The following is a 917,679-nucleotide window of genomic DNA, read 5'->3' as shown; positions in this document are numbered from 1 at the left end:
CATAAGAAAGCTGGAAGCTTATTAGCATCACTTTACTCTCAGGTCAATGTGCTGTTCTTTGGGAGAGAAACACCATCCTTGATCTGAACAAACAGTACAAAGTAAAACAGACAGTCCTTTAAATGGACATCTACAAGGTTCATTTCCAGAACTGCCAAAAGATGGAATAAGACTGCTGTATCCTGCTCTAGGAAAGGACTGGCACTGTGATTCCCTCATCTGTGGGAAGCTGAATTGGACAAGGCCAAGCCCCAGAAGAGGCGATTGCTGAGGCAGAGCAGGTTGTGCTGCAGGTGCAGTGCACCTTTTGCATTTGGACCAAGGGGCATCTCAGTTCAGCAATCATATCAGTGAACTAAAAAGAACTGCATGTTGTCATCCTCTTGACAAAGATAAGGTGCCAGAGACAGAGGGCTGCTCCCAGCAAAGCTCTAATGAAACAAGCAGTTTTCAAGAGAAGCCAGGGCTGTTTTAACAGCAAGATGTCAAAGTGTGTTTATTGCCTGTCCTCTGCCTGCTGGAGAAACTCCTATCATCATGTGGGTTTGGGGCATCTTTGGACAAAAAAAAGGACATTTGTTAACTACACAACTATAACACAAATCAATTATTTACTTTCTAAGAAAAGCTTAGAACTGTCTCAAGTGAAACCTATGAGTAAGTGTACTCATAAAGCAAGCCAAAAGGTTGAAACACGTTCAAGAATTATTGACTGTGTTAACTGCAAACACTATTAACAATTTTCCTGAAGATGCACAGCTACAGAACACAATTTTAAGCAGATTCTTTAAACCATGGTTTCTCACCTCCTGATTTAAATCTGATTTAAGCCAATCAACCCTCTCTACAGAAATGACCTGGTGCTCAAGAAAGGCTGTGATGCCCAAGGGAGCATCCATGGGTCAGCTCAGTACTCTTCCCTGGGCAAAGATGCTTTAGTGAGAAGATGTAGGATGGCTGGATGCTGCAGGAAGCTTAGAAGTGGCACACACACACATTAAGAAAGTTAATACTGAAAAAGCACTGGCGAACATGTATGTGCAAACAGCCTCAGATTTTAGGAACCCTTCTCGCTAGCTATGCAATTGAGTGGATTTTTGATCAAGAGTTTGCTGGGGGATTTTAGGCATATAGAAAAGCTTCAGGAATATTTAACCCCACCACTTGAGACACTGGATAGGAACAAAACTGCCAGTAATTTGTAATCCAAATTTACAAAGTGCCTGAGCCAGAAGAGTCAATGCAGAGTTAAGCCCCTGGCAGTCACCCCAATTCGCCCTTTTCCTCCAGATTTTCCAGTCAGTTCTGTCCATTACAGATTTTAATCATGAAGAAGAAGGAAAAAAAACAAGTTTGCCAAAAATTCAAGCAACTGAAAGTGACATTTCAGAAATAGTGCTACATATTTTCATGATTACGGCCATCTACGTAAGCTGCCATTCCACACAGTGACCAATTGCGCGTGGCAGAGGGGGAAGATAAATGCCTTTGCAGTCTCTGGAGGTTAAAAACATTTACACACAATTGCACCCAACACAAATGGCTTTATGCAATTCAACAAATTAAGACAGAAATAGCACCTTAATATTGCACCTAATTTTGCAACAGGGACTAGAAGTGCAAGAGATTTTTCCATGTTTTCCCTATAGGGGAAGAAAGTAAGAAGCCAGGTCCCCTGCAGTTTTCCAGTAAGAAGCAGCTCAGGGAACAAAGCCACAGCAAGTGTTTGTGGAAGAAAGTTGTTTACATGGGATAGTTTCAGATTTTCAGGGACTCGGAGCATTGACTACAAATGACCAGAAAACCTGCGCCAAGAAGAACAAGATGGATGCCTTTTATAGCCTTAAAAAACAATCCTGTTTTTATAATAGTTCAGAGTTGTTGCTCTATGTTTCCGAAAGAACCAGCACTAGGAAGTGCTGACCAGCAGATTACACGACTGCCATAAAGTCTGCTGAACAAAAGCCCAACATGTACCTAGTCCTCGCTTTTGGAAAGATACCAGATCTCGGAGCCACATAATGTTTTCAGATCAGGCATTTCCAAGCTCCGGGTTTTCCTTCTCTGCACCAGGAACACCTGATGCACTCCTACCAAGAAACAACCTTGTGATAAGGCGGCACAACAACATGCTGTTTGTTCACGAGTGCTGGCAAACAAAGCCCTGCTATCTGACAGCACTGTAAAAAAAAAAAATCTGATTTCCCGGAGAGAAAGATGCTGGGGAAGTGGGTTTGTACCACCTCTTTTCAGCACAAATTTTGTAATCTCTAAATAGGTGCTTTGTGCTCCCCCCATTGTGTGACAGAGTCGCTTGAAGCTAATGGAACTGTGTAACGCTCCTAAATAGATAACTGTACAAGCATTCCTTCATACCTATTTCAAAGCACTTGCCTCGCAGTGCAGAAGACAAAGTTCATTTGTATCTGCAAACAGTAAAGTTGCCAACTTGGAGAAAAACCAACTTTTTTCACTCCACTTGGCCAATTCTGCCTGCTGAGAGGCCCCAAGGACCACCTCCATCCATTAAACCCATCACCCCGCACCCAGGTATCAGATACAATCGCTGCTCAGAGGATTAAGTTTCAAAACAACCATACTTCTAACTAACCAAAAAAGTAAAGTTTTAAGGCACTTTTACACCTGGCAAAGCGCTTTAAAACTCATCACATATCTACCTTTGCCAACTAGCAGGAAAGGCATTAAATCACCCTCTCAGAACAAAGGGGGCATGGGGAATGGTGAAGTCATCTGCGCAGTATTATTTTCACTAATTTCTTCCAAAGAGACTTTTCTATATCCATTCCAGCCCAAACCCAAAACCAGCACAGCAAGTGTCATAACCAAGGCTCAGGAATCATTTTACTGAGCCCTATTATTTTGCTTTTAAAGGTCCAGACTATATATGCTGTCTCTCTGCATCATTGCTGGAGGGATTGTCATTGCTGGAGCCTTGTTTTGGCAGCAGGGACCAGAGGATGGATGTGCAGCCTGGCTTTGCACAACAAGGATCCCTACAAAAATGCTAAGAAGCCACACATTAGGCCACCCATCCTCAGACACCAGCAGTGTTGCAATCACAAGTGCCAAACATTAGGTAATCCTGAGATACGTGACCGAATTCATTCCAAGCTCAGAAGCGAAACAAGTTCAAAGATCCCTTGTTTCAAACTTTATTCTTCTGATGACACACATGGTTGTCCAAGTTTGTGCCATGGGGTGCATCGTCAAGCATGAAGGTTTCACATTCAGAAAGGACTGGGGAAGCTGCTACCAGCACTACATGATTTACCTCTGCCCTCATACCCAACTGCTTGTTATTTACATGCTATCATGGAAAACAAAGAACAGGAAAAGACTCCTGCCTGTCATAAAGGCAGCACTTTCTTCAAAACAGCTTGTTTAAACACTGGCTGCAGAGGTTATTGTCCTTTTGAGTACTGATATACAGAAGGGTAACCTCACCAGAGCAGCCTGATGGCATTTCCATCTTCACAGGCTGTGCAATTGCTTTATATGTATTATATACTCATAAGCATCTAATGGCAACGAGGGAGAAGACTGTGGGCACCAAGGGTCACAGCTTCCAGGCACTGGTGTTCTGGCTTTGGAAGGAGAGGGACCAGCTGAGACCAGACATGGCAGGTGTTTCCAATCCAGCCACATCACTCTGCACTTTATCCCTTGAAAGAAACAAGCATCTTCAGAGCTCAGGCATCAAAACAAGTAGGAAGGACATGGGTGGCAGTTTGAAGCTTTGAATATCTGCAGCAGCTCAAAGCGCTGTTAAAGAAGCTTAGGTGAGGCAAGGATGGAGAGAGCTAAGATGTATCCAGAGCTCTGAAAAGTTAAGTAACAAAGATCCCCATCAGTTCCAGGTCAGCAAAATAACCAAGGAGCTCAGGCTTCTGACAATGAAGCCAGGAAAGTTACTGTGATGCTCAAACAGCATTTGAGCCTTAAATATGGTCAATTAGTCGTTAACAGTAAATACTGCAAACTAGCCTGGCACCAAAATAACTGGAAAGCAGCTTGTGAAAACTTGTCTCCACCAAACGGAGACAAGTGGACATCAGTTAATAGCACCCATGTATGGCTATGGTCCATACACAGTGCATGCTCTCATTAAGTGCAGTTTACATTTCAGACATTTTATAATAAACTTGACAAATCCCATCTTCCCATTTGCGATTCATTTGAAAACGATGCATTTTGCAAACATCCAAAGCAGTTCATGCATAAGCATCTGCCCACACTCTGCCCTGTTTAAGCTACTCTTTGTTACAGGCACTGGTCACGAGGTCCTTTGTGTGCAGTTACTGATTTTCTCTGACATAATTCTGACAATAAAGCATGGAAGAGGTTTTATAGCAGGTCCTCCCCTTTATAAAAAGGCAGATGACTTTTGACAGCAAGTAGCACCTGACTAAGCAGTCCGAGCAGCAAGTGAAGACACTCAACTACTTGGGGCTCTCTGGGTTTCCTTAGCCTCTGGTTATACATGATTATCTCTGTTTGCAACTAAAAGTTAATACCCTGACACAAAGTAACCCTTAAATAACCTCAAGTTCCAACTCAGAAAAGGTCAGGAATCAGAGCATTAAATTAAATACCAGGGAACTGGGACAACTACACTGCTCTGTGGCCTCTGGTTCACAGCTGTCCTGAGAACCACCATCACCCAGCCCTCTTGAAGCACAGCACACTGCCAAAACTCAGTTTAATTGCTTTTTATTTGTTTCTAACCAATTTGCTTTTATTTCCTTTCAGCCCCCTTTGTGAGCTGCTCCACAAGCATGCTTTAGTGAAGGCTCTAGTTGAAAATAAGAGCTGGCAACCAAGGGAAAAGGAGGGGGTTTAGGAGCATAATGTAGCAGAACAGTGATTTTTCAAAGCCAAAAAGCAAGAAGGGCTTAAAGTTTTAGCCACTTTTAAGTTTAGACTTATGCTGTGTGCTAATCAATCTGATTAGGGAACCAGAAGGTTTCAGCTGAGAACTTCAGCCTTGTGCCAAGTAACAACTGGGAGAAGGCTGCGAGGAAAGAGCCAGCAGCCAATACCACCCGGACCAACAACACACAGGTCTGGGTCTGCAGCATCCCCAAGGCTTTGGCATATCCATGCAGTTAGAAAGAGGATCTCCAGGCTCATCTCCAGTCCTTTTCTCCTGGTTGTTTTTCACTTGTACGACTGGCACAGAGCTGTTGAGCTGCAATTGCTCTGACATCGGACACAGCCTTTAAACTGCCAGTTCCTCAGACCAAGGACTGGTTGCTCTTCAAATGCATGATAGGCTCTGGCAGCTGCACACTGATAGTAGCATCAAAACAAAGTGAGCTGGAAGCAAGCCTTCTGTCTACTCTGCAGATGTTGAGCAAGAAAACTGCTGCAACACAGCTTGCACAATCCTCTCGCTGTGGGATGCAATGATGAATGTTCCTTGGAAAGCTCAGGGTCCTCCCATCCTTCACATGAGTAGAAACTGGCTTTGTGTTTCTTTGGGTGTACTACCCAAAGATCATGTCTGCTGTTCCCATCACACCTATCCGGACACCCCTGTTGTCCTCCCTACCCCAATATAACAAGCAGATATTCTATTTCTAGCTGGCAGGAAAGTGGAGAGCTCACAATGTCTTCAGTCTTCTTCCCTGTTGTTGAAATCCCTAATACTACTTACATTATCATGTTACAACCCCATGAGGGACAGATTACAAACCCTAATCAAGTCCTATGAAATCCATGTTTCTTTAGCATCTGGCACCTGAAACTGCTACTGGTCACACCTCTGTGAAAAGTGGTTCTCTCCAATAATGTGAAGTTTCTTTAAACAAATTAGAATTACTTGTGACTCCTGGAAATCTCTGTCATCCCAACTCCCTCTTCAAGCAGTCACTGCTTACTGTTGACATGGCTTCAAACAGTCCTTGCAGGCCATGATGATGGAGGGTGGAGACAGGGGAACCCAGGGCTTTTGTAAGAAATGCTACATCTGCAGCCTAAGGTGATTTGGAAACACGTTATGCCCATTTGTGCTGCCAGTATTGCACTTCAGCTTTAAAGGAGTCCGGGCTGTGGGTGGCAGCACTGCAGGGTGGAAAGAGTGGAGAACAATCAGCTGTCTTCTCCAGTTTCGTTTTCTTACCCCACCAATCAGCCTGTCTCCTTCCACTGCCCCAGCACTCTCCTAGCATCCTCTCAACATCTTTCTCTACATCCATCCCACTCCTCCTTCAGCTGGCTGCAAACATAAGGGTTTTAAGCAAAGACTAAAGGCAATGCTTTGGTACAGAACCAGACACCTGCATTGCACCTAGGTGCTAGACTGGGCTTTGGAAGCAGATTAAATAACAAATGCTGCAAAGATGCACTAGGCATTCCATTGCATGGAAGAGACAGCTTCTGCAACAAAGATTGCTGTCTAAACAGACAAGAAACAAGCTATTGTTCCTGCAGCTCACCAGTGTGAGGCCATGCTTGCCACCCCCTCCTGTTCTCAATCTGCCATGCTTTAATAGTTCATAGCTTCTGCCCAGCTGCAACTGCTTCAAAAAGAGGGTGGTTCTGTGCAAGTTAGAGGCTAAAACACACCAAGATTATTCAAGAAGGGTCAGGCTCAATGTATACTCAGAGATGGGGAATGTTATCTGGCTCTCTAGGTTGTATCCTTGCAAGTATATAGTGGTTTCTTTTCACGTTTTGTATTTTCATGTTGATGTTGCAAAGACGAGTACTTAAGCTACAAAACATCACATCTAAGGCTGATGATGTATCTTAATTTCAGTTTACTCATTAGGTCATATTATACGGGTTACAGCTTCTGAGTACATACACAGCATGTTCTGCCACCTATCAGAATCGCTTGCTCATTGCTATTTCAAGTACTCTTTAAAACCCTGCCAAGGTATCATGGGAAACTTCAGCCCTGACAAGTGTCTGGAGGGTTTTTGTTTGGTTTTGAGAAGAAAAGCATAATTTATGGGTATTATTTTGTTCCTGTGAGCTCCCAGTCCCCTTTTCTGGGATGAACTTCAGCATTCTAGATCTTAATCTGGACTCAAACTTTGCACAAGTGGCCATTGTGTTAAGGACTCTTCTTCCCATGAATGTCTCATTATGAAATTACCCAAATTTAAGCGTTTGCACATGCTGAAGTGCCAAGGACTGGATTTGGATAAGAGTCTTCCATTGCCTGCAAGCCTCAACACCTACAGATACAATATGATCTTCCTAAGGACTGAGCACACTCCTGCCCATATCACAGCAGAAGGGATTGGTGAAGGAGCCTAAGTCAGCACCATCCAGTGCCAGAATACTTCTTGTTTCTCAAAATAAGGCCTTTCAAAATCCTTTAAAGTGGACAAAAGGCAATTCTTCATCCTCAGCTGACTTCTTTCAAAACCTTACCCATCCATGCTCCAAGTTAACATCTATTATACCAGGCAGAGAACTGACCACTTTCCAGGCTGTGTTGACAAGAGGGGTTGGAGTATGTATGGCCAAGTTTTTATGCAAGAGTGGGATTTTATACACAACTTCATAAAATTCAGCATGTTTCACATGGGAAAATAATGAGATGGTCTTAAATTAAATTACCTTAAATTAAATCAAAATTCAATCATTTTGAATTTGCCTTAATATAAGGCATCATCTTAAAACTGCAGTGCTTCTGCTTCATAGACTAGTCACATAACCATGTTGCAACTCTGGCTAAGGACACAAATGCATCTTAAACTTTAGCAGGAATATGTTACACACATAGCATGCAATAAACAAAATATATTTAGAGCACTTAAACTATAGCAGTAGGAAAATGACAATTATTTTGACAAGGTGCACATAAGCTTCCTGAAGGAAGCAACCCAAAAATCCCACAGCAAAAGCAATTCTTCCTTCCTGTAATAGTGCATTTCCTGTCTGGATGTCTGCTTAGTGTATTCCCTTAAAAGTTGCATCCTACTTTGCTGTTGAGCTTTCCAGTATATCTTGTACCTACCAATAAACACACACATGTACATAATAGAAGATATATCACCACTCTTGTTTTTTGACACCAACAGAGCCTTTGTCAGGGGCATTACTGATTCAAGACCCTTATCACTTAGGTTTTTGCTTCCTAAAAATCCCTATTTCTTACAGAGGGCAAGTTGTAAGAGTGATGAAATCACAAGGCCATAAAAAACCACATGCAAAAACTCCAAGGGATGGTTGATAGAACATGGAAAGATCTGTTTTACAGTGCAGCATGAAAACCTAACTGATTATGTCCTACTGTTTGCTCTTTCCATTAACTTTTACATCATCTGTACAGTAATAGCAGACTGACCTTATACATCCATGGTAGAAAAGAAGCTAAGAGCTATACTTTTGAAGCTATACTTAGTTCAGACAGGAAGCAGCCAGTTAAAGGCTTGGAAAAATAGTGAATATCCAGCTTTAAAAACAGGGCTTGAAAAGGAAGATCTGCACTGACCAACTTCCAGCTACCAAGAGGTGGAAAAAAAACACCTGATAGATGAAAAAGATGTATTAAAATCGTGACAATTAACTGAAAGGAAGTAGCTCAAAACCCCAAAGAAACATAGGAAACGTGATCAGCCACACAGACTTCTAGCAGTAAAACTGACATACATCCTGCTTTGTACAAACAGATACAGCTCTGGGAAGCTTCATCAGCACAGGCAGTCCAGCTGTGCATCAGCAAGCACAGTGCGGAGCACCTCTGCATGGAGAACACCCTCTTTGACAACAGACTGTTGGGCATTTTCCAAAGACAACACTCTCAAGGCTAGCTGGGAAAGAAAACAGGCCTGATCCTGCAGCAACCCTTAGTTAAAAGTAAAAGTAAACTCATCTCCCTCATCATCCAACACAGAAGCGTCTGCATTGGAGTCTGAAACTTGGATAATTGCAGGCTTTACTTTCTCTTTACTTCACACTCGCTGTGCTGGATTAAATAGCAAATAATAGTACTGATTCTCATGGATGCTCAGCACTGAGTTTAATTATATCATAATAACCCTTTAATGATATATGATCACATATTCAGGAGAAGCTGTGAATGGTTCCTTACTGCTGCTGCAACTCAGCAGCCAAAAGGAATTAACAATAGGGATTACCTCCCACTGAATGGCCCTGCTGAAGTCATCCAGGGCTCTGGAAGTGACCCAGATGTGAGAAAAAAACAACCCTTCACCACCATTTGAGAGAAACGACCAAGTTCAATAGCCATTATATTCATAGCCATTGATTTCCAAGAAGCCTAACCCAGATTTTAATCATCCATAGCAACACACACACCAAACCTGAAAGAGCAACTGCCTTATTCTCAGCTTTTTAAACAGTTTGAGTATTTTCCGTGACTTTCCAGTGCTAGCAAATAATTTACTTGCAATTTTTGGAGCAGAGCTTTTGACAGATGGCAGAGGGGTAGCTACTGCTTCCTTGACCTGCTGAAGATCCACTCCCCACGCAACAGCCCAGGAAAGTCCTTAACCAAAAAGGCTTCAGGGCAGCACCATTACTCATTAGGTAAACTTACAAATGTTTACCTAAAGGGCAGTCTACACACAATAGCATTTATTTAGGGAAACTGATGGACAAATGGGGCTCTTCTGTACTTGTGTCTGAGACTTCTGGGTGCTGTGACATAACATGAAAGTTAGATGTAAACAGTCACCTGGAAGTCACACTTCACCCCACAAACCAGCATTTCATACCTATTACTATCAAGCACTCGCATCTCCTGGCTTTTGGAAGGTTTTCCTTTCAAGTGGTCAAACCAAAGCAACTGCTGCATAATGCTGGGGCTGAACTGATTCCGGCTGTTGGTTTCCCAGGCTGTACTCTCCCCTGACAGCAAACAGGCTTTTGCTGCTCTCAGCTTCCAGCTGTACACATGATGTGGTGCATCAGCAGTGTTTACAACTAGAATCTGTATTATTTAAGACTCTCACAGTTTCTAGTTGCCTCTGCTCTGAAGAGCTTCAAGCCAGTTTCACCCTTTCCATATCTTTTCTTTCACTCTTTGCCTATTTTGAAGCAGTAAAAGCAGGAAATGTCATTATATCATAATGGTCATTATGAGATGTATATTGCACTTCAAACAAATTAATCACTTAAGTTTAAATACCTGAATCAGAGCTTTTCTCACAACAGTTCATTGTTAATCCCACCTGAGCTACAAGAGCAAATAACTTGATAGCCTTATAACTATTTTTACCAGGCTCCCATGCCAAAGTGTTTCCCAAGATGCACTATAATCTCCCCCCATAACCATCATAGTGCAAAAAGGAATATTCAAAGAGCAGAGCATCTCCACTGAAGTACAGAAAATGGGCAAATCCTGCTGTTTTTACCAAGCATTCAAACAAGCTGCCCAGATGATCTCCCACAGTTTTAGCATTCCTTTTCTATTTTGGCAAGAACAAAAAAGCCATTGTGCAGGGCAGAAACAGACAAACTTGAGTCTGGTTTTGGGTGGTGCAGATGCTGGTTCCCAAACACAGGCAGGCGCATGTGGGAGCCTTCCCTCAGCAGCGGGTGACACTTCTTTGTCTATTGCCAAATCCTGTGGACACCTGACACTTTGACATCTCTATCCTGCTGTCAATTTGGGCAAAGCAGCCAATGAATGTAGGGAATCAGAACACAAACCCTTCTTTCTAAGGGAAACAAATGAAAAAGACAGCTTGTCAAGACCTTCTAGATCCCTCTCCCCCAGCCTGGTTCAAGGCCAGGCACTTCACAGAGTGCCCATTCCTAAGGGGATGAGTTCATCTCTCAGTTCACCGATTGAAAACTTTGAAACAAAACTTCCACAAAGTTTAAATCCAGCCTGTTCAGGTACCTGCTGAACTGCAGTGCAAGGAACCTCAACTGAGAAGTTGTGATTTCCAGTTTCCCATGGCATCTGTTCAGTTTATACTGAAAAATACCAGGTACAGAATCCACGCACCCCCTAAGTGGTCTCATTACCACACTAAAACCTGTTTTCACTGCACCTGTGTTTTCCATGGCAAAACACACACCAGTTCCTCCTGGGCACATTCATGCATTTGTCTTCAAGGGCACTCTGGAAATGGTACAAGCCTTTAAGGATTGCATTTTTGCTGCATCTGCTCCCAAGTTTCACCATTTCATACACAGTCATTAAAGCCTTGCTGTGCACAGGACATCACACAGCATTAGCTGCCTGCTGTTTACTCAAGTACTTGTGATAAAACCACACAAACTATCTTAAACTGTGGTTAAAAGAGCACAAATTTCTTTAAATAAAAGAAACCCACCACATGCTCCCAAAGACAAGCTCAAAGTGCACCAGCTTAACGCCACTTGCTGACATTTTGATGTAAGTTATGCCTCTTACAGCCAAGACTAAAAATGCTAAGGCAGGCTTCCCGCATGTTTACCTGAACCATTTGATAGCTCCTGTTTACAGTCTATTGCCATTGCTTGCCCTCAACAGTGAGTTTTCCAGCAGCTGTGTATCTTTGACACACTTGGCCACAGCCACAAAACATTGACAAAAAGCCACAGTAAGTGCAACACCTTGCAGGGAACCTGGTCAGAAAGCTTTACATTGTTTTTGATCTCTTCAATGCCTCTACAACTGCATTTTTCTATGTTCAAAATACAGCTATTTAAACAGGTAAATGAGGAGAAAATTATCTAAATAACATAGTTATTCTATTATATAGAATACAGTTATTCTACCTGAAGCCTAAAAGTAGTCACATTCTGGGGATAGGGCGCAAAATCAGGCACTGCGGCCTTTATAAAACAGCAATGCCAGTTTCCAAGTGTTTTATAGGAAAAATATAACACAATGGAAAGCACTAACCATAACATCCTCCCTCATGAAATTTCATCAGACCCAGTGTGTGTCTGTGCCTCCACTGCAAACACTGCTTTGAAGTGCTCTGAACTGCCTGTAAACACGGATGGCAAACTGCACCTATCATCATACATGAAGACAATAACCCCACCGAAACAAACGAGTAGTAAAGGCTGGATACACCCGTCAAGTCTGTCCTCTGCTCCAAATCCAATGCAGAGCTGTGAGCGCAGAGACACACAAGCAACAAGCACCAGTAGTCAACTTCCGTAGCAAAAGTATGTGCCTTCGTTTCACAGCTGTTCTCCAGCCTAGCCCAAACTCCTACTGCCGGGGAGCCTGGACTGTGGTAGCAGCATCCAGCAGCTGCCCCCATCAGTGAAAACAGCCAGGATACGGCTCGGGACACCCTGTCTGCTGCTCCATCCCGCCTTCGAAGAGCCACCACCCTGCTAAGAGCCACCCATTCCCTCCTGCGGCAAAGCCCGGCTTGGAATGAGGGGAGGGGAAAGGGATTTATTTACAAGGACAACAAAAAGGAAGAGGATGATGCAAAGATGCGCCCTCGGAAGAGCTACGAGGTCCTCGAGGGAGGTGGAGGGATGAATGAATAGAGAAGTGGATGGATGGAGAGGTATGCAGGTGTGTGTAGATGGAGGGAGCCTCCCTTACCTGCCCCGCTACAGCTGTTCCCACGCCGCCACCGCGCTCCAAACGCCACCCGCCCTCTGCCGTGGGGCGGATTTATAGCCAGGGCCCCGCCCGCCGGGAGGCGCTGCCCTCCGCCGCCGCCGCCGCCGCCCCTCGGCGGGAGCACGGGGCGGGTCATCACCCGTTCCGAGGCTCCGCCCGCCCGTCTCCGCGCCCCAGGGTTCCCCGTCGTCACCCGCAAACGTTTGCGGCGGCTACACTCCGGATGCCCGGTTTGCACAGGGTCCCTAAATGTCAAAGGGGATCCCTGGTGCACACCCGCAAGCCCAGATCCCCCCTTCTTCCAGGTCGCGAGGCTCAGCGAGCGGGATGATCACCTCTGACATCCGCTTTCCGGGCAAACTTTGGGAGCAGTGAACGGCTGAGACCTGCTGACCTGCTTCCCAAAGTGTTGCCACGCCTGTGAGAAGGGTTTTCACACGGTTTGATGAGACGATGTGTGTGCAAGCGGTTTGCCTGAGGACCAAAAGAGTAGCAGTGGTGGGAAACGGTGAGCAAAGGACTCACAGAGCACAGGTGGTCAAAATCCTGTGGATGTATGTACTGCTATGTAAAAATAGGTCTGTTTACCAGATCCTGAATTAAAAAGTCTTACGCTCATATATTAACACGATCACTAGGAAGGAACTCTAATTACAGTAGGAAATAATGCCTTCACATATTTCTGATGAAAGTTCAGAGGGTGAGCGAGTGCTGCAAGTGCTGTGTGAGTTTCCCAGTGCACAGTGCTTTGGCAAGAAGCGCAGCTAATCGTTTGTTCCAAAAAGAGGCCCTCGCCTGCTGAGTAAAGAATATCTCTATATACACAGTTCTGCCTGTAGCCACCCACTAAGGGGCGGGTTGGACTATGACAGCTTGAGTTTTTTTGTGGCTTCTCTGTAAAGCACATTTACCCCATGTGCGTGATTTCACTTAACCTCGCTTTTATGGCAGGTTACAGTGACCCAGACTGATGAAATCACAGCATGTTATCATACTCCCTCATACAGTGGCCTGAAGAGGAAATCAGAAACTCCTGAAACTCTTAAACTCTCCGCCTCTGTTTTCTCAGCTATACAATAAACTTATTAAGCCTTCTGCTTATATAAAAGCTTGCTGCTGTTCAAATGTGTATTAGCTTTTCTTCTAACGCAGCTTCTGCACCTGAGTCACAAAGTGCTGCCTTTGGAAAAAGATCCCTGGAAAAAGTTCCTTTTTCCCCATGAAATGACAGGAGACAATATTGTGTAGAAACAAGTCTTAAGTACCACTAAGTGAGGAATAAACGAAATTCCTTACCATGTTTTCTTACATTTGATTAGTTAATGTCTGCAAGGAGGAAAAGTGTTTCTAAAACAACACAAGAGAAGTGTTTGTCATTCTGAGACAGTGCTGCTCTGTGTATGCTTTCTTTGGTTTTGAATCCTTAAAGGTCTAACCTTTTTCATACTCATTTTAAACTGTGAGACCAGGACACCAATGAAATCATCACAAATAACTTAATTTAAGCCTGTTTTGCAGTCATATCTTCAAACTTATGTCATCAGATCACTGGCTTGCTGTGTTTGTTATGGAAGATGTGTCTAGCTCAGTGTTCTGGAGTTATGGAACAAGTGCTAGAACAAGAAGATGGGCTTGACTCATTTTCCAGCAGATTAATGCTTCCTTCATCTGATCATGAAACAAATTCCTAGCTCAAAAACATCCAGTCCTTCACAGAACAGATGTGGGTCAGTGTCTGAACTCTGTGGTTTGGCCCGTCCTCAAGCAGTTTTTCAGTATGCTGTGCTTGGCTGCTTTTTGGGGAAGGGGCTGAAAGCTCCAGAGTTCCAACTGGAATGAACTGTTTTGTTCATTTTTGAAGCATTCCCGCATTCCCTGTGCACTAAATGAAGACTGTTGCAGTAAAAAACAAGTACCGAGACTGGCATGAACTGGGGAGCTGAAGTGTTTTCTTTTGCAGTGTGTTTGTTATTTACATCACATGCAGTGTTGGACCCTCAGATATGTTGGAGGCAGGTAGAAGACCTCAGGAGTCGACAGTTGCTAGCCCACATGAGTAGGAAAGCCTGAGGATGTGTGCATCTGAACTGAGCCTTCACTAGCTCAAGCACTCCTCCCAGCTATTTTGCTAGTTATGACTGAGAAATAACATGGTGATTTACAGTGTCTGAGCGTGATTGGTGGATTGCAAAAGAAAATGAAGTCATTCCAAAAATCCAAGTTAGGAAGTATTTTACTATGTGAAGATGTAATTGCTAACGTTTGTGCTCGGAGATCCAAATCCTGCCATGTGCCAGAAAGGAGCAAAGCTGAAACCTCAGGGAACATCATTCCCCACTGCTTGAAAAAGGCTACATAGAAGATAGGTAGGAAAACAGGAATTTCAAGGCTAAGTTTGCCAGAGTGGCACTGCTGACATTGCAACAACCACAGCCTCATTGAGTTCTTGAGTGCTGGGCTGCTCAACTGCTCACGCTGCATTCCCATAGCTGCTGAGTGGCTCATGTACCAGAATCTGTACGTGTACAGACGTGTGTACTTTAGGAACCACTGTGTTAGGGAGACAAGAAAATCTGGCACCCACATGGGCCTACTGAAAAGCTGATGAGTACTTCTGCTGTAAATATGATTTAATTCAGTACACTAGCTTTATGCAGCTGGCATGCACTTGCTCTTTCCAGAAGAGCATCTCTATAGGGGGTGGTTGCCCTGCAATAGATGTCCATTCCTGTACAAATGAACGGGCTGTTCAAACTAACCTGAAAGCACAAACCCTCTCCCGTGCTCACTATGGCTTTCACTTGAGATTGTAGCATAGGTCTCCAAGGTTTTTAAGAGTAAAGTAAACAAGTCCTTGATTTACTGTTTTGTTTTACTGAGCTGGGTTATTGTAGGTATAAGCACACACAGACACGTTCAAACAAAGAAGGGAAATGGCATACTTCCATGCTAGAGAAAGACTAACCATGTGTGCTGAACAGAAACCTGCCTATGTGATCCAATACCTGGCAGTAACAATATTTCAGCATTTAAATAGCACTTTGAAGCCATTAACTAATCAATGCTTACAAGGCTCCAGGGGAAAGAGGATGGTGCAAATAAAGAACCGCAGGGCAAGAGACCTGATCCAAAGTCCACTAAGGTCTAGAAATCCCATCTATTCCAGTGTTACAGAAACAGATTTTAATTATGAGATTATCCTTCTTTCCTTTGACATTGTATTTCTTGCCATGCCAGCATTAATACAGGAAAATTCAGGGGTTGTGCTGCAGTAGCAAAGAAGGAAAGAGTTGAGTAAAATAGGAGCACAGCATTATGGTTTGCAATGAAATACTGTGCATTTCTTTAGCAAGGTCTGCACACTGTTTATATTTAAGCAGTGGTAATATTATTAGTCACTGCACAAGTAACTGGGTGTTCCCTTGTTCTTGCTAACAATACAGCAGGGATAATTTTGGATTAAGCTACATGTTTTATGAAAAATACACTTTATGTTTGCTGGTTCATGTTAAAAGAATCCCCTGTGTGACCCACCAAATATCACGCCCTATCCACTGGGAATTTTATCCTACTACAGCCTTTTGTTGTTGCCTTTGGATCCCTTGATAATGCTGACATGTAGCCATGTGGATTGGTCGTCTTTCCAAAAGTTATCCAATGCAGCTTTGAACCAAGGGCACTGACCTCAATTAAAAATCTAAATAAATAACACCACAGATTGCAGATTCACATGCCCTTGTCAGAGATTTTCCCTGATATCATTCATATCCCCACATAAGTACTTATTTCCAGTTTGGAAACTGCTTTTGGCAGGTTTATCAACTTCAGCAAAAGCATAGATGCGGGGTGAGTCATTTCTTTAGTCTTGCAATTTGACCTTCCTGCCATTTGCAAAGGAAGTCGATTATTTTTCGATATAGTTTAGAAGATTAGGATTTATCTGCTCGTTCATTCGATGAATGGAGGGGTGAGAATAGGTTCTGAATAGGTACGTCCTGTCAGGAGGTTTTTAGTGGAGCGTTTTACCAAAGGGAACGTTTCTGTAGGAAGCTTTGTTAAATGGGGTGGAATCTGTGAGCTAAACTCACAGCAGGACTCTGCTGCTGAGTGACAGGGCTATCCAGACCCACATTCACCCACTCTGGCTTTTGGTCCAGTGCATGCGGACAAGTGCCTAAGAACTGGGTTTATGACAAGTCAACACAATGAGTGATAAATATTAAAGCTGGCCAAGAGAAAAAGCCAAGAGAGACAAGGTCTAAAATAGATTTTATGTTTATTTCCACATAAGGTTTTTGACTAAGTTCTCTCTGAGAGATGAATACCTATGGTCAGTGAACGCTTTCTCTGGTACTGCCTCACAGTCCGTAACCCACAGATAATGCAAGCATCTGAGAGACATGGTTTCAGACACACAGCTGTGTTTGAGAACAGCATTTCTGCTTACCGAGAAAAAGCCTTAACCACAGCCTACAGGGTGGTTATACACCCATTGCGCAACATTTTGCTTGCAATTCCTCCTGTTGGAGCTAATGCATTTTGTTAAAATATTGACAGTTCATCAAGTCAGGAAGAAGGAAGAATTTGGTTCTGCAATACACAGATGTCATTGTGAAGGTGGGGAGATAGTTTCTTATCCTAACTACAGTTGGAAGGGGAATTGGGACTTGCTACATACTTCCACTTCTCTAAACCAAAAAGACTTAAATTGCAATATCTAGATTAAAACCTTTCTCACACCAATTACTCATGAAAAGAGCCTTAGTTTTCAGAGCTATCTTTGTGCAAAGATTAAGCCAGAAACTTGCACAGGGTAAGACAAAAGGGAAGAAAACCGAACTGGGGTTTCAGTTAGGAATTAGAACAACTCCTTAACCCAAGATGACAGTGGTTTCACACACAGTAAGTGGTAAAGTACTTCCAGATTTGGTGGCTGCCCAACGGGGATTTTAAAAGTCTCAATAGTACCTGCATTTCGGACTATGTTCAGGTGGATTCAGTTCACACATTCACCACAATCAAAATGTAATTCATTGCTGCTAATTATCTGTCATGATGCAGTCTCGATTTGTCTAAAAGTGGTATCTTAAGCCTCCTGTCAAGGCAGGAGAAATGAAATGCTGAAAGGTTGTAAATGAGGGGGGGATCCTCAACTTTCTCAGAGGTAAGTGGCCTTCTCCATTCCATTCCCAACAAGAAACTGTGTTTACTAAAAAAGAGTTGCTCTGGCTAAAGGAAACCAGTTAGAAAGTACTGTCCAGCACGAAAAATTTCCCTTTGACATTTCCTCTTGATTTTTTCTTTACAAAACGACCTACAATCAGACAAGCTTTTTTTGGCATTTCGGCCAGCATGGCTTCACTAAGGAGAATTCCTGCTTGACCAATTTGGTGGCCTTCTATGATGGGGCTACAGAACTGAGGGACAGGGGTAGAGCAGTTGATGCCATCTACCTGGACTTGTGCAAAGCATTCGACACTGTCCCACACAACATCCTTGTCTCTAAATTGGAGAGACACCAATTTGATGGATGGACCACTCGGTGGATAAAGAACTGGCTGGATGGCCGCACGCAAAGAGTTGTGGTCAATGGCTCAATGTCCAGCTGGAGACCAGTAACGAGTGGTGTCCCTCAGGGATTGGTGTTGGGACCGGTCTTGCTCAACATCTTCGTCGCTGACATGGACAGTGGGATTGAGTGCGCCTTCAGCAAGTTTGCCGATGACACCAAGCTGTGTGGTTCGGTTGATACCCTGGAGGGAAGGAATGCCATCCAGAGGGACCTTGACATGCTTGTGAGGTGGGCTGATGCCAACCTCATGAAGTTTAACCATGCCAAGTGCAAGGTCCTACACCTGGGTGGGAGCAATCCCAGGCACAGCTACAGGTTGGGCAGAGAAGAGATTCAGAGCAGCCCTATGGAGAAGGACTTGGGGGTGATGGTCGATGAGAAAATGAACATGAGCCGGCTTCAGTGTGTGCTTGCAGCCCAGAAAGCCAACCATATCCTGGGCTGCATCAAGAGGAGCGTGACCAGCAGGTTGAAGGAGGTGATCCTGCCCCTCTACTCTGCTCTTGTGAGACCTCACCTGGAGTATTGTGTGCAGTTCTGGTGTCCTCAACAGAAAAAGGACATAGAACTGTTGGAACAAGTCCAGAGGAGGCCACGAGGATGATCAGGGGACTGGAGCACCTCCTGTATGAAGATAGGCTGAGAAAGTTGGAGCTGTTCAGCCTGGAGGAGACTGCATGGAGACCTCATAGCAGCCTTCCAGTATCTGAAGGGGGCCTATAGGGATGCTGGGGAGGGACTTTTCATTAGAGATTGTAGTGACAGGACAAGGGGTAACGGGTTCAAACTTAAACAGGGGAAGTTTAGATTGGATATAAGGAGGAAGTTCTTTACTGTAAGAGTGATGAGGCACTGGAATAGGTTGCCTAGGGAAGCTGTGAATGCTCCATCCCTGGTGGTGTTCAAAGCCAGGTTGGACAGAACCTTTGGTGAGGTGTTTTAGTGTGAGGTGTCCCTGCCCACGGCAGGGGGGCTGGAACTGCATGATCTTAAGGTCCTTTCCAACCCTAACTGTTCTATGATTTTATAATTCTAAGCTGCACAGGTCACATTGAATTTCTGAAGGACTGCTTGAGGTAGAGAATTTAACACACTTCAGCTGATGCCCCCATTTGGTCATCTACAACTTCTTACATCTGTAATCCTCTCACAGTCTGCCTAGTCAATGCCATGGGGTGCCAGGTCTCTCCATCCCCATTCACTAAATAGGAAGAATCTGACCATCAGTTGCAGCTACTGTCCTCTGCTGCAAATTCAATGGCAAATTTAAAGAAGTACTTTTAAGTACTTTTAAAAATATTTTTTAAAAATTTTAATTATTTTTTTTTTTATGAAAGCTTTCACATACTAGAAAACTTGGATTCTATATACTTGAATGTTATGAGGAAAACCCTGTGCGTATCCACACTAGAGGCACAGCATTGGGGATGTTCACATGAACTCATTTAGGGGCTTCACAAGCAACCTGGAGGCTTCAAGTCCTTTACTTAAAACAAGCTTTGCAGCACCTTGTTCTTTAGGAGAAAGATGTAACCAGGGAGGTGTTGAGTGTGTGCTCTGATAAATTATACCACTCAAAGCAAGAGAGCGCAGGACCTGGAAGCCACCAGAAAATTTCCTGATTTCAAACTGATGTGGGTTGCATCAGCCAATATGCCTGCATCTCCTCTACTGACCAGGGCAGAAAAGGCACCACATGCAATTTGACATCTTTTTGATTCTCTGTGGTTGTTATTTGGCTGAGCAAAATAGCTCCAAAACTGAAATACAAGTGCTCCACTCTCCCCCTCTATTTCCCATCTTTAGTTCTTATATTTTTAAAGGAGCTCCTCTACTAGCTAGAAATCTGGAAAGTGATTCCCTCCCTGCCCCTCTTCCTCCCACTCAGTCTGGCTGAGGCATTGCTATATGTGCAAATACATCGGCACGAGTGAGGTGTGTGTACCAGAACCCTTCCCATTCCCTTTTTCACAACCTCTCTGAAGGAACATCCAGCTCACATCTCTGCTGAACTTTTGAACTCACCAAGGCTGAGATAGCTTGAATTCAAGCAAAATAGGCTCATGAGTGCCTATTGGTTTGAGGAGCAGCTAAGCAAGTACAAGTCAGAACTCAGTCCTCATGTCTGATAAGGAAGAACTGGTAAAAGGCCTGATTGTTGTCTAATCTTCCTAATGTAGAAATGTCATGTGTTCTCTGCTTGCAAATGCATTTAAAAGTGTATGTCCTTTTGCCCTGAGCACCAATTCACATAGCAATGACACAGGCAAGCAATTCACTAAAAGAAAGTCTGGTTCTGCAAGACCCTAAATGACACTATCACTTGCAATCAGATGGCTACAGCTGTTTTCTAAAGGTTTAGGTTATATATGCTGCTCTTACAGCTTTGAACCCACAGTCAGAGAAGCACTAGGTAATTTTGCTTGCTGGTGCCATGTACTCTAAGTTGACCACATTGACAGTCCTGGGACCACGCTCATGGTCTTGGACTCCTAGATGTAAAATACAAACACCTATGACAGAAACACCTTAGGTTTCTCCCCTGTTTTGTGTGGAAGCAGAGAGGACAGAGATTGGCTCACTTTTTAACAAGTTGCACAAGAAGAGGATGTCGCAGAGGAGATAAGACACAAACAGCAGATTTTGACTGCAGTCTGATTAAGGGGTCATGTTAGGCATCATTTGACAAACGCTGAGTTTATAGCCTTAAGGCAAAGTAATGGAGGGAATAGGGACAAGAGAAGAAAGCAGTAGGTAAGCCGATTGCAGCTCTTGGAGCAAAACTGGGTGTGCTCTTTTTGCCAGTCATTTCAAAACAGTTGCTCAGGATCAAACAGCCAGCCCTAAATCAGCAATTCATTCATTTAATAGCTTTAAAGGCTGTTCCCTATTAAACAAGACATGGTAAATCTGTTTCAGATTAGCAAATCAAATGAGTCACAAAAAAGCCCCACTTTGGTGTTAAGTTTTGGCCGGTACAAGCTGCATCTCAAACAGATGCTTTGTCCATGTTCCTAAGTATGAAAGGGCCAAAACCCAGCCTCTGGCCTCAACGCTAAGCAGCAAGGCCCAGCTTAGGCTCCATGCCTTAGAACCAGCCCTCTGCAGGACACTGACCCCACACATTGTATGGCTCTTGGTCCTGGCCCTCTTCTGTGCTGCAAGTGGTGTCCCTCTGGTCCTAAGGCATGATCAGTATTTTTTAATGTGTTTTTGGGTTCAAAGGTTCTGAAATAATCTCTAAGGGCGATGTTGCAACACAGAAGAGTGATGTTTTTATGGCAGGGAGCAGAGGGGATGTATTGCATACCCCAGGGTATACATGGGGCCGAATGAGTGTGCAGGAGGATGCAGAGCCTGAGGGACAGCCTTGGGGGACTGCATAGGATGGAGTGTGGTGTTCTCCATGATGCCTGGTGACAGCTTCTGGGAAGTGGAAGGACCAGAGCCAGGGAGTGAAATAGCAATGAAGTGAGTGGGCAGCCCAGGGTCTGGGTGTTGAGCTCACACCCTATCCCCTTTTAGCCTACACATATCCAGAGGGACTGAGCAGTCCTCTGTGAATCACCACCTCTGCTTGCAGCCTCTGGTTAGGTGGAAAACAGTGGGAAACCAGCAGATTTCAGCTTCTCTCTGCCTGAAACTGGGTACCAAAATGAAGACAGCAACCTTATTTCCCACTGCAGATAAGTTATCTGATGTGTTAAACAGCTTTCAGTTAACTCCAGAGCAACTCTGAGATTTTTTAACAAATACACAGACACTCCCATAAAGGAAACATAACTACTGTGCTTTTATCAGAAAGAAAAAGCAAAAAGAAAACGAGGGAGTTCTCAAGATACCACAGAACAGAGGAGAGAGTGAGCAACTGCAATGCAAATCAGGCCTCAAGAAAGCTTTACTCAGCCTAAGGCAAGGAAAGACGAGAGGCGCTTTGCTGTAGGAGTCATCCACCTAATGCAACCTGCAGAGATAAGTGATTACCAGGTTGATGTCTATTATCTGCAAAACATCATGCCAATTAGTGGAGGTTCCTGACAACTGGAAAAGGGCTGCTGATGAAACGACTGGCTATGTACATGAAGAGAGAGTGGTGAACACAATATATCCTGTCTTTGGTAACATTTTTGACCCCATCGCCCACAGGTTTCTTATTTTCAGATTGAGAAAGTGTAAGATGCATGAGTGTGGCTTGAAAAATAGCTGTAATGCCAGGGTTAAAGTGTGTAATAATCGATGGCTTCATATCCAGCTAAAGGCCAGTAACCAGGGGAGTGCCACAGTGGTCCAGTGTTGTTCAGTAACTTCATCAATGATTTGGATGATGAGACCAGAGGCATGCACCTGGCAGCAAATTCAGAATGATGGGGGGAAAGTGATTGATATATCAAGTGACAAAGTTTAACCCAGAAGAACTTTGAGAAACACCAGAATTGTACCAACAAGAACTTCCTGAAATCCAGCAGGGACAAGTACAGGGTTGTGTGCCTGGGGTGGAATAACCCCACACATCATCACAGGTTGGGAACTGAACGGCTGAGACCTGAGAAAAGGGAATCTAGGGATTGTGGTTGATGCCAGAATCTCATTACAGGCAATGCAAATTGCACGTTGAGTTACATCAGGAGAAGTATGCCCAGCAGATCCAGGGAAATCATCATCTGTGAGGCCAGTTTTGGACACGAGAATGTCAAGAACCTTAAAAAGCTCATCCAAAGAGATGCAGAAATAGTGAGGAGGGTAGAGCACATGACCTTCAAGGAAGAAGATATGGGAGCAGGGCTTGTTTAGTCTTGGCAAGAGGAGAGTCAGGGGTGGTCTGATAGCAGCCTACATCTAATAGAAAGAAAAATTGAGGTTTGATGAAGCCAAACCCATTTCAGTAGTGGGAGAGAATATAGCAGGGCAACAGCTACAAGCTGTGGCTTGGGAGGTTGAGATTAGAGAGAAGTTTAAGGCATTAACATAAAGCTAAGGAAACAAAACCATGTTCTGCTCAGTGGAAGCAGCAAGCCCAAGGGAAAGCCAACATGGGAAGGCATAGAGTAGATCACAGCAACACTGGGATTACCATCACAAAACAGAGTGAACAATGCAGGGTGCCAAGATCGTTTAAAAAGGTGAACTCTGGAAGCTTACTCTGACTAGACAAAATCACCAGTTTCTGGTCTGAAATGCAGCATGTCCCCTGGATATGGGATTCAGGTTTAGAGTTTTAAAAACCCAAGGCAGAAATTAAAGAGGCGTAAGGTTTGAGTTACTATAATATTTCAATTAGCAGTAAATGGAGTTACCCCATGCCCAAGCATTGCTTTTCTAAAAAAGAATCAAAGATATATGTTGCAAGAACAAATAGGGGTTTGTTAGTAAGAAACGGGATTATCTAGGTTTAGCTCTGGGTGTGGAAAATTGCAGGATTTTGTGTACAGGAGACTAGCACATATGCATTTATTGTCATTGCTAGACTGAACAAACTAGACCCTACCAAAGATATTCCAAGAATAGTTTTCAGAATTAAAAATCAAAGGCAGTTCTGGAAGAGCAATGGTCATTGCAAACTCACATCTTAATGCTCAGAGCAAGTACCTAATAGAGCGAACATCTGAGGTTTAATGTGAGCATTAGGTTTAATGTGAGACTTACAACCTGCAAACATCCTATTTCGTTTTGAACAAATAGGTGATCAACATTGGCAGAGCTACAGCTAAAGGGAGGCTTTATACTGGAAAACACTGATTAAAGTTATTGGTAGGGAATGGCTGCACAGCCTATTTCCAGCTTCAGTTGTCACTAGAAAGGGAAGAGCTCACTGGTGAATAGAACTGGATTCAGAGGGACCAGACTGGGGAGCACCAGTTGCAGCAGGGAGGAATTCAGGTGAATATCATAGAATATGCTAAGGATAAGGACATCACAACCCTTGAAGACTCTCAGTGCTGTCTTGGGGGTTAACCAATGAACAGAGATACCAAAAAGTCCTAAGTCTTGCCACTTTTACAAAAAGTATAGGCTAAGCAGAGTAGGAAGGAACAACCAAAGCCACAGTTAACAATAGCTGGAAAAAGTCCATCTTAAATGCCTAGTTGTGTTTGTTAGCTAGGATACATTAAGTCCTTTTAGTTTCTATCCTAAGATATCCTTGGCAGAAGATACAGTACTCAGATATATAATTTCTGTTTACTACATAGCATACTACATAGCTGATCACAGCTCTGTGGGCATGACATCCCACAGCTTGTAATGAAATAATAGTGCACACGTGTTGCTCTGCTTCCCGTATCCTCAGTCCAGTGGGCTGATCACCAGTGGTATCAAACAGTAAAAGCAGCTCTTCAGACAGGCTAGGCAGCAAGGTTGAGTTTAGCCCTTCTGCCTCATTGAACTCTCTAAGTGTCTGCCAGCATAACTGAGGTCTTTAGAACTGAGGTCTTCATCACCCAGCACTGAGATACGACATCTGTGGATGCAAGGCCACAGGTGTTTAATAGTGTGTAGAAAAGCTTTACAAACGTGGCTAATTATTATTCATTAGCAATGGTATGAGAATGCAGGGTAGAGCTGAGGTTAGGAACCCTGCTTTGCTATGGTTCACTAACAATGAATCCCAAGAGACAGTTTGTGGCAAAAATGCTCATTATTGAGATGGTGAGGACATTCCCAATCATCTTGTAGACAGGGGATCAAGGGCAGAGTTTAAGTCTCCAATACTTCAAGCTTATTAGTAATTACAAGTACTGGAGCTAGCACAAATATTGGTATTGTGGGATGAGTAGATTTTGAGTGGACACAGGTATACTTTGTAGAAGGGCCTGAATGCAGTAATCTACCTACATGTGGTCTGTGGCACCAGGCAGCCTTGCAAAAAGGGGGAAGCTAAGCACCAGAAACAGTGCCCTTTATCATGAAGCTTTCACTAGATTGCCTCACCTTTGGTGATGAACACATCTGATGAGATCAGAGATTTGAGCAGGGTGATTAATACCAATTACACCCTGGGAGGATATAATGAACATACCAAAACAAAACATTTTGAGCTCCGAGGCCCTGTATCTGAAAACACTCCCTGTACATCACTTTGTGTCCTTGCAGCTCAGAAGGACGCAAAGCAAACTTTAGGAATGGCATAAAGAACATTTGTTACTGGATGCAAGATTTCCTTGTTAGCATGCTTTCCCTGCTGGAATGTCTTTATTGCTTTGTTCATCTCACACGTTGTAGGTTTTCATCTCAGAAGCAGCTCTTTAAACATTATCAGAATCTTTAAAAATGTATTGCAGTTTTTATGGTCAGTTTTCAAACACGGTATCTATCTCTAGCCATATTTGGACAGAATTTCAAAGCCATTTCATTAGAAACTTAAATAAGACCTAAAATATTTCTTAACTCTTGACCATAACCAGTTAACACATTGTGAAAAGACTAAAACTCTGCAGCAGGATTTAAAACTGGATTACAGCAAACAGGGGGACATGCGTTAAGAAATAGTATTGTGTAATTTGGACAAAATCAAAACCCTTTTAAGTAGTTCCTTTGTCCACAAAACCATTGACATATCTGATTCTTCCTACTGTCATTAGTTCCGAAACACAAAAGCCCATGGGAGCCAAATTTAATCTCATGTTCTATCTGAGGTATTTGATGCAGGCTGTGAGAAGGAAAAAATCTTGACCCCCCAGGCAGCTGTGGAGCTGCTTCAGAGCAGTTTGTTTTCAATGGTGAAAGGAGTTTTTCTGGGTGCTTTCTGTCTGTCAGTGTTAGAAACTCAAGGCAAAGGCTGAAAGCAGACTCGAGCTGAGACCCATTATTTATTGACCTTTCATCAAGTCAATGTTTTTCTTAGTCAAGCTGAAAGCTCCAGATGCAGACATGAAAGCCAGACCTCATCCCTTCCTTCTGTGGGTGTGATGATTTCCTAGGAAGGGTCCCAAGGACTACTGGGCTACCTGCAGGGACTAATCTGCTTCTGATCTACAACCTCTTCATAAGCTCAGGCAAGAGCTTGTGTAATGACTTGTGTCCTAACCCATTGGCTGATGGAGGAATCGGGTGGTTTCTACCCTCAAAAGACAAGATTTGTCACCTTGGGTGCTACAAAGCAGCCTCCTGGTGAAGTTAAATCCTTCAGGGCTTTTTCTAGATGAGAGAATCCACATCCTTGGCTTGGACAGTCCTCCATGCAAATTTACAAGAGCAGCTTATCAGAATTGCTGATGTAGGGAAGATGCTGCAGAAAATGGAATCTCATCTATATCCAAGTGGCTTCAAAGTGTCTGGCTGTTGGGGACCTGCCATGCAGGGTAACTTGTACACCGTGCATGGGTGATCACACGGACACAGCAGCCCACTAAATATCCAAAGGGAAAAAAGCCCCAAACAGCACGGCTCATGATATCTGCTGGTACCAAAAGTGTCCTGGGTTCAGCAGCTGCCACTGCCTCTTCTTAGAAGTTTGTCAAAACAGAACTTTCTTCACCAAAAGGGGAAGTGTCCTTTTGTTTTCCAGCAGCTGCTGTGTACTGAACTGGACATTTTTAGAGCTACATCATCTTCATGCCCATTGCCAACATCCAGCAGCTATGCACTCAAGAGTTTTCCTGGCGAAGAACCAAACCTCCCTGGAATAATCTGAAGGGGCCTCAGTTAATATGTTCCCTGGTACTGCGGAAACGCTGAGCCAGGGCACGGAGTGTGATACTAAAGCTGCAGATATGGTAAATATTTGATGGTAGGATTAGCCGCTATTTTAAAACTCTTATTTCTACTAAACAGTCACTCATGGTGTGACACCCAAATTCTTTTCTGCAGTTAAGTAACAATAATGAGTCATTGGTGTCATTGATATGTATTTCTGTTTAAATACTTAAATCAGTTCCTTAATATAGGAAGTTTGCTTATAAAAGTGGGATAGGAATGACTTATCTATCCTAGCCTGAATGATGCTGGTTTTGAGAAAGTTTAGATGCATTTAAGTGCATTTAGATGCATTAAGATGGATTTAGATGGTTTTAAGTCTAGGAAACTCCACTGAGGAAGCAGGTACCTCAGATGACAAAGGGCTTTGGGCTCAAGATGGGTATACGTCAGTGTACAAAGTAAACACAATCTGAGCAACTCTGGAAGCTGAACATGCATTTTTCTGTTTATGGCTTTGTGATCAATCTATTCATGGTGTAAATATTTGGAGAAGAAAAATGGCATAAACATCACAGCAGCACGTGGAGAAGGGAGGCACAAACATCGTGGAAAATGGGGTGTGACCCTGCAAGAGACTAGAAGACAGGTTTTCAGCCAGCTTCCTATAGAAAGAGAGTTAGAGAAGCTCAGGCAGTTTCTTGTATTTGTTACCATTCAAACAGCACAAGACTTCAAAAAAAGCACTGCAGTCCTGCATTAAAAGGGATTTAAAAAGGTGCAAGATAAAAATACTACTGAAAGCACTTACTTATTGTATACGTTTGGAAAAACCGGCTACTAGCCTTGAGGCTTTGAGTAAGAATCAGGGCTTTTCTCCATTGACAGGAAACCAGAGTTGGAAAAAAATTCACATCATTTTCCAAATACTACTTTTTTTCCCTTTAAAGTGAGAAAGCTGACAAGTGGAAAGAACAGAACCTGTATTTTCATATAAAATTATAGAAAATAGAGTTGAAGGGGATTTGAAGTGGGAATCTATTTGCTTCTTTGGGAAAGGATCAAGTAAATTTAGCCGTCCTTTATAGAATCAGAGAATCATAGAATGTTTAACTTGGAGAGGACCTTAAGATCATCCAGTTCCAACGCCCCTGCCATGGGCAGGGACACCTCACACTAAACAATGTCACTAAAGACTCAATCCAACCTGGCCTTGAACACTGGAGCATCCACGACTTCTCAGTGTTCCAATGCCTAACCACCCTCACAGTAAATAACTTCTTTATATCTAACCTAAACTTCCCCCCTTTTAAGTTTAAACATGTTACCCTTTGTCCTATTATTATAGTCCCTAATGAAGAGTTCCTCTCCAGCACCCTTGTAGACCACCCTCAGATACTGGAAGGATGCTATGCGTCTTTATCAAGGTTTGGGTTTGTTTTTTTTTTACTTTTTTTTAAATCCTGCAGCAATAGAGTTTGAGGGTTCTTTAGGTAATGTCTTTTGAGATACATTATTTTATGTATTTATAATGTATTATCAATATAATGTTGTTATAAATTATATTATAAATATAACGTTATTTTATGTATTTATAGAATATTTATAATATTCTTAGTATTTTAAGAAAGTACTTTCTATTATTCTTAGTTCTGCTAGCTCTTTCTTATCATTCACTTTGAGAACAAATTTTCCTTCTAATATGTAACACACTTGGTAACACTTCCATGTACCGCAAGGCAAGCAATTTTGGGACTTTCCTTCTCTGTGTGTTCCTGTGGCATTCCCACTGTTTTACTTCCCCTTTTAGTATTTTGAAAGCAAAACGATCTTTATTTTTAAAACATTCCCTCATAAATCTTGTTTCCTAAAGTGCTTGCCAGGTTCATAGTTCTTCACTCTGTTTTATTTACATCTATTTTAACTGGCAATATCCGAAGCTGGCACTGAAACCTGGAAGTCACAGGTGCTGAAGGGTTTCTGTATAGATTTGTTACTCAAAGGGGCTAAACGAATGGCAAAGTTTACCTCCTGTGTTTGATGCTAGTCCTGCTAATACGTCCCAGGTGACATTTCCTCTCAGTTGCCCAAGTATCATACTTTTTCATACTCAGTTTGTAGATCCTATTCTGTGCTATTGCTGCCTTGCGAGCTTCTCTTCTTTCTCTATTTGGTCTATGATTTCTGATTCCTATATACTTAGTAAACTGATTAATTTAGTCCATTTCTTATGTTTAATGAGATAATTTTGAGTGTCAAACCTGCCTGCACACGTTGGTGCCAGTTGCTCATTGGAATTCTATTTTACGGTGATATAAATCACAAACTGAAAGGAGCTATTTGATGTGCCATCCCTGTAGCAATTATTGTGCCCTGCTCTGAGTCATTGCACTGAATTTTGTTGTTACTTAATAGTAGTTTCATGTAGCCCATATATCCCTGCTTCCCATATGAGAATGTTATAGGAAAGTCTTACCTCCAGTTTTATTACAAATGAAATAAATTATGTCAGTTGCTTCCCTGTCATCAGCTGGATGTGTGGTGGATTGACCTTGGCTAGCCACCAGTTGCCCACCAGGCTGCTCTTTCATCCCTGGTTCTTCGCAGGACAAGGGCAGAAAACGAGATGAAAAGCTTCTGGGTTGAGATGAGAGCAGGGAGATCACCCACCAGTTACCGTGATGGGTAAACCAGACTTGATTCAGGAAAGATTAGTTTAATGAATTGCAGTTAGTAACAGGGTAGGACAATGAGAAATAAAAGCAAAACTAAAACCACCTTCCCCAAACCTTCCTTTCTTCCCAGGTTCAACTTCACTGCTGACTCTTCTGCCTCTTCCCCCTCAGGAAATGCAGGGGAATGGAGGTTGTGGTCAGTTCACCACACATTGTCTCTGCTGCTCCTCCATGGGCTGCAGGTGGAGATCTGCTCCACCATGGACTTCCATGGGCTGCAGCCTCACCATCGTCTGCACCATGGACTGCAGGAGAACCTCTGCTCTGGTGCCTGGAGCACCTCCTGCCCTCCTGCACTGACCAGTGGTGTCTGCATGGCTGTTCCTCTCACAGATTCTCAATCCTCCCTTTTTGCACAGGCTTTTTAAATCCATTTTATATATGTTATCCCAGAGGTGCTACCACTGTCACTGGTGGGCTCAGCCTTGGCCATAGGTGGATCTGTCTTGGAGCCATGTGGAATTGGCTGCATTGAACATAGGGGAAGCTTCTGGCAGCTTCTCACAGAAGCCACCCCTATTGCCCTCTGATACCAAAACCTTGCCACACAAACCCTGTACAATGAGTGACAATGTCAAAGAAACTAAACTCCATTAACATGCTTCACTCTTGACAAAACCATTTCTTAACACTATTATCTTCCAAGTTCTCCCAAGCCATTTCATAATGTGTTCCAGCAGCTTTCCACATTCAACTGAATTCCTTGGATTTGTTCCTCATCTTCACTTCCGCTTCCTTACAGGCAGACAGGACACTCACCCTTCCTAACTCCTCAGGGCTCACCTCACTGCAGTTAACTCTTAAAGGTTCTCTCTTTTGTTGGTTTTCTAGCAAAAGTAAGCAATCAAGAACACACTTGGTGACACACTTGCTGGTTCCAGTTGAACATCTCTGTGTTCCTCTTTCTTCCTAAGGTTCTGATTTGGCCAGTGTGCATGAGTTGTCTCTTTCTCCAACCTAGAAGATGCCTATTCCACATCTGAATTCTGCACAAGGAGCCAGAATTTTTGGCACACTCTTGGTTGACTTCTGATAACACAGCTCCTGCTTTAACAATCTGCCATTTGTCATAACCATGCAGTTAGCAACAAAAGGTCTCTGTTAAATGCTTAATGCCAGGCACAGACCCAGCAGTCAGGGCTGGTAGACTGAAGAGACTGTGCAGCATATGAGGTAGGAAGAAGCCAGACAGAAAAAAAGCACAGATAAAAAAATGTGGAGTTGTTGTCTAGGCTCTGTATAAATACAGTTGATGTTTTATTATATTTTAAAGCGGAGAATTTCCCTTTGGTGATTGAAATCAGAAATCCAATGAGTGGGAATATTCTGCTTTGTAAAATAAAAGTTGAAACCCACAAATATCTATTGTTTTACTCTCCATAAATGTGTTTAGATCAAAAAAATCAGTAATACCCTAGAAAAGTTTCCTGTGCACGGAATCCATTATAACAAACCTATTGATCAGCCTTGGTGACAGTTCTTCTTACAGCGCTGTTGATTTACAGAGCACAGTAAAACTACACTGCAGGCCAGATTCATCTGCTATCCTTCTTCATACATGTGAAACTTAGAAAACTTTCATAAAGACCATATAATGAAACTTCATATATAGGCAGGTTTTTGTCTGTTTGGGATTTTTATTTGAGAGGGATGGGGGTATTTGGTATATATTGCTGTCTCCATCTGGAAAATAATCATTATATAGGTTCTCCAAAGCGTATCATAAAAAAGTGGAAAAGTGCTCAGGGTGTTTTGAGTGGATCTGAAGAAGCCTTTTAAGGTTGCAGCATGCCTAATAAATGTGGTACTGATAACTTGCAAGTAATGGAAAGTAAATCCTTGAATCAAAGCTAAATTGAAGAGAAAGGTCTTTACATTAAAAGTCTTTGAAACAGAGTGCCAGTGAAGTATGGGAGCACTTAGCATAAACCTCATTTCAGGGGAATTAGCAGTATACGTAGTGCCCAGTACATTTGTGTTTGTATCACTAAATTGTGCAACCAAAGAAGGCTTCAGCAACTGATGGCCACCTATATAATAAACTTATGCCACCATCACAGTGAAAAAGTCTTTCTTGATGTTCAGCTGAATTCTTATGGCTTTCATTTGATGCCCATTGACTCTGGTCCTGTCAGGTTCACTGCAGAGATGTGGGGAGGATGAGAAGCATTCTGGCTTTGAGATGAAAAAGACTGAGTTCATTCTGTGTTTGTATCACTAAATTGTGCAACCAAAGAAGGCTTCAGCAACTCATGGCCACCTATATTGTCCAAGAAAAAGCAAAATCCCCTTCAGGATGGTATTATTCCTTAATCGAGTCTTGTTTAAATTAATTCTCTTCCCACAGGGATAAGATTTGGGTGACCTTTTCAGAGCATCATATTAAAGTGTGCTTTGTTTATTGAGCACTTTTGAAACTGCTTGCACCAAAATGCATTTTTGCTTAATAAAATGTATCTGGAGCAGTTCCATTACACTCCCACTCGCTGAAACCCACAGGACTAAATGGGTGTAACAAAAAGAAGAATTTGGCCATTGACCTGCAACTCCAGTGACTCATACTGGATCACACAAAACTGCCTCCCTGTTACAGACTGTAACAGAGGGCTGCTGCTAATGTTGAGCTTCCCTGCTACCACACAGCATGTGGGATGCTTCAGGGGAAGGGACTTTTCCAGTGGATTCACAGGATTGCAGATAATGTTTGAGGTTGGAAGGGACCTCTGGAAGTCATTTGGTCCAACGCCCCTGCTCAAGCAGGGTCACTGAGAGATGGTTATCCAGGACCATATCTAAAGGGGTTCTTTTATATCTCTAAGGAAGGAGACTCCACCACCTCCCTGGGAAACCTATGCCACCATCAGAGTGAAAAAGTGTTTCTTGATGTTCAGTTGAATTCTTATGTCTTTCATTTGATGACCATTGCCTCTGGTCCTGTCAAATTCACTACAGAGCTGAGGGGAGGATGAGAAGTGTTCTGGCTTTGAGATGAAAAAGGCCATGTTGTATTGCCAGCTGACTTCTCCTCCAATCCCAGTATTCACACATCTGGGTTTTCCTGTGACGGAGTCCTTGCTTATGGGAATAGAAATCCCATAGGAGTTTTGGTCAGAGGGTCTCCAGTCCCATTAGGCTGGTTTGGTATGGAGCTGGCTGGTTGTTCAGATCCCCACCTTTGCCTAATCCAACGTATCAGTCAACCATGTTACTTGATAGTATTCTTATTTTGCTCAACCAGGAAGCTAAATGCTTTCTCTGCCTGTAAAAAGAATATAAAGAAATATTGTTTTGGAGAAGATGTTTTGGAAGCATCATCTCAAGTGGGGATTAGTCATGTTTTAACTAGGGTAATCTGGAACTGGAAGGCTGCACAGGCATCTGAGAGTGCCTGGTGACATGTGGAAGCATAAAGGTGAGACTGACTCATAAAAGTGCATTCCAGGCCATTTTACAACAGTAATTCACAATGTATCTGATCCAAAACAAAGCAGGATTTGCTTGCCCTCAGGGATCACTGTGTACATACAGAGGAAACAAAGGGCTTACATCTTTCAACACAAAATATTTCAGTATAAATAGCTCGCAGGAACGCAGCTAATCTCTAAGGCCTTCTGTCAACCAGCTGCAGAAAAAGGGAGGAAAGGGAAAGCTTTTAGTGAAGGGCATCTTCAACACGCAGGGTGGGCTTTTTGTAGCCTAAAAGCCCCATGCTTAGTGCTTAGTTTCTGCATCTAAACCTCATGAGGGGTGATTACTTGAATCAGGAAAGCCTCTTTCAAAAGTCAGGGTCTGTGTTCTCTGTGCCTGAGAGAGAGGACTGTAGAATAGGCTCTGCAGTTTGATCTCCCTGCTGTGCTCTGGGGTTATGTCTGCCCTGATAAATAAAGATCATCTAAGGAAGAAGCTGAGGCAATGAACCTCTGAGTGCCCACACTCCAAAACTACTTCTCATTCAGAACTTGATATGGACCAACCCAACCAGCACTGCCCAAGACAAAACCCTATCATGGTGTGGATGACACCTCCGCTGGGTGAGGGTGAGACAGAACCATATCCCTTTATCATCATCCTGCTGCTTTTGAATGCCCAGACTCTCTTGCTTTTTACCTAGGAACATGCCCTCAGCTTCGTATTATAAAATTACCACCCTGGTGGACCCTGTGATAGGAGCCAAGGTTCACATCCTAGAGTGGCTAAGTATATAGTGGTGTAAATATACCCCCATGGGCCAGTACAGCCAGTTGCCTGATGCCTGGACTGCTTTTCAATGAAATTGTAGCATTTAAAAGGTGGAAAGACAAATCCTGTCAACCAGCTTGTCCATCTGCTATGAGCCACAGATGGTTGTCTAAGAGGGATGTAAGGAAGCAGATTGTCTAAGAGGGATGCAAGGAAGAAGGTCTTCTTAAAGTTAAGCAAGGGCAGGCAGGTAGGTAGTGTGAGCTTTGTGTACACAGCTTTGAGGTGCACAGCCTTGGAAGAACAGCCTAAAATTCCCATTAAAGCATAAATTAAAAATTATGGAAATCATCTAAACACAAATTCAGGATTCAACCTCATGAAGACCTTCCTTACGTGCTAGGTTAACAAGGTCTATAGATCTGGCATTAGCTCCTCAGGTTACTCAAACCAGGTGACCACAAAACCTCAGAGGACTGACCCTATGACTTCCATATGTTTGTGAGAAAATTAATGGAAATCAGGGACAGGTTTCCAAAGGCACAGGGGAGGAGATTGAACAGACTCGATTTCTTATTTTCTCTGTTTTATTCACCAGATACACATGCAGAACACATGTTTTTCTCGTCTTTGTTTCAAGTTTAGTTGGCAAAACATTAGCCTGGGAAGAAAGAGCAGTTGACAGGGGTTTAAAAATACCCTTTCCCATGGATACCTTAGCTGGCGGTGTAGCTACCCAGGAGGTAATTAGTGCAATGGCACTGTAACCTGAAGGCCTCATCATTTGTTGATGAAGAGATAAGGTTGGGGGCACCACTGACAATCGGGTGGATTGGTGGTCCCAGTGCTTTCCTTCCACTGGAACTGCCACATGCAACACGAAGGAGTCAAGCCCATTCCTGAAGTAGGCGGAAAATGGAAAGAGATGTTGGTTTTGTTCAGCTCCTGTAGCAATCCCTCAGCGTGACTGATGTGGTGAAGGTTGCCAGCAAGCCAGATTGCTGGAGAGAGTTATGAAATGGTGAAAGATGGGTTTTCTGCCAGCGTAGTTTGTCTCTTTTTGATATGCACACACCCTGCTGCTACAGAGGGGATAAGGAGCAGGTTCCTTCATACATCCACACCGGGAAGAGGTTGCCTTCCCTTCTGCTGCCATCTCTGCAAAGGAGCTAGTACTCCCTCAATGGTTAACTGCTGGGGTTGCTGGTGGGCAGGAGTGCCTACATGTGAGGAAAGGCCAGGAGTGGCTCATTAGCCTGTTTCATGTTTCAGCTGCACAGGGACAAAGACTGCTCTATGCACAGCAGAAATATTGTGGAAAGTAACTGACCATAATGACCCACTGAGATTTGCTCTACTTTTAGTTAAATCCCAATGTTTTCCCCATCAAAACCATGATACTCCATGGCTGGACACCATGTTCAACCCTAATGTCGTGGTTTAAACCCAGTCAGGTAACTCGTTCGCTCACTTCCCCCCCTTTTCTTGCCCTCCCCCTGCTCTCGGACTGGAACTTGCCACACATCACTACTGCAACAATGATAATAATGATAAAGGAAATAACGAAGAGAATACATCATCTCACCACCAGTCAAGCCCACCAAGCTTCCTGCCGTCTCCCAAACCCCCAGTTACCTCCTGGGCATGACGTGCTGTGGTATGGAATACCTCTTTGGTCAGTTTGGGTCAGCCTCTCTGCTTCCTCCTGGCTCCCCCTCCTCCCTGGCAGCAATCACAAAGTCCTTGGCCAAACCTAAACATCACTATCAGCTCTGTGAAAGTCTGACTGTGGTGAAGGTTGCCAGCAATTTTCAATATACCATCACTCTTATCTCAGCCAGATTGCTGGAGAGAGATTATGAAATGAGCAGGAGAGACTGTGTGCAACACTCGTGAATAACCTGGGCAATAGTGTTTGCTAAGTCCACCCCTCGATCATGAGTCCATATCTATGTTGCATCTTTGCTCTGATGGCCTGAAGTGCCATGGGCCCACCAGGCTCAAAATAATTCACTGCCCCTTAAGCAGTTTCTGCAGCTTGTTGCTGGGGACTCCATACAGCTGCCTTCCATCTCCGACGTCTGGAGGGGCCCAGGGGACTTTTTGATACTGTCACACACCCTGCTGTCCAGCCTTGGGGAAAATCTCTTGGTCCCCCCATATCAGAGGGAGATCAGACAAAATGGTGGTGGGTAGAACACAGTTGTGTGTGTGCCAACATGCTGATCCCCATCACAATCAGCAGGCAGGTTCCAAGGATATTCAAAACCTTCATCCACACCGGGAAGCTTCTCTTTTCCTGAGGTTTCCTCCTCCCTTGCTGCTGCCATCCTCTGGGGCTCGGCAAAACGGAGTCGGGGGGCTGGGCTCCTCCGCGGGGCTCGGCTCCTCCGCCGCCTTCTCCCGCTGCCTCCTCCGCCGCTCTCCCCGACTCCCTCAAGCCATCCCCTCGGGCCTCCGGCCCCGCTCCCGCCGCCGCCTGGTCCCCGGGGCCGCTCTCTGCTGGGGTTGCTGGTGGGCAGGAGTGCCTACATGTGAGGAAAGGCCAGGAGTGGCTCATTAGCCTGTTTCATGTTTCAGCTGCACAGGGACAAAGACTGCTCTATGCACAGCAGAAATATTGTGGAAAGTAACTGACCATAATGACCCACTGAGATTTGCTCTACTTTTAGTTAAATCCCAATGTTTTCCCCATCAAAACCATGATACATCCTGGGCATGACGTGCTGTGGTATGGCTCTTTGGTCAGTTTGGGTCAGGTGTCCTGTCTCTGCTTCCTCCTGGCTCCCCCTCCTCCCTGGCAGAGCATGTTCCTTGGCCAAACCCTAATGTTGTACAAGGCAGAAAATCACCATTTGATCATGCAGTGAGAAGTGACTTTGCAACCAAGCAAACAACTCTCAGAGGACCTGTGGCCAGACATTGGCCAGACCACAGGAATGCCAAGCCCCAGGATTACATGCACAATGTCCTCACAATGAACTCCAGAGATAAGATTCCTAAACAGTAAATAAACACGACCTAAACATGCAGAAGAAGGACAGTCTACCCAACAGGAAACATGAGGTGCATGGGTTTACTGCACTGCTGTCCTACCCTGGATTTATATGACTGAAGCAGAAGAGAAATGGAGTTATCACTATCTGCTGAGGATGAAGAACCTTCTCCTGAGAGCCAGATGAATCTATGGGCTGTCCTTCTGGATCCAAGCACCTTCTGCTCTTGGCTGTACCATGACGCAGCTTGAAGTGGAGTACAGGAGCAGTGGCTCATTCAGAAGTGTCTGTCACTTACTTTAGGGGACTTTCCAGACAGGCAGAAGATGTGCTGTACAAAAGGTGTTCCCATATGCAAGATGCTTGCCATTATTCTTGATAAATCGGTGTTGCTGGTGCAGCAAGAATTGTGCAGAAGAGTTGTAAAGCTGTTAAAGACGGTTGCTGCCTGTGTATTATATCTGTTTTTCCACTGTGGCCCAAACTGAACTTGGGGTGTCCCTCTATCTACATAGTTTCTAGATCCCAGGAATCCGTCTCCCCTCGCTGTGGCAATTATCAAGGCTCACAGTTCACAGCTTGTGTACTATGCTCTATGGTGATTGCGTGAAGTGAGACAATATAGGGTTTCTAGGCTTCGGCTGGTGGTTTTACATCTCTCTGAGATTTTCTTGCTGGACACTGCTGTCCCCACCTTCCTTCCCTGGCTATCCTGTCTGTAAGTGACTGCCAACCACTCTGCAGGCAGGGCAATTTATGGCAACACTCTTCAGTCAGCTGCTGATGAAAATCAGCTCAGACCAACAAGCTGAACAATGAAAGTAATCCAGCTAGTTTTCCATGAGGAAAATAAACAACAGTCCCACAAGTGGCTCATCCAGTAGATTGACAGTGACAAACAGCTGGAAAGGGTAACTACTGATACAAGCACATCCCAGAAGGATGCCTAACTAGTTGGACATCTCTGTTTGGGTCTTTATCAATGTTTCCTCTGCCTAGAAGAGAGTTTCCAGGAGAACAAAAACCTAAAAGAGGTCCTTTCCTGCCTATGCTTTCATTATCCAAACACACTTCACAAAGAGATCTGTTTCAGTTGAGATCTACTCTACAAATCAAGTGTCCAGAGCAAGCCTCTGTTTTAGAGACCTTTGCTTTGCATGTTGATCTGAATCATCTCCTAACAGCTTTCATGCCATTACACTAACTTAGAAAACTGATCCCTAAACAACCCACTCCTGGTCAGTTGACAGAGTATTTCTTTTCAGTTCCCATTTAAATACGCACATATGTTCTTCTCCTTGGAGTCTGCACAAAGCCATGCATTGTGCACTACACTGGGGACTAAAACTAGCACACTTGGCTTAAACTTGCCTTTTTCAAAGATTTCCTTGCCTCTTTTGAGCAAAACAAAGCTTTTTGTATCCTTGTGGCCAAAACGATTCAAGGAGAGGAACCACAAGGTATAAAGAGCCCTGAGCAACATTCCCATCGCAATTTGGAGTTTGTTTCCCAGCCCAGTGTGAACACAAGGAACAATCCCATAGCACTGTCCCGTATCATTTGCTTTTCAGAGCATTCCTGGAGGGAATATCTGAGAGCAGAGATGAATGTTTATGCCATTTTCTCTGCCAGTCTCTCAGTAGCACTGAGGTTTGCTTCCACTTTCTATGATAACAGATTCCTGTAATGTCAGTATTGTGTTTTGGTTGACTTTCTGAACCTCCAACACCTTCACGATTTTCATAATGACTTTTGGCAATGAGCAAGGTGAATATACTGGAATTAGAAACATATGTTCTTAGTTCAAGATGTAAGTGATTGCTTTTCTCTGAAAAAGAGACAACAAAGGTTTGGAAGAGAAGGCAGGACAGGAGGAGAAACATGCATTAAAAATAAGATGTAGAGAAAAGAAGGTTAGGGAGGCAGAGCTGACTGAAGACTGTGTGAAATACAGACACAGATTCGTGTAGTAATGTTTTGCTTCCTGAATCAGCCTGACCACAGAACTTGTTCTGTGACTGATGCTTGCAAAATAGGAGGCTGTGAATAGCTAGTCCCCTACCAGCACTATAGGGTGGTATATAGGTTGGTATCAACACACACCCTGCCTTGGGAAAACCCAAGAGTGGCAGCAGCAGTCAGAGAAGGTCAAACATGAGCTCATAGGGAAAGCTCTTATCACAGTGTTGGCTAAGAAGACAGCACATGATGTGTCAGCTGTGCCCAGGTAGTTACCTGGCACCTTGTCTTGAAGCCAACCCTTCCAACCTGCCTGGGATCCCAACCAAACCAAAAGGTGGTTCCCTTCGCAGGGGGACTTTCAGTATAGAATCATAGAATCAGCTAGGTTGGAAAAGACCTTAAATATCCTCAAGTCCAACCATTACTCCGGCCCTGCCAAGGCCACTACTAAACCATATCACTGAACACCTCATCTACACCATCATTCAAAATGGTTTTTGAACACTTCCAGGAACAATGATTCCACCACTGCCCTGGACAGACTGTTCCAATGCCTGAGCACCCTCTCTGTGGATACATTTTTCCTAATATCCAATCTAAGCCTACCCTGCTTTAACAGAGAGCCTTCTGCCCCTCTGTTTCATGGGAGGTCATGCTTCACTGATCATGGTGGTTTATATGGGAGCTGCATAAAAGACACCAGCGCAGTCACAGGTAGTTACCTCCACAGGAGCAAGCACAGATACAATACGTGACACAAACTCTTCAAGGAACGAGACAGATTGTCCTTGTTTGGGTCCTTCAAGAGTCAGTTCTACAAAATGCCATGTCAATTCTGTCCCCATTCTGTATGTGTGAATGCTTGTAATTGTGTTGTTGAACAAGTATGGAGGGGACTAACCAACCAGTTCCCTAAGGGCAAGTTATATGGAGGCTATAGTAAGGCAGAGGTTTAATTTTGCTAGGCATATGAGGCTGGGCTGTGTGCCAGTTCATCTAAAACCATAAAATAATGATGATTTTGCTGCAGAGAGCCAACGGCAAGTGCCCCAGACATGGAGGAGCTGCCAGGGCAGCTGCAGGACCTCCTTGGTACTGCTTTGCTGCCCACTGCTTTGCAGAGCTGCTTTGGTGCCACTGCTGTTATTGCTGCTGTGGCTCCCCTGCCTGGACAGCCCTGCACCTTGTAGTGTGCTGTGAGGAAGCAACAGGAGTCTGGATGATAGGTGGCAAGAGGGGGCCAATCAGACCCTGAAGGGATGGCCGTGACAGTGGTCTGAGCTAAAGCTGTCCCCTGCACAAGGGTAGCAGCCGTGTTTGTGCTATGTTCCGGGAAGTGTGCTGCAGGAAGGAGTTCTCCAGCCGTCAATGACTGTTAATGACTGACTGACAAATTTGGTATAAGATTACCTCTGTCTGCAGAAGGCTGCATTAGCTAGAGTGGGCCTATAGTGAGGCTAGGAAAAGCATCATTTACTGACGAAGCTGAGTCACCAACTGTGTTCACTAAAGGGTTTCGTACCAGGTCATAGGAACACCTTCCCTCTGAGGACAGGCTGAGATAGTTGAACTTACTCAGTTTGAAGAAGAAAAGGCTCTAGTTCAACCTCATTACTGCCTTCTGGTACCTAAAGGGGGGGTAGAAGAAAGCTAGAGAGGGGCTTTTTACAAGGTCATGTAGTGATAGGACAGAGGGAAATGGCTTTAAACTGACAGAGGGGAGATTTAGATTAGATTTTAGGAAGAAAGTATTTACTATGAGTGTGCTGAGGCACTGGCACAGGTTGGCCAGAGAAGCTGTGGCTGCCCCATTCCTGGCAGTGTTCATGGCCAGGCTGGATGGGGTTTGAAGCAACCTGGTCTAATGGAAGGTGTCCCTACCCATGGCAGGGGGCTGGAACTGGATGAGCTTTAAGGTCCTTCCCAACCCAAAGCAGTCTGGGATTCTATCATTCTATATAGTTAAAACCAAAGTAAAGTTATTTGGTTGTTGGTTTTTAATCCATTCTAGATTTGGCCTATAAACAGACATACTGTGACTGAAAACCTAATTTCCCCCATTCATCTATTAAAGTCATATCCCATAACTTGAAGAAAACAAACTCACTGCAACACAATGGTTAAAATACTCCTTTCAAAGCACTTTACCATGCCTTCACATTTCTCAGTTTGGAACGTATTATTCACCCATTGTATGGTTAGATAACATTGGGCACAGGATTGTAAAGGAGCTAGTTCATTCTAGACAAGTACGTATTGTAACTGACAACACTATAATCTTATAAAACAGCCTTATAAAGCTATAGCCTTGTAATTTACCCTAATTAGCCAGTGACAAACCCTCTGGCCCTTTAGTCAGATTGCTTTTTGCATCTGAGCTTTCCTTCGGTTCATACTGGGTGCAGCATAGACATTCATTTTCAGTGAATCAGTGACAGAACCGTAAATCATGCAAGACGACTGACTCACAGTCCCATGATTTTTAGTAACAGACATAGTGGATGGCTTTAAATACGTAGTAACTGCTCACCAAAGTCAATGCTTTGGGGAAAACCAGATCAATTCCTCAGAGGTACTCCACACATCAATCAGTGTAATGCAAAATCGAGTCTAATTTAGCAGACAGCACAGCAGTTGTTACCTGCATCATTTTGGTTGGCAGGTTAGCTATAAAGGTCTTTAAATCAAATTAAGCAATTTCCCTGTAGGCTCTTCACTTGAAATAGCTTTAAAACACAAAGTACAATTCCTGCTAGACAATCCTGGGAGAAAGCAAACACACTATGAATGATTAGCTAGCTAACTTGACCTCAGCTTTCAAGTGTAACAATGTCTTTTATACGGAAAGTTGGTCAACGCCAATGAAAAGCGATGTGTGACTGCAATTAACATTGCTGATTACTGTCGCTGTTTTGCCACCCACATTCTTTAAGAGGCCACTAGAAAAATGTTCTCTTTTCAAAGCTCATTTAGCAATGCTATCACGTGGGGTGCACAGGTCATGCTTTTCAGAGTGGCACAGCACACTAAACTTTCATGCTCTGCAGTATTTTGTGCACAGGACGAGGTTTTTCCACTTGAACAGCAACACACCGGTATTATCGACTCCTGATTTGCTCCTGTGAGAATACATTCATCCCCTTTGCCTCCAACTGTTTTATAGCATGAAATGCTATCTGCAGTTGCTAAGGTTAAAATCTAGGTGAAGAAGCTCAGCTAGGTGAAGAAACCCAGGTAAGGAAGGAAGATGATAGGTTTTGTGGGAACCTGGAAGCAATGACATAGTACTGGTCAGGGTCCTACAAGATGGAGCTTTCAGAAGGGCTCTAGAACAGTGAGACTCTGTCAATGGGTGGAACAGAGAGAAAAAGAAAGTAAGCATGAGCTGAGCAATGGAAAAGCAGGAAAGATTTCGGCAAGATCAATGAACTTAACTGGAGCAAGGGGTTTGAGAACAGGGACAGGAGGATGGTGGCATTGTTCAGTCCATTGGCTTTATCTGAGGATGTGTACCTGGGAGCACACCACTGGAGGTTATTTTACATTTGCAGGAATATGGGCATCTGAACAGTGGCGCAGCAACATAGGGACATATCTTCTGTGTTGGGGGGGTTGATATCTGGGATTTGGAAGGTTGAGAGAAAGTGCACTCATGGATAGAGATTCCAGAGCAGATGGATGTGTGGCACACAGATAATACTCAACCAAATAAATGCTCAAAATATTCAGTCCTGCTGAGCCATGTTAAGCCTTCCTCTCCTTGACTGGATGAGTTCAAAGAGTCCAGCGAACATGGCCTCTAACTCCTTCTAGGGAAGTGCTTTTGCATATACCCATTGGATGGCTGCAGAGCATCCCTGTTGAAGGCAGCCAGCATACCCAGAGAAACAGCCAGGCTCAGATGGACCTACACAGCTGAGACCATAACTTATAGGAGATGGCCTGGGAAGGTCCAAACAGACAACACTAAAGTAAAATACCAAGAGACAAGAAGCAGAAACTTTACTAGCACAAACAAAATGCTTAATGACACACTCCAGCAGTCTTTTTTTCAGTGATGTGAAGATATATATGGAGTGAAAACAATCAAGGGTGCTTTTCTCCCCTCTTTCTTTAATGACTAAAAAGAGAGTCTGAAACTTTTCCCTGTGAAAGACAAGGTTGAAAAGAGAAGTGATGGTTTGGTGTAACAGAGCTAAGGCAGAGATCCTCAGAGAGATAAGTATGTGAATAAAAATACCATGCTGAAACACTGTTATTTACTGAAACAAAAACAACCAGGCAACTCATGTAGTTGCCAACAAAATCTGTAGCAAAAATAATAAATCAGCTGTTCACCTTTAAGCACTTGTGAAGACCAGGCACAGCTGCCCTTTAATGTATACAGGCTGTCTCAATGCCAAAATCCAGGAATATTAAGTCACATCCTTCACGTACAAAAAGATGCCAACAAGACACCTTCTGGTGCAATGTGCTTGTTGCTCAGCTGTTTCCAAACACAATGAATTATTAATTAAAGGGAGGTACTGTTGTTTGGTAGAGCAATGATTTGGAGACACCAGATCCAAGGTCTTTCCCCAAACCGGTCATTGTCTTTTTTGGCCCTTCCCTGGCAAGAGATTCAGTCTTTATGAGTTTCAGTTTGTCTATCTGTAAATAGAGATAACATCTGCATACTAATACATTAAACAAACTTAGCTTTTCCTTCCATTCACAAGCTGTCCATGAGCAGCCTGGTTCTGTATGTGAATCATCACTGGTGAATGTATTTCTTTATACATGCTGCATACAAGCACAATATTGGTTATCTAAAACTGAAATGCTGATAACCAGAATTGCTGTGGCTCACTAGCCCATCTTTTGTGTACTTAAAGAACACAGAGCTAATCTTCCTTGAGCACATGGTGAGGGGGGGATGATGACACATTTATCATTAAAAAGAGGATGTGCTTAACATGGAGTAAACAAAATACTTCCAGTAGTTTTACAATGGGTTAGCATTGCTGAATGAGAAACAAATTAGTTTCTGACTTCATCAGGGCCTGTAGTGATAGGACAAGGGGTGATGGGTTCAAACTTAAACAGGGGAAGTTCAGACTGGATATAAGGAGGAAGTTCTTTACTGTGAGGGTGGTGAGGCACTGGAATGGGTTGCCCAAGGAAGTTGTGAATGCTCCATCCCTGGCAGTGTTCAAGGCCAGGTTGGACAGAGCCTTGGGTGACATGGTTTAGTGTGAGGTGTTCCTGTCCATGGCAGGAGGGTTTGAACTGGATGATGTTAAGGTCCTTTCCAACCCAAACCATTCTGATTCTGATTCAGGGCTGCAAGCAGAGCAGTTTACCATTACCTGGTTCCATTCACAGTTCAGTCCCAATGTCAGTCAGCATGTGACAGGCAGAAAGAAAATCATAAATGCTCTGCACTGATTTTGAAGAATAATTACTAAAATTGCATTGGAGACCCAAATCCTACCTTGTTCTGCACATCAGTGGAGGAATGAATCAGGGCAAATAGACAGCATTCCTCCCGCCACACCAGCTGGAGACTTCCCAGATCTGGTGCTTAAAAGAATGATAAGCAGAACATCAATTAAATAGGACATAGGCACAATTTGTACACCATGACCTGGAGAGGTCAAGCTCCAAGTCCTATCCTGAAGCTGAATTGCCATGGGGCATCTTGCAGGCCACCCATTGTCACCTCCCTAAGCAAAATAAGGGCAAGCTCTGATTATGCTTTTCTGCCTATTTCTGTGTTTGCATTTTGTAGTGTGAGTAAAATTTAAGGGCAATTCATGCTGTGGCCCTGGGAGTTGTGGGAGTTGCAAACAGTAGACAACAGAGTCTGTGTTTATTTTGTATCTCTGAGTTAATAGATCAAATCAACTGTATTCCTTCCACAGAGAGGGGAAATGTTCATCATAGCATACTGTTATGTCTCACATTCTCACAGATTTATCTTTAATGAAGGTTTCTTCAAAGAAATCTGGTACTTAGACAAGTGTTTTAGCAGACGCAGCACTGTACCTGTTCTGGTTTATTGCACTTCATACAAAATACATCTGCAGACTCCTACAGATGCTGCTTAGGCTGTAGTGTTTCAATCAGAAGACTCTTTTAGTAAGCCACCAAAATAACCAGAGTTCTGGTTCTTTATCACAAACATGCAGAAAATTCCTTTCACCTTGTTTTAAGCTGAGTTTTAAGCCTTAAACATATGCATCATCACAATAAACTTGTGAGACCAGAAAATATTGTAACCTCCATTATATACTTAAGGAAACTGAGGCAAGGATAGTCTAGCAGCAAATCCCAAAATAGCACTCAGCTCCCCAAAAGAGAGAAATTGGGTGTTAAACCCAAGGAGATATCCACAAAACAGTCATTAAATAACTTTGATACACCGGGAACCCAAAATTTCCATGAAATTACCTCCAAAGCCGTGGACTGTGGCACTGAGGATGTCTGAGAAGGCAGCAAATACCAAAGCCATCACAGCACACTACTCCTGCCCCAACACTGCTGAGCACCCCACTGCGACAGCCACAAGCCAAGCTGGACATAGAATCATAGAATAGTTAGGGCTGGAAAGGACCTTAAGATCATCCAGTTCCAACCCCCTGCCATGCCCAGGGACACCTCACACTAAACCATGTCACCCAAGGCTCTGTCCAGCCTGGCCTTGAACATCACCAGGGATGGAGCATTCACAACTTCCCTGGCAACCCATTCCAGTGCCTCACCACCCTCACAGTAAAGAACTTCTTCCTTATATCCAATCTAAACTTCTCCTGTTTAAGTTTTAACCCCTTACCCCTTGTCCTATCACTACAGTCCCTAATGAAAAGTCCCTCCCCAGCATCCCTATAGGCCCCCTTCAGATACTGAAAGGCTGCTATGAGGTCTCCACATGTACAAGTTCACATTTTGCCCAGTGTCCCAATGTCAGGGTACATGGAGAGGGACCAAAGAGCATCACTGCTCCTCTAGCCCAAGGGGATTCCATGGTCCCCGTTGAGAGGGCATACTCATGGGAGGAGACATTAAATCTGGGACCAGGGGAAACTAAGAATGGTAGAAAAAGTCTCTCCCCTCTCCTTGCCTAAAATGCAAGATTCAGGGAAAAACAGGGAGTGTGAGAGACAGCAAGATGCTCAAGCCAGTAGGGAGGTCTCCTATTCCTGAAAACAGTTTTCAGTTTCCGTTTTGGATTGTTTATGCATTTTTCCTTAAAAGAGTCATTGGACAAAATAAACAAAAAGTGATAGCAGGCACATAGGACCTATAAAGAGGAACTTCCAGGGAAAACCTCATGTTAGCTAGGAGTAAAAGCCACGGGGGTTGGGAGGGGAAAGAGAAACCTCAGTAGGATTTTGTCATTAAAAGCACCAAAGAGCCCAGCTTATGTTCAACCACAAAATATAGTGTGGCAGGAAGATTATGTCCCAGGGAAAGTCATGCCTCGGAAGGCTTTTTGTACACCCACAGTAGGACTTTACCCCACCCTTTGTAGGAAGGCTTCAAGCTTTCTTTTGGTGGCTGGTGGCAGCGTCCCAAGTCAACTGGAGGCCTTCAAGTTCAAAACAAAACAGAACAATCCCTTTCTAGGGAGTTTCTTCCCGTCAAGCATTTTTGTGAAGAGTCCAACCTCTCCTGAGAGATCTGGCAGCCAAAATCCAGAAACCAAATGTTTAAGAGCTTCCTTCACCTCCTCACTCGTCTTGGCTGTTCTGGAGGAGAGGCTGCTTTTGCATGTGTCCAGGGTGACTTCTTGTGGAGGGCAGCAAGTCCCCTGGCTATGGGGCTATATTTCCCAGGCCTCTTTGGGCTGTCAAAAGGAAGCATTGGCATATTTCAAGGCTATCAGCTGAGGCCAGGGCTCTCTCTCTGACTATGGATGGCCCCTCCCAGGAATGATTCTTCTTTAATTTCTTGCTTGTTGCTTGCTGTTGAGCCCCTCTTCTTACAGAGCAGGCTTGAAGAGCCACATGAACGTGGACGGGTTTTCACACAGCACCTCACTGTGCTAAAGTATCCTCCCGGGGAGGCATGTGCAATGAACCACTGAGCAGGGTTTAAACGATGGCCACCTCAGCAGCCTCACCAATTCAAGGTATGGAAGCTGGCCAACATCTCAAGAAGATAGCTTTACTGTAAGGAGGGAAAGTTTCTCATTTTGCTTCCGAGGACATCACAGGGGAAAGAAACCATCCCTGCCAAGGGCAGCCAGCCTGCCCCAGTGCCAGCTCTGGGGCAGGGACACAGCAGGGCTTTGGCTGCTCTGTTGAGCTGGGAGAGCACCACCATGCTGACCAAAGGTAAAACTCACCAGTTCTGAAACTGCTGGGTTCACCATAAGGCTGAAATGACCAACGCTTCTAAATTTGCTGAACATCACAAACACAGCCTTTTATCACCGGTTTTGTGATTTCTGTTGCTTCATGGTTTTGACCCTGACTGCTTTAACCTCTTGATGCCTGTAGTGACAGCAACAGGCATGGGTGAAATCCCAGCTCCACATACCTCTGATCTTGGAAAGAGATCCATCATGTCACCTGTAGATCTCACAGGATTTGAAAAGGATCTTAAGGACATTCAACCCTTTCGGTGGGATACACAGAGATGTATAGCATCAACCCAAATGCTCCATGAACACACAAAGACCTGCCTCAACAGACTCATCTGCCAGCCCACCTGTTTCTGCTGGGGGTGTTGAGCTTTCACAACACATTCACCACTCCCCTGGCTTTCCAGTATTTTGGAATACCATTACGCTTTTACCAGCATTGTCCTTTGCTAGCTTGTATAAAGCGGGCAGCAAAAATCAGTTGCTTTAACCTCACTGGTCTGACTGCTTATGAGGTCAAAAGTGTCAAATGATTTACATTTAAATTATAGTGAAGACAAACTGAAAACTTACCAAGATGATAAAGACATCATTTTTCAAAGTATACGTATTTGTTCCTTACAATTACATATATATCTATTCTATGTGTGCCTGTGTGTGTATTATATATGCATGTAAATAATGCACATAAATATATCCATGTATGATGCACAACAACAAAATCTACTTCTTGAACATGAAGCATTGCTGTCATCCTGCATTGGCGCAGGTCCGGTTATTGCAGTGAACTTTAGGTGGACATAATTTTTGCCACTGCAGGATATTTGAACAGCTGAGACTGCAGCAAGGTCTCTGCTTGCACATTGTAGTTTCACGGCCCATTATCAAAGGGTGTCTGCAGTGCCCCATTTAGATCTTAACTTTGGGTTTAACGGAGACACTTGCATCTACAGACATTTTGCAGTCAAGTCTATATACCGAAAGGAATAGAGCTGAAGCTCTTACAAAAACAGTGGACCTTGTCCAAGCCACAAGCATGTCTACAGTGTAATATAAGGTCTATTTGTTATGCTTTGATATTGGTATTAGACAATCATCTCCCTATCATGATTAGAACATGGAAGAAAAGCAGAAATACAGAGAAAACCTTAAGTTGTTTGAAGGGAAGTATTCTGCATTGCCTCTTAAAAAATATTTGCTTGGCTCACAGCTTTATTTTGTTTTATTTAAAAGTTCTGTTCTCTCTGCCACAGAGATGTTTATTTAACAAGGCTGATGCTTTCTTTTTCTGAAGTTATATTAGCATTGCAGACTGAAGATTTAATGCAAACCATGTTTTTATTCAGGCAATGCTATATCCAAAGTTCATTTCTTGGCATCAGGTATAGCTCTTTTTGATCTATGGGTCAGATTTTCAACAGATATTTTATATTGATTTGCACCTGCTGACTAGCAGGGCCATCTCATCTAACAAGCTGAGGCCTAAACTAATGGCCAATATCTCATTAGTCAACTACAGAGACTACCCAGTCGTGATGTATTTACATGTTTGCACAGGTCTCGAAAGCAAGGGAAAAGAATAATGTGACTTTTTACAATTAAATTAATATTGTGATTTCTCACAGATATTATATACTGATCCAGATGCTACAGGTTTTTTTTTCTCCTGTTAGTAATAGCTGATTTCAGTGATACAGTATAATTCCAAAAGCAGAACCTCACTCATTAAGCATGAGTAGGGTGACCAGCACTGAATATGACACAGACAGTCCCTGCCCAAAATGCTTATGATCTCAACAAGACAGTCACAGAGCAGACAGTGAAAAACATGATGAAGGAGCTGGCTTAAGGGAAAAACAGCTATAAATTATTATAATAATAACAATTAGATTAGTTTTCTATAATTACACAAGAGACCGTTACCTGTTTGATGATACAGCAAGCATTGGTTTGTTCTCTGGTCAGAAAACAAGTTAGTGACAAATGAGTATCCTAGCTGTCTTTCCTGGCTCGTAATGCCAATGGTATCTATCTATTCAGCGCTGACTTAATAAAGTCATCTGGCTTTTTGAAACAAGCAGGAGGGGAGGGCAGGAGCTTGATGGGTGACCTCAATTCGCTGAGCTACAAGGCCAGTTTTTTAGACTTCCCTTTTATAAATGCTGCAATTATCTTCTGAACATAATTCCAGTTACAATTCTGATTGGAAAATGGAGCTGCTTAGGAGAGCTTACAAGATGACATCTGTTCAACAACAGGCATCTGTGCCAGAACAGCAAAACAGGGCTGCCCAAGGCGGGGTGCTCAAGTGACATTCATGCACAGGCCAATGTCTGCATGGCAGCACACCATGGACCAATACTGGTTCTTCTTCCAGCAAAAATTGTTTGCAACCCAGACCAAGTTGCACTCTGTCCCACCTCACAAGGCATCCCAACTTCATAGAATCATAGAATAGTTTGGGTTGGAACGGACCTTAAAATCATCTAGTTCCAACCCCCCTGCCATGGGCAGGGACACCTCACACTAAACCACGTCACCCAAGGCTCTGTCCAACCTGGCCTTGAACACTGACAGGGATGGAGCATTCACAACTTCCCTGGGCAACCTGTTCCAGTACCTCTCCACCCTAACAGTAAAGAACTTCTTCCTTATATCCAATCTAAACTTCCCCTGTTCAAGTTTTAACCCCTTACCCCTTGTCCTATCACTACAGTCCCTAATGAAGAGTCCCTCCCCAGCATCCCTATCCCCCTTCAGATACTGGAAGGCTGCTATGAGGTCTCCATGCAGCCTTCTCTTCTCCAGGCTGAACAGCCCCACCTTTCTCAGCCTGTCTTCATACAGGAGGTGCTCCGGTCCCCTGATCATCCTTGTGGCCTCCTCAGGACTTGTTCCAACAGTTCCATGTCCTTTTTCTGTTGAGGACACCAGAACTGCACACAATACTCCAGGTGAGGTCTCACGAGAGCAGAGTAGAGGGGCAGGATCACCTCCTTCAACCTGCTGGTCACGATCCTCTTGATGCAGCCCAGGATACGGTTGGCTTTCTGTCATTAAGGAATGCTTTTAAAAGCATCTTATGACAGAAACCTCTTTGACTGTGATGTCCAGCATTTCCTTAAGCAAAATGACTTCTGCAGATAGCCATCCCCATTCCACAGCAGAACAGCAGCAACAGGCTTTTGCAACTAGTTTCAAGTATGTTTTGCTGAGTCTTTAGACTTATTTCATCCCCTTTTGTTAATAGATGAGTAGTGAATGAGTTGATTTCTCTGTTATCCCATCTCCATCCTATCCTGCCAGCCTGCACCTGCAGTGTCCCTGTCTGGGTGCCATCAGCAATCCCACTAGTTACACACAGAATAGTAGAATCAGCTAGGTTGGAAAAGACCTTTAAGAAAGTCCAACCATTACTCCAGGACTTCCACATCCACCACTAAACCATGTCACTAAGAGCCTCATCTACATTGTTTTTGAACACTTCCAGAGATGGTGATTTCACCAGTTCCCTGGGAAGCCGGTTCCAATATCTGAATGGGTCTATTTCCTCCATTTATGAGAATTTGGAGCAAGTAGCCCTTCCAACCTAATTTTGCTAATGCCCAAGCCCTTCTATTATGTGTTGAGCTGCTTAGTGACTTACAGACAACTCCCACTGAATTTTATCATACTTTTGATTGTTCTTGAGGTTTTTCCCACCAGGACTTTCCAGTTCCTGTTTTTTCTCTCCTCTCCTGTCTCTCTCTTTCAGGTTAAGTGCTGGTTAACAGCTGTGAATGGAATCTGCATCTAATGACTTATATGCCAGCAAACTGGTCATTTCTACTTGTAAATGGGTATTAGAAACCATTGCGGTACTAATCCTAAGTAAAATGAAAACTATTCTCCTCTCCCCATCTTTCCTCCTGCATCCCCTGGCTCTTTCATTTCATTTTAGTCCTTTTCCCTTTCTGCTTGCTGATCATCCAACTAGGTAAGGACAGGGCTGTGGGATCAGTCTTTAACTCAATGTCCATGCTGTCTACATGCTGTTGTTTCACTTTAGCGACTCTCATGAAAAGGTCTGTCCGCTGTCATTTCCCCTTACTGTTTACCATGAACACTTCAACTGGCCTTAATTGGGACCAGATCCCGTTACAGTGGGCTCTGTGCGAGCATCTACAAACAGGACTGAAAGAATCTGAAATCTCTGCCAACCTGAATGCAAAGTCATCTGCTGCCAACAAATTGTGAATTTCAAACGGTGGTGGTCTGGTTTGCAGACAGATGTGGGCACATCCCCTTTCCTACCACCTGACCAACCCTGCCAGTACTACTCCCTCCAAATCCTGGGGCAGGATCTCCTGTGCAGGAGAGGCCAAGAAGACGGGGTCTCTCTGAATCTTATCTCTGCAAGAAACTGTAGATTATTTGTGGACCTGAACTTCAGATGAGCTTCATGTCAGCCACCAGATTCACTAAACCTTTTGGCTGGACCGTTGCCCAGGTGCCTGCAAGAAGCTGGTTATTATATTGTCCCCAGCTCAGCCTCAGGAGTTTGGAGTGGAAGTGATTAGACATGTGAGCTGTGGTTTGGGAGATGTACTCTCTGTCTGCCAAGGGACGTGCAGACAATCACGTAAAGCAGAAATGCACACACACGCACGCAGCACTGCTCTTACCAAAGGGATGAAACTCCTATTGCAGCAGCCGTGACTCAGAGCAGCATTTGCATATCCTAGATCAAGAAAAGGGACCAGGAGCTGAAGAAGGGCGGGATGATGAGGGAAGTGCCAACAAGAAAGGCATATTCAGAAGTGGGTGAGGCTTTCCTCACCTGGGACGTGCTGCTCTGCACCTGGGAACGTCTGCCTGGCACAGCCCACTCTCCTCCCCACATGTAGTATTCCCATACAGGCTGATACAAGCAAGCAGGAGCTGTGGGATCTGGCTTTACCTTGTCTGGGTGAGGTAAGCCTTCTGGGGTCTGATTTCAGCCACTAGATAATGGCAGTTATCTACACACGTGTTTTTACACCATTATACTCAAAGATCAATGTATAATTTCCTCTTACCCTGTTTCCCAGGAGTTAGACATTATATGGCTGTTGGCTCTTGAGATTTTCTGTTAAAGGCATAATTGCTGAAACCCTGTGAGGTTTGAAACAAGATACTGTATAATTTTCACACACCCACATGCACACAAAGCAATTTTACTAACTGAAATTAAGGTTATTTGCCTTAATTAACAGAGCCCATAAAGAGAAGGTTACTACATAAAGTGTAAACAGAGATGGGGTGGAAATAGCCCCTGTTAGAGGCACAAATAAATGTCACAGTACTTTTAAAGGCAGATCATTCATTCAACAATGAGATCAGGATAAAAGGGAGCACCACACTTTCACATTGGTGGGAATTCTTTCCTTCCTTACAGTGATGACAGACACGTATGTCCAGCTACAGAAACATGTAACTGAAGATGCTTATACTGAAAGAATTCATGAGGTGCAATGAAGCATGTTTCATTTCTGTTCCTAAACAAAGAGCCTGAGTCCTACTTTCAGCTGGAAAACTCATCACCAGTGATGCCTTTCGAAGGAAGGGTCAGGCCCTGCCCTGATGGGGGAAGGAAGGGATAGGATGGTTTAACTGCTTTAACTAAAGCAATCTTCTGAGGAAGGACAGGCAAACTCCCATGCAGAGGGCATCTGAGAAGTTTCTTTACACCACTGGTGTCTTAATGCCAGGTCTGGATGCACGTGTCTGCCCCAGTGTGTCCCCACTAGTCTAGCATGTCCCAAGGTGAAACACCTATGACTTGGCCAAGCTACAGTGGTGTCTGGGGTGACAGAGTTTGCTGGGCAGCTGGGAAGGCTGAAGGACACCTGTGGAAGACCTGAATAGGTTGATCCATCTATGTGTGTCCTTCTGGCCTGGGTACTAGGGCTGCTTGCTAGATCCCCTTGTAGCAAGGGAAAAGGGGCTTGTGAAGTTCCTCAAGCCTGTGGTCATTATCAGAAACCACACGGGTCCAACAAAAGGGGCTCCAGTGTTACTGCAGACCTCTGTGCTGCAGCAGGTTTCATTCCTGCAGGATAAGCAGTGCTTTGCACATGATGGCAAAGTTCTCTCATCAGGAATGGGTGCTCTGTAATAAGGATACCATGAGAGGGTTTCAGTGAGTCCACCTCAGCTTTTTAGATCTTCTACGGAGATACCAGGATTCAAAAGCATCCTCTGACATAAACTGGCATTGTAGAGCTGCTGTGATGAGGCCCATAGGGTCAGGCAGCTTTCAAAGCGCTCTTGTCAAGAAATGTATAGAACAAATGTGAGAAGATGACTGTTTAAGCTATCCTAGCGATTCTGACATGGTAGTAGCTAAAAACTGGCACCTATATGGCCCCACAGCCCTCCTGGGAGATACTGAAGGTTTTTTAGGTTATGGTCTTTTTTTTTTGCAGATGGCTTTCTCAAGATCATCTTACACATCCATGCTGGAGCAAACAATGAAGATTTTACTATTCCCATATTCTCCTTTTCTCTGCAGGCACATTCTTTTGCCTCTCAGTTTAAGTAGGTTAGCTTTATTTCCTAATTGTTAATGCGATCTTTGCTCTAAGGAAATGTTGCAACTGGCTATTGATTTGTCTAAAAGAAATAGGACAGGTCATTTCTGTTCCTCATGAACCTCATTTTCCTTGTCACTCCAGAAGAGATGGAGGATGGAGGATTTCCTGTTTCTTTGTCTTACCCATGCCATGTTTCTTCTTGGCTTCCTCTTGTAGCACGTCCTTCCCTTCGCTGTGATCACCTTTCTTATTTTGGGGGGGGTTTGGTAGTTTCTTCCCTTTCTGTGGGTGGCAGCCCTATCCCTCCCTGTTCTCTTTCTGTTCTTTTCCTTCCTTCCCTTTCTGAGGCCTTTGGGAGCAATTTTGGCTGAAGACTTCTACAAGAAGCTCAAAGCCAACCTTAAACCGCAAGAAAAACAAACAAAATGTCTTAAGATTAAAAAGGTTCAGACTCATTTAAGGCATGGAAAGAACATGGAAAATTGCAGCCCAATGCTCTGAAATTTAGCAGCGCTCTCAGTAATTGGAAAGAAAGGTTTAGAGCCAAAATGCCAGGTCAGTGTGAAAAACTGAAGCAATCCCAGCCCAACCTATCACTGTTTCCATGCAGTTTGATGGAAATGTCTGCTCTGCAGGGTCTGATCACCCGGCACACCAGCTGCTCAATTTTACTTGGGAAGCTGAAGCAGAAGGAGTGACAATTCATTTCAGCACCTGATCGATGACATCCTGTATAGTTTTGCTTTGATTTTTTTCATGTAAGACAATCCTTTCCATCAGACATTGCTGTTTGTCATGTGGGTACTTATTAACCAGTCGAAGCTAATCATGTGGCTTAATTTCTTATCTTGAACATCTATCATGCTCACATTTCACACGTATATACAACAGAGCAGAAAAGCAGATCCTGCTAAGTATGGGAAAAATGCTTCCATTTACAAGCAACATGCCTGCAGGCCTCCCTGCTAATGCACATTTTCACCACAATTTCACCACAGTTTCTCCACAAGAGGAGAAAAAGATCTAGGGCTGCTTCATTTTTAAATGAACAGATAATAACAAAGACTCCTTGAGAGCAACAGACCAGTAGGTTGTCAGTCTAAAAGGCAGTTGTGGTTTGTTAGCAAATGTCTGTGTCTGTGCAAAATGCACATTGTAAAAATAAGACTGTGCACATGGAGTTTTGCCAGCAGATGTTCTGTGCTTTAATAGCACTTGCATGTTGGTGGTCCTCAGGTTTTTCCCAGACTCCGTCAAAATGTTCAAATCTCACATCCTGAGCCAAGACTGTAGGCTTCTCCCTTATAATGTCCCATGTTCCACCATGCACGGCAGCACTGTACCTTGTTCCCATCCTTTTATCCCATGTGCCAAGCTAATGGAGTCTGTAATCAGGTCCTCAGCCACCCCAGGGAGTAATACCACTTGGTGGATAAAGAACTTTCTGGATGGCCACATGCAAAGAGTTGTGGTCAATGGCTCAATGTCCGGCTGGAGACCAGTAACGAGAGGTGTCCCTCAGGGATCGGTGTTGGGACCGATCTTGTTCAACATCTTTGTCGCTGACATGGACAGTGGGATTGAGTGCGCCCTCAGCAAGTTTGCCGATGACACCAAGCTGTGTGGTTCAGTTGATACCCTGGAGGGAAGGAATGCCATCCAGAGGGACCTTGACACACTTGTGAGGTGGGCTGATGCCAACCTCATGAAGTTTAACCATGCCAAGTGCAAGGTCCTGCACCTGGGTGGGAGCAATCCCAGGCACAGCTACAGGTTGGGCAGAGAAGAGATTCAGAGCAGCCCTGCGGAGAAGGAGTTGGGGGCGTTCGTTGATGAGAAAATGAACATGAGCCGGCTTCAGTGTGCGCTTGCAGCCCAGAAAGCCAGCCACATCTTGGGCTGCATTAAAAGGAGCATGACCAGCAGGTCGAAGGATGTGATCCTGCCCCTCTACTCTGGTCTTGTGAGACCTCACCTGGAGTATTGTGTGCAGTTCTGGTGTCTTCAACATAAAAAGGACATGGAACTGTTGGAACAAGTCCAGAGAAGGGCCACGAGGATGATCAGGGGACCGGAGCACCTCCCATATGAAGATAGGCTGAGAAAGTTGTGGCTGTTCATCCTGGAGAAGAGAAGGCTGCGTGGAGACCTCATAGCAGCCTTCCAGTATCTGAAGGGGGCCTATAAGGATGCTGGGGAGGGACTTTTCATTAGAGACTGTAGTGGCAGGACAAGGGGTAATGGGTTAAAACTTAAACAGGGGAAGTTTAGATTGGGTATAAGGAGGAAATTCTTTACTGTAAGGGTGATGAGGCACTGCAATGGGTTGCCCAGGGAAGTTGTGAATGCTCCATCCCTGTCAGTGTTCAAGGCCAAGTTGGACAGAGCCTTGGGTGACATGGTTTAGTGTGAGGTGTCCTTGCCCATGGCAAGGGGGTTTGAACTTGTTGATCTTAATGTCCTTTTTAACCCTAACTATTCTATGATGCTATGATTCTGTGCCTGACTAATCAGGTAGATGGTCAGAGGTCACATGCAGGGTGTTATCTCTTCAAGCTAGAGGAAGACCAGGACAGTGTGCTGCAGGTGAGACCCACCCCTTCCAACCAAGCCTATTGCACGAGCCAGCTCTTCACTCACATGCCTTGACATGTGCCTCTCTGTTCCACATGCCACCATAGGTCCCTTGGCACCTTCCATCAAACGCTTCTGCATGGTAACCATGGCTGAGGAAAACTTGATTACGGAGGACAACTATAGAAAAGGGGAAGGGTGTGAGGACTGATGCTCAGGATAAAGAAGGAGAAGGCACCATACTGAAACGCCAAGCAGCCCCAGATAACATCCACTAATGTTGGAAAGTGTCCAGAGATGCTTTGGCCAAAGACATGAGTGAAAGCAGACCTGTGGCCACTGCAAACACAGCTTCTGTTGTGATGGCATGGATGGCCAGCTCAGCTAGGGCTGGCGGGAGGCTGCTCAATGGCTTGTGAGTAAACAGAATGATTCAGTCTCTCTAATTCTCTACCAAGCTCCTCTTGCCAAATTGTCATTAAGAGTGGCAATGATTGGGTATCTGTATGTTTAGGAGAAGGTAGCTGGTTCTCTGAGTGACAGCAAGACCTTTTGGGGCATTGCAAACCTGCCATCACCCAGAAAGGTTCCCTATAAGGGAGGGGAGGTCTAATTGTGCCCCTCCTCTCTTATTCCATTCTCCCCTCAGTGCTGGTTCCTGAAAAGGGATCACATGTATGTGGAGGTATTATTATTAGTAAAGCTAACTGCATTTTTCCCACTGAATAGGTTCCATAAAACTTCCTTTTTTCCCTCCCTCTCCACATGACTTTCCTTAAAAAAATCCAGTGGTTTTGTCTTCTTAAGTAGCAAAATGCTTCACTTTCAATCCTGGAATCCCAAAGAGCAATTTTCCTCACATTATTAAAACAAATATGATAGAAAATAGAGATAAATTTGGGGGCCGGATCTGCTTGTCAGGATTATGTTGTATCTGTCCTAAAATAGCACATTTATGATCAGCCTGAGGATATCTCTGAAGATTGAGACTGGCGGTCCACTTAAGCTCTTTCACAGATGATTACAGCAGTGCTGCTGAAAGCAGGATAGCGAGGTCTAAGCTAACAAAAACCTCATTTGAGTAAAGAAAGGCATAAAGAGCAATGTGACACAGAGAGTGCTGTTTATTACCAGCACTGTTCAGGCTAGTCAAGCATTCATGTTATATTTATGTGAGGGTGCAATGAAGATGGTGGATCTGTCTGGTATACCAGAGCTGCATGGGTAGGGATGGCTGCTGCTGGCATGTTGAATCTGTGCTGTCCTTGGACAATTATCCACCTTATTACAACTTTCAGGATGTCAAAGGGGGGCATAACTGAGTAGAAAATACATTGTCTATGCAGAACTAATGATAATACAGAGAACAAATGTTGACCTCATGTTTCAGTCACCACAGGGAAAAATACTGGTGTCAATAGTGTCCGGTCGATATTGTTTCAATCACTGCACCAGGGGGGTAAAACCAAATCCATTATATTTGCTTACAGCACAGTTAATCAGGATCCAAAGAATAATCACTTTCCACCTAAAAAGCCACATCATCTGTGACTGCAAAGACACACAGATGCAACTTTAAGGCTTGTGCTTTTGAGATATTTGGTGATTCCAAGAACGAATCAAGAGGACTATCTGATACACAGGAATTTGGTTCATTTAGCCAGTGAAGACAGCTCATGTTGACAAAAACGTTTGATCAAATTCGCTCCCAGATTGGTCAGCTATAAAAATATAATATAAAAGTATGTACAGATGGACCCTTATTGCATACATATTTTTCCTCTCCATGTAGAGTTTTGCAGGAGATACTGCTATTTTAGTTCATATTACGATTCTTTCCTACTCTAGATCAATACAGCAAAGTCAGCAAATATTTGTGTTTTAGATCTGCCCTAACCTTGAAGTGCTGGGGAGCATGGAGACGCTTCTTGATGTGCTTAAATGCAAGCCACATGTAGTCTGACACCAGCTTAGGTGTCCTGGCCCTTCACATCAGCCTTTCAGTTGCCAAAATCAGGGTATGGGAGGGTGGCTCTCAGCTAACATTGAAATGTCATGTAAATCTGTGCTGACAATTTCTGATGTTTTGCTGTGCTGTATGGATCCAGGATGCTGCTGGCTGAAGCCTGGATGCATGATGCTCAGTGTGATGCTCATCTGAGAGATGCAGATTTTCTCTGCCACAAAGGCTGCTGGGTGAGGGGGTCCCTGAGCAAGGGATTGGGTTGTGTTTTCCTTGTGTTTAGAGGATCAAATGGTTGTTTGTCCATTAAAAATAAACAAGGATAAACCCCCAAAATAGCCGACTCCAGGCAATTTCTCTCCGTATCAGAAGCAGAAATTGCAAGGATCAAGCAGCCAATAAACGTCATGCAACAGGACGTGAAGCATTAGGAGATCATTGTTTTTATGCTTTTTAAAGGTCTACATGTTTGAACTTACCTCAGTTATCAGAACATATCCAGGAGAGGGACTGGAGCAAACCAGTGACCTGCACTGACCAGAAGACCAGCTCCTGCTCAGCAACCTCATGACTTGGACACATTCACTCAAATCAATCTGTTACATGAGGCACCAATATGTAATGGTTTCTTTTGGAATTTGCTCCTCGTACTCTCTATAATGAAGATTACAGAAAGCATATTGTTTTAGCCAGGCCACAAGGAATCCGAGATGCTTTTATCCTAGTCCTCCTTACAGGTTTGCAATTATTTTTGTTGGCAAAAAGTGATTTAAATTTTCTTTTTAATAAAAGAAGGGAAAAGCCTCTTGCACTTCACATTTTTACTTGCAAAGTATCAAAATCCCATTGTTCTGTTCTACCTTCCTGCTACATGCTGAGTGTTTACGGTGAAGAAGAGTTGAAGCATATCGGATTTCTGGGAGAAAGTGAACTGGAATACTGGGACAGAACCTGAGCATCCTGACACACTGAACCAGCCTCCCAAAAGGATGCGCTCCATAGATCCTAAAATATAAAATAGCCAAACAGTGGACGAAAGACTACCAAACCAATGAACCATAGTGTCAAGCACTCTGTTTTAAAGCAAGGAGTTGCCCACACTGTGCTTCTTGACAAGGCATGGGTTTGAAATGACAGTGAGCCCCTTTTGAGCAAAAGATTACATGAGACAGCAGATACAACATGGAACGCATGAAGTGCCACAAGTTCCATGTGTCTTCAGATGCAGAAAAGTAACCTTGAGCTTCTTTCAGCACTTGGACTGTGGTTTCCCCTTGTGTTTATAATCAGTAAATTGAAAGGACATCTAAGCTTTGAAAAGCATCGGTACCCACCCTCAATCATGGTTGCACAATCCTGGGGGCAGGCTTTACTGTAGGTGAAATAGCTTTGCTAGCTGTAAGCCTCCCCCCTTTACAAAACAGTACCAAGAATTAACTGTTTGCAGCAGTTGAATCTATGTAATGAATAATCTGGTAAGTTAAAATCTGTGTAATGAATAACAGCTATAAGTATACAATCAGCAAAATTTCACATAAAGGCGAAGGGCTTAGCCCTTTCAAAGGCAGAGGCAGTGGGAGAGTTGTCATGTTGACGGCTGACACAGGGTCAGATGTTTTTCCTGTACACTGCTGAGGTGGCTCAGTTGGGAGAAGCGAGAATGGTTGAGAATTGTCTCTCTTTCAGACCTCATCCTGTGTGATTTAGAAGCAGAATTCGTCTCTGCTAAGAGGCACACCAGTCATTTGCAGGCAATGCAGAAACACCTATGCAAGATAATCCATCCCATCCTTAAAGGAGCGTTTAAGAGGAGCTGAATTGCCCTCCCATGTGTTTACTTTCTGTACTGATTGCAGAGGGAGAGTACAAGATTAGTTTGCATTACACATCACACATTTATGTGGGCAAAATTAGGTTATCCCATCCTTGAGATTCCTCCTATGATATACAGGGAGAGATAATCTGAGAGCTTTTTATGAGACCATAATATTATAGTGAGACGTAGCAGCTACCTTATAAGAGGTGTATGGAACACCTTTGTCTCCTCTGGCTTTAAAAGTCTGAGCATCCCACATGGGGAGAACAGAGTGGAGCCAACCAGGTCCTGGTCTGCCTGTCCACAGTAAAGAACCACACTGTGACAGCCGAAGGGTGCCATCCTTCAGCATTTTTGCCAGATCCTGGGCTGTGGCTGGGATTGTGAGGCTGACCTCAGCGCAAATTAAAAACCAGGATCCATGAGTTCCAAGTATTGCATCAAGCAACCAAGCACCTCTTTCATAAAATCTGAAGAACAAAGAAAAGCCCTGGTGATGATTCTAATGCTTGTCTGTGCCTGAATCACTGCTGCCAAGAAAAACACAGAATCTGCCTGAACGAGGCTGACAGAAGTTGGAATGTTTTGCCTTTTTGCAGCAGGGAGGTGTGCAGATTTTATGAGTCTCTGCATGGAAACTGAACTTTACTCTCAAAACTGCCCAGCCTATTTCAGTTGTTCTAAGTGCAATCCTACCCACCATTCAGGAAAAAGCAGATGAGCTTCTGTTTATCAGCCATGGGATAAGTCTCCATGTAGCTGTTGTGGAGGTGCTAGAGTTGCACCATCAGCTCACACCTACATGTGCCTTCAGGTACCAACCTCATGCACCCATCTGAGCTTGTGGCTGCTGCAAGGCCAAGTGTCAGATGGGACCAAGATGAGAAGGGCTGTCTATGGTGCAGTACATCCTGGGAGGGGTCTGTTAGGGAAATCTGCCACATCACATTGAATGTGGCTGGAATTAGGATGCTGAGAGTCCTTTGGAAACATTTTAATGTTCCTGCTTCTTGCGGGGAGTGCAGAATTCCCTTCTCCTCCCACTCTCACTCTATGGCATTTGCACGGATGCTTGAGATGAGGGTTTGTTAGATGCCATCCTTATAAAAAAACACCCAACAGTGCATAGAAGCTCAGTAAAGTTTAAAAAAGATAAAAAATAGCAAGCCTTTAACTAGACAAAAACAGAGTAAGGCATTCCTGTGTCTTATCTGAGATTGTATATAAACAAGAACATTCTTAATACTTTTAACAAAGCAAAGCAATTTGAACAATGGCTCTTTGATATTTGCAATGTGTAATGTTTTAGGAGCTGTTTCCAAACATCATAAAAAATAATTGTTTTGGGTTTTTTGACAGCAAATTTAGGTTCCAGGTACATTTTGTGTTAATAACTAATTTGTTTAATTTAAAGTTTATTAAACATAGGATTCTCTAGTCCACTAGCAAAACCAAACAAACAACAAAATAAGTGAAATTAAAACGTGGTAAGAATCTAAATGGCAACATTAAAATTAAAGATGGACAGGAACTGAAATCTTATATGTAGTAAGATTTATAGTAAAACTATAAGTATTTTAACTCCTTTTTTAGATTTATAATAGAACTGTAAGTATCTTAACTCCTTTTTTCAATAGACAAACATTAGAGCAAATATCCTGAAATTTGAATTCCTTGATCTGAAATGATTGAAAACCCCTCATACCCCAGACACTGTGAAGAAAATTTGGGTTTAGAATCATAGAGTCATTTAGGTTGGAAAAGACTAACCCTTAACCTAACACTGCTGAATCCACCACTAAACCATGTCTCTAAGTGTCACATCTAGATGTCTTTTAAATGCCTCCAGGGATGGTGACTCAACCACTTCCCTGGTGAGCACCAACATAATCAGTACAGCTTTTTATAAGGAGTGGCCCTACTTTGATTTTGAGAAGGGCCTGATTTTCCTGGGACGAAAAGGGCCTTGCCTGACACAAAAAATGGAGCAGCACCCTCTGGAGACCAATCTGGTAGCCAACATAGCTCCAAAACTGAGTGAATGTGGGGGAATAGGTACCTGGTTGACTGGCAGGGCAGCTGAGTGCACGTGCAGAAGCTTGTCAGTAGACTGATTAACTGAGTAGTGCTCAATGGTTATTGAGCATCTGCAGTTGTGGAAGTCCTGGTTTATATTTCTTGATCCTTTTTTTTTCCAAAGGGTCATGCAAAAAATGCAGGTGAGGCATTTTGAGTGTAACTTTGAAGTGGTCTGATCCTAAAAGGACGGTATGGCAGAGGTTACAGATGGAATTGACTGATCAGGATGTGCAAAAACATTTGAGTGTCTGAGAGCTGCACAAAGATACAGGGAGTAAACGATCTGCACTGAAGGGCGAGGATGACCAAAGGCTCCAATAAATGCCTGACAAGATTAGATTTGATTTTTCTTTCCTGCTGTCAGGCCATTCTTTGTTCTGGCAAATGTATTTAATGATATTAACTTCTAAGTACGCTTGCCATGCACTGCAGCTAAGACCAGGTCATCCTTTGATATTGTATCATGAATGGATACCTCCTTGTTTGACCAGTAAGTAACCTCCCACCCCACCCCAAATAAGTATGAAGTTTTCACCTCTGTAGCAAGAGCTTTTACTATTATTAGTACCTTAGAAATACTGCTTTTGTTCTCTATTTAGGTGCAGGCAGAAGGGTGTGAGCAGGTATGTGGATATACTCATGTATGTGCATGCAAGAAAACTGGTAAAATTAATTGCCTTGGCTCACAAACCATTCTGGATCTGTTTACATTCCTGAGGCAAATTCCTTAATATATCTGTAGTTAAACTGTTCCACAGGCTCTAAATGCATGGTTTTGCTATGCTACCTTCCCTGCACAGGGATTCACTGAGAACGTTTAGTGCCTGCTGAGAATAAACGTGCCCCTGACACAAACACAACAGCAACGTGTTAATTCTCTCTGCTAATGCTACTTAATCCTGAGGATAATGTATTGGATTTCCTGCATATAATATTAACATAGCATGAGTAGGGGGAATTGCTTGGCTTGGAGAGCAGAGAGGTAGGCAGGAGGAGGAGGAGGGAAGGGAGTGGAAAGTGTTTAATAGCTTCAGTAATGGCCTTAGGGCTGATGTGGGACTCCCACTCACATGAAAAGTTATGCTGAGTGTTTGAATTGAGCAAGATTTGACCCAATGTGTCAGATAATTTGTAGTGTTATGGGCTGGACAGAGCTCATTCAAGATAGCCTTAAGAAGCTGCTGTAGTCTTACAGATGCGGGGGTGGGAGATTCCTTCCCCAGCCCTTGGGGCTGTATCAGTACCATCCCTAGTGGCCTTTCAAGGCCAAAATTATTAGCTGAAATACAAAGGTTTGGAAAACAGTAACCTGCCTTGCTCATGCATCACCAGTTTTCTCCTAGCAACCTGCATACTGACCTTCTTCCATATGGGTTTGCAAATCAGGACAGGGCAGTCCCATGAGGACCATGTTGTCCTGTGGCCTCAGGTAACTGGAATGTGGACACTGAATGGCTGGCAGGTGTGCAGCACAGGGAAAAGGTGCTTATGGGTCCTTGTAAAAATCCCATCTCTGGCTTTCTTTTAGCTCCCTTTAGGCACTGGAAGCTGCTCTAAGGCATCTCCAGAGCCTTCTCTTCTCCAGGGGGAACAAGCCCAGCTCTCTCAGTCTGTATCCATCACAGATGTGCTCCAGTCCCCTGGTCTTCTTTGTGGCCCTACTTTAGATTCACTCCAACAGGTCCATGTCCTTCTTAAGTCGGAGGCCCCAGAGCTCAATGCAGTACTCCTTTTATCTTGAGTATTTATAAGGCTAAACACTTTTTTTGCTTCGTGTTGGTTATTGTGGGGAGGGCTCTACAGTATCTCTCCACCCCTTTCTGGTTGCTCCAGTCATCGTTGTGTTTGTAGCCACAACTCCAAGTACCTGTGCCATAGCAATAAAAGTTGACTGAGATGACGAATGAACCTGTGAAGGAGTATCATGATTCAACCCCAGCACACAGCTAAGCCCAGCACAGTCAGGCACTCCCCCCAGCCTGATCAGGATGTGGGAGAGAATTGTAAGAGTAGAAGTGAGAAAGCTCATGGGTTGATGTAAAGACAGTTTAATGGGACAGAAAAGGAAGAAAATAATAATAGTGGCAATAATAATGATAGAAGAATTAGAACATGCAGAACAAGTGATGCACAATGCAATTCCTCATCACCCACCAAACAATGCCCAGCCAGCTCATGAGCAGCGGCCCCTGGCTATTTTTCCCTCCCAAGTTCATACACTGAGCATGGCATCATATGTTATGGAATAACCTTTTGGCCAGTTTGGGTCACTGTCCTGGCTGTTTCCTACCCCAGCTTCTTGTGAACCTCCAACCTCCTTGCTGGCAGGACATGAGAGGCTGAAAAGTCCTTGACTTAGTGTAAGCATTGCTCAGCTTGAGCAATTTCAACAACTGAAATATCGGGGTGTTATCAACGTTACTCTCATTCTAAATGCAAAACACAGCACTGTGCCAGCTACTAAGTATCCCAGGCAAAACCAGGACAAGGAGAATGTACTAACTACAGCCTTGAGCCTCCTCCTTTTGTGACCAATGCCTCCTGGATGTGCCTTGCACATCTCCAAAATTAGAGCTGTTGTCTTGATACCAAGCAGGAGACAAACTAATACAAACGACTGTTCCTGCTACTGTTCAGGAGACGCTGTTTGCTAGCACACTTGGATGCACTTTCTTGCATGTGTTTATTCAGAGCAGTCATGTGCTTGAGCAAAGATCAGTGGTGACTCATGGTTTCTTCTTAAACCCGCCTGAAAATCAGTTATTGATTACATTCTCATGATCACTTGGCATAGATTGCTGTGCTGAGGGAGCTCCCAGTTGATGAGATTTGCCTGGGAATATGTCAAAAGCATCCTGAAGTTAAGCACTGCTTTATTGTACTTTGCTTTCTGCTCAGCAGGTGTTTATGAGAGTTCAGAATGCAAACATGATGTTCTGACTTCAAATGAGACCTATCCAGAAGTACATGGTAACTACTCAGCCATTTGTGTTCATCTGCCATCCTGTCCCTTTGTCACTTTGCAACACGTCTTTATCTCTCCTTTACATTTTAATAGTGGCCATAATAGTAACCACCCAGCTTATTGCCCAGAGGTATGTGCAAGAAGTATGTCATTCAGTGATGAAACACACAGGGTTGTGTAACTGCAACACTGAGAGGAATGAACAAGATAGCAGAAATGTAAAGCTTTATGATGGAGTTAAAATGCTGCAACTCATCTGCAACTTGGACCTGACACCCCAGGACCCGAGCTGGGAATGGATGAGGGAGGAAACAAGGTCAGATGAGCTCCAATCTGAGCAGAAGCCAGGTTCGCATCAATCAGTGTCCCTACCACAATGCAAACAAATACCAGCCCACATCACTTACCCAACCAAACTGCTCAGCTGCACCGTTTCTGGGGCAGCACTGCCCCCAAGGGCTCCATTGTCTGACCAAAGATAACTTTCCTGAAGGACACTGGTGTTTTGAAACCTTAGACAGCCACTGCGTCTGCCCAATGCCCTTTGCTGAGAGGCCTGTTGGGAGCAGACAGACATTTATTGAGACCTTGCAGGGTATTTCCCAGAAGCTGAAATGTCCTGTGACATGATTCACCATTCTTTAAAGAATCTGCCTCAGGATGACTCAGTTAAGGGGAAGTTTTACTTCCCCCATGTTATTTTTAACCAAAAACAATGCACATTATTATACCCTGTGCTGGCGCTGGTAAGTGTGAGTAGGGAAAAGCAAGTCACAAGTGTTACTAGACTGATTGTTTGATTGTTTGACACCTTTAAAGCTGGGACAGCAAAGCTGCAGCCACAGCTAACTTTAAGGTTTTGCATTCCAGAAGGGGAATGATCACTTGCACTAACGGCTTGTGGATGGGTACCACTGAGTCCCTGAGGATTACCCTGTTTGCTTTGTTTTCCTCAAAGGCATAGGATAAAGAAGTTGCGTTGCGTTTTAAAGCGTGCCTCTGCCATTTGATTTTTCTGGTGTATTTTAGAGTTTAGAAAAATATGAAGATGGAAAGAAGGATGGAAAGACAGAAAGCAAAACGGAAAGACAGGCAGAGAGAAGGATGGAAGGATGGATGGACACACACATGGAAGGAAGGAAGGAAAGAAGGAAAGAAAGAAGGAAGGAAAGAAGGAAGGAAGGAAGGAATTAAAAGAATTTTGGGAAGCAAACAAACCAGCTGAAGCCTTCACATGAGGCCATGCTGCAGTGTTCACTGGAGTTTCTGTGGCTTCCGATGTCAGAGTGTCGTTTCAGAAGTGATAGGACATCCATGTAGGTCTTTGAATATGAGTGAGACAAAGTCTGTGTGAAGAGGTTGGATATAAGAAGGAAATTCTTTCCTGTTAGGGTGGTGAGGCACTGGAATGGGTTGCCCAGGGAGGTTGTGAATGCTCAATCCCTGGCAGTGTTCAAGAACAGGTTGGACGACGCCTTGGGTGATATGATTTAGCATAAGGTGTCCCTGCCCATGGCAGGGGGGTTTGAACTAGATGATCTTAAGGTCCTTTCCAACCCTAATGATTCTATGATTCTACCTGCTGCAGCTAGGCAAAGCATACCAACCTGGGAAAGGGTTTGCAGTGTGTTTGCAGTCCAGAAACGCCTTTTGCCTTTTCCAGCTGTCTCAACTAACGTGATAAATGCCATTCCCTCTTACAGTCCTCATCTCGCAGTCTAGTTTTGGTGTTCCAGCATCCTTTAAACACAGCTGCAGGGCTGATCTTCTCTGTTTACTGATCCCTATCCTTTCCCATCATCCTTCACCCTATCTTTGTGCTCCTGCTAGGGCAGGGCAAGCTCAGACAGGACCTTACCATGATACCAGTGGCAGTCCCATCTCTGATGCTGATCCGGCTCCACACCAGTTGCCTGTTTGCTCATCCTTCTTCTACACTAACAGTCTGCAAAATGCTTCTCTTCCTCTTCCTTTTAACACAGTTTCTACCCAGAGGTCTCTCAGGCTGTAAAGTCTCTGCTAATGTGTCAGTGATGAGTAACTGGCTAAAATTCAGCAGAGGAAAAGGTCCCTGGATCTCGGGAGACCTGGGTCTCTTGATCTTTGTGGGTTGCTTCCTGCCCAGCTGCTGCACAAAGCAACCCCAGCTCCACCAAGCAACTCTGAATCGTGAAAGAAAAGGCCATTTAGAACTTGGAATCCTCATTTTGTCATTGTAGAAAACCTTTTGATTTGATGTTTAAGGTGGTCTTTTCTCTTGGAACTTCTGTCTGAAATCGCAGATTCTTTCCTAAGATAAACTTTGAATTCATTTGCATCTGCATTTTCCCATGCACAATGATTTCTCAGGGGTTTATCACTGGGCTGTAATCACAACAACAGAGTACCTGAGGTCTGCAGCAGGTACGTAGTGCATGCAGACTTCCCACAACATGCATACCCATATACACACACTCCTCTCTACCCCACCATTCCCCCCCCCCCCCATATTTCTCCTGTACACTACAAATAAAGATATTATTGAAATTATTTTTTTCCTGATTAACAACACTTAATATTTAATGCCATGCCCTTGTGGGCATGGGACTAACCTTAATAAAACCTTGGTAGACTGCTTGTGGTAGGCTGGATTAGGAGTCTGTGCTAGTGGACACATCCCACCCCTATGGGATTCATGGGAAGACACTGCCCTCAGTAATATGGTACAAACAAAATCTTCCTGGCTGCTCCCAAAGAGCAGGACATCCCAGGTGAGGTATGAGAGGAGAGCATAGGCCAGTACTTTACAGATACCATATCAGATAACACTGGAATCCTTTTCATATTCAAGCAGGACTAGACTCCAGGATAGGTTTGATCCACCCAACAAGTATTTCAGGCATGCATTTGGGATCCTGCAGGGAACAGCCCAACCCTCAACACGTGAGGCCCAATCTGCCTTTAATGGGAAAACGCCTGAGACGGAGTCCCTGGGTGGGAGGCGCTGGAGCCTGAAGAAAACATTACACTGAAATGCAAAGGATTGGTCATGGTGAATAAATTCTGTGAGGTCTGATAGAAAATTATACACCTGAAAGGAATCACAGTATGGTTTGTGTTGCACAGGACTTTAAGATCATCCAGTTCCAACTGGCCAGGGACAACTTCCACTAGACCAGGTTGCTCCAAGCCCTGTCCAACCTGGCCAGGGATGGGGCAGCCACAGCTTCCTTGGGCAACCCATTCCAGTGCCTCACCACCCTAACAGGAAAGAATTTCCTCCTTATATCCAACCTAAACTTCCCCTGTTTAAGTTTTAACCCATTATCCCTTGTCCTATCACTACAGTCCCTAATGAAGAGTCCCTCCCCAGCATCCCTATAGGTCCCCTTCAGATACTGGAAAGCTGCTATGAGGTCTCCATGCAGCTTCTGTTCTCCAGGCTGAACAGCCCCAAATTTCTCAGCCTATTTTCATACGGGAGGTGCTCCAGGCCCCTAGGTTTTGAAATATCTTCTAGGAATTTATCTTTTTATTGTATATTTCACAAAAAGCTGGATGAGATATTGCATCCTTGCCTAGCTACAGAGAACCGAATTCTCTTGAAGTCTCTTGAAGTATTTCAGGGAGGACAAAAAGCCAGGACTTAGTATTATGGCATCGTTTCCAGTGCACTATGTGGTGTCCACAGAAATTACTTGTTCTGGCACAGCTGGCCTTGGTAGGATGCTCCATGCTATAAGAGACGGTAGGACATGCCTGCAGGTTCTGAGTAGGACTGAGATCAGTTTGCCTTCTGTCCCAAGAGCCTGGATAGAATGCAAACCTATAGAAGAGGATGGAGAAGAAGGATTCATTCTTCTCTTGACAGTTTCTCAGTTTCTTTGGGCAGAGCTCTTTAGGAGGGTCAAAAGCAGCATGGCTGCCAGAACACTTGAGAGAAAGCCTGCTGTAGGCTATTTATTTGCTAGGTAACATCTAGTGCAGGTAACTTGCAGCCTTCCTTACACTTAAGTTTAAACTTTTCCCTGCCTGTCACTGAAATTCAATTTACAGGAACATTAATTAATCTTAGCTGGGACTCTTGGTGCAAATTGAGAGACTTGGGGCTATATTTTATATCTTTTATCCTCGCAGAGTGTATTTACATTGCAAAAAGGTCAGGCTTCCAAGGACTAACACTGGGGAAGCTTTGCATTTCTGAAGTGTTTGAATAGCGCTATTCTAGCCCATTTGCTGCAGGTTTTGTTTCCACAAAAATGACATAATCATCATAAATAGCATTTATTGTATGGCATTGTTCATGCAGTGGATTCATATGGTAATTCCCTGAAGCATCTGTTCCTCCATATTCATAGGTCCTTTAAAGGATTCCAGTCTACATGTATAGATCTTTGCACCCTAATATTTCCTGAATTCTGCCATAGATGAGGAGTTTATTTCTCATACGCATGCCAGTGAAATATGGAATATATTAAAGACACCTCAGCTAGATATCCTCTGAGTGATCTTCCAAACTCTGTCCTCTTAAAGGACTTTTTGGAGGATGGGATAGAAGCAGGATGTAAAGTATCATGTGAGGAGCTAGGTGGTATTAAGTCTGCAGCTGTCTTGGGAAAATCTGGCATCAGGAAGTGGTGTTGGCAATGATAATACAGAGCAACACTCTCCAGAACCTGGTTAAGTGCTTTTCCTCTCCAACAAACCTTTTTCAGGCATAATTTAGACTGGAACTACTTGTTTATTTAAAAGAAATCAGCCTGCTGCGTAGCAGTGGCTGTTATGACACTGGCATTCAGTGCAGCTTCTGATTTACAACCTTTGGTAGGGTTTGTCTGGTCAGGAAGTTGGTCTGAGCTGGGCCCTGCAGTGCTTTGGTGAAGAAACAAAAGGAAATAAACCACTTGGCAACTGATAAGCTCCTCAGACGTCAGCTGTTAAAATGAAAGTTTTATGCCAATAACTGAATAATACAATTTGTTGTCCTGGGATTTACAGACTTTAGCTCTTCTTCGATGGAGTTGGTGTTGTAGTTATGTGTTTGGGCACAAGGGGAAACTTGGGCTTCAACCAGTGACTGCTATTCAGTTTTATATTGTCATTTGTGAACTACCAGTAACATCCAGTCACTCAACCAGTCTGGTCACAAGGCCAAAACTTCCCATCCCAACTCACACAGGAGCTCTGCTTTTCAGTATAAAGGATTTTTAGCGCAGGCCAGCAAGAGTGGTAACAACATGAATTTCATCCAGAGAACATCTGTTTTCCTTTCAACATACAAAGAAATAGAGCTGGGGATGTGAGAACAGACACATCCCCTTTCTCCATGTCTGGAGCATCAATAGTTTCGTTATAATCTGTTTGGAGATGGAGAATATTCAAGAACTGGAGAAATGAAGAAGGTATTTTCTTAGTACAGGGTATCACAACAGATGCACCCCAACTCATTCTGAAATCAAATATGCAGTGTATTACTAATTCCTCAGGCTCTTCAGAAATCCTTTTTTTCTTTGCCACACTGTCTCCTTGCTGTAAAGCAAGACCCTCCTCCTAATTATGATCCATCAGGAAGTATTGTTTGCATGGTGTTTCATGTCTTCACTCATCACTATCTTCTTTCTGCTGTTCTCTGATGATGGTGCCAAACAGAACCTTTCACCTTACTCAGTTTTGCTCAACTGTTTTTGTACCAAGTGATCAACGGTAATTCTTTGTTGTGAACCCACAGCAGGGATTTCCCATTCAAATCCTGGGCAGGTCCAAGTTTAACTTCTAATAGCAGAAGTGTTCAGCCCATTAAAGGCAAGCTTTTCTTTCATTTTGGGGTATATTATAAAGAGCAGCAAAAAAAAAGGAGGTGGTACTGCTATGGTTATAAGTGAAGTATGATACTCTTCTTGCTGCTGGCACCTGTACAATCCCTATATGACTAAAAGGCCTACATCCTGGTCCACACTCATTTCCTTAAGAAGATCATCACCTTTGCTCCCCTTTGTCATGTGCTCAGACAGATTTTTTTCTCTTCTCACCCCAGACCTGCAGCCTTCAAGGAAGGGATTTTCAGAAGTTATTTAGAAGAGCTCATGACTTCAATAATCCTAACTCTTCTAATCTCTTAGCTCTGAGTTGCATCATGCTGTGCTGGTGTACCAGTGTATGTGTACTGCACAGATTAGGCATGGCTCTGGTATGAGGAAGCTGATGCATAAATCAAGATCTGTCATAGCCACCCTTGATGATAAAAGAGTCTCACCTTGCCCAGAGGAGCAGGATGAGTCATCAGATGTGATGACTTCACTCTACCCACACAGGAGGTAGTGTTAAGCAGTCACATGTCTTTTCCTTGTGTGCTGGATGGCAGTTTGGAAGGTGATATACCTCCCATATGAGTTCAGGGGAGTACAGGGAGTTTTAAAACAGAAGAGAGAAGAAACTTAAGGAGATTCATAGGAACCACTTAGCAAGAGGAGGAAGAGATGAGCGTTGTTTTATCCAAAGAACCAGTATTAAAGAAGATGAAGGCACATGAGAATTCAGAGAACTGTCATGGAAGACATGATGTGAAGACCACAGTTTTTTAGTTGGGTCTCAGTTTGTGGTTTTCGTCATAGAATCACAGAACCATGGAATCAGCCAGGTTGGAAAAGACCTTTAAGATCATTACGTCCAACATCTACCCCAGCACTTCCAAGACCACCACTAACCCATGCCACCGAGGGCCTCACCTACATGGTTTTTGAACACTTCCAGGGACAGTGATTCTACCACTGCCCCTGAAAGTCAATAAACCAGCACCTTCAGACCCTTTTCCATGAGCAGCTTTCCAACCACTCTTCCCCAGGCCTGTAGCATTGCATGGGGTTGTTGTGACCCAAGTGCAGGACTCCACACTTTGCCTTGTTGAACCTCGTGCAGTTGACCTCAGCCCATCAATCCTGCCTGTCCAAGATTGCTCTGTGGATGCTTTCCTACCCTACAGCAGAGGAGGGTATCATATGTGAGGAGAAACGATGAATTTAGAAACCTAATGTGACATTCCTGTGTGTTGGTGCATGTGCATGTGTGTGTTGCATACACCCCTTGTGCACCTCCCAGAATGGCAGTGGTGATAAAAGCTATATTGAACATACAGAGCAATTAGAGGGCTCCTCACCAGGCACAGGAGGTGGTGTATGTACAGATACTAAGATAATATTAGGCCTTTACAGGTGTGTCTGGAGTCCAAGGCAAGGCTAATGCTGAATTTCTGCTGAGAATCCACTTAAAACTGAGGCCTGAGGATGCCTTGGGTCTGCTGAGTGTCTGATCTGGCAAATAGGATGAGAAAAATGAGACCTAGAAATGTCCTTCAGGTGGTTATCAGGAGCAGCCACCTCCAGACTGCTGTTCTTGGGCTTCTAGTCCTTGTAGGTGGAAATGCACAGTAGGGAATGACATTGGCAGGAATTGGAAACTTGTTTCCTGATGGATGAGTTTTCCCCATGTTTGGTTTCAGCTTTCCTGAAATGAAGTGATGAAAAGAAGCAAGGAGGAAAGTGCAGGCAAAGTTGAAGGTTAGCAGATTATAAACCTTGCTGGGTTTGGTAAGCTCCAGGCTGAGCTGTGCAGTGTTAGGAAAGTGAAGTAAAATTTTAACCCAGACAAAAAGCCCAGCGGTGAATCAGCAAACAATTCCCTAAAATCATGTCCCTGCAAGCACGTCCAGCTGAAACGTCCCTGCAAGCACGTCCATCATGTCTCAGAGGGCTGAGAGATGCCTTTTCCTGGGACACACACCTTTCATGTGATATTTCTGAGTTCAGTGCTAAAGGAAGAACAACGCTGCCCAGCGTGTTCCAACCTGCGTGAGCTCTGAGCATCTCATTGCCTCTGATGAACTCTTCTCTTTCATCCTCCCTCTTCCTTTCTTGACTGTGTTTGTGAATTAACATCTGTGGCCATAGAAGGTGCTTCTGCTCATATCCATTGACTACAGGCAGGGGTGTGATTTGTTGCCATGTGAACGTGTCAATATGTTCCTGGAAGAGAATGCCTTTTCTTGAAATGCATATAAAAAGAGAACCTGTCTTCAGGCAAGGCAAGCTATGAATGAACACTTCCCAGACACAACAAATTAGATATGTTCCCATAATACCTGGTTCTGCCATGAACACTGTGTATCAGAGGATTTCAGGATAAGTTACAGTGTGAGGACATCTATTTGGGAAAACTTAGTGGGAAGTTAAGACACAGGGAATTTACAGTCCTGACCCTTGGCTGTTGCAGCCATCCAGCCATTCTCCACTGACAGCAATGCAGTCTGTGTGCTTATCTCACCTGCAATCATATGACTGAAGGTTCCCACCAGAAGTAATTGCAATTAGTTCAGCAGCTAAGCACAAAAGGTAAATTGGTTGCACAAGCATTAGCTGAATGTAGATAGAAATGTACAAAGTTGTTACTAGCTTATCAACAATCGCTGAATAGGGCAACATGGTGGTGGTTCAACCACTGGCTTTTACCAGCCACCAGGCTGATGCTACACACTCATTGTCTGGGCACCCCGAGGGTCCCCACAGTTTCAGCCTGGAGTTTCTCTGTGCCCTTGAGCCAGGTTCTCCCCTCACTGATGGTCCTCTCATTTCCTCCTGCAGGTTTTACTATAGCAAAAGAAAATGAGTGGTACTTCACCATCCCTGCACAGAAGTCTAGCCTCCCCTTCTGCATCCAAGCCCTGAGGACTGAGCAAGCTGCAGCATTGCAAGAGTGGTTTGTGCACCATCAGCCTCTCTTCAGATGCTCTATAGATTTCCTTGCATCAGTGTCTAGCTTGGACAAGGAGGACAGACCTGGGAGCTTCCACAGTAACCAGCAGCAGCAGCCACTTGGGATGAGAACTGGACACCTGGACAATACCTTGGCAGAGAATATGGTATTTTATAGTGGAGCACTTTGCACCTGCAGAAGGCTGGTTCCCTTGATTGCCTGAAGCCTCATGGAAAATGCTGAAGAAAACTTTGCATCAAGGGATGACTTTAGCTTTCTTATGAAGCTTGTTTTTTCCTAAGATCAAGCTCTTCAGCCTGACCAATGACTTTGTATGGTTTTGGGGTGCTCAACAGGAAGCTTTTGGGTGCTGTGGAAGAGCAATCTATGCAAGAAGACCATTAGCCTCTCACTGCGATCACAGGTTCTCTTGGCACATTCTGTGGAGGCTGATTTCTGTTTATGCTACAGAGCATGGACCTCTGCTTTTCCTTATCGTTCTGTTCTCTGTGACTGAGTCAGAATCATAGAATAATAGAATAGTTAGGGTTGGAAAGGACCTTAAGATCATCAAGTTCCAACCCCCCTGCCATGGGCAGGGACACCTCACACTAAACCATCTCACCCAAGGCTCTGTCCAACCTGGCCTTGAGCACCGCCAGGGATGGAGCATTCACAACTTCCTTGGGAAACCCACTCCAGTGCCTCATCACCCTCACAGTAGAGAACTTCCCCTTATATCCAATCTAAGCTTGCCCTGTTTAAGTTTTAACCCTTTACCCCTTGTCCTATCACTACAGTCCCTACCCCCCCCAGTTACGACCCTACCTCTGCCAAATGGAAAGTGGAAAATTGTTGACCTCTTTCTTTGGTGACATCTTTCCCTCTTGCTTACTCCTTTCTTTTGCCTCCTTCACCTCACTGCATAGAACTAGCAGAGTTAAAGAATTGGTAACATAAAAATGTTGTTCCCTCTTGTCTTACTTGAGAGATGGGGCTTTTCAGGCAGCTTAATAAATAGCACTATGAACCTAGGGCTGGTTTTGCAATAGGCAGTTTTAATTTAGTCTGGAAAGAGGGGAATTCCAGAATCAATGCTAGGAAACTAATAACATCATTGCCAGGTCAAGAGAATTTCTTCTCTCGACAGCAATGGCAAAATTTGCCCTGCAGAGCTCCACATTTGTTGTTTCTGGCTGTCGGTGGTCACACTCTTTCAGTTTACAGGAAGAATGTGTCCATCAAGCCATCCTTCCTTTCCCAGTACCGCCCCTTTAAACTCTGCCTGGGCTGCTGGCATCCAGCTGTGTGCTTTCAGGTTCAGCCAACATCACCAGGAGTAAAGACTGCAGAAACATTGCTGCCCTTTCCAGGCCCTGGCTTTTACTTTGAGTGTGCTCAGGGTCATGTTCACAGCCTAATTGTCTGCTGGAGGTGATGTGGGTGAGTAGAGGCTCTGGGGCAGAGCGCTAAGTGGCAGGATGGAAGTCAGTTAAAGAGAGCAGATGTAGCATTGCTGCTGGGCAAAGAGGACTTAAACCTGGCAAAGCATGTCCTTATCAGTAGTAAGAGGAGTGGATTATGAATATGCACAAAGCTTTGACACCGTGAACTTTTTGAACAGCTCCTTTAGGAGCTGTGTTTTGAACACACACAGAGAAAAGCAACAAACACAGTGAGAACCCATGGGGAGAAATGAAACACAAGAAAGAACCAGTGATAGGTGAGAAGGGAGATGGAGAGATCAGTACATCTCTTGTACAGGAAGAATTGCATAAAAAGATAACAATGTTTTATATTGCCTTAATAACACACTTTTATAACTGTCTAAAATCTGCATACTTAGCTGATTTACAATTGCAGTGCTCATGGACCACATTGTTTCAGGTTACATGTGAACAGGCACAGCTGACTTGCCCACATTCACACATGTAGCAATGACAAAACTGGGAAAAACAGCCCTAAATCCTCCCCTATAAAAAGTACCTAATCCAAAATTCCCTCTACAACAAGATTTGTTCACCTCTTTGCTCCTCACAGAGTAAATGGAAGCACTTGCATAGAGCACAAGGAAGATGTATAGACCACAAAACTTCCAGAGATCCAGTTTTTCCTGTGGTTTCATGTGAACAGGTGGGATGGAAAGGAAGCAGGAGAGGTTTAGGGAGCATACAAGGGGTAAAGTGATACCAGGGTGGCATGGAGATGCATGCCTGCAGAACAGCACTGAAGCTGGGATCGTGCCAGGCTACGTGATGGGAGGGACTGGTCCGTACTGAAGGGGTTGAATACTTTTTTTCTCTAGAAACACCTGAATTTTCCTCTCTCTGTGTCAATGAATGTGGCTACGGCTGCTTGTATCAGAATGGTCACAAGCAAAAAGTCCCAATCATTTGAGAGAACAAGTGTATTGAATCCCCTTCCCAGTAGTTACTCATTAGATGAAAAGTAAAAAGCCAAAACCAGGCAGGTATTGCGAGGGAGGAATAAACAGTTAAGCAGAATGATAAACATCTGAGTTACTTATTAACTTATGCCTTCTGTAACCCCAGCAGTCCTTAAGTTGGTTTACTAGGAGATCAAAACACAGAGCTGTGCCAAAAAGTCCTCAACCTTCGATAACACGTACTACGCACTTCATCTCCCCTTGCAACACGTGTCCCTGGGCTGAGACAGTGAGGACACCACTGCCCTCTACTGATGAGTTCTCTCCTCTTTCAACGCGTGCAACGTTGGAGTACTGGTGAGTCAAAGAGAAATCCATGTAGGACATAGTGAATTGAAATATAACCTCTTCTTTGGTGTGTCAGCTGCCACAGGTTGAGAGAGAAGAGGAGGAATAATCGACTTGCTCTGTGTGCATATCGTCAAGCGTCTGCTCCAGGATGTTCATTACAGATGGGATACTGGAGCAGCTGAGCCTTTGATCTGACACTCCAGGAACACACTTACAGTCTCAGGGCAAAATCAGGGCTGGAAGGAAAAAGGGGGACTTAAATGTTCCCAGGAGCAATCACAGTGAAAGCAATGCAGCATGCTTGGCAGGGTGGAAAACAGGCTGATGCTCATCTGCTCATCACCCTTTTCTTAAAGGGTGATTTCAGATGTCTTCTTCCACCTGGTGTGGCTTGTTTGCCTTCCTGCACCCAGCTCCATCCGGTCTGGAGTGTCCCCTCAAGCAATGTCTCTCCCTTGCTGTCATTCTTGATGTTGTCACTTGTGATTGCATCCTGTCCCTTGGTTTAACTGAGAACATGCTGGTTGCCTTCTTCAGGAAAGACTGAGAAGTAAGGTGCATCCCAATCACTGCAATTGGGGTTCAGCAGAGCCACCCTAGAAGCTGGTTCTTCTTTATGACGGCTGACTGGAGCATCCTGAGGGATGTGAGAAAACTCCTGAAGATAATGTGTCTTTGGAGAGGGACAGAGCTGTCTGAAGAGGGACAGCTCTGCCCTGTGGTACACACGAAGTTCTTCCTAAGTTTAATACCTGTGTTTTTAACTAATATATCTTATGTGTAAGGAAAGTTGCTCTGGCAAGGAACTCAGCCTTCAACACCCCAATCTTTGCTTTATTCAGAGGAGGTAAATATGAAGAAATGAGCAGAAGCACTCAGCACCATCAGGATGGATGGACACAGGCTCACAGGAGGAACAGGGTGTCCAGTGCTGGTGAGGGCCCAGCAGACAGGGAGTTGATGATAAACCACAATAAGCTAAGCCAAGGAAAACCTAGCTGTGCCTCTGGGGATAAAGGCTGCCCTGTGAATAGAGCCTGAAAGGATGCAAGTCTGATTTGTGTTCTGTCTTCCTTCTGCTCAGCCTCTAATAATACCCCTAGTTGCTAAGCCAAAAACAACAATAGCCATATAAAAATACCAACTCTTGTTCATCACCATCAGCTGTCACAGAAGTCAGAAAATGTCCATTTGCTGGGACCAGCTTGTTCTGCTGCTTGGTCTGCCTTTGTTATGCTCAGCTTTAGTGTTTTTCCTTAACAATTCCACAGTAAGGCTTTATTTTCCAGGCCCCAAACAAACAGCAGGGCGCATGCTGAACAATAGGAGACTTTGGCAGCACACAGGTTGCTCCTCTGTGCCAGAAAAGCTTCTCTGATGGCCATGAGTTCCTCTTTACCCCCCTCTGCCAGGGGCTGACATCAGGGAAAGAGAAAATACAATTGAATGCCATCAAAAGTAATGTCCTGTTTATTTTCCTGATAACAGAATTATTTTCAGGACATCTCAGAAATGGGAGCAAGGGGAGGGGTGGGGAGATCAGAACAAGCACAAGTTTGGATTTCATTAGTTGTTAGCAGAGAAGAACCTAGAATCAGCACCAAAATGCAGGTCAGGGACAGGATAAATGAAGCTGCACATATGTCATGTGTCCTTGTTTACCCTTCTGGGAGAAGACCATAAAGTGCTGGAAAGGTTTCTGTTCCAGAAGCAGGACAACATGATCTGTTAAATATGTTTGTGACCATACTTCAGTTTAGTTATTGCTGTGTGGGACAGCCTCTCCAGAGCAGCACTAGCACCAGCATGGATTTGCCAGGGGAATAAAAGGGGATTTGGGCTCCTCATGAATGGTGGCTGCTGATGTTTGCTCTTGTGTCAAATGATGTGGTTGTGCAGCGGCACAGCCTCTCTCTTGCTCTTCCTAGGGTTAAGTTAAAGAAAATGGGAGAGCCAGGTTGTCATTGCTTGGTTTCTGAAAGGGACAGGTCTTACTCCATCTCTTTTCACCTCTCCTCCTTCCCTACCCATAGCTGAAGCACTGAAAATGAGGTGGCCTCTGTCCAGGCATGAGTGGAAATTAGAGGCCAAGTATGCTGCTCCTCACCACGGAGTCTCTGGACCACCTCTGCCCACTGCTGCACGCGTGATGTGCCCCTACTGGTAACCACTGCGGGTTATGCTGTTCCCACTGCCCTAGTTGCAACTCCCATCTCTGCAATTACAACTGCTGTAAGTGACGTGGATCAATAATGAACTGATGAGCCAGAGCCTTTCCCGAGGCTACTGCACAGAGCAGGGGATGAGGAATGGAACAGGGGGCTTTCCAGCTTTCAGTTCACCACCTCCTGTCTAGCCAAGGTCAGTAACAACCCAAAATTAAGTGATGCAAAGGGCTGATTCAGCCAGGACCTCCATCTGGGGCTTCTGCCTGCTCCCCACTGAGCCCTATAGGTCTGCCAGGCTGAGCAGACCACTCTGGAGATGATGGGGAAAGGAAGATATGGGGATGGTTGACCTGTCACAGCCTCCTGACATCAGGCTGATATCAGCCTTAACTGGGGATGGGGTCGTGGGTAGGATGGGGAATTGACCTCTCTCTCCCTTCCCCAGCCCAGTTCAGGGGTGTCTTACACAGCTAAATGTGCTGTAAAATGAGCAGACAATTTTCCAAGAGAAGTAATCCTTTCCATAGGTAAGAGTGAATGAAGCCATGAAACATAATTTCTGTTCTTTAATACAGCATGGAGACCTACACTTCAACTAATCTTTTAACTCAGACAAGCTACTTATCTGTATAGTGTCAACTCCCTTCCCTTACCTATTCCCATTTTGGTAGGGACTGCATTCATAGTACTTTATCTCTCTACAATTCTTTTCTAGCATAAATTGCTTTCCATTGTTCCAGTCCAACCACCTAGTGGAAAAGCAAACATGCACAAGCCTTGATTTCCATCACTCTTGCTAGTAAAGGAGAAATGCAAGACCTGGTTTCTGAGCCAAAGCTAACAGTAGATGATCAACACCTGCTCCACATTGGGGAAGAACAGTGATGGTGAAGGGAAAGAACACGGGCAGGCTCTACCTGCCCTGGCAGAGTGCCCTTTCCCATTGCCCAGGAGTACCTTGGTGGGATTTGGGTTTAAGCTGCCTCAGGCTGGGCCCATACTGATAAACAGAACAAAGCACAGGCTGAAACCTTGTCCCACAGCTGTGTCTTCTGCTTAGTTGCTTACACATGTATTGGCCTGGTTTTGGAGGCCATTCTCATGAGGCACCATGGTCAAAGTGCAGCCAGGTGGGTGGATGTGAGCTATGCTGCCTCATGGCACCAACACCAGGGAAGGTCCATCGGATCATAGAATGGTTTGGATTGGAAAGGGCCTTAAGAGCATCTGCTTCCAACACCCCTGCCATGGTCAGGGATGCCTCACACTAGACCATGTCACCCAAGGCTCTGTCTAACCTGGCCATGAGTGCTGTTCACTGGTGTGGACATCACCTTCAGCCCTAATCCAAACCCACTAAAGGAAATGGAAAGGTCTCCCGGTGGCTTCAGAAGTCTCTGTGTCATGTCCTAAACTGAATCCAGGCCAACACGGAATCAGACCAACTTCACATAAGCAGCTTTGGATTGATGTCAGTGGAGTTGTTGACACCAATTTCAATAGCATCACAGGGTGAGGGCTGCTTGAAAGCCAGGTCTGCATGTCTTATATCAGGTCGATGAACTTGTAACTGTGAGCGTGACACAGTGCAGTCAAGGTAAAGGTTTAGAAACGGGGCTCAGACAATGGTTAATGACTGACCTACAGAGGAAGAATAAACTACTGTAGTGTGAAATCTGTTAACCCCATGCTTAAAGCATCCTGGTTGTAGAATTCCTCCACAGATAAGGATCCTTTCAAAAGGGAATGAGACTTCATAAATTGTTACTCTTTCCCAAGAAAAATTTACACTTTGCTCTAGTGCTTTTTGTTATACTTTAAAAGCAGGTACTTTCTCCTTTTTTTTCCCATTGCCAAAATTCTTCCACAACTCTCAAATATTTGAAAGGAGGGAACCAAAGATTGGGATAACACATGGAAAAGAAATCAAGCCCAAAAGTTAGGTGGTCATTGGATGTGTAAAAGCATGGATATGTCTGTATGTCTCACTTTTTGTATACACAAATGTTAGGTATAAAATAATTTGGAAAAATATCTTGCAATAAGTGCCACTTCCTGATTATTCTTGGCAGCACAGTGAGCATCTTTTGTCTTGGCTACAGGGCAGACCAAAACTCTCTGATCAAAGACCAGACCCTCCTGTGCTAAGCACTAGACAGAGGTTTGACAAAAGAGTTGAATGGAAAATATGCCAGGCTATGGCATATCCATAAATGCCGTATGGCATTTCTATAAATCCACATCCAGAAAGTGAAATTCACAGAGAGAGAGTTCAGGTGATGCCCTTTTTTTCCCCCTGTTCTTTTTCTTCTTGGATATAACGGAAAATCCTACTGACCAGTGCAAAACTGCTGTAGCTTCAGCCTCTGGGAGGAGGAGCTGACCATCCACTGAGAACACGACCAAGTAATACCGTGCTGCCTTTATCTCTGCACTGAGCACGTTTGCAGAGCTGGCAAGTTTGGTTTGTTTAGGGGATTGGTTTAGGTGTGCTGTATGATTGCACAGGAGATGAGGGTCTGAAAGGCACTGCTATCAAAGGAAGCAAATACCTGAAACACAAAGAACTGAAGCTGTTCGGTACCAGCTGTGAGGCCAACCTTTGCTGTTGCAAACACAGTGATGTTTCTGTCCTTCCTGCAAAATGCAGCTTCTCCCAAAACAGCTGGATGCCAGAGGCTCTTTGCTGATGGGTCCTAAGAAATCTCTGCCTTCTGTCCAGAACTCTACTTGGTGGTTCAGTTCAGCAGGGCCATCCCCTTCCCACAGGCTGCCCAGACATAACCCCAGCATTGCAAATTAACAGGAAAACGCTACAGAGCTGCAGTTCACCAGAGATTGCTAAATAAGCTTTGGCTGAAAGAGCTCTCTGAAGGTGTCTAATCCAAGAGGGAATTCCCAGTGCTGTATCGGACCAGCCATGGCTTTGTCTAGCCAAGTCTTGACGTCATCCAAGGCCAGAGGTCCCATTTCTTTCCTTGGCTGACCTTCCCACCCTCCTAGTGAGACAGTCATTTTCCCTATGTCCTGTCTGAACCTCCCAAGCCGCAATGCATGGCCATTGTTTCTTCTGCTGCATTCGCTACTACTGAAATGAGCTTGTCTCAGCCATCTTCACCTCTCCTTAACACATGGGCAAGGATATAAAAGCCAGACAGTACTTCTCAGCATTTGTATACATTGCTTGCTCTCATTGTAGAATAGAAGGCACAGGGTATACATTCAGACAAGGGACTAACTAGGACCAAGCCATGTCCTGTGTTCAGTCCATAGTCTGTTCCCTGGCATTGTTTTAGCTCATGGTTTCTGATCTCCTCCCAGAGAATGCCCATGCTCAGCATGAGCCAAGGACTGCTCCCAAAAGACAGTATAGATGAAGCCATCCAGTATCTTTAAGCCACAGAGGTTTAGCTGTACAAGCATACTCCATGGCACACCCGTGCCCTTGGTCACAGGAGTGGGACTTAACCTATTTTATCACATCCTCTTTTGATGTTTATATATGTACATATATAAACATCTCCCAAAACATGCCTACTCTTCAGTGCCAGCTGCCGCCTCATCCTTTGCACTCTCCAGCATACCCTTCATGCCACCTCTGGGGATCACCACATAAACATCCAGGTTTGTGTCATAGGAATCCCACTCTGATGGTGATGGTGCAGTACTCCCACATTATTTCACATATATATGTAAGGTTTAATAATAATTCTTTTTTAGGTCACAGGTACAGTACTTGGAGCATACAAGAGATGCCAGGTTAGGTGACAAGCAGCACAAATATGGTCAGTCTGCTGGGAAGAACTAGTCCACATCAGTTTGCGTGAGACCACCTCCAGTATGAGGTGTATGAGCAGTGGTGATGTAGCTACAGGAATGAATAGAGGGTTAGTCATGGCAGGATGTCCAGAATTGATGAGCTGAGCCTCAGTGTGCTTTCTGTTACCATGAAGAAAGAATTGGGTGAACAGCTCAGCCTGTTTTAAATACAGGCCAGCATGGTCACTGTAATCATCCTAGCTGCCCCTGAACACAGGTGACCCAGGGCAGGTTTATTCTTAATGAGGTATACACTCAAGAAGGAAAAGTCCATTTACAAACCTTAGGGCATCTTTTCCCTACCTGCTGTAGGATTTTCCCACTCATGGGCTATGAGTAAGGACAAGCTACCACACCGCTGAAAACAACTGAAAGCTGAGCAAAGCAATAGCACCTAGAGAATCTGCCAGCCAGGCTGGTGAATTTTCCTCTGGGCTGCAATCCTGCATCGTCTGTAGTAAGGAGATAGCAGTCACTGGGCTCAGTGAAGGACATCACACCCGTCTCAGAAAGGGGAAATGAAGAGCAAATAAAAACTCTTCAGCTTGAAATGAGTGGAAATGGAAGCATTTCCCTCAGTTATATGCATTAGTGGTGGCAGTCCTGGGGTAATTGATGGTTTTAAAGGTCTTTTCCAACCTAGTTGATTCTGTGATTCTATGATTCATTCAGCAGAAGAGGTGAAGTGTACCAATTGTTAACTGCAGTGATACCTCAATATTTGAAACTTGGGCACCTAATGAAGTATTTGGATAGGAAATTTAAAACTGAAGGCAGTAGCTGGTCAAATAGCACAACTTTAAACAGTGGAGCCACAGGCCCTGGGGAGGGCCCAGCATCACCATGGAGGTACATCTTTCCTATGGGGGATGAGTGTGCTGCACTCTGTCGGTCTCTGTTATTGGTCTTTTGGGCTTGGCACAAGCATCTCCTCCCATGAGCTGTGTGGGAAGCAGCTCTGCATCCATATGGGGGAGTGATGAGGGATGCCATCACGCCCCAACCGGAGCTCCAGGAGTGCCTGAGATGGATGCAGTTCCCCCTGCAGTGAACAGGCAATGGGCTTTGTGTGGCCATCCAGCAGAGCCTGAATCAGGCACCAGGACCCCAGCATCCCTGCTCAGCACTTTACCAAGTGGTACCCACTGAACCCATGGGATGATTGCCTCTGCCTTGGCTCTGGGGCATGGCGGAGGCATGAGCATATGCACTGCTGGCATGTCAGCATGTCAGATATGCTTTCTGATCTCATTAAACCCAGCTAATTAATTTGCACCATTGATTGCTTTCTACAATATATCTGCCCCTCATTTAACATTTGGGTGCCACAACTGAGAGCAAATAAATCCAAAGCTATACAAGTTGATTGTATTGGTAGCATAACATGTAAGTCCTGTTAGAAACAACTGAGTTGCCTTTATGGTCCACAAAGGACATTTTGATCTGCTATAACTGAAGCTTTTTACATCACAACTAAAAGGATTCCAGCATTACCACATAGCCAGAAGTCCCAAATGTTTGTCCCTGATTCGGAAATTAAGTTTCAAAATAATTGTTTTTGTTTTCTTTCTTTGTTTTATCTTTTTTTTTTTCAAAAAAAAAATACAAGCATTTTGAAAGAGTCAGTACAAGAGAAAACACCCACATAGCTGGGACCCTTGTCCCTTCTAAAGCAGGAAAGGAAAACTGCTGTAGCAGCACTGATGTAAATCCTCAGGGTGTGAAGCCTTGCAGGTCTTCTCCCATCTTGTGCTCCCCATCACTTTCACAGTCAGTGGGCTTCTGCATTTAGATCTCATCCAGAGGCTACAATAGATAGATTTAGCAAATACATTCCAAGCCTTATAGCTGTGAAGATAGCAATGTCAGGAAGGAAGAAGGTGTAACCTGTGATGTACACACAATGCTGTAAGAGAGCTGTATGTTCCCGAAGCCACTGAATAACTCATGGGAACAGGAAAACAGCACGCTCTAGTGGGGAAATTATTAATATCTATTAGAAAACAAATCACTGCACTGAGTACTCCATGTGAAAGCAGCTGCTGCTTTGTATCTCTATCCATGTTTATCCTCCCATCCTTATGCATCTCCAGGCACTTGCTGTCCCACATGCCCATTAACCTAGGGAGTGAGCTAGTACCTCCAAGGCTGTCCCATCTACTGTTAAACAGCTTGGTCCAGTATCTCTTTCAGGAACCTCTCCCTCTGGCTTGCTGAGTGTATTTGGCATATTGTATGTTCACCCATGCCAGTGTGGCAGGCTGCAGGGAGGACACTTGGGTCAGTGACAGCACTGACAAGGTACCACATTAGAACAGGAACTGGAGGGATCCTTCCTCTATCCCTTTCTTTGCCACCCAGTGGAAAACTCCCATCTCCATTAAGAATGAGAACTCATTATTGGCGAAACAGAGACACTAATCAGCCATTAGTTGTAACCATTAATGAAAAAACTAATGAGGTGCTGAGATCCCCAGCACTGAGTGAAATGAGTTAATCACATCTCGCTGCTAAGAGACCCATTAATCTGCGTGCATGCTGGTGTTTCCATTCCTTTGCTTATTATAGGAAATAAAAACATTGTTCCAGCTTCATTTACTTGCATCTGCTGGATCTCCCTGCTAAGATGTGAAGCCATGTAGCTGTGGGCCAGACATGCAGCTGGTGACACGCAGCAAAGTTCCTTTGGCCCCCAAGAAGCCCCATAGAGAGGACTATCACAGGTAGAATGGCACAAACACCATGGGAAGCAAACACCATGCACACAAACACATAAAACAGTGATTTCTTATTGCCCCTGGCTGCTGGTTTAAAGTATTATTCCAGTTCCTACAACAGCAAGAATTGAAGTGCCACCAGTGCACCTCACTCCTCCTGAATCAGGCTTTTCACTTTGGATCATGTCATTCCTACTAGTGGTGAGCAGTAATCTCATCTGGTTCTAGCAGGTTATCTGTGGGATGGATGAATAACTGAGAGTAATAGTAACTGAGACAGTTTGGTGTAAATTTGGGCTAAAGGTTTATTGCAGGTGCTGTTGGTATCACCTGCTCTCAAACTTCTGGAAAGGTCTTAGCACTCCTTGAATCCAGTGTTAAGTCTCTATTTTAGTCTGGGTGGAGTGGAGTTAACTTTCTTCATAGCAGCTCATACGGTGCTGTGTTTGGGATTGGTGGTAAAACACTGTATTATCCCACACCAGAGTTTTGGCTGCTGCTGAACAGCATTTGCAGTGTGAAGACCTCTGTGCCTCACTCTGCCCGTCCCAGAAACTCACCTGGGGTAAACAAGAGGCTGGGAGGGGACACAGCCAGAACAACAGACCCAAATTGCCCAGAGGGTTATTCCATCCCATATAACATCAGCCTTGGCAATAAGATGGGATGGAGGGAGAAGGAGTCTTTCCAAGGTGAATATTGCTCAGACGCTGACCAGGCATTGGTCTGCTGGTGGGGGGATAATGAGAAATTGATTGGCTTTACATAACTTGTTTTTCCTTCTTCTTTCACTGATAAAACTCTATCTTGACCCATCAGTTTTCTTGCTTTTGTTCTTCCTGTTCTCTCCCCCATCCCACAGAGGGGAGAGGGGGAAACGAGCAAGTGGCTGTGTGGGTGCTTGGCTGCAGGCCAGGGTCAAATCACAACCATATGTGTTCCCCAAAGCATCACCAGCCTAACTCACTCCTGGCTCACCTACTTTGATGGACTAAACACATGGTTAAAATGCTATTTTTTCCCCCATTTTTTTCTAGAAGCTCTATTGCCTTTATTTCTATTTAGCCTGTCTTGACATTTACCTCTTATTTATTTCTATTTCCTTAACCTACCTATTCAAATCAAATCCTCAAACAACAGAGCCTGTCAGCTTGCAGAACTTCTCTCCACAACCAACTCTTTGATGTTCCCAGTGATGAACCATCGTCTGCCTGTGCCTCCACTGCTGCAGGCAGAAGCTTGGTGCCCCATCAGTGTCTTGGAGAGCTTGCTCACACATACCCACCCTCTGACATCTGAACATAAGGATGTGTTATGCAGTCCTCCAACGCGCAAAGAAGAAATAGGAGTGGAAAACACTTTTTCCACTGTTTTCTACCACTCAGGCATGTGCGCGGGCTGAACATACGCTGTGGCTCCAAACTGGACGTGCTTCAAAGCACAGCTCAAGTGTGGCCAGTCCATTCAAACACCCAGCCCCAGACTGCAGGTTTGGGCTGAGGCAGCAATGTGCAGCTCCCCTGGATGGTGACAGCTTTTGGGGAACAATCTCAGGAAGGTAAGGAGGGAAACACAAAATTCCACATGGGAAGAAACGCTGTAAGGCATTTTGGAGGTTTGGTTGGGGCGTCTTTGGAGGATGCCTTTAGAGCCTTGGTTTGGACATCCTTGGAGGAACGTGATGGACCTGCAGCATTAGTGGCATAGGATGGGATGCTTTTGTTACTGATTTAGTGTCTCTGTGGACAGGGAGATGGCTGGTAGTTGCTGTGTAACTCTGGAGTCTGATTATGTGGAAAGAGTAACTATTCTGGGAGATGTCCTGTCTTAGTAGGAGTGTTAATGTCACAGACACAGACATATTCCCATATGGATATATTTATATTCTGCCAGCCAAAGGTTACTTTAGAAACTAAGGAGTAAAGCAACACAGTGAATTTTCCTATATGAGAAAATTAAACTGAAAGCACTGAGATTTGCTTCTGCATAGAAGTATCTAACCTTGGAGAACTTTTCACATTTTATTTCACATTGCCTGGAGATAAGAAGAGGTAATGAGATCTGCTCCCTGAAAGTCTGCAGGAAAGACAAGTGAAAACAGAGATTTTTAAAGGTGGCAAGGGACTCCCTTGCCTTTTCATTCATTGGGTTTAATTGCTATCCTGAATGTGAGCCATCAAAGGAACCTATGCCATGAACTGAAGCCATATTGTTCCCCTGTGGGTACTTTATTTCTTCATTTGATGGTATAAGCAAAGTCCTTTGTCCAACTCCTGTGGTCGGTCCATCTGTCTGAATGTTGCTGTTGTCGCTGCATGTCTTAGTGGTCTCAGGGGGTCTTCAGATGGTAATTTTATGCAAATTACTTTCCTGATGAAAGCATTGCAGACCTGGAAGCTGCATTTCAGTGCACTCCTTGTGCGTGGACCTGAAACCAAAAGTGATTTTTCAACAGCAAGCTGTTCCCTTTATATACAACACTTCCGTTTCCTTTGCTAAGGGTGACAGAGAACAGAAGCTGCGTGGAGACCCCAGCAGCCTTCCAGTATCTGAAGGGGGCCTACAAGGATGCTGGAGGGGGACTCTTCATTAGAGACTGTAGTGATAGGACAAGGAGTGATGGGCTCAAACTTAAACAGAATTTCAGGTTAGACATATGGAAGAAGTTCTTTACTGTGAGGGTGGTGAGGCACTGGAATGGGTTGCCTAAAGAAGTGGTAAAATCTCTATCACTGGCAGTGTTCAAGGCCAGGTTGGACAGAGCCTTGGCTGATATGGTTTAGTGTGAGGTGTCCCTGCCCATGGTGGGGGGGGGGGGGGGGGGGGAGCTGAATGATCGAAGGTCCTTTCCAACCCAAACCACTCTATGATTCTATGAAATTCTTTTCACCTCCTCTTCACAGTGGCAAGTACGAAGGTACAGAGCCACTGTGAAGGATAGTCCAGTTCAATAGCTACCCCAGGTTAATGCTCCTGCTTTCTCTGTTTGGAACAACCCTGTGACCAGCCTGGTTATAAAAGCTCTGGGCAGAAACTAGGCTTTGGGACCTGGAATGACTGGGATAGCTTCTCAGACTTCTGTGCTTCTACTTTCCATTCATTTAGACTGGATATAAGGAAGAAGTTCTTTACTGTAAGGATGGTGAGGCATTGGAATGGGTTGCCCAAGGAAGTTGTGAATGCTCCATCCCTGGCAGTGTTCAAGGCCAGGTTGGACAGAGCCTGGGGTGACATGGTTTAGTGTGAGGTATCCCTGCCCATGGTGGGGGGGTTGGAACTGGATGATCTTAAGGTCCTTTCCAACCCTAACTATTCTGTGATTCTATGATTCTATGATTTTCAACAAGTGTGATGCTGGTGGGGCTGTATCCATTAATGGTGGTTGATATCTCACTGATGCAACATGTTTAGACCCTGAGTTTAATGCATGAAGCAGCTCCTGAGAACATGGTCCTCTGAAGGTCCCACTGGAAAGCAGCTCCTACTGTGACCATCAGATCATTGCCTTACCTGAACAGGAGCGTCCTGAGCTCCTTACTGTGACCATTACACTGTTGTCTGTATCTGAATAGAAGCTTCCCTGCTATGACTTCTGGAGTTTCTACTGCTTATCAAGCAGGTTTGTCACATTTCAATGGGCAACTCGCATCAATGCTAGGCCATCTATTTGACTCATGCCCTTAATGAATGGAAATAGAACACAAGACAACTGAACAGCTTATGACACCCATGAGAAATAGCTAAGGTAGCATCTCCCCATGTAAAGCCATGGTCATGCAGATGAGGTGGTGTGTCATGTTAAAGTGATACCTGATCAAAGATGTCCATCCTCTAGATGGGTTCTTCTAATGGACAGCCTAGGCCATTCATGACTGAAGTGCCCTTGAAATAGGGACCTTGGGTGGATCCTCAGCATCTCTCCTACAAAGGGAGCCAGGTCTGTCAAGAGAACAGTGAGTGGAATCTCTTCTCAAGTTATGGCTTTTTGAGTCTGCCCTGATTTCCTTTATACTTATCACCTAAATAGAGCATGATCCATCAGGAGACCATACATGTATAAAGCTTAAGTGTCTTCTCCAGAGAGTCCTAGAGCTGACATAAAACTGAGCAGCGTAATGCCCATCACCACAAGCTTTCCAGCAGGCTGAAGCATGCTGATGTGACTGAAGAGTTCATTACACCCTTATGTGATAGAGGAGGTCCTAGGAGCTAATGTGAGTATTGTGGGAAGAAGTGTGCACAAACACCTTTTTTTGGTTACAATAAAAAATTTATTTTGATTTGTATCATACTGAAATATTAAATAAATAAAAAGTCAAAGAATGGCTGAATGAGACTCCCCATCATCAGAGAAAAAGAATTTATTATCATAATCGATTGTGTAGTCAAAGAAAAATAGGAAGAAAATCTGGTCATGGGAGAAAAAAAGTGCTCAAGAGATTTGGCTTTGGTAAAAAACATAAGAGACATTCCAGGAGTGCTTCAGAAACTTTGCAGTGGTGGCAAATACAGTACAAGAGTTTGAAACCTTGACACATTGCTAAATGTCTTCCATTGCAGTTCTCTTTGACAAAATAAACCCAGGAAGTTTCCAGCAGGAACAGAGTCTTCCACATTGGCAGTGGGAATTAAGTCTTCCCTCAGCATCATCTGTTGGAATCTCCTTATTCTGAAGGCATTTGAAAAAGCAGCAAAATCGTGGAGGAACTGAGACAAATATCCGACAGAACAGTCAGTTGCCTAAAGGACTCTAGAAAATGTTCCTCTGGAATAGAAATGTGATGGCACAGACTATCCCTCATCCTGCAGCTGGAGAGGTCCACTCTGCTCTCCACACGCTCTGAAAAATGGGCATCAGTGGTACACAGCTACTGCTTGCTCTTGGCAAGAGAATTAGATAGGAATTGCAGCTTGTTCCATGGTGAAGACACTAAATCTACCCACGATCACACACGCCATGATGTTTTATATGTGCTGTCAGAGGGAGAATATTCAGGGAAAACTGGAAATTTAATTTGGACAGCAAAAGGAAATGTTCAGAACAGCATGGGCTAGAAGACAGCTGATTAATTTACCACTGTCTTTGATCCCAAACTGTCACCTGTGTTTAAAAAGAAACCCAAATCAATGGGATTTGGGTACCAAACCCCCATGAGAGATACCATTAGAATCTTCCATGGAGTCTTTTTCCTCTTATAATTGCTTTGCTTGTATTACTGTGACATCTCACCAGAAGCACATTGATTAACAACAACTAAACCAGTGGGAATGCTTAAATCAATCAAACAAACATGGTTCAGGTAGAAATGTTTCACCCTTTCACAAAGGACATGTAGAAGACAGTAAGCCCATTGAATTTGCTGCGCCTGTGACATGCAGGTGAGTTCTGCTGGCCACCATACTGGGAAAGGGCTTCTTGACATGAGGTTGATGAACAGGTCTCAGCATGAAGATGTGAAAATCCTGCCTTTTCCATATTGCAAACCTGAAGGGCTGTGTGTGTACAGCAAAGGAAACCCAGTTCTCTGTGCAGACGTTTGGCATCCTCGGCTCTTTATATGTTGCGAGTCCAGTAATACTCATGTGGGCAGTTCATGTCAGCAAGTGGTGCCCAAACTAGGGATATTCTGACTGACCATGCCATTGTGCCATGAATTCCTGCCTTTGAGGGGAGCTCACTGTTACCAATTGGCACGGAAAAACAAGGGGATAAATACTGGCCTGAAGCACATCACTGGTTGAAGGGCTGTGCTTTCACTGAGCTCAAATACTTATCTGCTTGGTCATGCTGCCACAACTGGTGCATGAGAGAGGAGTCATTTAGATCATGATTTCTAAATTGCCACAAACCCCAACCACTGTACTACATTAAAAATGAAATATGCCATACATTAAAAAAATGAAATATGTAATACATTAAAAATGAAATATGCCATTTTTTTTTCCCAAGCCTGACTGGAAGTCCCTTGAAGTCTGTGGCAAGAACTCCCCTGTCTTCACCAGAGGTGAAAATGGGTCAATAATCCATGAATCCCGTTTTTCATGATATCAAGAAGGATAAAAACCTGTTCTCCCTTCTTCATTACCTGAACTCTGTTCTTGGATTCACACTTTATCTGTCCTTGAGGATTAAAAGCACTGATTCCAGTGAAAATCAGAAGATACAAAATCTCTGCTGTCGGTTCCCTCCTCTCACTCCCTACAGGTACTGACATTAATACACTCCTTCCTCCAGAGATGGACATGATTTTGAAGTCTGGCTTACACTGTAGGATCAGCTTGTGTAGATTGTGTTCTTGTAGACATTGCTACAGGGCAAAAGATTCTTGGTGTATTAGTAGCTGATATTCCAACCCATGATATTTCTTCCACTTTTAGAGACCTTGTAAGGAGATATCACTTTCTAGAATTGTAAAAAAATAAGAGGAAAAAGTTTCCTTGGAACTTTTGGGATATTTTCCCATAAAAAAGGTAAAAGCTACCTTTAAAAATGAGTCTTGTTTGTGTTTGCTCAAACACAGTATAGGAGCTGTTGCTATTGGTTTTGACTACAAAAGGTTTTGACCACATGGAGGCTACACTTTGGTTAATTCCCCCCCCTTATAAAAAAGTTTAATTTAGGGTTTCTCATCTTAAAAAAAGAAAATCACATCTGTTGCACAATTAAAAAGGCACATATAAATGACTGAAAGAAAACAGTCCACATTCCAACCTTCAATCGATTAAATAAAAATGAGCATTCCAGAGTGTTTTCCACCAAACAAAAAAGAAATAAAGATTATATATAACTAAACAAGACAAACAAGTGGCTAAAAAGGCCAATTTTTTGCTGGAGTTTCCTGTCTCATTATGGCTGTATAGGAAGCAATATTAAATAATATATGATCGGGCCTGATTTGCTCCGTGTTTATAAATGCTATCAATGCAGAATGAGGCAATGGTTGAAATATTTACTACTCCAGGCAACTTCATCATGTTTTTTCCTTAACACAGCATGAAACCAAAAGTAGTAACAGCAAACAGCAGAAACAGTTCAAAAAGATCAACAGCAGAAGTGAATTCATTCCTTTGAGGTAATCCTTACTATGATGTTAACAGCTGCCCAAGCAGGTCTCAAGTCCCAGAAGTTTTCACTCTTCTTCAAAGATCTCTTGCCTTACTCGAGGAAAGAATGGACACACAACCAGCAGCTGCTGTGCCCAGGTTTCCCCTAATTGCAACAGGCAGATCTTTCATCAGTCAGTCAGGAATCAAGCTGTAGAGCCTAAGCAGAGATTCATTTATTCCCACAACCGACTGGTAGTTCCCAGCTATCTGTGGATAGGAGATCACGTGCAGCGTGAAAGCCGGTCCTCGGCTGGGCTCCCTGCGGTGAGCATTGCAGCAGTGAGATGCTCCGAATCCACCGCAGATTCACGCGTTCAAACCTGGCTGGAGCCCACATCATCTTCACCGAGCCTTGTTCTGCTGCATGTTGGAAATTGCAGCCCCCACTTCTCCCCATGGCCAGGGTCATCTGCCCTTGAAAAAGCTTATTTTTTCAATCGATGCGAGAGTCAAAGTTAAATTGAACTCAAAATCCCCATCATGGACACCCGTCTTCCGGAAAGCCCCGGCTGAGGCGTTGTTTTCCCAGTAGTGATGCCAGTGTCCTTTGCTGTCTGCTCCAAAACCATACACATTCACCTAGGAAGTAAGAGGGAACTAGTGTTAGCCTGGGAAGCAATTGGTTTTCATCTGGAATGTCAAAGAAACATTCTTGATTCTCAGTTTATCTATAGGACCAAGGTGGTGTGCCAAGCAATTCTGCTGCATGAGATGATGCAACCACAGAATAATGGCTCAAGGGACATTACATCCTAAGCTATGTTGAGACCACCACCATACCTGAACTCGGACAGAAAAGGATATTTCTCTCTGTGAGTATTTGCTTAGCAATATAAAAAACACACTCCTGTCCCCGGAGTATGATATTTGACCTCAGGTGATCAAAACACCATAATCCATCACCACCATTTGAGCATACATGCATGTTACTGAGGACTCTGCATCTGTTCAAAGAAGCGAATGGTGGAGAAGATGGGAGGGAGGGAAATAAAGGCTGAGTGAAGGGCAAGGGCATGTTCCTGACACTTCAGTGTGAAATGTCGTGAGTTTTTGTCTATATATCCAAACACAGCCAGACTTTACCTCATCGCATACATGAAGTGCAAACATCAAAGACAGAAGGCCCGTGGATGGGTATCTTCCATGACGCTCGAGCCAGTTTTCATAGACATATTTCATAAAAGCTGGATTATAAACCAGGATCTAGGCAAAATTGGAGAGAAAGACCCATAAATAAATACCCTGGGAAAATAATAATGGTAGCATGTCATCTCTAAAGGACATTGGGGTAGGGGAGCGCAGAAGAAAGGAGTAATAGTTATTCCTTGAGGGCAGGTGAAACGGAAAAATAAAATCCCATAGTTAAAATGCATTCAAGAACACTTTCCATGTGCAGTTACACATGGGAAATATGAATGAGCGTGAATATTGAATTACATGTGAATATTCCTTCCTTGGTCTTGATACCCTACCTGCTTACACTAGTGTAAATCCTGGGTGGTTCCTAACGAAACCAAAGGGTATGAAATGGCACAGATAAGAGGAAAACTGGGCACTTAACTCTCCCTGCAGCATCCTGTTGTAATGCAGGTGAGCTCTGGGGAGTTGGAAGCCTGAGCAAGGTAAGTTTAAGATGCCATACCAGATTTCATAGAATCATAGAATCACCTAGGTTGGTAAAGACCCTTAAGATCATTGAGTCCAACTATAACTTGGGTGGGAACGTAGGAGCAAGTGCATCTTCTGCACAATATGTCAAACATGTCTTGGTACCTATGTAGATACAGATCTAAGGAAACCAGGGGTGAGGTGTAAACTTTTAGGTTGAATAGCAGGATTTCTCCTGTTTTCCAAACATGCTGTTTTTCCACACACAAATTGCACTTGGTTATCCCCTAGGGAAATGATGAGATCAGCTAATGAACAGAGAGCACTTAAGATCAGACCTGAGTGTACAATAAATCCAAGGACTGGTGGGAGCCCTTGGTTTTAACCCCTTTCCCTGAATGAGGCAAAGAGAGGAGGTTCTCTCCATGCTGTGTTTGTAATTAAAGTGATGGCTTTCAGTGCTATCTCGTTAGCTGCAGGGCTTTCCCTTTTACAGAGTCAGAGGTTAATTGCTGATACTGTATCTGCGTGTAATCGCTTCTCACAGGGTGTTCTGCATTGCATAGTGTGGGAAGAAATACAAGGTTCTCATCTCCCTGCTCAGGAAGCTGCTGCATATCATCAGCCATAGGCTGGCCTGGTGCTACTTGACTGTGACTTGAGTTTAACAACCTGCCACAGTGCATCTCACATAGGTTTTGCAGAGGTTACTGTGTTTCTCACAACAGCTAGGGATGTGCTATGTGATTATTTAATGCCTTCTATAGGTCCACTGTTTGAAGCACAGCAATATGAACTGATACTGGTTAAAAGTCTCATTTGAAGCCTTTGGCAAAACCTGGCCTCCTGAATGGAGAACATGTGCTTTAATTTGTAATTTCAATGCTCTGGGGCTAATGACATACTTTATCAGCCCTTGAGATATTAGGTGCCTGAGCTCCTTAGAAAACCAGCCTCTTCAAAGGCTGTGAGAATGAGATTTGTATTTTGCTGGAAGGTCTACGGAAGAAGTGTTCTTCCTCTCCCTACATAGTCTGTCTTGGTTATGTCCTCAAACAATGCAGCTACAACAAAAGTCTTTGCCTGGGGGCTAATCGTCCAACATGACCATTCTGCCCCATGGGAAATCCTAACTCCAACAGTAGGACATGTATATTAAACCACAGCATAGTTGGGCGATAGTCAATATACATGACATGGACTCTCTTCTGAGTGCTGTAGGGTGGGGACCAGCTTTGTACATCTTTCCTCAGCCTTTGCAGAGAAGTGAAATCCCCTGACTGATTGCCTTCTACACATCCACACGATGAAATTAAACGAGTCAGAAGTGTTTTGTTAGCCTTGAGGGAAGTGGCACGGCACAGATCATGTCCACATCACTCAATTCTGTCCCTGTGCAAAACAGGGAATATTCCCCTATCTATGCTACTTGAACATTGCCTGGGAGAGTATTAATTCACCCGGGACAAAACCAGCAGGGACTTGGCCTAAGCCCAGTCTCCAAGCTGTTTAATTGGGTACAGGTAGTTATTACAGCTGTGGGCTATGAGCCTTCCTCAAGAGCCATTGACAACATCATGAATTCTCTCTCCACTGACTCGAAAACACAGAACTTTGTTCAGAGTTCACTTTGCTCTTTGTTATAAAGAACTGGACAACGACTGTGAAACACCCTTAGTTTAGTCAAATTACTTAACACACCCCCCCCCCCCCCAAGGCTGTCTACTCATTAGTATATGAGCTCAAAGTGTCATTACATGAAGTGGGAACAGAGAAAATACTGAGGATGGTGAGCACTGTTGGCCAGCAGTGCGCCTTAAATGTCTTTGAGCAGTCCTAGAGGAAGCAATGCCACCTTCAGAACAGCGGTAATGCAACAGCATAGTCAGAGCATCAGTTTCTTTCCAACCTCACTTATTTAGTGGTTGATCTTTGGCCTGAATGGCACATAGGAGCTAAAGCTTTAGCTTAGCTGAGCCTTGTAATGTGTGTGGATTTTGGTTGCAGTTTTTATGAGTTTTTATGGATTCTTGCAATGTCCCAAAGAGGCAAAAGACCTACAAGTGGATTAGCAGAACGAAACCATAAAGCAGCATTGCTCACCTTTTCTTTTTTGACTTTGATTTTCCGTGGAACTGGAACATATGTACTGTTAAAAACAAACACAAACCACCAAGATTAGTAAGAGCCCAACGTATTAATATCTTCATGTATTTCCAAAGAAAGAAAGAATATTCTTCATGCACAGCAATAAACTGAACTTATTTGAAAGTAATAAATACAAGAAGTTGTTGGAAAATGAAGCTGCAATTCATAAATGCAGCATGAGAACTGAGCTGTTGCTGAAGCACATTTATAGGAAGCCATTCCATTTTTAAATATTCAAGTTAATTATTGACAGGAAGGCATCAAAGATTTAGTTGCAATATACTGTAAAATCAATACTACTTGGAACCATGACTTCTAACTCTTGGATCATGACTGTTGCAGTATTTGCACTTTGATGAACAGAAGGGTTTTGCATTTAATTTCATGTCAGAAAAGCCTTTTCCCACCAGGGGGAGACTTTTCCCCTCCTAATACCTGTAGCTCTTACATGATTTTCAGAGTAGGTGGTAGTAAAGTTCCTAATTTCTGTGGTTATGTGCAACTCCGGCATTGCCAGTACACAGCCCCTCACCAGCAAGCTATTCTCTTCTTCCCCATGAGGACATTGAAGGCTTTGTGCAGTTCCCAGCATAAAACTTCCAAGTCATACCTTATGACTGGGTTGAAATCACAAGTCATGTCTTGGAAACAAAAGAAGTCTTTTCTTCCCCATATCATGCCCCGTGCATGCTGGCATTGCACAGCTCATCACGAGTGCTGGAAAAAGAGAATCTCTGAGTTTGTTTCAGGTGAAAATGTTCTGGTGAACTGGCCTTGTCATTGGGGTATATCCCAAAATATACTCTACATACTCTGTAGATGGGCTGTAGCAAATTGCCAAAGCCTTCCATTAGTTCAGTCTAAATGTTTTCACTTGATTTTTTTAACATCAATGTTCCTTTCATTAAGGTTTTATTTCTCTTTCAACCATGGACCATCAGCATTTTGAAACATTAGCCTGTCTTCCCAAACCAGTGGTGACCTGGCAATGTCCTCATCTGCTTAGGTACTTCTGAGCATCCTTGCCCTGCAATCGCTGCTCTGGGCTGGATGCAATGTTAGAGGTGACAGGTGGGCTCCAGCTCTCCAGAGATGTGACACAAGATGCTAATGGGGAAGAGACACCCATGCAGACTTCTTGATCTGCTCTAAGCAAATCTCCCTTGCATTTGCTTCCCACACCTGACCTTGATTAGCAAAGTCAGTAGGCTTGGTGATCCCAAACGCTTCTTTGCTGGTAAAATCTTCTCATTACTATATAAATAAGCAGCCTATCTTTTCTATGAAGGTGATGTGAAGCAAACATTGGGTTCATATTTCATGGACATCTGGCTAGGTACAATAGATGACCAGAGAATGGTATGCAGTACTCAAGATAGTATTTGACACAGCTCTGATCCAGCCAGGAGACTGCTCCAGCTCTTGCCAGATGATGTTAGTTACTTTAATCATGGAATATTTCATTTTTTCAGAAGTAATATCCAAGTCCTGCTGTCACTTGGCTGCAGAATTCCATAAATCTGCATGGAAAGTACTGGCACGCTGGGCAAGACCAAATGGAGACCTGTGTAAAACCTGGGCTACATAGCAGCCAGGGAGTGAGTGATGCAGCAAATGCCACAGGAGCAGGGCAAAGAGTGAAGCCTGTGATGAAGGTGGCTACAGGTGGGAAACATGGAAAACGTCTATGAGCCACTCTGGAGGGCTCTAGTAAAATGTGCCATTATTACTGGCCGCCTTGTACAGGAGATTTACTGTTTTACCCAAGTAGAAGATATAGAACATTCTAAGGAATACCCAAATTGCTCTTTGCCAAATCAAGCAGAGATATGTGGAACGTTTCTCACTGAGGAGATTCCTTGCAGAAGGCAAGTTGAAGCAACTGCACTAAATATGACCGATGAGGGCCTGAAGTTTTTCTGTCCCAAGAAGCTTTTCTTGGTCTTTTCTAAGATAATGCTCAGTCTTAGAGAGCCACTTTGAAATGGGACATCCATCACTCAAATGGGACATGTCTGAGACAATCATTCAGCTACCAATTCAATCTACTATTAAGGCTACCTGCTTTCATTTTGAACCGTAAAAATTGCTTGAATTGTAATACTACTGGGAGGAGAATATGATTAATTCACAGGTTTTGAGTCTTAGGAAATTATTACTTCATTTGAATGGGATACAGAAAATTAAACACTGCGTAAAAGTCTAACCAATACAGGATGCTTATCTTGCTTGTCTTGGGATAACTTAGGTTCTTCTTAACCTAACCTCACTCAGTTGATCCTATGCAGCCTCTGCACAGGGCATAATGTCCCACAGGGAGGGGTAAGGAGGTATTTCTTCCTTTCTAAAATACTGTATTTAAGATGTTTTTTATTTTTATTTCATGCCTTCTCCCCTTTGAAAATGGGCAATCAACAATTTCCTTATATACTGTATCTGACATTGTGTACTTAATGTGTGTCCATAGGTTTCTTCTGCTAGCTTCAAATCATGTTACATTTACTGTTATGATTCGTGTGTTTATGATTTTCTGGTTTTATTATTCCAATGTACACCAGCTTATTCATTATGCAATTTCCTCGCTTTGAATATGGTATTTCTTTCACATGGTTAAATACTCACACACTAATGGATACCAGCTGCTTACCAAGCCCATGTATACAATCAAACTATGAATATATAATGCATCCTGTAGTTTATTAAGCAAAGATGTTTTTCCTTTCCTGTGACTGCCTTGCGGTCAACCAGCTATATCTTCCTGAGAGGCTAAGGGCTCACGCAACTTGCAGTGTAGACCTCAGGTTGCAGGAAGAGCACAGGCTTTTCTCCTAGTACAGGGACAGGCAGCAGACCTGCTTGGAAGATGTGTGCCCAGGTGTAGGACCTCCTACATATATCTCCTGATATATGTATAGGTAGCAGCAGGTAGCTGAGCTGTAGGAGACAGTGAGGAGGATGCGGAGCATCAGGGAGGCTGAGAAGGGCTCGATAGCTGGTTCCAGGTGCAGTCTGCAGTGGACCCATGGGCAAACAGATAAGAACTCCCCCACCAGCACACAAAGAAGTGTGTTTGAGGGGCAATAATGCAGAAGAAAGGATGCTTGCAATGGCAAGGACCTGCAGGGGGAAGAGCCTTCCTCCAGAGCCTGGAGTGCTCTTGCAGAACCACTTCACTGCTTTGCAGACTGAAGAGGAAAGACCTGTCACATCAAGAGCGACACCGGGTATTGTTTTAGCCAGTTTTCTGAGTGGGCTTAGTCTCCTTCCAAGTTACGAGTGGATCCTGAAGATGGATGCTTTTCAAGACAGCTTATGACTGTATATGCTAAGTGGCAAAAAAAAAAGGTAAAAAGACAATAAACCAGATTTGTTACAAGTTAAGAGAATAAGACGTGAAAAGAATCTAAAACACAAACGCAAAGAGAGAAAAGAATAAAAGAAGTAAAATTCCAGTTGTCCCATCAGAAAGTTTTCCTTAAAAATGTGAAGCAGGTCTTGTTCTCAGTCAACAGGGTCTTACCGTCCCAAGTTTTTAATCTTCTGAGACTCTGAAATTAGGAAAAAAGTTGAAATGTCTTGAAATAGTTCTCTCTGGAATAACGTAATGTGATCTGATGTGTAGCAGGGTGCCACCGAGCAATCCTGCAAGACTGTGGCTTTACATCCAACAGATAACCCTGTACACAGTACGAATGTCATGTTATTTCATTCTCTGGATTAGGAAAAGCCAGCTTACAGCAAGGGAGGAAATCTGCTAACAGGTGTCCGCAAGAAACATGCACTTTGTTCACATTATGTGCTGCCATAAATGTATTAAATGGTGAACAGGTGAACATTTACTTCTGAAAGCACTCATAAAGAAACGGAAAATAAATACCAATGTGGCCCATTATTGGCAGGTAGAACATGTGAATTTAAAGCTAAGACACACAGGTGGCACACAAAGCAATATTCCCCTCTGCACGTCTCTCAATCACATTCCATCAGGAAAGACAAACCAAACTCAAAGACTGCAACACAACATTGAGCTGTTCCTAGAAAGCAAGTGTTCAGGACTAAACTCTGACCTTAGAGGGTCTGTAAAGCTCCCCTAGGCCTTATTAGAAGCAGGGATTTGCCCAGTGTTATCTCCTAAAGCAACATGAGGTGCTCTCACCCCTTCAGCCCTGCCCTTACTCACAAGTTGATGGTGCCTGTGGTGAGCGCGGTGACAACCCAGTGCAGGTCCAGCGTTTTGAAGGGGATCAGGATCATGCTCACATTTTCTGCCAGCTCTTTGTAGCTCTCAGGGTAAACGAAGTGGTGCGTGGTCTTGCTCCCAACATCCGACTCATAGCCAGCCGTGGGGGCACGGTTCATTCTGCAGCCCAAAAGTAAGAAGGGAAGACAGGGAAGAAGTGGGACAAGAATTAGGTACAAACACGTGCAAATCTTCCCCAAATAATTTGTCTGAGAAAGGCAGGAAAATGCTCCCATGGCTAAGCAAAGTGCTGTACACAGGTTCTTCAGACAGGCTTGACAGGGTGCAGGGGTCTTCAGCGACCATCACCCATGTGGACAAATTAACAGTAAATGAAAGCTCAGCTGTAGTGTGGTTTTCCTTGGACTGAATGGGAGTGTCTACCAAGCAGGTGTATCTCTGAGCACTTCCCTGCCTTCCCTTGACAGTCAGCAGAGAGCTGATCAAAAAAGTGGTGACCATGAGAACTCATCTCCTTCCATCCTAAAGCTACAGCCTCCAGTAGAGAGAAAAAACATTGTCCTGAAGTCTATCAGCTTGACTTTTTGCAGCTTCATGCCCTTCCCAATCTGGATGGGTGTATTTAGAAGTCGAGGGTCAAGGTAACAAACCATGTAATGTGAGATGAAGAGCAGCAAATATTCATTATGGTTCTCCCATTAAAACGCACCAAAGCCACAGTGACAAATCCAGGACCTGCTTGCTGACACTTCATCTACTCAAAGCTGACTTTGGAGTAAGTCCTCCAACTTCAATTTATCTACTTAGGGTGATTCTACATACATGTGGTGTGCTTTAGGTAACCCTAGGGTCACTGCATGGAGATCTGCCCAGGTCCCACCAGGGCTCAGTCAAAATGAATTGGCCAAACAGGGCTACCTTATATTGGGTGTCTCAGGGAAGAGGGTGTGTTTCTGAACTCTGGGCTGCAGAAATGTCTCTATGCTTGTGTACACTTCTGAAAGCAAATCTGGGGACACATCAGCAGCTCCTTTCCTGATGTATTAGCTCCAGACAGGTAGAGATTTGCATGTTTCTCTGGTGCAGTGTTATGCAAATCAGAGAGCTCTGACTAACCTTGCATGAATTCAGGGTGCTGTTTAACACCATGGAGTAACCCCCAACCTGGCTCAGACCAGAATGGGTTTCCCTGCAGCCCAGTGGAGTCTTCTGCAGAGACATTAGCACAAACCCTGGCAGAAGTGCAAGGAGGACAAGAAGATGTAGGTGACAAGGTGATGAGGAGCATCATACATTGCCAGATAACATGCAGATCTGGTCACCGAGAACAGGAGAGGTAAGATATGATTGCCAAATCTATGCCAGGATGTGCTATTGCAGTGTTCCCCCACATGAATTAGTTAAGTTTCTTCTAACTTCCACAAGAAGAGTTACTAGCATAGGCAGAATAGCCTACCAGACTGCATGGACTTGTTACTGAGTTAGTTAGCCTCTTCCCTGCCAGCCACCCACATTGTATTGTGTAGAAATACTAGCAAAGCAGGAGACGTACTATGTTTTATCTTGAGATTAGTCAGTTTAAGGTTTACAATACAGGGTTTGCTTTCCATCAGGACAAAGCCAAGGGTGGCATCTAGGTTATCTTACTCACAACCTGCCCTCAGGTCTATGTACCTTCCCCACCAACTTTGGTAGATCTGCCTGCGTGACATGGTCTAAGGCACTGCTCACACCCAGTCTCAGCAGGAAGGAACGAGCCGGAACTTCCTTCTCTCATGAAAGTAGATAGTTAAACAAAAAGGAGTGGGCTGGAACACAGTGTGTGGAAGGAAAGGAGTCCCCTCAGACTCTCTGGCTCTTCTCAGTGCTTGGCTTTATTGCCACAACACGTGGAAGTGAATATCAGGTCACCAGAGATTTTGTCTGTTGGATTAGCACACAGAAGGGTCACCTTCTCTAGTCACAAATTTCCACAGTGAATCCTAAAGCTTTGTGCCATCCCTTCAGATCTGGTTTGATAAATCCAGAACTGGCAGGTTCAATTCCAAGTCACAGGGAGTTTCTGCCTTCCCAGGGATGTACAGCTACGGAAAGAACAAAGCCTTAGAGCAGACACTGAGTGTGTTACTCCTTAGTTACTACTTAAAAATATAGCTTTTTGAGTCTAGCAAAGCTTTTTCTGCATGAATCTGGAAACATAGGTCAGGTAAGATAAGAAAGTTCACACAGAAACGGGGCTGTCTCCATAGCAAAGGACACAGAGTTAAGCATAGATGCACCTCAACTGCCCCACATTTGCAACTTGCAGGACTAATATCTAGAGCTCTTCACTTCATGGATCTGAAGACCAGGTTGGCTGCCTCTGCCTTCAGGAGGTTCTTTGGTAGAGGACCAGGCATGCAACTGATTGAAGCAGATCCCAAAATGATTACTGTGAACATTTAGATGTCATCAGAAGGCTCTACAAAGCATCCAAGCCACACTGGAAGCCAAGTGGCGTAAGGTGGCCTAACAGTTCAAATAGTGTTGATCTGCTGCTGCTCTGCTCTTGACATCAATGCACAGCATCCTACTACAGATTATGTTATTTCCCAGAGTATTTTCAATAGCAATTGCTCCCTTCCAGGCCTGCACTGCACTGCATCACTCCCCAAATTGTGCTGTGCTCATAGCTGTGGTATAAAAGCTGGACAGTGCATTGGAGATTAACTTAGCCCACACACCTTGGCTGCCCTCTGGGTGATTAGGTCTGCTCACCTAGTTCCTGCTTGTACTTAAGTGGGACAAAATAGCCAACCTTCACTGCTTGGAAAAGAAGAGGTGACACAACCATTCACAAAGTAACTGCAGCCAACCAGTTTTCTCCTGTCCATTGCAAAGTGACTTTGCCTTTCTTTGCCATCGTCTGAGAATGAACCAGTGCAAGAGGTCAAATCTGGTACAATCAGTAAATATGTAAAAGAGCACTTGTAAGTACCACCTGTAGTAACTTTTGCTATAAATTTTATGATTTTTTTTTAACATAGGCAATTATGGATAGGGCAGAACAAGCTACAACATCTATTCATTGTTCTTTTCCAAGCTAAAACATGATGTTGCATCTCTAATGCACATAGTTTACATCCCTGGAACTTAGATTTAACCTAAGTACCAGATTTCACTAGATAGCCCCTGAAATCTCATTTGCTCCCTTGTCCCCCAAATCACCAGTGACTCTTAAACAAGAGCCATGTGGAGCTGGGGTGGTGCCTACTCACCTGAGCACAAAGTCATGGGAGTCAATTTCTTGGCCATACTGTGACTGCCGCAGGTTCCCAGAGTTGCCCACGACAGCGCATCGTCTGCACGTGAAAGTGCCTCGCTCCTGCAGGGGGTCCCCATCCCCAGGAATGATCCCAAACAATTCCTTGAGGGTAGCATTAATATTCTTTGGAGTTTTCTCTCCTTGCAGCTTCTGTTGGGAAGAAAAATCACTCCAGGTTACTAATACAGCTTTTCTGTAAGCAAGATGTAGCTTCAAATGCCTGCTCAAAGACCATTCTCACATCTACCTGCAGACACTGTGTCCCACGTTCAGTTGGGAGCTGAAGTGTTAGCCCCAAAACCCAACAGAAAAGTGGAAAATCCCTTTTCATTAACTTTTTTAACTTGGTTCCTCCTTTTCCCCCTTTCTCCTTTGATTCCTACACCTCCTCAGTCTCCTTCTAGCCATGGTGGAACAGATAATGAGTTCTCCCCAAGGCTGACCTCAGCAGAATAAATGTTAGCCTGGTGTCTAGAAGCCTAATCCCACTTTGGGACAGATATCTTCTATTAGGACAGGTATAAGGTTTCTTTTAACCCTCCTAGGAAGGACTGAAGAGTCTCAATGAACCTGGTGGAGCACAGACACCCCTTCCTCAAATTCTAGCATATGCCAGAAGTGGAATTGGGATATTATATTGCTGCTGCTCTGAACTGTGGAGAAAGCAGCTGCTAGTGAATAGGAAACTATGGTAGACTTAGCCCTGAGGGTTGGAGATGTAAAATCATCCCAAAAATGCATCCAGGATGAAGAAAACCACCCGGACCTTGCTCATTGTGCCTGTTGCCATGGAGGGAAACTCTTTTGTAAGCAGCTCTGTGGTGCATGGTGGAAACAATGGCTAGGTCAGGAAGGTATAGGCAAGGTGCAGGGCAGGTGATGGTCACACACTCCCTGTCTGGGGCTCTGCTCTCTGAGGGTCACTACAGAGGTTGTGAGTGCTGACAGAGAGCACTGCCCACCCTTGTGGTTCTCACAAAGGGAGAAGAGCTCCTAACACAAAACCTGCCAAAAGGCTCTGCCCTTGCTCTGCCAGCCCAGGGCAAGGAGAGGCAGGGAGGGAGAGAGGAGAAACACCTTTTCCCACGACTCCCAGCAAGGGCCTGGGGTAATTTGGCTTTAGTTTCCAATGCACTTCCCTCAAGGGCACCAGGAACTGTTAATTCTTCTTGCTCTCTCTCTCACAAGCAAACACAAACAGATGTATTGCTGTAATTTTTGTTTAAATTCCCTGCTGCCTCTTTGCAGAACTATATAAAGCAACCTTATTTGCACTGAATTCAACAACAGGTCTGCAGAGCTCTGCGTTACAAGGCAGCACTGGGGCTAAGAACTTGAAAAAAAGAAGACAAAGAAATGTTGCATACATAGACTTAATCTTCCTGCTAATCCTTGCTAGCCTATATATTCATGTATGGACTGCACAAGGTGATTGGGATGCAAAGTAATCAGGATGCCCTATCCATTGTTACAGCCATGCTATGGAGTCCTTAGAATTTCTCTGGAGAGACCTTCTAACAGTATTCCAACACCTAAAGGAGGCCTGCAAGAAATCTGGACAGGGACTTTTTACAAGGGCATATAGGGATAGGACAAGGGGGAATGACTTCAAACTGACAGAGGGGATTTAGATTAGGTATTAGGAAGAAATTCTTCCCTGTGAGGGTGCTAAGGCACTGGCACAGGGTGCCCAGAGAAGCTGTGGCTGCCCCATCCCTGGCAGTGTTCAAGGCCAGGTTGGAAGGGGCTTGGAGCAACCTGGTCTAGTGGAAGGTGCCCCTGCCCATGGCAGGAGGTTGGAACTGGATGAGCTTTAAGGTCCCTTCTAATTTAAAGCATTCTGTGATTATCACCACATTACTATGCATGGGATTATTCATTTACCTAAATTCTTGTGCATTCATTATGAATCCAATCCAACCTTATTTTACTCTGAATATATAAAAAACACTTAATATTAGAGAGTCTGCAGCCTTCAAAATAAATGGAGACTTCATAGATGCCATGGAGCATAGTATCAGGTGGATAATGTAGAAAAACCTGACTTTTTTTTAAAATAGGAACTTATTTTGAGTTATTTGAACACGTGTGCATATACCCAAACTCTGCCTCTGTAAAGGTGATCTGACTTTCTAGTGCCTTTAAGAAATAAAAGGGAAAACAACCAAACATGTACCAAAATATTAAGAGCAGAGTTATTCTGCAGGGGGAAAAAGTGGGAGACGGACCCAAACACAAACAAAAGAGCCAAACCAAACCAAACCAACCCAAAATCTTATTTTTGAACTGATTTTCTCTGAGAAAATTCAGACGAAGAAGGTAATTTTCAGAAAATTCTGAGTACTTGTGATACAGAGGGTTGACCATTGTACAGGGGGGTAGTACAGGGGGTTGTACAAGGGGGTTGTACAGGGGGGTTGTACAAGGGGGTTAGAGGAATTTGTTTAAACAAAAGGACTATCTGTTGTAAATGCCTGCTAAGCAGAACAGAGACCTCCGGTCCTGTTAATAAGCAGATGCCTGAATCTACTGATAAAGGGGAGAAGCAGAGGATTTACGGCTGGGACACTGATCAAACTCTACTAATAAGGGGAGAAGCAGAGGATTTACCACACTGACCAAACTCTAAGGCCACACTTAAAGACTAAAAAAGGTGAAAAGTGCAAGAAGAGGAAGACTCATTTACTTCATCTTGAAGACCCCTACCCAGAGGAGGAAGACTCATTTACTTCATCTTGAGACCCCTCCCCATGACCAGAGGGGGCACTGCGCAGGCGCAGAGGACCTTCTGGCTCATTATAATACGAAGCGGGGATAGGACATGAATATGTATAGGCGTGTTGTGCAACCTTATGAATATATATAACTTTAGAGAATAAATGTAGAGGGAAACAACACTGAGGCACGCATGACTTTGAGGAATTATCCCCGTGCGTCTCAGCGCTGAATAAAAAGCATACCTACTTTACAACTTTAACGAGTTGTGGAGTCAATCCGCGCATCACTTGAGCCCCCTTTTTAAGTTAAATTGCCTTTTCAGCCAGGATGATAGCATGAGGAAAGAAAAGGATGTGGTGTATTGACATGTTTAATGCATTAAAATTATAAGAAACTATTTACACAGAACAGGGATCTGCCTTTTCTTTCTGTTATGCTGCTGTCAGTCTATAGTAACTGTATAGCAACCAAGTTAAAACATGGGCACCAACACCAGCCTGAAAGCCGGGCACCATCATCCTGTTGGTTGTACACAACTTCCATAGCAAAGATTATTATTACAGAGATTCCTTCAACGATTTCAAACAGGATGATGACCTGGGCACTGCGATGACCTTATTGCACTGTACCCTTACTGCACAATAAGACATCTGTCCTTAACTCAGGAACAGAACAGAAGCTCTCTGTTTTAATTTCCTCAATGATTATCACATTGGACCACACTTTTCAGGCCTGATCTCCAGTCAGCACTGGTTCTTATCTTCAGTCTTTGACATCTCAGCAAAACAGAGCCGAGGAGACAATGAAGCTGGTTAACTCCAAGGCAAATACAGCTTTTAGAAGTACAGACTTACTGTGTGCCAGCTCCTTATTGCACAATGTTTACTTGACTGCCTGAAAAAGACCGTCTTAACAGCATCACAATTACAAGCCAATTATAGTTCACTTTCCCACACCAAATTTTTGTCCTTTTTTGGAGTAATGCAGTCTATTTCTTTACATTTTAACAAGCTCCCACCAGTCTGGCCTTTGCCATAAATCAACTAAAGCGCTGGGTGAAAGTCTGTCCATGCTGAGCAAGGCAGAGCCATAGCAGTGCCATGTGGCTCTTCTGGAACAGCATCCTCCCACCAAGTGCTTTAGATGTGTACCAGGGATATGTGTATGGATACAGCTGCTACGAGAGGGCTTAAATACACTGAAATACCTGAACCCTGTGTCCTCAGTGAAATGGCTGCTCTTCTCAGAAATCTGTGCAAGCAACAGCTGTGTCTAAAGATGAGGTTTAACCTCTTGCTTGAATACAAAAGGTATCTTAACCCACCTTGTGTCCACATATGAAATACCATTAGACCACTTAACCACCCCGCTGCCCTCCATAAAATATTTGTCTGCCTCTTGGGAGTCAACTCTTCACCTTAAGTTGTTAAAAACTGTAATTCAGAGTCCAGATTGAGAAATTGCATAGAACCACAGAATCACAGAATGGTTTGGAGTGGAAGAGACCTTAAATCTCATCCAGTTCCAGCCCCCTGCCATGGGCAGGGACACCCTCCACTAGACCAGGTTGTTCCAAGCCCCATCCATCCTGGCCTTGAACACTGCCAGTGATGGCGCATCCACAGCTTCTCTGGGCAACCTGTGCCACTGCCTCAGCACCCTCATAGTTAAGAATTTTATCCTAATATTTAATCTAAATCTTCCCTCTTTCACCTTAAATCCATTGCTCTTTGTCCCATCCCTATATGCCCTTGTCAAAAGTCCCTCTCCAGCCGCCTTCTAGGTCCTTTTAGGTATTGGTAAACTGAACCCCGAACCTTTGAATTAGAAGTTATTATTAAATGGCAAGTGTCCTAATCATCTTCAAACTACCCTGTCTTCCCAGCCTCACAATCTCCCCACTTCAAATACAGAAGTTACCAGATGATTTTGCATTTTCATTTAAATGCAAATTTCATTTCATTAAATTTTCACAAGAAAAAGGGCAAGTAAAAGTACCCTGTAAGTGTATGCGCTTCCTTTCTTTACCCATGAATGGCTTTCCAAGGAACAGCCTGTTGCTCATTCTCTCATCGCTGCGTGCACACGTCCACTAAGGGGACTTCGCTGCTTTAATAAACTTCCCCGAGCCCTCTGGTACCATCACACTGCCAGAGATTGCCAAGAAGCAATACCCAAAACTCAGCTAAGAGGATGCAAACGGTGTGAATTCAGCCAAGGCTGCTCAGAGCTAACAGCTTGGAGTGGTGAGGACACAGCTATAGGCAGGGGAACCTCAAAGGAAATCTCTCCTGGTACCTGTGCATCCTGCATCTATGGACAAGTTTGGCAGTGTACTAAATACACTTTCAAAATCCCAATTTATGAACAGCTAGAAAATATCCTGCTTAACCTGTAATTATTGGTGTGATGTGGAGGCAGATGGAGCATGGACCAAGACACAACGTTTATAGTGGACAGGCAGGTATACCCTATGCATTTTGCAGCCCTGTGAGCATGCAGCCAGGCAGCCTGGGGAATTTGGTGCCTTTTGTAATTTTTTTAACTGTTTTTAAATGATAAAGAGGGAATAAAGCCCCATTAGAGTCTCTTTTACACAGCTACTGATTCCCTCGCTGCAGCAGTTCGGAGGCATTAATACTGACGCAGCGCTTCCCAGCTATAAGGTATTGAACAAAGATTAATCCTAGCAACAGCCTGGTGGGGCAAATCCAGGTAATCTCCATTTTGCAGATGGAAGGAGAGGTTAAAAGGAAACCATCAATTTTAAACATGCCTCCTTGGTCTGGAAAATATGGCAGTATTATTGTCACATTTAATGTCCTGCAATTACTGTGCATCAAAGAGATTAAAGGGAAGAATATAGAGGCTTTCAAGAGTTTGGGGTTTGTTTAATCATTTGTGTCTGTCAAAAAATATGTATTCTCAAATATGAATGCAATGTGCATACTTTATGTAAATATCCTACAATGATATGCATATGCCATGTGCATATGAGTTCTGACTTCCATGGCTCATAGGTCACCTCCATGCCACTCTAAGGAGCAAAGACCCTTCCTCCACCAGCTCTGTGTGCCTTTGTTTCTGGTTGCAGGATGTCTGCAGCTCTGCAGAGCACACTGCAGTGCTTAGAGAGACCCATGAACCTGGATCACCTCCAGATCCATCTGTCCTCATATGCCCAAGGCTGGTCTAAATGGCCTGCTTGCACCCTAGCAGTACAACACCAGGTAGGAGTGGGCATGTAGCAGGCACTGGGACTAGTGCCTGGGATCTGGGTTGGATTTCTGCTGCCTTCGGTGCTCTGAGCCCTGTGTATTCCTTTCAAAGTGTCACAGAGAGCATCCCAGTTTTAAAGACTTCTGGTGATCCAAGAAGTTGGGCAGATTTCCTACAAAGAGCATTCAAAATGCATGGCTCAGGTGCCAGGTAGCTCTGCTGCTGTCCTAAAAATCAGTTCAGCACACGTATTGGGAATGCCCTCTTTGTCTGCCGTACGGTTAACAAGTCCTTAAGCTGTATACTGCACTTTTTCCTACAAACACAATGAGTAAAAACTAACATTTTGTTTTCAATAGGCTGATCACATGGCCCCACAAACAGAGCTTTCTTCCTAAAAAAACCCAAAGCAAAACCCTCAAATATCATAAGACTCGAGATAAAAATTGTTGTCGCGTTTTTGAACAATGTGCTACAGATAAGATTGCCAGGGAACTCTGAGCCTGATTTTACTTATGACAACTTTAATCCATCAACCTCAACAGGCTTATTTTGGATTTAGAACATCAGGTTCTGATCTCATGTTTTTAATACCTTCTGACCACCAAAAACAATGCCAAAACCCCTGAGAATGAAACTAGAAAGCTATAAATAAGTGCTATGCTGTGTTACGGCACAGTTTCTTTGTTTGCCCTCGTTCCTTACATCCACAGCACTTGTGTCGTGGAACAACAATGAAAAGCTTGCAGGTGAACCGGCTCAGGGAGGTGGGGATGATAATATAAACAGCAGGAAATGTGTCACATAACACAAGGTGCAACTTCCAAAGCACTAAGACTCTCCCAGTCCCTGAGCATAAGAGAAGGCAGATGCATGGACAGGTAAGAGACATGCAAGTAGAAGAGAAAAGAAAGAGAGACAGGAGGAAGGAAGGAAGGAAGGAAAAGAAGAAAAGGAGGCATCCTGACAGCCATGTGAAGAGCTGTAAGCAAGTGAAACCACCCCATCCTTTAGCCCCAAATGTCACTTCACCTCAAATACTGGCTCTGAAATCAGTCCTCGCCTTCCTACAAGTGGAGGGATACTAATGCTCCTTACTAATACTAATGTTTCTTATTCACATATACAACAACAGGGTTAATGGGAAGGGAGGTCATACTGAGCCTGGTGATAGACAGCTCTCTGGCAAGGACTCTGCCTGTGTTTAGTCCAAGCATATCACATGGGTCTCCCTGTGACAGGAAAGTCACAGCCTCATTGCAAACAGATCCAGTGAAATCACCGTCATCTCAGTTACAGCATAACGAAACCAGCACGCTGTCTGAAGTCAGCTCCTGAGAGCAAACACAGTCATTTCTCGCATGAAATGGAGTTTAAGAACTCTCAGCTCTCCTCACGCCTCATCTTTTAAGTACAAATACAGTAAAAAGTCACAGATTTCTCAGTTGGCAAAGCAAGCAAGAGTAATACACGGCCATGAGCAACGTTTCATTTAAGACCGGCTGAAATCTCAGTATCGCTTTGAAGACGAGCCTAAAAACGAACAGTGAAAAAGGGAATGCAAACGGGATGCACCTGGGAATTACTGTAGAAATGACACTGCCTTTGAAAGGCTTACCCAAAAGCAACATGTACATAGGAAACAGGCTGCAATGAGGAGCTGGGTTTACCCAGAGGCATCTTTCAGAGGAGTCAGGGCACCTTCTCCATCTACTATAGATTAGGGCGTGTATTTTCAGTAAGGAACTGATTTCCAATAGACAACAAAGTTTTGGGGGACACCAAAATATTTCACACAATCTGGTTCAAGATAAGTTCTGGCTGAAAAAAAATACGGTGGGAAAAGTATAGAAATCTTAGAAGTTTTATTTTTACCATCTAAGAAAAAAGTGCTTTGAGTTTGTGTTCTGAAGTGGTGCATTTCCTTTGAACTTGACCTGAATTCAAAAAAATAAATGAAAACAATAAAAATAGGGTCGGACAGCCCTGAAAATTAAACCAAAAGCTTTTACTTGGGGGTGGGGAGAGAAAAGAAAACACTTCTGGCAGTCCTGAAAGTCACTGTTTTTTAGTTCAGCCGAAAAAGAAACAACCCTCCCCCAAAAAAATCTGTTTCAGGTTGAGTTGAAGTGAGGTATTTGTGCCTTTCTGTTTGTTTCAGCCCCACTACAAGGAGAATTAGAAATTCAAAGTTCTGTACTAGGAGTCCTAAGCTTTTTCTTCCTTTCCCATTTCTTTTAAGAGAGGATGCATTCAAACCTCATGTTTAAAATTGAGTGAGGTCTGAGTGCAGAATGCAGTGTGGTTTTGCCCAGCGGCGATGTGCTAGCCCTTGGGGACTAGCAGAGGCACCGTGCCCACCAGCACAGCCTCTGCACCAATGACAGGATTTAGCCTTGACTATCCCATCCTGTCCCCAGCATATCCTCAAGGTGCTGAGTGCTCCCCATTTCTGCAGAGGCAGTATCAGGACACATTTCACAGCCAGCCTGAACACTCATGGTGTTCATGAACATCCTCATCCTCTGGAACTGGGGTATCACCTCATCCCCAAAACCTGCCAACTGTTAGGTCAGCTTAGGTCCCTGGTAAAACCTCACCCCAGGGCAAGTGGAACTAGGACCTGAGCTTGTCATCTTCCCTTCTCATGGCTCCAGCAAAGCTCAGCTAAAAGTTATGGAATCATAGAATCAGCTAGTCTGGGAAAGACCTTTAATATCATCAAGGCCAACCATTAGCTCAGGACTGCCAAGAGCATCACTAAACCATGTCACTAAGGGCTTCATCTACATGGTTTCTGAACACAGGAAATGTGGGGACCAGAAGGAAAAGCATCTGGGGGCTGCAAGAAAAAACACAAATGATGGGAAATCTGAGTCATGGTCAAGGAGATGGTGAAAGGATAACGCCTGGAGTATGTGAGACTCACAGCAAAAAAAAAGGAGGGTTTAATTTTAAAATGAGGGTATCATTTATGCAACAGTTAAAGCTGTTGTTCAGTGGCATCTCTTTTTCTCTTCTGTAAATGCAACAGCCAGCAGAGTGAGAAGTGATCAGATACAGCCTCATTCCCACAGCACTTAACACCTCCTCCAAACCTAAATGCCCTCACTGTGAAAGTGGGTGACTGCGGAGGGGGTTCCCCAGGGTGCCAGGAAAGGGCTGAAAGCCCCAAATTCGGTATCAAGGGTTGCTGTGCTCATTGCAGGCTGCTATGTGTTCAAAGAAAGGCAGAGGGACACTGTTTTTCCAGAAGGAGAAAGCAAGTCACAATGAAACTGCAACTTAACTGGGGTCACTGCAGCCAGAACCTATGTGTCAGCAGCTCAGCAGTGCAGACCATAAGCAATTAATTTAATCGCTGTCTTGTTTCAAGAGGACATAAAAGAGGCTTTAATTAGGCAAAACGTCGGGATACACCCTCTTCCCTTGTGTGCTTTTTGAGGAAGGCATCTGCTAGCTTTCATGATGCTTGGGTCAGGCTCATTGAACCACCCTGCTCAAGGATAAGCTAGAGCTGCTCCTTCCCAGTGACCCGTGATTGCCCTGCAATAAGCAGGGACATCTTCAACTAGATCAGGTTGTCCAGAAACACATCCATCCAGCCTGGCCTTGAATGGCTGCAGGGATGGCGCATCCATCACCTCTCTGGGCAACCTATGCTAGTGTTTTACCAACCTCACTGTAAAGAATTTCTTCCTCATATCCAGCCTGAATCTTAGTTCTTTCAGTTTAGAAACTAAAAGAACCCTCTTTTAGTTTAAAACCATAACCCCTCATCCTATCACAACAGATCCTGCTAAAAAGTCTCTCCCCATCTTTCTTATAGGCCCCTTTTAGGTACTGAAAGGCTGCAATAAGGTGTCCCCAGAGTCTTCTCTTCTCCAGGCTGAACAACCCCAACTCTCAGCCTTTACTCATAGAAGAGGTGATCCATTCCTCTGATCATTTCTGTGGCTCTCTTCTGGACCCTCTCCAACAGATCCATGTCTTTACTATCCTGAGGACTCCAGAGCTGGATTTGTACTCCATGTTTTATGACAGGGAGAGCCCCAAGGGAATTACACACTTCACGAGCTTGCTTTGCTACCTCGGATGGCAAAAGCCCTTTTTACCATCTGAAGACACACAACATGGCTTACAAAGTCCAGTCTTTCCAAGAGAAGGGAGAAAAAGGCAATATTAACATTTGCAAATTCTGGATTCACCCCCTAACTCTGTCAGGGACTTTTCTACCTTGGAGCAAGTGAACGTGTTTAGCCTACAAGCTAAACAGCAGCATGAACACCCACATCCTTCCACCTCTGCTTCCTCGTCAGCTTGAGATGGGAAAAGCTTTTGGCAGGAACCAGCTCTCAGGATCTGCTCAGCATTGCTCAAAGCCTGACACCAGAACCATCGCACAAACACTGGGCTGCATCCACACCTCCCACTTACCAGCCACCACCTGTAGCTGTCTTCTGGGATCAAGGCATTTTGTGAGGTCAGGAAAGGTTGCATAGTTGAATTAAATCTCTGATCGAACCAGAGGGAACGTCCCAGCTCCGAGATGCACGTGCGACAGCTGCAGGGTCTCTTGGGGTACTTGAAGAGCTTCTGGACTTGCTCTGAAAACTGCATGATGAGGTGCCTCGGGTCCCACGTGTTGGTGGTCACCTGGTGCGTGTAGTTCAGCAGAAACGACGTTACCGTGATGAGCAGAAAGGCGAAGGTAAACACTTTCACGTTCCTCCTCCTTACGGTGACCATCTTTGCCACTTGGGTTCTGCCGTCAAGCACAATGTAAGGCAAAAAAGGAAAGGATGCTGCAGGCACCTGCCAGTTACCACCCCAGGCTTAGGCTGAACATACAAACTCCATCCATATGGGAAGAAGCTACATTTCTCCCAAAATAGGCTTCAAAAAGGCAAAGCTGTGTATCTCCTTTCACGTCCTCACAGTGCTTCCACTGCTGATAGCTTCTCCCAATAAACATTCAAGATGGACCCTTGTCCTTCCACGTTCCAGAAGATTTAGAGGAGAGCAATATCAGCACTAAAATTTAGGTTTTCTGTGTGGCAGCAAGCCATAAATTAAAGCAAGCAGATTGTAGAAACAAAAGGGAGGTTATTTAGTTTGTATCTCGGAAGTCAGCTCACGAAGGATCAGATCAGATCATCCAGGGACGTACATTCCAGCAGGGAGACGCGCTTTGATGTCCATTTAAGCCACGGAGAGCAGTTTGCAGCCTGGAGACACACAGAAAAAAAAAGACAGAAAAACTATTGTCAGAATATTTATTTTGCATTCCTCCCAACTTAATTCCTCTGCTCTTCTCTGCCCATCGCAAAACTTGCCATCAGCTCAGACAGCCTTTGACACAGCAGCACCGGCTGTGATTTCTGCCTTGGTTATTTGCATACTGAGAAGTTTCAGGGTGAACTTTCCGAAAGGGCAGAGAATAGACCTGTGGACACTGAGTCCCTTTTTATTGAAAGAGCCTCCTCGCTCTGGCTGTATCTGAATTACAGTTTGAGCAATGACTCACCTCCTCCCCTTATGCTGACCTTAAGAGCCACAAGATACGCAGCAAAGTATTCATAACTCAAAGCAGCTGAACAAAAAGCATTCGTCAAAGAAGGAGGAGCAGGACTGGGAAGAAGAGGAATTTGCTCCTCTCTCTTCCTCCCCACAACCAGCTTAATTTCTTAAGCAATGGGGCTGGACTCGTGATTCAAAGAAACCTTATATGTGCTGGGACGGACAGGGGAAATCAAAGTATAAATGGCCTTTGTTTCACATGGATTATTGCTATTTTTCCTGCCAAGGAAGGGTAGGTGAGGGCAGCCGGTGATCTCAGAGAGTTCCCATGGGATCCTGAGCCAGGCAGAGAGGCAGGAAGCTGCTTTGCCTCAGTGAGTCGGGGGACACAGAGAGACCTGGAGCTGCTCTCTGTTCCCCCCCCCGGCTGGCAGCAGTGATTTAAACGAGTTTTTAAAGTCAAAAAGTGGATCACTTCCTCCCACGATGCCATTGTTTTGTGGGAAGAAAAACATGTTGTGGTTTTTCAAAGTTCGGATGTTTGCAAAAAGCCCCCAAAGTGCCATTGGTTAAATAACACTCTTGTGATTAAAAATAAAAAGAAGGAAAGCATCACAGAAGCATCTGTGTCAGAACACATGTAGATTATGAACAAGCCCAGCAATAGTCTCCTTCACTGCTCAGCTGCAGGCTTCAGACCAGCAAACAAACAGCAAAACTACAACTGTGACTGTTAAAACCCATCATTCCAACCCATTCTGTGCGTCACGTTGATGCAGGACCCAAATCCAATGCTTATGAGGGCATGGAGAAGTGCATCTGGTGGTCACAGCTCTGGGCTGGGTACAACATCCCCAGCTTTGCTGCTGGCTTTTCTCCTGAGGATCTGCAAGGCCAAATGGGGTTTGTCAGGGTGTCCTGGAGACAGCACAGGCCTGGTTTGTAGAGGCGGCATGTAAATATTTACTGAGCCCCATAAAACCAAATCCAAAGGCAGGAGCCTCAGACAGTGGTCTTAAGCCTTTGCTCTACCTCATGTTTCTCATCCGCAGCACGTGATGGGTAGTGTGTGCTGTTCAATCAGCGGCTGTTTGCCAAATGCCTTGAGATTTCTTTTAAGTCTGGCCCTACAAATGCATTTACAGGAGCTCAAGGGCTGACAAGTGGGTCTGGCTGGACAACAAAAGGCTTTATTAACCCCGGCTGCTTGGGATCACCTGCACCAGTGAATTAAACAGCACCAGGGAACAATCCTGTACTCACTTTAGCTTTTTAGAAGGAAGTTTTGGGGCTAACCAGAAAGCTTCCAAACTGCTTAATTTGGGAATCACAACCCAAAAGGTGGTGGGGATGCTGTTACTGTGCCTTGGAGAAGTAGAAAGGGAGCTTAAGAGCACAGTCCCCATGCACGGCCCTGTCTGCTCCAGCTGGAGATCAGCCCCAAACACATTTGTTTTACTAACCTAGATGTTGTTGTTGTTACTCTAAACAAACCCACAGCCTCCAACCCTCCCAAAACAATGCCAAATAAGAGGCGCAGACTGATTCTCCCTTTATGGAGCAGATAATTCAAGAGCTGCGATGCTGGCGGGTGGAACCCCTACTGCCAGGCTAAGTCAGTATTTATAAACACAGCTCCTGCTCTTCTATTATTAAGTAGAGGAGAGAGGGGGGATTGTCCAGCCTTTCTTGCAAAAGCCTATAAAATGGGGTATTGTTCATTAAAGAAACAGTTCTGGCTTCCCAAACAAACACTTATTTCACCATTTGTTTTTATTAGTTATCTTTTTTTAAGTGAACTTAGGTTAAACTTATTTAGAATTGGGAAGAAACCCAACCAACCAAAGCAAACCCCAAACAAACCCGTGTTTATGCAACAGACTGCAGTGCCTCCAAACCCCTAATCATCCCGCCTTTTATAGCACGTGATGGGAAGGTGAGAAACCAGAACTCCCAAGGCCCTTTTCCAGTGTGGAAATAAACACCAGATACTCTATTTTAGTGCTTGTTGATTACAGTTTCCTATGAATGCCCATGTTTCCTATGGCTACTCATGATAGAAAAGAATATATATCTATAACCTGACAGAAAGGTTCTGGGAACTATAAATGTGGTTTAGGGACTGAGGAAAAGGAAGGCTGAAATGAATGGAAAATGCTTTCATCAAGTTCACTGCAACTTGGATCGGGACCATTCTTTTCCCTTCGTAAAACACACACTGGATCCAACCCAGACATCAGTACTTTCACTCTCCCCAGTATCTCGCACCGCATCTCAGACCATCCCTGAGTCCCCCTCTGCTCACATATATACATAAATCTTCACAAAAGGGATTCCATAGGATTTGCCAGTGGGAAGTGGGAAGGGCAGGGATGATGCCAAAGCAGCAGCTGGTGTGGGAAACCAGGCAAGGCTGCCAACTCTAGCTGCCGGCAATGTTTTACCTCCTGATACTATTTGCAATAGTTAATTTAAGTCATTACACGTGAGCCGGGTGATATGAGCCACGGTCCTTATCAACACACCTCTGCGTGACCTTGGCATTGGTACCTCTGTGAACAGGCTATTTTGGCCTCGCACCCAGAAAGTATTTCTGGGGACCTCACGTATAGAGATTAAAACTACGTGCCCAGCTCTCATCCCAGCTATGGTCCCCCGAGAGTTAAACAGAGTTAAAGTACAGTGTGCAGTGGCTCTGTGCCTCCAGCCTAGGCAAGCAGCAGATTAAGCTACCTTAAGTGATTGTGTGCTTAAGGTGATATTTGTGATCTGGATTTCTCCTGCTACCTTCCCACCTCCTCCCACTTCCAATATATACCCTTGTCCCCGTGTCCGACACTCCTGTACACTACAGCATAACTAACTTATGTCAGGGTTAACAACAATAAACATAATAATTAATAATAATAAACATAATTTATGTTGCCAGTGGCATGCAGTGCAGAGAAAATGTGAAATCACAATGACCCAGGCAAGAGCAGAGAGGGGCAGGTTCAGAAGATGGAGCACGTTCCTCCAGTTTCTGTCCTGAGCATAAGAGCGGGCCCAGTGTGATTAAATGGTCTTAAAGGAAAGCAGAGCTTAATGGTTTATATTATAAAATATACCAGGATCGACCCACTGGCTTCTCACATTTTAGAAAGAAGGAACAGAAAGAGCTTTTTCTTTTTTTTTTCTTTCCTTTTTTTTTTTTTTTTCTCCAGGGTAGATCTTTATTTTTGTTGTAAACTCACAATCTGAAGAATGTCCCTGGTCCCTTGCCAATTTGGCAATTAACAGGCAAGAATGAAAACCCATCAGTTCAATGGACTAACATAAAGCAATCCTTAACACCTTCAGGAAATATTTTTTGACAAATCCACCTACAAATGCAGTGAATTCTCACCGCACTTGTTCTGTTATGTGATAAAAGCAAAGCTGATCTGCACACCCACAAAGGAGCACAGAAAGACAACAGCAGGAGGGGCAGCCTAAATAATATCCTGTCCCAAAGGCTCCCAGGCCCATCCCAGGAGCCATCAGCCCATCAAAGTCTGCACCAGCCCCAAGGAGCACAATGGCACAAACATAGTTGGGAACCTGAAATAAGGACTCGGAAGAAGGGACATCCTGTCTGGGTCCCTCCCAAGGCTGGTCCAGGACAGCCTCAGCCCCTGTGTCCAGACATGAAGCCCACCCAGATGCTCAACACCAGAGCACGTTTGGGACTGAGGGTAGTTGCTGCCTGGGCACAAGGGACGTGTTATAGGATACAGGGGAAAAGCATTTGGGGATTGCACAAGATCTGTGTGGTCAGTCACACAATACTAGCAAAACGATTTCTTGATTTTTCTTTTTAAAGAGATAGGTTTTAAATGAAGAAAAAGATGTAGAAAATAATAATGAAAAAAAAGTAAGAAAAGAAATCACTGCACTCCCTCTCATCCCCCCAAGCTGTAAATATCCCTCTACACTAAGGTATAGTTTGACTCCTTTTTGATGCCTACCTTGCCATCACTACTTCAAGGAGATCTCTGTTAGCTCACATTGGATGCTGACAGTTCAGTATCCAGCTTTTGCCTTCTAGCCAGTAACTCACATTAAATCCCCAGCGTGAAACACACTTCACTAGTTTGAAGTTGCCAGCGTTATCCAGACACAGCGTGTTGGGCAGAACAGCACAGAGGCAACAGGGAACAGCATCCCTATACAGAGATATTTCCAGCTTTCCATTCACTGCCTGAATAGTCCAGAGGTCCCAAAGTCCTTTAGACACAAAACCCACGTACCCACCTTCCCTTATGGAAGCTGGGAAGGCTGTAGCTCTCTCATGACTGATGGTGGCCATTTACAACCCACAGTATTTTACAGCTGGAAACTGTATACTGCAAGGAATTGAGATTTGCTGGAATTCAACTTCAAGAAGGGCTGTGCTAAAAGGTCTTGGCAGCAGAACTGTGAGTGCCCATTTTTCAGAAGCACAGCTTAGATCCCCCTCCCCTTGCAAAACCTCCAAAGATGAATTAGTTTCCCAGCTAAGCCACTCACAGCTATGTTATTATAAAGCCTTTTGGCAACACAAACAGGACAGCCTCAAGCATCCTTCCTCCTGTTTTGTGTCTTTCTTTCCATTCGCACTCCTCGTGAGTAACTACTTGAGCAACCCTCGGTCTGAAAGCCCTGGCCTTGGAGGGGATGGAAGGTTAAATCTTGCTTTACTACATCCACAGAGGCCCAGAGTAGTCTCAGAAGATGTCACCCTGGGCCAGCAAAAAGCCTGTCCCTGGAAAGATACACATAAATTTCCGCCCCAGGTCTGTGCTTGGAGGAACAATGGAGGGGACTGTTTCACTCCAAACCACAGGCTCTGTCTGCCCTGCCCTGGCTCATCACTGGCTGCCTCCCACTGCCCGGAGCTGGCTGACATTTAGACAGAAACACTTCCTTGGTCTGACACCTTGCCAGAGACCTCTGAGCATGAGGATTCTGCTACGTGAGACAGACTGTGCAATTATGAGACAGCCTGGCAACCCGTCAGAGTTAAACATAGGGCAGAAACGTGAATCACACTTAACCAGATGATGCTGGGAGCCCCTGCAAGACCTCTGTTCCACCACCTCCTGCAGCTCCAGGAGATCAGTCTTACCAAGCATAGAAGGCTGCATGAGGGCTGGCCACACAAGAGGATGATGCCTGTGCCCCAGCACAACCCCTGTGACTTCAATCTGTTCATGGTGTGACTTCTCACGTGCTCCTGGCACCATGAAACTGGCAGGCAAAGGTTAGCTCCATCCTCAGACACAAAAAAGCCACCACAGCATGCAATGTTGGAAAAGCACCAGCTGCCACCTGACTTTCCCCTTTTCCATCCATAACTTAATTAAAATGGAACTGTGCTTTGTTCCTTGGAGCCAACTGGTTCCTCTCTTCTGAGCACCATTAAATGCTCAAAGGGATGCCACAGGTACTGCCGTCCCATGTGCCCACAGCCACACAAAAGCTGCCCCAAGTCTCACCAGTCATTTAATCAGGGAGAAAATGATCTGTAACTCTTCTACCCCACCCCTGATCATCTAAATCTGACTGCCACTGTGAGACAGGGTCACAGCATTGAAGTCAGGCAAGACAGCTGGTGCACCAGTCTTTGATTTATTAAAATACTCACCCCAAGCAAACCCAACTCATCAAGCAAATAAAACCATTCAGGGACATCTAAGCCATGAGAAAAGTAGCTTTAGACAAATCTGAAGACAGCAGCTCCTCCATGCTCCTTGGATTTGGAGCCAGCTATTAGTCTGTGTTTCATCCATCACAGTGAAGAAAAGAAAAACTGGAGGTGGTTTATGGAGCATAAATGCATGATGTTCTAGGTGCCAGCATCTGAAATGAAATCAGTACCTACTTGTGTCTTACCAGTGAGCAGGCTCGGGCTGGCCAGGTATACAGGAGTTCTCCCTGGTACTCTTAACACAGCCTGCCCTGCCCACATGTGTAACAGGTCCGTGCAGCCAGGGTAAGCAAACAGCTTTTTATATAAGATGTGTGTAAGATTAACAGAACGTTGGGTGGGGAATTTGCATTCTGTTGCCTCAAAATAAATCTTTATCTTGGCAGACATTAACAAGCATGTTGCTGAGCGGTCTGGAAGTGAAAACTCCCTTACAGGGCTTGAGGAAAGGGTTTTCTGGCTCAGAAAGGGTCATGAGCCTGCCCGTACCCTCGAGCTGCCATCCCTGCCTCCTTCCACCGAGATGAAGATGTTTTGTCCTTCACTGCCTCCTCCTCCCTCACATTCCAAGAGTCAACTCCTGTAAGGGGTGTTTGGCCTAGAGCAAATATTGTTTTTATCCTGCCTGTGTTGAGCAACTTGAGCTCTAAATCACATTTTAAACCATCAGTCTTATGCAGCTCCAGCCCTGCTTTGCAGAGGATGATTTGGGGAGGGTACCAGTAATACCCTAGGGCCTGTAGTGAGAGGACAAGGGGTACGGGTTTTAAACTAAAAGAAGTTACATTCAGACTAGATATAGAGAAGAAATTCTTTACTGTGAGGGTGGCGAAACACTGGAACAGGTTGCTCAGACAGGTGGAAGATGCTCCACCCCTGGAAATATTCAAGGCCAGGTAGGATGGGGCTCTCAGCAAACTCATCTAGTTGAAGATATCCCTGTTTCTTGCACTGGGGTTGGACTATATGACCCGTAAAGGTCTCTTCCAACACAAACTATTTATGATCCTATGATCAGAGGGCTGGAGCACCTCTCCTATGAAGACAGTTTGAGAGAGCTGGGGTCGCTCAGCCTGGAGAAGAGAAGACTCAAGGGAGACCTTATAACAGTCTTCCAATACCTAAAGGAGACCTATATGAAATCTGGAGAGGGACCTTTTACAAGGGCATGTAGTGACAGGGCAAGGGGAAATGGGTTTAAACTGACAGAGGGGAGACTGAGATTAGACATTAGGGAAAAATTCTTCCCTGTGAGGGTGCTGAGGCCCTGGCACAGGGTTCCCACAGAAGCTGTGCCTGCCCCATCCCTGGCACTGTTCAAGGCCAGGCTGGACACAGGGGCTGGGAGCAACCTGCTCTAGTGGAAGGTGTCCCTGGCCATGGCAGGGGATTGGAACTGGATGAGCTCTAAGGTCCTTTCCAATCCAAACCATTCTGTGAGTCTATGATTTTATGAATAAAAAATGCCGATGCTGCAAATTCATTCCAGGATCCCAATCAAACTGCCACCTCTTTGATAAAGACTGTGCTCTCTACTACCATATCGTCATAGAGCACCTGATCTTCAGCTTCGAGAAAAGCAAAAGTAGGCTTGGGGTGAAAGACAAGGCTGCAGGGGGGCCCAGCTCCCTCTCTTGGTGACAGCAGCTATGCAACTCTGACATTCACCTATCACTGGGAAACACACGGATGACTGGCTATAGAGATAAACTCAGGGTCAAATTCTTTCCAACGGGGGCTATAATGTAAATAAGTCACAGTTTATGCAATAACTCTTCGTTACTGTGGCCAGGCTTGGTATCCTGTCAGACTCGTTGAAAAGTCCTGCTGATAATGTACCAAAACGTGCCAGTCTGAACTCCTCCCGGTCATTACGGTGCCAAAGGAGTGCTCAGGCACATCTGCAGACTGTGAAGCAACCACCCTTTGCAAACTGGTTCGTTGGTGTCTTCTTCCTGGGATAAACTGGGAGAGGCCAGTGAAAAGGATGGTGAATTCAAACTTAATGGGCAGCTCCACTGCTGACCTGTTTGTGGTCCATTCCTTTGGCTCAACTCTCAGACCAAGTATTTTCAGGACAAAATAGGAGCCCCAGAACGAGAGCGATGTCCATCCAAGCCATTAATAGCAGTGATTACAGCTGAGACGGTGGAGGCTGCCAGGTTTTACCAGGGATGTGCTGAAAACCAGCAGCAGGAAACTAAGCTGCTGGTAGTAACATCTTCCACAGCCTCTCTCTTGCCAAGTGATTTTGGAGGTGCTCTACCTCTTGGCACACAGTCTATTGTCAAGAAATGGCACCTCTGCTTCTCTGGTGGTACTTCAATTTCATTCATATATTCCAACCCCCCTTCCCCACAAACACATTGTTGTTTTAAACAGCAAATATATCCCTACAAGCTCTTAAAAAAATATTCTTTTCCTTCTTCATCCTGTAGTCTGCAATGCTGGACAGACACGCAGGTTTAACCTGCTGGGCAACTATGGGAGCTTTTCTGTGGTAGGTCAATATCCATAAATGGGTCAGGATAGGACTTTTTGTGTTGTCTTTATATGTAGGCTAGAACACTGAGAGTCTAAATCTGGGGCAATGAAAACAATAACTACGGTGAAAATCCGAAGCTAAAATGCACTCACTAAGATTCATTCACTCTTACCTTTGTGAATAGCTCTACTTTGAAGAGTTGCTTAAAAACATGAAGCAGAAACTGGACACATAAAAACTGCTGTTTGATTCCCGTTGACAACCCGTGATGGCACAGAGTCCACGGTGAACAGAGTGCCCTTGTAATCTCTCGACCTTCCCATGCCCTTAGGTTATTTGCAGGTTGGGATCAAAGCTCTGCTACCCTGTCCTTGGGAAAAAAAGAGCCATCAAAGGGGTTTCCAGGACACCTACGTGTGTTTGCACCCAGCTCAGTTTTTAAACAGCTCATGATAAGTCAATTGTAGAGTTGGCAAGGGGGTTTTCAAGCACAGTTTACTTTATGCGGGTTTTGTGATCAGATTGTCAAATTGAATCAGTAGATACAATTATTTTCTACTTTGATTTTCTGTTTCAAGCAATTTTCAAATAAGAAGCATCTCTGACATTTTAAATGCAAAATTCTAGTTTTCATTTTGAAAAACAACCTCATAGAAAATGGCTATTTATGGTAATTACAAGAAATCAAGACACTGAGCAGTTCAAACTAAGCTACAATTGTAAAGAGCTCTATTTTCACTCCTGCTAGGAGAAACGTGAAAAAAGTTATCACTTCTTTTAGGCTCTGCCTTCATACTGGGCTATGTTTCTTTTAAAGTCTTGCCAATTCCCCAGAGACAGTAAGAATGCTACTTTCAGGTAATCCAAATATAGAAAGACAAAGGATGGCAACAGCAGTAGTAGAAATAGACGCAAGCTCTAAGTATTGTAGAAGCGAACTCCTGTGTGTGCATTAGTTTCAGTTTTATGGGATTACAGGCAAGGATGCAGGATTATATGGGATTATAGAACACTTGGAATGAAAGGTGGGAGGTGTTTTGACCCTGGCTGAACACTGGGTACCCACCAAAGCTGCTCTGCCACTGCCCTTCTCAACTCAGCAAGGGAAAGAAAATAGGTTGAAAGGCTCATGGATCAAGGTAAGGACAGGGAGAGATCATTCAGCAATTACCATCATGAGCAAAACAGATGTGATTTGGGGAAATTAGTTTAATTTATTACAAATCAAATCAGACTGGATAATGGGAAATAAAAACTTAATCCTAAAACACCTTTCCCTTCTTCCTGGGTTTAACTTCTCTCATGATTTTCTCTACATCCTCCCCTCCAGTGGCATAGGGGGATGGGGAATGGGGGTTGCTGTCAGTGCAGCACACATCGTCTCTGCTGCTCCTTCCTCCTCATAGGAAGGACTCCTCACACTCTTCCCCTGCTCCAGTGCGGGGCCCTTCCACAGGGTCAGCCCTTCAGGAACAGGCTGCTCCAGTGTGGGTCCCTTCCATGGAGCACACCCTTCAGGAATAGACTGCTCCAATGTGGGTCCCTTTCTCTGCGCACTACCACTGTTGTTGACTGGCTTGGCCACGGTATGCTGGTTTCAGCTGGGACAGAGTTAATTTTCTTCCTAGTGTCTGGCACAGTGCTGTGCTTTGAATTTAGGAGCTTAATGTTGGTAACACACTGATGTTTCAGTTGTTGCTGAGCAGTGCTCACACTAAGTCAAGGACTTTTCAGCTTCTCATGCCCTGCCGGAAAGGAGGACAGAAGGGCACAAGAAGCTGGGAGGGGACACAGCCAGGGCAGTGATCCACACTGGACAAATGGATATCCCATACTATATGCTGCTATGCTGAACAGTGAAACTGAGGGAGTTGGCTGGGCAGTGGTGGCCCACTGCTTGGGGACTGATGAGCACTGGTCAGCAAGTGGTAAGCAAATGCATTGCGTATCACTGGTTCTGTATATCCGTTTATCATTATTAGCTTTCCTTCCTTTTCTGTCATATTAAACTGTCTTTAACTCAACCCACAGGTTTTACCTTTATTCTAATTCTCTCCCCTGTGCCCTTTCCCTGGGGGGAAAGTGAGTGAAAGGCTGTGTGGTGTTTAGCTGCCTGCAGGGTCAAACCACACTTGGCTAGTGCTGAGTCCATCTTGGAGTTAACTGGCACTGGGCCTATCATACATAGGGGAAGCTTCTCTCAGCTTCTCACAGAAGCCTTCCACCTGCTACCAAAACGTCACCATGCAAACCCAACAGGACGGAACTCAATCACATTGACAGCAGGCACTTTTCTAGACTGTGAGTATGAAGCTCAAAAACATTCACTGATTTCTCGGTTAAAACTGCAGGGAAACATATGACTATAAATACAGTAGTTCACATGGAACAGACTTCAAAGAATATGTTGTAAGGAGCTGTGATTTCTGATATTAAGAGAGTGATTAGCGCACTGCAGGGACCCTCATGGCATTATAATCCTAAATGCAGAGAAAGATTAGATGATAATGACAATATTGATGGCAATGTCAATAAACTCTAAAATCTTGGGAACATATTTCTGTCCCCATGTGAGCATCTCCGACTCTCTTTGCTGGGATTCCTGCCCTGAAGCAATACCAAGCAGCTGTTGGCAATGTGAGGTTGTTAACTGGAGTTCACACTGATGGGCTCCTCATTAAACCAACAGCGTTTCTCTTACAATCGATGACACCGACTGATACGGCTCTGCATTAAACATTTATTCATCAGACAGATTGAATCCACACTGGAGAAGGTTTAATGACACCACAGGGATTTTCTCCTTCATTTACCTGGGATTTATGTTTAGTCTTTCTGGTGCTACAAAGGTGTCAAACTGCCCACAATTAAATTCAGAGGTATTTTAGCATCTGTGCATAGTCTGGACCTGGCAGCTGGGGCAAACTATGGCAAGGAAAAATAATACTTAGTGTTTTCCATTTATTGTTCACACTTGTGAGAGTTTGGCAGCCACAGTAAGTTTATAATATCAATAACACATTAATAATATATCACAGATACAAGTAACACATTTGATAATTAATATACTGTGATACAAGCCAGAATTACAATGCCACAAGGCACCTACTTTGATTGATCACTTATACATCACTAATAGGAGTACTTGACCTAGTTGGATCCAAACGCACTGTGTGCTCTTGCTCCCAGCCCAGGTGTCACCCTGCCTCTGTGCATATGGTGATGTTCCCATTCCAGCTTTTGTCCTGCATCTACAAAGATGTTGGCAGTCGAGAAAGAAATGAATGATTCAGATTCCCTTTTATCCAGAAGACTATCAGATCTTTAATACCCAGAGGACAGAAGCAGCTGCCCAGAGCAGGCAATACGAGCATGGCCCTTTGGTACCCTATCAGTGGGAGTTTTGCTTTACACTATGTGGTACCCTGGGTACAGAAAAAAAACACAGCGTTTCAGTGAGGAAGATGTCTTTTTGCCTGGTCTTTCAAAGTGGTTTTGGAGAAACAAAGATTAGCACACATCAGAGGGCACAGAAAAGTCTTCCCATAAAACTGAATATGAAAATATGTCAAGAGCCGCGTGCAAAACGGATTTGCATACATCAGAGCTGCAGATACAGCTGTTGGACTGGGCATCCTGAAGTACATTAAAAATGTTAATACTGAGTTATGTGGATGCTGATAATTGAAAGCTGGAGAAACACATGCAGACATGCACAAAAATATGGTACGTTTTCCACTTGTCTTGCTTAGATTGTTCAAACATGAAAAGAGAGACTGCTAAGGTAGCCAGCAATCCTTGAATATTTAAAGGCTTTCTGGTTCAAAGAGAAATTCATACTATCACTCATCCATACAGGAATAAATACCAGAGGAATGGTGTAATTTATTTAGTGCTAAAATTTTCAATTCTCATCAATACTATCAACCACTGATTTTGTAAAATCAGGAGTTTCAACACAAGCAAGCGGTGACCAATTCAATATTACTTTGGTCTTGCACTCTGCAGTGCTGCCAACCACATCCTACCTAGTATACCAGGCCACTGCAGGCCAGATGCTGGAAACACTGGTCTGGATTTACTTTTCTACATATGACGAAGAGTGGAACAGGGAAGATCACTGTTCTCAGGCTCTGATTATCAAATCAGGACAGGAAAGCCTGTGCTGCTTACTTTTCACAACAATAATTCCCAACGTTGGCCTAGTTGGTGGTACATTAGAAACGAAGAACTTTTAATCCTGCATCAATGACAGATTAACACCAGTCCTACATGGGCTGTTTGGTGCTGGTCACAAACCACATCTTCAGCCTCGGGGTCACTATCCTTAAGTGACCATAACAGCATCGTGGCAGCACAAACCCCACAGAGCAGCAACATCTAAAGCTAAATTCTGTTTTCTGGTTCAAGATCACCTCTCCCTTTCAAACACTGAGAATGGAATCCCACATTCATTGCAATAGCCTTTCTCTATCTGAAACATCCCTCCAGTTTTGGTGGGACAGGGAAGCTTCTTCTTTCTGTTGCAAGCTTTTGTGCTTACTAGTATTGCAGTGAATGCAGGATCCTGTTCCCACTCCAATGACAAGTTTCATAACTTTTAAAACAGGGCTTACACAAATATCACCACTTACTCTAGCAATAAAGCTCCTGGCAAGTTTTAATGGGCACAGTGTTAAAGGCTAACAGTCCCCACTGACTGCAGGCAGCAGAGCCCTGGGGTTTTGGGTTTTCTTTGAAATGAACCACCAATTTGTGTCAAACAGTTTGCTTTGTAAGTGGAAGCTACAGGGTTTTTATTTGTGTTTTGCCTTTATTAGGTCATTTCACCTTTAATTAAAATCTCTCAAGGATTTGCCAGGAACCATACACCAAGAGACTCTTTAAAATACACTGTTGCCCTTGGCTTTAAACCGGGTAAGATGAGTTTGTAATGGCTTTTATTACATCCCTCTTTCCTAAAAAAAAACAAACATAAAGTGAATGCTGAAAAATAACGACTGCATCCAAGGGGAAGTCATTACAAATACAGCTTAAACATTCCCAGAGGAGAACTAACCTATGACTTCTTACGGAGGAGCTGTCGCGTCAGCTGAAGGGGATCGCTGTTTTTAAGATGCTCTAAAAGAGGAACGTTGAACAGAACACAGTAGCTGTTGTTGCTGGGGTGCTCACATCCTTAGGAAAAGATGGTGGAAACCAGGGCATCCTGTGCCTCAACAGACTGATGGATCACTCCTAGGTCTTTGTTTAGAAGATCAAGTTCCCTGTGACTGGCATCGCTGCTGCAGAGATGTTTCCAAACTTGCAGCTGATGTAAATGGTTCTCATTTTACAGCTTCCTGTATTTCTCACTTCTGAATTTCATTGACCCTGCTCTGATTTATGTGCATGGCAGATTTGGTGCATCACTGATTTGTATAAGAAACAGTGAGGGAAGTGTGGGAGAGAGACAGCAACAGGGCTCACAGTGACAGCAAATGGCATAGAGAAGGAAAAAGACTTTGAGATTTACAAATACATACAGTCATCTCTGTTCACAGAGCTACTGTCAGCCAGAAAGGCAGCCAAGGAGAGAAGTGCTTACTTCTCAGGCAGCCATCCAGTGAGGGGCAGCTCCTGCCTGACACCCGAAACTGAGGTGGTTTGGCTTTAGTTCTGGACATTCGCTCATAGCTGGCTGAGGTGCTGAGAGGTTTCCTCACATGCAAAGAAGGCATCAACCAGTTACATGTGACTGTTTTAATATGTTTGTCTAACTCTGTCTGAAAACAGCCTGTAAAGGAAATTCTCCTGCCTCGCTGAGTGATTTAAAACCATCCCTTGCTTAGAAAACAGCTAAAAAAAGCCCTTCCCCAAACTCTCTTTTAATTAACAGCGTTAAAGAAAGAAACTGAAGCAAGACCAGCATTCAGATATAACCCTATGCTGTGAACCTTTCATCCCTGAATCAAAACCAGACTCTGGAAACACCTCAGAGCATCGCCTTGTAGCGTCTGTGAGCATCCACGTGTGCCGAAGCTGCACCCTGGCTTGCACAGCCATGTAGGGGCACAAGAATCACAGAATCATGCAATACAGAATCATTTAGGTTGGAAAAGACCTTTAAGATCATTGAGTCCAACCATTAACCTAACACGGCCAAGTCAACCACTAAACCATGTCCCTAAGTGCCGCATCTATGCATCTTTTAAATAACTCCAAGTGACTCAACCACTTCCCTGGGCAGCCTGTTCCAATGTTTGACAACCCCTTCAAGGAAGAAGTTGTTCCTAATATCCAATCTAAAGCTACCCTGGGCAACTTGAGGCCATTTCCCCCCATCCTATTGCTTGTTACCTGGGAGAAGAGACCAACCCCACCTCACTGCAACCTCCTTTCAGGTAGTTGTAGACAGCAATAAAGTTCCCTGAGCCTTCTCCAGAGTGAACAACCTGAGAAATAATATCCCCCAACTTCCAGATACACATGGCCTGGGAAACAGCTTCAGTCTGTGATCCCATCCCTCATTTACAGGTGTCCTGGGTTCAGCAGTAGCAGTCATTTTTCTCCTTCTTAGTAGCTGATGCAGTGCTGTGGTTTTGACTTTCAGCTTGGGAACAGTGCTGATAACACCGATGTTTTTAGTGGCTGCTCAGTAATGTTTACTCTGACCAAGGACTTTCTGAGTTTCATGCTCTGCCAGGGAGGAAGGGAAGCCGGGAGGAAGCAGAGACAGGACACCTGACCCAAACTGACCAAAGAGGTATTCCATACCACAGCAAGTCATGCCCGGTATATAAACTGGGGGCAGTTACCCAGAAGGGCTTGATCACTGCTTGGCCGGGCTGGGTATCAGTTGGCGGGTGGGGAGCGGTTGTGTTCTCTTCCCTTGTTATTTCCCTTATTATCGTTATTATTATTGGTGGTAGCAGCAGTGATTTGTGTTACACCTTAGTTACTGGAGCGTTCTTATCTCAACCCATGGGAGTTACATTCTTTCAATTCTCCTCCCATCCCTCCAGGAGCAGGGGGGAGGAAGGCGGAGGAGTGAGAGAGAGACTGTGTGGCTGACTGAGTTCAAACCACGACAACAGGCCATGATGCTATGCTGGGAATGATAGGGGAAGTCCTGGGCTGCATTGGGCCAAGTAGGGAGGAGGACATAGGCTGGGCAGGACTGCACACAGCCACATACACGTAGCCCATAGGGACAGCAGGGACTACACCTAAGGAGACTGATTTTGCTCTTTTGCACATACCAAAATGGTTAAAGCATTTCTGTAACTTTCCTTTGCCCTCACCTTTTCACCCCAAGGTAGAGGAAGAAAGGGGAGAAGGTACTAGGAAAGAGGATTTGCCTGGATTAGCTGGGAGCAGGAAGGGTGTGGGAACAGGTTTAGTGCCCTGCTGACAGGGCTTACCCTTATATGGGTCATGTTGCTGTGTGCAAGGAGGTAGGGTGCATGCAAGGACCTATACACTGCTCAAAATTCTGCTGGTCTGAACCAACCCAACCTCCCACTGTGATAAAACCCTTTTCTATAGCAGGAGCTGAAATAAGTGAGAGGGATATTGCTCCTCTTCCTCCCCATGGCTTGTATTAGAATCACAGAATAGTTTGTGTTGGAAGGGACCTTCAAAGCTCATTTAGTCCAACCCCCTTGCGATGAGCAGGGACAATCTTCAAGTAGATGAGGTTGCACAGAGCCCTGTCCAGCCTGGCCTTGAATGTTTCCAGGGACAGGGCATCTACCAACCTGTTCCAGTGTTTCACCACCCTCACAGTGAAGAATTGCTTCCTTATATCTAGTGTGAATCTAACCTCTTAGAGTTTAAAACCATTACTCCTTGACCTATCACTACAGGCCCTAGGGTATTACTGGTGCTCTCTTCAACTCATCCTTTGTGAAGGGCTGGAGCTGTATAGCATTGATGGGGCAAAATGTGATTTTTAGCTCAAGTCTCTCAACACAGGCAGGATAAAACCAGCTTTACATAAACAATGAGAGTGAGCTCCACATTTAGTGGCCAGGCTCCATAGCATCGTCACAGCAGACAAAGGGAATGAAGAAGTTTCTGCAGTCCCACCAGTGCTCCTGGGGAGGAATAAAACCCCTTTGCTGCCCAGCTGCCTGTCAGCAATATTCCCTCATATACAGGTGAAGTTCCTGCAGGCAATACTTGCCCCAAGCCCAGAAAACATGGCTTTGTGAGAGTGCACATGGCATGCAACGTCCTCCTGTCCCCAGGCTATCTAGCCCTGATGTGCAAAGTTGGCTTGACAGGTATTGCACCTTGCTTCAAATTGGCCAGACATCTTTAAATGACTGTAGAAATACCAAGCTAATTAAGAAATGAAGACGGAGCTGTCTTCCTTATGAGCAAGCAAAAGAAATGAAAGACACCAACAGTCCCAGACAGTCAAGAATTAAAACAAAATTAAGAAAAACACAATAAATCCCTGGCAATGCCAGACTTGACGTGACAAAATTAGGGTGGCGTTTGAGGCTGCACGGTTACAAACAAAGCACACAGTGCTTTCATTTGGACTCTAAGTTCCCACAGATACTGAGCACCCACCCCTTACTGGTTTCCACAGTTTTAGCCACCCATCACCCCCATGAAGGCAGAGCAAAATCCCTGAGGACTGCTGTTCGTCAAAGTGAGAAACCCCCAATTTACCCCTGTTTTCAGCAACATCCAGCTTTGGCTGCCAGCATCTTTTGTCACACTCATACACAGACATCACACACCCCCAAAGACAGGGCTTCAGTATCGCTTTTGAAGCGCATTGAATAGAACTTATCATCACCTCTGCTGTCACCTCCTGACCCACTGAGGTTGGTTTGCTGCGGGATGATTAACCTGGGACCAAACCAAGAGGAGAAGGTGGCACATAAGGAACTGGTTCAAGCTCCAGGACAACTCTTTACCACAAGCCTTTTTTACTGTAATCCCTCCAAATACCACTGTGCACAAGACACACAGCTGCCAGCTCTGCTTTATACTTGGAGAAGGGGTAACGGAGCCTGCGGCCATCCATCTTTACCACCCTTACAGAGCTTGAGGCAGAGATGCAACATCCATCCCCTGCTCCTGACTCCACTCCTTGCCTTTCCCACCGCCTTCAGCATTTCAAAGGTAAATCATTCAACCTGGGACAATAACAGAAATGTTACTTTGCCCTTTGCAGCCCCCTTCACACTTCTTTTTCAGGGCTGTGTTTCAGCCTCCAAGCAGTTGTTAGGCAGCTGTACCTGGCAGGGGTAAGAATTAGTTTAAGATGGAGCTGGCTGCTGTTCCCATAGACCTCTGCCAAGTCTCCATGTGCTCCTTCCCTGATGCTCAAGCAGAGCAGCTGTTTGGGGTGGGTGCTTTGTGCCTGCAGCAGGAGGAGGGGGTTATTAGGCAGCCTTGTAACAGATTGGGTCCTGGACAAGGGAAGAGCTTGCTGGCGCAGCGGTCAGCTGTCAGGGACATCGCCTGTGACATGACAAGAGGCAGCGAGAGCCTAAAACAGACTAGGGGAAAAAAAGGCAAAGTCCTTCAGTGCCATCTGTTTAAAGGGGAGGAGGGAGAGAGGAGGGGGAAACGCATGTTGAACTCTTTATGAGATACAGTAAACCACAGACAGCGAGCACTACCAGCTGTGCAGTGCCTGCAAAGGGCTGCAGGGCCCCCCGGCAGCAGCAGTGCTGGTTTGCCTGGCACCAGACACCACAGTTACCTGCTGCTTCTACCTGCACCTTGGAGACACTGTGCTATTGTCACCCATATTGTTATTGTCACCTATCCTATTCAGTATCGTTTTTTGAGTGTGCCAGGGGTACGTGTTATCAATTCAAGGTTTTTATTTGTTTGTTTTCTAGCTATGCCTGTCCATGTGGGCATACAAGCCCAGATTTCACGTACTGCCTTGCTCTAGGGCAGAAAAGCCGCATAGAAAAATAGAATAGTTTGGGTTGGAAAGGACCTTAAGATCATCCAGTTCCAACCCTCCTGCCATGGGCAGGGACTCCTCACACTAGACCATGTCACCCAAGGCTCTGTCCAACCTGGTAGCCTTGAACACTGGCACGGATGGAGCATTCAACACCTCTCTGAGCAACCTGTGCCAATGCCTCACCCCCCTCACAGTAAATGCATCTACTCCTCAGATTTGAACAATGCCATGGTCACTGAGGTCGCAGGGATGTAAATAAGGTGCTTAGTATGTATGACATTACCCATAGGTTCCTTAGGCAGACAGTGGCGTTCCTGCAGAGGGCAATACAAGTCACCTAGGGATGACGGAGCAGGTGAATGGAGGTGGTAAGCTCTTGGGTTGCTCCCTACAAATGGCTGGGACAAGAGCTAGGACACACACCTCCATCCCACCCTTTCAACTCATACTTGTAATTTCAAAGTTAAATTCATCCACTGAGCAACCATGGGGCCTGCTCCCTCCGTTGGCAATGTGGGGAGCCTTGCTGCGGTGGTTTGACCCTGGCTGGACACCAGGTGCCCACCAAAGCTGCTCTGTCACTGCCCTCAGCTCAACAGGGGAAAGAAAATATAGCGAAAGGTTCATGGGTTGAGATAAGGACAGGGAGAGATCATGCACCAGTTACTGTCACAGGCAAAACAGACTTGACATGGGGAAATCACTTTAATTTATTGCCAGTCAAATCAGAGTAGGGCAATGAGTAATAAAAACTAAACCCTAACCTCACCCCTCCCTTCTTCCAAGCTCCACTCCTCATTTCCTATACCTCTTTCCAGCAGCACAGGGGGACAGGGAATGGGGGTTGTGGTCAGTTCACCCCATGCATTTCTGTCTCTCCTTCCTCCTCAGGGAGGTCTCCTCACACTCTTCCCCTGCTCCAGCATGGGTCCCTCCCTTAGGAGACAGTCCTCCATGAACTGCTCCAATGTGAGTCCTTCCCTATGGTGCTGTACTTCAGGAACAGACTGCTCCAGCACAGGCTCCGCTCTCCATGGGGCCACAGGTCCTGCCAGGAGCCTGCCCCAGTGCGGCCTTCCCACTTAAATACTTTATCCCAGAGGGACTACCACCATCACTGATAGGCTTAGCCTCAGCCAGCAGTGGATCCATCCTGGAGCTGGCTGGTGTTGGTACTATCAGACACGGGGGATGCTTCTGGCATCGGTATGCTCGCCTTCTCATTCACTGGGCTCCTAATGTGGACACGAAAACAAAGCCCCTAAGGAGAGGCAAGCTGAATAACCCAGAGTGCAGGGGAAGAATGCATTAGGTGACAACAACCACAGAGATTTTTTTTCACTGCTGGACCTGCCAGTGTATTTTGAGCCTGCTCCAAGTTCACATGAAGCCAGCTGAGCCTTCCAAATGATTCCCACCAGCTGCTTTTCTCTAAAGTCCCTGTCTGAAAAATTCAGGATTAATTTAAAGATTGCCTCTGTTTATACCAGGGAACATTAAGTGCAGGTCAGCTCCTATATACAACAGAATAGGGACAAATAAATACAAAGCAGCATAACGGGGACAGGCACTTTCTCTCTAGATCTACTCCATTCCCTTCAATGAGAACTCCAGAAGCAGGTCCTGCAAGAAGGATCTTGCTCTAGCTAGAGCAAGGGCCCTGTGAAGGACTCTTGATGTGCCTTGTCAGACCTGGTTCAAAGCACAAAGCCAACAGAAAAGCTTCTAACAACGTGTGCCAGCATCTTTCATCAATTACCAAGCTGCAAAGAGGAATCAAAGGCAGAACACTAAATTCTGAGTTCTGCCCTTCACCACATTTCCCTTTATGAGAGAAAAAAACCCAAACCTGTAATCATCAGTATAATTGCTGACTTGGATTTGAAAGCAGATAATAAATGGTATGTCCACCTTTTAATTATTAACATAACTAAGCTTATTGCATAATACCTGCTTATTTTTGGCAAGCAGCCCTGTCTACCTGTCTCAACAGCACATTACTGAGTTGGCAAGAGCAGGAGCTTCTGAGTGAATAAGGAAAGTCCTTCAGATCAAACTCTCTTGCCAAAAGTTTCATCTCAGAAGGCTGGGTCCCCAATAACACAACGTTTTGAAGGAGAAAGCCCCCTTGTTACAGTCCCCTTCACTGTAGCTTCTATTCCATTTGGCTGCGTGTGCTGCTTGCAGTTTATTTATCCCACAAATGATTACAAAGAACATTTTAGTAGAGAGGATTCCTCTGCCAGATCACACACTCAGAGTGCTGAGATGGCACATCTCCCACCTGTCAAAGACAAAACCTGTTGCTCCAAACCTGAGCTTAGACTCTCAGGAAATGGTCCACTACAGCTATGACGCTGTGCCCTGTGCTGCTTCATGGAGCTGGAAGCTTGATCCCGGACCATGCAGAGGTAGAACCCCTCCAGAATACCCTGAATGGGCTTGGCATCCATTTCATCCCTCCACCACCAACAGATCTGTAACACTGAGGACTTCTTGCAGCATTTGGATGGCTTCTCTCTGCTGTTCCGTGCTGATTGTCAATAACTAGATAGACTGTTGGCATAGTCTGAACAGCCAGTCCCACTGTGCTTGTCATCCAGTGTTTATAATCCTTAGTTCAAGTCTCATAAAACACCCAACTGCTGGTGTTGGAATGACAAATCAGCATTTCAGAATTTACCCTTGCTTCCATGCAGTACTATCAATCACATCCAATATATATTTTACAGTGCTTCCTTTCGACTTAACCTTAACACTGTACAAAGCATAGTTGAGAACACCACCAGTGTGTATCTGAATATGAACAACTACAACTGAGTTTAGGGGGTTGTGCTGGATCTGTATCTCTGAGTGGAGTTCTCAAGCTTTTATGAAGACAACAAAGCCCCTGCTCCTCGCCTTGTGATGCCTTAGCCACTAGTGTCATAAAGCTGATAGAAAGAAAAAGACCAAACACATTAACCTTTGTGACTCTGCTTAGTCTAGTTTTCTCCTAGCAAGGGAGAGTCAACACTGCATGAATACATTAGCACAACAAATAGGCACTAGTTGGCACTTCAAGTGGCTCCTAAGATCTCTTCACAACGGTGCAATATGCTGTCAGCACGACAAGCCAGGCACCACATGCCTTTATTTCTCATTCACTGAAGAGATACTGGGCTCATCGAAGGCTTTGCCCAAAGGCAAGAGTGGTCACAGCCCTTCCCAAGGCAAGTGCTGCTCCCAGATGTCCTTTTCCTGTGCTCTGAAAAACACTGCTACCTCATAAATTTATGGTGTGGGTTCAAATGTCTCCCAGAAGCTCTTCCAGCTACAAATACGGTTTCACCCTTCAGACGCTGCACTGGCAGCAAAGTCAAAGCTTCACCACTGCCCAGACGTTCCAGTTTGGAAACAGTATTTTTGGCTAAGATTCCTCCAATCAACCTAATTCCCACTAGTTAATCACAATGGTCTGCTCACATGAAGGCAGCACTCTTCATGCTTTGTCTACAGAGAAGCAATCCCATGATTTTGGTGCCTAGCAAGCTTTTCCTCAAAGGCAGATTTCTCTGCGTGAATCATTTAGACAGGGCTGTTCTCTCTTTTGACTTGCTATTGAGCTGTCTAGGAGACAGCATTTAAGTGCAAGAAGGCAAAACAATAGTATTGACTGTCCATTGTCCGGGTTTATTTAATTCTGTAAAGCAAACAGCTTGTGTGAAATGCACTCCAGGTAATAAAATCGTATTGCACATTTGCTTATAAGAGGGTCACCAGGGAAAGCAAATCCGCCTGTACTCAGCAATAAATATTTGATTCTGTGTTGCACAGCAATTATTCAAAATGAGAGAGACTATTGGATCCAAGACTGCTGCCCTTTAGGACTCAGCCTGTCAAGTCACATTGCCCTGTACTTTTTATCCAAGTGGATTTCATCTCCACACTATTATTGCTGGGTGATATTCAGGTCTTTAAGTCCAAGTTGCACCGAGCTTGAAAAACATCATCTGACTACCTGCCTGCCCTTTCTTTGTTACAGGGAGAATTGCTTCCTTATTATTAGTTATCAATATGCCATAGCATATTAAAGGAGTAAAATTTAAAACACATGGATGCTTTTTTCTGAGAGGACAGAGAAAGACTGAGATTCCAATTTAATCACCCCTAAAATTGCATCCTCCTTAGCTTTAAAAATGCCACAGCTTTAGTCATCACGGGGAGGTTATGAACCTATCATATATTTATTTTCTCTGGGTTTTGTACAGACTTAGAAAAATGCCAGATTCCTGACAAATTTCCAGTTGTCTGAAAGTTAACAAGGAGTCATTAATATATTTTACACATACATCTCTCTAGAGAGATATTCTCAACATTTATCACCTATCTAGCCTGCACTTGACGGACTTTTATATAATGCTCAGCCTAGAGAAATGCAATGAAATTCCACAGAGCTTAAGTGCATGCAGAGATGTGTGCCATTGCCCCTTAAAGTAAGATTTAATCAGCGCAGTGCCACCTCAACCCTGACCAGATGATCAGTCAAAGCGGCTCTGAGTAATATCTTGGGAAGTCTGAGCCTACAGACAATTACAGACCACTTAATCACAAAATTTAATCAAGATAATAATTAGGCACTGCATCCTGTTTAATGCACGAGGATGTGAGCCTTCCAGCTCCCGCTGCCAGATCGGAACTGAACACAGGAACGGGGGGAAGAATCAGCAAAGTCAACAGACTATATCCTTGATGACAGAAGGAAAACTGAACGCGAACAGCTTGCCAAATCCTTCAGAAGAACTCCAGCACTTCGTGCCAGTCAAAAACCCAACCCTACAGGATTCTTTCATAGATCTATTTCTTCAGAAGACCAACTTAATAGCTTTTATTTGATCAGGCTTGAGAGATAAAGCCCAGGGTCTGGCACAGTCACTGCTTTACTGACGCTTAGCAAGCACTTTTTGCTCAGATAAACCTTGCCCTGCACAGTGGACAGGAAAGGAAAAGCTCTATTAAGTGACTTTTTCAAGGTCAAAATGAAGACTAAATCTGCCAGCCCTCTCAGCCACTGTACTACACTGCCGTGGTTGGGTCAGCCTTGTAGGGCAAGCAAAAAGTTACAAGACTCTAGGTAATGAATTGTTTGAGGTACCACATATTTACTGTAAGCTAAGCAAAGCCACTTCCTGGGATAGATGCTATTAAGAGGATTTTTCCTTATTTTCCTCTAACTTCAAAGTGCCGCATCAGGCTCCTTGTTAGAGCCTAGTGACATTCACCCATCACTGAGCTGGAGAAAACAGCAGGAGCAGCAATGCATCTGTAAGCATTAAAAGCCCAGAAACATGAAGGCTTCGAAGAAAGAGCAGAGGGGTGCAGAAAACAGACTCAATGACCCAACTTGCTTTTCCAAATTCTACAAACCCCCTGGGTTAAAAATAGGATGAAAAGTAGATTTATCTTCTCCCCCCTTTAAACCAGTGGGGATACTGGCTAATATTTAAAGTGAGTAGCTTCTCATAGGGAGCTGCAGAAAACCAACTCTACAGACTGATAGGGCAGTGAAATCCTTTCTTTACACATATAAGACCTTAACAAAGAAAGAAACGGAAAAGAAGTAGAGCTGAATGATGGTAACATTTCAGTCTTCAGAGCCACTGTTAGCTACAATGAATCTCTTTTGTAAATTCAGCGTCTTGAGCTGCAAATACTTATCAAGAGTGTTATTATCAGCAATTGTGAGCCTGCGAACAAGAATTCCCACTGTATTTTAATGGCTGCTGGCCACATCCATCAGAAAGGAGACTCTAACAGACATACAGTTATCATTGTTTAATTTTTAATGAATATATGGTATTCCCATTCATTATTTAAGTGACATTCAGATGTAGTTTCAGTCAAAGCTGCCTCTTCATAAATGTTATTAGCTACAAATGCGCCTTTAGTAAAATATTGCACTGTGCTAAAATAAAGCGTTGTACTGATAATCAAAGGAAAATGAATGGAAGGAACTAAAATCCACAGCGATGCAGTCTGAACCCATCCACTCAAAAACCTCTTTGATTTTAATAGGCAATTTCACAGAGCCCAGCACCGGAATGCAGAGTCAGGCACACACCAAAACACAAGAAACACCTTCTCCAGACTCTCGAGGCTCACAAACAGGCTGCTACCCGATTATCTGAGTCAAAGCAGGTCTATCTGCGGTCAGTTTGACCACAACTCAATAATACTGTCTGCACACCCAATATACATGCCCCTCTGGACAGTTTTACATGCATTACCCAACAGTTTGCACCGCACACTTTGGAAAACACAGTGTGTATTAGTGTTGGGGCTGCTGAATGTGGTTCACTGTGGTTCAAGCTCTGCTTTTCTCATGGATGCGTGTATATTTTGATAAACTTGTGTGCTGAGGTATCTCAAATTAAGCACTCAAACGAAACATCCTAAATCTCATCACGTTGAAAAGGCTGGCCCCAGTCTGCTCACTATCCAAGCCAGGAAGCAGCTATTTGTTTCCTCTAAATTAATCCCAGCTCCGCAAGACACTTAGGCGCACATCTAACCTTATAAAGACAGAGTGGGTTTCCCACTCACTTAAATAATGCAGATGCAAATGCTCTGCTGAATCAGGTTTATAAAAACCCAACAGCAGTCAGTAATAAATACTGTGACACACAAGAGCTGCTCCGCAGCCAAGAGGTTGGAGCACTCTGCTGGGATCTGTAATGCAGTGTCCTCAGTAAAGCCATGGAATTACCCCCACTTCCCTGCATCCCGCTCTATTCCCTAGGCTGAGAGCCACACACAGTCCTCCTCCTCGCCCTGTCTGGGAATGTGTCTTTATATAGGAGGTATCCATTATACAAGACTTATCCTGGGTTTCCTTGCCCTCCTCTCTTAACTGTGCATTTGACATGAAAATACTGTCAGTGCCTCGGATGGGTGTCTGAGACAGGAGGGGCAGAAGCAGGGATAGTTTATTTGCTAGAGCAGGAGGCTTTCCTTCTGCAACAACTCTGTATTACATTGGGTTTATTTCTACCAGGATAAAAGAACAAACCCCATGAGTGCCTACTCATCCTAAAGAAACACATCAATTTCTCCATGCACAGATAATGCAGCTTTTCCTACACTTTGGGTAAGCCCTTCACAGATACCCACTGTGTGATCCTGAAGGTTTGACTTCATGAAGAAGTTGCAGTGGGAGGTGGTTATCCTCCAGCCTGGTTGAAATCTGTCACTGCTGTCATTTTAAAAGGCCATTGTGAGAAAGCATCTCATCCAGGCTGAAAGAAACAGCATCTTCATCTTAAAACTCCTTCTGTGCGGCAGGATTATTTCCATGGAGTCACAGGTAAGAATCACCCTCTCCACTGCTGCTCTCCAGCAGTTAAGATGCTCTCCAAAACTTGCATTTATATTTCTCTATGCCTTTGCTAGATTTAGAAAGGAAAATTAAAGCACTATTAGGGGCTAAAGGGTCAGGCACATACCCAGCCAACTAGCTGGCAAGGACTCCACATGAAACAAAGAGATTCCAAAACAAACTTTTTTAATGAGAAGGATGGCCAAAAGCCAAGCAGACATTGCAGAGGATACCTCATTAAAGAAATTGATAACCCTAAGTCAGGTCAATCTGTTTAAGTAACTCAATGGCTTCAGTCAGATAGGAATAGATCTGTTTAATTTGCCTTCAGAAAAGCAGCAGCACAGTGGGAGCGGAGGAGGAGATCTCATAGAGAGCCATAAGCTTTCCATAAAAGTTGGTAATCAGGGGAAGTTGCATCTGTGGTTTACTCACTTGGAAGAGAGACATCTCACACACAGTGAGCTGAAACACAGTTGTAGGCAGTGAGAGCAACCACACACAAGGAGTGGATCTGCACTCGGCAGTATGTGCTAATACTGTGGGATCTTCCCTGCACAGCCACAGCCTGCATGGGGAACACGGGGCTGACCAAAAGAGCCAATCTGGCAAATGGCAAAACACTAAATATAAGGCGTGAGCCAGAACCTGATTTCTTTTTACAGCTCTGCAGCACTTCGGCAAGCTTCAGCAGGGAAAAGCAAGATGGTTTGTCCCTGCCCATGGCAGGGCGATTGGAGCTAGATCATCTTAAGGTCCTTTCCAACCCAAACCATTCTGTGATTTTCTGCTGGAACAAAAAGCTCCGAATATGGTTCTTGTTCAGAAAGTCAAGCCCAGGGGCCCCAAATGGGAAAATAAGTTCTTGCAGTTTGAAAAGACTGTGCTGTGAACTAAACAGCACTGCTTGGCCTCCACCAGGATCTCCACTCTGCTTTTACTCACCCGTGCTGACAGCAGGGTTATCACTTCAGGATTTCCATGATGCTGAGTACAGCAACCAGTGCGCTGTGCATCCAGGCTGCAAACTGCCAGCAGCCCAAACAGCATCTTGCTAATGACTGCTCCTTATAGGGCACCATATCAGCAGTAATTAGCAAACTGCTGCTAAGCTCAGACCTCTCATTTGCAGGTATCCGGCTCACCTCGCAGATATGACTATGGGGCTTACTTCACCACTGAGCAGACAAACAACACCTTTAAGTAATTGCATGGCTTTGTAATAGGTAAATAAGGACTTTGCTGCAAAAAAATTAAAAATAAGCCTAGCACTGGTTTTGTTACTAGCAGATCTCAGCAGTAACCCAACAGGAGGTTTTGTTATGCCTGGGCTTTTACATTTAGAGATAATGTATGATAAATTATCATAATGATTAAGAGCCAAGCAGTGTAAATTGAGTCCCTATCACCCAGGCTTCAAGTGAACCTTAAGCTTTATTATGGACGAGAGCACACAGTAATGAATAAATACGTCTCTCATAGGCTTTTGCTCCTTGCAGGCATACTTTGAGAGGTTTGGTGCATGTCAGCAGCCCCAGCCATTAAATACCTTTCAGTCAGACCTCAGAAATCATAAGGTTTTGAATTCTTTGAATAGACCTCCTGGTCTCAGCACTGGAATCACACCTCAAAGCTTCTCCTGCTAATAGGAAAGTTAGAAAACAAAACGTGAAGAGAGAGACTCCCACATTTCTACCCAACCTGAAAAGGAGGCGTTTCAGTGAAACACCATTAAGATAACCATGACAACACCATTAATCTTATGAACACAGCAATAATCCACAACACTAAAACTGGCAGCTACAATATCAAGTGAAACCCATTTGTCTGGAACAGAGCAAATTATTTTTTTAACCCTCGGAAAAGGCATGATATCCCAATTGAAGGCTCTCCTGATTTTCCTAAAAGGGGCCCTGTTAGGTACATGCTTAACCAGGGATGTGAGGATCACAGTGGTTGTGGCCACCTCTTGCTGCACCAAAATCACCTGCCTCATGGGCATAGGATCACAAAATGGTTTGGGTTGGAAGGGACCTTACAGCTCATTCAGCTCCAACCCCATGCCATGGGCAGGGACACCTTCCACTAGATCATGTTGCTCAAAACCTCATCCAACCTGGCCTTGAACACATAACAAGGACCTCCAATACCCTACCACACACACAAAAGTCCCCTTTGGGATGAAAGGAGACCAATCCAGGAGCTACACAGGTTGGAGGGATGAGGATATTTTAGTCAGGATTTTGGTTACATGATTACTATGGGCCATTAAGCTGTTCTCCTCTGGCTGGATTTGTTGTTGACTCAACAAAGGAGAGCACAGAGGGCTGAGTACCTGCCAAGCCTGTGCAGAGCCATTGTGCCAAACAGGAAAGAAAAAAAGGCAGTATAAAATCAGAAGGAAGCCACAGACACTTGTTTTCCCTTACACCTGCAAAACCAAAGCTAACTTCCCTTTTCTCTCAATGGAAAGCCTGAAAATGCAAAACCTTGGGAGAAAACTACCCCCCCATGCTGCGTGCACATAGTGGATGTTTAACAATCCCATCCCAACTTCACTACCTGAAGTCCAGAACTTGCACTTGTTCCTATATGGAAAATGAATGATAAAGCAATGAGAAGGGTGAAAATCAAACCTGATGAATGCCCACGTTCCCAAGACAGCCAGCTCCGAGCAGGTGGACACAGCAGGAATCACTTGCGTCTCAAGAGCAGCGAGAGATGCGTGATCTGGATCTGCAGAGAGCTTGGGTTAGTCAAATGACTTTTTCAGGGCATTTTGCCAGAACAAAGCAGAATGAAGCAGAGATAATCTGTTGAAACAATGTCCCATACAGCAGGGGAACAGACAGATGCTTCCTGTGCATGAGATTTCAGGGCAGCATAAGATCTGTATCAGGACACACGTTCCGCTCGGTCAGCAGCAGCAGGTCAGAAGGGGGAAATAAAGGTAAAAATAATGCAGAATATCACAATGCAAACACAGAACTACAGCTCAAGCGCTTTGTGATGGGAAGTTGTCACTCCCTGAGGTCTGGCACTGAGAAACAGCAGCAGCCAGAGCACTTGGAGAACCATCCCAATGCAAAGCTGCATGTAGGCGAAGAGTAACCTAGGGGACTGTGCAAACCCAGGTATTCCTGAAAGGCTCAGTACAAACCTTGGAAATAAGGAAAGCATCACTGGGAAGCAGACTTGGCATTCCCAGCAAGTCGAAATGCAACTTTTGATTTAAAAGCTACCAAGAAAAACCCCAGCCTGCTAACATGCTATACAGCAGAGGTCTGTTTTGTTTGTCTGTCTGGAAGAATCTGTATTTTGAAAGCGTAAGGATCATCCATCACGGTCATTTCAGACCTCAAAAGTACCGCCCGCAACTTAGGTTTGGTTAGTTGGGTTTTTTTTTAAGTAGTTCCTTAAATGCCTCAAATTAGGTAATTAAATAAATAGTGTCGCTAGCAGACTTCTGGCTTCCTGTGGTCAGACTTTCCAGTTACATCATGTGCTCTTCAGCAACATCGTTCCTTGCCTTCAAGTGTTTCAGCGTCTCAGAGGATTTTAGATCACATCGTATCTAAGGCTATAGCTGTTCATTGAGTCACGCGTACTCAAAACACGATGAGTCGAACACACAGAGACACACAGAGAGGAGCGCTGTGCGGCAGAGGTGTGATGCAGAATCACAATCCAAAATCATCTGAACAAGGAGCATGTTTTCACATCCCACAGCTGCATTTGCAAGGCAGTGGTCATATAGAACAGTCCTTTTACTTCGCTACAGAATGAGCAATAGAATCACAGAATCATAGTTTAGGTTGGAACAGACCTTTACAGGTCATCTATTACAACCTTCCTGCAATGAGTACAGACATCTTGAACTAGATCACGATACCCAGCCCCACATACTGCTTCATTCTTTCACATGTTTAGTTATTAGCAGAGAACAGAAATGATGTTCCTGTACTAAAGAAAATTCATTTTTACATCCTCTCATCCCTCTGTGAGAAAAGCCAACAAAAGCACTCTTTTCACAATGACAGTGAACGCGTGTGAGGGCAATGGGCTGTCAAATTCAAGACAAACATGTTATGATACCAACGGTGACTTGCATACACAGCAGAGCTATTCAACTGAAAAAGAGCTCATGAATCCATTGCTATAAAACATCAGATAAAAGGAGATGAACAGTGTGAGCAAAGGGAAATTACAACTGATGAGGAGAAGTTCCATCCCCAGGCTGTCACCAGCAACTGGGGCTTGAAAAGACCACCAGAAAGTTGTGAAAGGCTCTTTAAGATACAAAAAGACATTCTCCTCCTCAGCCTTTTGGAGACAGCAATACAACCCAAAGCATATAGAAGATTCAATATATGGCATATCAGGAACCCTGCTTTTCTGGGTTACTCAAAACTGTAGCACAGAGGCAAGTTTCAAGGTCAAATAGACTTTGACAAAGCAGCAACACATCACTGGAACTTAAATCATAGAATCATACAACAGTTTGGGTTGGAATGGATCTCCAAAGCTCATCCAGTCCAACCCCCTGCAATGAGCAGGGACATCTTCAGTCATTTCAGGTTAACCGCGTTTGCCCTTTGGCATCAGGCTCACAGCATCCTTTCAAGCAGGGGACAAAGACAAGTATTAAATACTTGAGACAGTTGTTTCCTCACGTGGAAAACAAGCACTTTGGGGTTCACTCACTGAATGTGCAAGTGACTGGGTCTGGGTCAGTCTGGATGTCTCATCCATGAGAGGGTATGCAGGGGGAAGACACCAGCTGGGTTAGTTTTTAGCTAAGCCATGCGTCTTAGCATGAGTGATTATCTGGGGTTTGATTCGGGAATCTGAGTCCTGGGGTTTCGGGGCAGCTCTGAGTCAATCAGGCCAGTAATGCAGTTTTATCTTCCTATGGAAAGAAGAACAGATCCTGTTCATTTTGAACCATAAAGAAGCTTCTCCCTCTCCTTCACACTCATCTACAAGTGACAACACCTATCTGCTGGATGTTTTTTTTCAGTAGATTATCACCAAAATATGTTTTTTTTTCCTTTTTTTTTGTTTTATGGGTTAAGAGAAGCTTGCAGGCACAGCTCTCACTGACTTCCAGTGAGGTGCACAGAGCCCAGTGCTGCCTGGGCTCTGAAAGCCTCTCACATCAGCTTACCTGATGGACACTGCCTCAGGGCTTCAGTTCTCCACAGAAGAAAACCACAAAACCAGTAGTTTCCCTTGGTTTAGATGCGCCAGCTTCTACCCTCTGGCACTTGCAGCCCTAGCAAAGAGGTTAATGGGATCTCACTCCTAGCCACACTGGGACAAGACCCATGTGATCTTATGTTACACCTCAATGACTGAGCAAGCCACCAAAGCTTCTTTAACTGTCAACAGGGCCGAAGTCCCACCTCCACAGCCTGTTTTTTTCGATGTTTCCTCTAAAATGAGACAAATCACATGCCAGAGTACCTATTTGTCTTTGTGACCTATAAAAGGAGGACAGATACCCAGCTCTGACAGCAGTGCGTGTGTTGCAGATGCTTGCACTCAGACAGATACATCCCACACTGCTCTCCTACACCCTAAGCAAATTCCCAACACAGAAAAATGCTCCCTGCTCCAGAACTGCTTACCCCCTCCCCATGCCCGTCCTCCACATACTCTTGTTTCATAAGGTGAACAGTTTGTTTCCAGTTCAAAGAAACCAAAGTATTCTTCAAAGCAAATGAAGCCACAATTCCATTGGCGATGTCAGAGAACAAACACCCTTCTGCAAGGTGATTTTTAAACCATGGGGTCTCAGCAATGTAGTATTCCCAGGATCAATTCTGCCAATAGCTCTGCCTGCCAGCACCACCGATGATGCACAAGTTTGGCCCATGAGAGCCACACGTGAGACCTGCAGAGAGATACAGAAACCAAGCCCTACCCTCAGCACTGAAAGGTAAGGCTTGTTGCCAAACATAAGCATGATTTTCCTTCGTATCTTAGTCATGCCACATGTTTTTGCTCCCATTGTACTTCCTAAGGAAATGAGTCCCAGAAGCCAGGCTTTTTTCCTTGTGGTTTGTTTTCCCAGCTCCTCCGAGCACTGACTCCATTTGATGGCTTTCCCTCACCCATTTTGTCCTCACTGCCAAACCAGGACACCCAGAACTGCAGTGTTCTCAGTGCTTCCTCACCTGAAAAGCCACAGAAATGAATAATAAAGACATGTCTGAGAACAAAACGTACTGAGCTGCCATGGTTGGGAAGCACTGAGAACTCAAAACCCCTTTCCCCAGCACAGGCACAGTTTCCACACCTCCCTACCCCTTCTGAGTGCTGCAACCAAGAGGAGACAGAGACAGTGCTGCTCCAGGTGTCATCCTACTAGAGAAGAAAAGATGACTGTTGCGGTAGCAGCTCCCTTCACTCTCCATGTCAAGTGATGTATGAGAGTAACATCTCCCTGGTAGGTACCAGAGTAATCGCAGTCCGTGTGGCACCTCAGGTTACAGAGATGCCTGGGCAGCAGTAATTCCTCTGTGTACAAGGTTTTCTGTTTGAAAAGGATAACACCTCTGCAGCTACTTCGGGCCTGGCAGCCCTCCAAACTATGATCCCATGGGGCACTACTGTGCACGTGGACTGATTCATTCCCATACCCACGCATCCTTCACTGTTCAAGAGTCATCATGGCTCGACATCCAAGGACGTTCCACCTCTTTACCAAGCAGGGCTACCAAATCCTGCTGAGGTACATCTACTCCCAACACACTGCCAACCGGATGGTTGTAACTTGTCGTAACCAGCATGTCTACTACCTATCATAGAATGGTTTGGGTTGGAAGGGACCTTAAAGCTCATCCAGTTCCAACCCACTGCCACGGGCAGGGACACCTTCCACTAGAGCAGGTTGCTCCAAATGCTGTCCAACCTGGCCATGAACACTGCCAGGGATGGGGCAGCCACAGCTTCTTTGGGCACCCTGTGCCAGTGCCTCACCACCTCCATAGTAGATGAGCCACATTCATTCTTACCATCTAGCATATGAAGGGTTTAAAGGTTGTAGAAAACAAACGCCATTTAGTTAAGACTCTCATATATAGAGAGTTCAGGTATCATAAACTACCTGTCCAGCAAAAGGAAGCATCCTTTCTTTTATAAACAGGTATAGTGAGGATCAGGTAAACATTAAACACTCATTTCCCCATCCAAAACAGTGGAGTATCTAGGAATATTACTTAGGCATATTTTACCATCTCATCAGTCATGTTTGCACAACATGGAATATGATATGGAGAACCCTTAAAGGAAGAAAAAAAGAGCCTGTAAGTGCTATTTATCCTATTGGACTCTCTTTATACTACAAACTCAAAGGTTCCCCACACATCCTCTTTACTTTAAACTTCTGGTGTCTGTGACTTCCCCATGGAATAAGCCCTCTGCATGTCAGCTCTTTAGCGGTAGATACCTAAGGAGTGCCAATACTTCAAGTATACCGCGCAGGGCCATTCAGCTCTGATCCTAAAGATTTTAGTGTGACAGCCCACTTATAAAGGATAGAAAAGAAATATTCATTAAAACTAGACAAGCTCTGAAAGAGGTGCAAAGTAGCAGCTACAGTCTATAGCAAACCCACACCAAAGTGGAGTTCCCAGTTGTTCTACTGCAGAGAAACGAAACCATGTCTTCAATCTAGTGTCCTATCCAAAGTCTATCCCCTTTGCTCATGTTAAAAATAAGCAGTCTCTATTTACCTAATTTCTATCAACAGGACCCCCCCAAAGGCTGGGATCAGAGACAATATCTCAGATTTTTGTTGTAGCAATGATAAAGTAAATGTTATCTTGTTTCCCTGAAACTGTAGGTCAGTGCTCAGCCTGTGATTATATAGTAGTTAGGAATAGGCTCAGATCAATATTGTCACTGAAACCCATCTTTTCAAAGCAGTGCCTATAGCAGCATTGCAGGTAGAGGGGCCAGCTGTTAACAGATGTTGGGAAGTACTTGTCTTTGCATCAGCAGAATGCGTTACAGACATATTCTGTGTATTTCATAAATAATAGACAAGTCAGCCAGGAATGGTTTTCCTTCATCATGGATGGGTTGATAGATAGCTGTGTGTATGTATCTATCTTTATACAGATAGATCTCCAGGTGCATATATATATATCCAGGTGCATGTGTGTGTGCATATATATACACACACAGATATATATATTATATATGTATATATTTCCAGGTGTGCATACATATACATGCATCTGCTCCAAGAGCTACCTTGTGTAGGGAAAATCTGGGCTCAGCTTTCCCAAATGCTCCATCTGAACCTGCTTCTATTTTTCCTTCCCATACACTAAAAGGTAAGAGAGGTGCTCCCATTTTTCTTGTTGTAATTTGGGACCTTACAGTGTAGACCTTGCTAGTTTTTATTATTCCCACATGCGGCACAGTTCCTTTCCCATTGTTATTCACTGACATATTGTCACTGCAGGGGATAAAGGAAGGAGAAGGCAGAGCAATGACACGAAACACAAGGTTTTAACCTGAAGTTTATTCCTTTTTGGCTGCCTGAGGCTGCTTGAAGCATGAATCCGGTTCTGCTGTTTAAAACAGGAATTACCCAAGTGACTCACCTCTTGCTGAGAGAGGGAGCACTGGCTTGTTCATCACATGCCAGTGTGGTCCACTTGTCTGTGCTCACAGCAAGAACCCGATTCCTGCAATTCATTCTCGGGTCTGCCATGGACTGCATTTGGGGAAATCACAACAAAACCTGTAAAACTTGACTATTTTAAACTGCTGCTTCCCTTCGCAACAGACTCTCACTGTGCAGACTTGTTTAAGTTCAAATACCAAGGCTGAGACTTGTGCTTACACTGTAAGTCTCATTCACATAGTCATTAGCAGCACTAAATTGGAGGAGAATCTGCTATGAAATTTAGTCATCTGGTACCATGAAAAAAGTGCTGGCATGGCTGTTTGATGTTCTGAGAGGGGCTGGTACTCCAAACCTGGAGATACCAGGGCTTTTCAAGTCCTGCTCATTATTTGCTTTGCAATGACAAAGGAAACAGTAAGGGCTTTAATCTGTAAATAATCTTTCCTTCGGGGATCTGGGAACATCTACAGGACAGAACATTTCCTCCACAAAATGTTTCATTAAAGTGCTGCTCATTTAATAGCAAGTTTGGGGATAGAGAAAAAATAAAAAGGAAAAGAAAATAAGCGATGGATTTTTATGCAAAGCCACAATTCCCGCACCTCTTTGCCACTGTTGTGCTACAAGCAGCTTGCTTGAGTTTCGGGAGATTTGGCTTTGCATAAGAATGTTTCACAGAACAAGAGGGGGAAAAAGATACTTAAACACAAGGGAAAAATTAAGAGGGAAAATGCAAGATAAGCTCGCCAGATGAGCAGTTAAAGGCTCCGACACCTTAATCTTGGAACATCAAATAAAATGCATCTACTGACATGCAGATTGTGCCCCTCTCCTAGAAGTATACCCCTCCTTGGTGCACAGATATTCAACCTCAGATCAAAGCATTCTCAAGGGTTCTTTTTCTTTCAGTCAATTTCAGTCACTTCCTCCACTCACCCTCACACTTTCCTACGCACCTTGATACATCGGATACAGGGCAGCACATTGGATTTGAGTTTTAGTGCTGTACATCACCACGATTGATCAGATTTCAGCAAAAAGACCGTGTAATGATGATTTCAGGAAGAGGGAGGATTCATTTTTCTGTGATACTGCAAATCAATATTAATTTTAGAGTAATTAATTCCAGCAGCTACAAGACTGGCAACACAGACATTGCCACTTCAGGTACCCTGTACTGCCCAGGTACCCTGCAGCAGTGCAAGCTACAGGCTTTGTAACTAAGACAGATTTATGATGGGACTCCTATGTCCAGTAACCGCCACTAGTGAGACAGTACAGGTTACCCAAAGAGGTGGTAGATGCCCCATCTCTGGAGATATTCAAGGCCAGGTGAGATGGGGCTCTCAGCAACCTGATGTAGTTGAAGATGCCCCTGCTCATTGCAGAGGGGTTGGACTAGATGACCTGTAAAGGTCCCTTCCAATCCAAATCATTCTAAGGTTCTTCTACCCCTCAGTTCAGAGGCAGAGGACTATGACTGCAGCTTACAGGAGCAGCAAATACAAGAACAGCTCCTAAGGGAGCCCCACTGCTTGTCCAGGCAAAATGGGGTAAAATCCTGGCCACAGCAAACTTGATAAAAGAACAGACAGAGGAAACTCAATAGTCTGATTTGCAGTGGTTGGTTATATTAAGGATGCTGGAAAATGCATTGATGATCCTAGCTAATAATTAAGAACATCAAACTAAAACTTTAGGCCAAATCATGTTCCCATTTTAGTTCGTTTAGATCTGTGAAAATGAACTGAATCACTCAAGATCTTTGTTGACGTAATAAAGCTGGTCATTTTGGCATTGCAGTCCGTGGGTACTCATTACAGAAGCTAAACCACAGCCTTGCTCCAGATGGCTTGTCTCTACAGCACAGCATATATCCAAGGCACTTCATAAACTAATCACCTACTGATCATATCCCTTCAATTAAAAATTACTCAATATTTCCAAATGCTGGCAGTCATTTTAGAAATACCAGAAAATTATGAAGTGCTTGGCCAATAATACCCAGCTTTTCCTACGTTACAGAAATGTCAACTAAACAACATTAACCAGTTTGGTAACCAGTTTATATCTGGTACATGGAGTATTTGGAAGTTCCTCCACCTCTACATCTGTTGCAGCCACAGCCTTAGTGGGACCTGCTGAAAACAGAGAGGAATAGGGAAAAAATGTCTTTTACCCTACATTGGGGGTACAGACAGAACTTTTAGAGCAATTTGATCCAATCAAAGCTTGCAGCAAAAGCTGCAAAGGAAGCTCCAGCATCACTCCTTTGTGATGATGTGGGCCTAGGTTGATGAACACATTTGCTGCACAGGAGAGGATGCAGAAGGGGAAAGCTTTGCTGAGCAGTGCAGGGTTAACCAGCTTTCATTCCCCCAATAAATCACACATTTGCTTACTTGGCTGTGCCACTTATTCTGGTTTGTATCAGGTGAATTTAGAAAAGTAGAGAGGTGTGGACCTGAGATGATGAAGATGGGGTTTTTAATGGAAAACAGAAAAATGCAGAGAGCTCAGCGCATGACTTTCTGAGTTCATTCTACAAGGTAGAGACATAAAACCAACTGGGGTTTTTATTCCTAATATAAACTCCTCAGAGCATGGCTCACCAGCTATTTCAGTTTGAATCAATGAATTCTCTTCTCCAAGAATGCAGTCATTAGCTCCTCCAGTCTCTGCTGATAGACAGTCAGGGTTTACATTACTCATGGCTAACAACTTGGGGTAACTAGCAATAAAGCTAAATTACGCCTTTGATGAAGTAGCACACTTCCTTACTCATTGTAAAGGAAATTAAGTGTATTCTCCAGTCAACTGGCTGTGCATGTCAAATTTAGTTCAGTATACATAATGCTGTAGCCATGCGTTCAGCCAGGAAAAGGTGGCTGAGCTTCACAGCAGGGGCAGATGTTTGTATAGGATAAATGAACCAGTGTGAGCAAAATCTTCCTATACTGCTCCTGTTTGACAAGAATTCAGTTTTTTCACTATGCTGGGTGAACTGTGGGCTGTAGGTGTCCCATGGTCCACGAACATAGGACGCTCCGTGGTCATCTAAACAAGCTTGCATACACCTTGTCATTTCCCTTTGGGACTACACCTTGCTTGTCTGCTGGGACAGCTATCTACAGTCTCTTCCCAAAGACTGTAATTAAGATATTTGATTCAGTCACTCATGTCCCCCATGCTTTTAGCATTTATAAGTATTAACGACCCCGATTGCTATATAGCCATGTAACTACTACTGTAGTTAAAAGCCTGGAGCATCTCAAATAGTCATGGCAAAGAGACCGTTATTGGAAGATCAAAGTGGATAACAGAATTCAAGGATAAAATATTCAAAGGGAATAAAGCAGGCCATCACGTGAGGCCACCCTTCTTGCTCTCTGACATTACATGGCTGCCTTCAGGTAGTTCAAACACCGTGCAAGTGTGTCACTACACCAAAACTGTGCTTTGCAGCAATGACAAATGTGACTTGAGAATATGCATATGTAACATACGTATATGCGTATGTATGCAAAACAACATACATACCAGTTTCCTTTAGAGCAGCCCTAGGAAATCGTGTATTCAGCTTGCATTTTACCATGTCATGCGGACAAGTATGATATAAACACAGCCTTAAAAATGATCATGTAGACAATCAAAATGCAAACAAAAAGTGTATTAACTTGGGGCTATAAAGGAGTTGGCCATCACGGTGCTTTCCCATCCCAAACCTGTACATTTGCCTTTGGTACTTCTCAGTGAATAGATAAGCCATAGCCTTTCTTCCAGAAACCCCAGTATTTTCAGCTAACAACTCCCCCCTGTTCTAGGTTGCAGACCTTTTCTTACAGATGCCACTCCTAACTAGAGGCCTGGTGTACCGGCTTATTTTCACTTCACTGCTAGCAACTGGAGTCACTGCAGGTCATTAAAGAGACTTGTCTGGCTGAACAGCTTCCAGAATTGCAATGAAGCAGTTACCCGATATCGTCAGGAGAAAGGTGCTATGCAAATAAAGAGCACTGTGTTTTATCGGAGGGTCCTCTGATTACTATCTCTTATTAGCCCAATAGAGGTAAATGGATTCTACCCTGAGTTTTTGCTATAGTTTCCTGGATAGAAAGTCTTTAGCTCAAAATAAACCCTGCTAAAGAAGCTATAGTCCACTTAGCTTGACAAATTTAAACAATTAAACTGTGGGAAGCCAAGCTTCTTTTCTCATATTTACAGGTCAACTGCCTTGAGACAATGTCTGAAGTACAGACTTTCAGGGCCAGATTCTGATTTCATTCAGCGTAGCGTAAATCAGCAATAATCCCTTTAGAGATTAGTAGGAGCGAGATCTGATTCAGGCTCTCGGAATTAAGCACAAACCATGTGCTTGCTGGGTTTATTCTAATTCTGCTAAGCACAAAGCAATTCTCCTTCAGCACGTCCCTCTTACTCTATCTAAAGCTCCCTGAGCTGAGAAGCACAGGAAGCACTACTGATAACACCCAACAGAAAATGTTTGCTATTGCAATATACTTCTGCTTGCAAAGTTGTTTAATAAGACTTGCAATTAAACAAAACAAAAGCAAGCAAAACACAAATGAACAAAAATCACCAGAACAACCAACCCTTAAAATTACAACAAAGTTGTGTTTAGAGATCCCTCCAGACCCCCAAAACATGACGTGAACTACAGCAACCATCTTTTACAAGAAACCAGCACATTTAATTACTCTGATTTACAGCATCTATCTCTAGTTCTGGGTATAAATCAAAGGAAAACATAAGCAGACTTTTGCTAGATGCACTACATACATCCTTAGGAAGCAGCCCAACAGGAATTCCAGCATTGTTACCAATGAATTCAATGTCATCTTAAAGTCACTGTGTCCTTCCCCTGCCACCATCTCCTTTGAAAGTACAGGCAATAAAAAGACAAACACACCATCGAGTCCCTTGTTTGCTTTTTTTAGGTAAGATCAAAAAACAGGTCACCACATTGATGAAAATGTGCATCACTGTGCAACTCTACCGAAAGGACAGAGAATTTCCATTCGTCATACTTATGGTACATCCCTGATAGCATACCAGTTTGCATGTGCACCTAAAGAATCCTGCTGAAAGAGGCTAACACATAAGTCTCCATCCTATTTAGATCAAGATACAATCCTCACAAGTGATGGGGAGCTACAAAGTTACCCACTGAGGACAGCATGAACCTGCATAAATGCTATTCTCATTTGATGTGGAGTATGATGCTTGCACTGTTCATGCCTCCCAAAATAGCCTTCTGAGCAGACTGAAGGACACCTTTAATTCTACATGCTAGCTGTGCTACTCTGTTCTGCACAAACAGCTTTAACTCTCCCAACACCCAAGTTGCTCTGCAGGTTCCCACTGCATGCCCTGAAGATCACTCATCAGGGCACGAAATCTTTTGCCATGTACTATTGACAAGGATCCCGTGGCCTCTGAGGAGGAAAAAAGCCTTGTAAAAATCTCATGTCCCAAGAATTCCAGGCAGGAAGCTGAAATTCAATAGGAGCTATAAGTGGACTGCCAAAGGCAGTCAGACCCCCTCCCCCCAGGAAGGGGAAGCTAAGTTTGCAACGAAGAAAACTTCATTTAACTTCAGCTGGACTTTGGGACAGAGATGACCAATGGCTCTGCTAAAAGTACTCTGCTATGATGACTGAAGAGTCCCATTTGCTTTAGGTAAGAAAACCATCACCCACAAGCCTGTTCATACAAGTGCAGCGTGTTTTAAAGATTATGAGAAGGCACAAGCTTTGTAAGTCTCATTAAGTAGATGACAGCTTCAGCAGTTGATTCGAACACAGGTGCTGAGCAACATGCGTGTGCTGACTCAGAAGGAAGCGTGCTTCCCACTCTATCTCTGAGAGGTATTTCGGGCTTCACTTCAACAGTCTCCAGGTAGTGAGGGGATCAAGCCCTAATGAGCTCATTAGATATGACAAGCCTATGCTCAAGGTTACTGTGCACGACCCTGTTCTCTCTTGGAGAAAGGTGAAACCTTTCTGATGGAAGAGAGGATTAAACCCAAACCACAGCACTTGGTATGAGATGCAGAAACACCTTAATTTCCTTGGAAGTCAATACTGTGGGTGCCAGCCAAAGCAACGCTGCCATGTACCTGCTCAAGATAGCAATCAGCTCACAAGAGAGTATGGCAGCTGCAAGGGGGGACCTGAAAGATTGGTTCTGACAGCTATAAAAGCAGGAGGGTTTTTAATATTCAGGTAAGTGTCAGTGGCCAAATAACAGAACTTCTGCCTCTAAAAGCTACACTTGTCAAATGAAAGCTGATTAGATACAGAAGTAAAAAAGGTATCCAGGTTTTGACAAATTCAGAACAGTTCCCTTTGTAGAGGTGAAGGAGATGCTCTTCAAGATGAGCAAGTCTCTCCTGGTTCTACCCTCAGCGTGACCCTCGGGCACCAATGGCAGAATGCCACATCTGACAGTTCAAGCGAGGAGGATGCCAGCAGCGCAGGAGCAAGTGGCACCAGTTTGAACAGCACCAAGTTTCACCCTGCAGAAGAGGTGTCTTTCTTCCGAGAGCTGCCAACCTGGTAATCCTACCTTCAGTGTGCACACCTCTGCCAAGCAAGCCTGGAACTCCCATAGGAAGCACAGCTGGTTGCCTTGACGTCTCTTGCTCCACCTCCAGTCTGTTCCATGAGAAGCAGTGCTCAAGGCCAGCCTGGACATAGCCTCAGGCAACATGATCTAGTGTGAGGGGTCCCTGCCCATAGCAGAGGGTTGGAACTGGATGATCTTAAGGTCCTTTCCTACCCAAACTGTTCTGTAAGTCTGAAACTCCTCACTGAGGACGCACACAGATACCTCCTGCATCCATGTAATCACAGCCAGTAGATTTCCATGCGAGACACTAAAGGGTGTAAAAGTTGCCCTGGCAGGCAACAGCCAGACTCATAATACTGTTTTCCAAGTTCAGAGACATGCCAAAAGTGTGGTTAGTGGCTCTGAGAACAACCTCAGGGAAGAGCTGCACCTTGATGAAATGCCATTTTCCAAAATGAAGCTGTGCTGGGGGTTTTTCTTCACAGAACACAGAGAATCTCCAAGTTTGTGTGTGGTAAAACAAACCAAGGAAACGGCATTTTGAACAGAGCTTCTTTAGGAATTCACACACACAGCAAGAAGAAAAGTTGGATGTGTGGGTCCCTGACAGCCCGCCTGAGGAGGATCTAACTGCTTTCTGCTGCACTAACATCTAACTCGTGGTCAGGCCTGTTCCCACAGGACAACTGTTCTTTCTTCCAAAAGAACAACTTGAAATGGGGCAAACTTCTCAGGATTGTTTGTCGATTAGTGTGATGACAGTCCCCAAAGAGAGGACTGGAGTATTTTAAGCCACAGAGACAAAGGATTACTATCTAAACTGGGGTGGGCGAAGCTCTTCTCCAAGAAACAATAGAGGCAGTGAGCACTTCTGGATCAATCTGCTCAAACTTTAGCTTTAGATAGCGTGATTCACTCAGAGCTTTTACAGGTAAAGAAAAAGTGTGTGAGCTCCTTTTAAGCTGGCAGAAACAAAGCACAACAAATGAGTTCCTCTCCTTTGCCAGCAGCAGGTCAGATGGCAGCACATGAAACAAGCAGCCTTTTCTCCTGGTGCTCTGTAAAGCAGACAACCCTGCTCTGAACGAGCTGGGGTGATCATAATCATCATAACCTATTGATTCTTCTCCTTCCAAACCTTCAGTTTTTCCCCTCTTACATAAATAAAGATCCCAAAATGACTTGCAGTTACATAGCAACATGCTCTGCAAACACACTCAACTCAGTATTGACAGGAGGCTCTCACCTTGCAGAGAGGCAACTTCCTCTCAACTCCTTTGTTTCATTGCTACTAGCAAACCTTTTATCCACTTCTGCAATTACCGTATCACCTTGTATTTTCCAACAACCTTGCATTTTTACAACAGCAAGCATCCAACTCCTTCTCCTCACAAACACTTACACAGGTGCTCAAGGCTTGTTTGAAGTACTGGTCATTTTACAGGGCAGCTACAGTGCTTTTGGAGGAGCCCAGGTAGGGCACAAATCAGCATCTTAACTGGGTATTCACACCCAGCTCTTGGTGGTGTAACTTAACTGTCTGAAGGCACTGGAACAGGCTGGATAAGGGCACAGTGATTGACATAATCTGTCTGGACTTGTGCAAAGCATGTGACACTGTCCCACCTGACACCCTTGTCTCTAAGCTGGAGAGGCATGGATCTGATGGATGGAACACTCAGTGGATAAGGATTTGGCTGTATGGACACGCTCAAAGAGGTATGGACAACAGCTTGATGTCTGAGATCAATGACAAATCACATTCGTTAGGGGTTGGTATTGGACTGAAGCTGTTTAACATCTTTGTTGGTGACATGGACAGCAGGATTGATGCACCTACAGCAAGTCTGCAGATGACACCAAGCTGTGTGGTGTGGTTGACACACTGCAGGGAAGGGTTGCCATCCAGAGGGACCTGGACAGGCTCGAGATGTGGGACAATGCCAACTTCATGAAGTTCAGTGAAGCCAACTGCAAGGTCCTGAAAATGGATCAGGGCAACGACTACAAATATAGGTTGTGCAGAGTCCAGACTGAGACCAACCCTGAGGATAAAGACTCAGGGGCGTTGGTCCACAAGAAACAAAACATGACCTGTCAATGTCATATCTCTGTATGGGAGAAGGATGTTTCTCACTGTTGTAATTCACAAGGGGTAACGGGCTAAAACTTTAACAGGGGAAGTTTAGACTGGATATAAGGAAGAAGTTCTTTACTGTAAGAGTGCTGAGGTACTGGAAGGGGTTGCCCATGGAAGTTGTGAATGTTCCATCCCTGGCAGTGTTCAAGGCCAGGTTGGACAGAGCCTTGGGTGACGTGGTTTAGTGTGAGGTGTCCCTGCCCATGGCAAGGAGGTTGGAACTTGATGATCTTAAGGTCCTTTCCAACCCAAACTATTCTGTGATTCTATGATTATGATTCACCAGCTGACAGGTAGTCCTAAAGTAATTTTGAGCTTGACCTACTCAGAATGTCTATAATATAAACATGACAAACAGGCTCTGATGCAGTGAGGCAAGATTACCTCAGAAAGAGCAAAGGTGTCTCTGTTGCACTTTGCTTTATTCCATGGAAGTTACACCCATGTTTTGACCTGTATCAGTTATCTCAGACCAGTTTAAAAGGTTGCTGCTTCTCTTCTCCTCATAGGCTTGATTGTGCACAGGCTGTTTCTAATTCTCATAATAAGCATTATACTGAGAAGCAGGGAAGATCCTTTCTTTACTTGAAACACACAGAACTGTACCTGAAGAGAAAATCTGTGTGAACCTTCTGAAGAATAACAACTTCAATACAGAAAGAGTTCCAAAGACACAAGAAACAAAGACCCAAATTCACGTATAATACCAGTATTGCCATCGGCCAGCATAAACTGTGTTGATGCAGGTCACATCAAATTCAGAGGAAGTTTCTGAAGGCAAACTTTTCTCTAAGCTCTTTGAAAATGAGTAATTCTGATTATATGGGAATCTGAACTGGAGCTGGAATTCAGTAAACCAAAGAGCAAGAATACCTCATTTGATCAAAACCATCATTATCTTGACCTGCCAGTGTTTAATTCAGGTTTGCTTATATTTTTTGGTGACAAAACTGAGAAAAAGTTTCGTTTCCATTGAACTGAAGCCATTTAGCAGTTATTTTATAGCTTGTGGATGCCCAGGCTACAGTCCTGTTCTACGCCAGCATTGCATTGCCTTTGAAAAGAAAAGAAAAAAAACAGGCTGCAAGGAAAAGACAAGGACAGGATGGAAAAAATGTATCTCCTACTTCACAGATCAATCTATTTACAGAGAGGTGGTGTTTCAGATGAGACACTGACAGTCCTATGCTGCCTTCTGCAAAGTACAGAGTACGTAGAAGATACAGAATATGTAGAAAATTAACTAAGTTTGGTATGAGAAAAGAAAAAAGTTAAAGAAACTCCACATGCAGCATCTGGCAGGGTTAAGACAAAAATTGCATCCTTATTCAGAGTTCCCAGTGTCGGGAAAAGCTCCACCAGGTGGTGGGATTAACAGCACTTGAAATATACTGTGGAGCTGCATTTGTTCTTACTCGTTTGCTTTTACAAGCACATTTCTGCTTCACCGCCCTTTTGAAGATATTTCTAACAGAAGCTCCTAATAAAAACATATTACTACTATCATTTAACGGCAGTGTTTGCAATGTGCTTGGCATAAAAGATGCTGTTATAACCTAGAAGATGGGACTGCCATCTGCATGACCCTGATTTCCCCTCATGCTACTCCCAGTTTTACATAAACAAAAAGCAAACTGATAAGCAGATACAAAGTCATATATAGAATTATGTTTAGCTTTAAAAGCTACATTCTTAAGTTGAGATGCCATCACCATTACTGAAATCATCAAGGTTGGAAGAAAAGCCACAAACCAGGCTGCAAGTTCCTTTCTGGCTGGGAAGTGTGAAAAAACTCACTGCCTCCACTGCACAACCAGTGTGTGCACTAAGCGAGTGAGCCAAAAGAATAAGGAATCAGGTTTTTCTCTTCTTTTGCTCTTTCAGAGACTGTTCTCTTACATGCTATTAGCAGAAAGGTAAAACAGATGTATATTAGAAGTGTACTTTAAAAATCTTAACAGTTACTTTAAAGCTGGTTTGGCAGGACCACAGACTAAGACTTTGTTGAGGCACAGGATTTAAACCTGCTGCTGCTGCAATGTTACCCTACAGCAGCACCAAAACAGAGTAAATGAAGTGAGAAATTGGCAAAGGAACAGAGCACTAAGTTCACCATAGACCTCCACTGAGGCTTTGGTGTTTCCAGGATAATCGAGAAAACAACTGCCTTTAACTAACAAACAAACCCACCTTTTTTATTCACATCAGTCATTCCCTCCCCTATCCCCTACCACCGCCTGAGCATGTGTTCCGATTAAAAACAATTCGGGTTTCCAGATAAGCTCAGAAGGAAACACCAAGCACAGCTGTGCTCTGCAGATAACCATCCCACCATTGACATGGGCAGGAAAGAGGACCCAGGGCCAACCCCAACTTCTCCTAATGTGAGGGTAGCTCTGTGAAGGCATTACAAACCATGGGCTGAGCACCACTGGCTTTGGATTGAAACTTAAACATTTAGAAGGGATGAACGCAATGGCCACACAAGACATTGGATGGCATGGGACACAATGGATGTAGTGAACCAAGTATTTCCAAGCAGATGCTTCACACAGTGCCACCCCTCCAGCTAAAGCCATGTAAATAATATACAGGAGGAGTGTGCTACTAATTGAGTATCTGCTGAACTGCCAAGGAAGACTCCAGTTAGAGGTGACTCTTCATTTCAACTTACAATACTGAAGAGCACCAATGTAAAAGAACTCGTGAGGACAGGATCAAAGTAGAATTGAGACTTTTTTTATATCCTTGAATCTCCTGTCCATTTTTCCACATCGAAATTTAATTTCCTTTCCAAAGAGAGCTTCTGGAGCTTATGAAAACTGACCCAAAAGATTACAAGGGCTTTGTCACCCTTCCAATCTCTCGGAAAGCTCCGTAATTAGGGAGGTTTTTCCCTTTAACACGTGTGCCCTGCAGGCAAATATATAATTCAGACTTACAGTTATATGAATGAGTTATTTCAACGTACTGGATACACACAAGCCCAACCATTACAAAGAGTTGAAAAATCTCTTGTGTCTCAAAGGAGCAAATATGCATCAAGGCACTTCTACCGGTTTGTTTTCATTTATGCCAAGACTAAACACAATCACGGCAAGGACTTGGGATGTACGTTTGCCACAGAGATAAATATACCACATGCAATAAAAACACACCTAAAAACCAAACTGCTGACCTCAGAGAGTAGTTATTTATACTCCACTTGAAATTAATTCTGCAAGCAGAGATGTGCGAGTGGGTACCTAAGACAGCAAGTCTGCTCTTTTCTCTCTAACGGGGTAATGCTGGCTCTTCCCTCCCTCGAAGCACAGCCTACCCAAGGCGGTAAAACCCCAAATATAGCCACAAAACCCAGGGTGCAGGACCCGTCCAGGCTGGTCCCTCCCGCCGCTCCCCGCTTCTCAGCGCCCACCCTGTAGCACAGCGGGGCAGGACTGGTCCCCAGGGGATGCCGCGGGACCGGTCCTACCGCCACCGCTGCCCTCCAACCCCGAGAGTTCGGTGTTGTGCGGGTATCGCCTCCCTCCGGAGCTCCCTCAGCCCCCCTCCACGGGGGAAATCCCGGCTGGATGGGGCGAAGGCTCCCCGCTCCGAGGTGCCGGGGCACCCGCCGGAAGATGCTGCGAGCTCCGCCAGCGCCGCCGCTGCTCCATAATCATACTGATTTACGAAAAGCCCAACAACTTCAGAACCGAATGAGGAGCTGGAAGGCAAGGGGGAGGCTCTCGCCGCGCCTTCTGCAGCGGGGGAGGGCGGGGGGGGGGGGAGCGGGAGGACTTCCAGGTAAGCAGAGGGGAAGGAGGGCAAGCGGGGAGGAAGGAGGAGAAGGAGGGCAAGGGGGGCCCGGCGGTACTCACAGCGGAGCGCAGGGAGCCGGCAGGGCACCGAGCCCCATGGCTAGGGAAGGAAGGGCGGGCGGGCGGTCACTGCTACTGCTGCTGCTGCTGCTGCTGCTACCGCTACCGCTGCCGGAGCCGCCGCCGGAGCCGCTGCCTCACTGTCTGCCTGCGCTGCCCGCGGAGCCTCTCCGGGCGCCCCGTCCCTCCCCTTCCCTCCCCGGCGGGGCTTCCTGCCGCTCATATAGCGCGCCCTCAGCCACGTGGACGGCGCCGGGGGCCCTGTCGGCTCCTCCTCGGAGCCTGGCAGGGCGGTACCGGGGCGGTCGCACCCCCTCATTCATTCCTGTTTCTTCTCCATCCACTCCCGATCCACCCCAGTCCCTTCCCGTTCCCACTCCATCTCCTCCCGTTCCACCCGCCGGGCTGCGCGGCCCCGAACCCGAGCGTCTCCCCTGGGAGCGGCGCAGGGGTAAATCCGGGCTCCGAGGTGAGCTCCGTGGAGGGTTACCACCCAGAACACTGGTCTTCTCTCCATCCCGAAGTCCCCCTAGCTGATAATGGACTTTGTGGGTGCTGAAGGTGATCGCAGGAGGGAAAGTGGAAATAAATTGCATGCTTCTCAGAGGAGAAAACATACGGTGCGTCATTAATCATAAAAAAAAATAGCACATAATCGATAATACCTTATTTTGGTCCAGCTTCAGACATTAAGGTGACTATAAAGCACTGTAGGATTAAAAAGAATGCAGCATCATTAAGGAATCCCCTAGACAGAAACATTCCACTGATGGAAGTGTCTGGTAAAACTATTTAACAACATAATGCTGGCTTTTTTAGTGTCAGTGTGTAAGGACTGAAGCCGAGACAAGAAGTGGGAAGGTTATAACACCTCCAGAAAAGCAAATGATCTCTCCGGTCTTCTCCCCCGCCAGCAGTGTAACATGCACAGTGAACATCCACAGCACATGTCAGAAGGGAGAACCGATTCCTGAGCTCTGAAAAACATGTTCCTTAACGCTGGACAGCCAGTGCGTAACTCCCTTTGTGAAGCGGATGGGTCTATGGGCTATTAATCTACTTACTGAAACTGCCCACGTTGTTGGTTTATTACATCCATGACAACATACTTCCACTGGAAACTGTAACGTGCTACGTAGGAGCTGTAAGTTGTCAATCATTACTGAGCCTGTTTCCATAGAGTTATATTAGCAAAAGCTTAAGTGTGAATTCAGGCCAGTGTCACAGTGTGTGCAGATATTTGCATCTGGGTGCGAGTACCTGGGACAGGCTGAGCTTTGTGCTTAGGAGCATGAGCCCACACAAACCTTCAAGGGGCTCCCCCATCACTAAATCTTATCCCTGGATACTGCAGAGCAACATAGTGTTGTATCCTTCATAAACAGGGCTTGGAAGGGATTTAATCTAAAGTGATGAGGGTAAAAAAAAAAACCTAAACCCCAGTCTTCTTGTGTAAGGAATATATCAACACAAGGAAGTAGTGTGTGAAGGAAACAGTGCATTAAATAGCTCTTCACTGCTTTTTCCCAGGAGCTGCTTGCCACTTTGCTGGTGGTGGGATAAGGCTCTTGAGGAACTCCAATTTGATCGCCTGTGGCAGTTTCTGCACCCCTTTTGACTTGATACCCACGTACCTTCAGGTAAATAAGTTGAATTTGCTGCTTCATTTCCTTCCTGGTGATTGTGGGTGAGTGGGGCTCTTTATGGAAGTATCACTCACCAGCCAAGGCTGTACATCAGGTTTGGAGATCTATCCCAATCACTTCTGAGGTGACGGAGGGAGTGAGAGGATGATGTGGGCTCAGAAGAATGTCCTATGAAAGCAACAGTGCTTGGGGAAGGGAGAGTCTGAGCAATCTGCATTTCACTACCTGTTGTGCCACACATGGTCTGTCCATGAGTATAACAGAGAAAAAGAATGATCCTAGTACAACAGGTGATTTTTCATCATACTGTACATAAAGCTTTCTGAGTGTGTCCATAGCTTGTAGCAAGGGTAGCACCCTGCAGTCAGGAGTGTCCTGATTGATAGTTAACCAGCATGACACTGGCGCAGGTCGCCCAGAGAAGCTGTGCCTGCCCCATCCCTGGCAGTGTTCAAAGCCAGGTTGGATGGGGCTTGGAGCAACCTGCTCTAGTAGAAGGTGTCCCTGCCCATGACAGGGGTTGGAACTGGATGAGCTTTAAGGCTCCTTCCAAACCATTCTATGATTCTATGACTGAAGAAATGGGGCAGGGGATAATATGAAGCTTTCTCTGCATTTTCAGCCCTATTTCTCTGGAGTACACAAGGGGTAAGCTATGGTGCACCCCTCCAGCCACCCTAGCCTGGGTTACAAGTTGCAAGGAGGAGATATGGAAGCAAGCTCTGTTGTGGAGACAGTGTTCTCAGGGGAGAATACATAATTGGTACATAAACTCTGAATAATCCTGAAAGATACAGCAAGGCCATGAGAGGCCCAAAGAAGCTTAAGCAAGCAAGATAAGAAGAAGCTGGAATTCACTGAGTTAATGAGAACTGTGGACTGTTGGCAAGCTTTCGAGGTCAAGTTCTCACACCTGTGCTTAACCAATTATATGTTAGTCACTAAGGGTCTTCAAGACATGTATCCAATCATAATATGCCAAATCACTGTAAGTGCGTGTAAGAAATAGTATATAAGGAGTTAAGGCTTTGTAATAAATTTGGCAATCGCTTGATCACATTGATGGTCTCTGCGTTGTCCGTGACTCCCGCGTCAACAAGTGGCGCCCGAGCAGGGACCCTCCGATTGGTAACTCGATGAAGACGAGTTTGAAGGTCCGACGAAAAGGAGGGGGCGGAGAGCCGGCCGAAATTCAGCGCTGCCCCGGCGCTGGGCAGTCAGACGTCTGCAAAATCAGGTGAGCGGCCGGGGAGGAGATGGGGCACTTGCTATCCAAAGAGGAACAGGCGGTGGTGAAGCTCCTCCAGCACATTCTCTCTAAGAGAGGACTGCAATATGATAGTGCCGCCTTACAGAGGCTGTTAAAGTGGTCCCGTGATCGCGAGGTTAGTGAAGGGACCAAAGATGCACAGAAACACTCTACACTTTGGAGATTGGTGTTTGGGACTTTGAAAGAGATGAAATTGGAAAGGGCGGCGGTAGCTTCTGTATTTGCCGCCACAGCTCCAGAAGGGGCTGTCTCCCCTAACCCCCATCATAGTGCTGTGGCTATGACTTTTGCACCTCCTGTGGTACCTGGAACGGCGCCAGAAAAAATCAACGCCCCGAGCCGATGAAAGCAAGAGCCAGGTCCGCAGATGGACATGTACCGAACGAGAGACACCTGACAGGAAAGACGTAGCTGCGAACAACAGAGACCCTGAGTTCAACCCGGGATCAGACTCCGAGTCCCCTGAATCCGAGCCAGATTTCTATCCTCTGCTTCCAGACTCTGACTCTTCGTCTCCCGGGTCGGTCTGTTCAGCTCATCAGCAACTACTCACTGGCCTTGGAGACTCTCAGCTGCAACAATTGATGAAAAAGCTTGAAGCCCTTGAGACTCGGATTGAGACATCTCCATTGGCGCCTCCACCTTATCCTCCGCAAAACCCCTTCCTTAAAGAAGGCAAACCAGGGGAGGGGGTGGGAGAGGTATCGGGGGGGGGGGGGGGGCACAAATCTTGCGCACTGTTGGTACAGGTTAATCAAAGATGCAGTTATTACAGGTGAAATTTTTGCAATGGGCCTCTCTGCATATCCTGTGTTTACTACACAGCAGGGGGCTAAAGAGTGGGAAGCTTTTCATCTCAAAATAGTTAAGGAGGCCTGACAAGCAGTGACCACATATGGGTTAAAATCCTCTTATACTCAAGCTGTATATGTTATGATTTTTTTTGCGATTGACAGGAGACTTTAATGACTCCCATGCTATAATACATGGTCAGGCGTTAGGTTCAGGTTATATGACTAAAACACCGGATATTCTTGTCCAGTGCAAGGATTTGGAAACCGGCATTTGGAAAGGTCCTGAGGAAGTAAAACTAACTGGTCGAGGTTCTATGTGTGTAAATCACAGATTCCAGTTTGCAGTGGGTGCCAGCTCGATGGGTGAAACCCTGGAAAGAGTCAGCATCACCCCAGGACACCCCCCTTGTCAGTGATTGAATGAACTGAAATTTGAGCTCAAGACATCCGTTTTATGGATGTTTTCAGTCCTTCTTAAAGTGAAGCGAGCAACCTTTTTTACGTTAAAGTAAACAAAAACCAAAACCCCAAAAAACCCCACCCCCCACCCCCACGTCCCCCTTCCCCAAACCTCCAGGGAAGCGAGATCAGCACAGGATACAGATGTATTGTGTGATTTTCGGGTGGTGGGAAGGTCTCTCTTATGCTCTTATCAGGGGTATTGGGCATACTGTGACGGACCGTGGACTTGGGACCCCATATACAACTCATTTAATAGTTTCTCTGTGATACTCATGTACTAGAAGTTGGTAAATATAAGTATGTCCAGGTTTCTATCGGCCTTTGGAGACCTTTATAGATATTGCTGGCCACTTCTTCCAACATAGGCTGGCCACCTGTGTCGGAATGAGTGTGCATTTTGGTCAGTATAAAAGCCCAAGCCTCATGCGATGTGGGGGAGGCAGAGCCTCTGCGGGGACGCCCCCTAAGGTTGAGCCTGCCACCTCGCACTGCACTGATGCTTCTCGGAGCTGGTCTCCTGATAGTCTCCACAGGGTCCTTGTGCCGCGTTCTGTACATGGGACTGTAGTGGGAGTAATGATTGTCTGGATTTTGTGCTTCAAATATTGTAGTTGTGTGGAGCGTGCTTGTGGGATCCCATACGTGTGTGTGTGTGTGTTGAGGGCAGACGGTGTTCTGTGTATTTTTTGTTGTTGGGTTCATGTAAAAGTTTTTAAGCGGTAGCAGTTTAACATTTTGGGCAAGAAAGGGTTAATGCAAAAGTGCGGTTGCCGGCAGGTGTTTATGGTTGCTGCTGAAGCAGGCAGGCAGCTGTGTCTGCTGCCGAGCAGGCAGGCTTTCATAGCTGCTGCCGAGCAGGCCGGCGTTGGTAGCTGTGCAAAGCAGGGTGAGCGACTTTGGGGAAAAAAAAAAACAAACCCAAAAAAACCCCTGACCTCCGATTCAGCTCCCGGCGCTCCACCGGCGGAACGGCCAGGATGGACGCCAGAGCCGAGGAGGGAAGGAAAAAAAACAACAAAAAAACAACAAACCAACAAACAAACCAACAAAACAAACAACAACAACAAAACAAAACACCAAAACCCAACCTCTCAATCTATTGAGGTATTGAGGCAGTTTGTAGAGACACCACAGACAAAGCCTAAAGAGCACCTGCAACACAGTGGGTGCATGGTAGGAGCCTTGCTTAGTATGGTTAAAGTAACCTGGGGGTGAATCCAAGACTTGGAGGAATAGATAGATCGGTTGAAATAAGAACTGCTAACTAAAAAAGCGAGAGGGGTAGTGCAACCACAAGCTTTATGAGCCGTCACCTAAGCAGTATCAGGGTGGCAGGGAAAAAAAACAAAGAGGCAATGATGCGGCAAACTCCGTGACTGTTAACAATGTGCAGTTTAACCTGTCTGCTTCTCAAGAACTGATAACCTGGAAGAGGGGCTATGTTTGTGTCCTCTTGCCTATAGGTCCAAGGTGACTGCCTGCAAAGTTTGTCAAGCCTTGCCATGAGCTGGACAGACGAATGGAGGAACCTGATGCCTTAGCTACAGGAGCTGACCGTGAATACCCCAAGCAGAATGAGGTAGAGGAAGAGCAAAACTAATGATTGCAAAACATCACTTGGGGGCAACTGAAAAGTAACATCCTGAATATGTGTGCTTGTAAAATAGCTATTATTAGAGGCTGTGATTTTGTGTATAAAACCACCTGTATTTACTAGCCAGTTGCTAATGAGGAACTACACCTTGTATTGTACAGATTTGCCACTTGTAAAAGAGATGTTAGAGTATGGAAATTTGCAGTAGCTGCTAGAAAATGCTAAGGCAAAAGCTGGAAAGATTCTAATGCACTGGTAGTGTTATAAAGCAGGTGATGGAACAAATTAAGAGGGTGGGAGAATTCCACTGGTAAGAAATTTCTTTGGCTAGTCCTTCGCTGCCATCAGCATCTTCAACATGCTGCTGCACCCTGTAATAGTTACTCTGCTAATGTAAATTTGTGTGTGCCTTGCTGTAGTAGCGACTTGTTACTGGATGAAGCAGGTGAAACTGCATTGACAACAAGGTGCAAGGACTGAGGATGACAAAATGCCTGCTACCACAGTCAAGGGCAAGACTGGCTTGGCCTCTGTTGTTTGCCACCAAGAAGAACCTTTAGCTCCGCTGTTGGCTGCAACCCAGCAGGTGTGGAGTGGTGGGGACACATGCCATGCCAGACCTTGATGTGAAGGAACAGAGAGCTATACAGCCTGTTACCAGAGAGCCATACAGAGAAAAAAGGGGCAGGCCCAGCAGCCTGTAGTTGGCATACGTTGGAGATATGATCTAGCCCAAATCCCCTGCTCAAGTAGGGTCACCCAAACCATATATAAAACAAAAAGGGGGAAGATGTGGAGACAGTGTTCTCATGGGAGAATGCATAATTGGTACATAAACTTTGAATAGTCCTGAAGGATACAGCAAGGCCATGAGAGGCCCAAAGAAGCTTAAGCAAGCAAGATAAGAAGAAGCTGGAATTCACTGAGTTAATGAGAACTGTGGACTGTTGGCAAGCTTTTGAGGTCAAGTTCTCACACCTGTGCTTAACCAATTATATGTTAGTCATTAAGGGTCTTCAAGACATGTATCCAATCATAATATGCCAAATCACTGTAACTGCATGTAAGAAATAGTATATAAGGAGTTAAGGCTTTGTAATAAACTTGGCAATCGCTTGATCACATTGATCGTCTCTGCGTTGTCCGTGACACCCACTTCAACACTCAGTAGTGGCTGGTTTCTGTCAGAAAAGCTCCTTTCTGCAGAGCAAGGCAGAAGAGGAGGGTGCTTGCCCCAGGCGTGCCTCAGGAGGCATGACACAGTGATATGGATGGAGCACAAGGATGTGCGGAGCACAAGGATGTGCAGAGCACAGAGGGGTTCCTCAGGTCTCTGCTAGTGCCTGGCTGAGCTAAGAGCAGAGAACAAGACCAAATCCTCCTGAAACAGCAAGTATGGAACCTATTTCTCTTTGTTATGTTGGTGTCACACTCAATTAACCCCCTTGGATGCTCTCAGCTTCACTGATGCACCCCAATGAGCCTGCGGGTAACAAGTGCTCTCTGCTAATGCCTTAGTAATTACAGCAGGGTCCAACCCGGAGGGCTGGATCCACTCCCCTTTATACGTATCATTTCCCTAGCAAGTGTCATTTAGATGTTTTTGGGAAAGAATCCAGGATTTGTTTCACAGACAGTATTTCCTCAACAGCTCAGTGAATATGAAATAGTTTGAACTAACCATGCAAATCTCACTTGTCTTCTTATGTGGAGAAATGATACATATTCTAAACTCTGGGCCAGGGCTTTCAGCTGCTGATAGGGGATAACTATGCAGACATCAAAGGAGCTGTATCAGCTTTCACCAAGTGGGGATCCAGCCCTTTATTCATATTTTAACATTCAGAAGCTGTGCCTAGGTAAAGCATATTTTCTCTATATTTTTAAGTAGCCAGTGTTCAATTTTATAGCTCTTCCCTCAGTAGCAGGATTGTTTCTCAGTAGTCAATGTTTAAAGGCCCTTCAAGGCTGAAGGAATTAAGAATGAATAATTTAAAGCTGGTCTGTGGTGCGCACTTTTTTAACATATGTTTTACAGGCCACGTAGAACTACTTTTTTTGTCTTGTCAGTAGATATTTTACAAACACGCTGTGCTGGAACCAAAACCCTTTCTTATTTAAGACTCAGATTTGAGCCCTCCTATGCATCGGCGCAGCGGCGTGCTGGAGTCTACAAGCCATAACAAGGAAATCATTATCACCAGCGCTGATCAGAAAAGACAAGAAATGAAGCAATTTCACCGTTATTTCCTCTTACACATAGGGGTGAACCAGACACAGGCAGAACTATGGCTCTTCCATCTCAGAAAGCCTCATCCCAAGGTAGACATGGAGGAACTGCAGTTTGTTTAACCTAAAGCTGCAGAAGGGCTGGTCCCAGGTGGTGCTGGAGGAGACATGAGACATGTTGGCTTTTGGCTATTTTTTGGAGGTTGTCTGGGCTATTGTTTTGTCAGCATCCTGTTACCTTCCTAAACAAGGTAGTGCTAAGAACGCCAGCTTAGTCACTCTTGGCAGTTTTAGTAAGCAATAATAATTCTGGTAAATGATTCACTAATGATTCACCTTTTATGGATTTCATGTCTTATCCCTTCCTAAATCCTTGCAGCAGCAAAGGAAAAAGGCACTTGCTCTGCAGATGCTCAAAATCAGCCCAGTTTTCAGCCTTATGGACTGGTTTCCACACTCCTCATTGTTTCCCTGAATTGTCCCGTGTTCTATTTCTATTTTATTGTTACTCCAGATTTGCAATTAGAAAGAAATTGTTTTGATCATTTTAAAAGCTCTTTGGGCCCAAAACCAACTTCAAGTAGTTCAGCAAGACGTAAGGATAGGCACTGCACTGGGAGAGCGCAGATTTGGGCTTGCGTTTGCTCTCCTGTCCTTTGCTTTTCCTTCAGTAGGTAATCTGTCATCTTTCAAATAAGCCAATTGCCATTGTGTCTAGGCCAAGAGGAAGTTAAAATAGAAAAATCAGCATTTGGTGTGTACATGGTTGCCAAGAAGCCATTTCTTCACGTCTGTGTAAATAAAGTCATTCAGAAATGACTGGCTTGCTCTAAGAGATGTGCTAAGTGCTGCCACTGCACCATGGAAGGAAAAAGAAGAGGACCCAGGAGTGTGGCCAGCTAGTGCTCCATCCCCAGCTTCCCCCACTAGTTCTGTCAAAGGGGACCATTCTTTGAACAGGCCAAAATGTCACTGGATAAATACTGTCTCAGTTAACATAGCAGGGGTGATTAGTGACCTGGCTGGCTATGTCCCCAGTCCAGGACCAAGCTCCATGCAGTCAGATCCCTTTATAAGGCAAAGTGATTTACTGGTCAATCTGTATATTCCTAAGTAGCCAATCATTCATGTTTATTATGTATTGTAGAGACACACCTAGTGATTGGCATGAGTAGCTGTGGAAGAGACTAAATACTTTCAACCAAACTTCTTGAATGTGAAACTAACAATAGTGATCACAGACTCCACGCAATTTGGTTCTTCTCACTGGTGAGAGGGACAGATTGCCTGCCTATACCTTATCTCCACTGAAGACATAAAAGGTGTTCTGCATTTGAGTGTGTCAGAGGCATTGCCCTTATTTTATGTAACTTCCTACAGTTTATACACAGTGAGTGCAAGCTTTATAATGCTCTCTGATGGCAATGGACTTTGCCGTGATTGATAGACAGTTTTATCTTGTCCAGTTGGGTTGTTTTTGCTTTTTGTTTTTTTTTCTATTGCAGACAACACCCTGCACTTCTCACAGATGTCACAAAACTGTGATATTATCCCCTGAACCAAAGGCTAAAGGCAACTAGTACAGCTCAGGTTTAAAATGGGCTTTTTAGGTCACATCTTTAACTCCCGCACTTCACAGAAGCAGACTCTGGCACTGAGATGAGATAAAAGAAACAAAAAAGCATCCAACATCCTTCCTTGCTTTCAGAGTTCAAATGACAAGGAGCTGTAACAGCTCAGTGGTACTGGCATATGGCTGGTGCTGTCAACATCTGCTTCGCAGCACCCAGCTGCAGGACCATGTCTGAGATAGCTTTGACATCAGAGTGGGATTCCTTTTGGGGCCAAACCGTTACACAGGGACAGTTTTTCACCTTCTAGAACTCATTAGTGCTGTACACAGGAGCATCAGCTATTGGTGAAGGTTGTGATACGGCACAACCTGCTCTCAATAAATATCTGAGCAAGCCAGAAAAACCTTGCAGTATTGCAGTGCATCAGATCACACAGCAAACACCACAAGCTTGATTTGCAGAGATATTCAACAGATCTGGAGTTCAAGCAAACTCAATAAAAAACAATCCAAGCTATGAAATATTTCTTTGCTGTTACACTCTTAGATGAATGTATTTTTTTGCTATAAGGACAATATAAAACCTGAGAGGAATAATAAACACTAAATAAGAATAAAACACTGTGAGGATATTAAAATAGATAAAACTATAGTACCTCTGTCAGGATACAGGAAGTTAAATTCATGTAGAAACATTCATCAGCCATCGATAATTTACTGCAGAACAAACAAGTGGCATAAGCAGGATAAAGGTAAGTAGCTATATAGCAAAGAGAGACAGGTATGGTATGCTTTTTAGATGTTCCATACATGTGTAGCATGTTCATTCAGTCTCCCCAACATACATTCGTGGCGGCTCAAGCATCACCTATGGAAAGCCGCAACAGTAAAATTCACCTGACTTTGCCTTCATGCATCTTGATCTCATAGAGCCTTGGGGACCATCTATTCCCAGCTGCTTAGGCTCAAAATCTCAGCTTTTCCCAATGCTGTGGTTTAGCTCCAGCCACTCACCAAGCCCCACACAGCCACTCACTTATTTCCCCCCCCACGGAATGGGGGGCGAAAATCAGAAGGGTAGAAGTGAGAAAACCTGTGGGTTGAGATAAGTGCAATTTAAGTAAAGCAAAAGCTGCACACACAAGCAGAGCAAAACAAGGAATTCATTCACCACTTCCCATCAGCAGCAAGGTGTTCAGCCATCTCCAGGGAAGCAGGGCTCCATCACACATAACAGTGACTTGGGAAGAAGAACACTTTTACTCCGGACATCCTCCCTTTCCTTCTTCTTCCCCATTTTTGCATGCTGACCATGATGTCACAGTATGGAATATCCCTTGGGTCAGTTGGGGTCAGCTGTCCTGACACTGTCCCCTCCCAACATCTTGTGCACCCCCAGCCTACTTGCTGGTGGGTTTAGAAGCAGAAGAGGCCTTGGCTCTGTGTAAGTGCTGCTCAGCAATAACAAAAACATGAGTTACCAATACCGTTTTGGTCACAAATCCAAAACACAGCCCCACACTAGCTACTGTGAAGAAAATTAACTCAATCCCAGCCAAAACCAGCGCATTCTCCACTTCTTATTCCATACTGTTGACATCATGCTCAACTCCCACGCTATCCAATACAACCTCATTAACAAATATTTACCATCCTTCCCATCCTTTGATTTTATGCAGATAACATTCTCTTTGTCTGTAGAAATGTCTGAAATGCAACGTCCACGAAATGTCCATTGAGTTCCCTTAGTGCATGACTTTGAGTTCCCACTGTTATGGTGGTCACTCAGAACAGAAGAGGTGAGGTGTTGCATGGAGTTATTGAGCATCAAAGCCATTTCAGGTTGGGTCAGTGCTGCAATTGCACTGCTTCTTGTCTTCCATTGGTTCCAGGTGGTTCCTGCTATAGTAATTCCTATAAGATGCAAATCAAATAACAGGTTACAACAGTTTAAAGGTATTTTTCCATTACAGTCTCTACTCCTGGTCCCTTTGGGCCAGGTTATAGGGTTTTACATTGCAATGAACAATTCTCATTGCTCCTAGCCTGGTTAGCAACAAGGGATTCCTTCTATAGTAATTCCCATAACATGCAGCTCAAATCCTGGGTTATGATAATTTAAAGCTATTTCCATTACAATCTTCAGTCCTGGTACCTTTGGACCAGACCATAGGGTTTAATATAACTCCCGTCCTTGCCCCTGCTCTGGCTAGGACTTGTCCACAGACTGCAGTCCTTTAGGGGTGTACCTGCTCTGTTGTGGGCTTATCCATGTCCACATGCTTTGAGGTGCTCCAGCACAACCTCATGCACAGCCAGAGACTCTTGAATGTGTGCCTTCTCCATTGTGGAGATGTCCTTGGCCCACAATGCCTGCAGAGGTACATCTACTGTGCACAGACATAACCACAGCCACAGATGCTTCAAGATGTACCTGCTCTGGTGTGGACACATTCACAGCCACGGATGCTTCAGGGTGTCCTGGACTCCCCCACAGGTCACAGACCCTTTGACTTCAGCTTACACTGAGTTCCAGTCTATCCAGTCCAGCAGCACAGGAGCAGCAGGGATGCCCAGGCCATCTGCCAACACAGGCACATCACCACTGCTGTTATCAGAACGTCCCCAGCAGAGAGGATGACAACCAGCACAGCAGTGTGGTGAGCTCTGAAAGCAAAAAGCAGCCACTAACAAGCACTAGACTTTAATGTAGAGTAAAGCAAGTAAAGCAAGCCCTGTGGCAAGCACAGGAGCCTGTTGATTAATAGAGAAACAGCAAAATCAGCTATAAATTTGATCTAGCACATTGCAATAAAATCTGTTGTTAAGCACTTTGAGCCCCATGTTTCTAACCAAAAAGGACTGTTGTGGCTTAACCCCAGCTGGCAACCAAGCTCCACACAGCTGCTCATGGGATGGGGAAGAGAATCAGAAGGGTAAAAGGGAGGAAGGCAGGTGTTCAGCAATCCCTAGGAAAGCAGGGCTCCATCACTCTTTACCTGGGAAGACAAATGGTATCACTCTGAATGTCCTCTTCCCTCCTTTTTCTTCCCCCAGCTCTATGTGATGCCCTATGGTGTGGAATATCCCTTGGGTCAGTTGGGGTCCTGACTGTTTCCCCTCACAGCTCCTTGTGCACCCCAGCCTACTCGCTGGTGGGGTGAGGAGTAGAAAAGGCCTTGTCTCTCTCTAAGCACTGCTCAGCAGTAAGGAAAACATCCCTGTGTTATCAACTGTTTCGAGCACAGATCCAAAACACAGCCGCACACCAGCTACTCTGAAGAAAATTAACTCTATCCTAGCCAAAAGCAGCACACTCAAGCAAAGACAGGAAATTGTGTGCATTGTGCATTTACTGATGGTGAAGTTATGAGCATCATTAGTTTTATTTCATTTCAGCTAGCCCCCACGAGAGTCAGGGAAAAACCAGAAGGTGAAATTAGACTTAGAAAATAAACACTGTTGATTAGGTTGAAGTGTCTATTAGGCTTGTGTTTGAGTTTCCAGCCCACAAGGAGGATGGCAAGCAAAGCCTGTTAAAGACATGTTTTGACAAGAATGCACTTTTCCGTGGCTCGAACAAAATAAATATAGTAATGCAGAAGAACCTTTTCAAAGTCAGGCTTATGTGCTTGTCTGATCAACACCATTTCATCTCTTCTGAATGTCACAGAGGCAGTTCTCAAGATAAATGTTTTTCCTCAAAGGACAGCTCGCACATACCAAGGGCTGTACACGCTGCGTTAACTTAAACACACTAACAAAACGCTACTTGCATGTGAAAGTCATCCCCTGGGAAACGTGTGAGTAAACCAAGGAACCACACCTGGCAGATGTTAGTCACACAGCTTAATTTAATATGGAGAGGCATTTATGCTGAATGGTAAAAAAGAAATACAGTAAGTTAGATAGGGTAGAAAAGGGTTTTTTCTTGCCTGATATGTAGGTTAAAATAACATTCTGCCATCCTTTCCAACCAGTGGGACACAGGCAGGGATAAATGGTGTGGGCAGAATCCCTCCAAGGAGAGAGGGTGAGCTCATGTGCTGGGGTAGTGCTGAAGATCTGTTGCTAGCCCACAGCTTGGAGCTTGGTGTAGGACAGAGCATCTGAGATGTTACCTTGGAAAAAAACAGGCCTAGAAATAGATTTCTCAGATGTAGACTGGGAAATACTTAGGTCGCATCATTTCTGTGTGAAAAAGCTAGAGAAACCTTCGCTAAAGCAGCCCTAAGTCAGCTGTAATGGCTATTTTAGGCCTGGTATTAAGACATCAGTAATTAGAGAAGAGTTTGTCATCAGCAGAAGGTTTTTGGAGTAACTGATCATGACTTTTTTTCCACTGATGTTGCAGGATAAACAAAACAAGACTACAAAGACTACAAACAGAGTTCCCTGATTGCAGAGGTGGGTAAGCTTAGGAATTGCTTTAATGATTAGAGATGAGAGCTGGACAAAAGATTTCAAAGACTTAAAAATGGTCTTTCTGTACACCAGATAGGTGCTACATTCTGAACATAACCTACATCTGAGAAACTGGGTGGAAAAATGAAGCGATTTAGAAAACCAGAGAAGAGCTAATCTAAGTGTAATAGAGTGTGATTTCTTAAAGTAAATTTAGAAGAAAGAATGAATTTAAGGTCTAGAGGTAAATACAAAATGGGATGAAAAGCAAACCTGTGTTTACCAGAGAGAGATCAAACAAGATTAACGTGTAAGTTGATTTGAGACCAGAAGCGATTCTCAGGAAAAGACTAATGTAGTAGAGTGTGCTTACCTGGTGTTTGATGAAGCAGGTGAAATGGTACTGCTCAGACAACCGCCTGTTTTCTTGGAAGCTAAAGGTGAAATGAGACTGCTGGTCCGAAGTCCGTGTGTGCTGAGCATGATCTATTAGAAGTTACAAACAGAGCATTTGGTGCTTTATGTAATAGTGGATTCAAAACAGCTTTTACAGAAGATATGGGAATGTTTGCACTTTTCCCAATCTCCTACCATCTCATTGGATGTACTGGTGTTGAAGTGATCACCTTCACCACTGCAGCAGCTCAACTGTTCTACAAGGCTCTGCATGCAGCCAGGGTGCAGAAACAGGTCTCTCTCCAAGCAGGGAGCATGTCCAGTGTAGTTTAAAATGCTGCATAGCACTTCTGCATGCTATCACAGAGGCAGACGGGTGACCTGTCGCCCAAGTCAAGCTAAAAGATAAGCCCATCACTCAGGAAGAGGAGGTATCCAGCTAAAACACAGCTCTTGGGTGCATAGGAAGAGTTACGTGGGCTGGGAGGTTACCTGCTTCACAGCTGGAAAGCAGGTGGCAGATTTGAGGGAGTTGTAACTGGAGACCAAAGTAAGGGAGGTGAGCCTCACCCTTAAGAATGAATAAACCCATCTGCCTTAACATAAGAACTCTTTACTTGCTTATAGTGAAGGAGAGGAAAGTTGTGGTGTACAAGATGACTCAGCTGCCAACAGGATGAAGCCATGAAATGGGCAAATGAGATTTGCTCAGCCTTGCAAAACTAAAGCTGAGGGGGAATCCAATTGCTGTTGATTGATTGGGAAGTGAATGTCAGGGAAGAGGTGAATATATAGCAGCTGAAGGAGGAATGAGTATCAACTGCAGGTGGATGTATTCAGGCTGTAAATTAAAATAATGTTACTAACTATCATACAAAAAGACAAAAAGAGGCAAGAAAGCCTCCAGAGGAGAAGGGAGAATGAATTCTCTGAAGCTTACATATGGGACTTGATGCATTCCCATGGAATATTTTATATGGTTTCTTGTATGAGAAAACAACCTACCTTAATGAATCAGATCTATACCTCATTATATAAGGAAATGTAGCTTGATGTTGCATATGCTGAAAATATCCATCGCTAGCAAGTGACGCCAGTCGCATTGTACCGAAAGTAAGAAACAAAGATACAGAACAGCCTGGTCCCAGCAATGGCCACCATCCAACACCCTTTCAAAACCTCTCTGAGGGGCAAATGGATGCCTGGTTTGCTTCTACGAGAGTTCTGAGGTTATGATCAACTCAAAGAAGGCTGAAAATAGAGAGCTGCTTATCATGGGAAGTGCTGTTGAAATCATAGAATCATAAAATGGTTTGGGTTGGAAAGAGCCTTAAGATCATCTATTTCCAAACCCCCTCTGCTATTATTAATATGTTCACACAAACAGTCATGAACTATGCAATGTTAAAGTTTCCCAAAGATAAATAATTCCAAAATGCAGTTTTTAAAGGTTTGCTTCTGGGCAGAAGAAGGTTTTTTTTTCATTAAAAAAAAAAGAAGAAGCTAGCTGGTACAGCACAGTGGTGTTTCCATAGTACAGCATGAGCTACACTTCCGTTTCCCCTGTTACAGCTAGTTCGTGCCATCAAATGCACTTTTTCTCCTTTTCCTTACTTACATTATACTTTGAGCAGTTTGAGAAGTCAAATTAAGTTTTGATTAAGGTACAGAGGAAAAAAAAAAACCCAGCTGTGATCCAGGTTGACATTCCAGTTTCATCACTGTTAATTAAATAGGATGTGTTTCAAAGTAAGCTTCATGAATACATACAAGGTTGAGATGCCTTTGCAATTGTCCCAGTCTTCCCCTAATTCTTCTAGAAGACATTTTCCCCTGGTTGAGAACTCTCCTACACGGTGTGCCTGCGCACTGAAACTTGATCTACTGATAAGTTCAGACACAAGGGCTCCATCCTCAGCTAGTATAAGTCAGCTTTTTGGAGCCTTCCATAGATCTATGATAATTTGTATCATCTAGGGATCTACCTTCACCTTTTATTTTGTAGAATACTCATTATGTCTTTCCTTTTGCTTACCATTCATACAATTAAAAGTTCCATCTAACCCTATGTAAAGTATATATCATAGCAACATAGAAGCTGAAAATGTAAGGTTGACTAAGAAATAAACCACTGGGCTGTTACATTCCCTTTTTTTTCCCCTGGTATCTTCATAGAACTTCTCAGTGATATACCCTTCCTCTCTTTACTTCAGAAATACACCCACCCTAGAGCATATAAAATGCTGTTTCTCTGTTGTTCCACTTCCATTCTCTTTATTGTATTAAAGCCTGTGTATTGTCGTTATTAGATGATATCTATATAATTTACACTGTCATTATTCCTACAGTTGCCATCAAGGGTCAAGTTCACACTGGCTTATACTCCAGCCACTCCTCCCTGAAGAGCAGTTGCAGTGGGAGCTGAGATACCAACCTTATGGGATGCTTTTATGTCTCTGAGCACTGCAAAACTGTTTCTTGTTTTACACCAAGGAAAATGAGCAAAGTAGGAAACAATATGCATAAGGATAAGAGGACAGAGCACCATGCATACACCACCTCCCACCTGCCCTCATGATGCGTTCACTGCTCCACAAAGGAGTCAGAAGAGTTGGTTGCCAGCAGTTCATGGAAGGCAGTAGAACACATTCTACTGAACTCTCTAAGACGTGAATTGAACCTGAAATGCAGAAAACATTTTTCTCTGTCTCAGAAACTAGAAGGTTATGGACATTGGTACCACCTGAAAAGGGCTAAACAAACTCAATCCTTCTTATCTCCATTTGTCACTTGAAAGAGGTATAAGACTGAAGAACTGTTGCTTCCTGGGGCAGCAGCTCAGAAGTCTTGTCCTATTTTGCTTACAAAACTGTTCTTATCTGTGCAGACCACATCCTTGTAATCATTCCCATGACAATGTAGCATGTAGTTACGTTAGAAAAAGATTAGCTCTCTTTTTAGCAAATAAAACAACCTCCTGTATTTTTATCTATTTATTTTCTCTGCAGAACAGAGGAGAATGTGGACTTTTAGGTATAGAAAAGTACATGAAAGCTTTAAAAGAAATTTAATATAGGGATCAGCCAAAAGATCTGGACAAATCATCTGATCTGGTGTGTGGAGCAACACAGTCCACAGGGGTTTATTCAGTTAACCCCTATAAGTGGAACAAAGAGCATTTGTCTGAAAGATATCTAAGGCTTCCAGAAGCCAAGAAGCCACCACTTCTGCTACTCTTTGGCAATAGTTAGTCTCACTTATTGCACAAAACCCCTCACTTTGTATTTTCCTCACATGCATCTGGCTTCAGCCTATAGCTGTTAATTCTTGCTTCTCTCTGCTGGATAACAATGCCCATTGGAAACAGAATTGTCTTCGTTTGAAGGTCCTCCATGCCATAATCAAGTTAGCACTGTGATCTGCTTGGGATTAATTAAATAAATTGAATTTTTCCAATCTCTCACGTGGGATATATCTGACCAGATGTGAACTTCTACCCAGCAGATGGCTATACAGCAGTAGTCACCATCTCTTTGGAGTCAGCACAGAGAAATGAGCCCTTCCAGGGTGAAGTTCATCTCAACATGTATGCTTAAACCAGAGCAGATGAAGGTCCCTTTCAGCTTGCCTATTTCTCTCCAGCAACAATTAAGGAAGCCTGTGCTGACTGGCTTTTATGTCACTGTCTGCATTATAGACTTCTGAATCTTACCCTTTGACTAAGTCATTTTCACAGCTTTGAATCATTTTCTTGCCTTTCTTCCCTACATATCACACTGATAAGACATTGCCATTGCAGCGTCTCCAGCAGATGCATGTACTAGCGCCTAAATATGAGAAGGCCTCACTTTAAATACTGGGAGAGCACACTGTGGCAGTTCACTGAAAATCTGGTTAGGGAGATATGGCTGGATTTCAATATGTATGTTGTCCACAGCCTCTGCTTTCTATTGACTGTACCTTGTTAATGAGATGTATGTGGCACTGATGAAGAAACACCTTAATAATTATGGTCCCCTTGGAAAAAGACCAGATGATGCCACTGTTAATCTTGATAGTTTTGTTCCATATCTGTTCTCCATTTTTCTGACAATAACAACCCCTGCAGCATCACAGACTTCAGCTCCTTCCATCCATCTTGGTTTCCAGCATTAGCCATTGAGCTGTGTCTAATCATACCAGGCTCAGCCACTAGCCCAGCCAGACAGTGGCCAGATGTTTTATTTCTAAACAAATACTTACATCTGTTGAGTTATAAAGCAGAGAGAAATGAACCCATTCTTGATGGCTTTTATTTTCCTCTGCCACTTGAAGACAGGCTACGAATTACACAATCACTGCAACAAAAGACAAAGGATTCATGCATCTGGGCAGATCCCCTTTCATTTATATAAAGCTTGTTTAAGTGTTGGTTTATTAGGTCTAAAGGAAAGAATTGTAATAAAAATCCTTTCTCTTGCCCAACACCTTATCCCTGTTTCAGGTGTGGCTGGTTGTAATCCTCTCATGTGATAAATATCATAGGTATAATATATTTATATATTTCTTCATCAGTGACTAAGGCGATAGGACAAGAGTTGATGGGTTCAAACTTAAACAGGGAAAGTTCAGGTTAGATATAAGAAAGAAGTTCCTTATTGTGAGGGTAGTGAGGCACTGGAATGGGTTGCCCAGGGAAGTTGTGAATGCTCCATCCCTGGCAGTGATCAAGGCCAGGCTGAACAGAGCCTTGAGCAACCTGGTCTAGTGTGACATGTCCCTGCCCATGCCAGGGGGGTTGGAACTGGATGATTTTAAGGTCCTTTCCAACACAAACCATTCTAAGCTTCTATGCTCACTCGCCTGGGTAGCAGGCAGGCTGAATAGGAATGTGCATGTTTTTCTGGGAGAAAGTAGAAGTTTTCCCATTAGAGTCCTGCTGTTCACTTTGGGGGTCTTCTACCACAAACTGTAGGGACAGGCAGGCATGCTATAATAACCCCTCTCTTCTGTCTTGCCCACTCTCCCTCCATCCCTGTCTTCTTCACCACATTTACTAGCTGTGATTGCAGACACTTTCAGAAAATACCCTTTTGGACAAGTGTTGCCACTTTTTCTTACCTGTGGCTGTGCCCCCACAGATGTACAGGCTGTGTTAGAGAACTGAGTTTCAGCCTGCACTTGCTGTATCATCTCACATCAACCTCATCTTTACCTATAACCTGATCCAATAATGATCATGAAGGCAGATTGTACTGGCTGTTCATGATGTTCCCTCTCACATGCTCATACCACGGCTTTCTTTTGGAGAAAGCAAGAATAAACTGTGGTAGAGAAGAGATTCCTCCAAGGAATTTATTCTTATCGTTAAATTTTGCTGCACACTATTGCAGTCAGTGAGCCAAGACGATTCAAGTGAGACCACAAAATGCCCCGACAGCTCCCTCCACATTAGTCTATAAGCGATTTATATCCATTTACTTTTAGTTGTTAGGAATCAGTGTTAAGTTAAATCAATATAATGTGGGATTCCATTGATTTGAGAAGGTTCACACAATGGGTTTAAATAATCACTTTCAAAGCGTTTCATACCTTTAGTTAAAAAAAGGACACATAAACCAGTTTGAGAACTACAAATAACACAAGTATTTTTAGTGGTGATTCGTTGCAGGGGTAGTAAAGACTAGGCAAAACTGAAACCCTTGTGGGATAACTGTGGAAGTGCTGGAGACATGAAATAATTCCATAAGAATTCAAACCATGTCTGGTATTTTGAAACTAATCTTTACTTAGCTAATATAATCCTGAATTAGAAAGAAAGAAATAAAATGGAGGGCTTTCATTTCTTCCCTTATTTTCCTGCTATTTATATCAGAGGATTTTTATAATCATCTGTTCACAACATCACACAAACAACCCTGTGACAATTGGAATAATGTTTGCTAGAGGATTAGGGGAATGTGTAGAAAGAATCATTGCTTCATGTGGGGACAATCAAACACCCATTGCAGGCATCTTTGTTCCTTAATTTCTTTGCGCTGGTACCTTGATTTGTTTCTCAAATTTAACAAAGAAGGGTATGAAGCCACTAAAAAATCTAAAATTACAATGGAACCATATGGAAATATTAAGTTTAGAAAGTCTAAGCACTTAAACCAACTGTTCAGGGTATTTTCCCCTTAATGTGCTTACATAAATCACATTAGTTTTTATGAGAGTTATTTTTCAAATTTATAGACTTTTTTATTCAGATGGATCTTCATCTCCCAAGGTAGCATATGCAGGGCCTGAGTGTGCTTCTGCAAGTTAAAAACTAGGGAGCTTAAATTGTGTCTCTGTGGATGTCATTGCATACACCGGTTACCCCAGGACTTTTGGAATAAATGGTATAATCATATAATACTATTTTAGCTTTTACTTTCCAATGCTCAGCTTTAGAAAGCTGAATTGTCATTTCTGAATACACAACATTCACATTACTGATGTAACAGGCAGAATTTGTGTGGCAGTTTTAGAACTGGTCTGTGCTGTCTTCATCTGTAACAGAATCTGGAGAGAAATCACTGCCACTATTTGAGCGAACAGGTCACAAAACTGCCTATCTTGGGCTTCTCATCAATGTTTCACAAAAATCCCCCATTCCTGGAAATAGATGATTTGGGGGTGTTGTGGTTTAACCCTGGTAGACAGCTCAGCCCCTCACAGTGGGATGGGGAGAGAATCAGAAGGGTAAAAGTGAGAAGACTTGTGGGTTGAGATGAAGGCAGTTTAATAGGTAAAACGAAAGTTAAATGCCCAAGTAAAATGAAACAAGGTATTTGTTCACCATTTCCCATTGCAGGCAGGTGTTCAGCAACCTCCAGGAAAGCAAGGCTCCATCATGTGTAATGGTGATGTGGGAAGAAAAACACCATCAATCCAAATGTCCCCCCTTCCTCATTCTTCCCTCCACTCTTATTCCTGTGTATGGCATCGTATGGTCTGGAATATCCCTTAGGTCAGTTGGGGTCAGCTGTCCCGGCTGTGTCCCCTCCCAACACCTTGTGCACCCACATCCTGCTCACTGGTGAGGTGAGGAGCAGGAAAGGCCTTGGCTCTGTGTAAGTGCTGCTCAGCAACAACTAAAACATCCCTGTGTTATCAACACTGTTTCCAGCACAAATCCAAAACACAGCGATATACGAGCTACTAGGAAGAAAATTAACACTATCCCAGCAAAAAACAGTAGAGGGGAATGTCTCATAATTTAGAAAAATAAAATGTCTGCTTTTATGAGTTATGTTTATGTATTTAAATTTTGTATTTATCTAATAATATATATAATGTAAATGTATATTAATTGTATTTTATTTGTATAAGCTCTTTCTAGTTTTCATAAGCACATGTACTGAATCTGCACTGAAGGTTCAGAAAAGCAGAAGACAAGTCAGATTTTTCCAATATTTATTGTACTATTGAATGCAGAGTTATTTTAACTTTGATTTGGACATTTTTTTTTAGTTCACCCATTTTGATTCTGGCATTGTTGTGAAAATCAGTGAGACTGTCTTGAGGACATTTGGCTACACTAAACCCAAGAGAAAAACCAACACACAGCAAAGCTTCCTCCCCATTCCACTGCAAGACTGTCCCAACGCAGGCTGATTCTCAGACTTCGCTACTATTTCGAAGGTATGTGTGCTGACTGATCACCCTGCGCAGTGCTGCAGAGCTCACACAGAGCAGGCAGTGCTCTGTGCCTGCATATCACAGCACGTTGAGGGTCTAAGGAGAGACTTAGGATGCTTAGCTTCCAGTTGAGAAGCAGAAACCATGTCAGACAAAGCAGAGTACTTCACAGATCCTGCCAGCCAAGCTAGATTTTGTCTTGGAAATCACTTTAATCCACCCTTTTTGCACACTCCCTTGTGCAGGTATGGGTGTAGATTTTGGAGGCACAGCTCCAAAACCCTGACTCTAACCCTATGTACAATCCCACCTTCACCTTACGCAGTGGTGGCCAGTGTCTGGGAAGAGAATCTAAGAGTATTTACAACACAAATAAGGTGAAAGATGGTTACAACAAGGGTAATGAGTAAGTAGGACAAATCAGGGATGTATTCTGCTAGCTAGACCTGCCCTTGGGACAGAGGCTGGATTCTGACTCATGTTACTCAGTGCATAAAGTGTCTTTGAACACTGGTTATAACACTCCATCTTGCCCTGGTGAGACTTGAAAGTTCTTCAGAAAAAGGAGAACAAAAGCTCACCAAAAGGTCAAAGTAGTCATGGAGAAGGTTTTGTTCCACCTTTGATACTGACAGTGACTCAGCAACTAGCAGAGTGCCATTAGCTGCTCCCCTTAGAGACCATGCTGTATTCCTCTCTTCCTCCTCTGCTCTGGAACATCCTCCTCAAGGAGGATTAACTCCTTAGGGCCAGGGTGCATTACATACTTGAAGTCATTTAGAATCATAGAATCATAGAATAGTTAGGGTTGGAAAGGACCTTAAGATCATCAAGTTCCAACCCCCCTGCCATGGGCAGGGACACCTCACACTAAACCATCTCACCCATTTCTCTTGGCTAAGAGACTTCAGCTAACAACATAACTTTTGAACAAGTTCAAGGCCTATGATCTTCCCTTCCCAGGAACCAGGCTGATTTTTGTGCCAAGAGGTGGTTAGTCCTAGTTAGGACATGAGAGCAGTGGGTTGAGAGTTTTATCTAGGCCAAAGCCAAGCTCACCTTTTAACATCTACCTGAGGGCAGTGGGATGTTATCCATCACTTGACATCTTTACCCAAGGCTTAGAGTTTGAGTCGTCTCTGTGCCATTCTAAAAAGGCGCTTGCTAAGCCATGAGCCATGGGCTTGATATGGGAAACATTGGTGAGAAACGCTGGTGTACATTAGACAGTCACAGAATTATGCAGGAGTTGTGGTGATGACCCTCTTACTGCCAATATCGCTCTTCTTTTTGCCGTACCTAATGCTTGCTACCAGGTACGCTTTCACTGACTCGGGCTCCTCAGACCTTCTTGGTTTCTGAAGCATCACAGTCCTTTCAGCCTTGAGAAAGCTTTAGGACTGCTTGGATCTGGGTTTTGCATGCTTTTCCTTCTATCTGTATCCTACTCCCTGCACCTCAAAAAGGAGCATTTCCATTTAAGTTCAGGCTTTCATGGCTTTGAAGTGTTGTTAATAACCAAACCCTCACTTGGTTTCTTCTCTGACATGGGTGGCTTGGACTGGTCGGTGTGCATGAAGAGCCATAGTTACCTAATTCAGTGTATTAGTGACATGAGCCGGCGCTTGTGCAACTCACTCTGACACAATGTGGACATACAGAGATAAGGGGAGAAGCATTGCGTGGTTACACAGGATGCGGTCTTTTGCCTGGATGTCCAGCCTTCTGCTTATTATTTATTTTGGGGGAACATTTCTTTTCTCTTTGTTTACCCAAGCAGTAAAGTACAGCTGCAACTCCTGCTCTGCAGTGCTGGGAGCAGGCAAACACACCCTGAACCGGGCAGTTACCTGTATTACATTTCAGTGAGACAGAAGTCACTGCTGTGTGCTAGAGAAAAGAGCGAATTCCTTTCCTGTTTCAATGCACCTGTACTGCCAAAAGGAGTGCCCAGTGAGCTTTATAAAGCTCAGATCTCATTCCCATCTCCTTCTTGGGTTCTTTTGCTGACGCAGATTGGGAAGGACTGTGCTGTGGCATGAGTGCTGGCGATTTACAGCGCACAGTAACAGCACCAGGTTCCTTCACCTTAAATGGCATAAAAATGAATCTGTAATTCCTCTTGTTTGTTCCCCATGCTACAGGCGTTTGTATAGAGGCATCTGAGCTGAGCTCCAAATGAAGCCGACTCATTGGCTGGAGCGGCTGGAATAGCCACTGGCTGGAGTGCCATCCCTGGCGGTGTTCAAGGCCAAGTTGGACGAAGCCTTGGGTGACATGGTTTAGTGTGAGGTGTCCGTGCCCATGGCAGGGGGTTGGAACTGGGTGATCCTGAGGTCCTTTCCAACCCTAACCATTCTATGATTCTATGTATGCTTTCATTGAAGGAAAAAACAAAACAAAGATTGGAACTGGATGATCTGAAGGTCCTTTCCAACCCAAACCATTCTATGATTCTGTAAGAGGGAAACCTGTGTGAGGGAGCACAGCATCTTAACCAGCTGGGTCTGTTCCATCCTGTGCAAGGAGAGGTTTCACGGTAATCAGTTCACTTCAGAATGCAGAGGTGTAACAGAGCTGAAGGCTCTGATAGATCAGTGCGAGTCCCAGTGGGCTTGTTGTTGCATGGTCCCTGTGCTTTAGACTGGTTAAAACAATCTGAGAATTCATCCTGAAATTGCTGGCTTGCTGTTGCTGGAGAGCTTGATGTGTTCTGTCTTTGCAGGCTTTCCACTTTCCTGTCCCATCTTGAAGAAACACCTTCAAAACAGCTCAAGCCACTCATTGCTCTTCCTCCCCGTAACCACGGGTAAGCATTTTGTCATCCTCACAGGTCTCCACAGAGAGCTGTCTCTGTAACTCACAGACTTCTCTGCTCTCTGTATTGCATGTTGGAGAGCACCTGAAGAGTTTTAGAGTCACTGGGACTTGGAAGAATATCCAATGATACAATCCTCCATGGATGAAGTCCTTAAGAACAACCAAAACATTCAGTTGTACTTCTCAGAGTTATTTAATACCTACAAATACAGAAAGAAAATGGGAATTTTAAGATGACCAGTGACTTAGGCATGAGATCCATTATAGAATCATAGAATTGTTTAGGTTGGAAAAGACCACTAAGATCATCAAATCCAGCTGTTAACCTAACATTGCCAAGTCCACCACTTTACACCTTTTAAATACCTCTAGGGACAGTGACTCCACCACTGTTCTGGGCAGCCTGTTCCAATGCTTGATCCCCCTTTTGGGGGAGAAATTGTTCCTAATCTCCAATCTAAACCTCTCCTGGTGCTGCTTGAGGCTGTCTCCTTTCGTCCTATTCCTTGTTACTTGGAGAAGAGACCGACCCCACCTCCCTCCATCCTCCTTTGAGGCAGTTGTAGAGAACAATAAGGTCTACCATGAGCCTTCTCTTCTCCAGGCTAAACACCCTCAGGTCCCTCAGCCATTCCTCATCACACCTCCAGATCCTTCACCATCTTCATTGCCTTTCTTTCAATGCAACTCAATGTCTTTCTTAGAGTGAGGGGCCCAGGACTGAGCACAGTAACAGCAACAGCAATGGTGCAATGGGCCCCACCTCTCTTTCCTTCTCTGGGCACCATGCAGCTGCACACAGAGTAGTTTGGTAATGATAGAGTGCTTCTGCAAACAGCCTGCTGTGAAGGGACACAACCCTGTCTGTGTAAGGCTCTACAGATGTTCTCTAATCTCTGAGCAAAGTAAACATTTCTGTGCCACCCTAGCAGGGAGACCACCCATTTATAGTGTGTCAGAGCTCTGTCAGAACTACTTTTGTTCTTTTCCATAATATGCTGCAGCACAGCTTTGTGAGCTGCACCAGGCAAGCGAATCTGCTGAGTGAGCCATCAGTGGACACAGAGATTTATTTCTGAAGAAAAGGTGGATACAATTGCCATGGCAATGTTCAGGTGTCTGAGGCTTCTGAGATTAGGAACAAGCAGCACGGTAAAGCCAGACACCGTCAACAGCTGAGTGGGCAACTCACAGCAAAGCATGGTTTTGATTAAGTTCACCCTTTTCCTAGCCACAGACAAATCATTAAAGCTCCCAGAAGTCCTCTGCTTGGTTATGGTCATGACAAATTGAGCCCTTTGTGCAGATGACCACTGTAAGGACTGATATGTTAAATCCCCTGAAGCCCTGGAGATAGGAGTTGTTCCAGCATCCAGGGTATTTCAGAGACTTTGAAGATCTTGGCAGCTACTTCCACCTACTCTGAAGTCTTGCCTTTTGCAGTCAGGAGAATAACTCAGAAGTAGACCCATCTTCTGTGTTTAAGGCAGGCCAAATGAAAACAGCAATGAGGTAGGGAGACATGGGTCATTTCTTCTTGTCCCCTATATGTACGTGGAGCATAAAGATACACAAACAAGCCCGTAGCTACGCAAGAGCAATTGTCCCTAAGCTATATTCACATTCCCTGATCATCCAGCCATTCTTACATGTTGGCTTGCAGTCTGGTTGTAGCCAGGAGCCAGCAGACTTCAGGCACAGCAAAAACCAGCTTACACATGAGTATGGATGTAGCCTAAGATAGTTAAGTAGCCCACATCACCATAGTAACTGCATGCTGTTGCATTAATTTCGGCAGAATAAATGAAGCTTGTAAGTCAAAGTTTATCTACACAGAGTAGTGCAATAACACATAAAGAAACTGCAACAGTTCCGAATGAGACCCCCAGGCTTTCCTGTGTGGTTCATCCTGCTTTTCAAGAGGGCCAATTGCCTGATTGGAAGACTTCATTAGCATGGTTAGCCTGCTTTCACTAGCAGAGCTGGTGTGTGGCTTGAGTGTATCTGCACAGCATTGCACTGAGCCGTACAGGACCAACCAGAACCATGGAAAGCCTCTACAGTACTGGAGAGATTTTCAGAAACTGTGGTTGTGATAGGAGAATTTAGGAGGTTTCAGTATTCCCCATTTTTCACTGGTGAGTTTTGCTTAACATCATTTTACATATTGGTAAAGATAGGATGAATTGTTCTTTATGGGGAAAATGAGAAGCACAGATGGGCTGGGATCCTTGTTTTGCTGCTCTTGCCAAAAGCCCACCCTGTTTTCTTTAAAAAATTAAACAACCATACCATGGACACACAAAGGTATGAAATTCTGGTGCACCAGAGATGACTTTAGGATAACCTTGCTGGGAGGGGAGCAGGCAAGCACATGGCTTATTGGCCACGTTAACTGCCAAAATACATCAGTGTTTGGCAAGATCTTGACTTCCCCTTTACTCAGATGCTTGAAGAAGTGTTATAAAAAAGAGAGTCTGACTAATGCAGGAACTTTGGTGTCAGAAGGAAGAAAAGGAAACCATTACAAAGAAGGAAGGATAAAATTAATGGAAGATCATGAGACAGGGGGAACATCTGAAGGCACTGCTAGTGTCTGCAGAGACTGAATGAGGGTGTGGGATGAGAGGAGCAACATAGCCATGCCACAGGGCAAGAAATACAGGGATATTTTCATGGATCCTCAGCTGGGAAAGCAAACTGAAGGATTACATTTCCTGTTGCTGCCCCATTTGCATGGGGCTCAACAAACATCTGGCAATAATTTTACAGCAAACATGACACTTTTCAATCACATCATGATGTTCCAGCCCAGAATCACTGCATACGATGGCTGTTTTGTTAGCAAATTAACCCCCAAAAATTTAAATGAGAGTCAAAAGATAACTAGACAAGAAGTCCTGTTGTGCACTGATTTCAGCATTTGTGTGAGTTTTCTAGGAGCTCTGGCCTGAGTTGAGGCCACAGACAGATTCTTGCAGTGTCGATTGCTGCAGCCAATGTCATCTCTATAAATCAGCCATATCTCAATTGATTTCAGTGACAATCTGCTGGATTTATACCCAAAAGCAAGCACTGACCTTAAGCACATGGTCTGAATGGGGCATAGTCCTACTCAGCCAAAGCCATTTGGAGATTTTCCAATGCCATTTGATTGGCATTAAGACTAGATCCATAATGAAAGAGTATATAATAGCCTGAGAATTGAATCAAATATATCTAACCTGGGTCAGATCCTCAGACAGGAATGTTGATGGATCTTAAGCCAGCTCAGTGCAGTTTTTAACCAAAAATAAGGACATGGCTCTTTAAATGTCACTGTGAAAAACCCATGTTTGATTCCATAATAATAACATTTTAATTTGAGCTTGTTCCTCAACAGCACACACATTGCTTGCTCATTAAAATTAACACACTATTTTCTCTGGGAAAGACAATGCCCACACCTCTGTTTCAGTAAGAAGGTGACAATTAAACAAGGGCAACATGACAGTTCAGGAATGCCCAAAGCTCTTCCTCTCTTTAATGCAATGCAGAGAACAACTTTGCAAAGCTCCTTAGCTGGAACAGCTCTCTCCCCTGGGCTTCCCAGTCTCTAATTTCTATGACCCTTTGAATCGAGTGTACACACAACGCGTGAGTGATGCTCCTCCATGGAGCAAGCTGCATTAATTTTTTATTCTCAACAACCACAGAACTAGAATATTGCTTCTAGGATTGTGTGAAAGTTCATCCCTGGAAAGGCATCTGACTCTGGTTGCTGAATTTGATCACAGATTAGGTTTGAGAAGGCAAGAAGGAGGTCCTTCCTTACACAGTTCCCTTTATGAAGACAAGAGCTTTCTAGGATGCAGATGGAGGTGAAAGGAAGGGAAAAGGGGCTATGAAATGCACAGATCAGACAGGCTTGTGGCTGATGGATGCAGCTGCTACTGCAGCTTGGGATTTATAGCTGTGCTTTCACTTTCCTTCTCTCCTTGGCCTTTTCTTCTGAGGCAGTGACACCGGGCTACCAGAGATGGCAGCTCACATCTTTACCTGAAGGTGTTGTCATGTCAGTGGTGATCCTTGTTGTTAGGGAAAGCTGGACCCAGCAGCCCAATGGGATTGGGGTTAGGGCAGCTCCATACCCCAGGTCCTACCAGTAGCCAGGCTGAGAATGTGTTCCCTGCAGGCACACACACCCAAAGCACACATACCCACCACACGAATGCATACATATACTGCTGGCCACACAGACTGCAGACTCACAGAGCACTCACAAGAACACAGAAAGCAACAATGGCCTCATGCTGCTGCTCTTTCTGTCTGAGCAGGACAATGGTTAGTTAGTGCAAATATATGAATATAAATGTGTAGTTTGGATCATTCTATCAGCTGGGCTCAGACACCCCATCTGCCCAGTAGCTGCCCCTGTGTCCTGGGTTCAGCAGTAGCAGTCATTTTTGTCCTTCTTAGTAGCTGGTGCAGTGCTGTGTTTTTGACTTTCAGCCTGGGAACAGCGCTGATAACACCGATGTTTTTAGTGGCTGCTCAGTAATGTTTACTCTGACCAAGGACTTTGTGAGTCTCATGCTCTGCCAGGAGGAGGGGAAGCCGGGAGGAAGCAGAGACAGGACACCTGACCCAAACTGACCGAAGAGGTATTCCATGCCGCAGCATGTCATGCCCAGTACATAAACTGGGGGCAGTTACCCAGAAGGGCTTGATCACTGCTCGGTCAGGCTGGGTATCAGTCGGTGGGTGGTGAGTGGTTGTATTTTCTTCGCTTGTTATTTCCTTTATTATCATTATTATTATTGGTGGTAGCAGTAGTGATTTGTGTTATACCTTAGTTACTGGAGCGTTCTTATCTCAACCCATGGGAGTTACATTCTTTCAATTCCCCTCCCCATCCCTGTGGGGGAGCGAGCGGCTGTGTGGTTCTGGGTTGCTGGCTGGGCTTAAACCTCAACAACCCTGGATCCCAATCTACCTAGCTGCTGGCACATGGAGATGCAAGCCCCCAAGTTCACAGTCCCAATTCAGTTGCTATTACAGACTCCATCACTCACACAGATAGCTGTCTGGGACTCCCCTGATCTCTCCTAGTGTCCTTTGATCTTGCCCTCTGAGATTCACTCCCCCGTTACCTCCAGGCCATGTCACCTATTCACTGGCTGGTCCAGCTCAATTTTCACTAGTGATCACAGACTCACCTCCACGCTCACTCCAAACACACGTTGCGCCATGACTCCTGGTCCCTCTCCTGTTTCTGCACTCAGTGTCATGTTGTGTGCTCCCCTTCTACCTCCCCATCACCCATGCAACAGGGTTTATATCAGGCTTAAAACGGGCTTTAATGAGAAGATAGAACAGAGGCACAGGACACAGCCAGGCAAGCATACTGCTCAGCAAGCCATTTACACTTGACCAGCCACTTGATCCTTTTATCCCTCTGTTTTCCCATGCTTGTTCCTCCCCAGTTCTTGCTAATGGTTTCTTTTCCCTGCCTTTGGTTACTCCTCTAACCATCCCTTAATGAGCCTTGTGCAATCCAAAGATGCTCTTCTCCTGCATCCACAGTGTCCCACACTCCAGGCAGAGACCCTCCTTGGTCAGTGAGGAGACCTCCCCCAGCCCATGGAGGTGAAACTCCTTTTGGAAAGCCCTGGCAGGTTTTGGGGCATTACTTGTGTCTCTGACTGAAGTGTTGGGGCTCCCCCATTTCCCTTTGGGTCTCCTTTGTATGTGTGGAGATGAGCTTTTATCATGGAACAGTGATAAGGAGCAAGTGGAAGAGGGAATGGATGAGGTGACCCTGCATGGTGGTTCTACATAGCTCAGGGGTCACCACAATGATAAAGCCAAGCTGAAGAACTTTATCCTGAATTGGGAAAAAAAAAAACAATGCTTGCATGATTTATTAATTCTAACATGCAGCATTAGGGCTTTAGGGAAGGGTCTGACTGTCCAAATCCATTCTTTCACTTGATCTTAAATGACAACAGCTTTCAAGTCCACCTTTACAGTGGTGTGTTAGCACTGTTGCAAAAGCACTGCCTCCCATCCTGCTTGCCAGTGTCACTGCTGTGAGGTGAATGGAGAAAGTCATTCATGAAAACAGGGTGGAATGAGAAACCCAGGAGTAATGAGGACACCGTGAGCAGAGCTGAGGGTTGGGGACTGGAGTATTGCTTCATCTAAAATTATTTTGGCATTGAGAGATTACATTATCCCCTGACATCAAGCCAAAGTTAACACCTGGGTTCATTGACACTCATTTTTCTCACTAACTTGAGTAATAGGGCAAATTTTTTTCAGGATGATTAGCTATTAAACTCCCACTTTAAAAAGCAGTCTCTCAGTTCTCTTCATTGCATAAGGAGAGATTTGGCCATCAGTAAAATCCTGCTTCATCCCATCCTTGTGGGACTCCTTTGCTAAACTGCTAGACAGGGGCAAGACAGCAAGGAGCAGAAAAAGGGATCATCAGCCTGCTGGATCACATCTGTTACCTTTCTCTCCAGTACCAGACATTTACTGTCCTCCAGCATCTTCTCTTATAAAGTCATACTAGAAAACTTGTGAAGATATGGTTACTCAGTTTTAATTAAAATAAACTCTTTCAGATATCTCCAATCTATGCACAGGATGGATTTAGCAATACAGTGTAAGGGTTCAACAATGTTATACAACATAATAAATATAATTATCAGGGTGATGTTCAGGTTAATCAACTCCAGCCTAATTGGATTTTGCTGCTGATCATTCCCCAGTCACGATGTCAGGGATGACTCTCTCAATGTAAGTTAAATGGATTTAAGGGAAGTCGGATATACTGCTGCCTGAAACTGAATGTGCTTTGATATTACCAGATTTTCACTTCAAAACTCTGGCTGGTGATGTGCTGGGAAGAGGCTCCTCAGATCTGACCAGCAGACAAGTTTCAGTCAGCTTCATTTGTGACCCTTGGGCAGTTCATCCTCCCAGGCTTCCTGGGGACATCGGGCTTCTGTGCTTCTGGAGGGTTCAGCCTGGAGGCAGGCAACATGGGAGGAATGAATGTCTCTTCTACAACGACACCCACTGGTTTGTTCGTTGGTGTTTTGTTGTTTCTTCCTAAACTCCTAGCATTGGAATCTTGTCTTTTAATCTCCAGATTCCTCCATCCATCTTAGATATCATAGACACTGACAATTTAATGTTTGTATATATGACAGTCTTTGAGGGTCTCAAGTTTTCCAGACTTTTAGGATAGACTTGTGAGTGATACCAAAATTCAATGCAAAATCTTTAAGGATTTGGGACTGCTTGGGAACTAATACTTGATTAAAGACCTTCACACCTATTAGGAGCCCTGGGGCCTCCTGTTCTTTCCAAACTCAAAGGCACCATGCAAGTTTACAGGTTAATGAAAGATTGCTGCAACAGATACATTTTCATGGATATTTCAAATCACACTTTCTAGCATAACTCAGTTCTACAGACTGCCTCTTCTTTGTTCTCTCCTGGTTGTACTCAACTTACTAAGCCCTATCTCTCTAAGTCTACATTACGGTATACAAAGACCAAGGTGACCAACACCTATGAAAATTAGGAAGTCTTCTAAGATTCTAGGAATCTCCTAGGAACAGTAGTGTCTTCAGGGTCTAATTTGAGATCTACTGGTTCTATTTCCAATCTAGAGCTATCAGACAGACTTAGATGGCCATTGGGGAATACTTTTATTTCTAGCTCACTACAAACAGTCCATTAGATTGCTCAAAGCCAGCTTCACAGTAGTGTTTTGCCACCATCTCATGACTGCAAGACACAGATAGCCCAAGACCCTCCCTCTTTCCTTTATGTATGTTACTAAATGTGCTTGGGTTTTATCTTTCTCTTCTGTTCCTTTAACTTGCTTGGTTTATAAATGCTCATAGATTATGGAAAGCATGGAATAAAGAGGGAGAACAGATTGGTTATTAAAATAAGTTAAAAATGAATTACTGAGGGAAAAAAATACAAACTACTTGTTAGAATCCAGCTTTTCTTTATTTCCATCTTTGGGGAACAACAAAACCAAACCAACAAAAAAGGAATCCCAAGAAAACTGCTTCTTTATTGTCTGGCTTCATTCAGGACAAAGGATCCATGTTGAACCATGAGTAAAAGGCAACTACTATGCCCTTTAGCAAGTACCTGACAGGCTTCCTTTTCTTCTGAGCTGAACAACACAGGAAAGTTATAGATTTGCTGTCATATAAATATAGTTTGCACACAGTGATGAATTAAGCAAGTGTACTACTGCTTGCACTTGGCCTCAAGGGAGAAGATGAAGGAAGCATCAGTTCCTGGGTTTAATGCCCAAAATGAGGAAGATAGACAGACTACAGTCCTCCAGGGCAGGAGGATTGGTATTGACAGTTGCATAGTATGGGATAAAAGGGTGTGTGGCAGCACATGGTAGCATAAGTCTAGGATTCTGGCTTTCTCCTCTCTCATGCTGCCCTGGAGGCTTATTCCATGATGTAGAGACCACAGATCATTTTCATGTGACCAAGATTTCCAGGTCCCAGACAGTACCCTTCTACCAAGACAGTACAGTCTCTCTCTTTCCTTTTCATTTCTAACATACAAGAAAGAACACAACCCTCTGTATTCCATTCTTTAAGACTTTTCTCAACAAAGTCTTTGGCTATATCTCACAACCATTTAAAAAATGCACGTCATCTCCCTTCTCCACTCACCCAGTGTATGATGCTCCATGGAATACACCAAGTAAGTATCTTACACAAAGCTGTACAGCAAGGTTGCAACACGTAGATGCAGATCCCAACAAGCAGTAGGACGGCTCCAGGGGTTTGTTCTTGGGATCTTCCTTCATCTGATGTGAAATTGTATTAGGTTTTGTGATTAGAGGCTCATCTCCACACACACAGGGAACCCAGAGGCACAAGGGCAATTGGGGGAGCCATAATATCCCACTTAGAGACACAAGCCACTGAGCTGGGCTGGGGATATCCCAGGAGATACTCATGGGCTGGAAGCAGCAACCTCCCCAGGGGAAACAGGAGCAGCTCCCCAGCTCAGTTCACAGGTCAGACAGGAATCACTGCCTGGGTATGGGACACATTACAGGATGCAGGGGAATGATGCCTGGGTACTGCACAAGACCTTGTATGGAGTGGGTTAAGGAAGGAACCAAAGTCAGGGAAAGGGAGCGATCTGACTGGTTGAGGGAGCAACAAGTGGAGGAAGGAGGAAAATGGTGGGAAAAGGGGATCTATTGACCAGTCCGTGTAAACAGGTTGCCAGTTGGTGTGCTTGTGTGCAGGTCGTGCTCCTGAGCAATGAGCCCAGGAGAAGAGATCTGTGGGGAGCTCTTAGGAAGGAGGTAGCCCAATTTTGCAAGATCATTCCTTTAGTAATTAATCACTTCAGCACACCCTTTGTTGTAGCACAGCACAGCAAGCAAGGTGTTATTCCCACCCCAAAGCAGTGCTAATGACTGGTGAAGACAGGAATATATCTTACTTCTCTTTTTTAGGTTTCTTTTGTGTCTTTGTAGGGGAACCGTCAACTGACCAGAGACTGAGGAGTTCACATTCTGATTTTCTTAAAGCCAATTATGCTTCTGGAGCTAAAAGACTTGTTGAGAGAAACAAAACAAAGGGAATACTTTGTATTAAAACAGACATAGACCCTAAACCAATTTCATTATATAAGGAACCTCCAGCCTTGAATAAACTTCAGCTGAGTTGTGAATTTGCTAGTTTAGAAGTCTGAAAGCTCCCAAAAGGACCTATTACTTATTACAAAATGCAAGTGCCCATAAACCAGCAAAACACACCAGCCCTGTTTCTGCTAATTATTTGGCAGATGATGACTGTTTTGTTACATTACATGCAAGGGTCTGGGTTATGATCCTGAAGAGCTGATAAATATAGCCAGTCGATGATGAGAATTTCCCGTTGGCTATAATTTCTTTGGTTTTGCTTTCAGAATGTTTGACTTCATCCTGCATTAAAACCATGATTTCTGAACCTGGAAGCCCTCCAGTCTTTTGCCCTCAAGCAGACTGATGTTCTTGACAGGATCACAGCAAAGATCAACTGCAGTGAAAGGAAGCTTTGTGTGTTCAGGGCCACAGGGCCACAGAGAAGATGCACTGGGCTGAGCCCTGCCTTGGGTTACTGCTCGTTTCTTCTCAAATGACGGATGTTTTTAGTGCCTGGGCTCTGTTGACTGAAACCCTGCACAGAAAGGCTTCCAACACATTTTGCTGCTATACACTGGGGACAGTTTGACTTACCTGTATGTATATTTTCTCTTTGGTTCATTTGTAAGTATTTGCAGTTCCTTTGGGATGTCGTCTTTTCTACTGCCTAAATCTCAAACATTGTTTCACATCAGAACTGTTTCTGAACCAGCCTTTGATTTGTTCCTCTCTACGCTCATGCATGTTTAAGTGAGTCCTTGAATTGTACAGTTCAAGACAAAATATAATGCAGTGAAAGAGAAGTATATTTTAGGTCTGTAAGCAGTTTTGTACCACTCAAAATATCACCCTTCTCACTACAGTGATATGCTAGTTCCAGTGAAAGACATCTATCTCACTGGCATTTACTTCCTGCGTTTCAAATCACGATGAGGATAAATCCTGCTTATGTAGGAAAAGGTCTTTTGCATCTGAGGAACAAAATGACATTATTTGATGATCAAAGCCCCCTCAATGAGCACATGTCCATCCTAACACTGGTGACTTTCCTCCTTATGCTCACTAAGCTCCTCAAGGCAATTGAGACTCTCAGCTTTCATTGGAGTCTGCAGGGGATGAAAACAGTTTGGCATTTGCTTGGTGTACTGCAGGATAAGGCCTCATTTCATGCTGGTGTATTAAATGGCCTGAAAGTATTTGGTTTTGTATTAAGCTATGCTTTCCTCAAACAACTGGGAACAGTATGCCTCTCTTAGGGTGGAAGTTTGTTCTGATGATAAATATAATGCTTTTCTGTAGCAGGTGGTCTTCTCAAAATATCACATTAAATTGATAACCTTCAAGGAAGCATTGTACTTCATGTGATGACTGCTCGGTATTTTACTATGACAGTGAAAGTTGTTTTGAGATCTCCTACTCTTCCATCTCCCATAGGACCTGCAAGGAGGTAGGTGGCACTCATGTGACACCTGCGCTGGTGGCTCAGGCAACTCTCCCACCAAATCCTGTGTTATTGGTGCCTTTGACAACCGTCCTAAGCCTCAGAAGGAGGCAAGCAAGATGAGTAGGCGTGAGAAATGGAGATATCTGTACGGTCATTCTATGCGTGTGTGGCTAAAATGATGCCTGCAAGCTGCAGCATCTTTGTAAGTATTTTTTTCAGAATAAGGAGCTGCTTTACTTTTGTGACCTCTGAGTTCTTTCATGGTCGTTACCCATTCCAGAGAAATCAGTGCTCCTGTGTGAATGTTTTTAGAAGTCCTTGCCTTCTCCGTTAAGACTAATTGAAACTGATGTAGATATGGGGATGTATATTTTCCTTGGGGGGTGGAAGACTCAGTTCTTTCATTAACCTAAATCTTGTCTACCAGGGAGTTTAATTAGGAAAAAAAAAACATATGTAAGCTAAGAAAGTCTTTTCCTAAGCCCTCTGAAATCAGTGGGTGAGGCCCCATAACCCTTACCTTTCAGTGATCTGACCATATTCAACCACTGTTCTGAAGTTACAGACATTGCTGTTGCTCTGGTGCTGAAAGGTCTTAAATCAGGGGCAATGATAACATCATCCTAGTTTGTAAATGGGCTTGGGACAGCACTGTGGTTTCTACCTTGCAGACTTGCAGTCTTCTTGCCCATGTTTTTAATCTCTATGTAAATTCCCTGTTTCCTTCGTTATGTGCATGTCCAACGTGGCTCCTGCATAAGCATTTCAAAATAATCAAAATGTCTCCAGTCCTAAGTCCAATTTTATTACATTCTTCACAGTTTATTTTTAGAGTTAGCAGGATGGACAAATTTCACTTCTGCCTAAGCAGTGCATGGCCTTTAACTTTCCTTAAAAATGGGATGCTCCATCTGTGCAATCTTTATGAAGCAAAATGTCGTTCAATTAAATCTTAGCTTCTGCTTAAAGCTCTTGCCAGGGTTGATTCCACCACTGCTTTGGACCCAGCTGGCTCTACATGGACCAATTTCTATGTGAAAAAAAAGCATATGGACTGAAGGGAAACTTCCTCACTTGTTATTTAACTTGGAGTGCTACATTGCTCATAGTTACCAGTACTGGATCAGGGCAGGATTAAGCTACCCCAACTACAGTGTAATTTTACTAGTATAGAATGCAGACTGTATAATCTTTACAGTCAAGACTATCTTCCTATCCTTTGCTACTGACTGTCTCCATATCCTTAATTATATCATACTTAAACCTCTACTCTTCACCATTTCCTTTTCAGTGTGTCTCTCAGCCTGCCCTACAGTGCAGGGGAATTCATGCTTTGATACTGAAGTAATGAGCATTTTGGAAAAGAAATATCTATATTTATACATATGTGCATATATGTGTATCTTGTATCTCTGTATCTGTCTTCATAGCTCAATCTATCTCCAGCCATCTTGTCTATAACATTTGGCTTATTTCAATATTGCTAGATTTCATACTAGGTACCAACAGAGCCCAAACCAAGTGTATGAGTGCTTCCCTTCTTTGCTAGAATCACAGAATGATAGAGCAGTTTGAGTTGGAAGGCACCTTAAAGATCATCTAGTTCCAACCCCCCTGCCATGAAAGTACGTTTCCAAAGACATTGATTAACTGTCTGAAAATAACAGAGTGGACTTCTGTTCCCAGGGATGTAGTTGAGTCTTGGTGCAAGAATCTGGACGGCTTGTGACAGACTTTCGTATCAAAGCTCCCCAAACCAAGTTTAATCTGTTTAATCTGTATTAGGCTCCCTTTGAATCAAAGTTCAGTAACCTGTTCCTTGAATTAATGTTATTATATACAAAGGAGAAGGAACACAATAGGTTTTAAACCCATGATATATGTCCAGGTCACTAGAAACAATACCTGAGCTAGCCTAGGTATAGTACTACCTGGACATCTTAAAATAGACCCCAGAAATGTGCCCACATTTGCTGCAAGAGAAGTTTGTCTGCAGTGCAGTCCCTTGTCAGAATTGCTATAGCAATTGTAGCAAAGATTCTTGGCAGGTAAACCATTGTCATTCTTTGAAGGAGTAGATCCTGGATTACTCTCCACATCCTGGTGACATATCCTGCTAGGGTATATAAATAGGAGTGCATGTGTTGTATTCAAAGTAATTGATTGGTGCTCTGTACAAATTCAATAAAGCAGCAGTAGATAAACTCCAGGACATGCAGCTCTCTGGTGTTCTAACGGCATCATGAGAACAGCAGGTGAACAACGCAACCCTAGGAAATTAAATAACATTGTAAGTTATGAGCACTGACTCACTTCATCTTTAACCTCACACATCTGGAGGTTCTAGAGGCTCTTAGCTGATAGATAAACAAAGTTCTGCTTAATTGTCTTGAGCAAATCTAGATGAAGTAACTTCCTGAACTCCATGGAGTGAGGAGCCAGAATTCATTTTAGGGGTCTGTAATCAGGCTCCTTTCCTGACAATAAGATTAAAGGGGTGTCTGGGAAATCAGTGACAGTGGAATCACAGTGGAGGGAGAATATAGACATGCCTTAAAGGACAGCATCAGTGACAAAGAGTCGTTCACTGCTTACAGCTAACAGCTAAAGCAGTGCATGGACAAGGGTTTATTTAGGGAGCAATAGGTTGCTTCATTCAATAAGGCGATAATCCGCTACTCTGTCTCCCCTTGATGGATAAGCTCCTGTCTGAAGGCAGAGTGGATTATTCTCTATGTGGAAATTGGATTATGGCTGAAGAAAACAGAGCACTCTGCTGTTACGGCTCATTACGGACAGGCTTAAACATCACCTTCCCACAGATCTGCTTGATTCCAGTGCTGGAGGCACATACTGCAAGCAATGCCTACCAGTGCAGTTTAGGGTGCAGGTGATAGCACTTGGCAATTCTTTTGCTGCTGTGGATGTGAAAGAAGGACCAGGATTTGGCAACTGACCAGAGGAAACTTCTGATTTGGGTTTCAGTAAACCCTCAGAGTTTAGGGTTTTAACATTCAACTTCTTTACCAAAACAAGATCCATTTTAACCTCTTCTCTCCCCTCTTTCCATCAAGTTTTGTCTGAACAAGTCAGTTGATATAGCTAAACTTCACGACCACTAGATCTCGGTTGGTCTCTTGTGAGCCTTTGCCATTGCTCATGCACATTCACTGGGCTGAAGGCAAGGCTGGAGCAACTTTCTTGTTACCAGATCAGGGAGCAGGTTACCCAGACATTCCTGAGATGTCTTCTCTCTGGGCTGAAGATGGATCCTATTATAATCTTTCTGGCTTGCCTCCAGCTTACCTCCAAATGTATTGAAATCTGCCCTACAAGGAATGGTGTGAGAGTCTTGTATGGAAACAACATGTTCTTCCTTTGCCTATCCATTGACACTGGTGTACTTGAAGGCGGTCTTTCCAACCCACTTAACATTGAAGCAGCAGATGACATTTGGGTGATTTCAGTCGCATATGGCAAGTAAATCCAAACTATATGCCTCAAGGACCATAGGAAAAGCAGCATTCGATACTGAAGGAGAATATGTGACTGCTGCCATATGGCTCTTCTAAAAATGAGTTGGCAGGAAAGGAAACTGAGGGACCATGCACAGCTGGGCAATAAGAGAGGACACGTCCTTTGTATTAAGGCAGTGAAGTCTCTCAGCTCTTATTTGGAGAGACTACTTCCCTCATATACCTTCCCTAAGGTAAAATTTCCTCTAGTCCCTTCCCTTCCCTTCCCTTCCCTTCCCTTCCCTTCCCTTCCCTTCCCTTCCCTTCCCTTCCCATTGTCTCTTTCAAAGATGTGTCTAGCAGCATGGGAAGCTGTCAATTTCTTTCCTTTCCAACAGGAGTTAAAGAACAGATTCGCTAGTGAATCCTCACCAGTGGCAGCCGTAAATTAGATTTCTAGGAAGTAAAATTCTTGCTGTTTTATCCCTGAGGATGGTTGTTATTGCACACAGGGGCTGTGCAGCATTCAAAGAAAGAGGGCTGCAGGGTATGAAGTGAAGGCAGAGAGACCCTTTCCCAAAGCTGGGTCTCGGTGATCAATGTGCAGTAGTAGGCCTGTATCATCCATTAATCTTCTAGTGGTTTTTAAACCATCCAAGGCTGTAATTCAACATAGGTTCCAAAATCCAATCTTTGCCTGCCCTGTCATAACTTCTTATAAAATAGAAGCCACCTTTTAGTCTAAATTTGTCAAGTGTGTGCTATAGGCATAGATGAAGGTTACAAATAAGAAGTGATTTAGTAACACAGGATACTCAGCCTTTGTGGATCAGCTTTGGGGAAGCATTCTTGAATGTAATCCTCATGTTTCATTGCATTTTTTTTAAACCAGTTCTTAAATAAGCCACTGTTTGGATAAAGGATTTGCTTGTCAACTAATTACGTGTGCTCGCATCTGAGCCCTGAGAGGAGTAACGTCATGTAATGTAATAACAACGGTGAGAATTATTTGTCACAGGGAAAGGTCTAAGACCATAGAAAAGCCATGCTTTCTTCACCTGGATATTATCTGTGATTGCTCTGGTTTTGTTCTCTGATAGTGGCTCCACCTAACAGAAAAGGAAGATAGAGCATGACTTGTGTGTTCTTCATTCCACTTAGGTTCATTCCACATGGTTGATTGTTCACCTGAGGTTCAGCATGTCCTTGGGAGGGATCCAGGTGTGCTTTCAGGCCTTACAGTACACCTGATGATGTGATCTAATAACCCTGTGATGAGGTTGAACTAATGAATCTTTGCATCAGTGGATGGCAGTCACAGGGACAACACATGAAGACATCAAGTGTGAGATACACTGATTCCACGTGCTTTCATTCAAGTCCTGAAAATGTATACAAGGACAATGATTTCCCTATTGAGATAGGCCATCCTCACAGTGGGTTAACAAAACATTTCTGAGAACCTCATCTGAACTGTAGACTTTGTGTACAACATATAATGAGGGGTTGATTGCTTTCCTGAATGTGGTATCCATGGGCAAACCCCTTGTTCAAAACCTAAGCCATTGAAAGTCCCATGGCTGAGACCTTTCACAGTCACAGCAATGCATAGAGATTTCCTGTATGGAAATGATTAACAATGAATGGTGAAAGGAAAAAACAAGAATTGCTTTAGAGATCTACTTTGATAATCAGTAGAAATACTAGCAAATCACAACAACTAGACTCTTCTAACACTACCTACTCACATGCCTTACCAAAATAAGAAATACTTTAGCCTTTGCCTCACTATTTGTACAGTCCACAGCACAGAAACAAGTTTCAGGGTTTTTTCTGACCTATCCTGACTATCTTCTGTCCTCAGTATGGGACACGACTCTTCTCATACCTAAGTTTGCAGGGCTACCAATGCCCCAACAGTCCAACACACAAAGTTTGGACTTCATTTTCAACAACACACAGAGGAGGCACTGAAGGCACTGCAAAGTATTATGAAACAGAAATTCTAATTAAATAATAACCAGGCAGAAAGATTTATTGCACATAATTTCTGAAGCTAATTATGCCTCCTTTGGGGCCTAGGTGATGAAAAGTCTCCTGTGTGCATTCCCAAAGCACTATAAATCTGATGGTTCTGTAGTGTCCTCACCTAGAAAATGGCTCTAGCAGCGTGGGCTGCAGCAAGCTGGATTCATAGAACCATAGAATGTTTTGGGTTGCAAAGGACCTTCAGAGCTCATCTTGGACAGCCCCCCCTGCAATGAGCAGGGACATCTTCAACTAGATCAGGTTGCCCAGAACCACATCCAGTCCTACCTAGAAAGTGTTCAGGAATGGTGCATCTACCACCTCTCTGGGCAACCTGTGCCAGTGTTTTACCATCCTCATTGTAAAGAATTTCTTCCTCACATTCATCCTGAATCTTGTCCTGTTGCTACAGACCCTGCTATAAAAGTCTTTCCCCATCTTTCTTATAGGTCCTATTGTCACTGTATGTTCAGGATGCTACGGATTCCACTTCACATGTAAATGCTCTTCGTAACTGTAGCTGCAGAGAGATGGTTGGATGAAATCTGCAGTGTGACTCAGACATATCCTTCCAGGTCCTCAAGATTTTTCATCTTGAAGCACCTGAATCTAAACTGATTGTAAATTTAAATCTCAAACTGCTTTATATGTCAATCCCTTCACAGGAAAGAAAGACAGTAATAATGAAAAGAATGTTTAATTATTATAATAAGTACAATACTAGATATATTTATTCCAGATGCACTTGGTAGCCTGAATAAATATAACAGATGGTAAGAAAATAAATAGATGAGAAATTGTCGATGTCTGCAATTAGATTCATCAAATAAATGAGAAAGGTCAAAGAATGGAAACTTAATGGCCAAGGTGTTTATGCAGGTAGGCAGTTCTGCTTTGCTGTTTTAAGTGATCAGGGGTAGTGACTTGGAAATCAGTAGCTCATTGTTGTCCCTTTATTTCTTCTTCCTTTAATTACCTCCTCCTTCATAGCTGCACTACCTTGCCATCTTTCTTGATAGTAGCATTTAGGACCAAAGGTTATATTGCTCTCCAATATGGTTATGAATCCTTTTGCAATCCTTTTGAGATCATGGTCAAGTTTGACATCCTCAGGACAGTGAGAAGAGCATGCAGCAAGCTCACTGCTCTGGACTTCAAAAGAGTAGACTTTGGCCTCTTCAGGAACCTGCTTCGGAAGGTTCCATGGGATACAGCCCTAGAGGGCAGGGGGGCCCAAGACTCTTGGTTGATATTCAAGGATCACCTACTGCAAGCTCAGGAGTGTTGCATCCCAACCAGAAGGAAGTGCAGCAGGAAAGCTAGGAGACCTCCCTGGATGGATAAGGAGCTGCTGAGGAAACTTAGAGGGACAAAAGAGGCTTATGAAAGGTGGAAGGAAGGACAGGTGGGCTGGGATGTTGTCTGAGAAGCTAGGGACCAGGTTAGGAAAGCTAAGGCCTAGTTGGAATTAAATTTTTCTAGGAATGTGAAAGATAACAGGAAGGGATTCATTAGGTACATTGCAAATAAAAAACAGACGAGGGACAATGTGGGCCCTCTCCAGAAGCTCTTGGGAGAACTGGCTACACAGGATTTGGAGAAGGCTGAGGTTCTGAACGACTTCTTTGCCTCGGTCTTCACTGGCAAAGGCTCTGACTGCACCACCCAAGTCTCGGAAGGCAGATGCAGGGACTGTGAGAATGAAGACCTTGCGCCCACTGTAGGAGAGGATCTGGTTTGAGACCATCTTAAGAACCTGAATGTGCACAAGTCCGTGGGTCCTGATGAAATCCATTCGCGGGTCCTGAAGGAGCTGGTGAATGAAGTTGCGAAGCCACTGGCCATCATATTTGAGAAATCATGGCAGTCAGGTGAAGTTTCCGATGACTGGAAAAAGGGAAATATATACCCCATTTTCAAGAAGGGGAAAATGGATGACCCGGGGAATTACAGAGCAGTCAGTCTCACCTCTGTGACTCAAAAAATCTTGGAGCAGATTCTCCTGGAAGGCATGCTAAGGCACACGAAAATCAACAAGGTGCTTGGTGACAGCCAGCATGGCTTCACTGAGGGGAAATCCTGCCTGACCAATTTGGTGGCCTTCTATGATGGGGCTACAGAACTGATGGACAGGGGTAGAGCAGTTGATGTCATCTACCTGGACTTGTGTAAAGTGTTCAACACTGTCCCTCAGCTTCTCTTCTCCAGGCTGAACAGCCCCAACTTTCTCAGCCTGTCTTCATATGGGAGGTGCTCCAGTCCCCTGATCATCCTTGTGGTCCTTCTCTGGAGTTGTTCCAACAGTTCCATGTCCTTTTTCTGTTGAGGACACCAGAACTGCACACAATACTCCAGGGGAGGTCTCATGAGAGCAGAGTAGAGGTGCAGGATCATCTCCTTCAACCTGCTGGTCACGCTCCTTTTGATGCAGCCCAGGATATGGTTGGCTTTCTGGGCTGCGAGCTCACACTGAAGCTGGCTCATGTTCATTTTCTCAACAACCAACACCCCAAAGTCCTTCCCTGCAGGGCTGCTCTGAATCTCTTCTCTGCCCAACCTGTAGCTGTGCCTGGGATTGCTCCGATCCAGGTGTAGGACCTTGCACTTGGCATGGTTAAACTTCATGAGGTTGGCATCAGCCCACCTCACAAGCGTGTCCAGGTCCCTCTGGATGGCATTCCTTCCCCCCAGCGTATCAACCGAACCACACGGCTCGGTGTCATTGGCAAACTTGCTGAGGGCGCACTCAATCCCACTGTCCATGTCAGCGACAAAGAGGATGAACAAGACCGGTCCCAACACCGATCCCTAAAGGACACATCTCGTACTGCTTCCTGCAAACTCTTTCCCACTTTCATTCCCCTACCCCTCCCCTGCCCTAGTTTCTGGTTTTGTTCAGTGTCCTCTCATTTTCTCTTAGTCCGCTTTTTGTCTCTTACCCTGCTCCACTGCCTTCCTCCCTCCCTCCCCTCACTTAGCCTTTGATTTTCTATCAGTCTTTATCAACTTTGTCCTCTGCACAAGCTCCATCACTGTTTCTTTTCTTGTTTAATGTTTCAGCCTCCTCTGGTGCAGAGAAAATGTGACTTCTCCAGTTGCTTGAAACACAGCTGACCTCTCCATGCAGGAACCAGAGATCGGAGTTTGATGCAAGAGACATCCTTAGACTCAGATGTTTCCACTTCTGACAGCAGACACTGCAATTGCCTCTAGAGACCTGACTCTCTGCGTCATTTAAGCTGTCACCAGAGGTACCTATTTAGCTATTGCAGTTCTCCTTGTCTGATCTATAGCTTCAGAGCTTCTTAGCTTGTTGCCTCTTGGACCATTCCCCTGCGAGCTGCAGGTGGGAGCAGCCTACTTCCTTCCATGCCTGCATCATCAGGAGTATAAGGGGACATTTAAAGGGAGTTTTAGTCCGCCTGACTCTTGGGGAAGACCCTTACCTGCAAGGTGCATACTGCAGAAGAAGTCTTGAACCCAGGCATGGCAAAGAGCCTCCCTGAGCAACGAGTGTCCTAGGAAATCTATGAGTCTATGAAATGGGTATTTTCTTAGTGAGGTCCTTTCTGGGAGGCCATACAGAGGCAGGGAACTCTGGGGAAAAGTCTCTGAAGGAAACCAAGAGTTTAAGAATAGAAAGTCAGTGAGGAGGTACGTTTATTAGATTGGAGGGTAACTGATGAAATTACAATTGCTTCATGTCTCTGACCATCCTTCTGCCTTTCCAGCTGAGCCACATTTGCCTGCAGTGAAAGAGATATAGATCTTCAGACCAATGGAGTAAGACAAAGGACATTCTCCCAAAGCCTCATCAGTCTTCAGCTTTCAACTTCTTCATAGGGTAGCTTGACACTGAGAAACTCTTAACCTCATTTTTCAGTGCAGCTCTACAGGTGAGGGACATGTGGTAGCAAGGTCTCTGGGGATGCCCTGCTCTTGGAAAGCAAGAGCAGCCCTCAGTCTTCTCGAAAGGTTATGTCAAGGCAGCAGCCAATTAAGCATAGTTATAAATGGGTTTCTCTTAGTCTTAATAATATCAGAGGAATTCCCTGAGGAAAACTTCTCTTGGAGTTCCTCTTACTTACAATATATGTGCCCAAAATAAAACAAACCAGACTCAGAAAACATCATTTGTTGTATAAAAGTTCACAGTTAAAAAACCCTGAACACCCCATATTTATACCTGGTTCTGTGCTCTTTTTCCTCCCTCTCCCTTGACCCCATTTAACATTTCCAGAGGATGTACTGAGATTAACTGGAAATGTGGAACGGACTAAAATGACAGCTCTATTCCCAGAAGATGCAGGACTTTAAACAAGATAAAGCAAGGGGTTGGTAGCTCAAATTACTGCAATACTGCTATAACACATACATAGCACAATGAAATGTAATGTAAACTCATCTAATCTGTCAACACAAAATGAATAAGGACTAGAAAGTTGAAACTTGTTTCGATGCCTTTGAAATTGGTAATTTTTTATACTGATGACTGCTTGTGAAATATTTTAATTGGAAAAGCAATGCCTTTTCTGTCAGGAAAGATGTAATGTCAGAGCTCCCACAGGATCAGCTCCAAGGGGGATGCTCCTGAGCAGAAATAGCCATGGTGGAAATCATGGCTCTGCCTGTGTTTCTTTACCCACTCACACCTCCTGCACACAGAGGGACACAAGCTCTGTGCTCTCTGGGGTTCTGTGTGCTGGCAAATCCCAACAGGCAGTGGAAAGATGCTCAACACCTTCTGTTATGTTTGAGTCTCTTGTTGCAGAGCAAACCTTATGTTATTCATTATGAGCATGTGATCTGGCTGCAGCAGGTAACCCAGCAGACTGGAAAAGACCCAGGCAGGACAGGGATGGGGAAACAGCTCCTTTTCCTCTGCCACTCATTTTCCCATTAAACAGTTCTCCATGGGGATGTCCTCAATTATGCCCCATTTATTCTTATATTTTGGCATTTCCCATTGCCTTTTGTTGATTTTCTTCTCTGTTTGAAACTCTGTTTGAAAATCATTTAATTGGCTTATTGTTAAAAGATGGGATCAGTTGTTCTACAAAAGAAATATATATTCTTGCATCTGTGGAACAACGAGCCCATGCACCAGTGCATGATGGAAATCACAGCTGGAGCTGTGTACTTTTGCAGTACATAGGCATCCTGGTGGGCACCAAGCTGAACATAAGCCAGCAATGTGTGCTTGCAGCAAAGAGGGCTAATGGTGTCCTGGGCTGCATTAGGCAGAGCACTGCTAGAAGGTTGAGGAAGGTGATCCTTCTCTGTGAGACACATCTGGATTGCTGTCTCCAGTGCTGGACTCTGCAGTGCAAGAGAGACATGGACATACTGGAAAGAGTCTAGCAAAGGGACATGAAGGTGATTGAGGCAATGGAGTATTTCCCATATAGGGAAAGGCTGAGAGAGCTGGGACTGTTCAGCCTGGAGAGAAGAAGACTTGGATGGATCTTACCAATGTATACCTGAAGGGATGGTACAAAGAACATGGAGCCAGACTCTTTTCAGTGATGCCCAGTGACAGGACCAGGGGCAATGGGCACAAACGGAAACATGGAAAGTTCCCTTGGAACAGTAGGGTACCCTTTTGTACCGTGAGGCTGACTGAGTGTTGGTACAGATTGCTCAGTGAGGTTGTGAAGTCTCCTTTGTCTGGACACAGTCCTGAGCTATAGGTGGTCCTGCTTGAACAGGGGTGTTGGACTGAATGACCTCCTGACATCCTCTGCAATCTCAACCATTATGTGGCACTGTGATTCAGACTGTAGAGATGCACTTGCTCCTCTTTACTAAAGCAAAAAATATAAATAAATGTCTTCATGAAAAGGTAAGAGCCTGACATTCCCAGAGTTGGGGTCCTTCCCCCCACAGCTATGCCTTTGAGGGACACTTCCACGCTTCAGGGATGATGGAACAATTCCATTTCCATGACCAATCAAGCCTTGGCTTCTCTCCTGAGTCACTCAGTTTGCAGTGACGGTTGCTGTGCTGTGGCCAGCTCTGGCTGCTCAGCAGCTCTGGGCTGACAGCAGGGAGCTGCCTGCTGGAAACAGAGCAGCAAGAATTGGCTGCACATGTAGAGAAGATAATAGCAACTTTCTTCAGGGGGAATCACAAATGTCTGTGAGGCAAAACACCCTCCTAGCCTGCCCAGGGATGCTGCTACAAGGTCAGATAAAGCCTCTCTCTTCCTCTCCTGTCTTGGCCCTTTTGGTGTGCTGGAGACAAGCAGCATGCAGGATATTGGTGGAGGCAGATGCAGCCCAGCTGTGGTGGCAACAGGCACTGATGTGTGATCTTCATGTCTGCCAGGAGCAGAGATCATGTGTTGTTGTATCCCAAGGGGCTATCCCTGCAGTGACGAGTCAGGGCAGCTGCTTTCAACAAAAGAGGCTTTTACAGCTCAATTTTCCAGGAAGGAATAACACAGAGTAGAAATGCCGTTAAGCCCACATGATGCTTCCAGAAAAGCTTGCGGATTGGTAATGCTGTGAGCAAGTATTATGAACATCTGCTCTGAACAAGCCAGCATGCCCCAGCAGCTTTTTCTCTTAGCATCAGTGAAGGGCTCCTCAGACCCCCGATCCCTGCCTTGTGCAGGAAACTTCCATAAATCAGTTGATTTTCTAGGCCACTGCTCAAGATGAAGCCACAGAGTTCCACCCCCCTGCCAAGCCCCATCCAGCCTGGTCTTGAACACTGCCAGGGATGGAGCACTCACCACTTCCCTGGGCAACCCATTCCAGTGCCTCACCACCCTAACAGTAAAGAAATTCTTCCGTATATCTAACCTGAACTTCCCGTGTTTAAGTTTGAACACCCCTTGTCCTATCACTACAGTCCCTGATGAAGAGTCCAAATCCCTCTTCTTCAGTTGAAATATGACCTTTTAAAAAGCTTTCCTTTATCTGGAGACCTCTGTGGGCTTTCAAAACATGCCATGGTTCTCAAATATTTCTGCGTTTAGTATGTTTTACTGAAACAAAAGTTAATTTTCACAGACCCACAAGCGTCTGCGGGCACTCAGGCTTGCTGGCACTTTCCACAAACAGAAAGTATTTAAAAGAAAAGGATTTGTTTTAAATCCTGGCACCTGAAGACAGCTGCTGGGAAATTTTCCACATTTTTGATGTATTTTTTGGAAAATAAAAATGGGTGCACTCTGCCAGTATATTTCTCCTTACAAAGTGATAACAGATTAATAGCTGTGGAAAACTCAGGGCAAGCTGGCACCTAGGCAAAATATAAGCTCAAAAGGTCACATCCCAGACTCAGATAATAGCCAAATATATGGTTTGGAGTAACCTGACCCAGACAACAAAGAGGTGGTGAATGCCCCATCCCTGGCAGTGTTCAAGGCCCGGTTGGACAGCGTCTTGGGTGACATGGTCTAGTGTGAGGTGTCCCTGCCCATGGCAGGGGCGTTGGAACTGGATGATGTTAAGGTCCTTTCCAACCAAAGTCATTCCATGACTCTATGATTTAAAGCAGTTATAAACTTGGATATTTCTGGATCAGGAAGCTGCTTTATGAGTTATGGAGAAACAAGCTCCAACTGCTGTAAATACAAGGCAGAGCCAGCTGAGATCTCTGAAATTCATATACCTGATGCTTCCCATGGGGGAAGGCTGGCTCTACCTGGGATGTATTGTGAGGCTGGAAGGAAGGCTGCAGCTCCCTCCTAATGTTGAGATCCTCAGTGAGATGCTCTGGTCCTGAGTGGGACCCTGCTCCCATAGGACAGCTGTGGAGGCCAGGTAGGGCAGGCTTTGCTTGTGCCCTTGGGCTGGCAGCCCTGCCAATGCTGTGCAGCTGCTTCACACTCCTGGGAAAGCCAAAATAAAGAGCTGTCTTAGAATCATAGAACAGTTAGGGTTGGAATGGACCTTAAGATCATCCAGTTCCAACCCCCTTGCCATGGGCAGGGACACCTCACGCTAGACCATGTTGCCCAAGGCTCTGTCCTACTTGGCCTTGAACACTGCCAGGGATGCAGCATTTACCACTTCTTTGGGCAGCCTGTTCCAGTGCCTCACCACCCTCACAGTAAAGAACTTCTTCCTTATATCTAACCTGAACTTCCCCTGTTTCAGCTTGAACCCATTGCCCCTTTTCCTATCACTACGAACCCTGATGAAGAGATGTATCTTGGAGATGGTTCTTCAGCCTCCTTGCAGAACCAGCAGAATCTCACTCTTTTGCCTTATTTTGAAAGTGTTAGGATATTATACTTTTTATGTTATTATATTAAAGAAACTTTGAAAGCTGCTACTCAAATAGGGAGGAGAATGGTGTTGCTGTTTCCTTCTCTCACCTCCACTGTCATCTCTCCCTTATGCCTTGATTTCTACTGCAACAGCTTAATGGCACATTTCACTCTTAATGCACGCTGTGCACAGTTGCATTAACTTCACCAAGGCTGCATCTGCTACAGCATTAGGGTGAATTTCACCTAAAAGCTTCCTCTCCCTCCTCTCTGACAATTGCTTTTTTATTTTCTTTTTTCTTTTTAATTATTTTTCTTTCTCTTTCCCTTTCTCTTTTTCTCTTTTCTGTCTCTTTTTTTTCTCTCTTTCTCTCTTTATCATTTTCTTTTATTTTTTTTTCCTTTTTTCCCTTTCTTTGCCTCTTTTTCTCTTTCCCTTTCTGTCCTGGGTTCAGCAGTAGCAGTCATTTTTCTCCTCCTTGGTAGCTGGTGCAGTGCAGTGTTTTGACTTTTGGCCTGGGAACAGAGCTGATAAAAATGATGTTCTGGTTTGGCCAAGGACTTTGTGAGCCTCATGCTCTGCCAGGGAGGAGGGGAAGCTGGGAGGAAACAGAGACAGGACACCTGACCCAAACTGACTGAAGAGGTATTCCATACCGCAGCACATCATGCCTGGGATGTAACTGAGAGCTACCCAGAAGGGCTAGGGACTGGAGGGTTGGAGGAGGTATCGATCGGTGCTTGGTCGGGCTGGGGGGGGTGAGCTATCGGTCAGCAGGTGGTGAAGTGTTGTATTCTCTTCCCTTGTTATTCCCTTTATCATTATTATCATTGGTGGTAGCAGTAGTGATTTGTGTTATACCTCAGTTACTAAACTGTTCTTATCTCTACCCATGGGAGTTGCATTCTTTTTGATTCTCCTTTCCATCCATCCAGGAGTAGCGGGAGGGAAGTGAACAAGTTGCCTGACTCGGTTTAAACCATGACACTTTCCCTTTCTTTTTCCTTTTCCCTTTCCCTTTCCATTTGCCTTTCCATTTCCCTTTCCCCTTCCCTTTCCCATTCCCCTTCCCCTTCCCTTCCCCTTCCCCTTCCCCTTCTCCTACTTCTTTTCCTTTCTCTGTTTCCTGTTCTTTTTTCCCTACTTTGCCATCTTAACCAGTACATGGATGAAATTCTCTGGCTCTACTGACATCACTGAAGTCAGGATATTATTCCCATTTGACTGCAGCCCATAGTCACATGCTACAAGCCAGTGTGTATCTCAACCCCACAGCTCATAACAATTTTGATTTTAGATTAAATGCTAAATGGATCGCCTTCTACACAGGAGAATCCAAACTTCCTCCAAAACCTGCGCTTCCTTAACAGTTGCAATGACAAGCAAGATGTGGCTTTGACTGAAAAAAGAATATACATGAAAGAAAAGGGAAACATCAAACATGTATATAAATATTCAAAAGAATTCTGGATTCTCCACTTGCATTGCCTGCTTTTAACTACAGTGTAGGACTGCCGGATAAAACTGCATAGACAGTAAAAATAAGACAGCCAGTTGTAGTACTGCCAGACAGAGGAATCAAAATCCTCAAGCTCCTTCTTGTTCCCCTGTTTTGCCTAGGCATGTGTAGGTGCGACCCTGAAAGGTGCTGCAAAGCCCTATTTGAGAAGCCAGACCATTACAGTATTGAGTGTGTAAGTCACCCACAGCCAGCACATAACTCAGTACATAACCAGTACACAAACAGCCAGTACGTAACTCTCAAATCTTGGCATCTTGGTCATGCTTTAAAAATATTTGCCTTCCCCTGTGGTAAGGTCCAGTTTGTGTATCCTTTCCTTGTTCTTGGCAGCGGGGTTTCATGGAAGAAATCCCTCTGGAACTTAATGGGACTATTTATTCCTGTAGATGCTTCCATGGTTGCACAGATTAATCCAGGATACAAATTTCTAGAGGATGCCTTAAAAGACACCTATATCCTCTCAATGCCATTGGGATCTAAGCGTTTAATTTACTTTTTCAAAGAGCATGCATGATGTCCAAAGCATGACATGATTTTTAGGATAAGAAACGGATGTTTTTCTAGAAGGAGCCGAAAATGGCAGACTTCAAAACAGATCCCTTTTAAGCATCAAAATGCACATTTTTATCCCAAACCTTCAAAGCATCATTAGTAATTCTGGGTACACAACTTCTTGTATCAGAAGCACTTGAAAGAGTGCTGAGCATTGTGAATCCTTAAAAACCAGGTCCCTCCAAGGTCTCTTAAGACACCCATCAAAAAATAGACTAAATTAGGATCACAAGTCACTCTACAGATCTTTTATTGTTTTTAAATAGCTGCTGTCATCCTGTACCAAATAGACATAGAAACTCCATATCTAGTGTCTCCCAGAAGTGCCTTTTGGGTGGAATTATTTGGTAGCAACCGATACTGTATGCCCTAAAAAACCCATAAAGTGTAATAATGGAAGCACTGAATTATTTGTGACCTGTCAGGTTTGATTTATATCAAATGACATATTCCTTTTTAGTCTTCCTAATTACCAGGACTTTTGTGTGTGTGAAATAATATCTGTGAGTATTTACTGCATATCAAATCCCTTATTTATGTCATTCCACCCAATTATCAATTTGGGAAATTAGATTATTGCTAGTTCTGGAGATGTTGCTTTGAATTATTTGGAAGGTATAAATCTGTGAAATATAATGAATTTCAGGAGTACATTTTCATTAAATATGTACCACAGGGGTTCAGTGTGTGATTTTCTAGAGTCACATCAGGCATTTTTAATTAATTTTTGAACCTGGCAAAGTGCATTTTCCTCAGTGTGAGGAAGTCTGCCAAAGGGAGTTTGTGATGCTCTGAAATGTATGCTGGGCTCTCTAGCTTGTCCTTTGACTTGTAAAAAGATAAAATAAGGGAGGGGAGACCCAAAGGCAGCTATTCCTCAGTGAGAACAGTATTGCCCACTATGCAAATATTCTGTCCTTACACCTCCTACATCACGATTCCTAAAATCCTAAGGCAAATCTCAGATGAACTATGACATGGCTCACAGTTTCTGCATAGTAGCACATCACACATTCTGTAAGTCAAGAGGACTGAAACCTTGATTAAAAAACTTTAAGTAATTGGGGAACAAACAAGAGGAATTAGAGATGTGTGCACGTCTATGGGGGTATAATATAACAGGCATCACAGAAACATGGTGGGATGGCTCCTAGGACTGGAGTGTTGGAATGGAAGGTTACAGGCTCTTTAGGAAGGACAGGCCTGGCAGGCGGGGAGGGGGAGTTGCCCTTTATGTTAGGGATAGGCTGGAGAGTATGGAATTCTGCCTGGGGACAGGTGAGCAGTCCACAGAGAGTTTGTGGGTCAGGGTTAAAGGAAATATAGCTATAGGAGACATTACTGTGGCATCTGTTACAGACCGCCTGATCAAGGAGAACCTGCGGATGAAGCACTCCATAGACAGATAGGAAAAGCCTCACACTCACAGGCCCTTGTTCTCATGGGTGACTTCAACCACCCTGACATCCGTTGGAAGGACGGTACGGCCCGGCACAAGCAATCCAGGAGGTTCCTCGATTGTGTAGAAGACAACATCCTTCTGCAAGTAATAGAGGAGCCAACAAGGAGAGATGCCGTGCTTGACCTCATGCTCACCAACACGGAAGGGCTCGTTGGAAATGTGACTCTCCAGGGCAGCCTTGGATGGAGCCATCATGAGATGATCAAATTTGAAATCCTCAGGACAGTGAGAAGAGCGTGCAGCAAGCTCACTGCCCTGGACTTCAAAAGAGCAGACTTTGGCCTCTTCAGGAACCTGCTTCAGAAGGTTCCATGGGATACAGCCCTAGAGGGCAGAGGGGCCCAAGAATCTTGGTTGATATTCAAGGATCACCTGCTACAAGCTCAGGAGTGTTGCATCCCAGCCAGAAGGAAGTGCAGCAGGAAGGCCAGGAGACCTCCTTGGATGGATAAGGAGCTCCTGAGGAAAATTCAAATGGAAAAAAAAGGCTTATAAAAGGTCAAACAAGGACAGGTGGCGTGGGAAGAATACAGGGATGTTGCCCGGGGATCTGGGGACCAAGTTAGGAAAGCTATGGTCCAGTTAGAATTCAACTTAGCTAGAGGTATTAAAGATAGCAGGAAGGGATTCTACAAGTGCATAGCAAATAAAAAACAGACTAGGGAGAACGTAGGCCCCCTCAGGAAGCTCTCGGGAGAACTGGCTACACAGGATTTGGAGAAGGCTGAGGTTCTTAATGACTTCTTTGCCTTGGTCATCTCTGGCAAAGGCTCTGACTGCACCACCCAAGTCTTGGAAGGCAGACGCAGGGACTGTGAGAATGAAGACCTTGCGCACACTGTAGGAGAGGATCTGGTTGGAGACCATCTTAAGAACCTGAACGTGCACAAGTCCGTGGGTCCTGATGAGATCCATCCACGGGTCCTGAAGGAGCTGGCAAATGAAGTTGCGAAGCCGCTGGCCTTCATATTTGAGAAATCCTGGCAGTCAGGTGAAGTTCCCATTGACTGGAAAAAGGGAAATATAACCCCCATTTTCAAGAAGGGGAAAATGGATGACCCGGGGAATTACAGAGCAGTCAGTCTCACCTCTGTGGCTGGCAAAATCTTGGAGCAGATTCTCCTGGAAGGCATGCTAAGGCACATGAAAATCAACAAGGTGCTTGGTGACAGCCAGTATGGCTTCACTAATGGGAAATCCTGCCTGACCAATTTGGTGGCCTTCTATGATGGGGCTACAGAACTGATGGACAGGGGTAGAGTAGTGGATGTCATCTACCTGGACTTGTGCAAAGCGTTCGACACTGTCCCACACGACATCCTTGTCTCTAAATTGGAGAGACATCAATTTGATGGATGGACCACTCGGTGGATAAAGAACTGTCTGGATGGCCACGCACAAAGAGTTGTGGTCAATGGCTCAATGTCCAGCTGGAGACCAGTAACGAGTGGTGTCCCTCGGGGATCGGTGTTGGGACCGATCTTGTTTAACATCTTTGCCGGTGACATGGACAGTGGGATTGAGTGTGCCCTCAGAAAGTTTGGCAATGACACCAAGCTGTGTGGCTCGGTTGATACGCTGGAGGGAAGGAATGCCATCCAGAGGGACCTTGACACAGTTGTGAGGTGGGCTGATGCCAACCTCATGAAGTTTAATCATGCCAAGTGCAAGGTCCTACACCTGGGTTGGAGCAATGCCAGTCAGAGCTACAGGTTGGGCAGAGAAGAGATTCAGAGCAGCCCTGCAGAGAAGGACTTGGGGGTGTTGGTTGATGAGAAAATGAACATGAGCCGGCTTCAGTGTGTGCTTGCAGCCCAGAAAGCCAACCGTATCCTGGGCTGCATCAAGAGGAGCGTGACCAGCAGGTTGAAGGAGGTGATCCTGCCCCTCTACTCTGCTCTTGTGAGACCTCACCTGGAGTATTGTGTGCAGTTCTGGTGTCCTCAACATAAAAAGGACATGGAACTGTTGGAATAAGTGCAGAGAAGGGCCACGAAGATGGTCAGGGGACTGGAGCACCTCCCGTATGAAGACAGGCTGAGGAAGTCGGGGCTGTTCAGCCTGGAGAAGAGAAGGCTGTGTGGAGGCCTCATAGCAGCCTTCCAGTATCTGAAGAGGGCCTATAGGGATGCTGGAGAGGGACTCTTCATTAGGGACTGTAGTGATAGGACAAGGGGTAACAGGTTAAAACTTAAACAGGGGAAGTTTAGATTGGATATAAGAAGGAAATTCTTTCCTGTTAGGGTGGTGAGGCACTGGAACAGGTTGCCCAGGGAAGTTGTGAATGCTCCATCCCTGGCAGTGCTCAAGACCAGTTTGGACGAGGGCTTGGGTGATATGATTTAGCGTAAGGTGTCCCTGCCCATGGCAGGGGGGTTGGAACTATATGATCATAAGGTCCTTTCCAACCCTAACTATTCTATGATTTTATGATTCTATGTTAAAATTGAAATCATTAACTGTAGCTTCTTGTTTGGTAGAGCGGTTTAAGGAACTTCTGATTTAAATGGCCAAATTCATTTTTTTCCATTGAAAAGAGTCAGTTTTTCCAAGCCATTTTGATGTTTCACCGGGAAAAGGTGTTTTACAGTCTCACAGCTGTCACAGGACAGCAAAACTGACATGAACATTTCAGCTCAAGGAACTGCAAACAGACTGGTATTAAAGAAGAGATGGTCACTCTCCTTCCTTTGCTCTGCTTCCCTTCCAGCAGGGTGTAGGGAAGCAGTACTCTCACCTCTAGCCAGCCTGGAAGATTTGGTGGGTTTACTTTTCACCATTGAGGTTTGGGACCCACAAAGCTGCCATTTGACCTCTCCTGGAATTTGCCCCATAAAACTTACTGAGGTTTTATTGCTGTTGCTGTTTTTTCCTCCTGTCCAGAGCAGGTTCTACTGCACAGAAATGTCATTTTCAGCCTTCATCTGCTACTTTATGCTATACGGAACTCAGAGCAAGACGCCAGATGAGGATGCCTAGGGAGCGGAGAAGGAGTCCCTGCCTGTGTCACTGGCTTGAAATAATCCACAGGTATCAGGCATCACCAGTCATCCATCCCACCACACTGGGATCCCTGTGCCATCAGGCGGGTATCAAGCTTCCACCTCCAAAAGCTCTGCTCACAATATACAGAAGAGGATCCAGCCTCCCTGTTAAACCCTACACAAGCTGCTAGCAAGCATTTAGATCCATCAGAAAGCAGCCAATTTGAATTCTCAGTTAAAAGAGTTGTGTGTATATATATATATATATGTCTTTGTGCTGTTGCTTGCAGCCCCTGGAAGATGTCAAAATCTTGTGGAGGAAGTATTTGCTGATCTCTATCAGCAGTGCAAATGAGATGGGTGACTCAGTGTTGCTCTGATTAATGCATGGAAAGACCTTTTCTGAAATACATTTAGTATGTTTCCCCCTGGAGACAGGAGATAATCTGCAGCAAGCACATCCTCCCACACCTCTCCTGGGCACTAGAACTTAATAACAAATCCCCTGTGGATGCTCTTTTACTAGGGCAGGTACTGCTGTAGCAACCATGGTGGGAAATGCAGGGTAAGTGGAGTCCAGGAATTTTGGCAATGGTTTTTAATTCCATCCTGTATCATCAAACCATGAATCCTAATGGCATATGCTAAAGGCCTGTCATCAAACCTAATCTGTAAATAAAATGGTTCTGTGTGAAGGTGGGTAGACCAGTCAAAAACGATAACATAAGTCTCTGGCATCACCTCTGAAGAGTATGGATAATCTTTGGGGTATCCTTCCTCCAGTATATTTCCATCATGGAAGTTCCTTAGTATTTTCCCAGGGTTACTTGCACGAGCAAGTCCTTACCTGATTGGGAAAAAAACCTACTCAACCATGCTGCAAACAGTCAAAGACGTGGCTTGAATGGAATAAAACCGCAGCAATAGCCTGGCAAGGCATTTGGAAGCATTTACACACTAGAGGTTGGCACTGTGCCATTTGTTTTCTCACTGGAAGGATTGACAGGGTTAATTTGCTTTCATAAAGTGGTAGAATTTCACAGCTCTGACATCTGTCAGTACCTTTGGCCAGCAGGTTCAGAGGTTATTAGTACCGATAACACAGACACAGAAAGCTTAATCAGACAACTGCATTGGTGAAAGTAGGCTTTAAATAAAGGGAGAGACAGGCAAAGAAGTGTTTATCTGGAAACTGTGACTGGAAGAGGAAGCTGCTGTTGCCCAGGGAGAGTGAGATAATTTCTGTTGTCTTCACATCACACCCAAAATTTGTGCAGTTGTTGTTGGGATATTTTAGAAAGGGCCACAGAGCAGAGTTCTCACAGAATCATAGAATCGTTAGGGTTGGAAAGGACCTTAAGATCAACAGGTTCCAACCCCCCTGCCGTGGGCAGGGACACGTCACTATAAATCATATCACCCAAGGCCTCGTCCAACCTGGCCTTGAACACTGCCAGGGATGGAGCATTCACAACCTCCCTGGGCAACCCATTCCAGTGCCTCACCACCCTAACAGGAAAGAATTTCCTTCTTATATCCAATCTAAACTTCCCCTGTTTAAGTTTTAACCCATTACCCCTTGTCCCGTCACTACCTCCTGTGAGCCAGGTGGAGGCCAGTGAGATCACCCTGCAGGAAGAAGATTCTTATCCTGGAGAGGAGAAGACAACAACATGATGTCATCCAGGAGACGAGAAGCTGCGTGGAGACCTCATAGCAGCCTTCCTGTGTCTGAAGGGGGCCTACAAGGATGCTGGGGAGGGACTCTTCATCAGGGACTGTAGTGACAGGACAAGGGTTGATGGGTTTAAACTTAAACAGGCGAAGTTCAGGTTAGACATAAGGCAGAAGTTCTTTACTGTGAGGGTGGTGAGGCACTGGAACAGGCTGCCCAAATAAGTGGTAAATGCTCTGTCCCTGGCAGTGTTCAAGGCCAGGATGGACAGAGCCTTGGGTGACATAATTTAGTGTGAGGTTTCCCTTTTCCATGTAGAGTTGGCACCATCTCCTGTGTCAGCCATTGTGGTGGGTTGACCTTGGCTGGCTCTCAGATGCCCCAGGTGCCTGCCCGACTGCTCTATCACTCTTCATTATCATCAACACAGGGGGAGAAAGTAAGATTAAAAACTAATGGGTCAAGATAAAAGCAAGAAAGCAAAGGTTATACATGAAAGAAGAAAAGAAAAACAACAAAAAAAGAGATTTATTCTCTAATTCTCATCAGCAGCTGATGTCCAGCCTCTTCCTTGGTTGTTTTGGAAGATAAATGCCTTAATAACATATGCTCCCCTCCCTTCCTTTCACCACTTTTATTGCTGAGCATGCCATTATATGGTATGAAATATCCTTTTGGTCAGCTTGGGTCAGCTGCCCCAGCTGTGTCCCTGCCCAGCCTTCTGCACACAGCCAGCCAACTGGCCTTGGAGGGGGGATAGGAACAAAAGCCTTGATGCTGTGAGCACTGCTCAGCAACGTTCAAAACACTGGTGTGTTACCAACACTGTGACAGCTACAAATACAAAGCACAGCACAAAGACGGCTGCTACGGAGAAAGGTAACTCCACCGCAGCCATATCCAGTACAGCCACGCAGAGAAAACAGGCTGAATGGGGGCTGCAATGTCATCGCACTGAACTGGCCTGTGGAAATCAACCTTTTCCTTAGGCTTAAAGTGGCTATTGTCTCTACGAGGCTGTGAGAAGCACCAGTTCCCCACTGTGGCATTCAAGACAGGGTTCAATGTGAACTCTGCCTTGGATTGTGCAAGAGAAAATGCACAGGGCAGCCTCAGACAAGCTTTCCTGGCTACATAGAAAACAGTAACGTAGAGTCCCCAAGAGCGCTCTTCAGGTTCAGTGTGTGACGTACCACAAATACTTATATTTGCATGATCTGGAAGATAACAGCCACTGCACCTGGAGTGGAAACCTGTTTGTCTCGTCTCTCTGGGAGCAGTAATGTGTGACTTTCCTGTGTGCTTCCCCATATCTGTGTGAAAACGTAAGCCATGCACACACCCAGGATAGCATCTCTCTAGGGCAAGTGGCTGTCAGGTCTCAGGTCTTTGTGGAGACACCAAAACTATTAGTTTCTTGCTCTCCATTTCATAATAATAAGGAACTAGGGGGATACTGTTCTTTGTGGCCTTTAGGTACTGCAGGATTAGATGAGTTTCATCCTGCATTCTCTTGTCTCTACTAACTACATACCCATAGAATCAAAGGTGCTGAGAATGACTTCCACAGATGTAGTTTTCTGTATGGTATAGACCTGTAGGCTGCCTTAGGAGAGTTCTAGCAACATGTGGAGGTAGATTTATGTCTTCAGGGCCATACTGGACCACATTAAGTTCCATTACTCTCCACTGATAACTTCTTCCAGAGTCTACCTGGATCTGTCTATGCTATTCAGGAGTTTCTACATAAAACCACAGGTGTTTATTGTACTCCTTAGTCAGATGTTTGTGCTCCTTGTTATCCCACACTTAGTATTCAGAAAGAAGATTTGAGCTAATACCTGAGAAAACCTTATGTAAGTCATCACACAACAAATCTAAACTTTCTTGCTGAATTAGCAACATCTTCTGTTGTGTCAACAGAGGGCCAGCCAGGCCATTTCTGTGATATTTTTAGTCACTGACAAACACTTTGATCCAGCAAATTTATAGTGGTCTGAGAAAAGCCTTCAGCTGGTGTTTGTCACACTGATTTACACTAGCTGGTTACCTACCCTGGCTGTGCCTCCCCAAATCAATACAAGCTTTTTGTGTTCAGCTCCTTTCTTGCTTTAGGCGCAAAACAACCAAAAAACCCCACATCCCACCCTATCAAATAACAATGAGCACAGGACACATGAAATAAGCTCATGAAAAGAAGACACTGTCTCTTGGAAGAAAATTGAAACTCTTCAGATAGAACATTCTGAGAACATTGTAGCCTATGGCACTGTCACGTAGATGCACTCTCGTAATGGACACAATATAATGAGTGTTGTTCATGAAAGTTGGTTATTATATTCTAGCTGGAGGTCATACTTTGGCATATATAGAACTGGTAATTTGTACACAGTGGGAGTTCTGCTCTTCTGATTATCTTAGATTATGTCTATATCATAAAGTATCTGCATATCCAAGCTCACATTGCTCCCCAAACTATCCAGTCCTCCACAATGGAGAGATGAGTATTGGAAGTTCAGTTTTCAGCTCAAGCCCTTAAGCTTTACTGATGTCAATGCTCTTTCCTTGATCATTTTGTAGAGCATTTTCAGTGTGGCTCTGAGAGGGTTGTTACTGAGCTTGAATGCAAGCAGTCCCTCCTTTAGTCTCCCACCAGTCTCAGCCCTTTTGGATTCTTTTGCTCCTGCTCTGTGTGATGTTAGACTTTGGGTTTTCCTTATGCGCATTTTTTCTATGAACTGTAGTTTAAGAAAAAGCTGTCATCGAGCTATTTAGTCCTTTCAGTGAGTGGCAGGGTTTGGTCTATCCCCACAAGGGTATTGACACAGAGTTTGTAGGATGTCCACAGGAAGGAAAAGATTTTGGCTCATACTCTCTTTTATGGTCCCATCCGGGTAATTATCAGTCCCCCTTCAGGGACAAGGTACAAACACATCTAGTTCCACATCTCCTATGGTGCTTCTTGGAGGAGAGGGAGCTAGTCTCTGAGTAGCAGTCAAATTACACCTATATCAGGGGCTTAGGGCTTGCAATGTTTCTCTGGCCTGTGCCTTGATCCTGGGAGGTGCTGCTTTTGAGTTTGTCATGCAGCAAGAATTCTATCTGGTGGAGTGATCGCTGAAACAAAACAATTTCTGCTGGAAGGTCTGACTGTGCTCACCCCTTTGTTTGTCATTGTGAGCACAATGAAACCCCCAGGGTTTTTGTCTGAAAACTTTACATTGCTGTCCTTCCAACTATGAGAGAAGGGAGAACAGCAACTACACCAGAAGTGTTATTGAAGTATAAAAAATCCAACAAGCAATCTAAAATGGCTAATAAAATCATGCCCTGTGCCCCAAACTACAAGCAATATATGTTACATTGGAACTAGTACTTAATCTAGTGGATAAAGCAGATCATGTCCATACATAAAATTAATTAGGCACAAAATACTCTGTATAAGCATGCAGTTCCCATTATCCCTGAGGTTTTATTCTCTTAAGTAAACAGAAACAGAACCAACATATTAAAAGTGTGGTCTTTTTCTGTAGAGCACATTCTGTAGTATTTTGCTCTTCATCATATAGCAGGTACCTTAGGTTACTTATTAAAATAACTGACGTGTTATGGATGAGAGGGCATCTTGAATCTGTGTTGTCCCTAGGGTCTCCTGATTTGAAGCTTGGAATAGGAACAGAGACTTTTTCTATTCATGTCGTTTAGTGTGCTGAGTCTGCTCCAGAAGAAACTGCTGACTGCTAAGACATCTAAGACATCGTCTTAGAAAGCAAGAATCTGCACATCTCCACAGAGCAGTAGGAGTATTAGCACCCAAAGTTGTAGCATCTCTCTTCCTTCATGTTATCACCATATGGAAAAGCTAAGAGTAGGGTCTCAAGAGTAAATCAGTGAATGGACCATTAAGGCTTCAAGTCATCAAAATTCTGCTACAATTTCCTTTCCTCTTACGTGCCTGCTTCTTCCTCAAACACGATCCCTATCTCTTCTCCACAGAAATAGTCTTTGTTTCTTCTGTGTCTCTTCTCTTCCCTTCTTCCTATGAGTGCTACTTCCTTCCCTCCCTAAGCAATACATGCTGCATCTCTCCATGGTTGGTTTGCTCATCATGTCACTTTACACGCCACAGATCACATAGACCTAAAAATGAGAGGAAACACATTTGCAGCTGCCTGCTCTTTGACTATGGTTTTATCCCTGGATTCCCCTGAGGCAGATAGGGCAGCCAGAAATAATTTGCAGTCAAGTTTTTACATGGAAATAACATTACAAGGCTACATAAAAATGTAATGGCATCTCTGCATGACAGGGTACTCCATATAGCTGTGTTTACAGATATCTCCACTAGCACTACAACAGGCCTAGCTACAAGTCTTGTTCTTAGCAATTTACTTTGCTATGAAGAAGGCCAACCAAACTCATGGGAGCAGGATCCTTAGCAGTACTTTCATTGTGCATTTTGCACACAATATTTTGCCTTCTGCTTCTGGGAGGAAATCTATGGGCAGTAAAGTGTCATCCAAAGCCTGGATACAGTTTGAACACTGGATTCTGATACCCAAAATGTACATCAGTAGCAGTTATTTCTGACATATTCCTGATGCTGGCATATCTTAGGAAAATTTTTAGAGTCCATAGGAAGAAACACAGTAAGTAGGAGATGGACCATTCATAGGAGTCAAGAAGTCATGGAATAATGATGGTTTTGATTTGCCTTCAACGCACAGGGTCTTATGTCATGGCAAGTTTATGCTGCTATCTTTTGGCTCCTATGGCACCAGAAGAGCAAGGAACAAGGCAAAGATACTTGGAAAAGCAAAAATGTGGACATGGAGGACAGCATGGCCAGCAAGCCACTTTCAAAAAGTGTAGCTCCTGAGATACATTCTAGTGTCCCAGCTGTTCCCAGGTTGCCCTAAGAAAGCTTGGACTAGAGAGGAAACAAGAATCAATGAATGCAGCTTTGAAGTATCCTAGTAGTATGTGTCTAGCAAATCTCCAGTGCATAGAGAAATAATGTTCCCAGGCTTTTTTGCCCCTTTTTTTCTCTAAGGAGGTTATTATTTAGAGATAGTGCAAACAAGCAATACATTTCTCCTTGAGATTTTGATGCCAATCTCCTTCCTTCCCCCCTCTGCATACAGTACAATTATCAAAGAAAACACTGAATTGCCTTATGCAAACAAACTCCATGTCCGGCTTCCCTTCAAGGCCAGGCACAGTGACAGATTAAGCACAAAGGACTTTATATTTCTATGTGGTATGAGTGCCTCCTCCCAAAATAGGGTGAAGTCCTTGTAAGGAGGGCTGTTCCCAACAGACGATGGGAGCAGCAGTTCTCAGCTGTGTTGTGTGCAGCCTGGGGCAGAGACAGATGGAACTCACAGCTTCTTTCTTATTTGCTTGTCTTTTTTTCTGGTTGTGTAGATAAATAACTGGTTACTGTTCAAAAGAGAGTGCAAACAGCCCAAAGCACTTTCGGGAAGCACTGCCCCAGGGCAGAATGAAGGAGGCAATAACATGGCACAACCTGAAAAGGTGTCAGTGTGTACATTGTGCCAAGACACGTGTACCACACTGGCCATCCACCTCCAGGAAGGCACAGCCACTGTGTTAGTGTTACTCTTTGGCTGCACTCTTCTGCTGTAGTTGGATCATTTGACCATGATTACCGACTTCTTAATGAATGGATTGAAGCACAAGGAGGCTGCTCCGTTGGTTGGGCAGAACGGTCCATTTAGATCCAAATCTGTTGTCTATGGGAAAAGACATTTTTTCATCCCTTATGTGCTGGATTGGATGAATTTGAAAAGCTTTTTCAAGGCAAAATGGATTTCCATTCCAAAGGACTAAGCAAGGTAACCTTTGGAGTTAAAAAAGAAGAATTCAGTAGATTTTGGATGTCTTGTTTCCAAAAAGTAGAAACAATTTCTTCAGATTTTGACATAACATTTCTTTTACTTTATATTATAATTTTAAAAGGAAGTAACTATGAGACTCTATTTTTTTTTCCAACTGCACCATCTAATAAAAGACATTACTTCACCCTACAAATCCTGTTTCACTATAAAATGAAATAAGTTCCAAAACAGAAGCTAATTCAACCCTGGTATGCTTTGTTCTCCTGAGATCAAACTGCTGAGTTGTGTGGTTTTTATTTGTAACAATTTTATTTTCTGCCTTTCTGTATAACAAAATTTTATCAAACCATTTCCTTTCATTTTCTAGCCTAGAAATGAGGCATTTTCCAGCACAAAAGCACTTTTGACTTGGCTCTTTTTGAAACTCCATCAATTATTATTATAATTACCAGTACATCCTAAGGACATTTCATCAGTGGCAAACTGGAGGGAGGCTGACCAACAAAATTTAGTAGTTATCCAGATTTCTGGAGTCATTTACTAAATGTTCTAAAGGGTCTGATTCTAGAAAGTGTAACAAAAACCCCAATGCACTAAAGCAAAGAAGCAAGCAAGCCTGTAATTATTCATAAGAGAAGTGTAATGGGTGTTTGCAGAACAGTTAGCATACCAAAGCACAACATGGGCAGTAGACCCAGGAACTCCAACGCTGGCATGTTCCCAAGTATCCCGAGTAGGAATGGAAGGATTTAGGAAGCTGTCCTCTGTCTCATTAGCAGTTTGGTTCAGGATTTCAGTTACGGCTTCTACAGTTTACCCAGGTCAGCACTTTCCAATCGCTGAGGCAGTAGGTGGCAAACTGGCACTGATGCCATGCTGTGCTCCTCTTTCTGTCATTGTCAGTGATGCTAAAGCAAAATGTTCTCTGTTTGCTACTGGTGAAAACTGATCCAAGACTAAAGCAACACAGGAAAAAATAAATTCTATGTATACCAAGAGCTCATTGCAACAATAAGATATTAATAATGTGTTTCCACTAGGGAAAAAAAAAACAAACAACCAAACAGAAAGGAAATGTCAATTAAATTTACTTGTATGAACACTCAGAATTGCTGCACATTTAATTACTGCTTTGGATTTAGAAGTCTTTTTTCTCTCTTTCTAAGCAAACAATGTTTATTCAGCCAGGAACAGAGCTCGTCTCTCAACAGAAACAACACTAAAGTCTCAGACCCGTCCTCATGGGAAGCAATCTCAAATATTTGAGAAGAAATCGTTCAATGGTGATTTTTTAACTGGGTTTTGATCTGCTTCTTTCTTGGCTAGTTCAGCTTTCCCTTCCTCGACAGAAAACTCTGCTCCCATGTCATCTGCTTGAGCTTTACCAGTTGCCACTGCTTCTTCCACACTCTGCAGCTGGTGAGGACAGCCCTGCTTCCATAAGTGACCTCAGTGATGGCAAGGAGTCTTGGCCATGGGCAAAAAGCTTTCTTGAGCACTGGGTTGAAGTACGGTGACAAGAAAGAGCAGCTCAGGAACCTGTCATTTTAACTGGTGTGAAAGGAAAGTCAGACTGTAACACAGCCACCAACATACGGCCTGAGGTTAATAACAACATTGGCACAGTCTTCTCCATTGCAGCTCATTGAGTAGCAGCTGCAACGTCACCCCCGTGCATCTTTCTTGGGGACTCCTTTCTCATTCAGGTTCTCCACAATGTCTCACTTTGACTTTGGATACATACCCCTGAAAAACACTTTTTTCCTCTAAAACAAGATACAGCTTGCAATACCTGCTGAGTTTATGTGAGCTGATGGACTAATAAGAAAGGGACCTGCAGTGCAGCTCACACCCCAGAAAGCCCCCGGAAAACACCATATCTAGTTGAATATGCATATATATGAATATCTATACATGCATATATATGCATATACATACATATGTATATATGTATATATACACACATATATATACATGTGTGTGTATATATATGCATATATATACACACACACACACCTTAGGCTTAAACATTGAAGGTGAAACTGTGGGAAAACCCAGGGGAACACTGCAGAGATAGATACATTTTTGTACCTTAATATGGGCATGTACAGGGTGAGGTAGCAATTTGCTAATTAAATGGTGTCAACACCAACTCTGAAATCTCACCAGAAGCATCTTATAGCATGGATGTAGAATGGCTGAGAATGATCCTGTTATTAGCAAAGACAATTAGGACAGCATAAGCTTGCCATTACTTCTCTTGAGTTTTGCTCCTTTTCTGTAGCACAAGGTAGAGGCTACGTTTTCCAGCTCATAGTCTCCAGGAGATTTCCGTCTAGTTCTGCAAGATTTCTTCAGGATTTTGAGTCATTAAGTCGTTCATTTTTTCTCTTAGTTTCATTAAACTATATGACACAAACTGTGCACAGAAAATGGCTTCATTTGCCAACCATTAACATTTTCAAGCAGTAAAAGATCACATTATCAGCTTCTATTTCAGCACACAGTTAGCTTGCTTTGTTAATGTCTCAACACAAAATTTGGTTTAGTTGTTACGAACAAAAATACATATGCGGATAGTTCTTTCTCCCACCAGTGCTATGATAGCCCAGAAGAAGGATATAGGCAATATCTATACATCATGAAAAGCCTACAGAAAGTGAACAGGAAACAAGTTTGCTCAGATGGTTGTTGGATTTTTTTAAGCAAAACTGGATTACATTAAGTAATACCACTGAGAGGCAGAGTAAAAGCATGCAAAGTAAGTGCTACTCCACAGAGCATATGTCTATGCTGAGGAGCTCCATTCTGTAGCTTTTATAACTGATACAGCCTGGACAACTAGATGTTTGCAGTCAAATGGATCTGTCCTGTTATTCACATTATATTTTCATTGAATGAAAGCTTCATGTGCTTTGTACTTCTTCTGCCCAAATGAGACAAAGTAGAATTCCTCTCCCTCATCAGAAACTTCACATTGTCTCTTAATCCAAATTCTATCTGCTCTTCTTTTTTTAGAAGCCTGGATGTGTGCTGTGGGATACACATTTTTTAAAATTCCCAGAAAATAAGTTACACATCTGGCAAAATTTTGCCCAGTTATCAGAAAGCAGAACTGAAGCTCTTTTCACCTGCAGGCTCAGAAGAATCTCAGGGTATTTTCATCCAGTATCTTTCCCTTCAAAAGATCCATATCCACTCAAAACATTTTTAGAGCTTTCATAGTATCATTTAGACAGGAAAATTGGAGGTTCTGAAGCACATGAGGAGGCTCATACTTCATCATTATTAACTGAATGGCTCTTTGCAAAAACTGGAGGTGCACTCTAATTTTGGGTTGGAACTGGGTGATCTTGAGGTCCTTTGCAACCCAAACCATTCTATGATTCTATGACTCCTGTGTGAATGACAGAAAAACCCAAAATCCATTGGAAATGTGGAGAAGTTTCAAGCAGGGTGGTGAGTTACATGTAAGCACATTTTATAGTAACGTAAGACAATCTCCAGACCCCCTGATCCTTTATGGCTTACCTAGCATGATTAGGAATGTCTAGTTCCTTCTTCATAGCAAACTACTAAGAAAAATACAGTAGTCTGTACTATGTGTCTTAAAAGAAAGCAGATGGATCCTGATGTGAAGGAACCTTACTTGGATTGTCCAGTCATTGTTGGTCATCCTATAGCAATATTAGTGCAGCCTGCAAGCACAGAGGGAAAAGGGACAGGCTCAGAGGCACACAGGAATACTCTGTTTTGAAAAAGAAGGTGCTCTGAGGAGAAGCATTTGGATTTAGTAAACTGGAACCAAACCTTTCTAGCAGTTCATACAGCCCATCAACAAACATGGTCCTGACTCCACCTGAATGCTGTCTCTTAATATATTTGCAGACACAGTATGGCTGCCGTACATCATGGGTTAGCAATTTTTAGGATACTTTGGGAATGTTTATAATGCTAATGTCATCCCATCTGCATGTGTATCTGTGTGGTTAGATGAACATGAGGGGCTCATCCAAGAAGATCTTTGCAAGTCCTTTTACTTCTATAATCCCTTTTGGCCTGAAGCTGACAGGGTTTTCTGAGGAAACAGTAGACACACATTGTGGCTGCCACAATTCCTAACACCTTGGCAGAAATACACATTCCCAGTGTAGTCCTAGCCTTATCTGAGTGTCTGTAAGTAAATCCTTGCTGTGGGAGACCTTGGTCTGCCAGGCTCTATGAATCCTCTATGCAACCTGTAGGTGGTTGAAAATGCTTTCTGATTCACTAAGTGGAGAAAATGGTGCTGGGACACTTTATGCAATGGAAGCGCCTGGTGCGAAGTGGCTCATGGTTAATAGAAAAAGTCATAAAGTAACCAGCTCTATACAAGCTCGGTTAAAAATATCCATGTGCCAATATCAGCTTCCTTTTCTTTTTTTTATTAGAATAGCAGTAATGACCTTGGCACAAAACACTGCCTAGAGACAAATGACCAGCTGGGATTAACGGTCCTTGACTTAATTTCTGCCCATCAGCGCCTCCCAGCCAGTCATTAATCCTGCTGAAATGCTCTGTGCATTGATTATTATTGATTCATTCATTGATTGTGTCCTGGATCTGAAGTTAGAAGCTGAACTACTGAAGGCACCCTGGAGACTCTTCTAATAAAATGAGTTTGCTTAATTCATAGACTGAGGTGCTTTAGAAAGAAGCATCATAAAAAAGGAGGTAGAAAAGGCAAAGAACACTATTAGGACAATGAGACCTAGACTCCTCTGGCTATTAGAGTTGATGGCATGTATCAAATTCTTCGAATAGGCCTAGTATCTAAAGGAGGAATCTGACATGTATTATATGTGTTACTTCCCAAGGGAAAGTAAGATTCCAAGCCAGAAAGCCCATCAAATAGCACATGCTTGGAGCAGAGAAGGTATTTGCCTGGTTAATGTCCTACCTTTCTTATTGGAGACATCACTTTGCCTTGAGAAACAGTGATCCTCTTTTTCTGCAGATTACCTGGACATGTTTACTTCTTTTTCCCCTTGTACTTCTTGCTGTCTGACCTCATCTGTTCTGCAAGGAGCTGCATCTGAATAATTAATCTATCACCCTTCAGGATATCAGATTGATTGCTTTTAATGCCTGCTTTATCACAGGATTTGCAAATTGCAAAAAAAAAGAGGAAAAACAGTTCAAAAGATGATGCAGTTTAATAACCTACTACCTCCATATTTTCTTTTCAAGTTGCCTTCCTGGGATTCAATGTGAAGGATAAATTAAAGTGAAGAGCAGCATATTTGGCTGAATTCTTTCATGTCTTTTGATGTTCCAGTATTCATGAAATAGCAGAGGTGTATACAAAAGAGAAAAGTTGGCATTAAAAGTGTTCCCAAATACACATTGCTGAGGTGCTTCCAAAGTGCTGAAAGCTGCCAAACACCTCAGAAAGGATTGGACAAATTTTCCCACTTGTGAAGAATGTGGGTAGATTTTTCTTAACAAAAAAGAAACAGGATAATGTTGGCTGAGGAATTGTTTCTGTGCTCTTGATTTGCAAAGCATTTAAAAGATCCCAGTTATTATAAATAAGCCACCATTTTATTCAGTACTTGGCCAATAGGAGGAAGAAGTTTTGAGGTCATAAAGGGCATAGAGATCTTGTTCCTGCTTATCTCTGCCCACTCATTCATCGATGACTTTGTGACCCTGTTTAAATCCATAATTGTTTTCTGTTTCACATACCTTTACCATTAAAATATGATTGTTGTTTTCTTCTTCCATAGGGCACATATATTTTAGTGGTGTAGAGAGCACTGAGGTCTTTGTATGGGAGAGATCTCCTACTGTGTTATAGTGAATAAGCAATAAAAGAACTTGGTAAGATTAACTGTCTTCAAGCTATAAAACTGTGGACTGTTTCTTCAGAAACAATCAAATTCACATAATCAGTTTCTGATAAAAATACCTTCTGTGTGGGAGAGCCAGAAATGGACTTTAGAAAGTTGATCTCTCTGAGTCTGAGGTTGGCTCTCTAGAACATTTTTCTTTTGAAACTATAGGTCTGTAATAAAAACTATGATGCCTTAGAGATATTGTGGGTACCCATATAAATGCATCCATCAAAGCTCATTAGGGTCATTCTCAGTCAATGGGGAGAAATAGGAATCTTCAGGATGTGATTTAGTGCATCTATTTTATGCATCTATCTTAAAATGAGTTGGCACCTTAGATCCACTTTTAACTCTAATGGAAGCTTGGGGCATGTAAGTTCCTAGTGCTATTTTAAATATCCGCACTTAGGTGGATGAATCTTAAACCAAATGTATGCCAAATGTCGCCAAGACATCCACAGTCTAATGATTAGGAGGTGAATCAACACAGCAGGGGTGCCAAGGAGAGACTGGGTCCGAATTGTCTTTTAGAGCAGAATGTTATCAGTTCAGTTTCTTATCCCTCAACTTTTCCGTAGATCAGTGAGTATCCAAGTAGCCTGCTGGCTTTGAATCTAGGATTTCAGTCTCATGGATGAGGTTTGTAACCGGTGATGTATTGGATAAAGGAAGATGAACTGCGTTTTCTCCCATATTTTAGGAAAAAGGTGCAGAGTGGCTGTGGAGGTTTCGTGGCAATGTTGGTCCCTGAGAATCCCTGCCTGAAGCCACAGGTTAAATACCTTGATTTGAAGAGCTGTGACACATATGATCATATCCTCCTGGATAACTTAAGCAGCCTTCCAGGTAGATTTTGTGGATCCCACTGTAAGATGTTTGACTTTTATTGACCTGCAGTGACAGCTGAGGTGTCTAATGGAGTCACATAAACTCCATGAGGTGGAAAACACCTAAAGCTTAAATGCCATCATCGCAAGCTATTGAAAATATACGGCTTCTGAGTTTTTAGCCTGGCTTATGTCTGGGTATAGCAGCAAAGCCTTGCTATCTCCACAGAGTGAACATTTCATCTCTGTGTGTTTGGTTAGCTTAATTTCCCCAGTGGCATGGGGTTGAATCCGTCTGGGGAAACACCAAAAATGCAGGAGTTGGCAGTGATGCTGTAGTCCTTCTTTTAACATATGGAGACATCTGTGCACAGACGTTGATGAATGTAACCCATGCTTTGTGGACAGCCTGCTTTCTTCCCTTCAATTGAATCTGCTGAACTTTGTGTGGTTGTTTTTGTTGCTTCTGGGATACAGGCTCTGACTAATAATAATGTAACTGGGTCATGCTCTGAAATCTCCACAGGAGAACACTCACTTGTCTCAGATAGTCAAATAATTCTGCTTTCCTCCCATTTTCATTTTTAGAGCTCCTAGAAGGCTTTTATAGTCTGAACAGTCCTATACAAAGATATCAGTGATAAAGACAGGAGAGCCTTACTGCTAGGGCCATCCTGAGCAGTGAGCTGCCACATCTTACACTCATTTCCAGTGTCTGTAAATCCATAAAGCTGTGAGATTCACAAAGTAAACAAACATAATCTTTTTCGGAAGATGGAATATATTGGCAGGTAAATCTTAATGATAATTGCTTCTAATTAGCACTCCCACCAGATGACAAATGTTTTAGTCACAGCAGTGTCATTTGAAAATGTACATATTCTTGTTTTGCCTTTGAAAACATCAAAGAAAAATCATGTGCATTGGGTTTAATCTATTTGTCTATTTATCTAAGTTTTCATTTGAAGTGGGAGAAGAAATGAGCAGTGAAGGGCCAGAGTGGCTATGACAAAATGAAAAATGGCTTGGACAAAGTGAGGTCTACTTTGAATGGAGGATTGTCTATTCTGCATCCAGTTTCCTACTTCAAACAGGTACTATCTCACCCTCTTACCCTCACATCCGAAGCTTTTTCATGAGTGTTATGGAGAGGTTTATTTGTGAATAGTTACTGAGAGACATTCTGTTCACTGAGCCAGGCTTTCCCTGGCTGAAGACTGAACATATCCAAGCAACATTCTGAATAAATGCAAAGTGGCATGTACTGTAAGGAGTATTCCCCAGTATTCTGGGATACCACCACTAGAATACAAAAAAGACATGTTTTTCTCCTTTTCTTTTACTAGTATGGAAACTAGATCAGCCTTAAAATTGATTCTATGACACTATGCACCTGAGGTAATCCTTCACTGGGGTCCATGGGGCTGAGCAAAGCTGCTGTTGCAGATACTCATTTCGCAGACTGTTAATGTGTATTTCTGGGGTTTTCTTAGAAACTTTAAGTAGAACAATTGTGAAATTCAGAAGAATGGAAAACATCTTCTCAGAGAAGCCTGTACTGTGCATTGCTTCCCTACTGTCTCTCCTTCCACATGCACACTAAGAAGTGTAGTAGTAACACATCTCTTCCCATAAGGTGATGCAGCCTACTTCTTCTTCCTTAAGTGAGAAATACAGCTGTCAGACACTGCCTTTTTAACAGCGTGTGATTAAATACTGCCATAGGTACATGATAGGTATTGATAGATAGTATGGAAGAAATAACCTTTGAATGTAGGATAAGGACTAATGGGATTCACAGTTATTTCTTATTTCCTACGGGAGCAATTTCCATTTAGGTTAAGGGCTGCTGTGCCCCAGAAGTACAGTTACAGATCTCATGTGGGAGCACTCATGCAGGACTGCTGCCTAACCAACTTGCATCTTGTGGAATGATTATGCCTATCTAAATATGGGATTTTGCTTTTGTCTTTACAGAATTATGCTCTGTTCTTTTACGGGTCATCCTATCCATTTTCTGAGATCTTTCTGAATCCTCATGCTAGTCTCAAAATGTTTGCAAACATTTTCCAATATTATATGACCTGTTAATTCAATGAGGACAATCTATATTTCTTCATCCAAACCATTAAAGAAAGCATTTAACAGGACCTAATGGATTTTTGCGTAACACCATCCAATACCTTCTTTCAGTTTGGCACTAACCCATTGATAACTAGTCTTCCAATGCACTTCCCCATCTTTCCTTTAGTTTATGCTATACCTTCAATTCTTGAACTGTAAAGCAGAGATGACAGCATTCTTGCAACTCACAGGAATACTCTGAAGATAGATCCAACTCTGGCTGTCAGATCTAACATGCTGTAGTGGGCTGAAACACAGATTTTGCCCATCTTCCTATAATCCTGTCTGTTCTCATTATGTGCAGTGAAAAGTAACATACGCATATTTATTCAGATCCATTATCTATATCTGGAAATGTTAATTGGAATTCCAACATTAAGCAGAATTTCCTGAAATATGTCCCGACAGAGTTGTGGTTTATTTTTTTTGGTCAGGAGGAACAAGTTCCCTTTGGGGAACTTGATTCCCTTTAGGAACGGGATCTGGTTCACCATATTATCTTATGTCAAAACATAAGGAATGACAAAAGAAACAAGAAGAAAAAGAGAAAGAAATGACCAAGGGGAACACAAAATAAGTCAACTTTTTCTCCTACCTTCTGCTACAGATTTCCAAGTGCATACCTCTGGTTGGCGTACATGGGCACTAATTCAGACCTGAGAACATATCCAGATCTGCCTAAATCCTTTTATCCCTACCACAATCTAGCCTTTGTTTTGGCACTGTAGAACGAAACAGTTAACTACAGTGGATTATACATCCCAGTTCATACAATGGCTAAATTATGACATAGTAAACCCCTCAACAATAAAGGCTATTGTTTAATTGGAGAACATAAAAATGTGAGGACCTCAGAGAAGAAAAAGTAGAGTCCTTGTTTCAAGACAAAAGAGGAATAGGTTCATCTCAATTAGAAGCTGCCCTTAAGTCAATTTATAGTCCCCCAGGGCACTGCTCTCAAATGCGTCATTATTTATCTTGAGCACTCCTGCTGTTACATGTCTGGTAAAAAGTTATACACACAAAGGTTGATTGCAACACATTCTACATATGTCAGGCTTCCCATTTGACATGATCCAACATTCAGGCACCACACAGACTTTGCAGGAATCATAGCAAAGGAGCTTTCTTCCTCTTGCTCAAAGCTCAGAATTATTCATCATTGTTTTGGTCCTATTGTTGTTCCAAGCTGCCACTCTGGTGAATGGAAAGGGATGCATATCCTCAGAGGTCATCTGAGATCTTCAGACTGCTGAATTGTCTTTAGGAAATGCCACTTTCTTCCTGTAGTCTATAGTAGGAACACGGAATACTTCCATGCCTAATTTAGGTTCCTTTGTTAAATACATTTTTTCAGTGGAGTGAATATGCAGCTATCCATAGGTGGTTTATGATCGTCAATGAACTAAAAAGCAGCCAGAAACCTGAGATGATGTGTGCTGAGTATCCTAAAGTTGTGCCAGGCCATTCCATACATCTAAATAATGTTTTGTATTGATTTCTATTCTTTCTGTCTCTAAATCAGCTGGTGGGAGAAGGAAAGCCCAGTAGAGCACCCTTAAGTTGAAACATTAAAATTCTGCTGTTCATTGGACATTTTTATTGTGTAGAGGATGCCAGTAAAATAATGACATGATTTAAAAATATTAGGTTTTAATAAATTTTAAGTGCATTTGTGAAATTATCTTTACTGCCACGTTGTCCATACAGCACCATTGAGAATATCTGGAAGGTAAAATGAACCATGTGCTTCTGCTTCCTTTTCTATCTCAGTTTCATTTTCTGGTTCTCTTGATTTTTGCTAGCACAAGGCTCTGTTTGCTATTTCTCCATATGTGAACAGTTGCTTTTCTGTGGAATACATTTCCCAATGTAAATATTTGAAATAAGAACCTTTCCCTCCATGTTTTTAGATGAGGTTTTCAATTTAAAAATCAAGTGACAGATCTCTTTACATTCATAATTTCCAAGTGTTTTTCCTAACAAAAGCAAAACAATGGCTTAAAATACCTGTTCTTTTTGCCTAAGATAGGTCACGGGTTTTGCTTCTTGTTTTACTACATTTTAGCAATTGCTTTTCCAGTTCTTTCAATCATGGAAACAACTTCTGTCTCCTCCCCCTATCTTCCTCCTCTTTTTTTCCATTCTCTTTTGTTTCTTTGCCTATTTTATTTCTTCAGTGTCTTTGCTCTTTATTTCTTTTCATCTACTATGGCTTTGTTCACATCCTTTTTTTCATTGTCTGCTTTTTGCTGTTATTGCTGGAGTTGAATCAAAGAATATTCTGTCATAATTTTGAAATCCTTCATTTTCTTCTAGAAAAGACATGAGTTAAAGTCAATGGAACTTACTAAAAAAGAAAACAATATAAAGTTTTATGGTTATGCGAAGCAAAGAGATCTCCGCAGTTGCATTCCACTCAAGGCAGTCTTGCCAGCTTCAGACAGCTCATTCCAAAGTTTAATTTGATTTTATGATTTCTTCCTGGCATTGTTAACGTCATCTGAAAGCAAAAAGGCTGTTTTGTTTGTTTGTTTCTTGAAAAAATACAATCACCAGAAGCTGTCCATATTTCAAAATAATTTAGAGAGTGACAGGATTAGGAGAGCATTAATCCTCTTGGCTTGCCACGAGTCTTTCTACTTATGTGCTATACACAAGTTTTTCTTTTCCTGGTGCTTTGCTCAAAATAGATAACTTCAGACTCCTGATAAATATTGCTAGCTCCTAAAACCTCTAGGCATTTTTTCATTCTCACTCGCATTTTGGATGACTCTGTTTTAGATTACCTCTGAAATCCTGACACAACTGCATTGTCTGATCCAGCTGCAACACAGCTGAGTCTTCCTGCAGGCTGACGAGAATCCGATTGCTGTTCACGAGCAGATGTGTCAGGCTGTTCAAAGAGCATCTCCAGCAATGCAAATTCCTCTTTAGACACTGACTGTAGTGCTCGTTAGCATAGTACCTGAGCCTCCAAAATGTTAATAAAGTAGACACTGCTCCAAGACAGAGAAATATCACCACTTCAGCTTTCATGACACAGGAAACAGAGCTACGGTAAGCCGGAATCAGTGGGAGCCTGAAAATAGTAGCCTGAGGTTTTTCCCAGATTAAAGACTGAGGGATGTCACCAGGGCAAGTCTGTTAAGTTACTGCTCTCAAATTTGTCCTGGAGGAAACTTCCACTATTTACTGGTTAAGTAGAGCCTAAAGAGGCAACGCAAATATACAGCATCATGCTGGTACTCTGAGCAGAGCAGGAGTCAGCAGACAGAAACAGTTTTCTTGTTACAGAAGCCCAAGCCTATCTTCCATGGGAACTTGATGTCCAGGAGCGGTTCAGTCTCTCAGCTCACTCTCCACCACCACAGGAGAGCATCTTCACTCTGTGTTGCACTATCTGCTAGTTCTGTGATAGTTCTTTCCTCCTTCTCTTATGTGCTCAGTCAGCCAAAGCCAGCAGATGACAAGATCAGCCCCTTGGGTCACTTCTGGCTCCCTCATTTTGGATTTTGGTGTTTAGAAGGGTTTGCCAGTGCCATCGGCTGGCACCCCAATGTTCTCCCTCATCCCACATCAACAGTGGCTGTATCTGCTCCTCTGATTTAGCCGAAACAAAAGGTGTCACTTACACCAGTTGATTTTAACTAGGTCTGCAGCTTATCTGCTCTGGAAATGTTTGATACCAGTCTTTGAAATCTTCCTGCATAATGCTATAGACAAGATGCTGCTTCTGCAAATGGTAATGAAACTTAAATGTCATGAATACAAGATCTCATTTAGAAATTGCTAAATGTTCCGAAATGTCCAGATCCTGAAAGGCGCTTGAGTATGCAATTCCTTAAAACCAATAGCACCTATGCAGATAAATCCCTTTGGGACAGATATAATCTGTGTTGTTGCAGGATGTTGGAATGAATGGTGACAGGGCAACTTGCTGTCAGGCCTAAGAGGAAGCTTAAGCTGCTATTGACCCAAGCATCTTCCAGTTTTCCCAAGCATTATCTTTTAGTCAATTGATCATGATTGCGGGTCTGAGCAGTCCTAGTGAGTTTCCAGCCCTCACAAGATCCCAAAACTGAGTCTTAAAAACAATACCAGGCTACTTGAAATATGGGATACAGCTCCCCAGTAAAGGGCAAACCACTTTTTTAATCCAAATCCTGCTGAAAGCCGGTTTTGCCATAAAACGGAGTAAGGTCAAGGGACCTGCACAGGAGATTCAATTTTTGGGAATAAAATGGCAAGATGGACCTAGACAGATCCCCACAGATGTGATCAACAAGATAACAGCAATGTCTCCACCAACTAATAAGAAAGAAACGCAAGCTTTCTTGGGTGCAGTGGGGTTCTGGAGAATGCACATCCCAAATTACAGTTCAATTGTAAGTCCTCTCTATCATGTGACCCGGAAGAAGAATGATTTTAAATGGGGCCCTGAGCAGCAACAAGCCTTTGAGCAAATTAAACGCAAGATAGTTCATGCAGTAGCCCTTGGACCAGTCCGGACCGGGCCAGATGTAAAAAATGTACTGTACACTGCAGCTGGGGAGAACGGTCCTACCTGGAGCCTCTGGCAGAAAGCTCCAGGGGAGACTCCAGGTCGACCCCTCGGCTTTTGGAGTCGGGGATATAAAGGATCTGAGGCCAGCTATACCCCAACTGAGAAAGAGATACTGGCAGCCTATGAAGGGATTTGAGCTGCTTCGGAAGTGATTGGCACTGAAGCACAGCTCCTCCTGGCACCCCGGTTGCCCGTGCTGGGCTGGATGTTCAAAGGCAGGGTCTCCTGTACACATCATGCAACTGATGCTACATGGAGTAAATGGGCTGCACTAATTACACAACGAACTCGAATAGGAAATCCCAGTCGTCCAGGCATTCTAGAAGTCATCATGGACTGGCCAGAGGGCAAAGATTTTGGAATGTCACCAAAGGAGGAGGTGGTGCTCGCTGAAGAGGCCCCACCATATAATAAACTGTCAGAAAGTGAAAAGCAGTATGCCTTGTTTACTGATGGCTCTTGCCGTATTGTGGGAAAGCATCGGAGATGGAAGGCAGCTGTATGGAGTCCTGGACGACAAGTTGCAGAAACTGCTGACGGAGAGGGTGAATCGAGTCAGTTTGCTGAGGTGAAAGCCATCCAGCTGGCCCTGGACATTGCTGAACGAGAAAAGTGGCCAGTACTTTATCTCTATACTGACTCATGGATGGTGGCAAATGCCCTGTGGGGGTGGTTGAAGCAGTGGAAGCAGAGCAACTGGCAACGCAGAGGTAAACCCATCTGGGCTGCTGCACTGTGGAAAGATATTGCTGCCAGGGTGCAGAACCTGGTGGTGAAGGTACGTCATGTAGATGCCCATGTACCCAAGAGTCGGGCCACTGAGGAACACCAGAACAACCAACAAGTGGATAAAGCGGCTAAGATTGAAGTGGCTCAGATGGATTTAGATTGGCAACGTAAAGGTGAATTATTTTTGGCCCGGTGGGCCCATGACACTTCAGGCCATCAGGGCAGAGATGCAACATATAGATGGGCCCGTGATCGAGGGGTGGACTTAACAATGGACACTATTGCCCAGGTTATTCATGAGTGTGAAACATGTGCTGCAATTAAACAAGCCAAGCGGTTAAAGCCTCTTTGGTATGGAGGACGATGGTTGAAGTATAAATATGGGGAGGCCTGGCAGATTGACTATATCACACTGCCACCAACCCGCCAAGGCAAGCGCCATGTGCTTACCATGGTGGAAGCAACCACAGGGTGGCTGGAAACACATGCTGTGCCCCATGCCACTGCCCGGAACACTATCCTGGGCCTTGAGAAACAGATTTTGTGGCGACACAGCACCCCAGAGAGAATTGAGTCAGACAATGGGACTCATTTCCGGAATAACCTTATAGATATTTGGGCCAAAGAGCATGGCATTGAGTGGGTATATCACATCCCCTACCATGCACCAGCCTCTGGGAAAATCGAACGGTACAATGGGCTGTTAAAAACTACACTGAGAGCAATGGGTGGGGGAACTTTCAAGCATTGGGATACACACTTACCAAAGGCCACCTGGTTGGTCAACACCAGAGGATCTGCCAACAGGGCTGGCCCAGCCCAGTCAGAACTTTTACATATTGTAGAGGGGGACAAAGTTCCCGTGGTGCATATGAAGAATTTGCTGGGGAAGACAGTCTGGGTTATTCCTGCTTCAGGTAAAGGCAAACCCACTCGTGGGATTGCTTTTGCTCAGGGACCTGGATATACTTGGTGGGTAATGCGGGAAGATGGGGAAGTCCGATATATACCTCAAGGGGATTTGATTTTAGGGGAAAACAGCGAGTGAACTCAATTGTATGCTGTTGCCTGCTGTGTAATGCTTTTATAGCCCATCAACTTGATGTCTCCAGGTCACCAGCGACTGGCCCTGACTTCCCTCCAGCCATCATCCCAACAGAGAATGAACTTTGAACATCATGGACCGAATGGACTCGGCAGCATTATAGGGATTGGTCCATGCACTAAGAAAATGATCTTTTCCTCTTGGTCTGTATGTATATGGATGTATATATATGGGAGAGCGATGGTGTATTGAAAATGTGGGATCTGAGCAGGACGTGAATGGTATGGAATAAGGGGTGGATAATGTCCTGGGTTCAGCAGTAGCAGTCATGTTTTTCCTTTGTGTTAGCTGGTACAGTGCTGTGTTTTGACTTCCAGCCTGAGAACAGTGTTGGTGAAGTCGATGTTTTCAGTTGTTGCTAAGTGATGTTTACCCTGACCAAGGACTTTGTGAGGCTCATGCTCTGCCAGGGAGGAGGGGAAGCTGTGAGGAAGCAGAGACGGGGCGCCTGACCCGGGCTAGCCAGGGAGGTATTCCATACCACAGCACATCATGCCCGGGGTGGGGGGTGACTGGGAGTTACCCGGAAGGACACAGGCTTCCGGGTGGAACTCGTTTTCTTGGCCGGTGGTATCGTATTCTCTTCCCTTGTTATTTTCCCTTATCATTGTTGTCGTTGGTGGTAGCGGTGGTGATTTGTGTACATTGGTTGCTGGACTGTTCTTGTCTCAACCCGTGGGAGTTGCACTTTTTCAATCCTCCTCCCCGTTCCTCCGGGAGTGGGGGAGAACCCCGGTGGTGGGGGGGACACGGACCTCGATTGTTGTCACCTCGGCACCACTCACTGGGAGTGAGTGAACAAGTTACCTGACTGGGTTTAAACCACGACACCATCTCATTTGTATTTCTGTCTTTAGTGAAATAATACTCACTGACAGCCACTTGTTCTTGAAGTTCTTCCTGTTAGAGTCTTTGATGTCTGGGATGTCTAACTGTTCCTTTTCTAGGAGAAGACATTAACATCTGCTGACATTGTCCTTGACCTTCTTTACATTGTAATATTCTTGCATCACTGCATTCTGCAAACACTTTGCACACTAAATCCAAGCAGTTGTACACTTTGGTTTCTTTCCTTGGAAAGTTGTATTTTATGACTAATCGTCCTTAGGTTTAAGAAAATAAAAATAAATTATATTTATACCATCAGACTACAGTCCTGATGCTTTGTAGGCTGTTCTGTGACTCCCTCATGCATTGTATTTCAGCATTGAGTGTAATATGAAATGAAAAATAACTATATGGGAGCTTTCTTACTCACTTACTTACTTAAAATGCATACTAGGGGTGACTATACTTGCTGTGCTTCTTCACAGCTTTTCCAGGATGCAGCATCAGGGTAAGCAGCAGCAGTAGGAAAAAAATCTGTTTATTTTTTAATTTGCTTTTTACTGCACCAGTCTGGAACACTTGGTACTCCATAAAGTTTAAGGCAACAACACCAAGCACATCATTGCCAAGTAAACATATAACCTGGTATTAACCGGTGTCACTCTTTTGAAACCATGAAAATATTATGCCTCATGATGTAATTTAGCACTTTTTTTCCCCCAAGTGAATATATTTGTGAGTAAGAGAAAGGGCAGAGGATACCAGCTGAATAAAAAAAAAACATTCCAAATACTGCCACTGTTTGTAGTATCATCTCTATATTCCACAAACAGGATGACAGGATGTAACATTTGGATTAAAGACATATTTTGGCAACCTCTGAATTAAGTGTCAATATTTTAAAGATAATTTGACTATGTTAAGCATATGACTCATAATTTTTGCAGTCTGAAGAATATAATATTGTACAATGAAAGAATCTGAAATAAGGTTTAGTGTTATTTTGCAATTACCTCTTTGTGCAGAACTACCAAAGGCGAAACCATTTACTGATGAGCAGTGCAGTGTATTCACTGCATCACAGGAGGTGACTCCCCTTCTAACTTCATTTTAGCCAGTTTAAATTCCACTTCAGTGTTTATTTGTAAACATCAAGATGATATGGACCAGATCTTTTAGATGATACTGTTCCTGGAATAGTAGTTATCTGAGATTACAAGATTGAATTAACTTCAGCTTCGTCATCATCTAACTCTGCTGAAATATATGAATATATTTCCTTTAATAATAGCTCGCATCGGTCATTTCCAGGCACTGTATCTTTATTTCTGAGATAAGACACAAATAGTCCTCTAAATCCCTTTTTTCTCCCTTCTTTTTCACTTAAAGAATCAAGAGGATAAAGAAATGCTTCTCTAAACAGTTCTCTCCAACTGATATCTCTCAGTTCACAGGAACAGGGTGTAAACTCTGCTTCCTCTATGGGGTATATCTCCTGTTCTATACTGGCTGCTGACATGCAGTTTATATATCCATGAATACTGTCACAACATTTTATCAACAAGAGCAGGTAATAGCCATGCCACATATAGTCTTGGCAATAATCATGACCTTACAGTAAGGAAAGGTGATTTTTCTTAGCATATAAACTGAAAGAAAAAATGCTTTCACTGATTCCTGCTCTCAGTCTCACACTCATGAGCAGCTGCACATTTGTGGTGACCAGAAATCAACCCAACAGCAAGGCATCACAATGCTTGTGTCAATAGATCCAGGATCCATTGCAATGGTATGGAGGGCAAGGAACACCAATTGTCAAGTCTTTCTTGGGTTTCCCAGGATGTGTACATTTCCAATATGCATTTTTGCACTCGTGTGGGTCTAACGGTGACCAGTGTCTCCATCCTGCCTCACCTCTGTGAGTCGTCAGGTCACCACCATTCCCATGCCTACACCCATGTCTCTGAGTGTCTTGTGAAGCTGGAGGTAGATGTGCTGGGTCCTGATGATATGCTAATCTGTGTGCCCTTAACACAGTCCATTCTGGAGTCCTATCCCTGCTGTATGCTCAAGCTGGTGCCCAGGCATTCTGCATTCCCACCAATCTTAGTCTTCCTATTACAATGCTGTACACCCTGACTAACAGATCTCTGTGATTAAATTGCAATGTCATGTTACGTTGACTGTTAAAGAGTCATGCTTTGCTTCTTGATAATCTCTCCTGGAGTACTGCATTTCAATCTAATAAAATATGCAACTCAGGACAAAATTAGATTTTTATGTATTTTTCTACTTGCTTAAAACCATTGAGAGCTCACTTTGGTTTTCCAGGTAAGTTTGATTTTAATTGACTTCAACTATCAAGAATTAAATTTGTACCTAGTCTTTGCCAACTGGAAATGGTCACTACAATAAATCATGTATTCGATTAGCTGCCCCATCCTAAAATAGATGTTTGAGGTAGAAGAAATCATCTTCTGATGAAAAATATATTTTCTTGTCACTGACAATAAGAAAGATTAGACGTCGCTTTCTCCAGACTTTTGGTTGGTTCAAGCTGCATAAGAAGAATCACACTTCTAACAGAGACTCGACTGGAAAAGCTTCCAGATGCTCAGCAACCCATAAAGACCCACAGCATGTTCTGACTATCCAGTATTTGTCAGACAGCCACTGCTGATCTGAGAAGGTACAGAAAACAAATGGAATTCGGGCATGTAAAGCTATAAATAAGCTGTTTAATAATTTAGAATAGGGTGAGACTTAGAATGCTTAAAATTACTGATCTACAAAAATAAGGTCCTTCTTGCCTTGTTCCTGCTGATCTAGCACCAAAGAAGAGAGAGAGCCCACTCCCCCCACCCCCAGCACAGTGGACCTCCATGGCATGGGAGACCTTAACCAGAACCTACACCTGCCTTTGGAGTGAAAACAGCCACTCTCCCAGTTCCTAAAACTTTAAGAAGATCAAGGTCTGGGTCTGAGTTTTGTGCATTGGGATGGGATTGAAAATGAAAGTTCACCTGATTGTTTCTCTCTCTGGAGGGAACACAGGAAATTGTTTAACCTATGATGGAAATCCTGCTTTTGTCTGTGGATGAGGGGGACAAACCACTGCTTTTTTCCTCCTCTTTTATATTTTCACAGACCCTTTCTGGTCTAGCTATGCACTGTAATGGCTAACAGCATGCTCAGCATTTTCCAAGCACAGACATGAACATCAGGAATGCCACTGCTGGAAAAAATATCACTTTCTTACTTCTTTTAATGTAATGGTACTACCAGCCCTTGGAAATCAAGAATGAATTGTGTGCTGGGTAAAGTGATGTTAATATTGCACAATATATGAACTGCTGTTGTCAACAGGTACTCAGGAATAAATGGTTAGGGACTGTACTGATAGGATAAAGTGTAATGAGTTCAGCCTTAAACAAGGAAGTTCAGGTTAGATATAGGAGAGAAGTTCTTTATTGTGAGGATGCTGAGGCACTGGAATGGGTTGCTCAAAAGAAGTGGTAAATGCTCCATCCCTGGCAGTGTTCAAGGCCAGGTTGGACAAAGCCTTGGGTGACATGGTTTAGTGTGAGGTGTTCTTGCCCATGGCAGAGGGTTTGGAACTGGATGATCTTAAGGTCCTTTCCAACCCAAACTGTTCTATGATTCTATGTTGTACATGAAAAATAGGCTATGGATTGAGATACTTCCTTCCAGAAGTACTGGTGTTATTCTATGTTTTCTGATATGATGGAAAGGAATGTCTTGGAAAACTGTTGTTGCATTGTCTGGATGAATATCAACAAGTAGTTTACAATATTCATGTAAAAAAACCTCACCCTCTCTTTTGTAACTGCAAGGCAACACACATGCCATGGAAAAGCAGCCTCCAAATCAGAAGCAAACAGCTTTATCAGTGGTCACCACTGCCTTGACAGCCTTACGGAAGCAGCTGCTTCTGAATATCCTCTTAAGTCCATTGATCCTTGATCCAGCTGTTAAAAATAACAATGTTCTTCATCCCCCATAATAATCGGATACAGCAGGGCACTGCTGGGGAGCAGTTGCATAAAAGAGCTTTGGTTGCATAACAGAAATGCACAGCTCACCATGTGCCTGCGGCATCTGCCCAAGCACTCGGACACCCTTGTGCCTCTCAAACAGGCGTAGAGCTTTCTACCATGCCTGGGTGGGGCATCCTCTCTGCCCTTCTGCATAGGAGGGTCAGGGAAAGAGGATGTGTCTACACCTCATCAGCTGTGTGTCGCCTTAATCCTCTGGTGACATTGGTGAAAAGGCTTTGCAGCGGTCACTGCTCTGTTCTCTCTACTGCAACATCCAGTCAGGAGGCAGGATACAGAGCAGGGGCAGTCTCATCTCCTGACACCATGGATGCATTCACAGCAGCCACCTCTCAGAGCTCGCTGTTGATGTCTAGAACTCTGTCGCTGAGTGCTAGCAACCTCCCTGGGGTGACACATCACTTTCCTTTCTCCCGCATCCCCAGGAACCAAATTGGCACCCACCTGGGATACATTCCTGAGGTTGTATTTTCAGATCAAGAGATCAGAAGCTCCCCAGCAGCAAATCACTTAAGCTCAGGCACAAGCTGAAGCATTCAAGCATTCCCTCTGGAAGTCAGTAGGACATTCACACTGTTAAGTGCTTCTCTGGACTGGTCTCAGACAGCTTGAGCTTTGCTGTGTTACTTACCATAAGATTAACTAAGGATGAACAAAAGAGAAAACAGTTTAAACTTTCCTTTTAAAAAAAACTGAAAATGAAGACAATTTTTTCCCTGAAGATTTCCCAGCAGTAAGTTTGGAGAAACTGGCGTGGAAAAGTATGAGACCTATTTTCAGAGTTTTCCCACCTATTTTTAGCAGCAAGCTTCAGCTACCTTCCTCTGTACGCTCACTACTGCACTACGTGTTGCAGTTGGGGTTTGCAGCATGTAGAAATCAGGAGGCAACAGCAAAATAATAGCAGTTTTAATTAAGAGAAATTAATTCAGCTGTTCTTAACTAAACGTGCATAGGCAAGATGGGGTTTGTTCTATTACTGCCTCATGCCAGGAAATCTCCAAAGAGAGAAGAGACTTATGACTTATCCAGGGAAACACCTGAAAATGCACTACACCTCAGGGCATTTTCTGTTCTATGCAGTCACATCAGCCCTGGTTGGCATGAAACTAGAGGCTGGGATTGGTAGGCACTCAGAAACATTCCCCTCCTCAGACCAGCTCTCCATTTCCAGTGCTGACTGTGACTGAAGCCAGCCTGCTGCTGTGAAGGAGGAAATTGCTTCTGTGAGGACCCTTTTGGCACGCACAGCGTGTAGAGAACATCCAAGCATTTTGGGTACTTACCTGAACACCATTAAGAATGTTGGATAGTTCCCAGGTCACACAGTACACACCAGAACCACACCCCCTGAGCACCTTGAAGAGGATTTTAAAGCTCATTTTCAAAGAATTCATATTAAGCCAAGCAGAAACCCTGAGGTTAATGCTGGACTATTTATTGCTTTACCCAAAGGTAGCCTGGCTCTGATCTTCGGTGCTACCCACCCATGGGCAGAGCCTGGAGGAAGATTTTCAGCACCTGTGCTGCTGAATGTGTAGTAGATAGAAAGGCTGTGCTTGAAGGAATGGTCATTCTGAAACAGGTGCCTTCAGGTAGGTGAGGGAGGCTGCTGCTTATTATTTGAAACCTTTGGAAGAAAGGACTATTGAAAGCTATTCAGCTCCAGGAAATAACAAAGTGCAAGTAAGAAGAGCATCCTAGGACTTGCTGAACATGCTTGGTAACTCCCACCAGCACACAGACAGAGCTGGCAAGTCCACTAGACACTTTGCTTTTCAGCCCCAGGGTGCTGGACTCTGCCATTTCTATGGCTTCAGTGAGGCTTCTGAGAAAGCAAACCCACCTCAAACAAAACCTCATGCGTTTTGATCTGTCAAAATCATGAGAACTTAGATAGGCATATTTCACAGAGCCCTCATATTTCCCTTCCTCCTGCCTGCAGTTTTCTATCATCTAGGGTACCATTTGTTCAATCAATTACAATGTGCTCTTGATTTCAGTCCCTTACTTTGCGACCTCAGTACAGCTTCTTCCTGCAAAGGCCCACAATATAAATCACTAGGTCAGGGAATAATGAGTTTAGTATCTTTAAAAAGCCTCTCACACACAGGCAGGATATCGACTGATGATTCAGCAGGTGATGGGCTGTAATGAGGGGACATTTTTTCTTTTAATTGCTGCTGAAAAGGGAAAAAGAAGCAAGAGAAGTACTTGTATTTCTGAGACAAGAATCTAGGCTTCACTGGGCTTTTAATAGGCTTGAACATAAAGAGCTGGACAAAGCTAAAAGGATAAATAAACTGATGAAAGACTCCAGTATGACTTTCTCCCTCCAATCTGCAAGTCAGATTAAATATGGTTCTACCGTCATGTAAATTGTAAGAAAAGATTGACTTAATGTAATGGTCCATGAAGTGAAAGGGATGCAGGATCTCCTGGTTTCTCTGCCAGACCTGTTTGACTATGAGTACAGGGGTAAATGTTCAAAGAATCACAAATACAAAGGCCAGAAGGGACCATTAGAGCCTGAACTGCTGAAAAACTAATCATCAGGTATTTTTTGCCCAGTAATTTCTTCACTGAGCTAGTTAGTTTGTTGAGAGAGGTGAGTATCACCAAGGACACTTGTAGCAAGCCTGGTTGGCAAAATCAATGGGTGCATCGTGTTTTCTTTCTCAAATTAGAGGTTAAAGATGCTAGCATAAAAGCTCTGTGAAAGGCAGAAGAAGCGTTCTCAGAAGCAATATGAAGATGACATTAGTGGTGTCTGTGTGAGAGGGGAACTCCCAGTTCTTGCCCAGCCCTCGTGGGAATGAAATTGCCGTCTCTTAACAAGCTCATTCCTAACCATGGCAGCTGCCAGGTTCAACCCTGACCCAACCCAAGTGCATCATCCTGGAGCTGTGAAATGCCATCTCTGGCTGTTGACCCTACAGCAACCCAACAAGGTGTCAAGATTCTGCAAAGAATCTATGGCTCTTGCCAGTAGATTTTCTTTCTTTCACTGCACAAGGGAGGAAAATAAAAACCTCAACCTGATGATTTATGATCTCTTGTCATGAAACTTTTCTTTCCCAGTCTTCCCATTCCTTTGAATAAAAGTTAATAGCTATCATGCTGCCAAGAGGACAGGAAAATTAATTGGGCAGCAGGTGGGATGATCTCAGAATCGAGCGTTACAGAAATGAAAATGTTTTGACAGACAAAATGTAACGTTTCAACATCTATGAGCACATGTTGAAGCATCTGAAGTAGCTGAGTGGCCATTTCTCTAGTGAAATTATGCTGAATTGTTTTAGTCTGCAGCAGCTTTGTGTAACATGCTGTTTATTGTATGTAAATCCAAGAAATTCCCCTCTTCTTCAAATGAGTACCAGTTATACACAAAAACCCCCTCTTCACCTACCACTTTACAAGGTTGCTTTAATCCTTAAAACAAACAAAACCACAACAAAACTCCTCCAAACTTAAACTGCACACAACCTCCTTCGTAGGAAAGTTCCACCAGCCCTTAGAAATTAAAGCTCGACTACAAAGAATGCATTTGCACTGCTTGTTTCTAGCCTGGCTTGTGTTTTCCCCTCATATTTTACACTCCCTCTTACCTGAAACTTTCTTATCTGAAGCTCATTCTCTCTCTCTTCTGTTTGCCCTGAGGTCAAATGTGTCATTAATTTCCATGATATCCTTCAGCACTTGCATTTCCCTGTGAAGTGCTCAGCCAGCTTGCTCTTTACTAAAGATTAAAGAAGCTTGTTTTCCTTGCTGTTTTGAGTAATCACAGTGTGAAAGTCTGCAAATGCCTCTAGTACATGCCAGCCTCATGCCAGTCTCACTGTCTGTGCTCCCTCCCCTTCACTTCCAAGAGGAGAAACAGGAGTTTCTACTGTGTCGGCCTTTTGTACACCAAGAGAGATGAGCATTACTGCAGAATTTACAGGCTGTGATGACGTCCTAGTGACCTCGTGAAAGTCACTGATATACAGAGACAACAGAGCAAGATGATAGATAACATAGTTGAAATGCCTGAATCCTAGCCCGGCAGCCCTTGATCTGCAGAGACACTCAATTCAGAAGTAAAATCACAGCTGACCAGGTTACAGCTTTCCTCCCAAGCTGAGCAGAAGGGGAAATCTGATATGAATCTTGTGTCAGCTTCCATCTGCAGGTCAGCATTTTCTACATCTACAAGATATAGGGAATGACACAACTAGTGGGTTCTAGCTGTTGTAAAAAGCATAGGTGGCTTTGGGGATGAAAGGAAGATGTTCCTAGGATAGTGCCTTATACACTAATGCCAATTAGCAAAAAAGTAAAAGCAAATATCAAAACCAGCTAGCTACAGTGGTGGTGTTGGGAGCTCAAATGGATGTGCATGAGGAAAATACTGTGGAGAGGATTTCTGAGGTGTGCAGGGGGATGGAGTTGAAAGAGATAATAATATTGCTTGGACTGTGGAGGAGAATTAAGGTTAGACAGGGAGATAGTAGGAGTGGGGAGTTCCACAGGTTAGGTCTGGAGAAGCAAACTCTGGTTTGCTTTGACCTGGATCTGACAGCAGGTTTATTGAAAGTACCTAGCTGTCAACTGGCAGGGACTGGGAATAACTCTTCTCTCATCCCAGCTCACTGAGACTCATGCTTTTATAGATTTCTCATAGTTCCTACTTAACTGCTTCTTACGTACTTGCAGCTTGATGAGCACTAATCTCCTTAGCTGCTTTCCGTTGCCTCAAATCACATTTTCCTTCCCTTGAATATTTTCCCCTTTCTGAATAAAGTTTTGCAGTCTCTATTCAAATGTGCATGGTGGATCTGTGTTTTACCATAACAAAGTTCTTTTCTCTTTTCCCTATTTCTTCTCTAATAATATAGCATTTTTTTATTTTCTTTTTAAACTTTCTTGTGCTTTCTTTTGGGTATTTTTTGAGGGGAAGACAAGGGAAAAAGAGGGCAGTGAACTTAGTGTTGGACTGCTTTTCTTTTCAGTGAATTATCTATGACCTGGAGTGTGATCAAGGGCCAGTGGGGAGAAAGAAGCGCAGGAATGAGGTTGTCTATGGTGGGACACATGCTGATTGCCAAGGAGCTAGAGAAGGCACCAGAGGACAGCAGTATGTCACATGTTGAACCTGGATGGGAAGGAGGTTCCACTGAAACAGAAAAAGCAGGGGACAAAATATGGCACCAAAGTGAGCCAGCCTGGGTGATGGGAACAACCTGCTCTGCCCTCTCTCTTTTCCATCTTTCTTGGTCTTTTTTCCTAACAGCTCCTTTTCTCCTCTCCTCTATCCCAAGCCAGCTAAAGAAGCATGACAGCTCATCGGTGATGGAGGGCTTATGGGAAAGGCTAATCGCTTTCCTTGCTTTGTTCAGATGTACAAACAGACCATTACTTACAATCATTACTCAGTCATCATACATCATACAGACCAGTTCAATTTTCCAGGCACTAAATATGTCACAGGCACCGTATTTGTCACTAATTGTACAATAGGCTACGCAGGCCTGCTTTAGGAGCTAGTAATTTGTTAATATAAGATATAGGACTTTGGCTTTATCTTGAATTTCCAAACGTTATTGAGGTAGTTAAATTTCTTATTTGTTTAAGAGGCAACACGAGCCACGCTTTCTGTCACTTTTATGAAATGCATATGAATCACATCAATGCCCATATTATGACATGGCATTTGGTTATAATAGTGATAAAATTCTTAAGTGCAGTTCTGAAAAAGATGGCCATTTCTTCCAGGCATGTTCAAATCTTTTCACTCTGCTTTTCCTTGTCTTTATGGCTCCCAGCCCATTTAAGCTGTATTTCAGAGCTGCTCATTTTGTCTTTCATCATTACACGAGGGCTTGTGGCAGCAGAAGCTTAAACAAAAAAGTGAAAAACTGAGGAAAAAAGGGTTTGGAGGTCCTGCTCTTACCCTCAGTTACATTTACGCAATGACAACAAATGCAATAGTGCTGGAGGGACATCCTAGGGACAGGAACTGGCCTCAGATAAATCTCTGCAGTGAGACTATCATGTGCTGTTTAATTCCTTTACTCTCAGCCTATAACACATGCATAGAGCCAAAATGTGTGCTTCAGTCCCTGCTCTGGGTACTGTGCAGGCTGGGGAGGATGTTCCAAGTAGAAAAATGCCTTAAAAAACATGATTCAACCTGGTTATCTTTATACTACCATATGGAAAGTATTAGCTACACAGCCAACTACACTGGCTAGACGCTGGCTAGTGTGAAAATGAGACAAATTCTTGACAATGTCTCTTTGTTTTAGGGGTATTTTACAGGCTGTCCTGTAGGTTTTGGAAAGCATAGGTATATTGTAACACACTACTTGGATCTGATCGTTTTGTGCAACTAGTTGAAACAGGAATTTGAATACACATGTGCCAGCTACAGACCTAAATTCACAAGAGAAAACTGTCATCATCAGAGAAGTGTAGTGATCCTTGATCTCCTCCAGCCTGGTCTTTGTGTGAGCAGCCACTGTGGAAAGCTCTTTCTGGACCAATATGTTCCCCCCTGACTTTGTAGTTTCCTGCAAGTTATTTTGTGGTTGGACTCGATGACCTTTTCCAACCTAAATGATTTTATGATGGTATTGGGCCCCCTGGAGTTTGTGCCCTACTTTTTGGGTGAAGCTGCACAAAAGATTCCAATGGGAAGCGTTCTGAGACAGCACCAAGAGGGCTGGAACATCCACTCAATGCCATGCAGAGATTCTAGCTGTGATGTGTAAAGTGGTGTAACCACCAAGAGTTCTTAAGCTTATAATCAACTGCCTCTCAACAAGCCTAATTTGTTCAGACAGTTGTTGCTGAAGGGTCCTGCTCCAATAACTGCTTGGATGTGGTGAGCTTGGGTACCTCTGCAAGTAGCTTGGAAACATAAACATGGCCCGTAAACATGGATAACATATCCAGGCACCTGATGAGAGGATGCAAAGATGCCCCAGACAAGTTGCTCATGACTGATACATCCTCCGGTACTCTCATTGCTAAATCTGTGAGCTGCCAGTGAGTAGAATTTAAGCACTGATCTGCAACCAAAGCAGACAGACAGGTTGATAGAACCAAACCTATAACCAGCTCAGACCGTGTAATATAAATTGTCTGCCATCCCCAGAGGTCTTGTCACTAAACACAGTAATCTATCTGCTGTTTCCTGTGACGCATCTGGAGAGGGGCTTACCCACCATTCCAGTGTATTTCTATAGAGGTTAAAGAATGACTTTCCAGCCTGTACACCCACCCTGTCAGCCTGATGGTGACTTTAAGTCAGGTGAAATTAGAGCTGTCTTCCAGGGTGTAGCAGCAATATGGGTTTGATAGCACAGAGCTCAGAGCCTGACCTAATTTGCCGGTCTTTTCAAATGGGATTTTCTGCCAGTACCAAATCCAGACTGTTAATACCTAAGCTAATGTATTTAAAACTACATTATGCTGTGGTCAATGATGGAGGTACTCAGTCATGTCATGGTAAACAGGATTAAAAAGTAAAAAAGGTAAGAGTGCCAAAAAAAGAGACTTTCCTTTTATCCTGTGATATTTTTGGAAGACTTTTTTTTTGGGGGGGTGTGCATAACACTGATTTTAATGCTTCATAGTTGTAAATACTTAGAGTGCTGCTCAGGTATGGATGGAAGGGAGGAAACCATTCAACTTGGGGCCAGGATAATGTCTGCCGAATGGCTCAGATCCTGTCCTGTATTCCTATACGCACACACTGGCAGGGCTATGACATCCCTAGTCCTAGTAAAATCCACCTTGAACCTATCAAGGTATGATATATAAGGCAAGATTTGCATGCTGAGCACAGACTGCTTTCTGAGTTGGCTGTTGCAGCACAAATGATAGTTTTGAGCACCCAAGTTCTAAGGAGAGGATAATTCACATCCCTCCCTGGCTCTTGCTTTCTACATTATGCTGATATATTTTTCATTGTGTTTGCTTGTGTCTGTGTATCTATAAGTCATGTATATGCTGCCAGTTACCTTTCAGAGCTACATGTAATGTGACAGAGATTTAGTGGCTGAATGAATGCTGTCACAGTGGGCAAAATCAAACCTTCATCTCCTGGCCTTCAGGAGTGTGATGAATGGGAAACATCTCCTTCCTTTGCTTTGCAGGTTGAGCTCTTCCATTTAACAGTGTTTGGATAATGTTCACTTTGTGCTCCAGGGGGACAGTTTTCTACCATGTCCTTCAAAGTAGAAGTGATAAATATATACACCCCCAAGCAAACCCCACAAAAATAATCTTAACAATTCCAGTCTTCAATAGTGCCAAGAATGTAAGAGAAGTTGAAGAGAGACCTCAAGATGACTTGTACCACTGCATTTGCTCCTGAAACTTAGACCCTTTCCTGCCTTCACTGTCACCACCAATACAGAAATTCAAGTTTTTCAACTCCAGAGATGCTACCCCTCGACAGACCTGCTCTGGGCCACAAGCTCCCTTGAATGTGCTCATTTGCTTCCTGATCTGAAGTGTACACCCTCCACATAGAAAGCTGTTTTATTCCAAATGCCAGTACAGTTCTTTCTCCTCCTTCCTAAGACAATCACCTGGCAGTTGTGAAGTCGCATTGACTGAATATATAACACAGTTTTGAGCTCAGACCTCTGTTCTTGCCTTATACCACCATGCTTGGCAACTTTGAGGGAACATCTCATAGGAAAGACCCATATTGAGCCAGCAAGGTGTGATGTTGCAAGGCCAGCACAAGGTTGATAGGACCTGAAATCTCCCCTTGCTTGATTCAGATGTCTAAACACAGGCATCTAACACAGTTTTGCTTCCTCACACAACCCATCTGCCTTCCAGCTGCTCCTCCAGGAGGGCACAGCTTATCTTATGTCATTTCTGCCAGTCTTGTGTGAATACCTAAGATAGATAGCTGAGTAAGTCTAAAATAGACAGCTGAAAATTAAGTGGAACATTCTGAGGTGTATAAAAAGGCAATAACCCCCCTTGTCAAGGCAGCTGGATGTCACTGGTGGTACCTTGTGAGTGGTGACGTGGATGCACAGGCCACTCACCTGCCTCTCCCTATACAGGGCTGCTCTGAAAGTCCAGGTGGTGCCTGATCACCAAACAGCACCATGGGGACGGTCCTTTTGTGTGTTATTTCATGGCACTTACTCGTTAATTTCTGTGTTGCCTTTCCAGCACCCAACATGGCAAGCAGAATAGCTCTGTTCTTTATTTTCCCAGCACGTGACCATTTCCCTTTCCCTGGCCTTTTTTTCCCCTCTGAACAAAAACCACACTTGCAGTGATTTGTGCTTTAAGGCAAGTTGGGATGATTATTTTCTAATTGACATTTGGATTGTCCTTGTTAGTCATCATTTGTAATGTACTATTGTCTTTAAATGATCATAATTATTAAAAAATAATTGGTTATGAACTTCCAGGGGTTTGCCAACTCATTACAACTAATTAAGAACATTGTTTATTGTAAGCTCGACAGCTGGCATGCACCTAAAGGAGCATTCATTTCCCAGTCTATTGCTGGTGTTGCTATTGCAAGTTCTGCATAGGAGGCACCCACTCTTTTTACTCCTCTTTTAAAGGAAGTTTTTTTTTCCGGGCTGAAAACTCTCTTGTCACTGGTTCAACAAGTCAGGCAAAGGGAAGAGCAAACAGGAGGTAGAAAAGCAAGGTGATGTTGCTGTTAGTGCAGGACCCGTGTAACCTTTACTTTTCCTCCTTTTCCAGCTACGATTTTTTTCCACAGACTTTAACAGCTGCTTTTTAAGAAATTCAGGTTCTTTTGCGCTAGACGGGTCTAAACTCAAGTAAGTTAAACTTTCATTTCCTAAGCTATTTTTTCTGTTTGAACAGGGAGGAACCCTTCCAGAACAGATGTAGCAAACTTTTCCAAAGGAAAGTGCTCAAAGGAAAGTGTCCTAGGGAACGACAGTGTGGTTTGCACTCCCCACTAGTGCAGTCATTTGAAACTCTTGCTGAAGATTACTGCCTTCTGCAGATCATGTGTGTGAGGAAGATTTAATTAACTGAAGTTCATAAAGCACAAGGAGCTCATCAGATAAAGGATGCCATTTAATTTCAAAGCCATAATATATTATGATTTCTTGTTATTGTTTTAATACTGTAATTATTCTTAGAGTGGTTTGTGGTTCAATCCCCCTGTTCTGGTTCTTGGTGTGTTAAAGGAAATTCCATTTGCTGATGGTTTTCCGTGATTTTTTCCTGTTGCTTATAATCCCCCTGCTAGTAACTGCATTTAGAAATGCCAGCAGACCTATAGAGGGGAAGTCTGGTTGAACAAAATAGTTCAATATCCAAAAAAGACAAAATCAAAAAGTCAGAAAATTCAAATATTGTCCTCACGGGTTAAAAGCAAAATCTTTGCACAACTTGTTTTGCCTGTACCATTCCAGTTCAAGGGCTTGGATCAATAGGGAATCGTTCACTGTCTCCAGCAGGCTTTTGGTCAGGTCCTATGTGTAATTCAATTGCCTAATGAGCTCTCAGGAAGGGCAGCAAGCCATGCAGGCAGGATGCAGGGGCAGGTTCTCATTGTAGCTCTCTCAGATAAATACAATGAACAAAACCATTGCAGGTTTGAATAGCCACTGGGTTCATATGAGGACGTTTCACATGTCAAATATATGGGCACCGCATAATCTAAAGGACCTCTATTTTTAACATGGGCTCAAGAATTAAAGGAAAACAGGTCTCACAGTTACACAACTAACAGCCCTTGAGCTGGGCATGGCTCAAACCCCGATAGGAGAGTGCACCTTGTTCAAGTGCTTGCTTCTCTTGCCTTCCAGTAGGCAGCTCAGGAAGAGCTGAGGTGCAAAATCTGTGCTCATGGCAGGATTTGTAGACCTCTTCACACTGCAAGTGAAAAGAAGTGAGGAAAAGCATCCTTTTGGAAGTTCCCCACCCATCCTGTCTCTGCAACACATTGCATGGAGACTTACAGGAGAGAGGACTGAATGCAATTACTTTACCACCCGAAGAAGAGAAAAAGCATGTCAGAACAATGTCACGTTTTATTGCCATCCTGTCTCTAAGTCCTATTGGGGCTCATGACATATAGTCATGCGTAATAAGAGCTGGGGCAGGCCTGCAATCTCAAGTGAGGTTGTAAGCAAGCTTCTGAGTTGAGACTCATTTAGTTTTTATTATATTGTCAGCCTGATATGAAATCTTAACTTAGGATTCACTTTTAATTTACAAGTCAGAATCTGTCTTAACCTCCCATTTCACTCCCATATTCACAGAATGGTTAGGGCCTTGCTAACCAGGACAGTAAGAATTTAGGACCACAGCATGCTGGTGACAAACGGTCAGCGGGGGGTTGACCTTGCTTTGGGGCAAAATATAGCATCATATCTGCATCTTTGGAGCCAGAATAACCTGGTGAAACTGAATCATTTTCCTTTGCCTCAGCCTCACTCTGTTTCTGATGCCCAGTTCTTGTACGTAAGTGCACTGGGTTTGGCTGGGATAAAGTTGATTTTCTTCATAGTAGCTTGAATCGGGCTATGTTTTAGATGTGTGATAAAAACAATGCTGATAACACAGGGATGTTTTCATTACTGCTGAGCAGCGCTTACACAGAGCCAAGGCCTGTTTTGCTCCTCACCACACCCCACCAGTGAGTAGGCTGGGAATGCACAAGGAGTTTGGAGGGGACACAGCCAGGACAGCTGTGTGACCCAAGGGATATTCCAGACCATATGGCATCATGATCAGCATGGAAAACTGGGGAAGTAAAAGGAAGGGGATGATGTCCAGAGTGATGGCATTTGCCTTTCCAAGTCACCATTATGCATGATGGAGTCCTACTTTCCTTGAGATGGCTGAACACCTGAATGCTGATGGGAAGTGGTGAATGAATTCCTTCTTTTGCTTTGCTTATGTGTGCAGCTTTTGCTTTCCCTGTTAAACTGTCCTTATCTCCATCCTCCATTTTTCTCACTTTTACTCTTCCAATTCTCTTCCCCATCCCACTGGGGTGGAGTGATGAGCGGCTGTGGGGGGCTAAGGTGCCTATTGGGGTTATCACAACACTTTAGGCAAGTATCTGCGGCCCATTTTTTATACATGCTTGTGTCACTTCAGGGCACTGAGCTCAGGAAAGGGCCAGTGCTAGAGATGAGCTCAGAGCCCTTTAGACAGTATGGCTGCCAGTTACTGGATGATGAAGTTGCACAGATCATCGCAAGCATTTGAGTACTCAGGAGTGGGCATCACAGTCAGATATAATTGAGCACAGATGTTCAGATAGCTGGATTATGAAATAGACACATTAGGCTTTGCAAACAAAGCTAGACAGCAGGTGCTTGCTTCCAGAGCAAGCCAGTCTTTGAGATAGTTCAAGGTTGAAGCTCTGTGCTCTGCCATCTAACAAGTTCAAGCAGTGCTTCACTGGGCTGTTGAGATCTGTGCAGGCTTGAATCAAACCTCTTGACAGCATCTGAGTGATGGCATGTAAGATGCACTAAGAAGAGTAAGACAGGCAGTTGATATGCAGTCCAGAGCTGGGAATAATAACGATGCTCTCTCTGTGTGTCCTGGTGGTAAATAGAGGCTTATGGTGGCCTGAAAGTGGCAATACCTGTGAGCTGTAAGAACAACTGTGGTCAGGGATGCATATGGTTCAAAGGAAACTGGAAATTATATCCAGAAACTACATTCTGGGAAAGCATTATGGGTTACAAAATAAATAATACATTTTCATTACAAAGATAGTTTTAATAAGGTAGCACTATGGTGTCCTTATGTTCTAACGGTGCACATTTCATATACTTACATGAGAGATTATCTTCCCCGACTCTACTGCTTCAGAATGCAAATGCTGCCACAATGTGACTGACTGAATGATGTTGTGCTCTTTAATACCCTCAGAGCTCAAACTGGCACTAGAAAACCCTTTACACAGCATCCAACTGATGTGCCTCAGAGCTGATTTGGAAGGGTCTCCTGTTAGATGGGAAAGAAGCCTAAATCAGAAGCGCTTTGAAATCAAAGATCTTTGACTGGCTTTAATGGATCTTGAATCAAGCCTCTGCCCAAACTAAGACTGGCAGAGGGAGACTGTCACCATTTCTAAGCTGTGCTGAGGGGTGTTGTGAAGGTGGCCACACATCCCTAGAAAAGGGACTGTGATGGTGGTCTCATATCGTTTCTTTTCTAGCCTTGGTAAGGCTTGATGAGAGTGCAGAAAGATGGGGTCCTGGGAGAAAGAGGGAGAAATAGGGATAACACTCTTCCCAAACTCGCAGGGGGAAAAACAGGTTCAAGAAGGTGAGGTGTTCAGGTAACATGGCACTGGGCACCTCATGCGCTCCCAAGGGGCTGCTGCAATAGGGTCAGCTAAAGTCAAGGTCAAGTATTCAATGAGTCAAATCAAGGCACATGTGTTCGAACAAGCCCAGCACCTACATATAGGATTGTATTCAGATATCAGTTAGCTTTAGAGGAATGTCTACTTGAAAATACAATTGTGGGGTAAGCAAATGATTAGATAAATTTCAGCTATGACTTAATAAGAACCTGTAAGCCTAACGCATTAATGGTAATCCCTTGCAATAAGTGACAACTAGGTATTCAAAGTGGGAAAGATGTTCACTAAGGACTAGCTTCAGTGCTGAATTTTTCCTCCTCCTCACCTTCTCATTACCCATTTCCCATTACCCAGTGTAGATCGTTATGCATACAGTTTGTAACTGAGATGTGAACTGCTCCCAGGTCTTTTTGCTACTCTTTGCCTCTATGGTGACTTTCCCTGCATTGATATATTTTCCTCTCGGAGGGTATACAGGCAGGATCAAATGTCCAGATAATGTGACTATGCCGGCTTTGTACATGAAGATGTCTTAATACACTTCCCTTAATTATTAAAAATCTATACTTGCCTTAAAAAATTTCATTATTTTCAGAATTTTCAGTATTTTTCCTTTTGGAACCTGAGTACTTTCACTTTTTCTTTAGCCTGATGAAAAAGCTTATTTTTTCCCCATTTCTTCTTCCTCCTTTCCCTTTCTTCCTCCTGCAGTGAAGGTGAAGAAGGCCCAAAACCTTGTAATGCGCAGCCCTAAGCAGCATGGATGACCCCGGCAGGGAACTGCTCCAAGCACCAGGCACATTCCATCAAGTTTCTTGTCTGAATGAAAAGCTGAAGTGGCTTTTCTGTGCAGGGAGGATTGAAAACAGATCCTGTTATTAAATTTGCTAAACGGGAACGTAATGATTTATGAGGGAGGTAGTGAACCCTCAGAAAGAATTTAGTAATAATAATGCTGGGTGAACAGCAGCGCAGAGCAGGCTTCAGAAGCAAATGATCTGTTAAAAAACCCACCAAAAACAAAGCAAAAAGCCCCAGCTAAACAAAGCTGCTAAATATGAACCAGATAAAAACTTTAATTATGTCTAACGAGATCAGCAAAGAAAACAAAGGGCTGAAGTGGGATTCATCTGATATAACCAATAAAAAGCACAGACAATATCCTTTTACAGTCACGCTTGAGAAATTGAAAGCCTGCAATGCTCTTAACCACACACCAGCCCTGCTGGCAGATATGTAACTAAATCCCAGGCATTGCTTTGGGGAAGAAGTAATATTCAAACACCTCCATAACTTTTCATTTTTGAGGAACACGTGTGGCAAAATTCAAAGGGTACTGGAAGTTTTAGGTGAGCCCTATATTGAACACAGCAGGAGCTTTAGTGCTGTTTAAAAAGGTTGGCTTATTGATGTAAATTTTAGCCAGTTTGGAAAACCAGTGCTCTGAATATAAGAGAAAGGGTGAGGTTGTCTGTTCATGGGTTTGTGTCTGTTTAAAGCTTATTCAAGAAGGATATCTCTTCACTTAATTAAAACAATGATAATAATGAAAATAGGGGGAGGACATTGTGGCTTTCCACGTTGCTCTGCAGTGTGTCCGTGCCACAGCTGGATCACAGCAGTGAATGCTATGGACCAACACTGAATGAAGTGAAAGATCCAGATTGCAAGCGAGTTGCTTGTGTGAACCGTTTCAAAGCCAACCCATCCCCTGATTTCCCTGGGACAGCAGGTAGCTCATGGGGTCACTGTGACCAGGTCCTCATCCAGGAAAAGAAAGCCAGGTGCTGAGGAAAAGGGCAATAAAAGAAGGCAACAGCTCTGAGCCAGTAAGCACGTATTGCCCTCAGCTGCAGTAACACATAGCAACATGTGTAAAGATCGGGCTCCTCTGGGCTCTCTCCAACCCAGGGAGAATTGCTGTGATTCCACTGCTCCTGAAGAACAGTGGTGGCCCACTGCAGATGGAAGGAAACATTTCTATGGGGTTTGTTGCTTTCCTAAGGCCTGCAGGATACCTCCCCCTTGCATTCCTTTGCTTCTGGGGCTTTTTCATCACTAGGCTTTTAATATTGCAGCTATTAATATTGCAGATACATCACTTTCCCCCACCACTTTTTTTTTTTCCTGTTGGTTGTTTCTATTTCTCCAGCCTCTCCACACTGTGTAGCAATGTGTGTAAAAGGGAATATTTGTTTTTGAACGCTACCTGCCCCGAGAGCAGTAAGGCATTCCATGTAACAGCTGTGGCCACTAATTCACTGCAACTGCAGTCTGTCTTCTCAGCATCAGCTACATTTCTTTTCCATATGTTCACTCTCTTTTAGCTTAGTTTTCCCACTACCCTGCAGTAAAATTGAGTAACTGTTTTGGGCTGCATTCAAATGCAAATTAATATCCCCTTCTGCCCATTAGCTCTTCTGTTTCTTGTCTAGCCAAAGACAAGAAACTAACTGGAAACAAGTGAGGAGCTTGGTTCAGTGGTCGGACAGAGGGGCCCTGTCTGGGCTGAGATCGCTGTTCATCCCCGAGAGCAGACATGAAACAGCAGGCTGCAGAAAGGAGAGGTCCTTCATCAAGATGTTTCCTGTCAAATAACCCCTGAACTCCAACCATTCAGCATCTGCCGTAGCTCTCTTGAACTTCAGTGTTTGACGTATATAATTCACACAATGCCTATGCTGTGCTCTGGACTGGAAACATCCGGTGGGGTGACATCAAGAGACCTTTAAACAAGGCACGGGTGAGCCACAGGGAAGAGAGATGTCACTGAGCAAACTGCATGAGTCAAAACTTAAATATCATTAACGAGCCAATCTGTTAAACTGGAGCAACCTTTAAGCAGGCACAAAGTTCCTCAAAAGAGGGGATATAGCATGAATGGTGCTGATAGCACAAAGGGAGGGGAGGGGGTAGCTAGAAGAAGATGTATAGAAGAAAAACTGACTTTCTTCATTCTAGGCAAACGTTGTGGTCTCTTTCTTTCTCAGCTCTCTTTTTCAGGATCACTTGGGACAAGAAGTGCTAGCACCACATTGGGAGGAAAAAGGTGGTGTAATTAATTCCTCTGTACCCCCACCCAGAAAATTAAGTTCCACCCATGTGAGTCACCAACCCCAAAGAGGCTTATGCATTTCTTCATGCCTCTGCAACTATGAGCTTCATCTGAATTTGTCTGCCACTCTAATCCTCAGTCAGCTACTGGTGTCACCTTTCCCTTTCCAGCACAGCATAGGCAGTGTGTGCAAATAGCATTAGTCCATGCTAGGCTGCTATTTGAGAGAACTTTCAGTTTAAGTTGATTGGTTCCCTTTGAAAATCCCAAAAGTGAAAGGGATACAAGGATAGGAATAGCATCCATTGCTTTAAAGGACTTCAGTGCATGATAAGAAACAAAGTCAAGAGGCAAATCTATGATGCTTGAACCCATGTTGAGACTAGTTCAAGCTCAGTTGCTGGAAGGCATGCTGACGTGCAGAGAGTGCATTTGTTAAGAACGGATAGGCACCACTTTTCCTACCAGAGTTCCAGCTGGGTGAATGAGTAACAACAGTCATTCAGTCAGGAGGCATCAAAGAAAACATTCTCCGTATCAGAAGAATCCCTGAAACTCTGATCAGAAATCGCTTGCAAAAAGTTATGTTCAAAATGGCTTGTAAACCAAATGGGTAAAGGTATTTACCTAGCAAGTGAATAATCATAGATTCATAGAATAGTTAGGATTGGAAAGGACCTTAAGATCATCCAGTTCCAGCCCCCTTGCCATGGGCAGGGACACCTCATGCTAGACCATGTCAAACAATGAATAAATAAGAGATAATTGTAATTGATTCACAAAGAGGAAGGGAGCAAAACAGTCCTGGGATAAATTACTTCCCATGATAAAATCACTGCTCCTTGGAAAACCCACACCCTTGAGTTCACGATAAGTAAAAAGATGGTTGTTCAAATTTTCCATTTCTGAGCTGTTCAGAACATTGCTTATGTTCATGTATAAGGTAGTTTCATGCGTAAGAGTTCCGTTCTTCCAGTGCAGAATAATGAATGTGTCAGCCCAGATAACAGCTAAAATGCAGCCATTTGCAAGATGTTGTCATGGAAAGAGACTATTGCACAGGAGATTTTGGCTGTAGGAAATGGTCTGGAGGTTGTACTTTCTGTACAGGACCTTAGGTTTTTGGTTCCGTTTGGACAGAGTAAATCCCATGGCACATCAGTGTTGTTGTTTAACCTTAGGCGCTCATAAAACAAAGGCAACGCTCCTTCAGTACAAATGTGGGATAGAGGGGAAGGAAGTTTTGTTACAAGGTGTTGAAAAAACATTTTCTGGACAAAGGTGCGAGAAACTAATCCAGAAGTGACTGAAAGAAATCAGACAAATGCTGCATGAAACAGATCAATTTTCATCTCTTACCTACCCATAAAGGACAAGTACAAACTAAAAACAGGAAAAACAACCCTTGTCCTGCTGGCCTTTCTTATCTTTTTAGAGAGGCAGCAACTGAGTTTCCAGCTTTGAAGTCCATTGAATAATGACCCTGCTAAAGCTTATTAGCACATGCCTGCATGCTGCGATGTTGATGAAAAGGGAGCTGAGAATGCAGCTCTCTGAAATGGAAATGTCTGGAAAACTGAGGCTGGGAATCACACAAAGACATGTACGTCCCCTCTGTCAGCTGCAACAGTGAGGGTGAGCAAAGTGAAGGAATGGTATTTCAGGCCAGGTTATGTAGGACCTTGAGCAACTTGGTCTAGTGGAAGGTGTCCTTCCCCATGGCAGGGGGTTGGAACTGAATGATCTTAAGTTCCTTTCCAACCCAAACCATTCTATGATTCTGTGCTGCTGAATGTGCATACTGTATTGCTCTTGCTTTTGCATCTGCAGTATTCTTTATTCTGCAGCTCTGAGCACTTACAGCATCCTGAATTCCGACGTCCCTCCCATGCTGTCAGAGCCTGACATCAAATATATCAGATGAAGTGCAAAAATCCCTCATAATGAATGATAATGGAATAACTGGCCAGAGGGAAAGTTTCTCCCTAATAGCCAATGGTTGGTTCAATAAAAGCAGAGCAGAAACCAACAAAAACAGAGGGAAAACTGTCAGCAGGATTAGCCCTGCTATTACTGCAGACATCCAGCTACCAAGAGCCAGAGAGTGGCAGCAGTACCAGGGTGCTAGCCTCCCTCTGCAGGATACAAATAACTCCCACTGAAATCAATGACATTTATTCGTGTCCTGTGGCAACAAAATGGAGCCTCCTCTGTACTTTTCTCAGTGGTGCTGTTGTGGTGAGATCAGTGAGAGTGAAGCATATGAACGTGTGTAATTTGTGCTCCCTGCTCAAGAGCACTTAACTGTCATGACACACTGCAAAAACATCGACAGCATGTAAGGCAGCTTGCAGGTCCCTGCCAGAGGTAGAGGCAGAGACACAAGGCATTGTGCAGGCATTGGGACTGTTTGCTTGAATCCATTCCCATTTTATCTGTTGCTGGCAGATAGTATGTCCAATGAAGCACTCTCAAGTGCTCTTTCTTGGTCTCCCTTGCATTTTGGAATAGAAAATGCCTATTTGTTCCAGTTTCCCTTCTTGCCCTACAAACCCAGCTATCAGCACTGCATTAGGATGTGAGGAATGTCAGGCATGCAGCCAGAGTGGAGGCTCTGGAGTGTGGCCTCTGAAAAGGCTGAGAACTTCACTTAGGACTAAGGGACAGGTCTTGATGGGTTTGCTCACACAAGTGGATTTTCTTGGGCTTACAGTGAGGAAATGAGACCTGGGGACACATGCTGAAGGACAGGCTCTGAAGTCAAAACCCTCTTGGCAATGGGGGAACTGGTGTGAGAAAAAAGGGCTTGAATCCAGAGTGGCATGCCCAGAATGTATCAGGGATATTCTATTGTATAAATACAGCAAGGTAAATGCTCAGGTAGTTCTTAGCAAAGGCTGCGGTCAGGTTTTGAAGAGTTAGCAGCAGATAGCAGCTAAAAATCAGATCAAGATTTGACTAAAACCACCAGAAAGCCATTGCTGGTGATTGTTTTATTCTGGTCAGTGAAGCATGTATACCTCCAGTAACTGCTGGAGGCATTGGTTACACCAGTTATTGGTTAGTTTGTCAATACCAGAAAGGCTGAACAAGATCAAGGCTTTCATACCAGAAGAGCTGTACCCAGACATGGGGATGGTTACTCTGATTGAAGTAAATATTTAAAGGAAGAGAGCTGCTATCATAACCAGACTAAGCAGATACCCTGCAAGATGTAGAAAGTGGAATTTCTCTTCTCTTACTGGATCAGGAAGGCACTTTTTTTCCCCTTTCCTTTTTACTTCTCCTCTGAAAATCCCATTAATTCACCAGATAGGAGCCCTGTGAGAACTGTTACATTCCAGGGGGATTAGATAACAGGGAGGGAGGAAGGGAAGGAGAGGTTGAAGGAGTTGCTGAAGAGCCTTTCCCCCACACGGATTCCCCAGTCTCTCATCTGCCTTGCTCTTCCCTGGCACTGAATAGCATCAGAAGTGATAAAAGCCTTGAATTCAGACCCAGTTGCAGACACTTGCTGCAAATCCCCGTATGGCCACATCTGTTGTGGAATCTATAGCAGTGTCTTGAATAGTCAGCATCAGCTGGAGACCTTTGGGGTTTTTCAGGTAGAGTGAAAACTCCCTGTGTAGACACCCTTAAAGTGCTAGAACAATATTTTATGTAATTTAGCTTCACTGCATTGAAAAATGTATAAATAAAATGAAAACCCCAACACCTGAAAAATAAAATGAGGACTCAGCGCTCTGAAGCAGTAATAGTTCAGCTGGAAGTGTGAATGTAAACCAATAGAAACCTTCTATAAATATTATTATTTCAACTTAGATGAAGTCATCTAGAACACTGACTGATGGAGGATGTTTCATTGGAAAACCCCTGATTCTCGGTTCAGACTGAATTAATTTTTTTATAATCTAGAAAATATTAAAATGCATGAAAATTATCTCTGTTCAGTCAAGAGAGCTTCAGCTGTGGGGGCTGCCTGTTAATAATTTCTTTCAGAGTTTTATCCTTTATCTTGGGGCAATTCTGTTATTATAAACCCGGATTAACAGCTAGTTTATTGTAATTCATCTTAAAAGGAAAGAACAGTGTCCCCATGGCAGTCTGCTTTGTTTTAACTGGTGCCTCTGTGTGTCTGAGTATCACATAGGGCTTTTATCCACATTAAACTGGAAGATCTGACTGCAGTGATGTGAGTGCAGCAGATGGGAGCGGATACCTCTATGATCTAAATGGAGGTCAGCATAACTATTACTTTGTCAGAAGTGCCTGCACAACCAGCTGTCAACATCCTCCTCATCCACCAAATCTGCACCCAGCCAAAGCTGAGTATGGAAAACCTCAGTGTTTTTGGTACCTGGGTGCACTTTGGATATCAGGGTGACTATTGCAACCTGAACACTAGATGTGTTCCAGTCTGGCTAGGCAACCTTCTCCAATCACATCTTCTTGTGGGTAGAGATAATTCTTGCATTGGACTAGGGACTGGCTTTACTTATATTCCATAGCTAACACCTGGTTAAATCCACTGCAGTTGGACCAATTTTGAAAGAAATTTCGGAAGTACAAATGAGGATCAGGACCAGGCTTCTACCAAAAAGAAATCTCAGTAGGTCTATTGCAAAAGTCACTAAATGAATCATGACTCTAAGGACAAATCTACTTCATGATCTGGGGAGTGACTGAGTCTGAAATCTGACACTTTCACAAACTATACCAGTATATACTGTTTTATATATGAGGTGCTTTCTCCAAGCATCAAGTCATCCCACACACAAGAAGAATTCATCCTTTTTTTGTCTTGCAGAACATTCCAAAGTTACTGGAAGATTTTTGATAGTTGGGGTAGGATTTGTTGCTTTTTCTTTAAAACACCCATATAGTTATTTTCAGAAGAGAGAAGTGTTTGATGAGCACAAAGTGTAGCCAGTGTAAAAGATATACCAGTATGATATATCTTATGAGTGTCTCCATAGATTCATGTTCAAGCAATTCATCACCACACAGAAAGGGAAGACGTGGTCAGCTGGTGGCTGTAAATCCATTCATTTCTATAACTCACTCTAGTCAGAGGCATTTGCAGAAAGCCCAGGAGCAAACTCAGTCCTGTTTTAAATAGTAGCTGAGTGTTGTTCATGTGTGCCTTATCAATCATAGAGCCTTAATGCAAAGGCATCCATGCTATAGATGGAAATAAAGACCAAGCACTGCTGGGATTATTGTTCATGCAGACAAGCAGGTTTTATTGGGCATTTTTATTCTAAAGAGCACAGAGTACCAAAAGAGTCAAACTCATTTTATTTCTGTCTTTAAAGGTCAGTGCCTGATTCTTGTCTAAGTGCTCCCATGCAATTTTGTTCTCTCAAGGTAGATGTTCAGAATCTTGACAAGTCCTGGGGCTTTACCTCACTTATCTTTAGACACCTCTAAATCAGGCACCTTATGTAAATAGATCGCCTCATTTTCTTCTGCAACTAGCAAGAGAAGCAATACAGCAAAGTTGCTCTGGCAGTTCCTTTTCTCTGTGTTGATGGTGGAGGGAACCCGTGTTATGAATCTAAACAACTTGCTTAATTTTTAGATGCTCAGTGTTGTCCCATACCTTCTTTTTTGGGTTTCAGCTACACCAAACACACTTCTCTGACCCCTGTGGAGACTTTGCATCACCAGCACTGGCTTCAATGCAGCTGCAGAAGCTGGAAAGAGGGGGCATAACTAGGGCACTGTCACTGTTAACTGAACGTACACTGAGCAGGCACAGGATGGAGTGCATCAGTGCACTTTTGTCCTACTTAACTCCTAATAACTAAATCTACCCTCTCTCAGTTGCAGGGCATCACCTCTTGTCCTATCCCTGAATACTCTTGGAAAAAGCCCTTCTCCAGATTTCTTGTAGGCTCCCTTCAGGCACAGGAAGCTGCTCTAAGGTCTCCCCGGAGCCTTCTTTTCTCCAGGCTGAACAAACCCAGCTCTCTCAGCTTGTCTTCACACCAAAGGTGCTCCAGCCCTCTCATCATCTTTGTGGCCTCCTCTGACTCACCCCAACAGGTCCATGTCCTTCTTATGCTGGGGACTCCAGAGCTCAATGCAGTACTCCATATGGGGTTTCACAAAGAGCAGAATAGAGGGAGGAAAATCACTTTCCTCAATCTTGTAGAAGGCCATCACATTGGTCAGGCATGGTTTGCCTTTAGTGAAGCCAGGCTGGCTGTCACCAATGACCTCCTTATTTTCCACGTGCCTTATCAGTTTCCAAGAGGATCTGTTCCATGATTTTGATGGCCACAGAGGTAAGACTGACTGGCCTGTAGTTTCCTGGGTCTTCCTTCTCTCCCTTTGCAAAAGTGGGGGTCAAGTTTCCCCATTTCCAGTCAGTGGGAACTTCACCAGACTTCCACAACTTTTTAAATGTGATGGATAGCGGCTTGACCACTTCACCTGCCTGTTCCCTCAGGACCCAATGATGCATCTCATCAGGTCCCATGGACTAGTGCACCTTCAGATTCATTAGATGCTCTTGAACCTGTCCTGTCCTGAATCTTTCATAATCCTTATTCACACACTCCTACCCACTTAATGCTTCTGCCTGGGCCACATCCATGTCCTGACCAGTCAATTCCCACCATGCCCTGCACTCCTCAAAGAGGTATGAAGCCTGAGTTAAAAGTGAATTCTTTATCCATGTGTGTTTCACACACGAAACACACAATTTGGTTTTCAAATTGCTGACAACCAGTGGCTGCTTTTACTACATTTTGCATCTCAGAGTTTAAAAAATAGCAGGGATGAAAATCCCGCATGTCCAGTTCACGTAAGTGGGGAATTCAGATGCAGTTTCCCTGTGTCTTTATGAACTCCATGAAGTGACAGATGACCAGTCACTCTAATTGCTACACGGGTTTAGGCGAATTTGATTTCTGAGAAGCGATTATGCCTGAAATAGATTGTGCCCAAAGAAAAATGATCTGCATGGAAATGCACTTAATTATAAACTGCCACAACAGAAACAGAACCTGACAGCCCAGCTGCCCCGTAGGACTTCTGCATACATCACTGAGCAGAAGAAATGGTGCTAAGTACCAAGCTCGTAAAATTCACCAACAGGCACCAAAACCCCATCTGATTTTCAAAACCAGTTGGCTCCCAGGAAGCATTCATGGATTCAAGGGAATTACTGGGGATGCAGGGCATTTCAGAGGAGAATTTGCAACCATTTATAACCATCCAGAATCAGAGGGCTGATGTAACTGGAGGTACATATGTGTGTTGCAAGTTCCTCTTGTAGAGATTAGGACTCTACTAAACAGTGCCATACCTATCTTACCATGTGTTAGGGGCAAACACCTTTTTGTTGTTAATTCCTTTATGATGGGATTGAAGCAGCTGCAGCTATGTATTGAGTTCCTTGTGCTTTCCCTAAGGAATAAGATTCCAGATATCATGAACTGGTGCCACAACATGCACAACCAGTGGCAGTATAAAGGAAGTATTTTCTTCTACCAAAAGCTGTGAAAAGCAGTTGCTCATTGCAAGGCAACTACACTTAATAAGGTAGCACAGCACAACCTAAAATTACTCAAAAATCACCAGGATTCATCAATTTCCAGACTACAACTACTCACAAGTGTGGTAATAATGGTGGAGAGTCTACAAGCATGATCATTCAGAATAAAGGAAAGAAAATAGAGCTGAAGCTTTATTACCTCTACCAAAGAAAAGAATGGCAAGAAATAAGTAAGACAGGAATAATGTCCAATCTACTGGTGTGATAAATACTGTGGATACAGACGGAGCAAAGCTGTTGGGAGGTACTGTTTTATTTGGAAAGAAACCAATTAGCAAAAGGAATAGATACTTATGTAAAAGAGCAAAGCAGTAGATATGGGTCTGTTAGTGGATATTGCAATTCTAGCAGATCAGAGCAGATCTAAATCCTAGTAAAATGCCCACAGGCAGTAAGCACAATACGCATCTGTGAGGAAGACATCAACACAAGGACAGCCATTGTGCAGAATAAGAATACAAGTACCAAACTAAAGCAATGGGACAAACATGACAAGTAAATTGACTGGGGATGGTCCAGTGAGTTCATTAACAATGCACCATGGAAGGCAGAAATGAGACTCCAGGCACCCATGCAGGGCCATGGAAGCTGTGGGAACACTAGGTGCAGTACAGCTCTCAGCAGGACTACCTATCCTCAGTAGGGTACTGCACTAACATAGTTTAACTGCTTTTGACATCCAGTCTAATCTGTTCAGAGCAGAAAGAAGCAACATCACCCACAACAATGCAGATCAAGTAAATATCTTTTATATCCCTGCACTCAAGTACTCTGGGAAGGAAAATCAGAAGATCCTAGGCTGGTTGTAAACCTAGGGGTATTTCTAGAGAACAGGAGAAGATCAGTGGTGTGACTGTAGCATGTTCTAATGATTTAAGCACACAGATGCTGCTGAAGAAAGACAGCCTTTTTCTCGGTACATGAGTATCCAAACAGGCCTGATCCCACCTAGGTTATGAATCAGTCATAATAAGGAGCAAAATTCTCTTGGAGGCACACAGCCAAGGTCTGAGGCTCAGAGCTAAAATCCAAAGGGAAAATGTAGACTGTCAAAAAAAAAAAAAAGAAAAAAAGCCAGGAAACCAAACATGTTGTAGCTTGTCATTTGTGCTACTTGATGTGCAGAATTATTACCTACTGTGGGATATCAGGGAGGTTAACACCAGGAATATTCTCAGTGTCAGAATGGTCTCTATCTATAAGCACATTTTTTGAAGCAATGGGCATCTATGGGACAAATATGAGATCGAATTAGTGCAATCTGAGCCTGGTGAAATGGTTGGATCTGTTTGATCTGCTGGTGTCAATGGAAAAGGAGCTGTCAGGACCGCAAAGATAGCACAGCAGCACAAGAAACCAGAGGGTAAACAAATCTGAATTGGCTTAAAGCTGCTGTAGAGAGCAGTGTTAATACAGTCAGCAAACTTTACCAGGACTTAAGAACACACCCAGAATTGTCTGCATGACCAGCTGGGTATCAGTGTTTCTTTCGCAGATATATGTGATGACGAGGGTAAGGCCCTGTGTTGCTGCTATGTGATCAGACAAAGAGCTGTGTCTCCTGCATCTCCCCAAAGCAAAGATTATAACTGATGACGTTTGCATTATTGGGGGAAGCAAAGTCCAGACGAGAACATTGGCCTATAAAACTTCCATGCAGGAGATCTTGAAAAGATTCTCAGAAAGATAAACACTTTAAGGTGGTGTAGAGGTAAGATCTCTTAAAACAGCAAGGTCTTACTGGGCTTTTCAGACTCTGTTAATGAATTCAGCAGTATCAGGGAATGTTCTTGAATGCTGAGACATACTCGTTTATGTTGTTAAATTGCCAGACTAGTGTCTGGCATGGTTTTGACCCAAGCAGCCTGGCACTCACTGAATAACTTCCAGGCATGGTTTGGAAGTTAGCACTGGCCAGAACTATCCCCAGTAGGCAGTTTGGATGTAGCCACCCTATTTCAAGGCATGGACCTTGTGTTCTGTGTCTGCTGGTCTTCATGTCAGGAACTTTTTCTGGACATGTTACACTGCCATAGATATAACTTAGAAACTCTCTGGGGGATCCAGTGAAGACAGTTACAGAGTAAACCCACTCCATAGCTGTTCTTCTCTCCAGAAACAAGAAAACAAATGTGTGAATGGGTCATGCTGGACAGCTGAGCAGGTGTGAGCCTGACAGCAAAGACCTTGCAACCTGGTGGGAAAACACAAGTTAGGCTGGCTAAATGTGTGAGCTACAGACTCAAGGCAGTGGACGAAGCAAAACTTCCGAACAGTGGTAGTGAACAGAAAGCACATTGTACAATGCAATGTAAAGTCTAGATGCTATGAGACCTAGAAAAAGTATGAATGTCCATGAGTGAGCCTGAGAGAGGAAACAGAGGGCAGAGGAAACAGAGCCAACAGGTTGCCATGCAACAGAATGAAGATAGCAACAAGGTTCAATCAAGTTTGCAATCAAGATACTGAAAACAAATAGGGGAACGGGTTTGCAGATCAACTCATTTGAATGCATATGACTTGAAAACACTGAGAAAGGCCAATGGTTAAAGCCACATCTGTAGGTTCAGGAACCTATTAATATCCACTTGCCTTAGTGGCAATTAATCCTGTAAAGCAGTTCAGCTAAAATCATTCCAAATAGAGGTTTAAGCAATCTTAGGAGGAGGAGCATGTCTTTCAGGAAGGAGTTCTTTGGAGGTTTACCGAAGAGTCACTCTCTGTACATGGCTACATAGAATCATAGAATCATAGAATAGTTAGGGTTGGAAAGGGCTTTAAGATCTCTGCAGGAATAATAAATGTCCGTGTTGCAAACATCTCATGATATTATCAAGCACTGAGAACGTGAAATGTTTCTTAGTCTTTGACTTGCACACTTAATTGTTTTGCACAACCCCACACTTCTTCTGTAAGCAGTCTTGACACAGGCAAATGAGGAAAGATAACAACAGAAACTGCTTAGGAGATCAGTTATAAAACAGTGACCATGTTGTGAACTTGCTTCAGATGATGATTGATTTCAGAAAAGAAACAAGATCTGTAAGTAGGCATGTAGAAAAGGAGGGAGAAAAAGTAAAGGGGATGGATCATGTCACAGATCTCTCATGTCTTCTCTTCGTCATAAAGTCAGTTTATGATGGAGAGAAGGGGGAGATTTCATTGTGTAGAAGAAAGCTGGGAATCCTCTAATAAAATGTCTGACAGCAGAGAAACATCACCATGAAGGAAACACAAATGAAAGGCAAACAAATATTTGCTTTCTGTCCTAGGATATTTGAATTGCATAAGGCTTCATCTAAGATCCTGGATATGCTTTGGAAAGCAAAGCCACGTCCTAACCTCTTAATCTTGCAAGGTGTATATGCCAGTCCATACCCAAACTGTTTCCTGCTCTGTGGCACCACCTCCTGGCACAGAATGACAATACAAATCCTAAAAGCATGAAAACAAACTCTCTGAAGCTGTTTTGTTTGATCTCTGTTATTGTTAGAACCGTTTTTATGAGGGAAGCAAAGAATGAGGCCATATTTTGATGCAAAAGTCTAAATACATGTAATTGCAAGTCATTAGCACTACGGAATTAAATCACAAGTAAACATAATGGTCTATTTATGTGCTGTTGTATCAGTAATCAAGTGATTTTTTAGTAGCATGTACATTCCATCCTCACCCACCCAAGCTTTCTTGTGTCTTTCAAACTTGCTATATATAAACATAGAGAAAGCAAGGAAATGCTCAGTTGGAGAAATCACCAAATCCTCTTTTGTGTCATGTAGCAACAAGAGGCTTTGAAATAAGATCTCATCCACACAGGCAGTTCTGCCACTTCTGAAGCCAGAAGGAAGCCCTGCTCTGACACTGGAGGAAAGATTACTATGTAAGTCTTACTATGACTATTACATAGTAAGTCTTACTATGCCTGAATCACCACTGGATTTTAAAGGTGAACTACACCAAGAAATATGGCTCACTACAAGCCATTAGACAGGAGAAGGCTATTTAGAATGAAAGCCTAGAGGCATCCTTCAGAGCCAGTCCTTGGGCTCTGCCCAGCATCTTCCCTTCTTTCTTGAGGGGAGCTCTGCCTTCCTTCTGTGTTTAGATAAGGCAGAGTGTGTGAAGGTACAATCAGGGAGGCGGGCACACGGCTACAAGTAAAAAAGTGGTTGCTATTTTTGCCTCTTGTAGCTTTTTAATGTCTTCACTTTTAGTCTGTGCTATTGTTCAACCCCAGTCAGCAATTAAATGCACACAGTCACTCTCTTGCTCTCCACTCTCAACACCCCAGGCCTGGTGGATGGGGAGAATAGGAAATAAGGTAAAAACCCATGGGTTCAGATAAGAACAGTTTAATATTTGAAAGAAAGTAAAATGTAAAAACAACAACAATAATAATAAAAGGAAATCAAGAGAGAGAGGAATAAAACACAAAATACCAAGTGATGTACAATACAATTGCTCACCATTCTTACTGGTGCCCAACCCATGACCTAGCAGAGATCAGTGGCTCCCAGGCAGCTTTTCACGGTTCATGTAGTGAGCATGATGTGCTGCGGTAGGGAATACCCCTTTGGCTGATTTGGGTCAGGTGTCCTGGCTCTGTTCCCTCCCGGCTTCCCATGCCCCTCCTCACTGGTAGAGCATGAGGGATTCAGAAGTCCTTGGTAGGGCTAAGTGCTACTAAGCAGCAATTAAAACATCAGTATGTTACCAGCAGTGTTCTCAGACTAAAGTCAAAACACTGTACAGCTACTAGGAAGAAAATTAACTCTATTACAGCCAAAACCAGGACATTCTGTGAATTGACTAAACATCAGCGTTCATGCGTCCAGCAGGCTGCAATGTGTGTTTGCTAGGCATAGACTGGTCAGCTCCATTCTTACCCTCATTTCCATATTGAAAAATGCTTCAAAATAAGCAAGCTAATAGTTTGGGTTGAAAAGCCACCAGAATATATTGGGAACACCTCTATTAAAGATTTAGAAGTGAGCTGGCAAAAATCTCTTCTCAAAAAAAGGCAGAAAGAATTCATTTAGGAAGAGCTGAGAAAAGTAAAGTCAGTAAATAGGTGGAAGGCAAAATTATATTCTATTTGAATAAGACATTCCTGCGTTTAGGAGGACTACTCATACAGGTAAGTGTAAATAAAATTTACAACTAGTTGTTCATGATAGTAGATTTTAAAAATTGCTTAAATGACCACAAAAGAGGAGAGGAAAAAAGTTTCCGATCCTGCTATTTTCCATTGAATAGATACTCACAAAGCTATAACTTGACATCTTTATTCCACGTAGTTGAGAAAAGGAAACATATTCACCAGTACAGGGGAAGAGGAGGTGCTGTGGGGAAAAAGTTCCTACTTAGCTAGATCTTCATTTTCAGCTTGCTACAAAACAGAAAATCTAAGATTGACTTTCTTGCTATTGTGTTTACCTTGGCCACAGGAAAGTTGAGCTCAGTTTCTCCTCTTGTCTCTCCCGTGACCATGGTTTTGTGTAAAACATCAAAACCCTTTGTATCTGATCATAACAGGAAAATAATAGTTTCTCCTACTAGTGTGGCTGCAAAAAGCATTGGGAGTTGCTGCCAATACCTTCTGTACATAACTGTTGGGGCTGTTAGATATTAAATGACATGTAGATGTGGCACTTAGGAACATGGTTTAGTGGTAGACTTGGTAATGTTAGGTTAATGGTTGGACTTGATGATCTTAAAGGTCTTTTTGACCCTAAATAATTCTATGATTCTATGACCTGCATCTGAATGTCAAGACTGGATGAACTTTGCTTGTTGCAGTTTCAGTAATCTTGTAGTCTAACAACAGCACTGTTTTACAATAAAGTGTTTCTTGTTTAATAAGGAATAATAAAACCACACTCAAGAATATTGTAGAGGCAGTATATGGAATGCCACTCTTGTTGCAGTTATCAGAATCTTGTTACCCAGGGGAAGGGACGTGAACTTGAACTAACATTCTGATTTCAGAACATCTCATAGATTTGCTTTTCAGAACACTAAGGAACCTGAAATCCAGACAGTAACTTGGATCAATGCTATATTGATAACAGTATTGCTAATAGGACCAATTCTGTGATGACCTGCTTCTTGCAGGACCTCAGAAAAACTTGTCAATGAACAAAGCAGATTTTGGAGCACTGAGATGTCAGGCAGCTTATTCAGCAGGTATTTATATAATCTGTCCTTGTAACAGGAAATGTGCCATTGTCTTTCAGAGGAAAAAATTAGATGTTAATTCTATATATTCACTGGGAGGCCTGCAATAACACGCGCCAATGTTCTCTGAAGTAAAGCAATACAGCAGAAAAAGAGAAGATATGATCGAGACATGGTTTTGACAAAAATGTTTAGTAAGAGATGTCACCAGTGCCAGGAATGTGAAGCTTCAAGAGTCTGGGGCTTGTTCCAGCCATGGAAAGAAGGAACTGGACCATTGCATGATGTCTTAGCAAAAGCAACCATGTCAGGCTGCACCATTGGGTCTCAAAACCATTTAGCAATCCACTAACCCCTTTTTCTTTCTCTTCTGTAGTCCAAACCCACCTTTTTTTCTCAAAGGTGTCTCAGTTTTTAAACATACTTTCTCATCTTTCAGGCTACAGGAAAATTTCTCATGTGTTGATTAGTATTTCCCTACTACTACCTTCTTCTCCCCTATGTACGTCCTCTACTTCCTTTATTCCCAATAAAAAAATAATGTTACACAGGAGTAAGAGGATTCCTGGACTTAATTCAAGCAGTGTTTTCACTCCATATTCATTGACATAATGCTTTCATGTTTAAGCACTTTGCTCAGGACATTTGCATAGATACTAAAAAAAAGCTTAATTCTTCCTCACTTTGGTTTAAAAGCAAGGTGGTCAGTAACATAACACACTTAACGAGAAGGTCACCTCAGATAAACAGACAACTCCTTAAAAGAGTAGTAATAGTAATGACCTACTTATAACAGCTTTCTGAGACTGATCTCAAGCAGATGGAAACATCTGTTCTCCAGGGTTCTTCCTCTTCTGAGCAGCAGCACAGAGAGGAAAATCAAATTGCATGTGTTAGAAGTTGTCTTCTCTCCAGGTTGTAATTTTTGTTAGTAAATAGTGCAAAGACTTTGAAGCAAGAGACAAATTTCCTGTTGGAACAGCTGGAGTCTCTTAGTATCCTAAAGAGGGTGACTGCATTCAACCTGCTTTTTGAGAAAAGTCCTGGCTCCTGCTGACCCTCAAGCTGTGTCCAGGCCTTGCCTGGGAGAGTGATGGAAGCTGTGCCAGGGATCAACCTAGCAGTTTCCCAGTCCAAACCAGATCTTCAGCTGTGTGTCCCATTTACTTAAACAAGTAAGTATAGCTGAAGTTTCCAGAAGTACCTAAACCAGGCCAATGTGCTGCCTTCAAACACATAAAAACTAGAATTATATTATGTATTTTATAGAGTTTCATCACCTGGAAAATAAGGGTTTTATTCCACATGTCACCTGGAGACACTTCCTTCCATCAGAAGCACAAGGTGGGGACTGTGGGCATTTGCTGTGTGAATGCAAAGGATACTGTAGTATATGGTGGCTAGTTCAGGTTGTGACCCGGCACAGCAGCCTGGCTATAGGACCTCTCAGAGTTTCTAATTGCACACTGGATTCATTGGGAAGTTAAAGATCTTGTGAGATTTATTCAATCTCTGCCTAGCTCTCCCATTGCTCATGTGCAGAACACCTTAAATGTTAGAGATCTGCAGCTACCCAGAGTTATTTCCACCCATGTGGTGACCATATTCCCAGTTATCATAGTGGCATTAGGACCAGAGACATCCTCGCCTCCAGATAGAAAGACTCTGGCCCAAACAACAGAAGCCATCACATAGAGGCTTATTACTTCTTGTAGAGGTTTGATCCCACTTTTTAAATAGAAGTATGGATGGGCAGATAGATCAGGAGAAAAAGTAAGGAAAGGAACTTTGGGAAGGGAGAAGAGATGAGTATTGGGATGAGAAACGAAAGTCACACCTAGGGCTAGCCAGAAACATGAGTTCTTCCACTCATCTTTAAAATGGGGTAATACCCCTGGAACATAACAAGCATTCTTTGAGTCATTTGAATAAAAATGTGGCAATCACTGAAGATCTGCCTATAAATCACTGTTGTGATGCTCAGGGTACTCACACAAGGTGATAAGTTCCTACTGGGTAGTTTCAAACGCCAACTGTCTGGTGTTTCCAAATGGATTATGAGACACCCTTTGCAAATGCTTACTATTTAGCAATTGCTTAAACCTTAGCCTTTTGAAACCCAAACCAACCACTTTCAATAGCTTATCTAAGAATGTGAGTGGTTCAGCATTGTCCACCTCTATGCTAATGTTTTTCTAGTAGACCTTCCTATGGATCTCTTTCTCTTTGGATGCCTTTATTCAGTTGTCTTTCTCCTTTGTAATCAACAGATGCCTTGACACCCTATTCTGCTGTTAATAAGTGAAGTCAGCAACTCTGAACACTTTGACAAGGGCACTACCTTCTGTCTGTATATAAAGTCTTCCTGCAGTTGAACTGCAAAGCTATGCCCTAAAGGCATTTTCATATAGGTCTCATGCTCTCTTTGGAAGGGCAAATTGTCGCTGTTCTTCATTAAGCCATGCAGTACCAGCTATGACTTCAAAATTAACAATGTTGGGTTCAGCTTTGGGCTACGGTAGTTTCATTCATCCTTGTAAGGACATTAAGAGCTATTCATTTTCATTAATTAGAGGGAGAAGAAGTTCTGTGAGAAACTTGATCACTGTCTCACACATGCTTTAAACACAGATAAGGAGGTGGTGGGTAACTTGGGCAGTGCCTTTTCAGGGTGTTTCCTGTACCAGAATAAACAAATTCTCAATGACTGCTGTCCCATTTTCCAGTTCCAATGTCAAAGCCTTTTCATAGCAGTGATGTTGATTGGTTTCTTAAAATAATACAGAGGGGAGAGACGATGGAATGGGATGGGTATAGCTTACCCTGCTATGTTACCACAGAAACTTAGCAGTGAATTCTCTTCATGCAATTCTGTTAGCCTTCAACTCTCCTGTGTGCATCCATAAACTTCATCATGATTGAAAACACACCAAATAAACACCCAGGCACATTAACTGACTTCACTTCCTTTGAAGAAACCCAAACAGGCATAGGAATAAGCTGAAGCATTAGCAGGAGATTCTATAGAAAGACAGATGCAGGTACAATTGAAAATTCCTTATGTGTCCAAAACTACCTTTGTCTTAGTCTGGCTGTAGAAGAAAATAGGTGCCACCTGGAAAAGATGTGCAGTTCCATACGTAGTATTTGTTAGGAAGATTCTCTGGCCTTAAATACAGTACACTGCCCACATGCTGGGCAACTGATATCATAGGTGATCTAGGATGAATTAGCTGAAATCATTCTTCTGCACCAAGACAGCTGTTCAGTTAGACAAGGCATGAAGCAGGCCTTGGGAACAGCAGACGTTTTTGGCTCTGAGTGATTTAAGAGATAACACATAGTTGGTACACGTAGGAAAATATCTGGAGTGGAAAGAATGAGGCAGTGAAACGCCTCCTGAAACAACATAAAGCTTTCTGAAAATATAGAGTACAGCTGGAGAAAATGTGATCAGATAGATAGTCATTCTGTCTGTGTGAGCAGTGTGGTCGTGTCAAATGGGACATGCTCTGAATCTGACCCAGCTGTCAGGTGCTCTTCATCACAAAACTGCTGGGTTACTTCAGCATCTCTCCAGGAGCCAAAGGTAGAAACAGCAAAACAACAACTTGAAACAACAATGACTTTGCTTTAGGGGATGGAACAAAATAAGCTTGGAAAGGGCAGCATGTGTAAGGTCTTTGCAGGATGTCTCAGCAAGGGTCTGACACCAGCCCTTCCCTCAGACTGTCAGTGGCTCAGAATAAAGTGCATATTTAAATAGAAGTGCAATATTTAGCTATATATTTAAACAGATGTTATTTTTTTCCTGTTATTCTTCACTCACACTTGTTTATCCAAGCTCATAGAGTTCAACTTCTCTAGGAGGCCCATCTGCTGGTATAGAGAATATGTTAATCCCCAGATTCCCTGGATACCCTCTGGCTAACCCAGATAAATGGACACTGCTCTGATGTTGGGTAGCAATATACCTTCACAGGAGTCATTCAACGAAACTACTGCTTTCTGCACCTCTAACCTAAGCTGTTTCAGCTCTGCTTGAAACCCTAAACTTGCATGTCCATTTTCTCACTTCTGCATGCTATTTCAGAAGAATCTGTGTGTTTCAGTTTTTCTTGCCAGTTCAAATCTGACTCCATTGCTTGATACCTTAAAACCATCTTTACACATCTCAACTTTTCTCACCACTTAGATGTTACCTTTGCTCCCTCTTAGCTTGACTTGCCACCTGCTTGTCCCTTCAAAGCTTCCTCTTTGCATTGTTGTTTGAAGGAGGATTTATGGAGCATAGGATATCAACAAAGAAAAAAAAATCTGTAAAGCACCACAGTCATGATAGCCTCTTTTGTTTCCTTTGTCATACCCAGTATTCTTACCCTGTTAGTACTACTCTTGCTGAGGTCAAGTTCACCCTTCCCTAGGTACTTCTGATATGGTACCAATATCCATTGAGTATACATTAAAGCTGATACATAACTGACATGAAAATAATCTGTTCAGTTAGTTCTTGCTTCAATAGAGATACAGAGAAAGTGGCCAGAAATCTGCTGAGATTGTCCTTCTTTTTTCTCGTATCACAGAATCATAGAATGGTTAGAGCTGGAAGGGACCTTAAGATCACCTAGTTCCAAACACGTGCCACAGGCAGGGACGTCTTCCACCAGAGCAGGTTTTTCCAAACCCTATCTAACCTGGCCTTGAACACTGCCAGGGATGGGGTAGCGACAGTTTCTTTGGGCAACCTGTACCAATGACTCCCCATCCTCATAGTAAAAAAATTTTTCCTAATATCTTATCCCCTTAAGGGAGGTTGTATAGAAATCAATAGGAAAGAGATGTATGAAACCCTTCTTTTCATTCTTTAGAAGTGCAAGAGACAAATGGCACTGAACAAGCATCCTTGGGATAAGAACCTACATGGATCAGTTGATACACTGGAGGGAAGGGATGACATCCAGAAGGACCTTGACATTCTTGTGAGGCGGGCAGATGCCAGTCTTATGAAGTTTAACCATGCCAAGTGCAAGGTCCTACACCTGGGTTGGAGCAATCCCAGGCACAGCTACAGGTTGGGCAGAGAAGAGATTCAGAACAGCCCTGCAGAGAAGGACTTGGGTGTGTTGGTTGATGAGAAAATGAACATGGGCCAGCAGCGTGCGCTTGCAGCCCAGAAGGCCAACCATATCCTGGGCTGCATCAAAAGTAGTTTAACCTAACAGGTTGAAGGAGGTGATCCTGCCCCTCTACTCTGCTCTTGGGAGACCTCACTTGGAGTATTGTGTGCAGTTCTGGTGTCCTCAACATAAAAAGGACATGGAACTGTTGGAACAAGTCCAGAGGAGGCCACGAAGATGATCAGGGGACTGGAGCACCTCCTGTATGAAGACAGGCTGAGGAAGTTGGGGCTGTTCAGCCTGGAGAAGAGAAGGCTGCATGGAGACCTCATAGCAGCCTTCCAGTATCTGAAGGGGGCCTATAGGAATGCTGGGGAGGGACTCTTCATTAGGGACTGTAGTGATAGGACAAGGGATAATGGGTTAAAACTTAACCAGAGGAAGTTTAGATTGGATCTAAGGAGGAAGTTCTTTACTGTAAGGGTGGTGAGGCACTGGAATGGGTTGCCCAGGGAGGTTGTGAATGCTCCATCCCTGTCAGTGTTCAAGCCCAGGTTGGACAGAGCCTTGGGTGAGATGGTTTAGTGTGAGGTGTCCCTGCCCATGGCAGGGGGGTTGGAACTGGATGATCTTAAGGTCCTTTCCAACCCTAACTATTCTATGATTCTATGTTTCTAAGAAAGCTGTTGAGAGAGAAGAGAGCTGAACTGAAACCCACAGCCCTACCACCTACTGAACTCATTATCACTGTCCTTGTCCTAAGGCAGAGGCTGGCAGAGGAGCTTACTTGGTTTATTGCTGTAGGGCTCACACTAGTTGAAACAAAATAAATCAGCTTTGCCTCTCCAAACAAGTGCCAAACGTCCCACGAGTACAGCCCTTGAAGAACTATATGCATTTATAACAAGGAGTCATTTTCTCCTCCATACCCTGAGAGAAATTCCAGGAGAAAAGGCTGAAGTCAAATATTTTTCTACATTTGATTCATCAGCAGAATTCTGGCAGGTTCCCTAGGAAAAACACAGCATACATTTGTGAACACTCTGTGGGCCTTTTAAGAGACATTATGTGTTAGACTGTGCTAAGCAACTAAGGTGTTTCACAGGGAAATGTAATGTTCTTGATAGCAAAATAAGTTCTAAGATTTTCTGTGTGAAATTCTGAGCTGTGGAAAAATAATAGGATTTGCAAAGCCCCTGAGGAGAGCAGGAGAGCCCTAGAACAATGGTGGGTACTGCTGTTCCTCCTGTCAGATGCGATTTAGCAGGGACTGTAATTAGCACAGTGAGGTCACAGGTAAATCACAGCAAAGATGAACTCCCGCTAACACACCTGCTCCCCTGAGGAAGGATGGGCACAGAGATTAAAAGGAAGTTTTAAAGAGTTAAATATCATAGGGAAGTTAGTAGATGAACTACTAGTATGAAAGTGCAGCTCTGTGAAGGTGTCCAAAAGACACCTGAGTAGAAATCCTGCTGGAGCATGAGACCATGATAGAGTTAATCAGAGGTTCTCATTTGGAGATCTCCTGGCAAAACCAAAGCTCCTGCAGGGACACCTCTCGGGAGGTACTGGCAGGGTGTCCTTACAATATCTCAGTCATATGTGCTGGGACTGCCAAGAAAAACAATGTCTATACAGCTGGAATAAAGGAGGATATAAAAAGTTTCATTTATTTCCAAGACAGCAATGTTGGGTATCTTGGAAACCAATTTTGTTGCCATTGCCAAAACGGCTCTGGCAAACATCTCCTTGCCAATATAGACATAGTTTTGGGGGTGTTTTTTTTCCCCACAGCTACAGATCTGTCATTTGTAAACTTAAAACCTGGGAGAGATTTGGATTTGGGGATTACAGACACTCTTTAATGCTGGAATCCGTAGCCTTTTCATTCCAGTGATGGCTCCATAGCAAGTCACTCCCTCTGTGTGTGGTCTGCGCTTTCTCTGTCTGTTGCTTTTGGGCTAGCCTTTTACTGTCCATCAAACAGACAACTGCACAATAGGTCTTGAGTTTTGTGGTGGCCCTCTTTAGTTCACTGCTGTAGCTGTAGGGTCAGATATGTTAGCTCCCATTACCAGCTATGAAAAGTCACCATATTACATCCAAATAAAGGTCCATCTATCACAATAGTCACTGGTAGCAAAGAATGATAGCAAGTGCAGAGTAAAGAATAAGGCAAATATAAGAGGTATTCTATAGTCTTCTAGTGACTTACAGAGGTACACCTTTGTAGCCAACAGCTTTTGCCTAATTTCCTTCTGAACCTATGTCATCTTTAGCAACCACAGGATCTACAGCATACTCATGAACCTGTCCAGTTGGTAAGTTACTGATTTTGAGATTTTGAGTTTGACATTTCATGTTATGTTAAATTCTTTTATTTGGTGGGTGAGGGTGATGCAGACCATGGGCAGCCCCCTGAGATCTGAATGAGTTTGAACAAGACATCCATTAACAAGGTAAAAACAATTTCTATAAAATCATTAATTGCAATCAAACTTCCAAGATGCTCTTGGGTAGACGAATAATATCACTGGAGCATTTGGAGCTGGGCCAGAGACTTGCAACAGCTATATTGTAAGTGCTAAGAGAAATAGTATGTTAATTATGTTCTGATGCACAATGTGTGCATCTTAAGACTATATAAAAAGAAGAAGACGAAGACAAGAAATAATAATGCTACGAATTAAGTATAACCGCTGTTCTTTTTTCAAGGATTTTAAGATTTCATAAGGTTTCTTTATGGAGTTGGTTAGCAGCAATGACAGCAGTTTTACTTCAAGCAGAGGCATAAAACACTGGCCCAAGCAAAGACACTTGTAAAACATGCATGAACAATGAGGATAAATTCTCTATTCTTCAGTAAGGCTTTTAGGTCTCTGAGAAGCCAAAAGATGATACAAGCAGAGAAGACAGCCTGAAGAAAAATATCAGATTTGGGAGGAATAAGCTGTGGGACTCAGAGACAACTTGGAGGAGGGCTGGGGAGAATTTGGGGAAAGAAGTTATGATAATCACATAAACTGTGCCATGTTTCTCTAAATAAATGGGTTTCCATTAAAGAGGTATTTGTCTCTGCCACCAGTTTTTCCTAACTGAAAAAATCAGAGACCACACCATTGTAACTAACAGTTTGTGTCAAAAAGGGTGGCAGGAAGTGATCTGGCATTACAGGATGCCTGTGCTGATGATCTTTACCATAAACCATGCACAGGTAAAGATAACAGAAACAAATTAGAAGGAGAGACCTGCCTATAGAAAACCAGCACCTCCATGTTCACTTTCCAGCAGTTATACTCCCAATTAGTCTTTTTTTCCAGCCTTGCATTTGCCACTTCTTTAGAAATCAGTGATCTGGCCCATCACCCAATTATCTCCAGACTGAAAACACTCTTCAGTAAATCTATTCATGAGTTTCCTAAACCATGCAGGATGGAGGGTCCTTTTGTGGTGCCCTTATCTTCTACAGGCTTTCGAAAAGCTCAGTAAACCCCACTGAGTTGTGTTCAGTTAGCCTTAGTGAATGGCCAAACTCACATTCAGCTGTTTACTAACACTGCCTCAGTAGGACAGCAGAAGACAATGGAATGAGAAACCTCATGGGTCAAGATAAAGTCAGGGAGACCACTCACCAATCACCGTCACAGACAAACCAGTCTTGACGTGGGGAAAATGAGTTTAATTTATTGCCAAATAAAATAGATTCAGGCAGTGAGAAACAAAGACAAACATTAGATCACCTTCCCCTCCACCCCCTTTCCCATGCCCACTTTCACTCTTCTCATCGAGGTGCAGGGGTGTGGATGAGGTCGCGCTCAACCCAGCACAGCCCGTCTCAGCCCCTGCTTCCTCCTCACCCATCTCTGCTCACACGGGGTTTATCCAGGGCTGAGCGGATCCCTGCTCTGAGCCTGCAGCACCTCCTGCCCTCCTCCTCCTCCTTCACAAAACCAGCCATTAAGTACTGATGCTTAGACCTTCTTATGGGTCTGGATTGTATCTTCCTTATGCTGACAGTGTAAGGATGTTTCTGGACAAGCTCACAACATCAATGTGAGATGGAAGCCACCATTCCTCCTGCAATAAAGCTGAATTATGATGGAAACTGCAGCCATCCCCACCAGTGGAAGGGATGTGAGGTGCTGTCACACATGTCAGAAAGCCTGGGACTGACTTCCAGCTGCTTTCCACCCTGTTTCATTTCCTTCATGAAATCCTGTGCCTTCAGAAGCTGTCAGGTTTAGAGATGCACCTCTCCAACCTGTCAAGTCACTCACGGGAACTGACAGCTGCCTAATAGCCACGCTGGCTGTCATCTCCTAAGTGTTGCTCAGAAGGCAGAATGGACTCTCCCCTCTTCATTTCCCCCTCTCAATGACCAGAGGACATTTCAAAGCAAGCGATAGAGGCTTCTTCACATTTGTCTTCATACTGGTCTCCTGCTTTCCAGTTTTCTTGTGCTTGGTCTGGGCAGTGAGGGAGGTAAGGAGGACATGCTGCTGGGGTTGCATTCATCACATACATGTCTGGTGGAAACTCAAGCCAGCAGAAAGCCTCAACGAAGTAAATGAGCAGGGGAATGTTTAACAAAGCAAAAGAATAGCAAAACCAATCAACCCATGAAGGTTTTATTCAGTACGAGGTTTCCAGGTCGGTAACTCGGAAAGGAGTGAAAGGGAATTAGACTTTTAGTTACTGAGGATATTCAGAGGCAGAGCAGTTCATGATGATAATGTTTTTCAGTGGGATATCGCAGGACATGGGGCAGGGATGGCATCACTAACAAACTGAGATTAAAATGAAAACTGACAGGTAGTGGAAGAGAGCAGATAATCCCACATCTAACTTCTAGTTTCATCCCAGGAGCATAAGACTCTCCGTATGCTGAGCTGAGGGTACCTCCAGTCTGGTCCAGCTCCAGGTGCTCCCTGTGTTTGGTAGCATTCCATCTTGTTTGTGAGATACTGCATTTTTATGGAAAAGTTTTGCTTGTTTGCTTTGATTTGATGCTCATTAGTGTGTGGGAGTCAGTTTAACCACATCCCAGATTGCTTGGGGGTCACTTTCAATGGAAGAAACTGTCTCATTCAGATTTCTCCTACTGGATAAAGCAGGCTGCTTGTAAACAGAACAGTAAAAGAGAGGGGAAGATAAATTTTCCTTGTCCTCCACGTATATTACTCAATGCAGCACATGATCCTAGTCACAAGAGAGCCCAATCCCCCTCCTCCTTCTCCTGTGCTAAAGTAAGATGTGAAAAATCATCACAGTGAGGAAAACAGCTCAGAATATAGACTGAGGGAGCGTGGCATCAGGACACTGCCACATTACAGAGCTAATAAATACTCTCTGCTTATGATGGCAACTGGAAACCTGATGAAGATGCCTCTTGTTGATAAGGCAAGTTCATATAAATTTCCAGTTGAAGAATTAAGGGCCATTATATGAGATTAGGAGCTGTAAGTAGGGTTTGTTGACAAACACTGGTAGACCTGTACCACTCAAAGTATTGTGCAGCTGCAAAGAGTTTAAATGGGTTTAAGGGAGACGGGACAAGAATGAGATCCTTTGGAGGCTATGAGTAGGCAAAACACATCAGGCTTAGACTCCTTGAAACAGTCAAAGGCTGGGCGAGTGCTTGAACTTATACATGCTTGTCCTGTTTTCTTTTTTCCCTGGGCATCTGGTTTTGTACTGTTTGCCACAGTTATCGGTAGAGATGGGATTAGGCTGACTATGTGTATGCTCTTATGAGAATAGCTGCTACTCCAAAGAGCTGTAAGCATGACTGCAAAGTAATCACACTTGAAATATTTAGATAAGACCAACTTTTTGACAAATTATTGTTCTGGAGACAAACCCAAGGTCCTCCAGTCTGGTTTCCTGCTCAGACTTTCACCCAGATATTCCTGCTGGAATAGGCGGAAGGACTTGAAGGCGTAAGAACCTTCTTGGTTTGAGGTCATTCTAATCCATTACCATGCCAAATGTGTGGTTTTATTGGAAGCTCTAATGTCTGTTAGTTCAAAAGAATTGATTGGCTTTCCTTGAGTGAAGTTGCTCCTTGCAGCCTTTCAAAGGTCCTTCCTGCTCACATTTCACCAGTGCAAAGCTCTGAACCAGCTCTGGCTCCATTGGTCATCCTACATATAGGCTGACTAGGGCTCCAGCTGAGAATTCCAAATTCCTCATCCCCAAATATAAGAGTGTGAGAGCCAGAAAAAGAGGATTATCAGTCACAGAAAGATCTCTGTATTCACCATACCTTTCAACAGTGGTGCTTACACACCTCCTCAAACTTCATGTTTAAATTCCATTTTAAAACCTAGTGCAGGAAGAAAACTTAAAATATTTTTACTGATAGCTATAGACCTTGACTTTGGAGTGTGTTGGAAAGCTCAGGCGAGGCACAGGGGGATGTTAGCTGCTTCAATCATCTCCACAAGCTAATATCTATTAGTACAACCGCTTCAGCGGAGGTGGGAGGTTGAAAGGTGATATCCCCAAAGAGTCAATGTGTTGTGCTTCTTCTCCAGCAGCCTGGCAAGTTAACAGTCTAATAACAGCTCCTGGTCAGCTTTTTTTCTCCAGTCATCTTCATGCCTACATTCCTGTGGTTTGACTTGAAAGGAATACAGGACGTAAATCTATACAAGAGCCAAACATGCTCCCAACTGCTGAGCTGAGCATTTCTGATTCAGAATAGCACAGAATAACTGCAGAGAACAGGTTTGGAATAGTCTCAAAAAAAGAGTGGAAAAAAAGACCAAACTTTACAACATTCCCATTGAAAAGCCTGTAGATGCGAGGGTGACAGTGACAAGACCTGACTTGTCTTTGACACTATCATCAAATTATATTTGTTAGATATCAAAGAGCTGCCAGCTCAGGCCTGATTCTAGGAGAGCCCAACGACTTTCAGCAATGGATTGTAAGGCTTATGAGTGTCTTGTAGACATGCATCCACTCCCCCAGCTTTTTCTTGAAAAGTGAATGCGTTTGCAAAGCTCATCTGTTGGAAACAAGCCATTCATCCTTTTAATTATGATTGCAATACTGAGGCTTCATTGTTCCAGTTACCATACAAATAGTACTTTAATTCTGCATGTTACAGCAGCATTTGAGATAGTGGCCTATTTCTTGACAGTCTAAAATGTTTTAATTCATTTTGTAACATCTTTTGCTTTCTGGATGTCTCCTGAGTAGTCCCAGGACATTGCTCATGACACATACACACAGCTTAATGTAGGCCAGCACTAAGATGCAGATCTAAGTGACTTGCCAGCATCTGAGAAAGTGAAACGTTATATTAGCAATGTATTTTTTATACAGCTCTTCTTACATGATTTCCTGTGACTCACATTTTCTATTATGTCTGGGGTGGGGTGAAGAGATGGACAAATGACTTGTAGTCTAGATGTAAAACTGCATTTGGTGCCGTTGGTAGAATACTCAAGAACTTTCACATGTAAAAGTACATACTAAATGAACATTAAGACTGAAAATTCAAGCGCTAAATATTTAGAGACTGTTCAGGTTTAATTTTCATGTTCACTTTTCATTCATCCTCCTCATTTATACACATATGAACTCCAGTCTTCAATGACAATTTTACATGCTATTTTTAATTTGAAGCAAATCTCTTCAGTGACTATAAAGCATCGAATAAATAAAAAAACCCTTCTTTCCCCCACACTTTTGGTTAGTGATCATACGTCTTATATACTTTTTGCTTTTCTATGGTATTTATCATCACACTTGTGGACACACACATACTCACACATAGGCAAAAATGTAATCTGCTTTCTCAACACCTCTATTCGGAAGTATAGAACTGAGATTAAAATCTGGCATATGCACTCATTCTGGCTATGGGTGTCAGCCTTTTCTGAGGGTTTTTTTTAATCACTGTGTCCTCCTTTTCTCTATTCTCAATGTTAGCACCCAACTGTATTTCTGAGAATTCAGCTCATTTCTCTTTTCATTTTTGGACAAATTTATTTTGGACATTTCATCCCCTATGAAGTACTAGTCCCTTGCTTTTCTGAACACTACCAGTCTTACAATTCCTGTTCCTGAAGCACAGCTTGCTATTGACTTAAAATACAACTAGACATACTGGGCAATTCTGCAAAGTAGGACCTCAGAGCCTTAGGTAGGTATGCAGAGAATGAGGAAAACACAATAGTAAGCATTGCATTGAAATCTAATTTTGAAACCTAATATTTCCAGCAAGCTGGAAACCTTCAATTTTTGCCAGCTCTTACAGAAACAGTTTCCTTTGCATTGATGAGGCACACAGGTAGTGGAAACACTGATGAGAAGAAAAGCACATGAATTAAAACAAACAAAAAAGATGATGTGTCCTCAAGTTCCTTCAGTGATTAGATAAAAATACTTCTCTTTTTTGATTAATGGAAGTTCTTTCATTGACTGTAATGACAGGTAGACGAAATCTCATGAGACAGAATCCCTCAATTCTGTGCGAAGTTCTCAGTGATTTAATTTAATAGAGACTTATATTAGAAAGCAAAATCTCTTGCACAGTTTTTTCAGGAACCTCCCCACCCCCTTCCATCCCTGTCATTTATTTAATGAAGCTTTTTAAATCTCCCTTTTCAGAGTTTCTCAGACTGAGCTGCCACTTTGCTTCCCGGTGATGAATCACTTTTTCTTACAGTGGTTGAACGTAAAGACATCCAAAGCTCAAGGGTTACAAATTCGTGGATATAATCAGCCACTTGCTGTGGTGCTACTTTCTCCAGACCTGTAGCTTATTAGATGTCTTGTCCAAAAGCTTAGGGCTTTGTAAGTGTTGTCTCCAATGCATGGAGAATTAGGTTTTTCAAACCACATCCTTTAAGCAAACCACTCTCTTTTTGGAGGGTTTCAAGTCTCCTTTTGAAGCCAAGATGTGCTCACTGCTAAAGGCCTTCGGACACTGTAACTCCTGCAGTATTAACTTGGGCAGAACCTCGAAGTGGGCTGCAGTCTGACATGGGTATCAGCCTTTACTGAGGGGTTTTTAAAAGACTGTGTCCTCCTTTTCTGTATTCTCAGTGTTAGCACCCAACTGTACTTCTGAGAATTCAGCTCTTTTCATTTTTGGACAAATTTAATGTACGTAGCACTAAAATTAATGATGCTTTTAAACAGTATTTTACAAAAGAACCCTGTAGGAAAGAGAAAAGGGACAGCCTGGCCTTTCTCTTCTTGATTCATTGTCTTACAACAAAAGAGGAAAAAGTGACAGTTGAAACTGCATTCAACAACTTTACTGTCCTTACCTTGCCCCTGGACTCAGTAACTACACCGTGAGCTCATCCACCACTCGCCAGGATCTAAACAAGAGAAAAGTTTTCTGCTGCCCTAGTTTCACTTCTTTGTTTACATCAACATTAGCCTGAAGAATGAAGCATCAAATTAGCAAGCAGGGGAATAATCCTGTACACATATGAGCACACACACATATGCATGTGGGGTTTCAGAGCTGTGCATAAGGGTATGCACTGGACTAAAGTTTGCCACAAAAGTTAGCCATAGAGAGAGCAGGAAAAGGACCACAGGCATCTTCTGTGGCTGGAGAGACACAAGTTAGCATCATTATCTTTGATTCTTTATAGAGACCTATTCATTGCATGGCCTTGGATGAATCCCTGAGGTCAGTCTTTTATCCAGTGTTTCTCCAGTGGGCAACGTGGAAAAAGAGCAGAAATTCTTAAGGTCAAAGCCATGAGGGAGCGACTTGAAAGGAAAGAATGACCAGTGCTCCTGTGGAAAGCAGCAGAGTATTGTGGCATCGTTTGCTTTGTACCTGGGAAAATAACCAGCATCTTCTCTCTCCTGCTATTGCTGTATGAAACGAATGCGTACTTCTAAAACAGCCTTTATCCCAGTCATATTTAAGTCAAGATTAAGTTTTAATAAAAGTAATTTACTATGATCTGGGTGACTGTGACACACAGGATATGCACAAACGTATTGCACCTCCAAAGTTTTATTAATTTTAATATGTTGACATATTAAAACCAGGGCTGTGTATGAAATCTGTCACAAATACCAGAAGACTAAAGCCTGAATGAGTAAAATGTAAGTATTATTTATCTTGCAGTTGCAGCAAGCCCCATGATTGGGCTCAAGGCATCACTGTGTGGGGTAGGATGTAAAAAGGAATGAAGAGGAATCCCTAAGCTGTGTTTCAGAGAGGAAAGGAAAGGACATCCAGGAATGAAGATATATGATGTCTTGCCAAAAAAGCAGCAATCACCAATTTCCACACATAGCTCTTCTGAGGAAGACGCTAGCTTTGTCTGTCAACACCAGCCACTGGCCCCACACCAGGAAGATCTTGGATTTAAACGAGAAATCACCCATAATAAGAAAAAGCCAGAATATGAAGCAATGTTCTAATGAGCTAGAGATGACCAGTTTATTCTGGTTGTAATAGTCACATGTGTGCAAGCTGCTGAGTCAGCAGGCAGGACATGCATGTGAACCAGAAGCTTGGGAATGAGATGAATGAGGTTGTACTGTGAGCCCAGCTCTGTAGCTGGGGGCTATCCTAGCCCTTATGCTCTGTGGGCTGGCACAGATGGGGCACTGTTTAACTCACCAGTGAATCATACGCACTGCTAAATGAGCATTTGAAAATCCCCATTTGTCTGGAAGGGCATTGAAACCAACAGGAAACATGCACCCAAAATCCCTGGTAGGGATATGGGCTTGACGTATTTTAATCTGAGTACCAGTGGTCTCGACGCTCTTCCCTCAAGCTTACCTGAATGTCTTTATTCTTAACTGCAGCCAGAGCCATGATTCTGAGAGACAAGACACACTTCACTGAAAGGAACAGCAACAGAAAGAAACATCCATGAGCGATTTGCCCCACTTTATACAATAAGCCTTTATCATACATGCACAACAAGGACTTTGTTCTCAGCATCTTTCCCAGACACAAGTGCACTGTCTAGCATAAGCATATATATAGACATAGATGACACCAGACATCTGATGCTACATTTTGACATTTCTCCTGAGACCAGGGTGATCCCTGGGGTAGTTTTGTCCCATGTTAAGTGTCACTCACACAAGTCCCAGTGCAGGTGGGAAGTTAATGGGGCTGGCAACTGCTTCCAGGAGAAACTGTGAGTGCAGAAAGCTTGCCCTGAATGTGAAGGAAGTCTAAGAGTCCAGTTTGGGGCCAGTCAATGACAGTTCATGTTGGTATCAGAGGTAGGTCCTGGAAATAATACTCAATTTACTAATAGAGTTTAACTTAGCACTGTTACTCTGAATTCAATTTATTCTGTCATTGTGGTTCTAGGGCCAGCCAAAGCAGGTAATCAGAGTCACAGACAAATTATCTTATAAAGATCTGTATGAACAATAGACAGGAAATATCCACATACCTATCCAGTCCTCCTTAGACTTGAGGTTCATGCATTCAGGTTAAGTCTGCCTTTGTGTTTTCTTCTCTGGGTCCGTATTATCCCTTGCCCTGCTATGCTTCTACAGAGGAAAAATGTAACAAAAAAGTGCTAAGATTCAGGCTGAACAAAAGGTCCCTTGTTTCTGTAGGTATGGATTAGTCCTTGCAGAAAGCAGAGAGATGAAAGCTGCGGTAAGTGTTAAGAGGATTTTTTCGGGTAATACTTTAGAGATGCATGTGTGTATGCTTTGTGAAATGCAATTTAGTGCTAAGAAGCCTCAGAAACGGAGTTCTTCGATTTATCCATAGATATGCTATTGAATAGGTTTCCCATACTGCTTCATCAGTGTGTCATGGTCCTGAAGGGGAGTAAAAGACCATCCACAGTTTTCATTCCATTCTTTTAAAAAAGAAATAGATAAAACACACTGCACAGCCTTGTTTCCAAAGGATGTTTATGGAAAATTTTTTTTCCTCTGGAACTATCCCAACTGATTTATGGAAGGACATTTTTAGAAAATAAAACCTATTTTTCAGATATTTATTGAAAGCAAACCAATTCAAAAAAATAAAATTAACTTTGCCAATGAGAGATTCACATTGTCCAGTGGGCTCCCAGATTGACAAGTGGTGGAGTTGTGTGGGTTATTTGATATTTGGTCTCAGTGCTGAGACTCTTCTTATTCTGCAATGCACTGGAGATCTCTGGTCCCTATTCAATACTCTCTGGAGGCTTTAAGAGAGGCTGAAGTCCCTTCTCTCAGAGAAGCTTCTAACTTCCATGTTCAGGCCTCAGTATTAAGTCTTAACAGCTTGTTTTATGACAGAAAAATCATCAGTTCTGTTCATGTGACAAGCCTGAAATGTGGCTTTTTGACATACCTTTTCTAGGGTCTTAGAAGGGACACAGCCTGGGTACTGTAGTCTAAGATAGAAGAGATTATATATGTTCAGGGGAAAGAGGGTGGTGGTCAAACCCAGAGCTCCTAACGAGCCTTGCAAACACATCCTCAGACAGAAGAGCTTATGATACACTGCCCAGGTTTATTTTAATGCTGCTTTTTGCAAATCCTTCCTATAATATTTGGGGTTTCATCCTTAGTGCAGTTCTTTCTTGATTTGCCCAGGTCATCTGGGATCTGATAGGAGTTACATGGGAGAACTGTGAGCCCTATTGTCAAGGAAAAAGTGCCTCAGGACAGGCACTTGTGTCTGAATCAGGATTAGTGTCTGATTCAGAAAGCCTGTCTGTCAGTCCTCATTTCCCCAAGACGTCTGCTTGGTGCATACCAGCCAGACCCAGGTCCTCAGGCAATATCTGGGCTCTCTGTTGCAATGAGTGTTAAGTGCTTATTGCTGATTCAGACTTCAGTTCCTGTCTGCTGCCTACCCAAGAACCCACTTTAGTCATCCTGAGACATGTCCTTGAAGCCCCATTCCTCCATCTTGGGGTGAAACCTGGGTTTGTTTAAACTCATTCCCTGATTGTACCAAGAAGGAAACAGGGCAGCCAGGAGCTATGGAGCTCTCCATTCAGTGTCAATCAGGACAGCAGGAATTCATGCTAAAGCATGATTCTGTCCCCCAGCCTAATATTCTCCATGCCATCTAACACATAGGTCCTTGGGATTAGTCAAAGAGCTGAAGGCAGTTAAGCAGACACAGAGGCTGACTCACTTTCTGAGCCTCAGTGCCACATCCATAGCAGCTTAGAGATTCTCCTTCCTTACAAAGTGATTCAAGTTCCTGCATGAAAAACCTGGATTAATGGGAACCATACAAATACTGTAACTAGATCACTTGCTTGTTAAGTCTCATACTGTAATGCATTTACCCCTGAGGAAAGAGAAGTTGCTACAGCACAGAAAATGTCAGCACCATCAACAGAACCTGATTATATCCCTTCCTTTGATTCAGTTAAGAGTGACCTATCTCATCTAAGCAAAAATTGTGCGACCCTATTCTGCAGACAAGAAACATATATAAGGTTGTCTGCAGCAGGTGAGGTAGTTATTACACAAGAAAAGAGATTCAGAAAGAGATCTCTTGGAGACAGGAGATGCCCGATAGGCCTTTCTTATCTACCCTTCGCAGGATAACAAGATAAGTTCTGATCAAGACAAAGTGATGTTGTAAATTACTTTTGCCCCTTCTCTGAATGCCTCCTGCCACCTCCACTCAGCAGTCCACATGCTTTGTCTTCAGTAATGGAAAAGCAATTTTCCCCAGTTGCTTATGGCAACATTTAAAGCAATTGAGAAAGGTGAAAAGGCATTTTTACCATTTTATTCCTTGCAGGTCAGGACCCTGATGTAAATTAGGCTAACTTGCAAACCTCCAGGTATTTTGATTTATGCAGAAAATCTTCTTCCAGCTTACTTTACAATCTATCATTATAACATATAACTTTGATAACTGCATTCAGACAGCCGGTGACTGCCGCAGCACAGGAAGGATGTGGTGTATTTGCAACAGTGATGAATAAGGTACGAGATCTTTGTCAACATCGTGGTTGGAAACTCAGCTTTACTCTTTCTTGTAAACCATCTTAATCTTGGATGTGAATTCATCAAAATGATTAAATTAGCCCAAGCCTTATTGCCATGTGATCATGCACCAGTTGAAATTAGCTGAATAATCTTCTTTTAAATGCTTTTTGCTCAAAATGAGTATGAAGGATTATTAGTGGTCTCTCATACGCATGATGGGGATTTCTTTTGCAAACAAAGGACGCTGTGCTGCAAATGCCTATTTCATGGGAAAATTCCAGGTCAGTTCCTCAAGCATCCACGTCTGAATTAACAGCACTTTCCTGTTATATCATTGAAGTTTAAAGTTTTCTATTAAACTTTTCTGTTTGCAATGGATTTTGAAGATAACGAAATCTTTCACAGAGATTTCAGGCAAAAAAAAAGAAAGCTTTTTCACTGGAAGAAAGTTTCCATTGTCCTTGGGAGCAAGGAAGAAGGAGATGCTATCATCTAACTAGTCCAGTAATTTGGTTACATTTTGTCTGGATTTGGTAAAGAAAAAAATGCCTTGTTACTGTCCCTCAGTTAACAAATGTATTCTCTCTTCATAGCATATTGCAAGACTTCTTGAAATCTGCTCAAGCACCATCAAAACTTTTTTGTTGTTTCTGAACAACAATATACTGAATGAGAAAAACCTTTACAGCATTTTCTGTAAATGAGAAGTAAAAGAAACCTTTTCAGCAGGAAAAGCAAAAGGAACTCTCTTTTGAAAGGAGCCTTCATTGCTTTCCAGTAGTTCATTCATTCCTTCTATCTATGTAATTTTATACTTCCAGTACTTATAATCTTTCAGCTTGCAAGAATAAAGGCAGGAACATCAATTTTGTGGATGGGCTTTTGAAATTGTATTAGACTAGCTTCTTCCTGTATTTCTAAAGCTAGTTGTCTTTTCCTCCTGAAAGCTTTAGTTTGCAATTTCAAATATGCTACTGTGTTTATTCATACAGATCTGAATATTCCATCTATAATTGGAAGTTTGAATAAATTATACTGAACTTGCAAATGAAAGTAAGTTGGTTCCTCAAGTTATAATGCAATTAGTTATTAATTCAGCAAGGTGCTTAAGCATCTTTTAGTTCCTTTGAAGTCAATTACACTATTCCCAATTTTACAGTTATGCCTGTGTTTAGAATTTTCTCATTGAACAAAGCATTATTGATTTAATTTTAAAAGTTAAACCCAGACATGAAATGCAAGGAACTTTACCAGGGTTTCCAGAGATTGAAAGAATTATTAAATCATTGCATGAATTGAGGTAAACTGTAGAAACTCAGCTATAACTTAAGTAAAAAGGTGGCTACATGTAATACATGTCATTGATGGCTATTTTCTGTAGACTGGAAGCTGTACAACTGATGGTTTGCAGGGTTATTTGAAGGACAGCTGTTGATATTTTATCCCTATCTCTGTTACCATTTTATGCCTTTCTGTGGTGCCTCTGGGAAATGTTTTGCAAGTTATTTGACAGAATCCTTCCAGGAAATAAAATTATAGTCTAGGCAGCTTGAAACACAAAGATCAAAAACCAGTGCTGTAAATGTCATAAAAGTTAAGGTGCAACTGCTGTAACTATTGACTCTGGAGCCTTCTTGCAGATGGAAAAGCCCACAGGCATGCTCTTTCCCCTTGTAGGGATATCCTGTGATGGGTGAACATCAAACTATATATATACTCAGAGAAGCAGCACATGGAACTGGGAATAGGAGACAGAAAAAAGGAAATTCAATACAAAATCACACGCATCATAACTGGGAGTCAATGGGGTGAGTACTATTCTTAATTCTATACTGAATACTAAACAAGCCAGACTCTGATTAACCAGAAAAAGAAAACTGTGGTCAGGTCACATCCCTGATCATGCTCACAGTTACTTACATGGTTAACCATCACAAGCAAATCTATGGGGCAACTTTTGCTAGGGTGCTCTAAATGTCTCTTTCCCCATAAAATTCAAACCTGTGTCTCAATTCTGATCAGAGTCCTTGACCATTAGTCAAATACAAATGTTAACTAGCAAGAATAAAATCCACATAAAACAGTGTGATTGGACATTATTGGCTCTGTATCATGTTAGTTTTAGATATAATGGTTTGTTAGGTTGATCCACAAATGATGGATGGATGCCAGAGAGAGACTCTTCATCAGGGACTGTAGTGATAAGACAAGGGGCAACCGGTTAAAACTTAAACAGGGGAAGTTCAGGTTAGATATAAGGAAGAAGCTCTTTACTCTGGAGGTAGTGAGGCACTGGAACAGTTTGGGCAAAGAAGTGGTAAATGCTCCATCCCTGGCGGTGTTCAAGGCCAGGTTGGAAGAGCCTTGGGTGACATGGTCTAGTGTGAGGTGTCCCTGCCCATGGCAGAGGGCTGGAACTTGATGATCTTAAGGTCTTTTCCAACCCTAACTGTTCTATGTTTCGATGAGTCTATGTGGCAGGTGACCATCAGAGGCTTTCACTGGAGAATGGTATGTGAAACCAAAGCAGAGAATTTTCTGTACCTGAACAAATTATCATTGAACAGATGCTGATAGGCATCCTGCAATGACAAAAATGCATGTAGATGCTAGGCTAGCAGGCAGGATTTGTCTGTGCCATCAAAGTATTAAATGAGAGCTGTACAAGACTCCTGTGGTAATACAGACAGGAGAACAGGAAATATTTCCAAGTAGTATTTCAGGTTAGAAAGTGTGAACCAAACACATGTTCCTGATAACAATCTGAGTTTGCCACCATGCTCAGTGTATCAACAAAGAAACTAACCATTTGGAAAGCTCTCAACAGGCACACTGTATGAAGTGATATCAGCAAGGAGATTGTGTGATATACAGTACAAGGAACTGGCTAATTGCAGGTAATGAGGAACAGGGGATTATAACCTTTTGGCTCAGGCTCTGGGAGGTTCCTGAGACATGCTGGGATGTCTCCTGAGCAGACACACTGTGCTCAGAAAGGCCCAGGAAATGACCCTGCTGGTAACCTGATAGGCTAGATTGAGGGAGAAAAAGTGTATCCTCCTATTCAGCAAGTGCAAGGTGTCCTCGGAATGGGACTGAGATAAAAACAAGCCAAGCATTTGTTTGTTCAGTAGTTGAAAAACTCCTGTTGCTGGTGTTGGTAAGGCCTCTCTAGAAAGGGCAAGAACCTATGGAATTGAGTTATCACATTTTCAGAGATATCTCATCCTCAGAGCTGTAAGATGTGTTCCTCACAGACAATTCTGATAGCCTTCACTGGAACCTAAGTCAGGCATATCCCTCTCATGAGGCCAGGTGCATGGTGTGTTGCATCTTCTCTCATGAACCAATGGCTCTAAACACATCCAGAAAGAATACACTTGAGAAATCGGTCTAACTCTTTGCAATCCATTGGGCTTTTATGTAATTTTTAAGGGCTTTATGTAATTTTAAGGGCTTAATAGACAAACCCTTCCTACTATGCAGGGCTTTTAAGAACCTTGAAGGCTGGAATCCCCTTTCCCAGGTGCTGGCAGTGCTATCCATTTTCTCAGCCTCTCCTGCTTCCTTGAACATGCACTCTTTTCTGAACTCTCTCAGGAACTGCAAAATCATTCCAATAAAATATAGAAGTACAACTCTGGGCAGAACACATAAAAAGAACCACAGAAGCAATACTGCAGAATCAGTGAGTTATCTAACTACTTTCTTTATGGCTCCTTGGCACTCCAAGAGCTGTTAACCCTGCCCAAGCAGAGGAAGGTCGTTCAGTGACCTCTAAAATTGAAGCTCTTGGGAAATGCCCATTCAGCCTAGGAACATAAGCCAGCAGCTGCTGAGCAAAATGGACTTCCCGACCTGCGTGTGTCTGGACCATCAGCTTTCCTGCCAGGTGGGAATTTCACCCTTACAGCTTTTAACTCAACACTTGCTTTTCTGAGCTGTCCACCTATGCTTCCGCTATAAAGCAAAGGTGATTATTCTGGGACAGCTGACTCACACAAGTGAATACAAGCTGGATGACAACTGAAGCTGGGGCTTTCTGCTGTGCATGCAGGCTCTGCACAGCAAGGATAACTTATGCGCTTGGCAAGTGGGTCCCACTGCTTGAGGTTTGGCATTTGAAAGTAGTTTGGAGACAATTTTGTTCCCATTCTTCCAACAGATCCGCAATCTTTTTTATTTAAGAGTAAAGACACACATTACTGGCAGCTCCTCACTGGTGTGTAGATTGTCTTCTCTTCCCTTAAATGTTATACAATTGAAAGCTAAAAGACCGATACAGTAGAAGTTAAACTGTCATGGACCATGCAGTCATTATATATAAGTGTTGCCATTATGTAAAACTGCAGTCATTTTATATAATTACTAGGGAAGTTGTGTAACAAAGGAAGAAGTCTATCTTATAGAAATAAAAATGTTATCCCAGAGGTCGCTATTGACACACGGCCTGCTGAGACCTGCAACCAGACCATGCTTCTTTCCTTTCTTTTCTCTAACTCGTTATTTCTCAGATTGCCAGGATGTAAATTAAAAACCGACTTCTTTAATTAAAGGCATTCAGCAACTCTGGTGGGAAAAATAAATGGCATTTAAATGCAAAATCAAAATCAATTTATGGATCCCCTCCTTCCCACAGCCCCAACTCTCCAAGTGCAATGAAGATGTCATTTTCTGGTCTCTGTATTCCCATTCTTAGCATGATAAAAATGAAATGATAGTTACTTGCTCCTGTTTTGTTAAAATGTCAAACCGGGTTGCAAGCAATTGATTTCAGGCCAGTTCAGCTGAGTTCAGCTCAGCGGCATGTGAGCTTTCTTCCTGCCTCTGCTCCTTCATTGAAAGGCCACAGGAAGACTGATGGGGAGTGATGGGCTCAACCTCAATTAAAAATAATACAGCCATGGGTAGCAAATTTAAATGGGAACCACATACAAAATGCTATAGTTGGAAGTGAAGACACCAGCACCCAGACACAGTTGAACAAGAGCAGCTGAAGCCAATAGGAATTTCTTCTGCTTAGCCTGAAGTTCGTATAGAATCATAGAATCATAGACTTGTTTAGATTGGAAAATGGCCTTTAAGATCATCGAGTCCAGCCCTTAACCTGGCATTGCCAAGGCCACCACTGAACTACATCCCTAAATGCCACATTTACATGTCTTTTAAATACCGCCAGGGATGGTGACTCAACCACTTCCCTGGGAAGCCTGTTCCAATGCTTGACAAACCTTTTGGTAAAGGAATTTTTCCTAATATCCAATCTCAACTTCTTCTGGTGTAATTTTGGGCCATTTCCTCTTGTCCTATCATTCCTTACATGTGAGAAGAGACCAATAACCATCCTAGGTTCTACAGATGAAGCTTTGGGTTACCAGGGCCATGGTGAGGAAAGTCTGACTGTTGGAAGGCACAGCAAAACAAGAACACCTAGCCTTGTTCTTCACATGGAGACAGAGTAAGGCAGGGGGTGTCAATCAGACAGAGTTTAACTCCTCTTCAAAACAGCTACTGCTTGCTTCTATCCTATGGAGCTCCAGATATAGCTCTCAGAACTGTCTCAGTAGTATCTGGCACAGACACAATCTAAATGGGCTGTAAGGAAGCTGAGACACAGACCAGTACAAAGTCTGGGCTGTAAATTGCCCAAGGTTGTGCTCTACTTATGCTTCAGAATGTAATGTGAGCCAAATGTGACAATAATGCTGGATGTGGAGAGCCTTTAATTTCTTTTCAGTAGGCTTTGAAGTAATGTATGTTGACACCCAGTAACTACTTCAACCTTGCCTCATTTGTGAGGGTATATAGCATGTGTAAGAGGTCAGTGTGAAAAAGATGAACCTAAATGTAACACATTTCACTGCTGAGGTGCGTTTCAGATTGTCTGAGGCTCAGACCATGTGCTTGGTGCCTGCTTGCGCGACATAAGCTGTCATTTTTCACTTTGGACTTGGTCTCAGTGCTGTGTCTCCAGGAAACAAGTGCTAATTGCTGTGAACAGAATTGAAGGTTTCTGACTTCTTATGAAAAGCAGACAAAGGGCTTTGCCATGGCTCATCAGACAGATATTCCAGAACAGCTCTCTGTGATGAACTTTATGTCGTTAGAAATACTTTCAGCTTGGGAACTTTGCAGAGGAAATGGCAGGCTCAGGAGTTTAGAATGAGACCTTTATATTTGACTGCTGTTGCAGTGGCAGTGTTCTGTGGTAAGTAAAGTCTTCCAAGGGACTCTGGGAAATGTGAGGTCCCAGCTTCACATGGAGCAAGTCACTTCAAGTTTCTGTACATTTTACCTTTATTAGCCCTTCCTTCTTGTTACACTTCTATGACAAGTGAGATTTTACTACATGTTTATCCTGCTTGTATCACTACAAAGCACCCATTTCTGCTGGATCTTTTAAGACAGTAATTTGATAAAGCGCAGCGTATTTGAGCGTGCATCATCTTCAACACCAGTCTGGTAGACAGTAGAGTAAGATTCACACCTTGTTAACCATACTTCTGTTTTCTGGCAGGGCAGAAACTACATCATCAGATTTGAGTTATCATTTTACAGAGAGAAGCAGTTTTTGGCTTTTCAAATGGCACAAATGTATGAACCTTGTTATTTCTTTTCTCTCCCAGGCTACTGTTGTCAGGACACTTATACCTTGATGTGAAAATCAATTGATGCATTTAACTAACGTTTGCTTCTGTTCCAGCAGTAGTTGTGGAGAAGAAAAAGAATGAGGTACTAAAAGTAGAGGTTTTTATAAATCAACAGCTTGAAGCAATTTGTGTCCAAGTAGTTAAAACGACAAATAAGACCCTGGCTAGGAACTCCTGGAAATCAACAGGAGAGTCACCCACATCTGCAGCAGGAGAACCTGCAGGGAAAGTGAGCACAGAAGGACATTCTTCCATCATCTTTGCTGGGGTGGAATTGGTCTCACAAATATGGAGGTAGGTTCCAGATACAGAAAGGTCTGGACAGCCACATTCTGACTCAGAGCTTGCTCACTTGAACGCAGTGCTAATGCTTATCCTAGTTAGGTGAATGCATTCAACATGAGTGAGAGCTGCCTGGCTTTCTTTAGAAAATTCAGTGTGTGTCTGTGATTAATATATTCCACATGGACGTTTTACCCTTCAGTTGCTTACAAACTGGGGTCTGCCAAGATGGGTCTTCCAAGTCTAGGCATAAGGGTCTAGTGATAGTGTAGACAGAGGAAGACTCTCCAAATGTCAGCCTGCACCAACACTGAAACAAGTGAGAAGTTACATCAGATAGTCACAGGAACAGGCTGGATCTTGATCTCATTGACACAAAGGCAGGGGTATCCTCAGTTAATCGATTAATCATAGCAATAACTGTGGCCATCAACATAGAGCATCCCTACCCTGTGCCAGACCTTGCCCCAAGCATCCACTTTGGCAGCAAAAAGCCGTAAGATCACTACAGCTATGAAAAAGAAAGAAAAGGGAAACTACCTTTCCTAGATGATAGAGAAATACAAGGCAAGACAAAGCAGTGACTCCTTCTCTGACTTGCTCATCAAAGCAAAAAACTATGCAATTTCTTTAGGGGAAAAAAATGGGAGAGGACCTTGCAGAGCTTACAAGAGATTTGGTCTGAAACAGATTAGACAAACTGCAGTTTGCCAGTGAGGTAAGGTAAACCTGGGATTAATTAGTACAGAGAAAAGAGAAAGAAAGACAGTGGAGCTCTCTGGGGTTTAAAAGAGAACAATGTTCCAGCTCTCGAGGTGAGTAATGCATGAAATGGGCAGTGGAAGGAACTGATCAATGAGCACAATGGAAAAGAAATTCAATTCTCCATTTTTTGAGGAGACAGAAGACGGCCATATAAAATGAAATTATCCTGCTGATCTACAGTGAACAGGAAAGCATCACAAATGATTTCTCCTGCCATGGTAAACGCCCAGTCTCGATTGGTTCACAGAGTTGGTGAACAGTTACCTTTTGCAAGTTAATAAATATAGAGGAAAATAAGTTTTATCCTGCTGGAAAAACAACTGATAATGGCAATTAGTGCTAATGAACTCTTAGTTATTTACAAAGGTCCCACAAGTCCCTCTCCTTAACTTCAGAGCAATCTCATCATAAGTGTCCTGGCACTCTTAAACCACTTGCTAACGAAACCTTTAACTAACATGTCTATCTCTTTTTTTTTATCTGTGTAATCCTATGAAGGCTTCTCTAACAGCAGTTTCACTGTGCCTCTTGGTAACTCTCACATGGTTTTTCCATGTGTTTTGTGGATACACAAACTACTAAACTAATTCATCACCACATTTCTTTTTCACTTTTCGAGTTCGAGCGGAACCCCTTCATCAATGCAGTGTAAATATATCAAGATAACCTTAAATGCAGCTATCTACCTGTATTAAGCCAGATGCTAGACTGAGCCCCAGTTTTATGGTGCATCAAGTAATGTTGTCCACTCTGTTGTGCCACTTGATCCCATATGGGATGAGCTCCAGGTATTACTATATGGCAGCATTAAACTAAAAATGTTTAATTTTATTTTTTTCATTATTATTTTTTACACTGTGTTACTCTCATTCTATCTACACTGATTTATCTTTGGTTTAGATTATTATGTTTATGGGATATCTTGATTCAACCACTACATTATTAGTAGAACAGAATTGTTGTTGAAACTGTAGATTGTTGGAGTCTTCATTGTAGAAAAGATCATGCTTCCAGACTTTCCTTTCACCCCCACCCTTACCAATTTTGTTTATATATACCTTTCCTAAGACAGTATTGACTTTGGGCAAAAGTTTTCCAGAGGTGAAGTGCAACTCTGGCAGGATTGAACCCAGTCATTTTTGCTGTAATCAAATGGGGAGAAAGAATAAAGATGGTCATCTGATTTTAAAACTATGAATTTTGCAAACAATCCTATAGGGGTATATAATATATCGAGAAATTCTTAAGTGTTCATATACTTCTGTTGCCACTGTCATCAGGCACTTTATCAAAATTAATTCAATCCTGACTTTGGCGGAATTAAAACAAGGTGAAACAAAAAGTTGCACCCTTCATGGCTTTAGAGTTCACCGGGCTAATCCTCTCTGATGCAAAACAACTGTGACAGACTATAAATAACTGTGTTTCATGTATCTGACTAAAAGTCATGGTTAATGTAGAGTCCTTGTATAGCATCGCTGAGAACCAGCTGGCTGAACCCAGCTCTTGCAAGGCCAATCTCTATATTAGTTCTTGCTCTCCCAGAGCACCAGGCTAGGCTTGCACCCCTGCTAACAACATCTTTTTGCAAGGTACCCACTTGCTATCAAGTGGTGTCTGTTAATTGGGGTGAGACTGGTCTTGGCTCACTTCAGTGGTCTACAATGCAGACACTTGTATCTGACATATTTGTCAAGGCTCCCTCTGCAGATAATGGAGACTGATTCACTGAAGGCAATATACTTTACTTTCCTCTTTTAGCCTGGCATAAATGATCCTGCCTTTCCAAGTGCTATAAAGGGAGCACAAAGAGTTTAAACAAGATGGCCAGTTTGGGATGATGAAGTGAAATGCATCTCTGATGATAGAAGTATAGGGAATACAGACTTTTAAAGTATTCCTTATAGCTTCTGGGGAGAGCAGATGGTATTTGAGGCTGCTCTATATCATCTTGGCATGGTCTTCTCTTCATGCTTCCTCCACATTTTGCAAATCTCTTTCTTCTGTTTATCTAAGCTGGGTCTTCCTAGTACTTCCTGAAAACAATCTTTCCTTTTCATGTCTTCAACATACTCCATTTTTCAGGTTAAAGTATTTGGATTTGTTTGTTTGATTGATTCTTTTTGTTTGAGAAGCTGTCAAGGTTTTTTTTTGAGAAGGCAATGATTGCTATACCTTACCTACAAAAGTTCCTTTCAGAGGGTGCAGTAGGATGAGCACTTGCACTTGACTTTTAATAAGCTCAGAAGTAAATCAAGGGTCCAACATGCTTTAACCAACAAAGCTCACTTGGTGTTTCTCTCATTCCTAAAGGAAATACGGTCTTTTTCAAAGTTAAGCATGCAACCATACAAACTATGAAAAGAGTATGACCCTCACTTAACCTAATTTCTTCCAGACAGATGACGAAGGCAACCAGTCTTGAAGAAGGTCACAAACTCCCCGTGTCTAAAAGTAATCTTGAGCTCCCTTATGCAGGACTTCAGTGGATTAACAAATACAGCTGCATAAGCAAATACCCCTGGAACTAAGTGTTTGAAGAATCAGCAGCGGGTGTTATATTCAGTAATGCTTATCATAGGCTCAGAACATAGAGAATATAAGTCTAGAGATGTTGCTTTGTTAGAATAAAGTACTTCTATGTTATTTGTCTACAGTGTATTGCTTTCCCCATTAGTAGTTGGGGCATGGTGTAAGTAGCTATGAGGTTTAACTTGGGATTTATTATCCACTTCCTTTGAAGACCTGAACTTGTAATGAAAACTAGATCATGCTACATCATCTCATTTTAATATAAATGCACATTAAAAATGAGTCTATAAAGCAGAAGCTGTCTGCTGGTAATGAGCTACAGTCATGAAGACATTTGTAAGTACCTTAACTGAATAGCTTATACTCTAAGAATAGCAGGTCAATTCCCTTCACAGCATGTGTTGCACCAGCTGTGCAGGCAGGGATGGTGGGGTCATCTGCAAGTTAATTTACAAACAAACCCAGTTTTATATCAACATTTCCACAACAAACAATTTTTTTCTCCCAACACTTCCTCCTCTTTGAACAGGCTCATGCAACACTACTGAAAGTTCAGCTTGGACTCTCTCCGCTGCTATCAAGCATCAGAGCTTATGATGCAGCAATCCACCCCCAATGCTCTGCCAGTCTTGGGCCATTTATTATTGCATGAGCAGCCTGATTCTGTATTCCTCACTTATGGAATATGCCCTAAGAGTGTCGGAGACTTTTCAGAAACAACCCCCATATGTGGCAGGAGGTGATATGTGGGTGTGAGAAGTAGGAGATTTCTTTAAAGTTATCCTTGCTGTGAATGTCTTTATTTACCAGAATTAATCAATTCAGGGGTTGTGTCTTGCCAGCACAAATCTTGCACTCACACCTTAGTGTAAGTCTGGACCATGGGGCTCCTTACCAGCTTTTTTCTGTGTTTAAAGTGCTTGTAAAGCCTTGGGGACCCTGGTGAGGAGAAATCTCTCTGCAGTATAGGTGTGCTGTCTGGGACGTTTCCATTCCCTGCTCTGCTGTAAATCTGCTCTGTGACTTTTGACAAGTCACACTGCTGGTAACAGCTAGTTACCAAACCTAAAGGTTTGCAAAGGCCTCATTTAGCCGTTCTTTGGAGTCTGGGTGCACAGAATTTGAGAATTGCAAAGTCTCTTGATGGACCATCCATCACATTGTCCCCATGACTGGAGCATTTACTTCTTCACTGTTTGAAGAGCAAATACACCAGTGTAAGAGCAGTGCTGTTCTGAACTACCATCTTTCAGATGCCAAGCTGTCACCGAGTGTGGCAATTTAAGAAGGTATGACAAATGTTTAACAAGACTTTTAATGGCTGTTAAACCCAGAATGCTGGATATATTCCAGTTCAGGTAATTACAGTCAAGGCTGCTTAAAGACACTTTAATGGGATAGGTCAGTCTCCACAGAGCCTCCAGTATGGAAAGAATGTAGGAAATACACAGCGCTGCTGGCAGGCAGGGGTGGGAGGCAAGCAGGGGTATTCCCAAAACAGGGCAGCAAGGAGAGTCATCAGTTTGCACGTCTTTGAGTGTGGTAGCTGAGAACAAAGAGCCTTGGGTAAGGGAAATAAACTTACCTTTGAAAAGCAGGAGAAAATAGCAGGCAGAACGTTAGGGAGCTGTGCTCAACTCAGCAGTTACTTGATGCCAACTTCCCTGTTTGTTGCTAAATTATAAACAAGTGGTATTTGGAAGCTGCCATTTCAAACATCAAACCCCATCCTCAGAAGCCTCAGGATGTTTTCCGAAGAAGTAAGAAATAAGGCTTGACAAACGCTATCTTCTGGTTTTGAACTCCACGGGTGCGTCTGGATCATGCTTTCCTAAAAGGAGATTTCTTCCCACATTTTTGTGAGTGCCAGCCTTTTAAACTTGATAAATGTGATCACTCTGAAGGGCTCTTTATGCAGCTATCAGCTCATTCTTTCCTTACAACTGGTTTATCTTAACGTGATTTCATTTTCTTACTGAGGAAATTGAGACACGCTCACAGACCTACAGCCCCAAATTAATCTGCACATGCAAGTGGATTTCAGTAAAATGGATAACATGAATCTGTTTGAAACAGGCAGATTGCTGGCCTTTGAGGCAACGCTGTAGATAACATCTGTTTTGACAGAATTTTGAGAGGACTGAGGATATGAGAACTTGGTGAGGGGTTTTTAGTGTTGCTGGTTCTCTGCCACTTGTATAAATGGTTAATTCTTAATAATTGTTTCCCTGCTAGTAGTAGGCAGAGCAATCAGAGACAAAGTGCATAACAGCCGTCAATCTTCCCTCTCTATTTGAGTGATTCCAGAGTAATTCTGTTTCTATCAGCCATGATTACTGTTGCTGATTGGCTTTGAGCAGTGCCTACACCTGGAATATCCACATTTTTATTCCCACTTGTTTACCCTCTCTTATTTTCCATTGTCCACCAACTTTGCTCACTGTTTACAGCCTGTGCTATTTCATAGAATTAGCTATTTGTATTAGACTACAATCTACAGGCTTGATTTGATTAGGAATATTAGGTCTAATTGTACTAGAAGTGATAAATAGTTTAAAGCAGCTAGGTGAAATGGAAGTTCAGCTCTTACCCTGATTTCCTCAGGTCAGTTTTATCCCATGCACACTGGACATCTTTCATTGTTCAAGGATCCAGGAGGGATTAACAATGTCTTAGTTACACCACTTCTAGCTGTGAGAAGTGTCTCTCAACTAAACAAGTACTGGAGTTGTTGAAATCTTACACTGGCTTTATTACCAAACCATCACTCTGCCTACTGCCAATCTTGGAGGGCTTCACACCCCACAACAGGTTATGATTTAGACAAAAAGGAGGGCTAGATGTGCTGTACAGCTTTCAGTGGAAGGTGCTGTCTTAATCAAACAGCAGATAGGTCAGGCAGGGCTATCAGCCCTGTGACCTGCTGAACACAAATTATTTCCAGATAAATACTGAACCTCTTCACAGGCTTTACTTTTAGAGGTTTCATAAGTGTACTTAATGCTATTACTGTCTGAAAAGCAATGGTCTCCTTGGTGACAGAGATGAAAATGTTCTTTAAAAGTGAATGTATTTGACCTTCATTTTTAAGGTGGGAACCAGTTTAGAAGACAGGATTATAGACCATGATTCAAGCTTATTACATCAGTATCAAGCATGGGTAAAACCATGGCATTATTCTGTGTTAACCTCCAGGCTACAGTGTCTCAACTCTTTGCTGGAGTTTATTTTTGTATTGCTCTACTGCAGTAAAGCATCTAAGGATCTAAGGGCATCAGTAGTGCCAAATCTGTTAGCTATATGATTTTTTCTCATGTCCCTGGATCACGACAGCATGTTAGGTGCTTTCTGTATAGAACTGAGTAGCTCTGCCTGAGGAGAAAACTAGGTATGGGATAGTTCACTGCAAGGATGACTCTTGAGAAATGTGAATCAGTTTCCTCCCTCTGCAATTGTGTTTCATCAAACCCTGAGACCTTTCTGCCTTGCTCCGGCACAATACAGCACTCCTGACCTTCACAGTCTCATGACTCTCACGTTGCTTTAGGTCCTTTGAAATGAAAAGCCACAAAACACCCCTATAGCCTAACACATCTGCATTGAGGCTCAGTGAACAATGGCCAAAGTTAAACCCCAGCAGTGAAGGTATAGAGTATGATAGGGTGAAGGCACCAGCCTTGGAGTGCTTGACTTTAGGAAAGGACACATTGAAAGTATCAGCATTTTAAGGTAGGTACGGACAGTCTTCGATATGGTTTCTCAAATGACATTGCACTGTGTCCTGTGGGGTTTCTGAAAGACAGTGTGAAGGGTCTGACAGCAGGGCACTGAAAATCCTGCTGTAGTCTAGAGCAAAGAAAATGTTATTCTCACACTACTCCAGCCCTCTCCAAGCATTGTCAGTCAGAACATGCACAAATGGTTCATCCTTATCTGTGTTACCATCAATATATAACTTTGTTATTAAAAGATATGGAATGAGATGTGCAGAGAGCTGTAGTGAGTTGTCTTTTTAAGTCTAAATGAAGAGTTCAGTTTTGAGAAAATAATACCTTAGAAAGTAAGGTCATGTTCCAGGAGACACAGAGGTAAGGGTTCATTTCCTAATATTGCTTATTCTGTATCTAAATCCTACAACTCAGTGTCCTATTCCAACCGCTATCCCCCCCTCTCCCTTATTTTAAAGGTACAACACTTCAAAACCTTCTGAGAAGGAAGACAAAGTGTGAGAAGTAGCCACAAGGAGTTCTGATACTGTAATGGCAAATACCTAGGTATGGTTTTATCTGGTGACTCACATTCACATAGGTCACAAAACAGTTCATAAGGGATTGGAATTAGCATTTCCTAGCAATTACTGCAGAAACGATTGAATTGCAAACATCCAATTACAGTGTCTTAGGGGTGTATTCCTTATGACCGCAGACTGAGTTTTTGAAACATAAAAATAAACCTACACAAACCAGAAAGAGTGGAATCAGTTGTTCAGATGGGATTTGCTCATTTCTAGGCTGTAGACGAAGACAGCAGAATGTAGCAGCTCAGCAAGTACATCCAAGACTGAAAAGGTATATCTGTCTGAATTTTGCCCATGAGAGGACGATGTTCTGCTTCATGAGTCAAATACCATTGCTTGGGAGAAATGATGACTGATCTACTGTCTAGTGCTCTGCCAACAAGTGTGAGCTTAATTATTTCTACCGCTAAGAGAAAACAGGAACTTGAGGCCCCTGGCACTCTCTCTTTGAATTTTCCTCTTGTTTTCTGTCCTAGAGGCTTGAGCTTCTCCTTATGACAGCCTCTCCTAAATGCTGCCATGGTGAGGCAGTGCTATCAGCTATGCACAACAGCTCTCCTCCCGCTGCCTCCTAGCTCAGAAATCACCTAAGGCAAACCGTAATAACTCATTATCCCACAGTCTGAGCATCAGAAATAATGAGCTGGCTGCTCAATTAAAATCCTATATCCTGTAATATAAACACAGTGCATGGCTTACAGAACTTAAGGATCTCAGGGCTTAATTAGTATAATAAGAAATTCTGGGAGCAGTGACTAATACGGAACAGCACATTGCAGCTTGGAATTAATACGTTTTATAAGTTAAGATTAGGGTCTGGAGTATGATGAAGGACTTGTATGGCTGACAGGTTGAAGAACAGGAATATACTCCCTTCTGCCAATGAATCTGGTACTTCAAAGCCTGCTACTCGCCATTGCGCTGACCAATAATGTCTTGTAATTTCTCCATTCCCTGCTGTCCATCTACGTCCACCCAATATCTCTTGTTTTGCACTGGGTAAGCTGATGCAGTAGGTGGCATTTGCTTCTACTTCTATACAGCTTGGCCTCCTAAGAACTTGATGAAGTAGATAATAAGATAGTCCTTAAAAACCAACATATCTATTCAGAAGGTTTAATGGCCTAGAATAACAGTGAAACTGTTAATGCTCTCCTAGTTATTTTCCCAAATTAAAAGGTTTTAGAGGAATTGGAGATAACTGGTACTAAAGGAAGGCTCAGAGAAAAGGTCCTATTGCTCAAAGGTGGCAAGAAGGATGGATTGTTTAACCTTAGAAAGGATCTCCTCAGCCAGTCCTGCCAAAAGAAAGTGGTTTAACAAACATGTCTAAAAATAGTATCTCTTTCTTTGTTTGATTTTAGCTTTTTGTTAACCCTGATGGTTTTGACAGCAATAGGCAATGGAGTGACTACAGGTGCCATCATAACCCATGAAGGAACACCCACCTCCAGTGCAAGCATGGAAGAGATTAGTATCTGGAAGAAGAGGAACTTAGCTCCAAATCGAACAGTTGCCAGGCTACCATGCCTGGACATGTCTGTGTTTCTATAAGCAAATGTCTGGCATTTCTGCTCAATGTCTTTGTTTCATGCACTTCGACCCATCCAGTCAATTGCATTTCATTAGGGAGGTTTCAAACCACCTCTCAGTTCTCCAAGATAGAACAGCCAAATTCCTTCCTTCACTAGAATGGCTTCATAGAAAAATCTCTCACTGATGTCATTTTCAAAATGTTTTCTCTTCTAAGGTTTCTCCAAAACAGAGGGGTTGTTTTGTTTTAATTTTGTGACACAAAAATGGTGATTTGTTTTTATTTTATTCTGGTTTTCTGTTTTTTATTTTAAACACCCATTTTTGCTTTTTACACCCAGTGGGGTAAAAAAATAGTTGGAAAAGAATATGCATCAAATTCTATAAGACTGAAGAACTGGGGAAGGTGGCTCTTCTAATTCACTGGCTGATGTTGAAGCAGGATCCTGTGCTCTTCCCCTCTGTGAGAAATCTGTTCCTCTTCTAATCAGGTCACTGTCATGAAGCTTGGGGAAAACAGGCTCCAATTCCCATCCCTATTACAGCTTCAGAAATGGAAGATGGGAATGAGTGAATTCCGTCATGTGGCAAATTTGAAATGCTTTTCATCAGGTCTCTCAGGGACTGATACAGCCTGTGTCTCCATCTCTCTCCCTTTCTAAGGGTGGAGCTACAGCCACAAAGCCAGTTACAGAGCTTCCCACCACTCTGTCTCTAGCTGAACATATTGCAGGTTTTGTTCCATCCACTGAGACAATACAATCACTTCTACAGACAGGAAATGAATCTTTCTTAATACCAAAATGGCCAACAGATCCCTGTAACGTGCAGCTGGTGCCTGAGTATTTTGCATCTGAACCAGAGGATGATCTGCTCTCCCGTCCGTTAACTGACAGAAGCATTGCGACTGGCTCCTCAGATCACTCACAAAGCCCTCTTTGCTCCCTCCCTTTTTCCACTCTACAGAAAACACTGTACTCATAAATTTTGTTTTTATAGGGAGTGTTGCGCTCCACAAAAATGTAATGCATGTTCATATTTCTCCATCTCCAACTGAGGTAACTGGAAACTATTAAATGCCCAAAGCAGCTACATAAAACAGCTTCTAAGTGCTTTCTTTTCCCTGGCACCCGCTGCTTGCAGATATACAGTGAAGTGTTTGAGCTTTCCCTGTTTGTGGTTTTTCTGCATCCTCACTCTCTGGAATGGATTTTAACTGCCCCATTCTTCTTGGAAATGTATTTTTTATTTGGCAGCTTGTGTTGTTCAGTAAGAGCCAAGAAATAAGGCCCCCTACACCAGAGAGCCTTCCTGGAGCTGCTGTTTAAGGACCTTCTCCTTATTTGCTCCAGAGACGTTTTTTTGAGGAACACCTTTAGGGCAGTGACAAAAAGTCTGCACCTTGTCCTGGATGTGAGTAATTTAAAAGCACAGGCTGCTGCAAGCTAGAAATAGCCTCCTTGAGAAAAAAGATTTCTCATAGCAGAGCTAGCTCTAATAGTCCAAACCCATTAAGTTAAGTGTGGGCAGCGTGGGCTCAGTGCTTGAAATCTGTACTTGTCCGCTTTTCTAATTAACAGTCCAAGCATTCCTGCTCTGTCTAGTGCCTCAGAATATGAGCCTTGAGCAGCAAAGCAACAGGCTGCAGATGGGTCTTTCTAATAGTTACTAAAGCACAGCCCTAAACAGTTTGAAACCCTGTTGTCATGAAGGCTTCACAGGCATTTAGCAACTGTCACTGATGCTGCGCATCACTGTATCCCCTTTGAGGTACTCTTTTGCTGTGGTTCTTGTGCTCCTTTTGCTGTATTTGCAGATCATGTTGATAATACCTTTTTTTCCTATAGTCTTTTCTAGAAGGAAAGAACTTGGCCTCCATGAGATCAAATGCACCATATCTTGCCTACTGTCAGGAAAATGGCTGTTACATGGAGCATGGTGAAAATCGCTATGGTGGATAGCTGCAGTTCACACTTGTGATCATCCAGTAATGCCTTTTGACTGCTCAGTGTCAGAGGCTGAAATATTTCCTTTTCAATGAGGTCAGATATTTTTACTGTAGATTCTACAGAATTTAGATGAAACACAAGGTATGTGAAACTCTTATACCCCATGGAAATAAGGAGAGCAAAAGAGAGGGCAATTGCTCTATTGCTCTGCCTTGAGTAGTGGAGTTCCTGAACACAAGAGGTCCAATTTTGAATCAGCTGCAGCTCAGCACAATTCAAGATGTGCAAAGTGTGATTCTGAAAGGAGTAGGGGTGAAGGTTTCCTGATGAAAGGAGGATGAGAAGGCAAAAGGCATTGCAACGATCTAATTAAATTTGATGCCAGGAGAGATCTCTGATGCCTGGGTGGTGAGCAACCAGCAGGTGTCTTCATTACTTAGACTGATGGTGACAAGCTACATAGAAAATTACAGGGTAGCTAGTTTAATTTCAGCTGCAAAGAAAGTCTCAGCAAGTCTCCGGAGAGATGGAGTGGGAGGAAAGCCCATAGAGGTTCAATATGATAGCTTGATGTTTGGACAAGAAAGAGTGTTCCAGAAGAGAAGACCTGGGCTCCTTTGAGCTTAAAACCTTTTTCTTTAGGAGCAAAGAAAAAGAATAAAATTAAGTGGTTTAAAAGAAAATAGGGAAGGTTTAAGGGAAAAAACAATCAACATGGCTGACTACCACTATTTTAAATGCTTTGACCTGTATCCCAGTGGAAAGCTGTTGATTTCACACAGTCACTCTCATTTGCCACCCAGGAATGTGGGACTTATCCCTTCTCTAGCAGCCCCAGTTTGCGCCAAGCCATGGGATGGATGGAAGGCACTGTTATTGGTGCTAATGGCTGCTCTTCAATTTTCTTCTTCAAAGAAATTGCTTGCAAGCTGGAAAAATGTTTCAGCATTAACTGTGAGCTGTTATCAGACTTGTGCAGGTTGCAGCTTTTATAGTTAAGGATGCAAAGGAGCATTCATTCAAGCACTGGCTTCATATCACAGCTGGGCAAATTTATGGAAGCATTTCAATGCAAAAATATGTGAAATTTTCATTGCTTTTTCATGTTGGTTCATACAGGTAACTTCTGTCAATGAGATTTTGATAGCCCCTGCCTTGGAGGGGTTAAAAAGCAAGTATGACATTAGACTGCAGTTCCCCATTTCAGAGGAGAGCAGCATAGTAACAGGACATGTCTTCATCACATAATTTGAAGATGGGGTCTACAGCTTTTTTCTTCCTCCCTGATGCTCTGTTAAATATTCTTCCATCTGTAATGATGCAGGAATTAGGGAGGAATATAAGAAACAAAATATGGAAGGAGATGAGAAAGTATTATTTCAGTTCTGCAGTGAGGATGTTTTACAAAGGTCAAACCAGCAAATGTTGTCCAGGTACTTTAATATGCTATAGGAACATTTTTTATACATCAAAACCTGTTCTTCTGTTACAAATAAGCAAAGTGCATTTGAAAGCCATGACAAAATATAATTTTGACATACTAAGATATCCCCTTGTATTGACTTGCCAAGACTGGAATTTGGAATTGGGTTTATTTCAATGTTCTTGTCCCAGTTAGGAGGAGAGTTTGAAAGATGACTCTAATGCAATGTGATGTGTCTTGCCACAAGGAAATGGGAAGCCTTTGATTTATTTTTAAATTCTTTTTGCTGACTCAGAGTAAAAATAGGGTGAGACGGGAGGTATAAAGCACTGGTTTGGATTTGCAATTGCCTTTCTGTTGACATCATAATGGATAGAAAAGATATGAGTAGTCCAGGATTGATACTTAACAGTGTATTCAATTAATTTTGAAGGAAAAATAAATATGTCGAATGGAGCTTAGCTAAACTTTGACCACCTGGAAACATAGCTTGTGATAAGATCTTTAAAATATGCACATTTGCTGCATCACAAATCAACGTTTAATAATTTACATTCTATCTTTATCTTTTTAGAACTATATTAAAGCTATGTTCATTTTCTGAATAAAGTGGTGGCAGAACTGAAAAGCAAGGTGTAATAGACAGTAAAAATTAACCATTTCACCTTCCATTTCTCAACAGTAACCAAGTCGCCTTGTTTTTACTGGTGAAAATGAAGTATCTCTCATCCAAGATCAGGCTGAGTTTGGATTGTTGGCTAAAGAAAAAGCTCTGGAAACTGGAGGAACAGAGGTAATTTTGCATCTTTATTTCACTTCTGTGAACTGCAGAAGATGATAGCTTAGCAAACCTGAGATTGCTGCCCAGGCTGTATGCATGGCAATCTGGGGAGCAATTACAGACAAACAAAACCTGGTGCCTGACACATTGAGAAGGAATCAGATTATTTGTATTTTCACCTAGCTCATGCAGATAGTAAGAAAGGGACAACTGTTCCTGAGCACGTTTTCTCTCTACTTAACATAAGATGTTTGTATAGTGCCTAATTAAAAAAAGAAGGGAAAAAAATTATAGCAACCTTTGCAGATAACTTAAGGATTGCAAGAGTGCAAAACCAACAGGGAATGGAGAAAAGCTGTAGTCTGTAATGCTTTATTTCTAGCATGACATAGAGTTTTTATTTCTAGGTCTTTCCTGGCTAAAATTGATGAGCTTACCTATCAAGAGAGTAAAATAGGGCAAATTATTCTTGATGTTGTGAAAAGCAAAGCTGCTTCTTCGATCTGCTAAACAAACGTGGCTCTATTTATTAAGCAACTCCTTTTAAATACACAGCACAGCATACCATTATAGGTAAAGAGCCCTGAAAAAAACAGTGAGACATCTTCAGAAGAGGAAGGATGAGTGTCAAGCTTTGTTAAGTTACAATGCCAGCAAGTTATTAGCACCTCTGTAATGCAGACGTATATGTGAAAATTAACACTAAGCAGGTGTTTCCAGAAATAGATCCCCTCAATTACTTTGATAAAGACCTGACATGGAAGCAGGTCTGTAGCTGCTCATTTGTCTCACAGGCAATGTCTGGGCAGGGTTCATCGTTTTTGACTACACATCCAAAAAGTGAGTAGTCAGCAAAAGCAGGGGATGATATACAGGCATGTGTAACATGAGCTTTTAAAGCAGCTGAGCTATTACACCCATAAAAGTACCCGTGTCTCTTGACTGAGTACAGAGGTAGCATTGGTGGCAACCCTGGGCTAGCTTCTGGCTCTGGATGTGGTCTAGCTGCTTATAGCTTGATGGCAGCATTCAAGCATACCATCCTGGTTGTCTCTTTAGCAGTAGAGAAGACCCAGTGAACAGAGTTGTTGGCATCAGTATATCCTTGGGTACATCCATTCTTATGACTGGAAGGCTGACCTCCACCAGCTACCTTGACTGGCTCTTTTCAACACTGGGGTTTAGGTATCTGCAATGTAAGCTTCTGCTGCTGAATTAGGTATGATGATAATAACAATTCTGATTTTAACCAGGTGAAGTCAGATGGCATGTATCTTAGCATAACAGAGATGATTTGGTGCATTTGTCTTCAATTGGCACACGGTTCTCAGGATGCAGTACATGAGAATCCTCCAAGCTCTACTGCACAAATCCTCACTGCATCCACCTGAAGTAAGGCAAAGACGCTTTCACATGTGGAAACAGAGAACACAAGCCTGTTGCTGAATCCAGTAAAGCCCATGGTCCATAAAGGCCTAGGTCTTTAAAATCTTTGTAGCTACATGAACACAGCACTAAATCAGTGTCCTTCAGTACCTTAGTTTATGCTTGGTGGCATGCTCTTCAACTTTTCCTCTGTAATGGTGGCAAATTAAACCAGGGCTTCTAGAGGTCAGGCCACATGTTTTTCATCAGCAAACCACCTCATGAGCTCATCCACATTCTGCTTCTCTCAGACTTTGACAACCATATATGATCAGGGTTCGGTGCTGGAACCAATAACAACATTTTCATCAGTGACCTGGAAGACAGGACAGAATATACCCTTCACATGTGTGTAGATGAAACCAAATTAGGGAGTATGGTTGACATGGTAAAGGGTAGGACTGTCATTCATGTGGATTCACCTTGGCAAGCTGAAGAAACGGGCTGACAGTAACTTTAAGTCCAATGAAGAAGATAAATGCGGACACCAGGAATGCCTCATACAATGTGTTGCTATTACCACAATGTGCTAATACTGTTACCACAGCTTTCTATTAAGCTCTGGGGTGTCCAGGTGTCTGGTTATCACTGTGTGGTTTTGCTCAGAAGCTATTAAAATTGTTAAAGGGCAGTTTTCTTCCTGCTACTGGCTTAAATATACCTCTGGTTTGTAGTCCTCATTAAAAGAAAAGGATGAAGATGCACAAACAGCACAGTCAAATTTAATGGTGGTAAACCCAGGCACTTCAATATATAGCCCCTGAAGAAATTTAGTGTGTACTTGATTTAATTTATTTTCCACTAAAACTGTTTCTGAGTAATAGTTACTAATTAACACTGATATAATACTCTAGCAAGGTCATGTGTGCTTATCTTAAAAGTTTATTTGAAAATAAAGTTTGTGGCTACATCACTAAAGAAATCCAATTTCAGGTTGAAACCAGCTGTCAAGCAGTAATAGTTGGTGCATGTAAAGAGTTACTGCTCTTATGGATTCTTGAGCTGAGTTTTCGGTTACCTGATGACACTTCTGTGTTGCTGAAATTGTCAGTTTGCAAGATTCATACAAGTATCTCCTGATTAAGTCTCCCCAGGTCTTTGTAAGATTTTCAAAGAGAAATAAAAATGTTTAGTTAAGTTTGGATGTGAAACCTGTTGCAGAGGCAAACCTGTGATATCTGTTATATACATATACCTGGATACCCAGGTCTGTTTCTTCAGCATTATTCTTCTTGGACTCTATCCTATGATACATCTCTATTTAGTAAAAATTTAAAAGCTGAAAAATATGCCTGGCACCCCTGAAATATGCTCAAGTTTGGCAAATGCTGGCAAATGCTCTGACCACACCACCCAAGTTGTGGAAGACAGATGCAGGGACTGTGAGAATGAAGACCTTGGGCCCACTGTAGGAGAGGTTCTGGTTTGAGACCATCTTAAGAACCTGAATGTACACAGGTCCATGGGACCTGATGAAATCCATCCACGGGTCCTGAAGGAGCTTGCAAATTTGCTAAGGATCTCCCGATGTTGCTAAGCCACTGGCCATCATATTTGAAAGATCATGGCAGTCAGGTGAAGTTCCCGATGACTGGAAAAAGGGAAATATAACCCCCATTTTCAAGAAGGGGAAAATGGATGACCCGGGGAATTACAGACCAGTCAGTCTCACCTCTGTGCCTGGCAAAAGCTTGGAGCAGATTCTCCTGGAAGGCATGCTGAGGCACATGAAAATCAACAAGGTGCTTGGTGACAGCCAGCATGGCTTCACTAGGGGGAAATCCTGCCTGACCAATTAGGTGGCCTTCTATGATGGGGCTACAGAACTGATGGACAGGGGTAGAGCAGTTGATGTCATCTACCTGGACTTCTGTAAAGCGTTCGACACTGTCCCACACGACATCCTTGTCTCTAAATTGGAGAGACATCAATTTGATGGATGGACCACTCGGTGGATAAAGAACTGGCTGGATGGCTGCACGCAAAGAGTTGTGGTCAATGGCTCAATGTCCGGCTGGAGACCAGTAACGAGTGGGGTCCCTCAGGGTTCGGTGTTGGGACCGGTCTTGTTTAACATCTTTGTCGCTGACATGGACAGTGGGATTGAGTGTGCCCTCAGCAAGTTTGCCGATGACACCAAGCTGTGTGGTTTGGTTGATTCACTGGAGGGAAGGAATGCCATCCAGAGGGACCTTGACACAGTTGTGAGGTGGGCTGATGCCAACCTCATGAAGTTTAACCATGCCAAGTGCAAGGTCCTACACCTGGGTCGGAGCAATCCCAGGCACAGCTACAGGTTGGGCAGAGAAGAGATTCAGAGCAGCCCTTCAGGGAAGGACTTTGGGATGCTGGTCAATGAGAAAATGAACATGAGCCAGCTTCAGTGTGTGCTTGCAGCCCAGAAAGCCAACCGTATCCTGGGCTGCATCAAGAGGAGCGTGACCAGCAGGTCGAAGGAGGTGATCCTGCCCCTCTACTCTGCTCTTGTGAGACCTCCCCTGGAGTATTGTGTGCAGTTCTGGTGTGCTCAACATAAAAAGGACATGGAACTGTTGGAACAAGTCCAGAGGAGGCCACAAGGATGATCAGGGGCTGGAGCACCTCCCGTATGAAGACAGGCTGAGAAAGTTGGGGCTGTTCAGCCTGGAGAAGAGAAGGCTGCATGGAGACCTCATAACAGCCTTCCAGTACCTGAAGGGGGCCTATAGGGATGCTGGGGAGGGACTCTTCACTAGGGACTGTAGTGATAGGACAAGAGGTAACGGGTTCAAACTTAAACAGGGGAAGTTCAGATTGGATACAAGGAGGAAATTCTTTACTGTGAGGGTGGTGAGGCACTGGAATGGGTTGCCCAGGGAAGTTGTGAATGCTCCATCCCTGGCAGTGTTCAAGGCCAGGTTGGACAGAGCCTTGGGTGACATGGTTTAGTGTGCGGTGTCCCCTGCCCCTGGCAGGTGAGCTGTAATTTGATGATCTTAAGATCCTTTCCAACCCTAAGTATTCTATGATTCTATGATTCTAAATTCTGACCTAAATACCAAAGGCCATAATTTTATTTCTAAAGACAGATTTTAAAAAGCCTTGTACCTGCACATAGAGACATAGTGGAAAAATTACCAAAAAAGGGGCCCTAACATCTACCTGCACTGCTATTCTACTAGTATAGAACTCCTTTGGAAAGGGGAGTACCTCCACTACTCCACTCCATCTGCCCTTGAGTAACAGGCTTTGAACAGAAGAGTGTAAGAGCTGGGTACATGATAGGCAGGTCCAGAACTGTGTCCTACCGTCAAGAAAATGTTGACATCAAACCCACCTTGTATAGCAGTATTATGACAAAAAAAAGAAAAGAAGGAAAGTATGAACCGTGCATAGAACTGACACATTGACATGAATTTAAGGAGCAGAGAGACTTGTATTGAATTTTTCCCTAGTACAAGGATCAATAATTTGTTTGTTGACAAATTTAAAATTACTACAAGTGGCAAACAATCTCATTTTCAGCTCTCTGACAGATGGTTCTTGCAGTAGACCTATGACTCCAGGTCATGGGAGTGTGTATGTTACAGACCCCTTCATTCTCTGCTCTGCAGGAGACTACTGGTTTTAGGGTGTTTTCACATCTATTTGTAAAGTGTGTGCTGCCTGCTGTAGTGCTGGAAGCCTGTCATTCAATTTTCTATCAATCAAGAGTCATCATCACCAAAATATATTGGGCTGCACATAAATTCCCCTGTTTCTTCAAATCCTGAGTTAGGCTCTAATGAGACCTCTGGTGATGGTAGTAACTGTGATATAGTTGGTATGAAATTTCTCATAAGCAGTGTGCTGAGTCAATGCAGGTCAGACTGAAAAGACTAAAAAAGCTTTTATTTATAGAACATATGAAGGAGAAGTGTACAGCACTTTATTTTCCACTGCTCTTGAGTTTGTCTTGACATCAACCTGAACTTTACCAAATTCAAAACCTGTAGAGGGTTATTTTAATTCTAAGATTGTCCTCAATCTGTTAAGTACTGATGACATACACAAGTGGTTATGCCCTAACATCCAAGCAGCCTTAGTAAGATACAGAGCATGGTACCAACGTGTTATGTATTGCTGGAATATAATTTAAACTATTCAAGCATATAAATTGAAAACTCATTCTAAAGAATTGCTTTGCTTTCCTAAACCGAGTGTATGGTAAAAACAGCCAAGGCATTCAGGTGACTTATTGCTGGAAATGAATGCAATAATGTAATTCATGCTGCATAAGGCAGACTTTATTGTTGATGAGTAGTGTTTGGTTGGTATTAAACTCTGATTTGCAGAATAGGAAATTCCTTAAGGAAGCAAAATTTCTTGCCAAAGCTGGCAATAAGAGTGCACAGTGATTAACAGCACATCGAATCATTCACTAATAACTGAACTAGTCAGCCAACACAGCCACCCGCTGGTTTGAAAACACCATGAAAGCAACTTATGTACCCGTTCTATATTTAAAGCGGGACTATATAATTGCCAGTATAATAACTCCATCTTTAACTCAACCTATTTCTTTAAAAGAAAAAGCTATAAAACCCTCACCTGAACTAAATACAGTTACTCTTCCTTCTCTGCCCACCAGGGAAGTGTCATCTCCATTTTCTCTTTGTGCAGAACATTATTCAGAAACAAACTGCAATTCTTAACTAACCTTTTATACAGTGCTGCCTTAAGCAATTTAGTGGGAGCTTTTCTTGGGTGAAGATGATGAGATTTTGCTGACAAGAAAGAAAATTTACTTCATATTCTGCCAAAATGACACCCTGTATCTCTGCCAAATCATCTCAGACTTCCAGTTTGTCAGGGGCAGACACATCTGAGATCTTCTTATCATCCCTTCTGCAACAATGTCCTCTGTAATAGCTGGAGATATGATGGTGCCTTGCATAGATATTATTTGTGATTTGGAGATGTTATGGTGTTATTTGACATGTAGTGTGTCCTGGGGATTTCTCTGTTCTTGCCTAAAAAAGGTGCACAAGGATTGAGTGGCTCCTGCAATTTATATAAGAGTTTATGAAGTCCTGTGCTGCAACTGGTTATGTCCAGCATATAGTGTTGACACAGGGCAATGATGGCTGTAAATCCTCTATGTCCTCAAGTAATCCCGTAGGGAAAAGTAGAAGAACCTAGCTTATTGTATGCACTCTTTGTTCAAAACCATGAACAAGGGAATGAGACTGAGGAAGAGCTGAGAGGTCCGTCAGGCTAAGTTATGGCCTTTGAACCACTTTGTCCTCTCTCTGCTGGCTTCTGAATGGATTTGCCTGGATTTCTCCCAGATGTCTTCAGGTTCATGGGCTGTTCTTTTTAAGGCGTGCTAGTGATTTGATCACTACTGATGTGCAATCCTTCCTCATTTACTTTCTACCTTCCCCAGTTCCAGAAAACAAAGTAAATCCAAGCACTGTGAACAAGGTTTGGTGGTGGCAGGTTAGAGTTGGGAAAGGAAAGAAATACTGGAATATCTATTTCCAGCTTCTGCTTCTACCAAGACAAAAGCCATTACCTGAGTTTGAAGAGCAATAGTGCCACTTTCAGATTTAGTAAGCAGTGGGAAAGTACCTCCCCAGTGACAATAAAATAAGGCATTCTCTGATAGTAACAAATGCAGAGTAAATTGGAGCAAACATACTGAATGGATGAGCCTCAGACGTAGCCTTTTTCAAGGGTTTTCCCTGGAGTTTACACAAGGAAGCTTCTCTGTGAAACTATCATGTCTTAAAATTAAGAACTGGGAAGGAGTTGAAATTTCCAATGATTCCTATGAAATAAAAACCAAATAATGTGTCTTTCTACCTGAAATACAAGTCCAGTTATTGGGGTTTTGTCCCACCCCTCCCAACAAAAATATTTCATTGCAGCTGTTCAATATTTCCTTCTGATCTTAAATCAGAAGTATTTAGCAAAATTTTACAAGCTTCATTTCAGAAACATTGAAATGTCAGAATTAAAATACAGCAATCATAACTGTTAAAATAGACATTTTCTAAAGTGCTTCACACTTCAGTACATTTCTAAAATCTAGTTAGACTTGACACTCCAAAATATTTATGGGACTTAAAAGGGAAGATGCACGAGTGTGCCAACATCAATCTTACAAATGCATGAGCTTTCAGTCAGAGCCAATATTGGGCATGGAGCCTTTCAAAGCCTAAGTGAGATAGAGTATCCTAATTTCATAGATAGGGAAAGTACAGTTAGGCATTTGATCATAAAAGGAACAGAGGAATAGAGACAGTTTGGGCAAGGAAACAGTTCTGGGCAAGGAAACACACCAAAGGAAACCTTCAAGGTGAGCATGGGCTGAGTCTCTTAGGATGCAATGGGACTCTTGCAGGACTGAGCTGAAGACTATGAGATTATTCTTTATTCTTTCAGTTGATTTAAATACATTTGCTTTTGCTGTAGGTTTTTAGCTGCCTAATTTGGTATTGCTGTGGGGCAGGCAGCAGCTGAAATGAAAGCACTGTAAGGATTGTCCTCTTTGTTAAACTGTGATTCTCTTTAAAATAAACTTCTCCAACAACGAGAGTATGGTCTTAACTCAGGATAAATGTCAATGTCTCAGAAAGCACATGTTCTACACCTGAAGTTGGTTATGAGATTTTGAGTTGAAATAATTTCCTTCCAGAATGGTAAAAAGGGAATGATAAAAGGGGTGTAAAATGCTGCCCTCACAATTTAGGTTCAAATATCCCAACAGTTTTGGCCAGTTTGCAGCAGAAAGACTTGTGAACAGGGCTTTATTTGGGAGCTCAGTAATACATTAATAGGTCTTGCTGTCAGGAAGATTCCCCTGAAACCAGTGTAAACTTTTCCAATTGCTTTCCACTGATGCTATATATGCTTTTCTTCCCTCACTGTGTATAATTCCTTTTGCCTCACTACCTTCACGTACTTATTGCTAGTCATGTTCCTCATTACTCTTTCCCTCCAGGATCACATGAAAAATTGAGCTCCTAATTCCTTGTAAATTTACTTTCCCATCCCTTTTTAGTTCTCACTAATATGCATATATATATATATATATATATATATATATATATATATATATATATATTTATCTGTGCTACAGATCATAGACAAAATTGATTATGGTAATATTCCTGTTTACACACTACTTTAGCAGTTTGGGAAAGCTTGTATAGTGTAGTGTAACCCTGTCAGAAAAGAGCATAGCAGACATGTCAACTCAGATAATAAACCCTTAGTTTCTTACTAACCTTTACATTTCTTTTGCATTTTCGATTATTTTTTTTTTTGGCTTAGAGAAAAATAGAGCATTTCATGCTTTTGATAATTTTTTTACCTATATTAAAAAAATCCTGTTTTTTAAAAAATCATCAAAATTAATGTGCATGAAAAACATCTGGGGTTTGTAGAATATTCACTTTTGTGCAAGCACCCAAATCCTGAAGGTAGTTTTTTGCCATATAAAAAAAGTGGGAAAATTCAATTATTTTGGGGAGAGGGATTAGCAGATATGAGGGGGACAACATCCTCCAATCAGTTCTAAGACTCATTATCATCTGTTTCTAATCTTTGTGAATCATTCTCCACTACCTCTGATGTATACCCAAGAAAGATTGAGAGTTCTCTGATTACATCCCTAGACAGGTGATTTTCTTGATCACTAATGACAACATCACTTTCTTACAGAATTATTCAATAAACCAAATCAATACACACATAAACTTCTGGGTTCTGGTGGACATCTTCAAGATCTGTATGTTCAGGATCTACCACCTTGGCACCTCATAAGGCTACCTAGGATTGAAAGTTTCTCTTTGTAATAATATCAGTGCCTCCTACCCTGCAGGACACATGGATTTGATATACTCTCAGACTCATGCTTACCTCTTCAACTTGTCACTATAGTAACTCTGGCTCCTCTCTGTCGGCAGATTTCAATTTAATTATTGTCTTTACCTGCAAAGGATCCCACAATAAAGAGTTGATTTGAGTAGTTAAAAACTTGAAAGCAGTAAAATAACTTTCTGTGGTCTTTGGTACCAATCTGTAGAACAAATGTTCCAGAGCAAGTCAGTCTTTCAGATCTCTAACTTGCCCAAGCCACTTTTGTTTTGCCCTTGACTGTAATAAGTGATCTCCCTGTTCTTGTCTCAGCCGAGTCAGGACCTCTACCCTGTCCAGTTGAGGAGGGAAAGTGATAGAAAGGTTTGGTGGGCACCCGGCATCTAGCCAAGGTTAACCCACCACAGAGACAAGTGGAAAAAAGTGTTTCCAGTGATGATTAAATGGAGCTGAAGTTTAGTAAGGAATAGTTTCCATTTGGTTTCATTTGGCTTCACCTGGAATCATGTAGTTTTCATTTTCCTTCCTTGTATTTCTAGATAGAAGTTATGATGAGAAATGTAGACCTAGATACAACCTGCCAAGGAATTTGCATTGATTTAGGACCCAAACCCAGCTTGTGTTATTCTGATGGATAAAGAACTAGGCTTTTCTCTGCAGGGTAGACCAAAAATAAAGCTTACCTGCATGTTTTCCAGAGTCTGATTTAAGCAGGCTGTGGAAGTTTGGATCCTGAGGGTTAGATCTGCCTCTAAGAAGCCTTGAATTCTCAGTATTAGTTAATGTATGTCAAAACTGTGAGACTTTTAGCACTGCTGCTGTGTTGCCTCTGTGTAAATAATAGTCGTTAGTTTTATAATACAACTATATCCTCCTCATACCAGTGCAGTTGACCAAAGACCTTGACACCTACAAAACAATAAGTGGAAGCAGAAAAGCAATCCTTTTTAATACCATTTACTGGGCAGCTTGGGAACAAAGTAGATCCTAACCTCCTTATATAGCATCAGGTCCTGTAACTTGAGTTGGTTCTGATGGCCCATGGTTTAGGTAACACACAGATCAATGTTGTTAAACCTAGAAGAAGCTGTGACTTGAAAGATATTTCTCTCAAAGTTGGCAGTGTGGCAGTGGGCTATCCTGAGTATTCACAGCCTATTCCAGTCCATGGTGGTTTGACACATACATCTCACACAAATATTACAATGTCCAGTATAAGCCACATTAGGATAAAAGTTTAAAAAATGGACTTTCAATAGAGTGACTAGAGATGCTGAGCATCAAAGATCTCAGGAATGGCTTTTCTTACACTTAACTTTGAATTTACATTTTTTTTTCTACATTTTTAACACTAAAACACAATTTTAATACTAAACAGAAATTTCAGGTTTCATACACCTATCATTTCTAAATAGGTATAATTACTTTTAATTATATATCTAATTTTTAAAACAAGACATTGTAATGTCTCTAGATTACTCTAGCAAGTAATATATCCACTACTGCTCCTACCTGCCAGTGTTATTGGCCTATCATATATGAGCACAGTCTGCTTCTAAATCAGGCAAGTCCTGCAGTCTTCCAGATCTTTAATTAGCGTCAATGAGCAATAGATAACACTTCATAAAGGCTTGTTTCTTTCTTGTTGCAGCCCTGGCATTATTCAGCTAAGCAGTCTATGAGAGGGCATGATAGCCTGAATGTTGAGAGACTTGAGTTGCACTCTCATGTGGTTTGCATGTGATCTGAGAACCACACCATCCTCTTAAGCTCCATTTTCCCTCCTTGTAAAGTAGAAGTTAGCCACAATGATGTTAATCTCCTTTAAAGTTTAGTGCTTTGAAGAAGATTAATCTCAACATCAAGTGTTTGGAATGCTTTTGTCCACATCAAACCTCTTAGTACAGTCAGCAGCATCCTAGTCACTGCATCCAGTAAAGTTTAGAATGTGATTCACCTGAAATAAATAAGGTTTCCACTATAAGATGAGATGAGTCCCCACTAAACTCTTTTAGTTCCAGCAATCAGCTCTGCTCACACTGCAAGTAAAGTCCAAGTTTATTTGCTCAAACAAAGACATTGACATGGTATTCCCCCATATTAAATTAAAAAACACTGTGTAAGTTATTATTTTATAACAGAGGGAGTGAAAACTTATGAGCTGTTTGGAGCACAGACTATCCTTTATTATGTCTGGAGAATTCCTTGTTCATTGGGGGTATAAGACCAGTTGTAAGACTCGTTACTGGAAACCAGTAACGAGTGGTGTCCCTCAGGGTTCGGTGTTGGGACCCGTCTTGTTTAACATCTTCGTCACTGACATGGACAGTGGGATTGAGTGTGCCCTCAGCAAGTTTGCTGATGACACCAAGCTGTGTGGTTCGGTTGATACCCTGGAGGGAAGGAATGCCATCCAGAGGGACCTTGACACACTTGTGAGGTGGGCTGATGCCAACCTCATGAGGTTTAACCATGCCAAGTGCAAGGTCCTACACCTGGGTCGGAGCAATCCCAGGCACAGCTACAGGTTGGGAAGAGAAGAGATTCAGAGCAGCCCTGCGGAGAAGGATTTGGGGGTGTTGGTTGTTGAGAAAATGAACATGAGCCGGCTTCAGTGTGTGCTCACAGCCCAGAAAGCCAACCGTATCCTGGGCTGCATCAAAAGGAGCATGACCAGCAGGTCGAAGGAGGTGATCCTGCCCCTCTACTCTGCGCTTGTGAGACCTCACTTGGAGTATTGTGTGCAGTTCTGGTGTCCTCAACATAAAAGGACATGGAACTCTTGGAACAAGTCCAGAGAAGGGCCATGATGATGATCAGGGGCTGGAGCACCTCCCATATGAAGACAGGCTGAGAAAGTTGGGGCTGTTCAGCCTGGAGAAGAGAAGGCTGCGTGGAGACCTCATAGCAGCCTTCCAGTATCTGAAGGGGGCCTATAGGGATGCTGGGGAGGGACTCTTCATTAGGGACTGTAGTGATAGGACAAGGGGTAATGGGTTAAAACTTAAACAGGGGAAGTTTAGATTCGATCTAAGAAGTAATTCTTTCCTGTTAAGGTGGTGAGGCACTGGAATGGGCTGCCCAGGGAGGCTGTGAATGCTCCATCCCTGGCAGTGTTCAAGACCAGGTTGGATGAGGCCTTGGGTGATATGATTTAGCGTAAGGTGTCCCTGCCCATGGCAGGGGGGTTGGAACTAGATGATCTTAAGGTCCTTTCCAACCCTAATGATTCTATGATTCTATGATAGCAGAGTTCTCAGACTGCTATAATATTTTGTGTTTGGTTTATGGAAAATTGCCACATCAACTTTTATATCATTTGTTGTAATCACAGCTTGAAATGAAAGTATTTTGGGATATTTGGATTCAAAATCATAGAAAAAAAGTTGTTGGAAGGGATTTTAGGATCTCATCTGGTTTAATACCTTCTGCAGACTAGTGCCAACTCCAAAATTGCATTAGTTTTTCCTGGACCTTCTCCAGTCAAGTTTTTAATATCTCTAAGGAGAGATGTGCCACAACCAGCATTTCTCAGCATAACATATTACAATGTTTGATCGGGCTCATTTTGATTTTTTTTCTCCCTTATGTCCACTCAGAATTTCTCTTGGTGTAATTTGTGACCACTGCCTCATCTTTCTTTGAGAATCCCTGAGAAAGAGTCTGGCTCCATCTTCTCTGCATCTTATCATTGTGTACTCAGTCTTTCCATATTATTTACATTCAGTCACACTATTATATAGACTTCACTTTCATTTATGGAACAGGCATGATGTTAGTTAATAACATTCATATTTGCAGGGTAATAAAACAATATAGTGATAGATTGGAAAATCCCCTGACATTTTCCACCATCTGAATGATTGTCAGTGAGTTCCAGGATTCTTTTGAAAAGGCTTCTTCCATCAGGACATTTTAAAGACTATTTGTGTCAGCTTCTGTAGGAGGAGTTGCTGCTGGTAATCATCACCTATGCATTTTCAGCATGGATAATTGGGAAATTACCGAAGACTCCTTAATACTTTTAATCTTTCTGTTATTTATGAGAATGAGTGAAACGTGAAATGAAGAAAGAACTGGTAAAAAGGGTCACAGTGTCTTTTCCTGTGATCTGCAGAGCTAGGCTCAGATGAATCAAATAAAAGAATTGAACTTGTGTAATTCTTTCTCGTTATGAATCCTTATCTGTTGCAAATGAATGAAGCAATCTAAATTACTGATTCAAACTGTGCTGAAAGCATCTTCTTTACAAAATGGGATACAGATGAAATTTCATGGCAAAAAGCACGCTTTCTCTACTATATATAGATGTGATGCTGAAAAACATTTGCAAGGCATTGCCAAGACTTTACCCAATCACTTGGTTGTTCGGGCATTTATACTACTAAATAAAACAAGCTACAACCTTCTTCTAGAGCTAACCTTTCCCACAAAAAGGAGGTCTGTAACCAGTTTGTCTGCTAGGAATGGTCCTTGGGGTGTCCTTGCTGGTTTTCTCATCATCCAGGTTTTGTTGGTTGACGGTTTGGGTTGGAAGCTCATACCCCTGCTCCAACCCCCTGCCATGGGCAGGGACACCTTCCACTAGACCAGGTTGTCCAAGCCCCATCCAACCTAACCTTGAACACTGCCAGGGATGGAGCAACCACCATTTCTCTGGGCAACTTGTGCCAGTGCCTCATCACCCTCATAGCAAAGAATCATGGCCTGGTTCTTGAACCTGAGATCTAGTCCTGTTTATTTACTACTGTATTGATGTCTTTGAGTATTCAGAGAGCTGCCCTTGTCTTGTGACAAGTCTGGAGACATTCTTTTCATTTCCAAGGCTTTCAGTACCTTTCGTTCTGATAGACAATCATAGTGCAATGAATCATTGGCTTTCTGCGGCTTGCTTTTTCAACATAAATTGTAAAGCTGTGGTTTAATACACATTCCCCCATTTTGCTGATGCAGCAGACATCAGGATTTAGAACATGTCAGACCTTCATCACAGCATTACCTGTCAAATGGGTCCTTCTGCCAAGCCACATAAGTAAATTTAAGCTTGAAAACTTTCTTACTGGAAACAACAGGATTTTTCTTCCTAGACAAAGTGCCACATGTTGCCTTATTTAGTCAAAGTTAGATTGATGTTTTTACTAGCCCATTTCCACATATATTCTGAAGTCTTCAAACAAGAAGTGGATGATAAGCGGGTCCCCAATTACATTGAAATGTGCATTTGGATACTGAAGCTTAAACTGAGCACTATGAGTAATGCTACACACTTGTAGGATCACTTAAAAAGTGTGTAGCTATTGAAAACATGTGTGTAATGGGTGGGAGCAAGAGGTAGAGCTCTGCTGGGATTTATTATGTAGATCTTTGGAAAAAGTTGGCAACTTCCACTTGATTTCTACTTCACTATTTAAAATAATTGTTCTCCTCTGAGCTTTACATGTTTCATGGAAGTATTTTAGAATTAATTCAATATGTTCAGAGTTTTTCACTTGGAAAAAGCTAAAATGAAGGTAATTGTTCTGAGTATTTGGTGTTTTGGCTTGGGTTTATTTTTGGATTGGAAAGCAGTCTCCAGAGATATTTAGTGCTAGCGGTGACCTGTGTGTGACTGCAGCTCATTTAAAATACCACTCTAAATGCAACCTTTTCTGTATAGTCACAGCATTGCTTTAAATTCCAAGAGCTTGCCAGTAGCTTGATTATCTGTTCCAATATTTTTTCTTGAAATTCAAGCTGGTCTGACTGGTCCTTAACTCTCTGGCTCATTTGGTTTATCCTTTTAAAGAGACTTTCTTCCTGAATTCCATAACTATTTCCAAATTCACTGACACTGAGGCATGATCACATTTGAGCTGGTTGCTCTTCAGGAGAATGGAAGGTGTAGTTGCAGATTGCAAGGGCCTATCTGCAAGAACAGAAACCAGATTGAAGGTCTTGGATTATGGGCATAGCTGAGTGAATTCCTTTCTCTGTGAAGGATCCTGGTTATTCATTGAGTGATTTGGAACGGTGACCTTCACTGGGACTTGGCAGATTTTCCTGAAGAAACTAGTCCAGGATCATCTTCCTCTGAGTTACCTTATGTAAATAAAGGTAATATGTGATAAACCATTCAAGTCAATATCCAGACTCCAGTAGCAGGGATGGGACTAAGGGTCTTGCTTTGAGGGTGGGCTGCTACAGAACTGTGAGCCAGTCATCAACAGGATTTGTGACCTTCATAACTACATGGACTATAAGTAAGAGAGTAATAGAGAAGTCAGGAATGTCCAAACCCTTCACCGAGGACAAGAGTAGACTTTTAATTCACAAGGGCTCGAAGGTGACCTCTACTGAGTTTAAGATTGCCAGTGTCAGATCTCCAGTGGGGATTCTGGGAGATCCTCTTCATCCGGAAAGGCCTCTGCTGCATAAGAAACATCAAATCTGAATTTTCTTTCATGTAACCTGGATGCTTTATCTTTGTTGATAATATCAATACAGTGATCATCTTGTCACAATCTTCAGGACAGAGGCAGGAGTCCTCTGTCACACAGCGATAACCCTCAAATAGGAATGGTCAAGATAGGAGAAAAATTCAGTGATGTTACATGATCAATCTTTTATAGACATAAGGGTATTTATTTCATAACTATAAAACTTTTGAATGTAAGAAATTGTACTGGAACACACAAAATCTTTTATCCTAGGGTAGTTTTCCACTTCTTTGTTATTTGGTTTCTGTAACTAAATAAATATGAGGTGGATGCTCTATTGCATGTGAACTGGTGCCCAAACAAAGGCAGTTTAAAACACCCCAATGTCCAAGGGCAAAGGTGTGCCTTCAGAATGCAAACCGGCATTTAAATGTCTCATGTCTATGTACATTTGTTATGTACACTATGTACAATTGTTATGGGCTGAATGGAAAGCTGGGATCAAAGCAGTCCCAAAGCTTTATTACTAATGTTAAGATTTTGTTGAGCAAAGTGTTTTATACAGCTCTGTTGTCAGAGAAACAACTAATTCAGAGTACACAACCAAGGGCAGTAGAAAGATATACTACTTCATTTTACATGGGTGACTAAAGCTAATTACGCAACTAGCCCCAAACCCTGGATAAGCAGAACTGAACACAGGTCTCTGTCATGTACAAGGCTGTCCATCCTTCCCTAGGATTCTATGACTCAGACCTGCTGCTGCTCTCTGACACACACAGCAGTGCTGCTGATTCAGAGTGAGCACAGCCATCAGGGCTGAGCCTGCAATTCCCACACACAAATGTGATGGAGCCTCCATCAGATCCCAGCATCCAACTGTGATGGAGGCAAAAAGGAAGTTGAGGAAGGGTTAAAGCCTCCAAGTGTCCTTACTTTTCTATGAATTTAATGTCTACTTCACAGCACAATGCAGCCAGCATCTCCTTACAGTGCATGCTCCAGTTATCTGCAACCTCCTGTAAAGAGGCAGGTTGTAGATCATAGTCATATAATATGGGTCTGAGACATGGGACCCAAATTTGTACTAATTTAGCAGCCACAGTAAGGTTCAGAAGCATAAAAATCTTTGCATTTGCTTTTCTTTGCACAGTTCCTCATCTTTAAACCTGGGATAACACTGACCTTCCTCACACAGGGGTTAAGAGAAATCCATTACCGTTTGTGCAGTGAAATGAAAGCTAAAAGGTTAAGTGGTTGTTGTTCACGCCAATAATTCATCACATGGACATAACATTAGAGTTCTAAGTGACCTTTCCCCTTCTGAATTTCTCTTTTAGGCCAGATTCCGATATCACTTCTTTTGGCATAAATCCAGAGTGCATACCTTCATAACAGCAGAACTGTTGTAGGTTTACAGTGGAAAAAACTAATCAGAACATTTCACTCTCTTTTTTTACATTAACAACTCTTTTTATTCATCAGATATCAAAGTTTATGCAAATCCTTTCAGGCAAATAAATATTTTTTATTGCTAGCATAAAGTTGGTGATAAATTAATTGTCCCTCATTTCCATAAATGTATCCTAGAGGACAATAACTTTCCTAGGTAATGCAATTGCCTATTAATTATTTCGTTGTCTTTCTGAAAATGAATGTAAGAGGCAGAGACAGGGAAATTTATGTATCCAGAAGAATGGAGGGGAAAACATCCCTTGCATGGGTATAGCGCTTTACGTAGGGCTTCATTAATGATTTCTGCATCAGCTACAGATTTTCAGGGTCATAAGAGTAATTATGACTTTTGGCTCCAGCTCCTGTCATAAATGAAGCTTTAGTTTTATGTACATTTTTGCAGAGGAAAGTATTACTAATCTTCAAGTTAGCAAATTCCCGAGTTAGTGAAAACTTGGTACATACACATGCATGCACACACAGCTTTGCCAAATATTCTCCTTGTCTGCTTTTTAGGGGGCCAGGGCAGGGGAAGATCATTGAAACTTCTGCAAAAAGGCTACGATACCTGACTGTTTTCTTTGCATGCCAGAGAACTGAACTGTTACATCCAGAGCCAATCTCTCCTTCAAGCATTTTCTGTCTTAAAAACACCACCTTGAATCTTTGCTATGTGTCCTGAGTTGCCCAGCTGCAAAAAATCATAGTGAAGACAAAATACTTGTAGCATCACTTCAGTGTAGGTCCCCACAGCTAAGGTTTATTGCAATTAGATAAATCAATCTGAAATTAAGAGTATTTTGTCACTTCTTAACTCAAATTTAATGATCTTGATTAGTAAGTACCTCTTTCTGTGTTGAAGACAAACTCAGACACTGTGGTGTAAGATAATGATGCTGGAAGCATAGAAATCTGCCTTTTTTAATTAAACAATGGAAGGCAATGATGCATCATGGTGAAAAGGAAAGATCCCAGGTCGTATTTTACCCATGCTTGTAACTTCTAGAACACCTCCATTTGCATACTTCTGTCAGCAATTTATATTACAAGTAATTGTCCAATCTTGCGCTTCACTTATTCTCTCTAATATATTGTTTTTTTCAGCATACTATTCCTGAAAGCTAGGTCAGAAGAAACAGAAATGCCTGTGTCACCTCTATTGAAGATGTCTATTTCAGAAGTCCTGCTGATTGGCTCACTTTAAGTATGGATGAGTTGAAAGCACCATATGCAGACTGTCTCCATTTGGCTTTAATTTATTGGTTTTTACATTTTCCCAAGTTCAGGAATTTCTGGAATTTCTCCCAAGTAAGATTAGTCTGTAAAAAATTAGAACTTCCAATATCCAAGGTGTCAGTTTGACCACTATCTCTCCGCTGATGTTAGAACATATATCAAGCGCAAGCATCAGACAAAAAGACCAAACCCTCTTGCATCAGAAACTAGTCATTGTCAGCATTCGCCCTTCTCTTATAGAAGGAAGGGAGCAGTTGCCTGTATCTGGGAAAGTCATTCAAAAGGCTGAGCTCTTCTGGCCTTTCTGAAAAGTACCCAGAGACAGCTAAAAGTTCAAGACAACAATAAAGACAGGGTATAGCATGTTGATAGCACCAGGACTGGGAGCAAAGCAGGCAGTGGCATTTCCAGTCTCTTGCTTTTAGTAAACCCAGCCCTAGGGAACTGAGATGAAAGTGAAGTGCCACCTTCCGCTGTCACCCTCCTGCAGGCAGTTTTACCATGAAGATGCATTTTGATGCAACTTTATTCAGGGAAGGTGAAAAAACACAGAAAATTATAGCAGGACAGAGATACATGTGGCTCCAGGGATCTGATATACAGAGATGTTCTCTGTCCCTGGCAGCTTCACAAGGATTTTAGGCTGCCTCTATATGAGAGACATGAGGATTTCCAAGCTGGCAGCTCTGCAAATGAGCCTGCATCAGAGGAAAGATGCTTATATGCACCAAAGTGGGTACCCCTAGGGGATCATTCGTGTTTCTGTGTATGGATATGCAACTAACCCACCAGAATTTGTATCGAGACCTATACTGAGCCTCAGAAATTTCTCACTGGCATTCATCAAAATTCTGCCTAGGCAGTACAATCCATCTGAAATCTCTGTGTACTCGCTCTTGGGTAAAAGTAGTCAGATGGAATATTAATTGAATTGCAAGAGTAACTACACTGAGGACCAGGGCAGCAGGTGGTTAATAGTATCAATAGATACATGCTACCAATACAGCTTCTACCTATGGAGAACTTCTATAACCACCTGAAAGTCAGGTCTCTTTTCTTCTTGCCTTTGTTTGAAACCTGAGGCTGTGTCTTCACTATTAAATTCAATAGTGGCAGGGAGTATCTGTGGCTAGTGGAAGTCATTGTCTCTATTCCTACATTGCTAGAATTGACTCCATAGTGTTTGCCATTGGGGTCAGAGACACAGCCCAGGAGGCGGCTCAGGACCATTCCCAACAAGTGCTCTGAATGTCACTACCTTGATTTGAATGTTAACAGAGTTTAATAATATGAACACAGGTTTTACCATGCTCCAGTGCCAGAGAACAACCCAGACATATTTAATTTCTTAGAACAGACTTAGCTTAAATTTCCCAGGGTTGAAATGATAATAACAAAGGAGATCAAGAATCCATCTTGCACATTATGTCAGCAGAGTATGTTGTGCGTGATCTTAAAATACAATGTGCACTTCAGTGCTGGCGATTCTATATCTCAGTGTAGAAATCTCACTTTTGTAATTAATGTTGCTCCATTTTCTACTGGGAAATATAATTCGTGGGTGGAATGGATAAACATTAATGAATCAATGTCACAGTGTTTAAATGCCTGAAAAACCTTCTTTTATGGCAGCGGCAGAAAGTAGGATGGTATAAATGATACAAGCAAGTAATCCTATCACATACTAACAAGACCCTTTTTATCAGCAGGGCTGAGGTAACTGATCCTCTGCCCATCCCTTTTGAAATACACAACATTTGTTTAAAAATCCCTTTTACAGATACCGAAGCTCATTCCACCTGCTCGGAGATTGATTTCCAGCAACCAGCAGCAAAAAAAAATCATAAACCTTTGAAAATGGTTAAGCTGAAATGTTCACTCTCTTGACCAGCATGCTAAAAGATGCTAAGTGTGGTCAGTACCCTGCTAAGAAGTGGGATATCATTAAGCTAATCCTGCTTTTTATAGTTGTCTGTTCATCATGGATGAGCAGTCATTGCTTTCTTCACTCAGTGCTTTCTTCACTCAGCTTGTGTCCAGCTGTTTAAATGTTAAAGAGTCACGGCAAAAGTGTGTCACCAGCCGAATACACAGGCACTCAGAGAAGAGACTTCGAGGTAGCCTGAGATCTTGCAGTGTGCAAGCTGCCCCTTTCAGCTACTGGCAATGGTCTTTCTTGTGAAATATGAGATTGCTTAGCTGCATCTGTGGGGTGAGAAGGGACAGCATCTTGCATGTGACACAGAGGAGGTGACTCCACTGTGGGTGGAAATACAAGAGGAAAAATTGAAAGGTGGCAAAGTCCTGATTCACTGCTTGTTTCACGACTGATGTAAGATAAATTGGCTTCCAACATGGTGTGAACATCTACTGTGGCAGGGAAGTACTGCAGAAGGAAAATGAGAGAAGTTGGGAATCATAATGGGAAACTCCTGACTAAGCTGTTTCCCTGACAGTCACATGCAAAAGATGGAGATAACGTGGGATGAAGAAATCATTGACTTGCAGACCCCAAAAGAGAGTTTAACAGTACTTCTGTCCACTTTCATTCCAACTCAGCTGTAAAAATCACATGAACTGAAGCCATGAGTTTCTGCATTGCTTGTAAATATCATAAAGTGCTGTTTGAGAGCTTTAAGAATTGTATGTTGGGAGATTTTTAAGTTATTTAAATATTTTTAAAAACTTAAAAACTCTCTTCTAAGATAGTTTAGATTAAATAAGAGTTCAAGATGAGTGGATCTGCCAGTTTGAAGGAATCTTGTTAGAAAACTGATTTACAGAAATATAGGGCTCAAAGTTCACCAAGAGGATCAGCCTTCATTTTGACTAAAATGTCAAAAATAAAGAAAATGAATGTTAAAGAAAATGAATGTTACAGAAAATGAACAGTCACTTTTTCAGCTTGAGCCAACCCAGGTTTACTAAATGTTCAGATATCACCAGTTTGTGTTTCATCTGCTAAATGAAGTTTCAGGAGCTTGGTGGCTTAAGAAAACCTCTGCTATTTAAACATCTGTTAAGGAAATGCCAGTTCAGCCGTCACTTGCAGAGTTACTTTATTTTTTCTGTCCTTAATGCAACCCATCATGTGCCATGATAGAATCATAGAATCATAGAATAGTTAGGGTTGGAAAGGACCTTAAGATCATCTAGTTCCAACCCTCCTGCCATGGGCAGGGACACCTCACACTAAACCATATCACCCACGGCTTCGTCCAAACTGGTCTTGAGCACTGCCTGGAGTGGAGCATTCAGCACTTCTCTGGGCAGCCTGTTCTGGTGCCTCATCACCCTTACAGTAAAGAACTTCTTCCTTATATCCAATCTAAATTTCCCCTGTTTAAGTTTTAACCCGTTACCCCTTGTCTTATCACTACAGTCCCTAATGAAGACTCCCTTCCAGCATCCCTATAGGCCCCCTTCAGATACTGGAAGGCTGCTATGAGGTCTCCATGCAGCCTTCTCTTCTCCAGGCTGAACAGCCCCAACTTTCTCAGCCTATCTTCATACAGGAGGTGCTCCAGTCCCCTGATCATCCTCGTGGCCTCCTCTGGACTTGTTCCAACAGTTCCATGTCCTTTTGTTGTTGAGGACACCAGAACTGCACACAATACTCCAAGTGAGGTCTCACAAGATGATGTGGGCTGGCTATTGAAATGCTCTACAGGGACTTGAAGAACTCAATCTTCTTCCAAGTCAAAGGCAAACCCTTCAAATGCTGCAGTAGAACTGACATTCAATTGTCACCTCAGGGTGTCCTTCTCGGCTGTGAGCTCAGGAAGAAATAAGAATGAAAACATAACTGAATTTCTCTGCTTCTGTCATGAAAATCACACCTGAATATAAGTTCAGCTACTGGGTTTTATCTGGAATTAAGAAAGAAAGAGACATTAGCATTGTTGCAGGACCATCCCTGAAGGATTGCTTTTTATTAAAACACCATTCTGTGTGGAAAGTTTGGAAGCTATTAGAAAGGTCCTAAATTTCTGACCTTTCCTCTTAAGAAACACAAGAAAAAAAATGATTTAAAATTTTTCATCATGAGTTAGAAAATTTAAAGTAAAAAAAGAATTTTTTGAAAATATTGGACTTAATGCCTCTTATCTCCATCAACTCTTCCTTTAAAATGACTGCATTCCACAATGTGTCTCTGTCGTGGTTTAAACCCAGTCACTCGTTCACTCCCTCCCTCCCCCTTCTATCCCTCCTTCTACTCCCGGAGGGACGGAGAGGAGAATCAAAAAGAATGCAACTCCCACGGGTTGAGATAAGAACAGTTTAGTAACTAAGGTATAACACAAATCACTACTGCTACCACCAATGATAATAACGATGAGGGAAATAACAAGGGAAGAGAATACAACACCTCACAACCAGCCGACCAATAACTTGCCCTCCCCCAGCCCGACCAAGCTCTGACCGATACCTCCTCCAACCCTGCAGTCCCTAGCCCTTCCAGGTAGCTCTCAGTTGCATCCTGGGCATGATGTGCTGTGGTGTGGAATACCTCTTTGGTCAGTTTGTGTCAGGTGTCCTGTCTCTGCTTCCTCCTGGCTTCCCCTCCTCCCTGGCAGAGCATGAGGCTCACGAAGTCCTTGGCCAAACCAAAACATCATTGTTATCAGCTCTGTTCCCAAGCCGAAAGTCAAAACACAGCACTGCACCAGCTACCAAGAAGGAGAAACATGCCTGCTACTGCTGAACCCAGGACATTATCCACCCCTTATTCCATACCATTCACGTCACGCTCAGGTCCCACATTTTCAATATACCATCACTCTTATCTCAGTGCATGGACCTGTCCCTATAAAGCTGCTGAGTCCATCTGGTCCATGATGTCAGGCTCCATCTCTTGTAACAGTCTTTCAGAGCAGGAGAGACTGTGTGCAGTGTTCACACTCATGAATAATCTGGGTAATAGTATCCATTGCTAAGTCTACCCCTCGATCATGAGTCCATCTCTGTGTTGCATCTCTGCTCTGACGGCCTGAAGTGTCATGGGCCCACCAGGCTCAAAATAATTCACTGTCTTCTCCAGCAGTTTCTGACAGTTTATTATATAGTGGGGCCTTTTCAGCATGCATCACCTCCTAAACAGGAGACAGCTGGGCTGAACCCAGGACACTCTCACAGGGAAAACACCTGCATAATCTCATTGTGAGTTAAACTTTCATCCCTGAAGAACCAGCAGTGCTTCTTACTGTGATGAGGTTTGCTTTGGACTAGAAGGAAGAGGTTAAGGTGTATTAGCACACATCATAAAGACAATTCCAAGCGTATGTACTAATGAGGCGGCTGCTCCAGTAGGATTAGAATTACAGTCATTACCTCACTCATTTGCCCTTGCAGAAGTGTTATTTCTAATTAGAAGCAGCACTCCTGAATCACCTCACTCAGTTCATTATCAAAGTCCATTGTCATGAACTAACAGGCAGCATGATATATTCATAGGGCATTGCATGTACTCCTCCATGCCAGCTCCATGCTTTCCCTCCCCCTGGAGCAGACAGCTAACTGAACACTCTCTCTGTTCAGGTGAAAGAGTAGGTACATAACGGGATAGGCACAAGGACCCTTATGTGTCCTGGCAGGGCTGACCCCTTGCAGGAAAAAAACTGTCAGTCTTGAAGTGTTCTTGAGGATGGTACCTGCCTCTGGCTGCTCATTCTGTACTGAAGAGGAAAGAGTAAACTAACGGGAGCGATTAGAAGAGAGGTGATGAATAATTACTGTAATGGGACCCAGTCTGCACTGCTCCTGCTGCAGATACAGAAACTGGTTGTGTTTGTACGCTCACAAAGGAGATTTTTGTCCTGTCTGAGATTCCCTCAGTGCTACGTATGCCAGTTTTGCAGTGAAGACACATAGTGCTTTCTGTTGTGTGAGGAATGCGTCAAGCTGTCTTTGTGGTGCAACTCCTGTGTCTAAACAGGCAGGACAGCAAGGTGAAATCAATGCAGACAGTGTCCTCAAGATAGGAACCTTGTTTTTTACAACTCAGTCATGAAAGAAATGCCTTGAACCCTGAAGAAATCCTTTGGTTACAGTCGATGCTCCAGCATCTGGGAGGTCAATTTTGCTTTTTGCAGCCATTACATTTGAAATAACCAGCTAAGGTCTAAGCGAGTTCCATACGTACCTCTCATGGTACTGGATGGTTATGTTTGAGCAAATTAATCTGCCCTTTAGATTTAAATATCTTAATTCAGAGTTGAGTCCCATAACTTGGGTCTTTCTAGTTTTCAGAAAGATAAAACAGAAGGAAATGAATTCCTGCTGTTGTGATAGATTCCTGCTCTGGAAATATTACAGAATAGGGATCAAAATAGAAATAATTATCTTTCTGCTGGCTTCAAGGTGACTGCAGCTGGAGTCCTTACCTGCATGTTAATTTCTGTCAGATCACTCCTAACAGAAGAGCCTAGACCACAACTGAGACCTTTCATGTACCAAAATTAGATGAGATGAACCCAACCTCACAGGTCTATTAAAAAGTCATGCCAACTTGAGGAGTATCCTAATTACCACTTGGAAGTATTGTGCATGCACTGTGTCCAATAAATATGCATCAGTAGAACACAGCACAAGTACTCCTTGCAGTGCAGTATTGTTGAATTATTTTAATTACATTTGCAAACAAATATATTGGGAAGTGAACATCTGCCAATTGATAGTTCCACTGTGCATCTAAGATTTCCATGCTGTCCTGGTGTGTCCGTAATCAGTATTCCTTACCCAGCACCTTTTCCTGCTGACCTAAAAGTATTTAACACCTTTTTCAAAACTAAGGGTCTTGTTTAGGGGTGGTTTAACTCAGTGATTCTTCACCTAAAAGCTAATCTCTTCCAACCACTGGGTTATTTTGTGATGGTAATGAGAAGAGAATAATCTGTCATCTGTATAGTGCTAAGCATGCAAGTCTTTGCCTAGTATGTGAGTCATTTCTGTGTTATTGGTTGAAAAGAAATGCTGGAAGGAGCTTGAGGAATGAAAGGAGCCTTCTAGGATCCCAGAAATACAGAAAACCTGAAGGCGTGCACATTCCTGAGAGTTTTAACCAGTTTGATGCATTATTCTCAAATGCTGACATACTTCTCTGGAAAAAGGAACAGCAATTTGTGGTCATGCATGAACAAAAAAAATCTAAATCAATAATTACTTGTACCTACCCAGAGGGCGATTTTATCCCCACTAATGTCCTTGCCTGAACCCAGCATGCACTGGATTTAGAATGTGACTTCGATGAGATGCATTTGTAGGCGGCCCTAGGTAAACTTCCCTATAGAGTTGCCCAGATAAGGTGAGTTTAGCTTTGGAAGTGTTTGTCTATGTAATGTCAGTACAATGGGTTTCTGAAAATTTGGAGAGGCTCTGTCATGTCAGAGACAAGACACATTCTTCCCTGCAGGAATATCTGGCAATTTGAGTCTAGATGAACCTACCAACAAGGGCATGTGTTGTTGCAATCCCAGTTCTTCAGCCCCAGTTTCTGTAGGAGCCCAGAATTTTGTAAGGAAAGACCCACTAAATATCAGGAAAGATTTGGGATTGCTAAATAGTGGGAGCAAATTGTTATTATTTAGTCCATACAGCTGGGTCCAACTATTTAAGGAATCTTCAAAAAGTTGTCCAAAAAGGACCCTTTTAGCCAAGTACAATAGTAATTCTTTGCCATTGATACTCAATTCTGGGGCACATTGTATGTTCTGATGTCCTTCATCTACAAAGAAAATGGCAAATTCAGTTGAACACCATGTATCATATTTGGCAACCCCAAGGAATGCAATTAGGCTTACACTTAAAAAAATAAACAAACAAAACCAAAACCTACAAAAAGTCTGGTTATAGAAAATGACCATATATTTCTGCAAATTTTTTAGACTTTATTACTACACTGCCAAAGGACATCATGAAGTCGATCTTCCTGAGGATGACAATTATATTTCATCATATTTGAAATGATTCTGTTGCCTGAAATAAACACACAAATACAGATAATCAAAACAGATTTTGTTTTCCTTTATAGAATAATAAAAATATATTACTTTTTATACTACTTTGCCAAGGAAACGAATAAGAACTTTGAGTTCTTTTCTACCCAAAGATGGAAATGTATACCAATGTTTCTTCCACAAAAGGATGAAATGGCTTCCCTTAAGCTTAAATGGTGCATTTGAGTTTTGTAATTGGGAAATAAACCAAAATATGACTTCAATGTAAATTAAAACAGCATCTCTTAGGAAAAAAAAAAAAAAATTTGAAAGAAAGGAAAAAAAGATCCATACAAAAAGGATATTTTTCCAAAGGTGTTACCCATATAATATGTTGGGCTTTTATTATGATTACAAACTAAGTATCAAAACCAAACTTTATGCTAATTGTAAGCAAAATTTCAGAAAACTTCAAACACTTTTATGCAGACATAAAGTTTTCAGGGGTATTGTTCCTAGTGAATAAAGTCATGGGCAGTAACTCCAGAACCCTTTGTATCCTAACTAGGGAAGCCCACACCATAGGGCTGTGCCAGAGCTGCACAGCCTGATAACAATATCTGATCGTGATTACAACAAAATGAGCTGGTTATTTTCACCCCACTTGTGTTGGGGTTCTTGGGGAAAGGCTAGATCTTACCTGTGTATGCAACAAGGATATTTCTAAAGCACATTTTCTTTCATTTGGTTTTCTTAAAAGTGATCCAAAACCAATTGAAAAACATTTAAATAGCCTGTAAATCAGGAGTTGAGCTCCTTCCAATTGTGGCCTAGACTCAGCTCATTTTAGCAGAGTAAAGGTTTAGAATTTCTCATAAGTCATTGACTCACAACATCAAGGTGCCAATTGATACTCATGGACTAAGAAGGTAATTTAGAGAACTAATTTTGACCTGACATCCAATTGTAGTGACTGATGCTGCCTTCCCATGGAAGCCACTTAATCCATGCATTTAAAAATAGTGTCTAAAAAACTTCCCAACTCTCTCACCCACCAGCAAGTACAGATTATCTAAGGATTAATAAACAAGTACAACTTTCATTGGAGCAATTCCTTAGTGAATTTTTCCAGGAGCAAAATGCATGATCTTATCAGCAGCCCTAGAAATTCAGATACAATTTATAAAAGAAAACTCTGTTTCAAAATAATGCTAAAGCCATGAATAGCTGGGCACATTTTTTAACATTGTCCTAATGAATTATAGCTTCAGCTGTTTCCTTATGAAAGGAGACACCTTTCAGTAAAGACAAGTATTTATTTTTAGTGAAAACTATGCAAAAAGGGTAAAATGTTTATTGACAGAGGGAACGCAGTTCTTCAGTACGAGTCCCTTGTGTGGTTAGTTTGTCTCAGCTGTACTAAGCAGGAATTCAACAGACTTCTATAATTCCCTTGAACCACTCCTTTCTTTCAATCCGAATGTAACTTCAAATGTTAAAACCTTTTTATACTATATTTTCTTAATTAGATGATCCTTTCTTATGCGCTTTCACAGTGTACCTCTGGTTTGGGTTTACGGGGGTAAGTAAAATTCTTCCCTTGCTGTAGCATCACTCAATGCAGTCAACTCATGATATCTTTTCAACAAGAATGGCCATAAAGCTGCAGAGATCAAAATCACTTAGTGACAATCTCAGAGGCATGTATTTCACCTCTGGAACTATTTGTAGTTAGTTAACATTGCAGCAGCACAACTGAAACATATACCCTTCCTTCTCTTTAGCACATTTTCCTCTAATCATTAATTCAATGATTTATTATTAAAAATTTATGATATTCATAAGCTCAAACCTAACTCTAGATTGCTGCTATATCTCATCATCACTGCATTTAATCCTGTATCTATGGAATTGCAGTGTGGAAAATCTGAGAGAGAAACATTATATATACTTGTAGATAAATATGAAAATATGTGTGTATGTAGATGTAAATACATGAATTGTGTATCTACATATACAAGTATTAATTTATAAAATTTTAAATTTCTAAAACCACCGCCGTCTTAAAATATTCAAATAAATAATGCTATATCTGAACAATAGTACCACTTTTTAATGTTTCTCTAAACCAAAATTAACTGTACCTTGAGGCACGTGAACACACAAAGGCCATTATTACTGCATCAGAACATCTGTTCTTGCACCAGCTTTTGGGTATTATTAATTTCCCACTTACAGATTACAAAACATTACATTACCTTGAATGGCTCATCAAAATTATAAGCAATTGTTGTAACCATATCTGCACTCCCAGGAGTCTAAGTACATCAAGGTTTACACAGTCATCAAGGTTTACACAGTCATCAACGTAACAGAGTAATACAAAAGTTTTGAAGGAGAATGGGGTTTATCTCCATATACCTGAAGAGTTCATTTCACATAAGGAAGAAGAGCTTGAAAGAAAGATGTTTTAAGACTTTCTCCTTTGACCAGGTTACTTAATTCATCACCTTCACAGGCACTGCTGTAAATTAGCTGTATTTAACAGTGAGAAAACAGCCTTTGTTAATTTGATTTTCCCTACCTTAGCTTGGCCTCTGGGACTTTAATGAAGTCTAAGAAACGTTCCCTATCAAATGTACACAAAGCTTCCCAAAGTGAAGTCCAGATTAACCACGCATAATGGTGTTGGTCTGGTGAACCTGAGGCACAACTTTTAGAAGCCCACAGCGCATAAAGGAGCGTTGAACAAAACATCTTAAGTGTCCATGTATCTACCAGTGTACCACATTTACAGCCATACCCACAATTAGCTCTGCATTGAGCTCCATGGTGAGCTATTATATATTGAAGAGTCACAAATATTTACCATCTTAGACATATGTTGTCCTGTATCAGCAACTCTTGGATAACATTCCCTTTCAAACAGCATGTTTACCCTGTAATCAGATAAAACAATTTCTGTTCAAGTCTCTGATGGCACATCAGCTTAGCTTGCTCCCCATTTGACTGCAGGCATCTCTCCCTAGAGCATACAAACTGTACACAGGATTCTTCAGCTCCGGGCTCCTAGCAGGAGTGAAAGAGTTGGCTCCATTTACCCAGGCATGGCTGACAAGACAGTTTTTTTCTGGGGGATGCTCCAAGCAGTAGGAATTCGTTTTGCGTTATTGGCTCCAACATAGAGTCTCAGTGCCAGGCTGTGAAATCATGTCAGGCATCAATTCATTATGTCACAAACTTCAAAGTGAAACAAAGCATAAAGATGAATCCTAACTATGCCTCAAGACAAAAGCAGTCACATAGGACCTAGAGAAGATGTCAACTGGGTGCTGTGCAACATGTATACAAGCTAGTCTGCACCACTCGGGACTGGGACTCCTGCCCAGGTGTTACCCACAAAACCAAAGTATGCATATGCCATATTCTCTATTCTTCAGTGATTTCTGGGGCTTTTCTTCTCATCCTCCTTAAGTCTGCCCATTTTCTGTCTCCCTGTCCTCAGTGCAAGCAGAATGACAACATCTCCCTCCATGACTATGTAGGATACAGGCTTCTTGCTTGGCTCACTACCCACAGCATTTGTGAGTGAGGAAATTGCATCAAGTCTGTTTGCATTGTTTTAAGAGAAACAGGACAAGATGTTTTTAAGGGCAATTGGGATACACTGACAAAAAGATGGATTTCAATAGTTTACCTATCCTCTCAAAAGGAAAAAAAAATATTTAAGGCTCCTGAAAATGACAAAAACTCAGATGAAATGGAGCAACCTAAACTCAGTGTTACAACTATCTTCAGGAAACCCCCAGATACTCTGGGGAAAGTGAAGTTCCAAAACACTGGAGCTACCCACTGTTCTAGGTACTTGCACATAACATCCCACACACCCTGCTGCTCATAGCTATCTAGCTTTGAGGCAGACTTCTCAGTGTTATTCTTAAATAGTTGGTTAACCTTAAACAAGACCTAAAACACATACAAGAGACAGGAATACAACATGCTGGTTTGAACATCCCAGGGATATTAAAAATTCTAACCAGCCTAGAGGAGAAATGGAAGGTGAAGAAGCAAGGGAAAGCGTTTCCCCTTGATTCCCCCTTAGATTGGCTCTCTGAGGAGAAAAGGTGATGGGTGTAATTATTTATAGTTTCTGAGATATGGTTCCCAAAGTAAGGAGATGACGACAATGCTGAGTACAAATACCAGATTAGTCTCACAATCACTAATTTTATCATATCATAAGCCAGTATTACACAGTTCATCAGAATGATAACCTTAATCGAGCCCTCATAGATGACAAACATCACAACAGGGAACATAGGTAGCAAGAATCATACAATGCAAGTCTGGAAAGAAGCACAACTCTGGGACCAGCAGCTATGAAACTAAGGTAATGAATCCTTATAACAAATTTGTTTTAACATGCTCCACCAGATCTGTTGTTAACTCTTCAAGCCCCACAGTGAGCACCAAAAACAGCTGTTGTGATTTAAGCTGGCAGGTAACTGAACATCACACAGTGGTGTTCACATACTAAAGAGCCATTCAATTCAGATATTCTAACCAATATAATCACTGGGTCTTTAGAGACAAACATCTCAAAATGGACAAAGCTGTGTGAGAAGCAGCACAAAAACTCCCTTTGTGTAATGACTTGTGTCCTCTCTACCCTAAATCCCCCCTGGCCTGAGAGTCCCACCATTTCCATGGTAGACCAGAGCTGGTTCAGGCTGTGGTTAATGCAGACATCAGTGTGCAGGTTGGCTCTACATGCTCATGGCATGGTCAACTGCTGCCAGGCACTAACTGTAATGCCTGAGTCATTTATGTCTGATCCACTGAGCTCTAATATAAATGTTTCTATTCTACTCAGGTCCCAATTTCTGCACAACTTTTGGAATATAGTATTTTTCAGACCTCTAACCTTCAAAATCTGGTTGAAATCAGCTAGTAGATTCAAAAGTTAAGGAGAAGCAGAGAGACTGATAGATAGACTGCAGGAATACATAAAGCTTCATTTCTCTAGGAAATAAGTCTGAAAATCCAATTATTGTATGATTTCTGCACAAGACGCCAGAACCTCGAAGCTGGGAAAAATGTAGAACACAAAATGTTTCCTCAAACCAAGCAGGCACTCAAACTTTTTGGCATTAAAATGACATCATTTCCATTGCAAATTTGCTTCTCAGTGGCATGGAAGTTACATCGGTTTCCACTGTTATGCAAAGACATTAATCCTACTTTAAATGTCTGTAGGCTTTCTTATCCAGCATCCCCAGTGTGCTTACAATAATTAAGTATGCCATGTAATGCTCCAATGAGCAAAGTATGATTTGTGGGAAGAGGTAATATCTTTTATGAGACTAACTGATACAGTTGGGGGATAAATCAAGCAAGCTTTCAGGCACACAAGCTTTTATTTCTGGGTTATTCATGTAGTTTGACAGTGGCTGTGTACCTCACACCTTTCCAAAATAACTGCCTTAGACTGAGTTATGTGTTAATACTCCAGTGAGATTTGGGTGTATTACATAGAGAACGGGATGAGCCATCCCTTCCAGGTGTCAGGGCAGTTTCCATCAAATCATACATGGAATTTCAGATTCCGTTTTTTAAACCCTACAAACTAATACACAGTTAAGGACCCCAATTAATACCTATGCCCTTACTAATTATTCGGAACTATTATGCTTAAAGATAGGAAAGGCAGGCTGAAAGCAATGCATCATCAGATGGCAGAAATCCTGGAGAGAAAAGGAAAAAATATGTACAGTCCTCTCTTCTCCAAGCTTCTCAGTGCTCTAATGATGCAAAGATCACTGCTGTGGACAATATGAAATTGTGGACAATGTATAAGGAGCTTGAGTTGGAAATTACAGGTCTCTTTAAGATACCTAATCAGTTTAAAAAGAAGCTACACACTTTCCAGCTGAGTTGGGCAAGGATATATGGAAGGAAGAATAATGCAAACATTAATCTATCACAGTATAAAGGAAAAATTAAAAAAAAAAGAGAATTATGATGATCAAAAATATCTAAACAACTGAAAACATTTTGAGAGTTTCTGAATATTTTGTTTCAATTTTGCTTCCTGTATTTCACTCTGCAGTTGGCTAACATGGACCACCATCGGGCTTCCTGATGCTCAACATACTCCTGGATCCTCCAGCGCACAGTGGTCTAGAGCTCCCGCAATGGGCTGGTTGCTCCTCCTTCTGACAGACAGTGGCTTGTAGGTCTATACACTGCCTTTGCATAGCAAATGTTAAGTAAAAGTCAATACATATGTCTAGTACTGCTTTCTTTCACATAAAACATTAGGCTAGAAGGAGCCATTTCATAGATGAAGTATTACTACATAGTCCATCAGTTACTGCTTTATCACATAGGCCCCGGTGGCAGGAGCTTCCCATGTTAAGACTGGCTGTTTGGGTGTTTTGACTTTCCTCATGTCAGAGGCCAGTCTCTCCTCCCCCGTTCCCCAAACTGTACTGTCTATCTTCCCAAGCAATCAACACGAAATGCAGAGATCTAATCTCAACACTGAGGCCTTGATACACTGCCATAAGCCACAGACTGCAAATCCAAACTAACTCCAGACCCAGAAGTGCCAGGTCTGGGGCAGCTACTAGATCCCTTTGCAAATGAACATCTGAGAACATCCTAACTGCAGCATCTAAATGCGACCTAAACACAGCAATTTATCCTTATTCATCAACTTACTCATGGTTAGTACCAGGATTTTGAACTTGGCAACGGCACAGATCCCTTTCTCACTTATGAAATATTTATCTTTCTAAATCACAATGGTCCTTTCTGGCCCTTTTCTCTGAAAGACGTCATTGGAAGTTCCAGCTCCAGACGGAGCTGAGGGGAATAAGCAGGGTGTTAGCAGTTGGCAGGAGAGATGCCTGTTTGTCTCATTTGTTGTGAACAGTTTGTGAAGTGGTGCTATATGAATAACCTTATTTTACAGTGTGTTACCTATGGGGGATTGTCCCTGGCTCTGTGCAAGTACCCACCAAAGCCACTCTATCACTCCTCTCCTCAACTCAAACAATTGAAGAAACAAAATATATCAAAAGGCTCATTGATTGAGATAAGGGCAGGGAGAGATCACTCAGCACTTATCATGACAGGCAAAGCAGACTCAATTTGGAGAAATCAATTTAATTTATTGCCAATCTGGTCTGAATTTCACCGTGAGAAAGAAGTTAGTGTATGTCCCATAGGAATCGACTAGTCAGGTTTCTTATTACAAAAACAAGGTCTCCTCTAAAAGATCTTTTCATGTAGATGCTTGAATAGATTACAGCTGCATGAATGGGAAGAAAGAGCTCCACATGCTACAGTGATATAGAAACTTAACAGGTGGGTGGAGCACACAATGGCACTAACAAAAAGAGAGAACTTTCTCAGCAGGTTTTACCACTGGGGGGTGGTTTCCTGGCTTATTCAAATAGCCACAAGGTGCGTGCAGAAACATTGCTATTCGCTGACACCTTGAGAAATCCATAACCTTCCTTTCACAAGGCTGAATGTCTTTTCACAGCAACTTGAAAATTTAGCAGGGAAAACGCCTTAATCACTGTACCTCTTCCAGCTTGTTTTTGCTGCAATGAACTCCAGACCATAACATTCCTCTGTGTTACAAGTCTCACAGCACAGCCTTTCAGATCGTGTTTGCTCAGACTTTTTTATTGTTTGGTTTTGCATATTTCAGATATGGTTGTAATCTGAGAGGAGCTATTTTAAAATGTCATAAAGAATTCCATGTGACCTTAGTGTTGGTAAATTGGTTTTGGTGCTTTTCCAAATGAAATGGACGATTTCATACTTGGAAGAATGAAAACACAACCTGGCATACGAAAACCAAACTACAGTTTGTCATCTTCACACAAAGAGGGCTGGAACAATCTTCTCTTCATGTCAATGGCTTGTACAGGACGATGCAGTGGTTTTCACATGCAGTGATAGAGACCCTGTAGGTCACTGGGAGACACTTTTGAAGCTAAGAAGGTAAACACCCACAAAAATGGCTTAAGAGGGGGTCTCCATCACTGTAGGGGTTTATGAACAGGGTAGTCAAAAATCTCATAGGAATAATGGAGGTTTGAGTCACTATGTATACCATGTTCAGGAAGTTATTGAAATGATCTCTTGCATGGAGTCCCATCTGACCCCATTCTCTGTGATATGAATTATTAATAATATAACCTCTTCAGCATAATAAAGATCCTCCCATTAAAAGCCTGTAATAAACCCAAACCTGCAACCAGGGTTACCACTGTTTCTTCAGAGAGCATCATAAAATCATAGAATAGTTAGGGTTGGAAAGGACTCTAAGATCATCCAGTTCCAACCCCCTTTCCTTGGGCACGGACATCTCTCACTAAACCATGTCACCCAAGACTCTGTCCAGACTGGCCTTGAACATTGTGAGGGATGGAGCATTTACCATTTCTTTGGGCAACCTGTTCCAGTGCGTCATCAGTTTTATCTTTTCTCTTTGGTAGTCAGTCTGAGTACCGAGTGGCCACTTCTTTTCTTGAATTGGCAATGTGGTTTGTGGTGCACATCTACCTCATTCTGTGCAATTTTCTTCCTCAAAAATGCTTATACCCCACTTGCACTCTGATTATTGCTATACAGCTTGGAGCATAAAGCAACCTCTACTTTGTGTTTCACTCCTGTTATATACTTACTTCCTTACATTAAGAAGAAACAAAACCTTTCCAGCAGAGTAACACTGTTGTAGGTAAAACCAAAAAAGCAGATTAATGGAAGTTCTATGAGAATGTGCCCAGTGACACCTATTCAGTAGTGCACACCGAATCCTGTGAGAAAAACACACACTGAAGTGCGTGCTAAGGGATTGCCAAACAGGGTAAAGGAATGATACTGGGGAGGGAATATAGATGTCCTCTTAAAGCACAGACCTCCAGAATCCAACCCAAATGTGCTTTGGGCTAGAAGGGACCCTGGCCTTCAGCTGCATCTTTGCACTCCATCCTACTTGGGCTACACTGGCTGAAGCCTCTGGCCTGAAGCCCTTGGTTCTCTCTCTGTGGTCTTTTTTATTCTTTTCCCCTTTGATAATTTTTCCCACAGAGAAAAACATTTCCCACAAAAGTTTCAATTTCTTGTACCTCAGTCATACTCAAAACACAATGGGGGAGAATTTCAGGGTCACCACTGAGGGTTTGGTACAAGTCAGTAGGAACAGGAATGTTACTATACTCTGCTCTTCTTATACTTTTGACCTTAGAGAATTTTTCTTTCTGTCTTGGTCCTCATAACTACACTGAAACTCACAAAGCGCATGTTGAAGTTCAGAGGAAGAACTGTCTTTCTTTGGAACCTGAAGTCCATCAAGACAGTGTCTAATTATCATCGCACAGCAATGTGAATTGGCAGGATCTGTTCCATAAATACCCAGCCATAATATTTGACATGATGACTCTGTGAGATGGATTTGACAGTCTAGACTAACCTATATGAAAAGAGAGATTCTCACATCTTTTAAATTTGCCATCCTTTTCATCTAATTGACTGACCCTGTTCCCATGTCGGGCGATACATTACAAACCTGTCTCCCAGGGGAACTCTTGCAGACATTCCAGTCACAGGCTGTTAGACTTCACCAGGAATATGAACATACTGGTGGTTTGCCTTCACTCTGAACCTGGTAACTGCTTTCTCGCAACACATTAAACAGGTTACTTTAATTTTCTCTCCTGCTGAAATTAGTGTGAGATTTTTTTTTGCATCACCGATAATAGTGCAATCAGACACCAATAACAGGAAGCAATCTATAGAAAGACTTTGTGCAGACAGTAAAATGCTGGTATTATTTATGGCCTGTGCAGAAATTTAACTGACACTCCCCACTGAAGTGTTGGTCATGAGTCAGGATTTTCCACTGCACTGGCCCAAAATGTTCTAATAGAGGGAAAATAATTAAACTCCAAAACAGTTTATTGCCTATTGCTTTGAAATATGACCATAATATACAGCAAACAAGAACCTAGCTATAAAGAAGTATGAAATTCATACTCAAAAATTAAAAGTAAACAGGAGTGGATGTGATATCATGGTGTCACTTTAGCTTGAGAACTTTGGGTGGAATTTCTAAGTTACATTGGCCATTTCCAATGATAAAGACATATATGTTCAGATTATTCCTTGGCAGCCTCTGTGTTGTGCAAAATATTTGGCTAACGACAATTAATCCATTCCAAGAAATGATGTCAGGAAATAATTCATGTCTAATAAGAAGGAAGGCATTTTCAAACCTTTAGGTTTTTTATAACCCTAGTGCCAGGAATGGGCACTTTTGGTACCTCCCCTCTATCCTATATTGAAGGATTTATATTATTTATCTTCTTAAGATAAAAGTTCAAGACCATTAAGGAACTACACTTCATCTTTAAGATGAATTGCAAACCAGCTGTGCACTATTTCACATTAATGATCCAGTGCATACTGAACAGCATGCAGAGAAGCAAGATACCAGCTCTCTCTTTGCTAAAGACAGCAAAATAGTGCAATCTAAAATCCAATTAACACTGTTAGAAAAGTACAATGATTCCAGTTGTCTAAACTAAGCTACAAATAGCTTTAAGCAAGAGATGTAAACCTTTCCAGGCTGCAACTGAGTTCTACACAAATCACAACTTGAAGTCTTACCACTCAGAGCTCAGGTTCTCTGCTCTGTAAACCACTACCCAATGAACCAGTGAACATTTAAAACTTGGGTTATTTGAATTTTGCAGGAGACCACATCTATTGCTCTGTAGCTTCATTTTCCAGGAAAAGATAACTGCCATGCTGGGAATTATTTCAGCCTTTAATGAATTTCCTATCTGATTCATTAATGTGCATCCAGTGTGGGTTTCAGCATGATGTGTAATGGCTGAAATATGGCTTTGAAATGATCAGTGGTTTACCAAATGGCTTTTAGGCTAATTAATGAGAGCTAAGGAGAGGTTTATATTTTGCCCTGTATCTGGTAAGAGGTAGGATAAAATATTCTGTAGAGCTTATTTTCATGTAAGGTGTCCTGGGTTCAGCAGTAGCAGTCAATTTTTCTCCTTCTTGGTAGCTGGTGCATTGTTGTGTCTTGCCTTTCAGCCTGGGAACAGTGCTGATAACACCAATCTTTTCAGTTGTTGCTAAGTAATGTTTACTCTGACTAAGGACTTTGTGAGTCTCATGCTCTGCCAGGGAGGAGGGGAAGCCAGGAGCAAGCAGAGACAGGACACCTGACCCAAACTGACCAAAGAGGTATTCCATACCACAGCACATCATGCCCGGGGCGGGGGGGGGGGGGGGGACAGACACAGGACAGGGAGTTACCCAGAAGGACACGGGGTCTTCTGGGTTGGACTCGTTTCTTGGCGGGTGGTACTGTGTTCTCTTTGCTTGTTATTTTCTCTTATCATTGTTGTCGTTGGTCATAGCGGTGGTGATTTGTGTTGTACATTGGTTGCTGGACTGTTCTTGTCTCAACCCGTGGGAGTTGCATTCTTTCAATTCTCCTCCCCATCCCTCCAGAAACGATGGGGGGGGGGAGGAAGAAGGAGGAAAAGTGGGGGGAGCAAGTGAACGAGCTGGCTGGCTGGGTTTAAACCATTACAGTTCTTTTTGGCACCCAACGTGTGGTTGAGATAATGACAGATACGTCTGGATTAATAGTCACTCATCACAATGCTGATTTATTGGCTCTCAAAGTTGTTCCTCTTGATCTCACAGTTTCAGTATATCGTACCTTACTTTGAGGCGGTATTGGCTGTATTAGTGTTTTTCAAGTGTGGGGCTTAGGCTAAGGTTTTTGTCTCTTTGTACTTTATGGTAATGACTTGTAATACAATAGGATCATGAAACTGATCTGGCTTATGTTCCCAGTGTGGTCACCACCTTTATACTTTGGGAGGTATATAATAAAAGTGCTTAGTAATTACACATCTTTTTTCTGCTTCTTGGGTGGTCAACCTGTGAAGGAGACATTCTTTTACCCTCCCAGTCAAGCACTAACCAAGCCAGAAGGAGAACCAGAAATGGAATCTGTAGCCCAAACCCACAAACTGGTTCATCACCAACCCACTGATTGACTGCTACTGCTAAACCCAGGACATAACTTTGGCTGCTAAAGTAAGATGGTACTGGCCAGGGACTCAAAAAATGCCTTTATAGTGTGATCATACTGATGTTAAGATCAGACTGAGTTTTTATTCTATTTCCAGCTAAAAACAGCTAACAACCTACACAAACTGTTAAGGTAAAATGTCAGAAGTCTCTTACTCCTTAAGAAAAGCATCGACAAGGGAAACTACACTGTTTTTCTATAGTTTTCTTTCTGAATTGAAATATTATTTCAAACAAGAAATGCTTCTGTAAAACATCGAGCAATCCTTTCTTGCGCACATGTGATTGGAAGGTCATATAGCAATGCTGAGTCTGTAGATTGCTCAAAAGAATGAATACTAGGAGGCAACTCCTGTGGATTTGTCTGTCCATAAGGCAATGGAAAGGGGAGAAAGTGGGTTTCCTGTTAGGTGCCCCATATCCTTCTATTTCCTTTTCTTGAAGTTCTCTGAGAGAACTGAGCTGCAGTTGTCTGCCAAGAACAACAGCATGACTCTCACACTACTATTTCTTTAAAGGGCAGTAAAAGGCAAAGGAGTTATTCTTGGCTTTGCAACAGAATTGCTTGTTAGTGCTTCTAGCATATAGCAGGCCAGATAAACAGACATTTGACTTCCCTATTATTAACATCAACTTCTTCCTGCTTCAGATTCTTTTTAGCCTTCCAGTAGCAATTTTCTCTCAGAATACAGTGACAAAATCCCTGACACTTTCAGATGGACAAGGTTATTATTTAAGCAGGAGTGTTAACTGGGTCTCAGAAACCATCTGTCCATCACAAGGAAGAGTTGCTTATGAAATTGCCAGTACGTGGTCATTTCCACTACTGTTAAACCAGATCATGCCACTGATAACATAGGACTGAGCTGCAGCTAAGATATTTTGGAAGAGATGAAGGGTGATACAGAGCTTTGGGCACCAAAACCACTCAAAGCAGTACCCGCATTTCAAGTGGAGAGTGGTTCACCATGTGTCTCAGCACTCTGCCAGACCAAGGACAATGATGTGATGCTGATTAGACTTCCCTGGTGGCCTCTGTGGCCAACCAAGCTGTTTCATTCTTCTTCAAGAAGAACAGCCCAGTGCTATTAATAGCCCAGAAGTGTGAGACTTCATTGAGTGAACATGCCCATGTGCCCTGTTCATAAGCAGGACACTCCGTAGGCAAAGTTTATCCCTGATATACATCAGCCATTTAGCAGCCAAAGGTGAGATTCCCAGTACAGAGGGTGTTTTAAAGGGAAAGTAGCAACTCAAAACATCTTTAAAGAAAGATAAGAAAATGTTTTATTCAGAGAAAACTGCAGAGGAATATAAAAGAGTTTGTCATTGTTAGATTGTGTGGAAAACATAACTAAAACCAAATAATTATTTTTCTAAAAGTTATGTAAATCCTCTAGTGCCTGCGCTGATTGCTGCTTTCATCACACTTCTTTAGCTCTAATAGGTTTGCTTTTCAACAATAAAATCTCATAGTGCTTTCATCTGACTCTGTTAAGATGCTGAGAAGCCAACAGACTGTTCAGTAGTGGCTCTTGTGCACCCATTAGCAGTGGTCCACATCCCTCCTTGCCCTGTCCCTGACTGCATCCCCACCTGAGACCAATCCCCTTAACACCCCTCTTACCTGAAATGCCCAGCATCCACCATGCTAAAGAGAGATTTACAATCCTTTTCTGAATATGGCTCCCCTGCAACAGGAAACATCTCAGCATCACCAGGCCAACTGAAGAGCCCTGAATACCTTATGCAAACCAGAGAGATCTAATCTCTTTGAAGCCCCCCAAAAGAGGCAATTAAAGTACTTGCAGCACTGCAGGTGCCAGATGTGCTGCTGCTATTTGCTGATGGTATTTATTCTGCTGTAAACTTAATCTTTAGACTCTTTCTTCTGACATGCACTTGCACAGCCTCCCCTTCCCACGGGATGCATGAAAGGCAGACACAAGACCAGAAGGCATCTGAGTCTGCACCAAAGCAGGAGCAGGAGCCCTCTTCAGAGTCCAGCCATGAGATCCTGCTTATCACCTGGGGAGCCATCACTCTCCATAAACCGAGCTGACTATAAACTGCTTCTGACAGTTTTAATTTCTCCAAGGGATGTCTTTATTGGACAGTCTCTCCATATCTCCTATTTTATGAAGGGCATCACACTTCGGGGGTTTTTGTCATGGAATGGGAAGCTCAGAAAGTATAATGGAGGGAAAAATCCATTCTGATAAAGAAAATGCAAATATCTTTTTGTAGATAATTGGTTTCTTCAATAAAAAAATATATTGAAAACATGGAAAGACTAGGACAAGCCCCACAACAACAACAACAAAAAAAAGGATTGAAAAAAACTGAGCAATAAACTATATATTCCCCGTTTACACTTCACTATCTTCTCTGGCTTTCCTGGTCATACACTGGGGATGAAACTGACACTCAGAAAGCAGATAGTGAAAGAGAGAACATGGCAAAAGGCTTGCTCTGCAAAGGAAAGCAAAGCAAGAGAGGAGTCATCTCCATGAAGGTTTGGTTGATTTGGAAGAGATGTAGCAATGTGGAGCAGATTCCAGTAACCGTAGTGAAGATGTGAAGAGATTCTATAAGATACTACAGAGTCTGAAAACCACCTCCCTCCTTCCACAGGGAAATAAAGATACTACTGGGGGAGTGTACTACACTAAAAATATACATGGACCAGTAGGTGATTTCTTCATAGGCTTCAATTAACTATTCAAGAATTTACAGTGATTATGCCCCCTGTCTACCATCCTTTTGTCTTCTTCATCTCTGGGGCCATGTATTATCCCCTTCATTTTATTTCCTTATATTATCAGCCCTTGTTTCTCCCAGGGAGCCCAAAAATACTGTTTTACATAGGAAAAATGTTAACTCTGAGCGAACCACGAATGTCTCTTTTGATGTGGAAGGAAAGATTTTTCTTTCTGCAGGCAATTGTTCATTTATGTACCTGGCATCAAACTACAGAGCAGGAAGAGAACAGTGTGAGCAATAGAGCTCCATTTTGTGGCCATGTTCCTCAAAAGGACAGCCTTCATTTCATGAGATCCTATTTTTAGATCATCAGTAATTTCTCTTAATTCGTAATTTCACAGATGCTTACTCTGGACATGAAATGTTCCAAAATGTAAATGGCCAACAAAACATTAGAGACCAATGTGAGACAAATGAGTAGGACTTGAGTTCAACCCAACTTCCTGCAGCAGAACCAAGACAAGTAATTAAGGAAAAAAGAAAAATGCAGAGAAACTTTCTTCATGCCATGAACAAAGGAATAAACCAGAACAACTCCTGCTTTCACATTTTCTGTTGAGGAACCATGTTGTGTGGCATTAACTAGCACAAGTCACTAACATGTTTAGGTACGTATGGAGTTATGCCCTCTGAGGGGTTTTAGATGTTCGATGAAAGATGAGCTGGAAGGGATTGAGGGTAAGACAAGCAGAGCACAAAACTGATCATGACGCAAGTCATTACACACTTAGTATTGACCTTTCTGTCAGATTAAATCTGTTACACAGCAGAGGCAATAACTGCATGTTTCTAACTGAATAAAAGTCCTTGCTAGTAAAATAATATTGGCTGCTGGGGTTCTCGATCATCTGAAGAATAGCAGGAGAATTTATAAGTTTGAGGTTACTTTTCATGACATCCACTTGATCTTGGGTGTAAAGAAAATCTAATTATTATTCTGGACTACATGACTTCTGTATAAATTTGGAATTTATGTAGCAGTTTACCTATCCATCCATTCATCCATCCATCCATCCATCCATCCATCCATCCACCCATCCATCCATCCACAAACTGTATACTTCCCTTTCTACAGCAAACATTTCCCTTCCTAGAAGAGTGGGAGTCATAAAAAAATTCAGTGAAAATATCAGTACACTCTATAGACACTTCTGGCCCTGGGAATGCAGTTGGTTGAATGAACCTTTAAATCTCTTACCAAAGTCTGCTGGCAGCTCCTTGGAGATAGTCCATGAATTTTAGTGGGTGTTGGACTATCTCCTAAGGGACTAATTTCCTAAGCAGTAAAAGATGCAATGCTGATTTGTATGGGAAACAGGCTGCCGAGGTGGATGAGTGCTATTTTTTATATGACTAGACATCCATGATGGCAAGACAATAATAACAAGCAAGAAGAGGGGACTACAACCTCCTTGCCTTGCTGACTGTAATGACAAATAAAGCTTTCCAACCTGATTTTCGTGATGTCTTGGGCCAAACTCTGCAATCCTTACCTAAGTAGCATTCAGCCAGACCTCTCACTGAAATCAGAGGCAGCTCAAGCTAGGAAAATGCAAAATCAGGGTGAAGAGCCAATTGCCTTTTAACCACATTTTCTCGTTGAAATCAACTCCACACTTTGCTTATGTGACAGATGGCATTTCGCACTCATGTCAGCACACAGCAGGAAAGACAGATGGAATTCTGCACAGTGCATCCCCATCTTCCTCAGTCCTTCATGCATGGGAGACAGATGTTTTTGCAACGCAGCTGTGACAGCCCTAAACCAAAGGCAGGAGATATGGCCCTGGGTACAGGCTGAAGGATTTGACCTGTCAGTGCCCTTCCAGCCACTTAGAATTGTGTTTGATGATTGCATCACCTATGAGAACTGGGCAAATGGCAAATTTTACTATTTCAATTTGTCTTCTACTTCATTATCCCCTTAACTTTTTAATTTGACTGCTCTAATAAAATAATCAACTTTTATTGAAGCTTGTTTTTCTGCTGGGTAGGCAAACATCACTGTAATACAAAGGCAAATACTCAGGATCTTCAAGACACCCTGTATCCATAGTGATTCATTTATAATGCATTAAAGTTATAGTGCTTTAGGCTACTTTAACTGTTCAAACACATTAGGAGGAGTGCTTCAGATAACTCCATCTTGGGAACAGAGAGAGATTTCAGAAAATGATGTGTTCAGGGAGCTTAAAAAGTAAAATGTGTTGTCATGAACTTTTCTAATAGGTGATCTGAGATCCAGACATCCTGGAGGCAAAGCTCATTTAGTTTTCCAACAGTTTTGTCGTATTTACTGCTTGAATTTCATAAGAAAAAAAAACACAACATGAAGAATACTTTTGGGGTGCACATTTCTTCCTAAAGCCAGTGTGATTCATTTTCCAACATGCAAACTAAATACCTGGTGGAGACAAGGAACAAATCTTTACCTTTGTGTTCCCTGAAAAGGGAAAATAATTCTGTAATATTTGCTCCTTTCTTTAGGTAGCTGTTTTTATGAATAGGAAGGAACCCTGATGGACCCAGGCAAAGCTTAACAATGTCTGACAAGCCATTCACAGTAAAACTGGTTAACGTCACCTTTGCTTAGCTCAGATGTTTCAACTTCACTTGCCCCTTAGCCCATTATATCAAAGAGGAAACAGTAAATGCTGGGGAAGGGATAATTAGCTTTGTTTCTGTGCTCAAATGGAAGAAAGCAATACAATAAGCAAACCCAGTCCATTTTCTGTACACTGTATAAAGCAGAAAGTCTTTTTCCACCAAACTTCATATTGGATAGACAAACTAATCCACAGCATTTACTCCAGGAAAACTGCCCACAGGGCTGGAGATCCTTAATGCACAGGAAAAGTCACGTACAATTATCTCTTCTAAATGATACTGGAAATTCTTTGCAGGTTCAATGAATCCCACTATTTCTGCCACATAGGATTCCCTGCCCACGTGTAAGGAAATTGAAATTAAGGACAACCAAAAATGACCAACATTACCAGTCTTAACTGTGTTGCCTTCAAAGACTGGAGGGGGGAAGACAGAAAAGAGAAAAGCAGTTAATGAACAATAGACATTAGGAACTTTAGTTTCTAATTTTTGTGCCTGCTCTTGTGGGGAAAGCTTTTAAAAGAAATTGTCCTACTAAAAATCAGTCCACATTTTATGCCACGATGTAACATAAAGAATTGAAATAGATTGTAAGATACCAAAATTACTGTAATAAAGAGCACATCAGGCATCCTGAGTTAACTGTGGATAATTTCAATATTAATAAATGGCAAAAGTAAGTAATTACTATGACAATCAAGTAATTGTTTCAATATTAATGTCAGGTGCATCCAAAAGAAAACATCCCAAGACTACCAAGGATTTAAATCCTGTATTAAATATTATTTTAATTTGATTAACAGAATTGCATTATTTTCCTTTGCAGGGAAACATCATCTAAATAAACAGGCTGTGGTTTTCAACCAGAGGCACTATTATCTTCAATCAAAATAACATTTCTCCTAATTACAGGAAAAACATAAATAAAATTCCTGTCAAATCTTATGTTGCCTTTCCAGTAATACAGTACAAATACCATCCTCTAACTGTGAAGTTATTTCTTTCACGTTTCTATGTGTGGTTATTTTCTCATGTACTTTATACCTGGAGTTGGTCTGAGCAGAGTTCTGAGGTTGTGATGATAAGATAAAATTCACGAGGAGACAAGGAGCTTGCTCCATTTAGAGGCTTTTGCAACCCCTTTTCATTGCAGAAAGAGAGAAACTAAACTTTTGGTGCTTTGCCACATTTGTGACCAGTTCATTGGTAGAACTCTTTCCCAGCTCATCTTACTAACTGCTTTATGTGAATTAGTAACACAAACACATTAGGGCTGGAATCTGTCTTTTGCCTTCATGGCAGGAATTTCTCAGAATATCTTTTTTTCTTTCTTTCTTTTTAACTAACCCACTTTTCTGAGGTATCCCTTCCGTTTTCTCATGGGCTTATAGATGGTGAAATAAGTCAAATACCTTCATTGTCTCTACAACTATTTTTAAACTTCCTGGTTTACAGTTAGAATGATAGAATATTTAGGGTTGGAAAGGACCTTAAGACCATCTAGTTTCAACCCTCCTGCCATGGGCAGGGACACCCCGCACTAAGTGAAGTGTTACACTAATTTCATATAAGTAGCCCTTGAAGGTGATTTGACTTTTTGTCAGAGGTTTTCTTTCCTGGAGTTGTGTCTGTAACTAGGAAAAGTTACCAAACTCATACCCATGTTTATCCAAAAGCAGACACATGAGTATACTCTTCATACTATTTTATGACTGAGCCATGCATATGAAGTTACAAAATATTCAGTTAAATAATAAGAAATTAAGATATATAGCACTTTCAAGGACACAGCCTAGAAAAGTACACTCTAGTTCTTAAAGATCACTAGATTGGTGATATGATTTAGCATAAGGTGTCCCTGCCCACGGCAGGGGGGTTGGAACTAGATGATCTTAAGGTCCTTTCCAACCCTAACGATTCTATGATTCTATGATTCTAGGATGGTTTTAACCATTCGGAAAGAACCCTTCCTCATGACTCTCTGTGTGTAAAGGTTTAAACTTAAAAAAAAAGTGTATATGTAATTTTTTATATAGCAAGACTTCTAGGTGTTTCCACTGCTCCAAGAAGTGTGCCTGCACTGGGATCTCAGCTTCCACTTGACTGTTTCTAGCACCTAAATTCATTTGTCCTGAAGCAGCTGCACGTTGAAGTGTAAACTGTACTCCAGATAATAAGGAGATATGATGAGAAAAGAGCCATTTCAAGACTTGTTTTTATGCGAGTGATAATATTCATTATGTAGAAGTCTCTCTGAAGCAACCTGAGGAAAGTGTCCATAAATATTTTGATTTTCTTAGGCACCATTTTTCCAAAGCAATTTTTTCCCTCAAAGGTAAGATCATATCTGTGGTATCTTCTGTCTGTCCATGAAATTTGTCTTGTTCTTTGATAAAGCCAAACAACTTGAGGCTTGTTTGCCTCCTAACCAAGTATGTCAGGATTTATGAGCTGACATTTGCAGTCTATTTGCAACTTGGATGCTAACACTTTCTGTTAAAGGTTTTGCATAAACCACAAAACATAAAAAAAATGGTCATGTGCATCTTTCAAACATATAATAAAAAAATAGTCATGAAAAAGCACAGTTGGGTTCTATGAAAACTGCTTTTTAAAGTCTTTCCTCAGCACACTTCGCTGCAATAAATACTATTTTATGACCAAAGAAATATTACCCTTCTAGTCATTTGGATTGTTGCTGTGAGATAGTTAGCTGAAAATTTCTAGAATATTTCAACAGTTACTGAACTAAGTAACAAAACCTTATTAAAATGCAAGCTTCTCAATTTTCAAGCCTTATATTATTTATTATGTTTCATCTTCTTTTACACTGCATAAAGGTTCCAGTAAGATTGTGATGACCTAACAAATAAGACCAAATTATAATAGGATAGTTAGTTGGTTTTGTGATGTATTTGAGTTTAGTCCCTGGGAGATGAATCAACTTGAAGAAGAAAGCTTTTCATTGGCATTGTTTCACTGCAGAAATGAAGCAGCAGAAGACTCAAGGGGATTTGTATCTTTAATTTAGTCTCAACAACACAAGCAGCAAGACAGTAGGAATTTTGCACAGGTAACGGGGGAGCTGAACCAGGTAACAGAATAAGGCAGCTCCAAAATGTCCCTCCACAAATGTCCATGTTATCAAAGCTCCTACCTAGGACCACTGTGGGCAAGCTCTGTGGAAGAGTTGGTTGATTGAATGGATCTGAAGACTGTATCCTCACCTCTACTGCTTATTTACCAGTCACAGAGCAAGAGATTAAGCAGAGATAAGTTGATTTGTTCTACCAGCCTATTGTATCTGTTTCTTTCCTGCTATATGGAGTGACTACACACCATAAAGAAAAAGGGGAAAACAGAATATTGTGATCTCATGATTGCTCGATGTATCCAGTAGACAGAATCTGTAACACAGAAACCTTAGCTTAGGTTTAGGGAGGAAAAAATGCAACACACTCAAGTAAGGGCATCAGCATTGATTTGAAGGAGCATAAACCAGTCTGACCAGGGGAAGAAAATACTTTGCAGTTGTCTGAAGACATGAAACCAAGCAATTTGCCAAGATCTGCTTCCTTTCAGTGGTAAACTAAAATCTGAAGACAAATACATCCATTGTGATTTCCATGATGTGAAGGTTCAACTCCATAGATGGAAGTTAAATGAAGTCAGGGTTGTTATTATTATATTGTTATAGCAGATAATAAATGCTTTAGTCATTTTGGTGAAGACTCATTTGCAACTGGTGAACACTCCTGAGCATTGCTGCAGAACCTCTAACTTGCTCACAGGCCTATTTTGCAAAGGGGAATGTTATTTCAATGATGAGGGACTGGGCTCTGGTATAAAAAGAGTTCAAAAAGTGCAGCTGAATTAATGACTGCAGGGCTTGAGTTTTTTAAACGTCTTGGCCATCTCACTTGGTGCTAGGTGCCAGACTTATCCCTGTGTTACTCCTTTGACTTAATCCCCACCACCACCATTTAATTCACTAGCTTTAACAAAGCCAGCTTTTCTCTGTAATATTTATTGCTTCAGTCATATGCGGCCCATAAGGAACGTGTGTAGTGTTGGGAATAGTACAAGACATGTTGGGATGATTGTTTGCTTCTTACTGAGTGGTCTTATGTTTCCTTGCTATTGCATTCAGCCTCATCCCTTGGGAGCTGTGGCTTAAGTGAGAGTTTTTAGAGACATTGCCGTTGCTGTGAATGATCACAGCTGTCATTGACGAAGTGCAAAGTGAAATAAAACTAGTGTCAAAGAAGTGTGATCTCATGCTTTGGTCTTTTGGCTGGTAGCCTGTGGAGGATGAGAAAGGTAGAAGATGAAGGGCATGGGTTCAGTTATGTTAGAGCATTATCAGATTAGATAGCCATCCTCTCAGATACCAGCTGAATGCTTCAGACTATCTTCACCAGATTTGGCATCAGGAAAAATTATACAGTTCTGACTGGATGGGATTCAAAGCATTTTCATGTTTCTCTGCAGATATGGATCCTTTTTGCTTGCTGGGACTTTGTGAGGATTACCCAGCTACATCAGCCTGCAGCAGCTTTAGCTGCTGGGCGTTATGCTAACCCCTTTAACGCCTTCCATGTTCACCTTTTAGTGAACTACGTGCTGTGGTGCAACTACTCTGAAGATATTCTCCAGGGTTAGTGAGTTGTGGTTTAATTACTCAGATTGAACAATCTGAAGATTGCTCCTCCTCATAACTCCTGGAAACAACGTGATAACTCTCAACCTATAGGGAGCCAAAACCAGCCTAACCAGCCACCTTATAAATTTTTAAGAAAATTGTTCCAATTGATTTATTTGTGAACACTAAAAGCTCTTTTCTCCTTTCTGATGGGCAGAAGTTGGCAGGAGAAATGTGGCTCACATCTTCCTCTTGCCCTGGTGCAAATCATACTATAGAATCACAGAATCATAGAATAGTTAGGGTTGGAAAGGACCTTATGATCATCTAGTTCCAACCCCCTGCCATGAACAGGGACACCTCACACTAAACCATATCACCCAAGGCTCTCTCCAGTCTGGCCTTGAATACCACCAGGGATGGAGAATTTACAAATTCCCTGGGCAACCTGTTCTAGTGCCTCACCATCTCAACAGGAAAGAATTTCTTCCTTATATCCAATCTAAACTTCCCCTGTTAAAGTTTTAACCCGTTACCCCTTGTCCTGTCACTACAGCCCCTAATGAAGAGTCCCTCCCCAGTACCCCTATAGGCCCCCTTCAGATACTGGAAGGCTGCTATGAGGTCTCCACGCAGCCTTCTCCAGGCTGAACAGCCCCAACTTTCTCAGCCTGTCTTCATACAGGAGGTGCTCCAGTCCCCTGGTCATCCTCGTGGCCCTCCTCTGGACTTGTTCCAACAGTTCCATGTCCTTTTTATGTTGAGGACACCAGAACTGCACACAATACTCCAGGTGAGGTCTCCCAAGAGCAGAGTAGAGGGGCAGGATCACCTCCTTCAACCTGCTGGTCACGCTCCTTTTGATGCAGCCCAGGATACAGTTGGCTTTCTGGGCTGCGAGCACACACTGAAGCCGGCTCATGTTCATTTTCTCATCGACCAACACCCCCAAGTCCTTCTCCGCAGGGCTGCTCTGAATCTCTTCTCTGCCCAACCTGTAGCTGTGCCTGGGATTGCTCCCACCCAGGTGTAGGACCTTGCACTTGGCATGGTTAAACCTCATGAGGTTGGCATCAGCCCACCTCACAAGTGTGTGAGGTCCCTCTGGATGGCATTCCTTCCCTCCAGGGTATCAACCGAACCACACAGCTTGGTGTCATCGGCAAACTTGCTGAGGGCACACTCAATCCCACTGTCCATGTCAGTAATAGATGTTGAACAAGACCGGTCCCAACACCAATCCCTGAGGGACACCACTCGTTACTGGTCTCCAGCTGCACACTGAGCCATTGACCACAACTCTTTGTGTACGGCCATCCAGCCAGTTCTTTATCCACCATGTGGTTCACCTATCAAATTGATGTCTATCCAATTTTGAGACAAAAATATGATATTGGCATCATCATAGATTAATCCTCCAGGTACAAATGCAAAATCAAGTTAGTGTACCAGATTATTCTCAAATGTATCAAAATTCACCTGGAACAGTGAGCTTACTTTAACAGATGTGCTACATTCTAAAGAAGACTGCAAATATTATTTTCCCTAGAAAACTCTCCTTTTGAAATTTTATTTAGGAAGAACTAATAAAATATTGAAAAGCTCTCCCTTCACACTCTTCCCTCTTTCTTTTCTGATTTGTCCCATAGTTAAAGAAAAAAGATATTTAAAGTTGTGAGAGTACATGTAAGTACATATATAGAGACCTTTCCTCATGAAGCATTGCTACATTTGTTTATGTGCTCATAAGAAATCCATAACTGGGGACGCAAATGTTTTTGAAGAATCAAAGTTTTCTCACACAGATTTTATAAAAATCCCAAATAAGAGTAATGGAAAATTTGTATTTGGCAAAATACACTTTTCTGGCACGATGTGTTTTCTTGGGAAAATAGTGAATCATCTCTAATGCTTTGAGACAATGACCTCACTGGTGATGCCATGCATACAATCACCTTTCTCCTCATTCTGTAAGGCAGCCATAATTTCACTTATTATGTGATATGTTGTTGTTTTTCAAAACCCGATTTTTAAAATTTTCTAGTTCTTTTAATTTCAGAATTTGACATAAAAACGTGAACCAAAACATAACAAAACAGAACCAAAAGGCAACTGGGGGGGGGGTGTTTGGAGAGAAATGTTGCCCAAGAGTAGTCTAGATTTACCAAATAGACCATAGAGATTGAATGGATTTCAGATATCTTCTAGTCAGATTTCTAATCCCCACAATTAGCAAATGAAGAGTTGATAGAGAGAACCTATATGAGCATGCACAGCCTGCATCCATTTCCCAAGTGGAATTACAGGCTTGTCCTGACTTTGGACATTATTTGTGGGGGCCAAATCTCCCCTACCATGTGGAGGGCAGCTTTCCCTGGCTGATACAGCTGCTTCCATCCAGGATTCACATTTCTGAGAAATCAAAAATTGTGAAGGACAAAAGGACTGCAGAGGCATTGATCACTGCTCTCTTGCTTCCAAGCACATCATGACAGGAGATAGGAAGACGGTAATGATGATGGACATTGATGATAATGAAGACAACACTTACAAATAGGTACATCTACCTGGAATTACCTAAGCCCTTTAGCACCTAAAGGCTGCAAACTCCTTTCTAACATGAGGGTTGTTGAGAAACTCATGTTTTGCTGTCCATGAAACCTGCTGATTATTTCACCATCTTTGCTGTACAAGAAGTCCAGAAGAAATCAGTGAGAGTGCAGAAGCTGAAAAACCAACAGCTGATCTTGAAAAAACATGATGTACACTAAATTGCACCACCTAAGACCCTTAACTCCTGTCAACATCCAAAACAGTGCATTAAGTTTTTCTAGTTGTTTCTCAACTTCAGTTATTTCTTTCAATTCAGTCCACCTTACATACCATATATCTGATTTCCGATCAGGGCATCAGCTATCTGTGCTCTTTTTTCAGAGCATCCCAGTTCATTCTAGCTTTTGAAAACTACTGAAGAGAACAACAAAACCATCCCAGAATTTCCAACATAACTTAAATTTAGGAGTACAGATTTTGACTGTAGGACAACAGCTTTACTTATCAAGCTTTTGCACAAGGAACATCTCACAGCATGGCAGCCTTGCTCAAGCTTCAGGGCTAGAGTATAAGATTTAGTCTCAATTCTGTCACTCATTTTTATTCAGATGATGAATAGGAAGTCAACATGCTCTCCTGCAGGGCATCTTCCTCGTAAGACTATTTGTATCCAGAAGTGCAGATAAAATACATCTCAATTAACCAGATCCAGTTATAATCTCTTCCAATGGGCACTCAACCTATTTAAAAAGAGGAAGTGCTGTAACTTGTTAATTTAGCTTTAAAAGAAATTAAACAATAAAGCTGTCTGCTTAAGAAGACAAAGCATGGTTAATGATCACTGTGTGATAGATTCCTGAAACCTTCTGGACTCCCATAAGACTTTACTGCATCAGCCCCAGTCATTTCATATTCTAGGGTTGGTCTTTAAACCCAGATGTTCAATACACCTGCACAGTTCACAACTGTACACCCAGCTTGCCTTTAAGTGGTGTTACCTATTTCTGACATTTCATCAACTTTTGTGCGAGTGGATGGAAAAGATTTCAAAATAAGAAATATTTCAAGTAAGTACTGTCTGATTCTGAGTCTGAACTCACTTCTCTATGTAGCACTTTCTATCCTCTAAGAAAAGATCTGTTTCTATGGTTTAGATTCTCTTTAATGTAGCACAGTGATCAAAATAGACCTGTATATTTCAGTATGCCTTAAGGATTAACAGTAGCTTTTACAACAACTGTGAAATGGTATAGAAATAGGATTCTTCATGTTGCACCATGGCTGTTTTTTCTATCCCCAGCATCTCTAGAGTTCTATACTGACCCCTGTCCTTGCTTCCACCGTCACTTAAGGTTATCACTTCTATTAGTATAGCAGTACTATTATATCTCATGAACTCACAACACTTAATAGTCCCAGCACAAAGCCAATGGAAAGCAGCTGTGCTGTTAAGTCTGGTTTTGATTGCTTACTCGCAAGTCTTTCTAAATCGAAGCTGCTTCAGAAGTAATTTAAAGCAGCATTATGTGTGTCAGTACTTGTTAGAAAGTTGTCTGGTTTATGGCTGAAAGATACAATGTTGATGGATTTAGAAAAAGCCTATATCCTGAGTTACACAATGCTATTCAACGTGATGAATGAAGAAGTTGGTCAAGTTAATTACCTCTTCATGCCAAGTGTTCCTTGTAATTTTATTGTGAATTCCACAGCTGCTTCATATACACATTTAAAATCATCTTTAAACATTTTCTGCTTCCAAGAAAAAAGGTTTACCAACTTTCCATTTAGAAATCAAACACCTGATAAAGCATTGCCTTTCAAGTACCTGATTGTTGATTGCTCTGAATAATAGGTGCTGAGGCACTGGAAGAGGTTGCCCAAAGAAGTGGTAAATGCTCCATCCCTGACAGTGTTCAAGGCCAGGTTGGACAGAGCCTTGAGTGACTTGGTTTAGTGTGACATGTCCCTGCCCATTGCAGGGGAGTTGGAACTGGATGATCTTAAGGTCCTTTCCAACCCAAACCATTCTATGATTCTATAAAGCCTCAAGAAGATTTAACTCTAACATTATCCCTGTCAATTCTAAGTTTATTTGCCTGCAGGTCTATGACAGGTACAGTTATATCTCACTGGATCATGAGGCTTTATGAGTGATTTCTGAATTTAAAAAAAACCTATAATGACTATTTTAAACATCAGTTGGGTTTTTCTTAGACTGCTTTTAATCTGTTATTTCAAGAGTATACTTTTAAAAATAACTCTCTGTGTAACTGAGGTAACTTTGCATTTTAGAGTTACACTGCACTAACTGTTGTTGGATCCTGCGCTGCTGTAGTTTGGGGTGTTGAAGTCATTTATGAGATGATGCTAACACCATGGAGAGATAGAAAGTTCCCAGTCTGACCCTGATCCAACATAAATCAAGAGCATCTCCTGCTAAAGCTCATTATGAGATTGGTGAAACAGAGAGTGAATTCCAGACCAGTATGACACCCCTTCATGCATTGTGATCAAGCGTGTAAGCACTTTTATTGGCTTTGGGTAACCATTCATCTGAGCAGTGTGATTCATGATGCTGTCAAATGTGGTGCTAGGCCATCCTTCCCCAGATTTGCTTCTATTTTGTTATTTTTTTATAAAGCCCAATGTAGGATTTCAGTGGGAAATGGCTGATGAGTAAGGAAGGTGTTTTATGTGAGGATATTTAGCTCGAAATTAAGTACAAGTTATTGTCTTTGTCAGCTAGTTCTTCCCACAGCAGATATAAATGAGCATGACAGCTGTCCTTGGGTGAATATGAATTTACTTGAGTTCACATTGTCCGGAGCCTACATTTAGTTGCATCTACCTGCCTGTGGCATATTGTATCAGCACTGAGAAAGAAAATATTTTATATTTTAACCATGCCAAGTGCAAGGTCCTACACCTGGGTCAGAGCAATCCCAGGCACAGCTACAGGTTGGGCAGAGAAGAGATTCAGAGCAGCCCTGTGGAGAAGGACTTCGGGGTGTTGGTCAGTGAGAAACAACATGAGCCATCTTCAGTGTGCACTCACAGCCCAGAAAGCCAACCGTATCCTGGGCTGCATCAAGAGGAGCGTGACCAGCAGGTTGAAGGAGGTGATCCTGCCCCTCTACTCTGCTCTTGTGAGACCTCACCTGGAGTATTGTGTGCAGTTCTGGTGTCCTCAACAACAGAAGGACATGGAACTGTTGGAACAAGTCCAGAGGAGGGCCACGAGGATGATCAGGGGACTGGAGCACCTCCCGTATGAAGACAGGCTGAGGAAGTTGTGGCTGTTCAGCCTGGAGAAGAGAAGGCTGCGTGGAGACCTCATAGCAGCCTTCCAGTATCTGAAGGGGGCTATAGGGGTGCTGGGGAGGGACTCTTCATTAGGGACTGTAGTGACAGGACAAGAGGTAATGGGTTAAAACTTTAACAGGGGAAGTTTAGATTGGATATAAGAAGGAAATTCTTTCCTGTTAAGGTGGTGAGGCACTGGAATGGGCTGCCCAGGGAGGCTGTGAATGCTCCATCCCTGACAGTGTTCAAGACCAGGTTGGATGAGGCCTTGGGTGATATGATTTAGCGTAAGGTGTCCCTGCCCACGGCAGGGGGGTTGGAACTTGATGATCTTAAGGTCCTTTCCAACCCTGTTTTATGATTCTATGATAGTTCAGACTTGTAATATTTTAAAGTTCTCCGAAGGAAGGAAAGGTCTTCAGGAGCTGTCTGAAGACAAGTTATTTGGCAAGTTCCATGGGGAACTATGTTGAAAGCTAGTCTGCCAGATTCAGTGTAAGAAAAGGAATTTCTCTTGTTTGGAATATTCTAGAACAATGTAAGCATAAAAGTATTTCTAGTCTCTGATTAATTTCTAATATGATCACAAGTCTTGCCATGAGACATTAAAAAAATAAACAAAATCCCAAACCAGAGGAATTCTCTAGAGGAGTGGTTTTGACATCAATGCATTTTATCTGAAAGCTGTTGACAAGCTGCAGTTTGGGATACCAAGTTAGAACCAACACTTTCCACAGGAGATGAGAAATGAATGTTTTCTTTAATCTAGGCAATGGGGCAGACAACACTCTCAGCAAGTTTGCAAATTACACAGCCTGGGAGCTGTGGCTGATATGCCACAGAGTTGTGCTGCCATCCAGAGGCTGGACAAATGGCCCGACCAACTTCATGAAGCTCAACAAGTTCAGTCTTGAAGGAACAACTGTGGAAGAACTCTGTGCACCAATATATACTGGGCATCTTTGTGGAAAAAGAGCTGGTAGTCTTGGTGGACGCCAGGCTGAACACAAGCCAGCAGTGTGCCCTTGCAGCAAAGAAGGGTAACTGTATTCTTGGCTGCATTAGATGATGCACTGTCTGCAGGTAGAGGCAGATGACTCTTGCCCTCTACTCAGCACTGGTGCGGCCACATATGGAGTACTGTGTCCAGTTCTAGGCTCCTCAGTACAAGAAAGGCTTGGTCATAGTGAATAGAGTCCAGCAAAGGGCAGTGAAGATGATGAAGGGACAGGAGCATCTCTTCTATAAGGAAAGGCTGAGACAGTGGCGACTGTTCAGTCTAGAGAAAAGAAGGCTCAGGGGGGATCTTATTAATGTATATAAATACCTTAAGGGAGGGTGCAAAGAAGAAGGGGCCAGGCCCTTTTCAGTGGTGCCCAATGACAGGACAAGAGGCAACACACACAGACTGAACTGAAACACAGAGGTTCCATCTAAACATCATGAAACAGCCTTTATTGTATGTGAGAGCGCTGGCTCAAGTTGCTCAGGCATATTCTGGAGTCTCAACCCCTGGAGATGTTCATAAACTGTTGGAATGTGGTCCTGGGCAACTCAGTCTAGGTGGACCTGCTTGAGCAGGGTGAGCTCTAGAAGTTTTGCAGCCATGGCTGTTTTGGTTTGTAACAGGGACACCTTCCAGTAGATCAGGTTATTCAAAGCCCCATCCAGCCTAGCTTGGATCAGTCATCTGAGCCAGTCAGCCACATTGGCTTGGTAGGCAGGAGAGAGAGATTATCTCCTCTACAGTTTGTCCCATTTGGAGACATCTTAAGGACAATGGTGTGTCTCACACTCTGGAAGCACAATTTTTCCACTGATGGTCAAGGGAAGCTGAGTGAGTTGTGAACTAGACCCCAAATTTCTAAATGTCTTCAAGCAAGTTGTCCTGGGTTCAGCAGTAGCAGTCATTTTTCCCCTTCTTGGTAGCTGGTGCAGTGCAGTGTTTTGACTTTCAGCTTGGGAACAGAGCTGATAGTGATGTTTAGGTTTGGCCAAGGACTTTGTGAGCCTCATGCTCTGCCAGGGAGGAGGGGAAGCCAGGAGGAAGTAGAGACAGGACACCTGACCCAAACTGACCAAAGAGGTATTCCATACCACAGCACGTCATGCCCAGGATGTAACTGGGAGTGAGCCGGAAGGGCTGGGGACTGCAGGGTTGGAGGAGGTATCGGTGGAGTTGGTCGGGCTGGGGGGGGCGAGTTATCTGTCGGCTGGTGGTGAGATGATGTATTCTCTTCCCTTGTTATTTCCTTTATCATTATTATCATTGGTGGTAGCAGTAGTGATTTGTGTTATACCTTAGTTACTAAACTGTTCTTATCTCAACCTGTGGGAGTTGCATTCTTTTTGATTCTCCTCTCCGTCCCTCCGAGAGCAGGGGGAGGGCAAGAAGGGGGGGAGTGAGTGAACAAGTTACCTGACTGGGTTTAAACCACGACACAAGTGAAGTAAATCCCGCTCTTAAGTGTGGTATATTTAAAGTCTGAATTACATTAGTATTGTTTTACAGTCTTTTCTATGTCTTAATTATATCTTTTTTTCAAAGATTAAATCAGCACAGATTATTGTAGGATGCCGATGACAGTGGAACAATGTCCCTGTCCTTCCTTTTATCTGCCTCCAAAAGCAACAACAGTAAAATTTCTGTTGCAGTCATAACAGAAGCTAAACATGCATAAACTCAGTACGGCTGCATAAACAAAAGGACTTGGAGGATTATAATGAGCAAACATCACTATATGGTTGTTTTTTTTTCTGGAGCTATGCAATGTAATTCTGAACTGCAAATTTTCTGGTATCCTCATACAGTGTAATGTCCTCTATGCTTCTTGTCACTGTTAATGGAGAAGCTGGAAAAAGCTTTACCCACCAGTGAACAGTGTCCTTTCGAGCACATTTCTGTCTTTACGAAAATGTGATGCTCTTTGCCTTTAAGATGGGATTATTATCCCACGAGCATTGCAATCATCAGTTCTCATCCAAAGCTTACTGCTTAGACAAGGCCTATTTTTCAGGCTGGTGTCAAACAGCCTCGGGAAGGTCCTCAATTGAAGCAGCCATCAAGGTCAAGCTGTGCCTGTGAGAATTGCTCAGCAACCTGGCAAGGCTGGAGGCAGAAAAGGGAAGTCAGAAGGTGTAAGAACTACAGAAATACCCATTTAAAAATAAAGAAAGGCAATTTTACATAGTTGTGTGGTCTAAGACAGAAAGGCAGAAACTTCTACACCTTAAGCTTTGGGCTTAGAGGGCCCATACCTCAAGATTTTAAACTGAAAGGAGCCTCATGCTAAGGGTTAAAAGAGTCTCTATTACATGCACAGAGGAACCAGCCTTGCTATGTATGCAATACAGCTACTGATATATACACCAGATATCCATCCCACCCCTGCCCTGGTCCTCCCAGACTTTTACATGATCTTGTGTGGGAGACAGGGGGAGGAGAAGAGAAACTGCTTTTTAATGGCTGTGAAAATAGCTTGGCATACTGTGTGAATTCCTCCTTTCCCAACCTCCTCTCCTTTTTTACACCGAAGAAAACCTGATTATGTTAACTCAGTTATGCATATGAAATAATCCATCGTGTTCTCACGTGCGTTTTGTGGTTTATTTGGTGGGGCTTTTTTGTGGAGAAAAGAACCTATAAATAGCATGGCTCTAAGCTGCTGCTGTAAACAGCCTCATAAAACACAAGCTGTTTGTAAAGCAGAGCAGAGGGGTCTGTTCAGATGTGCTGCCTGTGCTGACTGAGGGGCTGCAGTGAAGAACTCACTCTATCACTTCATTATAAACACTGCCTCCTCATATGTTATCCTCTTTTGTGCTTATGGGCTGTACACAGTGCTGGTTTTCATTTGCATACAAGCTACATTATTTCACAGCCTATGCAGCATTGACATCAGCTGCATTTCTCGTGTTGACCACAAAAACTTATTAAAACTACTATTTTTGAGCAGCGAGTGCTTTGAGGCAAATTTGTTAGGAGATAGTTAAAAAGTAAATTCCAAGCAATCTTCCTGCATAGTTTGGGGTTTTCATCTTTCAATTTCAGAAAATATTTTGTCAGCCTCAAATTCTGAAACCAAAACAGAAAAGGCTAAAGTGTGGCAGAGCATATTCATTGTTTCCTAAAGCAGTTTAATTTAATCTTTTATGGCTGCATAGAATTTTGCAGTTCAACTTTGCTTTGTTTTTAGTACAATTATATTCAAAACCACTTGTGTGTTTTTAAATCACTTGTTACATCCAAACCAATATATCTGTTACCTAAAAGAAATCTTTGAACACAATACAAAGTTTCATCTGGAGATATTACTTCCCTGGCCAGTTTAGAAAGAAGATCCTTCTGTAATCTGTTCCTTTTCTACAGAGGATCGTTTTCTGGCAAATGCTCCATACTATCTTTCCATGCAAGACCAAGTCTCACCTTCAGACTGCACTGCACACTATTCAACCTGCAATTTTCTTCAGTTTAAATCCCAAGATTTCTGTTTATATCATGCTGAGACAATTCTTTTTATGCTACACACATCTCTGTAGACCAGCACGTTCCTTGCTTTTCAGGTTTTTTTGCCAAGCACTTTGTCTCTTCCAGCTTTTGCATTAATGTCTAAACCCAACAGTTAGGAGGTCAGTACACCTAAAAAAGCCATCTAGATTTCCCTGAGCAGCAAAATGTTTCTCAGAAGAACCTGTTTTCCTACTTCTCTTGACCACAGTCCGAGAATATGATCCCATAAATTTCCTCCTTTGGATGTATGGGTACAATCACTTGTGGGGCCAATCCCAGACTCTGGGACAGAAAATAGAGCTGGATAATATGTCTATTAAAAAAAAAGGGAATGGAATCTTTTCTGAATTCAGGTTTTCAGTGATCTGGCTTCAAGTACAGCCTCCAAAACAGCTGCACTGGCAGACCTGAGGGAGCAGGAACATGTGGCATGCAGAAAGAAAATGAGCATTAAGAGGTTGTGATGATGGCATGAATGTCTTAAGCAGCTTTACCATCAAAGACAACCAAGGTTGCATAAGGGCACCCTTAGGAGCGTGTAAGCTTTCTCAGAAGTCATTCCTCCCCACCTTGAATCACTGTCAGCACTTCATTCTCATCTCACTGTAATTTTTCAGTACTTTTTCCAATAATGAGAAAAGCAGATGGCAGATGCTTTCACTGTAGTACTGCACAGAAAAGGATTCTTTTCTTCTTTCAATACAAAATATGTAGATAGTTGGATGGATAACAATACCCTTAAGTGAAAAGATCCCTGCATGGAAGAAGAGAATACAGGATACTATATTCAACAATGGTGCCGTGTTACAAACACATGTTGAACTCATCGCTTTTTAAATCTTGCCTAAACCCTTCTGCAAAGGATTTTGTCATCAAGTTTTGCTCTCTGATTAAATAGTCCCATTTAAGATTCTTTGGATGGACTTACACATGTTAGAACTGCATTCCCTATTCCCCCCCCCTATATTTTTTCTATTTCTGAGACCTCAAGCTGACCTTTTTTTGGGTGCGTCTGTCTTAATTTGGTGTATTCCTGGTATTCACAACACTTTTCCATACAGAACTGCCTGCAAATTCTCATCAGTCTGCAGCTGTTTGCTCATGCTTCTATTTCATTGCAGTTGTTAAAAGCAGTCACACAGCACAGCCCCTCTACTGCTGCTATCTTGCTAATAGGATTTGCTGGTGATCTCCCAGGCACGCCAAGGTATCTGGGTTTATATTTAAACAAAGAAATTTCATGGAAAAATTAGGTTTCCTAAATTTATCCTCTTATTGCAAACCATGATTAAAGCCTTATACTTGCAATCTTTGTCTTCTAATTTTTGTTGTAAAGAAAGCATATAACAAGATTTTTCAAGGTAGTATTTCTTCCTGCAATAATGTGTAACAGAAAGGGACAAAAGAGACTAAGGGTGAAAGGAATGCAGGGATGTTCCTCAAATGCAGTAAGAACTTTTTTCATATTAACTGATACATTTGTTATTGGGAAAGAGATGGATTGAGGATTATGTTTTGGAAAATTTAAAGTGAGGAATAGTGTTTCAGTATACATTTGAATGTTAAATTCATTTGCTTATAAAATGTAGTTTAATTTAAGTCTATAGAAAGATAGAAAGCTCCCTTTCCATGTGTGGGTCCTAGCACCTAGTGCCTTTTCAGCCCCTCACCTATTTTGTTTTTTTCTGTTTTCATTATTAACTCTAGATAAAAATGAATAAACCATCAAGAAGGGAGAAAAGCAGCCAACCAAATGAGCTAAACTTGCAAACACAAGTTGGGGAAAAAGATATTTTTTTTTTTTAATTTTAAAAATACAGGTTAAAAAAAAGTTAGTTGGGAAAATATGAAAATTGTAGCAGGGCGGTTTCACAGAAAACTGAAGCTTTTTCTTTATATTCTGATTAAATTGTGTCTGGAAATTACTGATTAACAGGAGGTTCCAATAAAGAGGTTGTATATCACATCTTGTCTTGCAAATGAAGATTAAGAAATTATTTAGGAGTGTTGGCACAGGAATAAATCAATCCAAGGTTAAAGAAACTGCTACCTCACCTATCCACAGAACCAAGAGTCATAGAGACTTCCACTCTAATTAAGTTTCCTTTCTCTTTCAAAGTTTAGGGAGAATCCGTCTTTCAATCAGACCCTCATAAAAGCAAAATGTCTCTCAAAATACACTGTAACAGTGAGCAGATTATTACTCAACATTTCAATGATCACATATAATTGAACATATAATTATGATCACACATAATTGAACTTCTGTCTTTCTTCAGAAGATGCAGTATAAGATATATACAACATGAAAGCAGCGAACTGCACCCAATACCAAGCACCCATTATCTTCTTCATACAGGCTCTAACCTGACAGCCTACCTCTGTTCCTGCCACAGATCCAAGGAGGTGGATCAATGCTTCAGCTGGTACCTGTAGATCCCCCTGCTCTGAAAGGCCATTGCTTCCACCCGCCATGCACCTCCTGAGGACCAGGCTGTCAGACCTGTCAGTACCAAGAGGCAGCCACACTTGAGGAGAAGAAACGAGCCCCAAAAACCACAGTGTGTAACAGCAAGGATAAGAATGCCATGGTTAACCCCTGGGACCACGGGTAACTCCCGGGGCCATGCGCTCTGCCTCGTGGAAGTGACAGTGTCCTTGTCCAAGCAGGGCAGGAAGAAATTGTGGTGGGGTAGGAGAGGGATTGGTTTGATTTTTCAAGAGCCTTTATAAAGGACTATAAATTACAGATATTTATGGGTTTGATGAGTGAACTGCTGAATTAATCCTACTGGGATTAGACTGGCTGTGCCTGGAATTTAGTGTTAAGTCTCGCTCTTATGGCAGACACCTTTCCTCCATTTCCTTTCCATGATCTCTGTTTCTCCAGCAGCTGGCACGTCAAAGAAACAGCCTAATGTTTGCTATATGCATCTTTCAGTCATTTCCTACCTTAAAAAAAAACAGAAAATCAAATATTGCAATGGCCATATTCTGACAAAGGGCAATAAAACAAACACTGCACTGAAAAGGTAACCTCCTGTCTGCAGATGGAATCTCACACTGCAGAGCATTAGCTCAGTGTGCAGTGTTTGGCTAATGCTTCTGGGCCGTGATCACACTCATACGAACACTTCAGGATACGGATGGAGGAAGGTTTGGTCTTTTGCATTGCTCCTCTGGATTTGTGGCTTTTTGGTCACTCTCACAGTCAGGAAAATCTCAGTTGCTTTGGAAACAGTAGTCCTTGCTTGGGTTTTGAGAAGTTTCAGTTTATTTCATGCAAGAATGATTTTAGTCTTATGATCAAAACAAGTAATGTACTGTAGTATAACATAAATTGTCATGACTTAAATAGTTTTAGACTTGACAGACTGTGTAGTATCCAAGTCTTTCAAGTATAAAAGCAATGAATGGCATTATGCCTATCACAAGAAGTGAGGCTGTCAACTGCAATCACTTCTGTAGCATTCTGGAAACAAGGATAATTCAAATCTTCAAACCACAAAGCATCTGCTTCTGTATAGTTGATTTTTTTTTCCTCTGGTGTTATACCACAGAACTCCTTTTATAACTAGCCTTTTTTGATATACTTTGTAACTTTGGTCACTTGCCTTGAAATAGATTGTTGTATAACCAGAATAATAATCTCTATATAGTTAGAATTACAGGGTGCACAATCCTGGGGGAAAATTCCCTGTAACATCACAGCAGAATAAGACGATAGAAGGACACAGACACCAGGACTGTCAGTAGGAGTAACAAGAAGGAGAATTAGAAAGCCTGTAGGAGCTGAACATTTGTGTCTAAACCCATGCAGAAATACCATTAACAGGAACAGCTTGTGCAACAGCAAGCTTACAGGGCACATGGTGCTGTATACTCTTAAAACTGCAGTAAGCATCCAGAATTTTTAGCATAATGTCACTTACTGGAAATAGTGCTAGCAGAAACAGATGGAGCATGCGGTGGAGATTAATCTCTGCTCAGGTATATACACACATAAGAAGGCGGTGCTGACCTTACTTTAACGAGTGTCCTGTGCTTGAAAATCAAAGTAACACACTACAGCTGTATCAGGGCCTGAAGAACGGCTCTTCGTTCAGTTCAAGTAGCTCTTGGAGAAGGGATTGGCTTCGCTGATGTCTTCTGGAGCAGCAGCTGCTCCATTGGTAATTGAAATCATTCTCTGTCTGGCTTGTGCTGAGTCCTCTGGCAGCTGAGGCTGGTCCCTGGCCAGGGGAGCAGAAATGGAGCCCTGCCATGGGAAGAACGGCTGCAAACTTGAATGCTGACCTTCTGTATAGCATTTGGGTCAACCTTACCTAAGGCACACTCCAATGAGAGTCCCAGTGCTCAGTGTCCAGCAGAATCCCTCTCCCTGTGGCCCTATGCAAAACACTGAGGATGCACCAGCTCCTGCTGAAGGCAATGGAAGTCTGCTTTGTGAAGCAATTCTGCTTGTCATTCGTCAAACTTTGGCATATGTTGGATCTCAGATAACATTACGTTTTCTTCTTCAATAGGCCGTCTACCAGCCAGTAGCCTTCCCCCCTCTTCACCCAAGGAACAATCTCTACCCTCTCAATGTGATTACAGCCCATTTCATTCTATAATAGGTTTCTTTTATTATTCCCTCAGGCATGCAAATCAAATTTTACTCAGCACCAAAATCTTTGCTCTACCAAGAATGCTGGCATCAAGTGAAGTGAGAGAATAGCTTTGCTATTGAATTCTGTGTTAATAGAACTCCACTATCTTTTTCTTTTTGCTTTGAAAGTAAACATCTGTCAAAGTTTATTTGCTCCATCAGAAAGGCAGGAGCGTCTTAAGGGAAGGCACAAGATAAAAGCAGACTATTCTGTAACTATACCTTCCTCTGTCTTAATGTTTAATTAGATAAGCTGCCACAGAGACAGAGATTACTTTGGCATCCATCTGTCCTGTTTATCGATGTTATAAGTGCAATGGAAGTCTTGACAAATTTGATCACAGCAGAAGCAGGGAGCTGGCGGCCTCAAACTAAGCCAATTTCAAACAACTTTTCAGCCTGGCTGCCAGTGGTTGATCTTGTGCTGTCAATGTTTGGGATGTACCAACTTGAGCGCAAATGTAAATATAGTATTTGAAGCCACCGCGTCTCTCCCCCCTCTGCAGGTATTGCTCTTAAAAGTGTATTTGTGCTTGATTTCAAAGGTGGCTAAATAGCTATATGTGTCCATCACAATATTAGTTTGATTGAAGATATTTTAAGTGCAATGGTAATAGAGGTTTCGGCTGCAGGCCTTGCTTCATGCTGGGCTCAGAAGAAGTGTAGAAGGGAGGACATGATTTCTGTCACACAGAACCTGCAAGCTCAGGCAGTGCATAATACATGGAGGAATGAAAAAAGAGAACGAGGCAAATGAGCTTGCAAAGATTACAGATCTATGAGAGTTTTCCCACTTGATATATAAGTCTAACTTAAAAGCGTAAAGGAGCAGGAATATTCAGACACTGGGCAGGAAAGGTTTTATATTCTAAACACCAGAGCTGCCCAGTCCTTTGGGCTTGGCTGCACAGAAAGTGGTGCTTTCTACAGATACTGTGCTTTTAAAAATTGCAATCAATAAATATTGAAGCGCAAAAGCTCCATTAGCACTAAAGCTCACAAGATTAAATGTATTTATTTCCATGACACCTCGTAAGGACACTTAATGGGTGGTATTAAACCTACATCTAACCCACCCAGTAGACTTGAGCTATGATGTAAAAGTTAATAACCCAAGGTGGCATTTGTATGGCCGAGCATAAGAGTAACAGTCAATTCCAAATTGAGAGATCTAAATTTAAATGTTTACCTGAATTTCTAAACTTCCTTCATCAGCACAATCAAAGGAGACTTAGTCCGTCCAAATGCACGTAGATTTAGATGCCTGTGAGTGATGAGTTGCATTATGTCCTGTGCGTTGGCAGTAAAAACCTTATGATACACCCTAAGTATTCTTGGTGTGCTCCATGTTCAGAAAAGAACATTTCACACATAGTCCTGTATATTATCTAGTAACCCAATATGGATATCCCAGATACTTGGGGCATCTGAAATGGAGGAGTTTCCGGGATATGATTAATATCCTCCCTTTTTGAAAATGTCAGTAAGATCTAAGTACTAAATAGTTAGCACTTTATGTCTAAATCCCAAAGTCAGTTACAGCAATGGTGTAGGAAGAATCCCAGCTACTACATAGTTATTTTGCTTAGCAGGTTTTTCTCCAGTTCTTTGGACTTAATATTAGTTCTTGTTTCATCATCAGGAGACTCTTCTGGGCTTTGCAAATGTATTAAACCGTGCCTATCGATTGTTTTTAAAAGAGGTAAGAAATTATTAAAAGTAGTCTGGTACATTTCACCCTTAGCAAAGAGAGGAGACATTGAACAATGAGTTACAAAGGAGATGAGGTCTCACAATCTTTTTCCAGTTTACCAGTTTTAGATTGCTATTTAATGATTCAGTAGTGTTTTGGAAATCAGATGTTTTATTTTTGGATGCCATTTAGTTTGTATAGGAAAATAAAGGAAAATATATGAAACATTCACAATGAAAGAAGAAAGCATGTGATTTCAGATTTGGCTGCAGACTTGAATTCAGGCCATGAGTATGTTAAATTTGCTAATGAATCTCATCCAGTTTATATATTGTATCAAATTCACTCTCGTTTGTAGCTACCACTAATTTTACTACAATTATGCTTTGGGGTACATTTTAAAGCAAAGAGTGGAATGTGCAGTTTGTGTGTTAATATTTCTATTTGCTTAACATACCAAAATAGGATGCTGTTGTGTTTCTAGTGTTCCATAATCTTTATCTGTATGCCTACAGCCACTGCATAGGAATTTTAGAATTATAATCCTTTCTTTGAACTACTCATGGCAGTTGTGTTCCTTCATGCCATTACAGGGCAAAACCTCTTATTTTTTAAATCAGAGAGATGGAGAGATTAATGCTTCTGCATCATCTGTTTTTGCAGATGTTACTGAAACACTTTACAGGAGGCAAATGTCATTGTAAATCAATATTTATAATTGCAGGGCAGAATGATCTGTTTCCAATGGCTGAAGAGAAGCTAAATTCAGACACAATTACAAAACCATAATATAGCAGACAAGCAAACCTGCCCTCTGAAATGAGCATGTTACATGTCACAGATTCATTTTCTGTATTGTAAGCACACTACTGAAGTATTAGCCTGTGAATTTCTCTTTTCATTCTTTCTATATAAACAATATATAAACACACTCTACTAAATTCACCATCTTGAACTGCATCATCCTCATCTGGACACCAACACTGAACATAGACAGCGTCCCCAAAAAGACTTTTTTCCATGTCTATGTTTTTGACCTCAGTTTCCTCCACCAGTTTTATTATTGCAGTATTTGTGCTCTTATCCCCCCTCCCTACTCCCTAAGCTCTTGGATATTGTGATTTGAATCACTGGAATTCTACAGCTGGATAAAAAGTAAGTGAGTTCATAAGCCCTAAGCCTTTAACAACACAGAAAATGAATCATAAAATATGCATCACTCACAGGCCCAAGACATTCTGGTTCCAATTACCTGTAGCAGTTGCTATAACAATACTTCTATAGACATGCTCACAGAGGCACATTCTGGGGAGGTACAGAGATTTTTTGTCTGCAAATACTAAGTATTCATAAGCAATATGATCCGTAAGAGCAGCAAAACACTTCAGAGTGAACCATCAGGTTCAATGACACGTTAAATGCCAGCCAGAAGTACCGAGAAAATAATATGAATTTTAATGATCTGTTTTCTTGTATTGGGCATCTGAAGACGATGAGATCAACAAGACAAAGTACTTCCTTACATCTGGGTCTGCCTGCAAAATGGTCTTTAAAAGCCTGCTTGGAACAAAGACGTTTTTTTTTTCAGCTAGAGAAACTGATTTACCAGAATATTAAGCAATTGTCAGAAAGTTGTGATGAGCTCATTCAGAATTATTCTGTACTTTAATTTACATGATTCAGAATGAATTTATGCATTTTAATATCAATTACGGCCAATTGCCGCTGCACTCTCACTGTTATTGTTGCTCAGGATTTTGTCAATTTGCATAAAAAGAAAGAAGGAAAAGCTCTGATTTCTGCCTTGTTCAGGTCAAAGGAAACTCAGAGCATTTAATTTCAATTTACTTTCTGGAGAAGTCAAAGCCATCTTTCAATTTGAAGTGTTTGTTAAATGTGACCATTTTGTTTCAACTTCAGGAGGAAGGCTTTACCTCTTTGTGACAAACACCAATGGTTTTAACTTGTTCTTTTCTCTTTCACAGAAACAAATTGTTATACTTCCCCTAAAATAAATCTTAAAAATATATTTAAACTGAATTCAAGCTTTATTTTTATTTTTGTCTAGCTTTATACAATTTTAACGATGTTACTGCAAATGTATTAAATATTGTATTTTCAACAAATCAAAATATAAGAATATATTTCTACTGTTTCATCACTACTACTCAGATTCTAATGAATTCATTTTCTGAATCAATAAGTAGTTGAGATAATGAAGTGATAAACTCCAAGTGAAATAAAGAGAGACCCTAAATGCAACTTTTGAAACTAATTACATTTAAAACCTGAAAATGAAGACATTCTGCATAGGGATTTTTAACATGCTCTTGTTAATTTAGTCCAATAAACTGTGCCTCAGCTGTTAAGGCTGTTACCAAATTCCTGATCTCTATTCTCACTGGGATGAGAGGTTGGGAGAGTATTATGGGAACGACTTACTTTATTTTTGCACTGCTCCTATGACCTTTCCTTATATTCTCTATAGATATCTACCGTTAGCAGCTGCTGGAAGACGGATGGTGGGGAAAATGAATCTTCTTTGGTTTTTAATCTGATACAGTGTCTCTCATCATGTTAAGTCAGCTAGCAGCAGCAATCATTGAGATTCAAGAAACTGAGCAATGAAAAGAGAATATTAAAAGGAAGTAAAATATTGTTAGTTCATCTGTGATATTTGTAGCAGACTGAACAAACCATCACACTGTACCCATGTCTGTGCAGAAAGCCTCATTTTCTTTCTAGGGCCCATTTACTCTGACAGGTAGCACACTTCTGTGGTCAGAGAGACCTTTTTAGGAGTGTATAAGTCAGGTTTGTTGGTTGTGCTGGGTCAGCTTGACATGTGAGAAATCGCTCTGCTTGCTCTTGCATTGCACACAGAGAGCATTTTGAATTGGTGTGTCTGCACTCTTGAATACAGTCATGGCCTGGTTTATAGCCCTATGAGTAAGGCACACAACACAGCTCTTGGCCAAAGAGATAAACCTTTTTCTTCCAAACCAAGGCACGCTGTTGCTGCCCTATGACATCCCCGGCTACTCCTAAATCAGCATCTGACAGAGAGCCTAGAATGAGTCAAAATCACCTATGTAGTGTGTTTACGTGTGGAAGACAGCTCAGCCTCACATGGACACAGCCCTGAGACCAAGCTTTTCCTTTTCTGAGTTTTGCATTTGTTTTATCCAGCAGAAGTCTCAGCTGGCACGGGATGGACAGGAACAGAAGGGGAAGAACAAGTTCCACTCTAGGGATGGCTGTCCCTCCAGTTTCTTCTTGCCAGGCTTCCAGAACTCTTCATAAAGACACTTTTCTGTTTCATTCCCCAAATGCAGCCATCTGATCCACTATTTCTGGCCAACCAGGTATGTCAGCATAGCATCTTCATAATCTTTCAAACTACTCTAAACTATGGCACAGAGGACATGTATGGTTGCTTTAGCACTTAATACCTCTGAAGAAAAGTGCCTCAGATTTCTGAGACAGCTTCTCATAGTGCTCACCACAGGAGCTATGAGTGACCAGCATCCATCCAGATCAACAGCTCTCAGGAAAGTGGTCCTTTGGTACCTCAAACAACCAAAAGGCAGAGCAAAACTGAATAGCTGTTTCTCCCAGTTTAACACTTTCATGTCTTGTGCTTGTCTCACTCGGACTTGCACCTTGATTGTATTTCTTTGCTTATACCCAGTCTTGCTTATGGCTTGATCAAACTCTCTAAATTCATGCATCTGACCCTATTGATTTCTCTGAACTGCAAGAGAGAAATAAAAAGGTCAGCTTTGCTCTTTGCTACTCATCCAGAATGACTCAGGAATCTGCTATGTAAAGCCAAGCATGCTTTGCATTCGCAGAATCAGAGCTTTAGGTCATATTCTCCCAAGGAAGGGAGGCCAGCAGAAACTTCATCAGAGTGATGTAAATACATGTTCCTATGTTAAATGGGCATTGCTGAAAACTCCCGTTCCAGCATCCTTATTTTGTGCAGTGCCCCACAAGCTCTGTGATCTTACTAACATCCTAAACATTCGTGGAAGGACACACAAAACCTCAGGATTTCTGAACATATTGAGCAGACTTGGGGTTGTTTCCAAGTCAAACACTGCAAGTACATATTTTGTTTGTAGTGACTTAGACACCCTGATTGATTCTCTGCAATTGGAAAAAGTGTGGGTTAGTTGTCTAGGTTCCCTCTTATAACAGCAAAGAAAAAAGTGAAGACCAGAAAAAGGACCAACTACCCTCTTAAGTTGCACCAATTGTGAGGTGCAGAGACCTTACACTTTCAGCTGTTTGTAGTGACTCCAGAGGGAGCCTGGACAAGGTTGATCTAGGTTATAAGATTTGCTTTTAGACAGGTAAAATTAGGCAAGAGAAAACCTGTCTTAGTTTACCAGGGGACAGATAACAAGCAGGACAACCTCTATGCCTTCACCGAAAAACAGTCATCCATAAAGAAGACGCTGAGGAACTACCACAAGGGCTCTCAGTGTGCAGTGGTGCTACAGTCTATGCAGTGAGACAGTCATGTTTCCCTTTAATGTACTGTAGTGCCATCATGATAGGAGAAAAAAAGGGACTTTTGCTGAAATCCAGATCTATTTGAGAGAAATTACAATAAAAATGTGCATCCCCTAGCAGATAAGCCTAAAACTAATGTCTTGTGTGTAAGGAAAACAGATGATTTGCAACAGGGTTACACAAATGTCAAGATCTACATATCAGGATGCAGCAGTCCAAGGAACCTCTTTGCTTCTATAAATGTCTGTGCCTCTTGAGACTTATGGACTAGACATAACCAAAGAAGAATTCCTGACTACCCTTGCTGGATTCACTAATATAGTTCAGTGAAATGGAATTTAACTTGAAATTTGAACAAAGCAGTGTGTGTGAGGGAGGGAATGTTTGTTCTGTGTTTGACTGTCTATTAAACAGGATTTTCCTTTGTCTATCTCATCATAGTGTTATTAGCTGAACAGGCTGTGAAAGCCTAGACATTGCTTTCCAGCTGCCCAGAAGGAAATAAACTCATACAAGCTGTACCAGATAAAGTGGAAATCTCTACAAACACACACAAAGATCCCACATTCCTTTAATAAGTTGTAATAGCATTCTTAAATGGGTCAGCTGTCCTAGAAAAGTTCAAGGCTTTCGCAACACTTCACACAAAGGTCTCAAAGAGTACAGAAATGTATTTCCACAGCTCTCTTTCTTAAACAGGATACCCCCCCATGCAAAATCTCCCCCCAAACCCACTTGGGATTGGGAACTGAAGTAATTTTTATGTAGATTTACACAAGAACATAGTAAAAGAAAAGAAGAGAAGAGTTTCCCATGCAGCTGGCAACCGAGTGAATGAGGTATTTCTATGTACTGGTTTATACAATTATTTAAAATACCTGGGGATATGTGCAAATATATATACATAAAGCAAATCTTAAAGGAATAGTTATTGGCATAAAGGCAACTGTGCCATTTCATCTTTAAAAGATAATCTTTTAGAATAAGAAAAAACAACTTCCTGGGAAAATTAATTCTCTTTCTGAATGTGTAATAGAAAAAGACACGATGATTATGGTAACAGTTTATTTAACTGCATAATGTTTCTTCTTCAGAGGAAAGCCAGTAACACTTTCCACAAAGATCGTCTTTGCTAAGGGCAGTCTTATGTTCTCTCCATGTGAGAGCAGAAGAGACCGGTATTTTGGCCAAGCACAACTTTATGTGAGGGTATCCTGCAAGAGGAGGTGAATTGTCAGCCACTTCTAGGGAAGAAATGCTCAAATGCGGACAAAAAAAAAAGTCAAAAACTGGCTATTAATCCCATTAGAAAAGCAAAACATATTTCTCAACAAATCTCTTTCTCAACAAATTTATCCAGGAAACAAACCAAGAAAGGGGAATCTCTAGAGATGCTAAAAAGACAGAGGGACCATGGAAGGAAGGAGGAAGAAACTGCTAAGAGGCAGATAGAAAGGTCAATGTGAGGTAAGGGATGGAAAAGAGAGGAATCTCTCTGTGTTTTGACAAGCTCCTCATTGACTAGTACTAAGGAAAAACTGATAGGAACTGGTTTTAAGAGGAAAACAGATCTGCATCAGCTTTTCCAGAATACAGTGACTCTACCTGAACATATCTTCAGTGTCCAAAGTAAAGCTTAAACTCCCAAAGATGCAAAGGCAGTATTCTATACCTTTGAAGCTTCAGTTAATTTGTATGGAAATGTTTCATTATATTTGTGGCACCTAAAGGCAAATTTATCTTGGGATTTCTTTTTCTAAAGTGTCTTTTTATATTGCTCATGTATAAGGGTTTAAATATTAAAAATAAAAGAATCTCTACATTAAAAATGACATTACATTAGAATTACATTTTGGGAGTACACTTTAATAACTGCAGCTATTCTGGGAGAATTGCACTTACCTAATAAACAAGTATTGAAAATCAAAGGAATGCAGAGGCATAATTAAGACTAAAATAAACACAATTTAGAATCAGAATCGTGTAGTTTAGTTATCTCAACAGCCTTCATTCAGCCCTAGGAGAGCACTTTGAAGAAGCCATGTAAAAAATTCAGCGATCCTGCTGCTAAGAATGCTGTCGTGTTTGTTATATATGGACTACTATAATAAGCTTAATTAGCCTGTTATGGTCCATGTCATGATGGGAGAGAGCAAGGATTTTTAAAGCAAATCCCTGGTATCACTCCTCAAAAGATACAGAAGCACACCTTTTGTCAGGTGCATATCCAATATTAAGGATGGGAGTTTTGTTTCTGTTGTTCATAAGGCAAAAGATGTTACAGCTGTTTGAGACTGTACCTCCCCTTTCATAGATGTGTCAAGTTCATCATACAGACTCGAAGACAGCTCTGTGCAACCACAAAATAATCTCTGTGTAAAGTATATGTACATCAGTGTAGTTACAGGCAGTATTTTCACAGAGAACATGGGGTAAAAAAACCCGAAGTATAATTTCTTAAATGCTGAATGCTTGACTTAGCAGCTCTCTGTTGGCAGAGCAGTTATTCGCAGTTAATGCAGAGCATCACTGGGAGATAGCATTTCTTCTAAGCAGAGGTGAGCTAGTTAAGTAATTTCATTGTGGGTTGTTTTTTTTTTGTCAATCAATAATTCATCTGGCTTTTAGGCATATGGCATATGTGGTATTATTCCTATAGTTATATTTAGCAGCAAGAATTCAACTTTACCAGAGTAAAGACTGTAGGTTTGTCAGGAGTTTAAGTGAAGGGTTGACTGGGGGAACAGAATTGAAAGAAGAACAGGATTGAGGTGGGACTGGTTCAGAAGCTCGAAGTTCCTCTCTTAGCTTTAAAGAACAATGTTCTTGAAACCAGACAAAGTGTCTGAAGGTCATTTTCTCTCCTGTTCACTAAGCATCAGAGAAAGGTACTAAATCATTGACCCTGGAGACTAATTTCTTCCAGAGTATCTACAAATTTAGTGTCAGGAAGTCATCACCAGGGAGGGAAAATGGCCTAATGCTGCTTCAGAGGTTAAGAACTCTTTAGACAACAGTGTGGGTGCCTCTTCCATCCCTGCCCTGAAATCTGACCTTGGCTCTGAATCTATCTCATCTCCTGTCTGTAAAGTGGAGTGAAAGTACTTCCTTACCTTGCAGGCACATAGGTCGGTAAAAGCATTAAGACAATGCTGTAGGGAAAAATAGTGGTTTGTACACCTGTATATCTGAAGGAAAGAAATCTGAGCAATTAAACTTGCTCTAGACTGCCTGCAAAATTCTTTTTTTGATCTGAAAATATTATGAGTAGGTCTTTCTCTGAGGAAAATAGGGGTGTGTTTGCTGGCTCTTCTTGGGTAATGCTGGAAAACTACACTGGAAGTGGCCAGTCTCTTTCATCAGGTAGAAAACACTGAACTCATGGGTTCAGACTTAGACAGGGGAAGTTCAGGTTAGATCTAAGGAAGTTCTTTACTGTGAGGTTGGTGAGGCACTGGAACAGGCTTCCCCAAGAAGTTCTGAATGCTCCATACACAGCAGTGCTCAAGGCCAGGTTGGATGGAGCCTTGGGTTACACGGTTTAGTGTGAGGTGTCCCTGCCCATGGCAGGGGGATTGGAACTGGGATGATCTTAAGGTCCTTTCCAACCCTAACTATGATTCTATGATTTTATGACTCTATGAACACTTTGTGGTGTCCTCTTCTCACTGCCTCATCCCTGAACACATGCTTGAGCTAAACAACACACTGCCTTTGAGATCTGTTTTCACTGGAGTCAATTTTCCGTTTTCTGGAAGTTTTAAGCAACTGTAATTACATTTTTTCCTTTGTGATGCGATTCAGGACAGGCAGCTCCAAGGCCATCAGAAGAGGAATTCTGAGGCTCCTGGTTCAGAGGTAAGGGCTATGGAGCCTTCGCTGAATCATTCTCCTTGCATTTTGCCTGCTTCATGCACTCTGTCCTTTACCCATATTAAACCTTATTCTTAAACAGTTTAGGAACGGCAATGAACTAACAAAATTTGCTGATAATGCTAAGATATTTGGGGTATTAAAAGAAAAGTCTTGTGTTATGTCCTCTGTGTACCTCTCACAGAACTTGTTGACTGGCAGGTGAAACTCAGTGGAGGTAAATGTAAAGTGACACAAGAGAGAAACCAATCCAACTTGTGCTTGTGACATAACAGTCTCTGAGCTGACCATTACCATTCAGGCGTGAAAGCCTGGATTTGTGATTGCATGGTGAACATATCAGCTAAGTGCACTTCAGCTGTCAAGAAAGCAAGTGAAATGTTAGCGATTATTAGAAAAGGGATAGAGAACAAAGGAAAGAATATTACTATGCTACTGTAGAAAATCCATATTTTGCCCATGCTTAAATGCTGTATGCAGTTCTAGTATTCCCATCTTGCCAGGTTTATATAAGGCTGGAAGAGGTTCAGAGAAGCATCTCAGGTGCAATCAGTGTTAGAAACTGCTTCTGTGTCAGGCATGACTAAACTGAAAATTATGGTAGGATAGATTATTTGCAACCTCTTTCAGTAAAAGAACTATGGACATAAAATTAAAGTAAAAAAAAAAAGGTGACTGAGAAGAAACACAAAGTACTTTTTCTTCACATCACATGTAGACTTTCTTGGTGGACCTTCTTCTGCAGAATTTAGCACATGACAAGGTTTCCACAGAAGTAAGAAAACACTAAAGAAGTTAATGAAGGACAAAGACATTGAGAATTCCTAAATTGACAGAAATGATATTGCAAAAGAAAAAAGAAAAGAAACCCAGGAAAAATAGTAGAAATTCTCCAAGAAACAGCTAAAAAATGTATATTAAAAAAAAATAGAATTTTTATATTTCTTTCTCAACTGCCCTTACCATTGCACCTAGGAATAGTAAGATAGCTTTCATAATGAGTTCATCGACAGGTCATGAATATCTGTACCTCTAGTCAATAGCTTCCAGGCAAGATAAGCCATCTCTGCTGATACAGAGACACAAGTTGCTGCAAGGCTGGTGGTGTAAAGGAGTTGTCTTAGGAGACTCAACTGCATGGTTGCAAAGTGAGCAGTCATATGCTGCAGCAGAAATAGACATAACAGAAATTGAAGAGATGGCAGCCAGATTGATAAGAAGACAAAACAGCTCTTCTTTTATTTGCCATGGGTGGTGAAAAGCAATGCTCTTGGACTTGACTTAGTTCTTTAGCAAAGTCTAAGTGCAGAATTATGATGGGACTTTGTGGGTTTTGAAAGGCTGTTATCCTGCCTTTGCTGCCACTGCAGTGAATCGAGATTGCAAACAGATGGAAAGAGTCTGCAGAATGACAGGGGAGGAGGCATTCAAGAAAACACACATTCCTTAATATGTGACCATGGCTTAAAGAAGAAAACCTGTAAGGGCTGATGGGCTGGAGCTACCCTGTTTCTGACAGAACAGAATGAAAAACAATCACCCTGACAAGGAAAACTGAGGGTAAAATACAAACAGTCTGTTTTCTTGGAGCCTGCATGCATGACAGGACCAGACTCTCTTCAAGCTCTGAAACCCACAGGACCCTCTGGCTTGAGGCCCTGGATTCAATCTCAATTTCAAGGTGTAACTTGTACAAATGCTTTTGATGAGATCAGATATTTGGCAAGTCACTTGAAAAATATCTAAAGGACTGCAGTGAGCTTAGCGTTCCACTTCCATCTAGAAATCCTGCTAACACAGGAGCCAGAAGCTAATGTCGCTGCAGGATTTATATTAAACAGGGGTTAAACTAGACAACTTTTGCTTCTCTGGGCTGTTTCCCTGAATCTCCGTGTAGGTTCAGTAGAACCACAGCTTGGTCATCTAGCCCATAGCAGCAACTCCTGGACATGCTGTACTGAAATCTGTTGTGTCCAGTGTGACAGATATAGGACTTAAAAGGAGTGTCTTGTACCTCCACAGTGTCAAGGTTGTGGGAGACTGGCAGTGGTGCATCCAACACCCCTCCACTGTAACACTATGACACCATGCACTTACCATGACTTTTCCATATAAAAGGCAAGTCAAGACAGCAGGAGCATAGGGTCAGAATGAGTTCCCTCTACTCTCATCACCTCTCTCATCCACCTTTCCCAAGGTGAAGTATTTTTTTTTCTACCCATGGTGTATGGAGGAACACAGCAGGCAATGGCTCATAGCAATGGCTCAGGCTATTTCCCAGAGAGTGACCATGCTCCTGACATGACCAAGACAGAAACACGTGTGGGATTGCGTTAGAAAACAATCATGTACACTTTGTGGGGCACAGACCCTTAAGCACGAGCTGTCTTTGAGGCCCTGAGATTTCATTCTCGAGGCAGCCATCCCATCCATATACTTGGCTGCAACATCCCCCAAACCTTACAGTGCCTTCTCCTTGGAGCACATTCAAAGCCAGTGGCCCTATACTCACCAGATTAACATCTTGGCATCCACACTCGTGTGCTGCAGCATGATCCATGTGTAAAAGCTCATATTAACAGCGAGGCTTTGAACTGAAGCCCACAAAGATGATGTCACAATGATCTTGGGGTTAGTCAGTCACTGTTCTTATTTCCTTCACAAAACTTTCTGAAACCAGTGAAAAACAAAGGCTAAGATTGCCATTGGAGGGACGAAAGGGTTAGCTGTTTTTTGTCTGAAGAGGATCGACTGAAGCAAACCGTTATAAGATTATGTTCATTTTACAGGTAAAAGCATAGGCAGGAATAGCTACCTTAAAGACTTTTTTGACAGGACAACTCGTTATGACCTTATACTGTATGAAATAACAGCTATTTCAGTGATAAATCAAAACCAGGCACTGGAACATTTTAGGGAGTGGTGCTTCACCAGCTGAATGTTGTAAAAGCACAATGAAAAGGGAGCAAAGTTTTTAGAACTGATCCTGTCTTTTAGGAGCCTAAATCCCATCTTTTGAAGGGGAAAAGGACTTAAAAGAATTCAGGAAACTGCTCTGAAAATTAAGTCTTAGTTTCTATGTCACTTAAGAGACCTATTGAAAGTATTGACTGAGAGGCTGACTTGAATCATTCCAGAGTCCGTCATGTTAAAGGAGAGAATATACTATGTTCTCTTCCTTCTGGAACAAAGAAAAGACAAACTTGCCCATGTTACTGTGAATACAAAGCTTTCTCTACTGGTCCAGTTCTGGATCACATGAGCAAAAGATTGATTTTTACCCTGCACACACCCCACTGCTATCCTTTAACCTCAATCAAGCTACATTTTTACACAAGAATGAAGGGGAGGAAATAGATTATTCCTCTCTAGAATTACTGATTTCTTCAACAGTAGTATCCTGGGAAATAAAATGTAGGATCTTCCGTAATATCAAAGGCAGCAACTAACAAATGTACTTCTTATTCAGTCTGTGATTCTGGAAATTCATCAGGCACAGGGTGAAACGTGGTCACTGCTATCAAAGTATATTGTCTGCTCTGGGAACAGGATTTTGGATGTGAACCAAAACTTTCTTGAGGGAGATACGTTTGTTATTCAGACAGTAAAACGTGATGATTAGCACCTGATAAAGCATTAAAGAACCATAAAAATTCTGCTGCCTAGGAATGATTACTTAGCAGGAGGCTGCCTGCCCTTTAGCAAGCAAGTGTGTAGCAGGTAAACTTAATCCCCCATCTTTCAGTGCAAAAATGGCTTTACACAGTCGTTTTATGGTGCAAAGAAAAGCAGAATCACCCAGTCAACCACAGACAGGAACAGACAGATTCTGCTTGTGTTTGCACTGAAATACCCCAGTTAACAGGAATTCTTGCCCCCCCTATGGATTGCAAGTACAAAAGAAATTAAATACAATTTAAGTAGGATTTAGGTTTGCTTTCATAGCTTGTCAGGCACAGCTTTTTGTAAATCTGCCTATTTCTTTCATTATGTTGGGCAATAGAAATTATTTGTTCTCCCTACTCGCAATGGCACCATCACTGTGCACCCCTGCATGCTGCTGTCTGTTCTGTATTATTGCCTGTGGGCTCTCGCCAAGGCCATGCCTCTGTTAATCTCACCTGAGGGGATGGTGCATGCCCAGGCCTCATCCCAACATGTGTCAGGAACTCAGCAGATGTGGTAGAGCGGTGCCTTGCTGAAAATCCAGACCTATCTACATGCTGAAGCCTGTATACGGGTCCTATTAGGACCAGTCTCTTAACACAGACCCACTATGGATACTGCTGAACTAGAGCCTGATGGGACATCTAGGCTCCAGCATTCAGCCTTGCATACTTGAAGTTCCCACTTTAGTCTAAAATAGTAGAGGGACTGGTTATGCAAAATAATTCCATCAGGGACTGGTTATGCAAAACAAAAAGGAGTCTTGAGAGATGCTGACCAGCCTCATTAACAGACTCTGCTAAGCATCAGCTGCAGAGCCACAGACAAAGTGAATAACAATGCTGAGTTCCTGGTTTTGCATGTTCAGTTTTAAAAAATCTTAAAACATTTTAAGGTGACTAGGCAATATTTTTTTCTTTCTTTTTCTTTTGCTCTGAGATGAAGCTTCAGATGAGAATGAAAATTAATAGTCAGCCTTAGAAAATCTAAGTCACTGGTCCTGAAGCCAGATTAACATGCAGTTATAGTTTTGTTCAAGCACATACACCCCTGAGTCAAAGTGAAATCCAAACATAGTTGGCACCTGGACACACATACACCTGTGCAAAATGAGATCAAGCATCCACCCCCTTGCTCTGTGAAGATGGGTAATTAAGATAGTGGGCTAAGATGGATGATTGAGTTTCAGGGGATGACTGTGCATATATGAGAATGGGCAGGAACAATAAAGACTTCTCAGGAAATCAAGACTCTGTGTCTGTTATCCCTATGTGTCAATAAAAGTGATAACGAGGACAAAGACCTGAGGGTGTTGGTTCATGAGAAGCTCAACATGACCTAGCAATGTGCGCTTGCAGCCCGAGCCAACTGTATCTTGGGATGCATCAAAAGAAGTGTGACTGACAGGTCAAGGGAGGGGATACCTTTCCTCTGCTCGCACCTGGAGTGCTGAATCCACCTCTGGGACCTCCAGCATCAGAAGGTCATGGGCATTTTGGAGCAAGTCCAGAGAAGGGCCACAGAGATGATCAGAGGGCTGGAGTACCTTTCCTATGAAGACAGGCTGAGAGAGTTGGGCTTGTTCAGCCTAGAGAAGGTTTCAAATACCTAAGGGGGCTTACAAGGATGTGTGGTGATAGAACAAAGGGTAATGGCTTTAAACTGAAAGAGGGTAGATTTAAGTTAGATATAAGAAAGAAATTCTTCCCTGTGAGGGTGGTGAGGCACTGGCACATGGTGCTCAGAGAAGATGTGGCTGCCCCATCCCTGGCAGTGTTCAAGGCCAGAGTGAATGGGACTTGGAGCAACCTGCTCTAGTAGAAGCTGTCCCTGACCATGTCAGGGGTTAGAACTGTATGATCCTTAAGGTCCCTTCCAATCCAAGCCATTCTATGATGAGTCTGTGATAATGCTACCTTTCACATGCTCTGTTTACACAGTAAACCATTCATGGCTGTGCTGAGTCTTACTATGCATAACTAATGTAATGGTTTCCAGCCTCCTCTGAAACCTACAGCAGAGCAGTAATATAAATAATAAATTGTTTTGTGTGGGGTTTGTGATTCAGCAATGTAAGAGCCTGAGAAGAATCACCTCCATGTAAGCATTAAGCAAGGGGTCCTGGAACCTCCATGTGTTCCAATGGTCCTGTGCTGGTTTGATCAAATGGGCAAGTTTGCCCATGCACTTCACTAATATCTTCTTTAATCCTCATGTTTCCTTATTGATATTTTGGGTGATTTCATGCTCCTGTAATCTCATTTGACTAATTTTATCTGGCATGAATATTTGCACACATAAAAAAAATCATACTTCTGTTGCATACCGATTGTATTCTAAACCACAGACATGGGTTAAGGAGAACAAAAAGGGATCTGAAATGATACCCAAACCCCAGATATTTTTGTTATGTTGATTGGGAATAATGGAGAGGAAAGGAGCTGAGACAGCACAGATGTAAGTAAAGAGTCTGGATTTAGGTTATGATAATGAAGTCCTGGAGTGTACTTCATGGTACATCAGCAGATTAGCAGTCTCATGGGTTGGCTTCAGTGGAGATTTTCATATGATCGAAGTTTATCTATTGTTTGCAATGTCTGAAATGGCTTCCTTGGTCAAAGATGCTGAACATGATAGTATGGAAATGCCTTATTGCCTGACATTGAATGATCTTCCTTATTTCTAAATTGGAAATGTCCACCCACCAAATGTGGGAAAGACAGCAGCACAGGATGGTGGCAGGTGAATAAACCTGTGGTAGTGATAAAAATGTGATAAACGCAAGAGAGGAAAACTAAATAATGGCTCTACATCCAAGCTCTTTCTATTGAATTTCTTCTGCTGTTTGGAGGGGCAACAAAGGATATTATAGCTTTGTATAAGAGAGCCATAATGGTCCATTTGGTTTCAAAGACACTGCTTTGTACCCATACAATTTCATTTGCTGTTACAATGGTAACCTGAATGTGGAAGTGCTGACCCAGCTTTGGGAAGGCTTTGAGTAAATTTCAAGCAGTTTGGAACACATTAAGAAGGTAGCAAAGTAGACAAGTTTAGAAGACTATTTGTAGGTTCAAATGTTGCTCAAGGCCAGAAAATAATCAAGAACTGTGGGGAAGGACCCCCAAAGGAGAACTATTACAGTTACTAAAGGAAAGTAAGATTTAAGGTGGTACACCTGGGCATTGAATCACAAGAAATGACATGTACCTAGAGAAAGAAAGTGACTGTCAAGTGTACTTTAATATAGTTCAAAGTCTGGGATTGGGAGCTCTTGGAATTCAAGGAGGAGGGCATTGTTATTTGCTTTCTTGTTGGTTTTTTTTTTAGCAACCTGATACAGTTCAGTCATGCCATGAACCTACTTCTCTATCCAGTAATATCTCTAGGAGCAAACACCTACATTGCTAGTCACTCCAGGCAATATATATTCCACATTCTCATCTTCCGTTTGGTTAATTCAGGGATGTATGTCTTGTTTCTGCTGAACATAAGCAGGGAAAACTCAGAGATGCACTTCTGTGATTTTATAATCTGATAAACTGCATACATCATGTGTCCATAAGAGCCCTCAAACTTCATCCAAAGTAAATCTGCATGTGGTCCAAGGGTAGGTCTGAGAGCCAGAAGTTCTTGCACTGCAGTCTTGGCTTTTCAGATGATTTCCTCCATGACTTTGGGTGAGTCACAGAAAGTGCTTACATTCAAAATTCATTCTCACCTTACTGCTTTGTAGTTGGTCTCTCACTATGGAATTAGTAACTGAGCCTTAGGTACTTTGCTTGGTGTTCCATATCAGAATTAAGTAGTTGTGTATACAATACAATCCTGATCAATACAAATTATTTGCTCTCAAAACTTATTTTGTCTTATTATTAATTATAATTATGAGTTATTTTCCATTACATTTAATTTTATATCTAGCCAATTGACATTTCTTAAAGATTAATTGGGACCCTTTTTCCAGGACCTGTTCTCAAGTTTGAACTGTCATTTTAGAGGCATATTTGAAGCAGGAATACATCGACATTTTACCTTTCAAATCAAACAAACAGCGTTAAACTGTTCTCTTCTTGTTTTTTCAGTTCCTGGTGTAATTTGTGGAGATGAGACACATAAGGAGACTAAGCACGAGGAACATCATACACTCTGTTTATCTCCAATTCTCCTGTGAACTTTATGGATGGTCTAGGGACATGGGTATGCTTTTAAAGCTGAGCCAGCATTGCAGGTGCTGTCAGATCAGAAACATACCGGATGCCTTATAAATCAGGCACAGTAATAGTTTTAGAGAAGTATATATCAACCAGCATGGGGATATGACTGCATGCACATACAGAGTTCCCACTCCATGTAAATCAACTCTATTGCAGTTTGTGTATCTGTCCACTACTGTGCTTATTTACCATCGAGGCGTTGAAGGGGCTGACAGTTGTCACTAAGATAAATCAAAAGCCACACTGTTACTCTTGTAGTGCAGTATTTTCCACCACTGCCACTAAAGTTAGATATAATCGATACTAAATTTTCAAGTTTATTTACAGCATCAGAGGTTAGGGAAGCAGTAGTGTATTTTTTATGTTGTCTGGTATTTTCCAGCTGTTTTTAATACCTACACCTCTGGAAGGGCTGTGTCTGAGTCATCAGCTCAACACACAATGCTTACTTCTCATTGTTAACCTCATCATTCACCTTAGTAGCCCCTCCTGTACTATCCAAACCGAGGCGATAACTAATAAATCCATTAGGAAACATTGTAATACAACTGCTACTGGAAGATATGGGTTTGGAATTATGTTATTTTACACAGGTCAACATATTCTTCCATTTGGAGAGACGGTTATCCTTATTAGAGCGATCATTTGACAGCCACTGCCATAGTGAAGTCAGCAGACAGGGAATATTTTTCAGGACCTTTAGGCAGCAAAGACAGGACAAACCCCTTAGGTCAGCCTTGTATGAGGTGGGAGGTTAGAAGCTGTAAATGTCACTTTAATTTTGTGTTTCCCTAACTCTTTCCGGATGCATTCTTAAACAGTATGGCTCCTCCTTCATACATGGAGCATGGGGGAAGCTGAGCATAAAGCTGTTGTCTCTGCTCCAGTATAGAGGAGATAGAATAAGGCAGTGAGACATAGTGATTTATAGAAATGTCTCGTTTAGAAGGGCAGATTATCTGTATGAACCTTCTAAGCAGGCCCTTAGGTTAGGTTATTCAGGGCCTTGTCATGCCAGGTCTTGAATATCCCCCACTTCTCTGTACAATGTATTCCAATGCTCACACGCTTTCTCAGTGAAACTTTTTTTCTTATATCCAGGCAAAATTTCCCCTTAAACAACTGGTGCCCTCTGCCTCTTGTCCTGTCACCATGTGTCCCTGTGTTAAGAGCACGTCCACTTTTTTACAGTTGTCTCCTAGGTGTTGGAAGACCATGATTCGATCCCCCTGAGCCTTTCCTCCTCTAGGCCTAGCAAAATCCGTTTCTTTTTTTAATTTTTTTTAGCAAAATCAGGCTTTCTTTCAGCCTTTCTTCAGATGTCAAGTTCTTCCAGCCATCATCTTGTTGGCCCTTCACTGGACCACCTCTAGTTCTTCTAGTTCTAGTTCTTCTAGTGCTCTGGAACTGAGAGGACCAAGTCTGACCTAACACATGCTGATTAGAGTGGAATGATCACTTCCTTTGATCTCCTGACTACAGCCATCTATATGTGACCCAGGGCCTCCTCCTCTTTCTTTGCTGCAAGGGCACATTACTCCTTCATGCTCATCTTGCTGCCTATCCATACCCCATGTCCTTTTCTGCAGAAAACTGAAGGGTCTTTATGGGAAAATCCAGTTTATTTGATCAACGCTGATGGTCACCAGTGCTGGTGTCAATGACCCAGTGTTCCCTCAGAGTACGACATCCAGGACTTTGAAACGTTTAATGTGAGTGTTGCTATGCTGCATAATTATAAACTGAAAGAAGATCCTTGTGGTGGTAAAACCAAACCCTCAAACGCTAAGCAGCAGTGAACTACCCATACAAGCACAGTTCTGTCCCTGCCTTGGTCCATCTTCTCCATGCTTAAGGCAGGGATCCTTGCGTGCAAAAATTAGGCTGTGGACATATAATTAAAGACTAAGCACATTATGTATGCCATGTCAGGCATTCAATTAACATTTGTGCTGCCTAACTAATACTCGACCTTCTTTTTACATTCCTCTTAGCTGCTGGGTACTGGTGAAATGTTGTGACAATATGTTTCAGGTTAATTATGCATGACTCAGGTTTTCTTTTCTAAGCTTTGAATCATTGCTTTTTAGCTTAATTGAAAGTCTCCTTGTTGTTTGAGTGACCTTTTTACTATTCATTGTTTTATAAAAGCTCCCCACTGTCTGCCACCCATCCACACTAAGTGGGTTGAGTCTTTCAGATCTCTGTATCCAGAATCTGTACTTTGAGGTTTTTCACAGTGACAGATGTTTGATTGCATGACTGAATCTCTTTTTATTGCGTCTTCTGTATTACTTCCTGTGCCATTTCCCATACAGTTAAACACCATCTTTGTTTTCCTCTCTGCAGTCAACCTTCCTGCAATTATCAGCTGTGCATGGTGACATTCCTCACTTCCTCTTAAGTATTTAAAATGAATTTAAATGTTATCGTTAAGAATAACATTTAATAGCTATTAATGTGGATGGGTATTTCAATATAGGTCAATTCTGACTCTTTGCATTTCTCTTTGAGAGGAAATGACTTTGACTTTCACTCCCAAGAATGGTTTTGAATGACTGAGGAAGTTTTTTTTTCCCCACTGCAACTGAGAGGACATTTTGATGGCTATGAAGTGATGGTGAAACAAAAGAAAAGAAAAAGAAAGAACATCATGTTGGCAATAAAAATGGCATTCACTATTTCTCCTTGTCACAGATGTCAGTTTACAATTCAGACTGGAGGTAGAACTAGGAAACAGATTTAGTCTTAGGAGCAACACTGTTGTTCACCCCATAGCTTTTCACCAGGCTTTTTTGCAATGTTCTTGCCAATACTAAGGGCACTCGCAGTTCTATGTATCTCCCAAGCTGTGTTGCTAAGGGATAGACTGTAGATGCATGCTGTGATCTGCCTACAAGTAAAGCTTATGATGCTAATTTGGTGTAGTTATTAGCACATTGCTGATATAAAATTGCAGTGCATTTTTGGCCATTAAAAAATATAATCTGTTTCCTAATCCCAAATAAAGGGTTTAGGATTGCTGACCTTAGTGTACTATGGAATTGTAATAATGAAACACTGTAAGATGCAGTTGAGAATTCAACTGCTGTGCTTGTAATTTCAGGAGGTAATTATTTCTCTGATACGATCTTCCATGTAAGAGACTTTGTATGCTTTTGTGTTGGTTTCCTGTACAGACAAATGGTTTTCATTTCATTTCCTAATTATAGAACAATGCAACTTGCAATATAGTTCTGTTTTGCCCCATAGTCAATATACATCATACTCCCATATGCCTCATAGTCAAATAACTCAGGTGTAGAGTAAATCGTAACAAAGGTGAGTTAGTGAAAAGAAGTACCTAGGCAGTTTCAGAGAGGTGTACTCTTTAGATTCAGTCAGAGAAATAAGGTCTGGAAGCCTTTGGAAGTTAAGGGCTACCGGGAAAAAGGAAACGATGCCAGCAAATGATTCTGTGATCTCACAAAGTTTTTCATGTGGGAGGGCAACCAGAAGTTGCAACAGGTTCATTCACAGACACAAACAGAGCAGCTGAAGCTAAAGAGTGCAGCAGATGGCAAAATATTACCCATCAGTTGTTGTTATTGTCATATTTGTGTAGCCACTGGGGTCTGAAACTCAGATGAGCAAGAACTCTTTGCCACCATCTACTGATGAACTGGGGGAAGAGGCATAGTTTATTTTCACAGATAATGTTCATGAAAGGATGGAGAATTTGAAGTTTTCTGGACCGCTCGTTCAAGGAGAGGATTAAAAGCAAAACGAACATTCATTGTCTTCAAAATGTTTCTAAGAAGCAATGAATTAGCTCTTGTGGATTACATAGGACAGGAATGCTGGCGTGGGGGGAAAATTAACGAAAGAACTTGATTTTCAGCCTTTTCCATCTACTTTGTATTTAATTGAGCTCCCCAAAATGAGACTGAAGAATTAAGCTGCCCTGAATGTGGAGAGATGATAAAGAGGTGAAAAGATGTGTTTATTCAGTGCCAATGGAGCTTTAATTGCTGCAGAAGATGGAAAAACCTGGACATCCTGACCTCGCATTAAATGTAACTGTACCTTGGTCAAGAGCCAGAGCCAGAAAGATGCTGGGAGATGAGAGAGAAGAAAGCAGTGGTACAGAAAGGACAATCTTTGTGTCCCCAAAAGACACAGTAGCACAGGGGCAACATGTCAAGGGACGGCAGAATGGCTGCTTAAGGTGCACCTTTCTTCCCCTGCCAGAGTCAATGTTACCTAAAGTGCTCTGAGCCATCACCAGGGCAAGAATGTCCTGTTGAGATCAACTGGGGAAATTGCCCCATTTCCTTAGGTTTGGGGGGAGAGTCTGAAGCTCACGTTTCTTTGGTGAAATCCTGTAATTCTATTTGGTATCTGGATTCCTTGATGTCAGCAATTTCTCACAGGAAAAAAAGTCCCTCTATATACATGTCATCTTTCTGAGGTGCCCAGTATAGAATACTGGATAAGAGATTGTGGAAGCAATCTTGCAGGAAAAATAAACTCATCTGTGTCTTGCAATAACTAGGCAAGTATTTCTTGGAAATGTGCCTCTTTTTGTCTGAAGCCAGAACATGCTACTTTTCAGGGACAAAAGTCAGGAGGTAAATGTTAGGAGCAAGGACAAGGTCTCTAAGTAGTCTCTCATAAATAGACATTTTTGCGCCATTTATGTGCTACAAGCCATCCAGAAGCTTATAAACATTAGTAACCTATAACCAGAGCTGAATAAATGCAGCTTTTCTCTCCATACAGTTTCTTGACAGCTTGAAATGAAAACTCTTGCCTGCCTGCCAAAGGCAGAGAAGAGAGGCAGCGAGGCAACTTCAATGCAAACAACAGGGGATAATGTGTGTTAGAGGGAAATAGAGCTCTTTTTGTACTTCTAGGTTTTCCTACCACTATTTTGTGCACTGTCCTTGACGAAAAAAATCACAAAATCAGGAAGATGCTTTTTTTTACTTCAGAAATGCACTTGGGGCTAGCACAAAGGCCTTGAAGGACTGCCTTCTGTCTGCCCCTTTGTCCCTGCAGCAAAGACCAACAATTAGGAGAGCAATGCTAAAGCCTAAGGTGCTCCAGGCTCCATGAAAAAATGGATGCTTAGATTATAAATGCAAAGAGAATTTCTCCTACACAGCAGGAATCTCAGCTTCCCCAAACACATCCCACCGAAATCCAGGCGGCATCCTGCACATTATGTTTTCATCTCACCACACTCTGCCTTTTCTCTTGCACTGAACCAATGAAGAAATAAAACTAGCCCTGATTCATTGTTGCTTTCCTAACGTGAATTTCTCTCACTTTTGGCTGCTTTACAACAGAGGTGTCTGTAAACACATCTAGCTCTCATTCCGACTGTATAAAAACATGCTGCCCACAGTTCTGCTCTCTGCATCCTCAGCATCTGGCCGTGAGTGCAGGATTAAGATGGACGGGTTTAACTGTTACTTTCCTTTAGCATTTCATCAGTTTTTATTCTTCCAAAGAGTGGAAACTCCTTAATAGTCACGCAAGAACCTTGAAGTCTGAAAGAGGTCGAAAAGGGCAAGCAGTGAAAGAAAAGTCATTAAGAGAGATTTTTCAACCTCAGCATTTTAGTTCAGATGGCATTAAGCTGTGGAAGAGAATAGGGACATGCTTGTGGTTTTATTTATTTTAGCTTCTTCCACCCCTTATAGATTGAAATTTGATGGCCCTTGAAAACATTCTGCCCCTTCAAACTCCAAGCTTTCATGGAAAATAAACTCCAAAACCCCAAACTGTGTGAACCAACATTCAACAGCTAAGTGATTTCCACCTAACCCCCTGCACCTGCTCGAGCTCATATTTTCAGTCTGTCTCAGTCCCCCAGTTCACTTTTCCCCTTGCCAAAAAGTGAGCTAATGCCTTTTGGTGTTCCAAGGCAGGAAAAGTGAGTCAGCTCAGCATGTTCAAATTATCTCATGACCCCATTTCATTTTTTGCTGCCCTCATCTACATTGCCAGTCTCCACGAAGGAGACAGGATGACAAAAATGGTTTTCATGTCCAGCAAGGGCTACTGAATCAAAGGCCTAAGAATCCTGAAATGTATAGACTGATAATTTGAAGTAAAAATGAATTGAATCCTCATGTCTAAACTTCCTTGTCTGAATCCTCCAGCAGGGAGATCCATAGGTTGCATCAGGGCTGGCTTAGCCCTATGTTACAGGGAGGAGTATACATGTACCCTCATCCTTTGGGAGCTGGTGTGCCATGTGTCCTTGACCTGAAAATAAGTTATGTGGCATACATAGAATCATAGAATCATAGAATGGTTTGGGTTGGAAAGCACCTTAAGATCATCTTTTTCTAACTCCCCTGCCATGGGCAGGGACACCTCACCCTAGACCATGTTGCCCAAGGCTCTGTCTAACCTGGCCTTGAACATTGCCAGGGATGGAGCATACATACCCCAATGATTCAGACTTCTCAGATGTTTGGACTTTCTTTGCTAATTAGATGTTCATTAGAACTTGCTGACAGCCACAACTAAGCAGCTGAAAATATTCATATAATGCATTAATCAATTTAATTTAGCATGGTCTATTTGTATGTCATAATGACTTCCTAAAAGCTTTTCTCAGTGGCACAGATATCTCAGAGGGAATACTACTGTACAGAGGCAAGGAGGACATTTCTAATTAACAGAAGAACTTGCTAAACACCATTTCCCTAACTCAGCACTCTCATGATTTTTACAGAGAAAAAGAACTCAGAATTGTCAGTAACCTTATCTTTTCCTTTTCTAATGGCTTTCTACCTCAACTATTTAATTTTTTTCCCCAAAATGGTACACATTGTGACCCCACCTTTCCTTGACACCTAAAATGTAGCAAATTATAACAATGGTGAGAATATTTTATAGCTTTCCACTTTTATTACCACTAAATGCATCATTAAGTGTAAATTGATATCCGCAGAGAGTACTTTAATTGTGAACAATTTTCTGCTGATACTACACTGCTTTCAGGGTGACTGCAGTATTACTTCCCCACAAGAACCTGACTAACAGCTGTGGATTGGCCCACTAACATGAGAATCCAAGAGCCTCTGGAGTCCTAAAGTACAGCGGGATTTTATCTGGAAAGCTCATGAAATCAAGTTTAGCATCTCTCTCAAAGCAACTTCTCTTCTCACACCTGCACAGGCTCTTCCATTCCCTTGTTACTCAAATTCCCATTTCTGTGGTTTTGGTCATTCCATCTCCTAGATTCTTTTGTAGAGTGTTACTTTGCTGTCGTCGTAGATTGTTGTGGTGGACTACATGAAGACTTGACAACCAGCACATCCTCTCTCAGTATAGGTGGTGACAGTATAGGCATAACTAAACTAGCTTTTAGCCAGTATATTCCCACACTGCAAGCACTGGTACCATGATCCCTTGGAATAAAAAACATGCTGCAGCCTATCCAGGTCCCATCCCACACTCCTAACACACCCCAGGGCTCCTGGGGTCAGCAAGAGTCATGGTGTGAATAACAGGACCATGTCCTGATAATCCCACATCTGGAATGAAAAAAGAACCAAAAACATCATTGTGGCTTCTTTAGAGGTGGAAGAGAAACTAAAAGAGCAGCAATACACGTACTTTCAGTAGTAAAATACTCTAAAGTTGCAACTAGAGTCAGAGAACACCCCTGATATATTTTCTCTACCTGGCCCATCCCAGTGACTTCTTAGTCTAAGTGGATCTTTCTTTGTACACGAAATCAAGCAGGTTCCTAGTCAGGCTGAGATGCTAAGGTATCATTCCCCTCCTCATCACTGTCTCCAGTAAAAGCCTGTTATCAGGACTCAGCTGCTGACTGCTGATGTCAGGGGTGACTGCTGATGTCCTGATGCTGACTGCTGATGTCCCGTAGTGCTAGGACATCTAGCCTAGGCCATGCCTTGCTTAGAAAGGTTGGACCAGATGATCCTTGAGGCCCTTCAAACCTGGTATTCTAAGATTCTGTGATTGATGGGAAGGACAGACTAGCTGCAGCCAGATTGTTTTTAGAGTATACTCTGTCAGAAACCCTTTGTGTTGCCAGCACTATGCAAGAGATGACTCAAGCACCAGAAGGAGATATACTTAGCTTATTTACTAAGGTAAGCACAACTTGAACTCAGTCCATTTTCCAGCTTTAGTTTAAAGATCATGCTCAGGCTATGCCCTGGTTCAATATTGTATCCAGCAATAAATAATAAAGGGAGCTGGCAAGCCCTCCTAAAACCCAACTCTAACATTTTCTGTGATCATGCACTGAACCCTGCACTCATGTTTTCCTTTTAACAGTGGACTTCCACTGCTCGGAGTAACATTCGGAATCATTCAGTCCACCAGGTCTGGAGCAGTAATGCTCAAGCAAACCATCAATTCTGCTGTTGTCCAGACAGCAAACACCACATCACTGTGCAACGCTTTCATCTCTCCAGGAATAACAATACAGCTTCACATCTTCAGTTTTGTCTTGTGAGAGCTGACTTGTCTGAGCTGGTGGTTTTTGACAAGGAGCATCAATGTGTGTGTTTATACTGTGTGCACATGTCCTTTTGCAATTTCCTGAAATAGGATAGCTATTAAGAAGATTAATAAATTGTCTCCTGAAATAATAAACAGTTCAATGTTCTCTTTCAGGCTAGGTTTCTATAGCAAACATACCATGATAGCCCCTTAATTTCTCTAAATTTTAGTTTGGTATAATATATATGGTTTACGGGTTCAGACTTACACAGGAGAAGTTCAGGTTAGATATAAGGAAGAAGTTCTTTACTGTGAGGGTGGTGAGGCACTGGAACAGGTTGCCCAGGGAATGTGTGAATTCTCCATCCCTGGCAGTGTTCAAGGCCAAACTGGAGAGAGCCTTGGGTGACATGGTTTAGTGTGAGGTGTCCCTGCCCATGGCAGGGGGGTTGGAACTGGGATGATCTTAAGGTCTTTTCCAAATCAAGCCATGATTCTGTATTATTTTTAAACATGTGAAAATTAAAATCCTTCAAAAGAGTTTTCTACAGAAATTAATTAAATTGATAATAGGCACCTTGGAATACAAGCTACAAATAAATAAACATGATAATGGTAGAAATAAACTTTACTATTTAGATCCAAACCCTCTGTGATCAGTTATGCCTAAGCATTTCAGCAGAGGTAAGGGTATTGCTGTAACCTTAAAATTAACTGCTTGGAAGGCTCTTGTTCTGTGTGTTTCATGTTCTGTGTGAATAATGAAATTATAGATGCTTTTTCAGTAAGTGTATGAGGATTTATAATTTCTGTTTTCCTCAAAGGGAATAGAAAAACTGTGATTTCACAAAATACATTTTCCATTTAAAATCATTCCAAAAAATAATTGTTGACCATCTCTAAAATGGATACCATCTGTGGAATGTTCTTTGAAATCTGCTGTGGAAAAGCAGTAATAATAGGCCAACTCTTCACTTTCATTGCTTCTGTCTCAAAGTTGAGAAACACTTTGAGTTTAAGAATTATAGTGAACCATAAAAACTTTTTACCCCAAATTGTAAATCCTTCTACTTTGTTACAATAAACATAGGGATCTGACTTTCTTGGCACAGGTAGTTTTATTGCATCTATTACTAACAACAGATGCCAGCTAGTGAAATTCAAATCACTGGGGGGGGGGGGGAGTTATATAATTTTCAGTGGGTTTTACTAAAAGCTGAGGGTTTGAGAAGCTCAGAGATTGTGGGAAATTATTATTTTTATGCATATATGAGAAGAAGTTTTTATTCTCTCCCTTTCACTATTCTATGAAATCTTTTTCCCCAAATCTCCTTTGAACAGAACTTTTTTGTATTTTCCAGTACTAGATCTGACATTAGATTTTTTTTTCACTTTGAGGATTTAAGTCCTTTCAGCAAAATATACAGAGGTTTTCACAGTCTGCATTTTTTCTCTTTTGTATTAAGAATTGCGTAAGCACTTGGCAATTGGCAATACTTGTTTAGTGAGAGTGGCTTAAAAGGGATTGAACATAAACCAAAATGGATTTTAGTCGCTGAAGACCTTGTCTCTTTCTTTCTAGGCTGGGATACATTTCTAACCCTTATGGGAAATCAACTCTTTCAGTCTGCATTTTCTGCAAGCCAGGACAAGAGCACGTTGCTGACTCATGTTGAGCTATTCATCAACCAACACCCCCAAGTTCTTCTCCTCATGGTTCGTCTCAATCCATTCTCTGCCCAGCCTGCATTTTTGCTTGGAATTGCCCCAACCCAGGCTCAGGACCTTGCTCTTGGCCTTGTTGAACTTCATGAGGTTGGCATTGGCCAGCTATCCAGCCTGGACAGGTCCCTCTGGATGGCATCCCTTCCCTCCAGCTTGTCAATCACACCACAGCAAACTTGCTGAAGATGCACTCAATCCCACTGTCCACAACACAAACCATTCCATGATTCTATGATTCTATGATGGATTCTATGATTCTATGATCCAGTCAGTACATTCAGGGGAGTCTAATGAACAATGCAGCCGATAGGTGCCTACTTCAGCACAAACTAAATTCTCACAAAGTTACATAAAATAAATCCCACTTAAAACTAAGAAGACCCAAAGGTCTAGGAGGGACATGAGCGATTTTATTCTGCAAGTCTCTTGTCTCTGTATGGCCTTTTCAAATTTAGCCAATTCCTGACCCTCAGGAATAGCAGTCTCCAGTAACAGGCTTTCAAGGATATCCATGTCTTAATTTTTTCAGTTTCGGTGCTCTTTTCCCATAGTAGCACACATTCTTAAGGGGTTCAATGTAGACTCTTCATCCACTTGTAATCTCTCTGGGGCATGAGAAATAGTGGGAAAAATTGTTCCTACCCTGCAGCTCAGACCTCTCTGCCTTTTCAAACTCCAAGGAAAAAAAAAATGCTGCAAATTACATACTGCAAAGGCCAAAAAGAGCATGCAGTCATATAATCAGCCACAATAAGACTGTAAGAAGGCATCAGACTGCATCTAGCTTTTATTGAAACACCAAAGTCGGCTAAAGCCTCATATTGCCAGGGGTATCTTTCAGATCAAATACATGTTACAGCCTGTAAAAATTAAGCTAGTCATTATAAACTTAATCTGCAGTCTGAATGGTAAAATTGAAAAGCACTCAAGCATTAAACTGATCTTCCTAAAGGTAAAATAATAGAGCAATATGGGTAAAATATAAATAGGTTTAAGGATTCCTGGGAGCAGGATAACTGGGCTGGGCATTTCAGTGGAAATTGCAACGTATTATTGCTCTCAGAAAAGTTGAATATCTTCTGTAGGCTGCTTTTGCCACTAGCTGGTTTACAACCATTATTGGCATTGTGGAGAAGCTCATGCACCCTTTCCTGTTTGGTTTTTTCCATTATTATTATTTAAGTAAATTAGGTAACTTTGTCATTGCAAAGTGTTGCGTGGAAACCTGTTAACTCATCCTTAAAGCGTATAGCCTGCTTGGCAGCAAGTTAATTAATGCTTATTAATAAACTTCTTTTTCATTAGCCAAAGATCTTTATTGTTCTAATTGCTTCTCATAACGAAGGTGACCTTGGCTACAGGGTTCATAAATAGTCAGTGTATACAATGAGAGCAATAGAAATAAGTATACATGCATTCGTCTGTGTTCCAGGCTGTTAAATTTGACATGGTACAATAACTCAGAAAGGTTAAACTCTGCTTTGCACCACTCTATCTAAAAACAAAATCTCCAAGTTTTTTTCATCATGCTTGGTAAAGTATGTATCAGTTACAACACCTTAACTTTAAATATATGATGGCTTGGCTTCCCGAATGAAGATTTCGGAAGGGCTTTACCCACGCTTACTACAAGCGTGATGATGACTAAAAGGGAAAATGAAACTTTAGAAATATAAGACCTCATCATATGACCTATTGTTAATTTTAATGAGACTCTTTTGTGCTGAACTGTGTTTAAATGCTTAAAATGGGACAGCCTTGGGGTGGCTGTGGTGCTGGCCATAGGCTGTGTTCTGGGATATTTACTCAGCTGAAATTCTACCTTACCCCAAGTGAGGCTTCATGGATTCCAAGCAGTAGGATCACCCATTTACTGAAGGTGCTTTGCGGAATGAATTAGTTGTGTGTATCATTTTTGAGATGTCTGTCTGGGGCCTTCATCACTACTACATTTGTGGCTTCATTTTACTACATGATTCAGACGTCTTTATTCTGCAAACACTTCTTCACCATGCATGAGAGCAACATTGAAGTATTTTGCTGAATAGTGATGAGATGAACAATCTGGCCGTTGCCATTTATCTCAATGAAAAGGGATGGTAATCATCTGCATTAAGAAATTATGGCTATTCTTTATGCTCAGAACTTTACAGCAGAGAAAATGCTGCAGGTGAGGGAAATGAGTTATGATGAAAGGAGTAACTAAGATCATAGAGAGATTACAATATATCTGGGATTCTAATTCATCTTTTTTCAGGTCCAATGATCACATAAGATTCCTGAACTCAGATTAAAAATGCAGAAGAAACAGAATGACAATTGCTTCTAATATTGAGACAGTTTTCCAGCATAATCCTGACTATTAAATACCATGGTTCTGCTATTATGCTCCAATTAGGTCTAGAGAGATGCAAAGGTACAAGGGGTAATGGCTTTAAACTGAAAGAGGATAGATTTAGATTTGCTATAAGGAAGAAGTTCTTTTGTCTGAAGGTGGTGAGGCACTGGCACAGGTCTCCCAGAGAAGCTGTGATTGCCCCATCCCTGGCAGTGTTCAAGGCCAGGTTGAATGGGGCTTGAAGCAACCTGCTCTAGTGGAAAGTGTTCCTGCCCATGGCAGGGGTTGGAACTGGGTAAACTTCAGGGTCTCTTCCAACTCAAACCAGTCTCTGATTCTATAAAAGTGCTGTATCACTGTAGTCTGGGTGTTTTCCCTGGAAGCCACATTAACTGACCAGGTACTCATTCCTGCCATGTTGCAACTGGTTTGTAACTTAAGAAAGATTTGTCTCCTCCTAATATCCGCATTTTCTTTCATAAAAGCAGAAAAAACACTTCCTGTGTCGAAGCCATTTCCACAAGTCTGGCTACTCGGTCTATCTATAATTGGTGTAAAGCAGATGAATGCTCTTGCAGATGCATGCTTCAGTGATTTCATAGCTGAAATCTGCAGGAGAACTCCAACTAGGCTGAACTTCAACGATAAGATCCAGACTATTTGCATTTTGCCTTTAGGTTTTGATTCTATTTACATCTTTCTAGTAAGTTCTATGTTGAAACAACACCAAAAATTTCCATGTGAAGCTCTTTCTTTTACTTTCCACAATTAACCTCCTAACACATCTAATCATGTGCAGTTACAGGTAATGCTGTTGTTTGGTTATGATGTGAAACCCAGAGCAGGTTTCCTCAAAAGGCTTTGTTATCCTGAGTCAGGTCTTCTGAGCTTGGAGCTTTAATAAAAGTCCCAAATAAGACAAAGTTACGCATCCTTTGGGTCTTCAACAGCATTTTTCTCCACTTTACCTTTTTGTTGACTACAGACATTTTTCCCCCATTGACTGGAAGTTATGCTAATCTTGGCCTAATTGTGCAGTGGTCATTCATTTTTCACTATGATTAGGCTCAACTGATCCCATGGAGGGTGGAATGCCCAGACATCCCAATTAAGCAGATCTCACTGCAATATATTCTACATGAATGGAGGCAAAAGAGGACAATTTCATATGCAAGGACACATTTCCCAAGATGTCACTGAAAAACGCTTCATTTATTCTTTTCAAGACAAACATCACATCTTCCTTCATCTAAGTTCATAAATGCTTCTGGCATTATAATTTGTGAGACAGCTGAGGTGATACTCTGCTGCAGATATGGCATCTCCCAGGTCTCTAAGAGGCTTCATGTTCTTCCTTAAAGGGGAAGGAGACATCAAGGCTTAGTCTTAATTTCTAAGACTCGTTAAGAGTCCTTAAGGAAGTCTGACTAAGGGAAGTAGATGCTGGATGAGATTACAGGACAACAGGCTGATACATGCAGAGTAAAATGAGAGAAAGTCACAATGTATTTCAGCAAGACTCTCTTTAAATTCCATTTAAAGTGCCTTTGTATGCTTGTTTCTCTGAGTTCAGGTGTACCTGCAATCATTTTAAGAGACAGAAACCTCAAACAGCTTCAACGCAATCCGAACATGAGCCAATGCCTGCATTTGCTGCATAAACACATATATATATATGAAAATCACTGTGACAGGCCAGTGCCTTACAATCCTGTCAAATTCTAGACATATGATAGATCAAATTAACAGATAACTCAAACAGTGCTAATGAAACTTGGAAGAAGAGCAGTGGGAAGATAATCAAATGTTCCCACCCTCATGCTGAGTGTAGAATCACAGAATTAAAGATTGAAAGGGATTTCTGTAGTTCATCTACCTGCCTCTGCTCAAAACCAGGGCAATTTCAAAGTTACGAGGTTTCTGATAGCTTTGTCCACTTGGGTTTCAAGTGACCCCAAGGATAGAGATCCCACTACCTCCCTGGGCCCCTGTTCAAGTATTTTGATTTCCTGTCCTACAGCTTATGCCAGTTGTCATTTTCGTGTGCACCTCTGAGAAGTTCTGTCTCTGTCTGCTTTATAGTCACTCATTAGAACACACTGAATCCTTCCTTAGCCTTTTTCTCTGGGGTATATCTCTGCTGCATCGTGTATTACAACCCCATAACCAGCCTGGCTTCTCTGTACCACACTCACCCTTGTTTGTCAAACTCTCTCCTATACTGAGGGCCCAAAGTGGAACCAGTTTTACCAGTTGGTTCTTCTCATTAACCAGAGTCCCTCTGTTTATCCTTCCTTAACATGGTCTCTGAGCACAGAGTGAGTAAGTTAATCACTACCAAGAATATTTCACTGATATTTATCTGAGAAACAAGACACTGCCAAGTTGTAAGATAAATCCCAATGACATCAATGAGAGCTGAATCAGAGCCTTGTCTCACTACTCCAGTGTTATGACTGACAGAGACAAACCAAGAAAGAGAACAATATTCTCCAGTGCTTCCGCATTGTTAATGACCTCTCTCAAACTCACTGAGACTTTTTGATCCTGGGGACTCAATGATAACATGGTTAGTTGGTTTCTTCAGGACTGCCTGAAATCCCTGAGGCTGAATGCGATTTCAGGGCCAGCAAAGGGGACAGAGATCTCATCTGTAATTGTCAAAAATGCTCCAAAACACAAAATCCTGATGTTCTGCTTCATAATTTAAAGCCTAGTCATCAGCTTTTTCACAGGTTATTGTCAAGGTCCTGATGCATTCAGCTTACTCATTCCACACAGACTTTACTAAATTTGGACACGAGAGACCCTGGAAATGATTCAGTGAGAGGAAGAAAGAAGAATATAACAAGACTGTATATGCCTAGGTCAAGGCAAAAGCCATCAGTGTGTTTTCTATTCCTTCCAGGAATAAGGGACAGCGGCTTTCGGACACTGCTGTTAAGGAGAAAAGGCTGTAGTTCCACCTTCAACTACATCTAGCTGGTGTATGAGAGCCACAGGACAGAGAGGCCAGGACTGGCTGACTCAGCATCAGTGAGTCAAGAGAGACAGAATGGATTTGCACAATACCCAGGACACGCACTCACCCCTGAAGCATCAGATATACTTGCCAGGAGCTGACAGCACATTTGTCTCCCCATCCATCCTGGTTCAGTCACCTTTTTACTGAGAGAACATTATCCACGCTAATATGGACCTCTGTTCAACTGTCAATAAGTCAGAGCTAGACCTTTCCCTCATAAGTTCCCCATCATCAGTCTTTGTGTGATGGCAAACCCTGGAGTCTGGGAGGTTTCATCTCTAATTAGCAGCAGGAAGAACTCTGTGTGTTCATCTGCATTGCAGAGCACTAGTTTCGTTGCTGTGCTGATTTAGGACCCACCAATTTTGGGGCTATTGAGCCATGTTGTGCCTGATAGAGGATAATACTGACCATGAGAAGGGCGTCAGCAGTGCTTATATTCTGGCCTGACTGCTTCTTTTGTGGATTTAGATTTATAACTTATAACTTCATTATTCCTAAAACAGCAGGGGCAGGAAGCTAGCTTTTCTGCTCTCCTTCAGACTGGGGTTTTGTTAACAGGATTGTGTGAGGTGTCTTGAAAACAAAACCAAACAAACTTATATGGAAAGGCTATTTTACTTTGTTGCTTTAACTTTCACACTACAGTACAGTAAGGCGGCGTTTCTTTAGCATATTCCTCAGTTGAGGGAGAATTGCCAGGAGATTTTGTAGGGAAGTGCTCAAAGCAAGGTTGGACAGTGCTTGGAGAAACCTGGTCTAGTGTGATGTGTCCCTGCCCATGGCAGGGGGCTGAAACTGGATGAGCTTTAAGGTCCCTTCCAGTCCAAACCATTCTATGATTCTATGATCTGAGCTTGATTCTAAACTGTGGAAGATACAGATGTGTGGAAGTTTTGCCAATCAGATAAAGGCCATTCTGTTTAAAGCACAAGACTTAAACTGACAAAAGACATTCTCAGCTGCCAGATTTTGCAAGACTTCCTGTGTGAATGCGCTTTGTCTCTGCTTCAGTCCTGTAAAATGAGGACAATTTCACTGCCTTTATTTTTTGAGTCTTTTTTTTATTTAGGTCTTAAGTACAGAAGCTGCTTCTGGCTCTGTATTTGTACAGTGTCCTGGAAAACAATAACTTGAACTCAGCTCATCCAGCTAAATAAATCACAGCTACCATTTTACATCCAGCCATTAATAAACAGTATTCTCTTTCCTCTGCATTAAGTGGATGTTTTTCGCTCTGAGTTAAGAATTCTTTTCTTCATCTTTCTCTTGTAACAGTTTGCAGATAATGTAGTTGGAAAGTTTTTCAAAATTGGTTAAGCAAAGAAAGACAAACTTGGTACCATGCCTCAGCAAGACTCCATTTAAGCACTCGATGATACAAACAAACCAGAAAGACAAATGTAAATGTTGTTCCAATTAAGTGGAACCCAGGATGCCTCCGTGGGTACATTATAGGATGCAGTGGAGGTGGTAATGTTGAAGAGATAGCTATGAATAGCCTCCAGCATTAAAAATTTAAGCCTGCAACTCGTTCACAGCTGTGACTGTGCATGCACTGGGAGAGAAATGGCACAATTGAAAACAGAATCAGCATATGTCTGCCAAACTCATCCCAAGGAAGAGGAAATTTAACCTCTGTTTTCCCAGTAAGACTGAGGGTTTGCTGCAAAGTTCATGAGGGCTGTCTAAGGGCAAAAGAAGAAATGTCAGAGGCTGGTAGAGGAACAGCAGCAGCTTCCACTCAGTATTGTATGGCAGGGCCAAAAATCAGTGGCTTCCCTGCAGGACAGACTAGTCCTATAAGCTGTGGGTGACAGTCATAGTTGTGCATAGCTGCTTGTGTGTGGCAGTGCATTGCAAGCTGCCCAGGGTTGAATGGAAGTTAGAATGAAAAAGAAAAAGATGTGGCTGGGTAATTGTGTGATGGAGCTGGATTTAACTAGGATAGAATGGCAGAGGGATCCATTATCCCTGCTTTAAGGGACATGTTGAAACCAAACACTTGCAAGACCTCTCACATTAATTCAGCTTAGTACCTAACTTCTTGGTTTGTGTTTTGTAAGGTGAGTCTGCTCCTTCTTGGGAGAGCAAAGTTGTTCCTGGTCTTACTCATAATTATCTATTGTTTCATGCGTTATCTTTTCATATATGTCATTTGGTCTTGATGGCTTTTTTTTACTTGAATTTAGTTTATATGGTAGAGATGGTTGCATCTTGCAGGTTACGATCCTGTCATTTTCAGGTAGAACATTAGTCTTTCCCAAAGAATGTCGGAGATATCATGTCTATGTATGTAGCCCATATCTGGATTATTTCTTAACAGGAGAGACCTACCAACCAACTCTTGGAAAGAGAACAGGTCCAGCAATTCCTTTGGTCAGCTCAAAGAAGTCTATTTCTAAAACAGAGATATGAATCAGCTCTAGATTTCATGTGAAGGGAGAGTAAAACTATAGATTCATCTCTGTTTCTTGTTAAGATGGTAGCCCTCACTAGGGACTGTTAAAATTAAGGGCAAGGCTGTCTGTAGGATTCTGCAGACTCCAGGAATACAAAACCTTCAAGGCATATGCCAATAGCCTGTTATGTTGACAGGAAACCCTACTGGGTGGGGTGCTCTGAAATACCTGATATAATCACAGCGCTGGATAACATTAATAATTATTAATATTGCTGTCCTTCCCTGAAAGAGGAGAAAACTACATCTATAGACTTGATAGCTGATGAGGCAGTGAGTTACATTTGGGCAAAAAGACCGCAGCCTTAAGAAGGGAAGACCAACCCTAAAGAAGGAAACTGCTGTCTATGTACAGAGACAAGCTCAGAGTCAGAGCAGCTTGGATAGCCACAGAGAGAGGAAACAGCAGGATCATGGATCCAGTATCTGGGTGTGCAGGAGATGGACTGGGCCTGCTCCAGAGGACTCTTTGCAGAGTATCCTAAACCTCATCTTTTTCTGAAACCTCCTTAAAGGAGATGTGTTCATTTATGTTTTTACCTTTCCCTGAGCTATGTTTGCACATACACTTAGGGGAGAGGAAACTGCACTACAGATGAACTTTGTGCTTGCTGTGGGTGCATCACGATTTTCAGTTTAGGATATTGTAGAGCCTGGCTCTCAGTGGAGCTCTCAGATGAGCTACCCTCATTATATTGTTACTATTGCTCTTTTGTCTGTGGATCTCTATTGTGTATTGCAGCTTATGTGAACATTTCAATAAAATACCAGCTTATGCTGGCAAAAGCATTGAGCCATCAATTCTGTCATGAGCTGGATGTACTTACTATGATGAAGCAGTCACTTATCAGAGGAAATAAACCACAGCCAGAGGAGGTGGAGGGATGTGTTCAATCATCTGAATGCACATAAGAAGGAAACCTGCCTTACAGTATCCTGCCACTAGAAACTACCTGAAACACCGTAGCAACAGAAATTCCACAGTGCTGTCCATTATATTTGCAAAATCAATGGGACTGCAAAGCTGTGAAGATGGAATGTTAAACAGCCCTATGGACTCCTTCTTTTTTACATTCAGTTCGGAAGAAAATGCAGACAGCAGATCAACCCAGTTCAGAAAATAGCTGGAATACCAAAGCATTTCTACCTACACAAAGCATCCCTTTATTTTAACACTGCAAATTAGGAACATTTCTGCCAGAGTAAGCAAACAAAACAGATTATTGCGATAAGGAGGGAGTCATATTTAATGGTTTCTAGTTGAATTTATTGCAAATGGTAGATAGATGCAGAAGGCGAAGCAAAGGTAGCTGAAGCACTGTTGCAAACAACTCAGACTGGAATGAGGATGTGCCTTCATGTTCTCAGTGTCTATTTTTTCCCATGATAGAACTGCAATGGGTGACTTTTTACAGCTTCTTTTAAAGGCTTGCTGAAAAGCCTTATCCTGTGATGTGCTCAGGGCAGCCAGCTCCCATTCAGTTCAGCCTGAGTAAAACCAAGCAAAACAATTTAAGGCCTTGCTCTGCAACTTTCCCAATGCGGTCCTTGCAGTGGCCTTCATTTTAGTGCTTTTATTGTTCACAGATGATTCACCTCCATCAAAATTAAAGGTGTAGGCAGCTTCACAAGGTTTGGTGACCAGGATACTCATTTAGCTCTCTTTAGTTCTGTGTGACTGCTGTGCCCTGTCCCCTCAAAAGTACTACACAGCCTCTACAACAGGGCTGTTCCTACCTCTCCACGGTCGATACTTCCCTACACATTCTAGGAGGCAAAGAGTTATCTACAGACAACAAAGCCACAAACACCTCTGGGTAGTCGTCCACTAGCATTCAGACTGTAAGGACCACCCTGTCTCAGAGGTGTGTAAGAGAATGGTGTTCAGACCCCAGACAAAGTGAAAGCAGCTTCAGTGAGAAGTGCTCTTTCTTGGGCTTTCAGACACCTCAGTTCAGGTCCTGAATTGCAGACATTTACTTGAAGCCAGGTACCTAAGTTCTGTGTATAAAAATTAGGGAGAAAAACATATTTTTTGAATGCATTTTGGCTTAGGGATGTAAATAGGACTCTGGGTTTAAATGTATCCTCAAAATAACATCACTCAAAGACTTGATTTCAGCTCTCATTGTACTGCTTGGCTGCGGGGGTAGCTATTCAAACAGATGTTTTGGAGAAGAGAATTAAGCCTCTGCACACATTCTGACAGGTGGTATCCTGTAAAGTCAGTTGAGAGAGCGACCAGCTTAGGATCTTTAAATTAGAAGAAGTCGAAAGCCCATCCTAGAGGAAGTCTGGCTGACAAAGGAAGGACAGAAACGATATTTGTGAGCAAAGAAGGAGAAGCTGTTTATTTCTCAGTTTGTGGCAGGTAAATCTCTGAAATCTTCATGAGACATAAGCCTGAAGGAGGTTTAAAGGATTTCACATTCAAACACCCACAAGAGGCTTTGAAAAGTGTTATGTTTAGTTCCACCAACATCTTAAAACTTTTGCAGGTGGAAATTCAAATTTAGACGTTCAATGTTAATATCAAATGTAGTCATTCTTAGAGTCATAGAATAGCTAGGGTTGGAAAGGACCTTTAGATCATCTAATTCCAGCTGCTATGTCCTTTCCTTGTATATTTGGAAATCCTTTTGACTGATGTGAATATTTCTAAGTATACAGGGTTGACTATTTTTTTCCTTTCATGACTGCTGGGGGGTCACATTCCCAGCATTGCTGCCAGTCCAGTTTGAAATCTTCCCCTCCATCAGTTGTAAGATGCCATAATCAATAGCTTTTCATAATTTATTTTCCCTAAATTTCTTCCAAATCATGTAGCTATTTAAAATCCATCTCCTTTTCTCCCAGCCAGCTAAGGAGGAACATGGACTCCATGTCAAAATTAAGAGGTTAGAAGATAAATCACACTGCCTGTGCTTGAGCTTAAAAGTCCAAGAAAGAGAAGGGCAAATCATATTTAGCATTACTTCTAATACATCAAAACAATTTATATCAGAGCCATCCTATTTGCTTTAATACAAATTTCAAATAAAACCAATCTTCTTCAACTTGAAAGTGCTAATTCGCTTCAACAAGTTTATTTGTGAACTGTTTTTGTGTGTTTTCTTTGACTATACATGTGAAGCTGCCTGGAAATGCTGGCATTTCACTTTGAAGAAACATCCCTCAGGAAATGAAATAGACCATTGAACTTCTAGCACTTGACTGACCAAAATAATTAAGTAAAAATAAAATGCAGATAAAACAAATCATAGTTTACACAGAGCGACGAATGCCATCTGGTCTCAAAGTTAATCTACTAAATGAGAATTACAGCTTTATAATTAAACAGCTAAATGCTACAACAGCAGTTAAATATGTTTCCTCTCTAGAGCCCAAACATGTCAAAATAGATGCTCACCGACCTTAAGAGTGTGTGTCTAAAGAGAGAAGGACAGGAAAGGAACTGGAGAGGTGAGGCCCAACAGGCAGATGGAAAATCCACCCTTTTGGAGACTGCTGTAGTTACCATAGCTCTCAGAGTTTAGCACTCTGGTGAGGAAAGCAGCAATATCCCAGTTTTATGGCTGATAATGTTGAGGCTGAAGTATCAATGGTAATGTTTATCCTTTTGGCAAGCGAAATTTTGGGTACTAATTCAAGTTACAGGGTCTTTTCAGCTGTTCTGTTCTCTTGGTTTTGAGAAGAACCTGGTAGCCTTGGAGATTAGGGAGAAAATAAATCAGATATGTGTTAAAGAATTTGCTCTAGAGGTGTTGGTGTAAGCATGACACTTTCTTAGTGCAGTACAGACTCGTGTGTGAAAAAGTTTTTGATATTTATTGTTTTAGTAGTCAAGAAACACCATCCCTTAGAAATTTGTTCAGCTTTGAAAGAAGATGATCATTAAATTGGGAGTGAGAATTGAAGTAAAGGTATCCTTAACTGCTATAACTGGTCCATAATGGTAATTTCTGGGGAGGGAGGAATGGTTCCCTCTGCTCACCTTGCCCAGCTTTTTGAGAGTGCTAGGGATGAAAACGAGGTTTTGAAGCAGAACTTCAGTTCATAATGAGGCATCCAGAGATGGAAATCACTCCACCTGTGTATCCCACCATTCTCTGTATCTTGTTCTGATTTTGGCTTGTGTAAGAAACAACCAACCAGAGTAAACAGCCAGGGTCTAGAGCCAAGATTGCTGATTCCCTGTCCAACACCAGCAAGAAGGAAAATGAATGAATTGGCTCTGAAGGTAGCCAGCTAAGCATGACAGAAAGTGAAGCTAAGGAAAGCCTTCCTATGGCTTTGTTGAAATTTTTGTCTAAACTCAAAGTGTTGTGAGACATACCTGGGCCATTATTCTTCGTGTCTCACTAGTAAACTGGCCACAGAATTAGTCTTCAGAGTGAAAATAGCTAGGACTCATTCTTACTAATCAGCCAGTAAAACTCTGTAACTCATTTACTGTTGTAAATTAAACCTGATCAGCACAGTTCTCTGGAGCTGAGGCAGAGTGGTGTCCTGGGTTCAGCAGAAGCAGTCATTTTTTTCTCTTTATTAGTAGCTGGTGCAGCACTGTGTTTTTTGACTTTTGGTCTGGGAACAGCACTGATAACACCGATGTTTTTAGTTACTGCTCAAATGTTTGGTCTGACCAAGGACTTTCTGGGCCTCATGATCTGCCAGGGAGGAGGGGAAGCTGGGAGGAAGCAGAGACAGAACACCTGACCCAAACTGACCGAAGAGGTATTCCATACCACAGCACGTCATGCCCAGGATGTAATGGAGAGCTACCCAGAAGGGCTAGTTCACTGCGGGGTTGGACGAGGTATCGGTTGGTGCTCGGTCGGGATAGGTATTATTGGTCAGCGCGTGGTATTGTATTCTCTTCCCTTGTTATTTCCTTTATCATTATTATTGGTGGTAGCAGTAGTGATTTGTGTTATACCTTACTATACGTAAACTGCTCTTATCTTAAACTGTGGGAGTTACATTATTTCGATTCTCCTTCCCACCTCTCCAGGAGAAGCTCTTCCATCATGGAAAGTGTGTGAGGCCAATATTGGCTGAAAAGGCCTCAGGATGATCTCTCTGTGCTCCGCAGAGGATACAGAAACATCTCACTGCTGCCCAGGATTGACATGTCGAGGGCAGGAAGCATATTTATTCTATAACAGAGATCATTCATAAAATCATCATAGAATAGTTACGATTGGAAAGACCTTAAGATTGTCCAGTTCCATCCCCTCTGCCATGGGCAGGGACACTTCACGCTAAACCATCTCACCTAAGGCTTCATCCAACCTGGCCTTGAACGCTGCCAGGGATGGAGCATTCACAACCTCCCTGGACAACCCGATTCCAGTGCCTCACCACCCTCACAGTAAAACTCTCTCCTTATATCCAATATAAATTTCCCCTCTTTAAGTTTTAACTGTTACTCTGCGTCCTATCACTGCAGTCCCTAGTGAAGTGTCCCTCCCCAGCATCCCTATAGGCCCCCTTCAGATACTGGAAGGCTGCTATGAGGTCTCCACACAGCCTTCTCTTCTCCAGGATGAACAGCCACAACTTTCTCAGCCTATCTTCATATGGGAGGTGCTCCAGTCCCCTGATCATCCTTGTGGCCTCCTCTGCACTTGTTCCAACAGTTCCATGTCCTTTTTATGTTGAGGACACCAGAACTACACACAGTACTCCAGGTGAGGTTTCACAAGAGCAGAGTAGAGGGGCAGGATCACCTCCTTTGACCTGCTGGTCATGCTCCTTTTAATGCAGCCCAGGATACGGTTGCTTTCTGGGCTGTGAGCACACACTGAAGCCGACTCATGTTCATTTCCTCATTGACCAACACCCCCAAGTCCTTCTTCCCAGGGCTGCTCTGAATCTCTTCTCTGCCCAACCTGTAGCTGTGCCTGGGATTGCTCCGACCCAGGTGTAGGACCTTGCACTTGGCATGGTTAAACTTCATGAGGTTGGCATCAGCCCACCTCACAAGTGTGTCAAGGTCCCTCTGGATGGCATTCCTTCCCTCCAGCGTATCAACCGAACCACACAGCTTGGTGTCATCGGCAAACTTGCTGAGGGCGCACTCAATCCCACTGTCCATGTCAGCAACGAAGATGTTCAACAAGACTGGTACCAACACTGATCCCTGAGGGACACCACTCGTTACTGGTCTCCAGCCGGACATTGAGCCATTGATGACAACTCTTTGTGTGTGGCCACCCAGACAGTTCTTTATCCACCGAGTGGTCCATCCATCAAATTGATGTCTCTCCAATTTAGAGACAAGGATGTTGTGTGGGACAGTGTCGAACGCTTTACACAAGTCCAGGTAGATGACATCAACTGCTCTACCCCTGTCCATCAGTTCTGTAGCCCCATCATAGAAGGCCACCTAATTGGTCAGGCAGGGTTTCCCCTCAGTGAAGCCATGCTGGCTGTCACCAAGCACCTTGTTGATTTTCATGTGCCTTAGCATGCCTTCCAGGAGAATCTGCTCCAAGATTTTGCCAGGCACAGAGGTGAGACTTGACTGGTCTGTAATTCCCCGGGTCATCCATTTTCCCCTTCTTGAAAATAGGGGTTATATTTCCCTTTTTCCAGTCATTGGGAACTTCACCTGACTGCCATGATCTTTCAAATATGAAGGCCAGTGGCTTCGCAACTTCATTCACCAGCTCCTTCAGGACCCGTAGATAGATTTCATCAGGTCCCATGGACTTGTTCATGTTCAGGTTCTTAAGATGGTTTCAAACCAGTTCCTCTCCTACAGCGGGCGCAAGGTCTTCATTCTCACAGTCCCTGCATCTGCCTTCCAAGACTTGAGTGGTGTGGTCAGAGCTTTTGCCAGTGAAGCCTGAGGCAAAGAAGTCATTCAGAACCTCAGCCTTCTCCAAATCCTGTGTAGCCAGTTCTCCCGAGAGCTTCTGGAGCGGGGCCACATTGTCCCTACTCTGTCTTTTGTTTGCAATATGCCTATAGAATCCCTTCCTGTTATCTTTCACATCACTAGCCAAGTTTAATTCTAACTGAGCCATAGGTTTCCTAACCTGGTCTCTAGCTTCCCGGAAAACATTCTCTGCAACATACCTCCAATGCACTGTGGCTTCTCGTGACTCCTGCTGCATGTCTGGGTGATGCAGAGGAACTGGATTCTCTGAGAAGGATTTGTCCCATTTTGACAAGAAAAACACATTGCACAATCAATATCTCAGTTCTGCTGTCACAGCGGCTTTTCACACTGCTCAGTGGCTCTCTGCACTGAAGAGTGCTGCGTCTCATCACAGATGTCTGTGACAGTGACAGATTACGAGCTTCTTCACTGTTTTGATATCAAATGAGCCTTGCATATGTCTCCTGTTAAACATGAACCCAAACAGCAGGATTAATAAGAGTAGCAACTGGGACTCTCATCTGTGTATGATTTCATTTCAGTTGTGATCTTGTTAATGCTGAAATAAATCAGATGCGTCTGCTAAGTCGAGATGAAAATCAGCCAACTTATTTTAGTAATTTAAGTAATGATTTTTGAATCCTATTTTAGGGCAATCTCTTAGGAAACTACAAGCACACACAATGGGGAGTAGGTAAAAGTTGGGTACATAAATCCAAACCTCTCCCAATCAAAACTACTTCACTCTCTGCTTTTACCACTGCGATACCTCAGCTGTATTTCTGTGTTTCATCCTGTGCAGGACCGGCCAGCTGTACACACTACACAGCACCAGGAAAGATGTAGTATGTGTCCTTTTCTCCAGTGTTTTGCTGTCCACAGAGATGTCCTCAGACAATGTACTGGCAGCTTCCCTTGTGATGCTATGTGGAGGTACCTGCCCCCCGGCTCTGGATTGTAGTCCAGTAAGCAAATCCTGGAAAGAGAAATGTCTCTGATGATTCAGTTTTGTAGCCTTCAGCCCTTTGGACCTAACCCTAAGAGGTTCGCTTAGTCCTGTGCTGTGAATTGATTGCAGAGTTAGGGATAAAATGCAGAAACCCTGGCTTTTCAGCGCCAAGTGCTGAACCTTTGTCCCTCTGGGTCAGCCAATGAAGCTAGAAAAGCTATTGAGGCTCTGAACATGATTAATAGATTTAAAGCTCCAGCCTGGAGCCAGATGGAGGACATATATATGCTCTTGCTGTTTATGTCTGCGTATGTAGAGGTGCTGCTCTCAAGGAGCTTGTCATCTGCCTGCTTTCAGGGAGCTGACAGATCTGCTGCAACACAGTCTGACTAAACATGCAAGCATAAAATGGAGATTAACCAAGATAGCCCTTTAATAACACCATCAGTTGAGTGATCATGCTGACTGACAGCAGGGACTGGGCAGAGTTAAATATACACACAAGGAAAATTTATATTGCACCTTTTGCAGGTACTTCCATTCACACAAATATATGCAGGTGTACCCCGTGCTACCCAATCACATTTCTGTCACCGATCTGACTACCTATCAGATAGTGGGTATGAATTCCTGGCAGCTGACTCACTGCTTGTGCCAACCTCCTTGCAATTTACTGCATGATGGTTTGATTTATCTGGTATCTAAACCTATATCTCAACTCCTTTGTTAGCTTGTCCTGGTGAATCCTGTACCAGACAGAGGTGTATTGAAATACTTTAAACACGTGTGGTGGATTGACCCTGGCTGGACACTGAGTGCCCACCAAAGCCACTCTGTCATTCAACCTCCTCAGCTGGGCAGGGGAGAGAAAATATAATGAAAGACCTGTGGGTCGAGATAAGGACTCAGGAGATCACTCACCAGTTATTGTCATGGGCAAACCAGATTTGATTTAGGGAAAGGGCAGGTAATTTGTTAGCAATCAAATCAGAGTAGGATAATGAGAAATAAAAATTAAATCTTAAACCCTCTTCCCCCACCCCTCCCTTCTTCACGGACTTAACTTTACTTCCTATTTCTCTACCTCCTTTCCCCCCAGCAGTACAGGGGGACAGTGAATGGGGTTTGTGGTCATCACACATTGTCTTTGCTGCTGCTTATTCCTCAGGGACAGCCCCTCACACTCTTCCCCTTCTCCAGTGTGGCTCCCCCACCTAGTCACAAGTCCTGCAGCAAACCTGCTCCAACATGGGCTCCTCTCTCCATGGGGCCACAGGTCCACCACTGTCCTCCATGGGCTGTGGGTGGAATCTGCTCCACCATGGACGTCCATGGGCTGCAGCAGCACAGCCTGCCGCACCATGGGCTGCACCATGGGCTGCACAGGAATACTTGCCCCGGTGCCTGGAGCATCTCCTGCCCCTCCTGCACTGACCTTGATGCTCCTCTCACAGATTTTCACCTTCTCCAACTGCTGTTGCACAGGTTTTTTCCCCCTTCTTGAATACTTTGTCCCAGATTTGCTGTCTCCATCACTGATGGGCTCAGCCTTGGCCAGCGCTGGGAGCAGCTGCTGTTGGCTCTATCTGACAGGGAAGCTTCTGGCATCTTCTCATAGAAACCACCCCCGTAGCTCTCCTGCTACCAAAACTTTGCCATGCAAACCTAATACAGAATGCTTTCTGATAGGCAGAGACTCTTCAGTGCTTTCCACTAAATTACCACTCTGCACACTGTAACTCTCCACCACCTTGACAGGTCTTATTAGACACATTTTGGGCAAATACAAGGCAGCCTGTCAGACTAACAAGGCTCTGGCAAGTTTTGGGCTTGAGAGAGAGGGAATTGACAGAAGAGACAAATGTCTTCTAATGGCAGAGCTTTGAGACAAATTAAAATACAGCAGAAAGCTGCTCTGATCAAAGGAAGCAATGAGGTAAAATCTTCTCTGGTTTATTAAAATGAAGTACAAAATCTGAAGCATTGCTTAAACGGGGGCAAACCTTTGAATGAATGTTGTTGGATGTGATATTCCTCTCCCCTGGGTAAACAATTGTCTTTTCTGGACTTAACAGCAGAACAGTTATTGACTTAAATTTGTTGATGAATAGACTAGACTAGACTAAGAATAGACTAGACCAGAGTAGCAGATCTTAGACTGGACTAGGATAGATGAGATTAGACTAGACTAAACTAGAATAGGATAGAATTTTGTAGAGTAGAGTAGCATAAAGTAGAGTAGGATAAAGTAGAGCACAGTAGAACAGATCTTCCTGTGTTTGTGCACAATTTCTTCCTCTGTGTCTGTGCACAATTTCTTCCTCTGTGTCTGTGCACATTGTCTTCCTCTGTGTCTGTGCACATTGTCTTCCTCTGTGTCTGTATGAGACCCAGCAGTACTGCCATGTTCTCAACTGAACCCTCGAATACTCCCGTTAAGAGAGAAAAGGTGGAAAGTCATCCCATAAAAAGTGCCAGAGTTCATTGGAATCACTTGGAATAAAGGGATCTGTGGAAAAACATGGTGGTTAGGGAATTAAAAAAAAAAAAGGCAAAACACTTTCAGTGTTTTCCTTTACTTTTTTCTTTATCCATTGCACTTCACTCAGAAAGGAAACTGGACTTCCTGAACTATCATTACTTCAAGGAATTTCCATAAGGAAATTGTTGGGGTTTGCTTGTAAGGTGTTCTTATTTTTCAGATATCGCCTTTTGTCTACTCTGTGATCTTGTTCTCAGTTTACTGCCATGGGGAAGATTTCCTATCTCATGTGAGAAACAACTGTGACAAGAGGTTGGGTAATTGTGTGGGGCCATGCTCAGAGCCTGCGCCAGCTTTTGAGGCAGCTGCTGGTTGGGTTGGGACCACAGCTCTAGTGACTCATCCCCAGCCATAGAGGAGGCTGCAGCCACTGTGACATATAGTATTGGACCAGCCTCATCCCCAGTGAGCAGCTCCATCGGTGCTGGTTGAACACCTATGCAATAGAAGACACAGGGAAAGGAGGTAATAAACAGCTTTGGCTGTCCCCTCTCCTCCCCTTTAAATCTCTGCCTGCTGCCTTCCAGTGATGCAGAGAAAATTAATTTGGGATTCAAGCATCTGGAGAGCAGCGGATAAAAGGTGCTCTAGAGGAACATATTGTTACAGATGTTCCTCTCCTTACTGCTACAGCAAGTCAAGATTAAAACGTACTGCATAAACTGTGACGTGACTGAAATCTAATGCACAGTGTTCCCTTTCAAGCAAGCAGCAAAAGCCTGGAAGCTCAATCTGTGTCCTGCAGGCAGCAGAGCAGGAGAAATGCTCTCTCCTTTTCATTTTTTTTTAATTCTTGTATTATTAAAGATAAAATTGTGCTTGGGGGCATTCAAACAATATGGTGCTGAGGAATGTGCATGAAGCAGATAACACTGTTTCCCTCCACTAGTAGGGAAATATATATAATAACAGGAACTTCATTCATTAACCTGGAGAAAACGATGATTACATTAGTGAAGCTAAAGGAGATGAAATATCTTTTGCCATTGGATAAAGGATGGTCCAGCTAATGCTGGGACCAGGATTTGGAAGTTCTAACTGAAAGAAATAGCTGATGAAGGCGGGAGTAAGAGGAGGGAAACAATTCCCAGATGGAAACACTTTAATTTTTAATTTAGAAAAGTTAATATTATTTAAAACTTTATATGAAGAAGAAAGCACTTCAGGCAATGCCATATTCTTAGCTCCCTGGTGGGTTAAATAAACCTGTAATAGCAGTGCTTTTTATTCAAGGGACAGCTTGTGCCTTGGACAGAATGTCTGCTCTGGAGCAGTATAATAGTGATCCCCTTAGGCTGGCTATCTGATCTGGTATGTGATATGCTCTGTGCCTGCTACTTTCCCAGTCTTGTGTTTGGAAATACACAGGAAACAATCAGTCGATCGGAGTTACCCCACATTCCTGCACTGTGGGAACCTGCAGGAGCTGACCAGAGCAGACATACCATAGTAATACTCTACAATAATTTGCTTATTTAAAATGGAGGAAAATTTTCTTGGCAAGTTGGGGGGAAACAGGGCAGAGATGTTCTTCACCCAGGATTTCATAGGAGAGTAAATCTTATCTGTACCGTCAGCTCTGCCACCATTATGACTGGAGTCAGAACACTGCGCTGCACATTGTGTACTATAGCATTTCTTCTTTCATTTTAGTCTGGACCTTCTATTTCTTACTAAGGTTCCACTTGGCAGGCTGAAAGGAGTAGTGTGTTATGTGACATACCATTCAGGCTGGAAGAGGGGAAGGTTGGAAAGGAAAAGGAAAGCTCAGAAATTGTCAGTGTAACTCACTCCAGAGCTCTATTTGTCATCCATTCCCCTACCATATACCACAGTTTTCCATTCTTCTCTCCCCTCTTCCCTTTTTCCAGGCAACTCCTCATATTCAGTGACTTTTCCCTTGTTTGGTTTACAAATCCTTTCAAACAGCTTTCACACAGAACACAGTGCTGGAGGCCTAGGACTGGAGATAGGGATGCGGTATCACTTTAGGTAAGCAAGTCTGAATGGCAGATCCCAGGTTGAATTCCCATAGTAACCAAATGCAATTCTGGACAGTGAGACTGGAAAGTTTAAGTCATTGTTATCCATTAGGCTAAAGGGAATAAAACCATCCACTTCCCAGGTCCCCCAAATTAGCAGGCACTCATGATAAATGTTTATTTCATTTTTACTGCCAGCTGAGATGGGGAAATCACTCACTCCGTATCAGCAAACCTTTCTCCTCTCCCTCCTGCAAAAAGCACAGTTTCTTTTATTCTTTCAGTACTCTATGAAATTATGCTTTTGTGCTATGGAACAATGCTGTTTTGTTATGTGACTCTGGGGCTGGTGACATCTGTGCTGGGCACTCTGGACTAGAAAGGACTTTCAAAGTCACCAAACCCAAACCACCACTGTTACAGAAAGCCGTAAGATCCGCTTTTCATAGAATCATAGAATAGGTTTGGGTTGGAAAGGACTTTAAGATCATCCAGTTCCAACCCCCTGCCATGGGCAGGGTTGCCTCCCCCTAGACCATGTTGTCCTAGGCTCTGTCCAACCTTGAACACTGGCATAGCATCTGCCTATTTTTGTCTCAGAAATATCCAGACTTCAGTATTCCACTGATTCATTAGAAAGTTTCTTCTGATTTCCATTATCCAAGGTTAACTTCTTCCCAGTCGTCCTTGTGTCAGCAAACACTTCTGGTCGAAAGAGTTGCCTCTATTTGTGGTGATCACAATTTTGCATAAGTTATCAGCAATATTTTTATTACGAGCTGTCTCTGGGCAACATCCAGCTTCTGTAGCAAGAGGTTAGGGAACTTAATGTTATTTAGTATATCGCTCCATTATGACCTTTGCCCAATGACACAACAGCTAGAGCAGAGAACAGGACAGCATATCAAGGGAAAGTTTTTTATATATGATGCCATAGAAATGCCATCCATGATTTGCTGGGTGGAATTGTCCCAGAACAGGAAATAAAAACAGAGCGCATAGAAAACAGTGATAAACATCAAGCTGATAAATGCTCCTAATTACTTTAGCATAGATTGCTATTTTTCCCATTAGCCTACTGCCTAACCTTTTTGTACCAAAAATATTTTTCCATGAATCACAACCATATCATTACAATGAGTGCAAGGAAACATCAGTTTATGTAGGATCGAGTTAAGTAACAGGAAACATCACATTAAGTATAATCTAATCAACCAAAGGGACAGATGTATTTTTCTGATAAGAGTGAAAAGCAGTGTAAAAACATGAAATTCTGAGAAAGAATCTCGGCATCTACCATTAGGCTCTGCAGAGTCAGGAAGCCAATTGAAACTATCTAAAACAACAGCTTCTCTGCTGATACTGCTGGGAGTGTAGTTCTTAACCAAACAGCTACTTCAAATGTGTACAGCTACACAGCTAGACACCTTCCTTCACAATCCAAAGTAAAACCACATAATACTTCTTTTCCAGGACAGGCTTTCCTAAAGCAGCAGCCAAGAACTCTGAAATATACCCAAAGGTCCTACCATTTCAAAATGTCAATATGTTTGTGCTCCTGGAACTCCGCAAGGGGATGATGAGTCATAAAATTTATGCCAACGACTATTATCAGTGTCTTGTCCTCCTTCATAATTGACATGGGTATTAAAATTTAACTCAGTATTCCCTGCAATGGACCATGACTTGCATGTCAGATACAGTATTTCTTTTGCAAAGACATTTGATCTTCACCTGTATAAATTCTTATCTCTCTTGCATCACTGTCTGTAAGGCTCAGAAAATGTTTGTGAAGGGCTTTGAGACCTTCCTTGGGGATGAATTGCAAAGAAGCAAAGAAAAAGCCCATTTCTATCTAGCTGCTCGCATGTTTTTACTTGGAAATGCTGCTCTTAATATATCTTGAATGTATTGAATTTTTCTTGAATACATCCTGAATGTATTGCTCTTAGTACATCTTGAATGTATAATAGGTGATTAGCAAACTGTAGTGCATATAGTGCATTAGTACAGTGTGATGCGTTCTGTCTTTCAATAAACACTGTTTACACAGGATCAAATTCTGCCATGAATTACACCAGAGTGAAACCAGAGCAAACAGCTCTTCAAGCCAACAGAGTCACTCCAGATTAACACAGAGAAGTGAAGGTTTTCTGAGACTACTGTCAACTTACTCAAAGCTTTTTTAACCTCCAGGGTTATGTGTGTCAATACCTCAGTTACAGGCTTGGAAAATCATGCAGCTGACCTCTGAGTGAGATATAATTGAATTGGAAAGAAAAGATGCTTATTCCCGAGGTAGATAAATGTAGTCAATACAAAGAGCTATAGGTCCAACCAAGATCCTGTATCAGAGGAGTGACAGGTTTATTATTTATGGGCACAAATGTACCTGTTGAGGACTCAATGAGCTACCTAATCTGTAAATCTCAGTGATACTGGCACAGGACACTGATTACAGGGTTTCCTTACCCTCATCTCAGTCTAGTCCATGAAGCACAAATCATCTCACCCCAAAGGGGAAAGGACAGATTTACCCCACTCCAGTGCAGATGTAGCTGACTTATTTTAGTCAACTGAATCCCATTCCTGATGCTGCTGAATCCCATTCCTGCTGAAACGAGCAAACACCACTGTTCCACCCTCCCTTGAGTGTGGCTCATGCATCACAATACAGTTAATCCCAATCACTGGAATGGAGCTCAGAAGCATTTCACCAGCTTTTCTGTTGGTCAGAACACCAGTGTTGCCTGCCAGTAATAGGAAACACCTATAAACTAAATGATCTAGAAAAAAATTGTTGTGGTTTAACCCCATCCAGCAGCTAAGAACCACACTGCTGCACATTAAGGTCTTCCCCTACCCCAGGATGAAGGAGAGAATAATAAGGGTGAAAGTGAGAAACAGACTTGTGGGTTGATGTGACAGCAGTTTAACACTCAAAAATAAGTAATAATAGTAATAATAATTTAAAATATAAGGAAAATAGAAAAAGAGAAGAGAATAAAACCTAAGACAGACAAGTGATGCAAATGAAAACAACTGCTCACCAACAACCAAACAATGTCCAGCCACTCCTTGAGCAGCCCCCTTTTTCCTCCAACATCTGCCCTAGTCTTATTGTTTAGCATAGCATCTTATGGTGTGGAATATCCCATGAGTCATTTGGGGTCAACGGTCCTGGCTGTGTTCCCTCCCAAGTCCTTGTGCACCCCCAGACTGATCATTGGTGGGATGATGAGGAACAAAAAAAGCCTTGACTCTGTGTAAGCCCTGCTCAGTAGTAATGTAAATACCCCTCTGCTATCAACACTGTTTTCAGCACAGCTCCAAACATAGCACCATACAAGCTGCTATGAAGAAGTGTATTTTTTTTCCAGCCAAAACCAATACAAAAATAAACAATGGACTTGGAGCTGGGTTTTTTTTTCTGATAAATAACTGCAGATATATTCTCCATGCCCAATGAGTTGAACAAGAATTGTCTTTGAAACAAAACAGGAATCCACTAGACATCAAGAAAGCCTATTTCCTAATGAGTGGCAAAGCTAAGCCCTGGCACAGGCTGTGTGAGGGATGGAGAGTCTGCCACATACTACCATCTGCAATGAGTTTGGGGTATAGCTAACACCATAGTGAGCATGGCCTGGACAGCTTCTCAGCTGTCCCTCCCAGCCCTGTTTTCTCTGACTTCAATGGCTTTCACATTGTTTCAGAATGAGATGAGGCAGAGCCAAACAAAATAACTCTCTTAGCACCCTGTTCTGATTCCTAACAAATTGCTTCCCATTAAAAGTAACAGTGTTCTCAAATGCTTGCAGCAATCAGCAGGGTAAGTCATTGCCACCCTTGCACTACACATAAATTCTCTTTGCTGTCTTATTTGTGGACATAATTGTTCTTTCTTTTTTTTTTTCTTCAACATGTCCCTGTCTTGTATAGTTTCCCTTTAACTTGGTGATGATCTGAGATTAGTTTTATTGGTTTTGTTTTGTATTTGTTTCATATTTTGAGACCTTGCTGTATACATATATATAGTATTGACGTGACTGAACAGACCATCAAAAGAGTTTTTCAAGGAAGATCTTGATTTAAAGAGGTAACAAATGGTAAGAGAGTAGAAATTATCGGAAAAGCATAGAATAGTTTAAGTTGGAAGTCTCCTCTTAAAATCACTTAGTCCATACACTCTTCACTTTCTCCCTCAGCTCAAGCAGGATCAGCTAGAGCATATTGCTCAGGACCTTGTCCAGACAGCACTTGAATATCTCCAAGAATGGAGACTCTGCAACATTTCTGGGAAGCCTTTTCCAGTGTTTGACCACCAGTATGGCAAAAAAAGTGTTTTAGTGAGTTCAGATGGAATTTCATATGTTTTAATCTGTTCCTGCTCTCTCTTGCCCACCCAGTGGGCACTGTTTAGAACAGTATGGCTTCTTCATCCTTTCAGTTCCTCCCACTAGGTCTTTATACATGCTGATAAGACTCTGCTGAGCTTTCTCTTTTCTGGATTCTGAATAGTCCAAGCTCTCTCAGCCTCTCTTCATATCACAGGTTCAAGCAAAGCTAGCAGTGAGAGCTCCTGCATCTATCACCAAGGCTGCTGCATGTGGTATCCTTCACAGATATGACTGTGAGTTAAAATGAGTGTGGAGAACTTGGATGTAACGTTAGCATGAAGGATGGAAGAAGGCCTGGCAGAAACATGTCACAGCTTATTCTGTCTTACATAAGGTGTGAAGACTAGTCAATTTATTTTTAATTACAGCTCAGTCTCCAAGCTAGGCAGTTGATGTTCTCAGGCTTCAGCTGGGTAGCAATGACAGTGAAGTATTTGAGTCCTAACTAAAGAAGAGGTAATATACCTCCTGTCTGCATGCTTGACTCATTGTGGTGCCCTGTTTCCTCCACCTGCTACAACGTCTTACATGTGTGTTGCTGTGATGCATAATTCAAAGTGCTGTGCAGCCCTGACCTTCTCCTGCCCTCCATTCAGATCAGTTTTCAAATGCTGTGACTCCAGGCACTAATGTTTTAGACAAGCTTGAAGCGATGGAGACAAAGCCATAAGCTGAAAATAATGTGCAGTAGCATAGTTGAGTTGTTAATCAATACTGAGCTGTCAGCTTTTCAGATCGAGGAATTAACAAACTTATTTTGCAGTAAATGAATTGAGTTTTGGGGGGAGAAAACGAAAAGCTATTAACAAGACAATGTCTGTGTTGTGCTGGGCTTTTATCTTTAAAGAAAATATATAATGAAGGAAAAAACTCAAACATTAACATTTGAATCTTTTGGGACTCTTAGTTGTGCTTGTTCTAATTAATCATGAGGAATTATTGTGGTATATGCACAAGTGAAGAGGACTTACCACAGCCTGATGATGGGAAAGAACCAGGGATGGGCCTGATGCTACAGCACCACACGTATCTGTACACTCACCAGTGTTCTCTGACCCCCCCATAAAGTGGAAAAAATTGAGAACTACCTTATCACACACTCACTGTAGGGAATACTTGATAAAAAGAATTAAAGAACATTTGTAAAACTTCTTCCTTTCTTGCTTAAATCAAAGCATGACCTTTTTTGAATGTCAAAAACTATTAATACTGCCTCTATCATTTCAGATTTCCCAAATCAAAGTAAGACTGCAGAAGTCAAAAAACATCAAGAACCAGTTCAGGCAGCTGTCAGATGCCTATTCCACATACATATCCCATAACCCTGCAATCCTACACACAGCAGGCAGCTGTCAGAGCCACCTGTCGCAAATACTATTTCTTCTATAAGAACACTGTCATAGAGAAACCGAGCTCTGTGTGTCTACGTGGCTGAGCGAGCAGAGAAATGTACTAGCAATGAGGTACTATTTGAGTGAGCCCTGTGTCCCTGCAAAACTCAGTGCTTTGTGTTGCAGTGTCATCATCTGTAAAAATTAACTTCTCTTGTGTTCTGTCACATGTTCCACCAGGACTGGCTATTGTTGTTATTGTAAGCTTTAGGACCTTGGTGATACTCATCATGAACTGAGCAAAGGCAGCTCCTGAAGCTTCCCAATCAATGAAAAACCTCCCAAGGAGAGTATATTCTACCCCCAGTTGCTGGTGAACAAGGAGAATTGATTGAATGCTCCAGACCTCATCTGCATGCCTGTAACATGGTGATGAGAGACATTTTGGTTGAAGTACCATGAAGTTTTGATGTCTTGAAGTGAATAAAACACCATCTTTCATGCCTGACAATGGATGGAAAAGAAACCTGTGTCTAGATGTGTCTGACATAAGGGTTCATCCTAACTTTTGGTGGAGCCTGTGGTGATGAGTATGTCTAGGCAGCTGGGAAACAGACTGTATCAAACAGTGGCTACCTGTGTAAAATGCTTATACACGGTTGTGCAGGCAACTCTTCCACTCTACAACGAACTGAACCTTTGCAAGGTTTGCATGAAGGTGACTGATACAAAATGGTAATAGAAGCAGGGGAGATTTGGTCTTAAAATACTGTAAGTAGTGATGGGTGACTCATTCTGGGAAGAGCAGATCTGCCCAAACAACAGTTTAAGGCTTAAAATACTGTTTAAATAGTTTGGTAAGAATCCTTAGATATTATTTTCCTGGTAAATTAATGACTTAAAACTACCATAGAATTATAGAATCATAGAATAGTTAAGGTTGGGAAGGATCTTATGATCATCTAGTTCCAACCCCCCACCATAAATGGTATTTCCTCCTATTTGAACAAACCACTAACAGAAATACAGGTTCTATAGACATCTTAGACCTAATATATGGAACAAGAATGTAATCTGAGAAAGGCAAGAGAAGGGGTTCACACTAAACACACTTTCATTAGAAGCATCCCGGAACATTTTGGAGTATATGCAGTTTATTTGCAGGTTTATCCACATAAGGGATGGAGAGTAAAGCATGACTTTGTCAAGCAGAGCCAACTTCAAAGAATTCTCCACAGCTCAGTTGATGGCATAGCCTAGGGGGATGCAATTCACAAGTGTGAAAGGCAAAAGTCCCATCACAGAAGCCCAGTGTGTGATATTAAACTTTCTGTAAAAGGCCATCCTCAAATTAGGCCCATTATCTCTGACATACAATCTCCACACAAGTGAAATATTTAGTGCTAAGAGTTTATGGCATTTCCCTAGGTGAAGCTATGTGCAGTTCACAGAGCTTTTGCTTGCAGAGCACAGCTCTGAAGCCTTTCTCAACCAGTTTGACCAAGACCATGAAACAAATCTTGTGCATACACCCTCCTTTTGCAGGATCAGAGCATTAACACACAGGGCTACAGGCTGAAAAATAGATATATACCCTTGCTTTACAACACCTCACAGCTTTGGTGTGCACCCAGTGTAAAGGACAATGAGCTATTGTGCTGCCCCAAAGGTATGGTTGAATCATTTCTCTAGAAAGCAATACCTCTTTATGAGACAGAAAGAGAGGAACAAGGACCTCAGACTGAGGCTATAATAAGCTGTTTAATGAGATGCTCCTGACACTGTCATGGATTCCTTACAGCTGGGGAATGTCTCCTGATGCAGAGTAGAAAGAAGGAGCAGAGGAACTGGGAGTGTTCCTCTCCTCAGAGTTAGTGTTTGGAAAGGCTTTGTTTGTCCTACCAAGAAAGAACCCACAGGACCAAAGATCCATAGCTTTGGGTACTACAAACACACACACTGAAAATGAGAGTCTCCAGGGAGCCTTCTGCAGGATGAAAATAGTAGGGTAAGAGACAAATAGTGACTTGTCCATGGAGCTGAATCAAGGGTTCCTCTGCTGCCTCATCAGCTTTATTCCTTCCCGACTTCTGGACTGACCCACTGGCTGGTCCTTAAAACAACATGCACCTTCTGGCTGACATTTTTGACTGTAAATGTGTTAGTATTAACATCAATCAAGTCTTGAGAATATACTCTGTTGGTTTTAGTTCATATACTTCTCTTGGAGAAAACAAAGTAATCCTTTGTTTTTCTAAATGAGAAAAGGCAGGGATCTCATATTTGCTTCAATTACAATTCACTTTACTGTGCAACCCCAGTGAGACGGAAAGGATTTTAAAGTCTGCAACACTGAGAGTTGATGGCTAATTAAATTTGTCTCTGGGAAGTTAGTTATAACTAAAATGTACTGAGTAAAAACAATCACATTGTTTTGCTAGTGGTACTTGTTACATAAAACCTGCATGAATCAGGTGCTTTGAAATAGCTGGGAAAGCCAATCCCAGACATGTTGACTATTTCAGGAGGGTGCTAACTGCAATGGGTCAGTTCAACACTTCTGTGTACTAGTAGCATGATCAGCTTTGGTGAAGGATTTGTCCTCCTTGCATGGGAAAGGCCAGTTATGATGTCTCCACAGTTCTATAGAGCTAAACTTACCCACTTGTGTAGAACGCAGTCTTTTGTCTCTTTCTGTGTTCCACTCCGGGTTTGGGACTGGATCTTCAGTGTGTTGTTGGAGCTGGAACTGAGTATGAAACACAAGGTATGCTCTGCCTTCACTTTCACAGGACTCAGTTCCAAGATGCATTAAAACATGATGATCCAGTAGAACACAGCTGTAGCAAGTGATTTTATTCAATGACCTCTCATTTAACAGGTTTCAAAGGTGTTTGTGATTTTTTTCTGCTTTATCTGGTTTATAAAAGAATGCCTATTTTTTGTGAGTTACATATTTTATTTACCCATGGCTGTTAATACAGTGGCAGATGGTGCAGGCAGGTATGTGTTAAGGTACATACAGATGGCTCACTCTGTCTTGTGGTGCCTCTGACAAGATAAAGACATGAGGAACTGCAGGATGCTACAGATTACAAAGGGAAGTAATGTATATGCATATGGCCTACACTGACCCATGGTGCCACTAACAAGACAGCAAAATGAGAAACGGCAGGACACTGTAGATAGCAAAAAAGTAATAGCTTGACAAAATTGCTGTCAAAGTTAGAAATTACCAGGGGAACCAGAAGATAAATACCAAATAAGGACATAAAACCAGCAAAACCAGGGCTGATGGGGAAATGGTGCACAGAAGTGAGCTGTTTATTTGGGAGGGGATGAGAGTGATAAAGAAGATCTTGCAGGAAGAAAACGGAATGTAATTATGATGTGAGACAAATCACACGTCCACAGCTCGCTGTCAAGCAGCTGTGCGCCTGACCAACACAGCCTGGAGCAAGACTGTAAACGTGTTGGTGCTCCAACTGTGCTGGCATCTGACCCTCTTGTGCACTCAGGAGGGATCTGGGTTTGCTCCCCACTGCTTGGAGGGGGCACCCAGAGGAGGTGGCTGGACGTCTTGAATTGTAAATGATGTGAAAGTCAGAGTGTTGTCAATTCTATAGAGAAAACTTGGCCTCTTATGACTTTTGGGGATGATTTGGATGTTGTGTATACCCAGTCTGTTTTTGAATAAGGTGATTTTCTTTCATTCAAGGAAGCCCAAGCCCTAAGTTCAGCTCCTGATGTTATTTATACAGCCCCAAATGCCCAGGTGGCATAACATAAATAGGAAAGATAATGCCTTGGACAGTGAGTTTAGGAACAGAAATATAAATTCATGAGAATGAAATTAGAAGTACTATCCTTGGTTTGCACAGGAAAATCCACAGGGGTCAAATTTGCAGCTGAATTTGTCCTCAGAGGCCACCTTAAGATTACTGTCAAAATCAGACTTGTAGGACAATATCAGACCTAAAAGAAGTGGTCTAACAGAATGCAAAGAGGTTTGGCAGGACCAGGCCTTACTGCACCTAAAAGTTTGCCAACTTACTGCCAAGGAGAGGGGTTCCTAAGGAGCAGCAGTAGGGTCAGGGCTGACTGCGGCCAGCTGGTTGTGGTGTGTTGTGATTCACTGCTCAGCTTCTGTTACAAGGCTCTGCCTCTTTCCAAGTGCCCCTGCCACAGAGCTTATTCCCCATAGACATGTGAGACTGGAAGGGAACAGTCCAGCTCTGCAATCAAAGGCAGAAAAAACACAGAGCAAACACTCCGTGTATCCACTGGCCTCATCAAATGTTACAAAACCTTTCTGATTGTTCTGGAACAGTTTTTGGCTATAAAAAAGTCCTGGGAAGTGAACAGAAAAGGTTAAGGCACCACCAACATCCCATTTTCCCACCCAAGAGGGGAGACAGTGACAGACTGTATCCCAGTAGATAATATCTCAGGCTGCATCTCAAGGGAAGGTCACAGCAAAGTTGTCATAAGTATTCCAGCTGTACTGAGGTTCCTCATGTGCTGAGGGATCTGGATGTGCTACAGTATAAATGCAAATGCACATTTATCTCAGCATCTACTGCTTTTGTTTGTTGCAGAGTTTGGTGCTCAGACTCAAATGATTCTGCAGGTAGTAATTACTGACTTTGTATTTGCAAAATGTAGGTTTAATTCAATAAACAAATTGAGATTGACTTGAACAGATTTGCTCATTCTGCCTCACCTCCTGTTTTTAGTGTCAGTTTGCTGGTTTCCATGACCATGCTGCTTTTTCTGGCAAAATAAGCTGATTTCAGGATGCAGCTCTAGTGACAACAGCGATAGTCCTACGCTGTACTGAGAGGACTAAGTAAAGCAGTGGATGTCTTTGTGCTCCCTGCATAGTGTTAGGGCCTTTTGGGCAATGATCCAGTGTTTCTCAGAAGACAAGATCCTAAGAGGATGATCAAGACAATCATACAGTGACTTGGTTGCAGACAAAACAGCAATCACAACTGAATACCAAGTTCTGATCACTCATTCATGCACAGAACAAAAAGGGAAATATAAAAAACTACTTCAGCAAGCAACATTCCTGCCCTTTCTCCATGATCATCTTAAGCAAAAAAACCCTATTCTACTTATTCCCAGTCTCAGGTTCCCTTATTTTCATCACAGGTTATGCTCGGTCTGTCCCAGTCCCTCTGGTGAGGTGAAGGTGTGCAGGAGGTTTGGCTTATGTCTGTAATGATTCAGTCTGTCTTTCTGTCCATACTAGTTTCTATGTGCCAGCCTTTGCTTTTGACTGGTTTCTTCCTGACAAACATTGCTTCTCACTAGTTTTCCTCCATCATTCCCTGTCTCTTAGTGGTTTTAACTGCTGTACTGTTCTTTGTGCCCCTCTATTGGGGTGGTTCGTCCGCAGGCTGCAGTCTCTCAGGAGTGTTCCTGCCTCTTTGGTCTACCAGAGCCCCCCTCTGAGGTATGGCTGCCTACCTAGGATGTCAAGAGTTATGACAGACATTTCAGTTCTGAAATAAAAGCACCTCTAGGGCCAACATGAGCCTCTTTACCCCAGCCCATGTCAGACAGGATTCCTCACACTGGCACTTGAGTTCCACATTAGAAAGGAGCTGACCTTCCCTACCTGGGCTTTGTTGGCCTGAAGACTACCTAAATGACATGCATCACTTGTTGCAATGTGCCTCCTCATCACCTTCATATCTTTTGGAGGTTTGCGCTTTTCTGTCCAAATGCCCATTCATTTTAGTGCAGGCAAACTTTGTAAATGGAGAAGGAAAGAGAAGGTGCACAAGGCAGAAACCCAGGAGGTTTTTGTACCTTTAAAGAGGACTATCTGCTCTTCTACAGGAAAACAGGAAGTCACCCTTCTTCCATGTACAATCACGCCTGGGGTTTTCTGTCACTATAGTTTTAATAGCAGAGGATGGCATCTGTGCCTCCTCTTAATGGTCCTCCAAAGCCAAAGAGAAATCAATAAAAACAAAGGAAGGCAAAAGATTTGTCATTAAAAAGGGAGTGACTGGAAGTTTCTAAGGGGATATTTGAGTAGCCCCCTGATCCTGCAAATGCCTTCTGGTTACATTTCACTCATCTGCGTTTCAGACCAGTGGGTTTCCTAATCGCATATGGCTACTCCCAGGGGCACAAATGGCTTTATATACAGCAACTAGAGATGTAACAGCAAAGTGGCCACCCATTCAGGCATCCTGCTTTTAAATATTACCTTTCTTTAGGGTTTTACATCTTTGTTTGCCTAGAAAGTGAGGTGTTTGTTGACACGGAGGTTAAAGAGGTTAACAAGTATTAAACAGAAAGAGAGAAGATGGTTTCAGTGATCCTCATTTGAAGCTTTAGCTTCAGTTTTTCAAAAGAATTTCCAGCAGCACTAAATAATTAGCTGTTGTACCAGCCACAGCGTCAGAGCTCATCTTCACAGTTGTAATTACTGCATGTTTCTGACACCACAGATATTACCATTAACCCTGCTTGTGAATCATCATCTAATTTATTTTCTGAGTTGAAAGCAGTTCTGTCTTTCCAGTTGAAAATTTGCAGCGGTTCTTTGTCATGTTAATCTTCAGGTTATGATCTCTCCTCCATATGCATACATTGCATTGCCAGATGGAGCCTTACCGAAGCACCTCCTGCTGTCAGCCTCTATGTGCAGACTTGACAATTTTGGACTTTTTCCTAAAAGCACAAGCAATCTTTATTTCCATATATAATCAAGAAGCTCATTTAGCAAGCACTGGTATTTACAGTGCAGAAGGAAGGATATTCAGAGAGACTTGAGATCCTGAAAAGGCTAATTATTATAATATCTTAAAAAAATAATGTCCTAACTGGTACTGCACAGTTAACAACTGATGCTGCCCCACTGCTGGTGAATCTGAAAGAGGCCCCTGGCAACCATTAAGCTCTGAAGCGCTCTTAAAAGATAGAGCACAGACCTGTGCCACAGGAAAGTACCACAGCAAGCAAATGAGTGAAATGATTGAATGACCATAATCAAATCTTGCAGTCAAGACCACTCCATGGGAAGAGCAGGGCCCCTGTAGACCCCCATAATCACCTCTGTGTCTTCTGTCTTCGTATTAGATTCCTACATTAATCTCATCTATCTATCCTTATTGTATCCTTCATTATACATAAAATCATCCTTACACATTTGCTTTTTCCTCTCAACCACTGTAGAGACTCCTGTCTCTGTTAGGCATCTGTATTTTTGGTGCTGGCATTTGTTTCAGTTAAGAAAAAAATGTTTTCATAAAAGAGATTTAATTCTTATTGGACACATTACAGATAGATGAATAAATATTGATTTTACATATTTTACCCATTTATAGAGGAAAATGGCCTCATATTAAGTTAGCACATTTCTCAATAAAGTTGATTAGACCATTGTGAAAGATCTTGATTACAAAGAAATTAAAAACTAACACACATCCCCCCTTCCCCCATTTTTCATCTAAGAAGAAATAGTTTTAAATGCTTCTAAATAAAGTCTATGAAACAATTGTGCAGAGTACAACTGCTAAGGAAAAATATATGAACAGTTATCTACATTGTCCATAAGATCTTCCAGAAATATCCTGGAAAACTGAAGAAAAGGGGGAAGAGAGATATATCTTACCTTCTACAGGAAGGAAAAAACCCAAACATATCTGTAGTCTTACAATTAGCAGATTTTCCTCATTTCATCCAATTAGAATGGCATTTTTATAACCCTGTCATCTTTGACAAAATCCTGTATAACTAAATATGAAATCATTTTTTTTTCTGAGTTAATTGGATGGTCTAAATAACAATAAAGCTTTTTGTACAATTGGTAATGGTATAAAGTTGAAAACAAAATGCTTCAATCACTTGTGGGTTTCTTCAAACTTTATTCAGCTTTTTGCACACCCTGCAAATTCAGCAATTAACCATTGGGTTAGTTTTGATTGTTTTTACTCCTATGCCACACCAATCTATACTAGAGAAAGATCCAACCTACCGTAAAGGGAAATTCTCCTTAAGTATTGAGATGCTATTGGCTCTGAAAAATATCTAGCCACTCCTAATAATACCTACTGCCACTACTCAATAGCACAGCACTGGCAATAAATTTCATCTCACAGCAGGACTCTCAGGGAAGCCAACTGGACATAGCAGAATTTAGTCATTAGCTGAACTGATAAAGAAAACAAACAAAAAACCCCAGACCAACGCATTTTACACAAATGGTGACATTCTTTTCTAAATGCATTTTTTAATACAATAAAAAACTTAAATGCTTTATAGCACCAAACAGAACTTAATTTCTCATATTTATCTGAATTATTTTGACTTTCTCTTCCTAAAAGATTAGTTATCATCAAGTTATGGCTTTCATGGTAAAATACTCTTGTAATCTCTAAAACAGATTGTTCTTTCAGTGGCTCTGGTATAATTCAGCATAACTCCGTTGAAATCAGCAGTATTGTTCTGAATCAATTTTAATCTGGCTAAGACCTCTAGTCTAAACTTTGCAAACTACAAAGACAACAGCAGAAATAATTTCACAGATTTCAGTCAATAATGCTACTTTTATGTCTTTTGGTTGCAGACCAAAAGGCTTTTTTTAAGTACAGATACACAGACCTGATCCTCACAAACTGAGGTTTGTTTGAAGACTACTGATTTACCACATTTTCTCTGAACAAAGAAATATGTCAAAGCTTTCCACTAAGAGAAATAGCTCTTTTCAAAAAGAAGGGTCAAATAGTTGGCACTTTTACATTCTGCTTTCTCTGCTCTGCAGTCTCACATGTTTGTGCTCAAGGAGGATTGTGGCAAGATTTGTATATACAAAGCAGATTTTGTAGATATCCTTTTATTTAGTCAGGCTCCAAGACTATCCATAGGGAATAAAAACTGCCATGCTTGTAGGGTAGGTAAAGAACAGCCAGTCAACTTTGTATTTGCCTGTGAAGATCTATTTCCATCCTCAGGGAGGACTTGTTTACCGAAAAAGTTTGCCTCTTTCTTTCCAACTGTACCAGTTAGCCTAATAAAACAGATTATCTGCCTATAAGTCTCATTTTTCCCATGTCCTTGGACCATAATGACTAAGATATCCATGAAATAGGCTTGATATAGGCATTATTGAGTGGGCCCCACTCAATAATGACAACACAGGAGGCACAAACACAGGATGTTCCATCTGAACATCAGGAACATTTTTACTTGGAGTGACTGAGCACTGGCACTGGCCCAGAGAATTTATGGAGTCTCTGTTCTAGGAGATATTTCAAAGCCATCTGGACAGGATCCAGAACAACTGTCTTTAGGTGGCGTTGCTCAAGTAGGAGGGATGGACCTGATGACTTCCAGAGGTCCCTTCCAATCTCAGCTGTTTTGTGAGACTGTGAAGTTGTAATTGATAGTAAAATACTTACAAACTTTCCTTAACAAGTCTCTGGCAGGGTAGAAAATGAGAAGGGGGGTAGGAAAATGAGAAGGGACTGTTACTGTCTGATGGTCTTATGTGAAATGGTATGAATCCTCTTCCATTTTCCTGCTCTTAACCTGTTTAGTCAACTTAAGTATATATAAGTCAACTAAAGAAGGCATTTGACTGAAGTTTAGATATTTCCTTACCATAAATTGCATTAAGAGCCCCTCTATATTTTGCATCCGTAAGTTGCCATCACAAGTCTTTTATCAGAATATGAAGTGGCAAAGACAACAGGTCTCTTCTTTATAGCAAAATCCTCTTATACATTTTATTTCCCTCAAAGCCTCTGCCATAGTTTTCTTCAGTCAATAAAAAAAAAAGCATGTAGGTCCAGACCACCAAGTGCTGGAGCACCAGCAGAAGTTGGAATTAAAAAAGTTTAATATTTTAACGGCTTCTGAACACATTATTTTAATTGGAAAGTTGAGGGATGTTCAGCCTGGGGTTGGATTTAGCCCATCTCTGTTTTTAACCAGACTGGAAGAAGTCTGTACCCCAGGCTGCTTTCATGCTACTAAATAAAACAGTGCTTCAACATTGTCATCACTGTCTCTTTGTCAGCGTAATCCCAGCATGGTTTTGCTGCACAGCAATAAGCAACTTTTGTCAGCAGTGATAGTTTTCAGACGCCTACCCCAATCAGAAGCACTGACAAGATTTGGTTTCCTACACCCTAAACACTCCTCTAATCCTACTACCCAAGCTATTTCAATTAGCTATATAGATGTAGTTTATAATACAGGAACCTGTAAGAAGTGTGGCTTGTGTTGGCTCTTCTTACATGAACAATGCAGCACACGAGTGTGAAGGCCTAACACTACTGATGTCTATCTCAAGACTCTCGCTGGTTTAAACAAAGAATTTCACCTTGGGTGTTTATCCAAACTTTTTATGTGTAGCTAAGCTGGTTAGAGATCTCAAAAGTGCATATTTTCTTATATAGTGTAGAGAATTTGTCTAATGGGGATAGAAATGTTTCTTTGCTGCATAGGGACACTGTGAGGATTGATTAGGTAATAACTTAAAAATGCTATAGGAATGAACAGTTCTGTGTTATATAAATGCTAAGTATTGTTATTTTCCCTTTAAAAAATACTTCAGGAGACCCTGAGAGGTTCACAACTAAGCTCTCAAACATAAATACTGAGATATGTCTGTCTTTGATTTTGTAATACTACACATGGCACTTAGAAGAATATTATGATAGTATTACCTGAGATTGCTTGTTGTTTCTGATGAGGTAGCAAAATGCCAGCAGGAAATGAGATTAGGTGAAGTATTTTCAGTGTAACTCCTTGCATTTTTATTTCCTCTTATACAGAAGAGCTGTGTGGAGGGATGCATCTTGAGGGGTATGTGAAACCACAGAAAGACAAGAAAACACCTCCTACCCATACTCAACACTGCACTGCTTTATTAGGCTGTCTGCTTGCATAGCTCTGCTCTGCAACAGTTATTCTTCCTCTTTAACAAATTAAAGAGGCTGTTGTATGTGTAAGGTGAAGGAGGTGGCTATTCCTTCCATCTGCTTCACAACCTTATCATCTGTGTTCAGAGGATATAGTGGGATGACAAAGCTCCACTGTAGTTGGTAGAAGAAAGGAAGCACTTACAAAAGACAGATGTAAGTTAGAAGCATGAAACAGACATTTTGAATACATCATTCTTACTAAGTTTTCAGGTCTCTTTCAGCACCCTGGACTTTTCTGTGAGATCACACGCCCAAGGATTTAGCTTTGTCTTAGGCCAGATATACATGGGGCTTACAGGCTTAGAAGTACACAGTCATATTTCTTAGGGGACGATGTGTAAGAAATGCCTGTGCCATGCAGGAATCTGTAGAGAAGGTCTGGACACCTGGAAAAAGGGAAATATAACCCCCATTTTCAAGAAGGGGAAAATGCATGACCCGGGGAATTACAGACCAGTCAGTCTCACCTCTGTGCCTGGAAGAATCTTGGAGCAGATTCTCCTGGAAGGCATGCTAAGGCACATGAAAATCAACAAGGTGCTTGGTGACAGCCAGCATGGCTTCACTAAGGGGAAATCCTGCCTGACCAATTTGGTGGCCTTCTATGATGGGGCTACAGAACTGATGGACGGGGGTAGAGCAGTTGATGTCATCTGCCTGGACTTGTGTAAAGCATTCGACACTGTCCCACACGACATCCTTGTCTCTAAATTGGAGAGACATCAATTTGATGGATGGACCACTCAGTGGATAAAGAACTGGCTGGATGGCCGCACGCAAAGTGTTGTGGTCGATGGCTCAATGTCCAGCTGGAGACCAGTAACGAGTGGTGTCCCTCAGGGATCGGCGTTGGGACCGGTCTTATTCAACATCTTTGTCGCTGACATGGACAGTGGGATTGAGTGCGCCCTCAGCCAGTTTGCCGATGACACCAAGCTGTGTGGTTTGGTTGATACCCTGGAGGGAAGGAATGCCATCCAGAGGGACCTCGACACACTTGTGAGGTGGGCTGATGCCAACCTCATGAAGTTTAACCATGCCAAGTGCAAGGTCCTACAGCTGGGTCGGAGCAATCCCAGGCACAGCTCCAGGTTGGGCAGAGAAGAGATTCAGAGCAGCCCGGTGGAGAAGGACTTGGGGGTGTTGATTGATGAGGAAATGAACATGAGCCGGCTGCAGTGTGCTCTTGCAGCCCAGAAAGCCAACCGTATCCTGGGCTGCATCAAAAGGAGTGTGACCAGCAGGTTGAAGGAGGTGATCCTGCCCCTTTATTCTGCTCTGGGAGACCTCACCTGGAGTATTGTGTGCAGTTCTGATGTCCTCAACATAAAAAGGACATGGAACTGTTGGAACAAGTGCAGAGGAGGCCACGAGGATGATCAGGGGACTGGAGCACCTCCTGTATGAAGACAGGCTGAGAAAGTTGGGGCTGTTCAGCCTGGAGAAGAGAAGGCTGCGTGGAGACCTCATAGCAGCCTTCCAGTATCTGAAGGGGACTCTTCATTAGGGACTGTAGTGATAGGACAAGAGGTATTGGGTTAAAACTTAAACAGGGGAAGTTTAGATTGGCTATAAGGAGGGAATTCTTTCCTGTAAGGGTGGTGAGGCACTGGAATGGGTTGCCCAGGGAAGCTGTGAATGCTCCATCCCTGGCAGTGTTCAAGACCAGTTTGGATGAAGCCTTGGGTGAGATGGTTTAGTGTGAGGTGTCCCTGCCCATGGCAGGGGGGTTGGAACTAGATGATCCTAAGGTCCTTTCCAACCCTAACTATTCTATGATTCTACGATTCTATGATTCTATGATTCATCTTACTCCATAGATTCACTTAATGGAGGAGCCAAAAGATGTTAGACTCCCATGATGTACCCAGGAATGATGCCTGTCCATCTTTTTTAAGGTAGATGTCTCCGCTCCCTGGAAGAGGGAGCGGAACATCTCCTGAATTGACTGAGAAAGTGCTGCATACTGTAGCCCAGCTTATTAAAGAGAACAGGGCTGAGGATTTTTTCCTGCACAATGCTATAAAACATGTAATTCAGGAACTTCTTAATCAATACTAATGCTGTCGCCAGCTGTGGGCCTGTGGGCCTGGATCAGAGAAGCACAAGAGATAGCTGTGAGCTAAAGCCTCTTCAGCTGTCCTTGTACATTCCACTAGCAAATACAAGTCATTGTGATAAAAACAAGGAACTTGAAAAAAAGAAAAAGTAAAAATAAATATGTATTAAAGAAATAATACTAAGAAATTGTAAAATAATGTCTCTAGACACCAGTCTGTAATCTACGGATAAGAGGTAATGGCCTCAAGCTGTGCCAGGGGTGATTTAGACTGGATATTAGGAAAAATTTCTTCACTGAGAGGGTGATCAAGAATTGGAACAGGTTTTCCAGGGAAGTAGTGGAACCACCATACCTGGAAAGTGTTCAGAAAACATGTAGGTAAGGCCCTTAGTGACATGTTAGTGGTGGACTTGGCAGTTGAGGGGTAATGGTTGGACTTGATGATCTTAAGGGTCTTTTCCAACCTAGATGATTCTGTGATTCTATATACATTTCAGTCTACCTTACCCAAGTGTCTACAGAGGGAATCTGGGGCAGCTCTGGTTTTAACTCAGGATGTATTTAGGATAAATCATCACCTAAGTTACTTTAGTCAGACTCATGAGCAGAACCCATACTGTGTAACTGTCTGTTTTAAACCCAAGAACAAGGTTACCAACCTAATGGCACTAGCTGCAGTTCATATGCTACACTGAAGAACATACCGTAGTGATCCTCACTCTCATCTTCTGCACTTTTATATGCTCCTGTCATAAAAAGTTCTGGCTAATTCCTAGCATTTGTTTTAATGGTTTTGTTTTTTTGTCTTATTTCTCAGATATTGCATAGGATATTTTATACTTCCTGAAAACAGTTATGATTCCCCTGTGTGTGATATTGAACAATCATGCTTTAATCAATGCTATTAAATCTGAAGTATCTCTCGTGCCTCCAGGTATTGATTCCACTCTGTTCACTTATTTCATTTCTGTAAAACAATGCAGTACTTTCTGCATATAGGATCAAACTTTGTGTTCAGGTCTCTCTACAGTTACCACCACCATTCAGATCATCTAGACAATCAGAAAAGACCAAGGCTCATGAAATATACTGAAGTCTTCTCCCCTGATGACAAAATTACATTTATGGTTGTAAAAATTCCAACAATTTTCCCTCCATACACAGAACGTGTTTTGTGGTCCATTTTTACATTGTTGCTTTCCCAGGAGTTATTCCTCTGGTGTTATTGAGATTGGAATTCAGCCTACAGTATTCAAATCAGGCACTTGGTTCAGCCATGTAGTTGGTTGCTCAGCTGTGCAATTATTTCCAATATAAAGAAACCCTGGTTATTTGGACTGTGCTTAATTCCAGAACTGTGCTTAATTCTGATATCACTGCTGACCCAGGTAATCTAAAGCAGGACTCCATGACAAACACTCCAATACAAATATAACTACAGATATATTTTCAGTTTCCAAAGAAGTGGCTGAGTCAGAGCTTTGCATGGTGATGGTCAAAGCTATTGGATGGAGCAGTATCGTGGGACACTGCCTGCAAAACCAATTGTACTGCTGAGAGTACTACATTGCTGTTCACTGTCTACCATAACATTGTGACCAAGAAGAAGAGTAAATGGGTAGATAACAAGCTGATCAGTGAAATCTTATTTCTTCTGTACGCCTAGTGAAGATACCAACATAATGATGAGAAGATCTGATTTATGGAATGCTGTGGAATGGGATACCACTGAGAAACTGGTGTGCTTTCAATATCAGCACTGTCTGGTACAGAATCATCGAATCATGGAGGTTAGAAGGGATGTCCTCAAGATCATGCAGTCTTGATAATAAACAGGAAAGAAATGTTGGCAAGATCATTGAAGCATATTGTAGTTAAAAACTCTCTGAGAATCTCTGGTGAGACAAGTTATACGGGTGTACTCTTTCACTAAGACAGAAGTGGCAAAGACAAATGACAAGAAAATTTATTAGCATCACACAGACAGATGACTTTAACCAGAAAGAGACTTTGACTCAGCCCAGACTTACGCAGAGTTGAACTAACAAATTACTTAAGTATGAGGCAGTTTCAGGCTTGCTTAGTGTTCAAGGATTGCCTCTAATTCCTCTGGAAGGAGAAGAGACATTCATGAATTGACGAAAGTCTGCTCTTCAGGCTGCAAACCACTCATAGATTAGAGTCCGACCACATCATTACAGTCAAGTACATTCTGCTTGGCTCAAATATGTGTCATACAGATATTCTATGATTCTATGATTTAGGGTAATATGAACCATGATGTCCCCTTAGTAACCAAGGGTATGAAAATTTATTAATTACCCCTTAAATGTGTAAAACAAGTGAAGATCCAATTACATTGTAGGAAAGCTGTAAGAATTTAACATTGTTGGAAAGGTTTGCCTTGGTTACCAATGAGTTTCTTTGAAAACAGAAAATATGCTTCCTCACAAGAATGTGGATTTTAAAATGTGTTGCCGTTTTCTGTGATTAAATCTCAAATTTGGTTTCAATTAAAGATATTTACAGGGAATCTATAAATACTGAAATCCAGGCTCTATTAAGTGCTTTCTTATGTGATTATCTTTCAGTCGTGCTCCGGTTTGACTCAAAGAATGATTATGACATAAACACAAACCGTTTTAAATGTGACTTGTCATTTATTAGGCTAATTCTTATACTAATTTAATCACAGAGTTATGTTCCCTGTGGAAAGTTTTGTAATACACAGAAAACACAATGTTTTAAATAATGAAAAGGACCATATGCACTTTCAAAAATCATAGAATCATAGGATCATAGAACGGCTTGGGCTGGAAGGGACCTTAAATATCATCTAGTTCCAACGCCTGCCATGGCAGGGACACCTTCTACTAGACCAGGTTGCTCAAAGCCCTCTTCCAACCTTTCAGGAAGGAAGGAAAGAAGGAAGGAAGGACTTCAAAGTTGTCATCATGTTTCTAATTTGAAGTATCTCTGGGAAGTTCCCACACACTTTTCTCTGTCTTTTTCCTGTTCTGTTTGCCAGTTTTTTTCCTCAACTAGGTCACCAGTCATCAATAATTTAACCCAAAACCCCACAAATTTTGTTCTGTTTTTTCAGAATTGTATGTCAATGTGTGTATATTAAAATGTGAGAAAGTTGCATTCCGAGATAGATGCCTTGAAACTTTTGGTATTCCTATGATTTTTATTTATTCTCGTTTTTTTTCTTCATGTAGAAAAAACAGTAATAATGTGTTTGTTTTTTTTTCCCTGAGAAAAGCTTACAAAGGCAATGTATAATCTCAGTTTTTCCCAATTACATGTTTTAAAGCTTCTGACTACAATGCCTTTTTAACATTTTGCAGATCTATTGCTGCATGAAACGAAATAACACCACATTAAAAATGTACCCATTTCTGTTATCCAGGTCATAACTTCACAACACTTTTTGCTTCCAGGAATAACTCTGGTAACTACCAACAATACATTTTTTTTGCCACTTCATTTTCTACCCCAAAAGCAAAGCTGATGAAAAAGAAAATCCCTTAGACAATGACATCGGCAGCACAATCTGTCATGCAATTCCTCTGGAGTCAACAAACAGCAAATAACTCATTATCCAGACTGAATCATGAAGCTATAGAAGGAGCAGCTTGCACCCAATGACTTCTTTTCTGCACATTGCTCTGCTCTTCTCTTATTTTGCTGTCTATTTTGGGTCTGTCTTTTGCCTTGTGCTGTCCTTTTGCCATGCCTTCTTGTTAATCTATGATAATTCCCAACAGTCTACCTGTTTTCTGTCAAGAATTGTGAGGGCGGTTGAAGCCAGCCTGGTGCCCTTTGTGATGGGACTCTGCTGGTGTAATGTCAAAATAGACATCTCCTCAAGTGGTTCCTGACTGAAGACAAGGGTGTTTTTGTGGAATAGAAACAAGGATAATTGTATGAGGCCTCCAATGTTTCACACTTTCTACTGACACCTAAAGCTTTCCCTTAGCAGCATCATCTCTGTGTAATAATCAGGCTGAACATACTGACCTGGATGAAACCAGGGAGCTCACTTTCCTTCATGTGGCATCTGTGCACCTCTGCATGAGACAAAGGCTTTTGTCAGAGCTCATTTCGCAGGGCATGCTTAGTGAATCTGTTGCTTCAAGACCTGATAGCATGTACCCACTTCATTTTCATGTTCAGTTGCTCACTACAGTTAAGAATTAAAGATGCAATGGTGATCTGGCAGCTAAGGAACTATGTTGTGCCAAAATTATTATAAACATCCAATACCCAACAGAATTTATGCAGCCATTACTGTTTGATACAACAGGGTTACAGAAGTTTGCACCTTTATTGCAAACTCTGCCCCTGGTCTCCTTGGGCCAGACCATAGGGTTTAACATTGCAATGAACTCCTCCCTTTGCCCCTGGCCTGGCTTGGACTTATTCACAGACTGCAGTCCGTTAGAGGTGTGCCTGCTCTGTCGCAGCTTATCCATACCCACATGCTTTCGGGTGGTCCAGCACAACCTCATGCACAGCCAGAGATGCTTCAGTGTGTACCTTCTCTAATATGGACTTGTCCATGGGCCACAATGACTTCAGAGGTACATCTGCTGTGATGCAGACATAACCACGGTCACAGATGCCTCAAGATGTACCTGCTCTAGCGTGAACGTGTTCTGGTGTGTTCCCAGGCACAGCAGGTAAGATATCAAGCAGCACAACAGTACAGCAAGCTCTGAAAGCAAAAAAACAGCCACTAACAAGCACTAGACTCTAATGTAGAGTAAGACAAGCAAAGCAAACCTCATGGCAAGCAAAGGAACCTGTAATTAATAAACACCAATAACAGCTACAAATTTTATCTAGCACATTGCAATAAAATCTGTCGCTATCTCGAACACTTTGAGTCCCATGTTGGGCACCAAAAAGTGTTGTAGCAGTTTAGCCCCAACTCCAATAGCTGCTCATGGGACGAGGGAGAGAATAAGAAGGGTAGAAGTGAGAAAACTCATGAAGTGAGATAAAGACAGTTTAACAGGTAAAGCAAAAACCACACACACAAGGAATTCATTCATCACTTCCTTTCGGCACACAGGTGTCCAGCCATGTCCAGGACAGCAAGGCAAAGACAAACACCATCACTCTTAACGTCTCCCCTTCCTTCTTTTTCCCCCAGCTCTATATGCTGAGCATGACATCAGAGGGTCTGGAATATGCCTTGGGTCAGTTGGGGTCAGCTGTCTCAGCTGTGTCCCCTCCCAGTTCCTTGTGCATCCCCAGTCTGCTGGTTGGTGGGGTGAGGAGGAGAAAAGGCCTTGGCTCTGTGTAATCACTGCTCAGCAGTAATGAAAACAGCCCTGTGTTATCAGCAGTGTTTCCAGCACAAATCCATACTAGCTACTCTGAAGAAAATGAACTCTATCGCAGCCCAGACTGACGCAGGTTCCTAAATACCATTGAAGCAACCGAAGGTTTTGAGAATCTAGATCTTGGCATGCTGGTGCTCAGACTATATAGAAATCTACATTGATGGATATTTGTGTCTCTTCCCCATGGGTAACACTAAGTAACATATTTATCTTAGATTAATATAGCCAATATTGTAGATTGCCAGTGAAACAAAGGCTGGGTTTATCAGTCACACTTTCAGTTTGATGTGATCAGCTTCAAATAACTTATTTGACTCAAAGAAATGACAGAGCTTCTGTTTACACACTTTAAAGTCATAATGTTTATGTACCAACTACAGTCTAATAAGATTGTTATTGCCAATTATATTAAAAAATAACTGCTGTCTTATTGCTATCTTAATTGGCAATAATGTTGCAGATAAATTATAGTCACTCATTTGAGTTCAGCAGGAGCTTACCTGGAATTCTAAACTTTCTGTCATATAACTTACTAGAGGAATAAATCCATAAGTATTTTCAAGCTATTTCTTCTCATTTGTCTGCAGCTACTTCTATTTGTAATCTTGGTTTTGCAGTGTGGTCCTTACGCTGTGGACAGTGGTGGCCATTAATTGTAGATAAGGCAGTGAATAAGTATCAAATAGAAACTGCAATTTTTAGCATTAATCTGAATGAGATCCTGCTGGAACCAATTTCTTGCCTTTCTTGACAATAATTAATATATTGACTTTCAGCACTAGTAAATTATGGAGTCATCCAATGGTACTGTGTTCTAAAAATATTTCATTTATGAGAACTGGAGTATTTAGCTAAAGATTTACTAAGTCTCAAATTACTTCAGCGAGATGGAGATCACCTCTGACCCCAGTGAGGTGCCTGGGAAAGGAGTGTGCACCGCTTAAATCTGAAAAGCAGTCGTATATGCATCTGAAATGATGCATAGACTTTATGTCAGCCCTCCAAGGGCAGGAGTAACTTCAGCAAATTAAGCACATTAAGGCCTGAGTGTTTCTCCAAATTGTTGCCATTGCTTATTTTCTCAAATTAATGATTATGTAAGAAAGCACAATAAAAAACCCCAAAGCTACTCCATTTCTGATGCTCATTTATTTTGACAATTGTTAGTTAGCAAGTAGAAATGATACACTCAGTTGTAACGGTTATTCAAAGGGCATTTGTAATTACAGATGTATTTGCAAAATCAAAGGGAGAAAATGACCTCATAACTAATACAGAAAGAAACAGCCTTTTGGGAGGTTTCTACAGTCTGTAGATTAGCGATGAAGACACCAGCCTGGCCATGCTGTTGTGCTGTATTTATCTGTAACTATTGTGTGCATTTTCATGATGATGAAAGCCTGTTTTCAAAACTTCAGAAAAACAGTGAAATATAACTTGTATTTGCTTTAGACATCACCGTTAATATTCCATATTGATTTAGTTATTCTTTCATTGCTGCTTTTTTTCCTTTTTCCCTGTCTTCCCTTCACCCTGCTAATTCTGATTGCTGGGAACCTGATAAAACAATATTAAATTACTAAAAATTGTTGTAGAGAAGATTATCTGCCCACCACCTAGTATTAAAATGAGAAAAAGTGGGGGTTCTGATGGCTGTGGATATGCACAAGCTTCTGTAACTGGTGAATCAAGCTGCTGAAGTATTGAAGTTAAAGCAGGGCCTTTCTGTCCTGTCTCTGGAAATCAATGTGGGATCTTGGATAGGGATGGTTTCATGTTTTGTAGGATATTGAGACAAGGAGGCATAAAAGCACAAAATGGAATATAAACCTTTGCAAATAAGTGGAATCAGTTCTAAGTAACATTAAGTTTGATGGCTTTGTAATGGAAAATAACTGAGGTGCATGAAGATAAACCACTGTAGTTGGCATAGTTTTAGGTCCTTATGACCTTAGTACAAAAAGTGTAAGAAAAACAGGATAGAAAAACAGGACCTGGGGATGGGGAGTATCTGGGACTAGAAGATGTCCAGGATGGGAGCAGTTAAACTAACTGATAAGTAGGACAGGATGATTGCTATGTCTGTAAAGCTAATTAAGTTGGTGCTTCAAAGACTGCCAGAAGTGATGAAGATTGTTGGAAGAAGTAAACGACCATCACCACATTTTTTGTATGCATGGGGGAAACTTGCTGGAAAATGATGTGATCCATACATAGCCTCATGAATATGTATGTATGCCCAGGGACTATATAAAGACAGCTTGTGTAGCAATACGATGATACACGTTAGGAGCAGCTATTCCCTGTGTCTCCCGGTACCACAATAAAGAATACCTGCTTGTCAACTTGAAAACTATTGGGGAGTTTGCTCCTGGAATTTTCTCCAAATCAATATATGAGATAAAGAGTTTGTGGATCATATGGGATTATGGTTTCTTGAAATTTAAAGGACATGAAGTCAGGTAAAGCGAAAGAAAAATAAGGCTTTTCCTAGCATTTGAGTCAAGGCAGTGCCAGCTCTTTGCAGGTTTGAGAACCTTTGAAATCTGAAAAAAAATAAGATCTAGAGGAGGTGATCTGCATTATATTAGCTCTGCTATCATAAATAATGATGATCAGAGAGATTCTGGATGTACAGAAGCAGATGGCAAAAGCCAATATTTGCCCCAAAGATGAGCTTGCCCACACAAAAAGCATAAGGACAGGAAGGATAGAGGAAGGACAAACAGTAATACAATGTATTTTCATAGCCTGGCTTTCTTCACTGCTTATCTGTCTGTCCTGTTACCCTTCTTAAAAAGCCACCTTCCTGACCCATGCAAATGGTGTCATGCTGGGACAAAGCACATGTCTCCATGGGAAATAATGTACAGTGAGGACTCAGGGCATGGTTGTTCCTGGCACCAGAGAATATCAACAGTTTTGAATCATACCTGCCCATAAAAAGGGGAAGTTATGACCTAGGAGTACATATAAACTCTTGTGCTTTAAAGAGTTTTCTCTTCATCTCCTCTGGGCTCTGAACTGCTCACAGTGAAAAACTGGCACCTAGACTAGAAGCAAGCAAAACACACAAAACTACCTATCTGCCACAGTGAAATAATGTACACTTGAATTATATTTACTGTTGTGATTTTATGTAGAGAATGCACTTTCTCCATTTATAAAAAATACTTAGTGACTAAAAGAAACTCCTGAAGTAAATAAAAGCTATAGACTTAAGTGCTTACAGTTCCTAAAGAATTACTCTTTTGAAGAGCAGGTAACAGCTTGGAAAGCCTCCTCTCTCTCCTTGTGCTTTGTAGGTAGTTTGAAATATCCCTTCACTCTCCCAAGACTTTCTCCTCACTTTCTTATGTTTTCCAAAGTGCCTCTAACCAGTATGTGCTGCAGGACACATTTATTCCCCCCCTAAGTTACTGATTTACTTTAGCCAAGCACGAATGAACATATTTGTCATTCAACTGTTGCTGAAGCTCCCAAAGCTCTCTGCAAGGATGTGTCATTCCCAACAGTAAAGGACCAGGTCACCATAACCAGGCTCCACCAGGAGACACCAACACTTGCATTTTCTGTTGTTCCAGCAAGCTCATTTTTGGTCTTGATGCAATTCTCCATGGCTGCCCATACCAGTAGCATTACGAAGCAATAAGCAGGATGTGCAAACCAGAGGCTGAGTGATAGTGGTGAGCATGCCCTTTTCTGTTGGGTACTGGTGTACACACAACACACAAGACATGTAAGCCATGGTGAATGTTGTAGGAGAACCTGACCCATTGAGGCAAAGGGGATGGTGGGCTTGCTCCATTCATTACACAGGATGGGCATGACTTGCCTGCTCCAAAAGACCTATAGCTTGGTTAGTACAGAGATGAGAGGGTGTGAGCCTGGGAGTACTGGAAGTTATCTGGCCCAATTATCAAAGGCAGGAAACGTACTTTTCCAAAGACAGCTTTTAGTTTTGATTTGAAGCATGTGTTTGCTATACATGAGCTAGGTGCAAAAGTGTAAGACAAAACACCCACAGTTCTTCACTACAGTTGTCATCTGAAACCTCCTTGGCTGTTTTAGCTTCTTTGTTTATTCAGGTAGCTGGAATCTTAGTCTTTCTTTCTATCCATGGTGGGGATGGCATAAGGTGGGGTGTTTTTGGTGGCTTTTTGTCTTTGGGTCCTCCTATGTCATGCAGGTTGGCTATTCCTTTGTGTTCTCTGAGTACCTTGTCTATTTAAGCCTACATTGGTATTATAGCTTTCTGTTTACCTTTCACCATATCTCTATCCCTCCTTATGTCTGCGACGTCTGGGCATGAGGGCATCACACCATCCTGAAAGAGATTAAATCACTGCCGCTTCCTTATTCCCCCTTCTCTTCAATGTTTCCTTCTATTCCAGTCAGAATGTTTCTTACTGCCTGTTTGACTCCTGTTAATCCTGTTGGAAAGCAGAGTGATAAATTTCTTGTAAGTTACATATCTGAAGAAACAATAGTTTTTGGAAAATTAAATTACATTAGCTCTCAGAACATTCACTGTGAATTTCAAACAACCACTGCATCTGATGCAAGATAAACTGAAGCAAAGACTGCCATGTGGATGCTGGATAACGTCCCCTAGAATACATTGCTAAACTTGAGAGGACTCCTGTGGGAACCTTCCCATGTGGATTAGACAGGTGCTGGGTTTCGGGAAGAGCTTGAATTTTATCTCCCACTCGTTGAAACTCTTTGAAGTCATTTGGTGTATCAGCTGTAGGCAGGCACCATTTTAGTCACAAAAGCTTTCATGCAGCACTGGGTAATGAAGGCAGTCAGGCACAGCATCTTTCTGTGACCAAACTGCAGTGCCGGTGCCATTAGATATGGGCATTAAGATTTGCCTGTGGTTAAGCTACAAGCACAGGGTCAGCTGGAGCTGGCCATGCCCTTAGACTGTGCAGATCATGGCATATAGGTCTATTAACATCATTCAGCAGCATTGCCTAGGCAGTTTGCTTGTTTGCACTGGATCATCAAACATCTCAGCCTCACACCAGAGATCTGGTATCCATGAAACCAAAGAGGCTCAAATTCACTTCTTGGGTGATAGGAGAAATCTCACTTTAAAGAGAAATTAACAGATAAGGGTTATTTTGATGACTATGCAAAGCCGATCACTTAAGCACTACATTAAGCTGGAGAAATTAGTCCTACTTTTCTTGAGGAGGCTTTTAGGGCTGTGGATCTCTGTTACAGCAGAACAGCTTTGTCTTTACAACAGCAAGGGTGAGATGGGAAGGATGGGAAGCTTTCAGCTCCTAATAACTGTTCCTTCAAGTGGCTGGCTTTTTTCAAAGTCTGAAAATGAAAGAATGTGATCACAGAACTACGCCTTGCTCATCCTTAGCCCAGCCTTTGCAGGAAGCATTGTTATATTTCACATCGAAAGGGTTCCAAATAGCTGTTCTAACAGAAGTTTTAATTTAGATTTTCAAACTTTCTTTAAGGATCTCATCTTCCTTCAGTTCCTGCGTACACCTTCACAATTTTTAATGACGTCAATTCCCAAGATATTGTTAGGACATTTTGCTCCGTTAATTGAACATCACGGTCTATGTTTTAGGAGCCTAAATAATCCCAGTGTTGAGTCCTTATGCATCCTGCAGCAAGTGTTGCTAAATAACCTTTAGTTTGTCATTTAGATGTTGGTCATTCAAGCTTTGACAGCACCAGTTCTTTAATTTTAGTGAATTCTTCAATACCTGTTTGCCAGCAGAGATGAAGACAAATATTTAATCTATGTCATAATGGACACACATATTTAATGGGTGATTCTACATTAGAATTATGTTGCTATGGAAATGCCAGTGAAATTGAGCTGTGAATCTTACAAGTAAGGAAGTACGTATCTATGTTTACTTAATGTATTCTTTAGTCAAAGGATGGTTTCAGATTGAACCCAAATCAGACAGACACACTGAAAAACAGTTCATCTAGAGTGAAATAACAATTTATATTCACTAGTTTAGGTTTATTAAATGGTGTATGTATTTGAAGTCTCAGTCTTTAGATAACTTTGATCACTGTGTTGGGTCCCAAAGAGCTGATGTATTTGTTTCAAACTGGTCACTGGTGGTCTAAAAGTATCATTGTTATTTACTAAATAAAGCAAGCACAGGAAAGTACACACCATTTACAAAACACCAAATATTCTTATTTTAACACCTCTTCAAGTCTGCTTTTTTCCTTGAGGCTTGTCTTTATATAAATTGAATTCCTTCCCCTTCATCAGGCTTTTGTTTGTCAGTTTTACTTCATCTTAAGGGGATAAAAACCTTCCTCCCACCTCCATTAGTAAAATATTTGCTTCCTCTTTGTATGACTTTTCATCTCTCTCTCCTCTAAGATTTTCTGACTGTCTGAAAATTAGCATGGATCCCTACAGCTGATAAACCTGCTTTGAAGGAAAGCCTATTGGTGTTATTGCACTACTACAGTTATGCATTTAAATATTTCCTTAAACTTTTTGTTACAAGCTTTCAAAGTTGCAGTCTAATATCACTGAAAAAGAAGTACAGAGAAAAACAAAGTAAGAGAAGAAAATAGAAATGCATATCTGAAATGAAGACTGTAGTCTAAAATAGGCAGAAGGAGCTAGTCCCTGATGTCAGACTTAATCAGTAGATAGTCAGTGAGGTCAGAAGCTGCACTTGCCACATTCAGCAGCAGGAAAAACTCCTCCACAGTGTGTAATTCAAGGAAGTAGACATGGGAGATCCTGGTTAGAAAGCTTACCATCATCAGTGAATTCCCTGCTACCCATCGTTGATAGGTCTGACATTGACTCCAAACTGCAAGCAAGATGAATTTTCCACTACAAAAAAGTCAGGGAATACTTATTTTTTAAAGCAAAAAACTTGCAAACCCTGGGCCAGGTCATGGTGTTGACTGCCACAATCTATAGGTCTTCATATCCCATGATTATTTTACATGTCTCAGTGGAAATGTCACTTTGATCAAATGCAACTGTGCCTTGAATTTCCTTAATAAAGGAGTTATCGCACAATGCAGCAACAAAGGCGGCGCAGTTTGAAGGGACAAGTCTAGGATATAGTACAAAGATAAGATGAGCTTCACCCCCCTTCATCTTTCCAGTCTCCTCCCACACAATGGCTCCTTATGTAGTGATCCCTTTACAATATGCTCAAGACTTGAACCTATGTGATACAAAACTGTCGACTACATCAGGGTACCCCCTTCTTCTCTGCTCTTTCTCTACTCAAATAAACAGGGTCCAGTCTGCAGCAGGACTCCAGGTAGAAGTCAAGGCAGATCCTGCAGCAGGAGACCAGAAGATCCCTTCCAGGGGTTCTCAGGACCGTCATTCCCGTCTATCCCTGTTGGACATTTGGAAGCGCCTGATTCTAACCCAGGGTTCCACAGCCTCCATCTCCTGGCTGAAGTACCCCATGCAATTCTGTGCCAGTTAGTCTAAAGGGGTCCTTCTTTTTTTCCTGTAGACTCAGAAGGTCTGCAGGACCAGGTTGTTAACAGAGTGGAGGGCTCACAGTTGTTTCTGTTTCCAATGTGCTTCTGATGGTCTGACTCAGATTTCACAATCCGTGGTCTTTAACAAAGAAAGCTAGAAGATGACAATACGTGACAACAGTGAGTCTGGAAAACTGTTGAGAAGGCATCAGAGAGTAGCTTTAAATCACTCCTAGCATACAGTGTAACAGAGACAAAACCCCACAGAGCTCTCTGTGGCTCTGAACTTCCACAGATTTCTCCACTTTGAGGGATTAAGCGTGGGATGAGCACATAGCCATGTATCACTTGTGCACCATTACTTATGATCTGAGTTGGAGGTGGCAAGTGGAGACGGTAGCCAAGCCCCATTTTGTTTTCAGCCATACAATGGAAAGCTGGATTCCAGCTCCGAATAACGTTCACTTAAAGTTTCACATAGTAATTGCCCATCATAACTTTGCAGCTCATTAGCAGAAGCATTTTGTTTCAAACTTCATTATATTGTTCTTTTTTCATGGAACTGTAATATATAATGTCATGGAGAAAATGGAAAGAGGGACATGGTGTAGTTATATAGGGCTACCCAACATAGAATTTTTTTTCCTGAGTGTTACATCTATAATTAAGCCATCAGCCCACCTAAAAGAAATAAAACTGAGTCTTTTAATTAGCTTCTTGAATAGGAATAAATGCTTCATTATTCTTAGCTATATCAAGCTGAGAACATTAAAGTCTGAAGGAATAATGAACAACATGACAGGAAACACATTATAGCATATGCAGGAACACGTTTGCCACTAAGCAATCAGCATAAATATGCTTATCATTGTTATCTAGGAAGACAAAAATACCAAAGGAAAGAATGAAAACAAAAGACAGTATAGAATCATCATAGAATGGTTTGGTTTGGAAAGGAACTTAAGACCATTCAGTTCCACCCCCCTGCCATAGGCAGGGTTTTCTCACACTAGACAATGTCACTCAAGTCTCTGTTCAACCTGGCCTTGAACACTGCCAGGAAGAAAATGACATGAAATCTGAGGTAGGGAATATATTTTTTGGTATCCTGTGCTGCTGACCACTGAAGTGTTCAGCTGCTCTGCCAAAACTTGTCTAAGGTCTCTGAGTGTCTGCACTCAGTACCTATTCATTAAAATTCATTGTGTCTCCTTTGGCTCCTAGGTTTTGCCTCTCTGAGGTATTTAAGGGGAGAATATGCATCTCGAGAAGCTGTAGAATGGAAAAGCTCAGAACTTTTAGACAAATTTCTGTAGAGTCTGTAGGGAGGATAACTGATCTTTACCTGCTTTCAGAAATCCCTTGGCTAAAGGGAGGTGTTATTCTCTCTCTTTAGAAGTCATGCCAACAGCACAGAAACACTTTCACAGCAGAGAAAAGCTATATAGCTGATCATTCATAGCTGGATGTGTTATCCCCCAACCCCAAACAAACAATATTCTGAAACTCAGACCAAGCAAAGCCTGCATTCCTATTTTTGAATTAAAGCTCATCCATAATCTATTTCTACTCACTAAAGCTCATTATTTTCAACTGTATTCAAACAGATCCTTAGAGAGCTGAACTGCCATGCACTTGAGCACCTGTTATAGAAGGACTTCATTGGATCCAGGCTCCAACGTCTTGACTGTGCTGCTGAAGCAGGTATACTGTGAGGATTTCACACAGCTTTCCTTGTTCTGACATTGCTCGGAAACTGCTGAATCCAACAGATGGATCTGCTACCTGGGAGGAGATGAGGCCAAGATGATGTGTTGCCTTCTCACCACAGTATTCCTATCCTTTCCTCTCCATCCCGTTCTCTGTCAAACTCCTGCACAGCAGTGCTCTATGTCATGGGAGTGGACTTGAATTTGTCTTCTGGACACCCAGCTCCACTCCAATGACATAAAATTACATATATATGAGCACCTAGGTACCTACACACTGGCACAAGCAGGAGCAGAGGCAGGTAGAGAGGATGTTAATTTGTCTTTCTGAGAGGTGTCATGGGCCTCTTGCAAAACCCACCTTTTAATGGAGGTGTGATAATTTGAAACTGAAAGGACTGTGAGCTAACTCTTTTGAAGGTATAGAGGAAGGAGAGCTGTCCTGTTTTCCATTCACAGAGCCCCTGAATGCTAATACAAACATCTCCCAGAAGAAACTCGATCAAAAATTGACTCCACAACGTGGTGTTTGCCAACCTTTGCTCTGGATTTGACACTACTTCTAATCAAACTAATAACATACCTTACCTTCTAAGTGCCGAAAATTGTATCTGCTCTTTCAACTTGAAAAGGGATTCATTTCTGGTATTTACCTTTGGCATTTTTGCCTATAGGACAGAGACAGTTGAAGACAATAATTTTAGAGTAATTATATCTGCTCCAGTCATACACTTTGATTTCTGGCTTTCTATTTCTCCTATGTGTTTTCATTTTTCATTTCAGAAGCTCCGCAATTGCCTACATTTAAAAGGCAGTGATTTCAATAAATGCTTCAGAAAGTTCAAGCAATTTCTCAAAACATGATCCTCATTCCTAATTAATGTAATGGGATAGAATGGCTAATGTATCAAATTTCATGCTTTAGATCCCAAAGGGGATCAGGAGATGAGGAGCTCTTGAAACAAAGATGTGATTCATTATGTGAAGCTGAAAAATGGAAAAAATCAGATTCATGGAAATGAATTGTGAAGATGATATATGGTGAAAAACAAATAAGATGGGATGAGAAGCTTGAAATGTGCCTGCAATTAATAGAAAGGGGGGGGCTGAACCCTGGAAAAAAATGTACTGTCTGGATTTATTTATTAGCCTCCAGCAGCTGCTATCCTGAGATGTGATGAGAAACTGGTAAAGAAAAAAGTAGTCATCAAGCAATTCCATTTGAAATGAGCTGGGAAACACTGGTGTTACTGTTTAATTTTCTGGGGTGTTTTTCCTTCCTTGAACTTGACATGTGCCGTCTTTCTCTTTTTCCCATCCTAACATGAAACAAGCATCCACATCCTTGTGTTCTACAGAAGAAATTTACCACAGGAAGTCAATCTCTCTTGCATTCCCAAAATTTTGCATTCCTTTTACCAATGACTGTTCCATTTTCTCTTCTGCCATATGCTGAGCAACTTTAATATCTCTAGTTGAGCTACTGCATTTCTTAGAAAGTCTGCATTTTCCAAATCTTTTAATTGCTGCTCTTCTACTCTTCGTTTCCCCATTCTTTTACAGCTGTTATTGCTTACTGCCTTTCTTTAACTGTGGTGTAAAACATCCCAAAGTTGGAATTGCACTTTTCTCATAGGGCATAAGCAATAGGGTGGTATTTATTAAATAATAAAATATGGAGTCATGAATAAGTGTCTCAGTATTCTCCACTTACTATCATTTGAAATGAGAGTGAAGTAGTCCCTCTGTAGGGGTTTTCCTCAAACTACCTCGCAAGTCTTCCTAGCTAGGCTTTTTAAGATAACTAATGATCTTTAAGGACTGAAATAAAATGTATTAAAGATAAGAAAAGAGAGTGTGATTTCTAAAATGACATAGTATTTGCCTTCATGAGTCAGGGATAACTGAAGCATCTAGAACTGGGAACTGAAGATGAATGGCCTTTTTGGATTCCTGAAATGGTAAGAGCCTTAACTTTACAGATCCTCTTGTTTCTCCAGGTTTCTTACATGACTCTGATAGGCAAGTAAGGTCAGTGGGATTCCTGCACAACACAACTGTTTTGCTGCTGCAATTTTTTTTTCTGAAAGAATTACAAGTCTGCCTCATTTCTGGACAGAGCATTGACAAAGAGTTTCTGGTTTGATACCACTGTTATTTCCTTGCTCCCTCTCACGTGTAATGAGGAGAGTCACAATCCATAACTGCTTGGGCTTTGTATACAGACCTCATTTCCTTCACTATCCTCACCGTTGCCAGCTTAGGCACTAGTGTTTCACCAACTCTGACATTTTGTAATGATTGCTTATATCAATATTAGTATCTCTTCTTTTAGTCCATCTCCCCATTAGATTCTTTAGCCCTTCCACTAACTGGACTCTTTTCAGTCAATACATCTTTGTTCACTACTGTACCCTTCTTCACTTGATTTTCCTCTTCCTTATGCCACGAGACAATGTATGAAGGTTACATGAACTTCATAAATGCATTAATCAATTTCTTATTTTAAAGCTCTTTGATTTAAGGTGATTTCATTCTCAAAGCTCAATCCTGCCATCCTTCATCCCAGATTATTTTCTCTATTCCTCCTGCAGACTCCATCATCTGAGAAGATTCTTCTTTCTCTAAATATCTCCCAATGCTCTGAGATCTTGAAATCTTCATTTTTTTAATATGACTCTGTTGTCCTTTCTGAGAACTGGAGCAAATGCATTGAAGAATGCAAGAAGACAAGAACTTGCACTTCTTATATGCTCTTCCCCAGACAGACATCATTGTTCCATTCTTGTGGGTGTTCATCAGTAACGCATCTTAATATTTCTAGTGTCCTGGAAATGTTTCTCTGCATCAGATCCTCATCTTATGGCCTGGGTTTGACAACTTCTCAATGTCAGACTCACTTATGAAGAATAAGCTATACTGTACTCCTCCTCTGTTGTATTTTTCAGTGATACAGCAGTGTGGGGGAAACAAAAAGTAACGAGTAAAAAAGTTCTCTAACACAGCCAGAGAAATGTTTTTTCTCTCTTTTTTCAAGAGCCAATGGACTATAATACAAGAATTAACACTGCACAGAAACATAAGTTGAAAGATCAGGCAGCAAGACAGAAACATTATGTTCTAACACTTTTTGAAGTAGAATTGCACATTATCTGTCTGAAAGCGACTGTGCAGTGTAGCAAGCTGTGTTATCTGTTAGAGAGCTATCAGAGATTACTTGAGTCAGCACTGCATCCACCAGCAGCTCTTTGTTGCTGTCACTGATTTTTAAAAACCCAACACATTATGAAAAATGGGGTGAAAAGAGGTTTGATGTTTGGATTGGAAAAGGAAATGTGACACGCAGTGTGCATTTGAAATATGCAAAGTGCTTTACAGCTGGAACTGTTTCATAGTGCCCAGAGATTTAGATTCCTGGAGGTGGTTATGGGGAAAAAAACCTGCATATTTTTTCTAGGCTGTTAAAATTTGACACGTGCATCTTTTTCAAGCCCTTAACCTAATAAATTAACTCCCCCCCCAAAAAAAAAAGTTTTATCCTTACAGTAAAAGCACTGTTCTTACCTAGCTTTAGGAACAAGTACTAGAGCACACACTGTGTGGAATATTCTTGCTCATTAATTAATTATTAAGGTAATTCCTTGCTGACTTCTTATTTAGTGAGCTTGGACATTTTACTGTGCTGAGAGATGTTGCATTAAAGGCTTTGCAGATTTAAAGTGAAAGAATTGTATTTCTTCCCACAGATTTGAAGGACACTGGTATCACTTCAACAGGTGTCGGGTTTACCCATGTATAAAATCAGGGCAAAAAAGAACACCCAGTTTGTATGCTTTATGGCTAGAAATGCAGTGTTACATATTGTTATTCAGCTTCAAGCAGGAAATTTGTCCTCATAATTGTGGCCTCAGTGAAACTCTTGCATATTTTCAAAGAAAAGAATAAATCCTTTTCTCAGTAGTAATGAAGTAAACCTTCTGGGAAATTTCACAGGCTTGTCAAGCTTTATGGATGGGTAATAGATAGCATCTTGTACTTTTCTCTAGAGGAAAAAGTGTCTAAAATAATTCTTTAGAGGAAACTGTTCCCTCTTAGGTAACTAAGGCCCAATGAAAAATTAAAACCCTGATGTTATCTTCTCCTTAGGAAAAAAAAATGCATTTGAGAGTGTCTACATTCTATTGCCACAGATGTATGATCTGCTATACACAAGCCCTGCATGCCATCTTTGCATTCAGCTCCACTGATCAAGAAAATAAATTAGATTCCAGAATCTTTGTGCCCATGATAACGGCTTAGTATAAGGAGCCATTAATGCTGTAAATTATACTCACAGCTGTTAGCAACATGTAAGTATCTTGTTTTCCCTCTTTTGGTCCAGAAGAACGTCAATTAGCTCAGTGATATTTACACTAATATTTAATTTATTCAGTGCAATTGTCCATCTATTTCAGTAGTGATGGAAGTTACAGTGATTCTGCTGGAAGTGAAGGAATTAGATTTACTTACTGTTAAACTTTCCCAGGAGGTAAGAGAAGCCTTGTTCATAATTCTCCTATATGCAGGCAGTAATAGAAAGGGAATGTGGCAACTCTGAGAGGTATGAGAAATAATTCCAAGTAAGGGAAAAAAATCCAAAGACTGTGTTTTACATGTGAATATGCAGATGAAAATAGTAGCAAAAATATCAACAATTAGATGATAAAATGACCAACATTACGACGGAGTTAAGCACACTGAATAGTACTGAGCTGAACTCAATTTTGTGGCATTTAGTTTTACCTTGGGTAAAAAAAAAAAGAGAAAAAAAAAGACCTTGATTTTTGATCACCTAAACAGGATACCTCTTACCACCTTATTGGACTTCAAAGTATCGTGGGCAAATCAGAACCCTTAGGTTTCCTGCCCTGCCTTTTCACTCTTTGACAATCCACCAACCTTCCGTGATCTGAAGGGTATGCTCAGATTAATCTATTTCATATAAGCTACCCTTCAGACACAGATGGTGTCTTCCCTCTCTACTTCACAAACTCTTGGTGAAATCATCACATACATTGCAAGCCATAAACTTCTCAACTCCAGGTGAACAGTTAAAATAACAGAGTTCATTTAAAGTTATAGATTTATGGATTAAGCCCATTTCACTTTATATGTTGAAGCTTTTTTATATAGGATTTATATATATATATTTCCTCTACAAAGGAATTACGCAAATTGAAAGAATACTGATATAGGTCCCATCAGTATTTTGCAAAACATGACTTTTCTCTTTTACAGTTGCTTTTAAGGGCTCTAGCTTTAGGGGTTGTGGAAAACGTGAGCTGTAGTACAGCTTGAGAGGATTTTGTACATAGTAGTCTGGTAAATCCCCTCTAATAAAGAAGAGCTTAAAGCATGTGATCCATCTAAACGTTTCAGTTGATTAACTGAAATTAATGAGGTGTTCATGTTTGGCTCTTTCTTCAGGGAGCTATAAATTAACTAAATTAATTACAATTAAATAGTTTTTAAATGCATGTTATTTATAACATGATACAATACGGAGCATGCTGAGAATCCTGGACATTTTATAACATGACTTCTTTATGGAACAAGGTCCAAGCAAACATGATATAAAATTCCTTATGGATTTGTCATTTACTGCTAAGCTAACATAATGTATTTTCTTTTCACGCAACTGCATTGATCTGAAAAATAAATTGGGTCCAAAAGTTCCAGGTTTTGTTTTCCCTTAGGATAATGTCTCCCTGTGAGAAATCATTAACATAGTAAATCATAGTCAGAAATGGTGACACCATGAAAGCATCATATCTGCTCCTTTTTGATGTAACTGAGCAACAATTAGTTCAGTGGTATTTACATTAATACCTCTATTTTGTGGATGGAACTGTCCATCTGTTTCACTAAGAACTTAATTACAATATTTTTTCTGGGAAAGAAGGAATTAATCTTTCTGAATGTTAACCTTTTCTAGAAGACAAAGCAGTCGTGTTCACTAGAAAACAGCAAGTAAATAGGATCTGATGAAATATTTTTATTGGAAAATAAGATGTTCATTGATGAAAAGTTGTTTCCAAAATATAACAAAAGATCAGTACTAGATTTTTAGGCCATTATTCTCATTCTGTTGACCATACATCTTGGTATTGATGCCTTCTTTCTTAAGAATAATGCCAAGAGTTGTGGGCTTGTGTTGTTATTTAGAACACATTTGGTGCTAACAGATGTCTTGCTGAGAGTCTCAGAAGAGACCAAGGACAGTCACCTGAAAGAGCCACTCCATCATCCCATCTGAGTTGAGGTGCATTGATACAGTGGCATTTATCACCTTTTCTGCTCTGGATCTGGATTCTACTGAAAACTCACAGAAACAGCTTGTCGTGGTTTAAACTCAGTTGGTGACTCAGCCAAGCAGTCCATTCGCTCACTTCCCCCCCACCTTCTTCCTCCCCCAGCTCCTGGAGGGATGGGGAGAGGAATGGAAAGAATGTAACTCCCATGGGATAACACTCCAGTAACCAAGGTATAAATCACTGCTGCTACCACCAATAATAATAATGAAAAGGGAAATAACAAGGGAAGAGAATACAACCGTTCACCACTCACTGACCGATACCCAGCCCGACCAAGCAGTGATCTAGCCCTTCTGGGTAACTGACCCTAGTTTATATAGTGGGCATGGTGTGCTGTGGTATGGAATACCTCTTCGGTCAGTTTGGGTCAGGTGTCCTGTCTCTGCTTCTTCCCGGCTTCCCCTCCTCCCTGGCAGAGCATGAAACTCAGAAAGTCCTTGGTCAGGGTAAACATTACTGAGCAGCAACTAAAAACATCGGTGTTATCAGCGCTGTTCCCAGGCCGAAAGTCAAAACCACAGCACTGCACCAGCTACTAAGAAGGAGAAAAATAACTGCTGCTGCTGACCCAGGACACAGCTGTTTATCACAAAATGACAGAATCATTTATGTTGGGAAAGACCTTTAAGTTTATCAAATCCCTACTACTGCCAAGGTCACCACTAAACCATGTCCTTAAGTGACACATCTATATGCCTTTTAAATACGTCCAGGAATGATGACTGCACCATTTCCCTGTGTGTTTGCATAAGTTTCTCATGGCATTCTAAGGCTGTCTTTTTCTCTTGAGCTTTCTGTCCTCCCTCTGACTTTCAGTGTCACACATGATTTCCCCATTTCATATGAAAGTTACTCATGAACATCTGAGGAAACTGCTATTTTTCAAACTGATGCCTAACTGAACCAGTTGCTGTAAAATACTATCTCTGGAGGTATGAGCATCCACCTTCCAGTAACTGACCTGCAATGATGAGAAAGGACCAGTTGCCAAGAATGCTTATAAGATATCTCCTTTTATCCAGGAGATAAAGGCCTTTGTTCTTGGAACTGACAAGTCAGAGTTATAGTTTCATTCCCTTGTGTGTCATCCATTCTATAATTGTGAAGCTTTTGGCTTTAACGCGTGGATTTATTCCATCTCCAACCTAGCTTTGATCCATAATTTACCCTGAGAGCTTGAGTTAACTCTCATGTCCAGAACTATTAAATCAAGATTAACTTTGTTAAAGTTGGTGGACAATCAATGTGGTTGTTCCAGTGCAAAATAAACCTATGAGAAGAAGAAAGCAAGACTTTTAACCTGGGCCCAGTTCTGAAAACCTCTTCCTTGAATTTTCCTTAATTCCTTGAAGGATTTCTTCCTTGGGAATGCTGCTCACACATATTAATTCACAGCACTTTGTAAAGTGTAAAGCCATTTGAGTTGTCAGTAGATCACAGGAAAAAAGACATTTCCTAAGGATTCTTCCTTGAGTCTTCCTTAAATTTTTGCATAAGGGATATTGTGCAGATTGTACGCACTGTACCTTCTGTAACACCTTCTCTTTTTGCTTAAATGTTTCTGTTCCCAGAAGCCCCAGTTCTTCAAAATTATTATGCTCTCGAGATTTAATATCTACAGAACTGAGCTTTGCTTTTTTGTTCCTGGTGTCTCAGTGCTTGTATTCTAATGCATTTATTTCCACATGTGCTCACCCCATGTACATTTAGCAATCAACAGAAGTGCTTCAAAAACAAACCAAAATGGGGTTTGTGAGTCTATGTTTCATAGCCCTTAGATTCATGGAAGCATTAGCACTTAGCATACCTCTCCACATTCTTAAAATACCTTTATTTCTGCAGTCAGCGGCCTGTAGAGTGCTTGTCATCTTCCCCAGGAAAAGCAAAGCCTGCCTTGTCCAGCAAGCAGCACACTAAGACTCAGTTAGCATTTAGATAAGTCAGGCACTTTTATACTTCCAATTTCAGAAAGGTTTCTGTAGTTGAGAAAATCATTTTTCCCAAACTTAAGTGAAAGACACTGAAATTGCTCATAATATCAGTATGCCATCAGGAACTGAATTGAGGTATTGGCTAGAGATGGTAAAGCACTATGAAAATGTGAAGTGTTCTACACTTGGTGCTATTGTGATAATTAAGAGTGATTCTTCTGAAATTCTTTCCTCAAGCCTTAGACCCACTGCTGAAGTATCTTAATTTAAGGAACTACCAAGCATTAGTGGAGCTGCAGGAGCTGCCCTTATGTATACTCTTATCCCATAGCAACAGTCTGATAGTTATGCTTGATGTAGCCTGTAGCAAAATTAGGTTCTTTAAATTGGTACTTGGGCTGTTCCTGCAAGACAACATCAAGTGACACTGAAAGAAACTGTCCTTCACTCTCCCCACTGCTATTCGGTCTCCACACTCCCTTTTATTTACTGGTTGAAACATCTATACAACTCTGTGGCAAAGCAGACTAGGGAACTGATCCAGTTGGAAAACAGATTATCACTATTGTTGCTATTGTTGTTATTCTTGTTATCATGAAGACTGGTTAGTTTTCAGCTCATGTTCATGTGAGGCTTGGATATAATCAACCCAGAGAAGAGGAAAGGTAGAATTCCTTCTTTTAGTACTGGTGGCAGCTTAAAACATATGTTGAACTACACTGTGGATCATCTTAACCTGAATTTGCTGTAGGTGAGGAGAATGCAAAACACAGAATAGATGCTTTCTTAAAGCCTTAGAAAATTCATAGGAATGGTGAGACCTCACCACTCACGGCGTTTTGGAGGGAGCTGAACATTTTATGCCATCAGTTTCTTTAATTATCAACTGAGAGCTTATGTCTTTATTTGTCTTATGGTATTTGGGACGTGAAGGCAAAAAGGATCTACATGAAACCAATACAGCTTTTCATTGGAGTTAAAGCTGCCTATTTTGGCTTATTTTTCATCTTGTAAAAATCAATTTTAACTAACAAAAAATAACCCATCTTGTTGCATATATTTAAATACAATGGTTCTCTGGATGAACTTTTCGAGTCTTCATCTATTGTAAAATCAAGAAGCAGCTTCTCATACAACAAAGCCTATAGTCACAGGCTTTGTGGCTTAAATGATTTAAACCACAAAAAAAAAAAAAAAAAAAAAGAATTGTACTTGTGGTTTGCTTGAGAAAACGCCAATGAATTTTTAAAAGTTAAAACTCAATTTCATGCTGGTTTTATTGATTTTAGAGACATAGGACCTGACAATTTAGAGCACCAGTAAGCATTGGGCTTACTATCAAAGTAATTGGCAAAGACCAAGGTAGCAGTAGATATTACATTCTTAAAAGAATATTTAGCTACAGAATTCTTGGATGTTGATTTAGAAATAGGTTTTAGAAGTAAAGAGAATAACATACAAGAAAATGTAGATTGTAGGCTATAGATTACTTTACAGTAGGCTTTGGATGGAAGAGCAGCTCAAAACCAGTTTTCCTATAGGAACAGTAATGACAGCAATCTAGAGTATCAGGAGAGCCTTCCTATTACAAAGCTTCAAAAAGCTTTTGAGCAGATATTCGAACATTTTCTTGTCACCAGGAGCTGACCAGCTGTGTGCATGCCTCTGGCAGAAAACCATATGATTAGATAACTTGTACCAGCAGACACTGAAGTTGCAGGAGGAATTTAGGTTCTTCAGCAACTGGCAACAGCTTTTGAGCATTTCAGTTCTGGATACATGCCCCAGAGCAGCAGGAATAAACCCCTTTATGGATACATCCTCTCTGTGCATTCATTTTTCTGCTGCATGAAACAGGCCATTTGGAAACAGATCTCTGGTCACAGGTGAGTTGTTCTCAATTGTGTCTGCGAGATTGCTAAACATTTTAATGATTTCTTATTAATTTGCTCTTCACAGTGTTTCTTTTATGCCGAGTTCACTAGTTCCTCTTTTTTCCTCTGATCTATTGACAACTCAAGTGGCTTTACACTTGTTTAGTAAAGTGCTGTGAATTAATATGTGTGAGCACATGCTATAATTCAGCTGTGCTGAAATGTGTAATATCTTCACTGCCTGGCTCTTGTGAGGGAGAAAACCTCAAAACTTTTTCATTCAAGGCTAAATACAGTGATATTTTGAATGCCAAGTCTTCCCACAAAGTGGCACTACTATGCAGAAGTTAATAGATCTGTGTCAATTTGTATTAGCCAGGGATCTTGGTATGGAGAGTTCGTTAATATACACAATTTTAGGCTCTTTCTGTGTCACAGCCTTCATTCTGTTGTTTCTGTTTTAACTATCAGTGCTCATGCTTTAAACTTTCTTGAGTGAGAAGGATCTAGTGCCTTCCTTTGATTTTTTGTAAGTATAACCCCAAAGATCTGAGAATAAGAAGCCTTTGGAGCAACTTTATAGGTCATGTCCATCAGCTCCTTTAGCCTTGGGCATTTCTTCTTTCTTCTGATGTGAAAGTCATTCCAACAGGGATCCAGGGGCAAATGCTGTGTGTGTCTTAACAACATGTGCGTTAAGACCCCAACTTTGCAAAAAGGCTGGATTCCCTTTTCAGAGGTGTGGACTCCCAAAACACCTAGAAAAAAAAAACGATGCACTCTTATGCAATATATGCACTATTGTGCAGTAAAATCCCAGTAGGAATATAGTCACTCCATGGACCTAGTATCTAAACCATCCACTCAGAGCTAATATGACACAGGACACACAGCAGATTCCTGCCCTTTCCAGAAATGCAGCTGGAGGTCAGGTGGGAAACCTGAAGGCATCTTAAATGGCACTGGATGCCTGTGTGCAGACAAGAGAAACAAGCCTTAGGTGTGTAAGTCGGCAGATGCAGGAGGGCAGTTCTGCTCCCCCTGCAGTAGATACCTGCTTGTTGGCCAGCTGAATATCTTGCCAGGCACCACTGTTTATGTGGACTGAGGACTCTGTTCATTTACCCACATACAGACATCCTAGGTGCCCTACCCAACCTGGCTTCCAGGCACCCCTGAGATAGGTGCAGGTCTCCCACTGGTCCTGTGTCGTTTCTGCCAGCCCTTCGTGATCTCTTGTACCTACAATTGCAACACTGACAATGCTAAACATTTATGTTTAATGATTCTGTAACAGTAAGTGAGAACTTAAACAGAATCAGCCTTTTTGTTACTTTGGGCAAGTGAACCCAAGTCAAATTTCTCAGGTGTTTTAAGCCATTGTTTTCTTTGAAGGGTTCACAGCTTTACTAAACTCTCCGATGAAGAACCCTGTACCTAGCTCCAAGGTATCCATTGAGTTAGCCAGGTAGATCTTGTCAATGAACATTAATAGTCCCTATCTGAACTGAATACAGGACATTCTTCCCCTCATTGCTTACTGCTGGAACAGCAAGAGGATGATGCAGCTGGATCATATAAAATTCACAGACTTAAGTGAAACCTTTTTAGTGCTCTCTTGCCTGTCACAGATGCAGAGAACATCAAAGTTCCTAGGGAAGATGGATACAGTCATGCCAGATCCCAATGTTATAGATACACCTTCCAGCTTCAGCTTTTCAAAGATAAACACTTTTTCCATAGCTTTCCTCCTTCATTTGCTTCCTGGGACCAGACTTGACAGCAGTAGGTTCTGCATCTTTCTCTTGCCTTTACCCGTAGCAGAAAACCAATGCAGTGTCCTTAGGTTAGATTTGTTTCTTGAGCTATGTTTGGTATGCAGGTGTTATAAAGAAGCTGCATAGATGAAAAATAATTCAAAACCTGAAATGGATAAAAAGTTTTTTATTTCCTACAGTTTACTGTAAAACACACTGCCCTTTATTGCTCAGTCAAGGTAAAATATTCACAGGTCTTCAGTTCCTTTGGTATGCTTTTCAAATGACTCTTTACAACCTCTAAATGGCTCTTTACCAAATTCCCAGAGTTGTAATTACTTATTTCTAAAAACACAGCATGCAGAAATGGGAAGGTGTGAATGGGCAGACTGGTCTATGCTGACTAGCTCTGAGGTTTTATCTATAGTACAAGAAAAAGACAAGCCTTATGAATCAACTCCAACATAAGAAGTCTCATGCTCTTTGCAGTTTCCATCTGCCTTGATGGCTATTTGACTCTTCACTGGTTAGTGTGAAACGTTCAGGATCTGCTTAGGAAATGCTGAGTTCAAAGATCAAGTGCTCGACCCACATTTTCCTGCCTCAAGGTGTTCAGGAGCTCAGCCTAAGTTTGCATTTTAACATGGGATGGTGATGGTGTGGTAGATGAGGCTGGACTTGTGTGCTGTCTCAGAGGTTGGCTCTGTACTGGAATGGAGATCTGAGCATCCGATATAGAGCAGTTTGGCATCTCTGTGGCTGAGATGATGCCCATGAAAGCCCCTAAAAGACAGCATTGGCAGACAGACGTAGTGCAATGTAGCTGTGTGCACATATATACATCTGCCATAAAGACACAGAACTGCACTTTGCCTAAAGGAAATTTTACAGCTCTAACCTAGCAGGACTGATTTACCTGTCATTTATGCCAGAGTGGTTTGACTGATTTCAGCAAACCTTACTCTAAAATGAGGAGTGAATGAGACCCTCATTCTCCCACTGTAGTGGTAAATGTCGCTTGGGCAGTTAGCGAATGCTTGGAAGCAAGAACAGGAGCACATGACAGCGTTAATATAAATTTATAATCAATTTTATGGTGTTGGTAGATTTTCATGTGTTTTTTTAATGTGGTGTTATTATCTTTACACATCCTGACATCTAAGTCTGGGAAAGTACGTAATTATGAGGCTTTTATATGCATTACCTTTATCTAGAGATAAGCAACCGTACATTATCTAAATTACCATTCTAAGACCTTCTTTGGAAGACTGAATATCTTAGGCCAACAGACACAGTGAGGGGGAGGAAGCAGCTATTTTGCTGTATTTTTTCATTATACCCAGGTCTGGTGCCATTTCGAAGAGCTCATTCAGCTAAGAAAATGACACAAAATTGATATGATAAAGCAAAGTCTGGGATAATCAGAAATATTTGCACTTCCATATTTTTCCTTCATCTTGATTTATTTCCAAAGAGGAATTAAAGCACATGGAAGGACCTCAAGCACCAGGCTGTGACAAGCCACTCAGATGCTCCTCACTGCACAAACCAAGTAACTGCCTATGTGTGCTGCCTTGTGGCTTCAGTAAGGAGCAGTGCATGCTAAGGGAGAGATGGAAGGAAGCACCCACTCAGGTGCTTTCTGAGGACAGAGTGGCAGCTCCTGGTATCTTCAGAACTTCTCCAGTTACTCTCATTTCTCTGCTCCTTACCCACTTGACTGAAGGAGAGACTTCACAATCCAGCCCAGTGTATATACCACTGCAGAGATAACTGGTTTTATATGCTTATATCTATATAGCTTGTTTGCCAAAATCCCTCACTCTGACAGCACCCCTCATGAGTGATGGAGGTGAAGCAAAGCCATGTCACCCAGCAGGGGTAAACGTGCCACCTATGCCTCAGCTCCTATTTGCTGAATTATGCTCAAATCTTCCCAACAGCAGCATTGTGTGGCCACGACTGGGAGAGAGACTGGAAAAAGAGAGGTTTGGCTTTACTCCTCTGACACATGAATGAAAGGAGTGGAGGTGGTGAGGATGGAACCCCCTTCAACAGCAGTGAAACCTTGGATTAGCTGAAAGTAATCACGGATCACTCCTAGAAACCAGTTTCAAGTGCTTACGTCTTTATGAAATGGGGAGAGGGAAATTGGGGATGGCAGATGAACTTAGTGAGTCAGTCTCGAAAAGGTTTGCCATCAATTCACAGCTATGTTTTGCCTTGACAGTAAGAACACAATGCACAGCCTTGCTTGCATTTCTGCTGCACTCTTAAGATCTGGCATTTGATTAAAGTCATTATGGGCTACTACACTCTGTGTGTGGAAAGGCATGAAGACCTCCCACAGGAGTGAGCCTTCGCTCAGCTCCTCCCGGTATCCCAGCATGACAATTATTCCACTGTTGTGCTCTCTATAGAAGACAAATGTTTAATGACTTCTGATGGACATTTCAGACCGTCTGGCAGGTTTGCAGGTTCGAATAAGCCCTTCAATTCCCTTGCATCAAAACTCGTGACAACAGCACTAGGAGTGATTGCTCTTTCTGAGTTGTTTTTTTCTCCTTTTTCAGTACTTCTGGCACATCTGAGGCAAGGTTTCATGGGCAATTCAGGACAGCTGGAATTCTTAATTAGCCAGAGCTTGAAAGATCAAGTAAAATAATAGACTTTTTTAATTTCATGTTTCTTTTTTGTCATTCCTGCTTCCCATATTCTTCTCTCCACATACAAAGCTTTCTTCTGATCCCCCAAGTTTCTCAGAGGGAAACAAACATGATGTTGGTGTTATTACCCATGGGTCTGCTGCCACCAGGTATTGTCTCATACCATCTTCTAAAGTGGAAAACAGTTAAATCCAGCCTCTTCTTGTGCAGCTGCCTGGCAGGAGACAGTGGGCAGCAAGGATGCCACGCAGGGGGTAGGAGAGAGCATAGGTCTTAGTAGGGCAGATCACTGGTCTTCTGGGGACAAAGCTGCAAATCATCTTCCCTTGGATGGGGTGCAGTCAGGCAGCAATTCCTTCTCTCTGCTCTGTGAGTGGCTAGGGATTAGAGCTGATGAGCATTGGTTCAATGGGTTTCAGCTGTGCACCACGTTCAATATAATTTGCCATGATAAATCTGTAGTCCTTTGCAACGGGACACAGTGACGGGCTCTTGTCAGTGTAAAAGAATTTGCAATGTACACAGCCACCTCTCTGCATTGCACATTCTGTTAAGCAAGTATTAAATTTATATGCTTGCTGGTATAGCCAGATGTGGAAATATGATGGATATTACTTCTCTGAGAAGAAATGCATTGGAACTAGAGGTACAGCTGTGTTAGTAATCACTCCAACGGCTCTAAACTCCACTTTTCAGATAGGGCTGGAGATTTTCATTACTATTTTCCCTTGAGGAACTTGTTTCAATTTAATTATTCAGCCCATTCTTTTCAATTTGCCATCTCTTTCCTGGCAGTTTCAAGAACCTGGAAGAACTCTGCCACATGTACCATGGTGGGTTGACATCTGAGAGCCTTGTGTGTCCTGCTGACAGGCACAGTACTCAACAAAACGAACACACACTAGCTGTGTAACATGCATAGTTTATTAAACAAGCACACTAAAACAAATAAGCACACTAAAGAAAACATGCACACTAATGCAAATCAAATGTATACATACTATATATACTAAGTACAATAAAGCAAATCAGATACGTAGATGTGCAAAGTACAGAGGAAAATTAGCAATGCATCAAATCATTACTGCATAGAAAGAACAGTGATTAAGAAGAAATATATCACCAATCACCACCAAATCATCATCCAGGCTCACACTTCAAACTAAGAAGCCCATTGCAGCCGATGTTGGGAGACTCAGGCAATTGGGAAAGTTCCTACATGGTGCATCCATCCAGCCGCATTTATGCCAGATCTGTTGTTTACTCATGGGGCCATGCAGTTTCTCATGAGCTCACTGTTGTCCACACCGAGAGCATTGGCCACAGTGTGGTCAAGTGTGAAGGTCATTCAAACAACTGCACACCTCTGTTTTTCCTGCCTCCTTCTGACAGTCACGATGAACATACACTCATATACTCTACCAAATGCACTGTGACAAAAAGCAGCCATGAGTGGGAATCAGCTCTCAGCTAGATTCCCATCCATTACACCCATTTCTGTGTCTTTTCTCACTCTTTGTCTCTTTCTAGGCAATTTTCTTGCCACTCCCTTGCACTGGAATAGCATCCTCACGTCAAACACCTCTATTCCCTTGAAAGCCTCCTCCCACCTCTTCACTCTTTTCTCCACCTCCTCATTTCAGCCTTGCATTAACAATTCTTGTCCCCCCTGACCTCCTCTCGGATAAAAATTGGTGTTCATCTTTGGGAAACAGCCTTTTTCTAAAAAATATGCAGGGATAAAGCAGCTTTATTGCATTGAAAACGAAAATCAGCGATGCTTTCAAGGATTATGGGCTACACCTCCACTCCCAGCCACCTGTTTGCCCCTTCTATTTGGTACTGAAAATTGGAAGCATTTCAGTTTATCTGGCAACTTCGATTGACATGGGGTTTAAAAGGTGGAAAGATGTGATGGTAGGTTTGTCATGGAAAAAAACCTACAAAATAACATCTGTACTATATGTTTGCCAGGACAATTTCCCTTTGGATAGAGTACACGCACACACACACACAGATGTAGAGGTACGTAGGTGTGCAGATGTAATACTAAAGAAAAAGAAACAGTCCTTGAACTCTTTCATTTAAGTTCTAACAAATACAGCTCATTCTGACAAGAGTATGGTCCAAGTTATTTTTTATGTGGCTCATCACTCCTTTCCTTAGCTCTTTTTTGTTCATCTTCCCATATTTTATGTTCTTCTCATTTAGACTGTGACAAAAAAGGAGCATGAACTGTCTTTCTCAGTCTTTATAAATAGAAAGTATCTGGATGCTCAAGAATATATGACTGTAAACATATTGATCATGTTACACACACACACATATATATATATACACATGGATGACAAATAATAAAAGATGAGTTTCTGTTTGTAAATGACTCAGCCTGCCCATCCAGACCATGAACAAGAGTCCAAATATTTTACATTACACTGGTTACGAAGCCCCCTGGTGCAATCCTACATTTGAGCATGTGCTTAATCTTGGGAGTATTACAGTGGCAGTCAGGGTACATAAACCATAGTGGAAGTTGAACATGTGTTTAATTGCCTTCCTAAAATACGACCTCCAATTTTAACCCTGCAGACTGGAGGTGGAAAGCACAATATCCCCTATTCATTTTCTTCAACCTTGTAGTTTTCAAAACTGTGCCTATGGAGGAAAAGGAACAGTTTGTAAGAGATCTGTATTTTTTCACAGCTACTTGTTGAGCAAAGTGTAGGGAATTCCCAGACGTATCACCAGGCTTGCAGGAAGCGATTACCCAAAGCAGTAGTGAGCTACCTCAAATGCATATAACATGTATATTTATGTATCCATGGTGGATATGATGGAAATAGTATATCTAAGACAGCACATCTAATATGTTTCTGAGTTGGCAGCTGAAGCTTTTCTTTAGCCTCCAGTGATTTATTCAGTAACAAGCTGCTGGGCTCAGACAGAAAAGGGGTATGAAAATAAAGTGTCTCAAGAAAGGTCAGATGATCACTGAGCAGCAGAGATAACACAATGTCAAAGTTACTTGGCTGGAAGCAAATCCACTGATCTACGATTTCGTTTGCTTGATTCCCAAGAGATGTGGCCTGTCCTTCTACCCTCATCCTAATAATGTGTATTCAGGTTAATTTGACAATGTTCTCCAGGAATAAGCTCTGCATTTATTAAAACAGCTTCTTCTTTCTTAAAGTCTTGAGCCTCTGGGTCAAAATAAATGTCAGCTTTCAGTGTTCTCTTAAACATTTTCTTAAGAGCAAGGCCAAAAAGGTATGAGCAAAGACTTTGTGAACTGCTTAGAAATGCAGTCAATTTATAAAGCCCTAAAAAAGCAAGTTTATATGTGCATAATTCAATGTACTTGTGATGGAGACAAAGTCAAGTTTTCCAAAGCAGATAGATTGTGTAGCTCCATCTGTGCTGTCTTTGAGAGCAGGCACAGCCCAACACAGAGCCTGGAGCTGCAATTCCAACTGGGGTCTGCAATTATTGCTAAAGATGATACCTGGCAAAGAAGTTTGCAACTCATGTAGGAAAAGACACCACAACCTTGACAGGAAAGGGGCTAGAATGTGTTTCTGCTGCTATTTCTGTTGGGTGGGCTTATGGTCTGACCCACTGCTTATACTGAGCTACTGGCCTGTGTCACTTCCTTTATCCCCATCGCTCAATGCCCTAATAGGCCCAGAAGGGTCCTTATTCAAGTGGTATAGCCACATTGTCCTCCTTGGACCTTCCCTGCCTGTTACAAATTAGATTCATGGAGTTAAAAGGGAGGCAGTGGAAGGGGAGAAGGGCAAACACCAAATAGAAATATGATTTAAGCATTCTACACTAAAACTGGCTTTTTCACCCTTTAAGACATCTTTTTTTTCGTGTGCTTCTTTCTCATTATACATTCCTAAGAAAAGGGAGGCAAAACTTTCTCATGGTGTTATGAAAAAATAAAACGATTCCATTTTTTTCATGAAAAGGTGAAGGAGAAGGCACGAGGAAGAAATAGGTGACTCTTGGCTTGAACCAAAAATAGTTTTGTTTGAGGTGGGGGTCTTCTTTGCTAATTGCTTTATCCATATTATATACAACAAAATAAAAGCAAAACTTTACGCATATAAGAGCTGAAGAAGACCTGGCTGCAAATTTCGTCATGAAACTTTTCCATTTAATTGAAAATGCTTACATATATTTTAAATATACAAACAAAATGAAGGGCTCTGGGCTTTTTGGGATGATAGTGCAGGCTAATGAGCGTAACACTACATGGTGGATGGTGGAGATGTCCTGCTACAAAATCAGCAGCATTAATAGACCAAAGTGAAAGACCAATCACTTAAATTTGTTGATACAAGAAGGTGTAAGGAAAAATTCTTTTGATCTTGAACCAGCAAACACTTGTCTGAGTGCAAAGAGAATTTTTAACTGTAGCACATGAAATATATGTTCTGTGCTGCAAAAGCTGTGTATGTTTAATTCAAAGGAGAAATAGGAATGCTTTGACTGTAAAATAATCAACAGGACAGTCAAGATCCAGACACAGGTTGTGAGGGGTGTAATAGGTATCTGAAGTCTGTTCGGGTATGCCTACACTATAGGCTTTTTCCCTTGCTGGAGCACAGCAAATGCCAGGCTGCCTGCATCTCTGCAGTGGGTACATGAGGGGCCTTATTCAGTATGATGAAAACCAGCTGGCTCTGCCATACCTTGGTGTCCACAAGCTCCTATGGTTATGTGCAACCTGGGCTTCTAACAGGTATTGGGCTCCAGCTGTCTTTGTTTTGCAGATAACATCACAAGGCAGAGAGTAATCCAGGCCCTTGGTTATTATGTAGACTCATATAATTTCATCAAAAGTATTAATCAAAGGTCTCAGAGAAGCCATGCCAATAGATGAGCTCTCCACAGGTATAAAACAGACAGTCCTGCAAAAGAAAGAAGAGAAAAAGAAAGCAGGACAGGGAGACACATTTAGTGAGCATAACATTAGTATTTACATAATAATGGCACTGTATACCAATGTCATATGAGAAGGTTTTGAACATTTAAACAAAGATGCAATCAAAACTTAATATATTAACATGTTGAGTGCCTTCTAGTGTAGATTTGAATATCAAGTTGACTTTTTACTGACTTACTGGGTATAATGTTGTAGTAGTGCCTTGTCACAGGCATCTGTGCACATGAACACCTTATTTTTGGGCCATCCTTCTCAGATGATAGAGCTGTTGAATATTTTTCCACCAAACAGAAGCTTTGGTCATGCTTTATGAGACAAGGTTTGGACAGCAGATGTACTTGCACTAACACCTCCAGAATTATAAAACAGACAGCACTCACCCATAAGCAGTAAACAGAACAGAACAAGGTGTGCAAGAAATTGCAGTCTCCATGATGAAACTCTTCTTAATGAGAAGACCATGCAGCTCCCTTGATCCCTTACAGTGAAGGAGATATGCTTCCACTGTCCCAGGCAGAGCACAACAGCTGTCCCATATGCAGGTGGGTCCGTTTTGCTTTCCTTGAGCAGATAACACATGGTCATGGGATCTGCAACTCTACATGGATGCCCCATTAAAGCACTTGTATATTAGTTAGAATACATTAAGAAAACACTGCCTTGTCCTTCTCCCTGAAAGTGTGAAAGTGATCCCACTTAAGAAAACATATTCAAACTGGTCCTTTCAAACCCTAACTATTCTATGATTCTATGATTTGTGCCATTCCCAGCTCACAGACAGTTTCACTCTCTTTTTTCCTGATTGCTGCTGCAAATTTTCAGGCCCTCTTTGGACACCCACAGTCTTCAAAGAGGATATTTTTCTTCCTACTTGATTGATAAATACTTCTCAGGTCTCCTGACAATGAAGCCCCTTGTATTTGTGAAATCTGATTAACAGAGCACTAAATTTCAGCTAAAATCAAATCAGCAACACCCAGGGTGAGACCTGCTTTCTCTTCACATCTGCATAAGTTAAGCTTTCTGTTTTACACCAGGGTTTGTTCATTTGTTCCTTCTTTATGTATTTTGCCTATGCTAGTGACTTTAAAACTATATAAATCGACTTCCTTGATTCCCCACCCCCAATACTTTCAATCTTCTTGTCCTTTTGGAAATAAAACTGCATGCTATTTCTTCATCCCTGTGAGGGGCCAAATCTCTTGTCACGAAATTTACATTCTTCAGGAGACAGCATTGGTAATACTGTAATAGTTTATCACTAGACTGATAATTAACAGCTCTGGCTTTCTTGTCATAATAAGACTTCTTTTGTCTCCATTGTGCCTTTTCTTTGGTTTCCTCTTGTCTATTTGCTTGCCTTATTAAACGCAGAGCACTCAATTCCTATAATGGGTTATATTTTCTTCTGAAAAAATCTTTGCCTCCTACTGCTTTTTCTTCACTATATGTTCAATCTTCTTCAATTCTTCTCCCAATTACTATCTTAAATATAGAAAGACCTGAAATGCCTTGGGTACTTCCAAAACAGAAAATATTGAAGGAGAAAAAGTAGTGCTCTTATTTCACCTTTAATAAATATACATGTCTCTTTACAAGCGTATTTGTCATGCTAAATGCCATTCCAATCCTTCCTTTTTGCTGTCATTGATGGTTGTCATTGATGGCAGAGACTTTAGCGCAGCCTTTAAGTGACTTGTGAATGCTGACCCCATCCTGAAAAATTCACATTAAAAGAAAAATATAGAGAAAGGGAAGAATGGGAAACAGGAAGAGAAAAGAATTCTGAAGTCCCCAGTTTAGTGATACAGCAGGGAGTATAAATTATCCACAAAGCCCAGTTCTGTCAGCATCTCCTCAAATGTCATAGAGCCATAGACCGGCAGAATGGTTCAGGTTGGAAGGGTCCTTAAAGCTTCAAGTTTCAACCCCCTGCCACGGGCAGGGACACCTTTCACTAGACCAGGTTACTCCAGCCAGGCCTTGAACGTAAGAAAATGAACATGAGCCGGCTTCAGTGTGTGCTCACAGCCCAGAAAGCCAACCGTATCCTGGGCTGCATCAAGAGGAGCGTGACCAGCAGGTCAAAGGAGGTGATCCTGCCCCTCTACTCTGCTCTTATGAGACCTCACCTGGAGTATTGTGTGCAGTTCTGGTGTCCTCAACATAAAAAGGACATGGAACTGTTGGAACAAGTCCAGAGGAGGGCCACGAGGATGATCAGGGGACTGGAGCACCTCCTGTATGAAGACAGGCTGAGCAAGTTGGTGCTGTTCAGCCTGGAGAAGAGAAGGCTGTATGGAGAACTCATAGCAGCCTTCCAGTATCTGAAGGGGGCCTATAGGGGTGCTGGGGAGGGACTCTTCATTAGGGACTATAGTGATAGGACAAGGGGTAATGGGTTCAAACTTAAACAGGGGAAGTTTAGATTGGATATAAGGAGGAAATTCTTTCCTGTTATGGTGGTGAGGCATTGGAATGGGTTGCCCAGGGAGGTTGTGAATGCTCCATCCCTGGCAGTGTTCAAGGCCAGGTTGGACGAAGCCTTGGGTGAGATGGTTTAGTGTGAGGTTTCCCTGCCCATGGCAGGGGGTTGGAACTGGATGATCTTAAGGTCCTTTCCAACCCTAACTATTCTATGATTCTAACACTTCCAGGGACTCAGAGGTTTCACGCTTAGATACAGGCTAAATGCTGGGAACCCTTACCCAGGACTTTGAGTTTCCTCTTCAGAATGTATCCTTATTTTCTGTGCATCTGAAAGTTTGGACTCTGGATATAAAATAGACAGGAGAGGAGAATGGTGGGAGGCACATGAATAGGTGAGGATGAATCTTGAGGAATATGTCAGACTCAGATGCATCCTGCACTGATCCTCCCATCTAGATGGAAGTGTCCTCAGGCTATGCCCATGCATAAGACCTTTTATTTTAATTTAGTACACTTTACACTCATCACATGTAAAATATACACTAGGATTAACTGAGAAATCTATACCACTCAGGATGTTATTGGACTCCAGCTGAGAAAGCAAATGGAGTTGGACTGAGCCTATTCAGCACGGGAAGAAGCAAGATTATGATTGATGCTTTTCTTCTCTTACTAGGGTCTTCTCCCTAACTGTTTACCTTGTGAGTAATCACCTTGGGCCGACTGACTGAGCTCACTTTATATTACTGTGTTTCTTAAATGGAAAGCCATGTCTGAATCATACATTTAATATTCCTTTTCCAAATTGGTTTTCTATGCCATATAGTACTCAAAGTACATAAATCAACTGAACATAGCAGAAGACATCCGTAACTAGGAATTTTACTTGTCTGAGCTCTTCTCTTAATCATTTCTGTATGACTTCACTGAATACAGCCAATAACCTCATTTTATGTCATGCTTCTTTGCATGTCATAAAGTGAATAATGTACAAGTTTTGCTTCATGTTAAAACAATGATGTTGTTGGGGTGGGGTAGGGGATAACTGTGATTTTTATTTGCTTTTGTTCTCCTGGAAAAGGTACCTCATTGCATCCTGTTATTGGAATGTTGTCAAGTACAAGCCAGTCCACTCAAGCCACTTACTTAGGTACAGCTTCTCAAAATCCTCAGTGAAATTTAGCCTTCCTTGAGTACACAGCAGCAGAGTACGTGCATGACATCAATGTGAAATACATGCATCACAAGGATGGAATATATGAGTAATGATGAGAAAGCACACCATGTTGGGTATGTACACTTTAAAGAAAGAAAACCACTTTTGTTAATATAAGCTTTATAGGATTTTGAATGTTCTTAGAGGAACTAATCTGTGTCTAAGGTGTGTCTTAAACACTAACTCATTTGATAGAAATAACATACATTTCTAGTGCTCCAAAAGTGGAATTGTTCTACTTCAGTGTGGCAATTTCATGGCTACATAGGATAACTCCCTGGTGTCCGGTGTACTGCGGTACCCAGACGGTACAGCATCTCCACTGTACCCATCTGGGTACAGCATCTCCACTGATCAAGGTGCTGGCTGGAGGGGATCTCTGTGCAAGCAGAAGACAGTGCTCAAACTGACTACTAGAGGAGCTGGATGGTGATGTCTCACAAGCTTGTACGAGTTCATAAAAGCTTAAGCCTGGTTTGTTCTGCCTATGTGCAAGGGGCTCTCAGTGTGGTGTTAGCAGGGTGCTCTGACTCCTGGGAGTTACTTACCAGAGCATTGCAGACATGGTCAAGTAGTTCAAGTACCTCAGACTTGCTCTTCAAGGCTGTGAACAATCACACCAAGAAACAGGAAACTCACTCTGAGGAGCAAGAAGTTTCTCAGGGAAAGTCTTTTGGGGGTCATTTAAGTTTTAGAGTACAAGAACATTCCAAGGAGGTGAAAAAGAGATTAAAACAAATAAGGCAAGTGTAGATTTAGCAAAAGCATGCCATGAAAGTTCCAGTCAAGCATTTGATATATTCACTGGGGAGCAAACCTACTGTGAGCTTCCTATATGGGCAAATTCTATTTTGACTTCATAAGGAAACGATGGAGTCACAAAGAGTGGTTTTTCAATTGACAGGGAACAACACAGCTAATTGGTGCAGAAACAAAAGTCAGCAAAATTTATGTTTCCGGATGATTTGGGATTACTTTGGAGCTACTAAATATGTATTGCTCTTCCTACAGTGCCTGAGTCATACGCATCACGTACTTGGTCTTTACCATGAGAATTTTAGTGAATCTAATAACTTCAGCCTTATAAATAAAAATAATCCAATGTCTGAAGGTTGTAAATAAGATATATCAGTATATGTATAAAATTCTGTATTAAAAAGGCAGATAGGAGAAAATGAGATATGCCCAGAAAAGACTGAGAGGCTTAATTTGGGCCTGATATGGAAGAGTACAAGAATAATTCATCCTTGCAGAAACTTATTACCTATGTAGTACTACAAAAGACAGAGAGTCTGCCAGGTTCAGCTGCATGAAACTCCAACTGGGAATAGAGTTTAAATGAAATTCTGAAGGCAAATGGATCATCTCAAAGTTTTTGCTCAGAGCCTGCTTTCCTGTTGATTTCAGCTGTGTTTGTACAGGCATTTAGAGAAGAATGAAGGGAATTCCAGCTCCTTGGGTTTGAATGTGTGACCTGGGGTCTCGCTACGCTACAGGGGTGTTGTTTTCCACATCTATTATCCTGCTAATTGTAGCAAGGTTACACTCCTATAAAACTGAGATCATGGTGTATTCTGAAAAAGAAATGCACGACTTAACACTTACTGACAACTGCAGTTGACTTGAACCATTTTGGTAGCACAAGGAACAGGGTATGGTATCCATAGGAAGCCTGCTGGCACTGTACTACTAATACTCAACATATATAGAGGATTTTGATCCATCCCCCACCCTCCCAGTTATTTCCAATGCCTTTTAAATGAAGCAGCTCCCTATTTTCCAAGTCTTTACTAGATGTGGGGGGGGGGGTAAGGAGGATGTCACATGCACAGATTCTGTCACTGCGCCTCATCACTGGTCCCTCTGGTAAACTAAGTCATTGCGTGGGATATCAGCTGGTAGTCCCACTTACTGAGGCAACCATGGGTGAACTCCTTCCTGGAAGAATTAATCAGCCTTGGATAATGCTGTCTTTATACAAACAGATCCATTGGATTCTCACTGGTATCTAAAGTCCTGTGTTGACTTTGTCATAAGTTTAGACCCACATCCTGGATCTTCAGAGGTTTTGTGAGGGGAAACCACTATGTGCGGGGTTACACATCCACAAGGAAAGTGGGCTTAATGTTTGCTGGACTTCCCAGAGCAATATCTGACAGACAAGGTCTGGTTTTCCAGGGCCTCAGTAAGTCCCTGCAAGAAATAACGAGCTTTAGCATTATGTGTACAAAGCTTATACAACTCCTCCTCCTCCAAAGGCTTTAAATCATTCAGGCTAATCTAATTATTTCAGCAAGTAGTGCGCTTGTCTCTCTTTATGCAACCCCCCCCCTCAAACACGGCAAAGACTCCAAGTTATCTGGCTACCTTCCAGCTAATTAACTTAACACTGAAGGAAGTACTGAAAAACAAAATTAAAAGCCATCCAATTTCTAACCATCACAATTCCTCACAAAAAGTGATGGTGTTACATCTGTCTTCATGCAGAATATGAAAGCTACTTTCATATGACCCAAACTCCCCTTTTTTATTGCACATCCTTAATCACTACTTGATTAAAAAAGGAAGAAGAAGCACAACTCCCAACACAACTGATTTCAGCTAAACAGAGAAAGAATTTAATTTGTTGAAATTCAAAGGAAGTCATCTGGCCCAGCAGATTCTATTGAAGCTCTCAGAGAATACAGAGTCCCTGAGCAGCCAAATGAAAGGTATGATCAGCAAAAGAAGATGAGCACGTTCCCAGAGTCATCACACACATGCTTGAATCCTCGTTAGATGTAGGGGTGCAAGGAATTCTGGCAGCTGGACAGGTACACGGCAATTGTGTACAGGTCAGGGGATGGGCTGGCATCTACAAGAGACATTGGGGTTCTGGAGTGGGTCCAGGGAAGGGCAACAGAGCTGGTGCAGGGCCTGGAGCACAGGTGTGACGGAGAATGGCTGAGGGACCTGGGGAGTTTAGTCTGGAGAAGAGAAGGCTCAGGGGGGACCTTATCGCTCCCTACAACTGCCTGAGAGGAGGATGGAGAGAGGTGGGGGTCGGCCTCTTCTCCCATGTAAGAAACAATAGGACAAGAGGAAACAGCCTCAAGGTTCACCCGAGAGGTTTAGATTGGAGATTAGGAGCAATTTCTTCCCCAGAGGGTGCTCAGGCATTGGAACAGGCTGCCCAGGGCAGTGTTGGGGTCACCATCCCTGGAAGCATTCACACACCATATAGATGAGGCCCTCGGTGACATGGGTTAGTGATGTCCTTGGCAATGCTGGGGTAATGGTTGGACTTGATTATCTTAAAGGTCTTTCCCAATCTAGTTGATTCTATGATTCTATTTATATCTATTCTATGATTCTATAATTTCTGTTGTGCCTTGATCATGCTTCTGTTCAGGTGCTGCTCGCAGTGGGTCTGGTTGTATGTGTGAAATTAAGTATGCATTAAAATCTTTGCAAGATAGCTTTGTTCCTGTACTCCTGGTAAGACTGCTAAACTTAATTTCTCAAATGATCCCTCTATTGTCAATAGGATCATATTCTTTCTGATAGCATTTTATTCCAGGATTAGGTTTAATAAACATAAGCTTAGTGCAGATAACATATATATATAATATTTGAGCTGCTAGCACTATTTCTCCCACTCTACCGTGAAGCTGGGAGAAAACTGGTGTGTCAAACAGTAAAAAGAATTATACCTGCTAAATGTGGTGTAAGTCAGACTTCCCTTCTCCTATCCTGGGATCCTCACAGCTAAACTTGATAACAAGGCAGGGGAATGGAAACTCAACTCAGAGCAAGGATAATCTGTTAACAGGCAAGAGAGAGTCTTGCTCCATTCAAGGAGTGCCATTTGACAAGCTCATATTTTAATGGCAGCATCTATTTACAGTAATAGCTGATCCTTTCTGTCCTTGTCCACATCCTTGGAGCAAAGCAGGATCGTAGACTCAGTCAGAAACCCCTGCGCTTTGGACCCATCTCTGCCACCAGTGCTCTGCAGCTTGCTTTCTGTATGTTGATCCACTCTCAACATGTGAAGTGTGTGCAGACCTTCATTCTCCTGGGATTGTGAGAGTGAAAATGGGAGTATTTGTGCAGCCCCAGGGAGATGTGAAATGTTGTGTGAGACACAACCACCCCTGTGAGCAAGGCACTGATTTAGTGCTGGCCTCATTTCAGTGCAGCTCAGTGCTGTGAGGGAAAGGAAGTGTTAATGCCAGTCAACAGAAAAACTCAATTTTTCCATCACGCTTGCTCATCTTAGGAGAGCTCACAAATAATGAAACTCGCATAGGAAAAATCAATATTACATTAAATGACACATACAAAGAGCTCTCCAAAGTCAGCACCAAGTCAGGCTAACGAGCTACAGAACAGTCTTGCTGCACTGTTTGATGCAATCTGAAATGCTGTTCTGTATACACAGGTCTGGAATATGATGTCTTTTCGGTATTTCTTTTATGCTTTTAACTTTAATTCTCATTTATGCTCTTTTGCATCTGAGCATTCTTTTCTGCAGGAAAAATAAAAACATCTCTGGCTGTCCTTTCACTTCTCAAGGAGGTAAGTGTTAAAGATGTGATCTTGCACCACTGAAATCAGGGGAATGCTGCTGTTGAATGAATGCACAGATACATCAAACTCATGCTGCATAAAGATATATGTCCATTACCTCTCGGTGCTCAGTAACCCAAAAGCACTCAGCACCCTCCATTGTTTGCAAGTACAGCTGGAGCTGAAGGAAAATGTCTTTTCCCAGATTATTTCTCAACACGGCATGCAAATGCAGACATATGCAGTGTAGGGCATGGCATCTTTCATTTTCATGCAGCACATGACAGAAAGCAGCTGGTCCTCAGAAGTGTTTCAGAATCTGAATTACCACCCTTTTAAAAGGAGCTCTGTTTCCAAGTCCATTTTGAAGACTGGTGCCCTGGACATGACTCAGGTGACTGCTGCTTTCTGTACTTCTAAATGTAGGTTCACCAGCTCTCTCTGTGCCTGCTGCTCAATTCTCGTGGCACTTGAAACCAGTTACGTGCTTGTATTTGTTACACTGATAGACTCTAAAGATGTGCCTTTGTTAAAGCACTGTGTCCACCTCACACTTAAGCCCTTCAAGCTTCCCAAAATGTTCCTACACCTCTTCCGCTTCTGGGGCTCAGACTGAAAAGTGCTTTCACAGTGAGCTTATTGCTTTATGTCCCGTGTGAAAACAGAGCAGACCCACTGTCCTATTGACTGTTCACTGTTTAGAGACTTAAAACTATGAAACTTCGAAATACATAGAAAAACACAGAATACATAGAATACATAGAAAATACTTTAGAAAGACAGAGAAAAACTATGAGACTGAGAGATGCAGATTCAAATCCTTTTCCTTCCCCTTAAACCATGTTCTAACCCTGGGTAACACAAAGATGAGCGTGGCTGGGAAATACATACAAGAGCAAAGGACAAGGTAGGGATTTATTTACAGCCTTGGAAGGGAGATCAGCTTGTGATTTCCTAGGGGAAAACCTAGCAGTGGGATTTGGTAGGCACCTAGTAAAGAGAGTTCTGAGGTGAAGATCCTCATGCATTTCTGGAAAAAGGAAAGGAAGCCCAAAGAAGTCAGCTTGGGCTGGACCCAGGTCAGTGCCTGGGCTTCCCCCAGCACAATAGCAATTCTATCTACTCAGCTTTGGTGAAAATGGCCTGGGAAATACAAGCTACCCTGAAAGTCGAGAGTCTTTGGGCAGCCATCAAGAAAACGTGTGTTGGTGGATCTGAGCAAGGTAGAACAGTGTTAATTCATTTGCTCTGCATTGATTTCTGTACCATGACACTTTCCCACTGCTGAAACAGGTCCCAGGACTCCGTATATCACTTTTGCCTAAGGCAAAACCTGACTCCACAGCAGATAAGCTATTGCTGTACACAGTGGTACCAAGCCTAAAGTGATTAAGGATTGTCTGTCCCACTAAAAAAATAATATCAATGTTTAATGACCAGTTCAATGGTCATCAGAGGAAGCTGGGTTCACTCTGTATAAAGCAGCTCATACAATGACCCCAGGGCGAAATCAGAATCCTGATTAGTCATTTTACTGTACCTCCCAGTGCCAAGCATCTTTCAGCTTAGCTCCTATATGACTTTTCTCTTGAAATTTCTTAATGTTGGACCATAAAGACATGATGACTTTGGGGAACTGTGTGGGGTACACACACATTTCAAAAGACAGCTTTGTGCGTCCTAGAGTGAAACATCCCTATTTGTTCTTTTTCTGTTCATAAGAGGATCTCTCTGTAGCCATTGCCTGTATTACATTTCCTTTTATTTAGCATCACACTTCAAAACCATCTGGGGAACAACAGTGTCATTTCTTTATTAGTGCTGCAGAAATGTCTTCAGATACAGGCAGTTTTGTAATGGTATCCATTTCTGTTACAAAGGCCCACAGCCCTACCCAGAGAGGCACCTTTCACAGTGGACACAATGAACATTAATACTAAATCGCACTCACACATTAGTAGACTGCAAGGATTACACCTTGCTCCTCATGGCATGCGATAACTTCCCAGAGCTTTGAAAGGGTGATTTGCAGCTCTGATAATAGGGGCATGACTGGGTAGAGCACTTTTACAAGACAGCTAGCTGTTTTTCTGCTAATATAATCATCTTTCTGTTGCAATTTTACTAGATTGCATCAATTCCTAGGAAACGCCAATTAACACCCATTTGTGCAGAAAAAAACACAAATTGAAAAGTGCTTTACAAGTCCCTGCTATAAAACAGAGCATGGTTTTCATATTCATTTTCAAAACATAAGATGTATTGTCCTTACAGAGTGGAATGTTCATTACTGTGAACTCCTAATCCCTGCTGCCTGAATAGAAATGATAAAGGAGACCTAAATAACTTCATTTTCAGAAATGGCTTCTTTTAATCCTTAGGGTGTCCTCTTTACCTACGTGGGGACAATGTAAAGCCAGGGTAAATAGAGAGAGAATTTGGATCTGATAGTCTTGAACACAGTGTGCATAGACTCGAGGCAGTAAAATGTCAACATGTCTTTTCCCTATTTGTTATTGTGATTCAGATTGATTTGCTCTAAAATATGTGATCCATCTACAGAAGCAGGAAATGTAATATGAAAAACCCAAAGATGAGGTTTCTTGTTGATGGAGAACCCTGTGAGCCATCATAATTTACATCAGCTGAGGATGTAACCCAAATCTTTCATCATTTTCTGAGATGGCAGTTTATTCCCCCATGTTGTGAGTGGAAGGGAGAAATAAAGGACAAAGGAGAAAAGCAGAATTAAAAGCAATCTGTTATTTCCAATAAATTGACAGAGCTGTGTGTTTCAGTTTCTGCACAGATTCATATACCATGCGTTGGACATAAGTGTATCAAAGATACATAAATCTGAGATCAATTGATTCAGTGAAATATTACAACCAAACACGAGAGAGATAGCATGCATGAGATTGGAAGGCATCTATCAGAGGTCAGAAGACTCCATAGACATCCTGGAATTGCAGACAAAGTCTATATTCTGTATGCAGAGGATCTGAAATATAAGCAAATATAAAATCAGTAACAAGGAATGATTTTACCACTGTGCTGTTCTGACTTATGGCTGGGTTTAAACCACAACACTGATCTGGATGGTTCTTTGTTCACAACAGCTCTCACAAGAGAATAAAACAACAAAACAACCCGAACAAAACCAGAAAAAAAACATGCTTGCTTGGTATTTCTTCCCAGCTGTGCCCATAAAATGCCTCTGACTTTCCCCAGTGCATATAGAGTTGGTTTTCATGTCCACAATACGTTGCATGAAACAAAGGGCCAAATGGGGGAAAACAATACATTTTTCAGTGGAGGAAATATCCTCTTTGAATGCAAAATGGACATTTCACAGCGACTACGAAAAAAGATACCCTTCCCCACAGCAAGATGAAAAAGGGATAATGCAGACAGAGATACTGAGCTACCTGTTGCTTTGGCACTTGGCAGCCATGAGACCACAGTTAAAATCCTGACTGAGCTTGAGACGTCGCAGCTGCAGTGATGATGGTGCAGAGGAAAAGACACTCAGAGATGGCTGCGGAAGAAAGATCTTTAAAAGAAACTGTGGTCTGTTTATAGGCATGTCTGCTGTTGTAGTAAAATATCAGTGTACGACCTTCAAAATGTGTAATGGCTGCTGTCAGGTGCTGGGTATTGGCTCAGGGTGTGAGAGTTGTGGGACTTATGATTACTTTAATTACTAACTGTTGACATGTATTTATCCATCTTATTGTCATTTTCTGTGAAATTTTAATTCTACCTGGTTAAAAAAAGAAAAAGAAAATAACAGTTGTCATGTATGTTACTCCTTGAAATGCTTCTGTTATATATAAACACAATGAATTTTAATATAAAAATCATAGAATAGTTAGGGTTAGAAAGGACCTTAAGATCATCTAGTTCTACCCCCCCTGCCATGGGCAGGTACAACTCACACTAAACCATCTCACCCAAGGCTTCGTCCAACCTGGCCTTGAGCACTGCCAGGGATGGAGCATTCACAACCTCCCTGGGCAACCCATTCCAGTGCCTCACCACCCTTACAGGAAAGAATTCCCTCCTCATATCCAATCTAAACTTCCCCTGTTTAAGTTTGAACCTGTTACCCCTTGTCCTATCACTACAGTCCCTAATGAAGAGTCCCTCCCCAGCATCCTTATAGGGCCCCTTCAGATACTGGAAGGCTGCTATGAGGTCTCCACGCAGCCTTCTCTTCTCCAGGCTGAACAGCCCCAACTTTCTCAGCCTATCTTCATACAGGAGGTGCTCCAGTCCCCTGATCATCCTCGTGGCCTCCTCTGGACTTGTTCCAACAGTTCCATGTCCTTTTCATGTTGAGGACACCAGAACTGCACACAATAGTCCAAGTGAGGTCTCACAAGAGCAGAGTAGAGGGGCAGGATCACCTCCTTTGACCTGCTGGTCATGCTCCTTTTGATGCAGCCCAGGATATGGTTGGCTTTCTGGGCTGCAAGCGCACACTGAAGCCGGCTCATGTTCATTTTCTCATTGACCAGCACCCCAAAGTCCTTCCCTGCAGGGCCGCTCTGAATCTCTTCTCTGCCCAACCTGTAGCTGTGCCTGGGATTGCTCTGACCCAGGTGTAGGACCATGCACTTGGCATGGTTAAACTTCATGAGGTTGGCATCAGCCCACCTCACAAGCGTGTCAAGGTCCCTCTGGATGGCATTCCTTCCCTCCAGCGTATCAACTGAACCACACAGCTTGGTGTCATCAGCAAACTTGCTGAAGGCGCACTCAATCCCACTGTCCATGTCAGCGACAAAGATGTTGAACAAGACCGGTCCCAACACCGATCCCTGAGGGACACCACTCGTTACTGGTCTCCAGCCGGACATTGAGCCATTGACCACAACTCTTTGTGTGCGGCCATCCAGCCAGTTCTTTAGCCACTGAGTGGTCCATCCATCAAATTGATGTCTTTCCAATTTAGAGACAAGGATGTCATGTGGGACAGTGTCGAACGCTTTACACAAGTCCAGGTAGATGACATCAACTGCTCTACCCCTGTCCATCAGTTCTGTAGCCCCATCATAGAAGGCCACCAAATTGGTCAGGCAGGATTTCCCCTAGTGAAGCCATGCTGGCTGTCACCAAGCACCTTGTTGATTTTCATGTGCCTTAGCATGCCTTCCAGGAGAATCTGCTCCAAGATTTTGCCAGGCACAGAGGTGAGACTGACTGGTCTGTAATTCCCTGGGTCATCCATTTTCCCCTTCTTGAAAATGGGGGTTATATTTCCCTTTTTCCAGTCAATGGGAACTTCACCTGACTGCCACGATTTCTCAAATATGATGGCCAGTGGCTTAGCAACTTCATTCGCCAGCTCCTTCAGGACCCACGGATGGATCTCATCAGGACCCATGGACTTGTGCACATTCATTAAGATGATCTTGAACCAGATCCTCTCCTACAGTGGGCGCAAGGTCTTCATTCTCACAGTCCCTGCATCTGCCTTCCAAGACTTGGGTGGTTTGGTCAGAGCCTTTGCCAGTGAAGACTGAGGCAAAGAAGTCATTCAGAACCTCAGCCTTCTCCAAATGCTGTGTAGCCAGTTCTCCCGAGAGCTTCCTGAGGGGGCCTACATTCTCCCTAGTCTGTTTTTTATTTGCTATGTACCTGTAGAATCCCTTCTTGTTATCTTTAATACCTCGAGCTAAGTTTAATTCTAACTGGGCCTTAGCTTTCCTGACCTGGTCCCTAGTTTCCCGAACAACATCCCTGTACTCTTCCCATGCCACCTGTCCTTGCTTCCACTTATTATAAGCCTCGTTTTTCAATTGAATTTTCCTCAGCAGCTCCTTATCCATCCAAGGAGGTCTCCTGGCCCTCCTGCTGCACTTCCTTCTGGTTGGGATGCAACACTCCTGAGCTTGCAGCAGGTGATCCTTGAATATCAACCAACAGTCTTGGGCCCCTCTGTCCTCTAGGGCTGTATCCCATGGAACCTTCTGAAGCAGGTTCCTGAAGAGGCCAAAGTCTGCTCTTTTGAAGTCCAGGGCAGTGAGCTTGCTGCACGCTCTTCTCACTGTCCTGGGGATCTCAAATTCGAGCATCTCATGATGGCTCCATCCAAGGCTGCCCTGGAGAGTCACATTTCCAACGAGCCCTTCCCTGTTGGTGAGCACGAGGTCAAGCATGGCACCTCTCCTCGTCGGCTCCTCTATTACTTGCAGAAGGAAGTTGTCTTCTACACAATCGAGGAACCTCCTGGATTGCTTGTGCCGGGCCGTACCGTCCTTCCAGATGTCAGGGTGGTTGAAGTCACCCATGAGAACAAGGGCCTGTGAGCGTGAGGCTTTTCCTATCTGTCTGTAGAGTGCTTCATCCGCAGGTTCTCCTTGATCAGGCGGTCTGTAACAGATGCCCACAGTAATGTCTCCCATAGCTATGTTCCCTTTAACCCTGACCCACAAACTCTCTGTGGACTGCTCACGTGTCCCCAGACAGAATTCCATACTCTCCAGCCTATCCCTAACATAAAGGGCAGCTCCCCCTCCCCGCCTGCCAGACCAGTCCTTCCTAAAGAGCCTGCAACCTTCCATTCCAACACTCTAGTCGTAGGAGCCATGCCACCATGTTTCTGTGATGCCTATTATATCATACCCCCGTAGATATGCCCACATCTCTAATTCCTCTTGTTTGTTCCCCATGCTACGGGCATTTGTAGAGAGGCATGTGAGCTGAGCTCCAACTGAAGCCGGCTCATTGGCTGGAGCAGCTGGGATATCTCTACATTGCTCCAGGCATTTATTATAGGTGCTGGCTGGGTGTGTTGGAATGGAATGATGCCCCCTCCCCCAACACATCTAGTTTAAAGCCTCCTTGACCAGTCTGGCAAGCCTCCTACCAAAACTGCTCTTTCCCTTCTTTAGCAGAGCAGCTCCACCAGCCCCCACTAGACCTGGCCTACAAGCTTGGGTCCCGTGTTCAAGACACCCAAACCCCTGACTATGACACCACCCTTTTAACCAGTTTTTAACCTGGCCAATACTCCTAGCTTTTTTTAGGTCCTCCCCTGTACCCTGGAGAATTGATGAAAAGACCACCTGAGCTCCAGAGCCCCTAACCACCTCCCCCAGAGCTCTGTAGTCCCTCTTTATGTTTCCCAGGCTACTACTATCTATATCCCTAGCATCCACATGTATCACCAGGAGTGGGTAATAATCCGTGGGACTTACTAGAGCAGGCAGCCTTTCTGCAACATCCCTGATCTATGCCCCTGGTAGGCAACACACCTCCCTTGAGACAGGATCAGGCCGACAGACAAGTGCTTCTGTCCCTTTCAGTGTAGAGTCCCCTACTCCTACGACCCGCTGCTTTTTCCTAGCAGTACCAGTAGAGATCTTCTTTAGCAGTGCATCAGCCGGCTGTTTCTGGTGCGAGTGCGTTTCCTCATTAGCCCCCTGCAGGACAGCAAAGCGGTTCTGCATGGAGACAGGGGATTTAGGGGGAAGCCCCTTGCTTTTGAGCACTTGAGGCTCCCTCAGTGGCTCTTGTCACTCTGAGTTGAGGCTCCTGGATGCTGATCTCCCCCCAACTCTGGTGTTGAAGGCATCCTCTCTCGAGCTACTCACTTCAGCAAGGTGATAATAGAGATAATAGGCAGAGCCAGCATTTTCACCACAATATTGCTTGTCCAGAGGACTTTTTTCTTGTTTAACATAGCCTCCAAATTAACACTCATCTATACGTCTTTTTCCCCACTATTGGTACTAAAACTCCCAGTGCATATCCAATTATTGAGTTTGCACTTTTCTCCTAAACTACAGGTGTCCTAACTCTGCTAAGATACGAGCATGGCCATCTTGCTCATTCTTCTTCCACAGCACCGTTCACTTAAGGACTAATGGATAACAATAACCATGAAAAAAATGTGGCTGTCAAACCTATCTTCCCTGGAGATGTGGCTGTTCTCCCATGCTTTATAGTCACTGTATATTTCTTTGAATGTAAAAGGCTCCCTGTAGTAGAATTCAGCAATTCAGGTAAAGGGTTGACTCTGTAGAAATAGTTTCAGTAGAGGTTTGTGGCAGTTGTTACACCCAAATGTACTTAAAAGGTCATAAAATTAAGCAATACATTGACATACTTTATTTAATAGTGATGCATGGGGAAAATAAATTTGGAATGGATACTTTTCCCTGCCTTCAACTCCTCATATATTTTGCATTTCTAAAGAAAGAGGAGGTTTTCTTTGCCCAAAGACTTATCTCCTGGCATCACAATGCTAAAAAAAAAGAAGGAATTTCTTTTAACTAGATTTTCCATGCCCCATAAGCAGTGTATACATGAATGGTACTTAAAGATTGGTTTATTCATTCTTCAATCTCTTACAGTGAAGTCCTATAATGTATCTTAGTCAAGTCTCTTCTTGTGTATACCAGGTACAAAAGAAAGCACTATCAAAACCAACCTGACTGATAAACTTGTTGGTTCTAAGAACTCTTTCAATCAGATACATGAGAGGAAAAGTAAATAACAGCACAACAGGAGGGAAAGGAAGGTGAAGTCCAAAACTGTTGTGAGTTTAAACTGTTCAAGAAAACAGTTTATCTACAGGACACTTACCAGTGATGTACAGGAGTTAAACACTGTTATTTGGCGCAGCCGCTGCCCTGTGGGAGCTCTCCGTGGCTTCTCCTAGCAGCCAACAATACAATTCGGTCTCCAGCATAAGAGATCATGTGGATGCCCTCTGCCCCGTGGAAGTTCAGAAATGCTGAAGCTGTGTCTATTGTGGCCGTGTTCTCTCTGCTAGGAACCTCCTTTGGCAGAAAACAGAAGGTGTTGAAGATTCCTCAATTGTCCTCGACATAAAAAGGACGTGGAACCGTTGGAACAAGTCCAGAGGAGGCCACGAGGACGATCAGGGGACTGGAGCACCTCCCATATGAAGACAGGCTGAGAAAGTTGGGGTTATTCAGCCTGGAGAAGAGAAGGCTGTGTGAAACCTCATAGCAGCCTTCCAGTATCTGAAGTGGGGCTATGGGGATGCTGGGGAGGGACTCTTCATCAGGGACTTATGCTGTTCATAATAACATTTCTGATGTCAGGAAGAACGAATCTTAGAGAAGCTTAAGTGGGGACTGTTTTCTCTTGCAAAATTGCTCATAAGAAAACACCTCCTTAGACTCCTAAACAGCCATTTTCTGTCATCATCTGGTATTTAAGTAAGTGGTTCATGGCAACTTTATTATCAAAAATGATCAGTGAAGAAAAGTAGTGGTAATTTCAAGATAATGTTGAAATTCACTGCATGATTGACAACAGATTAAATCTGCAAACATCACCTCACATAAATTATTGCTGTTGTTTGTTTTTAACGAAGTTTAGCATCATAGAATATCTCTACCTGTTGTGGCCTGGAGTTTTCTCTTCTTTTGGCAGGTTGATCAGAGCTGAGTAACAAATAGTCCTTCAGAGCCTTACAAGAGATTTATGTGATGTTTAAATGCCAAACTCCAAACTATGGCCAAAGATGCATGCCCAAACTCACACACATTTGTAAAACATCTACTAAGTAGGTTCTTCACAGTAGAAAATCTTTCCCTGCATCCTTTGAGTAGGCAATTCAGTGACATGTTTGGAGAATTCTTGATGTACATCAATAAGACAAAGCTTTTCACAAAATACTTCAGTATATTTGCACAAGCAAACTGCAGAAAGTGCTTACTTTATGTCAAAACCCACAAGTAACAGCTAGAACCTTTGAGACCAGGTGACTGGAAATGTCTTCCTTTTTTTTCAATGCAACTAAAATCCACCAGAAGGTTTTAGCCATCAAAGAGAAATTTAGCATCGGTCTATACCAAATGATTTTATCAGTCCTGAGAGACTCTTACCTATCTAAAATCCATGTATTAAGAATTATTGTAAATATCTCCATTTTTATTATTATTATTACTATTGCTGTTCTTGTTCTTGTTATTAATCTGTGCAGAAAAATAGTCTACCAGATTTTTCATTGAGAAGTATAATCAAATTATCATGATGAGTTATTCTGGGTTCATGAGGCAAAATAAGAAAACTCTTACAGGGTGGAGGAAATTTTTTCCCAGCATTGTATTTTATATTTATAGGAAAAGGAGTCATTACTGTAGAAGAGGTGGCATTTGATAACACCATCAGCCATCAGAAAATCTCAGGGAGAATAATTGCTCATGTTATGGCATATCTGGGGACATCTGACTAGCAGAAAATTGCTCAGTAAAGCAATTAATGGTGAACTTTCTTATTGATGGGTTCTGACCGCTTATTTCTTACATATACATCGGCTGTACATCACTGTCCAATATTCCAGGCAAAGCACTATATACTAAGTGGTTTATAATTGGATTGAAGTGGATATTGCTTCAGTGTGCCTGTACTAAGCTGCTAAACTTTGGGTTTTTTTTTACTTTGCTTTCATTTTTAGCATTTATCTGCAGTTTGTTGCTACAGAAAACTTCCCTAAACAGGACATTCTGCAAAAGGATTTGAGCAGATTTGACTAGTCTAATTCATAATTTCTAGAGAGGATCATAGATAAGGACTTCTCACTTGGGGTCCTTCCTCTGGCTCTGACAAACCTCTCTCTAGACAGTGGCAGGTTCACCTCCAACAAAGAGCCCATTTCTGTGTGTCACAGTGATGAGCAGCATCTCCAAGAGATGAGTTCACCTTTACCCAATGAGTATCTCACAGGCCATTAGCTTATTGCATCCAAACTAGATTCAAGTCAATAATTCAAGGTATGTGTGGATGGATTGTGGAAGTGAGATTGTAGGTCTACCGGGTACTCCGCTTGCTCTGATCATAAGCATCCACTGCTAGCATCTCTTTTCCTTACAAGCAGTTGGCTATTGCTTTCATATGGTCCTTTCTCATAAATGTAGGTATCCGAATTTTGTTCAAATTAGACTCTCATTCCTTTACTAGACATTGAATCAATGTCAGTAGGAACCTCTCAGTAAGGCCACAAGGCTAAAGACCTGGCCTTTAACATTCTGTTTCTTTTGAAATGGTTTATATTACCCTCCATTTTCCTTTTTCTTGTTTCATTGCCAAGTGTCATGAGTCACACCTAATACATGTGAAGTGAAGCAGGTGCCAGCAGAAACATCAACAGTTGGCTGGCTTACAGCACAATGCTACATATCTGGATGTGCGTAAAGGAAATTCTGGCCTAAGACCATGTAGACTTAAGTCCTACCATTAAAACCATGTTCAATCACAACTTTAATGTTTTGCCTCCTTCCCCCAACTCTCATCTCCCATGTAAGAAGAATATAAACAAACTGAAGGAAAGTCAGTGGAGAGCCAGTAGAGTGGAGAGCACTTGCTTATGGAGCAGACGCTGAAGAACCAGGCTGGAGAAGGGATGACTTCAGGGTAAACTAGCAGCAGTCCCCAGAGGTACCCAGTCCCAATGCTGTAATTGTCATCAAGCACAGCAGAGCAGTTTTCTCATTGTGAGATGGTCCTGAAGTGTTTCCACTGCAAATGGTAACTGCTCCTGCAACCCCAGGTGGGATGGCATCACACTTATGTCCTATTACTGCCTCTCTTTAAGCCTCTCTCCTGGGTTAGAGAGGGTTCTAAACTAGTCAGCAGCCACAAGGGAGATTTCCATCTCCCCTTGCTGAGGGAAGTTGAAGAGAAACCCTTCTTTATATTGTTTCAAATTACAAAACAGTAGTTTACTATTGTTTTCCTACTTAGTTTTATAGAGTTTTTTAAGGGATTCAGTATGCACAGAATAAGCAATACTTAATATTTATAATTCTGATAAAAGCAATTGGGATGAAAAGCAAAATATTAATTGGTTTCCATATAGAGTTTAATTCTCTTAGTATGCCCATTATAGTTGTGCAGACATTGTCCTGAAGTGTTGTGATGCAGTTTAGCATTGTCAGGAGGAGAGCAAATGAAAATAACATCAATTTTGCTCAATAAAGCAAAAATGCATTGACATCCATTCTGAGGGTTAGAGTGGCTACTGTTTAGTGGCCTGAGATAAGGCTTGCCAAACTATTACGTCTCTGATCATTGCAGGTTAATTAGAACCTGGAGACTGGTGCTTCATCACATTCAAAGAGACTGCAAAAGCCAGAGGAGTATGTCTAATAGACTGCACTGGAAGTTTATACATGTTTATTTCTATCAGCTTCTATTTGTATTAAAGAAGAACATCATTCAGCTTCATCTCACCTGGCTGATGTGAGGATAGTCTGATACTGGTATCACACACTGTTAGCAAGGTTGAAAATTACTGTCCCATTGATTGTGGTATTCTATGTTTTTTCTTTTCTTTAGTGGAAGCTGCAACCAGGTTTTATATTGCCCCTCACTGGGCTCAACATATGTCATGCTGTGCATGTAGCAGCACACTTTGCTGCTAGCTTTTCTGGTTCATTGGGGAACATTTGAATATGGAGCTAAGGACAAGGTAGAATAAGAGGTAACAGCACCAGGGGAGGTTCAGATTGGATATTAGGAACGATTTCTTCCCTGAGAGGGGGTCAGGCACTGGAACAGGCTGGCCGGGGGAGTGGTGGAGTCACCATCCCTGAAAGCATTCACAAACCATGTAGATGAGGCCCTCAGTGACATGGGTTAGTGGAGGCCTTGGCAGTGCTGGGGAACGGTTGGACTTGATGATCTTAAAGGTCTTTTCCAACCTAAATGATTCTATGATTCTATGACAAGTGAAGTCAGCTCAGTTGTGTCTTCTACTGAAAATATTCTGAATGCAGAAAACAATGTTTGCATAAGTGAGCAGTTTATAAATCCCAGCCCTTGACACTTATTGACTAAAGCTCCAGAACAGGCAGATTCATTACTGATGGCTTATTAAAATAATAAGCCAAAAGGAAATGCCTGTCTCAGTGCTGAAGATTTGTGATCTATCACCTCTGAGGTCTGGCAAGGAACTAGAAACAAGTTAAGTTAACATTTCCCATTGGAATATATTTTTTTAATAGGGAAATCTTTGTCTTTGAACAAAACAAATAAAATCATTAAAAGAACCCTCAAATAAAATCATTTTAAAAATTCCTATACTAGAGGAATAGCTCAGCTTTTTAAAAAAAAAAATCTACTGAAAAATATATATATTGTTTTAATTGCTGGTTTTATTAGTGGGAGTAAAACCATATTCCAACTGCTGTTCAGGACTCGGAAAACAGCTCACAGTTCTGAGCTGTGCCACCTATTCATACGATGACGTTGGAAAATTAATTTTCCTTTCAAATTCCCTATCCAAAACACCCGGGAATGTTGATCTTCATTGCGTATGGGCTGTTGAATGATAGAAAACACTGCACACCTGTGAATGGTCGTTGCTGTAAGACTGGGGAATGTGAAAACTGGACAGTTAAAACTCTTACCAGACTTCTGTGGCTGTGAAGGATGGTATTGGGTTTTGTTTGTAGGTCAGTTATAAGAAATATTCCCCCTGATAAAGGATCCCAGGTGAACCAAGATATCTACACCTGCAGTCTGAAGGGTTTTGAATATTAGGGTCTCCTGACATCTCAGCTTTCAGGTTTACAGCACTATAAAAGCAGCTAAAGAGAGATCAGAGTTCATATTCCTGAGATTTTATTGGTTCTTTTTCCAAAATGAGAAAGAGAAATTCCAGTTGCCCTTTGGGAAACTTCATCCCAAAGAAGAAAAGGATTTGCTTTACGAGTAGAGCAGGAGACAATCATGCCCGTGGAGTTTTAACCCATTACCCCTTATCCTGTCACTACAGTCTCTAATGAAGAGTCCCTCCCCAGCATCCCTATAGGCCCCCTTCAGATACTGGAAGGCTGCTATGAGGTCTCCACACAGCCTTCTCTTTTCCAGGCTGAACAGCCCCAACTTTCTCAGGCTGTCTTCTCAGGGGAGGTGCTCCAGTCCCCTGATCATCCTTGTGGCCTCCTCTGGACTTGTTCCAACAGTTCCATGTCCTTTTTATGTTGAGGACATCAGAACTGCACACAGTATTGTCCATGGGGCATTTTTCATACTGATGTGAATTGAAAATAATTTTTATTTCTAAGTATCAATATGAAACAAACAAATTATGTTTATATTATACTGATGCATTTTATTTTTTCTCCATCCTTGAAAAACAAATGGAAATAGTTCATTTTCTGTAAACACAGAGACATCTGGGACTATGTCTTACTCATTTTGGGATAGCATGCTGAAGGCACAAATGTTACATAACAAGATCTTGTAGACAAAATAAACCGTTTGGTTATCTTGTTTCTTCAAAGGTCCCCTGAATTATGATACAGACTACTCAGCTTGAAAAGGCTGTTTCTATCGCCGTTTGGGTACGTGCCTTATGTGTTTCCCAATTTAAGTATTCCGTGAACAAAAAGCTCTCTCAAGAGTGATGGTGGGAAGCCTTGGAGCTCAGTCTTTCATTTCATTTTGAAGGCAATTTATTAAGTTTCTCTTTCTTTATTATCTTCCTGCTTTGGCATGGTGCTGTATCTTATTATCCACCAGTGCATCACACTGTCCTCCTCTCTGCAGGTACATTGCTTCATTTATAAAATATCAGTATGGGGGTTTTTGACCTTTTTTTCTTTTTGGAAACAAGATCTTTCTTTGTATTTTGTTCAAAGCAGCATCTTTGTTTAAAAATGACTTGCACTGAAAAGGAAAAAGAGAGGAAGAGAGACAAATGAGTTCTTCAGATGTTTCTACAACCCCAAATTAAAATGACAGATTTTATTTAGAGTCACATTAATTTTCATCAGCTTTGAAATTAATAGAATCTTTAATATATATATATATAAAATCTAGCTTTAATTTGACCAGAAACTATTATTTTATAGTATTTTTCTATGTCCCAAATTGACCAGAGGGTCAATTCTTCCCATGAAGAATTAGAACTTGAAAGAGGGGAATCACCTGCCGTATGTCTCCTTTCTATTCACACAGAGGGGACCTGCTCCTCACAAGTCACCTTCACCTTTCAGTCACATGCTGCTATGAAAATACAGACCATGTTTAAAACATTAGTGCAGCTGATGGACACTTTAATGAAGGCTTTTTTCAAGCTCTGCCAAACTGCTTTTGAAGCAGTTGACTGAAATGTCAGAACTTCCTCTCATTAAAACTCCCACTTCAGCTCCATCCCTTGTGTTCCAGAAAATTCTTTTCCACCACTTCCACTCCAATAACAAGAACAACTTACTGCAAAAGGTAATTTTCCCTCATGAAGACCTGACTTGTGATATATTCCACTGTGGTTGATAGTATTTCAGATTTATGTTTGTTCTTTGTTTCTGGGCAGTGATATTGAGTTACAAGCCCTGAGTCACTGTGGTTTTCATTTCCACAGCTGAAAATTAATTGACCTAGTGAAACATTCATTTATTCTTTAAATTTTAAACTGTCTTGGTTTCTATTCGTGGGCTCAAAGTCAGGGGCTGGTTGAATGTTTTCTCAGCTGTATTAGTCCCATTTCTTCTGCTACAGCTGGCTGCTGCGTGTTGTAGCACATTGTGCCTATGATTAATCTAATTCTGCTCTCCTAGGGGTGCAGGATGCTTCCAGCAGCCTCTGGGAACAGGCTCTATATTCTTAAAGCAAGGCTGGTTTTCTCTGCCCAAAAGTTCTGTCTCCACACAGATTTAGGGATGATGCTTTCCAAATTTATGTCCTTTTCTTACTCAGAAATCAGCAATTCCAGCAAAGCTTTGCTAATCTGGATTTAATACAGAAAGAAAGTTTATCTGGGTGCGTATGAACTGCACCTGAGAGAGCTGTTGTGTTATGGCTTTGGAGTTGCTGTTTCCTTTGATTTTCCCTTAAATTTGGGATTAAAATGTTCCATCACTGCTTTTTCCTTTCTCTTTCAGCAGCTGACTTAATTTCATTTTCAAACATAAACTCATCACTCTTCATCCTGATGACTCACACCCCAAAGTTATCCGAACTTGCATTTTAATTAAGGCTCAAGTCAATGACACATAAGCCAAAATGAAACTCATTTCCAGCTCCCATGATTGCTAGCACTACAGGACAAACAGATCAGTTTCCTGGTGTTAAGTAAATGGGAGTCTGCATATACACAGGGAGAAAGCATGCTGGGTAAGAAAGCTTGCTGCTGCCTACTCTCTCTGCAGTCAGAGCCAAAAATGATTGAAAAGATTTCAGAAATAAAACTAACCTCAGTGTATTTCTTTAGTTGAGTGTTTTCATAGAAATTGCTCTTCCTGTCTTTGAAGACAATGTTTGCTAACCTCTTCTCTGTATGAAGTTTCTTTTTTTAATGCTGTAGAGAACAAAATATTGATGTTCCTATGACAGAAGGCAAAAAGAACATGAAAATCTCCTGTTTTCTTTAAGAGGTGCTTTCCCAAGCCTTTCTAGAGAAAATTTGAGTAGTTTGTCCATTTATCAGCCTGTCAACACATCCTTTGTGTTCTGATTGTGCCATCTGCAATTTTGGGGTTTTACAGTTGTCAGTATTCCAAAGGCTGAGTTTTGCAATTAACTTGGAGAAGGAAAGTACTCTGTAAAGTGTGAACCCTGGACTGCCACAGCTGAAGAGGAGGGAACACTTGGAATAAATGATATTCAAGAATTTATTCCAAAAGACAAACATCTTACAGGCTTTCCTGTTTTTTTCTAAACACCATGTTAACAGGCAGTGTTTGGATTTAATTATGTCAAGAAAAAATCAGCACAATGAAGCCCTGAAAGCTGTGATCCATGACTGTAAATTATTCTATGTTGATTCAAATATCAGTGTCGTATTTTTTTTACTATATGCAAACAGTGAATTTAGTGCTGTACATGTATGTGCCTGAGGGCTTTTTTCACATGGGCTGTGGTGTAGTGTTTTATTCTTTTCTGGTTTAGTCTAATTTGGGAAAATACTAGTGGGTCCCCTTGGGAATTATGAAGACACTACTTGGCTTTTAAAAGCTTACAATACCTGTATGAGCTGCCAACAAAACAAGATACAGCCTGCGATGCTGAGGATCTCTGCATCACTATTTCAAAGCTCAGTGCACCCTGCTTATTTGCTTCTGCTTCTGGTTCCCAGGATTAACTATTCAAGGTAGATGGTTTATCAAAATCAGAGTACCGTCCTAGCACCAAATCCAGTAACAGAATTAGGGAGGATTGAGGAACTTTGTCTGAGATCGGAGAAAGGAATCCTTCAGTGGCAGAGCTGACTTAGAACACCCCAGATGTAGACCATGGCCCTAACTTTGATGGCAATTTGTCACCTGTTCTCACTTTATGAATCTCATGTTTTGCAAATACTGCCAGTATTTTTGCTCAGGAAGGAACACTGTTCGATGTAAGTTTGCCACATGCTCCTCTGTACAGGGACAGTTGGAAGCTATACTTTTTTTACATGCTTTCTAGTACCCAGGGGTTTTTACTCCAGTTTTTGGTGACAAAGATCTGTATATGGGATATTTAATTCCCATTTTCAGTCTCAAACCTAGACACTGGTAAACACAGACATAAGTTACCCTCATTCCCAAGCCATTTCACCTCACATCCACTGTATCTGCTTCAAGGAATAAATAAGAAGAAACCTTACTCCTCCCATTTGTGTGTGCACAAACACACCATACTACTAATGATTATCCCATGTAGAAGACAGGGGCCTTCTCTTGCATCAGGAATTCTATTCACTCAGGTTGTATCTAGACCTGTGGATTTAAAGGCTTAAACTCTCCTGATGACCTAGCTAGGGCACTCTGATATTTTCTGGTCTTTGCATATATGAAATTGGTTTTGTAAGCTATTCTGGAGCTAAGAAATGAAGATCTCAAAGTCTAAGACTCTTCAAATTTGCTCTTTAATGCAAAGATCATGTAATCCAGTATGTTGTTTGTAACTCAGTTCTTTTATATTGTTTTCATGCACTTACTTAGAAATTTGGGACTGGGTTTTGGATAAAGGCAACTGTTGGCTGCATGCTATTATTGAACCAACATGACCTGAGATGGAAAAGGTTTCTTTGGTCATCTGTCCCTTCTCGTTGCCAGGTCAGGATTAGTCTTCATTATTGCACATTTGGCTAAGGTTTTGTCCTGTTTGGCTTTCTTCCTGCCAGACCATGATTTTTGAGAATTTTTTCCTGGGAGATGATTATTCAGGCTAATAAAGCTACAAAGTTCTATTAAAACAGAATCTGCTCAATTGTGAAATATAATGCTTCCCATGGATGTTCATGTGCCTACTGGCTCAAGCCATAGGTGCTTAGGTTTTCTTTTTTTTCCTTTTTGGAAGTGCATTTACATATAAAACATAGCAAATAACCAGATGTCCCTCAGTGAGGGTGCTGCAGATCCTGCCTCACCAATCTGGTCATTGCTTCATGAGTTAGAATGAGAGCAGCACCAGGGTCCCACGGGCTTGTGCTGATCTCATAGAAATATTGCTGCCTGGAAGAACAAGCTAATGGTTCAGAGCCAGCTCACCCTGTCACCATTTTGAGTTCAGTTGGAGAGGATGCTGGTACTATCACCTTGACAGCTTTCTGGCAAGCAGACCCACTACAAAATAAGCTGATGGACTCGGGCCACTCAAAGGGGTGCACAAAAACATACACAAACCTAATCCAATACAGAATACTCCTGGCAAGCTATGCATGCCCTAAAAATGTTGTTTCCTTACCCAACAACGAAAGCTGACAGCTACTTTCTTATTTTAGACTAGCAAGCTCAGGGCAAGATAATGAAAACTATGAAGACAAGACATCACCCAAGGAAGAGAAGCATGGACATTGATGAAGAAGCCAGAAAGAACAGATGCCACTTTCCAGCTCAGTTATTTCTAGAAGAAACTGGGATAGAGCAGCCAAGGGTAAATCATAGAATCATAGAATAGTTAGGGTTGGAAAGGACCTTAAGATCATCTAGTTCCAACCCCCCTGCCGTGGGCAGGGACACCTTACACTAAATCATATCACCAAAGGCCTCGTCCAGCCTGGTCTTGAACACTGCCAGGGATGGAGCATTCACAACTTCCCTGGGCAACCCATTCCAGTGCCTCACCACCCTAACAAGAAAGAATTTCCTCCTTAGATCCAATCTAAACTTCCTCTGTTTAAGTTTTAACCCAATACCTCTTGTCCTATCACTACAGTCCCTAATGAAGAGTCCCTCCCCAGCATCCCTATAGGCCCCCTTCAGGGCCTGGAAGGCTGCTATGAGATCTCCACGCAGCCTTCTCTTCTCCAGGCTGAACAGCCCCAACTTTCTCAGCCTGTCTTCATACAGGAGGTGCTCCAGTCCCCTGATCATCCTCGTGGCCTCCTCTGGACTTGTTCCAACAGTTCCATGTCCTTTTTATGTTGAGGACACCAGAACTGCACACAATACTCCAGGTGGGATCTCACAAGAGCAGAGTAGAGGGGCAGGATCACCTCCTTCAACCTGCTGGTCACGCTCCTCTTGATGCAGCCCAGGATACGGTTGCTTTCTGGGCTACAAGCACACACCGAAGCCAACGCATGCTCATTTTCTCATCAACCAACACCCCCAAGTCCTTCCCTGCAGGGCTGCTCTGAATCTCTTCTCTACCCAACCTGTAGCTGTGCCTGGGATTGCTCTGACCCAGGTGTAGGACCTTGTACTTGGCATGGTTAAACTGCATGAGGTTGGCATCAGCCCACCTCACAAGCATGTCCAGGTCCCTCTGGATGGCATTCCTTCCCTCCAGGGTATCATCCAAGGCTGCCCTGGACCGTTACATTTCCAACGAGCCCTTCCCTGTTGGTGAGCACGAGGTCAAGCATAGCACCTCGTCGGCTCCTCTGTTACTTGCAGAAGGAAGTTGTCTTCTACACAACCGAGGAACCTCCTGGATTGCTTGTGCCGGGCCGTACCATCCTTCCAACAGATGTCAGGGTGGTTGAAGTCACCCATAAGAACAAGGGCCTGTGAGCGTGAGGCTTTTCCTATCTGTCTATGGAGTGCTTCATCCGCAGGTCCTCCTTGATCAGGCGGTCTGTAACAGATCTAAATCCTGATCTAAATCCTAACTAAATCCTGCAGATGAAGACAAACCAAGCAAACATGGTTTTCATTGGATTTTTCTACAGCCTGTATTCATACTGTCAGCATCCCAGGGACACCTACCTCTAGAGTGAATAACACCAGGTATCATTTTTCCACAGCCGTGACAGGGCAGATAAAATTCATAAAAGGTGAGTTATTTGAAGCAGCGTTGTCTAAGCTAAAATAAACCAGCTATTTAAGTAACAGAAGGACCAAGGGATTAAAGCACAGAAACTGGATGTTCTGTTACCGTGCTGAGCACGGACAGTGCTCCACAGCATGTCCCTGAGCTCATGGAACCAAAGGCACTCAGGACTTAAGTAGAGCACTGAGTACATTGAAGGAACAGGCTCTAAATGTGCTCTTTATTATGATGATAGACTCAAAAGAAGGTACAGAAGGGAGTATATCTTTTTTAAAATGCAGAACTTTGAAAAGGTGTGAATAGCTTCATCAATAAAACACAGGAATATTGATATTCATATACTCAGAAAGCAATCACTGGTGAGTCAAGTCAGTTATCTCCAGAGCAGAATGCAAGGACATTTTGTTTAATCAAGTTTTTTTAACTGAGTTATTAATTAGGTTCCACCAAAGCAAAGAAGCTCAGATAGGGGCATTGAGATCTGAATGAGTCAGTTCTGAAAGGATCAAGTATTGCAATCGATTTTTGTCTTACCTGATGATAATGTTTTATGTGGTTGGCTAAGTTAGCTCCCTAATGAAACACTAATGAAAAGAAGGGAATACCTGCAGGGTAGAGGGGATGGAATGCAGATTCTTTATGAATCTTTTGAGGCTTGTTCATTACTAACGGATATGCCACATTATGCCAAAATTAATATTAGTGCACTAGCTGCATATTTAGTGCAAAAAGATCAAGTGAATACTGAATCAAATAGATCAAGTGCAAAAGAGAAAAGTACATGAAACCCAAGAAGCACCGCATTTCATACAAGTGTTGTAAACTCCCACAGGAACGTATTTCTATGTGTTTTAAGTAAGTATATAAATAAAGCAAATCCTTGTGTTGATATTTATACTTCCTGGGATCTTGACACCAGGAGCAATTATGCTTTAAGGAATTTTACAGGCCTTTTCCTTTCTTTTTTAAAGTACTGAACTGGAAGCTGTTGATCCGTATAAGCTTTACAACAAGGTTTCCAAAACTGGACATTAAAAGAAAGATTCATTAATTTTTGCACAGGTATATAAACAAGTCATCAGATGCAAAAGTACCTTTGAAAGCAATTTGCCCAAATAAAGCTTTTGGGGCTTCAGTTTAGGCTTTGTAGAGGAGGGAATTAATTGCCCAGAGCCAGATTCTGTATATGTGCACACATATGACTCAAACCAGGTGGAATTCATGTGTCTGAACTAGGAAAAGCTGCTTAGAATTGCTGCTTTCAACAATCCTGGAGATCCCTAAGATAAAATCCCATCTATCTCGCAGTTTAAACTGCTCTTCTCTTTTCAGACAGTATTACAAAAATTATAAAAATATAAATAAAAGTTTTCATTTAAATGCAGATTGCGATGATAGTTAGAAAGCCATATGCTTTTAACCGCTTTCATTTATAAAAGTAAGAAAAAGACAGAATAATTGCTTTTGATCACTGACTGTGTCTCAAAGGTTTTGAAAGATGGAATGTGTGCTTTCACCTCTCAGGAGAGTGAGAAGGTCTTTGTTTCACCTGAGTGATTTAGTGATATCCAGAAGAAAGATGTGAGCGAAGCCTACTCTTAAATCAAGAGAGAATTGAGAGCATTGTCTCTATGTTTATGTCTGCAGACCTTTACCTCTGACCTCTACAGTTTTGAGTTTCTCTTCTTTGTTCCATCACTGAAAGATCTCTATTCTGTAGCAGTTCTGTAAAGCACCTAATCTTGCTTAAGCTATTGAAGAAAGTACTGAAAAAAGAGGTTTCAAATTTAAAAGTACTGAGAATCACAGAGTCATAGAACCATAGAATGGTTTGGGTTGGAAGGGCCCTTAAAGATCATTCAGTTCCAACCCCCTGCCATGGCCAGGGACACTTTCCAGTAGAAGAATCTAGACTAGAATCTTTCCAGCCAATTTGCTAAATTACCTGCTAGGGGGAAGAGAAGGCATCAAGAGGGCAGAGTATCAAGCTCCAGAGCTGCAACCAATGCATCAAATTTAATCAAAAAGCTTAATCAAAAATCACAAGGCGTCACTCCATTGAGTTCACTGGACACGGGATCAGACCACATCTGAAATAATGAACTAGGACTCCCAGGATAAATTGTCCTACTAGGCCTTCCAGAATTTTTGTGGGACTTTAAGAGCACTAAGGGAAGGTGATCCAGAAAGCCTAGTAAGGAAAAGAATATCATTGCACAAGGAAAGATAAACCAGAAGCACATCCATCAGTTGAGTATGGTTTAATTAGATGAAGCTCAAGATATATTGGCAATCATTTAAAAGATACTCTGCACACTGTGTGATGAGGAGGTGATTTACAAACCCATTGCTTGCAAATGCAAATGCAAGAAAAAGAAAGGCGTGTAAGCAAAGCTTTGTGGTGCATTTGGAAGTTTAAACAAGGCAAGTAATCTAAATTTGGATTAGAAATAATGATCCTGAGATAATCCTTATATCTGAAAAATGCAATACTCTTAGAAGATGCTGAAATTTATAGATCTGTTATTTACTAATAAGAATGCAAGAGCTCTTGAATATTAAAGTTTGGAAATTATACTGATTTTAGTTATATGAGAGGGGAAATATCTGTAAAAATAAATCAGTTTTATTATATCTTCTTGTGATATTATATTATTCTTGTGATATGATACACGAATTGGGAAATGACTTCCCTAAAGGATGTGGCATATAATTAGTAGGATATGATAGGAATTTAAATTACACAGGGCTACAGTGGCTTTCTTCTACAGATGGTGAAATTACCAGTGTGTATTGTGAAATGAATATAGGAACTTTTCTTAATTTCCTGAGCTTATTAGCAAAAAAAAGGTTGTGGGAATGATTAAAAAGAATGTTCTCAGGAATTTGCATTTAAGTTTTAGGATCTGCCTGTTCCTGAGTTAGAAGAAAAAGATGTTCAGAAAAAGCAAGGGAGACTTATTAAAAAGAATTAGAGTTTATTTTTGAAACTAAGGATACTAATGAAAGGTCACGACATCAGTATGAATAATTCACTCCTAAGAAATCTGCCATTTCATCTGCCATGAAAAGCCCCATTGCGCAGCCAAGTCTCTCCCAAATGTGCTCAACAAATGGGACAACAGTTGAAAGTGTTCATAAAAATAATTTGATTGAAGAGAAGGCCTTTTGGTAGAGTGATCTACCATCACCGCTGTGATAGTGGGGTTTCATCCCTCATCTTGCAGAGATCAAATAGCCAGAACTTGTTAAGAAAAAGAATATCCTCCCAGACTCAGATATCTCAGTGCGATTAACATCTGAGTTTCTATTTCAGTGGAGCACTTAAATTACAGAGGAATTTTATATGGGTTTTTTACCCACATTCTGGAGAGTTAGAAGGTCGGGGCTGTTTGATTAAAAAATGAAATTATGACAAAAAGTGATGTGAATGCTACAGCCAAAGGCAGCTAAAACAGAGATGTGATGCCACACTTGGGCCATCTCCCTTACCTTTCCGGTTACAATGGAGAGTAATTGTTCATCCCTGGGTTTTCAGAGAAGAAAGGTCTCTGGCAGAGGCAGGAAAGGTCTGAATGAAGGTAACTGAGAAAGAGAGTGAACTGCAGGAAGACAGTTCAGCTTGGGGAAATTCCTATAGAGAGAGATCTTTAGGCTCCCTGGCTCCATCGCAATGTGAGCATGCAGTAGTACAGTGCCTCCTTTCTTCCAACTGTGACACAGTGGCCAACTGTCAGCAGACAATTTGCCTATTTAGCAGCATATTTTTTGCTTAAGTTGTTTTTTTCTGACTAGCAGCCTGCAAACACAGCAGATGCTTATGTTATATAGCTATAAGCTTTCTACTTCCAAGCCGCTAAGCGTGGTCTGTGACAACGCGCACACCACATCTTATTATACAAGTACATGCTATCCATCAAACAATTCAGAAAAGTAGAACTCTTCAAAGTTTTCGTAACTGACTTAGAAACTCTGTTTGTTTTGGATATGCACAGAAGGCAGTTAACTGAGTAGTTGAAAGCACACCATAAATTACGTATGAATCAAAGCAGACGTGGATGTACAAAAGCAAACAGCCTCCCTTCCCCCAAAACAGAGATGGGGATTGGACTTGAAAGCAGTAGAGCATTCAACAGTATGCTGTGGGTGATGGCATCGGATCTAAAGTATTGGAACGAATGTTCTTTGGGATAAAGGGGATTCAGCAATTTTTCATTATCATTAATCTCCCAAAAGCATGTCTAAGAGAAAAATAGCAGCCACTAACTAATTAGACATCTGCTTTAAAATGCCAAAATTCATGTTGTGGGTTTTTTCCTGTGGAATTAATACATGCAAAATGTGCCAGACAGCAGGGGTTGGAGATGGAAGCCCTATTTGCAGAGCAAATGCAGCCCCATGTGTGTCTCTGACAAGCCAGGATAGTTGTTTATCCTTCCCCCAGTATGGCCCTTGCCAAAAGAAAAACCCAACCAAAACCAAAATTGATTCATTTTAGGATCCTCTCCTAAAAATAAAGTGTGGTCTAAGAGCTTTTTCAGAAAAGCAGCCAAAACTTGAGGTAGCACAAACATGTACCACTGCATTCATCTGCAAATGTAGAAGTGGCAGTGACATTTAGAATCTGCTGTTTCCACAGCCTGCTAATTCCCACCCACATTATCTTCTAAAAGGCCGTTCCTTCTAAAGAAACACTGGGAAGCACTGATCCTAGATGAACAGTTTCCAGACCTCTGCATTCACAGGCAAACACTATATAGCCATCGTATTTCTTGAGAATGGGATACCCCACCTTATCTCTGCCTATCCTACACATCCAATCAATCACGCGTGAAATTATTGCTATAAAACACAAAACTCCCGGCTACTAGTCCTCTTCCATAGAAACCTAAGCACAAAACTGCACAAAACAGATTGTAAAGTCACCTGTTTCTACTCCATGGCTACTACTCCATTCTACTCCAAAAGCACAGCTGCTGCCTGCCTCTAGGAGTTTACTAAGAGTCATCCCTGGGATCTAAGGATGACACCTCTGATGTAAGGGTGAGAGATGCACACCTAATTAATGTGTATTGTTTAGGTTGTGCCATACCAACATAAGAATTATCATCTCACTGTACAGAATGACCTGTACATGTGTATATAATTTATTTATATTTTTATACATATATTTAAATAGATTTGGAAATGTACCTGAAAATTTGAGGGAGATGTTATTTGTTTGAGCCAGGACAACATAAAAGAATCACTGGGTTAATTAGTATTCTCCAAAAGTCATAAGTATCACCTCCAATAACCCGTGAGGTATTCATTTATCTGTATTCCAAAGCTGTTGGATTATTTCAAGAAGCTGCAATGAGAAAAAGTTAGAGAAATTATTTATGAGAACAAAACTTGAAATATAAGCTTCATACCCATGAGGTAACATGAATCAAAGCCTGATAATTACCAGTCTGATTCTGCAAAGTCTTAATTGTCCCCAGGTCTGTGTCAGTTCTGCAGGATCTGCTGAGCATCTTGTAGAAGTGAAATCCTCTTGAAAAGCATGATTACCCAGGGACTGATTTTGCCATCCTTGTTGCTGATTTCAGTGGTACTGTTTGTGAAGTGAGGTGCTGGTGTGAATGAGCTACTTATGCTGCTTGTTTTAGATAAAGGAACACCTGAATGAGACTCAGGCATAATTTTGCATTAAAGTTGTTTGCTTGCACCATGGAAACAGCTCTAAAGATCATCTCTAGTAGGCAGTCTCATCTTTATAGAAACAGCTCAAAGGTATCTTTCTGCAGTCCACATTGTAATTATCTTTGATCTTTATTGTCTTTTTCCCTAGAGTGGATTGCCAAAGACAGATATACCTGTTCAGCTACGCTAAGAAAAACACAACTTGGAGGTGGCTACTTATCTCTGTGAATGCAATGCTGGTAGGACAACGCATTTGCCCTATTTTCCCAATTCTTCAAAATGACTAAAAGCCTTATCAATGACAAACTACTGAGCTCAGCCTTCAAATTTGTTAGGTGAAAATAAGAAACCCCCTTACAAACCTTGCTCCACAATACTGTTTTTCAAGCAATGGGAGGCACAGTTTTGCCACAAGTAGCATAAATATAATGGGATAATTTGCTGTAATATTCATCTTTATCCATTAATCTTGAAATGAAAAACAAAAGTAAATCCATCATTGCATCACAAATTTAGTGGCTGCAAAAACTTCTTGCACCAATGACTTAGATTCTCACAGACAAGACTGAACTGATTACTTAGTTTGATCCTATTCTACTATTAGAACTCTTCTATGATTGGGCACCTTTCACTCTTTCACTTTTGTCCTGAGCCTACTAAGTTGCCTAAGGAGTAACTTCCATGAAATCTCCCATTCTTGATCTGAAGCCATCACAGCTTTGCAATCATTTCGTCTGTCCAACTGGCATTGCCCATCAAAGTTTATTTCCACTATGGATTTCTTTGACACCAGATTTCAGCTATTAGGATATCTAAGGGGAATCACAATTAAACTAGATGATGGGGGCAGAAATGTTACCATCACGCCTCCACTCTGTCACATCAAAAATGGGTACATGTACCAAATATGCTTGTGAAAGTTGACTTTTTAGAGTAGCTGCGCTTTACCTGATGCTGTGAAGAACAGCAGCCTTCCAAGGGAAATATCACTGCAAAATCCTCCCCAAGGTAGCACTGTGATCACTTCAACAGAGATGGTGGAGAAGCAACCCAAGGTGGAAGCATGGAGTGCCAGAAATTATCTCTCCAAACCAAGCCAAAATGAAAGCAAACCTCACTCGCGTCCCTGAGATCGGCTGAGCCTCACTTTACTCCCACTGATTTCAATTAGTACCCTGGAACTGATTTCTCCCTGATCTCCAGCACACCTGAGCTACCTTGCTGGTTTATTGGCCTCCTCTCCTTTGACCATGTTTTTCCCTGGCTGCAGGCCAGAGGGAACATTAAGCATCTGAATTTCCGAATTCAATTATACTGTTTAAATAATGATACAAAGCATTGATTCCATTTACTCACAATGGCACAAACCAGCTCTAACTATATAACACCTAGGGCACTTCCTGTCTCACCACTCTCCGTTTAATCACTTTCTTTCAATTAGAAAAATCCCTAAAAGGCTGGTCTGCTTTATACCATTAGAGATACTGAATACCCCAGGCATTACAGCAGCTTTTATGTAGTGTTTTATATCCTGGAGAGAAAGATTTGCTTGAAATGAAATAGATGGTGTATTTGAATCTTTATATTTCACACCTACAACTCGAACTGAAACTGCTTGGGTACAGGCACAGTCTGACCTGAGCTTATAAACACTGCATTTATAAACTCTCTTTGCTGGTCTGGCTGCACAAAAAATACTCTAAGGTGGGGATATGAGGGTCTTTGCACAGAAATTAATGTGTAGGGGGCTCAGAGCATGTCTGATGCAGGGCATTTCTGTGTTTCACAACCATAACTTTCCCTTTGCTGCCATCAGCATCTGCTTTCTGTGTATTGCCAGTGCACAGGCATCTGGGGAAGCAGAAAGACCCTGCCTCATGTGGATAACACACACAAGAGTTTGGTTTGACCTTTCTGCCCCTGAAGTCCATGGCAAAGATCTCTTTGATTTGGACACTGCAGGATTAGACTTGTATTTTCTCCATGTACCAGTGCTGCCAGTGAGATGTTGTGAGGAAAAGGAAGCATGGGGACTAGAACAGGAAAGCAAATGCAAATCTATGGCTTTCCTTTCTTGGGACTGAAATCATAGGGTTTCTAGCCCAAGTTTCCCATACTGACTTGCCCAAGCAATCCCTTTCTTGTTCTCTGTGCCACATTTTTCAGCCTCTTTCCTAGGGGAGGATAAATTTGCAGCTTCCTTGAATTGATTAAGAGCAGCTTTACATTAATAACAGTGTCCTCTTGACAGCTCTTAATGCTGATCTGCTATGCTGCTGCAGCTATGGTCCCAACACCTTATCCAGCAGCCATAAGCAGTGGAACTGCAAATCCCCACTGAAGCCAAGAAACATCCCATCCCTGGTGTTCTCGCTGGTCTTACTGGCCCAGCAGAAGACAGGTCTCATCCCTTTTCCTTTGGGGTTGCTAATAAAGTCACAGCTAGTCTGATGCTGCCCTGACAGCCCAGCACAGGGCTCACTGCACCCACCTAGGAGACAGTTTTCCTTCCTGCTTACTATTCCATCCATCACCTATGAGCGTTTGCTGCCCACCGAGCTTCACAGTCAATCTGATTTGCTCATCTGCTCCCCAGAGAGAGATTTGCTCACTGCAGATATCTCTCCTTTGTGTCCTTACCTCCTCCAAGATCCATTAGTGTCTCCTGTCACTCAGGGAATGTGCTATCAAGATGCAGACTGATTAAGATCTCATTTGGTTTTCCTTGCAACCACCCTCATTCAACCCTTATGGACATCTGCAAGTTTGTTCTTAGCCTTAAGGGTTCCTTCTACCTGTGCTCATTTTGACTCAAGAGTGAGAGCAGAGGGGGCTGCGGAGCTGTTTGAGTGTGGTCATATCCCCCTTTACAAAAGCTTCTTTCCCCACATGAGGACAAGGAAATTGCTATCAGATCCAACTGCTCATTTTATATTGAAAATGCCTTAGCAGACCCTCTCTGAAACATGTTCAGCTATATCAGTCTGGTGTAGGTTATTCACCTGCCCTTATCCTTTTTCCTGAGTTTCTTTGTTATCTAAGACACCATTTACTGGAATTACACTTTAAGATGAGACAGGCCTTCCTAGATTTGCCTTTTTGGGGTCATCACATCTTCATCACAGCTCTGGAATAAGCCACGGAGTCGAACTGCTGAAATCATGTCTAAATTCCATATACCACATTACAGCTTAGATGCCAAAAATACCTTCTTACTGATGTGGGATTTTCCTCCTCTGAACCTGGACTCACATCTTCCTTTTCACTAGTTGGTCACTGATTCTCACACCAGGAAGATTTGAAGGTAGTAAAGTCATTTATGGTGTGATCTTTTCCCTATGTAACTACTTGCATTTGCAAAGAGATTTTTAATTCTTAAATATTAGTAGAAAGGTGGTGAGGAAAGCCATAATCTCAGCTTGCTTGGTAGCTTTATTCACCTCCTTATGTACCTATTTCTTAAAACTAACAACTCTTATTTAAAACTATAGCTACATATTGATGCTGTCATTCATTTTGCCTAATTACTTTCAGAGCAAAGAGGGTGTAAAATGTTCCCATTTTACTTGAGGTCATTTTATATTCATTTACCACTCAGATGTGAATGGCCACACCAGGAACGCTGTCTGGAGAATCACAGGTGAATGCCCACTCCACCTCCTGCTTCCCAGGGCAGCTCTCCAACCTGAATTGATAGAGGGCTGGGATGTGAACAAGCCCTTCATCTCAATGGAGCCTTGAATCTTAAGATTAATGTAGGTGGAAGAAAAAAAGCTTTTCCCAAAAGGTTTAGGCATGCTCACATCATTTGTGAATGCAATTACTGTAAAGGTATGCTCCACTCAGTATAATGTCATTTCCAGGAGAAAGTGGTCTATATTTAGTTTAAAACTGTTTATTGAGTTTAATATGAGGCTCAAACTTTACCGATGAAGGCTACAGACCATGGCTAAAAGTTGTAATTGTCCTTTTTCTCTGAGTCTGTTTGACATCTCTGCATAATCTGCTTGGGCAAATGAAGAAAATCACAGGGCTCCGACTCCATGGTGCAACCTGCAGTGTGTGAGTTAAAGGTGTAGAATGCAATTTTTCATAAGGTTCTTTGCTGGAAAACTTCTCCAGAATATAAAATAGCAGAAAACATCAGGCTGGTGTATTAGCTTTGAAAAATAGAAGGCACAGACACAGCAAATGAAAACTGGAATATGTGTGTTACATGCAAGGCCTCCAGAGAAACAGACATGGAGGACTGCTGGGAATCAAATGAGGCTGGGGAAAGAGCTCAAAGGAATTTTGCTTTTGGAAGGAGGAGACGGAGACATAAATTGAGGAAACTTCCATTTTATTCAGGGAAAATTACATTTTTTCTCTTTCATCTCTCATGTGTTCCTCTCAACCCCAGGTGCTTTCATTCCCTCTGGCCTGCGAGATTATATATTGAATAGGAACTGGCATAAGGGGTCAGTTCCCCAGCTCTTTTCTCTTACACTAAATGGGTGGTTTTGGTTGGAGCAGAAGCTTCCACATATGGCTGCCGTATGGGCTTTCTCTGCTGGAGAAATTTGCTCCTTTGGCTGGGTACAGAGAGGGCTTACAACTAAGACATAGGTGGGATTTTATCCTCTTTCCTTTTTGAGTAAGTTTCTTGGTTTTTTCTTACATTACAAAAAGGACAAACTGATTTGTTTCTAAATGCATAAGGTTTTTTATTATTCTTGCTATTTCAAATTCATTTCTTGGAGGTTCACAAATTTCATCTGAGGTTACTTTTATGTTCAGATAGAGCCCTTGGATTTTATACTGTAAGTGGAAGAGACAAGCTAGAGTAGCAGGCACAGCAACATGGAAAGCCAGAATAAAAGCAAAAGGCTACGGAGGCTGCATTCATAAAACAAAATGAAGCAATAAACTAGGAGGAAGCATTCTCTGAAGCTGGCTATTTCATTTCTGATGGCATCAGCTCCCACAAAACAGCCAAATAATGTACACAGATGTAATCTTTCGCTCCATAAGGTTTGTCAGATAATAAATATAACTACTGCCATCCTCTCTGGGATTGTTGGCTTTATTTGAAATACCTGGAAAAGAAATGCCCTACCTGAGAAATATTTAAAACAGAAGCAATTTGCTATTGTACAGAAACTCGTAATAATCCCTTTGTTTCTCAGTTTTTCAGGGCACTCTAGTGACTAGTGAATTTTGCTTTAATTCAGTGAAAAAGAATTTCTCATCTGGAAGGAGAAAAGACTTGATACCAAAGATGGAAGGTGTTCTGCTGCATGCTTCTGATGTGGACCATTGCAGTTTATCCAAATTCAAAGTTCAGAATTAGATGCCTGGTTTTATCTGGTCATTTGTTAGTGACTTGCATCACTCTTTGGGCTCTGTTATGCCTGAGAGGCAAAACTGCTGATCACATTTCTAGAATGGGAATCATTTAAAACTGTAATGCACTACTCAGAAATGCTTGTGTCAGGCTGCTGTGTTCCTTGATGATGAGGACCAAGATTTAGGAGTCAAAGAGGCTAGGACAGATCTGAGGATGCAAGGGTACTGCACCTCACCATAGGGGCTACTGTGATGTCCTGCAATTATGGGAGTTTGCACAGATTGGCAAGCAGACAGTGGGCATCTAAGTGAAAAGTAATGTATGGTTAAATGATTTCTCATCATAGAATCATTGAATGTTTGGGTTGGAAGAGACCTTAAACCCCATCCAGTTCCAACCTCCTGCCACGGGCAAGGACACCTTCCACTAGACCAGGTTGCTCCAAGCCACGTCCATTCTTGGCCTTGAACACTGCTAGGGATGGGACAGCCACAGCTTCTCTGGGCAACCTGTGCCAGTGCCTCATCACTCTCATGGTGAAGAATTTCTTCCTAGTGTCTAATCTAAAGCTACCCTCATCATATGTTAAGAAGGGATGGGATCTTCTGGCCAGCCAAATACTCTCGAAACTAAGATCAGTGATGGTCCTGAGTATAACATAACTCTCCAAGGCATAATACGCTCCTCCAGTCACAGGTAGGTGCCTTCTGCGGCTGTTTCCTAATTGTCATATAGGGATACCCCATATAAAGCACAATCACACTCTGGAAAGTTGAATGCTTCAATATATGTTTGAAAAGAGCATCTAAGGTGTGGATGCATCTGAATTCTCTGAGTATATGGAGAAAGGATTTAACTCTAAAGGGCTTAGAAAGGACAACTTGCCAAATGTTAGTTTAATCTGTGTAAATGTTTAATTTAGATGGGAAAAACCATTATTTGCTGCAGGGGAAACCTTGCTTTGTTTGGCACTAAAGAAAAAAGATTAAAATAAGAATGTATTGCAGGTCAATGAAGTTCATAATTGATGAAATGAGAGTTCAGATGTCATCATCATAAATCATAGAGTCATAGAACTCTGTTTGTTCTTATTAGGAGAAATATCTTCTTATTAAACTTAGTATTTCCTGGTGCCAGGAAATGTTATGATAAGAAGTGCATTACTGTCTAGGATGTCTTCATTCACCTATTCTACAACCACAAGACATCCAGGCTTTCTTTTCAGCAGTTCAAACCTGAGCAGACAGTAGAGCTCTTTATCCGTAGATAACACTAAAGGGATAATTATCAAGGTAAACTTTAGGTATTTAATATTTATTCCAGTAAACAGATATGCTACACAGGCACGTTAGCAAGCACATACAGCATTGCAATAGGAGAAGGAGTGCAACGGAACGTGTCTACACTGTTCCAATGATGACTTTATCTTGCCCCCTCTCTGAAATAATTGAAATTTGTTGGACAATTTATAGGCAATATTATGTCGAACACAAGTCTATTAATTAGGTTTTGCTGTAAGGAAAGCTGTCCTCTGTGGTTTGTACTATGTTAACATCATAACATTGTTCCCCAGCATAGGCTGCAGGATGTAGACGTTCAACCAGTACCCTTATCCAAAACAATTACTTCACATACCAAAGTAATGAAGAAATTGTGAAGTGGTTTGCCCTTTAGCTGTAACCAAAAATATCAAGAAAGATCAAAGGAAGGCTTTTCCCTGGATCTCATGCTCCATTTCCACTTCATTTCTCCTTGCTTGCCTTGATTGATGCTCCAAGCTAAGGAAGAGAGTTTTGTTTTCTCTGAGCTGATTTTCCTTCTCAAGTGTAAACAAGCAGAGATGTGTTGAGTGGGTAGCACAGGAGGTCAACAAGCTAAAATGAAATTAAAGATATTGGAATTGAGTACACCCCAGAGTCTTATAGGAACAAGAAAAGCATCTCCAAGGTTGGCCAACCATACTGGTGGGCTAACTAATACCGAAAGAGATGGGCTATGTGTGACAGCCCTATAGCATGCTGCAAGTATAAATGCCATATTGTGTGCTCCCTCCTGGTCAGGATTTGGGGTACAGCTGTGCCAAAGTCCAGTCCTAACCCTGAGGCACCTGCCCTGCAAGGAGGATGAGAGGAGGGTGCCTTGTAGCAGAGGAGGGCACTAAGGAGTACTGACATTTGTCATTGGCCTGGGGTTTTGAGGTATCCAAGTCCATATACCCTAAGGTGCCATTAATCCCATTGCATGGGACATCATGTGGAACTATAATGACATTTCAGTTTTTGAGGTGCCACATCCTTTCCTCCTTAATGCTCAGCCAAAACTATAGATCTTTTACCCTTCTGATTCTCTCCTCCATCCCACTGGGACAGGGAGTGAGCAAAAGGTTGTGTGGTACTTAGTTGCTGGCTGGGGTTAAACCACAACACTGTGTTTGTCAAATACCCTGTGGCATGCTTTGAAATGATGGCTGGAAAAAAGGCAGTAGGTCTGCTGTTAACGGACTGATATCAGTGCTCACCTCAGGCATCACAAATTCTGGTTCGCACCTACCCCCAGCTGAGAAGATTCTGTCCCATGGTCCTCAAAGTCCTGTCTTTACTACACCACATCCCTCTTGCAGGTCTTGCTTGGGTCCAGCTCAGGATACTGAGGCCTGTGGCTGCTCAGAGGCAAAACAGGCAGAGCTGAGCCTGTCTTCGGAGCCCATTGCATGAGGCTGTTGTTGAGATAACAGTGCAGGACACAAATACCTCTCAGAAAAAGGTTTTTTTTCTTATTGACAACACCTAGTACAGGCACGAGAGCAACCACTAAATAATGCAGAATATAAAACTAATATCAGTTAACTAGGGAAAAAAAAGCATTAACATAAGGGGATCCAATTTACCTTACAACCTACCTCGTGACTGAAGCGCAAGAAAAGGGTAAATGTGCATTAGGTCATAAAAATGATGATAGTTTTCCCTAATAAAAAGCATTACTGTCATCAGAAACACTTGAAATATTTATGACTGAGTCTCCATCTTCCCTTTACTTCAGCTGTGATTTAATTATGATGATAGCACCAGTCTGTTAATATTGTTTTGATCTGGCTTAATTTGCCTTCCTTAATTTAGGCAAATTACAGGAGGTGAGAAGGGCTGACTGAGTAACCTTATTAGCAGAGACACCTTCTTCAGGATGCAGACTGAATGAAGGTTAAAGAAAAAAAAAAATACAACCAAAAAAGAAAGCGAAATAGTTCAGGATGAAGCCCCATTTAGATGGCTGCTCTTAGAACAAGAAGTTAATTTACTTGAGCCCATCTTAGGATCAATATTTTTATTAGGGTTTTATTTAGGGAGGGGTTGTTGGTTTTCTTAGTTTCTTTGGTCTTCAGCTCAGTGTTTTGTCGACAGTATAATATATGAACCTTGCTCAATGGCCATTATTTGTATTTATGGTATTGTAAATCATCCTTCCACAAAGGAAAAGAATCATTTTTCTGAAAATGATTATGTCCAAATTATAGGTTTTCCCCCTATTAAAAGAAATAAACACAGACAGTAAGAGTATTTGTGGAAGCTCTTTCTTGTATTTCTCTCACTAGTGCAAACACAAAGTGATCTCATCAAAATGCATGAAATTACCCCAGCATAAAATTAACATGGGAGGAGATTTGGGCCCAGCCTTTTATATAGATTCTGAAGTATCAAAACTGCCTCTGCTACGTAAGAGCTGCATTCATGTAATTCAGGAAAGGATGGGGTCTAATGCACTCTGATTATTTGTTTATCAATTTTCCCTGGCAGCACCAGTCTATACTATTGAATAAATTATTATGTTTTGATTGATTTTTCTTGCTTTAGGCATGAATTTTATATTTGAGGCAATCCGGTAACAGGAAAAAGTAAAACATGAACCCCAACTTTCCAAAGCAAAAAGCTATCTGTAATTCCCATGGAAGAAAAAATGGTGGTAATTTGTTCTTCTGCATTTGACACTTAAATAGAAACCAGGGGGATTTTCCAGTATAGGGTTGGATTTTTATTCTAGTTGTCTTTGTTTTTAACTCTGTCCTGCACATAGCAGGAATTGATGATGGCTGCTCTCAAGGAGAACTGATTTGAAAAACACTGGAGAGTGAACTCCATGAGCTTTGGATCAGGCCAAGCTGAGGTTTGCTTGGCTTCAAAGGCTGCTGGTTTTTCTTAGATTACAGATGTGACAACCAAATGTCCTTAAAAATGAACAGAAACCCCTCTCTCAATGGACCTATGTTTAATTTGAGGCAGACAGCTGAAGGTGAGCATTTTAACTGAAAACCAAGACCACAACATTTTAGAACTGCATGCTTCAACTTGTGTTTGAAAGCCTTCAGATGCTATCCTAGAATTCCTTGGTCTGTTCAGAACTTTCTCTTTACTTCAGTCTTATCTCTTATTCTAGCAGATGTGGACAAAACTTTGCTACTGCTATAGAAAATAGACTTGCTGGCCTAGCAAAAGGAAACCTTGAAGAGGCAAGGCAGCTCACCTCCAAGGAGGCAATTACTAGGGAGAGGAAGCAGATAAAGAGCAACGTTGTCATGGGAATATATAAATCAAAAGATAAAAATAACAGTCAAGACTGCCCTGAACTTAGCAATAATGGCAGCTGCTACCTTTGTTGCTATCATTATGGAGGAATTCAAAGTACAGAGGCTGTTATGCTGCTCAGGCCCACTGTTGCAAGAACATGGTAATAAGAAGAAAAACAGCATCTGTGAATATCTAAAAGAGAATGAAGTGGCAGTCAACTACAAAGACTTTGATTTACCATGTCACTTCAGAGCACTCTAATACAGTTTGTGAATGACCAAGAGGTCTGTGTTGGGGAAAAAAGTTAATTAGGGAAGTGTGGTTGGGAATGAGCCCTTCTGGTATGGGTCTTGGAATATCAGCAACTCAACCGGCATTAAACAGTAGCTCAATGTTTAACTGGGAGAAAGTACATCTTGTCCCCACCACCCCATGCCTTCCACTGGAATCTCCACATTTTCTTCTCATGTCCCTGTGTTACAAGGTATTTCTGGTTAGTAAGATAGAGCATTTGTCAATTTAAAGCCAAGAAATACTAGGTATACATAAAAAGGACACGGAACTGTTGGAACAAGTCCAGAGGAGGGCCACGAGGATGATCAGGGGACTGGAGCACCTCCTGTATGAAGATAGGCTGAGGAAGTTGGGGCTGTTCAGCCTGAAGAAGAGAAGGCTGCGTGGAGACCTCATAGCAGCCTTCCAGTATCTGAAGGGGGCCTCTAGGGACGCTGGGGAGGGACTCTTCATTAGGGACTGCAGTGATAGGACAAGGGGTAACGGGTTCAAACTTAAACAGGGGAAGTTTAGATTGGATATAAGGAAGAAGTTCTTTACTGTGAGGGTGGTGAGGCACTGGAATGGGTTGCCCAAAAAAGTGGTGAATGCTCCATCCCTGGCAGTGATCAAGGCCAGGTTGGACAGAGCCTTGGGTAACGTGGTTCAGTGTGAGGTGTCCCTGGGCATGGCAGGGGGGTTGGAACTAAATGATCTTAAGGTCCTTTCCAACCCTTACTATTCTATGATTCTGTGATTCTATATCCATCATGCTTTTCCTCTCCAAAAAAAAGAAACCACATGCAGCCCTAAGAGATTAGATTTGCTTCATGTTTTCTCAATAGAAAGCAGTCAACCCAGACAGACCCTACAAAGCTTCCGGCCACCAGACTGCAGTCAAGCAGCCCAACCTCATTCATTCCCAGACATAAGCAACCACAAAATTAAAGCAATTAGAGCTGACAGTCTTTTTCAATTTGGGGAGAAATAACAAAGGAAGTTTCAAGTCTACTGAAAGCAAGGTGTTATTGAGGAAGTTATGTATCACACATCAAGATGTGAATACATGAATAAGGATAAACCATAATGGTGTACTTCATGCAGTCCTCATAAAAATCCTTGACACTGGCAGACTAGAACAGGCTACATACCATTATTTTGTTGGTTCTTATTTTCTGACATAATGTCGTGGTACTTTTATCAATTTTTATATTGCAGTAATAAGAGGATAAGTCCCCTTTAGTTTTATTTTTCAAGGCCTTATTCTATTTCAGAGAGGTATTTCACCATAAGATTTCTGAGTCCATTTATTTGGGGCAGGTTGCAGATACTTCTAATGGAAACATATAATTTACTTGGTACCAGAGGGATAAACATAGATATCCTGTATTTTTTCAGGATAAATCCTTTTCTTACAACCATTCAATGTCTGTCCTTAATATTTATCTCCCATATATCATTTGCTTTAAGATGGATGAGCAATTGCACCAATATTAAAGATAGTTAAGAGTAATTACCCTCCACAATATCAATCACCCAGTTGCCGGAGGGATGTCACCTTGTATGACAAAAATGGGAGCATAGGAAATTAGAAAGGAGATTAATGTCATGTTCTGATGCTCTTGCATAGAAGCTATATACAGTTTGCATCTCTACTGTTTGATCTTTCCATAGCTAAAGTAAATTGGTTTACGAAACATTCAGATGCACATGATGAAAGATTAGATACAGTAAACATTTAAATTAATCTGTCAACCAAGTGTGTACAGAATCAATACCAGTGAAGATTTTGAACTAAATTCCTCACTAATGAGAGGTTTGGTTTTTTTCTTGAGTGGAGTTCTTCTGAAAGGCAAGTGTCTGCCATCTCATCTAACCACAGCAAATGACCTTCCTCTTTGAAGATAACTTGAGCTTATTGGATTTAAACTCAAAATCTTCTCCTAACAAGGATCATTGATAAGCACTGAAGTTGTCTGGAAGGAGACACCATGCTGTTGCAGGCAGTAACTCCACTCAATGCATGGATACACAGTATGCTCTGTGAAGATGTGAAGGAGCTGTGTGTGCTTTGAGCTGGCCAAAACCCCTTGACCGCGTTAGGGTGGCACAAAGCAGAAGGAGGTCAGTCCTGACAATGTGCTGATGGAGCTTTTGCATGGCACCTGGGATGGATCCAGGGGGCTCAGAGCACAGGCAGTTCATTGCTTTGAGGTAGTCACCATTATATAAGCATGGTGACTTACTGGGTGCATTATGACACTACTGGGAATGCATCTATGGCTTTTTATCTGATGTGCTAAAGCCAAGAAGGGCCAAGAAATCTGGCTGGTGTTTGGGGATAAAAATGCTGTGCCAAAGCAAATCATCCTCTGAGCTTTGCTTTTGTAACTATAACTTGCTTCTTAAATACATATGAGCTTCATTCTAGTATGACCTACCATATTATCTGCCAGATGCTGCCCTTGGGAAAGAGAAGAATCTGCAACCTATAGGAAAGATTTCAATGTCCATAATAGATTTGGGTTTTAGTCCTTAGATAGATTTAAATTAAAATAAATTCATCAAATTCCCATAAAGAACATACTGAACCAAAAGCTTGCGAGTTCTCTGAATTCCTTCATGTTGAACTGGACTGGTCTGCTGAGTAAGTCCAATTGTAATGAGACATGGTTTGATGTGGCTGCCAATGCCTAGAAGGCTGCTTTAATTAGGAATTACTTTAGAATTAGGATACTGTGGCCTTATCAGATCTGCTTGGATCTGTAGTTTAAAATAAATTGGGTCATTAGAAAGTGTAGTATGGTTAATGCTAATGAGCTGGTTGGTTTAATTACACAAGGAATCAGCTTTAATCATTGGATGATGGGGGTTTTGTTGGTGGGGTTTTTTTGTGTGTTATTTAGAACTACTAGCAGTGATGATGCTAATGTTCTCTGTGCTAAATGTCTTCTCATAGCACATTTACTGTTTATCATGTCTGGTGGTACGACCTTGAAAGTGTTACAGAGAGAAAAGAAAATAAATCCACATCAAAAAGCTGTGCCTGATGCTGATTTTCTGAATAGGAACATGTTTTCTCACTTCTCTTTGTCAGGTGGAAAGTAATACCTAATGTCTTTCCAAGCTTAGAAAAGCCGTAGAGATTTCAACTAACACCTCCGGTCTATTTTTAAACAGAGAGTGTTAAACATCATCTGGGAGGGTGAAGTCTACTTAGAGCAGCAAGCCTATGCTGTTCACTGTGTACTTTGTGTAGTGAGAGTTTGAGTTGTAACTTACTATCATATGATTATATGAAAAATAAATAAGTAGAAATTATGAACATATTTATAAACTTTAATAAAGGGCTACCTTATGCCCAGAAGATGCCTTTGTCAGACACCTGGTATCTTTCTGATGTTGTTCATCAATAAATGTATTTGCACGGACCCTGATAAAGTTTGTAAACGCATGCAGGCCAGTGAAATAGCAGATATTGATGAGCCAGATCAGCCACATAGAGTCACCTAATCCATTTAGTAAATCAAGCCCATGTGAGAAACCATATGGAAGCACCTAACACAAGCCATATGTTGGGAATGGATCAGGAAAAGCAGCTCACCACAAGCCCTCCTGAGTCAAAATCAACTTGTGGGCAGATTGAAGAAGACTGGTGAATGAGAGCAAAGAAGTGATCTCACCTGGAAACAAGAAACCAGCACTAAGGAGTTTCATCTAACACTGGTGTTCACTGTAGAATTCAGACTACTTCACCTGATTAAACCCTAATTCTCCTTTTAAAAGTGTATGAATCTCTTCAAATATTTTGGCACATCTACTGAAAATACCTTCCATAACCAGCAGGGGTTTGGAGGGTCAGTCCAGCCAGTTCTCTGAGGGCAAGCTTCAGCTTGCAGTGCCTACCCAAGGAGATATTCGCCAGTGCATGGCGCTGCACACACAGAGCTCAGAGTATGGGCACAGTCAGTCTGTACCAACGAGATTCTCCAAAGACAGCAAAATTTGCTAAGTTTGTGACAAGCTTGGCCTCAGCCACCTCTCTCTGTTACTGTTCTCATCTTTAAATGCAGCATCTTAAAAGCTGTTAAATGCTGCAGACTGCACAAACTAGAAATATGAATTATAAATAGTATGTGCCAAGCAGAATGTAAATGGTCGTACTTATACTGTATGGGAACTGTTGGCCCCATTTGTCCCATAAGGCTTTCTGTCAGAAGGGCATTAGGTGAATGCTAAATACCTCAAGAACAGAGTGCTAAATGTTGACCCTCATTTACGGTTATTAAACCATATGCTTTGCCGTCAGGGAGCATGAACATTGCTTACTCCAGATACGAGAAACAACAGTCCCATCTGCTAGTGCCGCTCCAAAACTTGCATTTTTGATGTGGACCCAGTACTGAACACCAGCAAGATCTCTAGAACCTTACCAGTTTAACAACTGAACCATCAGTGAAAGTCTCATTGTCTTCCAGGACTTAGGTTTTGATCCAGAGTGGTTTCTATATACCTGTGCAAAATACATTTAAAGTATTCCAACTTTTTAACAAAGCAAGCTGAGTAACAGGAAAATGCAATATTTTATGTAGTGTTTTGGTTTTAATACTTTGGAGGAAAAAGTGAGGGCTTGGAGCTGATCACTGAAGGAATTACGTGCTTTGGAAAATGTGTTCTATACATCTTATTTTCTGCATGCAGGATATATGTATGCATATTTTCACTGAAATAAAATACACAGTGTTATATTTCTTCATTTCAGTCAAGCATAGATGTCTAGCCTGCCGTTATAGATGATTAGATTGCTATATTTACTGCGCTGAAATTATTCTTAATAACACCATTGCTCTCATCCTGCTTCTTAAACTCCAGAAGGGAAATTGGTATCATGGCTAATTATTTTCAGCAGTTCTGAATATAACAAAAATGCACATACTGGAATTACACGTGTTTCTGTTCACAAAAACACATACCCCACTGCTATAGAACAATAGTGATTTAAAGAAAAAATATAATCCCTCCTGTTTTATCCATATATCATAAATAATAGGTATATTTGTGACGGATGTTGCATGGAATAATGTCTTACTTTTCTCAGCAATTGCTTTACTCATCTTTAGAGTACAGCTCTTGCTAACAGCAAAGAAAGGGACACCTATTTCCTCCCCATGGCCATTTAAACATAATAACCTCAGACCATTTGTCATTTTCATTGCAGTGTAGTTAGTAAAGGAACAGATACTGAAGGCTTATTTCTGACTTGGCATTTGAACACGAAACTCCAAGACTGCAGAAGTAACGTTTAAAGCATCCAACAGCACATGCCTCGTGTGCTCCCTCTGCAGAGAGACCTGCTCTGTAATATCCAGAGGGCTGCACCTGGGAATGAATGAGTCACCTGAAGTCAGATTTAATAGTCTTATTCATTGTTTGGGTGTTGGAAGTCTTCAATTTAGTTTGTTGCAGGTGTCCCAGAGGTGAGGACCAAAACCAGCTTCTGGAACAGCACATAGCACTGCTCTTTCCCAGACATCATACACACACACTGGCCCCTCATTATCTGCTCAGAGAAATGGATAAAGGTAAAGCATAACCTGCTCTCCTCTATTCATTCTGCTCATCCAAGAGGAGGATGCTAGGGTGAGGCAAAGTTCTTCATTTGTTACCATGAAAAGGAAAACAAAAAACTAAGAGGTTCACCCTGAAAAACCAAACAAAACAAAACCACCACACCAAACAAAAATCAAACAACACAATAAATTATTTTATCTGAATGTGACATCTTTCTGTTAATCAAGTGGAGCTCATTTAATAGATGGGTTCAAAAAATGGGCCTCTTTGACCTGAATTTGCCCTTTCTGACATTATGTGCTCACATTTAGATGATTTGTCTCAAGCTGGTTTTGGAGCTCTGTCGGTAATCAAAGGTGTTTCCTCTCCTGAGACAAATTTCCCTGAAGGGCAGTTTGTCCACCTAATTATTCTACACCATATGTAGCTAATGAGATGACAGCTTCTCAGAAAGACAGATGAGATGAATCCCACCTTTGGGGCCTTGACTCAAATGCAAATGAAGCAGCAATGGACAAGTCAACGTTACAATAATTTATACTTCAAGTCTTAATAATTCTTGAAGGTGAGAAAGAAGAGCTGCATAAACTTTACTTAGAGTGAACATTACTTGAAATGATGAGGATGCAAACCTGATGCATTTCATGTCAGCCACCTGTTCTTGTGGAGTGGCTCGTTTCCTGTACTTCCTTAGCAAAACTATTTCAAGCTTCTTTCTCTCCTCAGCACTGAATGATAAGCTTGATAGTGCATATAGTGTTATTTTGCATGAGTAGATGCTGCATTCATTTATAAGGCTTTAAAATCAAGCTTAGCAGCTTGATGTAAGATGAATACATGTCCCTGTTACTTATTTTTAGTCAATAAAGGTAAGATATATAATTTACACAAAGAGAATAATATCTGGCAGGAGTCTGTTGCTGGGAGTAGTTGAAACTGCACAAGGTATCCCCATTATCCCATCAGCCTAATTTTGCTAAGCTCATTTTAATGAAGCGCACAAATGTGACTGCCTATTCAGCCTCTCATCCTGGGAACATATTGTAATTAACTGCCTAAGCAGCTGTACGGCAATAGGAGAAGGCTTTAAATGATGTGAATCTGTTGATATTACTTGTGTTAAAATGATTTTGGAGATTGGAAAGGAAGATCTGATTGCCTTTTACGGCAGTGTCTAAAACCTAAATGAGTTCTGACACCTGAAGGAAGAAGAAATAACCTGCAGACTTCACATTTCACAGGCTTCACGGGCTGTAAAATGCACTTGGAAGCTTGATCACCATGACCTAACCTTTGCAATTATTTCAGCCCCTCCAGTTATTGCCACACATTTGATCTTCAAATGTTGTTTAATTGACATCGTGTATGTTAATATAAACTCAATGGCAAAGGAACAGCTATTCACTGTATAAGACAACTTCTTTGTTACCGCAAGGAACCAAGGTACCATCAATGACTTTTCCCATCAGTAAACAGCAATGGTACACTGCAAGCCTGCAAAAAACTAGAAGTACTTGAGGGAACTATTATGACACTGTATTAAATGGGAGCAAATGGAGTTACTCTGGCAGACAGCTGCAGTTTGTAAGGCCAGGATGGGTCAAGCCTTGAATAATAGATTTAAGGTACTAATAGCAATATTTAAAACACTGTCTTCTGTAGGATGACATAATGGTTCTGCAAAGCTGATTGCTATCTTTGTTTCCTAAAAGTAGACTGACAGATCAAGGCAAATTATGGTATAGAGTCCATCATGGCGAATTTAATGCAAACAGTGACAGCAGATCAACACCCAAAAGCAAGACCTAGCAAGAAAATAGATCCTAGATTTTATGGCATGTTTCTGATCTCAGAGTCCTCATCCTCTACCATTTGCCACCTTTATCAGTCTGCACCAGTGTCCTAACAAAGCCTTCAGGAACAGATGTTTTGAAATTGGGTTTCAGTTTTGTTTTGTGGAAAAAAATTATGTGGCCAGGCTCAGGCTTCCCTCAGGCTAGGAAGGAATGGGAGTGATCCTTCATGTTACTGTTTGGTCTGCTAGAAGCAGGGACAGTGAGGTTAGGCTGTCAAGGATGTGCTTCTGAGTGCTTGCTCAAGGGGAGCCCTAAGAAAGAGTATGGGAGAGAGCAATGTGGTTGAACATTTCATCTGTCTTTAAGAACCTCTGCAGCTGTAAGACTACATCTGTTTGGGGGGCTAATTCAGCAAGAGGCTGCCAGCAGAAGATGCAGTTCTGAATGGTCATGGAGCAGGAGCAAGAGATGCTGTTGCTTAGTAAGACCTGTGAACCCATGAACATTTTATTGTTTGCTTCTGTCTTTAAAACCAAGACATTCTTGCAACTCACATTTATAGATAGCCTTCATAACCACATCTCTTGGCTATCTGTGGTTTCCCTCCGTAACTGCTTGTTTGCAAAGATCACTTGATGCATCTTGTTTAAGAACATAAGGTCCCCTGTGAAGAAGTTTCTCATGAGCTAGATGGGTACTGTTCAATACAGAGGCATCTGGGCCTTATTAGTGTTACCGTTTGTATTTCAGAGAGCACCACAGAGATTTGCAAAGAGCTGTTCTTTAGCTGGAAGAATGGGTTTCCCCATGAAAAGTTCCTTCAGGGACATGAAAATCGAATGTGGAAATGGCACAGCACAAAGCACACAAAATGGCATTCTGACGTGATTATGGGGAATATAAACTACAGCCACATGAGTACTAAGTACTAAATATCAGCATAAATATTTGTCTATTCCAGATTCTAACAGAGATTTAGGCACAAAAGTACTAAAGCATTTGTTCCAAGAGTATGGATTTTCATATTTGTGCCCTTATGAGCAGTATTAATTCTTCATTTGAAGTACATTTGTCTTCATCATTCAGAGTATCCCTTTTCATTAGCACTGGTAATTCAGTCAGAAACATGCTGTATCCATTCCACTGATTATGATCTAAACTACCCTCTTGGGTGAGAAATGCAAAAAACATTTATTCTGCTTTAATTAGACCTCCAGCAAATCCTTGGCAAACAGCAATTTCAAGCAGAAGACGAAAGAACTATTTCCTTTAGTCTCTCCCTACTGCACTAGCAGGCTGACAGAGGGAGCCAGGAGTTAATAGGAAACATTAACCAAAGTTTGCCCTTGTAGCAGCTAGCAGTTCAGCTGCTGTTTCATATTTCTTCCATGACATCACACACACTTCCAGACTTTAGCATTTGTCCATGGCCTTCAAGGAGCGCACACCACGGTAATAAGATGAACTGCTTTTAAAGGATTGTGCTAATACCATCAGGGCTGACACAGCACTGATGTCAGTGGAGGTAAGGGAGAGCGCTGAACTCCTCACCTCCATTCTTATCACAGAGAAGATGAAAAATGCACACCCTGATGCTGCAGCATCTCAGGCTGTTTCCAGCTGCCCACAATCAGCAATCAGGATCAGTGGGTGAGGGGTGCCAGGTCCCAACATCCACATTGCTTAAGGTTTGAGCGCCATGACTGAGGAGTAGCAATAGGGTCTATTGGGAAAGAAGAGGCGCTGAAATCTGTCTGTAGGAAACCGAGGTCTGACCATCAGCTTAAAAATGCTGTTTGTTCTGCAGGGGGCACTGGAATGGATTGCCCAAAGAAGTGGTGAATACTCTACCCCTGGCAGGGTTCAAGGCCAGGTTGGACATAGTTTTGGGTGACATGGTGTAGTGTGAGGTGTCCCTGCCTATGGAAGGGGGTTGGAACTGGATGATCCTAAGGCCCTTTCCAACCCTAACCATTCTATGATTCTATAATTCTATTATTAAGCTGCATCGGACCACCCCAGTGGTCCTTTACGGACTGTCTGACCATTGACAGGTTAGAGAAACACCCAATTTCTCAGCCACAGCATTTTTTGTCCTAATAAAAGGACATCAGTTCATGGAAAAAGCAGTGACTAGAGCATCACTGAGGTATAAACCCCTTCCCAGGCCTGCCCTTTGCCTGCTTGGTGTCTCGGGATGCGTCACTACCATTTATCCTCTTTCTCTTAGATGCTTCATCTCTTCAGTGCATACCTTCCAGGGCAGGAGCACCTTCTAAAATGGGTTTGTCTGACACCAAAGATGACCGAGTTCCCCAAGCACAACTGAAGTATATAAATAGTGAGAAGGAGAGCAGCTGGCTGCAGAGTATAGCGCCTAAGCTCTGCATTTCTTGGCCTTTCCAAATTGTGTAAACTGAAAAATATCAAAAGGAAAGAATCCAAAGGCAAAGGAGGAGGGCATGAGGAGGAGGGGAGCGAAACCATGTACTAACGGCTTATGATAAATAACTTGGCAATTTATCATCTGGCTTCCCTGAGATAAAAGCCAATATAAAGAAATCGAGAGCAATTATGTCCCAGCATATAAAATGTCTTGAGCTATGCTCAAGCCTTCATTTTTCAGCTTTATGAAATGTTGGGGCTGTGCTCAAGCCTTCCCTTTCGATTCCATGTGTTTTGTGCTTTCTGTCTTTTGTCTCTTCTGCAAATAATGGATTTGATCATCGTTGTTATTACCTATTATTGACATTGTGGGATTTATTATACCCTTGAAGGTACAGTATATGGCTGAAAAGTGACCACACTGCAGCTGTATGATATATTGGGGTTTAAGGAGTTCTTTCATGTGCCTAATGAAGACATGATTGGGATAAGAGGGCTTATGGCTGAAACTTAATATTCCAGCCTGGAATTGGTTTATAAAAACAATGGCTGCAAAAGAAATAGTTGATAACTCTCTCTCTCTGGGCTTTTCATCCTTTAGGGTGAGGAGAAATGCATGCCATATAGCAATCAGGAGAGTATTCTGTTCATAGGGGTGAGCATGACAAATAAGATTGAGAGGCAAAGGATGAATACGGATCCTATCTTTACAAAGAGAGCAAACAGCTGCCTGTGGAGTATTTATTTAGTTGGATAATACCTCCATACCTCAGTCCTCCTCCTGCAGTTACATACCCTGCAAACAGGGCAAAGGGGAGCCCTCTGCCTTGCATAGTTCATGGGGTAAATGTAAAGCGAGAGGCAACAAGCAGGAAAGGAAAACACAAGGAAACCAGGACACACTTGGCCAAAGGGATAGGGTCAGCGGTTTCAGGAAGGGAAGGACCTGATCACACAGCAAATAGATGTTTTAGGGAGGGATTTCCAAGGAGAATCATAACAGAGTAGTTTCAGAGCTGTCTGTGGGGTTTTCCTGCCTAACACAAAGGGAAACTTGAGAGAAGGCACAGAGGAGCTCACTCGAAAGCACAAAGCAAGCAACTGAGCTGATGCCAAGGCCAGGCTGAGGACAGGAAGATGAGAAGGTGAGGAAAAAGAGAGCAAAGAGTGTAGGCTGTGAAATATTTTCAACTAGTTTCTCCTGGATATACTATAGACCAGTACATAAGCACTTGGAAGAGATAAAGGATGTCATGAACAGCAGTGTTTTGAATGGGTAGGAAAGGGGAAAGAGAAGATGCCTACATTATGACTAAGAGGCAGGTAGATCAGGTCACCATAATGATGAAGCCAAGAGATGGGGCAGGCAAGAGGACAGAATCAGGGGCAGATTCAGGGCCATGGTGAGACTATGCTTGCACAAAAAAGATACAAGAGACAGGCTGAGACATGCTCTTCTGGACATATTTGCTCTTTTTTTATGCTTTTATAATACATGTTTCATGAATCCTGCAGCCAGCCAGCTGATCAGCCCCTGCCAGTCATAGGTGTGCCATTGGCTCATCACAGCAAGCAAACAAAACAGTATTGATTTAAAGATGTATGAGTCCCCTGCTGGAAAATCATTGTATTCAATGGTTCCTTCATTGTATTTAATCACAGGAGAAGGTTTTCCATTATATTCAAATGACATTTTTTCCTTTTCTAGGAGACAGATGGAAAAGCAGACAACAAATGCAGGGAGAGGGACATTTTGAAACAAGTCTGCACAATGGAAGCAAACTTTAATGACAAGAATGGCCAGCCTGGAAAGTCCTTTTCACACACAGGTGTACAGGGCAGAACTTTCCAACTGCTAACCTGTTACTGCGGTAGTGCTCCGGACCAACAAAACCTACCTTTGCTCTCTCCTTCAACAAGGTTTATTGGCATAGGTAGAAATCTTACCTGTTTTTCTCAGAGTAGGGTCAAGTTCTTGTCTCTCTGTTCTTCTCCTGGCCTCAATCTTGAACTCATAGCTGTGCATCCAGAGTGATGGAGTGTGTGTCCTTGGAGCATGATGGCTGGGGATATCAGAGACAGAGACTTGAAACCCTTTGCATCAGAGAAGGTTGAATTCCTGCTCCCTATTTACTGATTTCTTCACTGTCATGGGTTTGAACATCCGTGGTCAGCTGTATGGATGTATGCATGGCAGAGTGCTCCTGCAAGTATAGCACCACGAACCGGAAGCTCTCCAGGTTCTTGGATGGAATTAAGCATTGATGAGGAAATCTGAATGTCAAATTATCTTGAAGGTGACATGGCCACCAACCTGATCTCAATGGGTGACAACAGAGATGTGCAATGCTTGTAATTATATGAATAGGGAACTTGAGGCTGCCCAAAGAGACACGTAGACAATGGACAATACGAAGAATATCAAGAGAATTGACATTTTGAAGCAGTGGACTGAGCTGTTGGTGTCCAAATTCTGCAAAGCATTAGTCTAAATTCAGTCTTAATTTAGGTGACTTCAATCTTGCCTTCACTGCAATTACATGGAATTGAATTGTGCCCTGCACTTACTTCTGCAGTAAACTCTTCAGAGACACTTAGGTCTTAGGATGGTATCAAAACACATTTATCATCCCCCCTATATTTTCATTAGTTTCGTGACTGTGCCTTCCTAACCCGATACACTGCTTCCATTAGTCCTGATACAGAAACAGCTGATGTGACAAAATGGCCTTGCCCTATCTTCTTCATTTATTTATTTTTTTTACATTTCTAGATCTTGTACTTGTTCTAAGTTTGGGAGATAACTATTGGAACCATTTTTTCTTCATCTATTCTTATGTTTTATACTTAGGTCTCAGTGTAGTTGTGGTAAACACCCTCAGTCTTGATCAAATCTGTTTTCTTTTCTCCCTCTGGTCCTCCAAAACAGTAATTGGATTGTTGTATAAATCTAGAGAAAATAGCATTTTCCATTTTCAAGTATCAAAGGTTTTCAAGTATTTATTGATTCCATCTCTTATGAATCCTTTTTGAAGCAGGTAAGGTCTGTTACATCTGTTTAATCCATGGATAAACAAGCCACGACAGAGCTTGAATGACATACCAGCATTGATATTTCTATTACATTCCTTCTTTCACATCAAACTCTGATAAGAAGCTTCATCCTTCCCTTGCAACCCTGGGCCTGGACTCCACAGCACATTTTACCACCACTCAGTGTCAGTTCAGATCACTGCAGCAGAGTGCAGGCACCACACAGAGCACCATGGTCTTTCTCTGAACTGCTCATGCTGTCACGGAGGTGTCACAAATTGCTATTGGGAAGGTTTCCTGGACCCTGCAGGCTCTTGGGATAACCTGCAGAAGGTGGCACAGGGCAGGAAATGCACAAGAAAGCCTTCAACCAAAGCAGCTTGAGACAGTCACATCCCACTGAGCTCCCATGCAGTGGGAGACCAAAGAGCCGTGATCCCACCTCTCCATCTGATCTCCCTCACCTCTCCCAGTGCAATGATACCCATATGTCACATACTTGTTCAGGAGCTTTCAAAGAGCAATGAAACATTTTGGCCTTTACACAACAGAAATGGTTTTGGTTTTTTTTTTCAGAATGGCTTTAAATGCTTTCTTTTGAACCATTTTGGCACCAAAGTGTGTTTTCCTACCAGGCATGCAGCACTGAAGGGGACCCACCAGTCTTCTCCATCGGAACCGTGTTCCCTGGATGGAGTCACACACCTATCACAGATGTATTCCAGCACCATTTTGCCATGTGAAATAAATTGAGCAGTTTTGGTTTCCTCCAATGAAATAAACTGCTGGGTTGCCCTTTTCTCTACCTGCTTCAGTCCACGTTTCTTTTTCTCAGGCATGGGAAACCAGAATTCCCATGTTACTCCAGCTAAAGTCCCATGACAGTCTTGTATTTCCTTATCTCCATCAAAAGCACCTTGCTTGGCAATCCTAATCCTGGAAATATATTTGAATGGATAGCAATGTACGTCTCCTCTATTTTACATCATGATCTCCCACGCTGCAGCCAGAATTCCTGTTCTTAAAGCCCGTATGACTTGTATTTCATTCAAATACATTTTAGGCTCCTCTGCTCCGCTTGGTTTTTCTCATAGGCAGTTCTCCTAAGTTTACCCCTGCTTTTCCTGTGGAGGTTGCCAATGCATGCTGTTAAATGATAGTTTCCAAAGCCAGCGACCCCTTTTTCCCCCATGGTAATTTAACCCTCATAACAACCTGTTGTAAATTTCCTTTTCCTTTCATCCCTACTCAGTTCAAAGTTCTTCACTGATACCCAGTTTATTCACCTTAAGTAGTAACTTCTTACATGTCAAGAGAAAGATGCATGGTTGACTACTATAAAGAATCCCATCTCTTATTAAAGAAGACTTGGGCACCCAGGATTCATGAATTCATTTCTCTGTATGTCTGTATTTTCCTTAAAAACTTATTCTAAAGTCTTAGACATAACTGGCACCAAACTGACTGGGCTTTAATTGTCCTGTTTTGGGTGGTTTTAACCCACTTTAATAAATCTACTCCAGTCATTTGATTTGACAGATCTCTCACAAGATGAAGAGCTATGCAGAGAAACTGCACAGAGGAAAATCGCTCATCTCAATCCCACAGGTCAGCTATTTTTTATTAGTCCACTGAAATCCACAGCGGCTGATGAACACGGGCTTGTGAATTCAGAGTCAGATACTACAGTCCTTAAGAAAGGTCCTTAAAGCCACCTTTTTCACAACATTTGGCACTTCAGGCCAGGGTGATTTAAAAGCCTGCCATCCCCAAATGTCCCTGCCAGATTACTGATTAGATGTGGTGCTGATTTCGCTATTGCCAGTAAATGTAAACCACTATCAATCTCAGTTTACATTAAAACATCAAGCTGTAAAGTGTGCAGGCTGACAACCCAGGTTCACAGTCACCTCTGATTTAGCTGCAACAGTTGAAGAGTTTATCTTCCAGGCTGGTAACCTCTTCAGCCACCACAGGTAAATCCAATGTGAATCAGAGTCTGAATTGCCCTTGTTTTCTCAATTATCCAGCTATCAGTGCACAAAGAGTCATAAGAGTAATGCTGCAAATCTCTGCCCTCTGCTCAAGAGATCTAAGTCTTAGCAGAAAAGGCATGATTCAAAATACCGTGGGCAGATTTCAACTATTCCAAATGTCTCATCAAGCAGTGACCATACAGTATTATCAATATTAATAAGAATTTTATCAGATTATTGTATTCCAAGGCCTAGGAAAGAAATATGACAGGAAATAGAGCCCTACTGTTCATATTCTAGGGAAAAATCTGACTATTTCTTGTTAATGGCTTGGTTGGCAGCTACACCAATGACAGGCTGAGAGATGCAAGAGCAGTTGCTCAACAATTAGACTGTGCCTTGTGGAATAAGCCTCCGTAGGAGCAGAGAGCTTTGTGCCTGCTGCTGAGTGACAGGATTAGCTCACATCTGAGCACAGACATGATCCTGACAAGCAGGAGGCTTTTGAAATGGTTTGGGCTGAGAGCAAATAAAGGTCTATTGCAGTAGCTGAGATTTGAAACGGCAGGTTCCACAGGGTAGCTGACAGGCACAGAGAAAAAGACATGGTGGGACATGCTGGCAAATGATGACAAACGTCGCTGGACCTTGAAGTCAAGTGGTGTGAATCAGCCTGCATCCATGCTAATAAATCAAGGGAGTCCCCAAAAGAAAGTGGCTGCACACAAACCACTTTGAGGAATGATTCCTGGATCATGCCAGCTGTTGAGCTGTATCCAGGGACTGCTGGTGAGTGCACAAGTTGGAACAGGACAAATTGCTGACAGGGAAGAGTCTAGGGATTTGCCACCATGTGGAGCCACATTCCTGTGCCCAGGAATTACAGAGGCAGCTTTGGTATGTGAATGGATGGATGCAGAACTGGCGCTTCACTGGTGGGGAAAGGTCTGCGGTAGGGCTTATCAGCATCCAGCCCTTATGCTGTGGTTAAGAAAGCCACCAGTAGCACTAGCCACTCTACATACATGAATTAGAACACCTGGTCCATCATGTAATAGGAAATCATGAACAGAGAAGACCAGAAGGCATGGACTGCTGATGTGCTTTGCTCCGTCCTCGATGCCAACACATCCAGGCAGGATGAGGCAGACCCAGAGCTCCTGGTGCTGGTTGCAGGGCACTGGCTGATGGTTGCTGACTGCAGAGGACCAGGAAAATTCACTTCCCTTGGAGCCTGAGGTGGGCAGTGTGTTCAGTATGGGTCTATACATCCACATCCATCCACTCTGCTGGGCTGGAGCAAAGTCTTTGGGGTGCACCTCCCATATTCATGTATGTGGGGAAAACTTACCACATTTTGACTGAATTCCACTCCAAATGTGCTATTTATCAACTGAGCCTCCTCATCTTTGTATTAGTTTGGTCTGTTTAAGAAATTCTTTCTGAGAAGAGCAAAAGGCAACGTTTCATCGTTCGCATGTCTTACATGGCCTTCAAAGATGACCTTGCAAGCAGAGATTTTTCATTTCACCCAGTTAAAGAAGCCTTTAATAGGAGGCAGCAGGACTTCTGACAAGCACAGACCTTGCGTGTCCCAGACAACCTTCTATGAAAGGTAATGGAAGAAAAGGAGAATTATAGATGTGACTCTCCAGTGCAAGCGTATTTTTACAGAAGGCCAAATTAGCACATTTATAGATGCAAAAGGCGTCGGCATGCAGATTTATGGTAAATATTTCTTTTTGGCTGACAGTAAAAATAAACAATTTCATCTTTCAAGTGACAAACGACTTCTTATTTGGCAGAGTTGATTAAATTTGTTTGGTGGCTAGGAAAAAAATGTGCCGCAGTTCACTGATACAGAAACAATTAAAACAGATTGGTTTTGCTGATGCAATTCCAGACATGAACTAATTAAGCCTTTATGAAATCACATCGGAAAACAGGATAATTGATTTGGGTACAACATTTCAGAGAGACATGAGTGAGTACAGCACCTATTTTACCTCCACAGTATATGCCCTTAGAGTCTTTAGAAACTTAATTCTTAATAGTGTCTGGTTTACTATTTGCTCTTGCAGAGCAGGTGGGTGTTCTTGTTGTCCTGCTGAGCATGGCACAAAGGATGCTTGAGAAAAGCATCTGCATTTTAGGTTTCAGGAGTGATGCAGCAGAAACAGGACCTTTCCTAGGAAGGCAATACATAATATCCTATGATTCTATTTTATACCTATTTTTATATATAGAATTATAGAATCCTAGAATGGTTTGGGTTGGAAAGGACCTTAAGATCATCTAGTTCCAACTCCCCTGCCATAGGCAGGGACACCTCACACTTAACCATGTCACTCAAGGCTCTGTCCAACCTGGCCTTGAACACTGCCAGGGATGGAGCATTCACAACTTCCCTGGGCAGCCCATTCCAGTGCCTCACCACCCTCACAGTAAAGAACTTCTTCCTTATATCCAATCTAAACTTCCCCTGTTGAAGTTTGAACCCATTACCCCTTGTCCTATCACTACAGTCCCTCATGAAGAGTCCCTCCCCAGCATCCTTACAGGCCCCCTTCAGATACTGGAAGACTGCTCTGAGGTCTCCAAACAGCCATATTTGGTACATATGTATTAATGTTTAAATTTCCCTCCTGGATATATATTTAGACCTAAAAATGCTCAATTTTAGCTTGGAGCACTGCAGAGCGCCCATGGGTTACTTAAATGACACAATGGTTTCTAACCCTTCTGTTAAATGTTGTTGCTTCCACAGGCTCTCCCAAAGGGTTCATACAACATAAAGTGACTCTTTTTTGGTTTTCTATTAAGAACAGTAGTAGAACATTCTCCTGTTTCTTTTGCTTAATGGATGCTTTGCCTAGAGAGTAGGATTCTGCACAGTGGCACATTACCTGCTGGCTCTTGTAAGTGCTATGATAAGCAGAAATAGGATCTACACTGGCATCCAAAAGTCTGAGATAGGATGGAATAATGCTAGAGTCCAATAGAAGAATTTCAAGGTGTGACACAGGAAAAATAGCTAAAGGAATTTACAGCATGTGGTGTGGAGAACACCCACCTGACAGAGCAATAAACAGTAACAAGAATGTGTTAAAATTATGTCAGTAAGAGTGGAAATCTAAGTATGCTATTTTGAAGTGATCAGTGACACTTAGTTGTCACATCTATTAACTAGTGAAATAACTTACATAGGGCAGTAATAACTTGCAACAACTGAGGAGGAAGGCTGGATTGTACTTGCCCATCACGAGCGACAATCACCACTGTTGCATATGTGAGGAAGGCAGTGGTGCTCCTAGAACATATGAGATGAGCATTTTCCAGTCTATACAATGAAATACAAATATCACTGTATCTCAGAGCACCTTGGTGTCCTTATTCCTGGGGAAACCTCACCTGCAGTACTCTGAGGCAATGAACTCACGTTCAAGAGTTCAAACTGGGCACGGTGAAGACAAGGTCAGTAACATAGCTGGGCTGCTGTGCAAGAGGAGACTGGGCACACAGGGCTTGCTCAAGCTGTCATGACAAAAGAAGTGAACAACAAGATTAATGCAGGACAAACAAGCTGGGAATCAATACATCTAGGTACAAACCAGAAGCAAGTTTCCACATCTCCATGGACTGAATGTCTGGATCATAGCCAGTAAACTTCAATAGAACAAGGTTTTGAGACAGATCCTCAACTCACATGGATAAGAAATTCTGTGTACCTGTAATAGCAGAAGGCACAATCCAATGATCTTCCTAATCTTTACAGGTAAAGTAAAATAGAACAGCCTGATCTCCCAAGGTTCCAAAGAACAGTGACCCATGAGTCAGGAAATTGTCCTTACTTGTGACTGACCTGAAGAATACACAGGAATTAAGCATTTCTTTAACTGCTGGACTGGGTTAGAGCTTCAGCAAATACTGCAGCCTAAGATATTTCATTAATAAGAACTAATTTCCATGATCATAGAATCGTAGAATGGCTTAGGTTGGAATGATTTAACATTGCAATAGAAAAACAAATTCATCTTAAAGCAAACTGAAAATACATCATAAAACAAACTGAATTTAGCATAAATGCTGCAGTACTGATTTTATTGTTCATAGCAGCAAGTTGGTGGTGGCTTCTCTGAAGTAACAGAAAAACAGGTTTTATATCATTCAAATGTGAAACTTAAAAATGGGCAGAGTATATTGCTTTCTGCGTGCTTGTTCTGGTTGGAAATTGCATTGATTTTGTGCTATCCCCTGCTTTGAAGTGTATACTATTAGAGACGTGTGCCGTTTCCATGCTGTCAAAATGCTGTATTATTGACAGAGAGAAAGGAGGCTTTGTCTAGTACCTTAGTGCCAGCCTTTTAAATGTCCATGAATATCTACTTGCCCAGGATTCTGGTGGAACTACAACCATCAGTGCCTTTGATTGGGAAGAGCTTGCCAAAACAGCACCAAAAAGAGGAGAAGGGAAAAGTTTGGGTGTAATTAAAGGTCATTCTTTCCATTCTCAAAGCACAGATTCCCGTGACCTAAAGAGTTATTAATGGAGCCAGCATGATCATGATCAAAAGAGAAGCTTGAAAGAAGTAAAGATTTTCAATACCATGCTGTTTTCACAGCCGCAGGCCTACAGCCAATGTAGTTATTTCTTCTGAGTAAGTGCAAAGCCAGGTTAAAGCAATTAATTTTTTTATGGAGAATGTGCTTTCAATTTTGGAGCTATAACAAAGACCAGTTTGCGTTTGGCATTACTTAAGAGGTGGGAGCAGAGAACTTGGTTCAGTTCAATTATTGAATCTACTTAAATATTCTTTTATGACGAATCGATTTAAGTCAGTTCTAAACAACCTCATGCTGATAATCTTCAACACTTCATTTCCATGATTTACCTGAAAAGTTTTATTTAGAACTGCCCCACAGCACTGTGCTGCCCATTGGGTGTCTACTGGGTTGAAAACGCAAATGCTGTTAATGCTGCCATGTTTCAGCAGAGAAGCCCTAGAAGAGATTAGATAGAGATGGAAAGCATTGCCAGAGACTTTATATCTTGACAGCAAATGAAGCAAATGAAAGGAGTAAAATGAAAGAAGCAAACGAAAACTCAGTTGCTGAGGTGAGCAGCTCTGGTGCCAGTACTGTTGGGCACAGACATGTATAAAAGAAACCCCGGGGGAGCACCACAAGCAGTGCAAGCAAATAGGATGTGGTGTGGCGGTTTGTGAGGGGGTTTGCATGGAAGGGTGTGCAGGAATGGTGCTGTAACTCTGCTACCTTGACTAGTGAGCAATGGTGGACAGCAGACTGAAGGAGGCTGTAGTGAGGTGGGTGAAAGTCTCTTTGCCCAAGTAAGAAGTGATGGGGCAAGAGGAAACAGCTTCAAGTTTTACCAGGGAAGGTTTAGATTGGATATTAGGAAAAGCCTCTTCCCCAAATGGGCTATGGAGCACTGGAACCGGCTGCCCACGGAAGTGGTGGAATCACCATTCCTGGAGGTATTAAAACAGAAGTATGTATGTGGTACTTAGGTACGTGGTCTAGTGGTGGACGTGGCAGTGATGGGTTGCTGATTAGACTTGATGATCTTAAGGGTCATTTCCAACCTAATTGATTCTATGATTCTGTGAGTGATGGGAGTCCTCTAACTTCCAATATTTGCTCTTAAAAAAAACAGCTCCCAGTGATATTCCAGCATGATCTAAGGTCAAGGATTTTCACTCACTCCATGGACACCTTTAGCATTTGGCCTTGAACGAATCTCAGGGACACAGCCAGTGTCTCATAGGAGGTAGAGAAGAGAAAATGATGATTTGCAGTTCTTCAGAGTCAATATACTTAAAACAAAACTGTAAACTATGACTATGGAAAAGGAAGGTAGAAAGGGGTCTGTCTATACACAGAAGAACAAGAAAGGAAACCGGGTCTACATCAGTAGCACAAGGAATACCATGGAAATTAACAATCAGCATCTCAGTGGAGAGGGGAAACTGCTGACAAATGATGGCGAGAAATTCAAAAGGGGACTTACCTTTTTCTGCTGAGCAGAGGGAGCATTTGATGCCAATGAGAAAAAGCAGAAGGCAGGTACACACAGCTGGCCTTTGACTTAACTGCTTAGGATAAGTAGCTAGTGTTGAGATCTTCACCCCACCTCCAGCTTGGTACAGGAAGACGCACACAGTGCACCCCACGCACCATGCAGATGGCACACTCAGCCATCTTCAATGCCACTCTATGATTAAAACTTCATTTGAGCCTTTGATAGTCTCAATACAGCTTGGCCTTATCAGGTTAACCTTTGGGTCTGTTGGTGGTCAGCTGAGAGAATTTGCAAAGGGTGGGTGAACTACCAAGAAACTTTGCAGGTCAAAAGCATTCCCAGTCCTGAAAAGGGGAAATAAAGACCTGGGGGAAAATAAAGACCTTTCAGCTTGCCTTGAATACACAATGAAGTTCTGGATCAAATCATCAGACCAGCCATGTATAAGAATCTGGAAAATAAGAAGGAGTTAGATGAGAAAAATACTGATGTGCCAAGAACGAAATCATGACTGAACCTCTCTGATTTCCTTCCAAAACTAGATACACATTCACATGGCAGCGAAGAAGTTTTGGATTTCATACAGTTTAACTGGCGCAGTTTTGAACACCATTCTCAAGGATACTATATTAGAAATAAGAAAGAGCCCAGTCTAAATGAGATCATGTACAGTAGGTGCAGAAATAGTAGGACACCATAACTGTGTTTCGCGTTCATATCAGTAGTTCTTTGCCAATTTGGGATGGGGTGACTTTCTTCTGCTCAATGTTTAACAGCAAGTCTCTAATGACTTTTCAAGGGTATGAAGGCACTGCTGAGCCTCTTTGAGAACGAGGTCAAATTCCCAGATGATCTTGATGTCTGAAACATGCAGGGTGAAATTCAGTATGAAAGCATGCAAGGCAAGGAGAATCCACTGTACAAACACACAGTAAGGGCTAACTCCCCAGGCAGTAGCTATTCCGAGAAGGAGATGGGGGATATAATGAGTCACAAGCTGGAGAAAAGTCAACAATATCCTAGTATGTGAAAAGGTAAAAATGATCCCGGGTGCATGAAAAGCAGCTTGCAGCCTAGAGAAGATGTGAAGCTGCAAACCTTGCTGTAGACATTGATTAGTATTTCTAATCATATAAATATTTTGCTGACACAGTACTGAGAGCCGGTCTCACAACAGATGGATTCATAGATGAACTGTTTGCCTGAGATCATGCTAAGGAGGTCAGGAGGATGTCACAGGGTGAACAGTCATATGGAACCGTTCTATAGAATTGCCACTGCGAGTGGCATCCTTTGCCACATTTGGTGGGCACCTGCATCCACCCAAGGGTAACCTCCCAGACCCATTACACCCATCCATAACCTGGATGAATTTGTTGCCATCAAACCAAGCCTGTGGTCATGCTGTGAAAAGCAAGACCATGGATTAATGCGCACAGTGCACCAAAAGCAGAAGATGACAATGGCCACAAGAATACATCTCTCCTCCTCATGCAGCCCTCGTAAGGCCAGTTTGGGTAATTTATGACAGAAATAGGTCAAATGGGGGATGGACAAAGAATGCTGCACTTTGAATTTCAGCATGACCAGTTCAGGTGAGAACACTCCCAGTGAGAATTTCGAGGCCAATATCACTGAAAGACGTCCACATGCGGGTTAGATCATTATGTGCCAGGAAGGCTTTAGCTAAAGCTGACTTTATCTTTGTTGAGTCAAAATTCACTAACAAGCTTATGAGATTCCCAGTCACTGACAGATCGCTGTGAAGACAGACACCAATTCCCTGCAACAGCTTTCATAGAAAATGATGATACAAAAACAGTCACGTAAAGAGCCAGAACAGACTTCTCCTGATGGGAAACATTCCTAATTACATCTGGTTTCAGACCTACATGAAGCAGGCTGCTTCCTTTGCCAGAAGCATTTGAGGGCTGTTGTAAATTAAAGCAGAAATCTCCGAAGTTTAAACCACACAATCTACAAAACCATATTTCATGTGCATCAGGCACTTTTCAAAATCAATGACAACCATTTAAAGCAGGCAAGAGATCATTCTAAAACTCACTAGCAACTGCAATGGATTTCTTAGTTCAAAAGTACACTGACATGGAAATAGCGTTTGATGTGGTATAATATATTCTATAAGTTCCATTTCTGAAGAAACGTATTATTTAAGCTGCAACTTCTACATACAAAAGAACAAAATATGTGATAATAGATGTGGGCCAGCAAAAAATACATATAAATAAATCTGTTTTTTTTTCTAGGACTGGAAATGCTTGTCAGAAGATGCAGTAAGTGCTAGGGCAGCAGATCTTAATCCCAGCAAAGAACAGTCCTTTCTTCAAAGAGCATTTTATGCATTTAAAAAATAGAGACCTACTTCTGTCTCTTCCAGCTTGTATATCAGAAGAAGAAAATGTTCAGTACCTGGCTCAAGTGCAGCTATAGATGTAGCTTTAGTGACAGAAGTATTAGTGCAGTAGGCAGCATGTAGGCTGTTTTTTACACAGTAAATTGATGATTTCCTTACAAACTGACCAGGTTCCACGTTGTGAAGAGGCATCTCTAGCCCTGTATAAAAACCAAAAGGTTGTAAGAGGTGAGTCTGACTGGTAAGTGTTGCAAAGGGTAATGGAGTGTAAAACGAAGTATCCTGTCTGGTATCAGACACGGAAAAGGTCTCTGTAGAGATCTTTTCAGTCTGTAGGTCTCCATAATCTGTAGGCAGATTAGGGGGATCAGGACCCCATGATCCACAAAGCAAGACCTCCTGCTGCTTGTTCTCCCGTATGGATCAGTGGTTTTAGTTGTTAATCAAGTGACTTTTACAGGAAATGCCACATCCACATGATGGGTACACAAGTTTGAGTCCTCTCAGCCTGGGGAAGGAATTGAATGGAGGTCTCCCACACTCTGGACACTCTGTGGAAAAGGTAGTTCATATACAACATTAACTCATCTCAACAGAGAGGATACAACACAGGTATCCTCTCTGCAAGAAGATCAAATGCTCTGACCACACAGCAGACTGACAAACACAACATGCAACACTACATCAAACACTTGTATTTCCTTTGTTTGCCTCCAGGCTGCTCCCAGTCAGTAAGAAAAACACCCCTCATCTTCCACCAGAACATTATTTCACCCCCCAGAGAGGGAACCTTGCACCACAGCGATCCCTAACCCCCAGCCATACAGATATTAACATCTTAACAGATCTCAAACTGTTCTAACAGAGGTTAATAACTGCAGGCGGAGAAAAAACTACTAGGCAGTTAGTGAGCCTGGAGATGGACCAGAAACCTGGAGTCAAAGGAGAGGTATGGCCAACATACACACATCCTGAATTGCTCTAGGGAAACACCTGCTTTTGAATTCAGCGACCATGGGTGGCTTCTACCTAAGTGATTTGCTCAAGGCAATGTAGAAGTGTGGCAGAGCAAGGAGCAGCATGGTAGAGCAGTTAAACTGGGTCCTTCTTGATTTTGCTCCTGAGCAACTGTAATGTTAATGTGCTGCTGCAGCCGAAAAAACAGACACAACATCAGAGCTACAGGAAAGAAACTTTTTTAGCAATGCCTGGCAGCAAGTTAGAGTAAGTCAAAGTTCCTCCTCTGTTCTCGCCCTCCCAGTAAACAGGCACAGTGGAAATACCAAACAAGACACATAAGCACTAAAAAGTGAGGTTTTGAAAGCATCAGTACACTTCTGGTAATCCCAGGTGTTATTAATAGCATCAGGATAGGCATTTATTTTCCCCATGCTGAAACGAGAGTTTAATCCCCTATTGATTGAACCTGAAATGCAGGACACGCTGCAATTTACATGATTGATTCGCATTCCTTGAGGGAATCAAGTCATCTGTAAACCAAATTCTTTCTTCCCTTAAGGTCCCTGTTAGATAAATGTCTCTGTAAGCAGAATATCTTCTTTAAATTAAGGGCAAGAGGGCAAACACACTGCTAGCAAAAGCAGGCAGACCTGCAGTGAAGTCCAAGAGCAAAAACTGACCTGATGGGCATTTCCTTAAGTTATGGGAAGGTGACTTGGCTTCAAGAAAAACAACTTTTTTAAGACTGAGAAGTTAAATGATTCCATAGAGAAGATACACTTGGCAGCATCCAGAAAATTATATTCACCTATTTATATAGATGAAGAATGCACTTCTTTTCTAAAATAGCAGGTTATTGCAAAAGCCCAGTCTGGTGCCCAATTCAAACAGCAGGGATGTGCTCTGTTTTCAGAAGGTGCCCCTACTAAAACTACTAGTCTTCACTCGGGCGTAAAATGAGAACCTTGAATATCCCAGCCACTTCATGAATGGAAGACTGGAAACATGTTCAGAAACTGCAGATAAATCACCTTAGGAGTAAAGCCAGAGGGAGGAGACAGCCCAGGGTGCCTCTGGTGCGTGTGCTTGTGATCGACAGCTCCCTAAGCATTCTCTTTAAAGGCTTCACGTCAAAGTTTCCCCAGTCTCTTGACAAACAGACTTTGCTGCTTTCAGCCCAGCAGGGGAAAGTGTGATAACTCAGAAGGGTGAAACTCAAAAGTGTTTCTGGTTCATTTGAAATAGCAGCAGCCATGAGTAGGTAATAGAAAACAAAGTTCTTCTCATTGCTGTGAATCTCAGTGATGGCAGGAATGACATTTCATTTTTCCTCTACCTTTGTCATGCAAAGATGAAGTGCCTTGGGGAGGGAAAGGAAAATACAGCATTCATACATGTATATATTTATTTATATGCTGAATGGCAAGGGTAAGGAGTTGGGGATAGCATACCGGTGAGCTTTCTGATCTACAGCATTCAAAGCCAAGAGCTAAGTAATTCAGTAATCCTAGAATCAGCTAGGTTGGAAAAGACCTTTAACATCACCAAGTCCAACTGTTACCCCAGCACTGCCAAGGCCACCACTGAACCATGCCACTGAGGGCCTCATCTACACGGTGTGTGAACACTCCCAGGGATGGTGACTCCAGCACTGCCCTGTGCAGCCTGTTCCAATGCCTGAGCACCCCCTCTGTGAAGAAATTGTTCCTGATCTCCAGTTGCAACCTCCCTTGGTGCAGCTTGAGATCATTTCCTCTTGTCCTATCGCTTGTTACTTGGGATAAGAGACTGACCCCACCTTACTCCATCCTCCTGTCAAGCAGTTGTAGGGTGCGATAAGGCTCCCCCTGAACCTTCCAGACGGAACCCCCCAGGTCCCTCAGCCGTTCCCCATCACACTTGTGCTCCAGACCCTGCACCAGCCCCCTTGCCCTTCTCTGGCCCTGCTCCAGCACCTCCATGTCTCTCTTGTAGTGATGGGCTCAGATGTAAAGTTTGGATCTGGTTCATGCCAAAATCTCATTTATATTTTCTGACTTAAGTGAAAGTGGGCAACCATTTCCTGCCTCAAGAGTGGATGCAGCCTGGCCCTAGGCTGGCCTGTTTCTGTCCTGCTAGCATTATACCACTTCAGAATGATGAAGCGTGCAGTCATATTATAGAGACACCTCTTTGCAAGTTGCACATGAAAGTTGTGAGTAAAAGATTTGTTACTATAGGGTTTCTTTTCTGCCTTTCCTTTTTATGTATTATTGATGGCTTACGTGAAGAGATTCATGACGTCCCTGTGCACAGTATCTTCCCAACAGGGGAAGCTGTAAGGAAATTACTATTGGACGACACCTCCATAAAACAAGTCCAATGAATTACTTCTTCATCTTCTCCACAGAGGATGACTTTTACTCATTCACCATTACAAAGCCCTCTGGTTAAATTTAACTATGGAGAAGGTGAGCGCTCTTTCTACTCACACCAATGTCATGGCCACTGGGAGAACATGGGTGAGGCAGCATTTGGGAAACATGTTTCCGAAGCCGTGCTGAGTCCTTGGAATGAGCCTGGATATTCAGTTCAATTCCCTTCTTCCCAAGTAACTTTTCATTTTGATGTGTTCCTGTGCAGCCGCGTCTCAGCTGGATGTAATAGTGCCAACATTTTGAAAGGAAAATTGCTTTCCATTTCTCACAGTATTTCATGCATAAAGCATCCCTTACAATCAGAAAATGCAACTGCTCCGCCTGTATAGAGAGGGCAGTTATTCAGCCTTCAGGAAATGAGTGGGCTGAGGTCTTCTCTGCATTTCCAGTCTTAAACAGGACAGATTGATGATCCTTACTGTCATGACCAAGGGACCCAGGACTACATTGGCACAGGGTAGGACTAAGAAAAGAAGGATGATGATTCTTCCCTGTGAGGGTGCTGAGGTGCTGGCACAGGTTGCCCAGAGGAGCTGTGGCTGCCCCATCCCTGGCAGTGTTCAAGGCCAGGTTGGACACGGCTTTCAGCAACCTGCTCTAGTGGAAGGTATCCCTGCCTATGGCAGGGGTTGGAACTGGATGAGCTTTAAAGTCCCTTCCAATCCAAACCATGCTATGATATTTCTGGCCACCTTCACATTTAATTTTAAAATTATTTGGAAAAAAAAAAAGCAACTGGAATCTGTAAATTTAATGCAATGAAACCAAACTGAGAAAATGAAAAAGCATCAGGTGTTTTCCATAGCCCCAGTATGTTCGTTTCAGCTTGTTTGCCAGTCAGAATCATGCAAAGAAAGATTTACTATATATGATGACCAAGAGTAGTTTATTGTGTCTGTTTAAATGGCTATGAAAGAGCTTTCAGAGGAACGTGACGCTCTATTTATGTGGTAGGCAGCACTGCAGTAGCAGAAGACATATTTCTATTCACTCCTTGTGGGAGGTGAGGGTTTTATTTTTCCTTTTAAAGCATGTTAGTACATAATGTTGTCGGAAGGTGCCAGACGATGCCATAAACACAAATCCTCTGTTCATTTGTCCATTAAACAGCTTGGGCAGTCCCCTATGCCTGAAGGACTGCTCCTTACTGACTCATAGACCTGCGCGCCAGTGGTGGGAGTGGATCACTTGATCTAGTTGAAGATGTCCCTGCTCATTGCAGGGGTGTTGGACTAAATGACCTTTGAACGGACCTCCGTTCCAACCCAAGCTATTCCATGATTCTATGATCATCTTCTCCCTCACAGGGAGCCTGTGCTGATGCCGGACCATGTGTACCTGCCTCTGTGCATCTCACCCTGGGAGGTACAGCCACTGTTCTTTTGTTAGCACAGATATCTGTATCACATGCAACCCCAGTTGGATTTATCACAGCCTCTCCTTAAACCTGCATGAAGTTTATCCTTGCCGTATTCACAGCCCAGGAAATGAAGTCCTCAGAATGACTGTCGAGTATGAACTTCTTAACAAAATATCACATCCAGGGATTGACTGTGACCTCCAGTAGTGTTTCCCTTTGTGTTTTCTCACTTTTATTATGCTGAGGATGGGCTCAGCTGCTTTTCTGCAGCCGTACAGTGTAGTGGTTCGGATGAGATGGAGTGTGTGAGCTACTGTGTAAACTGAGGATTAGAGCAGGCCAGGAACAAATGCTTGTCAGAAAACCAGTCAGACACACAGAGTGTCTCCTTCAACCCAACAGAGCACGAAACCCTTCACATCCCAGAAGGGTCCCTGCAGTGTCCTACAAACCACCCTCATGGAAATGATGACCAAGAATGTCCACATCCTTGTGCTTTACAAATCATCTCCAGCATTATAAGTGCACCTCAGACACAAAGGAGGTAAAAAAAGGGGGCTAATTTTAAGCCATCAAGACTGTTTTCAGGCTGTCAAACCTGCCTTTGTGAGGGGGAAAGAGAAGGAAGGGACCTAAGAGCAGTTGAGACCGAATTAAAGGCTAGCAAGAGCACATCCAGTACAAAGTGAGATGTTATAAATCCTCAATTCCCTTAAAAACAGTAACGCAAATCATTTCAACTTTGTTATTTACTGCCTGCTTACTCAGCTGCCTTTCAGTTTGAGCACTTGAGGAGAAATTTCTCTAGACAACAGATCAGCAGCGATCAAACTTTAAAACCCAGCTCATGTCTTTAACTCCAGTATCTCCTGTATCTTGTAATGAGACAAATGGGTATTCCATTAAAATGTAACACAGACCCAGTCTCCCAAGTTTGCACAAGGTGACAATTCAGGAAAAGAAATGAAGTAAAATAGAATTTCTATTATTGGATGGGGCTGGCAAGGAGAGAAACTTGAACATTTGCATTCAGGGTTTTATATAGAGGGGTTTTTAAAGGGAGAAAGAGATCCAAAACATTTAGCAGGGATAAAACTGTGCAGAGACTGTTCAGAACCCAGGCTGTGTCACTCCAACCCTGCTCCCTTATTCGTTGGAAATAGAAGCAACCAATGCAGAATGCTCCATCTTCTGATTAAAAAGAGAAAAGAGGAGGGGAGGGAACGGTTATCTCTGTGTTTGCAGGACAGCACACTGGCATCTTTATTTTCTCCTTGATTTGGTAACTCACTTTTACAACTGCTCATTAATATTTCATGCTGCTTCTAAATGTCAGGGCAGCCACTGCTCCTTTGTCACTCTTTACAATGGCTGAGTGACAACAGTGGCTCTGACTCCAGGCTACTATCGGTGACTATCTGCCTGGAGAGACACATCGCTGCCCTTCCTTTGTCACTCAGTCCCTGACACAGCGTGACAAATGCTGACATGCCCTGTCATTGCCTTCACCCTCCAATAACAGAGACCTGCCACTTTCCATTGCGCGGTCTGCACTCTTGTCCCCCTAAAGAAGCAGCTGGATGTTAATGATGCTTGGTGACGTGAAGGGCTGCTTCTGCCAGATGCTTTTCCTCCGGTTACATATTCGGATTGACCATGCTTCAGAAAGCACAGTCTTTAAATGGTGGTCTGGGACCAGCATCCAGCTTCAAGCTTGTGTGATAATGGTGTCTCCAGGGGGTTGAGGAGGAGAAAATGGTCTCTTTTTTAGCAAAAGTGATAGGAGACAGTGCCAGGTTTTAGGACAGATCATAAAAGTCCATAGATGGGAAGAAGCCTGTTTCCCATCAGTGTCAAGGAGCTCTTAGGCCTGAGCTGGCAAGGTGCAGTGTAATCCCAAAGCCAGTGCAGGGTGGTGCACGCCAGATGTCCCATGTACCTTCCTTCCATGCTGCAGCATCACAAACAGCTTTGCAGAAGTTCATAAAGGAAACGATCCTTCTCCCTTTCTCGGGTGCTTGGAAGGGTTTGTTTCTGACAGGCAGCACAAAGTGCTCTGGGGCTCCCTCTGACCCTGACAGTAACTTGCAGCCCCCTTTCCTCCCTGCTTGCAATAGGGTGCACATGCTTGATGCATTCAGATAAAACTACTCTATTCACTTGATGTGCGATATCCATTACAGAGTACCTAAGCATCTGTTGGGGTTGCTGGTTCCAGGAAAGGGCTGGGAGCCTTAATGAGTTTCCTTATTTCCAGCACTTTGATCATCCCAGATAAATGTATGTAGGCAAGTGCAAAACGAGGATTAAGTCATCATAGGCAAAGATGGCAATACCAGCCTATTGAACCCACCATGCCCCTGTGCATGCAGTGCCTTCATGGGGCATATTCAGCCTTCAACCAACACACCCTTGGCAAACGTTCGCTCCGCGTTGCTATTATAAACAGAGGGGACAAGATGTAACAAGGGCATTCTTTCTCCTGCTGAGACATTGAACACGGCTTCCTTTATCCTTAGCTACAGCAGCGCTGTTACCAATTACAGTCAATAAAGAAGAGCTGGCACTTGTTAGAACAGAGCGCTCTCCAAACCCCAGAGAAAGAATCTCCTTTCTTTCACTGCAGTTTGGATCAGGCTCACAGACCTGATGGTTTAGAAAGCAGGGTTTTTTTCCCCCTCCAGTCCTTTGTTACTTCTTCATCTCGTGTTTGTGACTAGAAACCCTTTTTTCCCATCTACACACCAGTGACAGCAGGCTGGGGCTGCATTATCCCCACCATTTCCACAAAACCAAAAATATTAATTAAAAAGCTGCACAGCGGGGCTGGAACTATTAGAAACTAGAAAGGGAACAAAAATGAGGCAGAATAGCAAACAGAGGCAGACCTTTGATGCCCTTTGCACATGATGCTTTTCCCCATTAGAATACTTCCATGGCTGTTCCACGTGCTTATCACAGCTCAATTCGTCTTGCACACAGCTCTTACTGAAAGGTAATAAGCAGCTCCCAGCTAGAGAGTCTATTAACGTGTAATCTTTGACATTTTTGAGTCATGGGTAGCTGCCAGATGGGTTTCTCCCTTTTACTCACTGAAATCAACTGGTTGAGGGTTTGAAGATCTGATTTCAGGTTGCATTTTGCTACATTCATCTTGAATGCGCTGTTTCCCAGTCCCGTGGCGGAAAGGGGCACTGACTTCGGTGTCTGAAATTACCAACAGAATTCTTCTTGAGCTCAGGGGGTAACAAACTGATCCAAGGGTGACTGTGTTCACAGATTGAAATTTCCTTCTCTTTCCATTTTCCTTTCCTTTCTCCTTTCCACTCCTTTCCTTTCTCCTTTCCACTCCTTTCCTTTCGCCTTCCCTTTCCTTTCTCCTTCCCACTCCTTTCCTTTCTCCTTCCCTTCCCTTTCTCCATCCCTTCCCTTTCCCTTCCCTCTATTCTGTCCCCTTTTCTTTTTTTCCTGTCCCTTCCCTTCCCACTTTCCTTTCCTCATGTCCACCTGGGGACAAATCTTCACTTCCATACCGAAGGCTCCAAGCAGTGAACAGGCAGTGTCCAGATGACTGCAGCACCTGCTGACATTACCCTCCGTTAAGGGTTCTCTCTCTTGCTATACAAACAGCTCAGCTGCTCCTGCAGCAAGCACAGAACCCGATGCACAAAGGGAACATGATCTGAGCTTACCCTGTATTATCGAATGCAAATCAGGAGAGGTTCAGCAGCTGCTTTGCAAGGCAAAAGCTATGGGGTGTGTGTGACAGGCTGGGCACCCAAGGGTTATCCTCTCTATATCCTTCCCAAGTTGCCAAGACAGCAGGTCCTTGATTTTCAGCCCAAGCAGCCTTGGCAGAGTAAGTTACAGGTAAGGAACCTTACTGGTGCTGCAAGTACCCCAGCATTCACCTTCCAGACTGGTTGGACAGGGACCGTAATTTCTCAGGTAAATAGAACCCAACTGAGATTTCAACTGCTACAGAAATGTTTCATAATGCGAAGTAAATGTCATTGCTCTGTAATTTCATTATGTGTAATAAAATGGTGCCTGTTACTTAGTAATATGCACATAACTAAATACAGCCAATGCAGTAAGCTCAGTCTTGCTCACCTTTCTGCATTACAGTTGGATCCCCACCAGTCTCAACATAAGGATCCCACGCCAGCTCAAATGGTTGTAATTATCTGTCCTTGAAATACTATCAAGAAAGCAGGATTATATGAAAGAATTAAACACACACACAAAAAGAACATGCTTAGTAATGTAAGAAAATACATAGGAAGGATAATGTCTGAATCATTCATGAAGGCTGAAAAGCTGTAAAATTGCCCTGTCTTATGGAGCTGTGCATGTTCTACATCTTGTTTAGCTTGTTCAGAATGACTGCAATGAACTGTCAGCTGTATCCAGAAGAAAGGCTACCAGAATGCTGTAATAGCTTCAGTTACTCTGGGCCACTTGCTAGAAACAGGAACAGCCCTGCAAGTCGTTCAGTTCACCTGAATGTCATGTAAATAGGTGGGTGTTTGACACCAAGGGATGTCTTTTTTGGTGTTTTCTCTTAACACTGCTGAAAACCAGGCAAGATAACAGCAACGTTCAGGAAAGAGTGATTACTATCATTGTGTTAATGGTGGTCACAGAAGAAAAGCTCAGGCTCAGTGAGCTCTGAATTGAAAATGAATTTTGCAAAAGAGGTAAGGAATAAATGGAAGAATCTGAAGCCCACACCCATAAGGAAGTGATTTACTGCAATTTTCTGCAGACTATATAATCCTAAAGCAGAAGGATTCAAGCCTTTTAACAGAGAGCTCTGCCACATTAATATGTTTGCTGCATCACCACCACCAAGTGCCTCTACCCACTGTAATACGCTGCCCCCCGGTCAGATGAAATGGCTCACACCTCAGGTTCAGTAGATGGCCAGTTAAATCAAGCTGATAAAGCAGACAAATTCAGCCAAAGGAAAATTAAGCTGCACAGAAGATACCGTTGCCAAGGCAGAAATGAAGCACACGGAGCAGATGCAGAGAAGCTGCTTCACTCCCAGAGAGCACAGTGCTGGCCACGGCAGGGAAACGCAACCAGAAATCAATGGCAATGTGTTCTACACGCTGAACAAGAAGCCGTGCCATGGAATGCATGACCCAAATGCTGTGCTTGCTGGAAGTAAAAATGAGAGAGAGACAGACCTTGTTCAAAGGACAATCCAGCAGGTAAGTTTACCATTGTTTATGGAGAGTAGATCAATGTAAGAAGGCTCCCAATGAGAGAAGGAATTACTTGCAGTCAGCGTTGCTGGTGTATGTGCAGAGAAGGTCACCGTGGGGCTGGAGCAGGAGGTGAACAGACTGAAGTTTCTATTACACAGTGTTAGATGGAAATGCAGAATAATTACTTTTGCAAGCTTGCAAAGGATTAAAGTGATTTAAAGGGGATGAATCTATCTGGAGCCCACTGCATCAGCTGCGTGACAGTAATTAATATGCAGATTACTTTGTATTAAGGCAACATTCTCCTTTCAAACTTTCAGTGACATTTCAGTGGCACCTCAGGCCTTAGAATAGCTAGATATAGTGTGGAAGATGTCTTCCAAGTTCCTAACATACCGATGAATTAATTTTCCAGGCTTCTTTTTGATGCCAAACAACTTAATTTGGGATTTAAAGTTCTGGTTTTACAATAAAAATTTAAGAAGTGCTTAGGAAAACAATGTTCAAGTGACTTACGAATATACATAGATATAGTATATATACTATGGGAATATATAAATATAGGGATATATATACACTCACATATACATAGGGATATATATAGCTGTAGCACATAGATGTATAGATAATAGGGATAGGTGTACGTGCTTTGGCTTGTAGTTGTGCTTTGCAGCTATGTAAAGGCCCCAGAGAACATTAGACATGCTTAAATGGTCAAGCTAATTATTCCCACCTATTCATACTGCAGTAGCACTCACAAGCCCACGACGCACGAAGGTCCAACTGCTTTATTCATCCCATCAATCAGACCTGAAGCTTCATGGACAGAGCTGGGTGGTTGTAACAGGCTCCATGGGCAGTCCCAAACAAGGCAAGGTGATGACTCAGGTCCGAGATTTACCCAGGGAACACAGTGAGGAGCAGCTGGAGACTGAGCAGGAGGCACGGCTGCAGACAAAGCTGCAGGGAAGGTCTGAGGTCCATTCAGGAGATTGGGGCAGAGGCAGGACTGGAGACAAGCTACCTACAACCGAGGTCCAAGGTCCTTTTAGGAAACAAGGCCAGGCAGGTCTCTAAAATATCCACGGCATTTCCAATGTTGATCCCAGCTCCCAAAATACTTCTGTTGTCTGTCAGTTGTCTGTTGTAGTGTACTGTACTTAATAAGCATATGGTTAAACCAGTCATGATGTAGGCAAGTACTCTTGACACCCATGCTAAAAAAGGAGGAACAAAGACTGGAGCCCAGGTTTTGTTACGTACTGCTTGATTTTCAAATTATTCATCATATTCAACACTTCAAAGCACTCCTCACCTCTCACAGCCAGGACTTCTATATCTGTGTGGTGTTCAAGTTCATCATCCTATCAGTTTCCTTCTTAAGATTACTAAATATTCACTTTCACTCAAAAAAGGAACTGCATCCTTATTTAAGGTGTAGGTACCCGTCACTAACTAAAGACGCTGCTTTACCCTCTACTATTTTTATCTTACAAATGACAAAGAAGGACGGTGAGAAGGGCTCAGAAGGATTGCAACACTACTTGCAGTCAGCAGACAACCTTATTATAGATAGCTTTCTAAGTTTTGTGTTACAATGTAAGCAAGAGTTACATGTAGGGAGAAATGCTTTACTATTAGTTGCTCATTTCTGCTAGGAAAATGTGCATGCCATTACTACCCAGCTCCCACCTCGATCCACTGTGCCGTTGGATGCTCACTTAGTGGTGATGAGCCCCAAGCTCACTGGCACTGGAGAATTCGGTCTGGGTTTTGTGTGCTGATGCTTCATAATCTCTCCATATGTGTAGCTAATTTTGGGTTTAGCTCTCAATCTCTAAAACCTCCTGAGAAGTGGTGTAATTCCATTGGTTCCCATTTTCATGATACACGCTCCCAACACATGCAATTATTGCACGCCTAACTGGCAGCCTCACATAGGCTCAATTATTACTTTCTAAATCAGGCATTTAACTAGTCCTTCTAAATCACTGGGAGGGTGATTTACACACAAATTCATACACCCTTGTGATGCCAGCCCCAGTGCAATGGTTTGGGTTTGTGTTAAATCACACATCATCCACACGTCGATGCCTTCTGTTTGAGAAGCTGGATCTATCTCAGAAAAAGTAAACTCCTTTAATACACTGAATCCTTTGAACAAGCACTAAGGAACTCTATACTCTGGTTTTAATACCCAAGCTCATTCAGCTTTCAGCTCTCCAAAAGTATTTTCACTTCTAATGGCAGTAGCAAAATGAATGCTATCAAGGCTAATCAAAAAGGGGCACCATTTCCAAAACAAACTGTAAAAGCATTGACTGCCTCTGTAATCCACTGTAATGGTTTGTCCTTTATTTCATTGCTAGCTCGTAAAGAATATTAGGGATGAGGCAGTTCCTATGCCCTCATTCCCATGTGTCTTAGGTGTTCCTGTAAAGTAGACTTGCAGTGTATTTCATTAGGGTGCGTGACACAAAATGATCCCTTATTTTCCAGATGATAACATTCCTTGAATTGAAGAAAACTACACAACAAACCTTGCTCTATAAATTCCCATTAATAGCTTGATTTCATTCCAAAACACTGAAGACCTTTTGATCCCTTTTAATTTACCGAGGCTGATAAAAGTTATTTCCAGCTTTCCAGAAAAATTTATAGCATTCCCAAAGCCAGGCAGAGCTCTGTGCACTGCAGTGACTGTAATTCCCCTCTTCATCCACCTTCAACAAACAAGACTGTAAAAATATTTTTATGGAGAATAAAAAGGTCATTTATGGCACTGTCAGAGACGTTTATTTTATGCTTCTGTATTTCACTGCAGCCACTACTCACTTCAAGCCTTCTGCTGGACTTTTCAATGAGGAATAAGTGACATAAGAATAACAAATTTATTTTGTTATTCTTTAGTTTGTCAAATTGACAATTCTGCTCTTATTTCACATCCCATTAATGCCAATCCCATCAATTCCTTCCAAGCAAGCTCTGATAAGCATCCTTGTTCGGTGTGGCTCTGAATGTGAAAAGGGTCTTATGTCATTTTGTTCTCCTTTGCCATTATTAAATGCTCAGAAATCTGATGTCTAAGAGAAACCTTTGAGGTCAGCTGCCCTGTTCTTCCCACCAGGCTCATTCCTAATGTCTGGCTGCATTTTGCTCAATGACACGAGCAACTCATGAAGAGGAGCTTCTGCTGTTTCAGGTCCTACCTTCCAAGCTAATAGCTCTCCCCAACAGGACGTTAATCCTGTTATTTGGCCGACAGTTTCTTTTCCTTGACAACATTCTTATCATCCCATGTGTTTGTATCATACTAAACCCTGCCCATTCTGCTCTGGTGAAATCCTTATATACTGTTGATGAGGGTACACATGGGCACTTGGTATCAATCACCTGCTCAACTGATGTGGACACTTCGGGGATGGTGATTCTACCACTGGCCTGGGCAGCCTGTTCCAATGCCTGACCACACTCTCAGTGAATAAGTCATTCATAATATCCAGTCTAAACCTCCCCTGGTGCAGCTTGAGGCCATTTCCTCTTGTCCTATCAATTGTTACTTGGGAGAAGAGAACAGCCACCTCCTGGCTCCATCCTCCTTTCAACCTCCTTCCCTTCATCCAAAGGGTGCACACATTAATATAAGATTTATTAGGCACATTAAACTTCATTTAGAAAGTAGAGAGAGGAAAACAGGTAGCTGCACAAAAACAAGCAAGCAACTCTTGAACTCTTCAGCTGAAGAGTAAGAATACACTGACTAGCTGGAGTCACTCGCCATCCAGATGCTGCTGCAGTTAAGGTAGTCTATTTCACAGAATCGTAGAATAGTTAGGATTGGAAAGGACCTTAAAATCATCCAGTTCCAACCCCCCTGCCATGGGCAGGGACACCTCACACTAAACCATGTCACCCAAGGCTCTGTCCAACCTGGCCTTTAACACTGCCAGGGATGGAGCATTCACAACCTCCCTGGGCAACCCATTCCAGTGCCTCAAAACCCTTAAAGAATTTCCTCCTTATATCCAATCTAAACTTCTCCTATTTAAGTTTTAACCCGTTACCCCTTGTCCTATCACTACAGTCCCTAATGAAGAGTCCCTCCCCAGCATCCTTCAGGCCCCCTTCAGACACTGGAAGGCTGCTATGAGGTCTCCACGCAGCCTTCTCCAGGCTGAATCTCCAGTAACCCAGTAATTGATTCCAACAATCTCCAGTCCTGTACAAAGCAGAATTCAATTCCAAGGCTTCAAATCCAAGGGATTATGTTTACATACAAGCAGAGCATTTTTATCGATTAGAGTTTAGCAAGAGAGAAATGTGATGGTTTCCTTTCTTTGCCTCAACTGTCTTCAGCATTGATGGGGGAAACACAACAGACTTCAACAGAGTATTTTGTTAGGAAAATAGAACAAGGGCTCCATAATTTGCAGTCCTTTGAAAGATGAGGCACTGCTTTTAATTCCTTCAAGTCTAATATCGGCAGGTTGAGAACAGGAGCATGTGAACCTAATGAATTATGGTACCTTTTGGAATTATAGCCGAGATTAATATGATACTGCATATTTATGTCATAATATCAAGCTTAACACTCTCAGGATGTGCCAAAATCCACCTCTGTGACTGAGTGAACATGAAAGTCTTCCAACATGGTAAGTTGTCATCATTTCAAGGAAGAAACAAAGACAAATGCAGTAGTGCTGCTATTGATGGAAATGATGTTCGCTAATGATGGGAAAGCTGGAAATGCAAACTGAGAAGCTGTCAAGCCATGTGCAGTACAACTCAGTAACCTCAGTGTCATATTACAAATGGGAAAAGGACATTGTAGTTTATCACATTATGAGCAAGGACTGTGTTATTAGCATTACCTAAAGAAACCACGTTGCTGCTAATGATGCAGTCTGCAAATGAGTTAATGTCTTTCCCTGTTGAAACCTTGACACCCAGCTCAAACACCCCTTCAAAAAGCAGAAACTGTAATCTGGTAATTAACTGCAATTAAGAAAACTCCACAGCCACAAACCACAAAACAAACTGTAACAATCCATTTACTCCGATTTGGTCACACCATCTGTTTCGCTCAGCTCTATGTGCACGCTGATAAGTCACTCTTATTTTCAAGCAAAAGTAAAAACCAAAACTCAATGTTCCTTCCAATTCCAGTTGCAGAGTCCTCAGTTGAACCTCACCGTTCTTACATAAACACAACCCACATTTAAGCAAGACACTGAAAGACAAGCTTGCAGTCTTTTAAGGCATAAGACTGGTTGATAATTCTTTTACCTCCATAAAAGATTAGGTGTGACTTTGGAAAAGAGTTCACCCAAAGTGGTCAGTCTTGAGTATTCAGGATACTTTTATCCCAGGAGTTTGATATTAAGAAGGGCCAGGTGCCTAAAACTTCCTCACCTGATGAGTTTTCACATCTCCATGCACTAGACTGAAGCTTCAACAGGATGGAGCAGCTAACGATAAGCCTCCTTCACAGGCAGGCACAAAGACTTCAAGCCAAAAATCATGTCCCCATCCTGCAGGTGAGCACAGCTTCAAAAGTGTCCCTCAGATGCCAAACACCTGGATCTTAAAACATCTGAATATTCCTGCAAGAATATTTCTGCTACTTTCTTTCTTTCTTTGCTGTGCTAATAGTACTTGCTCATTCTTGAGATGCAGGGGCTTTCTATGTATTTTGACTTGGGTTGTTTTTAAGTTTGTAAAACACATGACCATGTTGTGAGCAAATCTACTGCAATGTGAAAGCATTTTTCTTTTCCTTTATTAAGACCAAATGGATTAAGTGTCATATTCTATATGGCAGTGCTAGGATATTGTGTGGACCCAGAACTTTATAGTTTTAGAAGGAATTTATTACAGCATTTTGAAAATAAGACTTGCAGCAATGTCCCCTTCTGTAATCGGCTGAAAACACGCAAAGAAAAGCATGCAGGTATATATACTCAAAGAGTGTAATTCCTTGTTATAGTAGGAACAATTGGTCTAACATAATTTCTGTAGTACTCCTATCGCTAGCTGTGATTTCATAAAACCCAAATTTGAGGTAAAACAGCAAAGTAGAAGTATGTGGTTCCTTTCTCTTTTTGTCCCATGGATTGCAGGTGAGTGATACAGACCCTGTACAAAGCTTCTATTAGTGCAGCTTCATGTAAGTTAGGATGCTACAGCCACTGGTTAAATCCAGAAACAGTGCTTGGATCTAGAAGAACCACAACCAGCCACAGAACCCAAACCACATCAGAAAAGCAGGCAGATTCCATCTTCTTCTCTACTCAGGAAAGAGATATTACCTTCTGTGGATATAATAAATTAGGGATGTGAAATACTTTGGAACCTTCATTTCCCATGCCCTCTCCTGTGCCTTTTGCCCTGTGAGGTCCAAATTTTCCCCTTTGTGTACAGATGCTTATACCATCCTGTAACATGAGGTCTTTCCAGAACTAGTGCTCCTAGTTAAGTTCCTAGTAAGACCTTTTGAAGGAGACAGCTTAGCACAATAATCTTATCTTGCATTAAATAAGACTGCTGCCACTAAAATGATTTACAGCTTCCTTTTTTCATTCTTTGCTTCCAAGACCTATCTCCATTCTATGCTCAACACAGTCCCAGAAATATTCGATGTGTTCTTAGCTGTGGATATCAGTTACTCGATTTATGCATGCTTAGGCTTTGAAAGACTAATATTTGCCAAGTGTTAGCCTAAAGCCAGAATACTCTTCAGGTGTCAAAAAAAGAGGAAAAAACAGAAGATCATATAGTGTAGTAAATGCTAATGAAAATGACTGGTGTGTGGGAAGAATGTATAATCTGCAGAAACAGGAGCTACTTGACTAACAAAACAGTAACAGCTTGTATCCCTGAACTGAAAAGGTCACTTAACCCTCAGATATGATTAATTGGATAAAAGAAGGTGAATCTACACCAAAAACAATCTGTGCTGTTTAGGTGCTAACAGAAGCAGAGCTTGCCAAGCTACAGATTTAATTCTTACCTTCTTGGTTGTTCTAAATCCAGACGAAAGACAACCGGAGCAGCCGCGGCCTCTCCAAACAAGCATCTGGTATAAATAAAGCTCTTTGTTCAATTTGTGCTTCTGAAAAAATGCAAATCTTTGGACACTCACTTTGTAAAGTACCGTTGCTTACATTAAAGAGGAAGTACTTATCTCCTCGTAGCATTACAGATGCTGCTATTCTAGAAAGAAGAAAATGTATTCATTATGGAGGCGAGAAATCAATGTGCAGTACACAACACAGCAGAAAGTCCTTCCTGACTTAAGCCTCCTATGTTTCCAAACATTGCATTTCCAAGCAGAGTTAAGACCCAAATTGAAAAGTATTTTTTAAAGAATTTTTTAAAAAAGGGATAGATTAAATTAACAAAAATGTTTATGCTTTAGTGTAGGAAAATCTGATAGAACTCATAAATCATGCCTTAAATCACATTAGGTGTGCATAGCCATGACATACTGGAATTAAAATGAACAAAAAGCCCCAAATCAAAACCCTTCCTCCAAATGCAGACTTGCCTCTCACAGATGTAAGTACTGAGTCAAACTGGAAATAATTTACTTAAGAACTCTTGAGTGATGCATAGCAAAACACACTTCTGTTTTCCTACCCCAGTCAGGTGATATTAATACAATCCATTGCTGAACTGATTCAGAAAGGTTTTAGGTTCAGAACATAGCTGTCTCACCTCATACGATTATGATGCTCTTCCAAAGGTGGTTTTAACCACAAGTGGGCCATGAATATTTCAGTAAATTCTAAGAAAACCTTTTCAGGCTGCTTTCTTCTCTGTTAGATAATAGAGAGCATTATTCTTGCATACCAACACTGACTTTTAGCCAGTAATTACAAACCCAAAGTTTCTTCTGCTGATTAATCAAGTTGATGCATTTGGTGCATCACTTTCTATCATGTTACAAATGTTACTAAACACTTCATGGCCCATTCTAGTCAAGATTACTGAAGATGTAAGAAACCAACACGCACATTTGTGACCAGCTCTGGCCAGTTAACACCAAAAGGCAAAAAGGTCTTCATCCAAACATAATGTCCCTGGGGCTTCTTGGGCACTTTCAAGATTAAACCAGAGGAACCATAACTACCACCAATGTCAAATGTTTTTCAGTTCTTTTCCATCCCTATCGCCACAGTTGTGAGAGAAGCTACTACTAAACGTTTGTACTCTGATTGTGCACAGCCTTAACAGAACCCTGCAGAACGAGAAGAGGCAGACAACCAACTCACTACATTAACTCCCCCTTGAGTCAAAAGCTTTTTTTCACTCTTCTACCCAGAACACCCACAAGCAAGTTCAGTCACACAGAAAGGTCCACCTAGACTTCATTATGCCACTTTCTTGATTAGAGACTACTAAGTGGAGGAATAATTCGTCAGAGTCAATGCAAACCAGCATTTTTTACTTGGCTGTGAAAGGGAGCCCAACACTTAAGAAATCAGAGCATTAGAAGACAACACGACAATTTTGTTATTCATTAATAACTTTTATAGCTCAAATTCAAAAATATTAAATCAGAAACAATTCAAGATTCAGGAATTAAAATATGGAACTATATACATGCATAATTAAGGATATCTAGATTCTTCTCAATATTTACTGAAGCTTTTTGTACAAGGTTCTTTCACACGACCATATTTACACACTTATCTGTTTAAAACATATGAACATACATCTTTGATAGCATTTACAAATTATTTGAATAGAATTTTTGTCTAATTTGAATATAATTTTTTCCTCACTAACAAAAGAATATTTCATTGATTTGACAGATTTGGTTTCATCATATGGTACTGGACAGGTATTTATCCAGTGGAATATCATTATTCAATTATCTAAAAAAAAAAGACATTGAACTGGTACCCAGAATTATCACATATGGCTTTTAAATACCTCCCAAACTCAAAGGATCATCTCACAATTGCAGCCCGTCTGTGGTATGTTTCGAATTAAAGTCTTGAGGCTTTGCATGGGTTAGATCCACAACGTGGCAAACACGTTCTAAGCATGAACTCAGAAACAAGAACCCTTGTAATTGAAAGAAAAATAACTGTGCTTCCAGTGAATTAAGCACATATTAAGGATGTATAAAATGGGATGTGTGGACTTTGCTAGACACTCTGGTTACCTTTATAGGATGTTTTATTGTCACAGGATAACATGGTTTTGACCGGACAGTCTTTCTGGGGATTTACAGGAATGAAGTGAGAGAGGGCCATGAACATGATCAGGGGGCTGGAGCACCTCTCTTAGGAGAACAGACTGAGAAAAAGAAGAGAGAATGTGGCTCCTGTGGAACCTCACGGTGAGACTTCCAGTACCTAAAGGGACTGACAGGAAAGCTGGTGAGGGACTTTTTACAAGGGAAGGTTGGGATGAGACATGGGGAAATGGCTTTAAACTGAAGGAGGGGAGATTTAGATTAGACATAAGGAAGAAGTTCTTCCCTGTGAGGGTGCTGAGGCTCTGGCCCAGGTTGCCCAGAGAAGCTGTGGCTGCTCCATCCCTGGCAGTGTTCAAGGCCAGGCTGGATGGGGCTCGGAGCAACCTGGTCTAGCGGAAAGTGTCCTTGCCCACGGCAGGGGCTGGAACTGAATGAGCCTCAAGGTCCATTCCAACCCAAACCATTCTGTGAATCTATGATTTCTTATATACAGAAAGTCCGAGGAGGTTTTGTACATAATGTAAGTTACTGATACAATCTAACCAGTCAGATCACTATCTAGTAACAAGGTCTCACTTCACAAATTAACTAAAAATATCAGTTTGCTTACTTTTGTCTAGGAAAAAAAAACACCCAATCTTTTGGCTTTGGCAAATCAAGTAGCCATCTCCTCTGTTCTCTAGAGCTCCTGCACTGTTTGTTCCACAGCCTGCTCTTCTACAGGCTGCACAGCTTCCTGAACATAAACTATGAATTCCGAAGCCTCTCCACCCTGCGTATAGACAGTGACTGTCTCAATCCCCTCCACTTCATCTGATGAAACTACCAGGTGATGCTGCTCAGACAACTCCACTGAAGCCTGCTGCAGCGTCTCTTGAATCATCAAAGTGTGGTTGGCTGATTGCTCCTCTTCTTTTACCTAAGGAGAAATTGAAGAGGTTACAGGAATTTCACCTTTCAGAGAAGTACCCGGTATTGTGATGATTACTGGAAATACAGCACAGAAATTAGCAATCAGGTCGTTTTGAAAGCAAATGTCAGCCTGACAGAGAATTTGTTGTGAGCACTTCTGATTAATAAGTGTAGAGATAGACAGAATACTGAAAGCAGCAACACAGCATCTCAGTGATAACACACAGGGAGCTGCATAGTTCCACAACTTAGGTATTTGGGGACAGCTTTAATCTTTAAGCAGTCGCTCATTCAAATCTGCTCTTACTGAAATAAATCTGAAGTCAAACAATTCCTCTAGTAACAGTGAGATGAGAATTCATCAAAAAACACATGAAACCACATCTGGTGTACCCATCTCTTTCTCTTTTTTCCCTATCCAACCCATTGTTCATCGTAAACCTTAATAGACTTTCATCAGAAAGCTGTTAAATGTAAACATTACTGAAATAGACTCCTAAGACCCCTGCTTGTGAAGCAGCAATTTTTACATTATTGAAAGGACAGTGACAGAAACAACTGAAAAGAACAGCATTTTTACTGATCATTCTGCTTCCTTTCAAAAAGAAAAAGCCAGTACAATTTGGAATCTCATTGCAAAGAGTTCAAACAGCTGCCTGTCAATTATTAGAATACAGTACTTACAGGAATCCAAGAACAAGTATTACTTAACACATCCATGCAAAATTTCTATGCAAAGTACCCCAGGCCAGTAAAGCCGCATCAAAACCTGTAAGCCATGTGGAGGAACTGCATTCTCACAAGTTAGTGATAAAATCATGTACTTTTGAGGTCAGAATGGAATAGCAATTTTTTTGTATGCAAGATATATGCAAAGGCATTTCTTAGATGTTTTCAATACATTACCACTCCCTGTGTTCAGTGGAGAGAACTGCTGCATTTCACAGAAACACAGAATTGTTTATATTGGAAAAGACCTTCTAAAATAAGTTTGCTTGCTTTTGTCTAGGAAAAAAAAACAACTTTTGGCTTTGGCAAATCAAGTAGCCATCTCCTTTATTTTCTAGGGCTCCTGCACTGATTGCTCCATAGTTGATTCTTTTACTGGCTGCATAGCTTCCTGAACATAAACTATGAGCTCTAAAGCCTCTGCACCCTGTGTATAGACAGTCACTGTTTTACCGATCATCTGTGATCAAGTCCAAATGTTAACCCAGCATTGCCAAGTCCACTACTAAACCACATCTGCACATCTTTTAAATACATCGAGGGATGGTGACGGCACCACTTCCCTGGGCAGCCTGTTCCAGTGCTTGACAACCCTTTCGGGGAAGAAGTTTTTCCTAATATCCAATGTAAACATCCCCTGGTGCAACGTCAATCTATTTCCTCTTGTCCTATCACTTGTTACTTGGGAGAAATGACCCCAACCTCGCTCCATCTTCCTCTGAGGCAGTTGTGGAGAGAGATAAGGTGCCCCCTGAGCCTTCCTTTCTCCAGACTAATCCCTCTCCAGGTCCCTCAGCCGCTCCCCATCATATTTGTGCTCCAGGCCCTTCAGCAGCATCATTGCCCTTCTCTGGCCCCGCTCCAGCACCTCAATGTCCTCCTTGCAGCGAGGGACGCAGAACTGAACACAGGATCCGGGGTGCGGCCTCACCAGTGCCCAGTTTAGGGGGATGATCACGCATCAAGTTCAAGAAAATATAGTTAACATCAGTATTGCTGCTTATGAGGGGAGTGGCAACAGAAGGGGAGAACTACAGAAGATATTCCAAGCGTGCGTTTGACTCCTTAGAGACCAGCAAGGACAAAAAGAGGTTCTACTTATTTGTTTTCCTGCTGCTCTTTCCTAATTTCCCTTTTTTCCCTAAGCAATCATTCCCATTGTTGTACACTGTCTTTTTAGTCCATGTTTAAAGTATCTGTCAGTTGAAGAAGATTTCAGACATGCACAAACCCCTTAGGACTTCACTTTGAACTTTCACTCAATCCATCCGGCTATACAAAGCTTTTTCTTCAACAAGAACAAGTGTGTTCAGGTGTTAAATTATATGGAGGCCTGAGAGCCAGTATGCCTGTAATATATCAATGAAACATACATGGATTTTTATCTGGTGAAAGATTTACCATCTAAAGGGAATCTTGCTGTCGTCACTGACCTTAATGCAATGGCACAATCATACTGGCGCCGATTCTGGCTTTGCTGCGCAAGATTCAGAGTATAGGGATAAATGGACAGGAGTGGGCTGAAGTCCTTTCCATGTTCTATTTCTTTTACCAAGCATATCTGAACATTTTAATTGAAAGTTACTTTAAACAGCTTCTGCTGGTTGGATGCTTGCCTTGATACAGTAGATTTGCAACTACCCTTAGAAAAGCTAATTTATATTGTCATAAAATATGGGCGCCAACAAAGTACCCTTTCCTAATGGAAGCTTGAACCCCTCTTTGAAAAGCAAGGGGTTAAATCGTTAGAAGAAACAGCACTGTCAAATTCCTTCTCTTGTTCCTCCCCACCCTTCCCATTTTGTTTTCTTCATTATTAAAGAAACCATAAGTTGTACTGAAAGCAACAGGAATGTTGTGAATTCATAAACAGGACTCCCTTTTCATAACTGTCCCCAACTCTCTCCTGAGGCTACTGCTTCTCTGAGGCTACTTTCCTGCTCCAGTGTCTGCTCCTGCATGAAAAGTAAGAACATATGATCTTCATTAGTAGATCTTGTGTAACAGGCAGATAAAAGTGTAATCACTAGCGAATTCAGATGCAAAGTTGCAGTTAAAGAGGTTAGATAATTAAAATCTCACAGCCTGTTATGAATCAGCTCACAGTTACAGCCCTTGATGATAGAGATCCTCAAACTAATTTTAGACACAGAGGTGTCTAAAATTTGGCCCTTCAATTATTTAATACACACTAAGTTCTCCTGTGTTAGTGCACTCTCTGCTATCCTCTGACAATGTGCTTTCAGCCAGAAAAATTACACTACATCTGCTAAGAGCTGCAAGAATGCACCACACAGTCTGAGAAGGATCTTGTACAGTCTCCTTTTAGTCATTTTAATCCAAAACCCATAAATAACTTTGAATACAGTTTTCTAAGTGTATATAAATAACGAAGAAAGGAAAATAACTAAAGCACACTTGACAAGAAAATGAAATGAAACCAGAATCTCATTCAAGTCAATAGTGGTAATCTAATATTTTTTTCAGTTTTATATGCTTTTGAAATGAAAATGGCCAATAAAGAAAGTTAATTTAACCTCCCTACCTGACTTTATCGATGTGGTTTTATTACCCTTGTCATGGAGGGTAAAGAAGACTAATGCCCTTATTTCTGATGGTTCTAGCTTGCAGTATCTTTTCTGGACAGCTATCTGTAACCCTTTTAGTTTGACAAATCACCACCTTATCCTGGATATTTACATTTCAAGTCGGTTCAATGTTTACATGCTTCTGCTTGTTCCTATTAGATTGTTCCACAGGGAATCATCTCGAAGTGTTAATTTACATTCCTCAGATTGATGAAACAGTGGGACAGCTGCCATTGGAATGAATGAAGTCACTACACTCAATTCTTTTTATTGGCATCTGATATCTTTTGAAGAGTAACATCCAAGACCTCTTTTCTGTTTGAGAGGCAGCTGAAAAGCATCTGGCTGCTTACCCTTCTCTGAAGAATGACAGCAAGCAGCTGAAGCCACAAACAGCTGGCGTATTAAATCAATTCAGTACCTGCATCGAAATTCTTTGCTAGATAAACGTGTCTCTCAAAAGCCAATGGGACTTTCCTCCCGATGTCTTCATAAGAAATTCAACATTTCTAACTTATAAACATTCTTAATTTAAATATCCGAGGCCCATCCATACACATGTAAGTGATATCTCTTAGAGGAATCGCTTCCTCTCAAAACAATCAAGTATTTTTAATGTGAGAGAAATTAATTCCAGCCATTAAGGAAGATGACTTATGCTTCTTCTCATCCCTGAAAAGGAGTAAAAAAATACTTGCAGTAAGATGCTAAAGCCTCTTGCTTATTCTAGAGCACATCCTGAGAAATAATATCTTCAATTTTCTTTGAAGTCAGCAGGAGTTGCAGGTCCACAGTGTTTAAAATAGTCTTGCTGGGCTAGACTCCAAACCCTCTACAGAATCTCTTCCTTTATTTCAGTTTGAAGGCTGCCTTTCAGTATACCATGAAGAAGAAAAATTAATCACAGAGATCTTGCAGGATTTTGAAACCTTACACTCGGTTACAGATGCTCCTATTTATATCATGAGAGAGAACCTTATATATGATATATGATGTAGCAGCTTCTCTACCATTTTGTTCAGTGCCATTTGAATAATTTGAACTCTCTCTGTTCTAGTTTACATATGGATATATTGTGTGAAAACCACACACAGACACACAGAGAAAACACTGCAGTTTGATCATATGAACCTCTATAATGAGCTACAAAACAAAGACAATCTGGCGCTCCATAGTTTTGGAATAATATGAGAATTGAATATGACAGACTTGCTTTGCATAACATAAAGAATGCAAGCTGGCAAACAAACGTTCATACTGGTGAGGCAGACTTTTACAAAGTCTTAGCAACTGGCTGGTTGAATATATCCTGACAGAAAGACTCTGACTAGCACCTCATCTGCAAAAAGGCTGTATCACCACATTTCCTTCTGAGGAAGTATGGCAACATTGCCATCAGTCAAGAACAGGAATCTTGCTATCTGATTTTAGCTATCTGTTACCCCAGTTAAAACTTTCCTTTGCTGGCACTGTCACCTTAAGCATCAAACTGCTCCATGCCCTAAAGCAACCAGAAACTTGACAATCAACCTATGTGTAACTCCATGTACTAGCAAATTTTCTGGATGAACACCAGCACCAAGCATAGTGCAGTTACAAATCACAGCCAGACCGAAATAAAAGGTGTGTTGCTGCAGCCTTTGACATGACAGCCATGCTAATATTATTATTTACTTTTGAAGATTTTTTTACACTCTATAATACTGTTCTGTGATCAGCTTCAAGCTGATGTGTAATCTTTGCTGTGCATTGCTACTGCTGTCACTTTGAAGAAAGTCACTGTTACCACGGTAGGATTTTACTGAAGCCTGAAGAGATCACACAATAAAAGGATGAAAGGAACTAAAATAAAGGGTGAAATGCATGGAAACCCTTAAGTGTTTCCTTAAGCTTCAGAAAGATCTGCTTAGTTACTGAAACACTTGATACACTTACTCTTCAGAGCAAATTATGCAGAAGTCTAGGTTGAAAATAGGTCACTATGCTTTTCAGGAAGAACGTTAACCCTATGCTCCAGAGTGTACAGAGGCAGAACATCAGTCCTGTCTCTTATTACTGAATGGGAGAAAAAGGAAAGAATTCAGCAATTCAGCAGCCAATTGCTGCTCTTTGTTGTTACCAGTGCGGTGCTTTGGACCAGAACCTGGATTGTATCAGATAAAGCTATGTGCAAAATGTATTTCATGGCCCAAAGACCTTGTAAGTTCAATATAAAAAGCAGATACAGAGAAAGGAGAGTGGGGGAGTACAACATAAATGAGACAGGAGTAGTCTTGTGTGACAGACATTAGTATCAATATAGCAGTATAACGACAGATAATTACTGTCACCATATTTTTGAGGAGTAATTGAGAGAAGACAAAGAGGTACATATTGCTCTTCATTAAAAATCCACATAACTAAGCACAATATGGAATAAGGTATTAAGAAACTTGTTTGAAAAAAGTAATGAGCAATTAAAGCTTCATGGACTGAGCAAAGGTAGGAGTCAAAATCCTCACAGTTAATGAGAAATGGGTTCCTAAGCCAGAAAGGAGTAAAAAGAACTGGAAATGAAAACAAATGTCTGTTTGATGTGGCACAAATGAACATCAGGTGAACACAACTCTGTTCTGTTCAGAACTCTGTTCTGGAAGGGCAGAGAAAATCAATCTTTGAGTTCTTCTGAAAGAATACAAAAGGGGCAAAACATACACTGTGAATGTTAGGAAAAAAGTTTTTTGTTACCAAAACCCTGCCACGCAAACCCAGTACAATATTACAGGCTTAAGCATGGCAAATTAGCAGCACAATTGTCTACCAGAGTCCCGATCAAAAACTCTGAAAAACAGGTAACACGTGGCCAAATTTAACAAGTTACTATTGCATGCTGACTAAATTCCTGCTTGAGACCAGGAATCCAAAATCGACTCATCTGCTTCAGTAATTTGAGGCAAAAAGAAGAATGCAACTTTGGATACGGAACTGTACACGGTTTCTACCTTTTGTTTCAAAGGCATTCGGTACAATTCACTACATTTATGAAAAATAAAAACATTAATTAAACCAGAAAGTACCTTTTTACAATTACACATTCCTGCTAACAAGCACTGGAAATGGAAGAGCAACAACCATGAAGAAAATAATGCTGATGGACACAGAGGGGGATCCCTTCTGATGCGGTGAGGGATTCAAGAAATAAGCCTCAAGGATGAACAATATTTCCTGCCATTTCTAAGCACTTACTAGGCGCTTTCCTACTTATTCTTCAAACTTGGCACTCTTTGTTCTCACCTTTTCCCCACCTTGTTACATTTTCTGGCCTTTAAGCAGTGCAGAACAACTCAACTAGCATGCCATAAAGTAACATCCATTAGTGCTTTCAGAAAGAGATCCACACTGCATCCCTAGTAACTGCAAAGGACTCAAACTGACAGGGATGCACTTCCCTGGCCATGCTGCGATCAAAGCTTCAGTGTGGATTTTTGCCAATCTCAGATCACACTGGTAACACTTCATATCAATGATTTTCTTCTCGGGCATTTGGTGTGTATGATGCTCCTTAGCAGCTGTATGTTTCCGTAGGTGCCACACCAGATTTCTGTTAAATGTTTCAGGTCAGTATACTGACCCTTAGGCAAGAATGCCACACAAGATTTCTGATTTCCATATCCCAATCATAATCCAAGCCAATAAAAGTTCGCATTTTATGGCTTTAAAATGATAAACTGAATCCCAGCTCTGACTAGGGCTGGTCATTGCTATGTTGTCAAGTTGCTTTCTTTTATAAAATCACTCCTATGAACAAAAAAATATAAAGTTTCCAATGTCAGAACTGAATTTCTTTCCTTCCAACATCACACTGAGGAGCTGGGGGCTTTGAACAGACAATCTGATCTTGCTTGCACCTCCATTATGATGTGTATTCACTATTTAAGATACTTGCAATAAGACTACATGCAACCCAGAACAATGATTTAATAGAACACCTCAAACAAAGTATCCTTTCTGTCTTGTGGCTTAATAGAAAACAATTTAAACCAATATACCGGTATAGTATATATATGAAATATAGCATTAATACCAGCCCAGATCTAATTAATACACTGGACATCTTGCAATATGCTAAGAAGACCTACGGATAAAGACACAGTTTGTTTTTGCAGGCATTAACCTGAAATACTGCAAGTACTGCACACCAAAGGTATCTGAGCACACAGGTTAAGGGAAGTGCTGAAGCATGAAGATGGCAGCACTACTGATAAGATACATCTGGATTCACACATAATTTCAAGGATTAAGTGTAAATGACACTTCTATGGGTGAAAAGTAAGGAAGAGACAAGCTGTGGGAGAAAGTTCCAGGGAGGAAACAGGAGACAAAGAGAGCAACGATACAGTGGAACTTTTACAGCAATAAGTACATTCTAGTAATTCAAGATTTAGAAGTTCCTTGGTGCAAATACAGAACTATGAAAGGAACTTGCAAGGGCTAGCAAAAAATGAGACATGAAGGTAAGAACTGCTGAAAGAAACAGATAATTTATATACTTAGAGGAAAAGAATAATACCGACGTAGCAGCATAAAACTCAGAACTACAATTAACGCTGTTAAGGAAAAAAGTAGAACGAAGCTGCTAAGGATGGACTCGCTGAGGCCATTAAAGAACAAGAGTGGAAAATCAGTGACAGCTGACGCTGATGTATTGCTGACATCCTGAATGGATTTTTTTTTGTCTCACAATCCACAAGAGAACCTGAAGGTCAAGGAAGAAAGCATGGAATAAATCTTCCAGTAGGAAAGTGAAATATGAACATTTCTTAAGATCACGTCAAGGTTAACCATTAGGAAGCCAACATAATTAAAACCTGACAAAGTCATAGGTACGAATGAGCGATATCTCATAGAAAGCTACTCAGAATTGGATTAAAAAAGAAAAGCTGACAATACTGAGCAGGAGAGGATTACAGTCAGGTTAGCAGCATTTAAAGACTGCTTTCCCTCAACTTAAAATTGGTTGTGGCTGCAATCCTGAAGCGATGTTCTGGTAGGAAGACAAGAACTGGAAAGGAACTAAAGCTGTGGAGCAAATCAAACAGACTTTGATAAAACACTGATTTGCATAAAACACTGATTTGCACAGAAAATTAAAAGAGAAAAGAAAGTAAAAGAGAAACGTGAAAGGAGAAAAATTTAAAAGAGGAATCATCATCACCTACAGGCCTTCCCCCATCCTTGCACTTCCACAAAGCCCACTAAAGGTAACTAAGCAGTCAAGTGGGCTGTCAGTAGCCATACTGCCACTTGATCCTCCCCTGGGAAATCAGAGATCTGCACGCTTCTGCACACACAGTGAAAAGTCACTGAGGCTACTAGAGAAAGAAAGGAGGAGGCATTCCAGTACATGCAAGACACATGTTAACAGAGGAATGGTGCTTCGAGCATCACAGTAAAGTGTTAGTAAACTCCAACGAAAGCAAAGGTAGCACAAGATTGCTCAGCTTGAGATGCACTGAAATTCTTCACTGCATTTGCTTCTGTGGAACTTCAAGTTGGGGGGGGAATGCTTTCTACTAACAAAACTCTGAGGAGGGGGAGAAAACAAGTAAGAAAAGCAGCAAAATATTCTGTGGTCTGAGAATGCAATATTTGATTTGATAGAGAAGTGGAGATTATAAAGTTCTGTATCAAGCAGTGAGAATCACTGATGTATACAAGGCTAGGGAAAAAGAAGTGGTCACTGCTTATCAGCTTGTAAACTCAAAAGCCTAGAAATATGGATTAAAAAGTCAGGGGGAACATTAATTTTGAATATAAAAATTTCTCCACAAAAACCTACCACTAAATTCAGACGGCCTAAAAAAGAAGATGAGAGATTTTACGATGAATCAGACATTGATCAGATTTAATAACTGGAGGAGGAAGAATCACTGAATTTTCTTAATAATGTGTTCTTAAAGTTTAACATTCAAATATCAAAATGTAGGTTTCTGTGAAGAAATACTCAGCAGAAGCCTTGATGTTTGCAGTCCAAAGCCACCTCAAATGTACAATTACTTCCTTCTACTTGCTGATTTTGTGTAACTTATCATTCTTCATTTCTGAAGTGCTTTATTAACACTGTGCTTTGCAAATATTTTTAGCCAAAACTGTGCAGCAGCAAACTTCAAGGAAAACAGAAACACATTAAAGTACTTTTACCAATATCTCATGAGGTTTGTCCCACTTTAAGAGGAACTATCTACCATCAATTCTATCAATTCAGTTGAATTCACCATTTTTCTGGAATAAGAATTCATGCAAAACCCTGAAATGGACCAATTTTATATATGCTTTTTTTGATATTGATCTATATTTTCTGGTGTTGCACAATTTCTCTGGAAACAACAAAATTAACTACAGATCTTTCCAACCCACTACAACTCAGTTGGATTTTTCTTTATTTATATCAAGTGTGAGTGCCCACAGTGACTTCTGTCTCACATAAGTGACTGCTATAAAGGAGCACCTCCAATATTCTTCTCGGAGCTGTCACATGCCCACAGACCACTTGTGTTGCAACCCTCAGTGTGAACTCAGACTGAGAAGTCTCATTTTCTCCCCAGAGTACATGACTTTAGGACCCCACAAGTCTGTCAAACCTCAGCCACAGGACAGCACTGCAAAGGCTAATGACAATGGTTCACCCTTGGGTACAGTCCTACATCACTACACTGCATAAACAATGCCCTTCCATGCTCTTCTGTATCCGGATCAAAGCTGCGCCATGGACCTCCTTATTCTTTCAGATGACAATGGAACTAAGTGACCACGCACAATGCGGATAATATTAAAAAGCCTGAAAATACCGGCTACAAAAAAAAAGGGCTACTTGCACACACATATACATAGGTATGTGTATTTGTTGACTCATATTTTATATACAAGCAAAAATGTCTGCATTCTTATATGTGTATATATCATAGAATCAGAATGGTTTCAGTTGGAAGGGATTTTAAAGTTCATCAAGTTCCAACCCCCTGCCATGGGCAGGGACACCTTCCCCTAGATCAGGCTGCACCAAGCATGTACAACCTGGCCTTGAACACAGCTTCCCTGGGCACCTGTGACAGCGCCTCAGCACCCTCACAGGGAAGAATTTCTTCTGAACATCTAATCAAAATCTACCCTCTTTCAGTTTAAAGCCATTACCCCTTGTCCTGTCACTATTTGCTCTTGTATATGTATAACCATGTATGTGTGTGGGCATATAAGCACACACACAACATGTAGTAAAAGATTACTTTAGGAAAAAATCTATACATATCTTGCATGGTCATTCAAAATTTAGCCCTTTCAAAGTAATACTCATTTCTCAATAAATCTATGAAAATTAAATATAGCTTGTTTAGAGAAGAAAAGAGCTCTTACCTGCTTCACCACTGTGACAGTGCCAGGTGCCATGGTAACTACAGAAGCAACCGCAGTGGTGTCATGGGTTTCTGAACCCAACTCAATGATTTGCTGCAGGATGTTTACAGCTGTTGGATCAAGCCTTTCACCTGATCAGAAAGACAGTAAGCATATGATCATTACAGTAAAACAGCTCTAAGGGTATGTGAATCTAAGAGCTGGAGGCAACTCATTCCCCTTCTGCTTTAACTCTGACTCACAGTGCTGTTCATACATTTCAAATAGCTCAGTAATATAATTCAATAACAAATCTATGGCAGGAAAGTAGCCACAAAACAAATTTGCCTGAGGAATGTATGAACAGGAAGTGAAGCCACACTGATCATTTTCATGCCTATTTGAAAGAGATCTGAAAGAATCCATTGGATAAATAATAGATACAACTCACAGCATTAACTGCAAATTAGGAACCTGCAAGAGTTTACAAATCCAAATGTATATATGCCAGACATCCAGCTGAAATAGAAGCTGAACACTACACCTATATAACCACAACAGCTATTTGGTATACTACAAACCTCTGCTTACCATCTGTCTGGCCACCTGCAATACCCTTTAATGTAAAATAATAACTGTGATGGGGATCTGGGTCAGATAATTTCATTTCAAACAGAAAGTACTTCCATTATCTACACAAGAAACAATTTTATCTGAGTACTGAAAACTGCTTGTTTTAGCTTCTTTTGCTATACAAGTGCCTTTAGACAGCATAATATTGGTTTTCATACCTAGAGGCAATATGCTGAAAGAGTATCTGAAGTTGGATGCACTAAAAAGCAACTAATTCTACTCTACAAACTACATATTCATTCTTAAATTCGAAACTTATGTACAGTATATTCCATGATCGTGTGTATTTTAATTTAAATGTATAAACGCTTAAGTAAAGTTCCCAAGAGATTTTTACTCATTCAGAATTCCCAGCCATTAAAATAAAACAATATCCAGAAATTGTCAGTAACTTAATTGCAACACGCTTGGAAATGCCATTAAAAGTAGGAGGTTTTGAAATGTATCTGTATTATAAACTCTAAAGACCACAATGGTAAACAACTGTAAAAAGCTATCTTTTGCTAACCAACACATTTCTTCATATATGTAAACCCAAAATATATTAGCAACTGGTCTAGACTCTGATGTTTTAATACTCTCAGAAACCTGGAATTTTTTCCTCCTCTTCCAGTTTTGTTATTTCCCACTCAGCAGCCATTACCTAATCCCACTCTGATTCTTCCTCAATTTGATATGGAATAGCTTACTCAGCTTTGTGTACCATAAGAATTAAGTTTGTTAGTACTGTCTTGGGAACATGGTAAATGAGCTATTCCACTGTGTCACTTCTGCAGTCTGGCTGACTTAAGCAGGGAGAAAAATAATTGCTAGAGAATTGCCATTAGATACACACCATCTCCACTGCCAAAATAGCTGATTTCACAGTGTATTTAATAATACAGGCAGGAAATTCCACACCCCTAATAACTGAGTGCAAAACAGTGCATAATAAGTATTAATGACTTAAGGATACAGAAATTCATAAAGAATAATCATTTCTCATTATTTATCCCCAAAGAAAAATCCTGAAAGTAAGTTCTGGATGGCAAATTTCATCATTTTTAATTGACAGCAGATCATATGATTGCCCAGTATACTCAAAAGAATAATGTATTCATGAAAAAAAGATAAATTCTGTGTTCCAACCTGAAAAAAAAGGTAACTCACCATTCTCAGAAGTGTATCTAAGGTTCTGTAATGCAGCTACAGCAGCCTGAGTGCCCTGAACATCTTCTCCAGCCTCTGTGATATGGAGATATTGAGTGGATGCTTCTTCAGAAACTTCAGCAGTTAACTTGAAAACAAAACCCAGCCAAGGCATGAATAATCACACTTTCATTTTAGCAACTTAGTGACAATCAAAGTTCTGAGTTTAAAGGAATGACTTTTGGACAACAAATACTGTAACTAAAGTTATGGAAATACTGAAGACTCTTCATTAGGGACTGTAGTGACAGGACAAGGGGTAAGGGGCTCAAACTTAAACAGGGGAAGTTCAGGTTAGATATAAGGAAGAAGTTCTTTCCTGTGAGGATGGTGAGGCACTGGAATGGGTTGCCCAGGGAAGTTGTGAATGCTCCATCCCTGGCAGTGTTCAAGGCCAGGTTGGATGGAGCCTTGGATGACATGGTTTAGTGTGAGGTGTCCCTGCCCATGGCAGTGGGGATGGAACTGGATGACCTTAAGGTCATTTCCAATCCTACCTATTCTATGATTCTATAGGTTTCTGTAATTCAAGAGTATTACATGGGAGCTGGGATATCACCCCATAGTTTTCTTCTAGATTCTATTTCAAAAGTTGTTTCATGTATGCTAAATTATTATGACTTCAATTTTGTTGCACAGTTACTTTAGAACTAACAACTGATTTCTGTTGTATCAGTGTCTAGTAAAGACCTTTTAGGCAAAATTAGTCTGTAACACATGTTCTTGCAGATCTGGTAAAATGCCTGTGAAGTCCGAAAACAGCATTTTGTATCAGAAAAATTATTCTTTCTATAACTGTGTTTTTTCAAGACAAGCTGTCAGTATGCATTCCTGCTCGGATGGGACTTCTTTATAGCTGTTTGAGCCATAGAGACGTGCTTGCATCCTGGATGTCCTCTAATTTTTTCAGGTATGAGCATCTACTGAGAGAGTGTATAGAGAACTGTTTGTGAAATTCATGTGGATACAAGACTTTGAAGAGCTACATTTTAAAATGCTTGAATAACTGACCATGCAGAATCTACTCTTATTTTTCAAGGACTTAATATTCCACCTGTGGATACTCAAAACCTGTTAAACAGGAACTGCGGGATGGCTCCTTTGAAACAGGGGTTAGACTGCCTGAAATTTAGCAGAACAAGTCTTAAAGTGTGGAGGTCAGCCAGCTGCACTTGACTTGTGGCTTCTTCCTCTCACTGGACATCAACAGCCTACTCAGGCAGGGGCAAAGACTACGCTTGCCAACTCTAATTTTTTACATATATGAGTCGACACAGTTCTGTGGTTTCCCCATAGCTTCTGCGTCTATACAGTCAGCTCTGCACTGTAAGACTAACAGTTTTCATTTTAGAACAAACTGCTGTGCACATAACAGTAGAGGAAAGCCTGAAAGGCGAAGCCCTCTCAAGAGCCCCAAAGAAAGAAAATTAAAGTTGTTGGCTTGGTTTTTATTAACCCAGCTTCTTGGGTCTAACTTAAATATTTTAAGGTCTGATCTTTGTGATGCTGTGATTTCCTACATTCTTTGGATTGAAGCTGAAAACACAGTACAAGTGACAGAAGACTCACTATATACTTACTCTGTATAACTAGATTCTAGATTCTAACCTTCTCTGGTCCAAGCCCTAAGCTATTTTCATCAATTCAAACTAAGCTTGCAGCTTTGTGCATCTTGCAGTAAACACCAGGGAATATTTAGCAGGTAACAAAATGCAGTAAGTTTTTAAATTTCACACTTTTTCACTAAAACTTTCACCCTTTGTGCTCCAAATAGAGGACTGGATCCCTAAAAGGCAGGAATAAGCACTTACAAGGATGTTAATCATACCAGTTATTAAAGCAGTCGAGCTTAACATTCATAGAGAAGTATGCATTCAAAATGGAGATGAGAATACATGACCTGATTGCATATAAGGTCAAGAACACTTTCTGGAATACTTCTTATCCTAACTTTTCTCCCTATATTTATTTAAAATCTTGCGCCAAAGCCATGGCAACTTTGCTTTACCTCCCACTTGGTCTCCCCATCTTGTTCCACTAGCTTCATTCCATGCTTGTTTTTAAGGTGTCTGTTGAACTCCCATTTTGTGCCGTACACAAAGCTGCAGACAGGACACTTAATGCCACCTATGAGGAAACAAATTCCTTGAGTTATTTTCATACAAATTCTTTTCCAAGGCAGTAAGAACCCATTTAATTTGACCCCATCTTAATCAAGCCACACAACTGTAATTTAAAAGGCTTTTCTTTAGCCATCTGTCCAACATGAAAAGAGGGGAAGAAATAGTAGTTGAACTTCTATAGTGCTTAAAGAGCAATTTTGGATTAATGGTAATGGGAAGAGTCTGGAACAACTCGTATATCTGGGAAGCTACTGCAGTCCTGCTTTCCTGACTGCATGCCTCCCTTTGGTGGATGTTAAGTTGCAGGAATGCTGTTCCAATCTTTCCCCTTCTCTGCATCTCTCCCTGGGGAACCCCAGCCACAGACCAATTAGAAAGAAAGAGCAGGAACAGACAGCTCCCTGCATTAGTCTCAGATACAGCATCACTCCTGCAATATGTCCATGTAAGAAATACTGGTTTCATCTCTCAGGAACTAAACGTTATGGGAGTAGCCAAACTATAACAGAGAGAACATGAACTGCAAAGTAAATATCTCCTGGGTGAGATCTTGTACTTCCTTTGCTGATAAAAGCCATTCTAGAAGTTGCATGTACATTGGAAAGCGAAAAAGTTTTTGTCCACAAAAAAACACTGCAAACGTAGGGGATGCTTCAGTCTGTGCCTAACAGTCGTGTTTCCGGCTGGAATTCAACAGCAGCTCTAGTGGAGACTAGTTCAAGTTTCCAAATGAAGTTTCTTTCAAGTCTGAGGGTGTCTGACCTACATTCTGCTTTAGGCCCACCAAAACCAAAGCTTAACACGTGTTTTATATAACTCTGAACTAATGCTTCTGCACTGTAGATACTCTTTTATTTCAGATCATACGGCTCCTTAGAGACTATGTCTACTCCATTACACATCATCACAGCTTCTAAATGTGGATGCATGTATAGTTCAAAAATCTACAAGACTGGGGTCTCTGACAAGCTCCAGCTTTAATTACTGGTACCCTGTTGTCTTGCAAAGCCCTGCTGTGCCAACCTTTGAGACACAATGCAAAACCAGAGTGTACTATTTCAGTCAGTGCTGGGATTTCTTTTGAAGTGCTTATAAACACTAAGATCTCAATATTCAACATACACAATAGTGGCATACATGAATCATTTTTAAAACATGTATCTTCTCTAAAACAGCTGTTAAAGTTTTCTCAAGTTTCAAACAAATGGTATTTTTTGGCACATTATCAAAGCAAACTGGAAGAGTTAACACTGTAATGTCATCTTCACCCAACTGTCTCCGCTTTTGAGAGTTTCTACTGTTTATGTTACTATACAAAATTGTAAACCTAAGTTTTCTATCTGCAAAATGATGCACAGCATGAATTTAGCACAAGGCTTACAGTATGAGTGTACAGGATTACAGACAAAAACCTGAGAATGACAAACTCATAAGTATCCAATTTTCTACACTAGATTAAACAGCTTTTACTCTTTTACCCCTGATGAAAGTCAATTGGTCAAATGTCACATCTCAGCTGCTTGTACTTATGCAAAGAAGTATTGCTCTTCTTCCCCCCTATTGACTAAAGCAGAACAAAAATAATCTGCAGGTGATAAATGGTTGCATTAGGTGATCAGAACTCACCCTAACAGATCTAATGGCTAGGGAAGTGTTATGCCACTTTAGGAACTATGACACCAGATGGCTGACTCCACATTATCATGGCAAATGATGACTCTTACCCATCATGTCCAAATGCCTCAAATATACTCTCATAAGCTGGTTATAAGCCAAGCCCTCACTGCATAGTCTTTTATGGATCAGGTAATTAGAAAAGCATTCTGGTTTACATTAATGGAAACTCACCTTATGGTATTGTACCAGGTGAAAAGAAATAAACCTTTTATTTTGATAAAACCAGAATATAACTACACCCAGTCACTAGGGTCTTTCACTGTGGATGAGGCACTTAGTGGTTTAGTGGTGGACTTGGCAGTCCTTGGGTAAATGTTGGACTTGATGATCTTACAGGTCTTTTCCAACCTAGCTGATTCTGTGATTATTCTTACAGGATTTCCCCTCCTAGTTCTCAATCTATTATAACTCTTCATCAAACTTCACTATTATAGCAGATGCTCAATACTGCATCTCTAGATAAAACTGAGATAGGTTCCCTATTAAGGGAAACTCAAAAGTTCACAAAAGAAAAATACCCCTCTTCAGACTGGGACAAAGATATTATCAGTTACAGAAAATGAAATTAAATATTCATTTCACACCAATCTGTGCTAATGGCAAAAACCTGCTGTTGTGAAAGAGAGGACACATTTCTGCATTACTCTGGTATTGAAACTATAATAACAATACAGCAGAAGAATTAAAGCTGTTCCCTCTTCTATGAATCATTCATTTATTCATAACCTCATTCTAGGAATCTTGAGATGAGTCCAGCTGTCTACACTCATACAAATATTTCCAATTAAGATTATCTGCAATGCAGTCAAAAACCAGTTGAGAGTAGAGAAGATGAACAAGTATAAGGCCATTCACTCCAGGCTCAGTGCATAACTTAGAATGAGAATACAATATGAATAGATACAGACAGCTTTTACTAGACATTAATCTTTGTTAGTTTCCTTTTAACATACATGAAGGGCAGCATATACAGTAAATTTGGATTTAATATGGAGCTATAGAACAATGAAAAAGCATAAATGCATGTAAACAAACATAACAATGGCCCCAAGTGGAAGGGGAGAGGAAGATGAACATCATACTCCTCCCAGCTAAGAACTCCAGATGTCAATAACTTACTGAAAACCCCATTCCAATGCTAACATCAGAGGGAAACCACCCTTCTTATGACTGGGAGAAACAGTGGAGGGGCGTCCACAGCACCAGGCAGAGGAGTAAAAATTAAATGTGTGTGTTACTATTTTAATTGTGTTAGTAATACTATTGACTCTTCTCTTGTATACTAGTACTCTATTTTATTGTTTTTTTATAATAATAAATAGATCTAGAATAATAGTGATTCTTGAATTAGACTGTTAAGATCTCCATTACACTAATATTTATACAGATAAGGTGTGCTTCCTTTAACCAGAAACAAGATTATCAGCGTTAACAATTTGCAACTTGTTTTACCTGTACTCTCTTCCCTCTCCCCATTTTAGTAGTGCAGAATGATTTGCTGCCATTTACTCTTCAGTCTCTTCCCTCACATTTGCTCAACCTTACCTTGAGTTCAACCTTCCCAAATTGTCCTAGAAATTTATCAGTAGAATGATAGAAATTCATCATTCATTTCAACAGGTAGTAATACTTACAAAAGGAGACAAACATGTGAAAATGATAAATGTATGCAACAAGGAATAGTACAGGCAAGGTCAATCACACCACCCTTTAGAAACCAAGAACTGAATGAAAGGTAAAAAGTGGCCATTTCAGAACTAATAAAAAGTAGCAATGATTTATCACATAACTCCCAATAAACCAAGGAACAAATATCACACAAAAGTTAACTTTACACCAAGCTCACTTCAGCAAATAATAAGTCTACTATACAGTAGATACGTACCTTGTTGGATCAGGGCTTCTGCTGCAGGCTCCCCAGAACCTACGTTTACATACTCTTCATTAGGATGCTTTCTGTTGTAATGCCTCTTCAGGGAACCAGATATGTTGCAGGAATAGTGGCAGTGTGCACAACGGAAAGGCTAGGAGCAGAAAGGAAAAATTAGGCCATATTTCTTGTCCTCTTCAGGATACAGGTCTAAAGCTGCAATGTTTCCAGAAACATGTTCATTTCCAGTTTAGACATCTTCCAAGGAGACCTTCCAAAATTAAATATAAATGGAAGTTGTAACTCAAGCTACCTAAAATTTGGTACTTTTTATTACGTGCATGACACTTGAGTATTCTCACCATTACAAGTTTATTACCTACTTTTTGTAATTCAGGAAACTGTGGTTTTGTAATTGATGATCGCAGGCCTGACCATGTGAAGCCTTTTCTACTACAAGGAAGTGACTCAGCTGCCATGAGCTTTGGTCTGAAAAGGGAGGTTAAGAGAGAGAAAACAACTGGAGGCACAATATGATTGTGCACCCAACCTAATTCCACAGGTAACGGTACCTGACAGGGTTGATCCCTTTCCTTTTCTTCTCTCTCCAACATGCCTCCAACAGCTTTTCTTTCACTGGTACCCACATTCATCTGATCATTCGGTAAAGTAAGTTTTGGGAACTAAAGGAACTGATTTTTAAGGATATATCTGCCTTCAACTGACATGGGGAGACATTTCTAAGGAAAAAAGCTTAGGAAAACAAGTGTTTGTGCCTAATGCTAGCCTTTGAGAAGAACCTTCTGACTGAGAGTCACAGTTACAGGAAGCTTAACACAACCATTAGAGTCCTGGAAAAGACTGTGACATTGACCAAAGTCCTAGGGGAAAAGTCAAGTACCCCTGTATGGGATACAAAATACACAGCAACCAGGCCTGAAGATGGTTTGTACAGAAGTGTTTATTAAGAAGCTGAATTTAAAGAAGAGAAATGTCTGAAGTCAAGGTCTGTTGACCAGAACATTCCCCTAAGCTTATGGCTCACGACCTTCCTTCAGGCTCCAAACAGCAACAATAAGGAAGAAAAGTGGTGTTCAGATCCCCTTAACCTTACATTTAAGAGGGTACTGAAAAATTCAGCTATTCCATTTTTCAGAGAGGGATACTCTCCTTTCTATTGCTGAAACAGTCTTCTTTCCAAGAAAACATTTCTGACAGACTCCTGTGTTACTGTACCACTTTCTACATGTTTGCATGTCCTGTGTGTTACCGGCTAATGGATAGCAGGACTGTAAATTCATGGAACTTGGAAATACCATAGAATGGTTTGGATTGGAAGAGACTTTAAAGATCATACAGTTCCAACCCCTGTCATGGGCAGGGACACCTGCACTAGAGCAGGTTGTTCCAAGCTCCATCCAACCTGGCCTTGAACACTGCCAGGGATGGGGCAGCCACAGCTTCTCTGGGCAACCTGTGCCAGTGCCCCACCACCCTACCCTCACAGGGATGGATTTCTTCCTAATACCTATCTAAATCTTCCTTCTTTCAGTTTAAAGCCATTCCCACTTGTCTTATCCCTACATGCCCTTATAAAAAGCCCCTTTCCAACTTCATTGCCAGCCCCTTTAGGCACTGGAAGCTGCTCTAAGCTCTCCCCAGAGCCTTCTCTTCTCCAGGCTGAACAATCTCAACTTTCTCAGCCTTTTTTCTTGGGAGACAGATTATATTATCATTAGGTCACATAACTACTGACATGACTGAGTTTGATACGTTGCAAACAACTGTCCCAGAAGGAGGCAATGTGTTACTAGCAGTTTTTGAACGCCTTTTGACAAATACTCCCAACTGACCTATTTCAGTGTTTTGCAGTTCTCTTGATAATGCACTGAATAGAACACTTATATGCAGGCTGACAGAGGACTGAAAAGAGGTGCTGAGTCAACAGTTTTAAATCTAACCCTGAGGTTAGAACCAGCTATATTTAAAGAACTGCATTATGAGTACATTCATCCCGTTAGCCATTAAAAAGAAGAAAGATGTATTTTCATTTCCACAAAATCCTTTTAAAAAGATAAGTCCCCAGCAAAGCCACATACTGAAGACAGGAAAATTATCTGTTCAAAACGTATCCTCTCTTTAGATGACTTGCTTCATTTGCTTTTATGTCTTGCCTTCCAAAATTTAAACCATGAATCAAAAGACTGTCTTCCTTTCTGCCTTATGGAGGTACATAGCATTGGTGCTTATTAAGAATGGCTGAAGTGTACTCTTTATAGAAGCAGAATTATTTGCTAGATAAAGAAAGATGGTGCAAATGAAAATAGTATGATAGTTTCAATAAGAAATATGCTCATAGCCAAGAGAAAATGTTACATTAAAATGAACATTTTCATATAAAATACTGGATTTTTCTGGAAAAGAAACGTACATTATTTCTGTTTCCTCAATATAACATTTCACAATTCATTACATCAAAAACGATCATGCTGAGAACCAACGTGAAATTTAGGAATAAAATCATACTACAGTTTATTGAAGTAAAACATATCTCTAACCTAAACACTTCACAGAAACATTAACAATCCTTAAAACTCTTTCCAAGACACGTTTCAGATAAATGGGGTGTTTTAGAATTAATTCTCTTCAATTTTCTTCTAGTATATGAACTTATCTCTAGTACAATAGAATGGCAAACCTTCAGAGAAAATTAAGGTGGCAATGAACAGTGATGGATTCCTATTTCCCTACGACATTTTAAGGTACATGTTAGATGAGTTGTCTTAAGGACTGACAATCACAAAAACCCAATAATGCTTGATTTATATTGCAACATGTATTTTTGGCAAGTAAAGATACCAAATTGTCTAAGGATTAAACAACCCTATGTCAAAAGTCTGAATATAAAGTGAAAATTCCCAAAACACTAAAATGTTAAGATGCACAATTGTCATCAAACAGGAAAATGTGTCAGTTTTAAAACTGTTGTCTGAAGTTCCATGCTTTTCTAAATCACTTATCAATAAGCATGATTTCTATGTTTTCTTACCTTAAAAGAGACATGTTGCTCCATATGACGGAGGAGCTGTGGTTTTTGGGCAGCTGTATAGTCACACACTGTACATTTAAACTGCTTTCCTGAAATGGGAGTAGAAAATGGAATACTTTTTTCTACTGAAGGTCAGAAAATGACTGATTATATTTCCTCGTATGAACAATATTCAAAAGTCTGACACTTACTCTGCAAAATTTTGGTTAAACAGAGCTAAGAGCAGGGTAAGGAAGAAAAAAGACTTGAATGTCATCTTTAAATTATGAGCATTAAATAGGCTAAATGCTTCTGGGATAGTAACTTGGGAAAGAAAAAGAATTGTTACAGTGCAGCCTAAATGAAAGAAGAAAATCAATTATTTACAACTGGAGGCACAGTTATTTTGCTACCTATAAAGTACATTTGGAAATCCTTAATACACAGGTGCTTGTTTATGTTCACGTGTTTTTACCTATTTCTCTCCCAAGCACTGAACTGTTATGATTCAAATACATTTTCCTTTCAAAGCATTATCTCTCCCAAATAACCTTTTTTTTCCTTATGATTTAAAACAACAGAATTGCCTTCCTTTTATTCTCTGGGGTTCATACCTTTCTCCATTACTTCATCTTTAAGATTCTATTAGCCTGCTACCTCCAGCCAAATAACAAAATGTATTATACAGAGAAAGACTTCATTCTTGCATATTAACTGCTCATAGCTGGTAAAATGTATTGACTTGATATGGAATAAGCATGTATTAAAAACTAATGCAAAAGCAAATGAAGTAAAATGGAGGATGGAGAAGAACAATACAAAATATTTTGTATTATCCTGAAGAGATCAGATTTCTTCAAGAAGTTACAAGTATTTTATACTAGGTGTGAAAGTTTCCATAAAACAGAGCTAAAAAAAAACCTTAATACAATTTATGACATCAAATTAATATAATGAAACCCAGGCTTTCTGGTTTATTTCTAATCACAAACTAATAAGCCCAAACTATGGAATTGTTTTCTACCATGCTACTCTCAAGAAGTCCGTCTTCTGAAGAAGAATAAAGCAGACAGAAACCTGCTTTACATTCCACTGGTTAAACTGACCTTGCAGGGCTGATATTTGAATAAAAATTGCCTGGATTCATAAGTCAGGAAGACAAGACTCATAAACAGCAAAACATCTTTCAAATTCATTCTTTGTGAAATACCTGAAGAACACTGGATGTGCACTAGCAAGAACTTTTGAAGTGCTGTCACTTTAGAAAGGGACATTGGGCAAAGAGAAACTGTCAGCATTCAAGAGGCTGAAAGTCCTTTGAGAAATCTGACATTACATTCCTGGAGACAAATGTTACCTTATTTTTCACAAGTGTCTGGAATGCACGAAGAGGTTACTGGGGTGGACTTAGTGAGGAAAATTTCTTAAGACTCCACAGATAGTGAGATTCTGTTTCCACCTGAGCCAATGGCAAAATGCATTTCCAAAGGTATGGGGAATTTCCTGGAACACTTTTGGAAGCATAAAAAGCAAGGCAAAAGAGTGTAAATCTTGGATTTATTTGCATCAGTCAAAGAGGGAGGTGGATCAAAAAGGAATATTCAATCACCTCAGTTAAGGCAGAGGATGATGACAGTCAGAAGCCAGATAAAAAAGGCTCCTGGTAATAACACTGCCTGCCTCTAGAGTCATGGTTTCAGCCTGACCTAGCAGTAAATGGTAAGAGAACATAGTTCCATGCATGCAAATAAATATTTAACTTCATACCTTCAAGCCAAAGCCAGACAAGGCAGCTCCTGCACAACTACAGTGCCAAATTTCAAAGCAGCCTCAGCTGAATTGCAGTAATGGCTTACACACATGTATAAAGTGGAACTAATTCCCAGGTTAAATAAAATTCAACTTTCATTGCTGAATTTCACTATTTGGACACACCAGATGGTGAAAACAAAACAGAAAGGTTTTGAAATGAAACCCCATGCAGAGAGGTTTTTAAATAGTCTAATCGTGCTCTGAATGTCCTTTTAATTCAAATGCAATCTGCTTCCTTCTCCCAGCCAGGAATCAGCTGAGGACTGCATTTGATAAGTAAAATCTTGATTCCTGCATATAAAGTTCAGATGTATGGGCAGCACCTGCTTGATATTGACCAAGTTGTTTCAAAATCTTGGAAAGTACTTCTGGAATAACAAGTGACTAACTCATAGTAATAATACAGTAACTATAGGCTTCCTAAAATACAGAATCATAGAATGGGTTGGGTTGGAAAGGACCTTAAGATCACCCAGTTCCAACCCCCCTGCCATGGGCAGGGACACCTCACACTAGACCACGTCATCCAAGGCTCTGTCCAACCTGAACACTGCCTTGGACTTGCTTGTCCAACCTGAACAGCAATCCTTGAACACTGCCAGGGATGGAGCATTTACCACTTCTCTGGGCAACCTGTTCCAGTGCCTCACCACCCTCACAGTAAAGAACTTCTTCCTTAAATCTAACCTGAACTTCCTCTGTTTCCTGTTTAAGTTTAAACCCATTTGTCCTATCGCTTCAATCCCTGATGAAGAGTCCTTCTCCAGCATCGTATCAATGCAAAAGGGATCATCTCCTTCACTTATACATGCAGATATAAGCATAAATAACATAAATATCTCTGAAAAAAACCTTCACATAGATTCTTAAGTTGCAAGAGAGCATCGTGTGCTTTCTAGGAAAGGATAATACTAATGAATATGCATTTTTAATAAAAATTGTTTAAATGAAATGGTCAATAGAGTGAAATGAGGTTTCACAAGGTTGCATGAGTAACAACGATCAAGCTACTAAGTCATAATGAAGGTCTGTACAGCTTATCTTGCTATTTTCAATTTGATAATCAGAGGAATAAAATACTGTTCTAGCCCAAATTTTCATACAAAAGATAATATTTTTATGGATTTGCATCTCACTTCTTTCTGTTATCACAGAAATATTAAGATTACAGAGCAAATTCAGCTGCTGCATGTGTGCACGTAGAGAACACATGCTCAGGCTTGCCACTAGATGATTAGACACAGAGCTGCACTAGCCTTGCCTCTGTTGGGCTACTGGACTTGCCAACTCACAACAATACTCTTGCAGAAGAAAGTAGTAAGAGACGTAATTATGCAACTATTTATGCTTTCAAATTTCTATTGAGATCAACAATTGTCTGTAAGAATATAAAGAGATATAAAGCAAACACAAAGTGTCTCAAGTACTGCAGAGACAACTGGTTTTCTTTCACAGATACTAATTTTGCAAAGGTTTGAATTATTTCACAGTGTCTCACAGGGATAAAAAACATCTGTAGGCAGCACTTTGTTCAACTGAAAAATGCTTGTTAGCAAGGCCCTGTAGCACAGCCAGTATTTACTGCCTTGGAATAAACTCGCACTTAATAAACATACACTTACCATCAGCAGTATGAAGGAGTTTATGGCTCTTCAAAGTGCCTTTTGATTTGAACTTTTTCCCACACATATCACAAAGGTGTGTTTTCTCAGTGCTGTGACGATTCATATGGGCTTTCAAGTTACTCTTGCTGCGAGTGGCATACTCACAGAGGGAGCATTTGAAGGGTTTGACACCTACAAATAAAAATACATACTACGATACAAGCAAGCTGAACCTTGTGATGAGAGCAGGGACATGTGAGCAACACAAACAAGGTCCAACTTGTGGAAAACTTGGCTATCTGCATTTAAGAAATCTCACCTACAGCCTCTGCGTAAATGATACCAAGCTCATGACAGCATCACTTAACTTATTGAAAGGAGGGTTTCTTTCAGAATTAAGTACTTCCCTATTGAAGCCAGGCACTGAGTTTAACTAAAGATATACTAACGCTTTGGTCTTGGTGTGTCCATCCTCCATTTTGAAGTAGAGTCCACTGCCTAAATTGATGCCTAGCTGGTATAGCTACCAAATATCCCTCTAAAAGTCTTCAGATAACTATCATAGAATCATAGAATTATTTAGGACCTTAAAATCATCGAATTCCAACCCCCCTGCCATGGGGCAGGGACACCTCATACTAGACCATGTTGCCCAATGCTCTGTCCAACCTGGCCTTGAAAACTGCCAGGGATGGAGCATTTATCACTTCTCTGGGCAACCTGTTCCAGTGCCTCACCACCCGCATGGTAAAGAACTTCTTCCTTATATTTAACCTGAACTTCCCCTGTTTAAGTTTTAACCCGTCACCCCTTGTCCTATCGCTACAGTCCCTGATGAAGAGTCCCTCTCCAGCATCCTTGTAGGCCTCCTTCAGATACTGGAAAGCTGCCATCATTCTTCATTTAATAACATAAAGAATGAAGAAACCTGTTTTAAGAAGGACTGGTTAATGAGGTACTTGTGCAAAGCTGTGTTTTATTGTTAGCTACTATCAGGCTGGCTAATGGCTCACATTGTAGTACTTATTTTTTAATTTATTATTTTTGGCCCCCTTGGTAAGATGCAAGCACTTACAATTTCACTTCTCTCAAACAGTCCAAAGTATGTAACAGAGAGCGACACACAGTATGTCATCTAACAAGTCTACAGGAACAAAGTAAATCCTTCAGAGAATCTGAATTGGCAGAGTAGTTCAACAGTTTCATGAGGCTCTGGCAGTTTTAGAATGATATTCATGACCTCAGAACTAGATTTACAAGCATGAGGAATTATAGCCTACTTTAAGCAGACTTGATTGCACATTTTGATTTGGAAATACATTTCTATTCACCTCTTTCTCACATTAGTTAGATGGGTTCTGAGCCTTCTTGGCAGAACAAACAAACTGTATCTAAAGGAATACACAAGTAATAGCTCTAAGCCTACAATTTTGTATTACCTAAACTCTTTAGTGGAGTAAAGGCTACTGGAAAGAAGCACCACTACAGTACATAGACAGGTGAGCTCATAGTTAAAGCACTCAAACAAATATGCAATACTAGAACAAATGTCTGAAGTATCTGCATGGGAACAAACACTTTGGAACCAAAATGCCGGTTTAAGAGTATCAAAACCCATTATCCCCTTTATGCAGAGAGAGGGCTAAAGAAACCAAAATCATGCTCGAACACTATAGTCAATCTGTTCCACAGACTATTAACTGATTAAAGAGCATACAAGTGGTCTTCCAGTTGTTAAAAAAATAGACAGACTGGGTAGACACAAGATTTTACTGGGCATAGATTTTAAGTTCAAGGCATTTTTAACTTGTGTGTTGCCATATTACTGGAATTTCTCCCTAAAAAGTCATAGATATGATCAGCATTATCTTATGGATTTTTCATCACTGTTTATGCCCGCGTCAGCTACTTGCCATGCTCAGCATGATTTAACTAAAATACACACAGAATTTATATGTATGCATCAAAGCAACCGGATTTCAATTGTTTTCCTAATAGGTTTCCAGTCCAAGTATTTTTGGACAAATGTGAAAGCAGCAGTTACCCATGAGAAGATACATAAAATCACTTGCTTGAAGAGACTAAGCATGCATTTAATTCACTTCTCCTTACTCACTTTTATTACACAATACTTTTATAGATGTTTATGAATGAATTTTTGGGGAAAACTGAATCAGAAACATACTAATTTTATAAAACATTTAAGCTGTCTATTCCTGTTATGAGTGTGCAGCTCCATATGTGATGCAGAATGTATTAAATTATTTAGCCTCCAGTGTAGCGTAAGGATTTTGATTCAGGTATAGCCATAACTTTGAATTCCTTTTTATATCAGCAAAGCTCATGTGGAATGAGACTGATTATATACCTGAAATTTTAAAAGCAGAGTTTTACCTTCATGAGCCCAAATGTGACGTTGAAGGTCTGACCCATTCTTCATAAAATAAAAATCACAGTAGGGACATTTCACAGCTCGCTTTCCAATAAGTCCTTTCAGCTGAACTCTTCTGCCAAGAATCTCAGAAATAGTTGTCATTGAAACCTCTGAGAGAAATATAAAAGGTAATAAAAAACAGAAAGACATGAGAGAATTTGTTCTGTAAGTAATATTGAAGAGCTAGATCCTGATTCACTCCAACTTTTTAAAAGCTCTACTTCCCCTACTGCCACTCAAATAAGACCTGAGCAAAGAACATAAGGACCTTATTTCCTGCAGGGTTTCAAGTCACATCAGCCATAGCTAGAATGGTCAGAAAGTCTGATAATCAGGTATAAACTATAAAGAAAAAAACAGACTCACGGAATAATGTGATTGGAAGGACCTCTAAGGTCACCTCTCCAAGCTGGGCCAACTCTGGAGCTCCAACTTCAAAGTTACATCAAGTTGCTCAGGGTCATATCCAGTCCTGTTCTGAACATATCCAAGGACAGAGTTTCTACAATCTGTCTTGGCCTGTTCCAGTGTTTGATGACCTTTACAGTCAAATTTGTTTTTCTCATTTCTAATAAGAACCTCCTTGCTTCAACTCATTGCCCTTCACTGTAGAATCCCAAGCAGATTCTGACTTTGTCTTGATTCTGGCTCTGTCTTCTTCTTAATGTCCTATTAGATAGCTGAAGACAGCAATTAAGATTCCTCTTCTCGCCTTTGCTTATTCAGGCTCAACACACTCCACTCTGTAAGTGTTTCCCTCATACGATCTAGAGTTTCGGTTGTCACAGTGAAAAAGCTTAAAATAATGACATTTAAATTAAAGTGTCCCAAATACACATAATGAAAACATTGCCAAATGCTTTTAAAAACTGAATCAAACTAAAAACTAAATCAGTGCATTTCAGATGAATAAAACGCTATCACCTGACTCAAGTAAAGTACAGCACTCGTGCAATCTAAATACTAAGACATAAAAGCTGATGATTTAATATGTCCAAGATCATGTAAAATTTGAAAGTTACAGTCTAAATTTACACTTTTGTCAAATATGATCTGTCATACCCAGTGTCCTGATGATTGATCCCAGAGTGGAATAAAAAATCTTGCCTGAACTCGCATGCACAAGGAAAGCAACCTCAAAAGGGAAACATAAAAGCCCATGAACTGAGCAGAGAAATATTCTAAAAGTACCCAAAGAAAGGAAAATACAGATACAAGTCTGAACCCTCATCAGCCTTCTATGGCTTAGATGCTTCATTCATGAGTGCAGGCTAGCGTGTCTGCTCCGCAGGGATATATCTTGTGTCTCAGACTATTAAGAAGCACCAAATTAAATCAGTGGATGAAAAGACAGAGAATTCTGAGAGCTGCGACCAGAATCCAAGACTCAACTTTAGCTGCTCGGTATCCAAATCAAGCTCTCTTATCATCTTGTTTTGAATACTGCTCTACCAAGGACTACAGAGACTTTTGTCCTACTGCCTTCATGAGATCAGAATTCAACTCCTATTCTCTGCAAACCTAGAAGGATTACTCTTTTATTTCATACTTTCTATTTGATGAAACAGAAGAGACAAGAGAGGGGTCACAGTGAATGATATTAAGGAAAGAGAGGGAGCTCCAGAAATAGCATTTTAATGATAAATATGAGAGGGCTTCACTTTAAATTAATTTTTGGTATGTTGTTTTAAAATCCAATTCCTTTTAACAGTATCCATTTTCCCTTTCAAATTTATTATTTTCCATTTAGGTTTCTAAAAACAACTGCACCCATTCCACTGCAGTACTTGTTATTTTCTGTCATCAGATCACTCACATTCATTTGGCTTGTAATGAAGTATGCTATCCAAATAAAGGATTTCCTCCTGATTACAAGGACAGCACACCCAGGAAGAGATTTGTGTATTAATTCTCCTCCATACATTTAAACAGTGTTATTGCATAAGTACTGCATAGGCATATCTTAGATGCAGTATTTCTTTAGTACCTAGAAGATATATCTTATAAATCTGGTACTTTGCTTCCAAGTTCTATTCACCTGCAATATACGAATTAAAAATGAAGGAAGTGATCCTGCCCCTCTACTCTGCTCTCGTGAGACCTCACCTGGAGCACTGTGTGCAGTTCTGGTGTCCTCAATACAAAAAGGACATGGAACTGTTGGAGCAAGTCCAGAGAAGGGCCACAAGGATGATCAGGGGACTGGAGCACCTCCCGTATGAAGACAGGCTGAGGAAGTTGGGGCTGTTCAGCCTGGAGAAGAGAAGGCTGCGTGGAGACCTTATAGCAGCCTTCCAGTATCTGAAGGGGGCTGTAAGGATGCTAGGAGGGACTCTTCATTAGGGACTGTAGTGATAGGACAAGGGGTAACGGGTTAAAACTTAAATAGGGGAAGTTCAGGTTAGATGTAATGAAGAAGTTCTTTACTGTAAGGGTGCTGAAGCACTGGAATGTGTTGCCCAGGGAAGCTGTGAATACTTCACCCTTGGCAGTGTTCAAGGCCAGGTTGAACAGAACCTTGGGCAACATGGTCTAGTGTGAGATGTCCCTGCCCAAGGCACGGGGGTTTCGAAGTAGATGATGTTAAGGTCCTTTCCAACCCTAACTGTTCTATGATTCTAAAAAGAGAACACAAAAATAAGAGGCTGTTCAGTTTTTCTTTTTTTAATCTTTCCTCTATTATAACCCAGAGTTTTACAGAAGCCACTTTCCTGGGTCAAAAAATTTACATTGTACGTTTAAAGGGATTCAGATACCAAAATGCAGGAGTTTAGCATACCAGGGCTCTAGAGGTAACTGCTATTTCTGGACCCCTCACACAGCGTACACTAATAATTCAGCAGTTAATGGAGGAGTGCTGACCAATGGCAACCTGTAAGGGCACAGTACATAATGTGCTGCTAGTTCACAGATCACATTATTTAGGGAGGCCTCTTATACTCCCTGGCTGAGACAGCACAAACGATTCATAGGCACAGCACTTAAGATTCAATTTCTATGCTTAGTGGGTGACACACCTCCTGACTACAGTATAGCACAGAAACCTTTCCTCATCTCAATTTGCTGCATCAGACATGTCCTGATGTATGACAAGCCCTTCAACCACACTGTTGTAACGTAGTCTGCAAATAAAGAGGTTTGGTAACTAAAGAGCTGAAGCGAGACTTACTCTGAAATTGAAGGAAATTGTTTAAAACACGGGTCTAGCACTATCTAGTGGCAGTAGGAAGATAAGAAACTACTGCTTTACCTATTATGTTGTAATTCTGACAAAGACAAGAAAAGTTACATCATTTTAATTGGATTTTTTCTTCCCCAAACTCAAGTTTTGAGCGTGGCTGGTATTTTATTTCTTGATATTATGGCAGGTGATAAGTAACACTGTAGGCAAGTTAATTAAAGAACGTTGGCCAATGCAGTCAACTCTCCTTTACCCACAGTAGCAGGGCCTTTCTATCTGTCCTGGGTTTAGATGGGATAGAGTTAATTTTTTTCCCAGTAGCTGGTGCAGTGATGTGTTTTAGCTTTAGTCTGAGAACAATGCTGGAAATACACAGATATTTCAGCTGTTGATCAGGACTTTTCAGTCTCACGCTCTGCCAGTGAGGAGGGGCACAAGAAGCCAGGAGGAAGCAGAGACAGGACACCTGACCCAAACTAACCAAAGGGGTATTCCATACTGGGCCCAGTATATAAACTTGGGAGAGTCACCCAGAAGGGACTGATAACTGCTTGGGTTGGGCTGGGCATCAGCCAGTGGGTGGTGGTCAATTGTATTATGTATCACTGCTGTTTATTGCTTGTCTTCTTCCCCATTTTAGTTTTGTATCTCTCTACTTGCTATTTCACTTATCATTATTAGTAGTAGTAGTTGCAGGAGTATTATTTTGTACTTTAGTTATTAAACTGTTCTTCTCTCAACCCAGGGGGTTTACATTCTTTTGATTCTCCTCCCCGTCCTGCATGGGCAGGGATGAAGGAAGGCTATGACAGAGCAGCTGTGTGGTGCCGAGTTACCAGCTGGGGTTAAACCACAACACTATCCAGCATAATACTGAGGAGGAAAGTAGAAACATATCAATGCAGCTCTGCCAAGCTCTCATCAGTCAGATTTAAATCAGTGCCTGCACCAGTCACACTTTGGCACTGAAGTTCCAAGGTTTGAGAAAGGATTGTTTACTCAGGCACAGTATGTTGACTCACTGCACATTTTATGTTGAGCTTGCACTGATAAATCAGGTTCATTCTAGTGATGATTCACTAGAATGAGAGGTATAAACAGAGTCTGAATGGACTGCAATGGTTATCTTGGATCCAGCCAGGCTTGTCAGCTCCAGCTTAATATTGATCATACTACACCCCAGATGGTTCTAGCAAGAGACCTGCTGCAGATTTCAGTTGGCCCTGGAGGTAAAGCCCAGCCACACACCAAATGAGCACAAGCAGCATCAGCTCAGGGACTTCTGCCTTCACACCAATTACCTATGGACACAATAATGTGTAATAAATGCCTTTCTGTCAGTTTATGTATGGCCAATGGGAATTTTATGTCTCATGGGCTGTTACAGGATGTCTGTCTGCTTAATTCCAAACTACCCAAATGCTTAATTTGAATTTACCTAGGTTCTCTTTTGGAAATGACTTCTCTGCCAGATGAAGACAGATTTTTTAGCACAATTACCTGATAGACTCCACATCACACAAGCTGGAACAATGATTTTTTTTTCACTCTAAATTCTAACATCTGCAACCCCACTACAATTCTTCTTCTAAACCAGTTAAATTAGATGTAGACTCTTCTCTTCTGTTAGAATATAATCACATTACACTGCTCGCTCTAAACCTTTATCCCTTTATGGCAACAGACTGAGAAATTTTCCTTGATTTTTCCTTACCAGGGTGATTTGTCTTGATGTGAGATTTTATAAGTCGATCTTCAGAAAATGACTTCTCACACACAGGACAGGAATAACTCTTTTTATCCTTAAGCAAGAAAGGAAGAAAGAGATTGCATTATCAGTCTACTGTTGTAATCACCATAGTCATTACTCAGTTATACATGGTTCTCAACAAAGCTATAATTGAAGGTTCAGCTTTTAAGGAAAGAAATGAAGATATTTATAGTGAAGTAAGTGAAGGAGAAATATTAAAGTATTCTAAGCACACCATTAATCCCCATGAATGAAGGGCTCCAAGTTACAGCACATGAGAATATTCACAATAAATGTAAGCATTACATCCTGACTGACTCTTTAGAGAACCAAGAGTTGAAAGATGAGGTCATGGAACAGAAGAAAAGGAATTTGATGTAAATAGTAATATTCAGGGGTTTTTGAGGTTTTTCACAAGTCTACCCTTCTGAAACCTAAGGATTAGATCTCACTATTCTGAAGACACCCACCAGTAGGTATATTTAGAAAACGGCCTGAAATTGAGCACAGGAGTTAACAATGACAGATGCCACTACTCAGTGTCTGCATTTCTAACTACTTCATAAATATTCAGCAGTTTATGTATTGCCAATAAAGTATTATTCTCCTATTTTGATTTCAAAGCCAGCCTGCAAGTTGTCTTTTATCAGTTTCACTGACGTTATGGAAGATTAACACCATCAAACAAGTTCAGCTGAAGAGTTTTGATGCAATTTCTTCCTATATGCAATTTTAGTGTAATTGTAATTTCAATCTTTTTGCGACTGTATTAAACTCCACATAAAAATGTAGGATTTTTCTCAATTAACTGGTTTTTGGAATAGAAGACTCTAGGAATCTACAAGTGCTGACAAAATCTGATTGGAAAGAGCTGCTCATTTGTGGAATTAGGGTCTTTCAAATGATACAACTTATTACCTCTGAACCTGTTCCTGCTAATTTCACACTTGTACCTGAACACGTTACTCAAATGAAAATTGGCAGATTAATAAAACCCTATAGCAATGTTTGAGCCTCTTCAAAGGCTGGGTTGCACAATCACATTTGTAATTTGGCACATGTAAGAAAAACATAAGCACAGCATCATTTAGGGGCTGCTGAGGGGCCACCTGAAATTCAGCAGATCTCACTCTGTCAAACTGTTCCTCAAACTTATAACTGTGTTCAAAATACACAATACATGAAAACTGAAGACCAGCAACACCCAACTGTACATCAGAACTATACTAGTTATTTTCATTTATTTATACTAGTATACTTTTATGCACAGTTGGGCATTGCTGCTCTTTAATACTCATTGTATTAAGTGTTTCTCATTGTGCCCAGAACACTAAGACAAATACACGTTGCTGTTTCATAAAGTTAAATTAGAAAAAAAAAACAACCAACCAACACTCCCCTCCACAAACACTACTTTAAGTTAAATACTGCAATTGTCACAACTCTACATTCTTGCTAATACTTGTCAAGATGGCAAGACTAGAAGCCTGCACCTGAAAGAGCCAAAATCATCAGTAAATGCATCAAAAACTACAGAGTAACATGAAAGCACAGGCAAGAACACACCGTTCTATGTGAGGATGGTAACAAAATTTTTCAATAACAGAATAATACAAAGACCTTTCTTTAAGCAGCTAGAAAGTCATCACACCAAGTTCCGCAGCAAACGATCTTCAAAAGGGGTGTCTTTTTCAGTGCAACAGATTGCACTTTGGACCACTAAGTCCCTTCAAAGTGACTGTGTCAAGTGCCAGCCTCTCACCAAAACCATCCAGCTAAAACTAAACCTTTCACAGCTTTTTTGTCCTGGCCAGTCCCACAGACCTTTGGAGCTTACATTGTTAGTTCTGACTGTTTTAAGTGCACTTCTGTCGCTGCACTGAGAGCTTGTGACAGTGCTGGTCCCTCCGTGTAATCCCATCACTCTCAAAACCAGACTTTAAGAAATCCCCTGTTGCAAGGTAAGTATTTCAGAGCATGCAGGTCAACACAGAGCTCCAGAGAAGGTTTCCATCACCACAGCTCTAGCTCTTCAGAATGTCCTTGTCATACATGATGACAAAGACACTTTGAAGGCCTTACTTTAGGCTGAGGTTGTAGTAATATCTTCATCGCATTCTCAGCATGCAAGTTTTCCTCTGGTAAAACTAAAAGTTATTTATCCTATGCCATTCTGGAGTGCCTGCCTTTTAAATGTCTTTATGGTTGTTTTTTGAGGGACACAAACAGAAGCAAAGTATCGGGAGAGCTGGATCTACCTTTGTTGGGGACCAGCTGCATGGTCCAATCAGCTACTTCAATTTCAAAGTCACTTCCACACTTCCTGAGATTTGCTTAATCCCCCTATTAGCCAATTTGAGAATATCTAAGAAACTTAAAAAAGTTCTAAAATGAAGAGAGCTTTCTAACTTAAAGTACTGTGCACGTTCCGCATCAGGAATGAATTAGGGCCATAAATATTCTTAAACCTAGCAAAAAGATTAATCTAATACTATCACAGAACTTTCTTATTTATGCTAAGTTTCATTCTAAAATAAGGCTGCTTACATATACAGTGATGAGAAGAAAAATGAAAAGCCTCTGTATAGGCAGCATTTAAAGCAACAGACTACTATGGAATTTATTTAACGAATCAAATAGTACTAAATATGACTTACATGCAAAACACCAGAAACATCAGAAGCTATCATATCACACTTATCAGGAATGAGACATTCTGATGACACAAATATCTCTTATGAACATACATGGAACACATATGATCATATATTACAGCATCTACATGGCAATCCTGCTACTAATTTCCAACGAGGCTGTGTGACTCCAACTCCAACTCCTGACAGCTTTGTTACCAATTCTGTCAATAATGTAAAATTAAGACCATGGCCACAATAAAAAGTGTTTAGGCCCAAATTGGACAAATACACTGTAGAAATGAACAATCCATTCTCCTCCTTTTGTACAATTTTCTAGAGGACTACAGAGTCAAAGCCTGCTCCTACATCTATTCAGATCAACAGAAATGTAATTTCTAATGCCTAATGAAACAGAATTAGTTCCCCGAGTTATAATTCCAAAGACTGAGGATGTCCAGAAATCTTCATCATGCCATTAAAATCAGAATTTTCACAGAAGATTGCCAAATTACGCTGATGTCCTATTAAAATGCAACTTGGCTACAAGGATCTGATGTGCCCAGGAGGTGGCTACACACATGTGTGAAGGAGGCTAGAGAAGAATTTGCTAATGGCTAGACAGATTTATGAAGTCTGGCAAGCAGCAGAAATCACAGCTCACAAAATGACAAGCACCTGCACACTGTACTGCTCAAGCAAGTTTTTTGTGTGTGAAATAACTACTAGTAAAGATGACTGGCATTCATTATGGAAGCAAGGACCAAGAACAAAAGCCATTTTCCAACTGAATGCCTGATCATTAGATCATAGATTCTGTGGTTAATTCCCTCCCTTTCCAGTACTTTGCATTCTTGACTACACAGTGGCACTGGTCCAGAGTGCAATATCATAGTCAGACCAGTGATGGTCTGAAAATTAACACTTCTCAGGCAGGAAATAAGCAATCACAGCTCGAGTATCTCACTTCCTACTGACAGCTCTAACTATGCTGTTACAGGAAAGGTCAGCAGCATAATGAAATTTCTGAGCATCCTTTCAAGGACAAGAATCATTTACACCGCAAAACGCAGGTGACAGCAGATGTAGGCACCTAATAGCAAGTGGGTGGTTCTGGATGTGAACTCTCATTTTATTTAGGAGCTTCTCTTGTAGCATCAATTACATATATAGATTTAACATCATTTCAAAGCTCAGCACACTGAGTACTGTAAAACCCACTGGAGGTTGTAAACAAACTCTGGTACCTGTATCGGCATTCTTTAGTTCCACAGCTGGTCCCTAATGTTACCACTAGCTCATTCATAGAATCATAGAACAGTCAGGGTTGGAAAGGACCTTAAGATCACCTAGTTCCAACCCCCTGCCATAGGCAAGGACACCTCACACTAAACCATGTTGCATAAGTCATCATAAATGGCCCATCCCTTTCCTAGCTATTATGAAACTGAAGTGAGCCACACATGTCACATAAAAGCCAGTAATTGTCATAACCGTCACAGACAAGAGGTAGAGATAAAAGGTATGGAAAATCAGGGAATATATGCAAAATTTTGGTTTTGAATCAAGCTGAGCCTCAATTTCCAGACTTCAAAAGTAAAAGTCTTCCCTGTAACAACAATGTGCAACAAATCCAGAGGCAAGATGCAGCACATATAAACTCCTCATCATCATCGCCCAGGCAATAAATAATCCCCAATTCAGTACAAGACTTACATGGTGCATGGACAGTAAGATGGGTGCCTATACACTCAGTGACAAGGGTGAACAGTAAGTTGCTGTTTAATAACCATCATTTATCCTATTCACCAAATAATACAGGGATTCAGGTGAAAAGCAGCCAGCAACAAGGTAATGAAAGATACGCATTCATACAAGACACTGAGATGAGATGTTGGTATCTTCTTTTGATATGCTGATATCTTTTATGCTCCATCCCTGGCAGCAATCAAGGCCAGACTGGATGGGGCTTGGAGCAATCTGGTCTACTGGAAGGTGTCCCAGCCCAGAGCAGGGCAGGGACAGTTGGAACTGAATGATTTTAAGGTCCCTTCAAACCCAAACCAGTCTGTGATTCTATGATCCTGTCCCTAGGGAAGATTTAATTTTAATGTTTATGTATTTTGCAACCTAAAATTAACATTAAAGAAGCTTTCCACATTTAGCTGTGCATAGTTTGTTAAAGTGCTGTACTTTGGAATGATTGGCCCTGTGTACATTAAGCAAATATACCAAGCAGTGGGATCAAAGGCCAGTATGAGAACTGCCAAGTTGAGTCACTAAGTTCTAATACATAAATTTTTCAATCTATTTAAATACTCAAATATATTTGACAGTAAGTATCAGTAAGCATCCTTCTGAAAGATCTCACTGTGACACTGGTTTTAATTATGAAACGCATTTTCTCAGTTCTATTTAGTATCATGAAAACAATGCTCCTGGTGAGAGCTGAAGGATATTCATCAAGCTTGAAAAACAGGCACTTACGTAAGGATATGGGATATCTCATCGCAGGGTCTTTGTCCTTAAGTAGTCTCAGACATCATTTACACAGATTTTTGCCATCAGATGGACATCATAAACACAATAAATTCAAAAGCAGCCTAAAAGAATGTCTATTATGTGAGCTTTCTGCCCATTTCATAACAAATTCAGATTCTGTTTAAAATATCTACAGAACTGGGGGAAAAAAAGGGAGGAGAAAATGTTCCCTTTTGTGTCAGCTCTTCCATTTTGTCTTTTTAAATCTGCCCTGCAGTTACAAAGGACTAGTACTTAAGAAGAGTAGGAGGGGCAGTGGTCTGTTCTGTTAGAAACACCAACTTCAGCCGTTGGAAATGCTGGCCATGAGCCTACCTGCTGACTGCAGAAGGTGACCTGAAACCACTAGGCAACAGCTTTTTTAAGTAGCTGAGCAGAAATCAGCCACATTCTGGGAAAAATTAACATGAATCCTTAATTCAAGCATCACATTTCACTATTAAAAGGAAGTGTAACAACAGTATTTATCACTGTACCTTAAGTGAGTTGTGACGTTGCTTTCTCATGTGATTAGGAAGGATTTGTTGTATGTGGTGCATTCTGTCAAGTGTGTGTAAGATTTATTTACAAGACAATGCCAGCAAAAACCATAATGTTGTGTAAAGAATGAAGAAAGATCCATCTGTGTGAGTATCTCCTTGCTCTTAAAGGACAGAAGAGTGAGTGTTGCAATTAAACAACTGGTATTTTCTCTTCTGCTGGAATAAGAATAAAAATATATTCAGGAGAAGGGTAAACTGCCTTTTGCAAGTGTTTTACTGCATAAATTATTAAAATGCCAAATTGCAAGGATGTAGTTTATGCCAATTTTCTGGCAGTATCAGTCAAGAAAGATTAAATACAAATAGCATGCCTGTCAAACACTTTCTGAAATGCTAAACTGTACTTTATTCAACACCAGTACCTTCATGTAAAATACATGAGGTCGTATGTTCCACCTAAGCACTCCAGATGGCCTTCAAGAAATACTCTAGTTAAAAGTAGACTAAATTCATTATGCTGGTAGAGCAGGCACTTGCTGAGCACCCTTTTCTAGAGGTCAATTTGAAACAGGAAGGAACTTACCTATACTCATACCCTGTGAGTGCATGCACACTATAACCCCTCTGGGTACACACAATCCTACAACGTCCCAGATCAGCTATACTTTGCAAGCAGAAAGCATCTTGCCTTTCTGACAGTATCTTAACCTATTTGGGCCATTCATGCAAAACAATAAAACAACAACAGGAACAAGCAAGGCAATGATGATGTAAAGAAAATAACTGTTTTTTTCTTACTCTTGCAAGAAAAGCGTACAAGTAATTTCACTTTCTCATTCTGTAGTTTTAAAATATTTCTCATTCTGAATACCATAATAGATTTTTGAAAGTATACTGTGAAAAAATGCAAGTTGATGTAGAAAAGATTTTTCCTCAAAAGATTATTCATGAGATAATGTTGGATCAGAGCAAGACCACAAAGCAGTGTATTGCACAAAGAGGCTTGCAGCCAGGCATGCCACCCCTTGTATAGTTTCACATAAAACATGTAACAGGGCACATTGAAGAAGGAGACCTGACCTCTTTTTAACACAATGGCATTCAGAGATGGAAGGCTTCATGAATAAGATAGGAGCCCTTAAAACGTGATCTCTTCATCTTTCTAACAGCAGCAGAAAATGATAGGTGTTCAAAGAGATTGGCTGCAAATAGTTGGAACTATTAGGAAAAAAATAACTCTTTTCAACTTAAATTTCTTCCTTCTATAGTAATTAAGAGAGGAACATGGTTTTGTTCTACCATTTTATGAAGGAATGAAATTCAGGTCCATGGAATTAAGTGGCGTAACAATACTGAACTCTCTCAAAACTCAAGGAATCTGAGAATACCAGGAAAATCAAAGGGAGAAAATGGATACAGACATAACCTATAGGAAACCACTACAAAATGGACCACATATCTAGCTGCTGTAACTCATGTATTCCCTGCACAAAAGAAAGCAAAGACTGCTCAGGTAAGAACCTGTATCTTCAAATATTGCCATGCCATTCCAAACACTGTGATGATGACTCTTGGGACAAAGGTACCACCTTGTTTGTTACTCACCAGTTCTGTGTGAACTTTAAGATGTGCCTGGAGCTTGTATTTATCAGGAGTAGAGTAGTCACAATGTTCTGTGGGACACTTCAGCAAAATATTACTGTGTTTCTGAATGACGTGACGCTTAAGGCAGTTTTTGGTGATGGAAGAGTAATTGCACTGGGAGCAGTAATATAAATGCTCTCGAGTATGCGTACGAACGTGCATGTCATAATGTACCTGGTACCAGAACAACTTGCCTGAAAATAAAATTAGACATGAAGAAAGTAAATTCTACACAACTGCAATTGAAAATTCTAATACAGAACCAATTTTCTTCCAGGGTAAAACACAGTTTGAATTCCATCTCTTCTGGTTTACTGAAAAGTTGGCCTAAAGTCACTCTGCTACTGAAAACCTGTTTACAAAAAACACTTTTGACCTGCAACAGCCTAACAAAAGCAACTTTAATACAGATCAATGATCTTTTTCCTAATGAGAAAGTCCTTTAAATCTGTTTTACTCTAGAAAGAATCTGAATGCAACTGTACACCAAAAGAGATTGTCAAAATCTTTTTGTTAGTTCCTCTTGTGTTACTCCTCTAAAAGCCCTTCTGACACAATGGCACCAACAAGTGAACAGCGATTCATCTAATGTGCAACATCATGGTGTTTCAAAAACTTCTTTCAAACTTTGATTCTTCCCCCTTATCAAGACTAAAGACTACAGGATAAATCCCGAATTGTTTCTTTTCCTGTAAAGACAAAAGTTTTCAGTTAGAATAAATGGGAATGGTGTACTCCTCCCTCTTTCATAAATTCAAGAAACCAAATATGATCAGAACAGTCTTGATCTGATACTATACAATGAAAATTTTCAGTTAAAAACACATGGTTCAAAACAAGTCACAAAAATATAGCAGTACACATGTATCTACTGTACAGAATGATTATTATTACACATAGAATCACAGAATAGTTAGGGTTGGAAAGGACCTTAAGATCAACTAGCTTCAACCCCCCTGCCAGGGGCAGGGACACCTCACACTAGACATCCCCACATACTGTATGAGAAAGAGTCTGAATTTTGTATTAAGCTGATGTCGTGGTTTAAATAATAATGAAATTATTATTGATAATGAAATTTAAGCATTAAAACATGGACTGACTAATGCTTATCTCATGCCTAATCTGCTGCGCTTGGCCTCAGTGAAAGTTAAGAGGTGGGAAGAGGCAAGTGGACAGAAGTGATCTAATTCTATCAAATTTCACATCAACACAAAAGTGAGCATAACAAAGCACTTCTTTACTATATTCCACTAGTGGGTTTTTGAGGAGATGAGTCATTTCATGCTATTTACACAGCAAGAAGTAAATCTCATTGGACTGCAGAATCCATACTGAACTACAAAACGAATACTGCTGCAAAGATACACAAATACATCAATCACTAGTAACCAGAGAAGCAAGAAAAAGATGGCTCACTACATAACATTTTAAACCCCCAAACAAACATAAGTCTACTGCTCCTTACCACAATATTCACATTCTAAGTCTCCATAAACCTTCCTTATCCTCTCACACAGCTCTGTGTTCATTTGTCTCTTCTGCAAACTATCCAAGATCTGCATAAAGGCAACAGCTCCACTCCCACTGTCTGGTGTAGCTGCATTAGAAGAGGCTCCCTGTGGACCAACAGCTGCATTCGCTGCTGGTGCTGGCAGAGGGCTTGTGGTTTCTGCTGCGTTTTGAATTGGCACACTGCTTGTTTCTGTTTCACTGGAAGGAACAGGCTGATTTCTCTCCTCAGAGTCTGAAAGGTTCTCAGTCACTGCATTATCCTGACTCGGAATTAAACTTTTGTCTTCAGACAGCAAAAGCTGAACTTCTTCACCCTGCTCATTTACTGAGCTGCTGGGATTAACTTCCTCTTCATTTGCAGGAGAGCCTTTTAACTCATCGGGACCAGAAGTACCATTTTTCAGCTGAAAGCAGTCTGATGCTACACAGGATTGAATGTCTGGGACTGCTACATCTGTTGTCTGACACGGTGTCTCTGTTGCATTCTTCGCTAAAGGATTTTCGAATGCTAAGGAAATGGTCGTATCAATTTTTGTGTCACCATTAGATTGACCATTATGGTTTACATCCGCAGCTGTTGATTCACCTTTACAGTCAGATGGTTGTGGTGCATTACCAGCATCGGTTCTCATGACAGCCAACTCATCTGCACTTTGTGCTAGCTGTTCACCAAGGGCTTCTGGCTGGATATCACCTCCTGGCTCAAGCAGGCAGAAGCTCTGATTGATAGAACTGTTAAAAACAGAAGCCTCCTGCAAATCTGCATGCACATCTTTGATGTGAGCACGAAGTCTTACAGAACTGACAAACTTCTTCAGGCACACGGAACACACGTATACAAATGGGTGCTTTCGAACATGAAGCTCAAGGGCTTGGTATTTAGTGGCTCCATGACCACAGAGCTCACAAGCAAAGGGTCTTTCATCACCATGAACAAGCATGTGACGGTCTCGATCGAGTTCATTCTTGAATTTACGTTCACAAATATGGCAATCATAAAGAAGTTGCCTTTTGCCCTCTCGTGTCATTAAGCAAAGCTCATCAAAAACATCTTTCACCTTTTTATCTTGAAGGTCATGTGTTTCCTTGATGTGCTTGATCAAGTTTTTCACATCTGAGTATTTCTTTTTGCAGAAGCGACAATGCTGCTTGATTTTCTTATGAACTCTTTCAATATGGACTTTGAGGTGGCCTTTGCTGAGACAAGTGAACGAGCAGTAATCACAGCTAAACTTCTCCCCTGTATGCTTCCGCATGTGAACGTTAAGGTTGGCTTTGATTGCGCTGGCGTAACTGCAGTATGAACATTTGTAAGGTTTTTCATTTGTATGGATCCTCAAATGTGCTTGGAGGGAATGTTTAAATTTGAACACTTTGTTACAGTATTCACATGTGAAGATCTTCAGCTGAGTTGGACCCAACCTAAAAAAAAAACAAAACAAACCAGTTATGTTTATAGCACCGAAACTTTGTAATACGTCAAAATTACTCCAAATATCCATAATGGACAGAAACGTTTTGTTTTTAAAGGTATTCTCCACAGGCCTTTTAAAACCTACAACTTATGCACAGCCAGGCTGAGAAAGTCGGGGCTGTTCAGCCTGGAAAAGAGAAGCTGCATGGAGACCTCATAGCAGCCTTGCATATCTGAAGGGGATGGGACATCTACAAGGATGCTGGGATGGGACTTTTCATCAGGGATAGCTGTAAGACAAGGGATGGTGGGTTTAAAATTAAACAGGGGAAGCTCAGGTTAGATATAAGGAAGTTCTTTACTGTGAGGGTGCTGAGGCACTGAAACAGGTTGCCCAAAGAAGTGGTAAATCATAGAATCATAGAATAGTTAGGGCTGGAAAGGACCTTAACATCATCTAGTTCCAACCCCCCCTGCCATGGGCAGGGACACCTCACACTAAACCATATCCATCCCTGGCAGTGTTCAAGGCCAGTTTAGACAGAGCCTTGGCTAACATGGTCTACAGTGAGGCATCCCTGCCCATGCCAGGAGGGCTGGAACTGGATGATCTTAGGTCCTTTCCAACCCCAACCATTCTATGATTCTGTGATTACTTTTCAGCTGTTCCCTTATTTAAAAGGCTCAGAATTATTTCAGTTTCACGAAAATGGATAGGGAAGCATCTCATTCACATTTTGAATAAACAGAAATGTGAATACTTCAGAATTACCTGCTTGATTTCATTGCCTGTTCATAGGGGGTTTGCTGAATGGCATATTCTTGATAACCTCTTCGTTGTGAGGGGTCTTGAACTGTTGCCTCTGGAGCTGCAGGTTCACTTTCTTGGGAAGCAGCCTCAACAGGAACAATTTTTGTGGCTCCTAAAAGCAAGAACAAAAAATGCTCATTAAAAATAGCCTATTAAAATGTGTTACCTATAATATACAAGCATAAGCAAAACATTAAACTCTGTAATCGTTAGTGCACCTATTTTGGTTTCTGTTGTTAAATTCATGGGTGTAAAATGATAGATACACCTCCAAAACCCACCAGTATTTATACCACAGATCTGCTTAAATAACAAGCCACAACTGCTGGTTCTAGGGACTGTTCATGGTGCTTGATTTCTGCTATTATGTGATCCTACATCTAAATACTGCCACATTCTAAAAACTGTAACTTTTCAAAATGAAATTTTAGTATCTTTGTTTCTGCCCCATATTACGTCCTTTAAAACCTCAGACAAGCTGTTTAATCAGTTCCACAAATAAGGCTGAGGAAAAGACACTGTTTAGTCTATCTAAAAGTGCACAACTTTTCCTTATACAGATCTTTTACTGCTTATATTTTGGGGCATACTGTCATCCTTCAGAATAAAAGAATACAAGAATATGTTCCATGTGCACTTCTCAATCTCCATTAAAAGCAGAAGGGGCTCTGCTGAACGCAGTAAGATCAGATTCTGTCCCTCAGAGCTTTACAGTTAGTTAAGGCACAAATAAGCGTATTTTGAGATGTGACTGAGTGGAGATTATTTACTTGGGTGCTCTTTATTTTCTGAATAGTAGAAGGAAAAAATTAATGTTGGTCATCTGTAGTGAGCACTGAAGGTACTGAAAATCCATATCAATATTAATTTACATTGAAAAAAAACCCACTGAGGTATATCAAACCAAGCACCCATTACTGATTGATCACCTCCTTTTAAACTTCTCATCTACCCATGTGTTCAATGGGAATGCTATTATCTTCAACAGTTGAGATTACATACATTTGTCTATTTATGTACTTATCCATTCACAGATTACAATTATTTCACACTACTAACAAGTACTATAGAAAAGTCTTCAAAAAAAATTAGATGTTGCTTTCTGATCTTCTAAGTTTTCAGCCTATGTTACCAGAACACTGTAACTTCTATTCTTCCTGTCACTCCCTCTCATAAATGACAGATTGTCCAACAGGACTCCATCTATCAAACTGCACTATAGTAGCCCAGTGAGACAGGAGATGCAGTTCAATCAGTGGGTTCAACATAAAGATGATAAAAAAAAGACATTAGACACCAGACCAGTATTCCCATGTGTCAATATTTTTAAAATGGAAGCAAATTCTTCTATATTTAGAATCACTTTGTTAAAAGAAAATAGATCTTGAACTGCTCTATAAACATGGCTACCTCTTCCAGGCTTCTCACTTCCTAAACGTTAGACAAAGATCATCATTAAATGCTCTGCACTAAACCTCCTCTGCATCCTTCTGCCTTTCAGCATGTTTGACCATTTCCTGAAAAGACTGAACTGTTTAACAGACTTTTATGCTACCAGGATAGAATATTAATCACCTAAATCAGCTGAAAAATAAAGCTTTAAAAAGGCAAAAGCAGCTTTTAATATTTTTTATAGGTTAGCTCACCATGAGGTTAAACATTTTAACTTGGACAAAGAAATAGAAACTCAGACAGAATGAAGATTACTATCCTTTTCAACAGAGTGGGACATTAGATTGGCTGAGCCAAATCAATCTGCAGCTCCATGGGAACAGAGCTACCTGCTCAGAAGGGTAAGCTTTAATTTTCCTCACCTTGCTTAATGCCATATTTGCTTTTAATCAGTACAAGGTTAGCTTCTTTTCTCTAGCCCTCCGCTCACCTACATGCACGGGAGTTTGCAAAGATGAAGAGGATCAGAAAAGGGGTCTCTGGCTAAGATCTACACAATGTCTACACAATGTCTACACAATGATCTAATGGACAGGAATGTGTGGCTGGGGCAGGAGGACCACACTGCCCCTGTGACACACTCTGTCCTTACTGACCCAGCTACTTTAAAACGGGTAGTCCCAATCTTCCTCCTTTCCCCCAAGAGACTCATTTTATCACCACTTTCCCTCTTCCCAACCTTTGAAACTCCAGTGGTCCCAACATGAGACATTCCAGTTTGTAAAACTGGCAGTGCAAATACACATGTATTTATTTTACCAGCTTTCTGAAGCAGTTTACTACAAGTGGCAGTGCAAGAAAGAGAAACTGGGAAGGAAGAGACAAGCAGGAAAGCTCCCTTGGCATGAGTGTGAGGTTAAGTCCATTCAGATGTGCTACAAACCCACAACCATCATACTGTGAGCTACAAGAAAGAAGTCAGCTTAAACACAGAAGACTGACCAGCTTAATAGAAACAACTTTTATCAGTTAAACCAAGTCACTCCCAAAGTAGTAAACAAAATTACATTCTTCCAGTTCTTCCCTGCTTTCCAAAAACCTGGATGGGAAAAGGAACCAAGTGTTCATAAGTTACAGCACAAGATACAGTAGCAGGGGGATACAGATGGCCTTTTTATAAATAGAGGTTCTTCAGTGGAGATCAGGGAGAGAAAAACCTGCACAGTGTTGTAACAGGAATTTGCAGAAGAAAAAAATTGCAACTCCTTTAGAAATTAAAAAATAATTAAATGAATAATTTAAATAATTAAAATATTTTGTGCTATTTCTGTACGTGTATGTACATTGTATATCCTAATGTCTAAGTGGAGATCAGTCACAAGCTGCATTCCTCAGGGGTCAGTATTTAGTACTGGCACTGCTCAAGAACTTTGCCAGGGACATGGACAGCCAGATTGATGCACCAAGTCTGATACTGACACCAAGCTGTGTGGTGTGGTCAACATGCTGGAGGGAATGGATGACATCCAGAGTGACCTGGACAGGCTGGAGAGATGGACTGATGCCAACCTCATGAACTTCAACATGGCCAAGTACAGTCTTACACTTGGGTCAAGGCAACCCCAGGCACGGCTACAGGTTGGGCAGAGAGGGAACTGAGAGCAACCCTGAGAGGAAGGACTTGGGTGTTGGTCGATGAGAAAATGAGCATGAACCAACTTCAGTGTGCGCTCACAGCCTAGAAAGCCAACTGTATCCTGGGCTGCATCAAAAGGAGCGTGACCAGCAGGATGGACCTTGGAGCAACCTGCTCTAGTGGAAGGTGTCTCTGCGCATGGCACGGGGGTTGGAACTGGATGAGCTTTAATGTTCCTTCCAACACAAACCATTCTCTGATTCTGTATTTGGAGGGACCTAGAGACCTTGAAGAGAGGGAACACTGTCTTCATGAGCATGCATGGCTAGTGTCAGATTAACCGCAGCAGTTTTTCGTAAGCACTGCAATTAGGAATGAACGTGAATAACTACAATTATACGCGCATCTAAAAATACTTTATTTTGAATGGCAAATACTTTTGTTCATAGTCTATGTTTAATAACCAGCAAGTAAACTCTGCCAAGCATTCAGTCTTCTGTGTTTTTTAAATGAATTTTATTTCCTATGTTTAAATTCTGTGATATTGCCAAAGCTTCTAAAACCAATTAGTTATTAATACTCAATTAGTTTGATTCAGAAGAGATTCCACTTCAAACATTTAAATTGTTTTATGTGATTTCTGTAATACTTTAAAGACTGCAGTGTCACACCACCCCCACAGGGAACACTTTTTTTCCTCCTATCTAATCTAACTCTCCCCTCTTTCAGTTTCAAGCCATTACCCCTTGTCGTATCCCTGCATGTCCATGTAAAAATTCTTTCTCCAGCTCTCTTGCAGACCCCTTTAGTTACTGGAAGGCTGCAACAGGGTTTCCTTGAAGCCTTTTCATCTCCAGGCTGAACACCACCAAAACTCTCAGTCTGCCTTCATAGAAGAGGTGCTCCAGCCCTCAGATCATCTTCACGGTCATGTTGAACTTCCCATCAATCAACACTCCCAAATCCTTCTCCACCCAGCCCTTATTTGTGTTTGGGATTTGCCCAACCCAGGTGCAGGATCTTGCATTGGCCTTGTAGAAGTGTATGTTGCTTGCACAGGCCCACTTCTGAAGCCTGTCATGGTTTTTCAACACCTGCACAGAAAAAGCCCTACAACTTTTATTCAGAATGTGTTTAGTCTGAGAGTTAATGTAAGCTTTCACATTTCTAAAGCTGTACACCTATTACCTTTCATATGCCTTCCAAGTACACATTACAGTAAAGGAACACAGGGGAAAAAAATAAAGAAAATAAAAAATAAATCAATGCTCTGGGAAGCTACAAACTAACTGTTGTGTTTGAAGGGATTTTTAAAACATCAATTCAGTCATAATCTAGTGAACACATGACGTAGTGTCCCAAACCTAAATAGTGTACAGCAGAATTACAGCAACATGTTAATGTACTTCCAAAAGCATCTTTCACTTAAGAAGGAAGACAAACAGTCTGAATATCTCCTCTATACTGTGAATAAAATACAACTGATTCTTGAAGCCTTCTCTGTGTTTCTAATTGACAGAATGCTTATCTGACGTCCTCAAAAGAATTTTACAGGACTGGACACAAAGACAGATGTTTCCATGCATATAATAAATAACATATTTCAGTTGTTTTGAGATCTGTAAGCAAACCACATACTCAGGAATATGTTAACAAAATGTATAATGCATAATGTGTTAACAGGAATGTAATAACAAAGAGAACAATAAAGCTACAAAGCTGAAAAGAATGCACAGAAGTTTTTGAAAGGGATTCTGCCAGACAGGCGAGTGAATGGTTTATCTAAAGTGGCAAATGCATGTCTACTGTTAAAATAAATAGTTTGAAATGATTCCAAAATTCTTTGATGAAAAGGCACTATAGGAACTTATGGATGAAGAATCCTTCAATCATGATATAGGAACTTTACTTGATTTTCAAATATATACACACTTTCTGTCAAACTCTTTGTATACAGAAATATTAACATTAAAAATAGTATACTGTAGATATATAGTTTGTTTTCCTTAAAAAATTTACATTTAGCATAAATATATACACACAAATCGGGAGCTGTAATAAAGATATTACAGGAGAAAAATACTTTCCTGTTCTTTGGTCACTGTTTATTCATTTTATCCTTTAAAACTATTCACATACTATGTAAGTGATGTTAATGCAGATAAGTACACATAGGCATGACAAATGATGGACCTGGGAAGAAGTGTGATGGTAGTTCCAAAACGCTGTAGCTGTCAGATGCAGAGATTCTGCATCAAGCTAATCAAATAACACTAAATACCTTTCACATAATAATCATCCTGAGCAGTTCAGTCATAGACCAATGACTAACTTTATACAGTGCCAGCACAGACAAAACTTACATTTGATTATATAACTTAATTCTGATTACCTGGAATAGCTTCATGGGCTGTCAAAACCACACTTATAATAGGATTTTTAGCTCCTGAAACCTGCTCAGTCTCCTTAGCTGATGGAGTTTTCTCTGTTTTCTGAGCTCTGGGCCTCTTTGGAGTTTTCTCTCGCTCGTCTTCCTTCCTGTCAAGGTCAACGTCAGAATCATTACCTAAAGAGCAAACATCAGAAAGAATGTAACTATGTACAAAAGAAATCCAGGTAACACAGTCACTAACACTACAAGAAAGAATTAGGAGGAAGTTAATACCACTGCACAAAGAAATACATGTTACCGAAACAAGAGGTGCTGCATGGTTCCCTAAAGGGGAACTTCTTTCACCTCAATTTAAGAAAACAAGTGTGATACTTATGCAAACAGAGAAAATAGGCAAAATAAAGACAAACAACCCAGAATTGCAAAACTGGACTCTCAGAAACATTTGTGTTTCTAAATTATTTTGTTGTTCCTGTGGGTTTTTGTAAAAATACTACAAACTGTGTAGAATTTCTTATGATTTCACCATTAATGAACAAATTATTTTTCCCCTTTCTACATGTAATTGTCCTGCTGACTTCAGAATTATTTGTCCTAATACTGGATTCATGACCTATCTTATTTAATGGAAAGTCATCCAACAGTCTCTTTTGATTATGCTTTTTTCCCCCACTATTACCGTGACCCAATAGCCAGAAACATACTTTTCTTTTTCAGTGTTGTTGCAATAATTAAGGTTCAAAACAATTCTTTGTTCAGCCTAACTCCTGACATGTAGAAGTGCAAGCCTTCAAAACAAAGAGTTACATCATTCCTGTTGCTATTCAAAATCACAGGATCACAGAATGGTTTGGGTTGGAAGGGACCAAAGACCACCCAGTTCCAAACCCATGCCATGGGCAGCAATGCCTTCCACTAAGCCAGGTTACTCAAAGCCCCATCCAGCCTGGGCTTGAACACTGCCAGGGATGGGGCATGAATGTCTTCAGCTTCTTAAATGGGATAACATTTGGACGTACTAACTAGAAAGCAATGCAATAGTTGTATTTAAAACACTCATCTGAAATAAGAATGAATAATCAGTAATGAATAATCATAAGTTGTTTCTTGAAGCTAATTCTTCCTTAAAGCAAATGTTTATATATAAAGAATTTGTATGAAGAATAAATACAGAGGGCTGAAAGTTTATACCCACAAAATTTCTTTGTATTAGATGAAGTGGTAGAAAATCCAGGCAAGAGAAACCAAACTTGGCAAAGTAAGGCATTATGCGAACGTCCCAGAGGTAATGAGTATGGAAAGCAAAAATTGATGGAAGACAGTTATAAATGAACCCAGTGAGTTTCTTTTCTTTCTCTCCTCACTTCCTCCCTCCCCTCCCCTGAATCTAAAGCAGGTGACACAATCTCCAGGATAAGTTATTCAATGTATATTCATACTGTGCTGTAGCTGCTTCACTGAGAAACAATATACAAAATAAATCCCAGAAACAGCAAAGCTGGATGTCTAGAGTTGTTTATGACATGTGAATAGCAAGAGCAGGGGAAAGAGATGCTACATGGAATCAGCTGTGTTTTAATTTCAGTAATGCTTTCTAAATATTCAGCTGAGATTCAAACAAATCTGTCCCGTGTGGCCTTCTCAGTGTTAGGACTGACTACGTAACTACCACCTGAATAAACTGCAAGCTCTGTACTAGATCTAAAACCAGAAGGAAACAAGGTGTGTAGGTCAGGCAGTCATAGGCAGACATGTGCAGTGACAACTCACAGTGACTTGATGCTAATCTGTAAATCCGAAATTCATATTTACAATACCTACAATGAGCAACAACCACACACAAACTGAATTCAAACACACTCCGCCAACCAACTTTCTATGGAGTTGAGGTTTTTACCGCAGCTTCCAGTTTCTAGGTTACAGAAAACTACGCTCTGCCTTGAAAGCCCGCTGCTCTTCCATGGTAATGGTTTCCTCAATTTTATTAGATAACTTCTTTGATAGATGCCTCTTCTCAACTATCTTTTTCTCCGTAAATTTCTAAGATTTTGGAAAATATTGCTGCTTTATAAAAGGGCTCATTATGTCCCCATTTAACTCCTTAATAATGTTGTAAATTATTGATGTTGAAGCCACATAATTCTAAACCTGACATTTCTCTGCAACACTTCAAAGGGATATTTGAATATAAAGACATATTTAGATATGAATATAAAGACATATAAAGGCACTGCTTGCGCAGCATTTTCTTTTGGTGTGATGAACAGGGGTGGGAGGAAACAAACACAATTTTCCACATTTCCTTCATGAAACAGCCTCTGTTAGCTTATTATCAACAATAAAATGAATTTCACAGCAGGACCAGGCCATCAACAGAAGAAACAAGTCTCATAAAGAATCAGAATACAAAGAGAACATAAAGCTGCTTATTAAATTGTGTTTCCCTCAGGCTACAACACATACTGTTAAACAACAAAGATTAATCGGGCTAATTACTCTGCTTTTTGTTTAGTGGACAGTGACAGCTAGTAATAGTATGGGGGGAGGAAGGGGGAGAAGATTTGATATACCTGTGGACAAGACTTAAAGTCATTTTTTGTATGTTTTAGATAAAAGAAATCCAATACTATAGATTGAAAAGAAAGCTGCGATGAGGACAACAGAATATTCTCTATTTGGCTTGGGATCACATATTAAATTTCTAGCAGCCATAAGAATAGAACCCAAGCCCTCTACTCTTAAATCCCTTTCTAATCATTAAAAAGTAAGAGTTTAATGAGGAAATAAAGTGGTTGCAAACAAATGACAAAGCCATTATATTGCCTTTTCATGCTTTTCATGTTAACCTGTAACTCTATTAACTTCTCAATATTGGAATTCTACTAAGAACAGAAAAGAAAGAAAAGGACAAACGATTCTGTCAGTGATCCACACTAATGCATAACTACTACCACAGTAATAAGCTAACAAAGGTTTCATGCTGGTTTTCTTTCCTAATGTGCCTCTATCAGGCAGATCAGTTTGCTAATTCCTTCAGTTCAACCTAAGGTAAAAGCTTTGGAAAAGAACCATGTTACAATAAATAGATTTGATTGATTCTCTGCTTTCAAAACATGACACCACAAATGCTATTTAAAATAACATACAAAATTGCAATATAACAGTATTTCTTTACTGAAGTGTTGCTATTTTATATGCACAGTAATCTTGTGCACAGGTGCCAAGTGCTATATATTAAGATGATGGTCATGTGAAAATACTTGAAGAAACCCAAAGCTGGTGAGTACTTCAAACAAAGGACTGAATCTCAACTTCCATCATCTCAGTCTGAGCTGAGAACATCCAGCAAGTAACAGGAATACTGCACTCAGTATCTGCAAAGATGAGAGGAAGGTATTGAGTGCAATGCAAAGTCCCTTAACACAGAAAAGCCCACACAGACGTTGATCAAAACCAGGCAAGTGATAAAATACAACCAATTTGCTGATCATACATCTTCAACTAGTGTTGAATATGTTTGTGTATAAACATCCTCAAAACTTTTTATATGAAAAAAACCCTGATTGTCTCCTCACTATTTGGGGTTAAAACTAGATAGAATCATAGAACAGTTAGGGTTGGAAAGGACCTTAAGATCATCTAGTTCCAACCCCCCTGCCATGGGCAGTGACACCTCCCTCTAAACCATGTCACCCAAGGTTCTGTCCATCCTGGCCTTGAACACTACCAGGGATGGAGCATTCACGGCTTCCCTGGGCAACCCATTCCAGTGCCTCACCACCCTCACAGTAAAGAATTTCTTCCTTATATCCAATCTAAACTTCTCCTGTTTAAGTTTTAACCCGTTACCCGCTGCCTTATTACTACAGTCCCTAATGAAGAGTCCCTCCCCAGCATTCTTACAGGCCACCTTCAGATACTGGAAGGCTGCTATGAGGTCTCCACGCAGTCTTCTCTTCTCCAGGCTGAACAGCCCCAAGTTTCTCAGCCTGTCTTCATATGGGAGGTGCTCCAATCCTCTGATCATCCCTGTGTCCCTCCTCTGGACTTGTTCCAACAGCTCCATGTCCTTTTTATGTTGAGGACACCAGAACTGTACACAATACTCCTAGTGAGGTCTCACAAGATAAGACAATGAAATATTCTTTAACGTCCCTTCCAACCCCAACCATTCTATGATACTATTCTGTGGAGTGGTCAAGTCCAGTTATGATATTTAAACATTAGAATTTATTCACTAATCTGATGCATGTTGATGGCAGCGGCTCCATTCTCCCCCTTTCTGAGAGCAACAAGCATCTTCCAGAAACAATCTGTTGATAAGAGGCTGGGGCTGCACACATTACCAGTACCTTTTACTTCAAACCCAACTATTTCATAGTGTGTGTAACCTGATCAACAAAAGCTCTCTATGAAATCACCAGACCAGAAGAAAAAAACAACATCTTAACTCTCAGTAATAGCTGCTTTCTTCCTGAACTCTCTACACCAAAACCCGCTGAACTATAAAGTGTGCTTTAGGAAAGGGTTAATAGGGAGACAAAAGCATGTTTTAATGAAAAAGAGTTACAGTTTTGACCACAAGGGCTCAAACTGCCTTTCCATAATATGGGACCATCCCATCAGTAATTTAGCTGTCTTACAGGAAAAAAAAAACTACTTAAGTGTTAGCACTGTGGATTAGAGTATCAAAACAAGCACGCCTCTTATAACTAGAACAACCCACCTCTATAGTACAATTCCTGTTGTATCACAAAGGAAAACCCATAACTGATTTTTAAGATGATTTATGAGCAAATAGAATATATGCAACTTAGAATAGCTATGCCAAGTCTCTCAAAGCAGTAAGAGTCTTTGCTTAGTCCTAAACAGATTTATTTAGACAAACTGCCTCACTTTGCATCTCCCTCACCAAGAAGTCAGCTGGCACTTTGATTCAGCAGATGATTAAACTGACCTCCTCTATCTAGCAACAGGCATTTTAAATGGCTGCTCCTGCTTGTGCAAGAAATACAACACTGTGCCTGCATCTTCTAACACGTTTAAGGAACGGTCGTGTCAGTGTTGATGAGTAAAGCTACTGTCAGCTCCGAATTAATCACTGCTTTCAGAGTCCTGTCGAACTAGATCTGTCCCATGATTCTATTTGCACCACTAACTGAAGGTACTGCTCTCTGCATTAGTAATTGGATGTAGGACATCTAGCAGGCACAGCTACACATCTTTAACTGGCATGTTTTTAAACTATGCTTCATACAAACCACTATTTTTTTTATCCCCTAAAAGATGCTGGTATTTCACAGTAGCAAGGGAACAGCTTGGGGAAAAAAAACCAAAAAGGAAACTGGCCATACAAAATGAACACATGCAATTGCTTCTCCTGCAGAGATTGACATGATACTTGCAGAAAAACAAAAAATAAAAAAATCACTTAAATCAGAATCCAGCTGATGGCAAAACCATGTTAAACTAAGGCCAAACGTGCTATCTTTAAGAATGGTGCAGGCTCTAATTCAGCAGGAATGAGTGGTTCACTCCAAGAATCTGTCCACTACTGTAATCTGTCTTCCATCCAAATCACATTCCCCATCCATCAAACATCCTCTCTTATATCTACCAGAGATTCAGCTCATGCTGCAGTGCGGGAGAGAGATGGCAGTTAAAATGACTACCTGTTGTCTATGCCTCAAAACAAGCAAGCTTAGAGGCAGCTGCTGGGGAACTGACCCAACCCAGATACAGCCAAACTCCTCAAACCCATCCCATCCCAGTGGTGGAGGCTGAAGCAGCTCCACTTCCTGGCTGGGAGCAGCCACAGTGAAGAAATGTCAGTTTCCCAAGCCACAAGATAGAAAAACCTCTCTGGGATCATCCTTCTTCACCTATGTGTGATAGTTAGCAATGCAGCCCTTACTACTTCTCATTGCAAAACTCTAATCCTTTGTGAGAGACAGAACAGTTGCTTATGGGGAAGCAGCATTTCAGGAAGTTTAAGACAATCATTAGTACAATAAACATGTCTACCTTGTCTGGCTTTACTCTCAGTTTTGCTTCAGTGTGCTTTTTGTGTTCAAAAAACTGACAATTCCGTTCCATTTGAAATTAACACTGGGGATTACGAGTCATTACCAATCAGGTCACAAGATGGAAACACAATTTCACAACATGCTTCAGACATTTTTGTTGGATATTTTCTTACCTCCATCTCCTTCTTCCTCTCCTTCACTTAAACCAATAATGCAGATATGTTTCCTCAGCTGACGTGTGTTGGAGAACTTCCGATTGCATTTCCTACATTCCAAGCTTCCTGGTGAGACTTCAGACAGTTCTGTTCCTTCTTCTGTCCCAGGCAGAGTTTCTTCACTTGGAACAGGGTTATTTTCTGCCACATCTTCATCCACACAAAACTTCTTAGTAGAGCCTTTTGGTCTCCCTCTTTTCCTCTTCGCTACAAGAAGCTCTAGAAAAAGAGATTTAAAAAGAAACTGTAATTAAATTCCATGGCTTATCAGGCAATATCAATCTGATCTGTGAAAAACAGGAATAGTACATTAAGTTTGACAGCCTCTATCCATAAAGCTTAAAGAAAGTAGCTTCAGACAAACTTATCTGAAAACAGTGGTATTTGCTGGCATTTCTGCTAGCTGCAAAGTTTGAGTTACTGAGATTGGCAGATATCAAAGTGTCAGTTTTACAGGAATTTCACTGCAAGCACTCTTTTGGGTTGTTCTATAACTGTATCAGCATGCATATTCCACAAAGTTGATCTGCTCTGTTCTGACACTCAACAAAAAGCCTTTTCAATTTAAAGCACTCTCAAAGAAATGGCTCAAGTATTACATGTATTCATAGAAAACACATGTCAATGTATACCTTTGTTTAAAAAAACAAAAGCTCATGTCCTTTTAAAAGAAAACTGAACAGTATTTCCTATGGTTCTTTATTAACACTTCCTAGTCAAAATTTGGAATAAAAAAATTTTGGCAACAAATGAATTCCAGAGTCATGCAAAAAAATGTTTCCTTGGTGAGTATTTCAAGTTATTAAATCTGAAGTCATTCAAAATTCTTAACAAATACAATATAATTTCTCATTTTTCCCTCAGTGACATGGTTTCACAGTCATCTTGGCAGTCCTGGGGATGATCTTAAAGGTCTTTTCCAACCTAGTTGATTGTATGATTTCCATATTTCTGTAGAGGAAATACTGGTAACATCAATAAGATGTAGTGAACATAGAAATGCATGGCAACATAAAATACTTTGCACTATTTCCTGATGATGATTTCTCTCATTGCTGCTGTTGTTACTTAAGAAGCCACCTTGCTATCACCCACTCACAGGTGTAACTGTTGATTTCACTGACCAAATCAACTAGATCCCAAGGAAACTTTTAACTAACAAAAGCAGACAGTCAGAGGGAAAAGGGGAAATTTCCAGATAGTGATCAAGTTATCTTAGGAGATTTCTAGGTTACTTCTATTGAATAGTTTAATACAATGACAAGAATCAGTCTCTATCAGTTTCTTTCTTGTTAATCGTGGGGGTTGCTTGCTTGTTTTTTACTTCCTTATACTGTGTTTCTTGAAGAATTAACTGATTGTTATTGTACAGGTTTTGGTTATTTACTTTAACCTTCCTCTTCTGAAAGAAACTGTCTGTTCAAACAGCAAAGCCTGGTAGCATTTAAATAGGTTTTCTGAAGTCTTAGCAGACATCTGGTGAAGTATCACATCTACTGCATTTAGAAGGAAAATTACTGTGCATTGAAGGCCATGGTTTTGTGGTGGACTTGGCAGTGCTGGGCAAACAGCTGGACTCAATGACCTTAAAGGTCTTTTTCAACCTACACGATTCTATGATTCTGTGAAAAGAGCTTGCCTGATGTTGTATGGAGAAACAGGACAGTCAGGCTTCCTCCGGGATTTTAGCATTCTTTTTATCTCACGTTAGACAGTTGAGCTCTTAAATTAGTTAACATTTGTCTTCTATAGTGAAGAAACAGAGAAACTACTCCTCAGAGTGCGGTTCAGTCCACATAAGGCCTGGATTGTCTCTGGATCCCAGGGTGACCAAGATCCCAGTTAAAGAGCTTTCACTTACGTGCAGTGACTTCCAGCTTTCAGAATGAAAAAGAGCATGATACCTTCGTTGTAATTGCCAAAAAACCCTGTAGTGTAACGTGCATTATATGTGCTGAGTGAAACACAGGAGGTGTGAAGCTCCTGTCAGCCATCACCTTTTAAAATCAGAGACAGGCACTTACAAAAGTTTTGTGAAGAACTCTGTTTGTAAGGCTCAGAAATAAAACAAGCAAACTTAAATTTTTGGCATGTTTCAGCTTAAGGCAGTCACAGCAAAGGAGTCCCTTAAAGCTGTTCTTCTACACCAAAATATTTCCAAATCTTGAGATTTGTGCAAAAATGGAAAATAAAGTTATTCTCCACAGAATTTCATCCATTTACTGTTGGTTTGAGGGCTTTTTTGTTTGGATTTGGTGGCACATTTTTTGTTCTTGCTTTTCACAGTGCAGATGGGCTAAATATGAAATATGTCTTCCAGGTTACAAGAGAGAAATGCCCAGTAATTAAGCAACTGTTGCAGTTCTAAAAGCTTGAAAGTATCCCGCGATTATTCAAGCTAAGAAAAACTGGTCTATGCCACACATAAATTGTACCTCCTACAATAAACTTAAATTTATTCTCCTCCTATACCAGAAACCTTCACCAGTGTATATCAAGAATAAAGATTAAGAACTATATAGTTTTTTTATTGAGTATTCATCAAGCCAATAGCTTACCTTCTGCCTGATAAATGGAGACTGACAATGTAAAAGTCTGAAAAATCATGAGAGAACATTAAATAAAATACAACCCCCAAATAATTTTCAAGTATATGTGCCAAGAGATCTTACTAAATTGGCTGAATTAGAGCATATGGAAAAATGAATGACCTCAAAGAATCTTAAGGGAAGATGATGCAATAGAACAGGAGGTGGTGGCAGCATCTTATTAAAAATCTGTTCAACATTTCCCTTACATATATGAGGCAAAGAAATAACCACATACAGAGAGCACAGCTTTGAGTTAATCATGTAATTAATATCAAATGAAAAAGAAAGCATTCTGTCTTGTCATAGGAGTGATTGAGTACCTGCCTGCTTAAATACAGCATCGCAGAATCATAAATGGTTTGGATTGGAAGGGACATTAAAGCTCACTCAGTTCCAACCCCCTGTCACAGGCAGGGACACCTTCCATTACACCAGGTTGCTCCAAGCCCTGTTCAACCTGGCCTTGAACACCGTCAGGGACGGAACAGCCACAGCTTCTCTGGGCACCCTATGACAGTGCCTCAGCACCCTCGCAGGAAAGAATTTCTTCCTAATGCTTAATCTAAATCTACCCTTCTGATAACACCAAAAGCCTCATTATCAGCAGGAGAAAAAGCAACCCTTTCATATAAGTTTTGCAACCCTCCCTTGCAGTGTTCTGCATTTCTGTGCTACTGGACTCCAGTGCAAGTACTTTTGTCAATTATCAGCCAAGAGGGATGATTTCTATGACTGTAACTGTCTTCAAGGTTTCATAATCAATAAAGCATGCATCCCATAATGCAGATACAGCCTGAAACAATTACTGATCCATCAAGGAATAATATTACGAATAGATGATGCTAGGGCCCCTAATGTCGTCCCTCAAATCATTACCAATCTGACTAAGCAAAAGAAAACAGAGTTCTGACCAGCACTTTGAAGAAAATGGAGATCACTGTGAACAGTTATGAGAGAAAACCCCTAAGCACAAGTGAGCATGAGTGACTGCAGTTGACAAGTAAATACCTGTCATTTTCCAAAGATGTCACACTCCAGTGCTGGACACAATGCGACCTATGCATAATTTGCATGACGGCAACATCTGCCTAATACCCTTGGTTCTACTTGACAGCAAAATGCAAATACCACCCTATCAAAACAGTTAGAACAAACGATCTGAATAGATCATGACCTAACTATGGGAAAGTGGCATGACTAAATAAAATTCAGCAGAGAGCTCTGCCAATAAAACAATATTAGAGTAATAACCACATATTACTTGCCTAACATTCTACTTGTTCACAGGACTTATAAAATCATCAATTTATTACTCGGGCAGAACAAAGAGCTCCATTAACAACTCAGTGTTCACTTGTTTATACACCAATTCTAGAGGAGCTACAGTGTTTACCAATATTTGGAAGAGAAACTGTGCTTTCAAAGGATAAGATGTTCACCTATCAGTCAATGAGTACTAAAAGGGAGTTTCTAAGACTGTCATTTATCAGTCACTTCTACTTTTAGAGACAAGACTGAATTACTACAAAAAGGGTCCACTGAGAAAAAATTTATAATATACATTTTAGAAGTTTTATCACTGCAGATTCCATAACAGGAGGGAAAAAATGCCTTGGAAGAACTGCCCAGATTCCTTATTTTGCTAAACAGAACACAGGAAATAATTGAACAGCACTTCACAGCAAACTACCCTCTTCTCTGAGCAATCCGTGTGATGGGAAAGAAGAGATATTAAATGTATTTCTAGAAAACAAGTTGAAAACTGTCTGATTTACCTTGACATTCTTACTGATAGCAGACGGCACAGAGCTGGGCTACATAATCTGAAAAAGGTGGCACCATATGATCATATAAGATGATGAAAAGTATTCACCAAGAATAATGGAAAAGGTAATTTATGAATATGTAACTTAACAGATGAATGTTGTACTTTACATAATTATATTTGCAAAGTTCTTAACAGCTGCATATGTCTAATTTCTGCTGCTTCATATCACAACAGGAATTACATACTATTCTCATAAATGTACATAAATGTAACAACTTACCATACAGAAAGCGCAGATAGCCCCTGACACGAATGCAGATAGACCTTTACAGAAAAGCCTTTTTACTAAAAGGAGTGAGAATAAGCTACAAAGTACTAGTCTCGCTGTACTCAGAAACACGACTGAGTGAAGGGATAACAGGAAACAAAGATTTCAGAAAGGAAGATGCATTTTGCATGTCTAGAAAATTCATTCTGTACAATTAAAATAAAATCAGAAAGGTATTTTGAAACTTGATGCAGATCTGATATCTATTCATCGTCTTCTGATGCACTGCTAATTTTTAGGCATTGTATAAAAGAGTAATCGGCTGCAGTTTTTCCTCACCAACCATCTGAAGAGATAGTCATATAGTATTCAACTATAGCTGCTATTATTAGAAATATCTTCTTATGTTGAGGAAGTTAATATAACTGCTGAATTAATGCTGGCAAATAAATGAAGAAATATCACATGCTTATGTTAATGATAAAAAAAAAAAATCTATTAAGTATTAGAGTGGGTTATATTCATGAGCCCATAGTTTTTAAAATCCAGAAAACATAATGATTAGAATATCATAGTAGTTTTATTAAGGAAGAGGTTTGCCAGCAAGATAAATCCATTGCTCAGTAAGGGCCTAAAAGAAGATATCATCACAAATTCCGATTCATTTTCAAACTATTTCTAATATTACAAGGGATTGCAATTAAAATCAGTTAAAAACGGAATTAATGCAGTTTCTTCCACTGCAGAGTAAAACTGTTCTGTGTAACTAATTTGACCTTTGACTACCAGATTGCTTTACTCACCAGCGCCAATGTCAAAGCACAGTTATAAATTACAAATCATATCACTTTTTTTTGGAATAGAAGTATTATTTGTATCACAACAAACAAGTTAGATCACTCAAAAAGCACACCACCCTTCCTAAGCCTCACAACACGTCCCCATCCATGGTGGCCTGGTTGCTTTCCACTGCTATTACACAGCTCAGATTAAAGCTGTTGGAAGTAGACTTTGCCATACCTGACATTTAAAATTAATGGCCCAATGTCATCATCCCCTATCACATCTGTCCTCTGACCCATTTCGAATAGAATAAAACTAAGGGTGGCAGTTGTTTTATTAAAAAACTGAATGACTTTAAAAATTATATTCCTCTCAATGTATCAACATACCTTCTCCATCTTTGTTGATGTTTGTGGGTACTGTTAGTGGTTGGAGAGGAATAATGATGTCATCCACACTGGTACCTTCTTCTGTATGCTTCTCAGAGACATGAGACAGCAGTTCAGATTGATTTGGTGAAAATAAGTTACAAAGCTTACACATGAAGATGGAATTGATCCCTGAAAAACAAGTTTAAAATGAGCAGTTAATCACTTGTTTGTATTACCTGTAGTTGTTGAGGTTTTGGTTCAGCTAACACAGTAACCATCAGTTAACACACTCCACAGACCGTAATGAGCTGAAACAAAGAATGTTGCACTGTTAAACGAAGACATTCATAATAAATCCCCAATTAATTCAGTTAAGAGATGGTTAAACTCCTATGCACATCCTCACAGGGAGGACAGTTCTTCTGGCTTAAATCTTGAATATTTTCTAACAAGGTTCAACAGGAAGCAGGACAGAAAAACCTTTTTTCCCTTCCAGCCTCAGACAACATTACAGTTTCATATTTCTTTCAAATACAGGGTGAAATTCTGTATGACACCAAGTCCTCATCCAGGTTCGTTGTGTATAACATCAGTACAAATGCAAAACACATTACTGTTTACAAAGCAGCTCTGAAATACAATTGGGCTCCAAACCCTTATTTCTGTTCACAGGCCTCACTGTTCTTTCCTACATGTACTTCACCTTTCTACTTACTTCATATAAGCAAGTCTAATTTCTCTGATAACTGTGTAAATGCTATAAACAAAAGGAAGAACTAAATACTGTAAAACATAAAAGGAAACTTTGTTCACTATAACAACATTTGTTACAAAATAAACAGATCTGATAAAACCTGGATGTTTTGATGTATCATTTTTACCTTCGCATGTTACCATGAGCGTACGCTGTGAGTTACAAATGTTAAGTGCATGGTTTCAGGGGTCATTATCCTTAGATGTGGCTCTGTCACTAAGGAAAGGGTGGGAAGGAAGCTTAAAACATCTGCACTGCTGTAGACCACAAACTGCTGCATCACACCATAGTCACAGCTGTGCAATCACAGTCTTCCTTTCTTCCTCTGGCCATTCATTTCAAGAGTTCTACAAACAAAGTTTTCTCTCCTTTTATCCCAGTATTTGCAAAACAGTATCAGATCTCATCTTGACCCATCTACATGGAGAAAAATGGGCAGGAATAAGAGGAAAACTTAGGAAGGGGGAAAAAAGTTTTGCTCTTAAGATTGCATTAGCCTCAGAAGCAATATTAACGTTAATCATCTAGCATTTCCTATGCTGCGACAAACAAGTTCTGGGAAAAATTCCCATTGATTCAAGGAAAACCCAAACAAACTAAAAACCTTCAAAGTAGCAGCAAATTAATAATTCCATGAAAATTTTCCTTGGTCGATGCTTTAAATAGAAACTTTACAGAACTTTTTAGTCAAAACTTCATGGGTTTTGGGGTTTTCTTTTAATTCACAGGTTCTAGAAGTGTGATTTGAAAGCCACAGAAAGTAGGTAGCAATAAAGAAGGGTTAATATAAAGTCAACAGCTCAGAAAAACCCAGCTAAAAATAGTTAATTCAGAGACTTTGTTTGCTTCCTAAAACTGCTGTCATTTGTTTTAATGGTTTGATTTTTCAGCAGTTAGCGGCTCCTTTCAGTATCTGATGACACCTAATAATAGCCAGGAACCAATTTTAACAGCCCACTTCTTTAGCAACAGACCTAACCTCCTCACCCAGAGACTGGTTTCAACTGCTCCTCTCCCTCAGTGTCCCTAAGGAAAATTAGGGACAGCAAATTGGAAAAAAAAACTGCTATCTGAGTTACAAACCAAACCACAGATTAGCCGGATAGGTAGAAAACTAAAGTGCTATTTCGTGAATTTGGGAGTGAATCTGGGGGGGAGAGAATCGGAAAGCTGTATTTTGGGATCTATTTTCAAAACAGCCCCAAGTAAAGATCACAACTCCTATTCAACATTACTTCCCTCCCTTCATGACACAATTATATGGTTCACCCCACTCAGAAAAATCCATCTTTAAGGCGTTCTAAATGTTAAGAACAGCAGAGCTAACTCTCTTATATTTATTTGCACCTAACAAGACACCTAACCTAACAGTTGCACCTATAACCAAAGCGTCCTTATCTTTGAAATAATACAATTACCGCAGAAGGCAAGGTGCATCTTCATCTCTTTGAAGACGAATCTGCAAAACACCACAAATACCTGATCCTGTTGTTTGAAGCGCTCTATATTACACACACAGGCAGCTCTGTAACGATAACAGACTTGACATGTTCTTAGGAGCTCGGTAGGGTTCCTTGTCAGGCATTCTGCTGTCTTGAGCACGCACATTTCTATTTTGATTGCAGTATGTTTACAATGGAAAAGTTCCTTTGAACTAGTTCAGCTCTAGTCAGCATTCTTTTATTTAAGAGGAGTAAGAAAAGTGTATGAAGCCTGTTTCTGATGCAGTAGATAACTGTTCGCTCTAAAGGCAAATGCACATTTAAAATTCACACTACAAAACCTATAAGCATTTACCTAAAGGTTTAACTAACACTCAACATGGATATTCCATTATCTGGATGACACTTCTGGTTTGAGGTTTTATTTGCCAACGTTTCTGCTTCCTGATCTGCTGGTTGTTTTCCCTAAAAATTCAGTCTCAATGTTTTGTGTTTCCTGTCCCCTCCTTGAACAGCTGTAATCAGTACTCACAGACCACTTTCCTTCTTACTCCTCCCACTGAGGACTTGGGCAGAATCATAGAACAGCTAGGGTTGGAAAGGACCTTAAGATCATCTAGTTCCAACCCTCTGCCATGGGCAGGGACACTCCACACCAGACCATGTTGCCCAAGGCTCTGTGAAACTTGGCCCTGAACATCCCCAGGGATAGAGCATTTGCCACTTCATTGGACAGCCTGTTCCAGTGCCTCACCACCCTTACAGTAAAGAATTTCTTCCTTAGATCTAACCTGAACTTCCCCTGCTTAAGTTTAAACCCATTATACCTTGTCCTATTGCTACAGTCCCTGACAAAGAGTCATTCTCTGGCACCCCTTCAGATATTGCAAGAATTCCCAAAAGTCTGTGGTTGTTTAAAGTGCCTGATTACACAAACCATCAAAAAGAAGTAAAGCTGGAACAAAACCTTCACTGTTAGCGAAGGTGCAGAAAGCATCAAGAGAACATACAGAAAATCCATATGCTTTGCTCAGAGGAGGGATGGAAACAAAACCTGAGTAAAGAAATTATTTTAGGAAGAATGGCTGAACAGATCATAGAATGGTTTGGGTTAGAAAGAACCTTAGGATCATCCAGTTCCAACCCCTCTGCCATGGGCAGAGACAACTTCCACTATACCATATTGCCCAAGGCTCTGTCCAACCTGGCAGATAGCAGAGGATAAACCCTGCTGATCACAGGCCTAAACAACCAGATTAGGAGTAAGCAAACAGTAATTGATTAACCAGTTGCTGATTAGGTAGTGCAGCAATAGAGTAATGAATTATAGTCAATTAAGTGTAAAAATCAAATAAGCAATAAGTTAATTAGCTATGCAGAGAATCAATGATTAATTAATGAATAATTAATTATGTGGGAAATCAACAGAGCAATTAATTAGACAGTAATTAAATATGCAGAGAAAGAAAGGCACAGTAATCAAGCGTGCAGGTAAACAAACAACAGGAATTACAGCCAAACCCAAATGGGAACATTCCCTTCACTAAGCACACTTTGTGTTAATCCATTATCTTCACTTTGCCCATGTAAACTGTGCTAAAGGTACACTGAAACAAATAACACCAGTGGTTTTCCTTTTACATGGAAAAGAGAAATGTTAAACTCTATGTGAAGTTATTTTGTTTTCATTTTTTCCAAAGATCCCAGCATATTTCTCAGTCTTTTTTTCTTTACACAGAGCATGAACACAGCAAAGGGAAATCAACAAATGGATTACTAAAAAACAAATAGAAAGTTGCAGACTAGGAAGCAGGTTCCTTCATTTCCAGACCCCTTCACAAAGTATAAAAATTACCTATGCTGTTTGGATTTAAAGTTGGATTGGGGAGGAAAGAAAGGAGGAGAAAGAAGCACATATTTTAGAAAAATCACTGAAATTAACACTATTCACGGTAATCAGGTAATGTATTATTGACACTGTGCACTCAGCCCAAAAAGTGCACCTACACCCAGAAAGACAACCATATCCTGGGCTTCGTCTAAACAAGTATGACCAGCAGGTTGAAAGAGGTGATCCTGCCCCTCTGCTCTCAGGAGACCTCACTTGCAGTATTGTGTGCAGTTCTGGTGTCCTCAACATAAAAAGGACATGGAACTGTTGGAACAAGCTCAGAGAAGGGCCACAAGGATGATCAGGGGACTGGAGCACCTCCTGTATGAAGGTAGCCTGAGAAAGTTGGGGCGGTTCAGCCTGGAGAAGAGAAGGCTGCGTGGAGACCTCATAGCAGCCTTCCAGTATCTGAAGGGGCCTATAAGGATGCTGGAGAGGGACTCTTCATTAGAGACTGTAGTGATAAGACAAGGGGTAACGGGTTCAAACTTCAACAGGTGAAGTTCAGACTGGATATAAGGAAGAAGTTCTTTACTGTGAGGGTGGTGAGGCACTGGAATGGGTTGCCCAAGGAAGTTGTGAATGCTCCATCCCTGGCAATGTTCAAGGCCAGGTTGTACAGAACCTTGGGTGACATGGTCTAGCGTGAGGTGCCCCTGCCATTGGCAGGAGGTTGGAACTTGATGATGTTAAGGTCCTTTCCAATCCAAACCATTCTATGATTCTATGACATATGTACTTTGAACCATTGTATGGCAAAAACTAGTCCAGATTTAAATAAATATTTTCACAGGAAACACAGCAAGGAAACATTTTTTCAGCCTTGTGCAATGTATGACTGTGGTTTTAATGCCCTTGAGCATTGAGCACTGCTTCAGTATTTCAGTAAAATGGAAGTAACTGTCAGGTGCACTTTTCTATCTTACAAAAAAGCATCTTTAAATGAATCAAGTTTTGATTACATCTACTTGAGGCTCAGGAGGCTATATTTAGCCATGAATTTATTCCTTAAACCTCTTCCTCGACCTTATGGCATTTTAGTTATTTTAATGAAGATGTCAATATAAACTAATTTCATTTCTCTTCATTTGATAGAGTAAAAAATTAAATAAATCAATACTTGTCTCCTGCTGTTTCCTCTACTTTGATTCATACAGAAATTCACATGCACGATTATGGCAGATCTCCAAATTCAAAGCATTCTCTTCAGTAAGTACTAAGGAAAAAGTATATCAAACATGCCACTATGTGCTATTACTAGAACAGCAGCATCACAACAATCCCTATTCAAAACTAACTGCTCTAAAAGCAGCAGGCAAGAGAAGAGAAACCTATTTTAGGGCTTCCTTCACCTGAATTTGAACCACTCTGAACAGTAACTATTTTTAATTCACCAGCATAAAATAACTGCTGAGACCAAACCCCCAACACAGAAAAAGTCCAGTCAAAGCAAAGGAGCACCTGGCCATATCTGTGCTCACTTTTACCTGCTGACTATAATCAGGGTAATTTAATTCTCTTTAGTTAATTGCCACAAATGTTCTTTAACAGGAAGGAAGCAAGTTATGGCAGTGTTGTTATAGGATGCACTCCCGCAAAAACTGGAAAATGGTACCAAGATCTACACTGCTTAATATGACTTTATGGAAAACCTAACTATACACATTAAACATTTCTTCTAACAAAACCATAAGCTTAGTTTATCAGGTAAACTACACCTATAGAGGCTCTCGGACATTACAGAGAGCTGTGTAAGACTAAATTCCACTGAAGTTTGTGAATGCTTCTGACTAAGAAATAAGCTGCATTTAAAAATCTAAGCAGTACAAATATACCAGGACAGAGAGAACAAAAGGGGGGGGGGGGGGGGAGCACTTGGGACATGAATGCATAATGGTGCTGTTGCGAGCAGAACCAATGTGATAGTGCTGTACACACCAAAGGGAACAGTACAAGTTGAGAACAACATAGAGAGGAGCATCAGGCTTTAGCCAAATTTAAGAGATTATGAAAATACTTTTAAATTACAGTCTGAAGGACAGGTGACCACAAAGATCGAAGTGATTCACCTTGCAGTGGTAAAACCATGAAGACTGTTTTCAAATGATGACATAGAAGTTAATAAAATTTTAATGGGAAACAACAAAGAACAGTTGGAACAAAATCTGTTTACCATTTCTTTACAATTGCTTGTAAAAGGACAAATGTACATACTACTGCGATAACACAAGAAGCCCGAGATAAGGTATCCTGTAGACAAGGTGGTGAGGCACTGGAATAAGTTGCCCAAGGAAGCTGTGAATGCTCCATCCCTGGCAGTGTTCCAGGCCAGGCTGGACAGAGCCTTGGGTGACATGGTCTAGTGAGAGGCATATCTGCCCATGGCAGGGGTTGGAACTGGATGATCATTAGGTCCTTTCGGACCCAAACCATTCTATGATTCTATGATTACTGACAAGACACATTCAAACAAGCTGCTGAAAAATATTGTTGTGATGCCCGTGGGACATGGCCACCTTAAAATGTTGAGGACAGAAACTACTGTTTATGAAGCAATGCCATCTGTTAGAAGCAATTTAGGGTCAAATCTGATTACCAGGCTATTTTAACAAGTAACAGACTCCCTGAGGAATGAAATACTCACATTGCACAGAAATGCAGTGTTAGGACTACATGAGCCTGGCCACAAGGGTAAGAATGACTGTGACTCACTGAAGGGGATAAAAGAAGTTACAATGACATATAAAACAATCTGTTGTAGGCTTCATTTATTGGTTAAATGTCAGGTCAGGGCAGGATGCCATGATTAAATGTTTAGACATCACTAATAGGTAGTCTCCCAGCAAGCAGTCAGGGAAACCAGGTAAGGAGAAACAGCTCTTTATCTAAAAGAAAACACAGGACCCCACTCAAAGTGACAGTACTTGAGAGCTACCCTGTAACCATGATTAAAGAGCTACTCAAAATGCTCTAAAAGTGATAAAGAGCAAAATGTTTGCGTTTAACTTCAACAATGTGAACTATATAAAGATAAAAAGAGTCTTTAACAAAACAAAAACAAACCACAAAAAGGACTAAAAGGGTTCCAAGAAGAGTTAAGTCCTTGAAAGCAGCATTTAAAAGCATCAGATCTGATGCTAATCATCAAAGAGGGTTTTAGAAGGCAGAAGAAAAAAAAGAAAACACAACCTTATCACACAGCTAAATTGCAGTGAAAGAAAACTTTAGTGAAGAAAACATCTTTATAGAGTTTTGTCACAAGAAGACACATATAGAGATTGCAAATTTAATGTAAAACCATGGTAAGGCAGGCCAATATGGAAAATTTTATCAGCTTGAAAATAAAACGCTGCAATTTTTAAAGCACCTCAATAGTAACAGTCCTTCCCAAAAGCCCCTGCAGTAAGAAGTAATCTGTGTATGAAAAGACCCTTCAAAGAAGAGGAACCCACAGCAAAAGGGGCTTTTTCAATTTGCTGTGCTCTCTATGGGTTTGGAGAGGTTTCCTATGCAAGATCTCACAATTCTGGCAAACACTTTAACAAGAGCCTCAAAACAAAGTTAAGAACTGCACTACTCAAACCCCAAACATTACAGTTGTAATAGACAGTCCTAGAAAACAAATGGTCCTGTAACACAAATGTCTATAAAAGCCAGGAGAGAAGTCCATACTGGGTTTGCATCTGTGGGTACTGTTCCTCTAACTTGAAAAAAAAACAACTCCATCTAAACTGAATTACTATTACTACCACTAAAATCCTTAAAAGGTCCAACAATAAGGACAATGAAAACCAGAGTACAATTCCATACAAGAAACAGTTATATAAATTAGCATTTTTCTGCAAAAAAAGGCAAAGCATAAAATGAAGAACTATGAAATCATGTGTGTCATGGAGACCACAGCAAATTATCTCTCTAAAATCACTCTCTGCATTTTTAGCTGATCTCTGACTGCTTGTCAGCTGATCTCTTCCTGCTGCTGCACTGCGAGAAGGAGAGAACATGAAAGAACACAGTTCTGCAGGTAAAGGTTAGGGGGGTAAAGGTCTGCTTGATGTTAAAAATCCTTGGAAGAAAAGTCCATCAAGAACTAGGAAGTGGAGAGACTCTGGTTGGGGTTCTAGAAGCCCAGAAGAAGACCTGGAGTATTCTGGACAAATACCAGTGTGGGCTTGTCCTGTCCTTACACTTGCCTATTTGGATATCCATCAGGAGGCACTGCTAGAGACACACACCAGGCATGCCACAAAATGCTAGAGACACACATCAGGCATGCCACAAAATTAAGATCCACATATTGGTACTTTTAAGAATCACAGAATAGTTAGGGTTGGAAAGGACCTTAACATCATCCACTTCCAACCCCCTGCCATAGGCAGGGACACCTCACACTAGACACTGTTACCCAAGGCTTCATCCAACCTGGTCTTGAATGCTGTCAGGGATGGAGCATTCACAACATCCATGGCAACCCATTCCAGGGCCTCACCACCCTCACAGTAAAGAACTTCTGCCTTATATACAATCTAAACTTCCCCTGTTCAAGTCTAAACCCATTCTCCTTGTCCTGTCACTACAGTCCCTGATGAAGAGTCCCTCTCCAGCATCCTTGTGGGCCCCCTTCAGATACTGGAAGGATGCTGTGAGGTCTCCACACAGCCTTAAGTTGCAGTAGAAGCATTACACAGTGCATACTTTAACGTAGGTCAGCCACTCCAACATTCAAACACTAATATTTCACCAACATCACACAGTACCTCTGAAAATCTCCAAGTATTTGACATAAAGGCATCATTATCTCCAATACAGAGGTAGACAAACAGACTAGTAACAAGCTGGAGTTCTGCCTTCTGGTAAACCAATTTTAGAGCGTTAATTTCAGTTACTGGAAGACTGAGCATCCAGGTTACATCGACTGGCTTCAGACTTGTCTAAGATATGACCAGAAACCAGAACTCGCCCCCTGCCACATGAGCAAACAGCCACCCCAACAGGAAAAGGGCGCAAGGCTCTTATCCGATTTGTGTCCTCACGCTCTTACTACAATCAAACATATTTTATTTAACTAGTCTGCTACTAGATTTGTCAAAAGAAACTTGCTTTTAAACCTACCGAAGCTTAACTAATGAAGGCAAATAAAAGCATATGTACTGTTTTTCTTTTAGCTTTACAAATGCTACTGGGAAGAGTTACATGTTCTTCAAAAGAGGACACTTTACATTGGCTAGAATATACAAAATTCAGAACCGGATTAAAAACTACACTCTAATAACTAGAAAATTAAGTCATTTGCGGCAGTTTAGAATAACCAGTTTATCAAACATATAAACAAGGGAGCTTTTCCATAATTAAAAAAGCCTAATAGATGTGCTGAGATGTTGTCCTCTTTGATGTTCTAAGATCGCCCTCATGTGGCTAAATGCACCATTGCTGAAGCTACCACTAAAATACACTTGTACACTATCGTACTGTCAACCGCACTACCAGAGGCACTGAAAATACTCAGAACCTCACGCAGCATAAGCGCGTACTGCGTGATCAGCCACCGACTTCTGGATACAAGGGGTAATGGGATCAAACTTAAACAGGAGACTCTCAGGTTAGATATAAGGAAGAAGTTCTTTACGGTAAGGGTGGTGAGGCACTGGAACAGGTTGCCAAAGAAGTGGTAAGTGCCCCATCCCTGTCAGTGTTCAAGGCCAGGCTAGGAAGAGCCTTGGCCAACATGGTCTAGTGTGAGGTGCCCCTGTCCATGGCAAGGGGGTTGGAACTGGATGATCTTAAGGTCCTTTCCAACCCTGACCAATCTATGATTCCATCATACCCTGGTTGAAACACTTCAAACCTGATTTTGGAAGCACACATAAGAGAAATGCATTTGAAGTTGAATACAGGTCAGTAGTTGCAGGCCCAAATATACTGGATACTCATGACAGCACCGGATTCAATGACCCTCAGAACACTTTTCATTACGATAAACTGAATTAATAAAAACTTATTAGTAGCAATAGCAGCAAGAGAATTAAATTCTCATTTAAAGTTACATCAGGGAATATAAAACAGTCCTGGAATGCTTTTATAATAGTACTTAAATAACACAGCACCTGTTAGACATTCTCTTCACATAGAAGTTATTCCGATAGTGCCATTTGCTTTGGCACAAAACCCTGTTTGAGTTGTAAACTAATTGCAAATACTAGATAGGGCAGCCCTAAATAAAACTTAAAATTCTGAATATTAAAATGTCATCTCAGGGAGCCAGGACCAAAAGCCACATTTGAACATACACGGTGAGTTGAATCATTGCAACAGCGCTTCACAAACCTGTACTGCAACGAACAGGTAGGGATTGTGAAATGCAGAGAGCACGTACACAGCGCTGTCAAGGTAGCTCTACTTACACAGTAATCCCTGTGCGAGTCAGGCCAATACAAGGCAGATAAAGGACTGCGATAACAATGCAATGGAAACGTCTGACTTTAACTCGCTGTCTCCCTTCTGCAGATAAACCGAGCTAAAGCTACACAAGCTGCTAAAGGAAACCACGAGTGTTTTAAACCTAAACGTGCCTTACTCCAATACAAACAACAGCCGGCAGCTGCTCCTTGCCAGGTGCTCCCCGACTCCTCCTCAACAGCACAGGGAGCGGGGGCACCTCGGGGCTCCCCGGCACCGCGCAGGCACCACTCGGAGCCCTTGACCGCGGCCCCACACGCACACGGATCCCACGGCCCGCGCTGTGGGGTTTCCCCCTGCTTGGCCCCGCGGGTAAAGGCGGCTCTACACTCCCCGGGCAACCCAGAAGCGACGAACACGGTTGTGGTTCGTGAGCACACCCACCCGCGGGTGAGGGAACTACTTTTCGTGCGGATGCAGCGTGACGACAGACGCCCGCCGGAACTACTTCCCTCCCCCCGTCCCTCACTGTCAGCGGAGGCCGCGCCGCAGGAGGATCCGTGCGCGCTCCGCGGGCCCCGAGCCGCCCCGCTCACCTGCGGCCGTAGCCTCCATGACGGCGGCGGGGAAGCGGCGGCGCCCGGGGGGGGGGAACTGGCCCAGAGCCGAGAGGCGCGGAAAGGGGAAGCGTAAAAACAAAGCCCGCTGTCCACGGCAGCGTGCCGGGGTCCCGCGGGCCTCCCGCTTTGGTGAATAAAGGCTTATGCGACTCGGTGCGGCGGCGGGGACCCGGCTGGGTGAACGGCGGGTTATGGCGAATCTGCCGCGTCCGACACGGCGCCTTCTTCCGCCGCGGCGGCGTACGGCGAGCGTGAGGGCGGGGCGTGCGCGTGCGGCGCCTGCGGGGTGGCGGCAGCGGCGGCAGCATCGTGCGCGCGCGGTTTCTGTCAGAGGCGCGTTTCGCGCTTCCGGGTGTCCTGAGGTAATTCCTGAGGTGATTCCTGAGGGATACACGGGATGGGGGCTGTAGGCACATGGGAACAAGGGCGGTGTCCTCCCGCTCACCCATCAGGCTGCGGTGGTCCCGAGGGTCGCTCTGCTGGGGTGAATTCGCCGTGCCCGGAGCAGCCTCAGCCGTACCCCGGACCCGGAGGAGGATGGGACTTGCACTGCTTGCATACAGCCCTTCGGTAACAAAGTCGGGTTAATTTACCCCCAGTAAATTAAAAGTGTCTTAATGAACCTGATACGTCGTATTTACTAGATAACTGGACAAGCTTGGGGAAAAAAAATACAGTTTACACCATAACAAATTCATAAATGAGCACTGGAAGCTTCTAGTTCAGACGGGTATTTAGCCTCATGCTTAAAACTGTGACTGGTTCAGAAGTTTTAATGTTTGCCTTGGAGTCTGGTGAATCACATTGTTTTGATGCAGCTTCTGCATTATGAATTTGGGTGTAAATTTCTTCAGGTTTTCTTAATGGGAGCTTGAAGACAGGAGCTTCCATGGCAGAGCACAACTGGTGGCTCTGGAACACTGGAAGACACGCTTGTGCCTCCTGTTCTGTTTTGTTTCTACGCTAACAACCACCAAATACCAGTTTTATCACTCAAATCATCACAAGTATTTAATGTATTCAGTATTAATGAATTCAGTATTAAATCCCATAATGTCTGTTATTGTGTAGGAATCTCATTATCCTTCCTGAACATTAACAGTGTTATAATATTTTTGTCATGCTGCAGATGTACTCAGTTATGTGTGAAGAGTAAAAATTGTCAAAACGGGAATTCATTTCAGTATTGATTACAGTAATGAACCTGAATAATTTCCTGTTGGAAATAATGCATACAGAATAGCTGAGAAATAGCTTATAAAAGCATTAGTGCTTATATCTCATTGTGACCAGTGAAAATCAGCCACAGCAGAAGGTCACAAAACATATATATTAGTCCCATAAACAGTTTTAAATCTAGAAAATATCTATATGATGATTCATATCATAAATACAGGCTCCAGAACCCCAGTTCACATTCCGCACTGCTCTGGGACTGAGCCCTCTCTGTCATCATAGAATCAGGGTTACAGTTGGAAAGGACTTTAAGATCATCAAGTTCCAGCCCCCTGCCATGGGCAGGGACACCTCATACCAGACCGTGTCACCCAAGGCTCTGTCCCACCTTGGCCTTGAACACTGCATTTACCACATCTTTGGGCAACCTGTTCCAGTGCCTCACCACCCTCACAGTAAAGATCAGATATAGAAGACGGAGAACAAACTATAGGCCTGCAGCCAAAGGAAAACGGGTCCCTGTTACTTAACTCACTGGGACCTGTGGGAAGCTGCAGTTCAGGCTTGCAGGGTGGGAGCATGGAGATTTCTAACAAGTGTTAAGATCATTGTGAAGGGAAGCATAAGCATTGGGAACAGAAGGAACTGAAGAAGGGCATTTGTTCATTGACACCATGGCCTGACTACATGTGGCTCCCCAAGATGTCCAGGTCAGGAAAGCAGAGGGCAGGCAGAGGGCAGACAGAGGAGGCGCAGCAGGAAGTCAGCAGTGTTGTCAGTGACTCACGGCGTGGGGTAAGTTGAACACACAGTAGATGAAAATTACTGTCGGCTCCTAAGTGGCACAAAAGACACACCAAGCTTGCCAGTCAAGGAACAGTCAGGAGACATGATGATGGGGACTCAGTTGCTTGTGTCCCTTGTCCCCCGTGTCACCACAATTCCACACAGCCTGCCTGAACATGCTTGGTGGTTATGAATGTGGAAGGGCAAGTGTGAGGAAGTGAAATCATTTGTGTGTTAAAACAGTCACCTCTCCTGTCTGATGTCATGGTCTGTGCTGCTTCTTGCAGCATATTGAGCAGTCTTACACTGAGTTTTGCTGCATTAGTTGCTACAGATGCGGGAGGAGGCTTGGCCAGAGCCAGCCTCAGCCTTAGGCCCCAGCAGAATGACTGACTGAGCAGCTGTACAGCTGAATCTACCAGTGTTCACCCCACTATAGAACCACAGAAACATAGATTGGGTTGTGTTGGAAAGGACCTTAATATCATCCACTTCCAAGCCCCCTGCCATGGGCAGGGACACCTCACACTAAACCATGTCACCCAAGGCTCTGTCCAACCTGGCCTTGAGCGCTGCCAGGGATGGAGCATTCACAACCTCCCTGGGCAACCCATTCCAGTGCCTCACCACCCTCACAGTAAAGAACTTCTTCCTTTTACCCAATCTAAACTTCCCCTGTTTAAGTTTTAACCTGTTACCCCTTGTCCTATCACTAATGAAGAGTCCCTCTCCAGCATCCTTATAGGCCCCCTTCAGATACTGGAAGGCTGCTATGAGGTCTCCACACAGCCTTCTCTTCTCCAGGCTGAACAGCCCCAACTTTCTCAGCCTATCTTCATACGGGAGGTGCTCCAGTCCCCTGATCATCCTCGTGGCCTCCTCTGGACTTGTTCCAACAGTTCCATGTCCTTTTTATGTTGAGGACACCAGAACTGCACACAATACTCCAGGTGAGGTCTCACGAGAGCGAGAGCAACTTCATTTGTCTTCACTGACCTGAATGACAGAGCCACATCATAGCAGAGTCATGTGTGGATATTCCAAGCTGCTGAGAAGCAGCATTTAGGAATCTGTCCTTGTCTTTGGTTCACTGTCTTGACTTGCCCTCTTCACCTTCTAGACTCCTAGTGTCCCTTTTTGCCCCTCTTCCCAGCCCTGCTCAATCTTGCATCTACCATTTTTTCTACTATAAGCAGTAAAAGGGAAGGCACATTCATGCTCCGGCATTTGCCACCTGTGAAATGAAGGGATTGTGCTCTTTTTAGGACATGAGCAATATTCATCCTACCTTGGCACTGTAGGAACATGCTCTGGTCCTTGTGTCACCAAGTCTTATTGCAGCAAGTAGTGTAGATTCTCCTGCCAAGAAAAGTGCTTGTCCCAAATCTCTCTCACAGAAAATGCATTGGTTGATGCACTGGTTAGATGCACTGGTTGAGCATCAACAGGACTTGCGGTTTGTTACTTTCTACATACAGTTGTTGCATATAGTTATGCTTGGCAAGGTCACAAGCCTGTGTAAAAGGCCGTATTAATAAAGGCTGGGTGTTTACCAAAAAAAACAGAGCTGGAATCTCTGAGCTTTGGCATCTGACCCAGTCCAAATGTTCTGGGAGCTCTGTCGGCCAGAGGTCAGATGAGAAGGACAGGAGCAGAAGCTGCTGAAGTGCCTGCCCTGTTCACAGAACCACGTTAAAGCAAGGTTTGTACAACTCTGAATAACAATTTCCACAGCTTCAACAAAAACACCATCAAGTTCTTCCAGAAATTCCGTCATGTGCCACCACAGAACATGATGTCCACCATGTAACTCGTCACCAGCTTGAGTGGTGCTGCATCGCACACCCAGCCGATTCAGCTAACAGGGTCAGTAGCATCAGGTGGAAGTGCCAGCTCAAAGTAGAGAACAGCCCTCGCCTCAAGAGGGAATCTGGTCCTGGGCTGGTTATTGATCTGCCTGTTCCAGTTTCCTCATTGACTAAATTCAAGGCCCACTCCACCCATGCGTCCTTCTCTCTCCTTTGTATCTCGTTGTCTGACCTCTTGCTGCCTTCTAGCTCCCAGTTTCATTCACATGAATATCTGTTCCATTTTCCTCAAAGGCTCTTCCCAGGTCCTGTCTTTCACCGCAACTTCTGTCCAGCCACTTGAAGATAAGCTCCTTCATGCACAAGTGTTTATCAAATGCAGCCACCAGTTCCCTTTCCTCAATCCAAGTAGTTCCTTGTTCTAGCCTCCATGTCTAGCCAACATCAGCTGACTGCTCCTTAACTGACTCTCATATTATACTAATAATAGAATAAGAACACCGCCACAACAACAACAAAGCAAAACCCTACAGTGTGCTAGGGAATGCAAAGTTCATATACAGATCCAGTTAAGCATTGAAGAGGGCTTCAGCCTGCTTTTGGAGTTGGAATCCATGAAGAGAGATGTCAGTTCCTCATAGAATCATACAGTGATTTATGTTGGAAGGGATGTAGTTCCAACCCCCCTGCCACAGCTCTAACCCAGAGATCTGGGTGAACATGGATTACCACATAGAGACTGTGTTTCATTATTTTTAAAACTAAAGCACCACTGTTTAATGAGAGCAAAGGCTGAAGTTTGTTGAGCAATTCATTAGTTCTTCCTGGGATTTCTAAACTGGTTTTCCACTAAGAAAATTCTAGCCATATTTACAGCTGTGGGGGTATTCAACAGTGCCCTTATAAGATAGATTCTGGGAGAGGACATGAAGAAGAATATTCTCAATATATTTTAAATGTCTAATTAGGGTACATAAGGTATATAATTGAAGTTAAAATAAAAAAAAAATGAATAAAAACATGGGATTCTTCCAAAGAGGAGCTCAAAGCACAATATTAAATGACAATATTAGGTGTTTAAAGTTAATTTATCTCCACCTTCTTGTGAATAATACTGCTGTTTATGCTGTCACTTTGATTATCTGCATGGCGAAAGCCAGTCCACCATGACACAGATTTAAAAGGAATTTTCAAAGCTCTTCAGCACAGATTTTTTACCTCGCTTTTATTTCCCCATTGATTTCAAAGGGAAATCAACTCAAGCTGATTTCCTGCTTTGAAATGCAAAGGAGGTAAATACTCAGAAATTATAGGAGGTCGTTTTGCACTAGTTTTATGCTTTAAAAAAGAAAAGTCATTGCTTTAGTGTAAATGCCTATTTTTTCTTCCCCAGTATCTGGGGTAACTCTATGTGCTTATTATTTTTATCTGCTACATTTCATGTGGGGTTCTGTGGTTAGGACTGCACAGCTGCTGTTTTCCTGTTACAGAACATTAACTTTATGCTTCCAGTAACAACTTTATAATGAAAATGCTCATAAAAATGGGGCAGTGCAAACTGCACACTTAGAAACCTTTCCAGAGCTTAGGATAAGGCTTGCCATAATTCTTGCCATCTCAGGATTGTAGAGCCTATTGATACTGATTACACTGCACAGTTCATTTAAAACTTATCTTCAGTAAAAATACATACTGAAAATGCTTCTAATAAACACATTCTCAGTGTAGCAATATAATCACCACAAGACTTGGAAATACCCTGTATTAATCACATTCTTGCTTGCAGGTTCATACTGTTTAATTCTATTCCAACTGTGCGGCATGTTTTTCCTTTGCTACGTGATGTCAGACTCTCTGGAGACAGCAGCACAGCTGGAACACTGTGCAGATTTAAACGGTGCTTTTCCTTGTTCTTTTAAGGATTTTTTGATTGGGGCTTTCTTACAGAGGCTCCCATGAGATAAAAACTTATGTTAAATAAGCGAAAGTTAAAATGAAACGTGATGTTGTTTCTTCACTCTGGTACAAAATGAACACCACACAGCTGGACTGAGAGAGAAACACACGTGAGAAAGCAAACTTTCCCCGAAGCTGCATAAAATGTAGCACTGATAAAATAGGTTATTTATATTTGTGATGGTGTATAGGAAAGATAATGCAACGTCCAAACAGCACCCTGATTTCATTGTCTTCACCTTTATTGTAGTGCAGGGAAAGAGGAAATATATCCCAAATAGAACTAGTAAATTCATAGTATGAATAGCTTATTCTCAGTACCACTGAGAGGCAGTGCTAATGAGAAAGGCACAAAGACAGGTGTAGGAGACAGACATCTTTGTGCCAATATTCCTGCTGGGAAAATTGCCACAGCTCTCACTGAACAGTGAGCTATTAATAGGATGGTGGAGCAGAGAGGGAAAACCACCAATCATGCTGGGTTTGATTTATTAACTCTACAGGAGGAATTTGACAAACATGATAAACTGCAGACTGCACAGATCTGACCATTCCTACAGGATTTCTCTGATTTTGATTTGATTAGACATTGTATCATATGTTTGGCTTCAGCAGGCTGCTATTCTTAATTTTCATCAGTTTTCTGCAAGATTAGCATGCCATTAAATCATAGAATGGTTTGGGTTGGAAGGGACCTTGCAGTTGGAAGGGTCATGCAGTTCCAACCCCATGCCATGGCCAGAGACACCACACACTAGATAATGTCACCCAAGACTCCATCCAACCTGGCCTTGACTTGGACTTGATGATCCCTATGAGTCCCTTCCACCTTGAGTTGTTCTACAATTCTACTTTCCTCTCCTGACTGTGTGGATAAGTATGCTAACATACAGCTAAACTCTACAGAGCCTTTAGAAGCGTACAGGCTTTCCCACTGACTGCAAAAGGAGAATGGTAAGTTTGCTGTGACCATCTAACCACCACTGTAAAGGAGCAAATGCCTACTTTGGAAACAAGGTAAAAAGAGTTAAGGTACCCAACTTCTGTGATACCAATATCATTGATTTGCTCATTAGTCTTTGCATGTTACATTGCAACTTCCACAATTTTTACAGCCTGATAATTCAGTCTTTGACACAGTAAATATTGATGACAGGAAAAGAATACTTAAAAAGAGAGAAGCTGCAAATAAAGTCCTTTTTTCAGGGTAATACTGCTTGGCTGGCAAAAAGTCCCATTGCCACCTCTTTGTTCTTTGCTCCTTAAAAGGAGGAAAATGCATGCATTGCACAGTGTTTGTGGGTACTTAAACTAAAACCCCCTTCTTCCTTCTCTCTTACAGCTGAATTTTGCAGGTGATAGATTGCACCACAAAAATGTTTTAAGGAAAATTAATAGTTTTATAAGTTTTCCTAAAATCACAAACATTGCTCAGTTTTTGGCTACTCCAACTACTAAACGTAACAGTAGCAACACTGAATTTTGAAGCCTGCATAAGAGACTGAACTCCATCTACGAGGACTGACAGAGGCTCCAGTTAAACTCCTTAATCGGTATGAGCTGTTTGAATATCCCTTTTTTATTACTTCTTCAGTTTAAGCTAGTATCTTCAGGTTTCACTCTGTAATACCTCAAAACCAAGCAGCTGCATGCACTATCTGGGATCATTCTCTTAGCTATGCTACCAGAGTTTTCCAGGTCTAGGAATGATTTTCATTCCCTCTCCTCCCCGATAAAAATGTGTCGAGTGTGTTTAATTTCTAACTCCAGGGCTCAAATGAAATAACTGCACAAATTGGAGGGTAAAAGAAACAAAGTTTTGTAGCTTAAACACTTGAATATTTCCTCTATTTTTGGAGTGTTCTTTGGGTCATTTTCCATGTTATTTTAGCAAGGAGTGATAAATCAGGCTTTGAAGGTTTAGCTGTGTTTCTTTCTGCCTCACTTCTCTTTCTCAGCACAGTTGCATAATATGTGAAGTGCAGGCCCTAAAAACCATCTGCTCAGTCTACTCGCATTAGTACATCACATCAAGGGTTTGGGGGTTTGTTTTTTTATAACAGACACTATTACTTAGATATCTAAAAAGCATACAGGAGTTCAGTTTTCATGTTTGTAACAGGGAAGCTGATAAATCAGTCATCCCTGTCATAGCTGTCAATTTAGCAAAACCTGTTTATGATTAAACCCACTTATGTATCAGGTACACTTCATGTGCTTTACCTGACTGCTTACAGTTGCTCATATTTATTATCAACTGATATATTCCAAACCATAAGTGAAGTCTGCTTATAATCTCGTTCATGTTCATGAAAGCCAGAAGAAGATATGTTAGAAATCAGTGAAGTCAACCGGGTGTAATGGAATTCAGTGGAGTCAGAATCTGGCCCTCACTCACAACTTATGCATTGATTAAATGCTCTCCAGTCAGCACTACAATTCTGCTATAACATCAACCATCAGATCTCATTGGTAGCTGTGAGCTATCACTGAGATCAAGGCATTGGAAGCCATTAGTTTAGTGTGTCCTCACTTAGGTATTTTTCTAGCAGAAATACTGCAACTCAAAGAAGAATTCAGGGAAGTTCAGTGCTGTTAAGATTTTCCAATATCCCAATATCTGGATGCACTGGAGGAAATTTATCTGAGAACCAGCAGACACTTCACATAACTAGCAGTTCCTATGTCTACAAGAGCTTCAGTACTGAAGCTGTCAGTGAAAGGTCAGAGCTTGGCACAGCGCAAACCTCCTGTCACAGAACCAGTAAATCGATGCTCAATGAAATTTATTGTTCAAACTCTACTGAAGCCCAACCAACATTAACTACACATTGGGGATGTCACACAGGTTCATCACTACGCTGCTGACTCTTAAACTTTATGGTCAATGATCCTAAATGCACACTCGCTCACCTAAAAGGGAGGGCTCAACCTCGAGGAGCTCCCTTGGATGATGTCCTGACCCTAGGGGAGAGTCCCCAACTGCAGCCCCCACTACTCCAGGGAGTAGCGACTCCAAATGGTGCCCAAGGGGCTCCATTGCTGCCCTGGTGGGATCTGAGCTGTGGTCAGATGTGGTCATGTACCCCCATGGGCTCAGGACCCAACTTCCTGCCCCTGCACCCACCGAACACCACCATGTGTGTGGGACAAGAGCTGTGCACATGGGAGCTCTTCTGGGATCTGTCTGTGGGGAGAAGATTCTGTGGGCTTTGGTCAGGGCAGTGGACCTGACACCTCCACATGCCCATTCACACAGAAATAAGCATTTCAGTCCTCTCCCTGAGTCCCAGGAAAGCTTCTTCTCCCTATCTTTGCAGGAGCACAGAGAGAGATGTTTTGCCCATGAGGGCAGACTGAAGCCTGCCGTCTATGGCTTTGGGGAAGGCTTGACAATATCACCCTATCTCCCTTTCCCCCCAGAAAGGGCTGATGCCTACCTAAAAGCTACCAGTCTGGCAGGGAAGGTCTGTCACCCTTCCTGGCCTATCTTTTGTCTCTCCCACCCACTTCTTAGCCTCTCTGACACACACTTCCATCCTTCCTTCCCCCAATAATCAGCTTGGAACTGCAGAAACTGAGCTTTTCCTTCCACCATCTACAAGCCCATACAGATCCCTACACAACCTATCTCGAGTTGTCTCTCACAAAATACATGTAATGCTGTAGCCGTTGTCCTGTCCCTGTACTCCTGGATGGAAGCAGCACCATCAGTAGTCCATGGGCGAGCTATAACATGGCCATGGAGTCTGCAGAGGGTGTTGTCCTCATTTACAAAAAGAGAGTTTTAATGAAGGTTTGTAAGGATGACGAGTTCATTTTTAACAGATGCTCAGGAGGAGCAACTCCAAACACCAGCTGTGCTCAGGACAGTGGCAGTGAATAGATGACATTATACAGATGGGCTGTTTGTGTATGTTGTCATGTCATGATTTACTAGAAGGTAAACATGGCGATTCAGTTTGGGCATGAAGCTTTTTTGGGGGTAGGGGGAGGTTTATGCCTTGTTACCATTTGTAAGTATCTTAGTTTAAAAGAAATGGCCAAGCAGAGGTTACCACTCTGGTACCAGTTTCTTTTTTACTTTTACTCTCCTTATATTTAATACATTTAAATAAAATCACATCCCATTTTTGGTTCAGAAAAATCAGTTTCTAGTATGCCAGAAGTGATTCTTACGTATCTTGAAGAAATGAAGTTTTATTCCATTACTTGTTCTCTCCCTGTCAACTCTATTGTAATGGCCAACAAAAGTTCGACTAGCAAAAACGTTTCTTAGGAATTAAGGTTACCAAAGGTGCAATTTAAACTGTTCCTACAAAGCACTTAAAATCCTTGCAAAAAGTTAAAGTGTTCTTGTAACATTGAGAATAAATTAGGAGCAACTTTTCCTGCTGTCTCTTGTTCACCAGTCCGTTGAGCAGGTCTGGGTCACAGTGTACATGTCATGTATCTAAAACCAAGCGTGATAAAACAATACTCAGAATGTTTCCTTTTGCTTAATATTCTGTTATATCCCTGTGATAGAAATCATAAGAACACCACACACTTCAAGTGGCAGAAGGCAAAACTTTCATGTAGCATGCTGACTTTGGGAAATACTATTTTCGAGGCTACTTAAGCACCTGATTACTTTATAATCCTTGCGAATTAGAAAATTATTTGTAAATGGGATATTGTCACCCAATTCTCTTTCATAGTTTTAGTATCTTTTTTACTCATAATCTCAAGAAGTTGATTCTTATGCTCTGTGAAGTTTTCCTGTTCTCCATAAGAGATGAAGACGAGTCCACACTTCCAGAAAACCAATACCAGGCAGCAGAATACGAAGCAGAGTTTGAAAACTTCAGCTCATTTCAAGTAAACAAATAATGCCAGAGCATGAATGGCAGCAGTAGCATTTGAAAGTGTGTATTCCAGTAGTTAAAACCTTCCTTAGCTGCTCCTGATCAACTCCATATGGGAACATCAGTATCTTGTTTCCATTTAGCTAAAACCACTTTAACGTATTCTGACATAGGAAATAAATCTGGAGCCAGTTTTGGACCCAAAGCTCAATATAAAGTACAAGGTACAAGTGAAATGCTCCATCCCTGGCAGTGTTCAAAGCCAGGCTGGACAGAGCCTTGGGCAACATGGTCTAATGGGAGGTGTCTCTGGCCATGACAGGGGGATGGAACTGGATGATGTGATTCTTAGATCCTGTGAAATCATGGGAAATGTTCTTATCATACTGCCTCTGCCTCTCTAGCAGCTCACATTGCATGTACTGGGGTCTTTAGGCATTGAGATCAGAAAAGAAAGTTCATACAGCAAAATGCAGCAAAACTCAAGATGTCTCTGCGTTTCAATGGCATCCCAAGCAGTTGAGACAAAACAAAAAGTCCAGTCTTGGAGCTTAAACTGGCTTCAATAGCTCTGATTGCATACGAAGTATGCTAATGAGTATAAATCCCACTTAAGCATAACTCCCTTGCAGAAAACAGGAATTTCTCACATTATTGGAAATAGGGAGCAAGTATATTAACCAAAAGTGGAAACTGCAGAATCACGGAATGGTTGAGGGAGGAATCCCTCAGGGTCCATCAGCCCAGGCAGGGTCACCCAGAACACATTGCTCAGGATTGTGTCCAGATGACTCTTGAATATCTCCAGGGAAGGAGACTCCACAGCTTCTCTAGGCAACCGATTGCAGTGCTTACAGTAAAGTTCTTACTCATGTTCAGGTGGAACTTCCTGTGTTTTACTTCATGCCCTTTGCCTCTCATCCTATTTCCTGGCAGCACTGAGAAGATTCTGGCCCCATCCTCAGATATATGTAGACATCGATCAGACCCCCACTGAGCCTTTTCTTCTCCAGGCTGAACAGTCCCAGCTTCCTCAGCCTTTCCTCATAGGAGAGATGCTCCAGACCCTTTATCATTCCCGCACACCTTCAATGGGCTTTGTCCAGGAGCTCCACATCTCTCTTGTACCAGGGAGCCCAGAACCAGGCACAGCACTCCAGGGGAGCCCTCACCAGGAATGAGCAGAGAGGGGGGATTCCTGGGTACACATTCCATCTCCTCTGCAGGTAGGAAACAGAAGCTATAACATTCTCCCCTATATATTATAACATAACCCCCCTTCAGTATCTGAAGAGGGCATATAAGGATGCTGGGGAGGGACTCTTCCTTAGCGACTGTAGTGATAGGACAAGGGGGTAATGGGTTCAAACTGAAACAGGGGAAGTCTAGATTAGATGTAAGGAGGAAATTCTTTACTGTTAGGGTGATGAGGCACTGGAATGGGCTGCCCACAGAAGTTGTGAATGCTCCATTCCTGGCGGTGTTCAAGGCCAGGTTGAACAGAGCCTTGGGTAACATGGTTTAGTGTGAGGGGTCCCTGCCCATGGCAGGGGGGTGGAACTGAATGATGTTAAGGTCCTTTACAACCCAAACTATTCCATGATTCTATGATTCCTGTTGACTCTTACTACTAAATTGGAATCCAGGTTAAGGAGACATTGCTGACTTACAAATTCCTTAGACTTTAATTGTGAAACACCTTAAAATCATTAATAGAACACATTCCCTACCAGATTAGTAGAAAGTCAGTTTAACTGGTTAGTCAGTTCAGCTGATTTATTAATATTTGGGGAAATGTCTGTGTTAAATAAATGCATTGAGCTCTGCACTTCATGTACACATTTTCAGCATGTTTTCCATAACCTTCAGTAACACAGTTCGGTTCACAGAGCATCTTTCATCCCTGCCACCTCCCATTTTCCTGTCAGAAAACGATAAGGCTTGTGTAAAGTTTGGAAAGATCATTTTTCGCTTTATTAAGATGGCAGATTTTTAAGATAAAGCCATGTTGTTTAGAGGAAATTATTCCTCTGCTGAGAAAGAGATGTTATCAGCCAGCCAGCGATCCAGACTGACATAAACTGCATTTCCTTCATCCCATGCGGCATCCATGGGTTGGGCTTTCCTCTCCTTCAAGGACACGTGCAGGGGCTACTCTTCCCTCATTGGTAAACCCCAAATGTCCATGTTCCTGAACTGGGTGAACAGACTCCAGCATCACTTGAGTCCTTCCTATTCAAACTCAACTACTATAGAATGTTGTGGAAGTTTTAAGTGGTTTTAACTATGCCCTTATTCAGCACATACACAGAACCCCTAAAAAACATCAACTAAGATGGCTAGAACTGGTTTATGCTGTCACTGGTGCCATGGGATTAGGACTTAATCTCTTTAATCATCTACAGCACAATGTGTGTCAGGTCCACCCACCCTGAGAAAGCCCTGAGGAAAGCCCACAGAAGCTTCTTCCCACAGACAGATCCCAGGAGAGCTCCCACATACACAGGGGTGTTCGGTGGGTGCAAAGGCTGGAAGTTGGGTCCTGAGCCCTTGGGGGTACAGGCTGCCCAAACAAGTGGTAAATGCTCCATTCCTGGTGGTGTTCAAGGCCAGGCTGAACAGAGCCTGGTTTAGTGTGAGGTGTCCCTGCCCATGGCAGGGGGTTGGAACTGGACGATCTTAAGATCCTTTCCAACCCAAACCATTCTATGATTCTATGCTCATCTCCTTCCTTGTTCTCCTGTTCGTTTTCCCAGATGTTTCTCAGTTTGTTCGATATAAAGGGCAACTTTAATGATCTGTTGGTTTGTTGCTGCTGGGTTATTTTTAGCATTACACAATATATCTATTTCTCTTTAACAATGAGCAAGTAGGTACCAAGCAATAAATCACTGCTGCAATTGAGAACTGAATATTCTGTATAAGATTACAGATTATTTCTCTGGCATCAGGGTATCAGAAGTTACTTTCCAAGCTAAGACATATTATCACAATTTGCAATTAGAAAGATTTCATCAGTTAAAGACAGCTGCACAATAAATATACCTGTATACAGCCAATATAAGTCATAATTTGAGTATTAAGACATTAATTAACAATATAAATACAGCCTTGGCTTTTAAGGCAGCCAAAAATGAATCTGCACAGACATACCTCAACACAGTGCTGCAGTTTGCACCAACTTGTAAGGCACGTGCAACACTCATTGAGCCTTACGAGCCCTAGGAAGTTGGAACATACTTTTAACCTTTTGAATATCAGAACACAGTAAGACTGTGAACAGCCTCTAATGCTGCAGTGATACCAGAAGGAAAACAGGAGCTTGCTTCTCACAGCCCATGGACAGCAGCATTCTGTTGCACTTCCCTGCCAAGGCCCTTGATGCTCCAAGTAGACACCTTCCAGGAATCTCCAAATCATAACTGGAACTCAAACCAGAATGCATCTGGGAGATCTGGGTAAGTCCTCAGATGTCCACCTCAAACTTCATATGCAGAAATAAATCTCAATGATGGCGAACATTTCAGGTTTCCTTCATATGCTGAATTCCACGGTTCTTGTTGCTACATTTGGTTGTGTTTTCTTACACTAAATTCCCACTCCTCCTCCAGAACATTTGCAAGGTATCCCTATTATTTCTTTCTAATTTTCCTCCACATGGATTTAGCTACTCAGCAACACAAGTCATTACAACAGCAAGAGACAAGTTCGTTCAGCTTCAACATCTTAAGATTGCTCAGGTATATTTAAATGAATGTTCAGCCTCAAACAAGATCTTAGGAATCCACGACAGAACACTTCAATGAACTCACGTGGCCTCAGCCTTCACAAAGCTCTTGTCTGCACAGGTGCTGTGCAGCGTTTCTGGGGAGCAGGAACCACAGATGGTGATTACTTCATGGGCAGAGGAGGGGGGAAGCCTCTGAATGTTGAACAGTTGTTCTTTGTATGCAGAAAACATGAGCTCAACCATCTCTGCTGCACACAGCTGTGGGTTCACAGAAGGGGATCAGGGCTTCAGAGGCCACGAGGAAGGCATCGAGGACTTTGATGCATTGCTTTCGAGAGGACATAAAAAGCCACTTAGAGGGAAACCACAGGCCCCACAGGGGCCTGTTTCCATAGGGAAACCACTCCAGACCCCAAACCCTGCTCTTCACAGGCATGGCACTGGCTCAGCAAGTGAGAACCTCTGTACTCCTCCCTAGTATGGAGGGGACTAGGATCCCTAGTACTCCTTCCATTTGCCAAGGTAACTGTAGGTTGTACCTGTGTAGACAGCATGCAACAGCCATCCAGTTAGTAACTACCTGTGTGCCCACCACAATTCCTGGGCCTCTGCACCACCAACCCTGTTTTCCTTCAGGAATTTTGCTCTGCTTTGAAATCAGTGCATTGCAACAACATCAGAAACTGATCCAGGACTCTAATGTGAGGAACAGGCACAGGCTTCATCAGGTTAACAAGACAAGGAACTTCTGATCACCAGTGATGTGTCAAATCTGCCTCTTCCATTCCCAAATTGACCGTTACACTTACAGCTGCCCAGTTCTGTGCTACTCCAGCTCCTCCTCCCCACCAGAACAGCACTAGTGTGCCAAATTCCTGTTGTCCCCTCCATCAATCCCAAATGTGAGCTCACCTGGAATTACGACATAAACATGCACTTGAGCAATGCTTTAAGAGACCCACCTTCTTCAGCTGCAAACAACAGCCATGTGTGAGACACGTTCAGTACTTCTATTTCATGTACAGAAAAAGAGAGATCCTTGTATTTCAAATACTTGACAAAAAAAAACCTCAAACAAGAAGGCAGTGTTGGTTTTTACATCTCTTTATTTCCTGCAGATACGTATAAGCCACTTCCATTTGTTTCCATGTGCAGACGTGGCTGAGTACATGTATTAGGTTCTAGTACAACATAAACGTACACAGTAGTAAAATTCCACAGGACTGTACTGACAGACTGCACGTGAACCAAGCTTAAAAAACAGAGTTAGCTGGCATGTGGAAAGGCCAAGACAGCACTGACAAAAATGGCTACTAGATTCATCATGAGATAACATGTTTACTTTGATCAGAGAAGTTTGTTAACAGAGAATGCTTCCTTTCTTCTAAGACCAAGTACTATACAGAACTCGGAATGCTAAATATTTACAGCAAGGAAAGCTTGGAAAACAACTACCAGCACTTTTATTTCTTTTGTAAAAGAAATCAAGATCTGTAGATTCTGCTTCAAAGTCCTTTTTATAAATACATCTACATGACATCAAACCAAACAGATCGTATCTAAAATGTGATTTTAACTGAGCCTGTATTAAGTTGCAAGCTGCATTAAAGACAAATCTCTGCAGAGATACTAGCAATGAATTCATCAGTAAGTTTACCACCTTCTGTCACCACACATATTCTATGGCACCAGACAGGACACCCAGATTTCAGAAACAAACTACATTTTGTACTATATGGCTGTCCTTGGTTGAGATCTGGTCATTCACTGACTGCTTTCCCAGGGCTAAGAACTCCAAAGAATTCTAATTCTGATAAATCAAAGAGAAAATCTTTCACTTTTCTAAGTATCTGTATCCTTGACATTATTACTTTAGGCTGGTTTGGAATCATTGAAGAGTTAGTTCTGGAGAAGTGCTTTCAAGAGCTGTTATTTATCTGACAAGTAAACCTTCACAGTGACATGGATGGGGGCAGCACAGGCCAAGATGACCATATGGCAAAACAGTTTACCCTATGTACTGTCAGTGCAAAAATACATACTGTGCTGTCAGGTTTTAACCTTCATTTTGGCCTTGGGTTACATCCAGCTCACAAACAATGAGACTCACCCAGTCATAAGGAGACTCAGAATGTGGAATTCCAGGAAAAACCCTAACAACAAAACCTAAGGCATCTGAGGTAAAATGCCTGCTTAAGTGTCTGACAGCATTCCTAACAATTTGTCCTGAGAGGAAATTTAACAGAAGCTAAGACAGACAATTCATAAAGCAAGTTTACGGATAACTGTACAAGAAATGAACCACCACTTCCCGTTATGTCTCAGCGAAGCTCATCTCATAGTGCAGTGAAGAACTGTTCTGAGTGACACACAGACAGCAGCTTTGTATCTCCAGGTTTCAACAAATCACACCTACACTATTAATAACAATCCGGTTAATGCACAGAATCATGATTCATGTGAAGGCAATTCAACTGTGTCCATAGAAACAGCGTTGGATATATATGTATGTGCACACAGGTATTCCTGACAGGTTTTCCTTCTAACGTTGCCCAGGAATAGCCAGGTGCAGCAAACATCTGACTGAAAGCTAGAGCTGGTACAGCTTCCAGTCGGGGATGTTTACAACACCAGGCTACTACACACCACAGCAGCCATCCAGCAGTGCAGAGCAGCTGTCACCTTTAGAGGAGGGGAGAGAAAGGAAGAGAAGACTTAAGCTGTGCTTCCAGAATATTCCAACAATCACTGTCCAGCTAACGCTGAAGAAAACCTTATTTTCACATTCAGTAACACAGTTCTAAAGTCTCATTAGATTAACAAAGTTTCTAAGTGCAACACCTAGAATACAAATGCTCAGATTTTAAACATATATTAAGATATCTTTAGGCTTATATTTCTATTATTATATATTTATTCATTAATATGAATTTCCATTATACATTAAAATATAAAAATAGTAGTGAGTTTTTTCACTGATCCATTGACTTCACTTCCCTATAATACCCGCATTCCTGGAGCTCTCAGAAATAAGTGGACTTCCACTTTGAACATTACCTGAACTCTACAAATAGCCATCCTTTCAGAATCATTGATATTATTTAATAAAGCTATATGCAAAGTTAAAGACAGAAGCAAAACAAGCCATGTGCATAATAAAGTTATTTATTTATATATCATATATATATGTGTGTATCAGAAACAGAAATTTGACAGATTTCTGAAGGTATTTACTTTCAGTGTCAGAATCCTACCTCATCAGTTTAAAGCTCTCTTACAGCCAAGGAATACAGCCACTTCTCTTTGGGTATATACTTTAGTATACAAGTATATACTAAAGGAGAGTGACAGGGTGGGAGGGAAAACCACAACAACATCAGGATGGAACCATTTTACTCCCCCATCTTCAACAAGATCCTGTCAGAACACCCACGAGACTGCATCCTGTTCTGCAACAAGCTACTTCCTCCAAGTTAAAAGAACCTTGATATTATTAATAGTTGATATTTATAACACTTAAGTGGGGAAATAATTTAAACCAAAGTAACTCATGAAGTGCATTTCCCTAAGTTATGCACAAATTCCACACTGCTGTGCACAGAAGTAATCCAAAAGCCAAAATTCAAAGGCCTCCTGCACTGCTCCTGCTGTTGTTCAAGTCTCCCCCATCTTTCATTTGATTTGTGAGTTGATCACGTTCACATAATACTTATATGCCTTCATTTTGTAGTTTATAGTGCAACATTTTCCTTTTACTAACAGAGCTGAAAGCAGTTGATGTATTCCCATTTAGCAGGCTTTATCCCTTCAAAAAGGGAAGAATTTTGCATGTAAAGAGTTTTTTATTGCCAGGTTAAATGCAATTTAAGGTTGCTTGTTCCAGGGAAGGGTGTGTGAGGGGGTAGGTCTGTTCACGCAATTCATAAAAGAAGAATCTAAGACAAGGAGTTTAAAAGTGGAGAAAGATGACATTATTCAGGATTTCTGTTACAGAAACCCATTCACATCCCGTTTTGAGATAAACATTTCTTCTCAAAACGAGAGCTTGTCGGTAGTAACTGACTTGTTGTCACAGCAGCATACAGAGATTAAGGAGGGACCTGCATGCAGTCACTATGGATACCACACTGACCTTCATTAGTTCTGGGAATAAACAGTTAAAAAGCCAGTGGTCATTTGCAACAAAGGCCTCTTCAGGCTGCTCCAAACCTGGAAATTCCTATTTGACATTGGACAGAAATAGGCTGTTTCATGCAGAGGTAGGCACATGGTATTTGACTAATTAGGCTGCTGAGCATTAAGTTGCAATGAACCATTTCTTATACTGCTTTCCTTTAACACTTACTTCTTAAGGAATAATGAAGGTTACTTCAATGTCATCTGCCCAAAGAAAATAAACTCTCCACAGCCTCCTTTTAACACGTAAATCATCACAAAATAGGCAATACATGACAACGAAATCTCTTTCTGCTTTATCGAAATGTTACCTACAAATACAGAGCATCTTACACAGTGATTCCACTTCTGTCAAAGGAGTTGAAATTTTCAGTTCCAAGTGTGGTCTTAAAGGCAGAGCCATTACAGATCACTTTGTACAACTACATGCTTGAAAGATACAACTTCTATAAGAGGCCTGTTAAAATCGAAGCTGTGTATTTATTAAGAAGCATCTTCAGCTATTTTACCACCTTTTCAACATAAGCAGGCAGCATCTCCTGCCTTTGTTCAAGTCACTGCCCTCTCATTTCTGTAAAGCTTGAAAGCACTGAAAATAGGAGTTATCCTAACATCATCACAAACAGGAATATTGAGTGCTGGCTTCTAATGCCTTAACTGTTTTTCTTAAGAGCAATAAAGATTCCATTCTTTGAAGCATGAAATCCCCCCCCAACTCCACCCACAGAATATGAAGGAACTCTAAGATTACCTAAAGTCCTTCTGACACAGAAAATGTTCCTATTTGTCATTTTCCAAGAGCAACGTATGATGACCCACCCAGGAGCTGTTCCTTCAGCTGTCAATACTCCAGAAGAACAGAAGAGTTTTAAAGCTGAGAAAGGGACACTGTAATGAAATCTTAAGGTTGTGTTCATCTGCAAATTCCAAATCAAAGCCACAGAGATTTACTGCAATATTCCCTCAAGCATCATTTTACTGGTCACATACAACTTTTACTGCACCTTCCACAAGCACATGGAGCAGAGTTCAACAAGACAAATCAGGGGAGGAAGGAGAAAGGAAGAGAGTGAGGAGGCAAGCAGCCAAACTGTTTCTTTCTCTTCTCCCCTCATCTTAAGACATCCTCTGTCCACCACAAGCTTGACCATTACAACTCACTGACTCCAAGAGCAGCCCTGCAGAGAAGGACTTGGGGGTGTTGGTAGATGAGAAACTGAACATGAGCCAACTTCAGTGTTCACTTGAGCCCAAAACACAACCTTTTGATGCATCCCAGGACACTGAGTGTGACCAGCAAGTCAAAGGAGTGATCCTACCCCTCTACTCTGCTCTTGTGAGATCCCACTAGGAGCACTGTGTGCAGTTCTGGTATCCTCAACATAAGAAGGACATGGAACTGTTGGAACAAGTCCAGAGGAGGCCATGAGGATGCTTCAAGGGCTTGAGCACCTCCCATATGAAGACAGACTGAGAGAGCTGCATTTGTTCACCCTGGAGAAGGCTTACAGGAGACTTTAGAGCATCTTCCAGTACCTAAAGGGGGCCTACAAGAAATGTGGTGATGGACTTTTTATAGGGGTATGTAGGGTCAGGGCAAGGGGGAATGGCTTTAAAAGAAAACAAAGAGGGTAAATTTAAATTGGACATCAGGAAGAAGTTCTTCCCTGTGAGGGTGCCGAGGTGCTGGCACAGCGTGCCCAGAGAAGCTGTGGCTGCCCCATCCCTGGCAGTGTTCAAGGCCAGGTCGGATGGGGCTTGAAGCAACCTGCTCTAGTGGAAGGTGTCCCTGCTCATGGCAGGGGGCTGGAACTGAATGAGGTTTAAGGTCCCTTCCAATCCAAACCAGTCTGTGATTCTATGATTTTGAAGCTTCAGCTGTCACACAGTAATAGTTAAATGTAAATGGAGTCAAAGGAGTCTGCCTCTGCATGCACCTCATGTGCACGTGCTTGGAGTCAAGGTCTTGTCAATCAGTCCATCCATCAGTCAAAGCAGTTGAGCCACAGATGCCTGATGCAAGCAAAAAAGCAACTGGAACTGACAGAGGAAGACAGATGCTCACTGTTGCTATGAATTTTTTTAAGTCCTACATTATTGACCAGAAAAGAATTGAAAATTAAACATTAAATCCTAAATATAAAAGGATTGAAGTGCACAGATTCCCAAAGTAGCAGGAAGAACTTCCCAATGGAAGTCAACAACCAGCCTTCACCAGCTTTCTAGTACTTAAATAGATGTTTAGATATGATAGCATACAATAGTCTGTTTAAAGACTAATGCTACGTGAATTGATGTGCTCTCACTCTGCTCTTTTCTCCCTCCCCCAAACTCCTCCTAAGTATAAAAACCTTGATACAAATCCAGACGTTTGTTTTTAATGGATTCTTCCCCTTTTTACCTTACAGTAATGTAATTATACCAAACTAGTTATACAGTTCCATTACTTTGATACTATAGTTAAGCAGCCAGAACAGATTTTGTACCGAGGTCCTTCCCCTGACCCCTTCTACTTTGGTGGAAGATACGGGCTGGGGAGCAGAGAACAACTTCTGTTCTCCAGACAGTTTATTTCTAAACTAAACGTTCCAAGAAATTCATTCAACACTGAAATATCAAGTGCTTCAGCTTTCACCATTTTTATACATTTTTAACTACCCTTATCATTCGTAAGTACTTTTATTCCACTTTCTCAGAGATCACAAAGAACAAAATAAGCTATTTGCCGTGGGGCAGAGTGTGCCTGAATCAACTTTACATTTTAAGGACCATATCTCACAGCTCATACGTAATCCAACCCACATCATCTCCAACAGCACTTAAGTCACGCAGTGATTTCACATGTGTTACTGCTTTGAATATTGACTCTATGTTGTGGTGAGCTTCAAATACCCAGACTGCAACACTGCAGCACTGGAAGTTAACAATGCAAATGAATGATGATGGAGGAGGAAGCGTACATCAGTGGTTTTATCACTGCATTTCCTGGGTATGTTAAGGAAGGACACTCTGCTTCTCTGTATCACTAACACATACACAGCACAACCAGCAACTTTAGCGCAACAGGTAAAAGGAGTTTTTAAACCTGCCTGTGAATTCTAAAGCAACAGAAGAGATTGAATTTAATGTAACTCTGGGCCCTCCAAGCTAAGAAGGATGTGTACCTGCTTGTACAAGACCAGAGGATACCACAAAGATGATCAGAGGGCCGGAGCACCTCTACTATGGAGATAGACTGAGAGAGTTGGGCTTGTTCAGCCTGGAGAAGAAAAGGCTCCTTAAGGGGAGACCTTAGAGCATCTCCCAGTGCCTAACAGGGCCTACAAGAAATGTGGTGAGGGGCTTTTTACAGGGACACGTAGGGATAGGACAAGAAGGAATGGCTTTAAACTGAAAGAGAGAAGATTTAGATTAGATAAAAGGCAGTTGTTCTTCTCTGTGAGGGTGCTGAGGCACTGGCACAGGCTGCCCAAAGAAGCTGTGGCTGCCCCATCCCTGGCAGTGTTCAAGGCCAGGTTGGACGGGACTTGGAGCAACCTGCTCTAGTGGAAGGTGTCCCTGCTCATGGCAGGGGGTTGGAATGGGATGAGCTTTAAGGTCCCTTCCAATCCAAACCACTTCACAGTGGTTTTATTCTATCTCCAAGAAACTATCCCCAGATAAAACCTGCTTTCAGTGTAGATCTTTATCCTGAATGATGCAAAAATTCCTTTTTTTGTAAGAAGGACCAAAAGAGAAAGGTAAATAGCTGAAATTATGAAATTAGAACTATACTGTGCACAGCAATAATGAGTTGCATCTTAAACCTGCTAAATCTCTATAATCGAATATCCTTTGGAGATACTTAATTACAAGCTATTAAAACAAGTTACTGTAAATATTTTTTGGCTACCTCTACATGTCTCCTTGTTATTCTGAAAAGCCTTCCAATTCCTAAGCTGGGTCCATACTTTCTTCTGTCAAGGTAACCTCAATCTCCAGTCCAAGATGACAAAGCTGTCTGTAGAAAATGAGCTCCATCTTCATAAAGGCATTTTTTAAGATTCTGGAGATCCTCCAATCTGAAAAACACAAAGTTCACACGACTGAAAATACAGTAACTGATCTGATCAGGACAAGGGGTGAGGGGATCAAACTTACACAGGGGAAGTTCAGGTTAGTTCTAAGGAAGAAGTTCTTTACTGTGAGGGTGGTGAGGCACTGGAATAGGCTGCCCAGAGAAGTAGTAAATGCTCCATTCCCAGCAGTGTTCAAGGCCAGGATGGACATGGTCTGGTGTGACATAGTCTGGTGTGAGGTGTCCCTGCCCATGGCAGGGGGGTTGAAAGTAGATGATCTTAAGGTCCTTTCCAACCCAAACCACCTTATGATTTTATGATATCTCTTAAAAAGAGTGGAAGGCTGATGCAGGAGGGCAAAAACCAAGCCCAACACTTGACAAGAAACTGAAACAAAGAACACGTTTAATAGATGTTCTCTGAGTAGTATTAGAAGAGCTCAACCTAAATCCAAATAATTCAGTGTTTACTCTTTCCAGTAGCAAGTTGAGGCCTTCCATGCCTTCTGCCTCAACTATGACCAAGCATGAATGGAAAAATCTCACTAATAAGATAAAACCCCCAAAAGTCACATCAATATGTCATTTGTTAGGCCAGGCTGTGTTTTCTTTGGGGTTCTGAGTGGCTACCACTTGAGTCTGGTGCAACAGACTCGAATCAGTGACGCATTTACCACACTCCTTCACTTAATGACTTCTTACTCCCATTTGCAATTATAATTCTCTGGTGATATCAGCTGCCAACAATAGTTCTCTGTAACACTGTGATGGAAACGAGTTGAGTATTGCAAGGAGAGATTCATACTGCAAAGTCCCTTCACTGAACAAAGCCAGGTCTGGGTAGGCTGCTACCCTCAGCAGTCCAACAGTTCAGTCTACACCATGTTACTGGATTGCTGGAGAAATTGCTAAGGGCACCAAGAGATCTTTAGGCAATAGAAGCCAAATGTTCCCATTTTAAGGGTAGTCCTGTGTGAACGTATCCCAATCACTGCAAATGGTATAGTTGCAAACCTGAGAAATCCTGGCATTCTCCCACTTCCTTTTGGTAGGCAGAGTCTGGAGATTGTTACTGCAGCCTCTGGGGAGAGTACAGCATTTCCCCTGGTCTATAAAGCGAGCTCAACTCCTCCACTGCAAATAAATCCTGAAGGATATCAGACTGAGACGTGAGCTGTACACCAGTATCAATCCTAACCTTGCTCTTTACTTGAAAGAAAACAAGCTCAGCCCAGCAAGCACCAAGCAAACATCAGATAAGCGTGTGGCACTTGGCTTTACAAGTTTCTGTACTTTTTAACTTGATTTTTGCATCTTTGTCCTTCAAGTTCAAAGCAAAATAAGTTAATTATTTGTTTTGCAATAATACCCAAGAGACCCACTCTTTTAAGTGCACACACACAGCCTGCTTCCACAATGGAACAGTCCAGACAAGCACAGCGTGCAGCCACGGCACCCACTTCAGCATCAAGGATCTCAAAATCAAAACAAAAAGCATACAATATAGAAAAACATGATGCAAAACACCTTTCAAATACTCTCAACATGATTATCTCTATTTAAGATGTAGATTTCACCAAGTTCTTTTCAGGGTTTACTGACAGTAATTGGGAACAGACATAATGTGCTGGCAAAACAGCTCATTTGGAAAGCATTACTCTGTACTCTCTAGTCAGTCTTGCACAGGATCTGACAAGTATACTTACAAAATTACTACTTCCACAGCCTCTCTCTCAAACACCATCTCCTCTAGAATCGAGCCACCTCCTTCAATAACTCACAACACAACAAGAACTAAAATAGACTTTCCTAGTCTGCAAGTACACCAGGAGTGAATCTTGACAAATATGAGTCATGCTGCTTACTTGTGCAATGTCACATTTAGAGCTTAGTTACTGCACTACACTAAGAAGAGGAGCCACTCAAGTGTTTGGAGGGAGAACAGGAGTGAAGTTTAGCAAGAATTTTCTCTCTAAATCATGACAATAGTCTTTGATTTTCATAGTGACTGTTAAAAGTTTTGCTTACCAACCACCTGGCTGGAGGCTGCATGGAGTCTGAAGGGGACCTACAACTATGCTGGAGAGGGACTCTTCATCAGGGATTGTAGTGATAGCACAAGGGGTGATGGGTTCAAACTGAAATAGGGGAAGCTCCGGTTAGATATAATGCAGAAGTTCTTTACTGTGAGGGTGGTGAGGCACTGGAACAGGCTGCCCAAAGAAGTGGTGAATGCTCCATCCCTGGCGGTGTCCAAGGAAGGCCAGGCTGGGCAGAGGCTTGGGTGACATGGTTTAGTATGAGGTGTCCCTGCCCATGGCAGGGGGTTGGAACTGGATGATCTTAAGGTCCTTTCCAACTCAAACATTCTATGACCCTACCAAATGCACTTACCAACTACCATATTAGTCTTCTTTTGCTGTGCTCTACACAGAAATTAACAGTAACTAGAAAAAAACATCATGGCATTCACAGAAGGTTCCTGACAAGCACAAACCCCACTAGACTCATGTCTAGGACCCCAGGGGCCAGCACAGGGCTCCAAACACTCAGCAGCAGCCAGGATGACAACACAGAGAGCACCGTCAGAAACAGGTGACAGTAAAGTGCAGAGGGCAGAGAAGGAGGCTGACGCTGTGAATGGCAGCAGTTCTACCAACAGAGACAGACCGTGATAAACCTGAGGATGGGCCCAAAGAAACCTCACTGGGTTCAAGAGGGGAAAGCACAGAGCTGTGCACCCAAGGCAGAAGAGCCCCATGCATCAGCATGGGCTGGGGAGAGCTGAGTAACAGCCCTGCTGCAAAGGGACTAGGTGCTGGGGCAGAAGGCAGCTGAAACAGGAGCCAACATCTCGCTGCAGAAGGCAAACTGCAAAGAGGACTACAAGGAAGGGATGCTGAATGCTCATGTGAGGACCCTCACTTCAACAGGATGCTGAGGAACCAAGAAGGGTCCAGCCCTGCGCTACCACAGTGGTCAAGAGCCTCAAGGGCACAGGCAAAACTGAAGGGAGACACGCCTGTTTCGTCTGGCAAAGAGACCATCTAAGACCTGTCTACAGCTACAAGATGGGACCTCTAAAGACAGTCAAGACAAACTCTCTCAGCACTGGCTGACAGGGTAAGACAGAGCAATGGCCACAAAAGGCAGCACAGAAAATGCAGGTTGGACACAAGGACAAACTTGTTCACCAGGAGGCTGGTGAAGCCCAGAAAAGGCTTCCCAGAGAGGCAGTGGATTCCCTGTCCTTGGCAGTTCTCATGGCTTCATAGGACAGAGCCATGGCTGAGACCACCACTCAGAGCCCTGCTTTGAACAAGTGGTTGGACCAGAGACTTCTAGAAATCTCTTCTGACCATTATCCTTGCAGCTCCATGATCTCATAACTCCTGTGATATGCTTCCAGCACCTACAGCCTTGTTTACAGAATTACCCTCAGACATGAAGTCAGTAAGTCTTTGGAAAAGGAATTATCCACAGATGACATCAGTGCAGACTTTACTATAAATAGCCAGGTATTATCAATATACTGCAGTGCTGGCAGCTCCAGCAAGTTCTGAAATCACAAATATTTAATGTTAAAAGTATTTTAATCAGCTGCTGCCAAATACTTAAAAAAACCCCAACCAACCCCAAACACCTAGAGTGAAACCAGAACTCTCCTGCCTAAGCCACATTTAAGAAGTTAAATGTGCTGCCAAACACCATCCTATGGGCACCTGTGCTGTCAGGAAAAACACCCCTTCAAGAGGAACATTTTATGCTGTATCTTTAAGAACAGGCAATGTGAAAGCTATTGGCACTTAGTTTGCTTGTAGAAGCTCCCTCGGAGTTGAAAAAGGCAGAATATTTCCCCCAAAACAATTCTGAAGTGTTTTAAATGTCACTCAAGCAGCACACAGGATGCCTCACGTTTAACAACACTACAGCTTAAATGGCTATTTGTCCTTCACTAGGCTCCATTTTGTTTCCTACCAGTATCAAATCTTGGTTTTCAAATCAGAATAAACTAAATACAGAAGATGGACAGTGTGACCAAACTTTTCTTTAGGTGCACTATAAAAGCTGAGCTTTAGGGATAATCAGAATTAAAGCAATTACAATAAACAGTTTAGAAGTAATTTAGGAGGAGAAGGACTGGTTCCTACTACTCACTCCTAGGGCCACAGAGATGAAGCAACTATTCAATGCAACAGACAAAAGAGCTTGGCGAAGGGGAAACCTAGGTCATTACTTGACACTATAATCCTGCTTTTTGGGTTCTTTGGGCCTGTGAATCTTCAGTTATCTCACGCTGTCACCAAGCTTCAAAACAAGATTGAGAGGCACTTGATCAGTAAGACCTGTAGCTAAAATGAACTCTCTTCCTTGCATTAACTGGTGTGTTTCTTTTATTAGCCCATGTATGCATCTAAAATAAAAATCAAACAACAAAACCTACACTCACATTAGCAGGTATTGTACTGCAAGAGGAGGAGATCAGCAAAACAAACAGTTTATGAAGACAATATTCAAGCTACATATATTCCACATGACCTCACTTCAGAACTTGCTCTGGTCCTACCTATGGTCTAAACAGCCTTAAACAAAAAACATTAGCCAAGTCCAGAAGCATAGCTTTGAATTTGGTTTCACCCAAAGGAAGCTGATTGGCATGTCCAGCAGGAAAGAATGTTCCTATGCAGCCTATAGTGACAGGCATTCTGGAGATAACACAGTTACTCCAAAATTAATCTGAAGCAATTTTCATTAGCTGCATGTTAAGGCAAAGAACCTAAACACTTAAATCCTATGCATGTCTACAGAGTAATGCATGAATGCAACACTTATGTGTAGCTGAGATCTTTGTCACACCTCAAATAGAAAACAACTGTGCAGTAAGAACATCACTCAGTGCAGTTTAGGGTTGCTTTGTAATTATCTTAAGGAGGGAGGATGTTACACAACAACCATTCCAACAACATGAAGAGAATACTCACATTACAGAGCCTGACTGAGAGTGTACTTTCGGGATGGTTTACACCGAACACAGTAAGAGCACTGAGGCAGAAGTACAGTCCTGTGCTTCCTGGCTTCCAGCTGAGGGAGTCCAACTTCCTCCGTTGTTACAGGGATTTTATAATGCCATGGTTCATGGTGCCAGTTACTTGGACAAGCAGTGTATCAGCTACAAAATAATCCTGGAAAAGAAAAGGAAAACACATCATCTTTTTCCTATAGCAGGTAGCTTATCTCAGTCACTGGACAGCACTACAATCCTTAGGACTCAGGAAGAAGGTGTTGTATAGGGGAGGACTGCTTGCTTTGGTGGCTATGTAGTGTTAAACCAATATAGGCCAATCGCTTAACCACAACAGGAACCTTTCTCCACCATCCCCCAAGAAAAAGAAGAAGATAGCAATACTTAAGACCTCTGGTATCAATGCTTTGAGCAGAAACAGTAACGTAAGCAAGGTGCATATCTCAAAGACACAGTAAAGAACCAGCAAAGAAAAGGAATTTGGCACAACCATGCTCCCTTAAAGCGAGTATCAACTTTATAACTAATCCAGATCAGCTTCAATACTTCCATGCCTTGCAAAAAACTGGCATTTGGATAAACCAGCAGAGGAACACCAAGATGCCTTCCACTCTCTGCAAAGTTCACACCAACTGCATGTCTGAAGCTATCCTTTGGCATTTCTTGTTAACACTGCACGTTAAGATGGAGCAATACCCTCAGACTTCCATGCCAAACGCAGTCAGCAGACCCCCACCTCCATGGCAATCAGCTCAGCAGGACTTGGGTGGCAATTCTTAAATGCTGGAGGGACTTGACAGTCTGCTCTCTTACCAACGCTCCACCTGCTGGTATGCTGACGTTACAGAGTGGTCCAGGCAGCATCCTGACCTGGGAGAAAGGCAAAGACAAACAAGAACAATGCAGGAGTCAACTAAAATGTTCCGAGGAGTCAGAAGCATCAAAAGCACCTCAGGCAAAACCTACTCTGAAAACTTTGCCAGTATAAGACATGTCTGAACACTGATATTCCTGACAAATACTTGTGAAAACCTCTAACCAAGGATGTGGTTCAAGCCTGCTTTGGTGGCTGGCCGCCTACTAACACATGAGCATTAGTAACTTCTTTAGGTCAAGGGTACAGCTCTGCAGAGCAGTTTGCATGAGTGATGCAAGCCAAGCTCCCACACAAACCCATCATTAAGTTTGGAGTTTCTGCATTGCAAATTTGATTTTATCAGGATTGTAAAGTGAGCTTTATGACAGCCCAAAATAAAATCTCATTAAAGACAATCTCCCCAAAACAAATTAGCCAAACACCCAAATTACAGCTGCCCACCTCATTTCAACATATTTACATATGAAATATAATGTCTACAAAAATAAAACATAAGCAAACACACAGCTCTTCCTAGGAATCCTGCCATGTTCCCTTCATAAACTGGATCTTGTTCCCCAAAAGAGGTCTGAACCGGGATGTTACAGTCCTTAACACTTATTTCACCTGTTGAACAAACTGAAAGGTGTCATTCACAGCCATCATCTGCTTCAATTGCTTTTGCAGAAGCCAAAGAAACCAGGATAGCTAACTGAGGAAAACTCTCAATGTGTTTGGAGATTAGCTGATTTATAAGTTGAGTCCTCAACCTCCTCTACACTGTTCACCTGCAAGTGTGGGACAAGCCACTGAAAGCACTTTTTACATCCACCCATTACTTCTACTCATCATCATCTGAGTGACCAATTGCAAATGCTCAGTTTTGCAGATCTGTTGGATCTCAAGTAGAGGTCAATGGGAGCCACATCAGCACAACAGAAACGCTGTAAAAATGTCAAGAAATTTCTCTAAGGAATCAATTCAATTAAAGAAATGCTCAATTTCATGTGCAGTTTGTAATAGTCTTTGAATGTGAAGAATTAAAATGTTACTGGTACTGGGGTAATAAGCATCAGGCATCACGTTTCTAGAACAAATGCTCTGTGAAAGTAGTTAAAAGTTAACCTGTACAACGGGACCTGTGAAGGTCCACTGCAGGAAATGCTGCAGATACAGGCTTCCAGCCACTGTTTAAAATAACTCAAGCACCAACAACAGCCCAAAACTCAGCTCTCTTCCACAAAGCCACAAAGTGTCAGCTGCCATAGGCTCATCTGCCTTAGGCTCCATATAAATGCAAGAGCGGATCATAGTTGGCAATATCTGTCAAGCTGTGTATGCAAATGAAATCTCACATTTCATCTTTCAACTTCCAACTTAACTACAATACTATTGAAAAGTAAAACTCTTCAACTAAATTATATTCTCCAGCTTAAAGCAGTAGCTTAAAAGACAGGAAACCTGTTCACAGAGTTCTCAATAACCTGTACACTGAAGTGCTTTGATCTCCAATGACCTGAGAGGACAAAGATTAACCAGACAGCTAAAATAACTTGACTCTGCAGGGGTGAAGGAATGACTGAAGCTGACAGCCACAAGTTCCAGTTAACAGCATATTATAAACTGTCTGAACTATTATGGAAAATTTTGGAGTAACAGATTTGTAGTGCACCAGTAAACTGGCAGAAAACCAGCATTCACCTTTTCACTTAAAGCAGGTGATTTAGGAAAACATTCCCCTTTTCATAGAATCACACAATGGTTTGGGTTGGAAAGGACCATCCAGGATCATTCAGTTCCAACCCCACTGCCATGGGCAGGGACAACTCACACTAGACCATGTCACCCAAGGCTCTGTCCAACCTGGCCTTAAACACTGCCAGGGATGGAGCACTTCCCACTTCTTTGGGCAGCCTGTTCCAGTGCCTCACCACCCTCACCCTAAAGAACTTCTTCCTTATCATTAGCAGCCTTTGCTAATTGCAGCAGAGGTTTGGTTTTCTTGGGCTGCCTGGTATTCTTAGGAGAAATGTAATACTACACATAACAGCAACTCAAGCTGTGTAAATAAAGGTCTTTGTTTCTTAATTTACATATAAGCAAGAAATCAGGTGTCATTAACTACAACAGTAAGGAATTTCACACTGCCGTTTGTGTTGTGTAAGAAAGAACAAGTAAACCAGTACTTCTCCCTGATACTGTAGTATGCAACTTCATGTTAACATACAGAATCACAGCATCAATCCATTTGCTAGAACCAAGGTATGTTTAAGTACACAGATTCATTTCACTTTCCTAAGATTTTAATGCTTCTAGTTAACATTTGGCATAACCTGACTTCTCACTGAACCACCAGTTTAGCACGTCCTGATCCAAGCAGTGTGTTTATCAAGACAAGTCATGCAGTCACCATATTCATGTGAAACAAATCACTGTAAAGTTTTGACGAAGCTTTTGAACTCACAGAAGTCACAGGCTGAAATCAGATGAAAAATGCAATGACAATCATGCCTAAACACATAGTATCTAAGGATATCAACTACTACATTTATTTTGTAATTAATAATATTAAAAGTATCAGAAGAGGAGTCAAAATAGACAAATGTGCTTTTAAAGCAAGGAAAATATCACATTTTCCTGTTAAAGAATGTCCTGTATCACAAACGATTCAAGTTTTGAACATGGCAAGCTCTGTTTAGTGTTACAGTCTGCTACAGAGGCTAGAGATACAGCACCGCAATCTTCACAAAGCTCTAGAAGTCACCTTATCTTTGCTTGATATTTCCTTGAAATACTCCCTTGATATATTTGAGGCAGATGAGGGACAGGCTGCAGAAGAACTAGCATCCCTGACACCAGAACATTCCCCATGTTTCAGTGACCTCAAAGTGCCTGATCTTGTCAGCAGACAGCTTGGTTATCCCACAGCAAAGGGCTACGTGAAAACAAAGATGTCCTTGACCTCCAGGGAGATCAGAGAGTTAAGCTCAGAGAACCAGCATCAATAAAAGCATTCTTGAAAACATTGCCTTTGTCTTTCAAAGTACACACCTGCCAAAGTAATATTAAAACTTAGCTGTAGTATTTCTTGTCTTAACCTAATTTGATGGACAAAAATGTGTTCACACATCCTTCTAGAAGCAAGTGCAATATTGATTACTCAAGTTCACATTTTACTGGTTAAGTTCACTGAATAATTCAAGCAAAACTCCAAATGAAGTAGGCTGGGGGCAATGATGAGAAATTATACTTATTTATAAGCACAATCCATATATAATCAGATCACATAAAGTTTATCAACATGCTAATAGTATATCACGTGGTCTCTATAAAAAGCTAAAGATACTCTCAGAAGACATCAGGTTAACAATACACATTACACCAAAAGTTACATTACAGTTACAACATACACCAAGTATGTTGTAAGAATGAATGTTAAAATAATGATGCCTATCAAACATGGGCCAATCAGCCGGCAGAATGAGTACGGATGCCACAAACAACATACAGCTTTCATGCCCCAGTCAGGGCGCAAAAGAAAGGAGGATGTGATGGAAAACTCACAGCAATTTTAGGTTTAAATGTGAAATCGAAGCTAACAGTGATGCCAGAGTACTGCTGTGAGTACTGAATCTCCAGGTCCAACAGCTGAGCCCTTCCTTAGAAATTCCAGTAACAGCAGCTCAACAGGTCACCATTTGCTTAAACAAGAACAGTTTCCAATCCGTTCTACTTTTACCTTTTTCTTTCCAATATCTACCTTACCAAATAACTCTGCCCTCTATTTTACTGTTCTGTTCACCTGGTACTGAGCACGCAGGGAAAGGAGATTAAAAAGGTTAAAAAAAGAGAAGCTACTCTGTGCCAGCAGCCCTAAGCAGTCTGTACCCTGGGATACATACTTAGGAAGCTCAAGCACTATGGAGCATTTTCTGCGAAGCTGCAGAGGGTCAGGATGGCATCTTCTGTTGCCAAGCATCAGCTTTGGGAAATGGTACCTTCCAGAAGGTACAAATATGAGCCTTTGCTGTAGGTTACCATAACCTACATTAGGCCAAAACATACTACCCACCCAAAACTGCCAACACACTCTGTGATCTCCGCATGTAAAAGTACTCAGTGCACCAAACACCGAACGATGAAGTTGGCAGTTTAAATTAATACACAGGCAAGAGCTTGGTCTTCAAGAACCCTCTGAAACACTCTGAACATCAGAAGAACGACAACCCTGCACTTGGCTGAACCATGCTGTATCTGCAGAGAAAACAATGAAGTGAATGAAGGAAGTCCTCCGAGGCCCATCTGGCATTTTGATTTATTACGCTCACGTTAAGCCTCCAATGTTCATTCTCCACTCGGCTCTGACACAGCAGAAGATTTGTTTTGGACTAACTTACTTTATTCCTATGTTCTTTATATAAACTACTCACATTCTTACAAATTCCACTAATACCACTTTGATACCTAATATCAAGTTGATTCAGTGTGAAACATAAGATTTCAATCCAACTTTTTAGTAGCTTAACTTCCTCATTCCCACAGGATTCAACATGTCCTCAGACATGAAACAATCTTATCTAGGGCACTTGTGAATATTTCAGTATTTTTTTTCCTTATCTTTCTAACCTTCATTTCTGCAGAAATATCCACCAAATTCCCTCAACCTTCTTGTGCTGGTGGGTCCTTCCTGGTGGTCTCAGACTGAGGCATCCTAAGATGACAGTGTATAAGGAGAAAACTGATACATTCCTAAAGGGTAATTTCAAGACTAGAAAGCTTACATAGGCTAAATACACTTTAAACTGCAAGGTGGGTTGTGCTGCTTCTCCTTAGGTGCCAGCCCAGACAAAGCACTGCCTCTCGAGTACGGCATTCTCCAGTTAGACCAGTTCACTGCTGGTTTAACTTACAGAACTTGCTAAAAGAGGAAAAGGCAGGAACATTTTGAACGAAATACAAACAGGAAAGACAGATTGCTATTGTATTAACAACATTCACTCATGAGCACAACCATCCCTTTGTTCTTCTTTACCTTCATCACTCCTACAGTGCCTCCCAGCAACAACCTGGAAACAATGACTGAGCTAGGGCATGAACAGCTAGGCCAGACAGCTACCAAATGTTTTCCAACAAACTACGTAAAGTATGCAATATAAATAGATCATCACAAATATGTCTTGTTAAAAAATATTTATGGTCATACCACGTATCTGTACTCCCCAGGCACTATGATTCTCGGTCATTTTACAGTATTGTTCCATGTTATGCATGAGCTGAATAAACTTGCAGTTGAAGTCTACAAAGCTGAAGAGGTTTATAACATTTCCAGTGCACAGGTCTGAAAGCACTGACTTTTCTACTCGTCCCAGAAGTTCCCTCTGACAGTGCTTTCACCATGATACACGCTTCCAGCTACAGGTAGGTTTTCTACCCCTCTGTTTCCTAGATCACAGCAGAAGAACTCCCCATCACTTTAACCGAGAACCAAAGCAGCATGCAAACAGCACACTCACTTGCACAGCCTATTCAGCTTCTGCTCAATCTGATTATTCACCTGTTTTGTAATGACTGCCATCTGCCCGTGCCTCCTCCTGTCTGTCTCTGACATAGACTCTGTGCCATCACAGAAGCTTTAATTTAGCACCTTCCTGCACACTATTTCCAGGTCACTGATACATACAGCAAATAAACTTAATTGCAAGATGGTTTCCTGTGGCTCTCCAGTCATTGCATTTCAAATCAGCTCCAACGGAGAGAAGGTTTTGCAGTGTAACACTTAAAAACCACTATACGCTTATTTCTTCAAGTGTATTTATATACATAAAATATGTATGCAGATATATTATGCATATTAAATATTTATATCTTTACATACATATTGAAGACAGGAAATCTATTCAAGGCTAACTCAGCCACTACTCACGCTTCTTTTCCCATTTGAACTGCAGCATGAGCACTCATCACCATCACATACATGGAGGAGTAAGCACTCAGGTATTTTTATTTTAGGCAAACAATCCACTGCTTCACAGAACTTGACAGTTGTCTCCATTAACTACTATAGCCAAATCTTATCACGTGTTGAAAAGGACACTGGGATTAATTATGTACTTCCAATCTGGCCCTTTTATTAGTATCAGGAATGTTCGTTTCCTAAGCTGTACATGACAGTCGCTTGAAACTCCATCTGGCTTTTTTGACTTACACCAGGAACTTCCGTGCTACAAGAGTTCATGAATATATTAACTGCACTCATTTCCCCCCTTAAAGAAAGAGAAATTCAGCTTTCAACAAGACACTTAACTCCAAACAAACCACAAACCCGCAAATGCCTGTTAACATTGGGAAATTTAGGAAATAACAAAGAAAGATTTCTTAGTCCTTGACATAAGGAGGACTTCTCTGGAAAAGTAGAAAAATAAATCCAAAAGAGCCTTCACTTCACTTTGTCTGCCACTGACCTTTAGACCTGACACCCACTGCATCCTGTGGGAAACTTTTTCCAAGAGCCAACTTGCTTATAAATATTTTAGCAGATTTAAGCATCCGGGCTACATTTTACTTGTCTACACCTACTGAAAAGGCTATTGAATAATGACAACATGTATCTAGACCTTCACATAAGTATGTGTAAAGCAATAAAACAGACTGCAATGGAATCAAATGTGCTACACAGGCAGGTGCTTCTGAAGTTTTATGTATTTATTTTACCAGGTTTACACTTGCTTTTGAAGTAATTTCTTATTTTTATGATGTTTACTTACAGCTGCTACAAGTCTCTGAAATGTGTACCACAGCACTGCTGTCCGTTTTCCTGCGTATGGTTTTAAAGGAGATTTGCATATCCTCCAAAAATAACAAAAGCACTAGAAAAACCCCATGCATTCCCAGATTTGTGTGATAAAAGCAATAGTGATAATTCAATTCCCTGAAAACTCAAGTCCCTCTTAGATGTTCTGCCAATAAATACCCTTAAACTCTCTCTGCAAGAAGGGTTCACTTACAGGAATTTGTTTAGCTTTCAATTGTCAAAGCACTGCACCTGCTCCTTTTCAGATAACCAGTCCCCTTGTCAAGTCTTATATTGCTCTTGTTTCTCCATCACAATGAGAAATTGTTCCATGCAGTATGGGACAGATCACTTGTGGAAAGTCACAGGGAAGATTTCATTACTGCCATATCCGCACTCCTCTCCAGGTTTGCTTCTCCTCCACGTCAACCCTTCCTCCCTTCTGCATACATTTTATCTACTGAAAAGGCTATTGAATAACAACAACGTGGATTTGGACCTTCACATAAGTATCTGGAAAGCAATAAAGTAGAATGTAATGAAATCTTGAATGTGCAGAGTTGCACACCCTGGACATGACTGCACTACATCAGCACTCACAAGGGGCCACACAAGGACAACCACATTCTCCAAGACAGGTAAGAAGGAATGTGGCTCCCCCACACTGCTACAGCACTAACAAAAGAGCCTACAGTGTATTTAACAAACATTTTATTATGTCAAGCTGACATATTAGATACTGTTCAAAGAAGTGCCCGATTTACTTAGAATTAAACTATAAACATTATGTTACTGCAGGACTCTATGCCAGCAAGTTTCAGTTAGATGTAGCAGGCAAGGAAAACAAAAGAAATGTTTGGTTTTGAGAGCTGATAATCGAGGGTTTGCTTCAATTTCACCCAGTAAGTGACAGCATCTTCATTATGCATGACTAAATGCTAACAAGTTCATAGCATCAGTATCTGAAGGCACAATTCTTCTCAAAGACCTACTAACAAGAGGAGGGCAGTAACAGTATATAAAAGCCTTCATTTTGCAGTCTTAGTATTACTGAAGCTTCTACTGAAACTTTAGTCCTTTGAGTTTTATGGCTGGTTTATCACCAGCCATCAAAACTACATTAGCAGTCCAGGTATGTATGATACAGACTGAGGCAAAACCTTTCTCTCATGATTATCTCCAGAGCCATGCTACCCCACAGTGGTTACAGTTCCCATTACCAACGGGCAGGGGGATGAGCTGTGTCTCGCTCCAAGTTATTCCTCTGATGTCTCCTAGGAGGACAGCGTTACGCTCCTGGCACAGATCCCTTCAGCATGCTCATGAGAAATTCGCATGTAGACATTTGAGACAAGCAGCAGCCAGTAACTATTCAGCACTCAAAGCCTACAGTAAGATAACGCCAGTGAGTTCTCATGCACGGGAACAGCAGGACAGGATGTACAGTGTGAGCTTACATAAGACATGAGGCACTGCTGGGAACCGACAGAAGCGAACAGCAGAAATGGCTCAGGAAAATGCTGATGTCACTCGGATACGTTCAGGTGGCACTGGCCAAATTTCTCTGACCCTAGAACTGGCCTTTCTCCCTGTTCATAAAACCTCACAGTTTGTTTTACCAACATCTTAAAGAAGAACTTGCTTTCAAAAACTTGTTTTTCTCCCTAATAGCAAGATGAGAGAAATAAAAAATACAAGAAAACACCAGATTTACTGTAGCACTTATAAACAATAATCTAACCAAAAATGTAATGAAGAGCTGGAAAAAGCAAGTAGTTTTGTACACAAGTACTTGCTCCTAATACTTACTGAAAAAATAGTTCAAGCACAACTTCTCTGTTTTAAAATATGACCTCTACAAAGCTAGTAAGGTCAATGAGACTTACAGTAGTTACTCAGTGAGCCCTGCTTGCATAAATTAAGGATGCCTAAGGGTAGCTCTGAAACTGGGTATTTGATTTTTCCAGGGCACCTACATATTATGAATTAGCAATGAATTGCCATCTTACCAGAACAGCTTTCAGTTTTTGTTAAGGAAAAAGGAAAAAAAAAAAGCAAACTAAACAACCCAAAACTGTGTTGTGTGCACCTCCTCCTCTCTCAACACATAAAAGCTTTCCTATTGAATGTTAAAACTCGATTATGGAAGTTTCATATTAACTTGAGTAGAGCCGTGAGAAACTATAGCTCAAATTACTTTCAAAAAAACCCCTAAGATAGCAGTCAAACAATGCTGCTTCCTGATGTATCCATCTACAATAGACTGATAAAAAGAAGACAATCTAGCTGCAAAGTTAGTAAAAAGTAAAACTGTAAAGAGGTAAAGCTTACTCAAGTCAGTATTCACAGAAGCAGCAGCAACTCCCAGCTCTATCCTTGGCTGTTCTCACCCCTTACTGCAGTGGCTGCACACTGCTTCCTAGCAGTGTGTGAACCTCAACACCTGCACAGTTCTGGGGTTCCTGGATTGTAGCTTTTATTTATGGCATACTTAAGGCATTTGATTTTCTACAAAGAGCATTAAAGTGGGAGGGAAAATACTGTTCCTAAACCTGAACTACACGGTTTCTCCTTTCATTACACGTGTAATGAACTCACTGTCACTCCCTTGAGCTTTTCTGTGCAAATACAGAGGCACTCTGAGACAGCTTGGAGTTAACACAACCACCCAACCCTGGCAAGTACCACTCAACGCTATCGCAGTAAGCTACAAACCAGTGCCAGAAGTAATTTCTTCATCACAGCAAGTACATAAGAATTCCTCTCGCTCTCTTGCGGTTCCCTACCAAAACACTGTGTCTAGTTCAGAGGTGCCAACTATCAGAGATAATCAGCCACATTAGGGATTCATAAGGTTTCCTCAGCTGTGGAAGAGGACACCAGCTTTGTTCTAGGCAAACAGAAGGGAAAAAGCATACACAAACTATTTGAAGGATGAAATGGAAGCTCCCTGAAAGCATATTAGCACATACTCTCCATAAATCTATGAAGAGTGAGATGACCACAGCGCAGATCATGCAATATTACAGGTTATTAAACATCCTTTTAAGCAAGTGCCTGCTTCCAAAGTGCAGCTACTACTGAGAAATTCTGCAAGCAAAACACGTGCATCCTGGCTAGAGCCTCCATCCTCCTATAGTAAAAATCGTATCTCTATCTACCTGTTATTACTACAGCAGATAAGCATTTCACAGCCATTAGTATGTTTATTCACAGGATGTTTTTGGAAAGCACCACTGTTCCTGATTCATAAGCAAACAGAGGGCTGATGCAGAAGGACTGAGCCAAGGTCACAGAGTAGGTCTGTGGTAAAGTAAGAAACTTCACCTGGGTTTGCCTTCATGCAACTAATACTTTCTATTAATGAGTCACTGCTGCTCCTCTGAATTATTCTTTGAGCATGAAGAGACAACAGACTGCCTGTGGCATTCAAACTCCACATGCTAAATAGCAGCTTCACTCCAGGGCTTGCTAAAAAATATCAAGCCCAAGGGCCTTGTTCTGTGCTAGCTCAGAATCTTGCTTCAGCACTGGGCTGCTGGAGGAAAAAAGGGGATATATAGCTATATATACATAGAGAGAGATATAATAAGTGACATGCCTTGTTTGCAATCCAGCTAACTAAAGAGACAAAACCCAGTCCCTGAATAGTTCTACTCCCTCATGCACAGACCACCGGGCAAGGGCAAAGTGCAGGGAGGAAACAAGTCAACTGGGGAGACAAGTTATGCAAAGCTGGGGCCGGGGCGGGGGCAGAGCTCCCCACAGACATCCCCCCCCCCCCCCCCTTATTCTCCCCCTAAAAATAAGCAATAAGAAAAGCGCCCAAGTTCTGTTCCCATCAGCGAGGCCGAAGGAGAGGACGGAGAGCGCAGCCCCCAAGGACTGTGAGGTGGGGAAGCGACCCCCGGTGCGGGGGGCGCGGTGCAGGGCGCGGAGCTCCCCGCGGGGTCCCCCCGCTCACCCCCAGCCCCCGATGGCGGCTGCAGGCCCCCAACCCTCCCGCCCCACCGCCGCCAGCTCGGCCCTGGTCCCCTCTCCACCCGAGACCGCGGCCTGCGCCCCCCGCCCCAGCCCGACCCCACCGCGGAGCTCCCCGTACCTGCGAGGGGAGGCGGCGGGGGCGCACCGGAGGTGGGGTTACCTCACCCGGCCCGTTCGCAGCCCCCCGCTGGCGGCCGCCGCCCTCACTTCAGCACCGGGTCCCGCGGAGCCGCTCGGCCCCGGTTCGGCCCCGGTTCGGCTCCGCTCGGCTCCCGCTCGGCTCCCGCTCGGCTCCCGCTCGGCCCCGGTTCGGTTCGGTTCGGTTCGGCTCCGCTCCGCTCGGCTCCCGCTCGGCCGCGTCTCCTCCTTCGCCTTTACTTTGACCTTTTCCGTGTCTCCGCTCCCTGTCCCCGGCACACTCTGACGTCACTGCCATGGCAACCAATCCCCGCCCCTTCACCCCGCGCGCGCTGCCCACCCCAAACCCCTTATCCCCCTCTTTGCCCCCCTCCCCCCACCCCGTGCTTTCTCCCCGGTTACGCACGCACGCACGCGCAGCCGGGAGGGGCGGGGCCTCCTTCCCCTCGTGGCCAATGAGCGCGCAGGGTGCGCGGGGCGCGTGGTGTGCGTGAGGCGCGCGGTCTCTGTGTGAGGAGTTCCCCCTGCCCCGGGCACTGGTGACGGCGGGTCCCGGGTCCTGTGTTCAGCTGCGGGCCCCTCGCTGCAACAAGACATGGAGGTGCTGGAGCGGGGCCGGAGAAGGGCAACGGAGCTGGAGCAGGGCCTGGAGCACAAGTGTGATGGGGAAGGGCTGAGGGACCTGGAGAAGGGTTAGTCTGGAAGAAGAGAAGGCTCAGGAGGGACCTCACTGCAACTGCTTGAGTGGAGGGTGTAGTGAGGTGGGGTCGGTCTCCCAAGGAACAGGCAATAGGACAAGAGGAAACGATCTCAAGCTGCGCCAGGGGAGGTTTAGATTGGATATTCGGAAAAATGTCTTAACAGAGAGGGTGCTCAGGCATTGGAACAGGCTGCCCAGGCCCTGGAAGCATTCACAAACCATGTAGATGAGGCCCTTGGTGACATGGGTTAGTGGTGGCCTTGGCAGTGCTGGGGTGGTGCTTGGACTTGATGATCTTAAAGGTCTTTCCCAACCTAGTTGAATTTATGGCACCATGTGTGCGTTGTGTCACCACCACCATGGAGATCAGTGCTTCCGCCACACAAGCCCCAGCAGTGTTAATGGGGATGCAGCGGGGAGGGCTGATGAGTATTCAGGAGAGCACAGGGGGACGGCTGAGTCCTTGCAAGGCACATGCTGCAGCAGGAGCAGGGCTGGAGGGGTTGGAGCAGGAGCAGGGGAATGCTGGATATGGCTGCTATGGAGCAGTGTGTTAAAGTGAAGGCCACTTGTCCATCAGCAGAGCTAGGGGCAAACAGGGGATGACATGTTTCACGCTCATGGAGTTACTGTTTCCCCCTGCTCCAGAGGGAGAAGGGAAATCCTAACACATGAACTCAGATGCTGCTTTCTCTTTGCACGCACATGCACAAGACACGCTAATGGCATCGTAGTTTGCCTGCTCCTTAGCATCTCTGCTGTTCTTCCTTACCCCATGGTATTCCAGCACTCCTCAAGGATCAAGCTGCTTACCTAGACCCACAGCTTACAGCATTCCCATTGTTTGGGAAGCTTATGGGCAATTGCATTTACTTTCTCCAAATATTTGGCGTAGAGAACCATGCATGTACTACATGACATACAGGAGGCTGCATAGCTCAGTGCCTCAGTGCATAAATTTTTTATGTCTCAACACTTTGCTTCAAACCCTGTCAGCTGTGAAAAGGCTCCACACACACTGCATGAAACCTGTGCAAGGCAGGGGTGTGAGACTCGGGTTTGTACCTTGTTTCATGAGAGGTGTGTGCATTTACAACTCATTACACATTGGAGGCTCTGAGCTGCGGTAAGTACACAGGTATGATGTTTAAATACGCTTATCAGTTAGCAATTACACTGTGTCTTTCACCTACTCTACATGAAGAATGCACTGTGTACTTTGTATGTGCCACATACTTGTAATAGCTGCAAAATGACAGTTTGAAATGATTTATAATGAGAAATACTCATTCAGAAATATAATCGAAGATCAATCGGGAATACAGACAGAGATGTAGTCCACAAACCGTGCCTGAAGGTGGGTAAAAAGAGCATGGGTGCAGTTTCCCTGCATTTGGAATGCAGTTCCTTTCTCCTAGACTGTTAACAAACCAATTTAAATCATATCCCGGTAAGACCTGCATTGTGAATTCATATATAGAATGGTTTGGGTTGGAAAGGACCTTAAGATCATCCAGTTCCAACCCCTCTGCCATGGGCAGGGACACCTAACACTAGATCGTGTCGACCAAGGCTCTGTCCAGCCTGGCCTTGAGCACTGCCAGGGATGGCGCATTCACAACTTCCCTGGGCAACCCATTCCAGTGCCTCACCACCCTCACAGTAAAGAACTTCCTCCTTATATCCAATCTAAACTTCCCCTGTTGAAGTTTTAACTAGTTACCCCTTGTCCTATCACTACAGTCCCTAATGAAGAGTCCCTCCCCAGCATCCCCATAGACCCCCTTCAGATACTGGAAGGCTGCTCTGAGGTCTCCATGCAGCCTTCCCTTCTCCAGGCTGAACAGCCCCAACTTTCTTAGCCTGAAACTGCTCTGGGTCTAGCACAAGTTTAATAATGAAATTATTTTGAAGAGAGCTTTTTAGCTATCAGTGACTTTGTGACATGGCTGGCAGGGCTGTGTAGGGGATGAGTTTGGCCACATGGCAGCAACTGGGACTGACTTTATGCTAACATGCCAGACAGCCATCTGGGTCTGATGTGATGGTCAACCACCATGAGCTGCACATTAAGACACGAAGACTTGGGCATTTGTATTTGTAGCACTGAAAAAACTGCAGTGTCCCTGTTACCGTCTCCTCCCAAATCCCTCTTGAGTCAAATTGGGAGGAAGACTTTGAACAGCAATACCCTTGGGAAGGGCATAAATAAATGTGCCACCAGGGATATATCCGTTTGATACCAGCATGTCCGCGGAGAAGATGTTTACTTCCTGAACACCTCCTGCTGCCCTCTAGTTCACTGAGGAGACTACATCCTTTTCTCCCTGGGGAGAATCCATGCTTGTGTTCTGTGTAATGGGGTAGGTAAATAGCCCTCAGCATGAGTAAATTAATGTAAAATAGACTTGTTTGGCATTTTTAACCATGAAATCTTACAAATGCCAAGATAAGCCTGTAATGACAAATTGGACATGACGAAGAGGAGATGGCACAAAAATGTCGGCAAGGGAGGAGATGGGGAAATCAGTCCTGAGGAAGGCTCTGGCACTCGCAAGATGTGAGAGAGCCAGAGCTCATCAGTTCAAATGTAATCTCCCAGAAAGAAAGAGGAGGTTGGGGGGGAAGCAAGGGTGTCTCCTTCCTGCACAAACAATGTCAGAGTCCTGTGCCTCATTTCCATGACAAAAACCACTCCTGGCATTGACATTCTGTGGCATCAAGTCCCCACCACAGACCTCCTCAATGTGAGGCTGAAAGAGGAGGGGAGGAATAAACTCTGCTTTCCCAAAAGACTGAAGCTGCCGAAGAGGCCCATGGAAAGCCAATTGTGCAATGAGAGAAAACCGGGAGAGAGGATCCCTGCTCATAGCCACAGTGAAAATATAAGTGGGAGGGGGGCTAAGAGGTGTTTTGATGCATTTGCATCAACTTTGTGTGAGCAGCACTGGGTTAAAGCGAAATTATTGACGAGGACACTGACGTAAGGTTGCTTTTGAATCCTGAAGTGTTTCCTTCGTATGCATAACATCCATAAGTGCTGCTGATTTCCAATCCTGGCTCACACAGAGTTTTTATGAGTACTTTTCATCTGTCGATCTTGGAGGGCTTTACAAAGGAGAGAGCTATAAATAAGACAGATGGGAAAGTGAGGAATAGAGAGGGGCTTTTAAAGGGTGATAGATTGTTTCTTTAAGGGTTTCTGCGGATAAGAACTAGATAAGAACTGCCATTTTACTGAATATAAAATATTTTGCAACTGCACACTGTGCCAAATTACTCGTGCATAGATATTTATGTTATTAAGGTGAAATTTTTGTCATGCTGTGTGCAAATTGTCTCTGGCTAAGCTTTTGGAAAATACAAAAAGGAAAGCATTTAATGTTCAATTTTAACGTAGTGTATGGATGTTTTAGGCACTTTTAAACTGAACAGATCAAAGCCTTTTATTCCTAAATGCCAGAAATCCAGTGATATTTGTGTAAGTGTGTAATTTGACCTGTCTGTTTTACATGTTCCCAAGGGCTTATTATAGGCAGCTTTCAAATTAAGTGGGCTGGAACATTTGATGCTCTCTTCCCTGGTTTTCAAAGCCTTTGCAGAGCCCATACTGGGTGAGTGACACTGTTGTTAAAGCGGTCGCATTTTAGTTTTATCACGAGGTACTCAGCACAACGAAGGAATGGAGATTACCCTGGTCCTGATTCCAGCTCTGCCACTCCAAGGCAGCCATTTCATTTCTGCCTCCTTTATCTTTCCCCTCCACAGAACTGGGTACAATATTTCCTTATCCTCCAAGGTGTCACAAAACTTAATTAACCTTGAGGGAAGGAATGGGTGAATTGCAGACAACAAGGATAGAGTGGGAAAGGCAGTTTAAGCATCTCCATGTTGATACTCACCTGCATGGGGCTGTTTTACCACAGATGCTCTGCAGTGCCACGAATTTGGCAAGCTTGGGAGAGCGTCGAGTAGTGTTCCTACATTTGAAATAACGTTATTGTATAACTGGCAGGCAGCCGTAGGCTGATGGCTCGGTGATGTTTTATGCAGCAATTCTTTCACCCAATGGTGACCTTGTAACTGGATCATAAAAGCCATATTCCACCCGCAATTGCACCTGAGCTGCCACTATTTGCATTGCAATAGCACCTAGAGGCCCCATTGTACAAGGCACAGTAAAACTGTCACTGTCTGCAAGAGACTGAAAGTGGGAGGGGAATCAGGAGCAGAAGAAAAATGTTTGTCTCAAGGTCATATATCAGAAAAGGAGCTCAGACAGGAGCAAAACTCAGGTCTCCCAAGTCCTGGTAACAATGGGGTTTAGGGAAAAAAAGGTGTATTTATATACTAGGAGTGTAAAACGCTGGGAGATCATAATGTCTGCAGCAGTTTTTCTCCTTTATTATTTTTCTGGCTGTAGATATGCTTGTTTGGTAGTTTAGGTGGGGTTTTAGACACTAATATTTAGACAAATAATTGCAATTAAATTGTCAATACCTTCATGAGATGCATGATTTTATCTGAAGTACGTTATGGTTTTCCTAATAACAGACCCAAAGGATCAACATTTTTTGTGTTTGAAAAACTAATTGTTTCTGAAGCAGTTCTTGCTGGGTTGCAGTGCTCTTTTGTAGGTCATGAAACAATGAATCTTCAAGTCACATCATCCTGTTTTCTCTCCCATGTGTTTCTATGTCACTATCAGCTCTGCTTTGGTTTGATCAAACCAGATGGTATCTCACAAGATGCTAGACATGAATATTTCATATGGTTTAGAAACTGTTTTTCCTCACTCTTCAGTGGTAAAATGTGTTGATTTAAGACTTTTCACAACTTGAGACACTTTCTGGCACAGCTCCGTAACTCAGGCCAAAGACAGCTGAACATTGTTGTCATCTCACAATGTGGGAAGCAGAGGATGTTTTGGGCTGCTGGAAAAATGGAGCTGAAATTTTCCATTAAAGATAAAAAAAAAAAAAAAAAAAGAAGAAAAGCATTTGTCAGGCAGCAATCTTCCAATCTAGCTGTACTTGGGTTACATTTTCTGGACATAATGTGGAAAGTCAGAGGCATTAGATCAATGCAATTTTTGATCCTTTGAATCAGCAGCCAAGTTAATCTCCCATCTCTGAGCCAGTGAATACTTTGTTTTCATTCAGAGTCAATCTTGTTTCAGTTTAGGCCATTTCTAACACTGTTTTCTTATTTACAGTGTCAGAGTCTTCAGCCACTGTATCCTGTGATATAAATCAATTAGCAGGTACTTGCCTTTTACTCAGGCTTTGCTTTTGCTTCTCTCTGGAGGCATGAGTGTTTTCTTTTTCCCTAGGTGTGTGCTGGTTTTAGTGGATAATCCATATCGAGTTGCAAGTGTTGCACTGAAACTTTGGAACTTGCAAAACCAGCTTATTCAGTTCCTTCAGCCACATATGAAACTCTTTATTTTAGCTGTAAGCATTCTCAACCATGATCCAGCTCTGGATTAAGACACACAGAGCTTGATATTCAGTTGCCCACACATAGATCTTCAGTGACATTTAAGATGTCCTAGAGGATTATGCCTAACCTCCAGCTCCTGCTGCAGAAGGTGGCAAGTCCATTGTGTAATTTCTGCCAGTCCTGTAAATGCATCTGAGATATCCTAGGGCATCTCCAATGACACTTGATGCTTGAATATCAGTTGGTTAAATGTAAATGTCTGTGTGTGGATATCTACCTCCAGGCTGAGTGTCTGTATTCCCACTAGAGTCAACAAGGATCCAGTCAGCAGAGCCTGCAGAGTTGACCATACAGACCATAAGCGTCCACTTTAGGGTATGTAATCATCATGCTTTTCTGCTTGACTTTCAGATGACACATTTTTGAGAGCAGGACCTGTTTTGCTCTTTAGTGAGTATGCTGGCAACTAATTCAAACACTTTGTGTATACCAAACAGCGCTACACAACTCCTTCTGTAACATAGAAGGAACTGTGTAGCAAAGGACTGGGGATCTAGGACTTTCTTTCCAGCTATAAGGGTGACACCTCAAAAAGGAAAGCAAATTGCCAAACAAAATTCCTCCTTAACTCAGCTGTGCTGCTTCTCGTCACCCAACACATGCCTTGCAATCTCCTGGAGTCTTTGATGGTCCATTCATAGAAGTGAGCAGTTGTGGTCACTCAAGCCAAACTTTTTATCAATGTGCATCTGCTCTTGTTTAATTTATGCTCTCCACCATATGATACTCTAGTTAGGCACAGAATCTGGTAGGTATAGTTTCCATCTAATATCAATTTCCAGGTAAGTAATATCACAGCACGGGGGTTGGAACTACATGATCTTAAGGTCCTTTCCAGTCCTAACTATTCTATGATTCTATGATCATCCTGTCTTTAGGGAGTCATGGGAGGCAAGCGGTGAATGGTGGTGAGAAGAAGAGCTGGGAGTTGAAGTCAGCGATCCAAGGTGCTCGGGAAGATTAAGCGGGTGTAGCACAAGGCAGAAGAAAAGAAATAAGAAGGAAGAGGGAGATGGGAAGGAGAATATAGAGATAGAATTGGGAATAACAGGTATTACTGCTTGAGAAGCAGTGTCAGACAATGCCGGAAAACAGACGATAAAGCACAGAGAAGGCGTTGGTCCTTTGGCTGGACTTCAGTATCTCCCTAGGACATCAGGGGAACAAAGTGTTGAGATTAACAAGAAATCTGTGAAAGCAAAAGCAAACACTCAGGCTGTGTTTATTAAAGCAGCTTAAAGAGCAGTGTAACTTATCCCTGATGGCAGAACAGCATGGGGGATGCAGGATCTCTGCCCTCCAACACACCAGCCCTGCAGGGCCAGAGGCAGAACAGCTCCTGGGTGACAGTCCCATCGTCTGCTATTACAAACAGCCCCATGATCTGGTTCAAAACCTGTCAAACTCTGTCAGAAGAATAGTTTGGTTGGTCCCCCTCAGTGCACTGCAGCTATTAGGCAACCTTAGGACGTTCCTATTCAGGTGGTTAGAAATCTTCTGGACTAATTCTTTTCTGAGCCAATTTATACCACTTGTTTTTTTCACCAGAATTGGCTTTTCACTTACATAGTTCTCCCCAGTGTTTCCCTCCCTGCTGTATTTATAGAAAGCAGTCATGTTCCCTTGCAGCCGCTCTTCTGCCAGGCTAAACAAGACTCGTTATGAAACAGGACATTATAAAATAGATTCTCCATTCCCATGGTCCTTCAGAAAGTCCTTCCTTTCACCTAGTCCACACTGAATTTGCCTTTTCTGAACTCGGTCAGTTAGATGTGATCACAGATTTCCAAAGAGGATTGGTGGGTGGCAGCATTTACTTGGGACCATAGCTGCACACCACAGGCCTCTGAGACCCACTTTCAGCTTTGCCAGTTGTTACACACTTACAGAATCCATAGTGTCTATCAGTCATGGTCCCTACATCCCATTCCTGCTCCTCCCAGTGGAGTACTTAAGGGGATATGGGTTTTCAGACTTAGCCGTTGCCCCCAGCATAGGCAGGACCCTGCAGATCTTATGGCTGGTGATAGCTTGCCTCTAGGGAGGCCCTAATTTCCACTCATCCTCACTTCTAGAAGTGTGGAAACCCTTTGCACAAGACAGGTTCGATTCATAACTGCATTTAAAATGGCAGCTCTCAGCTCCTGACTACTTTTGGATTTGCCACCTGTGTCCAAACACAATGCTTGGAGTCCAACCAAGGGACAAAAGATGCTGTTGCACACTGAGCAGCACTGTTGGGCTCTGTAAGAGATCCCAAGCACACCATCTCTCCAGCAATGGTATGAGCATAGCACTAGTTTCTCAGCCATACCTTTGCAAGGAGCATTTACTGCTATGCTTCCCTTGGAAAGACAGCAGCAGGGTTGTTTTTTTTTTTCCTTAAAAATCAGAACAAAACAATTTATATGTTCAAAATAAAGAAGGTGTGATCTATCTTTATGACCTTTATTGCAGTTTGTCCTCAGGAGGACTTAACCTTCAAACTGCATATTCCAGGCATGGGAGTACTCTTGCAGTGACTGCAAATATTCTTCCTGACTTATATTACTTTCCTTATTTATACAAGCTAGTTCACCACATTTTTGTTTCACAGCTGTTGTACTCACAGAGTCGTTGAAGAGACTTCTGGAGGTCTGTGGTCCAACCACTCGTTCAAAGCAGGGCTCTCTCTTAGTAGCAGTTGGTGGGCTCAGCCATGGCTCTGTCCTATGAAGCCATGAAAACCCTCAAGGACAGAGAGTCCACTGCCCCCTGTCTGACTGAGGGGCTCAGCTGGGTCACATAGAGGCAGCCCTGAAGCTCCATGGCCAGCGCTTGGGCATGGCCAAACCCTGCCAAAATCAACACCTTGAGCAGTTCAGTCCATCAGCTCATCCATGAGGCTGCTCAGGCAAGATCTGCTCTTGAGAAGCTTTCATTGCCTGTTTGACAAGGGGAGAACATATGGAGGGAAACTTACTTAGAATGTCTTCAACACTGAAGTCTCTCACCCAGAACATCCAGTTTTCTCTATTTAAAAGCCAGATCATTCTAATTTGTCTTCTAATGAAAACAAACCCTCCATAGTCAGCTCTCTTCTGGTTTGATGTGCTTGCTTTGGGAACAGTTTGCAAGTGGATCTGCACTAAGGCTTTGGCTCTGCTCTGGTCCCATCACAGACCATCAAACCTGCCCTTGTCACACCTCTGCTCTCCTGCTACACGTATCAGAAGGATTTTACTGGAGATCATTATAGTCTCTGCTCACTTCTGAGTCCCCTCCACAGAGTCATCTGCCTCACTGAAAATGAAAAAAAAAAGGTGTTTTTTGTCTGGTCTTAGCCCATAATTAGATTATCTTTAGCAATTACTCCACTCCGGTGAATAGGTATACTTTTACTCTGTTTTCTTCTTAATTATGGTAGAAATATTTTACTGTGATACATCTTTTGCCTTGCTGTGTTAACTTTTCTCTCTAGTGTCTCACTAGATCAGAACAACATCTGTGTACACCATGGAGGCCATGGTTCCCATCACTTTTTGATGAATGGACCTCTACCAACCTTCAGCATTCTGCGCAGAACACCATGCACAGGTATTACCTAAAAATTAATTGGAAACCTTATTGGAAACATGGCTTAATGTAGCTCCAGAGACTGGCTGTGAATTAATTCCTATGGCTGAATATACCCTATCTGAAATTTCTTCTGAACACCCTCAGGTGCTGAGGACAGAGTGGATGGAGGGCAGAGGGAGTTATCCAGCCCCAGCAACAGAGCTGCTGTCCTGAAGGGCTATGTGTTATGCTGTGTTTTACTGTGTCAGACCCCCTCTGATGGGTATGTATCAAGCACAAAAAAATTTTTGCCATCAGCCATTTCCCCAGTCTCTGTCTTTTGTGGGAAGTGGATCATGGTCCTTTGTTTACCTGCTTGGTAAATTATATCCGATACCTGAAAGCATTCTGTTGGTTTTCTTCTATAGTGATCAGTAAGACAAAATCTACAAAATCATAGACTCATAGAATGGTTTGGGATGGAAAGGACCTTAAGATCATCCAGTTACAATCCTTGTGCCATGGGCAGGGACACCTCACAGTAGACCATGTTGACCAAGACTCTTTGCAACCTGGCCTTGAACACTGCCAGGGATGGAGCATTCACCACTTCTCTGGGCAGCCTGTTCCAGTGCCTCACCACCCTCACAGTAAAGAACTTCTTCCTTATATCTAACCTGAACTTCCCCTGTTTCAGTTTGAACCCATCACCCCTTGTCCTATCACTACAGTCCCTAATGAAGAATCCATCTCCCACATCATGTAGGCCCCCTTCAGGTACTGGAAGGCTGCTCTGAGGTCTCCATGCAGCCTTCTCTTCTCCAGGCTGAACAGCCCCAACTTTCTCAGCCTGTCTTCATACGGGAGGTGCTCCAGCCCCTGATCATCCTTGTGGCCTCCTCTGGACTTGCTTCCACAGCTCATTGTCCTTCTTATGTCCAGGACATCAAAACTGCACATAGTGCTGCAAGTGGGGTCTCATGAGGGCAGAATAAGAGGGTCAGGATCACCTCCTTCAACCTCCTGGAATAACAACACTGAGGCCATCATCTTGTTCAGGACTGACTGACATGGTTGACTACAGCTGTATTCTAAAACTTTTACCATCCAAACTAGGATGGCCTCATCCATGCTGCACCAGCTCTTGCATGGTGTGCAGGGACTGTTTGGGAAAATGCTAGCTGTCTGAGATAAACCCATCACTCTTCTCACAGGGTAAGATAGGGAGGATTCAGTTCCAGTGCCCAGCAACTTTCCCTGCATTTTTGCATCCATTTCTATGGCAGCTCTGCTGATTTATGTTAAAACAAATCATGTCTTTAAAAAACAGAGGAAGGGAGGACCCATAACTGTAAATCAAGCATTGCAGCTCTGATACTTGGAAAGATAATACAACAAGTTATTTGCTCATCCCTAGAGTATTGCAAGTCTATGAGAAGCAGCCAACATAGATTTGTTAAGAATAAAGCATATCACATGAATTTAATTTAGTTCTTTAACCCAGTGGATAAAGGCAAAACAGTTTTCTTGGCTGTAGTAAACATCTTGGCATAGCCCTGTAAAATGTCCTCACTGACAGATGAAGAAAACTGGTCTAGATGAGCCCTGCTTAACCCAGAGGATGCCCCACATCAGCAAAGTCCAGCATATCAAGTCCCTGAAGCCACTTTCTGTGATGAGGCATGAGGAAACCTCTACCAGCTGGAGGAAGTCATGGGCTTCCTGAGAAGGGGGAACATCCTTATTCAGAGGAAATTGCTATAAGGCAGAGAGCACAACTGTCTGAAAAAGTCATGCTCAAAGAGAACTTACAAGTTATTCACTTTCCACCACCCAAGGTCAGTTCTACCCCAATTTCACAATGGTTAGAATCATAGAATAGTTAGCGTTGGAAAGGACCTTAAGATCATCTAGTTCCAGCCCCCCTGCCATGGGCAGCTTTCCTGGTGATACAGAGCATACTCTTACACAGTTTGCAGAAGATAACATTATGGGAAGAGATGCAAGTGTTTTTTTTTTTGGAAGACAGCATTGTAATTCAAGTGATGGAGATTGCTTTCAGAAATAGCCTATAACTGATAAAGTAAAATTAAGTAACAGCAAGTGCAAAGTACTTCACTTTTGGAAGAAAAATGAAGTGTAAAACCCCCAAACCCAAATGGTGAATATTGGTCTATTCCCCAGTATAGTAAAAAGAGAGTACAGGGCTGAATTAGATGAGACGGCTGAATATAAGCCAGCAGATAAAATGCTGTTGAGCCATTCCTGTGTATGTCACATGGAACAGATGAAAGGCTATTATTCCACTCTGCTTAGCAGGGGCAAGACCTTTCCTGTGGTGTGTGTCCCATTTTGGGCACACACGCTTTAAGAAGTAGGGTGTGAGTATGTGCATGCATACATTTGTGTGTATCAGGGAAAGCTCAGCGAGAGCGACAGCAGTGCTAAGACATTTAGGCAGCGTGACCTATCCAGAAAGACCAACCAAAGCAGGGGTTATTTAGTTTAATAAAGAGAGCATCAAGTGTGGATGTGGAAACAGGCTTCAAGCAGAGAACAGTGCTACAAAGGGAACACTCACAAGAGGCATTTGTTACACACCAAGAGCAGCCTTGCTTAGACATTAGGAAACACTTAACAGTTAGGAGGATAATTACACACTGGGACACTAGGAAGGCTATGAAAGCCCAGGATGGGGATGGCAGGCACCTTTAAAGGTGTAGCTACCTTTCATCACACCTTAGAGTGAAGAAGTGGTGTGGTGTGAGTACCCCTTTTGCGCTGTGGTTCCCATTTCCCTCCACAGCAGTGCAGGAGACATTTCCAGGGGCAGCAAAGAGGAGATGGCTTTGTTATCCTGAAGTCTGTTCTCTGTTTCTATCCCTTAGGATATTCTTAAACTTCCCACTGAATTCACATTGATAATGATTTTACTTGGTTCTATTACAAATGACAATCTTTTGGTTTTTTTTTTTGTTACTGAATATTTAATCCAGTCATTTCCAAGAGTTGGGATAAATTGTGACTGTATGGTTGCTCTTCAGTATCTCATGCCAGCAATCACAGTGATAGCATTACCTTCCTTGCTGGTGCCCAGTGTAACACTAGATCTTTGCCTTCCAAAACCTTTCTGCTTTCCTTTATCACCACATTCACTTTCTGGAAGCCAGCCAGATCCATGTCTGCAGGCCCAGGGGATCAGACATGGTAAGGGAACAGAAAAGCAGTGTTTTCCCTGCAGTTCTTCGCTCTCAGGTGGGAGCTGTCAGGTTTCTCTATTCTCAGGTCCTCTGAGGAGGGCTCACAAGTACAAAGCAGCTTTGCAAGGCAGAGATGGGTGACTGGAAAAGCACGAGAAGACCTGAAGGACAGATGCAGCTCACACCATTTCCCCATCCTAAAGAAAATGCAATAAAAGGCAATTAAAAGTGAATGCACAGCCCCCCTCTCCCTAATTCTAGTCCTCCTCTGGTAGATACATTGTATTTTCAGGATTTACCTATTTTTCCATTACAGTTTTTAATGTCTTACATCAAGTGAGCATGAAGAGCAAAAAAAAAGCAAAAATCAAAACAATACCCTGAAGAAAGGGCAGCAGTTTATTCCTTTGGGATATTCTTTAGGATCTCTCAGTTTCTCCACTGCCCTACTTTGATTAGCTGTTCCCCCTCCCCCACCACATCTGAAGTCGTGTTAATTTGTTGGCACATTCATTTGGGGCATGATGAGTTTTGAAACTACTGTTTTAAAGCCAAGGAAAATCCTGCCAACTCATGTCCATGAAGTCAGGAGTTGTCAAAACAAACATTGCTATTTTCTGAATTGTCCCAGTCTGCACCTTCTTGTGCTTGTTTCCTCTTTGCCTTGCAGGAGAGTAGAAGCGGAGCTGTGGTCAACAGGCACATGACATTCCCAACCTGAGCTTTGTTTAAGCCTGAAGAGAAGGGAATGTGACCTTTGCAAGTCATTTGTGGCATCTTGCAGTTGGCTTTAAGCTTTGCATCGGTTGTTCTGATCCTAGCTTGCTGTGCAGTCACAGCATGTCACGCACTCCATGCATACAAGTGCTGCGTGAGAGCTCAAGACAGATGCATGCAGACATAGATCATCACACTGGCATATTTCAGATACATCTTCATTATGCCATGGACTGAAAGGCTAGTCCACAGGAGCTCAAGCTGTACAGGACTCTTGCTCATTGCAATGCACCCCAGACCAGTCTGATTTAAAAAGCTTATTATTTTACCTGTGTTTTCTTTCCTATACTGGATGTGGAATAGCTGTACTGTATTGCACTGCACTCTCTTTCGTAGACAAGTTGCTTTGTACACTTCAGCTTATTAGTGAATGGAATTCTCCAAAAGCTGGGGGGGACAACACACATTTACACACCTTTGAGTCAGTTATCCAAAAACTTTATGAGGTATCTTGGGCTTTGCTTAATTCAGAAGCTAAAAGGGAGCCCTTATTCTTCAAACTAAGAAACTTTTAAGGGGATTTATTATTATTTTTAAGATTAAGCAGATCTATGTCTTAACAAAAAAGTTAAGCTTCCTAGGAATGCCTGCAAGAGGAGCAGCCAGCACAGGAAGGGGTACTGAAGCTTGGTGGAGCCAGGGATTCTTGTGCCAAGGGATGCTGGTAGAAGTAATGGCTTGGCTGATGCAGAAGCTGATGGTCGATGAGGTTGACCACCTGGCACATGAGCTTGGATGATGTGCCCAGCTTGGTGGCAGGTGGTTTTCTTCCTGAGCATTAGCTCTGCCAGCACAAACCCATTCATCAGTGAAATCAGTGTCACTGTAAATACAGAATCTGGCCTGAATCTGGCAAAGCGCTCAGTGCCTCCATCCCTTTGTCAGTGAAGCTGGAATTGCAGGTGATCTGTCCTGTCCAGATTTGATGCTATAGCAGAAAGAAACTGTAAAAGGCTGTAAAAGCCAATTTTTTTCCCCCAAAAAGAGGAAAATTATAGCCTCTCTTCTCTTTCTTACCATATTGTAAAACTGGTATTTAAACAGTTTTTTCTCCCTGATAATTCAGGGAAAACAGCAAAATTAAAACAGCTCAGATAAAAGCACCCACATTTTCTAGTGACTTCCTCCCATCTCTGAAAAAATCCTGAAACAAACCAACCAAATGGAAAAAGCGAACTAAGAAAACCAGGGTTGTTTGCTCATTGATATAACAGTAAAAAGAATCAGCCCTGCTGAGGAATTTCTTATTATTTTCAGTCCTGCTCGGTAAGTCATTTTTGTGAAGCACTATATTGTGGTGATGCCCTGCTGATGTGTTAACAGGAATGATCTATCTGCATTGCCATTCTGAAGCTCATCTTTATAACCTGGATGTGCACGTTTGCTGCTACTTGATATTTGTTATCAAAACAGTCAATTTTCTTTTTAATGACCTGGTAATTCTTAAACTGGAAAAATATAAAAGGTTTCAGAAAGCAAAAAAAAGGCAGTTTTAAAAAGGGGAGGAGAATCTACAAACGACACATTGTTAATTGTCTTTAGTAGTAATAGCTGCAAGTTCTATTTGTATTGCAGTAGTGCCAATATACTCTGTAAAATGAGGTGCTGGACGAACACTTGAATTCTTTTGATGGATTTAGTGCTGTCAGAAAGTGTTATTCTGAAAGCCCTTATGAATTCTTATTTATTGGGTTTTTTAGTCTTTGATGGTGCCCTAGTATCTGTCTGAGATTTGGCTTTTATTGTGATAGATGTTGTACATGCACTCAATTATCTCCATTGTGAAAAGCGCTTTAATGCATGCTTACTTTTAAAAGGGAGCTGAAACACTCGCCATGGAAAAGAGCATGTTTGTGGAGCAGAGAACAAGCCTCATCAAATAAGGCATATAAAGCACAGATTTTTTGTAAAGCCACACTGCAAAGGTGTAGGAGGTACCTGAGCAGCCTCCAAACATACTGCTGTGTTTACATGTCACTGAAGGCATGGGCTGTTGGCTCAGATGCTGGAAGTGGCACACTATGTTAGTACAAACTTCACTGCACTAATCTGCAGGTATTACATGGAGCTACCTGGCTTCAGTGCACCTCCAAGCTGGGAGTCCATTTGTCTGCTAGCCCTAACTCAGTGAGGGCCTGAATATGTTTTTTCCTTGGTTCTGTCTTGCGCAGGGAGGATTTACGCTTCAGCCTAAAGCTATATTCCTAAGTATTGTGGCTGTGTTGGGCTTCTACACAGTGCAAAGCCCCCATAGACTTTGCAATCTCTCCACTGTCTAGTGAAAGAGCAGGGCGTGCTGTTGGTGGCACAAAAAAGAGCACTTTGCTCTCCATATTATGGAGACCATCATTTGGGTACTGGTACCCCACTAAGTGGTTTGCCCAGTGTCACAGAGAGTTACAAGGTACAGACACAGCTGGATCCCAGGGTCGTACACACAATCATGTTTCTGGCACATTCAGTAGCTGATCCTTGGCTCCTTCATTTTCAGTCCAGTGCTTTGCACAAGATTTGATTTGTCCAGGATCCCTCTTGGATAGATAGCTTAATACGGAATGGTTGCTTTCTCCTGCCCTCAACTAAGCTTGTCAGCAGAGTCAGCCTGTGATGTGGTTGAGGATAAAAGCAGACACAGGAGTTGAAGCACTTCTAATTTTAGTAATACAGAGTTCATCCCCTTCTCCCTGTCAAATTTTGAGCACCGTGCTCTCAAATTTACTTTAGTTTTTACTTTAGTTTTCTTAGATTAACTCAGACTGGCTCTAATCACAAACACACTCTTTGGTCGGGCGCAGCGTGCCCAGACAAAGCATACTGCGCTCTTTCTTTATGGCGAACCATGCACACTGCTCATGTAGATTCACAGTTAAGGCTCCCTGTCTCATGATGCATTGTGCTGCCTCTGAAGACTAAGTAAGCTGTAACTTTCATTAAAAAAAACATCATAAATATATTTTACTACTTGGACTTGGTGCAAATGCGCAACTGACTCACTGGCTCGATAGCTGTAATTGCTCTCAAGGAGCCTTTATGGTCTATTGTTTCAATTATAAGAGAATTACGTAGTCCCCGAGTACTTATTCACTCTGCTTTCAAGGAGAGTGAAAAGACCAAGTCAAAGCAGGAAATTAGACAAAAAGAACATCACTTCATTGAAAGTCTTCACCCCCCAAGTAAGGAAGGGAAACACATCAAGCCCAGTACCAGTCATTTGTGAATGACGTTTTATCCCTCTGAAACCATTGCAAGCCCATAGTTGTATAAATTCAGATGCTGAGAGAGGAAGGCAAAAATCAGCCATAATATACACATGGCAAAGGCGAAGTTCATCAGGGATGAGGCAAGGAATAGAATGAAACAATCTTCTTTCCTGTGATAAGTGATTGGGCAAAGGGAAAAGGAACAAAACCCAAGGATTAGGATTAGATCTGTGAGAAACTGAACTGAATTTTGAAGGATACCCTGTTGTTTTCCTGAGTAGAAAAGGCTTCTCGGATCTGCAACTTCCACTGCCACACACTCGCCATCGGAAATCATGGCATTATCCAAAGAACTGTAGAAAATGCTAACACTAGGCAGGAGAAGCACAGATCCCATATTACTTTGTAAGATCAGACCTTCAGATACCAGTCCTCCCAATTCATTGCAGTGCTTTAATGACAACTTAGAATGAGTTTATCATAAATGAGAGACTGGAAATGGTCTACAATAATAGAACAACGCATGAACAGTAAGAAAGATGTTCTGCATATTTCCTCTATGAAGTCTGAGAAAGAAAGCATTGCAATGCTTCCAAATTTACACTTTAAAATAGTGGTGTTTTAACCTATATTTCATCCAGAACAATTAATTTATAAACGGGAATGTGAACACTTAGGTTAATCTCTTGGGATTTTGGATCTTCACATGTTTAATTTTCCAGGAGAGGATCAACAGCTCTGCTGCAGTGTACAAGACCCTCTGAAATATCCCATGTTCAAGTGGGATAGAGAAGATAATAATTACAGGGAAGAAAGTGGAGAAAGCAGGGTCCAGAGACAGTTTCAAGAATGAGGGAAGGCTGTGCAGGCAACTCAGAGTTGCTGAACAGCAGAGCCAGGAAGGCAGAGCTGCTGTGTGGGTCAGCTACACAAGTGTAAAGTTCAGTTCTCATGCATAATGTCCAGATGGGACTCTCTTTGCCAGCACCATGCCCCAACTTGGTGTTGATATCACTCTTCCAGGGCTACATGTGGCCTTTAGGTTACATCTTGTGAAACCAATGCTGCTTGCAATTGTCAGCACCTAGAACCCTATGCTTTTCCTTTGACTCTATCTGTCTCTTCACACATCCTTAAATCCCAAAGGGCTTTGTTACTAGTGAGGTATAACTTTGTTTTTTTTCGCTGCACAAAATGCCAGCAGGTTGCATGTCTTTTTCTCTGGGGTGTGCGGGAATTTAAGAGCACTAAATAGAGCTCAGTCTGTCTTTATTTAGCTTTATTCTTAATTATTATTTTAATCCCATTCTTTGCTATCCATGAGGAAGCTTGAACTAATGGAAGCTTCACTTGATGTCTCTAAACCACACACAATGCTAACATTCAGATTCGGAGGCTTGTGGTGGGCAGGACTTGGCTATGTCAGCCCTACCCTGTCTAACAAACTGACCCGGTGTGCAAGGTCACCTCTTATCGGTAGCATCTTCTGGTATAATTAATTTAGGGAATTATCTAGGAGAGATGCATTATTTCCTCTAGTCAATAGAGGGAAATCTATGCCTATCTAGCCAACGGGGACCCGTGTTTGCTACACTATCAACACAGTCTCTTTGAGCTGACTTCTTGTTCAAGTGGCACACCCCAAAGGCCTGTTTTTCATTGTTTTCCATTTGCTACCTCTCTGGCAGCAGGGATTTTTATCTTGTTTGATCAATACATGATTATTTATTTCCTTTCAGAAGTTTTCACTAACAGTAAGGTTCTCATCCCATTCCTCCCTGCTGGCATATCCATACTCCAGCTCTGGACCCTGTGTAGATTTTCCTACAAGCTGTGTTGCCTATGAAGGGATGGGGTCATCACTTAATCCCAGGAGAAAGCGCAGTGCTTCCTACATTAAGGTATTTCTGTTTACTTAGGGGAGCCAGCCCTAAGGCACAGCACTCCCCACTGTGTTTCCTGGTGACTTATCCAGGTATTTGCTATCTCCGTATGCTAACATGCATGCACTCCGTTTCCAGGTGTCCAACAGCCCTGTTTGATCCTTCTCCCATGGACTGGCCCAGCCCGGCATGCTTTGTGAGGAACTAGAGAGTCTTTCCCTGGCTTGTGTCCCAGACCACCCCCAAATGCATCCTGTCTTCCTAATGGAATGAGACATGGGCATGCAACATTCTCCCATCCCTTCGTGTGGGATCAAACCTGCATATGTGGGCTGGAGGGGCACTGAGAAGACTCTCAGGTTGCACAGCTGAGGACCAGAGCTGCAATTGGTCCTACAAGATGCTTCCCCACCATATACCCAGTCCAGTTTGGGTGTTTTTGAGACTCACACAAGTTGGTGCCATGCAGCAGCAACAAGCAGCTCCTTTCACCTAAGCTGTTGCTGTAACGCAGTATAAGATACTCAGGACTAATATGGAGGCAGTGGTGATGGGGTGTGTGTTTGTATCAGACACCAGCTGGGCATAAGCCAGTGTAGATAGATTTCAGATGACTGTTGGGGTATAGGGGAATTGCACAAGAGAATGAAAGCAAATCCAAGAAAATACATAAGGGAATAATGAGATACAGAATAATTCTTTATAAAAATATAATTATAATAATATCATAGTTTAAATAATAAAACATATTAAATAAAACTGTTATTTTGAATATAATATTAAATAACTCTACATAAAATGACAGGAAAGTGAGAGTGGGCTTTATACCCAGCATAACTGAAAGCAGTTTCTCCAAGTAATTTTGAATAAAGAAAAGGGATATAAATAAAGATCTTCTACTTCTCATTGGCCCTGGAATAATTTCCCATCTTCACATTTCCCAGACTTTTTAATCAAATGCAATATTAAATTGTGCAGATCACTAGATCTCTAAGTGTTGGTTTATTCTTTGATAAGCCACTGGGCTGTGCTATTACTCTACATTTTAAGATTTAGTGTGTCACATACCAGCTTCCAACATGTTCAGAAGAATGAGTACTGCTAGTGGCAGATCTATATTGTACAGTAGCATAAGAATCTGATCAATAATTAATGCCACAATAGAAAATAAGGAGCTGAATTTTGTCTCAGTCACAATTTGTGTTTTCCTTGTGTACCTGTAAATGCATATGGTAAACTGATTACTGTTAGATCAAAGTCATTTTCAGGCACATTAAAAGTTATCTACTGATACAGATTACTTGTAATTGAATGCTGCAGTCCAGCTACCAGCTTCTTTGCAGACAGATGCTCTGTTCTCTGTAGGCAAACAGAAAGTTTAATTCAAATTAAAGAAGGCTGAGCTTCTGCCCATGTTTTTGTCCATTTTTTAAGTGTCTCTTGCACTTGATCTCAATCAGGAAATATCCAGGTTCATCTGGATTGCATGGGCTTAGTTTTTAAGGGTGTTGCTCCAGAAGAGTATGCAGCAGTCAATATACTAAAATATTAATCATATTTTAGCCAGAGCAAACAGATCAAGCAAGTGGAAGTAACCCCCTCCTCTCCGGCAGCCTGCTTGGTCCTTTGGTTGTTCAATTGCCTGTGTATTCCTTTTACTCTTTTTCTTTTCAGTGATGAAGCAGCACTGTAAGGTGATAAAGATTCCCAGTGTGTGCTCACTGGGCTTTCACCTTTGTCTCTCACACCCAGATTTGGTTACAGGATAAAATCCTGTGAATTCTATGTATGATTTACAAGAAAGTGCATTTTACTTGCCAATACACTTGCTCCTCTTTCTTAACTTATCCACAGTGTTAAAATGCTTACAAAGTCTTCTTACTATGCCCGTGTAATGCACTGAATCTGCTTGACTGTGGCAGCACTAAATCAGGAAATAAACTTTGCATTCTTGAAATACAGCTTTGAGGAGTGTAATGCCTCTGGTATTATTCTGTGTGGTTTATATTACGGCAAGGCTACTTATCATGGACGGAGATCCCGTCATGCAAAGTACTGTAAAACACAAAACCAGGCAGTAATGACCAAGATCTCGCAATGTCTAAGTAGTTTATTGGGGCAATTTGTGTTATGATTACATGTTCCATAGGGTCTTCAGATCAAGAAATTCTATGGTTTAGAATCATAGAGTCATAGGATGGTTTGAGTTGGAAAGGACCTTAACATCATCCAGTTCCAACCCCCTGCCATGGGCAGGGACACCTCACACTAAACCATGTCACCCAAGGCTTTGTCCAACCTGGCTTTGAACACTGCCAGGGATGGAGCATTCACCACTTCTCTGGGCAACCCATTCCAGTGCCTCACCACCCTTACAGTAAAGAACTTCTTCCTTATATCTAACCTGAACTTCCCCTGTTTCAGTTTGAACCCATTACCCCTTGTCCTATCACTACAGAATCTCTCTCCCACATCTTGTAGGTCCCCTTCAGATACTGGAAGGCTGCTCTGAGGTCTCCACGCAGCCTTCTCTTCTCCAGGCTGAACAGCCCCAACTTTCTCAGCCTGTCTCCATACAGGAGGTGCTCCAGTCCGCTGATCATCCTCGTGACCTCCTCTGGACTTGCGCTCACAGGCATTATCTCAAGTGAGGTCACAGGTAGGACTGCCTGAAGAAGCTGCCTAAGTCCTTACTTGACCTGGCAGCTAATCCAGGCCGTTAAATGTGCAGATGTCCTGGTGATCTCTGCAGTGAATGGTGTGATCTCAGACCACACCTTGCCAGGCACATTCACGACTCAAGAGGTCACAGCCTTCATGGCCAAGGAATAAACCATTTCTACCTCATCTGATTTAAGGCATGACAAGGGTATAATGGTTGAAACTTGGTTTTGTGCTGACCAAGCTGCAGAAGATACACAGACACTCAAAGTCCAGTCTATCAGGGACATTACATTTGCTGTGCTATCTTGCAAATGGGTTTCATTTTAATGCCCAGCTTGATCTATAATTAGTTAACAGGTCTCTCTTGAGCCAGCTATGGCAATGAGTTCTAATTTTCAGTAGCACATTTATAGAACTGGTCACTAAGATATATGTAGTTCTTCATCTTTTTACTGCTGTCCTGGAGCATGTGATTAATTTACTGGATCTAGGGACACAGCTGAAAATATATTACTAATAACATAGTAACCATTAAAATAAATTCTAAAAATAATTAATTTACCTTTTTTCCATTAATAACCTTTATTACCTGTTTATGTTATGCACATAATACTCATGATTTTTGCATAGGCTTGATTTTGATCTTTGGTGCCAAACATGGCCTGATAAAGCAGTGATTTGATGTCTTTCAGAGACACGTGTTTTGACATGTCTTTGGAGCCATGGAAGAGAGAGGTTGCCTCTGGGATCAGATGCAGTGGACAGAGGGACTGTTTCTCCCTGGGGGTGGAATCATCCTGGTTCAGGTCAGTTTGTGAAACATTGCTCTCTGCAGGGTCAGCTCCTTGCCCTCTCAAAGAGGCTTTAGCATCCTTCACACACAGACATTCTCTTTCACACTCTAACAAGATTTCTAGAGGGTCGACCTCACTCACCAAGGGTGTTGTCCTGAGGGATGTGGCTCTTGGAGGCACATCACCCTGCGCTGCCGAGGGGAAAGCAGCTTATTATCAAACTGCCTCTCTCTTCCAGTAAAGCAGATAGTCTGATTTCTTGCTTCTAATCCTTTTTTCACCCTTTCCTGAAAATAAATTAGATATTTCAGTGCCACAGGGTCTGCCAGCAAGGACTCATCCTGCCACCCAAAAGGACCCAAGCTACTTTACGCCTTTGGCTTGCCTTTTTGCTTCCCTTTGCCCTCTGTACCAGGTCAGTGTGGGCACACTGCTGTTATGCACCCAGATGTGGCCTTGCCCTGCAGAAGGCATCTGTTCCCTCTGTGGTACTACTTGGTGGCATCCCAAATATCTCATCCAACTGACAGATTCCAGCTGATATACTAATTTCCTAGGAATAAATACCCTTGTCAATGGTGAAGCAGAAGGTGATGAAATAAACTTCTCTTGGATGCCGATTTCATGGATGCCCTGAAAGATGTTGCAGTGAGGGGCAAGAAAAGAGTTTTCAGTATGCAACACAGTCAGATGCGTGCTACTTAGCTTGCAACTTTTATTTCCAGTGGGTGCTTTTCAGTGTCCTTGCCCAACAAGTGCAAACTTCTCCTCTGTTAAGCCAGCCACCTCCTCATAAAATGGTAATTCTAACTTGGAAAACAAACTTGAGTAACGCTCATAAACAGAGCCTGTGTCAGTGAGTTTTGTGAAGAACGCACAATGTGAGTCAGAGCTGGGAGAGCAGGGAGTCTGCAGGAGGGCCAAGTACAGGCATGGATGTTGGATGCTTGAAAGAGGACGTCACTGTCAGAGATTCTCCACTTTAAAGTGCAGTTATCATCTGGAAAGTGTAAAAGTGACATCCTGGTATGCCACATTTATTCCTCCTCCGCAATTTCTATTCCAAATTCACTCAGTCTTCAAGTCAATACCATGTTTTTCCCTCTGACTGCCAGCACAGCTAGCTCAGCCTGTTACCTGAGAATCAAGCTGTGCTCTTTCTGCTTATTAAAACATTGCCAACTGCAAAGCTTCTGGAATCAGACATTAACTGGCAATACTGTGGGAGAGGCAGAAGAGCTGAGTGCGACATGGCTAGCACATTTCTAGCTACAGGAAGGAGAGAGAGCAGGGAAACAAACGGTCCTTAAACTCAGCACATATGCCTTAGGAGACCCGCAGAGAACACGTATTTACAGCACCTAGGTGCCTTTTTTATGCAGTTACTTTTCTATCACTAGATTTCATGATGCAGCAGCTAAATGCAGAACCAAAGAGCCCCTTACTCAGGTCCCAGCAGTGCCAGGTTTCCAAAGGCTTCATTATAGAGGAAACAGGTGAGAAAAGAACACGCAGCCAGGATTTATTTGCTATTGACTTGCTCTGTCATCTCTAAACTGCAGCACTTCCTGCAGCATGTAAACCTGGCCAAGGTGCACTTGCTCCTTTTCTCACATTGTATGTGTTTAGTTGCTGAAAGTGTTTAAACTCTGTCTTCACCAAGGGATTAAGATTTCTGGGTAAAACCAGGAAATAAGAAATGATGGTAAAAGCTCAGTCCCCGGCAGTGTTCAAGGCCAGCTTGGACAGAGCCTTGGGCAACATGGTCTAGGGTGAGGCATCCTTGCCCACGGCAGGGTGGTTGGAACTGGATGATCTTAAGGTCTTTTCCAACCCAAACCATTCTATGATTCTATGATGAGCAAACAAAAGCTTTAGATAGTTCAGAATGCATTGGATTCAGAAGAGCATTGCTTATCTGGAGCTTAGCTGAAGTGTATGAACTCCTGGTGCCTGCAAGTCCAGGCAGGGGCTCTCAGGAGGTCTCTCAGGCACCGATGCTGCTTCCCCATCTGGAAACTCTGCTGGCTTGAGCCAGCACTACTTTGCATCCCATTTGACCACTTATCTTTGCAAAGACTAAAAGCAAAGAAGGTGCAGAATACCAGAGCATTATGAGGTTTCTGCACCTCCTTTGGTGCACAGGCACAGAAACGGATGTTCATAGTATCAAAATAGTTAAGGTTGCAAAGAACCTTAAGATCATCCAGTTCCAACCCCCGAATGAATGATGAACCCTTCAGAGCTGCTCAGCCTGGTTCTCATCCCACCTGCTTTCCTCAAGGGAAATATGGCTACTGAAGGCAGCAGATGAGCTGCCTTAGACAACCTTCTTGGTTTAAGTCCAAAATATATAGGACTAGAGAGCCGTTTTGGGATCTCACTTCCTCCTTGAAGATTGCACAGCTAGCAGGTCCGCTCACACAGAGGATGTGGTCCCTGCTTATTGTGAGCTGTGGCGTCATGCAGACCGACTGTATCAGTCAGTTGCTAGAGCGGTTGTCTTTGGGCCAACCTTGAATTAAGGTTAATGGCAACCTGTGCCAGTGCTTGGTCACCCTCACAGTAAAAATGTGTCTCCTGTTCAGAGGGAACCTCTTGCATTTCAGTTTGTGCCCATTGCCTCCAGTCCTGTCAGTTAAAGATATTATATGTAGTAGCCTGCAGAGAACCAAGCAGTTGGAAGCTACTTCCTGTATTTCATTCTAGTGTCCAACTGAAGTGTGTAGCACAGGACAGTCCTTTGGAAAATCATTGGTTTGTTTCGGGGAAAGAAAGATGAGAGTCTTGGCGTTCACGCTGAACCGTGCTCAGTGCTGTCAGCCACTTGTGGATGCAGGTTCAGCACTCGTCTTTAATTCCCAAGGTGTGAAATATCGTCTTCAGTCAACTTGACAAGCATTTTTCTTCCAGAATGTAGCCTCCAAAGCCACAAATCTCAGCAGCAAGTACCACACAAATCTTTAAAACTGGGCAGTGGGTAGGACTTGCTGCTTTTGGTTCTTTTCTAACCTTTGCTGAGGCGCTGCTCTTTATACAGCTGTTACAACTACCTGATTACCAACCCCAATATTGCCAGTTGTTAATTAATTTTAGTTAGTTATTGTTTCCTCTTATTTGAGTGGTGGAATAGCCAGGTCACAGTGATACAGCACTAACTCCAGGCACCCTGCTGGTGTTACAACAGGCCCTAGAATCAGCCAGGGAGATGTTGTGGCTGTATCACAGCAGACAGAACATTAGTGGTGGCTGTATCACAGGGTGGGTTGGAGATGTGGGTAGCCCAGGATGGGTGTGAAAAGGGCTGCCCCAGACCAGGCTGGCAGATGAGAAGCCAGATGATCACAGGCTGAGAGGGGAAGCAGGGAAAGGATGGGCAGGGGCTGCCTGTGATGGTGGAGGGCGTCTGCTCTTCCTTCTTTTGCTTCTCCTGTCTATTACAGCCGGATACCTGGATAAGGACATTATCAGGCCATAACACACTCCTGTTCTCTCCCTCCTCCAACACTCAGTCAGAGAGCTGTCAGCACACTGCAGGATGGATAACATAGCCCCAGCCTATGCCCTGTTATGGTCTTACAGCCACGGCAAAGCCACACATCCTTTTTCCCCAGGTAGCTGAGGCCTGGGCTACACATGACCTACTGGCATCAGCCCCAGCATCCAGGTCACAACAGGAAAAACACTGGTGGTGGCCCATGTTGCAGTGAGGTTGGTGACATGGTTGGCTTAGGATGGGTGTCTCCTGTCCATCAGGGAGACATGGAATGGGCAGCCTTGACATGAGGCTGGGAAAACCCTGGGCAGGGAGACAGGGGGTGCCTGTCTCCCTGTGACAATGGCTGGTGGCTGCTCTGTTTGCTGGTGTTCCTGTCCTTGACAGCTAAATCTCCAGACAGGAACATGACCAGAATATGGCATGCACCTATCTTCTGCTTTCTCTACCACTTCACTAGAGAGTGTTGCAACTTTGACCTTAAGATAAGGAAACACACAGAGCCCTACCCTGTATCCTGTCATGGTCCCATAGGCAGATGGAAGCTCTCCATAGCCATAAACAAAGGGAGTTCCATACAACCCACCATCTCTGGACTATGGAGTTCAGAGTGAGAGGAACATAGGTGAGGAATTATGCTGTGGCACTCAGCAGTTCTGGTCTGTTTTGGGGCACAGCAGCTATCTGACTGTACCAATGTGCTTGTTTGACTGATGCTACGGTCACTTTCTGCATTCCTGGCCAGGAAGCCACTAAGCTCCCAGCCGGTCCTCTTCCTATAATCATTGTGAGTCTGTCTGAAGAGAGAAAACGAGCAGGCTGCTTTTCTTCTTGCATGAATCCAGACCAAAATTTACTTTTTCACATAAGAAAGCACCAGAGTGGAATGGGAACAAAATGTCCAGGCGACAACTGCGCCTTGCTATCAGCTTGCAGTGTTTCCAAAGGCAGCAGATTCACACTTTCCACCACACTGAGCTAGATGGTGCATCTCAGTGCACAGGAGGTCAAGAAGTATTTGTTTGCTAAATGAGTCAAGAAAGAAGATGAATGGAGGAATAATTGCAGGGCTCAGCAACACATCTGATAGGTCAAAAGCGATGAATGCAAGAAGCATATGCAGGCAAACAGATGGATGAGGCTCAAGACCCTGATGTCCTCCTGTGGACCACAGCAGAGTTAGCCTTCTGGGGATGACTGTAAGTGTTGTGTAGAAATTTAAGTACTGCCTGTACTTAGTGAGCTCTTCGCAGGATGTAATACTGCTCAGAGAGGACATGAGCTTCCAAGCAGCCCTTTCTAGAACCCAGCCCTACTGCTGAAGGCTTAACAAAAAGACTCAGACAAAAGAAAAGGTAGAATAGCACAGCAATAGCAAAATGCTGGCACTAGCCCAGACTGCTGTTATACTTCCTTGCTGAGCATGTGATGGATCATGGTATTAGCAGCACAGATTCATATCATATCTCTCCCCAAAGCCATGTGCCTATGCATTAAGAGAGCTAATCCAAATTCAAGCTCTGCTCCTATGAAATAGAGTCACTGGAAGGCAGGATGCCTTGCTGAGCGCCACCTTTGCAGAGCAGTCAATTATGCTAAGTTCAGTGTTATGGTTATGCTGGTGTTGAGGACCTCAGATGATTCTCCCTTTCCCAGCCCTGACACTTCAGGCACTGTATGAACTGAGAGAAATTCACTTTGAATTCTTCAGCTTCATGGGATAAAAAGTCCAATTTCCCTCCTAAACACCACTGGAGGATGCTGACAGGGTCCACCATGCTGGAACTACTGGGGTCAGTGCTGATGTTAGACCCGGTCTACGCTCTGAAAGTTGTTCCCTGACAAATAGGACCAGTGAGATAGGAAGAGCTGGAGTAGTGCAATTGTTGGTTTAAGTAGTATTGCTGTGCTGCAGCTGAAGGTCTGGGCTAACCCCTGTGATGAAGAGAGTTACTTGAAAATCAGATGCTTTCCTTTGTGGTCTGTCTTTTAATTCTCTGTCTCATGCACTCCATATATAAAGGTGTCTGTCTGCCTATGAAGGGGGTGAAAAGATTGATTTGTTAAGTCAAATATTCATGACTCCCAGCAAAGGGAGAGGAAGTACCTGCAGATCATTTATTGTGGGCAAGTAGCTGGAGTTCCTCTGGAACATGGTACAACTGCAAATCTGAGACGCAGAGGAATCCTGACAAGGGATGAGTTATCTCCTGTCCTCCCTGTGACACACCTGGAATTAAAATCACTGACAGGTAACAACCCTGCCATACAATGGCTCATTTTCCATAGATTTCAGCAGTTGCCATTGCAGATCTTGGGGTCAGATTATTTAGAGAAGATCCCAGAGCATCCCTGTAATGGTTGTGATAAGGCATTGTGATAAGGTAGGGGATTAAAGGACCTCCATAAGACCAGGCAACTTTGCGAAGTCGAAAGGACTGTGCTGATCCAACCCTGGCACAGCAGCCAGTTTAGGAGAGCTTTAGAGGGGGATTTTCCATTTGCATTAAACCAGGAAGGAAAAGGAATTACGTGAGTGAATGTTTCCAGCTGTGGCAATATCAACCCTTCGGATGCATTTAGCCAATGAACTAGTAAGTACAGTGTACCTTTAGCATCACAGGAGACAATAACTTACCTTGCATGGCAGCTAATCACTGCTACCTCAGCTCTGCCCGCTCAGTGCCTTTGAGTAGAGTTCCACCCACTCATAATAAGGCCATTCATGCTCAGTCATGCACACAGCCTTCTCCAAATAGACACAGTCCTACTAATCACCACCTCTACTCTCACTTTGGTTGCCATTTGGGAGTATGATTCAGTACTAAAATGGGTCTCGGCAGCATAAGAAGCCTGTCTTGTACTCCCTCTCATTTAATGTGGCAGTTCCCTACTCTAATCATTCACCTGGTGCGGAGAGTAATCCTGTCACTGCAAACACTGTTCACTGTAACTGCTGCTCTGTGGCATACACCAGTCTGTGAGCTTTAAAACTATGATGCAAAAAGCATGTAGATTTTCATAGGCACTGATGTGTCTTATGAAAGCAACTTTCCTTTGTAGGAACAGACAGTTTTCACCTCGAATTCCTGAATTCCTAGCCAACACTTGAGGATGGTCTGGCACATCAGCTCTTGGCTTAGTGCTGGTCCTGCAGAGCCAGGGCTAACACCATGCAAAACCTCACCTCCATGCCTCCACGTCCCAAATCTCTGAGCTTCCATAGATGCTGTATGGCTATTACAGGTCTGCATAATGCCTCCAGGGCAAAGCAGACCAGATGTCCTCCAACAACATTTTGCTACCACTGCTCCTACCTTATGGCTCAGGAGGGAGACAGGAAGCAGGAGTTGTCACTACAGCTTTAAATACAATTTCTTTCTTCTCCCATATATTCAGGCAGCAATATTCTCCCCACTGCACAGCCCATGGTCCAAGCCTTGTGTCATTTTGAGGCATTTTCTTAACTTACCTTTTATTTTAGGCTGGAGTAAAGTTCTTGCGCACAACCGGCCACCCTGTCTCTGATGAGTCCCTGTAGCTCAGCACTGAGGATCTGTTTTTCAGTGTGTCTCCTTAGATCTTGACATGGCTACCTGCAATTCCCAAAGCTTGCTGGTGACAAACATAGAAATGTCCTGGATGTGCTAGTGAGAGATTTGGATTGTTTTCAGTCACTCTTAGCCCTTTTTATTTAAGTGGTCTTTGCTTTTCCTTGGTCCTGTCTATACAGGGGCAATCAGGAAAGCTGATTTAAATTAACTAAAGGCAGGAGTTTAAAGTGAATTAGCAAAATTTCATTAAACCTCCCATTCCACAATTTAAGTGGCCTTAATATGACTTAGCCTTGGAAGAGAAGTAAACCAAATCAAGTCAAAGGCACTTGAATTCTGACAGGTCCCACAAATAGCTTTAATTAATGCAGTTTAACTGATCCTCTAAATATTTAGATCAGCTTTTGTGAGCAGCTTCATGTAAACAAGCCCTTACAACTGCTCTGCGCTGAAATGTTTTTAGCCTGGTTGGATAGTTTTCCCTCATAAGGTAAATCCACGCAGGACTTACTCTGGGAGTCCCACTACAGAGGCTTGCACTTGGGTAACCGTATTGACTGGGAAAGTTGCATAAATATAAATCCAGGCTAGTTTAGCTTCCTGTAATGCTTACAAGCTCCAAGCTAATGTGTTTTCATACTATTACATGCACACACACACACAGAGACTACATCATCAGTTTAGGAAAGGAAAGTGATGGTGTGCAGCCCCATTTCTCTCCTTCAGTTACCACAGAGGTCAGCTGTGTTGGTAAGTAGCTGCTATAATTTGCATTGTGCCCTAGTGAGTCCTTATACTGTATGCAGGCAGGCTGCAGTCAGGCTGGGATTTCTTTTAGGTGGGGTGAGACTTACATTAGCACAAAATTCATCTGCTTCAATGGGCCCTAGAATGGCATCAATTAGGGCATATGGTGATTTTGTCTCTTTCTTTTCCTTTCTTTAAAATTACTTTTACACGCATCTTGTATTTGGCTGGTGTCAGTTCTGTCTGAGGTCACAGCAAAGGACATGTCTTACAAACAGCAAAGATCACAGATAACATTGGCCAAAGGGACAAAAAAGAAAAGGCTATTTCAGCCAAAACAGACATTTAGTCAATTTGAAGTATATCTCATCAGCGTGCACATCAATCTGGCCCATTAAATAGTATGTCCTTTAATTCCTTCTGCCTTTATGAACAATTCCCTTTGTAGCTAAAATGCTTAGTGAAGGTAGCGCAGCCTCTTTTTTAGCAGGAACAGGGATGTTTGACTTTCTCAATTAGCTGAAAGTCCTTCAGCAGGGGGTTCCCCGAGGCACATAGCATTCCTTGGCTGGTCACCCTCATTCCCTGTGCTGCTTTAACCTGGCAGGGACAAAGTGCAGACTTTCCAGCAGGGTTTCTTCATTTTCCCCCAAATTTTCCAGTCTGACAACTTGAAACATCTCCCCCTCTTTCTGGGGGGAATCATCTGTCTATTCCAGAATGCCCAGACAAGTGCAGGATGTGCTTCCCCTTCTCTCCTGGCCCTCCTTTCAGCATCCTGTTTAAATCTGTCTTCGAGGTGGCTTTCTTGCTGACACAATGGTATATTTATGGATTTAGCCTTAATGCCATCTACACCTGTGAGCGATATCCATGCCTGCACAAAGTGGACTGTTTCCTCTCCCATCCAACTGAGAAAACCATCTTCATGCTGGTTGTGTCCTTGGTGTCTCCTGTCCTGAACATCATTGAGCTTTTCTACGTGTTTATCAAGGGGATTTAATTTTGGGGGAAAACAGCCAGTGAACTCAATTATATGCTGTTGCCTGCTATATAACACTTTTATAGCCCATTAGCTAGATGCCCATCTCCACCACTCTGGGCTTTGAAGAGATGAGTGCTGTCATGATCACCAGCAGAGAATAAAGTCATGGGAAAAGCCAGCAGCAGCAGCAGAACTGTCCTCAGGTCACCATCGACTGACCCTGGCTTCCCTCCGATCATCACCCCATCTGATGGTCCCTCTGTGCTGCCAACCAGCACTGCCTTGTTCCAGACCAGGGCAGGTAGTTAGCAGAGCTCTCACTTCCCATCCTATTTATCAGGCTGTATCTTTGTGAAAGAGCTCCTCTGAAATAACTCCGGCAACTTGCAGTGCTTCAGCACAAATAAAATATTCCCAGTGAAATGAAGTGTCAGCATCACCTCCGCTGGATCAAAAGTCGTGTCAGAGGAGATATCAAAGCATGAAAATCTGCTTGCATAAAAAAGCCAAAAGCCTGAAGCCATCCCACCACCTTCAAACGAGTCAGGAGTCTGCACACAGAGCCGCTGTGCAGTGGTGGTGGATCAAGAGGTAGCACAGTTTCTAGCCAGCCTGTTTCAGCTGTTGACATCTTCTCCCTGAGTTGTTTTCAAACTGTGCAAAGTTTAACTTTGGGAGGGAAAAAAAAAGCCCTTTGTCAGTGTTGGAAATCCTGCTGGATTCAAAGACTCGGCTCCTGCCAGGGATAGGGCAGGAGAAGCAGGACTTATCCTGTCCCTCTTGGAGAGCAGTGCTGTAAGGGATCTGTTTTCTGTCAGGTTTTGCAGGTGTGGCTAATGGGGTACACAGGCCTCCATCTCAACACCATCAGCTGAGGTGCCACCCGGGCAGGAGGAGCCTGCAAGTTGCACAATCTGATGGAGCCTGTCATTTACTCACAGGAGCATCTGCCACACACAAGATGCTTTCCAAGCCCTTAAAAAGCATGTTTTTTTTTTTTTTCTTTTCCCTAAGGAATTTTCAGTCTAACAGACAAGCTGCACTTTAGGCATCTTTGAAATGATTTTCCCATGGAACTAATTTGATTCACTACACATGACAGAGCACTGAAGGCTGTTAAGTCCCCTGTGGGGCTGCAGAGCTGTGTTATTTGCAGGCAGCAGCTCGGCAGTGGGTACCCATGGGGTGTTTCATGGTGGGCAGGATGTTGTGTTCACTGAGCTGCTCATCCCAGGGTTCAAACTGAAACAGGGGAACTTCAGGTTAGATAGAAGGAAGAAGCTCTTTACTGTGAGGCACTGGAGCAGGGTGCCCAAAGCAGTGGTAAATGCTCCATCCCTGGCAGTGTTTAAGGCCAGGTTGGACAGAGCCTTGGGTGACATGGTTTAGTGTGAGGTGTCCCTGCCCATGGCAGGGGGTTGGAACTGGATGATCTTAAGGTTCTTTCCAGCCCTAACTATTCTATGGTTCTATGATGTCCTTGGTGCAGCAGTGGCTGTGTGTGAGCAGAGGGGCACAAAGGACAGAACATCTCCAGCGCTCCCAAGCACTGCTGCTCATCAATGGATTTGGCCTCGCTGCCTGCCTGCTGTGACGGGTGCTGCAGGTCTCTGTTATGCACACTTGTCTCTTCTGTCATTATCCTAAAAGGGTGAGAGCTCATCCCCCTGCAGCCACGAGACAGCCACTTTGTGCAAACGGGCATCAACCTTCCTCCTGGAGCCTTTGCTCTTATAAAAAGATACCTGGAGGGCCATGGATGAAGTGGGGACCAGCTTGTCACACTTCCCAATGCTTAGTGACTGGCTTGATAAAAACCCAAAGAATTCTGCTGTTTGTATTTTTGCATTTGAGTATTTTCATTCTGTCATTTTTTTCCTTGGATATTAATGCAGGAGGGTAATTTGTAGGAAAACCTAGGGGATGCTGATCACATAGTTACTTCAGATGTTTTGTGCAGAAGTCCTTCAGCAGCTGAGGCAAAAAGCATCCTCTACTGACCCGTAATACAGAAAACATTGTGTCTTTCCTCCCTGCACTATTTATCTCTTCCCAGTATGACTGTAAGGTAGAAGCCCTTTGCAAACACAGAGACTAAGAGAGGGGAGATAACTAACTTGTATCGCTCATAGGGGAGACAGCTTTCCCCAGTCCTGGCCATCTGGTGTCCCCGCTATATCTTGTTCTTCACCCCCTAAGGCATTTGAGAGTATTTCACTCTATGAAAACCCTGGTGTTTCCAGTTCTGGAACCTAAGGCTGGAAAAACTAAATCTAATGTCTCTACAATTTGATTCCTTGATGCTGTCGGTGGAGAGGCACAACATTTGTCATTGATATTGCTTATGATTAGTGCGTTGGTGCATCACTTCTTGGGGATGTAGGTGCCTGCATTACGGTGCCATGTAGCATTTTAGTCCTTCGCTGTAGTCCTCTGTGCCTTCACAGACCTGGCCAGCTGCTTCTCTTACTTTTGCAAAAGACACAGACTAAGTAGCTTATGTTCTACTGAAATGGGAACTCACAGTTTATCTCATAGCCTGAAGGACTCTGTTTCTTCACACTTGCTGTTGTTTTTCGTGGCCTTACTATGCCTGGCTGGCTTGGGTATCTCTCTGAGTTTATCTGTCTGTGCTGAGAGCTGCACTCTTTTGTATCCCTCCATGTAAACGCATATTAGAGTGTGATTTCCTCTTATTACTTTAAGTTGCTCATCTGTTTATACCATGTTTGCAAAATACTGTAGTCTGTAGTATCAACTTACTACTATTCCTATATTTCTTGATCCTTGTAAACTAGGATATTGCTTAGATGTGTCATCATTTTGCAATAGTTTTCCTTTAGAAACACAAATGAAGCTGATAGTCATAATGTTAAGTTTGACAAATCTCATGTGAAGGAATGTGGATTGTCACATGTATGACTAATGGAGATGGTATGCCTGATAATCCCACTGCTGATGCCCAGTCTCTTATAAAGCATTATAGTTGGCAAGTGAAGCCAAATTGCTGTGGGAAACCCTAATCTCAATTTTCAGACTGAATTCTAAATTCTACTTAATGCTATTTATGGGATCTTTTTGTGTGCCTTACAAATATACCGATTATTGCCAGTTATTAATGAAAACCAGCCCTCCCATTTGTCCATACGCATAGTTAGCTGGATGGTGATGGTAGGGTAAACTGACTTCTTGTACACTCAGTCAAGGAATCACATTGCCACCACCCGAGACTTTAACCACCAAGACCTGGCAGTCCCTTTGTGGGGCAGGTCCAGTGAACTGTGGGTGCCTTGTGCTGACTCCAGACACACACACACACACACACACTCAGAGAGACATTTTGCCTCCACCCTCAGTTTCCCCATCAGAGTCTGAGGCAGAATTCAATGCACGAGTTTATTTGGTACAGCAGCAACATACAGCTCAAGCTGGGTGTCTCTGGAGAGGGACCCTGAACAAAGAAATCCCTGTGCGGTTACACCCTTACAATCAAAGTTTCCCACTCCTCACACAACAGTTTGGTCCAATAATAATATCTGGGTCTGGAGGCTCCTTGTTCTTCACTGGGTCCTTCATTGTCCATAGAAGGGCCATTCCATTGCTTATCTTGAAAGCTGCAGCTTCTGCTGGTGGAGGTAGTGTCCTTCCTTGCTTCATTATCTTTCAGTGGGAAACTGCTCTGGGGTCTTCTTCTACTTAAGCAGGTAAAAGGTTCAGCATATGAAAGTTCACAGCTTGCAGCCTGGGGCTTCAGCACACCTAGCTGCTAATGCTAAGCAAGTTATGCCAATCAAGTTCTTAACAAGTAGTATACCAAATCGCACAACAGGGGTACCTGGACTCGGGGGTGCTTAATATTTGTTATTTCTCCATATGAAAAAAGATGCTCCGACAGTCCAAAGCCACACTGAGAACAGCATCAAATAGTTCTGTCATGAGCAAAGCGAATATGAACAGTTCCCAAACAGCTCTGAATTTGGGATTTTGTACAGAACCAAATCTGAAATCAGTTCCTTTAAAACCCAGTAATAAGTGAAATGCGCACACGTGCAAAGTGCATCTGTTCAGAAATGTGAAAAGTTCTAAACATAGTCACACTTATTAAAATCATTTCAGTAAATAATCCTCCTAAACCCCCTCCTTATGGATGCCTATAGAGAAGAAAATGATTAATTGAGTAAAAATTTGGAAGTAATGTTTGTACCATCAGTTACAGTCCTTAAGTACTGTGGTGAAGTATCTTGGCAGGGTCTTCACATTGATCTGATTAGGGCAGTGTAATATTGTTTGGGTGTCAAACTAAAATAAGCTGCTTTATCTGTATGTTTAAAACCTTCCCTTTAGATTTAAATGGGTGTTTTGTTCAACCTGAAACAGATAATTTTGCTTGGAGGCCTTTTTCTTAATATAAAAAAAGAGAAACCCAGATCCATAAAAGCAAGGAGGTAGAAAAAGGCCAAGGTCAAGGTGATCTGAGGCAGCTGCCTTCAGATCTCTACTTGATCAGAGAAATGTAAAACCAGCTCAAAGTGTGGGTTATGGAGGAAATGATGGAATTCAGTTCACTTTGGTGATTGGCCTCATCACTGGGTGAGTATTATCGCACTGGCTTCCTTTCAGTGAGCACTACTGTCAAGAGCTGAGATGCAGATAGCTGCACTTGAGAAGAGCATGAGTTGGCTGTGAGTGGGTCCTTTGGGAGCAGGAAAATGTGGATGCAGAGCCCTGTTTTGACAGAGATAGGAAGGCCAGCTGAAGGAATGAAGAGAGTGAGTGCTCCCACAGCAGCTTCCATTGATTTTGCATGGTCCAGTGAGGGAAAAGTTAAAATACTTGGGAAATCCGTGATAAAATATCACTGCTACAGGTGAAACTAGCTCAGCTTTTGGCCTGTTCTGACTTACTGTGTTCAGCTCCAATGTCTAAATGATTTTGCATCAAACTGCAACTCTCTCTGGAAATGCATGTCCAGCTGTAAACTTAACTTTTCCACTCCTGATCTCTCTCACTCCATTCTGTGGTTATGTTTGGCTGTTTCCGTGTTTTATTCCTGCACTGATCTGTTCGTATGTTTTTCATCAACCTCTAAAGAAAGAGAAGATAAAGGTTGGAGCCCTGTCGAGACACCCACTCTAATCCATCACCGAGGCAGAGCTCTTTGTGTGTAGCCTAGCCAAATGGCTGGGTTGCCATTTTCCTGTGAGCCTCAACCAGATCCCATACTTCCCTAGGGCGTGAGAGGATGCAAACAAAAGGCTTGGATCCTGTTCTGGCTTGTGACTAATGCACAAGCAGGTGGGAGAGTATAATATTCCCTTCCAATCCTCCAAGCCATTGGGCAGCTGGGAGCTAGGAAGCGGAGCCTTGTGCTCCAGCACATGAGCACCACAGGCGTGCTGGAGCTCAGCAGCACAACAGCTGGGGTCTGGCAGCTGCTCCATGGGCAGCATCTGCTGTGCTTTGGAAAAGGAGATGGGGGAATCAGCACCAACCACTTGGAAGGGATGTGCCTGTTTCTTCTTCCTGTGGTCCTGTTCAAGCATTGTCCCCATGTCCTTTGGCTCTGACCACTCTAAAGGAAGGGCCCCTGCAGTCTTCCTAGTGGATGCTCAGCTGCCATCTCTTCCCACATCTGTCTGCACGTGACAAAGAATGATGGTGGGAGCCGTGCTGCACCCCACGTTGGGTCTCTGCAGACCAGCAGAGTGGGTGTTAAATCCTGTGAGGAGCTTTGTTTTTGTTTCCCTGCAGTTCACTCAGATCTGGAGAACTCTGAATAATGAATGTCACGTTTACAAGCTTGCTGAATTAAGTAGCATTCAGCTTAATTAGGAGTATGGTGATTCAGGGAGGAAACCAAGGTGTACAGCAGGTATATGGTCCAGAGCAGAAAGTGGGCAAAGACCTCCCTGTAGACAACAAAGCAAGTGTACATGTGCCCCGTTTGGGCACTCTAACATGCCCACAGCCAGGCAGGTCTTTCCCCTGTGTTTGCGCAGAGCTCTGAAGTGGCTTTTTACAGCACCATTTGTCAGCATAAAATAGTTTCCTGCTTGCTCCCAAGTTAAGATTTATTATTCATGTTACAATATCACTTAAGCATCCTGCACTGGTTGAGCTGGGAGTTACATGGACCCCAAAGATGATCCCAAAGTAAACTTATAAGGTTAGGTTTGTCTCTTTCTTGTGTGCATTAAGAAAATGAGGCTGTGGTATTTACTACCTTCCAGCTGAGCAGCTGTGACCTCGAAGGCATTTCAGGTTGACAGAAACAGGAAATTTCCATTCCCTGCATGAGCCTGAGTGACAAGCAAAGCCCCAAAAGCTCATTGCTAAACATACATAGATTTTTCTCTATTTGTGGTGGTAGAATAGATGGATACCGAGCTCTCATTTCCTAGTGTCTGAGTGTGTGATAAAGCCTTAGGTAAGTTATTTCTCTTTCCCGTGCCTTACTTTCCTTAATGGTAGATTGCAGATAGTGGTGGAATTTGTAGGGTTTTTAAGTAGCTACAGCTAAGTAGAAATCTTAAGTGTGGACATCTCAGGTATAAGCTTTTGAGGAGGCAGAGACTCAGCCTTTCTTTGTACAGCACCAGTACAATGGGATCCTGAGGCAGAACTAAAGACGAAGGCAGTATTCAAAATGAAGATACAAGTTCAGATACTTCAGATCTCCTTTTTCCTCCGAGGCCTTGGCTGTCTTTCTAAACATTACGAGTTCTCTTTTTTCTCCTGAAGCTTTTTGATTTTCATTAATGGTTTTATATTAGGTTTCAGCTCTGTTATTTTTATCCTGAGAAGCCAGGTTTTAGTCCCTGGCACATGCTTACATTTTCCAAGATACTGTAGAATTTAAAGCTTATGAGAGCAACCCCGATGACACTCATAGAGACACTCAAGTGCTCAAGTAAGGCATAAATTTAAGAACCTTGTTGACTAGATTTAAATCTGGAATAATGCTGCGGAAGTAAGGCAAGTTGTCTGGGTTTATATTGGGTGTTTGGAAGGAGAATCGGGACTTCATTTGTTTTATTGGAAGCACCTCTAATACCTTAATAGATAGGTGTTCTGTTGTATAAGTGCAGTTAGTAAGGGTGATTTGAGACTTCCTATATACCGTACTTTTGAAGGTTTACTGTAAGATATTGCAGTTGTAGCAGAAATTGCAGAAAGCACCATGTCCCCAAGGTACATTATGTGCAGCACTTCCCAGTGGCAGTAAATGTTCTGGCTTAATCAAAAAGATCACATTTCTTTCTATTACTACCTGCCTAGAGAAGCTAGAATAACTTTTGGCCGAGGAGTGCATTAGTTTAAATCTTAAATTTCAAAACTAAATTACATGAGGACTTGCAGATGTGATTCATATGTCCCCCATTACTTCCAATCTCTTCCTTTTTTCTCCTGCTAACTTAAATTTGTGTGAGAATTGCCTTGCTGTCAGTAGCAGTTCCACTGGTCAGAGGCTCGGCATGGCAAGCACGGCATCCAGGCATGCCCAGTGATCTGGGGCTTTGCTCCCCAGCCCAGCCACCTTGCTGATCTCCTCCTCTTATTGGAGGTCATTTAGTTAGACTGTTCCTAGTGAGTTGCCTGCTTAGCCTGAGCCATTCTCATAACTTGCAAATTATCCTCGAGCAGCCATAGCTTTAAATTTAAATCACTAAGTTCTGCTGTTTGTCCCTGCCCATGGCAGGGGGGTTGGAATTTGATGATCTTAAGGTCCTTTCCAACCCTAACTACTCTATGATTCTATGATTCTATTTGCAAGGTTCATGGAGAGATTTCTAGGGGCATTTGTCGGTCTTTGGGCTCTCCCTAACCTGTTCACTGCAGTTTTCTCTCTACTGGCTGTGATGTGTGAGCATCCCAGTTTGGTAAAGTGGGGATAACGCTGGTTACCCACCCACTGCATATGCCTGCCATGAAGATTTATGAGGTGATATTTTCAAAGTGTAAAGCATTATTTATGCTGGATGCTGTGATCTGTCAATAACAAATGGAGTAAACATTGGGTAGTTAAATATTTAAAGCACAGTCCTTGGAACTGGGAGATCTGTGGCCTTTTCCAGTTCTGCTAATGCCTTCCTGCCTGTCCCTGGACAAGACGCTTCCCCATTCCTGACACTTCTCTCCCCCCCAGCTTTGATACAATACATCTATTTAGCTGTGAACTCTGCTGGTGAGCAGCACTCTGATAGGTGCTGGCTGCAAGGCAGGTACAACGAGCCCTGGATGCTCTTGAGACCCCAAGGCTGTGGGTGGAAGATTTCAGCCCAATCTCAATCCAGGGATGGAAAGGAAGAGCAGCTCTTCCACCAGTCCCCTTTGTTTTATTTTAATTTTAAAGTTTCCTGTTATTGTCTGTTCCCAATATTACATCTGCTGCATAGTTTGGCATGCCAAGGGCTGTTTTAGGGTGTCACTGTGTCACAGCTCTAGGAAACGTCTAGCTTAAGGCAGTGATAGCTGTATGAAGTGCAATGGCCTGAGACAGAGAAGATGTCTGGGAATAGACTAAGCATCCCTTCTGCTTTTGAACTTAGATTTCATGAACAGAATGATGAATAAACATGCATTCCTCTAGCTTTGACAATGAGGCTTTTCATGTTTTAAGAGGAACATGTTGTTGACTTTTCCTCCTAGTTTCTCCTTATTTCAGAGCTCAAGTATACGGATATATAGGAGGGTGCCTGCCCCTTTTGTATTGTATCAAAATACTGATAGAAAAGATTGCCGCAGATGTACCCCAGAACAATTCATCAAATAGACATGAATCCAGTTCAACTGAGGCAGTAGTCCCAACTCCAGCCATGAGAGATCACTAGCTGACTGTCATAGTTTATATGATTCCCTGCTGTAGATCTTGAGAACTGACATATCTTTAGTGGAACCTCCTGTTTTGTCCATGTAAAATGTCCTCATTCAGTGTTTAGTCAGTACTCCTGGAAGTACTTCCCTTGCCCTGGAAGTACATCTTAGTCTAGTGTCCACTTATTTGACTGTGATCCAGTGGAATACCCAACACAGACACCCTTTATAAGTCACTTCCAAGGCACTTTCATGGCGCTATTCCTTGAAGGACAGCAACACAAAGAACACTGCTCCTGGATTCTTGGTACCAGCTTCTGAGTCAAGTGCAATGTGCATATTTTGTGATGGAGGGATTTTTTTCTGCAGTACTTAATGTTCGGAGAGAGTTTAATCAAGAAACATGAGTAATTGGCATTAACATTCACTTCTGAGCAAGAGAACAGCTTTGATAGCATCTACACTCATTAGACTTTTCGTTCCAAACACTGTTCATTACAGTGAGCGCTCTTTGTATTGGCTTTTACTTTGTAAATACAGCACAGATTCTGCTCGGCACAGGAGTATGCCTTGAACAGACACTGTGGTTACAGAAGTAAGAAGTTTTAACTGTCAAAGAGAAGCAAATAGAGCACTGCAGGTGCTTTGGGAAAATTTCTGAGCTGTTCGCAACACAACAGCGAAACCTGCAATGACAGGACACAAGATTTATTTACTGGCTGCTTAATTGGAATGAGTAGGATTGATTTTGTTCAGATACTGAAATGAATCCTTGAAAAAGCTCAAGCTTCGACTTTGAGAGGCCTGATGAAAGGTTGTTGGGGTGCAGTTATGGTGCCAGGACCTCTTTTTGCAGTGCAGGAGCATGAACTGTGCCAGCAGCAAGATAGGAGGGAGCTAGACAGGTCTCGGTAATTCACACTTCTGCTTGCTTATGTATTTGCTGAAGAGCAAATGGGTACTGATCCCCAAAGTGACTGTATCAGCATGTCTGCACTGCTCTCTCTGTCCTCATTCTGTTGGAATTAGTGCAGGTGGGAGACATTCAACCCCCTCACAGTGTCTGTTTACGTGTTTAAATGCATCTTAACTACAGATGTATGAATAAGCACTTCCTCTGTTCACTGTGGAAAAGACGCACAGAGTGATGCTGATTTTCAGCTAGATTATAAAATAACAGTGAGGATATTGTGTTACTGTAATATCTAAAATGGCCCTAGGGCAGGAGATGGGAAGTGTGTTCTGTGTCAATTCACCCCTTCACTCTCTGATTGAATTTGCACCCAAATCAAGTAGTTCAAAGTCTCAATTTGTTTAATGAGTTGACTTGACAAATAGATCATTTTCTCTTTTAGCAATTACCCTGAAAATGAGACAGCAAGAGCTCTGATTTTCATATCTATCAATACAATGAGACTGAGGATCTTGTTCTACTGTTCTATGATACTTAACATTTTCACAACTTTAAAGCATTTCTCAGGTAATGTGCCATCTATTATTTCAAGTAATGCTAACTAAGCTCATATTGAGTGAAGAACAGAAATGTCAATTGCTTTATGCCAGTGCTTGAAGATAACGTGCCAGTGCAAGAACTCCTGGATCCCAGTTGCCTGCTGTGACCATCTGACCTGAGCTTTTAGTCATTGCTAAAATGACTAAACATCCTGCAGGGTGATCTGCAATTACCAAACCATTTCAAAGAGCCCATTTACTTGGTCTCTGGGTGTACACTGGGTATGGTATAGCCAGAAAATCTTAGGGAACAATGCTCATTTAAAGAAAGTTTTTTTGAGAAATGCTGCCTCTCTAATTCCAATGTAATATGAGATTTGTTTGGTTAAACTCTTCATCCTGGACTCAGCAGTGCAACCCAAGAAATAGGACTTTGCTTGGTTTTGGCCACAGTCTGTTCTCACTGAACTAAATGTGAAATTTGCCCTCATGAAAAATATAGTAGTTGAGTGCCCTCAGACAACACTTTCCCAGTCACCTCTCCCTAGATACAATGGTTTTTGCTCTTTCTAGCCTTATATTCTTCAAGCCTGGATCCCAGGAAAAAGGCTTAGGTGAACTCAAGCCATCTTTCTCCTTGGCTGGACTGAAGGCTGATCTGGGGCACTGGCTCAGCATGAAAGAGCCCTGCCTCCTGCTATGCACAGGTGAAGGTGCTACCAAGTCTCACTTCTGACTCTTATTCTCTGTCCCCAGCTATTTCCCATCACAGGCATTTATGGGATTGCACTTGCAGTAGTAAGTCCATGCTAGGGCAGACCATCTTGAAGCCATTGTCCTGTTGCCCACCAGCAGCAGCACTGGAGAAGCTGTAGCTCACTGGAGACTTACCAGATGCTGGTGTTCACAGTCTTCTTTCCCTTCATGCTGCAAACATCACTTTTCGTCTTCTTAACTCAGAGAACCTGGCCTGCAGGACTGCATTCCAAGGCTGTAGCTCTGGTTCTTGCAGAGTGGAGGGAGAAGTCTGTTGAAGGGATAGAAAAGTGAGGGAGTCCAAGCCAGAACAGGAGGATGACACAGCCCTGATGGACCAGAAGAAAGAAATAGCCTGAGGAAAGAGTGTGAGGGCAGAACAAGGGGTAAAGGATAAAGGTAAGACCATAAATATGGGTGGGAAGGAGCAGCACAACGTCTTAAGGGCATAATTAGAGATATGATGAGAATTGCTAAGGACTGTCAGTAAAGAGATATACAGTCTGAATGGTAATGGATAAGGAACTTTAGCTGCAGTGCTGTGAATGCTAAGGAATGTTGAGGAGGAAAATGGACATCAGAGAGTTTTCAGTAATCTAGTTAGACAGAAGGGACCTTCAGACCTCAGAAGCTCTTTGGAACCAGGTGGGACTCTCATGAGAACATCCCCCCTTTCTTAAGGGATTCATTTCTGGATGGAAATAGCATAGAAAGACCCTTGCACAGCAGATTTCTGTCACTGCTGGCTTCACTCCTAGCTGGAAATGGAAGGCAAAAAGAAAAATAAATGCTTTTTTTCCTCCAGCAATCCTTAATCATTGAACTATTGAGTGAGCCTGTGAGTTTGGTTTAATCAATGCTGGTCTGGTCAAACTTGTCACTTATAGACAGAAATGCATGTATGCTGGAAGAGAAAACAAGACCAGAAAAAACAAATAGTATTGACAACAACCTTTGGGAAAAAGAGGATTTTACTTCTCCTACCCTCATATATTTTAAACGTCCTAGATCAACGTTCACAGAAGCAGTCAGAGCTAAGTCTGCAAGATCAGTTCACACTAAGGAGCTTGAATAAATGACCTGATTTGTCAGAAGTTCGGAGCACTGATTTCCCATAAAAGCAGTGGAAATACCAAGCATTGAGTGTCTTCCAAAACAAAGTTTTAATTAGCTGGGACACTTTTTCTGATCCCAGGGTCTTTGACATGTCTCCTGTGATGTCTTGAACTTTTCAGCTTGGGTTCGTAGTAGAGGAACAATAAGTGACCCCAAGTCTGGTGTGTTCCAAGTGTTTTGTCACTGGATCTTGGAAGAAAAGCAGGCCAAACCATGCTGAATTTTATTCCTTTTCTATGCTGAGGGGAATAACCTTAAGAAAAGAGAAATCCTCTGTTTATTCATGGAGCTCATTCTAAACAGAAAAAGCAGTGAAGGGTATCTGGTGTAGCTGAAACTAAGTATAAACCAGCACATCTTTCCAAGGCTAAACACTGGATCATACTAAGAAATATAGTCTTGAAGACTATGTGAAACCACGCTGCTGACTCCTTCCCTGTGCGTGTTATGGTAGACACTTAACTTTGGGCATCTCACTTTGAAAAAGTCAGCATAGGTTTTTTTATGCTGATTAGCTCCATTTTGGCAAAAAGATCCAAATTCACTAAGGGAGAGATGGAGAAATATTGCACACCAGCGCGATAACCTCGTGTGACAGCCGAGTCATGATAAATACGCTTCATATCCAGAAGTTCAGTCTGATACATAGTCTGGACCAAAGGGTTCTCTCGCAATGGGATGATCTATTGTATTGCCCAGCCAAGTGGGGTGGCATTAAAATGAATTATACCAGGCTCCTGGTTTGGAAATTGTCTAGTCCATTATTTTTTAAGTACAAATTTCTTAAAGGGCAGAAGGAACCTTGGAGAGGGAAAATGAATTGGAAACAAATTGTAACCGTGACATTCTGCCCTCTTTCCTCTTCTTGCCATTTTTTGGCAATTAGGACATTATTTCCTCTTTCCTGTCAAGGACCATTAGGGCTTGAAAAAGTCTCTTCAGTCTTTTGCCTTTGTTCTGATTTGCAGAAAGGGAAGAAGAGTAGTTTATCCTTCCATACGTGTGATTCCCTTTTCCTCTTACATGTCCTTTTATTGTTTTCTGATAGTTTTATAAAGAGAACATGAGAGAAGGACCAGTGGGTCACCCAGGCTAAATCCATAGTCTATTCCAACTCTTTAATGATGCTGCAGACCACGATGTGCTGTACTGTTTGACCAGTCTCTAGTTCACACACATTTCTGTGTATTTGTAATAATCACATTTCTGCATGTTCTTCCTGCTGACTCATGTGTAAGCTTTCCAAGCTATCCAATCCATTCTCAGGCTGCTAGGTAAATTAATTTTCTTTTCTCTTCTTCTTTCTTTCTTTTTTTAAATCTATGCTAATTTTAAATATCCTTTTATTATGTTGACCAAGTCCAGCTGTGCAGCTGCCACAGCTTTTGTATTTTTGCTGTAGCTAGAAAACTTTACAGCACCATTTTTCATGCAACGTGTTCTCTGGTAATGGCTAGTGCTTTCATGATGTCAGAGAGGATGAGCCTCAGAAAGAACTACTGATTGTGGCTTGTCCAAGATATCCTTTAAGACAATGCAATTTTGGTCCATTGCAGCCTATCTACAAAACCTGATCTTTCTCACACAGAGCGCACATACAGGTGGTGAAGAGTATTGTGTGAGTTCAGTGATTCACAGCATTATTTGATTGCCATTGGTCTCCTCATCTCCCCTTCATCTCTCTTTGGACACTGAGCTCTTACAGGTACTCACTTTGCATTTTGACTTCTCTGGCCTTCAGAAAAGTGTGCACTTTAGTGTGATACCCAGATAGACAAGGAGGTAGTTCTGGGTGAATCACCCTCCATCTTGGATGTGCAAAATTGCTTAGTTAGCTTATTGAGCCCACAGGTGGAGGGGACTTGCATGTGTTTCATCTGGATTCATACACAGTTGGCTTTGGCTGTGCTAATCAAATATCTGGGAAAGCTGCTCAGGTCAACATGGATTTGATTTCACATCAAGTGCTTACAGCTGAAGTCCTAATTTTGGACTGAGATGCCTAAGTCACCTGCAAGAAATAAGATTTTGTATGATCAGAGGCTAGTTGCTCATTCTGACGTGCTGAAAACATTGGTACAAGTACCCTTTTCTGACAGTTCATACTGCTGTCTGCATCATTGGCTCTGTTTCTTGCATGGTTTTATGTAAACTTTTCAATGTGCAAACCCTCTGCAGTGATGATCAATTTGTGTAATTTAATAATTACAAATAATTACATACTTCGGATTTTTCCAGTGTCATGAGCAGCTGCTGATGGGTCTACAAGCAGAGAGTCTCGGTCCATGCCCTCCCAAGGCTCTCTTGGAACTGCTCAGTGATGTTAAGCGCTTAAACAGCAGGGACTTTCTGTGAACAGTCCAGCTTGCTCTGGTATTAGGAGCCATTTAGCAAATGGTCGTAACTAATTTAATTAAGATCAGATGTTAATGCCATTTGTGAAGATGATGCCGTATGGACACAGGCCTACTGTTCTTTGGCTCTGAAGCATCCTCCTCGGATTTTTGGAGTGCCGTGACATACAAGCACTAACGTGCTGACAGCAGTACACAATAAATGGTTGGAGTATTCAGATATTTGTCATTCAACTAAGGTATTCTATCCACTCAGCTGTCAGATGCCGTCAAGACCAGCAGTTTTAGCTTGCTTGAAAGAAGTAATTCCTCAAAAGACTGACTCAAAATGATCAATGTTCTTAAATTCATCTCCTTTACTGTGTAATTTGCACTTTGGGTTGAATTTACACTAAAGATTGGTCTGCACTGATAGTATGTCTACTTTTTGTCAGGCAATAGAGGGGTTCTGACTAATTGTTTGTGCTTTTCTGCTGTCTTGGGGTATGTCTACATGTTCTATGGGCTGTCACTACTGTCTTCTGTCAGGCTGGAAAACAAATACCCTCACTCAATAAGTTACTTTGCAGGTCAAGAAAATCCTGCTTGTGGAAATCTGACAACTGGCACAATTTCCAGCTAGACTGTGGAGCTCCCTGCCACAGTGAAGGTACTAAAAGTTTATCTGGTTTCTAGAAGATATTATACAAGTTCATGGAACCTATTATAATGCCTTCTCTTTGTCTAGCAATGGTGTTGATGACAAACGGAAGATAGTTTGGATCATGGAGTTGATTCAAAATATGCACGTGCTTATACTTCTACTATTTACACCCATCAGGACTTGACTTGTGTGAAGCATCAGTTGAAATGGTAGCTGTTAAAATCACTGTCAATGACTCACATTTCACCACAATCAAGTCTGATCATTCTGTACAATGATATATAAACAGAAAAAACAGAAATGCTGCTGACTCCTCTAGGTAGACTCCAGATGTTCCCTATCAGCAATGGATGCTGCAATGATGACAGGATCATGCTTAACAATAACCTCACTGTTTTGCTCCTGTGTTTTCTCTGGTCAGGTTCATTTTTGGTGTCCTGGTGGTAGCTGTTGTTTATCCCCTTATGTTTTGCCTGTAGACTTAGTGCCTGGCAGTTACACATATCACACAGCTGGATGATGATTTCGTGTTTGACAGCTAAGGGTACTCCGCCATTTGCAGATATTATTGTCAGTGCTGGTCGTGATAAAAGGCCTTTTATAAATAACTGACAGCTTGCACATCTAGGCACGTCCTTAGCTGTGATATTAGGTATTTAGCAGGATTTGTGGATTCATAGAATCTGACAGGAACGGCAATGTAAGCATTTCTGCTGGGGTCCTGCTATAAATTAATATCTGTGAAAACCACTCAATTTTCATTTTCTGTTCTCTGCATGGCTGCTTACAGGTAACTCCATAGCGAGAAAAGGAGCTTAGTTACAAGTTTTGCCTTGTGTCTGCATCAGAAAGCTTTAAAACATTCTTGTTGATATACTGGAAATGTGAAATCCCTTGAAGTCTTGTCTTCTTTGTTTGTTATGAAGGAAGAACTAATGGAATCTATACATAATAGTGAAATAGAGTTGACTCGCTGCAAATAGATTTTTAACCAATAATTCTTTCTTATTTCATTAACTGAAATAAGATAGATGTAGTAATAATATGATTATGATAGTATACCTATATATATATATATAATAGATATACTGAGGATATATACACAGGAGAGATCTTGCTAGAGCCGCAGAGGTTGAAGCCATGCATAATACTTGTCTGAATTGATGCTTTCTCAATGTACAGTCATGGTCTCTAACTCTTGGTCAGAGGTTCCTCAATACTTTATTACTGAGATCCTTTGGAGGAGGGAACAGCTTGCAGCAATGTGTTACTTGCTACTGAAGGCACAATGAAGATTGGTGGCGTGCGGCTTTAGCTCCAGTGCTGACATTTTGCTAGATGGGTTTTACACTCGGAGCAAGAACCCTCTTTCTCTCCACATTTAAATGTGACCTTGGAAAAGGTTTGTTATAAAAATGGCACATTAGGAAGCATGATCAAGACCCAAACCCGAGAGCTGCTTAGATAGCTACCATCAATGAGCAGAGGTTTATCTTCGTTTACAGAACATGTAAATAGCATGAGACCATAATGTGACTAAAAAAAGATTGATGAGAAACTGAGGCAGTATAGAAACACGTAAGCGTAACAGACTATATAACATATTCCTTGAAATCCCACATCCCCATATCTAGGGTTATTCTTCTTTTTCCAGTCAAAGTTCCCAGGCTCACCAATGTTCAGAACATGTGATTTAACAACAGAGCACAGTGCTGGGGTATTTTATAAGCAACCTTTGAGGATTTTTAAAGGATAAAGCCAGTGCTTAGCCCCAATCAGAAAGCAAAGCTCTCACTGTGTGACAAGTTGCTCAAATCTGTAACCAGAGAATGAGCCCCTGCCACAAGCAGCAGGGAGACAACAGGTATGTATTAAAGCAGGAAGAATGGTTGGTTGGAGGGCAGGAACAAATGATGTAAAGACAGCAACGGGATGCTTTAATTTTTAAATAAATCTGGGATTAAGCCTTTTGAGGAGAATAGCATTACATTGGTAAAGTGAATCAGAACTGCAGTGCTTAGCCCTGAAAGATGAGAGGTGTATAAACCAAATCCCTAACGTTCACAGCAAGCAAGAAATGGCAATAGATTTCTAGCTATGAGTCTAGGATACTGCTGTCAAAAACTCTGATGACATTTGATGCAGTAAATGAGACTGAAAGGTAAATTCAGAGTCAACATTTGCCCTGGGGTTTCTGACAAGCAGATGTAAACTGATGGTTGTCAGGACCCTCTGCCAGAGGAAGAACGTGTCTTAGGACATGTTGAAATTGAATTATCATTGGATAAATTGAGCTGTAAGAAATTAGCATTTGTGTGCGCAGTCCTTTGAACTGAAAGAACAGACACCCTGTAAGGAGAGAGGAAATCGAATCAGGGGGGGGGTGTGTGTGTGTGTGTTTCTGGACAGGCAGGTTTTTAGGGAACACTAGTTTCCCTTACAAAGCTGAAGAGCATTAGAAAGCAAAACACCATCTAGTGAACATGGAGACATTGAATATGCAACCAGATTTATGCGTGCTGTGAACACAAGCCATAGGAAGGAACTGTTTCAACTTCCCCACTTATTTATTCTATGATCCTATGATTCTATTTGTTCATGCTCAGCACATAGTTTCTTTAAGAGCTGTGAATTAGAATAAAAAGCAGTGATGGCACTTCTCTTACAGAGCAAGCGCTCAAAGTTCTCCAGACCCCTCACTGCCCCAACCTTATTTCTAGTTATAAAGCGCATATGTAATCTCCTTTTTACAAAGCTTTCAGATACTCTTTCAGAGCTTTGTTAAATTGGGACTTATTGGTGATACAACAGAAGGGGACTTGCAGAACCCCTGTATTTTTCTGGTTAAAAGTCTGCAAAGAAAGACAAGTGTCATTTGATTTATATCACTGGCTGTACATGAGCAAGAAATTTAAAGTCAGATTTTGATCCCATATATATATATAGATATGCATGTGTATATTTATATTTATACATTTAAAATTTATATTTACACAATGTGAAGACCTTTTCCTTTACCGAGTGAATGCTGTATTTACAAAAATATATTCAGAACTGAATGACAAAGATATGACCTCTATTTTGATTTTTGCTTGTCATCCAGAGGAAGACAACTGATTCCAGTAGGGTTTGCCTCTGATTAAAACTAGTGAGTTTAACAAAACAGCATTTACATGTAGGGATATAGAGTAACAAGCTCAAATCACCCAAATGCATTTACTGTTCAAGCTTGGATTTAAAGGTTCTGAAAATCTTATTGATGTAATTTTTATTTCCCTTTAACCCCTTGGCAATAGCTGGTAGGACTCCTGCCATAAGCACTAATGAATTTTGCATTGAATTCTGACTCTTGGCATTTAGGGCTTAATAAAATCTTCTTTCCCTTTATCTGGAAGATTCCTTTTCTGCTAATTGGTGTCAACATCAATCAAGATCAGAGGTGCAACAACACTAGTTTAAAGGCCTTTTGCTCATCTGCTTTACACCTCAAGTAATATAGAGCTACAGGCAGCTTACACGTGAAAGTGCAATAAATGTCCTTTCACTCTAAAATGCACAAAAATCTTGGAAACTTTGAGAAATTGTGTTGTTTTAATGAATTAAAAGCTGCTCCTAGAGGTCTGTCAGTTACACAAGTGGGATTTGAGTGTGTGAGGCTGTGGTAAGGATTTTATGTAGCTCTAGGAGAATTTCCTTTAGACCTTCAAACTGTGGGTGACACCAGGGAGTTCTTCAGAGGAAGCTCCCATAGAAGATGAGGGCTGGGTGCCATCTCCATGCATCTGCATGTCCAGTATCATATGTGATAGGCATATTCAGGGCAATTTACATTGCTTGTGTGAGTTCAACACATCATCAAAACATGTGCTTGGGTGAGGGCAAGGGTAGGAGTTTGAAGTACGGTTCTAGATGGGCAGCACCATGTTTCCATATTCTGTGCAAGGCAGGAGATCTTGGATCCCACTGAATTTGGAGTTTGCTTAGGCCAGAAGCAAGATCCTGGCAACCAGCAGCTCCAAGTGAGTCCTTGCAGAGGCTGTTTGATGCTGCATCAAGAATACATAGAATCATAGAATCAGCTAGGTTGGAAAAGACATTTAAGAACATCAAGTCCATCAATTACCCCAAGACTGCGAAGTCTACCTCTAAACTATGCCACTATGGAGTGCTAGAGCACTCCACTGACAATTCTGTCGGCACTGGAGCTCCTCAGCAACTCTAGATGTCTGCTAAGAAATTCACATTTGTGTTCCACATGGAGCTCAGTGTTAAAAGTCAGATGGGTTAAAACCTGCTATCTGATTTATTGAAATCCACAGCCTGAGAAAACTACTGTGATCAGGTCAATTTGAGAGGTTATGGAGATTTCATTGAATCATAAAATCATAGAATAGAATCATAGAATAGTTAGGTTGGAAAGGACTTTAAGGTCATCAAGTTCCAACCCCCTGCCATGGGCAGGGACACCTCACACTAAACCATCTCACCCAAGGCTCTGTCCAACCTGGCCTTGAACACTGCCAGGGATGGAACATTCACAACTTCCCTGGGCAATCCATTCCAGTGCTTCATCACCCTCACAGTAAAGAATTTCCTCCTTATATCCAATCTAAACTTCCCCTGTTTAAGTTTGAACCTGTTACCCCTTGTCCTGTCACTACAGTCCCTAATGAAGAATCCCTCCCCAGCATCCCTATAGCCCCCCTTCAGATACTGGAAGGCTGCTATGAGGTCTAATTAATCACCTCAACTGGATCACTTTTATCAAGCTAGACAAGGACTTAATCTCAGTCTTTCCTGGGCTGGGATTTCCGGGAACATTTAAGAACTGCAGCATTCATAATGACACCCACCAAATCTATACCAACTCTTTCCTTCAGCTGGTGCAGAGGTGACCAGGATGCTATTTGCCTTCTGTTTTGAAGACAGGTCTTAGCAACCTATTACATTATTCTTAGTGGCAATCCTCTAACAAAATGGAGATAGTGAAACAGTCCTTCTTGTCTATGATGGGACTGTTCAGCCTGGAGAAGAGAAGGCTGCGTGAAAACCTCATAGCAGCCTTCCAGTACCTGAAGGGGGCCTATAGGGATGCTGGGGATGGACTCTCCATTAGGGACTGTAGTGATAGGACAAGGGGTAATGGGTTAAAAATTAAACAGGGGAAGTTTAGATTGGATGTAAGGAGGAAATTCTTTCCTGTGAGGATGGTGAGGCACTGCAATGGGTTGCCCAGGGAGGTTGTGAATGCTCCATCCCTGGCAGGGCTCAAGGCCAGGTTGGACAGAGCCCTGGGTAACATGGTTCAGTGTGAGGTGTCCCTGCCTATAGCAGGGGGTTGGACCTAGATGGTCTTAAGGTCCTTTCCAACCCTAACTATTCTATGATTCTATGATAAGATGCTCCACTGAATGCCTATGCCCCGGTGCCTTTGGTATTGGCAGTACCCCAGTTTTCTCCCTTGTTCCTGAGGTCGGTGCAGCACTGCATGAAGAAAAGCAGCCTAACCGGTGAATAAAGGGAAGATTTTATCCCTGTGGGCTGCCGACCTGGTAACTTTCTCTGGAAAAATGTCTTTTGATGCTACTTCATTACACGGTGCTATACAAGGCTGCCCCTGGTCAATAGACCAATGGCAAATCTTTTGGTGTCCCAAAGGCCATTGTGCATTTTGAGTAATAGCTGCCTGGGGAGCAAGTTAAAGCCAGGAGCAGGCATTGTTTGCTGTAACTCACATGAATAGCTATGAACAGAAAAGCTGAATGTTGCGATGACAACACATCAATAAGCAAAGCCACTTTCTCCACCTTTTGACATGAATTACCTGTCTTGGATACTGCACTATAATCAGCGCTTGCATTGCCAGGAGGAAAATAAAGGCCAGTTTGACCTTCTGGAGCAACAGTATCTGTTTTCCTGGACTGATGAGAGAGTCATTAGTCTGGAAAGTTACTTGGACTGTCAGTACCATGCTCACTGCGTGATGCACTGCCTTGGCTGAGCCACGCCTCGGAGTTTAACTTGTACCTTTTGCATAAGGTGAGTTCTTTAGGGACTGTTAGCACCACTGCATCTGCAGGCATGATGCTGAGCAGCCTGCAGGATGAATCTATACAAGGACAACACGCTATCTCTGCACAGATTCCAAAGTAAGCCCTTTGGGGGGGGGTCAGTGGGTTACAGAGGGAGAGAATAGGGAGGAATAGCTTTGCTGTGACTGCCAAAATCCCTCCTGACCAACCTGTATATGTTGCTGGTGGTGAGGCTGCTGCAACGATGCAGTTACGAGAGCAGTGGGACTATTTCTGCATTAGAGGGGCACTCATATCAAGGCCAAATAGAGTGTTTTGTCTCCCGTTCACCTTCTAGACATACCAGGGCAGTCCTTAGTGCTGGTCTTAGCTATTTCCCTCTTCATTTCACACATATTTCAAACAAACAAGAATGACAAAAGTATGCAATTTATTGCAACACACAATGCTGGTAATTCTGTGGGATCTGAGGCCAGCTAAGCAATATGCTGCTGACCTTAAATTGCTCATTCCCCTTTGCTGTTAAGTAAAAGAATAAATCAATGGGTAATTCTTTTCTCTCACAATACCTCCTCTCCCTCCTCCTTTTTTAAAGGCAGACATCAGTCCTTTTTATTTATCCATGACAATACAACTAGTGTGGAGAAAATCTTAGTATTACACCAATAAGTTTAGTTTCTTTCATCATGTTAATTGTCAAAGGTATGCTTAGTGCCTTCTGAGGAAGGCATGATGCTAACCCAGGAAGCACAGATAATCCTATTGTCAGATTTATTTGTTTATTAAAATTGGGGTTTTTTTTTTTGCTCTAGAGGACAGACTCTCCTCTAAAAAACAAACCATGGGATTGCTGGATGCCACAGTGCCATTGTCCAGAAATCAAAGTTACCTGCTGCTATATCTTGTCTGAGGATTGTGTGCAGCTACAGCATAGTGCTGCTGCTTGAGCAGCTGGGAGAGATATAAAACCATTTTAATCCTCTGTTTCTTGCCTGAAGTTCTCGACTAGCAGGATATTAGAACAAAACAGATGGCTTTTTTGTTTTAATACATACAAAATATGAACAAGGTGCTCCTGCTGCTGCTGAGTGTGTTCTTCAGTAACTGCAGCTTAAGTCACGTTTGGAGGTAGCTCAGAGGAACTAGTTCTTTCTTTCATTTATACACATACAATATCTGAGTAGGCCAGTATGGTTTGCAGTGAGCCATAAGTGCTTCAAAGAGGTGAAATGGCAGACAGGAAAAGGACTTAATAGTGGCAGAAAGCCACACCATATATGCCTGAAGTCTTCTATAAGCTTGCAGATGTAATATTCTGTATGTATGTGTATAGGCATGTGTATTTGTGGTTGTTTTTACTGAATTATGATCACACTGTCTGCCAGGAGTGTGTCTGGCAGCATCTCTAAAGTGGGATCCCTGAAGTGTGTTTCCTTACCTCTCAGCATCTTGTCCAAGGCACTGACCCTGTGCAGCAGGAGGTTGTCCTCCCTGACCTGCAGTACACAGGACAAAAGGTACGTTGGCAGGCAGGCACTTTATCTAAGCCATCCATCTGGGAGCAGTAATAGGATTTCCTACCAGCACAGAAAACTATTCTAATACTAAGAAATAACTCACAGGGAATTAAATTATGAATGTATATGCTGCCCTGCGGGCATGTCAGTTTGTATCACGGAGTATCCATAACCATTCACTTTTGTGCTGTTGGGCATGGGAGGCCAGTTAAGCTTCTCTCTGGCAGATGAACTGTTAATATCTGAGGCACCACTTAATAGAAAGAAGAATGAGGGCACTATATCAGTTTATTTTAATGCAATGAAATATGAACCACAGCAGAAATAGAAGAAGAAATCTGTTTCAGTAAACAATCACATTTTAGATGTTTTTTCCCCAATGGTGGAAATTTAATAGAACAACTGGAAGTCATCAGGAATTAATGAATTATTTTCTGACTAAGGAAGAATGTTTTTGGCTAGTTCAGAAAATCTGAATGTCACTCTCATCTCTGTTTCTGATGAGCCATGTCACAGAGGCCAGCCGCAATTCGGTTTATCAACAGGCTAATTCCTTTTCTCAGACTTTCCTTTTTTTATGGTAGGGGTTTCAGGGCTAGTTAGGCCTTTGATGTCACTCAATACTGCAATACATATGCTCTTGTGAGCATCTTATACTGAAAGATGGACAATCAAAAATGAGACAATAGGTGCCAGCAGAGCAGTCTTGTGAAGCACAGAGCCACATGGCCAGTTGTCCTTGATACGCAGCAGAAGTAGCTGGCTAGTGAATTGCCACTGATTAACCTGAAGAGTTGCTGGTAGCAAATGTTTTTTGTCACATCGTTGTTCTACACGGTCTTATGCAGAAATTGATTTTACAGAACCAACTCCAGCATTTTATTTGCTTTCAATTTATCTGCCATGAATCCCTTCTTCTGCCCCCCATTCCCTTCTTCAGCGGTTTTCCCTTCCTACCATAAGACAGAGCGAATTACAAGAAACCATTCAGCTTCCACTGCTTTAAAACTTGTCATCCTGTGCTTTGTGACTTAGAATTGGTCTTGCTAGGAAGAGAAGCCAGTGGGAGCAGAGTCTTATTCCATGTTCAGACTGACAGTGGGATAGACAGGTGTCATCCCATGATGACACTTAAAGGTGGATGAGCCCCCATGAGTGAGGGATTTCAGTCTGGTCTAATCAGTGTCATCCCTGATGAAGATTATTTTTGTCAACTTTATTTATTCCTTTGAGAGATCACGTTATAATAACAGGGAGACTGTAAGTGAAATGGTTATGGGGGGGGGGGGGGGTGGGTGGGTGGCTGAATTATTCATTCTTTACAGAAGGCAAAGTCTCTTTTGAAACCCAAAAGTGGCTGACATACAATATCCTCTCTCTTCCCTTCCCACCTTCAGTGCCCTGAAACACAAGAGGAATGCTATGGCTCCTGCAGTTAATTCGCAGGGATGGAAAATGAGCATCTTCCCCTGTTATTTAAAGGAGATGCTTCACCCCCGAGACTTTCCCAGAGACTTTAATTGGTCATCTTTCAGAGCGTTGGTTTTAATAAGAAACAGTGAGCAGCATTTTGCAGCCAGCCTAAGCAAAAAGATGCTGGAGTTTATTATAGCATGGATTTCCAAAACACTGAAATAAAGACTCATGCAGATGATTTGCAGTGGCTTCTGCTATTTAAATGCAAATGCATAGCCAGTTTTGTTCTAGATACCAATCATTTGATATGCCTTGGCTTTTGTCCCTGCCTTTAAATACCTGAGCTTCCTTCTAAGATGCACCTTCCTTTAAAAACAAAGACAGCAAATCAAATCAAAAAAAGACCCTGGCCTGAACATCTGAAGTCAAGATCAGCATCTGTAAAGATGTGTTTCATTCAGGCTGGTCCCTCACCTTGTCCGTATGACCCTGAGGCAATTCCCTGGGGCAGGGGGGCATTTATAGAGGAATATACTGGCCATGGCATACCAAACAGTTGCCACAGCAGCAGCCCTCTTTTTTCCCCCTCTCTTTTCCTCTAGGAGTCTTAAATGTGTTTAAATATTAAAGCTGGACACATCTCAGCATATCCCCTGCGGAGTCTTTCTATTGAAAACATCTAAAATCCAATAAAATTAGCTGGTCCTTTTGATGTTTGCAAAGTGGCTGCTCACTGAGGCAGCTGGTCTGGGAGTCCAATATCAGACTTCTATAAAGATATCTACAGAGCATCTCCAATAGTGCCGATATCTGTAATCTCCTCGTTAGTTATTCCATTCTGCTCACTAGCATATCCTTTATTTTAAAAAGGATATTTAGGAGGGTTTGTTTGCTTTATTCCTACTTCAATGTAGCATTGATTTACCTTGTGTAAAGGGAGAAATCCCTTAACCAAAAATATACTCTGAGCTTACGAAAATCTATTCACTTCCTAGGCAAAAAGTGTTGATAGTACTCCCTGAAACAGAATCATTTCAGCTTTACTAAGGAGGGAACGTGGTTGCTGTGTCAATAGGGTGAAAACTCAGAAACTGTAGTATTTAGGGTTTTGCCTTAATAATGCTACTTCACTCAGATCTCCCTACAAAAACAAATGAAGGACAACAGACTCTGCAGGTACTGCTCATGACCACAGACCCAAGCACAGCTGGGAAGAGCAGCAGCCTCCGGAGCCATTTAGGATTAAGTTAACATGCAAAATAAGCTTATGTGCTTTGCTTTACAAAGCACACCATTTCTGTGCTCTGCAAGCAGGGCTGGTAAAATACCAGGACAAACCCTCAGCTCCTGCAGAAATATTTATACCTCCATTTAATTTTCACATCAGGCACAAATGCTATTCATGGAGATTAAAAATAGGAGTCAGAAGACAATAGAGGTTCTCAGCCAAATTAGTATTGTCTGTCAGAAAGAGCAGGCTCTTTCAGCTGCTGCCACATTAACCATTGGCCTAAGTCAGTTTTCCATTGAGTAGCAGGCGCTTTTCCAATTTTCTAATACTATTGCCTTGGCAAAGAGTAAATGGGATCTGGTGCCAGGACACTTGTATCTGGAGCATACTTTAACTCCTTGCTGTATTTGCAGAAATTCCCGGTACACATCATTAATCACAAAGCCTGTCCTATTCTTGAATTATTTAACACAATATTGGAGCAGTTCTGAATTATTTAAAGCAATATGCAAAAGGTTCTCTGTGATGCACATGCAAAGATTATTAAGAACCTTGCTAAACAGTAAAATTGCCAGGACCTAATATCAGCTCCCCATGTTCCACAGCCCTAACACAAGGAGGGAAAGAAACAGCATATTCCTGTCCAATAGCCTCCTGATTTGCCCTAAGATTTACTGCAACTGTTATAAATAAGTGAAATGATTTTAATCTATCTCATCAGAAGCTGCTCAAAACATGCCAGGCAGAAAGAAAAGGCTCAGTGTGTTGTAGGTTGGCACTAGAGGAGAATGGAAAAGCCTGATTTGTGTGATTCTCCTGAACTCGTGAATCACTCACAGAAATAACATGGAAACAGACTGTCTTTCAAAGTGCTTTGATCTTTAATTTCTACTGAAGAGACCAGGAATGAAAGAGCAACTTTTAGAATGAATCTGTGGTCCTTCCTCCAGACCCATTAACAGTGGAAAACATTCCTTGTGTCTACTTGAGAAGTTAATTCAACTCCTTAGTCACACCCAGAATGGGGGGACTACTGCAGGCTTCTCTATCATGGGCACTATGCTCCCACTTGCAAAGTTCAGTCTCATGAGCAGTCCCTACGAAGCTACTGCTTCTGCTGTGCATGCAGAAGCTCTCAGATACTGGCTGAAAAGTTCTTTCTCTTGTGTTCTTCCAGTGTGCAGATCTGTTCAGACCACCAGATTATGGACATAAGGGTTGACAGACTCTCATCACTACTCTGTTTCCATACCCAATCTCAGGACTAGACTGCCCATGACTTCATATAATAGATAAAGTTGGAGTGGTAGCCCAGACTGCCTTGCCTGCCTTGAATCAGTCAAAGGGCTAGACAGGAGAGTGATGGTGTTTTGTCACACAACAGATTCATCTCCAGGGTACACTGCAACTGTCAGGCTACATCTGTGATTTCCCACCCAGAAACATCAGCTGGATCACCCCGAGATCAGTGCGATCAGTGCAGTGCTCCAGGAACCCAACATCAAAGTTGGACAGTAAAACTTGACTTGAGTGTAGCTTCACAACTAGTTCAGCCCATTCCTAGACAGTGTTTAGGTCCAGATTTTGAACCTTATTTTGGGGTGATGGCTGTGCTTTCCCACTGAAATGGTTCTACTTTTCACACTCACCATAATGATGGGCTGGGAGAGACTTCTTTTACCTTAGAGAAGGGAGAAGAGGCAGCTGAAAAATTCTCAGCATCAAGAGAATCAGTTCACGCATCCTTCATCCTCCTCTTCATCTTCTTCTTTTACTCAGTCATTCACTAACATGGGGAATAGATCTTTAAAGGCCCCTTTAAAGGCTGCATATAGAATTAGGACCCTATAGAAATCATGCTAGGGGACCCTAATCTGATTTGCTGTCTCAGTTAGGCTTTGCATTCAGACACATTAACAGATGGACTGAAATTTCCTACTGAATCTTTCCCTTCAACTTGACAGAGAAGCTGAGATTCTCCTTCAGTCACAGGACTGCAGGAGTTGCAGCTTCATGTGCAAGTGTGCCTATCCTTTAACCTGGCCCAACAGGGACATCCACATTAAGGAGTCATTTTCACTACCAGTATTATTTTCTCTCTCTTTCTAAGTAATTTATCTCTGAAGAAAGCCTGATCAGTTTTCCCCATTGTTAACCTTAAAATATGGCAATTAAATGGTGAAGAAGGGCAGAAGAGGTATTACTAGCATTTATTTTTTAGCCAAGTAATCATCGTGGAAGCATTCACCTTTCCACTCATTTCAAGATGGCCATGAACTTATTATATGGCCAACTCTAAACCACCAGGATAATATATAAGGGTGAATCATCTTAGTTTATCCATTCAGCTTGCCCTATGAGTTTACAAGGGCTTAAAATCTATTTGCTTTTCACCTCATTTAGCCTTGATTTAAAGGTATGACAGCAAATAAGTGGATGCTATACGTCAATGTCTCTCTCTATGGGATAAAGCATGTCATACATTATTGCTGATGTTTCTGGCCTAATATGTGTATGGGAGTACAACTCCATGTGTTTAAGGGACAAAGGCAAGCACAGCTCTGTGCATAAGAAGAAGACAGGCACAAAACGTGAGCTTTTGCCTGCTCTGTGTCCAGCAGTTTGGTTATTGGAGACATGATGGTCATGAGTGCTTCTGGGACTGTGCAAGGCATCAGCAGTCCTTGCCTTGGTAGGAACTTGAATTTCTACACCTAGAAAAGGTACAGAATTATTCTGGGATAGATGAGAGTGTTTGGGGGACAGTTCTGCCTAATGCTTCCATTGGTTTGGAACATGCTCCATTTGTGATTATTTCTTTTATAATGCTATATAAACCAACGTGTTCTCCTTCCCTTTTTTTAATCCCTCAAGCTCTGCTGGTACTGAATCAGGTAGATCATGCCCTTTCCAGTCATTCGTTTAGCACCACATTCTCTTTACTTCATGTACATACAAAATTACATCATAAAAGTCAACCAACCCATACCTTATCTATGCTGAAAACAGCGTAACCATACCACAGGTGCAGCTGGCTTGTATTTCTTTCTTTCCTTTTTCAGTTTTCCCCATAATCTTTAATTTAAACAACTCTAAAACCAGATGAAAAGTTCAGTGGATGTCACTTTATGTCTTGACTGTTGAAAAAGGGCTTTATGAATATATTATTTTTGTTTCATAGGCATCCATTCTCATAATTTTATTCCTTTGAAATCAGTTTTGCGCTTGTAGAACTTGAGCTGTGTACTTAATCTTAACATCTAATAAGATTTTCAATCAGTCACTTATGTTAATCCTGAGCCAACAATATCCACCGTAAAATTGTTTTAAGGGCAATGTAGACTTTCAAAGGCAAAAGTGCTGCAAAATAAATTTAACTCATATTTTCCTCAACTTCTGGATAATTTTAATTGTCTGCTTTTTTGAAAGCAGTATCTTTGGGTTTTTTATGCAACGTTATTTATCCTGCAGAGCATTCTTTGTGTTACACAAAAACAATAACACAGAGATATCCATCTTCTCGTGCCATTATCATGGTACTTCAAGACTTCTTTGAATTATTTGTGGTGCTGTAAGGATTAGAAGGCTCATGGTTTGTACAACAGGGTCTTTCATTTTATTCAGACACAGACACTGCTATTTATCAAATGCTTTCAATAAGATAGCACCATCGCAAAGAAGCAAAAGGCTGCTCAGTTCTTATTGTCACTGCAAGTTTTGCATCCTGCTGCAGCTGGGTGTCTGTTATCTTGCAGCACTGGTTTCTTTGCTAAGTGAAATATTTAGGGTAAAATTCTGACATCTTATTCACTCCTCCAATAACTTCTTCCACTGATTTCAATAAGACTGCTCAAAGGATGAATAGCTACATAATATGTTTGAGGTAGGCAGAATGGGATCCCTCAGAATTGATCTGCAGTTCTTTTCCTTTTAGTCTGCTCCACAAAGCTTTATTGGAACACACATAACCCTGCACTCTGCTCCAGCCCACATGGAAATGCTGCTGTTACCAGCCCACAGGAAAATGCTGCTGTTACCAGGAGAGTGGGTTTCAAAACAAAACTGTAGCCCCTCTAAAAGATGTAGAAATAGAAAGGGAAGCAATTACAAAAGAGCCACTAATTTAGTTATCAACGATCTGCAGAATCCATATAAAGCAATTATATTGTTGAAAGGCAGGGAAGGAAATTGCTCTACAGTCATTTCCACAGTGTCATTCAAAATGGAAAAAATTGCTAGGGTGGGAAGTCTGACAAAGTTATGGTGACCTGCAGCTTTTATTTGATTCTTTATTAGCAACAGAATCATCTTCAGATAAACATTAAAACAAACACATTTACCTGTCTAAGCTGAGAAGCTGCTATTATGGTTTTGCCCAAAGTGGATGTGATAAGAGACTGCACGTTGAACCCATGTGTACCGACACTGCTGATGTCCCTCAAGGACCTTTCTTTGCCTTTCACAACTTCTTTCTCTGCTGTCATGCCTGAACAATATTCTCCGACATATCACAGCATCTCCTCTACAAGAGGATGCATCCTGAATCCAGCCAACCTTGCAGACCCCAGCCCTGAGAGACCAGAAATCCATAGCAGAGCTGCTGACTTCCCATGTGCCACTCTTGGTGTATGTGTTCACAGGCCATTAGAGGGATATTTTACCCTTCTTCCCTTTCCTCAGGTGAGATGGAAGGGTGAAGAAAGTGGTTCAGAGACCTGAGCAGAGAGGAGATAAGACAACCCAGTCTAGGGAGCCATGTGATTCTGCTCACGTGAAGACACACCAAAAGAAATAAGCCCTATCTTTCTTATTTATTTATATTTTTTATTATTATTTTAATGGGGACATCTCAAATTATTAATGCAGTGGGAGATCAAACTTCCAAACTCCAGCAGATAAACTCGTACTTCTCATTAACTGCCTGTTCTCCTCAGTGGTCTCATCTTAACACTTGGATTTAGGAGTTTGTTTTGTGCTAGTAAAGCCTCTGATACGACTGTGGTTGATGACTGTGTCTGTTAAGCCTGGTTGCAATAAAAGTAAAGAACAGTGAGCAGTAAGGATGCGGGTGAAGCCAAGAAACTGATGAAATGTGAAGGTTTTTGTGTGTAGGCATTAGCATGAGAAAGTTGGGGATGTGCATCCAGTTGTCATAGATTTCCAGAAGCAGAGCTTGGGTTTCATGTGGTAGGATCCTGGGGACTGTAATTAACACCAATCACTAACCATTTTAGGCCCCAAATCACACTGGGAAACTTAGCACATTGTGTCTTAGTTTCCTTTACAGAAAGCAGGAGAAAACTTCCTTTTCCAATTCTTTGTTTCTTCTTCTCCAGTAACCATTTTGGGGCAGGACCATATTTGTCCAGCATCCACTGCTGTAGTGACCTGGACTCAGATACAGCATTTAGATGAGGCTGTGGTGAGAGTCATGACAACAGATTTGCTTTTCAGTTTCTTGGCTATGTTATTGCTATAAATACATAAAAACAAGCAAGCTTGTATGTTACGGAGGTGGGACCTCTGGTTTCTAGTTTTGAGCAGAGTCCAGAAATGCAGAGTCATGCTAAGAAGTTAAAAACAGAAGTTACTTGAACTCTGGAACTCTTTTGACTAGCACTTCTTCAAGTTCTGTACAATAGTTTTGTCAGTACTTTTTACACTTGGACTAATTCATCCATCCCTTTCTGGAAAATTCATTATTTTGTGTCATTCAGCATCAGAGAACAGACGTGTTTTTCATATTCTCTATAATAATCAGTGTTTTTACCAGTTTATCTTGTCTTTCACATAGCAAAGATGTGTATTCCCAAGGTGCCAGATGTTTACACCCCCAAGTAGAAGAAATGTAGTAGAAAACGATGTCATTTTGATGGCTCTCTTTATAGCATATTCCTACAGAGCTCATTCGAGCATCTGGGATGACAGTAGTAAATAAAGCTTAGTACTCCTATAGCATAGTATATATTAAAAATGAAATTTTAGTAGTAATATGTTTAGAGATTTCTGAAAAAGTGAACGTGTACCAAAGGGATAAAAGTTAACCCTTGACTGTGATAAAACCACGGCAAGCCAAGAAGTGTTCTCTGGGGAGTGCCTTTTTTTCATTCAAAAGAATGACTGCTCCCATGGCGAGGTAAAAATATACATCTAAATGGGTTCCAGGGAAGTTATTGCTGGGGGGAAAGTAATTGTTTAATTTCTCACTGCAGATTAAGCTTAACATCTGATTGGGGTAAATATCCAAATTCAAGAGAGACTTGGTAAAAATTAGTAGTTCTTTTACTTATATGTGAGAATTAAGATGTTTTCAATCCAGCCTGACATTATTGTGCTGTCAGGATACTACAGAGAGATGGAGGACTTCATAGTTTCCTCTTCCTGATGTTTGAGAGCAGACTGAGATTTCAGACTGGAGATGCCTTGTTCTGAAGGCCATATTCATAGGACCCAGGCCATATTCATAGGACCGAAACTACAACTAACATTGTAGTTTTGAAGAAATACAGATAGTATTTGAGTCAACGTTGTTGCATGTCACCTAAAAGGCACAAAGAAAAAACATACCATCAATATTTTGTTTTTTTTTCAACATGTTAATGTTCTGCCACAGTAAAGACCATTCACTTGTGTTCCCTAACCTCCTCCTCCTGGCACAGGATGCTGGGTGCTAGACACTAAGCCATTTCTTCACACTGTGCAATGCAAAACTCCAGTCAAAAGCCTGCCCTCACAGAGAAAAATGACTTGTAAACCTGTGGAATTAAACACAACATGTTACATATACATTTTGGAACATAAGGGATGAAATGATAAATATTAAAAGTCATCGCAATAATAGGAATGCATAAGATCTCTGATGGTTCCTGCAGTATTTTTAGAAAGCGATGCATTGCTGCAGTGTGAGACTGAAATATCACCCAGTGAGACTCCAGCATAATTAAGCAATGATTAATCAATACTTAACTGACGAAATTAAGCTCAGGAGAAACAATTAATTGAAGTTAAGTGAACTTTGACAGCTCATATTAAAATAAGGCTCTAATTAACAAAAGCATTGTGCATCCTTTAAATGGAGGGACATGCAGGCTTCAGGTGCTAGAGATGAGGTGTTGTTTTGTAGATTAGGAGAAGTCATTGGTGGTCACATTCCAAGGCATTGAAAGAAGCTGATTTTTGTTTGCATGTCTGAGATGCTATTTGATTACTTGAATCTAAGATCTGGCTAAAGGTTTCTGTCTGGAGGAACAAATGCATTGCCTCCTGGTTGGGATCACAGCCTGCTCCCATGTACTTCAGGCTTGTATAATGTAGGACCAAGCTGCTGGATGAAGTGGCAGGAGCTGCCTTAAACCCATGCCATTGCCAAACTCCACAGCACCAAAGTGCTTTGGCCTTTTGCATCACTCAGGTTCTGTTCTATGATTCTATGATTTTAAGTTCTCCAAGCTCCACAGCCCTGTTACCCCTCACACCTCTGTGCTCTTCCCCTGCATGTGTACTTGTCTAAGAATCTTTTGTGTGGAGCTTTATCATGAAACCACAGAGCTGAGATAGTTGGTGTAACCTTTATGAGAAGATTGATTTATTATCTTGGAGACAAAACTGGTGGAGCAGAGGAGAAAAATGTAGGGAAGAGAAAAACTCTAAGCTACCACTGTTGTCTCTTGGCTTTCAGGAACTGAAATGGCACTGGTTCTCTTTAAAGTAGCCAAACCATGTCCATCAAAGCCAGGCTGATGATGAGTTTTGGGCTCTGGACCCAACTCCATCAGTCCAAACAGAAGGCCTTTTTCTAACCCATTTCACTGTTAGTGAAGCATGCCAGGAATGAACACATAAGCAGTTTATCAGGCAGGAGATGGGACATAGAGGCTGGTATCTCCCGCTTAGGGCTGAGTTGCAGGCAGTCGTCTCTTCCACCAGCCCATCCCCAAGATGTGTGTCTACAACCTGACAACAAAGATGGTGATGCGCAGGAGTAGCGCAGTGGTACATGGCAGCACTTCCCAAGGTAGCATAAGCATAGGGATGCACTCTTCTGCTCTTGTAAGGGTCAGGAGTGGGGATTAGAGCCTGCTCTCAGTCCCACCTGAGGGGAGTATCCATATATAGTGCAGGACTTTTCCTCGCTCTTTTTGAGGCACTGGAAAGTGGCACAAGTCTGTGAAAATGGAAGAAAAAGACCACAAAACCAAACAAAAAGAGAGAGATTATTTGCTAATGGCTTAATTGCTCTCTTAATTGTTTCGCCTCTGGTGCTCCCATACCTGAGGAGAAAGGGCCTGAGGGTTATCTTAGACAGAGATAGTTCTCCCTTCAGTGATGAGCAACTATCTCCCAGGCAGCCACTACCAAATGTAGATGTCACAAACTACCTCCATTCAAAATGATGGATGGGCACGAAGCTGAGCTTCATCCCAGGAATTAGCACTTATATTGGGAGCTGACATACCCTTATCTGTGTGGATGGTGCCTGACTTCTCAACAGTGTGAATGTCCAGTCCTACCACACTAAAGTTTTGGGTGCTGAGCCCAACTCCACGGCTCTTGTTGCACATCTACAGGTCTGATTTGCCTCTTGTTAAGACCTCTACAGGGTTGCTGTGGTCACAGAAATAATCTGGGGGCTCTGAGTGGAGGTGGCAGCATTTCTCACTGACCAAACCTGTGCCAATTGATCCCAGGTTGGACACTTGGACTCTGGTCACACATAGCTGGTAGAGGTGCGGTAGCGGTCTGTTGCTTTGAAGCCAAAAAGGAGGAAAAGCAAGCTGAGAACTTGCACTGATTTTGCTTGTTGAGTATCTGTACAGCAACACTTCGGAGCTCCAGTTGTGCCAGGGTCCCCATTCTGAGGGGTGCCTGGACTGGGGGAGGGTGAAGCAAACCCTGCGGGAAATTCCATGTCCTAATAAAATGGAGGAATAAAGCAAAGCGAAGCACTTCCCAGCCTCCCAACAGTGCAGGGTCAAGTGAGTTACCTATGGACACACAGTAAGGCAGTAGCAGGGTGAGGAAGCACGCCCTGTGCTGTTTCTCTCTGTTAAGAGTGCTTGACCAGGTGTATGGTGTATAAAGTGCATGTGGGTGAGTTCTCCCAAGCAGCTATATAAATGTGCATTATTGCTGAGCTCCTGCCTGCCGTATTTCCTCTTCTTTATTCACCAAGTGGTGGGAGCTGTCTCCAGCTCATCAATTAAACCCAAGAGTGATGATTTCCAGAGGTATTGCTACTTAGTGTAAGAAATTCATCCTTAGGCTAAAGGACAAAGCAGAAGGCCTAAGTGTTATTTAAATGGCTCATAAAGCATGTGCTGGCTCTTTAGCCAGAGTGAAAATCACCCTTTGCTAGCATAGGAAATATCCTGCTTTCGTCTGCCTTCCCCAGCCTTTTCATGATGATGAATCTGTTTCCTCTTGCTCCCCATTATTTCTGTAAATGAGAATATGCTGTAGCATTGCTGAGGTTGGACTAATTAAATCAGCTCTTTCTTATCTCATTGATCTGCATTTTAAAGCTGAGCTGATTAAGGATGGGAGACTATATTTGATTAGAAATATGTTTTCGCCGGTTAGTTACATCAAAGGGTAGATTACAGGAGAGCAGAGCAGCTGAACTCACATGGCTACTGCTCCTCCTGGTTGTTAAAAGGAAAGACAAATAATGTGAACTAAAAAGCAAACCCCAAGATGCATTTTGTGCTCATATTTTTTCACAGAAAATGACATTACAAAATTGAATAAAAGATATGAAACTGTGATGGAGCAAAAACATTTCCCTAGGCTGTGTGATGCTATGGACAGTGCTCTATCTGACATCAGGCAGAAAGCATGCTAAACCAGTAATTGCTTCCTGGAGTTATGGTATCATTAGGGTCATTCAACACCCAGGACCAAACCCTTACGTGGGCTCAGAACAGGGCTGCAGCCTGGTTCTCTGCACTGGCAAATTGCTCAACTGTTGTGCAGTGTTGGTGGCATTTCCAACTGGCACGTCTGTATGTACTAGTAAAGAAAATGCTATCCCGGCTGTGACTACCTGACAAAGACCTTCGTTAAAGTCCTCAATTAAGCATATCTCAGCAGTATGTACATGATATATATGGGTACAGAAGTGACAGGAGGAACCTCCCTACAGCTATTCTGAGTAGCGCAGCACAGCCTTATTCAGAAGCAGTCTGGAGGAGGGAGGTCTAAGAGGATTTGCTGCGTCTCCTAGTATGGTTCAACAGTGGTACACAAGAACAAATTCATTCATTAGGGACTGTAGTGATAGGACAAGGGGTGATGGTTTTAAACTGAAACAGGGGAAGTTCAGGCTAAATATAAGGAGGAAGTTCTTTACTGTGAGGGTGGTGAGGCACTGGAATGGGTTGCCCAGAGAAGTGGTGAATGCTCCATCCCTGGCGATGTTCAAGGCCAGGTTGGATAGAGCCTTGGGTGACATGGTCTAGTGCTACGTGTCCCTGCCCATGGCAGGAAGGTTGGAACTGGATAATCTTAAGGTCCTTTCCAAGCCAAACCATTCTATCATTCTATGGTAACTCTAAGGATGCTGCATCCTCAGCTCAGAGAGGGTTTTCTTAGGGGAAGTGGAGGTAGAGAAAAGGACAGGGGATAGGAGCTTCCAACTTCACTTCTCTTCCTCTTTGAGTTTTCCAGAAGGACTCAGTACACCACAAATAAGGAAACCAGCTCTCATGGTGGTTTGGGCTACCCTGCAACCATCAGAATAACTCTTAATTTCTCCTCAGTAGGACTGGGACTGAACCAGTGACTTTGTTCTTGTGTACCACTGTTGAACCATACTAGGAGGTGCAGCCAAGCCTCTTAGACCTCCCTCCTTCAGACTGCTTTGGAGTGAAGCTGTGCTGTGCTTCTAATAGCTGTAGGGAGGTTCCTCCTCTCTGTCACCTTGTACCCGTACATATCACACCCACTGCTGAGTTACTTCTCTTCACAGTTTTATCTCAGGCTTCATCCATGGTCCTGACCTGAACTAAAATGGTAACTAGTAGAAGTAGTTTGTAGTATTCGTTTCCTGCAGCCTGTGTCCTGATGATGGCTTAGTGACTTATGTCATCAGTGCCTTAAACAGGTTCTTTGGAAGAGCTTGTTGTAAGTGGGTGTCAGGACACTTGCATTCATTGCTTGGCTCTGAGGTCAAGCAATCAGAGCAGGAGTTAACAGACAGCAGAGAGAATCCCATAGATCTGGCACGTTTATTCGGAAAGGCAGCATAGATGTGACAAAACATGGGCTAGGAGAAGAGAGGCATGAGGTTTACTCCTGGAGTAATACTACGCAATATTATGCTTTATTAATGAACTGTAATAAGCAAGTAGGGAAGAGAAGAAGACTATGGACACTTTTAATTTCAGCTTCCTGAAGAAAGAGAACATAGTTAGAAATAAGACACAGACACCAACATTAACCACTGTTCCTAGATCAGCCCAGTGCACTTTTCTGCATGCCAGAAGCAACGGCAGGAATGACTTTCCCTCTTTAGCCATACCCCTCTTTTCTTCCACTTTACTTGAAATGATCATATGAAGGGATTACAAATATGCAAGATTCTATGTTTCATGTTTTCTGCTCAAGGGCAGTAATAGCTGAGGATGGCAGGCTTATTGCAGGAAGATACTTATTAAAACACCCAATACATCAAGACCTGTAGGTTCAGCTTTAACCCTAGTCCTTAAAATGTAACCAGAAGACATTTAGAACTAACCTGCGCATAGGCTCTAACCACAGGGTAAGAAGGGTCAGCTCATAGGACCTGGCATTGGGTTTCTGAAATGTTTCTTCTGGAGAGAAACAAAAGTAAATATTATCAATTCATGGCTTATAGTTTTTCATTTGCGTCACAAGTGAGGTGATGCAAGGGCTCATTTGTTTACTATGAAGAATACAGGTATGTATCCTCAAATGAGGATTAAAGAAACTCTGCAAAAGATTAATCACAATATGCTATGATGTGATTTGATAAGCATGAGATGCACGTAGGAATTATTATTCTGTTTTTGTAGTGGTTGTGTTATTGTTCGGAGTAATAGCAGCTTTAGTGGCATTACTATTAAAATCCATGAAATTTCCCTCAATCCAGAAGAATCCTTCCAGGAACAGCAGATGAGGAAGATGACTCCAAAGCTGGCGAGTCTCCTTCCAGAAGAATGGGATTGCTGTCAGTGGTCACTTAAGTTAGAAGGGACTTAATGTGCTTAGCCCTTCAAAGAGGTGGATTTCATGTAGCTTTTTTTGTTTCTATGTGTTGGGAATAGAAGAGAAAGTGGTCAGGATGCAGGTTTCAGGATTTACCCTCATATGTTCATTTATGTTCTTCACATAAAGCAAGGCTTTGCGTTTTGGATAGCCATCCATGACTGGAGGTGTATCAATTAAAATGTTTATTACAATGCCAGTTCATCTTTGAATCCAATATCCAATCACCCAGCTGAACTTTCCTTGTTAGATGCCAGTTCCACATGGAATTTCATTTATAAGTAAACAATTACTCGCTTTTATTAAATATATAACAGTGAAATTGATCCCATTTAAAATCTCCTTAAGTTTCTCTTTAATAGATGAACGCAGCAACCAACAAACATAGCCTCCATTAAACCAAAATTGAAGGCTGATTTATGATATCCAGTTATTATATTTTTCCAAACAGGAGGCTAACTTCTATCCCAAAGCAGTCCAACGGTTCACTCTGAGCTTGCTATGAGCTAACGTTTCATTTAAAAGACCTGTTTTAGGAACATTCATGCTTTGATTCACTAGTTTCCTTTGCGAGGCGATACAGGAGACTGAGTTTAAGAGGCACTGCAATGGAGAAAATAATAGTGTCCAAGTACTACTGGGGATGGAGTTGACAAGGTGTATTGAGGAGGCATTAGTGTTAAACTGTGTTGTGAAGTTTGCTTTTTTATTACAGTGATTAATGGAAATTGTGCTCTCCTGAATTCAAGGTTGTTATTTTGCCTGGGTTTATAAAGTTATCAATACGAGCTGCGTGTACATATTTATGCCTAAGTGAGGAGGCCCATAGCCGATTTGTTTCCTTAAATGCAATTGAACATAGTGTGGCATTTCTAAGGAATACTTCTCCTGAAGAAGATTTTGCCAGGGACTGTGACGAGAAAAGATCTTCTTAAGCTCTGGCCTTGATTTCTGGGTCTGTGGGTATTCTTTGGTGAGGATTCAGGAGTTTCATCCAAGCCACGGTTCATGAAGTCAAAGATTTTTTACTGGTGAGTGCTGGATGCTCACCCAAATTTCAAGGGAAGAAAAGGAGAAAAAGGAATTTCCCCACCTTTTTATTATCCTTGGGGTATAAAAGCTAGGAGTACTCCAGCCTGAGGAACTGAGCTTTGAGCAGGACTGAATAAAACCCAGAGGTCCTTTCCAACCCATGTTTTTCAATGATCTTTAGTGTATTTTGAGCCTATGTGTGTTTGTGTAGTATGGGATTCCCGTCCCAAGTCTCCTCTCCATCAAGTCGACACCCAGACCTATTCTAGGAAACTCGCAACTTATTGAGCTCTATTCAGCCCAAACTGTGTACAGAATAGACCTCAAGCAGCAGCATCACTTGCAGAAGCTCAAGTGCGAGCAGAGCAGAATTTTCTCCCTCAGACTCCTTCCTTAGGTCTTGGTAGCACCATGTTAGGCAATGAAAAAGGATAATCGAGTCTTGTACAAGTTCCATGCAAAAAGAAGTTTCCCACAGAGAAGCTGAGAATTCATACTATCCACAGCTGCTGGATGGACTCATCCGTGTGCTTGCCTGTGTCTTCAGCAAGTTTCGCCTGGATGGATGAACTCATTCTCATGACTGAGATGTCAATCAAAAGCTCAGGAAATGGAGGCACTGGTTCAGAAAGTCTCCCTGATCAATGCCAAAGGGAACTACCTGGGAAATGTTTGTAATCAGCAGAGCGTTATCATACACACTAGAGCTCTGTTCTTACACCTTTGGCAGGGTACCAACAGCAGTGCTTGCCACAGTGACTGGAGAGAGCCTGAGCTCTCAGCTCTGTGTGATCAGATCTACCTCCCGTATGCCCAAGAGTGAAGGGCTCATGCCTCATGGGGAAACAGCACTGCAATACAGGCTGGTGCCCATCCCTACCAAAGGAACTCCAGCCAATGCAGGTCAGATTCCACTTTGTCCCTATCCTTCTGTATGTGCTGTCTTCAACCGTTTGCCTTTAATAATCCTCTTGTTAGGAGAGCTTTTCATATTTGAGACAGTCTGAGATACAGAAAGCAAACAGTGATGGTACCTCAGGAGCCTCCTTCAAGGCTACAGGGTGAACAAACTGTAGTAGCAAGCAAAGAAGGGACCATTGTGCGTGTTCCTCTAATCTCAAATCTCTCATGACTATCTCAGGGTCACTGTCTGTATTGAGCAGCTAGTAATGGCAAGTGGTTATGAGAAAGTGGAACTTGTCTTTTAACATATTTAATTGTTAAATTGATTTCAGCAGAGAACAAATATCTAGGATGCTTCACTGAAACAGGAGATGATGCTTTTCAGGTTAGTGAATATTCCTCAAAGGGTTGTATGAGGATTAAAAGTTAATACTACTCTTTTTAAATGTATGGTCTCATTACTACCAATCCTACTGTAACTGACATATCACACATTGTACACTGGCTGGGGTAACATACAGAACAACAATTTGTGGCTTCTTTAACAATCTAAGAAACTCAAATTGCAAAAATCAGCAGCTTACGCTACACGCCAGATAAAATAAGCAATAAATCCAGAGTGAAAACATTTAAATGGCAGGCAAAGCACGCTGTAAAAAACCCCTCTGTGGGACTGAAAGAAAAGCCTTTGAACTCCTGTAAGTGATAATGGGTTTTAAAGTCTTAATGCTGATGCCCTGCCTAATAGGGCAATAGCCCCTGAAAGCATAGGTCAGCTTTCCCCCTGTCTAACATTGTGTATCCAGCCAGTTTTTGTCCTTGATTCCCCCAGTGTTGCAAAGCTGATGAGGGACAGAAGCTGACTGAAGACTGCAGCACCCAGTTTTTCAAAGACCGAATGTTATTTAATGTTCAGCTGGAAATCTGTGTGTGGATTTAAGCCTGGGCTGATACTTTGATAATTGCTCTGGTTGTTAAGTCTGCCCAGATAGAGGTCAGCCTAAGGGTTGCGTTAGCCTCTGAAGTCAATTAGAGTAGCTTTAGAGCAGACTCTGTTTATCATTGTAGTTATAAAAGCTATTTTGTTTTTTCCCAGCCTGCTGGGCTATGTAAAGTGTGACAAGGGATGCTGCTTCACAACAGCCACAGACCTCAGAGGGAACAAAGGCTGACTGATTACACTTCACTGTCATTTTCTGATGAACCCTTCTGAACAAAAAGGAGTTCAGGTGTGTGGTTAATGACAGTTCTGAAGGACAGAATGGGAAAATATGGGGAAACTTAGAATTTTATCAGGGTTATGGAAGATTGGAAATCAGCTGGAAGGGTGGGTGGAGGATGCTTTAAAAATTATAGAAATGCTATAAAATGAGCCACAGCTGCTTTGCTTTTTATAAGGCATCTTTATATGTACAGCAATGAAAAGTCTGTTTCAGCTTGTTTAGGAAGTAGTTAAATCAGGTGTGAAATGGGGTTTGTGTTCTATGGACAGCTCCTTTTCCAACAACTGACATTCACAAAGACAAAAGTATGTACAGAACTTCACACACACATTGCAGAGGAAAAGAAATTAACTAATATCCACTGATCACACTAAATGTATGCTCAGAAGGTTTTGAAATACCATGCAGGGATATGGTCATAAGTGCTGGAGAAGCAGCAGTGGAATGAAATTCAGTAGCTCAAAATAAGTCACACACTTTGAGCTGATAAGGAGTTCTGCAATGGCTGGGGACATGCAGGAGACAGAGGTAGACATAAAGACTAATCACAGGAAAACAATGAGTCAAAACATAAGTCTGTATTGTACAAGGGGAGCTGTTTCACTGGGGAAGAGTAAGGAATTTAATAGCCCTGTACTAGACTCTCTGAAAACTCATCTACAATACTGACTGCCGTGTGAGTTATGCTTCTGCAAGAATCCAGCACTCAAACTTGGTAAGACTCAGCAGAAAACTATTAGTCATGATAAGAAAAGCTATAAAGAATCAGACTAAAGGAATATGCAGTGCGGTAGCCTGTCTCTGATAGTGACTAGGAGTAAAAGCTTAACAGAGTGTAAGATAGCATAAGCATGTGTAATAGTTCCCCAAAACACTGTCAGTCTTCAACAAATTTCAATTTAAAGGCTTCCTGAGCAGGAGACATTATCTTTGCTTTTAATATCTTCAGATTACTTTTTCCTTTACTGGCTTCCCTCTCATGCCTTCTTTTGCTCACCTTGCAGTTTGCTTTCTGAACCAATGTGAACTTTCAGTGTCTCTGTGTCATCAGGGACTTCCGCAGTCACAAGATGAGGGAAAACCATCAGCTCTTGGTTCTTTAGAAGCTGATCCTTGTTATTTCCTCCAATGTCACTAATTCTTGTTTTTAAGATGACAAAGAACAATCATTCCCTGTACATTACTTTCTCCCTAACAGTGATCTCGGAAATGGAAGTACCTGTCTTACACCAAGACAACTTAGTTTGTTAATTTGAACACAATTAAGGATGAGAGAACGTGACTGCCATCTCTAAGTGGGCACTGGGCACCAGCCAAAGGAAAGAGTGCTTTCAGCTAAAGAATAATTTGGTCCAGAGAACAAAAGAATATTGAGAATGAATAGATTTAAGTCGAAAAGTAGAAGGAAGCTTTTGGCCATGAGGAGAATGAGACTCTGGGATAATCTTCTGGTCATGGGTTGGCTTCAGTGGAGCTATAATTGTACAAATAAATCTACTACTTTTGAAGAAAACAGCCTCACTCTTTCCTAGGAGATCAATTGCATCAGGCAATGTTCAGTTTGCACAAATGGAAATGGCTTGGCTAGCGTCACTCCACATTGCCTTTGAGTCTCTCATCTGTGTAGTTGTGACCTATTTCTAAGAGCATCAAGCATGGCCTTCTGCTCATGTCTGCAGAGGTACTTGAATGAATGACCCAGATGCTTTAATCACTCAGACATCCCCCTCCATGGTAGGGCTGGAAAGAATCCTGAATGATTTAAAGATAGAGCATACAATTAACTAATGAAAGAAGCCATTCTGCACTATAGCTGAGGCGCTCCCCATCCCCACCCTATTTTGGGGAATGAAAATGTAGTTTTCAGTACCCACTCAATTCCTGTCACTGCAGGACTATGACACCCTATCTCCCCCCACAATGTTTTACCTCTGTTGTCTTTAAAACCTCCTCTGATGGAGTTTTGTTCCAACACTTCCCCCAGAGGACTCTGCTCTCCTGTCTAATAAATTTCACAGCTAGGAAGCTTTCTTTGATGCTTTGTCACTCTCAGCCACATGAGAATGGATAAGGAGCTGGCTTCAGACGTCAGAGATGAAGGGGACTTATGTACATGGGAACAGTCCCGAAAGGAGTGAGATGAAGGACTACTGCAAATATCAGCAGCATGGTTACCTTCGCTCACCTTATATAGCAAGAAATGTGAAGGTGTGAATTTCAACACTTACGAAATGCCAGATTTACAGCCTTAAATAGCAAAGTCTTCTCCCTTTCTACAAAACAAATATAGCACGATGTCCACTGTGCGAGTTTCCTCACAAGGAGGTGTCAGCCCAAGGATGGAAGACGGTGAACAAGCACTCACAGTGTGGAAGAAGTGGTCTTTTGTCCTCTGACCTACAGAAATTGAAGCAGCATCACCAGTTTTATTGCACTGTTGACGTTTGACACGGATCAAATGAAAACGCTTGGTTGTTCTTGATATGGGTTCCTTTTAACACGGCAATGGAAGATTTCCTTTCCAATTACCAGTCACCGAAATCACCCTGTCACCTGTCAGTGGCTTTAAAAACAATGTCATAGAAGGTGATTTGGGCTGAGATGTCATCTATAAAATATTTATTATAATGAGATATATGGGTTTCAGTCACTTAGTGCATCTCGCAGTAGCTGCTAGATGGGTTAAAGACCAAATTACTCAATCCTAATGTCATACACAGTTCTTGCACAGTATTTTTATTGCTAATTACTTGGTGGCATTATATTCACATAAAAGAAGACCAATATGGACATGGCTTTTTGGGCAGCTGGTTCAGACCTCTCCTGTGTAGCTCTTTGCCTTGTCAGCGGAGGTGAATCGCTAGTGGGAGCAAGATCTAAACTGAAGCGGGTGTGTTTAATTACCCTTGAAAAATGGAAAGGTCAAAATAGGACAGGACTGACAAAGTCAATTCAGGCTCTGGACAGAGTCCAAGTGTCAGTCCTAATTCTCATGTCCTTGTTTCTTCTTTTGGAGGAGTGTACCCTTAAGTGTGGTTTTAAGATTTTAAGAAGACTTTCACACTACACATTTCTGTAGTTCTCCTTCTCTCCTTTTTCATCTCCTTCCTTCCCTCTTCCACTGTTCCATCCTTTTTCCTCCCCCTTCCCTTCCCTTCCCTTCCCTTCCCTTCCCTTCCCTTCCCTTCCCTTCCCTTCCCTTCCCTTCCCTTCCCTTCCCTTCCCTTCTCTTCCCTTCCCCACTTACCCACACTGAGGAAGCTCTTATACCCCTGCCACATATTCATCACACAGATATTATATACACACACACACACATACAATCTGTACATCAAACACTTTGCATATGCACATCTGGTGCATAAATACACACAGAGGCACATTAACAGAATCAATCAAAAGCTCTCTCTGTGACACTCCAGTTTTTCTGATCATTAATCACAGACATCTGATAACTTTTTATCTCAAGTCAAAGATTTTCAGTCTCCTTCATAGTGATCAATACACTGGGGCTGTCTCACAACATCCATGGATTTTTATGCCAGAGATCTGACAGGACAGTAACTGTGTGATTCTGACCCATGTAAGAGGCTTTGGGTAATGCATGTGTAAGACTGCTTGTATTATATCTATAATTCATTTGCAGCTTGATCTCTTGGGGGACCAGGGGGTATCATGGCAGATGTTTAACAACCCACAGATACAAGAGAAAGGAAAGGGAGCTACAATCAGCTTAAACATCATGTAAAGATTATGCTCACTGGACCGGAGAATCTGGACTAACACTCCTATTTTTGTGAGAAGTGTTGAGGGATTTTAATGGCTGTAGGATTCTTGACTTTACAGCTCAGTCAGGAGTACAATAGCCATGATAACATATTATAGTGCTAGTATTCTTACAACTACAAAGTTTCAAGGATGTACAAAAGGAAAAGTTAGTGTAGGGAAGTAATGTCATTTATTAGACCAATAGAGACACCTGGAAAAAAACAGCTGAGCTTTCATGCACAAAGGCCTTTCCATAACTCTCAGAGAAAATAGATGTGAAGCTAAGTAGGGCAAGGTGTAATTGCTCTGATTTTAACATGATCATGTTAATTGATTGGGAGAAAAGGTGGCTGATGAAAGCAGCTCCTGTGGGACACAGAGGGATGGGTTATTACTGCCCAGGTGACGGTGTGGGCAGCAGGATGTGCTGCATGTGGAAAATGGCAGTGTTGAATCATGTAGAGCAAGTAAATACAAGGGTGTAGCTTGAGATAAGAGATTTCTGCAACACATTGCCCCAGTTCCTCTGTTCTAACTCTGCACCCCCTAATTCCAACAGATACAGCCCTGTGGGTGGCTTTTTCTTTTTTCTTAATGTTTTATTTTAATGCTTTATTTTAATGTTTTAAATACTGATATTTTCGGCTTTCCAGTTCATGAGCAGAGAGCAGAAAACACCAGCTTGAAGTTGCAAGATAATTGTGACATTTCTACACGGAGTGAGGATTGCTGCATCTATGGATACAGTCAACAAATCATTCCATTTTTCTGTTGTCAGCAACATTGGAACCCACTCGAAGGAGCTGAGAAATCAATTGTACTCAGGCTCAACTCCTTCAAATAAAAGTGAATAAAAAAGAGAGATTCTCAGGATAAACTTAGAAGGACTATTCCAAGATTATTTGCCCTTTCCCCTTAATCAAGACTGGCAAACATTCCTTAAAAATTACACGTTTTTGAGTGATAAATACTGAGAAAGGACAGAAAAAGCTGCAGGGCACTTTTTCTTGGCATTCTGTCATGCTAAAACCAAAAATTCATTGGAAAGTGATGACAAAGGCCAGAAAAGATTTAATAAAATGGAAAGGTCTCAGAAGCCAACTTCTTGGTTGGGTTTTTTATTTTTTCCATACTACAGAGCTAGTCAGCCTTGAGGTGCCTTTGTGGAGCTATAATCAGACAAAAGTGCTGTTGGCCAATAGGCCCCATTTTTCTTTTAAATCTCTTGCTTCTTTAAAAACAAACAAATGCAAAGTGTTTTGAAGATGACATAGAATTAAGGCCGTCAGAGGTTTATGTATGTGTTTCAGATGAAGCATATGTGGTCCTTTGAGTGGTGGATTCTTTTCTCCAGTCATCAGTAGGCACTGACCCAAGGCTATGCCTCTGGAAGACATGCTTGGGTTCACAGGTGCCCCTTTCCTTCTGTGTTGATGAGGTGTCCTCTTCTGGAAGTGAAGGTGGGGCCAAATCACTGTCTCTTCCTCTGCTTCATGGTTGGGTGGGTGTATGCACGCACCATAGAGTGCTTGCAGAATGCAGAGATTCCAGCATATCCTTCATGTGTGACTTGTCTATGTGCCATCTTTTGGATGCACATGAGCAGACAGCAGCCGGGCACATCCTTGAATGTTCCCTACCAGAGATTCAGGGAATTACAGGACACTTCCAGAAATATATCCCCTATCTGCAGCTTTCTCTCTCTGCTTATCTAGGGAGACCTGGTGAAAGTAGGTGGCTAGGAGGGAGTTGAGTCAGCTTTGAGCTGGTGGAGTTGTTCAGTTGAGAGCTGGAAGCCTTGTGGGGATTTCTGCATATCTGAAACTGAGTTGAGTCAAAGGCTCACCACAGAGAGGGGTATATCAAACCCAGGCAAAAACAGAAGTGCAGGTTTTTAAATGGACTCCCTCAAATGTGTTTGTGTTGCAATTACTCAGTGAGTTACGGCTGAATAGGCATAGCTGACCCTGCTCTGGCTGCAAGATAAAACTGCTCTGACACTTACTGTGCTTTAGACTTGTTTCAGCTTTTTGTTGGTTTGGGTCTGCACATGGGCAGTTATAGGAGTTTGGCTGACACACCACAACCCATGAAAGCCCTGTAAAGTACATCATATGCTTCTATCCAAAGAGGAAGAAAATGAAACATAAGCTCCATGCTCTGCAACAGTCAAAAAGATATGGAGAAGAACAGGGAGGAGCACAGAGTGTGTTCCTAAGCAGCTGCAAAAGTACCACAAGCTCTGAGATCGTGGATGCTGTATTTGGTTTTTTATCCTTGTAGACAAAGCAATGCAACTGGAAAATATAACATGTATGAAATAAAAAATGAAATAAGTTCCAAAGGAAAAGATATGGCTAAGGCTGTCCATCACTGCCTTCTAAAAGAGGTGTTTGCAGTGGTGGCAAGAGAGGAGACAAACAGGGCTAGGTGGGCTAGATGCATCTTGACTTTCAGGCACTAAGGCTGTTTGTATGGTCTTACTGGTCACACTGAACACTGCTCTTCTCTGCTTCACATCCATGAAACTGAGAACAGAATCAAGGGATCTTTGCTCTGTGGTACTTGTCTGAGCTCTGCCCTGAGTCCTTTACAAGTTTTGCACCTGCCTTTATTCAACCCTAGGGAAACCACTGGCTCTGTCAGCCTTTGACAACAGCACGTGCAAGGACAACGTTTTGTAAGACAAAATGATGAGCTCAAGATTCCTCCATAAAGAAGAAGAGGGTTCTTTGCTTTATTAGAAGGTCTGTCTGCACCCAAGAGGTTAATAAATATTCACTGAGACTCATCAATGTCAAGACTAAAACCAAACAGGAAAATGGCAATCTCTTTCTCTTTTGTAAAGGAACTTGTTGAAATAACTGCCTAAGTCTGCCCTCTGTTTACTAAAACAGCTTCGGAAATCTCTAAATCCATTTATCCTTAGGATTATCATCATCTGGTTTCCAGACAACGTTCTCATTTCCTCCAGTGAGGTTTTTTTGATACCTTAGGCCATTAGCTGTGGTATTGATCTTTCCTTAATACATGAGATTTCCTACAGCAAAGGCAGCTCTGCATCTAAAAAACCCCCAGCCAAAACTGGTTTATCTGAATAGCCAGAATAGCATTTTGATAGAGACAAAATTTAACATTCTTTGGCTTTTGTTTATAATAAATATAACAGGGCAGGCTCTGAATTCATCCTCTGCCAAATAGACTGATCCTCTTATCAGGCATTTGGGGAAATTCGGTTCCAGAGACAAAAGCTCATGACATGCCAGCCTTTTAGCTTCTAGTGCTATGGCTCGGCCCTGGGGAAAGGGTAGCACTTGGGGGTACACCCTCTGAGATCTTCCTATTCCCAAATCCACCCTCTTGACAAATCCTGTGCAGTGTTTCACAGAAAATTAGCAACCAAATTCCTTATTCATCCTACATCACCTGATGGGGCTAGTCAGGATAGTGCCTCTGTAATAGAAATTGAAGGAGGAAACCTTAAGCAAAGGTCTGATAAAGAAACTCAGCAGACCTTTAGTCCTTGTTCCCTCCTTTGCTGTCCTGTTTCTGCTTTTATCTTCCACTTATAGGTAAGGTTGGAAGTCCACAGTTACTCCTCCGTTTGAGGAAAACAATCCAGTAACTTTAGGAAGAGGGAGATGGAAGCACCTGGGAAAAGAGGCCAGAACATTTGGACCATAAGTGGCTTGGGCATGTGGGAATCTATTGCTTCTTCTAATGAACTAATTGGAGCTTGTTGAAAAGCTTAGGTTTCTAAGAGACTGTTTTCCCTGTAGCTGTAATCCCAGAGGCAGAGAACAAAGAGTTAAATTCATTAACCTTAGCTACTGGGATGAACTTGTTTTCCTTTGTGATGAGCCAGAATCTGTACATAAACCAGGCTTGTTTTACCCCCAGTACCGTGATGTTCAGCAAGTCTCTCTCCATGCCCCATATAGACTTCATGGGAGGAGGGAGATTCCTCCAAACATTGCAAAACATATTGACTAAAAATGCCTATCATGGAATAGGAAAAATATTGCAGGAATTTTCCTCCTGCTACTTTGGGCTTCTTTTGGTGATTGAAACATAATGTTCAGCAGTTACAGAGAAGTATGATTTAAAATATATATACAAACATCAGAAGAGCCCTTCAATGTATGAAAGTCTTCATTAACACCAAGGAGAAGTCATTATGGCCAAAAAATTCAAATTCAGGTGCCTTAGGAAATAATAAGCATATACTTTATCAATTTTTCAGCATGTCTGAGCACCTGCAGATAACATTTAAGATGAGTTCATTACAGCAACCTAAATATGGATTAAAGGATTAGCTTTAGACATTAAATTGTGGAAAGTTTAGGTTCTGTAATTTAGCAGGGCCACATGGCAAATTGTTGGATTATATGTAGGATTATATCACAAATCTGAGGCAGGATGCAGGATGCAGTAGAGGTTCCAGGTTTGTCTTCCTTGTTTGCCACAAACTGCTTCTACCAGAAACCCAATAGAGAATGTTAAAAACCCCGTAGGACTTAGTTTTCTTTCTTAAGTCCCTTTCTCAGTGGTCTTAACAATAAGGAGTGAGCCGTCAGTATAACAAAACACCAACGAAAACCAAAATCCCCAAACAGAACAGTCATTTTAAGCCACAGACAGATGCTCAGTGTGCAAACACCACCAGTTGATGTCATTATCAAGTTCAGCTGCTATCTTACCCTCTGAATTTGTAACTCTTTTCCTTTTCCCTTTCTTGCTCTGCCAACAAAATGAGTCCTGTGAACGCTCCCTGACTCAAACAGTAAAAATAGGTGATTAGAGTTATTTTTTCTATTTTTGGTTGAAGAGGATGTAACAGTGCTGAAATGGGGGCTGAGAGCAAGTAGTTTTTGGCTAGGAACACGAACAGCTTCAACATACAGAAGAGAAAATTTGGAAGAGGACACTAGTTGTATGAGATGAACATACTGTATTCAACCTCACAGCCCCCAAACTAATTACCCTGAGATAAAGCAAGTGGATTTTAACTTTTCTTTAAATAGTGAAGATAATCCGGTAGTGATTTAACAGTAAATGTCATAGCAAACAGATTCAGGACTAGAGCTAAGCCAAACAAGCACTATTCTTTCACGTGTGCTTTCACGTGGCAAATCATGTATTAAACAAATACCTATGCTTTTCCTAATTAAAAGTTTCTGGCTTCCCTCTCCTTCTCCCAGATTGTTCCAGTAAAACCTCTGCATTTTTAGGAGTCTATCTAGTTATATGCAGTATCAGCCAGGGTCAAAGATCTTCCTTTGCTGTTATTTTGAGTCCACTTGCAGAACAGGAGCTGCACAAAATGTCAGCTCGCTTGTGTCTGGCAAAGGCTGTGCTTGAGCAGCACTTCAAAGAGGTAGCTTGGGGTAAATTCCTTCTTAGCTCACTGCGGGGGCCTATGTGATTCATAGAGCCCCTGATGATGCTGGTGACAGCTACGTGGCCAGAGCTGTGAGTGTCCCTGTATGGGGAATAATGATCTGAGGTTTCACACAAGACTTCCTACTTCAAGCAAAGTTTGGATACCTGTTAGAAAAATCAAAGCAGCTTATACCTCTTTTCTTATGCAAATAATATAATATGGATGCTGAGTGGCAAATGGGGTCAATAAGACATTCCCCATTGTAGTTACCCGCTTCTGGCATTAAGTGGTCCATGAAAATGTTGCAGCAAAACCCCACAAAGTTCTTCTTATAATAGCCTAGAACAACCATCTTTATAATTAGTGCAGTGCAGAGGAGTACAAAAGGCATGGGGTAAAATCATGTTCCATCGAAATACATTATTCCATTAAGATAAAAGAAAATATTTATAGAAGTCAGATGAGCTAATGAGAATTTTGCTTTGGAGAAAACTCACAGAACGCGCATGATATCAAGGCACAATTTCTTCTCTTTTTTGGAACTTAAATTTCCAAAAAGAAATATATTTTAAAAAGTGAATTAAAATTATTTATAGCACAGAATAAAGTTGTTGATTTTTTTTTTTTCTGCCTAAAAATGAGGTTTTGGATCGCCCTAAACCAATTTGTTTTAAGGAGAAGAGGGAAGTTTGCTCTCCATGAGAATATCTACTTCTTTATTTTGCATCAATCTGAAATAAATTCTATTGTCTAATATTATTCTATTATCAAAACACTTCACAGGCAAGAAATATTCCTTTAGCACAGACCTGTGTTACAGGGACATGGGTAGTAGTTGTGTGTGACACAAGGGTTATTTCTGGTGGATAAATTCTGCAGTATCTTTGGTACTCTTGCAATTAGAGACCCCGACTGATGAGTGGAGACGACTTATCTTGAAAAGCTGATGATGTTATCACTGCCAGTTCACTGCCTCCTTCCTCCCTCCTCTTTCTGCCCTACTTTACCCTCATTCTGCTCACCAATACCTCCACTATTTCTCAAACAGCTCCAGGACTACAGGGCAGAATTTTAAGGGATCTAAAGTTGGTGCTGAGTTTCCGTAAAATGTAATGCTGATGGCTGCAGTGATGAGGAAGCCTAATGGATGAGCTGCTCAGATGTCCTGCTGTGAAGGGCAGAGGGGGCTGCCAGAGGCAGGACTTTGTCTATTGGCATCTTAATTGCCAGATTTCAGAACTGCGCATAAAAATGCAAACCCTGATGCTGCCCCTGGCAGCTTCTTGGAGTTGGTCTGATTTATACCAGCCTACAACACGCTGAAAAAAAGCTTTGAAGATCAGAGAATGATGGGCTTATAAGGAACAGGACCAAAAAGGTAGAATTTAGGAACAAGATCTATAAATTAACTGTGAATTTCAATAGCTACAGTACAAAAGTTGACACAGTGAAAGCAAGAGGTATCTAAGGAGTTAACTGTGGATCCCACATATGTCCACTCTATTAGGAGCAGACTAGGACTGAAGTCTGCTTAAATGGCCAGAGAGAAAATGTAGACAATGGCACTGAGAGCAGCAAATGGAAATTTCCACCTTTTTTAAGGACTTTACAGTGCCTATGGGGAAGTCACAATCTTCTGGTAAATCACAAATGGTTACGGGACTGGTGCCACAGCTAGGGGTTTAGCTACTCAGACCATGGACTCCCCTTGAGAAGCCTGGTCTACTGGGGGCTAATGGGCTCCATCTGTCAGAGGAAGGGAAAGGCATCTTTGGTCTTTAATGAAGAAGAAAGCTTTAATGTCGAGAGGGAGGGGAACCTCAATCCATCTCTCTCCTACCAGTTTGATGCCAGTGCCAGCAATAGGTGCCCAGAGCCTGAATAAGCATGGAGGTAAACAGAAGAGCTAGAGATGTGTGCATGCCTGCAGGGCTATGATCTTATTGGCACCACAGAGAAATGGTGGGATGGCTCCTGGAGTGTTGGAATGGAAGGATACAGGCTCTTTAGGAAGTACAGGAAGGAGAGACGAGGCAGTGTTGTTCTCTATGTCAATGGCCAGCTGGAATGCAAAAGGCTTTGCCTGGGGATGGGTAAGGAGCTGACTGAGAAACTAGAAAATGTTATTTGACAAACATACAGTATTTTTGTAACTTCTGGAGACTGCAGAAAACCTCAATTTCTTCAGCTAGACCAGATGCAAGAGTAGGCGAGGTTTTGGAAGCAGAGGTTGTTCAGAGAGGTTGTGCATTCTCCATCCTTGGAGGTTTTTAAGGCTTGACTCAATAAAGCCCCGAGTAACCTCCTCTCATACTGTAGCTGACCCTGCTTTGGGTAGGAATTTGGGTTACAAAGCTCCTGAAGTCTTTTCTAGGCTGAATTATCTTATGATCCTATTTTTATTTTCTAGTACCAATTAAAGTAAAATAGTATGAAATTATGAGCAAGAGAATTTATGCAATATCTTACAGTTCCCTTAGTATTGCTAATGAGTGCATATGAGAAACATAAAAGATCCCCCTATCCTCTAGAGGATCTCGGAGATGGATCTAAGGAGAGGATGCCTTACATGCAGGGCATGACTCTTAAGGGGTTTTGCAGGTATCAGTCCCCATTTAGTGCAGTAGAAGACACAAGTCTTTCTACTGTGCTTGTCACACCACCCCTACATGCTCCCTTCTGCCATTTGCAACTCTTGCTATGACATGCAGCAAAGTCTTCATTTCACCTCCCTGTCAATATTTATTGTGCATGTGTAATTTGAAGGTTTAAAGATAATGAAATAAAATTCTTGCCTGCATTCATCAAGCCCAGTATGTCTGCATCATGTGAACTGAATACAGAACAGCGTAAAACTACCATAGGAGACAGCGAAATAGATCAAGCCTTCTGTAATTGAATGAGCAAATTCTCTGTCATAGCAGTGATGCCAGTGGGCAAAAAGAACTGTGGCCTCCCAGGTCCATCAGCAAAACCATTTTCTGGCAATTACATGGCTTCAGAGCAGGAAAATGCCAAAGATTCATCATCAAACGATCTTTGTTTTCATATTGCTGCATAAAACGTGTAAGACACTGGTGGAAGATGTCATTTTAAGGTATTGTCCATCTAAAGGAGCAGCTCTTATAAGTGGAGATAATTTTAGATTTTAGGATCAGAAATGGTCTGCTGTGCTTGAACTGCAAGTGGTGACTTATGGTTACTGTCTGGAAAATGTAGTTCACCTGAAAATTATTATCTTAAGATTGCTTAAGTACCACTGGTTAATGTGAACAGAGTCTTGATTAAGGCATTTTTAAGGAGGTGCATTGCAGGGTATAGAGATTTAAAGGAAAACCGTGTTTTCCCAGAGCTGTTCACATATTTTTTATAATCAGGCAGACCCTCCTTCTCCCTCCAACATTATTTTGATACTGATGAATCCATTTACATAAATTATTAGATATTGAGTGGGGAAAGGGAGAGAAAGAAAGGAAGGGAAGTGTCTCGGGCAATTCCTCTGGGATCAGTGGGGGAGGCTACCAGAAGGGAGTTGAAAATTGGGACGATTTAAATTAGGCATTGGTAACTGAGAAAGTAGAACAATACCCTAGACACAAAGTGAAATATGGGGGGAAAAAGAGAAAGAAATCTCTGGATAACTGAACAGATACATAGATGTTCTTGGGTCTGCATTATCAGGGATCTGTCAAAGCCATAACAGCTCAAAGCATGTAGTGGATTTAAAGGGAAAAAGAAGCGAAAGTGAAAGCTTTACTGTTGTTTTCATATATTAGCCAAAACAGGGTAAGATATCTTACCTACCACAGGTCAGAGTAAATGAGCTCCTACAGGGACAAAGGGAGCCATTTTAAACGATTCAGTTTGATTTCAGACATCAACATCCCAAGTGAATTCGTAGTCATGGGGCTGGAGTCTAACTCATGCTCTACAGGAATGGGAGAGGAGCCAAACACATCAGTGCCACATTGAAACCTGGGCCCTGGGGATGCAATCCCTCCGAGAAACCCCCCCTGCATGCTGGTACCATGAATCATGTGTGATTTATGCTTGTGCTCTGATTGCAGCTACTTGGGAATTATTTTTAGCTTTCCATTGAGAAATGAAAATTCATCAGAAATACTTTCCTTTTTTTTTTTCTCTTTTTTCACACATTCCCCCCCCCCCCCCGAGATGCTTTAGTGGAGCAGATTCTTAGATAACGTTTCTGAGCAAAAACAGAGAAACAGAGAACTGTAGGGAATAACCAGGACAGAGATGACACCAGCTGGAAACTAAACTTATTAAGCTTATTTAGCTTTATTAAGCTTATTTAGATTGGATATAAGGAAGAAATTCTTTACTGTAAGGGTGGTGAGGCACTGGAATGGGTTGCCCAGGGAAGCTGTGAATGCTCCATCCCTGGTGGTGTTCAAGGCCAGGCTGGACAGAGCCTTGAGTGACATGGTTTAGTGTGAGGTGTCCCTGCCTGTAACAGGGGGTTGGAGCTGGATATCTTAAGGTCCTTTCTAACCCTAACTATTGATTCTATGATTCTGTTAAGGTACCTCACAGCCCAGTGTTTTAAGCAGGCAAGTGAAAAGCTGAATGAAGATCACTTCTATGCCCAGTTTGGCCTGTTGGTTATTCTCTTTAGTGCAGTATTGTGTTGTGTTATTGCTGATCAATAGAGAAGGGCTCTGAAAGGCTCACAGTGTTGTAGCCATCACTTTTCTGAAGAGTCTGTCCTAGCCAGTTCTCAGCTGGAATCTCTTGATTTGCTTATATGTTCTTAATCAGGTTCTGACTTCAAACAATGACAATCTCACCCAGAAAAAAGAAATAGAAAAGGATGGTGTACTGGGGGCACTCCAGGTCAACACACAGACTGACTAATTCACAGATTGATAGTTTCTCCTTCTGCTGATTCCTTCCCAAACACTCAAGAGGACATGAAAACTGCTAAGTGCTTATAGTCTCTTCTTTGTATTGAAGGTCCCTCTAACAAGGCCCTGCATTGCAACCGCGATACTTAGCATTTTTTATCTCCTTCTGTCTGTTGTCTGATTGTGGTTGTAAAAGAGAAGACTGAGGGCTTGTGTTTGACTTCTAACTTCACCTCTGCTGTGTGCAATCAGCAGTGTTTTTCAGGCAGAAAGAACACGGGTAAAGTCTCATGTTTGCCTTTTGTTCCACATGAAAGGACATCACACATCCTGTTGTTCATCACTCAAGGTTATTCCTCATGGCTGCCTGCTTGCTTCTCCCATTACTTGTGTGTTAAACTCTGCCTTATTCACTTTCCTGTAGATTAATGTGCCCCTGGTTTCTCTCCTTGCTTTCCCCAGGCTTGCCGAGTTGGCAATGGGAAGAGTTAGTGGAGGGCATAGTGCTTTCCAGTTATCTGTACTTCTGACACCCTCTGTCTTCCCTGATTCTGGCAGAACAAAAATGTCACATCCCTACACGTGTGCCCCTAGTTTGGACCATGAAATATTCAGGGGTTATACAAGTACTAAAATTAACATTCTGGCTCAGAAGGCAAGACTAAGGCATGAATGTGGAGTCAGGAACTGTGCTCTTGGCAGTGCCAACCTCCCAAACCCACAGTGGTTTGGCACTGCAGGAGGCAACCACGAGAACTCTGTTCCAGGAAGGAATATGGGATATGGTTTTGAAGTCCAGCTTTGTTCTAAGTCAAAATGAAACCAGACAGAAATACTGATAATCTCCATGAATGAAAAGTTTGGGGAGAACTGAAAAAGTTTTTGAGAACACAACAGCTTCATTCAGGCTTTCCTCATTCAGTACACTGCAATCTTTTTCTGTATGTATATTTTCTCCCCTTTTGGTCAGAACAGAATGAGAAACAAAAATCCCCCCTTTTCTCAAGTGTCAGAAATGGGACAGACTGACACTGCTGTCACACCTCTCCCCTTCTCCTCCCCCTCATCCTTCTCAGTTCTTCCCCATGAGATTCTGGCAAAAAATAGATGAGATTTTCCATATGTGAAGTAAGTGATAAAAGCACCCACGCCAGGTTCTGATTAAATCTACTGTCATCCCAAAGTGATGTGACGTTGCCAAGCAAGGTGATTGATTTGTAGGGTCTATCCTGCAGTGACAACTGTGAAGTTGTGAGATCTGGATACCAACCAGAAAATGTACCGATAGACTTAAAGCAATGTTTCAGCAAGTTCTAAAGTTCTGCTTAGACCTGATGGGCTGTTATCAGTTGCATCTTCATATCACTGCTGCCTTGCTTCACATGGATAATGGTGAGACACCTCAGTGTCTAGGAGCCTGCCCGTGTCTGAGGGTATGTTTGTGATGAAGTTTGATGCTTGAGAAGGTGCATGGGAAGAACCACTGACATAGCTGTTCCACAGCCAAGTAATAAAACTGCCATAGTTCTGCACTGCAGAGGTCACAGTTTGGATACCTGAAGACTTGAAGCCTCGATTTTCTGTTACTTCATATGCCCACAAGTGCTTCTTAATGCAAAGCGTAGGCAAATAGTGAAATAGGTCTTTGTGTATTTGAAATTAGTCTTCACATGGGGCTGCCATTTTTCCCATCAGGGTTTCTCACAGAGAAATGAGTGTACACAGGCTGTGTAGTGTATGTGCACTCAGCCCATCTGTTGCATCCTGGAAGTGTCAGCCTTGTAGTGCGAGTGCCCTAGCAGAGTGAAGGCTGCCATACTTATTCTTGGGTTTTCCTGGATGGAAATATGTGCAAATACAGTGGGTGCTCTAGGAACATATGGACTGAAAGCTAGCACCTCTAGGAAGCATTAGTCATGGTGGGTGCACACTGTAGGGATGTTCAGCACATATGCTATGGTCATATCCAGGATCTATTCTTTGTCTACACAGACAACTCTGTACCTGATGGAGTGACTAGATAGATACTCAGCATTTCAGGTATCTTCTGTTAGCTTCTGGACAGCTGGGCTGCTGAGATGACTTCCATCAGCCAGGGTGAAGGAAAGGCTGATAAACAGGCATCGCATGTGAGAAGCTGTGCAGAGACACAGGAGTGTAGGAGAGCTCAAGGGGAGCTCCTGAGCTATAGTACAACAAACCAGTGAGTTCCCTCTGTTAATTCTCCTGAGATCTCCAGTATTGCATCTTCACCATTATCTCCCTGTCCTGTGACTGCTGCTCAAACCTTTTCCATCTTACCTGTTCCATTCTCTTCCTCCACATTTTTCCTGCCTCACACCTTACTGTCCCTTCATGTGAGCCTTTTCTCCTCCTGTATTACATCTCCTGTCTCTTCTGTCTCCTTCTTTCCTGGGCTGGAAACCAGGCAGCACATCTAATTTCCCCTGGATAGCTCCATTCAGAACAGTTTTGGGCACTCCAGATCCTGGGAAGTGTTGCAAAGTCACCAGCACTTGTCAGTGGCTGTGCTGACCCCTTAGAGATTCCTGTCTTGAGGTCATGTCTCACTGAGCTTTGTGTCAGTGAGGTTAGGAAATGGTGGCCTGTAATAACATACTTGAGTCAGGTAGTCTATGAGGGACAATCTGTTCCTCTGTGAGGAGGGAATCACTTTGGGAAGGGGCTTTCTCCCTGTCTAATGCAAGCTCAGCTTGCTGTCCGAGACTCTTTGATGAGGTTAACAGCTGTTTGGCAGTGCAAACAGTAATAGAGCCATAGAATGGTTTGAGTTGGAAAGGACCTTAAGATCATCCAGTTCCAACCTCTCTGCCAGTAACAGTTTCTTCACAGTTGCTTTAGGAGGCTGTTGTCGGAAAACCAGGTCTGCTGATCTGTTCCAATAGACATTTGTGGCGGTCCTGGAAGACTTACCTTGCAACTCGTGCAAAGCTGTTCTCAAGGCCTTGAAGAAGGTGTTCCCATTGAATTATAGCATAAACCAGGGACACATCTACCACCGAATTATTATTGTCTCCTTGTTCAGCACTGTACTACTAATCCATAGAGTTTCTCCATACTTGTGCCAATGTAACACTTGCTCTTCTGTGCATTCATGGCTGCGATGGTTGATGTATACACATCTTCAAATCACCTCTTTCAAGAGGCATCACTTGATAATTACAAGGGCATCTGTTTTCCAGAGAAATAGCAGAATTGCCTGAAGTGTTTGCTGCAACATTTTGTCTTCTCTAAGGTCTGCCAGCCACCTGCCTAGAGGGTAAATTGGTTCAGCATCTTTCTCATGTTTTGTTAAAAAGTAACTTTTCTACACAAATCATCACTGTATTGTCTGCTTCTGAACATTTACATCCTTAGTGCTGGATGATGGAATTTACAGAACTTCCTCTATTACTTCCTTAATAAGAAAAGAAAATTTTGAAGAGATAAAACGTGGGGTTTTATGCTTTTTGAAGGATATTGGGGTAGTTTTTCTGCTGCTGGAAGGCAAAGCTCAGTTTCTCTATGTGCATTCTGACAAGTGAGGATAAATCAGCTTGCCAATAGGCTGTGTGAACCTGGGGAAGGAAGAAAACACACAAAGACCATACAGACAAAGCATACTAGAGCCAGGACTGTGTGCACAGGACAAGATCACTAGGAGGTTTTTATCTATTAGGGCACAGAAGACAATTGGGATTCTATAAATCTGCTACTGACTCTGCCAGAAAATCACAGTGAGATGCCAGGAGAAAAACTTCAACCCAATTGCAAAAAAAGCTCTGTCTCATATAGGTTTTCTGCTGTGTTTTTCTTCCAAGAAGCTGTTACTGTGATGTACTAACATGATTGCTGCCTTCAGTGTGACTACAGCTTCAACAGCTTCTCATGTGAGTAAGCATGAGTAGGAGCAATGTTTAATTTCTCTGTGACGGCACAACATTTAACAACCTTGGAGTGCAGTGAGCAGGAAGGGTTAGCTTTACTCAGTGTTCTGGGATGTTTTGGTGTAGGCTGCTGTGCTACAGAGGGCAGGTTTATAGTATGCACCCATTGTAAGAAGATGCTATTATTTACCTGTTGGATTTAAACAGACACCCGTTAGACGTAGCATGCAGGCACTGTAACGTCAGACTCTCATAATTTCTAGTACCTGTCATTGTTAATCAAGTGGTAAAAGGTATTTTGAGAGTCCTAACAGCCACTGGAGTCTATCCCTCCTTCCCCATCCCTACCTCTCACCAGCTGCTTCTTCATTTACAATGCAAAGAAGAAAGTGTTTGGTGCCATCAGAGCAGGTATGAAGGTAGGGTGGAACTGGCAGCTCTCAGCAGTGAAATATGTCTATCAGTGGGGATTACGGAAGAGTGGGGACAGCGGGAAAGGGAAAGATGAAGTGATCCTATTTATAAATGTATTCCCCCACTCCCTGTCTGAACCATGCAGATATCTCAGCAGTGCAGATGGATCTGCATACTGATGAAGACATGGGGCATCTATGAAAAATGCTGGATCTGGCTGAGCTCCCTGCAGGCACAGGGTCTGCTTTCTCTTCTTGCGCTTTTCAAAGCTTGGAGGTTACTGCCAGGTTTTGGTGCTGCTGGTGTGGCTTTGCTTCTGCCTAAGAGCAGAGCCCAGTTTCCACTTCAGCAATCAGATAAAAGAGCGCAAAGTGACTGAACAAGAGGCTGAACCTGCAAGCAAGAAGTAACTTCAAATGAGCTCATCAGCAGGCAATGTGAACAGGGGAAAATGAATATCACTACCAAAAGGGCCATGTAGGATTACCACTCAGAATACCTGGAGAAAGCCAGAGCTGTCAAATCTAAGAGATCAGCTTGCCGAGATGCCTGGAGGATTGCAGAGAAAAATCTGGGCAATTCCTCAAAGCCTAGGCATTGTGCTACACCTGCACAGTGAGAAACACAGCAGAGTGACTGCAACTCCTTTCACAGTGGGGACATTTGACAGTGCCATCTGAATATCAGCAAAGTGGCACAATATCCTGAGGAGGCAGGTATGAGAAATCACATCTTTTCATTACAGACATCAGAGAGTCAAGATGATGGAGGTACTTTGGTTCCAACAGACAATGCTTCCTCTGGAGTCAGTGGGAAATGTGGGTTTTCTTTATGTTCCAGTACCAGGCCCTCAGTGACTGGCCTGAGATCACACTATAGACCAGTGATAGATCTGTTCAGAGCTCAGTGCTTCTGACTCTCAGGCCACCTGCTCTTCCCCTAAGATAATCCTACTCCATAGTCTTATGCCAATCTGTTTGAAAAGGGAAGAGTAAGGTCTGTGCATTAGAAGATTTGGGGGACTGGGATGGAACATATTAGTGCCTGAAAAGATGCTAACCTCTCAAAGGTCACTCTTGAATAGGCTGGCACAGATGGAGTGATCTCCTGGAGTCCAGGGTAACCATGATCCTCGACGAGTTACTGGTATATGTACACTTTCCTCAATTCTCTTTCTTATCCATAACAGCCTTAATGCCCTTTCCAAAATGGGTCTTATGCCAGCTCCTGGTGAACAAAGTTCTGTGCTGCAAGAAACATCGTCACAGCTGGCTGCAGGGAGCCAGGCAGAAGCCAAAGACCTGGATACTGAGAAATCTCTTCAGAAATCTTCCTGGAAAGGAGAAAAAGTTAACTACAGGAATCCTAAACAGAAATGTTGGGTCTGCCTGGCTTGGCTCATCTGTTGACCCCAGCTATAAGACCTGCAAGCTGCTTTCAACTCCACATGTGAGGAAGGACACCCACTGGACCAGGGGAGCACCACATACCTGGGGTCCTTCCTTTCCATCTTTGATGCCGGCTTGCTTTGAGCCACTGTCTCAGGGCAGACACATGGCTAACGCAACAACATCCCTGTCTTGAGTGGCTCCCAAAGACCACAAGAGGAAATCTACCTCTGTTTGTGAAGTGAGCCACTTGAAGTACCATACAAAGGGATCTCAAGAAAGGTTTTGATCCTTCCTTTCAAGCATGGTCCAGACGTTCCTGCCAGCACAGACTGTACAGCCTGATCAGCATGATAGATACTCCTGCAAGGAATACAATTTTAGCTGGTTTAGTATATATCTGCCATCACCATCTGCTATTTGTTGGCATGAATATGTACTATAAGAAAACTAGGTTGAAGGGGGAAAAAAGGGACTCGCAAACCTTTTAGACGTTCAAGTTCATTCTATGGTTTGGATTTTGTTTTGTTTTAAGCATCAGAAAGTCTCACAGAAAGTACAAAATGTCTTCTGAGTTTGTGTTATGTTCTCTTTTTGTGAGCATTGGTATTGCTAGAGATCTTCAAACAAGGGCACTGTCCTTGCAATAAGCACTGGAGTCTCAGTTAACTTGGTAGGATAGTCTGTACAAGGTGTAGAAAGCCTCAAGATGAGTAGGAGAGTTTTCAGATAATGTGCTTGAATGAGTTTCACTGCATTCTGGTCCAGGGCTTTAGTCTTTTTCCTTTTCTCACTGGGATTTTCTGTCCCAGTTAACCTGAGATAACTAAAGAGGGACCTGAACAGAAACCCATCCACAGGAAGGTGAGAGACATCAAATAACCTCATCTCTCCTTGAAGGTAACAACGCAGAGGTTTGGTGTGTGCTATAGTGAGAAATGTACAGTGTTGAAGTTAGGAAACACTATATAAATGCTAAGCATTATAAACCATAAGAATCAATCATCTTCAGAGAAATGTAACACTACTAAAGATGGGAGTTCGGTCTCTTCCTTTCTTAATGGTAATCAAACCCCAAAGTTATTAATAAGAAAAAATCCTTTTAAAAATAGATCAAATGGTTTCCCCATCCTGTGATAATCCCTCTGATTGCCCCCGTGTTTCAGTTCACTGTATCATCTCAGAGATCAAAGGATGTGTCTGAAGTTGGCAAACCAATCCCACGAAGAAGAAAACCTTCTTTGGCTGTAGATAAACAGAACACAATTTCCAGATAACATCGTGGTCATGATCAAAATAGCTGCTTTTCCAATTAGATTTCAAAGAATTCTTAATTGTTATTGATTTAATCTGGAGATGTGCAGATTTTTCCAGTCAGGAACCTGTTTCACAGGGAGCTTATTACCGCAGGGATTTCAGTTACAGACAGATTTTAGTAAGCAGCAACAGCCTGGCTGTCAGGCAGGTGACAATAAAAAGGGAATCTGTCCAGGTGCAGAAGACAGCACTATTTGTGTTTCTGTTTCCTGCAATAATTTAGAGCATGTAGCCTTATCCATTCCGAAATGGCAGCAGACCTCACATCTGCATAAAGGCACTTGCCTTTAAACTGTAATAGGCAGAATACTTAAAGATACTCTCTCTATACCTAGTTGCCACTGTCCTGGGTTCAGCAGTAGCAGGTTTAAACCACGACAACCACCTTAGTCTTTCTTACTGTTTTTATACTTATTAATTCAAGCCATGGGGGTCTGCCCTGAAACTTCTCACTATTCCCAGATAAGATTCCCATGTTCAGCAGATAGAAAAATAGATAGAAATGTTTGTTGTTTGCCTTGAAAAGAAAATAGAAATAGAGGATTCTATAATGTCTGCTGAGCTGCCATTTCAAAGTCAGGTAAAACAGCAGGGTGTGGGAAGAAGGGAGGGAAATGGGGACTGCTGCTCCACAGACAGGTGACGTGTTTGAGCAGAACAACATGAGATGGTTTCCTGTCAAGCAGCAATAAGAGGAGGAAGAATGAAAAATAACCCCCCGAAGAAAATTGTTCTGTCCCAGGCAAATGATGGTGGAAGGGTTTCTAATCCTTCGGTAAAGTGACAGTGGGGGATTTGATGCTGTCAGGTAGGTGTGACAGTGTCAGGGAGAGTGACTCAGGAAAGGTGAGTCAGAGCCATCAGGAAAATGAGTGCCCGACCCCTGAGCAAGATCCATCCCTTTGCCTTCTTGCAAGGCAGCTGCAGTTGGCAAAGCAGAGCTTTTGTGAATGCCGTGTCCTGTGTGGACCATGATGGGATGCTCTGCCAGGTGGAAAATCTGCTATCAAAAGGAACACAGTGTTTGGGTGAGAGTCACTAGTCTCTAGTAGTGCCACGATTCCTCTCTGGCTGGATTTTCTGTCACCAGGCACCATGCTGGCAAGGAGCTGAGCAGTTATTCCTAAAACAAGACTGAAAGGGATGTAAATCTTCTCAACTGGGTCAGAACTTAACCTTTAACTTTACGAGTTATTTCCAGCAATGCTGTATTTCTAGGACCCATGCAGGATTGCATGTGCCTGGATGGCTGGTTACACTGTCTACAGTCTAAAGTAGTATGAAAGCAGAATTTTATGTATAGGGCTGATAGGAAAAGCTTTGGAGTAAGGGAAAGTCTCATTTCTAAGAGGCTGAAGACACTAGAAACCTCATGGAAATCCTTTCCATTTCAGATTTCTCTTTCCCAGAGGTTCTGAGAAGTACCAGAACTTTCAGATCTCTGTGAGCAGAACCTATTTCCAAACACTGTATAGTCAGGCTGAACTTGTTCAGAAAAGATGATTCTGACTTAATTCCCATCTCTGCCTTTAAAGCCACTTCATCAAACCACAATAGGCTTTTTTTTTTTCCTAAAACTAAGGTTTCTAAACAGCATCATTAAACATCACCTGATGGGGTAGAAAATAACTGACTCTGTAAGCAACCAAGCCAAAACCACATCTGCTGAAGTCAAGGTTACATTTAGGTTAAATTTAGCCTAATCTCAAGAGCAATCATTTTTTCTCCATTGTTCTACAGGGAAATGGTGTTTCATTAATAAAAGACATTGTAAAGGACATTTCCCTTAGATGACAACGTTAGAGGGCAGTACTCAGCTAGCAACCAGTGCTGTCAGTTCATTGAACAGCTGTGTTTATATGGGGCTGTTTGTAAAATTTATGTTTGAGTTTGGTTTAACCTTACTTTATTGCTAATGGAGAAACAATAGATCTTTTTCTATTATAAGTCATCGAGAGCCACATTAAAATCCAGCAGGAGGGGTGCCCCTTTTCTCCACAGATCTCTGATTATATATATGTATATATATATACATAAACAAAATATCCCTACGTGATGTGAGATGCCTTCTTCTTGGTGAGCTACCAGAACCGTGTTCCATCCATCTAGGTTCCTACTTTGCTTTTTCCATGCATCAGGGAACCTGATGGCTGGGTCAGGCACAGCATTTTGTAGCAGGCAAAATCCACAACAGTTCTGTAAGGGAGGCACCTTAAGCCTTCCCCTGTATCCCTTCAGTGGGTAGGTAGATGAAATGCACTATTTCAAGCATCTTCTCCCTCTTCTTGGCTTTGTCTCATCCCAACCCACCCCTCTGTTTATGATTTCTCCTTTCTGCCTTCCTGCAAGGGAACATCACCTCCTCCTCTACATTTTGTTTTTCTGCCCCACTTTTACATCCACTGCAGACACCAAATGTACAGTTTAGGGGAGAGCCTTGTGAGATCTTTATCCAGTTCTAGAAGCTTAACCCCATTCCCATCTGAGGCTGATTTGGGCCTCTTCTCTTCCAAATCCTCCCAGTAATCCAAGCCTTTCCTTCCTTGGTTGTCTTATTCCTGACAGAGATATCTTCTGTAGTAGCAACCAGTGGGTGCTGTACTGTGAGAATGTTTTCTTGTCCCCTGTGTGAAGTTCAGTACTTCGAGTTCATCTTGACTCTAGGTAACCATCACGGCTGTATCTCAGCATCCTCAGCATCACCGTCTGTGGTATACTTAGCTTTCCTGATGTGGATTTCCATGTGGATCCTACCCTGAGAATCAGGAGCCCCAGCACAATTCAGATGCCCTGGCCTGCTAACAGCAACTTTGCTGTTACGACACATCATCTCCTGGATCGACGTCCTCCTAAGAAACACAGCCATTCTTGGCATAACCTCTTACAGGCTGAATGCCAGGGTATAACGCTCTCGGTCCTGCCACTGTGTCATCCTTGCTTCTCACTGGCTCTCTTCTGCAGCTCTGGAAAACGTTCATCTTCATGGATGGGCTCCATGTGCCCTTACTTTGGACTGTGTGTGTATTCCTGTTTGCCACCATCCCAAATGGAGATTCCTGCCTGCCTCCCTGATACTCCTTGAGCCAGTTCACAAAATATTGGGAGTTAAAATGAAAAGGAAAAGCCCACAGAAACTTGCCTCATGTACAATAGTGTGTTGTATCCATGATCTCTTGCTTGTCCATTTATATACATGAGAAGGACTTTACATTTACAAACAGAAAAATTGAGGCTGAAAAGCTGACTTGATTTACTGAATGTCAGAAGCAGGTATGGAAATAGGACCAGTTCCCCACATAAACCTGTCTGGTCCATATACACTCCATCTTGGAGCAGTTCTGCAGACACTGATGACCACTGTTTCCTCACACAGTGTGTAATCAGCCTACATCTGCCACAAGAGATCAAAGAGTCGGACATCAGAGATGGATTTTAAGCACAATCCTTAGTAAAGCTGCCAGCCCCAAACCACCTGTGCTTATGTGGAAGTTGCCTTAAGCCTTCTGATGTGAACGTAACAGCAATGGGCTGAGGAAGAACCATCCTCACCCTCCCCAGCATCACCTTCTACAGCAGCTATTTGGTGCTGTGGGAAGGACACCAGGAATGATGAACTGAAGCTGGAAGCCTTTACAGCAAATTCTGCCTCCCAAATGCTTCCTCAGCTCGTTGCATCTCTGCAACCATGGCAGGTACATTGATCTAGCTGACAGACTAAGGTCCTATAGCTCAGTTTTATATAGATGAGCTGTAATTTTAGTAATAGGATGTTTAAATAATATTGTGTCACTTTTACATCTCCCCTCCCTTTTCCCTGAATGAAAGTGCCTGTCTCCTTTTGACAGGTGGAGATTTTTATTTTCTTCTCCTTTTCCCTACAAAGATTTTTCCCGAAGGACATCAGGAGTCATAATAATGCTTGATGCTTTCATGAGATCCTTACAGATTACGGCTAAATGGAATGGTGCTGTAATGTGATTACCTCCCCACTCTTACTCCTGCTGTGCCATGTAATGGCATGGCGGGGCTCTCTGCTAGGATTAAAGCCAGTCAGACTGAAAATTGACTTGCCTTGAGGGCCATCCAGCAAATTTAAACGGCTACTTCAAGATTCTGCCTGCCAGTGAGACATTTCTTCAGTGGATTAGCAAAATGAATGAAATATGGAGAGGGGAAGGCAGTAAAAACTGTGCTATTAGGCATACGCACTCTATCTCCCTGCTTCTTTCTGCTCTTGCTCTACACACTTATTCTAGACCCTTGTAATTTCTCTCTGTGTTCTGCTTTGTGCCAGAAATGGGAAGGGAGCTCAACACTGAAAACCAGCTATAACGTATTCTTCACCTAGCTTCAGGTGGGCTGGTGGAGCAGGCAAGAGGGAAGGGGGACTTGCCCTTCTCTTTATGCATTCTCTCTGCAGATAGAGGCTCTTCTATAGGGAATTCAGAATATATAAACTTGATTTCTGCTTGGAGTCATCCTTGGGTGTAATTCTTCCTGCAAGGCTGAAGCTGAGCAGTGGGAAGGAGTGGTTGTTCCCTATTGCTCTTGAGATCGGCGTCTTCTTTGCTGCCACAGCCACAGGGAACTTCTGCTTCCTCCCTTCTCTGCTTATATGACGCTGGAATGGAGTGTGATTCCCTCTGCACTGTTACTTCCTGGTTGCCATTAAACTATAAAAGTCTATAAAATATGACAGCAGTCTGGGTAGAAACAGGTTGCTTGGTGCTGCAAGCACCCATTTGAGGTGAAGGCTCATCATAGCAGATTGCTGCCGGTCGTCTTGTACTGGGCAAAATTGTGGCATCTGAGGAGGATTCACATCTACTCCCTTGGCATTCAGTGCCCTTCAGTGCTCCATCCAGTGCTCCAGTTCTACTTAAATTCCTTGACTTTTCAGACAATGCAAATGGGATTTCAGCATGTTTAGGTACTCCTATGAATAAAAATGTTTTCCCGTCTCAACCCCCAAGGATGCTGAGATAGCACTAGCGTGTTCTTAGCCTATTTACAGAAAGACAGTCATGAGATGTGACTTTGCATACCGCAGTCACACCACCACTTTTCCTCAGCAGCTCAGCCTAGAATTTTTTCCAGCTATTTTCTTAATATTCTATCTAAAAATTTCCCTGATGCAGCTGAAGTTTAATTACTTCTTTCTCTATCACTGCTGACTAATGGCAATAATAGCTTCCTGTCCTCTGGTGCAACATTCCTTTCTTTTTCTGCAGACAGTTATTGTGTCTCCCCTTGGTATTATTTCCTCTACTTTGAAATTGCCCAGAAGCAAAGTCCCTTTTCTTGTCTTGCTGCTAAATAAAATCCAGTAATATAGCATCAAGAGTGAAACCTGGGTGGTGGCTGGGGACAGAGAGGGGGAATGATCCATGGAACCAGAGAGTTTTGCTCTGCCAAGGGTCACTTTGACAGCTCTTTGACAACTTACAGAAAAGGAACTGATGGCCTCAGCTCAGGTACAAATGGACTAAATTCTACATTGCAGGTACTGGTAGTTACTGTCCTTATTACAGGTAGTTTCATAACAGAAGTTCAGGCCTGAGTGGCTATGGAGATTGACACATATAGAAAGCCTCCTTCCAGACATGGCAGGAAGAAGCCACCAGTTCCATGTTTAGAGATGCAAAATCAAGAGATGCAGTGAGTTGCCTGAGTTCGCAGAGTCAGGAGGAAGAAATATGTCTCACTCCGAAGTCCCAGGCAGCGTCCCTAAATCACGTTGTTTAAGTACTCACTATTTCCTTCAACATAATAAACCTCTAATTATCTTCAGACATGCAGGATGAGGCTCAGACAAGACTATTCACATGATTAAAGCTGCAAATGTGGTTTTAAGCATTTTGCTGGCTTGGGGTCTTTTTTTCAGGTAAATCTGCAGTGAAATTCAGCATCCACAGAGAAACTCAGGCAGCGTGTTACGCTTCTGTCACTGATTAGACAATACACACTCTATTTTTCCCAATTCATTTTTATGAATCAACTTCTTCTCAAATGCAAAATTTTTTTCTGCTTCAGGGAACAAAAAAATTACAGCTCCATGGGAAGAAAGAGACAGATTTTGTTATCTGCTAATGGCGTGCATGGGACTTCTTGAAAGTATCTGTAAATAGGTCTTCATTTAGTTAACAAGGCTGGCTACAAATAAAACTCCTCAAAGATTCTTTCAAACACAGTGTCTTATTTTTCACCAAGGAGATGCATATGAAATTTAAATGCCTCTCAAGCCGAGTTCTCTATTTTGGTGACTTATATAGAAATAGCTTCCAAATCCCATCTCCAGACACCAAAGGCCTTTCTTTGGGAAAGAAGTGTGAAAACTGACATCTTTTGGGAAAGGTTGAGGCTACCTCATTGTTCCAAGTAGAGGCAGCATGGTTCAGTGGATATGGAACTGAACTGAGACCATGGAGTTTCTGCTGGTTGACTTGCTGTGCTCACCTTTCTCCTGTTGTGTGCTTAAATATAAATTGCATTGGGGCACAGACGTTTTCTTGGTAAGCATTTCCTTGGCACCTAATACAACACTTCTGTATGCACTAAAAATATTATAGAATAAAACAAAGAAATGAGAGTAAACACTGACTCTCTTAACTATTTTTGTCATTTTTCTGCCCATCAGCTCTTTTTAATGTACACGTTGTCTGTGTGTAAATATCTGATAAAGACAGACCTTGTCCAGAAGAGATAAGATACTAATTTAAGATGAGGACTGGAAGAAAGTAAGAATGCAGAAAGGAAACAAACACAAACAAGGTAGGTGTGGTGGGTCTGGCTCAGATGGAGTTAGCCTTCTTCATAGCAGCCTGTATGGGGCTTTGTTTTGGATTTGTGACCAAAACAGTGTTGATAACACAGGGACATTCTCGTTATTGCTGAGCAGGACCTACACAGAGTCAAGGCCTTTTCTGCTTTTCACCCCATCTCACCAACGTGTAGGCTGGTGGTGCACAAGCTGTTAGGAGGGGATAGAGCCAGGACAGCTGGCCCCAAATGACCCAAGATATATTCCACACCGTATGGTGTCATGGTCATCACATAGAGCTTGGCAAATAAGGAGGAAGAGGGGAACGTTTGTGGTTATGGCATTTGTCTTCCCAAGTAACCATTACATGTGATGGAGCCTTGCTTTCTAATAAGCAGTTGGACGTATGTCACTCAATGGGAAGTAATGAATGCATTGGTTATTTTGTTATGCTTGTGCACAGCTTTGTGTCACTTATCAAACTGTCTGTATCTTGGCCCGGGAGTTCTCAGCTTTTGTCTTCAGATTCTCTCCCTTGGGTCCTGCTGGAAGGGAAATGAATGAGTGACTTGATGGGTGTTTGGCTGCTGGCTATGATCAACACACCACAATAGTAAACATCAGTCATCCAACCAGTCCACAATGGCCAAATGCTTAAAAGAACTCATAGTAAATTATTTCTACCACTACTCAATGACCAACCCTGTCTCTTACCCACTGGTTCAAGGTGATGCAGCTCCTGTGGATGTTTACCAGGCTAAAAGCAGAATGCAATAAGCATAACAGGGCTAACCCTGTTACTTGGTACACCAGCCATGAAGGGCAATCGGTTGGTGAACCAGAGTACAGTTTCATCTGCATTCGATGGGGTAAGGGAAAGGAACAGACAAAAGAAAATCCATTTCTGCTCAATGCACAGATCCAAGTAGTTTTCTCACCTACCAACCGGTAAGTTGCAGCTCATTATTGCTGTGAGGATAGAGGTGGTAGCACAAATGAATGGGGTGAGACAGCAATAGCTTACTCATGCTAAAATTATGAAGTCACTGCCTTTGGGGAGAGGAAGTCTCTCTAGCAGGTGTCCTTGCCTGCCTTGCGGATAGAAGAAAAACACCCTGACGGATCCACCACCATCAAATATAAGTGTTGGGGGTTTTGCTGTTCATTTGTGTGAGCAATGGCAAGACTTTTAGCCAAGGTTAATTGACCTCCATCTTCTGTATTATGTTAAAGTGACACGTTTTGATTTTTTTATTCAGTTTCATCCTTTCTCTCCATTTTGCAAGTTTACTTCCCCTGCTTCTCTAAAGGCAAACCAAAGGATCAACAACCTCAGGAGACTGGAGATGGTGACCTTGAACACACTGAGATGGCTTGGCTAAGCACGTAAATGCAATGAGGCAGCACTAATTCTTGTCCAGGTGTCTGGGAGGCAAAAAACAATATAACTCAACATAATTAAGCCATGAGAGGTGAGGGGGTGAGGGGAAAGAGTGTGTTTTCACAACACTCTGTGTTTGGCTGAGTGATGACGATGACACCACCACTTCCACAGTGCCATTGCTGTTCCTCTGTGTGTCTGTGTTGTCCACTGCCTGGCTTTAACCCATGAGGGATGCCCAAGTGCAGTTTTGCTTCACCTGGCCTTTGTGTTCATAATGACCTTGGAGATAAGGGGAATGTTAAAAAAACACATGGGTAAATTTCACCCCAAGGAATTGAGACCCACTGCTTTAAGTAGCCTCTTACCAGGGATTTTGCCTATCCATGTCTCAGGCTGTATCATTTTACGCAGCTGTTGTTAAATCAATCCAACATGAATGTCTTGATGAGCTGAAACTGTACCATGTGCAGCTTGTATTAATTATGTCTACATGAACCCCAGCGTAGTGTCTATTCTGATTTATTTTTTCAATGTAACTTGAACCTGTTCCTTGCTGATTTAACCTAAACCAAATTAAACACTTTCTTAGGCCACAAAAGAGACTGCCCATTATTTTCTACTTAACTTCACTAAAGACACCTCATCTCAAACTGAAAATAGTTAAGGTGGTTTGGAAAAGAAATCTTTACAAGCAAGCCAGTTAATGGAAAGCATATTGAACTCTAGCCAGGGCTGTGCTGAAAGCAATTCAGTAAGTTTATATTTAACCCACTTCTGAAATCTAAGCCAGTTATCTAACCCACTTCTGAAATATAAGCTGTTAAAATTTCTCTTCAGTATGCTGTCTTCTGCCCTATTGCTGTCTCCATGTGCAGAAACCCAATGTTTATGCTTGGCTCTATAGGAGACTTCTTTTCCCTACACTGTGCTTAGGGTCCAGCAAAGGAACAGATGCAATCTCATCTGTTACTGAGATTAGAGTAGAAAGGCTCGTTACTCCAACTGCTTCCTCATACATCCTATTTCCTTTTTCTGTTCCTAGGCTTGTTTGAGGGTGGAATAACCCTGGAAATCTGTTTAGGAGCAAATCACAAGTAATACTGTACAAGATACGTCTACCACTCAGCACATACTGTATTCTTATCTCTTAAAATTATTGGGTTTTGTCAGCATGAAATATGAAAGTTTGATCCTGTGAATCCACCAAAGTGATGCTTAGATTTAACCTCCATTGTCTGCACAATAAATCAAAATAAAAATATGTTTTTACTTTATATACCACATCTGTTTACACAATAGTCTTGGGTTATATCCTCCACTCCTGTGGCACTTGATAGGCAGATCTGGATGCTTTCCCCAAACTAAACTCAGAAAAGGAATGCCAAAGAATGGTACTTCACAGTCTACAGCTGGCCAGGAGTTTCTGCATCATCTTTGTGTGTTATCTATGAGGGTGTTGGCATTGAGCCTGTGACCACATAAATGGAGAGCCTTCCTTGCATGGGGGACAAGGTGGTTGTGAACCAGATTAAGAGGCACTGGAGAGGTAAAGTACCAAGCAAACTTTTCACAGGGAAAACCTCTAGGCTTCCAGGTTGTTTCTTCCTTTACTACTTAGTATAGAGGGTATAAAGTTCTGTGTGTGTCTATGGCTTAAAAAATACCTAAGCTGGTCATGAAGTGATGCATTCCCCCACTTGGCCTTCAGTTTGGTAAGTAATCTGTACTAAAATGGTAGCCACGCAATGAGATTTATAGAGAGTCCTCAATATATTAGTCATAATACTCTAAATGTGGAAGTCCTCATTTTTTGGTGGTGGTGTGTGCAGAGACAGATTCTTCCTTGAAGGTCTTCGCTGACTTAGACCATGACTCAGAACAAGCTGCAAGACAAAAAGGACAAGTTGGTAGTGATGCCACTGAAGCAGAATTAACAAAGTGAAACTCTATGATGGTGGGTTAAGGAGATGGACTACCTGGGGTGGGAAAAAACATTGCAATAAGGACCTATTAAAAGAAGATGCTTCCAATTCATTGCATACAGTTAAAATAATAGTTGTGGGGTACTGAATCCCTCCGCCACCATCAGTGTGTAATACATCCTCCCTTTGGAGGAACTTGAATTACTTTCCAAATGGTTTGTCCAATTTCAGATGAAAACTGTGTTTCAGACAATAGCGCAGCAGTGTCTCCAGGATGAGAGTTGCTCTCTTCTATGCAGAAAATTAATGGCTTGTTTTGTTCAAACATTGTCTGTCTTCTCCCCATGCTGATAATCTATTCTGAATTGCATTTAGCAGTGAAAAAGCTGCAGCAGTGGAAGCCAGGCTCAAGATGAACTATGTTCCCATTTAAAAAATAGAACAGCTGTCTTTCAATTGAGATACAAAATGAGAGGCCCTGACCAGTTGTGGTTGCTGAAGACTGGCAAGCAGAGCTACCTGAGAAAACAATGGTCCATTTGCTTGTCTTTGGCTTGAAATTCCTGTTTCAGATTCAGACTGGTAAAGTTCCTTACTTCTTTTCCAGAGCTCTTGTGTACTGTTTGTATCTCTGTTAAAACAGCCGCTGTCTGCTGCAAAGGCAATTACATTTAGATGGTGGATGGCGATGAATCTAGAGTGAGAAAATGTAGAAAGACAGTGTTGCCAGAAAGAGATGATGGTGTCATTGTTTTACCATATGTCAGAAATGTTATGGTTGGTACAAAAGCATTGCAGCTGGGGGAATGAGGTAGACAATAGAGTTGTTCAAGGAGCAAAAAGATAGATGTCTAGGATAGGACATTTTTCTAGTTTCAGAGGAAAACTAGATTTGCTGGTTTTGGTGGTATCACACATCTTATTACCCAGACCACTTGGAAAGCTGAGGAAGGCAAGACTTATTACATGGACTTCTGAGGTATCCCCTCTTCAAAACAAAGCCTATCAAAGCTATATTTTCAGAACAGCTCCTTTTCAGCTATTGAAATGAATGGGCATATTTCCAGCAGAATGGCAGCTTCCAAGGAGCCGAACAGCATTGGACCTGGATGCTGAGCACCTTTGAAAATAGGTCCTCCATACAAACTGTGTCTTTTTAAAATAATATATTACTGTAAGGGACGGGTGACTTGGTGAATAAAGAATTCATCTTGTGCACAGGGTTATCCATTCCTCCCTGAGGAAAAGGAGAGACTAACTGTGAACTCAACTATCTCTGAGGTACTTAAAATATTTGTGGTACAACTGGTTTGATTTGGAAATGGAATTAGGGTGCTCTTTTTTGCTCTTCTATTTAATCAGGGTTGAATATCTGTCTTTGCAAATCCTTCAATTAGTTCTCTACAGATTGGCCCCCACCCAATCTATTAAGTTCTGGGATTTGTGTTTGGAGTGAAAGCGCTCTAAAGATGCAGAGCTCTCAGCTAAATTATTTCTCTCAAAAGTTATGTTTCGGGAGTTGAGGAAAGCAAAAACCTGCCAGAGTTTGATAATTGCAGTCCAACTTTTCCTTTCCTCCCTTCAAACCAAATCATGCAAGGAGTCAAGCAAGCCATACGCTGTCTGCAGCATTGCTGTTTGATGTTCAAGTTCTCTTTTTTCCCCCCTTTGGCAACAACGAAGACCAAAGGCAGTCTACAGCAGAGTTTTAAATAGCCAAAGCCTAATGAATGTAAAGTTAAAAAAAGAAAAGAAAAAAAAGAAGAGAAGAAAAGGAAAAAAAAAAAAAAGAGGAAAAAGCCACAACAAAAAGTCACTAAAAACTAAACAAAAAACCCCAAACTCTTCTCTCAGCTGTTCAAGTAGCAAAATAGCAATTCTGAGACAGCATAAACTAATTGCAAGTCATAGAATCATAGAATGGTTTGGGTGGGAAAGGACCTTAAGATCATCCAGTTCCAAACCCCTACCATAGGCAGGGATGCCTCACACTAGACCGTGTCTCCCAAGGCCCTGTCCATCCTGGCCTTGAACACTGCCAGGGATGGAGCATTTACCACTTCTCTAGGCAGCCTCTTCCAGTGCCTCACCACCTTCACAGTAAAGAACGTCTTCCTTATATCTAACCTGAACTTCCCCCGTTTAAGTTTGAACCCATTACCCCTTGTCCTATTTTTACAAACCCAGAAAAGTTCAAAAGAATTCTGTGTAAAAGAGCAGTAAGAAAAGCAGATACTGGAGACAGAGTCCTTGGTTAGGTGGTAGGGACTGAAACATGCTCAGTCCAGTTGCAGCTTTGGGAACAGCTGAATACAAGGATATTGGTGTCTATACTTACCCTGTAGGATAGTTTTTACTCCACGCAGTTCTGCTCTCAATGGCCAGCCTCCCCACAGGCTGCTCACAAAGTGAAGAAGTTTGACTCACTCATATGCTTTTTAGTGGCAATGTTATTCTCAAAGCCTGTCCTTTCTTTCTCCATCCTTTTCTCCTTGGGTGGAAATTTTGCATCATTTAAGTGAAGAATCTGAAACTGATTCTTTATCTGAGAAATCAGCTTCCCTAGCCTGGGCTGGGATTTTAAGAGCAGGTTAGTCAATTGTTCAAGCTATTATTGCTCATTTTGACCAGCTTTTTCTGGTGTAGGGCTATTGTCTAAAGTACCTAGGAGTGTTTCTCCTTTAATGTATATACTTAGTACTGTCAGTAAGAGGAGCTATTTATAGCAGTGGACGAGTCTTTCCACTCTCCAGGCAATATTTCACAGTGGAGACCTTGGAACAAAAGCTTACGAACCTTCTGACTCACAACCCTCACTTTCAGCTTCAGGAAGCCTCTTTCCCTTGCGTTTTGAAACTTGGGACTCAAGTTCTAAAGTTGTTTCAATAGGAAAGCTTCCTCTCACACTTCCAGAAAATCTTTAAGTTAGAGTGATTTAAAGACAACAGAGTATATTCTCATGAAACCTCAAAGCTCAGAGGGAGGAGTGTCTGACCACTGGAAAGGCGTTGGAGAGTTAGTTTTTTAACACATCCTGCTTGCCAAAGCCCATGTTCCCTCTAGATCACAATGCTGTATTTTCCTGAGCATGTCATGACAGAAAGGTGGTGTAGCACTGACAAACTGCAAGGCTTGTACAGGACTGAGGGAAGATTTCTGCTTGTCACTGCACTTGCAATGATGCTTCCCATTCAATGCGACTCAAAGTGAGTACACACGGATGAGTGTGTACCACATCCTTTCACTTTGGCTAAGCAGAAAATTAATCAAATGCCCCTATGGATGAAAGTATTTGTTGTAGGAAGTGCCACAGCTCTGAGGAACTTGGTGCTGGTCCTGTTTTGACTTAGACAGTTGTGATACGGGTCATTGAAAGGCATAAGAGGAGAAGAGAGAAAGGGAAATGGAAGCACTTTTATTCTTCTTCATTCCTAGGAAACTGTTCCCCAGTGAGAAAATGCACAAACTGCCCAGTTATGTCTTAACAGAGGCACTTTGCAGTCATCGTTCACTTGAGGCTTCTGGCTGCTCTGAGGTGGATTTTGTAGCTTTCTGAGTTCAGTTACCATGGAAGAGTCTAGAAGCTGGGGAGCAGGCTTGACAGCTTCCTGGGATTTTTATTTTAGTGTATTTATTTTTCAAGGAGGTGTCCTTTGTTATCAGCAGGAAATAGATTGCACAAACAGCTTTTCATTAAGGGTGCTTGACCATAGCCCTGAGCCACAATGGATGTTCAAAGCATTGAATAAGTTTCCCAGTGCATCTGTGAGCTTCAAGGGAGGTGTGTGTAGGCTTTCATGCTGAAGTCTCTGATTAAAGCAAACTCCACGCAAAAGGAAAACACAGCCTCCTTTTGTGAAGAGCAATTTCAGGCACTGTTAGGTAAATTGGTAGGTGCACAGTTACTACAGGGACAGAGATGGCAAGGGAAGAGGCACATAAACACTGTGGCAGAAGTGTAGAAGCTTCTTGAAGGTTAGAAGTGAATAAAAGATGTTACACAAATACAGATGTATTTGCAAAGTTCCTGTTGGTCATCAGGAGCCGTCATCAAGGTGGTGTTATCTCACCTGTGTTCCTGTCCTTCTTTATTACAGAGTGGGAGTGAGATGAAGGGAGTTGATGCACCACAACTGACAGTAAGAGAAACTTTACTGGTAAAGATCCAGCAGGACATAATCGTAAGAGTGAGTCTTCCAAGGTTTTCATGTCCAGGTCAGGAAGACCTGTTGGGGGTACAAAGGGCCTTTGCTTTCACATCTGACAGGTCTTGGTGAGCTATAGATGCAGCTTAAATACTCCTCTCTGATGTTACAAGAAATTCTCTGCCCCTGTTAGGGAGGTGGAAAGAGTTCAGTGAATGTCTGGAAGATTTTTCCAGGAGAAACCACCAACTTTTCCAGCTTAAAATCTGAAGATTTGGCAATCTGGCAAAAAAAAAACTTAAAAGAGGATGGTAAATGTAGGCCTACTTGTGATAGAACAGGGGAGGAAAATGTCTTTTTTTTTCTTTCCAGATTTTAAATCAGAACAGCTTCAAATTTCATGGCCCTTATCCCACCATCCTGCCTCACAAGAGCAAAGCATCCTTGCCAGTATGGTGATACAGAGGGTGCCAGAATAAGGTGATGGCTGGGGAGGCACCAATCTGGGGTAGGTACCAGGCTCCCAAGGTGAGGGTAAAAATAAATGAGAGGAGGACAAGAAAAGAGTCATTGTTTTGGCTTGATGCCCTTGTCTTCAGCAGCTTCTGAAGAGAAATCCTTATTAGTAGGTGAAATCTTTGTGATCTACAGTGAGAGCAGAGGGCATAATCCTCATCCAGGGCTTTGCCTTTCCATAAGTCCAGAGGGAGTTGGTTGGCATTGAGGGAAGTGTCTGAGCTTTGCTTTGATCATGTAGATTGCTACTGTATGTCCTAGAAATTCATAGCATTGCCGCCACTTAGATAATTGTTTGTAGGGCAGTGAAAAAGGGGTTATGGTGAAACTAAACAGGCTCAGAAAGTTGACATTACTAAAAAGGTCTTCTATAAATGACATTTTTACATCAATTTCATAGCCTTTGTAGCAGTGGTCTTAACAGCATTTTGTTTGCTTTATGTAGGGCTTGAACATGTCCTGTGAGGCCCCAGGGCACTGAGCTGCACACTGAGAGACAATTTCTCCAATGAGATGTTCTGAAGTACCTTTTCCCCTTCAAGATCTATAGTAAGAAACAAGACCAGTGCTCACTGGAAAATATGTTTTGCTGCCCTATTTCTGCATTTTCCCACGCCTAAAAATCAACTTTGTAAGTAAGACCTGTGTGAATCTGTTCTTTGAGAAGTGGTTAAGAATGGGAATTTTCCCTCAGAAATACCTCACTGGCTTCTCTACTTCTCTGATTACTGGGTGGAATGGTTTTCCTTTGAGGCTGAAGAAGTGAACTTGGAAAAGGCTTATGGTCACCAAACAAAGAAAGAAGCTGTGGTAAAGGAATAGAGGCGAGAAGAAAGTATATAATTTGAATTATTGTCTTATGAATTGCCAGGTAATGGCCTCCAGTTTTTGTTTTGGTCTCCTCTCAAAGTACTGCAGCAGCACAAGGATCTTGTGGTCCTCAGCACATGAGAAAAGTCCTGCCCCACAGCACTAACTAGATGCATGTGCGTGAAAGATTTAAAGTGCTAGATTTGGTGCATTTTCCCTGTTCTTTTCCCTGAGGAGCACTATCTTACTGACATTATAAACAAGCAGACACTATGTGTATACAAAGTAGGGAAGAAATGAAAACAGGACGTTAAAAGAATCATGTTGTAATGAGACTTTTCTGCTTTACAATGGTATTAACAGTGTGTTCCTGGCTCTGACTTTTAACTAGAGCTGAGGTTATCTGGAAGTTATGCAAGCTTTGTCTTGGACTGGTGGATGCTGTTCAGAATGGCTGTTATTTCAGCTCATGTTGCATCTGGAAAATAAGATATATTCAAACCAGAATTTGTTGTTGTTCTGCACCTTTCTGAAGAGACCACATCCAAGGACTCAGAAGCTCCCAACACGTCATCAGCTTTTGTGTTTCAGCCAGCTTCCGAAGACACAATATGCAGGGAGTTCAAGACATATATATATACATCAGTACAGGCAGCCCACAGTGAATGTCACTGAAGGGCACAAGTCACGTATAAGTTGGTTAGAGCCAGCACATAGATAGTGTTGCCCAAAAAGGGGACCTTTACAACCTGCCTTTGGAGCACAGCAACTTGGGCTTGTGCTCAAGTTTTGCTGGCATTTCACAAAGGCTCCAGACTGCAACACAGTACTTCACATGGGTAGGAGGAGCAGTTCTGATAGATCTTTCCTCTTCCTTTTCCAGAGTAATTGGAGAAAGCAAAAATGAGACCTACCGCAACTTTCCCTCTAAGGCCAGAACCTGTTGTGACAGACTGGAAGCCTGCTGCATTGTGTGCTGTGAAGAAGTCATCAGGCATTGCTATAACTGCCTCCCTGCGGCATATGCACTAGATGGAGATCATTTTTTTCTTCCCATATATATGACTTGATTAGAGTTAATTTGTAATCCACAAAGATGCCTCTTATCTCCCTTGGGTGGTAGAGCCATTCGTTTCTGATACCGCTGCTTCCTGAGTCTCTGAGCTATGCTAGCTTTCTCCTTTAAGGAGTAGGAACAGGGGAAATAGTCTCTCACTGTTCCTGGACCAATAACCTTAATGAGAGAATGTTCAGGTCAGGGATTACATCTTATGCTGCTGTTTTATTGCTTGGTGTGACTTCCTTACACTCTTTCACAGGGGCCATCAGCATTTCCAGGCTTTGGTCTGTTCCTCATTCCCACTGACTATTCCCACTGTAACTCTTACATAAGCCTGTCACTCCAACACCCCCCTGGTAACTATTGCTTCATTCTTTTCTACAGGTCTTACCATACCCAGAGGCTCATCAAACACGTTTCCAAACTTCCTCCCACTTCTGAGCTGCATGCCAGCGACTCTGCAGCTTATTTCTCTTCCCTGCTTGCCTTTGCTATTGCCTGCAATCAGGTATGTTCCCTAGGAAAAGAAGAGCAGATAGGGGATTTTGTAGAAAATCTTGTTTGTTCTTGTTGTTTGAGGTGTTTGGCAGCATCTATTTGCTAACCTGAGGCCTGGCAGCAGGAGCAGAACACCTCTGTGCACTCACCTGTTTTGTCTGTGCTTTGAATCAAACCTAGTTTAATACCACTCTCTAGGCACCTTGGACTTTAAGAAGTAATTGGAAGTGTATGCTCACTGTGCCACACACCGGGGGATACAGCTGTCAACTTCTTTTTCTACTAGGAATTGAGGTGCAATCCAGCAACGCTAAGATCACCACTCTCTTCCCCTGGAACTGAAGTAACATCTCTCCCATGCAGAAGAAACCACTTCTCATCTTTCCCGGAGCCAGGAGCTGGAGGCATGAAATCACAAGCACTACTGTATTGAATTTAGATGTTCTGTGTCCTCTGGTATCTGCACCACCAAACACTGAAGTCTGAGATCAAGACCTGAGCTTTTATACCATAATATCATGGACTGCATTTGCCCTCTCAGGCTATGCCTTGCACCCTGTTGATAAAGACCACCTTGTGATGGGGCTAAGAGCCAGGTACACCGGGGGGACTGGCACTGTAACAGCTACATGCTTGATCTCATTCTTATGCAATCTACGTACAGCACTCTCTTTCATCCTCACCCTTAACTTATATTTGCTCAATGAAAGCAGCACGTAGGCAAATAACATTCTGCATTTTAAAAGAGTTTTAATTTGTAGCTGTTTCCAAAGTACACATCAAGGCTAATGAATAGTCACTCCATTCTCTAGGATACACAGGAGCAACTGACTAAAATTAGCATTAATTAGCTGAATTACTGTACTACCGAGAGGCTTCAGCTGAGCTTGGGGTCTTGATGCAGTTGGTTTAGGATGAGTATTCTGTGTGAAACTGGTAGAGGTTGGTGTAGTTGCCATTATAACTTAAGGGAGAGGTGATGGGGGAGTGACTTCCTTCTTGAGGTGCTACAACTAAAGCTGCAGTGGAGAGTGCAAGTGGAGAGCTGTAATAAGCAGTGGATCCTCATTGCTCCTGAGTTCACTTGGCTTCCCATTTCAATCTTACTACAGTCCCACATCTCAGTTATTCACTACTTTTTAATCATTTCACTGAGCCTACCTAGAGCGTGGTCCCATGAATGCTTGCACCAGCCCATGTGAGGACCTGGAATGGCACAGTGCAGAAGGGCAGAACGGGAATCTGGTGGGAATCTCTTCATCAGGAGAAGTATTTAAATACTATCCCTTTCTTAACAAGACCAACCTTCTCTATCCCCAAGGGCAGAGGTTGTTTATTTCAGCTAGACAAGTCAAGGGAGAGGGGGGAGAGAAGGGATGAAGCATCGTGCTTTAGGTCACTCTCATCTCTGAAAGCAGAAGGTAGTTCACATCTCTTGTGTGCTGCTCTCCAACAGTGTCCTGATGAGCTCCTGCCTGAGTAGATTGACAGTGGCAAAGCTCAAAAAAACCCTTTTTGCAAGAAAAAGGATTCCTGTAAACCTACCTCTGTTCCAGGTAGTCTTCTCTGTAAATGAAGAGGGATTACTGGGAGATTTTTTGCAATAGGCAACGCAACAGATTTGGTAGAAGCTCCTCACTATGCATGGGATTCGCTTGTTGTTTAGCATCACATAAATGTTAATAAGCATTTAATGTGTCCTGAGTATGAACAAAATACACCAGATTTGTGGTTCTGAAGTTGAATGCTCTGTTCTCTTTGGGATGAAGTTCACAGAAACCATTCTCCCTGCAGGCTTGTGCTTCAAACCTGCCACACAAAGGAGAGGAAATAGACACATCTGATTTTCCACAGTTGTTCTTCTGGCCTATCAGATGTGCCTTTTACTCAGGGAAACTTTCTGCTGGATTTAATGGCTGTTTTCATGCCTCAGCACCAGTCTACTTAAAATCTGATGGAGAAAACCAATTCATTTCACTCAGGCCCTTTCACTACTGATGGATGATTAATAAAATAGTGGCAATGTCAGGCTGAGATTACACTGCAGAAACTACATTGTATTTTGGCTTAGTCTAATGAGGCAGGAATATTGAATATTGCTTCTTTCCAACTTCCTTCTACTTACTGTGTTTCCCAAAAGGAAGTAATGATTTCTTTGACCGGTGACAGATCCATTGACAACCTTGCAAAATCAGATTAAAGAGTAAGAGAACTAGAGTTACAAAAGCAGATGCAAAACTACAATTACAGAAAATGCACAAAATCACAATGCTAAAATACACTGAAACTACTGATGTGTGGAAGGTGGAAGTCTAGACCAGTTCAAATAAATGGTAGTTTCAAGAAATCTCACTGTTCATCAGCTTCCAATGCTGTCTCCACCAGGTTCATTGCTGTCTCTATGAACATCCCTGGAGACTAATCCATTATTTGGGTGTATCTCCAAGGCACATTACAGACAAATGCCAGGACACTCTGCCTGTGCTGGGACATCAGCCAGCTGTGTGCTTCAATAGCAGGGCACTAACCCTGGGCCAATGCATCCAGCTTTCACAAAGTTTCTGGCCTCTCAGCAAAGCAGGATTAACTTATTTTGCCATTATATAGCTTTTCCATGGGAACTGACTCATCTTTTCCATGCATCTGCCCACAATCTACCACATAGACAACTTCTGAAATCTTAGGGGCATCTCAGCATCCCACACTTCCAGAGCAACCACACTGTGAATCTAATCTCTCCTCCCCTCTGCCTGAAAGAAGTAGGAGGGAGGAGGCTTATTCAACCTACATCACATCTCCTAGGCCATGAGGGGTTTCTCAAGGTTTCCTTCTGAAAGAACAGTGCTCACAGTCTCACTCACCGCCTTCTTTGCAATGAATGGTGGGTTTCAAGCGTCTACATCTTTCCCCCAAGGAAAGAGACTCATTTCTCCTTATACCTCCTATAAGAGGTGATGGCAAGAGACAACCTCATTTCCTCCTTTGTGTTTGTTCAGCAACACTTCTTGGGAAGGTCTGGCAGATGATCCTCTGATGTGCTGTATCTGAGATCTGGGTCTGCCCCAGCCCTGCTTGGAGCCTCAGCCATCCCTCCTACTCTCAGTGAAGAGCTGTGCAAGACACAAACACAGTGATTAACCAAGATTATATAAAACATGAATGCATGGAGAGGGGCTGGAGTTGAGTTGTTTAAGTGGGTTAAACCTGCAGGGCTGCTTCAGACTCAGGTTTGATTTCTTTGGTCTTTTCCAAACTCTGGAAGGAGGATTTGGCAGTGAAAGGGCTGCTTTGGACATGTTAAAGGTGTAAGCAGTGGAAAAGAGAGGAGAATGGAGGTACTTCTGCTTTGGAGATGTTGCTGCTGCTGCCTTGCATTCCCCGTAGGGGTTCAGGGAAATGGTGGTGGTCCTTTACTGTTTTTTTAAATGGAAGCAGAAAGGAATTTATAAGGTGCAGCACTCAGTATTTGATTTAGCCCATGCTCCATTGTACTCGAAATGGGCTTTCTTAATGTTTCCTGCATTAGAAAGTATTTTTCTGGCAGTCAGCAGAAGACAAAAACACTCTGATTGCACTGATAGCCTCTAGCACATAGTATTGCTTTGCTAAGTGTAGGAAGAGGTCTCCTGGTTGTTTTTCCTTAGGTGAACATTTCTCTTTTGGAAAGAGGAAGCACCTGACTACTAAGATAGCAGAAATATCCAGCTGCACATCAGAGCATCACGATATGCTTGTTGACTAAAACACCTTGTGGTCTGCCTGACAGCGCTACCTTTCTCTGTGGCCTGAGGTCAGCTAATTCGTAATCACCAAACAGTAACGTCTTGCTTGGGGCTTGTCACTTCCTATTATATAGAAATAAAGATAAGCAAGTGGATGGTATTCAGGAAGTCAGTGAATAACATTAGTTTCACAACCACATAAAAACACACCTTTGTAGATGGATGCTCTTCTGAGATCAAGATATTTGAGCAGGAAATTAAGAGAGTGGAAGAACTGTTAGGTTGCTGGTCAAGCTTTTTCTAAGACAAGATGGTGTGTTCCTGTGTGGTTTACATATTTCCATGTAAGGGGGAGGAAAATGTTCATCTCCTGGGGCAGTCTTCATCTTTCCAGAAGATCTCAGGCAGAAAATTTATAGACTTTAAGAATGTCACCCTTAGGTTATAAAGTTAATTTATTTGGACTCCCCAGTCACATATGAGATGTGCTCAGTTTACAAGTTAAAACCTTAGGTGTTTTTTTTGTTGTTGTTGCCTTTTTGTTTTGTAAGATGCTGTCTTTGCAAATGCTTCCTGGAACTGGAAAAGAAACTATTGCCTGCTTCCAACGCTACTTCTAGAAATACCAGCTTTTGGGGTGTAAAAGGAAGGTAGGTTGTTTCATTGGCAAAATGGAAAGCAGGATAAACTCCTGTTACCTTCTGTTCTGTGGCAGTGGGTGTGTAAAACTGGCTACAGAAAAAACTACACCTTAAGATAGGTCCTATGAAGGTCAAAACTAGTATAATTTATGCCAGCTGCCCAGAGACACTTGCTGTTAAGGTGTTATACTAATAAACATTGAAGTCCTGGAAACAGTTTGGTCCAAAATAGCGTAACTCCTCATATCTCATTGAAAGAGATCATATTTTGCACAGTTGAGCATCCAGCCCTGTGAGCTGATTTCATTTTTCCAGTTGCAGTCATTATTTCTGTGGCTGTGGGAAGACACATCCCATGTTTATGCTCAGATCAAAAATGTTGGACTCAGTAGTAATATATATATAAACCCTGAGCATTATTGAACATCTTTGTGCTACATAAATATGCCGATAGACCTGAACAAAATCCCAAAGCCCCAGCCTAGTATTCAGTGTGATTTAGTTTATGGTGTGTATTCCCCACACTGTTTTCAGCAGGTTAGCTGAGGAACCTGGAGAAAGCACTGCCAGGTTATATGAATTGTCAGAAATTCACCTGGAGATGGACACCCCAGATTAACATTAATAAATACTATGGAACATTGGCTGAGCAGTGGGTTTTGACAAAACCAGCTATTTTCCTCGCCTTCCTATAAGCTGGTTTCAATCAGCACCTTCAGTCCGTGAAGTGCAATGAGAAAAAAATTAATGCCAATTGCTATTGAGGCTTGATTCTGACATCAGTGGGCATAAAAAATGCCTATTAAACAAGGGAAGTTCAGGTTAGATATAAAGAAGAAGTTCTTTACTGTGAGGATGGTGAGGCATTGGAGCAGGTTGCCCAATGAAGTGCTGAATGCTCCATCCCTGGCAGTGTTCAAGGCGAGGTTGGACAGAGCCTTGGGTGACATGGTTTAGTGTGAGGTGTCCCTGCCCATGGCAGAGGGGTTGGAACTGGGATGATCTTGTTTCCAACCCAAACCATTCTGTGGTTCTATGATTCTATATTTCTCTGTCAATGTTCATTTTGTCATCAGATCTGGGCTGTGACTGAAAGGGTCCCAGGGTCACGTCTAAGAGCTGAAGTTGTCTCATTGCTTGCCTGCAGCTGAAGAAAGTTGGTATGCCTTTTACAGACCAAATGTTGTGATTAATAGCTTTGTATTTGCCCCACGTAAAATTCATAGTCCAGCCTGTCCTGAGGAAATCCAGATGGTCCATTTAAAGTTTAGAGTGTGAGGAGGGGCAGGGAACACCAGGTACGTGGTGACATTTTAAAGGTGACATTAAAGGTCTCCTCCCTTTACATCTGAAGGAAGAAAAACACTGTTTTGCTTGCATTTATGGCTGCTCGGTGGCTCTTTTAACAACTGAATTGATACTCATGCTGGAAGGTTAACACAGAGGGGCTATTGCTCCTTGCAATGCTGCCTCATCCCAGGCACGTTGCTTCTTGTTTTTTAACGTCATGTCTCTTTGATGACTTGTAAACACATATGACCAAGTGTACAGGTTTTGACTGGGATAGAATTAAGTTTCTTCATAGCATCTTGTATGTGCTAAGTTTTGTATTTGTGACCAAACCAGTGTTAATAACACAGGAATGTTTTCATTACTGCTGAGCAGCATTTACACAGAGCCAAGGCCTTTTCTGCTCCTCACACCACCAGTGAGTAGGCTGGGGGTGCACAAGTTGTTGGGAAGGGACACAGCCGGGACAGCTGGCCCCAGTTGACCCAAGGGATATTCCACACCATATGGTGTCATGATCAGGAATGGGAGAATGAAGCAGGAAGTAGGGGGACATTCTGAGTGATGGTGTTTGTCTTTCCTAGTCACTGAAGCCCTTTTTCCCTGGGGATGGCTTTGCTGGATGATGGCCTGCTGCTGGGAAGTGGTGAATGGAGTCCTCTTCTGGCTTTTCTTGTGTGTGTGGTTTTTGCTTTACCTACTAAACTGCCTTTATCTCAACCCATGAGTTTTCTCACTTTCACCCTTACAGCTCTCTCCCCATCCCACCAGTGCGAATGAATGGATGTGTGGGGCTGAGCTGACCACTGGGGTTAAACCACAAACCCAGGTTTCTTGAACAGGCATATCCAGACCTCTTTACAAGCAATAGGCAAGAGCCAAAGCTTCCTGTGACCAAATGTCCTTAGTTTTGCCTGTGACTCATTTGCTTTGGCAGCATCTGGAGCAATAAATGAGCTCTATGGACACTTCAAGTGATTGATCTGAATTACAGAAAAGGCATGGACTAGAAAGAGTCAAGCACTGCACCTTTCCTGATTTATGGCTGTGAAGCCAGTGCCCTCTGCAGCAGAAAGTGGAAAGATGAAGATCTACAATCACGTGCATTTTCACCCAAGGAGTGGAGAGAGGTGGCTCACATTTTATACTAGCAGCAGACACACAGGTCTCTTCCCTTGCTTCCTCCCTTGCTTTGCCTTGTGGTCCTACTGCAGTGATGGACCGAAGGATGCAAATGATGAAGTCCAGTGGTGCTACTCCCAAGGCAGCAGTTTCTGCATGATAGGAGAGCTGCACTTTTAAAAAGATTATAGTATAGGATATTAGGAGAAATAATATCTTATATCAAGACAAAACCAGGCATGCTGTGAATGTTATCACAGTAATCATGATCTGCCTCATACCTGAGGAATTAGTGTCTGACCTCCCTTGGCTTCTGTGACAGCAGAGTGGATCAATTTTACCTTAGGGTAAGATTTTGCAGCAAAGTTTGAGATTTCTGTATCTTTACTTTTGTTTCATCTTTATTTTTGTTTCCAGCTGTTGGCATTTAGGGATTTTGAGACCCAGAGAAGGTTATTTCTGAGGAAAGAAATGTATGTCCTTTCATATGCAAGTAAATAATTTTATTATTACAGGAAAAAACTAATGAACTGTGAAGTTTACAATTCAGCTTTTCTATTATTATTTTTATTTTTTACAAATATCAATATTTGCATGAAATCTTTAAAACCTCAGAAATCCTGAGACCTTAATCACAGGGAAAACACAATGGCTGTTTACAACCTAGACTGGAACTGCCTTACTCAGGGCTCGGTGTGGAGTTGAGTGCTGCCGAAACAGCTTAAAAGTGACCAGCCAGAGCTGGAGCTAGAGTACAGAACCCATCCACTTGGGTAAAATCTTCATTGCGCAGTGATTATGAAAGTAATAAAAGATTTGCAGTTTTCCTCTTTGCAAATCCATGCAGAAGAGGGACAGCAGCCTATATACAATGTGAGATGGATAGGAAGAGCGTCATGTGTATGTGGGTAGGGGTTGTGCAAGTATAGGGGGTCAGATGGTGGTTTAGGGTCCTTTACATAGAGACCTTGTCACAGGCCTCCTCCAAGTGTGTGGCTCTTCCAAGCAGTCAGTTTACCTTGTGCTGCAAGAACCATCGATGCTTTCCTACCCCACGGGTGAGGTGCATGGGTGCATTGTGGCTCAGCCTGCTTGGCTGCTTGTGGGATCATGGGGTAAGAGGTCCTGCATTGCTGCCCTCTAAATGAGTGAGATACCATCCTTGTGGAGGGGACTGTGGAAAAGGAGCTGTTTTGACATTAACGTCAGTGGTGGCAGTGTCTGGTACATGAGTGTTATGAAATCTGTGCAGTTAATTCTCCCATAAGACATAAACCAGTTGTGGTCTTTTTAGCGGGAGGGAGAGTAAAGCTAGGGGAAAATGCATCTACTTGTTTTTAATGGGGTAGTTTTTCACTCACTTATATCTCAGCAGGCTGTAAAAGAGAAAAACAATAGTATTAAGGCACTACATGGATCTGCTGTATTACGTTGACCCAAATTCTATATCTTTATGAAGCTGCAGCAAATGGGAGCTCCAACAAGGAATATCTTCCCCCATGTCTGTAATATTTCTCTTTTTCCCTTATTTGTGCCTGTGTAAGCGTGGCTCATTCAAAAGCCAGTGAGGTGGTTATTGTTAATGCAGAAGAGAGCTGAAGTAGTTTACTGGAAAGCCTGTCTTACAGCAAATGCAAAGCAAAGGTTTAGGTGAATCAATTTGCTGTTATTATTGTGTCCTTACATGGTCTCCAGTAGAAAGCTCCACTGAATTTACAGCCATGTTTTGTATCCCTTTGAAGTATTAACTACTTAATTCTACTGGTTCTGCTGCCGATGATAAACCAGATGTTTTATCGTGGGCTGTGGGGTTGATTCTTACAGGTACTTATGTGCCAGCTCCTATTCATTTCCGTAGGAGCTGGGCTTATCTGCTCAGCTGTAACCAGAAAATGTATATCCAGCACTTTGAGCACAAGCTGCCGTCAAGTTGTTTTCATTTTGACCTGCATTAGGGGATGTTTTTCCTTTAAAAGATTTACACATTAGACTTCTGGGATTATTAAAAATAAATAAATCTTTCATTGGTCACCGACTTTTTAGGCTTTTTTTAGTTATGTAAAAAACAAGAGGCAAAGTTAGAACTTCCATTATTGGCAGAATTGTCATGCTGCTTTGTTCCACTTACTTCCATGGAACATTAGATCAGCTGAGGATGTGAAAATTTAAAAATATGACCTGAGGGTATTTTAGCAGCCAAAAATCCCAATCAAAGATTTCATTCTAGACCAGCTACATGCCTTGGGCCTTGTTTTCTTTATGAATCTTGTTAATGGGTATTATAACCTAGTTGGTTTTAACTTAAAACATTGATATTAAGCTCTTTTTGATATTTAGTTTTCATGAAGAATTTTCATCTTAAAAGTCACAGAAATACAAAATATTAAACTTACTATATTTTCCATTTTTGAAACGTTTGTACACAAAACATTACTGTTGTATGAAAAAATAGACCCCTACGAGCCTTTTGGCCAAGTTTTAGTAGATTTCTTTTCAAATACAATATTAGATGTGAACCGCGGTCCCTTAACTCAAATTATTTGTAGCAAAGAACTAGGAGAACTTGTTGGGACTGGCCTGGGGAAAGGGAAATATATTTATTCGTGTCTCTTACTGTAAATACATATATGTGGATTTGGGGCTGGCATGCACAGCAGATGGCAATGATTTTTCCTGCTTTCTTTACCCAGAGTTAATATGCTCTGCACAGACAGGATGTCAAAAAGAAGTATGTTAAAAGGAGAAAAAACACGTGATGTAGGAATCTGTAAGTGGAGAATATTCATGTGAATTACGACCCTTTTGATTCAAGACAGTGCTGGACTTGTGGTGCTCAAAATGGTTTTCAGGCCAGATCTTGCTTTGAAGGTGTCTATCCTTTTCTATGATTCTACGTTTCTATGCTTTGCATAAGGTTGAAGTAAGTGAATTCTAGAGGTCCCTTTGCACCTAAATTATTCTTGTGTTTCTACAGTTTTGTATTAAAGAGAGTGCCCATATTTCTTTAAGAAGTATATTTAGTTTTCCCTTCCACAGGGTTTATTATCAGGTTCAAAAGGCTGTGTTTCATTACACTTTTTTTATGGTTGAATTGAAATGAGACACCTGGGAATGGTGTATCCATGAAACATATTCTCATACTCATTTGTTTACATGAGGCCCCCAGTGATATGCTTTAGTGGTGGTCTTAGCAGTATTGGAGTAATGGTTGGACTTCATAATCTTAAAGGTCTTTTCCAACCTAGCTTCTATGATTCTATAAGAAGCCCTTTCCAAGAGCAAGATGAAACACAACTTCATATGTACTTGTGAGACTTAGAAAGTTGGAGGAAAGGAAAATGCTTTTTAAAGTCAACTTTTCCCCTATTTCTTGGGTCCAGAAACGCTGACAGTTTTGATTTTCGGGCTTAAATTATATTGCAGTGGCTTTTAAAAACTGCAGACTGAAATGTCAGCGTGGCTAGAATACAATAGCAGCACGTCAATAAATATCTCTGGATTTAGCTCTTGCATAGTCTTTTTTTATTTAGTATTCCATCAATAACTTTGTTGTACATGCTTTCACACAGATAGTTCCTTTCTTTCAAGGTGGTTTAACTGCCTAGCAACCTTATAAAAATAAACTTCAGTGTTCTGTAGTAACGGCTGAGAAGACTGTAGCTTACATTAATGTGACTGCATTGTTTTGAGAGGTAATGCCTGAAATGCCCTAGCCCCTTTATGCTTTTTTTTGTCAGAATTAATTCTAAGAGGAGGCAATGTTTTTAAGGACTTAATGAAACCAATTGATAAAGAATCAAGTAAAATATGGCTATTAAGTAAATCATCCTACTTAAATGGGGACTTTCAAAGGTGTTAATAATAAATGGGCACGTTCTCTGTGCCTTTGAAAATGCTGTTTTCTTCCTAGGAGAAGTAGTAAATTGAAGCCTTCTGGGAAAAAAAAAACAACCATAAACTGCTATACATTTATCTCACTCAGCCCCCAGAGATGTAGATGGCTGTTCTAGTGTGAATAACATATCCACTCTTACAAAGATTTCAGTGTGAAACTGTAAAGACTTATTAACAATTCCAGGGCTTACTACCCTGAGTAGTTCCACCCGATACTATTGTATGTATTATTTCCACACTGAAATGATGTGTCAAATAGTTTCTAGAAGATCATGCTTGGGTGAAAATTTGGTAGTGCAGAGGTGACTATAGACTGTTTAGGAAGATAACTCCTAAATGAGAGCATCACTAAACTGTGTGATCATTTGTAAGCATGTAATGAGGTCAAACAAACCTAAAATTGTACATTTTATTGTGAAGCTTGTGATACTGAAGGCTACCAGAGGGAAATCATAGAGTCATTTACCTTAGAAAAGACCTTTAAGATCATCAAGTCCAGCCATAAACCTAACACTTTTTGGCTGCTGCTTCCTTCCACCAGGGCTGCAGCCTCTTACCCATGATGGCTGCCAGGTCGTCAATGAGTTAGGTCTTGGAAGAGCATGGCTCCATCCATGAACTCCTAAGGCACTGTCATGAAGCAGGATGTACATCAAAACTGAATGCTTATTTTCCACAAGAGTGTCAGTAAGGGAACTGTAGGCCCCTGCTGGAACCTGCTGGTTCACCCTGCACTTGCCACCAGGATATCAGAAAGCAGTTAGGTGCTTTTTCCTTACCAAAAATGAGACATCTTCCAACCCTGACACACCCCTCTCAGAGCATTGTTTATGGGATTTCCTTGCATCACAAAAAATAACTAACCTTGTCGATTATTTAGTAGCGCTTTTGGTTTTGCTTGTATATTGTACCAAAGTAAAGAATTACCGCCCCACAGATTGTGTGAACCCTACCACCTCTGTCTCATGCACAAACCTCTTATAAAGGCTGAAAAATGCTTTTAAAAAAGCTGTTTTTACATTGTCAAGAGAAAGAAAAACAGAGTCAATGTATCAATAATGCAGCATAGGAAAGGTGAAGTCAGCAATGCAGTATTCTACTCATATACGCATTTTACTTTTTGTAGCATCTGTGATCTTACAATTAACATTGTTTTACAAGGGAAAAATAAGTAAATACATCAAGAACCAAAGAGTTTGATCATTACAGAGCACACCAAGAGCTAAGGAAAACAAAGAGTTTGATCATAACATGAAACGAGAACACTTGAAATTAGGCACAAAAATTCCATTTTTAATTGGACCTGAATGTGTATCAGTGCCTCTACATTAGCACTTTAATTAGGATCTGAAATGCCACTTTGAAGCAATTCTTCCAATTATCCCTATTTTCTGCCCTGTGTTTTGAATCCTAGAGCAGTCCTCAGGTGTGAAAATCAGATTCATTTCAGGTGAAACCAAACCAGAAGATTGTGTCTGGAAGGTGCCCTCATTACTCCTACCATTACTGAGTTTTTCAGCCTTCAGGACCAGACTACATCTGGACCAGAGGAAGCCTTTCTCCCTGCAGAACTGGTATACAGGTCTAGGGTAGCTCAGTCTTTAGTGTAGGCTGAGCACTGCACTGCTTCCTAAAGTAGAGATAGCATCGAGCTCCCACCAGCAAGGCACACCATGAAACACAAACCTGTGTACACCAAGAATTGGGAATCTGGGACTATGTCTATGCTGGCAAATTAAATGGAGTCAGGAAATGTCCCTTGGCACTGAAACTCAATTGCCTACCTTATTAAATTGTTGGAATTGTTCCTGGTATCCTTTCAGCAAACCAGCACTGTCCCAAACTGTTCCTCATCACAGCTCAGTAATTAGCACAGGCAAAAAAAACATTCCCAATAAGCAGTTTCTATGCAACTACACTTTCCTGGAGGGGGAGAGAGTGAGGTAGTTTGGACACCTTAGGGTAGCCCTTTCAATGCCCTATTGCATCAGTGCCAGAGAATGGTCCTAAGCACATTTAATTTCTTTGTATAAATCTAGTCTATGTATCCTGATTCCTGGATGTTTACTCTAAGCAAAATGTTGTCTGAATATTCAGTTCCAAGCTTGGCTGCTGATACCCAACAAACATCTGAGCTGAAACAGAGAGATCTAAGCCTGGAAGGAGTTAAGTGATGAGGTGAACCCTGATTCTAGAAGCTTGCACAAACGAAGTGCAGACTCATGACTAGCACAATATACTGCTGACCTAGTGACTATTCTTTCACCAATGCAGCTTTATTTTCTCTATTTTTGCATTACTATTTTTTTTTGCATTGTTTCAAAAGGGAGATGCTGCTCATGCGAGAGCTTTGCCCTGGTATTAGCAGCTGGCCAGCTTTGCCTCATTAAAATGCACCACTCCATAATGCCAGTAAAGTAGCAATGGCTTGAGCTGTTTGAGATGATGTGAGCTCTGCTACTTCCTGCAATGGGAGCAGCTGTAAACTTGGTACAAGCAGGAGTTGTGCCTGTCTGTGCTAGTGGTTTGTGTTCCAGCAGCTGTGACAGGGATTGTAATGTGGGAAAACCAACAGCATAATGGAACCTCGAATATGTCATTCTTATTGGGCTGGATAGGCTGCAGACAAATGTTATTCCTTCTGTCCTGGTGCGCTGACTCAGGCCTTGATATCTGTCTCTTACTCTTGATGATATGAGTCCACTATGCAGTAAGGAAGAACCAGGAAAGTGAACAGTAATGCTTATACTAGACAATGGGCATCCTTTGGAATCCCTTATACTTCAGAGGGCATTATCACTAGGTTACTTAACATTAATGTTTCCAGTGCAAATGAATCAGATTTTCAGTTTTTCACACATCCTGAAGTACTGTTTCTAAGCTGAAAATCATCCATTTTGGGCTGAAAACATTTCTGTTCCTTTCCTCTCTTCTTCAGCATTATGTATTACATCTTTCACAGGGCTTATCTGTCATACCAGCATTTCTATCGCCTATTGAGGTCTTTTCTTAGATGTCTGATATCCATAGAGGTATTTGTAACCATTAATCTCAGAGGCTGGGTTTCCTTTATGCGTGTAGTAATCAGAACCTGCAGATTTCCTGCTTGAATTAACTTAGCTGTTGACAGATTTCACTATTTCCTATCTATCTCCACCTGCTCCTTCCAAGCACAGTAAGTCTAGACTCATGGCCTTGCTTGGAACAAATCCTGCTTAAATACCATACATAAATCAAAATCAAAATGCTACATAAACAGGCCAGGATAAAGGTGGCTTTGCAAGCTGCCAGCATACCTGAGGGAGGCTTGGAAATTGTCCTTAACAATAACATCCATTTTAACTTACAATAATTTAACAAGCTTACATATTAAGAGGGGAGATACCAGTATGCAAACACCAAAGGACACAAGAAAAAGCTTGATGAAAACTTTATCAGTACACATGGTAATTTGAAATGCTTTGTAGATAATGTTGGTGAAATTTCTTTTCTGGAATTGTTTTTTTTTTTGAAGAAAATTCTGACTTTTTGACATTTGCAGAATCAAATATTTAAATATTTCATTTTGCTGCAGATTTTCCCTTCCCATATTTTCATTTGGTGTTCACAGTGTTATTATGTCCTGTTCTGGTGAAAATCTGCTTCTAAAAAGGTTGAAATCTAACAAAACTTTTCAACAATACCTAGAACACTAGTTTTTCATTATTGGTGCATCATCCTAATGTATGTTTTCAGCAGAACAGATGCTATGATGCTAACCTTAATCATACCATCAGTTCCTCACCACTGCACCTCCTGATCATGGAGTCTGTTTGAAAGACAGTCTAAGAAACAAATTTGGTGCTTCTTGCAGTGAGTGAAGGCTAAGCCACTCACCTCTGTGATGATTTCCTAGGTCCAGTGTACAGGACTATTCCTTTCATTACTATAGCAATTTGTCATAAGATCGCTTAGTATCCAGCCATGAACCCCATAGAAAGGTCAGCTACATTACTCCACAATCCTCCATATTTCCTCCACCTAGTCAAAGACATAACCCCATTATCTCTTTTACATCCCATTTTTGGTAGATCAATGTAGACATAACTTCATCTCTTCTCTTGAACTCAAAGCCTTTGATGTTCCTTGTGGAGTGTTAGGAGGAGCTCAGATAATGGCCCTGGAAAGGTTAGGCTGGAAACTTACCAGTTAGATAATTCATCTAAGCTAGCATTAGGTGTCTGCCACTTGCTTAGACTTTTGCTATAGTCAAGAATGACCTGATCAATATAGTTCATGGAGGTTAGCTTGTGATTCATCTGGCCAAATGCAGCTCTGTTCTTCAGGGTGAGATGAATCACACCACAGACTACATTAACACTACTGACTAGCTCTCTGTTGACTGCAAAGATGTCCCAGAGTGACTTGCTTAGAGGTAAAAGTCTGACTGTATAAATGATCACATCTAGTTAAATAGATCCCACTGCACACCTCTTAAGAGCTTTCATCACTTCTGAAATAATTTTGACACCTGCATTTGAACACCTGAATTAGGAAAGTCCATGTTTGAGTAATCATACTTGCTAAAATACTGCTAAAATTATGGCATCCCTACTGGTGATTAATCCACTTAGCATTGCTAGGAGGACAGAATTCATGGCTCTTCCTGATACAGTACACTGAAGTGTGTTGCAATACTTTCCCAGTTGTGAGGGAGTTTTGTGTCTTAAGGAAGCATCAAAGATATTATGGAAAGGATTCAGATGATTCAGTTTGAATACCTACAGCAAAGTAAATATATCCAGGTGACTCATCTACCTCCTCTCTGGTCTGTTTCAACCACCTGGGATTGAAAGCCTTCCTTGGATGAGATGATATTGTTCATGGAGGAGAACAAAGGAGAGGCAACGTCAGAGTTCAAGCAACTTTGGCTTGTCTCCTGCTACACTGCTCTGTGGGAATGACACCTTGTCCCTGACAAACGCAGAGTCCTGGCTTTGACTTCAGTAATACCCGGATTTCATCCCAAAAGTGTAAAGCTGAAAACTTACACAGCATTGAGCTGAGGGATTACAAACCCCACAACATTAATGCTGGGAGTTTGCAGTTGGGATCTAAGTTTTGGGGTCAAATGAAACAACATATGATAGATATTCTGCTAAACCCAAATGAGGAATAATCTCTCTGACTGTATAACAGCAGGCACTTTTTTTATCTCCACTTATTCCCTTTTATAACCTGTGATAAGGAGAGTCAACACAGTTACCCACAGAGTTACTTGATCATGCCCTGGGCATCATATCATCAGAAGACTCTGGATGGAACCAAAGTTCACTAAGCCTATATATTTATTTGAAGCATAAAATTAGCAGTAAGGCTGATGAATGCATTATCGGTAAAGGCAAAACTACAGCTTGAAAACAAAACAAAATTAAAGTCAATTTAAAGCATCTATCTTGAACATGAAAATCTTGAGTCTTGAAAATCATCAATAATGCTTCAGAATGAGGAAAACCATTACCCTTGGGTATGTTCTGCACGTGGCCTCTAGATGTTACTGCAAGCTGCATGCTAAAGAGTCTTCAGGAGGTGCCTATATCGGGGCTTGAAAGAGCACACTGGAGATATTGGTTATATTGCATGTGTCATAGTTCTCCTTTCTGATTAGCTTAAAGGAAATACCTGCAATGCCCCTCCTGGCATTGCAGATTTAATGCCAACACAGTACAATTTAATCATGTGCTATAGCAGGTGTTTAGCAGACTATTCAGGACATTAGCTGAGAATAAGACCAGAGCTGTTGTCTAGGGGAATGAACAACATGATGTGAGAAACTGTTCAGTAGTTCCCAGCAATGGTATGATACCTTGATACCCTCCACACATGCACATAATGCTGTAAGAATATAATGAGGTGTTCTGTGCTGGGAGAACACATCTGGGAATTCCTGCAGGAATCTGCAAATGTTTCTTTTGCCTTTGTAATTTCTTGTCCTCTCATAATGACTTAGAAAAAGACTTCTAGGACACACGAATCTCCATTTTCATTGCTGCCTCACCTTTCTTCCTTTTTAGAAAGGAACCTATTATCTTGCACATAAAAATATTCCAGAAAGGTGGCATGAAAAATTAACCCTAATTATACACCTTATTATCTTTCAGGGAATAAAGCAGAAGCTTGAAAGACATTTCATTATATAGCTGTAAATGAACCACTCCAGGCTGTATAGGTGTGATCAATATATTATAGATACGTTATGAACTGCTTTTGTTTATTAAATATTCCTACTGTAAAGAAAGGAAGGGCATAAGCTTTTTTTTTTTACACATAGGATGGGCTGCCTAAGGAAAGGAGAGTTCCACCAAGGTGTTGGAAAATGTATGTCCACATAACTGTCAGAGTACTTCTATTGCAGAAATCAGCAAAGGAAAAGAGCAATCCAAAGGGGAAGTAATTCCTTGCTTATAACTGAAAAAGGCCGAGCGTTTTAATCTCTTCCTTATATTAATTCTTACCTTTGGAAATAAGACTAAAGATTTTGTTTCCTATATTTTACAGAGTATATTTCACCTAGACAGAGCCATTTGTGGAGCCATTATCTGCCCACGGAGTCAGACAAACCCCTTTATTTCTGTTTAGACTTCCCCCATAGGGTGAGTTTTCCTTATCACAGATGCCTAGAAGACTCGATTAGATGATTACAGTTAGGTGAGCTGAGCTTTATTCATAGTTCTTTGCTGGCGAATATCATTAATTTCTACAGCACAGGATCAGGCACCCTCTCTGTAAAGTATGAGAAAGGAGGTTGCTCCACTGAGAGTGACTGAAGAGAGATTCTTTGATTAACCTGGATGTGGAGAAATGGGTTTCTTCCATCCTGGTTACCTTTTACTTCTTTCTTCAGAGTGTTCCCAGAGATGCTGCTCAGCTTCATTTCTGTAAAGTATTTCCCCATTCCTTTAGGCCCCATTTCTTTAAAGGTAGATTCCATTCCTTTAAACCTAAGAATTCCTGATGATTTTGTTGCACCTGAGCTTTGCAAGATTGGCTTCTTCCATTATAAAAAACAAAACATCACTTTTTTCTCCCATTCTGAAAGTCTGAAGAACTATTTTCTCACAATCAGAAAGAAATGTTAGGGATCAAAAGAATGGTGGATTTCTCTGTGTTCTAACTGGGAGTTGGTTCTGAAGTGCACTGGCAATGATAGGAATGAGAAGCTTTAAGCAGCTTCAGTCCAGCCTTTGTATGACAGATCACTGCACCTAGCTGTGATTTATAGACTTAGTAAGGATGTTCTTAGCAGCCTCGGAATTAGCATGAGACAGATTGCTGCATCTGAAAATATGATGTATGATGTTGCATTAAAGCTGTTAGGGAACTGAATCTTAAACTTGTGTCATTTCTACAGACACGTGAGTCTGGTTACAGGGAGGCAAATGAGTCATTAACATGCAAAAACATTTCTGAAGAGAACGGCTGCTCCTGAGCACAATATGGAGCGTGGACCCTTTGGATGAACTCCAAGTTGTCAGTAGTAGAGTTGAGCGAATGATTCAGAGCTAGTAATGTGACTGAAGAGTTTTTCTTTCTGCTTGTAAAGTGTCTTCAGACACATCAGCATTTCCTGAGACTGATTTGTCTCCAAACAATTTGTGGAAAGAGGAAAAAAACCCAACACAGAACCAAATAAAGCCTAACTCTATAGACTGATCTTGGAAAATCTCCTTCAGAACACACACTACTCAACCTTAGCAGTTTAAAGCAAAAGGAGATTTTTTTTTAATTGAGAAAACCACAGAGTAGATGCCTCCTCTTAACATGAACCTGCTGTTCAGAAGGGGGTGTGATAGACAAATTCTGGTGAGTCTGTCTTTATTTGTTGAGATGTTAGGTTAAAATCTGAGGAGGAAGGTGATGTGAGTAGGGAGGAAGGTGATGCAGTGAGCACCACTGCTGAAAAATTACATTTGTAGATTTCCTTTGGAGGAGCTTTTCTCTGTCTGGAGTGATGGGCAGTTATCACACTGGAACAGTTCTTTGAGACTGGTGGAACAGCTAAGTTTCTGGGAGATCCACACTGAAGGACCTCCAAGATCCATTGTTCTGCATAATACCAGGTCAAAAAGACTCAACCAAAGTGTTTTGCAAAGGGTGCTCTAATGTGGTTGAGTTTGGTTTCATTCTCTTGCCTACAGCTCATCTGGAAAATCAGAGATGTTTAGATGAAGATCCCAAGCTTCGTTTCATATTTCTTAATTGGGAGTTCGATCTGGGAGGTTTCTCACCATTTACAACTAGCTGTGGTGAGAACAGAAATCATCCATGTGCATAGATAGCCCCACTGCACTCAGGACTTTCCTGTAAATGGTTTTCTGGGAAAAGGCATAATAAATCTCCTTGATGGTGGGAAGTAATGCAGTCAGTGGGATATACTGGCAAGCCCCTCAAAGATTTGCTCTTTATCTGTTGCTCTCCTGAGCTACTTTCCTCCTCTCACACCTTGTTGGTTCAGAGTGCAAGTTGAAGGAGGTTTTAGTCCTGTGCATGCAAGATTCCCATTGCAATTAGTATTCTGGCCTCAGAGAAGGCCTCCAAGCTTCTACACCTCAGAGGTAATACACATATAGAGTCTTCTTGGCTATCTTCACACTATCCATACACTTCTTCTCTACTACTACCCACGCATTCCTTCCAGAAGATTGGTGGCTTATTGTTCAGTTCTTCATGTACCACTTTCTATCTAAAATAGAAGAAATATTTTGGGGTATACAAGTGATCTTCAGTGGTTTAGCAAATGCCATTTCTCTAAAAGCCCAAGAAGAAAACAGCTGTGGAAACAGAAAATGGATTTTTCTTTAATGGTAGAAGCACTCCTGTCACCTCTTCCTAAGCTGATTTCTTTCCCCCATCAATTCCTGTTTAGTTAGCAGTGTTTAAACTGCATCATTATAATCTTTTCCTCTAATAAATGTTTCAGCCTTTCTACTAAAGCAAGGTGGTTTATGTGTGTGTACACTGTAGAGCCAATCTGCACTGCCTTGTGGCAGTGTTTGCAGAGGATGTAATAAGAGTTTAGTGCCATCTCTGGGGAATTGGACCACTATTATTTACGGTCATGTGAATGTAATTCCTTGCATATAATTTCTGAAATGTCACCCTGATACAGTGCATTTCCAAGTGTGAAATTCTGTGCATGTTTGTGCCATCAAATTTTGGCATGGATTTGGAATTTGAAAAGCAGAAACTGGTCCCTCTAAATAAAATGAACTTCGAGGAATCATGCCAGCTGCTTCCTGCTAATGTGACCTTTTTGTCCGTGTTTCTCTTTCCCTGTCTTGTTGATGGATAGGATGATTCTAAGAGACTTTAGTACATGATAAGGCTGCCAGGTTTGGATCCACATCCAATTATTTCCAAAGGTCAGAGGCACTTGCACTGGGCATTCTCGTCTGTGTTCCTTCTCTTAATTTCCAGGAACACTGGTGACAAAAATAAAGCAGGGCATAACTCAACTGAATATATGGACCCTTGGCTTGATATTACTGATATCCTTCTTACTATAACATATATTAAAAAAGAAAGCAATTTATTCTATAACTGCCTGCTGTAGGGCTTTTTGTACCTTCCTATTCTAGTATTGGGCTTCCCAGGAGATAGAGCTGAATCAGAGAGATTGTTGGGCTGATTCAATCTGGCAGCTCCTGTGTTAATATTGGTCTTAACTTCTGGAGTTGTCAAACAATAAATAACTGAATTCCAAAACAAAACATGCCAGGGGTTTTATTTTTGGCATGGCAGGAGAAAGAAAAACCTGGAACACATGGCCTCTCTAGTTCACTGTAGTTCACAAGTCTGACTATCAGGGATATTTGCCCCTTCTTGGCTAAAATGGTAGATTTGCAATTCTTCTAAGGAAACATAAGTCACTAAACACACAACTGGAACTGCTGAGGCCTCCGACTCTGCTAGGTCTCTCCTGAGATAGGAAGATACCTGTTTAAACCTTTCCAGATCAATGTCTATGAAATAATTTATGCCTAAAAAAATCAAAATGAGAACATCATCGGCTAAAATCATAGTCTGGGTACCTAGAAATTAAAACTCAAGTTTATGTTCTGTCAGCCACATTTTGGTTTTGAGCCCTGCATGCTGGCTTCAAATTTAAATATTCTGTATCTTTTCTAATTTATTTTTTCATTTTATCTTTCTGTGGATCCATATCCTTGCTTTTGGTTAGAGGGAACAAAATTCCCACGGACTACAACGTTTCAGATGCTGTGCAAGCTGTAAAGTTCCCCCGAAACCACTTTCATTAATTTTGCAAGAGTTGCAGCCTTAAGGCTTTAAAAAGTGCTAAGCAATCAGCAGTCACTCATTTGGGAGTCTAATTATGGAGTCAGGAAACAAATATGTCTTGGTCTATCACTTGCTTTGCATAATATCTATAATGGGACATAACCCCACACCTGCTTGTACAGATGTGTAAAAATACTTGTGACTGCTGAGTACCAACACAGAAGTATCTCTTTCCAAGTACGTCATTAAGTGTCATGGGAAAGCATCAGGATCCTGCAACCCATCAACAGAGCTCTCCCAGTGGCTAAAATAAATAGGTATTTTATGATTTCAAATTACACCTGAAGTGTTTGAAGCATTCCAGAGGAGACAATGATGACCTCTGGGACACAACTTGATGTACTTTCTCACATACCTATTTAACGTTATGCGGACAAAGTGCAAACGTTGGCCTTTCAGATGTGGAATAAACAGACTTAAGCAAGGATACACTGTTCTCTGAACTGTTTTCTTTTTAGGAATATTTCTTATGTTATCCTTACCAACTCACCTCAATGTTAGCAACACTTTCTTTTTCTCCCATCTTCCATTAACAGTAGCAATAGGCACTTTGGTTTTTGAATGCAAAGCAGAATTACTTTGAATAGACTGGCACTGATAATCTGACAGGGTTTGGAAGAGGAACTGAGCCCTCTTGGATGAACCAGGCAAGCTATGACCTTGGACTCATTTGCTCTTCCCTCCATTTGCTCATCACGACTAGACTGATTCCCCACCCTATCAGTTCTTCGTTTTCCTGTTTTTCATAGCCTGGGGTGGTGTTTGCTGCATAGTTTGAGACCATGAGGCTTTTGAGGGAGGTAAATCAGAACTTTTCTGCTCCTAGGTATGAGATGAATAACGCTGTGATGGGTTAGCCCTGGCTAAGGACCAAACTCCCACCCAGCTGCTCTCACACTGCCCCTCAGCAGGCGCAGGGGTACAGATGGGGGCCGTGGCCAGCCCAGCACAGCCCTTCTTGGCTGCTACTCCCTCCTCACCCATGCCCCTGCTCCAGCACAGGGCTCTGCATGGCTTCAACTCCTGCAGGAAATGCCCCTCTTCCATATTCCTTTTAGATACCAAGTTTCTTTTTGTTTTCATGCCCCATAACTCCTTCTAGTGTGAAAAACTCCACCATTGATGTTCCTGCTACAGTTTCTCTTCTCACCTGCCTTCATTGCCAACCTGCTCTTCTCAATGGGACTTAAGAGCAAGCTGTGAATGCTGTATTTCATTGGAATGGTTCAACATCTTCTGAAAGTCTCAAGCAGAGGGGCTCCGTGAGGCTGTTGAACACAGCTCTCTTGGAACTCTTGTGAAGAATTGGTAAGGGACAAAACCCAAAGGTGTGAGTTTAGGTAAATTGTTCATTACAGCAGTGGAGCAAATGGTGATGGTCCCCAGTGTACATGATTCAGTAACTGGGAGTAAAGGCACCCTAATAAAATCTGCAGGTGATATTATATGGGGAGGAATCGTGGGTGACAGAGAAGACAGGAAGATAATGCAAAGAGCTTGAGGGAATAGTAACATGGGAAGGGAAACAAATGCTATTGAGGAAAATACAGAATCAGAACACAACTGATATTTGTAATTAGAGCCTGCCAGAAGATAAAGCAGCTTAACTTTCAGTAACATTAAAAGTCTTGCAAAGAATTGATCTGAAATAGTATTCAGGGTCAGACCTATCACCTCTCTTTTCTGCTGCTTTATATCTGGGATTGCCAGCCCTGCGGGCGCCAAGGAAGAAAACTTCACCTCAGCCAGAATCTGATCACATAGCTGGTTTACCTCCTGATATCTGATATGAACTAACATCCCCACTAGAAATTGCCAGTTTAAATCATCAGTTGCTAATGATCAAATTAGCTTAGGCCTAGTTGCTGTCTAAATGATCAGTCCCTTTTGGAATTACACTTACGATATGTGTGATTAGGGAAGTGTAGGAAAATGCTGTACATCATCTTGTGATGATGAGAAACACTAAATATTCGTGAAAAACTAAAACCAGTTGCAGAGATTGAGCAAAAAAGTCTGTGTTGAGGAGAGGCTGCTTTTATTTTTATTTGTCAGAGCATGGTGAAATAAACCCCAAACAAATCAAAACATCAACTAGGCCTGAATATTCAGGGAAAAAATGAAAGGCCATTTTTTTTAATGACAAGCAGTGTGAATGAAGAATGTGAACCAGTCCTATTTATAACCGGGGATGGGCACAGAAGATGCATTTAAATGTGGATGTGGGAAGTGTTCTTATTTCTGCAGTTTGTGAAGGCTCTGCCTGATTTCTCTGAGATGAAAAACTAGGCGAGCAGGTAGGGTCTAATTCTTCACTGGCATAATCATTTCAGCAACTCTGAAGTCAGTGGATCTATGGCAATTTATGCTGACTGAGATTTGCTTCCCGATACTCTGAAGATCCTATCCTTTGGCGCATAGTAGAAAGTGTATATTTTAACTACTTTATTGCAAACAGCCCCGCTACTGTGTTGGGCCATGATTGTCCTATTGTTATACTCAGTCTCCAGCACTGTTCATTATGTCCCTCTCATTGCATGTTAATCAGTTCCATTCAGCCCTCATCCAGAAATGCAGATTCTCTTATTCTTAGCTTTCAGTATATGCAGTCATTTTAATACCAAAGCAGCTTATAGTTAGAAATATATAATCAGATGTTTGGCTGAATTAAACATTATTCTGGCACTAAATGGAAGATAATAATTTACAAGATTTTAGCCTGCTTTGCTTATATTATTTTGTCATGAGGGTCACTCCACTGCTCCATATGTGTAAGACAAAGAATACATGGATAAACAGTATTTGGTTGCAGAAAAATGGGAAATCCAGCTTTTAAGTGAGTAATTATTTCTAATTAGATTCCAGTGACTTCTTCCAGCCCATGGAATACTCCAGATACTTTATTTTTCTTTTGGATTTCAAACTTCAAAATGGAATCTGTTCCTTAATAGATGATGCTATATCCTCACTGATAAACTGGTTGTCATCCCACAAAAACAGTAGTGCAAGCCACTTCATATGGCCTTATTTGTGGTGTGACATCATATGATAATTCTTAATCCCCCCTGTTAACAAGACCTGTGTCAGGTACTAAGCTCTTGTGTTTTATTTACAATTAATCATTCATAGAATCATAGAATAGTTAGGGTTGGAAAGGACCTCAAGATCATCCAGTTCCAATCCCCCTGCCGTGGGCAGGGACACCTCACACTAAACCATCTCACCCAAGGCTTCGTCCAGCCTGGCCTTGAGCACCACCAGGGATGGAACATTCACAGCTTCCCTTGGCAACCCATTCCAGTGCCTCACCACCCTAACAGGAAAATTCTCTCCTTATATCCAATCTAAACTTCCCCTCTTTAAGTTTTAACTGTTACTCCGTGTCCTATCACTGCAGTCCCTAATGAAGAGTCCCTCCCCAGCATCCCTAGAGGCCCCCTTCAGATACTGGAAGGCTGCTATGAGGTCTCCAAGCAGCCTTCTCTTCTCCAGGCTGAACAGCTCCAACTTCCTCAGCCTATCTTCATACGGGAGGTGCTCCAGTCCCCTGATCATCCTCGTGGCCTCCTCTGGACTTGTTCCAACAGTTCCATGTCCTTTTTATGTTGAGGACACCAGAACTGCACACAATACTCCAAGTGAGGTCTCCTGAGAGCAGAGTAGAGGGGCAGGATCACCTCCTTCGATCTGCTGGTCACGCTCCTTTTGATGCAGCCCAGGATACGGTTGGCTTTCTGGGCTGCAAGCGCACACTGAAGCTGGCTCATGTTCATTTTCTCATCCCCCAACACCCCCAAGTCCTTCTCCACAGGGCTGCTCTGAATCTCTTCTCTGCCCAACCTGTAGCTGTGCCTGGGATTGCTCCCACCCAGGTGTACGACCTTGCTCTTGGCATGGTTAAACTTCATAAAGCTGGCATCAGCCCACCTCACAAGTGTGTCATGGTCCCTCTGGATGGCATTCACTACCTGGCTTTTGCTTACAAGTAATTCATTGCTTTATTTGATCAGTCACTAATCTGTGTGACAACATTTGCAGTGACAGAATCATATCTTGAAGCAACTTAACACAGCTGAAGCTGCTTCCAACTTGGTTTTGACTTAACCTTTCCCCTCACCGAGTCTTACCTCCCCAGCTGCACGATTTTCAGAACACCCACAGCTGCAACTGAAGTGAGCAAATGAAACCCTGGCTTCCAGCTGCAAAGTTCTTACTGACCTCAGTTAAAAAGAAAAGGATTTTATGTACTGGCAGTCATTCAGCACCTTTGAAAGTCAGGATTTAACAACTGGCCAAAGGTCAGAGCAGAAATCAATGCTGGAAAAATATAGACCCTCTATAGGGTCTAACTCCCAGTGCAGCCCTCGAAGCACAAGATGCTTTCTTCCCATGTACTATGTCACAGATTTTTGTGTCGTTTCTAAGCTTTTTTATTTCCTAGTACATCCCAGGCTGGGGGAAAAAGCGTGACAATTTAACTGATAAAGTTGCAAACATACATCATCTCCTTTACCCTGCAGGGAGAGGGAATTTCAACATTCTGGGGGAAAAAATGTCTCCAGACAGGAGAGGGAGAAAAAAAGGAGTAAGTTTTCAAAAACTCAAGCTGTAAAAGAAAAGTGAAAACCAGAAGCTGTTAAGAGTAGGAAAGGTTCAAGAGGGTAGGAGCACTGATAACTTGAGATTTTAAGCAGGGCTGTGTTGCCTTAATAGGAATTTAGCCCAGGTTTATTTTCTACTTTTAGAATGGGGAGCATTACCTACAGAAAGAAAGAAAAGGAAGAAGCCTGGCTGCTTTGAAGGCTGCTAAGTGTGCCCACCTACTGGGGAAAGAGAGAAAAGGAAGAACCGGCTCAGGAGAGTTGACAGTGCATCAGAGAGTGAACTACTGTTAGCTCTGGGACACCAGCAGGATTTTCTCGATCTAGTTTAACAAGTTGTCTTGCTAATACAAAGGTTATAGCCTTGTCTTCTGGGCAAATATTAGGCTGTAGGGGCAAGATTGTCAGTAGAGCAGCACAGAAAAGAGGCCTTTGATTAGAAGAATATAAAAGATTGAAAGCTGTAGAGAAAACACGCCTAATCCAGATCCTGCTCATATGAGCATAAACACTGGTTTGTTTCAGACTGAACCTGTTCATATCAGCATAAACACTGGTTTGTTTCAGATTAACACTGGCATGAAGGATACTAGCTTCAGTCTTAATATTTATCACTGCCTTCCGCACATCAAGTGTTCATGTTTTCTCTTTCCTCCCAGAGTACCCAAACAAAAATGCAGTTCTTACTTGCATTTGTGCACTCAAGCATCCATTTAAAACATGAGGGGCTTTGGATGTTTGCCTTTATTGTTGCCCTAAATAAGAAAGTCTTTTTTTCTGTTTGAGTACAGAATGTCTAAAACCAGCTTGAAGCATTGTATGTGCTTTATAGGATCTGCACAGAAAGTGAGGAACTGATAATAGGTAGGTAATGAAGTTCCCTATTATCTTCCAGAGAAAAAAATATGCAGTAAGAGTGCAGCAGGTTGGTATCCAAGGTGCTCCGATATAAGGATTCCTTCCAGTACCCGAGGGTCGTCTACAAGAAAACTGAAGAGGGCATGTAGAAATAGGACATGGGGGAAAGGATTTAACCTGAAAAGGGGGAGATTTAGGTTAGATATAAGGCAGAAGTTCTTCTCTGTGAGGGTGGTGAGGCACTGGCACAGGGTGCCCAGAGAAGCTGTGGCTGCCCCAGCCCTTGCAGTGTTCAAGGCCAGGCTGGATGGGGCTTGGAGCATCCTGGTCTAGTGGAAGGTGACCCTGCCCACGGCAGGGGTTGGAACTGGATGAGCTTTAAGGTCCCTTCCAACCCAGACCGGTCTGTGATTCTATGAAGGATTTGAAGATGCTTTGGTTTGCTACATTATACATCCTGCATCACTTAAAACTCTACAATAATGTGGCGTGATGAAAACTGAAGTCCTATAAACTTCATGCTTTGATCACAAGTCCTTTCAGGTGGACATTGTGTTATGCATCTGTGAAGGAACCTGTGCTGTGGGGTTCCTCTTATGGTGTGCATAGACATCTGAGGTACATACAGAAAAATGGGACTGTGGTTAGGACTCGAGCTATCAGCACTCTACAGCTGTGAACTGGACCATCAAAGAGACAGAAAGGTGCCATGGCCATTTGCATGACCCTGGAGACTGGTGTTACCTTAGTACAAAGGGAAGTAATGAATTCTGTAAGATCTGCTTATAAATCTGTAACTACTACAACAGAAACCAGGTTTTGTTCTCTCCTGACAAGGTGGATAGGTGCAGGTTATCTGTGCTTTGTGTCTATGGTTAATGATTTAACTGTGATTTAACTCACACATGGTGAGAAGGAATTTTTGGCATTTGCTCTGTGGGCTGGCAGTCTGTCAAGTAACTGCAGGATTCACTAAGCCTGGAAGAGGCTCTGGGCTGACCTGACACAAGTAAATGATGTTGTTTTCCTAATCAGTCCACCAGAACTGGTATCTTGAGTGTCCTTCATCTGATTTTCTTGCATGCTGGAATGTGACAAGTACAGTAATGGTATTTTTCACTCACTTGCAGTAGCGCTTTTCTTTCAGTGGTATTGAAATACCCCTCAAATGCCAAACTTCTTTGAGAAAATATCCACGTATCAATTTTAGTAACATAAAAGGATTACTGCTATCTCTCAGGGGTTTTGTAAAGCTTGTTTAATTGAGGTTTGAACTGTCATTATTTGTGAGATGAGATTATCTATCATTCATGAGCTTTCAAATGAATATCAGTTTGTCTGGTAGGAAAAAATGCTGGCAAATCCTAAAAGTTTCATGCTTTTCAGCACAAATAATTATTCCTCCAAATATTCATTCTGTATAGTTTGCTATTTGTTACTTGTTATTCATTATCCATATTTGTCATTTGTTACATTCCTGTCTAGAAAATTCAGTCACCCAGCCAGGTACCAGAAGTAATAGTATGTGACTTTTATGACTGTTCACCCACCATAAGTAACACATAGAGGAGCTTGCCCAACCAAAGCAAACAGTGCATGAGTAACACATAGACAAAGTTTGTTTACATGAGCTATTCTGTGAATATTTATGAGCTATGAACACTTTTGTAGAAATGAGGATCAGAGTGCAAAGAGAAAGGCAGGGCCAAATTTGCTGTGATTCGAGTTCTACCCACAATTCGTTACTACGTTGGGGTTACAGATGGGTAAGCTCCAATTTTAAGTTCAGATGAGTTGCACAAAGTTGTACAAGTTGGTGGGGCCAGAAGTGAACCAGTACCATGGCAATGCGTCAACCCTGCATGGCAATGCCTTCACTGACTGCCAGCCTGTGCTGCTGTGTCGTGATCCCTGCCAGACCTCGCTGTAGGGGTGCAGCCATCACCAGCATGTCATTAGATTCACCTGCAATTTCCTCTGAGCTCACATCATGGCATAGGAAGTGCCCCTCATGCACCAAAGAGAGGAAGAACTATGGAAGGAAATAATGCTATGGACTGTAGGTGCTTTAAATCTGCCTCAAGAAAGCCTTGTGATTCGAATACCATCTATGTTTCCAACTAGCGGAAGTCCACTCTATTGTAAAATACCTACTACTTAGTCCAGAATGGCTGTAATGATTTCCCATTCAAAAGGATGGATGTGGAAGTGGAGTTTCCCTCATGCCAACATATCTTTTTTGAATGGAAACTTTTTTTTTTGAAACATAAACAAACCCACAGCTTTCTCACCTACAGATTTCCTATGCATTTTACATAGCCACAAGATCACAGGGGATAAAGCTTATATACATTATTTCCTAGTAGAAAAGGCATCTTCTTATCCACAGAATTTATCAGGGACTTAGATTAAAGACAGACAAGACCCTGGGAGCTAAGCAATGAATTCAAATCCCCTTTTGTCTTTCATCTGGCAATAAAATCCTGCTTCATGTTTAAAAACACAAATGTTGAATATTTTAAGGCAAAGATTGTATGTATTACACTGACCAGCTGTATAAATCCTGGTGGCCTCGGAAAATTAATGCTTTGTTTTAAGTACAGCTGAAGTTACTCATGTTATTTCACTCTATCAATAGCAAGTACATTAACATTTTCTAGTGTCTGCAAGCACACTATTAATTTACCTTGTACTGTCCCAATAGAGGAAAAAGAATTGTTCAAGGCAATGAGGCGTATCCACTTCCACTCCCTGGGACTCCTTACTTCCAAATAATCAATATTAATGTGGTGAAGGGAGGGTAGAGAGGAAAAGGATCCTCTGACTGATTTATCAGCTAAAGCCACATCACAGTGCAATGAGAGTCTGAAGACTCTTTACTAGACTGAGCAGAGACTAAATGGTTCATCAAGGGTGCAGGCACTGTCACAGTATCCACCAGAAGCCAGGATTAATATGATGCTTGGAAGCCACAAAGCTGACAAATATAACTTCCCTTTTCTAAAATGATGCATTCTTGATCATAGAGAAAAATCCAATGTGTTCTTAAAAATACCTGCTCACCTCAGTATTAGCTTTTTTTTCCCCATTGGGGAACCTGTATTTTTACAGAAAACAGTTTCTTTTTCTGTGATAAGAGCTACTTTGTGCCTTCAGGTCAAATGAACAGCACAACACACAGTCCTTAAAGATATCTGAGGCAGCTTCAGCAAAGTATGATAGGCAGGAAGTGATAAATTGAAATATTAGGGGGGAAATTTTTGAGTAACATGACCTAAATTTTCCTTTTTAAACCACAGGAAAAGTAATTGCTGTGGAATGGCCTTTTGTCCTTTTGACCTCCAGCAAACTAAAAGTTACTTTTAAAATTGCATTATGATAGCAAATGCTGTAATCTTTACATAGAAGTTAGAGGGGGATGATGAGCACATTGCAAAAATACCAAAACATTTGGTTCTGGCTGTCTACAATAACTCTTGCTTCCACTTGAAGATAGAGATAACATTCACAAGAAAAGCTTGGCTAAGGAGGAATAGAAAGATGCTTCAGACTGCCAGGTAAGCCAGTTTATTTTCCCCATATGGTTAACAAGAGTACAATACAGCTCTGTGTAGTTAATCCACTACAGTAAGATAAAAAACACATGCTAACCTTTCCTTCTTCCTTTACTTTGAGCAACCTGATCTAGTAGAAGGTGTCCCTGGTGTGGCAGGGGGTTGAAACTGGATGGGCTTTAAGGTCCCTTCCAACACAAACCATTCTATGATTCTATGAAGCTGTAAGATTAAAGAATGCCTGTACACATAGCCTTGTTGTACATTAAAACACTACTTAAGACTTGTCAGACCTGCAATTTAGGCTTTATAAGATGTCCCAAAGCTAGGCCAGGCAAGTTGCAAGTTGTTCACACTGTCCCTTAAACACTGTGAGCCCAGAGGTTACTTCAGTGCCCATAGCTGGATGCTGTCAGGCTGGAATTGATGGAATAGAATGCTCAAGTTGGTGAGTACTAAACACCTTGTAGGATCATGACAATTATGCAGTGATAGGGGTGACTATCCAGGCTACATAGCAGTGACAATGCTTTTATCAGTGCTGGAGAGGACTCAAACCCTGAGACTGCCATTTTGTGGGATGGTTTGTCACAGTGACATGAAGTGGAACAGATCTCACCTCACTTTAGGTACCTACAGTGTGGACTTTTACACAAGCTACCTAGAGAAGACCTTCCTTATACACAGCAGAGAGAAGTGGACACTTTTAGGATATAGTTTATCAGCTTCCTTCAGATATGTATGTTAGTTTGAGAAGATCTGCACCATGGGATCCCTTCATTACAACCACATCTAGTCAAATCATAGAATCATAGAATAGTTAGGGTTGGAAAGGACCTTAAGATCATCAAGTTCCAACCCCCCTGCCATGGCCAGGGACACCTCACACTAAACCATGTCACCCAAGGCCTCGTCCAACCTGCCCTTGAACACTGACAGAGATGGAGCATTCACAACCTCCCTGGGCAGCCCATTCCAGTGCCTCACCACCCTAACAGGAAAGAATTTCTTCCTTATATCCAATCTAAACTTCCCCTCTTTAAGTTTTAACCCGTTACCCCTTGTCCTATCACTACAGACCCTAGTAAAAAGTCCCTCCCCAGCATCCCTATAGCCCCCCTTCAGATACTGGAAGGCTGCTATGAGGTCTCCACGCAGCCTTCTCTTCTCCAGGCTGAACAGCCCCAACTTTCTCAGCCTGTCTTCATACAGGGGCTGCTCCAGCCCCTGATCATCCTCGTGGCCCTTCTCTGCACTTGTTCCAACAGTTCCATGTCCTTTTTATGTTGAGGACACCAGAACTGCACACAATACTGCAGCCTGTTAAATTTTACTCTCTACTTCTTTTCACAACCTGAAGTGAGGACACTGCCCAAAACGTGTGCTGAGGTTTTTGTGTGTTGGATAACACAACATGAATCTGCCTGTAAATGCATGGCAGGTTTATGCAGGCAAAATGTGAGGATTTAAAGAAGTGAATCAAAGGGCCGTAACTAAGAGTAACGGGATGATATTAAGTGAGGCAAGTGGCACGGTGAGTGTCAGGAAATGCTCCTGGGCACTGCAGGAGCCTGGACTGTGGAAGATGCTCTCGGGAATGAGCACTACAAAATGTGCACTTAACTATATCTAAAAGGCACAAAAGGGCACTCAGTGATGCCCAGACTAGACGATATCACAATTTTTTTACAGCCCTTTATTCTAGGTATTAAGCTCTAAATCATTGTTTAAAACCTATATGACCTAATTCTTCTCTGGGGTAAGTTCTCTGAAGTTCTCAAGGGTAAAAATGAGCCCTCACAAGTAGGAGAGGGCATTGCAACACTAAGAAACAACTGAGATTTTAGTAAGAGATAAATTCAGTTTAGCTTGAGGTAGGAGGTAATTCCATTCCCCCTGGTTTCATGGAAATTGCACTCTAGAAAAACTCCCCTAAAGGATATCCAGTTGCAAATACTATATTAGCAGAAAAATATACCATTCACTGAGGGCATATATCAAGCTTTTCTCACCTGGGTCTAAACATAAAATGAACAGGAAACACAAAAATCTCAAGGAATATATATTATAAATTAAACACCTATTTAAAATATGTGATTTTAAAATGTGTGTAAAGAATAATGTCTTCTTACATCAACTGCTGAAAGCTCATTTCCTTACATATTTCTATCACTTTTAATTGTTTCAGTCCTTAGATTGATTGGATTTTCAAATTCTGATTTCTTGATATGACTTGGAGTTACACTTTGGAGAACTTTATATTTTTATCCTCATCCTTCATTGTCAAAGACTGTCTTAGACTCTGACGGGTGCATTCAATCTGGGTTTACATCTTCAGTGCTAACCAGAAGACTGGAGGAGGAGGATCAGCATCCCTTGGAAACAAACAGGAAAAGACATAACAGTCAGGTAAATAGAGGTGACTCACTAAAGAATGATTTCTGCAAAAATACCAACATTCTGGGGTTTAACCTTGTTTTCTGAAAAGTTCTGAAAAAGGCATCAGGCATTATGTAATTTTATTTTCTTATTCCTATTTAGAAACACCAAAACAAGACAAGGACAGCAATCTGCTCGCTACCTTTTCATCCTAAGAGGAAGTTCAAAGCTTCTGCAACCCTTTGAGAAAATCACATGAGATTTCCAAAGAAATTCTGAATGGAATTTGGAACATGCAGGGATTCCAAAGATGCTGATATGTGATACTTACTGAACTGCACTGAGATCCAGACTTGTGACGGTAACTACAGGCACTGGTTCTTCAGCTCTTCAAATGACAATAGCAGCAGGATCAGACCCTAGCTGAATAGAAACCATTTCTTTTTAGTCATTGTGAGTCTTAATTGAAGAGTTCTAAGAAGAACAATCTTCTCTTACCCTTGTATGAGCTGTAATTCAAGCTGTACTAGTATGTACAGAAGAGAGGTCAAGAGAGAGGTAGTTTGTGGTTGCCCTGCTTGAACAAAACATCCAAATGCTGTCTTCTGGTTAACGTGATGTGTGTGTATTGTGGACTTAGTCTTACAGAAGAACAGCCATACCTGTTTGCAGTCTTTTTCATGCAATGGCCAGCGTGGGGACACCTCCAAGAACCATACTATGCTCTTTGCCTGAGCATGAAGTGAAGCACTTTCCTATGATGCTGGTGCTGTGACTGCCACTCCAGCTCTGCAATTTGACTTTGCTCTTCTGCCTTCTGCACCTGCAGATTTTATCACTGCTTTTTCTCTAAAAGAGCTGACACTCATTGAATAACTTGACCTCAGTGTGAGACAGAAAACAGGAGAGATTTCTCTAGCAGCAGCGCTGGAGAGGGAATCATAGAATCGAATAGGTTGGAAAAGACCATTAAGATCATCAAGTCCAACCAGATCCCATAACCTTTCCACTTCCTCCCTACATTTGCAAAGCCAAAAGGGAAGTCAATGCAAGTAACCTCCTGCCTTTAGTGCAGCATTTACTGCTTCTTTAGTCTGAGCATGCTCCATCCCTCTTCTTTCAGTGCAAACCTGCACTTGCATCCTCCTCTCAGTCTTTTGCCTCCTATTCACATTCATTATTGATATCTCCTATCAATAATTCCTTCTGCTGCTTCAAGAATTTGGCCTGCCTGCCAGATCCAGACTTTCAAGTGCCCTTTCCTTCACCTTATTGTAATTTTAATGTTATATGCTCTGCTATTTTCTTCACCTTCCTCACAAAGGGAGGGAAAGAAAGAAGTTGGTTCAGAACATGGCCAAGGGAACAATATTGATGCTTCAAGCAGTCACTTACACACTGTCCTTCAGCCTACTATTCATCTTACCAGCATTTGGTCCCCTGGAAGAACAGCAAATGCACTTGTTTGATGGCTTGCTCAAGCATGGATGCTTTCTCAGAACCACCACGTAGGAGAGGAAAACCTACTTATTTTCTACAGTTATATTTCCTGCAAATAGCTGTATTTGATCTGTGAAAAGATAGTTGTCTTCGTCAGTTTTCCCAGCTTTATAATTTACAATTGTCAGCCTGTTTTATCTTCCATTTCTCTCTCAACTCAGCTCATGTCTGTTTCTTTTATAATGGCTAAGGTAATATCCTGTTCTTCAAAAGACACAGCATCATTAGAATAGTTATACCTGAGAACAGGATTACAGCATCTACCCAGAGACAGCCTGAGTTCTCTACAGAAGCAGGATTAGTAAATTATTCTATATTGGATTTGACAATATTGTACAATTGAGGAACCTGAACACAAAGGATTTGGCAATGCAAAAGAGCAGCCCTGTGGAGAAGGACTCAGGGGTGTTGGTTGATGAGAAAATGAACATGAGCCGGCTTCAGTGTGTGCTCACAGCCAAGAAACCAACTGTGTGCTGGGCTGCATCAAAAGGAGCGTGACCAGCAGGTCGAAGGAGGTGATCCTGCCCCTCTACTCTGCTCTTGTGAGACCTCCCCTGGAGTATTGTGTGCAGTTCTGATGTCCTCAACATAAAAAGGACATGGAACTGTTGGAACAAGTGCAGAGGGCCACGAGGATGATCAGGGGACTGGAGCACCTCCTGTATGAAGACAGGCTGAGGAAGTTGGGGCTGTTCAGCCTGGAGAAGAGAAGGCTGCGTGGAGACCTCATAGCAGCCTTCCAGTATCTGAAGGGGGCCTCTAGGGATGCTGGGGAGGGACTCTTCATTAGAGACTGTAGTGACAGGACAAGGGGTAACGGGTTAAAACTTAAAGAGGGGAAGTTTAGATTGGATATAAGAAGGAAATTCTTTACTGTGAGGATGCTGAGGCACTGGAATGGGTTGCCTAAGGAAGTGGTAAATGCTCCATCCTTGGTAGCCTTCAAGGGCAGGTTGGACAGAGCCTTGGATGACATGGTCTATTGGGAGGTGTCCCTGCCCATGGCAGGGGAGTTGGTACTAGGTGATCTTAAGGTCCTTTCCAACCCAAACCATTCTATAATGGCTACACAGGATTTGGAGAAGGCTGAGGTTCTGAATGACTTCTTTGCCTGGGTCTTCACTGCCAAAGGCTCTGACCAAACCACCCAAGTCTTGGAAGGCAGACGCAGGGACTGTGAGAATGAAGACCTTGCGCCCACTGTAGGAGAGGAACTGGTTCGAGACCATCTTAAAAACCTGAACATGCACAAGTCCATGGGACCTGATGAAATCCATCCGCGGGTCCTGAAGGAGCTGGCAAATGAAGTTGCTAAGCCACTGGCCATCATATTTGAGAAATCATGGCAGTCAGGTGAAGTTCCCGATGACTGGAAAAAGGGAAATATAACCCCCATTTTCAAGAAGGGGAAAATGGATGACCCGGGGAATTACAGACCAGTCAGTCTCACCTCTGTGCCTGGCAAAATCTTGGAGCAGGTTCTCCTAGAAGATATAAGAAGGAAATTCATGTGCTATATATTCATGTGTGAAGTATATTCATGTGCTAAGGCACATGAAAATCAACAAGGTGCTTGGTGACAGCCAGCATGGCTTCACTAAGGGGAAATCCTGCCTGACCAATTTGGTGGCCTTCTATGATGGGGCTACAGAACTGATGGACAGGGGTAGAGCAGTTGATGTCATCTACCTGGGCTTGTGTAAAGCGTTCGACACTGTCCCACATGATATCCTTGTCTCTAAATTAGAGCAACATCAATTTGATGGATGGACCACTTGGTGGATAAAGAACTGGCTGAATGGCCGCACGCAAAGAGTTGTGGTCAATGGCTCAATGTCCAACTGGAGACCAGTAACGAGTGGTGTCCCTCAGGGATCGGTGTTGGGACCGGTCTTGTTCAACATCTTTGTCGCTGGCATGGACAGTGGGATTGAGTGTGCCCTCAGGAAGTTTGCTGATGACACCTAGCTGTGTGGCTCGGTTGATTTGCTGGAGGGAAGGAATGCCATCCAGAGGGACCTTGACACGCTTGTGAGGTGGGCTGATGCCAACCTCATGAAGTTTAACCATGCCAAGTGCAAGGTCCTACACCTGGGTGGGAGCAATCCCAGGCACAGCTACAGGTTGGGGAAAGAAGAGATTCAGAGCAGCCCTGTGGAGAAGGACTTGGGGGTGTTGGTCAATGAGAAAATGAACATGAGCCAGCTTCACTGTGCACTCACAGCCCAAAAAGCCAACCGTATCCTGGGCTGCATCAAAAGGAGCGTGACCAGCAGGTCGAAGGAGGTGATCCTGCCCCTCTCCTCTGCTCTTGTGAGACTTCACCTGGAGCATTATGTTGGTGTCCTCAACATAAAAAGGACATGGAACTGTTGGAACAAGTCCAGAGAAGGGCCACGAGGATGATCAGGGGACTGGAGCACCTCCCGTATGAAGACAGGCTGAGGGAGTTGTGGCTGTTCATCCTGGAGAAGTGAAGGCTGCGTGGAGACCTCATAGCAGCCTTCCAGTATCTGAAGGGGGCCTATAGGGATGCTGGGGAGGGACTCTTCATTAGAGACTGTAGTGACAGGACAAGGGGTAATGGGTTAAAAAATTAAGCAGGGGAAGTTTAGGTTGGATATAAGAAGGAAATTCTTTCCTGTTAGGGTGGTGAGGCACTGGAATGGGTTGCCCAGGGAGGTTGTGAATGCTCCATCCCTGGCAGTGTTCAAGGCCAGGTTGTACGAGGCCTTGGGTGATATGATTTAGCATAAGGTGTCCCTGCCCACGGCAGGGGTGTTGGAAGTAGATGATCTTAAGGTCCTTTCCAGCCCTAACTATTCTATGATTCTATGATTCTATAATGATTCTATAATGATGTCAGAATAATTCAAGCATACACATTTTGAGGTTTTTTCCCCTTTACGTTTGTAACAACTCTGACTCCAGTCTAATACGAGATTCTGTCTCTTGCTCTGTTTCCTCTGTCTGCTTGCTCTGTGAGTCTGTTTGGGTCAAAAGCCACATATGTTATGTTTCCAGAAACCAAATCAACCAATTATGTCATTTCCCATTATTACAGTTATTTAATTGCAGAAGAATAACAAGAGAAGAAAAGAAACAGCCAAGCAAGATCCAGCTTTCATGTTGAGTGGAGTCATCCTGATATATTGCTTCTGCCCATCTCTGCCTGTTCAGGAATTTAGTGACACTGTCAAACCTTTTAAGCTTTGCCAGTCTGGAGCCCACAGAAGGTAAAAGTACTATGGTCATGTGTGGTCGCTGGTCCAAACCACATTGTGACTCCATCCACTAACGTGAACTTCAGGGCATTTATAGAAGGGCCATAATGTACTCTTATGTGGTTGCAAGCATTAATTATCCAGGAGCAGAAGTCAGAAGATATAGGAGAGTATTGTAATGATATTGTAAGTATCATCTGAATAAAGAACACACTAAGTAAAGTGTTCTTATGTTGTCTGAAAGACACAATTAAGCAGACATCCTCCAACTTGGAGGCAGTGCACTTACACTGCTGACTGGGTGTCAGCAATATGTGTGTCTTTCCACAGTACATCAAAGAGCCACAATCAGAGGTGTGAGGAATGCTCAGTACAGCTGAGCTGTCTGTGAGATGCATCTTGTTGACAGTCCCTTCAGCACAGTCTGTACCTGAATCTGGAAAGGAAGACAGTGAATACTGAAGTACACACAGTTTTATGGCTGCTGCAATGCAAGAGGATGGCTTTGAGTGTTTCTACATTCTGCCCTAGGACCAGAAGAGTTTCTGGGACTCAGGCAGGGCAAGCTTTTTGTTTTGCTGTGGCAAAACTGTCCCTTTAACTCTAAACAAAGGGGCAGGTAATTTACTGTCTGTTCTTAGGTATCACAATTCCATGGTTTCGGGACACCAAGTAATCCTGACCTTTTACTTTCATGAGCAAGGCACAGCATGAGTGTGACTCGATTTGGTGCCTCTGGGTGTATTATAGAATTTATAGATATGGGAACACAAATACAAGGATTTTTGCCTTATCAGACTGATGTCCTCTATGCTCATACCTTTGGAAGAACCGTGATAATTGAGATAATCCCCATCCCTTAAAGCAGCTTTTTAAGCTGTGATTATTTTGGCAGCACAGCTCAAGTTTTATCACCCACAGAAATGCAGAGGAGGAAAAGGACAAAACATTTCCTCTTTTTGTTCAGCTTTAACCCAAGTAAGCCCAGACCACTGAAAACAAGAAATGTCTCCCTCTGCACAGCCCTCCTCTGATTACTGTCCAGGCGCTCACACTTGATAAGAAGTACCCCTAAGAGTTATTTTATCACTTTTATACGCTTTGGATACACTCACAAAAGCATCTCTAAAATGCACAGTCCTGTGCTCTGCAGATGCAGCGGTGAAGATGTAAGCAGAAACTTCAAAACCAAATCCAGGTAAGTGTCAGGACAAGAAACTTGTCCCTAGTCTTTACTTAGATAAATCATAATAACTGAGGTTCATCTTCCTGTATGGAGTCACGTTGCTAACTCAGATGTACAGGAGATCTGAGACTTGCTACTTTCTTTGAATTTCCTGTTTGCTATTTTAAAATCTCTCCTGTCTCTGCTTACTGCTTTTGAGATGTATTCTCTGCCCTGACAATGTGTGGGAAGTCTGAGGGTCTAACTCAAGACTGAAAATTTATTTAGGCACACATATGTCTGGTGTTCTGACTCCAGCTTCAAACTCTACTCTTGCCATCATTAAAATAAATGTTTATATCACCTTCAATTCTGCCTACTATGTGAGTGCCATAGAAACACACAGTGAACTACTGAAGTACCAGTGTGGTAAGAATTAAAGTGGGAAATTTAGGTGCTGTAATACCCAGGCATGTTAGAGGAATTACAGCCCTAATGTCAATGTCAGTGTGCAGTGAGTTCAGTATCTAAACCCAGGATTCACAAAAAAAAAAACAATGACTGAGGCAAGGATGTGGCTTAAACTGTAAGTTTTTTCTCTAGGTGCTGAACTGTGGAGTACAGTAAACCTTTAAAAACTGCAAATCAAACTGCAGGCTGTGTGCGGATTGCCCCTTGTTGGAAGATATCCCACTTTATATGAAATCCTTATCCCTGCCATGGTGAAGAGTGTGGAAACTTCTTGTAGTTGTAGCACATAGCTGAGACCTGTGTCCCAGAGCTTGCTTCACCAACTACCTTCCAGGGCTTCTCGTTAAAAAGGTATTATACCCAGAAGCTATTTGCAGGCGCATGAGGGACAACGTGAGTGGGAACTCAGAGTCTGGATAAATCACAGGTAATAAATCAGGGTAAATCATGCTTGACCAGCCTGATTGCATTCCATGATGTCTCTGTGGGCATGGGAAGAGTGGGGGATTAAATAATTTACATTGACTTTACGAAAGTTCTTAACGCAGTTTCTTTAGTATCCTTGTAGCCAAAATGAGAACATGTACACTGGATGGGTACACTACATGGTATTAAATTAACTGGGTTGTCAGGCTGAAAGGTAGGACCCTGGGAACTACTGGCCGGTCAGCCTTTCCTCTGTGTCTGGTAAGATCATGGAGCAGATCCATAGCTGCCTTGACATAGCTTCCAGGATGACAGGGAGGTATATAGGGGCAGTCAACATAGCTTCAACAAGGGCAAGTCCTGCCTGACCAACCTAGTGGCCTTCTATGATGGAGTCACTATATAAGTGGACAAGGGAAGAGCTATGGATGTCACCTATCTGGACTACTGTAAAGCCTTTGACATAGTCATCCACAGCATCCTTCTCTCTGAATTGATTGGGTGGTCAAATAGAGAAGGCAGTGGTCAACACATGAACTTCAGATGGACAAACGGTGTCTCTCATGGGTCCATGTTGGGACCAGTGCTGTATAGTATCTTCATCTTCATTAACAACATGAACAGTAGGGTCAAGTGCACCCTCAGCACATTTGCAGACAATATTAAGCTGTATGGTACGGTTGACACACCTGAGGGACAGGATGCCATTCTTAATCAGTATTTTAACCTCTCTATCCTCTTGGCTTTTTTGTTTATCTGAGCTTTTTCTTCCTTTGTTTCTGTCTAGTGGTTGAGTTCTGTTGTTTTTTAGGTTTGCTGTTTTTCCCCATCACTCTATCTTATCATTCCACCACTTGCCTTGCCACATGAATTATTAATACTGGTTTTATGCTAAATGTCCCTGCCTCAAACATAATTTGACCTTACTTACTGAATGTGTAACTGTGCAAACCCCTCAGGACATATTATCCACACTGTGTCTATGAAACATTATTTCTTCCTTTTCAGAATTAGCCAAAGCTCAAACCACTTTGAACACGGTCACATGGTGCTTCCTCCCCCCAATTAGCTCTTTTTCATTAGGGAATAAGAAAGGAAAAATAGACCACTAAACTTTCTGCAAGGTAATTACATTTTTGGTTGCCAGTCATCATCCCTGTATTTTCATATTGTCATCTATCCTTGAGCACACTGAGAGTGTGAAGAAACTAAAACTTGCTTTCTAGTACATTAAAAAAATTACTTGATCATTAAGAAATGTTCAGTGCAGCTTCCAAATGTGGTTTAGGAAGGAACTGTAGCTTGTGTTCACTTCAGGATAATTGGAAAATGCCTCAGTTTATCGTATTAGTTCTCTATTCAGCAAAATGTGTTCTTATAACTTTCCCAGCCTACTAATTTTAAGCCTGTACTGTGCTCAGCAGGAAAAATTTTAAACACCTGCTGTCTCAGTCATAATGGCCACCATCTTTCCTTAGGGAGTTTGGCTTCATTTCCATAGAAGACTTGAAAGGTAATTCCAAAGTCTTTACTGAAATGATGTATGTTTACCAATGATCTTGTTCACTTCCAGCAAGAATAACAGTAGATGTCAGACAACTTGAAAAGCAAATGTTTGCTAACAATAATCCATTATGGAATAAATAGTTAACAAGCAACATAAAATATTCATCAAATTAAGAATTAGCGGTATGATTATTCTGATGACCATTGAAATATCTTTTCACGTTCAATAACTTCCATTCACTGTGGTTTCAGAAGAAAAACAGTAGACAGACTACATCTCAATTCTTTCTGCCTGAATGTAAGTTTGTAATGTAAAAAGAAATGAAGAAATAAATTTGAATGTAAGAAGAAATCCTTCTTCTTGAAATCTGTCCTGTGACAGGTAGGGGAACTCTGTCAATCTGAGCTGGTTTTAGATATTGGTATTGGGGTATTTTTTTTTTTGCTTAAGGAGCCTCTGCTTAGCAGCATGTGATTTCTCATTCTCTTATCTCATTCAAACCCACTGAATTAGGGCTCTCCCTCCATCTACAACCCAGAGATTGTATTTCTGTGTATGCCCTTTTGGATGTTGCATGAGCACTTAAAAGGGGATCATCCTATCCTCTATACAGCTTAGTTTTTACCAACATTACAATATATATTATTTATACAAAACTAAGGAGTCACTTTCTTTTAGTCATATCCTTAGCTGAAAAAACCCTAATCTTAACTGTAAAACTGCAAATAGAAATAATATTTATAAGTACTAGATTACCCAAATAATAAATATTGGGTAATTATCTTCAGGACTAATTGTTAAAAGTCAGTCAGAATGTCATTTGCGTGCTATTATTTTGACAAAGTTAGCTTTCTCTTTCTTATTATTCTCCGTTTGAATAACCTGCTAGTTAGAATTTAATTGTACCCTCAGCAATTTTGAGGTTTTCACTGATAATCAAAGTTTGTTTCGCTTTTGTTATTTGGTTCTGACACTTGCTTTACATTGCTTTCATAAGTGTTGAATACTGCAGACATATCAGAATATATTCATTGCAAGAAATATAATAGAGTTTTTCTTAATAGACACCTTCAGTGTATAAATGATTTCTGAATGCCTTAAAGCTTAACAAATTACAACTTTTATTTCTGCCTTTGCACAAGCAAAATCAGAAGGAAAAAGGTAGAACCAGGACAATGATTACCATCACAACTTTTACAGTAGATGCTTAAATCAAGTCAATTAATTTAAATGTCAGTGTCAGCTTATTGTCAGGTTATGTTCTTGAGAATTTTATTTCATTTTTTTTCTTCTTCAAATGTCAGTCTGGCAATAGAATTGATGTAAAACATTAAATTATGCACCCGGATCTTCATTACAAGATAAACCTCTGGTGAGGAGAGCATTGAAACTGTAAACCAAATAAACTCCATATTTGACAGTGTTTCCTTCCTCTGGTACTGGCATTTCAAACATATATGTTGGCACTGCGAGCCTGTACAGGTTGAAAACCATTTGGGCATACATATTTGCATGGCTGGATTGTCAACACATGTTGGAGATGAGCCAAATGTCTTAAATTTCCTTTTTTTCTGTCTTTATTTCTCTAAATAAGAAGGAGAAAAATACCAGGACACAAAACAGCTTGAAAAACAGCAGTGCCTTTTTAGTCATCTTAATATCTATTAGTTTTAGTACGGAAAAGTATATCCCTTAAAGCATATTGAAGTGAAATGGACAAATCTGTGCCATCCACAGTTCATTGACATTGGTAGAACTGTACCCACTGATATGAGGGGCTTGATTTTAGATATAAGGACTAGATGTTACTATTATCCAGTGTAGTAGCTGTAGTATTATTATGGCTGTTATTATGTTGCATTTATATCAAATATCATTAATATGTGACTGCCAGTTCCCCATGGTTGTAGAGTTCCTTGATCATCTGTGATTAATACATGAAACAGAAAAGACCTAGTTTATAATGTTCCTCTTGGCCCTGTTTACCTTAATTACAAGACTTTTTTGGCTTGCTTCTTTCCAAATTAATAACGTGCTGTTGTTTCCATGCCTTCCTGCCAGAATTAATAAACTTTTGTGCTACTATTTCTACATTTAATAGAGTTTTCAGAGCAAATTAATATATTTTTGTGCTACCAAGGTTATTTATTTAGAGTCCAAATTCTGCTGTGAACTCTAATGAGCTTAGCAAGCAGGATCCTTCAGGGGAAGTTGGCAAGGCAATGCGTGGAGCCCTCTGTTGTTTTGACTCTGGCAAGTCACTTCTCCATCTCACACCCAAAGTCTGCCTAGTCGGCTATCAAATTCTTCGTGTCATGGCCAGCACCAGCAGTGCCATGTTGTGCCAATTACCACTGTTGTAGCTGGAAGACATGGCTTAGAACTGTGCTAAGACTTTGTTGTAAATCCAGGCACGTCAGCAATGATAAGCAAGTATATCGGGGAAGGAGGCAATGCTATATGTTCTCTTTCTCCTCAGTCTGAATGGGTCATGGTCAACATCACAGGACGTTTAAGATGAAGTTTCACTTTCAGTGGGCTGCCCTGAAATCAGGTATGAGCCCAGCAGGTCATTTCACCCACATGCTCTGGATTCACATTGCTACCTTAAGGATGAATGGAACTTACTCTCAAAATTAGAAGGACAAAGTGTATCCACTCAGTCTCTGTAATCCATCATTGTTTCACCATTTTTGTTCCACTGAAGTGTTTGCCATTGCTGTTGTTGTTTTTGTCTTTAAATGGTACAGTTTCAGTGTGTGCATCTGTATTCCAAACAAGGAGACTGAAAAAGAGGCAGGAGATTTTACTCTGTGCACATAAATGCTCTAAAGACATCAGTATGGTGTCTATGCTGCTGAACAATGCATTATTTAAGCTGTGATTTGATAGCGATCACTGTCAGTTACCCAAATTCAATATAAACTCATTTTCTGTTCTTTTTTTCTTCCCCCATCCTCGTTTTAGCACCCCTGGCATAGAAGATGTATTAATAGTGAAATATTAACAGTAATCTTGTGGCAGAAAAACTCAAGAGTGTGCTGGGTAATCCAATTGTAATTTCCCTAGTTTCTAATGTGCCATATGATACTAGGTCATTCAGCAACATCAACCCAGTTTTATGCTTGGTATTAATGAGGAAATTTAACTGTCCCTTTAATCTGAAAAGAAGAACTAATTTTCTTGATTTAACTGACTGGTGGACAGTTTGTCAGTATGCAGTAGACAAAGATGAATGCGATTTGTAAGTCCCTAATGAAATACATTTTTCCCACAAAAAGGAAAAGCATAGGAATCTGTTGATGTGGTAAAGCTCCAGTTTTTGATTTCATTACAGTCACTACTTCAGTCTCATTTTAGGTATACTCAAATTTATTGTAGGTTCACCATCCAGATGGGAAGATTGCCATGTCACAGTATGCTTAGAGCATCCAATAACAAATTGTCACCCATCAGTACTTGTGCAGGACTGAAGTCTAAATTTTTGTGACAAATTCTGTTCTACTAAACTACACTTGCCTAAACTAAACCTGGAGACTACTTTGGATCTACAGAAAGAATACTGATGTTCTGGATAACATGGCAGAGTTTTGGCTATTGCCGAACAGTTCTTGCACAGTGTCAAGGTTTTCTCTTTCTCTTCCCCCACTCTCCCAAGCAAGTAGGTTGGGGGTGAGCAAAAGGCTGGGAGGGAGCATATCCTGAAGGTCTGACCAAACTGACCAAAGAGTTATTCCATACCATATGGCATCGAATTCATCACTAAAACTTGAGGAAAAGAGGATAAAGCAGGAATTTCAGAGTTATGGCGTTTGTCTTTCCAAACAGTTGTTATGCATGCTGAGATCCTTCCTCTCAGGAAATGGCTGGACATCTGCCTGCTGATGGGAGGTAGTGAATTAATTCCTATTTTTTGCTTTGCTTGCACACACAGCCTTCATTTTTCTTATGAAACTGTCATTATCTCGTTCCACAAGTCCTTTTGCCTTCCTTCAATTCCTTCCCCCTTAAAAGAGGGGACTGAGGGAAAGGCAGGGTCAGTATTTGTCTGCTGACTGGGGTCAGGTCACCACAAACTATAGAATCATAGAATGGTTTGGGTTGGAAGGGACCTTTGAAGGACATTTAATCCAACACCTCTGCAGTGAGCAGGGACATCTTCAAAGAGATCAGCTTGCTCTGAGCCCCGTCCAACCCGACCTTGAATGTATAGAATAGAAAAGTAATGGCTTTTATTGATCTAAAGGGAGAATACATTGGTGAGAGCAGAGAACCTTGCATGTTCTGTTTTACTTAACACACCTTATATCACTCTTTCAATATTAATCATGTTTCCAAACATAATGGGTAGGGATTGCACCCAATTTAAGACAACTGCACTTAGAGATCTAATTCTTAATGTCCACTAGGATCTTACTGTAATTGATGGTGATCTATGAGCCCTGTTCTATCACATAAATATGGGCATCTATTGCCATCTGAGATTCAGTGGGGTCTCTTGCCCTGGTCTCTAACTGCTGGTCTAGAAGAGGTTGGGTATCTCACAAGTCCTATATTGTATCTACCAGCCTGATATGTCTTAGCTATCTCAAATGCCTCCATACCTACCTGAGAATGTCTGAAAATTGCCACTACCCAATACAAGAAGATAAGGAAATCGTATTTGCTAACCCTAATGTAGGCTGGCTGAATTGCTCTGCAGGATCTATTGGCTGTGCTGACCAGATGAACCATGCAAAATTATAGATAGGTGTCTGATGGCACCTGAGACACTCAAAGGTACCCAAGAATATCCAAGAACCTATGGCATAGAACTTCTAGGAGCTACATGACCCCTGGGAGTGGCAGCAAGAGGAAAAGCAGGGTGCACTATGTGTCCCGTGCAATTGGAGATGACATTCAAGGACTCTTAAATCTTAACATTACAATGGAAACTTTGACACCAAAAGTAGAAGTAATCATCTGTTTGTAGACACGAGTCTTAAACTGAATCATACCTGCTAAGGGCAGGACAAAGGTGCCCCAAATGGATGTGCCAGTGCCATTTGATGTGCAATTCCACTCAATTTCCAACTGTTGCTCCAGGTGAGCACTGTCAGCCCACAGGTTCTGCGCAACCACTGCCAGCCCTAGGAAGATGTCTCAGCTATCTGTGGGTGGTGTGGATACCACTTGAAACCTCCGAACAGGCAACTGACTCAAGCTTCGGGATTCATTCAAATAGTCAGCCAAAGAGAAAAGGAAATTCCACCACTCTGATGTGCTACGAAATGCTATGCTTGGAATCTGCATAATTGCAAGTAATAGAGCTAAAATGTCAGCTGCCTATGCTTGCTGTGATTACCTAAACTGAAGGCATTGAATAATCATCAATATTGAAGGAAAATGGTTGTTGTCCATAACCTGAGAGCTATAAGTAGTGCTAAAAGAGCATTGGTGTAATTGAGAACAAAGATTGTCTCTATTAAAAGCAAACAAACAAAAGCTCCACCAAAAAAAAACAAACCAACCAAAAGAAACCTGCTGTAAATTTCATAAACAAAAGAAACAACCAAACAGATCCCATGGAGAGGATAAACCATGTGTGCCATGAAGGGGTGTTTTATATATATATATATATATATAAGAGAACAGATTGGCAGCTCCCTGGACGAATCTCTGAACTCTTCAACTAAGAAGACCACAGAGTTCAGGTTTTGCTTTGAAGAGCTTGTCTAACTTTAATTAGAACATGTAATGTTGGTGATATTAGCTGGATTCCATAAATACTTTTATAACAAAGCTTTCTCCATAGAAATTTTCACTATGACCCACCAGGGCTTTATTCATTCCGAATGGATAGTAATTTCTTTTTTTCAGAGCAGAGCACACCGAGCAGCTGCATGTTTCCTCCTTGCACTATTGAAAAATAGGTTACACCTTCACATTTGCACTTGCAGGACACATACGTGCTGTTGGTTTTATGTGTTTTGTTTACTGTGTAAACATAACCATTATGCCTTTCCTAAATGTATAGTTATAGAATCATAGAATGGTTTGGGTTGGAAAGAACCTTAAGATCATACAGTTCCAACCCCCTGTCATGGGCAGGGGCACCTCACTCTAAACCATGTTGCCCAAGGCTCTGTCCAGCCTGGCCTTGAACATTGCCAGGGATGGAGCATTTACCACTTCTTTGGGCAACCCATTCCAGTGCCTCACCACCCTCACAATAAAGAACTTCTGCCTTATATCTAACCTGAACTTCCCGTGTTTAAGTTCAAACCCCTCACCCCTTGTCCTGTCACTACAGTCCCTGATGGAAAGTCCCTCTCAAGTAGCCTTGTACCCCTTCAGATACTGTAAGGCATTTTTTTCACTTAAACATCCATAATAGTTTCTGGGGTCGATGACCCTCAGATGTTTGTTGCATCCTTTCAACTAAGACATGGAAATGGTCACATGAACCCTTCAAATTCATTTAAATGCAAACTGAAACAGAGGCATGGAACTCAACTTCAATTGTTTCAGTTTATGTTTCCTCTGCAAAGGGGAGAATGGATCTATTTTCCTTTGTCTAAAGAAGAATAGGAACCACACATATTTAGCTGTTATATATTGGAGGGGACAGTGATGATGAGGTGAACAGTGCTAGCAAACTGTTGACGTTGCTGTAGAAGTCTGTGACTATGTGACTACATCTTAGACACTCTGTTAACTATTCATATATTTCCTGAAATAACTTGATTTGGTTTTTTACTGATTGTACATGATCTATGGAAAAGATGAAAATCACAATGTGTAATCACTCTGGCAATGTATAATACCACAAAATCTTACTAAAAAGAGAAGATGCAGATCTTCAGCAAGTAAGCCGGTAAATTTGATCAATACCCATGGTGTTACAGTAATTTACTTCAGCTGATGATCTGCCTGATGAGCCCATAATCTTTCAGTAATTCATCTTCAGGTGACCAAAATGGTGCTAAATATAACAAAAAATACAGATTAGTTATATTTTAAAAGAAATTTAAAACCTTATTGCAATTGCAACTTTAATTATTGCCTTGTGTTCTCCTTTGCAAATCCATCTGCTGTTTCTTACCTTATAACCTAATCAGAAATCTTCCTGGCCAGGACTCATATTCCTACCTGTGAGCATATTTCTAACCGTATTTCAGGACAAAGTAAAATGATGTAGTGATCCATCATTTGAACTCCTAGCTACTATTAATACCACTATTATAGATGGTTCATAATTAAGAGGGAAGATGAATCATTTGAATGAGCTACAGAAGCCAAAAAGAGGACCACATAAAGAGAAAAGCCTACTTAAACTTGGAATTTACTTGTACTTTTCAAACAAAGCAAGAAAATAGAAAAAAAAATGAGGCGAGTAGTGACTGAAAGCAGGAAGTCTTATTTCTATCTTGAAACTGAGATGTCAGGTCTCAGGCAAAGGTGCTTTAAAAATAGCTGCAACGACAAATGCCTAAAACCTGTGTCTATAACACAAAACCTCGCAGAAGCCTAAGAAGCTGGTGTCAACACACAGCAGATTCTCGGAAAGATGATTCTTCAGGAAAGCCTGAGAGATATCCCTGATTACAAGGCAATTAAGGGAATAATGCATGTTTTTAGAAAAGAGAGTGGCCTCGGAAAGATACATCTAATTGAGAGATGAAGGCAGACATAAAGCATAAGAAGCAAGGTGTTCCTTATGTGAGCATATCAAGGAGGTGATCCTGCGCCTCTACTCTGCTCTCAGGAGACCTCACTTGGAGTACTGTGTACAGTTCTGGTGTCCTCAACATAAGAAGGACATGGAACTATTGGAACAAGTCCAGAGGAGGCCACGAGGATGATCAGGGGACTGGAGCACCTCCCGTATGAAGACAGGCTGAGGAAGTTGGGGCTGTTCAGCCTGGAGAAGAGAAGCTGCGTGGAGATCTCAGAGCAGCCTTCCAGTATCTGAAGGGGGCCTATAGGGATGCTGGGGAGGGACTCTTCATTAGAGACTGTAGTGACAGGACAAGGGGCAACGGGCTCAAACTTAAACAGGGGAAGTTTAAATTGGATATAAGGAGGAAATTCTTTCCTGTGAGGGTGGTGAGGCACTGGAATGGGTTTCCCAAGGAAGTTGTGAATGCTCCATCCCTGACAGTGTTCAAGGCCAGGCTGGACAGAGCCCTGGGTGAGATGGTTTAGTGTGAGGTGTCCCTGCCCACGGCAGCGGGGTTGGAACTGGATGACCTTAAGGTCCTTTCCAACCCTAACTATTCTATGATTCTATGATTCTATATTGAAATGGCATCTGATAGCACACAAGAACTGTGTTTGTTTGTTTGTTTGTTCTCTTAATCATGAGAGTACACTCAGTAAAGAATGGAAGGCATAATGATATTAGACCCACAGTTTACTACTATCCTGCCTGAAAAGACAGCAGCAGATAGCTACTCAGTTGCTTTTCAGTCAGAAAGTTCATTACCATAACACTGATATCCTTTATTCAAATGGTGCTTACAATGCAGTCAAGGTTAACTTCTTTGCCTTATGACCATGGGAACACTGAAGCAGCCATCTCTACAAGGATATCCAGGTCTCATAGCCTAGTCTATGTCTGACTTCTCAATTGACATTCTTCAGCTGTCTGAAAATTTGCTCTTTCACTCAAGAAAAAGCCATGAATATATTTTAAAAAATATTAGATTTTCCCATGGCAGATTTTGAGCTTTTAATGAAAACTTGAAAACATTTTGACTCTGAAATGTCACTTTTGCACACTCCTGGTTCATCCAGGAATCACAACTCATAAAGAAGAAAGGGGTCCTGAGACACAGAAAGCATGAGTCAATGTCACAGCCAACCAGCTATGTGTCATCTGAAATTGAAAACCCAAAATAGTTTGAGCTTGAGCTTCCACAGGAGACACTTTCATGAACATTTCATTGAATGTTCCTTTTTCCCTTTGAAGCACTCTCAGGAGAAAATTTGTTTTCTACTCACATTGGTTGGATTGTTAGGAAGAGAGAGGCTGCAGGCGTAAACCCTCATCCACTGCAGCTCAGCTTGTCTTTTCATAGTTGAACTGGCCATTCAGATGTGTGATGTATTTCCTTCCACTAATCCTCTAAATCATTCAGTTCATTACTTAAAAACACAACATATTTTTGCACTTTCTTTTGCTGCACCATATTTGATCTAAAGCTATTGATCTAAAACTTCACTATTTTTCTTACCTTTCTCTTTTCTAGCTCTGATAGATCCCAAATACCAAGGGGGTACCAGCTCAGCTCTGAAAACAGTATTTATTAGGGTATAATTCCATTGATATTTATTTGGCTGTAAATTACCTGAAGAGCTTTTTATTTGCTGATGCTTGCTTCTGTTCACCTGGACTGAGAAAAAAGAATGCTGATGTGGCTCTGCAGTAAAGCCCTACATGAAGTATTTTAAATAATAAATATAATATGTACAATATATACAACATGTAATATACATAATTCCATGAACTTCTGAAGTGGTTTTGATATTAAGCTAGCTTGTGCCAGCATTTTAGTTAAGACCAATGTTTATCAGTACAAATCAGACAGGCGCAGTACTGAACTGCTATAGGGACTGGAAACAAGCAAAAGAGGGTGAAGAAGGCAGCCTTGAGAAAAGAAGTCTTGGGGAGACCTTATCATCATGTTCCGGTATTTAAAGAGTGGTTACAAAGAAGTTGGAGATTCCCTTTTTACAGGGAGTCACATGGAAAAGATGAGGGGTAATGGCCACAAGTTACTCCTGGGGAGATTCCAGCTACGTAAAAGGAAAATTTTCCAAAATGAGAACAATCAACCGCTGGAATAATCTCCCCAGGGAAGTGGTGGAATCCTCCATGTTGGACACTTTTAATATGCAGCTGGACAGGGTGCTGGGACATCTAGTCTAGGTCATACTTTGCTAAAATAGATTAGATCAGATTATCAGACCACATTGAGGTCCCTTCCAATGTGGTATCTATGATTCTATGAAACTTCTCAAACTGTTTCAGCAAACAAAACCAGTGTATGTGTACTTTAGCACCATGAATTTGAAGGGGAAGGATGTTTTCTTATCATACTCTCTATTCTGCAAGACTTGTCCTGAACAACAGCAGAGTGACAGTGATGGGAGAAAGAGAACCAAGCTGACTTATGCTCTTCTTCATTCAGTCACTACCTTTCTGTCTTGGAATCAGGGGGCTTTGTGCTATGGCTGAATTTTTTTGCCAAAGTGTTGCTTCTGACTCGGGACGCCAGGGCATATTTAATGGTATATCTTGAATGCAATAGCAAATGGAAGAGTAAGCATTTCAAGTGCTGTGGTATAGAGAAGTGAGACTAGAGAGTTGGAGATAGTCAATCCCATGCTAGGTCTGATCCTACTCCGAAAAATAAAGGCAAAAGCAACATCTACTTTCAAAATCTTTTCTTATGTGTCTTTAGGCATAGCTACTGTCTGCTATGCTGTGTGCTTGGTTACTACACAGGATGGTGCAGGATTCATGTTTGATTAGAGCAGCACTTCAGGAGCAGGAAAAAATAATGCACTAGCTCTCACTTCTTACATACATCCAGATGTGAAGGGGGAGGTTGGATTTCCTTATGTGGTGACAAACAGAGGACCCAACAGCTTAGTTCCTGTATGGGTGTACCAACCCACTGGATATCACACCTCAGCACCCAGGTAGCATGTAGGTTTGGCATATACAATCATTCCTCTGCCATCAAGATATGAAATGCAAAGAGCTACTGCACTGAAGGAAATCAGTTTTCCTTGGAGATGTCACTCGTCACTTGAGAATGAAGATGATTGATTTAGGATAAATGTACCTAACGCGTACATTGCTAGAGTCAAATGAAATGAGTCACAGCTCAAGTGCTCAGAAGTGGGACAATGTTACTTGCTGAGATATGTAACTTAGAGCACATAAACCACCACAACAGGAGATCTCAGCAAGTTACTTTTTTCAGACACTTGCAGCATGATGACACTTCTTCATTTTTTTCCTTCTGTATGGTTTTGTAATAGACCAACTTTCTAATGTATTAGCATTTATGAAAAGCTACTGTTCTAAGTCCTGAGCAGCTTAATTTCCTACAGAATATCTAAACTGAAGATTGCTTTATTTCTATAAAAACACACACAGGCATTATAATGTTATCAGGAAAAGCTCAAACAAATTAGCAGGGCAGAGTTTGAAAGCAGGGTGGAGAACATCAGTACAGAGCTCACAAACACGGATTGAAAAGAATTTTTGCCTTAATTTCTTGGAAACAAATTTCCAATTAATTAAGGGAAAAAAAAAAAAAAGATGAGCCAGATAAGGATTCTCAATTTATAATCCTGAAAACTAAAATTAAATCTCAGTCATTAAACTCACAATGTCTCTGGACCTAATTATGATTTGCTTAGAATTCCTCTTACATTTATATCTCACATTATCTGAACTTAATGACCCTCTTATAATTGGAGAAGATGTAAACTTAGCATTAGCCCTATGCATTGGACAAGTCCTCTGTGAGAAAACTACCACTCTATTGGCAATGTGAGCAATAAGACAAAACTGCGCTGAATAAAGAGGATGAGACTGTCAACATCTGGAACATCACTAAAACTACAGGTGGATGTCCTTTTTTAGTTCCTTTCAGATTACTCTTTTCCATGACGCCTGCTAATATCCTAAGAAGAATAAAAGAAAACAAGAAAAAAATAACTTTTTGTCTAAAAATATTTTATTATTAAGAGGATATGGCAGGGGAAGTTGGAAATAAAGAATATGGCCGGGGGGGGGGTTGGAACTAAATGATCTTAAGGTCCTTTTCAACCCAAACAATTCTATGATTCTATGATACCAGTCTCTCCCTGGACCAAGAGTCTTGTCTTAATAATTTTGTCTAACATTCCCTCAGCAGTTAAAGTAAATATATTATTACTGATAACTGTCCTGGATGGAGCCTCGTGTAGGCAGCACACAAAACAAAACAAACAAGCAAACAGACAAAAGCAACCATGCAAGTGTGGAATCACAAAGGCTTTTGTTTAGCTATTGAGAGATTCTAGCAGGATTTGTGCTTCCAACAAAAACATCTGCTTGTAGAATAAATGATCCTAGAGAGACCACTGCTTCAGGTGAGAAAAAAAATGACAGCAAGAAAAAATATGCAGCACAGAAATCACAGGAAAGCAGAACCCAAGCTAGTATTTTCAAAGGAGCAAAGTAAAGCAAGAGCCTAGTTCCTGTTTTGTTCTGATGGTGGTTTATTACCCCTGTTGTGGGACATGAAGCTCCTTATAAGAGAGGTGAAGTAAGTGGTAAAAGATTCCCACCTTGTTATGTTCTTCACAAGAGCCAGTGAAAATGCTATCTACCTATAGAAGGCCAGGAAGACCTCATTCAAGATAAGGGAGCAGGAATCTGTGTCTCCAGGTCACTCTACTGACCCATCACTGCTGGTGGAGGTATCAGACTTCAAATCATAATGCCCCTTGCTGTAAGTTCAGCTTTTTTGAAGCATAGTTGAAAGAGTCTTACAAGCTATTGTGGACAGGCACCATCCCAGGTCTCATAACCCTTCTTTTTGAGCTGGGACAATATTCAATATGCCCTGGTATATTGATATCAACCTAGAGGAAATAAAATAGAAAACCCCAAAGAAAGTACTTCAGTACTCCCTTTCTTCCTGAGAAAGGAATGAAAGAAGAGGCACATCACAAATGGCCATAATGTAAAAGATATTGAAAGAATAAACCACAGAAGACCATTTTCTTAATGGTGGCAAGATCAGATGGAGTTAGCAATGAGAACAGTTTGTCTTTTTCACGTTCCTGAGTCTAAAGTCATTGCTACTTGCCTATTTCACCAGGGTGTTGGTTAGAGTTAAAGAAATAATTGGTATTAGTGGGAATCTACAGGTGAGTAGCATAGAAATGGAAATGCAGGTTTTTGTCTCAATGCAGGGGAAAGATGTCAAGCCATTTTAATACATTGTTCTGGATCCTGGCTATGTTTCTCAGGTAAGGAGCAGTATTTTATGCTTGAAAACAGCAGATGTTGCAAAAGGATTTGGGAGGCCTCTAATAAAATTCTTTATCTGTTGACAGAAGAATTTCATTAACCAGTATCATTAACATCATTTATGCAATTCCATAGCCTTGTCTACATCAAAAATGCTGTGTGTGAATTACTCCTTCTACTTTTACTAATTAGAAAGGCTATAGTTAGCCTTATGGCGAGTTCCCCATGGATGTTGTCACAAGTAGTGGAATTGACACTCTACTTTTTACAGCTACAGGAAAGAAATCCAGGATAAGTTTCTTCAGTGTTCAGTGGATTGTAATATGTTTGATGGAAGATGGGAAATTATATCCCTCTGGCTGAAGCATGGGTTTGGAGGGACATTATTTACTCGTGATTTTCTTGCCAAAATCAGGAAGGAGATAGGTGAGACTCACAACTTTGAGATGGAGAACTTTGTAAGATGCCAAGAGCTTCTCAGTAAGTGAGCGGAGCTTAGGGAAACATAGTGATGGATGGATTCAGATTGCCTGGAAAGCCTTTGCCGATGTGTATGGTCTGTTCAACAGGGCAGGATCTGTCCGTAATGCTCAATTCAATAAGCTGAAGATGAAGTTTGGGTTCATTATAGACATGAAAGATTTAGCTGCAGCCATCAGAGCCTATTCCATGGGTTTTTTTCATGAACACCATGATCAAGGATCGAGGTAGGGTGAGAGGATATATTGAGAGCAGTAAAAAAAAATTGCTACTGTGCAGTGTTAAGTACTCACCAGAACCCTTTTTCCCACCCAGAACTAACTCTTGGTCGGAGCCTTTGTCCTGGTATGGAATATGTTTACATTCATGCATTTCCATAGAGGTATCTTTTGTGTTTTGGGAGCAGACAAGCTCCTAAATGCCTGTCAAATGCCTGGCCTCAGTGCGTAACTTTCTGTGGATCTTCTAGGCAGTATAAGAGGGACTGCACTCCCAGTAAAGGTGCTGTAGTTAAACTCCCAACTGAATCAAGGTCACAGTGAATTTGGTTGATCTCACAGCAAGGCTTTCTTTTGACTCAGTTGCCTTCCAGAAAAGCTTGCAATGAAAACAGAGGTCAGAGCTTCACAGGCTGGTATCAGCGAAGAACAATTCTTCTTCTTTGAAACACGGATCTTTAAACACAAACAGATTTTTTGGGTGTCTCAAGATCAGCGTAGCTGCTGTCTGTAACCACAGGTACTGTGAACTGTGTTTCTCTTTTTTTCTTTTAAATTCTTGCAGCAGAGTAGAATATTTATCCTAAAGCAGATGTAAGTTGTTTACTGCTAGATGTGGATTTCTGAAGTTTCTGGCTGCTTTCTGATTTGGAATGCATTTCTAATTACATGCCTGCTGAGGAATTTCTTGATGAGTAATTTCTTTCTGTTTTGTTCAATATAACACCGCATATTCACATATTGTGAAGCAGAAGATAACTGTCTGTGGTTTTCTCTAACTGCACTCAAGAAAACCTTCATCAGAAGAAATCTGTAGTTTCCTACCTTTTTTTATTTTAGTTGGTGGTGCTCAGATATCTGTTTCTGTAACTGGTAAACCTAGAGGATTGACTTTGCGGTATTGTGACCTGGTTGAACAGGGAGAAGGGAAAAGGGTAGAATTGAATACATTGTGCAGAACATGTGAAAGTCAGATACTCGCATCCGATTACTACTGCGCAGTAAAAATCTCTCAACCAACTTCACTTACTGACTGCTTGCACTACTAATGGCACCCATTGACACAAGTGTTTTGCTCACAGACTGACACGCCACCTAAAGGAAGCCTGTTAAAAAGCCTCAAAAAGACCCACCATAAAAACATTGGAATATGTAACAGAAGTCAGAGATTTCCCTTTTTTACACCTTTGTGATTTTCAGACTAATTTGACATCAGCATATTCTTTAAAAAACAACTATTTGCTACTTAACTTACCTCCTACATCCCCGCTAAAGATGCAGTAGTTTCAGCTAGGACTACAGGACACCTTCATCACCTACATTCCCTTTCCAAAACATTTCAAGGGAGCAGTCTCAGTTCCCAGCTATGTGTGAACAATGGCAGAGAAGCAGTTAACTCAGCAGGTCCTGAAGTCTGCCTGTAATAACCAGGGATCTGTACCAATATGTATGCTACATATAGAGGAAGGGGAGGCTGTGTTTTGTCTGCCTTATTTCTTTTTTTTTCTTGCAATGGCAGCGTGTTTGTGACTCATGAATTTTGTCTGGTAGAATTGCTTTCATAATTTAACCTTGCCAAAAGTGGCTGCACCTCTCAGTAGTTTTTCATTATAACAGATTCTCTGTGTCACCCCTAGATAGTCTCAAGCCAATAAAAAGAACCTGATTATTATATTTTTTTTGTCGAATGGAAGAAAAAATACCCAACGTGCTATAATAATAATGGCAATAATAAAAGATACTGATGATACTTAGCGATTGGCTGAATAAGCCCGTTGACTGCACTATTTTGTTTGGAGGATTCTCATCCCCCTTCCTGATGACACGGTTGGAGTGTAATGTATTCTGCCTTCCAGATGACATACTGCTTTTAAATTTTGTGTACAATCAGGCTAATAACTTCTCATAGCTTTTCAACTGGAAGTTGTTCTTTGATAAACTGACAGTGATATGAGCACTACAGCAAGATGTTGTTTTTGGAACAATGGAGAAAGTGTTAGAAATTCTACAATTAATGACAAATTTTCAGTGACAATTGATGTGTATTGCCAGTACTGAAGTCAATAGGAGGATTCTAGAAATAATGCTCTGCTCTGTGTGTATGAAAAGAATATGACCCATCATTAACACCTTCAGGCAAGTAAGGGTTGATTTAGGGCATTTAACAAAAGTTCATTTGTCTCTTAGGCTTTTGAAAATGGGGACAAGACAGTAATTACAAGAGTGGGAATATCTTTGAGCACATGGGAGACTCGATACTGAAATTGGTTGTTGGAGTGTTTTATACTGAACTTATGATGTACTTTGAAGTTACATCAAGGGCGTCCACAGTGGGCAGATCAGCGGTATCTGTAATGCCCTAATGTTAAAAAATGAATCACAGAGCTATGCTATTACTTAGAACACATTTTAATATCACCATTATAAACTTAAAGAATTAGAGACATCCAAATTAATAAATGCTAATAAAGTATGCCATTGAGATTGTGAACCTCAGCATAAAAATGCAATACAAATAAACACTCTCAGCTTTCTAGCTAATCTCTCACACTCTTAATCAGAGTGTGGGCCAGTTAACATATTTCCCCTCTTTTACTACAAAAGAAGCCCAGTATCCAAAAGGAAGGAATGACAGCTCCAAACATTTTAGTATATGACTATTTCCATGTGGCCTTCTTACTTCAAAGTATTTTATGGAGGGTCTCAAGAGGCACCAGCTAACCAAAAGAAGCAAAACCTTGGCAGACATGCATATACTGATTTAAAAGAGGATTGTGTTCTTTCATCCTTTTTATTTTTTCTCATTTTGACATTTTTCTTCTATGAGATGAACTATCTGAGCTCTTCAGGGGAGGTAAGAGCTTTAGTCTGGCAAGAAAGGATAATTATGTGAACAACCAATAAACTCAATTTAGGACATTTTGGTGTCATATATGTCCAATACTTCACATCTTCTGACAACAGGCAAGGTTCCAGGTCAATATTTTGACTAGAGAAATCTCTTCATAATACTTCCAGCAGTCTTTATAGAAAGAACATCACTGTCAGCCAGGTGTCTCCATGTATTTGGGATATCTTCCAATAGCAATCTATTTCACGCATGCTTTTAAATTCTGCTGTGTAGAGATCAAGCACTGCAGATATCCTGTCAATACTTCTGAATGCATTTCTCTATTTCAGCTCCTCCATTTCATACCCATAAATTACATCTCACATTATCCTGTTTTTCTCCTACATAGAAAGTGTATTCTATTCTCCTGCATAGAAAGTGTTTCAAGCCATTAGGTATTTTCCAAGGTACATAAATCATCTCACCAGGGTGTAAGAATGGGCTCACAAGTGCCAGTATTCAAAGCTGAGTGGTGTGCTTGGAGGTGTCCCAGTGCTCTTGAGGAAGGTCAAATAGCATACAATAATGTAAATGAGAATGCTTTTCAATTATCCCCATAATGTTCCATAAAATGAAAGTGAAATAGATAGACTGGGTCCAGAGATGATTTCTTAAGTCAGAGTGTCAGGAGACAGACCAGTCTCTCCAGCAAATACAAGTGAAGCCCATTTAGATTTATCCTTCAGACACTAGCATTCATAATAAATGGCATTGAAATCAAATTCAGGTAGGAGTTTAGGTTCTCTTCAGACTCAGGAAAAGAAAGCTTAATCAGTTTGCATTAAATTCACAATATAAAACTTCTGATGTTCACAGTGGTGGGATGTTTAACATTTGTAGACAAATTCTTAAGATTCTAAATCTCCTTTTTGATTTGAACTGTGCCAGTCTAACATCAGCAGACAGCATTCCCAAAACATGGCATATCTGCAGATGACTTATTTCACTCAGTATGTGAACCCCAGTGATTGTTAATGAGGAAGGCAAGCATGCATGCAGCATGATTGGGGTGCACAACACAAGATGATCAAGGTACTACCCATCAGTGGGTGAATGAACTTCCTAAGCAAACTTCTTTGGAGCAGGATTCAGGTAGGAGCTCAAAACCATCTCGTTCCTCATTCTCCAGGTGGAAGAAAGACTTCAGGTTGTCTGTGTCTCTGCATACAGAGAAACCTTCCCACTGTGTGTGGTTAAATAAGATGGGATTTAATTGTAATTCTGTGTCTGATGGCATGAGAGCTGACAGCTCTGTACACGGGAAGGCAAATTTATCCCAAACCCTGGCATGTCTCTGAAGTTCTTCTCTGGCCAGAATTTTCTCTAATATAAGACCCAGTGCAAATTCTGCACAGAGAAACAGCCATTCACTTCTTCGCCTTCAGGCATACTACACCTCTTTTTTGGTCTTCTTTGTAAGGGCTCATCCATCAAAACACAGACAATTGTAGACTTGACTCTCTTGACAAGTCTATCTGATCGTTACAAAGCGGGAGTGGGAGATGATGACAGCTGTGTATTTCAGAGAGAGGGACAGGAATTTTAGGTCTCATTTGATTCCTCACTTTTACTGGCTATTGCAAATGGTAGGAAGATTGCAAAGTCTCCATTCCCAGAACAATACCAATTCTGTAAAGTTCCACATTTCACAGAATTACTTTCGAATCCAGATATCATTCCCAGTCACTATTTAGGATATTAATGCCGGATTAAACTACAGGATGACATCAGACAAATTAATTTTCTCCCCATCCGTCTCTTATATCTTGGCTGTAGTATGAATGGAAATTAATTTCCTATGGAGGGGGAAAGGCTGTGAGAAATATTGAAGTAATTAATTACTGTTGATTTTATTCTTCTTGTCCAAGACATTTTTATTTTCTTAACACTTAATTGAAGCAGAGTTTTTAAGTAATGGCGTAGGGAGAAGCTGAAGTCATATTATGAACGATTGTGTTATTCTCCCTTCCTTCTTGCACAACGACTGGACTGTTTGTTCACATTTTAGAAAGGAATTTCACAAAGTTTAAACTTCTAGACCATAATATGTAAATCCTTGAGAAATAGATGCTGATTGTTCTCAGGCACCACTGGAGCAGACAACAACTGCACATTAAAATTGTAATAAGTAATGGTCGGAATCTATGGTTAACTTTAAATAGCTGTCAAAAGAGGTTAGTTCTTCAAAGGGTCTTCATGCGCTTTCTATTGTTACCATTGCACACTGAAATTGGAATGCAAGATTTCAATATATCCTTCACATAGCTGTCAGCACATCCAAGTAAACTCAACTTGTCTCATTTCCTTTTACAGCTGGTGTCTCCTTTTATCCTGTGACCACCAGAATTACAGTGTAAGACGCATGCTTCTATTTGTATATATCTGGACTCTTCATGCTGGAAAAAATACAAACACCTCAGTTCTTATCCACGCATTATAAGACACAGTCATCAAGCAGCACTCCACAGCTAGTAGTATTTCAGCCCTTGGTTTAATAGCTGATCCTTCATGCCTAGTGAAGTGGAAATCTGTAGTCAAACTTGTCCAAACATGGGGATCAGCATAAACTCTTAAGCGTCTCACTTCACAGGACAGCATGTAATTTCTAGAAAGGGACTGTATCCTCTACAGAGAGGATAACCAAACCCTTTCTGTCAGCTCTTTTCTCCCACCAAGAGAAACACCCAGTTTAAAGCAGTTAATTAATAGTTAACTGCAATTTCTACACCTGGATATTTTGAGCACCCAAGACCTGAAGAAACCCCTGTGGGAAGTATAACAAATTACACAAATTTGAAACTCAGAACTGAATGTACTAACTTCTTGTGGGTCCATGTTAATCACTTCTGAGTCCATAGAACTGCCCCAGCACTGGTAGGCTGGCTATGATAATTGCTCAGTGCTGTGAACAAGTTTCTGGGCAACTCATATTTTTGAGTTCTTTCCAATCCTTCTCATCCTTGATTTTGCTAGCAGAATTTTCCTAGCATTTCTGTTGCTAGATACAGGTCGTAACGAGATGCAGACTATAGCAAAGTATGCCTGGCAATTAAAGTAGTGCTTATACCCATAGTCTGCACACAAAAAGTTTCATACAAGCAGAGTAAAGACAGATTTTCCAAGTTTCATATATTTTTGGACACCCTGCACAATATGCTGAAGTTCCCAAACTTTAGAGCTAGCACCGCTTCTGAGTGATTGACATATGTGAAAACCACGCATGCAATGACAGGCACCAAAAATGAGAAGTTAGTTTCAAAAAGTCTACTAAGACCAACTTTAAGATCACATAGGTAGTGTGTGGAAGAGTTAAAATGCAAGTCTAATATGAGTACTCATTGCCATGCTTAACGCAACAGAGAGTGCTATTTCCAGTACTGGTGTCTCCCTTTCAGACAAGAATTACTGACTGAGACATTCCAATCTGACAGGCAACATTTAATTAGACTATGAAACTCTGCTGAAGTCAAAGGCAGATTGGGTGTTTATGCCGATAACAAAAATATACTGAGTTAATTCTGACAACAGCAGCAGCATATTTCAATATTGGAAAGGAGCAAAATGAATACTCAATAAAAAGTTAATAATTCAGATGAAACATCTCAGGTTGGTTTATATACTATGTTTTTTCCTTATCTAAATAATCTATTGGAATTGAAACTGCTCATATAAACATTTAATATTTTATCCACATTTTATGCAACTCCCGTGTTCGGTTTCTGCCTATGTAGTTTCAAGCCCCAGGTTCCCCATTTGAATTTTGGAGATAGATAGAATTCAAAATGAATTCCAGGATAAATTTCAAAATGTCAGTTAAACACATTAATGTCATCATTTTTGTTTTGAAGAGTTTCAAGATAAACTTTTCTCACCAGCTTCACACACCATCTTCTCAGATCTCTTGCACTGTTGTTAAATTGTCTCTTGTCTTGATCTTGTCCTACGTAGGGCTTGATCTCGTTGTCTGAAGATAAGAGATCTACTGCTGAGATATCTAAACATCCACATGAGACTGACAGGTCTGACACAGGACCTCTGAGAGACCTGGGTGCTTTTGGAGCAGGAGTGGGAAGTCTTTTCAAATGATGCTTGACTATTCTGTTGAGGCAATCAAATTTCACTCTTCTTTGTGTAAGTAGGGCAGAATAAATAACCTCCCACATCCATGGAAGTTTCAATTCTGAGCTCTTAATTTTGGTTAAACCATGAGGGATGTAGCTTCTGCCTAGGCATTGCTGGTAAGGCAAGTCAGTGAAAGCAAGTCACCATCACTATTACTTTGTATTGATGGTCTGATTCATTAAAAATGCACAGATTTTGCTGTAGAAGGGTCCTTTGTACCCGTACTGTGATTTAAAGATACGAAGTTGTATAGGAGCTGAACCATTCATACCAGACCATGCAACTTATTTTACTGCTGCGAATACATGATTAAGCCATGCTTGTATTCTGATGAACAATAGCTTTTGCAAAATCACATACACAAGTGACTCTGCCAGGATCATGCTTAATCCTAGGAATATTCAATAACAGCAGGCAGGAATTTGCTTTATTATTTGCAAACGTGCCCTTGGGAGTTCTAGCTCTGCTAGCCTCTTTGAATCTTTAAATGAAAGAGCTGAAAAAATAAACCAGGTTCAAAGATATACCTGCCACACAGGAGCTTTCATGAAATCTTCCCTCACCCTGGCTCCCACCAGAGCTTGCCTGTTGTAATTTTTTTGTTATTTAAATAAAGAAACATCAGCATATCAAATATATAGATATTGAGGACTCCATGTTTGCCAAAGAGGTGCCTGGAAATAACCTGAATGTTCAGTCCCAAAAAGATGTCCCTACTCGCAGAGAGAAAGAGCATCAGCAGCTCTCAGCAGTTCAAGATGATGTTGCCAACACTGCCTAGCTGTTTCTTCGATGCAGCTGTCCCAAACATACATTCACCCATTTCTTGTTGACAATTACATTTTATATTCAAGGGAAGCTTTTGTTTAATTTCCTTATTTAGAATGTGTGCAAGAGCTGCCTATAGCACTGGGCAGGAACTTCTGACATTTCTATAAAAACCTAAGTGCAATCCATAGCTAGATATCGAGGTCAGAAAAGTAGTGCCTGAGAAAGCTGAGTTAGTTATTGTGGTTTACAGAATGAAACCGTTTTTCATTTAAATCCACAGACTTATGATAGATGCTATGGAAGGTCTATAGAGATGACATTATGTCAAAATAAAAATAAACTGTCGGTATAAATCTGAGGAGACACTGTCACAATTTCAGCTTGAAACAAAATGACACCAATGCAAATTTTATAAGAAACAATTTTCAGATGTCAAGACAGTGGTAAATTGATGTCAGTTCAGGTCTGCAGGGAGACTGTTACGGTTAATAAAGAAAAACCTAAACAAACTCAAAACCATTCCCAAAGTGCTAGCTATAAAAAGAGCTTCTAATTTTGTCAGTTGAAGCAGAAGTTAGCTATAGCAACACAAACGTAAATACACCATAAGTATGATGTCAACAAAAAGCCCCCAAAACCAACAAAAAACTCCAACAGGAAATAGTGATACAAATGCTATACACACTTTATAAACGTTAAATTGCATGTGCAGATAGACACTGACATTTGCACAGCTTAGTTTGCTTCTATATTAATATGCATAATCTCTGATGCTCGTTCAGTTAACTGATAAGAAATGTGGAAGCTTCTTCATACCATATAAACATGCGGTAGCTTTTTACTCATGCAAAATGAAACAGAATTTAAGGTGAGTTGAATAGATAAAATGAAGAGCAGAAGAGCCTGACTTCCAAAATCTCTTATTATCAGGATTTGCTTAGCCTCTTTGTCTTGTATTCTTCATGTCTTGTAGCTCAGTATCCTGGTAAATCTCAGCCTAGCCCACTGATGAAGTTCAGAAACATGATGGGATAGCTATTGAAATTCTTACAGGGCTTTCTAGGAGTGTTTTGAAGCACTGTTTTTGAGCAGTGGGATGCTGGGGGCAGTTGTGAGAACACTTAATGCCTGGTGTCTCCTGAAGTCATTTACATTTAGGCAAAAGTGGGCGGAAATCCTGCCATGTGAAAGCGACATTTGCAAATGTGTAACTGACTGCACAGCACTCGAAGCAGTCAGCAAGCCAGGCCCCTGCTCAGTATTGTGATTGTGCCATGTGCAACATTAACCTTTATCATGTTCTGCTTTTCTTGCATACAATAACAGCAGATCCTTGTCAGAGGGTGGTTACACAAGACGGTACATATGCTTCTAGGCGCCCAGTCACAGATCAAAAATATATGGCACGTAGCACCGAACTGCTCTATACTCATTCCCCATTCTAAATTGATTTGAAACACTTTAAGGCATACATCTGCCTCTGAAGACTCTTTTTGGCATGAATCCTGCATTATTTGCCCTGGCTATTTTGAAACAGAAACTATTATGTGATTAGGACCAAAGTGGATTGGGTTCATACTGCCTGGAGATCTTCAAACCACAGGTTCTTTATTTACCAACAATGTCAGCTTAGTTGAAATTAAGTATGTTCTGCAACCCCCCTCTGGATGTATGTTTAGTTGTACAAACCTAAAGAATAACAACAACCACAAGGCATTAATGATGATTACACCTTTGAGATCATTAATTCCTGAATCTGTGTTTAGAAGCTGACTGAAAATATCGCAGGGCCAGATTTCAACACCTTCCGTACTGGAGCCTATCCGAAGTGAAACCATTGACGTCAGTGGAACGATTCCAGATTTATAGCTGCCAAGTTATGCACATCTCTGTAGGGATCATTTTATGCTGGTTATTTAATGCATTGATTTGCATACCATAAGCAATTTGCATAGAACCAAAATTTGCATAGAACAGCATGGAACCACACCAACATACCTTAAGAAGTGAGGTTGGTAAGACATCTGGAAGTAGGGTCGAAGGTGTTACTGACTGTACGCGGGTGGGAGATGAGGGTCTGTGGCTGATATGGATGATGATGAGTACCTCAATACATCTGAGAGATACTATGTCATTCTCTTGCTGTTGTTCTGCCATTGTAGCAACCTCCTGCATTCCCTACCCAGGGCACCACTAGTGGGAATGTGGAATGTAGTTTGACATTGTAGGGAGAGAGGACTAAGGACATAGGAGGGATGCTGGCCACATTTTCTGGTGTCTAAGAGAACATCACCTAGTGGCTAACAGTTGCACTGCCAAGTTAAATTTGCAGCCAGATGAGAGCAGGCTGGTAAATACACATGTGAAAGATATCATGAAAAAAACATGGACTTACTAAGCCCACAGGTGTACTCTAGGGTAAGTTAGGATTGACATGAATCATTGACGTAAAAAAACCTCCTGTTAGGAAACCCTGGGATTGGCAACAAAATCCTAGCTACTCCCTGCTCACAGCACACAAATCAGGTACTGATACCTTACAAAAGCTGATCACTCTTTAACTATTGCAAATCAAGCCTTCAGGAATTTTACTTGGAAAGATAACCCAGAAATTCAGTTTGTATCATGCATGTCCTTGGCCTTCCAGGACAAAAGTAACGTCTTCCTACTCAGAAATCTCTCTGAGATTAATTTCCAACTGGCAGTTTCCATCCATACACATCTACACAGCACCAACTGGAGTGTTTGAAGGGCAACCTGGGAACAATGCAACACCCACAGGTTGTCTGGCTGCCTGTATGCCTGATGCTTGTTAGTAGCTATGTTTTTAACAAGGAATTCCTGCTTCTGTGCAGATACAAACTTCTGGCTCCTAGCAGCTTGGCTTCTCCAGAGCTTCATCAGACTCCATAAGGGTGAATGTCATCTCTAACCCCAGCCACCTTCCCCCAAAGTTTAGGTGCTGCTTTCTTTGCTGGCACCCAAGAGAGTTTTTTTTTCCAGACATCCTGATGTTGGGACTTAATCAGAATGCAGAGATGCTACCTATTTCAAGGGCTTAGTAACCAGATCATTTCTGTTGGGAAAGGTGGGTTGCCTGCAGGACAACCCCCATCAGAAATATACCTCACCCCAAGGAATTAGCTCAGTGATGCTGCAGGATTCCAGCTCACCTCTCCCCAAAACAAACTATATATTTTGTATGAAAGAAAAGTTGGTATATGTCCTTAAAGTCCATCTTCCTTGGGAACAAAGGAGTGCTCCTCACTAATATTAGCTAGCAGAAATTAGTTCATTTGTAAAACTTAGTGTTATGGTTTAAGCCCAGCCAGCAACACAGAACCATGCAGCCACTCCTCCCCCCCCCACTCCCAGAGGGATGGGGAGAAGAATCGAAAGCATGTAACTCCCATGGGTTGAGATAAGAACAGTCCAGTAACTAAGGTATAACACAAATCACTGCTGGTGCCACCAATAATAATAATGATAAGGAAAACAACAAGGGAAGAGAACACAACCGCTCACCACCCACCGACCTATACCCAGCCTGACCGAGCAGTGATCTAGCCCCTCCAGTGTAACTGCCCCCAGTTTATATACTGGGCATGACTTGTTGTGGTATGGAATACCTCTTCGGCTAGTTTGGGTCAGGTGTCCTGTCTCTGCTTCCTCCTGGCTAACCCTCCTCCCTGGCGGAGCATGAGACTCAGAAAGTCCTTGGTCAGAGTAAACATTACTGAGCAGCAACTAAAAACATCGGGGTTATCAGGGCAGTTCCCAGGCTGAAAGTCAAAACCACAGCACTGCACCAGCTACTAAGAAGGAGAAAAATGACTGCTACTGCTGAACCCAGGACACAAGGGCAGGTAACGGGGGGGGGGGTTGTAGTTTTAGTAAAATTTGAGTGTCCATTTACCAGGAGTGCCAGAGGTGCCTTTACAGCTGTATGGCTGCAAGTGCCCTGTTTAGGTCAGAGCTCTCTGACACTGATACAGTGGCTCGAGCTAAATTCAGTAGGCTTCATATTTTAATTAAACTTGCTAGTCTTTATTAGCAATACTCAATGCCTTCTCTTTTGGCCTACTTTTAGATAATCTGTGTTTGTTTAAAACTAAAGAATCACAACACTACTTTTCCAGCTGAAGGCAGGGCCTTTCAGGGCAAACCCATTCCAGCAACAGTTAAAGGAGGAAATCCAGTTGTTATGAATTGTGTCCTGACTCCCATAGCAACATGGGGTCATTTATTATCATTATTCATTATGAATAAACAGAAGTTATTTAGCTTTATAAACAAAAGTGGGTCTCATCTGCAGCTTTCAGTAATTGTCATTAAAGAGTTGCTACAATGACAGATTTCAAACGGTCATCTCTGTCTGTATTACTGAAATCTAGATCAGTTAGTCAGTTTGTTAGTGATAATCATTCCTAAGCAGACAAACAAACATCAGACAAAGCAGAAAGCCCACACACTTCTTTTTTTTTTGGCATCAAAACCTATATTTAACACTAACTGGGTGGCTTGCTGCAGTTTCTGCTCTTTCTCTATTGTTCTGCTTCTCTCTGTTTGTCCCCATCTACCGTGTGCTGTCACATTTATTAAAGTTCTGTTCTTATGAAAATACTTTCTAATCACAAAATAACTTCTGCTTTAGCAAGTTAAACAAAAGCCACTCATAATACCCAAGGTATTATAATGGCAATGGTTCTCATAAACTTCTCCCTTTTCGTTTTGGTCACAGTTCTGCTCCAGGGCATCCGAAATACCCTGGTAAACAGAGTTCTGTCAATAAACTGAAAATTGCTGACCTTGTCTTGTTCATCAATTTAGGCATCGAAAAATTTCTGCCTCCTGGGATTAGAGGTGCTTTTTCATCTGAAGTGAAAAATGCTAAGCCTGCCATATTTAATGACAGGGCCGGGAGGGTTAATGAAAGAATATAAGTGGCATTTCACCTTGACTTGCAGCTGCCCTATAACACTGCCTAAGGGTCTAGCCAAGTGTTAGCTCCATCTGAGAAGTACAAGGAAGCAGTGAGGGCCTATAGAGAATTCATACAGGATATCCTCGTTTGCCTTGGTTGTTGCCCTGGTTGGCCTTTTTTTGTGTGTGAAATTTGCAACTAATGGAGCCTCAGAGATTTTGTCTTCATTGGCTACAAAGCCTTTGGAAACACTGAGAAACTGAGCAAGAGAGAAATGGACAGCAAATGACTAAATGGCCTTCCAGATTATGCCTGGCTTCTACCAGCATTTCAGATTTTGCTTTCTTTATTGATAGCCCCAATTTTATAAGATAAACATCGATGATTAGTCTAGACTGCTAATTAGAAGCTATCCCTTTACACGGAGGCTGGGATTAAAAGCTTTTGTGATTTGGTGGACTCTGTTTAGTGTGAATGTCAATTTGATCCTTTCAATGTGTTTATGCTAAGTATCAATAAACTCCTGGGATTTGTGGAAGTGCAGTGCTGAACCTCTCAGATGCTAAGCAACAGCTGGGGTGCAGCTTCTGCTTGAAAGGCTTTCGTCTTTCCTCGCTAATGGAGGATCAAAAGTCATCCCTTCAATTAAAAACTAAAGAAAGAATCCCATTCTTTGGCATTTTATTTCCAATTAAGGATTTTAGTGGGGAATGTGCAGCAGTGTTCACTGATTAATTTATCAAACACAAAAATCCCCCTTTCCTCTACCAGTCCAATTAGCCAGGCATTTTATATGGCTGGGAGATTGAAACATTGCTACCACACGGAAACCAGAGGCTCTTTGCATTTGAAATTGCATGGTAAAGAGACTGGAAAATTTCTCATCTAATACCAAGCATATTTAGGGCCTGATCCTGTGAATTATTGAAAATCCCTACTAAAAAATGTATGATCTACTGAAGGTCCGTGCTGGTATGATATTCAATACCCTGAAAACACAGAAGCATTAGGGAAAAGCAAAGGATGTTGAATGCCCTGGAAAACAGAGTGTTTACTGTATAAAATGCCCAAAGGAAAGCATAGTTGCTGCTTAGACCTCAAGCACTGTAGAGTATAATTCACATGTAAGCTGCTGTCTTCTTACCTTGTGCCGAGATCTTTCCACATTTCACAAGATGGGATTGATCTCTCCATCTACAAGCTGCCTGTCAGAAGCAATGGGGAAGTATATTATCAATCATTTGTCAATGACCTCTAACACAAGGATCATGATTTGTACTCTTGTTTGTCAGCTCAAGTCCCTTTGGCTATATCCCCTTCATTTTCAAGAAGGGGAAAATGGATGACCCAGGGAACTACAGAGCAGTCAGTCTCACCTCTGTGCCTGGCAAAATCTTGGAGCAGATTCTCCTGGAAGGCATGCTAAGGCACATGAAAATCAACAAGGTGCTTGGTGACAGCCAGCATGGCTTCGCTAAGGGCAAATCCTGCCTGACCAATTTGGTGGCCTTCTATGATGGGGCTACAGAACTGGTGGACAGGGGTAGAGCAGTTGATGTCATCTACCTGGACTTGTGCAAAGCGTTCGACACTGTCCCACACGACACCCTTGTCTCTAAATTGGAGAGATGTCTATTTGAAAGGTGGACCACTCGGTGGATAAAGAACTGGCTGGATGGCCACATGCAGAGTTGTGGTCAATGGCTCAATGTCCAGCTGGAGACCAGTAACGAGTGGTGTCCCTCAGGGATCGGTGTTGGGACTGATCCTGTTTAACATCTTTGTCACCTATATGGACAGTGGTGATCCTGCCCCTCTACTCTGCCCTCATGAGACCTCACCTGGAATATTGTGTACAGTTCCGGTGTCCTCAACATAAAAAGGACATGGAACTGTTGGAACAAGTCCAGAGGAGGCCACAGGGATGGTCAGGGGACTGGAGCATCTCCCATATGAAAATAGGCTGAGGAAGTTGGGATTGTTCAGCCTGGAGAAGAGAAGGCTGCATGGAGACCTCCTAGCAGCCTTCTAGTATCTGAAGGGGGCCTATAGGGATGCTGGGGAGAGACTCTTCATTAGGGACTGTAGTGATAAGACAAGGGGTAATGGGTTAAAACTGAAACGGGAAGTTTAGATTGGATATAAAGTTGTTCTTTGTTGTGAAGGTGGTGAGGCACTGGAATGGGTTACCCAGGGAAGTTGTGAATGCTCCATCCCTGGCAGTGCTCAAGGCCAGGTTGGACAGAGCCTTGGGTGGCATGGTTTAGTGTGAAGTGTCCCTGCCCACGGCAGGGGGTTTGGAACTGGATGATCTGAATGTCCTTTCCAACCCCAACTCTTCTATGATTCCATGATTCTATGATCTGTGATTCTATGAGATATCAGTAAGGGTTATTATTGTCTCACTTTTCCTTTGCTGACAACAGGCATGATAGCCACAGAATCCAGACCCTTACCCCCTGGCATGATTGGCTCCCAGAAATACACTAAGAAACATAAATAACACCTTTCATATGCTCTTTATTTGCTCATGCTCCCTCTCAGTATGGTGTTTGGTGGAATGTTTTGTTTTCTGGTATGTTCTTGTTTAGTTTTGCTTTTCCATTTAGTTCTGATATTTGATGATTTTGTTGTTGCTGTTGCTGGGTTGTTTTATTTGTTTTGATGAATTATGGCTTTGCACTTCTGTTATGGAAGGTAAGATTAAGGGAACATGCTCAATCTTTAAAAGAGATTTGGACAGCTCTGGCTCCTGGTGATACTCAATAGATATGGGCTTGACTAATGAGGCAGTGGTAAACTGCCCAGCTCTGATCAGTCCACCTGTGAGATGCTGTGGCCACACAAAGATGGATGGATGGATGAGGTCATATCCAAACAGCATGGAGTGCAAGCATTAGCATGATTACATCGACAGCATCCTCTTAAAGCAAACCTCATTCTCTACATTTTCTGCCCTTTGGTTTGCACTGTACAGAGGTCTAAGAGGGCAAGAGTTTGGTTCCTTCCCCATGAAACTAAATAGGAAGATGTGTGTCCTGGCCTTGAGTGCACTCACAGGACACGCTAGCCATGACCTGTCTCACCCAGTGCCTCTCACATCCCAGCCCATGGGTGCCAAGACCTTGTGGTTGTGGCATGGGTTTGGGGGCTATATAACTCTTTCTTTTCTAGGTCATTCCTCTGACTTTCCTTTGTCCTGTATTTTCCATCCCTAAAATAAATGGTTGATAGTGCATATCTGAACTCCAACTAAAACCAGAACAGTAGAGTGAAGCACTTCTAGTCTAAATGCATCCAAATGTAGGATAAATTAAAGAAGACTTCTCCATACCACTGTGGTACCAGGAAAGCAAACCTATATCTAATACATAGATATATTCAGGTTTTAATTATGATGCAATTTAACTGTATTCCATCTCTGTCTGCTGGAGTTTAAACTTTAAAGTCATGGTGGCCATGGAAAGGAGTATAAAGATAACTCAGCTTTCAGCAGCATTTGGGAGACTAAGAGTACCTTTAGTCTACTCCCACAGTAACAGGAGTGAATTGTCAATAAAAATACCCTGCCTGGACATTTAGCAGATGAGAAAAGAGGCTCTGTCACTGTGGGAATGGCAAATCTCTGCATTTTCTATTCTGGGCTGCATCTTTTTCTGTACATCCTGATGTGCAGGTGAGCTGGTTTGGCTAATGCTTTCAGTGCAGAAATAACTTCGACCTGAAGTATCCACTGAAAGGTGCTCCTTCTTGCCTCTGTACATATGGCAAACGTCTCATTTTCAATGAAAGTCATGCCTGATCATGGAAGAAAGGCTTCATTTTAATAGTCCTCAAAGCTTAATTTATTTGTATAGTAAGAAAGTGATATTGAAGGGTGGAAGTATGCATTGCTGCAAAACCTATCCAGCCAGTAAAAAGCCACACTGTCAAGACACTAATTCATGATGGAGAATACTCTGATGCCTATGAGTCAGGTTGGTCTTTTTGCAGTGTGAGGAAGTGATAAACGTATTGACATTGTCTCTTTTTAAGTACCCATCCACTCTGCCGTGGCCTCCTCTCTTTTGCTTGTTTCCTATTGATTATCTCTGCACTAAAGTTCAGCTGACCATTTATATTTCAAGTGAGAAGGAAGCAGAGCTAGAGATTTAAAACTGTTTGAGCACCTCTTACTAGAGTCAATGCTTGAATGTCATCGGCAGTTGTCAAGATTCAGGCAATGAAATTCCTGAGGGTGGTTCATAATGATTCAATTTGCCAGCATTTCAAGCAGAAACTGCAGGTCCGGTCCAGGAGGTATAAGCACAAGCAAAAGAACGTGTCTGCATGCTCCTCACCAGTAAAAGGCAAAAACCCCACATGGTAACACAGAGCTAGCTACACAGGTTTAAGTGATAAATTGGGGTTGCAGAGACAAGGGCTACTTAAACATCTTTTTTTGTCTGTTGTGTTACTCCCTCTGCAAAATATACACTTTGGTATATTAGTGCTATGCACATGGGTGTAGGATGCTCTGTGAATTGTGTAAGAGTACACATGCTCTTTCACTTGCATATTAATTTATCTGACTTATGCTGTGTTCTTGTGTGCATTTTTTGCTTTAAGAGGTCTTCACTAAAATCTGCAGTCGACTTCCGCAGGTTTTTGTGATTCTATTTTTTTACTCTTTAAAAATACTAGAAGATCTGCACAGACAAGAGAGGAAACCAAATCACCAGCAGACATTACAGAGTATGGACTGTTCACCAGTATTCAGTTCCGCCATCTCTCCTGTTGCCTTCTTTGTCTTTCCAGACCATGTACCTGGTATACTTGGTGCTGTACCTGCGCTAAATATGAGTTTATTTTTTCCCCTTTCTCATTCAGCACACTAGGTGATAGATTACTGACCCAAGATGCCCTCGCAGTTGAAACACATGGTGAAGTGCTGTTAAAAGCCCAAAGCAAAAGGGATGACAGGACTGATGATACTTTATTTTCTTGTCTCCTTGTGTAAGGTCAGATTTTAGGTGATGCACATAAGAACATCAAGTTGAAAAAAAAGACTTTCCTGACTTTTACATAAGTGCTGATGTCTTAGTTTCAACTGCTTATAAACTACTATCTAGGTTTGATGACCTTTTTCATTAGACCGTGTCTAAAGGCAGTTTTAAACCTGTGATCTCAGAAACCTGATGGTTTGATGGAGTACTCCTAAATGGCCACATGAAAGGTGACTAAGAGAAGACAACCTATAGTTTGCAAGTGTAAAGTCACTCTTAAGGGTCACTCTTAAGGATCTACGTTTAGCATATATAGCTGATTCCTGAAATGGAAAATATATGAGAAATTAAAAATTTCCAACTAGGAAAATGGAAAGGGTAAACTGGAAACTAACCATAGAAACTATGTCCAGTCAAAACTTGCCTATTGTACCCTTTTTGTAGTTCCTGCTGAAATGAAGATAAATGGAAATAGATGATCTAAAGGTCCTTTCCAACCCTAACCATTCTATGATTCTATGATAATAGGTCAAAAATAGTATTTCATCTCTGTTGGATTTCAATATTTGTTTATATATGAGAATCTTCTTTGTCATTTAATGTAATGTGTTTCTCTGTGGTACCTTTTTAATAAAAAACTCAGTATGCTGCTCCTGATAGAGCTTATTCAAATAACTGATTAATAAAGCTGCACAAAAGAGAAGGAACAGATTTGCTTTTACTGTGGTAAGATGACTGCATTAGTCTAGAACCTCTACACAGCTTCCACTTCCCTTTCCATACTCTCTCTTTAATGATTTATTTAAAATTCTCAAATGAAAAATAAATTTAATACAAAGCACTCACGAAGCTTGCATCTTTCTACAGTGTGGAGCTTATTCTAGAGCAATTTCACAAGGCAATTTCATTAAAGGGCAATTTTATTAGCTGCTTCTGGGGGATTTTTAGGAGGGGGGAGACTAAAACTAGTTTGAAATCATACTAAACAGAGATCTGGAAAGAATGGTCCATGAGAAAGGACTAAGTGATATAGACAGTCCTATACTGTCTGCATATAGTCTTGTCTGTATAGGAATAAGGGGAAGCATAATAACAATGTTAAAATCTGGAAAGAGAAAGGATAATATTAGAAATACTGGGCTCAAAGTGCTAGAATTAAAAATTTCAAGTCAGATATAAGGAAATATTAGACACATTCATAGGATACAAAATTATTATAAAATATTTACCCTATAAGTATAAATAAATGTCCATAAGTCTTAAGATTCTATTTTAATTCCAAACATTCAGGAACATCATTTGCCGTTGTCTTCAAAGGAAGCAGGGCTTAAAAAATAAAAGGAGACAGAATTTAGGATCTGAAATGGTTAAAAACAGATCTTTCAGTGGAGATACAATAGAGAAAAAGGACAAAAATACTTACAAAAATATTTACAAAAATAGTGTTCAAGTCACAAGGAAAAGAATTTCAGAGTTTTAGTGCCCAATTCTGGGAAATACTAAGACACAATGTAATCTTTGATTGAATTCTCCCAAACTGAACATTAAAATAAGGCTTTGCCTCTCCATTTATTTCTCTTTGAAATTCACTGTTAAAAATTCCAGAGCTGGATGTTACCAAGAGCTGCTACCAGAGAGATCAATAATCTTAGATATTCCCATATATTACATCTAGTTATTTTTCACTTGCTGTCATGAATATTATAGCATCTTCTCCTTATACTGCAATAATTAAGGTGGAGATGACATTTCCATTAAAAAGATCATATAACTCAGTGGGGAAAAACTAAATGTTCCAGCTGTGCTGAAGTTCAGCTTTGGACATACCTGCTTAAAAGAGAATATTTCCATCAGACTCAGATTTTAAATAGAGATGTACCTAAATGAAAGTTGCAGAAATACATTCTTAGGCACTAAAATATCTGTCAAATGCTGTCAAGAGAAAAGAATTCTAAAGCAGGATATTTGTCCAGCACAGGACCTGGCATGGGAATTATTCAGTATAGGCAACACTTCTCAGACTGGAATAGAAATTCTACTGAAGCAGATGAACTCTTCCACATTGAATAAAGGATTTCAATTGAGGTGGTGACTTATTTCTCAGTACATTTGGGCCTTTAATGGCTGAAATAAAAATGCAGGTGGTGTTCAAAAGAAGGACCTGCACAGTTCCCCAGATATGTCCTGATGTTCCCAGATTTCCCTTGCTCGTTCTCCCTTCAGACACAAGTCAGGCTCAGAAACACTACAGTATTTCCCTCTCTGCTTGGCTTCTCTTCCCTCAGTATTCTCTGTTAGAAGGCTGAAGGGTGGGACATAGCAAAGGACTGTTTTAAAGGAGTAGCATGACACTCAGGTAGCTCAAGAGCAGAAAACAGAGAAATCCTATAGCCATCCCATGCAATTTCTAGGAGCAGAAAGCTAAAATGCAAGCAGAATGGATCCTGATGCATTCATGAGAGAGAATAAATGATGAATCACTTGGGATAAAAAGGCCAGGTCCCAGTGACCCCATCACACCCTTCCTCAAGAGGGGTGTAATTTGGCTGTTGCTCTGTCCTAAGGATCAGCTTGGGTACAGCTGTGAGTGTATGTGATTTGTGACACAAGGACAAATGTGTCCCACTGTATGAGGCTAAAACAAAGACTCATCATCTCACTGACTGTTCTTGCAACAGCACGAGGTCTTCTATTATCCTGGATTTTCATCTTTTAGCAGACTACTTGTTTACACTATTTACTTGAAGAGCAAAGCAGACAGAAAGTTTCTTTAATGAGCACAATAGATTCTGATCTCTGCTTATTCCTCATTTATCTCAAGTCCATGTACCAGAAGGAAATTATGCATATCCCTGCTAAAAACAAGACACACAGTCAGTGGTGAGTGCACATGGGGAAAGAAAAGGAGGAGACATAAAGGTTAGCTAGAAGAGACCAAACCACAGAGGTAACAGAGGCAAATAACACATAGGACAAATTTAGACAAAGGAAAACAAGATTAGAAATGCTGTGAGAGGATCTAATGTAGTCAAATTAAGGCAATCTAGAACAACGGCTGGCACTTTAAGTCACATTCTATCTTCATCTGTTTACAAGTTGGATGGGATATCAGATGAGTCAGTGTCTGGCCATTCAAGCACTGTGTACTGCCCAATGGAACTGCTTTTAGTGTAGCCCAGCCCTGGTTCTGAAGGCAGGTATGAATGTACGTAACATATAAATATACTTTCTAAACGAGAGCTAGAGTTCAAAAATACCTTGTCTGGATTTCGTGTGATTTTATCTTGCCAAATTTTACAAAACTTATGTAGAAATGACCTCTTCACATCATGACTTTCAATTTGAATCATTATTATTGACACAAGTTCAGGAAAACTTTTCTTCATGATGCACAAACTAAGCTGTTTAGACTCACAACAGTCTAGGATTCTCCTTCTTTCCATCTTTCCTTCCTGCTCAGCATAAAATCAACCCCTAATGGATATCTAGTTTGGATCACAGTTGTTTGGTTGCTTGTTTTTTCCTTTTGACACCTTTCTTTCCACTTTGTCCCTCCAATAGTTCTCCCTGAATCATTATCCAGTCACGGAATGTTGTCAGTCTTCTCAGTTAAAAGCGCAGGAGTAGAGATTAAATGTCACTTGTTCTGTTTGCACACTTCTCAGTTTCCCTCAAAACACACATGATAGGACCTAAACTGTTTCTGCCTGAAATACAAACATATGCTCTGAATGAAATCACTTCAGGAGACTGGCAGGAGGGTGTCTGTGGCAAGACGAGCTTGCTCATAGCTCTTGCTGCAGCAGAGACCTCCATACACCCCTGGGACACAGCCCTGTGCTGTGTTTTATGGGAAGAGGGGTGTACCGCTTACACTGTTACCATCTGGGCTGCTTTTGGCTGGGATAGAGTTAATTAGACTGGGGTTGAGAGAGGTGGTTCTTCCCCTCTGCTTTGCTCTAGTGAGACCACACCTGCAGTACTGCACTCACTTCTGTCTGGGGACCCCAAAACAGGAGGGATGTGGACCTGTTGGAACAAGTCCAGAGGAGGGCCACGAGGATGACCAGAGGGCTGAAGCACTTCTCCTGTGACAACAGGCTGAAAGATCTGGGCTTGCTCACCCTGGAGAAGCGAAGGCTCTAGGGAGACCTTAGAGCAGCTTCCAGTGCCTAAAGAGGAACATTTGACAAGGGTGTAAAATGTAGCGACAGGACAAGGGGGAATGGCTTTAACCTGACAGAGGGTAGATTTAGATTAGACTTTTGGGAGAAATTCTTCCTTGTGAGTGTGTTGAGGCACTGGCACAGGGTGCCCAGAGAAGCTGTGGCTGCCCCATCCCTGGCAGTATTCAAGGCCAGGTTGGATAGGTCTTGGAGCAAGCTGCTCTAGTGGAAGGTGTCCCTGCCCGTTGCAGGGGTCTGGGACTGGACGAGCTTTAAGGTTCCTTCCAATCCAAACCAGCCTGGGATTCTTTGAATTTTATTCATAGCAGCTGCTATGGGGCTTTGATTTGGATTTGTGCTGGAAAGAGTGTTGATAACACAGGGGTGTTTTCATTACTTCTGAGCAGCACTTACACAGAGTCAAGGCCTTTTCTGCTCCTCACCCCACCAGCGAGCAGGCTGGGGCTGCACAAGGAGTTGGGAGGGGACACAGCCCGCACAGCTGACCCCAACTGACCCAAGGGATATCCCGTACCATGTGGTGTCATGCTCAGCAATAAGATGTGGGGGAAGAAGAAGGAAGGGGGGGATGCTCAGAATGATGGTGTTTGTTTTCCCAAGTCACCATTATGTGTGACGGAGCCCTGCTCTCCTCGAGATGGCTGGATACCTGCCTGCTCATGGGTAGTAGTGAATGAATTCCTTGTTTTCCTTTGCATGTGTCCGCAGCTTTTGCTTTACATATTAAGCTGTTCTTATCTCAACCCACAAGTTTTCTCACTTTTACCCTTCCGATTCTCTCCCCCATCTCACCAGGGGAGCATGAGCAAGCGGCTGTGTGGGGCTTGGTTGCCAGCTGGGGCTAAAACACCAACAGAGGCAGAAACCTTTCCTTCAAGAAAATCCCTTTGATGTGGCAGAATTAACCTGATGATAACCAAGCTGGGGAGATGCAGATCCTCTCTTATTAATGTGAGAGGGGCCTGGATCTCCTGCAGGTTTTCCTGCACCTCTTAAGTTAAAAGGACCTTTAGGCAGCTTTGGCTGAATTGAGGCTCAGGAACTCCATATCTTAAACCAGTTGCTATGAAATAGTAGGTGTGTTTGACAGCCTGGGGAAGAGAATTGCATGCTACCGCCTCCCTTACCCATACGACTGTTTGTTATTATATAGACACTCATCGCAGCTTCTAGCTCCAGCTCCAGCTCTCATTAATCACCACCTGGGAACACCATACACAGAACAGGCGTTCATGAGCTTTTGTGAGAAGAAGAGGAGGGGAGGATGGCTGCACGTCGTGTGGGGGTGTGAGTGATGATTTTGGGGTGCAGAGTGAGAGACAGAAGTGAGGAAGAAGTGGAGAGTGTAGGAAGGAGGAAGAGAGCACCACAAGAGCTGTTTGGGAAGACAGAATGAGAAAACATGGGGAGCAAGGGAGGGAATTACAACCCTATTTCAAACAAATTGGGCAAAGGGGGAAAGAGCCCACCTCTAACAACTGCCCGCTTAGACTGCTCCTGTGCCACAATTACGGTTGAATTCCAAGAGACAAAATCGCAATTAGGCCAAGACCATTTGCCTGTAGCAAAATTGAGACCAGGAGGAACCTTTCCCCCAGTTTCTGTTATAGCTCTTTCATCTAGACCTCATTATGAGCAATTTTCTTTTTGGTCTTAATTTGTGCTAAGAATGGCGCAGAAAGTATCCCAGGGCGGGCATCACTCCCATTTCCTGCAAGGTTTTACTCTGATCTCTGGTAATTGGTGGGCTGCTAAAAAGGTTATTATTATTTATTATGTTTATTATAGTCATCCCTAACAGCCAACACACATTATGTTTTTCTTATGTTAAGCACTCTGCAAACACATAGTGGTAGAAGGTCTTCTCCCCAAAGAACTTACAGCCCAAACAGAGGCACCGGTGAGGCTAAGAATTTAATGCATGGAAAGTGAAGAGATTGCTGGCAGCATACAGCATATGGCAAGAGCTCCATGTTTTTATTTCACTGATGTAATGAGAGAAATAACTGCAGAAAAGAAATCTTGATGTACAGAAATTAAAAACCAAGATGCATGATGTGATGTCAAGAAGCTGCAAGGATGCAAGACAGGTTCATGGAGAGATATATCTCTGAAATGCAACGGTCGCCTGGGGTGCATGGCAGGGCAAAAAAGAGGAAGACACTATTACTTGGTAAATTAAGAGAAGGGAAGCTTACCACCAGTTGCTTGCAGGATAGAAGATGTAGTCCAGCACTGTATATAGGCAAAGCTGGCCAACTGTGCTGCAGATGACAGCCAAAGCCACTAAACTATGATATCAACATGTGTGTAATTCCTCTCTTTATGGACAGAAAGGCTACCTATCTACTGATAAAGCAAGTGACTGTTTTTTTTTGGCTGAGAGGACAGCATAACACAGTTCACATCTGTCTGGGTAAAGTCTCTTCCGCTTCTCTTCTGAAACAGGGTGACTTTATCTATACTGAGTAACAGGAAGATTTCCTGATTGATGCTATTCCCAAAACAAGTCATGAAAATATTCTAGCTGGCACAGGAATACAACGACATTAAGTAGTGTGGATGAGCACGGACCATCATTGTTCCAATGTCATGGCCATGTATAGTCTATAGTACGGACAAAATTGAAAGAACCAATATTGTAACCCTGTCATAATTAAGCCAGGCACTCTCTTTTCAGTGCAGTGCTTTAATTTCAGATCTTTTTTGGTGACTGTGCCTTGACAGAATATTCTTTATTTTTGAAGGTGATAGATTTGTCACTTATTTTAGATTATCTTTGAGACCTCTGTTTGAAACAGGACATGCAAAATGAATGGCCTTTTGCTCAGAATAGTAACCCCACAGTCTGGAGCTGGAACACTTTGATCTTATATACTTTGCCTTTTATTCTATTTCAATCAAGTTGAAAAAATCAGTTTAAACCATTTCTGTGCTTAAAGCTGCTCAGATGCTCGCTGGATCAGTACGCGAGTCATATTCTTTGACAACAGGGAATGTCAGACTACTGTGACATGTTGTGTTTCCTTTTAGGTAAAGCTGGCGGTATCTAGCGGCTTGGTGATTGTGGCGGTTTCTGTCTGATTCGTTCAGCAGATGGCTCCGATATGCTGGAGCTCAGTCCTTTCCTTTGAAATACATAATCCTTGGCTAATTTTATGATGCAGAGAGACACTGTGGGGCACAAAATGATATACCTTTTATCACAAGTGGCATTACACGTTTGGTGAGATGATGCCAATTCTGCATTTCAGGATGTCTTAAAAAAATCAGTATGTGACAAAGTTTTAATTGAAAGGGAAAACTTAAAGATAAATTATTACTCTCCTACTTTCAGATCTTTTTCTCTGTTGAATGTTCCATACCACTTGAGTAATGAGATTTCTGCATATATATCATAATTTTCTTTTGAACTTCACTGTCTAATTTCATTGCTCGTTAAGATTACTTACAGAGAGCAGTGCTTTTTGATAATTGGGGATCATCTTTAGTTAGCCTTTGGGCCACCCTTATCAATGTGGTATCTTAAAAGCAGTATATTTTCTTATGCTTTTCACTATTCTAATATCTTCTTGGTTTGGAGCTAATTCCACTTGTCAGACGTTCACCGTCTATTTTCAGGAACCAAATGTTGCCATTCTGTTGTCTTCTGAAGTGGAAGAGCAGACACAGATTCTACAAAGTAGATATAAGATTTGGCTTTCCATACATACAGTACAGAATATACACATCTTGAATATACACATTTTCCAGCATTTTCAGTTGTGTATTAAAATGGCAAAGAAAGTTTTACAAGGAAGAGAAATTGTTGGTTTGTGCTGATGAATAATTCTTCGGCTCTTAACTTAAATTGAAGATGTAGATATGGAAATGAAGAGAAGAAAACAGTGTAGGATATACAGAAACTCAGTCGTGACTGGGAACTGTGAGCCAATAATTGCACTGTAATTTTGAAAACAGAGTAGGATTGTTCTATACAATGCTTATTTCTAAGCTGACAAGGAAAAGGCACTACTGCTTTTATCACAACATTGTGAGGTACATGTGAATCATTTGTAATAGGATTGGGTAAGTAAGGACATTATATTTGTTTAATGCTTATGAACTTAACAAGACCAATAACTAAAACTCAGGAGGCTGAGTGCCAGTGAGAAATTTATTAGAGAAATGGTGGAATTGAAAGGTCTTTGTATTTTTTCAAGTAAGATGGTTAGTTTCAACTTTTATGCCTCTAAGAAGCTCGTAACAGTACAAATCTACCTGATAGTCCCTGCATTTACTTGGCTTTTACTTGTGTTAAGTATTTGTATTATAACTACATGACTAGAGTCATAGGCAGAACCCTACTAAGGTAGATACTCTCATGCAGGTAGTAGATGTTCTTGCTCTGAAAAGCTTAGTGTCAGCTGATACAAAAAAAAGGGCTGCCACAGGAGTTGTGGAATAGTTCCCATTTTGTAAGGGGCAGCTGAGGCCCACAGTTATTAAATAATATCCTAAAAACTATATAGGAAGGCTGTGAAAGAATCAGGGAATTAAACCAAGGTCAGAGGATCTTGAATACCATTGTTGCCCTGTCTCTACTATATGCCAGACTTCAGGTACTCTCGGGCTCAAAATGAGATGGCTTCTACCAAATCTCAGGTATGATATATATATGGTGAGCAAGGCAAAGCACTCATCAACTCAGTAAAAATATGCTTTAGCTCCCATCCCAGCAACTGTGAGGAGAAATTCACTTATAAACACCTACATAAGTACTTGAAAGAAAGATAACTTTAAAATAAGTACAACCACAAGGATGAATTAACAAAAAATGTCTCTTGATGGTTGTGGTAGTAGACCCCAAAAGAAGGCTTCCAGTATGAAATGCAGAAAAAAAGCAAGAACCTGGCTGTCATAGATCGCCTTCACCTGATACATTGTAAGTAGGACATCCAGGAATGCAGATGCAATGGGTGATGGACTTTGCAAATAATGAAAAATATGGGAAAATAGTGGTAAAAATGTAGGGGGGGAAATAATACTTAAAAGAGAAGATACATTTGCAATGTTTCTGCTCCAAAGTAAGAATATATAGGGAAAGCATTTGCCATTTATATATAAGCATTTATGTTTCATAGTATTTTATTTTAGTAAATAATTTTTTTATTTACTCTTTGAGAATGAATAATTTTATTTGAGACAGAATAAGAAATATTCATCCACTGCTAAATGCAATAAAATAATATTTGATTTTCTCCTAGCCCTTTCTAGGCAAACTTGTTAAAATTTATTGCAAGCTTTGTGTGAGGACTTCAGAATTTAGCTTATTTCAGAGATAAACTCAGTAACGTGTTGATTTGGGCTTTCATCATCCAGCCACATTACAGGTTTACAGTTATGGTGTCCTCAACATAAGAAGGACATGGAGCTGTTGGAGCAAGTCCAGAGGAAGCCCCAAGGATGATCAGGGGACTTGAGCTCCCATACAAAGACAGGCTGATAAAGTTGGGGCTGTTCGACCTGGACAAGAGAAGGTTGTGTGGAGACCTCATAGCAGCCTTCCAGTATCTGAAGGGGGCCTATAGGGATGCTGGGGAGGGACTCTTCATTAGGGACTGTAGTGACAGGACAAGGGGTAACGGGTTCAAACTTAAACAGGGGAAGTTTAGATTGGATCTAAGGAAGAAGTTCTTTACTATAAGGGTGGTGAGGCACTGGAATGGGTTGTCCAAGGAAGTTGTGAATGCCCCATGCTTGGTGGTGTTCAAGGCCAGGTTGGATGGAGCCTTGGGTGACATGGTTTAGTGTAAGGTGTCCCTGCCCATGGCAGGTCCTTCTAACCCAAACCATTTTATGACTCTGTGTTTCTACGATACTTTGCTCTTCTATATATGAAATATATAAAATTAATTGAATTTTTCCATCTGTTTTGTAGGAGCATGGAAAAAACATTCTGAAATTCCATATCTCACCCCTAACTTTTGCTTTATGGCTGATTGAGGTACATGCATAGGTATGATGGGACCTGATCGCTGAGATGGACTGAGAGTACAAGCACCAAATAGGCTTTGTATCATCACACATGTGTTTATGAAAACACCAGAAAGAAGTAGTTTTGAAACTGAAATTTTAAAATGAGCTTTCAAATCAAAAATCTGTTGGGTAAGAAACAATAGAAATAAAAAGGCTTGCAACGAGTTTTCCCCTTCTTCAGTGAATTTTTTCAGATGTGATTCTTTCTTACAGTTTTGGGATCCGTCCAGTGATTTTCAGTACCTTTCTGGGCTGTTACAAACACCAGTATACCACATCATGAAAGGAATATATGTCAATTAAGGCAGGAAAGCAGCTTTTCTTTTTACACTCATTTTCATCAGAACAGAATATGTAGTGAAACAGAGCAGAATGCCACCAAAGAGATTCAAGAGTTGTACAACCCATATGCATATCCTTCCTTAATACTGTCTCCCTCATCAGGCCTCTTTGTATTCCCTGCCACCGTTTCTTATATTTGCTTCTGTGGCTTGCTGAAAATAAGATTGTGAATTCTGGGCTCGGACTTTATTTTCTGGAGAGTCTGAACAACTCCTTACAGAAAGGAGCTCAATTTTCTTTCCCTTCCTTGGCCACTATGAGAACAGAGAATATAAATTATAATGTTAATATGCTTGGGTGGAATACTTTTGCTCCTTTAATAGTCCTTCCTTCTTATCTGTGCTTTGCGTTTCAGAGAAGTGCTTGGTGATAGCTTAAAGCAGATTGTGTTGCATGTATGTTAAGAGTATGAACAGAGGGGAGATAAAAGAATTCTTGTTGAAAAGTAGCTGTTGTGCTTCTGGGTCAATGTGCAATATTCATTTGTAGTCATTTCAATTTCCAGTAAGCTGTCCAATATATCTCTGTTTCAGTGCCCATTATACCTGTGTCATCATCTACCCTCAAACTAATAAGAGTAATTCCGTTAGGCTGGACATTCAAATAACCAAAACTTTTGTCTGAAATTAATAACTCCCACAGATTAATCAAAGGTAATTGTAGTAGGAGAAGCTATGTCTTCTTGTATCCTGAGTCATAAAATGAAATTCTCATTAAAATTGTATTACATTCATTACACGTATGCCCAGATTCCCAGAGATATAAATTATATAAGAATCTCCGTTTCAATATTGCTTGCAAAACTCATTTTGATTCAGGCTGGAGTTTCAAGAGTGTTCAGGCAGAGGGAACCATGCAATTCCTACACATGCAACTTAGATTGTTCTGTTGTGAATAAGACATGTTGCCTTCAGCTTAGCAAAGACCATAATGTTCACTTTGTCCACTTGCGAACTCCAGCTGATTGTTGACTATAACTATCAATCAATCACTATTTCAGGAGGATAATTAAGCTGCCATTGCAACTCTACTCTTTGGAGGATAACCTAAAATCACTGAGTTTTGTGTTACATGGTGGTTTTTTTGCTATGAGGAAGCACAGCAAATTGGGTAGAACTCTAGGTTAAAAGTCATGTGATGGGTGCTATCTTTTACATTCTGTTTGAATGAGCTCCCATTCTGCCCTCCATCTTTTACCATTCCTTTCTATTGAGCTTTGAGCAGCTTCCATGAATCCGTGTAATGCCTAGCACAATGCAGCCCTGACCTTGGTTGGGTCACTGCAGTACTGTGAACAAGAAAAATATTAATTAACTGCTATGTCCCAGCCAAAAGATTTGCCCTTCAAAGGTGCATGAGGATTTTGTTCTTCCTATTGGTTGCAACAAGGACTGCCAACTATGTACTTTTGGGGCGAAAATCACTACAGTAATACAGTGTTAGCTTTTTCCAAGGCAAGATAACTATTAGCAAAGTTGGTGTAAGAGACAAGTTGTTTAATCCTTTTTTTTTGAGGCCAATAATGCATTCATTATTTGGACAAACAAAGAATTCTCAAGGAGGGGTCTTCTTTTTTAACTTTGATCACCATCATGAAGTTACTTAATGAGGTGCTTTTCTACATTATCTCAGAAAATTCCATAGCTGCTACCTTCTTTTGAATCACTTATACTCCTGCAAATCGCCCCAAAATTCCATTTTACTATTCAAAATACCACAATAAAAGCTATGGTCCATGGGAGTTGTCTGAATGAGAACGGTATGGAAATACTTATTAAAAATGAAGCTGGGGTTTGGAAACTTCATCTGTTTCTTAAAATCACCCTATTCTTTGCTTGAGGGATCCCATTATCACACAGCACTGCTGCCTCTCTGTCACCAGCTCCCGTATGAAGAAAATCAAAGAATCAAATTTTGTATCTTGCTCAGCTGAAAAAGAACAGATAACAAAAGAAGGCAAAACCCCCAAAGCCAAAGTAATGTTTCGGTAAGCACCAGAATCTGGTATTAAGTAGGATCTGTAGTGCTGTGTGGAAAATGAAGCTGTTCTTTACATCTCCACTCATTTCTTTTTGATCAGGTTTACCTCTTGGATCACAAGTGGACTCTCTGCCCTTCATGAGGGGCAGCTCTGGCTCTGGATCTCAAGTTTTGGTGCATTAAATTAGAAAATTTATTTGGAAGTCCTACTCCTAGTGTTTACTAGGGCAAAGGAGCAGTCAGAAATGCTCCTTGCACACTAAAGCAAGTGTGGTTGAAAACACTCCACCAGCCTAGAGGCATATAGTGAATTGCAAGCTATTGAAACGATCACAAAACCAAACAAGAAAAATCTAATCGGTTCCCACCGTACCAAAAGCTAGGTAGTGATTTTCTTGTAAGGACTTTTGGTTGCTTTTACTTATACATGCAGAAAAACATGTAAGTAGAGCTAACTCAGAGCGAGGAGGAGAGAATGGAAGATGAGGCCATGCTGAGTACCTGAGTGCATCATGGCAATGCCAGCAATAGTACTTGCACTTCCAAGGTCAGGTAACAGAAGTATTATTAGTGGGATGTAGTTAAAAGTCTATATTGCATAATTAGAAGCATAATTGTCTGTATGCTTCTCATTTGGTCAATATGTGACCTACTTCTCTGAAATGCAATGAGGGACTGTAATTGTGCTTTCAAGCTACCACCATGCCAGGATACAGGGTGCTACGCACAGATGAAAGAAGTCAAGAAATAAAGCACATTTACCACAACACTCATCCCTTTCTTGGCAGGCTAGTGCACAGAATAACTTTTAGAGAAGACAGATCCATGAATGACAGCTTTTGTGCTCCCAGACATAATATGGCCAATGGAATCCTAGTGCCATAGGGGTCTTCAAATGCAGTAGAAACATTTCATTTAACTACTCAGCACAGCACACAACTCTTGCAAAAATCTTCTTGACAAGAGCACAGGGGAGGAACAATCTTGTAAGGAGCTCCTGAGCAGCAGAAGCAGCAGCACATCCGTGACCAGCCTGTCAGCTATAATATACTGTGCAGCGAAGCAGCTTTCCAGGATGCCTTTCATGACAGCAGGCACTGGCTGTATGAAATACCCAAACCTGCAACCTGCAGCTCCATCAGAGAGGGCTACAAAGGTAGGGACCATGTCAGCAGCAGGTGTGAGGGCATGAGTCAGTCATGCGAACAAGTGTGTATTGCTGTTCTGGCCACCCAGGTTGTGAGTTATACAACAGAGAAGTGCTAAGGGCAGGGTTTTGCTCTTCTGTTACAGCATGAGACATGCCGATGATGAGTTTGGTTACACCTCTCTTGCTTACACCCTCCTTCTATGTGGTGACCTTGAGATGCTTCCTCTCAACTCCTCATGTGTTGGAACACATCCCAAGAAAATTCTCCAGAATCTGGCAAAACGAGCTCATGCAAATTGCAGCTTGATGTCAACTGGGCTTATTTTTATTCACTGGGAAACTTGGGGAAGGTGTTGTCAAAAAAGGTGTGGACAGAAGGATCATTCCTACAGAGCTGAGAAACTAAAAGTGTGATGGAACTAAATAAAAAGGGAGATGTCAGAACTGGGCAGAAGATAGTATTGTACCCAGCAGCCCTCTGTAAAACACTAGATGGCAACAGCAACAAATCAAGGGATAATGCAATGGGCGTCTTCCTCCTTTGTAACTTAGCTTTAATGTATCTAGACTTTGTGCAAACAACCTCTGTTACACTTCTCATTTGCTCCCAAAAATATTATATGATATCAAGATGGTTGTTTTTTTTTTCTTTATTTCATTGTCTCAAGTTCTACCAATTGAGAATAGATGAATAGTGTTTAAGAGAGTAACTTGAGCTGTGTAACAGAGAAGCTGGAACTTGTCTAAGTTCATCTTTGCTGTGAAAACTATGGGGCTTTAAAATATATGCTCTGTCCCATTCTGTTCTACTCCAAAGGTATTTCAGCTTTTTATTCAACCAAAGCAGGAAAGTATCAAACTTTTCTTTAAAGGAGGGTAGAATTTCTACTGATTTTTTATGATTTACCCCATGACAATCCTTTAGAGAATGTGGTCCTGATGTGGCCCCATTTTCAACCGCAAGAGTATTTTACACTAACGCAAATCTGATTCTGTGATCTTCCACTACTTTTCCCTAGCTTACATCTAGAATACATTTCTGAGAACTGTTTTAACCATCTTTTAAAGCTCATAAGTCCCTGACTTGTTTCTAATTTAGTTTGGCAGTGCTTGCTCTTCTAAGGAAACATTTGCATGATAGAACCAAAGAACTGAGTAAAATTTGTAATTAAGAAAGGACTCTTCCAGCAATTTTATGTGCTAGATGAAACAATTTTCCAGTAATAAAAGCTTTATTTGCTATCTGTAGCATGATTTAATCATAAGTTACAAAAAGGGTGCTGTGATCCAAACAGCCTTATGTTCACTCTCAAGTATCAAGTCTGTAACAATAAGAACTTTTCAGGCTTTGTAACCTTATAAATAAATGTATGCTATTACATATGAATTAATTATTGTTGAGTCTTTTTATAGCCTAATCATCAGTTTGGCATATACACTCCTTCCATTTCATTGGATCACAAGCAAATATAATTTTATCTAAAACTCATTTTATTTCCAGAAACTTTGCCGTGTTGACAGCTCAATGCCTCTGCCTAAATCAGAATAATGTTCTCTGATAGAACATTATGATAATTATTAACAGTAGCAGTAATTGTTAACTGTAACAATAATTATTATTTTCTCGTTTAATTGCCAGGAAACCAAAAATCTCTAAAACGAGCAATTTACCCAAAAGCAACTTTGGGTAAAGTGGCAGAATATATTCAAGAATAAGGTCATTAACAGGGTTTTCTCAACTGTTTTCTATGCTGTATTAAAAGTATGGGTTTATATCTTCCCATCTGAAATCACTTAGGCATTTTATAAATCAAGTTCTTTTCTTTATTGTTATTTTTTATCACCTTTTAATTATGCTGAAATAATTTATTAGGTTAACTAGAAATGTATTTGCAGGTTTTTCTGATATTATTGAAAACTCTGATGTGTAATTGATGCACTTGAGAGCACTGTAGCTGCACTACAGTAGTACAGCATGTCCTCAGCCCATCTTCTACTTGGTTGTTGTTGAGTCCTTATCACAAGTGGTTTCAGCAACCCATTAAGTGATCTGACCATCTCCTGATATTCACAGTGAGCGAGTGAAATGCCTCACTTGAAGGAAAATGAAAGAAGAAGGGCTTTTTCTTCTTCACTGTTTCCAATATGCGTGTTTCTCTAGCAAAAGCTTGTGAGGTCCCTCCTCAAGATCATTGTGTCTACGCAGTCATTTAGACACAAAGCTAATCCCATGTAATTCTCTGAGTACTGCTTTGGTACTCTGCTCAGTTGTGAGCCCACAGACCAGTTGTGCTCAGCCTGACTCTTGCGGTGGAATATGAGCTTGACCAAGTCATGTGTTCATCCTGACAAGCCAGTTGGCATCCTTTGTGGCATTAACTCACATCCAGGCAAATGTCAACAACAGTGGATCTGGGCATGGGCCTGAGCCCTGTATCAGCATCACAGTACATTTTAAATCCTCTGAAATCAACGTTCAATACACAAACATGATTTGGTTTGGTAAGTTTTCAGTATAGAGAGAGGAGAGTATCCTTGATATTGTCAGTGGGGAAAGGATTAAACTGATTAAGTTCTCATAGTATCAACCATCCAGGAGGCCTCAGTGGCACAGGCCATCTTGAGTACTTTGCCATCTGTGAGGCTGTGGATGATTTGTTGCCCACCCTTCTCATACTGATCAGCATCAATTTCATCCCATGTTGGTTGAGGCTGTTTCCATCCTATACCCAGGTGGTGGCTCTGGCTATTGTGCAAGATTTAAGTGTCTATTGTGTGGGACCTGAATTATCCCTAGGCCATTATTTTTCCATTTTAATTTTTAATAACAACATATAGTTCTCTGTCATGCTGTACAACAGTAATGATCTTGCTTGATTTTAGTTTGTTACGTTTTTGTTGTTGTTTTTTCCCTTTGATCCTTTTTTACAAGGAGTCACATAGAAAAGATGAGGGACCATGCGTACAAGTTACTCCTTGTGAGATTCTGACAACACAAGAGGAAAATTTTTCACAAGGGTCACAATCAGCCATTGGAATAATCTCCTCAGGAAGTGGTGAGCTCCCCAGCTTTTAAGATTTGGCCTAACAGAACATCTTGTCTAGGTCATGCTTGTCTAGAAAGGTTGGACTAGATGATCCTAGAGGTCCCTTACAACCTGGTATTCTATGATTCTGTGATGTGCTTTGTGCAGTGGTATAAGTTTGGAAGACCCAGCCCTCAATCTTCCTTAACAGGGTTGACTAGCTCCATTTCTCCAGTGATCTGCATCTGATCAGTCTTATGTCCAAGGACTCAAGTAAGAACCTGAGATTTCACAGCATAGGGTGAACCAGGCTGCTTTCACGTCTACACCAATCACTTATTAAAACTGTGATTATGTAGGATTAACAGATTATGTAGGATCAACAGATTATGTAGGATCTTTCACATCAGATAATTGAAGAAATGAAATGGGAACAAATCATCCTTTTCCGTAGGTACAGGTTTTTTAAGTCAGCGGCTGAAGAAAAGTAAGGAAAAGAATAATAAAAGTTATAACTCACAGGCTAATATAATGGCCCCAGGCATCCAATTAAGGAATTCAGCTCTTGAAGTGGATTTGGTTTTATATGCCAGACACATGGTTTTATGATTGAAACACCCACAGTACATAAAACTCTTGTGAGGAGCATGTGGATTCACAGCTGTTTTGGAAATGACTATAAATAAATAGGTGTCTTAATTTTTTCTACCTGTAAATCTGCAAGGAGGTCAGAGCTGCAGTGACATTTTATGGGACAACAAGGAAAATACTTGGAATTGGTAAGAGTGGGAGTCCATTTTCTTAAACTGTAAAGGAAAAAGTCATAGAAACTTAGCAGTCAATATATTCTTTCACTGTGCTGAGTAAACAGTAAAAAGAAAATGTAATTTGCTCACAGGCTATTTCATTGTAGAAAAAAATGTGGAAATGGTATATTTTTATTAACTTATAAATATATGTACATATATAGGACAATTTAAAGACTGGATTTCAAATACTGATGAGTGTGCAAGTGCCATGTATATATTACAATGAAATGAATACACTTTGGAGAGGGTGAAAAGTTAACTTCTGCATTTCCAACAGTTGCCGTCCAACTTTTAATATAAATACAATAAGAAAATATAAATTTAATATAAATTTAATATAAATTCAATAAGAAAAGGCACTAGATAGTTGTCAGTGTCAAGGGTTCAAGGTGCACATGCAAAAAGTACCATCTTTAAGGAGAGAAGTATCTTTCACCCAGACTCAGATTTATGCTCACTGCTGCCATTTCTGCAGAGCGCTGGAGATAACATACAGTTAGAAGCACTGCTCTCCAGATGTTGCTGGAAAGCAATGTTCTTTCAATGTACCTCCATTTTATGTGGCTGTTGCTGATCCACGGAAAATCTTTAGAAAGCATCCTAGGTCATCAGTATTCCGTGTTTCCTGAAAGTCAAGTGCACCACCTCAGGCTTTCACAAGCTAATGATGAACATTAAGCTATATTCACAACATTCCTGCATAGGCAGTTCGCTGTGGGGTATGGAGAAAAGTATGGTCCAGTGCATAGACCGAACAAGTAAGACATAGGGTTCTACTTGAGCAAAATAAAGTCTAACATTAAAGAAAGAAAATCTGACTCCACTAGTGTCCACTTTTCTTACCCGATAACTGAACAGCTGGGGCAGCCATCTAGCTAAAGGGAGATTTGACTCTGCCTAAGGCACTTTGAAGCCACATTCTCCATTAAGCACAATGGGTCAATTAAATTGTATGTAGAACACACAACAGGGTAATTTAGAGCACAGCTGGACAGGAGATCATAGGTCAAAACATGGGAGAAGAATGGCATTCTCTTCCTCCCTACCTGCTGCTGAAGCATCTTAACTTTTTTTACTCGAGGGCAGGATCTGAGTATAGTGAACCCAGACATCACTTCTTTTTTCTGCTTCTCAAAACAACTGTCCCAGTTTCCACCCCCTTAAATATGAATAACTTGGTTTGGAAAGATGGCAAGGATGAGGAGAGAAACTCATTATCCTCTTCTCCACTGTGACATTGATACGGTAGGATCAAATATGATGAACCACAAGGTGCCACTTTAACTGTCACTTCAAATTCCTGGAGTCTTCATATATTTAGTCATGTTTATTTATAGTTAAATTTCCTGTTTCTATATTAGCACTGATTTTAGACTGCCTGCAACTAACCACTGCCTGTCAGAACGTGTGTCTCTTTTCCTAAGTATGTAACATGGTGAATAGCATATTCATAACCCATAAAATTATTCTTTCTGGTCTATGGAACCAAACATCTATTGTACTCTCCAGCCCAATCAACAGCCCCATCTTTTTCCCTGTTCAATCTAGCATATATTCCTTCAAGTTGCTGTGAGCTAATTTCCAGATTTCCTTGAGTGATTTTCAAATCACCTGACCATCTGTTTCAAATCTAAGCATCTCAAGATGCAGTCAATCTAAATATGTAAGGTATGCTGTAAATTATGCTCAGAGCTATCCTTTAAATTATCTGCTGGTGCTTTTTTTTAGGTATTAACTATTCCATGTGTAGGGCTATAATTGACTTTAAAACCTGTTACCACTTTATTATCTTGGAAGAAAAAAACTCGGTGTTGAAATAATGTAGATGAGGGCAACAAACAAATCAGTGACTGAAATAGACTCACAGAGTAAGTTCATGGGCGTCAGTTAACAGCACCTCACTCAGAATGGGTGGTAACTGTAATATTCCAGCTAGAGTTCTGCCACACAGGGGTGATAAACAACAAACCATTGCCATGTTCCATAAGCAGAAGATCAGTTCTAAGGAAGGAATAAACCTTAGTCTGGTGTTTGTGAGTAGGTAGTTTGTTAGGCATGTTATATACAAATTAGGATCTGTGTTTTGCCTAGACAAGATGATCTTTTGTCCCCACCAGAACTTCCTGTCTTGGACTTTTAAGGTCTAGGATGCTGAAGTCTTCAGTGATCAGAAGTCATTATTTTCTAATGAATATTCAGGTTTTCATGCAAAGCATGTAAGTTTAGCTTGGTTTTAAATAAACAAGCTCCAACTGAACAGAAATCAGTGTTTCTTCTGCCACAGAAGTGCAATGTATGGATTGATTGGGCCACAGAAAGTAGGAAAAACATAGAAACTTTTCACTGAGAAGAAAATACTGTAAGAAAATCTGATCTGCTGTCTCAGCAGATCTCTATGAACAGAATAAGACACTAGTCTCCACAACAGTTAATGGGGGCCTTGCAAAAACCTAAAATTTACTTTGTGTAACTAAAAGAGAGCAGCAGACTTCTGTGAGACTATCATTAAGTGTCCCCTGGCTCCAGAGCACTTCTCTAATGAGCGTTCAGACTGAAGCAACATAATTTTAAAAGCATTTATTTTTTTCTGTTAAAGCTGAGGTCTACTGCATGCAACTGTTTGTGCGCAGGACTGATGAATAAGAACTGCATGTATAGATCCAGAGGGACACAAGAAGTGCCAAGTCAGCAGAGAAAGACCTGCTGAATGCATTTGATCTGTAACTACCATTAAGAAGATGCACCGGCATGAGGTGCCTGTTGAAACCAGAAATGGCTTCCTGTAACAGGTTAGATGATGCTTTTAAGATTAACTGAATCATAAAACTCAAAAAATCATAGAAGGGTTTGGGTTGGAAGGAACCTCAAAGCCCATCCAGTTCCAACCCCCTGCCATGGGCAGGGACACCTTCCACTAGACCAGGCTGCTCCAAGCCCCATCCAGCCTGGCCTTGAACACTGCCAAGGATGGGGCAGACACAGCTTCTCTGGGTAACTTGTTCCAGTGCCTCAGCACCCTCACAGCAAAGAACTTCTTCCTAATGTCTAATCTAAATCTCCTGTCTTTCAGTTTAAAGACATTCTCCCTTGTCCTATTTCTACACACCTTTTTAAAAAGCCCTTCTCTAGCTTTCTTGTAGGTCCCTTTTAGGCACTGGAAGCTGCTCTAAGGTCTCCCCAGACCTTTCTTTATCCAGGCAGAACAACCCCAACTATCCTGCCCTCTGATCATCTTCATGGCCCGCTTCTGGATTTACTTCAAGAGGTCCATGTCCTTTTTATATTGGATACCACAGACCTGAAAGCAGTGCTCCAGGTGGGGTCTCATGAGAGCCTAGTATAGGGAGACAATCCCTTCCCTCGACCTACTGGTCAGGCTCCTGGGGGTGCAGCCCAGGATACTGTTGGCTTCTGGGCTGCCAGCACACACTGCTGGTTAATATTGAGTTTCTTGACAGCTATCTCCCCTAAATCCTTCTCCTCAGGACTGCTCTGAATCCATTCTTCTCCCAGTCTGTAGGTGTGCTCAGGGTTGTCCCAGTCCAAGTACAAAATCTTACACTTGCTCTTATTGAACTACACAATGTTCACACTGTCTCACCTCTCCAGCCTGCCCAGGTCCCTCTGGATGACATCCTTTCCGCCAGTGTGTTGACCACACCACACAGCTTGATGTCATTATCAAACTTGCTGAGGGCACACTTAATCCCACTGTCCATGTTGCCAACAACATTAAACAACATGGGTCCCCATACTGACCCCTGAGGAATGCCACTCATCAATGATCTCCACTTGGACATTGAGCCATTGACTCCAAGTCTTTGAGTATGTGTCCTGGGTTCAGCAGTAACAGCCATTTTTCTGCTTCTTAGTAGCTGGTGCAGTGCTGTGGTTTTGACTTTCAGCCTGGGAACAGTGCTGATAACACCGATGTTTTTAGTTGCTATTCAGTAATGTTTAGTCTGACCGAAGACTTTGTGAGTCTCATGTTCTGCCAGGGAGGAGAGGAAGCCAGGAGGAAGCAGAGACAGGACACCTGACCCAAACTGACCAAAGAGGTATTCCATACCACAGCACATCATGCCCAGGATGTAAACTGACAGTTACCCAAAAGGGCTGGTTCACTGCTGGGTTGGGCTGGGTATCGGTCAGTGAGTGGTGAGCAGTTGTATTCTCTTCCCTTGTTATTTCCCTTATCATTATTACTATTGGTGGCAGCAGCAGTGATTTGTGTTATACCTTAGTTACTGGACTGCTCTTATCTAAACCTGTGGGAGTTACACTCTTTCCATTCTCCTCCCCATCCTTTTGGGAGTGGGGGAAGGAAAAGCGGAAGAGTGAGCGAAAACTGCATGGCTGATTTACGGCTGAGTTTAAACAACAACAAGTATGACCAACCTGCAGTGAAAGGAACAGGTGCATCTTCTTAGTGTTATTACAGCACAAACCATAAGTGTGTGCTATGATTCTGATCCCATATCCACAGAAAACTCCTAGGTGTTTTAAGATGAACTTAAGTTCCTATGCTATGAAATTCTCTGAGGGTCAGCCAGTGTCATTCACAAAGAGAGTTTTTAATCCTTTTCATATTTATCTGTAATTTGTGTGATTTGCTTTAGTAGCAAGTATATTAATTAGCACCTTTTACACATTACAAACCTCACAATGCCAGAAGGAGGTTTGGTTTAATTAAAAAAGATGGTGAAGATTAAGTAGGTAGAGTAGACCTAAAATCCATAGTGCTCTGCTTTCTACTTTCTGTGAGGTGAAAATGTGGAATGATTTTTATCTTTCCCCAAGTCTTTAATATATACTCTTCAATCAAATGTACTGGTATTGTAGTAAAATAATTCCTACCAATAGCACATCAAGACTTGAGAACGTGTTAAAATTTCACCATTAAATAAGCTGTGGTATTTTAACCTTAATTTAGTTTGGTATAAAGCTGCAGTTCACCCAGCCTGGTCTCTGTGGGCTTATATAAAACACAGTGGGTTCCCCTACATCAATATGTATTTGATGCCATCATTCCCTCTTCGAAGCCCTGTCAGGTCACTTCAGCACTCACTAGATCTTACTCTCTGGGCAAGAGTTAACATGTTCTGAAATTGATTCCAAATAATACATGTTCAGATTGGCCGTCTTACAAAATATGGTAGTCAAGAAAGACCAAACAAAAAAGCAAGCTATTAGCTTGTCCTGAATTGTCTCCCCTAGTGTGGTGCTAACTGAACTTTCTCTCTGTTATGGACATCTTCAAAGAATGGCTGATCATAAAAGAACTGGAATATCTTTGTAAATTGACTCCTTTGGTAAGAAAATATGGATTTGGCTGCTAGATTCAGATGTATTGCTTGTAGAAGAGAGGGAACCATTACACAAACAGCTGAACAGACAGAGACAGATTGAGAAACTGGGATCCTTGGGTAAGGGAGTAAAAAATTAGCATTAGTTCTATTTTTAATAAAAATTTCTTCAGCATGAATTGCACTTCCTGATGCTTTTCATTCGTTAATAATAATAATACCAGCCAGCAAGACATTCCAGGGTTTCACGGATGGATGGAGATCTCAATACACTTTGCATGGGCTGAATGAAGAAGAACGGAAATTGACAAAACCAGGGTTATTAACTTCTATATTTAATATTAATAACAGAGTGATACTCAGAAACTCGTTATTACTGCAGCAGTTTTTCAGCTTAGCCTCTTTGCAGCAAGTTGAAGCTGTGCAGTCCTGATCTTGCTGTCTAAAGAAGGTTAGAAAATTCTGTGATTTAAAGGAAGTTTAAGGGAAAAATGAAGATTAAATCAAGACACAGCTTTCAGCAAGTTTGTTTCAGTTTGAGGCTTTCCAGGTGTAAGTACAGGCAATTCATCACATGGATTAACATGATTTCGACATTGGTAGGAGGACACTGACAAGTAAGCTTGAAACCAGTCTTCCAAGGAGCTTAGAAAGGAGCAGAAGGAGGCGAATATGTAGGAAAAATTTTTGGGAATTCTCCAGTTCTCTAAAACAAGAGAAGAGAAAAGTTGGCACACTGTGGGAGTTGGTTATGTGCCAGAGGGGAATCATTCTGTTCCGTAGGACATCGAGTGTCTACTTTGGGTAGCTGCATCTCAGCCCTGGATGTAACTATGCCTGGGATGCCAAGTCAGTTTTAACAGCTAAAACTGCTTTAAATATCCTCTTAAATTGACACTATCACACAAACTGGACATGTAAGAAGTATAATTAGGGTTGTTCTGTTATTTAGGAACTTAAATAAAAGGAAACCAGCTTGTCAGTGTCACTGAAGATCAAGTCAAAGCTAACAATCTTTGTTCCTTTTTCTTGCTTGAAGACCTCTTCCAGGGTTATCAAAATAGTGGCCCCTAGAGCACGGATTTTTAAGGTATATTTGCATTATACATCTACCTAATTACAGATGCTTGAACATACTGATGCCTCCTGAAAAATTTATGTGTAAATCTTAGAAGTTCCGTATTCTCCATTCGGACATATTTCTGAAGACGTTTCTGTTCCGCAGTTTTAGATTTCAGTTACAGTTTAGGGGAGAAATGTTCTTCAGTAAGAAAAACAACAACTTCAAAACAATGTTTTGTTTATACTCAGTCGTTTCTTCATGAGATTCACAGGTGCTTCTTTAACTTTCATTTCTTGTAGATTCAATTTCAAAGAACAATGATAGCTTCATATTTAGGATGATTTCAAAAGGGTGGAGGGGCATCGGAAGAGATGTGGGCTGAAGAGTTCTGCCTTCCTGACTTTTTAACTCAGTAAATTGAAAAACTTTTATTGTTTTTGCCATCTTTCAAATGAAAATTGCGTTCCTGGGTTTATATCTCAGTGAAGGACTAAACAACACTGCATTCGTGCTTAAAAATAGTTTCTACTGCACTTTGAACCACTTGTTGCTTTTCATTTTCCCACAGGAGAGCAGATAAAATACTTGGTGATGGCATTCAATGTGCATATCCTCCTCTGCGTTTTGAAAGTTTACCATTCCACTTTGATGTTTCACGACACTTTAAGCATACATAGACATTTCTTTCCAGATAGGGCTTCTTTCTATACAGTTGACTCCATCATCTCATTTTATTGAACTTCATGCAGTTCCTGGTTTGTACAAAAAGTTGCTTTAGGAAACATTTAGGGACACATACAGCCATCAGAGTAATATTTTCCCATCTTAATTCTATTGTTTTCTAGATATTCTCCAAGAGTTTAGAGAGTTTTTTTTTCACTCATGTTGCCTTCATAAAATTTGACAGCTAGGATAGATTGAGGTCAGAATATAGATGCTTAGGTTAATGTCTCTACTATCAATCTCTATTAGAAAACAAATGGAATTATTTTCAGGTGTTCTGACATGCTTCAAGTTTTGTTAATTGGTTCTTTCTTGTTAAACTTAGCTTGAAGTATAAGCGCACTGCTCGCCACTCACCCAAGTACGTATGGTTTTGCTAACAGTGTCTCCTGTCCTTGTGCTGGAATATACCTTTGGCACAGATGAAAGAGTTTTCTTCAGTAACAGTGTTTGAGGAGTTCCAGAATGCCCTCCTATGAATATGTATTTATCTCCACCACTATGTCTTCCATTGCAATAAGGACAAATGAGAAGTAGTCTCCATTATCCATTAAAGAAGTGGTCCTTTTGACCACTATTTTTTATAGGCAGTTCTAAAATCCTTACAACTTCAGCTACAAGAAAATGAAATACCAACAAAAATATTCTCAGAAATTAAAAACAGAAATGAGGCTTTTTAAGACCTACTTTCATGCCCAGTTTTTGTTTTATGGCAAGAACGTTCTGCCTTTTTTATTTAGCCTATGAAATGGGTTTTGATAGCATGTCAGCTTTTGGTACTTGAATTTATACTGACATACTTTCATTTAGTCAAAAATAGGAACTGTTAAATAAAAGAATTGTGTTGGAATAAAAATAAAAGTTGACTTTCTTTGGAAAATTGTATTTAGCATTAGTCAGCGTCTAAGATAAAATAAGCCATTAACTATTATTAAATACATACCCCCAGAAATGCAAACACCAGATTTTTTTATTTCTCTATTTATCAGTTCGTAGTTGTAACTATATATATAGTTCATATAAAGACTAAGATGCTAGTATCAGTTGGACTGTGTATTTGAACATTGCAGTATGCAGCACACCAAGCTTAAATCATTCCCTAAAATTGCAAGAGGGATTTAAAGAACAAAGAATAGGATGTGCATGGGGTCAAAACACTTACACTCAGGCACACACGAAGTCTATGTCACAGCTCTCAATCAAACCTGGTTCTGCATGTCAATTGTGTCCTTCAGTTATACCACTTTGAGTCTGCATTTATACCATCCATTACATATTCAAATAAATGCAGTGTGAAGTCCCACATATAAATCCGATTCTCACATTGCGTATTCAGAGAAACACACGTTTATTATTAATGTTAATAATGAGATATTAAGCTGTCACAGGGGATTGTGATGAGCAGCATCAAGGCAAGTCTGTTGCTAGCATCCACAGTGGAATTTCTGCCAAGGAAATGTAATGAGGAAGATCAGCGGAAAAAATAGGAGCAACAGCACGTGGTAGTGTGAGGGGTGTGTGGGCTGGGAACGCTATCTTGGGAGATCAACAGTTCTGCTTGTAAAGATGCAAAGTTTAGGCTGTCATTTACTTTTTTGCTAGATTTCCTTTTGAAATTAGTATCATGCTCATTATAGGTGTCAAACTGACAGCCCTTAAGGTTGAAGTTCCCTCTTACAAAATCAGATGCAGCAAGCAGCAGCAGTCGAAGCTTTTTAACATGTGCCTGCCAATAAGTCTCCACCTTGGCCAGGGCAAGGATGAGAAAATGGTTAAAATTCATCTTTATTCTGCTATGCAGCAAGGGGACTTCTACTGACACTTGCGTGGTTTCTGCTTTGACTTTGGAAATGAATTGGGATCAACACATTAGGTCACTAACAAGCCCAAAATAATTGATGTCCCTGCCCATGGCAGGGGGGCTGGAACTAGATGATTTTAAGGCCCTTTCCAACCCTAACTGTTCTATGATTCTGTGATTCTATGATTGCCTTTATCTCCTCTTGCTATTGATAAGTGACCCTATCTTTAAAACTACGTGTGACCATCATTTACTAGGTAGTAATTAAGTTCCAAGGGTCATAAATACCTTGTAAGGAAGCATCTTACAGGAAAATCTGAATGATAAAAGCTTTTTGTCAGCTCAAATGCATGCCAGCCAGTATATCATAATGCATGTAGTTTTTTTTTCCCACCCCCAAATGCTCTTCTTGCCCTTGATTCTTCTCAAAATATTGGCTCCTGACCTGGAGATCAAGTTGAAATCAGTGGTCAAATTGAATCAGCAGTTGAAATTCAAGCAGTTGTGAAAGAACAGATGGAATCTGACTTTCCTACCCTCTGAGTTACTGTTGCTTATCCTGTGCCAGCAACTCAACTTCTGTTAGCCTCCTGGAAGAGAAATCCCAAATGGAGGACAACACACAGGCTCTCATTGACCACAAATCTCTTCCAAACCACAATCCCCACCACTGCTTCAATAAATTAGAGCAGCAGCCCATGTTGTTATTCTTCTCTAGAAACCAACACTGGCAGAAAGTAGGTCATTAGCAAAACATAAATCTGGGAGCAGGAACACAGAGCATAGAACAGTCAAATTTCAAAAATGACAGTTGTGTTCCAGTACAAAACTAATTTCTTCATGCAGGTTTTCCCACAAAATAGATAAAGTCAGTGACTATTTCTTGATAGGCACCCCAGAGTACCTGTGTGCGGACATGAATGATGGAAGGGGAGGATCAGAACACTCAGGGGATTGGTGAGCAGTGTTAAATGCTCGTACTGATTACAACATTGTAAATGTGGCCAGATTAGAAATGGTGGTATAGGAACAGGTACTGCAGTCACTTTGCCTTTCAGTTCTTTAGGCTTTTTTTTTTTTTTTTTTAGTTAGAGAAAATGCTAGATTTGTGTTTTGAAATGTACAGAGATTTGTCTGGAATAAATAACTTGGATTTGTATGTTACATGCTCAAGTAAAAGAAAAAAGGAGCAAAATACAAAATTATCAACCCTCAAAACTCTTCTTAAACTCTTATTGTGATGTACTGCCTGGGAAAGCCTGCCAGACTTTCAAACAGTTAACATCTTTATTACCTGATCCTTGGAGTTCAATTTGCTATTTACCGATCCTTCTCCTGTCACTGGTCATGACCACATATCTGATTGTATTATTCCTAGCAGATTCTTCAGCATACATTGGTTCAGAAATCAATCACTTCCTAGATCGGTCGCTTCTGTCTGCTCTTTTGCTCTACATGTCTTAAGTGGTAATGTGCTCCTGGCAGCCTAATGCTGGCTACAGTAGTACCTGCTTCTGATACATGAGGAAAGAAAGGCTTGCCTCCTGTTTCTTCAGCCAAAGCACTTTAATAAATATGTGTTATGGATGAATAAACACAGTACAAAAAGTTCCATGTTGTACATTTATTTAAGTTCTGTAAATTTTCCCATGGTTTCACTGTTCCTCTGGAAAGTTGGCTCTTCAAAACATCAATTCATCGGTATTTGTTTGAATTACCCGTATTTTATACTACCTTGAGCTTAATTTCATCCTATTACTTGTACTCTTAAGTGATATTCTAAATCGTTCTCATTTTCTTGTTGCTTGCTCCCCTATGTATTGCATATTTAGAGGAGATATGATTTTTTAGTTTTATCCATCTTATTGTTCATTTATTTCTCAAAGCTTTAAACATATGCTTGTAGGTAACTCTCTTGATGGTATTTTCTTCACACTTGAATGTGAAGTCATATCCCAGAAGTATGGGGAGTAATTTTAACTAAGTACTGGCCTATTTTTTGGCCATATCTCATTGTAAGTTGCTGTGCAGTTTCTTGTCATTTTTCTTAGACTTGTACTTTCCTACTTTTTCGTCTTGTACTATTGAATAATTATTGTATCGATTTTTTCTAATTTGCAGTTCCTGTTTTGTTTTCATAGAATCATTTAGGTTGGAAATATCTTTAAGATCACCAAGGCCAACAGCCAAGTCCACCACTAAACCATGTCACTCAGTACCACCTCTACACGTTTTAAATAACTCCAGGGATGGTGACTCAACCACTTCCCTGGGCAGCCTGTTCCAGTGTTTGACAACCCTTTTGGGGAAAAAAAAAATTCCTAATATCCAGTCTAAGCTTTCCCTGGCACAACCTGAGGACATTTCTTCCTTGTCATATCACTTGTTACCTTGGAGAAAAGACCAACCCACATCTCACTACATCCTCCTTTCAGGTAGTTGTAGAGAGCAATAAGGTCTCCCCTGAGCCTCCTTTTCTGCAGGCTAAACAACCCTGGTTTCCTCAGCCGTTCCTCATCACACATGTCCTCCAGACCCTTCATCAGCTTATTTCCTCTTCTTTGAGCGTGCTCCAGCACTTTAGTGTCGTCTTTGAAGTGAGGGGTCCAAAAGTGAACACGATATTTGAGGTTCAGCCTCACCAATGCCAGATCCTATCCGTGTTTTCCAAATCTCTTAATTAGGGCAATTTTGACCCTTTTTCTCATTTTCTCTGATGTTCGCAGCTCATTTACTGCTTTATCAAGCTACCACTGTCAGGAGCCCACCAAAGCCATTCTGTCACTCCCCTCTTTAACTAGACAGGGGAGAGAAAATATAACAAAAGGCTCGTGGGTTGAGATAAGGACAGGGAGAGATCACTCATCAATTACCATCAAGGGCAAAACCGACTTGACTTGGGAAATTAGTTTAGTTTGTTACGAATCAAATCAGAGCAGAATAATAAGAAATAAAAACAAATATTAAAACACCTTTCCCCTACCCCTTCCTTCTTTCCCAGATAAATTTTACTCCTTATTTCTCTACCTCCCTCCCCTCCAGCAGCAAAGAAGGTGCGAAATGGGAGCTGTGGTCAGTTCATGGCACCTTGTCTCTGTCACTCCTTCCTCCCCAGGTGAGGACTCCCCACACTCTTCCCTGCTCCAGCGTGGGGTCCCTCCTACAGCAGAGAGCCCTCCATAAACTGCTCCAATGTGAGTTCTTCCCATGGCTGCAGTTCTTCATGAACTCCAGTTCCCTGGAGTGCAGATGGATATCTGCTCCACCATGGACCTCCATGGGCTGCAGAGGCACAACCTGCCTCACCATGGGCTGTAGAGGAATCTCTGCTCTGATGCCTAGAGCACCTTCTGCTCTCCTGCACTGACCTGGGGGTCTGAAGGGATGTTCCTCTCACAGATTCTAACTCCTTTCTCTGGCTGTTGTTATGCAGCAAGGGTTTTTTCCCCCTTTCTTAAATCTGTTATCCCAAAAGTGCTGCCACCATCACTGATGGGCTCATCCTTGGCTATGGGCTGGTATTGGCTCTACTGAACATGGAGGAAGTGTTTGGCAGCTTCTCATACAAGCCACCCCTGTAGGCCCCCAGTTACAAAATCTAACATGGAGAATAAGGCTCAGAGAAGAATCATCATCATGAAGTGACACTATTGTGATCGTCCAAGAAAGTAGAAGGAGGGTAGAAGAGAAAGCTCTCATAGTCTGAAACAACCACCTAGGGCTGTTTAAACTAATTTGGAACCTCTCTAATTTTCATACAAATCCAGATTAGGAAAACTAAGATGTAATAATAATCTTTTCTGTTAACTTTTACAGTGTTAGGAACTTTTAACGACTTGAGAAAATAGTAGATTATATTTTGAGGATATCTTTATTTCTTTTTAGGTAATGCATTTATTTGGATATCTTAAACACAACAAAAAAGCCTGGTTTTTTGTTTTGTTTTGTTTTTTCAAAGTTATAGTCTATGCCAAAGCAAAACTTTCAACAAAACAAAAGTTTTCCTTAACTGACCTCTGCTGGAGCTTTTTTGGCTTTGTCCTAAAAGAGACTCTGGCAAGGACACTGCAGGTTCCAGATTTACTTTGACTTTTGCTCATTCTGTGACTCTCAACTGGCCATCCATTATTTATTGCAGCACAGCGTGTACCCGGGTGACCCTGAACAATGGGTAAAGCCTACAAAACAAAGCAGAATCTCTGCTCTGAGGGTTTTACAATCTTAGTGCACTACTGTGGAAACTGATGGAAAATAGCAGAGATCTCACCATTTACCACTGCACTGAGCCCAGCAGATCTCTGTGGGTGAGGTTTATGTTCCAGAGTGGCTGCTCTCCCAGAACAGCTTCTCTGCTAATGATCCACACTTTACAGGAGAACAGCTGCTCTAGTCTTTGGTACTCTTCTATCACACAGTTGCAAAGGCTGGAAGGGACCTCTGGAGATCATTTAACCTACCCAAAGCGGGGTCAGCAACAACAGGGCTGTGTCCAGTTGGGTTTTGAATATCTCCGAGGACTGAGACTCCACAACACCTCTACATACAATGTTCCAGTTCTTGGTCATCCTCACAGTGAAAATGCGTCTTCATGTGTTTAAAAAGAATTTGCTTTCTCACAATTTGTGCCCAACTGCCTCCTGTCCTTTCAATTGGCACCACTGAGAAGAGCGTGTCTCCCTTTTCATTACAACCCCCGCACTCCACAGTCAGGTATTTACACACATAGGTAAGATCCCTTTAGAGACTTCTCTTCTCTGTCTGAGCACTCCCTTCTCACACAGCTTCTTCTTGTATGACAGATGCTCCAGTCTATTGGCTGTCTTCATTGGAAGCACAGTGAAGGCCACATCAAAGTTCTGATGTGCCCGGATGGTTAAAGGAGTGCTATCTAGCTTTTGGCACCATGATGCATTGCCTCATGTAGTTGTTTTCAGAGCAAACAAAAGATCATATATCAGTAAGAACATCATGTCTTCATGTGTTGTTGTGATCTAGATCAGTTGTGATGAAGATGATCTTTTGAGGTCCCTTCTAACCCTTGGAATTCTGTGATTCTGTGAAGCCTGCATGTGATTGAAATGGGATGTCCAAGGAATCTTTTTCCCAATGAGGCTTCTAAGATATTTAAGTGCAGTATTGGGGTATACCCTGATATGAAGTAATGAAGACTATGTGATCTCCTGGTTTTGAAATGCAGCCCTTATGAAAAATTCAAAAGGAAATGCTTTCTTTTGCTCCCTGCCAGTTCATCTAGCTTGCAGCTGGAGAAAAGAGAGATGATTATTTTGGGGTCCTTTAATGTGTGGGACTTTTAAGTGGATATAGATTTGTTCTGTTTGCTATAAAGGTGCCAGAAGTTCTTGAAGCCTGATAATGCTCTCTCCATGTTTTATTCTGGTTGTCATCAGTAATGAAATATAATTTAATTTTACTTTCCTATTACACTTTTCTCATCTCCCATCAAAAAAAATGTGCAAAATATTTTTCTTATCACTGCTTACAAACAAGGGAGCTTTAAAAACAAATATATGCAAAGAATTAATGTTTTTGTAGGAAGGCTTTAATTTATTATTTAGGTCTATTTCTCCAGTGATAGCAAGAATATGCTTTTTATGAACATCATAGTACCCTTAATTCTTGAAAACAATTTACACATTAAAAATGAATTATAAAATCACAGTATGCTGACACATTTTAGATTAAGGAGGGTAATGTTGATGACTGCTAACTTTTAAATAAGTTAGATGGAAAGAAGTGATCAGCAAGAGCTGTATTATAAAAAAAGGTAGGAAAAAATAAGTCCTTGAGACAGAGAAGCCTTTTCTCTTCAGGATGGGATCCCAACACCTTTTCCTTTGAACTAAGAGTGGTTTTTTTTTTAAGGGACTTCAATATCCACAAGGTCTGGATATGCGTTACTGCCACCATTCCTGTGGGAGCTAGGTAGTCTCTCCTTGTCCAGTCTGCTCTTATATGCTCATATTGTAGTCGTTGTAAAACACAACGATGAGCCACGAAGCCAACTGGCTGGAAAAGAGCAATTGCTGCGTTGGTAAAGAGAACTGGTGAGAACTGGTAAAATTACCAAACAGGATTTTGTTAAACCAATGGAGTAGCCCTGTCCTACTCATCACAAACATTGATCCCCTTCAGTCACTTCATCTCTAGCTCCACCGTAGAAGATTATAATTTTCTCCCTTCTCCCCATCCCAGTGTGTCATCGCACAGATTCATTTTGTGCTCTGACTGCTTCTGCATCATCATCTCCCATTTGCTAACAAAAATCTTCATCCTTCGCAATTGCCCGTATTCATTTCCCCTCAATCTTCCTCATCATAACTCCTCTTCCTGCTCCCAGAATTGCACTTTCTTGAAAGACCTTGAAGAGAACCAGCCCTTCGGCTACCAGGTACATTTTCTGTCCTTTTGAAGATTTTTATTTAAATCCTATTTCTTCTGCATCCCTTCATTAGATTGCTGCCAAACCTCTGCGCATTTTCGCCTAAGGATAATAGACTACATATGCATAATACATAGTTTGGATGTCAATAGATTTTATTACAGTTTAGGTTTGTGGTTCTGCTTAATTTCATGTTATCCACAAACTAGATAGCAAATTATTGGCTCTGACAGGACAGTTATACTACAGGCTGAATTTTACCCTGGGTTACATTTGAGCATCTTTCTACCAGCCAGAATCTGGCCTATAACGCATTTGGGAGTGAAACACAGGAGTCCTGGTCTCCTTATCAGACCTGACATAGAATTCTGTTACATTACAGATACACCTCCCTGATATAAAGAAAATGAAAAAATCCCCAATTCATGGTGAAGTTGCATGGCTAATATTATCAGATAAAGTACAAGTGAATGAACAGAACCTTGAGGGAAGGTTGGATGGGTGAGGGAGACAAGGCATCCAGGGAAACGTTGCTGCATGCCTGGCAGAAGGATAAAAACAAGGGTAAATGTAGGTGAGCAGAAAAGCCAGGAGCAACAGTAAAATATTGAGAAAATTCCAGAATAAACAAGACAAAGTGACCTGCAACAGGGCTTATTCCTCATCTCAGAACACAGTCAAAGCAGATGTACAAACCAAAGATCAGTGCAGTTACATCAGTCCTTTTCCCTTCCTTCAGCAGTGGCTGAGAAATAAAGGAGCAGCTTTGCAAACTCACCTCTTCCTGTTTCCTGGGTCACAAATCTCCAAAACAAACCCCTCTTGGCAATACAACCAATAATTCTGGCCTGCCCACCAAGGAACACAATCAAGCAAGACACTGACCTGACCTCACTGTGTGAATGGAAATGCTTACACCACACGCAGAATCATAGAATTGTAGAATCAGCTAGGTGGAAAAGACCTTTAAGTCCAACCATTACTCCAGAACTGCCAAGACCCATGTCACTGAGGGCCTCATCTACACAGTGTGTGAACACCTCCAGGGATGGTGACTCCAGCACTGCCCTGGGCAGCCTGTCCCAATACCTGAGCACCCTTTGGGGAAGGAATTGTTCCTAATATCTGAACTAAACCTCTCCTGGCACAGCTTAAGGCCATTTCCTCTTGTCCTGTCGCTTGCTACTTGGGAGAAGAGGCCGACCCCACCTCACTCCATTCTCCTGTCAGGCAGTTCTAGGGAGCAATAAAGACTCCCCTGAGCCTTCTCTTCTCCAGACTAATCCCTCTCCAGGTCCCTCAGCCCTTCCCCATCACACTTGTGCTCCAGGCCCTGCTCCAGCTCCACTGCCCTTCTCTGGCCCCTCTCCAGCACCTCGATGTCTTTCTTGTAGTGAGGGGCCCAGAACTGAACACAGGATTCAAGGTGCAGGCTCACCAGTGCCCAGTGCAGGGGGACAGTCACTGCCCTGGTCCTGCTGCCACACTATTGATACAGGCCATGGTGTGTTTCTCACCTGACTTCCCACTCTTGATGATTGTCTCCTAGACTCCAGAGTTCAGCAATAACAGGTCTCCCTATGTGAGGAGAGGGATAGCACAATGTGGTGTGCCCTGGGTCAAGACCATTCTCCAGCTGACCCCATACAGTCAGCTGCCTCTTCCCTTTCCCACATTTGTAATCTGGTCAGTGAATACAGGGCAGTTGTGCTTTTGACATATGGAATAATTAGAACAAGGAGTAGGGAGTGTGGAAAAGCTGCACAGGAATTAGGAGTACACTCAAAATCAGAAGATTCTGAAAAAGTCTGTCTGGGCTCCTGTGTCTCCCTCCCTCCCATATTCCTTACTGTGATTTGGTTTCTAATAGTCTGTCCCATACAAGCAAAATCACATCAGACACAAAATCACTGGGACATTTTCAGGGTTGATTCATCCAAAGATAATAGATCCCACCCAGAAGAATGCATCTTTTCTATACAGAACAGACTTTGTGGTAGCAGAAAATTGGAAGCAATTAATCACACCAAAGACAAACAAACTTAGACATAAATCATTAAACTAACAAGAACATGATCTGCTTCTCTACCCCCTCCTATCTCCTCTATGCTTCTCTGAAGGAAGACCCCTGACTTGCAGAGAAAGCACAATGATACCAGGGTGTTTTAAAGGTTATAGTGATAGCAGGAGGGCTTGTTTTATTTTTCTTTTCCCTTTGTATTTTTTTCTTTGTTTTGACAATGATGTGAGTATGTCTCTCTGTGGATGTTGTGGCTTAACTTCAGCCAGCAACTGGGGTACCACAGGGAGAAGAATCAGAAAGAGGTAAAACTCATAGGTTTGAGATAAGAACAGTTTACTAATTGAAATAAGGTAAGGTGCAATAGTAGCAATAACAACAACAAATCCAATAATATTTGTAATGAAAGGAAAACGAGAGAGAAAGGAATAAAACCCAATACCCCAAGTGATGCACAATACAGTTGAGCACCACCCACTGACCAGCCCAACACTGAGCAGCGATTGGCAGCTCTTTGACAGCTCCCCCCAGTTTCTATACTGGGCATGACGTGCTGTGGGATGGAATACCCCTTTGGCTACTTTGGGTCAGGTGTCCTGTCTCTGCTCCCGCCTGGCTTCTTGTGCCCCTCCTCAATGGCAGAGTATGAGGGACTGAAAAGTCCTTAATTTAGGGTAAGAACTACTTGGCAACAACCAAAACATCTGTGTGCTATCAGCAGTATTCCCATACTAAATCCAAAACACAACACTGTACCAGCTACTAGGAAGGAAATCTAACTCTATCCTAGACAAAACCAGGACAGTAGATCTTCCATACTGAGAACTTGAACCATATATAAAGAGAGCACACTCTAGTCAACCATCATTAAGCATCATTTGCAATCTTACTCTTTGTCATCAGTGTACTGCCCATTCAGCAACTTTTCATGCTTGAAATACCCATGCTGACCCTTGAGATGTGTCAGCTAGTTTCTGTAACAAACTATTTCTGATATTGTGCTTTTTATTACTACTGTCTTCAGCAGCAGAGCTCTCATTCACAGTCATTGTACAATACAAAAACCTTACATCTCTGACCTTATTCTCCATGCCCTAGTTGTAACATGTTAGATTTAATGGTCTTATTGTTGAGCTGCCCTTGGAGGGATCCTTACATTTTTCCCGTGGAAGTCTCCTTAAGATATGGTGTCTTACCACATCATTTGCACTTCAAAGTACTCTAGCAGGGCCTAAATCACCAGCCGTCTCACCAATACGGCTTCTGACCATAGGAGAAGTTTAGCTGTGTCCTTCGTAAAGAGCAGTTATTTAGGAAATGAGAATGGATTTCAGAAAGCCGTTCTCATTACGAAAAGTCCCTAAGCCAGCTGGTGCAAGAAGCACACTCCAGTTAACATGTTACTTGGTGATGGGAATCCTTAAAATGAAGAAGGGAAGTTACACAGCTGATTATATTCTTACTGTTTGTAAAGTGAAATAGTGGCAGTTTTGACACAGACACTACTGAGATGTGACTGACTGGAAGAATCAACTACCCAGAAGAAGTCTTGAATTTGACTGGTGTAGACTTGAAGGTGAGCACAAGTGTGAACGGAAGCACATGCATGATAAGAGAGCATTAAGTGTGCAAATGAAATATTCAACTACAACATCAACTACAACATCTCTGTTACAAAGGAATATCCTGTGCTGACATTATACATTATATGTAGACTTTTGTCTACTGGATGTTTCAATCCCATGGAAAAGTATTTAGCCAGAAACATATAGTTCTGTCCCACTGGCTGCGATCTCTGAATAAAAGGAAAGTTTAGTTGTTGCTGCTTAATAATTATAGAATCATAGAATCATAGAAAATTAGGGTTGGAAAGGACCTTAAGATAATCCAGTTCTACCCCCCCTGCCATGGGCAGGGAAACCTCACACTAAACCATGACACCCAAGGTTTCATCCAACCTGGCCTTGAACACTGCCAAGGATGGAGCATTCACAGCCTCCCTGGGCAACCCATTCCAGTGCCTCACCACCCTAATAGGAAAGAACTTCTTCCTTATATCCAGTATAATCTTCCCCTGTTTAAGTTTGAGCCCTTTACCCCTTGTCCTATCACTACAGTCCCTAGTGAAGAGTCCCTCCCCAGCATCCCTATAGTCCCCCTTCAGATACTGGAAGGCTGCTATGAGGTCTCCACGCAGCCTTCTCTTCTCTAGCCTGAACAGCCCCGACTTTCTCAGCCTATCTTCATACGGGAGGTGCTCCAGTCCCCTGATCATCCTTGTGGCCTCCTCTGGACTCGTTCCAACAGTTCCATGTCCTTTTTATGTTGAGGACACCAGAACTGCACACAATACTCCAGGTGTGGTCTCACAAGAGCAGAGTAGAGGGGCAGGATCACCTCCTTCGACCTGCTGGTCATGCTCCTTTTGATGCAGCCCAGGATACGGTTGGCTTTCTGGTCTGCAAGTGCACACTGAAGCCGGCTCATGTTCATTTTTTCATTGACCAACACCCCTGAGTGCTTCTCCACAGGGCTGCTCTGAATCTCTTCTCTGCCCAACCTGTAACTCTGCCTGGGATTACTCCAACCCAGGTGTAGGACCTTGCACTTGGCATGGTTAAACTTCATGAGGTTGGCATCAGCCCACCTCACAAGCGTGTCAAGATCCCTCTGGATGGCATTCCTTCCCTCCAGGGTATCAACCGAACCACACAGCTTGGTGTCATCGGTAAACTTGCTGAGGGCACACTCAATCCCACTGTCCATGTCAGCGACAAAGATGTTAAACAAGACCAGCCCCAACACCGATCCCTGAGGGACGCCACTCGTTACTGGTCTCCAGCCGGACATTGAGCCATTGACCACAACTCTTTGTGTGTGGCCATCCAGCCAGTTCTTTATCCACCAAGTGGTCCATCCATCAAATTGATGTCGCTCCAAGTTAGAGACAAGGATGTCGTGTGGGGCAGTGTCAAACGCTTTGCATAAATCCAGGTAGATGACATCAACTGCTCTACCCCTGTCCATCAGTTCTGTAGCCCCATCATAGAAGGCCACCAAATTGGTCAGGCAGGATTTCCCCCTAGTGAAGCCATGCTGGCTGTCACCAAGCACCTTGTTGATTTTCATGTGCCTTAGCATGGCTTCCAGGAGGATCTGCTCCAAGATTTTGCCAGGCACCGAGGTGAGACTGACTGGTCTGTAATTCCCTGGGTCATCCATTTTCCCCTTCTTGAAAATAGGGGTTATATTTCCCTTTTTCCAGTCATAGGGAACTTCCCCTGACTGCCATGATTTCCCAGATATGATGGCCAGTGGCTTAGCAACTTCATTCTCCAGCTCCTTCAGGACCCCAGATGGATTTCATCAGGTCTCATGGACTTGTGCATGTTCAGGTTCTTAAGATGGTCTCAAACCAGATCCTCTCCTACAGTGGGCGCAAGGTCTTCATTCTCACAGTCCCTGAGTCTGCCTTCCAAGACTTGTGTGGTTTGGTCAGAGTCTTTGTCAGTGAAGACCGAGGCAAAGAAGTCATTCAGAACCTCAGCCTTCTCCAAATCCTGTGTAGCCAGTTCTCCTGAGAGCTTCCTGAGGGGGCCTACATTCTCCCTCGTCTGTTTTTTATTTGCTATGTCCCTGTAGAATCCCTTCCTGTTATCTTTAATACCTCTAGCTAAGTTTAATTCTAACTGAGCCTTAGCTTTCCTAACCTGGTCCCTAGCTTCTTGGACAACATCCCTGTACTCTTCCCATGCCACCTGTCCTTGCTTCCACCTATTATAAGCCTCTTTTTTCATTTGAATTTTCCTCAGCTGCTCCTTATCCATCCAAGGAGGTCTCCTGGCCCTCCTGCTGCACTTCCTTCTGGTTGTGATGCAACACTCCTGAGCTTGCAGCAGGTGATCCTTGAATATCAACCAACAGTCTTGGGCCCCTGTGCCCTCTAGGGCTGTATCCCATGGAACCTTCTGAAGCAGGTTCCTGAAGAGGCCAAAGTCTGCTCTTTTGAAGTCCAGGGCAGTGAGCTTGCTGCACGCTGTTCTCACTGTCCTGAGCACCTCAAATTTGACCATCTCGTGATCGCTGCATCCAAGGCTGCCCTGGAGCGTCACATTTCCAACCACCTCGGCAGCCAAGGCAGAGCTCCGAGACCGGGCCCTGGTCATACAACAAGTGCTCACCATCCCACTCCCCTGCCCGCTCCAACTGGCACGCAAACTGCCTCCACCCGCCATGGTCCCTTGCGCTCCCTGGGCAGGTTTCTACCCACTCAGGGCTGGTGCCGCTGCTTCAGGCTCTGCCCCCTGTGAGTCCCTGCTCGCCTCAGCTGAGCTGCCGGCTCCTGGGCAGGTCCTGTCGAGGACTCGAGGCTCCCTCGGTGGCTCTTGTCGCTCAGAGTTGAGGCTCCTGGACGCTGATCTCCCCTTGCTCCGGTGTTGAAGGTGTCCTCTCTCGAGCTGCTCACCTCAGCAATTATAATATTATTAATAAAAAAAGCAAACCCCAGAGTAAGAGCCAGTATGTGATTTCCTTAGGTTAATATAAGTTCCTCCTAGTTACTAGCAAAGATCTTGTTTGTCTTTATCAGGAAAATAGATGATCCGAATGTTAACACTCCATCCCCAATCTTACAACACTTATCTAAAATGTTTGGAATTAGTCAGCGATAAGGGCCAAATCCAACTTTGGGAAGGACTCTTTCATCCAGCTTTGTAGATACCTCTGTCTGAACTAGCTTTAGGTCAGTCAATGAAGAGAAACAAGCACACTCAGGATGTGAATCATCTGATCTATTTTAGCTGTCTCCTTTACGAGATGAATAAACCTCCTGCCAGCTTGTCTTTGACTATATGGGAAGTCTAGATTACATTTTCAGATGTAGATGATTACCTTGTAGATGTTTCTATTGGAACAGATGTGCATTATCCTTCAGAGCTTTTTGATATTTTTTATGGTTGTTTGAAGTACTGAACCTATGTTCAGTTTTTGAAAGCAAAGAGGATTAGCTGAGTAATGACAAGAGATAGTTACAAGGACTGGTGGAAGAATAGATTATTTCATCCTCAGTTCCTTCTGAGAGCCCAAAATAGTTTCTTCATAGCTACCAGAATTAATGCCACATACTGTGACACATACCATTCCTGTGTGGCAAGGAAGAAGCAGGATGGATGAGGCTATAGCATGCACCATATTCTGCACTTTGACTTTTCCTATGCCAAGACTGCTGCTGATAATTGTGCAGACTTACCTAGACACTTGGGGCCGCTAAAATAGCAGAATGAACCAGTCAACTCCCTGACTCATGAGTGTCTGTAAGGCCACCAGTGTAATTCCTATCTATCTGTGGTGGGGAAAAGGGCTTATAGAAGAGGAAAGTTTAGTGAATAAGATCAATTGGAAATGGGAAGATAGGAGGAAGAACTTCTGTTATTCTGGGAGAGCTGGTCAAGTAATGGCAGGCAGACAGTGATAGTAAAAGTAAAAAAAAAAAGGAAAACAAAGGACATTTAACAGATACGTAAGTATATAGGCAGGGATGTCAGGGACAAGGATATGGCTTTAATAGTCTCAAGAAGAAAAACAGATCTAAATATAAAATATAGGCTGATGGAACATTTACTGTGTGTAATTACACTTGTGAGTAAGGCATAACTACTGGAAGCATGGAAAAACATTGCCCCCTGGGGCCCCTACCTCTTTCTTTATAATTGCCATTACACCAGAGCTCCCAGCTCTCTGGGAAACCAGTGTCCATGTGTTTGTCTGAATCCAACTGTATGGGACACTAGCTGCTGGGTACAACCCTACTGCCAGTGCTGAAAAGAGAAAGAAGAGACTGACCCAAACATGACCCTCTCCTCCATACTTTCTTATTTCTTTATTTCCTTCCTATTTTGCAAGTTTGGAAAAACCCTACATTTTTTTTAGAAGTTTAGTCTGGACTCAGGATAATTGAGCTTCTCACTCAAAAAAAATGGGCTGCTTGGCATATGCTGGCAAAAAAAGCCCCCATGAAGTACTGCTAGCATTTTGGAAACCAACTTTGAAGTAGAAAGTGAATCAAAGAGAAAGAACTCTGTCACGTGTGCAAAACCTATTCACCATTTGAACGCTGTCTGGCATTAGAAAGGGCCACTTCTCCATGATCGAAACGGGATATGGTCACCAAGAGAAGAAGGGAGAAAAAGACTAATGTGAAAAATATGATACATAAGCAAGAAAGTCTCTTAAATAAAAGCCATAACCATGATCTGCAAAGAGAGGACTGGTAATTTCAAAATGTTCCCCATATGCCAAACATCTATACACAGCATGGAAATGTTCCCACTCTTGGAGAATCATAGAATGGTTAAAGTTGAAAAGGACCTTAAGATCATCTAGTTCCAACCCCCTGCCATGGGCAGGGACCCCCCAGATATATTAGGCATTCTATGGAAGAGTAAGAAGAGGTATAATTTGACCAAAGACACATTGGAAAAACTGCTATGCCTAAGAGCTTTACTGGAGAACAGGGATGACTCTATTGTCTGATCCACAGAACAACAACTGATAAATTTCACAGACCTGAACATAACAACTTTGAAGTATGGAAGGGGAAAATCAGGACACAGACACATGATGCTCTGGTCTTAAGTATTCCTAATTGACCAAGTGTGCACATCTAACCTCCCAGTAAATGCAAAGAGAAATTGAAGGTAACATATGTTACTTCACCTCTGTGGCTTGATCAAGAACCTAAGCCTACTTTTCTGTTAATCAATTATCAGGCTTTTGTTCTTATCTCCAGCAGCAACAAAAGCAGTGATTAAACTTGTGAGAATATGGTCAATATCCAATCCCAGGTGGTTTGGGTTTTTTTCTCTTTGCATTCACTTAAATAAAAGAGCAGTCATTGCCTATGGTTGCTACTAAGATCCATAACCATCTGAAGGGTTTTCAGAGAATTTGGTCTCTTATTTTAAGAAGACAGAAGTCACCTTCAGTAAAATAAATGCAATATCCAAATGTTATAAAGTTGACAGAGGTGTTTGGGTCCTTCCTCCACCCCATCTCCTGTGTTATCTGCATCTGAAAGCACAGCACAAAAGCAATGCAGTTAAGATCAATGACCTTTGAGCACACAAGTCTCTAAGAAAAAAGTGGGTTTGTTTTCTTGCCAGGGAATTTAGTATTCTTTTCATGAAACACAATTTAGTCAACCTATAAATGCAACCATAGATCTCATTAATGAAAAGCTGCTAATTTAGCTTTTCCTCAATTATAGCTTAAGGTTTGGGGTAAGGAAAAGAAAAAAAAAACCCACACCAAAACCAACTTCTGATTCCTCCAGCCTTTCTATTGTCTGTAGTAGAAAAGCAAAATGAAAGAGTTTTCTTCAGGCAAGAGAACATGAAAACAATTATCTTCTTCTTACATTTTCAAATTCCCTTTTCCCTCTCTACCTCCCCATCTTCCTCTATAGAGGGTTTATTATCAGGAATAATAAAATCTATTCCCTAAGGATACAGGAAGAGTAAACCTTATGAAATGTGAGATTTTCTGAACCATTAATTTATAAAGTCATTTAGTGTTCATAACCCTTTCCTTCTAATTTAAAACTGCATGGCTTGAGTCAGATCTCTCTTGGACTAGTTTTACACCTGAACAACTCCACTGGGCTTGTTTCTCCCCTGCATTGCATTTTGCAGAGTGATTTATACCTGAAAAAAGTGAGCGCTAGATGTTACAGCCTTGCTTTGGGACAATTCTTCATGCATCTTGCAGAGACAGATGATTATCTGTGAGAAGTAAAGCAGAAGAAATCTTGGGTCTTTGCCATTTATGGGTTTACATCTGACTTTCAGTTGCACAAAATCAAGCTACTTTTCAAGGACCAATGAGATGAAAGCTAAGGGGGCCTATAGGGGTGCTGGAGAGGGACTCTTCATTAGGGACTGCAGTGACAGGACAAGGGGTAACGGGTTAAAACTTAAACAGGGGAAGTTTAGGTTGGATATAAGAAGGAAATTCTTTCCTGTTAGGGTGGTGAGGCACTGGAATAGGTTGCCAAGGGAGGTTGTGAATGCTCCATCCCTGACAGTGTTCAAGACCAGGTTGGACAAGGCCTTGGGTGATATGATTTAGCGTAAGGTGTCCCTGTCCACGGCAGGGGGGTTGGAACTAGATGATCTAAAGGGTCTTTCCAACCCTAACGATTCTATGATTCTATGATTCTAAAAGAATACCCTACAAAAGAGGACAGTGTGCATATGAGCTCTACTCTTTCCACTTATCCTATCTTATCCTAACCTGTTGAGAGCCTGACAGCAGAATGGCTGCAGGACAAAGGCCACGAAACTGTGCAACTAGTAAAGATCTAGGCCGAAGAACACAGCAGCAACTGTGTGGTCAATGGTTGCTCAAGGACAGAATGTATGCTTGCTGAGATAGCACAACGGTAATGCTTGAGCAAGTTGAAACATATTGAAACAAGAAGCGGTCGCGATTGTTTTAGAAACCCCTGTGTTAGCACAAACTAACCAATGATTTTATTGTACCCTAGCAGAAATTGTATCTAACACTGAGACTATAAAAATGGCTGTATTTTGCTAAATAAACGAGACTTGCTGACCATGATAGCATGAGGCTTGTCTCCCGCGACTCCGACATTTGGCGCCCGAACAGGGACCAAGGAAGGGACCGTCCCTTTCAAGAGTTGCGGAGGGTGCAGGTCTCGACATAGAGACGGCTTCTGCAGGACAGCAGTGGCACATCGGTGGACTGCGTGATCTCTGCTTTGGCCCGGAGTGCAGCATCGGCTGGCTCTGCTGCTACGCGCTGCCGACGCCTGGAGGGTGCAACGGATCCGGTAAATATGGACAGGCAAGCGGCGTATGATCTTTTTACTGCCTTCCTCCGTCGTCGGGGGCTAAAAGGCTTAGACTTTGATAAGGACCTCCCTACCCTTCTTTCTCATGCCCGGTCTCTCGGCATTTTTAGTGACCCCCACTCTGTTCACCAGTTATCGGAATGGCGCCGCTACGGCGATAAATTATGGGATCTTACATTAGATGATGATAAAATTGCTAAAAAGTTATCCAAATTGTGGCGTTTGATACATAACGAACTCCTGATGGTACAGGCAGAGAAACGTGCGGCTGAAAGTGCCCGTTTGGCACAAGATCAGAATCGTAACTATGATCCTTCTGCCCCTAACCCGCCCGCGCGTATCGATCTGCGGGAAGATATCTACCGGCGGGCTGCAACAGCAAACGAGCCAGGCAAAGATAACCCTTTTGATCCCGGAATAATCGACCCTGACAGAGAACCCCACCTCTACCCCCCTGACCCGCATGATATGTGGAAAAACATTAAAAAACAAGCGGAAAATCAAGGTGCTGTGAGCCTGCCCCACAACCTGAATGCTCCACATCCCGTCCGTCACGAGGCGAACCGGGGGCTGGACGGCGGGGAGGAAAACGGCGCTCCCGCGGGAGCCGAACGGAGGCTGCGGCGGGGGCTCCCCGCCGACCGAGGGGCTGCACCCGGTGGCAGCGGTGGGATAAGGAGCTGCGGAGCACGGGCGCGCCGCCTCCACCTCCCTGATGCCGCGACCTCACTCACTCGCCCGGCGGCGGCAGCAGCAGGCTCCGGCGGGCTCCCCCCATTGCCTGCCCGCGGGCAGAGGGCTCTGATACTCGCCCGCCCCTCGCCTTTCTGTGCTCCGGCAGGCGCGGGGTGCGCGGCGGTGCGGAGTCCACTCCTCCCGGTGAGAGGCAGTAAGAAACCCAGCCTCTGCCCCGGAGGTCTTTCACCCACAGCAATGGTCTCTTAACAGAGCACGATTCAGTCAAACACGCTACCCTTCAAAACAGAGCTGCCATAGATTTTTTGCAATTATCTCAAGGACATGGATGTAAAGACTTTGATAGAATGTGTTACGTGAATCTATCTGATCATTCTGAGTCTGTCCATGATGCAATTCAAAACCTAAAGGACGGAGTTAAGAAGTTGTGAGTGGAGAGTAGCTGGAATTGGCTAGAAAGTTTGCTGTCAGAATAGGGCGTCAGTGCATGCTTGAAAAATATTATTAAAATCACATTAACCTATGTAAAAATCTCTATGTATTTTAATCAAACTTCCTTGTTTAATTGCTTGTGTAAATCGTTTGTTTGCTAAGTCTATTAACAATGTTTCGTTAGTTTATAAAGAAGGGAGAGATGAGGGGAATGCTGCACAAGAAGCTGCACCAGTAGACCTGGATGAGAGCCCAGGCATCTGGACTCTTATCAGCCACAAACCTTGGGAGAAGTGAACGGGACAAGTTAGAAAGAAGTGGAGAAAGAACACCGGGTGGAACCGAAGAAAGAGCGTCAAGATAATTTCTGAGGACTGTACATTTGGAAACAGGAGGATGCTTAAGACAGGATAAAGAATGTGTAGTCAAGGGGAAGTGGAAGTGAGATTGTAATGAGTAGTGATAGCAGAGAACTATGTTTAGAAATAATTATTCAAACAAAGGTGTGTGGACAGTAATGTGATTAGCTGAAAGAGTGTGCGATTAATAAAATTGTTTTGTGATGGAAAAGTACCAAAAGAACTAACCGCTACTAACTGCTAAGCAGAATACTATAAAAACCTGTAAGCTCACTCAATAAGGGATTTCATTTGTAGCCAGAAACAGAGTCCATGCCTCAGTTGCCACAAGATCGGGCCTGGAAAAGGGTGCTATCCCATATAAAGGATGGCCCGTGTGCAGTAGGGACCTTAGGCATGTTTATCCCTAATAACACTATGATAATAAATAAACGAGGATTGTGTTCTCGAAGGTCAACGCATGCTTTTCAACCGAGCTGCGATGACAAAGTAAATTTTTGGAACCAGGTGAAAAAATAGCTGCTTCATTTTTAGCTCCCGGAGTAGCTAGCGCTCAAGCTTTGGCAACATTGAATAAGTTAGGATGTTGGCTTGCTAAGAAAACTAATGCTACAGCATCCGCTCTCTCTGCGCTGCTCACTGATGTTGACTCTATAAGACATGCAACTTTGCAAAACAGAGCAGCAATCAATTTTCTCCTCTTAGCACAAGGTCATGGGTGTGATGAATTTGAAGGTATGTGCTGCATGAATCTTTCAGACCACTCTAACTCCATTCACAAACAATTAGCACACTTAAAAGACAATATGCGAAAATTACAGGAAACAAGTGATCCTTTCACAAACTGGTTAGCGTCCTTTGGATTATCTCCTTGATTAATCACTTTGATAGAAAAACTTGCTTTGGTGCTGGCTATAATTTTGCTCGCAATTTTGCTTTTACCGTGTATCATGCAGTATTTGCAAAAAATGATATCGAATGCTTTTAATCATAAAATGGCTATGCTTGCTACTAAAGAAAACGGGGGAAGTGTTGAGAGCCTGACAGCAGAATGGCTGCAGGACAAAGGCCACGAAACTGTGCAACTAGTAAAGATCTAGGCCGAAGAACACAGCAGCAACTGTGTGGTCAATGGTTGCTCAAGGACAGAATGTATGCTTGCTGAGATAGCACAACGGTAATGCTTGAGCAAGTTGAAACATATTGAAACAAGAAGCGGTCGCGATTGTTTTAGAAACCCCTGTGTTAGCACAAACTAACCAATGATTTTATTGTACCCTAGCAGAAATTGTATCTAACACTGAGACTATAAAAATGGCTGTATTTTGCTAAATAAACGAGACTTGCTGACCATGATAGCATGAGGCTTGTCTCCTCTCCTCTCCGACCCACCCCATCCCACCCATCCTCTCCTCCCATCCCATCCCATCCCATCCCATCCCACCCCATCCTATCCTATCCTATCCTATCCTATCCTATCCTATCCTATTGTATCCTACTCTGTCCAGTCCTGTCTAGTCCTGTCCTGTCCTATCCTAACCTATCCTGTCCTGTCCTGTCCTATCCTATCCTATCCTATCCTATCCTATCCTATCCTATCCTATCCTATCCTATCCTATCCTATCCTATCCTATCCTATCCTATCCTATCCTATCCTATCCCATCCCATCCATCCCATCCCATCCCATCCCATCCTATCCTATCCCATCCCATCCATCCCATCCTATCCCATCCATCCCATCCCATCCTATCCCATCCCATCCCACCCCATCCCATCCCATCCCATCCCACCATCCTGTCTAATGCTATGCTATGCTATGCTATCCCATCCCATCCTATCCCATCCCATCCCCATCCCCCCATCCCATCCCATCCCATCCCTCTCTATTCCACCCCATTACCCCCATCCCATCCCATCCCATCCCATCCCATCCCATCCATCATCCATCCCATCCCATCGCATCCCATCCTATCCCATCCCATCCCATCCCATCCCATCCCATCCCATCCCATCCCATCCCATCCCATCCCATCCCATCCTTTTGCTCTCAAGCTAGCCAGACACAAACCAGCAGCCTCGGAGCTGCATAGCTGTGACAGTATCGCAGCCTCCCCAAGCCAATACGCTTTGCTTTGTGAAGTTGAAGCCCCTCAGCAGGACATGCTTTGTGGTCGTAATGTCACACTAGAGTGGCTGACTGGCTTCTAAAACTACTGAGCCTTTGGTCATCTCAGAGTATGAGATGTGCTGAGGAGTTTTGGACTGTGTCTGCAGCCATCCATGCTAGATTAGGCAAATGGTTTGCATTTAAAATGGAAGACAGTCTATGTTCTTTATGGTTCTTTTCCACTCTGGCAATCCATTTATAGGTAGGGACTAATTCCCAAGAACAAAATTTTGATTCTCAAACAAAAGACTTTTACCATTCTCTAATTCTTTGACAGAGTAAATCCTGTCAACCCGTAACATCATGCCAGAGCCTTTATTTGGTGTTTCCATTGAACACTTCAAAGCAACCAGGAGGACACAGCACATTGCTGTTAGCTGGTCAGGTATGGCAGGCAGGCAGGGGGACGTGCAGTACCCAGGGGGTATTTGCAGTGGGCTGCATCACCCATGGTCTCGCAGCCTTTCTGTCACATTGTCCAGCTGAAAAATTACAAAGATGTGAATTACCCTGACCAGTTTTTCACTAGAATATGGAGAGTGCAAGCTTCATATTGCATTCATTCAAGAATATATGCTGCGTTCAAGAATACCGTCAGCAATTCCAGTGCTCAGACTCTGACTATACCACACCACAGCAAATTCCAGTAACACTCATTTCAACAGATCTGTGTCTCTTCAGATAGCAGTTTAATTTTTATCTAATAAAAAATGGAGCCTCGAGTTTGAACAATATCTTACAGCCCATGTAAACATGAGAAGGCTGCCAAGTCTGTCAGCATAAATACCCCAGGCTGCTGTTTTCTTGTGTTGAGAGAAGCTACATAGAACAGGAGGGGATGCCTTTGCTTTCTGAGAGATGTAGGCAATGGGCCCAATTAGAATGTGTTTTCTGGGAAGCTACATCTGCAGACAGGGGTCTGAAATCAGAGTATAAATAATAACCTAAGACTGCTCAGTGTTGCATGTATCACACACCCAGGAGTCAGGAGGGAGAGCGCAGAATACATCATCTGTGAGACTGCAGGTTCTGGAAACAATCATGGGCATGCTCAAAGGCCTATTAGCTCAGTCACTGGTGACTTGTTATTCAACACAACATCAGTTCCTCAACCGCTGTAAACTCGAAAATTCAATGTGTTAATCCTCACCAGCCCTTTACATTGTAGCTGAAGATTATATCCATTATCCAGAGAAGGAGCCTGAGGCAATGAGTCTGAGGGCTCTGACAGCAAACTCAAATCAAATGGCCTAAGACAACATCACTATTCAGCTTTGGGCCCTGTCCTTGTTTCAGAGATTCCTACCCCTCCTAAGGCAGGCAAGCTGCAAGCTAACCTTTTAAGCAATAGGAATTCCTCCTTGTCCAATCAATTCTTCCCAAATTCTTCCTCTTTCCAAACAGTGGCCCTGATGACCTCTCTACCTGCATGGCCCTTTTTGCACTAGGTCAGCAATGGAGCCTTGAGCGAGACATTTGTAACCTTTGAAATGTCCAAAGGAGTGGAATTTCCCACTCACTTCAGTGGGTTGGAGCGTTTTTCATCCAGCTCTAAAGGCAAAATGTCAACATTGTGAAATGTCCCAAGCAGATGCAGAATCCCCGGAGGGATGTCTAATTTTAAAGGAGTCAAGACATTTAACTTTGGACTCTATTTGTCATGTAAGCACAATGAGGGATGTTTCAGGCCAGATTCAGAAAATCTGCAAGTATTCCAAATGCCTAGTAAATGGAAAAGGAGTCTATAATCATAGGGAAGTATATGCATCCTTATAAGAATAATAAGTATCCTTATCCTATAATAAGTATACCTATTATTGAGAACATGAGAGGTACACGAGAACATAATTCATATAAGTCTTTTTCTTATAATTTTGAATGCTTGGGCATCCTTGTCCATATGCTGCCTAGGTGAATTGCACTTAAATAATGATTAATGAAATTAATTCCTCATTACATTAAAATGCACCATCTACAAGGTATACATGATATAAAAGTAGAAATGGTGTTTATAAGTGCTTTGCTTCAGTGTGAATATGGCATGCGTGGTGAAGTGTGTGCTGCTTGTCTCCTGTACAATTGCTAACCCTCCTATCTCTCCTTATGCTGAGGTGGTAGCACAGAAAAGTTAAACCCCACAGTCAATGAGCAAAACAATTACAGGAGGTACTGTGATAAACAGCCAATGCATTTATCATACCAGGTGTCTGTAGCTGCCTAAGACAAGGAAATGGAAGTGGAAACATGACCCGCAAAGGAAGATTATCACAGTGAAAAGCCCCAGAAGATGCAGCAACACACTGTCAGTTTCGCTAGGGATGAATTGCAGAAGGTTGCCCTCTTGGCCAGAAGCTGTTGAGGAAAATAAACACCCTTGCCCTATGGGGGGCTGCTCATACCAGCAGTGAAGCAGCTAAAATGCTGTATTAAATTAGCCAGTTCATAGCCTCATAACTAAGGCTAGCTGGAAAGCTAGAACTAAACTTTGTGAAAATTACCAACTTTTTACATTTCTCTTACTTCTTATAAAGCAGACTTTTCAGACTTTACTGGGGAAAATATACACCAAGAGAATTACCCAAGCTGGTGTCCAGACCTGGAGGGCACTAACAGGGTTAAATGGCCCTGACAGGTGGTTTGAAAAATATACAACAAGAATAATGCCTTCTCTGCATGACTTGGATCTGATCTCCCAGATGGCAGCTCATCTCCAAACTATGGTGTCTGCCAGGCAGGCAGGCAGGCAGGCAGTCTCCTGGTTAGAGTTGTCTCATATTGTATAAATATGAAATGTTAAATCAGAACCACAAAGGGGCTAATTATGTTTTCTGGAGAATGTAAGATCATCCTCCAGATAGACAGCTCTGATTTGAAACAAACTAAAGCCTGCTCTAAGGGATCCTTTTCACTGTCTGTCTTTGTTGGCTTTGGTCACCCTCTAACTTTGACCAGGAATCACATTCTATATATGTTTATGTTTCCTGATTGTTACCAACCTTTACAGCCTCGTGAATGAATATTCGATTTCTGCAGAGACTGACGGTTGAATCAGATGAAGACAAACAAGAGGCATGTTTATTGAGTTAGATCATCCTTTATTACATAAAACAATGTTCCAACTGTTATGTTTAATCTTGTTACGAGTGCTTGTTATACACAAACATTATCCCACCTCACATGTACAGCTCAAGAACATGCACAATCATTCAAATACAACCCCTGATAGCACATTTGCACATCAGCTGCCCTGTGATGACAGAACCATCACTGACCATAAGCCACTTGGTGTGGCAACATAGAATCATACAATAGAATCATAGACGAGTTAGGGTTGGAAAGGACCTTAAGATCATCAAGTTCCAAGCCCCCTGCCATGGTCAGGGACACCACACACTAAACCATGTCATCAGGGAAGTCATGCCCCCAGTAACTAGGGAGGTTATCTATACAGATAATGATAGGTAATTGCCAATGACATGGGGAGCTCTGACTGGATATGGTGGCTGGTGGCATATGTGCTTCTCTGCCCTGGCCATGCAGCAAAGACTGGGTCCTCTTCTCTCTGACTGGCAGACGGTCTCTTGATAAGTCTCCTTGGGGTTTTGTCCTTTTTTCTTCTTTTGTCCAGAAAAATTGATCTTCCATGGTTCATGCTTGTATCAGTGATTTCCTGTCTAGGTATCACTTGAATCACCAGCCATGTATTTGTGTCTTCATTTTGCCATGATGTTACCAATTTGTCATTGATCTCAGGCAAGTTACTCATTTATTGTTAGTTTCAGCCAAACACCATAAAGCTTCAGGTAGTTCCCATTTTATATACCAGCCACCCTGCAGACAAAGTTTACATTTTACTCTGCCTTTGGCAGATTTCAAGCATTAAGGGATATTTGTACACTTCTCCAAGCTGATGTACTAAGACACTTCTGACCAAAACTAAAAGGAAAAAAGAAATCTCCAGAAAAATATTAAAACTTCCCAGTAAACATTTTGTGACAATTCTATCACAATCACAGGTTTAGGTTCTTTAGAATTTTTTGCATAATTTTTACTCAAAATAATGCCAATTATTACCAAATTAAACCCAGCTGGTTTTTGGAGCAAGACAGTTACTACACTACCTAAGCCTCATGTAAAGATTTCCATTTGGTTCTGTCATGGTCATTGTCATTTGCTGCACTTCAGGTAAAGCCAACTAAGACTAAGACAAAGCAGCATAACTCTCCCAATGCAACTAGCTTTCAGCAGAGCTTGAAAGTTCAGTCTTTGACCACCATTAATGCAGATATCCTCCTGCTCCCAGCTGAGCACAATCTGACTGAATCAAAGGACTAAAGTAAAAACCAGACTAGCAATGAACTATCAGTGCAACCAGGCGCAGGAATCTCTGGTGGTTCTAACATGGCCCCGCTGTGCATTCAGCTGGGATCCCCTGACAGAAACCAAAGCTTTGTGAGCCCACAGTTAACATCCTGCTTAAATCTCTCACGAGGGGCAGAGACAGAACTGATTATGACCCTAGTTGGGTCAGAATGAGTAGTGACTCCACCATTTATCTTAGAATCATAGAATCATGAGTCTTGCTCATTGTACTTCTTCTCTGCTGCCTTCTCATCATCCTCATTTCTTACATTCCAATAAGCTTCTCACATACCTGCTGTTGCATCATTTGAGCAAAGCATTCTTGGTGATTTCCCCTCATGTCTTCCTTGGCCAATTCTTGGATATGAAACTTTCATAAACTCATGAAACAATAACATGGATTCACTCTAGAGACATTTATCCTTCTATAGCAGAAGAGAGCTATCTGGGGGTGTCACAGATGTATTTTGAAGATTTGCAGGACTGTTAAGTGCAGCTATTTTCCAGAAAAGACTATTCAGTTCTCTTCTTAAAATGCCACGGTTTTTCTTAGATACTTCTTAAGAAAGTATTGATACTCTTGTGGGAAATTTTTATCCCATGTATCTATTTTCAGTAGTATTCATCAAATAATAAATATATTCTTCTGAATTAGTACATTTATAATCAGTATGATCAATTTCATACTAAAGTACATATCTACTTTATATATAGATAGCTTAAAAGGTGAACAGTCAGCTCAAATGTAGATATCCACACTGTAGATGATCAAACTTTAGTGGGATGAACCCCACTCTTTTTTCTTACCTAGTTTTGTTGCTCAGTCATACATCACATACAGACTGCTGGTCCCTGCCCTGCTTTCCTCTTCCAGTTCAGGATACTGATGTGACAGACACATTTGGACTGCAGTTTGGATGGGTGAGCTGAAAGCAAGAATTCAGATAGGAGCTGTTAGCCCAATGGATTTATTTCTAAGATGTTAAGGACCATCTGCTTTTGGAGCAGAGATTTAAGTGCTATCTATCTCCAGCTGTTCTCTAACGTCTGAGTTCTTCTCCGGCACTATACAGTTCTGCCTTTGTAAGCAGGTCAGCTCTTAACTCACAGAATCCATTGTCATTGCCATGAGGTTTCAGCTGGCCAAAGCACACAGAATAATGACAACTTTGAAAATTTAAGCAGCTGTGTACAAAGAGTGAGGCATAAAGAAAGAATTGCAAGAAATTACATTAGAGACAGTTTAAAAATAAATCAAATCATTCAAATGCTCAAGCACAGGAGCTCTGTCTACAACATAGGGCTCTCTGACTTCTTCACGTGAGCTAGGCTATGTATTTCCTCTCTAATGGGATTTGGAAACTGCTAGGTATCAGATCTACTTTTCCACAATGAGATCAAATGAAATCACCATACAAAAATATGCAGGCTGGTAATTCTTGGTAAGTTGTAAAATGCCAAAAGGGTCTTGTGCAACAAGTGGTGTGGAATTTCATGCCCTATCTCTTTATTTTCTAGACGAATTTCGTTTTCCTTTACCCTGTGGAGCTGGATTATGATTTCTGTTGAGTCTAATAGAAGCTTTTTGACAGAAGTACCTTTGGCACCTTCCTTTGTTAGGCGGCTGGGTTTTCTTTTCCTTTATTCCCTCCCCTTTTTTAATTAATGTGAAGCCCATTGATACAAGAAAAGCAAATTCACCCATTTTCCCTTTCCAGCTGACATAGATCTAACAGATTTATTCCTTTCCACCTTCTCCTCCCTACTATGTTTTATTCACAATTTTACCGTTTCTCATTTCTTAATAGGCCCAGCTCTGGGTGTTTCCATTTGATCATAATGTGATGAAACCCACAAAATCCAGTGTCCGTTTCCTCTGGCTTCATCGTCGTCATTCTTCATCAGCTACTGCATCCCATACTGCGCTTCTCCTACATCATTCTTTTCTTTCCTTTCTGTTTGTTCTTAGTATCACATAATGTGTTGATTTGGACCTGCTGAGTGGTAATGACAGGACTGCTAGGCTGCTGCATGACTCATAGCTATGGTTTATTGACTGAATGTTTCCCAGCTTGCTCCTGCATGGCTTTCTGTAAATGGAAATGAAATTATTCTCTAATTATGACCAGTATTTCATGCTACAAGGCACCAGACAGCCTTTCTGTCTATTTGCAATAATACAACTACCACGGACCTGAGCATAGCGTGACTGACTTAAACCTAAGAGAAGTTATCACCTGTGGGCTAACATCTTAAGTGGTAGCATTTGGATGGAGGAACAGGGGCATGGGAGAGTAGACAAAGTGCTTCACTGCTGTTGGCTTTTATTCAGTGCCCTATAGAATGATTTTTTAATGCTTACTGATGCCTCTGAAGCAGTCAGAGCACTATTTTCTTAGCTGTTCATGTTTGTGTTGTGTTTCAGCTACTGTTCACGACATGTACTTAACATATGCAAACAGAAGTCTTCACTCCAAACAGAAAACACCTAAATGAATAGTCCAAGGGTTGTACATGGTGTGATGATCAAGGCCTCAGAGCAGCTGTCATGGTGTGGCAACTCCTTCACCACCAGTTATGAAGCATAATTAGATCAGCAGTATGGACCAAAGGTGGTGAAGGCAGTGTGAAGGGAGATTTGGAAATCCGGGCTGAGAGCTGAAACATGTTGAGAGAGAGGTCTGTAGAACACCGTGGCCCCCATCTCCAGTCTCCCTGGATTTTGCTTTTGGTAGGCAGTGCTGCCTCACTTTAAGGCAAGATAGCATTGATAATACTGACTGCATCTTGCCTCTTTGAGATGGCATCTCCCAGCCTCAACTCATTAAGACCATGTTTAATCTTTTGTCTGGGAAAGGAAAAACATCATTTGGGACACTACCTCTGAAAGGTGGATGGGTCATCCAAGCACCTGCAAAAAAATGAATAATTTACCCTTGGACTTTTTAGGTAAGCTAAAGCCCACCTGGAGCTGGATATTGATTAAGCATGTAGATGGCAGCAAGGAGGTCTTCTACAGGTGTATCATAGCAATGATATGGTAATGTGGAAACACTGCTGAATGGGAGAGAGACCCAGTGAAAAAAGACACAGAAACAGCTAAGGTATTCATTACCTTCTTCATCTAGGTTTGTCCTGCTAAGACATCCATTAAAGAACCACAGGCCTCTGAGACCAGAGGAAATGTCTTTTGCTTCATACTCGGAAGGGGTTTCTCTGGAAATCAGAGGCTGGGGGGCCCAAGTCCTGCAAAGAAGCCACAGACCCACTCACTGCTACTCCAAAGCAACTGATGCTGTGAGAAGGGAGGATCCTTCAGTGCCCTGTCTCACTATGATAACGCTGGTTGAGGAAACACACAGATGTTAATTCTAGTAATGGGAATTCTGGGATACAGGTAGGAAGATGGATTAGAAAAGTATGAAACCTATGAAATCAAAATATTTAGATTCACTGTTTCCTGTCACTAACATGTGCTGTCTCTACTCTCAGATCCAGGGTCTCACTTGGTTACACCTACAGGCTTAACAACTTTTCCGTGCAGTGAATGTTCATTCTATTTCTGTAATAATGACTGCATAATCCTACTATATTTAAATTATCTCCAAGAATCTTGTTCATTCTTTTTTTTGTAAGGTAGACATTATAACTGCTGTTACCATCTTACTGTCTAAAAAAAGCAGGAAGAGTGAGAATGCAACAATAAGTTCAAGGTGACAAAACATGTTTACAGCAGAGTAAGTCACTTGAGTTTTCTGTTTACTGTGTGAGGATGTACATGCTTCCAAAAGTCTAATTATAACTAGAAAAAGTCTATGGGATTTATTGCATTGCACCTGACCATTGCTTCGTCCAACTCCATGTATTGACTTATAATATGATGCATGAAATTAATGGAAATAGAAACAAGGTCATCTCCAATGAAAAAGTCTCATCTTCTGTGCACAGAAAAGAATGCTATATCTAATCTAAAAAATGGAATTGCTAGCAAGGAGCTGGAGCCTGGAAGTGTGTGCAGACAAGGAAGAAACTACTATTAGCTGGGGGGGGGAAACTGATAAAAAGAAGTAAAAAGGGACAAACAATTTTCCTTAATGCTTTCAGCTGATTAATATAACAATCTGGAAATGATCAGTATGGTGTTTGGGCCATTAATAAAACCTGTCATTCCAATTCTGTAACGTTACACACAGTGCCAAGGAAGATTATTTTATGCCAAACTTTCTGTAGTGTCTGGTGTAAGGAAAATATGCTTTCTATTTTTCTTCTCTTTTATTAAAAGAAGACATTGCAGGACTCTTTATCCTAAAAGTATTCGATCCTTTCAGGTTTACATGATTATATCCTCTTTTTATGAAGAAACACACAGTACATATACTCAAATAGTATCACTAATCATGCACTTCCTCTAAACCAGCAAGATGACCTCAAAGTGACTCTCATTTCATTAGATATGAAAGCCTCTTCTCTTGTGTCAGAATGTATGACCTTGAGTCCTACTGAGGCATAATTACACATGCACAATTAGTTTTGTGGAGTTTAACTCATTTCATTGGACAAGGACATGTGACACTCATATAAAGCAGGCCCTGATTTAACCAATGACCTGAATTTGGTCTCAGAAACATAGAAGTCCAGAACAACACCACTTCATTTATTCATGTATTTACATCATTCTGATCTAAGTCAAATCAGAGCAGCTAAGATACTTGTATTATTAGTATTCTATTTTTATATAGCCATTTTCAGCAGCAGATATTCAAACACTACCTAAAGTAGTTCAGATCTACCATGACCAATCTGAGATGCAGAAATACCTGTCTGTGAGAAGGAAATGATATGCCCAAGATCACACAGTTACAGAATCCTGTGCAAGCCACTATTCTCTAACCAGAGCTTTGTATAATGTTACTAAACTGCATCACAGTTATGGTGGATTGACCCATCCATCTACTCTCAGTCCCTCTCCTCTACAGCACAAGCAGAGAAAACAGGATGGAAAAGGTCTTTGGAGATAAAGGTCCCTTCAAACACAATCCATTCTATGGTTCTATGAAAATGGGAACAGGATTTAGTAAGAAGACAGAACAGATTGCAGTTCTCAATTTTCCTATGCTTGTTCCACCCCAACCCAATTTGATCCCTCTCTTTCTCACATTTGGTCCTTCCCCTAAATGTCCCATAACAATTTTCATACATTCCCAAAATTCCCTCCAAATATTCCATAAGGAGATTTACACACTCCACCACCCCCCCCCCCCCCCCCAAATATCCAATAATCAGTTTGCTTTTTCCCATGTGGCACATGGGAAACTTGTTTCCTCCCTTCTTATCAGTTACAAAATTCTGGTTAAACCCTCTACAGGCTTAACTCATTTCAAGGGCCCCTCAGCCAGTGACCTGAGAGCTCAGGTCTTTGCTTTTGTCTGTTATCTCTTGTTTTCCTTAGGGCTTGTATATCTGGTGTTTAATTTATTACTTTTCCTGCCTCTTATCTTTGTCTGTTATCTTTGTCTCTTGTGCTGATAGCTGTTAACCAGGTATCCTTACGTTCTACACATCTTTGCATCAGTCAGTGCTTGGATTAAAGAGCTGGAATCGAGACATCAAGTGTATAGTAGACCTGAAAGCGCTCTAAAGGCTTTGGCTCCAGGGGCTCAGCTCAAGAGCTGAATCCTGGATTTCATTTTGCAAGATGTGCCAAACCTCCTTCCTATGTTTATCATATCAGCTATTTATATACATCACATGAAAGACCAAGGCTATGTGGAAATGAGTGTGCTGTGCATTCAATATGCAACGAGCTGTATAAAAATAAGAGCTAGTCGCAGTCTCATGACAATGACAATGAAATTACACAATGTCAGAAAATAGTACATTTCTGTCTTATGGCTAAGGGTCTGGGCCACACAGACTGAATGGCTAATCCTAAATCACACAGGGTTTTATTGATGGCTTGGCTTCGTGAGTGAAGATTTGGGAAGGGCTTTAACCACGCTTACTACAAGCACGATGACCAAGGGCAAGTGGGATATCCAAATTTGATTGGAAAAAAGGCTGCTTAGGCAATCAGGAAGTGTCCAACCATGACTGTCAACTCCTGAGCTAACTCGAGCTACCCATGCGCTGGTCTGCCTGCG

General features: G+C 42.0%; 2 protein-coding genes and 2 long non-coding RNA genes across 7 annotated transcripts; all 4 read right to left on the bottom strand.

Annotated features, from left to right (window-relative positions):
- Positions 1-91,010: 91,010 nt before the first annotated feature.
- ST3GAL1 (ST3 beta-galactoside alpha-2,3-sialyltransferase 1) lies at positions 91,011-114,312 on the bottom strand. Its single transcript, XM_062626998.1, has 6 exons — positions 113,807-114,312; positions 103,386-103,582; positions 100,108-100,287; positions 95,883-95,928; positions 93,255-93,374; positions 91,011-92,750 (listed from the first exon to the last, which is right to left on the bottom strand). Exons 1-6 carry the CDS (start codon positions 114,116-114,118, stop codon positions 92,577-92,579), a joined length of 1,029 nt encoding a protein of 342 aa, XP_062482982.1. The 5' UTR covers positions 114,119-114,312; the 3' UTR covers positions 91,011-92,576.
- Positions 105,079-638,787, bottom strand: ZFAT (zinc finger and AT-hook domain containing). 4 transcript variants are annotated; one of them, XR_009966308.1, is made up of 17 exons: positions 638,502-638,787; positions 627,441-627,611; positions 621,600-621,860; positions 615,401-615,574; positions 609,942-610,092; positions 607,709-609,177; positions 606,202-606,434; positions 598,905-598,992; positions 593,970-594,119; positions 591,594-591,767; positions 588,181-588,269; positions 585,147-585,285; positions 581,470-581,588; positions 579,423-579,549; positions 577,662-577,792; positions 566,499-566,962; positions 105,079-105,257 (listed from the first exon to the last, which is right to left on the bottom strand). XR_009966308.1 is itself a non-coding variant. In XM_062626985.1 (16 exons), the coding sequence occupies exons 1-16, from the start codon at positions 638,518-638,520 to the stop codon at positions 566,723-566,725; spliced, it is 3,735 nt and encodes a 1,244-aa protein (XP_062482969.1). In that variant the 5' UTR covers positions 638,521-638,787; the 3' UTR covers positions 565,261-566,722. The 4 variants fall into 4 exon arrangements, 3 of the variants coding, with proteins under 3 accessions (XP_062482969.1, XP_062482972.1, XP_062482971.1); XM_062626985.1 differs by lacking the exon at positions 105,079-105,257 and having other exon boundaries at positions 565,261-566,962; XM_062626988.1 differs by lacking the exon at positions 105,079-105,257 and having other exon boundaries at positions 565,261-566,962; positions 638,435-638,664.
- Positions 638,788-655,088: 16,301 nt separating this feature from the next.
- LOC134167871 (uncharacterized) lies at positions 655,089-661,322 on the bottom strand. Its single transcript, XR_009966310.1, has 2 exons — positions 660,897-661,322; positions 655,089-655,510 (listed from the first exon to the last, which is right to left on the bottom strand). It is a non-coding gene; the product is annotated as an uncharacterized LOC134167871 (long non-coding RNA).
- Positions 661,323-665,855: 4,533 nt separating this feature from the next.
- LOC134167870 (uncharacterized) lies at positions 665,856-674,328 on the bottom strand. Its single transcript, XR_009966309.1, has 3 exons — positions 669,705-674,328; positions 666,821-666,949; positions 665,856-666,244 (listed from the first exon to the last, which is right to left on the bottom strand). It is a non-coding gene; the product is annotated as an uncharacterized LOC134167870 (long non-coding RNA).
- Between the last annotated feature and the right edge of the window lie 243,351 nt (positions 674,329-917,679).

Source organism: Pezoporus occidentalis, unplaced genomic scaffold (genome assembly GCF_034315485.1).
Source record: "Pezoporus occidentalis ecotype Australia unplaced genomic scaffold, CSIRO_AGI_Poc_V1 ctg3, whole genome shotgun sequence".
Lineage (NCBI taxonomy): Eukaryota > Metazoa > Chordata > Aves > Psittaciformes > Psittacidae > Pezoporus > Pezoporus occidentalis.
Note: the sequence above shows the minus strand (reverse complement) of the source record. Positions and strands in the feature narration are given on the sequence as shown.

Bases quoted from the DNA above. Each gene is read 5' to 3' on its own strand.
- ST3GAL1 (XM_062626998.1), bottom strand. From the start codon at position 114,118: ATGGTCACCGTAAGGAGGAGGAACGTGAAAGTGTTTACCTTCGCCTTT. The intron at 100,288-103,385 runs GTGAGTAGGCAC...TTTGGGCTGCAG, and splicing joins TCCCATGACTTTGTGCTCAG to AATGAACCGTGCCCCCACGG. The intron at 92,751-93,254 runs GTAAAGTCTGGC...CTTACTTCCTAG, and splicing joins CACTTCATGTATGCGATGAG to GTGAATGTGTATGGTTTTGG.
- ZFAT (XM_062626985.1), bottom strand. The intron at 610,093-615,400 runs GTAATCAGAATT...TCTTGCTTTTAG, and splicing joins AGCCCATGAAGCTATTCCAG to GAGCCACAAAAATTGTTCCT. The intron at 594,120-598,904 runs GTAAGGAAAAAT...TATTTCTCTCAG, and splicing joins CATCAAGACAAATCACCCTG to AGGTTTCAATGACAACTATT.